The following is a 1153433-nucleotide window of genomic DNA, read 5'->3' on the forward strand; positions in this document are numbered from 1 at the left end:
CTGTACAGGTAATCCATGGTTTAAAAATGAAATAGGGACTGTAGGTTCTTTCTTAAAGTGAACCAGAGACGAAGCACCCTCATTTATTTTACCATATAGATCAGTGGGAACATTAGAGAAAACACCTACCTTGCTTTCGGTTTCATTCTGCACTGCACAGCTTGCTTCTAATCAGCCCTGATAAAATCCCCGACTGAGCATTTAGTCTGGCTTTGCTATAATGACTCAGTTATAATTATTCCTGAGCAGAGCCACAAGGGGCAGGCTTGGGCTTGAAAAGACAGAACAGAAGACAGACTCAGCTATCAAGATTTCTGAACAAAGCCAGACTGAATGCTCAGTCGGGGATTTTATCAGGGATGATTAGAAGCAGGCTGAACAGTAAATAATGAAACAGAGAGCAGGGTAGGTGTTTTCGCTAATGTTCCCACTGATATATATGGTAAAATACATGAGGGTGCTTTGTCTCTGGTTCCCTTTAACCAGAATCTATCCATATGTGGAAACACTGTGCAATTTCTGTCCCCTGTACCTGCTCTATGCTGCCCCGTGCCTCTAGTGTCCCCCTGTGCCTACAGTTTCCACCTTTGGCATACAACAGCCCCTGGAAATTTGAGCACAGGTTGAACCTAAAAAACTGGTTCATCCTGTCCATGCCAAAGTCCCGGCGGTGTTCATTACCTTTCCCCCCTCCTAGCCGCCATGGACTCAGGGGAAAGATGCAATGCAGCTGCCAGCTATTGCTAATAGGATGATTGTCTGCTCAGACTCACCCTACCTAGATAAGAGATTTTCCAGAACTCTGCACAGCAATCAAATCACAGCAGTCTCTGAGACAATGTTATCGGGCAATGTTTACTAAAGGCCATACCCACCTTTTTTCCAACGATTCTCCTGACTGGTGATTTTTTGAGCCACGAGCGGTCTTCTTTGTGGACGCGCGACGTGAGTACAGGCGCACGATCACCAGAATGTCATTTAGCATTGCACAGCGATAACGACCGCCACAGCGGATCGGATCTTTAAGCAAAGTAACAGGATTGCTTAAAGCAGTAAAAACTCTGACATAATATTCAATAAAAAAACGTTTTTCCTACTTTTTATATCCCATAGTTATATTTGCTTTTTTGCATAAGTATTAATATTCATTTAGAAATTACAAGTTCCCAAAGTACAATTTTATTGCTCTGAGAGCTGCCATTGCATTTTATTCATAACTGGTGCATTCATATTCTAATGCACTCAGAAATGCTTTCTGAGTATCTGTCTGTGTTCTGGAGTGTCTGAATTGCCAGAGAATGTTTACATTCCTCACTTGACACAATTAAGTAAACACAAGATAATGTTATCTCTAGTTCGGATTCCTTCAACTGTGTTTAACTAGTTGAATGCTGTGCTAGTAAAAAAAAAATAATAATATGCTGTAAATAATATTTTAGAGCAAAAAAGAAATGCTGGGTTTCATACCACTTTAGGATCTCTCGTACGCATATCTACGCCCCTTTAAACTTCACGTCCAGATCACGGGGGTAGATATGCGTACTGCTACCTTGTCGCATTCACAATCCCCCCGCTGTTTTCGGTCGATTCACCGTCGCAGCCCCCTTCATCTGTGATAGGGATGTGAGAATCTTTTATTCTCAATCCCGATCACCGTTCCCGTGTCTTCCCGAGAGCTTGTTAACATCACACAAGCTCTCAGACCAGACACTTCCGTGTTCTATTAATAGAAACAAGGTCTCAGTAGCACCCTCTATAGATAGCACAGGCATGGTGTCACCTTGTATTGCCAGCAGCCATTACTCACCTCCTAGGCTCCAGCAATGAGCAGCTCTAGCCCCCTCCGCTCTGGCCGGCATCCCCACTCGCTCTGCCGTTAAGTTCCAGGTCGCGGCTTGATGATGTCAACAAGCCGGGACCCGACACCTAAGACCGAGCGAGCGGGGATTCCGGTCAGAGCGGAGGGGAGCGATGATCGCCGGGGGAACGTCAGGAAGGTGAGTGGATCCTCTTCTTCCCCTCCTTCTGCCACTACAATTGGCCAGCGATCGTAGGGATCACCTGATCAGGAGCCAATTGCAATGGCTCCTGATCACTGAGGGGAGATGTCAGCTGTCATTTGACAGCTTATATCTCCCCTCTCGGGTGTGCATAATCACTTTGGGAGTGGAAGCAGCAGGCGGCGTAAATCCTACTCCGCATCAGAGTTGGACAGCCACAAGTACAACCGGTCCCCAAAAGTTTAAATTATAATTTTTAAATGTAACAAGATTTGTGTTGTAAAACAGACTCAGAAAATGACTATTGATGCCACAAGTCCGAGAGCCCAAAGGTAACACTAGCTGTGCAAGCGGCTTATAGCTGACCTCATTGCCACTAGAGAATGTACAGTGGTTTGCAAAAGTATTCAGCCCCCTTGACGGTTTCCACATTTTGTCATATTACTGCCACAAACATGAATCAATTTTATTGGCATTCCACGTGAAAGATCAATACAAAGTGGTGTACACGTGAGAAGTGGAATGAAAATCATACATGATTCCAAACATTTTTTACAAATAAATAACTGCAAAGTGGGATGTGCGTAATTATTCATCCCTCTTTGGTCTGAGTGCAGTCAGTTGCCCATAGACATTGCCTGATGAGTGCTAATGACTAAATAGAGTGCACCTGTGTGGAATCTAATGTCAGTACAAATACAGCTGCTCTGTGACGGCCTCAGAGGTCGTCTAAGAGAATATTGGGAGCAACACCACCATGAAGTTCAAAGAACACAGCAGACAGGTCAGGGATCAAGTTATTGAGAAATTTAAAGCAGACTTGGGCTATAAAAAAATTTCCAAAGCCTTGAACATCCCACAGAGCACTGTTCAAGCGATCATTCAGACTTAAAAGGAGTATGGCACAACTGTAAACCTACCAAGACAAGGCCATCCACCTAAACTCACAGGCCGAACAAGGAGAGCGCTGATCAGAAATACAGTCAAGAGGCCCATGGTGACTTGAAGAGCTGCAGAGATCTACAGCTCAGGTGGAGGAATATGTCCATAGGACAACTATTAGTCAGGCACTGTACAAAGTTGGCCTTTATGGAAGAGTGGCAAGAAGAAATCCATTGTTAAAAGCATAAGAAGTCCCGTTTGCCACAAGCCATGTGGGGGACACAGCAAATATGTGGAAGAAGGTGCTCTGGTCAGATGAGACCAAAATGGAACTTTTTGGCCAAATGCAAAACGCTATGTGTGGCAGAAAACTAACACTGCACATCAATCTGAACACACCATCCCCACTGTCAAATATGGTGGTGGAAGCATCATGCTCTGGGGGTGCTTCTCTTCAGCAGAGACAGGAAAGCTGGTCAGAGTTAATGGGAAGATGGATGGAGCCAAATACAGGGCAATCTTGGAAGAAAACCACTTGGAGTCTGCAAAAGACTTGACTGGGGCGGAGGTTCACCTTCCAGCAGGACAACAACCCTAACCATAAAGCCAAGGCAACAATAGAATGGTTTCAAACAAAACATATCCATGTGTTAGAATGGCCCAGTCAAAGTCCAGATCTAAATCCAATTGAGAATCTGTGGCAAGATCTGAAAACTGCTGTTCACAAACGCTGTCCATCTAATCTGACTGAGCTGGAGCTGTTTTGCAAAGAAGAAAGGGCAAGGATTTCAGTCTCTAGATGTGCAAAGCTGGTAGAGACATACCCTAAAAGACTGGCAGCTGTAATTGCAGCAAAAGATGGTTCTACAAAGTATTGACTCAGGGGGCTGAATAATTACATACACCCCACTTTGCAGTTTTTTGTTTAATGTTTGGAATCATGTATGATTTTCGTTCCATTTCTAACGTGTACACCACTTTGTATTGATCTTTCACATGGCATTCCAATAAAATGGATTCATGTTTGTGATAGCAAAATGTGAAAAACTTCAAGGGGGCTGAATACTTTTGCAAACCACTGTATCTCTAATTGATATACTTGGACATTTTGCTGGAAGAATCTTGCACCACAGTCTGCAGACACATTTGGTCTGTACCTGCATTACCCAGCATCACTGTATGAATGTGCTATTCATTCAGTATGAACATTTGTTTTTTATTATGTATTTTGTAATCCAATAACAAACTTCAGATGGAGAATTTTAGCTTTTTATGTACATGAGCTCAACTAAAATAACCGTAATATAATGCATACTAGATTTTCCTGTAATATTTTCCCTTAGGTAGAATAATTTATAGTTCTCTAGCTTGTAAAGTCATTGCTCAAATAGTGTGATATGTTATGTATGCAAACAGCTTTAGGCCCAGTTCACACTTGCATGAATGAAAAACTGATCTGTGTAAAAACTGATCCATGACACGGATCCATTTTTAAAATGAATCAGTTTTCCATCCGTGACCCTCTGTTCCATTAGCGTGTGGTCCAAGCAGACCCTAACTTGTGGTCCATTCGGTGGAACGGGCCGAATGGATCCCCTCTAACGGAGCAATGTAAACCGATCCTATTGATTAACATTGGATCCATTCCATTTAGCTCTGCTAAATGGACTTTTTTTTAGGGCCAATGTGAACTGTTCCTAACATTTTATATAAGCAACTTGCACCTCGTCTACAAACCGTGAGTTATGCTATTTGCCCAATGCCAGTTTCCATAAACTGTGTGGATAGGTACATTTTACCAATGTTTTATGGTTTGGCCTTCTTTGCAGGTCCATTGATGCTCAAAATTTTTTAGCTGAAATCTATCAAAAATTTAGTTGGCTGTGAATGGTAGGAATCGATCCATATCCGATCAATTTCCAGTCATACGGTGGATGCATTGCCGAATAGTGCCTGTTGGCCTTATGCCCCAAATCCCTTCTTCTACAGGTTGTGCTTGAATTGCTGTCATGAGAAAGTGGCACTTTCTTATCCCGAGAGACTACCAAACTCCTGTAGCGCTCTCATTATCTCTCGCCTTGACCATTTCATTATCCTCCTATCTGGCATTCAACTATCTAAACTCTCACCTCCCCGGTCCATAATGAATGCTGTAAGCCAGACTTATCTATCCTTCTGCAACTCCCTTCACGGGCTTCCCTTTCACCTAAGAATCACATTTAAACTACTGTACTGTGCATTAAAATCACTTCACTGCTCCTGTCCCATTTATGACCTCATCTATAAATACTCCCTGAATCATACTCACTGTTTCTTCATTGACCTAATGACATTACTCTTCCCTTATACAGCTCGAAGACTTCTTAGGAACTCCCTAATTTCTTAGGTGTGTTACTACTTTTAACAAATTTAAACAACCTCCACCCCCCCCCCCCCCCCCCAATCCACTGCTTCCAATGTGTCTACCCACCTTATACCCACTACACATATTCCACAGTATAATATCTCCAATATATTGCATAGCATGTTTCTCCAACTTCAATCATGATTATAGGCTCCATCGGGCAAAGTCCTCTTCTCCTTGAGTTAGCACTTGTTGTTATGTATGCAGGTTTGTCATCTGTGCCTCATACCATATAAAAGTGCCCATTGACTCTACAATATTTTCATCAGATGTCATTCAATAAGATTTGCAGGATCGAAAGTAATCAGAAGGTAATTATCAATTGTTTGGATAAATCAGACAATTATGACACTTTCTCCTTAAGATTCCATCACAAACTCCAACATTTTGATTGACAACATTTTCTGTTCCAATTGTCCATAGAATCATTTTACATTGATTTTCTCTGCATGCTGCATGGTTTAAGTGTACAATTTGATTGTAAAAATATGATCGAAAGGTCGCATTTGAGGAAAATATTGTACCGTTATTAGACACCTTAACACTACTTAACATATTGATGTTTTATAAATACAACATAATAAATAACAGTAAAGCTGGGATTAATTAATAACTATTAGATGTTTGGCTAGGATATACCACATTAAAGAAAAGTCAGTGAGTTAACAGCTTGTGCCTGCATACATATATACACACACACCACATACACACAAGGTTGGATAAACTCAGGCTGGATGGACAGATTGCTAGAGAAGCTGTCTAGATACAGTAATTCTGAACTAGAAACGGGCTCCTAGTGGAGCAAGATTATCCACAGCTTAGAGGTAAAAAGAAAAAAAAACCCTCTTCCAGTTATCTGGCTCCACCATGTGGTCAAACATAGAACTTATTGTTGAACAAATAATGTAAATGTTCCCTTATGGGTTAGTTTACATCTATTTATTTATTTATTGTATTTATAAAGCGCCAACATATTACGCAGCGCTGAACATTAATTTAGGTGCTTTATAACAAAAAATTTTCCCCATGTACTGCTGCATTTTTTTTGTCCATTGTAGACCCAAAATACATATAAAAGCAGAGGAAAATGCACAGCAACTGAAAGAGAAAGAGCAGAACAACTGGTAAACTAAAATGTACCAGGATTGCAGACATTTGTTACTCAGGCCCCATTTACATTAATGTCTCAGAGCCACATGCACTGAAGCAAGTATGCATCTGAATTTGGATACAGTATGTGTAGAAATGCAACATTTTATCTGCAGGCGATTTTGGAGGCAGCTTATTGATTTCAATAGGCTATCATTGCCCATCTGAATTTGCGTATAGCAAAATGCTGCAATTCAAGAAAAACAAGCCCTAAGACCCAGATCAAACTTTCTATGTATTTTCATGCATTTAAAACAGTTTTAACTACACAAATTAAGAAGTGTAAAAAAAAAAAAAAGACAGACTCCTCCTGAAGAAGGCTAACGTTATTTAGCTGAAACGCGTAGAGGTGAAGATATTGACTCTGTCTTCTATGTGTCAAGATATCTAAGAGCTGTGAGCCGTAGAAGCGCTTAGCGGCTGCACTTCGAAAAAGAGCTCCTATATCTTTAAGGTGACGTCACCCAGTGGCGGACATACGGCCGTGCAGCCGCACGAGGGCCCCTGAAGTTCCGTTTTCTTCAGGGGCCCATTAAGTATTTTTTTTTTTTTTTTTATTATTTTATTCCCCGGGGGGCCCCCCGATTCCTATCCTCCCTCCCTCACCTCGGGGGGCCCCCCTCCCGATATGCGCGGCGGGAGAGCGAGCGAGCGGCAAATGCAGGAAGTCTTCAGGGCTCTCCAGGCATCCGCTAGAGGCCCAGCCGCTTAGTCTCCAATATGTCTCCAGTTGGAGACATATTGGAGACTCAGCGGCTGGGCCTCTAGCGGATGCCTGGAGAGCCCTGAAGACTTCCTGCATTTGCCGCTCGCTCTCCCGCCGCGCATATCGGGAGGGGGCCCCCCGAGGTGAGGAAGGAAGGGAGGGAGGGAGGATAGGAGTCGGGCCCCCCACCCGGATAGCTACCCACCCGGCTACCTAACCACCTACCCACCCGGCTACCTACCTACCCACCCACCAGGCTTCCTACCTACCCACCCGACTACCTAACCACCCACCAGGCTTCCTACCTACCTACCCACCCGGCTACCTACCCACCCACCAGGCTTCCTATCTAACCACTCACCCAACTACCTAACCACCCACCCGGCTACCTACCCACCCGGCTACCTACCCACCCACCAGGCTTCCTACCTAACCACCCACCCAACTACCTAACCACCCACCCGGCTACCTACCCACCCGGCTACCTACCTACCTACCCACCCGGCTACCTACCTACCTAACCACCCACCCGGCTACCTACCTAACCACCCACCCGGCTACCTACCGGGCTAGTTACCAACCCACCCACCAGGCTACCTACCTAACCACCCACCCGGCTACCTACCTAACCACCCACCCGGCTACCTACCGGGCTAGTTACCAACCCACCCACCAGGCTACCTACCTACCCACCCACCAGGCTACCGGGCTAGTTACCAACCCACCCACCAGGCTACCTACCTACCCACCCACCGGGCTACCTACCTACCTACCGGGCTAGTTACCCACCCACCCACCAGGCTACCTACCCACCCACCCACTAGGCTACCTATCCACCCAACCACCCATGGGAGCTGCGCGCCGGATGGAGGCTGGGACAGGAGGTCTGCTGCTGCAGGTGAGTAAATGTTTTTGTTTTATTTATATTAGCAGGTGTATGTTCTGGGCAGGTCTGCCACATGATTGCATGTATTTTCTGGGCATATTTGCCGACATGATTGCACGTATTTTCTGGGCATATCTGCCGACTTGTTTGCACGTATTTTCTGGGCATATCTGCCGACTTGATTGCATGTATTTTCTGGGCATATCTGCCGACTTGTTTGCACGTATTTTCTGGGCATATCTGCCGACTTGATTGCATGTATTTTCTGGGCATATCTGCCGATTTGATTGCACGTATTTTCTGGGCATATCTGCCGACATGATTGCACGTATTTTCTGGGCATATCTGCCGACATGATTGCACGTATTTTCTGGGCATATATGTGTATTTTCTTGAGAAAACCTGCACAATTATGTGAATTTTCTGGGGAAAGGGTCACCAAAACTTGGGCCCACTGTCTTTGCGTTGCACTTTTCAAGGGAACCTGAGGTGAGAATAATATTGAGGCTGACATATTTCTCTCCTTTTAAGCAATACCAGTTGCCTGGCTGCCGTGCTGGTCCTCTGCCTCTTATTCTTTCAACCATAGACCCTGAACAAGCATGCAGCAGGTCAGGGGTTTCTGACAATATTGTCAGAACTGAGAAGATTAGCTGCATGCTTGTTGCTGGTGTAATTCAGTTTATTACTGCAGCCAAATAGATCAGCAGGGCCGCCAGGCAACTAGTATTGTTTAAAAGGAAATAAACCCTCACCCCGGGTTTGCTTTAAGTTACAGTTAGCTCCGCCCTCATCCGGTCATTGCCACGCCCATTTTTTTGCCGCGGCGCTAAGCGCCGCAGGCTCTATCCACTATTTTTTGCCGCGGCGCTTCGCGCGCCGCAGGTTGTAGCCACGCCCATATTTTGACGCGGCGCGCTATGCGCGCCGCAGGTCATAGGGGGCCCACAATTACAATTTTGCACAGGGGCTCACTGCTGGCTGTGTCCGCCACTGACGTCACCGACTACAAAGACACTACAAGCGAAGATCCCGGAAGAGCGAGCGTCACCACTGGGATTGCCAGAAGGAAGTGACGTAGGCCGCCGGGTATCCCCGCAATCTAGACGGAGAGTTGTGGAGTTCTTAGCTACGCAGGACCTGATCATCTAACTTAAGGTACCTTGAGTGGATCAATGATATGAGCAATTTTATATATACCTAAGAAGCGCATTATAGACCACATTACAACCTTGGGAGGATTAATCCTGGAGTTTTTCTATAACGATGGAGAGTATATGAAATTTTTCTACCTGCCATTGTGGACACACTGGGTCTTTTTTTGAAGGACTCGCAAGTTTTATTCATTGTAACGCTGCAACCTGAGCTTCCTTTTTTTGCAAAAGTGAACTGCATCCTGGAAACTAAACAAATTTTTCTTGGTGCTGGAAGGCTTTATGCGGCAGGTCACGCATAGTGTATGATTGTGTGAATGTGATGGTGGGATGATTGTGGATTGCTTTTATAAGTATAGGATCCTTTTTAAATTATATTGATTTGTTGACTCATACAATTATCTGATAAAAAAAAGACTAGTAAAAGAAAACCACCTGTTGTGGTTCATAGATACTGTTTCCTCTTCAGACACCTCCTCTTGCCTGATAAATGTAACATAACTATTGCATTACAGACTATCTCCCTGTCCCGTCATAGCAGTCACTATGGATGTCCTTCAAAAGTAGAGGCCTGCATAGGGTCGGTTACCTGTTGCTATCCGTGGGTTACCCAAAATTTGGGTCAGGTACCCATTTTAATTTTGGGTCGGGTGTGGGTTGAGTTGTCAGTAGAGCAAGCAACAAGGGCCCTTTTTCCACTAGCAATCGCAATCACAAACAATAGCAATTTTTCATTAATTCTGTTATGTGATTGCGATTTTTATTTGCATTGCATTATTGTAAAAATCGCTCCAGAAAGTGATTGTGATTTGCGATTTCCAAATCGAACCACTGTAGTGGAAAATACTTCGTGATTTCTATGATAAAGGAACAATCCTCGCGATTTAAAAATCACTAGCGATTTGCGATTCAGCAATCGCTCTAGTGGAAAAGGGCCCTTAATAATTACCGGTCTTGTGCAGCTGGATTGGCTTCTTGTCGTCTCCACCGTGGCAGCACTGTACTCCAGACATCCTCTTCTGGCTTACGATCACGATATGACAGGTGTTCGTAACACAGAGGATGGTGTCGGGAGTGCAGTGCTGCCACGGGTGGAGGAGAAGCCAATCCAGCCACCCAGACAGGTAACTATAACAGCTCCCTGCCCGATCTGAATGGCTGCATTAGGCAGCCGAAAAGCGGGTTGCAGGTCCGTAATACGCGCAAGTTGGGTGCGAGTATCGGAATGCCCTGAAAGTGGGTCGCAGGTCGGGTGCGGGTCTTAAATGTGGCTGGATAGTGTAATGGTTAAGGGCTCTGCCTCTGATACAGGAGACCAGGGTTCGAATCTCGGCTATGCCTGTTCAGTAAGCCAGCACCTATTCGGCAGGAGACCTTGGGCAAGTCTCCCTAACACTGCTACTGACTATAGAGTGTGTCCTAGTGGCTGCAGTTCTGGCGCTTTGAGTCCATCAGGAGAAAAGTGCGACATAAATGTTCTTTGTCTGTGTGTCTTAAAAACTAGACCTGTGCAGGCCTCTACAAAGAATGGAAAGCATCCAAACTATTTAAATGCAAGTAGAGAATTTGCCATAAATATCACTGGATGAGGGAATTTGAGCAGTAACAAGGGTGAGATGAGCACAATAGAAATGAAATGCTTGACTCTAATCAGCAACATACACACTGCTTTCACAGTACATGTCAAATTTATTGTAATAATTCTTAAGGCTAGTTTAACACCAGGACGTTGCGTTTTAGAGGACGTTATGGTCGCATAGCGTGCCCCTAACGCAACGCCTGGTGCTCTCTAAGGTGGACGCCTGGTGCTCTCTAAGGTGGACGTCAGAGTGAGCCGCGTTGTGCAGCTCACTCTGGCGTCCGTGATACGTACTCTTGTGCGCATGCAGCATCACGTGGTCCCGCCGGCCAATCGCTGCACAGAGCGGCCGCTCCAGGAAGTAAACACTGCACGTCCCTGAGTGCAGTGAATATTAATTAGCCATGTGCCTGGCCGCTCTCCGCTCCTCCCCAACGTTACTGAGCATGTGCAAGCAGTCTAACGCGGCTCTGCCGCTTAGAAAGTACTGCATGCAGTACGTTGTCTGGTGGCGCAGCGTTACTATGTAACGCAACGTGGGCACTGTGAACAGCCCATTGATTTTTCATTGCTGTGCGGTGGGGTGCGTTACAGGCTGCTCTAACGTGCGCCTGTAACGTCCCACTGTGAAACCAGCCTTAATGTCTAACATTAATGATCTTTAATCACATCTAATATAATAATTAAAGTCTTAAGATACAATATTAAAAAGCTTTGGGGGTGTCCATTTTATTTTTAAAATACAAATTACAAATCTATATTAACGCTATATCAAGCCGGCCAGTGTGTGTCTGTACTTCTGGCCTCCTGCTCCACCCTGCTGCAATTCACTGTGCCAACCAAGTTTTGCACACTTCTTCGGCCCATAGGGTAGGTTGCTTGTACTTTGTTAAGCGATCCCACCCACTGTGTCCCTGGAACAGTCTACTTTTTTTTACATACACTTTCAATGGAAAATTTCAAACTGTCACCACTGGTACAGGTCTGAAGTTAATTTATCAAACTTGGGTCACGTAGGGTTGGGCTTAACCTGATAAATGGCGTCACTTTTTGGGGATTCAAAAAAAGTGGATTCAAATGCAGCCAATCATATTTCACCCATTAACGTCAATAGGAAAATGTAAAATGCTGTAAGTCTCCCAGTATTAAAGAGAACCCGAGGTGGGTTCTAACAATGCTATCAGTACACAGAGGCTGAGTCTGCTTATACTGCCCAGCCTCTGTTGCTAGCTCGATCCCCCCTAAGTTCCCCCTGCACTCTACTATGCCCCCATAAATCATCAGCCGAGCTGTCAACACAGCGAAGTCGCAGGTGGCTGTTTAGATCTGCAGCTGTTAGTCTCGGCGCTCCCCCGCCTCCTAAATAGCTCTGGTACCTGCCCGCGTCCCTTCCCTCCCCGCTGATTGAAGGGAAGGGACACAGTCGGGGAGCAGAGAAATAGAGGAGGCGGGGGAGCGCCGAGACTGACAGCTGCAGATCTAAAAATCCAGCTGCGACACGCTGTGTCGTCAGCTCGGCTGATAATTTATGGGGGCATAGCAGAGCGCAGGGGGAACTTGGGGGGGGGGGGGGGGGGTCGAGATAGCAACAGAGGCTGGGCAGTATAAGCAGACACAGCCTTTGTGTGCTGATAGCATTGTTAGAACCCACCTCGGGTTCTCTTTAAAACCAAAGTCTCCAAACATGACACAGTCGATAACTGAGCGACTGGGGTTAAAATTCAAAAACAAATGGGTGGACCTACAAACAGCTAATTGGATTTTAGTAATGGACTTCAATGTGAGGCCTGAAACCCACTAGCAGCACTTTTCTAAGCTCTTGTGATTTAAAAAGCGCTCGCTAATGTAATGCTATGGTAGTGCTCCCACTTGAGGGATGTGATTTATTTTTTTAAAAAGCGCCCATAGCATTGCATTTGCAAGAGCTTTTCAAATCACTGGCGCTTAAGAGCTGCTAGTGGGTCCCAGGCCTCACAGTATTAAAGCCAGAGTTCAAAAACCTGACATAGTCGGTAACTGGGTGACTACGGTTAAAATTCTGAAAAAGCCAATCAAACAATAACAAATTCTATACAGATCTTAACTTTGCAGAAATAAAAAAAAAATCACTTGAAGCAGGATTGTGTTAACGGCATGATATATAAAGTTCATGTACTCACAGGCTGTTAGAAATTGATTTGGGGCAAAGTGAACACATGGAATATCTATCACCCTGAAGACACATGCAGATCAGTGGTTTCTGACTGAAGTCTGACTAGATTAGCTGCATACTTGTTTCAGGTGTGTGATTCAAACACTACTGCAGCCAAAGAAATTAGCAAGACTGCCAGGCAACTGGTATTTTTTTTTTTTTTTTTTTTTTAAAGAAATACGACAGGCACCATATATGTCTACATGTTCCTTCATAAGGCAATGGAAACAAACATCAAGGAAAAAATAAATTACAACAATTTTGAATAACTTATTTACATTTTAATATTTACATGCATACAACAAATGGTGTAAAGCAGTGTTCCCCAACCCTGTCCTCAAGGCCCACCAACAGTGCACATTTGTGGGTTTCTGCAAAACATTTTACTGTTGGTGGGCCTTGAACTCTGGTGTAAAACATCAGCATGTATTAAAACTTTGTTTCAATTTTTTATTTATTTTTTACAGTTTACCCTTGTTAGGCAACATAGTCTCATTGATTATATTTTTGCAAGACAGCGTACAGCCATGTTTCAATACCGCAAGGTAGCCTCTTAAATGTGGCTTTCATGTGAAATAATTCTGCATACTTAAAGTGGACCTAAACCCAGGACCGTCCTCCTCTGCTCTAAAAGATAAGTAACAGCAAAATAACCTTTACAGAAAAAATTGATTTGTTACAGCTCACAGAACTCCTACTAATATACTGCAGAGTGGTTACTTCCTGGTTTCATGTGAGCACAGAAATGGTTAACTCCCTGTGTTTACATATAGCCTGCCTGAATAACACAAACCTGTCACAGATGAGACAGAGCTGACAGCTCAAATTACAGTGGCTTGTTACTTCCAGATAAGGGAGAATTAGACAGGCTGTCCTGTGGAAGTTTAGGTCCTCTATAACTACCATAAACACTCAAAAATAAACTTGGAGTATAAACCAAGGTACTTATTTCCTACAGACACCAGAAATATAGTTTGACTAACATTTAAGCCTAGGGTAAAAAAAAGACTGCTACTTGTAACATTCCCATATGTTCCTGGTTCACAGAATCAGGAAGTAGAGAGCCAGCTGGAAACAGTAGAGGTAGAATCCACTAGAAGGCAAGGAGAGTAGCGTTGCAATGTCATATGGCCCCTTAATTAGGCGAGTTTTTTTCCCCCACCTCCTCCATTGCCATTACTCAACAATAAGGGGGGTGGGGGGCAGAGAATGTGGCCACTAGACCATCAGGAATGGGGGAGTAAGAAACTATCACCCGAATATAAACAGAGATTTTGCACTGGGGGTGGGGGGCGCATTCTAGGAGCACATAAAATATCAGTCTATACTCCAGTATATATATATAAAGCGAACATTTAACTGCATTTTTTTTTTCATTTGCTTGTAGCATTACTTGTTATAGTTACATTGGATATATGAAATATTCATAGGTAATACTTATTTACCTGATAAAATATACACAGTAGTGTGCAGGAGCAGAACTATAAATCATGGGGCCCACCAGCAAAAAAAAAAAAAAAAAACAACACTGATGTTGATGCCCCCCCTCAAGTGTTGACACCTTTCCCTTGCCAACCCCCTGCAGCCTTGTTGCCACTCTTCTAGGGTCATAAAGCAAATGTGGACTTTGTAACCTTCACACCTACAAGTGTAGCCACAAAAATACCTGATCTGAAGGATGGACCCCTTCAGTGGCGTAGCTAGACATTATGGGGCCCCATAGCAACATTTTCGTGGGGCCATCTTATCTAGGCACTCTTGAGCAATGCTATCTGCCCCTACGTTACATTCTAATGCAATGCACACTGCATATACTCCATGGGCACAGACAAAAAGTCAGAGGGTGGAGCAACACAGCAAAGTTAACAGTGAACACATCAAGTACCATTTGGGGCCCCCTCTTCTCCAGGGCCCCATATCAGCTGCTATGGCTATTGCTACGCCCCTGGACCCCTTTATCAGAGTGAAGTAGTAGTTGCCCCCCCCATCTCTGGTTACAGGGGCTGCTCCCCTGTAGTTACGCCCCTGGTAGTGCGCAAAGGTTTTAGGCAGGTGTGAAAAAAATGCTGTAAATCAATAATACTTTCAAAAACGTTTGCGGTTTGCTTAAAACCTCAAACCGCCGGTGTGCACCAGCCCATAGAGATACATTAGCTACGCGGATGCTGAGGCGGATGCGGCCGGCGGATCGCATCAAGATCCGCCCGGTGTGCACTGGGACTAAACTCTGTCATCCGCACCCAAAACCGCTAGCGTTTTGTGGATCTGCTAGCGGATTTGGTGTGCACTGGGCCTCAGTGTGGCCACGCTTTGCCTTCAAAACAGCATAAATTCTTCTAGGTACACTTGCACACAGTTTTTGAAGGAACTCAGCAGGTAGGTTATTCCAAACATCTTGGAGAATTAACCATATATGTACTGTGGATGTAGGCTTTCTCACATCCTTCTGTCTCTTCATGTAATCCCAGACACACTATGATGAGATCAGGGCTCTGTGGGGGCAATACTATCACTTCTAGGTTTTCTTCTTTATGCTGAAGATAGTTCTTAAAGAGTAACTGTCAGGCTGCAGAAGCTAATTTAAACCTCTATTCTCCTGTGTTAAACAGTTTAGACAGAAGCCAAAAAGACATTACTAAAGATAAAAATCTCTCTTACATTTAATGTGTGCTTATCAGCAAAGCTAAGCTCCTAAGGAGGACGCAAGCCGCATTCCATACTGCAAAGCATTCTGGGGCCCTCCCCTCGGCTGCTAAGGAGAAGACGGGATCAAGTTTCAGCAGCTTCTAACTCAGTCCAGCCACAGCACAGATAAATCTCCGGGCAGAGTACTCTGCAGGAGTCCGCTATTGTTCCTAGCCACATGGCTCATTAATATTCACTGCACACTGTGTTATTCTGTACGAGCTCCTCTGTGAATAGGGAAGCAGGCAGGACATGACGACACATTTGGCTTCACAAACATGGAACCTGCCATGGGCTGTCAGGAGCATCATTCTCTGCATATACTATATAAAAATTCTGTGAAATCCAAACGTGGACAGTGAAATGCATATGTAATGTAAGTACAGCCAATCTTTAGCTACTGATATATGTGTTTATTTTCTCTGAGACCTTATACCTAACAGTTCCTCTTTAATGACTTTGGCTGTATGTTTGGGGTCGTTGTCCTGCTGCAGAATAAATTTCAGGCCAATTATATGCCTCCTTGATGGTATTGGATGATGATGGATAAGTAGCTGCCTGTATTTATCAGGGTGGATTGTTGGTTTGAAGGTAGTGGCACTAAAAACTAAAAACTGATTTAGATTTTACTTTTGTGTGCTTGCTTTGCTAACAATCATTACAAAGTATTCTTTCTTTACAGCATTTTTTCACACCTGCCCAAAACTTTTGCACAGAACTCTATATATTTGTATACTGAATCTATACTTCTTAAATAGAAAATAACGAGAACAATATTACAAACTTGCTTTGACCACCTCCCTGCCCTCCATTAACTTCTTAAAAGATACATATGAGACAAAAATAATAAATTCTGATCTATTTACCTGGAACTTCCTTCAGCCCCTTGAAGTCTTTGTGTCCCTCGGTGCAGCTTCGCTGGCACTCTTCTGGGATCCACTCCGTAGCAGCCCCCGACTCAGCCAGCTTGTCGGTTTCTGCGCATGTGTGAGTGTACGGGCCGTGCTCACATGACCACTCTGCGCAGTACTACTGTGATTTAGACACTTCTGCAGCCAAATAGATTAAACAATACCAGCTGCCTGGGAGCCCTGCTAAAGGGAAATAAATATGGCAGCCTCCATATACTTCTCACTTCAGGTTCCCTTTAAAATGATCCCGAGCAAAAGCTCGGGATCAAAATCAGATACTTGCCTTAAGAGAGGGAAGCCTAAGAATCCTAATAAGGCTTCCCTCGCTGCTCTGTTGTCCCACAATGCTGAACGCAGTCTCCGCCAGATATGATTAGCGACGATGCCTTGTCTTCTGGGGGGCCGCACACAGCGGGGGACAACAGAGCAGGGAGGGAAGCCTCAATAGGATCCTTAGGCTTCCCTCTCAAAGTATCTGATTTTGTACTCAAGTTTCATCATGGGTACTCTTTAAAGATAAAGGATTGGGGGGGGGGGGGGGGGGTGTCAGGGTTAAATACTTACCTGTTCTGGCATCATCTATTCAAGCAGGTGATCGCTCTGTCCCCCTTAGAGAATGGGCCCCACCAATTTTTTTCAAAATTGACATCAAGGCTCTGGCCAAGCCCATCTGTGTTGCTGCGGTCTGCACCCAGGTCGGCAGCCGATGCCCAATTGGTGGCTGCCAAGCTGGAGGCAGGACGCTGCAATGCAGGCGGAGGTTTCCGAAGAGCTTTGACAGTTTCTGGAAATATGGCTTGGGCTGCACTGCTGAGAAGGGGGGTGGAATGTCACCTGTGACCCGAGGACGTTGGATCAGGTAAGTATTTAACCCCACCTCCCTTCCCCACAAAATCTTCCACATTAAGACATGTCATGACAGGCGCTATCATTTTTAGCTTAGGTACTCTGAGTTCATTCCATGATCCAAATATAAAGCTGACTTTCTAACACATGGAAGTTTACTGGTAGTAATGCCGATTCTTTCAAAACTATTTCCAATCTTCCTTTATAAGCAGTATAGTTTAACAAGTCTTCTCTTCGTCTCACATTTTATCTCTGGGTAACGCTGGTTTGCCTGGCCCAGGATTTCCCATCTTCACAATAACTGCAAACTGGGTTAGAAGCAACATCATGCTTTGGTAGGCTCATCTTCTCCATCTATGCCAAAATGGTAAATAAAGTTAGAGAAGTGAACATTTAATTATCCAAGACATGCTTATACACAATGAAAAACTGTATTAAAGACACTGGGAAATATACACTTACTGTTCACTTTATTAGGTAATCCTGTTCAATAACTTGTTAACACAAATAGCTAATCAGCCATTCAAATGGTAGTAAGTCAATGCATTTAGGCATGTAAACACAGTGAAGATAAGTTGCTGACATTCAAAGAGCATGAGAATGGGGGAAAAATGCCAGTTTTCTGTAGTCATGTGACCACAGCCCAGGGGGAAATTAAGGTAAAGTCCTTTCTATTACAGGGACAAAGTTGTTCAGTGTACTGGTTAAGGGCTCTGCCTCTGACACAGGAGACCTGGGTTCAAACTTCAAATCTCGTGCTCTTCCTGTTCAGGAAGCCAACACCTATTCAGTAAGGAGACCTTGGGAAAGACTCCCCAACACTGCTACTGTCTATAGAGTGCGCCCTATTGGCGCTTTGAGTCCACCAGGAGAAAGGTGCAATATAAATGATCTGTGTCTCATCTATACAGGGACTGTAATTAAACCCTAAACGGAAGAAAAAAAATCAATACTGGCTTTCACAAGATTTTACCTTACAATACAATCACCGATTAGTGATATCGGCCACCAATTTATTGCTACAATATAGCCCACTGATCAACCAATTCCCTGCACTTTTATTGATGGAAAGTCTTAGACATGTCGGAGTGGTGGTGGTGGGGGGGGGGGGGGGGGGGGGGGGGGAATCAATGGCCCATAGCTTCCAGCATTTTTGCAGTTACATTGACGCTCAAAAGAATGGCAAATAAATTGATCCACAATCGTATAGAATATAACCATTAATGGAAATCATAGTTGCTCTTAACTATAACTAGGTATGTCTACTAGTTCTAGTACTATGTCTAGTTTCTCAAATTTGTTCCACTTACTAACCGTTGTGCATGGCTGAACCAACCTGATGTGGTGCTATTGGCTGATCAGAAACCACACTTTCCATCATCTCTGGAGATGAGGATTTCAGTTGTATGTAAATCGAATGAAATTCAGATTGGACATAACGGAAAAATCGATCTGGCAGGTAAATCTGCCAGAAAATTGTATGGTGTATACCTAGCATAACTCTTATGGAACTGGTCAGAAAGATGTAAAACACATAAAAACCTTTCCAGATCTAAAATCCATTATAAATATTCAAAACTGAAACTTCACTTATTTCTTCTTTCTAGCCTAGGAACTACCATACTTACATTCTTAAACATTTGTCCTTCCCTCCACTGGCCACTCTCTGCCCATCGGGGCTCCAGTCTACTGCATAGATCTACAGGAATAAAGATAGTTTTACACGTAATGGGCTCTATTCACAAAACATTTCATAAATGACTTATCACCTAAAATGACAAAAAAAAAACACTTTTCAGCACATTTACAAGCAAAATAATCAAAGTAAGCTGTTCCTGGTTGCCTTCCTAACAATAATACTTTTCTTACCTTAATGATATTATATTTTTGCTCGTTGGGAGCTTAAAGACACACTGAAGTGTGTTTTTTTACCTTCGTTTTGTATCCAGCCATCTTCAGCATTAAATTCTAAGCGGATTTGCCGCATCCCCGCGGCAGAACGAGCGATTTATGCCCCAGAAATAGCCTAGGAAGGTTTCACTTTCCAGGATTTTGCTTCCTGGCAGAGGCAGAGCTGTGCGCAGTAGCTCTGCCTCTTCTCCAGTCAATCTCTATTGATCTCCGCCTCTCTCATTCTTCTTTCACTGAGAGGGGCGGGGGAGGAGGAGTGACTGGATAAGAGGCAGAGCTACAGCGCACAGCTCTGCCTCTCTCTGGCAGCAAAATCTGCGACTTGAGAAGTCGAACTATGCGGGGCTATTTCAGGGGCATAAATTAGGGCAGATTAGGGCCCATTAGGGCAGCCCCCTCCTTCAACATCTTCAATAAGGCCCTCAAAACTCACCTTTTCACTCTGGCCTACTACCCTTCACAAGTGCTCTAAACCCACAGCTGAACTCTGGTCCCCTACGTTTCAGGTCTCTACCTCTCCCTCTAGATTGTAAGCCTTTGGGCAGGGTCCTCCTCCTTTTGTGTCCTACCTGATCATGCACCTCAATTACTGTGAACCCATGCTATGCATTTGAGTGAACCCAACTTGCCTAATCTCCATGCTCCCATCCAAAGACTGGCTTAGCATTACCTTGTACTCATACTGTGCTGCGTGATCTGGTTTTTCTTATATTCCTGTATTGTCATATTGCTGTATGTCACACCTAAATATTGTCTGTAACCTAAATTAATGTCCAGTGCTGCATAATATATTGGCGCTTTATAAATACAATAAATAACTCGTTCTGGCGTGGGAACTTAATGCTAAAGACAGCTGGATATGAAACGAAGGTAAGAAAAAAAGGAAAAAAAAAAACTTCAGTGTCTCTTTAAAAATGTAACAGGTAAAGTAAAACCAGAGGAAAACATCGTTGTGAATAATGTCTATTGTCTGAAATACAGGATAACCTTCACAGGATGTGTCTTGGCAAATGCAACCAATACATTCAAGCTCATGTCAGGTAGTTTCTATTGATACTTTGAGCAGGCTTGTTAAAGCTATGCACACACCGCAAGATAGCTTTACGTGAAACAACCGATGAATCATCGTTCCATGATCAAATCCAAAAGGTCTTAAGTGATATTAATTTGATATGAATGACAGCAAACAAAATGCCAAACAATCATTAACCAATAGGATCTTTAAAAGGTGCAGGATGTAGGTGAAGTGCTATAGACTTTGCGAATGTCAATTAAAAATTATTCATAGTGCTGCATACACTGCTGCTAAACGATTATCTACTGAAGCGATCTATCATGCCGTATGTTTAACATGCTGGGGCACCATCCTGGATTGTTTGTAGTTCTGTTAAACCATCATTTGGGGTTTGGGCTTTTAAACAAGATTTGAATGATGAGTTGTTTATCAATTATTCCTAAGAATTTTCTCTCCCTAGGTGTATGAGGCATCATGTGAATTCATATTTTTAAAGTGAACCTGTATTTTTCGGACTATAAGACGTGCCTGACCATAAGACGCACCTAGGTTTAGAGGACAAAACCCGGGGGGGGGGGGGGGGGATTGTGGATTATTCCCCCTTGTACCTCATGCCCCCTTGTACCTCTGTGTCCTCCTCTAGGCCCCTCTGTGTCCTACTCTAGGCCCCTCTGTGTCCTACTCTAGGCACCTTTAAGTCATCCTCTAGGCCCCTTTGTGCCCCACTTAGTCCTCCTCTGCATGGGCACAGAATAAGGTGTCCCCGACATTGCAGCGGGTTGGAGGTTTGTATTGGCAGCCATTCACAAGTCAGGAACTCCCTGCATTTGGACTATAAGACGCAGTGACTTTTCCCCCCACTTTTGGGGAAGAAAAAGTGAGTCTTTCAGTCCAAAAAACACAGTATTTACTTTTAAGCAATACCAGTTGCCTGGCTATCCTGCTGATCCTCTGCCTATAATACTTTAGCCATAGACCCTGAACAAGCATGCAGCAGATCTGACAAGATTAGCTGCATGGTTGTTTCTGGTGTTATTCAGACAACACTGCAGCCAAATAGACCAGCAGGGCTGCCAGGCAACTGCTGTTTACAAGAAAAAAATATGGCTACCTCCAAATCACTCAAGTTCATTTTAAGATATTTAGCACAATTACTGCAACTTGTTTTACGGACTGCAAGTAGAAGTATCTTATTCCTCCTTCTGTAGAACTGATTTATGAAAATCATTTTAAATATTAAGGAATTTTCTCTTGTACACTAAAAAAAAAAAAAAAACAGTATCCTAACAGAAGAAGAGGGATCTTCACAACATGGCCAGAAGTGTCATAAACTCCTTTTAACAGGTCAAATATATAGCTGATTTCTTAGAGAAATGTCAGTTCAGTACAGTCCGAGGGGTTAGACATACCTCATCTGCATGACCTGGGAGGTCCACTGTAAGCTTCTTGGTTTTAACATCCCAGACTTTAAGTGTACTGTCACTGCTCCCACTGACTAAAAGTCTGCTATCAGCAGACCAGGCAATCTGATAGACAGAAGCTACATGACCACGCAAAGAAGTTATGTACCTGAAAGTCAGGAAAAAAAAACAAAAAACGAATGTTAGCACGTTTTTCAGTGTAAATTAGACTAATGAATTTCAATAACATAACTTCATCAAGTAGGCTACAAAAGATCAACACAAAATTAAATTATGATAAATGTAATACACAATAATTTAGTATCTAGTGCATAGTTATCAAACTTTGGCCTTAAGTGCCTTCAAATTTGGCCCGCAAGTTATTTCCCCACTTTGCATTATGTTTGGCCCCGCCCTAGATCAGCAAGAAAGTCGTATGGAGGAAGGAGGGGGAAAGCACTAAAGACTAAAAGGAAACTGTTTAGGGGTGTGAGGAGGGAACCACTAGGGAACTGTCTAGTGGACACTAGAGACAAGACAATGTACTCTGTACAGCGCTGCATAATATGTCAGTGCTATATAAAAATACTGTATAAGAAAGGAAGGTGGGATAGTAGACGCCAGGGAACTGTATAGGGGAGGGAGGGGCCACTAGACAACAGGGAAATGTATAAAAAGAAATGGGGGCCATTAGACACCAGGGAATTTTAAAAGGGAGGGAAGTGGCCACTAGACATTGAGGTTAAGCCTGCGTTTCGCTCCCAGTGTTCAATTTCGGCCCACTTTGTATTAGAGTTTGACAGCCCTGATCAAGTGTAAACGCAGAAAAAATTGACAACAAAGGAGTCTTGCCTGTCTGCCCATTCAGCCAAGCACTCTAATACAAGATCTGTACAAGTGAGTTGTCCCGTTTCCTGCTATTAGAGTGCATGTGTGTTTTTGCCTTGTTTTGTTTAACTTCTTTTAGTGATCTGAGGAGCAGCAGTTTGAATCTTAATCTTAAACACCTACAGATTCTAAATGCTGATTCGAACTTCATATTTCTAACATCACCTCCGGGGGCCAAGCTTGACAAATGCCCTTCCTCACAGTAATACATCCTGCAGAACAGACAGTGATGCGACTTACTTTCCAGTTTTACCATCCCATAACTTGACTGATTTGTCAAAAGATGCGCTAGCAATAATTCTGGTGTCTGGAGAGAAGAGGACTTCATTGATCAGAGCCTGGTGTCCGGTCATCCTCTGCAAAGGCTTCTTGTCTTCAGCTGGGGCCCACAGAAAGAGTGTGAAATCATCTGAGCCAGACACAAGTCTCTCCGGACCTTGTCCCTGCGTAACACCAAAAGTATTGCTTACAATGAAACTCGGCATTAGCAGGGGTGAACAAAATAAGGTATTACATAGTTATTTGGGTTGAAAAAAGACATACGTCCATCGAGTTCAACCAGAGAACAAAGTACAACAGCAGCCTGCTTCCTCACATATCCCTGTTGATCCAAAGGAAGGTGAAAAACCCTTACAAGGCATGGTCCAATTTGCCCCAAAAGGGAAAGAATTCCTTCCCGACTCCAGATGGCAATCAGATAAAATCCCTGGATCAACATCATTAGGCATCACCTAGTAATTGTAGCCATGGATGCCTTTCAACGCAAGGAAAGCATCTAAGCCCCCTTTAAATGCAGGTATAGAATTTGCCATAACTACTTCCTGTGGCAATACATTCCACATCTTAATCACTCTTACTGTAAAGAACCCTTTCCTAAATAAATGGCTAAAACATTTTTCCTCCGTGCGCAGATCATGTCCTCTAGTCCTTTGAGAAGGCCTAGGGACAAAAAAGCTCATCCGCCAAGCTGTTATATTGCCCTCTGATGTATTTATACATGTTAATTAGATCCCCTCTAAGGCGTCTTTTCTCTAGACTAAATAAACCCAGTTTATCTAACCTTTCTTGGTGAGACCTTCCAGCCCACGTATCAATTTTGTTGCTCGTCTCTGCACCTGCTCTAAAACTGCAATATCTTTCCTGTAATGTGATGCCCAGAACTGAATTCCATATTCCAGATGTGGCCTTACTAGAGAGTTAAACAGGGGCAATATTATGCTAGCATCTCGAGTTTTTATTTCCCTTTTAATGCATCCCAAAATTTTGTTAGCTTTAGCTGCAGCAGCTTGGCATTGAGTACGATTATTTAACCTGTTGTCGATGAGTACTCCTAAGTCAGTAAGTAAGTTTGATGTCCCCAACTGTATCCCATTTATTTTGTATGGTGCTAGACCATTGATACGACCAAAATGCATGACTTTACATTTTTCAATATTGAATTTCATCTGCCATGTATGTGCCCATATAGCCATCCTATCCAGATCATGTTGCAATATGTCCCTTTCTTCCTGAGAGTTGATGATTCTGCACAATTTAGTATCAATCTGCAAAAATAGCAACATTGCTTACTACTGCATCTACTAGGTAATTAATAAATAAATTGAAGAGCACTGGACCCAGTACAAAGCCCTGTGGGAACCCACTGCTAACAGTCACCCATTTTGAGTATGATCCATTGACCACAACTTTGTTTTCTGTCCATTAGCCAGTTCCCTATCCATGCACACGGACTCTTCCCCAGTCCTTGCATCCTCAACTTTTGCACCAGACTTTTGTGTGGAACAGTGTCGAAATCCTTTGCAAAGTCCAAGTATATCACATCTACAGCATTCCCAATATCCACATTAGCGTTCACTACCTCATAAAAGCTGAGCATGTTAGTCAAACAGGACTTGTCTTTAGTAAACCCATGTTGATGCTGAGAAATAAGAGGATTTTCTACTATGAAGTCATGTATAGTATCTCTTAGTAACCCCTCAAATATTTTGCATACAACTGATAAGCTTACAGGTCTATAATTTCCTGGATCTGATTTTTTGCCCTTCTTAAATAATGGGAAAACGTGGGCTGAACGCCAATCCACTGGGACTCTGCCAGTTGAAAGATAGTCACAAAAGATAAGATAAAGGGGTTTATCTATAACTGAACTTAATTCCCTTAGGACCCGAGGATGCATGCCATCCAGGCCAGGTGCCTTGTCCATTTTTAATTTATTTAGTTGTGCCTTCACTTCGTCCTGCGTAAAGTATTTAATATTACAGTTTTAAGAATGAGACTCTTCTGCATCTGTAATTTGCAACAGTGATGTTTCCCTTGTGAAGACAGAAGCAAAGAAAGCATTTAATAACTCTGCCTTACCTTGGTCATCCACCATTGAGTTCCCACCCTCATCCTGTAGGAGTCCAATATAGTCAACCTTTCTTTTTTTTATAGTTTATGTACTTGTAAAATTTCTTTGGGTTAGATTTGATATCCCTAGAGATTGGATTTTTAGCTTCAATCTTTGCCAGACTAATTTCTTTTTTTCAACTTTTATTGCACGCCTTATAATTGCTTAATGCGGCCTCGGTCTCCTCCTGTTTTTGGATCTTATATGCATTCTTTTTCCCCTTCATTTTATCTCTAACCTTTCTATTCATCCATAGAGGCCTTTTTTTTATTCCTAGACATTTTGTTTCCATATGGGATATACATACCACAATATTGATTGAGACTAAGTTTAAAAGCTTGCCATTTCCCTTCAGTGTCCTCCCCTTGTAGTACATTATCCCAGTTCACCAGACTTAGTGCCTGCCTGAGTTGATTGGACTTTGCTTTTCTACAATCCATAGTTTTAGTGGTCCCGCTGCCTGTCAGTCACCACTTATTACTTATTGAAATACAATAACATAACATCAGTGAAATAAGAAAGCCTCTTGTATACATACCCGAACTTGAGTGTATCTCTGCAGGGCTTTTTGCTTCAAGTCCTCCACTGGAAAACAAGAAATATATTTTGTATTTTAAGGATAGTTGTCTGGCACACTTTATTATGCACAAAAAATAAATAAATAAATAAAAAAAACAGAGAATCAAACATAGCCCAAATGTCTTTGTACCTAAATTATTTAAAGGGAACAGTGGTCAATTTGATTTTAAGTTATGAGCAGGTACTAGCAGTTTTGCATAAATGCATAGTTTCCATGTGAAAAAGGATTTACTGTAAGTTTTAGAATTTTTTTTTTTCTTGTCTTCACACTGCTTATTAGAAAAACTTCACAATCTAGTTCTGCTATTTAGATTCAAACTTTACACAAAGGGTATGATCCAATTTACTTTTTCTCTCTAGTTTTCTCCTAGGAGATAATTTTATCAATCATATTTTTTTATTGAGGAGATATGTTAATATCTGTTTAAAATAACTTTACAGCCATCTGCAATAAAAAAAAAAAAAAAAAAGTGAAAAAGTGCTGTCAAAATTATTCTGAGTATTTTCTTGCTTGTTGGTGGGTTAAAGGGCATTTTTGATTAGATTTGAAAAGATCACCTAGGAATAAACTTAGGAAAAAAAGTGAATTGGATTGGGCACAATGTGGCAATTTCAGGTGTCACAGGGATGTACTCACTCCATCCCAGAAGAGGTAACAGGCTACTTTGTAGACTACTGTAATACACAAAGAAATACATAACAGTAGCTTCAGCTGCTCACCTTTTGCTGCTCTGGCAGCGGTTTCATTGCTCCATTAGAGTAACTTGTTGAGTTAAAGGGAACCTTAACTGAACGAGGGGTAAAGAGTTTCACTTACCTGGGGCTATTACCAGCCCCCTGCAGCAGTCCTGCGTACAAAAATACGCGTTGCCGCATTCTGCACGCGTAGATATGTGGCAACGCGTATCTTTGTACGCGTTGCGGTCCGCAACAGCGCGAATTGCTGTATGGAATGCGTCCAATAATATACATGGCGGCCGGTCGACTAGTGAGTCGTCAAAAACGAAACTAAGTGACAGCGGGGGATCGGAGGATTCCAGGGCAGCTCCGAGGGCACAGGACTGCTGCAGGGGGCTAGTAATAGCCCCAGGTAAGTGAAACTCTTTACCCCCCCCCCATTCAGTTAAGGTTCCCTTTAATAAGAGGGAGAAGTTTCCTAGGCATTTTTAAAAAAGTCCAGGTAACTGACTTACTTTGGCCAACAGCCTAGTTAATTGACACTATTTTGTAGATGTTAATTGACAAGCACCTTGCTGAAGGCGTTTACTGTCTCCAAATTGTTTGGGCAAGCAAAATAAAGCAGCAACATATGTGGTTAACAAATGGTGTTAAAGGTCTTCACCCAGTTTACAAATGGCTGTTGCAGTTTGAAACGCATGCCCACTTTTACCCCTCTGATGAACCAGTTTTCTTGGCTCATAAAGTAGCCAGAGGATCAGTGCTACAAACAGCAAAATAGTTTTTTTTTTTTTTACTTAAAAGTAGTTTGCAATGGTAGCCTTCAAGTTTTTTAAGGGTCAATTTTTGTTATCAAACCCTTAAAATCTGTCATCGATGTTGTGGTTTTCCATGCTGAGCTTTCTCTTTTGTCCACAACTTCACTACATATGCAGTCACTGTCTATGTAGGAGTGACTAGCAAAAAGTTTCTCCTAACATACAAGTTTTCAATAACCAAGAAAAACAATACATTGAACCAAACAGTACCAGTAGATAAACTGGCAAGTTAGCCAGCACAATTCACAAATCTGATTTCTATATAATACACATGACTGATCCTTTCAGAAGTATATTAAAATATAACTTTTATTAGTTTATATAAAATCACGTATCATAATTTTGTTGTTTTATTTTCAATTTATACACATAACAGAGTCGGGTTAACAATGTTTGAAGGAGCACCTATACCTATAAAGGGATTTCCTATAGTGTTGCTCCAACCCTATACTCTGACTGATTTGCTATTAACTTGCTACATATAAGATAATACCCCCCACCAATCCAACATGTTTCGACTCCCTAATTGGAGTCGTCGTCAGGGAAAAAGTGCATAGTGTAAAGGTTGCTAGTGCATCAGGAGAAAGCTAAAGCATTATATATACATCTAGTAAGAAAAACAACAAATGAGAGCGATGTGCTCTCTTGCTCTGACAGTCTGGCTGTCAGAGCAAGAGAGCACATCGCTCTCATTTGTTGTTTTTCTTACTAGATGTATATATAATGCTTTAGCTTTCTCCTGATGCACTAGCAACCTTTACACTATGCACTTTTTCCCTGACGACGACTCCAATTAGGGAGTCGAAACATGTTGGATTGGTGGGGGGTATTATCTTATATGTAGCAAGTTAATAGCAAATCAGTCAGAGTATAGGGTTGGAGCAACACTATAGGAAATCCCTTTATAGGTATAGGTGCTCCTTCAAACATTGTTAACCCGACTCTGTTATGTGTATAAATTGAAAATAAAACAACAAAATTATGATACGTGATTTTATATAAGTTAGCCAGCAGTTAGGTGTTTTTATTGGCAAATTAAACTAATTTTCTGGATCAGAAGAGATCTGTATGGTAGGATCATTTCTTGCTCATCGATTGTATGATGCTAGTGAACTCAATAACCTGCCTTCATTGTTCTGGGTCACTGGTATACAGCGTTATGAAGCAAGGAGAGGATCATGGAAGCCAAAGAATATTTTCAAACATGACAGCTTTAATTTAGACCCCATGGGCACTTTCCTAACGATCATCATGGGCCTGCATATAAAATGTCACATTTTGCTATTAGCACTTACAAGAACCTTGCATGTCCTGTGGGTTGATAGAAGCATCAGCTGGATTGAATGCTCCTGTTCGGAGAACATAGTCTGTACTTAGCGCCAAGGTGTTTACCCAATGGGCATGGCCTTGCAAAGTGCGGCACAGAACTCCCTATAACAGAAGACAAGGGAAGACACAGCTTCAACAACACACACTGTTTATAGATAACCTTCTTTCAAGATTACATAAAGCAGCTTTTTCACAAAAGATTTGAAGGCACTTCTGGAAATAAAGTCAAATGCTTATCACAGAGATAAATGAAATACAGATCAAGTTAGACAGCAACCTTTTTTTGCCAACTGGTCTAGTTGGATGGACTTTAGGGCCTCTGGAACATGTAAAATCTTTTTGCAGCAGTGGACCTGATCACATGCACATGACGAGAATCTGGCACTCAGTTTAGGGGAAAAAAGCAGAACCTGGATCCCACAGAAGCTTCCCGATCCTCTCTGCACCTCCTCGTTCCAGCCCAGGCCCCTTCTGAAATAATCCTAATACTGTGGAATGTTGGAACACGTTTTTGGCATTCCTTGGAAGACCTTGTAAATATTTAGGGAGGCAAGTACTTCTGAAGCTTACCGAAGAGTCCTGAAACTTTTACAAACTACCTAGCTGGATTACTTCAATAGCGGGCCTGGCAGTGGAACAAGGGGTAGCAGAAAGGACCTGGAACGCTCGGTGGGATCCAGAGCCTTCCCATTTTTTAGTCAAGTATGTAAACACTGCGCTATGCTTTTCATTGAAATCACTTCCCTACTCATGTCCCAGTTACATTTTTGACCACCGATACAAATACACTCCTAACCAGGGCCCTCCTACAGATATAAATATGTAATTCCCCCACAAGTTACAGGTGCTTTAAATATGCTTTTTCTGTACCTTAAAAAGCTAGTGTGAATAACCTTAAATACTGCGTTGCTATAGGTTTTGCTGTTTTGCAACAGACAAGTTCTTCCTTGCAGTATCTATAGTTTCTTGGGGTGACACTTGAAAATTGTCTGGTTAATTTAGTTATCTCTCAGATTAATCAGCAGGCATAGTCAAATTTTTGAAGACTATTCTGGAGATTTGCTGCGAATAAAACTTTTAAAAGAGATATATATATATATATATATATATATATATATATATATATATATATATATATATATATATATATATATATATATATATATATATATTATAAAATGTTACTCCTATTTCCAAGTCCAATGGCAGATTGTGGATTACTCCTGCAAACAAAATTGCTTCAACTTATACTACAGGCAGGTTTTTAGAACGTACATCATTTGCTCTCCAGACTTTTATGGTCCTGTCCTGTGAGGAGGAATAAAGCAATCCATCTCCTCCCCACTTCACAGCTGTCACCGATTGTGTGTGGCTGGTAAGGATCTTCTGGCACTGACCCGAGATGGTATCCCAGATACGAATACTGCAGTCCTTGGAGGTACTGGCAAGGTATCTACATTCTGAATTCCTAAAATGCAACCAAATATACAGTGAAAACTCCTATGACAACAAACAGGTTGCACACACAAAAAGGAATGCATACTTTGAGAAGGCAAAGATTGTAACAACAACATGGAAATGTACAGTTTATTGGAAAATGAATTGATCTTAGCTTCCTAAATATATTAATGTTATTTCTGCTCAGTGGAAAATTTCAGTAATAAAAATACCTTTTGTTTTTTTTCCATATACCCTATGGTTGCAAAGAGCGAAAACTGCGCAAGTGCACAACACATTACATTTTACAGCAATGCTAAAACAATGTAAGTGATTTCACATTACAGCATAGTGTTAAAGGGATAGTACAGGTATGAATTATCACATATACTTTTACAAATATGCCTTTCTCTGGAAATCATGAAATAGACCATATGCAAGTTCTGAAGCAGCACTCTATATAAAACAATAAGTCCCAATATGTTTTTAATAGGAAAGAGCACTTTCTATCCTGTCAGCTGTGGCAGCATGCATGGAATCACTTGCAGCCTGTTGTTCTGCTTTGTCTAACATATTGGGCAGACTTATAAGGAGGGCTCTCCCTACTATTTCCCACCTAATGCTTACACATTTTCTACCTTAAATAGCCTATGAAATCCGTTCAAATGCATAGAAAAGAAAGCAGAATTGCTTCTCTGTTCCCAAAATCTCTTCTTAGGTGTTCTCTGGCAGTGCCTTCAAGAAAATTAGCAAGATAAAACAGGGAGAGCCTTTGCTGCTCCCTTGTTCGGATTGCTTAACTCCTTCCCTTCTCTCAGGCTGATCATAGACTGGAAATCTTTATGACAGCTAACAATTATGAAATAAGGTGTTTACACACAGTACCAGGTGCAGAGAAACCCATCCTGTTATCGGCCTTGCCTTGTAAACACTCTCAACAGAACTCTGCCAAAGTGGCTGTTTTGGCCTAACTTGAGATTCTCATGTGTACACCTGCCCAACGTAAATTTTAAGACCCGATACACCAGGTCTTTAAGTAACAGCAATGAACTGTATGTTGTTCGCCTCCTTGCCCTAACTACCAGGAGCTGCTCCATGCCTTTGCCATCATTACAACCCCATAGCAACAGAAAACATTGCTAAGCTTTAGCCAAGAGCCGCATTTTTATAAGTTTGTGGCCAGAACTGTCGCCTTAAGGAGCAACAGTTATTGTGCATGTACACACTTGAAGGCTGTATACACACATATGGAACTTGTAGGTTAATTTTAGAAATACAAAGAGCTCAGATAAACTCTTTTGCATAGATAATTGAAGTTTCTTAACTCTTCCTGTACTGGAAACAATATCTGTGCTGCTAGTGTTTTATTTCTTAGCTGTACTACACATACAATTCATTATATCATAAGTTTATTTTCATTTCAGATTCCCTTTAACCACTTCAGGATTCTGCGTATGCTTAGGTACGCCCCTGAATCCTGAAGTGGATTCCATGGAGGCCGTTCCATGTCAGTTCACGGAGGGTGTCTCCGTGAACACCCTGCGAGCCGCCGATCGCGGCTCGAAGGGTAAATGTAAACACACGGAGAAGATCTTCCCCAGTGTTTACATATATACGGCGCTGCTGATTGATCCAACTGTGATAGGTAAATGGTCAGATAGGAAAACAAAACAAACAAAGCTGTAATGTGGCTGTTTGGTCTGATCTTTTGCTATCAGCAAATTGCATCAGGTTTTGCAGTATTAATCAGTTGTTTGAAAAACCCTCCATATGAGCAGGACCACCAATGCATACCACTAAGGGCCCGTTTCCACTACATGGATACTGGATGCAGAAAAATTGACTCCAATGAATGCCTATGGGAAATCTGCATCAGAACAAATGCGTTTAGTGGAAACAGGCCCATAGGCATACATTGGAGTCAGTTTTGCTGCATCCAGAATCCGCGTGTAGTGGAAACAGGCCCTAAGTTCAAACATTTAGCAATCTAGGAAGAGACCTGATCAGTTATAAGAATTTTAACCCAATAAATGGTTAATCAGACTGATCTTAGGCCTAGAACCCACTAGAGCACTTTTTTGAGCGTTTAGGGAAAGCTTTAAATCACTAGCGATTTCCCTAAATGCTCCGTAAAATGTAAATAAATGTAACAAATTCCACAGTAGCGATTGCGATTAGCAAAATCGCAATCGCAGGACATGCAGCATTTTGAGAGCATTTGTGCTTCAAAGTATTGAAGCGCTGGCAAATCGTTCATGAATCGCTACACATCTATTTGTGTGCGATTTTATATTACTGCAAACTGTAAAAAAAAAATAAACTTAAAGGACCAATCAGAATTACAATCGCTAATCGCTATCACAATCGCTGGCAAAAAGCTTACACTTTTTAAAATCACTACCAAATGGCCGGTAAATGCTCATGAAATCGCTTACAAAACACTAATTAAAAGCCGCTAGTGATATCGCTAGCGATTTGTAGTGGGTTCCAGGCCTTAATCAGGTTGATCTTAATAAGAACATTTGTCCATCAGGAAAAAAATATTGCCTTGCGTATAGCAATTTTTGGTCGCTGGTTTCATAAGACCAGCACATGTACATGTTTAATTTACATCCATAAGTACTGTCTGCTGTAGTAATCTATTTTTGCCTCGGCATACATATGTGCCTGTGTACCTGGGGTAATTGAATCTGTTTTAAAAAGTAAAAGCTGCACACACTAGATACAGATTGTGTAGTTTTCTTTTATGACGAATTTGATATTAAAAAAAAAAAAAAAAAAAATTGAAAGCAACCTTAGTTAGCACTTTTTCACAAATGTCTAAAATATTTAGAAAGCAATATTTATAATGATTTAAAAAAAAAAGGACGAAATGTAAATAGCCTGGCTTACAAGTGGAGGGGTTCCCAGCACAGCCACGTTATCCATTTGGTGTGTCCTATCAGTGTCTTGCCAATCTGTTTTCCTGTATTCGGGTCCCATACACAGATCTAAAAGGATAGGCAGCAGGTTACTACATGTACAAGACAAGTACAATCAGAAAAAAAAGGACAAGACAAAGCCAGGAGATCCTTTTAGTTACTTATCACTGCTGAGACATTTCATATCCCCCCCCCCCATGACAGCCTCTACAAATATCACAGCACTATCAAGGACTGCGTGACAATTATGCGTAGAAGGGTTTGCAGATTCATTAGGCAATCATTAAGCCCCATCTAGACCATACCATTTTTTGTCCAATTTGATTCAATACGACATGTCTGACCGCGGCTCAATTAAATTCGCCATTGTTTTGCAATGGTAAATTGAATCGAATCCCGATCGGACATGATTGAAACGAATCAATGAATCGAATTGGACAAAAAAAATTGTATGGTGTAGATGGGGCTTTATGGTAACTTACCTGGCTATTCTTGCAGCCTGATGCAAGCTTCTTTCCATCTGGTGACCAAGCAATGCTGAGCACCCAGTGTGTATGCCCTGCAATTTATAAATACACACCGTAAATACATACAAATATAAGAAATAAATAGTTTAGAGAATTAATAAGGCTAGGTTTACACAACTTTACAAATTGGTCTATTTTCCACAACAGAAGACAGACATGTAGATGGAATTATTATATTTTCTTATGTGCAAAAATCCAATCAGACATGTAGATTTTCAGCGTATCCATTGTCTTCCTTGTGGTAGTAAAATTCAAAGTCCCATCCCGCACAACCTTTCCAGACACCGTACGGAAAACATATCAACAATGGCAAATTGTGTCCCTTAGGGCTCTTTCATACTAGCAAACACGAGCATGAACCCGATTTCGAGCACACATTATGAACCACGACATGTCGTCGGGAAGTTGCAGCTCCATGGTAATCAGAGATGCTAGTTCTAATTTACCCTTAAAGTGGAATATAACCCTGCATTTCAACTTTGCTCTAAAACATTATTTACAGCATATTATATGCAAAAAGCATTTTTTTTTACTAGACCAGCATTGGAAGGGTTAAACACAGAGGTTTTAAGTTCAGTGCAGACGTTCAGATAGTTACATTCTATTTAGTTAGATGTATCTATTGATAAACAGTTACACACTCTTTGGCTGTCCTCCAAGCTCCTTCTCAGTGAGAGAGATGAGTCACAATAAACACTTAAAAGATACATATTTGTAAACAAAAAGTATCTAACTGAAGTTCGGATGCGTCTGCAGAAATCTCTAGGGACTTTAAAGCCCTGTGTAACCCTTCCAATGCTGGTCTAGTAAAAAAAAAAAAATGCTGGTTGCATATAATATACTGTAAATAATGTTTTAGAGCAAAGTTGAAATGCAGGGTTATATTCCGCTTTAATACATAATTTACCCTTAATACAATGGTAAAAAAAAAAGTAGCACTCCTTCGGCTGGAACAAGGGTGCCCAAGTCTCAATGGATCCTCTTACCCTTGGATCCCAACTGGATACAAAAAGGGAGATGGAGGCTGGCACATCCGAAAGTTAAAAAAGCTCTTTTATTGAAGTATCATGTTAAAATCAGTGGCCATACAGCTATATGGCCACTGAATTTAACATGATACTTCAATAAAAGAGCTTTGTTTAACTTTCGGATGTGCCAGCCTCCATCTCCCTTTTTGTATCTAGTTCTAATTTACCTGACAGGAAAACGCTTGTGCCGGACGATTAAAAGCTCCCAGATGCCTTACAACGTAACTCTGGAACGCTTTGTCTAATGTGAAAGGTAACATGAAAGTCAATAGTTTTTCATTTACCTATCTAACCGCATCCTTGATGCATTCAGTCAAAAGGGAAGGGACAGCTCTTACTGTGAAAGAGCCCTTCCAATTCCACGGAATTCCAATTTCAGAGTTTTCGACCAGCTTTCCACAGCAAAAATTAGAATACCATGGAATACTGCATTAGGTTTCTTTTCCACCTGCTGCAATCCACTCAAAAAAAGCAGATCGATATAGTTCTGCCGATTGCAGCAGCACCGCAATTAATATGCAAATCGCGTACTCCTTTCCATCAGCGTGATTCGTTTTTGCACAATGTTTTCAGAAACACAATTGTATGCATGCATGGTAGAATTGTATGCCTGCAGTGCATTCGTATTTTGCTCCTAACAGTTCATGAAAAAGCAGCCATACTGAGACTCGGAAATTGTATTGGACCAATCAGAGAGTCGGAAGTATAAGGCCAATCTGAGAATTCAGAAGTGTACCGCGGTTGACAATCGGAGAGAAAAAACATAATCATTACACGGAAAACAGAAATGCAAATTTCGGCGGAAATCGTAAAGAAAATTCTCAGAATGCAGAATCCCATGATAATAATTAAAAAAAAAAAAATAAAAAAAAAAAAATCGGCACCTCCAATTATCCCTACTGTCCATTACAACAGACATCAATGGATAAAAAAGGTGGTGGACACACATATTGGATTGTACATCGGATCGCTGTGACCATCAACGCTGCCAGTGTGGAGTACTGTGGTCCTAGCCTAAGTGCAATCTCTATAATAGATGTTCTATGCACGATTCCCCTTGATCACTCGCACTACTGGGTTCAAACAAGTAAGGAAGAAAATAGTTACACTTGGTGTGGAAAATTGATCTGTTCTACCAACCTTTAGATGTAAAATGTGGTGTCTCCGTGTTGAGATCCCAGAAACGGACTGTGGTATCTCCTGAACCACTGGCCAAGTATCTGTTACAAACAAAGTATAATAAACTATAGCTTTTCTAAGAGTGGAAGTACATCATACAATATTTGCATTCACTTATTTATCTGATCGCTATTAGAATTTTCATTCAGTTTTCAGCACCTTCACGAGTTGCGTACCCAATTAAACCTTAGGAACAGTAAATCTTTGTGACTATAGTGGCTATCTCTATGGACTGGAGGGTCAGCCTCATTTCTGCTATATCTGGCTGTCCTGTGCTCAATCTACTACAATTATGGTGAGTGCAGAGAAGTGACTGGTCCTGGTCTCCACAGAAAGATGCACGAGAAGGGCATTTGACAATCATAATCTTTAAAGCTTATCTACACCTTGCCAAAGAATTAAAAGCTTATCAAACTGTATCTTTCAGGTATGTCAACAAGCCTCCTTAGGTCTCTAATATACACCTACGAGGAATGTTGCCAAGCAGGGATCAGGATTTGATCCCTTGGCACATATTGCAGGGTCGAGGCTGTAGAGATGCGCAGTTAACCTGCAGGCTAGCAATGCTTTCTGTTGCTGTGAAGGGGGTAAAAAGCCAAGAGCGGCACGCCATTGATGTTATGTAGCGGGGTGAGTGAGATTAATGCCCTTGGCCAGCGCTCCGCCAGGCTGATCGCTGGTCGAGGCCTCAGTTGGCATTGGGGGCTGCTATGAACATGCTAGATTCTGAGACAAGGCGGTAGTTATTGGCCTCCTTGGCCAAGTTTTATTTAGTGTGTGTAGGAAGCTTTATTCAGGACCAGAATCTGCCGGATTCCTACTCCCAGAAGAGCGAATGTCACTGCAGTAAAAACATGCATTGCAATAAAGCTTGGAAGGGCAAAAAAGGATTGGTTTATATGTCCTGCTTTGTGCACTTTTGAACCCATGAAATAGAGGGGAGAATTGTGGGTAGCTTTCACACCAAGCAATATAATCTTACCTTGGTATCCAACAAATTTAAAAAAAAAAGAAGTTAAACCCACTCTAGACTTAGGATGGAAGATAATATTGAATGCAATTCAATATGAAATGGCAAGTGTAGGTTATATTATATATAAATATATTAGCAGTATGTTTTCTAAGTTCTGAGTGTATGGTTTTCAAAAGTCTACTTAGGTTTTACAAAGGTGTACCAATTTACAAATCATACTTACTTTCCAGTTGGACTGAATGCAATGGAGATAACGGCCTCTGTATGCCCCTCCAAAGAACTGGTGCAACGGGTTACTGCGCGAACCTTGAACACAGCTTGCGGCTGATAGATTACATCCAAAACCTTCTCTGTTTCCACTGACTGCTTCTCCAAAGTTTTCTCTAGAGATGTTACAATCTCTACATCATGGACAAAAAATGCAAGTGGTGCTGGGTCCTCCTTAAACACACACATAAAAGATTTATAAAATAATACAATTCATGAAACGCATTTATTAAAAGATTCACAGTTTCAGTCGTCCCCATAATATATGCAATGATAGGCTAGTTATAATGGTCGCAGCAAAAAAGTCCTTCACTCCTAGAAGTTTTCTCATTGGAAACTGGTCAGTATCATTCTCTGAATTTTGAAAAATTGAACAGTGCCCATTTCATACACGGCCATCAGAAAACTGCAGAATGTGTATTTATTGTAAAACTTATTAAAATTTATTATGGAATACCATTTGTTCAGTTAGAGAGCTGCTTTTCTATAATAGCACTTTCTACTACTGTAAACATGAGAGTTTAGAGGGACCCTATAGTGAGAGGAACATGAGCACTGCCTTATTTGTATGCAGCAAGGCCAGGTGAGCAGATTACATCTCATACCTTGAAGGTTTTTAAGTACTTGCTGGAGTACAAGATACACAGTTATGAAAGCAGAGGCAAGCAAACTCCACGAAGATAGCATGGGAAGCTGGTACTATTGCTCTACAAAAACAGACAGGCATACAGTTCATTAGAGAAACTCTACAAAAGGATGGGAGTGTCTTTAATCTTTGGTGATCTCAAAAGGGAGAAAAAAAACAAAAAAGTCAGCTACTAAATACAGTAACGTATAAACAGGGGCTAATGACAATTGTTATACAATCAAAACTATATCACTCATCAAGGAAACTCAAGATGACAATGACCGTAAAAAGCAGGGCTGTGGAGTCGGAGTCGTGCAATTTTGGGTGCCTGGAGTCGGAGAAAAAAAATGCACCGACTCCGACTCCTAATGAATTTGTAACTGTAATTAAAATAGAAAATATGATAAAATGTTCTATTTCTCAGATAATAGTCATTAAAAATAATGTATATATACAGTATACAGTAATAGCTGTGCTTAGTCCACAAAAATGAAATAAACCAATGATAAATTAGTTAGTTATGCTGCTTCAATAAAGCAGTCCCCGTATTTTTAAGGTCAGATATACATATCTGATTGTGACTGTATATATGATGTGTACACAGGAATCTCTTATATATACTAAATAACATCTATGCTGTAAGAATAAAGCCTGATGTGTAGCTGTGTCACTAATAGAGATGGTCAATGAGATGGAAATAATTCTGCACTGATGCTGATTTATGCAAATGTATGCACTCCCATTGCTGATGAAATCAAATCATTTGATATGTTATTAAAATTTGGTTTGGTGACTACAAATTAAAGGGTAACTGAGACGGATGAAAAGTAAAGTTTTATACATACCTGGGGCTTCCTCCAGCCCCCTTCAGGCTAATCAGTCCCTCGCTGTCCTCCATCACCCGGATCTTCTGCTAGGAGTCCTGGTAATTCAGCCAGTCAGCGCTGTCCAGCCGCATGCCGCTCCCACAGCCAGGAACATTCTGCACCTGCGCAATAGTGCTGCACAGGTGTAGTATGCTCCTGGCGGCGGAGTGTGTGCATGCGCACTACGCCCGACTGGCTCAAGTACCTGGACTCATAGCAGAAGATCCAGGTGGTGGAGGAGGACAACGAGGGACTGATTAGTCTGAAGGGGGATGGAGGAAGCCCCAGGTATGTATAAAACTTTAATTTCATCTGTCTCAGGTTTACTTTGTTACACAGTAGTACTATACTCTACATATGCACTCCCCACAGAGCTGGCGGGAATCCACTGAGAATGCTGTGCACATTGAACACAGAGGTGTTGTCTGTTTACAATCTCCTCATTCCCCTGCAGAGTACCTGCACATCATTCTTACATGTACCCACACTTACAGGTAGAAATGGAAGGTCCGCAACGATATCTCTTGAAAATGCTCAAAATCTTTATTTGGGACGTGTCCTCATATCAGTAAAAGCACAGCTGACATGTTTCGGGCCAGATATTGCCCTTAATCATTAATTAAGGGCAATATCTGGCCCGAAACATGTCAGCTGTGCTTTTACTGATATGAGGACACGTCCCAAATAAAGATTTTGAGCATTTTCAAGAGATATCGTTGCGGACCTTCCATTTCTACCTGCTACTTTGTTTGGATCGAGCAATCCAGGATCCAGCACCGTCTCTACCAGCCTGCAGTGTAGCGGTGTACCTTCTCTATTGTATCATCTTCTACCCACACTTACATTGCCTAGGGCCTGATAGATGTTCTTTGTTCCGGTTTGTACCTTTTACAAGTACTCTTACCAAGGACTAGTTTTAGTCTAAAGGGAATAAATATAGTAGTCTACATATCCTTCTCACTTCAGTTGTCTTGTAAAATTCCTAAGCGTTGGCAGTTAAGAGACGAATTTCATGTTACATACTTTTAATCAATAAAATTGTAATATGCAAATTAGAGGAGTCGGAGTCGAGGAGTCGGAGTCGGTGGAATCCTAAACTGAGGAGTCGGTGGATTTTTGGACCGACTCCACAGCCCTGGTAAAAAGATTTCCTTGTTGTTGGCTGTTCTGGAAGAAAACAAGCCCTTAGGGCTTGTTCACACTATAAGCAGTTGCGTAAAAGCGCCCGTGCAATGATTCCCTATGAGAGTGTTCACATATGAGTGGTTCAATTCCGATACGCTTCCAACAGCCCTGCCTGTATAATTTCCTGACGTTTTGGCTCAATGGATGGTAAAGGGAAATTGCTAAGCACTTGAAAAAGTGCACTGAATATCGATTTCCCGAGCACTTTTAAGAATAAATACATTGTATTTATTCTTTTACGAGTCAAAGTTCACTTCCTGACTAACGTCAGGAAGTGAAAATCTCAAACGCTCATCAAAAGCACTCACACAAAATAGCCCAACGCTCAGAAAACCCCAGAATCGCTTGAAACAAAATTGTGCAAAACAAAAAAAAAAAAAAAGGAGGTCAGCGCTTGCAATTTATAAGGTGAATAAGGCCTTACTGCACTATGCCACTAGTCCAAAAAAAATCACTTTAGCTGGACTGGTCTATTATAGAACTGATGATAGATATTTGAATGCACCCAATGAATTATAACAGTCTACTTTGTCAAAAAACAAACAAAAAATAAACCCTCCTAAAAATGTATATTGCACCTCTTACAATGCGTTTCAAAGAGACACTCAACTCACATTCTGAACAGACAGCACAAAACCAATGTTAACTTGTTAAATGTGTGAAACCTGAAAAAGGAGTTGTAAATGGTGCAATATTAAAGTGTATTTTTTGCCAAACTAGGCTGTTAAATCTCTTCCGGATTTCAGTGTCTACTTACTTGCACTCAATGTCACTTAAATACAGTAAAATCCCCTTATCGTAAACTTCAAGGGACCTGGCCAAGTAGTAGTAGTAGTACTATATCAGAAGTTTGCTATATCATAATTGGAGATATTGCATATTCATACCAGTGCATTTTCAGGACCAGTGGAATGAGGATATTATATCCATAGGTTTACAATATCTGAGTTTCCTATAACTAGATTCTACTGTATTTTATATTTTGGGTGCCTCCAACTATCTGACTTATAAAAGAATAGCCCACAACCCAAGATTTGCAAGAGGTCATTGTGCAACTCTTGAGCGATTCCACAAATTACGTATTGACGTTCTCACACATATTAAGCAGAACTGCAAGCTACACCAGAGCACTATGTATACAAAAAGGATACTTTAAAGGGAACCTAAACTGAGAAGGATATGGATTTTTCCTTTTAAAATAATACCAGTTGCTTGACTCTCCTGCTGATCCTGTGTCTCTAATACTTTTAGCCAAAGCCCCTGAACAAGCATGCAGAACAGGTGCTCTGTCTGAAGTCAGACTGGATTAGCTGCATGCTTGTTTCAGGTGTTTGATTCAGCCACTACTACAGCCAAAGAGATCTGCAGGACTGGCAAGTAACGGGTATTGTTTAAAAGGAAATATCCATATCCCTCTCACTTAAGGTTCCCTTTAAAGAGACTCTGTAACAAAATTGTCAGCCTTATTTCTTCTATCCTATAAGTTCCTATACCTGTTCTAATGTGGTCTGGATTACTGCAGCCTTTTCTAGTTGCACAGTCTCTGTAATATATCTAATTTTCTTTTCTTTGTCAAGCTTTGGCGACCCAGAGAGGAATGCACTGCCTCTGCTGTGTTCGGGCTGGTGCACACCATAGCAGTTCTGGAGCGTTTTTAAAAACGCTAGCTGTTTGAAAACTGCTTGGGTAATGTATTTCAATGGGCTGATGCACACCTGAGCAGTTCGTTTTTTCCACAAACGCAAACTCGGGGACTGCAGCATTTTTTAGATTTCTGAGGCATTTCTGCCTCAATGTTAAAGTATAGGAAAGTGGAAAAACGCTCTGAAAAAACGCTAGATCAGAGCGGTTTTCCAGGCGTTTTTTGTTACAGAAGCTGTTCAGTAACAGCTTTACTGTAACAATATATGAAATCTGCTAAACAAAAACGCTCCAAAAATTCTAGGCATGTTTAAAACACCTCTCTAAACATGCCTAGAACTGCTCTGAAAATCTTCAAAAAACCTCTAGCGTTTTGGGGATCTACTAGAGGTTTTTGGTGTGCACTGGCCCATAGGGAGAAGTTATGCATGCCCCTCCAGGCTCTGTGTGTGTGCTTTGTTAATCCCTCACAGACAGGCCTCTACTCTCAATTTCAGCTTGTCTGAGGGGGGAGGGAGCTGCCCAAGTTGAGAAACATGAGAATCCCTGACTGGAGTGCAGAAAATTCACTATGTAATAAAAACTTGTAGTATACTGTAACATGATATACTGTATACATACACATACATCACTTCCTGGTTAGCGGCCATGTTTTTTGTTTGTAAACACTGCCTAAAGCTGGAAATTAAAAGCCAGGATCACGGCGGGGAGCGCCGGAAACGGCAAAGAGGGATCCAGGAGATTACAGTGACTCGAGTGGTATGTTTTTTATTGTACAAATCAGACGTTACAGATTCTCTTTAATAGAGGTTGTCTAATCTGGTAACTGTAACCTAACAACCCATACTGCACATCCACAAAGCAAACTTTTATATTCATGGGTTTTTAAACTGAGTAAAAGTTTCTGTAGGTATTTTTCAAATTTGAACTTTGCTGTCCTTGAACTATTCTCATGACCATTCTACTCTATTTTTCATGTTATAGCAAAATGAATCATGCTAATTCTACTTAACTTCTGCAATCCACAAAGGGGCAATTACTGTAGAGTATAATCTTGTTATAGTAAACTACAAAGAACCAGGAAAAGTGGTTTACTATATAAGTTGACTATACAGTATTATAAATTGTCCTAGAAATAGCCCAGCATGCCCTGGTACAGTCTCTTCTAGAAAGGACCAACTCTGTCCTCCCATTGGAGGACCAGTACAAACACTTGCACATTTGATGGACTAGAAGTTTAAGTATACACCTTAGGGCTGCTATAACCATGCTGGACAAATTGCTGGTACAATATCCAGGGCACCTTAAAAATGGCAGCGTCACTGAATAGAGGTAGCCAAATGCTTCCTGTGAAAGGCGGCGATACCTCCGCGGGTGGGACTTGCATCATGTGTCTTGCAAAAATGCATGCTCACCCTTCAGCCAATCATGAAGCCTCTTAAAAATGCATCAAATCATGATAAGCCACTCGCATCTGTAATGCGAGTTACTCCGACACCTACGCACGCTGAATGTAGCACTCTCCGCTCTCCTTAGCTTTGCAGCAAGACGGCCTGCTCTGATCTGCACTACAAGTAAAAGTAGCCTCTACTGCGCTCTACACACTGTCTGGAGCATCATCACTAACAAGGTAAGAGATACCTGGGAGCGCATACAATCCCGTGGGAGGACTGTGATGATACTTTTATCTGTGATTGTAAAGTGGAAGTGGTAACACTGCATCCTCTTGTTCACATTATTCCTCATTTTCCCTAGGCTGCTTATTATATATTATATCCTGCGCTGGGGCCAATCTTTTTGTCTTACAAATGTTATCAGGCATCAGTCACTTGCAACCAGCTTAAGCGGTTTAATTATTTCCGCCAGGAGGCAGCGCAGCAGTTTTTTTTGTTTTTTTTTAAATCATGTAGCGAGCCTAGGCTGACGTCATTGGGAGTCCCGGTCCACCCCTCGGCGCTGCCTGGCACTGATTGGCCAGGCAGCGCACGGGGTCTGGGGGGAGGGGGCACGCGGCACGACGGATAGCGGCGATCGAGCGCGGGGCGGCGGCGATCGGTGTGCTGACGCAGCTAGCAAAGTGCTAGCTGCGTCCAGCAAAAAAAAAAATTAAGTAAATCGGCCCAGCAATGCCTGAGAAAACCTCCTGCGCGGCTTACCCCGAACTACGTTTGGGGTTACCGCCAGGATGGTTAAAGAGAGCAGCCGACCATGGGTTTCACACTGACATATGACGCATGCACCGACCCACTGTTTACTATATCCAGAGTAAGCATCATGTCGGGGCCAAAAAAACATGTTTACTATAACAGAAGTTTACTATACTAGGCGTTGCTCCCATTGACTTATAATGGAGATTGCCCAGGACCTGGAGAGGTAGTTTACTATACCCAAATCCTTACTATACCAGAGTTTATTATAACAAGATTATACTGTGTATGATATGTGACAAGACATAAGTCACCAATAATGAAATTAGCCAGACAAGTAGCAACTAAAGTTTATGTAATGTTTCTCCCACATGGTAACTATACCTCCTGTAATAGAGCATTGCAGACTAGCTGCAGCTTGTCAGGTGTGATATCCACTGGCACATCAAAGGAGGATCCCAGTAACTCTCCATTTTCATTTTTAAACTGAATTAGGAGCCTTCCCACGTCTTCCTTCATTGCTGCAAGACAAATGAAATAGCATGTTAACTGCAGTCAATGCCTTCATATTTGTAGATGACCAACTATTCTGTCGTGCATTTTATGGAAATGACTATCTAATCAGCCACTGCTTTCTGAGGTAAAAAGATTACACCCATTCCAGTGACTGATCAGACATGTGAACTGAAATTCAACAGGCACTTTCTCTTGCTCCAGTGTTCTCCCCAGGCTCTTTTATCCAGGTTTATCCACTCGGCTAGTTTTGGTGAGCACCCGGCTGTCATTGGCTCACCGCCTCCTCTGCTGTAAGCAGAGATGTGCAGAAAAATACCTGTCCTGCATTTTCTCATCTCACCCGGCTACTTTTTCATGCCACTCGGCTGGAAAAAAATCTGGGGAGAACACTGTGCTCTATTAGCCTTTAGATTGTAAGCCCCTGGCAGGGCCCTCCTCCCTAGTGTTTCCAGCTTGATTATGCAATCTTACTGTCTGTCACCTCTTGTGGACTAGAACAGTCTATTTTGACCAAAGAAATGGAACTACTGTTATCAAAGACATTTGCAGGATGTGTTTTGTTGTGAGCTCCTTGTATGTCAACCCATTTATCTATTGTGCAGCGCTGCGTAAGATGTTAGCACTTTCTAAATACAGTAAATCAAGCATGAACTCCTTGAGGCCAAACAGGAATTGCACAGGACTAGTTAAAATCAGAAGGTTAATTATTGACATCTGTCAGTCTCATTTACCAATCAGCTGTTAGGTAATTAATCTTTAGGGTGCCCATACATTACGCCGAAGCAGGTTATTTCGGCGCACAGTGTTGAGCACAGTAATAGCAGCAATGCTATGCTGCGTGCCCCAGGTAACGGTAATTCAGGGCTCTGGCAGTTGCCAGACTCCGAATTACATTTCCCTTTGAGTTGCAAAAACTTGAAGGGGGGATAGTATTTACCGCCACTTCAGAGTTTAGCGGCTGCAGGGAGAGCCACCATTAGGCTTGCCCTGCGCCAAGATGACATGCACTCATGTTACTCGATATTTGCGGAAAGATTGACCTTCCTATTCTATAATTGTATTGAGTCGTCAGAAAGTCGATGCTACAACATGACCAATCAAGCTTTCAATCAATTTCTGGTGGTAATGGCAGAAATTCTCAGCTGCCAGGCCTTGATTGGGTGTACAGCGGTAACTGAGTTCGTTATCACTATGACCAATAGACCGCCGGCTGGTGTAACCCCAAGTGTATGTGTCCCTTCCTCTGCCCAGTGTTTAAGGCTCACCTGTTCAACTGCAAGACTCCTGGCTTCTTCTGGAGTCCAGTGTCACACACTGGCACTACATGCACCGAGTAACGTGGTAGAGGTGCTCGCGGCGACGCTGGACATTAGAGGAGGATAGGAGTCATGCCGGTGGACAACTGAGCCTTTTGGCATATGGGGAGGTGACACTAGGACAATTCCCAATAAATCTAATGCTTGCTGAAATCTATTGGAAATCTGCAATAGAGCCCTCTCTAATCAGATTCGATCAGAGTGAGATCTATCTAATGGTTGATCTGGTGGCACATTGAGTGAGGATTAGTGAACTTTAGTTTCCAAATCTGAATAGCAGTGTTTAAGGATTCCGATTCTACCCACATTAAACCTGGGTCCTATGGAACACACACACACACACACACACACACACACACACACACACACACACACACACACACACACACACAGAAACACACATGGCTAAATTAAATAATTTATCCTATGTCTATTGTTCAGCGAGTCATGTATCGCTCCTTGGAGCTACAGCGCTTATCAAGCTGCCCATCCTATTGTATCTTCAACGCCCTATACCAGGGCTGTGCTTGCTTTATATGCAAATATATTCAGCACCACAGAAAACATTAGCACTGTATCAATCTGTATGAACAATAATGTACTGGTTAAGGGCTCTGCCTCTGACACAGGAGATCAGGGTTTAAATCTCGGCTCTGCCTGTTTAGTAAGCCAGCACCTATTCAGTAGGAGACCTTAGGCAAGTCTCCCTAACACTGCTACTGCCTATAAAGCGTGTCCTAGTGGCTGCAGCTCTGGCACTTTGAGTCCGCCAGGAGAAAAGCACGATATAAATGTTATTTGTCTTGTCCTAATATCACAATCTAGTCCTTTTCCACTGCAAATTGAAATCATGATCCTGATTTACAAGGTATTAAAAATATCATTCTCTGTTTGTTGTGGTTCAATTTTTTGTGTGTGACAGTCATTTATACAGTGTGATTGCATGAAAATAAAGGTTGGGACTTCATGTGGCATGGTGAAATCGTGAGGAAACTGCATAGTACAATGCGATTTTCATGCACTTCCATAGACAAACTCAAATGCAGGAAAACTGCAACATGCATCTCTAACATTATAAAAGTGGTGATCGTTTTTTCAAAAGTGAACAACAGGGAAGTGGCAATCCTATTTATTTATTCAAGTATTTATATAGCACCGACATATGCAGCGCTGTACAGTTTATTGTCTTGTCACTAACTGTCCCTCAGAGGGGCTCACAATCTAATCCCTACCATAGTCATATATCTATGCATGTATCATGTACTGTATGTATCATAGTCTAGGGCCAATTTAGGGGAAACCAATTAACTTATCTGTATGTTTTTGGGGTGTGGAAGGAAACCAGAGTGCCCAGAGAAAACCCACGCAGACAAGGGGAGAACATACACACTCCTTGCTAACCACTACGCCACCGTGCTGCCCTATTTATAAACATTCACCTATGTTATCATAGGATCAAATGGAAATCTTTTAGTTATACCCTTCATCAGCTTGAAAGTCGATCGGTGTAAAATAAATCAATATTTGTTACCTTGTGACAAGTTAGCAACAATTTATAGTAGAAAGAAGAGGAGCAACCTCCCCAGTCACTGAGCTAAACCTATCATTACAGTAACAGGACACAACCAACGTACATTCACAGTTTTACAACACAGCGCTGTAACATGTTATCCCCGCATACAGCCGCCCGCCAGCTCAGCTGCCTTCGTACACGCCACGGCCACATACCTAAATCCAGATTGCTCTGCAATGTGCTGCGGCCACACGAGTTTACAGGAGACATGTGGGAGATGACGTCAGCAAGCAGCGCAAGAAAAACACCATAGAGCGGCGACTGCAGCAAGAGCGCCGGGGAAGGAACAACAGCGCCACTACTAGACTCTCGCCACGTACGCCGCTGCCTGCTCTGCTCTCTGCTCACAGCTTGCATGTAGCGGGCAATGGCGAGCTCGTCGCCTCTCAGTGTGTTTCATCTCGTCCTAATGTCACATTTGTTCATTGTCTGCTTCATTTAGAGGAATTCTGAGTGATGTGCAATGCAGCAATGAAAAGTTTTCCCTGGAATATCGTGCTGCTTTATTATTATTTTGTTATTGTTATAAAGTACTCAGCAACTTCACCTCTAGGATTTCCTCTTGTGGTGCACCAAATTTATATTGAATCTTTTTATAGTAAACCCTGATAAATTTTGGTCCTGGCCAAGCACCATTATAAGTAAATGAGCAGTGGCGTAGCTAAGGAGCTGTGGGCCCCGATGCAAGTTTTACAGTGGGGCCCTCCAAGCACTCTATACATAACAATTGATACAGCCCACCAAAACCTGCCAACTACAACCAGTGTCAGAGGTGCAAGAAGGGGATGGGGTACAGTTTGTTAGTGATCACTACTATTCAATGTATCTATAGAAGTGATTATTACCAGCACAGGACCAATAAACAGCTAATACTGTAGTTGAGGGAGGGCCTTTGGGGCCCAAGGGCCCCGATGCGGTGGCTACCTCTGCACCCCCTATTGCTACGCCCCTGTAAATGAGAGTAACTTTTAGTACAGTAAACTAATAAAAGAACTTCTGACATAGTAAACCTGTTTTTTTGCCCCATGGTATTCTGTATCTAGTTAAAGTGGAAATTGGGTGGGTGGGTGCATGCATCATACATCAGTCGATACCCATGATCCCATGGTTGGTGCAGCCACTTATAGCCTGCTTGCTATCTGCACACCACTTTGGGCCTGCGTAGATTACATCAAAAGCACCAGCAGGTGAGACCTATACTTCCTGATTACCATGGCCGGTGTAATGAAGAATATTGCAACTTGAATGGACTTAATGAATGCATGTGCGCCTTCTTTCACATTCCCCCGGGCGGGTGGGGGGGAATTAGTTGCCCACCAGGGGGGTTCTTTATTCCCTCCAGGGGGATTATTAGTTGCCCAGTAGAGGAGGGTTCTGTGTGAGAATAGGGTTAGGTTGGGTTGCATTTCCTGATACAAATACATTGGAATCAATAGTTAGGTTGCACTCTCTAATAGCTATATGTATAAATTATTGCAACCAGTTAAATATAAAATATTATAAAGTTGCAAACATTTTCACCACACCAGTTCTGTCATGAAGCAAGGTGAAACACTTGCATCAGGTGCAGAGATTAGGGGGGCAGCATTTTTTACTGTGAGCGAGATGAAGAGGTCATCATTGGGGAAAAGCAGCTTGTTGTGCTGTGTAAGGAGTCTGACAGTGAGTGAGGTGGGGGAGGCAGGAGAGCAGCAGTGTTCCATTTAAGTTAAATGAATCAGAGTAAATTGTCGAATGCTGTGCGATCATTCCAAATCGGGCAGGCAGGAGCGGACGAGCGAGTGGGAGGGGGGGAGGGGTGGTGCATCCTCACAAGTTTGCCTCAGGCAGCAAAAAGTCTAGGACCAGCCCTGCTGAATACTGAGGGAATTGCTTGTCTCCTATGACTTGTTTGTCATCCAGGCTGCACAGAAATGTGGACAGACAAGCACACTATAAGAACGTAACCTGCATTAATTGGTGAGACCTATGCTTCCTGTGCAAGCTGTTGTGCGATTATTGCTTGCAAGTCCCTGCATATTGAGCACTACGCATTTTGAACTAGCTTAGATGGTATCTGTGTTTACTTGCTGAAGGATTGAATGTGCTTGAGTATGACAATTTCTGATATAATAAACCTCTAATATGGTAAACTACTTTGCCTGGTCCCTTGGAGTTTACTATAAAGGGACTCTACTGCATTATAGAACACAGTGGAGGGGGGATTGTAAATGACAAACTTTCTGTAGGGGGTCAGGGGAAAATGAGTTGAACTTACCCGGGGCTTCTAATGGTCCCCCGCAGACATCCTGTGCCTGCGCAGCCACTCACCGATGCTCCGGCCCCGACTCCGGTTCACTTCTGGAATTTCAGACTTTAAAGTCTGAAAAGCACTGCGCCTGCGTTGCCGTGTCTTCGCTCCCGCTGATATCACCAGGAGCATACTGCGCAGGCCCAGACCATACTGGGCTTGTGCTATATACTCCTGGTGACATCAGCAGGAGCGAGGACACGGCAACGCAGGTGCAGTGGTTTTCAGACTTTAAAGTTTGAAATTCCAGAAGGGAACCGGAGGCGGGGCCGGAGCATCGGTGAGTGGCTGCGCAGGCACAGGATGTCTGTGGGGGACCATTAGAAGCCCCGGGTAAGTTCAACTCCTTTTTCCCCCGACCCCCGTACAGTATTCCTTTAAGAAATACAAACTAGTATGGCATAGGAGGAGAGGGCTATGAGCAATTGTGCATACAGTGAGATTTTCAACATTGTAAATCTGACTTTACAATACTTTTCAAATATTACTGTGTGTAGTATTGAGGTACATACACATGCACCATCAGCGTTGCCCTTTGTTATTGAGCTCAGCTCAATACTGTGGGCAGCACAGTATGAAACTAGGGCTGCACAGATACATTCCTCAAATATACTAGTACTGTTGCTATGGGGAGTGCAGGAGGGACGACAGGGTGGTTTATGGCAGGTGTGGGAAGGAGGGTAACAATACCACTATGGATTGGAAGGGGGGGGGGGGGGGGTCGAAGGCATCTATCTGATACCACTACATGATGTTATACTACATACTGCTCATGTATCTATACTCCCCATTGTTGTATATTTTGGATGTTGTACATGTGAAATATGTTGCTGCACTATAAAGAAAAACCATAATAATACAGCCCCATGTTTTGTCATGCAAGGCGGCACCTTCGTTGACACACTACTTCAACCTAAATTGTAATTTCACACTTTAGTATGTCCTGTGCAGTTCATTCCTGGTTCCTTAAACAAGAAACTTGTGGGGCTTATATTTTTGATGTCTCATGGTACTTGAATGCACAAGCTGGCCCCCTCTAGGTGGCACAGTAGTGACTGTCCCATCGCAGTGAAAGTTGAAGGATTTTTTAGACCGTACTTTTTGTAATATCTGTACAAAAATCAAGATATTGCTCGGCACTCTGCTGGGTGCAATGGTCGGATACACTTCCACCACACAGCAAAGAAATCTATTCTCTCATCTGTCTTTACCCTTCCTGGACAAGCAGCAGCTCCAAGTGGGATGTGCTCACAGCATAAGACAGAAGAAACAGGAATGCTGTATAACAACAATCTCCTCCACTGCTGTCACGGACGGTTGCGGGGCCGCAGGCGCGTCCTGTAACCGCCCGTGAAGAAAAAGCGATCGCACTCGATTCCCTGCATCGATTGCGCTTCAAATCGATACAATCTGGGTTGAGTGTGTAGGGGGAGCTGAAGTCCTTTTCTTAGCAGAGAGAGCACCATCCTAAAGGCTGGATGGCTCTTTTGATATGCTAATGAGCCTGGGCCCAGAGAGTCCCTGGCTTCAAGCTGTGCGGATGGCCCATCCATCAGGTATAAGGTGACACCTCGCTGATCTCATGTAGATGTTAATTAACCAAGGGGTGATCAGGATGCCTAGGTGCAGCCAGGCAGGCTACAAATCTCCGGGAGGTCTTGACACCTTGCTCACTGGTAAAGATCAAAGGGAAGTCAGCTGTTAGCAGCTAGAACACATCCTGAATAAACCTGAGTCTCATAGCACAATCCATAACTTCCCAGATCTGTCATATTTCTGGGGTTCCTGAGATGGCAGCTTCGCCAAACGTGGGGGAAGTGTAGCATGAGCCCCGGTGCTGGTTCTGAGGAAGTTTCAGAACATTCTGAGGTAAGGACTGCCAGTTAGGCAGTTTGAAAATGCCCTGATGATACCACAGGGGTCCCACCCCTCATGTCTGGTATCAGGGCGCTGGGTAAATCGAGACAGACCTGAAAATGTTAATAAATCTGCCCTGACCTGTACGGTTCTGTGAGATAGAGCCCATATATGGGTAGATATGATTTCTAGCCCCCAGGACAAGGGGAGGGCTCATCTCATCTTCTAAGGGGGTGTATGGCTCCCCGCCCTCACTCCCTCCTACTGAAGCAGGGGCATAAGAATGGCAGAGGACCCAAACTCAGTGTCCTCCACACTGAAACATCTTGAACTCATCAGATGCCAGCTTGAGGATATGCTGGCATCCACCTGGTCTGAACTCTGAACTCAAATTGAAACCCAGAACTCTGTTTTCCCACAAAAAGGACATCTTTCCAGGAACTAAGTATTTTTCTCCCTTCTTTTATTTTTTATACTGGCTATTACTGTCTTAATAATTGTGTTTTTAATAATTGTCTGTATATATTAATTATTTATATTGCGTGAATAAACGACTTTCTCCAAGTCATTCACTGTCCGCTACCCTGCTTATCAGCACACACACAGAACTGATCCCGGGTCTCTGAAGATACGCTACTGTTTGTTTGTTGTTGGCTAGACAGAATACCGTGTGTTTAACCGTTTTATTCGCAGGACTAGTCAGTCAGTTAGTGGGCTCCACGGTCCCATGGTAACCGCGGTGGTGGCAGTTTACTCTGAACCAGTAGGTGACGTTGTAATTACCCGTGTCTCACAGGCTCCCTTCTGAGTTGTCTGCGGCTAATTCTTAACGGTTCCTGCGCATTGACTGCGACCAGAGTTCGCACGATCTGTGCGCTGGCACCGTTTAGAAGGCTAAGTGCGGTCAGCCACTAGGGCTCCTGTGACAACTGCTTTTATTGCTCAGATGCAGTATACATCGTAAGCGTGTGATACATGATGCTTATGCAAAGTGTACATCCAGCGCTATACATGTGGAAAGAGGTGGGTATCTGGGAAAACAGGCGGGCACAACAGCCGTTTCACACCTGAAAGGTGCTTGGTCATGTGCTTATCTGGGCGGGGGGGGGGGGATGTTGACAGAAGCATCCAAGATAAACTAATTAGCTCTGCCCATCATGCCGCCCACTAGCCCTTTCATTTGGAAGGGAGTGACTTTAGAGCAGGGGTCTCAAACTCAATTTACCTGGGGCCCGCAGGAGGCAAAGTCAGGATGAGGCTGGGCCGCATAAGGAATTTCACAATCGCAGCGCATCGCCGCCTCTGCCCGCCCCTCTCACTCTTCCTTCACAGAGAGGGGCGGGCAGAGGCGGCGATGCGCCGCGATTGACGTCAGGAGGGGCAGAGCTGAAACTAAAAGCTCTGCCCCTTCCAGGAAATGCCTGCGGATTGCCCCCCCCCCGGGCGATTTGGATCGTTTAGCGGCGGGGATGCGGCGGATTACTTGGGAGCACTGAAGCGAACTATAAGGAAGCTTTTGCCGGCGAGGGCCACAAAATATTGTATCGAGGGCCGCAAATGGCCCGCGAGTTTGAGACCCCTGCTTTAGAGCATACGCATTAGTCAATATGTTACCGATACAGTAGTGAGCCATAAACATAGGTCATCCGTGCAATGTGGAAAAGAAACAAAACTATGACAAATGTTTGTGCATATACTGTACAAAACTGTGATAAAATACAACTATCTTGTATACCTATCTTATATGCGGTTGTGCCCGTCTGTTTTCCCTGATACCCACCTCTTTCCACCTGCATAGCGCTGGATGTACACTTTGTACAAGTGTCATGTATTACGCTGTTATGATGTATACTGCATCTGAGCAATAAAAGCAGCAGAGATGATAGTGCCCGGCCTGCACCTCTTGTTAGACTTTTTGTAATATACTTGGGAAATGTCTTTTTGGCGTAGTAGGTGGTTTCGGCATTCAGCACTGAAGCTGGGAGCCACTGTAGCAGTAATGCTATATAATGCATGGGGTGCATAAGGGTAATATGTGGTTTCCTGCGAACACTGGACCCCGAATTACTTCTCCCTCCGAGTTTCTATGACTTGGAGAGGGAATAGTAGCTAACGCCGCCGGAATTTTGAGCGGCAACAGGGTGAGCTGTCATTCATTCGTCTCATCCTGTGCCCCACTCACCGTCAGCGTACCTATACGTACACTCTTTTTGGCAATCTGTGTGTGTATTTGTGTTATAGTATTATGCCAAGAATTGGAGGCCAATATGCAATAAACTTTTTCTTCTGAGTTTTCTACTAGGTGATATTTTCGCAGCTTGTCAATAAAATGCCCTTTAAACCACCAGCAAGCAAGCACATACTCAGAATAATTTTTAAGGTACTTTTTTACCTAGTGTTTGGTACTTCTTCAGTTGCAAAGTGCTGAAAAGTTATTTTAAAAAGAAGTTGAAAAATTATGTCCTGACCTAGGAGAAAACTCAGAAGAAAAAGTTAATTTCACATGGACTGGTGTATTACACTGGGCTCTGCATCTTTGTTGTTAATCTTTTTTATGGGAAATTAATAAATGCATGATTTTTTATAATTGTATTGCTTTTTTGAATCTGTCTAACCCCTTTAAAGTCCCAAAACAAAATACCTTTTTAGTGACCTTTTTATGTATTTGTAATTTAACAGGGGTGTTGGGAAATTAATTACAACTTAAAGAGAATCTGTACTCTAAAATTCTTACAATAAAAAGCATACCATTCTATTCATTATGGTCTCCTGTGCCCCTCTGTGTGGTTTCTGTCACTCTCTGCTGCAAACCTGGCTTGTAATTGCCAGTTTTAGGCAGTGTTTACAAGCAAAAGACATGGCTGCTAACCAGAGTGTGATAGGCTGAGAGGAGAGCTTGGAGAGGGTGTGTAAAGCTTCTGCCTATCACGAGCAGTGCTGCACATTCCACACATTCCAGCCTGAGCCCGACAGAGCCGACAGAGGAAAGAAAATAAGATTTATTACAGAGACAGTGCAACTAGAAAAGGCTGCAGTATGCCAGAGCACATTAGAACAGGTATAGGAACTTATAGGATAGAAGAAATAAGGCTCAAAATTTTGTTACAGATTCTCTTTAACCTTCTGCAGCCCCAGGACCGCCTAACGCCAATTGGCGTGAAGTCCTGGGGCTCTATTTTGCATGAGATCGCACGCATGGTGCGCGCGCATCTCATGCACGGAGGGCGGAGCTCCGCCCCGCCTTCAGTCTCCGAGCGGCTATTGCCGCTCGGGAGACTGTTAGACGGCGATCACGCCGTCTATTTACTTGGTGCAGCGCTGCGATGAGCAGCAGCGCTGCACTGGGGACAGCCGTGTGACACGGCTGTCCCCATGGGGACAAGAGAGCGATCGGCTCTCATAGGCAGAAGCCTATGACAGCCGATCGCCATAATTGGCTGGCTGTGGGGAGGGAGGGAGGGAGGGAATACATTTAAAGAAACAGGGGTTTTTAGAAAAAAAAAAACAATAATATTTATTTAAAGAAAAATAAACATGGGGGGAGCGATCAGATCCCACCAACAGAGAGCTCTGTTGGTGGGGAGAAAAGGGGGGGGGGGAAATCACTTGTGTGCTGAGTTGTGCGGCCCTGCAGCTTGGCCTTAAAGCTGCAGTGGCCAATTTTGCTAAAAATGGCCTGGTCACTAGGGGGGTTTAGCCCTGCAGTCCTCAAGTGGTTAAAGGAAGTCTTAAAGGAAACCTGAGATGAAGCAGGAGAAAAACAATATACATACCTTGGGCTTCCTCCAGCCCCCTCCAGGCTTATCAATCCCTTGCCATCCTCTGCCGCCTTCTGCATCTTCCGCAATCGGCCCCGTTAAGTAGTCCAGTCTTGGGCATACTGCTCATTCACAGCCTGGCCGTGTGAGCACCTCCATTGCGCTTCAGTAGCCGGGAGTGTTCTGTGCCTGCGCAATTCTACTGCACAGTAATGATTATAGTGGCAAAGGGAACGTTCAGTTTGTCTAATCTATGTAACCATATTGTTTTACTTCTCCCCTTAACTTCCAAACTAGTAACATTTTGTCTATTCAGATGTTTTGTTATTTTATTTCAGTCTTGTCTCTGCCATGACCATTCCATTGAGGCAGCCCACCACATTGTCAGTATTGACCTCATAGAATAATTTGAAGACCATAATGCCATACACATACTCGTTGGCCAGAGACATGGACATGGCTTTCTACCTACCTGTATGGGGCACTCTGAAGTCTCTTACTCAGGATATCTCCTCCAAACACCTGCTGTTTGCTGGTTTCTAAGATTAATACAGAATAATAATTCTTTTCTTTTCTCTCTTCTGTTTGTCCTCATGGGGTTGGACAGTAAATAAGCTAATTTGGATTCAGTATAACGTCTGTGCAGATTACCTCCAATCTATCTCTGCAGCCTATGATAAGTTACTCCTTCCTGTTTTACATCCCTGACGTTAAAGTGTAGAGAAACCGAGAGCCCAATGTAGTGTAGTATGTTAAGCATAAATGAAGTAAAGGTTATCGTGAGAAAATATTACTCACAAACGTGGGTTACCACAAAGGCAACCACTGTATAGGCAGGTGAGGAGATTAGACCTGTCCTCACTCAGGGCTAAGAAGTCGCTCTCTGTAGATGCGAAAGGGGGTAGATCACCCCTCCACCAGCGGTGGACACGGTATAGCAGTAGGAGAACAGAGGCGCCAGCAGGATAAAAGCGGTTAAAAACGTTAAAATTTGCTGGGAGGAAGTGGTGGACTTACCTCCATAAAGCAGACACGAAAGACTGTCTGAATAGCAGCAATCACATTTATTAAATAGTACCCCAAAAAAGTGCAACGTGTTTTGCAGGCCCAGCCCGCTTCATCAGGCAATAAACATGGGGACAAAACTGTAGACAAGAGACAGTACATTATGCTATAGTAAATTCTGCAGTTACAAATTTGTATATCAGTATATTGCACATCATAAAGCATACCATATGAAAAATTGCTTCGTGGAGATGGCATAAAAGAGTTGGGTGTACAAGTAAACTATAGGGGGTAGAGGCTATGGTGCTCGTGATAGTAATGGGCTATGGGGTGTTTTTTACACAGATTTGCAATGAGTGGTATTGGTAATGGAAAAGGGTATATGTCAGCAAGAGTAATGGGTAATAGAGCAGAGAACAGGGAGCCAGAAATACAGGGTAAAGTTTGCAAATAAAATAACATAAAGAACTCACCAGAATTTCGGAAATAGCAGGTGTAGCGCCTCCGTGAAGTGGTGAGGACGCTCAACTCCTTATATATACAGGTTCTTGCTAAAAGGGTCAATTAGATGTGTAGGAGGTGTTAGGTGGGCGGGGTTAGGGCGAGTGTGCGAGCAGCCAATGGGCTCTTGCCACCTGTGTTCATTGAGTTGGGTTTTTGGCAACGGTGGGCGGGGTTAGGGCGGGCTTGTGAGTAGGCAATGGGCTCTTGCCACCTGTGTTCAGTGTACACTGAACACAGGTGGCGAAACGCGTTGCACTTTTTTGGGGTACTATTTAATAAATGTGATTGCTGCTATTCAGACAGTCTTTCGTGTCTGCTTTATGGAGGTAAGTCCACCACTTCCTCCCAGAAAATTTTAAAGTTTTTATCCGCTTTTATCCTGCTGGCGCCTCTGTTCTCCTACTGCTATCCCTGACGTTGTTTTTGTGGATTTTTCATGCATATCCTCCTGCTTCCACAAACTGAAAATGAGTAAAAGAGAACTTGTTGTCTTTCCACCATCTTTTCATGCCCTCCCATTTATATTTACTGTCAATACAGATAGTACTCCGGTAACCTCAGCTCCCCAGTCTAGTTATCAAGGGGAATTTGACCCTGAGCCCAAGGACTTCTTACTGAATAGGTACTGACTCTAGCCAAGATTCAAACCTTGGTCTCCCACATCAGAGGCAGAGCCCTTAACTAGTACACTATCCAGCCACATACTTACTATGTTAGAGCCTGCTGTAAATATGATAACAATAAATCCTTCTATAAGAGGGGTCAAAATGTGAAAACTGGAATATAGGGTGTTAGCATTTGTGGATGACCTTCTGTTTTTCCTTTAACAACATCACCCAATTTGATTAAAACATGCAGTAGTTTGGTTTACTTTCAAATTCTAAAATCAATTTATCTAAAGTCAATGCCTTAACCTCTTGCGTACCAACGGTCTCTGGCCCCTTAAGAACCACAGACTGCTGGTACCAGAAAACGTCGCTTACTGACAAATTATCGCAAATATTCGCAGGCCACGATACTCTCCAATCGCCGCAGGCCCCTTTCTCTGCTGTTGCTATCACAGCAGAGCTCTGTCAGCCAGTCATGAGCCACTTTCATTGGCTCCTGACGCTGTCCATCAATGTAGGCTAATGTGATTGGCTCACAGTAATCACGCGGTCAGGAGCTAGCGAAAGCAGCTCCTGATCTGTTCACAGAGCTTTGTCGTCTTATAAACGGCAGGGCGAGTGAACCGTGGTGGGTGCAGAGTGGTGAGATTGGCGGTAGTGGTGGTGGGAGTGCGCAGGGTGGGATGAGAAATCTATGTCCTGTCAGAGCTATCTGGTCGAAAAGTGCTTTCAGCCTCTTCAGTCCAATATTAATATACTGTATTTATCTGGAGGGAAGAGGCCTGCCCATATTAAATGCACAATGTTAGCCTGTCCAAATCTATGGGGAGGCATGATCTTTCCTGTGTTTTACCTTTACTATCAAACCTCGATTGATGTTCATCTGGGTCCTGTAAAAGATGGATACAAGTGGAACAGGCCTTCTCAGCTACTCCCTTCAGTGGTCTTCAATGGATCACCAATGAACGTTTTTGAAGTCCTTTGTCCACCCTGTTGTTGCCGTCTCAGTGAGGACTTTTAATTGGTAACTGCAAACCATATATCCTCTGTTCTGTGCACTCTCACCCCAGTGCTTCTCAATCCTAAGTTCCCACCAGGTATGTCTGAATCATTTATACCTACTTTAAAGACCTTGCACTCAAAGTGAGAGACATATCCTGGAGCCAGTTATGCTCACTCGCAGAGGACACCTAGGCCCTATGCAATTCCCAAACTCACCACCGTTAAGCAATGGCGAGTTCTAAAATTAGACGATGGGGCTGTCACCTAATTCAGTTCTGATTATGACCCTGGTCGCCCAGCAAGTTATTTTTCCCTCTTGCAATTGCCGGTATCACAATCTGGGAATCAATGCAAACATATGAGCCAACTCAGAGCAGGTCAAAAGTCCTATCGCCTATATCTCACCAGCTTTTCTGGGCATCTAGGAGCCTGCTTTACCCCAGACCCCAGATGCCCATGTTTTAATTAGGTAAAGGAATACATTTCTGACTCCATACCTATTTTGTGTTAAAAGAAAAAACCTTTCTTACTGCCATCCGGTGAGACGACCTGACGCTCTGTTTACTGGCTGCCAGGACCACCCGTCTTGCTCTGCTGTCTGTCACCAACACACACCGCACCCCTCCTTCTCTATGTCAGCTCCCAGTCTTCACTGTTCCTACTCAGGGACAGTGATGGCACAAAATGGTCATAAGCGAACAGTTCATGGCGAACGTTCACAAAGTTCTCATTCTTCAGCATGTTAAAGTATGGGGCAAACACGAGCTTCACCATTGCGAAAACTATTTAAATAAATGAAACTGAAATGATTATATTTACTTGTGTATTAATGATACAGCAAAATATTTACACGTTGCAAAAGTAGGTCAATTGTGCTCATTCTATTTAGATTGAATCCCTTGTGCGGTAATAATGCAGCTAAAGCTTTGCAGTAACTGTTGATTAGTCCAGCACAGAGTAGCTCAGTCCTCCATACAGAACAGCTTCAGCTCTTGGATGTTGGTGGGTTCCCTCACGTGAAACACTTGCTTTAGGTTTTTCCACAGCATTTCAATTGGATTAATGTCAGGACTCCAGAACAGTCACTTAGTTTATCTTTAACCTTTCTTTGGTAAAATGCAACATAAAGAAGCATGCATTTTTTTTTTATTTTTTTTTACAAATTTGGAGTAATCAGTTTGTTCTAAAACAATCATCTGCCATTTTGCTGTTGGTAATCATGTGACGTGGCTTTAGTCAGTCAAGATAAGAATCAGATGTAATGTTTGCAGAAATCATCATTATTATTATTATGCAATAATCTGAATTGAGCGTTTTTTCTGTTTTTATTTTTTTGTTTCTGATTTTAAATTGCTTATATTTTGTTTTTAAAAGTGAGATTTCCCTTTAATTTCCAGGTGTACAAATTGCTTGTCTTATTAAGATCTCTATAAGCCACAACAGTGCACAGCATGTTATATATTAACATGAATTGCACTACTTAGTTAATATTTAAAACTGTGGTATACCACAAGCAGCAGCTACATAGCGTAATTTTAGGTTTCCCTGTAGTTAAAAGATGTGTTCAGAAACTGAGCTGAGAAGAGGGAAGAGAAGACTTTTGTTTGCCTGATTCCACATGAGAACTCCAGGGTAACTGAATAGTCTTTGCTTGGTTTGACAGACAATACTGTGAGCCAGCAGACTCATTCTCACATACCAGAGGTAGGGGCTTTCGGGGAGGGGGGCATTCAAACCCCTGTAATGGAAGGCACCAGCACTTCTACAGGCATTTCACAGGCTTACTCTCTTACTTTCGGACTAATGGATAGCGAGGATTCCTAAGTTCAAAGCAGCAGGAAAGAATGCTTTAAACAATGTAAGTATGAGGATTGTTGTGAACCTGCTATACTTGGAGCAGACGGAGGATGCACTGTTTCCTGCTTCTGTTTTATTAATATTGTTAGATGGTCGGTGCCACTGATCATGTTACAGTTCAGTGAAAGTATTTGACAGCTTCGCTAACCTGTTTGACTTTCATACGTCTTTACTGCTTATATTCTTGTTGTGTCTCCTCTCTTGTAGTTAGCAAGTTGTAATGGTTTTATCTGCTGCTAGTGAAATGGTAGGAAGCACAATGATCCAGTGTTTCCGCTTTAAAGTTTGGATCAGCTTGTGAATTTCAAGTAAGCCAAAGAAAAAAAAAGTCTCAGGTTCTTTCAGCTGGTTTATTGAAAAGAATTCAAGTCGTGGTCCCAAATTTCCCACAGTACAGAACAATTCTATGGGGCAAAGCTGCCCAAATGGCTTTTAATGGAGAAAAAGTGTTATGAACTTGTTTACGTTCTGTATATTAGATTATTATTATTGATTTATAAAGCGCCAGCATATTCCGTGACGCTGTACAAAGTAACAAAAATGTCTTCTTTATGTATGATTGTGTACATACATTTATTAGAACATTGCTTTAAATTATGCATAATACGTTTTGTAAAAAACTATTTGCTGTACAAGAGATTGTCCTGGGCCAATGCTTGCCAGAAATGATCAATTCAATGCAAATAATTCTAGCTTGTATAAAGATGTCATGCAAATTGTATGCAACTTAGAGTTAGGCCGATTAAATGCACCGTCAGTTGGTTTTGATTGGGTGAAGCGATTTGCATGAGTATGTATGTAAGCTGGAATTCTTATTGACCCTTTCTACACCTCACACCTAGCCAGGCTGAAACACTCCCCTCTTGTCACATGGGGAGGCAGGATGCAGGGCCGGCCCCTAAAGGTCAGGTTTTGGCGCCTAAACTGCCATTCATTTTGCCGCCTTTTTAAGAATTCAACAAACTGCGCCTGGGGCAAGATACCCGCTTGCCCCCCCCCCTAGATCCGTCCCTGGCAGGATTAGCTGTGATTGCTCTGGTAACTGATGCCACGCCTCTCTGCTGACTGACAGCCTATTAGGGCACCAGTCTGACTGGAAGCAGAAAGTGCATGATCAGGAAGCTGGAGACTGCTGAGGGTGAGATGGGACGCTTTAAATTCATGCTGGACCAACTTCCCTTTTATAATTGTCAAAAATTAAAATAAATGATGCACACAACATACAACATGTTTTATACATAATTCAAATAAAACAATTTGTTAAATGTATAAAAATGGACTTGGAATTTAAATGATGATGTGCTTCAATTCAGTACTATTAAAAAGTTGAATCTATCTATCTATCCTACCTAATTGTAAGGATTCCTCCTGTGGCGTGTTCTGTCCATTGCGGTGGAGCTGTGAACGGACAGTTCTGGCTTGTCAGCCTGCATTCGGTTGTGCATTCGCAATGAGTCACGTTGTCATTTGCAATTGCTCTGCAGTTCTGGGCAGCTCAGAATGCTGTCATCATTCCACCAATGGCTTACTACAGCTGAACTGCAGCCAGATAGCCCTGGATTTCCTGCATGCATGTTGTTGCATGGGACTGCATGCATTGGTACAGATAGTCTTTCAGCTAGCAAATGGTAACCAAGCCAGCTCAGGATTGAGTGATTACCATTCAGCTGTGTGGAGATTTGCATGCTTGCATTCATTGGCTGATGCCAGCATAAAAGTCTGCCTCCCCTTTTAGACCTCGCCCGTCATAGTTTCAGCTCTGTCTAAGCTGTTACTGGTGTTATAAACTGTTCTAATCACCTTGCTTCGACACCATCGTCTCACAGACTGTGAGATCACTTGACTCTCCACACCGCAAACAGGATATAGACTTTCTCAGGCTTCTTCAATGTTTACGTTATTTATTCAGGAAACAGGAATACAGATAGATACATTCATCTCCTGGCAAAGCAGACTTCCATGTTGCGTTACAGCTGCTTGAGTATCTTCCTACTGAAGATACCCAGGTCTTCTTGTGTCTACTCTATGTTACAGCTAGACTACCTATGTACAGCATACATTATATCAGATTACAGAAAGGAATAACATGCTTAGAGGTCCAAGTCGGCCTTGCGAGCTAGTGCAGAAGGAAGAAGCAGAATGCCCTCTCCATTGCTCGCACCCGGTTTAATACCGACTAGGAAAGAGTTAAATATGACATCATCTTCGCCATCCCCTATATCCGTCTATTGGTGGACCCACTTGTGGTGTCATCATACACACCTACTCGATTAATAATTAATAAGGCATTTGACCTACATGCAGGACCGTGGATGTTTAGTAAACATGGCCAATGTTTTCTGTTCCTGTGGTTGAGGTCAGAGTAGTCCGATGGCCTTCTCTTAGGAACATGTTCTCAGTATCTGCGTGTATCCTCTGCTACACGCAGACCCTGAGATGCCTCTGCCTGCATCACAAAACCTCTATTTATTTTAAAGGCATACACTGCGGACAAGCCTTTTACATAAAACTCAGGCCAAGTAACTGAGGCCTACTTAAATTATAACAATCCCCCCTAAAACGGCTTGACCCGCAGATCCCAGCGTCTGAACCTCCCAGTACCTGGTTTCTTTTCTTTTATGTTTCACTTCTCGATGTTCGTGCTCACCCAACTTCTCTGCTCTCGGCGATTACCCCTGGAAGAGAGAGAGCAAGACCTCTTGGTCTTCCTGTAACCAGGCTCTCTGGGGAGGCCCTACTTCTAAATCCCTCTATACCACATGCTCAGCATTTGCGTCACTTCCGTATCACTCACAAACTTGCATGACCACAGAAAAGTGAAACTCGTTTGGTTGTTACTCAAGGGAGCAGTGCCAGGTGCCTTCTAAAAGAACGCCTTTATACAATCAGCTCCATCACAGGTACTACTAAACCTATACCCGTAACCCTGTATATCCCTTAATTTGAAAATATCGGTTCAGGAGATTGTTTATGAGGCACCAATCTCTGGACCCGGTTAATTTGTTTTACGTAATTTTAACACGCAACCTCACCTGGATAATGATGCCTAACGTTGTCATCCCCATCCAGACGACCAGTGGGTGTAGAAAGAACTTTGGAACTGCAGAGGCCCAGTCCGAGTGTCCCTGGAACATCACCGGAACCTTTGTCCACCAGGTCAGACTGGAACTCACCTGCTCATTTTTGTGTTCTACCTCGTTAAGATCACCTGTATCATGGTGAAATCTTACCTCTAACTTAGTGTACTGTTTGTTTAACCTTTGTAACAAAATGTGGTCGTCTTGGATCAAAACCTGTTCCCCTTTGTCCCATGTCGTGTTCTCTTTCAGGACGGGAACTACCCGTGAAACTTTGAACTTTAGATTTTTCTTACCAACTTGAAACACAACGTCATCCAACCTGGATGACAGGATCCCTATGGGATCTCCACTCACCCAATATGTTCCCCTTGGAAACTCCCCCTTATCGGAACAATTATGAGAATATACCTTGAATGTATCATTAGAACTTATGTTAAAAAACCAAACCTTTCCTTCAGCCACCGGAACTATCGGTTGGGCTTCAGGGTGGATCTTTTGAATGGTAGCCTCGCATTCTGCGTTATTGAGCCTGCAGGCTTCTTCACTAAATTTGACTTGCCCCGGCCAACGCAGGTACTTCTGCAAGAATTGCCCGCATGAGGACAACTCTACTTGCTTCACCTCCCCGTCTAGCACCAAAAAAGGTTGACCTCTCAGGTCCTGGTGTAAGACCCGGGTTGAGGTGGGAACTAAGAAAGTGGCGGTGCCTAAAGGAATGTTGCACCGTTTCCATTTGTTCACCCAAACATCTCGAAGCTGCCATACAAAAGATCCTTCTACAGAAAAATTAATATACCTCCCCTTGTCCAATCTCTCGCTGACAAAATATGTCCCCAGCTGTCCTGATTGGACCTCTTCCCCTCTTATGTCCTGAGGCACACTATGTACCTGAGGTCGGGAAGATTGTACTCTCTGCAATCGTTCGATTAAGAGTACCTCTTCACTTACCCAACTATCATGAGGATAAGCTGTTGCATATGGACTGTGTAATATCGTCCCCTGTTGTGACCCGTGTGGTGTGAATGGGGTTCCCTGTGTGGGCTTTCCCTCCCCCGGGACCGCTCTCCCCACCCTCTTTGTCACCTGGAAATGTGGCTTGATCTCGATTTTTACTTCTTGTTTCGAGAACCACCCACCCTCGGCTTTCCAGCCTTTACGTGTGTAAAGTTGTTTCAGAGGCACTCTCTGTTGGTAGCTCCAGAGTGTGATGTTGTCCCCCGCGTCTCTCCGGCAGGAGAATTGACGCCTCCTACTCGTTCCTCTCCAATCTGGAACCATCTCACTCTGCATAACCAAGACAAGGTACCCCTGAATCACACACTCCACCTTTTGCACGTACCCATTGTACTGCAATGTACCTTTTAACAAACCTTTGGATCGGTGCGTCGATTCTGGGAGTGTGGTACTCAATAGCAGATTTATACTGCCATTCAATTCCCACTGCCCGCACACCTGACCCTTCAGACCTTTCACCCACATTGTGCCATGAAATTTGATTTCTCCTGGCCCAAGTGCTCTTTTCCTCCGTCCCTGCATGGTCCATCTGTACCAAGCGGAGGGAGGTGTGAAAGGATCAGTACCTTTGTCACCCAACATCAACATGTTTGGGCCTTGCATTCTCATTAACCCCTTATTATACATGAGAATGTCCTCTCTTCGTTCTCCTCGGACGAAATGGCAACCTAGGATCACCATCAGCACGGTACTCTTCATTATAAAAGCACCACCTTGGGAAAGAAAAACATTAGCAATTTGCACTATGCTTTGCTCAGTCAGTTTTTTTTAGACGTTTTCCGATCTCAGGAACCTCGGTTTTTAGTCTCTTTCCGATCTCAGGAATCTCGTGTTTTAGTCTCTTTCCAATTTCAGGAATCTCGTGTTTCTCCAAACTTAGATTGGCATCTGGAACCTTTCGCTTATCCGACTGACATCTCCATCTTTGCTGCCAGCACTGCAGCTGTCTCAATTCCATATTGCCAAACACCTGAAATCGAAATACAAACAAATCAATTCTTATTAATGATTTGGGATTCGCCCTGCGGCTTGTGCTCTTTACACTTTAAATTGATCAATATATACCGTAATTGATCTCGTTGCTTTATGGTTCTCATGAACTCTGTTTACTCTTATTGGTAGATTGGAGTTAAACTTCACCCCCCTACCTCAGTACTATCCTCAGTACTTACCTGTTTAAAATATGCTCCCGCGGACTTCACCTTTGGAAGCTCGCTTCACCTTTGGAAGCTCTCACCCCATTGCAGCTCACTCCACATCCCCCCTCATCTGTCCATGCGCGGCCGTCGCATGCACAGATTACGGATGCCACACCTGATGCTGCTTTGCAGGTGAGCCTGCAATGCTCTTACTCATTATCGCATTTACTTATCTAGAACTTCCTCGCGATACCAGCTCTGCTAGAAGTTCTGTGTGTTGTACCCTCTGATCAATGTTTGCCGTGCCACTACCTAGACTACCAAAAAAAACGGCTGCCTCCCTGTAGGAAGGAGCACTTTGCACTTAAACTACACAGGGTGCAGGGCTAAGCATACCAGCGTCGCATGCCTGTATGCAGATCCCTGAATACCCACATGGTAGGTAGTCACATGGCAAACAGCGTACTGATACACTGTCACTCTGTACATGGCAATTCTATCATCTGTATAATTGCCCCAAGAACTGCGGTCAGTTTTTGTTCTTTGTGTTACAATTGATAGGAGCTGGAAAAAACATATTTGACCAATCAGTGGACGAAAAAAAACGCACAAAAAAAACCAGCCCCAGCCCAGCATAGACCACTCAGTCAAGCTCTGGCCCTGTCCACGACAAAAACCGGAAAAAAACGTTACCGCTCTGCAGAAGCGGCGACGGAAACCCGAATTGGTCAACTCCCTTTTTTCCAACTCCGGCACCCCCCTGATGCCCTGTCCCCCCCTATACTCTATTGGGAACTCATGCTGCACCACCCATTAAGGTGCCCCACTTACAGGAATAATCCCGTAAGCAACTCAGTACAGACACTTCCCTGACCTGCACTGCTACGTGTGTCCCTGCACCTAGCTGGGACACTTTTCCTATCCGTGCTCCTGCTAATCATACAGTAATAGCTTGTTGCACGTATCCTGGCATTCCTTTCCACGGACTCAGGGAAAACCTCTGGGGAAATACTTTGAGACCCGAGACACACAGTAGCATGTCTCTGTATTTCTACCCCCCCCCTTTCAGCTGCTCTGCCCGGAGCCGCGAGCACAGCCTGACGTGACGTGGATCCCCCAGCCCCTCCTCCCCCCCTGCCATGACGTGTGGGGGCCATGACTCTCGGGGGCGGGCTCTCTCCACTGCCGCCATTTTGAGTCCTGGACTGCCAGCTAAGATGGCTGCTCCCATAGCAGCCTCTCGTTCCTATATCTTAGGAGATAAAACAAAATACAAACAGAACAAACATTTTATGCATAATTACAAAGCATCTATCCACAATGCAGAGTAAAAAAAAAATCATACATTCCTGGATGTCCGTAAAAACCTAAGGAGAAATCCTTGGGACGTTGAAAACTCCCTCTCTCCACAAATCACCTGCAGCTTATCTAAGCCATAACTCAGAACTACTACAGCACGCCGCATAACTCTAAACCACATTAACGGCTAGTACTGCTGAGACGAACAACAGACGAGCTGGCTGAACAACATAACAGATGCGGATATGTACAAGCATGTTAGCAACTCTGACTGGAAACGCACGGAGGAAAGACAAACAAAAACCTCACCCATTATCTCAGCTGTCACTATACGAACTTACACAGCTACCCAGAGACAAGGACTGTCCACCCAGCTCCCCGAAAAAAAAGAAAAAAGAAAAAAAACAGCTCACCGAGAAAAAACTTACTTCTAAGTTTTACAACTGTTCTCTCCTTCCCTCTCCTGTCTACTCGGCTACCTCTCTCCCCTGTCCACCACTAACACTGTTGGTTTCCCTCTGCCGCGGGGGACCCCCCCCCCCCCCCCCCCTTTATCTATCATCCTGCCCAGTCTCTGGACAGGGAGAGAAAAACAAAACAAAACCCAGAGAGAGAGAAAACAAAACATCTGCCACACAGGAACATCGAATCCTAAGAAACAATCAAAGCGCATAAACTCTGAAAACACATTCTGTATTTACAAGATGCGAAACCCGCAGCCTCCACGCTGCCATTAACACAAAACACAGAACACATTATCCTCCTCTCATACAATAAAGATAATACAACATAACAACGTAAAACATACTTGCCTGAGCAGAGGACTTCGTAAGCCTGCGAATTCGACCAGCTTATGGCAACTTTTTCACGACACTGAGTGGATCTCTGGAACTCCTGAGCGTCATCTCTGTGTACCCACACTGGCTCAGCGGATCGATATCCAGCGGCAGCTGCCAGCCGGCCTCGGAGCGTTCCAGTCACCTGCGATCCGGTTTAGGCTATGACTGATGTGCACTTACAGTCAAAGTTTAACATCCACGAGTGTCGCCGCTGGTTCCCTCGAATTGCAGCCCGTGTGTGCTCGGCTCCCACACACTCACACCAGCTTATCAGTCTCAACTTGATAAGCTTCACAGTCCGCGTCTATTCCGCTTGTTTTGCTGTGGAATATCTTGAAAACTTCTTCGGCCCCGGCCCCGTCTGCCTGTATTGCTAGGCAGGGAAGGATTTCAGCACCACTGTTATAAACTGTTCTAATCACCTTGCTTCGACACCATCGTCTCACAGACTGTGAGATCACTTGACTCTCCACACCGCAAACAGGATATAGACTTTCTCAGGCTTCTTCAATGTTTACGTTATTTATTCAGGAAACAGGAATACAGATAGATACATTCATCTCCTGGCAAAGCAGACTTCCATGTTGCGTTACAGCTGCTTGAGTATCTTCCTACTGAAGATACCCAGGTCTTCTTGTGTCTACTCTATGTTACAGCTAGACTACCTATGTACAGCATACATTATATCAGATTACAGAAAGGAATAACATGCTTAGAGGTCCAAGTCGGCCTTGCGAGCTAGTGCAGAAGGAAGAAGCAGAATGCCCTCTCCATTGCTCGCACCCGGTTTAATACCGACTAGGAAAGAGTTAAATATGACATCATCTTCGCCATCCCCTATATCCGTCTATTGGTGGACCCACTTGTGGTGTCATCATACACACCTACTCGATTAATAATCAATGAGGCATTTGACCTACATGCAGGACCGTGGATGTTTAGTAAACATGGCCAATGTTTTCTGTTCCTGTGGTTGAGGTCAGAGTAGTCCGATGGCCTTCTCTTAGGAACATGTTCTCAGTATCTGCGTGTATCCTCTGCTACACGGAGACCCTGAGATGCCTCTGCCTGCATCACAAAACCTCTATTTATTTTAAAGGCATACACTGCGGACAAGCCTTTTACATAAAACTCAGGCCAAGTAACTGAGGCCTACTTAAATTATAACAACTGGGTCCTTTGATACTGTGAATAATATTACTTGTCTTGTTACTTTTTAGTTCAGTTATCTTGTGGAGCTACGATTATATATTTCCCACGGGGACATATATACGTACTCCTTCTAGTGCAGAGAATTTGTATTGTTTGTATTGCCTAGTTAGTTCGCTGTATTGCTCCAGTCCAGATCTAGCTTGTCTCCCTTGCTTATGTTATATATTGGTTCATCGCCAATATATGCATATTCTAGTCAGCGTTTGTTATTTTCCTTGTATTTGTGTTACAATGATATATCAGTGCCGCTGATATATACAGGATCTTCTCAAAAAATTAGCATATTGTGATAAAGTTCATTATTTTCTGTAATGTACTGATAAACATTATACTTTCATATACTTTAGATTCAAATACACACAACTGAAGTAGTTCAAGCCTTTTATTGTTTTGATATTGATGATTTTGGCATACAGCTCATGAAAACCCCAAATTCCTATCTCAAAAAATTAGCATATTTCATCCGACCAATAAAAGAAAAGTGTTTTTAAAACAAAAAAAGTCAACCTTCAAATAATTATGTTCAGTTATGCACTCAATACTTGGTCGGGAATCCTTTTGCAGAAATGACTGCTTCAATGCGGCGTGGCATGGAGGCAATCAGCCCGTGGCACTGCTCAGGTGTTATGGAGGCCCAGGATGCTTTGATAGTGGCCTTAAGCTCATCCAGAGTTTTGGGTCTAGCGTCTCTCAACTTTCTCTTCACAATATCCCACAGATTCTCTATGGGGTTCAGGTCAGGAGAGTTGGCAGGCCAATTGAGCACAGTAATACCATGGTCAGTAAACCATTTACCGATGGTTTTGGCACTGTGAGCAGGTGCCAGGTCGTGCTGAAAAATGAAATCTTCATCTCCATAAAGCTTTTCAGCAGATGGAAGCATGAAGTGCTCCAAAATCTCCTGATATCTAGCTGCATTGACCCTGCCCTCAATAAAACACAGTGGACCAACACCAGCAGCTGTCATGGCACCCCAGACCATCACTCACTGTGGGTACTTGACACTGGACTTCAGGCATTTTGGCATTTCCCTCTCCCCAGTCTTCCTCCAGACTCTGGCACCTTGATTTCCGAATGACATGTAAAAGTTGCTTTCATCCTAAAAAAGTACTTTGGACCACTGAGCAACAGTTCAGTGCTGCTTCTCTGTAGCCCAGGTCAGGCTCTTCTGCCGCTGTTTCTGGTTCAAAAGTGGGTTCATGCATCCATCTGCTGAAAAGCTCTATGGAGATGAAGATTTCATTTTTCACCACGACCTGGCACCTGCTCACAGTGCCAAAACCACTGGTAAATGGTTTACTGACCATGGTATTACTGTGCTCAATTGGCCTGCCAACTCTCCTGACCTGAACCCCATAGAGAATCTGTGGGATATTGTGAAGAGAAAGTTGAGAGACGCAAGACCCAACACTCTGGATGAGCTTAAGGCCGCTATCGAAGCATCCTGGACCTCCATAAGACCTGAGCAGTGCCACGGGCTGATTGCCTCCATGCCACGCCGCATTGAAGCAGTCATTTCTGCAAAAGGATTCCCGACCAAGTATTGAGTGCATAACTGAACATAATTATTTGAAGGCTGACTTTTTTTGTTTTAAAAACAATTTTCTTTTATTGGTTGGATAAAATATGCTAATTTTTTGAGATAGGAATTTGGGGTTTTCATGAGCTGTATGCCAAAATCATCAATATTAAAACAATAAAAGGCTTGAACTACTTCAGTTGTATGTATTTGAATTTAAAATATATGAAAGTCTAATGTTTATCAGTACATTACAGAAAATAATGAACTTTATCACAATATGCTAATTTTTTGAGAAGATCCTGTACATACTCGAACTGTTGATATCCTGTGTTCAGCTAGTCAGTTTTTAGCACGTTTTGGTAGGTTGCACTTAGCGTGATCACCCGTGCTTGGCTAGCCTAGTCCTGTTCGTGCAAGGTAGCCATTGCTGCAGTTGCTATCGGTTACCTCACTCTAGTCTTTGTGAATGCTTGCTGTCACTGAGGCAGTGACTAGATTAGCAAGCGTTCATTCTGTCAGCCTCTGTCCTCCTAGTCCTGTTCTTGCGGGGTGGCCATTGCTGCGGTCGCTTTTGGCTACCTCACTCCAGTCGGTCTTGTATCTGTCTGAATGCTTGCTATCGCAAGAGCAGTGCAACATCGCACTGCGCTGCAATTGCATCTTATTTGTAGCGATATCAGAAGCACAGAGCTGCAGTTGCTCTGGGCAGCCTGTGTAGCCTCTTCCATTATCCAGCTCTTAGCCTTGTTGTGCTGGGTGGTCAGAAAGTATGACCCCCCAGCATTACACTAATAAAACGCCTGTGTTGCTGTGTCCTCCACCAGCTGTCCCTATGTCCGTGGTTTTGCGTACCCTGCATGGGCGGCACGCAAGTGGACTTTAGAGCAGGAGGAGGACGGGGCCAGGGGGGCAGGCGTGTGTGGACAGGTGCTCGTGCGCACATGCGCAGTGACAGGTGGCAGGAGGAAAGGGGGGTTGTAAAGGTGGCCTAGAGCCCCGTTATTGTAACGGGCTTAGGTCCACTAGTGTATATATATATATATATATATATATATATATATATATATATATATATATATATATATATATACACACATGATAGTAATTTTTTTTTGTTGTTGATTGGGCAGGAGGTGACGTGGCAGGGGAATTTATGGCCATCTAGGTTTGTATAGCACATGCTGGTACAGAGTTAGTGGGTGAAGCTATTTGATCAAGTCTTGATTAGACTTCTGATGAAATCTGGTAGAGATGCTGTAGTCTAGCATATTAAACTACTCCCAAAACCATCTCCTCTCGGAGGGTAATTGATCATTTGTCAGATGAGCTGCTATTGCACAATGGATGCCTCCCCATACTCTATGCAGACTATCATCTTCCAAAGTGTTTCACCAGACAATTGCATGAAGGGGTAGAATCCATTCAGCGAAAGCTGGTGGATCCACAGGATTCTCAATGGATTATATGTTCGGGCAATTGCAGTTGTTCTTTGGGTGTAGTAGAGGACAGATATGGGGCTTATGCTTAGATAAACTGGCAAATATAGAGAAAAATATCTAATCAATGCCCACCCCTCAGGACCATTTAGCCTCGAATATAGGAAGTTGACCTTGTGTATAAGCTGACACCAATATTTACACTCTTAAAGGACAACTATAATGAGAGAGATATGGAGGCTGTCATATTGATTTCCTTGTAAGCAATACCAGTTGCCAGGCTGATCCTCTAAAGCCCCATCTACACGATACGATTCCGATTGGAATTCGATTCGATTCAATTCGATTTGCCATTGTTTTGCAATGGAAAATAGAATTAAATCAAATTGAATCCCTATCGGACAGGTTGGATTTAATCGGATCGTAAATAGAATCGTAATCGAATCGTACAAAGAATTGTATCGTGTAGATTGGGCTTTATACTTCTAGCCAAAGACCCTGAACAAGCATGCACCATATCAGGTGTTTCTGACATTATTGTTAGATCTGACAAGATTAGCTGCATGCTTGTTTCAGGTGTGTGATTCAGGCTCTACTGCAGCCAAATAGATCAGCAGGACAGCTAGGCAACTGGTATTATTTCAAAGGAAATAAATATGGCAGCCTCCATATCCCTCTCACTACAGTTGTCCTTTAACCTGGAATTTTTTATTGACTGAAGTACAAGTTTACCCAGCAAAGCACTGGCAACACTAAGGAATACACATCCCTAGTCACTGTTTCAAGGTGGAATACCTTTGTGTTGCTACCCATTGCACCTAAAACTGGCTTCCAGTTCAGTAGTAATAACATTATTATTATTATTTTAGTATTGATATAGCGCTGACATTTTCCACAGCACTGTACAGATTATGTTGTCTTGTCACCTAACTGTCTCTCATAGGGGCTCACAATCTAATCCCTACCATAACAATGTGTGTATGTATCGTGTTGTGTATGTATCGTAGTCTAAGGCCAATTAATGTATCTGTATGTTTTTGGGATTAGTGATGGGCGAACATCCAGATGTTCGGGTTCGGGGGGGTTCGGCCGAACATGCCCCCGATATTCGGCATGTTCGGGCCGAACCCAACACGAACATGTCCCTTTGGGGCCCCTATAGGGTCCCAGCATAAAGGGAGAGCATGCCCCGAGCGCGGGGGGGGGGGGGGGTGTCAGAAATGCCCCCCACCCCTCCCCGCTAAGCTCTCCCTTCTGCTGGACCCTATAAAATTAAATAGAAGTCCCCCAAAGTACCTGTAGCAGGCTGGCAGGAAGAGGACAGCAAGCGGGCAGCCGGAGAGCATAGGCGCTAGTACCATCTGGTACTTCCGCCCTCTCTCTGATGCACTTCCTGTGTACATTTCTAAGTCGCGTCAAGAGAGAGCAGAAGTACCGCGATGACGCGTACGAGGGTACGCGTCATCTACATGATGACACGTACCCTCGTACGCGTCATCGCGGTACTTCTGTTCTCTCTTGACGCGACTTACAAATGTAAACAGGAAGTGCGTCAGAGAGAGGGCGGAAGTACCAGATGATACTAGCGCCTGTGATCGCTGGCTGCCCGCTTCCTGTCCTCTTCCTGCCAGCCTGCTACAGGTACTTTGGGGGACTTCTATTTAATTTTATAGGGCCCAGCAGAAGGGAGAGCTTAGCGGGGAGGGGTGGGGGGCATTTCCGACCCCCCCCCCCGCGCTCGGGGCATGCTCTCCCTTTATGCTGGGACTCTATAGGGGGCTTTGTTCGGCCGGACACGGCTGTGTTCGGCCGAACACAGAAGGCCTGATCGGGTTCGAGCAGCGTGCCCGAGCACCCTCCCGAACACCATGAGGTGTTCGGGGGGTGCCGAACCCGAACAGGCCAAAATCCGGGCGAACCCGAACAGTGGCGAACACTGTTCGCCCATCACTATTTGGGATGTGGGAGGAAACCAGAGGGCCTGGAGGAAACCCACACAGACATGGGGAGACCTTACAAACTCTGTGAAGATAGTGTCCTGGCTGGGATTCGAACCATGGACCCAGCACTGCAAGGCGAGACTGCTAACCACTACGCCCCCTTAGCGGTAGAAGCAGTAGTTGTAGTAGTTGGCTTCAAGCAGAGAAGCCCACCCACAGGTTCAGATTGGAACAGTAGGAATACCATGAAGCATGTTTATTTATTTATACTGTGGTAAGAGAAAGAGATGACTGAAATTATCCTTGTATACTTACAGTATACATAGCATACTTACATCAACCTATAGAATCTGGTGAAGTTTTGCTTTATTGATAAGGCTTCTCATTGGGGATGCAATTTATAAATTTGGCATTACACTGGCCTTGGGACATATATAGATCTCTGTGGGTTCAATAAGAACCCCTGTGGTCCAAAGCACAGGAACTGAGGGACAACAATAATGGGCGGTGCGTGGGGCAACTTTTTGTCCCTCTACAAAAAAAAGAGAGTTTTATTTGTTGCTATCAATTCAAACTCCACAAAAGCCTGCTGAGCATGGAACTCTGAGGAGACCACCTCTTTAGTAATTACATATTACTGCTTGTAGTCACTCCCCTTGCTTATTACAGGAAATTAAATTTTATCATAAGGTAATTTTATCCAAAGCTAAAAAAGGAAAAGGTTTTGGCTAGCGTTTGACTGTATATATGTGGGGTTCCCTTTAAACATTCCCCACCCATGAGTCTTAATGCTGAGATGTTGTACATGAAGTATTTCATAGCTTGTCCTGGACAGCTACGTCTGCTTACTAATCCCCAGACATTGTCATTCAGCATCATTGTCTCTCTCTCTTTCATCCAAGCTATCATGTAATCTTAGATGATGTTGAAGTTTTTGATCAGCATCACATTCTGAATAAAAATGCTACATTCGACATTTTATTGTTTCATAAAGAACAAAATATAAAGAAAACTGTTAAAAGTTAACTATTGGACCAAAACAATACCTGTATCCATTGAAATGCTGCTCTTACACTGCAAAAGCTATATTGGTTGTTAAAGTGATATTTCTTCTTTGCTCTAAAAGATTTTTTTACAGCATATACAATATAATCCTCCTTGTTGCTGGGGACATTTCACCTAACCCTGGACCCCACTCCCCCCTGCTAATCACACTGTTTGCAATAAATCAAATTTCCCTCCCTCTTACTGTAACCTTATTAATATTCCACTCCTTCCCCTTACACCCCCTCCGATCTCGGCTGCCCTCTGGAATGCCCGCTCAGTCTGCAACAAACTGCCCTTTATCCATGATCTTTTCATTTCCAATGCTTTCACATTCTTTGGGATCACTGAAACCTGGCTGACCCCTTCTGACACAGTCTCACCTGCCGCCCTCTCCTATGGAGGTTTCCGCTTTAGCCACACTCCTAGAGGTGGGAATAAGCATGGTGGTGGTGTGGGCATTCTCCTCTCAGATAAATGCTCCTTCAAGCCTCTTACTCCTATTCCCTCTCTCTCCCTGCCATCCTTTGAAGTCCATGCAGTCCGACTTTACTCTCCCATGAACCTCCAAATTGCAGTTATTTACCGCCCTCCAGGCCCTGCTTCTGTTTTCTTGGATCATTTCTCTGCCTGGCTTCTCCAGTTCCTATCCTCTGACATCCCTACCATCATCATGGGTGATTTTAACATTCCTATTGACACCAATAACACTGTCTCCAAAAAACTTCTATCACTCACTTCCTCCTATGGCTTGTCTCAGTGGTCCTCTACCTCAACCCACACTGATGGCCATACGCTTGACCTTGTATTCACTCGTCTCTGCTCTGTTACTGACTTTACTAATGATCCACTACCACTCTCTGACCATAACCTACTTAGCTTCTCTCTCTCCTCCTCTTTTCCTACCACCCTGGCACAAGCACGCTCACATACTCGAAGAAACTATCGCAATCTAGACATTCAAACTGTCTCTGATGCCCTGGCACCTCTCCTCACACAATCCTTCACTGACCCAGACTCAGCTTGCTATACACTACAACAGCTCCATTACAAAAGTCATGGATGACTTCACCCCCCTCGTCAATGCCCGCCCTCACCGTGTCTGTCGCCAACCGTGGACGACCAAAACCACTAAACAGTTAAAAAGATGCTCTAGAGCAGCTGAACGGCGCTGGAGGAAAAGTAACACAAGTGAGGACTTCATCTTATATAAAATTGCCTTGAACAACTTCAGAAACGCACTCTCTGTGGCAAAAAAAGTCCTATTTTTCTTCCCTAATATCCGCCCATTTACACAATCCAAAACGCTTGTTCAGCACCTTCAACTCCGTTCTCCATCCCCCTCCTTCTCCTTCATCTTGCTTATCAGCTGAAGAATTTGCAACATACTTCGCTGATAAAATTGACAAAATCAGAAGTGAATTCTCCATGCAGCCCTCAAATCCCACCTCCACACCTCTCATTGACTGTTCTCTAACTGCCTTCTCTCCACTCTCTGAACACTCTCTTTCCTCTATAATTGCCAAAGCTAATCTAACCACCTGTTCTTTGGATCCTATTCCCTCCCATTTCATTCCGCAGCTATCCTCATCTCTCTTGCCTGCACTAACAACTCTATTTAACCTGTCCCTCTCTACTGGCATCTTTCCGTCCCCACTCAAAAAAGCTGTTGTGACACCACTACTTAAAAAACCTTCTCTAGATCCTACCACACTTGCCAACTACCGCCCAGTGTCACTTCTCCCATTTGCATCCAAACTACTTGAACGCCATATACATGCAGAATTAAGCCATTATTTACCTGCTAACTCCCTACTTGATCAGTTCCAGTCTGGCTTTCGCTCTAACCACTCCACGGAAACAGCCCTTACCAAAGTGGCCAATGACCTTCTTACAGCCAAATCCAAAGGTCAATTTTCCATACTCATTCTTCTTGACCTGTTATCAGCATTTGATACTGTCGACCACACCTTACTCCTACAAATACTTTCAAATGTCGGAATAAAGGGCCTTGCTCTCACATGGTTATCTTCCTACCTCTCTGGAAGGTCCTTCACAGTCTCCTACTCAGATCAGATCTCTTTTCCTCATGCTTTGTCTGTCGGGGTTCCCCAAGGCTCTGTCCTTGGTCCCCTCCTCTTTTCCATCTACATGCATGGTCTTGGTGATTTAATCAACTCATTCGGGTTTCAATACCACCTCTATGCAGACGATACACAACTGTACCTCTCTGCCCCAGACCTTAACTCCCTCCTTAAACGTGTTCCTGACTGCTTGTCTGCTATATCCTCCTTCATGTCCTCTCGCTTCCTAAAACTTAATATGAGTAAAACAGAACTAATAATTTTTCCACCGTCTGTTTACCTCCCTGCCTGAAGTTACAATAAATGGTAATAACACTCCCATAACTTCAGTTCCCAAAGCTCGGTGCTTGGGGGTGATATTCGACTCATCTCTCTCTTTTATTCCACATGTTCACTCCATAACCAGCTCCTGCCATCTCCAACTCAAAAACATATCTCGCATCCGTCCCTTTCTCACTCAAGACACAACTAAAATGTTAATACATGCTCTCATAATTTCTCGTCTGGACTACTGCAACGTACAACTTTGTGGACTACCGTCTAACAAACTGGCCCCGCTCCAGTCGGTACTGAACTCAGCTGCTCGTCTCATTCATCTTTCTTCTCGATCTTCCTCTGCCGACCCTCTTTGTCAAGCTCTTCACTGGCTGCAAATTAACCAGAGGATTCAGTTCAAACTCCTAACCCTAACCTACAAAGCTCTCCACAATCTCTCTCCCCGGTACATATCCTCACTAATCTCCAGATACAAACCCAATCGCAATCTTAGATCGGCACATGATCTTCTGTTGTCCTCCTCTAGAATCAACTCCTCACATTCACGTTTACAAGACTTTGCACGCGCTTCACCCCTCCTCTGGAATGCCCTCCCACAACACATCCGTCACTCGCCAACCTTTGTTACCTTTAAACGCTCTCTAAAAACACACTTGTTCCGAAAAGCATATGCTCTACCTTAGGCCACTTCCCTTTGTACTAAGACCAAATTGCACTCCTACTAGGTATCCTAAAGCACAAAGCCTCTATATATTTGCTGCATACTACCCCTCCTCCTGTTCCCCCCCCCCCCCCCCCCCCATTCCCTTTAGATTGTAAGCTCGCAAGGGCAGGGCTCTCTCCCCCTTTTGTGTCTTGGTAACCATTATACATTTTATTCATCGTGTTAATTTTATCACTGTCATTACCAATTCGATAATTTGTATTTTGTATCATTCTTTGTATTTTGTCACTAATTATGTATCTTGTATATTGGTGTACACCATTGTCTGTATTATTATGTACCCCATGTTTGTTTCTTACTTTGTACAGTGCCACGAAATATGTTGGCGCTTTATAAATCAATAATAATAATAATAATAATAATACTACCACATCTTTTTTTTTTTTTTTTTTTTTTTTTTTTAGCAGAACCGCATTCAAGCAGGTAAACACAGTAATTACTTTTTCAATAGAAAGCTCCCTGCAGTAAGATCTGCATCTGATGAGGTAACGTGTGCAGATCAGAGACAGTTCAGAAATAATCCCTGGGTACAATACAATATATAAATACTGTAGCTTTGAAAGCAAATAAACTATACTTGTAATTTCTAAATGAATAATAATACTTGTGCACGAAAAACAAATATGCTAACTATATGGGTTTTAAAAAGTAGGAAAACACATTTTATTGAATTGAATATTATGTCAGAGTTTAATACCGCTTTAAGGAAACCATAAGCCCTCCAGTGGATTCATGACTTTATCTTTTGCCATGTGTTGAAAAACACAAAGAATGGAAATATGGTAATTTTTAATGCATATGATTATTAATCTAAATCAAATGGTTTGTCTCAGGTTGTAGCCTGGGTTAGGCTTAAAGTAAACCTGAGATGGGCTATTTAAAAGATTTTATACTTAGCTAGGGCTTCCTCCAGCCCCATGTCCCTCGCCGTCCTCCCGAGTGCCTCCGTTCACCTGGTATCGGACCCGGTAATCTGGCTCAGTTGCGCCATTCGGCTGATCTGTGCATGCACGGCCCCTCCGCAACTGAGCCAGTTTAGTGGGACCGATGCCAGGTGATTCACATTACGGCCTATGGTGGCGTCCAAATCAGTGGCTCAACTCTGCGCCAAAATTAGCTGTCTTGACCAGGATAGGAAACCATGATTCTGTAAGTAGTTCTTTGAATCATTATTGATTCCTGCCTTGCTTTTGTATCAGCCTCTTATCCTTATAAGTGATTCTTCTACAGAAGGAAACTAGATATATGTAGTGTTGTTTTTACTGCAGCTTGCAGTTCCATTTACACCTCAAACCAGGATCTAGTGATATTGGTATGTGCACCTTGGGATCACCTGTGTGCCGCCCCGCACCCATAAATCACATTGATTACTATATCCTAACCACCCCTTATTCAGAATAGTGGTGCAGTAATTGCGTTTTAACCACAGAACTTTTTGTTTTGCTCAAAAGCAATCTTTGGGCTTGATTCAGTCATTACCTGCAGTGTTAAAGGACAACTGAAGTGAGAGGGGTAGGAAGGATATGAAGGCTGCAATATTTATTTCCTTTTATGCAATACCAGTTGCCTGGCTATCCTGCTGATCCTCTGCCTCTAATGCTTTTAGCCACAGACCCTGAAAAAGCATAGAAAGATCAGGTGTTTCTGACATTATCGTCAGATCTGACAATATTAGCTGCATGCTTATTTGAGGTGTGATTCAGACATTACTGCAGCCAAATAACCAAAATTCTTTAACCACTTTACCCCCGCCCGTACGAATTTCTCCGTCCCTTTTTCCATCCTTTAACCCCCATAGACGGAGAAATCCGTACTTTGCGCACTCCCGCCGCTGCCCGCGCTCCCGCTCGTAAACACGCCGCCCGCCGCTAGTAAACACGCCGCCGCCCGCTCGCCCGGAGTGAACGGGAAAATCCATTCCCGTTCGTTGATCTAAGCCCCGCAATGATCCGCTGCTCTCCGATGGGCAGCGCGATCATTGTGATCTTACCCAGCCTCCAAGTACTTCCTCCAAGCTTCCGGAAGGACGCTTGGAGGTCGCATTAAAACAAAAAGTTACTGTGGCCATCTTGTGGCCAAATAGTAAAACTACACCCTACACATTTTTCACATACAAATAAATTACTTTTACACAAAAAATTAACTCATTACCTCCCACACTCCCAATTTTTTTTTTTTTGTAATAAAAAAAAAATTAAAAATGTACAATAAAAAAAAAATACATAAATAGTTAACTTAGGGACTGAACTTTTTAAATATTTATGTCAGGAGGGTACAACACTGTTACTTTATAAACTATGGGCTTGTAATTAGGGATGGACGCAAAACTGAAAAAAATGCACCTTTATTTCCAAATAAAATATTGGCGCCAAACATTGTGATAGGGACATAATTTAAATGGTTTTATAACCGGGACAAAAGGGCAAATACATTTCATGGGTTTTAATTACAGTAGCATTCATTATTTAAAAACTTTAATGGCCGAAAACTGAAAAATAATAATTAATTTTTTTCCCACATTTTTCCTATTTTCCCATTAAAACACATTTAGAATAAAATAATTCTTGGCATAATGTCCCACCTAAAGAAAGCCTAATTGGTGGTGGAAAAAACAAGATATAGATCGTTTAATTGTGATAAGTAATGATAAAGTTATAGACGAATGAATGGAAGGAGCGCTGAAAGGTGAAAAATGCTCTGGTGGTCAGGGGGTAAACCCCCTCAGTGGTGAAGTGGTTAAACAATTGTATTGTCTTTCTGAAGTTATGGCAATTTGTTTCACGAAATATAAAATGCTTCTGCTTGTTCTATTCCTACCTCAAGCCAAGCTTTCTCTCAGTTTAGACATTAGGTTCAGATTCACACTGCTTACAATCACATGACATTCTCATAAAGCTGATTTAATCTGCATTCTTCAGATTCCCTGGCCACGCAGCAGTAGTTTAATAGTTGCACATTCGTTTTCATGCAGGAATATTAATGCAATGTGGCAAAGCGTCGACAAAGAATTGTTAAAGCACCAAGTTCCAGCGTAATTTTTTTATATGCATTTCATAAAACACGGTTGTTGAAGCTGTTGTAAAATCAGAGAGAAATGACCTGCTGCACATTCTTATTTACAATATACAGAAGGCTTCTGCCTCCTTCCCTTCTCCCAGTCACTCTAAAGCTTTGCTCCCTCATAGGCTATGATTCAGCTATGGCTTCAGCTCACAGCAATCAGTCGCCACCTCCCCCCAGCATACCCATGTGTTCAAACTGGGTGTGGTTAAAGTGTATGAGGTAAACCTTGGGGTCAACAGTCATATACTTACCTAAGAAGAGGGACGCCTTTTGATCCCTTAGAGGCCTCCCACACCATTCTCCAGTCCACCATCACCAAGCGCTGATTGCTGACGAGGGAATGTGAGGAACAGGATTGGGTTCACGCTTCTCTTCAGGAATGAACATGGCCACACTACACTTGCGCAGCAGTCAGAGCTGCTTACGCACGAGTGGCTCTGTGTTAATGCGCAGACCTTGCTCGTGCAGGTGCAGTGTGGCCACGCTCGTGTAAGAAGAGGCGCACAATCGCCTCATCCAAGAGTTTCCTGGGCGGGGTTGCCAACATAATTTCTAATTTTTCATGGGCAAAATTTCCCAAAAATCTGGATACCCATAAATTTAGATGAACGAGGGGTGGAGTAAGCAGATGGGGCTAAACTGGCAGTGGCCACATTTTTTTAAGCTACAGTAACGGTTGCAGCAGGTTTTTTTGTACCTATCACACTGGGTGCTGGGATACGGTAGGTTGGGGCACAGTGGGTGCTACAGGGGAGTGAGGATGGAGGGCACACTGATTTATACTGGGAAGCTTGAGTCACATGGGGTGGTACTGGGTACAGGGGATCACAATGGGTGCTGCTGGTAGAAATGGTGACATTGGGTGCTACTTGGAGCAGGGAGTGGGTCACACTGGGGGACTGGCAAATCTACAACAGTTACAAAAAATGCTCAGCAACTGTATACAAAAAAAAAGTTGTCTTTGTGTAAAAAGTATATAGTGCTGTTTTTGTTATTACATATTGTTGTTACATATCAATGTATCTAGTAGTTTAGAACAGTGGTTTATTTTAAAACAGATTAGCATATTGAAAACAACAAAACATTGTTTATTCTATATGTGTATATCCTATATCCTACGTGTAAGAGAGGAGGACGCCAAGGTACACCGCCGCCGCCTTAATGCATCACGCGGGCTCATCCCGCTTCAAAGAGAGGCTCTCTTACACGTAGGTTCATTCTTTCTCCCCTATTTTCTGCATATTGTAGTTCCCTCTCTTGCGGATTCAAGTATCTGGTTTACACTGCTCATCTGGGTCTGTATACTCATATCCCAGTCTTATTTACCTATTTAGTTTTTTTGCACAGTGCACTTTACATTGGGTCCAGTGCCTTTACACATATATACTGAGGGTTCTCTGTTTATCTAATTTATACTCACCAACTGGATTATTCGAGTGTGAGGACAATGATATTGTTTATATTGAATTTAACTACTACTTAATTATTGACCATCTTTGCACACCGCTGCTATCACCTTTGGTGATTTTTAATATTGTTTTAATTGTGTTTGTATTTCATCAAATAAAGAATTTTGTATTTTGAATATAATTGGAGTGGTTTGGTGCTGTATATTGGGTACCCTTTTCTCTTTGTTGTTTATGAATACTGCTATACCCAATTAGCACATTCCTTCCTCTATTAATACAAATGTTATTCATAGGATGGTGCTTATCCTCTTGTTTGTTTTCACTGCTAAACAATGAGCAGAGGTTGCACAAGAAGCTTTTTTCAACTATTTGGCTGTCATGGACAGGTCATTTTTGTCAGTGGCTGCCTTTAACATCAAATGCAGATCCAACATCCATAGCAGTTTAGGCATTGTCCAAGGGGTCATTAAAAATGTATTCTTTGCAATATTAATTTATAAATTATTTAGTATTTGCACAATGTAAAATCTTTCTTCACACTTTCCTCTCCCTGATTTACATTCTGCAATGTATTATAGGCGGTGACATCTTTACTGCTGGCAGGTGCAGTGCTGTGTAATTTATTTATTTGTACTCCTTGTTCCAAAGTCACTAGACATAATACCTGGTCTTCCTGAATGCTTTGGAGGAGGGTGGGGAGAATTTTGTATTGCTAAGCACCGCTGGGAGGGTGTGGTTACATAACAATACATAGCAATCTATAGATATAGGGAGTGTTTCTGATGCTGAAACCAATCTAATAAATGTAAACTGCATACAGTGTTTTCCTCTGTACTGACGTAATGACCTTGTATGTAGCCCATAGATTTACTTAGTGCATGATTTATCACTTCTGAATATGTTACCATCACACAAGACCATTTTCTACAAGAAATATTCCAGTAATTTAAGCTGATTACTGATTAACTCTGCCGAAGCTGTTAATGTATTTTGGACTGTGCACAAAACCCTCTCTAAAATTAAACATTAATCTTCCTGTGATTTAATATATAAAACTAAACATTCTGTACCGTTGCTAGTTGGTGTGCAGGAATGCGTTATGTATAAAATGGCTTAGAGTAGAGTACTTCCAGCATAATTTACAAAAACTGAACTGACTTCAAAGCAGCAACTTGCCTTATAAATAGTCTGCAGAAGCCAGTCAGCAAATTAAAGGCACAGTATGGACATTCAAACTGCAGGACCAAATTATGCAAGGGCTTAGCTGACCCCACTATCAGCTCAAAATTAAAGGGTGACTCTCAACTACACATATTATGTGGAACTCCAGTAATGATAATTACAATTTGCATGAAATGTAGTTGCCTTATTTGAATAAATTTGCATTCAGTGGCATTAATGGAGTATGTTCGCTTCCAAAATGGTTTGCATGCAAAGGCATTCAGTACTAGACCTTTTCACCACAATGAGGTCCCTACAGAGTTAAAGGGGCCCTACCACTAAGGGCCCCAAATGTTTTCCATACCTCTGTGTTTGTATAATTGTATTTTTGAAATTCCACAGGTAAGTTGGCTTCCAAGTCACATATTAGTGATATTAGAAGTAGGACCGGTCACTGTGGAGGAATCGCGGTAGCCTGTGTGACAAAGACGAGACCGGGAGCCAAAGAGTGAAGCAACTAAATTTCATGCAAGTTGTTTTTATGATCACATGTGTGTTAAGTCAAACAAGTTATTCAAAACTTCCGATCAAAAATGGGATTAGATTGGTCGAATCGTATAAAAAAAAAAAAAAAAAAAAAAAAAAAAGCAACAATCAGTATATATGGTATATGGAGACTGCAATGTTTGTTTCCTTTTAAACAATACCAGTTGCCTGTTGGAATTGCACACCTGAAACAAGCATGCAGCTAATCTTGTCAGATGTTTGTCAAAACACCTGATCTGCGCATCACCAGGCCGCCTCCGAATGGCCTCCAATCAGAGGTGCGCTGAACTCCCCTAGAAAATGTGTATGCTCGGTGTGTATTTTAACCCACAAGTGGCGCTTGCACTCTCTTGCAGGTAGGCACTTATCTGTTTTTAAGTAGCGCTGCTCATTTCCTTGCCATGTACTAACTTAATTCATTTTTGGTCAGCTGCTCCCACTTAACAGCCTTGCTTTTGGTGTATATGCAGAGCTTCTGTTTGGGTTCAAGGTGCGTTTGCAGTTTCTGGGGGGGCGCAGTGCACCTCTGATTGGAGGCCATTCGGAGGCGGCCTGGTGATGCGCTGGTCTACTTTTTGCGCAATTTTTAATTTTACTTGGTGGCGCACCCAGGCTATGCATATGCACAGGTTAGGATTTAGTTAGTGTTAGGTCCCCTCCCATGGAGGATGACTTCTTCGCAGTGGGAGGTGTCACGGAAGAGCCGTGAGACCAGAAAACGCAATCGCAATCGGTTTCCTGAACCGATTGCCGTTGCATTGCCAGATCAAGATTTCATGTCTAGGGGGGGTCTTCTTCTGGAAATCTAGCTTTCATAGCTGCTAGAGGAAGTATTTTCATGAAGCCTTTTGGCTGTGACTGGCCCAAGGTTTTGTTTAATTAGCAAGGAACAAAGGATTTCCTCTCACAGGCAGATCACAGCTAAGTGTGAACAATGCAGAGAGCCCAGAAGACAGTTCACAGGTACCTGTCACAACTCTGACCAGGTAATTAACTTCATCACAGTTACCTGTGAACGGCAGCACACAGCAGGGGTCTAGACACGCCGGAGACTCTCCTTCAGTATTAAACATACATAAGAGTTTATGATTTTTTGCCTGTTTAAGGAACACCGTTCATATGAGAGGTATGAAAGTTATCTCATTCTGCTGCTCCGGATCTGGTGAATATTTTAATATTAAATTGAGGCCACTGACATACCCAGAACCCGAGGTATTCCGCTACTTCGTAACCGGGCATGCAAAAGCTCCCAAGTTTGATGTCATATGAACTGGCATATTCTGAGGAATATGAATCTGTGACTGTTATGTGTGTGCAGGAAGCGTAAGCCGAGATATGAAAACTGTCATATTTGGTGGGCACCAGAAACCCACCCAGGATGTTAACCGCACCCTCTCCAGCCCCTGGGCTGAACCTGATACTCCACCCAAAATTGTGGTTTATTCAAAAGTGTTTGCCAGGGCCTCCTCCTGCAGTTCCTCCGATTCCATCTTCATGTGAGCCTGCTGCTGCCTTGAGGATGGCCATCTTGTCTGAACTTTGGCTCCTGAACTGAAACAAAGAACTGCACGTGTTTTCCCAGAAAGGACATATTTCCACATGAACTTATGTATTTTCTGCCCTTTTCATTTTTATACTGCGCTACTAAAGTCTCCATAATTGTTGATTTTAATGATTTTCTGTATATATTATTTATTTATATTGCACTTATAATAAAGACTTTATAAAAAGTCATTTTATTTGTTTAGCTACACCTGCTATTCAGCCGCACAAACTGAACTCTAGCTTCTGAGGAGTTGCTACTATTGTTGATAGCTAGATAAAATAGAGTGTGTTTAACCGTTTTTATTTGCAGGTATTAGTCACGGTATATTTAGGACTCCTACCCATCTGTAGGAAGGTGGCAGTTATACCCTGAAATAGTGTGTAAATTGTATTACTGTAACTCACAGGCTCCCTTCTGGTCGGTCTGCTGCCAAATTCCCAGCGGTTTCTGCACACCGATTGCGACCACATATTGCATGGTCTGTGTGCTGAAACCGATTGGGAGGCATTGTGTGGTCTGGCCCACTAAGGGGCTTGTGACAGCGTTTGGGATCTGTGTTGTGCTGAAAGTATCTCAGATAGCGCTATCTAATTAGCCCTGTCGAGAAATGAACTAATTCGTTGGTGTTGTAGCTGAATGCAATATATTTTTTATATATACAGAGAGACCGTGTAGCAAGTACCCCTCCCCAAAAGTTTTATTTTATTTGGCGTGAAAATGTCCGGGAACTACAAGAACATGTGGCAAGCAGATCTGGAAAATCTTTGTGAAATGAGGAAAATTGACATCCTCCACAAGACAAAACAGGACTTGATAGTAGACGTGTACAGATGGGATAGCCAGCAACTGCGGGTGCTGGATGTGTCCACTGAGGAGGACACCGGCCCTTCTATTCCAAGTCAAGGGGAACCAGAAGCTGAAGATCCTATGTGTACAGAGTATGAGCATCCTGAGGGCCCTGCTGCAACTACGACTACACAGGAGACTGTCAGTATGGACCCCGGTCTCGAAGCTTCTCCAAGTACTTTCTGGCCAGTACTGGACTGTCCATTCGTGCTGATCCTCTAATGCAGCAGGCATTACAAAAACTAATGGAGACTGACCAAGAGAAGTACCTGCGACACTTGGAAGTGCGAGAGGTGCTCCAAAGCTGCAGAGGTGCGTGAGGAGCGCCAAGCCACTGCTGCAAAACGCCAGGCGGAAAGAGATGCCACTGAGCAGGAGAGCCAACGACAGCATGAACTGAACATGGCCAAGGTTCAACAGGCCAGCCGGAGTTCATCGCCCAGCCTCCCTGCTGAAGGAACAACTTCCACGTAAGTGCAAACTTTAAATTTGCTACTATTGAAAAAGACATTGACTTGTTTTTGCGATCTTTTGAAAAAGCATGCCGTCAGTATCGTCTGTCCCAAGACCAGTTGGCCAGACATCTGACACCTTTGCTGCGCTACAAAGCGCTTGATGCTTTCGCAGAATTACCTGTGGAAAAAGATAATGATTATGCCGCTATAAAAGATGCTATCATTACTAAATATCAGCTGACGGCAGAAGCCTATCACAAAAAGTTCAGGTCCTGGCAGAAAAAATCTACCGACTCGAGATGTTGTCAGTGGTCTACTCACCACACTCCGACAGTGGACTCTGGGCCATACCAAAGGGTCTTATGATGTCCTGGAGAACTTGATAGTCCTAGAACAGTTTCTGAACATTTGGCCTGCTGATGTACGACAGTTTGTGCTGGAACTGAAGCCTGAGTCAGTGACTGTTGCTGCAGACCTCGCTGAAACCTTTGTGACTACCCAGATGCCACACGCAGAACTGCACCATCTAGCTGGAGAGGAGGTCAGCCCAATACCCTGGCAGACCCTCCTGCCCCTGTGAGCCATCTGTCACAGAGGCCACCCAGCGCAGCTGCTGCACCCAGGCCTACAGCACCTGAGGGTGTCACCTGTCACTACTGCTGCAAGCCCAGACACATGAAATTCGACTGTCCTGAGCGGAGACAGATACCACCAGCAGCTGGACCACCAGTACCTCGCCCACAGCAGATGCAACCAGACTGCGAACCACAGCCTGGATCTCCAGAATTTGTTTTGTTTGCCCGCGGAAAGGAAAACCGCGACCGAACCGACCAGCAGCAGCCTGTTAGAGTGAACGACAAGATTGTCACCGGATTCCGAGACACCCCGGAGCAGATATCACGTTAGTTCACTCACACCTTGGGCCATATGCAATTCTCTTTTTCACCTGAGTTTTCTCCCAGGAGATAATTTTTCATCTTTGATTTTAAATAACTTTCCAGTACTTTTCAACTAAAAAAGTACCAAAAAGTTGGTGAAAAAGTACTATTAAAATTATTTTGAGCATATTCTTGCCTTCTGGGGGCTTAAAATGCATTTTATTGACAAGTTTAAAATTATCACCTAGGAGAAAACTCAGGTGAAAAAGTGAATTGCATATGGCTCCTTGTGCCAAAGGAGAGCATCTGCTCCAACAAATCCCTTGCCCTTACTGGAGTAGAGGGCACCCTTTTACACATAGCCCAAGCGAGAGTGAAGCTCGACTGGGGGGTGGGGGTTCAAGAAAGGGTTGTTGGGGTTGTGGATGATCTCCCAGTCCCTGTGTTATTGGGGACTGATTTGGGCAAGCTCGTGCCCTATTACGAACCTGCCGCAACCGCCTCGACGCTCACGGAAGGAGACGAACTCTCTGCCCACCACCAGGTACTTTACACACTGGGAGGAGCACCAGGGGGAGGTCGGTTGAATGTGCCCAGTTCAAGGGTACCGGGTTCCATAGTACCGGAGTCAAAGGTACCTGTGTTTAATGTACAAACTGTCTGTGATGAAAATGGTACTGTATCTGTTACTGTCATTAATGCATGTGTCAATGATGTGAAGAATGCCAATTATTGTAATAGCTGGGTCTGTGCTAGCAGTCACCCAGAGTGCTGCAAGGGTCGTGGGCTCAGTGCCGAACGCCGCATTCAGTACTGACCCCAGTGGTGAGAACTTTCAGCCGCTGACTTCATGTGACATGAGCCAGTTAGCTGAAACTGACAGTGCTGCATTCGCAGCAGCGCTACAAAGTGACGCAAGCCTGGAGGTGCTCAGGCAGCAAGCCTCTGAGTCCCTCGCAGACGGAGCCGCTTTCCAGGTGTACTGGGAAGATGCTAGACTGTACAGTGAGTCTGTACAGCCCCTTCAGGTAACCCACATGCGAATACCAGGTGGCTTGTGGTACCGAGTGCATTCAGGGGGCATGTGCTGCACTCCGCACACATGACAGCCCTCTGGCCAGGCACTTAGGAGTCCGCAAGACACTTGCCTGTATTCGAAAACAGTTTTATTGGCCCAGGATGAACATGGATGTAGCAAGATACTGCAAGGCATGTGCCGTCTGTCAGGAGCTAGGAAGGTCCAGGGATTCCCGCGGGGTTCCCTTAGGTCCACAGCCACTTAGCAAGGAACCCTTGCGTTGGGCGGACTGTTGACCTGGCCGACCTACTGCCCATTGTCAGCAGTCCTGGCAGACGCCACATCCGAACGCAGTGGCGCAAACGCCCTTTCCAGAAAGGTCCATGTCGGGTCAAACCAGAGGGTAGCGGACAGCGACCTGTCCAAGTGAACCGAGCCGTAGGCTCCAATGAGTTATCCCTCTGTACCGGCAGCTCGAGACCCGTCAGCCAGATTAGCAGCAACGCCACACATCTTGTGGATGCCTGGCTTAAGCCTCTATCCTTGGGGGGAGGTGTCACGGAAGAGCCGTGAGACCAGAAAACACAATCGCAATCGGTTTCCTGAACCAATTGTCATTGCGTTGTCAGATCAAGATTTTATATCTAGGGGGGTCTTCTTCTGGAAATCTAGCTTTCATAGCTGCTAGAGAAAGTATTTTCATGAAGACTTTTGGCTGTGACTGGCCCAAGGTTTTGTTTAATTAGCAAGGAACAAAGGATTTCCTCTCACAGGCAGATCACAGCTAAGTGTGAACATGCCCTTTGAAAAGGATACCATTTGGCCTAACCTACTTTAGAATGCAGAGAGCCCAGAAGACAGTTCACAAGTACCTGTCACAACTCTGACCAGGTAATTAACCTCATCACAGTTACCTGTGAACGGCAGCACACAGCAGGGGTCTAGACACGCCGGAGACTTTCCTTCAGTACTAAACATATGATTTTTTGCCTGTTTAACCACTTCCCCACTGAGGGGTTTTACCCCCTGAGCACCAGAGCAATTTTCACCTTTCAGCGCTCCTTCCATTCATTCGTCTATAACTTTATTATTACTTATCGCAATGAAATGAACTATATCTTGTTTTTTTCGCCACCAATTAGGCTTTCTTTAGGTGGGACATTATGCCAAGAATTATTTTTTTCTAAATGTGTTTTAATGGGAAAATAGGAAAAATGTGGGGAAAAAAATAATTATTTTTCAGTTTTCGGCCATTATAGTTTTTAAATAATGCATGCTACTGTAATTAAAACCCATGAAACGTATTTGCCCTTTTGTCCCGGTTATAAAACCATTTTAATTATGTCCCTATCACAATGTTTGGCGCCAATATTTTATTTGGAAATAAAGGTGCATTTTTTTCAGTTTTTTCCGTCCATCCCTAATTACAAGCCCATAGTTTATAAAGTAACAGTGTTATACCCTCTTGACATAAATATTTAAAAAGTTCAGTCCCTAAGGTAACTATTTATGTATTTTTTTTAATTGTAAATTTTTTAATTTTTTTTTAATTACAAAAAAAAAAAAAAATGGAGAGTGTGGGAGGTAATGAGTTAATTTTATGTGTAAAAGTCATTTATTTGTATGTGAAAAATGTGTAGGGTGTAGTTTACTATTTGGCCACAAGATGGCCACAGTAACTTTTTGTTTTAATGCGACCTCCAAGCTTCCTTCCGGAAGCTTGGAGGAAGAATAAGGAGGCTGGACACGTGAGTTTTTTCTCACAATGATCGCGCTGCCCATAGGAGAGCAGCTGATCATTGCGGGGCTTAGATCAACGAACGGGAATGGATTTTCCCGTTCATTGATCTCTGGGCGAGCGGGCGGCGGCGGTTTTACTAGCGGCGGGCGGCGTGTTTACGAGCGGGAGCGCGGGCAGCGTCGGGAACGCGGAAAGTACGTGTTTCTCCGTCCCTGGTTTTTAAAGGATGGAAAAAGGGGCGGAGAAATACGGACGCGCGGGGGTAAAGTGGTTAAGGAACACCATTCATATGAGAGGTATGAAAGTTATCTCATTCTGCTGGTCGAGATCTGGTGAATATTTTAATATTAAATTGAGGCCACTGACATACCCAGAACCTGAGGTATTCCGCTACTTCGTAACCGGGCATGCAAAAGCTCCCAAGTTTCATGTCATATGAACTGGCATATTCTGAGGAATATGAATCTGTGACTGTTATGTGTGTGCAGGAAGCGTAAGCTGAGATATGAAAACTGTCATATTTGGTGGACACCAGAAACCCACCCAGGAGGTTAACTGCACCCTGTCCAGCCCCTAGGCTGAACCTGAGACTCCACCCAAAATTGTGGTTTATTCAAAAGTGTTTGCCAGGGCCTCCTCCTGCAGTTCCTTCCTCTGATTCAATCTTCATGTGAGCCTGCTGCTGCCTTGAGGACGGGCAGTGGCCATCTTGTTTGAACTTTGGCTCTTGAACTGAAACCAAGAACTGCACGTGTTTTACCAGAAAGGACATATTTCCACATGAACTTACCGTATATACTCGCAAGCAAGCCGAATTTTTGACCCCCCAAAAGTGGGCCAAAAGTTGGGGGGTCGGCTTGCTTGCGAGTCATGGGTGGGTGGGTGGGTAGGTGCTGTCCCTCCCCGCTCCCCCCGCGGCCGCCGCTGCTATTACCTTAGGCGGCGCCGCTTCCTCTATCCCCGTCCTCCTCCGGTAACTACTAATTCACAGCAGCGCGCCCCTCGCTGCTGTGATGACGGAGGAAACCATAGAGAGCGGCCGTTACTATGGGAACCGCTCTCTATGGTTTCCTGCGTCATCACAGCAGCGAGGGGCGCGCTGCTGTGAATTAGTAGTTACCGGAGGAGGACGGGGATAGAGGAAGCGGCGCCGCCTAAGGTAATAGCAGCAGCGGCCGCGGGGGGAGCGGGGAGGGACAGCACCTACCCACCCACCTACCCATACTGGGGCACTATGCTAGCTATATTGGGCACTATACAAGCTATACTGGGACACTATACAAGCTATACTGGGGCACTATACTGACTATACTGGGGCACTATACAAGCTATACTGGGGCACTATACTAGCTATAATGGGGCACTATACTAGCTATAATGGGGCACTATACTGAGCACTATACTAGCTATACTGAGCACTATACTAGCTATACTGAGCACTATACTAGCTAAACTGGGGCACTTCACTAGCTATACTGAGCACTATACTGGCTATACTGAGCACTATACTGGCTATACTGAGCACTATACTGGCTATACTGAGCACTATACTAGCTATACTGAGCACTATACTGGCTATACTGAGCACTATACTGGCTATACTGAGCACTATACTGGCTATACTGAGCACTATACTGGCTATACTGAGCACTATACTGGCTATACTGAGCACTATACTAGCTATACTGAGCACTATACTGGCTATACTGAGCACTATACTAGCTATACTGAGCACTATACTGGCTATACTGAGCACTATACTGGCTATACTGAGCACTATACTGGCTATACTGAGCACTATACTAGCTATACTGAGCACTATACTGGCTATACTGAGCACTATACTAGCTATACTGAGCACTATACTGGCTATACTGAGCACTATACTAGCTATACTGAGCACTATACTAGCTATACTGAGCACTATACTGGCTATACTGAGCACTATACTGGCTATACTGAGCACTTCACTAGCTATACTGAGCACTATACTGGCTATACTGAGCACTATACTGGCTATACTGAGCACTATACTGGCTATACTGAGCACTATACTAGCTATACTGAGCACTATATTGGCTATACTGAGCACTATACTGGCTATACTGAGCACTGGCTATACTGAGCACTATACTGGCTATACTGAGCACTATACTGGCTATACTGAGCACTATACTGGCTATACTGAGCACTATATTGGCTATACTGAGCACTATACTGGCTATACTGAGCACTATACTGGCTATACTGAGCACTATACTGGCTATACTGAGCACTATACTAGCTAAACTGGGGCACTTCACTAGCTATACTGAGCACTATACTAGCTATACTGAGCACTATACTAGCTATACTGAGCACTATACTGAGCACTATACTAGCTATACTGAGCACTATACTAGCTATACTGAGCACTATACTAGCTATACTGAGCACTATACTGAGCACTATACTAGCTATACTGAGCACTATACTAGCTATAGTGGGACATTTTACTAGCTATACTGAGCACTACCTACCTATACTGGGCACTATACTAGCTATACTGGGCACTATACTAGCTATACTGAGGCACTACCTCCCCATACTGGGCACTATACTAGCTATACTGTGACATACTGGGGGGATCACACGTCCAGCGTTTCCTACCCCCGGATTATATGAGGGTCAATCATTTTTTCCTGTTTTTTGGGGTAAAAGTGGGGGGGTCGGCTTACATGCGGGTCGGCTTGCTTGCGAGTATATACGGTATGTATTTTCTTCCCTTTTCATTTTTATACTGTGCTACTAAACTCTCCATAATTGTTGATTTTAATGATTTTCTGTATATATTAATTATGTTGCACTTATAATAAAGACTTTATAAAAAGCCATTTTATTTGTTTAGCTACACTTGCTATTCAGCCGCACAAACTGAACTCTAGCTTCTGAAGAGTCGCTACTATTGTTGATAGCTAGATAAAATAGAGTGTGTTTTTATTTGCAGGTATTAATCTCGGTATAGTTAGGACTCCTACCCTTCTGTAGGATTTTGGCAGTTATACCCTGAAATAGTGTGTAAATTGTATTAGCGTAACTCACAGGCTCCCTTCTGGTCGGTCTGCTGCCAAATTCCCAGCGGTTTCTGCGCACTGATTGCGACCACATATTGCATGGTCTGTGTGCTGAAACCGGTTGGAAGGCATTGTGCGGTCTGGCCTACTAGGGGGCTTGTGAAAGGAGGGACGAGTACTTAACAAGTTGCATGCAAGCTGTTACAGAAAACCAACATCCTCCAGTGGTAGACAGGTCATGTGTATGCTAGGTGTGTATTTTACCCCACAAGTGGGGCATACACTCTCTTGCAGGTAGGCACTTATCTGTTTTTAAGTAGCGCTTCTCATTTCCTTGCCATATACGAACTTAATTCATTTTTGGTCAGCTGCTTCCACTTAACAGCCTTGCTTTTGGTGTTTATGCAGAGCTTCTGTTTGGGTTCAAGGTGCGCTTGCAGTTTCTGGGGGGGCTCAGCGCACCTCTGATTGTAGGCCATTTGGAGGCGGCCTGGTGATGCACTGATCCACCTTTTGCGCAATTTTACTTGGTGGCGCACCCAGGCTATGCATATGCATAGGTTAGGATTTAGTTAGTGTTAGGTCCCCTCCCATCGAGGATGACTTCTTCGCAGTGGGAGGGACGGGTACTTAACAAGTTGCATGCACGTTGTTACAGGAAACCAACATCCTCCAGTGGTAGACAGGTCATGTGTATTCTAGGTGTGTATTTTACCCCACAAGTGGGGCTTGCACTATCTTGCAGGTAGGCACTTATCTGTTATTAACCCATTCAGGTTCCGTGGTTTTCACGTGAGAAATGTTCACCTCCCATTCATTAGCCTATAACTTTATCACTACTTATTACAATGAACTGATCTATATCTTGTTTTTTCCGCCACCAATTAGGCCTTCTTTGGGGGGTACATTTTGCTAAGAGCCACTTTACTGTAAACGCATTTTAACAGGAAGAATAAGAACAAAATGGAAAAATTCATTATTTCTCAGTTTTCAGCCATTATAGTTTTAAAATAATACATGCCTCCATAATTAAAACTCACGTATTGTATTTGCCCATATGTCCCGGTTATTACACCGTTAAAATTATGTCCCTATCACAATGTATGGCAAAAATATTTTATTTGGAAATAAAGGTGCATTTTTTCCATTTTGCATCTATCACTATTAACAAGTTTAAAATAAAAAAAAAATATAGAAATATTTCATCTTTACATTGATATTTAAAAAGTTTAGACCCTTAGGTAAATATTTACATGTTTTTTTTTTTATTGTAATGTTGTTTTTTTTTATAGTAAACATTTTATTTGGGTAGTTTTGGGAGGGTGGGAGGTAAACAATAGTTTTATAATGTAAATGTGTGTCCATTTTAATTTATTTTGACTTTCAGTTGTAGTATTACTTTTTGGCTACAAGATGGCGGCCATGAGTTTGTTTACATGACGTCACTCTAAGCGTAACACACAGTTAGAGTGACGCATCGGGGAGGGAACGGCCAGAAAAGGCGCAGCTTCCGAGAGAAGCTGTCGCTTTTTCAGAGGGGGAGAGGAATCAGTGGTCGGGCACCATAGCCCGATACATTGATTCCCTGGCTACCGAATCCGTGGCCGGGAGTACGCTTGCACGCGCCCGATCGGCCGCGGGAGCGCGCGGTAGCGCACATGGTTCCTGGACGTAGTTTCTACGTCTAGGAACCAAAATAGGTTAAGTAGCGCTGCTCATTTCCTTGCCATGTGAAAACACCTGATCTTGCCATGTGAAAACACCTGTATGCTTGTTCAGGGTCTATTGCTAAAAGTATTGGAGGAAGATGATTAGCAGGACAGCCAGGCAACTAGTATTTTTTAAAAGCAAATAAATATGGCAACCTCCATGTACCTCTCATTTCAGGTTCCCTTTAATCCAGTTGTTAAAGGGAACCTGTGATGGCTATAAAATAACCTGAAATGGCCATAAAATAACAAAATCTACATACCTGGTGCTTCCTCCAGCCCCCTCCGGCTTGATCGCTGTCACGCTGCGTTCACGTCGGCTGGAGCGTTCTGCACCTATACAGTACTACCGTGCAGGCGCAGAACACTCCCAGCAATGAGAGCGAGATGGGGGGAGCGTGCTTGCCTGCACCGGCTGGCCCTGACAGTAAACTTTACCAGGGCTAGTTGCAGACAAACGAGGAGGCAACTGAGGATGACAAGGGAGCGATCAGGCCTAGAGGGGGCTTGGGGAAGCCCCAGGTATGTATACATTTTTTTATTGCTCCCCATCTCAGGAACACTTTAAGCATGCTATAGAATGTGCAGTCATGTATATGTCACATAAAAGTATACATACTGTATACATACTGATTATACTTCAGTTCATTAACCTCATTTTATGTTTGTTTGTTTTTTTCTAGAGAAACATGAATTTAAAATGAAATATAGGCAATCATTGAAATGATGCAGTGAACTGCTGGATGGATTCAAATGCCAGTCTGTGGAATGAATAACAGTCATGCACCATTTGTTTCAGCTGGTACTGGAGCAGAAAGATCTTTCCAGAGCAGGGGACCTGTTCTCTTTAGATGATTTTGAAATTGAAAGCAGCCTTTCTCAAGCTCTGCAACAAATCAAGATTATATCATCCTCTTCAGTAAGCACTTTTTATTATCTTTTATGTCTATTATCAAAAAAGCACCAACTAAAAAACCTGGCTGCAGTGTGGCCTGCCTGTGACTTCTGGACCCCCTTAATAAAAGCAGCAGCACAGTGTGCACATACTTACATTGCTGTGGCTACACTGTGGGGTCTTATGGAGAAACAATGCCACGCTGCAGAGTGAAGAATAGAGAGTGGAGCAGTGGAAACGTATGTGCACGTTGCTCTGTTGCTCTGGATTATCGGTTTTGTTATGCCCATGGTAAAAAACCAGTAGAATAATTAATGGGGGGGGGGGGGGGGGGTGGCTGGGGGTAGAATTAGTCAGGACAACACTGACTGGATGAAAAGCAGCTCTGTGTGCTTCGGCGCTTTTGCTACCCAACTGGAAGGGGAAGTCGGGTGACCCCTAAGTTGAAGATTAGAGATGTTCAATGAGATGCTAATTCTTCTGACTTTCATGTAAATTGAATGCAAAAAGTAATGACCACCTCAATTGGAGACCCTCAAAGATGAATAAAGGGTAACATTTGGGTTGGGGGCGGGGCACACAGTAAGTTTACGTAAGAGGCGTGTGAGGCTGGAATTTAAAGACTGACAGAGCAGCACGCGAGTAGCGTCACATAGTGTGATCAGTGGGGAGATCAATGTTCTGGGCTGATTGCTGGCAGAGGCATTGGGGGTAGTGTTGGGCGAACAGTGTTCGCCACTGTTTGGGTGCTGTTCGAGTTCGGCCGAACACCTGATGGTGTTCGGCCTTTTAGTTCGGGTTTCGCCCGAACTACTCAATGCCCCCCGAACAGGGCCCCTGTTCGGCCAAACGGGGCCCTGTTCGCCCGAATACGGCCCCCCTATGGGGTCACAGGCATAAGGGGGGAGCATGCCCCGATCGTGGGGGGGGTCGGAAATTCTCCCCACCCCCTCCGCTAGCGCTCCCCCCTCTGCCCGCTTCCCCATAAAAAAAGTTTGCAGAAAGTTAATAGTACCTGGTGGCTGGCTGGCTGGCAGTGACTAGGAGATGCGTTGAGGCCGGGCAGCGGGCGGTTCAGCGGTAGTACCCTTGTGGTACTTCCGCCCTTTCTCTGACCTCACGTCCTCTATGTGATGACGCATACGAGGGTACGCGTCACGCGTACCCTCGTATGCGTCATCACGTAGAGGACGTGAGGTCAGAGAAAGGGCGGAAGTACCACAAGGGTACTACCGCTGAACCGCCCGCTGCCCGGCCTCAACGCGTCTCCTAGTCGGACTCCTCCTCACTCATCTCACCACTGCCAGCCAGCCACCAGGTACTATTAACTTTCCGCAAACTTTTTTTATGGGGAAGCGGGCAGAGGGGGGAGCGCTAGCGGAGGAGGGGGTGGGGGGAATTTCCGATTTCCCCCCCCCCCCGCGATCGGGGCATGCTCCCCCCTTATGCCTGCGACCCCATAGGGCCCCCAAAAGCGGCATGTTCGGGGGTCCCATTGACTTCCATTGAGTTCGGGGTTCGGGCCAAACATGCCGAACATCTGGCCCATGTTCGGCAGAACGGACCCGAACCTGAACATCCAGGTGTTCGCCCAACACTAATTGGGGGCCACTGTACACAGGCTAGATCTGATAATGGCCACTTCTGCTGAGTTTTATCTTGGGTGTGTACACAGCTGTAAGGCGCGTACACACGTCGGTCTTTTTCAAACTACGAGTCGTCAGAGTGGATCAGTCAAAACCAGTCTGACGACAGCTTGTACTCACGTGCAACTGTTGTCAGAACAAGCGCCCCGCAGGCGGGTCTTGCAACCCGTAGTTTGAAAAAGTCTGGCGAGTGTATGCGCCTTTAGTTACAACATCCTTCCTTAGGGTTCGTTCAGACTATGCGCGCTGCCATGCGCATTTTGGCAGAGCGCATAGTGTGCGACACGCATGAATGGTAGAAGGGCATAGACAGCCCTTCTACCGTTCCCATCATATGTGCTGCGCAGCAGAGTGATGCGCTGTCGCGCTGCTGCTGCATTTTCGGGAATTGCAGCGCAGATCTCATTCACTGTAATGAATGGGATCTTTAGCGCAGCGCATAGTAGCACAGATGGTGTGCGATCAAACGCGTTGCGTTCGGACCCTGCACAGCCATCTGCGCTAAATGATGTGAACGAGGCCTAAAACTTTTGCACAATATTGTATATGTTCATTGTATATGTTACGGCCAGAACCCGAAGTGTGGCCACTTCGCGTTCTGGCCAGCCACTTCGGGTTCTGGCCGGCCAATGTGCGAAGTGGCAGCAGAGCAGCGGCCAATGTTAGAAATGTAATGTTTCAATGTATTAAAACCTGCTCAATTTCATGAAATGCAGCCGGCGGCAATGTAATAGATGAAGCCGCCGGCTTTCGCACTGTCTCCTCTCCTCCTCCTTCCCCCCCCCCCCCCCCCGCCTCTCTCTCCTCTCCCTGCCTCCTATACAACATACGGAGCAGCCGGGGACACGCGTGTCCCTGAGAGTCGTTCGTCGTGGCAGGGGAATCCTGCCGTTCCTGCAGAGCGGGTGCTGGCAGAAGCAATGTCTGCAGCCTCCCCGCTCTGCTTCCCCTGCCGCGACGAACGACTCTCCGGGTCACGCATTGTCCCCGGCTGCTCCGTATGTTGTATAGGAGGCAGAGAGAGGAGAGAGGCGGAGGGGAAGGAGGAGGAGAGGAGACAGTGCGAAAGCCGGCGGCTTCATCTATTGCATTGCCGCCGGCTATATTTCATGAAATTGAGCAGGTTTTAAACATTGAAACATTACATTTCTAACATTGGCCGCTGCGCTGCGGTCACTTCGCACATTGGCCGGCCAGAACCCGAAGTGGCTGGCCAGAACGCGAAGTGACCACACTTCGGGTTCTGGCCGTAACATATATATTGTACTCCTATAACTGGTATGTGTCTCCATCAATGCCACTACCTCTGTTAGAGGTTGAAGAGTTTGAGGGTATGCACAGTATCCACTGCCACACTCTCTGGACAGAGAGCTGTGATGTTCCTGGGATCTGATGGATACTCGATATCCGCTTAGTAGCCACAGCCCCAAGTGCTCCTATCACCACAGAGTTACTTGGTGTTCACTTTCTGCATCACCTTTAGTTCCTCTACAGCAGTGGTCCTCAAACTAAGGCCCGCAGGACCAGATGCAGCCCCCTGAGGCTTTTTCAGTGGCCCCCCACTCTCAAAATGTATTACTTTTAGATGCGGTCCACTACATCTTTAAACATTGTCAGCCTGCATATAGAATAGCAGTGCTGGCACCACCCATCCATGCAGCAAGAGCAGATAGTATGCCCTGCAACACAGCATGTGCAGGTAGTGTGCCCCCCAACACAGCATGTGCAGATAGTATTCCCCCCAACACAGCATGTGCAGGTAGTATGCCCCCCAACACAGCATGTGCAGGTAGTATGCCCCCCAACACAGCATGTGCAGATAGTATGCCCTCCAACACAGCATGTGCATGTAGTGTGCCCCCCCCCAACACAGCATGTGCAGATAGTATGCCCCCCAACACAGCATGTGCAGATAGTATGCCCCCCAACACAGCAAGTGCAAATAGTATGCCCCACAACACAGCATGTGCAGATAGTATGCCCCCCAACACAGCAAGTGCAGATAGTATGCCCCCCAACACAGCATGTGCAGATAGTATGCCCCCCAACACAGCATGTGCAGATAGTATGCCCCCCAACACAGCATGTGCAGATAGTATGCCCCCCAACACAGCATGTGCAGATAGTATGCCCCCCAACACAGCAAGTGCAAATAGTATGCCCCCCAACACAGCATGTGCAGATAGTATGCCCTCAACACAGCAAGTGCAGATAGTATGCCCCCCAACACAGCATGTGCAGATAGTATGCCCCCCAACACAGCATGTGCAGATAGTATGCCCCCCAACACAGCATGAGCAGATAGTATGCCCCCCAACACAGCATGTGCAGATAGTATGCCCCCCAACACAGCATGTGCAGATAGTATGCCCCCCAACACAGCAAGTGCAGATAGTATGCCCCCCAACACAGCAAGTGCAGATAGTATGCCCCCCAACACAGCAAGTGCAGATAGTATGCCCCCCAATACAGCATGTGCAGATAGTATGCCCTCAACACAGCAAGTGCAGATAGTATGCCCCCCAACACAGCAAGTGCAGATAGTATGCCCCCCAACACAGCATGTGCAGATAGTATGCCCTCAACACAGCAAGTGCAGATAGTATGCCCCCCAACACAGCATGTGCAGCTAGTATGCCCTCCAACACAGCAAGTGCAGATAGTATTCTTTCCGTGAAAATAATGTTAACATTTGATTTTTTTTTTTTTTGTGCACATTCCAGCAAAAATGTGTATTGTTATTTTTGACGCTTTTCGTAAATTTCCCAGCAAAAATATCTAATTTTTGCAGTAAAAAAAAAAAATTCTGCGTTGAAGTAGAAATATCTGCTTTTGCAGTAAAAATATTGATTTTCCGCATTTTTCGTGAAAATATCTTGAAATTACAAATAGCAAGTTCGAAGCGGAAATGACTGACTAAAATTCGCAAGCAACATTGTTAACGGGTGATAGTTTATACTTCCTAGGTTCAATGTAATATTTTCTACATTTCATGTATATTCTGGCCCCCCAGCAGTCTGAAGTATATTGACCCGGCCCGTGACCGAAAAAGTTTGGGGACCCCTGCTCTACAGCCTAGGTTCTCAACACATGGTACACACACTCCAGAGGGTACTTGGGATTCAGAGGGCACTCGAGCTTGTCATAGTCAATCTATTACAGTTTATTTAGGGATAGTTATATTGAAAAACGCTGCATTACAGCACAAAATTAAGTTTCAACTTATTTTCATGCTTGCATTGCCTGGTCTGCAGAATACTTTCCGTCAATGTCAGTAGTTCAGACACAGACACAAGGAGGAGTTGTGCGGAAAAGGGTATCAAATCTTGAGTGATGGATGAAGTTAAAGCACTTTATTGGTACTGCTCCTATTTCATTCTACCATAATTATAGTAGGACTTTTGAAATCTATTGATATCAATATCATTATACAGCATATCCACTGGAGGGCGACAATGCATCATAGTTTGAGTACCCTGCTGCTTTTCCACATGCAAATGTATCATAAGTGCAATCATGCTGTATTTGCGATTGTGAAACCTGCCTTTTCCACTGACCCTGATTGCACTGTGAACCAGCAGGAATGAAACAATACACCGAAAATCTTACAGCATAACAATTGCGATTCGGGAAAAATCGAGACACAGTACAAATAAAGCAGAGTTACAGACTACCCAGCAAGCTCATGGTGAACCAGAACTCATTGGAGTGTGTGAGGGGCTACAAAGGAGCAAAAAGCCCTCTGACAAAAATAAGCAAAACAAAAGTTTGCTTTCTCAAAACAGAAGGTATTTGCGATAATTCAGATTGGCGTGAGTATATGATGTCTCCCACGATGCATCACTGCTGAATATGCAAATTATCCTTTGTTGTTCCCGTAAGCTAGCCACACCTCCAGAACCGCTGGAATGCTATTAACATAGTATTACCTACTATTAACAATGCTATTAACATACTATTGCTATTAACATACTGTTAACAAGCTGACACATCATTGCATTCCAGTAGTTCTGGAAGTGCAGCTAGCTTTCAGGGACAACAAAGGGACAATTTGCATATTCAGCAGTGATGCATCATGGGAGACATCATATACTCACTCCAACCTGAATTATAGTGAACACCTTCTGTTTTAAGAAGGCAAACTTTTGTTTTACGTATAAATCACAGTGCTTTTTTGAGCGTATTGTGCCTGGTGGAAAAGAAGCCTTAGGGCTGGTTCACACTTGTTTTAAAAAACATATCCGTGACTCAGTTTTTTTGGCCCAGACCAAAACCAGACCCTTGTTAAAAATAGCAGCCGTCTTCACTCACTTCAAAAAACGGATCCGGGGGATGAATGAAGAAAAACTGAAAGGAAAGTCGGGACTTGTCAGGACTTTAAGGACCCCGGATACACGGAGGGGCAGGGAAAGGCAATATAAAAAGGACCTCCCTCTACACAGGCTATTTTACACACAGAGATGGAGGGAGTTCTGGGTTGCCTACTGCCTGCTCCTCACCTCAATGTCACCCCCATAGGTGTCCCGGGTAGTCTGAGCGGGTAGCAGCCAGGAAGGGGGGCAGTGGGCACAGCGGTAAGGAGGGGGTTCTGCCCCCCTCTCCCCACTACTGCACCCGCTGCCCCCTTTCCTGGCTGCTACCCTTCTTGGCATCCGTTTTTGTGAACACAAACGGATCGGAAATGTATGATGCAGAAGGGCAGCATGGATCCGTTTGTGTTCCGGTTTTTGAAAACCGGAGGCCGGTCCGCGGATTGGGTTATGCAACCGCACCTGGTGTGGTCCGAGCCTCTGTCTTATATTTATGCTAATGTAATCAGCAAGCATGTATTATAAGTACAGGGAGTGCAGAATTATTAGGCAAGTGGTATTTTTGAGGAATAATTTTATTATTGAACAACAACCATGTTCTCAATGAACCCAAAAAACTCATTAATATCAAAGCTGAATATTTTTGAAAGTAGTTTTTAGTTTGTTTTTAGTTTTAGCTATTTTAGGGGGATATCTGTGTGTGCAGGTGACTATTACTGTGCATAATTATTAGGCAACTTAACAAAAAACAAATATACACCCATTTCAATTATTTATTGTTACCAGTGAAACCAATATAACATCTCAACATTCACAAATATACATTTCTGACATTCAAAAACAAATCAGTGACCAATGCTGCCACTTTTCTTTGCAATGACACTCAAAAGCCTGCCATCCATGCATTCTGTCAGTGTTTTGATCTGTTCACCATCAACATTGCGTGCAGTAGCAACCACAGCCTCCCAGACACTGTTCAGAGAGGTGTACTGTTTTCCCTTCTTGTAAATCTCACATTTTATGATGGACCACAGGTTCTCAATGGTGTTCAGATCAGGTGAACAAGGAGGCCATGTCATTAGTTTTTCTTCTTTTATACCCTTTCTTGCCAGCCACGCTGTGGAGTACTTGGACGCGTGTGATGGAGCATTGTCCTTCATGAAAATCATGTTTTTCTTGAAGGATGCAGACTTCTTCCTGTACCACTGATTAAAGAAGGTGTCTTCCAGAAACTGGCAGTAGGACTGGGAGTTGAGCTTGACTCCATCCTCAACCCGAAAAGGCCCCACAAGCTCATCTTTGATGATACCAGCCCAAACCAGTACTCCACCTCCATCTTGCTGGCGTCTGAGTCGGACTGGAGCTCTCTGCCCTTTACCAATCCAGCCACGGGCCCATCCATCTGGCCCATCAAGACTCACTCTCATTTCGTCAGTCCATAAAACCTTAGAAAAATCAGTCTTGAGATATTTCTTGGCCCAGTCTTGACGTTTCAGCTTGTGTGTCTTGTTCAGTGGTGGTCGTCTTTCAGCCTTTCTTACCTTGGCCATGTCTTTGAGTATTGCACACCTTGTGCTTTTGGACACTCCAGTGATGTTGCAGCTCTGAAATATGGCCAAACTGGTGGCAAGTGGCATCTTGGCAGCTGCACGCTTGACTTTTCTCAGTTCATGGGCAGTTATTTTGCGCCTTGGTTTTTCCACACGCTTCTTGCGACCATGTTGACTATTTTTAATGAAACACTTGATTGTTCAATGATCACGCTTCAGAAGCTTTGCAATTTTAAGAGTGCTGCATCCCTTTGCAAGATATCTCACTATTTTTGACTTTTCTGAGTCTGTCAAGTCCTTCTTTTGACCCATTTTGCCAAAGGAAAGGAAGTTTCCTAATAATTATGCACACCTGATATAGGGTGTTGATGTCATTAGACCACACCCCTTCTCATTACAGAGATGCATATCACCTAATATGCTTAATTGGTAGTAGGCTTTCGAGCCTATACAGCTTGGAGTAAGACAACATGCATAAAGAGGATGATGTGGTCAAAATACTAATTTGCCTAATAATTCTGCACTCCCTGTGTATGTTAATAGATATGGGTAATAGATAGTATAATATATGTGTATTTAAAGTAAATAATAGACAATAATTACAATCTTATTTATAAAGCAAATGGAATATGTACTCCAGATTTGGATGAACGCTATGGGCTTGATTCACAAAAGAGTGCTAACTGTTAGCACGGCCGTTTCCGCGCGAATTTTCGCATTGCGCGCGATCGCGAATTTTCACGCGAAACGACAATGTTTTCGTGCGCAAACGCGCATCTTTGCGCAAAATCGATAACGTTTTCGCACGAAAATTCACATTTGCGTGCAAAAACATTATCGTTTCGCGTGAAAATTTGCGCGAAAACGGCCGTGCTAACAGTTAGCACTCTTTTGTGAATCTAGCCCTATGTGTTTTTATACACCGTATAAAATGGAACTTATGTCAAATGTGTTTTTTTCAGTTAGATGTTGCCTATGCTCAGGTTAAGGAGATTTCCATCCACACAATCTTTTTATTGACCTTTACTACTAAGCCAGGGAACGAGATGCATTAAAGACACTAATACATGTTTGTCAGGACCTCTAGCACTTTCCTACATTAATAAAAACATTTTTCGTTTTGTGATTGATCATGTGACCGTAACTAGATAATCCGAGTTGGAATGCTGGCTATTAAAGAGACTCCGAGCAGTGCAGAAACTATGAAAAGATGCATATAATTTTAAAGCTCTCTTTCTCCTCTTTCCAATGATATATAAACCGCCACCCTACGCCTTTTAGTTGTCGCTATTTTCGCTATTTACACAGGGCGACTTTTTCTGCTGAATGGAGGTGCTGACTTTGAGAAAAAGTCGCCCTGTGTAATACAATGTAACTATGGAAAGATGGATATCATTTTAAAGTGCTCTTTCTCCTCTTTCTGGTGACACCTAAACCGCGGCCCTACGCCTTTTAGTTTTCTCTATTTTCACGATCGAAATCGCGGCCGCGGCAATTTCAATAGCGAAAACTAAAAGGCGTAGGGCGGTTTTTTATGTATCATTGGAAAGAGGAGAAAGAGAGCTTTAAAATGATATGCATTTTTCCATAGTTTCTGCACTGCTCGGTGTCCCTTTAAACCCCTTCTTAGGCAGCATCTCATTAGATGTAACATGGCAATCCTGTGATCTGGGAATTTGGAATGTGTGTTGTGTTTTATCAAAGTTTTATTTTTGTTGCATGGATTTTGTTTATGCTTTTAAAGCCTATGTGAATAAATAAGGTGTTATAAGATGACATAGTATAATGTATAAATTGAGTGCATGGCGCCACAGGATTGGCACAAGCTTTGGCTTCAAATTTTTACTATTGGCCATGCAATTTTTTTTGGGTGTTATTTGTTCCCTCATAATTCTGCTTAGATTATACATATTCTCCCCCAGTGAAATCCCCTTCCTGATAGCTAACCCTAACTTCCCACACCCTTGACAATAATATTTCTTATGCTTACCCAACTTTTGGATTCTTTTTCACAATAATGGGTCATTGCCACTTGCAGGGCTTTCATAAATCTGGCCCAGGCTGTCCTTTAGTAAGGTATTAGTATAAAGAGACTCCTATACAATTAAAATCAAGGCAAACCTCCCAGCTAGTAATCAATAATTTAATAACAATATTGCTGGAAAATTACTGCGCTCCACAGATAAACAAGATAGAACTAGATTAGGGGATCGCAGCTAGTTCAGAGTCACCCTCTCCAATAAACAACAAACTATAAAAATCACTTGCTGCGCATACTCATTCCACTCTTCAGCGAAGATATGATACCCTATAAAAAATCAGAAGAGAGCGCACATAGTGCTCATCACTGTCTGTATACTGTGTAGTTAACACCTCGTGCTGCACTCCTGAGGGATGTGCCTTCACCACTGGGATAACCCAGCACTTTCCCCCTTTGTGAATACACTCACCGGACAGCTTCTTGGTTCTAAGCATGTAATAAATACTGCACACAGAATGACCTCCGGTAGGATAATCCACGGATTCCACTTTATTAAAACGACAAGGCAATCCACTTAGGAACAGACTTCAACTCCCTGGCCGCAGACACAGGGAGTGTACCCTTTGCTGGAACAGTAGGCAGTAAGACCATTTGGGAAGCCACTACCAAAGTTAATATCTAGCTTTTTATTTAAATGGCTTCAGGTGTACTTTAACAATAACATTAGAGATAATAACACTGAAACAAGACATGATAGCTGTAGTCTGACTGCTATAGCTGCTGTTTCCAGTTTTGTGACTTATATTATAATATACTATATAATATAATATAATTCAAACATAAAATTAATTTAGATTTTTTTTAAACAGGATTACCAAACAAATGACAATGATCAAGCAGTTGTGGAAATTTGCATCACTCGTATCACAACAGCAATTAGGGAAACCGAGACCATTGAGAAGCATGGCAAGGCTCTTGTGTCACTTTGGGAGTCATGTTTGGAGCACAACCTGAGGTCTGCAACAAAAGATGAAGACACTCCACATGCCAAGATTGCATCTGATATCATGAGCTGCATTTTGCAAGTAAGCAAATACAGTTTAATACCAGAGATTATTATATCAACTTTCACCATCGGAGGGAGCTCTCAGTCTGCAAGATCATTCTGTTTTGTTTTGTTTTTTTCTTACAAGATTGTAATGTTTCTACAGAAGCTGTTGTTCAATAGAGATAATTTTGAAATTTAGAAGAATTTTTGCACTACATGAAATTAAATTATTTTGGGCCTGAACAGGAAATATGAACAGGACTATGTTATTTTTAGATTCCTTCGCTCTGTCTTCAGTGACAGGAATATGCGGTGTTACACCTACAAAGCTTAATTACAATACTGTATGTGTTTAGATGCAATACCACAAAAACAGATATATACAGATATATACAGAAAATTCAGAGCGGGCAAACGATACCTCTGGAGGGTATCTTTAATTGTGATTAGAATAAATTACAATATACATTAAGGGTCCTTTTTATACCAGCCTCGTTCTGGTTGTGTTTTTGGATCACTGCAATTTACCAATCACAAGGGTGCAGCAATAACATGGTAATTGCAGTACCCTTTTTCCACCTGTGCGCATCGTTTTTTGCCTGATTGCTTGTTAATATTAGCCAGTTAAAAAGCTTATACCTAGACTTACCTTTTCTGTTTCTAATCTGTCTGCTGCTAGACCTATCTGATCTTTTTACATCTCCTAATTCTCACTTGCTTTACCTTTCCGTCAGACCCTTATGCCGGGAATACACGGTACAAACCCGCGGCGCGGTATCGATCCGGCGGGTGATCGGACATGTCGGAAATTATCAATCGAGCCATCTATTGGCTCGATCGAGCGGTACAAACCGTGTATTCCCAGCATTACTGGAATAAAAGACTACCTGAGAAGACTGTTGTACTTTGCCTTCTAATTACCGCATGGCTCATGCCTTGGCCCATAGACATACACACCCCAAATCATTCCAATTCTTCACATGACCTACTAATGTCCTCCCTGCTCACAACTCCCCGCATTTACCGCTGCAATACTTTACATAAAAGACACCTGAAGTGAAAGGGGTGTGAAGGCTGCCATATTTATTTCCTTATAACTGCTTCAGACGCACGGACATCATAGTCATGTCCATGGCTGCGATTGCGGTAGCCACACGGATGTGATAGTCACATCAGTGCATTCCGCTGGGTGATGCATGTGCACATGCACAATCCTGATGGCCTGCGAGTCAGGAGGGATTGGTGGAAGGGGACATATGTCTCCTGAGCCAACCTGTGCCTGCATAGTGAGAATGATTGCTGTTACAGCCAGTTACAGCGATCATTCTCAAAAAATGCATACACAAAGTACATGGCTTCCTGTATTGAGCACTAAGGCACGTGACCACCCTTCCCCTACCAACCCCCCCACTGCAACAGTGATTGGTCATAGGGATCATGTGTGCAGTGCAACCAAACAGTGATGTATAATTTACAGTGAAAGTGTGCATCACTTCCAGGTTAAATGCATGCAACGCACTGCAACTCGTGCATCATCCCGACGGAACCTGCTGCACTATTCCTCAAACAATGCGATAGCCCTGTAGGACTTTCACCGCTTCTGCAACAGATGCAGTGATTTTGTATGATGCAATGCGAGGCAACATGTTAGGTTTAAAAAGAACTCCACTGAAAATAATGTAATAAAAAAGTGCTTAATTTTTTACAATTATTATGTAGTGTTTGCCCATTGTAAGATCTTCCCTCTCCCTGATTTCCATTCAGACATTTATCACATGGTGACGTTTTTACTGCTAGCATGTGATGTCACTGGAAGGAGATGCTGCTTGCTTTTTTGGCAGTTGGAAACAGCTGTTATTTCCCACAATGCAGCAAGGCTTCCACAGTGTGATGTCAGTACCTCAGTGCTGTGAGGCGCTGACATCACACTGTGGGAGGGGTTTCACCACAAAATCAGCCATAGAGAACCCCCTGATGATTCGTTTGAGAAAAGGGATAGCTTTTTCATGGAAAGGGGGTAAAAAAGCTCTTAAAGCTTATTGGTTAGGGGTTATATTTAATTATACATCATCTAACTTAAGTTAGAGCTTGTGTTAGGCCTACTCTACTTGCAAGGTTCCTTCTGCAAGATTCTTAAATGACCACAGCAGCATTAATGTCCAGACTTGGGTGTGTAAATGCTCCACTAAGTAAAGCTGGCCAGTAACGGTCCAATTTCTAGCGAAAAATCGTTCGAGCGATCAGAAATTCTGATCGGACGAAAAATCGTTCACTACACCATCAACTAACCAATCATTGCTTCCTATCTATCACGACCACCAAGAAAATCCAAATTTTTCGTTCGGCGAAAATTCATTCGGGCGACATTTTTTTTCACTCGTTCATAATCGATTGTGTCCACCAATGGAGATTATTTACAACCAATCTGATCAGAATTTCTGATCGCTCGAATGATTTTTCGCTAGGAATTGGACCGTTAGTCGCCAGCTTAAACCAGCATATCCAGTCTATTTGTTTCTTTTCAATATGGCTATCTCAATTCCATAAAAGCTACTTTAACATATTTTCATTTCAATCGACAGAATTACAACAAGCCTATGATCATGTCTCTGGCTGTGCCAGTTGCAGTCAGATTTCTCCAGCACGGGAACAAGGAGTTGTGTAGAAACATGTCAAGTTACATTTCTTTGGTAGCCATTGCCAAGGCAGATCTGTTGGTGGATCACACTGAAGCAATTGTGAACAGTATTCTTCAAGGTACATTATCATTACAATTAATCGTGTGCCTGCTTGTGGTGAACGTCTATGTGAAGATGTATACTCCGAAGTGACAGAGGGGTATATTTACTAATCCCCGGTAAACTTTAAATGTGCAGCGTTTACTGGGTTTTATGCAAATTACGTAACGTTTTACATTATTTACATAACTCGTATTACAGATGCAACAACTACATTGAGTGTTACACAAGCAACATACAGTAGGTGATGCATGTATAATGTGACGTATGCAAATTACGCAAAGTGTTATGTAGTTTGTGTAAAGCCCGGTAAACCTTACATGCGCTGCCTGGGCACGTTAAAGAGACACTGAAGCGAAAAAAAAAATATGAAATAATGAATTGGTTGTGTACTATGAATAATTACTAGAAGATTAGGAGCAAAGAAAATATTCTCATATTTTTATTTTCAGGTATATAGTGTTTTTTTCTAACATTGCATTATCCTATAATATGTGCAGATTACACAACACTCAGCATTCAAAATGAGTCTTTCAGAGCAGTCTGTGAAGTAATGAACTCTCCTCTAGCAGAGGAAAAGTAAACAGTTCAATTACAGTTGAGATAATAAAAGTCAGATAACAGCCCTCTCCAAGACTAAGTTAGTCGGAGAGCTTAATAGCTTTTTTGCATAGAGATAACAACTGGAGTTTCTCAACTCTTCCTGTACTGGAAACAATTAGACTGATGTATCTGATCTTAATGTTTTTTTTCTTAGCTGTACTACACATACAAATCATAATATCATCATTTTTTTTCGCTTCAGTGTCTCTTTAAGTTTACCAAGGTTAAGCCAATGTACGCCATAGTGCCTTGGACTTTGTGAATCCATATATCCCCTATATATGTATTGCAGATTATGTAAACAACATGCAAAAGTACGTCTACTTATTTATGGTTAAAAGGGTGTTAAAATGGGGATTTGATAAATACCGTAATTGCATTATTGATTTTAGACCCGTCTTTAAGATGCAAGTTTGTCACTCACTGCAGTAAGATTGAGCTCTTTTCAAGGAGTCCAACTAAGTGAATAACAAGGGTGGTTTTATTCACAAAACTTTGCTTATTGGAATCAAATAAGGTGCTTAACTACAAATTATGGAGCCCACAACTAAACTTTGATGGGGCAACCTTAATGTTCATAACTCTTCCTTGGTGACCCTCACAACATGGGAGTCCATCATACAAGGCTCATAAAACAAGTGTGGTCATCAGGATCTTCACACCCATAACATGGGCAGTCACAAAAACACCTGATCTGGAGTATTCGAGAAAGGGAGGGTTAGTAATTGGGGACCTCCCACACTGATGGGCCCCACTGCAGTTGCAGGGGCTGCTCCTGCCTAGTTACACCCATGAATCTAATCTTATCTGTTTTTTATTTTACATATATAATATCATACATTTTAAACCAACAAGCAAACTATTATAAACAACAAAAATGAAAAAGCAATGCTTAAAGGAGTACTGTAGGGTTTTCCCTGGGGCTTCTAATGGTCCCCTGCAGATGTCCTGTGCCCGCACAGCCACTCACCGATGCTCCAGTTCACTTCCAGAATTTGCGACTTTAAAGGTCGGAAAACCACTACACCTACACGGCTGCGTCTTCGCTCCCACTGATGTCACTGGGAGTGTACTGCGCAGACCCGGTATGGTCTGTGCCTGTGCAGTACGCTCCTAGTGCCGTCAGCGGGAGTGAGAACGCAGCCGCGCAGGCGTAGTGTTTTTCCGACTTTAAAGTCGCAAATTTCAGAAGTGAACTGAAGGCAGGGACCAGGTCATCGGCCGGCTGCATGGGCACAACTGTATATTAACATAGAACAGGGAACGTGGATGGCCAAATATTGTGTCCCAAAGTCTAAGTGCCTGTACTCAGTCCTGCAGCATCTTTCTCATATCATGGTCCATGCAGGCTGATATTATTATTATTATTATTTATTGTATTTATAAAGCGCCAACATATTATGCAGCGCTGATGTTGTTAAGTAAATACAAAAGAAAAGTGATGCTAAAACACAAGTCTAAAATTAATTACTGTATATAATTTGTCACCGAGTAGGTGATAAGTTTCTCATTCATCTTTCCTAAATTTTGCCAGCAAGCATTCCTTACCCACATCTGAAGGCTGTTGCCTGAAGTATAGGGTAGCCCGTATAGTAGCCACCAGTATGGGTTGGATGGGTAGGTGCTTCCAGTATAGGTTAGATAGGTAGGTACCTGCAGTATAGGTTAGCTACGTAGGTGCCTCCAGTATAGGGTAGCCCATAAAGATGCCACCAGTAGGGGTTAGGTGCGTAAATGTCCCCAGTATAGGTTAGATAGGTAGGAACCTGCAGTATAGGTTAGATGGGTAGGTGCCTGTGGTATAGGTTAGATAGGTGGGTGCCTGCAGTATAGGTAAGATAGGTGGGTAAGTGCAGTGTAGGTTAGGTAGGTGCCTGCAGTATAGGTTAGATAGGTAGGTGTCCGCAATATAGGTTAGATAGGTAGGTGCTTGCAATATAGGTTACATAGGTAGGTGTCTGCAGTATTGGTTACATAGGAATGTGTCTGCAGTATGGGTTAGATAGGTAGGTCCCTGCAGTATAGGTTAGATAGGTAGGTTCCCGCAGTATAGGTTAGATAGGTATGTACCTGCAGTATAGGATAGATAGGTATGTGCCGCAGTATACGTTAGATACTGTAGGTATGTGCCTGCAGTATAAGTTAGATAGGTAGGTGCCTTCAGTATAGGTTAGATAGGTAGGTTCCCGCACTATAGGTTAGATAAGTAGGTTCCCGCAGTATAGGTTAGATAGGTAGGTTCCCGCAGTATAAGTTAGATTTATATGTGCAGGGGAGAGCGGACATAGCAGTTATAACTCACCTTCCGCCACCGATCCCGCGCAGCTTCAATGTCTTTCCTTACCCAGCATCTGTCTCATTAGAAACAGCGCTCCCTGTGATGACATGCGGTACGTCATCACAGGGGGGCGCTGTTAGCATGCGACGGATGCTGGGAGAGTAAGGACATTGAAGCTGCAGGGGATCGGCTAAAGAAGGTGAGTTATAAATATTATGTCTGCTCCCCCCGCTGCTGCGCCCCCTTCTGCCGCACAATCCGGCGCCCCTGGTTCATTAATGTCTGCTCATTAATGTATCTGTCTTGCTTCCACCACCATGCTTCTTAAACCTACAGCTCATTATTTTCAGTACATTAGACACACTTTTGCAAATTTGTATATAAAGTTGACTAGAAAAAACAGAGTGTGTTCCATTTTAAATCACGCACTATATCTGTATGCTAAATGACAGACTGAGAAATCCCTCACATTGTTGGATAAACTTAAATACGAGAAGAAGGAGCACACTAATGATCACAGAGATGAGGGAGGCCCAGAAACATCCTGCCCATTTTAACCAAAACTCAGGGTCTGATTATTCAGTGAGTGGTGATTGAAGGGCTTTAGTCAAGGATGAGATGTGACAGCTAGCGGGTGATGAGTAGTGACAGATAGCATTGCAGATGATGAGAAGTGACCACTAGCAGATTAAAGGCAGTGACATAGCAGTTTATGTGGAGCAACAGCTAGCGGTTGAGTAGTGACAGATAGTGGATGATGAGAAGCGACAGGTAGTGGGTGATGAGTAGTGACAGATAGCAGATGAGACAGCTTGCTAATGATTAGTAAACACAGAAAGCATGCAGGAAATATTTTACCTAATTCTTGGTGGTAGTTAGTAGATCATCAGGAGCTGCATCCTGATGAGTGAGATGGTTGTTAGATCACAAACGTATGGTGTGTGACTTCCTTCTCTTTTCTCTTGCCAGTGCCATTTTTCTTCATGAGGGGCCGGTGCCTCTGCTGCCAGGCAGAGCATGCCCCTGGCTCTCTACCTTCCACCAGATGGCACCGCTGTTCTTGTCTCTTTATGAGGAGGTGGGTCCTCTACAGCCAGGCACTACATGTCCCCCTGGGTTTCCTTTCTCAAGTCTGCACCAGTAGTGGGGTTGGGGAGACCACTGGCCACCATTGCCGATTGTTAGATCTTGCCACACTAGGCTGCATTGTAAAACTGCACAGGGGAGGTTTATGGGGGGCAAGCGCAGAAAGAGAAATTGAATACCTCATCTCCCTGCTTTAAAGGGGTCATGCTGTAGGGGGTTTCATTGATACAGAGGACATCCCTTTGTATTGGAAGCACTCCAGGCACTGGCCTGGAATGGCTATCCCTTAAAACAGCCCTGAGTGGATTGGTTCATTGGGTGGCATATCAAGACCACTGCAAAACTCAGCTCATGGAGAGCACTGTTATTAAACCAAGCTGTCACAAGCTTGAACTGGCCATATTAAAAAAAATCATAGTAATAGGCTACTTTCAGTGAAATCTGTGTACATAATCTGTAGATCTAGAGACACAGGATGCATGCAGAAATATGGTGAAAGTAAAGTGAGTTGAATTCTAGAGCTTACCTGTATTCCAGTTAACCTACTTATCAGTAGGGGGGAGATCTGGGAAGTTTTACATATTGCTTTGGCAATCTCTGCAAAGTACTTATTGTTTTGATATGAAGTTTACACTGCAGGTAACATTGATTATGTATTTTTTAAACATATGTTCAGTTTTGAGATTGCAATTGTGTATTTTAAAATCAGTATTTTTCCAAATCAAAGAAACACATAGCCAAAGTAGAACATTTTAATTTATTTTATAGAAAAAGCTTTGAGACTCCACAATGCTTAAAATAAGCAGAATACGACAGTAAGTTGATCAAAAGATGATGTTGAGTGAAAATAATAAAATACTTTAAACTTTTCCTTTTAAAATATCACCAGTCCTGCAACACAGTGTTTAATATCCCAAGGTATAAACTTTCAGTACTTTTTAACATGAAGCTGTGCAATTAAAACCAATACTTCATTATTGTAAACCAAAGTTAATATTGAAACCAAGTAAACTGTTATGTTTATATTTTCATATCACTGAATAATGTTTCTGTTTTCACTCTATGATACAATTTTACAAAAAATACAGTAGCATTTATTTCATGTAATTCTTACAAGTTCAATTTACAATATAGTACAGTGTAATAAAATAACACATATAATGATTGATTAAAACAAGTGGTTACAGTTACATTTATGAAGTCATTGTTGCAAATTTGCAATTCACATTCCAAGAGAATATTAGGACAAGTCTGTCCAGACAGATTAGTTAGCTTAGTGCAGCCCCCATGGCTGACTACTGCTGCACCAGTACAGTAGAAAAATAGGGAGAATATGCTGCTAATCGGCATGCTGTTCTGGGTTTCCCATAAATTAGCTGGCATATTCTATACAGAAGTAAACAAACTTAAATAGAAAGAGTTTTGCATTGCTCTTTAGATAGGTGATTTAACAGCTGGATCTATATGGCTAGATTAGTGCTTAGGTCTTTAGAAAAATATTTTTTCTAAGCAAGTTTGTTTTAGATTGACATACGTCGTTCATTTTCCATATTCATATGTTAAAGAAGAACCCCAACTAAAAGTGTTTTGTGCAAGGGAGAGGAGTGAATAGTAAAGTAGCTATGTCGTAGGCACATCTCAATCTTACTACTTACAATTTAATTTAGATATGAAACTTGCCTAACATCTGTACCTGTGGTGGGTTTGGTAGCAAGCTAACTTTGTTTTTTCATAAGTCTCCTGACAAGTCATAGCTTCATGAAATCTGTTGCACGGTAGTGCAATAAAAAATTGCCCTTGAAGCAAGTCCTAACTGGTGTTAACTGACTTTCATGAGATCCAGTGTTTCAAATTTTCAGTGTTAGGGACATCCTATGTAGTTCTTCTAAAATGGATGGCAGTCTTGCCAGAGGACTGGCCCTTAAATAAACAATTTTATCACAGCTCTGTATTTAGGAAATTGGCAAGGGATGCACTACAAAATACTAATTAAAACAAAAATACCAATCAATAAAAGTTTGTTTTAAATTGACTGCCCTGCGCATTTGCTGATGTGCATACACCCATCTCTCAATATACTGCCATAAACTTCAGCCAGAGACAAAGTGGTTGATGTGGTCTGTCACATTGCACATTACTGATTACTGAATAAACCATCTAAAGTAAAACAATGTTTCTCCATTTTTTGGCTCGAAATAGTTTGCTTAGTGTTTGTATAAGCACTGGATATAAACAATCCTGCTTACTCATAGACATTGGCCAATTCACATCTATTTTTTTCCATGAAAAAGCATTAGTTGTAGTTGCCTGACAGTTCCCCATTTGTCCTATTTCATTAATGGGATCTTGTTATAAAACTATTTTGTCGGTCAAACTGCTAGTAGAAAAGTGGATCAAGCAGTCCACATCGAAAGCTGCGCATACATCCCTGTGGTGCCATACACATGCATCCTCCATCCCAGTTGTGTGACATCTGAACATATATTTCTGATTTCTAAAGTTCATGGCACTTCAGTGCAGAATTTCTGAAACAACACTTCTGTGCCCTTTGTAAGGAGCTGCCTGTCTGTAAAATGCGCCATTTTGCTGAGGGACTTTTGGAAACAAAGTGACAGGGGCAGGTACTATATATTGGAATTGCTCTCAGAGAGTGCACCCTCCACACACATACACACCACCACACCAAATGAGAAGAATTGAACTGTTGTTAATTTGAGCACTACCGTAGACTTAATACGTATTTGCAAGTACAGTATATGTTATTTTCCAGCACCAGGTGTATCGTTACTGCAGTACATCAATTGGACAGTGGTGTTTGAATTTTTCATAGCTGAACACAAGCAGCCAATGAATGCACTATAGCTGATAGTTGATACACCTGCAACTGAAGACAGTAGACGGTGAGCATTCGCATAGGCTTCATTCACATCTAGAACGCGTGCAGGAGCCTTTCTCCTGCACGTGTTATGGCCTGCGGTGTATCGTCGGGATGTTGCGGTGTGATCAGCAGCGCTAGTTATTCATATTACCCTATGTGAAAACGTGGCAACAGATTATTAAAAGCTCACGGGTGCGTTAGACTGCAATGCACCAAAATGCAGCATTGGATGTGAAAGGTAAAATGAAAGTCTACGGACTGTGCTGCGGGCTGCAGAGCCCACACAGCACAGATCTCTAAAACACAGCCCGGTCCTTAAGTGGTTAGAGGCATATTTTTAGAGGATAAAGTAGAGGGAGTGTATAACTTATAGGTACGATTAGTATTCAGGAAATTAGGTGGGAGGGAGCAAAGAGTTAGGCATCAAAAAGGTCCTAACATTGGGGAGGAGGTTAGTATTAGTGGCATTAATGATTAATGATAAGAGGAGTTTAGGGTTGGGCATTAGGAAAGACTTCATGGTAAGAGGAGGTTAGGGTTAGGCATTAGGAAAAACTTAATGGTAAGAGGAGGTTAGGGTTAGGCATTAGGAAAGACTTAATGGTAAGAGGAGGTTAGGGTTAGGCATTAGGAAAGACTTAATGGTAAGAGGAGGTTAGGGTTAGGCATTAGGAAAGACTTAATGGTAAGAGGAGGTTAGGGTTAGGCATTAGGAAAGACTTAATGGTAAGAGGAGGTTAGGGTTAGGCATTAGGAAAAACTTAATGGTAAGAGGAGGTTAGGGTTAGGCATTAGGAAATATTTAATGGTAATAGGAGGTTAGGGTTAGGCATTAGGAAAGACTTAATGGTAAGAGGAGGTTAGGGTTGGGCATTAGGAAAGACTTCATGGTAAGAGGAGGTTAGGGTTAGGCATTAGGAAAGACTTAATGGTAAGCGGAGGTTAGGGTTAGGCATTTGGAAAGACTTCATGGTAAGAGGAGGTTAGGGTTAGGCATTAGGAAAGACTTCATGGTAAAAGGAGGTTAGGGTTAGGCATTAGGAAAAACTTAATGGTAAGAGGAGGTTAGGGTTAGGCATTAGGAAAAAGTTAATGGTAAGAGGAGGTTAGGGTTAGGCATTAGGAAAAAGTTAATGGTAAGAGTAGGTTAGGGTTAGGCATTAGGAAGGGGATTACATTAGGGTACATTATTACATTAGAGAGCCGCTGAAAATCCAGATGAAAGCACCATAGAGTTGCCAATAGTAGAATATTGGAAACTATTGGCCTCAGGTGGCACCAAGTTTAATCCGCTTTTTAAATAAATGTGTGCCACCCCCTACCCTGCCCCCAATCCTTGCATAAACAGTTTCAATGTAATTCTTCTTTATTTTGTATCTTTGCCATTTTTTTTATATTAGCACTGCTAGTGAATGTATTGAGCTCCTCCATGTGCTTGAATTTCTGTTGTACCCCACCCTATAACATTCCCCCGAACACTGCTGCAAGTATCTAAACCAGTCTCTATAATTTTCTCGTCACTGAGGACTGAATTCCACAGATTAAAGCCTGTAATCTTTCCAGAGAACGCTAGTGATTCATCAAAGCCTCCTCCTACACAGCAGCCATTTTTCTCTTGTCCAAGCTGGAATATGCCTTTATCAGGGATGACATGTCCTTGGGCCACTCCATCACTGTCAGCTTTTTTCTGTCCATTGATCCACAGTGTTGATTTGCCATCTTCATTGTTCCATGTACCACACGAGTGTGACCAGTCTCCGTGCTCTACTACATCAGCAGATATCTTGTTATTATCCCCGCCCACAACAAAGACAACGGACTGCTGGTTGAAGTATAGCTGGATTTCATAAGGGTTACGTTTGGTGCCATAAGAGAATACTATGGTTTTATCCAGGGCTTCTGTGACTTTAGTCCATACGCAGAAAGTCAATGCCTGAAGGGAGATTTCTGCAGGGTGCACACTTGCATAGATTTTTGGCGATCTCATTGGAAATAGGATTGCTACATCACAACCTGCAAAAACAAGAGATGACACATACTGTAATATTGGTCCACATACTGCGTTCTTACAATCAAGTATAGCAAATATTGGGAAAGTGGCCATTGGACTGTAATCTGCTCAGCCTGCCAATAGCAAGTTGCATCTGCCAATTGTTGTATCAAGTCAAAGAAATTGTTGCTAAAATACAACTATTTTCTGTGTAGGATCTTACAGGGCTCACTTTTTAGTCCAAACTGATCACAGAGTGGAGCAATAATTATTTGTAAAGACAACTTCTCTCTTAAAGAGAAACCATAATGACATACAGTGTGTAATAAATTATTCAGGAAACTCATTTTTTTGAGCAGGCTTTTCTCATACAAACACGTTGTTCAGCTGTCTGCCAAGCACATGTTCTACACATTGGAGAAGGCATGTGGAGGATGAGCAGGAGCCAATTGTCAATGTTTGAAACTATGTGCAACAATAACAATCAGGTCTAGTTTTCCAGCATGCCTGATTAACAATGAGCAGTCTGCAGGTGTCAGGGGTTATCTGTTCACACTTGGAAAAGGTACCCAAAATCATCACACATTATAGTTTCAGATGACATTTCGGTTTGTATCACACAGATAATTATTTTGTTGGTAACTCATTTTAACAGAGAAATTAGCATCATGCAGCTGAACTCAAGCTATGTGCACACTTTGCAAATATTTATGAGTGGTAGTTTAGAAAGGAGCCATGAACAGTCAGGAGCCAAGCAGTGTGTAGTGCTGTATGAAGAGGGGAGGGGGCATGCACAGGAAAGGCAGCCTGATGCAGGAACTTCAAATCATGGTTCTACAGTAGCTATTTGGGAAGCCAGAGGCAGAGGGAGACACCTGTGCACACTTTGCAGTCTGGTACACAGTGTGACCACATGACTGATGTTACTGCTGTATTTTTCTCTCCCGCAGCTGGCAGGCTTCCCCTCTTGGGAGCTTGCTGCCAGAACTATGTCTCCTCCCTTCTGGCCATGCCATCTCCCTTGGTTAATCCCGATGGGAGGTAGTTTGTAGCCTTGAGCCTCTAGTATTCTGAGAGGGGCAGCTCAGCCACACATTATGCCCTCCCAAAAAGCAATGCTGCTGTGATGAAGAGAGGGAAAACAAAACAGTAGGGTGGGTCTAGTGACCAAAACTGCTGCAAAATTAGGGTATTTACTACCAGGTTTCGAACTCATTTTATTTAAGTGCAGGGAAATTGAGGCACTGTTTGTGGGGGTGCAAATACAATACAAAATGGATGTATAGCATAGGGGATAGAGTGTAGGCGCCTCTAATACCTAGTAGTAACACCTAGTATTAGAGGCGCCTACACTCTATCCCCTACGCTATCAAGGCATTTTGTATTGGCCTGAGGAAGCGGGCCATGACCCATGAAACACATTGTCAGATTGCTTTTTGATTAAAAACTTTTTTTCCAGTTGAACTGGTGTCTATATCTTCTGGAGAGGTAAGCAATTTCCTCTCTTTTTTATTATATAATTTTTTTATTTGTATTTAAAAATACTAAAATAGAACACACATTGGGCGCCTCCATCCTACCCATTACCATGTGCCAAGAATGTAGCAAGTCTACAGCCACTGGAGTGCTGGATCATGTGGGGTGAACAAATTGTTCCTCTCCATACCCCACTTGCCGAAAGCAGCTTTGTCATACGCCACACCATCATCCCTCCTCACCTTAGCAACATAACATGTCACGTGACTGTAGCCTGTCACTGTGTCTGTACAGGTCTCAGCCATGAGTCCCAATCGCTATGGGCAACAGTCATTGTGCATGTGCATGCACCTTCAAACTCTATTCCAGGGGTAAATAAGAAACACAGAGAGCCCAATATAGTGTAGTATGTATTGGAAACCGTGGATAAATGTAAGTGTGAGATGAATATACTCACAAACAAGGGTTACCTCTTAGGCAACCACTGTAGATGCAGGTGAGGAGATTAGACCTGTCCTCACTCAGGATTAAGATGTCGCTCTCTGTAGATCAGGAAAGTAGGGGTAGGTCACCTCTCCACCAGGGGTGGACACAGTATTATCGTAAGAGAACAGAGGCGCCAGCAGGATAAAAGGTAATACAAATTTTAAAATTTGCTGGGAGGCAGTGGTGGACTTACCTCCGGAAAGCAGACTCAAAATACTGTCTGAATTAAACAAATAAATGTATTATTGTTACCCCAAAATATGCAACGCGTTTCGCAGGCACAGCACGCTTCATCAGGCAATAAGATAGGGGACAAACAGTAGCTCGTCAGTAGCATGAGTAGCGCCTCTGGGATTCTATTCTATTCCAGGTGTGTAACTTTCCCCCACCCTCACCATGCCTGTGTGGGATAATTAAAAAAAGAAAACATGGTTCCCTTGTGTCTGCTGACTCTCAACCCCTTCCTCCCATGTGAGCAGCTCCTGAACTTTCTTCACTCTTCCCCAGGTTGCAGAGCAGCCTCAGCAGAGCTTCATACTTTGCCTCATTTCAGCCATGCGCTAGATCTTCCTTAATGCTCTATGTAGCTACCACGTTGCGGCTCCAGACACTTGTGAGGCATTGGGAACCACAAGGTGATGGGCTACACGGTGGCTACACAAAGGAATGAGGAGGACCTGTCCCACCTCCAAGACGAGGTAAAATATAAAGTTCCTGCCACTACTCTATGGGCCGCATTAACTCCCGCCCCCCCCCTGTGACACCCATGCTCTATTTTCACTGCCAGATAATGTAACAGTTTAAGAATTTAGATTGTTACGATGTAAAAGCCAGAGTGCAGGGGAACATTATTTTGTCTTTTGAATATCACTAGTGATGTAGACTGCAGGGGGTTATTCTAGGAAATATAACTGACTCATTTCCTTTAGACTGAGCCAGTGAGGCTTTGAATTATCCATGCCCATAGCAGCAAGAAATGAGGAATTCTCACTTAACCACTTTCTGAAAAGACACGACTTGTTCCATTTATTTGCTTGGATAAAACTTTGTGAATATTTTTGTTTTCTTGTTACATTTTTGGTCACTTTGTTCAGAAAAGCCAGGAACACTGTCTGAGATAGGCTATTTCATTTACAGGCTTTTGAGTTGATTATCAAGGGCACGCTAAAATTAAAAACAGTTCTGCAAAAGGCCAACAACTGTGTGATTAGAAACTCCCGTAAGAGGCTCTCTGGCTCTCCGCCAAGCTTTGTGGGAAATCAAAACCAGTTGCAGAAGTTTTTTTTCAAAGCCCTTTCTAGTGGCTCTGTAACATATAGACGTCTACATTGTCCTTGTATGTCATGCAGTCATGCAGTACAAAGTTGTATGTGTGCAGTGGCGTAACTATAATTCATGGGGCCCCCAGTGAAACTTTGATGCCCCCCCCCCCCCAATGTTCACACCCCTCCTCTTTCCTCCTCTTGTTGCCCTTAATGGCCTTTGGGCTCTTTTCTCAAGGGACGTAAAGCAAGTGTGGCTATCATGATCTTCACACCCATAACAAGTGCGGCCACTGAACACCTGACCTGAAGCATAGTCCTCTGTGTCAGAGTAAGAGAAGGTTAGTCGTTGGGGTCCCCCCACAGCTCCTGGCCCCCCTGTGTCCGCAGGAGCTGCTTTCCTCTAGTTACACCCCTGTATGTGTGTCTGTGTAGCAGTGTTCACTCTTGCAGCCATGGTCATACTTTTAATTAGGAGTTTGTACCTGTGATAAACTAGCCGCTCTGATTGATCTGCTGTCATTAAAGAGAACCCCGAGGTGGGGTTCTGACATTGCAATCCACATACAGAGGCTGGGTCTGCCTATACAGCCCAGCCTCTGTTGCTATCCAAATCCCCCCTAAGTTCCCCCTGCGTTCTGCAATCCCCCATAAATCACAGCCACACTGTGCGGGCTGTGTTTACCTCTTTACTGTCAGTCTCGGCGCTCCCCCCGTCTCCTGCATAGCTCCGGCCCCTGCCCGCGTCCCTTCCGTCCAATCAGCGGGGAGGAAAGGGACACGGGCGGGGACCGGAGCTATGCAGGAGGCGGGGGGATCGGCTGACTGACAGTAGAGAGATAAACACAGCCCGCTGTGACATGCTGTGTGTCGGCAGCGCGGCTGTGATTTATGGGTGATCGCAGAGCGCAGGGGGGGCTTAGGGGGGATAGAAATAGCAACAGAGGCTGGGCAGTATAAGCAGACCCAGCCTCTGTATGTGGATTGCAATGTCAGAACCCCACCTCGGGTTCTCTTTAAAGTGGACCTATATAGAGATCCAAATAGACAGTGTGCTAAAAATAAAAGAACTCAAGGTACACTTGCAGGACACTATCCCTAAGGGCAGTTTTATGCTACACACGATTTTGGTAGGGTGTGGAGGAATGCTTTAAAGGACCACCATAGCAAAACATTGAAAATTAAAAATGCAGCATGTGTATCCATAAGTATGAGATGTACCTTTATTCCTGAATACAATGCATTTTTTTTCTTATGTTGCTATCACAGTAGTCAGTAAAAATCTGACAGGTTTTGGACTCGTCCATTTCCTAACAGGGGATTCTCAAAGTTTCCTTTCTTTTTTTTAAAAGCACTTAGGTCTTGTTCACACTATGAGCGCGTTGAGATTTTTTTTAAGCGCTAACATTTTTTAAAAGCGCTTTAAAAGCTCTTTTGTAATAAATTTCAATGTGAGCGTTCTCACATGAGCATTGAGCTTTTTTACCAATTGCAAACGGCGGTCCTGCACCATTTTCTGAGCGTTTTTATATAGTTTCTTCCCGTAAAGCTCTTTTCTAAAAAAAAATAAAAAAAATAAATAAATAAAAGGAAATGCTGAGAAACCCCCATGAGGAGATGGACTAGTCCAAGACCAGTCAGATTTGTCATTACTGCGTACTGTAAGCAACATCAACTTTTTATTAATGTATGATGTATTTTACTTTGAGAGAAATATTCTGTTATAAATATGTATTTAAAATGTTACAATTCTTCATGATAGTGGTCCATTAAGTGTTTGTTTCTGCTTTGTGCAGACTTGTAAACCATTGAGGCATACTGTTATCATAATTTCCAGCAGTTTGTGAAAAAGGTTGTTGAGGCTGCAGACTGACTAAAGTTATAGGCAAGATTTTGTGGCATTAACTTACACAATGGCTTGTGTAGTAACTGCACAATGCCATACAGATGTGAAAAATAGGAAGCCTGTTGGGTTGAATCTCTTTAGAACCAAAATGATTACAATTTTGTCAAACTCAACTCTGAAAGTGAATGTTGCACCTCTTAGATCAGGGATTCCTAACATTTGTGCCACAGCATGTTTACATCTCAAAGCAGCTTCAGAAAGGAGTCTCTCTCCATGCTCCCAAAATCGCATAATAATTACTATAGGACTTTAAAAAAAACTGCCGGAGTCTGTATTAGTGGACCTATTTTTCATAATGTATGCTTTGGCAGCCATTTTTTCTAGCCCTGTAGTCACTATGGAAAATGGCCACAGGAGTCCCAGTCAAGGCGAGTAAGGAGGAGGAGGAGTGGAAAAACACAAGCTTAGCAGCCACCACTGTGCCAACTGTAGTTTAAAGTGGTCTGAAAGCCAGCATTTCTACTTTGCTCTAAAAGATTCCTCACAGCTTTAAAGCTACTATCCCAGTAAAAAAAAAATTGTAGCAAAACAACACTGAAATGGCTAAACAAAACACTTTGTCCTATTATTCAGCTTCAAATCCGCATTCAAACTGGAGATAACGGTATCTTTGTTTACATTCCAATGTTGATACATTGTGTGTAGCAAGTAAAAACACTTTCTGAGAAGTTGTCTCTGCTTCAGGCACACACACAGGTCATAACAACTCATTAGAAGAGTTTAATATATAATAAAAAGCAGTTAAAATAAAATGCAATGGCAGCTTTATGGGCAAGAAAAACTACACTTTGGAAACTTGTAATTTGTAAATATTACTTGTGCACAAAAGCAAATATACTGTATGAATAATAACAAGTAGAAAAACACATTTTTATCTAATGTTATGCCAGAGTTTCAGACCACTTTAAACACCTGTTTGTCAGCAGCAACTGTAGCAGTAGCAGTAACAGCCAATGATTAGCAGCCACCACTGTGCCAGCAGTACTAGCAGCCACTATTGAGCAGACACCACTATGCCAGCAGCAGTAACAGCCACTGATTGCCAGCCACCACTATGCCAGCAGCAGTAAAAGCCACTGAGTATCAGCCTCCACTGTCCCAGCAGCAGTAACAGCCACTAATTAGCAGCCACCACTATGCCAGCAGCAGTAACAGCCACTGATTAGCAGCCACCACCATGCCAGCAGCAGTAACAGCCACTGATTAGCAGCCACCACTGTGCTAGCAGCAGTAACAGCCACTGATTAGCAGCCACCATTGGCTGTGTCCCATCAGGAACTTTTTCCTGATGGTACACAGGCAATCCTGAAAACCTAAAAGAGGCTTTGTTTTGTGGGTTGAATTTACAGTTTTTTGGAAAACTTTTCTTACTCCCCTGTGTCCCCACACAGGAAGGCATTTTCTAACTTTGTTTCCCTGGAATGTTCATGGAACTTTAACGTGAACGCTGGTGGTCCTGGACACTGTAGATGAAGACAGCCATAAAAACTTGGTAAAGGTCCTAACTCTTATCACTTTACTGTCTTATCTGCTGTCTTGTGCCATGTCAGGACTGGAATTAAAGATGATAAGTTATCAATTAAGTTATCTACCATATTACCATGTATTTCATTTGTGCCTTGGATTGGACTGCATTTGTGCTTTGTGGATGCTTATACGCCATGAATAGTAGTATTGCAGAGACCATGTTCATTAATAATGAGGATTTTGGTGTTAGTAAGTATCTCTTGTGTTAATATTTTGGGTTTTTGCTTTCACAAAAGGATATAGTATACTTATTGAACTAAACATGCTGGTGTGTTTAAAATAACTTAAAATTAGGGCCTATTTAGTAGTTAGTAATACAATGCACATGCCTAATTCATTTTACACCATTTTTCAAATATGGGCTGGTTCAGACGGACGTTTGGAGGCGTTGCGTTTGCTGGCGTCGCGTTCAGCAGCGTTCGTGTGCGTTTGGATGCGGTCGCGTTTTTTCTTCCCCTAGGGGGACATTAGCCGTCGCGGTTAACCTCCCCTGGAAGCTACATGTAGCTTCCAGGGGCTCCTTGAACGTAAGGGAAAATCGGGACCCAAACGCCGCGTTTGTGTAAACGCGCTTGAAAGCTTGGTACAAATGCTCCCATTCACTTGAATGGGAGCGTTTAACACCAAGCCCTGAACGCTGGCTGTAAACGCTCTGCAAACGTCCGTCTGAACCAGCCCTATAGGCAAGTCAGCTCCAGTATCTGCAGTAGAAGAGGTCTGATTCAAAGACATGAGATAAAAAACTTGCAGCATGCAAATCTTTGATTTACTTGGATTCACACATATTTTCATGCATAATCCAACTGTAATATTATCACTCCGTGTGTGCGTGCGTGTGTCTATGTAACTATGACTTATGGTAGTTATGTGTACATTGCTAGAGTAATGTGAGTTATAATTTATATAATTATATAGCAATTTAATGAATATGCCCCAGTGAGCAGTACTGAATGATTTCTAAGTTAAATGCTGATCTTGGAGCTGTCTTCAGCACCACATACCACTTCTCACCTCAGTGTTTTAATATACCGATATATATATATTTTATTATGTTTAATACAATATGGGAGACAAGGGGGATAAAAACGTTTGGGAGGGAGGTTGAAGTAGGTTTTTCTCCTTTTTTTTTTAAATTACCGTAAAATAGTTTTGAAAAAAGATACAAAGGGTGCAGAAAGGGCGCACCATTGTGGGATGAGCTAAGGTATATGCCGTCTCACCTAGGTAGAGTCGGTAATAAGTGTCTTGGTCATCTGTTCTCATGTTTGCAGTGAAACATCACCTCCCAACTTCCTCAGAGTAAATCAGAGGAAAAAAACCTGGGACAAGAATAACGTGTGCAAAATGTTATGCATGATGAGTAGAGTGCAATGCAACACAGTTTGTTACATGCAATGCATTATGCTCTACTTTATTCATTATCTCTACACTTTACATGTTATTTTGATATCCGTAGTTTAGGGAATATACCCTGTTGTCAGGTGTGTGAGATATTTGCCTGGGAGTGCAGGGTCAACTGAATTATGTGATTGGCAAATCACATGATTTATAAGCCCCATGATTTATAAGCCCATACACATTCTAGATCTGTTGAGAATCCAGCGTGTGTACAGCAGCCTCTAAATAGTGTTGGGCGAACAGTGTTCGCCACTGTTCGGGTTCTGCAGAACATCACCCTGTTCGGGTGATGTTCGAGTTCGGCCGAACATCTGATGGTGTTCGGCCAAACTGTTCGGCCATATGGCCGAACTAAGAGCGCATGGCCGAACGTTCCCCTGTCATTGGCCGAACGGGTCACGTGTAGTGTTGGGCGAACATCTAGATGTTCGGGCCGAACATGGTCGCGATGTTCGGGTGTTCGAGCCGAACTCCGAACATAATGGAAGTCAATGGGGACCCGAACTTTCGTGCTTTGTAAAGCCTCCTTACATGCTACATACCCCAAATTTACAGGGTATGTGCACCTTGGGAGTGGGTACAAGAGGGGAAAAAAATTTAGCAAAAAGAGCTTATAGTTTTTGAGAAAATCGATTTTAAAGTTTCAAAGGGAAAACTGTCTTTTAAATGCGGGAAATGTCTGTTTTCTTTGCACAGGTAACATGCTTTTTGTCGGCATGCAGTCATAAATGTAATACAGATAAGAGGTTCCAGGAAAAGGGACCGGTAACGCTAACCCAGCAGCAGCACACGTGATGGAACAGGAGGAGGGCGGCGCAGGAGGAGAAGGCCACGCTTTGAGACACAACAACCCAGGCCTTGCATGAGGACAAGAAGCGTGCGGATAGCAATTTGCATTTTGTCGCCATGCAGTCATAAATGTAATACAGATGAGAGGTTCAATAAACAATAAACAGTAATTGGTGTTGTCCAGAATGCGCACAATGCGTGGGTCGCGTTCAATGCAGTCCTAGGCCGAAGAGGTCATAGCCTAGGGTCACAAAAACCTGTTTATTTGGGCAATTTCAATGGTGGCGAGTCTGACGTACATAAATCGCAGCAATGGCCGTTAGCAACGTCTGAATCTCAAGAAATGTCTCATGCAGGTAGAAGACATATTGTTAGACTTGGGCTCCAAAGATGGGTTCCCTACATCTCTGCAAACCAGAGTTACAGGGCTCCAAATTTGGTAAAATCCCCCATAGGCTTTCATTGGGCCTCCTATTTACAGTTCCAAAATCTCACATCTTTTCAAAGGGCAATTGCTCAGCAGTGGCAAATTTTCTAGCATTGTAGGGACCCTTAGGGGGAACATGACTGGTGAGTTTCGGGCCCCTAGGCCAAAGAGGTCATAGCCTAGGGTCACAAAAACCTGTTTATTTGGGCAATTTCAATGGTAGTTATGCTGACGTACATAAATCTCAGCTATGGCCGTTAGCAACGTCTGAATTTCACGAAATGTCTCATGCAGGTAGAAGACATATTGTTAGACTTGGATTCCAAAGATGGGGTCCCTACATCTCTGCAAACCAGAGTTACAGGGGTCCAAAATTGGTAAAATACCCCATAGACTTTCATTGCCTCCCTATTTCACTTTCCAAAATCTCACATCTTTTCAAAGGGCAATGGCTCAGCAGTACCAAATTTTCTAGCATTGTAGGGACCCTTAGGGGGAACATGACTGGGGAGTTTCGGGCCCCTAGGCCAAAGAGGTCATAGCCTAGGGTCACAAAAACCTGTTTATTTGGGCAATTTCAATGGTAGTTATGCTGACGTACATAAATCTCAGCTATGGCCGTTAGCAACGTCTGAAATTCACGAAATGTCTCATGCAGGTAGAAGACATATTGTTAGACTTGGATTCCAAAGATGGGGTCCCTACATCTCTGCAAACCAGAGTTACAGGGCTCCAAAATTTTTAAAATCCCCCATAGGCTTCCATTGCCTCCCTATTTCACTTTCCAAAATCTCACATCTTTTCAAAGGGCAATTGCTCAGCAGTGGCAAATTTTCTAGCATTGTAGGGACCCTTAGGGGGAACATGACTGGTGAGTTTCGGGCCCCTAGGCCAAAGAGGTCATAGCCTAGGGTCACAAAAACCTGTTTATTTGGGCTATTTCAATGGTAGTGATGGTGACGTACATAAATCTCAGCTATGGCCGATAGCAACGTCTGAATTTCACGAAATGTCTCATGCAGGTAGAAGACATATTGTTAGACTTGGATTCCAAAGATGGGGTCCCTACATCTCTGCAAACCAGAGTTACAGGGGTCCAAAATTGGTAAAATCCCCCATAGACTTTCATTGCCTCCCTATTTCACTTTCCAAAATCTCACATCTTTTCAAAGGGCAATGGCTCAGCAGTACCAAATTTTCTAGCATTGTAGGGACCCTTAGGGGGATCATGACTGGTGAGTTTTGCCACTGCTGAGCCATTGCCCTTTGAAATGGTGTGAGATTTTGGAACGGTAAATAGTAGGCCCAATGAAAGCCTATGGGGGATTTTACCAATTTTGGAGCCCTGTAACTCTGGTTTGCAGAGATGTAGGGACCCCATCTTTGGAATCCAAGTCTAACAATATGTCTTCTACCTGCATGAGACATTTCGTGAAATTCAGACGTTGCTAACGGCCATGGCTGAGATTTATGTACGTCACCATCACTACCATTGAAATAGCCCAAATAAACAGGTTTTTGTGACCCTAGGCTATGACCTCTTTGGCCTAGGGGCCCGAAACTCCCCAGTCATGTTCCCCCTAAGGGTCCCTACAATGCTAGAAAATTTGGTACTGCTGAGCCATTGCCCTTTGAAAAGATGTGAGATTTTGGAAAGTGAAATAGGGAGGCAATGAAAGTCTATGGGGTATTTTACCAATTTTGGACCCCTGTAACTCTGGTTTGCAGCGATGTAGGGACCCCATCTTTGGAATCCAAGTCTAACAATATGTCTTCTACCTGCATGAGACATTTCGTGAAATTCAGACGTTGCTAACGGCCATGGCTGAGATTTATGTACGTCACCATCACTACCATTGAAATAGCCCAAATAAACAGGTTTTTGTGACCCTAGGCTATGACCTCTTTGGCCTAGGGGCCCGAAACTCACCAGTCATGTTCCCCCTAAGGGTCCCTACAATGCTAGAAAATTTGGTACTGCTGAGCCATTGCCCTTTGAAAAGATGTGAGATTTTGGAAAGTGAAATAGGGAGGCAATGGAAGCCTATGGGGGATTTTACCAAATTTGGAGCCCTGTAACTCTGGTTTGCAGAGATGTAGGGAACCCATCTTTGGAGCCCAAGTCTAACAATATGTCTTCTACCTGCATGAGACATTTCTTGAGATTCAGACGTTGCTAACGGCCATTGCTGCGATTTATGTACGTCAGACTCGCCACCATTGAAATTGCCCAAATAAACAGGTTTTTGTGACCCTAGGCTATGACCTCTTCGGCCTAGGACTGCATTGAACGCGACCCACGCATTGTGCGCATTCTGGACAACACCAATTACTGTTTATTGTTTATTGAACCTCTCATCTGTATTACATTTATGACTGCATGGCGACAAAATGCAAATTGCTATCCGCACGCTTCTTGTCCTCATGCAAGGCCTGGGTTGTTGTGTCTCAAAGCGTGGCCTTCTCCTCCTGCGCCGCCCTCCTCCTGTTCCGTCACGTGTGCTGCTGCTGGGTTAGCGTTACCGGTCCCTTTTCCTGGAACTTCTTATCTGTATTACATTTATGACTGCATGCCGACAAAAAGCATGTTACCTGTGCAAAGAAAACAGACATTTCCCGCATTTAAAAGACAGTTTTCCCTTTGAAACTTTAAAATCGATTTTCTCAAAAACTATAAGCTCTTTTTGCTAAATTTTTTCCCCTCTTGTACCCACTCCCAAGGTGCACATACCCTGTAAATTTGGGGTATGTAGCATGTAAGGAGGCTTTACAAAGCACGAAAGTTCGGGTCCCCATTGACTTCCATTATGTTCGGAGTTCGGCTCGAACACCCGAACATCGCGGCCATGTTCGGCCTGTTCGGCCCGAACCCGAACATCTAGATGTTCGCCCAACACTACCTCTAAACCCTCTTGGCTAGCAATGGATCACTCAGCCAACTGACGACCAAGAGCATTGTTCTCTCCACTCACCCCCCCCCCCCCCATGTGATGTCACGCCTGCACCGCTCTGCTGCTCACATAGGAACAGAACGCGTTGTTAGCCAGCCTGTCTGCCTCGACTCAGCCTCGTTGCCCGAGGGATTGCAATCTCTCACATGCCTTATATGTGTGTAAGAGGCTTAACAGTGGCCAGCACTTATCATTGGCCAGGTTTCATAATTGAATCCGTCCCCTGCTGTTACATTATCCGTACACTACAGTTAACAAGTTGCCTGTTCTGATTTCTGTTTCAATAAGGTACTTTGACCCTATCCCATATACTGGGTTTAATAGGCTCACAAAACTCATTAGCATAACTCTGCTTAGTGCCAATAACATCTCTAAACACTGAATGGTTATAGACTGCTCCTCGCTCAATTTTGTAATATAAATATGAACATAGTCAAAGACAAGCTTTTTTTGCTAACATGATCAGGGCACTATGTGAAGCAGTTACATTGCATTAATAAACAGAGTCTTCAGGTTGTTTTAAAGGATGCCTGAAGTGAAAATTGTACACAAACTTAGATACAGATCCTCAGTAGTAGGAAGCCTCTGGATAGTCCTCCTGGTTGTTGCTATTCCAGCGCTGGGTCTCTTTAAGCAAATCCAACAAGAGTTAGCTGAATATGTTTCTTGTGATTGCATTCCCACCATGTATAAGCTTATCTATACCGGACATGCATGAGTAAGGTCCGCACATGCCCAGTAGAATGAAGCCAATTTTCCACAGCTTTTTTTCTTCTGTGTACAAGCACTTCATTCTACTGGGCACACGGGGACCTTACTTGCGTATGCCTAGTATAGTCATATATAAGCTTGTACATTCATGGTAGCATGATCACAAGAAGATGAGGGTCCTAAGCAGCAAAGGAGGCCCAGAAGATGATCTGGAAAGCCTCTGGACCATTATGAGGCTTCCCACTACTTCCTACTACTGATCATGGGCGTAGCAATCACCCCTGTGGCCCCTGCCATTGCAAGAGGGCCCAGAGGATTAGGGGGCCTCTCCTCCTCCCTCTCCCCAAGTGCAAGTGCAGCTAATTGGCAAAGAAACCTCTCCATTTGCTCATAAAAATCATGTACAGGAGCGTGTATATTTTTTTCCTGCTTCCAGATGCTGCCAATCGCCTTCTCCCGGTCATGTGACTTGAATGGGGTTCAGGACCAAGGGTGCCTATGCTATCATTTTTGCAGGAGGGCCCTAGTAAGTCTAGTTACGCCCCTGCTACTGATGTATGTATCCTGATTTTAACTCCTTCCTTGTCACATCTTTGCTTTGAGGACACTTAAATGTAACTTAAATACACTTAAAACTTCTAACCTCAATAGTGTCTGTTAAGAGCCAGTTCAATCAAACGTTCAAGCTTCAGATAGAGTGGGCAAGAATTCTAGGGCTTGTGCTGCTATTTGTGTTGTCTTTGGGAAGAATTGTCCCATTTCCAGCACCAGTAATGTGTAGATCAACACAGGAAGAGCACAAAAGATATCAACTATGATCCAATTAACTTTTCTCCTCCGTTTTTTCACAGGAGATGTTTTCTAATCTTATTTACAGAAGACTTTTTTCATCACTTAGCTGGTGAAAAGCGCTAAAAGGTAGTTAAAGTGGAACTTTTTTTTTACATCCTATTCAGTGTGGTATAGATAAAGCGCCTCATGCAGTATGGGAGGAATCATGTTTACTACTGGCATGCAGAGCTAGAGGGTTTTTTTTATTCCCTTAGTTGAAGACACACCCCTTTATTCTTATGTAGATACCAAAGTTTTTCCAGATTGCTCAGGGCCCTGTTTCTCACAGAAAATTGCTGTAAAATCACTGCTATTTTGCCGCAATTCTGTTCGCATTTCTCGTTCAGGGAGCGATCCTCGTTCCTCAAATGAGAATTGCAATTGTGGCAACATTTTGCCATGATTTTCATTATGAAACAGACTGAGATATCAGGGCTTTCATTTCAATACTATTCAATACACTATTTCAATACTGAAATATCAGTATTATACAAATCAGGAAGTACTACATGTGATGTCATCAGGGCCGGATTTGTAGTTTTTACCGCCCAAGGCCAATTATACCGTCTGTATGGTTGTTATCTCTGTGTGCCCCAATGAGAATTCTACTTACATAATTGGATGTCACAGACAATAACTATTTCAGTAATACGCGTATAAATTATAAGTTATATTTTCCTTAAGAACTTTTACATTATGTTTGCCATCTCATTAATGATGGACCCATTGTGCCACCATGTGAGTTAGGCTGAAGTGTACCTGCAGGATAGAGCTTACAGGTCTTGCAGGGACGACACAAGTACAGGACTGAGATTTCAAAGGTTAAAGCTGTCCTTGTAGATAGGGATGGCTGCATTGAACAGCTTTACTGTCCCTCACTGAGCCGCCCCTAAATTTCTGGTGCCCTAGGCCATGGCCTATGTGGCCTTGCCAGAAATCCGGCCCTGGATGTCATTACCCTCAATGCTCTGCACCCAGGGCTGAATTTTAATTAGGCCTAGGATTAAAGTCACTTAGTGGGAAGGATTTCACCTTTTCAACTGTATTACAATTGGCTGCAGGACTTTTTCCCTTCTGAGAACTTGGTTTTCTCTGACAAAACCTGCTATTAGCTTCACACTGGTGGTGAGTTCATTTCCACCTTACAGTTCCTCTTTAAGAAAAGTAATTGTAAACTTAAAGAGGAACTCCAGTGAAAATAATGTAATACAAAAAGTGCTTCAATTTTACAATACTTATGTACAAATTATTTAGTCAGTGTTTGACCATTGTAAAATCTTTTAAATCCATGATTTGCATTCTGACATTTATCACATGGTGACATTTTACTGCTGGCAGGTGATGTAGCTGTTACTTGCTTTTTTGGCAGTTGGAGACTCCTGTAAACAGCTATTTCCCACAATGCAACAAGGTTCCCAGACAGGAAACTGCCAGGAGTACCATGGTCCTCAGAGTTTCTTGTGGGAGGGGTTTCACCACAATATCTGCCATACAGAGCCCCCTGATGATCCATTTGTGAAAAGGAATAGATTTCTCATGTAAAAGGGGGTATCAGCTACTGATTAGGATCAAGTTCAATTGTTCACGGTTTCTCTTTAAGACAATTTGGGGCAATCTGCTTTGGTACCCAAAACATACATGAATATATATTTTCCTCCATAATAGAGAAGATAACTTCCACATTTATTAAAACAAGGTGCCATAAACATAACTGCACAGGGCAAGTACTTATTTTCAACACCTAAACTAATTAATTAACTGGCAGCAAACTTTGACATTCCTGTCTACATGTATTGTTTAGAAAAGCAGTATGGAATGACTATTTTTTATCCTTGCTCACACAGTCTGCTGGTAACTCCTTCACTCACCCTCTACTTATTAAGTTATTGGCTGACTTAATTCTAACTGTGCCAGATTAATAGTAATTTATTTTACTTTTTAAGCAATTCGTTTTACTTTCTACAGTAGAATCTCATAATAATAAACTCTGATATAGTCAACCTCTGGCTATAGTAAACACAGTCCCCAGGTCCTGACCATGAGACTTTATAAATATACAATGTATAACCAACCCTGATATAGTAAACTTCTGATATAGTAAACTACTTGGCCAGGTCCATTGGAGTTTACTATAAAGGGATTCTACTGTATTAGGTTTTTGATTCTGCCTTTTGGAGAGTTTTTCTTCACCACTTTCTGGTACTTGTGACATGAAGTGAAAATAACTTGTAACCAGGGCTGTTTTTAGGCATAGGCAAACCAGGCATTTGCCTGGGATGACACTATAGGAGGGTGCACCACAGAGCTGGTCTTAGCACGCTGTACTTTGTGGATTTCTTATAGCCAACTGCTAGTTTCATTAAAAGAGAAATGGGTGATAATTTGAACATCTAAATGGGCACTGCTGTGTCAATTGTTGCTACTCTGATTGCATTTCCAGGACAATATTCTAATCTGTAAAGGCCCAGGCTGTACATAAACAGTATAATGTTTTCAAAGTGGATAAACACCCCTCAAAAAGGATTTGTTAAATGGGTTCAATGCGTTTGGGCCAATGAGATGTATATGGCCTGGTTATAATTTTTCTATTTTATGCAAACATATTTTAAGAAACAACATTATTAATATGTAAACTATCAATTTATCTTATAAGTGCCAGCAAAACTGCTGATGTAGGTTATGATGATCCTATTCACTAGACTGGGATAGAGAGATAAAGCATGCCTGCTTTCAACCCTTCATCATATTGCTAAATACACTTAACTACTTCTTCATGTGGCCCAGTTAACAGTGGTTTCCTCATTTTCTCTCACCAGTAAATGTGATCCTAAATAATAATCCTCAAGTGCCGCCTTGTCCCTGTGTCCGTGCGTTTGTGCATGTGCAGCACAGACAGCCGTTGGGGCAGGAGGAGGATGGGGCCAGGGGTCCGGTTGGGCGTGTGCTTTCTCAGCCTTTGAGAAAGTTTCTTGTATTATCTTATGTGCCAGAGAACAGTAAGTGAAAAGAGATTTCTCCAAAATGGACACAGAAAGCAAGAAGTTCTAAACTTTCCCATCTCTACCTGAAACTAAAAAATAGTTTTTCCTTGAGACCCACTATCCTTTTTTTTCAGCTTCATCATAAAGAGCATTTTGGATAATGTCCTTTTTTAATTTTATGCAATAGTTCACATTTTTACCACTGAACATTTTGGTTGTGGTTTATAGCAGATACTAAAACTACAGTATAAACCAGTTGGTGTGGTGTACACATTAAAGGGAACCAGAGGTGAAATGAATATGCAAGCTAACATGCTTATTTCCTTTCCTAAATAATGCACATTGCCTGGCAGTCCTGCTGATCCTCTTCCTCTAATACTTTAAGCTATAGACCCTGAACAAGCATGTAGATCAGATGTCTTTGACAAATCTGACAAGATTAGCTACATGCATTTTGAGTGTGTGACTTAGACTCTGCTGACCAGAAAGATCAGTAGGACTGCCAGGCAACTAGTATTGTTTAAAAGGGAATAAATATGGCAGCTTCCATTGGCCTCACACCTCGGGTTCCTTTTAATATAGTCTTAACACTTTTCCCAAAACACTTTACAGGAAGCATTTACTGTACCACAAAGGACTCATAATCTCCTTTCAATATTCTATTCTACAGCCAAACAATGTATAATCCAAACAACTAACAATAGAGTCAGCAAAAAGAAAAAAAAAGTGTAGAACACATTTGGAGATGTTTGGATTATGGACTTTTTCCAGTTTACCCTGAGAGTATTTACCTATTCATAATAGAATTTGATCTACCACATCCTACAATTTTTTTTCTGTAAGCATTATGCATCATCCAGACCACATGTTTGTAAAATCTCCCGAAAGGCGTATTTTTGTTTATACGTAGGGCACTTAGGACTCAGATTTCTCCTTGACAGAAAGAAGATCAGGGTTAAATAAGACTTTTTATATTCTCTAGACTTTAAAGAGTCGAAGACAAAGCATGCTTAATCAAAGTGACATGTATGTATGGGTTTACCACAATGAATGACAAGTAGAATAATTGCCAAACTCATGGCTTTATCTCCAACGTAATGGAGTAAATGCTACAGAATGTCTTGTACTTCCTGAAAGTAAACCTAATTAACATGCATTTCATACAGCTGCACCAATCCAAAGTTTCAGTGCCAAGGATTTAAAAAAATCAACTTAATAGCCAAAGTAAGCAAGACTTTCAAATATAACTTAAGCGGAAGGTTGTTTGGGGTTAACATGAAGCTTTTTTCAAGTAGAAACAAACAAAAAATAAAAAACAACAGAAATTGTTTTGTTTTGGATGGAATTATCAGTGTTTGGTCCAGCAAGTTATATATTGTAATCCATGATGGCTCTGATGAGAAAATACTTTGTCTGTGTATATAATTAGTGTGGAGACTTCATTACTGGATTGGTGATGTGTTTATGACACTGATAATCCGCAAGGAGACTGAAAACAGTGTTTTCAGTTTCCTGAGAGCCAGGACCATCACTGGATACCAGAGAAAACAGGACAGACATGCACCGCTGATGGTAATCCAGGGACAAGGTGTGATCTGAGCATAATATATACTGGTTTCTTAATTGCTAATTAGGTATCACCATAGAATAGAATAGACCATGGCTATTGAATTTAGAGAACTGCTTGATGCAACAGAGATGCAACAAACCAGATATTCAATAAGTTACACCAAGTTTTCAGGGGGACTAACACTTCTACATCAAGAAGGTTAAACCCTCCTGTAAGTTCATTGGTGGAATCTCTGTCGCACCAAATAGTGGTAAACTGCATAGCTTTATTTGTGGTCCAGAGCATAGTGTCATCTAACCATTTACTAAGGTTAGCATGTGCTTTTTTCACTTTCCTTGTCATTGGGTTACTCAGGACTACACCCTTATTCTACGTTTCTTTATCCTGTATTTCCAACAACAGTCTACTGGCATAGGAAATGTGAACATGCTGCTTTGTCTGTGTGGAATACCTGTTAAGCCTGGTACACACTTTCAATTTTGATTGGCAAATGACTGACCAGTTTTACCACTGCATTGTAGTATGAGAGCCAACAGATTATGAATACTATGAACAGATTGCATAGGTAAGCTCTCAAACTACATAGAACTGGTAAACTTGTCAAATCATTGGCCAATCAAAATTGGATGTACTGTGGCTGTAGAGTGACCAATCTTCTACTCAATCAGATCCCCTAAGAGTGCTAGCTTGATTGGTAAACGTTGCATGATTGTTAATTTAATTGAATGATGAGCTTGGGATCAGTTTAGCTTTCTGGACTTTCTGGATCTGGACAACAGTAGTTCTATAATAATGCTCTGTAAAAAAAATTCTAACCACACCTCATCCATAGTGGCTACACCAGAAATGAAGATGTCAGTGAGATGTTATATCTTGCAGAGGTTTAGATGGCTATCTTGGAATAGTGCTCCAGCTCTGTCAAGCCTCTTCCTGCAAAAGACTATTTACTGAAGTGGACTGAGGCTTAACCATAACATTCAGCAACAACTGCATTTTCATATTTAGGGGGAAATAGCCTAAAATCTGTAATTTGGTGGACTTCTCCATTCTGTTTGAGCAAATAAGGTACATTTTTTCAAGCACTAGAATTGGAGATGGAGGAGTTTCTGTAGGTTTTATGGAGGAGCTATCATGATAAGGACCTCCCCAAAGCAGGCTGCAAGGAGAGGTGCCACTGGCTGCTGAACACTTTGAAAAACGGTTCTAGCATTGGTTCTGTAATGCCACATGGGTGTGTAACTGACAAAGTAGACAGACAACATATGCATGCACACACTAAGGGCCCTTTTACACTTAATCAGTTGCTCTCAGTTTTAACGGAAAGAAAACTGATTTTCAAAGTAATGCCCATGTTTTCCTATGGCACTTTCACACTTAATGTGTTTTAACTGAAATCTTCTTCACAATGCACTGCTATGGAAAAAACGCATACCAACGCGCACTAACGCATACTAACGCACACCAACTGATTAAGTGTAAATGGGGCCTAAGTGTATTTAGTGGATTGACAGAAGTTCAGTTTTGAATTGTCAGAATGCATGACACAGCAGAACATTTTGCAGACGTCATATCAGCCAAATAACTTATCCTAGCTTGTCACTACTCCAGCCATTTAAGGGGAGAAACATTGTTAACATAATTTTCCTTTCACAAAATCAGTTACTATCATTAAGATTTCATTAAGGGACATTAGATGGCATGTTGCCCTGGATGTTGCCTTCTGTAGATTGGAAAGCAGAGTCTAAGGCCATCTGCACTAGACTTGATTAGTCTCCAGCTGGACCTCAGCTCTATGGCTGATGATGAGATGATGTCACTGAGGTTACTGTGCTCTTCCAGCAACAAAGGAGCACAACACATTAACAAGGAGACTACTCATTCCTTTCCATATGCCTTTACACTGTAGTAGGATTTTACTCCATCTCTCACTCAGAACTGGAAGATCCCTGGCAGAATGCTAGCTTGCATTATAAAGGATGTGAAACACGTTTATGTGTTGTGTACACTTCAACTTGAAGTCTGAAAGTTGTATAGCATTATGATATTACAGTTTCTGGTAAACTGAGTACCTCTGCTTGTTAAATCTGATAAACACCAATCTTAATGAAGCACAACGTTGTTACAGCAGTTATTACAGCTGGATTTCTGAGTTAAAGGACCTCCACGTTAGGATTTTTTTTGTCCTTTTTTGAAGAGGCACCATAGTGACATATAGGAGAATGCAGTGCATTATTTAGGATACCCACTTTCATAGTAATGTTTAGATTTTCAGCATCAGAAAAACTTTTTTTTATGAGGGGCAAAGAGTGACTACATTTATACAGTATATGGATATTATAAAATAAGCGATTATTTTGTTATTTTCACTACAGTTCTTCTTTAACCACTTGATGACCCACCCTTTACCCCCCCTTCAAGGACCAGCATGGTTATTAGTGATCTGTGCTGGGTGGGCTCTACAGCCCCCAGCACAGATCAGGGTGCAGGCAGAGAGATCAGATTGCCCCCCCTTTTTCCCCCCTATGGGGATGATGTGCAGGAGGGGTCTGATCTCTGCTGCCTGCGTGTGGCTGGCGGGGGGGGCACCTCAAAGCCCCCCTCCGCGGCGAAATTCCCCCCTCCCTCTCCTACCTGTCCCCTACCCGGTGATCCGGGCTGCACAGGACGCTATCCGTCCTGTGCAGCCAGTGACAGGTCGTCCCCTGTCACATGGCGGCGATCCCCGGCCGCTGATTGGCCGGGGATCGCCGATCTGCCTTACGGCACTGCTGCGCAGCAGCGCCGTACAAATGTAAACAAAGCGGATTATTTCCGCTTGTGTTTACATTTAGCCTGCGAGCCGCCATCGGCGGCCCGCAGGCTATTCACGGAGCCCCCCGCCGTGATTTGACAGGAAGCAGCCGCTCGCGCGAGCGGCTGCTTCCTGATTAATCAGCCTGCAGCTGGCGACGCAGTACTGCGTCGCTGGTCCTGCAGCTGCCACTTTGCCGACGCACGGTATAAGCGTGCGGTCTGCAAGTGGTTAAATAAAATAAAATATATCCATGCACATTTTGCTTACTTCAGGTTATCCCTCTGACTCTCATTATAGATAATACACATGCTAATTGGTCACATTGCTTTATATGCACAATAGCAATAATAGCATTCCTGAGTGGTGTTTATCAGATTTTGTATGCCTACAATGTAATGAAATGCAGGTACATTGCATGTCATGAAATCTTTTATATCCATGTGGATGGTTTATGTTTTGTGAGTATTCTATTTAACTCCAAGGCTGTTAACAATAAGTATCTGGAATACGCTCCCCTTCTGAAATATTACTCAGCATTTTTAACTGTCCACAGAGAAGGCTCTGCTAGATCTGAGCGTTTGCCCCTCCCCCTTCTTTGGTGCTCATTTTAATAATAGGACAATGCATATCAGTTAACACAGACTGGATACAGTCTAATTCTAGCTGCCATACATCTGAGTTCAAGGCACACATGTTAAAGTCTCAGGATACTGGACAGCTCAGCACATCTGGAGAGGATCACATATCATTTCCCATTTGTATGGACAATGTTTCTAGCTGAAATTATTTATGGCAAAGGTCGCCTTGACCTCCTCTTGTTACTTATCACAGGTAAAGGGCCGTGTGCAATAAGACGTACATAGGCTTGCATCACTTTTTCAGCATGACATTTAGAAACCGTTACTTTTCTAGCAATGAATACTGCCTAATACTATTCTATTTACCTGAAGGCAGCTGTCGTTTTCTGATCCAGTCTTCTGCTCTCTGGAAAAACTCAATTAAGAGGTCTAATTTTTGTGTTTTATCAGCATCATCGCTCCCTTTGTCTAAACAGTCTGATTTATTTTCCTCTGCTTCTTCTCTTTTCTCCAAGAGATTTTCAATGCGTTGAAGTCTGTTAGCTATATCCAAGCTCAAAGCAACCGATTTCTGCTGATTTTTGGAGTTATCAGCCTGACACTTTGAATCCAGCAGGCTAGTAAGATTTGTGGCAACACTGTTGAGGCAGTCACTGCACGATTCTGTTTCCTTATCTTCCAGCAGCTGAACCTGTGTCCTCACAATCTCTAGTTCCATCTTCATGTCTTCAGCATACTGAATCAGCATATTCTGCCTCATGTGAGAGTTCTCCAGCGTAGTCATCACTTTGTCCCACCTTGAAAAGTCTTTTATTTTGCAGTCTGGTAAAGTGACTGTAGTAAAAAAAAAGTACAAGTTAATTGTGTTCAGTTGGCTGATTTTCTTTTTCATCATCGATACTAAAACTTTACTACAGAGCTTAAAATTTCAATCATTACAGCAAATATATATTTTTATTTCACATACAAGACCTTTAGTATGACAGTAATACATGTAGTTTTGAAAAAAAAATGTAAAAGTTGTTTATAATGTTTTAAATAATCACACACACAAAAACTTGCCTTCTCCTGTCACCAATATCTGATTGTCCAGATGTTCCTCTTGTATGGCAATGGTCAGGGCAGAAGATAAGCAGAAAATGGCACAAACAATGATTGGTAGTGGCATCATGATGCTGCTGGAGTTAGCAGTGAAAAGATCTGTAACACTGAAGTTGCTGCCTTTTGTTCTGGTGATGCTCTCTATGATATAGCAGAGAGGGACTGTGTTAAGACTGAGGAGGAAGCCCCTTAAATGCTATAGGAGATCCAGGTGTGTTAAAACGAAACTGCAGTATTGCTCAGTCACTAGCAGTCTTGTGAGAAATATGATGTAATGTAATAAGAGTCATGCAAAGGGGTGTTATCAGTGGAGGTAGGGCAGTTACACAAGCTCTCCTTAATGGCCCATGTGGTGGGTGGATTCAGCCATGCAGTGAAAGAATGGGGAAAACTTGCATGGGGTACTATAAATCATTGGGGAATTGTGAATAGAAAACATCAGGGATTTTTTTTTCCACTCCATATGTGCTTTACAATTTCCTCTTGCTGCAAACGCTTCTGCTTAATGCATGTTGCTCAATGCTGGCGTATTTGTTGTCTTTTTGTAGTCGTTAAGGAAACACTAGAATCTCGTGCATTAAAGTTTGTGTAAATGTTTCAGTAACATATAATTTAATTTACATGTGTACCATAACTTCTGTTTAAAGATAATTAATACCAGGGATGTTGGAATACAGAACTTATGGATGGATGAATTGGTTGGGGTCCTTTTCTTCTCCTGTGTGATAGATTGTACTTATATATGTAAGTCTGTAACATGCTCTTCCTGTTTATTGTAGAGAACAGCACAATACATTGGTGCTTTTATATGGATAATAATAAGACTACAGAAATATGTTTTGCACAGTACATGTGACACGGCCACTAGCACATACAGTTTTTAGTTATCCTTTAGATTGTTGTAGTATGAAAATACAGTACTACAGAGAATCAGTCAAACGTTTCTGAGAATAGATCTGCCTGGGATATTGATAGCAGCTATTCTAACTTTTTAGTTTTTTGCTCTATGGGCTTGATTCACAAAGCCGTGCTAGTTGTGCTATGCGTTTAGCATGCAATGTGATGCACGTGAAGGTTTACGCGCGTGAAGATTTACGTGTGCATGGTAACGTGGCAAAGTGCACATATTAACGCACGAACACCTTAGTTTGCACGCATATGTAAATCCTTACACGCACAACCTTCACGCGGGGGTCACACTGCGTGCTAAAAGCATAGCACGGTCATGTTATACGTTAGCACGGCTTTGTGAATCAAGCCCCATGTCTTTGTCTCTGATATGTACAAACTGCCCCTGATGTTCTAAAGCCTCGTACACACGCCTGACTTAAGTCAGCTGAAGTGGCTAATAACGGCCGCTTCAGCTGACAGTCAGGTGAGTGTACAGCAGGTGGCAACCCCCCCGATGCCCAACCCAGGAGCAATCTGCCATATGGATTTATTCAACTCCAGCAACGCTGAACCCACTGCCCATCTCATTGTTTGTGCCGCTCCCCTGCACGCCACGTGATGTCACGCATGCGCCACTCGATGTCCGTCTGACGCCCCCTGCATAGCAACACAATGCGTCGTCCGCTACACAGCTGACATGTGTGTGTGCAGCCCATCAATGTCGCCCAAGGAGATCAGCTCCTGATCCCTGAAGGGCGACATCAGTTGGGCATGAGTATGAGCCCTAAGGCTGGAAAGCAGTAGAGAACCTGTGTTATCTAGCAAACCCTAATAGGATTATTTTAAAAAACATCTCCTATCAGTTGTCAAAAGATTGTGACCATCACCTGTGTCATTTCAGATCATAGTGGTTAGTGAAAAACGTTGAAGCATGCAAAATCTGCAGTGATTTTTTTATAAGATAATTTTTTTTCTAATATAACTTGAACAAAAAGTTATCACTTTCAGGAGCTTCTATTGCAAAACCACTATTTTACGCACTCACTGTGATCTGATATAATATTGCTTGATTCAATTAACACTGGACTGCCTGGTGAATATTATCTTCTGTAGCAGTGCAAGAAAGTGAAGTAGGGAGTTTTGGGGCATGAGTGCCTCTCTTAGATTGGCTCCTTCATAGACTGTAATGCTAATTTGCAGCTATGGGAGCACTGGGTGTTTATATTTGGCACTGGCGTTACAGCAATACCAAGAGATAGCCGTGACGGGGAATGAGTTTGGCTACATGATAGCCAAACTCATAAAGCAGCTATAAGAGTGGCGGGTGCTTACATCTGGTGAGGGCGCTATGGCAATACCATGGGTGCTAGGCAATGAAAAGTGTCGAGGGCAGGAACATTGTAGACAGTGTAGTCAAACCGACATTGTGAGGGGGGGGGGGGGGTTGCTCAGTGTTAGAAATGTAGAATGGTAGCTTAGTTTTAGGAGTGCGGAGGTGGGATGTTTGAAGTTGAAAACAGGAAGGTTGGTGTGAAAACAGGTGACAGAAGTTTGTGCAGATATTAACAATATAGTGATTATCAGTAATATCCTGCACCAAACCTCTGAGAGTCATTGTGGAATGTAAAAAATGAGGGTGGATGAGTCTGAAACTTATCAGAAACCTTACTGAAATATCCAGGTAGTAAGAGACATTGCTAATCTCAGAATAATGCTTTTTGCCCAATTTTTTTTATCTGTTAGAATTTTTTGTACAACTAAAAAATTTGAGAAAATAAACCTAATGTAGAAACCCCCCTTTCCCCAACCCTTTCCTAATCCTTTCCTAAAACCACAGCTTTATAGACCCTTCCCGTAACAATGCACCTTTGCCAACATAGCTGACACCCACTGGCACCATTGCTGACGCAGCTGCATTGCTACAATAAGCTACAATGCAGAATAGGGAGCCCCAGCAAAACATCATTAAATCACCGACAAGAGCTCCCCATTGGTCCCTTGATTGCACCAATGACCATAATCCCTGGGGAGTATTCCCATTCGTAAGACCAATGGCAGTATTTTCAAAGATGCTTTATGCTGGAGCTCCCTATATATTTCTATTGAGGCCATAGGAGGAACCTTGAGAACGCATCTCTGAATTTGCCAAAGGCTTTTCCTACTGGTCTGTATACTGACAGGGTTCAGTATTGCTACCTGCAAGGTGTCCTAATCTTTACATAGAAGATTGTGTTTTTATGTTTGTCAGGATCTTGTAGAAGAGATTTTTCATGACTTATTGTCCTTAGTGACACCCATGAGTGCAATAGAAAGTGAGTAAAAACCCTCATTCACTGTGGACCGTGACTGAAATAGAAACCTAATGTATTTATTTGTCATCATCTCTTGATATCTAAAATCTTACAGAAAGTTTTTAATTTACAAAATACAAAATACAAAAGGTGGCTTTGGCGCTCCTCAAGTGTACCTCTACTTAAAACAGAATTGGAGAATATTGAGTGTTGTGGAGGGTCACTGCACCATGGGGGGTATTACCACCCTAGTAGATATAAATGTAATAAGGTGAAGCGCTCTACACCACATACACATACACTGCTTAATTGCTCACACAGATCTAGCATGCGTCCGGTGAAGGTACCGGAATCAGATAAATATCAACCCCTATAATATTATTATTAGTGTACAACAATTAAAATGTGCTGCAATCAATATAAAGTCCACCTGTGGGAACAAAACATATATACAACTGAACTTGATAATTCCCTTAAGAGAACCTTGAGACAATATGTCATTCAGAGGGGCAGGGTTGCCATTAATAGTTCACCTGTAAATGAAAAGTACATATATACATATGCTTTAAATAGTCCTCCAGAGAACCTAGGCAGAATAGTAGCAACCGTAGAAACCCAGACAATCCGCTGCTAAATCAAAAAGGGGGTCTTCTCAATAACTTGACAAAAATACCCTTACCAGCAGGAATGGCTGATTAATTCACAGATCAGCAAACAGGCACAGTCAGAAATAACCTCTTCATAGTCCAATCTGCTTCTTCCTAGGTAACGCTCAGAAACACAAGAATAACATAGCGTGATCCAGTTTAACCTGATCACCCCTGCACCACTAGTGCTCCACACGTGTATTCCATATGTGTCCACACCTCCGTGATAAAATGATATAAGTAGATTGCTCGCTCACCAGATATGCTGGCTGATCCTATGCTGACCAGCTATGATCGCTTTCTCATGTCTTAAGATGCTCAGAGTGTTGTAGAACCTTAAACTCAAGAGACATGGCTAACATAGCATAACTCTGTTTTAATTGGTTAAAAGCAATACAGTAGTGCACTCACATTTACATCAAAATCAATGCGCATATAAAAACATGGACGTCCTCACCGCCGCCTTGCTGCTTAGCGTCTCCACACACTGTGCCTGAGGCCCCGCCCTACCGGTTTCGTCATACGACTCATCAGGGGCATGCCATTGGCCTGGAGTGGTGACGCTATAGCTCCTTTCTTATGCAAATTATTTCCTGACTGACGGCGGTAATCTCGCGGCTACACCTCACATCTCACCAGCGGGCTCCAGCATCATGGCGTCTCCCGCAGACGTTTTAAAATTATTACATATTCCGGCCATGCCGAATGGGTAACCCTTAACCCATATTACCACTGGCCCATGTAAATAGAGCTTGTGGCCCAAGAACCACACTCTCGACTACCATAAATCATCTGCCGGGCCCGGGGATGTGCTTCCAAAATCATCTTTAAAATATACAGTATAAATTAAATTAAGATATACAGCATAGCTTGAAAATTGCTACACTAAACCACCTAAACCTTAAAAATTGCATAATTGGAAATCCATCCCTAAGAATGTCACACCAATTCATATCTCAAAATTTGGCATGAAACAACATTTGTAAAACGCATAATAAACGCCTAAGTTTTTAATTTGATTAGGCTTTAAGTTCCAAAATGTCTCGTCAGTCAAGATATGTTTGCTACCAAATTCCTAAAATTGCTTTCAAGGAGTTATTGCTGGATATGATCTTTCTGGTTGACACAATTTAGCAAAGGCGTGCATCTCATTCCTTGGATGGAACTCAAAACCACTAGAAAGCTAAATATGTAAATGCACTCCATATGTAACTAATCAATCAGAATTGTTACAAATGCTAAATGTACTCTATCTTACAAAAGTGAGTACACCTCGCACAATTATGTAAATATTGTATATCTTTTCATGGGACAACACTGAAGGTGCAACACTTTGATACAATGTAAAGTAGTCAGTGTGCATCTTGTTTAGCACACAATCATTAAAGTCTAGACCACTGGCAACAAAAGCGAGTACAACCATACGTGAAGAAGGTCAAAATTCTTCCCAATTGTGTTACAAGGCCTCAGGTGTGAGGAGCAGGAGTTATCGCTCACACACTCTCTTATGCTGTTCACTGAAAGCTCACCATGGCACCTCATGGCAGAGAACTCTAGATTATAAGAAGTTTGTCAAAACTGAGCTGCAGCACAGTGGCCAAGACCATACAGCTGTTTAACAGGACAGGTTTCACTCAAAACAGGCCTTGACTAAAGAAGTTAAGTGCACATTGTTCAGCATCATATACAAAGGTTTTCATTTGCAAATAGATGTATGAGTGCTCCCAGCATTGCTGCAAAGGTTGAAGCAGTGAGGGAAGTGGGTCAGTGCTCAGACCATATGCCGCATGTTGCATCAAATTGGTCTGCATGGCTGTCATCCCAGAAGGAAGTCTCTTATAAAGATGCTGCACAAGAGAGTCTGAAAACAGTTTGTTGAAGACAAATAGACTAGGGCGTGAATTTTCATCAAACTTCCAATCAGTCCATGAAAATCTCGAAAATCACTTTTGCAAAACTGCCATTAAAAAGACTCCAGAGATTTTGCATTGCTTCCATAGTTTGAGCCATGTTCTGCAAAGTTCACCATTCAAGAAGTGTTAAAAATTAAATAAAAATGTGAATTTTTGCTATGCAATATAGTACACAGAACTCTGTTAGGTTTAAGGTTAGAGTTACCGGAAGGTTTTGGTGGCATGTTGATGTGCATACTCCCATTGGGTCATCGCTTCAGAACTACCTCCACCAGAACCTCCAGACACAGGAACTCCTTCTTCCCCCAAGCTGTCCTGGTCCTCAACACAGGCCCTGCACCCACCCATTTCAGCAACCCCCTCTTGTATTATGTGCATTGTATGTGTATTGTAGGTATACTGTATTTAGCAATTTATACTTTGTACTGTAGTAAAAATGTTTCTGTACCGTGTTAGCCAAATAAATTATGAACCCATATGATGCCTAGGCATTACTTTTACAAGACTTTGTTTTTTTTCTACCTACACTTTGTAAAAGGTATTACTATCACAAGACTTTGTTTTTTTCTACCTACACTTTGTATTGTAAACTGCAATATCATCTTGGATAATATGGGCCTCCCCATCCCTTTTGCATATGTGTACCCATGTGTGTGTTTGCCCATAAAAGGCCTGCTGTGCTATCTGTGCCAACAACAATTCCTTGTGTGATACTCTGTACTGGGTGAATAAAATCTGATTCTTAAAACTAGAAATTACATGTACAGTATATGTTTATAAAGCAACACATTACATGACATAAATGGTGAACTTCACATGGTGAACTTGGCTGCCAATATCAGGAGAATCTCGCTAAAGGTGGCCACATAAAATACAGTAAAAATGTTCAGGACCAATTTCCTGTGAGACCGTACTTGTACATTTCACTCACTCATCCCTACAGGAGTGATAACCTTGAGCAAGCCTGAACTGCATACCTTTATTTTAAGTGCCAGTGCTACTTTGCTTCTCCAAGAATTAAAGTTGCATGAAAGTAGCAATACATTCTATCCACAGCTGGACTTCTAGCCAGACTGTGGTCTACAACATACGAGCCTACTGGTACAAAAATCCTTAACACTCACCCATTACTACATGCCTTATCCTAAGGCCTCTTTTTCACAGGCAGCTGAAGGCCGTGAATTTAATGCCTGTCAGTTGCTCCTGTTCACTGGCCAGCTGCTTGCTAGCCCTGGCATGGGCGGTCGACAGGCGCCCCCCCCCCCACCATGGAGTTGCCGACCTCAGGTGCACCATAAGGTGTTGTTTACCATCAGGTAACACATCCCACATGTGAAACATGACACGCTTTGTTACCAAATGCTGCATGCAGCCAAATGGTGATTGTGGCTGGCAACCAGGAGGCTGAACTTTCCGACAAATAACCAGTTCAGCCACCAATGGAAAAGAAGCTATTACTGGTAAAACCAGAAAGATGTATTGAAGTCCAGTCAAAGCTTGCCTGTGTGAAATGGCCCTTTGTGCTATTGTGCTAATAATATCCCTGCAGAGGAAGAAAGTGTACAAGGTTGACAGAAAAAATCAAAATGAAACACATTTTGTTTGGATTAAACTTAAATGAAAACAGATTTTAAGGCAGAATTGATTTTGTGAAAATTACCATCTTATCACTTTGCTAATCAATGGTGTTTGAAAACTGCCTGTTAAAGGATCGGATTTAAACCAAGCCTATGGCACATCTGTCCAGAAGTAATTTAACATGATGAAATTCTCAGTGAGAGATTATCTTCAGTGAGACTGAGACAAAATGATGAGCGCGTCAGATGTGCAGGCTGTGCTAACGTAAAGTAAAAGGGAAGTAATCTGGGTTCATGAACTTGCTTATTAGACATTGAATCTGTTAGTGACGTTAGAGCACTAATTGGGTGACATGAAAGGTGAAGGGGTCAGGGGCAAACTTGATCTGTAAGAAAAAAATGTAATGTTTATATTGTAGCAGTTGCCTATACCTACTTAGCCATTGATGGTTTTCACATGCAAGTTTCACTGAAGTCTATATTTTATTTTGTATTTATCATTATATGCTCAGTTTCTGTTATGCCATACTGTATTGGCTTATTTTTTATTGTATGGTTGTTGTTTTGTCTAGCTTTAACAGAACCTTGCAAATAACTGTATGCATGGCTGAATGCAAGTAGTGAAGATCTGATCTCAGTGAGGATTTTACTGAATATAAGTTGACACTGCTTGTCTTTAAAGGACTTTCGATAACTTCTGATGTGAACTTACAAATCTATTTTTTACTCACCTGGGGCTTCTTCCAGCCTGTCGCAGCCATCCCAGTCCCTCGCTGCAGCCCTGGTCCTCCGCATTGTCCCGCTGGCCACCTGTAATGATCGCGATCCCGCCAGCAGGTTGGGTCTTCTGCACCTGCATGGGCATTCGTGGCCGTGCATCCAAGTCATCTGGCGTGTACTGCGCCTGCGCAAAACTACTCCGCAGGCGCAGTATGCCTCAGATGACGTGGATTCGCCATCCTGTATTTTTCCATCAAATGGCTGTCATCAGTGGGCAGACTGCGATCTGCAAATTGCCAAAAACAATCCATAGGTTTTTATAAAGCAAAGCTATGTTTTAAGCCTTGGAGCAGAGATTGGAAACATATTATACCCATCCTGGGTGAGATGAGATGACACAATGACACTTCAGACTGAAATTGCATGAATGTTCCCTATTCTGTACATTGTGGTGATATAACCAGCAAAATGGCAGCTCCCCTACATGGTAAAAAAACAAAAACAAAGGAAAAAAACATGAAACAATGGGCAGCAGAAACCCATTACGAGAAAGAAATAGCAGTGAAAACACACTGTGGTAAGCATGTCCATTACTTCCAAGATTCAGATAATGTATGCCTTACATAAACATTTGCTTAAAGATAAATGAATGGATGGACTATGCCTGAGAGAAGCAATTTATCATTGTGTAAAAAGACGGGCCAGGACATCTTTTGTTGTGCGCGTGTGTGTGTGTGTGTGTGTATGTGTGTGTACTTCTTCTTTTTTTTTTTTTTTTGTAAATGCCAACCCTAGCTTCCAGTTCAAGTGATAATAAAATGTAAACTTAACCCATACAGTGCTGTGTAATATGTTGCCCATATATAAATATGAATAATAATAAATAAAAGTGGGTATGGCAAAATGGCAACACTCTAAGTTCAAGTTTGTTGTTTTGCGGAGTATATGAAATGGGAAACTGTGTTGCACAAATAAAAGAAAATTAATTATAAATCCACTAAGTGCTCTGTGAACTTCAAATTACTACATAGCAAAACCCCATCATAACTAAATAAAAATGCAGGTTTTTGTAGAGAAGTCTACGTTGTACTAAAACACCTCAAAAGCTAAGGACCGTTCGGTAAATCAAAACTGTTTGGTAAAATATCGAAGTATTTCTGTTCTTATTTTTAAATTCACTAAAGATTTTACAAATGCGGGTGACATTCGGTAAAATAGGTCTAAAATTGTTCGGTAACCATTCAGTAAGGTAGTCCAAACTTGTTCCCCAACCCTGTCCTCAAGGCCCACCAACAGTGCATGTTTTGTGGAAATCCACAGAGGTAGTTAATCAGCTCTGCTGAGACACTAATTACCCCACCTGTGATTGTGTGTGGTTTTCTGCAAAACCTGTACTGTTGGTGGGCCTTGAGGACTCTGGTCTAAAGTACTCGGTAAATACCAATTCACATGGAATTCGCCCGAATGCACTCGTACAGTAATTCTCTGGATGTCACTTCAACCTAAACTAAATTTTATTTTATTTTTTCTTATGTGGGTTTTTGAAAAAAATGTTTTATGGTTGTAAAGTTTACTATTTGTGTTGCACTTCATGTAGTATGAAATAAATTCTATTTCATAATGGCTTATTTTCCCTGACAGATATAACTTCCTGACAGGGACCAGCTGGTCTGCTCTTTGGCCTCAATTCATAAGAGGCTTTTTGGTAAAAAGAAATGTGGAAGGGAAAATACCGCTTTTGGTATTTTAGACCTTTGTGTGCTAATTCATAAAGATTTTCACAGCTGCCTTTGAAGTTTGGTAAATTACCACAGCCCATTGAGCGGAAGTGTGGCAATATCTCTCTTTTGTTACAAGCTGTAATTGGTTTCCTGCACAGACTCACAGAGACTTTGGTTCCCTGCACAGACTCACAGAGACTTTGGTTCCCTGCACAGACTCACAGAGACTTTGGTTCCCTGCACAGACTCACAGAGACTTTGGTTCCCTGCACAGACTCACAGAGACTTTGGTTCCCTGCACAGACTCACATAGACTTCGGTTCCCTGCACAGACTCACAGAGAGTTTGGTTCCCTGCACAGACTCACATAGACTTCGGTTCCCTGCACAGACTCACAGAGAGTTTGGTTCCCTGCACAGACTCACAGAGACTACACTGTTAAGACCTCACCAGAGGTGTTGGTAATTATCGTCTGACTTACCGCTTGTTGAAGGCTTTATGAATTGACATTTGCTGACAACTTACTGACATGTGTTGGATGTAATTACAGCCAAGTCGGTGATTTACCTCACTGCTCAGTAATTTCAGTTTTTCATGCGGTAACAGCCTTTATGAATTGGCACTTTGCTAAGTGCTCGGGAAAGTCTGCTGTTTTCAGCATTACCGCATGCGGTAATGCTTTATGAATTGAGGCCTTTGTTGGGAAATACCCACTGAACATTTTTATAATATTCACTCTTTTGATAAATAAAATTTGTATACTTCTTCAGTAAAATAGGCTTTTGTGTATTATTGATGTGCACCATCCACCTTTCAAAAATGTTCCTTCCTTACTGGTTGTATTACCCACTGAACATGCTTACTTTCACTTTTGTGAATTCAAAGTTCATGTCAGAATTACCAAACATTTTTAGACCAAGTCTAAAACATTTGGTAAAACATTCGGTAATTCTACGTGAATTGAACTTTCACACCACGGAATGCAGTATATTACCAAACATTCGGTAGATTAGTCTAAACTGCTTTGTGAATTGAGGCCAATGTCCTAAAAGATCATGTTAAAGTAGAATTTTGGTTCCTTTGTGTGGCATAGATAGTCAAATTTGAGAATGGAAAAAAAGGTATACTCCACGGTGTGCTAAATGCTTCCTCTGTTCTGCTTTGTATAAGATTAACTGTCAATCTTTATGTTAAAAATCAGCTTTCAGGGGTATCAGGTTTGGAACACAAATAAACGATGTCTCTGTAACAGGGAAGTTAATGAATTTGCCACTTGATTAACTTCATCATTTCTAAAGCTTCTCGTAAAAAACATCCCTTATTTTACCCAAATGGGAGGTACAGAGTGATTTGGTTTGCAATTACTATATGTTTTATTTGTGGTTTCAAAAGCAGTATAGTGGAGCAGACCTTTATTTCTGAAAGAAGAACCTTTTGTAACCATCAGGATTCTGCTTATTCTTGCAGCAAACATATTTATATAACCAAGTTCTAGGAAGCCAGATGTAATAACTAGCACGATCTCTGTAGTTTGAAAAATATATACGTACATACGCACGTGAAATATTACCGGTACTCGTAGTGTTACCTTTAGACCACAAGGACCAAGACAAGAATTTCTCTTTTCAATCAAACTCCATGGACTTTTGTGTTTAATGACAAGCATATGCAAGGTCAAATTATTCTGAAATATTTGTCATTACAATGCTACAGTTCTTACTGTTGGAATGTTATGTTTATCTTTGTCCAGATGTATTAACTTAATAAAGTCTGCCCATGTAAATGACCATTTAAGCAACTGTAGAGTTGTAGCTGTTACCTCAAGTATTTCATGGCATCAGTAGAACTTTTCAAGGACATGGTCCAAATAACAAGTTTTGCAATATCATGTTGCAGAGATTTCAGGGACCCATGTCCTACTGGGTTAACCCCCATTGAAAGACCACTATTGCTAAAAATCTAAAACATTTCAGAGACTCTGTATTGAAGAAATATTATATGAATAAACATATCAGCCTGTTCGGGACATCTCCTAGCCCCTCTGTGACATTTTCGTCGCTCTCCACCACAATATTGGTGATAAAATAACAGTTTTGTAAACTGTTTTGTAAACATTAAAGATGGCCGTCAAAACAGGAAGTATACTGAAAAGAAACAGGATGTATACTGCCTTATGTTTGCATGACAAGTTTTTATTATTACACAGTAAATACAGCCTTCAGATGTTATGTGCAAGTTTAGAAAAAGTTTTACTTTCTGCCTCTGCGGTTCTGTGCCACTGAAGCATGACAAGAATCCTCAGACTCCTTTATAAACACAGCTGTTTCTTCTGAGCCAGGTGTCTGGGCTCTGCACTTGTGTCTGGGTAACAAATTAGCAGCATGTAACAGGCAGCTACCTGCTCCTACAGCCTCACAGACACAGCTGAGACTGAGAGCAGGGACCTTTCTGTGAGTGAGAAATAAACAAAGCACACAGGAGTGAGCCTAGAGGGGATGTGCATAATTTGTCCAGCACAAATCACAGCAGAGGCAGCGCCTTCCTCTCTGGGTCAACAAAGCTTGACAAAGAAAAGAAGATAAGATATATTAGAGAGACAGTGCAACTAGAAAAGGCTGCAGTAATCCAGGCCACATTAGAACAGGTATAGGAACTTGTAGGATAGGAGAGATAAGACTGAAAATTGCTACAGAATTGCTAATTGTTACAGAGTCTCTTTACGGTGCAATGAGTATATATATTATGTACTTTTGTCCTAAAGTTAAATTCGCTATTAATTACTTTTTGCCTAAGTTGCTGTTACTTGCAATACTTTATTATGTGGAAAACAAATAAGGAAACATACATATTTCTGTTTATTGAAGTAGGATGGGTATGAGAAGAATCAATTGTCTACCCTTTACCATATTATTTTAACAGCAAAAAGTGTTATTTTTAGTTATTGGCTTAAGTTTGGGCCCCCATCCATCAATTCCCCTGAAGAATAGTTGGGAACTCTGTTTAAACTGGAACTACTTTATACCTTACAATCGAAAGAGGAAAGGTCCGATACATCTGTCAACATGTGGAATATTCTCTGGAGATTCACCAAGGAAGAGATTAGGTTAATCGTGGGGAACTTTGTACTCACCAGTTTGTATGCTATGGAGCAGCAGGTGAGCACATTGGGTCCTTTACAGGGGTAATGATGACAAGTGGTGGATTTGGGTTGATGGTTGCTAAGTTAATAGGTTACTGTAGATTCTAAACACTATTGGAGTCTTCCCAGCACAGAAGGATTGGAGGGAAAATTGAGGGGGAGTGAGGGAAGAGGGGATTGTACTTTAAGTTTATACAGTAAAATGTAACGTTGATATTGTTAAGGTGAATATAATCAAACTTTTTGTTCTGAGGGGAAAAAAATTCAATAAAAAGATACTGAAAAAAACAATACATGATAAGAAGCTGACAGGTTTTGAACTAATCCATCTCCTAATGGGAAATTATTTATTTTCATAAACACGATTTAAAGGGACCCTGAGCAGTGCAACAAAAAGGAAATCTGGACTCACCTGGGGCTGCCTCTCCCCTGTAGCCCGCAAGGTCCCCCGGCATCCTCTTCATCCCTTCCATGGTTCAGATGTTGGCTCTGGTAATCCGGAGCACCTGGCACGTCATCATGCTGGTCGCCGTAAGCATCCTGCACATGTGCAGTTCTCTAAAGACTGAAACGCGTGCTCAGGACATTTACAGTGACCAACTTCAGCCAAAGTCGCCAGATTACAGGAGCCAACAGTGGGACCACGGAATGGACAAATAGGATGACTGGGGACCTCGCAGGCTACAGGAAGCTGGAGGAAGCTCCGATAATAAATGGCAATGGCACAATGAAACTGTCAGAACAGTTGTGCATGCAGATAGACAGGCTTGCTGGCTATCTTTGTATAGGACATTTACATGGAGTGCTTTTGTAAAGAATAAAAGAAATACTAAGAATTCCTTATGTGGTGATGGACTTGTCCAAAACCTGTATGTCTTGTCAGATTTTTACTACCTACTGTAAATGACAGTGGGCGAGGTAAAATGTAATCTATAGTGTATTTTACTGAAGAACAAATGTACATTTTATATGTATGTACATATAATTATTATATAATTTTTGTGATAGTAGCCCTTTAGTGTTAGTGCCCCTCCCATTTTTCTAAATAAACAAAGTCATACAACCCCTGTAGTTACCAAACAATATAGTAGCATTCAGGCTAGTGACATTCTTTGGGGTATTAGTGATCAGAGAAAATAAAAGTAATGATAGGTCAGCCTTACCGAGGTACCTGACTTGTGCTCCAAAATCCTTCCCATTGAGCCCCATCAGTCTGTGTGTAGTAATAGGGCAGGTATGCCATACCCTGAAGTTGCATTTTAGCCTCTGAATCAGTGAAGAGGCAGGAATATAAAGGGGGGGGGGGAGGCACTGGCAAAACTTGTCTACATGCAGAGACCCGCCAGGGCTGCTTTCCTGAGAACTTTTACTGTTATTTTTATATGTTGTATTCAATGATGTTAACTACTTCCATACCAGCAGTCTCTGTCCCTTTAAGGACCAGTTACTGCTGGTACAGTAAAACGGCGCTTACCGACGATTCGCCGCAATAATCCGCCGCTCCAGCTGGTCAAGCCACTCTGTCCCCGCCGAAGGTCCCTCTCTGTGACGGCAAAGCTGTGTAAGCAGGTCAGGAGCCGTTTTCATTTGCTCCTGACGCTGTCCAGCAATGTAAGCCAATGGGATTGACAGGGTCAGGAGCCAATGAAATCGTCTCCTGACCGGCTCACACAGCTCTGCTGTCATATAAACGGCAGGGTGGGTGAGTGACCTGCGGCGGGGAGACAGCGGCGTGATTAGCGTGAGTGGCTGGAATGCACGGCGACCATTGTTGAAATCTACATTCTGTCAGATCCGCAGAGCCACAAGCAGGACGTAGATTTCAACTTCATCGGTCCGGAACCAGTTAAATAGGCAAGACTCTTTTATATGGCCTGTTCTATATCACTCACTTCATTGTACTAAGCATTCAGCAATTGTAGCAAAAACACAGATGTCAACCATGTGCTGCTGAATTCGTGACTGCTGGAGCGAACTGTTATTTTTCATCACTGAGCCGCACATTTGAAAACCACCACATTATATTTGTTTTGTTTACATAAATAAACACATATTGGGGAGGATAATTTGTCTTCTTTCGGAGTGTTTTTCTTTATTCTGTCACAGACAGAGAGCCCCAGCTGGAGATCTTACTTGTAATGCTGACTGCTGGTAGGATGTGGTATTGCAGGACAACTGAAACCTATGATGCCTGCTGCATTTCCCTGTTGCACACAGTTCACAAGTCATGTAAGCATTTGGGCAGAAATGATATCGCAAAAGTGTTTCAGTGCCAAATGTTTACATAGTTTGAGATTCACAGATTACTTAGAGCTTTAGGTTTTATGTAATTAGGAATTATAGCAATGCATTGTTTACTTATATCGCATATCTTAAGACTCCAGTCATACAATACAAGACATGAATGCATGCCATGAGCATTCAGCTGTGCTGAGCCCCAGTGAGGTCATGGGGATTTCCAGTATATTTTATTACAGATTAAAGGGTCTGGCTTGTAAAGTGAAATACTGAATTGATTTTCACTACTTGATACGACACTATAACATGGCACTTAAATAATAAGTACTTAACCCTAAAATGCAGACAAAATTCTAACTTGTTTTTCTTGTATCACTTACTACATAACACTTGTTTTAAAATGAAATTACAATGATTGCTGGTCCTTACATAGCATACAGTGATGTAAATAATCACAATCTAACCAGCTACTTGTTAACCCTTTAACAGCCAATTTATTTAGAAACGTGCAAGTGCTCCAGGGCAATTTATTTTAGCACATTATTTGTTACATTTTCTTGCTAATTAGTACTGCAGTAGTGTGTATTTATGACCATTTGTCATTAGGGGCAGCGTGAGACTTCTGCTCTCAGTTTCTATCTTTTCTGCAAGAGAGAGAGATCAAAGCATTCCAAGAATTTACAGCACAACGAGTTCTGCCATCTGATGTCAAAAGCAGTGCACTTATCTCAAACAAGATAAATCTATTGAAACTGCTAATTGGTTAAATAACATTATATTCATCTAAGTAACAGTATTGCATTAAACATTAGCGTAACTATCTAAGTTTGACGTAACCTCCATTTACTTGGGCTGAAGGGTCTTCAACAAATTTTTACGCCTATCTCCTTCAGTCTAGAGGCACATCCATGTTAATTTCATAAGGCTGACATTAATCCCTAACAAGAATGATAGCGCTAGCAATTTTCTTGCTTTTCAATAAACTACCTTCATTAGATTAGATATCTAAAATTGGGGGTGTGTCCGGACATGGGAGAGTGAAGACGTGTTTTAAATTGCTCCCGTCCCAGAGCCAAGCAATTAAGCAGCAGCATAGTTGCCGAGAATAACCCATGGGTTTTAACATAAAGAGGAGATGACGCCTAAGAAGGGGAACAAAGATTCCGAAGAAAAATCATCAAATACGCCAAGAATAAGTACCTATTTCAGAGGGAACAGAAAGGAGACCGGAGCTTCTTCATCCAAGACGGCGCCGGATAGGAACTCGCAGCGCTCTGAGCGGAAACAAGGTGGGGAGACACGACAGTCTAAAAATACACAAGCAAGGACCCGCAACCAGCACACAGAACCGCCGGAATACCATACCGATTCGGAGGAGGACTATGAGGGACCCAGCTCTGAGGTGGGTGACTTCTCGAGACGAGATGACGAACAGCCATATTCCGGTAGGAGAAACAGCAAGGGGACAGATTTGTTCTCAGACGTTAAAGAGATAAGAGAATATATACAGGCTATTTAGCCACGCTAAATGACCTAGAAAACTTTGCCATCCAGATTGAGAAATCGTTCAGAAGGGAGCTTGATGGTCTACATAAAGACATTTCATATATAGGGCAAAAAGTCTTAAACTTGGAAGAAAATGAGGACAACACCCATTCCTATATGGAGGCTGTATGAGACAAAGTGACGCAGCAAGATAAAGAATTAGACGTGCTACGCACCCAAATGGATGATCAGGAGAATAGAGCTAGGAGGCAAAACATAAGAATTAGAGGCCTTCCGGAGGCAACAGGTACCGAAGAACTTAAGCCTACCATAACCAATGTATTTAATATGGTCTTAGAATGCACAGACTCCTATAGACATAGAAAGGGTTCACAGAGCCCTCATGCTGCGAAATGTTGATCCTGCGAAACCTAGAGAAGTAATATGTAGGATGTTGAGATTTACAGATGTGGAACAAATATTCCAGAAAATGAGAGATAAGAAATACTTGGACTTTGATGGGGCCAAACTTTATTTCTACCCGGACATTTCAAAGCGCACGTTGCACTAGAGAAAGGCGGTTAAACCACTGTTGGAGGAGATCCATAAGGCCGGAGGCATTTACAAATTGGGACATCCATTTGCGCTAACTGCAACGGTGGCTGGTAAGACAGCCACACTGCGCACCAAGGATGATCTAACAGACTTCTTAGATAAACTTGAGCTATCCAACGTGGACTTTACGGATTGGAGAGAATCTTCAGAAGTGCCACCACTGCCGCAGAGAGAGAGATGGCAGAAACAGGGGCCTCGCAAGAGGAAAGGTAGATCTGATAATTCTTCGCAGCAGGGATCACAATGAATACCATATCTTAAAGCCGGTGACCGTGGACTAGCGATAGGTCACAGAAGGAATTGCATTTATCTGAATGCTTAAGACCAGACTTGGCGAGGACATACTTGTCCTGTGTAGCCTCTGCTAGAGATTTCTAACGCAAAAACTGTTCACCTCAGTTAAGTAGGTCCAGGTATTTATAGGGCCATGTATGGGTGTCCTGTCTAAAATAAGGTCCAGGCACCCATGCTGACCTGATGCCTAACCGCAGTTATAATGGTTTTTCCTAATCATTACGTATATTGATAGATGTAATCTGCCACGCAACTTCACAGGTATGGAACACATGTGACGCTTAAGTTCTGAATGAATATCACTCAACCTGAATAGACTCTGACATATACTGGCCAAACATGGGTATCCTGACTTATAAATAAGGGCACCTGTGCTGGTTTGGTAGATGCTTCTAATTATAAAGACTTCCTGGGTTCTTTATGTAGCTGCATAAGAAGTTTAATGTTGTGCTTAGAAGACTTCTAATGTTGTAATATCCATAGGTTTATAACCTAGATGTAAAGTTAAGGCTTGTAAGAGGTTCTGGGATGGGAGAGATAGTCTCCTTTACCATGAGGTCATATACCTCCAGTAGGTCTTCCCAAAAGACTGGGATGCTGAGAGCGTTATGCTCATGTACAGTTACTGACACGAGATTTTGTTGGGGGTTACTTTATTGGGATTGCGGGTTAAACAGATTAATATGGGTCCTGAAATCATTAGATGGAAACTAAATGTGATATGTTGAAGGTTCTTACATATAATGTAAGGGGTCTAAGTTCCCCAAATAAGAGATCAAAACTCTGGGTGGAAATGAGGAGGTTAAAGCCACAAGTCTTACTCCTACAGGAAACGCATTTTAAAATAGGCTTTCCTCCTTATTTACCATCAAGACAATTCGATAGGTGGTTCCTTGGCTCTTCACCAATACGTAGAGCAAAAGGAGTGGCCATTGCTCTTAGTAAAGACTGCCTAATTCAAATAACAGACAGTCTAATAGATGATTTAGGGAGATATGTGATGATAAAAGGAGAAGTAGCAGGACAGAAATATACCATTGTTAATGTATATTCACCTAATCAGAAACAGGTCTCCTTTTTTAAAAATGTTCTCGCCAAACTTTAGGGATTTCGAGAGGGATGCAGGATATGGGGAGGAGACCATAATATGATAAGCTAGACTCATCATAATATGAGACTCTAGACTCATCCACAGGGGTCACATCAACGCCATTGTCTGCCATAAGGAGATTAAATCAATTACTGAGAACTCAGCACATGGTAGATTGTTGGAGATATTTATACCCACTAAGTAGAGACCACTCTTAAGCTCAATCTACACGATACGATTCTTTGAACAATTCGATTACGACTGGCTATCCGCTATCTACACCAGGTTTGGAGAGGGGGTTCTTTGGGACTTGGGGCGGAGGGGAAAAAGTGTGCCTAGGGCATATATGGTTCCAACGTCGATTGAAAAAATTGTCAAAACTTCGAGAAGATTATGGGCAATTTCCTTTCGATTTCTGGAGATTGAGGCAGGTTGGAGCATGGTGTGCGGATCATTTATTAGACCTTAATGATGGAGAGAAAGTGACCGAGTGGGTGGGACTATTTATCAGGCGAGAGAAAATAGACCATACAATCTCAAAATTGTACCAGATACTTCTGGAACAGATTAGCAGTTCCCCATTATTATTTCTGAGAGCATGGGAAAGAGAAATTGGAATTCCCCTTGATACCACACAGATACCTACCCTTTTAGATAATATACATACTTCCTGAATAAGTACTCGGACACAAGAGAGCAACTATAAACTCCTGTGTAGATGGTACATGACACCAGATAGATTGGCGGTTATAGACAGAACAAGAAATGACAACTGCTGGAGAGGATGTGGTAATAGGGGCATTTTACTAGATCTCCTATGGAACTGCCCCAAGCTGGTGAATTATTGGGACCATGTACTCCAAATAATAGAAAAGATAACATGTCGAAAGATTGAAGATAATCCATGGGTGGTTCTTCTGCATTTATCTAAAAATAAATCGTATAAGAGATCAGTGGTTCCCCATATGCTGGATGCTGCAAAAGGACTGATACCCCTGCATTGGAGATCTCACTATATTCCCAATATAAAGGATTGGTTTCAGAGACTTAACTATGTGCAGGTGATTGAAGAGACAGTACTGACAAGTAAGGACAAATATAATAAATATTATCAAACTTGGGCCTTATGGATAGACTATAAAGAGTCAATAGACTATAGGAAGTATATGCGTTGAAGTATAACCGAATTTGACAACATAAACATACATGTAAGGACCTTCTAAGTATATTTTAATATTAATAAATACCGAGTATAATCTAATAACCCGTGATCCAAGAGGGGAGGGGAAAGGAGGGGGCTATAGAGGTAAGTAGACTTTGGTTCTAGAGGAATTTTTTTAACATGTAACACTAAACAGATACGAATATTCTTTGTTCTCAATCTTTGTTATAAGCTGTACTAAAAGTCATTAGTCTCACTATTCATGCTATTATTTTCTGTTAAAGATTAAACATTTGAACATTTGCACTAAGTATGTAATATGTAAAGAGAAAGATCAAAATGCTGCATGGATATATGTTGTAATTTTTTCAAAAGCATTGAAAATAAAAATTATGTTAAAAAAGATATCTAAAATTTCCAGTCATTTATAACATAGCTCTTTTTATTATTTCTTATTTAATTTGCACATTTTTTTATTTTCCATGTTTTAATCAAATAAAGCACTGTTAGATTGTTAAGGAATGATTTCATATGAAATTACAGATACATTGTTGCAATGTTTTATGAAATGTTTATGTTAGATGCATGCTGATTCGCATAAGATGCAAGAGGGTTGAGCCCACGTGTTTATTTTCTAAATAAAGATACTGGTGGGACCAGGAAAAGCTGGCAAGCGCATATTTACAAAACATACATTTGCTGTGCACTAAACACGAGCATATCCCACGATGGCTGTATGGGAATTCACATAGTGCTTCTCTGCCTGTATCATTCATTGGTGAAAGTGCAAAGTGAGGTGGCTGCAAATATGCATTAACTTAATGAAGGTAGAGACAAGCAAAGTTTTTGCTGACACGTTTGAAAGACTTTCAACGAACTTCTGATCGGTAAATGAGAATCTCTTAAATCACTTTTGTGAAGCTGGCACATTTGATTATAGAAAACAATCGTAAATCAAAGTTAGACGTTCAAAAGTTAAAGTAAAACAATGAAAAATCAAAGTGCACTGGTAAATCCAATCTTTTGATTGATATTGGGGGCTAAAATTGATTGTGCAGCACTTCTAAGATATAATTTAGGATTGTTTACATGGATAATTCTCAAAAGTCATATTTTTTGCAGTGAATTTGGCTGCCACTATCACAAAAATATCGCTAAACCAAACTGGGGCAATTTTGACATGAGACCAAACTTAAACATTTTGCTTGTTCACCCCTATGTGTAGGGATGCATTATAAAAATTGTCCCTGATATTTTCTCATGGAAAATGTTGAAAAAAAAATGACCCCACACTGTTCTTGTGTTTGTTTATAAGAATAATAAAAATATGTATTTTCTTTTTCTACTCCCGAAGTAAAATAAATAATAATACATGAATTTGCCCCCATCCTATTAACCTCCTGTCATTCATGCAGGCTGGTGTTCCTTATCAGTTCAGAGCTCCAGAGTCTGGGGCTCTTTCCCCTGCACAGTACCAGCCCACATGGTCCTTAACATAGGGGGGGGGGGTCGTTTTTAAAATGGAAGGGCTCTTCCTCACTTTGCAGAGCAAACTTGACAAGTGTTATGGACAGGGGGCTCCTCCCTACATATATTGGCCTGGGGAAGGTGAGAGTAAAAGTATGTGGAGAACATTTGTACACCTGTAATGAACAGCGGAGATGCCGCCGCGCGGTCTAGTGACAGGGCGGCTATCTCTGCGTTCAGACCGGCGGTTTCCGCGCAACAACACGTGTCTGGCTTGTCTGGACCTTCTAGTGCACACAGATGGAGAGCTACGCGTGCGCGTGCTAGGCGACAGGACATTTATACCAGCAGAAGGGTAATCAGCTGATCAGGCCGATCAGCTGATCCCAGCTGGACTCTGCATTGGCTGAGTGGTTCGGGCGGAGCTGCACAGCACTGCAAGTATATATAGATCTTGCTTGTCAGTTGCTGGTTGTCTGCCATTGCGAATACTCCGTGTGAGCACTCAGACCTCAGTCAGATCTTACAGTGTGTTAGAACCAGCAGGACCTGGGAATTCACACTTAGCCAGATTACCTTTGTTTATGCTCTGTTATACTCTAGACCAGTTCCAGGGTGTTGAGACCAAGGACCTCACACCCAAGCTTAGGATTGCTGTGTCATTACTCTGTTATACTTTAGACCAGTTCCAGGGTGTCGAGACCAAGGACCTCACACTCAAGCTTAGGATTGCTGTGTCATTACTCTGTTATACTCTAGACCAGTTCCAGGGTGTTTAGACCAAGGACCTCACACCCAAGCTTAGTATTGCTGTGTCATTACTCTGTTATACTTTAGACCAGTTCCAGGGTGTCGAGACCAAGGACCTCACACCCAAGCTTAGGATTGCTGTGTCATTACTCTGTTATACTCTAGACCAGTTCCAGGGTGTTGAGACCAAGGACCTCACACCCAAGCTTAGGATTGCTGTGTCATTACTCTGTTATACTCTAGACCAGTTCCAGGGTGTTGAGACCAAGGACCTCACACCCAAGCTTAGGATTGCTGTGTCATTACTCTGTTATACTTTAGACCAGTTCCAGGGTGTTGAGACCAAGGACCTCACACCCAAGCTTAGGATTGCTGTGTCATTATTCTCTTATACTTTAGACCAGTTCCTGGGTGTCGAGACCAAGAACCTCACACCTCAGATTAGTATTGTGCTTATGTATATCTGTTATGACCTTCTGCTTTGCTGACCTCTTTTTTGCTTTCTGATTCGGTACCTCTGCCCATCTGTCTACCAGTGACTGACCCTGCTTGTATCCGGTTACCGAATCAGTCTTCTGTCTTTGTACCTTATATGCTTGTGTGTTGCCGACCTGGCCTGTCTGACCTTCCTGGCTGTCACTCGTTCCCCGAGTGATTAGTCTGTCTGTACTTCCTTGGCACTAATCCACCAGGTGTCAGTTAGCTGCAAGGACCTCCTGTACCTCAGAGAGGCCTTCCTGCAGTGCAATCAGTGGTCTCTTCCCATTAGGAGTCCATTGGCTGCAGTACAGTCTGATTCCATTCCATCAGGGAATCACTGGCTGCTGCTCTATCTCATCTCTAGAGATAGCTCCTGCTCGGCCATAGGTCACCTGCTCCTCAGGTGTCCACTGGCTGCAGTAGTGTCTTTATCTCCCGCTCCACGGGCAGGGCCGGGCGGAGGCATAGGCTGGAGAGGCTCCAGCCTCAGGGTGCAGTGTAGGAGGGGGCACACAATTCATTTAGCTGTCATTCCTAATTGTGTTTGAAGCAGAAAGAAATGAGAAAAAGGGATACATGGCAGTGACTGCAAGCCAGATAACTAGATATTAAGGTGTTGGGGAGGTTGTGGGCCCTGTGGCGCTTCTTAGTCTAATAGCAATCAATGTGTGATGGCTGTGGTGGCAGGGATGGAGGGGCGCACTTTGGGGTCTCAGCCTTGGGTGCTGGAGGACCTTGTCCCAGCTCTGTCCACGGGAGATAGCCTTCTACTGTTGCACCCAAACACTTACACATTATTAGGTGTCCAGAGGTTAGTCATACTTGTATTCTTGGTGATACTGCAGATCACCAATAATCAGATTCTCTCTGTGTGCTGACACCAATCGTTACAACACCGCTTTAATAATAAGGGGATTCAGAAATTTGCCTCATCCTAGGAAAATAGACCCCTTATCTAGGAAGCAGGAAATTTGGGCGCATGAAGCAAGTGGACAAAAAGGGCACCGCCATTCACACCCATAATAAATATCTTTTGACGGGCGCCGAACAGGAAAAAAGGGCACCCGGAGATTATTAACGTTTTCAAACGGCGCCCGGAGATTAGGAACGTTTTCAAACTGCACTTGTGATGATTTAAGTTTACAAAATGCGCCCATGATGAATTACGTTTACAAATATACTAAACAAATGTATTGTATTTAACTAAAACATTATTTATAATGTCATCACCTATGGTTTGTAAAACAATATTATCCACATAGTAAAGTGATCAGTAAGTAAATTGTAATATATTTTTTACAGTCACTATTTTTAAAACACTATTAACCACACAATAAAGTGATCACTAAGGGGGGGTCTTAGGGTTAGGCACCACCAGGGGAGATTTAGGACTAGCCTCCACCAGGGGGGGTCTTAGGGTTAGGCACCACCAAGGGGGACTTAGGGTTAGGCACCACCAGGGGAATTTAGGGTTAGGCACCACCGGGGGGTCTTAGGGTTAGGCACCACCCGGGGGGATTTAGGGTTAGGCACCACCAGGGGAGTCTAAGGGTTAGGGATAGGAAGAGGGAGGGTTCTGTATGAGAATAGGGTTAGGTTTAGTTGTAGTAAAATGTTAGTAATTGTTATTAATGTTTTAATACAGTTATTCCGAACATACTTATATATTTTTTACATTGTAATAAACAATATTTTCAGATTTTATTACATGAAGAAAGGATAAATGAAGGTTATACACAATATTATACAATTATAGTGATTATACATATATTATCGTTTTTTAACAAACGTAATTATAAGTTTCACTTTCAAAACAGGGAAGACTATCGTTTTCACAATTGCGTTTTCATAGACATTATTAAATGATTTTTAATTTGTAAAACATTATTGTAAACAAAATACAACACAATTTTTCTTATAAATGCTATTACCGCTTTTCGTATTTACCACGTGCCCTTTTTTTTCCCCGATGCCCTTTTTGGATGGACGCCCTTACCTATTCATCATATTTTGTTTGTTAGGAGAACATATATATATATATATATATATATATATATATATATATATATATATATATATATATATATATATAGATAGATAGATATTTTATTAAAACTAACAAAAAAAATCTGTTTTAGTTATATTTTTTCATCTGTACTGTACTATTATTTTTAATCTTTCCACATGTTTTTCTTCTGAATACTTTTATCTGTATAGTTCCATCTTCTCCTTGAATACTTCTGTAATTATTTTTTCTTTTTCATTTTTGCTAGGAAACCATAACAACCTGCCTATCAGCAATACTGGTCAGGATCCTAGATGATAACTGGTTTACATTTCTTCCTGGGCCTTCCTACTGGTTAATTTCTGTGAACTAATAAGAATTTTGGGAGAACAATGGTTTGCCCCAACAACATTAGCACCTGGGGGGGCTGGGGAGGAGTACGGTGGTTAGTTCCATGTGGATCGATTTGATCCGGATCACTTAACCATTCTCCAATCTAGCTTATATACCTTTTAAAATCAATACATATGACTTAGTGCTATAGAGTATAGACAGTCTCGCTCTAAGCAGCACGAGGAACCAGTAACACTGCATTTTAGCAGACTCACGTTTTTGGCTCTTTAGAAAAATAAGAATACCGGTGACATAAAAACGTAGTTTTTTTGTACACTAAGGGAAATTTGGAAATTAGTTTAGTAATGGAAACAGATTGTATTTTACAGTAAGATCGGTGTTGTATCCTAGCACTAGGACAAAATAAAGAAAATATGATGGGAGATGTCAGCAGCAGCTTTATTATTCTTTTCTCCATTCTTTTCAAATTCCATTTTCTGGAATGCCTAAGATATACAGTCCATGTGCTGCGAATGTCTGATTGTATACAGTTATATTTTGTTTACTAGAAATCTAGCTACCATCAGATGTGATAATCATTCTTTCAGGATTTGTTGTCTGAAATTTGCTTGTTGCATCATTTGTATTTTTGGTTTTGTGTCTTGTACATCTTCACTCTTTCATTTTTATAATTTGTTTCAACTTCTTATTAATAACTTCATAATAATGGCTTGACCATGTACAGCTCCCTTGGGCATCAACTTCCCTTTTTCATGTATTGTTCTCCATTTAAGCTTTCTCTTTAATTCTTTAATATGTAGCAACCCCTATTTCAGGCCAAGGTGCCCCCTTGGGCTGCAGCCGCCTAAGGCCCGGGCCTATGTGGCCTTTCCAGAAATCTGTCCCAGATCATAGTAAAGATTTCTGTAAGTTTCAGAAAATAGCCATTGTGTGATTATATGTGAGTGTACACATCTGCACCAAATTCACAATATAACAAATCTACGTCAGTCTGCCTTGATTATAAGTATTTGTTCCTGAGCATACATTCAGGTGACTTCACACACACAACTGCGCTTTCAAGCCTTGGAAAACTTTAATACATAGGGCCTTAGCATTGATGAATTGTGATAGCTTACATATGGATTTCAGAAACATTGGTAAATGTTTGTGGTATCATTGGTGTCTGATTGAGCCTACAGAATCACAGATAAGTTACTGTAGGTTACGTTCACCTTTGTACGGTTCTGATTCAGTTCTGCATAATGCCTGAAGAAGAAACGTATTGTTTTTGAAAGCTTGCAATAAACCATGTACAGTTAGTCATTTAAAGAGACACTGAAGCGGTAAAAAAAATATGATGATTTGTATGTGTAGTACAGCTAAGAAATAAAGCATTAGGAGCAGAGACATAAGTCTAACATTTGTTTCCAGTACAGGAAGAGTTAAGAAACTCCAGTTGTTATCTGTGCAAATAGCCATTGAGTTCTAAGACTTTAAAGTCGCAGAGAGCTCTGACTTCGGATTAGGTTATCTCAGCTGTATTGTGTTTTTCTTTTGCAGAGAATAGTTCAGGACAGGTCAAAAGTTCACTGCCTGTTCTATAAAAACATTTAGAATGCTAATGTGTAATGTGTAATTTGCACATATTAGAGAATGATGCAATGTTATAAAAAAAAAAAAGCTGTATAACTGAAAATAAAAATATGAGAATATTTTTTTTTGCTACCAATGTTCTAGTAATTACCCATACTACACAACAAATTCATGATATCATAATTGTGTCTCTTTAAGATATTATCAACATTTGTTGGCTTGATGTCAACATAAAAAGTGTTTATGACTTTTGTGTTTAGTAGGTACTGTAGAGTGATTTCTACTTTTAGGAAGACTACAGGTAAATTGAGATCACAAACTTTCTTTTTTGAGAAAAAACAGAGACTTGTTTCTACTAAACTTTATTCTGACAACGTAGGACCTGTAATTTGTCAAACTACATTGCTATGCCAAATCTTTTAAACAAAAATGTTTCTGTAATGCAATGTGTATTTAATGCTGCTTGCTATACTGTCCAAGAATGTGGTGGTAAATAGGAAATTACATGAAAAGTTGAAAATATTTAAATTGTTCAGAACTCTATGTGTCAAAGCACAGGAATGTGTGTTCAGTCCAGATCCGTTTTTATATCTCGCAGGTAATAGTATGCTGCTCCGGGTTCTTCCATCAGTCTATGAGATGAGACCACAGCCGATACATAATTGCCTCAGGGAGCTGCTATCGCAGATGTCTCACCTAGATGAAGCAGAACAGAATCACATGCTGAGACTGCTGCACGTTATTGCAAAAAACAAACAGCCCAAGGTAATATTATCAATGATCTTCTGCCAACTTCTGTCCACATCAATCTGCAAGAGCTCCCTAATATAGTTCCTGGTTCTGCTATCTTCAACCAAGAGGTCTTATTTCGTATTTATTTAAAAAGAGCACCTAGAGATTTTTGGGGGATTGGATATATCCAATTTTTTGGGCTATAAATGGGTGCCGGATATAGCGTAGATTTTTATTTTTTGGTTATAAAATGGCGCTGGATACAGCCAGCCCCCCTTGTGATGCCTAACCTTAATCCCCTATGGTGGTGCCCAGTCTTCACCGCATTTCATGTCAATCATATGTTATTTTGAACTGACACTGATTCCATTTACATGTCTCTAAAACTCTACAGGCAGCCCAAATCTCTGAAATTCATCCTCCTTATTTTATAAAACTTGCTGTGGCGGACAGATTCACCGACAGAAAGCTTCATTTGCGCAAACACATGAAAATGCGCTTGAAGGTGTGATGTAGAGTGCCTCCTTAGGCTCCCAGCCTCACTTATCCCACACTTAATTGCGGATTGGTGGCAGCGACATGGTCTCTATATGAGATCACAGTTTGTATCGATTAAACATACAATCGACACTGGACTGTGTGTGGACTCACCAATCAATCCAAAAGGTTACTTTGCCTGCAGTGCTTACTGCCTTCAGGATTCCCTCAGGGTCTGAGGCTGAATGGTAAACTGTGGCAAAGGGAACAGGAATTGGAGGGTGACTGTGCATACGTCACACTTGCCCCTAACTTTAACGCTCAGGCAACCCTGGGGCCAGATCGCAAATTCAGGGCCTGAACACACTGGCATGTATCTGCCTGATTTTCAGCAATACTTCAATGTTACAGACTGATACCTGTTGTTTAAAAGTAGAAAAAAGCACGTCAGCGTGTTCAGGACCATGTTAAGAAAGCGTATATGGAAATAGTTAAAAAATGGTAGAGCTCTTCAAGGCTGGCATTTCTTCATTCTACTCTATGCACTTTGCACAAGTTATATGATTTCTGCTCAGTGTTACAAAAACTGATGTCATATGCCTTTGGTAAAATAACAAGAATTAGAAATGTGTGTTCTTTGGCTGCCATTTATGTGGTACTCAGTGCTGGTCCACAGTTTAGGCACACTTGGTCTTTGGCTCTCCCACTGTTTTGCTTGGGTGGTCAAACGTTAACCTGTATTTATTTTGTAAAGTATATACCTAGTTACCGTTTTTAGCAGATGTTTATAATTATCACAGGTTTCAAGATGGCAACCAATGTGTGGGTTCAATGGCTACTAAAGTCTTCAGCATGAATTGATTTTGGCAGGCTTTGTTATTGGAAAGTGATTAAAGAAAAAATCATTCCCACTAAACATAGAACTGTCTGTGCCCGGGAAACCCCTCTTATGGTAGTCGACCAGCCTCCACATCTTTAATAAAGGAATTAAAAGCATATAAATAATAGAAAGTGGGTCATTGGTTAAAAATCCAAGAAAATCTATCATTTTCCAGAACAAAAATGTTTTAACTTCACTCCATAAGTAAAGGCTAAACGGAAATCTGCTATTCTACACACTTTCAAGTGAAAAAATCGTTTTTCTTTTTTGCCAGCTGGCATATGTCAGCAATGATGCAGTAATATCCTGTAGCTGGAGAACTGATGGTAACCAAAGCTTCACCAAGTCACCCAGACTGCAATATACACTACTTGTTCTTGTGCCAAAAATGTCACCAGTATCTAATAGGGAAGGTGAAATTAGGGTAATTGTAAATCATGTTTAGGGATGCAAATGGCTGGAAATTGCTTCTGACAGTTTAAGGGGTCCTAAAGTAAGAGGGATATTGAGGCTGACGTATGTATTTATTTCCTTTTAAACAATGTAAATTGCCTGTCTGTCATCTCGATCCTGTGCTCTAATGCATTTAGCCATAGATGCTGAACTAACATGCACATCAGGTGCTCTGACTGAAGTCTGACTGGATTAGCCACATGCTTGTTTCAGGTGTGTGTGATTGAGACACTACGCATACATGAAAGTTCAGCAGGATGCCAGGCAACTGGTATTTTAAAGGAAATAAATATGTCGACCACTATATACCTCTTACTTCAGGTTCCCTTAAGTGACACATGAAAGGCCTCCTTAAAGAGACTCCGTAACAAAAATTTCATCCGGTTTTCTTCCATCCTACAAGTTCCAAAATCTGTTTTAATGTGCTCTGGCTTACTGCAGTACGTTCTACTATCACCATCTCTGTAATAAATCAACTTATCTCTCTCCTGTCAGACTTGTCGGCCTGTGTCCGGAAGGCTGCCAAGTTCTTCAGTGTTGTGGTTCTGTGATGCATCTCCCCCCTCCAGGCCCCTCTCTGCACACTGCCTGTGTGTTATTTAGATAAGTGCAGCTTCTCTCTGCTCTATTATCTTTTACAAGCTGGATAAATCCTCCTCTGAGATGGCTGGGCTTTCACATACTGAGGAATTACATACAGGCAGAGCTGTCTGCACTCTGCAGGAAGAAACAGCCTGACACTTCAGTGGAAGATAGCTGCAGGGGGAAAGAAACACACAGATGATCTCTTGAGATTAAAAAGGAAGGCTGTATACAGCCTGCTTGTGTATGGATGTATTTTCTATGTGTGGACATACTGTACATCAACCTACTTCCTGTTTTGGTGGCCATTTTGTTTGTTTATAAACAAACTTTTTAAAACTGTTTTTAACCACTTTTAATGCAGCTGGGAGCGGCGAAATTGTGACAGAGGGTAATAGGAGATGTCCCCTAACACACTGGTATGTTTACTTTTGCGTGATTTTAACAATACAGATTCTCTTTAAAGAGGAACTGAAGTTCATGTATTAACTTAATTTCCTATGAGAGCACATTAATGACTTAAATTGGTAATGTTTCCATGTAGAAATGTATTTTTACCTTTAAAAAAAATCAAACAGACTGCTTTGGCTCCACCCCCTTTATTTTCTTAGTGGCCAAGAAAATCTATTACATTCGTTTACTATGACCTTAGATGTGAGGAAAATATTGAATCAGTACATCTTGTGAGCAACCACCGCCACCTTGTGGTGAACTGAATAATAATATATGCTAACACAGTTCTAAGTGAAGAATGATTTTATTATAATAATAACTGTGGGTTTAAAACCACTTTAAGGAAGATCTTTGCAGTGATAGTGACTCTCTTGTTGTGCCAAACAAACGGTCATCACTGTAAAACAATGGTACAGTAGGGAAGGCAAAATTAAGGTTATTTAAAGGGAACCTGAAGCGAGAGGATTACTGAGGCTACTATCTTCATTCCCTTATAAACAACTACTTCTGTGACTGATGCGCTGCTCTTAATTTTTTAGGTCACTGGCCCAGAATTTGCATGCAGATGCTTTGGCTCTGGTCTGACTCCACTGTGTAACTCAAAAACAAGTAAAGCCTAAAGCTCACAGTGACAGCCAGGGAATTGCATTGTTTATAAGGGAATAAAGATGACAGCCTCCATATTCCTCTTACTTCAGGTCCTTTTTATGTGGTTTTAGAGATACAGTGAGCTTGACATTAAATATGACAGATTGGGAGGTTCTCTGCAAATAAATGGGGACCCATTTGTACCCAAAACAGGCTCTGATTTAATAATACTTTCCCCTGGGCTTACTGGTTTCTCAGCTTGTATACTGCTGAGGTCAACAAAAACTGGAAGGTAGACTGGGTTACCGAGTCTATTACTACACACGCCTACTATGGTATTATGGACCTGGAAGCACTTCTCCCAAAGAGCTCCGGTGCAGTCCTTCATCCTGCCTCTGGGGCAACACTTCATGCGCTGTTTTCACTTAGCGACTATAAGTGTGCAGTCTTGTGTTGCACCCAGGGCTGTCGCTGCCATATATAGGCAAAGGGGGCAATTGTCCCCGGTCCCCAGCATCTATAGGTGCCCCAGGTTTCTGCCCTCACCCCCCCCCCCCTTCTCCCGATCATTGTGAAAAGCAGTAGTGACAGGCACATACTCACCTCCGAGTTCCAGGCGTTGCAGGCCTGTCTGTCTTCTCTTTAGTGTTGGTGCTCTGCACTTCCTGCTTCTCTATTTGGGCTCAAGTGCCCAATGTGAGAAGCAGCAACAATACAGAGAAGACAGACCGGACTTCCAGTACCTGAAACTAGGAGGAGGTTAGGGACACATCTGACTACTATACTAGGGGGGCGAGAATCAGGAGAGCCCCCGGCTTACTTTGGCCCTGGGGCCCCATTGTAGGTAGACCAGCCCTGGTTGTACCTTACCTCCATCCTATAACAGTACTTTGCTTTTACCTCTCATGATTTAGTTTTAAAGATATCAGAAAAAGGGGATAATATTCATGAGTGCCTCAGAGGTATTTTCAAACTTGTCAATAAAATGCTTTTTAAATCACCAGCAAGCAAGAAAATACTTAATTTGAAAATACTTTTCCACCTACTTTTTGTTACTTTTTCAATTGCAAAATGCTGTTAGTTATTTTAAAGTAGACATGAAGTCTCGCACAGGACAGGAGAGAAGTGCACCCTGTATGTATTTAGAGAGTTTAGCCTGTCTAATCCCCTCATCTGTGTCTAATCACAAGTTTTAAATTGATCCTCCCTGTGTAACAGGACTGCCTATGGCAAAGATGGCAGATAAGCTCATTTGAAAGCGCAGGATGTTCACAATATGTCTGTTTCCATGAATCAGGAAGTAGAAACACTGTAGATTTATTTTAGGACTTGTGTCAGATGTAACAAAGAAATGATTTCCTTTAAAGGTTATTATGCTGTTGTGTATCTTTTAGACCAGAGAGCAAGTTCTGAGTTCAGGTCTGCTTTAAATAGAAGAAGAAAAAATATCTCCTAGGTGAAAACTCAGGAGAAAAAGTTAATTGCAAATAGGCCTAGGAGTTTCTCACCTGGCACATTACATTATCTTATGTTTCACATCAACCTCAAAATTCCCTGGATTCAAACCAACAATCCACATGTTTACTTGTCCACTGGATCAGTTGTCTTACAACCCTTGGAGAGGAACTATATATTTTTTTTAAGATTCTTTATTTATAGAAGAATTTTAACAATACAACAGGTGCACAAAATGCAAACATGGCATGGAACATAAGTTACGCAGAACATACAATCGGCCATTATAGTTTTAAAATAATACATGCCTCCATAATTAAAACCCACGTATTGTAATTGCCCATTTGTCACGGTTATTTCACCGTTTAAATTATGTCCCTATCACAATGTATGGCGACAATATTTTATTTGGAAATAAAAGAGCATTTTTCCCGTTTTGCATCCATCACTATTTACAAGCTTATAAAAAAAATATATAGAAATATTTCATCTTTACATAGATATTTAAATAGTTTAAACCCTTAGGTAAATATTTATGTGTTTGTTTGTTTTTTAAATTGTAATTTTTGTTTTTATTAAACATTTTATGTGGGTATTTTTGGGAGGGGGGGGAAGTAAATAGTGTTTTATTTAGGGAAAAGTGTGTGTAATGTAATTTCTTTTTACTTTTAGATGTAGTCTCTTTGGCCACAAGATGGCAACCTCGAGTTTGTTTACATGACGTCGCTCTAAGCGTACAATGTACGCTTAGAGGGACATAGTCTCAGAAAAAGCGTAGCTTTCGAGAGAAGCTGTCGCTTTTTCAGCGGGGGAGAGGAATCAGTGATCGGGCACCATAGCCCGATACATTGATTCCTGGGCTACCGAATCCGTGGCCGGGAGTGCGCGTGCACGCGCGCGATCGGCCGCGGGAGCACACGGGAGCGTGCCTGTCCTCCTTGACGTTATTATACGTCAAGGAGGACAAAGTGGTTAATATAGGGCCTTTTGGTTTGTATACCTTCCAGGTAATTCTGGGTCACCATGCACTGGTATTTCTTAGTCCTGGTGTGTATGTTTCTGATCTTGATCAGGAAGACATAAATATCATATAGGGGTCTTAGAACTGAAATCTGGCATTTGGTCTTGTTGTAGAGAAGGATATCACTGCTTTGCATGCAGCTGATAATTGGCAGAATACTGGACATAAAGCATCTGCTGTGTGTTATAAATCCATACAAACTAGGCTATTATCATGCTTTAACATTTTATCAGAATTTCCAGCACTATATTTTATCATTGAGAATCACATTGATTTAAATGATGGCAGGAATTTAAACACACATGCTTTGTATTTAAACAAGACATGTAAAGATGCCATACTGTGCATTAATAATGAGATTGTATAAACTGTGACGAGGAAATGTTCAGCAGCCTCATGACCATGCAGGCTTCACAGGCGTTCTTACATGAAACACATTTTTTTTTGTTAAACTATGTGTAATCACGAGAAAGTATACAAGTGCAAGCAATTTGCCTTGGCACAGTCTCCTTTTGTCACTTAATACGGTAAGGTGATTATGTGAGCAGGAGGCATGCTTCCTTCATGTGGCTGCAGAATAATTAAACATATTGTATGCTGTGTCTGATCTTTGCCTAAATAGTGGGGCATTGCCAGATGTTCTCATTGTTGTAGAAACAAGGGTTTCCTTATTGTAAGTTTATGTAGGACAAAGACGTCCTATGAAAGAGGTGCTAATCTACCTGTCAAATGATGGTTAAAACAGTAATAGAAGTAAACACAAATATTGCAGTTTGGATTTGGGTTTAAGTCATCCTCAACCCAATTAGATCAGCAAATTCGTTCAATTTGGGATGAGACAAATGTAGCCAATATTCAAGTTTCTGAGTGGTATATGTGTCCATAATTCTTCCCATAATGCCATGGTCCACCAATCAGGGCAAGGGAGAGCTGAGAAATCTGTCTTGATGGTGACGTGTTGTTTTTGTTGCCTGTTGATCATCTAAGACCAGGGTTTGAATCTCGGCTCTTTCTAAGCCATTCAGTAAGGAGTCATTGGGTAAGACTCTCTAACACTGCTGCTGTCTACCTAGCCTAGTGACTGCCTCTCAAGCTATTTAAATCTGACGGGATTGAAAAGCAAATTTTTTAAAAAAATGCAAGTCTCCCTACTCAGCAGACATGTTTTAGTGTGATTTAATTCAGGGTAGCTAGTTTGTGGTGATGCTTGCTGGCTACTGTGAAGTAGCAGTTTAGATGAAGTTAAGTAGAGAGTGGAGGCTGCTGTTACTAGCTTTGTTATTGCAGGACTACTTCTCTGTCACTACTGTGCAGAGTGGAATTGTCTGGTGGTCCATCAAAGATTGTGTAACTTTCAAGTGAGTGTTACACTCCTTAGAGGCTGTTTATCACAAAAAAATATATCTTTTGCAAAGTTTGCGTAATACAATTACAGCTAGCTGCAGATTTTCACATTCAAGTGATTATTGCAGAAACAGTTTATGTTAGTCACCATTTATCACTTTTAAATATATGTTCCAAAGTCTGCATAATGTAGTCACATTGATTAGTCTATGCTGACCGTTTGCTGAATATTTGAGGAAGCAATATAGAAAAAATCCAAAAGGTCCACACACTCAATGAACCAAGTTCAACATTTCATTCCAGTAAAGTGTCACAGTTCCTTTCCATACACCAATGATTCGTTTCGGGGCCCCATGGGGTCCCCTTTGTCAAAGTAACAAAAACAGAATGGTGTTTTTGTTACCTTGACAAAGGGGACCCCGAAATGAATCGTTGGTGTATGGAATGGAACTGTGTCACTTTACTGGAATAAAACCTTGAACTTGGTTCATTGAGTGTGCAGACCTTTTGGATTTTTTCTGTATTGGATATTGGCTCCAGCACCTCCATGGTGGTGTGCGATTCTTCATTGACTTATTTGAGGAAGCAGACCAATGCATGGCTAATACCATTTGCTAAGCTGACACAAATTACAACTCATTCTTAAGAGAAAAACCTTTCAGTAGGAACCAAAAATACCATCAAAAAGTTAAAAAAATCAATTACCTTTATTACCATTAATTCAAAACCAGGCTCAAGGCCAGAAAGGTGCAAAAACAAGAACAAGAGAACATTTATTTATTATATATTTATTATATAAAAACACAGTTATTTACCCTAAGGTCAAGGTCCCTTCCGTGGTCCTGGTCCCTTCCGTGGTCCTGGGGCGCGTGCACGGGCGATTTCAGCCAAAGACACCAGATTACTGGCGCCTGGAGTACGGAAGGGACCAGGAGGATGCTGTGGGAACTTGCGAGCTACCGGGGGGGGGGGGGGGGGGCTGGAGAAAGCCTCAGGTAAGTCCAAATTTCATTTTTATTCAGAGCTCAGGGTCCCTTTAAGTGTAAATTCTTACATATCAAAGGTTTATAAGGTCAAATAAAGAAAGTAGTTTCTGCAATCAATGTCTGGTTATCTAGCTTATATTTTACCATCAGGGCCAGATCATTCACAAAGCAAACTTAGGCCTAGGGCCTGGAGAGAGTTTAGGGGCATGGTGGAAGCTAGGACCCCCCCCCAAAAAAATGTTTTACTAAACAAGCCAGGTAACCATCAGGGGTGGACAAAAACTGCTGTCTTGTCTAGGGCCCCAATTCATCTTACTCCGCTTTTGTTCATGGTATTTGAGTCCCAGGGATATAACTGTTGCTAGTTCGATGTGTTTCATGAACATAGTTCACTTCTTCAGGAGTTAATTTATAAAACAAGAGAATGCCATCAATGTCCCTTGTATAGTAATTCAAAATACCATATATTTTGACATAGATAAACAGAATGAGGCAATATAAAAACAATCTCATAGTCGTCAAAAGTCAATGTGAATAACCAGAGGAGAGAATAATACTTCATAGTGCCACAATGAATAGGCCATATGCAACAATAGAAAGTAGGCAATGCCCATCATCAGTGTCTTTGGCATCCTGTTCTGTAATATGGATCTTTTGTGGGGAGTTCAGGTCCTATTCATTTTTTTACGTGCATCAAGAAAGCAGTATCTCCCTCTGTGCACATATACTGTATATAGAAACAAAAACAACCTTTTAGCCTATTACATTGTTAGTGGGTGTGTTTTTAGATAATGGCAGTTGGTGCTGTCTAATTTTTTTCTTGTCTGGCAATAGTAAAGATAAAGACCTGCAGGTTCATTGTGGATCAAACGACATGAGTGAATTACATGGCGAATATCAATCATTTCTTACTTTATCTTCCATTTTTTAACTTCTCACTTTGCAATGCGTTGATTTATTTTTTCCTACTACTACTATTTTTCGGGTACATTTTCTCTTCAAACAATTGCTGGTGCTGTGAAGAATTTATGATTTCTTTTTAAAGTGGACTGAAACTCAGACATCCTCTCTTCTCTAAAAGATACACAGCAGCATAATAACCTTTAAACAAACATTTCTTTGTTACAGCTGATAAAAATCCTAAAATAAATCTGTACAGTTTCTATTTCCTGATTCATGGAAGCAGACATATTGTTTACAGCCAGTACTTTCAAATGTGCTTATCTGCTCATCTGCCATAGGCATTCATGTGACACAGGGGAGGGATCAAATTACAACTAGTGATTAGACACAAATGAGGTGGAATTACGCAGGCTAAACTCTTTAAATACATACAGGGTGCATTTCTGTTATGTTTTCCTTGTGTCCTATCAAACTGAACAGGTAGTCTGGCGGGCCTCAGGTATATACCACATGTATTATGGAGTCACGGATGGGGGTAAGAGGTACACCACACCTCCAAAAATAATCTCATGGAAGTCAAAATAATCCACTCCGGGCTCACCCCTTGATTTGGGACTTTATATCTCCAGGTGGTGTTTATTTATCATGAATGCGTTCATACAGCATAGTTGAAATAGCACAACGTTTCAGGCACCCAGTCCTTTATCAAGTGCTCAACATTCTGGCAGACCCTATACACATATATAGATACACCTTAATCAAACACGCCCCCTTAACATCATGGAGCGGGCACATACTTCCAATGCATTAAAAAAAGGTGGGGGGAAAGGCTGCACGTCCCTAAACACATGTTGCAATTAAATGGTTAATCGCACAGGCATACACCGCCTCTGTCAGACTGAAAAATGCATGCCCTGCATCCTAGACAAGTGCTAACATTTATTAAACTAGGAGGAACTTTAGCTTCCAATATGGTTTGCATGCAAAGTATATTATACTAGACACTTGCGCCACGGTGAGGCAAACCTCCGGGCAAGTGACCTAACCTAAATTTAAAACCTTGGGAGCAGCTAAGCAAAAAAATGTGTAACTTACATTTTGTTGAACAGTGAGGAGAACGCCAGCGCATACCACTAAGGCTGCATCTGAAATGACCACCAGCTCAGTTTGAAGCACCTAAGTAGATTTTCTGCACACTTTGCATTCAATTCAGATGCAAATCATGTGCAAATCTGCTACTACTTATTATGCAAACAGGAAACTCAGGAGGAGGGGCTTGGAGCAGCTAACCTGACAGCTACATAGTTACAAAGTTAAAAAAAGGTGGGGGGTTAGCTGCTCCCAGCCCCTCCTCCTGAGTTTCCTGTTTGCATAATAAGTAGTAGCAGATTTGCACATGATTTGCATCTGAATTAAATGCAAAGTGTGCAGAAAATCTATTTAGGTGCTTCACACTGAGCTGGTGGTCATTTCAGATGCAGCCTTAGTGGTATGCGCTGGCGTTCTCCTCGCTGTTCCAATGCATTAACCCTATCTACAGAGAACAACACAACTAAAGGTAACTCCTGAGGCTAAAGTCCTCATTAAGGCCGTTTGGTTTTTCGCGTCCCCAACCTGCCAATCCACCAGGTCTCCTGTCAGAGTAAAATATTCTCAAAATTCCTGCCCTCTTGATGTTGAATGACCTCCAATACCTGCCACCTCAATTGGCTGGAATTGTGGCCACACTCAATAAAATGCCTGGCTAGGGGATACTCTTTTCTTCTTTTTTTCTTCCATCTCTCTCTTTTTAAATTGCTCTGGATTACGGATATTGCTCTTGAGCTTGTTTAATCTTGTTTTCACTTCCCTAGAAGTCTGGCCTACATAGGACAGGCCGCAAAGCCATTTAATCAAATAAATGACACCTTTCGAGTCACAAGTGGCAAAATCCCTAATCTGTATGGGGCGCACAGATCTAACACAACTGACATTGGGACCCTTTATAATGTTGTTGCAATGTTGACATCCCAAGCAGGGGAACGTCGCCCTCTTAGGGGGGGCCCAAAAATAATTGTCTCTTGGATTTAGATCTCCCAATGTCCGCTCTCACAAGCTGATCTCTAATGGATTTCCCCCTTCGATAAACAAACCTCGGGGGGGATCTGCAGATCTGGGCAAGCTGGGGATCAGCTTCCACCAACGTCCAAAATTGATGGACTATATCACGTAAAGCGGAAGATTCCCTACAAAGCGTGGTAATAAAATTGACATCCGTGTTCTTATCTTGCTCACACACATCATACCTCCTCAGTGTTACCCTCTCCATCTCTCCCACCTCTCTTGCTAAATCCTTAAATTGTAATCTCGTTTCACAAAATATTGAGTGAGCAACTGCGCCTGTTGCAAATATAATGTGTCGTTAGATGTTCTACGCCGCAGGCGAATATATTGACTTTTAGGAAGTCCATTGATCAGTGGCCATGGATGGCAACTGCTTGTGAACAGAAACCCGTTCTTGTCGGGTTTTTTTCCGATACAGATTGGTTTCAAATGCACAATCTTTGTTCCTGATTTCTACATCCAAAAAATGCAGTACCTCAGAACTGTATTCCATTTTAAATTTTAACGTAGGATGTTTACCGTTTAGTTCCTCATAAAATAGGTGCAGTTGCTCCTCTGAACCTGTCCATCCAAAGAACAGGTCGTCGATAAATCTGCAGTACCTTCGGATGCTATCTGAAGAACCATGCCCAAAAATATGTATATTTTCAAACTCGGACATAACAATGTTAGCAACAGTGGGTGCATAAGTTGGTTGTTAAAGAAACTGAGAAATTGATTAAAAAGAATGAAGGAAAGCGACAGTACAATCTGTCCCGAGCTGAACATAAGGCACTCATGGGTTTGAAAAGGGATCCATCCATAGTGATCAAGAAAGTGGATGGGGGGAGGGGGCAATTGTGGTACAAAATCGTTTGGACTACATTAATGAAATTAAGGGGCAACTTGGGGACACAAACATGTACAAAATCTTGCACAGAGACCCTACTATAGAGTTTGAACGTGATGTGGATTTAATGTTGGATGATGCTGTTGACACAGGGGTTATCAGTAGGGATTTGGCTATGAGTTTGAAGAAAGATAGCCCTAGGGTCCCAGTGTTATTGGGGGAATTGGAGCTCGGCCCCGATGACATCCTTGTGGGGATCGATGTGGAGAGTCTGTACACGTCGATCCCCCACGAGGTTGGCATCGGGGCTGTCCAATTCTTCCTGGAGGATGCACACCCAGATGCCCAATCCCACAACTCTTTTGTCTTGGATGCTTTGCGCTTTGTTCTGGAGCACAACTGTTTTGCTTTTGGTGACTCCCACTATAGGCAGGTGCAGGGCACGTCGATGGGCACGGCCTGCGCACCTGCCTATGCATGTCTTTATCTAGGCCAGTGGGAGCGCCAGGAGGTGTACCCTCTACCGGAGTATGAGCAGCATGTCCGGCTATGGATCCTTTTCATGGATGATGTGCTGGTGGTGTAGAGAGGGAGTGAGGAAGAACTTGACTCATTTATGAGTCGGTTGAACGGCAATGATCGCAATATCTTGCTTACTTTTATGGCGAGTAGATCTAACATTGTGTTTTTGGATCTGCATATTTGGAGGGAGGATGGTGTGGTGAGAACCACTACCTTCCATAAACCGACTGCAGGTAACACTCTCCTCCACGCCACCAGCCATCATCCGAAACACTTGAAAAATGGAATTCCATATGGGCAGTTTTTGCGATTGCGCAGAAACTGCTCACGAGCAGCAGATTTCAATGGCGAGGCATTAGCAATGTATTATCGCTTTAGGGAGAGGGGATAACAACATGAGGTGTTGTGCTCTGGCTATGAGAGGGCAAGGGGGCATCAGAGGACGGAGAGGGCATGTAAAAATGCAGGAGAAGGAAAATAACTCCCCACTATTCATAACCCCATATAACTCAAATTGGGAAAAGATCCATGAAATACTGGCCAAACATTGGCCGGTGCTGCAGACACATCAGAAGTTGAGTAGGATAGTGGGAAATAGACCCATGCTGGTCGCAAAAAGAGCACCAAGCCTCAGAGATGCATTGGTCCACTCTCAGTACATCCCAATTGAAAGGACAACATGGCTGAATAAAAGTAAAGTTGTGGGCATGTTCAAATGTGGTAACTGTGTAGCCTGCGAGAGAAAGGCCCCTACAAAAATATTTAGTGATGCTCAAAGGAAAAAAAAGTGGAGAATTAAAAACTTCATTAACTGCAATACAGAATGGGTCATATATAGGCTGTAATGCCACTGGCCTCAATTCACGGAGCATTATCAAACGTTTATCAAACACTTTATCAAACGTTTGATAATTTACCTCATGGGTAAAATCTCATTTTGAATTCACTAAGGTGTTATATATTTGGTGAACGTTTTATCGGTAAAACATTCGATAAATATATAACACCTTAGTGAATTTAAAATGAGATTTTACCCATGAGGTAAATTATCAAACGTTTGATAAAGTGTTTGATAAACGTTTGATAATGCTCCGTGAATTGAGGCCTTTGCCACAAAGTTTATGTGGGTATGACTACGCGGAAATTGAAAACGAGAGTAATGGAACATGTGCCCAACATAAACTGTGGACTGCAGAAAAATGGGGAATATAAAAGTGCAGTGGCAGAGCATTTCTGCATGGAATGGTGGAGCAGAATGACTGAAAGTCATAGGAATATCTCAAATTATGGCTAATCGGAGAGGGGGAGATAGACTCAAGATGATAAAACAACAGGAAAGCAGGTGGATATACCTACTGGGAGCATTAAATTCTTAAGGAATGAATAGTAAGTTGGACTATGCCCCCTTTCTTCCGTAATCAGTAAATTATCTTGAATCCCTGGTACAACCAACCATGGAAAAGGGATAAATAATAAGGAACTGAACTTTGTATATGGATAAAAAGATAGAGGCGAAGTAACAGAAGAGATATATGGACATGCAAATCATGCTTTATGTGAGGGATTAAAAAGTCGATCATGGACGTCAGTGTTTGAAATAGAAGGCCACAGGACTGGACTTTGTTTTATTATACCTGGAATGGACTAGCCTACCAACCTGCATTAGGTATGAACTGGGCTGAAAGTGTGAAATAAAGTAGCAAGTAAATGCATCCGTTCTGTGCAAAAAAAGCTTAAGTGTTTACAATGGTTACCAGGGAAATGGCTGGGGGGAAGAGGGAAGGAGTAACGTAGTGAATCCCCACCCTACTGTTGGAATGAGAATAAAAATGGCAGCCCAGCCAATCACGAGCCGCGCACATCCTGACGAAGTTCGCAAGTGGGTGGGGGTGCAATGCGTCGATGGGCGGGTGCAAATCCCGTGTCCAATGAGCGCTCCTAACCAGCGGCAGCTGTAGCAGCGTGCATGGTGGATCGGCGTCTGCTCCCTGACCAGGCTATTGCGGAACGGGTAGAGCGGACTAGCTGGCCACTGAAGACCACTGGTAACAAGCAAGAATCCAATCCATTGTGGCAACCCTGCAGGTGATAAAGTCTGGAGATGCTGGATGGAGACTAGCAGGATAAAGTGGTGAGATCTATATATACCGGTATACACTGCTGTTCTATGCTTGCATGCGGAAGACTTTCATTTATATCTACCTACACACAAGCTCTCTGCCCCTCTCTGAAGACTAGGAGAAACGGTACCGGTACCAGAAGGGGTGTATGAGTGCAGGGGAGTGTATGGTGTGGTATACTTGAATGAGCGCTCTATCATGGCCAGTTTTTAAATGATTTTAATTGGTTGGTCTGTGATTAATATGTACAATTTCCACAATAAAGCTGTTTTTGTATTTTTCTATACCTATGAGAGACCATGATTATTCTTTAAATGTTTGGATAGTATCACAATTTTTATGGTCACTCCCTCAGAATTGAGGTGGGGGTATAGTATAATAAGGTGGTGGTTGAGTCAGGCAGTTCATGATTACAATATCAGAGGAGCAACTGCGCCTATTTTTTGAGGAACTAAACGGTAAACATTGTACGTTAAAATTTAAAATGGAATACAGTTCTGAGGTACTGCATTTTTGGATGTAGAAATCAAAAACAAAGATTGTGCATTTGAAACCAATCTGTATCAGAAAAAAAACCGACAAGAACGGGTTCCTGTTGACAAGCAGTTGCCATCCGTAGCCATTGATCAATGGACTTCCTAAAAGTCAATATATTCGCCTGCTGCAACATCCCCTATGATGGCGGCTGCGGGTACGCAGGATACCTCTGCAGCCGCCTTTGTTCTCGGTACTGAGGCCTCATCCGTTCCGCTGGCGTCTAGCATGCCAGAGACGGGACTGTCAGTTGCTCATACCACGCGGGCGCGCGCGAAGACAGGACCTTTATGCTGGAAGAAGGTGCGTCAGCTGACCTGCCGGTCGGCTGACGTCAGGAGAGACTCACGGCGCCCAGATTGGCTGATTGGCAGGGGCGTGGCTGTGGGCTCTCCTCGCTGCTTCATAAGCGTTCTCCGCTTACTTGCAAACTGTCTGCTGTTGCGAATACGTCAGTGTTAGCGCTCAGACCTTAGACTAGTTCTGGTGTGTTTTGATCTGGGAGGAAACCAGGGATTTCACACAAGGATTATTGCCTTATTGTATTATTAATATTCTGTGTACGACTCTTTATCTCTGACTCTGATTCTGCTCTACGTTTCTGTACTTCTGCCCATCTGATCTGAAGTTGCCGAACCTCTGCCTGAATCATTACTATTATCTTGCCTTCTGATTTTGTACTGCACCTGCCTGTCTGTTGCTGAACCTTGCCTGTCTGACCCTTCCACTCTCCAGTGAGCCCTTGTCACTGGAGAGGTGCTCTGATAGTACCCACCAGCCCCTCTGGTGAGGTCTAGCTAAACTATCTAGTTACTATTGTTGATAGTACCCACCAGCTCCTCTGGTGAGGTCTAGCTAAACTATCTAGTTACTATTGTTGGTAGTACCCACCAGCTCCTCTGGTGGGGTCTAGCTACTATTTAGTTACTGTTGCTCATAGCGCTCACCAGCCCCTCTGGTGTAGGCTCCTAGCTACCCAGCTTCTATCTTGGCTAGTACCCTCCAGCTCCTCTGGTGGGGCCTAGCACAGATTGGTTGCAGATAGTACCCACCAGCTCCACTGGTGAGGTTTAGTCAAACTATCTGCCATTTCCTCTGGTAGTTCTCTCCAGCCCCTCTGGTGAGATCTACCCTCTACTGTTGCACCAAACACTATTGTCACTACATCTCTGCTTTCTATACTTGCATTATTGGTGATACTGCAGATCACCACATAATCAGGTATAGAGTCTGCATTATTGGTGATTCTGCAGATCACACAATAATCAGACGTCTGTGTTGCTACACCAATACGTTATACAATTGTTACACCTGTGGCGTAGAACATCTAACGACACATTATATTCGCAACAGGCGCAGTTGCTCACTCAAGATTTTGTGAAACGAGGTTACAATTTAAGGAAATGTGAGGATTTAGCAAGAGACGTGGGAGAGATGTAGAAGGTAACACTGAGGAGGTATAATGTGCATGAGCAAAATGAGAACATGGATGTCAATTGTATTACCACGTTTTGTAGGTGAATCTTCCGCTTTACGTGATATAGTCCATCAATTTTGGACGTTGGTGGAAGCTGATCCCCAGCTTGCCCAGATCTGCAGGTCCCCCTCTAGGTTTGTTTATCGAAGGGGGAAATCCATTAGGGATCAACTTGTGAGAGCAGAAATTTGGAGAACTAAATCGAAGAGACAATTATTTTTGGGCACCCCTAAGAAGGGGGCTTTCCCCTGCTTGGGATGTCAACATTGCAACAACATTTTAAAGGGTCCCAATGTCAGTTGTGTTAGATGTGTGCGCCCCATACCGATTAGGGATTTTGCCACTTGTGACTCGAAAGGTGTCATTTATTTGATTAAATACCCTTGCGGCCTGTCCTATGTAGGCCAGACCTCTAGGGAAGTGAAAACAGGATTAAACAAGCACAAGAGCAATATTCATAATCCAGAGCAATTTAAAAAGAGAGAGATGGAAGAAAAAAGAAGAAAAGAGAGTATCCCCTAGCCAGGCATTTTATTGAGTGTGGCCACATTGCCAGCCAATTGAGGTGGCAGGTATGGAGGTCATTCAACATGAAGAGGGCAGGAACTTTGAGAATATTTTGCTCAGACAGGAGACCTGGTAGATTGACAGGTTGGGGACGTGAAAACCAAACGGCCTTAATGAGGACTTTAGCCTCACGTGTTACCTTTAGTTGTGTTTGTCAGGAATCGGCCCCGCGGCCTGCCTGCGTATATGGTTCCAGACTTTAGGTTTGACAAGATCGAGAGGGGAGCAGCCTTAGTCAAGCTAAAACAAGGCTGTGACCCCTCAGAACACTTCTCGCTGCCACCACTAGCTGCCGCTAGACACTTCCAATCTGCTGTCAAGTTACTCACACTGGCGTTTTCGTACATTGGGTCAGCTGCGCGCTTTAGGCCAACGTATGACAAAAGGCCCACACACACGCACAATTGCAATCTTACACTGTAGTGAAGCAAAACCACTAACAGTCGTTCCGAACGATACAGTTAGCCAATCTGAGACTTCCCACTCTGCTGTCAAGTGCAGAAGTGTCCGATGCACACACTATGCAATTACAATCTTATACGGTAGTGTTGCTCAATCATACAATCAGGCATGGACTTATACACAGTTAAACTTCAGTCTCTTCTAGGCTATGAGTGTTAGCTTAGTACAGCAGAAGTCAAACTTATTAACTAACGATTTAATATTCCAGGAAAAAAGTGGAACAATGCAAAAAATAATATATACAAAAGATTTACAAAAACAAAGTAAAAAGTTACAAAATAAAAATTACAAATATACACAACAAGACAAGTTGCAAAAATAAAAGGGAAATAAAAAAACATTACCAGCATAGGTTAGAACTTAGTTGGGGGGAGAACGCCGTTTCCGATTCGATCGGGATCATCCCTAGCTATTCGCTACAATGCAACTGTCCTAGCTGCTGTTTTATAGCAAAATTTGTGCCCCGGGGCCACCCCAATGTCCAGGTCCAGGAATAACCCAATTTCCTGTTTAACGCGTGCAACTTCAAAGCGTTCCTGTTTTAGCTTGTACAGTTTGGGGTAAAACTATAGTCTAGTACATACATCAAAAGATTGTGGAGTGAGGCTTCCTCCTGTCATATGTAAATCCCAAGGCTTTTCCTGTCCACTTTGAACTTGGCAGACTCAATTAGTCAGATTGTATTTTGGCCAACAGGAAGCTGTTTACTTGTATACAGAGTTCAAAGCAATGTTGGTATGTAATTACCTGTACCCAGACACAGACAATCACAACTGAGACAGCAGATCAAAGGTGAAGACCTGACTGCTATTGTTCACCCTCAGATGCAAATGTACTACAGGAGATCCAATTAGCAGCTTCCAACTTCCAGAGGACTGAATACAGATTCAAGGTAGCAGCTTCCTTCAACCATACACATGTGACACATACTAAAAAAATGAAAAATATGTTCCTGTATTATCCTTAACATCCTAACTAGCTGCGATATCATGACAGTGTTGTTCTCTGTAGATAGGGTTAATGCAAGTATGTGTCCGCCCCATGATGTCAAGGGGGCGTGTTTTATTAAGGTGTATCTATATATGTGTACAGGTATAGGGTCTGCCAGAATGTTGAGCACTTGATAAAGGGCTGGGTGCCTGAAACGTTGTGCTATTTCAACTATGCTGTATGACCGCATTCATGATTAAAAAAAACACCGCCTGGAGATATAAAGTCCAAAATCAAGGGGTGAGCCCGGAGTGGATTCTTTTGACTTCCTTGTGTCCTGTGCAAGAGTTCAAGTCCACCTTAACAATGGTACATTTTAAGATCCTGAAAAAGGGAATTTCCTATCCATCACAATGTTTTTACAGTTGTTGCAGATAAGAGACCTGTAATGCTCAAAAAGTTCTATCTTTTACTAGGTACACACCACACAATTTTATGGCAAATTTACCTGCCAGATCAATTATTTCCAACATGTCCTATCTGAATTTCAATATATTTTTGATTTTCCAATCATTTTTAAATCGTTTTTATAGTCTTTTGTTCAGGTCTATGAAAATCTATTTTAAAAAAAATTGAAAAAACGATTTAAAAAAACCATTGAAGAATTGATCGAAATTCAGATTGGACATGTTGGAAATAATCGATCTGACAGGTAAATGTGCCAGAAAATTGTATGGTGTGTACCTGTACTTCTATCTTAAAAGACTTGAGGATCTTCCAGGAGTCATTTTTGTTGTTACTTGTAGCTAGTAGTGCATTGCAATTTCCCCACCATTCAAGTTTTTACACAACTACTTCTTATGGTTGAGTTATGAAAAGCAATCTCAGCTGAAAGCAAAAAGGCATAGATAGATGTTTTGGCTGTTCGAGATCGTGTGTGGCTTAGGGCCCATTCACACTAGAAATCGCTAAACGCTAACGCAAAACGCTGAGCGTTTTTCTGGCGTTTTTTCCTAGCGTTTTTTCACTGTATAGAGAGCGTTTTTCCAGCGATTAGCGTTTTGCGATTTCTAGTTCAATTCAAATACTTTTATTGAAACGCTAATCGCTCCAGAATCGCTCAGAAAACGCTGCATGCAACGCGTTTGCGTTTCAGCAAATCGCTAAACGCTTAGATGAGAACACTTCCATACACTTTCATTGTGCACACGTTTTTCAAATCGCTAGCGGTTTTCAGCAAAGCTGAAATCGCTCTGAAAACGCACAAGTGTGAATGGGCCCTTACTGAATACCCTGGAGTAGGTTTAGTAGGCCAATCTCTCTTGAGGGTTTTCACCAATGTTCCCAATCTTTTTATTTTTGGAATAATGAAGTCACTGTAGTTTAGATGAGTCACAAAGCTTTTAACATGTTTCTTTGTAACCTTTACCATGTTGATACATTTTACCTGTAAATGTCTGTCTTTTTAAACTCTGCTTTGATTGTGTCATTGTAAAAACTTAGTGGTTTCTACTTGGCTCTCATGCTAGCAAGACTTAAATGCAGCATAAACTGGCTGCAGTCAACCCTGGCCGTGTTCAGTTAGATGAATTAAATTCTCAGCTAGAACCAGTCTGTCTTTTTTTTTTTTAATCAACGTAGCAAGTGGCTCTGGATAGTTTTCCTGCTTCACAGTGTAAATCAGGATTATTGTGGATGTTCAGTTCCATAAGACCAAACTATACGCCTTAAGCAGGCCATACACTGGCTCGATTCCCGGCCGTTTCGACAGCAGATTCGATCCTGGGATCGAATCTGCTGCCAATCGTTCGCGGTAAACGCAGCCGCCGATCCGATTTCCTCCCGAAATCGGATCGGTCCGTCGATCGCGCCGTGCGGGAAATTACCCTCGATCGCCCGCGGGTAAAGTGCGCGTCGCTAGCGGCGGCCGATCCGATCAAGTATACATTACCTGAGGCTGGCTCCCGGGCGTCTTCTCCACGCTGCACGGCTCTGTTCCGGCTCCATCCATCCCGGCGCTTCCTGTGTCACTGCAGTGACCAGGAAGTTCAAATAGAGGGTGCTCTATTTGAACTTCCTGGTCACGGAGTAACACAGGAAGCGCCGTAATGGAGCCGGAACAGAGCCGTGCAATGCGGAGAAGATGCCCAGGAGCCAGCATCAGGTAATGTTTACGGGGGGGGACAGGCGGCAGGAGCAGCTCAGCAGATGGTGAATCGGTTTCAGGCTGAAATCGATTCACAATCTGTTTGCAGTGAAGGCAGCCATACGATCCCTCTCTGATCAGATTCGATCAGATAGGGATCTGTCAGCTGGTCGATCTAATGGCACATCGACCAGTGTATGGCCACCTTTAAGGTGGCCATACACTTAAGATTTGCAGCAGATTCGACCATCAGATAGATTTCTAGAAGATGCCTGTCAAGTCCAATCTGACAGGAATCTATCTGATGTGTGCCACACACTAGGAATAAATTTCCAATAGATTTCAGAATTAAATCTATTGGAAATCGATCTAAATGCATTATTGGACCATTAGATCCAATTCAACTCTATGGGCCATTGATCTGCTGCCAGCAGCAGATCGACCTAGATTTTCCATCCTGTCAGATAGATCAAATCAATCGAAATCGATCGAAATCGGCCACAAATCGATCGAATGGTGAATTTGATAGAATCGATTTCTGATCGATTGATCAATGGCTGAAATTGACCAGTGTATGGACCCCTTTACATTGTCAAGCTTCAAGAGTTCCTCTCTGGGTGTAATGCTGGGTACACACGATACGTTTTTCTGTTCGATTTTCCACCCGATAGTTTTTTCCACTCGATTCTGCGCTCAATTCTCTTATCGTTTTCTATCCACTTCTATCAGAAATCGAGCCAAAAAAAAAACGATCGGAAAGAATATCGGACATGTCAGAAATTATCTTTCAAACCCATCTATTGGAGGTAAAAACATATGGTGTATTCCCAGCATAAGCAAGTTTCTGCTGCATACAGCACTGAAGACTCAGTGGTAATGTGGCAATGGTCACAATCCACTAAACTTATCTCCTGTCTCTGATAAGGATTCGGAGCTGCATATCCTGTTATCACCTTGGTGATAAATCATTTAATTTTCACAAAGCAATTTACCTAAAGCAATCATTAAAGGATACTTTCGGGGGGGAAAAAGTTTCACTCACCTGGGGCTTCTTAGACCTGGTTTCCACTTGTGCGTTTTGTGTCCGATTTTTCTTTCAGAAAATTCGCATTGATTTTGCAACTAATGGTAGTGAATGGGGCTGTTTCCATTCAATGCGAATTTTTGTTAGCGTTCCTAGGTCCTGTATCATTTTTTCGGACATCGCGTACAATTCGTATACAACGCTTTGTATAGGCAATGCAGATTTTGGCGTTACTTGCCCAAAAATCCGCATTAGATCCATGGTTACAGGACAAGTTGTCAGCAGTCATGACTAAGCTGTTACTACACTAAACAGAAATGTTCCCTGACAGGGGAATAAAACTTAACATTTAATAAATCGTTAAAATCCTAGAATACTCTCTATACTCCTAAAATCCTAGAATACTCTCTAAAAGGACCTCTTTGAAGGATCATGGTGGTGTATTGAGCCCACTTCTGATTGGACAAGTTTTGACTGACAGGTGTCTATACCAATGATGTATTGGGAATGAGAGGGAGGAAGCTAATGCAAGCTCCACACCCACCTCATGTGACCTCTGAGCAGTATAAAAGGTGGTAGGTCATAGGGCTATACGCTATGCTACAATTGATTATGTTTTAATTACTTTGTAATCTATCTTATCACTATATGCACATTATGCACTGCACTTTGTCCCTTGATAAAGCTTCCATTAGGAAGTGAAACATGTTGGGTTGTTTTATACTGTAGATGGTGGGGGGTCTTTGTAATTTGTAATTAGTACTATATAGTTGAAGTAGGAGGAGGCATCCACTGTAGCTATCATAATGACAGTATTCTAGGATTTTAACGATTTATTAAATGTTAAGTTTTATTCCCCTGTCAGGGAACATTTCTGTTTAGTGTTGTTTATCTTAGGATCTGTGTTGTTATATTAAGCTGTTACTAGGCAGATTATGTTATATTTAACTAATGCGAATTTTCGCATACGAAAATTCGCATAAAAACGCATAAAAATCAGAAAAATCTTATATGATTTTTTGCAGATGAAAATGTCACGCTGTAGTGAAAACGTAGCCTAACAGCCCTAAGAAGTTTGTTAGGTCCCACGCCGTAGTCCCCTGCTGATCCAGGCATTTGCTCTCTTCCCTCCAGAAGATCTCGATCCGTGGCTGGATCGTGATCCTCTGTGCTGATCCAGGCCTCTGTTCTCTCCTCTGGAAGATCATGGCCATGTCGGGATCCTCTGTGCAGACGTGCTACGTGCTTGTCTCTTGATTGCGTTCCTGTCGCCGGGATTGAACTGCGCAAGCGAGCGCAATTACAAGAGGTGCATGCCCCGAGCACGCACAAAAGTACCCAGCCGCGGGTTGCGATCTTACAGAGTGAAGAGAGGAGGCCTGTATCAGCGTGGGACTACAGCATGGGACCTAACAGACATATAGGTACTGGAAAAAGCCCCAGGTGAATGAATCTTTTTTTTTTCTCCAGGATGTATCCTTTAAGTTAAAATGGAAATGTCCCCCCATGCATTAAAATATCTCACCTGCATTGCCACAGTCTGCTGTGCTTCCACATTCTTGTCCCGCGTGAATTCAGCGGATAGCACTGGCGTGTGTGTACCCTTACACCCACACACCCAATCCACCACATCGGCCCAAGATTTTCCAGCTTTTCTAACAGGTATGCTTTTTGCAGCACTGATTTTTATCTGGATCGATAATAATTATCGAATTGAATGGTCGATCTGCTGCAAAATCGCCAGATGTATGGCCACCTGAAATGTGTGAGGAATCATCACCTGGCCTCAGCTGTCATTAAACACAGTGTTCTAAGAGACTTCTATGCAAGATGGAGGATTATGAGCTCAATCTGCTGAATTTTCTAGCATTTTATGCTGTTGGGTGTATATATATATATATATATATATATATATATATATATATATATATATATACATATATATATACATACACACACACACCAGGCACACACCACAGTTTACTGTCTCTTGCTCTAGTCTTCAGTTTCTGGCTGGTATATGTAACACATCCTCCCCCGCCGGTTCCTAAATGTCCCCCATTTTTGAGATGGGTTAAAATAAAAAAGGGAAAATGGCAGAAGTGGTGTCACATTCGGCACCACAGAAAAACAGTAAAGATGGAAACCAGCAGAAATAGTCTTTTTTTCTCATATCACATTTCTCCTAAATCTGATAAACACAACACTAAACACAATGGGATAGGTAAGCTAAATAAGTAATTTCTTATTGGATGTTTTGGGTTGTTGTTTTTTAGTTGTTTTTTTTTTAATTAACCACTTCACCACTGAGGGGTTTTACCCCCTGAGCACCAGAGCAATTTTCACCTTTCAGCGCTCCTTCCATTCATTCGTCTATAACTTTATTATTACTTATCGCAATGAAATGAACTATATCTTGTTTTTTTCGCCACCAATTAGGCTTTCTTTAGGTGGGACATTATGCCAAGAATTATTTTTTTCTAAATGTGTTTTAATGGGAAAATAGGAAAAATGTGGGGAAAAAAATAATTATTTTTCAGTTTTCGGCCATTATAGTTTTTAAATAATGCATGCTACTGTAATTAAAACCCATGAAACGTATTTGCCCTTTTGTCCCGGTTATAAAACCATTTAAATTATGTCCCTATCACAATGTTTGGCGCCAATATTTTATTTGGAAATAAAGGTGCATTTTTTTCAGTTTTGCGTCCATCCCTAATTACAAGCCCATAGTTTATAAAGTAACAGTGTTATACCCTCTTGACATAAATATTTAAAAAGTTCAGTCCCTAAGGTAACTATTTATGTATTTTTTTTAATTGTAAATTTTTTATTTTTTTTTTAATTACAAAAAAAAAAAAAATGGGGAGTGTGGGAGGTAATGAGTTAATTTTATGTGTAAAAGTCATTTATTTGTATGTGAAAAATGTGTAGGGTGTAGTTTACTATTTGGCCACAAGATGGCCACAGTAACTTTTTGTTTTAATGCGACCTCCAAGCTTCCTTCCGGAAGCTTGGAGGAAGTATAATGAGCATGGACACGTGAGTTTTTTCTCACAATGATCGAGCTGCCCATAGGAGAGCAGCTGATCATTGCGGGGCTTAGATCAACGAACGGGAATGGATTTTCCCGTTCATTGATCTCTGGGCGAGCGGGCGGCGGCGGTTTTACTAGCGGCGGGCGGCGTGTTTACGAGCGGGAGCGCGGGCAGCGTCGGGAACGCGGAAAGTACGTGTTTCTCCGTCCCTGGTTTTTAAAGGATGGAAAAAGGGGCGGAGAAATACGTACGCGCGGGGGTAAAGTGGTTAATATGGAGTTTCATCCCTCTTTAAGAACTGGAGGGAAAACGTATCACAAAACTTTAATGAGGACAGGTTCTTTAGTGAATTGACATTTATAATGTGGAGTGATGTTTTGTGATAAATTTTCAATTGCCTTATTATTATTAGCATGATGTTAGTGAATTGTGGCCATTGTCTCAGGTGATAAGGTAACCAGCTAATCTTCTCTATTGTGAAGCTTGGCACATCTATCCTTCCACAAAGGAAAGCACCTTCTTTTTCACTATTTAATTTAGAATAGCATAGGCTTTAACAGATGTCCAGCTGTTTCTTGAATATTATTTCATTATATTCCAGTGCTAAAGGCTCCATACTCTCCCAATACATTTGTTTAAGATTAATTGCACACATGTGCAGTGTGTTCTGAAAAGGCTTTTGGGTTTTATGACTGGCCTGGTGGTGAGGTAGGATGGCACTCTTGTCTTGCGGTCATAGGGTCCATAGGGTTTCCCCATGTTTGTGTGGATTTCCTCCCGTGGATTTCATCCCAAAAGCAGACAGCTAAGATATGAGTAGGTAGGGTGATCTAGGAACACCCTGGAGGAAAAACAAAAAACACAGAGAGACCGGGAGCCCCAATGGTGCATTATGTCACAACAGTTGATTGAGAAGGGTAGGGTAAATAATGGTACCCACAAAGGGAGGTTGCAGACGGGCAACCAACCACTGTAGGAGGTTGGAAATACACAAACCCGACTCCACTCGGGAGTCCAGAAGGGCTGGATGTGGTTGCAAAAATGTTCTAGATGTTCTGGGTAAGTGTGGTGAAAGCCCTGACCAAATAGACTACCTCTCCCGAAGTGTGTAGACAGCTAAGATACTTAGTTCCACACAAAAAAATGGCTTAGGCTCCAAAAGAAACATTAGACATTGACTGACAATGGTAGGGATTAGATTGTGAACTCCACTGAGAAACAGTTATTGACATGACTATAGACACTATGTAAAAGCATTATAATGTCAGTGCTATATAAACACATAATAAAATACAAATAAAAGAAAATATTAATGCATGGTTGGCCTTCCGGCCTCATGGACTTCTATTAGTGCTCTCTGTAGCTAGCACAAAGTTCATAGCTCATAGTGATCATGTATAGCAATAAGTATAAAAAAGGAAAACTGTATAATATACCAAGAAACAATATGTTTTTAAATAATTTATTTTTTGTGCTTTCTTCAAAGGTATTAACAGAAACGGTTCCCTTCCTAATGGAATACTTAAATGAACCCAGCTATACTGATATCATCCTGAACATTCTGCTAGACATTTCATCATACGAACCTCTCATACTGACGGGCTCTCTTTCCTCACTAAAGGAAGTGGGTGAGCATTTCCCAGGCCTGATTGGACAGATAGCGAAGATATATGGAGCTGTGGGGCATGTGAACGAGGTTTGTGAAGATGACTACTTCCCATTTTGTAGGATTAAGAAACAACATCACAGAGTAGTGTCTAGCTGTATAATGTAACTCTCCCACGTAACTAGCATTTGTCATGTCCTTATCATAGGCGTTGCGGCAATATTACTGCCATTTACTTTGTATTGCTTCATGAGGTCAAATGTTAGAATATAAATGAAAAGTAAAGTTCAAGCTGAGTAAGACTAAACTGAAAGAGAACAGGAAATGAAATGTATGAAATTAAGCAATAATAATAATCCAATGTCTTTTTTTTATAATTACTGCAAAACTACCATACTAGTTTGAGACTAGTAACTGCTCAGTTAGTATTTGTGCAAGCTTTATTGTTTGTGCATAAGTAGTCACAAAGCATCTGTATCAAACATTTGCCATTGTAGATTACTAAGCTTAACAAGGACCAGTGTAGTCTGGTTTTTATACCCAAAATAGGGAGTTATACCACTCTCATCCACTGGGGGTGAGCAAATAGCATAGATAGCAGGAACAAGAAAAGGGTTGCTCATATACTGTATATTTAGCACTACTCCAAAAGTATCAAAATGTATTAATCCATAAACAACATATTACAAACATAGCATAAAATCTATTAAAACCAAACACACTCTCCTAATGGTTCAGGAATCATGTAGAGTATATTCATAACATTAATGGGTAGGCTTCCTAATACTGCCGGCAAATTAACACATCGCTGTGTTCAATGTGATACAGTGTGTGTTTTGAACCCGGGTTCAGATCACAGTAAAGTGCAACTAGTGAACTGTGGCCCACAGATATTGTGCAATAACTACATGGATATAACAAAAACATACATACATACATGCAAGCAGCAATGAATCTAATGGGCATATATCTGTATGACTGATGATGCTGCCAATAGCAGTTTGCAGATCAGGAATAACAAAGGAGAGTGTGGCATCTCAAGTGCAGAGTCTCAGGCTTGATAAAGTGGGGCGACCCCTGACAGCTTGAGACATCACACTGATTGTAGGGGAGTGGCCTGGGTGGTGATCATGTCTGATTGGCATTCTTCCCCCACCTGACTTCAAGGTGAAGGGTCAAAAAATGGCATTATACTTGGTTGGCTGGAATTGAACTGAACTGAACCCTATAAAGAGTTGACGGAAAAATAAACACATTCGTACATCATATTTACTGCTACTGGAGGTGGAATGAGGGACGAGGGACCGTACCTGGTTGGGGCATGAGATGGCCACGGATTGTGGCCATGAGAGGAGATATGTGGTCTCCAAGTGCCCGAGCCATGTTTACATATGTTAGATCGTTATGCTATATTTCTGTTTTGGTTTACAGTAAACTCAGGTCTGGCTTACCTAGACCAGGGTTCTGGTTAGATATAAACATTAAAAAGTAATAGATACCTATGTACGTCACCAGACACTATTTCTATTTGAGCTATATGTTATACATTATTGCTAATCCTCAATTTTATGTTTTGATATGTATACTTACTTGATACCTGTGGATTTCAATTATATTGCTTTAAATAAAGAATATAAAAAAATATGGCATTATGAGAAAGTATAGGCGGGCACAAACGGCCTGCATCGTTTGCATTACTTTTCATTTGCCAGTGAACATGTTCAGCCATCACTAGTAATGAATGAAGAGGTGCTTTTAATAGTAAAATATTAAACATTTTAGAAAGGGATTGCTGACCTCCAATGGTGGTCAATAGGCAGAGTTTGGCAATAAGAAAAACACAGCCTTTATTTCAACATACCAGTGAAAATTGTACACTTGAGATAGTCACCAGAATACACCAAGATAAAAGTATTGAAAATGATATTCCTGTAAATAAAGCAAACCAAGGATGAATTTAGTTACCGTACTTACCAGCTGTGGTTATTTGCATAAAATAGGGAGCCTGTTTTGCAATAGAAATCCTTTAACCACTTTACCCCCACAGGTGCGGATATCTCCGTCCCTTTTTCCACCCTGTCAAAACCCGGGATGGAGATATCCGCACCTCCCGCTCGCTCGTGCATGCCGCCACCCGCTCGCCTGGCGATCAATGAATGGGAAAAACCGTTCCCGTTCGTTGATCTAAGCCCCCGCAATGATCGGCTGCTTCTATGAGAAGCAGCACGATCATTGTGAAAAAAAAAACGTTTCCCAGCCTCATAAAACTTCCTGCAAGCGTCCTTCCGACGCTTGCAGGTCGCATAAACAAAAAGTTACTGTGGCCATCTTGTGGCCAAATAGTAAAACTACACCCTAAAGCATTTTTCATATACAAATACATTAGTTTTACACAAAAATTTAACTCATTACCTCCCACACTCCCCAATTATTATTTTTTGTGTAATTAAAAAGAAAATTACAATAAAAAAAATACATAAATAGTTACCTTAGGGACTGAACTTTTTAAATATTTATGTCAGGAGGGTACAACACTGTTACTTTATAAACTACGGGCTTGTAATTAGGGATGGACGCAAAACTGAAAAAATGCACCTTTATTTCTAAATAAAATATTGACGCTAAACATTGTGATAGGGACATAATTTAAACGGTTTTATAACAGGGACAAATGGGCAAATACATTTCATGGGTTTTAATTACAGTAGCATGCATTATTTAAAAACTATAATGGCCGAAAACTGCCCCACATTTTTTCCTATTTTCCCATTAAAACACATTTAGAATAAAATAATTCTTGGCATAATGTCCCACCTAAAGAAAGCCTAATTGGTGGCGAAAAAAACAAGATATAGTTCATTTAATTGTGATAAGTAATGATAAAGTTATAGACAAATGAATGGAAGGAGCGCTGAAAGGTGAAAATTGCCCTGGTGCTCCAGGGGTAAAACCCCTCAGTGGTGAAGTGGTTAAGGTTCAGCAATTTCTGTATTATTCTGGTGTTGCTTAGCTGTACCGAACACCAGTCTATGGGGTGTATTCACTAAGTTCCCTTAAGCATAATAACGTGTGAAAGTCTTAGTGGTTGAGCAGAAAACAATATACTACATGCAATGCATTACAATCTTCTCATGGTGCATAAAACGTTATGCACAGAATTCTGCTTAATTCAGTATAGTGTGTTCCATCTAAATTTCTCCCCATCTCATCATCACCCACACGATGTAGTTGGGCAGAAACTGGGAGGGTGCAGTAGCTAGTCACTTGCTTTCTTATTATATCTGGGTGAGGGGGATGAGAGGTCCACACAACTTTTATAACAAGGATTAAATAAACAAAGTTGGGCTTTGCAGAATTTAGCTGCAGTACTGTTCACAAAGAGTTAATCTCTCTCAACAGGAGAGTGAAGAGATGGGTGTGGTCAAATGATCTTCTGTGCTGAGGTAGCAGCTCTCATTCTGCTGGTAGCTCCATAATTTTCCATAGGGCATTTCTCTAGAATGACAGCATCAAATATGGAAATTGTTTGATTAATGGCACAGTCCCCTATTCACATTTGCTATCAATGAAAAATGTGTGAGGGTGAACTAGGGATTTAAAAATTATTTGGCATTAATTAACATCTGTCAGAAAACTGTTACACTGCAATGCCATAACACATCTGTAACGCTCCAACAACACTATAAAATGTGTTGTTTATTAGCAATATGAAGCAGCATGAAATCAATTAGTGCATCAGTTTTAATAAGAACTGCTATTTTATTTTTTCCATTGGACTGCATTGTCCATATCACACTCTAAACTACTAAGTTTTTCCTTCACAATTATAAATATCTACATAGTTAATCTACAGGCTGTGCAAAATTTTCTCTACTTTTACACTGGATCTTAAAGAGACACTGAGCAGACTGTGTGGGAATGCATTTAAAGTGAATCAGAGACGAAGCACCCTCATGTATTATTACCATATATATCAGTGGGAACATTAGAGAAAACACCTACCCTGCTCTCTGTTTCATCTTTCACTGCTCAGCCTGCTTGTTATCAGCCCTGATAAAATCCCAGACTGAGCATTTAGTCTGGCTTTGCTCAGGAATCACTATAGCTGAGTCTGTCCTCTCTGATGTCTTTTCAAGCTAAAGCCTGCCCCCTTCTGCTTCTGCTATAATGACTCAACTATAATGATTCCTGAGCAAAGCCAGACTGAATGCTCAGTCAGGGATTTTATCGGCTCTGATTAGAAGCAGGGTGAGCCGTGAAGAATGAAACAGAGAGCAGGGTAGGTGTTTTCTCTAATGTTCCCACTGATACATATGTTAAAATACAGGGTGCTTCGTCTCTGGTTTACTTTAAGCATACCCACAAATACTTGGTGATACCCCTTCACTTAACGCCAGTGATGTAAAGCTTTGCATTGGGGCTGGCAACTCTCAGCAAAGTCGCGTTGTGACAGAAGTTGGATCATATGGCCTGTGCATGCTCTGGCTTCTGTCATCCTCCTCTTGGCCTATCTGTGCACAAGCAGCACGTCATTGTCCATTGTCCTCCATGTACAGAGGAGCTTCCTGGGTCACAGCGCAAATTTGCTGAGAGTCGCCGGCCCAAATGTAATTTACAGCGGCCGCCCCGGGGGGGAGGGGTTGAATGCTTATATCACAGCCAAACATTTCCTACAAATCAGATCTTCTCTTCAGTAGACTTTGAACATTCATTGTCTGTCCTTGGTGGTCACTGTACATTTTTAGTTGCAGATTTTTACGGGTCTCAAAGGATACCTTAGCGCTAATTTACATTTAAAAATGGCAACCTGTGTGTGTGGGGAGATGCGCGTAGGCTTTTCACACCTCCCGTGGCCCGGCGCCCCCCTTGGTTTGCACCTTATTCCTGCCATTCTGTATATCCTGGTTGGCGCGGTTGGTGCCCTTTGACCTGGATATACTGCGCTGTGCATGCGCAATATGTCCTATTGGGCTGCCTGTGACCGTGCTCGCCAGTGGAGCACACGCGCGTACAGTATACTGGTCCCCTGGGAGCGCAGTCACAGGCAGCCCAATAGGACATACTGCGCATGTGCAGCTCAGTATATTCAGATCAAAGGGCACCAACTGCGCTGACCAGGATATACAGAGCAGCAGGAATAGCAGGCAATCCGAGAAGGACGCGGGGCCACAGGAGGTGAGGTAAGCCTATGCGCAGCACACACACACACACACACACACACACACACACACACACACACACACACACACACACACACACACACACACACACACACACACACACACACACACACACACACACAGTCATTTATAAATCCTTTAAGATTACTAGAAAGATCACTGGGCAGCCTTGCAGTGCTGGGTCGCCGGTTCGAATCTCAGCCAGGTCAACATCTGCAAGGAGTTTGAATGTTCTCCCCGTGTCTGCGTGGGATTCCTCCTGGCACCCAGTTTCCTTCCACACCCCAAAAACATACGGAAAAGTTAACTGGCTTCCCCCTAAAATTTAACCTACACTACAATACATACACTACACAATATAGGCAAATGACTATGGTAGGGACTAGATTGTGAGCGCCTTCGAGGGACATTTAGTGACAAGACTATATCTATATATACTCTGTACCAGTGCTGGGCGTAATGGAAAAAACTACGCTTACGGATCACTACGCGTAATTTTACGCTATTACGCATTACGGAATTATGCTTACGGCGTAGACATTTATTTATGGTTCATGTCTGTAATTACGCATAGCCCTTACGCAATTACGCGTAAGAATACCGTAATGCAGGTTGTTACGTTATTGCATTACGCGTAATTTCCTACTAGCAATTAATGCGTAAGGCCATGCTCCCAAGCGGAAAAGTTGACGCATGGATCAATGTTAGGTAGCCGCCGACTTTAAGGGTTAATAGCAAAGCCCCCTTAATTGCTTAGAGCATCAAATTTGGAGAACATATTAAGGAGATCAGAAGGAATAGGAGGAAATTTTTTTTTTTCAAAAAGACCTTATAGTTTTTGAGAAAATCGACATTTAAAAACCCCCCGACTTTAACGGTTAATCGCAAAGCCTGCTTAAAATTTAGGAACACCAAATTCCCAGGGTTTATTAAGGGGATCAGTGGGAATAAGAGGAAAATTTTTTTTTCAAAAAGACCTTATAGTTTTTGAGAAAATCGATTTTTAAGTTTCAAGGGCAAAAATGTCTTTTAAATGCGGAAAATGTCAGTTTTTTTTGCACAGGTAACAATAGTGTTTTATTTTCATAGATTCCCCCAAGTGGGAAGAGTTTTACTTACTTCGTTCTGAGTGTGGGAAATATAAAAGAAAAACGACGTGGGGTCCCCCCTCCCAGACCTCTTTAACCCCTTGTCCCCCATGCAGGCTGGGATAGCCAGAATGCGGAGCACCGGCCGCGTGGGGCTCCGCACCCTGACTATACCAGCCCGCATGGTCCATGGATTGGGGGGTCTCGGAAGGGGAGGGGCAGCCAAGCTTTCCCCTCCCCCTCCGAGCCCTTGTCCAATCCAAGGACAAGGGGCTCTTCTCCACCTCCGATGGGCGGTGGAGGTAGAGGCCGCGATTTCCTGGGGGGGGGGGGGGGGGGGGTTCATGGTGGCATCTGGGAGTCCCCTTTAAAAAGGGGTCCCCCAGATGCCCACCCCCCCTCCCAGGAGAAATGAGTATAGGGGTACTTGTACCCCTTACCCATTTCCTTTAAGAGTTAAAAGTAAGTAAACACACAAACACTTAGAAAAAGTATTTTAATTGAACAAAAAACATAACCACGAAAAAAGTCCTTTAATATTCTTAATTAACCATTAATACTTACCTGTCCCTTTAAAAGCCAGTTCCCACGCAATATCCTCGGAAATTGGCTAATCAGTTACAATGTAACAAAGTTGTCACAATGTAACAACTTTGTTACTTTGTAACTCCGCCGCACCCGACGTCTCTCGCCACTCACCCGCCGGCCGCCGCATACACTACGCTAAGTCCCCGCCGGCTCCCGCCGTCCACTCCGCTCTGATTTGAAGGAACCCCATTGGTCTGCTAAGGACCAATGGGGCTCCTTGGAGCCCAAATACAAAGATGCTTAGAAGAGCTCTGAGCTATATAGCTCAGAGCTCTGTGGTCCGTGCAGGACGCTAAGTCCCGCCGGCTCTCGCTGCCCTCCCCGCCTCTTCCACATGTCACCTATATACATGCTGGCACCCATGGGTGCCAGCATGTATATGGGTGACAGGTGTGGGCGGAGTGGAAGGCGGGAGCCGGCGGGGACTTAGCGTAGTGTATGCGGCGGCCGGCGGGTGAGCGGCGAGAGACGTCGGGTGCGGCGGAGTTACAAAGTAACAAAGTTGTTACATTGTAACAACTTTGTTACTGTCAGGAGCCTGAATGGAGAAACAGGGTTTGACCACAGTTTGCAGCATACAGACACTGGAACCAGGAATTAAGGTGCAAAAATAATGATTTATTAAGAACCAAATCATGCAAATAACATACAACCATATGCAAACAATATATACAGTGAATCTCCCGCAAACCAAACAAAACAGTGTGCACACATAAACCAAAACCCTGACTATCTATCTAACTACAAACGGCATGCAGGAGATATATATGTACAAGCAAATATATATACAATAACGCGGTATCAAAGGGAGCAGGCAAAGACAGGTCAAAACGGAATAACAGAGTCAGCAACGGGTAATCAGATACAAGCAAGGTACAAAGGAATAGACAGAAGCAGAGTCAGGACTAGCAGAGGTTCAGCAGCAGGTAATCATATCACAGAGCAGGTACAGGAAACCAGGTATCAAACAACAGAGGTGACCAGAGACTCAGACCTGTAGAAAGGAAGTTCTGGCAATGACTTGCAGGAAGAGGCAGACTTATATAGTCCATGTAATAGGAAGCATCTGGTGGTAATTGCTCAGAGACACATTAGAGGCCTCTGCAGGCCATACAAAGAACTGCAAGTCCTTAAATGTGATGATAAACCACCTGCTGGTGGATAGTGGAAGTCCAGGGCAGTCCAACTCAATACCACCACCAGCAGGCAGGAGATGATACAATATGAATCGTAACAGTACCCCCCCCTGAAGAAGCGGCCTCAGGACGCTCCACAGTGTCTTTAGAAAATGTCCACCAGGGTCCCACAAGAGGGCAGACAACCCAAACATTGGCCAGGTGGGTCGCAGAGGCCAAGCTTGGGAGGGCAGGGAGGGAAAACACTTTGAAAACTTGGTCTTTGGATGTTGTAACATAAGCTGTAAACGTCCAAGCAGGATGGCAAGTTGGATAAAAGACTGTACAACATCAGGCAGGACCCAGAAAGCAGCAACAAATACAGGAGGCAGTAAAGGGCAAACCTGGGTGGGCAGGGAGGGAAATAATGCCAACCAAATCCAGACCAGCATCTTTTGGACAGAGAGCAATTTAGAAAACAGGATCTCAGGAAACTGGAGGATATCAGACAAGGTATCAGGCTGGACCGGAGACTGGCAGGCATAAGGCTTGGCAGGAGACTGGACAGGACCATTAGGCTGAGCAGGAGCCTGACAGGTATCATCAGGCTTGACAGGAAACTGGACAGGATCTTCAGACTGAGCAGGCGACTGGACAGGATCATCAGGCTGAGCAGAAGGCTGGACAGGATCATCAGGCTGAGCAGAAGGCTGGACAGGATCGTCAGGCTGAGCAGAAGGCTGGACAGGATCGTCAGGCTGAGCAGAAGGCTGGACAGGATCAGGCTGAACGGGAAACTGGCAGGCACCAACAGGCTTGGCAGGAGATTGGCAGGCATCATCAGGCTGAGCAGGAAACTGGACAGGAACAGGCTTAACAGCAGACTGGACAGGATCATCAGTCTTGGCAGGAAAATGAGCAAGATCAGGCTGAACAGGAGACTGGCAGGCACCAACAGGCTTGGCAGGAAACTGGCATGCATCATTAGGCTGAGGAGGAGACTGGACAGGATCAGAGTGGACAACAGGTTGGCAGGTCTCAGACAGAGCAGGAAACTGGCAGACATCAGGCGCTGCAGCAGGCTTGGTACCAACAGGGCAGACAGAAGTCTTGGAAGCATCAGGAGCGTTGATAACAGGAGTCTCTAGTGGCTGGGCAGCAGCAGACATCTGTGGAGGCTGGGCAGCAGCAGACATCTGTGGAGGCTGGGCAGCAGCAGACATCTTTGGAGGCTGGGCAGCAGCAGAAATCTGTGGAGGCTGGGCAGCAGCAGAAATCTGTGGAGGCTGGGCAGCAGCAGAAATCTGTGGAGGCTGGGCAGCAGCAGAAATCTGTGGAGGCTGGGCAGCAGCAGAAATCTGTGGAGGCTGGGCAGCAGCAGAAATCTGTGGAGGCTGGGCAGCAGCAGAAATCTGTGGAGGCTGGGCAGCAGCAGAAATCTGTGGAGGCTGGGCAGCAGCAGAAATCTGTGGAGGCTGGGCAGCAGCAGAAATCTGTGGAGGCTGGGCAGCAGCAGAAATCTGTGGAGGCTGGGCAGCAGCAGAAATCTGTGGAGGCTGGGCAGCAGCAGAAATCTGTGGAGGCTGGGCAGCAGCAGAAATCTGTGGAAGCTGGGCAGCAGCAGACATCTGTGGAGGCTGGGCAGCAGCAGAAATCTGTGGAAGCTGGGCAGCAGCAGACATCTGTGGAGGCTGGGCAGCAGCAGACATCTGTGAAAGCTGGGCAGCAGCAGACATCTGTGGAGGCTGGGCAGCAGCAGACATCTGTGGAGGCTGGGCAGCAGCAGAAATCTGTGGAGGCTGGGCAGCAGCAGAAATCTGTGGAGGCTGGGCAGCAGCAGAAATCTGTGGAGGCTGGGCAGCAGCAGACATCTGTGGAGGCTGGGCAGCAGCAGACATCTGTGGAGGCTGGGCAGCAGCAGACATCTGTGGAGGCTGGGCAGCAGCAGACATCTGTGGAGGCTGGGCAGCAGCAGACATCTGTGGAGACTGGGCAGCAGCAAAAGTCTGTGGAGGCTGGGCAGTAGCAGAAGTCTGTGGAGGCTGGGCAGTAGCAGAAGTCTGTGGAGGCTGGGCAGTAGCAGAAGTCTGTGGAGACTGGGCAGTAGCAGAAGTCTGTGGAGACTGGGCAGCAGCAAAAGTCTGTGGAGACTGGGCAGCAGCAAAAGTCTGTGGAGACTGGGCAGCAGCAAAAGTCTGTGGAGACTGGGCAGCAGCAAAAGTCTGTGGAGACTGGGCAGCAGCAAAAGTCTGTGGAGACAGGGCAGCAGATTGCATAACATCAGGTGAAACAGAAGGCAGGAAAACTTCAGGCAGGTTAACAGGTTGGGAAACTTCAGACAGGGCAACAGGCTCAGTAGTTTCAGGCAGGGCACCATCCTGCATAACTTCATGGATCTGGACCTTTGGCTTAGTACTTGGCTGGGCCGTTGGCTGAGCGCATGGCTGAACCGTTGGCTGAGCGCTTGACTGGACCTTTGGCTGAGACCCTGATACAGTTTGTGCGAGTTGGCACTGAGCCTGTGCGGACTGGGCCTGTGCGAGCTGGAACTGAAACTGAGTGGGCAGGATACTAGATTGAAATTCTGTAGGCTGTATGCCGTTTTCTGTAGACTGGATGCAAACTTTTGCAAATTGGATCAAAGTCTCTGCAGGCTGGAAGTGAGGTTCTGCAGACTGAGGCAAAGTCCCTGCAAGCTGGAGGCAATATTCTGCAGACTGGGAACAAGGTTCTGCAGACTGGATGCAAAGCTCTGCAGACTGCGAGCAGGATTCTGCAGGTTGATTTGAAGTCTCTGCAGACTGGAGGCAAGGCTCTGCAGATGAAGACAGAGTCCCTGCAGGCTGGAAGCAATATTCTGCAGACTGGGAACAGGGATCTGCAGACTGGATGCAAAGTTCTGCAGACTGTGAACAGGATTCTGCAAGCTGTTTTGAAGTCTCTGTAGGTTGGAAATGAGGTTTTGCAGACTGAGCACAAGGCTCTGGAGACGGAGGCAAAGTCTGCAAGAGTTGTGAGAGGAAGGCAAGAGTCTGTATAACAAGTGTCACAGGAACATTAACTGGAGGCTGCACCAAACAGGAGTTGGATGGAGGCTGCACAGGAGGCGAGATGACTGGAGGCTGCACAGGAGGCGAGATGACTGGAGGCTGCACAGGAGGCGAGATGACTGGAGGCTGCACAGGAGGCGAGATGACTGGAGGCTGCACAGGAGGCGAGATGGCTGGAGGCTGCACAGGAGGCGAGATGACTGGAGGCTGCACAGGAGGCGAGATGACTGGAGGCTGCACAGGAGGCGAGATGACTGGAGGCTGCACGGAAGACAAGATGACTGGAGGCTGCACGGGAGGTGAGATGACTGGAGTAATGGAAGCTGTAGGAAAGTATTTGCGTCTGGTTTTGGTGGCCACTCTGGAAACTGGAACAGCAGGTTCTCTTGGTATAACTGGACACTGCCAGGACCAAGGTGTGGATCTCATAGCGGTTTGTAATGTTGCTGATTTTACAGGTTTTTTAACTATTGCAGGTTCTGAGTTCTGGACACTAAAAGAGACACATGGAGAATGAGCAGAAGGAGGAGAGTGGAAACAGGAAGAAAGGATTTCACGCCAGGCAGTAATCAACATAGAAGCAAATTCACGCTTACAGAGCTTATGCATCATCAATGACTCAGTTGCACGAACACAGGCAGACACATACAATTCCCCCTTCTCAAAGTAAGATTCATAAAACCCTTGTTTGTCTCTCTTTAAATAACCATATAAGTGATCAATCTGATCAGAGTTGAAAATGAAATCAAATTGTTTTTTAATGGGTGATTGGCATTTAAGCTGTTTAGTGGCTGTGGGCTGAGGATTCTGAATGTGACAGACATTCGGAGGGTTAACTGAAGAATGTATTACTTGCAGGACTTCTAAATAGGCAGCAATTAAGGCAGAAGCGGATTCATACTTGCAAAGCCTATGCGCAATCAATGTCTCAGTTGCACGTATACAGGCAGACACAAAACCTTCACTTTTGTCACAGTAATACTTAATAAATCCTTCTCTATCCTTTCTCAGAAAATCAAACAAATCATCAATCAGTTCAGAGTCAAAAATAAAATTAAGTTCTTCTTTGCTGGGAGACTGACTTTGCAGCTGTTTAACTGCAGTGGACTGGGAGTGAGTGGCATTCAGAGGGTTAACAGGAGGTGTGCATAATGACAAGATTTCTGAATATGCATTGATCAAAGCATGGGCTGACTCAGGCTTACATTTTCTGTCAGACAACAGATTCTCGACTGCACATTTACACCCCCTTACAAACTCAAAGCTTTGTCTTTTATAGAATTCAAAAAAGGCATTTTTGTCGCTCTTTAAATAATTGGAATACATGTTCACTTGTTCTGAGGTAAAATCAACCTGAACTGGATTCACAACAGATGAGGTAAGGGTTGTGGAACCTGCAGAAATAATCTTCTGCCAAGCATTTAACAGAAGGGAGGCTTTCCCATACTTGCATATTCCCTGAGTGATCAGGGACTGGAGGGAATCTATGCAAGCCTGCACGCTCTGTTTACCTTTGTTTGAGTAATGATCAAGAAAATATTCCCTGTCATCCTCAAACAAGTTAATCAGAGCTTCTATGGCATAATTGTCAAACGGTGGATCATAATCACTGACTACACCTTGGTCAGAATCAGGTTGCATGCAAATATTTGTCATTTTGGGGTATGCAAGATCATTCCAGATCCTGGCTAAATTTTCAATATCTTCTGTACGAATTATTCCTAATTTGACATAACTATATGTCTGGCTAATCATCTGCTGCAATTCAGCTTTAGAGAAATCAGCAAAATCTGCACGACACTCAGCTTCATCCTCATCAGCAAGCAATGCATAATAATCAATTTGTTGTAGATCCATTTTTGGACAGAACAGCCAGGTATCAGTGTGCAGTATAGCTGCAGTGGTCAGTGTATATATGGCCAGAACTTACTGTCAGGAGCCTGAATGGAGAAACAGGGTTTGACCACAGTTTGCAGCATACAGACACTGGAACCAGGAATTAAGGTGCAAAAATAATGATTTATTAAGAACCAAATCATGCAAATAACATACAACCATATGCAAACAATATATACAGTGAATCTCCCGCAAACCAAACAAAACAGTGTGCACACATAAACCAAAACCCTGACTATCTATCTAACTACAAACGGCATGCAGGAGATATATATGTACAAGCAAATATATATACAATAACGCGGTATCAAAGGGAGCAGGCAAAGACAGGTCAAAACGGAATAACAGAGTCAGCAACGGGTAATCAGATACAAGCAAGGTACAAAGGAATAGACAGAAGCAGAGTCAGGACTAGCAGAGGTTCAGCAGCAGGTAATCATATCACAGAGCAGGTACAGGAAACCAGGTATCAAACAACAGAGGTGACCAGAGACTCAGACCTGTAGAAAGGAAGTTCTGGCAATGACTTGCAGGAAGAGGCAGACTTATATAGTCCATGTAATAGGAAGCATCTGGTGGTAATTGCTCAGAGACACATTAGAGGCCTCTGCAGGCCATACAAAGAACTGCAAGTCCTTAAATGTGATGATAAACCACCTGCTGGTGGATAGTGGAAGTCCAGGGCAGTCCAACTCAATACCACCACCAGCAGGCAGGAGATGATACAATATGAATCGTAACAGTTACATTGTAACTGATTAGCCAATTTCCGAGGATATTGCGTGGGAACTGGCTTTTAAAGGGACAGGTAAGTATTAATGGTTAATTAAGAATATTAAAGGACTTTTTTCGTGGTTATGTTTTTTGTTCAATTAAAATACTTTTTCTAAGTGTTTGTGTGTTTATTTACTTTTAACTCTTAAAGGAAATGGGTATTTCTCCTGGGAGGGGGGGTGGGCATCTGGGGGACCCTTTTTAAACAGGACTCCCAGATGCCACCATGAACCCCCCCCCCCTGGAAATCGCGGCCTCCACCTCCACCGCCCATCGGAGGTGGAGAAGAGCCCCTTGTCCTTGGATTGGACAAGGGCTCGGAGGGGGAGGGGAAAGCTTGGCTGCCCCTCCCCTTCCGAGACCCCCCAATCCATGGACCATGCGGGCTGGTATAGTCAGGGTGCGGAGCCCCACGCGGCCGGTGCTCCGCATTCTGGCTATCCCAGCCTGCATGGGGGACAAGGGGTTAAAGAGGTCTGGGAGGGGGGACCCCACGTCGTTTTTTTTTTATATTTCCCACACTCAGAACGAAGTAAGTAAAACTCTTCCCACTTGGGGAAATCTATGAAAATAAAACACTATTGTTACCTGTGCAAAAAAAACCTGACATTTTCCGCATTTAAAAGACATTTTTGCCCTTGAAACTTAAAAATCGATTTTCTCAAAAACTATAAGGTCTTTTTGAAAAAAAATTTTTCCTCTTATTCCCACTGATCCCCTTAATATACCCTGGGAATTTGGTGTTCCTAAATTTTAAGCAGGCTTTGCTATTAACCGTTAAAGTCGGCGGGTTTTTAAATGTATATATTTTTCCTTTGAAACTTTAACATCGATTTTCTCAAAAACTATAAGGTCTTTTTGAAAAAAAAAATTTCCTCTTATTCCTTCTGATCTCCTTAATATATTCTCCAAATTTGAGGCTCTTAGCACTTAAGGGGGCTTTGCTATTAACCCTGAGGCCTGGAACCCACTGAAATCAGCAAACGCAAAACGCAACCGCTAGCGTTTTGTCTGAGCGGTTTGCAAGCGGATTCATGCGCGTTTTTGGTTGTGTTTTGCAACATTGTATTTTTTTGCCCAGCGGGTGCGTAGCGTTTTGCGTTTTGCGTTTTTATCCTGATTGGTCCTGTGAATTATTTTTCATTTTGTTACAGTGTGCTGAACCGCAAAACGCTAGCAAAACCGCTCAGTTTAGGTTTTGCTGAGCGTTTCTGCTAGCGTTTCAATACTTTACATTGAAGCGCTAACGCTCCCAAAATGCTGCAGGTCCTGCGTTTGCGTTTCTGGGAAACTCAAACGCTCCTGTGGAAGTTGCCCCATCCATTAACATTAGCCCAGCGTTTTGGCAAACTGCTAGCGTATCGCAGTGCTGCCAAAACGCTGCCAAAAGCGCTCCTGTGGGTTCCAGCCCTTAAAGTCGGCGGCTTTTTTATATTATACGGGAGCGTAATATTACGCGATTACGGCAGACTGTGTAATTTCAATTGGAGTTTACTGTCTTACGCGTAATTTGTTACGCGTAATAACGTAACCTACGGTCTACGCGTAATTAAATACGTGTAATACCGTAACCTTACACGTAATGCTTACGGTGCATTTGTAGTGAATTACGATGCGTAATTACGCTAATGCGTAATTTCGGCCCAGCACTGCTCTGTACAGCACTGCGGAAGATGTTGGCGCTATATAAATACTAAATAATAATAATAATAATAATAGAAATGTTTTGCTATCTCATATTATTTATATGAACTATAATGGAACATTGGTCAACAAGGAGCACTACCAGGTCAACCATACATGAAAATATGGAGGTATGTGTGAGAAAGAAGCATACATAGCAGAGAGCTGTGACTCTGCCATAACCACAATATTCTTGAACTGGCTACAGATCCTGATGCTTGTCAGACAACTACAGTCTATTTGTAAAGATGCACTCATCTCATCCACTTATGTCTGTTGTCAATAGAAATAACAAAAAGCCAAAACATTTACAGGACCATTTGCCGAAGGGAATAAATGAAGGGACTATTTCTCTTTTGGCTATTTATAAGAAGGCAAACAAAGCCTAGAATGCGAGCAGAAAGCAGTAGTCTGTATAATTTACTAGTAAACATGGGTGTCACTTAGTGATGTTTGAATTAGGATAGCTGTGCAAGTCAGTTTAGAAGGTCTCGGTTCCTTGGATCCCAGATCCGGAAGTTGTTCAATAACAAGTCATCACTTGAGAAGCACAGCCTGACGCAGACCACATTTAGCATAGGTCAGTACTTCCTTTTCTCATCATGCCAAGCACCATGTTTACACTTTTCCTAACTAGGGCGAAACAGCTGAGTAAACAGCAGATACTATGTGTGACAATGGTGTTTTATATGTATTTAAGTGTTGATGGAAACATCATCGCAGCATATCAGTGACCCTGTTCACTCGTTCATTGGCAATGATGACAAGTGAAGTATCAATTTGCACATCTTGATATTTGAGTTTGCTGAAAAGGCTGAAGCAGTGAAGAGGATATTGTTACTCTTTGGACTGTATACAGCATAATTACAGTGATAGATGACATTTGCCTGATATTTCCAAGTCAGTTCAGATTTCAGCGATACCTGCTAAAGAGCTTTCAGTACTTATGAAAGTGTTTATTTTTAAAGAAGGAACAAGGTAAATGATCGCTTAAAGCAAGCAAAGTACAGTGTGCAGTGCTCATCTTATAGCTGGATTAACCCCTCCTGTAATACAGTGCAGGCAAATATGAGAATAAACACTTAAACAAAATAAAAAAAGTATATATACACTGTGGTAAAGTTGATGTACGCAGGGAGCACACAGCAATTTTGCCGGTACTAACACCGGGAGCGCCGTTTGTTATCCCTTTAGTGACACAGGCATTACTGGGTTAATGCGCGTATATCTATGGTAATGCACATGGAAATGTGCATTACCATAGCAATGCGTATGTTACCACGGTAATGTCCACAGCACTAAAGGGTTATCGTGAGGTGCTCCCTTGATGTTAACCTCCTTGCCGGTTATCCCGAGCTCAGCTCGGGGTAACCTGCGCAGGAGGATTTCTCAGGCCCCGCTGGGCCGATTTGCATAATTTTTTTTCCTACACGCAGCTAGCACTTTGCTAGCTGCGTGTAGTACACGATCGCCGCCAATTCGCCGCTACACCCCGTGCCGAGCCGCCCCCCCCCCGCCCCAGACCCCTGCGTAGCCTGGCCAATCAGTGCCAGTTAGCGCTGAGGGGCGGTTCGGGATTCCCTGTGACATCCTGACGTCCATGACGTCGGTGACGTCATCCCGCCCCGTCGCCATGGCGACCGGGGAAGCCCTGCAGGAAATCCCGTCCTCAGCCCTGGGCTCGCTACATAATTTAAAAAAAATGTAAAAAAAGTGCGGCGCTGCCTCCTTGCCGGATTTTTTAGACCGGCAAGGAGGTTAATAACATTAAAATTCCTGTGCATGCCAACTTTACCACAGTGTAGTGCTTCAGGCTCCTTGTTTGAGTTTTCATGTCACACCTTTGCGATTGGGTTTTTTGTTAAATGAAGTAAGAGTAGTATGGATGCTGGCATTGCTGCCTTCCTAAAAATATTGTATGTGCCTGATTGTTATGCGGATACTCTGCCACCAACACTTTGTAAGCTGTGACTGTCACTCAGGGGCGCCTCTAGCCATTTTGTCACTCCAGGCGAGAAAACCTGTGCCCCCCCCCCCCCCCCCGCCCGGTGCCCTGTCCCATGTAATGTGGCAGCGTTTCACCAGAAAATAATCATAATGCAGCAATGTTTCACCATAAAATAATCGTAATACGGCAGCGTTTCACCATAAAATAATCGTAATGCGGCAGCGTTTTACCAGAAAATAATCGTAATACGGCAGCATTTCACCCAAAAATAATCGTAATGCGCCAATGTCTCACCAGAAAGTAATCGTAATGCGGCAATGTCTCACCAGAAAGTAATCGTAATGCGGCAATGCCTCACCAGAAAATAATCGTAATGTGGGAATGTCTCACCAGAAAGTAATCGTAATGTGGGAATGTCTCACCACAAAGTAATCGTAAAGCAGCAGTGTCTCACCAGAAAGTAATCGTAATGCGGCAATGTCTCGCCAGAAAATTATCGTATAGTGTGTCAATTTCTCACCAGAAAAGTAATCGTAATGCGGCAATGTCTCACCAGAAAATAATCATAGGAGGGAGGGAGATAGAGGATGGAGCATATGGGAAACATATGTCCTGCAGGATAATCACAGGGCAGTCAGACAAAGTAATTTTGCAGTGATATACACACATATATACAGTACAAACACCACACACACACACACACATATACACTACACACACACACACAAACTACATACACACACACACACTACACACACACACACACTACACACTACACACACACACTACACACAAACACACACACACACACACACACATATACAGTACACACCACACACACACACTACACACACACACACTACACACACACACTACACACAGACACTACACACAAACACACACACACACACACACTTCCCCCTCCTCTGTAGTGAAAGGAGCAGAGACAGGATCGGAAGCACTGCAGATACCTTATACAGTGCTTCCGATCCTGTCTCTGCTCCTTTCACTACAGAGGGGGGGTGGAAAGGAGAGGGGGTTGGGAGGGGGGTCACTAGCGCTGTGTGTGTCTGAAGATGTGAACAAGGCCTGCCTCACACACATGTTACTGCCAGTCCTTTGTATTCACAGGCTCTCCATGCAGCTCCACTCCAGGTCAGATAACGCTGGCTTCTCTGCTGTGCCTGTGTTCAGAACACTCCCTCCATCCGGTCCCACTGACTTTCTCTCTCCTGCGAGGCTGCGCTGAGGCTGGCTGTCTGGCAGTGCCTGAGTCACAGACACACTCTACTGAGGCTTTCCTGGTGGTCCTTCTACCGACTGGAAGAGTGTCTGTGCGTGGGGAGGGGGACGCAGCCACATGTCTGGGGTAAGCTGCCAGTGTGCCACGCAGGGCCAAGGGGAAAGACGGGGCACAGACTGGGAAGCAGGAGCCAAAATGCTCTGGTGACTGCTGGTTGACTGGCAGGGGGCTGAGTTAGAGGCGGCACCACACTTGGTAAACATTGTACCATGCGGCTGCTGCTATGGAGAAGGGGCCGGACTAAAGGAGGAGGAGTGGGAAGAGCAGTGTTGAACACTGCTTCTATTGGCCAGGAGCAGAAGGAGGGGGCGTGTGTAGAGGCGGCAATGGGGGCTTGCTGATGGCTCAGGCACCGGAGATGGTGCCAGACGGAGAATAAATAAATATGAGTTGTTCTGCACAGTAGTAGCGGCGGGTGGCCTCGGTCCCGCCGCAGCGCCTTCCCCAGCATGCCGCCTCAGGCCAATGCTTTTACTGCCTATGCCTTAAGGCGCCCCTGCTGTCACTCCATCGAAAGCATGCTTGTTGCAGATAATTACGGTAATTTAACAGTACTGAAGCATGAGATGCCTGTAGGTAGTTGTAGGTCTTTGTTTTTAGAGGAATTTGGGATTTTTGTTTTCTTTATCTGGCAAGGATTATCTAGCAACAAAATGTCTTGATCAACATACTGCACTGTTGGCAAAGCAATAAATGGAGTACATTAACCACTTTACCCCCGCGCGTACGTATTTCTCCGCCCCTTTTTCTATCCTTTAACAACCAGGGACGGAGAAATACGTACTTTCCGCGTTCCCGACGCTGTCCGCGCTCCCGCTCGTAAACACGCCGCCCGCCGCTAGTAAACACGCCGCCGCCCGCTCGCCCAGAGATCAATGAATGGGAAAATCCATTCCCGTTCGTTGATCTAAGCCCCGCAATGATCCGCTGCTCTCCTATGGGCAGCGCGATCATTGTGAGAAAAAACTCACGTGTCCAGCCTCCTTATACTTCCTCCAAGCTTCCTTCCGGAAGCTTGGAGGTCGCATTAAAACAAAAAGTTACTGTGGCCATCTTGTGGCCAAATAGTAAACTACACCCTACACATTTTTCACATACAAATAAATGACTTTTACACATAAAATTAACTCATTACCTCCCACACTCCCCATTTTTTTTTTTTTTTTGTAATTAAAAAAAAATTAAAAAATTTACAATTAAAAAAAATACATAAATAGTTACCTTAGGGACTGAACTTTTTAAATATTTATGTCAAGAGGGTATAACACTGTTACTTTATAAACTATGGGCTTGTAATTAGGGATGGACGCAAAAATGAAAAAAATGCACCTTTATTTCCAAATAAAATATTGGCGCCAAACATTGTGATAGGGACATAATTTAAATGGTTTTATAACCGGGACAAAAGGGCAAATACATTTCATGGGTTTTAATTACAGTAGCATGCATTATTTAAAAACTATAATGGCCGAAAACTGAAAAATAATTATTTTTTTTCCCACATTTTTCCTATTTTCCCATCAAAACACATTTAGAAAAAAATTATTCTTGGCATAATATCCCACCTAAAGAAAGCCTAATTGGTGGCGGAAAAAATAAGATATAGTTCATTTCATTGCGATAAGTAATGATAAAGTTATAGACGAATGAATGGAAGGAGCGCTGAAAGGTGAAAATTGCTCTGGTGCTCAGGGGGTAAAACCCCTCAGTGGTGAAGTGGTTAAACAACTGACATTAACCCTTAGGCTACCTGCTATTTTTTTTACAAAAGCAACACACCAGTGTCAGCTAAGGTTTTAGAGTGTGTAATAGATGTCTTGCCCAAATCTACATGTTCAAAAGTCCAAATTAGTCAGTACGATATGTTATTTATATGCAAATACATTTGAGATGATTGAGAATTATGCTAATTATTATGATACAGAATTATACTAATAATTATAAAAAATCTATTGTAAAATGGACTAATCAAATCTTACAGTAAAAGCATTTCACTGGTCCATATTCAAGCTACATAAATTTGCAGTAGCATTTGCATATTTGTGCATCAGCTTAGAATTATTTGCATATTTCAAGTAAAGTAGAAAGTTGGCACTGAGCCAAAACTTTGTAGAAAATGCCTTTTAGACGTTCCAGGCACAGGCCACAAAATGCCTACAGACGTCCGTGGCAGGTGGAAGTCGTTTTGTATTCAATAGCTTTTAGACATCCTTGGATTAGAGTATAGATGTGATAACACAGATCACCTATAGATGAAGGCGGCAGTCTAAGGGTTAATTGCTGCCTATCATAGTAGTAGTCTATAATTTAATAGTTCTGTTTTCGGGTAAGCCTAATGGTGGCCATACATGGTAGAATTTTTTCATACAATCTTACCATTTCTATGTAGTATAAGGGTAAATTAAGTGAATATACTGATAGGATAATTTAGGCAGTTACCTTATACTACATAGAATTGGTAAGATTGGATGAAAAAATTGTACCATGTATGGCCACCTTAGGACCAGCTAATTTGATTTTGGGATCTTACACATGCAGAATGAAACGATTTTATTTTACATTACAGCAGCCGCCAGCCCAACCTCTAAACCAATAACAATCGGAAATTCACATGTACATAAATCATGAGGTTTTCAGGACAATATAAAGTAGGGTTGTAAAATATAACTTTTATTGTGCACTGTTAAAAACTCCTAGATTTATCAGTCAGGAACAATAAAACATCAAGTTTTATTTCATTCACGCATTTTATCAGTTTTATTCACGGCTCTATGGCCATTTCCTCAGAGGCCAAATAATATAATTCACCACACATCAATATTCAAACATAATTCTACAAAATCTACTTTATGTTGTCCTGAAAGCCCCATGTGTTATGTACTTGTAAATTTCTGAATGTTTTTTGGATGCTGGAGGAAAGCCACTGCAGACATGTCAGGAAAGTGCAGGGCCGGCCTTAGGTTTCCCAGCTCCCTGAGCGAAACCTAATTTTTGTGCCACCCCTTCATCCTCTTCCCGCATGCGCACCCACACACACACGCACGCACACAGAGGCCCATATGCAAGTCACCTTTTCTCCTGAGATACCTCTTAGGACAGTGGTTCCCAACCTTTTAGACGTTGTGACACATCACGCCAAATGCTCAGATCTGCGTAACATGTCACATATGTATAATAGAAAAAATTAACCGACCCGCGGCGTAGCATATGCCACATAATTACAAAGACAGGGCAAGGGGGTATTGGGCACAACTGGGTCCCCCATCAGCGCTCCCCCGTCCCCAGGTCCTAGACTTTTCGCCTCCCCCCCCCCCAGCCGTGGGTGAGGGTCCACCGAGCTGGAGGGGGTAGCGGACAGGAAGGGGGTATTGGGCACAGTGGCGGGAAGGGGAGTCGGACCCCTCCCTCCCTCACCTGGGTCCCCCATCTGCGCTTCCCCTCTAGCTTAACTTCATCAGCAGCCGCCGCTATTAATAAGAGGCAGCGGGCGGGGATGACTCACCTCTTCCGCGTTCCAGCGTACGTTCCAGTATTGTCACTTCCTGCAATGCCGCCCACTGTATTGTAAGTGGACGGCATTGCAGGAAGTGACGACAGTGGAACGCACGCTGGAACGTGGAAAAGGTGAGTCATCCCCGCCCACTGGGGGCGGGGCACTACGTCTTCTTCTTGCCTGGACCGGCCCCTTCTTCTTGCTTGGACCAACCCTGGGGGCAGGGCGCTACTTCTTCTTGCTTGAAGGTTGAGGCACTTACTCTATTATATATATAGATACTATTAATAACCACGAATGGATGGAAAGAGTGCATTATCCTGAATACACTTAAAAATGAAGGCTAGAACCTTTCAGGAATATTAATAAAAACAATCAGTGGGACACTTAGTCACCCCCCCCCCCCCCATTTGGAATGTTAGCACAACACCGACAATTTGCACCACACGTTATAGCTGCAGTGCGCCCCCCCAAAAAAAAAACATCCTCAGACTCAGTATAGGTAGGTAGCCAGGTATAGGTGCCCCCAGTATAGGATCTCATGTGCAGGTGCCCTCATTATAGGCTGCCAAGCATAGGAGCCCCCAGTATAGGAAGTCAGTCGAAGGTCTCCATTGCCCCCATAGGTAGCCAGGTGTAGGTGCCCTCAGTAAAGGTAGCCAGCTATAGGTGCCCCCAGTATAGGAAATCAGGTGTAGGTGCCCTGAGTATAGGCAACCAGCTATAGGCGCCCCCTGGAAGCCGGCGCCCTGAGCCACCGCTACGGTCGCTCAGGTCAAAGGCCGGCTATAGGAAAGTGCCCACACTTTTTTGGGTCACGAGCTACTTTTCAACCTGCAGAGTCCACGAGATCTACCTCCCCCAACCTCCAACCCCCTCCCCAGCATACATAGGGTTCCTTATAAAGCCCCCCCCCCCAAAGCCCAGCGAATAGCAGCAGCAGGAGTGAAAGTATATACATGAAATACTGCAAATGTACTGTATTATGCTGGCCATAGTTATGCTACAAAGCATATATAAGCATACACTGCATATGCACACTTCTCCACATGGTCCAAATATTGCATTCGTTTGGTGAGTCCATTCCAACTCTAAACTACCCAGCGCTAGACAGGAGAAGCTGGCATCCCCATAGGGTCCCCTCCTCACCCCTTGTGTCCTGTGAAGACGTTTCCCCATGGCAGCATGCGCACAGAGAGCTAGGAGGAGGATGGTACTACAGGGCAGCCTCTGTGCACACCCTGAGGCAAGCCTGACATTCCTTATTGTTACCTCACAGGAAGCTGCTGACATTGCTTGCATGGAAGGAAAGAGTCTGGCGGGGGTGTTGGCATGCTTATTCTGGTGGCCCACAGGGACCATCACACCAATTTGGGGAAAAGACGCTGCACACACAGGCAGCCTGAAGAGGAGGAGACGCTGTGTGTGTCACACAGCCTGGAGGGGAGGCGACCTGTCTCCTCATTTGCTCCTCTCCCCTTCAGCCATGCCTCCTCTTTAGCCACGCCTCTCCCCTCTTCTTACTGATGCTGCGAAGGCAGCAAAATATGACAGCCGTGGCTGCGCGGCTTCAGATTATGACAAGACGCGACCAGGCGGTCGCAATGAATCTACTAGTAAATCGCGTTCGACCTATTGGGCACCCATGCTCTATACACATATCGTCCTTGATATCATTCAAATGTAGGGCCCTGAAAAATGCAAGACAAGCTAGCCAGCTAGCTAGCCAGACACGTAGCTGCATGCTTGCCACTTTAGTAGTTTGCTACAGCCTCTGTGTAACTCATTTTGATTACTATAGGCTCAGTATAAATAAGATCTGCATGCTTTGCACTTAGGTATTTTTCCACAGAAAGGCTGAAATGCTTGTTTGTCGAGCTGTTCAGCTGCTCGGGTGCAGGCAATGAGGGGCATATGGCTGTAATTTCATGTAGCCGAATAGGAGCATATGATAACAGTCGTGACACGTGACAGCATTACCCAGCAGCAAAAAAAATCTCATGTTTAAGTACGGCAACAGCCATGGTCAGATGCAACTCCATGGGTGGGGAGGGCGCTTGTCAACCACCTGTGGCGAGCGCTAGTAAGCACCTGTCCGGTGGACAAGCGCAGTGGACGGGTGGTGAATTTTTAGCTGCTCATTGAAATAGAGGCCTCAAGAGAGTCTATTGATTTTACATTTCTTTTAATTAAAACATTAGCATTGCTAAGACAAAGAAGATGGGTGTAATGCTGGCTGTGATGCAGGCTATGAAGTGTACACTGAATATACGATAATCGAGGTCAGATCGTCAACTGAGGTCATACACGAAGTCAGAGATATGCGGTACACAGGGACTGAGGCAGAGCAAGGTCAATACCTGACTAGGATCATACACTGGTAATCAGATGGCTAACGTACAGTAGGCTAAGACAGGTGCGAAAACATTATACAGGCCGAAGTCATACACATAGGTCAGATGTCAGTCGTATTGGAAGGATCAAACAGGAGAGAAGTCAGGGACAGGCCGAGTCATACACAGATATCAGATGGCAGTAATACAGAGGGGCTAGGCGGATTCGAGGTCAAGAGGCAGGCAAAGGTTGATACACAGAACAATATACAATATTACAATAATACAATACTGACTAACTAGAGTACATATATATTGCGCTGATGCGCAATATATGAAATGTAGCTCTCCGCAACTTTAACTAGACTAAATAGTAAAGCAAGGTCCAGCGCTCAGAGAACTGAAAGCTATAGTGGACAGTGAGTAACTGAATGCCCAGGGTTTATATAGCAGGAATAGAACACAGACCAAGTCCCCAGGAAAATCAGACCAACCAGCAACATTCCTGCAGCAATTGTCAGCTGACCGCAGGAATCAGCTGACACACTTCAGACATGCCTCCTTAACCTATAAAGGCAGCTCTGAGCTGTGCGCGTCCTCCTAGAGAGACTGCCAGAAACAACACGTTGACCCACATCTACAGGGGAGGCGGGGATGCAAACATGCTGACTCACGTCTACAGGGGAGCCGGGGATGCGACCAACCATGGCAGCGTGGGGAAGGGCGGACGTTTCCCCCCCCCCTCCCTCACCTTGGGGCTCCTCTCCCTGGCTCTCTCCTCCATAAAGATGCGGCGGCGGCGGTGACTGGCAGCGGCATCGGTGGGCGGGACTTACCTCCTCCAGTGTTCCGGGTGGACGCTGTGCGTGCCGCTGCTCTGGTCTTCACTAGACCAGAGTAGCTGCACACACAGAGGCCACCCGGAACACTGGAGGAGGTAAGTCCCGCTCACCGATGCCGCTGCCAGTCACCGCCGCCGCCGCATCTTTATGGAGGAGAGAGCCAGGGAGAGGAGCCCCAAGGTGAGGGAGGGGGGGAAACGTCCGCCCTTCCCCACGCTGCGCACAATGCACCTCTCTGCTGCGCTGCTCCCCTCCGGGGGGGGGGGGGACAACTGGCTACATATACTGGGGGCCACTATATACCTGGCTACATATACTGGGGGCCATTATATACCTGGCTACATATACTGGGGGCCACTATATACCTGGCTACATATACTGGGGGCCACTATACACCTGGCTACATATACTGGGGGCCACTATACACCTGGCTACATATACTGGGGGCCACTAAACACCTGGCTACATATACTGGGGGCCACTATACACCTGGCTACATATACTGGGGGCCACTAAACACCTGGCTACATATACTGGGGGCCACTAAACACCTGGCTACATATACTGGGGGCCACTAAACACCTGGCTACATATACTGGGGGCCACTATACACCTGGCTACATATACTGGGGGCCACTATACACCTGGCTACATATACTGGGGGCCACTAAACACCTGGCTACATATACTGGGGGCCACTATACACCTGGCTACATATACTGGGGGCCACTATACACCTGGCTACATATACTGGGGGCCACTATACACCTGGCTACATATACTGGGGGCCACTATACGCCTGGCTACATATACTGGTGGCCACTAAACACCTGGCTACATATACTGGGGGCCACTATACACCTGGCTACATATAGTGGGCACATATACCCCTGGCTACATATACTGGGCACATATACACCTGGCTACATATACTGGGGACACCTATACACCTGGCTACATACACTGCGGACACCTACACACCTGGCTATACTGGGGACACCTATACACCTGGCTATACTGGGGGCACCTATACACCTGGCTATACTGGGGACACCTGAACACCTGGTTAGATATACTGGGGACACCTGGCTATACTGGGGACACCTATAGACCTGGCTACCTATTCTGGGGACATCTATACACTTGGCCACCTATTCTGGGAATATCTTTACACCTGACCACCTATTCTAAGGACATCTATACACCTGGCTACCTATTCTGGTGACATCTCTACATCTGGCCACCTATTCTGGGGACAACTATACACATGGCTACTTATACTGGGGACACATATAGACCTGGCTAGCTATACTGGGGGTACCTATTTTGGGAGAACTGCTGTCAGATCTGTATTTTTGGGGAACCGCTGATGCCAGATTACGTGTATTTTGGGGAACCGCTGCCAGATTGTGTATGTTGGGGACCACTACTGCCAGATTACATGTATTTTGGGTGTTACATGTATTTTGGGTGATCCACTACCAGGTTTCACGTATTTGGGGGAACTGCTTCCAGATTATGTGTATGTTGGGGGAACTGCTGCTGCCATATTGTCTATTTTGGGGGAACCACTGCCATATTATCTGTATTTTGGAGGAACCTCTGCCAGATTGTGTATTTTTGGTGAAATGCTGTCAGATTACATCTACTTTTTGGGGATACTCTACGACAGAGCTCAAACTTCCCCTGGCAGACCTTTTATACCACTGCTAAGGCCATGTATATTTGGTCCCACCCATGACCACGCTATGCTTAACCACGCCCATTTTTGGGCGCGCCGCGCGTGGCGCAGAGGTTTTTAGGGTGAGTCCACTCACTTCTTTTTCCAGGACTAGATCCCTGGGGTTCAGGTCAGGAGAGTTGACAGGCCAATTGAGCACAGTAATACCATGGTCAGTAAACCATTTACCAGAGGTTTTGGCACTGTGAGCAGGTGCCAGGTCGTGCTAAAAAATGAAATCTTCATCTCCATAAAGCTTTTCAGCAGATGGAAGCATGAACCCACTTTTGAAACAGAAACAGCTTCAGAAGCGCCTGACCTGGGCTACAGAGAAGCATCACTAAACTGTTGCTCAGTGGTCCAAAGTACTTTTTTTTCGGATGAAAGCAATTTTTGCATGTCATTCGGAAATCAAGGTGCCAGAGTCTGGAGGAAGACTGGGGAGAGGGAAATGCCAAAATGCCTGAAGTCCAGTGTCAAGTACCCACAGTCATTGATGGTCTGGGATGCCATGTCAGCTGCTGGTGTTGGTCCACTGTGTTTTATCAAGGGCAGGGTCAATGCAGCTAGCTATCAGGAGATTTTGGAGCACTTCATGCTTCCATCTGCTGAAAAGCTTTATGGAGATGAAGATTTCATTTTTCAGCACGACCTGCCACCTGCTCAAAGTGTCAAAACCACTGGTAAATGGTTTACTGACCATGGTATTACTGTACTCAATTGGCCTGCCAACTCTCCTGACCTGAACCCCATAGAGAATCTGTGTGATATTGTGAAGAGAAAGTTGAGAGACGCAAGACCCAACACTCTGGATGAGCTTAAGGCCGCTATCGAAGCATCCTGGGCCTCCATAACACCTGAGCAGTGCCACAGGCTGATTGCCTCCATGCCACGCCGCATTGAAGCAGTCATTTCTGCAAAAGGATTCCCGACCAAGTATTGAGTGCATAACTGAACATAATTATTTGAAGGTTGACTTTTTTTTGTTTTAAAAACACTTTTCTTTTATTGGTCGGATGAGATATGCTAATTTTTTGAGATAGGAAATTTGGGTTTTCATGAGCTGTATGCCAAAATCATCAATATTAAAACAATAAAAGGCTAGAACTACTTCAGTTGTGTGTATTTGAATCTAAAATATATGAAAGTCTAATGTTTATCAGTACATTACAGAAAATAATGAACTTTATCACAATATGCTAATTTTTTGAGAAGATCCTGTAGATGGTACTGATCTGTATATTCTCCTCCATTACCTTATAGGTTGTTTAGCCTGTCATTGCAATTGCTGTTGTGGACTTGTAAACAAAGCTAATAAACTGCAAGTTTTAATGGTGGCTGTGCGCTACTTCTCTGCTTTTTTTGAGTATTCCTATTGCTGTTATGCTCTGGTAGCGGCACTCCTGAAGATTGTTGGCTGACTTGTGTGCCCCTACTTGGTCTATTGCTGTTGCTAATGACCGTGACTACCCTGAGCTGGGAATTATACTGATCGAGATTATTATGAGTAAAGATAATAGTATCACCACATCTTTAACACTAATATAATCAATTTCGTCATTGCAAAATAAGCAAAGAACCTTTGCCTAGAGGCATCAGTTGTTATAATTTTCGTGTTTGTTCTGCAAAGTCTGTCTTTTGTTCTATTTTCTTTGTGTCTGTGATTATAAATCAGCTTGTGACTGCGCTTCTCATCTGATGATATTATGTTCCTCTGTGTACTAACAATTGTCCATCAGCTACTCCTGGGAGCATATTATTTTATCTCAAGTATCCTTTAAAGCTCTTCCATTTACTTCTAGTGCTCAGTAAACATTTATACTTCTTTTCCATGCAACCCCTTATGTTTTTTGGCAATTAACTCCAATTTATTTTATATTTGTTATTTTAACATGCTACTTTCCTTATGAAAACAGAAATAATTAACATATCTTCATGCATTGAAAAAGATCAGAAAGATTAAGTGTTTGTTCTTCATTTAAAAATATACAAGTTGTTTGTATACTTAACTGTTGTTCTTAATTTAAGCCTAGTACAGACTTTCCACCTTAATTGGGCATACCAAGCAGGACTTGATTACAAAATCTTTTACAGAAAGAACCCTGAATAGACATGTTCATTGCTCTGGAGAAAGGAGCGGCAGAGGATTCTGAAGTTGAGAAAAACAAAATGAAATACTTCCATCAGTAGAGGGTCTACTTTTCTTCTTCACGGCCACATTCCCCTCAGTGTGCGCGCTTCTGTGCTACTGTACTTTGTGCCTGTTTAGTGCAGCCAAGAACTATTATTATTATTTATTTTGTTTATAAAGCGCTAGTGTTAGGTGCACATGATACAATTTTCTAGCAGATTTACCTGCTAGGTCGATTTTTTCCAACATATCCGATCTGAATTTCGATCGATTTTCCGATAGATTTCCATAGAAGTGGAAATCAATCGGAAAATCGATCAAAATTCAGATCAGACACGTTGGAAAAAAATCACAAAATTGTATCGTGTGTACCTAGCATACCATGTAACATAACAGCGCAGGACAATTAATAGATACAATGATATAATCCTTTGGATATCAATGATATCAATGAATCATCCTTTGGATGACAGACGTATCAAGATTATACAAGATACTACAAAGCTATACAAGGCAAAGAGGATACAAAATACATCATCATGCAATTTGGGCTGATTAGGTGTTAAGCTTGGAGGTGTATTCTCCACAGTCAGCATGCAACACATAAGCTGACGTGAAGGAGGTACACACACTAGCACAAGGAATCAGGATATCCCCAGTTTAGTGGAGGAGAGGACTGACTCCAATAGGAGATTGTGGTGCACAGAGCCGGTGCAGATCCGAACAGCCACAAATAATACTTTCGTGATAATGTCTCAGCGCAAAGTAGCGCTGAGCGCATAAACCAGGACTGAGGAGATCAGGACAGGTAGACAGAATGAACGCTTGCTTAACTAGCCACTACTTAGTGACAGCAAGCGTCCACAACAAGACAGACTGGAATGAGGCAGCCAATGCGTTGCAGCGATGGCGTGCCTCACAAAGACAGGACAGGATAGTCAGGAAATAGAATGATCAAGATAGATGAACGTAACACAGACAAATATACAATAAGTATGTTTTCCTAGCGTATTACAATTACAGCTATCAATGAAACTATTTGTAACGTCTGACTAACATATGTATATATCGGCAATGAACCGATATATGACATAAGCAGGAACACTGACTAGTACTGGAGCAATACAGGGAACAGGACTCAGAAGGATTCGCTATCTCTTCGCAGAGATGAACGCAATCCACAAACAGAACCAGGAGCAGGATACTAACTCAGCACGGGTGATCACGATACGCGCAAACTACCAAAACGTGCTGGAAGGCTGACTAACTGAACACAGGAAATAAACAGTTCGTGTACGTATATATCAGCGACACTGATGTATCAACGTAACACGAATACAAGGAAAATAACAAAATGCGCAAGTATGCGTATATATTGGCGATGAACCAATATATGACACAAGACAAGCAGAGTAACAACTTCTAGAACAAGAGCAGAACTAGGAGAACTCGCTGACCCCTTCGCAGGAGTCAGCGCAGTCCACACGGACTAGGAACGAGGTGGGGCACGAGCAGAGTAACAGACAGAATCTGAGACTATGGTAGCCCATGAAGCATTGCAGGAAGCAGTTCTTTATACTGAGGTCATCCAATGGGAGCAGACCTGCAGATTCCCACACAAGTGAATGGTAATTAATCACAGGCTGACAGCAGGAAAAGGCAGACAATGATATGCAGCCTGCAGGAAAGGGATTGCCACTCCATTGCAGCAGACAATGTTTGTTTACACAAAAGCATATTAAACTGTCATTAACTTCAGAGCGACTGCAGATGGAATCAGCAACTAGTTTAAGTGCAAACCAAACTATGCAAGCAAATGCATGTAATGACATCAGAACTGCTTGGGTTGCAATACCACTGCAGCCAGCAGTAAACGCTGCAGAAGCGATCATAACATTAGGTAGGTCCAGTAATACAAGTTGAAGGCGGTCATAGGAAAGGACCACGTAATCATATAAAATACACTACGGAAGGAAGGGCCCTGCCAAAGGCTTACAATCTAAGGGGAAGGGAGATGGACACACTAGGTAAGGCTGTAGACTAAGTATTCATTAGAGAGTTACTGTGTGATAGGCACTTCATATACAAGAGCTTACATTAGCACCTTGTATGATAAACTTAAAGAGAACCCGAGGTGGGTTTGAAGAATATTATCTGCATACAGAGGCTGGATCTGCCTATACAGCCCAGCCTCTGTTGCTATCCCAAAACCCCCTAAGGTCCCCCTGCACTCTGCAATCCCTCATAAATCACAGCCACACTGCTGACAAACAGCTTGTCAGAGCTGGCTGTGTTTATCTCTATAGTGTCAGTCTGCTGCTCTCCCCGCCTCCTGCAGAACTCCAGTCCCCGCCTGCATCCCTTCCCTCCCTGCTGATTGGAGGGAAGGGACGGGGGGCAGGGACCGGAGCTATGCAGGAGGCGGGGGAGCAGCTGAAACTGACACTACAGATGTAAACACAGCCTCACAGCATGGCTGTGATTTATGAGGGATTGAAGAGTGCAGGGGGACCTTAGTGGGGTTTGGGATAGCAACAGAGGCTGGGCTGTATAGGCAGATCCAGCCTCTGTATGCAGATAACATTCTTTAAACACACCTCGGGTTCTCTTTAAAGTGGTAAATATAAAATGTAAATGCAGATTTTAATGCTGGTTAATATAGCGATGATCATTTTAAATTGATGCAAATAATATGTCAGTTTTATGCAAATCCATTGTATGCTGCTCAGTATAAGGCTCAACACACACCATACAATCTTGGTTGTTCAATCTTACCACTTTCATTTAGTATAAGAGCTTATTCAATCAATCATTCAAGGTGTTTTCAATCTGTTGGCCCTTCTACTACATAGATTTGATAAATCTGTACAACCAAGATTGTATGGTGTGTGTTGAGCTTTAGACTAAAGGTGGCCACTCACCATACAATTTTTTAAATATCTGTTCAATTCAAGAATAGCAATCATTTTTTCTGACTGATTGTAACATTTCAAAAATCTGACCAATGTACCACACACACATATGTTCAATTTTTCCCCAATCATGATGTAAATGATTGGAAACTATGAGAAAATTGCTTGGGAGTGTATATTAATAAATTGACAATCTACCACACACCATTCAATTTTCATAATAATTGATCAGAAAAATCCACCATTCCCGATCAACTTTTATCAAATAAAAACGAGAAATCTGATCGGATTTCTTGCTCGAATAAAAAAAAAAAGCTTTCGATTTTTCAGGTACTCAAATCTTTTTTTATCGAATTGCTGTGAAATCGGATCATTTTATTGTATCGTGTGTGGCCACCTTAAGATAATTAGTTGCTGATTATTTTGATTGCTCAAATTAACAAACTATGGCCCTTATTCAATTCACCTTTTCTCCTCGGTGATATTTTTACACCTTATCAATAAAATGCCTCTTTTAGCCACCAGCAAGCAAAAACATACTCAGAATAATTTTGGCAGTACTTTTTCACCTACTTTTTGGTACTTTTTCAATTGCAGAATGCTGAAAAGTTATTTTAAACAGAAGTTGGAAAATTATCTCCCAGGAGAAAACTTAAGAGAAAAAGTGAATTGAATAAGGGCCAATGAGTAATGGACAATGATAAGTCATATGTAAACTAAATATGTAACATGATTAAATATTCTAATTTATTAAACGTATTCGGGTTTTAGGTCGCATTCACAGTGGGACGTTGTGGTTCAATGCGACATTAAATTCGCAGCGTGTCTGCGTTGAGAGGTAACATACTGCAAGCAGTGCGTTACCAGAACACAACATATTTTTTAACGCGAGTTTAATGTCGCACTGTGAACGGCCCACGGGATTAGCATTGCAGTGCGGTAAACTGCGTTGTAAAACTTTATAACGCAGCTCCGCAACGTGGCACTGTGAATGCGACCTTAGACTGCTTTGAAATAATTTATAATCAGTTCAGGTATACAACTGATAACATAAATATATATGTGTCAAGGGGTACTTGATGTAATCTGATCTATGCCAGGGGTTATTTGGTTAAAGTGAACCTGAGAGCAAGGGAAAAAAAAGATTTATACATACCTGGGGCTTCATTCAGATCCGTTCAAGCTGATTAGTCCCTTGCCATCCTCCTCCGCTGCCTGCAGCCTCCGCAATCCAGCCCGGTAACTGCCTGAGTTGTGGGCTTCATGCGCATGCGCAGCCCTGACACGCGCACCCTGTTATAAATCACCTTTTTGCTTCGACACCAGCAACTTCTTAGAGTTGCACCTCACAGACTGTGAGATAACTTGACTCTCCACACAGCAAGCATTATAGGAGATAGACCATTCTCAAACGTCTTCAAAGTACAAGGAGTTTATTCAATACACAGATATACAGATACAGTTCGTCATATCTTAGCCAAGCAGATTCTTGTGTTGCGTTATAGCTTTGTGATTACCTTCTAGCTGAAGGTAATCAGGTCCTCTTATGTCTACCCTATGTTACATCATCTAGACTATCTATGTACAGCATACATCATATCAGAACAGAAATGGATTATATAAAGGTTTAAGCCAGCAGGGACAGGTAGCAAGACAGAAAGTGCTACCCCATACTCCGGCTGTGAGTTTTATATGAACTAGAAAGAGTTAAATGACCTCATCTGAGCCATCTATGATTGGTTCAGATCCCTTGTAATGTCAGGACACACACCTACTCGATTAATATTCTATAAGCTATTTTGCCCTAAATACCAAGGATTTCCATGTTGAATAAACATGGCTTTGTTTACTGTTCTTGTGGTCTCCATGTTGAGATCAGTGAGACCTGTGGCCTTGCCCACAGAACAGCTTCTTGGTATGTCCTAGTTCTGCTGACAGAACTGTAGATTTTCTCTCTAAGAGAAAATCCCCTTAAAGGGCAGGTCTGCACCCCAAGCCTTTTTGACTAACTCAGTCCAAATAACTGAGGCCTACTTAAATTATAACACACCCCATCACGCTGCCATTACTGCGTCTGTGCTGTAATACTGTGCAGGCACAAAATGCTCCTGGCCATGAGAACGTGACGGGGGATTGCGCACAACCGGAGTGCACCTGCGCCAACTGGCCGACTTACTAGGCTGGATTGCGAAGGCTGCAGACGGTGGTGGATGATGACAAAGGAGTGATCAGGCCAAAGAGGGCTGAGGAAGCCCAAGGTATGTATAAAACTTTTTTCCTATGTTTCAGGTACACTTTAAAGGGGAACTGAAGTAAGAGGTATACGGAAACTGCCATATTTATTTCCTTTTAATCAATACCAGTTGCCTGGAAGCCCTGCTGGTCTATTTCTTTGCAGTAGTATCTGAATAACACCAGAAACAAGCATGCAGCTAGTCTTGTCAGATCTGACTTTAAAGTATGAAACACCTGATCTGCTGCATGCTTGTTCAGGGGCTATGGCTAATAGTATTAGAGGCAGAGGATCAGCAGGGCTGCCAGGCAACTGGTATTGCTTAAAAGGAAATAAATATGGCAGCCTCCGTATACCTCTTACTTCAGTTCCCCTTTAAGCATGCACTTTCAAAAGTGGGTGTATAAGAAAATAATGCAGTTCAAGTGATCCATATTAGACATGTTTCAGGTGTCATCTTTACATCATGTGGTTAAGACAAACTCCAGCCCTGCCGTTATAAAAGGTAGGTACAAATTAAAGAGTGCAAGGCAGCCAACTTATGCCTGATAGTACATGCTTTAGCTCTTAGCATAAGAAAGGGCAGATTTTCTTGCAGTAGTTCACACAACGCTATGGACAATAGACAGAAAATTCAGAATTAGAATATACAAATGGCATTGCAGTTCAAAGAGGAAGCCATTTAAACAAACAAACTCTTTCAGAACAATAAACCAAACTGCTAGTGATGATGCGAAGTTTATGTATTTAGGATGCTAGTGTATATGTTATGTGGCTGGACATATTTAGCTATCTGCTTTATGAGGTGTGAGCTGTGGATGTCTACCAAGCCAAACTTTTGAAAACTTCTCTTGTATGCCATCATTTATATTGCTGTACTTTGGGGAAGCTTCTTGAGCAGTGTTTTAGTAGCAGTAGCAGGAGGCTATGTTGGGATTAAATTCAAGGTATGAATGCAGAAGGCATAAAACTATAAAATCAACAATAATGTGACAAAAGCAACCTAGAAAAAAAGGCATTAGCAGTTCACTCCCACTTATTTTCTGATGACCATCTGTAGCATGAAAGAACAGTGGTGGTCGGGTCGAGCATGGTTTTCCTGTGTGCTGGATTGCTAATAGCATGACTGGATGTCAAGTGACATCCGTCTATTTTGCAGAGACACTCAAGATGACCACTTTGAGCAATGTATGTTGCAATTGTAAGAGAGATCGGTTTCCAAAGAATATCACTTAGATCATAATATGCCCTTTAATAACTTCCATATTTCAAGAACAGTTATTATTGAGACATATAGAAGAATTCCAGTGAAGAGGTGAGGGTTCTGCCATCTACTGTATGAAAGCTTTTGAGAGGTTATGATTGAGATGATATATTGACATTAGAGAAGGATTCTATAGACCACATTCAAATAACTTTTGTCATAGGAGATGTTTCCAGGTGTCATCAACAAAACACCTTTCAGCCGCACAAACAAAGTGTTTAAAATTAGAAGCTTGATATTACTTTTTTACATACTTTTTAGTACTTTTTTAGTTGCTAGATGCAGAAAATGTGTAAATTAGAAAATGTCCAAAGGGAAAACTATTATATTATTAATAATAAGTTGATTATTAGTAAGTTTATTATTAGTATTTGATTATTAGCAAGTTATGGCTGTAAAAATAAAAATGTGTTATGATCACAGCTATAACCAGAGAGAATTTTTCTACAGATTTTAATTGGAATTTTTTAGCGTGTGCGTGTGCACGTGTGCATGTGTGTGTGTGCATGTGCGTGTGTGTATGCACATGTATGTATGTGCATGTGTGTGCACGTGTGCATGTGTGTGTGTGCATGTGCGTGTGTGTGTGTGTGTGTGTGCACGTGTGTGTGTGTGTGTGTGTGTGTGTGTGTGTGCATGTATATATGTGTGTGTGTGTTCGTGTGTGTGTGTGTGTGCACGTGCATGTGCGCATGTGTGTGAGAGAAGATAAGAAGACAACATATTGATATGTTGACTAGATATAATTCACAGAAAATCATAGTCATGTCACTGAACCAAGCATGTTCCGTGATATAGCTACGGCAGTACTAAGGGGCATATTTATTATTTACTATATGTATATACCAAGAAATAAAATTTATTTTACACAGTGCTGGTTACTTGTCTGTCCAGTGTCGGACTGGGAGGTGGAAAAGCTGAGGAAATCCACTTGCTGGCCGAGTCTGACAGCCACAGTCATGACTCATAAAGGCAAATGCATTGTGGGACTTGTAGTTCCGTAACAGCTGGAGGGCCGAGTTTGCCCATGCCTGGACTAGTATGTACATCTTAACCACACTAATCAGATGTACATGATTCAGACACTACTGAAGCCATAAAGGTTTGCGGGACAACCAGTAGGACAGCCAGACAACTAGTTTTGTTGAAAAGGAAATACATATGGCAGCCTCTACCTACTGTATATCCTTCTCACAAAATGGTCACTTTACAGCAACAAAATTTGAAACATAGACCTGTATTGCAGAAATTAAAGTCTTTAAGTGATATGTGGTTTAAAGCCTATCTGAAATTCATTTGGGGATTTTAAACGCTAAACATCATGCAATGGCTCCTAAAGAGTTTTGGTTTCACAAACATGGCAATAAAGCATTCGAATAATCAAAGCAAGCTTACCTCAATAATTTGATGTGCTGTCAAAGATGAATGTAGGGCAGCCCAAACAGATCTTATCTTTAATAACTCTTCCAATCCAAATGGGTAACAAATCACGCACCTGTATCCACGATCGCTTTTCACTCAAAAAAATACCGTTCGATTAAAAAATTGCCGCAAACATTGCGTAGTGGGTATGGGTCTTTACATTTCAACAAAAGATGCAAAAGCTTATGATGATATTCTAGCTGGAAAACATTCCCTTCCCTCGGGCAATACAGCCTACATCAACCTAATGTAGAAACCAGGGAGACTAATGGAGTAAGAAGGTTCCCTGTATTTTATAACTGTCAGTGCCTAGTTATCTCCTTCCCTAATCAGAACTGAAGCAGTTATTCTGTAAGCCGGATGACACATCTTATAGTACATAAAAAGATATCCAATTGATGCTATCTTATTTTTCTTTGGTTAAGGATGGCTACTACTGTGTGGCAAATTTTGTAAACTTTCACATAGATTTTAATAGAACATGATGAGGATTGCAATCATGCCTTTGCAGTCAGATCCAGCACTTGCAGGTTGACAATCTGATGTAAAACCTGCTTCATTTAAAACAAACAAAATGAATGACCCTTTGAACTTTTCAGCACTAAAATCTTATCAGCAGTAGTTTCTCAGCTAGATAAAAGCGCTTTGTCTTCTATTTCAATTTCGGGACATCGGGCTGTATTTGACTTGCTGTTGGACTGGCTGATTTGCATAGATATCTTGCATAGATAACAGCTCTAGTTTTTTAACACTTACAATGTAGGAAAATAAAAAGGGACTTCAGGCAGTTTCTAAGTAGCACTAGTACTAACTGTCATGTCAGGTTTCACTTCAGGCAAACTTTAACCAACTTATGAATAAGTAAACTATCTGAAAAAGATACCTTTTCTTATTTGGGTGAAAGCAATTCCTTATTTAGGGTGTAGCCAGGAAGCATCATAACCCCTTATTCTGTAACACCATACTCATTTTTTGGGTTCCCTGCTGTGGGGTAGAGCCACTTGTACTTCAATAAGTGTGCTTTTTTTTGGGGGGGGGGGGATTTTATGCCCCCTCTTGAGGGAACCTCTAGTCTTTTCAACCAATGGGGTTTGGCTGGCTAAATAAGGCAGAACATCTCCTAGTGGTCCAGATGATCTCCAGTCTTCTGTCAGTGTGTGGTCCTATGGAGGATAAGCACTGATAAAGGGACTACATTTACAGTGGTTTAAGCTGTGGTGATTCACTGTTGAGCACCAACACCTTTTTTTATACAAAGTGATATTTTAAGGTGTGGCAAACCAGGCTTTTTGGAATTTGCAGTGTTTTTAATAGGAGAGGAGTGCATAATACCATTCATTCCCCTTTTTTGTCACTGTGTGGACCTGTGTGCATGTGCTGCAAGTTGCTCTCTTGTGGTGAAGAAGTGGGGTGCATTCATGCATTTGTGTTGTAAGTACAAACACATGGTTTTGGAATGTGTGAAATCATGCCCATGGGCATATAAGACACCTCCCTGCAACATCCCACTATTGCATTCTATTCAGTCTAAATTGTGCCCATATCTTCTCTTGTTGTGGACCCTTCTATTTTAGCTACTTGATCTGTTCTCCCATTACTGCCATTGGGCTGTTTTGACTTAGCCCTCCTGATTGCTGCCTGCCCCAACTTCAGCTACGGATACCGCTCAAGCCTACTTACCACCTGCTCCCATCTGCTACCTAAAGAGCCTGTCTGCCACCTGCCCTTGCTTGAGCTATTGATGCCAACTATGCCTGCTTCTGTACTGACCTTAGCTACAATTACTGACCTAGCCTGCCTACCTGCCTTTACTTGAACTATGAATATTACTTTGCCAACACAACTACCTTATTCTCCACTAAAGCCTGATCACCTGAAGGTTACGCTTAGGTAAACCTGGGAGCTGCAACCTGTGAGTCCTTATCAGCAAAGTAGTCAGGATGCTCTCTAGGTGTACCAGCTCATCATCCCTTGCAGGGCGTTTTGATGAAGACCAGAGTGTTCCTGAAACTTTGTGCCATGGGTGAGCACGCATCATCCCTAGTCTCCTTTCAAAGCAAAGAGCCATTTGCACACTGTCACCTCTTCCTGTTGCCTCCACACTACATGGTTGAATAAGGGGTTGGTTACAGTCTGTAAGTAGTGTTGGGCGAACATCTAGATGTTCGGGTTCGGGCCGAACAGGCCGAACATGGCCGCGATGTTCGGGTGTTCGACCCGAACTTCGAACATAATGGAAGTCAATGGGGACCCGAACTTTCGTGCTTTGTAAAGCTTCCTTACATGCTACATACCCCAAATTAGCAGGGTATGTGCACCTTGGGAGTGGGTACAAGAGGAAAAAAATATTTGAAAAAGAGCTTATAGTTTTTGAGAAAATTGATTGTAAAGTTTCAAAGGAAAAACTGTCTTTTAAATGTGGAAAATGTCATGTTTCTTTGGACAGGTAACATGCTTTTTGTCGCCATGCAGTCATAAATGTAATACAGAGAAGAGATTCCAGGAAAAGGGACCGGTAACGGTAACCCAGCAGCAGCAGCACACGTGATGGAACAGGAGCAGGCGCAGGAGGAGAAGGCCATGCTTTTTGAGACACAACAACCCAGGCCTTGCATGAGGACAAGAAGCGTGCGGATAGCATGCTTTTTACCGCCATGCAGTCATAAATGTAATAAAGATAAAAGGTTCAATAAACAGGGACCGGGCGTCAACGCTAACCCAGCAGCAGCAGATGTGATGGAACAGGAGGAGGCGCAGGAGGAGAAGGCCACGCTTTCAGGTGCAACTCAGGCCTTGCATGAGGACAAAAAAATGTGTGCGCAAAGCAATGCAATGAGTAGTTTTCAGGACACAATGGGCTATTCGGAGGAGCTATTCCCACCCCCACAATCTTCTACCTGTGAAAGGTCAATGGAACAGCCACAAATGTTGTGCCCGGATTCACAACCTTTTTCTGTGGAAAATGCACCTCGCACTGAAATGCAAGGCGAGGCCGAGGATGAACATGACGTCAACAACTCAACATGACGCAAAGTGGGGTGGGAACAGAAAGCTGCTTTCAATGTTTTGAAGGCCTTAATTGCCTCCGGTGGCCAGTTAGATGCATCATTCATCACACCCAAATCCCAGAGCAATGTGTGCAGGAATTTGAATCTCAGGAGGTGTACCGAGATCATCTGGACAAGTGACCAAGTGACAAAGTGACCAGTGACAAAGTGACAAAGTGACAAAATGACAAAGTGACAAAATGACAAAGTGACAAAATGACAAAGTGACAAGTGACAAAGTGAGAAGTGACAAGTGACAAAGTGAAAAGTGACAAAATGACAAAGTGACAAGTGACAAAGTGAGAAGTGACAAGTGACAAAGTGACAAGTGACAAAATGACAAAGTGACAAGTGACAAAGTGAGAAGTGACAAGTGACAAAGTGACAAGTGACAAAATGACAAAGTGACAAGTGACAAAGTGACCAGTGACAAAGTGACAACTGACAAAGTGACAAAATGACAAAGTGACAAAGTGACCAGTGACAAAGTGACAACTGAGAGGTTGTTCTGGGGAGCTCCACTGCACTCAGTCGCATATGAGGAGAGGTCTCGTCGGGACTGCTGATCCTCCTCAGCTTGCTCAAAGCCTTGAGGGTTCCTGAAGATCCTCTGCTTGGAGTTCGCCGGGGTTCAGCTTGGTGTCGGGGTCGGCGGCGTCCTCCTCACTCCAACGTGGCAGATCTTCTGTTGAAGGAAAAAAAAAAAAACATTGTTAAAAGTCCAGTACCGCTTCTGAAGGACTCACCAAGAGATGCAGGAGCGCTTCAATCTAGCGCACCATCGCTCGCTGGGTGATGTCCCTGCCTACGCGCTGGAATTCTACACTGCACATGCTAGCACGCTTTTGCGCAGTGCCGAGGCGCATTCCAGCAGCTAGTAGCTACCAAGCTTCTGTGGATCTGATTGGGCCACCATGTTGGATCTCTGCCAAGTCCTCCAAAATTTGGAGCAATCCACGTTGCGTGACTGAGCAGTGACAACTCTACAGTCAGCATTACAATACCACTGCTGTGTTTACTGAAGAAATCAATGTTGAAGATGGAAACCGCTGGCATGATGCAAGTGGGGGATTCTGAAGATGAAAACGATCAGCGTGATGATACCAACATCAGGCAACCTGCCTCAGGAAACGCTGGTCCCAGCTATGACAAAGAACAGGACGAGGAACAGCTGGAGTTGGAGCAGGAATTGGATGCCCCCACTGCCGAGGGACAGAGCGGTGCACGTTGGACTTCCACAATTTAGCGGGAAAGGACAGCAGAAGAGGAAGAAAGTGATGCTGGTGACGAATATGGTGCATCACAACAATCACAACGCTTACAAGAACATGAAGATAGAGGAGTCTGGCAGGACTCTCTGGCACACATGGCTCAATTCATGCTAGACTGCATTGAACGCGGCCCGCGCATTATTCACTATTCATTATTATTCATTATTCTGGAATCTGGACAACACCAATTACTGGGTTTATACCCAGTTTATACAAACACAATGTTAAAAAACTGATTGAAGAAAGTGTCAGACAGGTCAAAAATGGAACAATTCCAGCAGGCCCTTGAGGATGGAGACTTTAGAGAGGAGATTGACATCCTCCTCCTTCTCTAGCCAGTTGTACGCCGACAGACTGACTTCAGCAAACCCAGGAGGACCAGGAGGGCAGCAAAGAACACAAGCTGCTGCTAGTGCCCAAAAGGGAATGGTATTGGCAGTGTCCTTGGAGTGGGAACATTTTCTGACACCCATGCAGCAGCCCACAGAACAGCAATCGGGCAGTTCCACGTCCTCCAACACCAATCGCCTAGAGAAGATGGTCAAGGTCCAGGACTACATGTCAGATGGCGTAGCTGTGTTGAACAATCCATCTGCAGACAGACGGTGAGTGTGACAGGCAGCACAGAAGGACCATGGCAACTCACTCATAGTACCACAGTTTGATAGTGCTGCCCAAAAAATTATATGGATCCGTGGACCCGGGCACTGCAGGCAGTACTGGGAAGTGGGAACGCAGATTTTAGTACCTAAACACACGATACAACATGTTTTCCGGGGTCGGACTCTGAGGCACATACAGATGGTCCCGATCATCATCCTCATCATACAACTCTTCTCCTGAGTCTGACCCACCCACCACCTCTGCCACCCCAACATCCCCAGACACAGACCCCTCATCGTCCTCAACATTAACTTGGGATGCTGGCCTGAGCCCGACCTCCTCCTCCACATCAGGCCCCATCATCTCCTCAATGGCAGCCCTCATTAATCGTTCTGGCGACGGACCGATGGACACAACATTCTCCTCCGGAGAGGGCTGCTGCTGACCACTGGCTGCTGTAGTGGATGTTATAGCTTGCGTGGGGCGTTGGCTGTTGCTGTTGTTGGGAGTGCTGCTCACAGCGGAGGTCTCTGAGGAACTCATGGTGAGCTCATATAGTGGTTGGCGGTGAGTGGAGTATTACTGATCCCAGCAATATACACACTGACTGGCAGAGTACGCAATGCTATATAGTCTGGCTGAGCGGTGTACACAGAGTGGCAGTACACACAATGCTATATAGTCTGGCTGAGCCGTGTACACAGAGTGGCAGTACACACAATGCTATATAGTCTGGCTGAGCGGTGTACACAGAGTGGCAGTACACACAATGCTATATAGTCTGGCTGAGCCGTGTACACAGAGTGGCAGTAAACACAATGCTATATATATAGCGTGGCTGAGCGAGGTGCACAGTGGCAGTACACACAATGCTATATATAGCGTGGCTGAGCGAGGTGCACAGTGGCAGTACACACAATGCTATATAGTCAGGCTAAGCCGTGTACACAGAGTGTCAGAAAACACAATGCTATATATAGCGTGGCTGAGCGAGGTGCACAGTGGCAGTACACACAATGCTATATAGCCAGGCTAAGCCGTGTACACAGAGTGTCAGAAAACACAATGCTATATATAGCGTGGCTGAGCGAGGTGCACAGTGGCAGTACACACAATGCTATATATAGCGTGGCTGAGCGAGGTGCACAGTGGCAGTACACACAATGCTATATATAGCGTGGCTGAGCGAGGTGCACAGTGGCAGTACACACAATGCTATATTAGTCAGGCTAAGCCGTGTACACAGAGTGTCAGAAAACACAATGCTATATATATAGCGTGGCTGAGCGAGGTGCACAGTGGCAGTACACACAATGCTATATATAGCGTGGCTGAGCGAGGTGCACAGTGGCAGTACACACAATGCTATATATAGCGTGGCTGAGCGAGGTGCACAGTGGCAGTACACACAATGCTATATTAGTCAGGCTAAGCCGTGTACACAGAGTGTCAGAAAACACAATGCTATATATATAGCGTGGCTGAGCGAGGTACACAGTGGCAGTAAACAATGCTATATATAGTGTGGCTGAGCGAGCGGTGTACTACTGTTCCCAGCAGCGACACACAATGACTGGGGGGGACCCTGGCTAGCGTGGCTGGAGAGTGAACTACCCTGCCTGCCTACCCAAAGCTAAACCCACAGACAAATGGCGGAGATATGACGTGGTTCGGGTATTTATTTACCCGAACCACGTGACCGTTCGGCCAATCAGAGCGCGTTCGGGCCCGAACCACGTGACCCGTTCGGCCAATCACAGCGCTAGCCGAACGTTCGGGGAACGTTCGGCCATGCGCTCTTAGTTCGGCCATGTGGCCGAACGGTTTGGCCGAGCACCGTCAGGTGTTCGGCCGAACTCGAACATCACCCGAACAGGGTGATGTTCTGCAGAACCCGAACAGTGGCGAACACTGTTCGCCCAACACTATCTGTAAGGAGGGAAATGCTATTATTTTTTATTTCAAAAAAGTCAAATTTTAATGAGGTATTATTATTATATTTGTTAGCTGTTGCAGTCACCTTTTTGATTTTTTTCTCTAACAAAATACGTTTATAAAGCTACATCTCCTGTTCATTATCATTTCGGCCATCTTCTGGGGCATATAACTGGTGGCTGTTGAAAATGCAAATATGTGTTGTGACACCATAAGTCCCAGCGCACAGTCCTTCCTGTGTTCATAGATTATACATTTGAGAATTCACGTATCTGCATTGCAGACAGTACATCATTGCATACCACAGCCTTAAATCATTCCCATCATGTAGTTAAAATCTTGAAACATGAAAGATGCTGGGCTTTCATGTCAACATGTATTATATTGTCCATACAGTAGACAATTTAGATATGTTCACATGTGCAGGAAGTAAGCCTCTCATTTAAGCTAACCCCTAACAGACCAGCATCAGTATTTCCCTAACTCTTAAAGAGAACCAGAAGTGGGGATCTTAGAAAGAAATCTATACACAGAGGCTGGGTCTGGCTTTAGTGCCCAGCCTCTGTTGCTAGTTGAATCCCCCTGAAGTCCCCCCTGCGCTCCGCTCTCCCCCATAAATTACGGCCGCGCTCTCAGGCATTGTTTACCTTACTAATGTCACTCACGCCGCTCCCCCTGCCTCCTGCAGAGCGCCGGTCCCCGCCCGCGTCCCTTCCCTCCAAACAGCGGCGAGGGAAGGGACGCGGGCGGGGACCGGCGCTCTGCAGGAGGCGTGGGAGCGCCGTGAGTGACACTAGTGAAGTAAATACAGCCCGCTGCGACATGCTGCATGTCGCCAGCGCGGCTGTAATTTATGGGGGAGAGCGGAGCGCAGGGGGGACTTAGCGGGGATTCACCTAGCAACAGAGCCTGGGCACTATAGCCAGACCCAGCCTCTGTGTATAGATTTCTTTGTACGATCCCCACCTCGGGTTCTCTTTAAAGGGGAACTGAAGAGAGAGGTATATGGAGGCTGTCATGTTTATTTCCTTTTAATCAATACCAGTTGCCTGGCAGCCCTGCTGGTCTATTTCTCTGCAGTAGTATCTGATTAAAACCAGAAACAAGCATGCAGCTAGTCTTATCAGATCAGACTTATAAGTCTGAACCACTGAAACACCTGATCTGCTGCATGCTTGTTCAGGGGCTATGGCTAATAGTATTAGAGGCAGAGGATCAGCAGGGCTGCCAGGCAACTGGTATTGTCTATGTTCTTGTCTATGTATTACAAGGATTTGACCCAAATTATTTCATATTATTTAGATTGATTTATGAACAGAGATAAAAAGAACTCACTCTCCTAAGGATCTTCTGCCATTGCAGTTGGTAGTGGGTGTATTAGTTTGTTAATTACTGCTGCTGAGCACTTTTCTAAAGTTGCAATGCTTCCTGCTCTGTGCAGCTTGCAAGAGTTAATAAACCAGTGCTTTTATCTATGCAAATGAGGTACTCAAAAAGCAGTTAAATGCAGCCCTAGCTCTTCTGAAAAGTAAATAGAAGGCAAAACACTTTCCTCTGTCTGAACAAAAACTGTTAGTAAGAACATAAGTCCATACTCACTCGCCAAATGCTGGTAAAATTACAATACACAAGCATCCCACAGCAATTTTACCTGAATTTACTCAACTACCGTAATGTAGCCTGTGTTGAGGATATAGTGCAATTCATATTACCTAGCTAACACGTTGCTAGTATGACACATGTCACATGTCACATGTTTTGTAAAGCATGTTATATTGACAACACATTCAATATCTAGATCATTTGAGTTTCACATCACTTGTGTGTAGGTCTTGAAGGACACCTGAACTGAGAGGGATATGGAGGCTGCAATTTATATTTGCTCTTAAATAATACACATTGCTTGGCTGTTTTGCTGATCATCTGCTTCTAATGCCTTTAGCCATCGACCCTGAGCAAGCATGCAGATCAGATGTTTCTGACTGGTGTCTAACTGGATTAGATGGACAGACCTGATGGGAAACTGTGGAGCCTGGGTGAAATCGGAAACCTGCCCCCACTTCCCCTTTTAAGTTACAAATGCAGTTTATGTTGAATGACCAGCCAATGTAACTTCATGGGGTTATGGATGGATATAGAGATATAAAGTATGGCACATAAAGAAAATATAGTAAAGTTCAGTTTATTATAAAGTTTTATTATTTTTTAGAATTTATAAAACACCAACATCTTGCGCAGCTCTGTACAGAATATATTGTCTTGTCGCTTTACTGTCCCTCTGAGGGGCTCACAATCTAATCCCAACCATAGTCATATGTCTATGTATGTATCATGTAGTGTATGTATTGTAGTCTAGAGCCAATTTTAGGGGGAAGCCAATTAACTTATCTGTATGTTTTTTGAGATGTGGGAGAAAACTAGAGTGACCAGAGGAAACCTACACAGCCACTGGGAGTACATACAAACTCCTTGCAGATAGTGCTCTGACTGGGATTTGAACCAGGGACCCAGCGCTGCAAAGCGAGAGTGCTAACCCCTTCGGCACCATACTGTCCATAACCTTCTTAAAAAATTCATAAATTAACAAAATTTGTTTCCACATGTGGAAGAAGCACATTGCGGTCGATGCACAAAACACGGTAATACTGATGTGCACACATAGTGCATGGCAATATTAACTTTACTTCTGTGTGCAATACCGTGAGTTACGCTATAAGCGCGACTTGTGATAGTAAAGTAGCGCGACCCTTGCTACGGTAACACGGGTTACTAATGGTAACGCTAGTTAGTAACGCGCTACTGTAGCAACAGTTGGGCTACTCAAGTATCGCAAATTGCGCTAATAGCGTAACTCATGGTACTGCAGATGGAAGTAAAGGTTTACTTACAAGTTAATAATAAAAATAATAATCCAAACATTTGTATAGCGCTCTTCTCCTGTCGGACTCAAAGCGATCAAGAGCTGCAGCCTCTGGGACGCGCTCAAGAGGCCACCCTGCAGTGTTCCCTAACACTGCAGGGTGGCCTCTTGAGCGCCTTACTGAACTCCTTACTGAATATGTACTGACTCTAGCCAGGATTCAAACCCTGCTCTCCCATGTCAAAGGCAGAGCCCTTAACCAGTACTTCTTCAATTACTTAGTATTGAAAAAAAATGTTTGACTTTTAGATAAGATGATACATTATTTCCTTGGAGAAAAGTCTGGAGGAAAGTTATCATAATGGGATATGACTCAAAATGCAGTGCAATTAATTCAGAACACTGGGCAGAATTTGCCAATCATTTCTTTATATTCTATCCAAAGAGCACATCCAAAACCGAAGGCTTCTAACATATATATATATATATATATATACACACACTCACCTAAAGGATTATTAGGAACACCATACTATTACGGTGTTTGACCCCCTTTCGCCTTCAGAACTGCCTTAATTCTATGTGGCATTGATTCAACAAGATGCTGAAAGCGTTCTTTAGAAATGTTGGTAGGACAGCATCTTGGATGTACATCCAGGGCACCAAGCTCCTGTTCCATCACATCCCAAAGATGCTCTATTGGGTTGAGATCTGGTGACTGTGGGGGCCATTTTAGTACAGTGAACTTATTGTCATGTTCAAGAAACAATTTGAAATGATTTGAGCTGTGTGATATGGTGCATTATCCTGCTGGAAGTAGCCATCAGAGGATGGGTACATGGTGGTCATGAAGGGATGGACATGGTCAGAAGCAATGCTCAGGTAGCCCATGACATTTAAACGATGCCCAATTGGCACTAAGGGGCCTAAAGTGTGCCAAGAAAACATCTCCCACACCATTACACCACCACCAGCAGCCTGCACAGTGGTAACAAGGCATGAAGGATCCATGTTCTCCTTCTGTTTACGCCAAATTCTGACTCTATCGAGACTCATCAGACCAGGCAACATTTTTCCAGTCTTCAACTTTCCAATTTTGATGAGCCCGTGTAAATTGTAGCCTCTTTTTCCTATTTGTAGTGGAGATGAGTGGTACCTGGTGGGGTCTTCTGCTGTTGTAGCCCATCCGCCTCAAGGTTGTGCATGTTGTGGCTTCACAAATGCTTTGCTGCATACCTCGGTTGTAACAAGTGTTTTTTTTCAGTCAACGTTGCTCTTCTATCAGCTTGAATCAGTCGGCCCATTCTCCTATGACCTCTAGCATCAACAAGGCATTTTCGCCCACAGGACTGCCACATACTGGATGTTTTTCCCTTTTCACACCATTCTTTGTAAACCCTACAAATGGTTGTGCGTGAAAATCCCAGTAACTGAGCAGATTGTGAAATACTCATACTCATACCGGCCCATCTTGCACCAACAACCATGCCGCAATCAAAATTGCTTAAATCACCTTTCTTTCCCATTCTGACATTCAGTTAGGAGTTCAGGAGATTGTTTTGTCGAGGACCACACCCCTAAATGCATTGACGCAACTGCCATGTGATTGGTTGATTAGATAATTGCATTAATGAGAAATTGAACAGGTGTTCCTAATAATCCTTTAGGTGAGTGTTTATATATATATACGGTGGCGTAGTGGTTAGCTCTCTCGTCTTGCAGCGCTGGTACCCTGGTTCGAGTCCCAGCCAGGGCACTATCTGCAAAGAGTTTGTATGTTCTCTCTGTGTCTGCGTGGGTTTCCTCCGGGCACTCCGGTTTCCTCCCACATTCCAAAAACATACAGATAAGTTAATTGGCTCCCCCTAAAAATTGGCCCTAGACTACAGTACTTACACTACATAATATAGACATATGGCAATGGTAGGGATTAGATTGTGAGCTCCTTTGAGGGACAGTTAGTGACAAGACAATATATATATACACTGTACAGCGCTGCGTAATATGTCGGCGCTATATAAATACTAAGTAATAATAATAATAATAATATATATATATATATATATATATCAGTTAATGTCAGTTAAATATATCTTATAGGAGACACACACATTGATATTTGAGAAGTGAAATTAAGTTTATTGGATTTACAGAAAGTGCGCAATAATTGTTTAAATAAAATTAGGCAGGTGCATAAATTTGGGCACTGTTGTCATTTTATTTATTGCAAAACCTTTAGAACTAATTATTGGAACTCAAATTGGCTTGGTAAGCTCAGTGACATCTGACCTACATACACAGGTGAATCCAATTATGAGAAAACGTATTTAAGGGGGTCAATTGTAAGTTTCCCTCCTCTTTTTTACTTTTCTCTGAAGAGTAGCAATATGGGAGTCTCAAAACAACTCTCAAATGACCTAAAGACAAAGATTGTTTACCATCATGGTTAGGGGAAGGATACAGAAAGCTGTCTCATAGATTTCAGCTGTCTGTTTCCACAGTTAGGAACATATTGAGGAAATGGAAGACCACAGGCTCAGTTTAAGTTAAGGCTTGAAGTTGCAGATCAAGAAAAATCTCGAATAAACAGAAGCGATGAATGGTGAGAACAGTCAGAGTCAACCCACAGACCAGCACCAAAGACCTATATCATCATCTTGCTGCAGATGGAGTCACTGTGCATTTTTCAACCATTTAGCGCACTTTACACAAGGAGATGCTGTATATGTGAGTGATGCAGAGGAAGCCTTTTTTCCGCCCACAGCATAAACAGCTGCTTGAGGTATGCTAAAGCACATTTGGACAAGCCAGCTTCATTTTGGAATAAGGTGCTGTGGACTGATGAAACTAAAATTGAGTTATTTGGGAATAACAAGGGGCGTTATGCATGGAGGTAAAACAACACAGCATTCCAAGAAAAACAACTGCTACCTATAGTAAAATATGGTGGTGGTTCCATCATGCAGTGCAGGGACTGGGAATCTGGTCAAAGTTGAGGGACGCATGTATTCCTCTCAATATCAGCAGATTCTGGAGACCAATGTCCAGGAATCAGTGACAAAGCTGAAGCTGCGTTGGGGTTGGATCTTTCAACAAGACAACGACCCTAAACACTGCTCAGAATCCACTGAGGCATTCATGCAGAGGAACAAGTACAGTGTTCTGGAATGGCCATCTCAGTCCCCAGACCTGAATATAATTGAAAATCTGTGGTGTTAGTTGACGAAAGCTGTCCATGCTCGGAAGCCATCAAACCTGAATGAACTAGAACTTTGTAAAGAGGAATGGTCCAAAATACATTGAACCAGAATCCAGACTCTCATTGGAACCTACAGGAAGCATTTAGAGGCTGTAATTTCTGCAAAAGGAGGATCTACTAAATATTGATTTCATTTCATGTTTTGTGGTGCCCAAATTTATGCACCTGCCTAATTGTGTTTAAACAATTATTGCACACTTTCTGTAAATCCAATTAACTTAATTTCACCTCTCAAATATCACTGTGTATATCTCCTATATGATATATTTAACTGACATTTTTTATCATAACAACCAACGATTTATACTATACATAAAATGTCATGGCAATTAACAATGTTGCCCAAACTTTTACATCCCACTGTATGTATGTGTATATGTATATATATAATATATATATATATATATATATATATATATATATATATATATATATATATATATATATATATATATATATATATATACACACACACATATATATATATATATATATATATATATATATATATATATATATATATATATATATATACACATATACATATATACATATTCATAGAATGCAATGTCAATATGATATTCAAAATTCAGGACATTTCCTCTGATTGCAGCTATTTTTGGTATGCTTATGACATGTAGACATGAGCACTTTGATTTATGAACCCATTAATATGAATGCTGGTTAGTGTCCAAGTTCAGAGGTAATCTGTGAGACTGCAGAAGCAAGATGTACTGAGTATCTGGAGAGGAAACAGACTTCTGTGATAAGCAATAAATGCTTCATTGAATCCTGTGACTTGCTTGGTGCTGATAAAGCCTGTAAATCAGTGGGACCTTTCTTTTTGAAGTCATCTAGCTATTGCATAACTGGTTTCACTTGCTGATACTATCTTTTGGGTGTTCTGCTACAAGTTAAAGCAGTAGTCATTTGTATTTATTTATTTTTACCACAATAATGATTTCAGTTGCAGTTTGAATGTATTATATTTTCTTAGAATAAGTATACACTGCTACAATCTGTGCCTATGGTACTGTGCACTACAGTGCATGCAGATTTGTGATCTGTTTGTAATATTCAGTTTGTACTGTAACTGTGGACCTGCTTCACACCAAAAAGTGCTATTGATTTTGAAGTGATCTTGGAATGATTTTATATTGATTTGTGGTGATTCAAATCACCTATAAGATTTCATTGTCCAATCGCATTTCAAAACTCTGAAGAGCGCATCTGCTCAGAAAAGCTCTTTAAAAGCGCTCCTGGGGTGAAACAGCCCTAAGGTGGCCATACATGGTAAAACATTTTCATACAATCTTACCATTTTTATGTAATATAAGAGAGCTGCATAAATTATCCTTTCAGTATATTAATTTACTTTACCCTTATACTACATAGAAATGGTAAGATTGTATGAAAAAATTGTACCATGTATCGCCACCATTAGAGTGCGTACAATAATTGTCAAACATAGGGGTTAGAACCCCATCTCTAGGGCAACAATTATGGGCACAAGTGTTATATAGACACATTGATGGTTACAGCCAAGTGACATGTACTGTCCTATGGAAAAGGAAGGAGGGATGATGATGATGAAGTTTCTTCCGATGGATGTGGGTGAGGTAAGGACGGGACCAATACACTTGTTCATCTCTGGCATGCTGCACTATGCTGTAAATCCCCTTAGCAGCTTCTTAATGTGCCTCTGGTAGAATGATCTGAAATACAATGGAAATTAGGTCTCATTTACATGGTATTAAGGGCAGAAAACCACAGTGTTTTTACCCATGTCTAAAATCACCAGTCCAGGCAGGCAGCCAGCAATGCAGTCTAAAAGGCATACAGGTTTGTGCAGGGTCACTGAGGCACTAGATACTGAAGCCTAAAAACACCCTTTCCACTCTAAAAGGATGCCACACTGGCCCACAACCTGATGCTAAACCACTTGCTAAAAATGGGTATAAATATTATAATTTTCTGCTGAAGCAGTGTGGTCATGTGATTCTGCTACTACTTGTCTCCTGTTCTCCTCTGGCTTTGCTATACTCCCTTCTGAGAGGGGGAGGTATGGCTGAGCTGCCTCTTACTGCCCTTCCCAAACAGGTAGCAGGAGGGAGGATGTAGCTGAGCTGCTACTTCAGACATGTGCCATTGAGGTAGACTTAAGGAGGATGGTTCCTACCGAGGCAGTTTCTAGGTCGAATAGCTCACAGCAGAGATATTGGGGAAGACCAAGTAATGGGCATAACAAAAAAATGTGAATCAGAATTACATACTGTAGCTACTGTATTAAAGTGACTAACTTCTCTTATACGTAAAAAACATGCTTCATCTATTATTTGATCACATGTCACGAACAAGCTTTACTACTCCTCATTTCACAGTGTCTCACGCCTCTAAAGAAAAGGATGCACAAAAAATGAAAACAGGATAAAAATACTGAAAATACATAGTAAATTACTAAGCATGTGTTGTTTGATAAAAAAAAAAATACAATGTTGGGCCCAATCCAGTTTATTTTTACATCTTATAAAAAAAGCCTTTTAAGACACCAGCTAGCAAGAAAATACTTAGAAAAATCTTGGCAGTGCTTTTTCACCTACTTTTTGGTACTTTTTCAGTTGCAGAGTGCTGAAAAGTTATTTTAAACAGAGGATGAAACATTATTTCCCAGAGAAACTTCAGGAGAAAAAGTAAGATGGATTGGTCCTAATATATTGTAATTATTTCTAGCTACAAAGCCCTTCTGTTTAATAACGGGTGCTAGGGAACAGGCACGCGCCATTCATTGCCGCAGTCAGCGTGATCTCACGTGCACATATTGTCGTGACCTCCCATGTGCGCATGGCCACGACCCCGGTGTATGCCCATCCACGTGTGCCCCATCCACAACCGCTGCTTGAAGCCCTCCTAAGGCCACATTCGGCACATGGACACAGGAGGACACTGAGACAGGCACCAACATCTTCCTTAGTGCTGTACATTGTAAAAGAGATACAACAATGGGGAGCATAGATACATGAGCAGTTCAACACACTGTACAATCAGGACAACCAGTAACATAAGTACAAATGCATATAATGTGTTGTTTGAAAAACATCACCAATACTGATAGATGTTCATATGATAAATTGCACAGAAACAGAAAAACACGATGGGGAGGTCCCTTCCCTTATGAGCTTACAGTCCAGAGGGTAGAGGGGCAGAGACACTGGGGGCCTCATAGTATAGTGCCCTCTCTTACAGTGCTCTTATTATAGGCTCCCTTTATAGTATCAGCAGTTATAGTGTGCTCAGTTTCAGTGCCCTAACTTATATTATCCTCCAATATAGTGCCCCCCTTCATAGTTTCTCTGTAGTGCCCCTTCCAAACCAGCAAAAAAGTGACATCTCTGCGTTGTGTTGTGTTGTAGTGCACTGAAGGAAAGTCCTGCATGCTTCATTTTGGTAGTTTGGTGTACCTCTTATTATTCAATACTTTCAAAACTCTGCACACAACACACTGCTGTGGAGCACTTGAATAACGTTTGGTGTAACTCTACTGGCTGCATGATGGCTTTAGGTACAGTAAATGACTTACACTACTAAAGGCAAAAGATCAGCATGAAAGCCAGATACTGTAACTGGTATTTTTTAAAAGGAATAAAGATTTTTTGTGCACTTGTGTATGGGCGTCCGCACATACGGGCAAAAAGGTGGCGGACGCCCCCCTGGCCGTCAACCGCCCCCCTCTCCCATGGCCATCCCCTCTGCCTAAGTGCCAGCAGCCAGCCCAGCGTCAGACCTCCAATCAGCCAGTGAGTGCGGTCGCTAGGACCTCGCGGACCACGCACTGATATGTGTAAGTGACATCACTTCCGCATATGCAGAGCGGTGTCCATGGGGGTAATGTGTGCCCGCTCTCACTGGTTGCCAACTAATTCTGAAGTCTGACGCTGGGGTGGGTGCTGGGATGATGGTGAGTGGGGGTCCTAGTCACACTAAACAAAGACAAACACTTATATGGCGCTTTTCTCCTGGCAGACTCAAAGCGCCAGAGCTGTAGCCACTAGGACGCGCTCTATAGGCAGTAGCAGTGTTAGGCAAACTTGCCTAAGGTCTCCTACTGCATAGGTGCTAGCTTACTGAACAGGCAGAGCCGAGATTCGAACCCTGGTCCCCCGTGTCAGAGGCAGAGCCCTTAACAATTACACTATCCAGCCACTGGAGGTACCTGTCACTACCTACACAGGAAGGCACCTGTCACTACCTAAACTGGAGAACACCTGTCACTACCTAAACTGGAGAAAACCTGTCACTACCTAAACTGGGGGGCACCTGTCACTATTTAAACTGGGGGAACCTGTCGCTACCTAAGCTAGGGGGCACCTGTCACTACCTAAACTGTGGGGCACCTGATACCACCCAAACTGGAGGGGTTCCTGTCACTATACATGGGGGACCCTGTCACTACCTAAACTGGGGGGTATCTGTGTTGGAGCTGTTTTAACAATCTAATTCATACTACAGTCCTAGTCTATTGTCCCACCATTGCTAAGTACATGCAAATTTGGCTCCACCCATGACCACACCCACATCCTGGTTCATAGCCTCGCCCACTTTTCACTTCCGTTGTTTGGTGCAGCGTGCTACACGTGCCACACAACTTACCCCCCTATATTTCGGCGCAGCACACGTCCCCCAACTTTTCTTGTTCTGCGGACACCAATGCACTTGTGTTGTGCATTTACATCCTTCTTATTTTCATATGTGTTCTGTGTTTTTAATTAAAATCCATACCATTGTATCTTGCATCAGTTTGTTGTAGCACTGTCTAAATTTCACCATATTTTGTTGTTTGAATTACAGATGATGGCCAAGGTGTGTCTGACATATCTAGTGAATCAGCTGAATAACATTGAGCATTCATTTCATCACATACTTCTCATGGAGATCAGGAACATCACAAACACATATAATGCATTTCTAGGCATCCCCGGCCTAGACATGTGCAGGATGAGCACCAGCTTGAGTGCAATAACCAAGCTTCTAAACGAACATCTAAATGATGAAACAGCATGCAGGTAAGCGTCTATACTTTAGTCAATTTTTTTATTGTCTTAGGTAAGGTTTTGTTTGTTAGCAAGAAATAATGTATGTTTTGATACACAATACTCGTTTTTCCCCAATGCGGTCTATTATATTACCACAGATTGCGAACAATTTTATTATTATTATTATTGATTTATAAAGCCCCAACATATTCCGTGGCACTGTACAAAGTAAGAAAGAAACATGGTGTACATAATAATACAGACAATGGTGCACACCAATATACAAGATACATCATTAGCGACAAAACACAAAAATGATACAAAATACAGAATTAGTAATGACAGTGATAAAAGTAACATGATAAATAAAATGTATAATAATTTTCAAGACACAAAAGATGATGAAAGTATTATGAAATTCAGCATTTCCCTTTGTTCTAAGGGCCCTTTTCCACTAGCGGCGATTGCGATGCTGAATCGCAAAATCGCAAATCGCTAGTGATTTTTAAATTGCAACAGTTTGCCTAATAACATAGGAATCGCTGTAGGTAATTTCCACTACCGCGATTCGTTTTTTACTTAAGCGTGATCGCACCGCGGATCGATTTTTGACGCGATTTTGCTATGCAGTGCATTATTACATTATTATGTTTAAAAGGACCAACCCGCCTTTCCCTCTGGTGCCCCAGAGGTGGGGTGATCTTATGAGTGCAGACTTGCTAAAATATATTCATATGTAAAAACAAAGCAGTATGTTTAATTATAATAAACAAATCAATTTTTTTTTCATTAACATAAATAAAGCTTCACTTCTGCTTTACTTATTTTTGTATCTGTACTCGTCTATATCTTTTGTCATCTGTGTATTTCTTCTGTAAGCATTTGTCTTCTTCTATAATTTTCTGTATACATCTACATGCTGTCCACTGTCCATTCTTGCTGCATTCCACCATAAAATTCATCATGACCATCAATAAATAAGTGGCTAAATACCAGGCAGGGAATCACATGATAACCAATTTGTTACGTGGGTGAAAGGACTAATGCCAAAAGAAAACAAAACTACTGAAAAATTGTGAATGATCACAACCACGGAATGGAGTGTTCCGTCTGGGTTTTCATATATTTGTTCATAGCTATAATAACCAAATAACTAGGAACCTGATGAGTTCAAATACTGTATACTACTAAAGCGCTACTGTAGCTATATTGTGTTTTTTGTGATTTTCAATTGGACAGATAGTGATTGCAGACTAGCAGAAATATTAATAGCAGACCTACAAAATATGCCTTAGTTTTTCAGCATTACAAGGCCACAGCACATGAAAAAGATTCACACGTGTAAAAAAAAACCCAAGGTGTTCTTTACTGTACAGCAGACCACTTTGGTGCTGGGGTATTGGGGCGTGTTTAGAGTATTTGGTTGAATATTTTAGCCTGATTTCTCCTAGGGGTACATCTTTCCTGTTTTAGGAAGTACTTACTATAGAAGGCCACAACAATTACATAGCAGTCTATTCAAACTGGTATGTTACTGTCCTCTCACCAAAATGCAGTCCATGTTACAAGTACAAAGTTTACACACAAGCACAGTTTACAAGCGCAAGCTAAGTGCGCTGGTAGGGTAATATGCATATCGCCATTACCCCCTCATTGACGTATGCTCTCTGTTGGACAGGAAGTGTGTCTCTGGATTACCGTTGCACTGTGCATGCATGCCGCGCAGCTACCACAATCTCTAATGCACACTTACCATGTCGCCATAGACTTGCAATGCTCCATGATCCATGCAGTAGGCACGGATCGTGCGGCAATGCATTACAGAGTTTGTGGTGAGCTTGCGTCAATTTCCCTATTTCTACCTCACCACATTGCGTTGCCATAGTGGGTAAGTTTCCATAGATTTACATTGCCCTCGCGACGAGCTGCAGCCGAGGAGAGTACCGTGACGCTATGAAACATGGAAAGTGTGAAAGTAGCCTAAAGGTAGCAATAAGGGGATTTTATTTTTGGCAAATTCAGTTACTTTAACTGAATCTTTCAGTGATGTGTTGTCCTCAAATGATATATTTTCAATCCATTTTGACAGTCCTTTTGAAAGAATGTTTGGAGTCGTAGTTAGTTTTAGTTAAGCAGATGACTGGAGGAGCAGTGACATACATATGTATTGTACTGAGTGGGTACAAAGCTAGCAGGACTGTGGCTCCATCAATATATTTGATCAGATATGTACTGTAGGTGGCACAGTGCCAGTGATACTCATCAGGGAGTTACTGACCATTTGCCAGCTAGCTTTAGGGCCTGTTCAGATCACAAATGCGGATGGCCATGCGTGCGGAACGCGTGCGGACCACAACGCGTACGAACGCACGCCATCCGCGTTTGTGTGCGTTGCGTGGCTGATCCCATCACTGAAAAGTGAATGGAACAGCCGCGCGTTTTTGTAAAATCTGCGTGCAGCATGCGTTCCCGGACCGCACAGGTCCGGAACGCATGCAGTGTGAACATCAGACAGTGCACTCTATGCACTGTCTGATGTCGTGCGTGTTGGCCTTCTGCACGCGTTTCCAAAACGCGGCTGGAAACGTGTGCAGTCTGAACGGGCCCTTAGACTCACAAAACAAATTTAATTTGACTGATTTGTCATGTTGCGGTGATTGCTTGTTGCAAGGTTCTCAGCTTCTGTTGTTTTCATCACTCAGTTGCTAGGTTGTTTTGAGATTTTCATCTTTTTTCTGATGGCCTTGAGTTTTGTGATTTGCATGCGATTGTAAAATGCAGTAAAATCACATGTAGTATAAAACAGCCCTAAGGTCTGCCATTTAATTTTGAATTTAGCAGGTCAAAGGAGATGCCGGCCTGTGATTTTGGGCCATTTGGCTTAAAGAGAAACCGTAACCAAGAATTGAACTTCATCCCAATCAGTAGCTGGTACCCCCTTTCCCATGAGAAATCTAGTCCTTTTCTCAAACGGATCATCTGGGGCTGATTTTGTGGTGAAACCCCTCCCACAGTGTGATGTCAGCACCTTACAGCACTGAGGTACTGGCATCGCACTGTGGGAGCCTTGTTGCATTGTGGGAAATAACAGCTGTTTCCAACTGCCAAAAATGCAAGCAGCATTTCCTTACATTGACATCACCTGCCTGCAGTAAATATGTTGCCATGTGATAAATGTCAGAATGTAAATCAGGTAAATCAGGAAGAGGAAAGATTTTACAATGAGCAAACACTGGCTAAATCATTTATGCATAATTATTGTAAAAATTAAGCACTTTTTTATTATATTATTTTCACTGGAGTTCCTATTTAACTGCAGATCAATAATGACCAATTGTGTAACCCAGGGACGTAACTAAGCCCCACCGGGCCCCCCTACAGAATTTCAGAGCGGGCCGCCCCCCCCCCTCCCCTGGGGCCCGCTCGTGGCCGTTTTGTGGGGGCTGGAGGGGTGGCAGCATGAGGGGAAAGCCTTGCCCACAGTCGGCAGGGAGAGGGGAAGTTCCCCCCCTCTCCCTCACCTCGGGGCTCTCCCCTCTGCACTCCCCTCCAGCTAGTGCGCTAGCTCCAGTGTGTGGGCAGCGGGCAGATACATACCTTCTTCCATGCGTTCCATCGCAGACTTCTCGCTCTAGAGCCTGACGTCCCTTCCGGAAGTGACGTCACTTCCAGAAGTGACGTCAACCGCTAGAGCGAGAAGTCTGCGATGGAACGCACGAAAGAAAGTATGTATCTGCCCGGCGCTGCCCGCTGCCCACACACTGGAGCTAGCACACTAGCTGGAGGGGAGCGCAGAGGGGAGAGCCCCGAGGTGAGGGAGAGGGGGGGGAACCTCCCCTCTCCCCGCCGACTGTGGGCAAGGCTTTCCCCTAATGCTGCCACCCCTCCAGCCCCCACAAAACGGCCACAAGCGGGCCCCAGGGGCTGCAGGGCCTACTGTTACGCCCCTGGTGTAACCTCTGCTGCTTCTCACACCCTGAGATTTTTCTTCATGCTGGAATGTTTTTAGTTATTTGGTACTGGTTTCCTTGTTGTTATTGCTGTTTTTTTATTGTTTATAAATATTCTGTGGTGCTGTACAGAGTTCAAAATTGCCAATAGAAGATATCATTCATACATGGTTCACCTCCAGAGAAAAGGAACTCACTCAGCACACAAGAGCTGCAGATTTACAATGGCAGTTTTACCCAAGTTACAGGTTGCAGCAGTATAGGAAGACCTCTTTCATTTTACATTGTCCTCTTCAGCTGTACACTTATTTATGTCCTTCCAAGTATATCATGTTCATCTCTTTCTAGTCAGAAGTTTATACTTTTTGAATCTATTTCCTCAGTGGAAAATACACTAAACTATAGCAGATGTATCTTGCCTTAAAACTGGGACCTACATCTCTACATGTTTATTTTGGAAAGCTATTGTTCCCATTCATTCAGCACAATTAAGCTTATTTTCATCCCTTCCAATAGTTGGTGATTTCTGTGCCTTGGAGGATGTTATTTAGCAGCAATATACCGTTGCTGTATTTACATAGGTAATTCTTGCCGTCAGCTCTCATGTTGCAATATAACGGAAAGTCATTTGTTTAAAAGAGGCACAATCACTTACCCAGAATCCATTTCCAACACATTTTGGAGTTGTGTCATGAAACTTATCTAATGCATGATCTTTCGTTATCTATTTCTCACCCCAATGGGCAACGGTTAACTTTGCTGCATGTGACCACCAGGTCATGCCCCCTGAGATTGTCCCACCTGTGACAAGGAAAACAGGTAATTCCACACTGATAAAAGGAAAGCTGGAGCAATATATTTGGATTTGAGCACTGTCAGGAATATGGCAGCTAGTTATGATGTTGGGATAATACAGTAGTATATTTTCATTTTCCTGTCGGCTGTGTACTTCAGATATGTATGTCTGCTAAAAGCCAGTCTGGCTTTTGAAGGTGTCACCTGGCTCCAGGAAACTACTAAGGTAATTGTCCATATGTCAATGAACCTACATTTGCATTTAGTTCCTCTGGTAGCAGGGAACTGCTAATGGGAGTTCCTGATGTAAATGTAAATTGATTGCATTCATTGTCCAGCAGGGAAAACTACCATTGTCTGCTTCTAATTAGGAAACATTTAATCAGACAGTTGCTTTGAAGCCTATATAGGTGGTCGGACCCTTTTGTCTGAATACGGTCTCAGATGTGTCACCTAGACTGGCTGCAGACCACCCCAGCCTGAGCCAGGAGTTTACTTATGACAGCCTTACCCAAAAAGTCTTTGATGTGTGTGCGAAAATGCACTCTTACATGTGGAAGTTAGATCTCTGGGAATTTATGTCTGAAGAGTTAATTAAAACTAGTTCCTCCCCTTCCCAAGGAAGTTGCAGCCTCCAGGCATATCTCCCAGTATAAGAAGCAGGGCCAGATGCTTAAAAATTATCTTCTCCCGAGAGTAGTTCTTCGCTAGAGATGATCCCGAGGAAAATCGGTAAATCCGTGTCTCTTCACGGTTGGACATTTGCGATGGTAAAAGTTCACTTTACGTTTATTCCATTTTTATTTTTGCAACTTGTCTTGTGTGTATCTTGTAACTTTTACTTTGTAACTTTTTTACTTTGTTTTTTGTACATCTTTTGTATATATTATTTTCTGCATTGTTCCATTTTTTCTGGAATATTAAATTGTTATTTAATAAGATTGACTTCTGCTGTACTAAACCAACACTTATAGCCCAGAAGAGACTGAAGTGTAAAGTCCATGCCTGATTTTACGTTTGAGCAACCCTACCGTATGAGATTGTAATTGCATTGTGTGTGGGGCGTTTGTCATACGTTGGCCTAAAGCGCGCAGCTGACCCAACGTTCAAAAACGCCAGTGCGAGTAGCTCGACAGCAGAGTGGCTGACAGTATCGTTCGGAACGACTGTTAGGGGTTTTGCTTCACTACAGTATAAGATTGCAATTGTGCATGTACGTGCGTGGCGTTCCCGTATTCGGCCTAAAGCGCAAAGCTGACCCGAATATGAAAACGCAGATTGCGTGTTGAGCACTCGACAGCTGAGTGGACGTGTCTAGCAACGGCTAGTGGTGGCAGTGGGAAGTGTTTGAGGGGTCCCAGCCTTGTTTGTAGCTTGAATAAGGCTCCTTCCCGCTTGATCTGGTCAAACCCGCAGTCGGGAACCGTATACACAGGCGTGCCGCGGGCCGGTTCCTGACATAATTGGCTGGCAGTGGTGGGAACGTTTAGTACATTAGTACGCAGTTTAGCTCGCTATTCTGAGTACTAAAGCCTGGAAGCTTGCTAGAAGCGACTAGCCTACAGAAGTCTGCTCAGTGCAGAATTTATATACTTTTTTTTTTTCACAAAGGTACACACTTGGCATTTTTGCTTTCCCTCCCCCCTTTTTTCTTTTTCGTTTGCAACACGATGGCTCAGAAAGCAACCAGCTATGCAAGGCACAGCAAATAAATACTACTCAACCTGTGTGAGCACAAAGGCATCGAGACGGCGAGCGGCCAGACTAAGGAGCAGATAGTGCATGCCCTCGAGGAGTATGAGGCAGAGCAAGCCCGTGCTCCAACGCCAGCGGATGCAGCTCACGACACGCCAGAGGAGGAAATCACTCCCGCCACAGAATGCGAGTGGAGACGATGTCCTGGACGATCCACCGAACACGGAGATGACATCTCTGGAAGCCGACCTACTGCTACTAGGTTCGGCTGAGCCCGAACTGCGCCTAAAGCTGATCCTGGAACATCGGCAAGCAGAGAGGGAAATACGACAAGCCCAGAGGGAACAAGCTGCACAGCGACTCCAGGCCGAGAGGGACAGACTCCGGGCAGAGGAGGGAAGAGCTGAACAGCAACACCAGCTGTAGCTGGCTAAACTTTGGCAGCAGAACCGGACTGCTGGACCCGCAGAACACAAAGGTGAGCGAGTCCACAGAATCCCCCTGGATAAGTTCCCCGCTATGGACAAAGTCTCTGACATAGACACTTTCCTACAGGGGTTTAAAAGGACTTGTCATCAGTATGGGGTGCCCCGTGAGCAGTGGGCAAGATACCTCACACCAGGGCTGAGAAGCAAGGCCCTGGAGGCGTTTGTGAGTCTCCCCCAGGAGAAAGAAACAGACTTTTAGGCAATTAAGAAAGCCATCATTACACAATACCACCTCACGCCAGAGGTGTATCGCAAACGTTTCAGGACAGTGCAGCGAGGTCCTAATGACAGTTACCTGGATCATGCTTGCAACCTGCGCACTGCCTTCCAGCAGCGGCTAAAAGGACTGTCAGTTAAAACCTTGGATGCCCTGCAGGAACTGATGATAAAGGACCAGTTCCTACACACTTGTCCTGTTGAGGTCCGGCTGTTTGTGCTGGATCGCGAACCAAAGACAGTGGATGAGGCTGCGGAAATGGCAGATTCCTACACAGCCCATAGAGCACCCGAGTCCCGGGGAACTACTACTCCCAGCTGGAAGGGAGAACAGATTGCTAAACCTGTTTCACCCGTCACCCAGAGGAGGCAAGCACCGCTGTCTCCTGGATTCAAGCAACCAACCACTGACACTCGGAAATGCTTTGTATGTGACAGGGTGGGTCATATCAGCACGACTTGCCCAGAGAGGAAGAGGGAAGCCCCAAAATCCAGTGAGGCCTCAAACCTCAGTGAAGTCCCAACTGCTTTGTGTGCTACCAGAAATGCCACTGGCTATGCAGAGAATCTGCAGCTGGTCACGGTTGGGGGTACAGTTGCCACTGGGCTGAGAGACACTGGAGCAGAAGTCACTCTCATACATCCCCAGCTTGTGAACCCGGAGCAGTACATACCTGGGAAAATGATTGCTGTCAGGGGGGTCGGGGGTGTCCCCCCAGCCATACCCACCACCTTGGTCCACCTGGATTGGGGGGCCGGCAGCGGAATGAAGGAAGTTGGGGTAACTGACAACATCCCCACCAACGTTTTGCTGGGTACTGACCTGGGACGGTTAGTACCCCAGAATGAGCCTAATCCAACCCCTGTGGAGCCCGCCTCCGCAGCAGAAGTTCAGGACTCTTGCAAGGTACTATTTGATGACGCTGTGCAAGTGGGGGTGCTGGTGGGCCTCCCGGGGCTACGGACTATATACTAGGAGCCAGCCAGAGTGATTCTCCAGTGCCTAGGCCTGGAGCGAGACATGTTGATACAGCGAATGCAGAAAATGATGATGTCATTTATGACGCACGGACTATCAAGGCGATCGATGCAGGAACTGTTGATGCTACTTGTGAAGTGCTGAGTAGCACTGTGTATAATGCTGCAGATAATGTTGATGTGGGATGTGATGTTCTTAATGTCAATATGTGTAAGGCGGATAATGTTGATATCATATGTGTTGTGCTACATAATGATGCTTGTCCTGTGGACACTCCGTTGGCTACAGGAGTAATCAGCAGTGGTCGCTGGGCTGCAGCAGGTGGACTGCCCACTGAAGGGGCAGATGGCACCAGGCCAGATCTTCCCCCGTCAGATGTTTTTAAGACCAAATGTGATGTGGTTTATAATACGTGTAATGTGGGCGCTCCCTCAGCTGCAGTGGTAACCCGGAGCGCTAGCGGGTCTACAGCAGAGGGACTGTCCACCGAAGTGGCAAATGTTGCTGGGTCAGCCACATCCAATTCGGAACCTGGCCCTGAGGGCCCAGGAGCCTCTCCGTCTGCAGCCTTCCTGGCGTGTTTGACAGGCAGCACTGAGCCCTTTGAGGCTGTTCGATTTCACAGCCGCCTGGAAGAGCTCAGGGGTCTGGTCAGCGGGTCACCAGCTGGCAGGGGCGGGCTGAGAGGGTTCTGGGAAGTTATTCCCTCGGAGCTGTCTGAGGTGGAGGAGGCAGACCGGCAGATAATCGTTCCCCAAAGGGACCGAGAGATAGCCCCTGCCACTATAGAGAAAGTGGGTGTAGAACGTTGGAACCCTTCCACAGATGCAGCACTGTCTCTATGGTCGCGAACTCCCGGTCGTCCCTGACCCTCATTCCCCTGGTTGGTTACGTCAGGTTGCCAGGGGCAATGACACATTGCAGCAACCTGACCTAGCTTTCCAGTCGTGTAGCTAAGAACTAACTGACAGGTGGGGAATCCTCCTGAGGATGCTAAGGAGTTACCCCACCAGGCCAGGCCGACAGTGTAGGTGCTGGCAAGGGGATTTGTGGGAGTCACCTGCCAGCATCATCTTAAAGAGCGGAAGTGTCAGGAATATGGCAGCTAGTTATGATGTTGGGATAATTAAGAAGTATATTTTCATTTTCCTGTCGGCTGTGTACTTTAGATATGTATGTCTGCTAAAAGCCAGTCTGGCTTTTGAAGGTGTCACCTGGCTCCAGGAAACTAGTAAGGTAATTGTCCATATGTTAATGAACCTACGTTTGCATTTAGTTCCTCTGGTAGCAGGGAACTGCTAATGGGAGTTCCTGATGTAAATGTAAATTGATTGCATTCATTGTCCAGCAGGGAAAACTACCATTGTCTGCTTCTAATTAGGAAACATTTAATCAGACAGTTGCTTTGAAGCCTATACAGGTGGTCGGACCCTTTCCTCTGAATACGGTCACAGATGTGTCACCTAGACTGGCTGCAGACCACCCCAGCCTGAGCCAGGAGTTTACTTATGACAGCCTTACCCAAAAAGTCTTTGATGTGTGTGCGAAAATGCACTCTTACATGTGGAAGTTAGATCTCTGGGAATTAAATTATGTCTGAAGAGTTAAATAAAACTATTTCCTCCCCTTCCCAAGGAAGTTGCAGCCTCCAGGCGTATCTCCCAGTATAAGAAGCAGGGCCACATGCCTAAAAATTATCTTCTCCCGAGAGTAGCTCATCGCTAGAGATGATCCCGAGGAAATCGGTAAATCCGTGCTGTCAGGAATATATTGGGGTGCTGATGATGTTAGGAATACATAAACATATTCTATCATTTTTATGTCTGCTGTGTATCTTTCAGAGGTGGATGTCAGCCAGTATGGCTTGAAGTTATTGGCAACTAGCTTCCTGAAATTCCGTATAAAATGTAAATTACCTATCATTGTCTGCTTCTAATTAGGAAACCCTTAATTAGACAGTTGCTGTGAAGCCTATACAGGTGGTCAGACCATGTTGTCTGAATAATGTCTCAGAGGTGTATTGTGTTTGGGAGCAATTGTCACCTGGACCGGCTGCAGTAGGCTTTGAAGCCGATCACACCAGCCTGAGCCCGGACTTCACACAGGACATCCTGCTGCAATGTGAAAGCCTTAAAGAGAGTCTGAAGCGAGAATAGATCTCGCTTCAGACCTCATAGCTAGCAGGGGCATGCGTGCCCCTGCTAAAATGCCGCTATAGCGCGGCTTAACGGGGGTCCCTGTCCCCCCAAACCCCCTCCGTGCAGCGGGGGAGCGCTTCCTGGTTGGGGCAGGGCTGACCGCCGCAGCCCTGCCCCATGCGCGTCTGTCAGACGCGTATCTCCGCCTCTCCCCCGCCCCTCTCAGTCTTCCTTCACTGAGAGGGGCAGGGGAGAGGCGGCGATGCGCGTCTGATAGACGCGCTGGGAGGCAGGGCTGCAGCCGTTAGCCCTGCCTCCAGGAAGAAGATTACCAGCGACCATTTTACGACCAACTTTTGCGGGGGGTGGGTTGGGGGTGAAGGGACCCCCGTTAAGCCGCGGGATAGCGGCGTTTTAGCAGGGGCACACGTGCCCCTGCTATATATAAGACCTGAAGCGAGATTTAGTCTCGCTTCAGTGTCTCTTTAATCAATTGTCACCTGTAACCTGGGGAGATTGGAGGTTAACAAAGTCTTTTGTTGTGTGTGTGCTATAGGACAATGTTCACATGTGGATGTCAGATCTCTGGGAAATCAAATTATGTCTGAGGATGTTATTAAATCTATTCCCCCCCCCCCCCCCCCCGTCCAAACAGGCTGGCAGCCTCAAGGCAAATATTGCATTATAAAAAGCAGGGGACAGATAGCTGAAGTCAGTTCTCTTCTGACGGTAGCTGCGGCTGGTCTCCTGCCCCAAGCTAGTGGACTCCTGGTCTAACCAGATTGTGTCTGTCCACAAAAGTCCAAGATTCTTCTATCTGGATTCCTGTATTTTGGTAAGCAAAATCGCTTTTGTGTTGTATCTTTGTAACTCTTAATTTTGTACCTTTTTTACTTTGTTTTTTGTAATCTCTTGTATATATTCTGTTCTGCATTGTTCCACGTTTTTCTGGAATATTAAATTATTATTTAATAAGCTTCACTCCTGCTGTGCTAAACTAACACTCATAGCCTAGAAGAGATTGAAGTGCAACTGTGTATAGTCCATGCCTATTTGTACGCTTGAGCAACACTACCATATGAAATTGTAATTGCATTGTGTGTGGGGGCGTTTGTCATACGTTGGCCTAAAGTGCGCAGCTGACCCAACGTACGAAAAACGCCAGTGCGAGTAGCGACAGCAGAGTGGCTAACAGTATCGTTCGGAACGACTGTTAGTGGTTTTGCTTCATTACAGTGTAGGATTGTAACTGTGTGTGGGTGCGTGGCGTTCTCGTATTCGGCCTAAGCGCAAAGCTGACCCAAATACGAAAACGCAGATTGCGTGTTTAGCCCTCGACAGCTGAGGGGACGTGTCTAGCGAACCGCTAGTGGTGGCAGTGAGAAGTGTTCTGGGGGGTCACAGCCTTGTTTGTAGCTTAAAAAAGGCTGCTCCCCGCTTGATCTGGTCAAACCCGCAGTCGGGAACCGCATACGCAGGCGTGCCGCAGGTCGGTTCCTGACACGTGCCTCTCCACGGTTGGACATTTGCGATGGTAAAAGTTCACTTTACGTTTATTCCATTTTATTTTTGCAACTTGTCTTGTGTGTATCTTGTAACTTTTTCTGAAATATTGAATTGTTATTTAATAAGATTGACTTCTGCTGTACTAAACCAACACTCATAGCCTAGAAGAGACTGAAGTGTGAAGTCCATGCCTTATTTTATGTTTGAGCAACCCTACCGTATGAGATTGTAATTGCATTGTGTGTGGGGCGTTTGTTATACTTTGGCCTAAAGCGCGCAGCTGTCCCAATGTACGAAAACGCCAGTGCGGGTAGCTCGACAGCAGAGTGGCTGACAGTATCGTTCGGAATGACTGTTAGGGGTTTTGCTTCACTACAGTATAAGATTGCAATTGTGCGTGTACGTGCGTGGCGTTCCCGTATTCGGCCTAAAGCGCAAAGCTGACCCAAATACGAAGACGCAGATTGTGTGTTGAGCACTCAACAGCTGAGTGGACGTGTCTAGCAACGGCTAGTGGTGGCAGTGGGAAGTGTTTGAGGGGTCCCAGCCTTGTTTGTAGCTTGAATAAGGCTGCTCCCCGCTTGATCTGGTCAAACCCGCAGTCGGGAACAGTATACTCAGGCGTGCCGCAGGCCGGTTCCTGACAAGCACAAGTACATTTTTGGTACCTGGTCACTTCTGTAGACAGTGTAAAACAACCATTTGACTTTACTTGTGAGACCTGCATGAACATGTGTCCATATATGGCATTAAAAGAAGTAAGGTAACCCTAGAACATTGTTTTGAGATCTGGCTAGCCTGCAGGTAATTGACATAAAACTGGCTAGCCAATGTATTTGCTTGAATTACCAGGATAGAAAAAAATATATAGTCATATCTAGCCTAATCTAGTTGACAAAACTATAAAGAGGGTTTTTGTTCAGCAACCTAATGGCACACAGATTAAATATAATGATAATATGCAAAGCAGAAGAAAACATATTAAAGACATGCTTTAATAACTGTAGCAATAGTAGGTAAATTCCAGACTATGGTCTAAGGAATCTCGATGTAAGACACATGACATGTCCAAGCCTACATAGAACTAAGCTTTATTCCTTTTTATTTTTCCCACTGCAGGGGTTAAGAATTCAGGTATGTAAATTACACTTTTTCTTCAACCAGATTTGAACTGTCACTGATAACTGATTATGAGCCATAAATGGCACAGAAACACTTCTGAGTGCAGGGAATAGATTTTTAAAAAAGGCGCAAAATGGGAGCTGAAAAGCATTTAAAGCCTTATTAAAACTCTAATTCAGCAAAACAATAAACGCGTTAAACTTATTCATTTATGTGGCGGCCTCCATATCCCTCTCACTTTAGGCATCCTTTAAGTGAGGGATCAGGAACCTTTTTGGCTGAGAGAGCCATAAACGCCACATATTTTAAAATGTATTTCTCTGAGGGGCATACAATATGTTTCAAACTGGGACAGTGCGCATGTGCAGCAGAAGGCTCATGTCCCTGTTGTCATGGTGATGTGTTTACAGTGGATCCACCAGGAAGCGGAAGTGTCAGACACGGCTTCAGCTTCTCTTGAGTTTCAGCAACATCAGCAATTTCCTCAAGAGCCAGACAGGAGAAATACCGACTAACAGCTTGTACAATCAGCTAGCTGACTTGGGGGTTGATTCACTTTGTAGGATGAGATCCCCACACTTTGGCCCAATAGGCTGCCTTTCAAGTGACAGGCAGCCTATTGGGCCAATCAAAGTGCGGGTATCTTGTCCAACAAAGTCACTGGACCTTACAGGGTCCAGAGTGGGACAACTGGAACAGCTGTTCGTTTTGGGGGGAATGCGAATAAGTTAGTGGTGAATGCTACAGCAGTAGCGTGCCTACTTTGAAAATGTTACTAGAGCTGCCACACTAAGCTGCGCTGCTTAAGCAGTGTAGCTTAGTGAATCAACCCCTACTGATTTGTCTGCAAGCAAGTTGTAGTCATCAAAAGAGGCACATCTGGCTCCCCAGCCATAGGTTCCCTACTCCTGCTTTAAGTGGTTTTCATGGAGGCAAACAGATTCTAGCCCCAGAAAAGAATTTGGTTGAGTCCCTTGATTCTAATAGCACTCTATCCTTTAGTGATTATAACGGGCATAAAAAGTATACAGTCGGTTGAGAAAGTTCCATCAACGGACCATTTCATCCCATAGGATCACACTCTATAATTGATTTATCAAGACAGGTGTAAAAAAAACAAAAAAAAAACAGTTGTCTAAGTTCTAGCTGTAGAAAGGCATGCAGATTCTCATTGGTGGCTTAAACCAATTGATCAATTTTTGCACCAGCTTCATTTGCATTTGACTGCATGAATCAATCCCTAAATTATATCATAATCAATGAGCATAAAGAGGCTATGAATTAAAGGACTCCATTGATGCATCTTGGAGAATAACAATGGGCATCTAATGAATTTGACTAATAATCTGCTAATTATGATTATGAAACTTTTGCACAATGTTTCTTAGCTATGGCCTAATGTTATTATGATTGGACATTCAATTGATTTTACGCAATCCATTAAAAAAAATTACTTGACATTTTGCGTAATTTCTGTGCCAACTTTAGTGGTTAGCAGCAAAGCTCCCTTACATGCTATCGTCACCAAGTGGGAACAAGGCAAAACAATTTCTAAAATACCTTGTAGTTTTTAGAAAATCTGTTTTGAAAATGCAAAGAAAAATGTTTTTTAAACTCAGAAAAATGACAGTTTAAAAACAATTTTTCCTTTGCATTTTCAATTTTTTATCAAAAACTACAAAGTCTTTTTTTGAAAAACGATTTTTTAGCCTGGTTCACACTGTTCCCCTTAAGTGATATAGCATTTTTTGGTGAAGATAGCAAGTATGGGGGCTTTGCAATTAACTGCTAAAGTCAGTACAAAATCATGCAAATTGGGAATTAAGATGATAAATAATAAATAATGATTATGTGAAATTCATGCTCATCACTACTAATAAGGATGGTTACCTTTCTAAATATCCTGCCAGAAGATGAAGTACAGTAACCTCTACCTTCATAATACATTGTGAACTTAATTTCCTATACAGAATAAATAATTGCGTGTTTAAAAATACTTAATTTTTCAGTACTTTGAAGCTAATGCTTTTACTATTCAGTAGTTCAATTCCCATAGGTGGAAAAATCTTGCACAGTAAGGATGTCACCAATTCGGTTCAATTTCCCCTGCTCATTTGCAGCATTTGATAAATTGCCCTTTAGCCCATTCAGAAAAATATTGACCCAGCTGGCGGTTCTCCTGATCATTGTAATCATCCCGGGGAACAAGAGTGTAAGCATGAATGCCAAACTGTACCATTTGGATCATTTTTATTAACGCCTGAATGGAATTATCTAACTTTTCCTGCACTCAAGAGGTCTTGTTTGACATATGGTACAAGTTACAACTCATGTGTTTTTCATTGACTTTGCAAGTGGTCTCTTTTTTTATTTAGTGGAATGGGCAGTTTAGCTATGTTAAGAATTTGCATAGGAAGACAAAGGGGAATTGCTCAAGAGTATAAAATATAAACCGGCTTTGAGTTGGGGGGAAATAGTTTTTCCCTCTTATGTTTAATATGTTGCATAAATCTAAAAATGTAGATGGCATTCTTGTGTGCTTCCATGTGGTGCTTCATGGTGTGTGTACTCCACAGTGACAATGTGGGTTACTGTGAAATCCATCTATGTAATGAGTTGCAGCTGTTTATGTTATTTTACATGATCACATTGCAATGTACTTATAGACTCTCAATTACCAAGGTGAGAGATTGCGCATTACAGTCCCCTACTGTCACAAAGCAAGCAGGTATCGCGAGGAATGACCACAATTTGCAGAAATACTGACACCAAAAAAAGGAACAGTAATGTGCAAAAACCACTTGAGGACCGCAGTGTTAAACCCCCCTAAACACCAGGCCATCTTTCATTAAATTGCCCACTGCAGCTTTAAGGCCAAGCTGCAGGGCCGCACAACTCAGCACACAAGTGATTTCCCCGCCCCCTTTTCTCCCCACCAACAGAGCTCTCTGTTGGTGGGGTGTGATCGCCCCTCCATGTTTGTTTGTTTGTTTATTTATTTGTATGTTTGTTTGTTTTTTTAATTTTTATAATTAATAAAAATAAGTGGTGTTTTTTTTTAATTACTGTAAACCCCCGCCAGCCAATCCCCGTGATCAGCTGTTATAGGCTTCAGCCTATGACAGCCAATCACCTCTGTGCCTCAGGAGGGGATAACCGTGTCACACGGCTGTCCCCAGTACAGCGCTGCTGCAGATCGCAGCGCTGTACGTGTAATTAGACAGCGGTTTCGCCGTCTAACAGTCTCTGAAGGCGGAGCTCTGCTCCACCCACCAAGCAGGAGATGCGCGTGCAGTCTGCACGTGATCTCCTGCAAAACAGAGCCCCAAGACTTTATGCCGATCGACGTTAGGCGGTCCCGGGGCTGCCGCCATGGCCACGCCCATCGGCGTGACGCGGTCGGCTAGTGGTTAAAGTGAACCAGAGACAAAGCACCCTCTTGTATTTTGCCATATATATCAGTGGGAACATTAGATAAAACACCTACCCTGCTCTCTGTTTCATTTTTCACTGTTCAGCTTTCTTCTCTATCTTCTTCTATCAGCCCTGATAAATTCCCCAACTGAGCATTCAGTCTGGCTTTGCTATAATGACTCAGCTATAATGATTCCTGAGCAGAGCCACAAGGGGGCAGGCTTGGGCTTGAAAAGACACCAGAGAGACTCAGCTTTGATTCCTGAGCAAAGCCAGACTGAATGCTTAGTCGGGGATTTTATCAGGGCTTATAAGAAGCAAGCTGTACAGTGAAGAATGAAACAGAGAACAGGGTAGGTGTTTTCTCTAATGTCCCCACTGATATATATGGTAAAATACATGAGGGTGCTTCGTCTCTGGTTCTCTTTAATGAAAACCATACGGTGCATAAATACAACCACATGCACAGCAAGCTATGTACAAACAACCAGGAATTGCAGTGATATATACATATATACAATGATCCAAATAAGATGCAAACATATGCGAACCACATACACAGCAAATATATACAGGTGATCACTAACCAATCGAGAATGTGCAATATACACACATGCAATCCAACCTATCTATCTAAATAATGCAAATAACAATGAATATATACAAATAGCGTGGCATCACAGGGAACAGGCAATGACAAGTCAGAACAGAGGGACAGCAACGGGTAATCAGGTACAGGCGAGGCACAGAGGAATAAACAGAAGCAGAGACAGGACAAGCAAAGGTTCAAGCAACAGGTTATCAGATCATGCAATAGACTTTTGGCGCTGTGGCTGGCTACTACAGTGTCCGGTTGTTACTGTTTGTGAAAAGAGGCACTGTAATGAAATATAGTAGAACACAGTAAATTATTTAGGATACAAACTTTTACAGTAATTTTCCTGGTTTCAGCATCAGAAACACTTCCTATAGCCATATATTGCTGCATATTGGTATGTAGCCCTACCCTCCAAATTATGCTTAGCCTAGGCTGTATAGCTGTGCAGAATTGTCCTCCCAGAGCATTGTGGGAGACGAGACATTATTTTCATTGGCTTCAGAATTTTCAGGGACAATCCTGCACCTGACAGGACTGAATGTGTCACTACTGATGAAAGATTTTCATGAATATTGTAAAAAAAATAAGCAATTTTATTCATGATTGTTATTTTCACTACAGTTACTCTATAAATAGGCAAAGGCAGGAGTTAAGGGGGAGTGGCTAAATCAAGCAAATATCAATATTAACCTCTTTCACTCAAAAACTATATGCAGTCATGTAGTAAATGTGTGTGTTTTTTGTTGTTCAGTGTTCACACCTTTACATTAGAATAGTGAATTGTCTTCTACATTTGATCATTTGGTGATACATAAAGAGAAGGATAATGGGCAGGGCTCATAATTTATGCAGGAAGACTGGATATTTGGTTGGGCACCATCAAAATGATGAGGTTGCTATTTAACCAGCTGAGCGGTCTGGACGAGCTCAGCTCGTCCAACACCGCCAGCGGCTGCCGCTCAGGCCCTGCTGGGCCGATTTTAATGAAATAAAAAGCAGCACACGCAGCCGGCACTTTGCCAGCCGCGTGTGCTGCCTGATCGCCGCCGCTCTGTGGCGATTCGCCGCGAGCAGCGGCGAAAGAGGGTCCCCCCAGCCGCCTGAGCCCAGCGTAGCCGGAACAAAAAGTTCCGGCCAGCGCTAAGGGCTGGATCGGAGGCGGCTGACGTCAGGACGTCGGCTGACGTCGATGACGTCACTCCGCTCGTCGCTATGGCGACGATATAAGCAAAACAAGGAAGGCCGCTCATTGCGGCCTTCCTTGTTTATTCTGGGCGCCGGAGGCGATCGGAAGATCGCCTCCGGAGCGCCCTCTAGTGGGCTTTCATGCAGCCAACTTTCAGTTGGCTGCATGAAATAGTTTTTTTTTTATTTAAAAAAACCCTCCCGCAGCCACCCTGGCGATTTAATCAGAACGCCAGGGTGGTTAAGAAAATAAACTCAGCTGGTAAATATGTATAGGAGGAGCTGGAAACTATTATACAAGCTGACTATACCTATGTTTGTCTTAAATTAGCATGAGCATATTATGGCACATGTACTCTAGTACAACTTTTGTTGCCTGAAATGAACATTCTGGAATGCTTCTAACACTAGTATTTAAATGAACATGGTACCGACATGCTGCTCGATGTTTTGCCATGTAGTGTATTCGGATGGGGGAGGGCCATTTGAATACAGTATATAGTATTTTGGAAAGTTTGTTTGAAGTTCCCACAGTTTGCTGTAGGCATTGGAGTTATCTGTTATGATATATTGCTACAGGGAGGCCAGTGACACTGGGGCACACCCAGGGGCGTTACAAAGGGGCCCTGGGGAAAAAGTAACTTTTGGGCCCCTACTGATGCCCTTCTTCCCCTTTTTCCCACTAAATCTTCCCACTGTCATGGGTCACCATAGCAGGAGGGGAAGACCTTGGGAGGCCCCACAGGTTCTGCCCCCTTTGCCTCTATGGAAGCACCAGCCCTGGGCACACCTCTAGACATACTATATTTTCAGCCAAGAAAGTAGAGGAACATCTGAAGAGTGTACGTAGCTTGACACACCAAGCAGCCAATATAAATCTATTGCGTATACAGTACATGGCTTAACTTGAAGCAGATGTAGGTATGTAAAGGTTTACAAAGCAGTCTCCATAATAATTTGATCATCATAGTGGCTAAAACTCACTATGCAAATGTTACTTTTTTTTTTAAAAAAAGGGCATTTTCTTATCCATGCTAAGATGTGTTGAATGTGCCTACCTCTGTTTTGTGAGAGTTTTCTCCCCAGTGAGGTATGGCTCAGTGTGAGAAATGTTGATTTAGGTAATACGTTTAATGACTATTGAGTTTTCTGTACAGTTTCTTCTCCCCAGTGTGTGAGAAATTTTGAACTCTGATCTGTAATTAGTACTATTATGTCAGGCTCAGGGCCTTTTGTTGCTATTCTGGGGCCCATGGCAGGAAAACCACCTGTCACCCCGCAGGTTTCCAAGGTGTTCCCCATAAGAATTCCACCTCTCTCCCCAGAGATTGCAGCAGCTCTGTTTTCCGGAGTCAGGTGACTTGGGGGATGAGATCAAGATCAGTTCAGAAGTGGGAGGTGGGTAGTGTACAAGTGTATGCAGAGAGGGAGTTTGCACCCCTCTCCATTACTGCTTGGTAGGCACATGCAGTCAGCCACACCTTTACCATTAAAGGGTGCAGTGCATACCCTGGCAACTAGATGGCACTCACAACATTTGTCTAGGTGGCTTATGTTTAGAACAGCCCTTGTTCTGGTTATGCAGGAGCTACCCCCAAGCTATCCTCCTCCTGAACTCAAGTCCCCTCCCCTATGATACCTTCCAGTATCCTCAAGTTCCTCTGTTGTCCTTTCAAATGTACGCATGTCTGTATGTTTGACTTTCCCCTGTCACACTATACCATATGTTGTCATGTCATATTGTTATTTCATGTTGTTTTTTTGCACTATGTGGCTGTTATTTGCACTATGTTAATTGCCCTGTGTACCACAAATAATTCTGGGTGCAGGGCCTGTTGCACTCGACGAATCAAGCTGATTCTGATTCTGGTTAAGCTGTGAAATTCTTGTTCTTGTTTTACTGTTCTTGCTTTACTTTTGTTTAGTTGTTGGGTCAGATGTATCAGTTTTTTTCTTGGTGTCTTGCTAGGTCTAATGAATACATACAACACTCTTACATAGTTACATAGTAATTTGGGTTGAAAAAAGACATACGTCCATCGAGTTTAACCAGAGAACAAAGTACAACAGCAGCCTGCTCCCTCACATATCCCTGTTGATCCAGAGGAAGGCGAAAAACCCTTACAAGGTATGGTCCAATTAGCCCCAAAAGGGAAAAAATTCCTTCCCGACTCCAGATGGCAATCAGATAAAATCCCTGGATCAACATCATTGGGCATTACCTAGTAATTGTAGCTATGGATGTCTTTCAATGCAAGGAAAGCATCTAAGCCCCCTTTAAATGCAAGTATAGAATTTGCCATAACTACTTCCTGTGGCAATGCATTCTACATCTTAATCACTCTTACTGTAAAGAACCCTTTCCTAAATAAATGGCTAAAAAGTTTTTCCTCCATGCGCAGATCATGTCCTCTAGTCCTTTGAGAAGGCCTAAGGACAAAAAGCTAATCCGCCAAGCTTTTATATTGCCCTCTGATGTATTTATACATGTTAATTAGATCCCCTCTAAGGCATCTTTTCTCTAGACTAAATAAACCCAGTTTATCTAACCTTTCTTGGTAAGTGAGACCTTCCATCCCACGTATCAATTTTGTTGCTCGTCTCTGCACCTGCTCTAAAACTGCAATATGTTTCCTGTAATGTGGTGCCCAGAACTGAATTCCATATTCCAGATGTGGCCTTACTAGAGAGTTAAACAGGGACAATATTTTGCTAGCATCTCAAGTTTTTATTTCCCTTTTAATGCATCCCAAAATTGTGTTAGCTTTAGCTGCAGCGACTTGGCATTGAGTACGATTATTTAACTTGTTGTCAATGAGTACTCCTAAGTCCTTCTCCAAGTTTGATGTCCCCAACTGTATCCCATTTGTTTTGTATGGTGCTAGACCATTGGTACGACCAAAATGCATGACTTTACATTTTTCAACATTGAATTTCATCTGCCATTTATGTGCCCATATAGCCATCCTATCCAGATCCTGTTGCAATATATCCCTATATTCCTGAGAGTTGATGATGCTGCACAATTTTGTATCATCTGCAAAAATAGCAACATTGCTCACTACTGCATCTACTAGGTCATTAATAAATAAATTGAAGAGCACTGGACCCAGTACAGACCCCTGTGGGACCCCACTGCTAACAGTCTCCCATTTTGAGTACGATCCATTGACCACAACTCTTTGTTTTCTGTCCATTAGCCAGTTCCCTATCCATGCACACAGACTCTTCCCCAGTCCTTGCATCCTCAACTTTTGCACCAGACTTTCGTGTGGAACAGTGTAGAAGGCCTTTGCAAAGTCCAAGTATATCACATCTACAGCATTCCCAATATCCACATTAGAGTTCACTACCTCATAAAGGTGAGCATGTTAGTCAAACAGGACCTGTCTTTAGTAAACCCATGTTGATGCTGAGAAATATGATTATTTTCTACTATGAAGTCATGTATAGTATCTCTTAGTGACCCCCTCAAATAGTTTGCATACAACTGATGTTAAGCTTACAGGTCTATAATTTCCTGGATCTGATTTTTTGCCCTTCTTAAATAATGGGAAAACATGCGCTGTACGCCAATCCACTACGACTCTGCCAGTTGAAAGAGAGTCACAAAAGATAAGATAAAGGGGTTTATCTATAACTGAACTTAATTCCCTTAGGACCCGAGGATGCATGCCACCCGGGCCAGGTGCCTTGTCTATTTTTAATTTATTTAGCCTTGCCTTCACTTCTTCCTGCGTTAAGTATTTAATTTTACAGTTGGAAGATTGAGACTCTTCTGCATCTGTAATTTGCAACAGTGATGTTTCCCTTGTGAAGACAGAAGCAAAGAAAGCATTTAATAACTCTGACTTACCTTGGTCATCCACCATTGATTTCCCACCCTCATCCTTTAGGAGTCCAATACAGTCAACCTTTCTTTTTTTTAGAGTTGATGTACTTGTAAAACTTCTTTGGGTTAGATTTGATATCCCTAGAGATTTGATTTTCAGCTTCAATCTTTGCCAGCCTTATTTCTTTTTTACAACTTTTATTGCACTCCTTATAATTGCTTAATGCAGCTTCGGTCCCCTCCTGTTTTAGGAACTTATAGGCATTCTTTTTCCCCTTCATTTTATCTCTAACCTTTCTATTCATCCATAGAGGCCTTTTTTTTATTTCTAGACATTTTGTTTCCGTATGGGATATACATACTACAATATTGATTGAGAATAAGTTTAAAAGCTTGCCATTTCCCTTCAGTGTCCTCCCCTTGTAGTACATTAGCCCAGTTCACCAAACTTAGTGCCTGCCTAAGTTGATTGAACTTTGCTTTTCTAAAATTCAGTTTTAGTGGTCCCGCTGCCACGTGGCCTATCAGTCACCAGATCAAACGTTATCATGTTGTGATCACTATTTCCCAAATGTTCTTGAACCTGCACATTTGATACATTATCTGGTCTATTAGAAATGATCAAATCCAGTAACGCGTTCCCCCTAGTTGGTTCCATTACCATTTGAGTCAAGTAATTGTCCTGTAGTGCTGCCAGAAATCTGCTGCTTTTACCAGAATGGGTAGCCTCAATACTCCAGTCAATGTCTGGAAAGTTGAAGTTACCCATAACTATGACCTCGTTTTTTACTTGCAGCTTTTTCAATCTGCTGTAGTAGTTGCAGTTATGCAGCTTCATGAATATGTGGTGGCCTGTAGCATACCCCAATAAGCAATTGGCAACCTTTATTTCCACCATGAATATTTACCCAAACGGACTCCACATCTTCACAATCTTTCTCCATCTCATCGTTCAGGACAGCTGTAAAAGAATTCTTAACAAAGAGACAAACCCCTCCACCTTTTTTCCCTGTTCTATCCTTCCTAAACACATTATATCCCTCTAAATTCGCTATCCAGTCATGGCTTTCATCCATCCATGTCTCGGTTATTCCCACAATGTCATAGCCTTTGTCATTCAGAATGAACTCTAGTTCGTCTATTTTATTTGCAAGGCTCCGAGCATTGGTTACCATGCACTTTATGTTTTTACCACCACATTTTCCAATTTTGGTTACATGAAATGGGCTACTTGAAGTTTTACCAACCTCCTTACTCTTTACAATGTCCCCACCCCCCTCTCCACCCCCCATAATGTTAGGTTCCCACTGTCTTTTCACCTTATCTTGTCTACATAGATAAATATAGGCGTTCTGTAATACTCTGTGTATTCTGCTTTGTCTATCTAATCATTTATCTGATGTTTTTCATGATATTTTACTTTTAATAAAGGCCAATATGGGTAGCCACAGCCATTTAATGTTTCCCCCCCCCCCCAGGGTGATTGTATTTTTTGTCCTATAAATGTTAGTAGTTAGTACCTATGGGCTTCCACTCCCCCTCCTCCTGCCTGCACCCTATCTCAGTTCTCTTAGTTCAATTAATAAAACTGTAATAATCCGCTCAGCTGTCTGCACAGGCAGACAGCTGTTTGACATTCCTTAAGTCTGTGGGCTGCAGGTCTCTGGATAAGAGACCTGTCTTTGCTTTGCAAGTTCCAGAGTTGCTCTGCTGAGGAATTTGCATACACTTGTCATGCAAATTGCCTACCTGCCTCCTTTGAAGGCTTACAGTATAAATACCTTGCTCTCCCAGGGTCCTTTGCTGGTCATGATGGTTTGTTACTGCTAAAACACTCCTGGAGTGTCAGCCTTGCTATTGTTTGCTAAAGATTATCTTAGAGTATTGCTGGGGACTGCACTAGGCATTTCTTATAGTGCAGTCAGGTTGTATTATTTTGTATTGTCTTGTTCTCCCTCTCTGTCTCGATTGCCTTGTCGCCAGCGGCGGTCGACAGGGAATCGTTCTGTCTGTCTGGGAGTGTAGGCCAGAGCTGCGGTTGCTACTGGCTGCGCCATCTGTCTGGATTGCATTCGCCCTAGTGGTAGTGGCAGTGCTTCCTTCTGTGTTCTGCCTTAGGGGTGCTAGCCAGAGCAGCGGTTGCTACTGGTTACTCTGTTAGTATGGCCGAACGCGGAGAAACCGCCGCATGCCCTGATAGCGGTGCGGCTGGTTCCACGTCCAGCGCGGCGGGTGGTACACAACATATGTCTGGTGTGGCTGGGACTGATAGTCCACACAGGTTCAGAAGAACGCGCGCGCGCTGAGAGGCAGAACTTTTATGACAGCCAGAAGGGAATCAGCTGACCAGGCCGGTCAGCTGACGCTTGTACCAGTTCCCATTGGTCCAGCACTTAGGGGAGGCGCTGGAGAGCGCTATGCTATATATACAGGGTGCTGGTCATTAACTGGTTGTCTGCCGTTGCGATCACTACGTGGAAGCACTCAGACCTTTTGTCAGAATCTGTATTTACCATTCTGTTAAATGTCAGACTAGTTCCAGGGTGTTGACGATCATGGAGCTCACACCCAAGACTAGGGATTTGTGTTACCATCCTGTTATATGTCAGACTAGTTCCAGGGTGTTGACGATCACGTATTACCATTTACCATTTACCATTTCGTAAAGAAAAAAGACGGAGGCCTTCGGCCGTGCATTGATTATCGGGGCCTGAATAAAATCACAGTAAAAAATCGCTATCCATTACCTTTGATAGACGATTTGTTTACTCAGGTCACCAATGCTAAGGTTTTCTCAAAATTGGATTTGCGGGGTACATACAACCTGGTGTGGATCAGAGAGGGCGATGAATGGAAGACACCCGATGGGCATTACGAGTACCTGGTGATGCCCTTCGGGTTGTGTAACGCCCCGGCCATCTTTCAGGAGCTCATTAACAATGTTCAGAGAGGTTTTGGGCCAAGTTGTCCTGGTATATTTGGATAATATACTAATTTTCTCAGCCAACCTCTCAGAGCATAGGGATCATGTCAGGTTTGTGTTGCGCAAGCTAAGACAAAACATGTTATATGCCAAGTTGGAGAAATGCATTTTTGAGGTAACATCTGTCGCCTTTCTGGGGTACATAATTTCAACCTCGGGCCTTTCTATGGACCCTGCTAAAGTCTCAGCTGTTCTGGAGTGGCCTCAGAGAGTGGGACTGAAGACTCCAGAGATTCTTAGGGTTCGCTAACTACTATAGAAGGTTCATAAAGGGGTACTCCACAGTCATCGCACCCCTCACCAGCCTCACTAAGAAAGGGGAAGATACTAACCACTGGTCCCCCGAAGCTTATGCTGCTTTCTCCACCCTGAAGGAATTGTTTTGTACTGCACTCATTTTGAGACACGTTGACATCACCTATCCCTTTATTGTGGAGGTAGATGCCTCAGAGGTTGGGGTAGGGGCTGTGCTGTCTCAGCGTTCTGGGTTGCAGGGAAGGTTACACCCGTGTGCCTATTTCTCCCGTAGATTTTCACCCGCAGAGAAAAACTACGATATAGGCAACAGGGAGCTCCTAGCCATTAAATTGGCCTTTGAAGAATGGCGTCATTGGCTAGAAGGAGCAGAACATATGATTACAGTTTACACTGATCACAAAAATCTGGAATACATCGAAGGGGCAAAGAGATTGAGTCCCCAACAGGCTCGGTGGTCACTGTTTTTCTCGAGATTCAGATTTATAATTACGTATACCCCGGGTAGTAAAAACAATAAAGCAGATGCTTTATCCAGATGTTTTGAGCCAGAGACAGCACAGCCCTCAGACCCAGAGACTATTCTCCCACAGAAAGTGGTGTTGGCAGCCACAGAGACCTGGAGGAACTGGACTGAAACCTTGAGTCCCTTCCAGCAGGAGGTCCCTGAGGGGAAGCCTGAGGGGGTCATGTTTGTACCGTTGCCATTTCGCCTCCAGATATTGAAGATGTTCCACTCCCACAAAAATGCTGGACATCTTGGTGCCACCAGAACACAGGACCTTGTTGCTAGGTGTGCATGGTGGCCTTCATTGGCAACTGACTGCAAGGAGTATGTGAGAGAACATTGCAGCCTTTACCCACCCCGAGTGAACCATGGACCCATTTGCCCATGGATTTTGTGGGTGAACTCCCGAGGTCTGAGGGCATGTCGGTCATTTGGGTGGTAGTCGACAGATTCAGTAAAATGGCCCATTGCGTGCCCCTGAAAGGACTCCCCTCGGCCCAGGAGTTAGCCGATCTCTTCATCCTGCATATTTTCCGGCTACATGGCATTCCGGAAAATATAGTGTCAGATCGGGGAGTCCAATTTGTTTCTAAATTTTGGAGGGCATTCTGTCATCAGTTGGGCATGGAACTTTCATTTTCATCGGGCTACCACCCACAGACCAATGGCCAGACCGAGAGAATTAATCAATCTCTGGAACAGTTTCTAAGGTGTTATGTTGCGGATGCACAGACTGATTGGGTCAAGTTCTTGCCGTTTGCAGAATTTGCACACAATAAATTGAAAAGCTCTTCTTCTGGATTCTCTCCATTCCAGGTGGTAACAGGAAGGTTGCCCAGGTTCTCCCCATTGCCAGTAGCTTCTACTCAGTTTCCAGCTCTGGAGGCTTGGCAAAAGTCATTTAAAAACATTTGGGGAATTGTGAAAAAGAATCTAGAGAAGGCTTTTCAGAGTCAGAAAGGACAAGCTGACAAGAAACGTTCCATAGAGTGGAAGTTCCGGCCAGGAGACTTGGTCTGGGTGTCCACTCGTCATTTGGCTCTAAAACAACCTTCACCCAAGCTAGGACCCAGATTTGTGGGCCCTTTCCCAGTAACCAGGAAAATCAACAATGTTACTTATGCCATTGATCTTCCTGCCAGCATGCGTGGTGTGAGATCATTCCATGTATCCCTGCTTAAGCCAGCAGTGCATGTGGATTCCACTCCTCCTCCCCCTGTGATGGTGGATGACCAACCTGAGTATGAAGTGGAAAAGATATTAGACTCACGTATTGTACAGAACTCGGTACAGTATTTGGTTCACTGGAAGGGTTATGGCATTGAGGAATGAACATGGGTACCTGATTGCCGCATGCATGCGAATGAATTATAGAGGGAGTTCTACGCCCTACATCCTGAGAAGCCGGGTAGGAGCTGTCCGGAGTCCACTCCTCGGGGGGGGCGGGGGGTGGGTACTGTGAGAAAACACGGAAAAGCCGCCGCATGTGCTCAGAACAAGGCAGCTGATTCCGCGTCCAACGCGGCGGTTTGCACGCGTAGGCCTACATCTGTTAGTATGGCCGAACGCGGATAAACCGCCGCATGCCCTGATAGCGGTGCGGCTGGTTCCGCGTCCAGCGCGGCGGGTGGTACACAACATATGTCTGGTGTGGCTGGGACTGATAGTCCACACAGGTTCAGAAGGACGCGCGCGCGCTGAAAGGCAGAACTTTTATGACAGCCAGAAGGGAATCAGCTGACCAGGCCGGTCAGCTGACGCTTGTACCAGTTCCCATTGGTCCAGCACTTAGGGGAGGCGCTGGAGAGCGCTATGCTATATATACTGGGTGCTGGTCATTAACTGGTTGTCTGCCGTTGCGATCACTACGTGGAAGCACTCAGACCTTTTGTCAGAGTCTGTATTTACCATTCTGTTATATGTCAGACTAGTTCCAGGGTGTTGACGATCACGGAGCTCACACCCAAGACTAGGGATTTGTGTTACCATCCTGTTATATGTCAGACTAGTTCCAGGGTGTTGACGATCACGGAGCTCACGCCCAAGACTAGGGATTTGTGTTACCATCCTGTTATATGTCAGACTAGTTCCAGTGTGTTGATGATCACGGAGCTCACACCCAAGACTAGGCATTGTATATTATCTGTTATGACCTTCTGCTTTCCTGACCAATCTTCTGATCACTGATTCGGTATTTCGCTAATCTGATACTCTGTTGCCAAACCCTGCGTGCGTAAGGATTACCGAATCAGCCTCCTGTCTTTGTACTTTATCTGACTGTGTGTTGCCGACCTGACTTGCCCGACCTCGAGAGCTATCTCCCCAGTTTAGAGATAGTTCCCATTGGTGTCACTCACTCTCTGGTCCTTCCTTCCCCCAGCCTGACTCCTCCCCCCGGGAGATTCTCAGGCTACTGGAACGTCCTGGTTCTCTAGTGCAGTATTCCGTACTGCCTTTGTACCTGCTCTCCAGGTGCTTTCCTCAAAGTATTACTGTTGCACCAAACACTCATATCACTCAGGTGTCCAGAGGTTAGTGATATATCTGTATTATCGGTGATTCTGCAGATCATCAATAATCAGGTCTATATCTGTATTTTTGGTGATACTGCAGATTACCAATAATCCGATTCTCTCTGTGTTGCACCGATCGTTACACTCTGGTGGAAAAGAGCAGTGGGTCCTGCTAGCTCTGTTTCTCTACTTGGTTCACACTTGCTCTGGTGGAAAAGAGCAGTGGATCCTGCTAGCTCTGTTTCTGCACTTGGATCACACTTGCTCTGGTGGAAAAGAGCAGTGGATCCTGCTAGCTCTGTTTCTCTACTTGGTTCACACTTGCTCCTGTGGAAAAGAGCAGTGGATCCTGCTAGCTCTGTTTCTGTACTTGGTTCACACTCGCTCTGGCGGAAAGAGCAGTGGATCCTTCCTGTCCTGTCCCTGAACCCGGATCGCACTCGCTCTGGCGGAAGAGCGGTGGATCTTATCTGACCTATTCCTGTTTTCCATTTGTCTGTCTGTCTGGAGCAAACGCTTGCGGTTGCCTGAGGTAAGGCAGCCGTTTAGCAAGCGTTCCTGTTATTTGTTCATTTGTGTTCATTCGTTAGTCAGGGTGGCGTGCTTGTCTCTGTTGCGCTTATCGTGCGGAGACCGCGCCGTAAACGCGCTTGTCGCTGTTGCGCCTAACGCGCGGTGACCGCGTTTAGGTATTGCGTTTGTTATTTTCGTTGACATTCTCATTGTATGATATGCTGTGCCTTTCGCTCTGCTCCTGCGTTTAACCTTTACTCTGTCTTGTTTTACTGTCGGCAATCGCCACTCTTTGCGATTGCGTTCACATTTTGGTTTTCGCTGTTGTATGTCGACCGTCGCCGGGCGGCGACTAGATTGGTAGACATACATACATACATTCTGTCTCTGTGCTCTCTCCCTCGAGAGAAACTATCCTCCTCCGTATTGCCCCGTTACATACAATCCTTTTCCTGGCATCTGTGGCTGTGCAGAGGATCTGTTTCTCTGCACTCCACAGCTCCATCTTCCTGTTGGAATTCCTCTCTACGGGTGCACCTTAGCTGGGTTCTCTTATTCAAACGTTTGTGGAGGATTTCCGTGGTGTCGGCGCGCAGGGTGTGCGCTGACCACGGAGATAATTCCACAATCGTTACAAAAACAATATTTTATTATTCACTATTTGGTCATGTACAGTTTTTACTGAAATTATCCAATAACATATTTGCATTTGGCAAGAGTAAAGATCCTTTTACACTTAGGCTAGGTTTCCATTGCTGTGATTCCGGGCCGATTCCCCACCTACGAATTCGGATGGATTTTAGCAGCCTATAGAAGTCTATGTAAGGCATCTGAATTCATGGCCGAGGAAAAATCTGAGGCCCTGCAGCATAATTCTGTGCGTGACTGTCCGAATCCCATAGTCACATAGCGCAGCTAGAGGGATTCGTCTGCGAGAGATGAGCAGCTGTGCCGGCATCGCTTCTCACAAGACGCATATCACGCACAAATGAAAACGAGTCCTTAATCAGTTGCTCTCAGTTATGACTGGAAGGACAACTGATTTTCAAAGTAATGCCCTTGTTTTCCTGTGGCTCAGTTCCCACTATATGTGTTTTAATTGAAAGCTTTTTCACAACACACTGCTATGGAGAAAAGAAAACGCAATGCATAGCAACACATACTAACGCATACCAACGCATTAAGTGTAAAAGGGCCCTAAGTGAATCATGGTCTTGGTATTTGGTGTGACCTCTTTGTGAAGGAATAATGGGAACTCATTCCACCATACAGGACAGCTTCAGTTCTTGGATGTTGCTCACTTTAGGTCTTTAGCATTTTAGTTCAATTCAGTTAAGACTTTTACTTGCCCATTCAAGGACAATCAATGTATTATTCTGTAACCATACTTAGAAGGTAGAAGGCTTGTTTGTTCATGATCATTGTTTTGCTGCATGACTCAATGTTTCCTGAGATTCGAATCACAGACAGACATTTTGGCATTTCCCTTTATGATTGTCTACTATAGTTTTTTTGTAGCATCTATTATTACAAGCTGGCAGAGAACCCGAGGTGGGTTTGAAGAATGTTATCTGCATACAGAGGCTGGATCTGCCTATACAGCCCAGCCTCTATTGCTATCCCAAACCCCCCTAAGGTCCCCCTGCACTCTGCAATCCCTCATAAATCACAGCCATGCTGCTGACAAACAGCTTGTCAGAGCTGGCTGTGTTTATCTCTATAGTGTCAGTCTGCTGCTCTCCCCGCCTCCTGCAGAACTCCGGTCCCCGCCTGCATCCCTTCCCTCCTTGCTGATTGGAGGGAAGGGATGGGGGCAGGGACCGGAGCTCTGCAGGAGTCGGGGGAGCAGCCGAGACTGACACTACAGATGTAAACACAGCCTCACAGCACGGCTGTGATTTATGGGGGACTGCAGAGTGCAGGGGGACCTTAGGGGGGTTTGGGATAGCAACAGAGGCTGGGCTGTATAGGCAGATCCAGCCTCTGTATGCAGATAACATTCTTTAAACACACCTCGGGTTCTCTTTAAAGTGGAATGAAACCCAGCATTTCTTCTTTGCTCTAATAAATTATTTACAGTATATTATATACAACCAGCATTTTTTTTACTAGAACAGCATTCAAAGGGTTACACACAGGACTTAGAAGTTCCCTGCCAGCAAAGCTGGACGCAGCAAAGTGCAGATAATGTTATCTTGTGTTTAATTGTATCAAGTGAGGAATGTAAATAAACACTTCTCTGACACTGCAGGCTCTGCTGAACAACGTCAGATAATTAGAAAGCATTTCTGCTTACGTTAGAACATGAATAAAGCAGTTATAAATAAAATGCAAAGTCAGCTCTCAGAGGAAAAAAGTGTACTTTGGGAACGTATAATTTCTAAATAAATAATAATACTTATGCACAAAAGCAAATATGATAACCGTATGGCATTTAAAAAGTAGAAAAACATGTTTTTATTAAATATTATTGAATATTATGTCAGGGTTTTATACCGCTTTAACCTAGAGGTAGCAAAACAGACTCAAACCAGAACATCTCTCACCAGCATGTTTCTCAGATGAGATAAGAGTCTTATGCTGAAATACAGTATTTTTCTTTCTCCAAATTTTACGCCAAGCTAAAAATTATATTTTGGCTTCATCTGTTCTCAAAACATTCTTCCAGTTTCCCTGTGGTTTATCCACATGATTTTCATCAAACTGTAGACAGCCAGTAATATTTTTGGGTGTAAGCAGGGGCTTTCTCCTTGCTCCCCTGCCATGCACACCATTGCTGTTACGTTTCCTCCTGATGGTGGACTTATGATGAAAATCTACATTTAGCAGTGTGAGACAGTCCTTCAGTTGCAGGGTGGGTCGGTGGCTGCTGAACAGAAAGTAGATTTCTGTTAGAGACTTAGTGGTCATTTTGGCTGAGGTTTACCTAGTTTGTGTACGAACGTTTAGCGATGTGAAGTCTGTGGGTCACACATGTCTTGAGTGCAGGAGTTTCACCTAACAAATCAATCACACAGATCCTCCTAGATAATTGTATTGTACTCCAGCGTTCAGCACCCCATGCCACTACCCTTCAAGCATTTGCTTCTAGTGAAATAGCATCTAGTTTGAGCCCCCATATATATCCTGGGTGTAACTGGTTGACATTACCATATGACTCAAATTCAGACATTAACTCACATAACCTCAGTCAGTATTCTGCAGGTGTAAATTATCAATGTGCTTCCATGGCGGTTTTTGGAACTGACTAACCTTGCCATAAAATTGTAATAAGGTTTTGACTGAAAAAACATTGCAGAGTTTGCATACAAAGTTGTTTACTGGAGAAATTAATGAAAAGCATGTGGTGCACTATGAATGCAAAATTAAAGCGTGAGAAATAATAAACTTAGAAATATAAAAACAAAATTAGATTGATAGTTCTTGACAAGCTAGTCAAGTACTGTGTTCTGATCTGTCTGTAAAGGTTCTAATTTATGGTAACGCCAAAAGAAAAAAAGGCAAATTCAATTGAAAATGTATTTCTGTATTCTGTATATTCTTATGAGTGGATGGGTGTAAAGTAGGGCATTAAAAAGGAAACTTTAATTCATATTCTTAAGTTTTCTATGTTCAGGTGTACTGTATGTCCACACATAGCTGTCCTCCAGTGGGGTTGTGACAGGTGTTCTTATGTTGTTCTTTGCATAAACCTGCTGTCATCATTCTTGTTTTAGCCTCCTATGCTGCTTGTGATTATCTTGGGCAAGAGCACAGAAAGACAGTTTCTGGTATCTATCTCTCTATCCTATCTTTCAATGGGTATCCTCTCTGACAGTAGGAAGTCCAGTGGTGTTGTGATCTATGTTCTTGTAATGCTATCTAGTTCTTGTGCCCATCATAGCAAGTTGGATAGCTGAGCTCGATCTGCAAACTTCTGGACTGAATGTGAGTGCATGCATGTAGAGCAAACACTAAATGGAAGCATCACTTTTGCTGTCATCGTTTCTTGCCAGTTTGCAAATTATCCTGTTTTGTAGCTGGCAACTGGAGATGGAGAAAACTGGTGATGAAAAAGACCTACCTTGCATAGGTCTTCTTAAAGAGGAGCTGTTAGGTATAAGGTCTCAGAGAAAATAAACACATATATCAGTAGCTAAATATTGGCTGTACTTACATTACATATGCATTTCACTGTCCACGTTTGGATTTCACAGAATTTTTATATAGTATATGCAGAGATTGATGCTCCTGACAGCTCATGGCAGGTTCCATGTTTGTCTGTCTCCTATGAAGCCAAATGTGTCATCTTGTCCTGCCTGCTTCCTGATGATTCCACTCACAGAAAAGCTCGTACTGAATAACACTACTGTGCAGTGAATATTAATTAGCCATGTGGCTAGGAACAATAGCGGACTCCTGCAGTGTACTCTGCCCAGAGATTTATTAGTGCTGAGCGCTGGACTGAGTTACATGCTGTTGTAACTTGACCCTGTAACTTCTCACTAGCAGCCGAGAGGAGGGCCCCAGAATGCTTTGCTGTATGTTATGTGGCCTCTCGTCCTTTTAAGAGCTTGGGAATACAGAGCCTTGCTGTCAGTACACATCAAAAGTAAGAGAGATTTTTAACTTCAGTATTGCCTTTTTGGGTTGCTTCTAAACTGTTTAACACAGGAGAATGGAGGTTTAAATTAGCTTTTGCAGCCTGACAGTTACTCTTTAATGACTACAGCCTTCCTTTCCTGCATGTTAATATTAGTTTGTTCTCTCTAGTAAACTTGTAGTAATGATGTGTTGAATGCTCCTTCAAGACAACTGTGTGCAAACCCATTTTCACATTTGTTTTTGAAAATTGGCATTCAGATTTTTTCTTATTTTACTGACAGCTATTGATAGCACTCAGAAGCAGATTCATTTCCATCTATGGGATCTTAAATTAAATAAAAACAGCATAGCAGCACATGCTTGGTGCTCTTGATATAAATGCAATTGTTCTACCATAAAGATAAATGAAAAGTCTGCCAAGATGTATTACTGACTGCTATGTTGAAGCCTATACAATGCCAGAACTTCATCCAGCTTGCTGTCCAATGCTTGTGGTTGGGTGTTTAAACATATTTGAGGTTTTCTATGTTTTGTGATGAAAAGTCTGAAAAAAGATAAGGAAAGTAATCATCTGAGAAATAGAAGGTGAACATTATTCTTTTTTAAATTAAGGAGAACGTAAATGCAACCCTAGAAGACCCCATATTGTGAAAGGCATTTTTTCTAGATAATGTTAAATCATTTACAATGTCAGGAATCAGCCTATATCTGTTCCTTATATGTTTAATTAAGTAAGATAAGAGAAATCCATATGGAGAATTTCATGGGTTTTGTAAAGAGACATTTTTGAAGACTTAGCCAGAGTTTAAAGAAGGATGTTCCCTCACTCTTATTCTTCTAAGGTAGCCAATAAATGGTATCGTCCTTATTCAAAATGTATTTCTTGTGATGTATAGTGTAGAGAAGAAGAGAATCTGCACTGCTAAACTTTTATTCCAGAGTGAGGCATACATAAAGTCAATTGCAAATAGTAAAAGGCTGTGACATACCAGTGTAGCTGGAGTGGTGCAGTATGGTCGCAACCTGTTCCCAGCACCAACCCATACTGCACCACTCCAGCTTCACTGGTATGTCACAATCTTTTACTATTTGTAATTGACTTTATGTATGCCTCACACTGGAATAAAAGCTAAGTTTAGCAGTGCCGATTCTCCTCTTCTCTATACTATACAGCATTGACAGCTACCATCAGACCACGCTACTGCACCAGAGTGATTGGAGTGTGTATCCTGCCTGCTGTTTCCAACCCCCCTCTGTTGATAAGCTGCTGATATCTGTTGTGCCGACTTGCTTTTTCCTCCTTTTCCAAACAATGTATTTCTTATGATTCAATTCATGGCTCATAAGAATAATCTGAATTGATATTTGTTGGTATGCAAAGTCTACAATGTGTGGGGAAAATAGACAGCTGCATGGAATCTAGGGGATATTAGCTGTGTAGAATGTTTGCTTTTTTGCTCATTATTATTTAGTATTTATATAGTGCCGACATCTTCCACAGCACTGTACAGAGTATATTAACTTAACTGTCCCTCAGAGGGGCTTACAATCTAATCCCTACCATAGTCATATGTGTATGTATGTATAATAGTCTTAGGGCTGGTTCAAACGGACGCTTGCAGAGCGTTTACTGCCAGCGTTCAGGGCTTGGCGTTAAACGCTCCCATTCAAGTGAATGGGAGCGTTTGTACCAAGCTTTTACGCGCGTTTGCACGAACGCGGCGTTCGGGTCCTGATTTTCACTGGCGTTCAAGGAGCCCCTGGAAGCTACATGTTGCTTCCAGGGGCGGTTAACCGCGACGGGTAATGTCCCCCTAGGGGAAGAAAAAACGCGACCGCATCCGAACGCAATGCGAACGCTGCTGAAAGCCTGAACGCATTGCCGCCGCGACGCCAACGAACGCGACGCCTCCAAGCGTCCGTCTGAACCAGCCCTTAGGCCAAATTAGGGGAAGCCAATTAACTTATCTGGATGTTTGTGGGATGTGAGAGGAAACCAGAGTGCCCGGAGGATACCCACGTAGACACAGGGAGAGCATACAATTTTGGTGCAGATTGTGCTCTGGCTGGGATTGAAACCGGGGACCCAGTGCTGCAAGGCAAGAGTTCTTGGCTAGTTTTAGAAGTCTTTTATTCCTCTTTTGACCTTTTATTGGATGACAAATTTTGCATCAGTTTGTTTTCATTACAGGAATAAAGGAGTTAAAATATATCAATTGTAGGCCTTTCATCATTTATAAAATTAAAAAGGAAAGTGGTCAGTCACTCTTGCTTATTCTAAAGGTTTTAGAAATGTGCTATAAAGATGTGATTAATTATAAAAGTGTTTTTGGAATATTTGTCTACAATACTGGTGATGCCTAGTGTTTCAATGAATGGGCCTGCTGGTCAAACAATAATGGCCTCCTTCTTGCTAAAGCCATTCCCCACCAAGAGGTAAAAGGGTAATGGACAGAGCTCCAGGAAGCATTCATAGTTAACGGACCACAAAATGTATGCAAACATATACAGGTAAGACGTACATTTCTTCCAGAGTAGAATGAACCATAAATTACTTTTCTCCTATGTTGCTGTCACTTAGAATAAGTAACAACAATAACAATAACAATAATATTTATATAGCGCTTTTCTCCCTGGGGACTCAAAGCGCTGTGACCCTGCATTATGCAGTCTCAAAGGCTAGGGAAAAGAGGTGAGTTTTTAGCCTTTTTTTAAAGCTGTCCAGAGAAGGAGCCTCTCGTACTGATTGTGGAAGTGAGTTCCATAGAGTAGGGGCTGCATAGGAAAAGGCCCGAGCACCAAATGTTAAGTGTATCCTGGGAATAACCAGCTTCATCTTGTTGGCAGAGCGGAGGGTGCGTGGAGGGGCATAAAGTTCCAATAGATCTGCTATGTATTTGGGTCCCATGTGGTGTAGAGCATTGAATGTCAGCAGGCAGATCTTAAAATTGATTCTCCATTTTACTGGCAACCAGTGAAGAGTTTGCAGTACTGGGGTGATGTGTGAGCTGCGGGGGGCATTGGCTAGGAGTCTGGCTGCAGCATTCTGTACTATCTGTAAGGGGCGCAAAACCTTATCTGTAGATCCGATTAACGGGGCGTTGGAGTAGTCTAGGCGGGAGGATACAAATGCGTGAACCAGGGCAGGTAGGTCTTCAGCTGGGATAAAGTGTTTGATTTTCGCTATATTTATTAGATGGAAGAAGGAAGACTTGACAACAGCTGATACCTGCTGTCTGAGTTTTAGATTTCCATCCAGGATCACCCCAAGGTTTCGCACAGAGTCTTTATACTGTACAGTATCTCCCCCAATTGCTAGTTTGAGGTGGTGAGCGTTTTGAACTTTATCCATCATGTGTGGACCACCTACCACCAACACCTCTGTTTTGTCAGAGTTCAGCCTCAGCCAGCTGGTGTTCATCCAATTTTGTAAATCCACTAGACACGCATTTATGGATGCTGATGGGTCTTGGGTTCCAGGCTTAAAGGACAGATACAGTTGTGTGTCATCTGCATAACAATGGTATCCTAAACCATAGTTCTGGATTATTTTGCCCAGTGGGAGCATGTAGACTGCAAAGAGTAATGGTGATAGTACAGAACCCTGTGGAACTCCATAGGCAAGTGGCACTGGATTAGAGTAGTGTGTGCCCAGACATACTTGCTGTGTCCTGCCAGATAGGAAGGTCTGAAACCAGCTAAGAACAGTACCCCTTAGGCCACAGTAATTCTTCAGTCGCTGGATTAGTATTTCATGATCCACAGTATCAAATGCTGCTGACAAGTCAAGAAGAATCAGAATTGAGCAATCACCCTTGTCCCTTGCAGTAAGTAGATCATTCGGACTAATGCTGTTTCAGTGCTGTGCCTTTTCCTGAATCCTGACTGAAAAGTATCAAAGATGTTGTTATCTGTAAGCCTGGCTTCTAGCTGGTTGGCGACTGCTTTCTCGATAACTTTTGATAGGAATGGTAAGTTCGCCACAGGTCTGTAGTTGGTTACAGAATCAGGATCTAGTGATGGTTTCTTCAGGAGGGGTTTTATGATTGCTTTCTTTAGTTCTTCTGGGAAAAGTCCACTTTGCAAGGAGCACTGAGTGATTTTGTGAAGTGCTGGCCTGAACAGCGCTGGGCACTGCATTAAGGATCCAGTTGGGCCAGGATCCAGGTCGCAGGTAGTGGGGCGGAGACTTTGAATGAGAATTCCAAAATCTTCTACACTCAGAGTGTCAAAGACTTGCCATGGTGGTACGGTAGTAGGCATATGCAACGTCCAGTAGGCATATGCAAGTAGTAGAACCGACAGGTTTTGGACCAGCCCCTGTCCTCAGGGTGGATTTTCAGGTGTTTCTTTATTTTCAAAATAACCTTAATAGGGAATAAATATTAATGAGGGACTAGAGTCAACGACCCAAAATACATATGTCAACAAAAACAGAGAAAAGTCCCTCTATATGATATTCCAATGATCAAATATCCACAACTACAGCAGTATCTCAAAAAAAGATTTTTTATTAACAACACATGATTAAAAACAATCAAAAACACTATGATCCCCCAGGCCCCTAGTAATCCACATGATAAATATATAATGCTGATAATAACAATAACACTAGCTAGGCATATGTCTCCCAGCAGCTGTAGCTAAATAATGACGTTCTAATAGTGGGACACTGGATCAAAAATGCTGCTGATCATGAACCTGTACAATTCATGTTAACAATAGAAAGACAATAGGTGGACAATAGATATGTGCTAGTCCAAGCAAACTGTGCAAATATGCAAAAAAAGTGCTAGTACATAAATTCATCAATCTGAAACCCTGTAAACAATGTTAAAATGAAAGATAAAGTGCTGTGCAAAGAGTGCTGTCTAAAAAGGGATTAAAGTGTAAGTGCATGAGAATAAGAGAGCCCCCCCCTGGGGGACAGCGGCACACCAATATTTAGAAATGAGCTATAGTGCAAAAAGCAGAAAGAACCACAACCTTGAGAAGCATATTGAACAAGTATTGCCACCCATACAGTGTATAGACCAGAGTATTAAAGGCGCAAGGTATAAGATAAAAAATTAGTCCATCAAAAGAATATCGTCAAGTGCAGAGCTTACCAGCAAAATGTGAGTGTATAGGGCCGTGGGGTTCAGTGATCCTACCGGTTCCGCCTAAGCTGCCTCAGGGATCAGAGGCATCGCTGCAGGAAGCCACTTCCGTTGGAGCAGAACCCGGCTTCCTGCTGTTGCCTAGCAACACAATGCCACAGCCGTGCCTGTCATCTCTCTGATGACAGCGCGGCTGTTTGAGTCACAGCACAGGGCAGACAGGAGCTCTGATTTGGAGGATGCTGGCAACACTAGGGGACTCCAGCGATTGTAGGCAAAATAGCGCTGATGAATGCAGCAGGCGGGCGGCCAGGGGGATCACACAGGACTGAGGTAAGTGGGGATAGTGCAGAGGAATGCGCCCTCACGGAGCTGCGCTCAGAGGCCCCAGCCTTCCCAGCCTCTGCCTTGGCCCGGCTCTGACCTTACTGACTAGGAAAGATCATTTTGTGTCCAGGTTACTCTGGCTTCATGGGGACCAAAACCTTGTAAACTCCCTCCCTCAAATATTTGTAAGAAGTTTTGAATCCGGATGATACCATTTATCTGTATTTGATATGAAGGGGCCAAACTGTTAAATTAGATTCCATGATAATTACATAAAAATTCAGGTGTGCCTTCGGGCCACTTCCTATACCTCTAGCCGGGAAAGAGCCTTATATACAGTTGGAATCTTTACCTACACTTAAGAGATATTCTTTAAAACTCACATTATAACTCCTCCACAGATTTTATGTTAACAAACAATAAATATAGCATCTCATTTAAAACCTCTAAATTGTGCGGAACCTAGGTACATTTTTTCCAACATTGTTCACAGACTGTTTATTTGACTTTTGTTGGCTAGACCACAATCCCAGTGGCTGACAAGTTTGCATAAAGTCTGTTATTTAGTAGCATTGCCAGTACACTGTTTAACTTGAGCTAAACATTTTAGTTAGGTTTGCACAAGTTGCTTACAATTGGTTGCTAGAATTCTGGACAATTCCTCCACACAAAACAGGTTAGGACAGGTTCATAGGCCTCCTTGCTTGCCCATGGCTTTTCAATTTTGTCCTGAAATTTTCAATTGCATTAGGGTCAGGGCTATGAAATGGACACTCCAAAATGTTAACTTTGTTGTTCTTAAATCATTTTGTCAATAGATTGGATGTATGTGTGGGGTCATTGTCCATTTGATAGAGCCATTTGTGACAGAGCCTTAACTTCCTTAGTAAGCTCTTGAGATGATGCTGTGGTGTATCTGCATAATTCTCTTTCCCCATGATGTCATCTATTTTGTGAAGTCTATTGTAAAATCTGCTTTGCTGAGCTGCCAAACAAACAGAAGTTATGATCTTTTGAACTCTTGGGGTAATAGTAAAACTTTATCAGCAGGGTTTTCTCAATCAGATAAAACTGTGTTCTATTTACTTTTCAGGAAAACTGAAAAGCTAATTTGCATATTTAAAGGGAAGGTTCAAGCAAAATAAAAAAATGAGTTTCACTTACATGGGGCTTCTACCAGCCCCAGGCAGCCATCCTGTGCCCTCGTAGTCACTCACTGCTGCTCCAGTCCCTCGCTGGCAGCTTGCCAACCTCGGAGGTCGGCAGGCCACATTGCGTACATTTTTACGCATTCCTGCTAGTGCAGGAACATTAACACATACATTTTTACGCGTTACTGGTTCAATGCATACATTTTTACGCATTGAACCAGTAATGCGTAAAAATGTATGTGTTAATGTTCCTGCACTAGCGGCAATGCGTAAAAATGTACGCAATGCGGCCCGCCGACCTCCGAGGTCGGCAAGCTGCCAGCGGGGGACTGGAGCAGCAGTGAGTGACTACGAGCGCATGGGATGGCTGCATGGGGCTGGTAGAAGCCCCAGGTAAGTGAAACTCATTTTTTTATTTTGCTTGGACATTCCCTTTAACAACTGTAGATTTTGTAATATTTGCTGATGCTTTCTTAGTAGGACTAGTACTATATGTGCCTGCGTTTATCTCATCTCGACATGTCACTTTAAGTATGCTATAATGACATTGATCTATATTAGCCAAAAAAATCTTTGTCCAGATGTATATAATTAGTGCTTTTAAACTTAAATCCAGTATGTAGGGTGGGAGTCTGAATATATTACTGTATTAGACTACTCCCTAAATATTTTAAAGTCAGCCAATAAATAGTATACATAATTCAATACTTTCTGCTTTAAAGGGAACTAGAGATGAACGTTTCACACAAAATAAACATATCAGTCGATAGCTTGTAAAGAATACATGCTCTACCTGATAATTTCGCCACTCTGGTGTGCCTTTTTTTATTGTTTTTTTATCAATTATTGCTCCAGGAGAAATCCAATATGGCCTCCAGCTCATATCCCTTCTGCTTCCGGGTTATGAGTTGTTCTGGATGTGCTGTCTAGGCTATATGAGAAAGGCTGCTGCAGCCTTTCATCTATGTGCTTTCATTTTGGTATGATGTGCAGCTGCCTGTAGGAAGTGTCTCTCATAAGAATGAAACTGCAGTCATCATTATCTATGCAGAGTGCACACAGATCATATTGCAGCCACACTTGTCTGTTTCAGAGCTTCTCTCTCAGCAGAAGCAGCCCCTCCCATGTCATCAGAGCTCTCAGTATGCAAAGCAGCAAAGCTGAGCCAGGAGGGGGCAGGCTTTGGCTTGAAAAGACTCCACAGAAGAGTGACTCAGCTATAATGTTTCCAGGTCAAACCTAGACTGAAGGCTCAGTCGGGGATTCTTATCACAGCTGATAACAGAATAATTAAGCAGATAAGAATGAAACTAAAAGCAGGGTAGGTGTTTACTGTCATGTTCCCAATGATAAATGTAGCAATACATGAGGGTGCTTCGTCGCTGGTTCTCTTTCAGGCTCATGTTTAGAGTTTTTTCAATCCATATTTTGTGACATATATCATAATGTGTAACGCATAATATTTATATTGCCTGCCTGGCTTCCAGTGCTGACTTTCTTTGCTAATGTCAGAAACTGCCTGTCAATGAGTCAATGAGCTATCCAAACTCCCTCTCCATAATCCATCATCACGCACAAGAGTTAGTCAGGAAGTAGCTGAAGGAGTTACCAGCCAGTCCTTTTTCCTTTAAATTGATACGAGCAACATGTCTATAAAAATATTTGAAATGATAGTGGCGTTGTGTGTGTGTGTGTGTATGCATGTGCGTGTGTGGGGGGGGGGGCTTGTTAATTAACTTGCCTACTCCATAGCTCTGTAGCCCCTGTTTCCACTAAGGCCATCTTGCAGCTGCCACAGCCCCACTTCAAAGTTGCCGCTGGCAAGCACATTCCCAGTCTCTGGTGTATGCCTGGAGATGTGTTGTTCCTGGCATCCTGGGAAATGAGCATGTGTGGTGCACTAGTGCATGCCAGGAGATATAGAGACACTAAAGACCCTCCCAGCATGCACTAAGGGGCCGGGCATGCTCATCTCCCAGCATGCAGCAGGAACAGGGACACCACATCTCCCATCATACACAAGGGACTGAAAACGCAGTCTGCTAATAGAAACTTTGAAGTCCGGCCAGTGCGGCCATGACAGCCAGCAGGGTCATCTCCATGGCGCTGTGCATGCAGTTACCATTCTGCAGGCAGATCTATATTTTGTACACTGTGGGTTATGTAAGTGACTTTTCCTTTTCTCTGGAAAAGCTGCATCAAATATCAAATTGTGCAAGTAATGGCATAGTCCCCTTCTCACCTTGAAAGTGAACCCGAGGTGAAAATAAACTGATGAGATAAGCAATTATATTTATCCACCTACTCCTAAAAATTACTTTTTTAAGTGTCCCATGGTTTTCTATTATATTTAAACATTCACAAAGTAGATTGAATGTTTTACTGTCTCTAATCAGTAGCAGTCTATTAAGTGTCCCAGAGTGAAAAAAAACATGAACTATTGACCTTTTCCTCCCTCTCCCCGTCCTCAGAAGTTGTATTCTTCCAAGAAAACTTTTATGGCTGTGATTAGCTTACCAGTGATGTTTTACTCCGACAAGGTACCAACAAGACAGAAGCTGTCACTTCCATGTCTAGAAATGAACTCTTTCAGGCAGCAAAATAAAGCAAGTAAAACTGCCTGGTTAGTAATATGAAAAAGACACCGAGAGCCCAATATGGTGTAGTATGCTCAGGACAATAGTGGATAATGTAATGTGAGAAGGTTATACTCACAAACAAGGGTTACCGCTGAGGCAACCACTGTGAATGCAGGTGAGGAGATTAGACCTGTCCTCACTCAGGGTTAAGAAGTCGCTCTCTGTAGATAGAAGAAAGGTAGGGGTGGGTCCCCCTTCCACCAAGGGTGGACACTATAATGACTTTGATGAACAGAGGCGCCAGCAGAATAAAAACAACAATTAAAAGTTTTAAAATATGCTGGGGAGGCAGTGGTGGACTTACCTCCGAAAGCAGACTAGACTACTTGTCTGACATAAATAAACACTTTATTAGTACCCCAATAGATGCAATGCGTTTCACAGGACCAAGCCCGCTTCATCAGGCAATAAAACAGGGGACAAAACAGTAGCTCTCAGGTAGCACATATAGCGCCTCTGTCAAGTAGTAATATGTTTTGTACTGTACAAATACATGTTTATCTCATCATGTCACATTTTGCCTCGGGTACACTTAACCTCTTAAGGACCACAGTGTTAAACCTCCCTAGTGACCAGGCTATTTTTTACAATTAAGGCCACTGCAGCTTTAAGGCCTCCCTGCAAGGCCGCACAACTCAGCACACAAGTGATCCTCCCCCCTTTACTACCCACCAACAGAGCTTTCTGTTGGTGGGCTATGATCGCTCCCAGGATGTTTATTTTTTTTTTATAAATATTCATTGTATTATTTTTTAAATAAATGGCACTATTTTTTTCTAATTTTTGTTATAGGCCTGTCCTCCCTCCCCCCGCCAGCCAATCACCATGATCGGCTGTCGTAGGCATCAGTCTATGACAGCCGATCACTCCTGTGTCTCCCAGGGGGACAGCCGTGTCACACGGTTATCCCCAGTACAGCGCTGTTGAAGATTGCAGTGCTGTACTATGTAAATAGATGGAAGTTTTGCCGTCTAACATTCTCCTAACGGCGATTGCCACTGGGAGACCGATGATGGAGCGGAGCTCCGTCATTCAAGCGGGGATGTGCGCACATTGGCTCACGTGATCCCCTGCAATCTCCGCCCCTAGCACTTCACGTCAATTGGCATGGAGTGGTCCTGGCGCTGCTGCTGCTGCTGCGTTCACACCAATAGGAGTGAATCGGTAAGCAAGCAGTTAAATAACAAAAAAAATGCGGGAGGGTGAACTAGACCTTTACTGATGTCTAACACATAACAATACTCTACAGGAAATATTTGATGTGATATAGTATGATTCAATCTTCTACTTTATTTTTTTTTCTCCTTTACCATGATTTTTTACTTTTTCAAAATCTAAAGCTTGTAAACAATTTTTGTAATAATTAGGACCATACACCACATGTACCATGAAATGCAGAGCTGTCAAATATAATAACCGTAGCAGTAATGCCATATTCAAAGGATCCCCCTAGGAGACAGTGTGATCAACTAAAACTAACTTTACCGCTTGCTGCTCCAAGATGCCTCATCAAGGCCGCAGGGGTGGAATGCAGTGTAAAATCATCTTCACATGATATGATGACAAGAAGCAGTATCACAATATAATGTATGCTATAACATTTACTTTTATGTGGAAAACACAAGAATATTTAAATAATATTGCGAGAATATAAAATTCACCCTGTATATACTGAAAGGGAAAAACATATTCTTTTCATCTGTCCAAGAATGTAATAATCCAAAATCTGAGTAAAACACCTAGGCCATGGCGGGGAGTTGGGTTGGGGGGGGTGGTTTAACTTACCCTTGACGATGACTATAGCCAATGCGCTTCACCTAGTGTTCCATTGCGTTTGTCTCTCTTAAGCTTCCTCCTTCAAACTGGGAAGGAGGCAATATTGGAGTAATGTGAATCACATCGGCTATAGGTGGCAACAAGGGTAAGTTAAACCCCTAGTGCTCCCCAGCCCCACAGTGGCCCGCATGTTTTCTTGGCATTTGGAATCCAAAAGGCAAGGCTCTGTGGAACTCATGCCTACCAGAAAATCAAACAAATAGATTCTTCAATAATCAGTCAGAAAGGTACTATACAAAGACTCTTCGATTTCAATACAGTTTAAGGCGGCCACACACCTCTTAGATGTTTTTGCAAAGTATTATCCTGTTTTATTTGAAATTAAATAAATACAGCAAACAATACCTGAATGCAGTGATATAGCAATAGGGGGTGGTGAAGTTGCAACCGGACTGGGGCCCCTGGACCAAAGAGGCCCTCTAGGTGGCCTACTTCATCTATCTTATTAGCTTTTAATTGTTATGCTGGCAATGAACACATGTACTGTATATATGCTTTGAATAGTGGTAATCCTTAACAAATGGTTTTCTTACTCTGATTACACCTCTCAAACACTGTAGCTGTCCTTTGTAGGTTTTTGGGCTCCACATCAATAGAGTGCTTGGGCCCCCATGTAAAACTCGCACTGAGGCCCCAAGCTCCTTAGCTATGCTACTGCCTAAATTCACATACAAGGGCTGTTTGACAAGTTATGAGCTTCAACCATAAATACCAAATCTAAGAACTGTATTTTCTATACATTTTGTGAATATAATCTCAATGAAGCAGAATACACCCTTTAGATTTTTCTTTTAAGACCTTCATACCTTTTTATATGACTCAACATCTTGGTCCTCAAGGAATTCCTCAACTTTGATGATCAGAGTCAAATTAATTCTCTTTTAGGTATTTCTTTGAAATTCCAAATAAGTAATTGTCTGATGGGGCCATATCTGGCAAAAAAGGTGGGTGTTCTAACAATTCAAAGCATTCTTGAATTGTTGCCATTGCAACAGCTGACTTGTGTACTCGTGCATTGTCCTGATGAAACAAAATGCCTTTTGTTAGCTTTCCCCATCTTTTTACCTTTAATTTCCCCTTTAACTTTCTCATTCATGTGGAATAATAAGTCCTTGTGATTGTTTGACAATTTTCAAGACAGTCAATCATCACTACAACATGAATATCGCAGAAGACAGAGACCATGACCTTTATTGAGGACTTTGTGATCCTTGACTTCTTTGGGGTAGGTGAACCCTTGTGGTTTTATTGTAAAAACTACTCTTTTGTCTCTGGATCCAAGTCTCATCCATTGTTATAAATTTTTCTAATTTTTGTTGAAATGCTTGAGAAAGACTTTGAAACATCTCACCCATTTTTCCTTTTGGTCAGGATTCAGAATTATCGGAATCCATTTTGAAGAAAGTCTCCTCATTCTAAGTTCTTCAGTAAGAGTGGGGTAAACTCTTTTATTTGAAATCCCCCACTCTTAACATTACTTCTGGCGGCCAGTCTTCTGTCTTGGAGGACAATATGATGAATTCTGTCAATCATTTCCTGGGTTGTGACAACTGTGGTTGCTCCAGATCTTTCTTCACCACAAAGGCTTTTTTCTACCATGTGTGACATTGACAACATCTTTTGACAGTGGAAGGAGATAGAGAATCATCCTTTACCAGTACCACTTATTGCATTGCATCTTTTGACATAGACGCAGTGTTTAGGTCCTTTAAGTGAAGGAATTTGATGACCGTTCTGTGCTCAATTTTTTCCCTCAGAAAATAATCACCAACATACCATTTTTAAATTTAGTTAAAAAAATATATATAATAGATATACCTGTATATACACCTATATTTTGGGGACAAATTTAAGGCTTTAGATTTGATACATTTACAGAGTTTTTACTAATATTTACATTACGTATTTGTTTGGCTCTCTACTTGTCAAACAGCCCTTGTATTCCAAAAGTGAAGAGGGAAGTTTAAAATAAATGATAATGAGAAGTGGCAGTAGGCTGCAGAGGGAAGTTCTGCTTTGGTCAAATATCATGTGGTTTGCATGATATGGGTTTGGGTGCAATTCATTGAAATGGTCCAGATCAGTTCAGTACTCAACTACTGTATTCTGATTTGAAACAACCCGCATACTTAAGCTCCAATATTCACTATTTTTTACATAGGAAGAACGTGCCAAAGGGAGCACACTTCAGAAGATTGTTCCAGGTGCTTCTGCATGTGACCCTTGCACTACTAAATGACCAAGAACTTGAACGATGCGAAGTTGGTTCTACATACAGTATGTCTCAACTAATCAAACTATGGGGCGTGCAAGGAGAAGAAACTGTGCACCCAGCACATCTTTTCTCTTGGTCATGTGATAAAGTATTTATCAGTGTTCCCCTGTCACCTCTGCAATCCTCTAACAGCATACATCTGCATACCTAGTTGTAGGTTTTTTTTATTGCTACATTCGATAAATCTATAACACCTTAGGCCCCGTTCACACTTGCGGTTGTCTGCCAAACGGACCGGATGACCTGACCGGATCCGGACCGGATCCGGATCGGAACCGTACGGTTCTGATCCGGATCCGATCCGGATCCGGTCAGGTTGCATCAGGTGTTCATCAGGATGCGATCCGGATCCGTTTGGCAAAAGTTACGTAAAAAACAAAAAAAATGTTGGGGTCTGGGAGGTCAGCAGAAGGGGGACCTGTGGAATCAGGCCCTCCGCTGTTTAGCACTCACCTCCACCTCCAACATGCTGCAAACATCTCCAGCTCGTGCTGCTCCACTCCAAAATGCTTGCCCATGTGTCCCCGATCCAATATCGCCGCAACAATCCTCATAGGAAGTGGGGTAGAACATCCGGATTTTTAGCCAGTGTGTTGTGCGCTATCCGGTTCTCATTGATTTGTATTGGCCGGATAGTGCAGTCCGGCTCCGCCCCGGATACGGCTGCCGGAGGAGCCGGACCAAAAAATAGCGCATGTTGGAACGGACGCCGGAGTCCGGATCCGGTCCGGCTCCGGTCCGGACGAAACGGACGCATGTGAACGGTGGCATAGACTTACATTGCTATGCCGTGCGTCCGTTTCGTCCGTTCCGCATGCGGTGCGGCTCCGGCACGGCGATTCCGGATAGCCACCGCTAATGTGAACCGGGCCTTAGTGAATTCAAAATTAGATTTTGCTCATGAGGTAAATTATCAAACGTTTGATAAAATGTTTGATAAAGCTTAGTGAATTGTGGCCACTGTCCCACCCAATAAAATTCAAACATGCTTCTCTGGCCAGATAAAGCTTTAAAAGTTGGACCTGATGGGAGGCTAGCAAAAGCAGAGTCACTGCCACTACACTAATTACACATCACGAAACCGAGGTGACACCCAGAAATATATAAATGAAACACAGATGTTATATTTCCCTTTTGAGTGTATTGTTACAGGCAGGTTTTTACGGATGAATTCATATTGTCTACAATACAAAATTAAACATGCAATTCATGTTGGTCATATTGGTATTGGTGAGGAGTTTCTCTACAATGTATAAGCCTAATAACTGACTGGTGCAGTGCTCTACCTTTTAGGCAATACACAGCTTAATAATGATTTAAGCAGTTTATTATTTTATGCAGTGTTCTGACTGTAGTTCTTTTTTATTGCACTTTTCCCAGGAAAATAAACAGTATTCAAGCAAAGCCCATATTTTATGCCCAAAGCACACAACAAAATACCATTCATAGCAGGGTTGAAGAGCAGAAGATGGAAACTGATGATAATGACATTGGACAAAGTGACATTGCTTCTGACTATGTTTGCCTACAAAATGAATCCCGAGCACCTAATGAAGACTGCAACGGCATGTCATTTAACACGTATGTACGCACTCTGACTTATTTACACGTTCCACTGAATACAGGTCTTGTCAATTCTGGAATGGTTTTTCCTTTATATCGTCATGCTATAAGTTGACATCATTATTCAATTAGTGCTGGCTTAACTGATCCGTTACCATAAGACCCTCGCAACCCTTGAGTCCTTTGCCACAGCTGTAAAGAAAAGCTGTTGATACTGAAAAGCAAAATCTCTTTCTCAGTCACCCCTAAAGTTATTATTATTATTATAAGTTTATTCCATGAGCTTGCACAGTGATATGCTGTGTCTTTACAATGATTCTTATTTGTGGCAGGGTTTTCCAAATCTGTCCTCAAATCCCACTAGTTGCGACAGAAGAATTTGCAATTCCTGATTAGACACCCAATATTAAACGCCTATATGTATTTCTAAAGACATCTCTATTAATAGAATTCCTGTAGAAGATCTAGTGCATAAATACTATAAAAACATTGATTTACTGTAGATTTTTTCATTACTACTACTGCCTACACTGCCTACTATTGGAATGCACTCCCTCTTAAAGAGGAACTGGATAAAGCTTAACTAAAAACTCAATATAATGTAATTAATAAAAGTTACTATTTTTTCACTATTAATTTATAAATAAGTAAGTCAGTGTTTAGTCAGCTAAAATCTTTCTACTCCCTAACATACTGTAACGATCGGTGTAACACAGAGAGGGTCTGATTACCGGTGAACTGCAGTATCACCGAGAATACAGAATATACCCGAGTATTGGTGATCTGCAGTATCACCGATAATCAGATATATCTACTAACCTCTGGACACCTGAGATAACAAGTGAGTGTTAGATGCAACAGTATACTTTGAGTACTACTCCAGAAGTATGTTCCTTCCTCTGGCCTAGACTCTCCAGGGGGGATGAACTAGGCTGAGGGGAGGAAGGACAGAGCGAGAGTGACAGCCGAGAGGCATGGTGTCACTAACAGGTCTGGGAACTGCCTCTAACAGTAAGGCCAGTTCTCGAGGTCGGCAAGCCAGGTCGTCAACACACAGACAGATAAGGTACAGATTCAGGAGGCGGATACGGAATCCAATAAACAGACAGGGTTTGGCAACGGAGTATCAGAATAGCACAGTACAGAATCAGGAGGCAAATACAGAGTCCAGGAACGAGCAGAGATTGGCAACAGGGTAACAGAAATAGCAAGGTACAGAATCAGAGTTCAGAGGGATGGTCAGACAGGCAGAAGGTCATAACAAATAATACAGTTTAATATTCCTAATGCTAAGGTGTGAGTTCCTTGATCGTCAACACCTTTGGAAACTATGCTAGAACACAGATACAGACAAGGTCTGAGTGCTACCACGTAGTGATCGCAATGGCAGACAACCAGAGAATGACCAGCACCCAGTATATATAGCAAAGCGCTCTCCAGCGCCTCCCCTAAGTGCTGGACCAATGGCCGGTGGTGAAAATGTCAGCTGACCAGCCTGGTCAGCTGACCCTTTTCTGGCTGTCATATAAGCTCTGCCTCTCAGCGCGCGCGCGTCCTTCTGAACCTGTGTGGACTAGCAGTCCCAGCCACACCAGACATGTCTTGTAATGTGACCACTGATTCAGGCGCAGGAACCGCCGCCTCGCTCTCTAAGCGAGCGGCGGTTTCCCCGCGTCCAGTCGCAATGTCAGCTGCTTTGCTATGCGTGCTATCCGCCGCATCCAACGCGGACTCCACCGCTCTGCCCATGCGGCATGCGGTGGTTTCTTCGCGTTGTGCCGCCATGTTAGACGCGGAAACAGCCGCCTCACTCTGAGCCCTTGCGGCGGCTTTTCCGCGTTTCCTCACAGTACCCCCCCCCCTGAGGAGTGGACTCCGGACAGCTCCTACCAGGCTTCTCAGGATGCAACGCGTGGAACTCCCTTCTTAATTTGTCAGCATGCATGCGACATTCAGGTACCCATGATCTCTCCTCAACACCATACCCTTTCCAATGAACCAGATATTGTACTGAGTTCTGAACTATGCGAGAGTCTAAAATCTTCTCTACTTCGTACTCAGGTTGGTCATCTATCATCACAGAAGGAGGAGGAGTGGGACCCACATGAACTGCTGGCTTAAGCAGGGATACGTGAAAGGATCTTACGCCGCGCATACTGGCAGGGAGATCAATGGCATAAGTGACATCGTTGATCTTTCTGGTTACTGGGAATGGACCCACATACCTGGGCCCCAACTTAGCCGAGGGCTGTTTCAAGGTGAAGTGACGTGTGGACACCCAGACTAAATTTCCTGGCAAAAACCTCCACTCTAAGGAACGTCTCTTGTCAGCTTGACCTTTTTGACTTTGAAACGCCTTCTCCAAATTATTTTTCACAATCCACCATATATCTTTAAATGACCTTTGCCAGGCCTCCAGAGCTGGAAACGGAGTGGAGGCAACTGGCAATGGGGAGAATTTAGGCAACTTTCCGGTCACTACCTGGAATGGACAAAATCCTGAAGAGGAACTTTTCAAATTATTGTGCGCAAATTCTGCGAAGGGCAAAAACTTGACCCAATCATTTTGCGCTTCTGCAACGTAACACCTCAAAAACTGTTCCAATGATTGGTTGACTCTTTCCGTCTGACCATTGGTCTGTGGATGGTAGCCCAATGAAAATGACAGTTCCATGCCCATTTGGTGACAGAATGCCCTCCAAAATCTGGAAACAAATTGGACTCCCCTATCTGACACGATGTTTTCCGGAATGCCATGCAAACGGAAAACGTGGATGATGAAAAAATCGGCTACCACCCAAATGACCGACATGCCCTCAGACCTGGGGAGCTCACCCACAAAATCCATGGATAAGTGGGTCCATGGCTCACTCGGGGTGGGCAAGGGCTGCAATCTTCCCACAGGTGCCAGTCGGGAGGGCTTACACCTCGCACACACCGCACACTCTCTAACAAACTCTTTGCAATCGGCTGCCAGAGACGGCCACCAAGCGCATCTGGCTACAAGGTCCTGTGTTCTGGAGGCCCCAGGGTGTCCCGCATTCCTGTGTGAATGGAACATCTGCAAAATCTGAAGGCGAAATGGCAGTGGAATAAACATAACCCCTTTGGGCTTCCCCTCCGGGATGTCCTGCTGAAAAGGACCTAAAGTCTCTGTCCAATCTTCCCAAGTCTCAGTTGTAGCTAATACCAGTCTCTGTGGGACAATGGTCTCTGGGAGGGAGGGCTGTGCTGTCTCTGGCTCAAAGCATCTAGACAGGGCATCTGCCTTAATGTTTTCGCTCCCTGGGGTGTACGTGTAACGCTTGGTGGTGTATTCTCCACAGTCAGCATGCAACGCATGAGCTGGCGTGGAGGAGGTACACACACTAGCACCAGGAAACAGGCTATCCCTAGTATAGTGGAGGGGAGGACTGACTGCAATAGGAGATTGTGGCGCACAGAGCCGGTGCAGATCTGACAGCCACAAACAATGCTTTCGTTATAACGTCTCAGCGCAAAGTAGCGCTGAGCGCACAAACCAGAACTGAGGAGATCAGGACAGGTAGACAGAATGAACGCTTGCTAGCTAGCGGCTACTTAGCGACAGCAAGCGTCCAAAACCAGACAGACTGGAATGAGGCAGCCAATGCGATGCGGCGATGGCGTGCCTCACAAAGACAGGACAGGACAGTCAGAAAACAGCAGGATTAAGATAGATGAACGTAACACAGATAAATATACAATAAGTATGTTTTCCTAGCGTATTACAATTACAGCTATCAATGAAACTATTTGTAACGTCTGACTAACATATGTATATATCGGCAATGAACCGATATATGACATAAGCAGGAACGCTGACTAGGAATGGAGTAACACAGGGAACAGGACTCAGAAGGATTCGCTATCTCTTCGCAGAGATGAACGCAATCCACAAACGGTAACAGAACAGGATTCAGAAGGATTCGTTATCTCTTCGCAGAGATGAACGCAATCCACAAACAGTAACAGAACAGGATTCAGAAGGATTCGTTATCTCTTCGCAGAGATGAACGCAATCCACAAACGGTAACAGAACAGGATTCAGAAGGATTCGTTATCTCTTCGCAGAGATGAACGCAATCCACAAACAGAACCAGGAGCAGGGTAACTACCTCAGCACGGGTGGTCACGGTACGCGCAACCTACCAAAACGTGCTGGAAAGCTGACTAACTGCACACAGGATATAAACAGTTCGTGTACGTATACATCAGCGACACTGATGTATCACGTAACACAAATACAAGGAAAATAATAAACGTGCTGGTATGCATATACATTGGCAATGAACCAATATATGATGCAAAGACCAGCAAAGTAACTTTATAACAAGAAACACGATCGGGGGCTAAAGCGACAGCAAGACAGGCTTAGGCTGAAGCTATGAAAACCCAAGGAAACCCTGCAGGAAGCAGATCTTTATACTGAGGTCATCCAATGGGAGCAGACATGCAGATTCCCACACAGGTGAATGATAATCAGTCACAAGCTGACAGCAGGGAAAGACAGACAAAGCTATGCAACTTGCATGGAAATAGATCAGAACTGCCTGAGCTGCAGCACTACTACTTCCAGTAATAGCTGCTGCAGCAGCGATCATTACAGTACCCCCGCCTTTAAAAGCGGATTCCAGACGCTTTTCAAAACTGAAATTCCCAACAAAACAGTCTGACTGATAATTCATGATGACCGGGACAGCCCGGCAAGACCGAATTCCAGAATCAGTCCCCACAAGACTGGACCCATCAGAACCAGAACCTACAGAACCATGCCCATCAGTACTACAAGCCCCAGTGTGACACCCATCAGAACCATGATTTCCAGAAGAAAGCCCTCCGAAACTCCCTGAGCGATACCCACCGCCTTCCAGGAACCGTTCAGAAACGCCAAAGCCTTTGCAATGCCCACCGGTACTGTCTTTACCAACACAAAACCCACTGTTGAACCAGTCCAAGGCACCAGGACAAGTTTTCTCAGAGACCTCCCAGAACACCTTGAAGCTCCAAAGAGATCCCCATAGGTCAGAATGCCCCTTAGGCTCACATGGAGAACCATCAAGAACCCCTATGGAACCTAGGGCAATTCCCGAGTCAGGGCCACAAGGACAAACATCAATATCAGGGCTTTCAGGGACCAGAACCATCTCTGGGCATGCAGGCAGACTGGCAATATCAGAACGTGTTCCCACTAAGGAAGCATCAGAGCACGCTAACACCTTAGACACACTTGGGCATTCTGGCACACAAAGAACATCTGGGCACACCGGCACAAGAGAAACCTCTGGGCATGTCAAGGAACTGTGAGCCTCAGGGTCAGCCAAGACAGGACCAAAACCAGGACTGGCCAAAAAAAAATCATCATGACTAAACTTCGCAACTACTGGACTTTTACACGAGAATGCTGGATCAGACTTAGATGTCGCTGATTCCAGCAAAGTCAGTAACAAATCAGATTCAGGGGCACTAACAAGACAGGACAAATCTTCTGATGTATGCACTGAACCAGATAGGGACTCCACAACTACCTCTGGACTGGACAGAGACTCATTTAATACACTGGATTGGAGCTCATGAGGCGCTGCAGAACAAGTCAGTATTGCAGCAGCCCCCACTGGACTAGGCAAAACTGAGGAATTCCCTGGACAGGAAGGGGACTCTGGAACCTCTGCCACAGCGGCCAGAGAACCAGAATCTTTCAGGATACAGGGCTGGGTTTCAGGAACACTCATCAGACCGGACTGAAATTCTGAGATTTCTATTATTTTGACCAGAGAATCAGAATTATCCATGTTACAGGGCAAGACTTCTGAAACATTCAGAGGACAGGGCTGGAGTTCCTCGGCTGTTACAACACTGGAGAGGGACTCAACAACATTGGTTAAATCAGACTGTGTACAGGACAAGGTATCTGACACACTTGCTGACGAGGACAATATTTCAATGGCTTCTGCTTTGCTGGGCAGAAATTCATCAAGTTTTATTAGAGCAGACTGTAATTCCAAAACAGCTGCTAGACAAGTGAATATTACTGCAACACCAACTGAGGTAAGCAGTGCTTCAGCCTCCTCTGCTAGAGGGTTTAAAGTATCCAAAGTACTGGGTGAAGCATAAGACTCTGCGACCACAGCTTCACTGGACAGGATCACTGAACAGTCCATATTGCAGGGCAAAACCATGGAAGCACCTGCTGGACAGCATAATGATTCTGTGACCTGAGTTTCATTGGAGAGATCTACTGCACAATTCATGGTACAGGGCAAATTTATTGGAAAATTTTCTGAACAAGGTAATAATTCTGCGATTTCAGGTTCACATAGCAGATGCTCTGAGCTATTCACGAAACTAGAGCGAGGTGTAGAAACAGGAAGATCAAGACACAATGTTTGCGCATCTGAATCACCATTCATTTGTAAAATTGGAAAATTCAGATGCTGGGGTTCTGAGTTTACTAGACAGGATTGCTGGGACTCGGAAACTGATGTAGTGCATCTATTGGCATCTGCTGGATCAGACAGGAGTTGAACTTTATTAACACAGGTAATTTCTGCAGAAGTGTTTGCAGAGACAGGCAAGATTTTTCTGGTGTCTGTTTCACTAAACAAAGAGTCATGAGTACTGGCTAGGCTGGACTCGGAAGTCAGCAGGACCTCTGGATTCTCTGCTGAGAAATTTGCGCAGGGCAAGGTTAAGAATGTATCAGTGGCTTCTGTTTTACTGGGAAGTAACACTGAGTTATCCATGGTACAGGGTGGAATTGCAGGAACTTCAATTTCACACAAAAAGAGCTCCGAATCACCTGCTGAATCAGCCAAAGGTGCTGAAGCAGGCGGGTCAGAACGCCAAATTTGCGAATTCGGAGTCACATAAAAATCATCCAAAATCAGTTCCCACACATCAATCAAGGGAGCCACACAGTCATACCTACACACACCAGCCTCTATTAGGTTATAGGCTGACTTAATGCATGCGTTCAATACCATTTCACTTTTTGCACTGTAAAATTGACAAAATGAACTTGAATCATTCTTCCATTCACAGACCAGGGCTTCCATCTCTCCCCTCTCGAATGGAGGATCCCATGCATACTTAACAGCGAAACATTTAGGCTGATCACAGTCTGCAGATATGATTGTGGCAGGCACATGTATAGGGTTAATTAGCAGGTGATTGGCAGATTCCTTATTCTTAAGAATCTCCAATACCTGTAGCAAGTGTTGAACTGTAGTGTATGCAAACTTCCCTTGGTTCACAAATAAGTTGATTTGTTCAATACTCTGTAATATCTCATCATAATCATACTCAGATAATTCTTTTAAACAAAAATCTTTATTTTCCCTAGCCAGGGAGGAAAGTTCATTAGTAGTTTCATAAGTCCATTTAACTCCCCTGAAAGACAATTGCATTTCATTATCTGTTAATGGCAGAATCTCATTATAGGTCTCAGTCGCTAAGGATAACGATTCTGCAGATTGGACACGTTTCTTAGAACGTTTGCGTTTTGCCTTTGACCTTGCGGTTTTTGGTGATTTATTCAAAGCTGCAGGAAAATTATCAGTAACACTTTCTGCTTGCTGCTCATTCTTGCAAGCAATTGAAGGAGCAGCTGATTGGCCTGCTGCCAGGAGTTCATTAAGAGGAAAAGGCAATGGATCTATGCGCAACCAGTTATGGATCACAAACGCTAGAAATTCCAGCGGTCTATCTTTCAAATCGGAATGATTGAGAACATCAAATGCCCACTGGAATAATTCCCCTTTAAACAAAATATAACTTAGTTGGAGTGCCCAGGTTGAAACAGGAGTCGCTTGGAGATCAGGATTGGCCAGGAACCTGGCACATTCAGAGAAAAACTCATTTTCTGTTTCAGAGCTAAGTTCTTCAAATTTCTTAAAGGAACAGGAACCATAATTAACAGTGTCATACTTTCTGGGAATCCCCCCCACAATGGGGATTGGTAATGGGGTTTTCATAATGTAACGCTTGGTGGTGTATTCTCCACAGTCAGCATGCAACGCATGAGCTGGCGTGGAGGAGGTACACACACTAGCACCAGGAAACAGGCTATCCCTAGTATAGTGGAGGGGAGGACTGACTGCAATAGGAGATTGTGGCGCACAGAGCCGGTGCAGATCTGACAGCCACAAACAATGCTTTCGTTATAACGTCTCAGCGCAAAGTAGCGCTGAGCGCACAAACCAGAACTGAGGAGATCAGGACAGGTAGACAGAATGAACGCTTGCTAGCTAGCGGCTACTTAGCGACAGCAAGCGTCCAAAACCAGACAGACTGGAATGAGGCAGCCAATGCGATGCGGCGATGGCGTGCCTCACAAAGACAGGACAGGACAGTCAGAAAACAGCAGGATTAAGATAGATGAACGTAACACAGATAAATATACAATAAGTATGTTTTCCTAGCGTATTACAATTACAGCTATCAATGAAACTATTTGTAACGTCTGACTAACATATGTATATATCGGCAATGAACCGATATATGACATAAGCAGGAACGCTGACTAGGAATGGAGTAACACAGGGAACAGGACTCAGAAGGATTCGCTATCTCTTCGCAGAGATGAACGCAATCCACAAACGGTAACAGAACAGGATTCAGAAGGATTCGTTATCTCTTCGCAGAGATGAACGCAATCCACAAACAGTAACAGAACAGGATTCAGAAGGATTCGTTATCTCTTCGCAGAGATGAACGCAATCCACAAACGGTAACAGAACAGGATTCAGAAGGATTCGTTATCTCTTCGCAGAGATGAACGCAATCCACAAACAGAACCAGGAGCAGGGTAACTACCTCAGCACGGGTGGTCACGGTACGCGCAACCTACCAAAACGTGCTGGAAAGCTGACTAACTGCACACAGGATATAAACAGTTCGTGTACGTATACATCAGCGACACTGATGTATCACGTAACACAAATACAAGGAAAATAATAAACGTGCTGGTATGCATATACATTGGCAATGAACCAATATATGATGCAAAGACCAGCAAAGTAACTTTATAACAAGAAACACGATCGGGGGCTAAAGCGACAGCAAGACAGGCTTAGGCTGAAGCTATGAAAACCCAAGGAAACCCTGCAGGAAGCAGATCTTTATACTGAGGTCATCCAATGGGAGCAGACATGCAGATTCCCACACAGGTGAATGATAATCAGTCACAAGCTGACAGCAGGGAAAGACAGACAAAGCTATGCAACTTGCATGGAAATAGATCAGAACTGCCTGAGCTGCAGCACTACTACTTCCAGTAATAGCTGCTGCAGCAGCGATCATTACAGTACGTAGTTACAAATCTGAATCTCGAGAAAAACAATGACCATCGAGCCTGACGGGGGCTTAATCTCTTGGCTCCCTCGATGTATTCTAAATTTTTGTGGTCAGTGTAAACTGTAATCGTATGTTCTGCTCCTTCCAACCAATGACGCCATTCTTCAAAGGCCAATTTGATGGCCAGGAGCTCCCTGTTGCCTATATCGTAATTTCTCTTTGCCGGAGAGAACCTACGAGAAAAGTAGGCACATGGGTGCAATCTACCCTGCAACCCTGACCGCTGGGACAGCACAGCCCCTACCCCGACCTCTGAGGCGTCCACCTCAACAATAAAGGGATAGGAAGTGTCAACGTGTCTCAGGATGGGTGCAGAGCAAAACAAATCTTTCAAAGTGGAGAATGCATGCAGAGCCTCTGGAGACCAGTGGGTAGTATCTGCCCCTTTCTTAGTGAGACAGGTGAGGGGTGCAATAACCGTGGAGTACCCCTTTATGAACCTTCTATAGTAATTGGCAAAGCCTAGAAATCTCTGAAGAGATTTTAACCCCACTGGTTGAGGCCATTCCAACACAGCAGAAACCTTGGCAGGATCCATAGACAGGCCCGAGGTGGAAATAATGTACCCTAAAAAGGTGATAGATGTTACCTCGAAGATGCATTTCTCCAATTTAGCGTAAAGCATGTTTTGCCTTAGTTTATCCAATACAAACTTGACATGTGTTCTGTGCTCAGAGAGGTTGTTAGAAAAGATAAGTATATCATCTAGGTATACCAACACGAACCTGCCCAATACCTCCCTGAATACCTCATTAATCAGTTCCTGAAAGACGGCCGGGGCGTTACACAGCCCGAAGGGCATGACCAGGTACTCGTAATGCCCGTCGGGCGTGTTAAAGGCCGTCTTCCATTCATCGCCCTTTCTGATCCGCACCAGGTTGTATGCACCCCGTAAATCCAATTTTGAAAAGATCTTAGCGTCGGTTATCTGTGTAAACAAGTCATCTATCAAGGGCAAAGGGTAGCGATTCTTTACTGTGATTTTATTCAGGCCCCGGTAATCAATGCAAGGCCGCAGGCCTCCGTCTTTTTTCTTAACAAAAAATAAACCTGCGCCAGCAGGCGACCGGGAAGGGCGAATGAACCCCTTGGCTAAATTTTCACGAATGTATTCCTGCATGGCCATTTTCTCTGGACCAGACAAATTGTAAAGATGGCCCCTAGGGGGCATACAACGAGATCGGAGATCGATGGGGCAATCAAAGGGGCGATGTGGAGGTAACTTATCTGCAGCCTTGGGACAGAACACATCAGAATACTCGGAATATTGTACAGGTACCCCCTCCAACTGGATCCTGGTCTGGCCCAGTGTCACTCTCCCTAAACACTGCTGAAAACAGTGAGTTGACCAGCTAGTTAGCTGACCGGTCGCCCAATTAATCTGTGGAGAGTGTAAGTGCAGCCATGGCATGCCAAGGATGACTGTGGAAGTGGTCATGTGTAACACAAAAAACTGTAGTCTCTCTTTATGTAACACCCCTATATTGACTTCCACCTCTGGTGTCTGAGACAGCGGATGATTACTTTGCAGGGGGGAATCATCTACTGCTGTAACCTGAATGGGTGGTTTTACTGGGGTGAACGGAATACCCAATTTCTTTGCAAATTCAAAATCCATAAAATTAGCTGCAGAGCCTGAATCAATAAAAGCCTCAGTAACCTCAGTTTTATCTTCCCATGTGACTGTACAGGGAAGGAGTAACCGTTTATCTTCTAGGGGTAAAAGCCGCGTGCCTAGGGTGCTACCCCCTACAACTTCTAGGCGATAGCGTTTCCCGGCTTGTTAGGACAATTACGTACTCTATGACCCCCTTCTGCGCAGTAAAGACACAGCCGCTCAGACATCCTGCGTCTTCGCTCCACTTGGGATAGTTTCGACCGACCAATTTGCATTGGTTCGGGTGGAGGCGAGACAGGAGGAGGTGGAGTTACTGGAGGTGCAGCGTAGGACACCATTCTTACATGACTACTACCCCGGGTCTGTTTCTGATAGCGCAGTCTGCGATCGACTCGAATGGCCGATGAAATGGCCTCATCGACTGTCTTAGGTTCAGGCAGACTTAACATGAGATCTGAAACCTCATCCGACAACCCTGATAAGAAACAATCTAATAGGGCATAGGTGTCCCACCTGGCTGAAACTGACCACCTCCTAAATTCGGCTGCGTAATCTTCGACCGGACCCCTGCCTTGACGCAAGAGCTTGAGCTTCCGCTCAGAGGTCGCGGCAAGGTCTGGGTCGTCGTAAATTACTGCCATGGCTTTAAAAAATTCATCCACTGAAGAGAGGGCCAAATCCCCGGTGGGCAAACTGTACGCCCACGTCTGAGAATCGCCTGATAACAAAGTTTTAATAAATGTGACCCTTTGGGTCATATTTCCAGAAGATCGGGGTCTCAACTCAAAGTAAGATAACACTCTACTTTTAAAATTTCGGAAGTCAGATCTGTCACCAGAAAATTTCTCGGGTACAGGCAAACGTATGTCAGAGCTAGGAGGGGATCGCACTTCATCCACTGCTGTCTGGAGGGTTTGTAAAGAGCCAGACAAGGCTTCAATCATAGTCTTGTGACTACCCAGCACTTGGTTGATGTTTTTCACCGAAGTGTCAAGTGCGCCCAGACGGTCAGTGTGTGCGTCTATTTGCATTTTTGGTCTGCCGTTCTGTAACGATCGGTGTAACACAGAGAGGGTCTGATTACCGGTGAACTGCAGTATCACCGAGAATACAGAATATACCCGATTATTGGTGATCTGCAGTATCACCGATAATCAGATATATCTACTAACCTCTGGACACCTGAGATAACAAGTGAGTGTTAGATGCAACAGTATACTTTGAGTACTACTCCAGAAGTATGTTCCTTCCTCTGGCCTAGACTCTCCAGGAGGGTGGAGCTAGGCTGAGGGGAGGAAGGACAGAGCGTGAGTGACATCCGAGAGGGATGGTGTCACTAACAGGTCTGGGAACTGCCTCTAATAGTAAGGCCAGTTCTCGAGGTCGGCAAGCCAGGTCGTCAACACACAGACAGATAAGGTACAGATTCAGGAGGCGGATACGGAATCCAATAAACAGACAGGGTTTGGCAACGGAGTATCAGAATAGCACAGTACAGAATCAGGAGGCAAATACAGAGTCCAGGAACGAGCAGAGATTGGCAACAGGGTAACAGAAATAGCAAGGTACAGAATCAGAGTTCAGAAGGATGGTCAGACAGGCAGAAGGTCATAACAAATAATACAGTTCAATATTCCTAATGCTAAGGTGTGAGCTCCTTGATCGTCAACACCTTTGGAAACTATGCTAGAACACAGATACAGACAAGGTCTGAGTGCTACCACGTAGTGATCGCAACGGCAGACAACCAGAGAATGACCAGCACCCAGTATATATAGCAAAGCGCTCTCCAGCGCCTCCCCTAAGTGCTGGACCAATGGCCGGTGGTGAAAATGTCAGCTGACCCGCCTGGTCAGCTGACCCTTTTCTGGCTGTCATATAAGCTCTGCCTCTCAGCGCGCGTGCGTGTCCTTCTGAACCTGTGTGGACTAGCAGTCCCAGCCACACCAGACATGTCTTGTAATGTGACCACTGATTCAGGCGCAGGATTCGCCGCCCTGCTCTCTAAGCGAGCGGCGGTTTCCCCGCGTCCAGTCGCAATGTCAGCTGCTTTGCCATGCGTGCTATCCGCCGCATCCAACGCGGACTCCACCGCTCTGCCCATGCGGCATGCGGCGGTTTCTTCGCGTTGTGCCGCCATGTTAGACGCGGAAACAGCCGCCTCACTCTGAGCTCTTGCGGCGGCTTTTCCGCGTTTCCTCACACATACATTCTCAAATTTATAACAGGTGGTAACATCTTTACCACTGGCAAGGTACTGTACATCACTGAATGTTTGTTTGTTGTATGTTCTGAAGTGAGCAGAAACAACACCTGGACCCATATACAATTAGCCTTTTCACCTCAGTTTTCTCCTAGGAGATAATTTTTCAACTTTAAAATAACTTTTCAGCATTTTATAATCAAAAAAGTACTAGAAAGTAGGTGAAAAAGTACTATGAAAATCATTTTGAGTATTGTCTTGCTTCATGGTGACTTAAAAGGCAAGATGTGAAAATATCACCTAGGAGAAAACTCAGGAGAAAAAGTGAATTGCATATGGGCCTTGGTCTCCCAGAATGCTCTGGGGCAGAAGACTGAGTGACATCATAGCCTAGGCTAAACATCATAGAAAGGGCAGGTTTACATATAAATATACATCAATATATAGATATAGGAAGTGTTTCTGATGCTGAAACCAGGATATTTAATGTAAAATTGTGTATGTAGAATAAGTTATTACATCCTATTTATATGTCATTATAGGTCCTCTTTATGCTTACCCTATATATCAAGGAGTTAAACAGCATGTTTAACATATTGCTCACCCAATAACACCATCTTTAACCACCCTGGCGTTCTATTGAGATCGCCAGGGCGGCTGCGGGAGGGTTTTTTTTTATAAAAAAAAAACTATTTCATGCAGCCAACTGAAAGTTGGCTGCATGAAAGCCCACTAGAGGGCGCTCCGGAGGCGTGTTTCCGATCGCCTCCGGCAAGCATAAGTAACAAGGAAGGCTGCAATGAGCAGCCTTCCTTGTTTGACTTTCCTCGTCGCCATGGCGACGAGCGGAGTGACGTCATGGACGTCAGCCGCCTCCGATCCAGCCCTTAGCGCTGGCCGGAACTATTTGTTCCGGCTGCGCAGGGCTCAGGCGGCTGGGGGGACCCTCTTTCGCCGCTGCTCGCGGCGGATCGCCGCAGAGCGGCGGCGATCAGGCAGCACACGCAGCTGGCAAAGTGCCGGCTGCGTGTGCTGCTTTTTATTTCATCCGAATCGGCCCAGCAGGGCCTGAGCGACACCCTCTGGCGGTAATGGACGAGCTGAGCTCGTCCATACCGCTAAGGTGGTTAAACAGCTCCAAGTAAATTTTCCCACAGGAATGATTCAGTAGATGTCAACAAAACATGTATCACAGACCCAGCACATAAAATTAGTGTTATTGAAAATTAATCACATCTTTGCACTTACAGGGCCGGATTTGTACTTTTTACCGCCCAAGGCCAATAATCATCAGCCGCCCCATGAATGACAACATCCTAAACCCCACCCCCTATCTCTGCCCCTGTACCTGGTGTATCTATCCTTAGGTACAAGAGTAGCAGCACAGTGGTATAGTGAATTGCATGGTCGCCTTGCAGTGCTGGGTCCGTGGTTCCAATCCCCGCCAGGGCACTATTTGCATGGAGTTTGTATGCTTTTCCTATGTCGGCGTGGGTTTCCCCTGGGCACTCTGGTTTCCTCCCATACAAATACGTGAATTGGCTTCCCCCTAAATTGGCTTAGACTCCAATGGACATATGACCATGGTAGGAATTAGATTGTGAGCTCCTCTATAACTATCTACTCTGTAAAGTGCTGCTGAAATTCCCCTGATATACCCACAATCTCCCAGATGAAATCAGGTGCAACTTGTGAATAGGAGTTAGATCCTCATGAATGGTCACATTGGCTTTTGCAAACTTTTAAAAGACATAGTACAAACTTTCAAGAAAATCATATCAAATCCTAAATAACTATGGCAAGTAAAAAAAAAGACACCTAATAACCACAAACAGAAGTCATATATACGGCCTGATAGGCACTCAGCCATGAGTGACCCCTTTTCCCATGACACAGGCCAGACCAGAGAAACTCTGCCCGAGTCCCCGACAACTGCTCCCCCTTCCCTCACATCCCACACAGCATTCCAGCACAGGCAGACTGCGAAAACAATGTATAGATCCAAATCACTCTCACAACAGAAGCAGCCAGGAGGAAGTACCGTTCCCATTGTGACTCTCGTAGCCTTGCCCTGCACATCTCCTTCTGTCTCTACGTAAAGCTTCAGGGGGCGGGGAGGTGAAGGAAGCCGAAGTATCCACCAAGCCAGCCAGCCAGCCAGCCAGCCAGCCTGGCTGGATCAAGACAGGAGGCAGCAGCAGCAGCTCGCGTGCATACAGCTCTGCATCTGTACCGCTGCATGCACTTGCTTGCTGACTGCCCGCCGCGTCCATGACCAGGCACAGCAAGTAGATAGAAGCTTCTTGGTTGCCAGAACTGCCCGCCTGCTGCCGCTGCTGTGTAATCTGTGTACATAGCACACTGCACAGCTCATCAGGCCAGGCAGGAGAAAGACAGTACCACGAACTGGCGCCCGACAGCGTGATCAGAAGCAGAGCCTGCAGCCAGTCCCAAATGGAAAACAGCACCTGTGCCCATTGCCTGCAATGCGCCCTTGGTCATGAGGCGCCCTAGGCCATGGCCTCGGGGGTCTTGGCTGAAATCCGGCCATGTACACTTACATGCTCCACATTACACTGCCAGTAGTTTGTCTGTCTTGATTAATTAGACTTCTTCCACCATGCAGCAAAGAATGGAAACTATCTCAATGTGGCCATGTAGTAGCAGCGATATAGAGGCTGACATATTTATCTTTTTAGAAAAATTCCAACAATGGCTGCTCTCTTCCTGATTTTTGGGGCTACTTTTAAGTATTATTCACATACCTGAACATGCATGTAGGCCAAAGGAGAACTGCGGTTATTAAAAGGGTGCGTCATGCAAGTCTTGCCTTGCATGGTAACTCCACCCTTGGAAAATTGTGACCAAGAGGTTTGTCACACAAAGGTTTGGATGCTTTCCTTGCATTGAAGGACATCCGCGGCTATAATTACTGGTTAATCCCAAGCAGAATTCATCCAGTGATTTTATCTGACTGCCACCTGGAGTCGGGAAGGAAAATTTTCCCCTTAAAGGGGAACTGAAGTGAGAGTGATATGGTGGCTGCCATATTTATCTCCTTTTAAACAATACCAGTTGCCCAGCTGTCCTGCTTATCTATTTGGCTACAATATTGTCTGAATCACACTAGAGACAATCATGCAGCTAATCTTGTCAGATCTGACAATAATGTCAGAAACACCTGATCTGCTGCATGCTTGTTCAGCGTCTGTGGCTAAAAGTATTAAAGGCAGAGGATCAGCAGGATAGCCAGGCAACTGGTATCGTCAGGGCTTGCTGGTATTAGACTCTGATACACACTGTATGCGGATGTGGATGACTAGCTAACACTTCCAAAGAGTGACTTAATCACACACACCAACTCTTTGTAAGCAGATACCGCATACAATGTGAAGCGTAGAGATTATACCAGCAATCCCTCTGCAAAACAGATGGCAGGGCACAAGAAGTAATGAGTAAGAAGTAGTAATAGTCACCTGAGTTCCAAAAGCAGCAGAAATCCAGATGAATGAACAGAGGTACTATAAGCACGGAAGTCCAGAGAGGATTGATTTTGAATATGCAGGTTCCAGGGCCAGATAATAAGACAGAGTCCAGAAGGTAGTTAGTCCTATGATGATGAGCTTATGGGTATGCAGATTCCAGGGTAGGATGAGATAACAAGTCCAGGAGGTATATAACTTAATGGCGGTGTGCTTATGGGTATGCAGATTCCAGGGCAAGGGAATAAACTAAGTCCAGAGGACAAGCCGGGTCAAACACAAGAGACAAAGTTCCAATCGTGATACAGACAAGGATAAACCAGAGACTTAGTAGATTAACAAGCCAGGGTCATACACATAAATTAAGCAGAGTTCAAACGTAGTACAGATAAGGATGAGACAGAGCCGTAGAAACATGACAAGCCAAAATCAGCCGGTGGGGTCTAGCAGATTTCCGAGGCAAGGTACAGGAGAGGGCAAGGCAAAAGCGTAGTTAGTAGACCAGCAGATATGGCAACAATTATCAATCAGAAACTTAGTCAAACAAACAAGTGATAAGAGCTACCCAGTAACTAGTTAGCAGTTACTATCATGGGCACTGACAGAAAGGACTTCCTGATATTTAAACAGGTGACTGCCAATCAGTGAGCAGCACAGACCCACGCTGCGGAGAACGGCTGTCACTGTTTTTTACTGCGCAGGGCATACTGAGAGTGCGTCCTCCGTCCAGCCTATCCACTCTCAGTCGCCTCCTACGCTCCAATGACGTCACCGGCCTGCCGAGATGTGAAGTAGAAGCTTCAGCCCGCATCTCTGCATCCCCCGAGCCCACAGACCTCACAGGTATTGCTTTAAAGTAAATAAATATGGCAGCCTCCACATCTCTCTCACTTCAGTTGTCCTTTAAAGGTTTATTGGCCCAAGCCTTGTAAGAATTTTTTTTTACCTTCCCCTGGATCAACTGGGATATGTGAGGGTGCAAGAGATAAAAGGGTGCAAGAGATTAAAGGTACCTAATGTCTACTTATTAACTTATTTATTTCGTTAGTATTTTCTGGTTGGACTTAATGCAAATGTCTTTTTTTCAACCAAACTAATGGTATGTGGTTTGTGATATCAAAAAGCTGTTTAGTGTTATAGAGAGTAAAGGGAGGTGGAGCAAGGAGAGGCAGGGCAGAATGATGTGTTTTTGTAAAATCTAATTCACCTTTCAAGAAATACCAAATGCGATCTTTCAATGCCATTTTTCTGATCGAATTGAATAGAAAATGTGCTTATTATGAAGGCAATCGCTAAGGAACGATTCTTTAGTTGTTTGCTAAATAGGATAAAATCGATACGAAAGTTGGATTTTACAGTATAATCACATTTGAAGAAAGAATCATTAAGTAAATGTGAACAATTGATAATTGCCTTCTGATTAGTTCCAATCGTTGAAATCGCACCGAAAGATCACATTTAGTGAAAAATTGTACCGTTAATGGGTACCTTTAGAGTAGTTACTGAAATTTTAGTTTTTGTTATATGGCAGAGTATCCCACTCCAAAAGGTTCCCTGAGGGCACACAAAGGGAGAAGCACTACTTCCCATAACACCACTCCAAATATATACTGTATGTTGACATACCACAACCAGAGTGCCTCTCATCAAGTTACATCCAGTTTGGTGAATAAGCACATTTTTGTTAGAAAGAGCAAACTTTACCTTAAATATCTCTCCTCTCATCCTTATTTTGTCACAGGTCAAAAAATTTGGCACTGAATTCAACAAGCAGAAAATGTTTGAATTTGGATAGCTATCAGGACTCTGAAGATTCAGAGGTTGTTGGGCTGATGTCTTTTCCCCATATGTTTCTACATCAAGATGATGAAAGATTACCATCTGGTTCCAACATAGATGACTCCCTAATGGGAATTACCTCAGAATCGGCTCCATTCAAGAAATGTATTGAGGCAAACGGTGAACCGGAGCAGCCACAATACGTAGAAAACAAAAAAGGTGTACTTAAGGAACTTCACAATGAACATGATAAACTTTCTCAGCATTTGAAGGACAACATAATTGAAATAAAAAACTATGTCACTGAAATGGGGAAGAAAATTCCTGTACCCGATCAGTGTGTTATTGAAGGTAAGAGGTCCAAAGAACTTTAAAGAAAAATATGCGGTAGCAGTACAGTATTGTACCATGTTAGGCATCAATAAAAACAAAAAGTTTTGAATCAGGATGATACCATTTATTGGCTAATGTAAAAGATCAAGACTAAGCTGTTTGCTAATAAGCCTTCTTCAGACTCTATTGCTGTGTGCAATTAGGAATAGAGTCTGAAGAAGGCTTATTAGTCAAAAGCTTACTCTTTTTCTTTTATGTCAGCCAACAAATGGTATCCTGATTCAAAACGTCTTATAAAAATATATGCAATTCAACAAGAAAAGTGTGACTTGATTATTCAATTGGTATATATTCTGTTGAACAAGTGGCTGATTGTAACAAGAATTATCACCCAAAAAAACTCATACCGTTCAGTGAATGCACTGATTGCAATAGTACAGCATCTTCAGAATTTCTACAAGGCACACTTCCTATTAAATAGGTGCATTATAATCCCCATAAACTTAATAGTCTTGCAGTCAGGTCTGTACATACAGAGTAGAGTACACAAAAGAATAACAACTTTATGACACATTCTTGCAGTGTATTCACTATTTTTGTAAGCAGACATACTATGCAGCAGAGGAAATTGAGTTACCTGAGCTGGAAGACTATTGTTTCTTTCCTTTACAACATGTTCATTTCAGTTTTCTACCTTTTCCTGTTAGTTCTGTTGCTAGGTTTAATACCAAGTGTCCAATGGTGGATTGACATCTGCGGGAAAAAGGGGTCAGGAACCTTTTTGGCTGAGAGAGCCATAAACCTCACATATTTTAAAATGTAATTCTGTGAGAGCCATACAATTGTTTCAAACTGGGTCAGTGCACATGCGCAGCAGAGGGCTCACGTCCCTGTTGCCGTGGTGAAGTGTATACAGTTGATCCTCCGGGCAGTGGAAGTGTCAGACACGTCTTCAGCTTCTCTTGGGTTTCAGCAACATCCGCAATTTCTCCGAGAGCCAGACAGGAGAAATACAGCTTGTACAATTAGCTAGCTGACTTGGGGGTTGATTCACTTTGTAGGACGAGATCCCGCACTTTGGCTCAATAGGCTGCTCGTCAAGTGACAGGTAGCCTATTGGGCCAATCAAAGTGCGGAGATCTCGTACTACAAAGTCACTGGACCTGACAGGGTCCAGAGTGGGACAATTGGAACAGCCGTTTGTTTTGGGGGTAGCGTGAGTAAGTGAGTAATTCATGCTACAGCAGTAGCGTGCCTACTTTGAAAATGTTATTTTTGCTGCCACATTAAGCTGCGCTGCTAGAGCAGTGTAGCTTAGTGATCAACCCCTACTGATTTGTATGTGAGCCAGATGCAGCCATCAAAAGAGCCACATATGGCTCCCAAGCCATAGGTTCCCTACCTCTGGTCTAGTGCCTAGGTTCTCAAGGTGTGGTTTATGCAGCTCTGTGAGTACTTGGGTTGTGCTTAGAGAGTACTTGAACTTGTCATAATCAACCAATAACAGTGAATTTTAATACAAAAATATGACAAATTATAAATAAATTAGCCCGAATAAGTATCTTTTTGTTAATAAGAACAAGCTAATTTATTTAATAAGTAAAAAACACAATGGAATATTTAAAAAGCATTTATGCATGCAAGTTGACTGAGTACTCCTAACACACATATGTACAGTATACAGTATGTATATACAGTATATACAGTCAAGGGGTACTTGAGATGATATTCACAATAGGGGGAAATCGGTAAACAGCATCATTTATAAAGAGTGGATGCTGTAATAATGCTGAGAAGTGAGAAACACGAGTCTAGTGCATGTGGTGCACGGGGCAGGTCAGTTAGATAATGTGAACACAGCTTACACTACACAACAAACATATAAGTATGAGTAATCTTGAATTTGATAGCAAGTGATCTTTTTATATATAACATGTTCATATATTTCGTTTTTTTGTTTTTTTAAAGAAAAATTAGGGTTGTTAAATAATTTGAAATGATTACAGGCTTTAAAGAGACTCTGAAGCGAGTCTAAATTCTTGTTTTACCCTTCTATTTATGTTAAGCACTATAGCTAGGAGGGGTGGGGAGAGGCGGCAATCAGCGGGGATTGATACGCGAAGTGGCAGAGCTACAGCCCTAAGCTCTGCCTCAAGCAGGAAGTGCTCCCCGGACTTAGACAAGGGGATTTGGGGGGTATAAACTTCACGTTTTGCCACGGGGATGCGGCGGTTTAGCACTAGCTATAGTGCTTTACATAAATAGAAGTTGAAAACGCAGATTTAGACTCGCTTCAGGGTCTCTTTAAGAAAACTGAAACTGAAAATAAACGTATGAGATAATTACAGTAATTTTTTTGATACTGCTAATGGTACAGTACTAATAGAACATTCCTGATGTCTCATATGTTTATTTTCATTTTAAGGCCTTAGTTTCTAAGACTGAATTCTTAACAGCAGCTATGGCAGTGTGGCAGTGTGGTGTAAAATAATAGCTCTTTGAACTTTTTAGCCCAGTCTTGTCATCAGCAGAATTTACAAAATAAGGGTTTGGGCATCTATTTACTTTTCAGTAGAGCCCTAGCTAAATTCAACTTGCTGTTTGTCTGCCTTATTAGCATACTGTAGATAAATTCACTGGTTAAGTGTGCAGTGTTCTGTCAGTTCAGGCATGCTTTCAGTGATTTGAGATCTTTACAATATTAAATATAATATTATATAATTTTATAGTATCATTAGAGCAGTGAAAGATGGCAAAGGGCCATAACACAATTTTTGTGATTGTTACATAACCATTTATCTTTCCAATTCATTCAACTATTTTTCCAGTTACAATTTATGGGAACACTATTCTCAAGGTTGTCAAGCGTAATTTAAAAAAAACAACCCAAACCATGCTGAAAACCTGGCATAGATAGCCAAAACCGTTGAAAAATACCTCACAATTTCTCAAAGCGATAGGAAATATTGAAAAATGACAAACATATCTATATTTCTGGACCCTAAATTGGTATCTATGACATGGATGTCCTGGGACCACCAGATGAGGTTCATGAAAACTCAAAATTATCTACTGTGGTGCAGAGAGGGGTTGGAGCAACTCATATCCTGTCTCTTGTCATTGTAGGAGAACTGTTGTACCATGTGGTTATGCTGATGCCTACAGGCTTTCATACATTACTGGACTAATTTTGTAACAGTTTTTTTGCACATCACTTTCTACTACTGGGCATCATATACTAAATACTGTGCCTCATACAACAGATCCAATAACTGGAATAAGAATTTTAAAAGAATTTTAAAAAATGCAAACATGTTTAGTGATGTGTAACGATCTAAAAAAAATCCCCAAAAACTAACGGATGGGTAATCTACTGTATTTTATGGTTTTTGCTTTTGCCTGATTGGTCAAAGGGAGCTGTGCCAGTTTCATTTTTGTATGTAGATCGTTATACTTTTTGTTTGGTAAACAAGTGCGTTATACCAAATTTTTAATTCTTCTTTCTATATTAGATCTTGGTTGTGCTTGTGTGATTAGCAGTAAATCTGTGCACCAGAACAAGGCTAACTGTTTGGGTGTATTTTTGGACAATAGACGGGACTTTACGTAGACCCAATAACTGAGCTGTTGAATGTGAAATGTTAAGATAAAATAATGTAAAATGGTGTTCATTGTAAATATGCAGTGATGTTTAAAATCAAATTGCTTGAAAGTGTATCCTAAACGTCAGCTAATGCACTGTATATAGAGGTGGTGGAAAATCTGTACCCATTTATTAACAGTAGTAATAACACATCATGGGGAAAGAGAGCCTTGCCCATTTGACCTGTACAACATATAGTAGAATTCAGTAAATTATGCAGGATGCCCACTTTTATGATAATTATTCTTGTTTTAGCATCGAAAATGCTTCCTATATCTATGTATTGCTGTTAATTGGTACGTAACCCCACCCTCCCAGTGATATTGATGCAGCCATCTCCTCCCAGTGCACTGTGGTGTTGTTGTTGTTTTTTTTTTTTTTAAACATATTTTATTGAATTTTTTTAACTTTTTTTGTGGTGTTGTTTTAATCACTTTGGTACACACAACAAACAATTATGTTACAGTGATGCTCCTTGCCAGCAGCATAGATATCGCCAACTGCTATTAATTTAAGAATGTCAATCGGAGAGAAAAATTTTACTATGGGCAAACATTGACTAAATAATTTATAAACGAATATGCTAAAATATGAGCAATTTTAATAATTAAGTTACATTCAGTAAAGTCCCGTCTTTAAGGGATAGAACAATTTGTATGGGGAAGCTGCGTACAGGTAATTTTGTTTTATATACTTACCCAAAGAAGTGACTTCTCAGATTTTGCTTAACCCCCTTGGCGGTATGAAAAATACCGCCAGGGGGAAGCGCAGCAGTTTTTTAAAAAACATTTTTTTTTAATCATGTAGCGAGCCGAGGGCTCGCTACATGATAGCCGCTGCTCAGCGGCATCCCCCCGCCCGCTTCGATCGCCTTCGGCGATCACCGATCAGGAAATCCCGTTCAAAGAACGGGATTTCCTGGAGGGCTTCCCCCGTCGCCATGGCGACGGGGCGGGATGACGTCACCGATGTCAGCGACGTCGGGACGTCATTGGGAGACCCGATCCACCCCTCGGCGCTGCCTGGCACTGATTGGCCAGGCAGTGCTCGGGGTCTGGGGGGGGGGCCGCGCGCCGCACTGGATAGCGGCGATCGGACGCGCGGCGGCGGCGATCGGGGTGCTGGCGCAGCTAGCAAAGTGCTAGCTGCGTCCAGCAAAAAAAAAATTAAGTAAATCGGCCCAGCAGGGCCTGAGCGGCACCCTCCGGCGGCTTACCCCGTGTCACACACGGGGTTACCGCCAAGGAGGTTAAAGATGTTAACTGTGGGTGAGTGGCGAACAGATTGTTGAAGTGAGTTCCAGAGAAGGGAGGATATTCAAGAGAAGTCTTTGATGCAAGAATGAGAAGAGGTGACTAGAGAGGACAACAGAAGAATACTGTTTGCAGAGTGGAGGTTTCATGCACGGCAGAATCTGGAGACAAATGTAGTTAAGTAAGAAGGACTATGCAGTGCTTTGTAGGTGATGGGTAGGATCTTGAATTGCATACATACTTTGTGTGATAGGCAGACAAGGGAGGAACTGGCAGAGCGGGTCAACATTAGAGGAGTGAGAGGTGGATGAGTCATGCTGCAGAGTCCATGATGGAATGGATCAGGGACAGACAGCAGGTAGGCCACAGAGAATCAAGTTGCAGTAATCAAGATGTGACACAATCATGGCCTGCACAAGTAGTTTGCTCATGTCTTGGGTAAGAAAGGCACAAATGTGGGAAAGGTTATTTACTATAGTTGGAGGTGGCAGAAGGTAGAGAGTGTACTGTTTGAATGAGAAAGTCGAGCCAAGTATGTACCTAGGCAGCGGGCCTGGTGGTTAGTGATTATTGGAGTGTTGTCAACATCGATTTGTTTTGCCAGTGAATTCACTACACTACAAAGGAAACTTTTATTGATCAACATGATAGTGATTATAAATAGCTAAACATGTTGATTTTTCATTGTTTGCCTTTAAGAGTTGCTATGTTTCTACTGATCTACGATGACTTTAAAAACCAGCCCTTAAGTTATTTTGCTATTCAGCCTTTCTATGAATGATGTACTTCTTTGATACTCTGCTATTCTTTCTGGTAATATGTTTGCACTGTTTTATGGCATTTTATGATGTTTTCCAGGTTTCAATAAAGCCTTCTATGCATTTCCGTGCATGTATATGTAATCCTATATAATCCTAAACATGTATGGCATATGTTTATTAGGAATGTGTAGTTCTTTTACATTTTATTGCTTTGTGCTTTACTTCAAAATCTCCCCCTCCCCCTCAGATAAATGATGATGATGTTCTTATCCTTTTTTTTTTTTTGCTTTTTTTAATTTAATTTTTTATACAAAATGATTTTGCATTGACTAAGAGAATTATATTTCTGCAGAGAAAAAGATGATAGACTTGTTCTAGTAATGATGTTTTTTAATTTGCCACGTGTCACGTGCTTTTTATCTATGAGTGAGCGAAGTGTCACACAAGAAGGAAAAATTATATTTAACATTGCTTTTTAAGTGCTTTTTGGTCTCTTTTAGCCCATCCTACTCTCCTAGTGGCTCTGGTCACCACGAGCTATCTGGGTACTCCGTAATACTGGTCCAAGCCCTATCCCATAGAGCACAGGTGTCAAACACAAGGCCCCTGGGCTGAATGGAGCCCTCCTTGCCATTTTAAGCAGCCCTCGAGAGCTTCAAATGTGCATCATTGTAATCAGTAAAAGAGCAACGGTACACTGCTGTCCCATCCAGAGGATGACTGTGTCTCTGATTGAAACATTGTCAACTTGAGCCAGGGTACAGCAACAACCGACTGGACACCCCCTCTGAAATTAGCATAATCCACACACACACGCCTACACACCTTTCTTCCTGCCACCATCTCCCCACATAGTAGTGCAGTAGTGTAATATTTACCTGCTCCGGTGCTGTGTCTTGTCTTTTCCATTCTTCCCAGCAGCTGCACGCTCTAAACTTCCTCACCACCAGATCCTTGATTTGGAGCCAGAGGTATGCAGCATGTGTCTGTCAGGAAGATCAGAGGAGAACCCAAAGCAGCAGTGGAGCAGGCAAATATAAAACTGCTCCACTGTGCTACTCTGCTGAATGGGGAGGAACGGGCCTCCATGGTCACTATAGTTATGCCACTATTTGAGACTATTCAATAATTGTTAAAGCTTAGCACTTTTCTCCGTGATTTAGTCTGTTTTAGATTTTGGCCCCTTACGTGACTGAGATTGACATCCCTTCCCTGCCATAGAGCCATTTCAATCTATGCCATGCAATGGATTTCAGTCACTCATAGCCATGCAGTCCCACCACTCTTGTCGCTCGCGTTGCTTTGTTGCTGCTGCGCCACGCCCATTCAGCTGTCTGATGATGCATCATGGGAGGCCAGAGAGGCTCATTTAAATCCAAATGATCGCAAATACCTTCTGTTTTAAGAAGGCAAAATTACATGAGTAATTCTGTCATCGTTCTGAAAACTTCCAAGACTAACTGTCTTAGGTATTGGTTTTTAAGGAAGTATTGTAATCTTTTTTCTTTGTGAGTTAGGGCCTCATGCTAGTTGCATTACAGTCTGCCAAACTTTTCAACATGCGCTTGTTATTTATTTATTTGTATTTGATTTTATTCTGTCTGGCAGAGTTTCAAAGCTTTTACACTACTGCCATTTCCAGGAAATTCCACCAGTAAATGTATTGTGGTGTAGTTTGACTGATGTGCATGACTCATTGCAAATGCTTTCAACAGCCAGGAGGTACAGAGATTACATGGGGAAAGCTGGGCTCCTTGTTTTTAACTGACACTGGATGAATAATTGTTTTTCACTGCTTTCCATTAATCCATGGCTAGGTAAAATAATAATCCAAGCTGCATTGCCTATACAGAGCATGCCATTTCCTTTTGCCCAAGTACACAGATTCATTGTTACTTTTATTTATATTTTGGCTACTGTTTTAAGATGAATCTAAAGACAGAAATCTTAGGGACCTTTACCACTAAGTAACCCAATGTTTTTATTTCCACTGCCACAGTGTGACGGGTGTACGACCAGATAACGTTTGTGTATAAGGACAGGAGAAATAAAAGTGGGCAATAAAATAATTTAAATTGCTGGTTTGCGAAAAAATTGCATAGTGGTGTGACTGTTATGCGATTTGTATGTGGTACTGTACTATACTGTATAGGACCTTAAGTGCACAAAAAATGCATCAGGACGATGATTGAAATTGGGAAAAGTTGCATCCTAAATGCATTGCACTAATGAAAACATTTACAGAGGATTCAATTAGCTTTTATGTACATAATGTTTTGGGATTTGCAAGTGATCGAAATCGGATCCCAAAAGCAAAAGGTTACTACTGGAAAAGGACCTTTACTGTTACTTTTAGAAATTATTTTTTATTGACTGCCACAGTGAAAATTACTCACATAGACTGGAAAACTCCTGTTGCTGTCACAAGAATAACTAAATCAGACAGATCTTTACTTTCCTATTTCTATATATTTACAAAGAATAGAAAATAAAATAGTTATAAAAAAAACACCATAAATTTAAAGGGACACTTAAGTCAAACAAAAAAAATGAGTTTTACTCACCTAGGGCTTCCAATAGCCCCCTGCAGCTGTCCGGTACCCTCGCCATCTCCCTCTGATCCTCCTGGCCCCGCCGGCAGCCACTTCCTGTTTCGGTGACAGGGGCTGACAGGCTGGGGACGCGAGTGATTCTTTGCGTTCCCAGACACATTAGCACACTCTATGCTGCTATATGGTATATGATATATGCTATAGCAGCATAAATGGCGCTATTGTGGCCAGGAACGCGAAGAATCACTTGCGTCCCCAGCCTGTCAGCTCCTGTCACCGAAACAGGAAGTGGCTGCCGGCGGGGCCAGGAGGATCGGAGGGAGACGTCGAGGGCACCGGACAGCTGCAGGGGGCTATTGGAAGCCCCATGTGAGTAAAACTCATTTTTTTTTGCTTGACTTAAGTGTCCCTTTAAATAGAATACATACTGCAGTATCTACAGCTTCCCATTGAGGTAGGTCAGATTCCTTTTTTTCTTTCTTGCTTGGATGGATGGCTGGAGGAAGCCCCGGGTATGTATAAGACTTTTATATTATCTCGTCTCTGGTACACTTTAACGCTTTGGGACTGCCGCTAGTTACAACTACACCGTGACTGCCTAAGCCTGATGTGGCATTTAAACGCCAGTGGCTCCCGTGCATGGGTCGTAATTATGTATCCCCGCTGGCACAAAACTCAGCTATCTAAAGACAAACGGGTTCTGTACCTCGTCAGGAGCCAATCACTATGATCGGGAAGTAAACAAATGGAAAAAAAGACTCTGGAACCAGAGCATGTTGCTCTGAAATAAGTTAAAGCAAAGTAATATTAAACCCAAACTGAAACCAAAAAAATCATTAGCCTAATGTGTAATGTTGCCTATAAGATGATGTACTCTATGTGATGGAGCCATCATGCATGTGACTGTTTATGTCGTGCACTAGGACCCGTGAAAATGTAATTACATCTCTTCTGTGCATTGCTGTTAGAGGTTGTGCATAATTAGAAACACTTCATTGTCAGTTCTAGCATTAGTCTTTCTATTAAGTCACAATTCAGCTCCTAAAAAACCTTTACAGTTTGTGTTCTACACCACAGAGAAGAGTTTAGGGGGCTGCATGGGCTATTGTTGTGTCAGACTAGATGGGTCTGATGCATGATGTATGTTCCTGTGTGTTTTCTGTGATAGACGTTCTGACCCTTGCGAGGTGTGAATAATTATATGACAGCAGGAATTATGTGACATTCTCTGGACAATGTAATATTAGTCACTGCAGGCATAACAGCAAGTGGTGAAGGCTATGCTGATTAGGAACGGTTTACTTGTCAGCACTGTCATGCTACTAACATGCTTCATGGCCACATATCGTGTCCACTTCAGTTATATTAATTTGCACTGTCTTGGTCACAAAAAGTTGAAACATTGGAATGATGCTTGTTTTAAAGAGCTGACGGTACTTATTTATTCAGCATAAAGCACATATGCTCTGCATTAGATTACAACTGTAGTCAGCTCATTTTTAAGTTACTTATTCAATGACCGTGCAATTACTATTATTATAAGTACAGTACTCATCTTTAAGTTCAGTCAAGTTCAGTGTCCCTAGACTAAACGGTTACACTCCAAAAATATACAGCTATACATTTAAATGCATTCTTGAATGGGTATACAGGATAGATTCAGTCTTCCAGTAAATTTATGATAGTCAATGTATCAGCAAAGATGGAGGCCTACATATGGTGATACACCAAAAGAAAAAAAAATAGCCCTAGGTACAAGGGGCCGTGCTGTGCTAAAATGAAACACATATCCGGTCATGTACTGGGACCAGTTCCGTCTTAAAGGACAACTGACCTTTCTCTTAAAGGACAACTGACCTGAGAGGGATTTGGAGGCTGCCATATTTACCATATTTTTCAGACCACAAGATGCAGCTGACCATAAAACACAGCTAGGTATAAAGGACAAAAATCAATAAAAAAAATACTAAACCTGGTGCATCTATAGTGCAGAGGAATCTTGTGGACCTTTCCCCCCCAAGCTGCCTCCATCTAAACTACATTGCCCCGCTACATTGTCCCCTGCTGCCCCACTAGCTACACTAATTACCCTATACTACAGCTGCTGCCCCACTGACTACACTTACTACCCTACACTAACCCCTGCTTCCTCACTAGCTACACTAACTACGCTACACTAACCCTTGCCGCCCCCACCAGCTACACTAATCACAGCTACATTAATCCTGGTTACACTAATCCCTGATACACTAAACCCTGCTACAATTAACCCTGCGTACACTAAACTACAAGTGCAGTGGAAGCAGATATTGCCTTTTCAGCCGAGTCCTCCATCTGCTCCTGCTCCAACACAGCACCGAGGTGCTCTGAGTCTCGTCTTCTGTCTAATGTCCTATCTTCCTGGTACTGGTGCAGCCGCTGTCATGCAATGAGAGGACACCAGTACAAAGAAGCAACAGAAGACAGGAGTGAGAGTTTGCCAGTGCTGTGTTTGATCATGTTACACTGCCCTGGTTGAAGACTGAGGATTCGCACCTGCTGCACCAGTATCAGGAAGACAGAGCAGAAGACAGGAAGACAGAAGAAGGGACTTGGAGTAAACTGGTGCTGTGTTGGAGGAGCAGATGGAGGACTTGTAACAGATGGATGGGTTCTAACTGCTTCCACTGGGTTCTGCACTCGAGGATACCATGCATTCCCATTTGGACCATAAGATGCACTGACATTTCCTCCCCACTTTTGGGGGAGAAAAGTGTGAAATAAGGTACTTCCTTTTAAACAACATCAGTTGTATTGCATCCTTCTGATCTTTCATGCATCAGTAGTGTCCCAAACCTGACACAAACATGCAGCAAATGCAGTCGCACTTAAGTCAAATATATGATCTGCCGGCTTGTTCACGGTGTAGGGCTAACAATATTAGAGGCAGAGGATCAGCAGGACAGCCAGGCAATGTGCACTGTTTGAAAGGAAATAAATATGACAGCCTCCATTGCCTTCTCGGGTAACCTGATCTTTAACCTCCCTGGCGGTCAATTAAAACCACCAGGGAGGCAGCGTAGCAGTTTTTTAAACATTTTTTAAATCATGTAGCTAGCCTAGCGCTAGCTACATGATAGCCGCCGAGCAGCGGCATCCCCCCTCCCCTTCCGATCGCCTCTGGCGATCAAGCCCGTCTGAAAATCCCGTTCTGAACGGGATTTACATTAGAGCTTCCCCCGTCACCATGGTCATGGCCGCGATGATGTCAGAGGGAGTCCCAATCCACCCCTCAGCGCTGCCTGGCACTGATTGGCCAGGCTGCGCAGGGGTCTTGGGGGGGGGGAGGCGGACACCCTCTAACACGGCGAGCGGCAGTGAATCGGCGGTCAGCGATGAGTTCACGCAGCTAGCAAAGTGCTAGCTGCGTGCAGTAAAAAAATTATGTAAATCGGCCCAGCGGGGCCTGAGCAATCATCCTGCGCGGCATAGCCCGAGCTCAGCTCGGGATTACCGCCAAGAGGTTAAAGCAATTCTCTGAAGAAAACTAAAATCCTTTAGTGAACAGAATGATGTATAAATCGTACAAAGTAAAGAAATTATAGTATAATCTAATCAATGTATGTGCTCTGTTGGGCTGACATTTGCAAGACATCTTGATTTGTAATAATATCTGTAAATCTTACATTTACCAAATTCTACAGAGACATCATTTAATAATGTTTGAGCTAATATTCTTGGCAACTTTCCATGTTTCACGAGCATAAAAGAGAACAGGCTTTACAATAGTAATGAAGATTCGGATCTTTGTGTTTTGGAGATGTTTTTTTCATTTCTATAACAGGTAAAGCTAAACAAAAGCCCCATTTGCTTTCTAGCTTGAACATCTTCTTTGGCTCGTCCTGTCTTGGTTACCATACTATGTGAAGGAGTCCGCACTTTTTTAGCCCCCTTTCACTTTGAATCTGATATCTATGATAAGACATTTTTCACATCTCCTTTCACTTTCTGTCATTAATCTTAAATCCTATGAAGTATGTTTTTACTTCTAATTTTAGCAATTTACTGTATTTTTCGCCACAGAAGACGCACATAGGTTTAGAGGGCAAAAACCAGGGAATAAAAAAATATACTAAACCTGGTGCGTCCATGGTCCAGGAGCATCGTGCAGATGTTCTCCTCCAATTATTGTGTCCTCATTGTACCTCATGTGTCCTCCTGTGTCCCTATGTGTCCTCCTGTGCCTCCCATGTGTCTTCCTGTGTCTCCTTCTGTCCCCATGTGTGTCCATTTTTTCCCTTTTGTCCCCAATGAGTCCCCTTCTGTTCCTTCATGAGTTCCCTTCTGTTCCCCATGTGTCCCCTTCTGTCCCCCACAAGTCTCTTTCTGTTCCTTCATGAGTTCCCTTCTGTTCCCCATGTGTCCCCTTCTGTCCCCCATGTGTCCCCTTCTGTCTCCTTCGCTCCCCACTTGTATCCTCCAAACCCTCTGAATAAATGAAAGCAGCAGCAGCAAGGCCCAACTAATCTATTGGAGCCCGCAGTGATCGGAGGCCTCTCCTCTCCCTCACTACTCCCCAAGTGCCTGCTTCTGCTGATGACACGATCAGCGCACTAACAATGAAATCTCTATCAGCCAAGGAAGGAAGCAGAGTTAGGTGATTAGCTCTGTGATGGCGGAAGCAAACTTTAATGATAGTGTGTGTGGGGTGGGGGTGGGAGGAAAGGATTCTATGTATTTGAAATGTTGATAGATCTCTTGGACTCTTTTCCAAGTACCTCAGTGTGGGCCCCCCTGATTCAGTGAGTGACTGCTGCCTACTAAAATTTTGCTGGTAATCGCCATCAGCAAAGCACAGCCTCCATTTTCAATGGCTTCACATTAATCAAGACAAACTTGCTGTATAACCTAACTGGGTCTACAATGGTTGAAAATAAACTCATGTACTTAGGCTAGACAGCCAGCACTGCCAATAATTCTGTATCATTTGAGAATTGTGTGATTCTGTCCATGCTCACTGTTATATAGATATGACATCATGTTCTTGCTGGTTCAAATTATTCAATTCTATTCTAAAAATCCCATTGAAACCTACTTGTCAAAGCCTGGCTGAGGAAATGCGATGCACCCAGTGGTTACCTACGCCATAGACCAAAGTGTAATGGGTAATATGCATGGCTGGATTGTTTAATGTGAGATTACCCTTTGATTTGGTCATTTGTTAGACTGGAGCACAGAGATATTTAGAGCAGCTGTACAAAAGCATGACATCATGTCGTCTTTACACTGGACTTTATTATTAGCTGAAGAATTCAATTGGACAGGCGTGACAAAATCATCTGTTGGCATTCCTCAGCTCTAGACGTTCCTCTAACAAGTAGAGATTAATGAGCTGGGTATCTTAAAGGAAATCTAAAGTGCTGCACTACATTGCTTCAGAATAACCAATTAATGATCTAAAATAAGCAACTGGCTGTTCTACTTTTATGAAAGCCAAAGCTACAGCAAAACAGAAAGCTGTGTAGCACCGTTCTGATTAATTTCATTGAATGTAAACAATACAAACTATTCCCTCACTCAAAACTCGTTTAGTGACCTTTATGACAAAGACAGATCATTTTTCCTACTTTTCTTTGCTGTAGTAATTTTAGCAATACGTGACCATGCAGCCAGCTTCTAGGAAAATGGTATCGAGGGGCCCAGTTTTGCTCTTTCGGAATTCTTTAATTCCCATTGAAATGAGGGATGCTGGCTGCGATATTTGAAGGGCTGTAAAATTTACAGGAATTATTGTGCAGTAAAATCCGGAGATTGCGGGCTAAGTAATAAAATCTGTGCTAGTTCTCCAAACTTATGTGTACATGGTTCAGAGTTGTCTCATCATTGGGATGTGTAATATCCATGGACAGGGTCACCGAGAACAGGAAGTGAGGTAAAACCTCTACAGTGGAGAGGCATGCTGCAATTTTTCTATTTTAGTGCTGTGGAAATGGTTCATAACATCAGTACGGTTTTTCTCCTTGCTGTCTATGTCCTCTGTGCCCTATAATAAATATTTGCTCTCACTTTCTGCTTAGTTGACGGATTACCCAGGTCAGGAAAGCAGCTAAACTCCCAAATGCTCTAAAACTGCAGCTGCGCATTTTTTTCTTTTAAATTCTAAATAAGGTGACAAACAATGAATATATATGAATAAGAGACATTTAAAAGCATTTTTTTTAAAATGCCATATGAGTTTCCATTATCAAAATCAGGGGTCTAGTCCTGGGAAAAGAGGTGAGTGGACTCACCTGGAAAACACCTGCGTGCGTAAAAAAATGGGCGTGGTCAAGCATAATGTGGGCGTGGAAATAGGTGGGGCCAAATATACATGACCATAGCAGTGATGTAAAAGGTCTGCCGGGGAAGTTTGAGCTCTGCCGTAGTGTATCCCCCCAAAATAGATGTAATCTGACAGCATTTCACCAAAAAGTATAAAAAATAATCTGGTAGAAGTTCCTACAAAATACAGATAATATGGCAGTGGCTCCCCCAAAATAGATAATGTGGCAGCAACAGTTTCCCAACATACACATAATTTCCCCAAAATACACGAAATCTAGCAGCGGATCACCCAAAATACACGTAACACCCAAAATACATATAATCTGGCAGCAGTGGTCCCCCAAACATACACAATCTGGCAGCAGTTCCCCAAAATATGCATAATCTGGCAGCAGCTGTTCCCCTAACATACACATAATCTGGCAGCTGTTCCCCAACATACACGTAATCTGGCAGCAGCCGTTCCCCTAACATACACATAATCTGGCAGCTGTTCCCCAAAATACACATAATCTGGCAGCAGCCGTTCCCCTAACATACACATAATCTGGCAGCTGTTCCCCAAAATACATAACAGCGGTTCCACAAAAATGCAGATAATCTGACAGCAGTTCCCCCAAAATAGGTACCCCCAGCATAGGTAGCCAGGTCTATAGGTGTCCCCAGTATAAGTAGCCATGAGTATAGTAGTCCCCAGTATATGTAGCCAGAGGTATATGCGCCTAGTATATGTAGCCAGGGGTATATGTGCCAGGATATGTAGCCAGGGGTATATGTGCCCAATATATGTAGCCAGGGGTATATGTGCCAGTATATGTAGCCAGGGGTATATGTGCCCAATATATGTAGCCAGGGGTATATGTGCCCAGTATATGTAGCCAGGGGTACATGTGCCCAGTATATATAGCCAGGGGTATATGTGCCAGTATATGTAGCCAGGGGTATATGTACCCAATATATGTAGCCAGGGGTATATGTGCCCAGTATATGTAGCCAGGGGTATATGTGCACAGTATATGTAGCCAGGGTTATATGTGCCCAGTATATGTAGCCAGGGCTATATGTGCCAGTATATGTAGCCAGGGGTATATGTGCTCAATATATGTAGCCAGGGGTATATGTGCCCAGTATATGTAGCCAGGGGTATATGTGCCAGTATATGTAGCCAGGGGTATATGTGCCCAGTATATGTAGTCAGGGGTATATGTGCCAAGTATATGTAGCCAGGGGTATATGTCCCAGTATATGTAGCCAGGGATATATGTCCCAGTATATGTAGCCAGGGGTATATGTCCCAGTATATGTAGCCAGGGGTATATGTCCCAGTATATGTAGTCAGGGGTATATATGTGCCAGTATATGTAGTCAGGGGTATATGTCCCAGTATATGTAGTCAGGGGTATACAGTATGTCCCAGTATATGTAGCCAGAGATATATGTGCCCAGTATATGTAGTCAGGGGTATATATGTGCCAGTATATGTAGTCAGGGGTATATGTCCCAGTATATGTAGTTAGGGGTATATGTATCTTGGTGGAGGGCTGTTTCACTTCACTTCACTGCTGGGAATTGTGAGCTCTGATTATATTATAAGCAATATATTGCTGCTGTTTGTAAATTGTGTTTTGCTACTAGAGTTGGGCCGAACGGTTCGCCGGCGAACCTGGTTCGCGCGAACCTAGGTGGTTCGCGTGCGGGTACCGCACGCGAACTTTATTGCGGAAAAGTTCGCCCCATTGCGGTTCGCCCCATAATGCACTGAGGGTCAACTTTGACCCTCTACATCACAGTCAGCAGGCCCAGTGTAGCCAATTAGGCTACACTAGCCCCTGGAGCCCCACCCCCCCTTATATAGGCAGGCAGCGGCGGCCGTGGCCACTCGTGTGCCTGCATTAGTTAGAGTAGGGCGAGCTACTGCAGTCTCTCATAGGGAAAGATTAGTTAGCCTTAGCTTGTCCCTGGCTGCATACCTGTTCATTGATCCTGCCACTGCATACCTGTTCATTGATCCTGCCACTGCATACCTGTTCATTGATCCTGCCACTGCATACCTGTTCATTGATCCTGCCACTGCATACCTGTTCAGTGATCCTGCCACTGCATACCTGTTCATTGATCCTGCCACTGCATACCTGTTCATTGATCCTGCCACTGCATACCTGTTCATTGATCCTGCCACTGCATACCTGTTCATTGATCCTGCCACTGCATACCTGTTCATTGATCCTGCCACTGCATACCTGTTCAGTGATCCTGCCACTGCATACCTGTTCAGTGATCCTGCCACTGCATACCTGTTCATTGATCCTGCCACTGCATACCTGTTCTGTGAACCCACCACTGCATACCTGTTCTGTTCAGTGGACCCGCCACTGTATACCTGTTTAGTGAACCCGCCACTGCATACCTGTTCTGTTCAGTGGACCCGCCACTGTATACCTGTTCAGTGGACCCGCCACTGCATACCTGTTCTGTTCAGTGAACCCGCCACTGCATACCTGTTCTGTTCAGTGGAGTTTGGTGTGTCAGTGTGAAGCAGTACCTTAATTACACTCCCTGATTGATGTATACACATGCAAGATGTTTTAAAGCACTTTAGGCCTGTCATTTAGCATTCAATGTGATTTCTGCCCTTAAAACGCTGCTTTGCGTCAAATCCAGATTTTTCCCGGTGACTTTTGGCGTGTATCCCACTCCGCCATGCCCCCCTCCAGGTGTTAGACCCCTTGAAACATCTTTTCCATCACTTTTGTGGCCAGCATAATTTTTTTTTTTTTTCAAAGTTCGCATCCCCATTGAAGTCTATTGCGGTTCGCGAACTTTAACGCGAACCGAACCTTCCGCGAAAGTTCGCGAACCCGGTTCGCGAACCTAAAATCGGAGGTTCGGCCCAACTCTATTTGCTACTTTGATATCTGGTGGCTTGTGCATTGCGGTTCATTAGATATCTAGCAGCAAGTGTTAATTTTTAAAAGTACATTTTTTTTCTCTAGTGTGCTAGGTAATTAGCTAGGGGGGGGGGGGGGATTAGCTGTAACAGGAGGTATTTGGTCAGCTTCAGGACTCAGTACTGAGCTTGCTCAGTCTGTGGCCTGCTCACTAAGTGGCTTCGACACAAGTGGCATAGGCGTTAAAAACAGGCGTTACAACACAGGCACAAAGAGAGAGGTGAGAGGAAGCAGGTAAGGACTAAAAAAAAAAAAACCTTCAACCAATATTGCGTTTTTTTGCATTGGTTAGAATGTTCTAACACGTTGTGGTGTAGTCTTTAAGTTTTGAGGACTCCACCCCAGCTTCACTCACTCCCCCTCATCCCCTCCTCCCCTCCCCTCCTCCCCTCCCCCTCCTCCACCCCAACTTTACTCACTCCCCCTCCTCCACCCCAACTTCACTCACTCCCCCTCCTCCCCTCCTCCACCCCTCCCCCTCTTCCACCCCAGCTGCACTCACTCCCGAACTTCACTCACTCTCCCGTTTCATCTTTTACCGCCACAGTTTACTTTAAATAATTTCCCCCACACAATAGTCATCATGTTGGATAATGCAGTACAGTGTACATCCTGCAACATGTATGCATGCCTTGATCAGCGGAATGAGGGTGTTTACTGTTGCCCTGGGTGTGTGCGTGTTGCTCAGTTAGAGGCGGAAGTCGCAGAGCTAAATAAGCATCTCGCAACACTGAGACGCATACACGACATGGAGATGAGCTTGGATCTCACGATCTAGACACTGGATGGAACCGGTGAAGATGAGGTGGGTGGAGAACAGTCGGAGCAAGAAGCAGAGGTAGCCGATAGTTGAGTCACAGTTAGAAGGGGTAGGGGGGAAAAGTGGCAGGGAGGCTAGTCCCAAGTTGTCCCTCACTAATAAGTATGCATGTTTGCATAATATTGGGGAGAATGATTCTGGAGTAGCAATGCTGCAGCAGGATGTGCTCCTTAGCAACAAAGGGGCAGACTGCTGTAACGAGAAAGGGAATAGGAGTGCAGCTAAGGCTAGACAGGTACTGGTGGTAGGGGATTCAATTATTAGGCGCACAGATAGGGTAATCTGTCAAAGAAACCGTAAATGCCGTACAGTCTGTTGCCTCCCGGGTGCTTGGGTTCGGCATGTAGCGGAAAGAATTGACAGATTATTGGGTGGGGCTGGGGAAGACCCAGCTGTCATGGTACACTTTGGCACCAATAACAAAGTTAGAAAAAAAAATACATATATCCAGGCACATCGCCTCCAGTTAGGACATCAAACAAATGATTAAGGAAAGGGGGGGGGGGGTGCCGAAGGGGGCGTGGCTAGAAAACAGCAAAAATCCATTAACCCTTCGCACTCTCACATGCAAATGTTCAAACAAATGCATTCACAGATTCACTCATCCAGGCACAACTGTTATCCCTACAGCTAAGTTAAAAGCCGGGGTTTTAGTTCACAGAAGAATGCACTCTTATGCTTAGTCACCTATACTGCGCGGATACCCAGGTAAACATAGGTGTCCTAACTCTGGCCCTGTAACATGCATAGTGCAGACATGCAAACACATTCATTGCATCAAACCTATCAATGGATTAGGAGCACACATCCTGACGTCCTCTCCTGGGACAGACAGTGCATCTTACCAATCGCACAAGGGAGCGAACGTTATGTGTCCATGTGCACCATGCACATACACCAGCATGAGCTGTGTGCATGCTGAAAAACACATACAGGGGAAGGAGGGAGTGCACTGAATTAGACCCTAGCCACAGGGGTCAGTAACTAGAAAAAAAAAATACATATATCCAGGCACATCGCCTCCAGTTAGGACATCAAACAAATTATTAAGGAAAGGGGGGGTTCCGAAGGGGGCGTGGCTAGAAATCAGCAAAAATCCATTAACCCTTCGCACTCTCACATGCAAATGTTCAAACAAATGCATTCACAGATTCACTCTTCCAGGCACAACTGTTATCCCTACAGCTAAGTTAAAGGCCGGGGTTTTAGTTCACAGAAGAATGCATTCTTATGCATTCTGTACCCTGTATGTATTTGTCCGCATGCACACAGCTCATGCTGGTGTATGTGCATGGTGCACATGGACACATAACGTTAGCTCCCTTGTGCGATTGGTAAGATGCACTGTCTGTCCCAGGAGAGGACGTCAGGATGTGTGCTCCTAATTCATTAATAGGATTGATGCAATGAATGTGTTTGCATGTCTGCACTATGCATGTTACAGGGCCAGAGTTAGGACACCTATGTTTACCTGGGTACTTCTGCGCAGTATAGGTAACTAAGCATAAGAATGCATTCTTCTGTGAACTAAAACCCCGGCTTTTAACTTAGCTGTAGGGATAACAGTTGTGCCTGGATGAGTGAATCTGTGAATGCATTTGTTTGAACATTTGCATGTGAGAGTGCGATGGGTTAATGGATTTTTTCAATGACAAAGTTAGTGGGAGATGGAAGGTCCTCAAAAATGATTTTCAGGTACTTGGAGATGAACTTAAAGCTAGGACCTCCAAGGTGGTGTTCTCTGAAATACTGCCAGTGCCACGTGCTACATCTGAGAGACAGAGGGAGCTTAGGGAGTTAAATAAGTGGCTGAGAAATTGGTGTAGGAAGGAAGGGTTTGGGTTCCTGGAGAACTGGGCAGACTTTGCAGTCGGCTACAGGTTCAACAGCAGGGATGGGCTGCACCTTAATGGGGAGGGTGCAGCTGCATTGGGGGAGAAGATGGCTAAACGGTTGGAGGAGATTTTAAACTAGGATCTGGGGGGAGGCGGGAGGATAAAGTCTCAATATGTAGACAAGATGAGGTAAAAAGACAGTGGGAACCTAACATTATGGGGGGTGGAGAGGGGGGTGGGGACAGTGTAAAGATTAAGGAGGTTGGTAAAACTTCAAGTAGCCCATTTCATGTAAACAAAATTGGTAAATGTGGTGGTAAAAATATAAAGTGCATGGTAACCAATGCTCGAAACCTTGCAAATAAAATAGACGGACTAGAGTTCATTCTGAATGACAAAGGCTATGACATTGTGGGAATAGCCGAGACATGGATGGATGAAAGCCATGACTGGATAGCTAATTTAAAAGGATACAATGTGTTTAGGAGGGATAGAACAGGGAAAAAACGTGGAGGGGTTTGTCTCTTTGTTAAGAATTCTTTTACAGCTGTCCTCAACGATGAGATGGAGGAAGATTGCGAAGATGTGGAGTCCGTTTGGGTAAATATTCATGGTGGAAATAAAAGTTGCCAATTGCTTATTGGGGTATGCTACAGACCACCTCATATTAATGAAGCTGCAGAACTGTGATTACTACAGTAGATTGAAAAAGCTGCAAGTAAAAATGAGGTCATAGTTATGGGCAACTTCAACTTTCCAGACATTGACTGGGGTATTGAGGCTACCCATTCTGGTAAAAGCAGCAGATTTCTGGCAGCACTACAGGACAATTACTTGACTCAAATGGTAACGGAACCAACTAGGGGGAATGCGTTGCTGGATCTGATCATTTCTAATAGACCAGATAATGTATCAAATGTGCAGGTTCAAGAACATTTGGGAAATAGTGATCACAACATGTTAACGTTTGATCTGGTGACGGATAGGCCACGGGGCAGCAGGACCACTAAAACTATGAATTTTAGAAAAGCAAAGTTCAATCAAATTAGGCAGGCACTAAGTTTGGTGAACTGGGATAATGTACTACAAGGGGAGGACACTGAAGGGAAATGGCAAGCTTTTAAACTTATTCTCAATCAATATTGCCTAGGAATAAAAAAAAGGTCTCTATGGATGAATAGAAAGGTTAGGGATAAAATGAAGAGGAAAAAAATGCCTATAAGGTCCTAAAACAGGAGGGGACCAAGGCTGCACTAAGCAATTATGAGGAGTGCAATAAAAATTGTAAAAAAGAAATTAGGCTGGCAAAGATCGAAGCTGAAAATCAAATCGCTAGGGATATCAAATCTAACCCAAAAAAGTTTTACAAGTACATCAACTCTAAAAAAAGAAAGGTTGACTGTATAGGACTCCTAAAGGATGAGGGTGGGAACTTAATGGTGGATGACCAAGGTAAGGCAGAGTTATTAAATGCTTTCTTTGCTTCTGTCTTCACAAAGGAAACAGCACTGTTGCAAATTATAGAGGCAGAAGAGTCTCAATCTTCTAACTGTAATATTAAATACTTAACGCAGGAAGAAGTGAAGGCAAGACTAAATAAATTAAAAATAGACAAGGCACCTGGCCCGGATGGCATGCATCCTCGGGTCCTAAGGGAATTAAGTTCAGTTATAGATAAACCCCTTTATCTTATCTTTTGTGACTCTCTTTTAACTGGCAGAGTCCCAGTGGATTGGCGTACAGCCCACGTTTTCCCATTATTTAAGAAGGGCAAAAAATCAGATCCAGGAAATTATAGACCTGTAAGCTTAACATCAGTTGTATGCAAACTATTTGAGGGGTTACTAAGAGATACTATACATGACTTCATAGTAGAAAATGATCTTATTTCTCAGCATCAACATGGGTTTACTAAAGACAGGTCCTGTTTGACTAACATGCTCGGCTTTTATGAGGTAGTGAATGCTAATATGGATATTGGGAATGCTGTAGATGTGATATACTTGGACGTTGCAAAGGCCTTCGACACTGTTCCCCACAAAAGTCTGGGGCAAAAGGTGAGGATGCAAGGACTGGGGAAGAGTCTGTGTGCATGGATAGGGAACTGGCTAATGGACAGAAAACTAAGAGTTGTGGTCAATGGATCGTACTCAAAATGGGAGACTGTTAGCAGTGGGGTCCCACAGGGGTCTGTACTGGGTCCAGTGCTCTTCAATTTATTTATTAATAGCAATGTTGCTATTTTTGCAGAAGATACAAAATTGTGCAGAATCATCAACTCTCAGGAAGATAGTGTCATATTGCAACAGGATCTGGATAGGATGGCTATATGGGCACATAAATGGCAGATGAAATTCAATGTTGAAAAATGTAAAGTCATGCATTTTGGTCGTACCAATGGTCTAGCACCATACAAAATAAATGGGATACAGTTAGGGACATCACATTTGGAGAAGGACTTAGGAGTACTCATCGACAACAAGTTAAATAATCATACTCAATGCCAAGCCGCTGCAGCTAAAGCTAACAAAATTTTGGGATGCATTAAAAGGGAAATAAAAACTCGAGATGCTAGCATAATATTGCCCCTGTTTAACTCTCTAGTAAGGCCACATCTGGGATATGGAATTCAGTTCTGGGCACCACATTACAAAAAAGATATTGCAGTTTTAGAGCAGGTGCAGAGACGAGCAACAAAATTGATACGTGGGATGGAAGGTCTCGCTTACCAAGAAAGGTTAGATAAACTGGGTTTATTTAGTCTAGAGAAAAGACGCCTTAGAGGAGATCTAATTAACATGTATAAATACATCAGAGGGCAATATAATAGCTTGGCAGATGAGCTTTTTGTCCCTAGGCCTTCTCAAAGGACTAGAGGACATGATCTGCGCATGGAGGAAAAATGTTTTAGCCATTTATTTAGGAAAGGGTTCTTTACAGTAAGAGTGATTAAGATGTGGAATGCATTGCCACAGGAAGTCGTTATGGCAAACTCTATACCTGCATTTAAAGGGGGCTTAGATGCTTTCCTTGCATTGAAAGACATCCATGGCTACAATTACTAGGTAATGCCTAATGATGTTGATCCAGAGATTTTATTTGATTGCCATCTGGAGTCGGGAAGGAATTTTTCCCTTTTGGGGCTAATTGGACCATGTCTTGTGGGGTTTTTTTTGCCTTCCTCTGGATCAACAGGGATATGTGAGGGAGCAGGCTGGAGTTGTACTTTGTACTGGTTGAACTCGATGGACGTATGTCTTTTTTCAACCATAATAGCTATGTAACTATGTGCCCAGTATATGTAGCCAAAGGTATATGTGCCCAGTATATGTAGTCAGGGGTATATGTCCCCAGAATAGGTAGGCAGGTGTCCCCCCAGCATGAGGGGAGCAGCGCAGTGGAAGGAGAGCTGTGAGCAGTGGTGGAGAAGGGGGGCCATCTCCCCCCCTTCCCTCACCTTAAGGCTCTCCATCCCTCGCTCTCCCCTCCAGAAGTAATGTGCGGGCAGCCGGCAGCGGGCGTGACTTACCTCTCCTCGTTCCGGCGTGAGTATTTCACTGCCGCTAGTCTAGTCTGGTCCAGACCAGAGCAGCGGCACGCAGATCCGGCGCCGGAACGAGGAGAGGTAAGTCCTGCGCGCTGCCAGCCGCCCGCACATTACTTCTGGAGGGGAGAGCGAGGGATGGAGAGCTCCAAGGTGAGGGAAGACTTATCTTTATCTAGCTATAATCCTGATCTATAAAAGCAGTGTATTGTATCAGTGAAAGTTATTTATACTGATATCCAAAATTAGTCACAGGGTTTGCTGATAATAAACAGACCTCATTCCCAGACATGCATAATAGAAACTTTTATTGTAATCATAAATAATGTTAATGGACAAAATATACCAATAGCGAGCCAAAATGCCTAGCCAAACAATGTTATATTAATAACCACAAAATGTATAATATGCAATGCCCCTCAGCGGGTTAGGATAGTCCCACTTGGGGTGAACCCAGGTTTCTCAGTGGTATTTGCAGTATGTTTATAACCCTTTGATATCAGTTCAAAGACCATAATGGAACATCCAAAAAAATAATCAGAAAACAGCAAATAGTAATATCAAACATTTGATTTATTAAGGCATCTCCAGGACGGAGATAAGCGGAACTACTGTAAGTGATGCTGCATTGTAACAAGGTTAGTGTGACAGTGGCTGTGCAGTTCCATGCACAAATGTGCAAGATCTTTAAAAAAAATTAATACTGAGCAGCTTCAACTTATTGTTAAAAAAACTATCTTGGTGGGTTCATGCACCTAGCTGCAGTCACATGATTACCATTTCCCTTTCCGAAATGTAAACTCCTCCCAGAAATATTGGAATATTGGGACTCCCCTCTGGAGACGCATTTATTATAGCATTGGTAAAACTGAGCACCACTTTAGGACCACGGAAATGTATTGGTAACATGCAGCACCTTAGCATAAGCTGTAAACCTTTGAGCACTGGCATTCAGTTATTGTATAGAAGAGTGCCAGAAATTGGTTATAGTGTATAGCTGATATCTGGCACTTGGCTAAACAACTGTTCACCAGGGCTCAAACATTCCAGCTGCTAATGAAGGTCACAGAAGCTAAGAATTGGTCAGAGTTATTGGTTAGTTATTGGTTACAAAAATGTGAGAGATGTAGTCACTTTTGTGAGATACTGTACATTTATTTGAGACAAAAATCTGAAGTCTACATTTATATCAGAGAATGTCATCAACCGGTATTTATTTATAAAATGTGAGAAATAAAATTGTATACTGTACATTTTTTAAATGTGCTCATCTAATTGTTGAAAAGCTATTATTCTAGCACGGCATGTTCAACCACTTACACTGGAATGTAATTATTCCACACATTGACTGTAATTATGATGTATTCTATTTTTCTTCATAGTTAGAGTAATATGTAGATAGACACCAGGAATAGTTTTGTAATTTAGTGTACACATGAACAGGCGAAATAATCTTGCCAAGTGCAAATGAATTCTGTTCTGTAACTCATATCAGTCTTTATTCAATTAACTAGTTGACCTAAACCCTTTAAAAACAGGCTGTAGGTCCGTCACCGCCGCCACATGTCAGCGTGCATGCGTGCCCACCGTGCGTGCGCACACGCCCACCCGGCTGCCCCCCCTGGCCTGTCCTGCTCCTTTATTGGGTTGGAATAAGGCAAGTAAAAGTCAACTTTTTCCCCCTGCCTTATTGTAGGTACACTTTAAACTTATTGAAGACTGTAGTATTAAAGTGAATCTAAACTTTGGGAAAGTGTAATATAACATGTGCCAGTGCTGTATACGCCATTTTAGAATTAAATATTATTACATTTTAGCTTTCTACATCAGCATAGCTAGTCATGGTATTCCAGAAATGGCAGTTGCTTCAAAGCATGCTTCTATGCAACCAGTACACCATTCAGTCAGACTACCTGCGCCAGTTCATGCATTTGTATCCTTCTGCCTGGACTACGGCAATGCCCTGTGCGTCAGATCCCTGGATAAGGTTACAACTAGTACAGAATGCAGCAACCAGACTCCTAGCCAATGCCCCCCTCAGCTCACACATCTCACCAGTACTACAAACTCTTTATTGGTTGCCAGTAAAATGAAGAATTCATTTTAGGATCTCCTGCTGACATTCAAGGCTCTAAACCACGCAGGACCCAAATACATAGCGAATCTATTGGAACTATATGCCCCACCACGCACCCTCTGCTCTGCCAATAGGACGAATTTGGTTATTCCCAGGATCCACTTAAAAACATTTGGTGCTCTGGCTTTTTCCTACGCAGCCCCTACTCTATGGAACTCACTTCAATAGTCAGTGTGAGAGGCTCCTTCTCTAGATAACTTTAAGAAAAGGCTAAAAACCCACCTCTTTTCCTTAGCCTTTGAGACTGAAGAACGCAGGGTCACGGTGCTTTGAGTTCCCTGGGAGAAAAGCGCTATAAAAAAATATTATTTTCAAGATTACATTTTATGCCTGGTGTGATCTGATGGGATAATGCCTTGCTTTTTTTGCAGTGAGTATTATTTTAATGGTTAATGAACATCTATGAGGATGTTTGTATTTGAAATTTTTGTTTGTTTGGGTTGTTTTTTTTGTAGGCACTTTTTTTTTTTTTTTTTTTTTTTTTTACTGATTACAGTCACATATGAGAAAATCACATGAACACCAGGCAACAAATCTACAGACAGATCAACGTTGGCTGCAGTGATGTTTGATATAAAATCCTTGCAATATATATAGTGATTTTGAAAGACATTTTTCCCTCCACACAAGCGTAGGTACTCTTTGAGCTTTGTATAGAAGTCCGTTTTTTTCCTAGCAGATCATTTTTTAACTTTTCAGCACTTTGCAATTGTAAAAGTACCAAAAAGTAGGTGAAAAAGTACTGTCTGAATTATTATTTTCAGTAATTTCTTGCTTGCCCTTGGTTTAAAAGACATTTTATTGACAAGGTATTAAAATATCACCTAGGAGAAAACTAAGGATACAAAGTTAATTACATATGGGCCAATGGCCCTAATCCAAATAACTTTTTCTTCTGAGTTTTCACCCAGAAGATAATTTTTCATCTTATCTAAAAAATAACTTTTCACCCCGGGCCTGTTCACACTACAAGAGCTTTTTAAATGCTAGAGATTTTAAAAGCTCTTGCTAATGCAATGCTATGGGGGATTTTTACAAAATCACATCGCTCCAGTGTGAACACTCACATAGAATAACATTAGCAAGAGCTATTAAAATCACAAAGTGCTCAGAAAAGCTCTCATAGTGTGAACGAGTCCTCCACGAAAAAAAGTGAAAAAGTGCTAAAAAAGTAGGTGAAAAAAAGTAATATCAAACTTATTTGAGTATTTTCTTGCCTGGGGGAGCTTAAAGAGACTCTGTAACATTAAAAAGATCCCCTGGGGGGTACTCACCTCGGGTGGGGGAAGCCTCCGGATCCTAATGAGGCTTCCCACGCCGTCCTCTGTCCCACGGGGGTCTCGCCGCAGCCCTCCGAACAGCCGGCGACTGTGCCGACTGTCAGTTCAATATTTACCTTTGCTGGCTCCAGCGGGGGCGCTGTGGCGGCTTTCCGTTCCGAACTACACGGAAATACCCGATCTCATTCGGGTCCGCTCTACTGCGCAGGCGCAGGACACTTGCGCCTGCGCAGTAGAGCGGACCCGACGGCGATCGGATATTTCCGTGTAGTTCGGAGCCGACAGCCGTCAGAGCGCCTGCGCAGGAGCCAGGAAGGTAAATATTGACGTCACCGCTGCACGGACTCCACGGAGGGCTGCAGCGAGACCCCTGACGGATGGAGGACGGCGTGGGAAGCCTCATTAGGATCCGGAGGCTTCCCCCACCCGAGGTGAGTACCCCCCAGGGGATCTTTTCATGTTACAGTTCCTCTTTAACATGTGTTTTATTGGTAATGGTTGAAAATATCTCTTTTGGAGAAAACTCTGGAGAAAGTTTATTAGGAAATGGGACAATGTTAGGCAACTTTTATGTCCAATCTCTTTTTTGCACCAGTTTTTTGCAGTCAATGTTAGGCCTGGAACCCAGTAGCCTTGCTTTTCTAAGCTTTTTCTGAGCGCTTGTGATTTGAAAAGCTTCTGCTAATGCAATGCTATGTGTGTGATCCAACTTGAGGAATGTGATTTTTAAAAAATTCCCCATAGCATTGCATTAGCAAGAGCTTTACAAATCACTGGCACTTAGAAAGCCCTGCTAGTGGGTTCCACGCCTTACTGCACTGCCTGGTCTGTCCTGTCTGTGTGCGGCGTTTGTCTACCCTGGAAGTGGTGACTCCTAGCTTGGTTGTTGTCCAGATGCTGTTCCATTTATTGCTTTCTATACAGTGCAGATGGTGATTCCTAGTCTAGTTGTGGTCCAGATGTTGCTCCATCTTGTGCTATTTATGTAGTATGTACACAACTGTTTGTGCAGTCCTGAAGAAGGTTCTACCTGAAAAAAGTCGACGTTGTCATCGTTCTAAACAATTGATCTTGCTATGTTATTTACTGCACCTTGCTCATGGGATGTTGTTCCTAAAGATGTACTTCTCTGAAGATTTGTGATCTAATTTTTTGCACGTTTTGATACATTAAATATTTAAGCTCATCTTCGAAAATACTTTTTGGTCTGTTCAAATGGTTTTTATGCATTTATCCTTGTATTCATACTGGTAATTTACTGCTATAGTGGAGCACCTCTAAGGATATGTTTTTTGGTCTCCTAATTTACATAAATACACTTGCTGCACTGAGATTCTGTGAGCAAAAAGTTACAATTTACATGTTAGACCTCTAAAGCAGCCCTATTCAAGCAGCTATATATGGAAGATGTTTTCACAAACTGTTATTCAAACATGCAGGCAGGGCTGATAATTTCCCATATTTTAGAGTGTTGTGATCTTGACTGGCTGATTATAGTTAGTATTCTTCCTGTGTAACAAAAACAGTGTAACAATGTAAAAATTGGTTGAAAGAGAAGGTATCGGTGGACTTACCTCTCTAATCACAACCAAAATAGACAGTTTCAGTAAAACGTTTAATTGTTAGTTTAAAATTGTTAGTTTAAAACTCCAAAATGCAACATGTTTCACTGGACACTCCTGCCTCCACAGACAAAAAAAAGGGTGCTGGGTTAAAATTGACTATTTGGGTCATCATTGGAGAGGTAAGTCTACCACTACCTCCACTTTCAACCAGTTTTTGATATATTTTACATTCGAAGGGCCCCTGTGTTCTCTTTGTGTTTTTATCCTTGGAGGGTTTTTTGAAACCCCACCAGATGCCTATCATTGTACTGTAGATTACACCCACACATTCATTTGCCCCTGTTTTTGGTTTTCTCATTGTACTCTACCTGTAATTACAAGCCCTTATTAGCAAAAATAACAATAATACATCCGCATGGCATACATATTTATTTACAAAAGCTAAGTTCCTAATGTAACAATTTATTCTTTTCTTTTTCAATTCTGTTACTTTTGGGTTTTTTGCTTTTTACAAGCGTTTTATTTTGGTACAGAGTATATGAAAACTACAATTGCTTGTGATTCAGTTTGTTACCAAAAATAATTCGCTAGACATAGGCCTCAACCCTAAAGCACCTCAAATTTTATTATCTTGCTTGTCACGGTTAAAAGGATACCCTATATATATAATCAGATAGCTTTTTGGGCACACAGCAGACTGTTAACCATGAGTAGCACCAATGGCTTTTTCAAGGGCATTTTTTTCGCTAAAAGTAATAGTCTTTCTTTCTTAGCAAAGCCACTGGAACATCAGAACATTCAATAAAAGCCATAAATGTCACAATTCTGAAAACTAGAGACCCAGGCCTACTCAGATATTGGTATTTTGTAATATTTGGACTTGTGAGTTTTTTCTGAAATACGACCATAACTTTGAAAATTGTATTTTTTACAGTTATTTTCAGTTTGTCATTAAAATAAATTCCTGGGACATAGGCCTCAGCCCAAAACACCTTACATTCTATTATCTTGCTTGTCATGATAAAATTATACCCCATATACATTGGTGCTACTTGTGGTTAACAGTCGTCTATATTTCCCTGAAAACAACACAGGGTCTTATATTATTTTTTACCTCCAAAATATGCAATATTTCTTTTTTTTTGGGGGGGGGGGGTTGTTATTATTTCATGAATAACAATATAAATTTATTCTTGGACAAAACAAGGACAACATTTGTTCAAATATAGTCATGTCATCACATTATGGAACATTATTATAACTCTCCAAACCCCGAGTTCCACCAGAAAAAAAATCTACGTTTGCTAAGAGCCAAACATTTGCCAACCCTTATTGTTTTGGATCTTGTGAGGTCTTTTGAATGCAATACTGATGGGGGGTATCTGCTTTCCTTGGTGAAGGGTCTGTCTGTCCTGCTGCAGTATTTGGCAAATTGATTTTACTTTTTTTATATGTATACCCTAGCTGCCTGGACACTATTTACCTAACTTTTTAATGAACTGTAATAGTCTTATCTTTGGAGTAGAGCTTATATTTTGAGACAGACACAGACGGAAACAGAACATTTATATTGCGATTTTTTTCTTGGCAGACTCAAAGGGCCAGTTCTGCAGCCACTAGGACGTGCTCTAGGGAGTCTTGCTAGGGAGTCTTGCCCAAGGTATCCTTCTGAATAGGTGCTGGCTTACTGAACAAGTAGAGCCAAGATTCAATCGCTGGTCTCCTGTGTCAGAGGCAGAGCTCTTAACCAGTACACTATCCAGCCAAATCCACAAAAAACATCCTAGGGCTTATTTTCAGGGTAGGTCTTATTTTGGGGGAAATAAGGCAGCATTAATTTCTCTTACAGCACTTTACACTACTTGTCATATGTGTCCCTCTAAGGGGGTGACCTATTACAATGAAGCCTTGTAACCTAGCAATATAATTTTGGGATGTGGGAGGAAAAACAAGCATCTGAAGGAACCTGTATATGTAAGGAGAGAACCGAGAGCCAATTATAGTGTAGTAGGTGCTGACAATTGGGTAATTTGAAAAAAGAGTACAGTGTTATACTCACAAACCAGGGTTGCCTCCAGGCAACCACTGTAATAGGCAGGTGAGGAGATTAGCCTGTCCTCACTCAGGAATAAGAAGTCGCTCTCTGTAGACAGGAAAAAAGGGATATCCCCCTCCACCAAGGGTGGATATTATATATAGCGTAATGGAGAACAGTGGCGCCAAAAGAATAAAATCAATATATTAAAAGGTTTAAAAATGCTTAGGAGGCAGTGGTGGACCCACCCCCTGCAAGCAGACACAACAAGCTGTGTATTCAAAAATAAAGTCGATTTATTGGTACACTCCAGGGGGTATTTGCAACGCGTTTCGCAGGTTTTAACCCGCCTCCTCAGGCAAGTCAGTAGGAGTACACAACAGCAGTCTATCCGGGTAATACCTGGTGCCTCATCTCATCTGAAGGAACCTGGCTAAAACAGGGTGCATATAAAATAACATGGAAAGTAACTTTAAAGCAAACATCACACTATTTTCTGTGTGCCCTTTTGAAATGAAACAGTTGTTTTTCTTGTATACAAAACAGCACTTAATGAAAACTGCATTTCCTCCAAAATAATTTCTTTTTTGCAGCTCTGACAAGTATAACTGTTATTTTTGTGTTGTATTATTAAACTAACGTGCATAAAGCAGTTTATACATCTTAAATGACCCAAACCCCTGGTGTAGGTCTCCCTGAGCAGTAAACTATACAGTTATGTAGCATGAGCAATATATTCCAGCTGGTAAAGCTCTCAGGTCATCATCACCACCCACAGATCTTGCTTGCAATGTTATAGGATTACAGGATATATAGGGTTTAGTATACTGTATGTGTTAATAGCCCACTTAAAACCATTTAGAAAACTACTGCCAAGTCACCATTGAGAAATTACACAGCAGAGAGATCTAACTATACCTTTATTCCAGACTTCCAGTAAAAACCCATGCTTTCTACTGCAGTACTTCTACACACGTGAATGCACTTTCTACTTTCATATTAAAAGCATATGAGGTTGATATAGCAAACTTGCCCTAAACCTGTACAATGTCATTGGATCATGGGATGAAAATGTATGATTTTAGGTTCAATTCAGTGAAGGGTGTAAAATAATCAGTCAGCAAATTCCAGAGATTTAAACTGTTGAGATGAAAGTGAAAAAAGGAAGTAAGGTTAGTTATCTCCTGAGCTTTCCTGCTGGTCAGTGAAGCCATCCCTGTAAGGTGAGTTATCTCCTGATTTTTCCTGCTGGTCAGTGAAGCCATCCCTGTAAGGTGAGTTATCTCCTGAGTTTCCCTGCTGGTCAGTGAAGCCATCCATAGCATTTATGGATTAATGACAAACTCAGAAGGTTGAAGAAGTGAATATTATGAATATTTCCATATTACTTCAGCAACCCATATCTCTGTAAATAGTCTTTCTGTTGACATGAAGCTTTGCTTAACTACTTAAGGACCAAGCTGATTGAAATCTATGCCGTGTTTTGGTGGTCACCTGTCTTTCAATGTAAGCCAATAAGAATGCCGCATCCACCGTTTCTGTCGCTCCCGCCGATCTCGATGCTTAATCCCCGCTGTCTGTCGCCGCAGCTCACGGGCTCTGCCTCTCTATTATGGCAGAGCCCTGTGAGCGGGTCAGAAGCCAATTTCATTGGCTCTTAGCCCTGTCTTTCAATGTAAGCAACTCTTATTGGCTTACATTGAAAGACAGGGTCAGGAGCTCACAGGAACTCTGCCATCATAGGGACGGCGGAGTGGGTGGCCCAGGTTCCCGACGAGCGGTGGTGATGGCAGTTGCGACTGGTATGTGCAGCGATTTGTTGGGATTCCGCCCGTTTCTGTACCAGCGGCCTATGGTCCTTAAGGGGGTAGAGACCGTTGGTACTTAAGTGGTTAAAGACTTTGATTATGTATTTACTTTTAATTGTATGTTCAGGTTTTGTTGTCCACATTTCTTTCTACTTACGGTACCTGAACCAGTGATAACTTTTTATGACTTCCTAAACTGATTTTCTGCACCAGTTTCCCAGTCCACACTGCTTATCTTAATTATAATTCAGGGTAAGCTCTTCTGTGTGAATAACCTTCATGGACATCCATGCCTTTAATATGATCCCTGATGGTCCCGGTGGCAGAAAATAAAGGTGCTGCAGTATTTATGTAGTCCCCCAATCCCTGTCCTGCATATGCTGTGACATCATACATCATAATTGTCTATCCTGTTGCCCTAGCTCCAACTACAGTAATGTGTTTGTAGCAGTCTTATAAATACTTTGGATTGCCTTTCCACCTGCTGCCCTCGGTTTGTCCGCCACACTGCCGGACCTGACCTCAACCTGTTTCTTGTATTACAACAATGCTGGTTGGCTTTTCTTTAACTCTTCCACCATACTGTCTGAACATTGCCTGACCTGAGCTCTGTTTTCCATATTGCTACTTATCATAATAACACAATTATAATAATCTGCTCAGTGTCTGAGTGCCTGCTCAGTGTCTGCCAGTGGAGCGGTTCTGGGAATTATAGTCTAGGAGTCCTTGGCAGAAAAGAGTCTGGTGCCCACTTGAGGAACTGACTCATCATCCCCTACATGCTTCTCTGTGAAGACCAGAATGCTCTACCCTGTGTCTGTAAACTCACCACAATCTTTCTTGGACAAGACATTTTGGGGTCTACAATACCCCTACCCTCCTTCTACACTTCTTTTTTGATGGCCCAGTATTGCTCAAAGCTTAAAAAAAAAGTTTAATCCTACCCCAAGGACACTAATAAATATAAAATCTGGGACTCGTTGAGACTGCATCCCATTCACTCTCACCACTGGGGTATGATCTTGCTTGACTTTATTATTAAACTGCTAAGGTCAGAAGGGTTCAGCCCTATTCTAGATGTCATGAACCAACTCATCATGATTAGCAATTTCCTGCCCGTGACACTCATGCCTCTGTAACCTTCATCATGGAGAGAGTGAGACTCCATGATTGCTTAATGATACATTCTCTTTAATTGTTTAATGATGTAGTTTCATTTACTTTCAAGTTTTGGAAAGGAATTTGCAAGAAACGTAATATTCAGTTGACAAACCTTAAAATACAATCAAATGCTGGAACAATATTTGAGATGCTTTGCATCTGCTATTCAAGAAAATTAAGTCTCTTCTCTTTTCTACAGAGCTTGCTTATAAGAAAAATTACATCTTTTTTTTTTTTTTTTTTTTAGAAAGTATGGTTTTCATCCTGCTGTTTTGCTGAACTGTCTTTTTGCCTCTTGTGCCTCAGCAATTTAAGCTTTATTATTGTTGTTCTCTAACCTTTTAGCTTCTTCAGGATCTGCTGGGTCAAGCACAATTAAGAGTCAAGTGTTTTGCTGACAGGAAAAGATCTTAATATTCCAAAATCAAAACAGGAGATAGATTATTTTTTCATCTACTTAAAATCTAAAGGCCCATATTCACTACACAAGTTTTACATCAATGTTTCCAGTTAACCAGCGATTGTTTTTTGAGACACTAGCGATCGTTTCTGCGATCTTGCAACATGGGTACAGGCGCGTTTACGCGAACGTTTGGTGACGTGCGACAATAACGACCATCACGGCGGATCTTTAAGATTCCCGATGACTCCCGCGCAAAGTACTGCTTGTTTTTCCTCTCAGTCATGCCCTTTATGGGCCACAGGCAGGAGGATGGATCAGGGAACCTAGTTTGTCAGGATGCGTCACTGTGAGGGTTCTCGATCCAATCGTTGGGTGACTATTTAGCATAAGGCTTCAATGCTTATCAAAAAATTTAGGGCTGACATTTATGAAAATTAAAATTAATCCCATTACCTCTTACTGGTCTCGGCCAAAACATTGAAAGGTTCATCCTGTGTTCCATCTTTTGTGCTTAAAGAGAACCAGAGATGAAGCAACCTCATGTATTTTATTACATTTATCAGTAGGAACATGACAATAAACACCTACACTGCTTTTAGTTTCATTCTTCTATGCTTAATCTGTCTGTTATCAGCTGTGATAAGAATCCCCGACTGAGCATTCAGTCTCATAGTTGACCTGGAATCATTATAGCTGTGCCAGTCTTCTGTGGAGTCTTTTCAAGCCCAAGTCTGCCCCCCCCTGGCTCAGCTTTCCTGCTTTGCATACTCAGAGCTGATGACATGGGAGGGGCTGCTCCTGCAGAAAGAAGCTCTGAAACAGACAAGTGTGGCTGTGTGATCTGTGTGCATTGTGCAGCCAGTCAGCATTATTATCTACTGTATGCAGTTTCATTTCTATGAGAGACACTTCCTACAGGCAGCCACACAGCATGCCAGAATAATACAGTTGAAAGCACACAGATGAAAGCCTGCAGCAGCAGCCCTGCTTGACTATAGTTTCATAGAGCCTAAACAGCACATCCAGAACCGCTCATAACCCAGAAGCAGAAGGGATATGAGCCGGCGGTCATATTGGATTTTTCCTGGAGCAACAATGGTTTAAAAACACTCAAAAAGGCACACCAGAGTGGCGGAATTATCAGTTAGAGCATTTATTCTTTACAAGCTATCGACTGATATGTATATTTTGTTGGAATCGTTCATCTCTGGTTCCCTTTAAAGACTTATTCTGGAGATTTATCTCTAAGTTGGAATTACACCTTGTTCACCTGTAGTGGATGACTCTGAGTTTTGAGATGCAGATTATTTTTGATTCCAGAAGAAACATTTTTTTCTCTGTTTCCCAATTTTGCTCACTTGGTATTATCCTGATTTTTTTCCTCTGGCTTTCTTAGATGTCTCCAATTTCTTCTCAGCCTTTTCCACAGTTTCTGGTATGTGTTCATTGGCTGAACATATGCTGTATCATTTGTTTTGAGCTCAGGAAGATTCTTACTTAAGCTGAAAGGCTAAATTAATCCCATTAGATAACAAAATGTTATCACAATAGGCAGGGCATATGACAAATATCCTGTGTATAATGAAGAATTATGCATCCTATAAGGTGCAGTAACTTGTAGTAACTTAAAGTGTACCTGAAGGGAAAAAGTGCCCCTAGGGAGTACTTACCTTGAGAGGGGGACGCCACTGGAACCTAAAGAGTCTTTCTTGTTCTCCCCACCAGAGGAGATCCAACACTCGCTCCCTTGAAAATCCCCTTGTTGTCGAGAGCCTTGCAGAGGCAAAGTATCAGCTTCCCCTTGGGCTTCGGGTGAAATAGCCTGCACCGCAGAGCGGACCCGATCGGGCTTGGCTTTTTTTGGCCAGAGTCTGAGCGGAAAGCCGCTAGTGCACCTGCGCAGGCAAGCAAAGGTAAATAATATTGCTACTGCTTTTAGAGGGGGCTACAAGCGCTTGATTGGGCTGGTGGAGGGAATGCCTTATTAGGATCCAGAGGACCATTAGGACCTCCGGAAGTAAGTATCTAATTTTTTCTTACAGATTTATGTTAAGCGCAGAATACCTCAGCCTCACTTGTAATTATTATTGTGATTTACAGTGGGTTGCAAAAGTATTCGGCCCCCTTGACGTTTTACACATTTTGTCATATTACTGCCACAAACATGAATCAATTTTATTGGAATTCCACATGAAAGACCAACACAAAGTGGTGTACACATGAGAAGTGGAACGAAAACCATACATGATTCCAAACATTTTTTACAAATAAATAACTGCAAAGTGGCGTGTGCATAATTATTCAGCCCCCTTTGATCTGAGTGCAGTCAGTTGCCTGTAGACATTGCCTGATGAGTGCTAATGACTAAATTGAGTGCACCTGTGTGTAATCTAATGTCAGTACAAATACAGCTGCACTGTGAGGGCCTCAGAGGTTGTCTAAGAGAATATTGGGAGCAACAACACCGTGAAGTCCAAAGAACACACCAGACAGGTCAGGGATCAAGTTATTGAGAAATGTAAAGCAGGCTTAGGCTACAAAAAGATTTCCAAAGCCTTGAACATCCCAAGGAGCACTGTTCAAGCGATCATTCAGAAATGGAAGGAGTATGGCACAACTGTAAACCTACCAAGACAAGGCCGTCCACCTAAACTCACAGGCTGAACAAGTATAGTGCTGATCAGAAATGCAGTCAAAAGGCCCATGGTGACTCTGGACGAGTTGCAGAGATCTACAGCTCAGGTGGGAGACTCTGTCCATAGGACAACTACGGTATTAGTCATGCACTGTACAAAGTTGGCCTTTATGGAAGAGTGGCAAGAAGAAAGCCATTGTTAACAGAAAGCATAAGAAGTCCCGTTTGCAGTTTGCCACAAGCCATGTGGGGGACACAGCAACCATGTGGAAGAAGGTGCTCTGGTCAGATGAGACCAAAATGGAACTTTTTGGCCAAAATGCAAAACGCTATGTGTGGCAGAAAACTAACACTGCACATCACTCTGAACACACCATCCCCACTGTCAAATATGGTGGTGGCAGCATCATGCTCGGGGGGTGCATCTCTTCAGCAGGGACAGGGAAGCTGGTCAGAGTTGATGGGAAGACGGATGGAGCCAAATACAGGGCAAACTTGGAAGAAAACCTCTTGGAGACTGCAGAAGACTTGAGACTGGGGCGGAGGTTCACCTTCCAGCAGGACAATGACCCTAATTATAAAGCCAGGGCAACAATGGAATGGTTTAAAACAAAACATACCCATGTGTTAGAATGGCCCAGTCAAAGTCCAGATCTAAATCCAATCGAGAATCTGTGGCAAGATCTGAAAACTGCTGTTCACAAACGCTGTCCATCTAATCTGACTGAGCTGGAGCTGTTTTGCAAGGAAGAATGGGCAAGGATTTCGGTCTCTAGATGTGCAAAGCTGGTAGAGATATACCCTAAAAGACTGGCAGCTGTAATTGCAGCAAAAGGTGGTTCTACAAAGTATTTACTCAGGGGGGCGAATAATTACGCACACCCCACTTTGTAGTTATTTATTTGTAAAAAATGTTTGGAATGATGTATGATTTTCGATCTACTTCTCACATGTACACCACTTTGTATTGGTCTTTCACGTGGAATTCCAATAAAATTGATGCATGTTTGTGGCAGTAATGTGATAAAATGTGGAAAACTTCAAGGGGGCCGAATACTTTTGCAAACCACTGTATTTATAAAGCACCAACATATTCCATTTCACTGTACAAAGTAAGAAACAATCATGGGGTACATAATAATATAGACAACAGCGTACACCAAATATAGACATTGGTATAACATACTGAATTGGTAGTAACAGTGACAAATGTAACATGATAAAAAAAATGTATAACAAATTGCAAGAGGCAAAATGAATAAATAATTCCAATAGACAGAGTGAGAAAGAGTGAGAAAACCCTGCCCTTGCAAGCTAGATTTATCAGATTTACTTGAGCCGTACTAAGCTGTGTAAATAATGAAGAAAAGTTTCTGCTCTGTCTGGGAAGGGGAGGCGCAGCAGAGAACTTTCTCTCCTTTATTTGCTCAAAGTGCTTAGTTATAAGCCAATCTGACAGTCTGTCCTGCATTTATATCACTTAACGTAGCTTCTGTGAAGTGTAAATATGTTTTCAAATGACTTTAGACCGAACTTATACGTTTTCATATTTATATATTTTTTGTGTGTGTTTCATCCCACTTTAGCAGGGATCACACCTACAAAAGGTCATATCCAATTTGCTATTTTGTACCTACCTTTAAAATCAAAATTGAAGCCTCAATATGAAAGTGCTGTATAAGACATCCAGCATATTGGGCTAAATGTAACAAACAGGTGTAAGGTGGACACATCCAAATAGTCTGAGCTACCACAGTATTCTGCAAATAAGGATCTATGGTCAGCCCTTTCAACACATCTACTGAAATGGAAAGGGAAACTGTATGCATGTGCATGTTTCTCCTTTTTATTGGCATGCATTTCACTGTATGATTGATGGGCAGTCAACTGCATCATGTTTCAATACCAGACCACAGGCCAAAGTCTCCCTATTCTTGTCTTAAGATTACAGACAGGGGTCCATGTCCCACCTTCAGTGCCCAGGATGAGAGGGAGAAGGGTAATACAGTAGTGCTACAGGTCACCCTTTTAATAGGGGGTGATCAAATTGTCACCCTCATGTAATAGGTGTCATTTATGTCCCCTTAACTATTTACCATAAATGGTGGAAAAATAATCACATTGACACAGTGAAAAAATGTAAATGGAACAAATACACCTGGTTTAAATATTTTTAATAACAATTCAGCACCACAATTCTAGTCTATTTTTCTCCAAAATGTTTTCATTTGCTTCTTGAGAGTTGTTTTCTCACTGGTTGGGACAGATATCATCATATATGCATTTCATACCAAGGGTTCTTATTGGTATTTCCATCTGGACCATTCAGGGTTCTTGGTGGCAAATTTACTTTTAGTAAATTTTCCGATTTTTTTCCCGATCGTAGGTTTACCAAACTTTCATAAATTTGGCGTATTGTGTCTGATGTCCATTAATTGCACCAGCAGCTTACTAAGAAATCTAGAAAGCCTTTCCTAAAGCTCTTTAAAGTGAATCTGTTATACTTCCCCACACATAATAAACCGATCACAGATGTTTTCTATAGCTGCAGTTCTCCTGTCAAAGCATTAAGCTCTAGGCTAAATACAGGGGCTCACTGGTGAATGATTAAGCTCTCCATCGCTATATTCTATGTAATAAATGTTTTAATCAGTCTTAAAGTGAAGCTGTCAGTCATACTATCTCAGAAAAAAACACATATATAAGTAGATAAATACTTGCTCTACTTACAGTATGTATTGCACTATCCACGTTTTGATTTTAGTGATTTTTCTATAGTAAAAATAAAGAGAAAATAATTGTTAGGATTTTCCATTTTGTCTGTGTCTATCTTGAAGCCTGACATAATTTCCTCCCTTACTCTCCTCTGCCTGATTGTGTATACATTGCCCGCCCTCCCCCCAGTCAGAGGTGTGGGAGGGGGAAACAGGAGGGAAAGAGGCTTCAGCCAATGAGGCTGCATTAGTTCTGTCTGAAGGGAAAGTAAAGAAGGGAAAGAAAACCCAGCATGCCCTGCAACTTCCTTTGTGCGGCAGATGTACCAAATAAGAGCCAGGGCAACTGGGGAATGATGTTTTATGGAGAAGAAAAATAACAGTGAATTTTAACTTTTAGATTGCCTGGTTAGCATCCTTGTTACTTGTTTACGAGATAAAAATAAAGAATTGCTTTACAATGGAGTGGACTGGGAGGAAACCTAGGGACCAGTAGGGCTACAGGGGGCTGGGAGAAATCACAGGTCAGTAAACTAGAACTTTTTTCTTCTTTGGTACACTTGGAGCTGGGATACACATCTCTGGCATAAATTTGAGGATTACTGCACACATTTTTCTATGTATAAAAGTGATAATCTGCAAATCACCAGAAAAGTCCTGAAGTCTCTGCAGAAATATCATCACTTTGCTGGAGTTCTCAGATTGACATATTTATAAAAGTGGCTTAAATGATTTATCAATTCCCTGTGATTGTCACTACTGTCAGTAACTTTCAAGAATAAGAAAGTATCAGAATATTTATAAAGTGGCACCATCACTGTGATCCCAATTTTATAGATTGCAGGTTACATTTATCCCTTTCACTATGGCAAATACCAGTGGGGCACAGTGGAGAGGAGCAGAGTTTGAAGTTATTAGAGGTCTCTTTTACTGGCAAACAAATGTTTGTAAACTGTAATTAGAGGCTCCGTTTAAAGGATCACTGTCGCAAAAACCTTAACATTTAAAATGTATGTAAATACATATAAACTAGCCAACCCGCGTCGTAGCATATGCGGCATCTATGTATCTAATAGAGTACGTGCCTCAACCTTGAAGCAAGAAGAAGTAGGCTTTCCATGAGAAAATGTATGCGTGCTCAAACACCAAGTTTAACCCTAGCAAATCTGGCTTTGCAAATCCGGCCTAATTGGCTATTCATGAGGCAATGCTCATGCAAATATGCATTTGCTTTCGCATGCCAAACTATGCAGGGTCAAAAACCCAATACTGTAAAGTGCTCTCTCGCTGCCTGGGAACCACAGCGGCACCCCGGAGTGGGAGGCTTGGTGGTGCAGCCGCCCCCCCCCCCCACAAGCGTGGCCAGCGCTGGGGAGAGCCGTCCGCACCCACCTCCTAATATTAAAAACAGCCACTTACCTTAACGTCCATTGGGTTCTGCTACATGCGCATTAATTTTCTCATGGAAAGCATTTTGTGCAGTTTGCATCCTTTGGAGGCAGGTGGCGGATGGCTTGCTCCGGTGGTGTGAACCCTGGAGTGAGTGCGCCTGTCCTCCCCCCCCCCCCCCTCTGGAGAGCTGTATGTGAGCCAGCCCTGAGCTCTAAGGGCTGTAACCCACAAGAGCGTTTTTTTAGCATTTTGGCAGCGCTGCGATACGCTAGCGTTTTGCCAAAACGCTTAGCTGATGTTAATGGATGGGGCAACTTCCACAGGAGCGTTTGCGTTTCCCAGAAACGCAAACACAGGACCTGCAGCATTTTGGGAGCGTTAGAGCTTCAATGTAAAGTATTGAAACGCTAGCAGAAACGCTCAGCAAAACCTAAACTGAGCGGTTTTGCTAGCGTTTTGCGGTTCAGCACACTGTAACAAAATTAAAAATAATTCACAGGACCAATCAGGATAAAAACGCGAAACGCAAAACGCTACACAACCGCTGAGCAAAAAAATACACTGTTGCAAAACGCGACCGAAAACGCGCATGAATCCGCTTGCAAACTGCTCAGACAAAACGCTAGCGGTTGCGTTTTGCGTTTGCGGATTTCAGTGGGTTCCAGGCCTAAAGCTCAGGGTGACCCATGCTTCTCTCCTTTCTCATGTGGTGCCCCAAATTAATGCGCATGTAGCAGAACGCAATGGACGTTAAGGTAAGTGCCTGTTTTTAATATTGGGAGGTGGGTGCAGACGGCTCTCCCCGGCGCTGGCCACACTTGGGGGGGGGTCGTCCACGCCACCCAGCCTCCCCCTCCGGGGTGCCGCTGTGGTTTCCAGGCAGTGGGAGAGCCTGGGACCCTGCGGTCCCCCCAGTTGTATAAAAAGGGGGCATTGGGAATCCTCCCCGTGGCGCTCCTGGAGGCCTGGAGCACACCAAAAACTGCTAGCAGATCCGCAAAATGCTAGCAGATTTTGAAACGCTTTTTCTTATTTTTCTGTAGCATTTCACCTAGCATTTTGCGGTTTTGTAAAGTGTTTTTGGTGTAGTAGATTTCATATATTGTTACAGTAAAGCTGTTACTGAACAGCTTCTGTAACAAAAACGCCTGCAAAACCGCTCTGAACTGCCGTTTTTCAGAGCGGTTTGCGTTTTTCCTATACTTTACATTGGAGGCAGAAACGCCTCCGCAATCCAAAAAATGCCTCACCTCGGGAGTATGTGTTTCAGGAAAGCGCCTCCCGCTCTGGTGTGCACCAGTCTATTGAAATACATTACCCAAGCGTATCCGCAGCCGCAAGTGGATCGCAAAACGCTGCCGAACCGCTCTGGTGTGCACTAAGCCGGATAGTGCTAATGTAGCATGTAGCAGGGTGACTGCTTTGTGGTATTGGTTTGTGCATGCATTTGCATGAGCATTGCCTCATGAATAGCCAATTAGGCCAGATTTGCAATGTCAGACTTGCTAGGGTAAGGCCTCTTTTCCATGGACTGTGAATAGGCAGTGAAATGGCTCTCAAACTCTCACAACTGCTCACTGCTGCCTGGTAACTGCTCACTGCTGCCTGGTAACTGCTTGCTGCTGCCTGGTAACTGCTTGCTGCTGCCTGGTAACTGCTTGCTGCTGCCTGGTAACTGCTTGCTGGCTGCTGCCTGGTATCTGCTCACTGCTGCCTGGTAACTGCTCGCTGCTGCCTGGTAACTGCTTGCTGCTGCCTGGTAACTGCTCACTGCTGCCTGGTAACTGCTTGCTGCTGCCTGGTAACTGCTTGTTGCTGCCTGGTATCTGCTCACTGCTGCCTGGTAACTGCTTGCTGCTGCCTCGTATCTGCTCACTGCTGACTGATAACTGCTTGCTGCTGCCTGGTAACTGCTTGTTGCTGCCTGGTATCTGCTCACTGCTGCCTGGTAACTGCTTGCTGAGCACACAGCTCAACAGTCCGTGGAAAAGAGGCCTTAAACTTGGTGTTTGAGCACGCATAAATTTTCTCATGCAAAGTACTTCTTCTTCTTGTTTGAAGGTTGAGGCACTTAGTCTATTATATATATAGATAAGAAGTATGTTTTTTCCAGAGTAAAATGAGCCATAAATTACTTTTCTCCCATGTTGCTGTCACTTACAGTAGGTAGTAGAAATCTGACAGAAGTGACAGGTTTTGGGCTAGTCCATCTCTCTTTAGGGGATTCTCAGCATGGTCTTTATTCTTTATAAAGACATTCCCTGAAAAAGATCTAAAGATGCTGGCCAGCCTCCCTGCTCACTGTACACTTTTTTGGCAGTTGTACAGAGCAACTGCCACTCACTAAGTGCTTTTGAAAATAAAGAAAACCCTGAGAAAACCCCCCCCACCTTTCATTCGGAGATGTGCTAGTCCAAAACCTGTCAGTGCTGTCAGATTTCTACTACCTACTGTAAGTGACAGCAACATAGAAGAAAAGTAATTTATGTCTCATTTTACTGTGGAATAAACATACTTCTTATCTGTATATGTTTACATATATTTTAACCACTTAAGTACCAGCAGTCTCTGCCTCCTTATGGTCCAGAGACCGCTGGTACCAGAAAGCGCCAACCAACAAATCACCACACAAACCCGACTCTACAGCCGTCCACACCGCGCACCAGGAGCCTTAGGCCACCCACTCTGCTGTCTCTATGATGGCAGAGCTCTGTGAGACGGTCAGGAGCCGCTTTCATTGGCTCCTGACCGTGTGATCAATGTAAGCCAATGGGAGTTGCTTAATGCTTACATTGATGACAGGATCGGGGCTCACAGGGCTCTGCCGTCATGGAGACGGCAGAGCAAGTAAGCTGCATCGGGGAGACTGCAACGAGATTGGTGGGAGCAACGAAAGCAGCGAGAATGCGTGGTGGGGGTGATGTAAAATCTAAGCTCTGGGAGGTATTAGAGCATCAAAACAGGGCAGAGATTTCAATCACTGCTGTCCGGCAGCGGTTAAATTTTAAGATTTTTGCGACAGTGGTCCTGAAAGTGAATATAGCTTCAGTTTGCCAACACTGTAGAACCCCCCCCCCCCCCCTTTATAAATAGTGTGATCTTAAAGACAGTCTTATTTATCAAATAGGCAAAGAAAGAAGTGGTAATTTAAACATAGATTGGCATTTTAGGTTCTGTGTAAGTACCGGAATATATGTGTATTTCTGTGCAAATATATACTGTATAAATGTGTGTGTATGTATATATATATATATATATATATATATATATATATATATATATATATATATATATATATATATATAATATTGCAATCAGATACAGCGCTCACCACCCTATACAATTGCCCGGCTTGCAGCTCACTGTCAAGAAGTGAAAACACAAAGTCCCCTTCACAGTAGTAGTCCAATCACAGCAGCGCGTCCAGGAATCACAACTTACTGCCTGCTTCTTCAACCAAAAAGACACTTTAAACCAGGCACATCAAATGAGCAGCAGCAGTAGATTCTAAAAAACATGAACAGAACCGCCTCACATGGCATAAAATCTTCTTTAATAATGGTCTAAAACCGCTAAAATACATGCGTACCAGAGATAAAGGTAAAAAAGGCGTATCTCACAAAGACGTAGGCCGCCCTCCAGGCTTCCCCGCCGCAACGCCAACTGTGTCCGTCCGTGATGTAGTTGAAGGGAGCGTGCGTATCCAGATGCTCCGCGTCCGGAGCATCTGGATACGCACGCTCCCTTCAACTACATCACGGACGGACACAGTTGGCGTTGCGGCGGGGAAGCCTGGAGGGCGGCCTACGTCTTTGTGAGATACGCCTTTTTTACCTTTATCTCTGGTACGCATGTATTTTAGCGGTTTTAGACCATTATTAAAGAAGATTTTATGCCATGTGAGGCGGTTCTGTTCATGTTTTTTAGAATCTACTGCTGCTGCTCATTTGATGTGCCTGGTTTAAAGTGTCTTTTTGGTTGAAGAAGCAGGCAGTAATTTGTGATTCCTGGACGCGCTGCTGTGATTGGACTACTATATATATATATATATATATATATATATATATATTTATACATACTGTACATATGTTTATATTAATATATATATGAGATGGCATTTTCACCCTGGAGTGCTGCGTCTCCGGCCTGAATCCCAGCCAGGGCACTATCTGAATGGAGTTTGTGTGTTTTCCAGGTATCTGTGTGGGTATTCTCTGGTACTTCAGTTTCCTCCCACACCCCAAAAACATACAGATAAGTTAAATTGGCTTCCCTCTAAAAATGGACCCTAGACTATGATGGACATATGACTATGATAGGGATTATATTATCAGCTCCTCTGAGGGACAGTAAGTAACATGGTTATATACAGTATACTCTGTAAAGCGCTGTGGAAGATGTCAGCTTCAGCGCTATATGAATACTAAATAAATATATATATATATATATATATATATATATATATATATATATATATATATATATATATATATATATATATATATATATATAACTATATATATATATATGTATATACAGTGGCTTGCAAAAGTATTCGGCCCCCTTGAAGTTTTCCACATTTTGTCATATTACTGCCACAAGCATGAATCTATTTGATTGGAATTCCACGTGAAAGACCAATACAAAGTGGTGTACACGTGAGAAGTGGAACGAAAATCATACATCATTCCAAACATTTTTTACAAATCAATAACTGCAAAGTGGGGTGTGCGTAATTATTCAGCCCCCTGAGTCAATACTTTGTAGAATCACCTTTTGCTGCAATTACAGCTGCCAGTCTTTTAGGGTATGTCTCTGCCAGCTTTGCACATCTAGAGACTGAAATCCTTGCCCATTCTTCTTTGCAAAACAGCTCCAGCTCAGTCAGATTAGATGGACAGCGTTTGTGAACAGCAGTTTTCAGATCTTGCCACAGATTCTCGATTGGATTTAGATCTGGACTTTGACTGGGCCATTCTAACACATAGATATGTTTTGTTTTAAACCATTTCATTGTTGCCCTGGCTTTATAATTAGGGTCATTGTCCTGCTGGAAGGTGAACCTCCGCCCCAGTCTCAAGTCTTCTGCAGTCTCCAAGAGGTTTTCTTCCAAGTTTGCCCTGTATTTGGCTCCATCCGTCTTCCCATCAACTCTGACCAGCTTCCCTGTCGCTGCTGAAGAGATGCACCCCCCGAGCATGATGCTGCCACCTCCATATTTGACAGTGGGGATGGTGTGTTCAGAGTGATGTGCAGTGTTAGTTTTCTGCCACACATAGCGTTTTGCATTTTGGCCAAAAAGTTCCATTTTGGTCTCATCTGACCAGAGCACCTTCTTCCACATGGTTGCTGTGTCCCCCACATGGCTTGTGGCAAACTGCAAACGGGACTTCTTATGCTTTTCTGTTAACAATGGCTTTCTTCTTGTCACTCTTCCATGAGAGCCAACTTTGTGCAGTGCACGACTTATTAGTTGTCCTATGGACAGATTCCCCCACCTAAGCTGTAGATCTCTGCAGCTCGTCCAGAGTCACCATGGGCCTCTTGACTGCATTTCTGATCAGCACTCTCCTTGTTCGGCCTGTGAGTTTAGGTGGACGGCCTTGTCTTGGTAGGTTTACAGTTGTGCCATACTCCTTCCATTTCTGAATGATCGCTTAAACAGTGCTCTGTGGGATGTTCAAGACTTTGGAAATCTTTTTCTAGCCTAAGCCTGCTTTAAATGTCTCAATAACATTATCCCTGACCTGTCTGGTTTGTTCTTTGGACTTCACGGTTTTGTTGCTCCCAATATTCTCTTAGGCCTGGTGCACACCAGAGGAGTTTTTCTGAGCGTTTTGAGTTTTTAAATCTGCTGCTAATGTTATCCTATGTGTCTGTGCACACTGGAGCAATGAGGTTTTGTAAAAAACCCCATAGCATTACATTGGGAAGAGCTTTTAGAGGTTTCAAAAACTCTTCCCAATGTAATGCTATGGGGTTTTTTACAAAACCTCATTGCTCCAGTGTGCACAGACACATAGGATAACATTAGCAGCAGATTTAAAAACTCAAAACGCTCAGAAAAACTCCTCTGGTGTGCACCAGGCCTTAGACAACCTCCGAGGCCCTCACAGAGCAGCTGTATTTGTACTGACATTAGATTACACACAGGTGCACTCTATTTAGTCATTAGCACTCATCAGGCAATGTCTATGGGCAACTGACTGCACTCAGACCAAAGGGGGCCGAATAATTACGCACACTCCACTTTGCAGTTATTGATTTGTAAAAAATGTTTGGAATCATGTATGATTGTCGTTCCACTTCTCACGTGTACACCACTTTGTATTGGTCTTTCATGTGAAATTCCAATAAAATTGATTCATGTTTGTGGCAGCAATGTGACAAAATGTGTAAAACTTCAAGGGGGCCAAATACTTTTGCAAGCCACTGTATATATCTATATATACTGTATATCTGCAATTAAGTTCTTCTGTTCTATATTAGATTGGTTCTCACTGAATAGGTACATATGTGTCTGCAGTGTTTCCTGTTAGTTTCCCCTTAGAATGATCCTAGACATAATTTTATCTGGTGTATCTGGAAGTGGTAAAAGAGCTGTGTACAAGTACATGTAATTGCACTGATAGTCATTTACATATTTTAATGCTTTCTATTGCAAGCATATGTTTTTTATCGGTACCAACAGCTTCTATATGTCTGTCTCTACCTGTTGTATCATTTTCACGCAGGTTTTCCATAGTTCTTAGACCTACCTCATTCCCCTTTCTTCTAATTATTGTGTTACCATTAAATGCAATTCATTTGATAATTACTTTTCTAACCTCAGTTGTGTGGCTTTATTGTTTATTCTAGTAATCATTTCTATCGAGACATTCAGCTACTTTAAATGAAAACAGTCTGTTAATTATGGCAGGTAATATACAGCTAGAAAATGCCCCTAACCTGCCTGGAAGTTCTGGTTGTTATTATGATTTATAGATGGTCTTGAGTCGTGAGTCAGGCCCGTAATTGATTGCACATGTGGAAATAGATGTAAGGAAAAGGAGATCCCCTGCAGAGTATTCATGCGTACCTCTGTAAGCATACCAAGAGCCAGGAGTTTATTTGGAACACATGTGGTTTAGCTAATTCTGCAGGATCACAACTATGCCGTTTCCAAGAATTGTGCAACAATAAAAGCAGCCTATATGGAATCTGGAAATGTGATTGGCTGCTCAGGTGATAAAATGAAGAAATATAAAATTGTGTGGGGTGATGGGTTGGCCAATTTCCATAGTCAGGATGTTAGTATGGAGCTAAACAATCTGATGAGTCATTTTAACCAGCTTTATCTTTCTTCCATCAACTTCAGACTTGTATAGAGGCTGGTGGGATGACAACTCGAAGTAGCACCATCAATGGCTACTTAAAGGGAACTGTCTGCATAGCTTGATTATTAATGACAGAGTACAGAAGAATGAATGTATCTTTTCTTGGAAACGTTGTGCAATACATCTCTCCATGTAGTAGTAAAACTTATAGGATTTGATCAATTAATTCTTATTGCTAGCATTAAAGACTCGCAATAGTCTAGCATATATAAATATGTGCTCACATGATACAATTAAGAAAATGTGCTGTGTCTGGCCATACAAGAAAAAGCTTGCTTGTGAGAAAGGAAGCGTTTTTATAGTCCTGATGTACTTTTCTTTTGGTACAATTAGCAATCTTAAACTAAACCTTTCACCTGCCCTACCCAATTGAGCAGACATATAATTTAGATTAATTTAGACAGGAATGTTTTGTTTTGTTTTTGGTTGTTTACTAAAAAAATCTCTTGCTCCTTATGTTTCGGTCAGTGCGGGAGTCCATTGAAATGCATGGTGCTCAGAATCCCCCCCCCCCCTCACCCCCCCACACACACACTTTTTGCCATGAAAAGAAACTTCGTTCATGTGAAGTAGAGGAGCTCATCCCCACCTTGGTGCCAAGGAGAGGTGGGTGTAGCTACTCCACACATGAGGCAGGTTGCTTCCAGAGATAATACACCCCCAGGCATGTGAATAGAACTACATTAGTACCCCTTACCCATTCCCACAAAGGATCATTTAACTAGTCCTACTTCATGTTTTTGGGTGTTTTCTCTGATTTTGTTAATGGAGCCTTTGAGGAAGTAGCCACAAAACCTGTCAGGACATTTTCTGTCAGTCAAGTTATTACTTTTATTACATATCCTCCACTTGTCATCCCAGGACAGTGAAGAAGCTTCAACATTCTCAAACATGAGTTTGCTGTACAACCACTTACTGAGTTCACTGCTGTGTTTGTGGGTGCACATTGATTTGTATAGTACAAGTTTGCATTTTTATTGACTAATAATAATAAAAATATCACTTTTAAGATAGTTTTTTTTCCCATAGCTGTTATCTTATGCTACTGTGTTTACTACTGACTGTTACATTAAGTAATACATGCGAATAATAGTTCTTACATAGTTACATAGTTATTTGGGTTGAAAAAAGACATATGTCCATCGAGTTCAACCAGAACTTCTTCAATCAATTTGTTTTGGTGTCAATAGATAGCAAGAGAACACAGTTTAAGTCCAACTATTTTCATAAGGTGGTATGCTTATCTGTGCTTCTGGAAAATGCATACAACAAATTGGAACTTAATTTGTGTGCTAAACTCTTAATTTTATGACCTCATCTTTTGGTGGGGTGGTGTCTTGTGCTTTTGGTGTTCCAGAGCTACTACTTATGTATGTAGAACTACAAGCTTTAGCATATTCTGCTTCAGTTTTCTTCTATCGCTGAGAAAACTCTGACAGACAATATATGCAGTTGAATTACTAGGTCTGCCCACATACTGAAGCCAGTGCAGGTTAGTCCTGTAAAGCAACTAGAAGCAACTAGAAGTCTCTAAATACTCCTAAGTGTATGAGAACACCAAAAACTTTAAGACAGGAGAAAGAGAGATTCAGGAACAGTTTAAACGGTCTCTAAGGCCTGGGACCCACTATGAGTGCTTTTCTAAGCGCTTTTGATTTGTGAAGTTCTTGCTAATGTTATGCTTTGGGGGAAAATTCACATACCTCAAGTGGGATCACACACATAACATTACATTAGCAAGAGCTTTTTAAATCACAGACACTTCTAGTGGGTTCCAGGCCTTAGACTAAATAATCTAGGGATGACTCACTCGAGATCCCACCATCAGCTGAATTATCAATTGTCAATGGATGTTACACATTAACCATTTAAGCCTCCTGGATATAGAAGATATGTCCAGAGGCCATGTGCGCTCCCGCGCACTCCCCCGGCCGGTCGCACGTGCACTCACGGCCGCGGATCGTTAGCCCAGGAATCAATCAATTGGGCTATGGTGCCCAATGATTGATTCCTCTCCCCTGCAGAAAAAGCGACGGCTTCTCTCGGAAGCCTAGCTTTTTCTGCCTCTTGCATCCCCCTCTAAGCGTACATGTTACACTTAGAGTGACGTCATGTAAACAAACTCATGGCTGCCATCTTGTGGCCAAAAAGTAAAACTACACCTAAATGTAAAACAAATAAAAATGGACATATATTTACAGTAAAAAAAAATACTATTTACATCCCACCCTCCCAAAAATACCCACATAAAATGTTTACTCAAAAAAAACCAAAAAAAACCATTACAATAAAAAAAAACCACGTAAATATTCACCTAAGGGTCTAAACTTTTTAAATATCAATGTAAAGATGAAATATTTCTATTTTGTTTTTTTTTTATTATTAGCTTGTAAATAGTGATGGATGCAACATGGAAAAAATGCACTTTCATTTCCCAAAAAAATATTGTCGCCATACATTGTGATAGGGACATAATTTAAACGGTGTAATAACCGGGACAAATGGGCAAATACATTACGTGGGTTTTAATTATAGGGGCATGTATTATTTTAAAACTATAATGGCCGAAAGACTGAGAAATAATGATTTTTTCAGTTTTTTTCTTATTCTTCCTGTTAAAATGAATTTACAGTAAAGTGGCTCTTAACAAAATGTACCACCCAAAGAAAGCCTAATTGGTGGTGGAAAAATCAAGATATAGATCAGTTCATTGTGATAAGTAGTGATAAAGTTATAGGCTAATGAATGGGAGGTGAACATTGCTCAGATGCATAAAGTGAAAACGACTGAGGGCTGAGATGGTTAAAGAGAGACATTGTCCAACCTTATTGTTGATCAAGGAGTATGGTGGGTAAAAACAGATCTGCTCTTTTGAAAGGGTGATTTTATTTGCCCATATTGTTTTCCTTTGAATAGAAGGCTGGCTTGCATGAAATGTTCAATTATTTTGGTAGAATGCCATTCTTCTAAAATGAATGAAATACACCACAATATGAGCTGAGAAATACTTGCACATAATTCATATCCACTGTATCAGCTTCACTTATGGCGCCTTGCCACCACAAACACTGAGCAATGTTACTATTCCCACAAGCGCAATAATAATTTCCAGAAATGATTGTATTACCCAATGCTGTATCCCAGAGTTGGTGACAAATCACTTCCACTATGTCAGAGGGTAAGGCCCTGTTCATATTATGTGCGTGTGGAAAACGTGCAGAACGCATGTAGTAAACGCACTGGAAAAACGCATGCGTTTGTACGCGTTTGTACGCGTTTTTGTAATGCGTTTGTATGCGTTTTTTCCTTATGCGTTTTTGATCATACCTGGAAGAGTCAGCTACACTTCCGACGAGAAACGCACCTCCGAATACGCATACAAAAACGCATGCCATGCGTTTTTAGTGCGCGCCCATTGACTTTCATTATAATGCGTTTCTGTGCGCGACGCACAGAAATGCATCCAACTATGCGTTTCTGCCACGCATACGTTTGCCACGCGTATATGTGAACGAGGGCCATACCTTTGCATTGATTTTTCTGGCCCTCGCAAAACGCACACAAAACGCGTACCTTAAAAACGGACACAAACGCGTGCAGTGTGAACGGGGCCTAAGCAGAATAATGGCTCCATATATAGGAAGCAGTTAAGTTGTGGTTACCCATGAAATGAAAATTGTTTACATCCATGGACAATTAGTGTAATTACTTTGCATCATCTAATTTCAGAGCTGAACACAAGTATTCACACTGGATAGCCTCCATTTGATAGCACTTAATAGCAGTTGCCCTTCTTATTGAGCAATGCAATACAGTATAATATGCGTCATATTGCGGATGCGTGATTCTTCAGAGGGCTTTGGAATAACAAGATGTTTACATCTGTTTTTACCCTGATAAAGAAGCGAAAGACAAATCAGGATAACATAAAATCATCTGGTTAGAATTGTAGTCACACAATCTATCTAAGAGATAGAGGGAGTCTATCATTTTGTTTTTTTTCTGAATTCTTAGATCAAATTAAAATCACCCTTATTAAAAAGCTCCCCTCCCTTCCACGCCCCCTATGCAATGCCGCAATTTTGTTATCCGCAAGCCAGGTCTGTTTTCAGCAAGTCTGTCCGCTGAATTTGTCGTTTATCGGGCACCACCAGGTGCCAAAATGTATCTACATAGCTGCATATCACAGCAAAGAAGGTAAAATTCAAAAGCCGCTACCGTGCGCCCACATTTCCTTTTCCTGTCGCAAAATGCGGCTTTTATTATAGGTGCCTATGGTGGTGCTGTTTTTTCCAAAAGGGCTCCTGCGCATTTTTTCCTGCTTTGCTTTTTTCCTCCTCTGTGAGTTAGTAGCTGCACAAAGCAGGAACACTTGTTGCTTTTTTTCCCCACCTGCATGAACTGAGTGACTGACAGGAAGTCCTGATCTTCCCAGTCTTATCAATGTCATTTCTGATCATTGTGAAGCAGCCAAGTATTTGAATTCATTTATACAAGGTATGCAGTTTGTAATAATATGTGGCATTGCTTATATAAAGAGTTGAGCTGAACTTAAGGAATTGCTCAACGAAAGTGGAATTTACTTTCAAAGGGACAGGCTGGTCAGCGTGCTGTAGATAACCTTGCACAGCCAATGAAGGAGTTAAACCAAAGGTAGCACACCAACACACGTTTACCATACAGTTCATATCTTAGACCATATTGGTGCTCAAACACCCAAGTGTATAATGCTAGTGAAATGTATGATCATGACTACAAAAGGGAATGGCTCATTTATTTTATTATTTCTTTTATTTTTTCCTATAGATACATTTAAAAGTTGTGTGGCAAGGTTGTTCTTCAGTTGCCCTATGAAGGGTCAATACTGCCTGTATAGTAAATCCAGTTTCATCCTTATTAGCCGTCATCCACAAATATGGATCCACATCATGTTTCTCTTCCAACAGGTGAGTGAGTAGATATCATAAAGGTGGGAGGGGAATACAATTGCATGCGATTTGCTAGTATTTTCTGAAATAGAATGTAGTTCAGTGGCATCGTATTCTTTTTTTGCGTTCGTATGTAAATTTGCGTTCGTGATTTTTCTGTTTTACATTTTAGATGGCAAGTCTGCTTTTTTGTGTGTGTGATTTACATTTCAAAGCAATTAGTGAGCTCACAGAATGTTTGCATACAAAGTTGTGATTTGCACGAAAATTTACAAGTTAATTTGATTGATTTTCGAGTAATTTAAAGAGAACCAGAGGCGCCTCCTTAGCCCACCATTGCCACACTTGGACTCGCTAAACATATCCAATAAGAGCTTGTGGATATGTTCTCATGGTCACCCTCCTGCCATCTACTAGTGCGGCCACACTGCGCTTGCACAGTAAGAGGAAACGCCTCGACCTTAAGCAGCTCTGTGCTACTGCGCAGGTGTGGCCTCACTTGCGCAGGCGCGAAGAGGAGTGTGGCTGCGATCTCTTAGAGCAGTGATGGCTAACCTTGGCACTCCAGCTGTGACAAAACTACAAATCCTATCATGCCTCTGCCTCTCCGAGTTATGCTTAGAGCTGTCAGAGTATTACAATGGCTCATGGGACTTGTTGTTCCACCATAGCTGTAGTGCCAAGGTTAGCCATCACTGTCTTAGAGGATCCATCTCGTAATAATGTCACAATGCACAATTCAGAAGTGCCATTCTGGTTCCTGACACCCAGGGGAGCCTCTAGGCATAGGCAGTACAGGCCATTGCCTGGAGTGCCATTGGTCCTGGGGGGTGCCATGTTGCTGGATTAAGCCCCACCCCCAAATTAAGCCCCACCCAGACTAAGCCCCGCTCCATGGGTGTTCTATTACTTGCTTTTCCTGCATCTACTTAGCGTAAGTTGCAGGCAGCTGCCACCTCTGTACCTTGTGCATCCTCCTTTCCCCCTTTGTGCCTCCTTCTGTCTTCTTGTGCCTCCTTCAGTCCCCCGGTGCCACATCTGCCTCATTCTGTGCCCCTTTGTGCCTCCTTCTGTCTCTCTGTGGCTCTTTCTGCCCCCCACCCCCTCTTGCCTCCTTCCATCCCCTCTGCCATCTTCTGTCCCCCTTTGTGCAGGGGTGCCTCTAGCCTTTTTGTCACTCCAGGCAAGAAAACCTGTGGCGCCCCCCAAGGCCCCACCCCATGAAAATAACCGTGGCAGGCAGCGTTTGACTAGAAAATAATCAAATGCAGCAGCATTTCACAAGAATATAGTGCGGCAATATTTCATCAGAAAATAATCGTAATGCGGCAGTGTTTCACCAGAAATTACACATATTGCGGCAGCGTTTCACCAGAAAATACATTCAAATGCAGCAGCATTTCACCAGAAAATATGCAATGTGGGCAGCGTTTCACCAGAAAATACACATAGCCAGGGCTCCTCTCCCCCCCCCCCCCTTCCCATTAGTTCCCCTAATAGCCCTGATACCTGACTGCACCTATAAGGAAAAAAACATTTACTCAACTGCAGAAGACTCCTCTCCCAACCTCCTTCCGGCACGCAGCACGAAGATCATCGGGGGAGCTGCTGCGTGCCGGAAGGAGGTCGGGAGAGGAGTCTTCTGCAGTTGAGTAAATGTTTTTTTCCTTATAGGTGCAGTCAGGTATCAGGGATATTAGGGGAACTAATGGGAAGGGGGGGGGGGGGAGAGGAGCCCTGCCTATGTGTATTTTCTGGTGAAACGCTGCCCACATTGCATATTTTCTGGTGAAATGCTGCTGCATTTGCATGTATTTTCTGGTGAAACGCTGCCGCAATACGTGTAATTTCTGGTGAAACGCTGCCGCAATACGTGTAATTTCTGGTGAAACACTGCCGCATTACGATTATTTTCTGGTGAAATATTGCAGCATTATATTCTTGTGAAACGCTGCTGCATTAGATTATTTTCTAGTCAAACGCTGCCTGCCACGATTATTTTCATGGGGTGGGGCTTTGGGGGGCGCCACGGGTTTTCTCGCCTGGAGTGACAAAAAGGCTAGAGGCACCCCTTCTGACACCAAATATGTCGGCTCATGCTGTGCTACCCTAGACAGGCCCACCTTGAGTAAGGAAGATAACACTTTACTAAAATGTTAGGTGTATTACGCATCATTCAAGACTTAGGTAACAAGAAGCTCATCATATTAGTTAAAGTTTCTCTGATTGTAGTGTTTCAGGATTGTACAGTGTACATTGAGTCTTTTTTTAATAATTTTATTTGGCTATTGGCTAAAACCATGTGTAGCTGTAGACTAGTATTTTACATTGTATGATCTCATACAAGTTGTACACAATTTGTACTCAGTGTAAAGAAATTGCATTCTAAAAAAGAACATATTGCTGCAAAAGACAAAAAGTTGTGCTTGCAATTCTTTATCATTGATGCTCCTGTATAATCCCAGCTAGGGCACTATCTGCATGGAGTTTGTATCTTCTACCCACATCCCAAAACAGATAAGTTAATTGGCTTCCCCTAAATTGGCCATAGACTACAATGGACATATGACTATGGTACGGATTAGCATGTGAGCCCTTCTTAGTGACAAAGCTATATACACTGTACAGAAGATGTTCACGCCACTGTATATAAATACTAACTCATTACATCACTTATAATGCATTGTGGGATTCTTCTGTATAGCAAAGTTCTTAGAAAAACTAAACTTGCCCCATCACTCACCCACCTCCTGAATGCCCCACCAATGATGGTACTTATTTAAGAAATCAGCAAATAAATAACTTATAATCTTTTATCATCCCCCAGCAGTCATGTGACTGCCAGGCTCTTTCTGTGTTGCCCCCTTACTTCTAAAGACAGGGCAATGAATACTTTCACATGTACCTTAGAAAACATTGTAGCATACCTTTTAAAAGGAACAATGGCTCAGGCTGTCATTTGCCCTCCCCTTTAAAAGAGGAGAGTGAGATCAGGCAATGTCTGGACAGGGCGTGAGAGAGGAGCCTGACAGCTTAGGTGGAAGGGGAGAATCTAGTGGCCGTCATGTGACTGTCATTTAAAGTTAAAAAAGGAGGTATTTCTATGTTTTTTTTTAAGCACTGTTTGCATTGGACTTTTGAGAAACACACATGTAAAAAAGAAATTTTCAATTTAAAGGACCACTATTGCGAGATATTTTAAATTTTAAAATACATATTTATTAGATGTACATTTCTCCCAGAGTGAACTGCATCATAAATTACTCTTTTCCTATGTTGCTGTCTCTTACAGCGAGTAGGCAGTAAAAATCTGACAGATCTCACAAGTTTCGGACTAGCTCATCTTCCCATAGGGAATGTAGTATTTTCTTTACTCATTATAAAAGCAATCAATGGAAAGGATCCATGTAAGGATGCTAGCCTCCCTCTTTGCTTGCTTGCACGCTATATTGGCAGTTAGGCTGAGCAGCTGCCATTCAGTAAGAGTTTTTGAAAGTAAAAAAAAAACCTTGAGAATCCCCCATGAGGAGATAGACACCCTATCAGATCTGAGTTATGTACAGTGCATTTTGCTCTGGGACAAAAATACATGGAACAAATATACACATGGATTTTAAGCTTTACAATTTAAAGAAAACCTGTAACGAGAAAAGTTCCCCTGGGGGTACTCACCAGCCTCCAGATCCTATCGAGGCTTCCCCGTCCTCCAGTGTCCCATGGCGGTCTCGCTCTGGCCCCTCCAAACAGAGGGGATGTAAATATGTACCTTCCCGGCTCCAGCGCAGGCGCAGTATCGGCTCTCCGCTTGGAGATAGGCGGAAATAGGCGATCGCTGTCGGGCCGCTCTACTGCACAGGCGCAAGTCTCCTGCACCTGCGTAGTAGAGCGGACCCAACGTAGATCGGCTATTTCCACCTATCTCAGTGCTGAGAGCTGCCACAGCGCCCCCGCTGGAGCCAGGGAAGGTAAATAAATCAGTGCTTGTCAGGCTTGTCTAGCCTGGAATGCCGGAGACTTCGGGGGAGCCAGAGCTGGATTGCCTGCAGCCACAGGGGAGGGGGAAGCCTCATTGGGACCCTAAGGCTCCCCCCTCCCGAGGCAAGTACCCCCCAGGAGACGTGTTTTTCAGTGCAGGGTCTCTTTAAGCTCAAAATGACAATAATCTGTAAAGAACTGTATTGGCTTTTTTTTAGTACTTTTCCCAAATGTATACAGTAAATGAAAACAAAACAAAACAGAATATATTTTATTCATAAGTGTTATTTGTGTGGTAAAAACAAAATGTTAGCATGAAAGTGTTCTGATCTTCTTACTGTAAGTATCTTTTTCACTGCTCATTTCCTGCTTTCACCCGACACTCCTTGTAAAGTACAGTAGTGTGTCAGAGCATCAGCAACAGTACATTATTAAACCGTTATCGAGGAAAGTGCCCGGGACGAGTTGAGTAGAGGCCTGTCTTGGGATGCTTGCCATCTTGCACTTCAATGTGTTCACTCACATTACATTAGCTTGGAACTCATTCTTTCTGCATTTCAACATAAATAAAAGTGAAGTTCTTGATTTGTAAGAGAAGTTGTGGAATGTGGTAACAATTGGTATTATGGAAAACCTTTCCATAAAGTATTTAAATCGTCGGTTTCTCAAGCTCTGCTCAGAAGGTGTTAATCCAGAGGCAAGCCTTCCTCGTGAGTAGCAATCGATGTGGTCATACACTGTGTAGCTTTTCCTGTTTCATACTTAGAAGCCCAATACAGCAGTACATTATTTCACAGACAATATCTGACTGGATTTTCTTCTTAGAGAAGACTGTTCAGGACTGTTTCATACCCAGAGCGACTTTTTTCTATTTTCCAATTGCTAGCGATTTGAAAAGAACTTAGTTAGTATAATCAAATGGGCTTTTTCACACTGTAGTGATTTAGTTTTGTTTGTTTTTTTAAATCACTGCATGTAGCATTGTTGTAAAGATTGTAATCATATTGAAAGTATAGAACAGCAAAATTGCTCGGAGAGTATCTTCAAATTTGCTTGCCAAAAATTGCTATAAAATCGCTAAAGGCAAAGCACTTTTTCAGTATGAAACAGTCCTAAAGGTAAGTTCCCATTGAATGAGGCTCATCCGAAGCCGTTTAGAATGAACAGCTCCTAGTAATGCACGGTGCCTTTCATTTGTAATGTGAGCGTAACATGTGCATTGTCTAGTAGCGCACAGCTTAGCTCAGTTTATCAGATCCGGGACAAGGACCTTCAGCACCCAAGGCTGAGACACCAAAGTGCGCCCCTCTATCCCTCCCACCCCAGCTGTCACACACTGATTGCTATTAGACTAGGAGGCACCCCAGGGCCCACACCTTAATCTCTAGTTATCTGGTTTATAGTCACTGCCATGTATCCCCTTTTCTTATTTCCCTCTGCTTCAAACACAATAGAGGAATGATTCCTGAGCGATTTGTGCGCCTCCTCCTACACTGCGCCCTGAGGCTGGAGCCTCTCTCGCCTCTGCCTCAGCCCTGTCCTGCAGTTTATTATGATGTAACCCAATGCACTGCACAGCCAACATTTCAGTATGAATGGGCCCATTGTGGGACCATCACAGCATGCCGTTGTGCAATTTTAACCACTTCAAGCCCACAGGCTTTACACCCCCCCCCCCCCCCCCCCTAAAGACCAGGCCATTTTTTGTCAAATAGGTCACTGCAGCTTTAAGGCCAACCTGCAGGGCCGCACAACACAGCACACAAGTGATTCCTCTCCCCCCCTGCTTTTCTCCCCACTAACTGAGCTCTCTGTCGGTGGGGTCTGTCGGTTAGATCGCAGCGCTGTACGGGTAATTAGTAGGCAGTTTCGCCGTTTAAAAGTCTCCAAGCAGCGATCGCCGCTGGGAGACTGAAAGTGGAGCCGAGCTCTGCCTACCAAGCAGGAGATGCGCGCGCAGCATGTGCGCGATTTCCTGAAAAAGCCAGCCCCAGGACGTTACGCCGATCGGCATTAGGCAGTCCTGGGCTCCCACCGCGGTCATGCCCATTGGCGTGACGCGGTCCTTGGGAGGTTAAGAGGTTATACATTATATCACATTATAATGCACCGCAATGCGCATAGTATAAACGCATCTAATCTTGACATCATTTTCCCCATATTGAGTTGGTTGTGGTTTGCACTAAGGTATAGCTGTAAATCATAAAATCAAGTATCCCATCAGATAATGTACTTCAGTATAAATGCTCACCACTGGACATAAATCTCAATATCAGTCAACATTTTTTTTAACCACAAGTTAACTCCTTCCCAACCTCCTAACGCCGACAGGCGTCGGGAAGGTGTCAGCTCCAGGATCGCCTAACGCCGAAAGGCGTGAAGAGCGATGGGCGGAGAATTTGTGTGCTAAGTTGTATGGCCCTGCAGCACACAGTTAAAGCTGCACTGGCCTGAATTGTAATAAAATAGCCTGGTCACTAGGGGGTGTAAGGCTACGGTCCTCAAGTGGTTAAAGAAAGGTTACAGTTCACACTAAAGCAGTTCTCCTCATTATTGTTGGTTAGTATTACTGTGGGATTACATACAATACGTCCCATTCCATGACCCTTTAATGTACCCTTTTTCTGTGCATTTTCTAACGTGCTGCATGGTTATTTTCTGTATGTCTTCCTTTAGAGTTTGCTTGCTGAGCCATTGTCTACACAGACCACTTCTATGCAAGTCCTGAAAACTCTGTGGGAAAAAACACAGCTGAAGGGATCACACAGCTTTGAAGCTTCCATCATGCAATCTCTGTTTCCACATAAAAAGGTGATTTTTTTTTTTTCAAATCTATTCAATAAATGATATGATGTGACAGAAATAGCACAGCAGCGTCAGTGTGTGAATGTAGGAGCTGATAGAGTAATAGATGATGTTTAGGGAAAATATGTCATCACCATAGATTGTGTCATATCCAGTCATAGCTCCCTATTGTCCTCCTTTTGGAGGGTCAGTTTCTCTTTGAGAACCAAATCCCTCGTCCCTCTGTTCTCCTTAGCTGCCCCTCTGTTTGGACTAATGTACAAACATGCATAACTAAATATATTTATTTTACATAAAAAAAAGATATTCTTCAGTTTTAGCACTGAGAGATGTCCCTCTCTCATCCCTGAAAGTTAGGAAGTACTGTATGTATTTATATAATTAGAAGTATTGTTAGAGGCATTAGGGCACTTTATCTAGCCTCAGTGTGTATCAATTTGGAGAGCTAGCACAAGGGATGCCTTCTGTCTTCTATTGGATGGGCATACAAGCAGTGGCCACGAATCCTGTAGTCGGAATGCATGTGCAATAAAGAAGAGTGTCTTTCACCAGTACAGAAGGGGGGGAACATCGAAATTGTGTGTTTGCAAAGCAAGCCCTCCAACTGTCCCGGATCCTGCGGGACTGTCCTGGGTTGGGTGGGGGGCTCTCCCGCTATCCCGGTATCACCCCCCTGGATCCCGGCCGGCTGGGCAGAGAGAGGAAAAAATTATCGAGGCGCCAGCCGCGCAATGTTGGATGTGGGGGCCAGCGCACAGGCATCATACCTCCCTCCCTCCCTCTGAATGGTCCCCCTACTGTGTGTCTGTTGCGCGGCTGGCGCCTTGATCAATTTTTTTGCCGCCTCTATGCCCAGGCATCTTCCTCCCCACCCAAAGTAGCACTCTCCTCCCCACCCACTGGCACCTTGGTCCCCACCCAGTGGCACTCTCCACCCCATCCATGGGCACCCTCCTCCCCACCCACGGGCACCTTCCTCCCCACCCACTGGCACCTCGGTCCCCATCCATGGGCACACTCCTCCCCACCTACGGGCACCTTCCTCCCCACCCACGGGCACCTTCCTCCCCACCCACTGGCACCTTGATCCCCACCCAGTGGCACCCTCCTTCCCATCCATGGGCACTCTCCTCACCCACCAGCACCTTCCTTCCCACCCAACAGCACTCACCTCCCAACCCACTGGCAACCCCCTTCTACCCACTGGCACCTACCTCCCCACCCAGCGGCACCCTCCTTCTACCCATGGGCTCCTTTCTCCCCACCCAGTGGCCCCCTCCTTTCCACCCAGTGTCACCCTCTCCCACCAACTGGCACCCTCCTCCGCACCCATTGTCACTCTCCTGCAAAAGCAGGGGTGTGGCTTAAGTGCCCCTCTTTGGCATCTTCAAAAGTTGGGAGGTATGGCAAAGGCCATTGTGAATTTTACTGTGAAAATCTGTGAACTAACCATTTGCGGTGAGCCAAAACAGGTGTAAAAAGTGTACTAAAACCCGCACAGCGGCATGACGGAGGAGGATCAAGTGCAAAATAGTTGCCAAAAATTACATATTTTGCACAAACACTTTTTTTTTTTAAGAAATGTCAGTGGCTGCTGAATTTAGCAGTTAATAGCAAAGCCCCTGTACGTGCTAGAAACACCAAATTTGCAGGATATGTTAAGGAAAAAAGTGGTCAAAAAGACCTTGTATTTTTTGAGAAAATCCATTTTAAAGTTCTGAGAGGAAAAAAAAGCCTTTTTAAATGCAGTTACATGACAGGTAATGTATCAACCTATCGGTAGTGTGCATTTACATATATCAAAACAAAGCAGTGAGTATCATGACAGGGTTTCCAGGAATGACCCCCTTAAAAGCATGTGGAAATGCAACAAAGCTTTGGTCAGGGATTGCTATACAGCTGCAGTATGGCTGTATAAAGATCCCTGGCAACTATACCTATTTTTTGGACCATTTAAGGGCAGGGCTGCCATCAGAAATTTTGGGGCCCCTCACACATCATCAGACTTGGGCCCCCCTCCCTGGGCCCACCCGCTAGCCACCCCACCACTGTGTCCAGTGTGCGAAGTGTGTTATGCGGCAAAAAGTGGACATGACCATGGTATGTTGTAGAGCAGTGGTCCTCAAACTAAGGCCCGTGGGCCGAATGCGGCCCACAGAGGCTTTTTCACTGGCCCCCCCAAACACAAAATGTATAACTTATGGATGCAACCCACTGTACCTTTAAATATCGGCTGCCCACATATAGAATGGCAGTGCTGGCACCACCCATCCACCAGGGGTGCCTCTAGTCATTTTGTCACTCCAGGCGAGAAAACCTGTGGCGCCCCCCCAAAGCCCCTCCCCCCAGGAAAATAATCATAATGCAGCATCGTTTCACCAGAAAATAATCATTATGCGGCAGTGTTTCATCAGAAAATAATAGTAATTATCGTAATTCAGAATCGTAATTCACCAGAAAATAATCGTAATGTGGCAGTGTTTCACCAGAAAATACACTTATTGCAGCAGCAGTTCACTGGAAAATATTCGTAAGGTGGCAGCGTTTCACCAGAAAATACACTTATTGCAGCAGCATTTCACCAGAAATTAATCATAGGGCAGAAGCGTTTTACCAGAAAATAATCGTAATGGGGCAGCGTTGTCAGAAAATAAATCGTAATGTGGAAGCGTTTCACCAGAAAATACACGTAATCCGAGCAGAGGGAAAGAGTAGAGAGGGAGAGGCAGCATAAGATGTAAGAGGGGGGTAGAGGAACAGAGAGGGGGAGGGATAGACAGCATAAGATGGAAGAGGGTGCAGAGAAACAGAGGGGAGAGGGAGAGACAGCATAAGATGGAAGAGAGTGCAGAGGAACAGAGAGGGGTCGAGACAGCATAAGATGGAAGAGGGGGCAGAGGAACAGAGAGGGGAGAGGGAGAGACAGCACAGCACTAAAGCACAGGTTTACAGCTTTACCAGCCTACAGCCTAACCAGCTTTCAAAGAAAACTCTAGTATCAAAAGAGCAGGGCACATTCTAGCAGTTATAACAGTACTGGGAGTCTGCACACAGGACAGGAAGTGTTCTTAGCAGCCTGCCTGCATACCTTCTCTTCTGCCTGTGCATGCAGCTTATCATCTCTGGAGTAGTGATGGGTCGTTCGCGAACGAGCCGGCTCTAAGAGCTGGCTCTTTGCTGCGAACGACAAGAGCCGGTTCTCAGTTTTGAAAGAGCCGATGCCTCAGCCGCCCCACAGAGCTCTGCTTTGCTCTGCAATAAAGGGCGCTGAGGCATGTTGGGAGATGTAGTCCTCCTCTTGCAGCTTGTAGGAGTGTATGGGGCGGAGCAGAGCAGTAGCAGGAGGGATTGCCCCAGTCAGAGAAGCAGTCTGGAATTGTCATGGAGACGGGGGCGGGGCTTTTACTCCGATTCTGAGTGGTGTTTAGTGATATTTAATGAAGAGCCGATTCAGAGCCGTAAGAGACGGCTCTTTAACCCTCCTGGCGGTATATTAAAAACCGCCAGGGGGCAGCGCAGCCGTTTTTTTTGATTTTTTTTTTTTTTATATCATGTAGCGAGCCGAGGGCTCGCTACATGTTAGCCGCTGCTAGGCGGCATCCCCCCAGCCCAGCCGATCGCCTCCGGCGATAGGCGATCAGGAAATCCCGTTCAAAGAACGGGATTTCCTGGAGGGCTTCCCCCGTCGCCATGGCGATGGGGCGGGATGACGTCACCGACGTCATGGACGTCGTGACGTCTAAGGGAGTCCCGATCCACCCCTTGCCGCTGCCTGGCGCTGATAGGCCAGGCAGCGCACGGGTCTAGGGGGGGGCTGTCTTGCGACGCGGATAGCGGCGATCGAGCGCGGGGCGGCGGCGATCGAAGTGCTGACGCAGCTAGCAAAGTGCTACTACGTTCGGGGTTACCGCCAGGAAGGTTAATGGGAGCCGAGTCAGAAAAGCCGATTCTCTGAAAAGAGCCGGAATTCCCATCACTACTCTGGAGCAGAAACTTCCCTTCTCCCAGGCTGTGTTGCTATCTTGTGCGGGGGCGGGGCTCCAACACGGACACATCACATTCTTCTCTCTGTGACTGCATCTGTCCCCTGGCTGTCTCGCTCCAGTGTCTGTGTGCAGCCAGTGACACAGGTGGGGGTCAGACTGTCGGGGGCATAAGCTGGCTGGCCGCTGGCTCCTGGTTTGACTGGCGTGGGGCAGAGTTAAAGGCTGGGCCACACGAGGTACACACTTTACCTGTGTGGCTACTGAGAAGAAGGGGCACGGCTTTAAAGAAGGAGCCTGGCAGAGAAGAGCAGTATTGATTGCTCTATTGGCTGGGGAGAAGTGGAGGTGGAGGCACTGCTGAGCACATGGTAGCGTGCCGAGCACCGGGGACTGAGTCGGGAGGTAATATAATATAAAAAAAAAACAAAAAAACATGGTCACAGTAGCAGCGGCGGGGGAATGCGCCTCCCCACCTCATGGCGCCTCACCACCTCATGGCGCCCCAGGCAACCGCCTATACTTGCCTGGTGGGTGAGACGCCCCTGCCATCCACATACTGTAGAAGTCATTCGCTGGCTTCCAATCCAATTCTGCATCATGTGACACTGCTGTCCAACTGGAGAGCAGGTTGTCACTTGGGTATGCTTCATTGTCTTGTACACAAAGACATTCTTTGAGCGCCGCACGACTGAATGGCTGCTGCTGGGAGTTCTCCTCTGGGCATGATTGGGGGGAATCAATACCTAGATTCAATGTAATGTTTTTGAACATAATTTTATGTATGTTCCGGCCCCCCAGCCGTCTGAAGTATGGTGACCCGGCCCTTGACCAAAAACGTTTGGGGACCCCTGTTGTAGAGGAACCAAATACTAGCAAAGTACAGGTAGTCCCCAGTTAACAAATGAGATAGGGACTTGTAGGTCCATTCTTATACTTTATCCATTCTCTTTTGTCCACCTCTTTTCTTCCTGTGCCGCTTTTGTCCACCTCTGTTCCCCCTGTGCCTCTTTTATCACCCTGTGTTACCTCTTGTCCCCTTCTGTCTCAGCTCGTCCCCCTGCCTTGCCAGGCATAGGGTCCCCCAGTATAGGTAGCCAGGTATATACGTTCCATAAGTATAAGTAGCCAGGTATAGGTGGTGGCCCAGTATAGGTATCCTGTAGCCAGATATAAGTGGTGCCCCAGGATAGAAAGTCCGCTGTTGCGTGCTCACTAATCTGCTCCCCACGTTCAAGTGCTGATGTCACTCTTCTCTCAGAGCTGGAACGCGGTGTGCTGGTTAGTGAGCCGCAGCCAGCACATGCAGCCCTTCTATCGCTTTGGGGGGCCTGGGGCCCCCAGAAGCCCTGGGCCCCTCACTGCAGTGTCAGTTGTCCCCCTCTGATGGCTGCCCTGTTAAGAGTATCTGAAGTGAAAATAAACTTATGAATTGTATGTGTAGTACAGCTAAGGAATAGTACATTATTAGCGAAGATATGAGTCTCATATAGTTTCCAATACAGGAAGAGTTAAGAAGCTTCTGTTCTTTTCTATGCAAAAGAGCTTCTCTGAGTTCCCTGACCCAACCTAGGTCAAAGATAGCGGTCTTCTGAAGCACTTATACATCAAAGAAACAGCGAGAGACAACTTTAGATAAGGTTTTACTGCATGGGAGTTCAAAGGGTCATTATCTCTGCTATGTTTCATAGAAATTCTTACGTTTTTAAAATACAGAGTGTAGTTTGTAAACTGCAAATATTAGAGAATGATGCAATGTTATAAAATAAAGCTATATAACTGAAAATAAAAATATGAGACTTTCTTCTTTGCTACTAAAGTTCTATTAATTATCTGTACTACACATACAATCCATTGTATCATAAGGGTTTTTTTTGCTCCAGTGTCACTTTAAATGTTTTTCATTCAAAGTTTGGGAAATAAAAAAAAAATGATGTGGGGTCCCCCCTTCCAAACCTCTTTAACCCCTTGTGTCCCATGCAGGCTGGGATAGTCCCCTTTAAGAAGGAGACCCCCAGATGCCTGCCCCCTCCCTAGGTGAAATGCATATAGGGGTACTGAGTACCCCTTTCCCATTTCCACAAAGAGTTAAAAAGAAATAAAAACACAACAACAAGAACAGTCCTTTCATATTCTTAATTAACCACCAATACTTTGATTAATGTTCCCACGCAATATCCTCAGAAATGTCCCTCCCCAATAGCCTCTGATAACTTGATTGAAGATCTTCACCAGCCGCGCATTTACCGCCCCCGCACAGCTTGCAGTTATACTAAGTATAGCTGAGAGCAAAAGCATCTTTAAAATCCCCTCCAGGCCTCCCCATTGAATCTGGAGGATTCCCATTGATCTGTTAGTAGACCAAGGGGGAGCCCTGGAGTGACATTTAAAGATGCTTAGGCTCAGCTTTACTTAGCATAGCTAGAGCTTCGTCCCTGCATGGCTCCCGCTGTGCTCCCCGCCCGACACTCACACTTATTGCATCCACGCCGGCACCTAGACCTCCCACAGCACCCTGATACTGACCACCTGGAAACCCTGTCATGAAATGTACCTCTCTTTCTTTTGATATATGTAAATTTTCACAAAAACTACAAGGTGTAAAGTTTAACATATCCTGCATATTTGGTGTTTCTAGATAGCCATTGACTTTAATGTTAAATGCAAACTTTTGACAGGAAACTTTGCATTAAATGCAGATGGGCGAACATTGGAAGTTTGTCGGGAGATATTCTCCCGGAGAACCATTCTGCCATCACTATTCAACTGCCAGTGCTCAGATAGGCTGGTGAGTTTAGTGCCATTGAGCTGAATTCTTAAGCTCAATTTCACTTTAGATCCTATTTCTGATCAAGACAAAAAAAATATCCAACCTGCTGTCTGCCAGCAACAGATTGTAGGCTTAAAACTTATCCTAAACAAATATAAAACAATTATAAACTAACTTTAAATTTGATTAGTCAGATAATTTGGTCAGCGCATGGCATGCCAAGTGATTCTGACTATATGAATAATACACAGACAAGAGCAGTCAGGTATCAATAGCCAGAATGCCGTTTAATAGGAAGGTAGCGGTATATATGAAGTTCCTCAAACCACAAATCTGGAACATGCGCAGAAAGCTACAGTATACATCTTATAGGGAAACTTATAAAAAAATCTCTAAACCTTTTGTTACAGGAGATAAATTGTTTGGCTGTGCTCCCAGAACATGTGGTGGGAAATGTATAGGTGTGACAACGGATGTGAGCTTGTGGTTTAGGCTTCAAAAGACTGTATCTGCTCAATGACATTTAATATCATGGCTAATTCTACTATCCCTCTCATCCACTCATATGAAGATACAGAGGCGTAGCTAGGGCTTTCAGCGCCCGGGGACAAAGACTATTAATGCGCCCTATAAAGAGAAACCTATGCCAAAAAAGGGGGCTTAGGTACTCTGTAAAGTGCTGCAGAAGAGGTCGGTGCTATATAAATACATAGGAGGACATTACACTAAGAATATGGTAGGATTAGAGTGTAAGCTCCTCTGAGGACAGTCAGTGACATGACTATGTACTCTGTAATGTGCTGCAGAAGATGTCAGTGCTATATAAATACATAATATTATGGTAGGACATTAGACTATGACTATGGTAGAGAGTAGAGTGTGATCTCCTCTGAGGACAGTCAGTGACATGACTATGTACTCTGTAATGTGCTGAAGAGAATTTCAGTGCTATATAAATACATAATAATAATATGGTAGGACATTAGACTGTGACTATGGTGGGATTAGATTGTGAGCTCCTCTGAGGACAGTCAGTGACATGACTATGTACTCTGTAATGTGCTGCAGAAGATGTCAGTGCTATATAAATACATAATAATAATATGGTAGGACATTAGGCCATGACTATGGTAGGATTAGATTGTGAGCTCCTCTGAAGACAGTCAGTGACATGACTATGTACTCTGTGAAGTGCTGCAGAAGATGTCAGTGCTATATAAATACATAATAATAATAATAATATGGTAGGACATTAGTCTAGGACTATGGTATCGATTAGATTTTGAGCTCCTCTGAGGACAGTCACTGAGACACTGACATGACTTTGTACTCTGTAAAGTGCTGCAGAAGCTGGGGCGAATTGACCCCACTGAGTTGGTAAAATTTGATGGACCCTAAATGCAGCAACACACTTGTTGATCTTACTGTCAGATTTGATCACTCAGATCAAATCTGCTAACAATCTCTGCCACAACATGCTGATAAGACTTCAATTTCAATTGATTTTTGTCCAAAATCAACTGGACAGGAAATTTTGATAGGGATAGGAGATCGATGCAGTGCGGTGCAACACTGTGGTTTGATTAATTTTCAATAGATTTCCTGCTGAAATCTATTTAAAATTTGTGTTCCATGTGTGGAAGAAATTAATCCCTCTCTGATCAGATTTCAATCAAAGAGGATCTGTCGGTTTGCCACATCAGGCGGACTTGTATGAATGTGTGGCAAACTTTAAAGAGACTCTGTAACAAATTGTTTATCTTTATTTCTTCTATGCTATAAGTTCCTATGCCTTTTCTAATGTGGTCTGGCTTACTGCAGCTTTTCCTAATTGCACAGTAGCTGTGTTATCTCTGTTATATGATCTAATCTTCTCTCTATAGTCGGCACAGTCAGGCTGAGGCAGTCAGACTGGAATGTGCAGGGCTGCTTGTGATTAGCTAGAAGCTGTACACACCCCCTGCAGGCTCTGTGTGACTAACACACTCTGCTTAGCTGAGCCTATTAGAAGCTGGTTAGTTTGTTTGTAAACACTGCCTAAAACTGGCAATTACAAGCCAGGTTTGCAGCAGAGAATGGCAGAAACAGCACAGAGGGGACCAGGAGCACATAATGAATAGAATGGTATGCTTTTTATTGTAAGAATTTCAGAGTACAGATTCTCTTTAAGGACAACTGTAGCAAGAGGTATGTGGAAGCTGCCATATTTATTTCCTTTTAAGCAAAGCTTGCCTGGCAGTCCTGCTGATCCTCTGCTAATACTTTTATCCATAACCCCTTAACAAGCATGCAGCAGATGACGCAACGGGCACTGAGTTGCATCTGAATCCGTCCACCCCCCACGCTGTAGCTCTGTTCCCTGCAGGAAAACCTACACTACTGACCACAGTAAAAAAAGAGGACAGGGCAGTAAGCACAATCTAAGTGAAACAGAGACCTAAACCATTGAGTGTGATATGCTTATAATCATCTGCTATTTTGTAAGTGAAATTTTTATCTTTGGGAAGTTTTATTAAAAAGACTAATGCACCAGAGAGCGCTCTACTTTCACGTCATTTTAGTAATCCATTGAGGAGTAATTAAGATATGAGAGACCAGAGAAGGAGAGGGACATGGGGGAGAGAGAGAGAGGGACATGGGAGAGAGAGGGACATGGGGACCAAGAGAGAGGGACATGGGGAGCAATGTGGGGGAGGGGGAAGGCCATGGGGAGGAAGAGGGACATGGGAGAGCGATGTGGGGGAGGGAGAGGGGCACACCTCCTGCCCAGCAAAGCACTGAATGAATGCTTACAATGTGCTAATCCCAAATCGGAAAATATAGGTATTGCAGCAGACAGAGGATACTGTGATTGGAGGACAGCCCAGCAGAAAGGGAGAATCTGTGTGGGGCATCCTGAATGTTATATACAGTAATGTCACAGCAGGACAGTCACAGCTTTACTGATAGCCAGGCCAGCCCAATCTTACCTCTTATCTGCAAGGCAGACTCACATTACAAACTTCTCTCAGCGTTTACACCAGTGCTGAGAGCCAGGGACACAGAAGTGATAGCAGTGACTGTGACTGAAGCAGCTGCCGGGGAGGAGGGGGCAGAGCGCTTTAGCTGACTCCTTCCAAGTTCCATCCTGTGCGTGGCTATGGAGTGCAGAGCTGCTAAAGCATGGCACAGCTCTGCAACTCATTACAGGCCAGTCTTTTGGTGGTGGCTGCGGCCCTGGTGGGACTCTCCCCTCGTCCCCCCCAGGTCACCACAATTAACAGAGCTTGCAGCCAGTTGGATCAGCTGTCAGCTGATTAGCTTCAGAGCTCCCAGCGAACGGTGGCAGAGGGATTAGCTGAGAGAAAGCCTGCTCCGCGAATGGCTCCCTCTCTGACTGTCTGCTGGCTCTGCCTGCGTTCCAATGCACGCTGCGCATCGGAGGGGCGGCGGCTGATGACATCATACAGGAAGATTGCCTAGCTTAGCCAGAGCCAGTCCCAAGTAAGGCAGCGGCAAAGAGAGGGCATTTAAAAAAAAAACAACAATGCACGGCTGGGCGCCCATAGGGAGTCAGCGCCCGGGGGCACATGTCCTACCCCGCCCACCCCAAGCTCCGCCCCTGTGAAGATACAAAGTATATATAATTAATTTAGACTGGACAATAAAGTGTCCTTAGGCCTATGAAGCACCTTCTGCTAGGCCTCAATGCCGATTACGTTAACTAACAGTTTCAGCTAATAAAGCAGATATCATACTTTTTTATATATGTGTTTTAATATGTGTTTTAATATAGAGAGATACAGAATGGAGTTTTCTCGGAACAGTTGACTGTTGACAGGATGCATGGGCTGGTAGGGGCTTTTTCTTAGGGTGTGTTACTATCAGATAGAGGCAAGAAGAGACATTGTGGTTTGTGTTACAGGAAAGAGTTTTTGCAAAATTACCTTTAATATTAAGACTTAAAGTGACCGTATAGTATATGTATAAAATCTATGTTTATATGAAACTAATATAACTAATATGGACGCCTCTGAACAACATGGCGTCTGAACAGTTGCCAAGCACTGCAAAGCCTTATGATATGCCTTGCGGGTTACAGAACTAAGCAATTCCTAACACTATGTTTATATGAGTATATGTTCCTGTCTATCCTATTATATGGCTATAGTATGAGCAAGCAAAGGAATATGTGTTAGATATATATTAGGTATAGCAAATGAGTAATAAGGGTCCCCAAAGGTCACTCCCACATTCCCCTCTTTCCAGTTAAGCCAATAACTGGACATCCAACCAGACCTCTATAGGTGAACTTCTCGTTAGAACCCTGTAGGTCCTCCCTCTTTGCTAACAGTGAGATGCTCTTGAGCCCTAAGGGCTAAATACTGCACATAAATGTGGGTAGGAGTAGGTGTGGGTGATGTACACCTTTGAATACAGCACATGAGCAGTCTATATCCCAGGTAAATGAATAAAATCAAAGCTATGATACATAGAATAAATATCGACAGTTTTAACCCACCCGATCAACTGGTAGAAACTAAAGAAGTTTAACCAGGAAGAGGTCTACACCGGGGTTCAGCTTTAGTTTTGCCCCTCTTGTACCAATCCCTCTGAGGATTTACTATGCCGCGAAAGGAATAAAACTCCGGACCCTCATCAGGTCATTTCTACGTGTTTCTGTCATGTGAAAAAAACATCAGGTATAGAAATATACAAATGTTAAGTGTTGGTACTGTAGGAGAGAAGGGGGTGTCTGTAACACAAAACCTCAACTAACTCTAAGGGTCCTAAATCATAATGACAACTTGCTATTATCAATCATAGTTATTAATAAGAATAGCAGACAGGGGCCCAGGAATATCCTCCTCCTGGTTTCTTCAGGCTCTAGGTAGCCGGTCTTCAAGGACTTTATAACTGATTCACCTCCTTTGTTCGTGGCCTGGCTACCACCTTTGCCGTTGATCTCCTCAACCTCTGATTGTTCGTGGCCTGGCTACCACCTTTGCCGTTGATCTCCTCAACCTCTGATTGGAACCTTCACTCTGCTCACATGGACCCAAGTGGGGGTCCCCTCCATCAGGACAGCTGTCCTCGTCACAGCCACAACCTTGGTGAGTGGCCCATAGGGGAAATGGTCAGACTTTCTCCCTCTGGTCAGGCTCTGTACCGCTACGACTACTACCACATCTCCAGGACGGAACCCTTTGGTTGGATCCTGTGAACAAAAAGGAAAAGTGCGAGCAAACGTTTCTTTCAATTTGGCCAAAATTCACAATCATCTTTTTATGGTCCTATTCATCCTCTACACCACCTGAGCCTAACCAAGACACGGCGAATCTGATTCTCGACGATACTACGCGACATTCCGTTCATGTGACGTCGCTGCCGGCGAGTACACGGCTTTAGGGATTGTATAGAGGACGACATTTCCACCAGGTTCATTTTGAGATTATGTTCTAATACCCATGGTTCACGAGTAATATAATCTTCATTCTTACACATTCACATCTACATCAGGTTTACATTGCTAACACACATCATCATACTCAGCATCATACACTCATACACAAACACAAAACTAATCCTGTGGAGTGATTCTAACATCTCTCCAGCATTCCCTCCCCTCTTTGCTCAAGTATTAAATTTTTCCATGTTGATGCCTATATTAGACCAGATAAGTAATAATTTTAGGTGATATTGGGGCCTATAGTTTTTCAGAACCCCCCAAAAATAACATAAGTGAAAAATAATGAAATCAAGTACCCCAAAAGAGTATGTATATATGTATGGAGATTTTGAAACTGCAGACAATCTACACCGCGATTGTCAACACAAAAAAAAAAAAACAGCAAAAAACGAAATAAGCTCAATTAAGCGTCACTAATTCTGCAGCCTGTATCAATATTATATGTGGTAAATACATAAGGAAATGTGGTATGAGAAACACTAGCAATCTTTTAAAGGAAACTATGCTTCGGGGATGGGAATGGTTTATCATTATATATCACTACCTGACAGGGATGATTTTACTTCTAAACTGAAAAGATTTTTAATTAAACGCATAGAGCCTTATAGTAGACTCAAAATTCAGAAAAATTGGAATAAGTCCTAACTTGTAAGCAATACATGATATGTGATATTAACAGATAACAATGTGACCCAAAGGTACATGCGTTGCCCTAACGGTCTGCTGTCAGTGCATGCAGCAGGCTGCATACCCTGTACAGATATTCTGTGTAGCCTCAATGTTTCTCCATAATTTTTCAGATGAATATGGCTTTCATGGTTTTACAACAATCTCTAAAATACAAGTACAAACAATACACAATGTAATATTTCCTCAGCAGTGGTATTTAGATATATTGATGTTACAATAGCTGTGCTTTATCAGTGTGGCTTAGAGGAGCAGTTCTTTTAATAACCTCTGGGTGGGGCAGAGGGGTGTGGCAGCATTAAAGAGAGCCGTGGCAGCAGGGTGAGGCATTACACTGGTGGAGCAGGCCAGTAATTTTTTTATATTTGTGGAGCATCAAAGTCAGACATGGTACAATTGCAAGACACATAGCATATCAACAATAAGGTAACAATGACTCTGCATGCCTATCTGCTGGGATCTGTGACAGGATTTAACAAAAATACAGCCTAATAACCATGTTACAATATTCAAAAAGAAACAATTCATGGAGCACCATTGAGTAATAGTGTATGAATCATATACAGGGCAGCCATCAGGGGGGGACAACTGACACCGCAGTGAGGGGCCCATGGCTTGTGGGGGCCTTGGGCCCCCCAAAGCGCTGGAAGGGCCGCATGTGCTGGCTGCGGGCCTGTGGCTCACTAACCAGCACACCGTGTTCCAGCACTAAGAGAAGAGTGACATCAGCGCTTGAACGTGGGGAGCAGATGAGTGAGCCCACGAACCTTCTATACTGGGCCACCACCTATACCTGGATACCTTTACTGGGGCTGGAACCACCTATACCTAGCTACCTATACTGGGGCACCACCTATACCTGGCTACCTATACTGGGGCACCACCTGTACCTGGCTACCTATACTGGGGCACCACCTATACTTGACTACTTATACTGGGGTGCCTATAGCTTGCTACCTATACTGGGGCACCTGTACCTGGCTAACCTATACTGTGTCCGCAGCACACTTCGCGCACGGACATGGGGGTGGGGTAGCTAGCGGGCGGGCACAGCAACCAGTGGGTGGGCCCGAGGGGGCCCAGACCTGATGATGTGTGAGGGGCCCCAAAATTTCTGATGGCGGCCCTGATCATATACCTCCAAAGCATAAACTGCATCAGGTATATACATTCTGTTCAAAAATGAACACTTCTATTAAACTTAATTTACCTATCAACAAACACTGTGGCAAAACTGTACTTTAATCACACGCATTATAGGTCTGGGTGACAAATGCTACCTATTAATAATAACTGACGAAGGGTTTCATTAACAGCTCTCAGATGCTAATCTATATGTGAAATATTTTGACAGTTAAATTGATTGATCCTCTATCATTTATTTATTTTTAATATACCAGTTGAGTATAAAAACATGTTACTCCAAGAAAGAATCTCTATAGAAAAATACAAATAATCGTATGAGATAAAAGGAAAATATCGGGAAAAAAAAATATGCAAACCGACCACCGCCTCAGAATGATATCTATACTATTATTCCTGGATTCTATCAAAAAGTTTATCTCTAATACCTAGATTTAGCACAGAAACCTGCACATATTGTGGAAGGAATATTTAAAGAAACAGCAACAATATATGGGTAACAGTAACAATATTTACCCTAAAACTTTAATGAGATATTTTACTCATTTTTAAAAGCATCTCTTTCTAGGCATACCTTTCATGGGTTCTACTACTTTTAAATAGGATTTTAAGCTACAGTTGAATTTGTGGTTTTACAAAGGTTGCTGATCATTTAAACCTTGGCTAAATGTCAGAATAAATCTTATTACACTTTTAGGCCAGGCTCACAGTGTTCACTTGCATAAAGCACAAGTTAAAATGAGTGTGAACTTGCAATGGAGATTGGACATAGAATCTAATACAAAACTGCATGCAGCAAGTTAGAATAACACGATCCATTACTGTGAACAAGTCCATAGAATAGTATGGGCAGTAAGTTGACACGCAGAATTTTCTCAACCGAGCACTGTGAACCCGGTCCCAAACTCCATGACTAAATCTTCCTAATCTGTAAAATTTACATACCTCTGAACTTTCTACACCTATTTAATCAATCTTAAATAATCTGATACATTTTCTAACTCATTAGATAAGTAAAAACATTTGCAATACAGCTCAACTAATAGACAGTTTCACTTTTGATTTAAAAAAAAACTAAGAGTCATCAGCGCTTAAAAAGGAGACACTCTGAATAAAAACCCTCACCTCAAACATAAGTCATAAAATATATTTGTACTCTGCCAGTAGAATAGCAATTAAATGTCACTCACTATTCTGGAAAGGAAAGAAAACTATCGCTAACTAGGCTGAAGCTCAAACCACTACGTAAAAAGCTAAGTTTCACTTTCAGGTGAACACACGTCTCCCAGCCTGAGAAAGAATCTTCTTATCTATTACAGAGACTGCTGCCCAATAATAGTTAGAATTTAACCCCACCTAATATAATACTGAAGACACAAACAACAGAGCTCTCTCATAGCCGGCCACAATCTCTCATAAACAATACGTGATGCCCATAAAGGACCAGACATACCATATTTTCATATGCCCACTCAGCCTAATCCTAATCCACATTCTCAGTAAACAATACAACAAACAAACATGCAACATGTTTTTTTTCTAATGACATTTTCACTGACCTCAATCTTTTAACCAACAACAATCATTCAACCCACACACGCTATGTACAAATCCAACATACAACTAATATTCATAGCCCATCCACATACATTCCTCATCCAATACCAACAATTACACACATATTCACAGGTGACTAGTTGCTTTACATCGCTTCACAAACTTCAAAACTATCAACAAATATTTATATAACAAATCAATATATACATCTAAGTTACTTTTCCTTGACATCATTACCATGGTACATTCTATTTACCTTCCCACTTACATTAATGAAGATTTATAATTATTTTTACTCCATTTCCGGGATGGATACGAGACATTATATGATACAACACAAGAAACCCGACCAGACAAAATGGCAGTCCCAGTACAGGAGTCCAGTATGACAGGATATCCATTTATGTAGCTACATTTTTCACACTGGTCACTGTCCCGCTCTAGACTGCACCGTCTGTCCAAGCCCCAAGGGTACCAACACATTAATTCTACTAACAGTATCTCTCTCGAAAATGCAGTAAACCCAACACTTATCGCTGCGCAGGAAATACTATGTTACATCTTTAAATAACAATCTCTTCTGTACAGATAACACTTTATAACAAATTTATAAATAAGGACCCTGAGTGCAATATTAATAAAGGGCTCTTCTATATTATTATCCCTTGGTGTTTGCCGCAATTTTTATTATGTTATGTTTTTTTTTTGTCTTTTCCCCTCTTGGTTACTTTGGGAATGGGTTTATTTATTGGAGTTCCCGTGTCAGATGTGGATGGCAACCCAGGAGATTCTTTATTTAACTTGGGATCTTTTCCCGGAGTCAGGTGTGGTGTGTGTCTGCATACCTCAGCACTAGGCGGAGGGGAAAATATTTCTACAACTTTCTGTCCATCTGGTCTACTTATCAGTCTATAATATACTTTTTCTGGGCTATTTTTTTTATGTATCTGTGGGTGGAAATGTATATGACTTATTATGGTAATTTCCAAGAAAGAACTGAGCAGTATGTAATAAAGTGTCCTGTATATTTGTCCTCTAAAAGGACCCCCTCTTTTGGAATTTAAACTTATCTTATGTATTTAGTGGCCATACACTATCCAGGTCAGTGAATGAGGTCTAGATTATACAGATCAGGAAACTTGTTATTTCTATAGTCTATAGTCTTTCTATAGTCGCAACCTGGGGACACTTATAAACTGACTCCGTTGGAAGTTAATATGAACTTCTTATAGTTTGGGCAGGAATTTTAAACCAGTCAAGACACCAATATACTGAGATTAGTAACTCAATTTATTTCCCGTATGTCAGACTTTGTAATATCGGCACTCTGGTATTATTGAGGAAAGAATTCTAACTAGTGACACTAAAATCAAGCCTAACCGTGGCCTTGATTTCAAATTCCCTCCGATGGACTTAACAGCTGAAATAGCATTAAGCCTGCTTCTTTGGGGTCCTTCTGACTGAACAAAAAAGAAAAGAGAAGAGCCTCTTTGGTCAAATACCAGAGTGTCGACTTGTCTAGTGCAAAAACAATATACAGCCGACCTGTCGTATCCTACCTAATACGACAGAGTTGAACGGCACGAAAACAGATTATCTTATTGACTTCTATGCGATAGATAAGATTCAAGCAAAGTAGAAAGAAGATTGTGACCAAATTATGTGACCAATCTCTATATTAAAACAAATGACAAACAAAGACTACTAAACTATTACATATACCCGTCCTATCTTTCAAGAACGGCCCACTCCTCACACCCGGGAGTGTCTCTTGTGGGGTGATCAAGCCCACTCTTTATTATAAACCCCGTCCACTTTAGTAGGAGGCCACTTTTCCAGTCAAATATGACTGACACTATATACAAAGTATTATAAACCCCGTCCACTTTAGTAGGAGGCCACTATTCCAGTCAAATACGACTGACACTATATACAAAGTATTATACAAAATTTAGACAGACAGTACTGGGAAAGCGGCAGAAATGAGTTCCCTAAGGGCGGGAAAAATTCTGTACTTACCCAGAACTGGGCTGTCGGGTCGGCCTTTCAGCTCTCCTCCGCAGGATCCGAGTCACGGCACCAGCTGTAGGCTTAAAACTTATCTTAAACAAATATAAAACAATTATAAACTAACTTTAAATTTGATTAGTCAGATAATTTGGTCAGCGCATGGCATGCCAAGTGATTCTGACTATATGAATAATACACAGACAAGAGCAGTCAGGTATCAATAGCCAGAATGCCGTTTAATAGGAAGGTAGCGGTATATATGAAGTTCCTCAAACCACAAATCTGGAACATGCGCAGAAAGCTACAGTATACATCTTATAGGGAAACTTATAAAAAAATCACAGCTCAAAATCCTTTTTTTTATCATTTGGGAGCAGATCAGACATGCTGAAAAATATCAAAATACTAGCTTTAGTTCCACGTGTATGTCCTTTCAATTAGCTTTTGATTAATATCCATTCCGAAATTTGATGGGCAATTTGATCTGGAATTTGAAAAAATTGCATACCTGAATATACAAACTTTCTACTACATCTGCTTATCCACTGCACACCGTATGTAAAAGGTATTTATGGAATTAGCAGAGAAAAGAAGCATAGAACAGCTAATGCATTTCAGAAACCAAATGTGCCCCTAGTCAAAGTCACGACTAAGGATTAGACAGCAAATGAGCACATAGTCATAGCTATGACTCAGGTTTAGACAGCAAATGAGTGCAGAGTCATAGCTATAATGTAAAAAAAAAGATAAAAAATTAACTGCTCCTGGTGTTTAAAAGTATAAACTAAATCCTTGCCTTTTATGCAGAGAGTTGCTCACTAATACGCTTGTATGATGAACTGTCAGTATTGGCATTTTCCGCATCTAATAATGTAAGCAACTGCATAAGAGGCGAGGATCTAGATAATACTTTTAAACACAAAGAGCACTTCCTTCTTATCTTTTTTATAGTTTCCCAGCCGTATTGTGGAAATCTACAGATCAACAGCTGCATATTTGTTTTTTTATCCTTAGATCTATTTACAGTGTACCCCAAGTATGCTCCCTCATGGATTAAGGGTTTGATATACAATTTTACTTTGATACCTATAATGTGGCACTATCCATATTGTACCTTTATTGTTCTTTCGTAAAGGTTACAATTTTGTCCATGCATCAGCAGGTTGTCAAGCAGGTAGGTGCTAACGGGGATGATTGGCGGCTAAAAGCTGTTTAGCCTCCTCCTGGACACTTGTTCACAGCCCTTCCAGGAAGTGACTTCACTTTCAAACTAACTGTCCTGCAAGAGTGATCTATAACACCATATTGCTAGAAGGTAGGAAAATCATTCCTGGAGACTATCACAGATGATAGCTTGATCTGGGTAACATCTAATGTACAAGGGCCAACTGAATGTCTACCTCATTAAGGAAACATAGGAATGCTGTTCTAGTGTTTGTGGACAGCATACATCAATGTGTCTGAGCCTGAAGTTGGATCACCATATTATTCATCATTCTATTAGAGCACGTTGAAGCACTTTGTATGTATTGTCATGATGAATGATGTCATTAATGTGAGAGTGCAGAAGCGCTTTTGGAGGGGGATAGGGCAGTCCTCTAGGGCATTTGAACATTGTTCTTGCATCCACCATGATGACACATACAAGGGTTTTCCATTCACTGTGACAGGCAGCATGCTGAAGAATATGGAGGTCCAACTGCAGGTCCAGACGTAATGATAAATTATGCTCGTAAACACCATTGTGGCATTCCTATGTCTACCTCGCTAAAAAGAAACAGTGACAGTTTCTTTAATTTTCAATCAACCTTCATATGTATTCTGTGTTAGAACCAAGGTCTGTGTCCTTAAATGAGCTTGCATTCTAATAAACCTGCCACAATTTTAAACATAGAGCAAGCCCATTTTAATTATAATACCATCTAAGCTACCAGTATGTTTTAGACTTAAGAAGCCATGCAAATACTGGGAAATATGAGGGGCTTTTATTTGAATGGTCTAGAAAAGTTGCAACTATGCTGTACCAAGTGCATCAATCCTGGTGGGTATGTTGAATGTGTTATTTTATGTATCTGACTCTCTTCCTTGTGGGCAAAGCCAAGAACTATCAGCACCCCTTCATAATCACCATTCAGATAGCGCCATGGAGGGTGTGCCTCACTTCCCATGTAGTGTGTCCTCAGGTTTGATGTACCGCCTACTAGTGCCTTCGTCATTTGCAGCCCTCAGCCTGTACTGTTACTGCAATGTGGCTATTGATAGAAAGGGCAACTGTATGACCACTGACATACGCCGTGACAACTCCTTTACCACTGACAGATTGTGACTGTATTCTAATCACAGACACTTTGGCTGCACAAACCAAGACTGAGGCCATACTCCCACCCAGAGTTGCCAACCACCTGTCTTTATATGGACAATCTGTGAGAAAAAAAAGTAAAATTGAACCGTCCATATTATGGGTGACAGGTCTGGAAATCTTTTAACCTATCCGTGGCACTGTGTTGTGGGTGCTGGTGACTGGTGGGGAAGGGACAAAGTTCAGTAAACAGTTGCTGCTGTTACTGATGGAACTGGCACTATATCTGGCAGTCTGTGACTGTGCACAACAGGGTAGGTTGGGACTCCATAAATGTGTAATGGACCAGACATGTATTTGTGGGGGAGGAACAGGAAGAATCAGCCAGCATAAGAAAGGGAATACTGCATGTACAGGCAATGTAAAAAAATAAAGAAGCTGTAAAAACTGTGACCCCACCTACAATTTAGACCTACCCACAATTACTCAAAGATTGTGGTGCAGACTCCACCCCCTACCCGTAAAAAGATTTAGATGCCCAGATGTTTTGGACCTCTCTTGGAAAAACTGAAAATTAGGTTGGTAGCCCTGCTGTGAACACTAACAGGCTGAGAGCATAATGGTGCCATTGACAGACTCAGACTGCATGTTGACAAATAATAGAAACTGACCACATTTTGACAATAGACTTAGCTGGTCCCTGTCATTCCAACCTCATGTTAGTGTTTTTTTATTTTGTTCGTTTTTTGGGGCGAAATCTGTCAATTACATGGATCGAACATGCTGGAAAATCTCGGTTGAAAGTGCTCAATCAGGTGAACGGCGGTAACAGCATTTTATATGGTGACCACAGAAGTACACGCCAGACCCCCAGCTGCTGTCCCTCCAAGTGTAATATGCCCTCCACCCCCAAATTGCATTCGCACCTGTCTCACTGGCACACACAACATCATTCCCTGTCACCCCATTAGCGGGTGCTTGTACCACATGGCACCAAGCATGAGTGTATGATGTCACGCGCCATGTGGTCCAGCAGTAACAGGGGTGACAGTGAAGGATGCTGGGAGTAACGCCAGTGGGACAGGTGAGAATTTTCAGAGCATGGCACTAGGGACCACTTTACACTTGGGGAGTGGCCAGGCAGATGGAAGATGTGGCGTCACAGGGCCGATCCCTAAGAGAATTTGTGCTGAAATCTATCAGGCTTTGTCATTGCTGTGTATTTCTCAGCAACATCGCCAGCATGAAAGTATTATTGATGCAAGTCTTTCTGTTTAGTCAAATTCCAATTAAATGAAAGGGTAATTTGTGGCTGGCTTTGAGGCTATATGATACAGCATCCAGTGCCTCGTTGCTAATAATTAACATTTAAATTTATTAGCGAGCAACAATGCAAAAATTGCAGATGGAAGTCTAAAATTCTTAATAAGCTCCATTTATCCCCTCCTCAGTCGGTAGAAAGAGCTATGTCATTGTGTCCACATATGAACCATATGTGTGTGATCAACACTGTTACAAGACATACTTTATAAGGTGAAAAACTACCACAGCAATTTGCAGTGATTCATTTCCCTGCACTGGGGACCAGAGGGATAACTCACGCCAAAACACCATACATTCCGGTTACTATATATTACTGCCAGGAAAAGACACATTACCCTTTGGGAAGCCTGATGAATTTACTTGATTAAATTACTTTAAAACTCAACTATGTATGAAAAGTAAGGAAAGGGGGAGGGACACCCCCTGCATAGTTTGTTATAAATGATGGTTCCAAGCACGGAATACATTTTCTTCACTTTTCTGCTTTTGTTTTATTCTGCCTTTGTTCTGTAACTGAAGTTTTACTGGGGTAGCCTTACAAGTATCAGCTTTTCATGGTTCCTACAATGCCATCTACTTCAACTCAATGGGCTTGATTCCCTAAGAGAAATAACATGCCTTATTAGAGATCACACGTCTTATCAAAGTTAACACGCCTTATCAGAGTAGCATAGCGAACTTATGCCTGCTAATTGGCAATGAGGAGAGCTCCACTCGTCCTGCCCTGAGCCCCTGCGGGTTCTTAGCGCTCGCTATGCTACTCTGATAAGGCGTGGTAACTTTGATAAGGCATACTATTTGTCTTAGTGAATCAAGCCCAATATGTGGTGAAGCAGAAATATAGGCAAAAGAAAAAACTTAACTTCATAATTTACAATAGTACTAGTAAGAAGTGGTTGAATTGCAAGAAAAAGCGAAAAAAAAACCAAAACTTTTTTTCCTCTACCGTGCAGTTACCTTTTCCTGTTCAATATTCTTTTACATGAAGTAGAAGCCACACAAGCATGTGTGCCCATAAAAAACATTTGCCAGTAATGGCAGTAAAAACTATGTTCTCCATCATTCTTTGCAGTCTTGTATAGTTGAATAACAACTGGGGTCACTGTCAATCAAATAGAAGAGCGGATTGACTCTATGGATCTGGACCAAAGACAGATTACGGTGAAATGGGACACTAGGCAAGTAACAATTTTAGACCCACCCTTCATGGTCATCTGGCTTTTTTTTGTAAGATTTGGTGAAAGCTAACATCAACCAGGCCCCTAGTCTCTCTCCAGGCCCTAGGCAACTGCTTAACCTCTTGCCGACCGCGTCACACCGATGGGCGTGGCCGCGGCGGCAGCCCCAGGACGGCCTAATTGGCATAAAGTCCTGGGGCCAGCTTATGCAGGAGATCGCGCGCAGGCTGCACGCGCATCTCCTGCTTGGGGGTTGGAGCTCCGCCCCGCCTTCAGTCTCCAAGCGGCTATTGCCGCTCGGGAGACTGTTAGACGGCGTGATCGCCGTCTATTTGCATGTACAGCGCTGCGGTCGGCAGCAGCGCTGTACTGGGGACAGTGGTGTGACACGGCTGTCCCCCTGGGACACTGGAGAGCGATCGGCTCTCATAGGCAGAAGCCTATGACAGCCGATCGCCATAATTGGCTGGCTGTCGAGAGGGAGGGAGGGAGGGAGGGAATAGATTTAAAGAAACATACTGTTTTTAATAAAAAACAGTAACAAAAATATTTGTAAAAAAAAAATAAACAATCTGGGGGCGATCAGACCCCACCAACAGGAAGCTCTGTTGGTCGGGAGAAAAGGTGTGGGGGGGGGGGGGGTCACTTGTGTGCTGTGTTGTGCGGCCCTGCAGCTTAGCCTTAAAGCTGCAGTGGCCTATTTTAATAAAATTGGCCTGGTCACTAGGGGGGTTTAGCACTGCAGTCCTCAAGAGGTTAAGTGGTCTTGTGCATGGTCCGGCTCTGATCCGGATATTTCATTTTTAAAGCATATATAAGATGTATCCATGATAATATTAGCTCTGTCTTAGATAATTAGTCACCATCTTAAGCTATTCAATATACCCTCTACTATTTTAGTTTCAGATAGGTTTTTACAATGATATTCATCTGGGATCTTTAGATTACAGTACTAGAAGGGAATATGTCAAAATTGTCTGGTTGCCATGTAAAACAGAAAATAACGCTGATTACCGGCTGGTTATCATTGGTTCTGTGTGAAGTTGCAATATTACTTGCCCTCTTATTAATTCAGTGAGTAACTTATGGAGATTACGCTTAAAAAACAAGGGCCCTGATTCACAGGGAAAATAAAATCTCATTATTTAATGAACACCTGAACCAAGAAGGATCTGGAGGCTGCCATATTTATTTAATTTTAAATAATATTAGTTGCTTGGCTGTGCCTGCTGAGCCTCTCCCTCTAAACTTTTAGCCATAGCGCTTGAACAGGCATACAGATAAGAGGTTTCTGACTGAAGTCTGACTTAAAAGGGGCACTATGGCGAAAAATTGTAAAATTTAAAATATGTGCAAACATAGACAAATAAGAAGTACATTTTTTTCCAAAGTAAAATTAGCCATAAATTACTTTTCTCCTATGTTGTTGTCACTTACAGTAGGTAGTAGAAATCAGACAGAAGTGACAGATTTTGGACTAGTGCATCTCTTCATAGGGGATTCTCTGCAAGGTTTTTATTCTTTATAAAGATATTCCCTAAAAAGGATTTAAACAATGATGCTGGCCAGCTTCCCTGCTCCCTACACAGTTTTTTTGGCAGTTGGACAGAGCAACTGCCATTCACTAAGTGCTTTTGAAAATAAATAAATCCCTGAGAGTCCCCCCATGAAGAGATGGACTAGTCCAAACCCTGTTGCTTCTGTCAGATTTCTACTACCTACTGTAAGTGACAGCAACATAGGAGAAAAGTAATTTATGGCTCATTTTACTTTGGAAAAAAATGTACTTCTTATTTGTCTATGTTTGCATATAGTTTAAATTTGACAATTTTTCGCCATAGTGCTCCTTTAATCTGGTGGGACTTCAGTTGCAAGCTGAATGCTTGCTTCAGTTGTGTGGTCCAGATGCTACTGTAGCCTAAGAGATCAGCAGGATAAGCAGGCAACTGTTATGGTTTCAAAAGAAATAAATATGGCAGCCTCCATATCCCTTCTTAGTTCATGTGTTCTTCAAAGGGGAACTGAAGTAAGAGGTATACGGAGGCTGCCATATTTATTTCTTTTTAATCAATACCAGTTGCCTGGCAGCCCTGCTGGTCTATTTCTCTACAGTAGTATCTGAATAACACTATAAACAAGCATGCAGCTAGTCTTGCCAGATCTGACTTTAAAGTCTGAAACACCTGATCTGCTGCATGCTTGTTCAGGGGCTATGGCTAACAGTATTAGAGGCAGAGGATCAGCAGGGCTGCCAGGCAACTGGTATTGCTTAAAAGGAAACAAACATGGCAGCCTCAATATACCTCTCTCTTCAGCTCCCCTTTAATCCAGAGTACCCAGCAATACAAAATACATTTTTAGTAACTAACCAGTAAAGTAATAAAAACTTGGTAAGTAAAGTAATATGAATCTAGAATGATGTAGTTTGAATACGTTTTGGCTTGCTTTGGGCTGAAAATATGTTTACAATACAGTTAAAAACATGTTGAACTGTAATTTCAGACAGGCAAAACATAAGTACTGATTCAAAGTGAAGTTTTATATTAATATAGATTCTTGTTTGTGCCACATTTATTTGTGCCATGAAGTTTCTGTGTCAGGTAGAAGTGAGTAGCAGGCTCCCCACAGACTCATTGCCATGGTATAATCTCACATCCACTCCAAGTAACAGAAAGAATACACCCCACTCACGACAGCCACTGCACAGTGCCATTCCCTCTCTTATTGTTGGAGCATCCACTGAATTATTAAAACATGAATGGGTTGAGACCAGTTTACTAGGAGGTCAGCCAGTCCCTATTCATTACTAGTTTCTATAACATTTTCCCTGCCCTGTATGTCTCTACTTTGGCTCCTGTTTGGTCAGTAGATATACATTTAACATTATTGTACATTGAACTATGCATGTATTACTAGGTCAATGTTATTGGACTGTTCTGTTTACATTTAAAAAGCCAGAAGAGAATTTACAGATGTAATCAGGAAACCTATAGAACAACAACATATGTTTTCAGGGAGCCCACAAAATATTCAATGTTCACCAAGCACTTGAGGAAAACATTACACTTGTTCATGTTCACAACCAAGTGAATATTCTTCACTATAAATAACATGATTGTGTATTAGCGGAAAATAAAGGTTTTAGGGATTCTGCCTTAAATGCTTATTAGTGGGACCGTGTGACGTGGGGGGTTGGGGGCAGGAGAGGGAGCGGAGGCGCGACAGCTGTACATGGGAAGACACAATGGCTGTCATTCATAAACTTGCTGGCGGTAAGGAGAACCCGTGCGGGAGAATACCGCCGTCGGTAGTTTCGCCTTCTGGGTGGTTATTCATAAACATTGTACCTGGTGCGGTAGCAGTGCAGAGGTTTTCTGGAGAATGGTGTCGGTAGGCGGGCGGTAGACATGCGGAAACAGAAAAGCTGGCTGAGTCCCTCCATGCGGTGTTCTCTCTGCTGCTGTGTGGGAGGTCCGTCCCATTCACTTACAAGGACTCCGCAAGCTTCCCGCTACATCCAGGGGATCGGTAATCCCCGTCCGCATACCGCTATGCGGAAATGTTTATGAATGAACATTTTGATACTTTTTCTGGATACTTGCGTATCAACACGTATCAACACCGCACAAGGAGGTACGTTGTCACTCTGCACGGGAATGTCAGCTCCGCATACGGAAAGAGGCTTTATGAATACACAACTTGCTCAGTGCTCGGTAAAGTCAGCGGTATTACGCATTTCCGCATGCGGAAATGCTTTATGAATGATAGCCATTGTGTTGACAGGAGGACACATGGGGAGACACGAGGACACATGGGGGATACAGGAGGACATGGGAGGACACATGAGGGACACAGGAGGACATGGGAGGACACATGAGGGACACAGGAGGACATGGGAGGCCACATGGGGGGGACAGAAGGACACATGGAGGATACATGGGGACACAGGAGGGCACATGAGGCAGACGTAGGGGAGACAGGAGGGCACATGGGGCAGACATGGGGGACACAGGAGGCCACATGGTGCAAACATGGGGAGACAGGAGGACACATGGGGAGACAGGAGGACACATGGGGGACACAGGAGGACACATGGGGACACAGGAAGACACATGGGGACACAGGAGGACACATGGGGATACAGGAGGACACATGGGGACACAGGACACATGGTGATACAGGAGGACACAGGAGGACACATGGGGACACATGGTGATACAGGAGGACACATGGGGATACAGGAGGACACATAGGGGAGACATGGGGACACAGCAGGAAACCATTTTAGAGGAGAACATGTACAAGATGCTCCTGGAATATTTTGCCCCCTAAACCTGGGTGTGTCTTATATTCCAGAGCGTCTTATACAGCGTTAAATATGGTACTTTACTTAAATGCTGCTTATTTGACATCTGAGATTTAGATTTTGGGGTTTTCATAAGATGTAAGCCATAATCATCAAAATGATAATAAATAAAGCCTTAAAATATCTTCCTTTGCATGTAATTAATCTATTTTAAACATTAGTTTCACCATTTAAGTTGGATTACTGAAATAAATGGACTTATTATTCTATATTTTATATTCACAATATTCACATTTTTTGAGTATCATCTGTACATACAGTAAATTGCAAATCCATTGTAAATGGTTTGGTTATTTAGGCAGAGCACATTTTCTGTATGCTTATCATCACAAAATAAAGCCAAATTAGAAATATCTCTGGCCGATCTACAAGTCACTTGCAACACATTTCATTCTCCAAAACAAAAGTCTGGAAGAGGCGTGTAGCTCAGATATAATTCTGATTGGTTCCACTGCTTTTGTGTTTTGCAATCTAGCAGTAAATGAGTAAACAAGTGCAATCATCTAGTAACTGAGCTCCACTTGTGGTTAATTACTATGAGATGAAAAGAAACGGCTAAGTGAGTAATGCAGAAAGATATACAACATAGCTAGAATAACTCTCAGTAGAAAAACAGTGGTTAAGCCCTTAAAGAGAAACTCCGACCAAGAATTTAACTTTATCCCAATCAGTAGCTGATACCCCCTTTTACATGAGAAATCTATTCCTTTTCACAAACAGACCATCAGGGGGTGCTGTATGGCTGATATTGTGGTGATACCCCTCCCACAAGAAACAAGAAAAGTACATACTCTTGACAGTTTCCTGTCTGTGAACCTTGCTGCATTGTGGGAAATAGCTGTTTACAGCTGTTTCCAACTGCCAAAAAAGCATGCAGCAGCTACATCACCTGCCAACAGTAAAAATGTCACCATGTAATAGATGTCAGAATGTAAATCAGGGATTTAAAAGATTTTACAATGGGCAAACACTGACTAAATCATTTTTACTTAATTAATGTAAAAATGAAGCACTTTTTTATTACATTATTTTCACTGGAGTTCCTCTTTAAGCTTCCTGACAGCGTTGGCATTTCAGTTGAGAAGCTATTGATACAGTAAGTCCCACAATTGTAAAACCCATAAAATGATACCACATACTGTATGCCTTATCTCATTATTAGCTGGGCATGTGGGGAGTCATTATCTCCAGCCTGTGCATCTGTGGGGATCAGATGCATTTGCTAGGGTGACACTTCAGAGACCCAAGTGCTGTATAGACGCATCGGTAGGCAATGGCAGAGCAATGCATCTGTAGAGCATTGGAGCCCAGAACGCTTCCCCCAGTGTTCGCATTTGATTGATACAGGCAGCTGTTGCTGTAATTAATGGTGTATAAACAGGTATAGATAGGTGTTATAGGGGTTAACAAGGGGTTAATAGGCCGTCGATTTACTGCCACTTCAGCACCACCACCTGATCCATCTGATACAATCGACAACTTCCATCAGTTTTCAGTCGCAAAATGATGATCAGTTGTACATGTTGGTACATATATTTCTGGCAGATTTGATCAGAGTGATTGAATCGGCTGGTAATCCAACAGGAAAATCGACAAGTGTGTGGCTACGTTTACATCTGAAGGTTCCCAACAATCTTGATGGTATAATCTTACTGTAACGATTGGTGTCAGCAAAGGCAGAATCTGATTATTAGGTGATCTGCAATATCACCTATAATGTAGATATATACCTGATTATACGGTGATCTGCAGAATCACCTATAATGCTGGTATATCAGAAGCTGCCGTGACAACAAATACAGAAGGTGTAACAGGTGTAGCCACACACAAGAGATGTATAATGAATAATGCTTGGTGTAACAGTAGTACTGATAGCTAGCAATTGCCTCACCAGAGGAGCTGGTGAGTGTATCAGTATAGAAGTCCTCACCAGAGGAGCTGGTGGGAACTATCTGTATAATGGCTTTCTCCAGAGGAGCTGGAGGATGTGATAGTACAGTAGCCCTCACCAGAGGAGCTGGTGAGCACTAATAATATAGAAGCCTATCACCAGAGGAGCTGGTGGATAGTAACAATACAGTAGTCCTCACCAGAGGAGCTGGTGGGTACTATCAATAAAGAACCTCACCAGTGACAAGGGCTTACTGGTGAGTAGAGTAGTCAGACAGATCAGTTTGGCAACAGACAGGAAGATACAGAACAAAGTCGGCAGGCAAGAGGATGAAGGTAATTCAGGCAGGGTTAGTGACAGGATCAGATGGGCTAAAGTACAGAGACGTTAAGCGGAAGGGAAGTCAGAAGAGAGCCAGAGTCATACACAAATAATCAAGCAATATAACAATAACAATAATAATCCTAGTCTGTGTGAAATCCCCGGTTTCCTCCCGGATCAAAGCACACCGGATCTATCTAAGGGTCTGAGTGCTAACACGTAGCATTTGCAACAGCAGACAAAGAAGGACTGAATCCTCCAGGCTTAACCACTTGAGGACCCACCCTTTACCCCCCCTTAAGGACCAGCGCTGTTTTAGCTGATCTGTGCTGGGTGGGCTGTGCAGCCCCCAGCACAGATCAGGGTGCAGGCAGAGCGACCAGATCGCCCCCCTTTTTTCCCCATTAGGGGGATGATGTGCTGGGTGGGGGTCTGATCGCTCCTGCCTGCTGGGTGTTGCGGGGGGGGGCACCTCAAAGCCCCCCTCCGCGGCGAGATTCCTCCCCTCCCTCTCCTACCTGTCCACCCCCGGTGATCCGCGCTGCACAGGACGCTATCCGTCCTGTGCAGCCAGTGACAGGCTGTCCCCTGGCACATGGCGGCGATCCCCGGCCGCTGATTGGCCGGGGATCGCCGTTCTGCCTTACGGCGCTGCTGCGCAGCAGCGCCGTACAATGTAAACAAAGCGGATTATTTCCGCTTGTGTTTACATTTAGCCTGCGAGCCGCGATCGGCGGCCCGCAGGCTATTCACGGAGCCCCCCGCCGTGAATTGACAGGAAGCAGCTGCTCGCGCGAGCAGCTGCTTCCTGATTAATCAGCCTGCAGCTGGCGACGCAGTCCTGCGTCGCTGGTCCTGCAGCTGCCACTTTGCCGACGCACGGTATAAGCGTGCGGTCGGCAAGTGGTTAAGAGCCCGAGGAGACCTCGCAGCATGCCCCCCTGTGTCCGGCCAATCAGCGGCGGCGGGCGCATGACGTAACGTCAGCCGATCCGTAGGTCAGCTGAGCCGCCTCCTTGCCGCATAAAGTCCGTGACGGTGCGCGCGCGCACGCGTAACAACAACCCTATGGGCACCTGACAAACCCGTCCTCAGCGTGCTAGACGCCGGAGGCACGGGTGAGATACTGGCGAAAGGAGCGGAGGAAGCTGCGGAGGACGCCAGGCTACCCGCAGCTGCCTCCTCCATGTCCCCCTCAGGCACGCTGGGCAGCAGAATGGAGGCAGCTGCGGAGGACGCCAGACTACCCGCAGCTGCCTCCTCCACATTCCTTACACTTACCACTTCTAGGTAATATGAGGGACTACTAAAGTATCCATTCAAAGTATATTCACTCAATTTACTTTTCTACTAGATAGCTTTGGTATGATTGTTCAAACAAGATGTATAACTGATGGGTACCTTTAGCATTAGGCTTACTTGCAGCGTACACAGCTTTCAAATAGCACTATATAAAAACACAGCTTCAATAATTGTCATTAAATTGTGCATAGAACAGGATTACCACTTGTAACATATACCTTTCATCATTTTTAGCCCTTTAGAATTATCAGCCTCAAACGTTTTAACATTCACCAAATTCCTTTTAAGAATCTGGTTGCCTGGTTAGTCTGGTAAACAGTTCCAGAAGCAATAATAATGTTACCTACATAAAACAAAAAAAGGTGTAAATTTATTCGAAAGTTCATTAGAGCTTAAGTTAACCACTTGCCGACCGCACGCTTATACCGTGCGTCGGCAAAGTGGCAGCTGCAGGACCAGCGACGCAGTTCTGCGTCGCCGGCTGCAGGCTAATTAATCAGGAAGCAGCCGCTCGCGTGAGCGGCTGCTTCCTGTCAATTCACGGCGGGGGGCTCCGTGAATAGCCTGCGGGCCGCCGATGGCGGCTCGCAGGCTAAATGTAAACACAAGCGGAAATAATCCGCTTTGTTTACATTGTACGACGCTGCTGCGCAGCAGCGCCGTAAGGCAGATCGGCGATCCCCGGCCAATCAGCGGCCGGGGATCGCCGCCATGTGACAGGGGACGTCCTGTCACTGGCTGCACAGGACGGATAGCTTCCTGTGCAGCCCGGATCACTGGGCATGACAGGTAGGAGAGAGAGGGGGGGAATTTCGCCCGCGGAGGGGGGCTTTGAGGTGCCCCCCCCGCAACATGCCTGCAGGTAGGAGCGATCAGACCCCCCCTGCACATCATCCCCATAGGGGGGAAAAAAGGGGGGCGATCTGATCGCTCTGCGTGCCCGCTGATCCATGCTGGGGGCTGCAGAGCCCACCCAGCACAGATCCCAACAAACAGCGCTGGTCCTTAAGGGGGGGTAAAGGGTGGGTCCTCAAGTGGTTAAGACACAAATTTCAAGATCCAAGACAAGCAGTGTTGGACTTCAAAAGAGGACTTTATCCATTTCATATCACAGGCTATTTTACACTTACCGGCAAGAGCCGTTATCACCTGTCAGTGCTCCTCCTATTCATTTGGCCATAACTTTATCACTGCTTCTCACACCTGAATGATCTATATCTTGTTTTTTTTTCGCCACAAGTTAGGCTTTTTGTGGGCAATACTTGTACTACAATATATTATTTGAAAATAAAAGTGTATTTTTTTTATGGTTTTGGTTTCTTTGTATCCGACCAAAAATGACAAGCCCTTATTACTAAAATAACAGTAATATACCCATGACTTGATGCATATTAAAAAAAAGCTCAGTCTCTAAGGCAACTATGTATGTAGTTTTTTTAAAACTTTTTTTTTTTTTTACACGTGTCTGGTAACTAGGGGTGGGGGGCTTTGGAAGGGATTCATTTATTTAATTAATTAATTATTAAAAAATGCATTGTAACTGTAATTTTTTTCTACCACTATAGATGTCCAGTTAGGTTGAAATGGTTAATACAGCAAGTTAAAGAGCATACATTGCACTAGGGGTGACCGATCGGTCTGACAGCCGTTTCACACGTCTCCCCACTTCTTCAGAGGCCAATTAGGGTTACAAACCGCTAACCCTAATTGGCCTTTGAAGAAGCAGGGAGACCGGTGAAACGGCTGTCAGGCCAATCCCTCACCCCCGGTGCAATGTATGTTTCATAACGAACTGCTACTAAAGTCTTCTTTTGAAACTGGATCCCAGCACTGCTTGTTTTGGATCTTGAAATGTAGTCTACTGCCGAGGAGCATGTCTTTTGGACTGATGGGCTCTGTGAGTGTGATTTTCCAGTGGTATTAACCTTCCTGGTGGTATGATTATTTCCAGATTTTAGGGTCTAAAAGTGGTGGAATTTTTTTTAGCACTCTTTCAGACCTGAAAATGCAGAAACCATCATACCACAGAGCAGGGGTGCCTCTAGCTATTTTGTCATTCCAGGCAAGAAAACCTGTGGCGCCCCCATGAAAATAATCGTAATGTGGCAGCATTTCACCAAAAAATAATCATAATACAACAGCATTTCACCAGAAAATAATCGTACTGCAGCAGCTTTTTACCTGAAAATAATCATAATGCAACAGCGTTTCACCAGAAAATAATCGTAATGCAGCAATGTTTCACCAGAAAATAATCATAATGCGGCAGCATTTCACCAGAAGGTACACTTATTTTGGCAGCGTTTCACCAGAAAAATACACGTAAATGCGAGCAGCGTTTCACCAGAAAATACACAATGCGAGCAGCGTTTCACCAGAAAATACACGTAATGTGGGCAGCGTTTCATCAGAAAATACACATAGGCAGGGCTCCACTTTCATGAGACACAAAGGGGGACAGAAGAAGTTACAAAGGAGGACACAAGGAGGCAGAAGGGGGACAGAAGGAGGCACACAGGGGGACAGAAGGAGTCACAATGGGGGACAAAAGAAGGCACAATGGGGGACAATATGAGACACAAATGAGGATAGAATGGGGTACAGGGGGAAAGAAGAAGGCATGAGGGCCAGAAGGAGTTCACAAAAAAGGGCAGAAGGAGGCACAGGAGTAAAGAACAATGCACAGGGATACTGAAGGAGGCACAATCGGGGACAGAAGGATGCACAATGGGGTACAGAAGACAGCACAAAAGGGGGACAGAAAAAGGCAGAGGGTGTGTAAGGAGGCACAGGGAGACAGAAGGAGGCAGAGGGGGACAGACAAAGCCACAGGGAGACAGAAGAAGGCACAAAGGGGCACAGAATGAGGCACAGGGGGACAGAGGAAGGCGCAGGGGACAGAGGAGGCACATGGAGACAGAATGAGGCAAAAAGGGAAACAAGGAGGCAGAGTGGGACTGGAGGAGAAATGGGGGTGGGGGGCAGAGGTAGCACAAGGGGACAAAGAAAGGCACAAGGAGACACAGGGGGACAGAATGAGGCACAAAGGGGGACAGAAGGAGGCAGATGTGGTACAGGGGGAATAGAAAAAGGCACATGGAGACAGAAGGAGGCACAAAGGGAGACAGGAGGCATAAAGGGAGACAGAAGGACAAACAGGGGGTCAGACATGGCACAAGGGACTGAAGGAGGCATAAAGAAACAGAAGGAGGCAAAAAGGGTGCACAAGGGGCACAGTGGCAGCTGCCTGCAACTTACGCTAAGCAGATGCAGCAGAAGCAAGTAATAGAACACCCACAGGGTGGGGCTTCATTCTAGGGGCGGGGCTTAATCCAGCAACATGGTGCCTCCAGGACCAATGGCACTCCAGGCAATGGCCTGTACTGCCTATGCCTAGAAGCGCCCCTGCCACAGAGGGATCTACAGCAGACCCTGCACTTACTCACCACCCTGGGATCCTGTAATGGAGAGTGGAAATATTTTGTTTTCTTGTTAAATTCTTCAAATTCCTAGACTGGAGGACAGGAAGGGATAGCATCCTCTACCCTGGGCAATTTGGACAAAAAGTTACAACTTTCTTCTTGTTATTACATAGTTTTTGTCTCTTAACACCTGTCACTCTAGAGGGAAGCTCACCACCTGTGAAACACACATCAGTAAAACAGCAATAAAATCCAGACAAATGTTCTATCCCTTCTCCACTCTATCTATCTCAAACAAAACAAAGAGTTTGGGGTAGAATTCCACTGTAATGAACAAAACTTATTTTATCATCCTTTTAAATGTTTATTTTTCTCTCTTTTAACACAGTACCACAAATGGTTTGAAAACACTTCACCTAAAACATTTCTATTCACAATTTGTTCCCACTTTAGTGAAAGAGCATAAAATGAATAATAAACATCATGGGTGAGCTAAATTCCCACCTCATGTGTGAAATATGAGGCTCATGTCTCCAGAAAGGGCAGGGTACATAAATATAAATACATTAAATGTGTTCCAAAGTCCACACTGACAAACATCTGGACCTTCCGATTTCTGCTCAGAGTGGGTGGCTCTATGAGGAATGGTCCCCTGGCAACTCTGTCACTCAAGAATTCCAGCCTAGAAACATGAAATAGGACACAACGCACCAATGCCACAGGAGAATGACAGGATTGGAAATAAACACTCCGCTGGAAACCTTCTAGATTCAAAAACACTGGAAGAATTTAGTTCATTAGTTATCAACATACTGAAAAGGCAAAAACATTCATGGTTGATGAGTGAAATAGAACGCCAAAACTTTTTTTCTAGCTTTGCAGAGTGGGGAAAGTTTGGAAGCTCTGATAGGCTGGTCCTACAGGCAGCAGAACCACACCTTTACCATACCGTTGTTCTACCACTGGCCGTATTCAATAAACAGCTGGAATGCAGTCTGACTAGACAGCTTGCCAAATATGTAGTTGAATTTTTCCCCTTTGCATGATGCCAGAAAGTATGCTTTTTTTTTTTTTTTGCTGTGCAGATATCAACTTATGTATTGCCTCAGTAAAGCACACTAGGTTTTAGCCAGTTCAGTATTATCAAGGTTGATGCTACTGGTTTTCCTCTGAATCTTCTCTATTCAGCTTCTAGCTCAACATCTTGCATATTTATTTTCTCACTAGTATTTTTGCCTTTCTGAGGTGCCTAACCTTAGCCTTTAAAATAGTTTTAATTATTCCAATGGCTAAATCATACCACCAGACCTGGAAGAAACCAGTGGGACCCCTTTACAACCATCTACAGTGCTCTTCATGGAAGACTTGCAGTTAAAATGCGATACCTTCAGCATGGGCGTCCGCAGGAAATTTTCCAGGGGGGGGGGGGGGGGGCAAAGAAAAAACTAGGCGAAGCCGCGCCGAAAAATGGGCGTGGCCATAGACTAGGATGTGGGCGTGGTCTTGGGAGGAGCCAAATTTACATGAACTTCGCAATGGTGGGACAGTAGGCTAGGAGTATGTAGGGATTAGCCTGCGCAGTAAGCCGCGTACAACGTGGGCTTGATTGACAGTGGCGGTTAGGGCAGGCGCAGCGCGGACGACCTCTGGGTCGGCTTCCGCACCGAGTACGGAGACCGGGACGGCGGCGGGGAGCAGAGCGGTCGGAATGGGACTGTCTGCTGCAAGGGGCTGGAGAAAGCCCCAGGTGAGTAAAGCTCATTTTTCATTTTTTAGCTGATAGCTCCTTTAAGGATATGCCACAGCCACATGGAAACAGCATAATAACCTGTAACCAAAACCATTTGTTGCAGCGGATACAAATCCTATAATCTCCAGTGTTTCTAATTCCTGATTCATGGAAGCAGACATTAACAATCTGTGCTTACAAATTAACTTTTCTGCCATCCATGCCATGGCATTCAGGTGACACAGGGGAGAGATCAAATTAAAACTTGTGATTAGATCCAAATTAGGTGGAATTAAACAGGGTTAAACTCTAAATACATACAGGGTGCATTTCTCTGTTTTCCTTCGGTCTTGTGCAAGAGTTCAGGTCCACTTAAGGAGGCACTCCACAGGCTGGAACTTGCATTCACTTTTTAATAGCAATACATTGTTATTGAAAAAGTGAACGCAAGTTCCAGCCTGTGGAGTGTGGAGCAGGTGTGGTGAACATACTTGGAGGTAGCATTTTGTCACTTCAGGAAAGGAAACCTGTGTCAACCCCCCTCCCCTCGTGCCTCCTATGAAAATAATCGTACTGCGGCAGCGGGTCACCATTACGCAATCGTACTGCGGCAGCGGGTCACCATTAAACAATCGTACTGCGGCAGCGGGTCACCATTACGCAATCGTACTGAGGCAGCGGGTCACCATTACGCACTCGTACTGAGGCAGCGGGTCACCATTACGCACTCGTACTGAGGCAGCGGGTCACCATTACGCACTCGTACTGAGGCAGCGGGTCACCATTACGCACTCGTACTGAGGCAGCCGGTCACCATTAAGCAATCGTACTGAGGCAGCGGGTCACCATTAAGCAATCGTACTGAGGCAGCGGGTCACCATTAAGCAATCGTACTGAGGCAGCGGGTCACCATTACGCAATCGTACTGAGGCAGCGGGTCACCATTACGCACTCGTACTGAGGCAGCGGGTCACCATTACGCAATCGTACTGCGGCAGCGTGTCACCATTAAGCAATCGTACTGAGGCAGCGGGTCACCATTACGCAATCGTACTGAGGCAGCGTGTCACCATTAAGCAATCGTACTGAGGCAGCGGGTCACCATTACGCAATCGTACTGAGGCAGCGGGTCACCATTACGCAATTGTACTGAGGCAGCGGGTCACCATTAAGCAATCGTACTGAGGCAGCGGGTCACCATTACGCAATTGTACTGAGGCAGCGGGTCACCATTACGCAATCGTACTGCGGCAGCGGGTCACCATTACGCAATTGTACTGAGGCAGCGGGTCACCATTAAGCAATCGTACTGAGGCAGCGGGTCACCATTACGCAATTGTACTGAGGCAGTGGGTCACCATTAACCAATCGAACTGAGGCAGCGGGTCACCATTACGCAATTGTACTGAGGCAGCGGGTCACCATTAAGCAAGCAATTGTACTGCGGCAGCGTGTCACCATTACGCAATCGTACTGCGGCAGTCTCTCTCACACTTCCAGAAACTGTCTGCAACAGACACAACTTGCCAGATAGGAGAGGGCAATGGTGTGGCCTGGACTCAGGCCTAGTGGGGTCTGGCACTACCAAATGGTGGGGACAGTAACACTGACTGACACCCCAGCGGGGTGTCACACTATGAGGGTCACTCACACAAATAACAGGCAAAGAAACCAACTTACATAATCACCCTCAGGAACAGCCTGTCGCTCAGCTCACTCTCCAATGCCACCATGTGTGTGCTGTGCAGCTTGACCAGACCAGCTAAAACTGGATAAGGCTGGTCTGGAAATTTCTAGAACATGGGGGGGAGTCTGGGCAGAACTTACCACAGCAGTAGGTACACGCAGACAGTTCCACTCTACTCCGCCCCCCCCCCCCCAACAGTTGCAGGTGGACCGACTCATTTTTCAGTCTGCAGAGCAGAAAGTCCCTCCTCCTCCCTCAGCTCCCCCTGACCATGCCCGCCTCCTTGCTGACATATGTCTGTGGGCTGGGCTCTGGCCGCATGATGATCCCCCTCCCCGAGAGAGTGGTGTTTGTGTGTGACTGACTGACGTCACGTCAGATTCAGTCACTCGGTCGGGACTCACTGGAGCAGGCAGGAGGAGGAGGAGGAGGAGCAGAGCGGCCAGCCTAGCATCAGATCGTGCTGCGGATGCAGGCGGCTGCTGCCCTGCTCCTGACATCATGATGACCACCTCCTCCAGGCTCCACCACGTGACTCTCCACCATGCCGTTGCCATGCCTCCCACCCATCTCCCGCAATCGGCTATCTATCGCCGATCATTAGCCAGCCGCCCGCCCGCCCCCGTGCCCAGCTGCAGCCCAGCCTGCTGCCTGAGTCAGAGTGGGAGAGAGAGACTCAAGGCAGCGCAGCAGCAGCAGCCGGATTGTCAGCTTGGTGGCCGGCGGCCTCATACTTCCGGGTTCGGCAATCTAGGGGGGGCCGCAGCTGGCTAGGGGAGGGCGAATGCCCTATTTTGCCAGACGTGCGGACGCCCATGACCTTCAGTGTGGGACAACTTTAAGTAACCTGTCTATTAAAGCACAAAAACGAGTGTGCATTACAAATAACTGATCGGTCCAGATTTGATATATTTGACATAACAGAAGTTAGTTTGTTCACCAAAGGCCTTGAGAGTGCTGCAAAGGTGAGTTCCTACAGTGAAGTATGGTGGAGCGACCCCTATAAGTTTTGACCTGCATTTCTACTCATGCAATAGAGGATTTGGTAAGATTTAGTTAATGCTCTTCTCAATGCTAAGTTAAGGCAGATATTTATCTATTATGCAATTCCATCAGGGAGGCCTTAATTCTGCTTCAGGACATTTTGAAACCAAACACAAAGTTAAAAGTCATAGAGAACTGCCTTTAGTGAAAAGAAGAACAAGGAGTCCTGGAAGAGATGGTATTGCCCCCACGAAGCCCAGATATCAATGGCTTTGAGTCTTTTTAGGGTTATGAACAGGTGGAAACAACTGAGACAGCCTATATCAAAAGAAGAACGTTCCTTGAAAACTGTACAAAAGTAGCTCTGAGAATTCATCCTATTTTAAAGGGCATTACACCAAATATTGATTTGATTTAGGCTTTATTTCTGACTATGCCCTTTGTATGTTCTCAATTGATAAATAAGAACCATTTAATGCATTAGATTTTAACAATTCTTGCTTAACAGCATTTTTTTTTTACAAGCGTCTAAAACTCTAGCCCTCTAGCGCCGGACATCATGCATGACCCTAGCACACTTGCGTCATCAGTTCCCACATAATGTGCGCAACTAGAGGGCACCAGTGAAACCAGAAGGATGGAGGCTACAGAGGACGAGCGTGTAGAGTGGCAAAATCTCCTGTATACAGTGGCTAGAGATGGTTGAAGGAGACATACGGAGAGTGTGCTGCTGGATAGGTGAGGTCATTCATTGTAGATGGCAGTGTTGTTAGTGTATCTGACTGGGAGTATAGTTAGTGTTGCTGGGAGTGTAGTTAGTGTACTTTGTAGTGTAATGAGTGTAGCTGGCAGTATAGTGAGTGTAGCTGGCAGTGTAGTTAGCTGGGAGTGTAGTGAGTGTAGCTGGCAATGTAGTTGCATGGGAGTGTAGTGAGTGTAGCTGGCAGTGTAGTTAGCTGGGAGTGTAGTGTGCGATGGAACCATAACAACTTTAGTACTTTTGCACAGTATATATATATATTGTGTGTGTGTGTGTTATAGAGAGAGAGAGAGAGAGAGAGAGAGAGAGAGAGAGGCGCCAGAAGGATAAAAGTACATAACATTTTTAAAAAATTGCTGGGAGGAAGTGGTGGACTTGCCTCCGTTAAAACAGACACCAAGGACTGTAAATATATAGATATACACATTTATTGAAAACACCCCAAAACAGCATTTTTGGGGTGTTTTCAATAAATGTGTATATCTACAGTCCTTGGTGTCTGCTTTAACGGAGGCAAGTCCACCACTTCCTCCCAGCAATTTTTTAAAAATGTTATGTACATTTATCCTTCTGGCGCCTCTGTTCACCTACCAATATATTTGAGTTCACCCCAGGTGGAGGGGTGATCTACCCCCTTTCTTCTTATCTACAGAGAGTGACTTCTTAATCCTGAGTGAGGACAGGTCTAATCTCCTCACCTGCCTAATGAGTGGTTACCTAGGTGGTAACCCGTGATTTATCTAATCAATTTTGACATACTACACCATATTGGGCTCTCGATTTCTCTTCAACTTTATATATATATATATATATATATATATATATATATATATATATATACTCCAGCGCCTCTGCCTCTGGTAGGAACCAAGCTCAAGGAAGAAAAAAAACACATACCACCGATGTCAGATGAGTAAAATTATTTTTTAGCTATCAAAAGTGGACAGCTGGTATGGGAGCAAGGTCCTGAGTGTTCGACGTTTGTTGAAGCACATGATAGTCAAAGGCTACAAAGGCAAAGGCTCAGAGCGATACTGACTGCTGTCTACTGATAAAGGGGCCTACTGTGGACATCTGGTCATCAGAACTGATCAAATATCTGTGGGATGTGCTGGAAAACAAGTGTGATCCATGGACACCTTACAACATATATGATATAAAGCATCTACTTATGTTTTGGAGACAAACACCATAGGACACCTTCGGAGGTCTGAAGTCTATGCCTCAAATAATCAGATCTGTAAAAAACAGATCTATACAGCCAAGCGTGTGTGTGTGTGTGTGTGTGTGTGTGTGTGTGTGTGTGTGTGTGTGTGTGTGTGTGTGTGTGTGTGTGTGTGTTTTAAAACTGTAGTGATTTTGTTTTGCCAAGTAGTCTGACCTTTACACTAACGATTCATCACAGTAAATGTACCTTTGCAATCATTTGTGTGTCTCAGCACGGTTTATTGCTGGCATGAGCTTCCCAGAAAGAATTCTGTATAATGATTATTAAAATGTCTTTTTATACTAAAGTAAATAAATTAATAAAAGACCTTCCCCCCATTTAAATATGCCTTGTAATTGGAGAGGATTGGATGAATTGCTTGTGAGGTTACGTTTGAAATTTTCAGACTTGCCAAAAGATATTTAAGAAATCATTAGAATTAGTTTCAGAAATGTATTTGTACAAACTTGTAAAGTCTTGTGAAGGACTTAAGATTTTTAGTCAATGCTGATTATCTTATGATGCAAGATATGGCCTGTGAAACACATTGTTTTAATTGCCAATAATCCATTCCTTCTTGCCCTTCCACCGTTATGTTTCAGGAGGCACGTACTTCCTTACAATTTATTTATTATTATTATTTTTTTACGTTTTCAATGTTTTACCCTTCGGATCACCTTCTACCATTCCATTATAGTTAGTAGAGCTCTTGATGTCCTGTGTTAGAAAGTATACTTCCATGGCTTAGAGTACACAGCTGATACAACAAGGTTCAGTCAAAGAAAAAAATGCTTGAAAACTTTGAGCAGCAGAATACTATCGTAGAAAATGTTCTCACTTTTTTCTTGTCCTGTTTGTAGCTAATAGTTATTTACAACTGTTTTCATGCTCACAGTATAGAGTATATGTGTAACGATCGGTGGGCGCAGAGAGTATCTGATTACCGGTGATCTGCAGTATCACCGGAAATACAGATATATACCAGATTATAAGTGATCTGCAGTCTCACCGATAATCCGATATACAAACTAACCTCTGTTCGCCTGAGTAGAGAGTAGTGTTTGGTGCAACAGTAACACTTAGAGGACAAGGCCTCAATGCAGCAAGGAGTACTGCACAGATTCCTTCCGCAGACCTGAGCTCTCCAAGACGGGAGGAGTCAGACTGACAGTAGGAAGGTATATCTGAAAGTGACCCTCAGGAGGAAGGATCGCTAACAGAGCGAGGAACCGCCTCTAACGGTAAGGTCGGTTCTCGAGGTCGGACAAGCCAGGTCGTACACACACGGACAGATAAAGTACAAGATCAGGAGGCAAAGGCGGAGTCAAAGTACAGGCAGGGTTCAGCAACAGGGTATCAGATATATCGGGGTACAAAATCAGGAGGCAGAAGCAGAGTCAAGGAACGAGCCGGGGTTCGGCAACAGAGTATCAGAAATATCGAGGTACAAGATCAGAGTTCAGGAGGATAGTCAAGGCAGGCAAAAGTCATAACAGATAATCACAATCAAACTAGTACTTTAGCTATCAACAGAATCTAGCTAAGTGTAGGATTACAGCTCCAGCTGGTCCCGGCACACTTGCGGATCTGACTACGGATCTGGGTGCTCCCACATATGTGATCGCACGCCAGACAAAGAGCAAGTGAACAACCAGCAGTATTTATACTCTAGGACCTTTCCAGGACCTCCCTAATTGCTGGTCCAATGGGAGCAGTGGAATTTGTCAGCTGACCCAGCTGATCAGCCGACTCCCTTCTAACTGCTATTTAAACTCTGCCTCTGTGCTCGCGCGCGTGTAAGTCTGAATCTTGGTGGACTATCAGTCCCAGCCACACCAGTACTGTCTTGCAATGTATCTAGTGAACCAAGTGCGGGAGCCGCCTCCAATGCGGATTCCGCCGTTCCCAATGCGGATTCCGCCGCTGTCCCTGAGCGGCATGCAGCGTTTTTTCCGCGTTGTGGCGTCCTGCTGGACGCGGAAACAGCCGCCTCACCTTGAGAGGTCGCGGCTTTTCCGCGTTTCATTACAGTACCCCCCCCCCGAGGAGTGGACTCCGGACAACTCCTACCAGGCTTCTCGGGGTGTAAGGTATGAAATTCTTCCCTCAACTCATCTGCATGCATGCGAGTCCCTGGGACCCATTGTCTCTCCTCAATGCCATACCCCTTCCAGTGTACCAGGTACTGTACCGAGTTCTGGACAATGCGTGAGTCCAAAATTTTCTCTATTTCGAACTCGGGTTGGCTGTCCACCAGAACCGGAGGAGGCGGAGTAGGGCCCACATGGACTGCGGGTTTGAGCAGAGACACGTGAAACGACCTTACGCCCCGCATGCTGGCAGGAAGATCAATAACGTAAGTGACGTTGTTAATTCTCCTAGTCACGGAAAATGGACCCACAAACCTGGGGCCCAGTTTGGCAGAAGGCTGCTTCAAGGTCAAGTGACGTGTGGACACCCAGACTAAATCCCCTGGCTGAAATTTCCATTCCACGGACCGTCTCTTGTCCGCTTGACCCTTGTGATTCTGGAATGCCTTCTGCAAGTTCCCCTTAACGATTCCCCAATTGTCCCTCAGTGACCTCTGCCAATCCTCCAGTGCTGGAAAAGGAGAAGAGACAATTGGAAAAGGGGAGAATTTGGGTGACCTCCCTGTCACAATCTGGAATGGAGAGAAACCAGACGAAGAATTCTTTAAATTATTTTGTGCGAATTCCGCAAAGGGTAAAAATTTTACCCAGTCACTCTGAGCTTCCGCAACGTAACATCTCAGGAATTGCTCCAAAGACTGATTAATTCGTTCAGTCTGCCCGTTTGTCTGTGGGTGGTAGCCTGACGAAAAAGACAATTTCATGCCCATCTGGTTGCAAAATGCCCTCCAGAATCCAGACACGAATTGGACTCCCCTATCTGACACAATGTCTTCCGGAATGCCATGCAGCCGGAAGACGTGAATGATGAACAATTCGGCCAGTTCTTGGGCCGAGGGGAGTCCTTTCAGAGGCACAAAATGGGCCATTTTGCTAAAACGGTCGACTACCACCCAGATGACCGACATGCCTTCGGACCTGGGCAATTCCCCCACAAAATCCATGGACAGGTGGGTCCATGGCTCACTCGGGGTGGGCAAAGGCTGCAACCTTCCTACAGATGCAAGCCGGGAGGGTTTACTCTTGGCACATACCGCACACTCCCTGACATACTCCTTGCAATCTGTTGCCAAAGAAGGCCACCAAGCGCACCTGGCAATCAGATCCTGCGTTCTGGCAGCTCCAGGATGACCAGCATTCTTATGGTCATGAAAGAGTTGCAGGATTTGTAAGCGAAATGGTAGAGGGATAAACATGACCCCTTCAGGTTTTCCCTCAGGAACATCCTGCTGAAAGGGACCCAACACCTCTGTCCAATCCTCCCAGGTTTCCGTGGCAGCTAATACTAGTTTCTGTGGGATGATGGACTCAGGAGCGGGGGACTGTGCTGTCTCTGGTTCAAAACACCTGGAGAGGGCATCCGCCTTGGTATTCTTACTACCTGGAGTATACGTAATCAGGAATGTGAACCTCGAGAAAAACAGAGACCATCGGGCCTGCCGAGGGCTTAATCTCTTAGCCCCCTCGATGTATTCCAGATTCTTGTGGTCGGTATAAACCGTGATCGTGTGCTCCGCTCCTTCTAGCCAATGACGCCATTCCTCGAAGGCTAACTTAATGGCTAGAAGCTCCCTGTTGCCTATATCGTAGTTTCTCTCCGCAGGAGAAAACCTCCGAGAAAAATAGGCACACGGGTGTAATCTACCCTGTAAGCCTGAACGTTGAGACAGCACAGCTCCCACTCCAACCTCTGAGGCGTCTACCTCAACAACGAAAGGAAAAGAAGTGTCCACGTGTCTCAGTATGGGTGCTGAGCAGAACAGTTCCTTTAACGTAGAGAATGCCTGTAAAGCCTCAGGAGGCCAGTGAGTGGTGTCTGCCCCTTTCTTTGTAAGACTGGTGAGGGGTGCGACTACTGTGGAGTACCCCTTTATGAACCTCCTATAATAGTTTGCAAACCCCAAGAACCGTTGCAAAGACTTCAACCCCACCGGCTGCGGCCACTCCAGTACCGCGGAGACTTTGGCAGGGTCCATAGACAGGCCCGAGGTGGAGATTATATATCCCAGAAAGGCGACAGACGTAACCTCGAAAATACACTTCTCAAGTTTTGCGTACAACAAATTCTGCCTCAGCTTGTCCAGTACAAATCTGACATGGGTTCTGTGATCAGGGAGATTGTTAGAAAAGATAAGAATGTCATCCAGGTAGATTAACACAAACTTTCCCAACACCTCCCTAAATACCTCATTAATGAGTTCCTGGAAAACGGCCGGGGCATTACATAACCCGAAGGGCATCACTAGGTACTCGTAGTGCCCGTTAGGTGTATTGAAGGCCGTTTTCCATTCATCGCCCTTTCTTATGCGCACCAGATTGTATGCCCCCCGTAAATCCAGTTTCGAAAAAATCCTCGCATCAGTGACCTGTGTGAACAAATCGTCTATTAACGGCAACGGGTAGCGATTCTTCACTGTGATTTTATTTAGGCCCCGGTAATCGATACATGGTCGTAAACCCCCGTCTTTTTTCTTAACAAAAAAGAAGCCTGCCCCGGCCGGCGACCGGGACGGGCGAATGAAGCCCTTGGCCAAGTTTTCACTGATATACTCCTGCATGGCTAGTTTTTCAGGTCCAGACAGATTATACAAATGGCCTCGAGGGGGCATACAACCAGAACGCAGGTCAATGGGGCAGTCGAAAGGGCGATGCGGGGGCAATTTATCCGCAGCCTTGGGACAGAACACGTTAGCATAATCCGAGTACTGTTCAGGTACACCTTCCACTTGTACCCTGGTTTGACCTATCGTCAGCCTCCCTAAACACTGCTGGAGACAACGAGGTGACCATGCTGTTAACTGCCCCGTGGCCCAATCTATCTGTGGTGAATGGATTTGTAACCACGGCATGCCTAGGATGATTGTGGAGGTGGACATATGTAATACAATGAACTGTAGTTTCTCTTTGTGCAGCACCCCTATAGTGACTCCCACTTCTGATGTCTGTGATAACGGATGATTCCTCTGCAGAGGGGAATCATCCACTGCAGTAACCTGGACGGGTGGTTTTACTGGGGTGAGTGGAATACCCAACCTTTTAGCAAACTCAAAGTCCATAAAATTAGCTGCAGCGCCAGAATCAACAAAGGCTTCCGTGAGCTCGGTCTTACCTTCCCATGTAATCGTACACGGGAGGAGCAACCGTTTATCCTCTAGTGACCGCTCCGACCGACCAATCTGTATTGACTCGAGAGAAGGTGGGGTCACTGGGGTTGTGGCGCAAGACACCATTCTGACATGGTGACTACCCCTGGTTTGTCTTTGATAGCGCAACCTGCGGTCGATTCGAATGGCCGCTGAGATGGCCTCATCGACTGTTCTGGGCTCGGGTTGACTTAACATTAGGTCGGAGACCTCATCCGACAACCCAGATAGGAAGTAATCTAAGAGGGCATAGGTGTCAAACCTGGCCGTAACTGACCACCTACGAAATTCGGCCGCGTAATCTTCGACTGCACCCCTGCCTTGCCGTAAAAGCTTAAGCTTCCGCTCAGAGGTCGCAGCAAGGTCAGGGTCGTCGTAAATTACCGCCATGGCCTTAAAGAATTCCCCTACCGAGGTCAGAGCTGTATCTGTGGGGGGCAGGTTGTACGCCCAGGACTGGGAGTCGCCAGTTAACAAAGTTTTAATAAAGATGACCCGTTGGGTCTCAGTCCCCGAGGATCGGGGTCTCAACTCGAAATAAGATAACACTCTACTCTTAAAATTCCGGAAGTCAGACTTGTGGCCGGAAAATTTGTCTGGTACGGGCATACGTATGTCATCACTAGGAGGGGATCGCACTGAATCAACTGACGTCTGGAGGGTTCGCACAGAGCCTGAAAGGACATCAATCATAGTCTTGTGGCTACCCAGCACTTGGTTGATGTTTTCCACCGAAGTGGCAAGTGCGCCCAGACGGTCAGTGTGTGCGTCCATCTGCATTTTTTGGTCTGGCGTTCTGTAACGATCGGTGGGCGCAGAGAGTATCTGATTACCGGTGATCTGCAGTATCACCGGAAATACAGATATATACCAGATTATAAGTGATCTGCAGTCTCACCGATAATCCGATATACAAACTAACCTCTGTTCGCCTGAGTAGAGAGTAGTGTTTGGTGCAACAGTAACACTTAGAGGACAAGGCCTCAATGCAGCAAGGAGTACTGCACAGATTCCTTCCGCAGACCTGAGCTCTCCAAGACGGGAGGAGTCAGACTGACAGTAGGAAGGTATATCTGAAAGTGACCCTCAGGAGGAAGGATCGCTAACAGAGCGAGGAACCGCCTCTAACGGTAAGGTCGGTTCTCGAGGTCGGACAAGCCAGGTCGTACACACACGGACAGATAAAGTACAAGATCAGGAGGCAAAGGCGGAGTCAAAGTACAGGCAGGGTTCAGCAACAGGGTATCAGATATATCGGGGTACAAAATCAGGAGGCAGAAGCAGAGTCAAGGAACGAGCCGGGGTTCGGCAACAGAGTATCAGAAATATCGAGGTACAAGATCAGAGTTCAGGAGGATAGTCAAGGCAGGCAAAAGTCATAACAGATAATCACAATCAAACTAGTACTTTAGCTATCAACAGAATCTAGCTAAGTGTAGGATTACAGCTCCAGCTGGTCCCGGCACACTTGCGGATCTGACTACGGATCTGGGTGCTCCCACATATGTGATCGCACGCCAGACAAAGAGCAAGTGAACAACCAGCAGTATTTATACTCTAGGACCTTTCCAGGACCTCCCTAATTGCTGGTCCAATGGGAGCAGTGGAATTTGTCAGCTGACCCAGCTGATCAGCCGACTCCCTTCTAACTGCTATTTAAACTCTGCCTCTGTGCTCGCGCGCGTGTAAGTCTGAATCTTGGTGGACTATCAGTCCCAGCCACACCAGTACTGTCTTGCAATGTATCTAGTGAACCAAGTGCGGGAGCCGCCTCCAATGCGGATTCCGCCGTTCCCAATGCGGATTCCGCCGCTGTCCCTGAGCGGCATGCAGCGTTTTTTCCGCGTTGTGGCGTCCTGCTGGACGCGGAAACAGCCGCCTCACCTTGAGAGGTCGCGGCTTTTCCGCGTTTCATTACAATATGAAGGCAGGAATTGTGTAATCAGTGCAATGAATTAGTGATAATTACTGCATGCATGATGTGGTAGCTCTTTTTTGTTTTTTGTTTTTTTGCTTTTTACTCATGTGTGGCTGAGGTAGACAAATAGCATGGGAAACTTCACACAGCAATAGTTAAAAGACCCATATGCAATTATGCAATGTTTTTCTTCGTTTTCTCCAAGGTCCTGTTTTCACATTGCCAATAAAATAAAAATACCCCAAATACTTAAAATATTTTAATAGTACTTTCTTATCTACTTTTTTAGCACTTTTTCAATTGCAAGGTACTGAAAAGATGAAAAATGATCTGCTAGGAGAAAACTCAGAAGAAAAAGTTAATTGAATAAGGGCCTAGTTCTGTTATCTATGCAAATTAAGTACTAGTCAAACAGAAAGTCAAATTTAGCCTGATGTCGTGAAAAGGAAATAGAAGTCTTAACAAACAAGGCTGATGCAGTTTTAGTTAAAATGGGTCAATACTTTTTACATCAAACTTTTACATCAGATTTTGCATCAGACTGTCATCATGACTGATTTTTAGACTTCATTCTTAGAAAATCAGATTCTAAATTGAAAATATAACTTTGAGACTTGATTCTCTGCTCTGTAACTAATGTTCTATTTACCATTAGTACAAGAGAGAACCACACACCTTAGTGTGTGGGTGCTGGTGCAGGATTCCTAGGCCGCAAAAGTTCAAGATCCAAAGCAGGTGTTCACACACAAACTTGCTGGAACATCAATGTGACGTTTATTGTCCCATCACACACACATGCAATACATCTAGCCAATCGGGATGATGATCATTTTGGGGCCTGCAAGGTCCCCTTTGTCAAGGCATAGGGCAGAAAAACATGTACTATTTAATATTAGTACTACACATACATAATTATCTCACAAGATTTTTCAGTTTAAGATTGTTTTGATCAGATATTTAGCCTGGGTGGCCAGGAAAGAGAGAGCAGGGAGGGTACCGTGCAAAAGGAGATTCAATTTTTTAATACCAGTCTCCACCCAGGCCCCATCCCCTCTTGCAAAGTAGCTCTCCATTGTAGCCTGATATGACACACAAAGGAGAACTGCACACTCAGTCTCCTCCCTGTTCTTGCCACAATGGTTGTATATCTGGTTAAAGCGGATCCGACATGATCTTGTGATACAATGACAGCAGCCATGTTCTGCTTGTAATCATTACACAGGCAAGCTGCTCTGCATCTCCTCCCCTCTGCCTCTGAAATCTCTGACTAGTAACCTCCTCCTTTTTCTGCCCAGACTGAGCTCCTATAAGCCCGTACTACATGGGTCTCAGAGTGCCAAGGAGCTGGAGGAGCTGTGGGCAAGTCTTGTTTAGTTTATAGGGAATTAGGATATTAAAGCCATAAAAAAGTATTTGGCTTGAGGAATGCCCTATAAACTATGTGTAAGGAACACGATTATGCAATGAGTAAAAGTTTATCTCGGATCCACTTTAACCACTTGCCGACCAGTGGATTTCGGTCTGATCTGTGCTGCGTAGGCTCTCCAGCCCGCAGCACAGATCAGGTTTTAGCCAGGGCGATCAGACTTACCCCCTTTTTTTCCCCACTAGGGGGATGTCCTGCTGGGGGGGTCTGATCGCCGCCGGCTCTCTGCGCTTTGCGGGGGGGCTCTTCAAAGCCCCCCTCCGCAGCGTTTTCGGCGCTCCGTCCCCCTCCCTCCCTCTCCCTCCCTCTCTGAGCTGCGCAGGACGGATATCCGTCCTGCGCATTGTAGGATAGGCTTCAGCCTATCAAATGACGGCGATCCCCGGCCAATCAGAGGCCGGGGATCGCCGATCTGCCTTACGGCGCTGCTGCGCAGCAGCACCATATGATGTAAACAGCGGGGATTTCTTCCCCGCGTGTTTACATTTTGCCGGCGAGCCGCGATCGGCGGCTCTCCGGCTGTTCAAGGAGACAGCCTCCGTTAACGGACATGGAAAATTTCCATTGAAACCCGCAGACGACCAGTTTACGCCAATCGGTGTTAGCTGGTCGTCAAGAGGTTAAGAGGTGGAGTAATCATGTGAACCTCAAAACGTAACGTCATTTTAAATTTAATAAAAGTAAAGCATTCTCACTTAGACAAAGCATTGTGGTGTGGGGAGCATAGCAAGATGCCAGAGAAGGGTGGGGATAGATCAAACAGTTCATACAGTCCATTAGTAGAGGAAGAGAACATCAAGTCCTAAGCTATTTAAAGCGGAAACTCTCCAGCTTCTTGTGGTTATATTAAAATGTAGATTTACCTTTAAAAAAAATCAGTTGACACATTGGGAAATCAAACATGCAAGAAGAAGCAGGGTGTTTCATGTGTTCATGTATGGTGGAAGGATTAGAGAGTCAACTGAAAATAAAATCACACAGAGCTGGCACACTGATAAATAGGAAAAGTAAAAGTAAAACATCCAGAAAATGAAAAAAAAATCCATTGTAAATACGGTATATCCCTAAGCTCCATCTGCTCATAATATGAAATACTACAGAGCCAATACTTCACGGGATGAAGATTTCCATCACTATTTAGCTCTTTGCAAATATTGAAATAGATTTCTGATATTTGCAATACTTTTTGCCGAAATTGTAGGACGCTGTACCTGTTTTTTTTCTGTCTTTAATTGGAGTTTGCTGCATTGGACAGTTACATTCGCCTTTAGCTAGTAACTAACACTGACAAAACATTGCATAACAGTCTTGTTTTGCCCAGTTTTGTCTACCTAGTTATCTTTATAAAATGCATTTGAGGGTACACAGTGTGTCTTTTCTTATTAAATGCCATTGATATTGATGTTTATGATTTTTGCCATATACTTAGTCTTGCTATGGTTAGAGCTATCACCTGGTCTGACAGTTTACAGTATATCGCACTCTAGCACGCCAGTTAATAATTTCTATGCCCAACCGGTTTGGAAATGTAAGATTATTCTACCATGGAAAAGGCATTTGGATGAAAAATCTGTAAGTGTAAATTTGCCAAGGACAGAAAGCAGTTCCAGATGTGTATAGATTTCTAGTAAATGACATAACTATTTATTATCAGAGTTTGGGGAATACTGCTTTATAGCACAAAAAGGTCTTGTATTTTTCAGCTGTCTGCTGTTCATACTCGCGTGTTTATTATACTGCTACTGCAGTATAACTGTAAAGTCGTGTCACAAGTTGAACGGTATACATCCTGTTGTCAACTGTATTTCAGGATGTGAGTAGAATGACATTAACATTCAGCTTGATATTTAACAGGCTTGATAATAAATGTTGATCAGTTCTTTCTCTGATGAATCAAACCAGAATGATCATATACTGTATAGTAGATCTTTTTTACACAGTTGCTCTTCCATGTCACAGCCCCATTCCTAACTGTTTCCACTGGGAGAATGCCTTGATGTACTTGCTTATACAAGCACAACTACTCTTACCTTCAGCTAACAGGGCTAGATAGCTAGAATGACTGTTCTGGACAGGAGCACATACAGTAATAGTGTACTGTTGCTATGGAGGCATGAGGGGAGATGATGACACACTGTATTTTGGAGCAGCTTCCTGTAGGAGGGATAGAGCACTGCGGAAGATGTTGGTGCTATATTATTAATAATAAATAATAAGGTGGTTAATAATGTACATGCTTATCCTTCTGTGGTACACCTGTAAACACATTCTTGTCTGAGACGTCCCGAACAGCCACCTTAGCCAAGTTCCATTTACCTTGTGTAGAAGGCTTAAAAGACCAATATCACAAAAATGTGTTATCATTTTCAAATTGTATCAATTTGCGCCTGTACGCTGTGAAGTACAGAGCAAATGTCTGCTTGTGTCTGGTTTGAATTTGGATGAAAAGGTCCTGGATATTGAATGTTGTTGCGCGTTAGAAACAACACTATCGTGCAGATTCGTTTAGGATCCAGGACTGACGTGTATTGGGAGAAGGGTTCGGCCTTGCACACCACTCCTCCAAGTCCAGGCTTGAGTCCGGCGGAGAGGGAGTTAAATGTCTCACCTACATGTATTACATAAGTAGCTGCAGCAGTTAGTATGCAGTGGGCTGTGTGTGGCGCAAGAAGGCTCCTGAAAGGCTGTGCAGAGGGCTGCCAGGCCTGTTGCAGCAGGGAAGCTGCTGATGCTGAATGCTGGAGGGAGTTGGACTCCAGTACTTGTAATCTAGGAGAAGCCTGGAAAAGGTGAGTGGCTGAGGACTGCCATTAGGCCCGTGGCAGGGTGTCACTGAAGAGCCGGTGTGGTTGTAGAGAGTACACAGGGGTGGTATGCAGTAACCCCAAAGATAACCTGAGGTCATGGTTGGCACAGAAGCAGAGTGCTGTGCCTACAGTGTGATTGTTGAATACCCAGTATGGTGTAATTTTGTTACTGTTTGGACATTATTTGACTGATAAATAAAACAATATTATTTTATTTTAACCCTAAAAAGACTCACTGGCTGGCATATTGTGACCCTTGATGCTATGATCTCCTCTACCAATATGAGCTAAACACCAGAACGTCCCCCAGGATATCATAACGCATTCTCCCGCGGTGCACATGCGCTTTAGCCGAATACTGTAGTTGGACTTTTATAAACGCTCTATTTGCAGTAAAGGAGCACAAGTAGTATAAATGTTCATTTTGCTGGGGGAGTGGTTAATAACCCATTTCAATATCCCCTGGAGTTGGAGACTCTTCATTCACAAAAAAATGCTTTTGGTCACACCTAGTCCTTGCTTGATTGCTGGTGTTGAGGAGAACGTCGGGCCATCTTAATGATGTTATTTCTTAAATATGGAATTGCTGTTGCTAATAAACTCAATGCAATGTCAGTTTATCAGCACTGTGAGCGGCAAGTGCAGACGTGCATTGAAGGCCTTTAATCAAGTTCACCATATGATATTGGTTATGGATCGTTGTTAATAATAGATAAGCATTTATAGCTGAAAACAATGTAATTGTTTTTTTCAAGATGAAAGAATGGGAAACACTAACTATCTGTAGACTCATTCCAACCCCCTACGGGAAGTTTTTGGAAGTACTAGAAAATAAAAGAATCTGCAGACTGACATTAAAATATATTTGTTAGTATTGAAGTGCAAAATGACTTTTGTAATGACAAACATTTGTTCTATGTTGTAATAGTGGAATTGTCCTTTAAAATCAATGGAAACCCTGTGAAAAAAAAATTCAGATACTCACTTAAGGAGAGGGAAGGCTCTGGGTCCTAATCAGCCTTCCCTCTCCTCTCCCGGTCCCTGTTACAATGCTCGCTCCCCTGTAGCAACATTCAACCAATTTGGCCAAATGCTGCTGTCCCCACTGCCGAAGGGAGGCTTTGGAAGTCTTCGGGAGCCCGAGTGCTCCCGAAGACGGGCCGCTCCAGACTGTGCACGTGCGAGCGCCCTATCTTGGGCACTCGCGCATGCGCAGTATGGAGCCGCCAGTCTTTGGGATGAAGTGGCTCCCGAAGACATCCAAAGTCCCCCGCAGTGGGGGATTTAAACGGAGGAGCTGCCACCGCAACGAGGGGAACGAGAGAGGAGCGGGAAGGCTCATTAGCACCCAGAGCCTTGACTCTCCTTAGGTGAGTATCTTAATTTTTTTCTTTTGTAATCAGGTTCCCATTGACTTTTAAGCGGAATGAAACCCAGCATTTCTTCTTTGCTCTAAAAAAATTATTTACAGCATATTATATACTATCACCATTTTTATTTACTAGAACAGCATTCAATTAGTTAGACACAGGGCTTTAAAGTTCTGTGCAGAGGAATCTGGATGCATCCGAAGTGGAGATAATGTTATCTTGTGTTTACTTAATTGTATCAAGTGAGGAATGTGACACATTCTGTGACTGTGCAGAAGCTCCTGGACACAGACAGACATTCAAAGCATTTCTGCCTTCAATACAAGATGAATAAAACCAGTTATGAATAAAATGCAAAGGCAGCTCTCAAAGTAAAAAAAAATGTACTTTTGGGAACTTGTAATTTGTAAATGAATAATAATACTTATGCACAAATGCAAATATGATAACCATATGGCATATAAAAAGTAGGAAAACATGTTTTTATTGAATATTATGTCAGGGTTTTATACCGCTTAAAGTACTGGAGGGGATCTACTTTTCAGAGAGGGAGTAAAATTAGAGCACTTTAGGGACCATTGAGATAGTTTGCAGCTAATAACTTTTGAAGGACAAAAGCATTTTATCTGCACTAAGTTTCTATGTTCTCCCTGTGTCTGTGTGAGTTTACTCCAGGCACTCCAGTTTCCTACCGCATCCCAAAGAAACATAAAAGTAGGTAAACTGGCTTCCCCCAAAATTGGCCCTACATTATGATGGACATATGACTATGGTAGGGATTAGATTGTGAGCCCCTCTGAGGGACAGTTAGTGACATGACTATGTACTTTGTAAAGCGCTGTGGAAAATATCAGCTCTATAGAAATACACAATAATATTTTTCAAAAAGATATACATTTATATATTTGTGAAAAAGGAAAAAGTGTTGGCATGTACAAAAAATTATTTTAAGGACCACTATTGCGGGAAATTGTACATTTTACAATACACGTCAATAAGAATTACATTAAAGATGCACTATAAATTACCTTTCTCTTCTGTTACTGTCACTTACATTAAGCATTTAAAATCTGACAGATCTGACAGATTTTGGACTAGTCTTTCGCCTCATGGGAGAGTCTCAGTATTTACTTTATTCTTTACAAAAACACTCCCTGAAAAAGATCTATACAAAGATGCCAGTCAGCCTCCCTTCTCAATTGCACACTATTGAGAGGACTGGGCAACTGCTATTCAGAAAGTGCTTTTAAAAATAAAGAAAACCCTAAGAATCCCCTATGAGAAGATGAACCAGTCCAAAACCTGTCAGTCCTGTCAAATTTTAACAATCAGAATCAGAATAATTTATTTTGCCATGTACAAAGGGTGGTTGTACCCAGAATTGGTTTTGGCTCATTCAGGTTCTAGAATGATGGGGGGATAATGTCAGAAAGTCAAGAGCCAAGGCTGGTAGGAGGCGCCCGTAGATATATATCAGTAGTAGGTAATATGGTAATAATAAAGAATGGTTTTCTTATTCCTACTTTATAGTAGTGAAACTCACACATAAGGTAGTAGTAAATACTTCTTAACTTTTATTGAGGCACAAATGACAACGCGTTTCTCGGCTACAGCCGCTTCCTCAGGTCTATGGATGTGCCTTTAAATACAGATGGCAATATTCAAGATAGACATATAGCACTCAGCACCGATAGCCTTAAATGTACAAATAGATATAAATAAGCAAGATAATCAATAAAACAATACAACAGTAGTATATAATCCATTGATATAAACAACCTAATCAATAAAACAATAGGGTATAATCCATAGGCCCCGGTGATAATGTATAGACACCGGTAGCTATCCATACGGACAATAACTATAATCAAAATGCTTCTCAAAATTAGGACTAATAGCCATAGATAGATATACAAATATGCAATTAGAAAATAGATAGAATTCTCATATAATACATAAAAAAATCAGAATTTTTCAATAAAATTATATATATATCTATACACATATACAATACAAATAAGGATTGCATACATATAAGGATTGCATACACAATGTACTTAGGCAGGAGAGGCAATGTCCAATATCTGTATCGAACATCTATACCTCAGAGGGTGTGTCTAATTAAGAAAAACATGTACAGTATAATATAACCCAAGGGGGGCCAAGGGGGGGGGGGGGGGGCGATAAATAAAACATGGGTATACTGGGATAGAGTTTAACGGGAGGAATTGGACATAATTTGGAAGAACTCCATTATGGGGTAGTATATATATGGGATCCGAAGATGCCCATAGGAATGAATTAGATTGGGTATCAGGAAAATGTCAGAGCTAGTGTCTGATATGATTAATGAGGGTGGGGGCAACCCAAAACAATATGGTTGAAATGTATCCCTGAGTGTACCAGAGCAGGGCAAATGTGCCCTTATATAATGAGTGTGGGGGCCAGGAATAAAGGTAGTGGAGAAGGCGAGAGCTCCATAGTAAATCCCCCGGAAGGGGGACTAAGCATAGTGTAGAGACAGGGAGCAGACTCTTACCTAATGCAAAGTGTCACTATCCTGGGAGCCAAGAACGCTGCTAGGTTGGCAGCGCCTATTTAAAACATATGTATGCGCTGGCGTGGGGCGGGCCCAGGGCCGGCCCGCTCATGAGGCGGGGTGAAACTTTTGCCTCAGGTGGCAAATTTCTAGGGGCGGCATCCGCCCGTCGGAGGGTGCGGGGAGCCGGCCGCCCAGCTGAAGGGGTAGCGGGCAGGACGGGGGTATTGGGCCTAGCGGCGGGGAGGGGGGTCGGACCCCCCCCTCCCTCGCCTGGGTCCCCGTCCTCCGCTCCCCTCCAGCCTTAAATACATCCGAACTAGCGCAACTCGTAAGAGGCAGTGGGCGGGGAGGACTCACCTCTTTCTCGCTCGATCCAGCGTGCGCTCCACTGACGTCACTTCCTGCACGCCGCCCACTGTATTGTAAATGGACGGCGGCAGCAATAATTTTTTTTTAAATTTGCCTCAGGCGGCAAAAAGTCTAGGGCCGGCCCAGGGCGGGCCGACGTCATCAGGAGGCGTGGTCCGCAGCCGGCGTGCGTCCATGGGTAATGACGCCATCTAGTATCAGGCCGGGGAAAGGGAAAGAGATAGCATAACAAAAATCATTGTATCAATAAAAAATATATAAAATATATATATCTATAATAGGCTCACTTTTATCACTAATTTAGACGCCCCCTGATGACGTCGGCTCACCTCACATCGGCGCATACTTATCCCTACACATCCTTTTCACCCTACCCAAAATGGCCGCTCCGATGGGTCCTCACCAAAATGGCCGCCGGGAGACACCTGGTGCTCTATCTGAGAACTTCCCTGCTGCTGTTACCTAGCAACCAGGGAAGCCGCTTTTGTAACTCGCCCCCGGCCTGATACTAGAGGACGACATTACCCATGGACGCACGCCGGCTGCGGGCCACGCCTCCTGATGACGTCGGCCCGCCCCACGCCGTCGCATACATATGTTTTAAATAGGCGCTGCCAACCTAGCAGCTGTGATGATCCGCTCAGCTGGCTGCACAGGCAGACAGCTGTTTGTCCATTCCTCTAGTCTGTGGGCTGCAGGTCTCTGGAACAGAGACCTGTCTTTCCATTGCAAGTTTCTGGTCTGTTCTCTTGCTGGGGAATTTGCATACATTCGTTATGCAAATCCCCTACCTGCCTTCTTTGATGCACTATAAGAGCTTTATGTTTCCCAGAAGGCTTTGCTGGTCATTTCCTTTCCATGGTCTGTTCCTGATGGACACTGCTGGAGTGTCAGCCATTGCTATCTAGTATAGTTAATTCCTGGGGGTTGCTTTAGGCTCCCCTTCTAGCCCAATCAGGTTGTATTATCTGTATTGCCTGTTCTGTCTTGTCTTGCCTGTTGCCATTGTCCTGTCCCAGCGGTGGTGGACAGGAAATGGTTCTGATCTCTGTTCTTGGAGTATAGCTGGTGCAGCGGTTGCTACCAGCTATCTCTTCTGTTCTGTCTCCTGGGATCGCGCTAGGCACTTTTTGCTAGCGCTGGGGATCCTTCTGTTCTGTCTTCTGGGATCGCGCTAGCCACTTTTCGCTAGTGCTGTGGATCCTATCTCTCGTTTGTCCCTGTTTTCGTGTGTCTGTCTTGTCCGCTACGCTTGCTGGAGGCTCGGTGGGGTAGCCGTTGAGCAAGCGCTCGCGTCCTCTGTTTCATGTTTGTCTGTTAATGGTTAGTTAGGCGTGCTTGTCTCTATTGTGCTTATCACGTGGAGATCGCACATAACCGCGTGCACTGTTGCGAATGAGTGCGGTGTTCGCGGTTAGCTAGCGTTTGTTATTTTCCGTATCCCCTTATTGTATTATTTACTGTGCCTTTGCTACCCTCGTATTTTATTCTGATCTGCCTTGTGTCACGTCTGGCGATCGCACCTCTCGCAATCGCGTTCCTATTTCGTATCTGCTGTTGTGTGTGCGCGGTCGCGGGGTGGCGACTGGATTGGCGCACCTACATACAACCTGTCCCTTTGCTCAATCTCATTCGCAATCGCCTCTCTTGCGATTGCGTTCTGCGCTTCGTACAATTCCTGTCTGGCACTTGTGGAGGTACAGAGGATTGGTTCCTCTGCACTCCCCAGCGCCATCTGCCGACAGGAATTTCCCTCTACAGGTGCGTAGCACCTTTTGCTGGGTGCCTGCAATATACGCTTGTGGAGGATTTCCGCCGTGTCAGCGCACGCGTTGTGCGCTGATCACAGAGAAAGTTCCACAATCGTTACAGAATGACCAGCCCAACCCAAAACCCCAGTGTAGACGGAATTTCCGATTTGTACGATTTTGTCGAATATGGCTCTTGTACCTTTAAGAGATTTCAAAAACTTGAACCTGAATCAGCAGACGAATTTTTGTCTGAGTGTACGAAACTGTTAGCGAACCCTGAATTCCAATGCACCCCAGTGTCTACCTGGGCCCCCCAAATGGTCTACATTCTGTTGGGGGGCGAAATGTCAATGTGGGCTTATGATGTGTTAGATCATACCACCCTGAGTCAAAGACCCCTGGAATTCTTGGCCTTTTTAATTTACAATTGGCTGAGATTACTTCAATTACCATACCCCCTTAATGAGTTGTTGTCAGCAGCTCAATCAGCTGTTCCATCTACTCTTTCTTCCATAAAGCAGCCATCCAAAGCCTCTAAGTCTAAACGTAAAAGATCTAGGAAGGCTTCCCAGCGGAAAGATCCGTTGCCCATGGCAACCACAGATAGAGAGGTTATTTCTGTAAAGTCTGAAATGGGCAAAACCATGCAGTATGATAATGATGTTTATAATGCATCTGCTGATCAGTTTCCAGGTTTTTTGCCCCAATCCAAAGCTTATGTGGATCCTGCTATAGGTAGGATCGCACACTACATTAAAGCAGTTAAAAAATCTGTTCTTGTTCCTGAACTCCACCCCTATGGAGATTATCTGGATACTGGCCTGTTTGAACCCCCATTTGCTTCCTGGGATGTTGGGGCCTTGCTGGAGGAATTCGATTTTGATTGGAAAGCCTTTTGCGATTTTTACATCGCAAAAAGCGAAGATGTCTTGAATGCTTGTCTTGATTCTATGTACCTTCTGATTGATTCCGATGAATGTGACAAGGATGATGTGGATCTGGTGATCTATGTATGGCAAACGATTTTGGATGAGTTGCACACACACCAACCAATTGATTTCAATAAAGAGACATCGTTGTCGGATGATTGTTCCTGCCTTTCTGGGGTAAAGCATGAGAGTCTTGACTGTGTGCAATCTGAAATGAATGAGTGTGCCGCTGTGGTTGATTCCTGTGCGAATCCTGAAGGATTCTCTCCTGACAGTGTGCAGTTTGAATCTGTGCGATCTGATGCCTGTTTCTCGGATGTTCCTGCAGATTGTGATCGGCATGAGTCTGCCGGTTTCCTCAAGGATGTGTGGGATCCTTTGTCATTTAGTAACAGATCTTTGAGATCTTCCGTCTGTGACCCTGCTATGGGGAAAAGTTCTCGACTATGCAGCGTCAAAAGTAAAATTAATATGCCTAATAAAGTTTGTCCTGTTGATGTCACTATTTCTTCTGCAGATGAGTCTCTGTCTCACCCTGTTCACACCTGTAAGGGCCCGTTGCCTGGGGACAGTTGCTCCAGTGTTTCGTCCTAGATGCCTTGCAGTCTGCTCCGCAGATCGCGGAGGTTTGCGCTATAGAAGCGTCAGTTTCACAACCTAAAGTGAATTTTGATTCGCAGGTTTTGCGTTCTGATTCCTCGGATTCGACATTGTTAGCCGAATCTAAGAGTGAGACAGCGCTTCGGTTTTGCGAATCTGATGCTGAACCCTCTTTGCCTTATTCAGAGACGCTTTCTCTGAGCCTGCCCTGTACCATGAATAAAAACATGTTTTCCTTTCACACTGACGTTTGTGAGCCCCTTTCTTGCTCTGAGGGAAGTTCTGACTCTCCACCCTGTACTCTGGATGAGTCAATATTGCCTTGTACAATATCTCCTGCCCTGCCCCTAGAGGCTCGTCTAGGTATTGCTGCTATTTTTACCTGTTTTTCTGCAGTTTTGGAGTTGCAAGCTAGTTTGACTGCTATGCAGAATTCCGGGTGCAGTGAGATTGAAGTTAGGGAGTCAGTGTGTGTTCCAATAAATATACCTGTACATTCCCCTCATGATGATGAGATCCAGTCTCAGTATGTGGTGGAATCTTCCCTGGGACATCTGCCCTGTTCACAAAATAAAGTTCCAGTTTTGCCCTGTAACATGGATAGTATAGAATCCTTCTTAGAAAACTTGAAAAATGATGTTCTGGAGGTCTCTGAGTTCCTCCCAAAGGGTGCAGAACTTGTAGGAGATGTCTCCTGCCCCCCAAGTCCTTCTGAGGTGTTGCCCTCTTCCGTAGGCATTGCTGCCTTGCTGGCTACCTTTTCAGCTCTGGTGGAGCTTCAGTCAGGTGTAATCAATGATGATATGGCAGTTACAGAGAATTCTGAATTTGAGTTTGAGTCTTCTTTTGAAAGACCAGTACCTGTGACCTTTACTCGTGATGATTTTCTGCCCGGTACTGGTTTTGGTCTTGTCGTGTTGGACTCTGAGGTTGGCAGTTCCCCGACATGTCCTGAGGTTTCTCCTGTACTAGTGTACCCCGATGTGCTCTGTGACCCAGAAAGCCCAAGTGTGCCTTGGTTACCAGCGTACTCAGATGCTTCCTCAGTGGAGACATGTTCCGATATAGCCTGCCTGCTTGCATGCCCAGAAGTGGTCCCTGAAAGTCCTGATCTTGATGGGTGTCCTGCTAATTTTGAGTCTGGAATGATCATAGGTTCCATAGGGGTTCTTGGTGGTTCTCCATGTGAGCCTGGTGAGCATTCTGGCTTCTTGGGATCTCTGCGGAGCTTCAAGGCGTTCTGGGAGATTCCGGGAAAGGTTTTGCTTGGTGCCCTGAATACGATCAGCAATGGCTTTGGTGTTGTAAGGGACACTTCGAACAGGTATTACGGCAGGTTTGGTATTCTTGGACGCTCCTTGGAAGGTGGTGGGTATTGTCTGGAGGGTGTCGATGGCTTCTTCTCTGGTGTCCACAGTCCTGATGGGTGTTACGCTGAGACTTGTAGTGCTGATGGTCATGTTTCGGTGGCTTCTGCTTCCGATGAGGTCGGTTTCGGATGGACTGACTCTGGAATTGGGCCTTGTCGGGCTGCCCCGACCTTCATGAGTCTTCAGTTAGAGTTTTGTGATGATACCAGTTTTGAGGGATGTCTGGAATCCATCCCTAGAGGGGGGGGGGGGGGGGGGGAACTGTGATGATCCGCTCAGCTGGCTGCACAGGCAGACAGCTGTTTGTCCATTCCTCTAGTCTGTGGGCTGCAGGTCTCTGGAACAGAGACCTGTCTTTCCATTGCAAGTTTCTGGTCTGTTCTCTTGCTGGGGAATTTGCATACATTCGTTATGCAAATCCCCTACCTGCCTTCTTTGATGACTGGCACTATAAGAGCTTTATGTTTCCCAGAAGGCTTTGCTGGTCATTTCCTTTCCATGGTCTGTTCCTGATGGACACTGCTGGAGTGTCAGCCATTGCTATCTAGTATAGTTAATTCCTGGGGGTTGCTTTAGGCTCCCCTTCTAGCCCAGTCAGGTTGTATTATCTGTATTGCCTGTTCTGTCTTGTCTTGCCTGTTGCCATTGTCCTGTCCCAGCGATGGTGGACAGGAAATGGTTCTGATTTCTGTTCTTGGAGTATAGCTGGTGCAGCGGTTGCTACCAGCTATCTCTTCTGTTCTGTCTCCTGGGATCGCGCTAGCCACTTTTCGCTAGCGATGGGGATCCTTCTGTTCTGTCTTCTGGGATCGCGCTAGCCACTTTTCGCTAGTGCTGTGGATCCTATCTCTCGTTTGTCCCTGTTTTCGTGTGTCTGTCTTGTCTGCTACGCTTGCTGGAGGCTCGGTGGGGTAGCCGTTGAGCAAGCACTCGCGTCCTCTGTTTCATGTTTGTCTGTTAATGGTTAGTTAGGCGTGCTTGTCTCTATTGTGCTTATCACGTGGAGATCGCGGTTAGCTAGCGTTTGTTATTTTCCGTATCTCCTTATTGTATTATTTGCTGTGCCTTTGCTACCCTCGTATTCTATTCTGATCTGCCTTGTGTCACGTCTGGCGATCGCACCTCTCGCGATCGCGTTCCTATTTCGTATCTGCTGTTGTGTGTGCGCGGTCGCGGGGTGGCGACTGGATTGGCGCACACACATACAACCTGTCCCTTTGCTCAATCTCATTCGCAATCGCCTCTCTTGCGATTGCGTTCTGCGCTTCGTACAATTCCTGTCTGGCACTTGTGGAGGTACAGAGGATTAGTTCCTCTGCACTCCCCAGCGCCATCTGCCGACAGGAATTTCCCTCTACAGGTGCGTAGCACCTTTTGCTGGGTGCCTGCAATATGCGCTTGTGGAGGATTTCCGCCGTGTCAGCGCACGCGTTGTGCGCTGATCACGGAGAAAGTTCCACAATCGTTACAGCAGCGTTCTTGGCGCCCAGGATAGTGACACTTTGCATTAGGTAAGAGTCTGCTCCCTGTTTCTACACTATGCTTAGTCCCCCTTCCGGGGGATTTACTATGGAGCTCTCGCCTTCTCCACTACCTTTATTCCCGGCCCTCACACTCATTATATAAGTGCACATTTGCCCTGCCCTGGTACACTCAGGGATACATTTCAACAATATTGTTTTGGGTTGCCCCCACCCTCATTAATCATATCAGACACTAGCTCTGACATTGTCCTGATACTTAATCTAATTAATTCCTATGGGCATCTTCGGATCCCATATATATACTACCCCATAATGGAGTTCTTCCAAATTATGTCCAATTCCTCCCGTTAAACTCTATCCCATTATACCCATGTTTTATTTATCGCCCCCCCCCCTCTTATTGGCCCCCCCTTTGGTTATATTATACTGTACATGTTTTTCTTTACTAGACACACCCTCTGAGGTATAGATATTCAATACAGATATTGGACATTGCCTCTCCTGCCTAAGTACATTGGGCTTGATTCACAAAGCGGTGCAAAGTGTTTGCACGCCTGTGAAAAGCCCTTTATCACGCCTAAACTCAGTTTAGGAGTGATAAGAAGAAACTCGCGCGATCTCCCGCGCGCAAAGTTTTGCACGCGTAGCGCACCGCGCTGCGCGCGCAGTGTGCCGTGCTTCGCGCGCAGCGTCCATTGAGCCCTATGGGACTTTGCGCGCGCAGCGCGGTGCGCTACGCGCGCAAAACTTTGCGCGCGGGAGCTTCGCGCGAAGAGCAGCACAAATCGGTGATAACTCAGCTTTGCACCGCTTATCACGCCTAAAGTCTTTTAGGCGTGATAACTGAGTTATCACCGCTTTGTGAATCAAGCCCATTGTGTATGCAATCCTTATATGTATGCAATCCTTATTTGTATTGTATATGTGTATACATATATATATATATATATATATATATATATATATATATATATATAATTTTATTGAAAATTCTGATTTTTTTTTATGTATTATATGAGAATTCTATCTATTTTCTAATTGCATATTTGTATATATATCTATGGCTATTAGTCCTAATTTTGAGAAGCATTTTGATTATAGTTATTGTCCGTATGGATAGCTACCGGTGTCTATACATTATCACCGAGGCCTATGGATTATACCCTATTGTTTTATTGATTAGGTTGTTTATATCAATGGATTATATACTACTGTTTTATTGTTTTATTGATTATCTTGTTTATTTATATCTATTTGTACATTTAAGGCTATCGGTGCTGAGTGTTATATGTCTATCTTGAATATTGCCATCTGTATTTAAAGGCACATCCATAGACCTGAGGAAGCGGCTGTAGCCGAGAAACGCGTTGTCATTTGTGCCTCAATAAAAGTTAAGAAGTATTTACTACTACCTTACGTGTGAGTTTTACTACTATAAGGTAGGAATAAGAAAACCATTTTTTATTATTACCATATTACCTAATACTGATATATATCTACGGGCGCCTCCTACCTTCCTTGAATCTCTGCCACCCCAGTATAGGGGTGTGCACACTTGGAAGTTTATCCAAGTGGCCAACTTTTTACCTGGAGCTGCGACCTAAGCTATTATCAGAAGCAAGGCCGAGTGAGGACGGTACTTCCTCACATGTGAGAAAGGTGGTTGCTTTCTACAGCAACCCAATTTTATTATTATATATCTCTGTTTTACGCACATATTCTGGTGTCCCGTTGATAATACACTAGATCGGGCTCCCGGTCTCCCTGTGTCTTTTTTGTTTTTTTTACAAGAATCAAGAGCCAAGCCTGCCATACTACAGCTCCACTTGCACTTGGCAATCATCTGTCATCCCTAAGGAGACATGGGGAGGGGGACAGAGGGAGGTGGAGGTTCATCAGTGGTGACCCAGTTCTTCATAGAAACCTGCGGTGATGGCTGACGCTGCTGAGGATCCCGATTGCTAACATCTGGCATCTGGCAATGCAGGCCAAGGTGTTCCAGTTCAAAAGGTGCAGTAGTGTTAATTTAAAGTGGTGGGTCCTGACTCCTGGGCAGCATTAAGCAGGGCTGGGCAAGATAATATGGCTGTCACAGAAGCATCAGGCTGTGGTCCTCTAAATGATTAAGAACAAACCTTAAAGTGACCCTGAGCACTGCATAAAATAACAATTTGGACTTCCTGGGGCTTCCTCCAGCCCCCCGTAGTCCACAAGGTCCCCGGCGTCCTCCTGGCTCCTCTCCCGGTCCTGCTGGCGGGTCCGTTAATTGGAAACTTTGGCCTGAAGTCACCCGTTCACACCCTCGCTGTGCACACTTTACGTCATCATGCCGGCCGGCGTGAGAGTCCTGTACATGCACGCGGGCTTCTCTAAAACTGAACCGTGCATGTGCAGGACTCTCATGTCCACCAGGTTGATGACGTGTAGCGTGCACGGTGACTTCAGGCTGAAGTTGTCAATTAACGGAGCCATTAGCGAGACCAGGAGAGAAGCCAAGAGGACATCGGGACTTCATGGGCGACGGGGGGCTGGAGGAAGCCTCAGGTAAGTCCAAATTGTGATTTTATGCAGAGCTAAGGGTCTTTTTAACAATGCCTGTTTATACCTGCATGCTGCATGCAGTATTATGTAAAAGTAATCTCAAATACTTGAACGTACTGTGTTCCACTACTATTCTTGCACATTATCATGTTAAAGCTGCCATGCTTTGTCAGCTACAATTAAACATGATGCATTTTTACACCAAAAAGTAGCCAATCATAGGAAAATAGCACCTCTTGTTTGCTGCTGCCAACCTAAACAATCTGAATGCCCAGAGCTACTCAGTAATTAGAGCTTGGCCCCTGGAACCTTTAATTACAGCAACAGTCGCCAATCTGAGGTTTTTATTTCTTGTGATTGGCCACAAAATGCATATATATTATTGGAATAGTTCCTTTTATCAGTGCTGCGTACAAGCAATCTGTACATCACTGTTTGCGTTGGCCGCTCTGATATCGGATGTTCTTGTGCCCTCTCCCTGTCTAGCTAATCTCTTTTTGGGCCACACTAAAACAAAATAAGGGTTTTATGTAAGATTTTGTTTATCTACATGAAATGTTCTTTGTCACTCTTCCTAAGTGTTCTCATTTGTTTTTACTGTATTCCAAGCCTTTGATGTCACTCGAGTGGATGAATGGATGATGTTACATAGCACTGTAAAATGATTAGAGTTCACACTGAAATGATTTATCTTATTGTTGTTGCAGTCACAGGAATCCCTGACATTTTGAAAGACTTTTTACTCAGCAGTCACTTCCGACATTGATGAATTGCTGTAAATATTACTGTGGTCTACAGTGGGGTTAGTTGGTTGCTACATTCCTAAATACATAAACAGAATTTTATGCACTGTAGCTAGCTTAGTTTACTTTTCACAATAATTTATTGCTACCACTGTGGTGAAGACATGTACCCCATAGCTCTCCTTACTTCAAGAGTGAATGAGGAGACAATAACCTTCTCTCCACATATGAGCAGTTGTTGTCCTCTGGGCAGGAAAGGCTGGGAAGAGGAAGGTGGATTGTCCCATACCAACCTCTACCTCACAGGTTGAGAGCTTGAAGCTACTGTATATTCACATTGTTTTTGATACCTGATTTGATAGAATGACGTGAATATTAGCTGGCAGCAAAGGAGCACAGCACTCCCTCCTTCCCGGTACCGTAACAGTACAAAAGTGGATGGGTAAATGTGACTCATCCTCCTGACTCCTGTGGTGATCGTCTCTCTCCTCATCTCACTCGTACTGTAGGCATTGTGATGTCATCAGACGGGAACCGATACATGCTGACACTAGAGGGTGGCTGCACCAGTGAAAGGAGGTGAGAGCCAATTGCTGCAGGAGCCAGGAAAGCAAGTTATGCTTACAGCCAAGCTTCCTCTGCTGCCGATTTCTGCAAGTGTGTGCCAGGGGCGACCACTAGACTACCATGGATAAGGAGGGATATCACTAGACACCAGAAATTCCTGAAGGTTAAGGGGGCTACTACTAGACTACAGAAAATCCTTAAAGGGGAACAGGAATACCACTAGACACCAGAGAATTACAGCAGAACTTCATAGGTTTTCGACATTCAAGGTGTTTGACGATTTACAAGCTAAGTTGTTAAGTTGAGAATGTGGTCAGGCTGTCATGCAAACTACAAGATCTAAATATATGAGAGATTGCTGTGATTATAGAGATAAGGTGGTATATGAGAGCGGTAGGTGGACAGGTCTCCTGAAGTCCCCCAAACCGATACTTAAAAAACTGACACCTCCCCTTAGGAAACAGGTGGACTCCAGCTTACCAGAGGCATTCAAATCTCAATAGGAGATGTCAAATGCACCCATATATTTATAGCAGCCAAACAAACCATTGCTAGGGCATGGAAGAAACAACTTGTCCCCTTTGAAGAAGTGAAAACCAGAGTCTCTAATTTCATGATCCAAGAAAAGCTGGCGGGAATCCTGCTGGACAGAAGGGACAAGGTTGACAAAATTTGGGACCCTTGGAAAGCTTACCTTACTATTACCGGTCATAGCTAACCCCTTTTATAGGGAACCTACCATAATAAGGCAACTGCCTTTAGTACTGCGGCGGGCTACCCCTATCCCCCCTCCCCCCTCTCCCTCCCTTTGCTAGCCCTCTCTCTCCCCGTTTCTTCTTTTCTTTCTCTCCATGTTTGTCTTATTCGTGTTTAAGTCCTCCTTAAGAGGATCTGAGGTTGGATTTATAGTAGACAAAGGATCATGGCCCCCTAGAGGGTACGCCGGCCACTCTGGGTCGGCGAGTCCGACTGGTTGTAATGGGAGAATGATCCCTCCCCAGTATTTTTTAGCAGGTAGCCATCTTGATTCCAGTGTCCTGTGCTATGTGTGATGTGTACATAATATATTGTTGTACAAGAATCTCTATGCGCTGCTAATTGGGACATGTTACTCCCTTGTATTGCCATAAGCTGTTTTTTTTTTTCTTTGAAAACCTCAATAAAATTATTTGAAAGAAGCTGTTCGACCATCTCAGGGTTGGAAGACTCGGAGTAATGATCCTAATGTGATTCCTTTAGGGACATCGACCTCAGCACAACCATCCTATTACAGGCAGGGTAAGTAACAATGATACAAGAAGCGGGGTCCCAAATCCCAATGACCCCAGGAAGGGAGGGCACAGGAAAGTAAGAAAAGCAGGATTGAAACAGTTGCTCTACCAGCGTCTTCGCTAGATCCCCACCTACCATTTTGAGGTTATTTAGACTTTATAGGCCATTAATACATTTGTTAGGAATATTCTTTCTAAGAAGTATTTTTCTGCGGGTGATGATGTGGCTGGACCTCAGGATGTTTCCGCTGTTGGTAGCACTCTGGACATCCCTGATATCCCTATTTTAAGGGAGGCTTGCACATTAGCCACTTTGCAACAATTGTCCTGAGATGGTTGGTGAAGTTGGAGTGGACAAGGTTTTGCCTGTTAGGATCACAAACCCCAGACTATTACCCAATACACTCTAGGTCCACACACCTGTTGACATTTTTCAATAAATTGTTGAACAGGAACTGATTAGGTGGCATATAGAGTAGTATGGGTGTCTCAGCACCCTAGAGGAAAAAGACACGAGACAAAAAAAGGGAGCCCAATAGCGCAATATGTTTTCCTATACGGGATATCAACAGGTAAGGTAATTGTACTACTCACAAAGGCGGGTTGCAGAGGGGCAACCGACCACAAGAAGCAGGTGGAGACAACAAACCCGACTTCACTTGGGGTGGTCCAGCCGGACCTGGTTGTGGTCGCTCTCCTTGGTAAAAGTGACAGATTATCGCTATGTGTGCTGGGGATACATAAAGCACAATTTGGGTAAAAAGGCACCCCAGTGTGAATAAAATTGGATTAAAGACAAGATAAAATCGAAAAAAACAAGGTGCTGATCGGCTATTTGCAATTGGCACTGTTATTGGCCTGAGGAAGCGGGCTTAAACCTGTGAAATGCGTTGCCTGTGCTAAATAAATATTTTTTTGTTTATACAAAGGTCTCGTCATTGAGGTAAGCCACCTCATTTTTTTCGATTTTATCTTGTTTTTAATCCAATTTTATTCACACTGGGGCACCTCTTTACCCAAATTGTGATTAGGTGGCATGACAACATAAGTTCAATATCAAATTTGTCATCAGGTGAAAAACAGACTATCTGTACTTTGAGGGATAAGAACACTATCATTATATGGAATGCGGACAAGAATGGCGTGGTAGTAGTCTTAGATTCAGTGGACTACAGAGTCCCTCACACAACTAGAGGATACTAGTACATATTGGAAGGTGATAGGCAGTCATGTCTCAGAATTTACATTAGAGTTTGATGGACTTCTTTTAATTGTAGGGTCTATCTGAGTTTTCTCTGTAAGTCTGCCTGATCATCTTAGGGTGAGATACCCTTATTTTTCATCATCTCCTAGCGATCGATAAACCAGGAGATCTTTCTGAAAGTCATCCTTTTGTGGTAGGAATTGGATCGTTGGGGAGAAATTGGGTGACTGGATAGACTCACACCTACAGCCTGTGGTTCGACAGCTTCCCGGTTACATACGAGATACAAAGCACATGCTATCAAGTTTGGAGAATTTCTCATGGTTGGGCTGGCACATGTGGGTGACCTTGGATGTTACAGTACTATACTCTTCAATACCACATGCACTCGCCCTTACTGCAATGGAGGATAATCTTTGTAGGTACTCCCGATTTCCTTCTACAACCCAGGTTTACTTTTGGACATGTGTGGAGTTCCTGCTATCACATAATTATTTTCTGTTCAATGGGGGTTTTTATCACCAGAGGTGCGGAGCTTCAATGGGGACAAATTTTTCTCTCTCACTCGCATATTTGGAGATGGGAACCCTTTCACTAAATATATGACTTGATACAGCAGGTATATTGAATTGATGACATGCTTGTGATCTGGTCAGGACCACCTGAACTATTGCGGGACTTCTAAAGGTTTACTTTTGGACATGTGTGGAGTTCCTGCTATCACATAATTATTTTCTGTTCAATGGGGGTTTTTATCACCAGAGGTACGGAGCTTCAATGGGGACAAATTTTTCTCTCTCACTCGCATATTTGGAGATGGGAACCCTTTCACTAAATATATGACTTGATACAGCAGGTATATTGAATTGATGACATGCTTGTGATCTGGTCAGGACCACCTGAACTATTGCGGGACTTCTAAAGGTTTACTTTTGGACATGTGTGGAGTTCCTGCTATCACATAATTATTTTCTGTTCAATGGGGGTTTTTATCACCAGAGGTACGGAGCTTCAATGGGGACAAATTTTTCTCTCTCACTCGCATATTTGGAGATGGGAACCCTTTCACTAAATATATGACCTGATACAGCAGGTATATTGAATTGATGACATGCTTGTGATCTGGGCAGGACCACCTGAACTATTGCGGGACTTCTTAACATAACTGAATGTTAACACCATGAATGTATCTTTCACCATGTGTAATAATGAAAAGGAGATCAATTTCATAGATCTTACCATTATAGTGGATGTGGAACACTCACAAGTGCTCACAAAGACGTATCAGAAACTTTGTTCAGGTAACTCTGTGCTGGAAGCCAGTAGTTGCCACCCACATCACGCTGTGAAGGCCGTCATGGTGGGTGAATTCATTCATATGTGTAGGAATTGTAACATGGAGGACACTTTGAGACAGGAGTTTGCTCTTTCTCGCTGAGAAGGGTTACCCCGCCTGGACTCTTAGATGCGCCACTTGTATAGCTAGCTATGCCTGGAGATAGGAGTACAGTGTTGAAGAATACAAATATTCCTAATCAACCTAGGCCTGTGCAGACCTTTATATATAGATATTGTTAAATATGCCTAAGTTATTATAATTAAACACTATAGCATTAACCTATCTTAGCATGTACCTTAAACTGTATTTGACATGTTGGTTACATTATGTTTATTCTATGTATTTATTTTCTCTTAATAAACCACTGACATCTTTTGCAGTGCTTTATGGAGTCACTAACTATTCCACAGAGGAGCTCATAATCTAAACTCTGCTCTCGTTATAAATTAATTATAGCCTAAGGCCAATTTTGAGAGAAGCCAATTAATGTATAGGTCTCTTTTTGGGATGTGTGAGAGAACCAGAATGCTTGGAGTAAACATGGTGAGAACATACAAACTTTATACTTATTGTTCTATCCCAGATTCAAAGAACCCAGTACTGCAAGGCAAGAGTGCCACCAGACTATTCATATTTATCATCATATTTATCTTGGTAAAAGGAATATTTAGTACATATGAGGTGGACTCTTCTTCCCCTGTTGGAGTTTCACAGGAATTTTGAAGTAACTTGAAATGCTTAACGATATTACCAAAATTTGGGATATCACAGATTATTACCGTAACTTAAAAAAAAAGGATGTGTATGTACGCTGACATTTCCATCGCCCAAAAACCATGATTGGTTTTGGTTTATGAAGTCTACGGCTGTATTGTATGGAGAGCCTTTTAGCTGATAAAGTTGTAAATTGTATCGATTTTACATTTAATTTAATAATTAATTTGAATTAATTGGAATGATATTCAGATAACGAGGAGGAAGCCATTTATATTTATTCACATAATACAGGAAATGGGTCTGTAACCTAATGGAGTAAGTGCTGTTTGGGCCTCTTGGGGAGATGTGTGTCTGGCATATGTACAAAGTGCTCTTCCCACCTGACTTGGACTCTCCTCGGCAGGGTGTACAATGCTATTATAAGGATCTGTCTCTGTTGTCTGGATTGCTTTGCATTTTGTGAAGTAGATTTGCTTTCTGGACAGCTTATCCTTTGTTTTGGTAATCTGTAGCATATGCAGTATTTTAGGAACAAGTGCCTAACTATATATGAACTATTTATGTTGACAGAAAGTTATTAAAGTAATATATGATCATGTTCTTAGCAATAATACCTCATTGAAAATGTGTGGTTGACCACAGTTGGGAGCTAGCATTGGGATTGACCTGGACCATGAGTCACACAGGCCTCTCCATGAGCAGAAACTAAGCCCAAAAGCTGATGAGCATGTCTTAATACTCTTATGGAAATTATGATGATGATGTCATACAAAAGCCTTTAAAGTGTTTGGTGGAAGTGGAGTAAAACCGGACACTCACACTGCTATTTAACTTAAGTATACCTACTTGGAGATAATTCTCTGAACACAGAAATACATATGGTGCTCTGCATATCACACTTACAGGAAAATGCACGAGTTGATAACAGAAAATGTATAATCAGAAACACTTTATATGTCTCCAACCCACTACCCTCTACATTGTAAGCTGGCAAGGGCAGGGACCTCCTCTTAGTGTTTCTTATTCTGATGTAATTTATCATAAGAACATGCACTAGTATTGGTGATGTCTCAAACACTCAACATTGTCTGCGTTTTGAAACTCATGTATCTACTGTATGTTTCCCATTAATTGTTTTGTACTATGTACAGAGCTACGGAAGATGTTGGCGCTATATTTGTATAAATAAAAATTATTATTAACAATTCTATATAATCTGAACATTTCTATAGCGCTTTTCTCCTGTTGGACTCAAAGCGCTCAAGAGCTGCAGCTACAAAAGATGCACTCAAATGGCCGCCCTGCAGTGTTAGGGAGTCTTGCATTGAACTCCTTACTGAATAGGTACTGACCCTAGCCAGGATTTGAACCCTGGTTTCCCATGTTAAAGGCAGTGGCCTCAAAGGATACCCGAGGTGACATGTGACCCGATGAGATAGACATCTGTATGTACAGTGCCTAGCACACAAATAACTATGCAGTGTTTTTTGTTTCTTTCTCTGCCTGAAAGAGTTGTATATCAGGTATGTAAGTGGCTGACTCAGTCCTGATTCAGACAGGAAGTGATAACAGTGTGACCCTCACTGATAAGGAATTCCAACTATAAAACACTTTCCTAGCAGAAAATAGCTTCTGAGAGCAAGAAAGAGATAAAAAGGGGATTTTTTTTATCAGTGAGGGTCACACTTCCTGTCTGAGTCAGGACTAAGTCAGCCACATACATACCTGATATTTAACTCTTTCAGGCAGAGAAAGAAAAAAAGGAACACAGCCTAGTTATTTGTGTGCTAGGCACTGTACATACCCATGTTTATCTCATCATGTGACATATCACATCGGGTATCCTTTAACCAGTATACTATCCAGCCATGCTATAAAAATCCCCTGTGTCCCTGCATCCTCCCATGTTCCTGTCTCCGTGCGTGTGTGCCAGTGCACATGTGCAGGGGAGCGGGCTGTGTGCCAGTCCGCATGTACAAGGGGGCGGGCATGTGTGCGCAGCTGAATGGGAGGGTGGCCATTGCAGGGCAGGGGGGGGGAGTAGGGGGTGAGGAGGGTTGCGACTGAGCCCTAGTGCCTGTTTTTAAACGGGCGGGCTTATGACTAGTGTTAATATAAAGACCTGTACGCTTAGTTAAATTAAGATTCTAGGAAGAAATAAAGGTTTATATAAAGCAAGGAAACTTCTACTTCCATTTGAGTTCCATACATGATTTCTCAGCCCAGCCAGTTGCTGATTCTGTAAATGAGCTTTGAGTCAGAACCCAAAACTCATCTGTTTAGCACCCTTTGATTGCTGGTGCTTTGATAACTTATAGAGGCGGCATCTTCACATTTCAGTTGAAAGAAAGTTGAGGACTGCCATATAAATTCATATAAACCAGGGTGTGCGAATGCTGGGAATCTGACTTACCACCATTTCTTAAAGATAAAGATTATTCTTTTAGGAACATCCCGGGTATTCACTGGCCGCACCTGCTAGTTAACATCTAGCCCATCTTCTGTATAAATGATGACAGTCACAGTGTGAGATGTCTTCATCTGTAACTTGTAAGCCTTGAGCTAGAAGATAAATATTATGAATTTCTAGAATGTATTTGATGTTTGTGTCCCAAAGTAATGACTATTATTTTGTATGTGTTGTTCTAGGATCTTGATCTTGTGCTCATGCATCTGGAAGAAGTGAGGTTTTTTGATCTATTTGGATTTAGTGAGAAAACCGGGTCATGGTTATGTTTTATGTGCAACAATCCTGAGAAAGCCACAGGTAATAAATAACTCTTCCTGCTGCTAAAGCAAAAAGAAGGAAAGGTTATGCTGAAGGCATAAAAGAGTGACACTTACAATTCTAGCTGAGTAGTTGTTGACCAGGCAGTGCTATAAAACATCTTAGTTGTGCAATATACATATAGAAATGGGTGTGGATTTACTGAATTTGAATGCAAAATAAATAATTAAATATAAAATGAAAAACAAAATGAAGTAAGAAGCCTAAAACAATATGTTGTCTTGCAATGCTAGGTGAAGTATGGACCATGTAAAATTAGATGGTAGTATGTTACGTTACTTTGTCCTCTTTAACCACTTGAGGACAAACCCCCCTAAAGACCAGGCCATTTTTTACTTAATTGGCCACTGCAGCTTTAAGGCCTTGCTGTAGGGCCGCACAACTCAATCACACAAATGATCCCCCCTCCCTTTTCTCCCCACCAACAGAGCTTCCTGTTGGTGGGGTCTGATCCCCCCCCCCTCCTGTGTTTATTTTTTATAAATATTATGTTTATTATTTTTGTAATAAGCTTCAGCCTATGACAGCCGACCACTGCAGAGTGCCCCAGGGGGACAGCCGTGTCACACGGCTGTCCCCAGTACAGCGCTGCTGTAGATCCCAGCGCTGTACCATGTTAAAAGACAGCGGTTTTGCCATCTAACAGTTTCCGAGCGGCGATTGCTGCTAGGAAACTGAAGGCGAAGCATAGCTAGTTAAATGCATTATAGGTTTTCAGGAAAGGATGAGGGGGGGGGGGGGGGGGGGGACTCTTCCTGCCAGTCAGTTCCTGTGCATCAGAGGAGCCCTGGTTCTCTTGGTATACTGTATACAAAACAGCCGTAGAACCCGTACAAATGAAAGTTGCTGAGGCGGCTAATAATGGCCGCCTCTGCCGAAAATCCAGCATGGATACGGCATTTATTAATAAATATTGTAAAAAATAAGCAGTTTTATCAATTAAGTTATGTACATTAAAGTTCCTCTTTAAGTGTGTTCACCTCAGTTGATGTTAACACTCAACAAAAGGGCATAAGGATGATATATGGGAACAGTTAAAAAGGGTGAAAGTTGCATCCTGTTGAAAAGGGCACCCGCTATACAAACTAAGCCTACAAATAATGGGCACTGATATGTTGTGTTTCCTGTGACACTCTGTGTAATAATGGACATTCCATTTACTAGGCTGCATTGTCTTTTCTTATCCTCAAAGTACCTCAAACTGTAATAGGCCTGCCTCACTCATACTTACACAGTAAAGCACATTTGGTCCAATGCCGATAAACCTAACAAACCAGCCAAACTTGTGCCAACATTTGGAGGATGTTAAAGGGACTCCGAGCTCCTCTCATGGGTATGCCTAGAGACTCCGACCAGTACTGCAAAGTACTTAAAGAAGCATACCTTTCTGTAGCTTGAGCTCTGCTTTTTCATTTGATGCCTAAATTGCTATTCTACACCAAATAGTTTTAGTTCGATTTCAATTTAAAAATCAGAGCTGCCATCTTGGCTATGTTATAACTTTCGGGTCACCCTGTCTTCTCTGTTAGAGAAGTGCATCACTGAATGAAGCAGGGAGAGGAAGTGACACACATGGCCATTGCAAGAGGCTCCTCCAGAGGGGTCATAACATGACTTTGTTGGAAGTCGTCTGGCTGAAAGCCATAACCATGAGAGGTGCTTGTAGTCCCTTTAAGTTAGCATTAGACATTCAACCCCAGGGCTCTGGAGCTACAAGGTAAAAGTACTAAATACTTAATCATGGGCCCTTACACATGGGCAGCTGACAATCGGTGAATTCACCACCTGTCAGCTGCTCTCCTGCACCAGCAGGGTGCCCCCCATGGAGTGAGATCTGAGTTGCACCACAGCCGTACTCAGACTCAATATGTCGCATGCCTCTGCCGCCCAGCTTGACACGCGTGGTGTTACAACCACTGTGATTTGGCTACATTTAAATTGCACCCGAATTGCACTGACGGGCAGCAGACGGGAGGCTGACCTGCTCAGCAAATGTGCAGTATAGCCGTCCGTCTGAAAAGGGCCTAAGAGATATCGGCCTAAGAGATATCGTTCCTGGAGGGTCCATATGACAAGGGCACAGGGCGGAGAAATAAAGAGGCACATGGAGACCAGATAGAAACACTTTTAACATGAAAGTGATGTACTGCCCTGCTCTGGCTGGTGCTAGAGTATTTTAATAAACAAAGTTCTTACATCTCTGTTGTCTTCCTTGTTGTATCCCATGATGTCGGTGAACTGTGTGTGGCCCTCAGTAGCAATCTGTAACAGTTCTGAGAATTGTTTGTTTTGTTCCTTTCAATTGAATTGTGGTATGAAAACCACACAGTTTTCCAAGCCTGAGTGGCTTCATCATGGGAATCTTCTGTGTACTCCTTTCAACAAGTCCGGCTTGGCTTCCCCTAATGAAAGTGTTATCCTATAAATAAGCAGATTTGCCTCACTCTCAGAACCACTAAATATGCAGAACTACTTCGATCTCTTCCAGCCACTAATTATTTCCATTCAAACGAGATATTCATTCAGGGATCTGAGATAACTTGTGTGGCTATAAATCACCACATATTCTTGGTTATGTTAAGTTTGCTTTAATAAACGTGTCAAGAAGCTGTCATTAATCTTTTCAGCGGAAGCTTAATCTTTTTCTTTATTATTTATACAGTGGAATGAAAATAGGTCTCTTGTGTAAATTATATTTTTCCATGGAACACAAGACATCAGTTCTTGTGTCACATTTGGAATGGGATTTAAATTTCCCCAGTGTTTAGTAATAAATGGCCAAAAGTTTATTCAGCACTGAGTATTTATTTTTGTGATGAAGATGAGATTTGTTACAAAAACTAAAGAAGAGACATCCACAACTAGATCTGCTCATCTGCCCAAGATTGCAAACTATGATGTTGGTAGATAAATTGCTTAGGCTGACCCACTAATATACAGTTAAGAGTGTGACTACAGCCATAGTAGCATAGCAGTCCTTGGGACTCATCATTATCTCTCTATTCAATAATCATAGAGTCTGCAAATAAAGGTGCGTGCATACACACGATTACTGTGGCCTGCAGGGATAAACTTTGTCTCTCAGGTGACAGTTCAGAGCTGAGTGCTGTATAGACAAGTCACTAGACTACAGACTAGCAACATGTTGTGTTGCTATGGAGGGTGGAGGAGGAGATGGAGTGACGCACTACGAAGTGGCACAGAGCACACTGGGTGAGTGGGGAAAACAATGCCCCCTGCCGAGATGATCGATAACCTAGAGGGTTGATCACATGCCAGATTCTAATCAGAAAAGTGGATCCAGCCATCTGCCTTGGTATCTTTAGAAACTCAGCTTCATAGATGCTCTGCAAAGTAGGGAGAGAGAGAGAGATACATCTGGAAGCAGCTGTCACATAGCATGATGACCACCTGAGGAAAGAGCTAGGTAAAAAGGCTGTAGACAACTGGCACATGTGATGTTCTACCTGAATATAATTACAAGAACCAGTGGCTGTCGTATTCCACTCTCCTTCAAAACATGCCTGCCGAAACTGTTGTCTTTTTTTTTTTTTAATTATATCCACATTACTGGTTCTGTTACGTAAGTAAGATATTATAGTTGCTACTAAAGCCAGTCTGATGCTGTAAAGAGGTTGCGGGTCATGGCTGTAATGCTGGGAATACACCATGAGTTTTTTTTGGCAGAGAGATGGCTTAATAATTTTCGACAGGTCCAATCTGATATTGATCGTTTTTCTGACCGATTTTCTCGTAAAATTGAAATCAATCAGAAAAATTATCAGAAAATCGATCAGAAAAAGCGAGTGGAAAATTGATCGGAACATAAATCTGCCAAAAAACCTCATTGTGTATTCCCAGCATAAGAGAAGCAGTGCAGAAACTAGTGTTATTATATACCGTACATACTGTATAAAGTGCTGTAACCTGGAACATCCGGACTTGTTGCAGGTCTGTCATCGAGAAGCTACTTGTCTACAAGTGAAGCAAGAAGTTTAATCTGAGAGCCAGGAAACATCTCTAACAAGGCAACAGAGATGGCAGCATTTATACACCTCTTAAATGTAGTTTCTTTTAAACCTCTTCTCCACATTGTCTTTGGATTTCTTTGGAGTCTTTTGTATCTACTTGAGGAGACTGGCCAGCAATGGGGCAATATATGAGTGATGGTGTAAACATCTCGATTATTATCTGAAGGAATTACACCTATTTAAAGCGGAATATAACCCTGCATTTCAACTTTGCTCTAAAACATTATTTACAGTGTATTATATGCAACTAGCATTTTTTTTTTTACTAGACCAGCATTGGAAGGGTTACACAGGGCTTTAAAGTTCCTGGACAGAACTGCAGACGCATCCGAAGCTGACATAGATACATTTTGTTTACATAAATGTATCTAAGTGTTGAATGTGACTCACTGTCTCTGACTGAGAAGGAGCTGGAGGACAGCCAAAGAGTGTGTAACATTTATCACTTGATACATTCTATGTAGTTAAATGTATCTATCTGAACTTCTGCATATCTCTCCAAGGAACTTTAAACCTCTGTGTTTAACCCTTCCAATGCTGCTCTAGTAAAAAAAAATGCTGGTTGCATATAATATGCTATAAATAATGTTTTAGAGCAAAGTTGAAATGTAGGGTTATATTCCGCTTTAAGCTGGAATTTTGTGCTATTAGATCGCGGCCTAATAGCACAATTGAAAATGCTAACGTTTTTAGATACTTACCTCGGGAAGGGGAAGCCTCTGGATCCTAAAGAGGCTCCCCCTGTCCTCCTACGTAGTTTTAGCTCTGGGATCCTGGAGGTGTGGCTTCCCTGTGCATGCGCACTAGCACGTTCTGCTCAGGCTCTGGCCGAAATAGCTGAGCCCAATTCGGTCCTTGCTACTGTGCAAGCGCAGATGGCTCATGCCTGTGCCGTAGCATAAAACCAATGTGACCCAGCTTTTTCTGAAGAAAGGCAAGTGGGTCTGTGGTACTGTGCTCTTGACAAGTGTCAACGAGCTATATTTCGGTGGTCCTACACTGTAACAGGAGGACAAGGAAAACCTCTTTAGGACCCAGAGGCTTTCCCCTCCAAAGGTAAGTACCCCATAGGGCACTTCTTTAACTTCAGGTACACTTTAAGCTACAGCTTTTCACAGATTCGATCAGATGGCTGCAGCACATGGTAAACAGTACTTAGGCCCGGTTCACATTAGCGTTTTTTTGCGGATTGGAACCGGATGTATACTGTACCAGATGTGAACGGAACCAATGCTAATCTATGGGGCCGTACACATCCATCTGTTGGTATGGATATGTCGCGTAGGTTCAGTCCCCAGATCGAAAAAATGCTACAGTCCCTAATTTTCCGGACCGTTGCTCCCTGCGGACCTGAAACGGAAGGTTTTGCAGGGCTATAGGAACCAATGAAGAACGGAACTGAACAACACACTGCCTATAAAAGTGGACCTTTCTATCTTCTTTCCTGTGTACTCTCTATGATACAGCTCTATGGTAAAGCAGCCATCTTGGCTTGTTTGTTTGGCACATGGGTCTGGGAGTGCTGCAGGAGTGGGATCCATCCCAGTTTGTGGATTTCTGGAAAGAGATGGAAGACATAAGGCCATACAGCATTGAGTACCTGATTGTCCAAGTACAGGGGCAACCTGCCCTCTGTGACAAGGGACACCCAGAACATAATAACATCCGGAAGTGCAGAAGGTTGTGGGAGGGCATCTGCAAAACTTATGTGCAGGGATTCGATCAACTGAATCGGAAGGGGAAAAGTGCTCAAGGTATGTTTACAATGGATGTTGGGAGGGTGTGATGTGTTTCAGCTGTGTGATTTCTTGGTGTGGGTGGTGGTTTCAAAGAAAATATGTAGCACGCAGGCCTTGTCCCAACCATGTGTGTCTGGGCTGCAGGCACACGACTGCTTGCCTGTGGCTCAGACACGCATGCTCTGTGTACCTGTGTCCCACCCACTACCCGTGTCCCAACCACATGTGTCTGGGCCGCAGGTGCACGACTGCTTGCCTGCGCCTCAGACACGCATGCTCTGTGTACCCGTGTCCCACCCACTACCCGTGCCCCACCCACTACCTGTGTCCCAACCACATGTGTCTGGGCCGCAGGCGCATGACTGCTTGCCTGCGGCTCAGACACGCATGCTCTGTGTACCCACAAAATAAATATAACAAAATAAAACAATGATCAAAATAAACTATTGAACCACATAACTAATGAACACAATAAACAATGAACAAAATAAACAATGAACAAAATAAACAATGAGCAAAGTAAACAAAATTTTATGCTTGTCCTTCAGGTGTCATAAAATAGTCAGCCACACTGTCCCTGTTTTGAAGGGCGACTACTCTTGGCCTTTGCGCGTACCTCCGCATCGGCCGAAGTGGGAGTACCTCTGGAACGTTGGAATTGTCCACTTCTTCCTGATGCAAAGAATTGTGGAGGATGCATGCTGCTTTCACAACGTGGACAGCATTGTCCGGCTTCAGTAGCAGCGGTGTGTGGAACATCCTCCACTTGTTCGCCAGGATTCCAAAGGTACACTCCACCATTCGGGAAGCGCGGCTGAGCCGTGCGTTAAAAATTGTCTATTTTCGGTCATGGCCCCTGTCAGGGTATGGCCGATTAATGTGGGTAGACAGGGCAAAAGCCTCATCTCCCACAAAGACAAAGGGGTAGGCGGGTGTCGTTCTCCCAGGCCAAGGTTTCTCAGCGGGTAGGTGCAGTTGGTTTTGCTCCAGCCGGTGGTGCAGTGTGGTATTTTGAAATATGCCAGAGTCATTGGCACTCCCGTATGACCCCACGTCTACGCATATATAAATTTGTAGTCCACATCAGCCACTGCCATTAGGACAATACTAAAGTACTTTTTATAGTTGAAATAATGGCTGCCACTCAATGGTTTCTGGATCCTGATGTGCTTTCCGTCGATCGCACCTACACAATTCGAGAACCGACACTGTCCAGAAGCGGTCTGAGATCTCCTCCCATTTTCTGGCGTGTGGAACAGGCATATATGTGGCCCTCAGCCTTCTCTGGATAATTTTGGAGGTCCTCACTATGATGCCTGCCACTGTACTCTTCCCAATTCTGAAGGTTATGTGTAGAGATGCGTAGGATTGCACAGTTGCCATGAACCTAGGAGAGAAATTAAAAAGTTATTATCTTTTGTTTTTTGCCGAAAAATATAAGACCCGATGGTCCAGTGTACGCAACGCCTATGTCAAGAAACTGAGAATTCAGCACAAAGAACAAAGGAGTGGAAGTGGATACTCCAAAAGAACACCCTATTGTTACGCACGTCCGCTGGCGTTCTTGAGAACTTCTGTGGAGGCAAGAGAGTAAGTTTAACTACTTTTACCATTGGTAAAAACACTGTATATGATGATAACAACAACAACAACAACACGTGGTATATTATGGTAACATTTTCCTTTGTATTATCTACAGGACTGAAGATAATTTTCAGGAGGATGAGGACCTCGACACGGATCGGGAGGTCGTTGGTATTGGGGACAGTGACGAAGATAATTTTGATGACATTGATTATGACTCTGTGCTGGACACGGACTATTTGCCGCCACCACCTGCCAGTAGGCAGGTTTCCGTGGACTCCAGGCGGTCCGAAACTGAGGACTTGACCCTCCCTCCTTAGGACCCTGGCCCTGATCCTACCTCAACCGAAACTGTCCAGGACACTCCACAGGCACCGACACCGTCCACTAGTGCTGCCCAGCCCCATAGAGTCCAAACCTCAGAGGCAGAAATCCCTCCAGCTCCAAGGAGACGAAGAGCTGCTCCTGTACCCACAAGAAGGGAGACTGAGGCAGAGATGTCGGGTGCAGTGTCAGGCCTACTTGGCATCCTCAGAAGCCAAGAATCCATCATTACCAGACATATGCAGGATGGAGACAGAAGCAACCTGATAGAGGGCTATCGGCTCCATATCGAGTCGCTTAAAAAAGAGCTAGACGTGCTGAACAGGCACTACCAGGATGAAGTAAAACTGCTGAATGATGAATATCGTGCACAGCATGATGAATATCGTGCACAGTTTGAGCATATCCAACAGCAGCACCGCAACCAAGTATCACAAATGCAGCAGCCGATACATCAAATGCAAAGCCATAGTGCAGAACTCATGCGACATCAAGTGCACCCTGTCAGGAACCGGCCCGCGGCACGCCTGCGTACACGTTTCCCGACTGCGGGTTTGACCAGATCAAGCGGGGAACAGCCTTATTCAAGCTACAGACAAGGCTGGGACCCCTCAAACGCTCTTTACTGCCACCACTAGCTGTTGCTAGAAACATCTCTGTGGTTGAGTGCTCATGCAATCCATGTTTTCGTATTCGCGTCAGCTTTGCGCTTAGGCCGAATACGGGAACGCCACGCACGCACACGCACAATTGCAATCTTACACTAGTGAAGCAAAACCACTAACAGTTGTTCCGAACGATACTGTTAGCCACTCTGCTGTCGAGCTACTCGCACCGGCGTTTTCGTACGTTGGGTCAGCTGCGTGCTTTAGGCCAACGTATGACAAATGCCCCACACAATGCAATCACAATCTTATACAGTAGGGTTGCTCAAACATACAATTAGGCATGGACTTATACACAGTTGCACTTCAGTCTCTTCTAGGCTATGAGTGTTAGTTTAGTACAGCAGAAGTCAAGCTTATTAAATAACAATTTAATATTCCAGGAAAAAAGTGGAACAATGCAGAAAATAATATATACAAAAGATTACAAAAAACAAAATAAACATTACAGAGTTAAAAACCAAAGTTACACACAAGGACAGTTGCGTAAAATAAACGGGGGGAAAAAGAACGTTACCAGCGTAGGTTAGAACGTTCTTTGACGAGAGGACGCCTTTTTTCGACCAGGAGTCGAGATCATCCCTAGCTATGCGCTACCTCCAGAAGAAGATCCCTGTGACTATCCTGGACCAATTTAAATAGTCCAAAGAGTCCCCTGGGGCATTTAATGTCCAGCCCCCAGGAACTAATGCAATCTCCTAGATTGTGACATCACAGAACGATTGTCATATGCAAATTTCAAGGCTTTTCCTGTCACACCTAGCAGACTTTAAAGCAATCCTGTGTTCGGTCAAAATCCAATTCCCACGTCTACAGTTTGACAGGTCTAGTCCATACATCAAAAGATTGCATTTTGGTTACAGGTAGCAGTTTGCCTGTAATTGCCTGTAAACAGACACAGACAATCACCTCCGAGATTGTCTGCTATTGTCCTCCCTCAAATGCAAATGTACTACAGGAGATTCAATTAGCAGCATCCAACTTCCAGAGGAACTGACTACAAAAGCTCAAAGACCTTCATTGTCATAGTCATATTGTCATACAGCAAACACAGTTTCCCCCAAAGCCAGAATGGCTGTAGCCGACATCACAGTCAGAAAAATGAAATAAATATGTTCCTGTATTATCCTTAACATCATCAGCACCCCAATATATCCTCACACCAGCCTAACACACCCTCATGTCCCATGTATGCTGTCGTGCCACTACAGCCTTCTAGAGGCTGTCAAATCACACATGGAACCACCGTTTCAGGCCCAACCACCAAAGTTTAGACCACCTACAACCTGGCAATCCCCTTCCCAAACCTACCAAGGGTATAGAGGTAGTGCATTTGAGGACCGAAGATACACCCAGTTAGGAACAGGTTCTAGCAGTTCAACCGTTAGTACCCCGGCCCTCCTGACCAACCATCTACACCAAACCTTTTTCTTGGATCAGAGTCAGACCCAAAATTGTAATGTACAATTGAAAAATAAAGTTGTGCTTCTCAAGCCCTCCCCTTGGACGTGGCCTTCAGCACCTGTCCCCTAGGAACCGCAACATGTCATGGCTCGGCCCAACCCGGCTACCAGCCTGGTTCCTTTGGCCTTGGCATGGCATGTTGCCTTTCCTGTGGGTCAGGTTTAAAAGGCGACGCCCAAGAACTCTGTGCCCACATTCTACCCTCACCCATGGACTATAGTGTCCTTTTTGCACTTGTTTTTTTGCACTAGTTGGGCTCTGTGCCCCATTGTACCTGCACCAATTATGTTTCTGTTGAACTTCAAATTCTAGCACTACTTGGGCCTCCCCTTGGACGTGGCCTTCAGAACCTGTCCCCTAGGAACTGCAACATGTCATAGCTCGGCCCAACCTGGCTACCGATTTGGTTCCTATGGCCTTGGCATGGAATGTTGCTGTCAGGTTTAAAAGGCGATGGCCAAGGGACTCTGTGCCTACAGTTTATGTTCTGTTTTTTAAAAATTGACATTTTTTTTCTATCTTCTATGTTGGAAAACTGTTGAGTTCACTTCCATGTTGGAAGCTTTGTTATGTTATTTATTTTTCAATTCTTGATAGGTTTTGTAATAAAACTTTTCATTTTGGTTTAAAAAAAATGTTGGAGTTGTTGTTACTAACCTTAGAGTGATCATTAACTGTTCCACTGGTGTGACAGCCTTCCGAAAACGGGTATCCTTCTTCCTGAGGTCATTGCTCACCATCTCCAGGAGGGTATCAAAACTGTGACAAGAGGTATAAAGGATTAGAACTGGAAAGAGTTTTCTGTGGGGCAAGGTGTTGTGGGAAGATTGGGGTTGGGGTAGGTAGGTATGGATACTTACAGGGATATGGACATCCGGCAGTAGCTGTAAAATTTTTCTGGATGTCGTCTCAGGTCCTGGTACAGTGTCTTGAACTGTCCCTTGCTCTGCCTTTGAAGGAGTAGAGGGTGCACCTACCATCTCCTGCGAATAGCAGTCCTACGCCCCACATAGTAGTAGGTAAATATCAAAAAAGAAGCTATTCCAAGCCAGAAGTTGTAAAAATACACAGGATCCATTGTCCAAACAGCAAGCTCTCTCCTCAACAATGACCACAATGTATTTACCGGTACTGATCATTCAGAGCTCTGGTGTATATATAGCTATCTTTAATGCTAATTTTAGAACTTCCCCTTTAAAAACGGAAACTGACACAAAACGTATGCAAAACGGATACAAACAGAACGGACCGGAAACGTATTTATATCGGTCCGCAATGGATCCGTTCGAATGCACAACGGATCCGTTGGAACTGACAGTTTCGGCATGAAACGCTAATGTGAGCCGGGTCTTACTCATAATGCAGCAGCTTGCACTGCTGTTTTTTTTTTACGAGACTGCTGCATTCATTGCACATGGGCCAACCCTAATTTCACTCCTAGAAAGAGGTGGAATGTTGTAGTTTTTATCTGTTTCTCAGTGGCTGGTATCGCCATTATGTTCAAATCCAAAGCACTCACTGAATTATTAGCATGTCATTGACCATCTCTAGTTACTATGCATACAGAGCTAAGTACATTACCATACCCATTTGTGTAGCAGCAGTAAAGGATGCTGATTTGGAGGAAACAATCACATTTTGTTCATTGCTTTGAGGGATGGAAAATAGTTTTCAGGTATTATGGCCGAGTCTCACAAAGTAATAGGCAGCTATGGCAATAGCTCTAAAGGTTTCCTCTCCAGCAAAGATAATTACAGTCATCTGGAATCGATAGAGATAGAATAGAATGTACACTCCTAAATGTGGCTTGTCTGTATCAAATTTAATTTAAATGTATTTTCCTGTATGCTGAGTCAGAGCTGAAACTGTTTTGTCATTGTGGCTGAAAGGAATTCCATACAGCTTTCCCCTGCAGTGTGTGGGGCTCGTATCTAGCGATGCCAAAACCGCTGATAGTCTATGTTATTTTACATACATCGGATCTCCAGGCAAACAGCTAAATACACAGCTGAACTACAATGTATATAACATATTTTACCTATCCAAACATTTGTCATTCTGTGCAGCCAGTTCTTTGACATAGATAACTTTATGCTACATTTGCACAGGCGTTTGCATGCTAACTTTTTGGTGCTGAGAAAGCAGCATTTAGGCAACAGTTAAATGCCCAGAATAGAAGTGAATTAAATATTTATTTTCTTGGTGTTCCTTTTTTGAGTTATTCTGGTTTAATGTGTTGTGATCACCAAGAACAGTGCCTGATCAAAATCAGAATAATGTATGCATGCAATATAAACACTATACAAAACAGTTAATAATATGTGGAAACAATTAGAGAGGCAGTGATTCAATAGTGCAGTTACAGCCTTGCAGATTGTCCATAAAAAAACAGCAATCTGATCACAAATCTACAGGAAGAGGACACTGATGGGGGGAGTGTGTGAAAGGGGTTCAAGAGGTTGATGGCCGAGGGAAAAAGGGGGTTCCTGTGCCTTGTGGTCCTGGTGGAGATGGCCCAGAACTGCCGGCCTGATGGGAACCGATTGAGGAAGCTGTGGCCTGAATGTGAGGGATCAATGGCAATCCTTTTTTTTTAAAGAGAATATTTATTTATTTTCCAACATACTGCTCTTAATAGAGCAGAACAAACATAACAAAAAACAATCCCCAACAATAGATGCAGTACAAGTTACAGTACAATGAATGGCATGAGCAAGAATCATAGGTGTATAGCATGAAGCCAGAGCATTTGTGAGTCTCAATTTGGTAGAATGAGCAGTTAAAAATCACTTTTACATAGTGGTTAGCAACAGTTAAGACTTGAAATATATATATGAGTTAACTTATAATCAGATCCTGTACAGAGGCGTTAATGTCCAGGTGGGGGATTATAGTGTCCATAGACCATATTTGGACCATATCTTAGAAAATTTGTTTGGTTGATTGCGAGCTTGGTACGTTAATTTGTATAATGGAAGTGCTGAGTTTATCAATCTCTTCCATTCAGTCAGAGTGGGAGGTCTACTGTTTTTCCACTTCAGAATAATAGATTTTCTGGCGTAGAACAGCAGAACTCTGTTGAGTAGTTTTTTACCAGAGCTGCAAGACAGATCCTGTATCATTCCCAGCATACAGACTTTGAAGATTGGACTATGGGAAGACCCAAGGTATCTCTTAGGAAATGAGTGACTGACTTCCAATAATCATTAACCTGGGGACAAAACCATACACAGTGCAGGAAATTGGCTTGTTCCTGCCCACATTTAAAGCAGCGCCCATCATGAAGCGGGCCTGTGACGGACGAGCCGTCAGTGCGCAGAAAACGCAGCCGCAATCGACTTCCTTCCTCGGTTGTCGTTGCGCTGCCCAATCAGAATCTCATGTCTGTGGACACCAGGCAGTCCAGCCTGGGGGGTCTCTGCTGTCTTCAGGGGAGTTAGTTAGCAGAGTTCTTTTCATGAAGCCTGTGCCCTGTGACTTGCTAATTAAGCCAGAGGTGTAACACTCAGATGTTAATTAACAAACCAGGAGTCTTTTCAGAGCCAAGGAAGCTAATCCCAGCAGGAGGCAGACTTAGTGGAACCATTCAGCCAGGATAGGGAAACATAGAGTTATGATCTTTATGCATGTTTTAGAAGTACCATACATCGGAGAGCTGTGGAAGTTATATCATTCTGCTGGTCCGGATCTTGTGAGTATTTTGATAGTAAATTGGGGCCACTGGCATAACCAGAACTCGGGGGATTCCACTGTTTTTTAACCGGGCATGCAAACATGCCCAAGTCTGGTATCATATGAACTGGCCTAGTCTGAGAAATATGAATATATGATGGTCATGTGTGTGAGGAAAGCGTAAGCCGAGCTATGACAAATGTCATATTTGGTGGGCAGAGAGCACCCAGCCAGGGGGCTCACCGCCCCTGTCCAACCCCTGGGCTGTACTTGAGGCTCCACCCAAAGGTGGGCATTGTTCAAAAGTCTTTGGAAGGACCCCCTCAGGCATTCCTCCATTTTCCATCTTCATGAACACACCGCCACCGTGAGGAACAAGTGGTGGCCATATTGCTGGAGCTGAAACAAAGGGCACATGGCTAGCGGCCATCTTGTCTGAATTGAAACAAAGGACATCCTCCATTTTGTTTGGATTTTAAATCTTACTGAACTTTGAATTTATCTCTGGAACAAAGAACTTTGAGAACTTGAAACCGTTTTGCTTGGACTTGATGATTTTCCCACAAAAGGACTTATTTTCACAAACCCTAAGTATTTTCTCCCTTTTATTTTTCATACTGGCTATTACTGTTTTAATAATTATTGATTTTAATAATTGTCTGTATATATTATTTATATTGCTGTGAATAAAAGACTTCCTCCAAGTCATTCACTGTTCCGCTACCCTGCTTATCAGCCGCACAACTGAACCAGACTCCTGGAGAGACGCTACTACTATTGTTTGTTGTTGGCTAGACAGAATAGAGTGTGTTTAACCGTTTTTATTCGCAGGACTAGTCAGTCAGCGGGCTCCTCGGGCCCATGGTAACCGAGGTGGTGGCAGTTATACCCTGAATCGTGTGTGAGTTGTAATTACCCGTATCTCACAGGCTCCCTTCTGGTTTGTCTGCGGCTAATTCCCAACGGTTCCTGCGCATTGACTGCGACCAGAGTTCGCACGATGCGTGCGCTGGCACCGTTTGGAAGGCCATTTGCAGTCAGCCACCAGGGCTCCTGTGACAGGGCCCATTCGCGATAATCGCATGGGCGAAAGATAAGCTTGGTGTAGCCATTTTAAACCTATCAACCTATCATAGGCAGCAATGGTAGTTTTGCGATAGGTGTCTATTAAGTCCCGCCAGTCCCCGTCCTGTATATCATCCCCCACATCAGACCACTTCCTTTTGATAGCTTCAAATTTGGGTGCAGTTAACGAGGCCAAAAGAAAATTATAGTATTTGGAGATCTGTTTGGTCCTGTCTTTGTTTAATAAAAGTGTCTCTGAGCTCAAAGGGGTCAATTCGACTCCTGTCAGGCCAACCTGGGCTTGTACAGCGTGTCTAAGCTGTAAGTATCTAAAAAAGGCATGTCTGGGTAAGCCAAACTCCCCTCGGAGCTCAGAAAAATCTCTAAAGTTACTACCCAAAAATACCTGATGCAAATATTTTACATTATAGTGGGCCCAAAATTGTGGGTCTGGAACTGAAAGGAGTTCAGCGAGGTTATTATTACACCACAGAGGGGAGTTAAAGGATACAGGGGCAGCAGGTTCACCCAAGAATTTGCGTGTAACTTTGTATACCTTGATGGTGTTTTGTATGAGTGAGGTTCCTCCTCCCTGGTTGGGGACTGCATATCTGTAAATGGCTCCGCACAAGGACTCATACGAAGTCGCAATGTCGGCCTCCACTGCGAAAGTAGAGTCTTGTCTAATATTACTCAGCCAGAGGGCGATGGGTACCATCAATGGCAATCCTTAATGCTTTAGAGCACAGTCTGGCATTGTAGAGGAGGTAGAGGTAGAGGTCAGGTGGGGGAGGGTGTCTCCCAATCATCCTCTCTGCTGATCTGATGACCCTCTGTAGTTTGCGTTCTCTCAAGTCTGATGGGCTTAAAGCGTACCTAAGACATTGCAAATAAAAGGATTTATACTTAACTGGGGCTTCCTCCAGCTGTTTGTAGTCCATCGGCTGCCTAGACGTCCTTCCAGTCTCAACCCTTGAGCCAATCAATTAATACTGTGCATGTGCGGTCCTGTGTGCACGCATTTCTTGATCGCATTCCCGTTGCTACGCTTCCATAGAAAGCTCCCGGCCATGGGAGTGTGATTGAGGGTGCACACGGCCGGGACTGCACATGTACAGTGGCCAACAACCCGGCTTGATCACGGAATCCACTGAGGCAGAACGAAGGGGACTGGGCCGAGAAACTAACGCGCTACAGGGGGCTGGAGGCATTTTTACTGCTGGTAGGTGATTTCAGTGGAAGGAGATGATAATGCATTTTTTGCAGTTGGAAAAAGCAGTTATTTCTCCCAATGCAACTAGGGTTCCAAAGTGTGATGTCAGCACCCTGATGTTGACATCACACTGTGGGAGGGAGCACCCTGGTGCTGACATCACAATGTGGGAGGGGTTTCGCCACAATATCAACCATACAGAGCCCCCTGATGATCCGTTTGAGAAAAGGAAAATATTTCTCTTTGGAAAGGAGATATCAGCTACTGATTGGAATGAAGTTAAATCCTTAGTTACGCTTTCTCTTTAAGTCTAGAAATTCCTGTAAAAAAATACTTTTGACAGCTCTCAGAAGGTGCCAAAGTAAAAAAACTGTTTCCCGGAAGCCTCTGGTAAAGAGACAGTACGTGGCATAACAGGCAGCTCTATTGTGTATAAACTCCAAGAATGCAAGTAAAGAACATGCAACTCCAGCGCACAACTATGCAAAGAACAGCAATTTGCTTCTCCTAGTAGAGCACTTTTTGCCCCTTTCTGTAGAGTCTTCTTCTTGCCCCTTTTTGTACAGTTCTTCTCTCACCATCTTTCCTTAAAGACGTGCAGCATCGATGCAATGAAACTGTCCTTTTTTACTACCATTCAAACTTTTGACATCCAAACAGGTTGGAAATCCATGTGAATTGAGCCCAAGGCAACTAACTTCTTGATATAATTTTCTACACTGCACTGGAAGCAATGGAAGGTAGTAGCTACAGGTTAAGGTAACGCCTAGTCTACACTTTGACAGTGAAGAACAGCAGTACATTGATGAGATAATTATTGTGCTTTACAGTTGAATAGGTAAGCATGTAGTAGTATATAACCCGGCAGCATTGTGTACTGCAGTGCATTCTCTTTCTCTTCCACTGTTGCTATGCAGTGGAATACCAAAGGCTAGTGGGAGGAAATATTTAGGGAATTATGCCTACTACCTTCTGCTCACTGTGAATCACTGGAAGGTCAGTTTGTGACCTCGAGTTTGAATTTGTGGTACTGGGATCAATGGAATCGCTGTTAACAAATAAAGAGTAAAGACTCTGCTTTATATGTTTCACTATGAGCAAAAATAAATCTCCATAGACGGTAATCAGATGCAGTCAGCAAGTGAGAGAGATCATCATGTTAGACCTGACGATAAGCAGTGTTGCATATGGTAATTGCAGCTAATAGAGCAGCACTATTCATTTAGCTGGTCCACATACTGTATCTCTTGTTGGTAGTCTGGAGGCACACAGTTATGATTATCCAGTAAGCTAGGTTGCTTAGAACACCAACATTTATCACCAAGTTGATGAGTCCTAATGTGGAACACTAAAGCTTGCTGCAAACAAGTCTGTAAGCAGAGTATTTTGTAACAAACAATCGTTTGTCAGCTCCATCACTAGATAATTTAAATTTAATCACTGTATTTCAACATATTGGCCGAACCACATTTTATTTAGTATGGACAATACATTCCTAAGACATTCAATACGTTGTACACAATGATATCTGGAAAGCAACCAGGATGATTACTGTTTATTTCTGAGTCCAGAGAGAAATGAACATTTCACTTATGGCATTTCTCAATAAAGGCATTGTTCTTTGTAGGTTTTATAGAAGAACATTACTGAGGAGCTACTAGTCTGATGTTCTTGTTTCCCAAAACTGTAAACATAATGGGCTGGGCAATTGCTTTGTGAATCAGTGTCCTACTATTTCACCACAGATATATCTGAAGCAATGTACTTCAACTTGTATAGAAAAAATTCCAGGGACTACTAACTACAAATCATAGTGGCCCCCAGCAGCTGCCTAGGCAGCATTTGCTGGAGTTGAGAAGAATATGGATGCCCCCTTTCCCTGTTTGAGATTTCTCCTGCTGTTCTTACACCACATATGTGTAAACAGAGTTTAATGTTGTCTTGGGATTAGGGGGTGTAGAGTGAAAGGATCCAAAGGAGGCTGAGCAGCAATTTTAGTGCAGCAAAATTTCAGTGCCCCCAAATATAGAGACCAATGAGAAAAACTGTATTGAATTTCCCGCTGCATGGTTAATTTAAAGCTAGAGCAATTTTTAACAACTAAACACAACTTAACTTAACTTAACAAAACTCACACATATCTCAGTTGATCCAGAGGGAGGAGAAAAACCCTTACAAGGCTTGGACCTATTAGCTATAAAAGGGGAAAAAAGTCCTTCCCGAACCAAATAGAATCACTGGATCAACTCTGCTGGGAATTACCTAGTAATTATAGCCATTAATGTCCTTCAATACAAGGAAAGCATCCAGACCCCCTTTAAATGCAGATATAGAATTTGCCATAACTACTTCCTGTGGCAATATATTTCAAATTTTAATCACTCTTACTATACTGAACCCTTTTCCTAAATGAATAGCAAAAACTCTGGCAGCACGGTGGCGTAGTGGTTAGCTCTCTCGCCTTGCAGCGCTGGGTCCCTGGTTCGAATCCCAGCCAGGGAACTATCTGCAAAGAGTTTGTATGTTCTCTCCGTGTCTGCGTGGGTTTCCTCTGGGCACTCCGGTTTCCTCCCACATTCCAAAAACATACGGATAAGTTAATTGGCTCCCACTAATATTGGCCCTAGACTACAGTACTTACACTACATAATATAAATATATGGCAATGGTAGGGATTAGATTGTGAGCTCCTTTGAGGGACAGTTAGTGACAAGACAATATATATATATACACTGTACAGCGCTGCGTAATATGTCGGCGCTATATAAATACTAAATAATAATAATAATAAAAAATAATAACTCTTTTCCTCCATGTGCAGTTCATGTCTCCTAGTCCTTTGCACAACCTTAAGAACAAAAAGCTCATCGGCCAAGCTTTTATATTGCCCTCTGATGTATTTACACATGTTAATTAGATCTCCTCTAAGGTGTATTTTCTCCAGATGAAATAAGTCCAGTTTATCTAACCTTTCTTGGTAATTAAGACCTTCCATCCCTCGTATCAATTTTGTTGCTCACCTGCACCTGCTCTAAAACTGCAATTTTTGTCAATGAGTACTCCTAAGTCCTTCTCCAAGTTTGGTGTCCCAATCTGTGTCCTGTTATCTTGTATGGGGTTAGACCATTGGTACAACCAAGATGCATAGCTTTACATTTTTCAACAAAATTATATTACAGTTATTGTACTGCACAGTCGCTTCACAATGGCTAACAATCTAGCAAGTGCGATGGCTATTGATGTATAGAAAAGTGTTCACATGCATGTTTCCCTTTTCCATTTCAACGGAGCTTTGAGCATCTGTCGTAGCAGAACTCTTGTGTCAATTCTCAAATGTGAGTCACTTTAGGTGGGAATAAAAACAATCCACTCTGGAACAGCTATACACTTTATATAACTAATATGGCTTACCTCTTTTTTTTTCTCCATCCCAGTAACTAAGATCAGTCAACTGTGTTATCACCTGGGAGGAAGTAATAATTAGGTTTATCTGCACATGGGCTGTGAACAAGCATTAGGGTTCCTGATTTTCCATCTTTGAGCTAGAAACCACATTCAGACCCACAAAAATTAAACTTCTGCCTCAGAAAACCTAAACATTTTCGGTTGACAATGCGATATCTGGATCCACACTGAAATAGGCTGCATTCACAGTGGTGCGTTCGGTGCATCCTAACAATCGCTTTGTAACGCAGTTTTCTGCACTGCAATGCATAATGGTGTGCACTATTCCAATGCACTACAACAAGTGTGTTACTGCAAAATGCACTCGTTAACAGTGACAATGGAGAATACTTTTCATTGACTGTATGCAACGCAATAGTCGTATGATGTGCGGTGCAGCTTTTACATTCCACTGTGTACAGAATGTATGTTACTGTCAACCTAGCCTTACTAAAAAAGCAAAAAAACAAAAGGCCCATTACTAAGGGCCAGTGCACACCAAAAAGCACTAGTGTAATCCCAAATGCTCAGCGCTTTTTGAAGTGATTTTCCTAGATGATCCTAGGCATGTGCCAAGCGATCTTCCAATCATGCCTAATGATTTTTGAAGCATTTTGGTGTAGCGTTTTTTATTTTTTGTTACAATAGAGCTGTAACTGAACAGCTTCTGTAACAAAAACGCTTGGACAATAAATCGCTCTGATCTAGCGCTTTTCAGAGCGATTTTCCACTTTCCTATACTTAACATTGAGGCTAATTCGCCTCACAAATCAGCAGAAATGCTGCAGGACCAGCATTTGTTTGGGAGAAAATCACATCGCTCAGGTGTGATCCATCCCATTCTAATACATTAGCCAAGCGCTTTTCAAAGTGCTGGCATTTTTAAAAGCGCTCAGAAGCGCTCTTGGTGTGCACCAGCCGTAACAGATGGTTGTAAATTTTATATAAAGGCAAAGTAACACAGTAAGGATTAACAGTTCACATGTAAAATAAATCTACATTAATAACAATAACTTTTATGTGCAGAAAACACTATTTGGTGTATTCTAGTGGATTGGATCAGCTGGAGGAGTGAATTTTATTATGCTCATCTCACATTACTGCTCAGCTATTTTAATGAAATACCAAGACTTGCACAACCATAGTAATATAAGCAGCTAAACAGTTTTATATCAGGACTGCTTATTTTTCTTAATCTGGAAAAAATTCAAGGCATACAAAGTTATTGGTCCATATGAACTTTAGTTCTTTTTAGTCCTTGTGCTTTGACCCACAGTGTGAATGAAATTGGCCTTGCCTTCTTAAACACAAGATCACATGGCATGCATTTGTAGAAGTTTTATGTTTCTCTAAGGAGTCAAAAACATTGTAGAAAAAAGTGAGAAATGAACACTGAGGAGACCCTTTCCCCAGTCTCTCCTCAAAGCTGTTTCAGGTTCAGTTGTAACTTATGCCTTCAGTGAGTGCAAAAGTTCATTGATTCTTCTCCTTTATGTTTTAGTTAGGGGATTATGCTGTGTGTATTTTATACATTTTAACAGATTTGCTTTAGTAAATATTGCCTTCTTTTGAATTTTCCCCATAATTAAAGAAATCTGCTGCTGTGCTTCTGCAGTTTTGATTACAATATAAGCATGCTCACAATCTCACACAAAGCAGCTGTAAAATTTATAGCAATCACTGTCCTATATTTCTAGCTTTAAGGCCTCATGCACACTACATGCAATTCCAATTTTTGTAAGATCCGATTTTTGATTCCAATTAAAAAACACACTTGTGGCTTGTTTGCTTGCAATTACATTAGTTTGTGTATGAAATGTCAGTGAGATTCTGGGCTCTAGACAGTCGCCAACAAAAGAACTGTCAAAGGACTTAAAGAGAAACTCCGACCAAGAATTGAACTTTATCCCAATCAGTAGCCGATATCCCCTTTTACATGAGAATGCTATTCCTTTTCACAAACAGACCATCAGGGGGCGCTGTATGACTGATATTGTGGTGAAACCCCTCCCACAAGAAACTCTTAAATACGTACTCCTGGCAGTTTCCTGTCTGGGAACCTTCCTGCATTTTTGGAAATAGCTGTTTACAGCTGTTTTCAACTGCCAAAAAAGCATGCAGCAGCTACATCACCTGCCAACAGTAAAACTGTCACCATGTAATAAATGTCAGAATGTAAATCAGGGATTTAAAAGATTTTACAATGGACAAACACTGACTAAATCATTTATACATAATTATTGTAAAAATGAAGCACTTTTTAATTACATTATTTTCACTGGAGTTCCTCTTTAAAAGAGAAGGATCGTGCAACCTTACAAAACAGTAAAACTATATAAAAATATATCCAAAGAGTTGAGAATGCCACTCAGCAGTGTTCTGTTGACACCAGGTAGACCAACCACATTTTTTGACATCCAGACTACTCTGCAGAAAAGTGGTGTAGATGTATCAAGATGCACAATAAGAAGGCACTTGAAGAAAAATGGGCTGCATGGTCATCACATGAAAGTGATCACTGCACCAAAAATTAAAAATAGTAAAACAAACAAACAAACAAAAAAAACACCTAGACAAGCATCATAGAAGAAAAAAAAAGTTATTTGAAGTGAGAAGACAAAAATTGAGCTTTATTGTCACAACCATAAAGTCTATGTTTGGAGAGGAATCAAAAGGACCTATGATGAACGGTATAGCATTCCGTCCTTGACCCTGCAGTGTTCATGCCTCCCCACATGATACACAAACTATCAAACCACCACCAACCTCTTTAGCTGAGCCATTCCAAAGCTGATGGCCAACTCACTCATTCCAACCACAACCTTTTCTTATTTAACCAACCTTCTACATAAACCATTGACAAAATTAATTTGGTTGTAATAGTACTTTGTTATCGGCCACAGGTGTTAACATACAAAGATTCTATAATATTGAATTCAGCAAAATGATAATAACAAAATAACAGTTAAACATAACCATACATAACATTAACAATAACGTAACAATAAGGTCATCCCATTGCTGGTGATGACCGAGGAAACTGAAGAATGAGCATGAAATCCCTGACTTCCAGCCAGCCTCAGTGGCTCGAGAGCCCCTTGGCTTACACATTGGGCTCTATTCACAAAATTTCTCATAAATGACTTATCACCTAATTGATAAAAATAACCTTTCAGCGCATTTACAAGCAAAATAATCACTCAAAAGAAGTTGTTCCAATCCTGATTAACTTCATTTCAATATTACTTTTGTTACCTTAATTATATTATATTTTTGCTCTTTGTGAGCTTAAAAATGTAACATAGATAAGGTAAAAACAGATGAAAACAGGTGAAAAAGCTTTATGAATCATGCCCATTGTGAGTTGAATAAACCAGATTTTGCACCAAACTGAAATGACTGCCATGCAAACTCCAGAGATTACATTTAACTCCTTAAATGGAAAATAAGAATATTAGACTGAACAGAGGTTGTAAATACTATTGCACATACAGTTAGTTGTCTAACTAATAAGTGCTTTAATTTTATCTATGGTCCACACTACATTGTCAGTGTACCAAAACTGCTCTGTTTTATTATCATCAAAGAAAATCTTATGTTGGAGTTGTTAATGTAGCTGAACAGAATAAACCAACATGAAAACCTGTGGCCAAACATGCTGGCCAGTATAAATAGTATACTTTAGATATGGATTTTTCGATGTTACTTTTCCAGAGTCACACCAAGTTCTTACAGTGAGAGAGCCTTGCACTGAAGTCTGAAACAGCTGATACAAGTTGGATTGGTATGGCTCTGTATAGTGTACTTCAGCAGCTCAAATGTACACTTAGCTTTTTGGGTATATAAAAACTTATTTGCATTTAACCTACTGAGCAGAAGTGATGCTTCAAGGGAGTTCCTTTTTACTCACATGAAGCTGAACACTTTTAAATTATTATTATTATTTTAATTTCAGAAGACAAAGTTATGTTTAATCACTGTATATATTTTATGAACTGGTCTACTAAGAAATATCCTACAATAAATATAGACTACCGTACTTGCATCAGTAACTTAAAGAGGAACTTCAGCCTAAACAAACATACTGTTATTAAGTTGCATTATTTATGTTAAGTAAAATAGATAGGTAATATCATCTCTTACCCATCTTGTTTTAAAAGAACAGGCAAATGTTTGATTTCATGAGGGCAGCCATCTTTTTGGTTGAAAAGATGTGACAGGGAGCATGAGACACAGTTCCAACTGTCCTGTGTGCTGATCACCCCTCCCAGTTGCTAGGCAACATGAATAACAACATAGGAAATCCCATCATGCTTTGCACAGCATCAGGACAAAAAAAGCCCTGGCAGTTTTCTTTGATGGGGCGGAGCTTAAGCTTTTGTGCAGCTAAAAATAAGGCTTGTGTAAGAAAAACAAAGTTCTGATGCTGTGAAACTGTTAAAGAAACACTAAGCCTTTTCAGTGCCGCTGAGTAGATTTTTAGTCTGGAGGTTCACTTTAAAGAGAAAACGTTACCAAGAATTGAACTTCATCCAAATCAGTAGCTGATACCCCCTTTCCAATGAGAAATCTTTTCCGTTTCACAAACTGATCATCAGGGGGCTCTGTATGGCTGATATTGTGGTGTAACCCCTTCCACAGTGTGATGTCAGGACCATGGTTCTGACAGTTTCCTGTCTGTGAACCTCATTGCATTGTAGGAAATAGCTGTTTAAAAAATCAATATGATCTCTAAGAAGGTGGACTTCCGTTCAATGGTCCACAAAATATCAAAATCTTTATTAGTCGCATCATGTAAACATTTTTCATGTTGATGTAGAAACCCAGACCCTCTCTCTCTGCTCATTATTACCCATGGTTTCATGCAATGTATCATTACATTGATATGTGATTACTTTTCTGTTGCGTATATGTGCTGCGTGTAGATCTTAGGTAATTTCTTCCTTAATTGTTATATATTGCCTTTGAGTTTGTTTTTACATGCACTGTGGAAACTCCCTTCAGCCTAGTGGACTGCCCTTGGGCGTACCCTACAATTGGCTGGGGGAGGGAAGGGTGTGGTCTCTTGTATATAATCTCATTGTTTTATTTGGATTCACGCTATGACTAAGGACCAGTGTGGTCTGAAACATGTCAGTGAACTTTTTATGCCGTGTGATTTATACCTAATAAAGATTTTGATATTTTGTGGACCATTGAGTGGAATTCCACCTTCTTAGAGATCATATCGTTTGGGGAATGAGTTACCTGGTTCCAGCTCTGTTCCCAATATCAAGGTTGAGAAGACATAATTGAACCTTCTTGCCAAAAAATCAAGCAGCATCTCCTTCCACTGGCATCACCTGCCAGCAGTAAAAATGTCACTTTCTCTTTAATTAAAACAATGCTGACTTGTGAAGACAAAAGAACACGGGCACTGGACATCTGGTATATTATCGTAGGGTCTCAAGGGTAAAGTAAATGCAAGAAGGTAACTATACTCAAAAAGCTGGGTTGCTAAGGGAGGCAAACACTCATCTGAGCATATGGGGAAGTACCGTCTGTAAGAATTTAAGTATTATATGATTGAATTCGTAAGCCTCAGTTACTTTAACTGAATTTAGTTAAAAGACTTGATTTGCAGAGTCCCTCTTTAAGCAGCTTTTCTAGAAATACTGGAACATGGTTTTGTGTCTTACAACAAAACCAGCCAAGGCTGTATCAGAGCTATCCAGTATAGAGGCCAGACTAGCTGGTGACAAACAACATAAATATGAGCCATTGTTATGAAAATATTCTTACAAGAACATTAAACAAATGGTCTTAGAACTAGGTGATAGTTCGGGCATGCGCAGTAAAGACCATGCCTGTCATTATAACAATTATAACATTATCACAAGGTTTTATCAGCCAATAGCAGGGGATGAGTTCCTGCTCAGATGATGTCACATTTAACTCTTTAGTGGTTGGTACTAAAGCAGCTGGCTCCAGAGAGCCACTTCTGAATACTGCTGCTTCTTCTGAGGTCTGGCTGATGACTTCCACCCTTTACTTTTATTTGTAATGTATTGTCATACTAACTGTATGCTGTATATAGGCCTACGGGCTACGTAGTATAGATGGAACATAAGAGAAAACCTTGTTGCCATGCAATGGAACCAAGAGCTGTAACGCAAGAGGACTTACTACAGAACAATTGCTTCGCTGTGTAGGGATGAGCATCTGTACATCTGTTTACTGAATAAACTCCTTGAAACTGTGATAACGCCTAAGAAGTTCTATCTCCTCTGCTGCTTGCTGTGATGAGAATCAAGTTATCACACTTCCTGTGATATGGTGCCGAACGTTGCCAATAGCAACCAAAGTATAGATTCTTACACCGTCCCCACTCGGCCTTGCAGAAGAGGTGTGGCAGCTCCAAAAAAAATATCACTGTAGGCGCCCAAAGCAGAAGTATATGCATATATATAAGATAAAAAAATGTATAGAAATTGGAAATAAAGGAAACCTACCTTCAATAAGACGTTCTCATGTATAAGTTTAAAAAAAACTTTTCTTTATTGTGCACTTATATACAAGGGGTTTTGTGGCAGAAGCCGCTTCCTCAGGTCATGCCTTAGAAACAAACAGTATGCTCAGGACTAGTTATAAACATGTACTGTTTATAACTGAGAGGACTGGCAATAAATGACAACAATCTGTATGTCATGAGCAGTATTTGCATACAAGACACACACTATGGGATTGGCAGTGAAGCATCATAAATAAAGTAGCAGTCAAAAAGTAAACAACATATAAACATATCATATGTAACAGTCAAAGAAAAAAACACATATAAATAAATAAATTATATGTATGTAGAAAGCATAGAGATATATCCTGATAATATGTAAAACAAGTTGCCCGACTAGACAACATTAAGGGTTGTAAACTATGGTACCTGAGAAACAAAAGGTGTCGGGCCAGCTGCCATGCCTAGTAGTAGTATGGGTCATGTGATCCTGACAGAGCGCATAGCTGGATGCAGTATGAGGACCCAGAAACCGGGGGGTTATTTATATAATTAGGTGGTAGCAGGGGCAAGGTTTCCCTGGGTGTTGAGTGTGTTGCTTACATTTAACAAAGGAGAGTTTGTCCTGGACACCTCAAAGGGATTCCTGGCAAGGCAGTTTAAATGACCTCTGAGACCATGGCACATGTGGGAACCGGAAGTGACATCATCGTGTCATCTGGTGTGTGCATGTTACGTCATTGTGGGAGCAGGTGTGACAGAGTTGCTTTAATATGATAATTTGCGTTCGTTTTTCTGACAACACTCAAAACGTTACCAAGCATGCCAGTCATTTTTGGATACTCTGCAACCTGAGATTCATAGTATCTTGTACAGAATGGTTGAAAAGTGTGCAATGCATTTTTATGGAATGATTTATAAACGATTAGGAATCTGAACACAGTGCAATGCTTATTTGTTTTAGGATATTTTGGGAAAGTGATACAAAACCATTTCCAACATTACAGGATGACATTTTCTCTGGTTTGGCCACGAGTGATATGTTTATTCAAAAAACACAGGGAATTACTGGAAGAGAAGTTGTTTTACTAAATGAGAAGAAAAGCTTGTTTGTGGCCAGTACACCGAGGAGATCTCGCTAATGAGCAGATTTTTTTTCATTTTATTTCAGGACCAGACTTTACATAAACATACGCTAAGAACAGTAAGCGCACAAAGGTCACAATGCCTGCAAAAGCACATTTTGTAAACACATTTTACATTAATTATTGTTTACTTCATTCAGAGTCATTGAATGGACTTCACAAATGTCAGCATTTTTGTTTTAAACCTTATCAGATGTTGATTTTCCCAATCTGTAAGTAATTGTGGTTGCTTGTGGGTAAGTTAAATTGAGATGTTGCCTGCAGATACAAATTCAGTCCAGATTAAAAAAAAAACAAAAAAACAACACCCAAAGCAATCTTTATCAAAATATGAGATTGTAATATTTATATTAAATATTTGTATCTGTTTAGTTTCATAATGCTAGCAGAGGACATTGAAGGCCTATAATGACTTTAGTCTGGTTCAGAGGACTGCAGGATGTGCAGGTACAAATCGACACCCCTCCAGGGGCTGCAGAAAGAAGCTACCATTTTTTGGCCTCACGGGATGCAAAAGGGTGTGAATCCACCACCTGTCAGCTGCTCCTGTGCAGTGGTCAAGCTCTTGATAGTGCTTAGAATGGGCAGTGAAGAGGAGGCCACGGCAGTGTGTCACATGTAAGGAGGCCACATTCAGAGGCTGACATGATGCATAGTGTCATACTGCAGATGGTACAAAGTTACGTTGACCACACATCAGGGGATTTGGCACAAAATCGACCATCCGATTCGATTATTATAATCGAATTGGATTAAAATCAGTTTCATGCTCTGTATCTTGGTCGAATCTGCCCATCATTTCCTGATGTATATCTACCTGTAGCTGTGGTATTTCCAGCACATGAATTTCTAGTCATCTACAGCTGGATTTAGTCATACATGTAACTTGAGAAATAACAACCAGGGGCACCTTCTAACAAAAGCATTTCATGAAATAAACATATTTGCTACACAACTAGTCCTATTACCTTTATTTCTAGTAAAACAGACCATTGTTACTTCTTATGTAAACGACTTGTCTTCATTCATTTACAGACGTCTGTAATGATCAAATATGGGAAAAGTAAAACAAACAGCTCACTTCCTCCCAGAGGTGGTTATTGTAAACTTCCTGGGCATAGTTCTACCGCAGTTCTGAATTAAGTCAGAAAACAAAAACGTCATCGTTACACCGAGTAGTGCAATCGCTCACACAGATCTTAACGTCAAACAGGGACAGCTGGTGCGGAAATGGTTATTATAGAATGATTTTGATCTAAAAGAAAGACAGTTGAAGACTAGTCTTAGTTTAGGGGGTGTCATTAAAGCTTCCTGCTTATTAGGTGGGGTAGATTGTATTCATCAGTTTGGAGGCTATTATCTTTGTTGTATGTAATGCTACTGACGTTTTCAGACCTTACTTAACAGTTACGGGAAAATGTATGTTAGTATTGAATAGAGAACTACAGATAACTGTTAAGAGATGCATGTAAGTGGACCTAAACTATAGCACAGAACACAAGGAAAACACAGAAAAATCTACCATGTGTGTATTTAGAGAGAAGAGCTTGTCTAACACCCCCTCATCTTCAAGTAATCACAAGTGTAATTTGAGCTCTCACCTACTGTATGTCAGCACAGAATTCGGCATCCTCTGCAGACACATCTAATATGTAAACACTGGAGGTTAATCCTTTTTCGGCTTCTATGAATGCAGGAAGCAGACACACTGCAGATTTATTGCAGGAATTCTGCAAGCTGTAACAAAGAAATGTTATTATTTAAAGGTTATTATGCTGTTGCTTATGTTTTAGAGCAGCAAGGAAGTTCTGAATCCAGGTCCATTTAAAAGAAAATGTTAAAAAAATACACTTAAATAACTTGCACAGTTATAACCAGAGAGTGCAGGTCATGAATACCATATGCAAAATTATTTGAGGTTCTTATTTTCCCATATAAAATGTGTTAGAACGGTGCAGTTTTGAAGACTTAAAAAATACTACTTGGCTCAGTGCCTCTTTTGCTCTCTGAATCATTGACGCAAAGCAAATATTCCGATCAGTTGTCCTAACTCCATTCTGTCTGAGTCATAGTTATGTTGCTGAAGTCAAACAATTAGCACAACGGCAAAATAATTTTCCAGTTTAGAAATGTGAAACAGGACAGATACTATGACCCCTATTCAATTAACTTTTTCTCCTAAGTTTTCTACAAAGGTGATATTCAAACATCTTATCATTAAAATACATTGTAAGTCACCAGCAAGCAAGAAAATAATTTTGACTGTACTTTTACACATATTTATTGGTATTTTTTAAATTGCAGAGTGCTGAAAGTTATTTACAAGTGTACCCAGGGCGACATGTGAGATGTAAGATAAATGTGTATGTACAGTGCAAAACATATTAATAACCAGGGTTAATTTTCAGGTATGCAAGTGACTTCTTCTCTTTTGTCAGTACCTTGTCTGGATTATAGTAAGCCTCACTGATAAGCAAATTACAGCCATAAAAGTTTTCCTGACATAGTACAACTTCTGAGGGCAGAGGAGAGATAGAAAAAGTCAATAGTTCATGTATTTTAATTCTGAATAGTTCATGTATTTTAACTCTGGTACTCTTAAAAGACTGGAATTGAGCAAAGACAATAAAACATTCAATCTACTTTGTAAATGTTTAACCACTTCCCGACCGCCGTATGTACAATTGGCGGCCGGGAAGTGCACCCCGCAAGGACCGCCGTATTGACAATTGGCGGCGGTCCTTGTAGGGGCATGGGCGGAGCGATCGCGTCATCAGTGACGCGATCCTCCGCCTCCGCCTGGCGCCGCTCACCCGCCGCAACATCCCGCCGGCCATACGGAAGCGCCGGCGGGATGTTAACCCCGCGATCGCCGCATACAAAGTGTATAATACACTTTGTAATGTTTACAAAGTGTATTATACAGGCTGCCTCCTGCCCTGGTGGTCCCAGTGTCCGAGGGACCACCAGGGCAGGCTGCAGCCACCCTAGTCTGCACCAAGCACACTGATTTTTCCCCCCCCCTGCCCCAGATCGCCCACAGCACCCATCAGACCCCCCCCTGCCCACCCCCCAGACCCCTGTTTGCACCCAATCACCCCCCTAATCACCCATCAATCACTCCCTGTCACTATCTGTCAACGCTATTTTTTTTTTTATCCCCCACCCTGCTCCCTGCCCCCTCCTGATCACCCCCCACCCCTCAGATTCTCCCCAGACCCCCCCCCCCAGACCCCCCCCCCTGTTTACTGTATGCATCTATCCCCCTGATCACCTGTCAATCACCTGTCAATCACCTGTCAATCACCTGTCAATCACCCATCAATCACCCGTCAATCACCCCCTGTCACTGCCACCCATCAGCCAGCCCCTAACCTGCCCCTTGCGGGCAATCTGATCACCCCCCCACACCAATAGATCGCCCGCAGATCCGACATCAGATCACCTCCCAAATCCATTGTTTACATCTATTCTCTCCTCTAAACACACACTAATTACCCATCAATCACCCATCAATCACCCCCTATCACCACCTGTCACTTTTACCTATCAGATCAGACCCTAATCTGCCCCTTGCGGGCACCCAATCACCCGCCCACACGCTCAGATTGCCCTCAGACCCCCCCCCCTTATCAATTCGCCAGTGCATTAATTACATCTGTCCTTCCCTGTAATAACCCACTGACCACCTGTCAATCACCTGCCAATCACCTATCACCCATCAATCACCCCGTCACTGCCACCCAACAATCAGCCCCTAACCTGCCCCTTGCGGGCAATCTGATCACCCACCCACACCAATAGATCGCCCGCAGATCCGACATCAGATCACCACCAAAGCGCAGCGTTTACATCTATTCTCTCCTCTAAACACCCACTAATTACCCATCAATCACCCCCTATCACCACCTGTCACTGTTACCCATCAGATCAGACCCTAATCTGCCCCTTGCGGGCACCCAATCGCCCGCCTACACGCTCAGATTGCCCTCAGACCCCCCCTTATCAATTCGCCAGTGCAATATTTACATCTGTTCTCCCCTGTAATAACCCACTGATTACCTGTCAATCACCTATCAATCACCCATCAATCACCCCCTGTCACTGCCACCCATCAATCACCCCCTGTCACTTCCACCCATCAATCACCCGCTGTCACTGCCACCCATCAATCAGCCCCTAACCTGCCCCTTGCGGGCAAACTGATCACCCACCCACACCAATAGATCGCCCGCAGATCCGACATCAGATCACCACCCAAGCGCAGTGTTTCCATCTATTCTCTACCCTAAACACCCACTAATTACCCATCAATCACCCCCTGTCACTGCTACCTATCAGATTAGACCCCTATCTGCCCCTAGGGCACTCAATCACCCGCCCACACCCTCAGAATGCCCTCAGACCCCAGCCCTGATCACCTCGCCAGTGCATTGCTTGCATCTATTCCCCCCCTCTAATCACACCTTGAGACACCCATCAATCACCTCCTGTCACCCCCTAGCACACCTACCCATCAGATCAGGCCCCAATTTGCCCCGTGTGGGCTCCTGATCACTCGGCCAATCCCTCAGATCCCCCTCAGACCCCCTTCCGATCACCTCCCCAGTGCATTGATTGCATCTATTTTCCCCTCTAACCACCCCCTGAGACACCCATCAATCACCTCCTGTCACCCCCCTAGCACTCCTATCCATCAGATCAGGCCCAATACAACCTGTCATCTAAAAGGCCACCCTGCTTATGACCGGTTCCACAAAATTCGCCCCCTCATAGACCACCTGTCATCAAAATTTGCAGATGCTTATACCCCTGAACAGTCATTTTGAGACATTTGGTTTCCAGACTACTCACGGTTTTGGGCCTGTAAAATGCCAGAGCGGTATAGGAACCCCACAAGTGACCCCATTTTAGAAAAAAAGACACCCCAAGGTATTCTGTTAGGTGTATGACGAGTTCATAGAAGATTTTATTTTTTGTCAAAAGTTAGCGGAAATTAATTTTTATTGGTTTTTTTCACAAAGTGTCATTTTTCACTAACTTGTGACAAAAAATAAAATCTTCTATGAACTCGCCATACACCTAACGGAATACCTTGGGGTGTCTTCTTTCTAAAATGGGGTCACTTGTGGGGTTCCTATACTGCCCTGGCATTTTAGGGGCCCTAAACCGCGAGGAGTAGTCTAGAAAACAAATGCTTCAAAATGACCTGTGAATAGGACGTTGGGCCCCTTAGCGCACCTAGGCTGCAAAAAATTGTCACACATGTGGTACCGCTGTACTCAGGAAAAGTAGTATAATGTGTTTTGGGGTGTATTTTTACACATACCCATGCTGGATGGGAGAAATTTCTATGTAAATGGACAATTGTGTGTAAAAAAATCAAACAATTGTCATTTACAGAGATATTTCTCCCACTTAGCATGGGTATGTGTAAAAATACACCCCAAAACGCATTATACTACTTCTCCTGAGTACGGCGGTACCACATGTGTGACACTTTTTTACACCCTAAGTACGCTAAGGGGCCCAAAGTCCAATGAGTACCTTTAGGATTTCACAGGTCATTTTGCGACATTTGGTTTCAAGACTACTCCTCACGGTTTAGGGCCCCTAAAATGCCACGGCAGTATAGGAACCCCACAAATGACCCCATTCTAGAAAGAAGACACCCAAAGGTATTCCGTACGGAGTATGGTGAGTTCATAGAAGATTTTATTTTTTGTCACAAGTTAGCGGAAAATGACACTTTGTGAAAAAAAACTATTAAAATCAATTTCCGCTAACTTTTGACAAAAAAATAAAATCTTCTATGAACTCACTATACTCCTAACGGAATACCTTGGGGTGTCTTCTTTCTAAAATGGGGTCATTTGTGGGGTTCCTATACTGCCCTGGCATTTTAGGGGCCCTAAACCGTGAGGAGTAGTCTTGAAACGAAAATGACCTGTGAAATCCTAAAGGTACTCATTGCACTTTGGGCCCCTTAGTGCAGTTAGGGTGCAAAAAAGTGCCACACATGTGGTATCGCCGTACTCGGGAGAAGTAGTATAATGTGTTTTGGGGTGTATTTTTACACATACCCATGCTGGGTGGGAGAAATACCTCTGTAAATGACAATCTTTTGATTTTTTTACACACAATTGTCCATTTACAGAGGTATTTCTCCCACCCAGCATGGGTATGTGTAAAAATACACCCCAAAACACATTGTACTACTTCTCCCGAGTACGGCGATACCACATGTGTGGCACTTTTTTGCACCCTAACTGCGCTAAAGGGCCTAAAGTCCAATGAGTACCTTTAGAATTTCACAGGTCATTTTGAGAAATTTCGTTTCAAGACTACTCCTCACGGTTTAGGGCCCCTAAAATGCCAGGGCAGTATAGGAACCCCACAAATGACCCCATTTTAGAAAGAAGACACCCCAAGGTATTCCGTTAGGAGTATGGTGAGTTCATAGAAGATTTTATTTTTTGTCAAAAGTTAGCGGAAAATGACACTTTGTGAAAAAACACAATTAAAATCAATTTCCGCTAACTTTTGACAAAAAAATAAAATCTTCTATGAACTCACTATACTCCTAACGGAATACCTTGGGGTGTCTTCTTTCTAAAATGGGGTCATTTGTGGGGTTCCTATACTGCCCTGGCATTTTAGGGGCCCTAAACCGTGAGGAGTAGTCTTGAAACGAAATTTCTCAAAATGACCTGTGAAATTCTAAAGGTACTCATTGGACTTTGGGCCCTTTAGCGCAGTTAGGGTGCAAAAAAGTGCCACACATGTGGTATCGCCGTACTCAGGAGAAGTAGTATAATGTGTTTTGTGGTGTATTTTTACACATACCCATGCTGAGTGGGAGAAAGATCTCTGTAAATGGACAATTGTGTGTAAAAAAAATTAACAAATTGTCATTTACAGAGATATTTCTCCCACCCAGCATGGGTATGTGTAAAAATACACCCCAAAACACATTATACTACTTCTCCTGAGTACGGCAATACCACATGTGTGGCACTTTTTTGCACCCTAACTGCGCTAAGGGGTCCAAAGTCCAATGAGCACCTTCAGGCTTTACAGGGGTGCTTACAATTTAGCACCCCCCAAAATGTCAGGACAGTAAACACACCCCACAAATGACCTCATTTTGGAAAGTAGACACTTCAAGGTATTCAGAGAGGAGCATGGTGAGTCCGTGGCAGATTTCATTTTTTTTTGTCGCAAGTTAGAAGAAATGGAAACTTTTTTTTTTTTTTTTTTTTTTCACAAAGTGTCATTTTCCGCTTACTTGTGACAAAAAATAATATCTTCTATGAACTCACTATGCCTCTCAGTGAATACTTTGGGATGTCTTCTTTCCAAAATGGGGTCATTTGGGGGGTATTTATACTATCCTGGAATTCTAGCCCCTCATGAAACATGACAGAGGGTCAGAAAAGTCAGAGATGCTTGAAAATGGGAAAATTCACTTTTTGCACCATAGTTTGTAAACGCTATAACTTTTACCCAAACCAATAAATATACACTGAATGGGTTTTTTTTTATCAAAAACATGTTTGTCCACATTTTTCGCGCTGCATGTATACAGAAATTTTACTTTATTTGAAAACTGTCAGCACAGAAAGTTAAAAAAATCATTTTTTTGCCAAAATTCATGTCTTTTTTGCTGAATATAATAAAAAGTAAAAATCGCAGGAGCAATCAAATAGCACTAAAAGAAAGCTTTATTAGTGACAAGAAAAGGAGCCAAAATTCATTTAGGTGGTAGGTTGTATGAGCGAGCAATAAACCGTGAAAGCTGCAGTGGTCTGAATGGAAAAAAAGTGGCCGGTCCTTAAGGGGTAGAAAGCCCTAGGTCCTCAAGTGGTTAAATATAAAATAAAACCATGGGGTATCTAAAATAATCATTTTTATGATTTGGAGGATAAATACAATTTATGAACTTATCAGTTTATTTTCACTTCGGGTTCACTTTAAAGAGAAGGTGAAATATGATGTTACATAGTTAATATGGTTGAAAAAAAAGACATCCGTCTAAAGTTGGCCACACACGATACAATAAAATGATCCGATTTTACGACAATTCGATAAAAGCGATTAGATCTCCCGGAAAAAAATCGAAAGCTTTTTTTTCATTTGACTGAAAAATCCGCTCGGATTTCCCGTTTTCTTCGATTTTTATCGATCCGGAATGCCATATATTTTTCTTCAATCATTCTAAAGATTGTATGGTGTGTGTTAGATTGTCAATTTATTAATATACACACCTTAGCAATTTTGTCAGAGTTTCCAATCATTTTTATCATAATTGGGGAAAAATTGAACATACGTGTGTGGTACATTGGTCATATTTTTGAAATGTTACAATCAGTCAGAAAAATTGATTGCAATTCTTAAATTGAACCTTAAAGGTGGCCACACACCATACAATTTTTTTAAATATCTGTTCAATTCAAGAATTGCAATCAATTTTTCTGACTGACTGTAACATTTACAAAATCTGACTAAAGTACCACACACATATGTTCAATGTTTCCTCAATTATGATAAAAATGATTGGAAAACGCTGAGAAAATTGCTAGGGTGTGTATATTAATAAATTGATAATCTAACACACACCATACAATCTTTAGAAAATTTGAAGAAAAATTTCCAGCATTCCGGATCAATAAAAAAAAAATGGAAAATCCGATCGGATTTTTCAATCGAATGAAAAAAAGTTTTTTATTTTTTCAGGAGATCCAATCATATTTATCGATTTGCTGTAAAATCGGATCATTATTGTACCGAGTGTGGCCACCTTAACTTTCAACCATTAAAAAAAAAAACACTGTCCTGAGCCCCCACATATCCCAGTTGAAACGGGGAAGGTGAAAAACATTTACGAGTTTGAGCCAATTAGCCTTATAAGGGAAAAAATCCTTTCCAATTCCAGATGGCAGGCAAATAAACATCTCCTAGGAGAAAACTTAGGAGAAAAACTGCATTGAATAAGGACCACTGTCTGTAGTCAGAATTCAGATAAATCCTTGTGAATTAGGAGAAACAGATACCTTAACTGACAGATCTAAATATGATAGAGTAACTCTGAAAAACAAGACTCTGCCTTCTGGTAGTTCATTTAAACTAAGGCCAGGATACTGTAGCTTTTCTGGGGCATAAAAAGCATATTTTATGGATCTTTTTAAACTGGATTATAAGTGAGGAAAAAGGTGATAAAATGTGCTGAGGACAAAAAGCAAATCACAGCCACTATGAAAGTCTTACCTCATTATAAAGCCACCTATTATGGAAGACAATGTCTTTGAAAATTTGGGATAAATAGTGTAAACAATCCAGCCTATACAAATAAATTGCATGAGTATTAACCAATGTTAATAGTAATAATGGTGTTGGGATGGGGCTAGTATTTATGTGAACCAAATCTAGTTCTATGGGTAAGCACAATACTAGTGATTTAGTGAATATTTCTGTCAACCTTCAACAGAAGTTATCTGCTATACATGAGTTTTATCTTGTGCAGTCAGAGCCTGTTGGCAGCCTGTAGAGCTAAAAGTATAGACACTAAGGCCCCATTCACACTAGAGCATTTTGCCGGCGATTTCAGCAAAACGCTCAAGCGCTAGCGCTTTTTAAAGTGCTAGTGCTATAAAACCCTATGGGCCCGTTCTTACTTGGGCGATTTGCGTTAATCGCCGGCGATTAACGCAAAACGCCAAACGCAAACGTGTTACCTGCATCATTTTCAGGTGATTTCCTGGCGATCACACTTCAGTGCTATAGAAGCACTAAACGCGATGGCGGAAAAATCGGTAATCACCGGTGTTTTGCGCTTTTAAGTGTGAATGGGGCCACATTCCATTTCTGCTACCCTCCGGCTTTGAGATTTGTTGTCTTGGAAAACAGTTTGAAGGCCAGTGCAGTACAGACGTGTCCCCTTTATGCTAATAATGTGTTCTGTTGTTTTGAAGTGGAAAGGAGGGCCAACAGTGCAGCACACGATTGAGTGCTTAGGCTGATCACCAAGGCATTAAGGAGGACCTGAGGCCATGGTACACATGCTAGATTCTCAGCAGAGGTGGCCTCAATTGGCCACTTCACCCAAGAACCATATAGCATGTGTACAAGGCTTAAGTTTAGAGGCACACTGGTAAGACTCTAAGGAGAAAAGGAAGGTAAACCCATTAGCCCTTTCAGGCACTTTTTTTAGAGTATGTCCTTAGAACATATAACATTATGGCTAATTTATTTGAGCAAAAGTAAAATTTTGACTGTTGGTTGCCGTCAGTTGCAGTTTTCAATTAAAGACCCCTTAGTGACTTATTTGTGCACCGCATTATAGGATTTTAGCAATTACAGCAAATCCTCCTAGACCCTGCACCATTAATCTTCATGCACATGTATGAGGACTGTCACCCAGCAGGGATTAGGACTCGATTCCTCAAAGAAGAGCGCAGGGCAGAGGCTGTAAAGACAAATCGCTATGTGGGGGAGGAGGGATAATGAAGCCATGTACAAGGAGTGTCACAGAGTGAGCTGGGTAAGTGGGGAGAACAATGCACTCAGCCAACACCTGGCTCAGTTGACTGGCTGTGTGGATCGCTTGCTAATGCGTGTATGAGGGGTTGGGGACCACTGTAGACATGCTAGGTAGTCAGCGAGGAGAACGCCAGCGCATGCTAGGTAGTCAACTGTGACTGCTTGCAGGTTTTTGGAATCCATCTATGACTGCGGGCCAATATTGGGTGTCACCTATCACTGTTGACTGATATCGGGGGACAACTATAACTGCTAGCAGATATTGGACACCACCTATGACTGCTAACAGAGACTGAGAGGTGACCTGTGACTGCTGACCAATTTGGGTGAAACCTTGTAAGTGCTTTAAAAATTAGGGGCTCTGATAAGGACTGGCAGTCTGCACATTTACTCACCTGTTAATCCCTCTTGCATGGCACTCTCTCTAAGATGCAATTCCAGAGAATACAACCTTCACAGCTCCACCTCCCACAAAGTGTTGTCCAATCCAATCACAAAAGGGAGGTGAAGTTGGGGAGCTTTCTACTCAGGAGTTGCTTCTTAGCAGAGAGGAAGCCACATGGGAGCATCAGCAGAATTAGTAACAGTGTGGCCCTATTAGAATATACTGATGGTCCCCAAACACACAATTGCTATGTAATAGTGATTGAATCATTTTACTTACATGCCACATACATCAGACATCTCTTGCATTCTGATTATTTTGTTTTTGATGGATTTCTTCAGCAGCCATAGATGTCCGTAGCCCTTGTCTAAGCTTTGATCTTTAGGGCTGTTAACAATAGTTGTATTCTTCTTTTACTTGCAGTCGTAAATCAAGATGGACAGCCTCTCATTGAAGGAAAACTTAAAGAGAAGCAAGTTCGGTGGAAGTTTATTAAACGATGGAAAACACGTTATTTCACTCTGGCAGGAAATCAGCTTCTTTTTCGTAAAGGAAAATGTGTGAGTGCTCATGTACAGTACATTTCCCTTTCATTGATGTTTACATAAGCTCCCCTGAAGGTTTTAATTATTCCTTGCCCTTGATAGTACAGTTTGTAGCTCCCAGCCAAAGTTTCTGGTCATGTTTGTTTTTTGATCAGTGGGGTCTGTGTCTTTTCTTTAAAGAAACTGCACACATGGCCCTTCACGTAACTGGGTCTTCAGGGTGCTGAGTTACCCTGAACATTTCTGTACATGATGTTCATTCAAGGGGAATCAGAGATTATAGCTGACGAAATGCTGGCTTAAAAACATATGAACTCAAGGCAGCATGTCTACTACAAGGCAGTGATTCCTATATAAAAATGACCCGTGTCTGCAATACTTAGCATATATATTTATAAAAATCATTTTTTTCTCATTTTATATACAGTGTGGGCAAATGTATTCTCTATAATACTGATACACAGTATACTTCCTACATTATAACAGTTACTATTTTGACTTGACAACACAGTCGCATCTCAGCAACCCAAAGACCACAATATGATTTTGGGGCTACAGAGTGCTAGGGACCTGAGATTAGGCACATGATATTGGTGAATGGCTAAGAGGTAGCTGAGTGTTTCGCTTTTAGCTATAATGCAGCTGATCAATGGCAGCAGTGGTATGAGTTGCAGGGATATTAGTGGTAGGCTCGGATATCTTGTAGCCAATGCAGCCTTATTGAAATTTGGCACCAGCGCTCAGCTGTTATGTAGTCAAGCGCTTGCAGCAGCAGTACGAGCAGCAGGAATAGCAGCAGTAGGCTCAGCTATCATTAGGGATGCTTGCCGATCGGAAAGTGCATTTCCACATCGAAATTCGGAAATCGGTAATGTAAGTGCGGTAGGCGGATTTCCGTGAAAATTTTGGCGGAAAATGCAGAAATTTCCGCTGACTTTAACATCAATTTTCTCAAAAACTACAAGGTCTTTTTGAAAGATTTATTTCCTCTTGTTCCTTCTTTTCTGCTTAACATTCCCTTAGAATTTGGTGTTTCTAGCACCTATGGGGGAGTTGCTATTAACCTCTAAAGTCGGCATCATACCGCATAGCGATTCCAATGCGGATTTTCGTGGCAATTTCTGCCGAATCTAAAATCGATTCTCTCAAAAACTACAAGGTCTTTTTGAAATATTTTCTCTTGTTTCCACTTTTCTGCTTAACATACCCTGGAAATTTGGTGTTTCTAGAACCTACGGGGGCTTTGCTATTAACTGCCAAAGTTGGCCACTGTTGACTGTAATGTAAAATGCAGAAAGTTTGCATTACCGATATGCGGTATGATGCCAACTTTACAGGTTAATAGCAAATCCCCCATAGGTGCTAGAAACACCAAATTCTCAGGGAATATTAAGCAGACAAGCGGGAACAAGAGGGAAATAAATCTTTCAAAAAGACCTTTTAGTTTTTAAGAAAAACAATGTTAAAGTCGTTGGAAATTACCGTGAAAATCTGCATCGGAATGCCAAAATCATTAGTGGAAAGTAGTAGAATCGGTAGTGGTGGCGGTAATTGGCAATGACATAAAGCGGATTGGCATTTCCGACCATCCCTAGCTATCATGTAGCTCAATACAGCTGAATCGAAATTTGGCACCAGCCAAGTATAGCGGAACAGCTGCAGCAGTGGTACAAGCAGCAGGGATAGTGGCAGTAAGAGAGGAGAGGTGGAAGGTTAGAGTTAGGATAGGAGGGTGAAGGTTAGTGTTAGGCATTGAAAGGGAGGGGGAAGGTTAGTGTTACTATTTGGTGCATAGAGAGAATAAAATGGGATATTGTCAAAAAAGTAATTACGGCAATATTCCATGGCAAAAAAAAAAAAAGACAAGAGAAACACCTTTTAGCCCTTCAGAAAGTCTAAATGCATTTTTTCTTTAACCTTCTGCCGCCCGCGTCACGCCAGTAGGCGTGGCCGCGGCGGCAGCCCCAGGACCGCCTAACGCCAATTGGCGTAAAGTCCTGGGGCTCTGTTTTGCATGAGATCGCGTGCATGGTGCGCGCGCATCTCATGCTCGGAGGGCGGAGCTCCGCCCCGCCCCGCCTTCAGTCTCCGAGCGGCTATTGCTGCTCGGGAGACTGTTAGACGGCGATCACGGCGTCTATTTACTAGGTGCAGCGCTGCGATGAGCAGCAGCGCTGCACTGGGGACAGCCGTGTGACACGGCTGTCCCCATGGGGGACAAGAGAGCGATCGGCTCTCATAGGCAGAAGCCTATGACAGCCGATCGCCATAATTGGCTGGCTCTGGGGAGGGAGGGAGGGAGGGAGGGAGGGAAGAAATTTATAGAAACAGGGGTTTTTAAAGAAAAACAACAAACAATAATATTTATTTAAAAAAAAAATAAACATGGGGGGAGCGATCAGACCCCACCAACAGAGAGCTCTGTTGGTGGGGAGAAAAGGGGGGGGGGGGATCACTTCTGTGCTGAGTTGTGCGGCCCTGCAGCTTGGCCTCAAAGCTGCAGTGGCCAATTTTGCTAAAAATGGCCTGGTCACTAGGGGGGTTTAGCCCTGCAGTCCTCAAGTGGTTTAAAATGTACTTGAATTCTGGTAAAAACTCCAATGAGCATTTTTGTGAGTTATTGTTGTTTATTTACTGAGGTACATATAATGATTAAGGCTCTGATTGGCCTCTTCACAATGTGTATGAGCACAGCAGCACCTGCCTCTAGGCAGTATTTTGTGTAGTAGCCTTTCCCATGATCACCTTTGTGCAGACTGCAACTGACCAATCAGTATTGAGCATATAAATAGATGCTGGATAGTTAGTTGGCATGGCCTGCAATTAGTCTGGCTACCCTACCAGCAACAAATATATCATTATGGGATTTCAAGGACCCCTTTAGTGACACACCCAAACTATTTTTTGTATTTCATATTTTTAGAAATAACCGTCAGCTAACCCTTGAAAGCTGCAGGATTTTTTTTATTTTTATTTAGCATTTTTATTTGGAGTATGTGTTGCACATACTGCATTGTATTGCAGTATGGGTTTTAGCTCAAAGCAGGTGACCCCTCATACCCTCCCAATACCACGAAAGGACCTCTCTTTCTTGCTAATACACATACGGTAAGCAGTTAAGAGACATATCCACAACACACCAGTGGCTCCAATAAAATTCCACTCTTTAAGTCTTTATTAGATATCAAGGCAGGGCATACAAAAATGACAACCATTTTGTGTCTACTGCCTACGTGGTATGTGTTTTAGTTGCTGAGACTTTCCCTCACATCCTGTATTTAGGATCCCTATGGAGCTTTGTGGCTTTAGAGCAAATTATAACTAATGTTTTCTCCATGTGAACTGATCTGTACCTAAATAACATTGGTTTGTTAGCGGACAGTGTCCCTTCATCTTGCTGGGTAGATTTGCAGTCTGCTGTTTAACCCTTAGACTGCTGCAGACAACTCTAGGGCCCATATGCAATTAACTTTTTCACCTGACTTTTCTCCCAGGAGATAATTTTTGATCCTTGATTTAAAATAACTTTTCAGTACTTTCAACAAAAAAGGTACCAAAAAGTAGGTGAAATAGGACTATCAAAATTATTTTGAGTATTTTCTTGCTTTCTGGTGGCTTAAAAAGCATTTTATTGACAATTTTAAAAATATCACTTAGGAGAAAACTCAGGTGAAAAAGTGAATTGCATATGGGCCTAGGTGTTCTGTGTTCATACTGTATCCATATGCCTCCTAAACACATTTAAGTACAAAACGACTTCCGCCTCCAGCAGACATCTGTAGGTATTTTTGTTTTCCCATATTCTTGTGCCATTAACGTCTAAAAGGCATTTGGTACGAAGTTTTGTCTCATTGCCAACTTTCTATTTTACTTAAATTATGCAAAGAATTCTAAGGTGATGCAGAATTATGCAAAAGTCTACACATTTATGCAGCTTGAAAATGGACCAATCAAATGCCTTCACTGCAAGATTTAAGTAGTTCTTTTTACAATAGATTTTCATAATAAGTAGCCTAATCTTGATTAATGAGAACAAGCATAGTTATTAATCATCTCAAATTTATTTGCACCACAATTACATCCTTATTGACTAATGTGGACATACATGCCGATTTGGGCAAGACATTTAATAAACACTATGCAAACATAGCTGGCACTGACATGCTAAGACATTAGTTGGAAGTCTAAGGGTTGTCATGGGGCTGCCAACTTGTATTTCCTTAGTGCAACCCCTTTCCACACTATTCAAATCTAAAATAATGTTTTTACTTCAGTATTACTTTTCCCATCTTTTAGTACTTCTTTGCTTGCTGGGTGTTTAAAAGAAGAAGTAAAGCAAGATAATTCATAAGGAAAGTTTTGTGAATCAACCAAAAAAATTACATAGAAAAGAATGCAACTCGCATTATGCATTATTTACATAACGCACACATTGTTTGTATAACACGCATTGCACAAACAGCGCCACACAATATATGCAAGCAATATGCAGGTAGTGTACATAACATGTTGCACTATTTGCACAATGCCTATTATGTACTTTAACCACTTGCCGACCGCGCACTCATAACGCACGTCGGCAAAGTGGCAGTTGCAGGACCGCCGGCTGCAGGCTAATTAATCAGGAAGCAGAGCGGCTGCTTCCTGTCAATTCACGGCGGGGGGCTCCATGAATAGCCTGCGGGCAGCCGATCGCGGCTCGCAGCCTAAGTGTAAACACAAGCGGAAATAATCCGCTTTGTTTACATTTGTACAACGCTGCTAACAGTAGCAGCGTTGTACCAGATCAGTGATCCCCGGCCAATCAGCGGCCGGGGATAGCTGTCACATGACAGGCAGGAGCCTGTTAGAGGCTGCACAGGACAGATCCGTTCCTGTGCAGCCTCGGATCTCCGGGGGAGGGAGGGAGGAGAGGGAGGGGGGGAATTTCGCCGCGAAGGGGGGCTTTGAGGTGCTTCCCCCCCCCCCGCAACACCCAGGCAGGCAGGAGCGATCAGCCCCCCCAGCACATCATCCCCCTAGTGGGGAAAAAAGGGGGCGATCTGGTTGCTCTGCCTGGTGTTTGATCTGTGCTGGGGGCTGCACAGCCCACCCAGCACAGATCAGCTAAAACAGCGCTGGTCCTTAAGGGGGGGTAAAGGCTGGGTCATCAAGTGGTTAAGTAAAAAATTACATGCACTGTCTGCACAAATAACATTGAACAAAGTTTAGTGAATCTGCCCCAAAATTGCTTGTGAGAAATGAATGGCAGATCATTGGTCATATAAGGAAAATGATGGAAGCCCTGGCTGGCAGTACAAAGATGCTTTTACCATCTCACTGTAACTCTGGATTGAAAGGGAACTCCAGTATTTTTGAATTTTATTGAAGCTTCCCATTGGCCTATTGATCTGGGCAATGAAATTCTTTCCTTGCCAAGGATTCTTCCCGGTTAATTCAATAGATCAATGGGAAGCTGTCGAGGAAGTTCAGAGATTCTTTTGCACTGCAAAACTGAGCTGAAAGGGATTCCCAACACAATCACCTTTACATTTCCCACCCGAGCATCCCATTGGTCTGTTGATCTGACTAATGAGAACCTTTCCTTGTCAAGAACTCTCTTTAATGGGAAGTTCAAAGAATCTATTGCCAGTGCTCGCAGGGCCTGATCCAAGTCACTTTTTCTCCTAAGTTTTCTCCTAAGTGTTATTTTCACATTGTACATAAAATGACATTTAAGCCACCAGCAAGCAAGAAAATACTCTGAATAATTTTGACAGTTTTTCTAACCTACTTTTTGGTACGTTTTCAATTGCAGAGTAGAGATGTAGCGAACGGTTCGCCGGCGAACGGTTCCAGGCGAACTTAGGGGGTTTGCGTTCGCCTGCACCAAGCGAACTTTTGCGGAAGTTCGATTCGCCCCATAATGCACTATGAGGGTCAACTTTGACCCTCTGCATCACAGTCAGCAGGCACATTGTAGCCATTCAGGCTACACTAAGCCCTGGAGCCCCACCCCCCCTTATATAAGGCAGGGTCCGGCGGCCATTACACTCACTCGTGTGCCTGCTAGAGAGAGGAAAGGAACAGCTGCTGCAGACTTTTTCTCCTAGGGACAGATTAGTTAGGTTCTAGGCTGCCTTGCTTGCTCCTGACTGATTATTATTGCTTTTAAAGCAACCATAAACAGCAACAGCTCTTTTCAGAGCTCATCCTGTACATATTTTTTTTTCTGTGTGTCAAACTGACACTTTTGTTGCATGCACAGTCTTGCTAATTGATAGTGTGTGTGCCACTGCCAGCAGCCCAGCACATTCAGTGACTACCTGTGTGTGTGACAGGGAGCTGCACATTGTACTACCCAGTACTGCATATACCCCAGTACCTGTTGTGTTTACTTAACCCCCCTTATCACTGCATATACCTAGCTTTGTGTTGAGTGAACCCAGCTCACTGCATCTAACTACCTGTTGTGTTGAGTGAACCCACCTGGCCACCTCACTGCATCTAACTACCTGTTGTGTTGAGTGAGAACCCACCTCACTGCATCTTAAGTACCTTTACTGTTCAGTGAACCCAGCTCACTGCATCTTACTACCTGTTGTGTTGAGTGAGAACCCACCTCACTGCATCTTAAGTACCTTTACTGTTCAGTGAACCCAGCTCACTGCATCTTACTACCTGTTGTGTTGAGTGAGAACCCACCTCACTGCATCTTAAGTACCTTTACTGTTCAGTGAACCCAGCTCACTGCATCTAACTACCTGTTGTGTTGAGTGAACCCACCTCACTGCATATACCTAGCATCCCCCCGAGAAGGACAAAATGGACAAACCAGGTAGAGGAAGAGGTAGAGGCAGACCCAGAGGAAGGCCACCAGGCACCGGCAGGTCTGTGGCTGTGCGAGGTGGTGTTGCTGTGATTTCTTGCGGACCTGGCCCAAAGTACAGTGCTCAGAAGAAGGCACGTGCCATCACTTCCCAAAATCGGGAGGAGGTGCTTGAGTATTTAACACAGAACACCTCATCTCCCGCAGCCACCAGCGCTACAACAAGCACCACATCCACTGCATTTGACACTTCGCAGGAGTTATTTGGTGGTGGTGAAATCACTGATTCCCAGCCACTACTGCAACAACAACAAGAAGGCACAGGTACACCACCTCATACGTCTGAGTTAGGTGGCGATAGTATGGACGTAACGTGTGTGGATGGGGATGATGGAAAACCTGAAGTTGGTGCAGTTGAGGAGGTGTCTGAGGAAAGCGCAGCTGGCCAGGAGGATTATGATGACGATTATACGGATACTATTAAACAACAAGAAAGTGGTCCATGGTCTAAATACAACAACTGCACACAAATATAAAATATATAATGATTTTATTTAAGGACTTATCCAAAAATTAAAAACAATTGAGCTGCCTAATTGGCCAAAAGGGGGTGTAAAGATATGCAAATCCACCAATATATAAGTTCATATAAAGTGCCAAGCATTGATAAGTATGAACAAATAATGACAATTCACTGATGTGATAATCCTAGGATGCTGTCTGCTGCTCCAAAATATATCTGCAAACAGCAATTGAGTATATAGAGCAATACCTGTCGGAAAATACACATAGTATTTTCCATAGTACATGCATAGTACAGTACATTTGATGTAAAATATATATATATATATATAGTGCTATCACCTAACATTGACCAATCAGCTCTACTGAGTCGCATTGTAGCGACCAATCCCCTTCCGTACGTAGCGGGTAGCTAATGGGGAACTGCTCATTAATATGCATAGATAAAATATAGAGAAACCGAGAGCCCAATATAGTGTAGTATGTTAAAACATAAACGAAGTAAGACAAATCAGTGAGAAGAATATACTCACAAACGTGGGTTACCACACAGGCAACCACTGTATAAGCAGGTGAGGAGATGAGACCTGTCCTCACTCAGGATTAAGAAGTCGCTCTCTGTAGATGAGAAAAAGGGGTAGATCACCCCTCCACCAGGGGTGGACACGATTTTGCAGTAGGAGAACAAAGGCGCCAGCAGAATAAAAGTGGATAAAAGCTTTAAAATTTGCTTGGAGGAAGTGGTGGACTTACCTCCATAAAGCAGACACGAAAGACTGTCTGAAAAGTAGCAATCACATTTATTATATGGAACCCCAAAAGTGCAGGTGTACGCACTGAGGCGCTACACCTGCTACTGCTGGAATTCTGTTTTGTCCCCACTTTATTGCCTGATGAAGCGGGCTCGGCCTGTGAAACGCGTTGCACTTTGGGGGTACCATATAATAAATGTGATTGCTACTTTTCAGACAGTCTTTCGTGTCTGCTTTATAAGTCCACCACTTCCTCCAAGCAATTTTTAAAGCTTTTATCCACTTTTATTCTGCTGGCGCCTCTGTTCTCCTACTGCAAAATTAATATGCATAGAGCTGGTGCTCCAATCGGCAAGCAGTAGGAGCGGCTAGCTACGTCCTGGGAGGAGGCGGACGCGCTCAGTCACCTACATGGATGCCGACCAAAAGGGACAAAGCCTCCTGCTGACATCACGTCAGGTCAAGCCCCTCCATGGAGTGGACCTGACGGGAGACTGTGTCCCACAAGGCGGACAAAGTTCCGCCTTTAGGTGGCGTCATATGACGGAAAGAAAGGGCAGACCACGTCATGGTTCGCCCCACCCACCATCACTAGGCAACAGGCAGGACGCATACACAGGCGCGCATAGTGCTACTATCTCAAACACAGGATATCTGCAATAAAAATACAAATACAAATAAATTAATAAGTACACTACAATTCACCTGAGGCATCATATGCAGCAATAGAAATGTATAAAAAAAATGTAAAAAAATATGTAAAAAAATAATAAACAGACCACAAAATCAAATAAGCATATCATAGTCCCTGTTCATTCCCCTTGGTTCTAACGTATCTAGCCTACGTATCCATACTGCCTCTCTATATAGCAATCTCTTAACCCTATCCGCCCCACGCCTAAGTGGTGGTACTTGCTCTAAAATTTGGAAACGCAATTGGCTCACTGTGCGATTTGCTTTTGAGAAATGATGACAAGGGACTGCCAACTCACTGAAGTTTGTCACTAGAAAGATAATGTCTTCCTGAATCAATACGGTAAATATACTGCTAGATGAAAAAAGTATCTTTAAAAGGCACCTCATCTAGGATGCCGCTTTCATTACCCAACGATGGAGAAGGCCTTTAGTGCTAAATAAGGAATTTGCATTTTGCATTAACACATTCAGCAAGTGCAGAAAGTAAGTCGTTTTTAAAGAGAACCTGAAGTGAGAGGGATGTGGAGGCTGACATATTTGTTTAATTTTAAACAATGCACCTTGCCTGGCTGTCCTGCTGATCCTCTGCTTCTAATACTTTAAGACACAGACCCTGAACAAGCATACAGATCAGGTGCTCTGACTGAAGTGTGACTGGATTAGCTACATGCTTGTTTTAGGTGTGTCATTCAGACTCTACTGCAGCCAAAGAGATCAGCAGGATGCCAGGCAACTGGTATTGTTTAAAAGGAAATAGATATGGCAGCCACCATATACCTCATTCCCTCTTGCTTCAGGTTCCCTTTAAGCATACCATTCTACCATTGATCAATTTCTATTTATTTGGGGGATTTGTTTTCTTAGCCACTCTGTCTGTGGCTTGCCTAACTCTAACAGTTATTCTTCTTCTCATCATTATTATAATTATTATACATTTTTGAAAGTTTCTCCCCTGCAGACTGTTAATGACCAGATGTTTTAACCGCCTAAACAATATCAGCCCACATGATTTTTACAAAGAAAAAACATATCGTCAGATAATCCTTTAATGAAAACATGAGAATAACAGAAACAAATAATATATATGCACTGCAATAATTCCGGACGGTATGGCTGTCCTAATTGTTGCAATGCTCTGGGGTATTCTTTATGTCTAAATTGAAGACCCCCCCCCCCCCTCCCTTTGATAACCTAATCTCTCGCTCCCTTATTGCAACACTGATGCTGGGAATACACGGTTCGTTTCTGCCGTGCGTTTCTGCTCTCAATCGTTGTTTTTTTTTTTGAGGAGTCTCCAGCACTGATATGTTTGAATGAAATGCTGGGTCTTCCTCCTAACAGTGCACTGATCTGGACCAATGGGAACCCTCACCAAGCATTCCACTGCCGCGGATTCTTATAGGTTCAAATGAATGAATCGGTTGGAAGCACCTAGCTGGCATATCACATGCCAATCACAGGTCTCTTGGTTAGTATTGTGCCAAGGAAGCAATAGTGCAGATGGCAAGATTTAACTCTTTATGGGAATGACTAAGAGCCATGAGGTTTGGTTTTGCACCAGGGGTGGAGCCTTAGGCTAGGTTTCCACTTGTGCAAAAATGGGCCGATTCCCCGGCCACAAATTCGGATGGAATTTGACAGCCTATTGAAGTGAATGCAGAGCATTCGTATTTGTTGCCGGGGAAAAATCTGATGGCCTGCAGCATAATATCGTACAACTTGTCCAAATCCTATAGCCGTGCATAGCGCGGCTGGAGGGATTCGGCTGCGAGACGTGACACAGCTGTGCCGGCATCGCGTCTCGCAAGATGCATGCCGAGCACAGTGGAAACGTTGCTTTACGCTTCTCCTTCCTGACCAATAATACCAGGCTCAACAATATTTTTAAAGCGCTATTGTGGTGATACTAGTCAAAATGTAAACATAAAATAATTAAAACAGTTTGTTAGAAACAATTTTCACTGTTCATTCCACTAAGTATGTTTTTAGAACAATGTCCTTTATCACAGGTGCGCTTCCATGTCAGCCGCGGCAGACTGTTAACAAATTTTCCAGTATACAAGATAGCGCTCAGCTGTGTCCTGATTCCACCACCATGTACCCCGTGTGGGATTGAACTCACCCAGCAAGTTTGACCACTATCAGACTGGTCAGTGAGCGCCCAGCAATGTGCGACTCCAGCACTTTAGGGTTGCCAACTCCTCTTAAAACACGGTATCCTGAATGATGTATGTTGGTTGATGCGTACCTCATATGAAGAAAAAAGTTGCCGTGTCTGTGCTGCCCCACGATCCCCTTAGGGACAATAATACCAGGCTGCATGGGAAATAAGGGGTTGATGGGTTTATTTTTTTGTTTGTTTTTGCAGTTTGTTTAGTTTTTTAATTTTTTTTTTTTTTTTTTTTAAATAATAAGGTTGAAATAATTTTGATAATGCAAAGTCCATCATAGCATGAGATGTGTGTATACCTAGAATAGAAGATGCATTTTTTCTCCTTTTTCGGCAATATACTTTGCATTCCACATCTGAAAGTAATAATTTCATCAACAGAAAAAAAAAGACCATTACCTTTTTTTTTTTTTGCTTCAGCATCTGAAAGTACTTTGCATTGAATCATGCAAAATATATCTGCATACATTAAGCTTTAAGGATATATGAGGCGGCTAAAAAAAAGTTTGACTCACCTGGGGCTTCATCCAGCCCCTCATAGTCTCTGTGTCCCTCAACGCAGCTGTGCAGTCAGCCAGTAGTCAGCTGTTCACTCCATAAGGCTTTTTCTGTGCATACACAGGTGTGCGTAACGCTACTCGCAGTCACACTTCCATCACCGGGAGCGTTCTGCACAGGCGCAGTAGCACTATAGTAGCACTCATGCATTTTTTAATGCAAGCAATGATTGAAATTAAATCAGGTCATAGGCCCACTGTGAATGCTGCTTAGTGCTCTGAGATTGAATAATGGTACCTGTTGCTGTCTTTTCTATTCTATTCTATTCTATTCTATTCTGAATATCATTTGAATTGTCTTTGGTTCCAATAACTTGCTTTTGTACCACCCCTTTAAACTTCCTGACTGCTTTGTTAATATGCCTGCCCTTTGCCCGCGTAAGTCTTTAGTCTGAACTTCCTGCAATGTGATTGGTTATGTCACCTGCTTTCCTGCTTGTGTGTAAATTACCACCACTTGAGTAAACCGGATGGAATAAATTGTCAGACTGAAAACAGGAGAAAAACAGATACTAGATTTTTGTTCCTTAGAATGATTATTTATGATTATTTCAGGTAAAAATCTTTTGTGAGTACCTTTGTCCCCCAGTGTCATCAACTTTTCCTTCACTGATCTGCCGAAATTATGGGCCCGTTTCCACTAGGAGCGGTGCGATGCAGCTAGGTAGCCGCATTTGCATCACTTTGTAATGGAAACCGGCCATTAAACTACTCAGCTGACTTTTATTGTAACTGCAATTGTGAACTGCAACAGAAAACACCTTATTTGTTCTCCCCCACTCCATAGAACAGAATGAGTGCTTTGCAGAGCCGAACAACATTTTTGTACACTAATCAGGAATTAAGCAATCAAGACCATTTTGGATGACATTTAGCCCCTGAAGCTTTGGACTCCTTCTAGTGTTGTAACACAAAAATTACATTCTAATCCATGGTGCTCTTTGGGCTTGTTTTTTGTTTTTAATTTAAAGTTATGGGGGGAAAAAAATGTTTCATAACGTTTCGGGTATGTGGGAGGAAGTACAACTCGTAGTAAGATTAAATCGGAATGAAACCAGCATTTCTACTTTGCTCTAATAGATTATTTACAGCATATTATTTACAACCAGCATTTTTTTTTTACTAGAACAGCATTCACAGGGTTAACTCGGGCCTAATGCTGGGTACACACGGTGCGTTCCCGCACTCGATTCCCAGCTCGATTCCCGGCCGCTCGATTATTTCCGACATGTACGATTAGCGTTTCGATGGATCGTTAGGTCGATTTGGCATACTTTACATGAGAATCAACCTAACAATCATCGAAACGCGCTCGGAAATGCTCGGAAATAATCGAGCGGCCGGGAATCGAGCGGGGCATCGAGTGCAAGAACGCACCGTGTGTACCCAGCATTAGAAGCTTCCCTGCCAGCAGAGCTGGACGCATCCGAAGTTGTAGATAATGTTATCTTGAGTTTAATTGTATCAAGTGAGGAATGTAAACAAAGCCTTCTCTGACACTGCCGGGTCTCCTAAAGACAGTGAGACAATCAGAAAGCATCAGAAAGAATGTATGCTTAAGTTAGACGATAAATAAAGCTGTTGTGAATAAAATGCAAAGTCAGCTCTCAGAGTAAAAAAGTGTACTTTGGGTACGTCTAATTTCTAAATGAATAATAATACTTATGTGTCATGATATGACATGAGGACTGTCCATAAATAGTGAGCAGACATGGAATCTAATGATGAACACTTTATTCAGAAGCATTAGTCAGCAAAGTTACATCCATCGAGTAGCATGCAGCTTTCACCTAGCTGACTCACACCAAACTGACTGTCTCTCCCTCTCCACCAGACAGTATATCAGCTTCTCCACAAACAGACCTCAAATCTTATTAAGTGATAAGGACAAGGCCAGTCTTCTAAAGGTGTGTACACACGCACTACACCAGCCAACGATGGGTCCGTCGGCAGTTCCCGCTGGGCGGGTTTTCAGCAGACTGTAGTGCATGTGTACGCACTGTCGGCGGACTGATAAGGCTGTTCCTGAATGATCCACCGGGTGGATCGTTCAGGAACAGCCTTATCAGTCCGCCGACAGTGCGTACACACGCACTACAGTCTGCTGAAAACCCGCCCAGCGGGAGGGTCAGACGGACCCGTCGTTTGCTTCTGTATTGCGTGTGTACGCACCTTAACACACAACAGAACAATAGTATATTCCCCACCCGATTCCAGTAACACAATCAATGCAGGGTCCAATCACAGCAAACAAACAAAGCAGGAACAAAATACATTAAGCAAAACATACAGTTATTACATATCATACTTCACATTTTACATATTATACATCACATTATGCACAAAAGCAAATATGCTAACCCTATGGCATATAAAAAGTAGGAAAACATGTTTTTATTGAATATTATGTTGGGGTTTTATACCATTTTAAAGTATAAATTGGAAGAGCTTGATCAGAACACTGTTTAAAGTCATAGATAGGAAATTGAGATAGAAGTTGAATGAAGTATATCACTAGAACTTGCATTAATCTTACCTCTATGCTTCATCCTAGATATGCAAACAATGCAGAAAAGGAAACCAGATACACAGAAACCACTGAAACATTTTAGTTCCATTACAATGGCAAAACAAGAATGGTTGGAAATGCAAACCATATGCATGTGTTAGGGTCGTAGAGCAGTTGCTTAGCTTGTCATGTTGTTGATCTCTTTAGTATTTACTGTTGAACAGGAATCAAATTATAGTTCAGATGTAATTTTACAATGAAACACTTTATGCCTATATATAATTTCTTTTAAGAATAAATAAAGGTTGTCCTACATGGCAGCCTTGGAATAAATAGGCAGGGTTAACTTTAGATCCCAAATGTGTTCATTTCACAGAACAGACCTCAATGGAGGAACAGACCTGTTGACGGATACTATATTAAACATAGGATCCGTTCAGACATGAACCATTCCATTCTGTCTATTCCACCGTGTCCATTGAACAAAGGCCCAGCATGCACGATACTAGATGGAAATCAAACATGTCATAATAGCAAAGCAAATTGGACCAAGGGAATTGTGCTATGAATGGTGACAGCAAATGCATGATTCCCTCAAAGTGCAGACCCAGCCTTAGTGACTTCAATTACACACAAAAGGTGGTGTCATATATGCTTAAATATAAATAAACATACTCAATTCAAAAAAATACAAAATCTCCCCCCTGTAGGTGCTCTCTAACTACATATCAGTGCCTGGTTCCACTACACTCTTTCCCATGAGTGCTCAGAAGGTCAAAAATAAAGTCAAGGACGCTCCTACCGCTCCCTCTCCACGCAATTAAAACCACTCTCGACAGCTTCTCTGGCCTGGACACTAAATGTATACACTCCACTAGGGAAAGTACAGTCACTGTCCTTATTTATTGTGGAGGTAGTCCTGGCACGGCTGCTCTGATGCAGCTGCTGCGCTTTGGCCATGGAAGTATTCCTGGCATGGCTGTCCTGGCCATGGAAGCTGCCAGGGGCGCTTTTAGTTGTCTGGTGTCAAAGCGCCAGGACTTTCTTTGACTATTTCTATACTCACATATGAATAACGTTTTTTTTTCTCCTCCTGAAGGACGTTAAAAATAAAATCTTTGTTTATATTTGTCCCGTGGTCCATGCCTCTGCCACCCCTCCAAATGACATAGTGCCCCCCCCCCCCTCCTACCCGCATACCAAGACCACATATTGAGCTCTCCAACCATCAGGACTCTTCTTCATTTAGGATGAACAGTGTAGGGTACCTAATGTCCAGCTCTGCGTAATATGTTGGCCCTTTATAAATACAATAAATAAATAAATATAGCATTGTGTGTGGTGGCTGAGCAAAGAGGGGTCTTGACAGCTGGAGCAGCAGGGGGGAGCTCTGCAATTACTCCTGACATGTTCCAAATGCATGCTCTACTGGGAGTATTATTCATTACTATTGTGTATTTATATGGTGTTGATATCTACCGCAGTGATTTGTTTTCAGCCTAGGGCCTTTTACAGGAGGGTGGGAATGTGAGGAAGAAAATTAGAATGATATATCTATCTCTCTTCTTAGCATGTTTCTCACTGATTTTGCTGATATTAAAGTAAACCTGAGGTTAAAAAAAACAAATGGGATAAACAATTGTATCTATCCTCCTACTCCTAAAAATAATCCTTTTTTAGATATACCCCAGTTTTAGTCTATGTATAAAAACTTAAAACGTAGATTTAAATTAATTTTTATTGTCTCTGCTCAATGACAGAGTCTTTCCTTGTACCAGAGCTAACACATATGAACTACTGTATTGACCCTTTTTATCGATCCCCTGCACTTAGAAATAATTCTATGCTTATGATTCCTTAGTTGTGAGGGTTACACTTAGTTTGACTGGGTCTGGACTGGAGAGAAATTGTCACTTGCATACCTTAAAGTTTAACTCTTTCAGGCAGAAAAAGTAGAAATTGAACACAGTAGAGTAATTTGTATGCTTGGCACTGTACATACACCTGTCTATCTCATCATGACCTACATCACCCCAGGTACACTTTAAAGGGGCACTACATCAAAATATAAGCTTTTGGTATGTCCCTAAAAGCAAGTTTCTATTAGAAAGAGCACAACAAATTGGTGCTTTGGTTTACAAAGGCCATCTGGATAATTTATAGCTCAGATACAGATCCTCCCATGCCAAGGCAAGGGAAGCTAGGCTGTGTGATTACGGCTAATATCTTTCTCCTCTCCTTCAGCTCACACAACTCTCGTGTACTCCTAGTGCAAGTTCATTCAGGAGAAAGTACTGCGCTTTGGAATGTCTTAGGTAAATAAACAGGTTGCCTGTTTATTTACCTAACACCTTTCACAGCATTACGATAATGGGCTTGCATTGCTTTGAGCTGAGAAGAGGAGAGAGATAGCTATAATCTCACACTGTGTAACTGAACACAGAGTCCCTCATTTCCTTTGCCTTGCGATGGGATGCAGGATCTGTATGTGAGATACAAATCTTAGACAGATAACCTTTGTAAACAAAAGCACTGTCTAATATGTGGTGCTTTTTCTAATAGAAACTTACTATTGGAAATCCCAAGAGCCTATATTTCACTGTAGTGCCCCTTTAATGTCTCTTTTCAGAAAGGGAGTGTGTCCCATCTTGCTCTGAGACAGCTTGTTCCATCCTCAACTACTAAAGTATAAATCAGCAGGCATGAGGCAGTTACCCTGACTATAGTGTTTTGACCACAAGGATATGGCACATTTGATATTCTGGATGTTTGTGCTCACAAGCTCTACAAACCTTAGATCTCTGACTCCAGTTGGTTACTGGAAGATGCCAGTGTTGCCAAGAGACAACAACTATTTGTTTCACTGATGCCAAAGCTCAGACTTTTTTGGTATACAGTATATAACAAAAAGAAATTCCATCCAGCTGAGTTGAGCTCTATTTCAGAGGATTTTTTTTACTTAAATGTACCCTTTATTATATAGAGTATTTATTGTTTTGATACAAACATGTAATCTAATGGAACTTTCATGCTGTTTTGTTTGTCTATTAATTATTAAGTCATGTGTAGCATGACTAATCTTAAACATATAATTACTATGTCTGGAGGTCATTATTCACGTCAGACCCCTTGCTACACATTAGCACTCACAGAGTTGCCAAAACAAGGACTAAACAGCAGTCGTTCCAAGGAAATATGTGATATAATGCACAGCATGAGGCATATGTACCTTTGCCTTGTCATAAGTTTATTTATATCAAAATTCTTTCTATTACAGCTGGTTACAGATGTCATCCCTTAAAAGAAACCATGCCACTTAAACTAACCGAAGTACATATTTACATTTGCATTCTTTATTTACTGGACTTATAATTGGTCTGTAGATGATATAGGAAAGTTGGGAGGTCTCATAGAAGACGTTATAAAACTGTTTGTGATCCAGACTTGAACGGTAGTTTGAAAAGGGGTTAGTCTGGAAGTGGATAGTAATGCTTAGGTAATGCTCTTCTTTACATATATAATTATCCTACCTTAGGGCTTGTTTCCATATAGCGCACTGCAGGCACGCTTATGGAAATGAGATCGCAGGGACAGTGTTTCCATTCATGTGCTGCGATTTACTTTTGAATTGCAACGCATGGTTGCCTGCATTTCGGGGCAGTTGCACCCGTGATCCCATTCAGTATAATGAATGGGATTGCAAGCTCCGCCCCTGGTAGTGATGCGCTACACAGAGCCGCGCGGCTCTGCGTTACATGGAAACGAGCCCTTACTTTGTCCCAAAGTAATACCATGGTCATCATAAAGGAAGCTGCAGTTTCCAATTCAGTCAAAAAGCTTTGCAGTCAGAAAAATACAATTACAAACAGTGTAACTTGTGCACAGAGTCTCTCTTTCATAAACTCTTGAATCTTCTGCAGGCAAAGATAAAACAGTAATCTCCTGCCCAGATAGCTCAGTGCAACTCCCTGTGGCATACCGAAAAGTCTTCCAGTGCAAAATGTAGAACTGAATCCAACATAAGAGAGAGATGCAATACATCAAAGTGATAGAGGTACTCACATACAGTAGATTACTAGAAGCAATTGCCTTATTACAAAAAGGCTTTGGCTTGAAGTGGAGTTGAAGCTCCACCAGCTAATTTAACATTGAAAAGATGACTGACCTGAGAGGGAAATGGATGCTGCAAAAAAAAATAAAAAAAATTATATATATATATATATATATATATATATATATATATATATATATATATATATATATATATATATATATATATATATATATATATATATATATATATTTCCTATTAAACAATACCAGTTGCCTGGCAACCTGATGATCTTTCATGCACCAGTATGTCTGGTACTGAAGCATGCAGAAAATGCAGTCAACCTAATTCAATCCTCTGATCTGCATGCTTGTTCAGGAACTATTTGCATTTGCAATTTGCATTGTTGAATGGCCATAAATATGGCAGCCTCCATATCTCTCTCAGGTTAGTTGTCCTTTAAATCAGAGGTTTTATAATAACAAAGTCACCTTTTTGGAGGCCGCTAAAGACCCTTCTATAAGTAATGGTTATCTATCTGCTACTATTTCAATGCTTTGAGAAAGGGGTCTTCGGTGACATCAAAATCTAGGCTTTGTTATTATAGTGTCTTTAGAATAAATGCTCTTTTGCAGTTGCATCTGGTAGAGCTGGGTTCCATCATTCTAAATGTGGATTGCTTATTCCTGCTTTTCAGTTTCTTCTTGGAAAGCATTAGATTACAATGGCCTCAATTCACTAAGCTTAACTCCTGTCTTTAATAACTCTTCTGCGCTGTTTTACAGTTATCACAATTATATCAACGATGGTGATAACTGTAAAACAGCTCAGAAGAGTTATTAAAGACAGGAGTTAAGCTTAGTGAATTGAGGCCATTGCATTTTTACTTTACCCAGATTAAAACTAAACTGTTAGGAATGGAATTATGAGATATGGAGATCAGGGAGGACGTCTGAGAGCTATATGAGGAGGCAGCCCTTTCTTTTGAAGACTTTGGACTCATCCTGCCGTATCTCTTCATGTACGAGATTATTTATTCCACTTACAAAGTAAATAAGACTGAAATGTCGGGGCGTGGCCAGCCATGGAGCCGTGAGGACGCAGACTTCTCCAGCTCTCCTGACACCGCCGAAATTTGCAGCAATCCTGCTATCTAAGTGCGCACCTCCTGAACTCCCGTGGTCCCTGCGACTGAGGGGAACACCGGGGCCTCACAAGATGGGGAAATCGGACACCCAGAGACCCGAGGGACCGGCGGAGCGGCTGGCGAGATTCGCACATGGGACTGCCCAAGATGGCGCCGGCGACCATGCGGCTGAGAGGTGCAGCGGAGGAGCAGCCAGAGGCTCACAATCCTGCAGGCAGCGGCAGCATACAGCTACCGAGGGTACACCCTCTCCCGGTAAGGCGCACAATTCACCTGTCAGAGACCCAGCATCCCCAGGAGCACTGAGCGGTGACTCCAGCCCGGCGCATACGCCTACTATAGGCCCTGGCTCTCACCATCAGCCACAGGCCGCGGCTAGCTCCCCGGACAAAGCTACTGCCACGCTCACTCCTCTCCCCCCACGGGTGAAACCCCAGAAAGGGAAGCACAGTCCTGAGGTTGGGCCTGCCGGAGCCCATATACATCAAGCTGGCTCAGTGGACCCCCTTCTAAGAGGGGAGTCGCAGCATGGCACATCTTCCTCCCCTGTGACGGAGAAGGGACAGAATGGAAGCATCTCTGTTTCTCCGGATTCCGTGTCTCCTTACAAAACCCCTGACACAGCAGAGGAGCCATCGAGGGCAGAGATTATGGCGGCGATAGTGGCCTTACAGCTGACGGTGACCAGCAGACTAGACTCTATACAAGCTGATCTATCTTTTGTCAAACATGACCTTTCCAAGGTCAAAGACCGCACAACTGAAGTTGAACGCAGAGTCTCCGTCCTAGAAGATACAGTAGCCCCTTTGCAACAACGCATACAAGGGGTATCTTCCACCTCGCAAGATAACTCTGCTAAACTAGACGACTTTGAAAACAGGGCACGCCGATGTAACCTGCGGCTGGTCGGGGTCCCCGAAAAAGCAGAAGGCACCAGCCCAGAGTCCTTTTTTGAAACATGGTTCAAAGAATCGCTTCCTGACCTTCGGCCATCCCAAGTATTCATCATTAAGCGGGCTCACAGGGTTCCTGGCGGCCCCCCTAAGCCTGGGGCCCCACCACGCCCGATAGTCATGAAGTTCCTCAACTACAGGGACAAATTTGAAATCATGAGAGCGGCTAGAAATCAGCCAGATCTGCTTCTTGATGGGGTCAGAGTCTCCATTTACCAGGATTTCTCCCTGGAAGTACAAAAAAAGAGAGCCACATTCACCCATGTTAAGAAGCGGCTGCGTGATCAGCAGCTACAATACAGCATGCTATTTCCAGCTAAATTGAAAGTCCTGCACAACGGCAAAGCTCATTTTTTCTTTGCCCCAACAGAAGTATCACAATGGCTGGATGCAAAAGGATTTGCTAACTGATCAGATAAGCTTATATCTTGATTTAATCTTGCTAAATGTTACGGAGTCATGCTTGTTAATTTTGTATGTTTGCCACTCCGGAACTTAACCTCTACGGCTGTGTCTTATCTCTCTAGTGCCATGGAGCGTTACGCTCCTCTATATAATTTTCAATGCCGTTGCAGGTGAAACATCCACTATATACTTGCACACGCCTGCCAGACGCTTTGCAGCCTCTAGGTGATTCCCGGATTGTACTTATGTCTATGATCTCCTATGGTGGCTCTTTGCCTTTGTCAGTATTACAGTAATGACTGGTTAAATGTCATAGTGATAACTGTTCTTCCAATCTGAATCATACCTTTCATACAGGGTATGATGTGTGTTGCATGGTCTCCGTGTTGTTCCCAGGTAGCACACCACACCTAATAGTAATACAGTTAAGTTTGCCTGTTTTTAAGCACTTTCTACATCCTACTGCACGCGGGTCAGGAGGGCTGGCCACAATTCTTCCCGTGTTCAGTAAGTTCGGGGAATGATACTTCCTGGTGTTTGGGTCAGGGAGTGGGGTGGGTTAGGGTTAAATCCAAATGTTTGTTGGGGTATAAAGGTCAGGGGTTTGGGGTCCACACTTTGTAATATACTTAGATATAATGACATGGTTCCTTATGTAGCCACAGGTGCTTCCAAGATGTGTTTTCACCCAGACTATGGCTAATCTACGCATAATCTCCTGGAATGTCAGGGGCCTCAACAATAACATAAAACGCAGACTCGTTTTTGACCACTTGAAAAAACTAAGTCCTCATGTTATCTGTCTACAGGAGACCCACCTTACAGGTGGGAAGGTACTAACCCTTAAAAAGCCATGGATATCCGGCTACCATGTGTCTCATTTCTCCACCTTCTCCAGAGGTACAGCAATATTAATATCTAAATCTTTCCCAGGTACGGTTCAGGGCGTCCAGGTGGACAGGAACGGCTGTTTTACAATAATTACCATAAACCTAGAAGGTAAATTATATACCCTGGTGTCGTTATATTTTTCCCCGCCTTTTAATGTCTCTGTGCTTGATCACCTCGCCACTAAGCTTCGCAGCTGCATGGATAACCCTGTCCTTATCACTGGGGACTTTAATGCGGTCCTTGACCCGGTCAAGGACAAGCTAAGCAAAAGTCTACGGTCATTTCCGCATTTTACAGACTGGGTGTCCAGATATGCCCTTACGGACATCTGGCGCTGGAGATATCCAGATAGCAGAGACTACTCCTGCTACTCAGATCAATACAAATCCATGTCGCGCATAGACATGTGTCTAGGGACACATGATATACTTCCTCTGGTCGAAGAAATTAGATACTTACCTCACGGTATATCTGACCATTCCCCTATGGTATGTGAGCTTCGCTGCCTTAACACCCAACGTAATGGTTGCTGGAGAATGGGCGCGTGGTGGCTGGAGGACCAAACTGTTCTAAATCCCTGTGTAGAGGCTATGGGTAACTTCTGGACTGAAAATTTAAATACAGCAGAATTCGGGATATGTTGGGACGCAGGCAAAGCGGTACTACGGGGAGCCTTTAGAGCATCCCTTTCAATTATTAGACAGAATAACCTGGCTACTAACCATCTGACAGAATCCAAGTTATTGGAAGCCAAACAGCGACTACTGGTGGCACATAATGAACAAACATATGGGGAATGGGCCTCGGCCCGTAGGCTCCACGAGCTGGCACTTCTGAGGCGCACAAAGCGAAGGGATATCATCTCGAAACAGCAAGCCTTCGAATTCGGCAACAAATGCAGTAAAACTCTGGCATATATGTTGAGGACGTGCGAGGGATCCGCTGCTATACCCAGAATCCTCTCTGGTACCGGAGCGGTATGTACGTCTTCGGCAGATATAGCAGAAGCATTTTACGCTTTTTACAGTGACCTTTACACCAGCACGTTTGATGGCAATTTAACCTCCATCGAGGAATTTCTGGGAGTAGTTGAGCTTCCGAGGCTAACTCAAGAAGCAGCGTTGGCTTTGGATGCGCCCATTTCAGAGGAAGAGATATTCACAGCCATAACAGGTCTTAAAAAGGGTAAAACACCCGGTCCTGACGGTATTCCGTCCGAATGGTACTTAAAAAGTAGAGCGGTGTCGGTCCCTAAACTGGCAGTGCTTTACGCACAATCCTTAGAAAGGGGCGCATTCCCGCCAACTCTGTATGAAACTTTAATTATACTTCTCCCTAAGCCAAACAAAAACCTAGAACTTTGCGAATCCTATAGGCCTATTTCATTAATTAACTCGGACGCTAAGATCCTAGCTAAAGTCCTGGCAAACAGATTGATCCAATTTATCCCCTCACTGGTACATGAAGACCAAACAGGCTTCATCCCGGGCAGATCCACTAAATCAAACATTAGGAGGCTGTTCTCCAACATCCAATACCCTCACAGGAACGCAGGCTCCAGAGTAATCCTATCCCTAGATACTCACAAAGCCTTCGACTCAGTGGAGTGGCCCTACATGCAAGCGGTTTTAGTAAAACTGGGGTTCGGGGAAAATTTCAGAAAGTGGTTTAATGTCCTCTACGCAGACCCCAGAGCAAAAATTAGAGTCAACTCTTTTATCTCTGAACCCTTTAAAATCAGAAGGGGCACGCGGCAGGGGTGTCCTCTTTCGCCTCTGCTGTTTGCCCTCGCCATGGAGCCCTTGGCGGAACATATCCGCTCATCCAGTGCTTTGTCTGGCCTTAGGGTGAACAGCATGGAAGAACGCATCTCTCTATACGCAGACGATGTCCTGCTGTACCTAACGGATCCGGGCCCCTCCCTGGTAGAGGTTTTCCACATTTATAGTGCCTTTGGCAAAATTTCCGGCCTTCGTGTAAATTGGACCAAGTCTGCTTTATTTCCTCTGGATTTAAATGCTAGGCAGCGAATTGACCCTTCCTCAAAACTAGAGGTAGTCGACTCCTTTAAATACCTAGGGGTTACGGTGACCAGGGAGATAAACAGCTATAGCTCTGTTAATATCCTACCCCTAATGGATAATATAGATTCAAAATTCAAATCATGGGGCAAGCTCCCTCTAAATGTAGCCGGTAGAGTAACAATTATCAAAATGATAGTCGCCCCTAAACTATTATATGTCATACAGATGGCCCCTTTAACGATTCCTAAAAAATTCTTCAAAAAACTGGACATCAAGATTAGCAGTTTTATATGGGGAAACTCAGCACCTAGATTAGCTCTAGCCACATTAAGACTCCCAACTGCATTAGGTGGCCTAGCCCTACCAGACTTCTATCTATATTACTTAGCGTCACAGCTTACATACGTACAGCGGTGGATGAGCCCTGACAGACTCGATGCCTCACTGAATTTGGAAGCAGACGTGGCCACTTCGTACGAAGCCTTAAGTAATGTAATATATAGGGGGGTGGCCCCTCATTCAGTTGGTACCCTACTTATTAATTCCTCTGCTAAAATCTATAAAGCTGCTACCAAACTATTTCCCAAAACAGAAAATGCAGTCTCTCCAAGCACTCCTCTTTGGATCAATCCTAGTTTGCCGGAACTATACAATTTTAGCAATGTCCAATTTTGGTTTAAACATGGTATCAAATATATTAATCACATCTATAACGACGGGATCCTTAAATCCTTTGTGCGCCTCAGAAACGAATGTGGTCTTCCGCGCGGCTCACTCTTCCAATATTTCCAACTCAGAGACGCAGTCAGGGCTCAGTGGGGCACCTCTGGGGTACGGATTGAACCCTCAGAGCTGGAGCTCCTCATGTTAAACAAAGACACTACTAAGCAGATCTCTAGACTGTACTCTATTTTGTCCTCTAAAGGGGGCTTCCAAAGGTACGAGGCAGCCAAACTTAAATGGCAGTCGGATACCTACACTTTTACGGAAAATGATTGGGGGGAATTTGAAATGTACTACATGTCATCGGTTATCAGCACGCAGGACAAACTAATACAGCTTAAGTGGTTCCATCACGCATACTACACTCCGCTTAGGCTAGCCAAAATGGGTGCTGTTGACTCAGCATGCTTTAAATGCGGTCAACAGGACGCCAACTTCATACACTGCGTATGGGAGTGCCCTCGAATACGTGTGTTCTGGAACTCAATTGTCTCCCTTCTAACAAAGGTTCTAGGCCGGCCGGTGGAGTTGTCTTATAAAGCCATGATGCTCAGTATTATTGACAATGTCATTTGTAATAAGCACAAAAAAAAGTTCTTGCGTATAGTGTTTTTCTATGCCAGAAAGTGCATCATGTTCAAATGGAAACAGCCCAGCACTCCCCAGTTGGCTGACCTTACCAAATTGGTTAATCTTAACCTCCCACTGTATAATCTAACATACCAGATCAGAGGCCAATCTGGGAAATTCGACAAAGTTTGGGGGGCATGGGTGGAGGCCAACGACACGGTAATACCGGACTTAGACATAAACGTCAGCATATCAGATGTATACTTGTAGAGCTCAGTATATATAAAGCTCTTGTGCTAGTTTCCTTGCGATTCTAATCATTGTTATGTGACAGGGCCTAAATGACACCAGAACAGCGTTTGCTTTATTGCCTGTTATCCTTATGTAAGACCATGTCATATACTTATATTTGTATGTTCCTCAAGTGTGGATTACTGGGGGGAGGGGGAAGGGTGGGTAAGGTGTTATTTCATGTTTGCAATGTTTATACAAAATCTTCAATAAAAATTCTCTTTTTTTTTTTTTTTTTTAAAAGACTGAAATGATGGGACGTCCTGAAAACATATGTGGCCTTTTTTTCTTTTTGTCCTACAGTTTAAATATGCTATGATAAAAATTATACAGCTTTGTAATTGTTGAATGCTGCCAAATGTCTTGTACAATTTCTCTTTTGCTGCATCGATAAAAATTTTATAAAAAACAAAAAACAAAACTAAACTGTTAGAAGGCTGCATTTATTGAGTGTAAACACCCCTGTCATTAAAACTGCAAAGGGGCTGTCAGGCAGAAGTTTTTCAAGTCCTTTTTATGTAGTAATTCAACTATTAAAAAGTTATTTGTTATAAATAATATATTACTATTATTTCTCAAATCACAAAGTAATATAAACCAAGACTGGAACTTGTAGTGCAACATCTAGTGATCCTTTCAGCCGTACTGAATAAAAGAATGGGCTTGATGTACAAAATCGCACTAATACTGCCGTGCACAGACAGCAGTTATGCTATTAATGGGCCTGCGGTACTCGAGTAGCGTGACCATTGCTATGCAGTGGCGTGCCTAGGGGATTTGACACCCGGTGCAGGGTATTAAAAGACACCCCTCCCAAAAAAGTAAAGGAACAGGTGTGGCATGCTTAGCACGCCATGGCGGGTAGTGCCAGATATAGGTGCCCCCAGGTTAGGTAATATAGTTGCCCCAGTATAGGTAGCTTAGTTGCCCCCCGTAAAGTTGACCTAGTATAGGTAGTAAAGTTGCTCCCAGTATAGGTAGTATTGTTGCCCCCAGTGTAGATAGTATAGTTGCCCCCAGTGTAGGTAGTATAGTTGCCCCCAGTATAGCTTGTATAGTTGCACCCAGTGTAGGTAGTATAGTTGCTTTAGTGTAGGTAGTATAGTTGTCCCCAGTGTACGTAGTATAGTTGCCCCCAGTGAAGGTAGCATAGTTGCCCCCAGTATAGCTAGTATAGTTGCCTCAGTGTAGGCAGTATAGTTGCCTCCAGTGTAGGTAGTATTGTTGCCCCCAGTGTAGGTAGTATAGTTGCCCCCAGTGAAGGTAGTATAGTTGTCCCAGCATAGCTAGTATAGTTGCCTAAGTGTAGGTAGTATAGTTTCCCCCAGTGAAGGTAGTATAGTTGCCCCCAGTATAGCTAGTACAGTTGCCCCCAGTGTAGGTAGTATAGTTGCCCCAAGTGTAGGTAGTATAGTTGCCCCCAGTGTAAGTAGAATAGTTGCCCGATTATAGCTAGTATAATTGCCCCAGTATAGCTAGTATAGTTGCCCTCAGGAGAGGGAAGTTTGGAAGGAGGGGCAGCAGGGACAGTGGCAGGGAGGGGGACCAGAGCCCCCCTCCCTTGCCTGGTCCCCTCCTTCTGGTGCTTCCCCCTCCACATATACGGTGGCAGACAGGAGAGCGGGCGAGAAATGACTCACCTGCTTACTGCATTCGAGGGGATGGTGCACAGCGTCATCATCACATGACACTGATCTCCGCCTTCTCCACCGCTCACTGTGCTTCATGATTAGCGGAAGCACAGTGAGCGGTGGAGAAAGAGGAAATCAGTGTCATGTGACGATGACGCTGCGCGCCATCGCCTGGAAAGCAGTAAGCAGGTGAGTAATTCCTCGCCCGCTCTCCTGTCTGCCACCGTAAATGTGGAGGGGGAAGTGCCAGAAGGAGGTGACCAGGCAAGGGAGGGGGGCTCTGGCCCCCCTCCCCGCCATTGTCCCTGCTGTCCCTTCTTCAGTGCTGCTTCCCCTTCCTGCTCATGGCCTCTGGGGGAGGCCTTGGTAACACCCCCTCCTGTCTGTCACCGGGTGCACCACGCCCCTGGTGCACAATGGCAGGAATGCCCCTGTTGCTATGGTAACATGAATTACTAATGAGCCGTTAGTAGCATGCATTACTCGAATACCGCGGATCACACTAATAGTGTAACTCGCGGTACAAGCTGCCAGAAGTAGTGGTAATATGGCTGAGTGCTATCTGTGCATGACAGTATTACCGTGCTTATATGCATTAGGCCCAATGTCACTTCTATCTCCATATCATATGTGACCCCCTCTTTGAGTAAATGCATTACTGTAAGAAAATATTTCTGTTCTATGTTCACAAATATTGAAAACTTTAAGTGACTTGGTCACGTTTTCCTGGCTGGACTTTGTGGCTTGTTGTGTTTTGGCAGGCGGTAGTAGTTTATACACAGCCAGAAGTGGGTTCATCTTTTATTCTACTGTTGCTTAAGACATGAGCTTCCAAAACACCATGTTAAATAGTTAAACAGGAACTTGGCATAAAGAAAACTGTAAAGGAGAAAATGTTTTGTGTTCTGCACTCCAACTCCTAAGTGCTTAACAACTTGTCACTCCGATTCTACTCGTAAACTAATTGTTCACGAAAAACAAAGACAGCTACATAATGAAAAACATGTTTTGTAATTGTAAACTGAAGGGTTTCTGTAATCCAGGAATCTTGATCTTATTTTTTTCTTTTTTGAGTTGTTTTACTGTGATAATTGTTGCATTCCATTGACGTGCATCCCTACAGTCCAGAATTCTGATTGTGTTTACATTTAACTTGTCAATTTAGATGTAGAATCTAAAAGCTGTCATTTCTGAAGTTGATAGCTCACTGGATGTCATACTTATTAATGGACCTACTACATAATGAGCTTGATTTACAAAGCAAACAGTTGTAAATTGTAATCCGTTGGGTTAGTACAGGCCGGAGAATGTTAACACTTGGTGGGGCCATTGTGTTGTGGTGGGGCCACAGTGAGCAGAGACCTTGGGATTTTCTGCACATCAGGGTCCATGTTGAAATAAGTCAGTAAGCATATGGTCCTTCTTGCAGAGCCATATGCAACATAGTCTTCAGCATTAAAAGGGTACCTTATGAAGGGAGGAAGAAAACCCTCCCCAAACACACAAAGTAAACTTGTCTTAGTGTTCATGGACAAGAGGACATCATACAGCTCCATACAACCAGAAGAATTATCAAAAAGGGTCATTATTGACACCTTACTCATTCATCGCAGAAGGTAAACAATTTAAAAATCCATACCATGACATCTTGTGATGAAATAAAATATACATGTCTGCTTTTAAATACATTTTATGAAAATCCAATGTCATTTTTTAATTCTTCTGCTTCTTTTTTTTTTATGTGTTTTTATTCATTGTTATCCCCACCACAAATAGTCTGGAAACCCTGCAGTGGGCCTAATCTTCCCACAGCTTCCCATTTATTCAGACTAATGAATTTGTGGAAATCCTCAAGGCCATTTTAGAATAGCAGTTTACAAGTTCTTCAAATAAGCAGGAAAACATACAAAGGAAGAATACTGTATAAGAACACAGATAAGACAGATATAAGAACTTGTATAAGAGGTTGATGGACCACAAAAATGTGTAAAATATAATATACATGTGTATTCATAGGTATAAAATGTACTTTTGTTCCAGAATAAAATGCACTATAAATGTATTTTTCCATTTCCATTCACTGTCACTTATACCGTGTTTCCCCGAAAATAAGACACTGTCTTATAATAATTTTTCCTCCAAAAGATGTGCTAGGGCTTATTTTTGGGGATGTCTTATATTTTAAGGGGAATGTTTTGTATGTTAGTGTATGAGGTGTGTGGGGACTCTACTCTATGGGCATACACTATGATACCATCTACAACAAACAGAGAAAACAAGACCCTTGGATTGCTCTTTCTGCAGTCACTACTGTACTGGAAGATATGGAGTGACAGAGAGGTGCAGGTATATGTTACTCCTGTGGGGAAGCAGGTCGAGTGATCTGGATTGGTAACCAGGGATGCAGGTTAGGTCAAAGCAATGCCACTATTCAGTGGCATATTGAATCTGCATAGGCTGGGATAGGGGAACAGGGAGAGAGAAAAAGATAGCGTACTCAGTGTGTGTTTGTAATGCCAGGGAATTATCTCACCTCTGACAGTTGCTGACTAGCCAAAAGAGGTCTGTCACCATAGGCAGGGGACTCCAAGCTCATCTTGATCAGTCCTGGTCAGAAGATTGCAGTGAGAGGCACCCCACTGAGCCACTGCTGATTGGATGAAAGGCGCAGACTGGGTAATTACTGAGGGCCCTTTTCCACTAGCAGTCGCTAGCGTTCACGCTGAACGCTAGCGATTGCTGAATCGCAATTACCGGCGATTCCCCGACGTTTGCGGCCGCAATTTTGCTATGCTATGCACTGCATAGCAAAATCGCGGCAAATATCGCTCCGCCGCGCGTTCGCGTTCCCCTTAAAAAACAAATCGCGGTAGTGGAAATGACCTACCTCGATTCCTATGTTAAAAAGCAAACCGTAGCGATTGTAAAATCGCTAGCGGTTTGCGTCTTTGCGATTCAGCCAGCGCTGGTGGAAAAGGGCCCTGAAAGCATCTGAGCAATGCCTGTGTTTGTATATACCTTTGTATATACCGAGTCTGTTAGCTCACAGCAGGGGGGCTGAGGAGGAGGAGGCAATCCATGCATGAATGAAACACTGAAGAGTCCGTGTTAATTGGTGGGCATGTGTAAACAGGAAGAAGCAGGCTACAGCAGTACGGACAGATACATGGAACTGTCACTCGCGTTACAGCTAGGTCTTATTATTGGAGGATGTTTTATATTTCAAGCATGCTTGAAATATAAGAAAGGTCTTATTTTTGGAGGATGTTTTATTGTAGGGGAAATACGGTAGTAGGTTGTAAAAATCTGACAAAATTGACAGATTTTGGACTATTTCATCTCCGCATGGAATAATCTCAGGATTTTCTTTCTCTTCAAAAGCACTGAATAGTAGTTGCTCAGTCCAGCTTCCAAAATAGTGTGCAAACAAGTAGGGAGACTGGCCAGAATCTCTGTACAGATCCATTCCAGGGGGAGTGTTTTTGTAAAGAATAAAGACGATACTGAGCATCCCTAGTGTTGGGCGAACAGTGTTCGCCACTGTTCGGGTTCTGCAGAACATCACCCTGTTCGGGTGATGTTCGAGTTCGGCCGAACACCTGACGGTGCTCGGCCAAACCGTTCGGCCATATGGCCGAACTAAGAGCGCATGGCCGAACGTTCCCCGAACGTTCGGCTAGCGCTGTGATTGGCCGAACGGGTCACGTGGTTCGGACCCGAACGCGCTCTGATTGGCCGAACTGTCACGTGGTTCGGGTAAATAAATACCAGAACCACGTCATATCTCCGCCATTTGTCTGTGGGTTTAGCTTTGGGTAGGCAGGCAGGGTAGTTCGCGCTCCAGCCACGCTAGCCAGGGTCCCCCCTGTCATTGTGTCACTGCTGGGAACAGTAGTACACCGCTTGCTCAGCCACACTATATAGCATTCTGTTTACTGCCACTCTGTGTACCTCGCTCAGCCACACTATATAGCATTCTGTTTACTGCCACTCTGTGTCTGCTGGGAATAGTAGTACACCGCTTGCTCAGCCACACTATATAGCATTCTGTTTACTGCCACTCTGTGTACCTCGCTCAGCCACACTATATAGCATTCTGTTTACTGCCACTCTGTGTCTGCTGGGAATAGTGGTACACCGCTCGCTTAGCCACACTATATAGCATTCTGTTCACTGTTCTGTGTCTGCTTGGAATAGTGGTACACCGCTCGCTCAGCCACACTATATAGCATTCTGTTTACTGTTCTGTGTCTGCTGGGAATAGTGGTACACCGCTCGCTCAGCCACACTATATAGCATTCTGTTTACTGTTCTGTGTCTGCTGGGAATAGTGGTACACCGCTCGCTCAGCCACACTATATAGCATTCTGTTCACTGTTCTGTGTCTGCTGGGAATAGTGGTACACCGCTCGCTCAGCCACACTATATAGCATTCTGTTCACTGTTCTGTGTCTGCTGGGAATAGTGGTACACCGCTCGCTCAGCCACACTATATAGCATTCTGTTTACTGTTCTGTGTCTGCTGGGAATAGTGGTACACCGCTCGCTCATCCACACTATATAGCATTCTGTTCACTGTTCTGTGTCTGCTGGGAATAGTGGTACACCGCTCGCTCAGCCACACTATATAGCATTCTGTTCACTGTTCTGTGTCTGCTGGGAATAGTGGTACACCGCTCGCTCAGCCACACTATATAGCATTCTGTTCACTGTTCTGTGTCTGCTGGGAATAGTGGTACACCGCTCGCTCAGCCACACTATATAGCATTCTGTTTACTGTTCTGTGTCTGCTGGGAATAGTGGTACACCGCTCGCTCAGCCACACTATATAGCATTCTGTTTACTGTTCTGTGTCTGCTGGGAATAGTGGTACACCGCTCGCTCAGCCACACTATATAGCATTCTGTTTACTGTTCTGTGTCTGCTGGGAACAGTAGTACACCGCTCGCTCAGCCAGAGTATATAGCATTGTGTTTACTGCCACTCTGTGTACACCGCTCAGCCAGACTATATACCATTGTTTACTGACACTCTGTGTACACCGCTCAGCCAGACTATATACCATTGTTTACTGACACTCTGTGTACACCGCTCAGCCAGACTATATACCATTGTTTACTGCCACTCTGATTCTGCTGGGAACAGTAGTACACCGCTCGCTCAGCCAGACTATATACCATTGTTTACTGACACTCTGTGTACACCGCTCAGCCAGACTATATACCATTGTTTACTGCCACTCTGATTCTGCTGGGAACAGTAGTACACCGCTCGCTCAGCCAGACTATATACCATTGTTTACTGACACTATATAGCAGACTATATAGCATTGTGTGTACACCGCTCAGCCAGACTATATACCATTGTTTACTGACACTCTGTGTACACCGCTCAGCCAGACTATATACCATTGTTTACTGCCACTCTGATTCTGCTGGGAACAGTAGTACACCGCTCGCTCAGCCAGACTATATACCATTGTTTACTGACACTCTGTGTACACCGCTCAGCCAGACTATATACCATTGTTTACTGCCACTCTGATTCTGCTGGGAACAGTAGTACACCGCTCGCTCAGCCAGACTATATAGCATTGTGTTTACTGCCACTCTGTGTACACCGCTCAGCCACACTATATAGCATTGCGTACTCTGCCAGTCAGTGTGTATATTGCTGGGATCAGTAATACTCCACTCACCGTCAACCACTATATGAGCTCAACATGAGTTCCCCAGAGACCTCCGCTGTGAGCAGCACTCCCAACAACAGCAACAGCCAACGCCCCACGCAAGCTATAACATCCACCCCAGCAGCCAGTGGTCAGCAGCAGCCCTCCCCGGAGGAGAACGTTGTGTCCATCAGTCCGTCGCCAGAGCGATTAATGAGGGCTGCCATTGAGGAGATGATGGGGCCTGATGTGGAGGAGGAGGTCTGGCTCAGGCCAGCATCCCAAGTTAATGTTGAGGACGATGAGGGGTCTGTGTCTGGGGATGTTGGGGTGGCAGAGGTGGTGGGTGGGTCAGACTCAGGAGAAGAGTTGTATGATGAGGATGATGATCGGGACCATCTGTATGTGCCTCAGAGTCCGACCCCGGAAAACATGTTGTATCGTGTGTTTAGGTACTAAAATCTGCGTTCCCTCCCAGTAGTGTTGGGCGAACAGTGTTTGCCACTGTTCGGGTTCTGCAGAACATCACCCTGTTCGGGGTGACTATATAGCAGACTATATAGCATTGTGTTTAATGCCACTCTGTGTACACGGCTCAGCCACACTATATAGCATTGTGTTTACTTCCACTCTGTGTCTGCTGGGAACAGTAGTACACCGCTCACCCGCCACTGTATAGCATTGTGCTCTGTGTCACTGCTGACAATAGTGGTACACCGCTCACCCACCACTGTATAGCATTTCTGTACTGCCACTGTACTGCTGCCAGTCAGCGTGTACTTTAAGGATAAGTGAAATGAGGAAGAAATCCGGTGAAAGAGGGAGGGGCAAGGGAAGAGGTGTTTCCCCTGACGGTTCACGTACAGGCCACAGGGGAGCACCCAAGAAAACTCACTCAATACTGCCCATGTTGTCCAGGACAACAACCCTCACAGATCCAAAAGAACAGGACCAGATAATTACTTGGATGACCTCTCAAGCGTCCAGCAGTGGGTTAAGCAGCACCAGCACATCACGCACGAGGTCCGAGTCCTCAGCCAGTTAAAGTCTGGGCTTTCTTTGAAGACTGCACTGAGGATGTTACCATGGCGATTTGCAAGGTGTGCAAGACCCGCCTGAGCAGGGGGAAAAGTATTAACAACCTCTCCACCACCAGCATGAGCCGCCACATTCTATCCAAACATCCCACTCTGTGGGCAAACGCGGCAGGACAGGGTACCACCAGCAACACTGCCTCCCTTGGGTTCACCAGACTCACCACCAGACCCGCCTCAGCAGCAGCAGTAGCCCAGCCATTGCGTGGTTCACAACATTCACAAACATCAGACGATGCTGACACTGTCACTTTCCGGACTAGTGCTCTTGAGGTCTCCCAGTGTTCATCAAACACAACAACCAACAGCCCTTCGGTGTGCAGCGCTACGGTTGAGTTGTCTGTCTCTGAGATGTTTGAGCACAAGAGGAAATTGCCAGCAAATGACCCCCGGGCCGTGGCAGTAACAGCCAGCCAGCATAGCCAAGCTTCTGGCCTGCGAAATGCTGCCATATCGAGTGGTGGAGACAAACAGCTTCAAGGGCATGATGTCAGTGGCCATCCCACGTTACGTGGTTCCCAGCCGCTACCACTTTGCGCGCTCTGCAGTGCCTGAGTTGCATGAGCACGTGGTCAGCTAAATAACCCGAAGCTTGAAGAATGCCGTTGCCTGCAAGGTTCACCTCACCACTGACACCTGGACGAGTGCGTTCGGCCAGGGTCGATACATCTCCCTTACCGCGCACTGGGTGAACCTTGTGGAGCCTGGCAGCGATTCCTCACCTGCTACGGCGCGGGTGTTGCCCACGCCGCAAACAGCTGGATAACAACAGCAGCACCTACCTCTCTGACTCCTTCTCCTCCAACGCATCTCAAAGCTGTACCTCATCCGGAAATGCTAACCCAGCACCAGCAGCAGTAGGATCGTGGAAGCAGTGCAGCACAGCTGTTGGCATGCGTCAGCAAGCGTTGCTGAAGCTGATCTGCCTTGGGGATAAGCAGCACACAGGGGAGGAAATTTGGAGGGGAATAAAGGAACAGACGGATTTGTGGCTGGCACCGCTGGACCTGAAACCGGGCATGAAGCTAGACACCTGGCACGAACTGGCAATGTACGCAATAGAGGTGCTGGCTTGCCCGGCAGCCAGCGTTATGTCGGAACGCTGTTTCAGTGCTGCCGGAGGCATCATCACAGATCGGCGTATCCGCCTCTCCACAGAAAATGCAGACCGTCTGACTCAAATTAAAATGAATCAATCCTGGATTGGAAACGACTACGCAACACTCCTGGACCCCAACCAAGTAACATGACCGATGAACATCTGGGATGGTTTAGCGTTTCCGGTCCCTGTTTATTGAACCTCTCATCTGTATTACATTTATGACTGCATGGCGGCAAAAAGCATTGCTGCTATATCCGCACGCTTTTTGTCCTCATGCAAGGCCTGGGTTGTTGTGTCTCACAAAGCGTGGCCTTCTCCTCCTGCGCCTCCTCCTGTTCCATCACGTGTGCTGCTGCTGCTGCTGGGTTACCGTTGCCGGTCCCTGTTTATGGAACCTCTTATCTTTATTACATTTATGACTACATGGCGGTACAAAGCATGCTATCCGCACGCTTTTTGTCCTCATGCAAGGCCTGGGTTGTTGTGTCTCACAAAGCGTGGCCTTCTCCTCCTGCGCCTCCTCCTGTTCCATCACGTGTGCTGCTGCTGGGTTAGCGTTGCCGCGTGGTCCCTGTTTATTGAACCACTTATCTTTATTACATTTATGACTGCATGGTGGTACAAAGCATGCTATCCGCACGCTTCTTGTCCTCATGCAAGGCCTGGGTTGTTGTGTCTCAAAGCGTGGCCTTCTCCTCCTGCGCCACCCTCCTCCTGTTCCATCACGTGTGCTGCTGCTGGGTTAGCATTACCGGTCCCTTTTCCTGGAACCTCTTATATGTATTACATTTATGACTGCATGCCGACAAAAAGCATGTTACCTGTGCAAAGAAAACAGACATTTCCCGCATTTAAAAGACAGTTTTCCCTTTGAAACTTTAAAATCGATTTTCTCAAAAACTATAAGCTCTTTTTGCTAAATTTTTTTTTCCTCTTGTACCCACTCCCAAGGTGCACATACCCTGTAAATTTGGGGTATGTAGCATGTAAGGAGGCTTTACAAACCACAAAAGTTCGGGTCCCCATTGACTTCCATTATGTTCGGAGTTCGGGTCGAACACCCGAACATCGCGGCCATGTTCGGCCTGTTCGGCCCGAACCCGAACATCTAGATGTTCGCCCAACACTAAGCATCCCCCAGGAGGAGAGGGACTACAACGTAGTGACAGCAACGTAGGAGAATAGTCATTTATGGGCATTTTAATCTGAGAGAAATATACCTCTTATTAGTAAGTGTACGTATGTATATTACATTTTACTTTTTTTTTGTGATGGTGGTTCTTTAATGGTTTATGTATTAAAGCGGAATGAAACCCAGCATTTCTTCTTTGCTCTAAAAGATTATTTACAGCATATTATATACAACCAGCATTTTTTTTTTACTAGAACAGCATTCAAAGGGTTAAACACAGGCCTTAGACGCTCCCCTGCAGGGAAAGCTGGACAAATCCAAACTAGAGATAATGTTATCTTGTGTTTAATTGTATCAAGTGAGAGATGTAAACAAACACGTCTCTGACACTGAAAACTCTCCTGAAGACAGTGAGACAATCAGAAAGCATCAGAAAGCATTTCTGCTTACATTAGAAGATGAATGAAGCAGTTATGAATAAAATGCAAAGTCAGCTTTAAGAGCAAAAAAGTATACTTTGGGAACTTTCTAAATGAATAATAATACTTATGCACGAAAGCAAATATGATATCCATATGGGATATAAAAAGTAGGAAAACATGTTTTTATTGAATACTAGCTGATTGCCCGGCGTTGCCCGGGTATGTATTTGGCTGGTGTTGGCTCCGCCTACTTTTTCTAACCCTAACACACAATTACTCACTGACCAAGTTTGTGAGCTTTGCGGTCTTTCGTATCAATAATCTGCATTGAAATGAAGCACATCTGATTGGCTGTGTGTGGCTCCACCCCCTTTTCTGAATTTGAACCTCAGTCACCCAATAACCAACTATACCAGGTTTGAGGCCTGTGCCATTAACAGTTCAAGAATGGTAGCAATTAAATATTCCCCCTGAAAAGCAACAGGTGAAGTTTGATTCACTTTTGCAGGCTCCACCTACTTTTCTGAATATTAATCCCAGTCACCCAGTGACCAACTGTGCAAAGTTTAAAAACCCTGCCATTAACAGTGTAAGAATGGCTGCAGTTTACATTTTCCCAGTGAAATTTGTGTTTGTCTCCACCCACTGATGACCCGGCCTTGCCCGGGTATGTATTTGAGTGGTGTTGGCTCCGCCCACTTTCTAACCCTAATGCACAAACACTCAATGACCAAGTTTATGAGCTTTGGGGTCCTTGGCATCAATAATTTGTATATTCCCATAGAAATTAAACAAATCAGATAGGCTGTTTGTGGCTCCGCCCCTCTCCAGCATTTGAACCCCAGTCACCCAATGACCAACTGTAGCAGGTTTGAGGAATCTGGTATTAACAGTGTAAAAATGGCAGCAATTTAAATATTCCACTTGAAAATCAACAGGTGAATTTTGATTGGCTATTATAGGCTCCACCCACTTCCCTGAATATTAATCTCAGTCACTCAGTGACCATCAGGGCAAAGTTTGGGAACCCTGAAATAAACAGTGTAAGAAGGGCTGCAGTTTACACTTTCCCAGTGAAATTTGTTTTTGGCTCAGCCCACTTGTTGTAACCTGGACACAAAGTCACTACTCAATGCCCAAGTTTGTGAGTTTTGGGGTCCTTGGCATCAATCATTTGTATTTTCCCATGAAATGAAACAAATCTGATTCACTGTTTGTGGCTCTGTCCCATTTTCTGAATTTGAACCTCAGTGACCCAATGACCGAATGTACCAGGTTTGAGGCTTGTGCCATTAACAGTGCAAGAATGGCAGCAATTTTAATATTCTCCTTGAAAAGTGACATGTGATTTTTGATTGGCATTTTTAGGCTCCACCCACTTTTCTGAATATTAATGCTAAGTTTGAGAACCCTGCCATTAACAGTGAAGAAGGGCTGCAGTTTACAATTTCCCAGAAAAATCTGTTTTTAACTCCACCCACTTTTTGTAACCTTGACACACAGTCAGGGCCGGCCTTAGGTTTCACAGCGCCTTGAGCGAAACCTGATTTTTGTTCCTAGAACAGTGGTTCCCAACCTTTTTGACGTTGTGACACATCATGCCAAATGTTCAGATCTCTGTGACACATCACGTATGTATAATACTATTAACCACGAATGGATGGAAAGAATGCATTATCCTGAATACACTTAAAAATGAAGGCTAGAACCTTTCAGGAATATTAATAAAAACAATCAGTGGGACAGTTAGCCGCCTCCCTCCATTTAGAATGATAGCACAGCACCGACAATTTGCACCACGCAATTATAACCACATTGCGCCCCCCCCCAAAACGCCCCCAGACTCAGTATAGGTAGGTAGCCAGGTATAGGTGCCCCCAGTATAGGATCTCGTGTAGGTGCCCTCAATATAGGTTGCCAAGCATAGGTGCCCTCCATCCCCCCATAGGTAGCCAGGCGTAGGTGCCTCCAGTATAGGTAGCCAGGTGTTGGAGCCCTCAGTAAAGGTAGCCAGACATAGGTACCCTCAGTATAGGAAATCAGGTCTAGGTGCCCTCAGTATAGGCAACCAGCTATAGGCGCCCCCTTGGAAGCTGGCGCCCTGAGCGACCGCTCCGGTCGCTCATATCAAAGGCCGGCTATGCACACAGTCACTACTCAATGACCAAGTTTGTGAGCTTTTGGGTTCCTGGCATCAAAATTGTGCTAATGGAAGCAGTTTAACCAGCAAAGAAATCTGGCTGTTTTTGGCTCCGCCCCTTTACTGAATTTGAACCCCAAACACTTAACGACCGACTGTAGCAGGTTTGAGGCATCTGCTATTAACAGTGTGAGAATGGCTGCAGTTTCAATATTCCCCTTAAAAATCAATAGGTGAATTTTGATTGGCTCTTGTAGGCTCCACCTACTTTTCAGAATATTAATCCTAGTCACCCAGTGACCAACTGTGTGAAGTTTGAGAACCCTGCCATTAACAGTGTAAGAAAAGCTGAAGTTTACATTTCCCCATGTAAAAAGTTAGTTGTTTTGGGCTCTGCACACTATTTCTAATCTTGACATACAGTCACTTAATGACCAAGTTTATGAGCTTTGGGGTCTTTGGCATCAATAAGTTGCATTTTACCATTGAAATTAAACAAATCTGAATGGTTGTTTTTGGCCCGCTCCCTTCAGAATTTAAACCCAGTCTCCCAGTGACTGACTGTAGCAGTTGTTAGGCCTCTGCCATTAAGAGTGCATGAATGGCAGCGATGTAAATATTCCCCTTGAAAATCAAAAGGTGAATTTTGATTGGCTGCTGTAGGCTCCACCCACTTTTCTGAATATTAGTCCCAGTCACCCAGTGGCCAACTGTGTCACGTTTGAGAACCCTGCCAATAACAGAATGGCTGAAATCAATCTAACAAATCTGATTGGCTGTTTGTGGCTCCACCCCTTTAGTGAATTTGGACCCCGGTCACCCAATGACTGACTGTATCAGGTTTGAGGCCTCTGCCACTAACAGTGTAAGAATGGTAGCAATGTGAATATTCCCCTTGAAAATCAATAGGTACATTTTGATTGGCTGTTGAAGGCTCCACCCACATTTCTGAATATTCATCCCAGTCACCCAGTGGCTAATTGTGTCAAGTTTGGGAACCCTGCCATGTAAAAAATGAAGGTGTTGGCACCGCCCACTTTTTCTAACCTTGACATACAGTCACTCAATAATCAAGTTTATCAGCTTTGGGGTCCTTGGTATCAATACTTTGTATATTCCCATTGAAAAATAAACAAATTTGGCTGGTGTGGCTCCGCCCCCTTCCTGAATTTGGACCCTAGTCACCCAGTGACCAACTGTACCAGGTTTGAGGCATCTGCTTTTAACAGTATAAGAGAATGGTAGCAGATGAAATATTCCCTTTGAGAATCAAAAGATGAATTTTTATTGGCTGTTGTAGGCTCCACCCACCTTCCAAAATCTTAATCTGTCACCCAATGACCAATGACCAACTGTGCAAAGTTTGAGAACCCTGCCATTAACGGTGTAAGAATGGCTGTAGTTTATATTTTCCCAGTAAAAGTTGTTTTGGCTCCGCCCACTTTTTGTAACCTTGACACACAGTTACTCAATGACCAAGTTTGTGAGCTGTCAGGTTCCTGGCATCAAAAATGTGTGAATGGAAGCAGTTTATCCACCAAGGAAATCTGATTGGCTGTATGTGGCCCCTCCCCTTTAGTGAATTTGGACCCCAGTCACCCAATGACCGACTGTAGCAAGTTTGAAGCCTCTGCCATTAAAAGAGTAAGAATAGCAGCAGTTTAAATATTCCCCTTGAAAATCAATAGGTGAATTTTAAATTGGCTGTTGTAGGCTCCACCCATTTTCTTGAATCTTAATCACATTCACCCAGTGACCAAGTGTGGCAAGTTTGAGAACCCTGCGATTAACAGTCTAAGAATGGCTGCAGTTTACATTTTCCCATTTAAAAATGAACGGCTGAAATTTGATTGGCTGTTTTATGCTTCGCCCACTTTTCCAGGATTTGTAACCTCAGTCACCAAGTGACCAACTGTGCCATATGTGGGGACTCTGGCTTGATTACTGTGAGAATGGCAGCCTTTTACATTTTTTCCATTGACTTGAATGGGTGGAATCTGATTTGCTGTTTGTAGCTCCGCCCAGGTGTGCAGGGGGGCCGCGAGACCCCCAGAACATATCATCCCAGGTAGTAAGGGATCTGTGTACCAAGTTTCGTTCAAATCGGTCAAGCCGTTTTCTCGTGATCGCGGCACATACACATACACACACACACACACACACACACACACACACACATACATCCGATTTTATATATATAGATTATGTCAGGGTTTTATACCGCTTTAAAGGGAGAAGTGGCTACAATTTGAGGTTGCATCCTTTCAGGGATGTGTTATACACATTTCCCTTACCGTAGCTAACAAGTAGCATCACTTGCTATTTGCAGAATGTATTTGCTGGTGATTACTGCCGCCTGGAACATAAAACCACATTGTAATGGCAGATAAATAGTTAACATCATCATGCATCATGTGACATTGCAGTTCTTGGCTGCACCCGGTTGTGAGCATGCTTGCAGTCTTTATTTTTTATTTTAATAACTGTCATGATTGGGATTTTATCGGCGTCACAAACACACAGTGTTTCTGTCCATGGCAATAGTAAGCTAGGCCCGATGAGTCACGACCTAAGCTAACATGCAGAAGAGATGTCAGAAGTCTCATCCTGCATTCTGTTCTACTGACTAATGCAAGTTGTAGGACCAATGAAACATCCAGTACTTACAATTTAGAAAAATTGTATCTCAGATTTTCAAAATGGTAGGTTTATTCAGAGAAATATGTTAATTCTGGGGGTCTTTAGCCTAGGCAAGTTCTTTATACAATTGTTATGAAAAATATGTGACTGCATAAATTATAAATGGTTTATTGCTCTCCCTGTTCTCTAAAGGTATATGGCAAACTCACTTAAAGGAACACTATCAATTAAAACAACTTTTTTAATGGTGTATGTTAGGGCCCACATTGCCACAAGTACTAGGAGCAATTTATTTCCTCACACAACTCTGCCTCTCTGCTGTAAAATCATCCCATCAGTTTTATGCCTGGTACACACGATGAGATTTTCTGGCAGATTTACTACCAGATTGATTATCTCCAACATGTACCGATCTGATTTCTGATCGATTTTCTGTTCACTTCTGTGGAAAATCGATCAGAAAATCGATCATAAATCAGATCGGACATGTTGGAAATAATCGATCTGGCAGTAAATATGCCAGAAAATCTCATTGTGTGTACCAGGCATTAGATACAAAAAATGTTGGGCTCTGCCGACTAGACCATGTTCCTGCAAAGGGGGGTTGCTATTGTTTTCACTTCTCTGACAGATAAAGATCCTGATAAAGCCTTTGTAAACAGTTTCTCTCCCTACCAGTGCAGACAGCACATAGCAGCCTAGGAAGTAGATGCAGCCAGGAGTGTAACGTCACAAGCAGCCAGTCAGGAGAAGTGTATATACATCTCCATCACTGCTAGTTATAGTACAGCTATATTAAAGCACATATAGCTACCTGTTACCTCTTCAGATCAGTCTCCTCTTTAGACTCTCCTTCATGCTGTGACACAGTGAAGTATACTTGTCAGCTGTGTGAGGAATGAAGGATGATTTTAAAGCAGGGAGACAGGGAGAGAGAACTGGGTGAATAAATAAAGTTTCCCTAGCACTAGTGGTAATGTGTACCCTAATATAGTAATGAAAAAAAGTTGTATTAATTGATAGTGTTCCTTTAAGCAGCAAGAGTCTCTCTTATTATTATTATTATTATTATTATTTATTGGATTTATATATGGCATGAAAATGGACAGAGATGGCCCTGGTTTATGATCGGACCCTGAGCTTGAATAGCAGTTTTCCAATATATGAACATCCATTTCTCTTAGTATTTTAATATAGCAATTTATGTGCTTTTTTTTCTAGAAAGATGATCCTGATGATTGTCCTATTGAGCTGAGTAAAGTTCAGAGTGTAAAAGCTGTTCCTAAAAAGCGCAGAGACCGAAGCCTTCCTCGAGCCTTTGAAATCTTCGCTGACAATAAAACCTACGTGTTCAAAGCAAAAGATGAGAAGAATGCAGAGGAGTGGCTACAGTGTATTAATATTGCTGTTGCACAAGCTAAAGAAAGAGAAAACAGAGAAGACACTACTTACTTATAATGTTATAGACTGTACTGCCACACACCTCTCAACCTTCTGAGCTGCACAGGCACAAAACTTAGCATAGAATTAAAACAAACCAAAAATGATGGAGCGGCCATCTTTGTTTTTACACTGTGTCACTGTAAGCTTTTCCTTGGTTAGAATATTTTTCTATTATTTTTTTGGTGATACATGTCTTAAACTCATAAAGGGAATTTGAAATGAGAGAAATATGGAAGGTGCCTTTTCTAATTTCCTTTTTAAAAATCTTTCTTATCCAGGCTGTTGTATAAACCCCCTGTCCCTAATACAATGGTTATACAGAAAGTAACAGTTGTTTGCTTTTATGTGCCACATGAAGTAGTCTTTCTGTGTAATTTCATCAGGTTAAAGTGCAGAACAATGGTAACTGTTTGTTCTGCAGCATTAACATGAAGCCCCACCATCCCCAATCAATCCAACTCATAGGGGAGGAGTGTATTACTACTTCCATAAAGCGACTGTAAACCTTGTAAAAATATATGATATATGATTAAATTAAGGAGGGGATTACCGTATTTTTCGGACTATAAGACGCTCCGGACTATAAGACGCACCTAAATTTAGAGGACAAACACCAAGGAAAAAAAATGTACTAAAGCTGGTGCGTCCATGGTGCAGGAGCATCTTATGGACCTTCTCACCCCATTATGTCCCCCTTGTGCCTTCCTTGTACCTCTTGTGTACACCTCTGTCCAGTGTCCCCCTGTGTCCAGGTGACTCCCTGTGTTCAGTGTCCCCCTGTGCCCAGTGACCCCTGTGTCCAGTGTTCCCTGTGTTCAGTGCCCCTGGGTCCAGTGTCCTCCTGTGTCCAGTGAGCCCTGTCTCCAGTGACCCGTGTCCAGTGACCCCCTGTGTCCAGTGCCCCTGTGTTCAGTGTCCCCTGTGTTCAGTGTCCCCATGTTCAGTGCCCCCTGTGTCCAGTCTTCTCCCCCCCCCCCCCATCCTCTTTCCCTGTGTCCTTCAATGTCCTGTTCCTATGGCTGGTCTCTGTCTCATGCACATACTTACACTTTCCAGCAGATCTTTATGAGGCAGAACGGCTCGGACACCCCGCCTGGACCCACTGCAAAGCCTCTTTCCACATGCTCGCCTGCACGAATCACACAGTTACACTGCCGATGTATTCGCAGTATAATTACCAATCAGGTGGGGGGCGCTGCCCCAGACCACCTATCACAGTGCTCACTGCTCACTACCAATCAGGCGCAGATGCCGTGCAGTGATTGGCCCGAATGGTCCCACTCGCGAGACCATCGATGCCTATTATAAAACAAGCAGGGAGCAGTGAGCGCTGTGATAGGCGGTCTGGGGCAGTGCCTCCCGCCTGATTGGTAGTTGTACTCCGAATACATCGGCATTGTGACGGTGTGATTCGTACTGGCATCTCATCATTTCTGGGTAGGCAGGACAGTGGGGAGAACGGGGAATTTTGGCCTGGAATGGGCAAGCATGTGGAAAGCGGTTTTGTGGTGGAGGTGTCAGAGCTGTTCTGCCTCACAAAGATCTGCCAGCTCAATGCGCTCAGAGGGTCCTGAAGCATCTCTGGCTGCAGTGTGGACTGTCTGCGCAGATTCGCCGCATTGGGCTTCCTGTATGGTACGCTGTGGGGAGCCTGCGAGCACACACAGACTTGGTACATTCGGACTATAAGACGCAGGTACTTTTTCTCGCTACTTTTAGGGGAGAAAAAGTGCGTCTTATAGTCCGAAAAATATGGTATGTGGTGAAACAATCAGAAGATACAGTGGCCCTAATGCAATTAACTTTTTCTCCAGAGTTTTCTCCTAGGTGACATTTTCACAGCTTGTTGTCATGTCTTTTTAAACCCACAAGTAAGAAAATACTCAAAATAATTTTTACAGTACTGTTTCACCTACTTTTTGAAACTTTTTCAATCGCAAAGTGCTGAAAAGTTATTTTAAAGAAAAATAAAAAACTATCAAGAGAAAACTCAGGAGGAAAAAGTTAACTGAATGGCCCATATGCAATTCACCTTTTCTCCTGAGTTTTTTCACACCGGCCATATGCAATTCACTTTTTCACCTGGGTTTTCTCTTAGGACAGTGGTGGCTAACCTTGGCACTACAGCTGTGGTGGAACTACAAGTCTCATGATGCATTGCAATACTCTGACAGCTCTAAGCATAACTAGGGGAGGCAGAGGCATGATGGGATTTGTAGTTTTGTCACAGCTGGAGTGCCAAGGTTACCCATCACTGTCCTAGGAGATAATTTTTCATCTTCAATTTAAAATAACTTTCCAGAACTTTCAACTAAAAAAGTACCAAAAAGTAGGTGAAATTATTTTGAGTATTTTCTTGTTTTCTGGTGACTTGAAATTGAGATACTTTATTGACAAGTTTAAAAATATCACCTAGGAGAAAACTTAGGAGAACACGTTAATTGCATATGGGCCAACATCTCAATAAAATGCTTTTTAAACCACTATTAAGCAAGAAGACACTCAAAATAATTTTGACAGTACTTTTCACCAACTTTTGGGGACTTTTTCAATTGTAAAATGCTGAAAAGTTATTTTAAAGAGAAGATGAAAAATGATCTCCTTGGCGCCATCTCAGGAGAAAAGTGAATTGCTTATGTGCCAGCGTGTCTAAAATAACATAAATGTAAAATTGACTTAATTGATTGAATAAAAAAGGCTGTTACTTTCCAGATGATGCGTGTACATTATGGGTGTTTTACTACACCTAAGGAATGCAAGACAAGACAAATAACATTTATATCGGGCTTTTCTCCTGGCGGACTCAAAGCGCCAGAGCAGCAGCCACTAGGGCGCGCTCTATAGGCAGTAGCAGTGTTAGGAAGACTTGCCTAAGGTCCCCTACTGAATAGGTGCTGGCTTACTGAACAGGCAGAGCCGAGATTCGAACCCAGGTCTCCTGTGTCAGAGGCAGCGCCCTTAACCATTACACCATCCAGCCACTCCTACACCATCCAGCCACCCCTGTGATCCCCAGAATCGCCAAGATGAAGGGTTCGCCAAGATGAATAGTATAGTGCAAGTTGACAGACAGTGGCGGAATAAGTGCAAGACAGAGGAGTACTATACATGGGTACATAGACACTTAAAGTGAATCCAAGATAAGCTTTTACTGTGTTCCTTTCATATAGTTTACAGGGCATTCCTCAAGCCAAATACTTTTTTTGTTTTGTTTTAATACTCTAATTCCCTATAAACTAAACAAGCCAAGCCCACAGCTTTTTAGAGTGCCTACACACTGTAGCAAGGGCTTATGGGAGCCCAGTCTGGCCAGGAGGAGGAGATTACTAGCCAGAGATTTCAGAGGCAGAGGGGAGGAGGGAGGCGGAGAGGGCACTGAATTTGTCACATTACACACAGGCAAGCTGATAGCATCTTCAGCCCTCAGCCCTCAGCCTGTGACAAACAGAACATGGCTGCCCTCATTGTATCACATGAATAAATAATCATAAACTATTGAAGCTGTTTGCAGCTAAATTTACTGTGTAAACTATCTAAACCAAGGGTCCCCAAATGTTTTGGGTCAAGGGCCGGGTCAACATACTTCAGACTGCTGGAAGGCCGGAGTATACATAGAAGTGTTAGCGGGCCATGCAGTGATGCATACTAAGGTGGCAACCTTAAGTCAAATTGGATTTGATTGGAAACCAGCAAATTACCGCTTTCTGGCTTCATTCTATATGCGGAACACCAATATTTAAAAATATAGTTGAATGCATCTATAATACATTTTGTGTGTGGGGGGCCGGTAAAAAAGCCTCAGGGGGCCACATTCGGCCCGCGGGCCTTAGTTTGAGGACCACTGATCTAAACTCTAGATAAGATATATAAACAAGTTACTTGTTATAGTTAGTTTTTCACCTTGGATCCGCTTTAAACACACATACACAGATAAGAAGGGTATTGTGGTTGGGTGGTGGGGGCGTGAGCCTGAGTTGAGAAGATGGTTGGCTCGGGGGAAGAAATAGTTCCTGTGTCTGGAGGTCCTGGTAACTGTAACTGGGCCTGTAACTGTCCTCATCATTTCAATCCACAATCAAAAAGATTTTAATTCGTATCACCTTGCAGCTTCTTTGTCACCTTGTACAGAAGTTGTTTCTGATTACAGATGTCAAAAATATGCTTACAGGGAATTTGCTGGAAAACTTTGTCTGGTAAGACAACTAGGCTGTGCTATTAGAACTCCTGGATCGGTCAGTGATCAGACACCACCTGCTGCCCCACATGCTGTTGAACTTTGTAGTTTATTGTGAAAATAAAATGCTGGAAGTGTGTATTTTTTCTTGCTATTTTTCTGTATTTTTAATTATCAAAATTCAGCTATCAAGAAGAATTCTGAACAACAGTAAAGTGGTGCTGGCACTGTTACATGGGGGGCTGAGGAGCCCCTTCTATTATCAAATGAACCAGACAATAATAATGTTCAGTAGAAACGTTTTTGGTAAAGTATATAGACTTTTCCTTTTTTTAGATATGCATGTGAAAGTGATCAGCTTAATATCATTGTCACAATATATGTCAATATTTTAATATATCCACAACAGGTGACTCATTTTTCTGTAGGCCTCAGCACACAAATATGACTACCGTATTTTCCACCGTGTAAGAATGGGGAGACTGGCAAAGGAGGACACATGGGGAGAAGGGGGAGACAGGACACATGGGGAGACTGACACAGGGGGACACATGGGGAGAAGGGGGAGACAGGACACATGGGGAGACTGACACAGGAGGACACATGGGGAGAAGGGGGAGACAGGACACATGGGGAGACTGACACAGGAGGACACATGGGGAGAAGGGGGAGACAGGACACATGGGGAGATGGGCACAGGAGGACACATGGGGAGAAGGGGGAGACAGGGCACATGGGGAGACTGGCACAGGAGGACACATGGGGAGACAGGACACATGGGGAGACGGACACAGGAGGACACATGGGGAGAAGGGGGAGACAGGACACATGGGGAGACTGACACAGGAGGACACATGGGGAGAAGGGGGAGACAGGACACATGGGGAGACTGACACAGGAGGACACATGGGGAGAAGGGGCAGTCAGGACACATGTGGGAGACAGGACTCATGGGGAGACAGGCAGACAGGTGCACATGGGGGTGACAGGCAGACAGGTACACATGGGGATAAGAGGCACATAGGACACATGTGGGAGACAGGACACAGGAGGACACATGGGGAGAAGGGGCAGTCAGGACACATGGGGGAAACAGGACACATGGGGAGACAGGCAGACAGGGCCACATGGGGGAGGCAGGCAGACAGGTACACATGGGGAGAGGGGGCACACGGGACACAGGAGGGAGACATGGGGCACACAGAAAAACACATGGGGCATACAGCAGTCCAGATGGGGCACACAGGAGGAGACATGAGGTACACAGGAGCATACAACATGTCCAAGATGCTCCTGGAATATGGACACAACAAGTTTAGTATTCTTTTCCCCCTGGTTTTTGCCCTCTAAATTTAGGTGCATCTTATATTCCGGAGCGTCTTATACGAAGGAAAATACGGTACTTAACAGAAAAGGCTTTGGTGCCCATATCTTAACAAACCAGTACATTAACCCTCTGCACACTACAGTAAAATGGGGATTATTATGATTATTATTAGTAGACAGTACAGATTCATAAACACACAGCTCACACAGCTCACAATCTAATGTGAAATTTAAAGGTACCTCAGTTCAATATCCCAGGAAGCCAGCAGACGGGTGTCTACCCTTAACCATTCCCCACCATGCCGCAATTCCACTGCAAGAATATCATTTATATTGGATTTTGTATGGGTGCCTATGGGGCTTGAATGCTTTCTCCTTCTCTGTTTCCCAACACTGCTTCCATGATCTAACCCACCAGGTTAGTCTGCTCCCACAGCTTCTCCCAGCTCAGGTGCCACTGCCCTCTCCACACTGCTCAGGATCTGCTTCCACGATCTAACCCACCAGGGTGGTCTGCTCCCTCAGCTTCTCCCAGATCAGGTGCCACTGCCCTCTCCACACTGCTCAGGCTCTGCATCCATGATCTAACCCACCAGGTTAGTCTGCTCCCTCAGCTTCTCCCAGATCAGGTGCCACTGCCCTCTCCACACTGCTCAGGCTCTGCATCCATGATCTAACCCACCAGGTTAGTCTGCTCCCTCAGCTTCTCCCAGATCAGGTGCCACTGCCCTCTCCACACTGCTCAGGCTCTGCATCCATGATCTAACCCACCAGGTTAGTCTGCTCTCACAGCTTCTCCCAGCTCAGGTGCCACTGCCCTCTCCACACTGCTCAGGCTCTGCATCCATGATCTAACCCACCAGGTTAGTCTGCTGCCTCAGCTTCTCCCAGATCAGGTGCCACTGCCCTCTCCACACTGCTCAGGCTCTGCATCCATGATCTAACCCACCAGGTTAGTCTGCTCTCACAGCTTCTCCCAGATCAGGTGCCACTGCCCTCTCCACACTGCTCAGGCTCTGCATCCATGATCTAACCCACCAGATTAATCTGCTCTCACAGCTTTTCCCAGCTCAGGTGCCACTGCCCTCTCCACACTGCTCACGATCTGCTTCCATGATCTAACCCTCCAGGTTAGTCTGCTCCCACAGCTTCTCCCAGATCAGGTGCCACTGCCCTCTCCACACTGCTCAGGATCTGCTTCCACGATCTAACCCACCAGGGTGGTCTGCTCTCACAGCTTCTCCCAGCTCAGGTGCCACTGCCCTCTCCACACTGCTCAGGCTCTGCATCCATGATCTAACCCACCAGGGTAGTCTGCTCCCTCAGCTTCTCCCAGCTCAGGTGCCACTGCCCTCTCCACACTGCTCAGGCTCTGCATCCATGATCTAACCCACCAGGTTAGTCTGCTCCCTCAGCTTCTCCCAGATCAGGTGCCACTGCCCTCTCCACACTGCTCAGGCTCTGCATCCATGATCTAACCCACCAGGTTAGTCTGCTCTCACAGCTTCTCCCAGCTCAGGTGCCACTGCCCTCTCCACACTGCTCAGGCTCTGCATCCATGATCTAACCCACCAGGTTAGTCTGCTCCCTCAGCTTCTCCCAGATCAGGTGCCACTGCCCTCTCCACACTGCTCAGGCTCTGCATCCATAATCTAACCCACCAGGTTAGTCTGCTCTCACAGCTTCTCCCAGATCAGGTGCCACTGCCCTCTCCACACTGCTCAGGATCTGCATCCATGATCTAACCCACCAGGTTAGTCTGCTCTCACAGCTTTTCCCAGCTCAGGTGCCACTGCCCTCTCCACACTGCTCACGATCTGCTTCCATGATCTAACCCTCCAGGTTAGTCTGCTCCCTCAGCTTCTCCCAGATCAGGTGCCACTGCCCTCTCCACACTGCTCAGGATCTGCTTCCACGATCTAACCCACCAGGGTGGTCTGCTCCCTCAGCTTCTCCCAGATCAGGTGCCACTGCCCTCTCCACACTGCTCAGGCTCTGCATCCATGATCTAACCCACCAGGTTAGTCTGCTCCCTCAGCTTCTCCCAGATCAGGTGCCACTGCCCTCTCCACACTGCTCAGGCTCTGCATCCATGATCTAACCCACCAGGTTAGTCTGCTCTCACAGCTTCTCCCAGATCAGGTGTCACTGCCCTCTCCACACTGCTCAGGCTCTGCATCCATGATCTAACCCACCAGGTTAGTCTGCTCCCTCAGCTTCTCCCAGATCAGGTGCCACTGCCCTCTCCACACTGCTCAGGCTCTGCATCCATGATCTAACCCACCAGGTTAGTCTGCTCCCTCAGCTTCTCCCAGATCAGGTGCCACTGCCCTCTCCACACTGCTCAGGCTCTGCATCCATGATCTAACCCACCAGGTTAGTCTGCTCTCACAGCTTCTCCCAGCTCAGGTGCCACTGCCCTCTCCATACTGCTCAGGCTCTGCATCCATGATCTAACCCACCAGGTTAGTCTGCTCCCTCAGCTTCTCCCAGATCAGGTGCCACTGCCCTCTCCACACTGCTCAGGCTCTGCATCCATGATCTAACCCACCAGGTTAGTCTGCTCTCACAGCTTCTCCCAGATCAGGTGCCACTGCCCTCTCCACACTGCTCAGGCTCTGCATCCATGATCTAACCCACCAGGTTAGTCTGCTCTCACAGCTTTTCCCAGCTCAGGTGCCACTGCCCTCTCCACACTGCTCAGGCTCTGCATCCATGATCTAACCCACCAGGTTAGTCTGCTCCCTCAGCTTCTCCCAGATCAGGTGCCACTGCCCTCTCCACACTGCTCAGGCTCTGCGTCCATAATCTAACCCACCAGGTTAGTCTGCTCTCACAGCTTCTCCCAGATCAGGTGCCACTGCCCTCTCCACACTGCTCAGGCTCTGCATCCATGATCTAACCCACCAGGTTAGTCTGCTCCCTCAGCTTCTCCCAGATCAGGTGCCACTGCCCTCTCCACACTGCTCAGGCTCTGCATCCATGATCTAACCCACCAGGTTAGTCTGCTCCCTCAGCTTCTCCCAGATCAGGTGCCACTGCCCTCTTCACACTGCTCAGGCTCTGCTTCCATGATCTAACCCACTAGGGTGGTCTGCTACCTCAGCTTTTTCCAGATCAGGTGTCACTTCCCTCTCCACACTGCTCAGGCTCTGCATCCATGATCTAACCCACCAGGTTAGTCTGCTCTCACAGCTTCTCCCAGATCAGGTGCCACTGCCCTCTCCACACTGCTCAGGCTCTGCATCCATGATCTAACCCACCAGGTTAGTCTGCTCTCACAGCTTTTCCTAGCTCAGATGCCACTGCCCTCTCCACACTGCTCACGATCTGCTTCCATGATCTAACCCTCCAGGTTAGTCTGCTCTCACAGCTTCTCCCAGATCAGGTGTCACTGCCCTCTCCACACTGCTCAGGCTCTGCATCCATGATCCAACCCACCAGGTTAGTCTGCTCTCACAGCTTCTCCCAGATCAGGTGCCACTGCCCTCTCCACACTGCTCACGATCTGCATCCATGATCTAACCCACCAGGTTAGTCTGCTCCCTCAGCTTTTCCCAGATCAGGTGCCACTGCCCTCTCCACACTGCTCAGGCTCTGCATCCATGATCTAACCCACCAGGTTAGTCTGCTCCCTCAGCTTCTCCCAGATCAGGTGCCACTGCCCTCTCCACACTGCTCAGGCTCTGCATCCATGATCTAACCCACCAGGTTAGTCTGCTCTCACAGCTTTTCCTAGCTCAGATGCCACTGCCCTCTCCACACTGCTCACGATCTGCTTCCATGATCTAACCCACCAGGTTAGTCTGCTCTCACAGCTTCTCCCAGATCAGGTGCCACAGCCCTCTCCACACTGCTCAGGCTCTGCATCCATGATCTAACCCACCAGGTTAGTCTGCTCTCACAGCTTCTCCCAGCTCAGGTGCCACTGCCCTCTCCACACTGCTCAGGCTCTGCATCCATGATCTAACCCACCAGGTTAGTCTGCTCTCACAGCTTCTCCCAGATCAGGTGCCACTGCCCTCTCCACACTGCTCAGGCTCTGCATCCATGATCTAACCCACCAGGTTAGTCTGCTCCCTCAGCTTCTCCCAGATCAGGTGCCACTGCCCTCTCCACACTGCTCAGGCTCTGCATCCATGATCTAACCCACCAGGTTAGTCTGCTCCCTCAGCTTCTCCCAGATCAGGTGCCACTGCCCTCTCCACACTGCTCAGGCTCTGCATCCATGATCTAACCCACCAGGTTAGTCTGCTCTCACAGCTTCTCCCAGATCAGGTGCCACTGCCCTCTCCACACTGCTCAGGCTCTGCATCCATGATCTAACCCACCAGGTTAGTCTGCTCCCTCAGCTTCTCCCAGATCAGGTGCCACTGCCCTCTCCACACTGCTCAGGCTCTGCATCCATGATCTAACCCACCAGGTTAGTCTGCTCTCACAGCTTCTCCCAGATCAGGTGCCACTGCCCTCTCCACACTGCTCAGGCTCTGCATCCATGATCTAACCCACCAGGTTAGTCTGCTCCCTCAGCTTCTCCCAGATCAGGTGCCACTGCCCTCTCCACACTGCTCAGGCTCTGCATCCATGATCTAACCCACCAGGTTAGTCTGCTCCCTCAGCTTCTCCCAGATCAGGTGCCACTGCCCTCTTCACACTGCTCAGGCTCTGCTTCCATGATCTAACCCTCCAGGTTAGTCTGCTCTCACAGCTTCTCCCAGATCAGGTGCCACTGCCCTCTCCACACTGCTCAGGCTCTGCATCCATGATCTAACCCACCAGGTTAGTCTGCTCCCTCAGCTTCTCCCAGATCAGGTGCCACTGCCCTCTTCATACTGCTCAGGCTCTGCTTCCATGATCTAACCCACCAGGTTAGTCTGCTCTCACAGCTTCTCCCAGATCAGGTGCCACTGCCCTCTCCACACTGCTCAGGCTCTGCATCCATGATCTAACCCACCAGGTTAGTCTGCTCCCTCAGCTTCTCCCAGATCAGGTGCCACTGCCCTCTCCACACTGCTCAGGCTCTGCATCCATGATCTAACCCACCAGGTTAGTCTGCTCTCACAGCTTCTCCCAGATCAGGTGCCACTGCCCTCTCCACACTGCTCAGGCTCTGCATCCATGATCTAACCCACCAGGTTAGTCTGCTCCCTCAGCTTCTCCCAGATCAGGTGCCACTGCCCTCTCCACACTGCTCAGGCTCTGCATCCATGATCTAACCCACCAGGTTAGTCTGCTCCCTCAGCTTCTCCCAGATCAGGTGCCACTGCCCTCTTCACACTGCTCAGGCTCTGCTTCCATGATCTAACCCTCCAGGTTAGTCTGCTCTCACAGCTTCTCCCAGATCAGGTGCCACTGCCCTCTCCACACTGCTCAGGCTCTGCATCCATGATCTAACCCACCAGGTTAGTCTGCTCCCTCAGCTTCTCCCAGATCAGGTGCCACTGCCCTCTCCACACTGCTCAGGCTCTGCATCCATGATCTAACCCACCAGGTTAGTCTGCTCTCACAGCTTCTCCCAGATCAGGTGCCACTGCCCTCTCCACACTGCTCAGGCTCTGCATCCATGATCTAACCCACCAGGTTAGTCTGCTCCCTCAGCTTCTCCCAGATCAGGTGCCACTGCCCTCTCCACACTGCTCAGGCTCTGCATCCATGATCTAACCCACCAGGTTAGTCTGCTCTCACAGCTTCTCCCAGATCAGGTGCCACTGCCCTCTCCACACTGCTCAGGCTCTGCATCCATGATCTAACCCACCAGGTTAGTCTGCTCCCTCAGCTTCTCCCAGATCAGGTGCCACTGCCCTCTCCACACTGCTCAGGCTCTGCATCCATGATCTAACCCACCAGGTTAGTCTGCTCCCTCAGCTTCTCCCAGATCAGGTGCCACTGCCCTCTTCACACTGCTCAGGCTCTGCTTCCATGATCTAACCCTCCAGGTTAGTCTGCTCTCACAGCTTCTCCCAGATCAGGTGCCACTGCCCTCTCCACACTGCTCAGGCTCTGCATCCATGATCTAACCCACCAGGTTAGTCTGCTCCCTCAGCTTCTCCCAGATCAGGTGCCACTGCCCTCTTCATACTGCTCAGGCTCTGCTTCCATGATCTAACCCTCCAGGTTAGTCTGCTCTCACAGCTTCTCCCAGATCAGGTGCCACTGCCCTCTTCACACTGCTCAGGCTCTGCATCCATGATCTAACCCACCAGGTTAGTCTGCTCCCTCAGCTTCTCCCAGATCAGGTGCCACTGCCCTCTCCACACTGCTCAGGCTCTGCATCCATGATCTAACCCACCAGGTTAGTCTGCTCTCACAGCTTCTCCCAGCTCAGGTGCCACTGCCCTCTCCACACTGCTCAGGCTCTGCATCCATGATCTAACCCACTAGGGTGGTCTGCTACCTCAGCTTTTTCCAGATCAGGTGTCACTTCCCTCTCCACACTGCTCAGGCTCTGCATCCATGATCTAACCCACCAGGTTAGTCTGCTCTCACAGCTTCTCCCAGCTCAGGTGCCACTGCCCTCTTCACACTGCTCAGGCTCTGCTTCCACGATCTAACCCACTAGGGTGGTCTGCTACCTCAGCTTTTTCCAGATCAGGTGTCACTTCCCTCTCCACACTGCTTAGGCTCCGCCAAAACAGATTTTCACTTCTTTGGGAGTTCCACCTTAATCTCCTCCAGCACCACAATTAATAGGGTTATCATGGTGGCTCTACGTCTGGAATTGATCATCAACACATTTACATCTTTTCAGCAAGAATAGAGTCCTTTACAGATATTTTCTAATAATTAACTTGTCTACTGTTGTGAATTAACTTTTCAAATGTGAAATTATGAAGACTTGTTCCTTAACCAAACAGTTAAAGACCATGTTTCTTTTATGTTACTGACTCCCAGAGGGTTCAAAGCAAGAACATACACAATGGAATTTCAATAAAAATGATCAATGCAAATAACAATAACTTTCTAAGTGCTTGTGAATGTGATGCACTGAAGAAATCCCTCATTTGGGGCCCTTAAACTTCACAGTTGGAACGTCTCATCAATTTCATGCATTAACTGGTAAGTTGGACATGTTTAGCAGAAAAAAAATATATTCAGACGTCATTCCATTCACAGAAGTGTTTTGAAATAACTGACAAATGTCTGTGATTTCATTTCAACACATTTCATGGAATTACTGTTATTGAGAAAGTTTTAAAGAAACTGTATGGTTCTGTCCATTTGAAATAGTACCTTGAATGTGGTGTGCAGCATACTGAATGCTGATGCTTTTCAAATATGACAGTGAATACTTATCCATAAGCCAGAGCAGCTCTCCTGCAGCCAGCTGTTACAAGTCTGAATAAAGAAACTGGGATAGATCACAGTTTGCAGCAACACAGACACTGCGGCAGGGAAATACTTTGCAAAAATGTTTATTAACAATCATGCATACAATATTATGCAAATTCAATGCAACTGCATGCATAACAAATGTGTACAAACAATCAGGAAATGCAGTGACAAATATATACAACGCTGCAACCAGCACATGCATACACACTATACAAGCAAAGTGCAAACCCCCAAAACCCTATCTATCTATCTGACTAAATATATACAGGATATATACACAGAATAAATATATACACCAATCGCAGTACAAGGAGGCAGGCATAAATCATGGTAAGAACAAAGCATAAATTCGGCAACAAATCAATCGCGGTACAGAAGGAGCAGGCAGGAATCAAGGTCAGAAAGAATATAGTTTCGGTAACAAGAAAGCAGATACAGGAGTACAGGGTTACAAGATAACAGGATACCAATGAACCGAGATTGTCCAGATACCCAGCCCTATGATTGAGCACAAAGTTCTGGCACAGGTTAGCTCTTGCAGGGATCTTATATAATGAGCACACACCTGCTGCATGACTGAAATGCAAAGTCAGTATAGAGTAACTCTTGCAGTGGCAGAGCTGTTTCCACCTAATGGTGGAACAGAGAAAGTCCAGGACCTGCAAAGTCCCCAGAGCCACCTGCTGGTGGAACAATGGAAGTTCAAGAAAGTTCACATCAATGCTGCTACCAGCAGGCAGAGAGTGGCATGACCTGATTCCTAACACCAGCATTACGTATTATGGGGCTTTCATGAGTGGAGCACTTGTTACATGTCCCAGTGCATGCTAGCCCATCAAGAGAGGAGCTGTAGACTGCCTGCCACAAAAAGGGACCATTTGTTCCCACTACTAGGATGTGTAGTAGCTTCTGGATGTTAAGGCTTCTACACGCATACGAGGAATGTCACCTGGTGGCAATTGGTACCGAAACACTTGGACAATATTGTAGGGACAACATTGTACATATGTGTCTGTAGCCTGTAGACTAGTGATGTATTCTATGCAGGGGGAGGAGTGCTATTGGAGCTCACTAGTATAATGCTAACTAACTTCTTAAAAGAATGATTAAATGTTGTTGATGCAACAAAAGGAACGAGAGAGCCCTCCTAAGGTGGAACACCTTTTTATTGTGTTGGAAAAGTTGCTAAAAATGTGCTTACAAGATTATTACAATTTTGTAACTGTGTTTTTAGAAAATTTGCCAACACAATAAATAGGTGTTACAAGCGTGCAAGGATTGCGGATGGTAGAATATCGGTAAAATTATTGATATTCTTCTTCTGAATTTGATTAGTAAAATATCAATAATCTTTAAGTATACTTTACTATATCCTTACCTAACCCTACTCTTAAACAGAACCCTCCTTTTACCGATGCCTAACCATAAGACCTCCCTATGCCGATGCCTAACCTTCAGAACTCCCTCTACCGGTACCTAACCCTAAGACCTTCGTCTACCACTGCCTAACCCTAAGACCTCCCTCTATGCCTAACCCTAAGACCTCCCTCTACCTATGCCTAAGACTTAACCTCCCTCCTACCCTTAACCTTTTGGGGACCTCTGATGGTAAATCCTATACCGCACTTGTGGCTGTCTAAGCCTGATGCGGCGTAGGATTTATGCCACCTGCCATTTTCACTCCTGATGCGATCGTGCACACCCAAGAGGGGAGATTAAGCTGTCATATGATACCTGACATTTACCCTCAGTGATCAGGAGCCAACGCTATTGGCTCCTGATGACGTGATCACTACGATCGCCGGCAGATCGTAGTGATCACTAGAGATGTCGCGAACCGCTGATTTTCGGTTCCTGAACCGGGTTCGCGGAAAAGTTTGTGAACCAAAATAGAATTCAATGGGGAGGCGAACTCTGAAGAATAGAAAAAATTATTCTGGCCACAAAAGTGATGGAAAAGATGTTTCAAGGGGTCTAACACCTGGAGGGGGGCATGGCGGAGTGGGATACATGCTAAAAGTCCCGGGGAAAAATCTGGATGTGACGCAAAGCAGCGTTTTAAGGGCAGAAATCACATTGAACGCTAAATTGCAGGCCTAACGTGCTTTAAAACATCTTGCATGTGTATACATCAATCAGGGAGTGTAATTAGAGTACTGCTTCACACTGACACACCAAACTCACTGTGTAACGCACCGCAAACAGCTGTTTGTGTAGTGACGGCCATGCTGGACTACTGCGCAACATGGCGAGATTGCTCTTCCTCACTCAGTGATGTCATGTAATGTGTGACTTCCTTCTCAGCTTTCCATGGCATTGTTAAAAAGCTTACGTTTTGTTTTTAAATTACATTTTCTACTTGCTGTGTACTTGTTCAGTACCGCTACATTGAGAATCCTGTGGAGGCGAGCAAGTCTGCCATTGTGACCCCGGGTAATGGCCGGGGAATGAGGGGTTTGAATCCGGTGTGGAGCCTGAGCAACGGCTACCACTACACATCCAAGGAGGGCAGCAGGCAGGCATGCACGCCCGCCCGCCCCGAGGTAGTGACCAAAAATAACAATACAGGAGGAGGACTTTTGAGGCCCTGCTGTGTATTTGAAATTAATGTACTTTAAATCCTTTAACGAGAACCAGTTATGGCGGGCAAAGATGACACCACATTCCTTTCACGAGAATCATATGGAGGCGGGCAAGTCTGCCATTTGTGACCCCGGGTAATGGCCGGGGAATGAGGGGTTTGAATCCAGTGTGGAGCCTGAGCAACGGCTACCACTGCACATCCAGGCAAGGAGGGCAGCAAGCAGGCAGGCATGCACGCCCGCCCTGAGGTAGTGACCAAAAATAACAATACAGGACTCAGGAGGACCTTTTGTGGCCCTAATTGTCATGAATCAACTTTAAATCCTTTAACGGGAATCCGTTATGGCGGGCAAAGATGACACCACATTCCTTTCACGAGAATCATATGGAGGCGGGCAAGTCTGCCATTTGTGAGTGACCCCGGGTAATGGCCGGGGAATGAGGGATGGAATCCGGTGTGGAGCCTGAGCAACGGCTACCACTGCACATCCAAGGAGGGAAGCAGGCAGGCATGCAATACAGGACTTTGAGGCCCTAATTGTAATGAATCAACTTTAGATCCTTTTAACGGGAATCCGTTATGGAGGGCAAGTCTGCCATTGTCACCGCGGGGAATGAAGGTTAGATTCCGGCCCAAAGTGGGAGCCTGCTGAGACCCATGCTGTAGCTGCCCTGACCATGCTTTGCAGACCAGGCAGTAGGTAGTAGGATGCAGTGAGCTGGGTTCACTGAACAGTAAAGGTACTTGGATGCAGTGAGGTGGGTTCACTCAACACAACAGGTAGTAGGATGCAGTGAGCTGGGTTCACTGAACAGTAAAGGTACTAGGATGCAGTGAGGTGGGTTCACTCAACACAACAGGTAGTAGGATGCAGTGAGCTGGATTCACTGAACAGTAAATGTACTAGGATGCAGTGAGCTGGGTTCACTGAACAGTAAAGGTACTAGGATGCAGTGAGGTGGGTTCACTCAACACAACAGGTAGTAGGATGCAGTGAGCTGGGTTCACTGAACAGTAAAGGTACTTGGATGCAGTGAGGTGGGTTCACTCAACACAACAGGTAGTAGGATGCAGTGAGCTGGGTTCACTGAACAGTAAAGGTACTAGGATGCAGTGAGTTGTGTTCACTCAACACAACAGGTAGTAGGATGCAGTGAGCTGGGTTCACTCAACACAACAGGTAGTAGGATGCAGTGAGCTGGGTTCACTAAACACAAAGCTAGGTATATGCAGTGATGACGAGGAGGGTTAAGTCAACACAACAGGTAGTAGGTATATGCAGTGAGCTGGGTTCACTCAACACAACAGATAGTAGGTATATGCAGTGAGCTGGGTTTACTCAACACAACAGCCATTGTGCAGAGATGAGGTGGGTTAAGTAAACACAACAGGTAGTAGGTATATGCAGTGAGCTGGGTTTACTCAACACAACAGGTAGTTATGTGCAGTGATGAGGTGGGTTAAGTAAACACAACAGGTAGTAGGTATATGCAGTGAGCTGGGTTTACTCAACACAACAGGTAGTTATGTGCAGTGATGAGGTGGGTTAAGTAAAAACAACAGGTAGTAGGTATATGCAGTGAGTTGGGTTCACTTAACACAACAGGTAGTTATGTGCAGTGATGAGGTGGGTTAAGTAAACACAACAGGTAGTAGGTATATGCAGTGAGCTGGGTTCACTCAACACAACAGGTAGTAGGTATATGCAGTGAGCTGGGTTCACTCAACACAACATGTGGTAGGTATATGCAGTGAGCTGGGTTTACTCAACACTACAGGTAGTTATTTGCAGTGATGAGGTGGGTTAAGTAAACACAACAGGTAGTAGGTATATGCAGTGAGCTGGGTTCACTCAACACAACAGGTAGTAGGTATATGCAGTGAGCTGGGTTCACTCAACACTACAGGTAGTTATGTGCAGTGAGGAGGTGTGTTAAGTAAACACAACAGGTAGTAGGTATATGCAGTGAGCTGGGTTCACTCAACACTACAGGTAGTTATGTGCAGTGATGAGTTGGGTTAAGTAAACACAACAGGTAGTAGTAGGATGCAGTGAGCTGGGTTCACTCAACACAAAGCTAGGTATATGTGTAATAAATCACCTTTAGCTCCGGCACCAGCAACTCATCAGAGCTGCAACTCACAGCGACAGCATACAGGAGATAGAGCGGAGACAGCCTTCTTCACCTTTCAAAGGGGTTTATTAAGCATCTTGTGTTACAGTTTGATTTCTTCAAAGTATAAATAGTCTTTCCTATGTCCTATGTACATCACATATATTTACATCATACATACAGGAAGCTAGTATTCTAACTAGGAAGCATAGAGAGCTGGATAGCTGGAAAGTAGAGTGCAGACCCTTTTCCCTCCGTGCTCCCTCTTTATATGAACCAGAAAGAGTTAAATGTGACCTCATCTGAGCCATCTATGATTGGTTCAGATCCCTTGTGATGTCAGGACACACACCTACTCGATTAATATTCAATAAGATATTATGCCCTAGTTGCAAGAATGTTATGTTTTATAAATATGGACCATGTTGATTGTTCCCGTAGTCCATTTGTCTGGGGCAGTGTAGGCCTAAGACCTTGGACTAGGAACATCTTCTCAGTATCTGCTTGTATCATTTGCTTCAAGCAGACACTGAGATGCTTCTGCCTGCATCACGAGAAACTCTATTTAAAGGTATATTCTGCGAACAAGCCTTTTACCTAAAACTCAGTCCCAATAACTAAGGCCTACTTAAATTATAACAATCCCCCCTAAAATGGCTTGATTCGCAGATCCCAGCTTCGGAACCCAGCAGTACCTGGTTTCTTTCCTTTATGTTTCACTTTTCGATGTTCGTGCTCACACAACTTCTCTGCTCTAGACGGTTACCCCTTGAAGAGAGAGAGAGCACGACCTCTTGGTCTTCCTGTAACCAGGCTCTCTGGGGAGGCCCTACTTCTAAATCCCTCTATACCACATGCTCAGCATTTGCGTCACTTGCGTATCACTCACAAACTTGCATGACCACAGAAAAGTGAAACTTGTGTGTTTGTTACTCAATTGAGCAGTGCCAGGTGCCTTCTAAAAGAGCGCCTTTATACAATCAGCTCCATCACCAGTACTACCAGTACTACTAAATCTATACCTGTAACCCTGTATATCCCTTAATTTAAAAATATTGGTTCATGAGATTGTTTATGAGGCACCAATCTCTGAACCAGGTTAATTTGTTTTACGTAATTTTAACACGCAACCTCACCTGGATAAGGATGCTTAAAGTTGTCATCCCCATCCCGACGACCAGTGGGTGTAGAAAGAATCTTTGAACTGCAGAGGCCCAGTCCGAGTGTCCCTGGAACATCACCGGAAACCTTTTCCACCAGGTCAGACTGGAACTCGCCTGCTTATATTTGTGTTCTACCTTGTTAAGATCACCTGGATCATGGTGAAATCTTACCTCTAACTTAGTGTTCTGTTTGTTTAACCGTTGTAACAAAGTGTGGTCGTCTTGGGTCAAAACCTGTTCCCATTTGTCCCATGTCGTGTTATCTTTCAGGAGGGGAACTTCCCGTGAAACTTTGAACTTTAGAGTTCTCTTAACAACTTGAGAAATAAAGTCATCCAACCTGGATAACTGGATCCATATGGGATCTCCACTCACCCAATATGTTCCCCTTGACAGATCCCCCTTATTGGAACAATTATGAACATGTACCTTGAATGCTACAAAAAACAAACCTTTCCTTCAGCCACCGGAACTATCGGTTGGGCTTCAGGGTGGATCTTTTGAATGGTAGCCTCGCATTTTGCGTTATTGAGCCCGCAGGCTTCTTCACTAAATTTGACTTGCCCCGGCCAACGCAGGTACTTCTGCAAGAATTGCCCGCATGAGGACAACTCTACTTGTTTCACCTCCCCGTCTAGCACCAAAAAAGGTTGACCTCTCAGGTCCTGGTGGAAGACACGGGTTGAGGTGGGAACTAAGGAAGTGGCGGTGCCTAAAGGAATGTTGCACCGTTTCCATTTGTTCACCCAAACATCTCGAAGCTGCCATGCAAAAGATCCTTTTCCAGAAAAATCGATATACCTCCAATCTCAGTTGCACAGGATCTTTAAGCATCTCCCTGACAAAATATGCCCCCAACTGTCCTGATTGGACCTCTTCCCCCTTATGTCCTGAGGCACAATATGTACCTGAGGTCGGGAAGACTGTACTCTCTGCAATCTTTCAATTAAGAGTACCTCTTCACTTACCCAACTAGCATGAGGATAAGTGGCTGAATATGGACTGTGTAATATCGTCCCCTGTGGTGACCCGTGTGGTGTGAATGGGGTTCCCTGTGTTGGCTTTCCCTCTCCCGGGACCGCTCTCCCCACCCTCTTTGTCACCTGGAAATGTGGCTTGATCTCGATTTTTACTTCTTGTTTCGAGAACCACCAACCCTCGGCTGTCCAGCCTTTACGTGTGTATAGTTGTTTCAGAGGCACTCTCTGTTGGTAGCTCCAGAGTGTGATGTTGTCCCATGCGTCTCTCTGGTAGGAGAATTGACGCCTCCTGCTCGTTCCTCTCCAGTCTGGAACCATCTCACTCTGCATAACCAAGACAAGGTACCCCTGAATCACACACTCCACCTTTTGCATGTACCAATTGTACTGCAATGTACCTTTTAACAAAACTTTGGATCGGTGTCTCGATTCTGGGAGTGTGGCATTCAATAGCAGATTTACACTGCCATTCAATTCCCACTGCCCGCACACCTGACCCTTCAGACCTTTCACCCACATTGTGCCCTGAAATTTGTTTTCTCCTGGCACAAGTGCTCTTTTCCTCCGTCCCTGCATGGTCCATCTGTGCCAAGCGAAAGGAGGTGTGAAAGGATTAGTACCTTTGTCACCCAACATTAACATGTTTGGGCCTTGCATTCTCATTAACCCCTTATTATACATGAGAATGTCCTCTCTTCGTTCTCCTAGGACGAAATGGCAACCTATGATCACCATCAGCACGGTACTCTTCATTATAAAAGCACCACCTTGGGAAAGAAAAACATTAGCAATTTGCACTATGCTTTGCTCAGTCAGTTTTTTTAGTCGTTTTCCCATCTCCGGAATCTCGTTTTTTTAGTCTCTTTCCAATTTCAGGAATCTCGTGTTTTAGTCTCTTTCCAATTTCAGGAATCTCGTGTTTTCCAAACTCAGATTGGCATCTGGAACTTTTCGCTTATCCGACTGACATCTCCATCTTTGCTGTCAGCACTGCCGCTGTCTCGATTCCATATTGCCAAACTCCTGAAATCGAAATACAAACAAATCAATTCTTATTAATGATTTGGGTTTATGCCCTGCAGCTTGTACTCTGTACACTTTAAATGGATCAATATCTACCGTAATTGATCTTGTTTCTTTATAGTTTACTTGAACTTTATTAACTTTTTGATTATGGGAAGGCTCTAAAGCTCTCTCCCTTACTTTATGTACCATAGCATAAGTACTTATCTTGTTACAATGTGCTTCCCTCGGATCTCACCTTTTGAAGCACTGACCTCTACATCCCCCCTGTACATACTTCGGCCGCAACGCTGACCGCAGTATGTACTGAGTAGGGACCACCTGCCCACTACTGCAACGCGCAGTTGAGCTTGAAATGTTCTTACCCCTTTTAGGGTACTTACCTAGGACTTCATATATCGCAACCAGTTCTTCCGGAAGTCCTATTTGTGAACCAATTGGCAATGCTACTACCTCTGCACTTGCCCCAAAAACAAACACAGCTACTTCCTGTAGGAAGGTGTGCTTTCTCTGTTAACTAAGCAGAACCCCATCCAGGGATTCACATGACAGTTTACTACAACTGCATGGGAGTCTCTGACTCCTGACTGTGTAGGGGATCCTAGACTGAACATAGGACTACCACCCCCCAAATACACTGTCACACTATACACGGCAATCTCGCCCCTTGGACTGCTGTCAGTCCTGTGCATTGTGTGAACGCTTGGTACGAGCTGGAAGAAGAAAAAAAAATACCTTTTGACCAATCTGCAGATGCAAAAACCGCACAAACTGCCCAGCCTTGACCTCTGTCAAACTCTGGCTTTGTCCCGGACAAAAACCGAAAAACGCTTACCGCTCTGTAACGTTCCGACAGACGGCTCGATTGGTCAACCCTTTTTCTCTATTATTTTCTTTTTTTTTCCTTTGCTCTGTACCCTTTTATTCCCCTGACCTCTATCGGGGAACTCATGTTACAGTGAATAAAATCACTACCGGCACCCCCCTGATATGCTCTAAGTTATATGAATGCATACCCAGGGAGCCGCTTCCTATGTCACCAGTAGCCATCTGACAGCTACTGTGCTTCCCTTGTCTGATGTTCTCCCACTCAAATTGTGGCCACACTCCGTGGAGTTATATCCCAGCTTCACTTGCTCGTCAGGGTGCTTCTGTATTAGCCCAGCACTCAGCATAGGAAACAGCAAACACCTATGGGTGGTACCATTCCCACAGGCCCTACTGAATTTCCTACGCTCTCCTCCTCCACTCCTACCTCCCTCACTGGGGGCGGGGGTGAGGGTTCGTCCCTGGGCTCAGAAGACTCTCCCAGTAGAACGTCATGACTGCCTGGGATCCTCCCCCCTGAAGCCTGGGACACCATTTTGAGTCATGGAACATCAGACAAGATGGCCGCTATGCAATCTCCCATAGCAAACTCTATGCATGTATGGAAAGAATAAAACAGTTAGAAAAAACGTTGCATGCACACTTTAGCATATCACATTGCAACAATACAACTGAATGTAACACACAGCTGAGGAAAAACCTCTGAACCAGCGCACGCAGCAAGTACGCTCTGGAATGTTACACACCTCGAACATTAATCACCCCTCCCACACGAGAGGGCATAACTCATAACCGTACGAACGGAACTACTAGCGAAAGCGCAGCTTCATATCCCTCTCTCAGGAATGCGAAACGAAAAACCTCACTAAACAGATAACTCATGGACAAGAAAACATTTTCGCTGTTATGCACGCCTTACTAAGCTCGAAAAAAACACGTAAAAAATGACATGCAGTATTGCAGCTTCACAGAAAGGCAAAGGGTAAAAAAACAACAGCATCTCTCTGTCTCTCTCTCTCCCAAATTCCGAGGAATATAACCTATAGAACATGAGAGAGAGAGACACACACACAGACACACAGCCCCCCCGCCTCTGCTGCAGGGGGGGGCGCCGCACTGACAAGTAAAAGAAAACATGTATAACACCATACTCTCCTTATCAAAACCTCTTGCGGTGTGTGGCCTCTGTACCAGAAACGAGCTCTGAGTCTCCCAGCAATCTTGGCCCAAGTTTTCCTCACAGGCGTCGGATGCGCTGAAGGTCCTAATGGGATCTGGCCAAACCCATTCTCTTGGACTGCCTTCTCCTATGTGTGGCGTATGTCCACTCCAATTAGGGTGCCCACATCGACCCTGCCGCTGGGATTTTCCCGACTCACTCCGCACAGAGCTTATCTCTGCTTGATAAGCTTTGCACTTCTCGTCTCTGGCCTCCGTAGTCCGCTCTTAACTCTTCCAGCTCAGCTCGCTCTGAGCTTCTCCTGTTCTCTTGTGCTTGCCTCACAGAGATCTAAGTCGCTGCTTCGAGAAGTCTCAATTAGACTGACTCTTGTGCCCACCTGGATCACCAATCAACGACCTGGGATTGGCCTAGGGTTTTCACGGCACCAACTGTAATAAATCACCTTTAGCTCCGGCACCAGCAACTCATCAGAGCTGCAACTCACAGCGACAGCATACAGGAGATAGAGCGGAGACAGCCTTCTTCACCTTTCAAAGGGGTTTATTAAGCATCTTGTGTTACAGTTTGATTTCTTCAAAGTATAAATAGTCTTTCCTATGTCCTATGTACATCACATATATTTACATCATACATACAGGAAGCTAGTATTCTAACTAGGAAGCATAGAGAGCCGGATAGCTGGAAAGTAGAGTGCAGACCCTTTTCCCTCCGTGCTCCCTCTTTATATGAACCAGAAAGAGTTAAATGTGACCTCATCTGAGCCATCTATGATTGGTTCAGATCCCTTGTGATGTCAGGACACACACCTACTCGATTAATATTCAATAAGATATTATGCCCTAGTTGCAAGAATGTTATGTTTTATAAATATGGCCCATGTTGATTGTTCCCGTAGTCCATTTGTCTGGGGCAGTGTAGGCCTAAGACCTTGGACTAGGAACATCTTCTCAGTATCTGCTTGTATCATTTGCTTCAAGCAGACACTGAGATGCTTCTGCCTGCATCACGAGAAACTCTATTTAAAGGTATATTCTGCGAACAAGCCTTTTACCTAAAACTCAGTCCCAATAACTGAGGCCTACTTAAATTATAACAATATGCAGTGATGAGGTGGGTTAAGTAAACACAACAGGTACTGGGTATATGCAGTACTGGGTAGTACAATGTGCAGCTCCCTGTCACACACACAGGTAGTCACTGAATGTGCTGGGCTGCTGGCAGTGGCACACACACACTATCAATTAGCAAGGCTGTGCATGCAACAAAAGTGTCAGTTTGACACACAGTAAAAAAAATAAAGTACAGGATGAGCTATGAAAAGAGCTAGGTTGCTATAACAGCAATAACAATCAGCCAGGAGCAAACTAAGCAGCCAAGAACCTAACTAATCTGTCCCTAGAAGAACAAGTCTGCAGCAGCTCACCCTAGTCTGTCTAATAGCAGGCACACGAGTGAGTGTAATGGCCGCCGGACCCTGCCTTATATAAGGGGGGGTGGGGCTTACTGTAGCCTGAATGGCTACAATGTGCCTGCTGACTGTGATGCAGAGGGTCAAAGTTGACCCTCATAGTACATTATGGGGCGAATCGAACTTCCGCAAAGGTTCGCCTGGCGCAGGCGAACGCGAACCCCCAATGTTCGCCTGGAACCGTTCGCCGGCGAACCATTCGCTACATCTCTAGAGATCACTATTAGAGCAGCGGCGGTAGGAGGAGAAGAAGAGGATCCATTCACCTTCCTGACATTCCTCCAGCAATCATCACTCCCCTCCACTCTGGCCGGCATCTCCGCTCGCTCTGATGTAAGTGTCGGCTCCCGGTTTGATGACGTCATCAAGCCGTGACCCAGAACTTAATGGCAGTGCAAGCGAGGATGCCAGCCAGAGCGGAGGGGAGAGCTGCTCATCGCTGGAGCCTGGGAGGTGAGTAAAGGCTTCTGGCATTTTGGGGGACACCGGGCTACACTAGGGACGCTCCCCCCCGGCATGTAAAATGGCCTGGTTCTTACAGGGGGTTAGGCACCCGATCCCCAAAGGGTTAACCTACCCCCAATGCAAAGCAAATTTGGGGCAAAGAAGAAACATTTCAGCACCTGGAGGTGCCTGATAGCATGCCCTTTTTTCAGAAAGGGCTCATGTGCCCTTTTTTCCTGATTTGGTTACACCTTAGGAGCGCTCTCTGTTCTGTTTTGTTGCAGTTTCAATGGCAAATCCCACACTTGAACAAGCTGCACTGGTTGACACCACATAACACCCCTTTGCCCACTGGTCACCATGCCACGGGAGGATTAATGATATTCCACAAGGAAAAACTGTATATAATTTAAAAAATCTAGCTGATGCTCAGGGTCGGATTTGTACTTTTTACTATCAGCAGCTGCCCCAGGATTGACAGCATCCTATACTAACCCTCCTCAACATGGCAGGGAGTCGATTGTAGGCTCCTCTGAGGACAGTTAGTAATTAGTAATGGCAGGGATTAGATTGTAAGCTCCTTGGGGAGCGGTACATTCGATGAGTGACAGGCAGCTCAGAGATCACTGTAAGTGCCCATTGGCTGCCCCTTCATCCCCCGAGTCCCAGATCCGGCTGTTTGTAGACGCACAATGCTATGTGCAAACTCTGTGTAGCAAGATGAATGTTCGGCAGGCTAACTGCTACTTCCACTCTGCTGCCCACAGCCCGCCCCTTGCTTTCCTGGTGCTCTAGACCATGGCCTATGTGGCCTTGCCTGAATCCGGCCATGTTGATACATGTAAAACGTAATTGATAAAGGGAAACCCCAGTATGTTATGTTATGTAATGCTTTGTGCCAGAATGTGTGACTTCATAATGTTCAGAATTTATAAGCATCCCCTTGGATGATGATAATTTATTGCCTGGCAATTCTCCAGCCCTCTTGATTTTGGATGAGGGAATTGAAATGACAAAAACAGAGAGATGGTTTTGATAAATACGGGTGTGGCTGAATGGATTGGGAAGGAGCTCTAGTAAGATGGAGCAGAGTTTAACGATGTTCTCATTTTATTTTTAAACTTGTTTGACAGTATTATAAATTAGTATCCAGAACCACACAGAGAATGCTATAATGATTCATAAATAGGCAGGAGCTTGTTCCAGGAGGTCACTTGTACGCAGTAACAAACCTCAGATCAGGAGATTCTCCTACAATGTTGTGGTCAATCCAGATGACACAATAACCAGTTGTCTGGAGACACTCATCAGTACAATGGATTACCTGGCTAATAGTAAACAACTTTGGTAATAGTGACCCCAGATGTTGGGATTGGAAAATGATTTACGAGACATGAAGCAGAGGGAGGTGCAGCTGTATTTAGTTGGGACATCCAGTCATGTGCAGAGAAATAACTGTACTGTAAATTCTGTCTGCATACAAATGTATATTTGATGTTCATGTCAATGCGTTTTATTTCACCTGTGCTAAATTAGCCCCAGTGTACAGAATGTTAATGATATTAAGTGAAAAAATGCAACATTTGCTCCTGATGATTTGGATAACTCGAAATCATTTTATCTAGCTTTTACCAATGCAAATTTCAAATGAATAAATTAAAAAGCAAAAACCCCAGGATAAGATTTTGCCTTTTTTCTTCGTGTACAGACTGACTCTTAAAGTGACACTGAAGTGAAAAAAAACTTTTCAGATACATAGCTTTTTTTATATAACATTGCATCATTCTGTCATATTTGCAATTTACAAACCACACTCTGTATTTTAAACTATAAAACCTTATCTGAAGCTGTCCCTCACTGTTTCTTTGATGTATAAGTGCTTCAGATAACAGGACGATATCCGATCCAAGTTGAGTCGAAGATCTGAGAAGCTTTTTTGCATAAATAACAACTGAAGTTTCTTAACTCTTCATTTACTGCAAACAATAAACAATATAGACTCTTTTCTTTACTACTAATGTTCTATTTCTTAGTTGTACTACACATATAATTCAGATTCCCTCTAACCCCTTCCTGACCGCCTAATGCCAATAGGCGTTGGGAAGTTGGCAACCCCAGCGATCAGAGCCCACCAACAGAAATACTCTGTTGGTGGGGAGAAGAGGGGTGGGGCGATTTATTTGTGTGCTAAGTTATATGGCTCTGCAGCAAGCTATTAAAGCTGCAGAACACTAAATTGTGAAAAAAAAGCCTGGTCACTAGGTGGGTGTAAGTCTATGGTGCTGAACTGGTTAAGGTCTGTATATATACAGAAAATGGTTAAGCACCAATGGAAATGCAGCGATGTGCTGGAACCACCCCTGGAGCACACTGGGAAGTCTTCAGTAAATTTGTTCAGGGTTCCGGACCATCTTCATTAAATATTAATGGTATTTGAATCTTCATTAAAACCAGGTTAAGACATGAAGGAGTATTGTGTCAGGTCTCCATTAATTGCAACGCACGGCATTTCGGACTGACTGTCCGACAATTAAACATAGTTAAAACATAGGGCTGCTAGCCCATAAATGGTCTATACCAATAATGTTGCCTATTTCTTGCTGTTCTTTGGAAAAAATGTGTAGATCATTTATGGGCTAGCAGCCCCAGGTTTTAACTATGTTTAATTGTCAGTTAGTGTTAGGTCTTTTCCGAGAGGGCACTTCATCGTCGTGGAAGAGTCTAGTACTGAACAATCTGTGCACAGGCTGTTTTTGAAGCCAACGTTTTGAATGCAAGTTGTGTAAGTTGCCCATGTTTGGGCTCTGCACATCTATGCAGTTGGTCAATTCGGGTGCAGCCTATATCTGAAAGTGCTGCCATTTTCTCCTGTTTTACAATCTGTTCATAGTATTCAAAATTTGTTTCCCTCATACTACAGTTCATGAAAGTGATAAAACTGTCCAATCATCGACCAGTCAAAGTTGGTTGTGCGTTCATTAGCACAGGGTTCCGCATCATCTTCATAAAATATAGACGTTATTTAAATCTTCATTAAAAATGAGTTAAGACATGAAGGAGTATTGTGTCTCCATAAATTGCAACGCACGGCGTTTCGGACTGACTGTCAGAGTGCATGGATTATATTTTGTCACCCACCAAAGATCAGTATATTCACTACATTCTGCCCTACTGGATAAAAACATCTCTGCATTATCAGATAAAAATAACTAGTACATTTTTTTTAACAAAACCCAATTATTTAAACACAATGAACATATCAATTTTAACCTAATATTTTCACCCAGAAATGCTGGAAATTATTAGGATGATCTTGTTGGATCATTAAGTCATGCCATCTATTTAACCACTTGACGACCGCAGTGTTAAACCCCCCTAAAGACCAAGCTCATTTTTGCAGCACTGGGCTGTGCAGGCTTTGCAGCCTCCTGCACAGCCCAGCTAAGAAGCATGGCGATCGGACTCACCTCCTATTTTTGTCTCTAAGGGGACATGCTGCCGGAAGTGTCTGACCGCTGCTGTCACTTTTTCTTCTTCTTCTGCCTCATAGAGGCTCTCTCTCGCTCCGTCCCCCTCCCTCTCCTCCCCTCCCCTCCGCCTACAGAATTGAACAGGACGGCGATCCGTCCTGTCCCACCTCTCATAGGCATCAGCCTATGAGAGGACAGCGCTCCCCGGCTGCGCCGATCTCGTACAGCGCTGCTGGAGACCGCAGAGCAGTACTGATGTAAACAAAGGGGAATTCCCCTTTCGTTTACATGCAGCCTGCTAGCCGCGATCGGCGGCTAGCAGGCTAATCACGGAGCTCCGCACCGTGAACGGGCAGGGAACAATTGCGCATGTGCGCGGCTGTTCCCTGCGAAACTGCAGCTCCAATCGGCGTTAGGTGGTCCAGGGGCTTCCGCCGCGTTCACACCCATTGGCGTGATGCGGTCGTTAGGTAGTTAAAAAAAACCACAATAATCTGAAAGCATTCAAAATTATGTATTTATTTTTGATATACCACCTTATTTCATAACCTTTTTCTCCCACGTTATCTCCTAGGAGAACATTTTTCACCTTCTCATGGGCAAACCCAGGATTTTCAAGGGGGGTATTCCTGAAACATCTCCATCTGCCACACATAATACAGTATAATAATATGGTAGGACATCATGCTGGGTACACATAATGCAATTTCCCGTCCGACTGACAGGATCTGACAATTATTTCCTAAATGTCCGACTTGCTCCCCATACCGAACGGGATCGATCGGGAGCAGTTTGGATACAGATAATAATGAGGACAGCCAACATTGGTAATGAAGGGGAAAGTGAAGCATTCACACAGCAGGGGCACAGGGAAGTGCTCATACCTGACTCTGTTAAGTTCCCCAGAGCTGCTCCATGCTCTGTACACACGCTGCTGCTCCATCAAAAGTCAACTGTAGCAGGGAAAGAAAGGGGGCGGGGCTGTGAGCTGCAGGATACCTGCAGATATTCTGGTGTCTCAGCTTGTACCTGTCTCCAGACACTGCATCGGCCCTGGTCTGAGGGGGGATTCTGGGCACCTGTAATCCCCCCCCCCCCCCCCTGCGTTTGCCTATGCTTCTCTTTAAATTAACTTTTCAGCACTTTGCAATTGAATAAGTACCAAAAAGTAGGTAAAAAAGTAATATCAAAATGATTGTGAGTATTTTCTTGTTTGCTGGTGACTTATATGGCATTTAATTGACAAGGTGTGAAAATATCACCTAGTAGAACAAGTTAATTGAATAGGGGCCATAGACTGAATCATTGTGTTCCGTTTATATCACATCGTGTCTGTTTAGATAAATGTGTGTAAGTGTAGGGCCAGATTTACAATAAGGCACTGCAGACCCCTGATGATGGAAAGGCATCTCACTCCCCTCCCCAAGTGCCTCCCTTCCGCCTTACCTATGCATAGTCACAAACAGAATGAGAGGTTATTCACCCGGGTCTCTGCATTCCACTGACCAGATCTCCCTTCAGTCGTGGGCACCTTTAGCTACTTAATACTGAGGATAGCTCTAGCTACCGAATACTTGGGGGGCACCTATGATGAGTAAGAAAAGTAAGGGAGAAGCCTGCATACTTGGGTGGAGGGTGAAGTCTAGGGTGCCAGGACATCGGTGCCTATAGGTCCCTGCAATCTAAAACCGGGCCTGTGTAAGTGTAAAATTGGAAAGTCATTCACATCAATATTTTTTTACACACTTGCCTAGGAATGTGCAAAATACTTCAGTGCACATTATGAGGGATATCTTTATTTTGGTATTGCAGCATTCTTAGACTTGATTAGGGTCACTTTAAAAGAGCAAAGGCACCAATTCCTCTCAGAAAACGGATACTCCCACATCTCCCCAGCAGACAGCACAGCAGCTGAGGGGCCCAGCAGCAACCTCACTGCTTGCTGAGAACATTGAGTTCATGGAGTCACATGTTCTCCGATTTCCTCCTAAATCCAGAAATATAACTGTGAGGTGAGATGTTAGATTGCAAACTCCGTCAATAGCAGTGCAAATCTGAGTGGTTCATAGGTGTTTATTACATTTAAAGAAATAAAGGCAGAGACATTCATTTAAAGGAATGATATTCAAATGCTCCTGTATAACATGAGGAAGTTACAGGCAATACAATACCACTATATGCCGAAGAATAAAACCACATAGTCACTCATGGGTTACTGTCTCTCATACTGATAATTTATGAATGGATTAGGTAACAGTCTAATGCAGTGTTGCTCAAACCCGTTTGGAAATCCCACCAACAATATAGGCTTTGCAGGTGACCTCACAGATGCTCAACTGAGGTAATAAGCATTTTACGCATGTGGATTAATTACCTGTGTGGACGTCCTCAAAACGTGCACTGTTAAGCTAAGTACACACTTTAAAGGACCACTATTGCAAAAACGTAGGCAGTTAAAATCTGACAGAACCGACAGGTTTTGGGCCAGTCCATCTACTCATGGGGGATTCTCAGGGTTTTCTTTGTTTTCAACAGCATTTCCTACACAGCAGTTTAACTGCCAAAATAGTAAGATACCAGCCGGCCTCCCTACTCACTTGCATACTACTTTGTCAGTTAGACTTTGCAACTGCTGTTCAGGGAATGCTGTTGAAAACAAAGAAAACCCTGAGAATCCCCCATGAGGAGATGGACTGGCCCAAAACCTGTCGGTTCTGTCAGATTTTAACTGCCTATTTTTTACGCGATAGTGGTCCTTTAATAATCTCTTGCCTGAATTGATCTTTAGAGGTTGTTTCAGGTGGCAGTAAAGGCTTGTACATTGGAATAATATTGAATAGTGAAAGAGACTTCTTAGACACTAATAAACATGAGCAACATGGCAATCCACCAAACTATTCCTAATTTACTTACTGTATATATTCACTTAGATAATTATTTATATATTTATTTACTTACTTACTGGATGATACAAACTGCATTCTAGCACTTTGGGCAGTTTTATAATCAAATAATACTCGTTCTTAATCTAGCCACCACCACGCATTGTGTACACCAAGGGTCCCCAAACGTTTTGGGTCGAACGCCGGGTCAACCTACTTCAGACTGCTGGGAGGCCGGAGTATACATAGAAGTCTTTGCGGGCCAGACCGTGATGCATACTAAGGTGACAACCTTCAGTCCAATTGGACAACAGTGTCACCTGATGTGGAATTTAATTGGAAACCAGCGAATTACTGCATTCTGGCTTCATTCTATATGCGGACCACCAATATTTAAAAATGTAGCTGACCGCAACTTTAATACATTTTGTGTGTGGGGGGCCGGTAAAAAAGCCTCAGGGGGCCACATTCGGCCCGCGGGCCTTAGTTTGAGGACCACTGGTGTACTCTATTCCTCCTGTCCCCTTATTTTTTTTTCTTTAACCAGCTCCTGCAAACTGGATGTATATGCGCATCCAGTTCAAAGTCTCTTGCCGCAAACAGGAAATACAGGCATGTCCTGTCAATCAGCGGTGCGTGTTCTGTCAATGTGCTCCCACGGCTCATTCACAATTACTGCCTGTAAGTATTATGTATCATTGTCAGGCTTGTCTGGTCAATGACTATAGGTCAGGCTGTATGCCCATATGACTGACCTATAACCCAGCCCGTAACACCTGTGAAAACTCTAACCTAAGACAATACTACAATACACCCTGCAGGTAGATGTAGCATACAGTCTGATGTAATAAAATCCCAGGAGGAGGCGGAGATCTGTGGGGATTGATGGGAGTAGAGGCACAGCTACTGCACAAAGCTCTGCCTCTTCCAGGAAGGAACCCCCAAATTTGCCCCAGGGATTTCAGGGTGATTACGGCCTCGTTTTGCCATGGGAATGCAGCGTTTCAGCGAAGCCATTAATGCTGAAGAAGAGGTCTGCCTATTAAAAACAGGTAATTTTTTTAGGCTTCAGACTCTCTTTAACTTTAAACAGATGCCATATGTGCTGGTTTCAAGTATTTTTCCCCCAACCGGCTAAACTGAAGCTGAATTGGAATTTTGACTTTTAACTATCCTTGGAATGCACTAGTTGATTACTATATTGTAAATTGTTCAAATGAAGAAGAATAGACTCTATTGCCATTGCCTGCAATACTTTATATGCCTGTTTTAATATTAGCAGGTTTGGTATGTGATTTTCTGGCACAAACACATTTTCGGCATTAATATTGTTGCTTAATAAGGCAGGGAACACACTTGTCTTTCAATTTTCTGCGTGCATTTTTTCTACATACATTTTCTGCACATTAGGCACGGAACACACTTGTCTTTCAGTTTTTAGCGCGCGTTTTTCTGCATACTTTTTCTGCACACCAAGTGTGTTTCTATGCAGGAAAACGCACACGTTTTTTCACAGCAGATGATGTAATTGATACAGAAAACTGACAAAATGTGCAGAGTCATCATGCAGAATGCCAGTTTTTTTTCTGCACGTGAACAACATATTAAGTGTGTACTAGCCCATTGATTAACATGAGTTCACAGTTTTTCTGTGCAGAAAACACGCACGAAAACTGTCAAGTGTGTTCCCTGCCTAAATTCTGGCACCAAATGAAAGTGAAAGATGCTTAATACCTACCTTCAAAGCTAAGCCTGCTACTAACCTTAAAGTGATACTGAGGTGATTTAAAAAAAATCAGATACCTATGGAGAGGGAAGGCTCTTGTTTTTATAGAGGCTTCCATGTCCTTGCTCGGTCTCCTCCTTCCACCACTGTCACCCCTGTTCCATAAATTTAAATACACCTTCAGGGACCCTCGGAAGGCTTTAGTAGCACTCGTTCCTTCAAGTGCTCCCAAGGACGGTGGCTCTGCACTGTGCATCCCCATTCAAATGGTGAAAATTGGGGGAACCATGACACTAAGGCCACATACAGACATCAGACCATAGTCTTTGGAAAATGAAAGATCACAGACCAATCTTACCACCCTTCCTGTAGTATAAGAGCCATACTCTACACAGTCTTTTCTATGGAGCTGAACTCCACATCAGGAAAAAATCTTTGCAAGATGCTGCACACACAGATGCTGTACAGACACAAAAGATCAGTATCTGCAAAAGATCTGTTCCTGCCAAAAATCCATTCCTGCAAATTGCAATGATAGTCTATGAGATCTGCAGATCATCATACACACATGATTTAACTGACATTCATCTGCAGATCTGCAGATCTGAAAATCCATCCTGGTGGATCTGATCTGCAGATGAATGTCAGTTAAATCATGTGTGTATGATGATCTGCAGATCTCATAGACTATCATTGCAATTTGCAGGAATGGATTTTTGGCAGGAACAGATCTTTTGCAGATACTGATCTTTTGTGTCTGTACAGCATCTGTGTGTGCAGCATCTTGCCAAGATTTTTTCCTGATGTGGAGTTCAGCTCCATAGAAAAGACTGTGTAGAGTATGGCTCTTATACTACATGAAGTGTGGTAAGATTGGTCTGTGATCTTTCATTTTCCAAAGACTATGGTCTGATGTCTGTATGTGGCCTAAGACAGGACCAGGAAGGGTTTATAGGATCCAGAACCTTCCCTCATCTTTGGTGAGTATGTGGATTTTTTTTATAATCCACTACAGCTTTGCTTTAACCTTACCACTGATATTACACCTTGCATTCAGTCTTTTTTTTTTTTTTTTTTTTTTTTTTTTACAAAAAAACATCAGGTTTATTGAAGACAATAATGCGGTACAAGACAGATGAGCCTGAAGTTTCAGTTACAACAAAGGTTTATATCACTATAGCAATATCATGTGATACACAGTCATAGATATTGAGCGGAACAGGAGGATTTCCTGATGAGCCGGACAAAGTAATGTTCAAAAACAACATGTAGAACAAGTAACAACCATGTACACCTCACGTAAACACAGTATGCAAGCACATATATTAGTATATTACAGAAACTCTGGCACTCATGGGCCCTGCTACGTCAGACCTTAATGCTGACTACATTTATTTTGCTTGAACCTGATTGTTCAAAACTGGGGTACAGTCCGGTTGGCATCATAGGCTCTCTGAACTCTCTGAGTTTGAAATCCCCCATACCACAGTTTCCTCTCTTGCTAATAAAAAGTAGTTTAACCTTTATTTATACTGGACTAAATGAAACATAATTCAGACCCCTGTATAAAGAAATAAGCTATCTGGATTTTCCATCCTATTTCTTCCTTTTTTCACTTTTCTCAGGGTTTCTTCTTTTCTACCATCTGCTCCTTGGGTCTATTTTCTCCTTTTCCACTAATGCTGCCATATTTATTTCCTTTTAAACTATACTAAATGCCTGGCTGTTCTGCTGATCTTTATGGCTTCAGAAGTGTCTGAATCACACATCTGAAACAAGAATGTGGCAAATCCAGCCAGACTACAGTCAGAAAAATCTGCATACTTGTTCAGTGTCTATGACTAAAATTATTAGAGACAGAGGATCAGCAGGACAGCCAAGCAATCGCTATTGGTTAAAGCGGGATTGTCACCATAAAAATCAATTTTCAACAGCAACTGGTCTGAATGTATTAAGTGATAAAGATGCTAATCCTGCATTCAAAACTTGTAAAACTTTTTCTGCTGTTATGGTTTGGAGTTATAACATACTTTAGGAGCAATGGCCCTTTAGTAGTCAGTGCCAAACAGTTGAATGCTGGGAGTTCATTTTATCTATAATATATTCCTCCTCTTCCATTTATTTCCCTGCCTAGCTGCTTATCAGAAACACCCTCTGATCACTTGTGTTTACAAGCAAGGCTGAGGTGACTCAGCGATTGGAGAAGTAAATAAAAAAAAGACAGTGCACTTCCTAGTATACACCTTAGTGGGAGTGTCTGAAGACTATGAGAGGAGGGCAGCTAATGAATACACAATGCGCAAAAGAAGGGAGAGGGGAAAACAAGAGTCAGGGAGGATATGATGTCAGCATTAGCTTGGCAAAATAGCCACTGCCTAGAATAGGATTTTCTGCTTTTCCTTTATAAAATTCACAGGAATCATTACGTGGATAGCACAATACATCTGTTATGTAAGTAGAAGTAGTATTTATCTACTTATATATGTGTTTTTTTTATTTCTAGGTTAGCATGGGTGTCGTTTGCTCTTTAAAAGGAAACAAATATTTCAGTCTCCATATCCTTTTTACTTCAGGTGTGCTTTAATGTGTTGGGAAATGTTTGCTGGATTTCTTAAGGGGTAATGTTTGCTGCATTTCTGCATTTATTATGTGGGGAAATTAATGCTGCATTTCATATTTCACAGTTAGCGTTACTGAATTTGTCATTTGGGTGCTCATAATTACTGGTTCTAATGAACCAAAAAAAACATGATAGGGAGAATGATATATTTCTTGGGCTACTTTATTGTGTACATTTTGCTAGTACCGACCAAGTTGGATCCCAGTTTGCTTTCAGAACTATCTTATTTCTTTGTCGGACTCCTCAGAGATTTTGGGCATACTGACAGGATAGCACCATGCAGTTGCTGCAAATTTGTTAGCTGCACATCCATGATGCAAATCTCGCATTCCACCACACCCCAATGGTGCTCTATTGGATTGAAATCTGGTGACTGAGGAGGCCATAGGAGTACACTAAAAAATATTAGCATGTTCAAGAAACCATTTTAAGATGATGTGAGTGTTGTGACATTGCACATTATCCTGCTTTAAGTAGCCATCAGAAGATGGGGTCATAAAGGAATGGAAATGGTAAGCAACAAAACTCAGCTAGGCTGGGAAGGAAGGTCTCACTTACCAAGAAAGGTTAGATAAACTGGGTTTATTAAGTCTAGACAAAAGACGCCTTAGAGGGGATCTAATTAACATGTATAAATACATCAGAGGGCAATATAAAAGCTTGGTGGATGAGCTCTTTGTCCCTAGGCCTTCTCAATTGGACTAGAGGACATTATCTGCGCAAGGAGGAAAAAACGTTTTAGCCATTTATTTAGGAAAGGGTTCTTTACAGTAAGAGTGATTAAGATGTGGAATGCATTGCCACGGGAAGTAGTTATGGCAAATTCTAAATCTGCATTTAAAGAGGGATTAGATGCTTTCCTTGCGTTGAAAGACAACCATGGCTACAATTACTAGGTAATGCCCAGTGATGTTGATCCAGGGATTTTATCTGAATGCCATCTGGAGTCGGGAAGGAATTTTTTCCCTTTTGGGGCAAATTGGACCATGCCTTGTAAGGGTTTTTCGCCTTCCTCTGTATCAACAGGGATATGTGAGGGAGCAGGCTGGTGTTGTACTTTGTTCTCCGGTTGAACTCAATGGACGTATGTCTTTTTTCAACCCAAGTAACTATGTAACTATGTGGTATTTAAAAGACACTCAATTGGTGCTAAGGGGCTCAAGGTGAGGCAAGAATGTGTCCCCCACACCATTACATCAATACCAGTAGCCAGGGTGCATCCATGCTTTCTTTATGTATGTATCTGCATATATTGCTTTTTTCTCTATATATATATGTACAAACAAAAGATATGGATTTGGGTTGTGGCTGCCATAAAATGGCCTCTAGGTTGTGTTTTCCTCCTAAGCCAAAAAGGTCCCAGACCTCCCCTGGTCTTGACCCAGCAGAGAGAGGAGAGGATAGTGATATGACTCATGTTCATGATGAACCCATAAGACAGGAAACAATATACCAGATTATTAGTTAAATACAGGTAAGGGAAGATTGCTGCCAGGATGACCAGATCTCAAATGTCTCAAGTCTCAAATGTAACCAACATTTCTCTATGCTTATAAATAAGTCTGCAATATGGCAGGACTAGGTTAACACATTTGATCCAATCTCTACAGGTGGGGCAGTGGAAGAGATCCAAAACAGAGTCAGAGTTTTCCTGGCCAGATAGAGTGACTGTAGTAAGAAGGCTGCGGAGTATTTGTTTGGAAAATTTGTTTCTAATATGTCCCATTAGGATATTCAAGAGACAGCTTGGGACTAAGGGGTGCTAAGGATTCCATTCGGTTATGAAGAAATTTTGTTTGATGCAACCAATAACCATTGACTGAGGGGTAGGCCCACATCATGTGGTAAAACAAACCTGCAGCCAGAGAGCATTTTGGACATAATGGGGAAGTTTTGGGCTTGTGTTTAGCTAAAATCACTGTGTTTAGCTTAAATCACTGAAGTAAGGAAGGATCTATGCATAACAGAGATAAGGTAACCTGCCCTGCAAGTGCGGTGACGCACATAAGGCACTAAACAACACTGTGTCCACTCCTGATCTGATAAAGGACCCATATCACGTACCCATGAAGATTACTTAATGTATGCCTGCATATGTGTGCATAAGGGGAAACCAAAGCACCATACAGTGCAGATATAAGTTTCTCTGAGGAGGAACCAGATATGATGTTCAGGATGTCCTAATCAGACATAGTGGAGGAGGCACAGGGAATTGGGTATGTAATGCGTGCTTGACTTGAAGGGGGGGGGGGGGGAGGGAGCTAGCAGGAAGCCCAAAAACCTAATCCTAACTTTTAATATAACTCATTAACCCTAGGACAGAGGTCCCTAACTACCGGGTATGGCCCACTGCTAGAGCCTGAGCAGAACAGAACTTAGAGCAGGGGTCTCAATCTCAATTTACCTGGGGGCCGCAGGAGGCAAAGTCAGGATGAGGCTGGGCCGCATAAGGAATTTCACAATCGCGGTGCATCGCCGCCTCTGCCCGCCCCTCTCACTCTTCCTTCACAGAGAGAGGTGGGGAGAGACGGCGATCCGTGCGGTGATTGACGTCAGGAGGGGCAGAGCTGGAGCTGAAAGCTCTGCCCCTTCCAGGAAATGCCGGTGGATTGCCCCCCTGGCGATTTGGGGGCTCTGCAGCCCTTGTTTAGCGGCGGGGATGCAGAGGATTACTTGGGAGCACTGAAGCGAACTATAAGGAAGCTTTTGCAGGCGAGGGCCACAAAATATTGTATCGAGGGCCGCAAATGGCCCGCTGGCCGCGAGTTTGAGACCCCTGACTTAGAGGGTCAGAATATCTTACCCAGTAGCTATGTCTTGCATAATGCACACCAGTCATGCCCTCTCAATGACATTGGACCTAGATGATATTAAAATTATATAAATTGAACTTTATTGTGTTTTGTTGTGGTCCTGAACCCCTCATCCCCCCAGGTCTGTGGGACCACTGGCCTAGAACACATCTGCAAGTGCTGTTGTCATACATGATTCAGCCTGATTACCTACGATGGCAAATCACAGTTGAAAGACACTGCACATTCTTCCCTATGGAATCGGGAAAGGATCAGGCTCGTTTCACACTGTAAACCAGCATTAACGATGCAGTGCGTTGCTTCCGCCGCACCCCATCGCTCCTCCAGAAACTGACCTTCAGGAAACACCAGCTTAGTACGCAGTGTTCCCTGTCTGGCCACCAGCCAAGCAGGAAGTGAGGCACGCTTGCAGTCACTTCTTGCTTCAGGGTATGCGTAAGTGCACGGAGGCGTATTGTAAAAATACACTTCCACGCATGCGCGCCACGACATCGCGTCAGTAATTGTTTTAAAATCGATGCAAGACTAACATGACTTCTGGGCCGATGCAGATCGCTGCAAGTCGACACAGAAGCCACGCAGCAATGTGGTTTTGGACCTGCGTTGGGGATGCAGCAAAAATTTCACTTCCATCGTGTTGTGCTGTAACGTCAAATTATGAAAGTCTCCATAGGCTTTCATTGAACAGCAGTGGGGTGCGGTAAAAATACCGCACAGCCCCGGTGTGAAAGGGCCCAGAAAGTAGCAATACTGGACTGGCTTCCACCATCTCAAATCAATAACAACCAGTCTGTGGCCATCGGGAGACAAGCACACTGGAAAAGGCCCTGAACCTATCACAAATGATCGCTTTGCATGGCCAAAGTTGCTCTAATTATCTTTAGCTGATATTAACCTAACTTGCAGTCCAACATAACTGTTTTATGAGGCTGATACAATTGTTTACTCAAATCAGATAGCATAAAAAAGACACAAAAGCCAATGGTCTGGCAAGTGTGAACACATGCTTGTAAAATATGGTCAGAATACTTCCTCTCCACATGACTAAGTAGAAAGTAATTTGTGACGTGATGCTGCGCTGTGACCATGGCGGATCTTGGATAAGCATATTTACTGTATTTCATTGCTGCCTTGTTTACTGAACAGCCCTTTCACAAAATGCTTTCATCCATCACAATAATTTTTTCTACATCTCCGGAATGGCCAAAGAAATGAGAATTTAATAAACATTTAGCAAGACGGGCTCCAGAAACAATTAGGTACAATAAGAAGCTTCTTTTCAGCTCTGCATTTCATTAAGCCTTGGAGAAATATAAAAGGCACATAAATATACATTTAGATTTACTTGGAATGCTAGAAACATGCTCACAAATAATTTGGGTGAGAATGAGTAATTGGCGAAACCCAAAAGGACAAAGTATGCTGTGGTCTACAATATTCCTCCAGAGGGATGATAGAAGTATTTCCACAAATTCACACTTTAAGCCAAACACCAAAGCTGACTCATAAGGAGGACTTCTAATTCTCCGGGAAAACACAGGAAGCAGAAGTAGTAACTATAGTATAATTTATTGTCAGACTGGCCCTCAGTCTAGCTAATAATATCATATTTAAAACTTTCATTGTCTGATGGCCTACACTGAGGTCCATCATGTTCTTGGACTCTTGTTCTTGGAACATCCGTGGCTGGACTCCATGCCAGATTCCAATTTCTTGTTGTTATAGTGTTTTTCTTGGCAGACAGCATCCTTGGAACCTTGGATATGCCCAATCCTACTAATATAATAAATGGGAAAGTTCGGATGTTTGGATGTTTGGATGTTTGTCACTCGATCACGCAAAAACGGCTGAACGAATTTGAATGAAATTTGGCACACACATAGTAGATTACCTGGAATAAAGTATAGGATACTTTTTATTCTCATAACCAAAAAGAGACAAATACAAATTTCACTGGAAAATGTAAACTGCAGCCATTCTTACACTGTTACACTGGAGGTGTGTTTAGCTTCTAAGGGTAGAATGGTTAATTTGCATATATTCATCAGTGATGCACTGGGAGACATCTCAAGCTCACTCCAACCTGAATTATCGCAAATTCTTTCTGTTTTAAGAAAGCAAACTTTTGTTTTTCTTAACATCTTAGTAAGGGGGCTTTTAGGACCATTGTAGTCCCTTACACACTCCAATGAGTTCTGGGTCACCATGAGCTTGCTGGTTAGTCTGTACCTCTCGGTGTTACAAGCCCTACTGCATAGAGCCAAATTAATCCATGCCATGCACTGATGAGGATCAAACAATCCAAAACAGTCTGTATGCATGTTGGATTATTATGGCTCTGTACAAATTAACAAGATGACACATCATTGCATTCCAGCAGTTCTGGAGGTGTGTTTAGCTTTTAACCTCCTTGGCGGTTAATTTTTTTTTTCCTAATTAAAAAAATCCTTTTTTTTTTTTAATTTTTTTTTTTGTTTCATGTAAAGCTACCAGAGTGGTAGCTACATGAAACACCACTAGAGGGCGCATGTGGCCCTCTAGTCCGATCGTCGCCGGCATCTATAGCAAACAGGGGAACGCGTCGTCTCCTGTCGCCATGGCGACGTTCGGGATGACGTCATGGACGTCAGCCGACGTCCTGACGTCAGGCACACCCGATCCAGCCCATAGCGCTGCCCGGAACTCATTGATCCGGGCAGCGCAGGGCTCTGGCGGGGGGGGGGCCCTCTTCAGCCGCTGCGTGCGGCCGATCGCCGCAGAGCGGCGGCGATCAAGCTGTGCGCGCGGCTAGCAAAGTGCTGGCTGCGCGCACAGCAATTTACAGGACACAAATCGCCCCACCAGGGGCTGAGATCTCCCCCTGCGCGGCATAGCCCGAGCTCAGCTCGGGCTTACCGCCAGGGAGGTTAAGGGTAACAATGGTTAATTTGCATATATTCAACAGTGATGCACTGGGAGACATTTTAAGCTCACTCCAACCTGAACTATTGCAAATTCTTTCTGTTTTAAGAAAGCAAACTTTTGTTTTTCCTACTCTGTCAATGGCAGGTTTCTTAAACTTTGCACAATTAGTCACTGGGTGACTGGGATTAATATTCAGAAAAGTGGGTGGTGCCTACAAAAGCTAATCAAAATTCACCTATTGATTTTCAAAGGAGTGGAGCAACAGCCAACTAGATTTATTTCATTTCAATGCCAATTATTGATGCCAAAGACCGCAAAGTTCACAAACTAGGTCATCCTTGAGTAATTGTGTGTTAGGATTAGAAAAAATGGGCAGAGGTAACAGTAGCCAATTACATACCCGGGCAACGCCGGGCGACCAGCTAGTAGGTAATAAATATATTGAGCTGTATGCTGGTTGCAAAGCAGAAAACAGCATTGATATGACCTGAAGAGTCATGCGCATGCACAGATCACTCTGGGTTGCGGTTGTGCGCAGTCAGCTAGCGCACGCGCAGTGATGCCCGGCTCCGGCGACCCAGTAGAGGGTGCCGGAGCGCATTTAGAAGCAGTGGAGGGGCAGAAAGGAGCATGGGGAAGTGGTGGGCATATGGACGGCTCCTCATACATGACAGCTCCCCAAGGGCCTTACTAGCACCAAAGATCTGTGGCTAGTGACCTGGATCTTTTCTGGGGTCCCCCGGATGTTTTCATTACTGCAATATTATGAGGGCCCTCATCTTTTTATTCCTACATCCCTGGTTCCTCTTTTTATCTTCTACCTCATCTCACTTATGCACCTTCTCTTTATTGTGCTCATTTTGATCGCTGTGTGTGTGCACAAACTCATATTGTATATTTTTGGCTTACCTATTGTAGGTCCTTACTATTGATTAATATTTTTTTTACTATATTTATCATTCACTATTGTTAGCAGGTTTTTGAGGCGGGTATTTGTAATAATCATTATCAGCATTTACAGGATGGGTTTCCCCAGCTGGCCAGATGTAATGTTTTTTTCTCAGTATTATCTCATTACAGCATGTATTTTGATAGACACCGCATGTCACCCTTGTTTTTGTGGACTTTTTAACAGTTTTTATGATTGTTTGTGGTTTTGAATAGAGCTGCTCAAATCCGGATCCGGGAGATACCCGGATAGTTGCTATCCGGATATCTCCCAGTAAACCTGTGCGGGGTGGGCGGGGGGGGGGGGGGTAAATCTTACCTGTCTGACGTCTTCTTTGTCTGTCCCTCGGCACCTCGGTGAAGGAGGAAATGTTTGTAATCACGTGACGCGCGTGGAGTGCATCACTCCACGCGCGTCACGTGATTACAAACACTTCCTCCTTCAACCTGGAAGGAGGAAGTGTTTGTAATCACGTGACCGCCGCTTGGACCACATCGTGGGAGGTGCCAACGGACAGAACGAAGAAGACGTCAGACAGGTAAGATTGACTGCCCCGCCCAACCCGCACAGGTTTACTGGGATTTACCCGGATAGAACTATCCAGATGTCTCCCGGATCCGGATTTGAGCAGCTCTGGTTTTGAACAATAAAAGAATTGTATATTTTGATATTACATGGTTAGTTTGGTGCTTTAAAAAAGGGTACTTTTTCTTTGTGTATTACACCCTCCTACATTAGTATAATAGCCAGAAGTGTCCCCTACCCAGTATGGTAGCTAGATGTGCCCCACTCCTTTATCCCACCCCACCCCCAGTATGGTAGCCAGGTATTGGTGCCTCCAGTATAACTAGCCAGGTATAGCTTCCCCCAGTATAGCTAGCTAGTTATAGGTGTCCCCAGTATAGCTAGCCAGGTATAGGTGTCCCCAGTATAGCTAGACAGGTATAGGTGCCCCCAGTATAGCTAGCCAGGTGTAGGTGCCCCAGTATAGGAAGCTAGGTATAGGTGCCCCCAGTATAGCTAGCCAGGTATAGGTGCCCCAGTATAGGAAGCTAGGTATAAGTGCCCCCAGTATAACTAGCCAGGTATTGGTGCCTCCAGTATAGCTAGCCAGACATAGGTACCCCCAGTATAGTTAGCTTGGCATAGGTGCTCCCAGTATAGGTAGCCAGGTATAGGTGCCCCCAGTATAGCTAGCCAGGTATAGGTGCCCCCAGTATTGGTAGCAAGGCAAGGATGGGGGCGCAGCGGCAGGCACATGCAGAGCAGGTCATTACGATACTCACATTGCCAGGATCCAGTGCCACATGTACTTACTTCCTGGTCCCCTGCATTCCATCACACAGTAACAGGAAGTAAGTACATGCAGCGCTGGATCCTGGCAACATGAGTATCTTGATTACCCACTCAGCCGCTCTTCATGTGACCTCCACTGCTCAAGTGGACCCCCCAAATTGGATTTATCATTTTAGCACCAAAGACTGGGGGTGGGGCGATGAAAGAAATGGACAATACAAATAGGTATGTGAATCAAGAGAGGGACAAAACTCTGTGCTTACCTTTAGAACGTTACCTTCTAAACTTTCTAAATATAATGTACATTAAGGCTTTATAGCTCAGAATCTAACAAAAACAATTTTTATGAAACAATAACTGATAACATAAGAAACTGACAAAGCAGAGAAAAACAAGCTAAAATAACATACAGCTAAATGATCCTGGTTAGAGATGGATGGATACAGAAAGACAGTACTTTGGCAATAATAACCTAAATGCCAAGCAACCATTCCCCATTATAAAGCAGTGGAATCTTACATGTTTTTCACAAGTAACTTCAAAGATTACAACTGAGAACAAAAAGCTGCACTTGGTCCATCTAGCTTACAAAAAAAGAGAAATTATTTTTCACTAGAATTAAAACATTTTAGCCAAAAAGAAAGTTGCAAAAAAAAAATAAAAAAATCAAGGATGTAAAACATACAATTTACTGTGTATTTGTGTAGTTATTTATGTCATTTGTTTTCATTTTTCTTCTTTCATACCCCCATCATTAAATTATTTTATTTATCCATAAATCAAATGTAAATCCTATGAATGTGCCTAAAGGGAGGCATCTCGGCTTATATGGACCAGATGTTATGCTAGTGCTCTATGTGCTGTAGAAAAATGTAAGTTCTATAGCACATTTTGTAACCAGTGGTGTTTGCTTGCTTATGTTGTCTTCTAAAGCTAGGTGTAAGGATCAGAATATGGTCTGGATGCACAAGCAAGATCTGTAATTGTCCTATGAGCTAGCAGCATTATCCTTGCATATCTATGAAACGGCTGCCGGGAGATTTGGACGCAGGGTAAATCTAATAAACGGCTCACCCTGCCCCTGCACAAGTCCCGGCAACATTAATTACTATTCCCCCTCCAGGCTGTCATGGATAGTACATTTCTTTATAACAGCTTTCTTCAACTGCAGTGAAGAAAAGTGAGGTAGTGGACCTGGCTATGCTGCCCAGTATTTTTGGACCACAGGCTGAGCTAAACAAAATTATAAATCTTATTTAGCGCCTGTATTTAGGCACTGGCCTGGAGTTTGCGCTCCAGAAAGTCTACTGGTGCCAGTGCCTGAACAGTCTGTATAGAGCTGTAATTGGTACTGCTGACTGCTGGAGTCAGAGCTTGTTCCACTTTCTCAAGGTTCTGATTCCCCAAGTACAAACCGCTGGTCATCAATTATGGTTCATTTCTTGGGAGTCTGTACATATGGTGGTTAGACCCAGCATGCCTTCAGAAACTTCTCAAAACAAAATCACCATGGTGCAAATTCTTCCATTAGTTTGGAAGTTTTCCAGAAATTCTTCAGCTTCTAAACTCTCATCTCCCACATGCAGAAAAAATAATACAAAAAATATATATTATTTATTCCTCAGGTATAATAAGTGTCCTTATTCAGCAACAGTTCCTGCTTACAATATAGAAAATGTAATCCTCAAAGAAAACTGGACCAGATGAAAGTAATTTTAACATCTTGTTCCTGTAGGGATTTTATTCATCTATTATGATCACAATTTAGTGAATAAGGGGTCATCATGTTCACTTACATTAATACAAAGCAACAGGGGATCACTAAGCAAGCCATAGAAACATGAGGAAGAAGGCAGCTGATTTTCTTTTTTGAGTATTCACTGGCACGAGACGTGATATAGACAGACTTCAGATCCAGATAAGATGCTCAAGTCAGTTAGGCTGTAAAGGGCCTCCTGGTTCTATAGTATGTGACTGTTGTGACAGGCATTCTGTGCAATGTATTAATTGCAAAACGGCTTCTGTATAGTATGCAGTAGCCACAATTAAGTTAGTGCATTTATTATCCATACATGGTGCATAGCGATGCAAGTATTAATCAACAATCTCAGGCCATACAGGATCCCGGCTGAGGTTCTCGTGACCCTGAAGGACAAAGATCCCTATAGCGTGCCATGTTAAAAAGTGAGTTTGCCTGAAGTAATTGCTTTGCATTCCCTGCGACAGCTTGGGACAGATCGGGAAAGTGATGCTGCACGTTACCCGCGCGTTGCATGCCATACAGTGAAGCATACAGTCAGTGAAAAGTATGTTTCACTGTAAACGTTAACATGCATGTTTTGTGGTTAAGCACTGCATGCAGGGTGTATGTCTGAAAGTGTGTACAACTCTTACAAGCTATTAATAATAAATAGTCTTACCTCAGATGAGGAATGATTATAAAAAGTAATTTATTGGACACAAATGACAATGCGTTTCATGGGGCATACCTGCTTCTTCAGGTAAATAAAAAAAGTGTCTGTCAACAGAAACCCCTTGGACTTGGAATGCCTTTTTAAATTAGTAATAATACGTTTGTCAGAGCTATACAGACCCTGGGACGCCTCCCCCCATTCACTGGCCAATGTTTAAACATTGCATTATTCCAAGTAGTAGTAAACCATATCATGACTTCAATTCCCTAAGAGCTTAGCGGTAAAAAATACTGCATTCATTATTTCAGACTTTTTTTCTTAATTTCACTAAGATTTCCACACACGTGCTAATTTACCGAAACATGCTCATAATGTCTCACCAACTGTTATGTAGGTCAGGCAGCAAGCTGTGATTCCTCTCTCGGCATGTGCCATTCCTGTGTCAGTTTTGTGAAGTACAAGGCTTCCTGCATCACTTTAGATGAGCATGCATGCCACTAGAGGTCTCTCTTCTGTGTATCACTATATAAATTAGCACCAAAGAACATGTTAGCACTTTATAAATCAATAATAATCAATCCACACACCTAAAAGGATACAGAAAAGCCTTGTTGAATGTCTGTTTCCTCTTTGTGGTTCTCATACCCCAACCCAACCACCAGTGTATTGAATCTAATGGAGCGAGTAGCAGAAGGGAGAGGCTCTTCCTATTGGCTGTCTCCTTTGTGTGTCTTGTCTGTCTTCAGCCCTGTACTACTTCCACTAACCTAACTACTTCCACTAACTACTTAGCTGGTGGCTGGATAGTGTAATGGTTAAGGGCTCTGCCTCTGACACGGGAGACCAGGGTTCGAATCTCGGCTCAGCCTGTTCAGTAAGCCAGTACCTATTCAGTAGAAGACCTTAGGCAAATCTCCCTAACACTGCTACTGCCTATAGAGCGCGTCCTAGTGGCTGCTGCTCTGGCGCTTTAAGTCCGCCAGGAGAAAAGCGTGATATAAGTGTTTGTCTTTGTCTTTTAATTAAGAAGTAGTGGGGTGCTGGAGACAGAGCATCCCGGCGGCATGTGATTTTCGTATGGAGCCCGGAAGGTGAGAAAAAGACTGCTACCACTGCCTGTAAATTCTGAAATGGAGGGGGGAGCATGGAGGGGGGCCGAAGAGAGGGAGGAGTGTTTGTGTGCCCACTGCTCCCCCCTCCCTCACTGCACCCCGGGAGGACACCCGCTTTGCCCGACCCTAGAAACTGGGCTTGTTGCTTAGATACTGCTAAGGCCTCAGAAGAAGCTAGGTTTCACAGCCTGTAAAAATGGTTATCAGGGCGCCCACTGCTGCCTCCTCCATCTCCAGCCACTAATCATTCACTAAGTATACCTGCACACTCATACGCACATATGTGTTTATTGTTGATGCGCTGGATATGCACTTTATTTGTTTGTACGCAACTGGAAATCAGAAGCTATAGTGCTAGAGATTTCTCCCATTTCTGAATTCAAAAGTATTCTTTATCAATTGGCCTCGTAGAAGCTCAATCACTGTCACAAAACTAAAACTTTCACAGGATCTTCATAATGCGTGTAAGCTTTCAGAAACTAATAATAACTAATGTCTTATTCAGGACTTTTTTATGTTTCTGGAGCACAAAATTGATGGTGCATTGTAATATTCAGAGAACCATCATACACTTGTATATCAGTTATGGAAGTATATGTTCTAGTTTTGATGGCTGGGAAAAAGTTAATGTAAGAAAAGGAAAACAGATGTTTACTTGGTAATACCCCAGCCAGAAGAGAAACCATAAAAGCCACAGTATAATAACGTCTTTTATTCTCAGCCTGTATTTACCATATTTAACCACTTTAGGATCCCTGGTAAGCATATCTAATCCCCTGTAAACTTCACGTGCGGATCAGGGGGTAGATATGCGTACTGTTACCTTACCGCCGCATTCACAATCCCCACGCCGTTTTCGTTCGCTTCATCGTCGCAGCCTTCTCCATCTGTAATTGGGGTGTGAGAATCATTTATCCACAACCCCGATCACCGTGCCTGTGTCTTCAGAGAGCTTGATAACGCGATGCAAGCTCTCAGACCCCACGCTTCCGTGTTCTATTAATAGAAACACGGTCTCGGTAGCACCATCTTGTGGTCACAAAGTAAAAATACACCTAATTATACCAGTATACTGTTTTACATAGAAGATGTATTATTATTATTATTATATTTAACCCCTTCCAACTCTGCCCCACAGTTACAGAAATAAAACACTCGTTCAGAAAAAATGAAAAAAAATGACATCATTTTTTTTTTTTTTTACATAAATAGTTACCTTAGGGACTTTTCTAATATGTATGTCATGAGAGTATATTACTGTTAATTTTGCAAAAAAAAAAAGTCTTGTAATAAGTGAAATAGTTTTTAAAATCCATAAACGGAAAAATGTTCCTATATTTCCAGATAAGATCTTATCATCATACATTGTACTAGGGACACAATTTAAACATTGTAATAACGTGGACAAATGGGCAAATAAAACGTGTGGGTTTTATGTATCGAAGCACGTTTTATTTTAAAACTGAGAAATAATGTTTTTTTTTATATTTTTTTTATTATTATTCCCTTTACAATGCATATAAAATAAAATAATTCATAGCAAAAACTACCACTCAAATAAAGCCTATTTTGTGGCAAAAAAACAATATATAGATCATTTCAGTGTGATAAGTAACAATAAAGTTATCACTAAATGAATGGGAGGAGCTCTGAAATGTGAAAATTGTTTTGGTTTTTAAGGGAAAAAAACTGTGATCCTGAAGTGGTAAATCTAGCGATGAAAATTGCAGTTTCCTTTAATCTGAAGCACTTTTTGAGCTGTTCTGTCCTTTAATTGGTCCTGTACAGCTTATTTGGTCAGCATTTATAGGTGTCAGCATCAGGGTTCAGCTTACATACCCTGAAATCTTCTAAAACAATACTGTACAATATATATTCAAGCACAGACTTTCCAGGAGAAAGTCACTCTAAGCTCCTTCTTACTAGTGTTGGGCGAACATCTAGATGTTCGGGTTCGGGCCGAACAGGCCGAACATGGCCGCGATGTTCGGGTGTTCGACCCGAACTCCGAACATAATGGAAGTCAATGGGGACCCGAACTTTTGTGCTTTGTAAAGCCTCCTTACATGCTACATACCCCAAATTTACAGGGTATGTGCACCTTGGGAGTGGGTACAAGAGGAAAATTTTTTTAGCAAAAAGAGGTTATAGTTTTTGAGAAAATCGATTTTAAAGTGTCAAAGGGAAAACTGTCTTTTAAATGCGGGAAATGTCTGTTTTCTTTGCACAGGTAACATGCTTTTTGTCGGCATGCAGTCATAAATGTAATACATATAAGAGGTTCCAGGAAAAGGGACCGGTAACGCTAACCCAGCAGCAGCACACGTGATGGAACAGGAGGAGGGTGGCGCAGGAGGAGAAGGCCACGCTTTGTGAGACACAACAACCCAGGCCTTGCATGAGGACAAGAAGCGTGCGGATAGCATGCTTTGTACTGCCATGCAGTCATAAATGTAATAAAGATAAGTGGTTCAATAAACAGGGACCACGCGGCAACGCTAACCCAGCAGCAGCAGACGTGATGGAACAGGAGGAGGCGCAGGAGGAGAAGGCCACGCTTTGTGAGACACAACAACCCAGGCCTTGCATGAGGACAAGAAGCGTGCGGATAGCATGCTTTGTACCGCCATGCAGTCATAAATGTAATAAAGATAAGAGGTTCCATAAACAGGGACCGGCAACGCTAACCCAGCAGCAGCAGCAGCACACGTGATGGAACAGGAGCAGGCGCAGGAGGAGAAGGCCACGCTTTGTGAGACACAACAACCCAGGCCTTGCATGAGGTACCGCCATGCAGTCATAAATGTAATAAAGATAAGTGGTTCAATAAACAGGGACCACGCGGCAACGCTAACCCAGCAGCAGCAGACGTGATGGAACAGGAGGAGGCGCAGGAGGAGAAGGCCACGCTTTGTGAGACACAACAACCCAGGCCTTGCATGAGGACAAGAAGCGTGCGGATAGCATGCTTTGTACCGCCATGCAGTCATAAATGTAATAAAGATAAGTGGTTCAATAAACAGGGACCACGCGGCAACGCTAACCCAGCAGCAGCAGACGTGATGGAACAGGAGGAGGTGCAGGAGGAGAAGGCCACGCTTTGTGAGACACAACAACCCAGGCCTTGCATGAGGACAAGAAGCGTGCGGATAGCATGCTTTGTACCGCCATGCAGTCATAAATGTAATAAAGATAAGAGGTTCCATAAACAGGGACCGGCAACGCTAACCCAGCAGCAGCAGCAGCACACGTGATGGAACAGGAGCAGGCGCAGGAGGAGAAGGCCATGCTTTTTGAGACACAACAACCCAGGCCTTGCATGAGGACAAAAAGCGTGCGGATATAGCAGCAATGCTTTTTGCCGCCATGCAGTCATAAATGTAATACAGATGAGAGGTTCAATAAACAGGGACCGGAAACGCTACACCATCCCAGATGTTCATTGGTCATGTTACTTGGTTGGGGTCCTGGAGTGTTGCGTAGTCGTTTCCAATCCAGGATTGATTCATTTTAATTTGAGTCAGACGGTCTGCATTTTCTGTGGAGAGGCGGATACGCCGATCTGTGACGATGCCTCCGGCAGCACTGAAACAGCGTTCCGACATAACGCTGGCTGCCGGGCAAGCCAGCACCTCTATTGCGTACATTGCCAGTTCGTGCCAGGTGTCTAGCTTCGATACCCAATAGTTGAAGGGTGCAGATGGATTGTTCGACACAGCTACGTCATCTGACATGTAGTCCTTGACCATCTTCTCCAGGCGATCGGTGTTGGAGGTGGATCTGCACGCTTCCTGTTCAGTGGGCTGCTGCTGCATGGGTGTCAGAAAATTTTCCCACTCCAAGGACACTGCCGATACCATTCCCTTTTGGGCACTAGCTGCGGCTTGCGTTGTTTGCTGCCCTCCTGGTCGTCCTGGGTTTGCGGAAGTCAGTCTGTCGGCGTACAACTGGCTAGAGGAGGGGGAGGATGTCAATCTCCTCTCTAAAGTCTCCACAAGGGCCTGCTGGTATTCTTCCATTTTGACCTGTCTGACTCTTTCTTCAAGCAGTTTTGGAACATTGTGTTTGTACCGTGGATCCAGAAGGGTATAAACCCAGTAATTGGTGTTGTCCAGAATGCGCACAATGCGTGAGTCGCGTTCAATGCAGTCTAGCATGAATTGAGCCATGTGTGCAAGAGTCCTACCAGAATCCTCATCATCCTCTTGTGAGCGTTGTGATAGTTGTTGTGATGCATCATAGTCGTCACCTTCCTCCTGGTCTGCTTCTGCTGACCATTCGCGCTGAATTGTGGAAGTCCAACGTGCACCGCTCTGGCCCTCGTCAGTGGTGGCATGAAATTCCTGCTCCAACTCCAGCTGTTCCTCCTCCTCTTCTTCGTCATAGCTGCTGGGGCCAGCGTTCCCTGAGGCGGATGGCCTGATGTTGGTACCATCACGCTGATCGTTTTCTCCTTCAGATTCCCCCAGTTGCATCATGACAGCTGTTTCCTTGATTTTCAACATTGACCTCTTCAGTAAACACAGCAGTGGTATGGTAATGCTGACTGAAGAGTTGTCACTGCTCACAAGCAACGTGGATTGCTCAAAATTTTGGAGGACTTGGCAGAGGTCCAACATGTTGGCCCAATCGGATCCACAGAAGCTTGGCAGCTGTCCGGATGCGCCTCGGTACTGCGCCGTCATGTACTGGACCACTGCACTCTTCTGCTCACAAAAGCGTGCTAGCATGTGCAGCGTAGAATTCCAGCGCGTAGGGACATCACACAGCAAGCGATGGTGGGGGAGATGGAAGCGCTCCTGCATCTTGGCGAGTGCCCCCGAAGCAGTACTGGAATTTCTACAATGTTTGGCCACTCGACGCACCTTCAACAGAAGATCGGCCACGCCTGGGTATGTCCTCAGGAACCGCTGAACTACTAGGTTCATCACGTGCGCCAGGCAAGGGATGTGTGTCAGCTTAGCCAACCTTAAAGCGCGAATGAGATTACTCCCATTATCACACACAACCATGCCCGGTTTCAAGTCCAGCGGTGCCAGCCACAAATCCGTCTGTTCCTATATTCCCTTCCAAATTTCCTCCCCTGTGTGCTGCTTATCCCCAAGGCAGATCAGCTTCAGCAACGCTTGCTAACGCATGCCAACAGCTGTGCTGCACTGCTTCCACGATCCTACTGCTGCTGGGTTAGCGTTTCCGGATGAGGTACAGCTTTGAGATGCGTTGGAGGAGAAGGAGTCAGAGAGGTAGGTGCTGCTGTTGTTATCCAGTGGGAGGGACGGCGGTGCAGCTGTTTGCGGCGTGGGCAACACCCGCGCCGTAGCAGGTGAGGAATCGCTGCCAGGCTCCACAAGGTTCACCCAGTGCGCGGTAAGGGAGATGTATCGACCCTGTCCGAACGCACTCGTCCAAGTGTCAGTGGTGAGGTGAACCTTGCAGGCAACGGCATTCTTCAAGCTTCGGGTTATTTTGCTGACCACGTGCTCATGCAACTCAGGCACTGCAGAGCGCGCAAAGTGGTAGCGGCTGGGAACCACGTAACGTGGGATGGCCACTGACATCATGCCCTTGAAGCTGTTTGTCTCCACCACTCGATATGGCAGCATTTCGCAGGCCAGAAGCTTGGCTATGCTGGCTGTTACTGCCACGGCCCGGGGGTCATTTGCTGGCAATTTCCTCTTGCGCTCAAACATCTCCGACACAGACAACTGAACCGTAGCGCTGCACACGGAAGGGCTGTTGGTTGTTGTGTTTGATGAACACTGGGAGACCTCAAGAGCACTACTCCGGAAAGTGACAGTGTCAGCGTCGTCTGATGTTTGTGAATGTTGTGAACCACGCAATGGCTGGGCTACTGCTGCTGCTGAGGCGGGTCTGGTGGTGAGCCTGATGAACCCAAGGGAGGCAGTGTTGCTGGTACCCTGTCCTGCCGCGTTTGCCCACAGAGTGGGATGTTTGGATAGCATGTGGCGGCTCATGCTGGTGGTGGAGAGGTTGTTAATACTTTTTCCCCTGCTCAGGCGGGTCTTGCACACCTTGCAAATCGCCATGGTAACATCCTCAGTGCAGTCTTCAAAGAAAGCCCAGACTTTGGAGCACCTGCCTCCTTGCTGGCGATTTCTGTTTGCTCCTCTTTTGCCTCTCACTTGAACTTCCACGCTTGTGGTGCCTGAAATTGCGCGCCGCCTACCTTGTGGCACAAGGCGAACTCGTGCAGCAGTGGGTTCTTCAACAGACTCATCTGTGCTTCTGCTACGACGGCGATGTTCTCGTTCACAAACAAAATCTGGGTCTCTGTCCACATTGTCCATACCCTCCTCTTCCATCTCCTCAAACTCGTCATATGTCATTGTGGGGGGCCGCCGCCGTGGAGTAGAGCTCCCCAGAACAACCTCTGCGCAGCTCACTCCAACGTCGTCTTCCAGATCTTGTCAGCCGACCTCCTGCAATTGCAACCCCTCCTGCCCAACTTGCTCTGGGATTTGGGTTTCCGAGTCCTCCTCGGACTCGCCTTGTATTTCAGTGCGCGGTGCATTTCCCACAGTTAATGGTTGTGAATCCGGGCACAACATTTCTGGCTGTTCCTCCATTGACCTTTGAAAGGTGGAAGTTTGTTGGGCTGGGAATAGCTCCTGCGAATACCCCATTGTGTCCTGAGGTAATTCATCGGACTGGTTATCTGGCAGTTGTGTGCGTGGTGTCGCTGCCGGTTGTGTCAGCTTTGTGCCCACTGGCTCCTTGTAACTGGCTGAGGACTCGGACCTCGTGCGTGATGTGCTGGTGCTGCTTAACCCACTGCTGGACGCTTGAGAGGTCATCCAAGTAATTATCTGGTCCTGTTCTTTTGGATCTGTGAGGGTTGTTGTCCTGGACAACATGGGCGGTATTGAGTGGGTTTTCTTGGGTGCTCCCCTGTGGCATGTACGTGAACCGTCAGGGGAAACACCTCTTCCCTTGCCCCTTCCTCTTTCACCGGATTTCTTCCTCATTTCACTTATTCCTACAGTACACGCTGACTGGCAGCAGTACAGTGGCAGTACAGAAATGCTATACAGTACCACTATTCCCAGCAGCGACACAGAGCACAATGCTATACAGTGGCGGGTGAGCGGTGTACCACTATTCCCAGCAGCGACACAGAGCACAATGCTATACAGTGGCAGGTGAGCGGTGTACTACTGTTCCCAGGCCCAGCAGACACAGAGTGGAAGTAAACACAATGCTATATAGTCTGGCTGAGCGGTGTACACAGAGTGGCAGTACACACAATGCTATAAAGTCTGGCTGAGCGGTGTACACAGAGTGGCAGTACACACAATGCTATATAGTCTGGCTGAGCCGTGTACACAGAGTGTCAGTAAACAATGCTATATATAGCATGGCTGAGCGAGGTACACAGTGGCAGTACACACAATGCTATATAGTCTGGCTGAGCGGTGTACACACAGTGTCAGTAAACAATGGTATATAGTCTGGCTGAGCGGTGTACACAGAGTGTCAGTAAACAATGGTATATAGTGTACACTGGCTGAGCGGTGTACACAGAGTGGCAGTAAACACAATGCTATATATAGCGTGGCTGAGCGAGGTGCACAGTGGCAGTACACACAATGCTATATAGTCAGGCTAAGCCGTGTACACAGAGTGTCAGAAAACACAATGCTATATATAGCGTGGCTGAGCGAGGTGCACAGTGGCAGTACACACAATGCTATATAGTCAGGCTGAGCAGTGTACACAGAGTGTCAGTAAACAATGGTATATAGTCTGGCTGAGCGGTGTACACAGAGTGTCAGTAAACAATGGTATATAGTCTGGCTGAGCGGTGTACACAGAGTGGCAGTAAACACAATGCTATATATAGCGTGGCTGAGCGAGGTGCACAGTGGCAGTACACACAATGCTATATAGTCAGGCTAAGCCGTGTACACAGAGTGTCAGAAAACACAATGCTATATATAGCGTGGCTGAGCGAGGTGCACAGTGGCAGTACACACAATGCTATATAGTCAGGCTGAGCCGTGTACACAGAGTGTCAGTAAACAATGGTATATAGTCTGGCTGAGCGGTGAACACAGAGTGGCAGTAAACACAATGCTATATATAGCGTGGCTGAGCGAGGTGCACAGTGGCAGTACACACAATGCTATATAGTCAGGCTAAGCCGTGTACACAGAGTGTCAGAAAACACAATGCTATATATAGCGTGGCTGAGCGAGGTGCACAGTGGCAGTACACACAATGCTATGTAGTCTGGCTGAGCTGTGTACACAGAGTGGCAGTAAACACAATGCTATATATAGCGTGGCTGAGCGAGGTACACAGTGGCAGTACACACAATGCTATATAGTCAGGCTAAGCCGTGTCCACAGAGTGTCAGAAAACACAATGCTATATATAGCGTGGCTGAGCGAGGTGCACAGTGGCAGTACACACAATGCTATATAGTCTGGCTAAGCCGTGTACACAGAGTGTCAGAAAACACAATGCTATATATAGCGTGGCTGAGCGAGGTGCACAGTGGCAGTACACACAATGCTATATAGCCAGGCTAAGCCGTGTACACAGAGTGTCAGAAAACACAATGCTATATATAGCGTGGCTGAGCGAGGTACACAGTGGCAGTAAACAATGCTATATATATAGTGTGGCTGAGCGAGCGGTGTACTACTGTTCCCAGCAGCGACACACAATGACTGGGGGGGACCCTGGCTAGCGTGGCTGGAGAGCGAACTACCCTGCCTGCCTACCCAAAGCTAAACCCACAGACAAATGGCGGAGATATGACGTGGTTCGGGTATTTATTTACCCGAACCACGTGACCGTTCGGCCAATCAGAGCGCGTTCGGGCCCGAACCACGTGACCCGTTCGGCCAATCACAGCGCTAGCCGAACGTTCGGGGAACGTTCGGCCATGCGCTCTTAGTTCGGCCATGTGGCCGAACGGTTTGGCCGAGCACCGTCAGGTGTTCGGCCGAACTCGAACATCACCCGAACAGGGTGATGTTCTGCAGAACCCGAACAGTGGCGAACACTGTTCGCCCAACACTACTTCTTACCCTGATTATTATTATTGGCAAGTGAGGCTGCCCATCAGATGGATGGGAAAAGACGGTGAACACACCGATTCTATCAGTGTTCTCCCTGTATATCTTTACTATTTAAAGAGAAATCATAACCAAGAATTGAACTTCATCCCAATTCGTAGCTGATACCCCCTTTCCCATGAGAAATCTACTCCTTTTCACAAACGTATTATTGTGGTGAAACCCCTCCAAAAGGAACTGTAAGGACCTTGGTCCTGGCAGTTTCCTGTCTGTGAACATTGTTGCATTGTCGGAAAAGGCTATTTAAAGCTGTTTCCAACTGCCAAAAAAGCAAGCAGCAGTTACTTCCACTGACATCACCTGCCAGCAGTAAAAATGTCACCATGTGATAAATGTCAGAATGTAAATCAGGGAGAGGAAAGCTTTTACAATGGGCAAACACTGACTAAATCATTTATACATAATTATTGTAAAAACTAAGCTCTTTTTTATTACATTATTTTCACTGGAGTTCCTCTTTAACTGGTTTTGAGTGAAGTATCAACTAAGACCATAATTGGAAGGTACTGGTGGGTGAAGAGGCAGAACAGAGGTTTTGTAACGCATTTTGTAAAGAGGAACAGGTATATATGAAAGAGCTCACTGCATCTGCTCTGCATAGGCTGTATTAGGCAGCCTGAGTTTTTCTGACTGAGAAAGCCCTTCCCAAAGTTATCAGATGAGAGATAATTTGGGTGGGGTTGTTAAAAGGTTAAAGGATACCCGGGTTGAAACTAAAGACTGTTCTTTTACTTACCTTGGGTGTCTTCCAGCCCCCGTAGTTTTTTAGGTACCTCACTATCCTTCCGGTCCTTTTCCTCGATGTGTGGTTTCCTAATGTGCAATGCGCAGAACGCTCCCGCCCATAGGAGTTCAATTAAGGAGGGGCGCCACCAGAATGAGCAGTAGTGCGCGACATAGCCAAGTTACGCAATTTTCCGCCCTGCACAGTGGATTGAGGAAGAGGATTGGGGGAACAGCAAGAGACCTACAAGACTACTGGGTCTGTGTGAGAGAACGTGGAAAAGCCGCCGCATGTGCTGACAGCAAGGCGGCTGATTCCGCGTCCAATGCGGCGGTTTGCACGCGGAAGCGTGCGTCTGGTAACATGGCAGAACGCGGAAAAGCCGCCGCATGTATTGACAGCAAGGCGGCTGGTTCCGCGTCCAGCGCGGCGGTTTGCACGCAGTAGCGTGTGTCTGGTGTGGCTGAGTCTGTTAGTTCACACAGGCTTGAGAGGCAGAACTTTTATGGTGGGCAAGGGGGGATCAGCTGACCAAGCCGGCGAGCTGACCCCAGAGCTGGTAACTATTGGTTGATCACTTAGGGGTGGCGCCAGAGGTCACTACTCCATATATAGTTACTGCTGGCCAGTCACAAGTTGTCTGCCGTTGCGAACACTACGTGGAAGCACTCAGACCTTAGTCAGATCCAACAGTGTGTTTGAACCAGGAGGACCTGGGAGATCACACTGAGCCAGATTACTTGTATTATCATTCTGTTATTCATCAGACTAGTTCCAGGGTGTAGAGACCACGGACCTCACACCCAAGACTAGGGAACTTGTGTTTTCATTCTGTTATTCATCAGACTAGTTCCAGGGTGTAGAGACCACGGACCTCACACCCAAGACTAGGGAACTTGTGTTATCATTCTGTTATTCATCAGACTAGTTCCAGGGTGTAGAGACCACGGACCTCACACCCAAGACTAGGGAACTTGTGTTATCATTCTGTTATACATCAGACTAGTTCCAGGGTGTAGAGATCACGGACCTCACTCCCAGACTAGGGAACTTGTTATACATCAGACTAGTTCCAGGGTTTAGAGACCACGGACCTCACACCCAGACTAGGCATTGTTCGATATCTGTTATGACTTATTGCTTTCCTGACTACTCCTCTGTCTTCTGATTCGGTACCTTGCACATCTGATATTTCGTTGCCAAACCCTGCTTGCCTTGGATACCGAATCAGCATTCTGTCTTTGTACTTTGTCTGTCCGTGTGTTGCCGACCTGGCTTGCCCGATCTCGAGAGCTATCTCTCCCCTTAAGAGATAGTCTCCGGATCAGATAGAGACATACACCTTCTGGTGTCACTCACTCTCTGGTCCTTCCTACCTCCAGCCTGACTCCACCCCTTGGAGAGTCTCAGGCTGCTGGAAGGTTCCTGTACCCTCTAAAAGCAGTATTGCCTATACTGCCAAGATCACCTGCTCATCAGGTGTGTTTCTCAAAGTATTACTGTTACACCAAACACTCTTATATACATAGGTGTCCAGAGGTTAGTAATACATCTGTATTATCGGTGATTCTGCAGATCATCAATAATCGGGTATATATCTGTATTCTTGGTGATACTGCAGATCACCAATGATCAGATTCTCTCTGCGTGCTGACACCAATCGTTACAGTCTGGTAAGTAAAAGAACAGTCTTTAGTTTCAACTCGGTTGTCCTTCAAGAGTTCTTCTATCTGATAGTGTAAAAGCTACACATTATGGGTTAATAATTTTGGAGAAAATGGCAAACAGGTATACTTTCAGCACAGCCATCTACACAGGCATGAATGAATGACAAATTTGCTGTGCAGTTTGCATACTACGGTAATTTTGGCAAAGTTTTACACAGAATGGTTATGACATCATGCAACTGTCTTTAGACTTTAGTGGCTGCTTGAGAAATGCTCAGGGATTATATGAAATATTAACAGTCTCTTAGCTCACTGGTGAGGGGAATAAACAAGTTTCACATAAGCAGTCTGACCCTTTGTATGTCACGTCGCATAACACAGACTCTCTGGCTCTTTTCTAATGTTCTGACTAATTTGTATCTCTTAAATATTAATCTTTTTCACTGCAACCTCCAGATGGCAGAACATTTTGTCATGTGGTAATTCATTTCAAAGTTATATGAAGGTACTTTGTCAATCAGAAGCAGATCTCCCAGAAGTTTTTCTTTATAGTACATGAATAGTTGCCTTTGAATTTTTTCTTCTTTGATACTTTTTCAGTTGATTTGCATTTCCCAAGCATATGCCTATCCTCAGCTGAACTGCCCCATGCCCTCTGTCTTCTTTCCTCCATAAGGTACACAGAGCACTCGGTACCATGAAAGCCTTCCTTCAAACTGCTCTGCAGTTATCAACTGCTAATTATTTTTTTTATTTCTAGTTAGTGTTTATTAATATCAACATATTGTATGATGAAGTACTTTGAATGGTAACCCAATAGAATTGATTCACTACAGTCCAGTAAGGCTTCGGTAAACAAGGCCAGATTTATACTTTTTCTGCCCCAGGCCAATTTTCTTTCAGCTTCCCTTCCATGTGCAGCACCCTCTCCTATTCCTTGTTCAGTCCCTTCTGCTGTCTAAAATTCATTTTCAGCCGCCTCCTTCAATTCTATACTAGTCCCTTAGGCAGCAGCTCCCTATTTCCACATTTTGCTCCTTATCTGAATCTCCGTATTCCATTTGCAGCCTCTTTGCAGTAATCCCTCTTCCATGTCCAGATACCCCTTGGCCAGCAGCCCCCCAAGGCCACGGCCACGGTGGCATTTCCAGATTTTCGGCCCTGGCTGTAACCAGTGTTGGTACAACATGAGATTTATTACTCAAGCAAGACAAGTGCCATAATACTCAGCACTGCTTAATAGAGTTGCTTCTTCTCGCCCGTCATTTTCACGTGGAGAATGCTAATTTTGTTTTTGAAAATATTTTGCGAAAATACATTGTATTTTCACAATAAGGTCTATGAAAAACGAATATGGTGAAAACCACAATTTTTTTGGTTTGAAAAAATCACATTTTTCTATAACTGCAACTTTTCATTCACAAATATATCAACTGGGATATGTATGGGTGTCCACAACGTCTGTGAATGTGACAGTGAATTAAAATGGAAAACAGTAGAACCATGGAAAACTGATTTTTGATGGCATTTTACTCTAAGGTGGAATATTTCATTATTTTTTGAAAATTAACATTAAAAGTATATGGGCATTTTTGCTGTGATGTGGCCTCTCAGCTTAGTTATCGCAGCCAGAAGTTTTTCAGGTGTTATACATGTGGAGCTCCAAGGAGAGAAAAAAGATGGCATGGAGGACTAGCCTCATCTTCTGCCTCCTCACAGCCATGGAAGGACCCAGCAGAAAGAGAGAAATGCTGGTCTCTCTCAGCTCCAGTTTTCTGAAACGCAATGCCCATTTTGCAAAGCACTATACCCAATGCTTGTGGTTGCAATGACTCTTCAGACACCCTTAAGGCCTTGTAGGATACCAAGTAATAAGGGCTTTCAGTTTACGGCTATCCAGTCCCCACAATAACAGAGGAATCAGATAAGCACCCACTCCCTGGCTAGAGACACTGAATGTTGCGCAGCCACACTGTACCACCATATCACTTCTAGGCTTCACCAGCACATCCATATAGCAGTAGACAGCAGCATGAACATCTTCAGCTTTCTCAGTTCTCACATAAGTGGAAGTGGCAATTGCTTGCAACCAATTTGTGTGGTTACATGTGATAAGGTGCCACCTGTTTTTCTCCTCCTCCTTTTCCAGCAGCCTGACTGCCATTTCTGACTGCAACACAGTCACCTACTTGGAGGGCTGCTTCACCAACTGGCTTATCTCTGGATTATATGCGATAGTTTAACTATAGGTCCGTACACACGCCGGACTGCAGGCAACGACGGGTCCGCCGTCACCTCTCGCTGGGCGGGCATTCCAGCGACAGTCCGGCAAGTGTACAGTCTGTCTGCAGATTGATACGGCTGTTTCTGAGCGATCCGCCTGGTGGATCGCTCAGAAACAGCCTTCTCAATCCGCTGACAGACTGTACACACGCCGGACTGTCTACTGAAAACCCGCCTAGTGGGAGGTGACGACAGACCCGTTGTTGCCTGCAGTCCGGCGTGTGTACGGACCTTTAGGCTGGGACCACACTTGTCCATGTGAAAAACACACTTTTCCGCATGTGATTTTACGCACACTCTTCACTTTTCTTTGCGTTTAAACATACACTTTATTGCATAGCAGCTGATGATTTTCAACAGAAAAACACACATGATGTCCGATATTTTGAAACAAAAACTAAGTTTATTTCCTGTGTGCAAAAACTGCATTTAATTGAGCCATCCTACTGACTAACAGTGCATTTAAGTTGTAATGTGATTGTGCATGCAAAAAAAACGGAAGTGATTTTAATTTTTTTTTTTGTCTTTTAATTGATCTACACTGAATAAAGTTGTTTTCCTGCGTTGGTACCCATGAGCGTGGTTACTATTCCTTGGTGATATATGCAAAAAAAAGTGTGCCATTTTGCTACGTGTGGTTCCTGCCTTATTTTGGCCACCAACTTTGCATACACCTTATGCATTTGTACCATATGAAAGATCTGTATGTGAACATACTCCCTTGAATGTTCTTTCCTACAGAGGAAGTAGGGCAAAAGAGGCAGGAGACCTACTGCATAATGACTACCCAGGAAAAACCACCAAGTGAGCCTCTTCTTCCCCCAATGCAGGGTTGGCCCAAGAAATCAAAAGAGAGGCTCACACAGGTATATACGGTAAGTCCAGGGACATAGCAAAAGGGGTTGCAGAGGTAGCGACCGCATCGGGGCCCTTGGGCCAAAGGGGCCCCAAAGGGACCTCCCTCAACTACAGCATTAGCTCTCTATTGGTCCTGTGCTCATAATAATCACTAGATACTTTGAATAGTGGTAATTATTAACAAACTGTTCCCCATCCCCTTCCTGCACCTCTGACACTGTAGTTGCCACTGGCAGGTTTTGGTGAGCTGTATCAATTGTTATGTAAAGCAGAGTGCTTGGGGGGCCCCATTGTAAAACTTGCATCGGGGCCAACAGCTCCTTAGCTACGCCACTGGGTAAGTGTCTACCACTCTAACTGAAAATGCTCAGAGTAAATGATTATTATTCATTTATACATACTGTAGAGTGTAATTTGCCTTCTTAAAACTAGTCCTCATCAGTGCACAGAATGAATTAATATGGCTCTTCAGGAAAGGGTTTGGACCAGTACTACAGAATACCTAGATAGCTCATGGTGACCCAGAACCACGAGGACAGTATAGGGGGTAAAAGAGACTGAAAAACCCTCCTACTAACAAGTAACGCTAAGTGTAATTTGCATTATTAAAACAGAAGGTATTTGCGATAATTCATATGCAAATTATCTCTTTATGCCACTGAAGCTAGACTTACATCCAGAACTGCTGGCATATAGCAAGCCTATAGCTTACAAGTTTTACAGAGTCACCAACCAAACATACAGACAGCATGTTTCTGACTTTCTGGTCCTCATCAATGCATGCTATGGATTGATATGGCACTATGGGATAGGGCTTGGACCAGAAATAAAGAATACCCAGATAGCTCATGGTGACCCTGAACCATTAGCAAAGTAAAGGGGAATAAAGAGACAAAAACATAACAATTGAACACTTCGTAACATACACCATATAGCAGCTGACAAGAGGGAATAGGATGTTTGAATGTGGCTTCAGTTTGCTGTATTTCACTTCATTTCTCCTTCAGCAAATTACAGTCAAAAATGATACTGAGGGGACAGTGTACGTTTGCAAGCTGCGAGTGAGACCATAAAAGAGCTTAGTATTAAACACATTCCTATGAAGCAGTAAATGACGTCTACAGACAGCTATATCCGCACAATATAACTGAACTGCAGCACATCTGAGTAATACTGGCACAAGCTGATTTTTGTTTTTTCTATTTAGAAAAAGATGACATTTTTATAAAGTTGCTTTAAGTGAAATATAGTGCAAAGAAAAGTAAATTATAAAATAAGAAATTTAAAGAGAATTTGTATTGTTAAAATCGCACAAAAGTAAACATACCAGTGCGTTAGGGGACATCTCCTATTACCCTCTGTCACAATTTCGCCGCTCCTCGCCACATTAAAAGTGGTTAAAACAGTTTTTAAAAGTTTGTTTATAAACAAACAAAATGGCCACCAAAACAGGAAGTAGGTTGATGTACAGTATGTCCACACATAGAAAATACATTCATACACAAGCAGGCTGTATACACCCTTCCTTTTGAATCTCAAGAGATCATTTGTGTGTTTCTTTCCCCCTGCAGCTATCTTCCACTGAAGTGTCAGGCTGTTTCTTCTTGCAGAGTGCAGACAGCTTTGCCTTTGTCTGTAATTCCTCAGTATGTGAAAGCCCAGCCAGCTCAGAGGACGATTTATCCAGCTTGTAAAAGATAAGAGAGAAGAGAGAAGCTGCCCTAATCTAAATAATACACAGGCAGTGTGCAGAGAGGGGCCTGGAAGGGGGAGTTCATAGCAGAACCACAACACTGAAGAACTTGGCAGCCTTCCAGACACAGGCCGACAAGTCTGACAGGGGAAAGATACATTGATTTGTTACAGAGACTGTGATAGTACAAAGTGCTGCAGTAAGCCAGAACAGATTAGAATAGCTTTTGGAACTTGTAGGATGATAAAAAACAGGATGCAATTTTTGTTACGGAGTCTCTTTAACCACTTGCCGACCGCCCACAGCCCATGGGTGGCGGCAAAGTGGACGCCTAAAGGACCGCAATACGCCTTCAGGCGGCGCGTCCTTTAGGCATGCCGGGGGAGCGATCGCGTCATTCATGACGCGCGCTTCCCCCGGCAACTGGCTCCGCCCACCCGCCGTAACATCCCGCCGGCCATACGGAAGCGCCGGCGGGATGTTAACCCCGCGATCGCCGCTACAAAGTGTACAATACACTTTGTAATGTATACAAAGTGTATTATACAGGCTGCCTCCTGCCCTGGTGGTCCCAGTGTCCGAGGGACCACCAGGGCAGGCTGCAGCCACCCTAGTCTGCACTCAAACACACTGATCTGCCCCCCCCCCCCCGCCCACTGATTGCCCACAGCACCCCCCCTGCCCACCCCCCAGACCCCTGTTTGCACCCAATCACCCCCCTAATAACCCATCAATCACTCCCTGTCACTATCTGTCAACGCTATTTTTTTTTTATCCCCCCCCCTGCCCCCTGCCCCCTCCTGATCACCCCCCCACCCCTCAGATTCTCCCCAGACCCCCCCCCCCCAGACCCCCCCCCCCCGTGTACTGTATGCATCTATATTCCCTGATAACCTGTCAATCACCCGTCAATCACCCATCAATCACCCATCAATCACCCATCAATCACCCCCTGTCACTGCCACCCAACAATCAGCCCCTAACCTGCCCCTTGCGGGCAATCTGATCACCCACCCACACCAATAGATCGCCCGCAGATCCGACATCAGATCACCTCCCAAATCCATTGTTTACATCTATTCTCTCCTCTAAACACCCACTAATTACCCATCAATCACCCATCAATCACCCCCTATCACCACCTGTCACTTTTACCTATCAGATCAGACCCTAATCTGCCCCTTGCGGGCACCCAATCACCCGCCCACACGCTCAGATTGCCCTCTGACCCCCCCTTATCAATTCACCAGTGCATTAATTACATCTGTTCTTCCCTGTAATAACCCACTGATCACCTGTCAATCACCTGCCAATCACCTATCACCCATCAATCACCCCCTGTCACCCCCTGTCACTGCCACCCATCAATCAGCCCCTAACCTGCCCCTTGCGGGCAATCTGATCACCCACCCACACCATTAGATCGCCCGCAAACTCGCCGTCAGATTACCTCCCAAATGTATTGTTTACATCTGTTATCTTCTCTAAACACCCACTAATTACCCATCAATCACCCATCAATCACCCCCTATCACCACCTGTCACTGTTACCTATCAGATCAGACCCTAAGCTGCCCCTTGCGGGCACCCAATCACCCGCCCACACGCTCAGATTGCCCTCAGACCCCCCCCCCCTTATCAATTCACCAGTGCATTAATTACATCTGTCCTTCCCTGTAATAACCCACTGATCACCTGTCAATCACCTGCCAATCACCTATCACCCATCAATCACCCCCTGTCACTGCCACCTAACAATCAGCCCCTAACCTGCCCCTTGCGGGCAAACTGATCACCCACCCACACCAATAGATCGCCCGCAGATCCGACATCAGATCACCACCCAAGCGCAGTGTTTCCATCTATTCTCTCCTCTAAACACTCACTAATTACCCATCAATCACCCATCAATCACCCCCTATCACCACCTGTCACTGTTACCCATCAGATCAGACCCTAATCTGCCCCTTGCGGGCACCCAATCACCCGCCTACACGCTCAGATTGCCCTCAGACCCCCCCTTATCAATTCGCCAGGGCATTATTTACATCTGTCCTTCCCTGTAATAACCCACTGATCACCTGTCAATCACTCATCAATCACCCCCTGTCACTGACACCCATCAATCACCCCCTGTCACTGCCACCCATCAATCAGCCCCTAACCTGCCCCTTGCGGGCAAACTGATCACCCACCCACACCAATAGATTGCCCGCAGATCCGACATCAGATCACCACCCAAGCGCAGTGTTTCCATCTATTCTCTCCTCTAAACACCCACTAATTACCCATCAATCACTTCCTATCACCACCTGTCACTGTTACCCATCAGATCAGACCCTAATCTGCCCCTTGCGGGCACCCAATCACCCGCCTACACGCTCAGATTGCCCTCAGACCCCCCCTTATCAATTCGCCAGTGCAATATTTAAATCTGTTCTCCCCTGTAATAACCCACTGATTACCTGTCAATCACCTGTCAATCACCTATCAATCACCCATCAATCACCCCCTGTCACTGCCACCCATCAATCACCCCCTGTCACTGCCACCCATCAATCAGCCCCTAACCTGCCCCTTGCGGGCAATCTGATCACCCACCCACACCAATAGATCGCCCGCAGATCCGACGTCCGATCACCTCCCAAGTGCAGTGTTCACATCTGTTCTCTACCCTAAACACCCACTAATTACCCATCAATCACCCCCTGTCACTGCTACCTATCAGATTAGACCCCTATCTGCCCCTAGGGCACTCAATCACCCGCCCACACCCTCAGAATGCCCTCAGACCCCAGCCCTGATCACCTCGCCAGTGCATTGCTTGCATCTATTCCCCCCTCTAATAACACCTTGAGACACCCATCAATCACCTCCTGTCACCCCCTAGCACACCTACCCATCAGATCAGGCCCTAATTTGCCCCGTGTGGGCTCCTGATCACTAGGCCAAACCCTCAGATCCCCCTCAGACCCCCTTCCGATCACCTCCCCAGTGCATTGATTGCATCTATTTTCCCCTCTAACCACCCCCTGAGACACCCATCAATCACCTCCTGTCACCCCCCTAGCACTCCTATCCATCAGATCAGGCCCAATACAACCTGTCATCTAAAAGGCCACCCTGCTTATGACCGGTTCCACAAAATTCGCCCCCTCATAGACCACCTGTCATCAAAATTTGCAGATGCTTATACCCCTGAACAGTCATTTTGAGACATTTGGTTTCCAGACTACTCACGGTTTTGGGCCCGTAAAATGCCAGGGCGGTATAGGAACCCCACAAGTGACCCCATTTTAGAAAAAAAGACACCCCAAGGTATTCTGTTAGGTGTATGACGAGTTCATAGAAGATTTTATTTTTTGTCAAAAGTTAGCGGAAATTGATTTTTATTGGGTTTTTTTCACAAAGTGTCATTTTTCACTAACTTGTGACAAAAAATAAAATCTTCTATGAACTCGCCATACACCTAACGGAATACCTTGGGGTGTCTTCTTTCTAAAATGGGGTCACTTGTGGGGTTCCTATACTGCCCTGGCATTTTAGGGGCCCTAAACCGCGAGGAGTAGTCTAGAAAACAAATGCCTCAAAATGACCCGTGAATAGGACGTTGGGCCCCTTAGCGCACCTAGGCTGCAAAAAAGTGTCACACATGTGGTACCGCCGTACTCAGGAAAAGTAGTATAATGTGTTTTGGGGTGTATTTTTACACATACCCATGCTGGGTGGGAGAAATTTCTATGTAAATGGTCAATTGTGTGTAAAACAAATCAAACAATTGTCATTTACAGAGATATTTCTCCCACTTAGCATGGGTATGTGTAAAAATACACCCCAAAACACATTATACTACTTCTCCTGAGTACGGCGGTACCACATGTGTGGCACTTTTTTACACCCTAAGTACGCTAAGGGGCCCAAAGTCCAATGAGTACCTTTAGGATTTCACAGGTCATTTTGCGACATTTGGTTTCAAGACTACTCCTCACGGTTTAGGGCCCCTAAAATGCCAGGGCAGTATAGTAACCCCACAAATGACCCCATTCTAGAAAGAAGACACCCAAAGGTATTCCGTTAGGAGTATGGTGAGTTCATAGAAGATTTTATTTTTTGTCAAAAGTTAGCGGAAAATTGATTTTTATTGTTTTTTTCACAAAGTGTCATTTTCCACTAACTTGTGACAAAAAATAAAATCTTCTATGAACTCACCATACTCCTAACGGAATACCTTGGGGTGTCTTCTTTCTAAAATGGGGTCATTTGTGGGGTTCCTATACTGCCCTGGCATTTTAGGGGCCCTAAACCGTGAGGAGTAGTCTGGAAATCAAATTCCGCAAAATGACCTGTGAAATCCTAAAGGTACTCATTGGACTTTGGGCCCTTTAGCGCAGTTAGGGTGCAAAAAAGTGCCACACATGTGGTATTGCCATACTCGGGAGAAGTAGTACAATGTGTTTTGGGGTGTATTTTTACACATACCCATGCTGGGTGGGAGAAATACCTCTGTAAATGGACAATTGTGTGTAAAAAAAATGAAAAAATTGTCATTTACAGAGATATTTCTCCCACCCAGCATGGGTATGTGTAAAAATACACCCCAAAACACATTCTACAACTTCTCTTGAGTACGGCAATACCACATGTGTGGCACTTTTTTGCAGCCTAACTGCGCTAAGGGGCCCAAAGTCCAATGAGCACCTTTAGGCTTTACAGGGGTGCTTACAAATTAGCACCCCCCAAAATGCGAGGACAGTAAACACACCCCACAAATGACCCCATTTTGGAAAGTAGACACTTCAAGGTATTCAGAGAGGGGCATGGTGAGTCCGTGGCAGATTTCATTTTTTTTTGTCGCAAGTTAGAAGAAATGGATTCTTTTTTTTTGTCACAAAGTGTCATTTTCCGCTTACTTGTGACAAAAAATAATATCTTCTATGAACTCACTATGCCTCTCAGTGAATACTTTGGGATGTCTTCTTTCCAAAATGGGGTCATTTGGGGGGTATTTATACTATCCTGGAATTCTAGCCCCTCATGAAACATGACAGGGGGTCAGAAAAGTCATAGATGCTTGAAAATGGGAAAATTCACTTTTTGCACCATAGTTTGTAAACGCTATAACTTTTACCCAAACCAATAAATATACACTGAATGGGTTTTTTTTAATCAAAAACATGTTTGTCCACATTTTTCGCGCTGCATGTATACAGAAATTTTTCTTTATTTGAAAATTGTCAGCACAGAAAATTAAAAAAATCATTTTTTGCCAAAATTCATGTCTTTTTTGATGAATATAATAAAAAGTAAAAATCGCAGGAGCAATCAAATAGCACGAAAAGAAAGCTTTATTAGTGACAAGAAAAGGAGCCAAAATTCATTTAGGTGGTAGGTTGTATGAGCGAGCAATAAACCGTGAAAGCTGCAGTGGTCTGAGTGGAAAAAAAGTGCCTGGTCCTTAAGGGGTAGAAAGACTGTAGTCCTCAAGTGGAAAATTTTTCAGAAGAATAAAGGAAATTTAAATCTTTATAGAGACTCTGGACCCAATCCAATTTCCAAAAGTTAAGTGCTGGTGGGCCCGCCAATCCAACTGGCGTTAAGAAAAACATCTCACTTGGGCGATTTTATTGTGAGTTCTGTACATCCTATCCAATTCCCCTTTTCATGCTGCCAGAAAGTGATGCTTCCCATCAGACATAAGTATTAGCTTAGTCCTGCTGGAAGCATGTCTTAAGTCCCGAACGTATGTCTTCTGCCAAAGTAACCAAGCAACTGAGAGCATCCTTTACTAAGGAGACCCCCAAAGCTCCCTGCCAGACTACCACCTTTGCTCATTGCTACCCATCGATCCTTAGTCAGTACCACTAGCCCCATCTGCCCCGCCTCTACAGAGCCAAACTCCCCAGTAGCTCAGCTATGTACCCCTGGACTCCGCCACTGCCTGCCTCCCAGAGCTGGCACTGTCACAAACATCCACCTCGCGGGCTTCACCATTGGTCAAATTAAACTTACCAATGACAATCCTTCTCAGGGAGGCTTTTCATTAGTCCAGACCATTGACCAGGATGCTTTGCCACAGCTCACAGTATTAGAGAGCGACTTTGTGTAGGCAAGGAACGGTGAAAGGTAGTAGATGTTCACCAGTGCTGTGGGCAAGTAGTTATGGACTGGAGATGCCCAGCTGCTCTGCCAAGAGAAGCACTGCTGCAGGATCAGGGACCACCGCTGTGACCGGTAGTGACGATTAGCTGTGGTGGTCCAGCAGGGAGCATCAGCCAGATGGAGAATCTTCTATCAAGATTTAAAGGAGAAGAGAGAATAAAGAAGCGAGAAGTACAAGAAAGAACAAGAGAACAACAAAGAAGTGACAGGTTAAAAAAAAATACAGTATAAGTTTGTGTACTTTTTTCACTAAGTAGGTATAAGGTCAAAAGTGACCCTATATACCAATTCCAAACACCTGGAATTGGCCCGGCATCCCCTTTTTAAAGGGGATCTCATATTCCAACTTAACCCCCTACAAACTATCTACCACCACTTGCTCCAGGGGGAAGAGCTCCTTGTCTATGGTATGTAGGCGAGGGGGAGGCTTTGTCGCCCCTTTCTTACACAGCCCGTAATATCATGAACCATGCGGGATGGTTAGTATGGTGGAGCCCCATGTTGCTTCAGCCATCCTGACTATACTAGCCTGTATAGCTGAGAGGGGGTTAATTAAACTTGAGGAGAGGGGGGCTACTTTCTTTCTTTTTACAAAAAAATGCATCCCCCCTTTAAAATGTAACCCCTTTGCATTACAGCTGCAGGTAAGTGAAAGGTCTAGTCTCTCTCACTTTCCCAATAACAAGGAAAACTGGAATTTACCCATCTCGTATTTATGTTGATGCTAAATCTGGCTCTCTCTCCTATCAGCACTGTAAGTATAATCCAGTACTTGTGTGACAGAGGTGTAAGCAGAGGAAAATAAATGATTTGTTAATAAACAACACCATTCAAAGCACATATAGATGTGATCGTTATAACCAGAATACCAATAAAGAGCTAATGCAGCAACTGCAAGAAGGCCCCATGTGACTTTTTCAGGTCCAGGAGCTCTAGTTCAGTCTCAACCTCTACATCCCTTATTGCTATGACCCTGGCTGTAGCTTTATCCAGAATTAAAAAGTGGCTTAGTTTTCTTTAAGAGGTTAATTATGAAACTGTACCAGTGGTGTCTGCCACATGTAACACACAATTATATATACTATACTAACTGAACGGGTATGTATAAAACACTGAGGGAGGCGCCCAGTTGGTAATATTGATATCAGTATGCCGAGGTAAGAGTGGAAAGTCTTACCTGGTAATGAAGACTCATAGACAGGATAAATGATAAATGATTTATTTCGCAGTGCGAAACACACACTGTAATGCTGGGGGGGGGCATACTTTCTGACCACCCAGCACAACAAGGCTAAGAGCAGGATAATGGAAGAGGCTACACAGGCTGCCCAGAGCAACTTCAGCTCTGGGCTTCCGATAATACGCAATGGCAGCGCAGTGCGATGTTGCGCTACTTTTGCGATAGCAAACATTCAGACAGATACAAGACAGACTGGAGAGAGGTAGCCAATAGCAACCGCAGCAATGGCTACCTTGCAAGGACAGGACTGGAATGGAGCAGCCAATCGCGACCGCAGCAATGGCTTACGTCTCAAAAACAGGACTGGGAGGATTCGCCGCTCCTACGCAGGAGATTGGCGCAACCCACAAGGCAGAGTACAAGAGCACAGATAAATCACACAAGAGTATCACAAAGAATTTATAATTACAGCTATCAATGTGATACAATAATCCGCAAACGCAATATGGAAAATAACAAACGCGCTAGTATGCGTATATATTGGCAATGAACCAACATATGACGCAAGACTAGCAAAATAACAAACGCTGACTAGAATATGTATATATTGCCGATGAACCAATATATAACATAAATCAGGAAGACTAGCTAAATCTGGAGCAATACAGCAAACTGAGCTAGGCAATACAATACTACAATACTCTACACTAGGAGTACGTATATATGTCCCTGTGGGAAATATATAACGTAACTCCACAAGAAACTGAACTACAAAGTCGCAATACAAGGAACTATATTTCTCAATGTTCAGAGACCCAGTAACAGCCTAGTGTGAGCTGAAACTATGATGGGCGGAGCACGCTTGCAGGAAGCAAACCTTTATACTGAAGTCATCCAATGAGAGCAGAGATGCAAATCTCCACACAGGTGAATGGTAATCAGTCACAAGCAGGCTGGCTTGATTACCATTACCTAGCTGACAGACTATCACAAGCAATGCATGCAGAACTACAGTGTATTCTAGCAACTGCGTGTAAAGGAATCAGAACTGCTTGGCTGCAGTACATGCTGCAGAACCGATCATGACACACACACACACTCTCACACACACACACTCGCACGTCTGATTTTATATATGAACTAGTAGTCCTAAGCCCGTTAATATAATGGGCTCTAGGTCTGTCTCACCCTCCCCTCCACTCCCGCCCCTGTGACCACCAGCACCGCCGCCTCGCACACGCCCGCCCGGACCCCTGGCCCCTTAGTCCTCCTGTCCCAACGGCAGTCCGTGCTGCAGTAGCGCAAATGCACGGACACAGGGACATGGGACGCAGAGACACAGGGCTATTATTATATAGGATATAGATTGTTCTATTACATGAAAGCAGGGTTTTCTTTTTAGCTACAGTAGTTAGTCTGAGGCTAAGGACTGCTAATGTGACATCAATCAAACTTTTCCTAATTTAATACAAAGAAATAAAATGCAGCTTTGGCTACATGAATCCATTTCTGGCAGTGAGCAGATGTGTGGGCGCATATGCTTCTGCATGATAAAGTATGTCAGGTTTATCCTTGTACTATGATTGAACTGAAATGAGGATATCCACGCAGAACATGATTCAGCAAAAAAGGCAGTGGTCACTGAACAAATAGCACATTGTACAAATAGTGTCAGATTAAGTAGGGATATCACAATGCTCACAGGACAGGAATGCTGGAGATTCATTGAGCAATTTCCTGTAGGAATCCTTGGCCATTTGTCATTTAAATTGCAAGCCACTTCTTCTTCATTAATAATATGCTCAGACTTTTCATACGGGCCTGAAATCTACTTTCTGTAGTTAAAACTCCCCTCATGGATGTAAAATCCACTCTGCAGGAGATTCAGGCAAGAGGGCTGCAGAACCTGCTGTACCTTTCCAGATGTCTGTATGGTTGGGAGATGCAAGAGCCAGAGGAGGTGGATATTAAAGGACCACTCCAGCAAAAAAAAACTAAGCAGTTTAAATCTGACAGAACCGACTAGTTTTGGACTAGTCCATCTCCTCATGGAGGATCCTCATGGTTTTCTTAGTTTTCAAAAGCATTTCATGAAGGGCAGTTTAACTGCCAAAATAGTAAAATATCCACCAGCTGCCATACTCACTTGCATACTATTTTGTCAGTTAGACTGAGCAACTGCCTTTCAGCTGAATATGTTTTCTTGCTGGATGGTTGAGAAGTCAACCAGCGTTAAAATGAAAGGCAGAGTGGGTGCGCAACTGAAATCATCTACAAATCTCCCGGGACTAGCCTGCTTTAATCCTGTAGCTCTCAGCGTCTACAATGTCCTCTATGCACAGCTCTGGTGCATCATGTGATCCAATGCACGTCACATGACACTACAGGGAGCTGTATTTGGATGCCGCAAAGACGCTGGGAGCTACAGGAGTAAAGAAGACAGATGCCCAGAGGATATGTAAGTCACTTTTGCTGTGCACCATTCTGCAAACATAGGGAGGATCTTCCCATTCTTTCCCGCCAGGCATGCCGGTTATTTGAGACTGGTGGATGCCTGAGTTCCGGTTAGAAAGGAACTCCAGTGAAAATAACATAATGAACAAAAGTGCTTAATTTTTACAATAATTATTAATAAATTACTTAGTTAGTGTTTGCCCATTGTAAAATCTCTCCTCTCCCTGATTTACATTCTGACATTTATCACATGGCCACATTTTTACTGCTGGCAGGTGATATCAGTGGAAGTAGCTGCTGCCTGCTTTTTAGGCAGTTGGAAACAGACATTATTTCCCACAATGCAACAATGCTCCCACAGTGTGATGTCAACACCATGGTCCTGTCATCACACTGTGGGAGGGGTTTCACCACAATATCAGCCATACAGAGCCCCCTGATGATCCGTTTGCGAAAAGGAAAAGATTTCTCACAAGAAAGGGGGTATCAGCTAGTGATTGGGATGATGTTCAATCCTTGGTTACGGTTTCTCTTTAACTGGGACTTTACTGTACTGCCTCTGCATAAATCACTTGTTAGGCCCCATATAGAATAGGGAATACATGCTTTCCTTAATTTGAAGTTTAAAAATAATATATTGTAGTTCGCGCACAGTTGTGAGACAAAAAAATAATACAGTATATATCCTTTTAATGATCCACACCTTTGGTTCAACAAATATGAGTAGTGTATATAAATATAGGTATAAGCAGGAAACCAGGAGATTTTCTGTTAGGCTCTTTTAGCACATTTATTCTTCAACACATATAAAAATTGTTTCACAAGTGTGCCAAGGACATTCAGAGTAATTAGTATCATTTTGAGAAAAATAGCAATCACAGGCTATAATCAGCTTGGCTCAATAAAACTCACAGGCAATGACACCAGTTTGGATTGAGCTGTTTGTGGGTCTTCTTCATGCCTTAAAGGATACCTGAGGTGACATGTGACATGATGAGCTAGATATGTGTATGTGCAGTGCCTAGCACACAAATAACTATGCTGTGTTCCTTTTTTTCTTTCTCAGCCTGAAAGAGTTAAACATCAGATATGTAAGTGGCAGTTCCTGTCAGGGCTGGGTCAGACTACAGTGTGACCCTCACTGATAAGAAATTACTATAAAACACTTTCCCACCAGAAAATGGCTTCTGAGAGCAGGAAAGAGATAAAAAGGGTCAATAGTTCATAGATTTTAGCTCTGGCATACTTCAATGAATGCGTCATTGAGCAAAAACAATAAAAACAATAAACATGTATTTAAAAAGTAGATTTAAATATAAAATACAATTGTGGAATATCTTTAAAAAAAATCATTTTTAGAAGAAGAAGGATAGATACAATTGTTTATTTCATTCCTTTATTTACACCTCAGGCGTCCTTTAAGGGTTCAATGAGGAATCATCATCCAGGGCTGACAGACCGGCATTTTGGAAGAGAAAGGTGCAAATATAATTTGAAGAGCATCCACAGCTATAGTTACTAGATGGAGAATGATAATATACTGGGATAATCTTTACCCTTGTGGCTCTTTCATCCTCTGGATAAAGGTATAATAAGGCTCAAAAAGTTGAACTCCATGGACACGTTTCATTTTTTTCAACCTGGATAATTAGCTAACTATGGTAGATAGTGAGCTATGTACTAGCTACATACTATGAATCTGTGAGAGTCAGGAGATCAGAATGATAGGGAAACAGGTGGGCTCTCACATCTGCAACACTCATCACTGGAAGCTCTTTTGTAAGCATATGGAAACAACATATATAGTAAAGTTACAAAACCCCACATCTGGACAGCACTTCAGACCTGCTTTTCTAATGGTAAACATACCTACATTACTTCCTTTGTGATTTGGAACATAGTCATTATAGGGTAATAAGGCAACACAGGGGGAAATTAATATATACTGTAAATACATAGATCCAGAGGAAAAATAAAACAAAAATCCAGGCAATTGATAAATCACCTGAACTGGGATTACCATAGTTTGGGTTTCTACAAAGCAACCAACACACAGTCTAACACACTGCAGATACAAAACGAATAAATAGCTTTATGTCTTATACATACACATCACACCAGTTAATAACTATTGAAACAAGACAACCAGGCCAGAATTTACTACAAAACAGTTTGTGATTTTCCTGAAAGTGAACACATCTCCTCAGTGGAGTAATTACAGCATGACACTCCTCCCCCATAAAAAAGGGAAAAGAATGAGTGCGGCATGCTAAGCGCGCCACAGCAGGTAATTCCAGGAATAGTTGCCCCCAGTATAGGTAGCCTGGAATAGTTGCCCCCAGTATAGGTAGCGTAGTATAGCGACAATACACAGAGTTTCCCTATAAAATACACATGATGCAGCAGTGTTTCACCAAAATATATATAAGGCAGCGATTAGGTAGCCAGATGACCCCCCCCCCCCCATTTAGGATAGGTGACTAACATGATTCCCAATTACAGTATATATAGCCAGATCTCCCTTTAGTATGTAGCCAGTGTATATAGCCAGATCCCCCCTTAGTAAATAGCCAGTGTATATAGCCAGATCCTCCCTGTATATAGCCAGATCCCCCCTGTATATAGCCAGTGTTTATAGCCAGATCCCCCCCCCCCCGTATATAGCCATATAGCCAGACCCCCCTTGTATATAGTCAGTGTACATAGCCTGACCCCCCTTGTATATAGCCTATGTATATAGCCTGATCCCCCCCCCCTTGTATATAGCCAATGTATATAGCCAGGCGCCAGTTGTGCCCCCGGTCCATGCCATAGCAGGCTACAGGAATCCAGACTCCTCCAGAGTCAGTGTCACAGGCACAGTGTCCCCCTCTCGTTGCTTGCCCCGCCCCGGGCCCCCTCTCTGGTTGCGTTGTTATTGCTGGTCTGGAGGGAAATGGTAGAATAGCGGCAGACAGCGTGGCACTTGGCGGCGGCGAGCAGGGTCACGCAGGCAGATCCCATTGCGTGCTTTCAAACATGGCTGGCTATGAGTAGAGGAGAGAGTGAATACCGCCGCCAAGTACCACCACGGTGCTGACACTATTCCAGCATCCCACCAGGCCAGACGACAGGCGTCCACTCCACACTGTTTCTCTGCTTCCGGCTCAACGTACACAGTGGCTCCCAGAATTCACCACAGCTGGAATTTATCCATTCAATCAAGTACAAAGATAGTAACAGTAACTGATAGTAACAGTTCAGCCCCTTCCTGCTCCAAAAGTAGTAAACCTTCTGGTGCTACATTTAAGCTGTCAAATGGAAAGTCAACAACTAAACAAGCCTGGGCTCCTCAAGCCTCAAACAACTTGTGCTAGATGAAACTTGGCCAAAATGGCCGATAATGACAGCCTTTGCGGAGAATCAAGCAAATGTAGAGCAGCCCCCAATACTCCCCAACATCTTGGCCACCAATCTGCCTGGCAGATCGATTCAGCTGAGCTCCATCCAAGAGCATTGTTCACCCTACTCACTCTGCCTGCCCGGACATCAATCCCGAGTGGCTCCATCGACCCCCCCCCCCACGCATAGCAACAGACCTCGCCTGTACCGCCACAGCCCTCCACTGCTGCCCAAGGGATTGGGGTCCTGATCCCCGCCAGGCGACATGCTTCATATGTGTGTACAAGGCTTCAGTGTCCAACTCTCATAGCAAGAGATATAAGATATTATTCATTGAAACCCACTGAAATTCACTGTCTGCTACCCACAAATAAAATATTATTTGTGGGTGAATTAACCTATTATTGACATATCTGCTATGGAATCTGAGTTTATTAGAATTACATGATTTTCTCATATGCTCACTTTGAGTTAAAGCTGGTATATTAGTAGTATGGTAACCATAACAGACTGATACATGCATTTTAGCTATTTGCACCAGCCAGGGGGCTTCCTATAGAATTTGCCATAGAAGTATGCTGTCTTATGGAGGACATATGCTTCTAGTTTTATTTCCACTGGAAACTATGCTGATTTGATTACATGAAAGGTAACAGAGGAAGATGAAGAGGTGATGGACACATTATTACTTTCTTGGGGGTGCTCTCCCATCACAGGGCCATCTCTTTCATGCTGTTGTGTGCAGGAAGTCTTGTCGTGTGTATTACTGGAATAGCTGAAATATTCTGTGTATGAAAGTGACTTCAGGAATAAATAATACTATGATTTCCAAATGTGTTATTTGTCATCACATTTATGTGTTACATCTGCTTTCTCAGAACATATGAATTCCCACAAGAATTTCTACAAAGCTGCCTTTTAGGCAGTTTATTCAGAAGGACATTTTTGGAATCTGGATATTCCACCTTTAAACTATGGAAATATATATATATATATATATATATATATATATATATATATATATATATATATATATATATATATACACACACACACAGACACACACACACACACACACACACAGACACACACACTATTTTGCATGCATGCAAAAACAGCTCCAAGACATTTGGGCAGAGGGTAAAGCAGAAAAACGTCTCACCCTGCTCCTGCAAAAGTCCTAGCGGGGTTAATTACTATTCCCCCTCCTGGCCACCATGGATTCTGGGGAAAGACATAATTATGCTGTTTTTACAGTAATTTGGGCGCCGTCTTTTGACGGTGCCCAAATTACTGTCTGAGCACTGTAATAGCCGTCATTCCCTTTACGACCTATGGCAGCGCATTGTGCGCCCAAATTTCCCTGTTCTGTTTTGCGTTGTCTCGACTATACATATCTACTGCATAAAACTGGAATATACAGATTACACATTTTGTGCTTCTGGATAAAATGCCTGAGATTCCATCCACACCTATTTCAATTTGCTTGCATTTTGTTTGTTTGTTTGTTTTGCAAAGTAGCATTCGTAGCACTTTAAAGCAGGCCAGTCTGCTTATTTTTGCATGCGATGTGCGATACAAGTCAGTGGCAAAGCAATAAAAATGTGTTTTGTGAAAAAAATTGCATTCATTTTTCAAGTTTTTATGTAGTTTCACTGATGTGCACAGAAATTTGCATACAAATGCGCACAAAAACAGTAAAAATTTGCACAAACGGTAATTCCAAATATTCCTGAAAAATGCAGATTTATGCATGCGGAATTCACATTGATAAGTGTGAATGACCCCTAAAAGACGGCTTTGAAGAAATGCTTATGAGGAGTCAAATGTAAGAGTGGAAGCGAAGAGCAGAGACCGAAAGTCCTAAAGGAGTGGTAGCAAGTGTCACAGACCGCGAGCCGGTCTGCGGGTGGGGTAAATCGATCAGCGTCAGAAATCCTCTTACACGGTCATTTGTTCATCACGAAGGGTAACCCGCATTCGCAATTTGATGAACTGACTCGCGAAGGGAGCGTTCTGATACCAACCGAATCACTCCACACACATATACAATTCAAAGATCTGCCACCAAGCGAGTTACACAGCCCGCTACTGTAATTTTACTAGGACTTCGAGAACACTTTAGTAACCCCTAGCAGTATACAAGAATCTGGGCCAGATCGTTATGTCTGGGCCGGGTTCTCGCATACGGGTTATAAATGTATACTTCTATTAAACACAGGGTAGCGAGTTCAGGAGAATAGGTACGATTGTGTATGTTCAGCAACAGGTCATAACCGCTAAACGATTTTTAAACGTTTAATAACACAAATGCATTACATACAGTTATATACACCTATTAACATATAAAACACAGAGCTTAAAAATAAAAGGAATAAAACAGAAAGTTCTTAGTTAGCTGAGCAGTCCATTTGAAGCATGAAGAAAATAGTCCAGTTTAAACGTAGGCATTCAGCTTAAAAGTCCTTTGTACACAACATGCGCCCGGTTCTTCCGTGAGCACATGTCTGGACTTCCCTAGTCGATGTAAATTGAAGAACTGGGTGGAGTTCCTTGCAAACGCTTTTTACTGACCAGAGTTTTGGGGCGGTCACTACCTGGAAAGTAGGTGTGTTTGAGGCAGGGTTACCTCCTGGCAAGTCAGGTTACCACCCACAGACTTGGAGCAAGGAATGTACCAATTATTAATAATTTGTGTAATTCCGCCCCAGATGGGTGCATCGCAGATCCGAGACCATATTCATAAGCAGCATGCGACTCTGTATTAAATGAGACTATACACGCCTAGTCTAACGAATTTGCTCTACGCATGCCGGATAAAGCGGTTTCTCAATTGATTCCTGATAGCTAGAGAATGATAATTCATGTGAATTATAGAACTGATTTCTGGGTATCAGGAAATGTGTTTGTTGTCTTTCTGTGCCAAACCCATCTTGAATTATTAATAAAGTAAAGGTTCTCATTGTGTGAAGCTATGAGCTTGGAGGGAAATTTGAAGTTCAACCAGTTTGAGCTGGTTTGGTGGAACATGAGCTATGTGACCAAATGCTGCTCCCCCAGGTGGTCTGGCCACTTGTGAATTCTTTCCTGACCTCAACAGGATGTGGGGGAGGTTACTGTACTCAGTAAGAGAGAGGGAAATTGACATCTATTGTGTATTTACCCAAGACTGACAGGAACTGTGCACGACCATGCGAAAGTCGATGGCGCTTACGCGCACGACTTTCGTAATATTCGTCACAGCAAGTGGTTAGAGTTCACAGTCAGATGAGATCAGAACGATCATCTAGAGCGGGGAGGACAGGTGAACGGCCAAAAGAAGGGAACAAAGGACATGGAGCAGAGGAGGTGCAGAGCAGAAATCAGAAGGGAAAAGAGGTGAGAGAACACAGAGGTTGGATGAGGAGGACAGAGGTTCTTGAATCCCAACACTGTCCCTCTGTATTGTGTCCTCTGCACCTGCTCGTCACTGCTGAACTTTGCTCGCCACCACTTCAGGAAAACTTTCTCCAGATCTTGCCCGTGTCCTATCATTGTGTTATGGCTGGCCAAAGTCCAAAAATGTTCATAAATTGAACCGCTTTGCACACTGGGTGGTGAGATCCCAAAGTGGCTAACTGTGTTCTGACAGAACACATACATACAGTATATATATATATATATATATATATATATATATATATATATATATATATATATATATATACAGAGCCGGGACAAGGTCCTCCACCCAAGGCTGAGACAACAAAGTGTGCCCCTCCATCCATCCCATCCCAGCCGTCACACACTGATTGCTATTAGAATAAGAGTCTCCCCAGGGGCTTCAACCACTCCAACACCTTAATCTCTAGTTATCTGGCTTGCAGTCACTGCTGTGTACCCCCTTTTCTTGTTTCTCTCTGCTTCAAACACAATAGGGGAAAGCTAGCTGAGTGAGTTGTGTGCCTCCTCCTACACTGTGCCCTGAGGCTGGAGCCTCTCTTGCCTTTGTCTCGGCCCAACCTTGTGTATATATATATATATATATATATATATATATATATATATATATGTGACAGATATATCAAGACAGAGATAACCTAATTTACCATAAACATGGCACTAGTCTCTTGTCATATACATGATAACAATCCTCTATAATAAAACCCCTGTGTCCGTGCTGAACCATTGTGCGCATGTGCGCACTGCGCAGCACCGCCAACGCTACACAGGGATAGCGTGGGACCAGGGAGCCGAGCGGGTGGCATGTCAGCGGGCGGCCAGGCGTGCGGCGCGTCAGTGGGCGGCCGGTTTTGCGGCGGTTAAGCCGGCGGCCGGGTATGCGGCAGGTCAGCGGCCGTAGTGCGCGCGTGGAGTGCGCGCATGCGCAGTGACACTGCGGCGGAGAGTGGGAGGGGTGTGGAGGAGAGGGAAGTGGAGGAGAGGGGAGGTGGGAGGGGAGGGGAGGGGAGGAGAGGGGAGGGGAGGTGGAAGGGGAGTGGAGGAGAGGGGATGGGGATTCGATACAGACCTAGAGCCCGTTTTTAAATGGGCTTAGGTCACCTAGTGTTATATATAATAACATTATTTAGTACAAAAAAGAAAAGTATTCTTAAAAATATCTAAAACATGCAGAACCTCAATCATCAGCAAGGATATAAACCAGTGGCTGGATAGTGTAATGGTTAAGGGCTCTGCCTCCGACACAGGAGACCTGGGTTCAAACCTCGGCTCTGCCTGTTCAGTATGCTGCACCTATTCAGTAAGGAGTTTCTTGGGTAAGTCTCCTTAACACTGCTACTGCCTACTGAGTGCGCTCTAGTGGCTGCCTCACAAGCGCTTTGAGTCCGACAGGAGAAAAGCGCTATACAAATACTGCCATTATTATGATTTCAGTATATGATCAAATATTGTCACAAACCCCGATTGCACTTGATATCATATATACAGTAGTGCAATAAAGAAAGAGCGATCCCTTTAATTACTGTCCTCAGGTTCATTCAGTAATAGTGCACAAGAGATGTGATCCCAGGTTTTAAGTATGTGCAGGTGTGTGTAGAAATTTAAAGTGCTAATGCCAAAACTTCATATATAGACAAAGTGCAGAATCAACCAATTATTTTAGTGTTAGACAACAACTCAATGGTAAACAAATAAATAATTAGGTTAGAAAGTGCCAAAAAATGAATCTGTATGATACTGGGATGACTGCTAGTGCTCATTTGTGAATGCACCTGAGGACATTAATAAAGTGATCTCCCTTATTTAATGAACTACAGGATCTTCTCAAAAAATTAGCATATTGTGATAAAGTTCATTATTTTCTGTAATGTACTGATAAACATTAGACTTTCATATATTTTAGATTCATTACACACAACTGAAGTAGTTCAAGCCTTTTATTGTTTTAATATTGATGATTTTGGCATACAGCTCATGAAAACCCAAATTTCCTATCTCAAAAAATTAGCATATTTCATCCGACCAATAAAAGAAAAGTGTTTTAAAAACAAAAAAAGTCAACCTTCAATCTGCTGAAAAACTTTATGGAGATGAAGATTTCATTTTTCAGCATGACCTGGCACCTGCTCACAGTGCCCAAACCACTGGTAAATGGTTTACTGACCATGGTATTACTGTGCTCAATTGGCCTGCCAACTCTCCTGACCTGAACCCCATAGAGAATCTGTGGGATATTGTGAAGAGAAAGTTGAGAGACGCAAGACCCAACACTCTGGATGAGCTTAAGGCCGCTATCGAAGCATCCTGGGCCTCCATAACACCCGAGCAGTGCCACAGGCTGATTGCCTCCATGCCACGCCGCATTGGGGGAAGCCAATTAACGTAACTGTATGTTTTTGGGATGTGGGAGGAAACCGGAGTGTCTGGAGGAAACCCACACAGACACGGGGAGAGCATATTGTACAAACTCCTTGCAGATGTTGACCTGGCTGGGATTCGATCCGTGAACCCAGTGTTGCAAGGTGAGTGCGCTAACCACTACGCCACCATGCTGCCCTTTTCACTCTGCCTTACGTAATTGTATGTACCCGTCTGGATTAAAGTAAGATTGGAGCATTACAGTGGAGCCTGACCCTGTTTGCAGGGCCGCCATTAGAATTTTCTAGGCCCCATACTTGGCAAACCTACAGGGCCCCCCTCACGCCAAATAACAATCTGATAGGTAGATTGTGTGGGGGCAGAGCCATGGTATGTGGGGTAGAGTCAAAGCAACTTGCCTGTCGCCCATAACAACCTCCCCCCTACACTAATGCGTGTTCACCAATCACGCAGCAGGGAAGAGGGAGATGACCACACAACTCCTGTTATGCCATGGTAGAATTGCCATCAGAGGCTCGAGTGGCACTGCCACTGTTTGGGCTCCAGACCCTTCCTGGGCCCCATACTACTGTCCCTCTTGTACCCCCGTGAATGGCTGCCCTGCCTGTTTGCTTCTGGTATCTGCCTGATTGAAATAACAATATTGGCTTATATCCTTGCCATTGATTGAGTAGCTCTGCTATCGATTGGCGAAGCACTGGTTGTTGATCTGATTTGTTGTAGAATCAGGAAATGTGTTGTCCACCATCCAATACGAATAAATGTATTGAATCTCAAATGAGAGTAAGACCAACAGCTGGCTTCTTTTTAAAATGTTTTTTAAGTTATTTACAGCATTATTTTTGGGTGCCTTATTCCTTAGTTGTCACATGGAGAGCATACAAACTCCATGGAGATAGTATTCTAGCTGTATTTTTCCGCTCAGGACACAAACACTGTAAGATGAGGGTCAGCCTTATCCACAATGCCTAACCCATAACCCTATTTCTCCCAGTGTAGGTAGGCAGAGAGCAGAGTCCACCTTCAGTATAGGCAGGCAGAGTTGCCCCCCGCCCCCAGTATAGGTAGGCAGAGTACCGCTCCCAGGTATAGGTAGGCAGAGTGCCCCCCACCCAGTATAGGTAGACAATGCACCCCAGTATAGATAGGCAGAGTCCCCCGATACTCACCTCTCCAGGCTCCTGGCAACTTCTCCTTAGTGCCACCTAGTGGGCGGAGTCCATTACTGCGGCTGGCCTCTCTCATCTTGCAACTCGCATGTATTGATGAGTCACATATTGAGAGACCGTCTCGGAGCGGTGCTAGCTAGAAGAGGCTGAGTCTGTGCGGGAACCTGGCGAGGTGAGTTTTCTTCTCGCCAACTCTTCAATTGCCATGGCTGGGAGAGGGGTGACACTCAAGTCTGTCTGTCCCTCCGTCCTGGCAGCTACATGAGGAGGAGATCACTTGGCGGGGTCCGACAGCGCGGGTCCCTGGGGCAATTTCACCCATTGCCTTTATAGCATCGCCTAAAGAAATCTGGAACTCCAGAGACACCCATGGGAAAACTCTAACATTTAAGAAAATAAAGTAGTGACAGATCAGCAGGTCAGGAGTATTGATGTTGTTCGAATTTGGCTGTGTGTGTTTCAGAACCCATACACACGCATTCAACAGGAACAGCAGGACAGGTGCATTTGATTTAGTTCAGATACTTCCTCCTTGCAGCCTGTAAGGAGGAATTATGAAATGCACCCCATTCTGCTGTTTGGTGTTGAAATTGTGCTGAATGCGTGTGCTCGGATTCCAAACCACATATAGCCAAATTCGAACAACAACACTAATCAGGAGTACAAACTAACATAATGTTCACAATGGGCTTGATTCATAAAGCGGTGCTAACTGTTAGCATGCCTGTGAAAACCCCCTTAGCACATCTAAACGAGCTTTTCGCGCGTAAGACCTTTACAGAGCGCAGGGCGCACCGCGCGAAGTGCCCATTAAAGCCTATGGGACTTAGCGCGTGCATAGGACTTTGCGCGCATAAAACTTTGCGCGCGGTACTTAGCGCGCAATCTGATTGAGAAAACCGGTGCTAACCTACTTAGCACCCGGGTTAGCGCGCCTAAAGACTTTAGTAGGTTAGCACCGCTTTGTGAATCAAGCCCAATGTGTTTAAACTCCACCATTCACTTAGTATTGAATTATTTTACATCTGTTCAACCAATATGTTACATTAGTACATCTGAAAATTAGATTCAGCCTCTCCTTACATATTCTAACAGTACTGCTCTATGAAAAGGCAAAACAAAACTTTGGCAAGGATAAATATCTTTATAGTAGGAACAATCCATTACTTTTCCAATGAGCAGTATTTGTTCCAAGTTTTGTTTTTCGTTTGTTTTTATAACATCACTTTATTTGTCTTTATTGTCCAAATGCTGGATTCACATTGGTGCTGTTATTTTATGAACCGTCTTGAATTTTCAGTATTTCTGCAAAATATGAGTTAAAGTGTGATCATGCAAATCTTAAAACTAAGTATTTAGAACACAATTAAATAAATCCAACACATGACGATTCTTCCCTTATTTAATGTGTAATATGATCCAAAGGTATACAATCGCCTGGGTCTAATGTATGAGAACCTTAACCATTACCAGTTCATTGGAGAATGAAATGAGAGCCAGGTGTGTCAATCAATAGGATTACAATCAGGTGTGAGCGTGGGAGACTCTGCCTTATTTAACCACCCTGGCGTTCTGATTAAATCGCCAGGGTGGCTGCGGGAGGGTTTTTTTTAAATTAAAAAAAAACTATTTCATGCAGCCAACTGAAAGTTGGCTGCATGAAAGCCCACTAGAGGGCGCTCCGGAGGCGATCTTCCGATCGCCTCCGGCGCCCAGAATAAACAAGGAAGGCCGCAATGAGCGGCCTTCCTTGTTTCGCTTATATCGTCGCCATAGCGACGAGCGGAGTGACGTCATCGACGTCAGCCGACGTCCTGACGTCAGCCGCCTCCGATCCAGCCCTTAGCGCTGGCCGGAACTTTTTGTTCCGGCTACGCTGGGCTCAGGCGGCTAGGGGGGCCCTCTTTCGCCGCTGCTCGCGGCGAATCGCCGCAGAGCGGCGGCGATCAGGCAGCACACGCGGCTGGCAAAGTGCCGGCTGCGTGTGCTGCTTTTTATTTCGTTAAAATCGGCCCAGCAGGGCCTGAGCGGCAGCCGCTGGCGGTGTTGGACGAGCTGAGCTCGTCCAGACCGCTCAGCTGGTTAAAGAACAGAAATCTGGGCTCACTCCAAACCTGAATGTCAGAACACAGGTTTGTGGAAGGGTTTCATGACTCAAAAGTAGATTTCAGTCCCATACTTTTAAGACCACACTCCCCACACTAAAATATAAAGTTAACTACTTAAGGACCGCCGTAGTTGAAATCTACTCCCTGTTTTGATGGCTATCTGGCTGCCAGGGCATAGATTTCAACTCACCGCCGCTGCACGCATCCACCGTTTTCATCACTCCCACCAATCTTGCCATTGAATCCCCACCGTCTACCACCGCAGCTCACTCGCTCTGTCTGTCTCTGTGACGGCAGAGATCTGTGAGTGGATCAGGAGCCAATTTTAACTCCTATTGGCTTACATTGAAAGACGGTCAGGGGCCAATGAAAGCGGCTACTGACCAGCTCAAAGGAATTCTGCCGTCATAGAGACAGCAGAGTGGGTGGCCCAGGTTCCCGACGAGCGGCGGTGACAGCAGTTGCGGCGGGTACCAGCGGTCTCTGGTCCTTAAGGAGGCAGAGGCCGCTGGTACTTAAGTGGTTAATATAAAAATTTCAGATCAGAATTGACTTTATTCACCAAGAATAACAAATGTCGTACCAGGAATTGGTTGTGGTACACATGGCATCGGCATTGTTACATAGACAGACTGTACTTGACAAATATAAGATGTGCATTTGGATATGCATAGCAGCATTCATTTGGGGGCTTGGGGATTATTCATTGACAGCGCTAACAACTAGGGTGTGGGACTGTACTGACCAGGAGTGACGAGATTTAAGATTTCAGAATTCAGATCCTGCCTAGGGGCTAGAGTACTGTGATTTTGCAGTGATCCTATACTTTAAATTGAAGTGTAAATGCTCTAAAAATGCTGCAGGATCCACAATTGCAATTTGGGAAAATTGCAATCGCTCATGTGGAATCACCTTGATTGACTTTCATTAGACTAGAATTTTGGGATTAACCAGCAATCACCGGCAATTTCAAAGAAACAGCTCCTGTGGGCAGCGCAGGGACAAGGTCCTCCAGCACCCAAGTATGAGACACCAAAGTGCGCCCCTCCACCCCTCCCACCCCAGCATCACTCACTGATTGCTATGAGACTAAGAGGCTCACCAGGGCCCCGACCACCTTAATCTCTTAATCTGATAAAATACTGTTCTTAAGATATCAATAATTACTATCTCTTTAAATCGTGGAGCGCAATAGCAAAAAGTCACTTAACTTATATATACTACACACATAGGGTTATAGCGCTACAAGTTTACAGTTCCAAATGGATGCAACACAGTTGACACTAGAAGAGATCGATATGTTCAATTCAAAGACCACCAGGAGCAAACACTCTTTTTAAGTGTTGCTTCTGATGGTCTTTGGATTGAACATATCGATCTCTTCAAGTGAACTGTGTTGCACATTAATCTCTAGTTATCTGGCTTACAGTCACTGCCAAGTATCCACTTTTCTTATTTCTCTTTGTTTCAAACACAATAGGGGAATGCTAGCTGAGTGAGTTGATCGCCCCCTCCTACACTGCGCCCTGAGTCTGGAGCCTCTCTCGCCTCTGCCTCGGCCCAGCCCCGCCTATGGGATCCAGCATTTACAAGTTTTTATTGCTGCATTTGGGATCACCAGGATTCATATTAAAGATATTAAAGGGATACTGTAGGGGGGTCGGGGGAAAATGAGTTGAACTTACCCGGGGCTTCTAATGGTCCCCCGCAGACATCCTGTGTTGGCGCAGCCACTCACCGATGCTCCGGCCCCGCCTCCAGTTCACTTCTGGAATTTCTGACTTTAAAGTCAGAAAACCACTGAGCCTGCGTTGCCGTGTCCTCGATCCCACTGATGTCACCAAGAGCGCACAGTGCAGGCCCAGTATGGTCTGTGTCTGCGCAGTACACTCCTGGTGACATCAGCGGGAGTGAGGACATGGCAATGCAGGCGCAGTGGTTTTCTGACTTTAAAGTCAGAAATTCCAGAAGTGAACTGGAGGCGGGGCCAGAGCATCGGTGAGTGGCTGCGCCAACACAGGATGTCTGCGGGGGACCATTAGAAGCCCGGGGTAAGTTCAACTCATTTTCCCCCAACCACCCTACAGTATCCCTTTAAAGCCACTGAGGTCCATAATGGTCCCAGGGAAAGGAGTGGGGCAACGAACAGCACTAAAAACCTCAAAGGGTTTCTAATATCTTTCCACACCACCTAGAACGAAATAAGCCAATAAACCAGGAGTTTACTAAGGGCTTGTTCACACTACAAGAGCTTTTTAGGCACTAGGGATTTTGAAAATCTCTTGCTAATGCAATGCTATGGGAGATTTTTTAAAAATCACATCACTCCAGTGAGAACATACACATAAGATAACATTAGCAAGAGCTTTTAAAATCACAAAGCGCTTAGAAAAACTCTTGTAGTTTGAACAAGTCCTAACTTTATTCATTAATAATTTGTAGGATCTGTATGTAGCAGCTTGCGCAAAATGGTTTAGTCAGCAGCTAAATTGGACCAGGCAATCCTCAATACCTCAAATATAAAATGTCACAAATGTCCACAGCGCTTAAAAGATATGAATCTTTAATAGTCCAAAATAAATTAATTAAAACAATGATAATTGATCCTAGGCCACAAATATGATTATAGCACCTTCCTCATTAAGCACACGCATTCAACACATTCACCACTTGTGAATGTGTTGGAAACATGGTTTTTTGATTCTTTACTGGGATCCCTATTTTTATCACTTTTTTACACATGCTCACTGCAGTGAGGCTGAGTGAGTGGTGAATGTGTTGAATGCATGTGCTTAATGGGGAAGGTGCTATAATCATATTTGTGGCCTAGGATCAATTATCATTGTTTTAATTAATTTATTTTGGACTATTAAAGATTCATATCTTTTAAGCGCTGTGGACATTTGTGACATTTTAAATTTGTAGGATCTGCCTTTAAAGAGAACCTGTACTGAGTAAAATTATTTAAAATAAACACTCGAGGTAACTTCAAATGAACATTACATAGTTACCTTGCCATCAGTTCCTCTCACAAGCTCACCATTTTCTTCTGACAATAATCCCTTCCAGTTCTGACAACATTTTGTCAGAACTGAAATATATCAGTTGCTGTCAGTTATATATCCTTTGCTGTCAGTTACAGCTGAGAGGAGAACTGATGTGTCCATGTTTCCCTATGGCTCAACTGGGCGATGTTACAGTTTAACTGTGTGCTGACCAGAAAGCTGTTATGGGGTAATGGCCATTTTCAAAATGGAGGACGGAGAATTCCATTGATCACAGTGGACAAACGGGGCGCAGGAGAGGAAAAAGAGATTGAGGAGTAGACTGCACAGGAGGTAAGTATGACTTGTGTATGCTTATTTTGACTTTTCATTTTCAGTTCAGGTTTTCTTTAAGTTTACTGTTGCAGAAGAGGAATCTACCATTCTACTTACTAAGAACACCATAAAATCCACTTACTATGAAAAATTAAAAGCTAGGGTGTTTCAAAAAACAATGCAATGCAGTTGGATATGTTGTCACTTTTCTAAGGTCTCCACTTTGTACAGCAAGCAGTGAAATTGTGCATATGCAGAGACAGAGCCATATATAGTCAGATGCTGCCACTTAGTGTTGAATCAAAGAACTCATAAGAGAAAATACTGTAAATGGAAAATTTTCTACTACCATTTTCCATTAATTCTTTAAATATTATTGGGATTGTTTCATGACAGGCCAGTAAAACTGACATGCGCATATCATGCAAACCAATTTTATCAGTGTTTATGCAAGCATTGTAATGTGTGTTGTGCTCATAGCACAAGTCGTTATGCAAACACATATGCGTGGAACGCATGTTTGCCTAAACACTGTATTTCCATTGATCAACCCCACTGACTCTAAAACTCAATCTATTATTTTAAAGAGGAACTGTAGTGAAAATAAGGCCTGAGACGTGGACAGCTGCTACCCCAGGGGCAGATGGGCATAAAAGAGTAGGAGCATGTGAAAGAAGAGGACTGACATGGAAAAAGGAAGGCTGCAAGTAGGGAGCAACACATGAAAGAGGAGAGCTTCTGCCCATGGCATCTACATGAAAGACAGGAGGGCTACTGTACCTGGATGTTACACCTACTGTAGAAGAGGAGGCTGCACATGGAATGGGAGCCACAATATAGAGTTTCCTCACCCACTGCTCCAAAGCAACAACTGCCACAGCAATAGTTATGTTCCGGATTTTCGGGTTTTGAGCAATACTTTACTTTCTGAACTTGCACCTAGAAATCATTCATCCTGATCAAAACCTTGAGAGATGCTTTGCTTGATTCGGTCATTTCAAATAGATCAGATATAATATAAAGTGTGGAAGTTCAAGAACACTTAGGGCCCATTTCCACTGTACTGGCGTGCAGTGACGCAAGAACGCATAAGAATCCCTCCGTCCATGCAACGCACAGCTAGAGGGATTCGGATGTGCAATGCATATTTTTGCTGCAAGTAACCAATTTTTTCCCCTGTAAGCGAATCAGACAGCAGTCTATTGATTTCAATAGGCGTTGTTTCCCCATCCATTTTGCATGTGCGGAAAAGCAGCAAATCGTGCATGGTGGAAACGGTCCCTTAGGAAACAGCTATAATATAATAACACAGTAACAGTTGACCTGGTATTTAACGTTGTGAGCAAGGGGACAAGTAGGACTATGACAATCAGAAAGGCCAACTTTAAGAAGCTCAGGGACTCACTCAAGTCTTGTAGTGAGGAAGAGCTCTGCCCAAACATGTAGTGTGTTGCTCCAAATACAAGCATATTGCTTAAAGTGAACCCAAGGTGAGACTTATATAGAGGCTGCCATATTTATTTCCTTTTAAGCAATACAAGTTGCCTGGCTATCCTGTTGATTCTCTGCCTCTAATACGTTTAGCCATAGATCCTGAACATGCATATGCAGATCTTGCACAGTGGAAATATGCAGATCAGGTGTTTCTGACAATATTGTCAGAATTAACAAAATTAGCTACGTTGTTGTTTCTGGTGTTTCTGGTTGTTTATTTAGACACTACTGCAGCCAAATAGATCAGCAGGGATGCCAAGCAACTGATATTGCTTAAAAGGAAACAAATATGGCAGCCTCCATATCGCTCTCACCTCGGGTTCAATTTAAGCCTGTGGTGTGCTGTCACCTTTCTAAATGTTGAAAAGGAAATTGTAGGGCAAGGACACAAAGTAAATAGCAAATTTTTAAACAGATTCTAGTAGAATGCACTTACCTGATGGGAATAAACATTCTAGACATAAAAAGGTCAAAATGGATACATAACACTATTCTAGACAAGTTTGAGTGTAAGAGAAATGCTTTTAAGGTGCTAAAGCATGAGGGGACTGCATTTGCATAAAAAAAACAAATATAATGAATATTACAACAACTGTAAAAAGGACTGCAAAATTGAAAGCTGCCTGAGAGATATGTAGAGGGCGCACTTCTTTTGCGCATACTGGCCGCGACTGGCAGAAGTTACGAGACCAGGTACCGGCAACAGAGAAGGCTGAGGATGGCGGCGTGGGAGCGTGGGGCTGGAGTAAGCCCCAGGTATGTATAAAACTTTTAGTTTATTTAGTCTCTAGTACACTTTAAACATAACTAAAGTAAGAAAGCTCCAAAAATATAAATTAATAATAAAAAATCGCCATGATAAGGCAAAAAGTTTATAGAGCAAGCTAGACAAGGCACCTGCCCCAGATGCATCCACCCTGAGTATTAACCCTTTGGCGGCCACTTATGGAAAACCACAATTTTATTCAAGACGAACAAATATCAACAGGCCAACCCATTAAAATAATGTAAAATTGCCTGCTGTGGAGCGCTTTCAGACAAACATCCTCAGCATACACGCATGCTCATTCACCCAGGGGAGAGACATGCAGTTAGTGTAGAAAAGCGGCCATAGTTGTTAGTATGCAGCTTGCAAGCATATGGAAAAGTCAAGTTAGATTCAGGGTTCCTGTATTGTGGCTCTCACCCATCAAGTCACCAAAGTTCCTGCTGTACCAAGTTTCCCCCTTAGTGCAAACCTCAAGGATCAAGCCAGCCACTCTATCCAGGCAGTTAACTGCACTGAAGTCGCCACCTGCACCAGTCACACAAAGTTTCCAGAGGTGCAGCCAATGGAGACACTCACACGCCTACGGAACTTGACCCACCCACATACATGTAATGCAAGTCCCCTTGGAGCTTTTTTCGAGGTGTGCATGGCTTGGGATTGGCTGGGCTGCTCTTTTTGTTCTCTTGCCAGCATGTGGGTGGTACTTCTGTTTCTCTTACCCGATTCCATCAATTAAATTACCTGGAGATAACCATAGTAACAGAGTTTCCCTCCTACTCACACAGCCTATACCTGTTGTCATGGTCACTTACATGTGCGGTCACGGTGGCTGGCACATACGGATGTCCACGGGCGTCCTGGGGCATGCTGCTCTCTCTTAGGCATGGGGTCCTGGTGGTGTGTGACCATGCGCGTCATGAGCGATGGCGTAGGCCTTGGCGCCCAAAGGCTTACGGGTTTGCATATTGCACGTGCACGATGCGGAGGGACATACGGGTGTACATGGTGTTGCATAAGCAAATGAGCATGCGCGCACGCATGTACGTCATTACGCGTTGACACCATTTTCACGCCCAGAGTGGCGCAGGAGACACTTCATAATTACCTGATTTGGACTCTACTATTAGCTCAGTATAGCCAGCCGCAGCAGCCCTGCCCCAAGTTATCATATATGATAACAGGTTAAACCAATGGGCCTCATTGTGCCAAGAAGGTAGATCCTTCTACTCTGCTGTTTCAACAGTTTTATTCTGTCTCCCCCTCTCCCTGTTTTTTGTAATTTTCAGAGTCCTGCTGGGTCTACATTGTGTTCCAGTCCAAAGTGCTCTGCGACAGTATTTCTTATCTCCCCATTCTCCTTTTTCCAACTCTTTATGTTTGATACATGCTCCATTAATATGGATTTTCAATTTTTGGGTTGTCATCCCTACATATAGCTTTGGGCAGGGACATGCCAACCTGCAGATTACTGATTCAGAATCACAATTGATGACATTTCTTATTTTACATACTTTTTTATTGTGGGAATCACACAAGATTTTCGAAGGTACAACCATTCCACATACAACACATCAACCACATTTTAACATCTCTACTGGAATGTTTTTTCCCAGCCATGTGGTATTTTCATCCAGGACACACTGGGAATGAGCCAGCACATCTCTGAGGCTGGGGGCATGTCGTGCCACCATCAGGGTTCTATTAACCACAATTGAGCCCAGTGTTGGGTTTGTCTGCAATATGGGTCAGGATCTCAGATTTTCCTCCAGCTGGAGTCATTGGGGTCATAAAGTGAGGGTATTCCCCCTCATTTGTTATTTTCGGCTTCCCCTTCAGCAAGTCATGATGTTGCCTCCTCTTTGCCTTTTCAAAGTTGGAGCACAGAACCTTGTGACACAGAGGGGGGCACTGAAGACACAGAGGAGGTCCATGGACAGAGATGGCACAGTGTTCTTCCCACTTAAGAATGGATTATGGTGTGTACACACTTGAAAGATAAATGAAAGATATCAGACCAATTTCACCACCTTCCATGTAGTATGAGAGCCATACTTACACAGTCTATTCTATGGATGGAGCTGTACTCCCCATCAGGTAAAAATCTTTCCAAGATGCTGCTTACAAAGACGCTGTACACATTCAAAAAATCAGTATCTGCAAAAGATCTGTTCTTGCAAAAGATCCATCCCTGCAAAATGCATTCATAGTCTATGATATCTGCAGATCCTCATACACACCTTGTTTAACAGACTTCATCTGCATATCTGACAATCATCTGCAGATCTGAAAATCCATCCTTGTGGATCTGATCTGCAGATGAATGTCTGTTAAACAAGGTGTGTATGAGGATCTGCAGATATCATAGACTATGAATGCATTTTGCAGGAACGGATCTTTTGCAGTAACAGATCTTTTGCAGATACTGATCTGTTGAATGTGTACAGCATCTTTGTGTGCAGCATCTTGCAAAGATTTTTACCTGATGGGGAGTTTAGCTCCATAGAATAGACTGTGTAGAGTATGGCTCTCATACTACATGAAAGGTGGTAAAATTGGTCTGTGATCTTTCATTTATCTTTCAAGTGTGTACACACCATAGTTAAGAACTAACCTATAGACCCTTTCTTATTTGTTAACCGGTGACTATCTGTAGTTCTAAGGTTTCCCAGCAAAGGTCATACAAGGCTGGCATCCCAGGGTGCCAAGAAGGCTGCCTATACTGTAAACAATAGTAATGGTAGCCAGTTTAGATGAACAAACCCACTGAACTTGCCAGACTTTAGAGAATGTTTTATTTTTTCCTTTCAGTGCAGGTGAAATATAACACCAACACCCACAAGTTAACCTAAAATTATCTTATTAAGCAATTTTCCAGATTTAGAACAGAGATGACTGCAATACTGATAACACACAGACATGTAACAATAAGCGCATATGTTTCACCTCCGGCATCTTATATCACCCCTGAGATACATATATTTGATTCAGAGGTCAGAGACAGGTTTATAAAGTCCGAATAGTGTCTATAGAAAGATAATTACTTATAAAGCATGTCTTATGCCCCTGATCTTTTTGCCAAACAGCTGTAGATCATTTAGTCTGGAAATATGTATTAGTCATAAAAAGAAAGTAATAAAACTCAACTTTGTACAGCAGTGAAAAAAATGTAATAACATATGGGGAATATTAGTGTAGTATGATTTGACACTGTGATACCATGCTGTGCAATTATATCAGGAACAGGAAAGTTAACAATACACCCTTAAAGGGAAGGTTCAAGCAAAATAAAAAAATGAGTTTCACTTACCTGGGGCTTCTACCAGCCCCATGCAGCCATCCTGTGCCCTCGTAGTCACTCACTGCTGCTCCAGTTCCCCGCTGGCAGCTTGCCGACCTCGGAGGTCGGCGGGACACATTGCATACATTTTTATGCATTCCCACTAGTGCAGGAACATTAACACATACATTTTTACGCATTACTGGTTTAATGTGTAAAAATGTACGCATTGAACCAGTAATGCGTAAAAATGTATGTGTTAATGTACGCAATGCGTCCCGCCGACCTCCGAGGTTGGCAAGCTGCCAGTGGGGGACTGGAGCAGCAGTGAGTGACTACGAGGGCACAGGATGGCTGCATGGGGCTGGTAGAAGCCCCAGGTAAGTGAAACTCATTTTTTTATTTTGCTTGGACATTCCCTTTAAGCCTGATGGAGCTCTGCAGTCTTTACGTGGTGCAGATATTACCACCTAAGGACTAAAGTATGATGTCTACAACTACCCTAAATCATGCAGCAGCATTCCACATTTATTGTACGGAAAAAATTCTATTCAGAGTAAAGACCTAAAAGGAGCAGCACGGTGGAAAAGTGGTTAGCTCTCTTGTCTTGCAGGGCTGGGTCCCTGGTTTAAATTTCAGCCAGGGCACTATCTGCATGGATTTTGTATGTTCTCCCCATGTCTGTGTGGGTTTCCTCCGGGGACTTCGGTTTCCTCCCACATCCCAAAAACATACAGATAAGTTAATTGGCTTCCCCTTAAATTGGCCCTAGATTACGACACATACACTATATGACACATACATAGACATATAACTATGGTATGGATTCGATTTTGAGCCCCTCTGAGGGACAGTTAGTGACAAGACAATATACTCTGTACAATGCCGCAGAAGATGTTGGTGCTATATAAATACTAAATAATAATAATAAGAGGAGTAATGGAACGAGAACAAGGGCATGTGCTCAATCTATGTAGATGAACAATATTTCTATCATCCAAAACATTTGATTATAATAGTTTTGGGCAAAAATCTAGTGTGGGATATATATATATATATATATATATAAATATAATATATATATATATATATATATATATATATATATATATATATATATATATATATATATATATATATAAAAGCAATAATAATAGTAATAAATAATAACCTATGCTCTGGCGATGCGCATGATTTAGGGTGGATAGATTTTGGCTGCACTATAAACCATGATTTAACCACTTTACCCCCGCGCGTACGGATTTCTCCGCCCCTTTTTCCATCCTTTCACCCCCAGGGACGGAGAAATCCGTACTCTGCGCACTCCCGCCGCTGTCCGCGCTCCCGCTCGTAAACACGCCGCCCGCCGCTAGAAAACACGCCGCCGCCCGCTCGCTCGGAGATCAATGAACGGGAAAATCCATTCCCGTTCGTTGATCTCAGCCCCGCAATGATCTGCTGCCGCTCGGCTGAGCAGCCCGATCATTGTGAAAAAATAACAAAGTCCCAGCCTCTTTCTACTTCCTGCAAGAGTCCAGAAGGACGCTTGCAGGTCGTATGAAACAAATTGGTAATGGTGCCATCTTGTGGCCAAATAGTAAAACTACATCCTAACCATTTTTTACACACAAATAAACTTGTTTTACACAAAAAATTAACTCCTTACCTCCCACACTCCCCAATTTATTTTTTTTGTAATTAAAAAAAATAAAAAAATTTACAATTTAAAAAAAATACATAAATAGTTACCTTAGGGACTGAACTTTTTAAATATTTATGTCAAGAGGGTATAACACTGTTACTTTATAAACTATGGGCTTGTAATTAGGGATGGACGCAAAACTGAAAAAAATGCACCTTTATTTCCAACTAAAATATTGGCGGCAAACATTGTGATAGGGACATAATTTAAACGGTTTTATAACCGGGATAAATAGGCATATACATTTAATGGGTTTTAATTACAGTAGCATGCATTATTTAAAAACTATAAAGGCCGAAAACTGAAAAATAATAATTTTTTTCCCACATTTTTTCCTATTTTCCCATTAAAACAAATTTAGAATAAAATTATTCTTGGCATAATGTCCCACCTAAAGAAAGCCTAATTGGTGGCGAAAAAAACAAGATATAGTTCATTTCATTGCGATAAGTAATGATAAAATTATAGACGAATGAATGGAAGGAGCGCTGAAAGGTGAAAATTGCTCTGGTGGTCAGGGGGTAAAACCCCTCAGTTGGGAAGTGGTTAATATCTATGGGGACACTTAGACTGTATAAAGAATAGTGTTGGATTATTTTTTATGTTGCACTATGTAATACATTGACTGATATATTTTCTTTTAATTCTTAAACAGCTTGTTTGTGAGTTCAGTCATTTGTGCTTGGTGTTCTATTATGGTCAAAGGCATAGCTAATAACAGGCACTTCCTTGATTAAAACGGACAATTGCTCTTCAATGTGAACTGAAACAACCAAAACCTATAATTACAGCTCGCACGCATGAAAAGTGCTGTAGCAGAACTACATATTCCATTGGCGCAAACACAGATACTAACGGCTGTTGCTAAGTGATTGGAAAGCAGTTGATTATAATCTACAGTAAGAAAAAAAGCTCCCAGATTCCTGTATATATATCTGAGCAGATACAGGACAAGCAGTACAGTGTTGTACCGTGTTAGCCATCAGTAAAAACAAGAGGTTTTGAATCAGGATGATACTTAGAAGAAAAGGAGTAAGCTTTCAGCTATGAAGCCTTCATCAGGCTGATTCCTGTATACTGTACAGGAATCACTTCGATTCAAAACCTCTTGCAGATATAGGACAGAAAGGAAAGTTTCTAAACTAAATTGCACCCAGGGCATTGGTCATGCAAGCATTTGAAAAACTGATAATGGCTTATCTGAAATCTATCACAGATCCCTGCTGGACTCTCTGCAATTTGCCTATAGGTCTAATAGGTCCACAGATGATGCTGTTAACATGTGTCTGCATTATTTAACAGCAATGAAATCTCACAATATCATCGCTGTTATAGTCCACAAAAGATATAGAATCCAGGAGCAACTCACTTGTATAGTAAAACTTACAACACTTTAATCAAAAATCTTCATAAAACATCTTCATAAAACAGTAACAGCAGTAAGAAAGTTATACTTATCAATTTCCAAGGTAAACTATTGCAGCAAAGTATGTTGAAGTCAGCAAGAGGTGCGGAGATTGGTCGGTCGACGATCGTTTCGCCCCTCCACCTTATGCCCCCTTTCTCCACTATCCTGCTTATATGTCTCATGCTCCTCCCTCATAAACACCTGGCCAATCACCACATAGCCGCAGTGGCCAGGTGTTTATGAGGAGGGAGGAGCATGAGACAGCGGAGAAAGGGGGCATAAGGTCTTGATAAAGCCCTAATGGAGGGGCAAAACGATGATCGACAGACCAGTCTCCGCACCTCTTGCTGACTTCAACATACTTTGCTGCAACAGTTGCCTTGGAAATTGATAAGTATAACTTTCTTACTGCTGTTACTGTTTTATGAAGATGTTTTATGAAGATTTTTTATTAAAGTGTTGGAAGTTTTACTATACAAGTGAGTTGCTCCTGGATTCTGTATATTTTGTGGATTCCTATGGAATGTACTTTGCTTAACCGGATGTTGCACTACTTGGGGAAGTTTGTATACGTTATCAGGCAGATTAAACTGGTGTGTACTCACTTTTGCTCTATATAAGAAACACAAATTATAGCTGTTACACAACAAGCTCTTCCAACTAAGCACACTTGATTCCATCTGCAAATGGATAACAAACATTTTAACTGACAAGTTCCAGCAAGTTAGGCTGGGGAAACATATCACATGTTCTTTGACAGTCAGCACTGGAGCACCCCAGGGCTGTTTGCTTTCCCTACTGCTCTATTCACTGTTCACCAATGACTGCATCTCCACAGATCTATCTGTAAAGGTTGGGACAGCTTTCTTCCTGGTGCAGTAGCAACAACTTGGAACTTAACAGATAACAGATAATAGACTTTAGGAGACCCCCCCTCCCCCCCCCCCCAGCACCTCCCCCAAATCATAAATGGATCTACAGTGACCCGAGTAGAGTCATTCAAATCTCCAACAGCTTAAATTGGGATAAAATTGCTGTTATCAAGAAAGTGCAACAGAGGATGTACCACCTACAGGAGAGGAAAACGTTTGGCCTTCCACTAAAACTGGTGGTTGGTGCAGTTCTATACTGTGATCATCAAATCCATCATGACATCATCTATGACTATCTGGTTTGGCTCATGCTTTGTATGAGAAAAGTTGAGACTGCAGCGTATCATCCGATCAGCAGGAGAATAATTGGCTATAGCCTACCCTCCCTGCAGGATCTTTATGCTAGCAGGTGCAGAAAGAGAGTGACCAAGATTGCCTCTGACCCCTTACACCCTGCTAACTCCATCTTCCAATTTATGCCTTCAAAAGTGAGATAACATTCAGCAACAAAAACTTCCAGGCATAGGAAAAGCTCTTCCCTCAGGCGGAAGCCATGCTTAAAGCGAAACCAAGCTAGAGCTGCTAGGACTGGAAAGCATAGTAGCACAGAACTGAAATTAACCTTTCTCACCCTGTTTATTACCACTTTAACTTATAAACTGTCCTCGAATTGTGATATCTACACTGTGTGTCCTTGTATTGTTTACTATGTGCACATTATGCAACTGCTAAGTCAAATTCTTTGTAAGTGTAAACTTATTTGACCAAATAACATTGATTCTGATCCTATGGAAATGTGCATTAGGCAAGCAGCCAAGCATTACTGTAGCAATCTCACATTGCACATATACTGCAGGTTGCGTTAAATGTGCAATGGGCGGTACTCTGCTGGCAAATTACGATGCTGCATGATTCGACCCCATGGATCCTACACTGCATGAACTGCATTTAAATACATCCAAGCTGATCCAGATGTAAACTAAATAAAATGCAAATAGAAATCCTTTTAAAAATCAATAACAGAAAGAATGGGATTTGCACAGTGGTATTTCTCTGAATGTGACATTAAAGAGGAACTTCAGCCTAAACAAGCATACTGTCATTAAGTTACAATAGTTATGTTAATTAAATAGATAGATCACATAATCTCTTACCTACCCGTTTTAAAAGATCAGTCAAATGTTTGTGATTTCATGAGGGCAGCCATCTTTTTTTTTTTTTGGTTGAAAGAAGGTAACAGGGAGCATGAGACACAGTTCAAACTGTCCTGTGCCCTGATCACCAATCCAGTCCCAGCTGCACGCACTAGGCAACGAGAACAACAACATCAGAAATCACATCATGCTTTGCACAGCATCAGGGTAAAAATGCCCAGGCAGTTTTCTTTGATGGAGCGGAGATTAGCTTCTGTGCAGCTGAAAATGAGGCTTGGGTAAGAAAAACAAAGTTCTCATGCTGTGAAACTGTTGAAGAAACACCAAGCATTTTCAGTGCTGCTGAGTAGATATTTAGTCTGGAGGTTCACTTTAATAAGCTCTTGGTCTGCTTAGAATTTAGTAACAGTAACATATAACACAAAGTAACAATATAAATAGTTTAAACTGAATAGACATCTCTCTTGAAGTGTTCATTTAATAAGCTACAGTATATAATTTCAGACAAATAGATCTTTGGCTAATAAGTGTGTCAAGCATTGTCCATTGTCTTAATCCAACACTATAACATTTTCATCCATCATGTAACAAAGGAAGGAATGTTGGATTAACTGAGAACTTGAGTCTAATGACCTTGGGCAGAGCCTTAGAACATTGAGAGTCAAATTATGCTGCCCATGACAACATCAAAACAGGAATAGGTTGAGCACTAATCTGACAGGAAGAATGTGAGGCTGTAGTCTCGGGCTTGAATGCAGCCACTGAATGTTACTGAAAGATTATTCCAAGTTACAAACGGAAATCATTATATTTATGGCTGAGCAAATGGAAATTGCATGGAACCTGCTTGACCTACATGACTCCATCTCACTTTCCAAGTCAGAGAGGCAAGTTCGGAGAACAGGGGGGCTGAAGCAATGGCAGCTGGAGAGATGTCCACACTTAAACTCCTCTGTGACTCACTCCTTGGAAAGCAAGAAGACCTTGCTGTATGAGGCAGCTTGGAGAGGGGACCTGGACCAAGTCAACACTTTACTCAACTTTGGAATATCTGTAAACTGCCAGTAAGTCTGTTTACTATGTCTTGCATAGCATTCATGCTAAAAAAAAAAGTACACAACAATCAAGTGTATGTGGAATATAATATTATATACAGACACATTCAATTAATGTCAGTAGATAAATAATTTTAAGCAATCAAGATCCCCATGGGGAAAGAAGTACAGTAAGTGGAATTAGGAAGGCTATTAAACTGGAATATAACACTGCATTTCACCTTTGCGCTAAAACATTATTTACAGCATATTATATGTAACCAGCATTTTTTTTTTTACTAGACCAGCATTCGAAGGGTTACACACAGAGCTTGAAAGTTGAGTGCAGTGAATTGCAGACGCATCTGAACTTTAGACAATGTTATTTTGTGTTTACTTAAATGTATCAAGTGTGTGCAGGAGCTGCTGGAGCCAGAGAGACACTGAAAGCATGTCTGCCTGCAAAACTGCAACAAATAAAACCAGTTATTAATAAAATGCAAAGTCAGCTCACAAAGCAAAAAACTGTACTTTTGGGAACCTATAACTTCTAAATGAATAATAATACTTATGCACAAATGCAAATATGATAATAGTATGGCTTATAAAAAGTAGGTAAACATGTTTTTATTGAATATTATGTCAGGGTTTTAAACCGCTTTAACCCTCTGGGGGATAATCCCGAGCTGAGCTCGGGGTAAGCCACCACAGAGGATTTCTCAGGCCCCGGTGGGCCGATTTGCATAATTTTTTTTTGTTGCACACAGCTAGCACTTTGCTAGCTGCGTGTATATACGGATCGCCGCCGCTCCACGCTGATTCGCCTCTACCCGCCGTGCCGCGCCGATCCCCCCCCCCAAGACCCCGTGCGCAGCCTGGCCAATCAGTGCCAGGCAGCGCTGAGGGGTGGATCGGGACTCCCTCTGACCTCACAACGTCGTTGATGCCGATGACATCATCCCGATCGTCGGCATGGCGACGGGGGAAGCCAAACAGGAAATCCCGTTCTGAACGGGATTTCCTGTTTGCTTTGATTGCCGGAGGCGATCGGAGGGGGTGGGGGGATGCCGCTGCACAGCGGCTATCATGTAGCGAGCCCTGGGCTCGCTACATGATTTAAAAAATAAAACATTTTAAAAAATAGTGCTGCGCCACCTCCTGGGCGATATAATTGTATCCCCCAGGAGGTTAAGAGCCAGAAACTACTGCCAGTTAAATGATCACATGTGACATTGGGGGAGGATCAGTCAATGTAGCAGTACCCTAGGGGCAATAACAAGCCCCTGTGTCCACTAGAAGTGCCTCTAAGCAAACAAATGGCCAGTCCTTCCCCATTCTCATGAAAATGAAAAGACAAGTGCTACAACTCTAGTCTCTAAGCTGAGTTCCAAGGTAACACGTAGGAGCACTACAGGTAACCCTACATGAGTTGTTTTTCTAGCATTTGTTTGATTGAATATCTATAGTCTCTTAGATAGCTTTCTTTGGTGGGCTGATATTTTCCATTTACCATTAGTAAGGCACCTACCCATCTATTGCCCTCCTCTTAGAGCAAATTATGTAACTTTTTTAAAATGTGTTAAAGACAATGGGTGTGACTAAAATAGCCCATTATATCAAAGGAAATTTCAATAAAAACAGAATAGCAATGTGTTAAAATTGTAGTTGTTTTTCTTAAAGAGACTCTGTAACAAAATGTTCAGTCTTATTTCTTCTATTCTATAAGTACCTATGCCTGTTCTAATGTGGTCTGTGTTACTGCAGCCTTTTCTAGTTGCACAGTGGCTGTGTTATCTCTGTTATATGATCTAATCTTCTCTCTTCTGTTGGCTCTGTCGGCTGAGGCTGGAATGTGCTGCACTGCTTGTCATTGGCAGAAGCTATACACACCCTCTCCAAGCTCTGTATGAATAAGAGACTGAGCTACTCTCAAGCCTATCACACTCTAGTTAGAAGCCATGTCTTTTGTTTGTCAACACTGGATAAAAATGGCAATTACAAGCCAGGATTGCAGCAGGGAGTGGCAGAAACAGCACAGAGGGGCCCAGGAGAGCATAATGAATAGAATGGTGTGTTTTTTATTGTAAGAATTTTAGAGTACAGATTCTCTTTAAATTGGGATTGTCACCATAAAAATCAAATTTCAACAGCAACTGGTCTGAGTGTATTAAGTGATAAAGATGCTAATCCTGCATTCAAAACTTTCAAAACTGCTGTTATGATTTGAAGTTATCACATCACATACTTAGGGAGCACTGGCCCTTTAGTAGTCAGTGCCAAACAGCTGCATGCTGGGGGTTCTTTTTATCTATAACATATTCTTCCTCTTCCATTTATTTCCCTGCCTAGCTGCTTATCTTAAACACGATCCCCTGCTCACTTGTGTTTACAAGCAAGGCTGAGGTGACTCAGCGATTGGAGGAGAAAAGAAAAAAAGTAAAGGGCAGAAATGACATCAGGATTTAGCCTAAACTGTGGGCAAAAGACATGGTTCCCACCAGGAACAGAATTCTCTTCATTTACTATATAACATTCACTGAAATTAAAACGTGGACAGTACAATACATGTGTTATGTAAGTAGATCAAGTATTTATCTACCTATATATATATGTTTTTTTCCCTGGCATAGTATGGCTGATCCTACTGCTTTAATGCATAATTAATTCCATTCTGGGTGAACCAACAATTCCTTTTTTTATGTTAATCTAATTACATTAGATCTGATAGCTAACACCTGACCTTGCTCTGATCGGGCTGTGCTACAGCCAAGAATGTAAAGCCCCATCTACACCATACAATTTTTTGTCTGATTCGATTTGATTCAATCCGACATGTCCGATCAGGATTCGATTCAATTCGATTTGCCATTGCAAAACAATGGCAAATCGAATCAAATCGAATCCCGATCGGACATGTCAGATTTAATTGAATCGAATCAATGAATTGAATTGAATTGGACTGGAATTGAATTGGACAAAAAATTGTATGGTGTAGATGGGGCTTAACCCAGTTTCTGTTCTTTCTTTCTGTTGTGAAAGAAGGGAGACCATCTTATTCTCGTTACACACCATACAATTTTCTGGCAGATTTATCTGCTAGATTAATTATTTCCAACATGTCCGATCTGAAACTCAATTGATTTTTTGATCGTTTTTTTAATTGCCTCTCCACCGTGTGCTGTATGGATCCGCTTATATTCAGAAGTACTCGCATTCCCACCGTCAACAGGAAAAGGGGGTGGAAAAGAGAAGGAGCAAGGACTGAGTAGGTTCTATGGGATCCAGACATTTCCATCTACTTAGGTGTCTCATATTTTTTCTGCCCAGCTTCAGCCTCACAAGGTTAAAGAGACCCTGAAATGAACAAAAAATGCTATTTTTACCTGGTAGTTCACTTCAGTAGTCTCAGTAGAAGTAAACCGCCGCACAAGAAGGGGTTTAGACCCTCCAAATCCCGGGGCAAACATCCACGACCATCTTGGTTGTGGATTGTGCTGCCCTGAGAGGCAGAGATTTTAGCTGCAGCTCTGCCTCTAACTATGTAAATCGGCATGCCTCTCAGTGAAGGAAGAGTGAGAGGGGCGGGGAGAGGCGGGGATCCGTGGCGATTGACATCAGTAGAGGCAGAGCTGCAGCTGAAAGCTCTGCCTCTTTCTGGGAGTGGCCATGCTCTGTTTGTCATCATTACACAGGTAATCTGCAACTGCATCTCCACCCCTCATCCTGTGAACAATTCACTCCCCCCTCCCCTCTGCCTCTGAAATATCTGGCTAGTAACCTCCTCCTCCTGCCCAGACTGATCTCCCATAAGCCCTTGCTACATGAGTCTGAGTGCCTTGGCGTTTTGGAGAAGCTGTGGGCAAGGCTTGTTTAGTTTATAGGGAATTAGAGTATTAAAACAAAACAAAAAAAGTATTTGGCTTGAGGAATGCCCTATAAACTATATGTAAGGAACACAATTATGCAATGAGTAAAAGTTCATCTCGGATCCACTTTAACTGGGCCTATTTTTAACATTCAATCTCAAGCAACCAGAAAGCACACTTACCAGGCATCAGCTAATCCCCATGGGTGCTGGATACCATGGACTTTGCTGTATATATAAATGTTTGGCCCCTTATACGAAACTTTCTGTAGTTATTATTTTGCATTTATAAAGTAGTTCTTAACATTCTACATTTCTCTACAACCAGTGATGGCAAGAACAATGAAAACGTCAGAAAGTATTTTGATTTCATATGCTAGTATTAGTGCGTCCAATGAAGTTATGGCTATGTACAATCAACAATAGGTGGATCATATTGCTAAACACTGAGTGAAATGGCTGTCACAGGCCAGTGCTGTCTTTTGGTGTTGCTGTAACCTCCACATAGCAGCAAACAGGTTTAGGCATTGAGGTGGATTTCCCAGAAATAATAATTGTATTCAGAGGATCTTGTGATCTCAACACTATAAACAAACACTAAGCGAACTGTTTTCATACATGGAAACATTATTGTATCTTTGGCTTTGCTCACAACACAGTAAATAAGAATTTGTTTGGTTTAATAGAATACATTGTAACCAGTACTTCAGAAATGACAAAGCTGGTAATCTGTATAGAAAATGCACACACACTGGAACACCATGGGAAGCTTACCAAGCAAACATTTTAATGGCACCATGATTTCATTGAACATTTATCTTGGTCATGAAAATATGTTTATTCAGGACAGCACACTGAAATCTCGCCTACGTGACCTGACAAAATTAGAAAGGAATTCTTAATTTACTTCCAAACTGCAGCACAATAATGCCTAATTTACAACAGAGAATATTGGGAAACAGAGGTAAATCCTTGTGCTAAATGTATTAAAAACTGTCCGCTATTGGGGAGGGGAAGCTCACAACTCTGGCTACAATGCCTCGTATATCAGACTATAGTGTAGTTTTCTGAAGGGTCAGTGAATAAGTATGTTTGTAAATTCAGGGGATGGCACGTATTCAGTGTGAAACCGGTTTAGTAAATCAAGAACAGCAAGCACTGTAGGCACTGTAGGCACGTGCCTACAGGCACCTGATGATGGAAAGGCGGCTCACTCCCCTCCCTGATTGTCTTCCTCCCTCCTTCCCTATGTAGAGTCCTGAAGAGAGTGTAAATGAGAGGTTACCCTGCTCTCGGCATTCAACTGACGAGATATCCCTTCAGTCAGGAGCACCTCTAGCTACTTGATACTGAGGTTCCTCTAGCTACCTAATACTAGGGGGGCCCTCTAGCTACTTAACATTGAGGGTACTTCTGGCTACCTAATTCTAAGGGGCACCCTTTTCGCTACCTATGATGGGCAAGGGAAGTAAAGGAGAAGTGACAGCTGTGACATCCAGCACAGTTGCGGTGCAGTCTGGCGGGGGTTTGTAGGTTCATGGAGAGTGAAGTCTAAGGCACCAGAACATCCGGGTATATAGGCTCCTGTGAGGTAAATCCAGGCCTGCAAGCAGTGTCTCATTCATTATCTGTTTGGCTTCTTGCTATGGTCCAACTTTTGCCCCCTAGTTACAGAACATCTTTGATACCTTCATGGCAGGATTTCCTAATTCTTTATGTTCTACATTTCCTCCAGAAGGGATGGAGCTTAGAAATCTGATATGTGCCTTATGTGAGAGCCAGTTTTGGGTAATCACAGGTTTAGTAGAGGTCAGTGAAACACAGTTCAGCATTAACTAAATAAAAACATGCAGCTCCCTGTGCATGCACATGGCCCATGATGGCAATCTGGCTAACTAGGTGATTCCAAGAAGTTTTAAATCAGGATGATATCATTTATTGGCTAACTTAAAAATATATAAGAATAAGCTTTCAGCTTTTGAGCCGTCGTCAGACTGAATCATGTATATTTACTAGACAGCTATATACATGCAACATCAAAGGGGATACCTGTGGCTCCCTATCCATTTCAGGATACATTTTAAGATTCTATGCCTGGCATATAAATCTATGCACAAATCCTGCCCTACCTACATCTCGGAACTTGTTCACAGGTGTACACCAGGTTGTCCCCTCCGATCCTCTAATGACCTTCGCCTCACCACCCCACGCATTTCCCACTCCCATGCGTGCCTGCAGGATTTCTCAAGAGCCACCCTCACCCTCTGGAGCGCCCTTCCAACACCCATCAGACTTTCTCCCTCCTTCAACACATTCAAGCAAGCCCTCAAAACCCACATCTTTAAGATGGCTTACCCACCCCCTACCACACAGTAACTCTACTGAATATTTACTCCACAGACCTACCTAGTATTTCCACCCTACCCCCACCCCTTAAATTGTAAGCCTCTGGCAGAGGCCTCCCTTCCCTAGTGTAATCTACAGGATTGTGTGCTCCTTTCCTGTGACAGCCTGTACTTGTATTACTGGGCCTACCTGACCAGCCCATAATCGCATGATCATGTATCTTGTACCGTTTGCCTTGTATAACTTTGTTCTATGTTGTATAACCTTGTTATGTCTGTCATTTCTTGTATCAGTGTATATATTTATTGTCCAGCGCTGTGTAATATGTTGGTGCTTTATAAATACAATAAATAATAATAATGTATATACCGTATTTTTCAGAATATAAGACACACTTTTTCTTCCCAAAAACTGTGGGGGGTGGGGGGGGAGGAGTGGGTGTGTCTTATATTCTAAAGGTATGGTATTTTGGACCCAAAACATACTTACCAGATCCTGCCGCCGCGATCCTCTCCTCCTCCGACCTGACTGCCGTTATCCGAGGGTCCCGGCAGCCATCATCCAAGTGTCCCAGCAGCTGTCATCCGAGGGTCCCAGCCATCCTATCCAGGATCCCCGCTCTTGAGTGTCCGTGCCGCTGGATCTTCTTCACTACAGTTTCATACGCAGACTGCAGCCATGTGGTAAACACCCGCTGCCGCCCCGCCGACATCCTCCATAGTTACGGCGTCCTCTTCATAGTTACAAGGCCCCCGTCTGTTTGACGAGCGGGGTCACGCATGACATCAGGCGCACGTGCGCTGGTCATCACACAGAGGGGGCACTGTAACTACGAAGAGGATGCCGTAACTATGGAGGATGTCGGCAGGGCGGCAGCGTGTGTTTACCGCATGGCTGCAGTCTGTGTATGAGACTGCAGTGAAGAAGATCCAGTGGCTGGGACACTCAAGAGCGGGGATCCTGGATGGGATGGCTGGGTCCCTAGGATGATGGCTGCTGGGACCCTCAGATGACCCTCCGATGATGGCAGTCAGCGGGAGGAGGAGAGGATCGCGACGATAGAATCAGGTTTGATGCAGCAGGGGTAAATTGTAGTGTAGTTTGGGTTGGCTGCAGGATTTAGTTAGTGAAGTGTAGTGTAGTGTAGTGTAGTGTAGTGTAGTTGGTGGTAGTAGCAGGGGTTAGTGAAGTAAAGTGTAGTTGGTGGGGGCAGCAGGGGTAAGTGAAGTGTAGTGTAGCAGGATTTAGTGTAGATGGGCAGTGTAGCTTAGATAGAGACAGTTTTAGGGGAGGTTAAAGGTCCATAAGATGCCCCTGCACTTAGGTTTCGTTTATTTTTTCCCCCCTGATTTTTGCCCTCTAAATCTAGATGCGTCTTATATGCCGGAGCAGAGCCGGGACAAGGTCCACCAGCACCCAAGACTGAGAAACCAAACTGCGCCCCTCCATCCCTCCCACCCCAGCCGTCACACACTGATTGCTATTAGACTAAGAGGCGCCCCAGGGCCCTCAACCCCCCCAACACTTTAATCTCTAGTTATCTGGCTTGCTGTCACTGCCATGTATCCACTTCTCTTATTTCTCTCTGCTTCAAACACAATATAGAAATGATAGCTGAGCTGAGTGCGCCCCTTCCTACACAGCGCCCTGAGGCTGGAGCCTCTCTCGCCTCTGCCTCGGCCCGGCCCTGTGCCGGAGCATCTGATATTACAAAAATACGGTAACTGTCTTGTAAGCATACAGGATTCAGTCTGAAGGAAGCGCTAAAGCCAAAAGCTTACTCTTATATACTTTAAATTAGCCAATAAATGGTATGATCCTGATTCAAACTTCTTGCTTTTACTGATGGCTAACACTGTACAATATATAGAAGGTGAGGCTGAGGTGGGGTCATATTATTAGAGCGCTAGAGTGCAGTTGAACGGATCAATACATACCACAAGGCTGTGTTCAGTTTGAGGTAAGTCAATAAATTACACTTAATCTAATCAATGTCCATAGGTTAAACAAAGAGGACAACGCTGAGACTATTGATTAGAAGATAAGTCAAGGGATCCAAAGATATCAAGCAGACTGTGGAAGCAACCTGAAAGCACTTCCATAGTTTAGGGTCTATCAGCACCAGAATGTTCTAAGTTAGTAACCCTCTTTATAAGGGACATTCAATAATAAGCAAGTGCGTCAGTTGAGTTATGTGGCACAGACTGTATTAATCTGCCACCACATCATGAAAGCCTTTTACACATGTATGAGGCATGTAGCCGAGCAAAGATCGGGTCTCGGTCCGTCCCTCAGGAGGGCAACATTGCAGGATCAAGGCTGTACAGACACATTGATTGCCTGCAGGCTAGCGACAGCTTCTGTTGCTATGTGGGAGAGAGAAGGGCAGACTGAGTGGTGCACAAGGAGAGTGTCACAGCAGAAGGGATGAGTGGGAAAAACAATGCTCTCGGCCAGCTTAGTTTAAGAGGATCTATTTAACGGAGGGGGTTCAGGCTGTCACAGAGAATACACTGAAAACACAGTGAGCAATAGTGTTTCAGTGATGCCCAGTAGGCAGCAAACAAAATACTTATAGTAACAAACACAGAAAAGGCAAAGGGTATGAAAAATGAGACACAAACAAAGTCTGTGAAAGAGGGTAGCATTGGCAGCGACTGCACATACCATCTCTTGCACTCCATCTAGGCATACCTTCTTTGACTGACCTAAATTAGGTTTCATTTTTCAAACCTTCTTCCTTCCCCACAGGACACCAATATTACTTATTTAGAAACATATTTTCTTTTCTTTTTGTGCTCAGTTCTTGGACAGAATTGACCACAAAACATTATGAACTTATATTTGCTGGAGTTCTTTGGCCTCTTCAGTTACTTTCGTACATTTCCATGTGCTAAAATCACATGGCTCTAGGTCTTGTGAAATGACGGCTGCAGTGTTTGCTGACTATAACTTTGTATCTTGCACAACTTTGCTATTACACTGCCAAAAAAATGGACAAAGATCTTGTTGATGTGTACAAAGTATTTTGGTGGTCTTAGTGGGTGTTCTGTTAAAGTACCAGTATTTTTTTTGGTCTCCACATTCACCATTTTAAGTCACCGTTAGTCACCAATAATGTACTATATTTAAAGCAGACCTGAACTCAGAACGTCCTCTCTGCTCTAAAAGATAAGCAACGGCATAATAACTTTAAATGGAAAAACATTTCTTTGTTACAGCTTGTAGAACTCTTATGGAGATTCTGCAGAGTGGTTACTTCCTGGTTTTCTGGGGGCACAGAAAGGGTTAACATACTAGCTCAGAACTCGGTAGACAGCTGACAGCTCAAATTACACTAGCTCATTACTTGCTGAGAAGAGAGAATTATACAGGCTGTTCTCTATGAAAACACACAGGGTGGACACAGTGTTGATTTCTCCATGTCCTTCTTGTCTCCTCTGCAAGACTTCAGGTCTGCTTTAAAAAGCTTTTCAATATTAACTGTTTCACAAATTCTCTGTAATCTATATGAACTCAGAGTGAAATGGTAAGTAGCTCTAAAGCTTGGATTAGAGGTGGAGGATGAAGCTGTTTAGGACTGTCAGCGCAGAGAATCTAGAATGTGTACAGGTTTCCCCTGATGTTGCCTAAACATCTGGTGTGAAAAAGTGACAATGATACCTGAGCGACTTCCAAGCGCATTGCACCCATTCCTCACTCCACCCACTAGAAGCCACACCATCGCCCACGGTGCCATCATCCCTCTTTCCCACTAGATAGAAATAGCCATGAAACTTGTCTGTACAACGCTCATGCAATGCAGTGTCGACCTGAAGGATCAAGTTTGATTCGGACGGACAACTCCGATTGAGCATGTGAACTAGCTTTAACCACTTGATGACCGTGGGCTTACACCCCCTAGTGATCAGGCTATTTTTCAGTAATCAGGCCACTGCAGCTTTAAGGTCTTGCTGCGGGGCCGTACAACTTTTTTTATGAATATTTATTGTATTTTTTTTTTCAATAAATAAACCTATTTTATTATTATTTTACTAACCCTGCCTCCCGCCGCCAGCCTATGACAACAATCGGCTGTCATAGGAATCAGCCTATGAGAGCCGATCACTCTGGTCTCCCCCAGGGGGACAGCCATGTCACATGGCTGTCCCCAGTACAGCGCTGCCTTAGATCGCAGTGCTGTACACTGTAAATAGACGGCAGTTTCTCCGTCTAGCAGTCTCCTAGCAGCGATTGCCGCTGGGAGACTGATGATGGAGCGGAGCTGTGGAGTTGCGTGCGTATCGGCATCCGTGATCTCCTGCAAAACCCCACCCCAGGACTTGACGCCAATTGCCGTTGGGCGGTCCTGGGGCTGCCGCCGCGTTCCCGCCCAACGGTGTAACGTGGTTGTTGGGAGGTTAAAAGAAACAAAAACTCTATCTATTAATTGTGTATGTAGGATATAATGTTACCAATCAGCTGAGGATTGCTGGGGGAAGAATAAAAATAAACTATTATTATTATTGATTTAAAAAGCGCCAACATATTCCGTGGCGCTGTACAAAGTAAGAAACAAACATGGGGTACATAATAATACAGACAATGGTGTACACCAATATACAAGATACATAATTAGTGACAAAATACAAACATGATACGTAATACAAAATACAGAATTGGTAATGACAGTGATAAAAGTAACATGATAAATAAAATGTATAATGATTTCCAAGACACAAAAGGGGGGAGAGAGCCCTGCCCTTGTGAGTTTACAATCTAAAGGGAAACAAGAGGAGGGGTAGTATACAACAAATACAGTATATAGAGGCAGTGTGTTTTAGGATACCTAGTAGGAGTGCAATTTGGTCTTAGGACAAAGGGAAGTGGCCTAAGGTAGCGCATATGCTTGTCAGAACAAATGAGTTTTTAGAGAGCGTTTAAAGGTAACAAAAGTTGGCGAGTGACAGATGTGTTGTGGGAGGGCATTCCAGAGGAGGGGTGAAGTGCATGCAAAATCTTGTAAACGTGAATGTGAGGAGGTAATTCTAGAGGAGGGCGATAGAAGATCATGTGCAGATCTGAGATTGCAATTGGGTTTGTATCTGGAAGCTAGTGAGGATATGTACCGGGGAGAGAGATTGTGGAGAGCTTTGTAGGTTAGGGTTAGGAGTTTGAACTGGATCCTCTGGTTAATTGGCAGCCAGTAAAGAGCTTGACAGAGAGGGCCAGCAGAGGAAGATCGAGAAGAAAGATGACTGAGACGAGCAGCTGAGTTCAGTACCTGGAGCGGGGCCAGTCTGTTAGAAGGTAGTCCACAAAGTAGTATGTTGCAGTAGTCCAGACAAGATATTATAACATTTTAGTTACTCCTTTTTATGTCTTTTCTATATTAAAGGAAACTTGAAGTATCAAAAAAACAGTTTCACTTACCTGGGGCTTCCGCCAGCCCTCTGCAGCCACCCTGTGCCCACACAGTTACAATACGATCGTTTGATCCCTCGCCGCGGCTCCCTTTCCCTTTCTGCAGTGGCCGTCCACTGCGTCTGCACGAATCTGGCTGCACGCATCCTCGTTCATGCTCCCGTTGCCAGGAGCATCCTGCACAGGCACAGTAGAGATTTTCTCGTACTGCGGCTGTGCAGGATTCTCCCGGCGACGTGAGCAGGAGCAAGGATGCATGCGGACAAGGCCGCGCAGGCGTAGTGGTAGTCGACTTGTAAGTCAGCGGTAAAGAAACGGAACTGGAGGATTGTTTGCTAATGTTGCCGACACAGGGAGGCTGCAAGGGGCTGGCAGAAGCCCCAGGTAAGGTTTTTTTGTTTTTAATCTTCAGGTCCCCTTTAAATACAAAATAATAAACAGCTATGAATGATAGCATTACTTTTCTGAACAAAATGGTAAAAAAACAATAATATTGATTTTCTTCATCTCTTTCCCATGCTTCTGAAGCCAGCAGAATAGGGTGAGAGATTGTGGACTCACATAAAACAATGAAAGGAGATAGGATATTTATGAATGCCATGCTGGTGATAACTAGAAACATGTTCAAGTAATAAATACATTTTGTGGGGATTGTATAAAAATCACAAACAAACCAAAGTGAATATAATGAACCAGATGTTTTCCAGACACCCAAGCATATAGATATGAATCTAGGAATGTGACACATATTGATATCTTATGTTGTGTTTAATGTCATAAAAACGTTTAGGTTTTGTCGGGATAACAGTTAATTCAGTTTTCCGAAGCCGCACATGAAAAGGGCAGTTTATGACTGATTAGTCTATTTAGACCTAATCTATCATTAGTCACCCTGTACAAGCAGGCAGAAACACATTCCATTGGAGGTTAATACCTAATAAAGATGACTAATGAAACCTTAAAGTGAACCTTAAAGGGAACCTTAACTGAACGGGGGGTAAAGAGTTTCACTTACCTGGGGCTATTACCAGCCCCCTGCAGCAGTCCTGTGCCCTCGGAATCGCTCTGGAATCCTCCGGTCCCCCGCTGTCACTTAGTTTCATTTTTGACGACTCACCAGTTGGCCGGCCGCCATGCGTATTATTGGACGCATTCCCTACTGCAATTAGCGCTGTTGCGGACCGCAATGTGTACAAAAATATGCGTTGCCGCATATCTACGCGTGCTGAATGCGGCAACGCGTATTTTTGTACGCTTTGCAGTCCGCAACAGCACTAATTGCAGTATGGAATGCGTCCAATAATACGCATGGCGGCCAGCCGACTGGTGAGTCGTCAAAAACGAAACTAAGTGAAACTCTTTACCCCCCATTCAGTTAAGGTTCCCTTTAAGTCAGAAAAAAAATGAGTTTTACTCACCTGGGGCTTCTACCAGCCCCCTGCAGCAGTCCTGTGCACTCGCAGCCACTCACTAATCCTCTGGTCCCCCACTGCCAGCTAGTTTCGTTTTTGCCGACAGGCCCGTCAGGACTGGCCACGCGTAGCTTTTTCCGCATTCCCGACTGTAAAAACAAAAATATGCGTTGCCGCATTACGAATGCATAGATATGCGGCAACACGTATTTTTGTAGCGCTAATTACAGTCGGGAATGCGGAAAAAGCTACGCGTGGCCAGTCCTGACGGGCCTGTCGGCAAAAACGAAACTAGCTGGCAGCAGGGGACCAGAGGATTAGTGAGTGGCTGCGAGGGCACAGGAATGCTGCAGGGGGCTGGTAGAAGCCCCAGGTGAGTAAAACTCATTTTTTTTTCTGGCTTAAGTGTCCCTTTAAAGTGAAATTCCATTTTCTTAAAAATACTATAAACAGACATTTGTTCCACACAAATGTTTGCAGGTTATATTATACTGTATACAGTATATTATATTCATATTATATTAGAGACCAGAGCAAAGGTTATGTTAGATCATGCATGTCAAACACTGGCCCACGGGTTGGATCTGGCCCACAGTGCCATTTAATTTAACCTACAAGTGATTTTCCTCACTTGCACTATATTTTTGGCACCAGCCAATAGCAAGTGTTAAGACTACGCACCGAAACTATGAAAAGAGAGGGAGGAGCTGCAAGGAGGGGAAGAGATATGAGGAGCTGCAAGGAGGGGAAGAGATATGAGGGGCTGCATGAAAGGGGAAAGATATAAGCGGCTGCATGGAGGGGGAGAGACTGGGGAACTATATAGGGGAGGGGGGCACTAGACATTGATGAACTGTATAGAAGAGGCAGAGGGAGGCACTAATTATCTGGGAACTGTATAGGAAAGGGAGGGAATACTGTATAGGTGAGGAAGGGGGCCAATAGATATTGGGGTTGGCCCCAGATTTCAATTTCAGCCCACTGTGTACTTGAGTTTGACATCTGTGTGGTTAGTCAAATGGTGTTTGTAGTATTGTAGTCACATAAATGCACCCATTGCTGCTAATCTTTACTATTGGTGCTTATGTTATGGGGGTGCCATTTTTACCACTGTTCTTCCCACACAATTTTTACCTGTCCCGGAGATCAACAAATAAATGCAAAGTGCAGTGTGTCATAAGTGCGAAGTGCAACGTGTAATAGCGTGCAGGGCTGCTAGGATAAGTTAAGTGTTAGGGTATTACAAATACCACTATGAAGAGGGGCACTTTTTCAGGCGTGGCTTCTGGTCCTAGTGTTTTAATGTTCTAGTATCATACTGTCATATATTAGTGTATGTGTTTTGTGGTCCTGTATTATTGTACGTGAATGCAGTGGCACAGCTTATAATTTACTATGGTTTCTGCAGTCCTCACTGTTTGGTACTACAGAGCAGGGGCATAACAATAGGGATGCAGGCACAGGGGGGCCCAGAAGCTGCAGGGGGCCCCGTGGGGGGAGAAGTTTATTTTTTCTGTCCTGAGAAACTGACAACTAAGGGCAAGAGAGAGAAAACTTTCTGCTCTCTGCACAACTGCTCTATTGACTGCATCTGCTCATAAGGAATCATAAAAAGTTTTGCAGACAAAGATTTGTAGACTATCCCTATCCAGTGTGCAGCAGGGACCTGTCTACAATGCCCAGCCCCCAGTCAGGCTCTCCTCCACCTTCCTAAGTGCTCTGTACTGTAGTGCTGCTGGAGGAGTCTGTAGGACAGAGTTAGTGTAATAAGAAGCTGAGGCTGGGAGCACATTATTCTGTCAGTTTTTCTGTATGCATTTTCTGCACACCATATGCGTCTGTATGTGGGAAAACATGCACGTTTTATCACAGAAGCTAATGTAATTGATAGAGAAAATGCATGCAGTGCTTCACTGCTGTCTGTTTTTATCTGCATGGGGAAATCACATTTACGTGCGCACTAGCCAATTGGATAACATTGGTTCCTAGTTTACCTGTGCAGAAAGCGAGGGGGGGAGCATCCAAAGTTTCCCAGGGGGGGGCCCAGTGATTTCCAGTTACACCCCTGCTACAGAGATACAAACTTTGCCATCAAGCAATGGGGGATTACTGGCATAGATGTTTTCCTAGATCTGTGAAGGCAGTCAGTTTCAGTGAAATTTCTATCACCTGTGCTGTGCGTTAAAAGGGCACTGAGCACCCAGGAAATTTTACGCAGTGTGCCATTGGGAAACCGGGGGTTGGGGGGAGGGGAGCACCATTTCTTACCTATAGGGGTAGCCTGCTCCTCTAGCCCATCGTCCCTGTGGAGTGTGCTATGTTACCCAAGGAACATTAGCAGCGACCGGCAATTCAAAGCTTCCACCTGTATAGCATGCCCCCGGCTGCTGCAATGCACGCTGGGAGATGTAGTCTGTGGATAGGAGCACATCTCCTTCCCTGCGTCCAGAGATGGGCTTCAATGAATCCAGGCCAGATATACAGAATCACTTATAATCATCAATGTTCTTTGTTGCTCAGGACAACCTTATTAAGTCTAATGTTATTAACCTTCATTTTTAATTACTTATTTATCTTTCTCCTTTTTAATATGCTTTACCACCACCTACGTCTAGTAATAAGTTTGAAACTTACCTCACCTGTACATCTCAAACAACTGTGAACCCTCAGGCACAAAGTAAATTACAATGAGGAACAGGACAGACACATCCATATAATTACCAGTACTTTAGAGAACAGTGTGCAATGTAATAAGACCAAGAAGAACAGGAAGAATGCAAGCTAAGCAGCATCACAGAGCCTTTCTTCAGCTGAATATGAATAGATCTTTTAATTCACATCTCCCTTAGAGACAAACATCTCCCTTAGAGACAAATGTGTTTCACCTGCACGGAACAATTGACTATGCACACAACGTATTCAACTTCATTTTATGAGATGTGTCACACATTTTCTACATATTCATATAGTGCTGACGCATTTTTCTCAGTGCTTTACAAAGAACACTGAATAATTCCCATCGCTCTAAAGCAGTTCACAGTTCAATGCCCTTTGGACTCGTTTTGAGAGAACGCAACCACCGGTAACCTACCACTATAACTATGGGATGTGGCAGGACACAGGAGCACCAGGGGGAAACACTTGCAAACACGAAGGGAACACAAACTTCAGGCAGATAACATGCTGGAAGAGAGCAAAACCTGGGACCTTAGTGATGAAACACAAGATTCCTCAGACTCATACAAACAGTAGACAGAACCGAGGCCGAGGCAGCTCTAAGTGTCTTGGCCGAGAACCTGGCATGTTTACAGTGTGCCTTAAGGATACTTAAAAAAAATCGTCACACCGGACAGTCCATTGTTACACCTTCAACGTAGCTGCTGGAAGCTGCTCCATCAATCGCCCCACCTTCTTCCCTCCTCTCTTCTCCCATCTCCATAGGGACAATTCACACTGATCAGGTATATACCCAAGCGACATGTCTGTACAACACTCATTCTCCACACTGTTGACTACAGGAGTCTGGTCCTGACAGGCAACACTTACTAAAACTGAATTCATACCCTTAAAGGACTTCCGAGGCCAAAATCCGGCCCCCAAATGTAAAAAAAGTTATCTACCTGTATGACTTTCTAAGGCACGGAGGATGCCGTCCGCGCCCTCCGTGCCGTTCCGCCGGGTCCCCGCCTCTCAATACGACCCCGAATGGCTCCCGACCCCACGGCCAGGGTCGGGCTCTGCTGCCTGTATAAAGATGGCCGCCGACCCTGGCCGCGGCTGCGCACTCCGCATGGCCGCTACTGCGGCTGCGCAGCACTAGGGCCAACCCCCCGATCCACGCAACAGGCTGTTTCCTGTAGCGTGGATCGGGGGGTTGGCCCTAGTGCTGCGCAGCCGCAGTAGCGGCCATGCGGAGTGCGCAGCCGCGGCCAGGGTCGGCGGCCATCTTTATACAGGCAGCAGAGCCCGACCCTGGCCGTGGGGTCGGGAGCCATTCGGGGTCGTATTGAGAGGCGGGGACCCGGCGGAACGGCACGGAGGGCGCGGACGGCGTCCTCCGTGCCTTAGAAAGTCATACAGGTAGATAACTTTTTTTACATTTGGGGGCCGGATTTTGGCCTCGCAAGTCCTTTAAGGGGCCCATACACCTAACGATTTTCTTGCCGATATACAGCAGATTCGATCACTGTGATCAAATCTGCTGTGAAATTGTTGCGCAAACGCTGACAGAACGATCGATTTCCATCCAAAATCAATCATTCCCGTCGATTCCCATCGATCCGTCCGTGCGGAAGATTATGCTCGATCGCTGGCGGGTCGGGAGTGCATCGATAGCGGCGTTCAAATGCCCGACAACCGACACTAGCTGCAATACATTACCTGTTCCGGGGGGACATGTCCCCACTCTCTCCGCTGTCTTCTTCTCTGCGCTGGGCTCCGAGTCCGGCTGGCTTCACTGAACTTCCTGTCCCGGCAGGAAGTTTAAACAGTAGAGCGCCCCCTTCTGTTCCCCGGACAGGAAGTTCAGTGAAGCCAGCTGGACTCGGAGCCCAGTGCGAAGAAGAAGACAGCGGAGAAAGGGGGACTTGCGCTGGCGGAGCAGGTGGTAATGTATAGCTGGTGGGAGGGGGGGGGCGCGTCAGCGTCAGCGTCACAAATGGTGAATCGATGTTATGCTGAAATCGATTCACAATCTGTTTGCAGTAAAGGCAGCCATACGATCCCTCTCTGATCAGATTCGATCAGAGAGGGATCTATCTGTTGGTCGATCTGATGGCAAATCGACCAGTGTATAGCTACCTTAAGGGTACATACAACATACAATTTCTATTGGCCAATGATTGGCCAATTTTACCACTTCCATGTGGTATGAGGGTGAACAGATTTTGATTACTATAAACAGATTATGTAGGTAAACTGTCATACAACATGGGGGTGGCAAAATTGGACAGTGATTGGCTAACCAAAATTGGATGTGTGTACCAGACTTTAGGCACCATTTCCACAGCCTCCAATTTCCTGACACTGCACATGTACAAAATCTGCATTTAAGTGGACCTGAACTATTGCACAGCACACAATAAAAAGTCTTTATTCCACATAGTGTTGCTGAAGAAATTCACTGCTCTGTGGTCTGTGTTTGTTTGGCCAAATCAAAGTGTCTAATTACTTCTAATCAGTAGCTATGAATAGACTGCAGGAGTTCTGCCAGGAGCTCTGCCCAAGCTATCGCCTCATAAAGTAAACACTGTGGCTTAACTCTTTCAGTGCTCACTGTAAAGGGAATCCAACTTTAAACTTAAGTTTTTTTTTAGGATTTCCATAAATTGTAATGAAGAAGGTCACGCTGTGGCTAATCTTTTAGAGCAGAGAAGTTCTGGGTTTAGTTCCGCTTGCCGACCGCCCACTACCAATTGGCGGCAGCAAAGTGGCACCCTCAGGACCGCGTAATGCCGATCGGCAGCGGTACCTGGGGGACTGATCGGCCGGGGATCGCTCACATAGATGCGCGCACATCCACCGGCATTAGGCTCCGCCCACCCGCGACGTCAACCCACCGCCAATTAGCAATGTTAACCCCTGATCTGCTGCATACGAAGTGTATTATACACTTCGTATGCGGCAGACCCCCCGCCCCCCCCCCCCCCCGATCACCCTCTCAGACCACTGTTTGCACCCAATCACCCTCCTAATCATCCATCAATCACCCCCTGTCACTATCTGTAAACACTATATTTTAGATTAGGTCCTAAACTGCCCCCTGGGTCCTGCTCACCCCCCAAGATCCTCCCCAGATCCTCAGATCCTCCCCAGATCCCCCCTGTGTACTGTATACATATACTCTCCCCTGTAATCACCCACTGATCACCTGTCAATCACCTTTCTATCACCCATCAATCACCCCCTGTCACCATCTGTCACTGCCACCCATCAGATCAGACCCTAACCTGCCCCTTGCGGGCACCTGATCACCCGCCCACACCCTCAGATTGCCCGCAGACCCGCCCTCAGATCACCTCTCAAGTGCATTGTTTACATCTGTTCTCCCCTCTAATCACCCACTGAGTCACACATCTATCACCCCCCCCCCCCCCCCGGCTCTGCTATCCATCACATCAGACCCTAATCTGCCCCTTGCGGGCACCCAATTACCCGCCCACACCCTCAGATCGCCCTCAGACCCCCCTGATTACCTCGCCAGTAGAGATGGCCTGAACCTCCGATTTTAGGTTCGCGAACCTACCGCGAAAGTTCGGTTCGCGCGAACTTTCACAAACCGCAATAGACTTCATTGGGGAGGCGAACTCTGAAAACTAGAAAAATTTATGCTGGCCACAAAAGTGATGGAAAAGATGTTTCAAGGGGTCTAACACCTGGAGGGGGGCATGGATGAGCGGGATACACCCCAAAAGTCCCTGGGAAAAATCCGGATTGGAACCAAAGCAGCATTTTAAGGGCAGAAATCACATTGAATGCTAAATTGCAGGCCTAAAGTGCTTTAAAACATCTTGAATGTGTATACATCAATCAGGGAGTGTAATTAGAGTACTGCTTCACACTGACACACCAAACTCCCTGTGTAACGCACCACAAACAGCTGTTTGCGTAGTGACGGCCGTGCTGGACTGATGCGCACCATGGCCAGAGTGCAGGCTGTGGTAGCTCAATGATAGAACAACAGTGATTGTCCAGCTGATCAAATTTGGTCTGTCCACAATAAAGCAACGACCTTATTATCTTTGGTGTGCCACCCCCCGAGACACTCATATAGCCGGTGGTCATTGCTTCATTGTGATATGCAAGCCCCTTCACCGCGGCAAGATAATGATCACAAAGGGGAATGGGCACATGTACATGCCTTTTGTTTTGTTGTTGCAGCTGCAGTGCAGCCAGAAAAATTAGGCAGGCATGTACACGCACCAGAAAAATTATTATTGCGGCCTTAAAAATTCAGGAATCCACCTGGAGTCCTGGACCCTGTTGGTGGTGGCAAAGAAGGCAGTCAAGTGGCCTGCGGGCAGAGATGATGTGTGGGGAGCGACTTAGTCTTGGGGCAGGCAGCCAGTCACAAGGCGTGCAGGCAGAGATGCTGTGTGTGGGGACTGACTTAGTCTTCAGGCGGGCAGTAGCCCTCCGGTATCCATGCCTCATTCATTTTGACAAAGGTGAGGTACTGAACACTTTTGTGACTTAGGTGACTTCTCTTCTCAGTGACAATGCCTCCAGCCGCGCTGAAGGTCCTTTCTGACAGGACGCTTGAGGCAGGGCAAGACAGAAGTTGGATGGCAAATTGGGACAGCTCTGGCCACAGCTCAAGCCTGCGCACCCAGCAGTCCAAGGGTTCATCGCTGCTCACAGTGTCTACATCCACACTTAAGGCCAGGTAGTCAGCTACCTGCTGGTCCAGGCATTGGTGGAGCGTGGATCCGGAAGGGCTAAGGCGAGGCGTTGGACTAAAGAATGTCTGCATGGCCGACATCACCATGAGATCGCTGGAGCGTCCTGTCCTTGCCTGCGTGGACATGGGATAAGGATTACTGGCAGTGGTACCTTTCTTGCGTTGTGCTGTGGCATCACCCTTAAATGCATTGTAAAGCATAGTTGCCAGCTTGCTCTGCAAGTGCTGCATCCTTTCTGCCTTCAGGTGAGTTGGTAACATGTCCGCCACTTTGTGCCTATACCGAGGATCTAGTAGCGTGGCCACCCAGTACAGCTCATTCCCCTTGAGTTTTTTTATACGGGGGTCCCTCAACAGACTGGACAGCATGAAAGACGCCATCTGCACAAGGTTGGATGCAGACGTACTATCCATCTCCTCTTGCTCTTCCTCAGTGACGTCAGGTAAGTCCTCCTCCTCCCCCCAGCCACGAACAATACCACAGGAACGTTGAGCAGCACAAGCCCCCTGCGATGCCTGCTGCAGTTGTTCTTCTGCCGCCGCCTCCTCCTCCTCCAAAGAAACACCTTCCTCATCATCACTCCTCCTCCCCACAATACTTTTCCTCCTCCTCCTCCCCCCTCTGTGCTGCCACAGGTGTTGAGGAAACATCTGATTCTGATGTAAATTGCTCCCACAACTGTTCCTGCCATAACTGTTCCTCTTCACGCTCCTCCACAGCTTGATCCACCACTCTACACATGGCACGCTCCAGGAAGTAAGCGTACGGGATCAAGTCGCTGATGGTGCCTTCACTGCGACTCACCAGGTTGGTCACCTCCTCAAACGGCCGCATGAGCCTGCATGCATTTCGCATCAGTGTCCAGTTGTTGGGCCAGAACATCCCCATCTCCCCAGATTGTGTCCTTTTACTGTAATTGTACAGGTACTGGGTGACGGCTTTCTCCTGTTCTAGCAGGCGAGAGAACATGACCAGGATCGAATTCCAGCGAGTCGGGCTATCACATATCAAGCGTCTCACCGGCAAGTTGTTTCTCGGCTGAATGTCTGCAAAGCGTGCCATGACCGTGTAAGACCAACTGAAATGCCCACACAACTTCCTGGCCTGCTTCAGGACATCCTCTAAGCCTGGGTACTTTGACACAAATCGTTGAATAACTAGATTCAGCACATGTGCCATGCAGGGTACATGTGTCAGCTTTCCCAAATTCAACGCAGAAATGAGATTGCTGCCGTTGTCACAAACCACGTTGCCAATCTCCAGCTGGTGTGGGGTCAGCCACTGATCCACCTGTTTGTTAAGAGCAACCAGGAGAGTTGGTCCAGTGTGACTCTCCGCTTTGAGGCAAGACATGTCTAATATGGCGTGACACTGTCATACCTGGCATGTAGCATAGGCCCTGGGGAGATGGGGCTATGTAGCTGGAGAGGAGATCGCAGCAAGACATGTCTAATATGGCGTGACACCGTCGTACCTGGCATGCAGCATAGGCCCTGGGGAGATGGGGCTGTGTAGCTGGAGAGGAGATCGCAGCACCAGTAGAGTTGAACTGCCACTCAGGAGGAGGAGGACAGCGAAGAGGATGTAGAGGGTCAAAGTTGACCCTAATGGTGTATTATGGGGGCGAACCGAACTTCCGGAAAAGTTTGCGGTTCTCCGCGATCGCGAACCCCCGGAAGTTCGCCGGCGAACCGTTCGGGCCATCTCTACTCTCCAGTGCATTGCTTGCATCTATTCTCCCCTCTAATCACACCCTGATCACCTATCAATCACCCCGTCACCCCCTGTCACCACCTGTCACTGCTACCCATCAGATCAGAACTAATTTGCCCCTTGTGGGCACCCAAACACCCGCCCACACCCTCAGATCACCCTCAGACCCCGCCCCCTGATCACCTCCCCAGTGCATTATTTACATCTGATCTCCCTTCTAATCACCCATCAATCACCTCCTATCACCACCTGTCACTGCTACCCATCATACCCATCAGATCAGACCCTCATCTGCCCCTTGCGGGCACCCAAACCCCCGCCCACACCCTTAGATTGCCCTCAGACCCCCTCTGATCACCTCCCCAGTGCATAATTTACATCTGTTCTCCCCTCTAATCACCCACTGATCACCCATCAATCACCCCCTGTCACCACCTGTCATTGCTACCCATCAGATCAGACCCCAATCTGCCCCTTGCGGGCACCCAATTACCTGCCCACTCCCTCAGATCGCCCTCAGACCTCCCCCCTGATCACCTCGCCAGTGCATTGCTTGCATCTATTCTCCCCTCTAATCACACCCTGATCACCCATCAATCACCCCGTCACCCCCTGTCACTGCTACCCATCAGATCAGACCCTAATCTGCCCCTTGCGGGCATCCAAACACCCACCCACACCCTCAGATCACCCTCAGACCCCCCCCTGATCACCTCCCCAGTGCATTACTTACATCTGCTCTCCCCTCTAATCAACCACTGATCACCCATCAATCACCCATCAGTCACCCCCTGTCACTGCTACCCATCAGATCAGACCCTAATCTGCCCCTTGTGGGCACCCAATTACCCGCCCACACCCTCAGATCGCTGATCACCTCCCCAGTGCATTGCTTGCATCTATTCCCCCCTCTAATCACACCCTGAGACACCCATCAATCACCTCCTGTCACCACCTGTCACCCCCTAGCACACCTACCCATCAGATTAGGCCCTAATTTGCCCCGTGTGGGCTCCTGATCACTCGGCCAAACCCTCAGATCCCCCTCAGACCCCCTTCCAATCACCTCCCCAGTGCGTTGATTGCATCTATTCTCCCCTCTAATCACCCCCTGAGACAACCATCAATCACCTCCTGTCACCCCCTAGCACTCCTATCCATCAGATCAGGCCCTAATCTGCCCCCTGCGCGCTTCTGATCACCCGGCCAAACCCTCACCCGCCCCACCACAGTGACAGAATTTTTTTTCTGATCACTGCTGGTTTCTACGACTTAATTGTGGCTGAGACTAACCGTTATGCCACACAATACGCAACTGCCAATCCAAGAAGCTACCATGCCCAGCCTTTTCAGTGGAAACGACTCCAAGTTTTCGAACGTAACATTTTTTGGGGCCTTCTCCCTAACATGGGTCTAGTCAAAAAGAATGTATTGCGGTCTTATTGGTCTACGCACCCAATACATCACATGCCCATGTTCTCTGCTGCCGTGTCCAGGTCACGATTTGAGAACATCCTGCGCTTCCTGCACTTCAGTGCCAATACAACCTGTCATCTACGAGGCCACCCTGCTTATAACCGGTTCCACAAAATTCGGTTCCTCATAGACCACCTGTCATCAAAATGTGCAGATGGTTATACCACTGAACATTCATTTTGAGGCATTTAGTTTCCAGACTACTCCTCACGGTTTTGGGCGCCTAAAATGCCAGGGCAGTATAGGAACCCCACAAGTGACCCCATTTTAGAAAGAAGACACCCTAAGGTTTTCCGTTAGGTGTATGATGAGTTCATAGAAGATTTTATTTTTTGTCACAAGTTAGTGGAAAATGATACTTTGTGAAAAAAAAACAATAAAAATCAATTTCCACTAACTTGTGACAAAAATAAAATCTTTTATGAACTCACCATACTCCTAACGGAATACCTTGGGGTGTTGTCTTTCTAAAATGGGGTCACTTGTGGGGTTCCTAAACTGCCCTGGCATTTTAGGGGCCCTAAACCATGAGGAGTAGTCTGGAAATCAAATGCCTTAAAATGACCTGTGAAATCCTAAAGGTACTCATAGGACTTTGGGCCCCTTAACGCACCTAGGCTGCAAAAAAGTGTCACACATGTGGTATCGCCGTACTCAGGAGAAGTAGTATAATGTGTTGTGGGGTGTATTTTTACACATACCCATGCTGGGTGGGAGAAATATCTCTGTAAATGGGCAATTGTGTGTAAAAAAATTAAAAAAATCTCATTTACAGAGATATTTCTCCCACCCAGCATGGGCATGTGTAAAAATACACCCCAAAACACATTATACTATTTCTCCTGAGTACGGCAATACCACATATGTGGCACTTTTTTGCAGCCTAGGTGCGCTAAGGAACCCAAAGTCCTATGAGCACCTTTAGGCTTTACAGAGGTGCTTACAATTTAGCACCCCCCCAAAATGCCAGGACAGTAAACACACCCCACAAATGACCCCATTTTGGAAAGTAGACACCCCAAAGTATTCAGAGAGGGGCATGGTGTAAGGTGTAAGCATCTTTAGGCTTTACAGGGGTGCTTACAATTTAGCACCTCCAAAATGCCAGGACAGTAAACACACCCCACAAATGACCCCATTTTGGAAAGTAGACACCCCAAAATGCAGATGGCAGATTTCATTTTTTTTTTGTCACAAGTTAGCAGAAATGGAAACTTTTTTTATTTTTTTATTTATTTTTTGTCACAAAGTGTCATTTTTCGCTAACTTGTGACAAAAAATAAAATCTTCTATGAACTCACCATGCCTCTTAGTGAATACTTTGCGATGTCTTCTTTCCAAAATGGGGTCATTTGGGGGTATTTATACTATCCTGGAATTCTAGCACCTCATGAAACATGACAGGTCAGAAATGCTTTCAAACTGGGGAAATTCACTTTTTGCACCATAGTTCGTAAACGCTATAAAACTTTTACCCAAACAAAAAAAAATCCAATAAGTGTCTATTTATTGATCAAAGACATATAGCACAATTCATATAGACAAAAAATGATATAGAAATTTTACTTTATCTGAAAAATGTCAGCACAGAAAGTCAAATATATCATTTTTTTTGACAAAATTTATGTCTTTTTTGATGAATATAATAAAAACTAACAATCACACCAGCAATCAAATAGCATCAAAAGAAAGCTGTATTAGTGACAAGTAAAGGAGGTAAAATTCATTTAGGTTGTATGACCGAGCAATAAACCATTAAAGCTGCAGTGGTCTGAATGGAAAAAAAGTGTCTGGTCCTTAAAGGACTTACGAGCCCAAAAACTTTAAAAAAGTGAAGTACCTTAATCACGTTTAAATGCACGGAGGGCGCGGATGGCAGTTCCGCCGGGTCGCCGCAGTGTAATAGCCCCCCGTGCCGCTCCCGACCCCACAGACGGGGTCGGGCTCTCCTTCCTCTCCTAATATGGCCGCCGGAGCTGGCCGCGGCTGCGCAGTCCGCATACATGTGAGTGCGGCTGCGCAGCTCTAGGGCCTCCCCCCCCGATCCATGCACAGTAGCGTGGATCGTGGGGAGAGGCCCTACAACTGCGCAGCAACACTCACGTGTAGGCAGACTGCACAGCCGCGCACAGCTCTGGCGGCCATATTAGGAGAGGAAGGTACTTCACGTGATTAAGGTACTTCACTTTTTTAAAGTTTTTGGGCTCGTAAGTCCTTTAACCACTTTGCCCTCCTTGACGTATAAAAACGTCAAGGAGGACAGGCGCGCTTCCGCGGCCGATCGCGCGCGTGCACGCGCACTCCCGGCCGCGGATTCGGTAGCCACGGAATCAATGTATCGGGCTATGGAGCCCGATCACTGATTCCTCTCCCCCGCTGAAAAAGCGACAGCTTCTCTCAGAAGCTTCACTTTTTCTGAAGCTATATCCCTCTAAGCGTACATTGTACGCTTAGAGTGACGTCATGTAAACAAACTCAAGATTGCCATCTTGTGGCCAAAAAGTAAAACTACAAGTAAAAGTTAAAAAACATTACAATACACAAATATTTCCCCAAATAAAACACTTTTATATCCCACCCTCCCAAAAATGACCACATAAAATGTTTACTAAAAAAACAAACATTACTATAAAAAAAAAAAACACATAAATATTTACCTAAGGGTCTAAACTTTTTAAATATCTATATAAAGATGAAATATTTCTCTCTATTTTTTTTTTTTTTTATAAGCTTGTAAATAGTGATGAATGCAAAACGGAAAAAAATGCTCTTTTATTTCCAAATAAATTATTGTCGCGATACATTGTGATAGGGACATAATTTAGATGGTGAAATAACCGTGACAAATGGGCAATTACAATACGTGGGTTTTAATTATGGAGGCATGTATTATTTTAAAACTATAATGGCCGAAAACTGACAAATAATGAATTTTTTCATTTTTTTTCTTATTCTTACTGTTAAAATGCATTTACAGTAAGGTAGCTCTTAGCAAAATGTACCCCCCAAAGAAAGCCTAATTGGTGGCGGAAAAAACAAGATATAGATCAGTTCATTGTGATAAGTAGTGATAAAGTTATAGGCTAATGAATGGGAGGTGAACATTGCTCGGATGCATAAAGTGAAAACGACTGAGAGCTTAAGTGGTTAAGGGGTTTTAAGACTGTAGTCCTTAGGTCAGGGCCGGATATACCATAAGGCGCCTTGTGAGCCAGGGGCGGGTCCCCTAATGCAGAGTTCCCCAACCCTGTCCTCAAGGCCCACCAACAGTGCATGTTTTGCAGAAAACCACAAACATTCACAGGTGGGGTAATTAATGTCTCAGTAGAGCTGATTCACTACCTCTGTGGATTTCCACAAAACATGCACTGTTGGTGGGCCTTGAGGACAGGGTTGGGGAACACTGCCCTAATGTCCACCGATATGTGTAGCAAATACTCTCTCCCCTGCCTGCCCGCTCACAGCGCAATTGGGGGTCCCCATCATTAAGGCGCACAGCGATTGTTCTCCGCAGCCGCCATATTCACTTATACACGCATGCAGCACAGCACATCAGCTGCGTGCTGCGTGCATAGACGTAGGGGGAATCACGTATGTGTGCGTGATGATCGCGCTGCCCGCCTCCTCAGTCCTCACTCCACATTGCAAACCGGCGGCCGCTGACCCGCCCCCGACCCTCTACAGCTCCTGCTCTGCATCTAAGGAGGGAGTGGAGGAGAGCTCCACACGCTCCACACATACAATACAGCAGATGGCACGTACATTGAAGAGCCGGCATGGACAGCGCTGCTGCTGCTGTGAACAGTTTGGTAAAGTATCTTTCTCACTTTTTTCCCCTTTGCTTCTTGTTTGAATGTTTGCCGGGGGGGGGGGGGGGGGGCATTTGCCGGGTGGTTGGTTTGGGTGGGGAGAAGAATAGTATGTTCCTGTGTGTTTCGGGGGGGGGGGGGGGTGTTTAAGGTTCTTGTCTATGTGTAATAGTGGTGTGGGTTTCTGGTGGGAGTGGGGGGGGGCGGAGGGTTTGTGCCTATTTGTGTTAGTGGTGTGGGTTTATGGGGGGGGGGGGTTAAGGGTCCCTGTCTATGTGTTGTTTGTAGTGCAGGTTTCTGGGTGGAGTGGGGGGGAGGGTATGTGCCTGTGTGTGTGTGTTGTGGGATTATGAGGGGGAAGGGGGTCTGTGTCTTTGTTTTGGTGGGGTGGGTTAACCACTTAAGGACCAGAGACCGCTGGTACCAGAAATGGCGGAATTCCGATGGATAACATCGAATCGCCTCACATGCCCGCCACAATCGCCGTCACCGCCGCACGTCTGGAACCTGGGTCACCCACTCTGCCGTCTCTATGACGGCAGAGTTCCTGTGAGCCAGTCAGGAGCCGCTTTCATTGTCTTCTGACCCTGTCTATTAATGTAAGCCAATGGGAGCGGCTTACATTGATAAACACGGTCAGGAGCCTATGAAATCGGCTCCTGAGCCGCTCACAGGGCTCTGCCCATATATAGATGGCAGAACGGGTGAGGTGCGGTGGGGAAACAGCGACGAGATCGTTGGGAGCGGCAAGAACATGTGGCATCGGTTAATTGAAATCTACGCCCCGGCAGCCAGGTAGCCACCAAAACAGGGCGTAGATTTCAATCATTGCGGCCCGAAAGTAGTTAACTTTCTAACAAGAAGCGTTTATACTCACCTGGGGCTTCCTCACCATCCGTTCCTCCGTTCCTCTTGCCCGGTTAAAGCTGTGATTGGGTTTAGTCACGCACCACTGCACATGAACGGGCTGGAGGTGTGCGGTCACAGCTGGGCATGTGTAGTAGTCCCAAATTACTGGACTGAATAGTGAAGGAACGGATGGGACTGGAAGGACACAATGGAGCCCATGGCCTACCAAGGGCTTGAGGAAGCCCCAGGTAAGTATAAATTATTATACTGGCATAGGCAAACACGGGGGGGGGGGGGGGGTTTACAGCTGCCCAGAATCCCCCCTCAGACCAGGGACGGTGCAGTGTCTGGGGACAGGCACAAGCTGAGACATCAGAATATCTGCAGGCATCCTGCAGCTCACAGCACTGTCTCCTTTCTTTCCCTGCTACAGTTGACTTTGAATGGAGTAGCAGGGTGTATACAGAGCATGGAGCAGCTTTGGGGAATTTAACAGTCAAGTATGAGCACAATCCTGTGCCCTGCTGTGTGAATGCTTCACTTTCCCTTCATTAAGAATGTCGACTGCGACTGTCCTCATTATTATCTGTATCCAAACTGCTCCTGATCGATCCCGTTGTTGGTTGATCGGGAAATTGGATTATGTGTACCCAGCATGATGACCTACCGTATTATTATACTGTATTGTGCATGGCTGAGGGAGATCTTTCAGGAATCCCCCCCTTGAAAATCCTGGGTTTGCCCCTGGGGGAAGCAACCTCCTAATAATTGTATACCCTCTTTTCATCAATGCCTATCATCGGTCACCTGCTGCCTTCCTGTCATTGCCTGCTTAACACTAAAATCCTCCTTTCACTGTCTGCCTTTCACTAGAATCAATTGATTCCTGCCTGTCAGTAGAATCAACCAATCACTGCCTGCCACTGGAATCAACAGATCACTTCCAGCCTGCCACTGGAATTGACTGATTGCCATTAGAATAGCTGATTAATCAAGGTAATCAATTGTCTACGATAATACCTGCATTATTTATTAAGAAATGAGGCATGGTTTGAGGGCGTGGCCTGTGTGAAGGGGCGGAGTTTAGGGCGGCAGGACTTCTGTGCCTATAGGCTCTTGAGCTGTAAATCCGGCCCAGCCTTAAGTGGTTAAATGTGGTGGCCCATTAAAAATCTTTGGGTTGTTTCCACGTAATACAGGAAATCACGTGTGTTCATGTACGGAGAAACATTTGCTAACTGTAGAATACAGCATTGGCCCTGGATCGCTGGCCGTGGTCAAAATAAGCCCTTAGCCTCCACACTGCTTGTTAACCCATAAAGGGACAAGGCAAATAACATATATATCACACTTTTCTTCTGGCAGACTCAAAGCACCAGAGCTGCAGCCACTAGGGTGCTAGAGTCTTGCCCAAAGACTCCTCACTGAATAGGTGGATGCTTACTGAACAGGAAGAACCGAGGTTCGAACGCAGTTCACCTGTATCACAGGCTGAGCCAGTACACTATCCAGCCAGGTGAGGATCATTGATCAGGCACGATGCTATTTAAATTTACAATGTAGTTAGGTAAGGCTCTAGGATCAGAAACCATGCTATAGAGTCCCTGGAAGACAAGTCTCAGGAGTAAAAATAAATGGTGACTACCAGTTCCAGTTATACAAGAGGACCGACCATACCTTATCTTGCATAGCTCTGTATAGAAAAAGTAAGGTATAATTTAGCTACATGCTTCTGGTTTGCATGCTGGAATTTATTACAGTTTTCCGGTCTTAAATGTGGAAACTTGAGCAGCAACACGGAGATATAGAGCACATTTCTGGTTATAATATATGTCGCATTAAACATTAAAAAGCTTTTGCAGCACTTTACTGACACCGCTACCCTATAAGTTCCCCACAATGTGCTGACCGAATCATATCCCTGACTTATGTGAAATGTATAAGGTCTGCTCCTTGGCTCATCTGGTATTGATTGCAGAGCAGTTATTATACCGTTCCTTTTCATATTGCGTTTCCTGTTGGATCATGGAAAGTCTAATTAAGATCATGATGACCTACAAAAAAAATGTAAGCTGTCATAACAAGTCATATGAGGTAATCCACTCTAAAGAGATGTGGAACACAAACTACACAGAAGGGCTGATTCACCAAACAAAAGTGAAGGCAGTGAAGTAAGCCTGTCAACACATCCAGTAATGTAGGGGAACTGAAAACAATAGCTTCTTTGTGCATGATTGACGGTTTCAAATGGACAAAGATTCACTTCACTTTGCATTACTGTACATGACAGTTAAGGTGTCCTTACATCAGTAGACTTGGTGGCCGATTGGCCAACCGATTCAACAATAATTGAATCTGATGAAAATCGGTGCTGCCAAGAGCATGTCCAATCGACAATGCGACCAATATCGGGCCGAAATTGATCGTATGTATCCATTAAACATCTCAGACGGACATGCTCCATTGCATGCACAACAGAAACAGTATGCAATAATCACGTACAGCGAACGCGACGGAAAACCCCGACTGGCTCCCCCCCAAAATAAATAAATAAACATGTATCCCCCTGGTGCTGTGCTTTAATACTTTTCCTGTCGACCACTGTCTCCGCCCTCTTGTTCTTCATTCGCACACCATGTGGTCACTGACACCGAGGGGGTACATAGCCAGTGGCCGGCTGTTTATGGTGGTCAACAGATCTCTCTCTGGTCAGGTTCGATCAAAGAAAGTTCTGTCCCTTGGTTGACCGGCCGCAAAAAATCACTTGATGTATGCCCTCCTTTACGCCCCATTCAAACTGGGATGCTTTTTGCCAGTGATCAGCAAAGCGCTGCTGTGTGAGTATTCCTATGGGATTACGCTCACTGCAGTGATTTCAGCACATTTGGGATTATTGCTGATCGCAAAAGCACTGCATGCAGCATTTTGGGACGAATGAGAATTGCAAAGCATAAGCACCCAAAAAAAAATTGCTAAAAAAAGGAAACGCAAAATCGCAATCGCTGGGCGATTCACGTTTACAAGTGTGATACTTAGAGTATCCCCCAATTCACCTAATAAGCCTTTATTTACACCAGCTTACATTTTAAAGGGAATCTGAAGTGAAAATAAACGTATGATATGATTTGTATGTGTAGTACTGCTAAGAAATAAAACATTATTAGCACAGATATGAGTCTCATAGTATTTCCAGTACAGGAACTTCAGTTGTTATCTATGCAAAAGAGCTTCTGTGAACTCTGCAACTTTATAAAGTCAAACACTTATCTCAACTGTCTCTCATTGTTTCTTCTTTGTTTATGGTATTTCTGCAGAGAAAAGTTCAAAGCTTCAGTAGCCTGCTCTATGAAATCATTTAAAATGCTGAGTGTGTGTGTAGTGTGGAAACTGCAATTATTAGAGAATGATGCGATGTTATAAAAAAAAAGCTTTAAACCTGAAAATAAAACTACACAACCAATTCATTATATCATGAGGTTTTTTTCGTTTCAGTGTCATTTTAGTTGCCATGTAAAAATATCTAGCATTACATAAGCTTTCAATGGGTGTTTTAGTGTACTTTTTTTGCAGTTTATCATATACTGTATTAAAGGTACACCAGTCATAGCAGTGTATTGTTTTTAACCTTCAATGCTCAAAATACACCTAAACTGAGAGGGATACAGAAGCTGGCATATTTATTTCCTTTTAAACAATGCAGATTGCATGGCAGTCCTGCTGAGCCCTTTCCTCCTAATACCTTTAGTCATAGACACTGAACAAGCATGCAGATCAGGTGTTTTGACTGAAGTCTGACTGGATTAGCTGCATGCTTGTTTCAGGTATGTGATACAGACACCACTGCAGCCAACGAGATCAGCTGGACTGCTAAGTGGCAACCGGTATTGTTTAAAAGGAAATAAATAGGAAATAAATGAAATAAATAAATAAATAGGAAATAAATAGCCTCCATACCCCTCTCAGTCCAGGTGTACTTTAAAGGGACACTATTGTGAAAAAAACTATCTGTAAGAATAAAAGCAGTACATCATCTATGTAATAGAAGGCTGAAATAAATATAAATATTGCACTAAACTGTGAACATCTGGCTCAATCCACTTACTGATGTATTTAATTCCCAGTAGCTTTCACAGTTTATGACAGAGCTGCACAAAATGCTGCAGGCATTCTGACCCAAATACACTCGCCCGGTGAGGCTGCGGTAGCAACATTAGTACTTTCCATCCTCCCATAGCCATCTTGCAGGTACCGCGAGCTGCAGACTATCTACCTAGCTGCTCTGTTCTTATAACACCTGTGAGTCCCTCCAGCAGGCCTAGCTGCTGGCACCGCTATGCGTCCGTTCCATCATCACTGCACTGCGCATGTCCGTAACGCTGACACTTCTTTGGCTCATAGCGGGATTAGTTGCTCATGCTTTCTTTAAGTGATCTCATCCTGGCTAGCCCTGCAATTGTCCACTGAAGATCTTGATTTTCCAATAGACTGTCATTTGGAGAAAGTACAAACTTTTGCCACTCAAACAGCTCTGAAGCTAAACTCACAAAACTTGCATTGCATAATCATGGGATGAGCCTAAAAAAACAGGTGACATTTGGGGAACACAAAGACATTTATTTAAAAGCCAGGCTTCCCAGACTTTACACAGCTGATCACTGGGTCAGTGCAAATCAAGGATGAAAAAACTGGACAGAGCCACCAGCAGCCAGTCAGATTTTATCCATAGACATTCAATGAGGACATGTAAATTGCTGTCAGTCTTATGATGCCCATATATGGTACCATTTTTTCATTCAATCTTACCATTTCTATGTAGTATAAGGGTAAATTAAGTGAATACACTGAAAGGATAATTTAGGCAATTTCCTTATATTACATAGAAATGGTAAGATTGTATGAAAAAAATTGTACCACGTATGGCCACCATTACACAGTTAATGGCAGGATCCTCAAAAATTTTACACAGTTGCTCTTAAAGTGGATCTGAGGTGAACTTTTACACATTGCATAATTGTGTTCCTTTCCTATTGTTTATAGGGCATTCCTCAAGCCAAATACTTTTTTTGTTTTTGTTTTAATACTCTAATTCCTTATAAACTAAAAAAAAGCCACACCCACAGGTTTTCAGAGAGTCTTGGCAGTAGCAAGGGCTCATGGGAGCTCAATCTGTGCAGGAGGGGGATGTTACTAGCCATTGATTTTAGAGGCAGAGGGGAGGAGGGAGGAGGAGAGGGGATTAGGCTGATGGCTCAAGATACAGAGAAGCCTGCCTCTATGTAATGTTTACAAACAACATGGCTGCTGTCCTATCACAGGAATAAATAATCATATTCTATTAAAACTGTTTGCAGCTAGATTTGCTGTGTAAACCATCTAAACTTTAGATAAGATGTATAGACCAGTTACTTGTTATAGTTAGTTTTTCATCTCGGATCCACTTTAAGGATACTGTAGTTCCAAGTTTGAAAAGATGGGTGGAGCCATCAACAGTCAAATTTAACTTCCTGATGTTTGAAGGCAAAATATGAACTGCTGTCATTATTAAACATTGAGTCACTGCAATTCAAGGTGGAAAAAAGTGGATGCAACTGGCAATCAAATTTTACAGACTGACTTTCATTGAGAAAATTTCAACTGCTGCTATTATTACACTTTCAGTGACAGGCAGGGGCGCAGCAATTAGGGGTGCAGAGGTAGTGACTGCATCGTGGCCCCTAGGCCAGAGGGGCCCCGAAGGACCCTCCCTCAACTACAGTATTAGCTCTCTATTGGTCCTGTGCTCCTAATAATTCTTGCACCTCTGACACTGTAGTTGCGAATGGCAGGGTTTGGTGCACCGTATCAATTGTTATGTTTAGAGTGCTTGGGGGGCTCCATTGCAAAACTTGTATCGGGCCCACAGTTCCTTAGCTACGCCACTGGTGACAGGGTCCCTAACTTTACACAGTTGATCATTGGATCAGTGCAGTTCAATATTGAAAAAGTGGGTAAAGTCTGCCATAGCCAATCATAATTCATGTGTTGACTTTGAATGGGGAAATTTAAACTGTTCACACTTTTATTGTCAGGGTCCTCAAAATGTACAGAGTTAATCACAAGGTCACTGCAGTTCAATGATTTTTTTACAGGGAGATTAAAACTGTTGCCATTTTTAGGCCAATCAGGGTTTCCAAACTAAGCACAGTTGGTCACTAAGTGACTGGAGTTCAAGTTTAGAAAAGGTGGGTAGAGCCACTAACAGCCAATCACATTTCACCCACTGCATTTAAATGGAGAAATTGACTGCTGCCTTTCTGACATAACAAGCACATATTGCGAAAGAGGAGGGTGAGAGGGTTCAGTCTGGGATACAATCTGGGAGGTGGGGTGGGGGGGCATAGTATACAGTAAGAAGGGGAAATAGAGCTATGGGTAGTCATGGCAAGGCTGGATTTATACTTTTTTCTGCCCCTGTTGGGGCTCCCTCACATGTGCAGCAGTGTGCCTCCCATTCCACATGTAGCCCTCCTTTTCCATGTGTAATATCTGTGTATTGCAACCCCTTTCTTTCATGGACAGCTCCCTTGGGCATTAGCTTTAGTTTTTCATGTGATGCTTCCCATGTGCAGCCTTCTCTTTCACATATAGCAACCACTATTTCATGTCCAGGTGTCCCCTGGGGCTGAAGCTGCCGGACCTTTGTGGCCTTCCCAAGTATGTCCCTTAGCAGATTGGTTGGAGAAACAGAAAGCTGTTCGAAGGTGTGGGTTTAGAGGGCTTTTTAATATATATTAAACAAAACAGCAAGACTTATGGAACAAGGGAGGTCATTACAAAGAGTGAAAGCTGCACTAGAGAAGTCTATCTGTATCTTCACTGAATGAAATTCAGATAATTTTCTTTGACCTTGTCTCTCAAAAGCATGGTGGGAGAAAATAACCTAATCAGAATCAAGATAGCAATCAAAACCTAACAGAGGTTTTAGTCTTTCCCTACAATATCCAAATGTTATGAAAAAAAATGATTGCCTATCATATGCCTATATAAGTACAAATGTTACATAGTTACTTGGGTTGAAAAAAACGTTTTTTAATGGTTTATAATTGTACATGTGTGTCCCATAGGAACCACAAGGGATGGTCCCTACTGCATGTGGCTTCCTGCTGTGGAAATCTATCTCTGATGAAATATCTTCTACAAAAAGGAGCCGCTATAAACATAAGGGATTTGTGGAATTACACCCCCCTACATCGTGCTGCATGGAATGGTCACACAGAGGTAACTGAACTTCTCTTACAGTGTGGGTCATCTCCCGATGTCCAGACCTCTTCTGGGGAGACACCAATCCATCTGGCTGCAGCAAACGGGCACCTGGAGTGCGTTAAAACCTTACTACAATATAAAGCATCTCCCGCTATCAAAGATAACAACAAATGGACTGCACTGCACTTTTGCTCTGTGAATGATCACCTAGATGTCCTCGACCACTTGCTGTCATCTGGAGTGTCTCTAGAAGATGAAAATAACATGGGTGTCAGCATGCTCCACTTGTCTGTAGTAGCTGGAAACATACAAATCACCAACTATGTACTAAAGAGAAATGTCGATGTCAACATGAAAGATTCAAGGGGGACTACAGCCCTACATCTAGCCTCAGAAAATGGAGACAGTGAGGTAAGAAGATATGAAACAGTAATGCTTTAGGGAACTATAACTAGCAAAAACCTCTACATAAAAAAATCGAATATGTTGTACAAACTTCCATAGTAAAACATTGCAATCCTGTAGAAACTCTGTGTGTTTTACTGCTCCACTTTAGGAGGCAGCAAAATGTTTAATGATGCTAATTTTGCCTATTTTAATTTAACCTGGGAATCTGTTTGAATGGCTCTAGGGCTTTTTACCAACAAGGTAGGCATTAAAAAAAATAACATAACCACAAAGATGGACACTTAGTAGCTGTAGTCCCCTAGAAAAAATATCAACCAGAAAGGTGGACACTTATTAGCTGTAGTTCCCTAGAAAAAAATAACATATCAACCAGTGGACACTTCATAGTATTTCCCTACTTAAGTCTAATGAATATTTAGGTTTTTAAAGACTGCAGTTACATAATAATGGTGCAGAATAGAGATCCAGGCCATCATCTTTTCCCTCAGTTCTATACCTTTTAGAGTAGTGATCATATAATTCCAATTCAGTTCATCAAATGCTTTCTGAGAATCAATTGAGAAGAAGAATCCTTTCTCAGAACACTGAGCCACCCTAACTAACAGATCGGTTGCATTGCGGGTGTTATCTCTTACTTGCTTTGCAAATCCCACTTGGCCCTGATTGATGATTTCAGAAATAAAGAGTAAAAATCAGTTAGCCGAAAGTTTTGCAAATAACTTTACATCATTATTCAAAAGGAATATGGGTCTATAATTTGCAGGCCACACATCTGTGTATTATTGCTTTTTTGCTTCAAGCAGTTCCATGGATGAAAATTGAACATTTTTACTGAGGCTTCAAAGAAAAAGGCAGATAGAATCTGGGTGTACAATCCGGGCCCAGACTTATACCTGGTTTTACCTCTTTCCTAATTGCTCTAATTCCTCCTCAGTTATTAAGTAACCAAGGAGCTTGTGGCCTCAGTGTGAGTTTTACATGGGGCCCCATAAACTCTATTGATATGAAGCCTAAAACCCTACCAAGGACAGTTTCACTGTCAGAGAGGTGTTGTCAAATATCTGATCGATATCTGCTTAAAATGATTACCAACTCAGTAAAGGACCAGCCTTTAAAGCGTCATAACCAAAATTAGACAGAAGTGGGTGCGTGCTCACTATAAACAGAATATTTATAGGTTAACAGTTTTACCTCTGAAAGAAATACGCAACACTCAGCTGTTGAATTTTATAAAATTATCTTGTTAAGAAAAATAGATAAAGCATTTATATACAGGAATATACATCTCTCCAGTTGTTGTCAATTCATCCAAAAAATACATTTTCATCCAAAAATATATTTTCAAAGTTCCTTTAGTTAAACCAGTCCATTTCAATATAGCAAATATTCTGCTGTAGCTTTTATCCTTCATTGATTGTGTTGTCTCGAGATTGAACAGTGTATGGTACACACAATATAGCTTTATCCTTAAAAGATGATTTATGAAGTTCTATTCTTATATAAAGAACTTAAAGTAGATATATCTTAATCCTTCAAAGCTTGTTAATTGCTTCTAAGCTTGCAATTGCGTTTAAATAATAAAACTTATAGCACAGAAAAAAGTTATCTAAAACTCAAAAAACTGCTGAAGTTTAAAAAGACAAGTCTTTAACGTTTGCATAGACTAATTGTCAAAGAATTCACCAAGAATTATTGCATATTACCTCTCTTGGGTTTCAGAATCACAATGGAAGGCAGTCTCTTGCTAGGCCTCAATCATCTCAGTAGAGTTTCAGGCTTGATCTCCCAATGTGCTAGCCTGCCAGGCCTTTTTATTGTAATTTTTCCAATATGGCGTCGGGGTAGGGGATTTTACATGAAGTCATGTTCTTTTTATAACATTTACCTCACCCTTTATTTTTAGATAGAGATATCTAGATGCCCCTTATGGTTGTAAGTGGTAGTAGCAGGCACAAGAGATTCCTCCTGTGGTTATAAGTGGTAATGGCCGACACAAGGCTTATGGCCTAGCTGTTTTTATACAATCTGAAATAAAGTGTATATTAGTGATCAGCATATTAGATATGTGTGAAAACTATGTGATTAACATCTTGCGTATAAAATAGGCTTAGCTTAAGCAGTGTATATCTTGACCTTAGACGGTTAAATTTACTAACACAACAATACTACATAACGTAAACATTTCTTCAATACTATCTCACTTTTAACCTTGTAGGAATAAACAGCTCACTTCCAATAATAACATTGAAAAGTACACAATCTAATTTTGATTTTGCCCGTACTCACTAATCTTGAAATTCACTCAATTTATCTGCAAACCATTTAACATTTGTATACGATTTGGGCAAGAGGGATGATCAGTTCTCTGCATTAATATGAGATTCTGACAGTGTAATCAGAGTAAGGAAACAAATTACTACTATTCACTCCACATATAGAGGTGTTCATTACCAGAATAACACCAATGAAAAGCTAATAAGATGGATGAAGGAGGGCCCCTCTGGTCCAGGTGCCCCAGTGTGGTCCCAACCTCTGCATCCCCTATTGCAACACCACTAGTTATTGGCTACTAAAGCATTTCCAACACTTCAGAGGGTTTTTGGGAGGATGTTTTCAGATGGACACTCTCTAATGGTCAAAGATTTATCTTTTGATACATTGGCCTCAATTCACTAAGGTCATGCTGGAGATAATAAGGCAAGAGAAACCGTACCACCACACAGTAAGAGAGTTATCTTATCTCTTCAGTCCTTACGTTACCTCCTCTGTAGTTATTTTCACACGCAGTTAATAAACAGCCCGTCTTTAACTCTGGAGTTATTTTAAGGATTGAAGAGTTAACTTAAAGACAGAAGAGTTAACTTTAGGTTTGCCTGAGGTAAAATGTTTCCTGAATACTACATGCCTCATCACCATGGCAACCACTCTAGAAACGTTATTAAAGACAGGAGATAAGCTTAGTGAATTGAGGCCATTGTCTAAATTTTTATTTATCATAATTGCATTAATACATCAATCAATAAATTGATTGATAAACATCTGTGCTGAGGAGCTCACAATCGAATCCATGTCATATGTATGGTAACCAGGACATTATTTTATATTAACCACTTCACCCCCACCCATAGGCGGCAGAAAATGGCCACGCGAGTGCACATGAACATGCATGCTCCCGCCCCATCCTGTCCCGCGTGCACCACCCTGCCCTGCAGAACAGGTCATTTTAAAACATCTGTTTTGCAGGAACTGGTTAAGTTAGAGGGGATTTCGACCAAAGTTTTGCTGGGCAGACTTACTGTCTCTGAATTATACCGCTGCTAAATGTACATTTGGCCTTGCCCATGACACATCATGACCGTACCCACTTTCAAGTGCGTGGTCACACTCATTTTTTAGGTGGCCAACTACCCCACTAGGGGATCTAGTGCATGCTTAACACCCTTTGTATACACTCTTTACAATGAACAATGTATCTTCACCATGAACTCATGTATCTATGGCCCCCACTATTATCTGTTTTGTACTCTGTACAGCACTACAGAAGATGCTGACACTATATAAATATAAAATAATAATAATAATCAAAGCAGTTAAACTCAAAATTCCTTCCTAAAACTGGAACACATAACTAAATTAAAGTGGTCTGAAACTCTGACATAACATTCAATAAAAATGTGTTTTCCTACTTTTTATTACTCATACAGTTATCACATTTGCTTTTGTGCATAAGTAATATTGTCTGTCTACAAATTTCAAGTTTCCAAAATGTAGTTTATCTTGCCCTGAATGCTTTTGCCATTGCATTTTATTCCAGCTTATTTTTATTACATATAATAAAATAGCTGTTCTGAACTGTGTGTATGTCTGAAACAGAGAGAGATTCTCAGAGAGTGTTTTGAGTTGTTTACACACAAATGTAACAATATTGGAATGTAAACAAAGATACTGTTATCTCCAGTCTGGATGTGGATTTCAAGCTAAATAGCCTTTCCATGGCAGGACAAGGTGCTGTGTTTAACTGTTTTGGTAAAGTTCTGCTAAAAAAAAAAATTCTGGGAGAGTAGCTTTAAAGCTGTAAGGAATCTTATAGAGCAAAGTAGAAATGCTGACTTTAAGACCACTTTAAAGAGGAACTGTAACGACAAAACGGCCCCTGGGGGGTACTCACCTCGGGTGGGGGAAGCCTCAGGATCCTAATGAGGCTTCCCACGCCGTCCTGCGTCCCTCGGGGGTCTCGCTGTAGCCCTCCGTACAGCCGTGACGCAATATTTACCTTCCTGGCTCCTGCGCAGGCGCTCTGATGCCTCTCGGCGCCGAAGTAGGCGGAAATACCCGATCACCGTCGGGTCTGCTCTACTGCGCAGGCGCAAGTTTCCGGCGCCTGCGCAGTAGAGCGGACCCGACGGAGATCGGGTATTTCCGTCTATTTCCGTGCAGAAAGTCGCCACAGCGCCCCCGCTGGAGCCAGCAAAGGTAAATATTGAACTGACAGTCGGCACAGTCGCCGGCTGTTCGGAGGGCTGCGGCGAGACCCCCGTGGGACAGAGGACGGCGTGGGAAGCCTCATTAGGATCCGGAGGCTTCCCCCACCCGAGGTGAGTACCCCCCAGGGGATCTTTTTAATGTTACAGAGTCTCTTTAATTTGGAATTTTTAAGGAAAAAAAAAAAGAGTTGGAGGTTCACTTTATGTTTAGCGTCATGGGCAATGTATACGGTACATTACAAACAAACAGCCTCTTTCTTTAATCCTTTTCAATTTTAACATTAGAAAATTACAATGCATGTAGGTGTCATTGTGTCAATTAACAAGTTCTTTAGCAGTAAGAACACTTTGCAAAGCAAGAGCACATTATGTTAGCACTAGGAGTACACTATGTGTCCCTTCAGTGAGTAATGTTATCCTGTACATGCCGTGCCAACACAAATGATAAATGAATCACCCAGAAAAGCAAGGAACAAATGAAGACCAGCAGATGGCAGCATTCCATAACGAATGTAAATATATACTGTACATTACATATACAAGTATATGCAAGTGATGCTCTCAGTTTGAGCTATAACATTGTTTTACTACTGAACAAGCTTTGCGATCCCCAAACCATGATTATTATTATTATTATTTATTGGACTTATATAGCACCAATGTATTATGCAGCGCTGTACAATGCATACGATTACAGACACTGATAACAGGGGTGACCGACAAAACAATACAGGTAATAGGCAATAAGATACAACAACACAATACAGATAATAAAAGCAATAAGGTACACAACACAATACAGGCTGTAATACAATGCCAGATCATACACTGCGAGTGGTATTCCCAATAATACAAGTTCACATTATTCTGGGTAGAGTGCACAATCAAGGATGATACACAATGAGATGATTATTTATGAAGTTGTAATCCCTTGATTCCATTGATGCAATTTGATTTTACAATAATGCAAATGTAGTGCCTGCTGCATTGTTTAAGTCAATGGGAGTGCAAGAAAATTGCATACCAAATGCGGTGCTATGTCATTTTCTTGTGAGTTTCCTGTATTCATTTTTTTTCCTGTTAACAAGTTGTCCAACAAAATCGCACTGTAAACACAAACACACGAACTAAGATTATCCCCTGTGAGATTGCTAAGACTAATCTTGGCCAGAAGAGAACCTGCATGGAGCCTGTATGTTCTCTCCATGTTTGCTCTATTCCAAGGACAAGCGGTTGCGCACATCAGGTAAAACATAGCCTTTTTTCCCACGACGATTGCTCCATCGTCAGCTCGAAACGGCTGTTGACCTTTCTCTCTCTGCCTGTACCTCTCTCCATGATGGTGATGTATATGGAATTTTAATCGTCTTGGAATAAAGGCTATGTTTTACCTGATGTGCGCAACCGCTTGTCCTTGGAATAGAGCTACTGTGATGATTACTGGGGAGTAGCACTCAGGTTGTACCCTTCAGCCCTGTGCATATATCCATTTCTCTTCTGTATATGTTCTCTCCATGTTTGTTTGGATTTCCTCAGGGCTCTCCACTTGCTTCCGAGTTCCCACATTCAAAACATACTGGTACGTCAACTGGCATTGAGCAGATATTTACCTCCAGAATAAGGCGTCCACTACTGTACAATTCTCTGCCTCTTTACTTTGCAGGTGTCCCTTTCTCTTTGTCATTGTGAGCTGTGAAAAATGTTCCCATGCTCCAATGTCATGTGACCCATCACCTCCAGTAACATGACCCTGTCAATTAGAGCTGCATTTCTTGTCTTCTCATAGTACCTGTTATTGGAAGAGGCAGGTTCTGGTGACCAAAGTTTACACTACAAAGATCTAAGGGAGCCAGAACCTATTCCTAATATTGGTCAATTTATTGCATATATCCAGTATCAAAAAACACACAACAGTGAACAAGACACACATAAAAACCCCCCATAAAATCAAATACGTTCCATCGACTATGAATGGCCAGGCTGTGCAAAAAATAGTGTGAATCTATGGAGTGCACTCCTATCAAAAAGGACTCACAAATATTATTGATTGCAATCCTATATATCTTCAGGACCAGGCTTCAGTAACGTTGATGGTTTGCGGCATCCAAAACGGTGGCCACCGTGGGTCAACCCCGTGTGCTTGTTGCACGCCTCTATGTATTAGTAAACATGTACATGCTCATTACTGACACTGGCATCCTCGTGTCAAACCTCTCAAGCCAAACACAGCAGAGCACTTTAGATATCAATATGCATGCATCAACGCTAACGTGGACAGGTTTGCAATTGCAATGTGCTATTCAAGCATTGGATCATAACTCACGACCGGATCCCTCCAAGCCGGTAGATGCTTCTTTCCATCAGGTTTCGGTTACGCGTGATGACTCTGGCGTCCGGTAGCTCTCCAGTATGTTGCAGGAGACAGCGGTATGTGTGGCGAGAGGAAGAGCATGGAGGCACGGGGGACCGACTCCGCCCACGTACGAACGTCACAAGCACGTGACGCGTTTCGTCCAATGGACTTCCTCAGACGTGACGTACTCTCAGCATGTCCACCCCTTCTTATCCTCCAACGGGGGTGGAGTCATGCAAAGCATATGCAAGGTTAAAAACAGCGTGATGTCACTGTCTGTTAGTGTATGCGCTGATAATACAGATGCAGAGCTGACAACACAAACGAATCAGAGGAATGCCTTTATATTAAGATCCTTATTAAGACCCAGAGGGTGCAGGCTCCCACATTGATAAATCCAATAGGATTCCTTTCTGAGGAGCTGATTGTCGTAATCACCTCTCCTCTCACTGATATTCAGTTTATGAATGTCCATTATTTTCATTCCCCTAGGGTCAGCATTATGTGCTGTCTTAAAGTGCAAGGCCATCGGATTCAATTTTTTCCTGTCAATTGTAGTACTTCTAATGTTAGATACATGTTCACCAATTCTTGTATTTAGGGAACGATAAGTCTTACCGATATAAATCATGTCACACGGACACCGGATCTGGTAGATGACTTTTTCAGTTGCACAATTGATGAAATCGTTCACGAAGAAAGACTTAGATCTATCATGATTGTAAAACATAGTGTCTTGATGGACAAATCTACATACTTCACAGCCACCACAGGTATACATTCCTTTTCTCCTATTGGTTTTGATAGTCCTTTCCCTATTGAATTCACTGTGTATAAGCAAATCTCCAACATTAGCACTACGTTTAGCTGCCATGTGTGGATAATCACCCACAATTTTATGAATAATTGGATCTCTTAATAATAAATGCCAATGTCTAGATAGAACGGATCTCACATCACCAAATTGTGCTCCATAGGTAGTGACAATTCTTGATATTGGTAGCTCAACATTATCGGCAACTGGAGACAGGTTCTCTTTCCTGGTCAATAGGTCTTTCCTGTTTTGAGCCAAAGCTCTATGATATGCTGTAATGATGACTCTATTTGGATACCCCCTTGCCAGCAACCTAGCCCTCAACTCACCCGCCTCTTTCTTAAAGTCATCAATTTTATTGCAGTTTCTGCGTAATCGCAGGAACTGACCAGTAGGGACTGCCCATTTTTGGGCAGGTAAGTGAGAGCTAGATGCGGACAAGAGGGTATTCCCAGCTGTGGGCTTCCTGAAAGTGCATGTGGTTAGAGTTTCTCCATCTTTACCAATCTTTAAATCCAAAAAGGAAATTGACTCCTGACTGCATGTATAGGTAACAAAAATATTACGATCATTTTGATTAAGGGCAGCCACAAATTGGATTAATTCATCCTTGGTGCCCCTCCAGAGCATCAAAATGTCGTCCACATATCTTAGCCAGAGGGCGACGTGCTCCCCATACCCACGAATGCATCTCACCACCTCCTGCTCCCAATATCCCAGGTGAAGGCATGCGTAGGCAGGAGAGCACGCCGCCCCCATCGCCACTCCCCTCTTTTGTCTGTACGTGGTACCTGAGAATTCAAAAAAATTGTTCTCTAAGATTAATCTCATGCAATCCAAGATAAAATCCGGCTGACCCACATGATCACAAAAATGAATATTCAAAAAATGTTCCAAGGCCTCTAGGCCTTTATCATTGGGTATAGATGTGAATAGTGCCTCCACATCCAATCCTACCAACCACCAGTCCCTTTCCACATGTACTCCCTCAATGCCAGCCAATGCATCCCTGGTATCCATAACGAAAGACGGCAGACCCTTTACAATGCTTTTTATTTTTAGGTCTACAAATCCCGCCAATCTCTCAAGAGGGCCCCCATTACCTGAAATAATGGGGCGTCCCGGAGGGGACACCAAATCTTTATGAGTCTTTGGTAAATAATAAAAAGTTGGAATAGTATACTCCTTAATTTGTAAATGTTTTAATTCCCTTTCCAAGATGTGCCCCTCCAGGAAGCCCCACTGTAATTTACGGTTGATTTTATCAATCAACACCGGAAAAGGGTTAGTCCTGACCCTTTCGTATGTAGCATTGTCACCCAACAAACGCAGTGCTTCTTTTTCATAGTTTTCTCGGGACAATATAACAACATTGCCCCCTTTGTCACTGCGTTTGATGACAATGTCAGGGATGGATTGAAGTTCTTTTAGGGCCTTCCTTTCATCTCTGGTTAGATTATCCCTTCCCTTCTTTTTCCAATTTAAACTTCTCAAATCCTCACCAACTAGTTCCATGAACATAGAAACATATTTATTTGTGCTTAAGGGAGGCATAAAAGTGGATTTTGGGCGCAATTCAGTGTGGGCCGGGGTTAACATTCCAGAAACTTCAGCATACAATTCTTCTAAATCTATATCGTCAACATCAATGGCCACTCGAGATGGATCATCCAGGGATCCATCGGGGGCCTTAAGGGAGTACATGCGTCTCAGAAGGACCCTTCTCAAAAAAAGTTGCACATCTTTATAGGCTTCAAATTCATTACCCACATTTTTTGGGCAAAAATTCATCCCGTATTTCAGGACATTCAATTGTGGCTCAGTCAGATCAATTCCAGCAAGATTAATCACTTCTAATTGGTCAACATCATCTTTAATTCCTATCTGTTGGAGCTCCCCGTCCCACTCCTCGCTCTCGTCAGCATGCCTATGTTTCCTTCCTCAGAGCTGCATTTCTTGTCTTCTCATAGTACCTGTTATTGGAAGAGGCAGGTTCTGGTGACCATCTTGGAAGACACGGCTGGAGCACATTCATCATTGTCATGGTGAGGGAGAAAACACCTGAACTCAAGCCTCCACCAACAGAACTACCCCCTAGAATCTCCCTCCAGCATCCCCGGAGTCCTGATGTAATGGACTGATGTCCTACTCCTGTATATGTGTCCCTTTATATGCCTCCCACCTGTTGTACTATGTTATATGCTGCTCTGCTCATGATTTTGTATAGATAGATACAGTGGGATGCGAGTTTGGGCAACCTTGTTAATCGTCATGATTTTCTTGTATAAATTGTTGGTTGTTACGATAAAAAATGTCAGTTAAATACAGTGGGATGCAAAAGTTTGGGCAACCTTGTTAATTGCCATGATTTTCCTGTATAAATCGTTATATAGGAGACACACACAGTGATATTTGAGAAGTGAAATGAAGTTTATTGGATTTACAGAAAGTGTGCAATAATTGTTTAAATAAAATTAGGCAGGTGCATAAATTTGGACACTGTTGTCATTTTATTGATTTCAAAACCTTTAGAACTAATTATTGGAACTCAAATTGGCTTGGTAAGCTTAGTGACCCCTGACCTATATACACAGATGAATCCAATTATGAGAAAGCGTATTTAAGGGGGTCAATTGTAAGTTTCCTTCCTCTTTTAATTTTCTCTGAAGAGTAGCAACATGGGGGTCTCAAAACAACTTTCAAATGATTTAGGGGAAGGATGCAGAAAGCTGTCTCAGAGATTTCAGCTGTCTGTTTCCACAGTTAGGAAAATATTGAGGAAATGGATGATCACAGGCTCAGTTCAAGTTAAGGCTTGAAGTGGCAGACTAGGAGGGTATAAACCTCTGGGGCTCAAGTGGTTAACATAGGAAGATGTTTATGTGATTTGAATGTCAACATTGCAGAGTGAAATCTTTCACAAGTCTACCTATCTCTGTGAAATCTTATTATCTATTAGCCTCTGGGAAGTAGAGAAGCAGACAGCCACCTCAGCTGCACGGAGATGTATACCTGTGCATAGCAACTACTAACCATCAGGTGCTATTATTTCAGCTCAGCAGCCGGTGAAGACTTGCTTCAACCATATTATCTGGTTATCTACGATCCTGTATTATTCATATTGCTGTCTGCGTTGAACTGGGGGTTTCTCCTGATGAAGTAGCATTGTCTCTTGAAATGCATCAGATTGTTGAGCTCACCAATAAGTTGAGCTATACATGGGCCAGTGTGATGGAGCAATTCGTTCTGTTTTCAAAATAATATTAACATTCCTTTAATGTTATGAGTTTTATGTCCTAATAAAGCTTGCTATTTGTTTATTGTTAGTCATGGAGAGAGTCTGATGACATAACAACAAAAGTTGTTTAGGTGATACCTTTAATGACTAACTGTACAAGAGCTTTTTGCAAGCTTTTGAAACTTTCAGGCTGAAGAAGAGGATCAGAACCACATTGTTCTGATACAGTTCTGTATCATACCTGAAGAAGAAACTTAAAGTTTCAAAACGTTCAAAGAACTCTTGTACAGTTAGCTATTAAAGGTATCACCTAAACAACTTTTGTTGTTTTGTCTTTGGATTCATTTTTCTATGATTCTAATTATAGTATAGGTACAGCCAACTATGAGTGTTAGGAATAAGAGGCTTTTAGCAAGATTACTGCCTTTTCTAGTACTTTCATATTTTAGGGATGTAGAGATACATTTATTATTATTATTATTATTATTATTAATAATGTGGATACTGATTATAGGCCTATATTGAAAGTAGGATGATATTCTGTTGTCTTATGAATAAAGCATACTAATGGTGAAGCAAATTAATTTCTTGCATTAAAACAGGGCATTGGCATTTGGCTACAGCTAGGTCTTTGACTAGGAGAGGACACATTTATTGCTGGTTGGTAAAGATGACACAGGTAATGAAAGGTGACTATTGGTTAGTGTTTTTTGTTAAGGATTAGGTATAGATTACAAAAGTTAGTGCTAAAGTAATGGGTAGGAGGGAGGTTATCCTTAGCTGTTCAGTCTCAGGAAGGGGTCAAAGTGTACCAGAGATACCATGTGACATGGTGAGATAGACATGTGCACATACAGTGGCAAGCATACAGACACTTATGCTGTGCTCCTTTTTTTCCCTGCCTGAAAGAGTTTATAATTAGCTATGGAACTGACAGTTTTTCTCCAGTCAGGACTCAGTCGGCTCACTGATAACAAATTACAGCTATAAAACACTTTCCTAAGCAGATCCCTGAGCTTTTTTACCGTGAGAGAAAAAGATAAAAAGTATCTTCACATGTATTTTCACTCTGGGACTCTTGAGACCCTGCAATTGAGCAGAAACTATGTAACATTAAATCTGCTTTGTAAATGTTTATACATAAAATAAAACCTTGAGATATCTAAAAGAGTAATTTTTAGGAGTAGGACAGATCCAATTGTTTATCTCATTAGTTTATTTTCATCTCTGGTTCACTTTAACATTAAGGACTTAGGCATTAGGAAGGTGTAAACAGGGGAAGGTTAAGGTTAACCATCAAGAACGGGGGTTTATACAGAAAGGAGAGGATAAGATTAGGCATCAGAAGTGAATTGATGGGAGAAAAGGCCTGAAAACACCAATGAAAAGCGCATCAGGCTTCTTTTACACTTCAAATCGCAATTCCAATTTCTGATTCCGATTTCCAATTTCCGATTTTCACAGGATGCTAGCAACACAAGAAGAAAAATGCAGAAAAATAGCAGCATGCAGGACTTTTTTTAATCACACATCAGAAATCGAAATGGGACTTGCATAAAATCACTTCAAAATTGAAAATTGGAATCGCATGTAGTGTAAAAGAGCCCTCATATAACAGAAATACCAGATAACTGGCAATTGCGCTGACAATATACAGTGCCATGTTCCACACCAAATACGAGTTTGTGCTGCTGCTTCTACTAATACTACAGCTTATAATAATGCGATCTTCATCTGTATGGACTGTTAATATGATTCTCACTGTGCTTTCAGATGACTAAGTACCTCCTGGACAAAGGTGCCACTCCACATGTCCTGGATAAAGACCATCGCACTCCACTACACCGAGCTGCAGGGAGAGGCCACACCGAGACAGCGTCAATACTTCTAAAGGAAGGAGCAGAAGTAAACTGCACCGACTTACTTAACTTAACACCTTTACACCATGCAGCCTACAAGGGCTACAGTGGGGTGTGCGTGTCTCTTCTTCAACATGGAGCAGATGTCCATGCCAAAGACTGGCTTGGCAAGACTGCACTGCACCTGGCAGTGGGGAGAGGGCATGCAGGGGTAGTTAAAACACTAAAGGAATGGGGAGCTGACCCATGTGTAAAAACAAAATGGAATGAGTCAGCTACAGATATGGCTGTACAAGGCAGTTATAAAGATATTCTGAATATTTTAAACATGGGGGGCATGCATTTGTGCTAGTGAAAAATATTCATTTTTGTCCTTATGATTTTTGAATTTTTAAAGTAATCTCGAGCTGAAGCTCTGGACAAAAGGAAATACTTACCTATGAAAAGCAATGCAGTTTGATTCTATAGAGGTTACCTGGGTCCTCTTCCCTTCTGATGTCGCATGCTGGGACCCTCTGGAAGGTCCGGGGTACAAGCATGGCCGGCAGGCTCCGGCAGAAGATCCAGGCACAAGCACAGTGCATGTCTGGCTAACTGCTGATTGAAGACCAGTGTGAACGGCAGACCCCCTGAAGATGGATGCTGTGGGAAGCCTCTACAGAAGGGCTTCCCAACTCTGTCTCCAAGTACCACCAACAGTGCATGATTTGTGGAAATCCACAGAGGCAGTTAATCAGCTCTGCTGAGACACTAATTACCTCACCTGTGAATGTTTGTGGTTTTCTACAAAACATGTACTGTTGGTGGGCCTTAAGGGCGGGGTTAGGAAGCCTTGCTCTACAGGATCCAGAGGCTTCCCTCTTCTTAGGTATTTCCTTTTGACTTGAGCTTCAGCTCAGGTACACTAACTTTTTCTTACTCTAAGTGTACAGTACTGTGTTTCATTACCTGTCAAGCAAAATCAAGCTCCCCCACCCACCTGCATTAATACATTACCTCTCCACCACCCACAAGACTCTTCTTCTGGGTATTGCACCCCAAGTGGTTGCCAACCACACGGGGCAAGAACCTGGAAGAGGACTCCAGCAGGCGGCAGAGATCTAATATATTAATGCAGGAGCACGGGGGGTACATTTATACTAGGTGGGACAACAGCCAGATGTTTCCGTCACGTTCGTCGTATGCAATTATTGCATGCCGTCACCGCTGTGTACCCGATCAAGCATATCAGCCCAACATCTTGCAGCATGTCTGATCTATACATTCAACCAATTTTGGCCCGATCGGTCTTGCTTTTGGCACTGATCCGATTATCCGATTCAATAATAATTATGGAATTGAATGGCCCATTGGCAGCCAAATCGGTAGATAAATGGGCAACTACAGAGGCTGCGAACATTTGCACGCTTCTCACTCGGGAGGTTTATTAATCCCCTCACGGTTGCCACTGTATGCCCTCCTCTCACTGGGGAAAATGTAATAATATCCTCACAGACAGTCAGATGCATTTTATTTCTCCAACTCTGAGCAGAAAGGAGAAATACATCATGTACCTTTTTACTTGTGTGCCCTGTTTACACAAGGAATATGTCATAGATCATCAAGAACTCATTGCAGTGGTAAAGTCCATATGTTGTAAATTCAAAAAAAAAAATCAATTACAAATCACTTGCTATGTAAATAAAAAATAGGTAAATGTCAATCACCCTTGTATCAGTGCCAATGCACTAACTGTCCCCGCCATATTCAGCCATGTTACTATGCTACGTCTGTAAACCTAGCAACAGGTTTACTATGTTGCTGGTATGTTTTTCCTCACTTGATATTGAAAATGTATTATTAAGAAGTGAAAACTCATCATAATAGTTTAGAGGACCAGCGCCATTATATCATTTCCGTGTCCACAAGTTGACATGTGACATGACAAGAGAGACTCGATAGACTTGATAGATAGATATGTACAGCGCCCAGCATACAAATAACTAACCTGTGTTACTTTCTTTTTTGCCTGAAAAAGTTAAAATTCAAATATGCAAGTGACAATTTCTCTACAGTAGGGACCCAGTCAGACTATAGGGTAACCCTCACTGATAAGGAATTACAGCCATAAAACTCTTTCCTCTTCTGAGAGCAGGGAGTAGATAGAAAAAAAGATCAATAGTTCGTATATTTTACCTCTGGGACACTTAAAAGACTGTCATTGAGAAGAGACATTAAAACTTTAAATATACTATTTAAGTATTTTAACTATAAATATACTATTTACGTTTTTAAACATAAAACAAATCCGTTGGATATCTAAAAAAGTCATTTTTTTGGGGAGTAGGAGGATAGATACAGTTGTTTGTATCATCAGTTTGTTTTCACCTTGGGTTCACCTTAAGTTAAGTATAAAGACAATTTTTTTATTTGGCAAAATAACTGTTCATATTAAATTCCTTAGGCAACCACGCTGTTTTTGCTGTTTTCAAGATTATTTCACAACTTTGATAATATGTTTTGTGTTTGAACAATTTATATTAAATTTAAACTTACGGTATGCCTTTTTTTGTTCTAAACAAAATGGGTAAGAGTTAGATTATTTGTAAGTTTGTTAACATGGTCTGTGTCCCCTGATTTCCTTTCCCATGACACTGAGAGCATTGCAGTGCCACGTATTGCAATCTCAATATACAGTTGTTGTTTTTTTAAGTGCTGGTGACAACGTCATTGTCTTCCTGGTATTGTAGAAAAAATATTCTCCTTTGTATATATGCTAGACCAGTGTTTGTCAAACCTGTCCTTGTGACTCCCCAGCGGTGCATGTTTTGCAGACAACCTCAGCTATGCACAGGTGGGGTAATTAGTGCCTCATCTACAAGGAATCCACCTAGCTGAGACACTAATTACCCCACCTGTGCATGGATGAGGTTGCCTGCAAATCATGCACCATTGTGGATTCACGAGGACAGGTTTGAGAAACACTGTGCTAGACTGAACTCAACTAAGGCAGCCGTTCAGGGCTCCATCCTCCCCTCCTCAAAGCAGTTGAGTGACGTGTCTGTATAATACACTCGCCTAGAACTGTCATCATACCTATCATGTCACAATATCCTTTCGAGACTGCCCAGAACTGCCTCCTCTGTAGGGATGGCCCTGTCTTGGAGAACTTACGGAGAAGCATTTGATCAGTTTGACCAGCTGATAGAGTTGTAAGGGTCTGATTTGCTGGTCATGATCATGTGTTAAACCAGGAATCACAGCAAATCAGAACCTTACACATCTATCAGCTGATCAAACTGATCACACGCTTCTCCGTGAGTTCCCCCCCATGCAGGGCCATCTCTACTCCTCTGCCAGGTTTAGTCTAGTGTGTGTATAAGGCCTTTCATTAAAAAAATCAGAGTTTAGCAGAATTTCTCCATACTTATGAATAGTGATAAGTGCAAGGATTAATGCAAATCAGGAATGTAGACAGTTCCCTGTTGGTGCGATCTGGCAATCCTCCTTAGGCAGCTCTCAGTATCCACTAGAGAAAGTAAAAACATGCAAAAGAGAGAGCGCTCTGAGTGACAAATAAATAAGAGCATCCACCCTGCCAAGGACAGGTCTCACCTGTTCAGAAATGGCTGCTCGTAGGACACAGCCTCTGATAGCGTTTGTCCCTTTAGGGGCCAGGGACCAGGCTCACGATCCAGCTCCAGGCGGGGAATCCCGGAGGGCCACCAGGGAGTCACGGTCTCAGTTTGGACACTTCCAGGGAGGCTGTAGGCAGGCCAAACGTTAGATCCTGGCGCACGCTCCCCTTGCGAGACCAAACGGGAGTGAGCGGTGTCTATGCGATGTCAGTAGCGTACTGAGTAATATTGTGCGGCTAGCAGATATAACCGCTGACTTGCCGCAAATAAAATAGAGAGTGGTGAGGTAGTAAGGTATAAAAGGGGGGCTTAGTTATTAGTAAAAACAGTGTCCAAACTGAGACCGTGACTCCCTGGTGGCCCTCCGGATTCCCCGCCTGGAGCTGGATCGTGAGCCTGGTCCCTGGCCCCTAAAGGGACAAACGCTATCAGAGGCTGTGTCCTACGAGCAGCCATTTCTGAACAGGTGAGACCTGTCCTTGGCAGGGTGGATGCTCTTATTTATTTGTCACTCAGAGTGCGCTCTCTTTTGCATGTTTTTACAAGTGCAAGGATTGAGATTCCTCCAGTATGAAATGGAAAACACTTACACAACCAGGGCCGCGCCTGGGCGGGTGCTGCGGGTGCATTGCACCCAGGCGCCGGCCTGTGACAGGCGCCGGTGGGTCGTCCGCGGCCGCCTATCTCATTCTCATCTCCCCGGGTGCTGGACAGGACAGTGACACACTGTGCGGGCGGCTGTGCATGACGTCACATGTAGACGTCGGCGCAGCCCAATGGGGAAGCAGGCAGGCAGCCCACCCACCTGACCTCATGTCACGCTTGACGGGGGGAGGAGCCCGAGCCTCAGCCTCAACGTGTGAGACTACCGCGGCTTCCCGCCCGACCCGACCCGTGGTGCGTGCAGCCTGCGTGGAAAGAGAGCGAGCCGGAGAGCTACTAGCAGCGGCGCCAGACCGCCAGCACAGACGCAGTGACTGCCCGGCCTGCAGGCCGGCCTTCGCCTCCTAGTGCCGCCCGCCACCGTCCGGAAAGAGAGCGAGCCAGAGAGAGCTACTATCAGCGGCACCAGGCCAGCCGCCAGCACAGACGCAGTGACTGCCCGCCTGCAGCCCGGCCTGCGCCTCCTAGTGCCACCGGCCGTGGTCACAGTCAGCTGCAGCCGCCCGCAGAGCCACTGCCTGCCTATATGCTCCTCCACCCAGACCCAGCCAGAGGTGAGTGAATTGCTGCCAATAAGATTGCATTTGTCATGTGGAGGGGGAAATGAAATCTGTTGCCATTAAGATTGCATTTGTGGGGAAATATGCTGCGATTAAGATTGCAGTTGTGTGGGTAAATCTGGCTGCCGTTAAGATTGCATTTGTGGGGAAATCTGGCTGCCGTTAAGATTGCATTTGTGGGGAAATCTAGCTGCCGTTAAGATTGCATTTGCGTGGGGAAATCTGGCTGCCGTTAAGATTGCATTTGTGTGGGGAAATCTGGCTGCGTTAAGATTGCATTTGTGTAGGGAAATCTGGCTGCGTTAAGATTGCATTTGTGTGGGGAAATCTGGCAGCCGTTAAGATTGCATTCGTGGGGAAATCTGGCTGCCGTTAAGATTGCATTTGTGGGGAAATTTAGCTGACGTTAAGATTCCATTTGTGTGGGGAAATCTGGCTGCCGTTAAGATTCCATTTGTGTGTGGAAATCTGGCTGCCGTTAAGATTGCATTTGTGGGGAAATCTGGCTGCCGTTAAGATTGCATTTGTGGGGAAATCTGGCTGCCGTAAAGATTGAATTTGTGGGGAAATCTGGCTGCCGTAAAGATTGCATCTGTGAGGAAATCTGGCTGCCGTAAAGATTGCATCTGTGGGGAAATCTCTGTGGAGAAATCTGCTGCCGTAAAGATTGCATCTGTGGGGAAATCTGGCTGCCGTAAAGATTGCATCTGTGGGGAAATCTGGCTGCCGAAAAGATTGCATCTGTGGGGAAATCTGGCTGCCGTAAAGATTGCATCTGTGGGTAAATCTGGCTGCCGTAAAGATTGCATCTGTGGGGAAATCTGGCTGCCATAAAGATTGCATCTGTGAGGAAATCTGGCTGCTGTAAAGATTGAATCTGTGAGGAAATCTGGCTGCCGTAAAGATTGCATCTGTGGGGAAATCTGGCTGCCGTAAAGATTGCATCTGTGGGGAAATCTGGCTGCCGTAAAGATTGCATCTGTGGGGAAATCTGGCTGCCATAAAGATTGCATCTGTGGGGAAATCTGGCTGCCGTAAACATTGCATCTGTGGGGAAATCTGGCTGCCGTAAAGATTGCATCTGTGGGGAAATCTGGCTGCCGTAAAGATTGCATCTGTGGGGAAATCTGGCTGCCGTAAAGATTGCATCTGTGGGGAAACCTGGCTGCCGTAAAGATTGCATCTGTGGGTAAATCTGGCTGCCTAAAGATTGCATTTGTGGGAAAATCTGGCTGCCGTTAAGATTGCATCTGTGGGGAAATCTGGCTGCCGTAAAGATTGCATCTGTGGGGAAATCTGGCTGCCGTAAAGATTGTATCTGTGGGGAAATCTGGCTGCCGTAAAGATTGCATTTGTGGGAAAATCTGGCTGCCGTAAAGATTGCATCTGTGGGGAAATCTGGCTGCCGTTAAGATTGCATCTGTGGAGAAATCTGCTGCCGTAAAGATTGCATCTGTGGGGAAATCTGGCTGCCATAAAGATTGCATCTGTGGGGAAATCTGGCTGCCGTTAAGATTGCATCTGTGGAGAAATCTGCTGCCGTAAAGATTGCATCTGTGGGGAAATCTGGCTGCCGTAAAGATTGCATCTGTGGGGAAATCTGGCTGCCGTAAAGATTGCATCTGTGGGGAAATCTGGCTGCCGTAAAGATTGCATCTGTGGGGAAATCTGGCTGCCATAAAGATTGCATCTGTGAGGAAATCTGGCTGCCATAAAGATTGCATCTGTGGGGAAATCTGGCTGCCGTAAACATTGTATCTGTGGGGAAATCTGGCTGCCGTAAAGATTGCATTTGTGGGAAAATCTGGCTGCCGTTAAAATTGCATTTGTGGGGAAATCTGGCTGCCATAAAGATTGAATCTGTGGGGAAATCTGGCTGCCGTAAAGATTGCATCTGTGGGGAAATCTGGCTGCCGTAAAGATTGCATCTGTGGGTAAATCTGGCTGCCTAAAGATTGCATTTGTGGGAAAATCTGGCTGCCGTTAAGATTGCATCTGTGGGGAAATCTGGCTGCCGTAAAGATTGCATCTGTGGGGAAATCTGGCTGCCGTAAAGATTGTATCTGTGGGGAAATCTGGCTGCCGTAAAGATTGCATTTGTGGGAAAATCTGGCTGCCGTTAAGATTGCATTTGTGGGGAAATCTGGCTGCCATAAAGATTGAATCTGTGGGGAAATCTGGCTGCCGTAAAGATTGCATCTGTGGGGAAATCTGGCTGCCGTAAAGATTGCATCTGTGGGGAAATCTGGCTGCCGTAAAGATTGCATTTGTGGGGAAATCTAGCTGCCGTTAAGATTGCATTTGTGGGGAAATCTGGCTGCCATAAAGATTGAATCTGTGGGGAAATCTGGCTGCCGTAAAGATTGCATCTGTGGGGAAATCTGGCTGCCGTAAAGATTGCATCTGTGGGTAAATCTGGCTGCCTAAAGATTGCATTTGTGGGGAAATCTGGCTGCCGTAAAGATTGCATCTGTGGAGAAATCTGCTGCCAATAATATTGCATTTGTGGGAAAATCTGCTGCCAATAAGATTGCATTTTGTGGTCGGCCGGCCCTCCACCATGTGGACTATTGTGCGCATGTGGGGAAATCGACTGCTGCCAATAAGATTGCATTTGTGGGGAAATCTGCTGCCATTAAGATTGCATTTGTGGGTAAATCTGCTGCCAATTCTCATTGCATTCGTGGAGAAATCTGCTGCCAATAAGATTGCATTTGTGGGGAAATCGACTGCTGCCAATAAGATTGCATTTGTGGGGAAATCGACTGCTGCCAATAAGATTGCATTTGTGGGGAAATCTGATGCCAATTCTCATTGCATTTGTGGAGAAATCTGCTGCCAATAATATTGCATTTGTGGGGAAATCTGCTGCCAATAAGATTGCATTTTGTGGTCGGCCGGCCCTCCACCATGTGGACTATTGTGCGCCACTGCCCTCGATACGATATCCCCGGTGCACCGGTATGTATCTTTAGATTGGAAAATGGATTGAGTCATTGCTATGCATGAAAGAGGGGTAGGAATGGGGTATCACATGCATGCGTAAAGAGGTGGAAGGTGTGGGTGTGATTAGGCAGGACATGGGTGTGGTTATGTGGTTGGGCGCGGTTAATTTAACCACTCCCATAGGTACCAGAGAAAATCTTGCACCCAGGTGCCAGGCACCCCAGGCTCACCCCTGTACACAACATGACAGAGAACATGAGAAAAAGTCCGCTATTACCATTCAATGACTTCACCAACAGCCGACATAATAATTGCCTGATCTGGAGCTAATAACTTTTGCATTAGATAAGCCACCACTCTGCAAGATTTGTACTGCTAGATGCAGCATACAACTCTACAGAATGAGCGACCTGCTATGTAATCGAGGTACATTTCCTGCAGCTGCTGGTAACACTAATGCTTGCTACACATGATGCAATTGCCCGGCAGATTTACGGCCAAATAGATAATTTCTGACTGGTTAGATCTGATTCCTTATCGTTTTTCTGATCGATTTTGAGTAAAAGTGATTAAAAAAATTGTTCCGAAAAACGGTCAGAAATCAGATCTGTCAGAAATAGTCTAATGGATTGTCAATCTGACAGAAAATTGCATAGTATGTACTAGGCATAAGGCTACATTCATAATGTGGCTGTGTGGTGCCTCAGATTATATTATCGCATTGCTAACACAATACAATTATATTGTATTGGTACATTCACATTGACAAGTTAGCAGTTGTGTGCACCAGAAACCTTTGCCATAACACAATGTATGCAGGACGGTACCGTATAATGTGCAAGTTAAAGGGGACCTGAAGATAGTTCCCAAAAAAGACTGGGCTGGAAGAAGCCCCAGGTTAGTGAAAGTCCTTTTTTTTTAGAACTATCCTCAGGTCCACTTTAACATTTGCATCGAGGTATGCTTTTGTGGTTCAGACATTTTATTGAAATTTTTTTTTATAAAACATAGAAAGTAACAAGGTATGAAATATAGACATAAATTGTCACTGAGAGAACAATAAGGTAACGTTGCACGTAATCACAACTTTGGCAAGTAGGGAACTATGAATTCAGACAAACAATATAAATGTTGAATTGCTGAACAATGTACCATAGTCTAACAATGAGTGCGCAATTAAAAAAACTCATGTATAGGTTACCCTGCGCAGCAGTAGGAACCGGTAACAAAACAGGACAAAAGAAGGAGAATTAAACTTAATAAAACAATTGAACCCAAATAATGAATGGGGGAGAGAGAAGGAGAGGGTGGTTAAATACGTGGAACTTCAATGTACTCCAGAGGTTCACAACCAGCTATCTGGGGTATGCCCTGTGAGAAACGGGAGGGGGGGTGGTACCGGCTTAGGGAAGGAAATGCCGGCGAGGGGAGAAAGCCATGGAGGTCTGCACTATAAAGTGGGCAGGACCTCTGCTAAGAAATAGGTTAAAGTGGTTGAGGAGGGGAGAGGAGGTGAAAGAAAGAGAGAGAGTAGAAGGAAGAGGAGTGAAAGTAGAGAGTAGAGAGGGGACCGATCTCATAGCCTAGTAATCAAAGCATCCTCCATTGCAGGGAGTTCAAGTCGAATCCAGGGATCTCAAGTTTTTTCAAATTTCTTATGAGTGTCTCATAGTATACTAGTTAGCTTTTCGTTAATCATGTAGGAGTCCAGTCTGACTTTAACATCACCGAAACTTACAGAGGGTTTCTTCCAATTTTTTGTGATAGTCATGGTGGCTGTAGAAAATACTAAGGAGGCCAATTTGTTTTGAATAGTAGTTAGCGTGTCTATTTTTGCATGTAACAATGCTTGCCAAGGATTCCGAGGTATAGGTTTATGGAAGAGAGCAGACAGAAGCTTATAGCCGAGACCCTATTACTCTGCATCCCCTAAAACAGAAGTGATTAGCTGTGGGGAAGATTTTGGTTATCCTGGCCGGTAGATACCATCTGGTCATAACTTTGTAGGCTGCTTTGACCGTATGCAAGTTATTAGAACAAGTAGAGACCCTCTCCCAGATATCTATCCAGTCCTCCCTATCTCTGGGATCTGAAAAGTCAGTCTCCCACGTGTGTCAAGCATGTTGAAGTGGTCGTTCAGGACGTGTAAGAAAATAGTAGATCGAGGAAATTAATCCACTAGCATTGGGGCGGTGGAGGCAGATGCTTTCATATGGATTAAGATTTAAAGGGGGATCCTTGTTTCTCATTAGTGTAGTGATCCAATGCCTAATTTGGAGGAGAGGAATGCAGTAAGTTATGCTTTTGATGTACTGTATGCTTCACACCACCACACGCACAATACATAGTGTGACTTCCCCTCCATTGCATTTTGCAGGACGTTCAATGCAACACCCCACTGTGAAAAGATAAATGTATTGCTTGAAAGACACTGTCAGCTCCTTACTGACCCGAGTTATATGTGGGCTCTGAACACTGTAAGCTGATATAATAAGTATGGGAGGTAAGTAGTTCCTTACTGACCCAAGTTATGCTAGCTCTAAAGTAACATATTATATACAGTATGTGAGTTAATGAATAATTCAGTGGCTTGGAAATACAAGCTATTAAAATACGCTTGGTTTATTCATCAAATATGATAAAGAAAAATACCTAGAAAAAAATCTTGTTGTTTTTGTTTTTTAAAGTAACATATTTGGCAGTGGATGGAAACTGCAGTTGCTCTGTGTTACTTGATAGCTAGTATAATGCGTAGCTGCTGTAAGCTGCTAAGAAAAAAAGGGTTAAAAAAGCCGTTCGGAACCTCCACCAATGAGGAAAAGCAGGGCGGGATTAATATTACATCACAAAAAATAGTCCCAGTGACATGGAGAGAATATAGTTCCGGCGAAGGAAACTACTGCGTGTGGATGTTATGATGAAATTCAGCCTCTTTGATGTCTATGAACCAAACAGAAGAGCTGCACAGAAAATACATTCGTTTTTACACATTTTAAAATTCTGTAGTCTTGATGAAAACTGTGTAGTTGATGTTTTAGTTAAAATGTTAATATTATATATTTCCTATAAAGATGATTTGAAAGAACATTTAGCTGTAGATTGTTTATAGATGAGGCTTCTACTTGAATGTTTTTCCAGCATTAAAGTATATCTTAAGTTAGAGGAATATGGAGGCTGCCATATTTATTTCCTTTCAAACAATGACCTGGCTGTCTCGCTGAGCCTCTGCCTCTAAAGTTCCATATCCACAGCAACACTTCATCTGTCAAAATGTTCCAACCGACATGGTGTAACCATCTTTTAACGAAAAAGCGCTGAACAGCATTTACAGATGGCCGATGTACATTTTTAAACACCATCTTGATAGATCAAATCAGATCACTTAGCTCAGCATCCCTGTGTGTACAGATCTTTAAACAATCTTTATGCTAAAGTCTATGGAACTTCCCCCTGCATCCTTCTTCCTTTAATGGTCCTATCATCAGTAATCTTCTTGCAGTCTATTGCTGTTGTCTACATCCGAGCTCTAAAGATCTTTAGTGTAAAGATTGGGAAAAGTTTGGTAATTGGCAGTTTCCAGCTATTCAGTCTTGCAGTGGGTACTTGGCTTTATACTGTTATCCATAGACCCTGAACAAACATGTAGATCAGATATTTGACTGAATTTGCTGCATGTTTGTTTCAGGTGTGTGATTCAGACACTACCAAAGATCAGCCAGGCAACTGGTGGTATTGATTAAAAGAAAATAAATATGGCAGCCTTCATAATCCCAGTCACTTCAGGTGTCCTTTAACAATCCTTTCACACTACATATGTGATGTTGGGCATCCTGCAAATTAGAACTGCAATGCAGTGGTGATGTAAAGTTGAGTCGCAGCCTACTGCTGTGATGTCACCCATACAGTGCAGTCCATAGATGTTATACTTGCACCACACATGTTGCCCGGTAACACAATGCTTGTGCGATATAACGGTGTGAAAGCACCCTTTGAATTATAATTGCATTACATTGTGATGCAATTATATTGTCCATTGAGTCAAGGCATGGTGTGAAAGGAGCCTAAAACGCACCACAAGTATGTTGTGGTCCCCCTTTCTTGTGCAGAAGTGCCCCTTCTATTCCATGTGCAGCCCCCTCTTCCATGTGTGATCTCCGTGTACAGCAGCCCCTCTCATGAACAGCTTCCTTGAGCATCTATTTCCCTTTTTCATGTGTTGCTCCTCACTTCTCACTTTCAGCCAGGGGCGTATCTGGGTAATATAGAGCCTATGGCAAACACTGCGCCAACCCCCCCCCCCCCCCAGTCAGAGCCCCCTTCCCCTCTAAAAACAGCCTCCTTTCCTGCATACGTGTGTTATGGTTGCTGCGTTTTGGCTCGGGATATTGCTGAAGTTATTTTTTTCTTCTTATTCCCTCTCTATCCTCTTTTCTAACACTAAGCCAAGTGAGCTCTACATACATAAATTAAGTAGCCATGTTCCCCATATAACAGAATTAATCTGATCTGAGTGATAGGCAGACACAGGGGCAGGCATGTCGGGGCAGCACAGGAGAAGACTGTTGCTGTGGCGTCCATGGCATGAGCCATGCCTGCACCCCTCTAGATACGCCTCTGCTTTCAGCCTGCTCTTTCATATGTAGCAACCCCTCTCATGTACAGGTGACCCCTTGGGCTGCAGCCGCCCAAATGCCCGGGCATTTGTGCCAGAAATCCAGCCCTGTACACACCACAATCACTTACGTGTTAAATCTCCATTAAAGCCAGTGTGCTAGTATGGCTGTAAATCCCCATCTCAGGGAATTATTATTATTATTTAGTATTTATATAGCACGACATCTTCCACTGCACTGTACAAAGTATATTGTCATGTCACTTAACTGTCCCTCAGAGGAGTTCACAATCTAATCCCTACCATAATTATATGTACTATGCATGTATCCTAGTCTAGGGCCAATTTAGGGGGAAGCCAATTTCCTTATCTGTATGTTTTTGGGATGTGGGAGGAAACCGGAGTGTCCGGAGGAAACCCAAATATACTTGCACTTTTCCAGGTGCTTTAAAAAAAGATCCATGTTAATATGAGTCCTTTTCCACTATGAAACGCAAATCTGCAACCTTCGATTGCCGCTCGCTGTAATTGCAACATAAAACTGAGAATGATCGCACAAAAATAGTGCTGGCCGGTAATTGGAAAAATCGAATTGCGCTAATGGAAAAGGAGATTTACATATAATTGATAGTGCTGTTGAGATTGGAAAAACTTCTGTGGTCTGATTTTTGGAGTGGATCGCAGCAAGTGGAAAAGGACTAGGGCTCAGACACACTATAAGCGCTTTTCGGCCTCCATAGCTTTCTGAGAGCTTTTTAAAAAATGCTCTCATTGACGTACATTAAAATTGCGATTTTACCACAATTTTAAATGTAAGTCAATTGGAGTGTTTTTTAAAAAGCTCTCATAAAGCTCTGGAGGCCAAACAGCGCTCAGAAAAGCACTTAGGCCTGGAACCCACTACAGATCGCAAATCTCTAGCGCAAGCGATTTCATGAGCGTTTTCCGGTGATTTCGGTAGCAATTTTTAAAAGTTTAAGCTTTTTGCCAGCGTTTTTGATAACGATTTGCGATTAGAATTCTGATTGGTCCTTTCAAATTATTATAATTTTTTTACAGTTTGCAGTAATTTATAATCGCACTCAAATCGCTATGTGTAGCGATTCATGAGCAATTTGCCAGCACTTCAATACTTTACATTGAAGCACAAATGCTTCCAAAATGCTGCATGTCCTGCGATTACGATTTTGCTAATCGCAATCGCTACTGTAGAATTTGTTACATTTATTTACATTAGCAGAGCGTTCCCTAAACGCTCAAAAAAGAGTCTAGTGGGTTCCAGCCCTTATAGTGTGTCTGAGCCTTAAAGAGACTCCGTAACAAAAATTGCATCCTGTTTTTTATCATCCTACAAGTTCCAAAAGCTATTCTAATGTGTTCTTGCTTACTGCAGCACTTTCTACTATAACAGTCTCTGTAATAAATCAACTTATCTCTCTCTTGTCAGACTTGTCAGCCTGTGTCTGGAAGGCTGCCAAGTTCTTCAATGTTGTGGTTCTGTGATGCATCTCCCCCCTCCAAGCCCCTCTCTGCACACTGCCTGTGTATTATTTAGATTAGGACAGCTTCTCTCTTCTCTTTTACAAGCTGGATAAATCGTCCTCTGAGCTGGCTGGGCTTTCACATACTGAGGAATTACATACAGGCAGAGCTGTCTGCACTCTGCAGAAAGAAACAGCCTGACACTTCAGTGGAAGATAGCTGCAGGGGGAAAGAAAAACACAAATGATCTCTTGAGATTCAAAAGGAAGGCTGTATACAGCCTGCTTGTGTATGGATGTATTTTCTATGTGTGGACATGCTGTACATCAACCTACTTCCTGTTTTGGTGGCCATTTTGTTTGTTTATAAACAAATTTTTAAAAACTGTTTTTAACCACTTTTAATGCGGCGAGGAGCGGAGAAATTGTGACAGAGGGTAATAGGAGATGTCCCCTAACACACTGGTATGTTTACTTTTGTGCGATTTTAACAATACAGATTCTCTTTAAGGCCCACTAGCAGTGCTTTTCTAAGCACTTGTGATTTGTAAAGCTCTTGGTAATGTAATGCTATGGGGGATATTTAAAAAATCACATCCTTCAAGTGGGATCACACCCATAGCATTAACATTAGCAAGAGCTTTTTAACCACTTAAAGAGAAGGTGGGGATCTTAGAAAGAAATCTATACACAGAGGCTGGGTCTGGCTATAGTGCCTAGCCTCTGTTGCTAGTTTAATCCCCCCTAAGTGCCCCCTGCGCTCCGCACTCCCTCATAAATTACGGCCGCGCTCTCGGGCATTGTTTACCTCCCTAATGTCACTCAAGCCGCTCCCCCCACCTCCTGCAGAGCGCCGGTCTCCGCCCGCGTCCCTTCCCTCCAATCAGCGGCGAGGGAAGGGACGCGGGCAGGGACCGGCGCTCTGCAGGAGGCGGGGGAGCGGCATGAGTGACACTAGTGAGGTAAATACAGCCCGCTGCGACACGCTGCGTGTCGCCAGCGCGGCTGTAATTTATGGGGGAGAGCGGAGCGCAGGGGGGACTTAGCGGGGATTCAACTAGCAACAGAGGCTGGGCACTATAGCCAGACCCAGCCTCTGTGTATAGATTTCTTTCTAAGATCCCCACCTCGGGTTCTCTGCCCACAGGGTTGAATTTTTTTGCATCTGAGCATCTATCACCACCACTTTATCACTACTCATCACAATGAATTGATCTATATCTTGTTTTTTCCGCAACCAATTAGGCTTTCTTTGGGTGATACATTTTGCTAAGAATTAATTTATTCTAAATCCTTTTTAACAGGAATATTAAGAAAGAACGTGAGGGGGGCGTGGCTTGACGCGCAATAGAGATGGCTGCTTAAACCCGGAGCTCCCGCTAATCCTCCGCTATAGCTAGCCTTATAGCTCTTTCCAGCTGACACACGATGAGCGTTCGCACTACAAGAAAGCAGCAAAGCTCCGCTCCAGACCTGGGCTCTACTCCCGCTCACCAGGGCAAAACAGTTCCGGAGATCTTCCGAACTCAGAAAAAAAATCAACAGGCCTCCAAAATGGCGCCGACAGGAGACGGGCCAGCATCGCAGCCTTCCTCCCCAGAATCCACCGCAAGCGTGAGTAGCAAGAAAGCTGAACAGCTACACAAATCTCCCACACTTGCCGACATGCACGCGATGGCAGATGACATTAAGCGCACATTCCAAAGCGCCATTGCAGAAGTACGCACTGACATGGCGGCATACAGCACGAGGTTAAAGGTGGTGGAGGTGGAAGGGAAAAAGAGAGACGCCAAAATAGACAAACTACACCGGACTTCTGAGCAACATGATACTAGATTGTCCGAGCACGCTAGACAGCTAGAAGACCTGGACAACAGGGGGAGACGCTGCAATATAAGAATCAAGGGCGTCCCTGAAACAGTCGGACCAGACCAGATCCCACAGGCCTTGGAAGCCATTTTTAACAATCTCCTACAACGCCAAACAGATCTACAGATTGCATTCGTGAGGGCACACAGAGCTCTTAAGCCGAGGGGTAGTGACTCTGAAACGCCGCGCGATATTATATGTTGTCTGGAATCATTCCAACTGAAAGAAAACATCATGCGAGCCGCTCGGTCACAAGATGAAATCTTGTTCAATGCTAGCCCGGTGCAGTTGTTCCAGGACCTGTCGATCATTACACTTAATAAGCGCAGAATCCTAAAACCCCTCCTGAAGGTGCTAAAGGATAAAGGACTGTCATACAGGTGGCGATTCCCGTTCGCCCTGACTGTAATGCATAATGGCAAACTGTTTGCCCTACGCACCCCAACAGGACTAACGGATTTCTGTGAAGATCTAGGCCTAGGCAAAATCGAGATCCCCAACTGGGAAACTACGCCACTATACCCAAGGCCCGAAGCTGCTACTTCTAGAGGCCCTCGTCAGATTTCGGGAAGCCCTAACCGCACAAGACGGAGATCCACAAGCAGCAATGAAGAGGAGATTAACAAACGACCCTCACGTACTCAGCACGAGAATGACTCCTCAGAGGAAGATTGATGGTGATGTATACAAGAATTTATTCTTCCACAGACTTTTTTTTACTGGTGTCCTTACCGTTCTGATGGTCCCCCATAGAAATATAACATACTAGACATGCAGAGCCCCAGCTATTGATAAACCAAAGCACATCTATTAGCATTCCCCCTGATATCAATGCATATATCCCATAATTGAATCAATGTACATCATCTTCTTGTGCCCTGCTACCTGACGTTGCCGATTAAAAATACAATACAGGGGTCTAACTGAGAACGGTTTATCTGGGAAACCACTAGGAGATATCGAGCAGAAACTAAATTAACCACATGCCTGCATGTCTATTAGGAACAATGAACTGTTGCCTACTACCCACACAGCAACAAACTTTACCTTCTTCTTCCCCACAGGGCTTAGGCGTACAAGCCCTCAGGATACGAGGCACACCGTTTGTCTTAATCAGCTCGGAAATATATGATTATATTATGTTCTACATTTGTTAAGGGTTATTGCTGGTTTATGTTATGTTATTCCTTTACTCCAAAAATTTATACAATGTTGTACTAGGATAAACTGGGCCACACCTAAAGATACCATATGTTCAAAACCTATTACAAATCGTGGCTGTAGAGGGTGTCCCCCGGGAAAGGGAAGTGACGGTAGATGCTTAGAAACCTATGTGAGGCGCTGTATGTGCCCCGATGTGCCCACCAATAATACTAAATACCACCACAAGTGTTAGGGTCCAGTCCCTTGACACTACTTCGACTGAGCGCTGCGATGCACATGCACCCTTTTTTACAGACACCCTATACAACACCGGGGCAACATGCAGTGCATATCTCACACACCCTTATATCACCATATGATCTATACACTACCACATTCAGACCATTGCGGCTAGAGAAGACTTCTGTATATGAAACATACATCCACTTAAATACAGGCCTCAATGAAGCGACCAAACAGAGGCTGACTAACTACTCAAATTGACATCTGGGAGACACCTCATAACTGGCCCACCTTATCTACCATTCAAACCCTCAGTTCTATATGAAAGCACCTGGGGGTCACCTTCCCTAGTCAAATTACTATTAATATTGGATCTCTTGAACCCATGGTATATTAGCATAGGATATAGTAATTGTGGCTCTCTTTACTGCTGCTAAATGCATCGTGTTCGCTAGACAAAGTTAAATACAGAGCGGAGGATGCGGCATTCCGTATCCCCAACTTATTCTAATCCACTATACTTAATTGGCTGTGACTTTTTAAGTTGCACTCAACTACAAACAATATTGGGTGCCTTCTACACCCCCCCACAGTGTATGTGTATCTTATATATACACTGAACAATTTTCCCACGGATAAAGTAAGTGTTGATTAGTGATATCACACTTACGTAGGGATTATATCTCAGCAAATACTTAATCTGCCCGCCGGCTGGTTGCGGCATAAATATATTTAACTAATAAATTCATGCAAATCTGGTGGATACCTCTCTGGATACCCCACCTCTTCCTCTCCTTTCTCTTTCTTCCTTCACCCCAAACACTACCCTCCCTCCCATCCCAGACACAGCACAAAGGTCTATACCTAAAGTTCTCATACACAATCAAACGTTCCATCAATCTTACCAAAATGACGGAGGCAACTTCCACATACCAATCGCAATTGTCATGGAAATTCGTATCACTTAACGTGAATGGCTTAAATATACCACCCAAAAGAACAATGGTCTTTGATTTTCTGAAAAAAGAGAAAGCTCATTTCGTTTTCCTCCAGGAAACACACCTGAGAACCAACCACATACCCTCCAGATTTGATTACAGATTCCCAATAGCTTTCCACTCTACATCACCCTCCTCCAAATCCAAGGGAGTCTCGATCTTTGTTAACAAGAGCGTTCCCTTTCAAATGGAGGAAGTGGAGAGTGATGCTGAGGGACGGTTCCTGTTTGTCAGGGGAAAATTAAAAAACCGAACTTTCACTTTAGCTACAATCTATGCCCCCAACAGACAGCAGCCCTCCTTCCTTGCATCAACGCTTGCCAGACTATCCACTTTTTCCTCAGGTATTTTAATCCTGGGAGGAGACTTTAATGTTCCCATCCACCTTCTGACTGATTGCTCAAATGGCACATCTACACTGTCTTACAGAGCGTTGAAACATATCAAAACTAGCCTGCAGAAGCTGACATTAATGGACCCCTGGCGAATCTCTCACCCCGCCGAGAAAGATTATACTTTCTTCTCTGCAATTCACCAAAAACACTCTCGCATTGACTATTTTTTTATACCTCAAAGAGACTTGATATATGTACGCAGCTCTGCAATTGGAACCAAAACTATATCAGATCACTCTCCCATCTCTCTGACAATGAGCTTCCCCGAAAAAGTAAGCAAGTCTTGGTGCTGGAGACTCAACCCACAACTTTTAGCTGATAAAAGCAGAGTAACCAAAATAACAAACACTATAGACTCATACTTTTCCGACCACGCCAATACAGATACCTCCACTTTAACAATATGGGAGGCACATAAAGCAGTGGTCAGGGGACAACTCATCCAAATGGGAGCTAGACTCAAACGAGAAAAAGAGGAAGATATAGCAAAACTCTCAGAGGAAGTAAGCAAATTAGAGAAACTCCACAAATCCTCCCTGGCTAGATCAACCTTAGAAACTCTCACTGACCGCAGACTCAGATTAAACAAATTGCTATCTATTGACGCCAAACAGAAAATTTTAGCCGGGAAAAAGATCTTTTACGAGCTAGGAAATAAAAGTGGCAAATATTTAGCTAAAGCCTTACGCCAAAAAATGCAACAAACCCACATTCCCACTATCATAGACTCCAAACAAACTAAATTGGCTAAGTCAGAAGACATAGTGGAGGAATTTTGTAGATTCTATAAGACACTGTATAACCTGCAAGATACACACCCAGACAAAAAACCACATCAAGCAAGGACTAACAAGATAAACGAATACTTATCTAAATATTCCTCTCCTCTTAAAATCTCCCAAGAGGAAATACAAGACCTTGAGGCCCCTATCTCCACAGACGAATTCATAGCAGCAGTTAAAAGCATGAAAACAGGCAAGGCCCCAGGACCAGATGGCTTTAGCTCTCATTACTACAAGGCCTTCGCTAAATCACTGGCCCCAGCATTTACTTCCGCATTCAATGCTGTCACCTCAACAACTGTCCCCTCATCACAATTTTTAGAAGCCCACATAACAGTGATCCCGAAACCTGGGAGGGATGCCAAATCCTGTTCCAATTACAGACCCATATCTCTCCTCAACTTAGATGCTAAGATTTTCGTGAAAATCCTGGCAAACCGTATACTCCCATACATTCCCGATTATATTGGGTTAGATCAATCTGACTTTGTCCCTGGCAGAGAGGCCAGGGACAATGTCATGAGGACAGTGGGGGTCATTGCGTTAGCCCAGCAACTCAAAAATAAGGCCTTCCTCCTATCCACCGACGCTGAAAAGGCGTTTGACAGGGTGGCCTGGGATTTTTCCGGGGCCGTCCTGTCAAGCCTAGGATTGGGTCCCAATATGCTAAACTGGATAAACCTACTATACACGAACCCCTCAGCACGGGTAAAAGCCAACGGCTTACTCTCAGAGAAGTTTACTATCACAAACGGTACGCGACAGGGGTGTCCCCTTTCACCCTTGTTGTACATTTTAACACTAGAACCATTCCTCAATGCAGTAAGATCAGACCCATCAATCAAAGGAATACAAACAAACGAAGCGAAACATGTGGTCTCAGCCTTTGCTGATGACCTCTTGTTTTTCCTACAAGACCCAATAACAACCATCCCTAACTTAATGAAACACTTTGGAGAATTCGGATCCCTCTCTAACCTTAAAATAAATTATCACAAATCTAGAGCCCTCAACATATCCCTAGATGTTAAATCATTGGAACACAGCCAAACTCTATTCCCCTTCTCTTGGACAAAAGACTCCTTACACTATTTAGGAATAGACATTCCCCGCAACCTAAACAACATATACGAGATTAACTATGTCCAGGTAGGCAAAAACCTTAAAAGCGACCTTGCAACCTGGGGCTCACAAAAAAAATTATCTTGGTTTGGCAGGATAGCTTCTGTCAAGATGACACTGCTCCCTAGATTTCTCTATGTGAGCCAATGTCTTCCGATCTCACTACCACTGCCCTTCATCAAAGATCTCCAAACCGCCATAAACAAGTTCATATGGGGGGGTAAGCCCCCTAGAATCAAACAATCAACTTTAATACTCCCCAAGGAATTGGGCGGAATGGGACTCCCAGATCTACAAACATACCACCAGGCCTCACAACTGAGTAGGGTAGTAGAATGGTCTAACTCCTCTGCCCCAAAACAATGGGCACAGGTCGAGGGAGAAAACTCAGCCATCTCAACACTGGGTTTGGGCTGGACAGATGTTCCCTATGAGTGCAGGAAAAATTGGGGTAACCCACTTATTGAGGCGACAATTAAATGCATGCACAAAATCCTACCTCCAAAGGGTTTGGCATCCTTCCCAGGCAGGCTCACCCCTCTCTGCAATAACCAGCTATTTCTCCCAGCAAAAGACATTCCCTTCCTACACAACTGGCCCGGAGATGACTGTCCCAGAATCATAGACTTTATTAAAAATGGCAAAATACAATCCCTGGCTGACCTTAATATGATAAGAGGAGATCGTCAATTAACGCAATGGCAATACTTTCAAATTCGCCACTTCATCCACTCAATCATCCACAAAATCAATAAATCTGCATCACTATCCCCATTTGAAAGACTGATTCGTAGTGAAGGCCCACATAGACACCTTATATCACAGTTGTACAAACTTCTATTGTCCAGTCCCCAGCCAGACAAACTTGGTTTCCAGAGAGACTGGGAACGTGATCTTGAAACACAATTTGATCATGAACAATGGCAAAAAATAGTAACTTTAAACCACAAGGGCTCCATGAATGTCAATACGCAAGAGCTAGGCTACAAGATTATATCCAGATGGTACAGAACACCAAAACTACTACATAGAATATTCCAGACAGTGACCAACCTATGCTGGAGATGCAATCAGTCAGAGGGCTCACTCCTCCACATTTTCTGGTCTTGCCCAAACATACAGAGGTATTGGATCCAAATACATAATCTAATCGAAAGCATAACTATAGAGAAATGCCCGTTTGTGCCGGCGTCACTCCTGCTCCATGACACCCCAGACTCAATAAAATCATATAAGAAATCCCTTACTATTCATATGATCAACGCAGCGAGAGCTCTCATACCAGTCTTTTGGAAAAAAACAGAAACGCCAACTATAAAAGACTGGATCAGAAAAATAGAGTCTGTGGAGTCAATGGAGAGGTTGATTGCCTGTGCAGGAGACAAACTAGAAACCTATAACATCATTTGGGCCCGATGGAATGAATTTCAATGCTCCGAGCAATACAAAAATCTCATGGCCTAATGGACACATAAGCACCAACATACATACAGATGAGGATCTAACTAGCTAAACACACGACCCTGACTGATTGACTATGTGGAACACGCTACACACAAAGACCAGACACCTCCATCCGCACTATTTATAGATACTCTGGTCTGACCTTCCCTCCCTCCCTTCCTCCCCCCCCCCTTTAACCCATGCTTGCCCCCCCCCCTCCCCACTCTTCTTTGGGTATCCAGGGAGGCCAGACAATCTTAAACATCTGACCAAAACATTACAGATGCAAGTGCCAAAACAATAGCTTACTCTGCCCATACTATGGGTCTTAGCTGAATACACAATATACTTCCTCTAAAATATTACTGCTTATCAATAAATGTCTGCTTATGGAGTATTTACTGGTTAATTATCACAGATCTAGACTCATAATATTATCTAAACTGTTGCATTCCTGTAAGCAATCATTATTCTCATGTCTTTGGACTCCGCCTGCTAACGCTCGCAGAGAATTGTTAATTCGCCTGACTTTGATATGTTTAATAAACGTTAATAGTAAAAAAAAAAAAAAGAAAGAACGTGAAAAAAAAATCATTATTTCTCAGTTTTTGCCCATCAAAGTTTGAAATGAATACATGTTACCGTAATTAAAACCCATATATTTTATTTTCCTATTTGTCTCACTTATAACACCATTTAAATTATGTCCCTAATTATGTCCCTATCACAATGTATGGTGCCGATATTTTATTTGGAAATAAAGGTGCATTTTTTCAATTTGCGTCCATCGCTATTTACAACATAATTTTAAAAAGTATATTAATATACTCCTTTGACATGCATATTTAAAAAGTACAGAACCTTAGGTAACTATTTATGTTTTGTTTTTATTGCAATTTTTTTTTTTTTTTTTTTTTTTTATAAAAAAAAAATTTCGGTAATTTTTGGTGTGGGGAAATAAACAGCTAATTTTTAAATGTAATTTATTGTATTTATTTATTAAAAAATATATGTGGGTGTAGTTTACTATTTGGCCACAAGATGGCCACAGTCAAAAAAGTCCTGGAAGAATACGATGACGCTTCCAGGAACTAGAAGGAAGACGGGGAACTTTTTTTTTGCAGAAATACCACGGTCTCTGATGAGAGACCGTTGGTTTTTCTGCAGGGGAGTTAGATCGGTGAATGGGAGGTATATTCCCATTCACTGATCAGGGGGCTAACGGCAGGCGGCGGGATCGCGCACGGGAGCGCGCACAATCGCGCACACTGGAAGGTGCACGGCCTATCTGGACTAACATATTCGTCCAGATAGTTTTAAGTGGTTAAATCACAAGCACATACAAAAGGCTTAGAAAAGCACTGCTAATGGATTCCAGGCCTTAGGGCCCTTTTCCACCAGCGCAAACTGGCTGAATCGCAAAAACGCAAACCGCTAGCGATTTTACAATCGCTACGGTTTGCTTTTTAACATAGGAATCGCGGTAGGTCATTTCCACTACCGCGGTTCGCTTTTTACGGGAACGCGAACGCGCGGCGGAGTGATATTTGCCACGATTTTGCTATGCTGTGCATAGCATAGCAAAATCGCGGCCGTGAACGTCGGGGAATCGCCGGTAATTGCGATTCAGCAATCGCTAGCGTTCAGCGTGAACGCTAGCTACTGCAAGTGGAAAAGGGCCCTTAGTCCTAATTGAAGGATAACTGTAGTGAGACAGATATGGAGGATGCCATATTTATTTACTTTTAGGCTAGGTGCACACTTATCAGAAATGCTAACGCTGCGGAAAACGCTGCGTCTTTGCCGCTAATGGAAGTCTATGGGCCGCAGGAAAAAAAAGCATATAAAAAACGCATAAGCGTTTTCTATGTGTTCTCAAACATGCGTTTTTAAAAACGCAGGTTTTGTTGCATAATATTCAAAAACGCATCAAAAACGCACATAATGAAAGTCAATGGGAACGCAATGGTATGTGTTTTTCATGCATTTTTCATGCGTTTTTATAGGCATTTTTCTTTCTTCAAATTGTTTTGTGATGTATTTCCACTTCCTGTTGTCTTCCTAGTGATTACCATAAAACGCAATTGAAAAACGCATGAAACGCATATGCATTTTGTATATGCAAAACGCAAACGCTTGAAAAACGCATCTGTGCGGAAAAAAACGCTAACGCAGTAACAACGGGAACAAAAGAAAAATCCGCACATGACAGAAAACGTGACCTTTCATGCTATGTTATGTGTGCACCCAGCCAAAGGCAATACCAGTTGCATAGCTGTCCTGATCCTCTGTCTCAGATCTGACAAGATTAGCTGCATGCTTGTTTCTGCTGTTATTTAAGCACTACTACAGAAAAATAGACCATCAAGGTTGCCAGGCAACTGGTATTGCTTAACTACTTTTGGACCGCGCTAGTTGAAATCTACACGCTGTTTTGATTGCTATCTGGCTGCAAGGGTGTAGATTTCAATCACCGCCTCTGCGCGTGTTCGCCGTTTTCGTCACTCCTGCCGATCTCGCCGCTGAATCCCCGCTGTGTCCTATCGCAGCTCACTGGCTCTTCCTGTCGCTATGACGGCAGAGCCCTGTGAGTGGGTCAGGGGCCGATTTCATTGGCTCCTGGCCCTGTCTTTCAATGTAAGCAACTCTCATTGGCTTACATTGATAGGCAGGGTCAGGAGCCAATGAAAACGGCTCCTGACCAGCTCACAGGAACTCTGGGTGGCCCAGGTTCCTGACGTGCAGCGGTGATGGCGGTTGTGGTGGGTATGTGTGGTGATCGTTGGGATTCCGATGTTTCTGTACCAGCGGTCTCTGGTCCAGAGGGCAGGGGCAGAGACAGCTGGTACTTAAGTGGTTAAAAGGAAATAAATATGGTAGCCTCCATATTCTTCTCATTACAGTTGTCCTTTAAATGTTATAAATGTTATACTATTCTTGAGAGGGTCTTGTTTGCAAATGCAGTCTGTCCTGCCAAAGCTGTCACAGCCATTTGCTGTATTCATCTAGCATTACATCAGTGTTATCAGATCATTTACAAAAACCAATGTTTGCAGAATATTAAATGCATATAGTCTACATCTATCCATTCTTCGCACCCGCCATGTCTCTACATCTAGTATGTTCTTTACAATTATTTCAAGAAAATGTGTGGTGTCAGGATAAGCATTTGAGTCTTGATCTATATTTAAAGGGAACCAGAGATGAACGTTTCACACAAAATAAACATATCAGTCGATAGCTTGTAAAGAATAAATGCTCTACCTGATAATTTCGCCGCTCTGGTGTGCCTTTTTTAGTGTTTTTTATCCGTTATTGCTCCAGGAAAAATCAAATATGGCCGCCGGCTCAAATCCCTTCTGCTTCCGGGTTATGAGTTGTTCTGGATGTGCTGTCTAGGCTATATGAGACTAGGCTGCTATCTGGGCTATATGAGAAAGGCTGCAGCCTTTCATCTGTGTGCTTTCATTTTGGTATGATGTGCAGCTGCCTGTAGGAAGTCTCTCTCATAGGAATGAAACTGCAGTCATCATCAGTATCTATGCAGAGTGCACACAGAGCACACAGATCATATTGCCACACATGTCTGTTTCAGAGATTCTCTCTCAGCAGCAGCAGCAGCCCCTCCCATGTCATCACAGCTCTCAGTATGCAAAGCAGGAAATCTGAGCCAGGAGGTGGCAGGCTTGGGCTTGAAAAGACTCCACAGAAGAGTGACTCAGCTCTAATGATTCCAGGTCAAACCTAGACTGAGCCAGTCGGGGATTCTTATCACAGCTGCTAATAGACTAATTAAGCAGATAAGAATGAAACTAAAAGCAGGGTAGGTGTTTACTGTCATGTTCCCACTGGTAAATGTAATAAAACACATGAGGGTGCTTCGTCTCTGGTTCTCTTTAATGGCTTAAGAAACAAGAAGTTAATTCAGGTAATACCTTTATTTTATGACTAGTAATGATGAGCAAGTAATTTATACAACATTTTCTATTGACCCAGGAAGAGAGCCATTCAAAGCAAGCATTCTGTGATCAGTTCATTTGTAGCCGGTTAATTAACCAGCACGTAATGGCTTTCATTTTATATATGTAATGTAATAAACTTTATTTCCTCCCTGCACCAGTGAAGATTTACATGTTTGCAGAATGTTTTGCACAGCACCAATAAATGGCTGCAGATCCAGAGCTTTTGCTACACACAATGATAATGGTCTGCCTTATAAGATGCCACTTTATTGAAAATATTTTACAATAATAGCTATAGTGGCCAAATTAGCACCTTCCTTCTGCAATTTAATACAGCCAATTGGCTATCCACATGCAGTGAAACTAACCACTGGCAAAAAAAAAAAACAAAAAAAAAAACACGTCTGAGCACAGCCATGCTTAGATATTAGGACATTTGTTTACTTATGTAGCACCAATATTTTCCGTAGCGCTGTACATACAGTAGTACAAACACATACAATAATGAGCATAGATACATGAGCAGTTTAACACAGGACATCCAGCGATACAACTACATCAGAATCAGATTTATTTTCGCCAAATACAGCAAGCGCTGTATTCGGAATTAATTGTGGTACACATGGCATAACACAGTATAGTACAAGACACATGACACTCAACACAGACAATTTAGAAAACTGCAGTAATGCTGTACATGACAGAAACTAGGTAATGGTAAACATTAGGGATGGGACGAATTCACAATTTTTTCGAATCCGAATCTGAAAAGGTTCTCGAATATCTCGAACCTTTCGAATCCCGAATCTAACGAATCCTGCACATAAGAATTGTGCGATCCGTGGTATAGTTGCCCGCAGTATAGGTAGCGAGGTAAAGGTGCCTTCAGTATAGCTAGCTAGGTATGGGTGCCTTCAATATTGGTAGCTTTCAGTATAGGTAGCAAGGTATAGGGGCCTGCAGTATAGGTAGAAAGGTATATGGGCCTTCAGTATAGGTAGCAGGGTATATGGGCCTTCAGTATAGGTAGCAGGGTATATGGGCCTTCAGTATAGGTAACAGGGTATATAGAGGCCTTAATTATAGGTAGGTATGTAGGTAGGTATAGGGGCCTTTAGGTAGGTAAAGGGACCTTCAGTATAGGTAGCAGGGTATAGGGCCTTAAGTATAGGTAGGTATAGGGGCCTTTAGGTAGGTAGGTATAGGGGCCTTTAGGTAGGTAGGTAGGTAGGTACGTATAGGGGGCCTTTAGGTAGGTATAGTGGCCTGTAGGTAGGTAGGTATAGTGTCCTGTAGGTAGGTAGGTAGTTAAAGGGACCTTCAGTATAGGTAGCAGGGTATAGGGCCTTAAGTATAGGTAGGTATGTAGGTAGGTAGGTATAGGGGCCTTTAGGTAGGTAGGTATAGGGGCCTTTAGGTAGGTAGGCACGTATAGGGGGCCTTTAAGTAGGTAGGTAGGTATAGAGGCCTGTAGGTAGGTATAGGGGCCTTTAGGTAGGTAGGTAGGTAGGTACGTATAGGGGCCTATAGGTAGGTAGGTAGGTATAGGGGCCTTTAGGTAGGTAGGTAGGTAGGTACATATAGGGGGCCTTTAGGTAGGTATAGTGGCCTGTAGGTAGGTAGGTATAGTGGCCGGTAGGTAGGTATAGTGTCCTGTAGGTAGGTAGGTAGTTAAAGGGACCTTCAGTATAGGTAGCAGGGTATAGGGCCTTAAGTATAGGTAGGTATGTAGGTAGGTAGGTATAGGGGCCTTTAGGTAGGTAGGTAGGTATAGGGGCCTTTAGGTAGGTAGGTAGGTAGGTATAGGGGCCTTTAGGTAGGTTGGCACGTATAGGGGGCCTTTAGGTAGGTATAGGGGCCTTTAGGTAGGTAGGTAGGTAGGTATAGGGGCCTTTAGGTAGGTATAGGGGCCTTTAGGTAGGTAGGTAGGTACATATAGGGGGCCTTTAGGTAGGTATAGGGGCCTGTAGGTAGGTAGGTATAGTGGTAGGTAGGTAGGTACGTATCCTTTAGGTAGGTATAGGGGCCTGTAGGTAGGTAGGTATAGTGGCCGGTAGGTACGTATAGGGGGCCTTTAGGTAGGTATAGGGGTAGGTAGGTAGGTAGGTGTCGCTCCCCCCCCGTGCCTCCCCCCTCCCCCCGTGCCTCCTCCGCTCACCCCCACGGCCTCCTCCGTCCCCCGTGCCTCCTCGCTCACCCCTGCATAAGTATCAACTCACCTGTCCAGTGGAGCGCAGAGCGGCAGACCTCGTCATTACTTCTCGGTTCCCTCTAGTGGCCGGACCGGCTTTTACTGATGACGTCATTGTAAAAGCCGTCACTAGAGGGAACCAGGAAGTGAGCGAGAGGTCTGCCGCTCTGCGCTCCACTGGACAGGTGAGTTGATACAATGTATGCGGGCGGGCAGAGGAGGCGCGGGGGGGGGTCGGAGGAGGACGAGTGCGAGCGGCGGATGCGCAGCGATGCAGCGTCGGGATTCGGCGGATTCGCAAAGTGGAAAATGGCGTCGGGATTCGAATCCACGAATCTCGAATATTTCCCAATATTCGAGGGATTTGTGGATTCGCCGGATTCGTCGTCCCATCCCTAGTAAACATACAGAAACTGGGTAATGGTATACATACAGAAACTGGGTAATGGTATACATACAGAAACTGGGTCGTCAGTTAGTAGTTCTTGCCGTGCAGGAGCAGACTACTAGTACTAATAGTCATAATAATGGTGGTGATGGTGGCCCCAGTACAGACCCCGTGCAGTGAGAGCGAGGGCGGGCAGCAGCGAGAACTGTCCGAGAGACCCCGCTAGGGCCTGCCAGTAGGCGGCCCCGCCGGGGGAAGGTTGGAGTTAGGCAGCAGAACTGCTTTGGGAAAGAAGGTATTTTTCCGTCTGGTGGTTTTGCATGGTATAGTCCTGTAGCGGCGGCCCAGGGGGAGGAGTTTGAAGTAGCGGCTGCCTGGGTGGGAGGGGTCACAGGAAATCACAGTGGCCCTCTTCAGCATCCTCGCGGAGTGGAGGAGATCAAGAGGTGGAAGAGGAGATCCGATGATTCTCTCTGCGTCAGCTATGACTCTCTGGAGTTTGTGTTTGTCGCTGGCCGTTGCGCCCGCGTGCCAGACGATGATTGAGGGGCAGAGGATGGATTCTATAGTGGCAGTATAGAAACTGGTCAGCAGTTCCCTGGGCATGCCGAATCTCTTCAGTTGTCGCAGGAAGAACAATCTCTGCTGAGATTTCTTCTGTATATTGGAAGTGTTCTGCCCCCATTTCAGATTGTTAGTGAGGGTTGTGCCGAGGAACCGCACGGATGTAACCCTAGTGACTTCGGTACCCCCAATGAGGACAGGTGGGAGGGGGGGGGGAGGGTTCCTCCTGAAGTCTACGACTAGTTCAACAGTCTTTGCGGCATTGAGGACTAGGTTATTGTCTTTGCACCAGTTGCAGATTCTCTCAACTTCGCTGCGGTACTCTCTCCGTTGCTGCCAATTAGGCCGATGATAGTGGTGTCGTCTGCAAATTTGATGACTTTTACAGAGTCGGCGGCAAATTTGATGACTTTCACAGAGTCGGCGGATGATATACAGTTGATGGTGTAGAGGGAGAACAATAGCGGGGACAGTACACAGCCTTGTGGAGCCCCTGTGTTGGTGGTTCTGACACTGGAGTAGCAGTTTCCAAGCTTCACCTGTTGCGTCCTGTTAGTCAGGAAGTCCTTGATCCATATTCGAAGGGTGGGATCTACTCCGAGCTGCGTCAGATTGGTGAGCAGGATGTCCGGGCAGATCGTATTGAACGCCGAGCTAAAGTCCAGAAATAGGATCCTAGCATAGGAGGCAGGGTTGTCTAGGTGTTCTGTGATGTATGCCAGGCTGGCATTGATGGCGTCCTCCACGGATCTGTTAGCTCTATAAGCAAATTGGAGCTGGTCGAGGTGAGCGTCCGTGTACTTCTTCAGGTGGATAAGGACCAGCCACTCAAGGAGCTTCATAATGTTGGAAGTTGGGGCCACTGGTCGGAAGTTGTTGTGCTCAGTGCTGCCGGATTTTTTGGGGACTGGTACGATTGCGAACCGCTTGAAACAGGAGGGTACTGCATCGTCCGATAATGACCGCTCGAATATGGAGGTGAGCACAGGGGCTAACTGGTTGGCACAGGTTCTCAGGCAGATCGACAACACTCCATCTGGGCCAGAAGACTTCCTGGGATTCAGTTTACGGAGGTGCCTGAGAACCTCTGATTCATGGACAGTGAAGCAAGAGGCCGCAATAATATCCTAGGGGGTGCTATTGTGGCTGGGAACGCGAACAATCACTCGCGTTCCCATGCCTGTCGGCCGGTGACGGCGAAACCGGAAGTCGTCCCCGGCGGGTCCAGGAGCATCGGAGCGGAGCTGCGAGGGCACCGATCAGCTGCAGGGGGCTGAGGGAAGCCCCAGGTGAGTTAAACTCATTTTTTTGGGGCAGACTTAAGTATCCCTTTAAAGAGCATCGGAGAAGCCTCTGGAGGATCCAAAGGGATCCCTCAACAGAAGTAAGTATCTAACTTTTTTTAAAATCACAGGTTTGCTTTATATGACACCTGCAGTGAGAAGACTATGGAGGCTGTTATATTTATTTCCTATTAAAAGTAGCAGTTGCCTGGTGTCCTGCAGATGCATCAGGAGTATCTGAATCTATGGTGATCAGTAGTCCTGCTTTAACTGGGATATGTCCCAGATTCAGGGTTGCCTGTCCCGTGCTGAAATTTGTAATGGAAAACTTCCCAGGTTAGCTACCAAACGTGGTGGGCAGAGCTACGCAGCCTGATTTGTCCAGCCACGCTTCCGCGCTCTGGTGAGCTGGGCGTCTCGTGTCCGGCCGGTCTCCCCCGACATGAGCCTCTCTGGATGAACACGGTTCACCGGTCTATGCCCAGAGGAAGGTGATTCAACAGTCAGGGTGGGCAGATAGATAAGACGGCCCTACACTCTCCCAAATCATCCTATAAAGCACTTTGGAGAAGTTAATGAGACGCCAGCATCCTCGTTTGGTGAGACCCACCCTTTATTTATTACATGGACAATTGAACTGTGATTTCTCCAGGGACCTGGTCTGTCAGCCCCAGCTACATGGATAATTAGTGGGGTCATGAGTCGAGTTCCACGAATTGTGGCCAACACCCGGAGTTCATTTGGACTGTAGATATATTTCAAAAGAAAAAAAAGGGGGGCCCCCATCAAAAAATCGTGTCGACACATAAGGCACCAGTATGTAAGCGCGGGATGAGTGAAGTGTGCATGGGTGAAATTATACATGTGCAATATCAATTGGATATATATTATCTATTGCTGATATGATAGCTACAAAGCCTTTGCTTATGCAATTTTAATCATTGAATCATAGGTGCTCCATCCACATGTGCATTTTTGGAGATTTTAATGTTTTCCCTTTTTGACTAATAAATTTTGACACTTGGCATATTAAGGTGGCTGGCAACCTATATTTATTGTACCTTTGAATTGTGTTGTTTCAGGGTTGGCCCCGCCCATGATTGCTTATATGGGTAAGGTAGACAAGTGCCTGGGAAATACTTAATTGCCCCCTTTCTCTCTTTATATAGCTACCAAACGTCCAGGCCGTGGGACTCTGTGTGGCCACCCCACCTCTGATCCCCCTCAGCCAATCAGTATTGTGCTGCCACACACAAAGTGTGCAGCACCACCCCCAGCAACTCGGTGGCATAAGACACTATTCTTCCTCCAAGTGGTCTCAACTCGGAGGGAGAAGTAGGAACCTCAATTTACCCATGCGTGGGCTGCGCACTAGTGCTATAGTGGCACCCAAGTCAGGCAGTGTGCGGCCGGCGCCGGAAGCACCTACTTCGTCCCAGCTCTGCTTCCAACCCTGTGCACCTCCCAGTTCATGCTGCAGAGTTTGTGAACGATAGGTAAATGAGAGCTAATCACTTGGGAATGACGCCATGCCCTGGAACTAGTACAAAGGTCAGAGCCATGTTAAAAAGAAAAATGCAGAACGCATTGCTCACCCCACTCACTCAATGATGCTCCTTGTAAGGCTCTCTGTTGTCATTTCTCTCCCTCAAATAGCAATATAATGCATCGCTAGCCTGGAGGCTAGTAGCACATCTATACAGCCTCAGCCCAAAGGATCGTGTCTTTATTCCTACCAGGTGACAGTCCTCATACATGTGTATGAAGCTTTACTGCTTGGCTAGACTGAACAGCAGTTTATGACCTGTCCAAACTCCCCATGATGCCATGATCATCCATGGGAGGTAATTAGGGAGGAGCAGGGAGGGGTACTAACCAGTCTTTTTCTACGAACACAGAGAAGGCAGCAGAGGGAGGAGGGGTCAGGTGACCAGGCCGCGAAGAGTAAGAGTACATTTTTACTAGAAGCATGTAATTCACATATTATTTTTGGAATGCAAATTTGCATGCACATTCGCACAACTTATTTCCGTTTTTCTACAAGGTGATCCAGGAAGGAAGTCTTATTGACCTTAGTGATCATGAAAATGTATGCAACAACCACAAATGTAAAAACACATGCAAAAACAGCATGCAGCAAAGAGACTCCTGCTCTACTAGCAGCTCTATATTTTAGGCACAGATCACTGGGGCATGAGCCTAAATTTTCCAAAAGGAATTTCCCTCCTGCGTCAAATATGGAAATTGAGTAATGGCACACATCCCAAGTTACCTTTAACAACCATGAATAATCTGGGAGGATGAACTGAACATCAGTGCCTGAATCCAGTAAACCTGTGGAAAGTTCTAGTTCCATCCCTGATTTTTGTCAAAGTAGAATTTGCATGATCATTTTAGGATTATTATGCCATGACAGCATACAGTCCAATCAGGGCAACTGAATTTTTGGGGCTAAGTCCACTTCAATAAAGGCTCGTTCACATTGCATTCCGTTCGCGTTGGGCTTTTTTTTACGCCATTTCTTTTTCATTTCCCGGTGGTTGGGCGAGTGTTGCGTTTTAACGAAAAGCGCTTTTATAAGCGCTTTTCCTGAGCGTTTATTTATTTTACTCCCTGACGCAAGTCAAGAAGTGAACTCTTTGACCCGGAAAAGAATAAGTACAATGTATTTATTCTTAAAAACGCAAACGCAATTAATGCACAAAGCGATTTTGCGGAATCGCCTCAAAAATGGTCCAGGCACTGCTTTGCCGACCACACAGTGGGCGCAATGCGCTGATATGTACCTTCTCATAGAGATTCATTGCACAAGCATTTTGGGTGCGATTTTAAAAATCGCCTGCTCTTGAACAAAAAGGCTGAAAATGCCTCTAGTGTGAATGAGTTTTTCTTTGGTAAGTGTTGAAAATATAGATAAGGTGCAGGGCCGATTTTTTGGAAAGTCCACAAAGTCTTGGGCCTTGGATGGCTGCAGCCCAGGAGGCTCCTGTATAAGAAAGAGTGCTTGCTATGTAACATGTTTATCTGAAAATAAAACGGGGTCTTGTGTTCATTTTCTCTCAGAAATATACCGTACATTAGGGTTTATTTTCAGGGAATGTGTTATTCTTCCATAAACAAAAATCTACATTCATTTATATATATTATTATTGATTTATAAAGATATATATATATATTTAAAAATAGTCATATCATCACATTCTGATATATCACCATAACTTTCCAAGCCCTGATCGTAGAGGACCAGTTCAGTGTCTGCTGTGCTTCCACGTTACGTTCGCGTACACTCCACCATAGGTGGCTATGGGCAACCAGTTCAACGTCTGCTTTGCATCCATGTTGCGTTTGCATACATTCCACCGTAGGAGGCTATGGGCAACGCATCCTCTCTTACAGAAACGTAGCCAGACAGGACTCTGTGTTGTTTGTTTTTTTATCAAGTGAAAGTGAATACTATTTTAACATCAGGATCGGCTTCTTGCATTTCTCTGAGCTGCAAAAAAACATACCAATGGGTACATTGTTCCAGCAAGTTGCAACCAAGCCTGAGAGACTTGCCAGCCTTTATTGATTCGGGTCTTTTAAGTGCAATTCTTTTGGGGGGGGGGGTGCTTTCTTGGGAAGCAGGAAATTTGGGCGCATGAGGCAGGTGGACAAAAAGGGCGCCGCCATTCACTCCCATAATAAATATCGTTTAATCGGTGCCCAACAGGAAAAAAGGGCGCCGGAGAAAAATAACGTTTTAAAAGCGGCGCCCGGAGACTTTTAATGTTTTATAACTGTTTCTCATGATTACACATTATGTAATGATTTATAATTTTTAAACATTTTTTTTAAACGACAAACAGTACAATATTTTTTTAAAACATTACTTTTAAACGAAAAACCGCACCATATTTTTTTAAAACGTTATTAATGCTTATCACAGGGGGGTCTTAGGTTTAGGCACCACCAGGGGGGTCTTAGGTTTAGGCACCAACAGGGGGGTCTTAGGTTTAGGCACCAACAGGGGGGTCTTAGGTTTAGGCACCAACAGGGGGGTCTTAGGGTTAGGCACCACCAGGGGGGTCTTAGGTTTAGGCACCAACAGGGGGGTCTTAGGGCTAGGCACCACCAGGGGGGTCTTAGGTTTAGGCAACAACAGGGGGGTCTTAGGGTTAGGCACCAACAGGGGGGTCTTAGGTTTAGGCACCACCAGGGGGGTCTTAGGGCTAGGCACCACCAGGGGGGTCTTAGGTTTAGGCAACAACAGGGGGGTCTTAGGGTTAGGCACCAACAGGGGGGTCTTAGGTTTAGGCACCAACAGGGGGGTCTTAGGGTTAGGCACCACCAGGGGGGTCATAGGTTTAGGCACCAACAGGGGGGTCTTAGGGTTAGGCACCACCAGGGGGGTCTTAGGTTTAGGCACCAACAGGGGGGTCTTAGGGTTAGGCACCACCAGGGGGGTCTTAGGGTTAGGCACCAACAGGGGGGTCTAGGGGTTAGGGATAGGTACAGGGAGGGTTCTGTGTGAGAGTAGGGTTAGGTATAGCTTTAGGAAAATTCGTATTAATGTTTTATAAAACGTTATTATAAATTTCAATTTTTAAACAGGGAAGATTAACGTTTTTAAAATTGCCGATTTTATACACATTAATGATTTATAACTTTATAAAACATTATTTTTAAACGAAATATAACACAAATTTTTTTTAAACGTTATTCATGATTATCTTTTAAAACCCTGCGCCCTTTTTTTAACGTACGCGCTTTATTGGGTGAAAGTGTTATTCTTTGGGGGGGGGGGGTGCTTTCTTAGGTGAAAGAACTATCTGTCCTGCTGCATTCTATTACCAATTGATTTTACTTTTTTTACATGTATGCCCAGGCCTGGATTTACATCACAGGAGCATATAGACACAGATTAACTTTTTATGAACTGTAACTAGGACTTATTTTTTGGAGTAGAGTCTCAAAATACGGAAAGATGACACTAGGGCTTATTTCTGTGGTATTTACTCACAGGGAAACGGTATGAAAGTGGAAGCTAAAAATGTGGAGCAACACATGAAAAAAAGTAAGCTGATGTCATGAAGGAGAGCGGATGATACACATCAGGGGCGTAGCAATAGGGGTTGCAGAGGTAGCGACCGCATCGGGGCCCTTGGGCCAGAGGGGCCCTGAAGGGCCCTCCCCCAACTACAGTATTAGCTCTCTATTGGTCCTGTGCCCATAATAATGACTTCTATAAATACTTTGAATACTGGTAATCCTTAAGAAACTGTTTCCCATGCTTTTCTTGCACCTCTGCCACTGTAGTTGCCATTGGCAGGTTTTGGTGCGCCGTATCAATTGTTATGTATAGAGTGCTTTGGGGGGCCCCATTGTCAAACTTGCACCGGGGCCCACAGCTCCTTAGCTACGCCACTGATACACATGGCAGAAGGCTGCACATGAATGGGAGCCACAACGTACTTGGCCTAGGGACAGAAGAAATATAAATACAGCCTTGAGGGTCGCTGGATAGACAATGTAGGTGTACTGTGTCACTGTCACAGGATCTCTGTCTTCAAGACGGCTTTCCAAGCACCGAAATACAGCGAGCACAGTAGTTTGAATCCTGTACGTTTACAGGGCAGGGCATGCATTGCCTGCGACTGCCGCTTGGGGCGCTATGTGACGTGTGACGCTGGCGGAAGGATACTGCGGAGCGGCGGTCACAGCCGGTCAGTCCTGCGTTGCAGTTACGTTTCTCACTGAGCGCCATGGCGGCCGTACCTCACCTTCCATCCACCGCCGTACCGCAGCGGCCTACCGAGGGCATCCTCATAGGCGACCGCCTCTATTCCGAAGTCTACCTCACCATCGACAACTCCATCGTGCCGGACGAGCGCCTGTCCCCCACCCCTTCCATGCTGGACGGCCTGGATCTGAGCGCGGAGACCGACCTGCGTGTGCTGGGCTGTGAGCTCATCCAGGCCGCCGGCATCCTGCTCCGCCTGCCGCAGGTAAGAAGCGTGTGCCGAGCCTGCTCCCGGCCTGCCTGGCTGCACCGTGACTGGGCCGGGGACTGACAAGATGGCGGCTGTCTCACGTCTCCCTCCCTCTCTTGTCTCTTCTTCTCCAGGTGGCCATGGCTACTGGGCAGGTGCTGTTTCACCGCTTCTTCTACTCCAAGTCCTATGTCAAACACAGCTTTGAGGTGAGAAGTGCCTCATGGTATTTCTTATATATTATACGACTTCACTTATAGTAGTTGGAGTCCATGTATGTTCCTTGTGCTGTAGATTATTGCTGGTGGTACTGGGAACCCACAGACAAAATGTCCATTTGTTTCAAGAGATGTAATCTGTTAAAAATTGGAAGGCTAATGTTTGATTCCTGTCAGCTTGAGTAATACATGTGTCGGGTTATATAATCAGTTATACCTAAGTGAACCCAAAAGGCGGTGGAAAAATAAGAATGTACTTAGCTAGGTAAGCCTCTGGATAGTCATGAGGTCTACTGTGTCTTTATCGCCCCCACTGTTGCCACGCACGGACAGTGTTCTCCCCAGAATTTTTTTCCCAGTTGGGTGGTATGAAAAAGTAGCCGGGTGAGATGAGAGAATGCAGGGCCGGTGCATCTGTGAGCAACTCTGCATACAGCATAGGAGGAGGTGAGCCAATGACAGCCGGGTGCTCACCAAAACTAGCCGGGTGGAGCACCCGGCTAAAAGAGCCTTGGCAGAACACTGACGGATCCTCTGAACATACCCGACAAGAGCTTTTCAGATATGTTTTCATGGCCGCACACCTGTTTGAGTACGGGTCGTATTCCGCCCGCTTGGGTATGCCTGCACAGTAAGTCTAAGCCACTCTGGTCAAGCAGCTTACTGCACAGTTGTACTCACGCATGCACGCCACGGCTGTGCACAAATAGGGATCTGGCTGTGAACTTCCAGAGGGTCCCGGGCACCGGTGGTGGTCTCGGAGGACAAGGGAAACCTCTGGAGAATACAGCTGACAAAATCGATCAAAACCGTCTCTGGACAAGTTAATTGGCGACAGATCTACCCATGCATGGATTGAATAGTGAAACTGTGGTTTGATAGATTTTTAATAGAATGTATGCTGAAATCAATTAGAAGTCTGTTCCTACTAGTGTGTGACACAGATCCGATAGGTCCCTGACATATTTGATTGATTGGGAATCTATCTGGTGGCCATGTGTAAGCGTATGGCCGTGTTAAGTTCTGTCTTGCTACTTGAAGTGATTCCAGATTTTTATTTTGCTTTTTCTTCATTGTTGGCAATTTGTGGAGCTATTCTCCACTTACTGCTTTAGTCAAGGTAATGGTGGCCACTAATTATTCAACCTTTTTCATCCAATCTTACCAAATCTATGTAGTATAAGGGTAAATTGAGTGAATATACTGAATGGATACTTCAGGCACTTACCTTATATTACATAGAAATGGTAAGATTGGATGAAAAAGATTGGATCGTTAGTGGCCACCTTAATGCAGATGATATAAAGGGAGGTAGAGTTGATCTTATGCTGGGAATATACCATGATTTTTTTTTCGGCAGATAGATGGCTAGATAATTTCCGACAAGTCCGATCTGATTTAGATCTTTTTCCTGAACAATTTTTTCATAGAAGAGAATGTAAATCATTCAGAAAAATAAGCAGAAAATTAGAAGGGAAAAATTATCTGCTTGTAAATCTGCTGAAAAAACTCATTATGCATTCCCAGCATAAGATGACGTAAAGTTGACTGAAAAATTAGCCCTGTACAGTATATGAATTTCCATCAAGCAGAGGCTTATCAGAATTGAGAACTATCCATCAATTAACTGGCAGTGGGTACATTTTATAAGCTGCTATTTTTAATTCTGCCATGCTCCTAAATATTGTGCTCATTTTTAACAGTATCTTGTAAACCTCATAGCCACGCTTTGCTGCATTTTGCGATTAGTTTCCATTTGCATGCAAACCACTTATAAAAATAAAACCCTTTTATACTATTGTGATCCGATTTGATCACAATTCTCCTGAATGCTGCATTTCTTCGTGTCATAGCATCCAGTACAAAACAAAATCACAGAAAAATTACACTCTTTTGCTGTATGATAAGCCCTTACTTTAGGGGAACTCAGTCAAATGTCCTTACCATAGTCAGTCTAAAGCTGGTGGGGGCGGTGGAGCCATGAAAATAGTGCCCTGTCTGAGACTCTAACCCTGGACTGTAGCACTGAATGTCACCTCCTGTATATTCTGCTTATTCCAGCAGTGGCAGTCCAGTGAATGGTATCATGCTGTGAGGTGTCTGTAGCCACTCATTTTCTCACCTGTTCCCTTACCTCCTTTTTGAAGCGTGGCCTCTCCCTAGCCCACAGTATACAGGGGACAAACCAGAAACCCAATTAGCAGTTATGACACTTTAATGCCTAGTACGCACCATGCAATTTTGCATCAGATCAACAAGTTTAATAGATCATTTCCGACTGGTCAGATCAGATTTCCGATCGATTTGATCAAAAGCAATCTCAAAATTTGGACAGAAACTTGATGGGACCTTTTGGAAATTTGACATGTCAATCTGATAGGAAATTGCATAATGTGTACCAGACATAAGAGAGATGTAATGTTGGAGGAGTGTGACTAAATTGCACATGATGCTGAAGTCCAGCGGCGATTCTATAGCAGATGTCTCTCACACAGACTTGTATTGTTTGTTCTACATCAGAATATCTTTTAAAGGAGCTGTCAGCCTTACTATCTCCGTAAAAAACCCCACATATATAAGTAGATAAATACTTGCTCTACTAACATAGGCATTACACTGTCCATGTTTGGTTTTAGTGATTTTTCTGCAGTAAAAAAAGGAGAAAACCCTTCTTGGCATTCTCCATTTTAAGTGTAGCTATTTTGAATCCAATTCTGATGTAATTTCCTGCCCTACTCTCCTCTGCCATATTTGCCCACCCTTCACTATAGAAAGTGCATTGTCTCAGCATGAGAAATATTGGCCAATCAGAGAGCAACAGAGGTGTGGGAGGGGAAAACAGGAGGGACAGAGGCTTCAGTCAGGCTGTATTAGTTAAAGAGAACCCGAGGTGGCATTGTATTACGTTAGTGGGGCACAGAGGCTGGTTGGTCACACTAACACCAGCCTCTGTTGCCCCATCGTGTGTCTCAAAGACCCCCCTGCTCGCCGCTATACCCCCGCAGTGCTGGCGACACGCAGCATGTCGCCAGCACAATGTTTACTCTAGCGCTGTCTGTCAGCGCCGCCTCCTCCGCATCGCAGCTACCCGCCCTCGTCCCTTCCCTCCCGCTGATTGGAGGGAAGGGACGAGGGCGGGTAGCGGCGATGTGGAGGAGGCGGAGGAGCTGACAGACAGCGCTAGAGTAAACATTGTGCTGGCGACACGCTGCGTGTCGCCAGCACTGCGGGGAGTATAGCGGCGAGCAGGGGGGTCTTTGAGACACACGATGGGGCAACAGAGGCTGGTGTTAGTGTGCCCAACCAGCCTCTGTGCCCCACTAACGTAATACAATGCCACCTCGGGTTCTCTTTAAGTCTGAGGGGAAAGAATAGAAGCAAAAAAGGACTACCCAGCATGCCCTGCAACTTCATTTTTGTGTACCAAATTTTGTGTGTACCAAATAAGTCGGGTAAACTGGGGAATGATCATTTATCAACAAGAAAAGTAATAGTGATTTTAACTTTTGCATTGCCTGGTTAGCATCCTTATTACTTGTTTACCAGATAAAAATAAAGAATTGATTTTATGCCTGACAGTTATACTTTAACTTGGTTTGCAATATTCTGCTCTTTCTCACCAGGGAGTGTGATGAAATGCCATAGCATTGGGTTTATCCATCTATAGTATTTCTCAGGGCTGTGGAGTCGGAGTCGTGATTTCATAAACTGAGGAGTCGGGGGATTTTTGTACAAAATCCACAGCCCTGTTAAATATTAGACTAAGGAGTCAGTCGGGGCCATTTTGGTTACCCGCAGTTGGAGTCGTGGTTTCATAAACTGAGGAGTCGGAGTTGGATTCGGAAGATTTTTTTGTACCGACTCCACAGCCCTGGTATTTCTCACTGGTAGTCTTTCTAAAGATAATGTGTCATTCTAAACTAATAGTATACAGCAATACAGAATCTGAATTCTTTCATGGAATAGGTTTTCTTTGCCAGTAGGTAAATCCCTGCTCCCCTCAAGGCAAGTGGGACTGTCTCTAGACCTGATTGCTGTTAATCTATTTTAAAGAGAGTCTGAAGCGAAAATAAATCCTGCTTTTTACCTGCTATTTAGTGTAAGCAGTATAAGGAGAGGTGAAATACTGCATTCCCGTGGCAAAACAAGGGCTTTATACCCCCCAAATCCCTGGGGCAAAATGTGGGGAGAGCTTCCTGTAAGAGGCAGAGCTTTGCGCTGTAGCTCTGCCTTTATTGGAGTCAATCTCCCCATCTTAAGGTAGCCATACACTGGTCGATTTGCCATCAGATCGACCAACAGATAGATCCCTCTCTGTTCGAATCTGATCACAGAGGGATCGTATGGCTGCCTTTACTGCAAACAGATTGTGAATCGATTTCAGCAATTGATTCACCATCTGTGAAGCTGCCCCCCCCCTACAAAAAAAACAGAACATGACTTAGTTATGTGTACTGGTTTATAGCATTGATATACAACAGGTTGGTAAGATCTTGCCTGATATCTTAGATCTGTCTCATGCTTTGAAATGTAAATGTCTATCATATAGCTATGCAGCTTCACTAATTTAGCAGTACTGTTTAACCATTCCACGTTACTCTTTCTCTTTACCAAATGTTGAAATATGGTACTCTCATCAAACTGACTTCTTTTCAGATTGTTGCCATGGCTTGTATCAATCTTGCTTCCAAAATTGAAGAAGCACCCAGACGAATTAGAGATGTCATAAATGTTTTTCATCACTTACGTCAATTAAGATCAAAACGGTATGTTTTCTTCATTTTACTTTCTGCTTGAATATCATTGCTGGCTTTCATTTGAGTGCAGAAAAGCAGCCTTGTAGTTCTCTACCTAGTAGTGATGCTTAAGAAATAGAAGTTGATGAATTTTACATGACATTTGGGGCTGCTACACACTAAAGGCTTAGGGCTTATTCACTTAGTGCGCATTGCGTAGTAACAACACATTAGTGCTGGTGAATGCGCAGATCATACAGCTGTATGGGCAAGTTCACATCTCTGCATTGTAATGGATTGTGTTATCATAACGTGCTGTCTATAGTGCGTTTCTGAAAGCTGCACGCGTTCCATAACAATTGAGCAAGCTTTGAAATAACACAAGCCATGTGGATTGCATGGTGCACACATTGCATTATTTTGTTTTTTCTTGGATAACAAGAACAGTTAAAGATTCCGTGTGATCTTTTTATTTTTAAAATAAGTTGGCAGTTTTTGCTAATAGTGGCATTATGCTTTCTTGAGGCAATTACTTTAAAATTCTACACAACAACGTTGTGTTGTGATTTTTTTTTTTTGTCTGTTTGCCCCGTTTTTGTGCGTCACGATTGTGCAAAAGATACTCCTTCTTTATATGTATATTTGACTTGGTTTTTCTTAGATTTTGTGTTGGAATCTGTTTTCAGCACTTAACTATGTATGGATGAACAAGCCTTTTTAACAGACTCCCTATGTTACAAGTCAGAGACAAGACACAGGTTTGAATTTGAAATAGATTTTATAGGTTAAAAAAAAAGCTAGATGGCTTTTGTGTTAGAATTGAGTTTTTTTTGTTTTTTTTTAAACATGGCTTCTGCATTCCAGAAACTTGATAGTATTGCATGATTAAATATAGCTTTTAGCAATCCAGTTTTGTGACATTCCCTAAATCTTTCAGCCTTAATAGGCAAGCACTTTTTGTTACCAGTGCTTTAATTTCAAGTTTAAACAGTTGTGCATGTAAAAATTATATTTCTCATAGAACAGATGGTTGCCTTATTTCAGGCTAGTTATACACCAGGACGTTGCGTTTAGGGGACGTTATAGGGCACATAACGTGCCCCTAATGCAACGCCTGGTGCTCTCTGGTGTGGACGTCGGAATGAGCCGCGTTGTGCAGCTCACTCTGGCGTCCGTGATGCGTACTCTTGGACGCATGCGGCATCATGTGGTCCCGCCCGGCCAATCGCCGCACAGAGCGGCCGCTCCAGGAAGTAAACACTGCACGTCACAAAGTGCAGTGAATATTAATTAGCCATGTGCCCGACCCCTCTCCCCTCCTCCCCAACATGACTGAGCATGTGCAAACAGTCTAACGCGGCTTAGCTGCGTAGAACGCACAGCATGCAGCACTTTGCTGCGTTACAATGTAACGCAACGTGGGCAGTGTGAACAGCCCATTTGTGTTATATTACTGTGCGTTGGGGGAGCGTTACAGGCTGCACTAACGTGCGCCTGTAACGTCCCTGTGTGCAAGAAGCCTAAAGGGGCAAAAATGGTATGTAGAGCAGATAGGAAACATGTAAAATCTATTAGCTTTTGAGAATTCTAGTTGTCTAGAATGACTGTTGTTCCAATACTCTACAGTGATCTTATTTTAAATCCATTCATGTTTACCGTTATTCTGCAAGGGAGATCTTTAAAGGACAATGTGTGTGTGGGGAGGGGGGGGGGGGAGGGAGGCCGCCGCCGCCTTGAATCTTACTTACCTGGAGCTTTTTACAGCCTCTGTAGTATCTGAGGTCCATCGAAGTCCTCTGGATCCCTTGTGTTGTGCCGCTTTCACCCAAACTTAAGTCTGTGACTGGCTGGGTCGCGGGCTACAGTTCATGCAATCTCAACTCAGCCAGTTGCAAATTTTAGTTGGGTCGATAACAGCAGAACGGAGGAGACCTAGAGCACTCAAAAGGACCTCAGACACTATGGGGGTGGAAGAAGCCCCAGGTACCAAATTTCTTGGACTATAAGGGACCATTCACCCTAGAGCGTTTTGCCAGCAAAACGCTCAAGCGCTAGTGCAATAAAACCCTATGGGCCCGTTCTTACTTGGGTGATTTGCATTAATGGCCGGCGATTAACGTAAATCACCAAAACGTGTAGCCTGCACCATTTTTAGGCGATTTCCCGGCAATCGCGTTTCAGTGCTATAGAAGCGCTAAACACAATCACAGAAAACTCAGTCCAGTGATATTTTTTTTTTCTGCGTGTAATCGCGGAAAAATCACTCCCGCAAAATGCCGGAGGTATTCGCCGGTATTTTGCGCTTTTAAGTGTGAATGGGGCCTAAGACACACTTAGTTTTAGAGGGCAAAAAATCGGGTTAAAAAAACAACTGAAATTGGTGCGTTTATGGTGCAGGGGTGTCTTATGGACCCTTTTCCCCCAAAACTTTCTAAGCTACTCAGACCAGCTACACTACACTAATACCTTCTGCCCCCAACGTTACACTACACTCATGGTTGGATTTGTACTTTTTACTGCCCTAGGACCACTATCACCAGCCACCCCTGACTGACAGAATTCCTCTCTTACAGTATAAGTAGCCTTTGGGTGGTCTTGCACAAAGCTCGGCCCCCTCTCGCTGCGCAGCAGCATACTTCAGATCTTAGATCAGCGGTGACCCGCAGTGAAGAGATATTGAGTGTTGCACAGTTAGTGGCTGCTGTATATAGGAAGTGACATCACTGCTTACTTTCTGTATACAGCAGATGCTGTAACTGGGCAATTCTTGCTGTCTCTTCACTGCGTGTCACAGCTGATCTGAGGTATGGCGTTGGGCAGCACAGCGAGAGGGAGCCAGACTTTGTGCAGGGTGGCAGCCTGATGTAGAGAGCAGGTAAACGAGTGCCGGGTAGTGCTACCTATAAGGGGGGGGGGGGGGAGAGGAAAAGGCTACTTATGGGGGGGAGACTACCTACATGGTAGCACATCCCCAACCCTGTCCTCGAGGCCCACCAACAGTGCATGTTTTCAGAAAACCACGAATATGCACAGGTGAGGTAATTAGTGTTGCAGCAGAGCTGATTAATTCTGTGGATTTCCACAAAACATGCACTGTTGGTGGGCCTTGAGGACAGGGTTGGGGAACACTGCGGTAGCACCGCGCACACACCTTTGTAATTTATCATGATTTGACCAAAAAGTGTCAGCAAACTCTGGCCCGTAGGTAGTATTTCTTCTGCGCACGTGCAGTATAGCCAACCTGGCTGCTTAGTGTGACGTAAGCAGGCATGGGAATCTGGGGAGAGTTGGGTGCTATACTGTGCATGTGCAGGATAAATTCCTTCCGAGTCAGTTTGCCAACACTTCCTGGTCGTTGGCTTAGAATGGAATAAGTTACAAACAGCAGAGGGGTTAGGGAGGAGTTCTGACACTGCAGTAAGTCTTTACTCAAGTTATATATTTGATAAAATGTTTCAAGTAAAATGTTTTTTTTTTCCCCCAAGCCTTTAAAAAAGCTTAATAGTTATTTTGTTTGCAGATACATGTAAATTTGTGTCTAATAGCTACCAATGGGCAGAAAAGTAAATGCATGTTTGGTTGGATGGTGAATGGAATGGATGTAAAGTCTAGTCGGATCTCAGTTTGACTGTTTAAATCATACAATTGTTATAGTTCCCGCTCCTTTTTAAATTTGGCGTTTGTCCATTTAAACCTCCTTTTCTGTTTTGCCATTTTAGGGCCCATTCTCATTTGTCACGTGTGTTGTATTCACACGATGCAAAGGCAGCATTTCCCCTGAGGTTTCAGAAATGGATGCAGCACCTGTGTTCATGCAAGTTTGCATCTGAATCACTATAACTGTGCCATTGGATGCATTCTGCGAAAAACTGCAGCATGCATCATTTTTTCTCCCTGCAAGCAAAGCTGATTTCAGTAAGCTGTGGTTCTGCATCCGAAATCTTGTATGGAAATGGCCGCAATTTGCATGTAATGGAAATGGGCCCCAAGGGAGTAAAAAGGGTCCCATTAAAAATGAGGTCCATCCTTGCACTATTTGCTGTCCACACTATAAGTTGCACCACCTTTAATTGCAACATAGTGAACAGAGTGAGAATGAACCCTAATTGTGTGGCTATATCGTGCATGCCCCACTGTTCTTGGGAAGCCTTCAGGCTGGTTTTATACTTTTTTTGCGGTGTGATACTTCTGCCGTATCGCACCGCAACTAACCTCACTCATATGTGTCTGCAGCAGAGCGTAACTCGCTGCAGCCCTTGTGTCAGAACTGATACTTCTGGCGCACCACAACGGACTGCAATAGGTATGAAAGTCTCTAGACTTTAATTGCTATTGCAGCCCTTTGCGGTAAAATAGGGCAACACGCCACAGATTTCATCTGCAGGTGTAAAAGGTAACCCGAGCTAAAATCTTGTAAGGCCATATACTTTCCTAGGTAGATGGAAGCCTCTGGATCCTCCTGAAGCTTCCCTTATTTTTCTCCCACCTATCAATGCCCGCTGGGACCCTCTGCAAGATCCAGGCCATGCTTTTTCTTCATTCATGATCATGCCTGCGCAGTAGCTCCAGCTTACTGTGCAGGCGCAGCTGTAGTCAGCAGGCGCAGTATGGCGGCTCGTGCAGGAAGAGGATCAGAAATCTGACAAGCTTTTGTACACACACTAGATCCTCATATTTGCAGTCTTTACCACCGCCTTGGCTAAGTTTAATTAAATGTGTGTTTGTGGCTTAAAGGACAACTGACCTCAGAGGTATAGAGAGGCTGCCATATCTGTCTTTTAAACAATGCACATTGCCTGGCTGTCATGCTGATCCTCTCTCTCTAGTACTTTTAGCCATAGACCATGAACAAGCATGTAGACCAGATGTTTGACTAAAGGTTCGTATACACGTCCGATAAAGATCGTTCGTTACGAACGATTCGTGACGTTTACACGATATTCAAATTAGACCGAAAAGATCGTTCGTAATGAACGATTGTGTACACACGTGAACGATATAAGTATAAAGTACTGAACGACGAACGATTAAAAAATGCGTGCGCAAACGGAAGTGACGTTATGACAGGCAATAAGAACATGCGTTATCGGACGATCTTTGTACACACTGCAACGATTGAACGATTATCTTTCGAAAAAATCCGCCGGGTTGGATCGGTCCGATTGAACGATAACGATCGTTATCGTTCACAAAAACGATCGTTCACACTTTTTGAACGCACGATTATCGTTCCGATTGTCGTTATCGTTCGTTTTTGAACGATCGTTATCGTACGTGTGTACTCAGCTTTAGGTTTGACTGCATTTGTTGCATGCTTGTTTCAGGTGTGTAATTCAAACACTACTGCAGCCAAATAGATCAGCAGGGCTACCAAGTAACTAGTATTGTTTAAAAAGAAATAAGTATGACAGCCTCCATATTCCTCTCAGGTCAGTTGACCATTAACATCAATCCACTTCTTCTGGTGACCTCTATACACCTTCCACCACCACCACTCACCCTCTTCCTTTGCTCTAGTGCCATGTAATACAAGCAAAGGAAATAAAAAAAAACCTTTTCAAAGAAACGCAGGCATAAATGAAAATCTTCCTCAAGCTGTCTAATACTGAAACGAACAGCGTTGCCTGCGGTTACAGTCAGTTTGGAGGTTCACAGCTATCTGATAACATTGATGCTGGGAGCACACTTGTCTTTTTGTGTGTGCATTTTCTGCTCAGGAAAACTAAGAAACTGTTAATTAATGGGCTTTTTGCTTGAAAAAAAATGCATTCAAGTGTACATTATCCCATTGATTAAAGTAAATCTGAATCTGTTTTAAAAATAAAAAAACAGACACTTAAGGAGAGGGAAGGCTCTGGGTCCTATAGAGCCTTCCTGTTCTTACGTTCCCCAGCAGGCTTCTCCGTTAAAATCTGTGGGAGACTTCTGAAGTCTTCGGGAGCCAGAGTCCTCCAAAAGACAGGCAGCTCCATACTGTTAGCTCTTAGACCCCCATAGAATACATCCACTTGTGCAGGGTCAGGTATGCCAAACCAGAAGTAACAGCAGATGGAGGATCCGCAAACTCAGTGGAATGGTAAAAGCTGGAACTCTTTATTGAAAAACCACATACAAAAGACATGTAAAAGCCACAGGAACAACTGACGCGTATCGGGCTCAGGATTCGCCCTTAATCATGGTTGTGCTATACCCGATACGCGTCAGTTGTTCCTGTGGCTTTTACATGTCTTTTGTATGTGGTTTTTCAATAAAGAGTTCCAGCTTTTACCATTCCACTGAGTTTGCGGATCCTCCATCTGCAGCTCCATAGTGTTCATGCGCGAGAGAGGGCACTCGTGTGTGCAGAGCAGCACATCTTTGGGAGCCTGAGGCCTTCCGAATATCAGCCAAAGCTGAAGAGAGCAGTCTACCACTGATTGGTCATAGACTGCTAACAGGGAAGCCTGCTGGGGAACGCTGGGACTGTGAGGAGAACCGGAAGTCTCTATAAGCAGTGTTCCCCAACTCTGTCCTCAAGGCCCACCAACAGTGCATGCTTTGTGGAAATCCACAGAGGGAGTTAATCGTCTCTGCTAAGACTAATTACCTCACCTGTGCATGTCTGTGGTTTTCTGCAAAACATGCACTGTTGGTGGGCATTGAGAACAGGGTTGGGGAACTGTGCTCTATAGGACACAGAGCTTTCACTCTCCCTAGGAAAGTATCTGTTTTCTGTTTTTTAATTTTGCTTCAGACTCCCTTTAACATGTTCTCAGTTTCCTGTACAGAAAAAGCACTCAAAAACAGACACGTGTGCTCCCAGCCTTAATTATAAAAATACCTGCTGCACTGATATGTTTTTAGTACATGTAACAGAACTGGAGTTTCGCATCTAAGTAAGCTGTCCACATTACTCTGTGGCCCAAGTTATCATAGCTTTGACATTAATAAGAGAACCAAGACTTAAAATACTAAATGCTTGGCATGTCAGTGCTACATGACCTGTGCTTAGTAAGCAATGGGGAATCTCTCCAGTGGTGTACAGACAAAAGCTATTTCCATTCTACTGAACAGACATTATCTATCTGTGTACACAAGGGAAAGCTATCCTCTGCTTTTTCTGATTCTGGGGCAGGAAGTGAGGACCCTCTGACAGTGAGGAAGTTATCCGTAATAGCCCAACACATCCTCTTTGTTCAATATTTTCACTTCAATGGACCACTTGTGAAGCATCTGACTGAAAAACAGTTTTTGTACCTCTGCTAGCAATCTGTCCTTTTCTCCTTTCTCTATTGCAAGGACAGATGAGAACATGAAAGGGATGCACTAGTTGCTATGCAGAAGTACAAAATGTAGTGCAGTCACACTTCCTACATGTCTCAGAACATTCTCAGAACATTAGCATCTTTTGTGTTTAAAAAGAACTTGAGGTGAGAGACATATGGAGGTTGACTTTTATTTCCTCTTACTCAATACCAGTTGCCTGGCAGATCTGCTGATCTCTTTAGCATCATCATTGTCTGAATCACACACCTGAAACAAGCATACAGCTAATCCAGTCACACATCAAGTCAGAAACATCTGATCTGCACGCATTTTCAGAGTCTATGGGTACAATTATTAAAGGCATCGGATAAGCTTGTTTAAAAGGAAATATGTCAGCCTCCATATGTCTGTCACCTCAGGTTCCCTTTAAGGTTTGAAATGGTGGTTCTGAATTTATGATAAAACACTAACGCTTTAGTCTGTGATCTGTTGTAATAAAATGTTTCTATGAACTTGGTTTGCTTTACAGTCATTTCCAGTAAGTTCAGTGTGCTAAGACAATAAAGTATTGTCCCAGTACATGTCATTCATATGTATATATTCAGGCAAGACTTTTCATTTGGTCATAGCCGTGGCCATGCTGTATACACCTGCTGGATCTAGTTAGTCTTTCCAGTGTAGTTCCTTCATGAAGAATCTGACTATACCTCATTGGCAGTGGTTATAATGTGTAAAGCAAGCAGAAGAAAAATCATGTTACCTTTCAATGTTTTAGACACATGTATTGACTTTGCATTTTTCTCCCTTGCAACCGACTATACAGCAACCAGCTACATTTACCAATGCCTGGGTGATGTGGAGTGGTACATAGAGATGAAGCTATCGTCTTGGCAACAGTGAGTGAAGTGTCGAAAATCCCCATGGAGAAGCCAGTGCTCTGAGAATAGGTCACTGGAATCGGGGACTCACAGGTTGGCCACTCGTGATCCATTCAGACAAACTCCTGTATCATGTTAAACTTTTGTATTTGCTGTCCAAGTTTAATTTAACAGATGCTTTTAAATCTTTTTCCATCACAAATGTTCATGTGCTTCATCAGGTCTTTATATGTAGATATTACACGCACACTGACACGATATTACTCTTGATATACATCTCCCCTAACCAATATGAAATTCACATTAAAGAAGTTTAGAATAATTCTTTAACAATATTAAATACCGTACTTTACTATTAGAAAATCACTTTAGAGCCAATTTTCTTGCACGTTTTTCATCAATATGTACCCTGGGATTGTAGTTGTAATTCGGACTATACGTTGCTATGATCTTACTGGAAGAGGAAAAAGGAATATCAGTACTCTCCGATGGGTGGCATCCAAATGATCTTATTGAGCAACCAGAAGACAGAAGTAAAAGGCTAACATGTTTTGGACAACTCAGTCTTACTCGTTGTCCAAAACATGTCAGCCTTTTACTTCTGTCTTGTGGTTGCTCAATAAAATTGTTTGTATTCCACCCATCAGAGAGTGCAGTTCCTTTTTCCTGTGGCATTGCTGTCTGAATCCTGCACCTCGCCGCAAGGAGAGTGAGTGCAGTGGTGTTTCTTTTACTTTGATCTTACTGGCAGGGTTTAAAGTGGATCTGAGGTGAACTTTTACACATTGCATAATTGTGTTCCTTTCCTATTGTTTATAGGGCATTCCTCAAGCCAAAAACTTTTTTTTGTTTTAATACTCTAATTCCCTATATACTAAAAAAGCCACACCCACAGATTTTCAGAGAGCCTTGGCAGTAGCAAGGGCTCAGGTGAGCTCAGTCTGGGCAGGAGGAGGGGGAGGTATTACTAGCCATTGATTTCAGAGGCAGGGGGGAGGAGGGGGGGGATTAGGCTGATGGCTCAAGATACAGATAAGCCTGCCTCTGTGTAATGTTTACCAACAACATGGCTGCTGTCATTGTATCACAGGAATAAATAATCATACTCTATTAAAACTGTTTGCAGCTATGTTTGCTGTGTAAACCATCTAGACTTTAGATAAGATATATAGACAAGTTACTTGTTATAGGTAGTTTTTCATCTCGGATCCGCTTTAAACATTTGATAGGACCTTGTTACTGAGAGACAAATTTTTAGGGGGCGTATCAAGCATAAGTTGTGAAAATGCTGAGTTTTCTGACCTGAAAATTCAGTATGAATATATATCCTACAACATTTCATTAATCACACACCTCTACAAATGTCCAGGGCACATCCTATTACCAAGTCACTGGTTTTCCTCTGCACTTTACATATGGAGCAAAGTATATGGATAGATTGCGCATGATAAATGCTTGTAATTCTGGGCCACTATAAAAATTCTTGCGGTTAAAAATGCTTTTTCACGCTTTTTTTTTTTTTTTAATGTTAAAATTGACACACCTTTGTGTACATTGGTGTACCATCATGGTATGTCCACAAAAATGTATAGTTTTAACTGAACTGCCTCATGTAAAAAAAAAAAATGCCCATTTGAAATTGTCAAATTTTTGTAGTGTGTTTTTTTTTTTTTTTTTTTTTTACAATCAACAAATGTGGCTCTATACAGACTGAAGCCCCCGTGCACAGGCTAGATGAAACTCGACCAGGGTGCTTGACAGTGACTGCCTCTGACGAGAATCTAGCATGTGTACAGTGGCCCCCAATGCTCAAGGCTAGCAACCAGCCTGGCAGATCAGTTCAGCCCAGGGCATTGTCCTCCCCACTCACCCCGGCCGCCATGTGATAACACTCCCCACACTATACCTCGTGCCTCCCCCTCACAGCCTCGACCCTGCAGTGTCGTGTGATCTCTGCCGGCATCCTATTTATAAAGATGCAGTTAGGTACATTGCAAGTGCCACATTGCACTTCTCTGCCAGATTAGCTATTCTACCTGAAAATGAAAAACGCTGTTCAAATCTGTGGGGCCACAGAGGAGTTTGTGGTCACCAGAAATAATGGACCCTCCCCCCCCCCCTTGCAGTCAGGTTCACCTTCTTGTGAACCCACAGCCACGCTAAATTCAGTACCAACAATGTTGGTGTTCTTCCACTCTCATTGGTCAGCGAGTTCATGATTTTTCAGTACTATGTTATCCGTTCAAGCCAGTGGACAGTTAAGAGAAAAACATTGCAATGGAGTCAAACAATGCATAGCATCTGGTTTTTTTTAATGAACAGGCTGATGTTTTGTTATGCAATGAGGGACCAGCCATAAAGTAGTGATCAGTCTGCATTTTATAAAGAGCCCCTTAAGTTGTACAGAAAACGCATATGTCCGGTTTACTTCAGTACAGAGCTGCATATAAATATAAACGCAGCCATCCAGATTCATCCTCAAAATTGTTTTCAGTGACCGATGTGTGAAGTATGTAGGTGGCGTTACAGGGAATGTCCTTCAAGCTCCCAAGTGTTCACACTTGAGCAGAACAGGCAATTTTTTGCTGTCAGTTTTACCGTATTGCAAAACTTCACAGTGAATGCATCCTATTTTATAATTAGGATCCATTCACACTTGTCAGTCTGCTATGGATCCGTTACGGTAAGTGGACTGTACTTCTGTCCCTTCCGCCATTTTCCCAGACAGGCAGATGCGTTTCTCCTACAGCCTATGGTTGAAACGCATCTCCTCTGGGCTCCAGCTAGGCGTACGTTAAAAAGGGGCGCTGGGAAAAAAGGGCGCCGGGTTTTTAACGATAAGCATGGATAACGTTTAAAAATGTATTGTACTGTATTTCGTTTAAAATTAATGTTTTTTAAAGTTATAAATCATTAAATAATGTGCATTAAATCGGCAATTGTAAAAACGTTAATCTTTCGTTTAAATACTGAAACGTATAATAACGTTAAAAAAAAAAAATTACTAAGTAACCCTCCCTGTACCTACCCCTAACCCCTAGACCCCCCTGTTGATGCCTAAACCTAAGACCCCCCCTGTTGGTGCCTAAACCTAAGGCCCCCCTGTTGGTGCCTAAACCTAAGACCCCCCCTGTTGGTGCCTAAACCTAAGACCCCCCCTGTTGGTGCCTAAACCTAAGACCCCCCCTGTTGGTGCCTAAACCTAAGACCCCCCCTGTTGGTGCCTAAACCTAAGACCCCCCCTGTTGGTGCCTAAACCTAAGACCCCCCCCCCCCCCTGTTGGTGCCTAAACCTAAGACCCCCCCCCCCCCCTGTTGGTGCCTAAACCTAAGACCCCCCTGTTGGTGCCTAAACCTAAGACCCCCCTGTTGGTGCCTAAACCTAAGACCCCCCTGTTGGTGCCTAAACCTAAGACCCCCCCCCCCCCCTGTTGGTGCCTAAACCTAAGACCCCCCTGTTGGTGCCTAAACCTAAGACCCCCCTGTTGGTTTTTTCGTTTAAAAATAATGTAAAAAAAAAATGTACTGTTTTTCGTTTAAAAATAATGTTTGAAAAAAAATATTGTACTGTTTTTCGTTTAAAAATAATATTTAAAAATGTATAAATCATTAAATAATGTGTAATCATGAGAAGCAGTAATAAAACATTAAGTCTCCGGGCGCCGCTTTTAAAACGTTATTTTTCACCGGCGCCCTTTTTTCCTATCGGGCGCCCATTAAACGATATTTATTATAGGAGTGAATGGCGGCGCCCGATTTGTCCACTAGCCTCAGGCGCCCGAATTTACTGTTTCCTCCAGCTAGACCCCAACGGACCATCGGAGCAGACACTAAACTGGGCGCTCCTGCTGGAGTACGTGGTCCAGCTGCAAGTGGGAACCCAGCCTTACTCTTTATAAGAGCCCACAGTACTCTGCAAAGTGGGCTGCACTGTATTCCACCCTGAATAAATAACAATGTAGGGATCTAGCCTGTAAACATGTCAGATAACAAGTAGAACTGATAAAAACAAATAGATTCCCTTTTTTAAGTTAATACCAGATTCCCTTTTTTAAGTTTATACCAACATCTACTTAACATTGGCAGGGACAACCAGATTATTATGCAAGTAGAATACAAAGAGCAGTCCAACCAATGTACACCTTAAGTTATCTAAGGCCCCGTTCACATTGCACGTGTTGCTGTCCGTATTTTGGCAACGCGTGCAGGAGGCAGGCACCCGCGACATCAGAAGTGCGTAGACTGCACTGTCTGATGTTCACACTGCATGCGTTCCAGACCAGTGCGGTCCGCGAACGCATGCTGCACGCATTTTTTCCCGAAACACGCTGCTGATCAATTCACTTCAGTGAATGGGTATCAGCCACGCAATGCATGCAAACGCAGATGGTGTGCGTTCCGATCACATGGCCATCTGCATTTGGCAATCTAAACAGGGCCTAAACCGTTCTATATTTTTTTTTAATTCGGTACGCAGAGCAGGTTTGTAGGCAGAGTATGTGAGGTATAAGCCAAAATTGCCATCTTGGAGCACCTTAGCTGCAGGTTTGCAAGATGTAGTTGTTTGTAAATGTATTATTTCTTCACTACATTACTTATGTCTTCACAAGCATTTATACACTATACTGTATACATGCTTTACAATGCTAAAATGTTTATGAAAACATTCCTTTTCATGTTGTCAAATGTACATTATGACTAAAAACAATTAGATGGGGTTCCTTGGTGTGAACTGTACTACAGATATCACTTTCCATAAACAGCTTTAGGGTACTTGCTTGATATTTCCATTTAAAGGTTTTTGCATTTATAAATCATTAGCTGCCATATTAAGTTCATACTGCAAATAATTCAGATACACTTTTTAGAATTGTAGCACAACCCATAATGCCACTAAAATAACCTGTATCTTACACAATAGTTAAGTTCCTTCATCCCAGAAATTCCTGTTTATCTTCCTTTTGGCTTACAAAAACAAAATGACTGAAGTAGTGTTAGGTAGAGCCTTATGCTGGGAATACACTGTACATGTTTTGCTAAAAATCGTTCCGATTAATGCCTTCGACGATAAAATTCCGACATGTCCGATGTTCCGCTCGATCCTTTTCCACTCGATTTCTCATAGAAGTGAATGGAAAAAAGATAAGAAAAACGAGTGGAAGATAAGAGAATCGAGCAGAAAATCGAATGGCTAATAGATCGCGCGCCGAATCGAACGTGCAAAACGTAACGTGTATTCCCAGCATTAAAGTTTATACACACTTAATCTCTGTTTATCTCAATGTAAATGTTCATTAATGGTTGGGGTAACAGTTTTGGGTACAAACTCTACAGGGGCCATGCTCAGCTAGAGCCAAGCAAGCGTGTGCTGATGTTTGGGGAGGTGAAGAGTGACTGTGTGGTGACTGAATCCCATGCACAGAAAACAGGGAATGCAACTTTATGTCCTCTTGTCATTTTGCTATATGCTTTGGCATTATCCTATTGCTATGCCCAATACACTGGGGGCTGCAGGACATTTGCTAGAGACACTTTTGCTATAATGCTAAGTTACTAGTAGGCATCTGAAATTACCTTTTAGTTTAGCACATACAGTATATGTTTGTCCATTCATAATTTATAGTTGTAGTTCAGGAGTATTGCAGGGCACCCACACATCTGTTTTCATTGCACTGTATGAAAAAAATGAACTTTGATAACCTCTGTTAATTGGATTTAGAAGTCAGACCTTCAAAAATTACAATACCATATAGCTAATATTTAAATTGTGTGCAGTGTTATAAACTGAGCACCTTCACACTTCTGAAGCACAGGTGCTGTACACAGTTTTTTAAGAGCAGTATTTGCTTTCATATATGATAGTACAGCTTTTTTTTATTCTTCTAGTCTTTTGAAAGGAGTTATTAAGACTGTAATATAATTGTTGGCTTAATTTCTAATGTGTTTAATGATTCAGGCTCCAGAGCTGGCCGTCACCCTTCTGATACCACCTTCACAATTGAGTGACTTATCAAACCAACCATCATGAAATTTCCAGGACAAATGATCTGCATGTTTTTTCTTTGTCAGGGACTTCGTAAGTAATGGGGCAACAATGGAGGTGGTTTGAACTTAAAGGGGAGCTGTCAGCCATACTATCTCAGAAAAAACCCACATACATAAGTAGATTAATACTTGCTCTACTTGCATATGTATTGCACTGTCCACATTTTGATTTTAGTGATTTTTTTTTTTACAGTAAAAAAAAAAAAATCATTCTTAGCATTTCCCATTTTAAGTGTGGCTATTTAGAAGCCAATTCTGATGTCATTTCCTGCTCTACTCTTCTCTGCCTGATATGCCCGCCCGTCACTACAGAAAGTGCATTGTCTCAGCAAGAGAAATATTGGCCAATCAGAGAGGAACAGAGGTGTGGGAGGGAAAAACAGGAGGGAAAGAGGCTTCAGCCAATCAGGCTGCATTAGTTATGTCTGAGGGGATATAGAGAAGCAAAAAAAGACAACCCAGCATGCCCTGCAACTTGCTTTTTGTGTACATAATTGTGTGTGTACCAAATGAGTCAGGTAAACTGGGGAATGATCATTTACCAACAAGAAAAGTAATAGTGATTTTAACTTTTGGATTGCCTGGTTAGCATCCTTATTACTTGTTTACCAGATAAAAATAATTGATTTTATGCCTGACAGTTACACATTAAAAAAATAAACAGCAGCAACCTTCATCTTTCTATCCCAACAGTGCAACAGTTATTGAGGAGTACATGATTACCACCAGCTATCCTCTTTTGGACTTTAGTGTACTCAGATTTGATAGACATTTTCATTATTTACTAATTTCACTACTGGATTGTAATAACTCTTTTAGAGGCCGAGTATTGAATGTCAGCAGTACTGATTTTTATGTCGCTATATTTTAAATGACCTTCATGGTAAAATTACACTTTATATAAATTGGTAGAGTAGATGTCAGTATTGCCACATCTCATTATTATTTCCTTGATATTATCCTTATTTAGATTAAATGCCTGTGAAAGATAAAAGGATCGTGTTTGATCTTTAAGACAACACTGCGGGAAACAAGCGCTATACAGAGACGTTTCTCTGGAATAGCCGTGTGCTGTTTCTATAGAGTGGAAGGCGGGACAACAGCTGGGGTATTTGTGAGAATGTTTGCTGGTGTTGTTTAGAGATCCAGAATGTCGGGTTTCCAAAGCTACGTACACACGTCCAACAAAGTGCCCGACTAACACCACGAAATGACTGGCATAACGACAAACTGTTTACACGACTTAATAATTTCCACGCACCAACCAACTTAATGACCAACTCATTTACATGCTGTGCACACAAGCAAAGTGATGAATTGCACGACATGGCTGGTTTCAAAACAAGTATATTGTTCAAAGTACATTGTACACATCTGACTAACTTCACAGTATCAGCCAAACAGCCGTGTGAGTTGATCCTCCGGATATATCGGGTAAACCTCCTGTTATCAGTCACTCGTCTAGTCATTTGCCACACGTACACACACCTTATTGTCATCCAACAGACCAAAATCAGACGTGGTTTGATTGAACATGTGTACGGGCCTTAAGTGACATCGCGGGACATTTATACACACTAGATTCTTGGCAGAGATGGCGCCGAACAGCCATTTCGGCCATGTTCCCTCTAGTATGCGTACGACGCTTGCAATGTACAACATCTCTTACAATCAGTAAACAGACAATGAAGCTTTTTCCAGCTGACGTGATCATTACATGTGCTTTCGTGTGAGGAGAGAGGGCTCCATAAGTAACAGTAAAATTGCTGTTCTCTACCTGGTCCCGGTAAAAAACATCTTGTTAGGAGTGAAAGACTCTTGAATTATTGCTCTAAGTAGAATTCTATATAACTGCCTCCTGCTAATCAGGACATAAGAGACAACTAATACAACACAGAATCGCAGAGGGTAGTTAAATTATATCTAGTTGTGCCCTTACTGCAACTAGTTACCTTTTTCTTGTAACTAACTCGTTAGCAAGTATTGTACAGGACATTTTGGCGCACTAAAGGTACATACGCACGCATAGTGCTTGTTGTACAAAGGAACTGGATCCCTTAGGCAAAAGTTTAGGATCCGAGCACTGTTCAGACACCTTCCTCTATTATAGCAGAGTGCCATGTCTGTTGCTGTGGGGAGGGAGAGTGGGGCAGTGAAGCAAAAAGAGAAACAATGGACCTGGTCTGCCATTGGTCTCTAGAGATTTGGTATACAAGATGGAAATCTGTACATGCACTTGATTTTCATCTGAGATGGCTTCGCCCAACAACTATCTGGCATGTGTATGAGGCTGTTGTCAGACAAGGTCCATTTTTCAACCATGCTGGACAAGTCATTGTGACACTAGAAGAGCTTAATACAGTTTTGAAAGTAGATGAACAATTAAAGTGGACCTGAACTCTTCCACAGAACTGAAGAAATACATAGAGAATTGCACCCTGTATGTATTTAGTGAGTTTAGCCTTTTTAATACCCCCTCATTTGTGTCTAATCACAAGTTGTAATCTGATCTCTCCCGTGTCACATGACTGCCTATTGGTGGCCATACACTGGTCGATTTGCCATCAGATTCGACCAAAAGATACATCCCTCTCTGATCGAATCTGATCAGAGAGGGATCGTATGGCCACCTTACTGCAAACAGACTGTGAATCGATTTCAGCCTGAAACCGATCATAATCTGTGGACCTCCCCTGCTGATTCTGTGTCTCTAATACTTTTAGCTACAGCCCCTCAACAAGCATGCAGATCAGGTGCTCTGACTGAAGTCCGACTGGATTAGCTACATGCTTGTTTCAGGTGTGTGATTCAGCCACTATTTCAGCCAAAGAGATCAGCAGAACTATCAGGCAACTGGTATTGTTTAAAAGGAAACATCCATATCCCTCTCAGTTTATATTCCACCATGTCAAACTGATGTATTAGTTTCCCTTGGTCAATTTGAATTTTATGTTGAATGAGGACTCATTTTGTTCTGTGGGTGGACAGAGATGTACGTTCATTAAATACATTTCCAGGTTAGTAGTTTAGAATCTGTTTCATATTACCATGTTAATATAATGCCATTTTTATACTGAATATAGATCAACTTATATTTAGAGTATAAAAATGAATTGCAATACTTTTAACAGTCAAGTGCTTTTACATTTTGGCTTATCCGTTTTAATTTGGATATGTCGTGACTGCTTTAAAGGGAGTGTCTACCAGATAAAAATATTCTCAAAAGCCTGTCAGAATCAGCCTTTCATGGCAGCAATTTAGAACGCTGTTCCAGGCACAAATAAAACTTGCTGACATGTGCAACAATCTTCAGTGTCTCTTGGCTTTTAAAGTTTCTGCATTTTATCCATGTTACCGCATTCTCACCTGTTATCCGGTCTAGACCTCCAAAATGCTGCTGAGCAACTAAAAAACAGGGGGCTGTACCTTATGAGGTAGGAAAGACTATGAGCAGATCTACAATGAAAATAGTATGAGCTTCAAATCCCAGACTGATTCCATGCCTGAAGTTGGTACAAGGCCTGTAGATTGTTTGCACACAGTGCTATCGCCTACATGGTTTCATATGATTGTGGCCAGGTCTGTAAATATTTATAGGTATGTGGCTGCTTTAGTGCAACTGATAGATTAGGCTCTAGGTTCTGAACACATCTCCTTTGGGCTTATAGGGTACTTTAATTTGTCATAGTCAATCTTTTGTATTAAGTTTTTTAAATAATAATCTTTATAAATTAACCTGAATAAGTATTTATCCTATACTATAATCTCCCTGTGTCGCTGCGTCCAGCTGTCCCTGTTACTTGCCTACTGTGCATGTGCGCAGTACGGACAGCTGGACGGGACCAGGGAGTGAGGCAGGTGGGCGCATGCATGCGCACTGGCGGCAGGAAAAAGACCTAGTGCCCATTTTTAAACAGGCTTGGGTCTACTAGTAATTTAATAAAAAGCATCAAGGAATGTTTGAAAAGCATTTATACACAAATATTCTGTGAAGTACTCTTGGTAATAAGTATGCGTCAAGGGGTACTTGAGATGTTACTCACAACAGGGGATACTTTACCAACACAGTCATTAGAGTACATTTTGTAATAATGTTGACACCCTGGATTAGAGGACCTTTTTAAGGTACATAAGGATCGGCTGGCATCTAAACAGACTCTCAAACAGCCAACAGGACCCTGCTTGGGGTCCAGAGCAGATGTTTCCATCATGGGTTTCTAAGGGAGATGCATCTCTTTGTCTGCATCAACCATGCAGGTCATGAGAGCTGACAAGTGTCAACGGATCTGAACAATTAACAAAGGATCCATCAACTGTCAGTTTTTGCAATGCGGCAAAACTGACAGAAATATGTCTGCTTTGCGATGTGAACCGAACCTTAAAGAGGAACTTCAGCCTAAACAAACATACTGTCATTAAGTTACATTAGTTATGTTAATTAAAATAAATGGGTAATGTAATCTCTTACCCACCCTGTTTTAAAAGAACAGGCAAATGTTTGCTTTCATGATGGCAGCCATCTTTTTGGTTGAAAGGAGGTGACTGGGAACATGATACACAGTTCCAACTGTCCTGTGTCCTGATCACCTCTCCCAGTTGCTAGGCAACGTGAATAACAACATAGGAAATCCCATCATGCTCTGCACAGCATCAGGGGAAAAAAGCACGGGCAGTTTTCTTTGATGGGGCGGAGCTTAGCTAAAAATGCAGCTAAAAATGATGCTTTGGTAAGGAAAACAAAGTACTGATGCTGTGAAACTGGTAAAGAAACACCAAGCCTTTTCAGTTCTGCTGAGTAGATTTTTAGTCCGGAGGGTCACTTTAAGATGATGTTCTTGCCTGGATGTAGGTTTTAACTTCATTGAACATTGATTTGCATAACACTACCATTGTACAATACCTGATGTTGTTATGCTGCTTAAAATCATAAGCTACTTCAGATTTTTACTCCATTGAGTTGGAAATCTAAAGTGTGTACAGGTGTCTGCCATGTAGCAATCGTGTCAGAATGCCTTTTGTCCTTAAAGAGAGTCTGAAGCGAGAATAAATCTCGCTTCAGACCTCATAAATAGCAGGGGCACGTGTGCCCCTGCTAAAACGCCGCTATAGCGCGGCTTAACGGGGGTCCATTCACCCCCAAATCCCCCTCGATACACCCGGGGAGCGCTTCCTGGTTGGGGCAGGGCTAGCCGCCGCAGCCCTGCCCCACGCGCGTCTGTCAGCGCGTATCTCCGCCTCTCCCCCGCCCCTCTCAGTCTTCCTTCACTGAGAGGGGCGGGGGAGAGGCAGCGATGGGCCGCTGACAGACGCGACTGGAGGCAGGGCTGCAGCCGTTAGCCCTGCCTCCAGGAAGCAATAAATCACGACCAAATCTGCGACCAAGTGTCGCAGTGGTCGTTTTGGGGGTGAAGGGACCCCCGTTAAGCCGCGCTATAGCGGCGGTTTAGCAGGAGCACACGTGTCCCTGCTATTTATGAGCTCTGAAGCGAGATTTATTCTCGCTTCAGAGTCTCTTTAAGAAGATGTTCCTGTTATGTGAAGGTGCTTGTGGTGTCCTCCACAAATAATGGTACATGCTGCTCTTCTGGGAACCATACAGTGTCTGTGCAGCATTCCTTCCAAAACGAGAGCCCTAAACAATTCCTACCAGTTGTTTTGGGTGACATTTCCAAATGTGTATGTAGTTTTAGAATAGCAGCTTTTGCAGAGGCTTCTGAGAGCCATTTTTGTTTTCTGGATCCTTTTGAAAATCCTGACCTTGTAAGCATAGTTCTCGAACAGTTTATGCAGTTTGAATAAATCTTACATAAAACACAAGTTAAACGTAATTATATTAATGGTTATAGACGAGCAATACAATTGGGGCATGTTTGATTAGTAACCAGGAATCTAGGTTTAGTACATAGACGTTTACTGATTACAATAGACGTTTACTGATTACAATAGACGTTTACTGATGGCCACTGCTTTTGTCATTAAAGCGCTGCCCGCACCTTTACTGTTTTTGCCCGAATGCTGCTTTCCGATCCCGATTTTATTTCCCCCAAAGACCCCCAAGCCCCCCCCCCTCCCCGATGTTGTTTCAGCGAAACCCGGAAGCAACATGCTGCTCCTCGGGTTGCTTAACACCATGTCTCTTTGTCCCCATGCGGGAGTGAAAACTTCCTGAAGCTATCAAATGCTTTTCTGCATGCTTGTAGAAAAGCATTTGACTTGCACGCTGGCCCTAAAGCTGTGTAAGCTTTAAATTGTTGAGGGATCATTTTGGGTGACCATTTAAGGAAAGAGTCTTTTCTGTTCAGTAATGGGGATGATAATGCTGCACCCGGCTTCAGGATCTGCAGTGAAACTTCCGAGTACAACCGTACCTGTTGATTGATTGATTGATTGATCCATCCAGCTAGCTTAGTGAGGAGGAGACCAAGCAACTCGTATCAGTTTTCGTTGGAGAAATATGTTAGGCCATACACTAGCAGACTGATCTGGCACCTAATGTATTTGATAAGCACCGTTTACCAGCAGTGCTAGTGGTCACTGAAGTAAATGTGCTGTAATGGGCAGGGAAGATTCAAGCCATAACTATATGCAGCAGTCATCCATTTTTCTCTCCATTTGATGCTAGATTCGCCACTACTAGACCTCATTGAACATTTCCTTCAGTAAACCACTGATCAGAATCTGCAAGGTTAATCTGCCAGTGTGTGACCAGCATAAAATATACATAAAAAAAATGAAATGGCAGCCACAGTTATAAACCTCTTTTGAAAACTAGTCAAATTAAATACATGTAATGTCCTCCTGTTGTGTAGACATTTATTTGATACTATTCTGGCAGGAAAGGATTAGCTTCTCAGCAGATTTCAGCAACACACTTATGCGCTGGGCAGAAATGCATTCTAGTTAAGCTCTGATGCATGCATCTTTTATGCAACACTGAACTGTCCTGCTAAGTATAGTTGAATGAAGTCAGATCTGCAATGGAGGTTCCTTGTGTTTTTGTAACACGCAGGACCACATTTTCATAGTAGCAGAGCAGTGTCCTCAGGCCCTTACTACATACTACGCTGTTGAGGCATATACAGGAGGTCTTTCTGAAATTAACTTTCACAATTACTCCTGATTATTCTGATGATTCATTCCCTCTCCCTAAAACATAGCCCATCTGTACAATGCAGAGTGTTATGCTGCATCTGTGGCTTTACCAAACTAATCAGTAGAGGGTAGGAGGGGTACATCGACAACTTTGGTGAACTAAAGCTGAGTAAGCTAGAACCAGACGTGGGCGGGGTTTAGTCGTCTAGGGCACAGTTCCCCAACCCTGTCCTCAAGGCCCACCAACAGTACATGTTTTGCAGAAAACCACAAACATTCACAGGTGAAGTAATTAGTGTCTCAGCAGAGCCGATTATCTACCTCTGTGGATTTCCACTAAACGTACTGTTTGTGGGCCCTGAGGACAGGGTTGGGGAACACTGAAATTCTACGGTTTCCAAAAATTCAAATCTGGTGGCACAGTATGGCACTTTAATTCAGACACTGTCTAGGAGTACTTCTTTTGAAAACAAACTTTAGGTGAGAAAAATTTTCATCTTACGTTTTGTCACATTTCAGTACTTAAAGCCATTGTTACCCATCCTAAAAAACAAAAGTCAAATACTCGCCTAAGGAGAGGGAAGGCTCTGAGTCCTAATGAGCCTTACCTCTCCTCAACCGGTGCCCTCCGTGCAGCTCAGGATCCTCCGTTCAAATCCCCCGCCGCAGGGGACTTCGGAAGTCTTCGTGAGCCGAGTCCTCCCGAAGACAGACGGCTCCATACTGTGCACACATGATTACGCAATAGAGGGTGCTCGCACATGTGCAGTATGGCGCGGCCTGTCTTCGGGAGCCCGAGTGCTCCTAAAGACTTCCGAAACCTCCCTTCGGCGGCGGAAGTAGCAGTATTTGACCGAATTGGTCGAATGCTGCTACGGGGGATCCTGAGTGGGACGGAGCATCGGGAGAGGAGAGGGAAGTCTCATTAGGACTCAGAGCCTTCCCTCTCCTTAGGTGAATATCTGACACTTGTTTTTTTAGGGCAGGTAACATTGACTTTAATCGAGATTAAAACTTATTAAACATTTTTTGTAAAACTGTAGTTTTCTGAAGTTTCTAACCCAATATATTGATGTATTCTGTGACAGTATTAAGATCAGTCTTCAGTCTTTCCTCCCTCCTATTGGGAGTCTTTTACTCTTGCCTCCAGTTCATATTTGTTCCCTGCTACAGCATATTTCAAAATCTACATAATTTAGTCTGCTGAAGTATCAATGCGCATTCTATGTTCTACTTGTTCATTTCTGTAGTTGTATTAGAGAGCTGGCAAATTTTTCTAATCTATCAGGGCCTTATCCATTGGCTGCGATTCACTTCCTGTTTCTCCGCATGCAAATTTGGAAACGGAATTAAAGCCGTGTGTGTGTGTACACATTGCATTGAAATCACCATTGCCGTGGCAGGAGGGACTCCAGTTTTTAGTGAGAATGGGGCCTTAAGTTATAGTTCATGACAACCTATAGGCCTTTTAGGCCCGTTCACACTCGGCAATGCAAAACACGGCAACTGCATTCGTGTTTTTGCATTACGGTGTTCTACAATTTTTCAGTGATTGCGATTCTTATTCCAGTGAATGAGAATTGAGAATCGCAATGCAATAGCCGGGAAAATGCTACATGCAGCATGTTTGCGATTGTTGCAAATGCGCCACAATCGCTACAATCCCGTAGGATTACTTGTGCATACAGCAGCGATTACCTTATTGCCAGCAATCAGCAAAGTGGCGAATTGCGGGGAAAAAGCGTCCTAAGTGCGAATGAGGCCTAAAACAATGTTTTGTGTCAGCATACCAACTATATACATTTCATACAACTATAGAGGAACAGAAATTACCTTTTTTTTTCTGAATTTTTATACAAAAAAAAGACAATTATCCGAAGTAATTTATTCAGTAATCTAAACAGGAGGAGAAACAGGCACATGTACTTTGGGAGGGAGCTTGGACTGAATTGTTTTATGTAATGTTGATTAGTAGAAGGCTGGAATAACTAACACCTGCTGCTATACACAGAGGTGAGGGAATTTAGTGGGCTCCCTTTATGTTCTCACAAAAGAATAGCTATTGTCCCAGGAATGTAGAGGGGAAGGGGGATTGGAAATGTTTCCTGAGAACTTGGAGAATATGCTGGTCATAAGAGCCACAGTTATGCTGAATATACTTGATCATTTTTTGAACCTAGAGCAATCCTTTTAGGTGTGAATGTAATGTGTATGAATGTTCCCTCAAGACAGTATTGTACCAAGTCAGATAAAATTCAGCTGTTCACTATACAAGTTCCCACAGAGCTGCAACAGAACTACTAGTTGTCCTCTTCCCAACCCTTGCCATAGAGCTGCTCTTCTGAAAGAAGAGCATAACAACTATACACTGGTTGTAGGTAAACTTTCTACCAAAGCAATCATGAAAGATTGATTCAGTCACCATTTGTCTTGTATGTCTACCTAGCTAATCTGTGATCTTAAACTGGAGTACTGAAGTATTCATGACGGTGCACGACAGCTAGACTCTAAAGGCGCGTACACACTCCGTACTACAAACTACGGGTCCGGGAGTCCCTCCCGGCAGTCGTTCTGCCGACAGCAGTATGTGAGTACAGGCTGTCAGCAGACTGTATTTGACTTATCCGCTCAGTGGATCCGTCAAAAACGGTCTTATCGGTTTGACAACAGCCTGTACTCACGTACTACTGTCGGCAGAATGACTGCTCCGCGGGAGGGTCTGACGGACCCGTTGTTAGTAACAATACGGCGTGTGTAGCAAATCGTTTGACTCCTCTTGGGAGAACGTTGTATGCAATAATTTGTACTACATTTTCTGGGGTGGTAAATTAAGCCACAAATTAATTACCTTTACCCACGGAATATGTGAAAAGCCTGCTGTCGCAAAATCAGAATGCAAAATATTATAGGAGGCACTCAGAGACAGTCTGCCCTGAGTCATTTGCAAGGAAAAAGATGACATTTGTTTTTTCATTACTTTACACTAAACTATATTCTCAATAGATGCCCAAACATTTTAAAACATTTTCTCATGTAAACATTTACCCAAAATGTCTCTTGTTCTAGTTAATTCAGCAGTTTGTCACTTACATGGTTTCTTAGAAGCAAGTCCACATATCACTTAAATTAAACTTGGACAGCTAATGGCGAAGGTTTGGACGTGGCTGCAGGAATCTATCTTTTAGTTTCTGTTGCCATCTAGTCGGTTGAAAGGAAAGAGAAACTGCTACAGATTTATTTTTTTTCAAAGCCATGTTGATTTTATTTCCCACAAATTAGGACGCCAAGTCCATTGATACTTGATCAAAGCTACATAAATACCAAAAACCAAGTAATCAAGGCAGAAAGAAGAATATTGAAGGAGTTGGGATTTTGTGTCCATGTGAAACATCCACACAAGGTGAGCTACTGTAATACTAATGGTAAAACTTCATTATTGCAACATAGAAAGCGCTATTTAATTGTAAGAGCCCTTTTACACTAGCTTCGATCCGTTTAAAGTGGATCACCGGCGTTTAGCCGATCACTAGTGCACCGTGATTTTCATGTAAATCGCAATGCACTTTTCCATTATTGTGTTTCGATGTCCTGCAAATCGCACTCGTCGGGCTGCATGATTATATAGGTGTTTCACTCACGATGGTTTTATTTTCTTTTTGTTTTTTTGTTTTTACCAATGGTACAACCTGTTCACTGCAGTGAGTAAGACTTTAAACAACTGTAGTGCTGCAGTACTGGCCACTAAGAGCTCTAAACGTTTAGAAGAGGGATGAGGGAAGAGCTCTAAACGTTTAGAAGAGGAAATTAAGCTAAAGGAGCCAGTCAGGTATTTACAGTGACACTGAACTGAAAATAAACATATGATATAATGCTCTCCGACCCAACTTGGGTCCCTGTTTTCTGGAGCACTGGTACATCAAAGAAACACAGATTGAAGTAGATAAGATTTTTACTGCTTGGAAGATGAGTCATTAGATCTGTTTGTTTCATAGTTTAAATTCAGTGTGTGGCTTGTAATTGCAAATGTGAGAGAATTAAGCAATGTTATAAAAAAAAAAAGCTATACATGTGAAAATAAAAATGAGATTACTTTCTAAGCTACTCATGCTCGATTAATTATCAGTACTACACATACAATTCATTATATCATAAGTTTTTAGTTTTTGCTTCAGTGTCCATTAAATACCGTACATTTAGTATAAACTTTGCCTATTGCTAATATACATTTACCATCATGTGCATTAAAAAATAGGAAGCTAGGACTTTTAATAACTGAATAATGCATTAAAGATCTCTCTTATCCCGTTTCCCTTTTTATTATATCAATTATTGCTATTAATTATTACGGAAAATATGTCCTCCTCCTGGATGAAATTTTGTTTTATCCCACTGCTATATTCACCATTAGTTAGAACCTGCCTGCTTGGTGTGTCAAGTCCGAGGGCATTAGTCTCTTTCTTGTCTGCTACCAGAGTGGTACACGCTATGCAATTTCCCATCAGATTACGGTCGAATCAGTTATTTCCGGCAGGTCTTACTTCCGTTTTTTCTGATCGATTTTCCAATCATTTCTATACAAAATAAGAACGATGATCAGAAATCAGATCAGGCCTGTTAAATTATCAGAACGACAGTCAATCTGACGGGAAATTGCATGGTGTGTACCAGGCATACAAAATTTTTACTTGAAGGTTAACTAAGTATAATTTAGGAATATTCATTTCACACTTGAAGCTTTGTCAGGTACACGGCATAGCACTGCTGCTTGAGAGACATCTCTATTGACATATAAAAGTATACACAGGCTATAAACTGAGTTATTGGCTCTTACCTGATCTAGAGACATGCATAAACTCCTTTTTTGTGTAAAATAATCACACTCAATGTTATGTAACATTTGTGTTTCAGATGATTGTGATGTATCTTCAAGTCTTGGAATGTGAAAAAAATCAGACTTTGGCTCAGACTGCTTGGTAAGTTTCATTTTAGTTTCTTAACAAACCTTTCACAGCCTGGGCAATAAAAACTGAGTGTATACGCATGAAATAAAAAACTGGTAATGGTTCTTAGTTACAATTATTTCTAGCTCCATAGATCTTGGCTTTTATAATCAAAGGGAAAAGGTACATTTAAATCTTCCCTGTTGGCCAGTGATGCCATGTTGTAAATTAACATAAAATAACTGAACCCTTTTTCTTTACCTGTACCGTTCATGGATGAATCTTTCTCTAGGACTGTGCTGCAGCTAGTAGCATTGATCAGAGACAGTCTGTCAGTGTGGTCTTTCCAATCTGATCATGTGACCCTTTTAAAGTGGTAAAAGGAAAGGGTTTTTTTTGTTTTGTTTTGTTTTTTTGTATTTGAATTAAGCTTTGCAATGTTTTTTAAAATTGTGACAGCACATGGCTGTAATAGTATAACTCTTCAATAGGGAGTTTCTAGGTACAGTATTATCCTTTCCTTTCTGGAAAGTTTTTAAACAGAAAGGAAAAAAAAAACTACCTGAATCAGGTCTTCTCACTGAAATCCTTGACATCCCACGTAACTCCATTTGTCCGTTGAGTCGCAAGGAAGTTTATTTTCTTATTTTCCAAGATGACTTCGACACCAGATGTCACGATGCTGCTGCATCTCCGCTCTCAAAGAGAGCTGTGCTGTGACACAGAGGCAGGGATGGGGCATTCTTAATACGAGTGGGCATTCTGCAGAAGTGCCTTTCCTGCAAAGGACTCCCCTTCACCTGTTGGGGCCCTTTTACACTTAATCAGTTGCTCTGTTATAATTGAAAGAAAACTGATTTTTCAAAGTAATGCTCATGTTTTCCTATGGCACAGTTCACACTTAACGCATTTTAATTGAAATCTCTTTCCCGATGCACTGCTATGGAAAAAAAGTGTACTAACGCATACCAACTGATAAAGTGTAAATGGACCCTTAGGATATCGACAAGCTGCTTGATGGCAATTTTGTGGGGGGACGTTGGGGGGGGCACAGCAGAGGAAAGGGGGAACAGAAATCGGTGCAGAGAAGACACCGAGGCATTGTCACTGAACAAGGAACAGGCCTCCGTGTCAATGTGTAATATAACAGCCACCGCTGGTACACTTTTTAAAATAAGCCACATTATTTCAACAGTCTATTTCTCTTGAAGAACTGATCACTTGGACACACAATATCAATGAAAGCCAGCACTGATTTGGCATTTTTTTTTCTTTGTATGCTCAGTTTCTATTGTCCTTGTTTGTGACTGGTGTGTTTTAATGAGCCAGGGAAATAGTAGCAGAATCTATATTTACTCTAATGTCCTAGAGTGAAAATCTTTTAGAAGTATAACATACAAGTTTCTGCTTACTGTTTTCATGGCTTGAGCCAGACATCACTTGGAGATCTCTGTTTAACTTTGTTCTTTTTTCTACTCTTTGGTTAAAGGGTAGTCCATGATGGTAAGTCATAGAACTGTGCCCTCAGCACCACACCAACCTCTGGATGGCCTGATTGGCTGCCCTTCTCTTCAGCCAATGCAGTGCAAGCTCTCATCCGAGATTCACTGAAGTGGTCCATTTCCATCTGGCCGCATCTTCTATTTCTGTCCTGGGGTCCAAAGGATTTGTATATTCGTTTTCAGAACATTTGTTTTGTGCACTTAAGAAAGGGGAACCGTATATTGTTATATATCCCTAGTCAGTTTATATAATATAGTACATATGTAAACAAATATATCAAACTGAGCTTTCGCTGAATTACCAGCCGTAAGAGTCGTTGAAGCACTGTTATATTTGATTATGAGGTGAAACACCATTTGACACTGTCACTCTTACACTGAAAAACAGGTGAGACGAAACTGGCCTTTTGTTGTTATATCATGTTTAATTTAACAAGCCTGTTGGGTAAAAAATGAATCTTTGGCAGTATTAGCAGTTCCTCAGCACAAGCAGTGTCATTCAGAATGTGCAATAATTTGAATGCCTACTCTGAACCTGCTATATGTAGTCATATCTGCCTGGCATGTCTGTTTTATTGGTATTTAAAGTAGAATTCCATGATTCAGCAGATAGTATTTGCACTTAAATTATCATTACTCTCCCTTTAAAAATCAATTTTCACAGATCACTTAAAATAGCCTTTTCTGTCCCTGAAAGATTGGTGTGGCTTGATTTTAAAGACTATTTCATAAAGGGTTTCTAGATCTCCTGTTGTGTTAAATATAAACTATTTCTTCCAGGAAGAAACCATCCTTTCTGTGGCTTCTCCGAGTTACTCTGTTATCAGTAACCTAGTCTGTTTAGTAGTTCTCTCTGGCCTATTTTCATGAATAAGTCAGAATGAAGACTCGAGACACAGGTTGAAGAATATTCAGAAACTTGAGCCTGCTGATAATTTTCCAAGGACAAAACAAATGATAAATTACCGATCTTCAATGCTTATCCAGTGAAACTTCATGGAATTGTATTTTAGCTGTACGGACTTTGCAGTCTTCTGCTCTTTCCTGCTAATGAGGCTGTCTACTACTGTTCTGATTTCAGTGTTTTAGTCTGCTATGCTCTACTTTGTTTTGTAATAATGTCAGTTTAAAAATTCTTAAGGTTTATTTAAAGTATTTCTGACAACAGCTGTGGCAGTTTTCCTATTGATGAGCCACAGGCAGTAGATAAGGTACTATTTCCAAAGCTTATAATTTAGAGTAATGAAAAAAGGTAAAAGTACAAACAGCCATTCATACACACTGGGTCTACACTAATGTTCGACCGAATCATTGAAAGGAGGGCCTTTGGAATTGGGGTAATCCTGCACCAACAAACATTTTTATCCATGCTTTTAAATCAAGAGACCATTTGATCCCCGTGTTCAACCGCATTGCATATACAATGCTTTTTAATATTCTTCCTGTTTATGAACCAGCTGACCTTTTCAGAATTTGAGATTCTACGCAGAAGCTTTTCAGTTTAGTGATGATAGAGATCAAGTGTGAATTGAATTACAGATTGCAGAAAATTATCTAAAACCTACATGTATATGCTAGTTTTACACATTACTCATGGAAGTGTCCCACCATCACCTTAAAGTATATGGACATTTTCTAGATTTTTTTTTTTCCTGTATCTGCTTTACTTCCTGTACAAAATGCAAAGAGTGCATATATTAGAAAAAGCAAGACATTTGAAATCAGAATTATACCATTTATTGGCAAAATTAAAAGAATGAGAGTAAGCTATCGGCTACTCTTCCTTGGTCAAACTCTAATCATGTATGCGGACAAGATGTTACAGCAGACAGCTATATATATGCTACATCAAAAGGGATACATAGATTTTTTTTTTTTTATTTTGCAAACACAAATACATGTCATTAAGGGTGCCTTAATTGAAGCAGAACATCCAAATATGGTCTTGAGGATGTTAGACATGTATGACAAATAGATGAGACTTTTTGTTTACTCAATCCTCCAATAACTGAGACACAGACTACCACATTGTAAGTTAGCTTCAAGCAGAAAAGTTGGCTTCAAGCACAATGGATACAATTTTTGCCTAGGCTGAAGAATTATGGCATTAAATACCATCAACATCATGCCAGTATAAAAAAATGGATATCTTTGTTCAATTCTGTATCTACAGATTTTAACCAATGTATACATTTTGTTTATGCTATTTAATCTTTATTTCTGTGATTTGAAGCCACCCTTCAGGGCAGTAACCCGAAGCTTATGCCTTTGGTAACGAAAGTGTTTAGGCACTGGGAGATCAGATTTGGGATTGTTAATAGAGTACTTGTGTGCGTTCATACGTTTATGTAGAGTTTGCCCAGTTTCTCCCACGTAGATTACTTTGGGGCATTTTGCAAACCTGGTCAGATATCTAAATATAATTTTTCTGTGGCTCAGTCACCATTGCAAGACTGAAAGCTAATTAGTCCTCTCTCGTGCCCTTCAATCCTATCTTCTTTCTCGCGGTTTGTTGTTTTAATGCACGCAAAGCACTAGTCACAATTTGTCTTGAAGTATTTTCATAATCACAGTTGAGGATTAGTAATTAAACACTGATCTGGTAAAATTACATTCAGAGGTGAACCTGGAGATACATTGCTCTGACTCACTCTGCTGAAAGCGCTAAACTGGGGTCTAGCAGGAAGAGAAAGGACATAATGCAATTTGTTCGTCAAAATTTCAGTCAAAAATGCAATAGAGAAACTCTAAAAGCTGTTGGATTTCAGCCTGCCACATGGAAAGCTATGCTGTCCTTTTTCTTTGACTGGGTGTAAGAAATCTGATATTGCTGAAAATATTGTATCAACAATGGGATATTAATAAAGACAAGATCTATTTCTCGTATGTTCTAGGTGGTCGTTTAGCAAAGGAATACACATCAAAAAGAGTATAAATAAAGTTTATATTGCATGTGATATTTGCACTGCAGGTACAGACATTGATGAACTACAAAAAGCAACAAGTACATAGCAATTCCACAATGTAAAGTTTTTTTAACCATAGAAAACAATCCCCATGATGTACACATTAAAGAGAATCTGTACTCTAAAATTCTTACAATAAAAAACATACCATTCTATTCATTATGTTCTCCTGGACCCCTCTGTGCTGTTTCTGCCACTCCCTGCTGCAATCCTGGCTTGTAATTGCCATTTTATGCAATGTTTACAAACAAAAGACATAGCAATTGAGAGTAGCTCAGTGTGTGAGTCATACAGAATGTGCAGGGGGCCTGGAGAGGGCGTGTATAGCTTCTATCCAATCACAAGCAGCACAGCACATTCGAGCCTGACTGCCTGAGCCCGACAGAGGAGTGAAGATTAGATCATATAACAGAAACAATACAGCCACTGTGCAACTATGAAAGGCTGCAGTAAGCCAGAGCACATTAGAACAGGCATAGGAACTTATAGGATAGAAGAAATAAGGCTCCAAATTTTGTTAGTCTTTTTAATGTCTAGGCTGAATTCAGGTTTCCAATATCTCCTAAATACAGCCCACATTACACAGACCCATACCATCTTACCCAGCTAGGAGGACAGCCACAGCAGCAGACCAAAGAAGCCCCTCTTTCCAGCTCTTTCCCTGTTTATTTCTGTAGACCCCTCCTCTTTATCCACCTCCTGAAGGCCTGAATCAGAAACTTCTGGAACTGAAGTCTTTGTTCTCTAGGGATTTGTTTACCAAGTGCTTGGGGAAGAAGATTCTAGCACCAAGGCTATTGTTCACCTGTGTGCTTGGGAATGACTGCCCAACAAACAAAACGTGAATCCTGTATAGCCCATTTCTTACAGGGGCATATACTTTACACAGGGCCCCATGCATGGTCAGGATTTTTTTTTCTAAATATTAGTGCCTATGCTTTGACATTACTGTATAGTTTGATTTTTAGGTCACCTGTTCTATTTTGAATAAATCTTACCATTGCCTCTTTCTGTTAAACCCTTAGTATACATTATTATTGATTTATATAGCACCAACCTATTCCATAACACTGTACAAATAAACATTTAACAGACATGTTACTTGGGCCGTATGATAATAGCACAGTTGCACAGTGCAGCTTGTGCTATGTACATAAAACTGTGTCACTCAGGGAATCTAGCAAGATAAGATAGGAGCTGCTGTCATTATTTGATAGAGAGAGAAGAAAAAGCAAAGTACACTGAGTCTCCAATGGATTTGTATTTGGGATTCCTCCTGCATTTAACCATTTACTCCATATTGTGTTTTTCAGGAATTACATGAATGATTGCCTTCGGACAAATGTATTTGTCAGGTTCGATGCTGAAACTATTGCGTGTGCGTGCATTTACCTAGCTGCAAGAGTATTGCAGGTGAGAAGAGGGTGTTTAGTAGGAATGGTTTGTAACAATGTAATGGAAGCATGAACAGATTTATTCTTTCTAAATTAATATGTGGGGTTCCATATACCAAACAGACATGTCTGCTGGCTAAGTTGTAAGTGTTTTGGGCCTTTGAAATCATAGTATCAGTATGGTACTTGGTTGCATTGAGAATAGGTAATGTTTCTAGTGTGCCTAGCTGCTTCTTACAAAGCTGGTCCTGGTAGAAGTTAGCCTGCCACAGTAGTGATGGATACATAAGAGTAGTGACAGCGATCTTCACACAGTTTTTGTTCTCTAAATTCTAGAATGTGTTCTTTTTTTCCCCTCAGATTCCTTTACCCAATAAACCTCACTGGTTTTTACTTTTTGGAGCTACTGAGGAAAATATAAAGGAGATCTGTGTCACAGCTTTGAGACTTTACACACGGAAAAAGGTAGTGCAATATTGTGTCAATTTTTGATTTTCTGAAGTCTTCCATGCTGTTGATTGATGAAAATTTCTTAAAGGAAGCCTGTAGTTAGAGGAAAACCAAGTCGTACTCTGTAGCCTTGTCAAAAATGGTTTTTGCTTGACTGTTCAGATCCTTTGCATTTGTTTTCTCAGTCACTGACCTAAAGCCACTACAAATCAGATGTTTTGACTCAGATCTGACTTAAATTCCCTGGCGGTATAATTATTTCTGGATTTTAGGGTATTTTTCAGCACATTTCAGACCCTAAAATCAAGAAAATCATGCTGACAATGCCTGTAGCAGCCCCAGCACTCACTCACCTCCCTGGGCTCCAACTCTGCAATTTTTCCCTCCGTCCTCCGGGTCGCGCTGTAAGTCTGTAGTGAGATCACTGATGGCGATCTCACCAGAGTGATTCAGAGCCTCAGAGGACAGGAAGGAGAACGGCTACCGACGTCTGGATCCCCCGGGAGGTGAGTAAAAACGGCTGCTGCGCGCTATACTTTGCATTGAGCTCCCGGCGGCTAGACTGAGCGTAGCACGGGCTTACCGCCAGAGAGGTTTTAGGATACCAGATGTAAAAAAAAAAAAATCTAATATGCAGTAGGTAGGGGAGTAAGAGCTAATACCGCACCTTCCGTTCCGCTCAGTCAGCCGCTGGTTTCCTGTAATCCTTCCCGGTCTTCTCCGAGTCTGATGGCTCTCCTGGCTTGTATTCCGTACATGCTGTGCCACACACATATAGTATGTCCTTTCTGCTCCCCCTTGGCCGCGCATAATGATGTAAGAGGCTGCTAGTTTTCAAATCCTGGATAGGGTCAGTCCCTATTCAGTAAGGAGTTCAGGGCAAGACTCCCTAACACTGCAGGGTGGCCTCTTGAGCACGTACCAGTGACTGCTGCTCTTGAGGGCTTTGAGTCCAACAGGAGGAAAGTGCTATAAAAGTGTTCGGATTATTCGGTTCAGACTGACTGCCCCCGATCAATAACTGGATTGATTTTATGGAGTAATGATCAGAAGATTGATCTTGTTATTGAGCAGGAGCAGATCGGACATGTAAGAAAGGATCAGTTTGACCTGTGGATCTGCTTGGAAGTTGCATCGTTTGTATTGGGCATCACTCTCCAGTGCCTGCAGTCCGTTTCTACCTCCCACAAGAAGATTTTCAATTGGTAAACAGGAGCATATTCACCCCTTTGGCGTTATGATCCTTTCTGGATTTTAGGGTCTAAAAGCGGTGCAATGTTTTTTTTGCACCCTTTCAGACCCTAAAACCTGGAAAAAATCATGCTGCCAGGGAGAACTGCAGCAGTTTTTCATTTACTTTCCTCCCTGGCTCCAGCTCAGCAATTATGCCTCCATCCTCCGGGGGGTGCTGCAACTCTAAAGTGAAATTACTGGCTGTTGTCATGACGAGAGTCGGCATCTCACCAGCAGGAAGCATAGCCCCTGAGGAGAGAAGAATGGAAGCAGACGTCGGGATCCCCCGGGACGTATGTAGAAACGCCCACTACACACTATATTCTGCAAATAGCCTCCGGCGGCTACCCTGAGCATAGGTCGGGATTACCGCTCTTAGCTGTGGTTTTCCGCCGCTACTCTAGCTTGGGATTACCGCCAAGAAAGGTAACAAAGCAAGCAGAGGGGCAACAGCTGTACTGATTTTTCTCACATGAACTGCTATCTCTAATGGTGTAACAACGTTAAAAGGGGGCCGAGCACTTATATATAAAATTAACTTTCCCATACGTAAGGTTCGTAATAAAGTGGGCAGGTGGTAGGGAGACTGGCATTACTTACCTGCAGAAAGAGGAAAACGCACCCCCACCCCCATCCGTTGTGGATCCATCATCTTCCCTAGGTAAGACCTCAGGTTCAAGCTCCTGGCGGTGTCGTGTGCTTCAGACCACCACAATGCATGCTGGTAGATGTAGTTTTTCGATGTGAGTACTTCTCCAGTCAGTGCTGAGTTGCCTTTAATGGCTGCCTCCAACACTGCTATGATGAAAATTGGGCTTTGTAGAGAGAACATCGGTTTTTGTTTTTTGACAGTCCTATAGTACGTAAGTATGAGGGTAATAAAGAGTCTGAAAACAGATTTTTAATATGTTATGCCAGACTGTACTTCCATGTTTTATTGGAGATATTGGTAAAGAATACTAGTCTTCTTAATATAAAATGTTGGGAATTTTTTTTTTTTTTTTTTTTTACAGCCAAACTTTGAACTTTTGGATAAAGAAGTAGAAAAGCGGAAAGTGGCCTTACAGGAAGCCAAACTAAAGGCCAAAGGATTAAATCCCGATGGAACGCCGGCCCTTTCTACAATGGGTGGATTCTCTCCAGCATCTAAACCATGTATGCATTTACTGATTCTTCAGTGTTTGGCCGTTATGTTTATATAATGATCCTGTGCTATGCCTACTGGTTGTTGGGTGGTGTTCATTAGCTTTTCCTCCACAAATTTGTCTTAGTAGGAATGTATTTTACATAATAGTAGTAACATATGCAATAGTACTGTATATACATTTTGATGATAAAAAGATCCTTACATAACACTGATTCTCTGGCTATAATATTTTCTAGGCCACACTCCAGGATGTATACAGATCAAGTGGTCTGTTACTCCAAGCTTTTATGCTTCTGGTATCCTGACACAGAATGCATTATAGCCCCACAGTTGGGGTTTCTTTTGTGTGTGGGGGGGGGAGAGGGTTACAGAGGCAGCTTACACATTTTATAATGGCCTGGGTACTTTCAGGCAAGTTATTTGTTGGTATTTCTAATAATTTTTGAATTACTCGCTAAAAAGGAAAGCAAAGGCTAAAATGTAAAAAAAAAAAAAAAAAAACTGCTAGCGGGTTTGTACTTGATTGTATAGTATAATGTGAGTGAGATATCCTTTTCCAGCACTTTTCCTAATGGCTTCATACAAACTTTGTCATGGGATTTGCTCTGTCAATATAGTGTTGCGTGTAGAGGAGTAGCATGACCGGAAGACAAATTCTCCATTTTTTTTTTTTTATAAAAATATAGAGCTTTGGTGGATTTCAGAATAACCTTTACATTATAAGATATTATAGTAGATTTATTTACACTTACACGGTTTCATTATATTTCTTCAGCAAGTCCAAGGGAAGTTAAAACAGAAGATAAATCTCCAGTATCTGCCAAAGTGAAACGTGAACCTGAGGAGAAGCAGTCTTTGAAGAGCCCTTATAATGGGTGAGTAGATTACGGTTCAGTGTCTGAAATGATTCAAAAGCCATCTGGCTTGCTGAAGATAATATACATGTACAGAATATACTGATTGCTCTGTTGTCTGTTGCCAGACTGTGGATGGCCAGGGTTTAGTTGACAGTTGTAGGTGTTCATTTAGATATCACTGGATTATCTTTAACTGCCTCCAGACTGCGGAAGTGAGATGTTGCCCGTGCGGCTTTCTAACTTTGATGCAGCGTAGATTCTATGCTGCAGCTTTCTTTGCTCGGGAGCTGGTTCCTGCTCGCCGTGACCACAGACATTGCTGTCATGTGAGAGCCGGGCTTCCTCCAATGGGTAAGGAGCCAGCATCGTTGGCTCCTTACCAGGTAATCACTCTGGTCCTTAAGGGGCCAGAGCCCAGCTTTCTTAAATGGGGTAAGGGCTCAAACCCCCTAGCAGTGGCTTTTGCAAGCGTTTTATGAAGTTCTCTTCAATTCACTTGAATGAGAATCAAGGCAAAGTTGGCGCAAATTATTTTACAGCTATTCTGCTCAGCCTGCGCCGTTGGCCTGTGATGAGCTCCAAAAATGTGTCCAGTCCTGTTCCACTGCACGGCATGGCCACACGCGTGGTCCATTTGCGGTTCTGTGACCAGAACACGCCTGTGCAGTAGGATCCAAATTACCAGAGCTCACCATGGGAAGTGGCCTGCGAGGACAGTGAGGGAGCCCTAAGCAGTCTTGGAATACATTTGAAATGGCTGCGGCCAGTTCAGCACAGGGTGAAGACAATGGCGGTGCTTAAATTAGCTGATTCTGCAAGTATAAATGCTGCTGCTCAGGTTTCCTTTATAAAGATTTAGGCATGTTGGGAACCTGTATAAAAGTCTTCATAGCCTAAATTTTGTTTCAGTAGACCTCATTTTTGTGGACTGGTGGAAGATCTAATCTGATTTATCTCATTGGGTAGACTTGTTTTGTTTGTTTGGAATGTTTTCTCTTTGCAGTGCATTACAGCTGCTGTTTCTAATAAACATTGCTGTGTTTTATAGACTTAGAAAGGAAATCAAAAGAAGCCGAAGCGGCAGTCGCTCCAGATCAAGGACAAGATCAAGATCTCGCTCTCCGCGTAGACAGTAAGTTCAACTACTTTTTTTACAATTTTACTTTTGTGTTTATTTTTGTAGCCTTTTCCTTTTGTCAATTTTTTTTTTAATTCAGGGAAACTTGTATATTTTTGAAAGTTCAGATTTTTTTTTTTTAATTGAACTTCTTTACTTAAGTATGTATTGTAAACATCAAAATTCCATTGCAGAATAAAGCAGATTGTTAAAGTGGATCTCCAGCCTAAAATGTAAAATACAGCAGCCTTCCTGTAGAACAGGGGTGTCAAACTCAAATACAAAGTGGGCCGAAATTGTACACAGGGCCCTAGTCGCAGGCCAACCTCAATGTCTAATGGCCACTTTCCTCACTTACAAAATTCTCTGGTGTCTAGTAGTCCTCCCTCCCCTATACAGTTCCCTAGTGTTTAGTGCTTTCACCCTACCTCCCCATATGACTTCCCTGGTGTTCTAGGGCTTCACCTCCAATATAGCTTCCCTGGTGGTCTAGAGTGGACCAAAGATAATGCAAGGTGGGGAAACCACTTGAGGGCCAAATTTAATGGCTCTGAGGGCCAAATATGGCCCACGGGCCGGAGTTTGACATGTATGCTGTAGGAGAAAGTTACCTGCGCTGCATTCTTCCTCAAAGCTGTCCTGAAGACTCCAAATCACCCGACTTCTAGCGCGTGCCCCCGCCTCCCCTCCTTACCTGGAGCAAAATGCCAAGATGTTTACTCCAGTAAACATTAGTAATCATTTTCTAGAGGAAGGCTGCTAGTTTTTAATTTTAGGCCGGAGATCCGTTTTAAGCAGGGCATTAGATTGTAAAATATTGGATCCTTTTTTAAAAATGTACATCTCACTTCGGGCAAAATTAGACATTATTGTACTAAATTTGTTCCCGCATCACTTATCCCCAACTTATAAAATGAAAATATTCTGTCGGAGGATCAGGTTACAGAGGGGTATGAGATATGGTGAGGAGCAGGAGTGCGGAAAGGCTGTGTTTATATTGGGATGAGGGGGGGGGGGGGGGGGTGTATTTGAGATATGGTGAGGAAAGGCTGTGTTGGTATCAGGATGAGGAGGGGTATGTGGGACGTGAGGAACAGGAGTGGGGAAAGGCTCGGATGGTATCGGGATGCAGAGGGGTATGTGGGACATGGTGAGGAAAGGCGCGGATGGTATCAGGATGCAGAGGGGTATGTGGGACATGATGGGGAAAGGCTCGGATGGTATCAGGATGCAGAGGGGTATGTGGGACATGGTGAGGACCAGGAGTGAGGAAAGGCTGTGTTGGTATCAGGATGAGGAGGGGTATGTGGGACGTGAGGAACAGGAGTGGGAAAGGCTCGGATGGTATCGGGATGCAGAGGGGTATGTGGGACATGGTGAGGAAAGGCGCGGATGGTATCAGGATGCAGAGGGGTATGTGGGACATGATGGGGAAAGGCTCGGATGGTATCAGGATGCAGAGGGGTATGTGGGACATGGTGAGGACCAGGAGTGAGGAAAGGCTGTGTTGGTATCAGGATGGGGAGGGTTATGTGGGACATGGTGAGGAACAGGAGTGGGGAAAGGCTTGGATGGTATCAGGATGCCAAGGGGTATGTGGGACATGGTGAGGAAAGGCTCGGATGGTATCAGGATGCAAAGGGTGTATGTGGGACATGGTGAGGAACAGGAGTGGGGAAAGGCTTGGATGGTATCAGGATGCAGACTGGTATGTGGGACATGGCGAGGGACAGCAGGGGGGGGAAAGGCTTGGATGGTATCAGGATGCAGAGGGGTATGTGGGACATGGCGAGGGACAGCAGGGGGGGGGAAGGCTCGGATGGTATCAGGATGCAAAGGGGTATGTGGGACATGGTGAGGAAAGGCTCGGATGGTATCAGGATGCAGAGGGGTATGTGGGACATGGTGAGAGACAGCAGTGGGGAAAGGCTCAGTTAGTATTAGAAACTGAGAAGGGATATGGAGGCTGACATTTCCTTTTATAAAATGCAAATTTCCTGGCTGTCCTGCTGATCCTCTCCCTCTAATACTTTAAACCATAGACCCTGGACAAGCATGCAGATCAGATGTTTGAAGTCTGACTGAATTAGCTGCATAATTGTTCCAGATCGGTGATTGAAGCTACTGATGCAGGATGCTGGGCAACTGATATAGTTTCAAAGGAAATAAATATGGCTGCCTCCATATCCCTCTCTGTTCAGGTGTCCTTTATTTCCTATGCTGATATTCGCTTTAGATTACAAACATGTTTGTATATTGGTGGACATCATTGTCTGTATTATGTACCCTGTGTTCGTTTCTTAGTACAGCACCACGGAATATGTTGGTGCTTTATAAATCAATAATAATGGAAAAGCACAAAATTCTGCATGTTTCAGACACCAGGTGTGTTCTTTTTTTAAGAAACATTCGCCTTTCCACATCAGCTACTGTTAACAGCCCATAGATTAACATTGGATATGTGATTGTTCCCATCTCATAATGTAAAGAAACACATAGGAAGTGTGAGCCCTGCCTAAACAAATGTGAGCACCTGACTGTGTTGTTTGCTTTAGTTTAATGGAGCTCAGAGATCAACTCCTCCCAGAAAGCAGTTGGATCTTGCTGGAGTGTCTGACCATTCTGTTGTATATGTATGTGATGAAATAATGCAGAGCTAAATGATGATCAGTGCTAATGAGCTGCTTCTTTACTTAAGCTATAACAACAGACGGAGTAGATCAGGAACATTCAGTTCGAGGTCTAGAAGCCGATCTCGCAGCCACAGTGACAGCCCACGTAGACATCACAATCATGGGACACCACACCTCAAATCCAAACATCGTGGAGATGACCTAAGAGGGGCAAACAGACATGGACACAAGCGGAAAAAGTCACATTCACCTTCCCCAGGCAAATCCAGAGAACACGGAGATTTTTCCAAAAAGCATCGACATGAGCGCAGTCATCACAGAGAGAGAAGGGAACGCTCTCGCTCTTTTGAAAGGTCACACAAGAGTAAACATCACAGCAGTAGTCATTCTGGACACAGCAGGCACAGGCACTGAACTTTATACCAGCTTCCATTGAACAGGTCGGAATATTTCGCTGGATATGGATTATTATCATCATTTTCTAACAATAAATACAAATAAACCAGACGGTTGCATTTTTATTTCAGTCTATATTTTTTGCACATTCTACCTTGACAGTATAACCTTTATTATGAAACAATGGACAGATGACATTGATCTAGACTTGTATTAAAACATCTGTGAATGAGTTGCTGTAAAATGTCTTATTTTTATATGAGCTGGTTGCAGACACTGTTATATTTAAGAATTATTTAAAGAATTGTGCTATCTTTCATATTGGTTTTAGTCTGCATGTGTACAGAATTAATTTTATTAGGAAATAAATTAGAAAATTCAAATGTGTGCTGCTTTCTTTAAATGGCAGGTTTGAATTTTAATGTAAGCTGCAGCAATTATTCAGCCCAGTTCCCTGCAAATACTAAACATGGCTTTTTTTGATGTGCAAAAGTGCCCTGCCACATGTGGTGCTTTTTCACGCAGATAATTCAAGAGCAGCAACCACTACCAATAGACTTGAATGTTATAACACAGCATCAGTTTGGCACACCACTGCTCACATTTTGAGTTAGAATTAAAGTGATTGGAGATATTATATCATGCACATAGCACTTTATATAAAGTATGACTGGTCATTTACTTGACATCTGAAAAGGGGCGTATGCCTTATAGAGGAACTTAACCCAGGATTGAACTTCATCCCAATCAGTAGCTGATACCTCCTTTACCTATGAGAAATCTTTATATTTTCTCAAATATATTATCAGGGACATATATATGGCTGCTGTTGTGGTGAAACCCCCCCCCCTCCCCCCCCCCCCCCCCCCCCCCCCGACCGTGTGTTTTCAGGGCAATGGTTCTGACATTTTGCTCTCTGTAAACCTCATTGCATTATGAGAAATAATGTCTGTTTCCAGCTGCCAAGCAAGCAATATCTCCCTCTGTATACACACAAGCACACTCTAAGGCCCCGTTTACGCTTATTTTGGTACGCTTTTTTTTTCCCTCCTCCATAGCAGCACATTGTGAAAAAGATTTCAACTAAAACGCGTTAAGTGGGAAATGTGCCATAGGAAAACATGGGCATTTTTTTGAAAATCAGTTGTCCTTTCAGTTATAACTGAGAGCAACTGATTAAAGTGGATCCGAGATGAACTTTTACTCATTGCATAATTGTGTTCCTTTCCTATTGTTTATAGGGCATTCCTCAAGCCAAATACTTTTTTGTTTATGTTTTAATACTCTAATTCCCTATAAACTAAACAAGCCACACCCACAGCGTTTCAGAGAGCCAAGGCACTTGCAGACAGTAGCAAGGGCTCATGGGAGCTCAGTCTGGGCAGGAGGAGGGGGAGGTATTACTAGCCAGAGATTTCAGAGGAGGAGGGGGGGGATTAGGTTTTTTTGCTCAAGATGCAGATAAGCCTGCCTCTGTGTAATGTTTACAGACAACATGGCTGCTGTCATTGTATCACAGGAAGAAATGATCATTTTCCATTAAATCCGTTTGCAGCTAGATTTGCTATGTAAACTATCTAAACTTTAGATAAGATATATAGACAAGTTATTTGTTCTATTTAGTTTTTCATCTCGGATCCGCTTTAAGTGTAAAAGCGGCCTTAGCCTATCACATTGTTAGTGGGCATGTTTATAGATCATGGCAGTTTGTGCTGTTTTTATTTACATGTCTGCCCGTAATAAGGATGACTTGCGTGCCTAAGTTGAATTGAACATCATGAGAGGATTACATGGATAATATCAATAACTTCTTGATCTTTCTCATATTTTCTCACATTTTCTCACTTTGCAATGTATTCCTCCACGGAATTAGCAATAGCCCTAACCTTGACTTTCACAAGTCCTATGTAACACTTCAAATGCTTTTTTAAATCTAACTAGATCCATTATCTATGACCACAATTTTAGCTTGTTAAATGCTTATACAAGTTTTTTGAGTGACATCTATTCTTTCTTGGTCAAGCAAGGCTGTCCAACTCCAGTCTTCAAAGGCCAAGTCCTCACACATTTTTGGCACAGCTCAAATTCATTGATGAGACTGAATCAGTAAATGTGTGGTTCATCAACACATTTTTCAGTCTGAACCCTGGTATTGATATGCCCCTGTAGGACTGGAGTTTGACAGCCCTGGTCCTATGTTCTGCTACTTCTTTTTTTTAAAGTGTACTGAAACGCTAATGACTCTTTATCGTTTCAGTAAATAAACTGAAAAGTCCTGTATTCTATACATTTGGATCCTTTTCCCAAAGCAATAATTAGAACAGCTAAAATCTTGATTGATTGCCACACTGCTATTGAATGAAATAAATGGATGAATTTTTGATTGAATTGTCACATTGATGGATGGTTTTAGAAATGGCAAATTGTTTACTTTCAGTTGGCATTTATTAAAAAATGATCACAATTGCCATGTGTGTGCATTGTAGGAGACCTTTTATATCTGCCATTTATTACTTAATGATGCATTAATGACCCATAAGCTGAAGCTGCACACCAGTGCATACAAATTCAGTCACAGTGGTATGATTGTCTTTATGGAATAGACTTGTAACCTTCACACTTCCTGCTACTATGCAAAAATGTAATGTTCCTGCAGCAAGTACTGTACCATACACATTCCTGAAGAGCAGAGACCAATCACTGAACTTTCTAATTAATTTGACCTGCAAATACCACAGCTAGCCAGATGCTGTAGTGAATTTCCCCTGTTCTTTTAGACCTCTACCTTATATGACAAGATTGTAAGAGATGCAAAATTAAATCTCAAAAACAGTACTGTCTTACAGAAGACCGATTTCTCTTGTGCTTTGTCTACTGTTGTGTGCTTTGCCTCACCTGTGACTTCTTAGGGATCTACATTGGTAAAATGGGAACTGTGTACTCAATTCATCCACCACCCGGTTTAAATTATAATCACAAGAACATCCCATTGGAATAAGTGTCTGAACTAGGCCCATTTAAAAACTTCACGATAAAGAAACCTTTACAAATATTTTTTTTTTTATGTACACCAGATGTAAAACATAATTCAGGGTGCTCAGCAGAGATATGATAGTATCTAGGTGTACAGGGCTATCCTCTGCATCAGATAGCTGTACTATGACCCTAAACCTGCTGCAACCAGCATGCAAGCCCCATAGGGTTTTAATTGCATTGTGATTTTTTTTTTTATCTAGTATTTATATAACGCTGACCTTTTCCACATGCTGTACAGAGTATATATAGTCTAGTCACTAACTCCCCCAGAGGAGCTCACAGTCCATTGTAGTCTAGGGCTAGTTTGGGGGAAGCCAATATGTTTTTGAGATGTGGAAGGAAACCGGAGTGCCTGGAGGAAACACACAAGGTGAACATACAAACTCCATGCAGATGGTGCCCTGGTTGGGATTTGATCCATAGACCCAGCGCTGCAAGGCGAAAGTGCTATCCTCTATGCCTCGGTGCTACCTGTAAAGCTGTGATGCGTGTTGTGACAGATTGCATATAGTGTGCAAGGAGGCAAAGTTATCTATAAGATCTATATGCAAACTTGTAGACAAAATGAGTAATATTTAAATGTCTCACACTTTTATAGGTAACACTCATTCTGTACATCGCATAACTGTGTGCAACTTCCGGATATCATCCAATTTTCCTAGAATTTGTCAAATTTTTTTTTATATCAATAGGACCCAGAACATAAGCAAAGTGTACATACGTTTTATTTTGGCAGCAGAGAAGGGTAGAGTGTTGGCACTGCGGCTCGAGGAGAGCTGGGCAGAAGGGTTGCTGCAATAATCCTGCACCTCAGCTGCAACATGTGCTCTGGCTGGCAGCAAAGTCCAGCACACACACCAAAGGAAGAAGAAAGGACGGCACTGATAGCTAATTTATTTCCGCAGTTTGTGACCGTTATTGCAAAGTGACATTACACAAACCAGTGCAGGTGTAATAAGGCAGTCTCTAACTGTGGGTGCAGGACACAAATAGTCTAATGGCCATTTTGTGCGTGTGCTTCTAAGGTGCATGTTAGCAAATTTGCATCTTCCTGTAGAAAATGTAGAATATTTTTCACTGCAAATTACCAAAAAGATGATCAGGGAGAGAATTCCAACTTCCATGCAGCTAGAAATTGAGCCAATCGGAAGAAATAGTTGATTTGATCGGTTCATTTTCAAGCTGCTCATAGTTTGCATGCAAACCAGCTGTTTTTGCATCTCATTAACCTCTGGCTCTCAACTAAAAGAACTTGAACTGTCCCAAGTTTAGTTAGATATTATATTAACTACGTTTCCACTTGCTAGGAGCAGAAAGTGTGTTTTGTAGATTAGATGAGAAAACCTCTTCTGTAAGGAAAGGTGTTTTGAATCAGGTCTCTGGTTTTTGTTATTAATGTCCAGCACATTCCAATCTTAGAAACAATGGAAATAAATTGTACCTGATTTTCTTTCATTAGTTTTTTTTTTTTACTTTTTAGGTTTTAAAAAGGTTTAGATAAGATGTAAAACAAAGAACTTGTGGGGGCTGGTCAAAGAGATGCAAATAAATCCAAGTTAATGCAAACTTTACTCCAAATGTTTTCAGTTTGGAAATGGACCTGGCAAATGCAGCAACCTCGATTGATTGGTCTAATACCAAGCTGCATAAAATTTGCATTAACTTGAATAGCATCTAATTGGCCATTCCCTTTATTACATTTTTTTTTTTTGCACCCAGGGACATAACTAGCGGGAGCAGCCCTGTGACTGCATGGGGGCTCGGAGGTGTATGTGTGGGCAGGGGAACAACTACTAACCTTCCCTTTATCTGATACTTTAGATCAGGTGCTTATGTGGCTACACATGTTATGGGTGTGAAGATAATGATGGCCACACTTGTTTTATGAGCCTTGTAAGATGGCCCCCCAGGCTGTGAGAGTCACCAAAAAGAGGCAAAGGAAGGGTTGTGAACATCAAAGGAGTTATCAGGCAATAAAAGGTAAAATAAGAGCTACTTAACCCAGTGCTTCGTCCAGCCCCAAGCTCCCAGCATGTCCTTCGCCGCAGCCATTCGCTGTCTGCTTCCTGGTCCGTGGTGATGATGTCAAGCTGACCTGGAGGTTGGTCTGTACTGCGCTTGCGCGAGCGGCGCTGTCAATCACCGCCACGTGGACCGGAGCGTATTGCGCAGGCTCTGAACTATTGACAGCGCTGCTTGCGCAGGTGGCTGACGTCATCACCGCGGACCGGGAAGCAGAGACGGCGAACGGCTGCGGGCAGAGCTGCGGCGAGGGACATGCTGGGAGCTTGAGGCTGGACGAAGCCCTGGGTAAGTAGCTCTTATTTTACCTTTTATTGCCTGATAATTCCTGTAAGGGGGCCCCATCAAAGTTTTGCTGGAGGCCCCATGATTTGTAGTTACGCCCATCTCCAATGTTACGGTGCCCCTTAATTATACAATCTTGTATAATCTTACCACTTTGTAATATGAGGGATTCATTCAAAGTATATTTACTCCGTTTACCCTTCTAATATATAGATTTGGCCCTTCCCATGTGACCTCTCACTTTTCTGCTTTTTTTCCTGCCTACTGACAGTAGAAGTAAAAGTATGCCAGCTGCACACCTATCCTTAGAAGCTTGACTGCTACCACGATCATTATAGTAGTGACCCACTACTCCTATTAGTAGTAGTCTACCAACGGATTCTGAAGTTCAGTTGAAAGCCTCTAGTGGGCCCCCAGCCAGAAACCAGAGATGAATGCTTTGGCACAAAATAAACATATCCTCCGATAGATTTTACAAAATAAATACTATACCCGGTATTTTCACCACTCTGGTGTGCTTTTTTTTTGTGTGTGTTTTTTTTTTTTTACTAAAACAATGCAAAACACAGTTCATCAGAAAAGCACATTACTTAGTGGGCTGTGTGCAAAATGAAATCACCATTTCTAAAAACCTCTTATGACTAACAAATATACATTAACCACCCTGGCGTTCAATTTCCCCAGGATTTCCGTGCAAAAAGTGTTTCAATTAATTTCCAATAATTTTCACCTTTTTTTTTTTTTTTTTTTTGCAATCAATTTTTTTTTTATATTGAATTCAATAAAAAAATTAAAAAAAATTGTTTGCTGCAAGATGTTGATGACACTGATGTGACGTCACCAAGCCTTGTAATGTAACTACACAGACCAGGACTTCGGCGATGGAGGAGGAAGTGCTGCTGCCGCCGCAGGAGAGCCCTCGGGTGAGTAGACTTCAAAGGGTTTCTGATGGGGGCGGTTGAAGAAGAGGGGCTCGGGAAGAAGATGGGAGGAGGGAGAGAGGCCACCCACAGCCCGCCAGCATAGAAGGGGACTCCTACCATAGAGGGGGGAGCCCCCGCCCGGCCACCAGCCCGCATAGAAGGGGGACAACCCCGGCACAGAAGGGGGAGTGCCCATCCGACCACCAGCCCACACAGAAGGGGTACACCTGCACAGAAAGGAAAGCCCCAACAGCCCACCTACATAGAAGGGGGAGCCACCGCCAGCCCTGCCCCTTTGATCCGCTGCCCAGGGATTCCATAGGATGGCTGGATGCTTGTTCTGCACGCTGTGGACAGCACAGATCGCTACCCACAGCGTGCTGACAGGCATCCAGCTATCCTGGGGAATCCCTCTGATGAGGGAAAAGTGAAGACGCCGGGGCAGACAAACAGGAAGTCTCCCTGGCGGTATTGACGAGCCTGGCTCGTCTATACCACTTTCAGCATGTTTCTACTGGATGAGCCAGGCTCGTCAATAACGCTAGGAAGGTTAAAAAAAATTGATTTTCAATATACCCTTACATTAGCAGCTCCTCCCATCTCATCACAACTCTCTGTGATGCTGCATGTATACAGAAAGGGGAAAGCAGAGCCAGAAGGGGGCAGACTTGGGCTTGAAAAAACATCAGAGAAGACAGACTCCGCTATAATGATTTCTGAGCAAAGCCAGACTGAATGCTCAGTCTGGGATTTTATCAGGGCTGATAACAAGCAGGCTGAGCAGTAAAGGATGAAACGGAGAGCATGATAGGTGTTTTCTCGAATGCTCCCGCTGATATATATGGTAAAATACATGAGGGTGCTTAGTCTCTGATTCACTTTAAAGGACAAACGAGGTGACACGTGACATAATGAGATAGACGTGTATGTATGCCAAGCATACATTCTGGCGTATATGACTACTTTTTAATCCTTGAAAATCTTCTGAAAAGTTAGGGGTCGTCTTATACACCGGGTGTCATTGATGCCGGGTGATACGCCCTATCCTGTTACCACCTCTTAAACCCCATCTACACAATACGATTCTTTGTGCGATTAGATTACGATTCTATTTACGATCCGATTAAATCCAACATGTCCGATCGGGATTCGATTTGATTCAATTCGATTTGCCATTGTTTTGCAATGGCAATTCGAATTGAATCGAATCCCGATCGGACATGTTGGATTTAATCGGATCGTAAATAGAATCGTAATCTAATCGCACAAAGAATCATATCGTGTAGATTGGGCTTTAGATCTTGCTGCTGAGGACTGTAGTAAAGTGGCGCAGGTGCACATGTGTGAGATCTTAGAGGCAGGGAAGGCTAAATAGGATACAAGGGTGGGACAGAAGGGTGAAAGAGGCCTGTTTTATGGGCACAACGCAGACCATTCTTCCATACCGCTCTACACAGGTATAGCTGACCAATCCACTTAGGGAAAGTTGACCAATCCAACCAGTCAATCCCCTATTTACTGTTATATACTGGGTACCACACACAGTACAGCACCAGTATCTGTTCATACATAGCACCGGTGTATGTTTTTTTTTTACATTGTTATGTGCATTGGAAGAGGGGTAGTCTTATACGGTGAGTATATCCCTAGCTCTATATTTTAACTGGAAAAGTTGAGGGGTCGTCTTATACGCCGGAATATACGGCAAGTCGGCTGTGTTCTTTTTTTTTTTTCTTTGCCTGAAAGTTTTAAACATCAGGTATGCAAGTGACAGTTTCTGTCTGGGTCAGACTATAGCATAACCCTCACTGATAAGTAATTACAGCCATAAAATACTTTCCTATCAGTAAATGGCTTTTGAGAGCAGGAAAGGGATAAACAAGGTCAATAATTCATAGATTTGAGCTCTGGCATACTTCAGTGAAGGGGTCATTGAGCAGAGATAATGAAACAGTAAAAACTTAAAAACTAGATTTAAATTTAATTTTATTTTCACCTCGGATGTCCTTTAATGTGGTAACACCATAACACTGTAGTGAAGAATTTGAGACATATGGGATCTTTTTGGACTTCTAACATTTTACTGCACAGATTCTACTCATGAATGTCACTTTTCAAATTCCTAATTAATAGGAACCACATTGTAGCTTCATGTTCTGTGATCACGGTTGTAAAAATGAAACTATACACATAATAGATTTTATTTTCTGATTTTAGGATGAGCCACAAGGTGGCACTATTTAACCAGAAAATGTAGTGTTGACTTTACCTAAATTTTTCTTTTTGTCCTAAAGGTGCAGTGTTGTTTTCTTACAGAAGGTAATTGCAGGTCATCACTTCAAGCACATATCCAAAATGTAAGACCTTTCAGTACTGTTAGTGTCACAGGGACAATACACTCTGAAATACAACTGAAAATAGTACAAAGACAACAAATAGTTGTATTATTTTATCTAACATGTACTCTCGTTTTGAATTTCATGCCAACAACAAGGTTCACAACAAAAGACAGGAAAAGTAGTTTATATATAAAAATAGTGCACCAAAGACTAGAAAAATTGTTTAAATCTAAAAAGAGTACAGCAATTTAGGAATAACTTTCCTCAAGGTAAAGTTGCAAAGGATTTTTTAGGGTTTGCAATATCTGCAGTACACAATGTTGTTAAAGAGGTATAATATTCAATAAAAACATGTTTTCCTACTTTTATATGCCATACGGTTATCATATTTGCTTTTGTGCAAAAGTATTATTATTCATTCAGAAATTACAAGTTCCCAAAGTACAATTTTTTTGCTCTGAGAGCTACCTTTGCATTTTATTCACAACTAGTTTATTCATCTTGTAATGTCCCCAGAAATGCTTTCTGGGTATCTGTCTGTGTTCAGGAGTGTCTGCACAGTCAGAGAAGTGTTCACATTCCTCACTTGATACAATTAAGTAAACACAAAGATAATGTTATCTCCAGTTCGGATGCGTCCAGTTTTCCCTGCTGGGAGCTTGTAAGTCCTGTGTTTAACTAGATGAATGCAGTTCTAGTAAAAAAAAAAAAATGGTGGTGGTATACAATATGCTGTAAATAATCTTTTAGAGCAAAGAAGATATGCTGGGTATCATCCCGCTTTTAAATCGTTATCTAGACCACTGCCCTCCTCGGGCTAGAACTAAGTTAAAGGACCACTTTTGCAAAAGAAATGTAAATACATGTGCACTGTAAAATGCCCTGCAAATTACTTTTTTAATATGTTGCTGTCAAAGGTTTTTGAATTTAATTTTTTTGAAATTGAATTTGGGGGATTCTCTGGGTTTTCTTTATTGTCAAAAGAACTTACCGAATAGTAGTTGCTCAATCCAACTGACATAAGGGCTCAAACCCACTAGCAGCCTTTTCTAAGCACTAGTGATTTGAAAAAGCTCTTGTTAATCAGAGGTGGTCTTAGAGTATGCAGGGCCTGGGTCGAGTGTCATATGCGGGGCCTAGAGACGGGAAGGAGGGACGCACTGGATGCTGCTGGGTGGGGAAGGAGGGACGCACTGGATGCTGCTGGGTGGGGAAGGAGGGACGCACTGGATGCTGCTGGGTGGGGAAGGGGGGACGCACTGGATGCTGCTGGGTGGGGAAGGGGGGCGCACTGGATGCTGCTAGGTGGGTAAGGGGGGCGGGACTCACTGGATGCTGCTGGGTGGGGAAGGGGGGACGCGCTGGATGCTGCTGGGTGGGGAAGGAGGGATGCACTGGATGCTGCTGGGTCGGGAAGGAGGGATGCGCTGGATGCTGCTAGGTGGGGAAGGGGGAAAGCGCTGGATGCTGCTGGGTGGGGAAGGAGGGACGCGCTGGATGCTGCCGGGTGGGGAAGGAGGGACGCACTGGATGCTGCTGGGTGGGGAAGGAGGGATGCGCTGGATGCTGCTGGGTGGGGAAGGAGGAAAGTGCTGGATGCTGATGGGTGGGGAAGGAGAACGCGCTGGATGCTGCTGGGTGGGGAAGGAGGAAAGCACTGGATGCTGCTGGGTGGGGAAGGAGGAAAGCACTGGATGCTGCTGGGTGGGGAAGGAGGGAGTCGCTGGTTGCTACTGGGTGGGGAAGGGGGGAGGCTCTGGATGCTGCTGGGTGGGCAAGGAGGGACGCACTGGATGCTGCTGGGTGGGGAAGGAGGGATGCGCTGGATGCTGCTGGGTGGGGAAGGAGGAAAGTGCTGGATGCTGCTGGGTGGGGAAGGGGGGACGCGCTGGATGCTGCTGGGTGGGGAAGTAGGAAAGCACTGGATGCTGCTGGGTGGGGAAGGAGGGACTCTCTGGATGCTGATGGGTGGGGAAGGGGGGGGGGAAGCTCTGGATGCTGCTGGGTGGGGAAGGGGGGGAAGCTCTGGATGCTGCTGGGTGGGGAAGGGGGGAAACTCTGGATGCTGCTGGGTGGGGAAGGAGGGACGTGCTGGATGCTGCTGGGTGGGGAAGGAGGGACGCGCTGGATGCTGCCGGGTGGGGAGGAGAGACACGCTGGATGCTGCTGGGTGGGGAAGGAGGGACGCGCTGGATGCTGCTGGGTGGGGAAGGAGGGACGCACTGGATGCTGCTGGGTGGGGAAGGGGGGACGCACTGGATGCTGCTGGGTGGGGAAGGGGGGCGCACTGGATGCTGCTAGGTGGGTAAGGGGGGCGGGACTCACTGGATGCTGCTGGGTGGGGAAGGGGGGACGCGCTGGATGCTGCTGGGTGGGGAAGGAGGGATGCACTGGATGCTGCTGGGTCGGGAAGGAGGGATGCGCTGGATGCTGCTAGGTGGGGAAGGGGGAAAGCGCTGGATGCTGCTGGGTGGGGAAGGAGGGACGCGCTGGATGCTGCCGGGTGGGGGAGGAGGGACGCACTGGATGCTGCTGGGTGGGGAAGGAGGGATGCGCTGGATGCTGCTGGGTGGGGAAGGAGGAAAGTGCTGGATGCTGATGGGTGGGGAAGGAGAACGCGCTGGATGCTGCTGGGTGGGGAAGGAGGAAAGCACTGGATGCTGCTGGGTGGGGAAGGAGGGAGTCGCTGGTTGCTACTGGGTGGGGAAGGGGGGAGGCTCTGGATGCTGCTGGGTGGGCAAGGAGGGACGCACTGGATGCTGCTGGGTGGGGAAGGAGGGATGCGCTGGATGCTGCTGGGTGGGGAAGGAGGAAAGTGCTGGATGCTGCTGGGTGGGGAAGGGGGGACGCGCTGGATGCTGCTGGGTGGGGAAGTAGGAAAGCACTGGATGCTGCTGGGTGGGGAAGGAGGGACTCTCTGGCTGCTGATGGGTGGGGAAGGGGGGGGGAAGCTCTGGATGCTGCTGGGTGGGGAAGGGGGGAAACTCTGGATGCTGCTGGGTGGGGAAGGAGGGACGTGCTGGATGCTGCTGGGTGGGGAAGGAGGGACGCGCTGGATGCTGCCGGGTGGGGAGGAGAGACACGCTGGATGCTGCTGGGTGGGGAAGGAGGGACGCGCTGGATACTGCCAGGTGGGGAAGGAGGGACGCGCTGGATGCTGCCGGGTGGGGAAGGAGAGACACGCTGGATGCTGCTGGGTGGGGAAGAGGGGACGCGCTGGATGCTGCTGGGTGGGGAAGGAGGAAAGCACTGGATGCTGCTGGGTGGGGAAAAGGGGACGCGCTGGATGCTGCCGGGTGGGGAAGGAGGGACGTGCTGGATGCTGCTGGGTGGGGAAGGAGGGGATGCGCTGGATGCTGCTGGGTGGGGAAGGAGGGGACGTGCTGGATGCTGCTGGGTGGGGAAGGGGGGACTCACTGGATGCTGCTGGGTGGGGAAGGAGGGACGCGCTTGATGCTGCTGGGTGGGGAAGGAGGGAAGCGCTGGATGCAGCTTGGTGGGGAAGGGGGGGGGGACACGCTGGATGCTGCGGGGTGGGGAAGGAGGGAGACGCGCTGGATGCTGCGGGGTGGGGAAGGAGGGACATGCTGGATGCTGCCGGGTGGGGAAGAAGGGATGCGCTGGATGCTGCTGGGTGGGGAAGGAGGGACCTGGTGGGTGGGGAAGGAGAGACATGCTACATGCTGTGTAGTGTGCTGCTGGGTGGAAAACGAGGGAAATGCTGGGTGTAATGCTGGGGAGGCATACTCTGAATCAGCGTGTGTGCTCCAGACTGTGTAGCTGGGTAATGGAAGAGGCTCCACAGATAGACACAGGAGTAATGAACAAGGGAGCAAGATTGCCCAGAGCAACTGCAGCTCTGGGCCGACTATCAGGCTAGATGCTATGTGATACAATACACAACAGACGTAGTCGGTAACAGGCTTGGGTCATACACGTTAATTCAGATGTCAGTCCTATTGGAAGGATTAGGCAGATTCGTAGTCGAGAGGCAGGCAAAGGTGGGTAGACAATACAATATACAATATTACCATAATACAATACTGACTGACTAGAATACATATATATCGTGCTGATGCGCAATATATGAGAAGTAGCTCTCAAATAACTCACTAGCTAAAGCACAAGTAATGACTATTAACAAAACAGACAGACAGACGGAATGCTCAGCCAATCTAGTCTCTGTTTCAGCGACGGCAAGATTCACACTGAGATAGACAAGACTAACAGGTAGGAGCGAAACTAATGGCAACCGCTGCTATAGTTCGTCCTCAATAACAAGGCTAAAAGGAATACTACCAGTCACCAACGTGGTGCTGGCAGAATCCAACTGTCAGGATTAGAAGGACTTCACGGACCCCCACAGGTCAGAAAACGTCCAGCATACATGAAAATACAGAGCAAGGCATTATACACTTACAATAACTTGCACAGCATAGACCCAACGACAACTCAGAGAGCTGAATGCTATGTCGGGCGGGGTCTGAAATGGGAGGCAGACTTTTATGCCGGCATCAGCCAATGGATGCAAATCCCCACACAGCTGAATGGTAATCATTTATTCCTGAGCTGGCTTGATTACCATTTGCTAGCTGAAAGACTATCATAGCAAATACATGCATTACTATGCATCAACATGCATGTAGGAAATCCAGGGCTATCTGGATACCTGACAGCATCTTGAACTGCTCTAAACTGCAGTGCGATTGCAAATGACAATAAGACTCACTGCAAATGCACAACCGAATGCAAGCAGACAAGTCAGAACTGCCCAGTTGCAGCTCCACTGCAAGCGACAGAACATGCTACAGGAGAGATCCTGACACTGGATACTGCTGGGTGTGGAGAGAGGGTCATGCTGTATGGGGAAAGATGAATGTGCTGAGTGGGGGGGTTGCTAGCACAACACTGGATGCTGCTGCTTACCAGGTCTCTCAGGCTGGTCTGCATGGCTCGCCCTCCTTCTCTTCTGCTCAGTCCCTTCTGGTGCACGTCGGTAGTGGGAGAGATCTCGCTCTGTGCCTGCCACATGCGCCCTGGGGTTTCTAACTTCCCATTACCCCTGGCAGCACAGCGAGATCTCTCGAATCTGATGTATGACGTCAGCTACGTCTCTCCGTTGGAAATCCCACATCCACTGACATGCGGGAACTGGGGCAGAGGACGGGCATAATTATAACTTAGTTTGCATATGTGTATCAGCGCCAAGGAAACAAAGTAGCCGCTGCTGAGAGAAGAACAATGTCCAGAGTTCACAAACTGGTAAATTATATATGATCAGCGCAGAGTCCAAAAACAAAAGACGAGTCTTCAACAAAGAATAAGAGCAGGCAAATATCCACCACAATAAATATTGGGTTCACAGCACAGCTCTGCAATCATGGATACCTAAAAAAAGGAAAGAGGCTTTCCAGCTGGTGACAACCCACATTATAAGGTTGTATCAACGATTTGGTAGGACATCAGGAAGCAACAGTCTCCAGGATCCACCAATGGGTATCCATGATTGCAGAGCTGTGCTGTGAACCCAATATTTATTGTGGTGGAGATTTGCCTGCTCTTATTCTTTATGGAAGGCTTGTCTTTTGTTTTGCCTCTGCGCTGATCATATATAATAATATAATTGTAACTTATGTGTCAGCTGTGGTGATGCGGCTGCTCCCCGATTTACTCAAGCCACGGAGTAATCTAAGGCCCATGCAGAGGGTGTGGGGCCCCCTTCAGGTGCGGAGCCTGGGCCGATTTCCCCACTTGCCCTCCCCAAAGGCCGCCTCTGTGTTAATGCAATGCCATCATAGAGATGGCAGAGAGTGGGTTGAGCTACGATGGGAGAGCGGCGGGTATGTGCAGCGATTCGATGTACGGAAGTAGTTAAGAAACCTTCAAAGGAAGGTACTGGACTTCATATGGTATGGTACTCTCCCCAAGCTGATGAAAATATACGTCTACTGACAGACTGCTTCTCTTTGTAAGGCTCTCTATTGCCTGCCAATTAACCAGAAGATCCACTTCAAATTCTTAACCTGCAAAGCTCTCCACAGTCTTTCTCCCCCTACATCTCGCGATACCACTCCAACCAGGCACGTTGTTAGTATTATATATCCGTGGCCTGTGCCACAGATATGATTTTGGGGTGCCCCTATGTCCTCTCTGGTGTGACCAGCTGAAGTGCCCCAAATGTATTTCTAGAGTGGCTGCTGGGCACTTGACAGGTTGGCTGCCATCTTGTGAGCGGTGTTCGCCACTCGTATTGATCGCTAACTCAGCCTACAGCTATGGGCTGGGGCTGAGGCTGAGCTTTCAACAATCAGCAATATTGCCCCCTGCCCAATCACGTGCACCTGGCAGGGGGCAATATTGTGGATTTGAAGTCAAAAGGCAGAGGGTTGGAGATACAGATGCAGACGCCATTTGCCCACCCACCGCACGGCGTTCTCAGGCTCCTGCTCTCTCAGTCTCCTCTTCCTTGCTATTTCTGCCACAAGTTTCAGGCCTAGTAGCCTGGAGAGGACCCACACACATTGTGCCTTTGCCACCACCTATGTCTGCCAACCCAGTGCCTCATCCTTCTCCAGGGCAGAAGCAGCCAGCCGTAGGCATGAAGCCACAGCCAAACAGTAACTGCAAGGGGAGAGACAAAAACAGCAGTGCAGCAGACAGACAGTGCACACAGCACCACCATCACACAGGGGGCACCTGGGCAGGTGCAGAGCTGCACTGTTATGTGTGTGTCACTCTCCTCTGCCAGCTTTGCCCTTCTCTCTCCTCTGCCAGGCTGGAACATTGAATCCATGCTCACCTGTTCTGTTACGGTTTGCTAAACCTTCTGTTTTTTTAGGCCAATGTGAAACGCGCCTAATATACTATACAAGTCATTCACTCAATTTACTGCAATCTTACACGATCCAAAGCCACACTGAAAAATATAAACATATATACAATTCACAGAATATAGTTATTATTGTTCTCTGTTTCTTGGTAAAAGGATATTGCAGTTCTACAAAACAACTCCTCACATGTGGTTTTACTGCTTATGCTACGACCTCTCGAGGGTGAGGTCAGATAAGAACTTTGGTTAGTGTGTTTCTTATCTTTGCATACACCAAAACGGTTTGTACCTCTAAAGATTCATAGCATAACTGCTTTTTATTACTATATACACAATAAGACATATCACATGATGCTGTTGTAGCACACACTCCTTTCAGTCCTCTCTCCCACTGTGTTCCAGTACTGCTGTGTAACATACTAAGCTGACAAAACACAGTCCAGATGGACCTAGCGAATTAAATATAACGCACTGATTAATTTTGCAATCAAAACGGGCCCTAAAGGTCCTAAAAAATATATAAATGTGTGGAGGAACAACATACTATTTACAAAGCAGTGCAGCTCGGTGTGCCTATAACCGATTACCACTTTGATTGATTGATTAAGCAATATAGTCTACTTCATGTAAATTCTGCCCAATTTTGAATTGAAAATGCATGCTAAGCATTGCAGAGAAAAACTACTGCAGAGGACTGACTAGTTGCACATTACTTCAAAGGTTGGCATGAGTATATAAGGCCCACCAGCTCCTCTACAAATGTACAATATTTCACAAGAAGGTTATGGAAGTGCCTGTGCTCACTTACCTTTGCCATCCTTTTTGCAAACGTATGCTCCCTTCCAAATAAGTTGGGCAAGCTGCTTCTACTACTCAGCGGCAAATACTTGATTGGTGGAAACACCTCAGTTCTCTGCCATTGTTGGACTTTTATTCTTTTAAACCAGTGTTCCTCAAACTAAAGCCCGTCGGCCAAAAGCGGCCCGCCGAGGCTTTCTTCACTGGCTTCCAAACACAAAATGTATAACTTATAGATGCAGCCCACTGTACCTGTAAATATCGGCTGCTCGCATATAGAATAACAGTGCTGGCACCACCCATCCACATACTCTAGAAGCCAGCGAACAGTAACTCGCTGGCTTCCAATCCAATTCTGCATCAGGTGATACTGTTGTCCAAATGGATGGCAGGTTGTCACTTGGGTATGCTTCACTGTCTGGTGCACAAAGACGTTCTTTGGGCGCCACATGACTGAATGGCTGCTGCTGGGAGTTCTCCTCCTGGCATGATTGGTGGGAATAAATAAATACCTAGATTCAATGTAATGTTTTTCAACATCATTTTATGTATGTTCCGGCCCCCCAGCAGTCTGTATGTTGACCCCGGCCCTTGACCGAAAAAGTTTGGGGACCTCTGTTTTAGACTGAAAACCAGGACCACCAAGATATTCGCAAGACTCCTTCCACCCTGGCAGTCACTACTTCAACGTCACACCATCGGGCCGCTGCTACAGAACCATCCTCTCCAAAACCACCAGATGCAGGAGCACCTTTTCCCCTCAAGCAGTCCTCTTGCTGAACTCTCCAGAAAAACTACCCTAGCCAAATCACCCTGTGCACTACTGTCCATAAATGAATGATCTCTATGCTTAATGTCTGCTTCTATGTCTGTCTTTAGTGATTATCAATTTATGTCTGTCACCTGTACTACTACCAATGTCACGTGTATTTTTAATAATTCTGGGTACGATGACAATAAATAAAGCTGATTCTGAAGCTTTGAATAAGCAATAAAGTCTACTTCATGCAAATTCTGCACAACTTTGAATTGAAAGTGCAAAATGCATGCAAACAATTGCAGGGAAGAAAAACTGCAGAGGATTGACTGTATGTACATTACTATAAAGGGCAGTAGTGGTATATGAGGCCCACCAACTCCTCTACTGGTGTAGAATATTACACAAGCTACCACAAAGACAGCGATAACGTCAGGCAACTGTGGGTGCAAGGCACAATGGATTACCTATATTTATCTGATCCAAACAATAGTGTACCAAAACAGAGCTGCAACTACGAGCTATGTGCTGACTGTGCAAATAGACCCTGAACTACCAACATCTTTCACCCCTAAGGGGCTTCATCAGGTAATCATCTATCTATGTGCTAGGGCATAAGTGCTAGAGAAAACAGTGCAAGAAAATACTCAACACAGCATATCAGCTCAAGGTGGAACATAACATACTGTATGCCTATTTTTTGGATTCTATTTATTGTTCATGAAGATGTTGGTGCTATGTAAATCGATAATTAAAACAAATGAAAAGAGATGCAGTGTGAATTTAGGGACAGATAATTGCATTAAAGTCTACTATGTACAGCGCTACAGAGGATGTACAGTAGGCACTAAAAAGATAAAAATTAAATATAATAATTAAAGAGTACCTGAGGCAAGAAATTGTAATAAAAACAGATACTTACCTAGGCATAGGGAAGTACTGGATAGTCCAGAGGCTTCCTGTGCCCTCTTTGCCCCAACTATTGCCCCACACAGACCCAGTCTGAACACATCCGACAAAAGTCTGCCTAATAATGATCCAATCTTTTTCATCCAATCTTAACAAATATATGTAGTATATGGGTAAATTGAGTAAATACATTGAAAGGATAATTTAGGCAGTTCCCTTATATTACATAGAAATGGTAAGATTGGATGAAAAAGGTTGGATCATTAGTGGCCACCTTTATATGCTCCATGTCTGTGCTTCCCACCGTATAGGAGCGGCTTTGGCTTAATGTGAGGCACAGCCATACTCCTGCAGGCACAGTACGGGCACACTCGTGCATGACGGGGGAGTGCAGCCGTGATCCAAAAAAGGGGTCCTAGCAAGCAGCAATGGAGGCGAGGTAAGTATCTGTTTTTTTCTCTTAGGCCTCTTTTCCACGGACTGTTGAACTGTGTGCTCAGCAAGCAGTTGCCAGGCAGCAGTGAACAGTTATCAGGCTGGAGTGAGCAATTACCAGACAGCAGCAAGTAGTTGTGAGAGTTTGAGAGGCATTTCACTGCCTATCAACAGTCCATGGAAAATAAGCCATAGTGTGTCTTGTTCTTAGTATAAATGACCTGCCAGGTAATGTTGATATAGCTATTTCTGTGCTAAAATGATAAGCAAGTTCTCCCTGGGGGAGTCTGCTGTTTCCCAAGGTGACTCTCTTATCTTTGGATTTGTCAGTAAGATATCAGCTTCCCTATTTCTTTCTGTGACTAAAGGTACTCATACACTATTATATAGTTGTAAGGCTGCATTTCCACTTGTGCGGTGCGAATCGCTGCGGGTGTATGCGAATTTTCATGCGAAGTCGCATGCGAATTCGCATGGATGACGATGTATGCGAATTTAACCATGGCAGTGCTGGTGTGCTTTTTCCATTGTTTCTATGCGAATTCACATGAAAATTCGCATACCTAAACCGCATGCGAATTTACTATTAAATGCATTGTATGCGATTCGCATAGCGGTATGCGGTATGCGAATTCTGATGGCTCTGCCATCCGAATTTTTTCTGCACAGAAAAACGCACAGGAATCCTCACAAGTGGAAACAGTCCCATTCACTTGTATTGCTATGCGAATTTGCATGCGAAAAACGCATGCGAATTCGCGATAGTGGAAATGGGCCCTAATTGGTTTGTTATTAGATTGAATAAAAACTTCAGATCTGCAGAAAATCCACTGGGGCCTCTTTTCCACGGACTACTGATAAGCAGGGAAATGCCTCTCAAACTCACAACTGCTCATTGCTGCCTGGTAACTGCTCACTGCTGCCTGGTAACTGCTTGCTGAGCACACAGTTCAACAGTCTGTGGAAAAGAGGCTGGAAAAGAGGCCTAAGAATTAGACCTCTTTTCCATGGACTGTTGAGCTGTGCGCTCAGCAAGCAGTTACCGGGCAGCAGTGAGAGTTTGAGAAGCATTTCACTGCCTATCAACAGTCTATGGAAAGGAGGCCTAAAGACACTCTTGATTGATGTGTGATCATTTTATCGATCAAGCATTGATTGGGAAAGGCTGTTTGGTATCAGTCCAAAGCATAGCGAGATTTTATCTAATATTACAGGACACACGTTGTTTTAGGGCCCGTTTCCACTATACCTAGGCAAATGTGCATAGAAAAAAACATGCTTGCATGAGTTTTTTTTTTTTCATGCGAATTTGAATGCGTACGCAATTTTAAAAAAATGTATTTTCCTGTCGCCATCCAGTACTCTTGACTTCCGCACGCGAAAACGCGTGGAAAATTATTACAGAGGTGGCTGTTTTTTTCCGCCTGTGGGGGAAGTGAATTTTCCTGTAATGGAAACAGGCCCATTGAATTACATTGCTATGCAAATTTGCATGCAGATAATGCATGTGAATTCGCCATAGTGGAAACGGGCCCTTACAGATAAACACAATCAAAATAAGAGAGGTAATGGTCATTTATCTGATCTAATCCTGTATGGCCACATTGGGCTCTATTCTCAATGAGTTAAGCTGGCCATACACTGGCCCGATTTGCCGCCGTTTCGACAGCAGATCCGATAACTGAGATCGAATCTGCTGCCAATCGTTCGCGCTACACGCCGAATTTCGATCCATTTTGTCCGATCCCGTCGATCGCTCTGTGCGGAAAATTACCGTCGATCGCCCGCGGGTAGGGAGTGCGTCGCTAGCGGCGTTCTATTGCCCAACGACCGACGCAATAGAGCGGCAATACATTACCTGCTCCGCCGGCGCGACTACCCCCGGTCACCGCTGCTCCGTGTCCACGCTGGTCTCCGGCATGCTTCAGTTCCTCCTGCCCGGCAGGAAGTTTAAACAGTAGAGGGCGCTCTACTGTTTAAACTTCCTGCCTGGCAGGAAGAAGCAAAGCATGCCACACCTGGAGACCAGAGCGCAGACAGTGCAGCGGTGACCGGGGGCAGTCACGCCGGCGGAGCAGGTAATGTATGCGGCGGGGGGGGGGGGGGGGGAGCGGCGGCAGCAGCACCACCACCACAACAGATTGTGAACGGTTTCAGGCTGAAATCTGTTCATAATCTGTTTGCAGTAAAGGTAGCCATACGATCCCTCTCTGATCAGATTCGATCAGAGAGGGATTTATCTGTTGGTCGAATCTGATGGCAAATCGACCAGTGTATGGCTACCTTTACTGCATGAGTTAAATTAGGTAGTGATAAACACCGACCAAAATATCTCCATTTTCAAATTCACAAAAAAATTTTTACCTCATGCGGTAAAAGTGAGGTAACAGTGTGGTAATTACCTCAAATTTATCTCCAATTTGAGATTCTCAATTGAAAAGTTGGTGTTAATTAAAGAGAACCCGAGGTGTGTTTAAAGTTTGTTATCTGCATACAGAGGCTGGATCTGCCTATACAGCCCAGCCTCTGTTGCTATCTCAAACCCCACTAAGGCCCCCCTGCACTCTGCAATCCCTCATAAATAACAGCCATGCTGTGAGGCTGTGTTTACATCTGTAGTGTCAGTCTCAGCTGCTCCCCCGCCTCCTGCATAGCTCCGGTCCCTACCCCCGTCCCTTCCCTCCAATCAGCAGGGAGGGAAGGGATGCAGGCGGGGACTGGAGTTCTGCAGGAGGCGGGAAGAGCAGCAGACTGACATTATAGAGATAAACTCAGTCAGCTCTGACAAGCTGTTTGTCAGCAGCATGGCTGCAATTTATGAGGGATTGTAGAGTGCAGGGGGACCTTAGGGGGGTTTGGGATAGCAACAGAGGCTGGGCTGTATAGGCAGATCCAGCCTCTGTATGCAGATAATATTCTTCAAACCCACCTCGGGTTCTCTTTAAGGATGTTTTTATCACCTACAAATGGTAGGTGATAATTATCACTTCTCTGCTTTTGGCCTTCAGGATGGAGCCTTTTGAGCTTTTTTTTGCTCGAGTTTATGTCAGTTTTACATAGAACGCAGAAAAGACGAGTGTGTCTAATCTCAAGGCGCACTTTCAGACCTAGTACAGTCTTTTAGATGATTTAATAGATGCCGAGGAGGAAATTCGTCTCTGTTCTAAAAGATAAGCAACAGCATAATTACCTTTAACAAAAACATTTCTTTGTTACAGCTGATACAAATCCAGCAAACAATTTCCAGTGTATGTACTTCCTGCTTTCATGGAAGCAGACATAGGGTTAACATCCTGCGTTTACACATTAGCTGCTCTGCTGAGGCAGCCAGCTGGCACAGCTGAGAGCTCAAATTACAGCTGTGATTATTCACAGATGAGGGGGAATCAGACAAGCTAAATTATATACATACGGGGTGCATTTCTATAGGTTTTCCTTCTGTCCTGTGCAAGAATTGAGGTCCCACTTTAAACGTGACAGGCTTTCCTGGGTCGTCTCTGTGTAATGGGTGGCAAGTATATGGGCTGCCCTACAGTGGTCAAAAAAGCTTTATTTCCGTACATATTACTGACAGTTTTATCACCTGTTTTATCACCTGTTTTACCGCACTTTTATCAAACATTTATCACACTTGGTACATTTTTAGTGAATACTCACTTTTTTTTACTATTTTTAGTGAATTATCACTGGAGGTTATTTTTCACCCAAAAAAGAGTTACCGCACATGGTTTTGTGAATAGAGCCCATTGTTTCACATGCATTAGTACAGCACTCTATAATTAAAAGGCTACTGGCACACTGCACAGCAGCAGTTATTTTGTGCCTTGCATTCAGGGCCATAAAGAGAGGATTTGCATATTCAGCACTAATGCATCATGGGAGATCTTTTTTGCTCACATAAAGCTGAATGATTACAATTACCTTCTGTTTTAAGAAAGCAACTTTATACTGTATACTCATTGTGCATAGCATTTTTTAGGACCCTTCGGTCCCTTTGAGACCCTTATATTTTGCTAGTGGTTCTGGGTCACTTTGAGCTCTCTGTATTAATAGCTACTAAAGACAGAGCCTAAACACACTTCAGGAGTTTTTCTATTGGTAACTTATAAAGGACAAATTGACATGAGTAAGTATAAATTACAGATGCTATTCTTGTTAACTTCCCAGTCAAATGACAGTTTGTGGATATGAGCTTTAAAGGACAACTGAAGTGAGAGGGATTTAGGGCTGGTGCACACCGAGCTGGGTTTTTGGCGGATACGCTTGGTCAATGTATCTCAATGGGCTGGTGCACACCAGAGCGGGATGCGTTTTGCAGAAATGCATACTCCCGGGTGAGGCTTTTTTTGGATTGCGGAGGCGTTTCTGCCTCAATGTTAAGTATAGGAAAAACGCAAACCGCTCTGAAAAACGGCAGTTCAGAGCGGTTTTGCAGGCGTTTTTGTTACAGTAGCTGTTCAGTACCAGCTTTACTGTAAATATATATGAAATCTACTACACCAAAAATGCTTCACAAAACCGCAAAATGCTAGCTGAAACGCTACAGAAAAATAAGAAAAAGCGTTTCACAATCTGCTAGCATTTTGCGGATCTGCTAGCGGGTTTTGTTGTGCACCAGGCCATAGAGGCTGCCATATAAACTTCCTTTTAAGCAATACCAGTTGCCTGGCAGCCCAGCTGATCTTTTAGACTGCAGTAGTGTCTGAATAACACCAGAAACAAGCACTATTGTGTTAGATCTGCTAATGGTTAAAAGGAAATAAAAATGTCAGCCTCCATATCCCTCTCACTTCAGTTGTCCTTTAAGATGAGATTTATGAATTTACCTGCATTATGGAGAAAATTAGTTATGTTGGCATTATATTCTAAATTAACCACTTGCCGACCGCACACTCATAACGTGCGTCGGCAAAGTGGCAGCTGCAGGACCAGCGACGCAGTACTGTGTTGCCAGCTGCAGCCTAATTAATCAGGAAGCAGCCGCTCGTACGAGCGGCTGCTTCCTGTCAAATCACGGCGGGGGGCTCCGTGAATAGCCTGCGGGCCGCCGATGGCGGCTCGCAGGCTAGATGTAAACACAAGCGGAAATAATCCGCTTTGTTTACATTTGTACGGCGCTGCTGCGCAGCAGCGCCGTAAGGCAGATCGGCGATCCCCGGCCAATCAGCGGCCGGGGATCGCCGCCATGTGACAGACCACATCCTGGATAGCGTCCTGTGCAGCCCGGAACACCAGGGGGAGGCAGCAGGTAGGAGAGGGAGGGGGAATTTCGCCGCGGAGGGGGGCTTTGAGGTGCCCCCCCCCGCCACCCACAGCAGGCAGGAGAGATCAGACCCCCCCAGCACATCATCCCCACATCATCCCCATAGGGGGGAAAAAAGGGGGGCAATCTGATCTCCCTGCCTGCACCCTGATCTGTGCTGGGGGCTGCAGAGCCCACCCAGCACAGATCAATCAAACCAGCGCTGGTCCTTAAGGGGGGGTAAAGGGTGGGTCATCAAGTGGTTAAGATGATTTTTAAAAAATATTTTTTATAAAATAATGACGCAATTAGAAGTCTGGCCATATGTGTGGCTCATGGCCATGCACCAATGCAGTAGCTGTGACTAGTGGCGGCCGTGAACCCAGGGAAAGGAAAAAGGTACTGTCTGAGGCTATAGGATATCAGTCCTACTGAGCCTCTCCATCAGCACAGGACAGGGCATCCTGAACTCTCTATTAACCCTTGCTTGCTGCTCCTAGCTGAACATGTGCTTTGCGGGGGAATAACATAGCGCATTGTGCTTCATTGCATCCCGGAACATTTCAGACGATCAGTCTGTACTTACCAGAATACTGTGTACTAGAATGGCAGACGCTCATTGTGCTACCCAAGTACACATCATGCTTAACTTGATACACTGAACCTTCCCAAAATACAATAGCGTTCTAAGCAGCATTGCCCAACACGTTTCCTCATTTATTTTAGCTTGATGGCTTTGAAAGTCACTTAAACTTCTCACACATCAGATAACTGCGTCTGATGGGCTACTGTTACTCTTCCAGCCAGTTTCAAATAATGGAATGTCCTTTTGCTGTCATGTGTTAGCAGACTATTCCCTTGTCCAACCTTGTGTTTTATTTCACTAATGCTTGCTTCCACCTCACTCTAGTCACTCAAGTTATGTCTAATTTAAGAAGAAAAAAAAATTCAGAATGGGCACATGATATAACCGATAGCAGAATATTGGTAGTTATACTGATGTTCTACTATCCCCCACTGTAACCCTATTCTTACACTAAACCTACCCTGTGTATGCCTAACACTAACCCCCTCCCCCATCTATGCCTAACACTAAACCCCCTTACTTACATAAACCCGCTCCCCCCTGCTCTGCCAGTAACCCAAGGCCTAACTTGAGACCCAGCTATAATATAGCCGATCATCTATTACCAATCCTCTGATAACCAGGGGCTCCTCCGATAACAGGATAACCTTCAATATTTTATGAGTTCTCCTTGACATGACCATCGCGAGACAGTATATGGTTTGTTGTACTAAACAAAACTGTTTGTACCTCTGTGGTGGTGCTGTCAAATAGGCAGGCTCATTTTTAGGGAGTTATCATGCATATAAATATCAAATGATGCTTCTATTTCACTCTCCCAGCCAAATATAAATATATGCTAAATGGTACAGTAGTAGGGAATATTTAGAAATCCCCATGTTGCTGTGTAAGTAATGAGCTGCACAGAGCTGTTACTGATTTTTAACATCTGAACTTTGACAATCCTGTCTTATAATTTAGAAACACAGTAGGCCCGCTAATATAATGTTTATCATGATCCTTTACGGGTATATAGCTGAGCCAAAGTGGAACTTTTCTTTGAAGATACTTCAATTCAAAGGAATATGGGTGGTTTTTTTTTTCAAGCACCATCCACAACACCACTAAATATGGTTCAATCATAGAGGGTGCAGAAAGGAACCAAATAACACTAAGAACACTACAAGAACAAGAAGTTCCCTAAAGAATCGCACCACTCAACCAATAAGTCCAAAAATATGAAACATCTTTATTAAGTACAAAACATGGTAAAAACACTTAAAACCAAAAACAAAGGAGCACTCTATAATATAAGTCAAATATCACTTGAGAATGGCATATATCCATGATACCTTGCATAATGACATCCATATCCATGAATCAATATAAATGATACAAAGGTACAAGAAAATCTATACATAAAGTATGAAATGGGAAATGAATAGACGCCCAGGTATATAAACCAGCGCTCTGTGCAAAGGTAAAACAGTTCATGCAAGAACCATCAGAGGATGGGAAATAAACAAAGGAATCCATCCATAGTGTTAAAGTGAAGTTACAAAGAAAAAAACATGAATAAAGTGCATGTACGTGCTAATCAAAAAATGGGTGAAGCGTACAAAACAGTGAAGAGAGATCTGGAGCTTACCGAGAGGTGCAAGGACCAGGACAAGAGGAGTGCCCCCGTGATAGCTATCTGCGGTTCTTTAGGGAACTTCTTGTTCTTGTAGTGTTCTTTTCTTTGAAGATGACTGCACAGCTTAAGATCTGTTTCAGATTTGATTCATTCGTAACTGATTTTCACCTTCTGTGCTTCAAATGACAACTGAAGTGAGAGGGATATGGAAGCTGTCATATTTATTTCCTTTTAAGCTATACCAGTTGCCTGGCTATCCTGCTTATTCCCTGCCTCTAATGCTTTTAGCCATAAGCCCTGGAAAAGCATAGGCAGATCAGGTGTTTCTGACATTATTGTCAGATCTGACAAGATCAGCTGTATGCTTGTTTTTGGTGTTATTCAAACACTACTGCAGCCAAATAGATCAGCAGGGCTGCCAGGCAACAATATTGCCCCCTATGCTGCTATTGCAGCAAGGAAGGTCGCAATAGCAGCATAGGGGGCGATATTGTGGCTGTGAACGCGAAGAATCACTCGCGTTCCCAGCCTGTCGGGTCCTGACGGCGAAACCGGAAGTAGCCGCCGGCGGGGACAGGAGGATCGGAGGGACACATTGAGGGCACCGATCAGCTGCAGGGGGCTGAGAAAAGCCCCAGGTGAGTAAAACTCTTTTTTTTTTTTTTACACTTAAGGTTCACTTTAAAAGGAAACAAATATGGCCTCCATATACCTCTCACTTCAGTTGTCCTTTAAATAGACACTTAAGTCAGAAAAAAAAAATTAGTTTTACTCACCTGGGGCGTCTACCAGCCCCCTGCAGCAGTCCTGTGCCCCTCACTAATCCTCTGGTCCCCCGCTGCCAGCTAGTTTCGTTTTTGCCTTCAGGACTGGCCACGCGTAGCTTTTTCCGCATTCCCGACTGTAATTAGCGCTATTGCGCTATATACAAAAATACGCGTTGCCGCATTACGAACGCATAGATATGCGGCACGCGTTGCGGCCCGCAATAGCGCTAATTAGTCGGGAATGTGGAAAAAGCTACGCGTGGCCAGTCCTGACAGGCCTGTCGGCAAAAACGAAACTAGCTGGCAGCTGGGGACCAGAGGATTAGTGAGGGGCACAGGACTGCTGCAGGGGGCTGGTAGAAGCCCCAGGTGAGTAAAAGTCTTTTTTTTTCTGACTTAAGGGTCACTTTAAGGACTGTTCCAAAGGGACTGTACATCCAGGCAGACGAATCGCCACTCTACACCACTTGCATTACTCCACAACAGGTTCAAAGTAAGTAAACTTTCTCTTTATCACGCTGTAAGGGTGTACTGCATATAGCAGCTTCTCAAACCCAACAGTGTAGCACACAACTAGAACTTGTTCATTTAAATGAACTATTCACCCCAAATGTTTAACGGCACAAAACAATAAAACTAAAAAGGTAATGGTGTTTAGGAGCGTGAAAGGAAGTCCGGAACACACTGTACGTCCATAAATGAAAGTCTTCTTTATGGTCATGTAATAAAAACTGCCTGCACAGTTTGACGTGTCTTGGACAGTAAACTTTGTCCTTAAACATAACCTGTAGGTTCAGGTTATGATTGAGGACAACTTTTACTGTCTGAAACATTTTAACCTGCACTAGGGGTTCTTACGATATGCCAATAAGGAAAGGGCCTCATTTACGGGTATATGGCGTGCTGCAGACTTCCTCTTACACTCCTGTGATGCCAGTGGCATGGGTGACTGTCAGGCTCCACCAACAATATGCTGAGACTCTACATTCTGGGGTTGTGCAGAGTTAACCAGCCTGCTTTACAAATAAAGTTATGCATGTAGCATTGGTAAAATAGAATTGGGTCACCTTGCATCACTGCCTCTCTACTAGTGTTGGGCGAACACCTAGATGTTCGGGTTCGAGAACGTTCGCCGAACATCGCCGCGATGTTCGGGTGTTCGCGCCGAACTCCGAACATAATGGAAGTCAATGGGGACCCGAACTTTTGTGCTTTGTAAAGCTTCCTTACATGCTACATACCCCAAATTAGCAGGGTATGTGCACCTTGGGAGTGGGTACAAGAGGGAAAAAAATATTTGAAAAAGAGCTTATAGTTTTTGAGAAAATTGATTGTAAAGTTTGAAAGGAAAAACTGTCTTTTAAATGCTGAAAATGTCATGTTTCTTTGCACAGGTAACATGCTTTTTACCGCCATGCAGTCATAAATGTAATAAAGAGAAGAGGTTCCATAAACAGGGACCGGTAATGCTAACCTAGCAGCAGCAGCACACGTGATGGAACAGGAGCAGGCGCAGGAGGAGAAGGCCATGCTTTTTGAGACACAACAACCCAGGTCTTGCATGAGGACAAGAAGCGTGCGGATAGCATGCTTTGTACCGCCATGCAGTCATAAATGTAATAAAGATAAGAGGTTCCATAAACAGGGACCGGTAACGCTAACCCAGCAGCAGCAGCAGCACACGTGATGGAACAGGAGGAGGCGCAGGAGGAGAAGGCCACGCTTTGAGACACAACAACCCAGGCCTTGCACGAGGACAAGAAGTGTGCGGATAGCATGCTTTTTACCGCCATGCAGTCATAAATGTAATAAAGAGAAGAGGTTCCATAAACAGGGACCGGTAACGCTAACCCAGCAGCAGCAGCAGCACACGTGATGGAACAGGAGGAGGCGCAGGAGGAGAAGGCCACGCTTTTTGAGACACAACAACCCAGGCCTTGCATGAGGACAAGAAGCGTGCGGATAGCATGCTTTGTACTGCCATGCAGTCATAAATGTAATAAAGATAAGAGGTTCAATAAACAGGGACCGGTAACGCTAACCCAGCAGCAGCAGCAGCACACGTGATGGAACAGGAGGAGGCGCAGGAGGAGAAGGCCACACTTTTTGAGACACAACAACCCAGGCCTTGCATGAGGACAAGAAGCGTGCGGATAGCATGCATTGTACCGCCATGCAGTCATAAATGTAATAAAGATAAGAGGTTCAATAAACAGGGACCGGTAACGCTAACCCAGCAGCAGCAGCAGCACACGTGATGGAACAGGAGGAGGCGCAGGAGGAGAAGGCCACGCTTTTTGAGACACAACAACCCAGGCCTTGCATGAGGACAAGAAGCGTGCGGATAGCATGCTTTGTACCGCCATGCAGTCATAAATGTAATAAAGAGAAGAGGTTCAATAAACAGGGACCGGTAACGCTAACCCAGCAGCAGCAGCAGCACACGTGATGGAACAGGAGGAGGCGCAGGAGGAGAAGGCCACGCTTTTTGAGACACAACAACCCAGGCCTTGCATGAGGACAAGAAGCGTGTGGATAGCATGCTTTGTACCGCCATGCAGTCATAAATGGAATAGGAGGAGGGCGGCGCAGGAGGAGAAGGCCACGCTTTGAGACACAACAACCCAGGCCTTGCATGAGGACAAGAAGCGTGCGGATAGCAATTTGCATTTTGTCGCCATGCAGTCATAAATGTAATAAAGAGAAGAGGTTCAATAAACAGGGACCACGCGGCAACGCTAACCCAGCAGCAGCAGACGTGATGGAACAGGAGCAGGCGCAGGAGGAGAAGGCCATGCTTTTTGAGACACAACAACCCAGGCCTTGCATGAGGACAAAAAGCGTGCGGATATAGCAGCAATGCTTTTTGCCGCCATGCAGTCACAAATGTAATACAGATGAGAGGTTCAATAAACAGGGACCGGAAACGCTAAACCATCCCAGATGTTCATTGGTCATGTTACTTGGTTGGGGTCCTGGAGTGTTGCGTAGTCGTTTCCAATCCAGGATTGATTCATTTTAATTTGAGTCAGACGGTCTGCATTTTCTGTGGAGAGGCGGATACGCCGATCTGTGACAATGCCTCCGGCAGCACTGAAACAGCGTTCCGACATAACGCTGGCTGCCGGGCAAGCCAGCACCTCTATTGCGTACATTGCCAGTTCGTGCCAGGTGTCTAGCTTCGATATCCAATAGTTGAAGGGTGCAGATGGATTGTTAGACACAGCTATGCCATCTGACATGTAGTCCTTGACCATCTTCTCCAGGCGATCGGTGTTGGAGGTGGATCTGCACGCTTGCTGTTCTGTGGGCTGCTGCTGCATGGGTGTCAGAAAATTTTCCCACTCCAAGGACACTGCCGATACCATTCCCTTTTGGGCACTAGCTGCGGCTTGTGTTGTTTGCTGCCCTCCTGGTCGTCCTGGGTTTGTGGAAGTCAGTCTGTCGGCGTACAACTGGCTAGAGGAGGGGGAGGATGTCAATCTCCTCTCTAAAGTCTCCACAAGGGCCTGCTGGTATTCTTCCATTTTGACCTGTCTGACTCTTTCTTCAAGCAGTTTTGGAACATTGTGTTTGTACCGTGGATCCAGAAGGGTATAAACCCAGTAATTGGTGTTGTCCAGAATGCGCACAATGCGTGGGTCGCGTTCAATGCAGTCTAGCATGAATTGAGCCATGTGTGCCAGAGTCCTACCAGAATCCTCATCATCCTCTTGTGAGCGTTGTGATAGTTGTTGTGATGCATCATAGTCGTCACCTTCTTCCTGGTCTGCTTCTGCTGACCATTCGCGCTGAATTGTGGAAGTCCAACGTGCACCGCTCTGGCCCTCGTCAGTGGTGGCAGGAAATTCCTGCTCCAACTCCAGCTGTTCCTCCTCCTCTTCTTCGTCATAGCTGCTGGGGCCAGCGTTTCCTGAGGCGGATGGCCTGATGTTGGTACCATCACGCTGATCGTTTTCTCCTTCAGATTCCCCCAGTTGCATCATGACAGCTGTTTCCTTGATTTTCAACATTGACCTCTTCAGTAAACACAGCAGTGGTATGGTAATGCTGACTGAAGAGTTGTCACTGCTCACAAGCAACGTGGATTGCTCAAAATTTTGGAGGACTTGTTGGCCCAATCGGATCCACAGAAGCTTGGCAGCTGGCCGGATGCGCCTCGGTACTGCGCCGTCATGTACTGGACCACTGCACTCTTCTGCTCGCAAAAGCGGGCTAGCATGTGCAGCGTAGAATTCCAGCGCCTAGGGACATCACACAGCAAGCGATGGTGGGGGAGATTGAAGCGCTCCTGCATCTTGGCAAGTGCCCCCGAAGCAGTACTTGAATTTCTACAATGTTTGGCCACTCGTCGCACCTTCAACAGAAGATCAGCCACGCCTGGGTATGTCTTCAGGAACCGCTGAACTACTAGGTTCATCACGTGCGCCAGGCAAGGGATGTGTGTCAGCTTAGCCAACCTTAAAGCGCGAATGAGATTACTCCCATTATCACACACAACCATGCCCGGTTTCAGGTCCAGCGGTGCCAGCCACAAATCCGTCTGTTCCTTTATTCCCCTCCAAATTTCCTCCCCTGTGTGCTGCTTATCCCCAAGGCAGATCAGCTTCAGCAACGCTTGCTGACGCATGCCAACAGCTGTGCTGCACTGCTTCCACGATCCTACTGCTGCTGGTGCTGGGTTCGCGTTTCCGGATGAGGTACAGCTTTGAGATGCGTTGGAGGAGAAGGAGTCAGAGAGGTAGGTGCTGCTGTTGTTATCCAGTGGGAGGGACGGCGGTGCAGCTGTTTGCGGCGTGGGCAACACCCGCGCCGTAGCAGGTGAGGAATCGCTGCCAGGCTCCACAAGGTTCACCCAGTGCGCGGTAAGGGAGATGTATCGACCCTGGCCGAACGCACTCGTCCAGGTGTCAGTGGTGAGGTGAACCTTGCAGGCAACGGCATTCTTCAAACTTCGGGTTATTTTGCTGACCACGTGCTCATGCAACTCAGGCACTGCAGAGCGCGCAAAGTGGTAGCGGCTGGGAACCACGTAACGTGGGATGGCCACTGACATCATGCCCTTGAAGCTGTTTGTCTCCACCACTCGATATGGCAGCATTTCGCAGGCCAGAAGCTTGGCTATGCTGGCTGTTACTGCCACGGCCCGGGGGTCATTTGCTGGCAATTTCCTCTTGCACTCAAACATCTCCGAGACAGACAACTGAACCGTAGGGCTGCACACTGAAGGGCTGTTGGTTGTTGTGTTTGATGAACACTGGGAGACCTCAAGAGCACTACTCCGGAAAGTGACAGTGTCAGCGTCGTCTGATGTTTGTGAATGTTGTGAACCACGCAATGGCTGGGCTACTGCTGCTGCTGAGGCGGGTCTGGTGGTGAGTCTGGTGACCCCAAGGAAGGCAGTGTTGCTGGTACCCTGTCCTGCCGCGTTTGCCCACAGAGTGGGATGTTTGGATAGCATGTGGCGGCTCATGCTGGTGGTGGAGAGGTTGTTAATACTTTTCCCCCTGCTCAGGCGGGTCTTGCACACCTTGCAAATCGCCATGGTAACATCCTCAGTGCAGTCTTCAAAGAAAGCCCAGACTTTGGAGCACCTGCCTTGCTGGCGATTTCTGTTTGCGCCTCTTTTGCCTCTCACTTCCACGCTTGTGGTGCCTGAAATTGCGCGCCGCCTACCTTGTGGCACAAGGCGAACTCGTGCAGCAGTGGGTTCTTCAACAGACTCATCTGTGCTGCTGCTACGACGGCGATGTTCTCGTTCACAAACAAAATCTGGGTCTATGTCCACATTGTCCATACCCTCCTCTTCCATCTCCTCAAACTCGTCATATGTCATTGTGGGGGGCCGCCGCCGTGGAGTAGAGCTCCCCAGAACAACCTCTGCGCAGCTCACTCCAACGTCGTCTTCCAGATCTTCTCGGCCGACCTCCTGCAATTGCAACCCCTCCTGCCCAACTTGCTCTGGGATTTGGGTTTCAAAGTCCTCGGACTCGCCTTGTTGTATTTCAGTGCCCGGTGCATTTCCCACAGTTAATGGTTGTGAATCCGGGCACAACATTTCTGGCTGTTCCTCCATTGACCTTTCAAAGGTGGAAGTTTGTTGGCCTGGGAATAGCTCCTGCGAATACCCCATTGTGTCCTGAGGTAATTCATCGGACTGGTTATCTGGCAGTTGTGTGCGTGGTGTCGCTGCCGGTTGTGTCAGCTTTGTGCCCACTGGCTCCTTGTAACTGGCTGAGGACTCAGACCTCGTGCGTGATGTGCTGGTGCTGCTTAACCCACTGCTGGACGCTTGAGAGGTCATCCAAGTAATTATCTGGTCCTGTTCTTTTGGATCTGTGAGGGTTGTTGTCCTGGACAACATGGGCGGTATTGAGTGGGTTTTCTTGGGTGCTCCCCTGTGGCCTGTACGTGAACCGTCAGGGGAAACACCTCTTCCCTTGCCCCTCCCTCTTTCACCGGATTTCTTCCTCATTTCACTTATCCTTAAAGTACACGCTGACTGGCAGCAGTACAGTGGCAGTACAGAAATGCTATATAGTGGTGGGTGAGCGGTGTACCACTATTGCCAGCAGCGACACAGAGCACAATGCTATACAGTGGCAGGTGAGCAGTGTACTACTGTTCCCAGCAGACACAGAGTGGCAGTAAACACAATGCTATATAGTGTGGCTGAGCCGTGTACACACAGTGGCAGTAAACAATGCTATATAGTCTGGCTGAGCCGTGTACACAGAGTGGCAGTACACACAATGCTATATAGTCTGGCTGAGCGGTGTACACAATGCTATATAGTCTGGCTGAGCGGTGTACACACAGTGGCAGTAAACAATGCTATATAGTCTGGCTGAGCGGTGTACACACAGTGGCAGTACACACAATGCTATATAGTCTGGCTGAGCGGTGTACACAGAGTGGCAGTACACACAATGCTATATAGTCTGGCTGAGCGGTGTACACAGAGTGGCAGTACACACAATGCTATATAGTCTGGCTGAGCGGTGTACACAGAGTGGCAGTACACACAATGCTATATAGTCTGGCTGAGCGGTGTACACAGAGTGGCAGTACACACAATGCTATATAGTCTGGCTGAGCAGTGTACACAGAGTGGCAGTACACACAATGCTATATAGTCTGGCTGAGCGGTGTACACACAGTGGCAGTACACACAATGCTATATAGTCTGGCTGAGCGGTGTACACAGAGTGGCAGTACACACAATGCTATATAGTCTGGCTGAGCGGTGTACACAGAGTGGCAGTACACACAATGCTATATAGTCTGGCTGAGCGGTGTACACAGAGTGGCAGTAAACAATGCTATATAGTCTGGCTGAGTGGTGTACACAATGCTATATAGTCTGGCTGAGTGGTGTATACAGAGTGGCAGTAAACAATGCTATATAGTCTGGCTGAGCGGTGTACACAGAGTGGCAGTACACACAATGCTATATAGTCTGGCTGAGCGGTGTACACAGAGTGGCAGTACACACAATGCTATATAGTCTGGCTGAGCTGTGTACACAGAGTGGCAGTACACACAATGCTATATAGTCTGGCTGAGCGGTGTACACAGAGTGGCAGTAAACAATGCTATATAGTCTGGCTGAGCGGTGTACACAGAGTGGCAGTACACACAATGCTATATAGTCTGGCTGAGCCGTGTACACACAGTGGCAGTAAACAATGCTATATAGTCTGGCTGAGCGGTGTATACACAGTGGCAGTACACACAATGCTATATAGTCTGGCTGAGCGGTGTACACAGAGTGGCAGTACACACAATGCTATATAGTCTGGCTGAGCGGTGTACACAGAGTGGCAGTAAACAATGCTATATAGTCTGGCTGAGCGGTGTACACAGAGTGGCAGTACACACAATGCTATATAGTCTGGCTGAGCCGTGTACACACAGTGGCAGTACACACAATGCTATATAGTCTGGCTGAGCGGTGTACACACAGTGGCAGTACACACAATGCTATATAGTCTGGCTGAGCGGTGTACACAGAGTGGCAGTACACACAATGCTATATAGTCTGGCTGAGCGGTGTACACAGAGTGGCAGTACACACAATGCTATATAGTCTGGCTGAGCCGTGTACACACAGTGGCAGTAAACAATGCTATATATAGCGTGGCTGAGCGAGGTACACAGTGGCAGTACACACAATGCTATATAGTGTGGCTGAGCGAGCGGTGTACTACTGTTCCCAGCAGCGACACACAATGACTGGGGGGACCCTGGCTAGCGTGGCTGGAGCGCAAACTACCCTGCCTGCCTACCCAAAGCGAAACCCACAGACAAATGGCGGAGATATGACGTCTTTCGGGTATTTATTTACCCGAACCACGTGACCGTTCGGCCAATCAGAGCGCGTTCGGGCCGAACCACGTGACCCGTTCGGCCAATCAGAGCGCTAGCCGAACGTTCGGGGAACGTTCGGCCATGCGCTCTTAGTTCGGCCATGTGGCCGAACGGTTTGGCCGAGCACCATCAGGTGTTCGGCCGAACTCGAACATCACCCGAACAGGGTGATGTTCTGCAGAACCCGAACAGTGGCGAACACTGTTCGCCCAACACTACTCTCTACCTCCTGGCTATCACGCTTGAGCCACCTGCCTACTGCCGACGTACTAATCCCATTGAAAAAGGGTTTCATCCGAAATGCAGGCGTCTGGGTAATATTAGAGGGTGCCAGCACCTCCACTCGCTTTGCTTTATCTATCCTGCAGCACTACAATACTTGCTTTTAAGGGGTCAGTTGTATCTCCATGAACTTTCTACTTGGATCACACTAAGCATATACAACTTATATGGACTACAGTGTTGCCAACTCATCCCTTTAATTACTGACACATATGAATTATACAGGTTTTGTGGCTAGGTAGATGCAGTAAAGGCACTGATTATGTGTAAGTAGCTCCAGAACCTGTATAACTTTGATGTGTCAGTAATTAAAGGGATGCGTTGGCAACACTGATGGACTATGATTGGCCAGGTGCCTGAATTGCTCCTGACAGTGTGTTTCCAAGTGTCAGGCCCGGTGCACACCAAAAACCGCTAGCAGATCCGCAAAATGCTAGCAGATTTTGAAACGCTTTTTGTTATTTTTCTATGGCGTTTTGCTAGCGTTTTGCGGATTGCAGCTGCGGTTTTCAGTATAGTAGATTTCATATATTGTTACAGTAAAGCTGTTACTGAACAGCTTCTGTAACAAAAACGCCTGCAAAACCGCTCTGAACTGCCATTTTTCAGAGCGGTTTGCGTTTTTCCTATACTTAACATTGAGGCAGAAACGCATCCACAATCCAAAAAATGCCTCACCCCGGCATTTTTCGTTTCTGCAAAACGCCTCCTGCTCTGGTGTGCACCACCCCATTGAGATACATTGACCAAGCGGATCCGCAGCCGCAAGCGGCTGCAGAAACGCTGAAAAAGCCGCTCCGTGTGCACCAGCCCTCAGGGATAAGGAAGCGCCGGCGGGGACGAGCGGGGACGCGGCTGGGGTCGATCCGGCGGCTAATCGGCCGCCGGATCGACCCGTGTGTTCCCAGCATTAGCCTTGGAGAACTCATGGAGAAGCACATGATCAGTTTGATCAGCTGATAGATTTGTAAGCCTCTGATTTGCTGGTCATGATCATGTGTTAAACCAGGAAGTCATCTCAGCAAATCAGAGGCTTACAAATCTATCAGCTGAACAAACTGATCATGTTCTCCAAGGCTGGGCCATCTCTACTGGCAGGTAAATGTAACAGGAAATTGTATGGTGTAAACCCAGCATAATGCTGGGAATACACGGTACGTTTTTGTACCGTGTAATCGAGCCGCTGATGGCTCTATTGATAATTTTCGACGTGTCCGATCACCCGCTGGATCGATTCCGCGCTCGATACCGCGGGAAGGACAATGGTAAAAAACAAAAAGATGATAAGAAGCGCCCGTGGGGATGAGCGGGAATCGATCCGGGTGCCCGCGGGGACGCGCCGGAATCGAGCCAGCGGCTCGATTACACGGGCAAAAACGTACCGTGTATGCCCAGCATTAGAAACATTATAAAACCTTAGGTAATGATCAATGGACTACCATGTACCATTATAGATTAGTAATATAACCTAAACACACATAGAATAATAAAAAAATAATAATTTAATAGGAGAGGTTTCCCGTTAGACTCTTCTTGTGTGGTTCTGTATGCAGCTTGCCTAGACTGTTTAGGTATGTTTTAGTTTTGTTTTGTTTTCTTATCAGTGCCTATTTTGTGTTTATGGCTATGTGCACAGAGATATATATGTGTATGATTATTTTGGTTTTACTATTAACTGTGCTTCTGAACAATTGCAATGTTTGCCTATACTCCATTGTGACCTTTTTTATGCGGCATGTTCTTTTTCTAATATGCTCCAGAGCTTCATATATGCAAGCGTACACTTCTGTAATATACATTAATGTTCCATATGTGTTCAGGATCACAAAATATGCTCAGCATCCTAAAAATAAACAGAACTCATGCAAATAAAGCTGAATAATTTACTATATTCAACCTCTGATGATCTATTTATTGGATCTGAATACATTTGCAAGAATTAGTCAAGGCAGACAGACATGACATAACCAAGGTTGATTGATTATGTAAAATGATGCTCCTGTAAAGATTTTGCTGCTGTTAATCAGTTCCTGGGTTGATCATGCTTTGTTATGGCTGTTTCACACCGGAGGCTGATTGGGCTGTGATTGCCAGCAATTGGCAAATCACGAGTGCAGTGTCTGCCTATTGGAACATTCACACTACAGCATTGCGATCGCAAAAGTGCAGCATTTTGGAAGCAATTGTGCTGTGATTCTCGTTCCCCACAAACTGTGAAAAAATCGCTAGCGACTGCGGTTTTTCTGCACTGTTTTGATGTGAAACAGCCCATAACACTATTTTCCCATAACACTATTTAACTATTTCAGCCCGCGGGGATTTTTCACCTTATGCATCAGAGCAATTTTCACCTCCCATTCATTCGCCAATAACTTTATCACTACTTATCACAATTTATTGATCTATATCTTGTTTTTTCCACCACTAATTAGGCTTTCTTTGGGTGGTACATTTTGCTAAGAATGTTTTTTTATAAATGCATTTTAACAGGATTAATAAGAAAAAAAATTGAAAAAATTCATTATTTCTCAGTTTTCGGCCATTATAGCTTTAAAATAATCCACGCTACCATAATTAAAACCTATGTATTTTATTTGCCCGTTTGTCTCGGTTATTATACCATTTAAATTTTGTCCCTATCACAATGTATGGCGCCAATATTTTATTTGAAAATAAAGGTGCATGGTTTCCTTTTTGCGTCCATCACTATTTACAAGCTTATAATTTAAAAAATGTTCGTAGTATACCCCCTTCAAATGCATATTTAAAAAGTTCAGACCCTTAGGTAGCTATTTATGTCTTTTTTTTTTTTTATTGTAGTTTTTTTTCCATTAAAAATGTTATTTGGGTAATATTTTGGTGTGGGAAATAAACAGTTAATTTTTAATCTTGTTATATGTGTAAATTGTAATGTAAAAAATATGTAGATGTAGTTTTACTATTTGGCCACAAGATGGCCACCTTCAGTTTTTTTCCCTCCTTGTGCTTCTCGCTAAGCGGAAGCACAAGGGGGATGCGGAAATGTTGACGCGCAGAAAGACTGAAGCCTCTTTTAAGAGCCCTTTGGTTTTTCTGCGGGGGACACGGATCGGTGATCGAAAACCATGTTCCCGTTCACTGATCCCAGGGCTACCGGGAGACACCACGGGGCATGCCCGCGATCGCGCACGGTAGCGCGCCGAAGTGCGGCACCACAGCAGAGCAGCCGCCCGGACATGAGCTTCATGTCCGAGTGGCAGAAATAGTTAAAGGAGCACTATGGCGAAAAATGGTAAAATTTAAAATATGTGCAAACACATACAAATAAGAAGTACATTTTTTCCAGAGTAAAATGAGCCATAAATTACTTTTCTCCTATATTGCTGTCACTTACAGTAGGTAGTAGAAATCTGACAGAAGCGACAGGTTTGGGACTAGTCCATCTCTTCATGGGGGATATTCAGGGATTTATTTATTTTCAAAAGCATTTAGTGAATGGCAGTTGCTCTGTCCAACTGCCAAAAAACTGTGTAGTGAGCAGGGAAGCTGGCCAGCATCATTGTTTGAATCCTTTTTAGAGAATAATAGCCTTGCTGAGAATCCCCATGAAGAGATAGACTAGTCCAAAACCTGTTGCTTCTGTCAGATTTTTACTACCTACTGTTAGTGACAGCAACATAGGAGAAAAGTAATTTATGGCTCATTTTACTCTGGAAAAAACATACTTCTTATTTGTATATGTTTGCACATATTTTAAATTTTACAATTTTTCACCATAGTGCCCCTTTAATAATCTTAATAGAGCAGACATTAGATTGTCATTAGATTTGATAATTGTATCCAATCTATTAAAAGCATGGCATTTTTAATCAAAATTATAATCAATATATTGATTTGATGTGTAGTTTGAGTGAGAGTCCGGAAAGGGGGGATGCAGGTGGGCACAGTACGCGAGAGATGTTCGCATAGCTTTGTGCTGCATCAGACAATACAAAGCTAGCAGCTGTGGGGATGAAATAGATACGGGACAAGATTTCTGCTATAAAGTTGTCTTCCATCCAATGGTACAGAGCGGTAGAACAGGCAAATGATTGCATAATGTGTGTGGGCATCTTTATGCTCTACGTTTTTCTCCTGGAAAAAACATACAAAGAGGATGTGAGAAAGGTTTGTCTATAAAGGGACCGTAACACTTCTACATTTACTATAATGCAAAGAAACGTGATCCCCCTGTCTAGGAACTAAATGTACTTGTTAGTTCATTTCCTGTCAGTATAGGTGTTATCGTGTTATGTACATTGCTTTGCTGTGTGTTTGCTGAGTAATTCGCAGGAATTAAGTAACCTGAGCTCTTATCCAACCACTCAGCATAAAGATTGACCTGTTCCTTATCCTGTAATGGGGATAATCATCAATCATCTGCAACAATTTTGTAGATTTCGGTGTGGAAGTGAAAGGAACATTGCCGTTCTGAGATAAGAAAATAGCTGTTATTAAGTAGAGAATATAGTGCGGTTCTGTAATGATGGATCTTGCATATACACACTGCAGCCTTCACTTCCAGGATTTACAGGGAACAGATGACTATATTTGGTACAAGCAATTGCTCATAACAAACATTTCCACAGAAACACATCGACGTGCTCTGTCATTAGATTCTCCTGGCAGTAGCAAATTGGCCCTGTGAATACTGGAAGCCATGGCTGCATGGCCAGCCGTATAGGAAACACATTCATAGAATTTATTATCCCTCTTATTATTAACTAGTTTCTTAAGCTAAGAAAAGCTCCATCATAGGCTTATTCTAGTCTGTTATTATTAAAATGGAAAATGTGTTCCTTTAGAAGCAGCAATCAGATTAAAATCTAGTTTGAAAAATGCATTCTGGAAAATGAAAATGTGAATCTGGCTGTACACAGTGGGGAAATACCGTATATACTCACATATAAGCTGACCCGCGTATAAGCCGAGGTACCCACTTTTCCCTCAGAAACGAGGGAAAAGTGATTGACTCACGTATAAGCCTTGTCCCCCAGTATAGCCCCCTCCACATTAGCCAGATGTGCTCCTAGTACAAGTCAGCCCCCATTCCCATAGCCAGATGTGCCTCAAGAATGATACAGCTGTGTCTCAAGATGCCACTGGATGGCGTTATAGATGTTAGACACAGCGATTTCCACACAGGAAGAATCCCTGCACTGCTGCAGCATTGCTTGCATGCTCCACTTCACCACGGAACACAGGTAGTCTTTGCACCCTATGTTGCAGGGGATGGGGGGAGGGGGCACAGACACAGCAGGGAGCCAGCTCACAAGAGCAGGATCACTAGTGCACGATCCTTATGCTCATCCGTCAGTAACAAAATCTGATCCACCATCCGTTCTGCTCCACTGACTTGCATATAAGCCAAGGTGGTAACAGTTCAGTACATTTTTTGTGCTGAAAAATTAAGCTTATATCCTAGTGAATTTACCTGTGTCCAAATCCTGCAACGTAAGGCAAATCTGTGAGACTATTATACATTTTTCCAATGTATGATTGCTCCCCTCACAAATAATACTCCCCTCTCCCAATACAGACAAGGGAGTGGAGGCTGCTGCATCATACTACTCACTCACATTACGTTACATTTCTCTCAGCATGGTTTGTGCTACTCGATATGCAATACAGAAAATCTACTGCCAATTAATTTTATTATTATTGATCTTCTGTGGTGCTGTACAACAGAATACAGGGTATAACTATACAAAATAAACAATACATCAGTTAATAAATACCAGACAATGGTGGATTACAGCGGATGCAAAGAACAAAATGAACTACAGATTTTTACATAGGGGATGAAGAAGCAATGAGACAGAAGGGGAAGAAACCAAGGCCAATCGGCCTTATAGTCTAAATGTTTAAGGGTTAGGACAATAGGTGAAGGAAAGCTGTGTATGAGATGGTAAAATGGTGGTCAGTGGCCAAAGTGTCCTAGGTAAGAGAGTATGCTGGCCTGAAGTGGCAAGTTTTCAGGTTGTGCCTAAAATGGGTAAGTGTGGGCGAGTGGCAGATGTGTTGAGGTGAGGAGATCTAGAGGAGTAGAGAGGATCAAGAGAAGTCTTGTAAGCGGGAGTGAGAAGAGGTGGCCAGAAAGAAAGACAGGAGAATAGTGTTAGTAGAGCGGAGATTGCATGTAGGATGGTATCTGGAAATAAGGTTATTTAGATAAAAGGAGCTAGGTTGTAAAGAGCGTTGTAAGCTAGAGTCATCATTTTGAACTGTATCCTTTGTGTAACTGGCAGCCAGTGAAGGGACTGACAGAGGGGGATAGGGCTGGAGAAGCGGGAGGGGAGGTGAATGAGTCATGCAGCAGAGTTCATGATGGACTGTAGCAGGGCTAAACGGTTAGCAGTTAGGCCACAACAGTAGTCTAGTCATGAAATATTCACCACCAATGTAATGCTGCTGATCCCGATCATAGACCTAATCAGTTTTGCCTTTAGACTCAATTAACAATGAGCATTTGTTAAGGTGCATACACTCATCCAATTTTACGCCTGAATGACTTGAAGTGCAAACAACTAGTTGTTCAAACTTCCTGTACACACTGACCAACAAATCGGCCGATATCCTAATTTACATGTCATTTAGCCAACTTGATAATGGACAATGAACTAGATAGAACAATGGTCTAGATTAAACGACTGTATGTTTAAATGTCCATTAGTTGGACAAACAACTAGAAGTCGTTTGTATACATGTACGGACCTGACAGTCATTTGAACGTCAGTTGGTCCAACTGATCCGCCAAGCGGATCAGCCAAACCGTGTACACACATCCAACTTGTTGTTCAAATGACAAGTCGGATGACAAGTTGGGCAGAAAATCAGGACGTGTGTATGTACCTTCACTAGTGAAAGCCAACATGTTTAGTTTAAGGTCTCTTTTCCACGGACAGTTGATAAGCAGTGAAATGCCTCTCAAACTCTCACAACTGCTTGCTGCTTCCTGGTGATAGCTTGCTGCTGCCTGGTAACCGTTCACTGCTGCCTGGTAACTGCTTGCTGAGCACATAGTTCAACTGTCCATAGAAAAGGGGCCTAAAAGAGTGAATCTACCTGGAATTGATGTGAACCAGACCGCAATGGAGAGTCCATCATCCTGCACACTTATGTTGTATAGCTATACTGTGTGTATATATATATATATATATTTGAATGAGAGGAAGGCATCATCAAGACACTAAATCCAGGGAATGTAGTGATTTGCACGCCTTGCTATGAATGGTTTAACTATGTATCTAGAGTAATGCAGCATTTCAGTAGCATGAAAGTCTGTATTCTGCAATGGCCACAACCGTACATCTGTAACCTTTCATGTGGTCCTTTCTGACTGATCTGTTCACCTACTGCCTTAAAGCGGTATTGTCACCATAAAAATCAAATTTCAACAGCAACTGGTCTGAGTGTATTAAGTGATAAAGATGCTAATCCTGCATTCAAAACTTGCTAAACTTTTTCTGTTGTTATGGTTTGTAGTTATCACATACTTTAGGAGCACTGGCCCTAGTGCCAAACAGTGCCAAATAGTTGAATGCTGGGAGTTCTTTTTATCCATAATATATTTCTCCTCTTCCATTTATTTCCCTGCCTAGCTGATTACTTGTGTTTACAAGCAAGGCTGAGGTGACTCAGTGATTGGATGTGTAAATAAAAAAAAGACTGCAGTTCCTAGTATACACCTCAGTGGGAGTGTCTGAAGACTCTGGGAGGAGGGCAGCTAATGAATACACAATGAGCAAGAGAAGGGAGGGGGGAAAACAAGAGTCAGGGAGGATATGATGTCAGCATTAGCTTGGCAAGATGGCCACTGCCTAGAATAGGATTTTCTGATTTTCCTTTATAAAATTCACAGGAATCATTACGTGGATAGCACAATACATCTGTTATGTAAGTAGGAGTAATATTTATCTACTTACATATGTGTTTTTTATTTCTAGGTTAGCATGGGTGTTGCTTGTTCTTTAAAGAAGGGAATCTCCATGTTTTTCATATTTAAAACTTATATAATAATAATATAATCCGAACATTTGTATAGCGCTTTACTCCTGTCAGACTCAAAGAGCTCAAGAGCTTCAGCCACTAAGGGAACCCTCAAGGGGCCACCCTGCAGTGTTAGGGAGTCTTGCCTTGAACTCCTTAGGCCCCGTTCACATTAAAGAGACACTGAAGCGAGAATAATTCTTGCTTCAGAGCTCATAGTTAGCAGGGGCACGTGTGCCCCTGCTAAAACGCTGCTATCCCGCGGCTAAACGGGGTCCCTTCACCCCCAACCCCCCCCCCCCCGCAAAATCAACGACCAAATTGGTCGTAGATTTTGATGCTGCTGAAGGCAGGGCTAACGGCTGCAGCCCTGCCTCTCAGCGCGTCTATCAGACGCGCATTGCCACCTCTCCCCCGCCCCTCTCAGTGAAGGAAGACTGAGAGGGGCGGGGGAGAGGCGGAGATACGTGCTGAAAGATGCGTGTGGGGCAGGGCTGCGGCGGTTAGCCCTGCCCCAATGCGGAACCGCTCCCCCGCTGCACCGAGGGGGATTTGGGGGTGAAGGGACCCCCGTTAAGCCGCGGGATAGCGGCGTTTTAGCAGGAGCACACATGCCCCTGCTATCTATGAGGTCTGAAGCGAGATTTATTCTCACTTCAGACTCTCTTTAAGAACCGCAGATCAGCATGCGTTGCGTGGCTGGTTCCCATTCACTGTAGTGAATGAAACAGCCATGCATTTGGGCAAAAAATGCGTGCAGCATGCGTTCGCGGACCGCACTGGTCCGCAACGCATGCAGTGTGAACATTAGACAGTGCAGTCTATGCACTTCTGATGTCGTGCGTGTCTGCCTCCTGCACGCGTTCCCGAAATCCGGACGGCATTGCTTGTAGTGTGAATCTGGCCTTACTGAATAGGTACTGACCTTAGCAAGGATTCGAACCCTGGTCTCCCATGTCAAAGGCAGTGCCCTAAATTTGTCAGTAAGAGGTCAGAACCATCAGATTAAAAAACACTCCCTGTAAGTGAAAGCTACCTAGAATGAAAGTCATTTACAGTGCATTTTACCTTGGAACAAATGTTCATTTTCTACACGTGTACACATGTATTTTACATTTTATCGGTTTTCATCCTAGTGCCCCTTTCACATTCTATCAGTTGGGATCAGACACTCATGTACAGCTGGCTGCAGTCAAGCTCACCTTCATTATACACACAGCTAATAAAACAATCTACCTTATGCACAATGCTGATTTAGGTATTTTTCAGATTTATGTGCTGGGTTTCAAGTCTTATATTTGTTTTGCACATAACCAGGACAAGGCTGCACTTACCTCACGTCTCTCCATGCTGCAATATAAAAACAAAAGTTTGCTTTCTTAAAACAGAAAGAATTTGCGATAATTCAGGTTGGAGTGAGCTTGAGATGTCTCCCAGGCACCACTGCTGAATATATGCAAATTAACCATTGTACCTTTAGAAGCTAAACACACCTCCAAAACCGCTGGAATGCAATGATGTGTCAGCTTGTTAATTTGTACAGAGCCATAATAATCCAACATGCATACAGACTGTTTCGGATTGTTTGATCCTCATCAGTGCATGGCATGGATTAATTTGGCTCTATGCAGTAGGGCTTGTAAATCCGAGAGGTACAGACTAACCAGCAAGCTCATGGTGACCCACAACTCATTAGAGTGTGTAAGGGACTACAATGATCATGCTGCAATATGGAAGACCTCCGTTGAACACAAACTGTGGATTAAACACAACCCTGGCGGCTATACGTACAAGTGGTTGCAGCTATAATAGAGGTGACAAGCAGAGGATCATATAAAACTGGTCATCTCATTCTATGAGTCAGTACGCCTGCCTGCATAATGCTTGTCACAGGGCCTTCCTCTGGGAAGCTCTGAAGCATCATGTTTATGGAAGTGAATCCAGTAAATTAACAGTACTAATGGGAATTAGACTATGCAAACACTCACCTATTGTTGCAGATTTCATCTTATTTACATGTCCATCTGCTGCTGCTGTGCACTGATTGCGCCTATTGCAAGTCACACCACGCATCATGTGGTCTTTACCGTAAGAACTAGGAAGTAGGACAAAACACCCCCCCCCCCCCCCATCCCTCAAACAACAACCTCTGCTGGGCTTATAGGGCTCAATTCACAAAGAATGTGTCATACAGTGGGCATTATTTCATTGGTGACTTTTTACCAACAGCCAAATAACACATTTTATGGCAATTTTCAAAGGTAAGACCAGTTCATTATTCATGCAGTATTGCTTTTATATTGCAGTGCATGGAAAGCTGTTTCACTAAACACTTGCTATCACAGTATACTAACATTTAAAGTGTATTGTTTCAATTAAAAAAAAGTATATAAAATGTGTAATGCTAAGAAATTCACCTTAAAAACTTGAATGTAAAAACCTTTGTTGCTTATTGTCAACCCTTTGCACTGCCAATCAGCATCAACATTAATGAAGTTAGGAAGCAAGTTATGTGCTTAATTATTTTACTTGAAAGTCATACTGCTTAATTATGTTATTTGGGGGTTATGCTGCCTGTCATTTGAAAATCCTGCTTGTCATGACATGACATTTGGATAGGCCATAAACAGTGAGCAGGCATGGAATTTGATATGGAATGCTTTATTCTGATCTATATAGAAGCGTTCAACCATCTACTGTATAAAGTAGTATACAGCTGTCACCTAACTGTCTCTCACTAAATACAATTCCTCTCACTCTACCAGACAGTTTGAGGCTAGTGAAATAACAAACATCAATGTTTGATTATTGAACTTATTGTTATCCACTCTTAGTGAAGGGGTGACTCCCCTATTTCTACACTACAGAGAGTGACTTTTTAAGGTGGCCATACACTGGTTGATTTGCCATTAGATCGACCAACAGATAGATCCCGCTCTGATCGAATCTGATCAGAGAGGGATCGTATGGCTGCCTTTACTGCAGATTGTGAATGGATTTCAGCATGAAACTGATCACAATCTGTAAAGCTGCCGCCCGCCAGCTATTCATTACCTGATCTGGCCTGCGCGACTCCCCCGGTCTCCGCTGTCTTCTTCTCCGCGCTGGTCTCTGGTCCCGCTGGCTTGCTTCACTGAACTTCCTGTCCAGGGGAAGTTTAAACAGTAGAGGGCGCTCTACTGTTTAAACTTCCTGCCGGGACAGGAAGGTCGAGGAGGCTGCAGCCCTGTAGCCCGGAGCGGAGAAGAAGACAGCGGAGACCGGGGGAGTCGCGCCGGCCGGTATTGCGTCGGTCGTCGGGCATTCGAACGCTGTTATCGACGCACTCCCGACCCACCGGCGATCGAGAAAAATCAATTAAGATTGGGACCCAGATTGAGATTAGGACCCAGATTCCACTGAAGCCAGAGTGATCAGCAGGACTACTAGGCAACTGGCAATGTTTAAACAGTGCTGTCCAACTTCATGGTCAGGGACGTGATAAGTACCAGGGTTTTTCCTCTGGGGCTGGAGCATCAACTACCCAGCTTTGTTTTAAGAGAATCTGTACTGTGAAAATCTCACATAAATAAACCTACCAGCCTGTTTGTTGTCTTCTCCTAGCCCCCCTCTGTGACATTTTCGCCACTCCCCGCTGCTTTCCTGGTGATTAAATCACTGTTTTATTCATTGTTTTTTTGTTAACAATGAAAATGGCCGCCAAACAGGAAATACATCATAAGAGCAGGTGCCTGTTTGCAGTTGCTCCTCTCAAACGTGACTTGACTGCTGGAATGTTTCTCCCACTTGTTGCCTTAGCTGCTTGTCTGGGCTTTGAACTGATCTTTATGCACTCACAGCTGTTCACAAGGTCACAGACAGGCTGACTGTGAGCACAGACCTTGCATGTGACTCATACACAAATCACACACACAGAGCCTGCAGGGGGAGTGGAGGGGGTGTGCATAACTTCTCCCTATCAGAGCAGAGGCAGTGCATTTCTCCCTGGCTCCACAAGGCTTGACAAAGAAAAGAAGATTAGATATATTACAAAGACAGTGCAACTAGAAAAGGCTGCAGTAATCCAGAGCTCATTAGAAAAGGTATAGGAACTTATAGGATACAAGAAATAAGGCTGAAAATGTTGTTACAGAGTCTCTTTAAGGCAAGCACAAACAAGAGGTGGGCCTTCCAGGAGGAGGGGCTGACGAAAAAAAAAAACCAGGCAGAGCAAGCAAAAGAAGTCCGCAGGCCGGACAGCACGGGTTTAAAAGGAGATATATATGACAGCCTATATATGCCTCTTACTAAGGGTCACTTTAAAACAGGGGTCCCCAAACGTTTTGGGTCGAGGGCCGGGTCAACATACTTCATACTGCTTGGGGGGGCCGGAGTATGCATAACATGATGTAGAAGTCTTTGCGGGCCAGACAGTGAAGCATGCCCAGGTGACAATCTGCAGTCCAGTTGGACAGCAGTGTCACCTGATGTTGAATTTGATTGGCAACCAGAAAATTTCTTCTTTCTGGCTTCCATGTGGATGGGTGGTGCCAGCACTGCTATTCTATATGCGGTCCGCCAATATTTAAATATGTAGTTGACCGCATCTATAATACATTTTGTGTGTGGGGGGCCAGTAAAAAAGCCTCAGGGGGCCACATTCGGGCTGCGGGCCTTAGTTTGAGGACCTCTGCTTTAAAAGGTAATAAAGCTAGCAGCCTCCATCTCTTTTTCACATTAGTTTTCCTGGAAAGCTGAGCAGGAAGAGCTAATAATGCAATTTAGTAATGAAGGTTTTTTTTGATGAGTATAGTCATAATGAGAAATAGAAGATTCAGATGTGATTGTTACAAGCAAGATGAAAAGCTAAAACACTTTGTTTGTATAAAAAAAAGCATGGTTTTTAAAAAAAATGATAATGGCGTGGTTGTCATCAAGTCAGTTTAGTTAGTATTATGAGACTCAATGAACACATAAAATGATCTATCGCTACACATTTTCCTACAGATGTAATTCCAGTGGAGAATAGGAAACTGCTATTCTCGCCTGTGTTTTTCAGAATGTGCTAATAAAACATTTTACAATAATATGAATGAGCAGGCCTGTCAGTCGGAGTCTGTCACAACTGGCACAGCGCTGCAGTGAGAGGGGCTGTGTTGCTTTAAGCCACCTTTTGTACAGCTTCTGTTGACTCACAGCTGACATATGTTGTAATTGCAGGGGATTCATCTGTAGGGCACAACGTGCTGCTAACATATTACCCCCGGCAAGGCAACGTGACTCATTGTTTCACTTCTAAATTGTAATGAGATTGCTGGATTCCCTCTCTAGACAAACAGTCCCAGAGCCCATACTGGGATTTGGAAAGTGCTGCTGGAATATTCCCTTCCAGGCTAGGTTAGTGAGTACTTCTGGCTTTGTACAAAGTAGATATTTCACAGGTAGTTTAATGAATCACTAGTGTCATTACTCGGCATGGGAGCAGGACCTGGAATGCTGTCTGGCAAACAATGCATGGGGGTCACATTGTACAACAAGTGAAGGACAAAATGTTAAAGGGACACTTCTGAAGCATAATATGTTTTTCCGTTAGCAGAAAACATAGCTGTGAGAGTTGTGCTGAAATATGAGGCAGCTTTATGGATGAAATAAGTTAATCGGTAGAATAGCAATAAGGGATGTAGAGGATGTGGGCCCCTGGAAATCAGCCAGTGCTTTAGTTCTTCATTGGTGCTATAATTGTACTCATGGCGGGATTTCAGGCAAGGCCACAAAGGCCATGGCCTACTTAAAGGAATACTATCGATTCACATATTTTTTTCAACTGACACAGGAATTGTTTGGGAAGTGCTGCTAAGTACTGGTGTATACATCTTAGTAGCAACTTCTTTGTTTACTGTTATCAAAATACATTCAAAGTTTACTGACGCCAAAACTGACAGCTGACTGAGCCATGAGGAGAGGGGAAATTCCCCTCACACTTGATCAGTTAACTCTATGTGTAGCTCTGTGTGTGACAGAGAAGAGAGCTCCCAACAGCTGCATCTCCTGTGTCCTGTGCTTCTGACTGACGTGTCTGAAGAGAGTAGAGGAAATGTAACTAATTACATTTCATACTGTTTTTGCTTTCAGAGTTTGATATGTGTGATATTTGCTTTCTGTAGTCTGATATGCAACTCTGGCTGTGCATTGAAGTAGACACCCCTTCTGCAATTGATTTGTCCCAATATAGCTAAATCCTACCTTCAATAAATTACAGCTTTTGCCTCTGATATTTAACATGAAAAGTAGGAAAATGTTTACACAGCTACTTAGACATTATTTGCACACTGTCATTTTAGAACACTTGGGTATCGATAGTATTCCTTTAACATTTGTCCTGCGATACAGAGTTTGCACAAAGTGGTGGGCGGCTACCAACAGCCGGATCTGGCGTTTGGATGAAGGGGTAGCGAACGGGCACGTACAGTGATCTCTGAGCTGCCTGTCACTCATCAAATGTGCCACTCGCCAAGGAGCTTACAATCATTCCCTGTCATCATGTCACTAACTGTCCTCAGAGCATCATATAATGTAATCCCTGCCATCACTTCAGTAACTGTCCTCAGAGGAGCCTACAATCTAATCCGGGGGTCTCAAACTCAATTTACCTGGGGGCCGCAGGAGGCAAAGTCAGGATGACGCTGGACCGCATAAGGGATTTCACAAAAAAAGTCCTCAAATGTCATTATTAACAGTTTTAATTATTTCTTCTGAACATGAAGTGTCCTACCTTATAGTTCGCTTCAGTGCTCCCATTACAAGTAATCCGCCGTGTCCCCGCCGCAAAACAAGGGCTGCAGAGCCCCCAAATCGCCCGGGGGGCCATCCGCCGGCTTTTCCTGGAAGGGGCAGAGCTTTCAGCTTCAGCTCTGCCCCTCCTGACGTCAATCGCGGCGGATCGCCGCCTCTGCCCGATTCTTTCACTCTTCCTTCACAGAGAAGGGCGGGGAGAGTCGGCGATAGACGTCAGGAGGGGCAGAGCTACAGCTGGAAGTTCTGCCCCTCAGCGTAGTCGTGGATGTTTGCCCGGAGGATTTGGGGGCTCTGCAGCGCTCGTTTTGCGGCAGGGATACGGCGGATTACTTGGGAGCACTGAAGCGAACTATAAGGTAAAATAGTTAGCTTCCGTGTCTCTTTTGCTTTTGCCGGCGGGGGCCACAAAATATTGTACCGAGGGCCGCAAATGGCCCGCGGGCCGCGAGTTTAAGACCCCTGATCTAATCCCTGCCGTGTTGGGGGGAAGTTTACGATGCTGTCGGTCCGGGAGCAGCTGGTGATAGGCCTTGGGCAGTAAAAAGCGAAGCAGGTTATTTCGGCTCATGGCGCTGAGCACTGAAGCTGGGCGCCATCATAGCAGCAATGCTATGCTGCACACCCTAGGTAATGGTAATTCGGAGCTCCAGTGGATGCCGCCGGGGGAGTTTAGCGGCAGCAAGAAGAGCCGTCATTCGGCTTGCCCTGCGCCAAACTGCCTGGCGCCCAAATAAGATGTACTCATAAAAAGTACAAATCCCGCCCTGGTTGTACTTATTTTATGCATGACATCGGGGTAGATGGAGCGCAGGCTCCGGGGGCTGGCAGTGCAAAATGTCCAGCTTTTATATTGCATCAGATTACTACTGTACTGAAATTGGCTAGTGGTGCCGGTAATAATCCTTCATGTAACTCTTAGGAAGGCTGCAACACACAAAGATGCAGCTTAAGCTAAAAGTTATGTCTAGCTATATTATTGTGGGTGAGGCCTGTTGTCATGAGGGACCTTATTTAAGTGATAGTCTGCTCACATCACAATATATAAGGTATTACCTACATGAAATTATATTTCTGCAAAAGTTGATGTACTGCAACATTCAGTGATCAAGCATCTTTTCAAGTAATATTGGATCGGTCTGTATAGTAGATACTGTGGCGCCCCACTTTACCGTGAAGAATAGAGTAGCAGCTGTGTTAGGATCAATCCTTATATCCAGTAAGTCAATATTATAGCAGTAAGTCACAGCGCAGTTATATTCTTCCTTTGGTGTATGTCTTTCCACTCCACCACCTGTATGCACTCAAAGTGCAAGAAAAGCAGACAGGGATGCTTTCAGTGGAAAAAATATCAGTTCATTTATTTCTGGATAAAAGGGCAATACAGGTGATATGAGGTGAAAACTTACTTCCAGAGGGTCCCAATCCACTTGGGACCCTTAGGACCGACTAGTTTCGGCTGCTGCCGTCATCAGGGGATAAAACCCTTTTATCCCCTGATGACGGCAGCAGTCGAAACTAGTCGTGACAAGAGCGGGCAGCACTGAGCAAGGGTCGATTATTGAGGTTCCTAGTACCACATTTGGTGGGAAGCGCTACATGCCAAGGGAGGGTCCTTAGTGGATTGGGACCCTCTGGAAGTAAGTGTTCACCTCATATCACCTGTACTGCCATTTTATCCAGAAATAAATGAACTGATATTTCTTCCACTGAAAGCATCCCTGTCTGCTTTACTTGCACTTTGAGTGCATACAGGTGGTGGAGTGGAAAGACATACACCAAAGGAAGAATATAACCGCGCTGTGTACTGCTATAATATTGGATCAGTGTCACTTCATATGCGCTGTGCTCTGTTTAGTGAGTGAAGCATTATTTTGGAAATTAGTGTTTCACTATCACTGTATATTTGTCATGAAAGGCAAAAGAGATGTGTGGCACTTCCTTAATATATACAATCTCCAGCAAGAAAGTGTAAAACAAAGGCTCAGTATTCCCACCACCGCGGCAGCGATTCAGGATTCTGATGCTGGACGTGTGCTCCATGTGTATAGTCACTGAAGGAAGATATGTCGTCTATACCATAGGAGAGAAAAAAGCATGCGCAACATATCGTCCTTTGGCAAATGTGATTTATTGCAGCATCTTCATCATCATCATCATCATCAATTCCATTGAATCCATACACTGGAATTGCTCCCAGTTGATGTCCTGCGTCTAGACAGCTAAGGCAGCCGTGGGAGTGGAGGTGGGGTGGCGGCACCGAGGTGGGACAAGCAGCCACGCCCATTTCGTGTCCTTCTGGAGGCTTGTTCAGGCTGTGTTCCAGTATGATACTGTATATTGCCTGGTTCACAGTGTTTACAGATCTTACTTAACTAGGTTATGATCTCTTTATTCACACGACTATGAAGGTTGTCATTCATGGTAAAAAAAATTAAGGTAGTGTCAGCAGGACCCCTTTTCGAGCTGTAACAGATGTTTTGTCATTATAACGAGCAAATTCTCCATATACATTTAATAAAATTATCAATTCTCCATAAAATAAAATCAGACATGTACAGATCATTCATTTATTTCACTTATTTTAAAGAATAAATACATCGTTTTTATTCTTTTACGGGTCAAAAAGTTCACTCCCTGACTTGCGTCAGGGAGTGAATTAAAAAAGCGCTTAGAAAAGAGCTTTTCACAAAAATGGAACCCACCCAAGCTCCGGGAATCAGAAAAAAAATTGCTAAAACAAAAACCCCAACGTGAACGCTAATGCGAGCGGAACGCAATGTGAACAAGGCCTCACAGTATCTCGTCTGGACTATTGTAATATATTGCTTTGTGGACTACCAACTAACAGCGTGGCACCCCCCAATCTGTACTGAACTCAGTTGCTTGGCACCCTTGAGGGTGTATCGAGATATGTATCCAATCTCCTTCAGATCTCCAGCTGTAGCTGATCTCAACTTGCCTCGGAGATAAAAAATAGACATAAGATAAATAATGTAATATTGTTTATGACAAGCGTTACCCTACACGAGACACAGGACCGTTCTTGCTATAACGTATAACGGAATCTACTCAAAATGCATGAGACATGCCAAAAAAGTGGGAATAAAATATGTAACATTAACAAGGTCTAATTAATTTGATTGAATGTATACATTTGAGCAGGATAACAAGTCTTGCTTGTCTAAGAGGATTTTACTGTATTCTCACCTTGGGACCAATTATATCGTTCAAAATAATCCTGCGGAGGTCACAGGGACAGGAAGTGTGGGAGAATCTCTCCTGTGGGGACAAAGACAAGACAAATAACATTTATATTACACTTTTTTTTCCTGGTGGGTTCAAAACACTTGAGCTGAAGCCACTAGAGCGTACTCAGTAGGCAGAAGCAGTATTAGGAGTCTAGCCCAAGGACTCCTTACTAGATAGGTGCTGGCTTACTGAACAGAAAGAGCAGAGATCCGAACCTTGGTCACCTGTGTCAGAGGCAGAGCCCCTAACCAGTACACTAACCAGCACTGCGCAAAGTCAATAGTTACACCACTTACCCAGTCTAACCAAATCTTAAATAGAAAAAAATAATAAAGAATTAGCTGGAGTTTAAGTGTACCTGAGATGGGGCCACAGCCCCCTCTGGCCTGTTCCCTCCCATGCCGTCCTCTTCACCTGCAAATGGCTCCGGAAAAGCCTACAGTCGGGGCCAGTCGGTGCAGGCACAGTCCAGCCAAGCGCGCTGCCCTGTCTCGCTCCTATCACCGGGAGGGTTCTGGGCAGTAGTACCGCACAGGTGCAGAACGCTCCCGGCAACATGAATGCAGTGCAAACACGGCAAGTGCACGTGCTCAGCCGGGCAACGCATGTGCAGTTGGCCCCGGACTGGAGAACTTTCTGGGACCAATTGCAGATGAACAGGGAGTCAGAAGAGGACAGCATGGGAGCAATTAAGCCGGAGAGGGCTGGAGGAAGCCCCAGTATGTATATTTTATTTCTGTGGCTCCATCTTAGGTTCCCTTTAAGCTTTAAAGGAACCCGAGGTGAGAGACCTATGGAGGCTACCATATTTATTTATTTTTAAACAATACTAGATGCCTGGCAACTGTGCTGATCTCTTTGGCTGGAGTAATGTCTGAAGCACACCAGAAAAAAAGCATGCAGCTAATCTTGTCAGATTTTTGTCAGAAACATCAGATCTCCACTTGTTCAGGGACTATGGCTACAAGTATTAGTGCCGCAGGATCAGCACGACAGCCACACAATGGGCTCGATTCACAAAGTTAGAGACTTTAGGCGTGATAACCATTGCACCACGCTGGTGAAAAGCCAGTTTAGGTGTGATAAGTTTAGGCATGCTAAGTTTAGATAAGTGTAGATAGCGTGCAAAGTCCCGCACGCAAAGCAGCGCCATTAAACTCTATGCAAAGTGCACCAGACTTTGCTAGCGCAAAACTTTTGATCAGCTGTGCACTGCGGTGCTAACGCAGTTAGGGCCATATACAATTCACTTTTTCATTTGAGTTTTCACCTAGGAGATAATTTTTCATCTTTGATTTAAAATAACTTTCCAGCACTTTTCAACTAAAAAAAAGTACCACAAAGTAGATGAGAAGGCACTATCAAAATTATTTTGAGTATTTTCTTGTTTTCTGGTGGCTTAAAATGCATTTTATTGACAAATTTAAAAATATCACTAAGGAGAAAACTCAGGTGAAAAATTGAATTGCATATGGCCCTTGGTGCTTAAAATTATCATGCCTAAACTTATCACACCTAAACTTATCATGCCTAAACTTATCACACCTAAACTTATCACACCTAAACTTATCATGCCTAAACTGAGTTTAGGCGTGATAAAGGGCTTTTCACCAGCGTGCTACCTGTTAGCACCGCTTTGTGAATCAGGCCCAATGTATCTTGTTTAACCACTTGAGGACCCACCCTTTACCCTCCCTTAAGGACCAGCGCTGTTTGTTGGGATCTGTGCTGGGTGGGCTCTGCAGCCCCCAGCACAGATCAGGGTGCACTCAGAGCGATCAGATCGCCCCCCTTTTTTCCCCCCTATGGGGATGATGTGCAGGGGTGGTCTGATCGCTCCTGCCTGCAGGCATGATGCGGGGGGGGGGCACCTCAAAGCCCCCCTCCGCGGCGAAATTCCCCCCTCCCTCTCCTACCTTTCCCCCGTGGTGATCCGGGCTGCACAGGACGCTATCCGTCCTGTGCAGCCAGTGACAGGACGTCCCCTGTCACATGGCGGCGATCCCCGGCCGCTGATTGGCCGGGGATCGCCGATCTGCCTTACGGCGCTGCTGCGCAGCAGCGCCGTACAATGTAAACAAAGCGGATTATTTCCGCTTGTGTTTACATTTAGCCTGCGAACTGCCATCGGCGGCCCGCAGGCTATTCACGGAGCCCCCCGCCGTTAATTGACAGGAAGCAGCTGCTCGCGCGAGCGGCTGCTTCCTGATTAATCAGCCTGCAGCTGGCGACGCAGAACTGCGTCGCTGGTCCTGCAGCTGCCACTTTGCCGACGCACGGTATAAGCGTGCGGTCGGCAAGTGGTTAAAAGGGGATAAATATGACAGCCTCCATATGTCTCTCACCTCGGGTTCCTTATAGACAAATTATTTTTTTACAGCAATATTTCCATTGACATATAAATAAAGTGTACCAATTTGTTTTTCGCTGGCATATTGTGACAGAGGGGGACATGAACTCCTGAGGCACAGTTTGATATGACACAGCTAATCTAAAGCCTAAAATATTTACAAAACCTCAACTAAGTGAAAACAAATGACACACAGAGCGTTTTCCCGGGAGCAGTGTGGAACTTTCTCCGTCTAAATGACGTCAGTGTGAGAAAAAACAAAATGTAGAGAGCAAGTATAATACAGAGAGTAACAACAGTCATAGCGCAGTGTGTCAACAAGTTCTGTGACAAACGGTCCTGTATTTGTGTAAGCAGCAGATGAAATGTCTCTCTATCCTCTGCCTAGGAGCAACACAGGATTACAGCTGTCTCTACTACAAAGCATTAAAAATACATAGACAGGCTCACATAAGCTGGCGGTGACATATGCTATATAATAATGTGCAAGCAGGAATGGGACCCAGAACATGAATACTGCATGCAGCCATCTGCTAGCCAGTAGCTCTCTTTCTCCATATAGTGGGAGCCGTGCAGTGCTCTGTGTCTTGTGGCATGCTGGAATGTAACACTTGTATGTCTCGCCACCTCCAGGCCTACAAATCCTGCAGCATTTCATTTAGACCTGGCTGCGGATAATTGTGCGTCACATCCAAAACCCACAAGCATATGGCAATATTTACAACAAGACATGAGTTAAACTAACTACAAATGCTTGGCTGGCTTACAGTCTGTGGCAGCATAGACTAGATTGTTTGTTTGAGTTGCAAAAAGAAATAGGGAACTAATATCTTAGTGGAATATCTTAGTGGGGAGTTGATGTGGATACAGACATAGGTGTGTACTAGTTGCTGAAAAACACACACGCATACATACACACTCATGCACGCACACACACTCGCACACACACATGCAGGCGACACACACACACACACACACACACACACACACACACACACACACACACACACACACACACACACACACACACACACACACACACACACACACACACACACACACACACACACACACACACACACACACACACACACACACACACACACACACACACACACACACACACACACACACACACACACACACACACACACACACACACACACACACACACACACACACACACACACACACACACACACACCTCCATATACCTCTCACTTCAGGTGTCCTTGAAAGAGCAAGGCTCTTCTCAACTTTTTCTGACTATAGACATGGTTGCATCTTTGAACAGCACTTTATGAGTGTGTAGTGATGTCTTATAAGGCCTTGTTCACATTATAAATCGCCAGCGCTATTGCAAGCACTGGAGATTTATGGGATAAACAGAGGAACACCAAGAGCCCCAATAGTGTAGTATGTATTGACAAAGGGGGTAATGACAAAGATTAATAGTTGTTATACTCACAAACATGGGTCACCAATAGGCAACCACTGTAAAGGCAGGTGGGGAGATTATCCTGACCCCACTCAGGAATAAGAAGTCGCTCTCTGTAGATAGTAGAAAGGGTCGCAACCCTCCACCAAGGGTGGATACAATATTATATAAGAGAGAACAGAGGCGCCAAAAGGATAAAAGGGGTTTTAAAGGAGCTTAAAAGCCAAAACTTGGTAATTAGAGGAGGCAGTGGTGGACTTACCTCCTCCAAGCAGACACAACATGACTGTACATTCAGTCTATTTATTAACGAACTCCAGATAAAACAAAGCAACACGTTTCACGGGTCAGCGCCCGCTTCCTCAGGCAATAGAAAAAGGAGTTACAGCATCTAGCAAAACAAACGACACTCAGCGCCTCTGCAGAGAGCGTTTGTTTTGATAGATGCTGTAACTCCTTTTTCTATTGCCTGAGGAAGCGGGCGCTGACCCGTGAAACGTGTTGCTTTGTTTTATCTGGAGTTCGTTAATAAATAGACTAAATGTACAGTCATGTTGTGTCTGCTTGGAGGGGGTAAGTCCACCACTGCCTCCTCTAATTACCAAGTTTTGGCTTTTAAGCTCCTTTAAAACCCCTTTTATCCTTTTGGCGCCTCTGTTCTCTCTTATATAATGGAGATTTATGGGGTGATTTTGAGCAGTTTCGGCTTAGAAAAGCGCTTTTCCAATCGCTTTTGCGGAGCGATTGATTTTTCACTGCCTGACGTTATTCAGGAAGTAAACTCCTTAACCCGGAAAAGAATAAATACAATGTATTTATTCATCAAAGCACTCGGGAAATCGCAATACAAAGCGCTTTTTCAAGCGCTTTATGATTTCCCTATACCTGCCATTGAGCCAAAATGCTCAGAAAACGCTGATGGTGTGAACAAGCCCTTAGGCCTGGTGCACACCAAAAACCGCTAGCAGATCCGCAAAATGCTAGCAGATTTTGAAACGCTTTTTCTTCTTTATCTGTAGTGTTTCACCTAGCATTTTGCGGTTTTGTGAAGCATTTTTGGGGTAGTAGATTTCATGTATTGTTACAGTAAAGCTGTTACTGAACAGCTACTGTAACAAAAAACGCCTGGCAAACCGCTCTGAAGTGCCGTTTTTCAGAGCGGTTTGCGGTTTTTCCTATACTTAACATTGAGGCAGAAACGCCTCCGCAATCCAAAATCTGCAGCAGCCCGGGAGTATGCGTTTCTGCAAAACGCCTCCCGCTCTGGTGTGTACCAGCCCATTGAAATACATTACCAAAGCGTATCTGCAGCCGCAAGCGGATCGCAAAACGCAGCCGAACCGCTCTGGTGTGCACTAGGCCTTACTGTAGAAAAACCTAGCATCTCATGTGTGTCCCCTGTGCCCTGCAGTGTTATGGCCCATGCTCACGGGCAACAATTGTCGCCGCAACACGCGGCACGCGAGTGTTGCGGCGACAGGTCGCCCGTGAGTATGAGGCACAACACGGGCGCGCACCCCTGAATCGTCGCTGCTGCCGCTGCAGGCGATTGGTGCAGTCAATCGCCCGGCGACAGTTGCCGCTGCAACTTCGCCGCAACTGTCGCTAGTCCGCGTGAGTATGTGGACTAGCGACAGCAACATAATATAAAATCCACGGCGCTTCAGGCGAGGGGAAGGAACGTCGGCGACAGCTTCCGTCGCTTCAGTAATCCCTCTTCCGCGTGTGTACGCGGAGGGACTTGGCGACGAGCTGTCGCTGAACCTGTCACGCACACGCTCCCGTGTGCTGGCGACAGGACTAAAAGTAGCCCGTGAGTATGGGCCATTAAGCCTCGTACACACGAGGCACAGATGTAGCCAGGGAAATAAAAAAAAAAAGCAGCGACAGCTCGTTGCCAGGTCCCTCTGTGCAACAGCCGTACACACGGCGCACAGAGTGACAGAGATGCGGCGGAAGCTGTCGCCGAAGGTTCCTCCCCCGCCGGAAGCTCCATACATTGTGTATGGAGTTGCTGTCGCTAGTCCGCATACACACGGCGGACTAGCGACAGTTGCGTCGAAGTTGTGGCGACAGCTGTTGCCGGCGATTGACCAAGTCAATCGCCTGGCGACAGCTCTGACAAGCGACGGTTCGGGGTTTGCGCATCATACACACGGGCGACCTGTCGCCGCAACACGCGCGTGCCACGTGGTTGCGGCGACAGTTGTAGCCTGTGTGTATGTAGCTTAAGCACACAGATGTACCCACAGCAATGTGTCCCTGGAAATATCGTGAGACAATCAGTGTAGCAGCCTTCTCTCTATTTCACTGTGATCTCTGTATACCAGAAATAGATTGGGAAGTGACACTACAATGAATCATACATACAGATATTAACATACGACAGTATGCTGTGACATTTACTTTGAATGGAAATAGGAATGTCTTGGATATGTTGCAGATTAGTCTTAAAAAAGTACACCCAGATTTCTGTATCCTTACCTCACATCCAATCAATACAGCACCCGAGGGCGAATGGAGGTAATCAATGGACATATTGCACAGTGGTGACAGGAAAGGGCGCGCAGAACAAAAGTGAAGGTTCAGTACGGGATAAAGGGGATTTATGTTGACTGATGTTTTGAAGCAATGGTTACAAAAGACAGATAAAAGAGTAACTAATTCACAAATCCAATGATATTTATTTTCAGTCAACAAGATGTGACGGCCGTAAAAGAAGTTTGCCAGTTTGCACTGTGATAGGTGAGCTTTCGGAGTTAAATGAGGCAGCTGACAGAGTTCCAGAGGGGCTAATTAGTCCTGTGGGAATTTCAAATCCATCAGTCAGAAAAATGCGAAATGATTGCATGCCTCCGTATCAGCCTTACAAGATAACAGCAGCACATAGCAACAATGCATAAACATAAAAAAGCCCTTGCTAGTCAAATGGTCATTGCCAGTGGGCAGGTGGACAATTAACAGGTTAAATAAATACACAAAAATACAACCTCAAAATGACCACAGAACTGCATAAGTAAAGGTGGCCATACATCTAGCCATGATGGGCAGATCCAACCAACGGACAAATCTCTCTCTAATCAAATCTGATTAGAGAGAAATCTGTTGTTTGCTTATACATTAAAGGCCAATTCCCAATCGATCTCAGCATGAAATCTCTCGCCGCTGTCCCCCTCATGTATAAATGTGCATATGTGTGTGCGTTTCTACATTACTTGCCTTGTGCCGCAGTGCCCATCTGTCTTCCCAATCCACCGCTCTGCCATTAGCCCTATACACGCTGCTTTGCAGGAGCTTCAAAGGAATTGCACACAGCCTGGTGCCATGTACACCCCCCCCCCCCCCCCACTACCCTTTGTAGAGCAGAATGTGCTGCTTGGAAACAAACAGTGTGTCAGTACAGCTGTCACTTCTTGTGCTTGATTCACTAAGGCCCCGTTCACATCAGCAAACGCAGCCGGCCGTGCGTTCGGAATGCAACGCATACGAACGCACGCCATCCGCGTTTGTATGCGTTGTGTGGCTGATCCCATTCACTGAAGTGGATAGGTCAGCAGCGCGTTTCTGCAAAAACGTGCAGCGTGCGTTCCCGGAATTGGTCCGGAACGCATGCAGTGTGAACATCAGACAGTAGTCTATGCACTGTCCGATGTCGTTCATGTCTGCCTCCTGAAACGCGGATGGGAACGCGTGCAGTGTGAACAGGGTCTAAGACAAATAGCATGCCTTATCAGAGACAACACGCCTTATCAGAGACAACATGCCTTATCAGAGTAGCATAGCGAGTGCTACAAACTTTTGGCAATGACGAGAGCTCCACTCGTCCTGCCCTGAGCCCCTGCGGGTTCATAGCGCTCGCTATGCTACTCTGATAAGGCTTGTTAACTTTGATAAGGAATGTTAACATTGATAAGGTATGCTATTTGTCTTTGAATCAAGCCCCTAAACTGTTCAGTAGGCTTTACTCCCCTGACTGTACCTGTTGCATAGCTGCATTTCATTACCTCCATTACAGAAAGCTTGGAATAATAATGACCATGGAGTGATCATGCGGCGCTGCATGCAGGACTATGGGAGCCATCCTGGAGTGATCGCATTCACTGGTTGCAAAGCCATATCACAAACGCTACAGGAATTGTGCGTTAAGTCACAGGCAGAGCCGGGACAAGGTCCTCCAGCACCCAAGGCTGAGACACCAAAGTGCGCCCCTTCATCCCTCCAGCCCCTCCCCCTGCCCCCCAACACCTTAATCTCTAGTTATCTGGCTTGTAGTCACTGCCATGTATCCCCTTTTTTTATTTCTCTCTGCTTCAAATAGGGGAATGATAGCTGAGTGAGTTGTGCGCCCCCTCCTACACTGTGCCCTGAGGCTGGAGCCTCTCTCGCCTCTGCCTCGGCCCGGCTCTGGTCACAGGACTTCCACCATTCAGAAATCGCAAGCGTTTAATGATTTCCGCTGCCAGAGGGCCCCAGGCCTTAAACAGTACAAAAGACAAAGGACTGAGCTGGTCCAAACTAAAACTTCGTTTCAGTTTTAAAAATGACTGATTTTAGCCAGTGTTAAGCCAGTAATAAGAGGTAACATGTAGAAGTTGTTCTATAAGATATGATCAATTAGCAGGAGCATTAGTTCCGTGTAGCAGCTTGGCACGAGACAATGGCACATTTCCCAGGACAGCATTAAGGAAATGATGACTTCCATGCAAGCAGCTGAGATGCGTGACACCTAATATTACACTGCTCTTGTTTTATCTCTTTCACTTCAATCCTGCTGTTTGCTGTAACCCCTTCACTGCTTGCTTGCTGTCCACATTGTCACATACAGCTGGACTTTCTTTTACAACCATTGGATTATATTATTAACAACATAATCGGAAAACAGTAAATATAGCCAGACTATGGTGCCAAGACACATGTATATAATTAATAAGAATTTTACTCCAATCCCCAAATCCAATTAAATGAAATGTCTCCAGTCATTGAAACTGTATTGCTTGCCCTGTAGTCAGGCCAGATCTAGTACTCCAGTATTTGTATTACAAAGACGTTTGCTTATCAAACAAAAGCAATAAAAAAGCACCACTAGTTCGAAAATAGGAACTTCTGATTATTAATGTATTACAAAAAGCAAAGAAAACTGTAACACCATTTTAAAGCACATACAGATCACATCTGCTTGTGAAAGTCATGCTATTATTGCCATATTGGGATGCCTGACTTTACACACACATGAACTTTAATGGCATCCCATTCTTAATCCATGGGCTTTCATATGCAGTTGGCCCACCCCTTCCCTTGCAGCTAAATAGCGTCAGATTTTCTCTGAGGGAGAAAAAGCTGGAGGAGTATTTTTATGGGAACTTTTTACCATTCTTCCAGAAAAGCATTTGTCATTAGTTTCAAAAGTGGTAGATCATTTTCTGAATATAATAGAAAAACAGTGGAAGTCAATTTAATACCCAGATAATTGATGGAGTACCCTGGTGTATGGGAATCTACTTTGTAGTTCTAGTTTTATTGGATTGGGAATATCAATGCCCATGATTTGAGATTTTGAATAATTTACCTTATTGTAGCAATACTTTATGTGTTTTTTTCCAGTGACTTTTGGTACATTTGTCCATGCTATAATGATGGTTATCTGCATAAAGGCCAGTGACATGGGATGTACTTAAATGAGGGATGCCAGTAATCTTAATTTTTGACCAAAACGCTTCTGCAAGGGGCTCCATCACTAAATCAAATACAAGTGGTGAGAGGGGACACCCCTGCCTTGTGCTGTTTGTAATATGAAAGAATTCAGAGGTCATGCCCGTCGAGCACACTGTAGCTAGATGTTGGAGGAATTTTTCTGCTAAAGGAAGCATGTTCCACATATGGTGGAGTTGCCTATACAGGTATATCAAAAGAACTTGGCAAAAAATGTTTAGACTTTATCTACTCCTTAACCGGGGTCAGACTCAGACCATCTCTTGGCCTAGCACAGTTCAATCTTGATATCAACTCTATAATATTACCCTTGAGATCTTTGATTGCTAATATATTCTTGGCTACTAAAATAGCTATAGCAAGACATTGGAGGGATCAAAAAACCCTTGAGCTTGCAGAGATCTTGCAAATTGTCGACACTAACTTCAAATATGAACGCATGATGGCCAACCTAAATAGCTCTATGGATAGATTTCTGAGAAACTGGGAGCTGTGGGGTAATAACTATGTTCAATGATCAATTATGGTAAGGTTAATAGATAGCTCAAATTAAGTGACAACTGGGATTATGAGTTATTCTGAACTGGATCCGTCTCCTGGTAATGGAATTAGGGTGGGGCCATATCATGTCATAATAATATAGTGTCACAGCAAAACATTGATAGACTACTGTGATATGTATTGCCTAAATATTATCGACTTTTTCCTTTTCTTCTTTGAAGCTGATTCCTAATACAGTTATTGTTACAGTTATTGTTCTGTTACAGTTATTGTTACAGTTAGGGCCTGTTTCCACTACATGCAGATTGGTTGCAGAAAAACTGACTCCAATGAATGCCTATGGGCCTGTTTCCACTAAACGCGATTTTTCTGATGCACATTGGAGTCAGATTGGAGTCAGTTTTTCTGCATCTATTCTGCGTGTAGTGGAAATAGGCCCTTATTGTTCTGTGTAGTTTTAATTTCAGTTGTTTGGAATTTTGTACTGGCTTTTTTCTTTTATGCATTATTAAGACCCTGTACAGGGTCACTTGTTAACTAAACACTGAGAGTAGTTAAAAATATAGACTTTTTTTCCAAAATGCGGTTGTATACTCAACGCTATTAATTTGGTTTGTTTAATATGTCTTCCGCTAATAAAAATGTTTTGAAAACAGAAAAACATTTGTAAGATCAGACATTAAAGTGAGTGTAAAGCCAAAAAAAAAAAATACCAATAAACTTAAAAACAATAATTTTATCACTGTGGTGGCCATGTGAGTTACCACCAGGAAGGGTAACCATGATGACTATGGTAGAGGATCAGGTAATGTATTAGCCTTGTCCCCCTCCCCTGCCTGCTGCTGCCACCACCTCACTTCCACCACCACTGCAGACTCTCGGATCTTGGGGCAATTGCACACATTGTCTTTATTCTAATGCCAGATCTGGCAACTGGTTCAGATATGATTGCAAATTTAATTTGATAATGCTGTGGATTGATTAAATAAGATATCTTCTTTCAATCTGAATGATCTTATTGAAAATAAACTCATTCACTAAAAATTGTTCCTTTTAATGGGCCCCTTTAAAAAGATGGTTGATTAGCATGGTGGATTTTATATAACGATTGCATGCTCTTCATTGATTAACCACTTGACCACTGAGGGGTTTTTACCCCTTTAGGACCAGAGCAATTTTCACCTGTGAGCGTTCCTCGGATTCTTTCGCCAATAACTTAATCACTACTAATCACAACAAAATGATCTATATCTTGTTTTCTAGTTTTTTTTTTTGCCACAAATTAGGCTTTCTTTGGGAGGTACATTATGCTAAGAATTATTTTAATCTAAATGCATTTAGAATAATGGAATAATAAGAAAAAAATGGAAAAAAATTATTATTTCTCAGTTCTCAGCCATTATAGTGTTAAAATAAAACGTTCTACTGTGGATAAAACCAACATATTTTATTTACCCATTTGTCCCAGTTATTGCAACATTTAAAATATTTCCCTAGTACAATGTATGGCGCCAATATTTTATTTGGAAATAAAGGTGCATTTTTTCAGTTTTGCGTCCATTACTAATTATCAGCTCGCAAATTAAAAAATAACAGTAAAAGCCCCATCTTTACATACTTATTAAAAAAGTTCAGTCCCTACGGCAACTATTTATGTTTTTTTTGTGTAAAAAATTGTTTGGGTAACATGGGTGAGTGTGGAAGGGAAATAGTTAATTTTAGATGCAAGTGTTGGTATTTTTATTAAATAAAATGTGTTTAGATGTAGTTTTACTATTTGGCCACGATATGTCCTCACTCATTATTTCCAATTCATGTACGTGTAACTTCAGGAAGATACAATGATGCAGGCATCTAATCGATGCCAGTGTTCCTTGCCACGGGGGCTTAGATTAATGAATGGGAACTACATTCCCATTCATTCATCTCCCTGCTAACTGGTGGCGCCCGCCGCTGAGGACGTGTATTCACGGCCCTGGGACTTCAAGTAAAGTTTCCCGGGCCGTTATTATACTGCACCATGTGCAGTAAGTAGTTAAATACCATCTTTTCTTTTGATTTGAATGATTTTGGCAAAAATACGATCATTCACTAAAAACTGCATCCTTGGGGCCCTTTTACACCTAATGCGTTGGTATGCGTTAGTGCAGTGTTAGGTTTTTTTGGGGGTTTTCTTTAGGTTTTTTTTGTTCATAGCAGTGCATTGTGAAAAAGCTTTCAGTTAAAACGCATATAGTGGGAACTGTGCTATAGGGGAACATGGACATTACTTTGAAAATCAGTTGTAAAAAGGACCCTTAATAGGCATCTTTAACATTTATAATTCTAATAACAGCACTGGATATAAACAGCCACTGTGGGGTTTTTCCAGCCCAACGCTGAGCTGAAGCGGAGAAACACAATGCCAGAAGCTTCAGGGCAATCAGTTGTCCCGGCAGATAAAGCTGGCCATGTGCTTCCATCTAACTGCACAATATTTGTTCAATCATATCACTAGCTTTGTAGTATTATGCAGTCCTTACATGCTTCAGCTGCCATCATTTAGCGACACTTGAGACCTAATAAAAAAATCAAAGTAATAAGTTAAGAACGATTTAATCATTGTATTAGTTTTCAGTCAAATGTGATCATTTTATGAAGCAGGAGAGAGGATGAATTTTGAAAACCCTGAATTGAATTAATTATTTTAATTCATTCAAATAATACATTTAGATTATGTTTCAATCATTTTAAGACTGATAATTTAAGAAGATTGTATTAAAATCTATATATGTGTGGCCACCCTAAGGATCAACTGATTAAACACAATCTGTACAGACTGTTTAGGCAGGCCCTCATGCTACACGGATGTGATAAGACAGAACAAAGATGTTACAATCTGAGGGGAAAAAATGTGTAACCAGCATGAAACCTTAACACAATGCCAGAGAGTATTCAGAGATAATTTCATAATATACACGTATTTGTGCCTTGTTCTGTGTAATAGCACAGTGCAGAGTACAAGCAATGACTCTACTGGACTAAAGGACAGTTTAAAAAGCCTTTTCATAAACACAATATGACCCAGATAAAAGCTACTGAAAAGACTCTGCAGGCAGATGTCAGTGACATCATCAGCATGAGACACGTAACCAGAGTGTTTCTCGTGTTCATGTCAGATGCTTCATGAGGGTGACATTTACAGTGTAAATGTCACGGTTTTAAATAATTCACATTGCTTGCCAATATGAAAATATAATCACTTATAACATGAATAAAGCATTTTCCAAGGGGGCAGTCAGCAATAACCATATGTAAGCTCTAAACCTTCCTCATTATGCTACAAAATGTGTCTGCCTTTGCCGCTGTCCGGATCCGGGTGAAAGACAGGAATAAAAGGTTTGGTCACACACATCTGAGGTATAATCTGGTGAAAAGGGAAACTTTTATTTGTAATCTCACCATTGATAAACGGGACTATAATTCAGATCAGGTGTTTTTGTGGTTACACTTGTTATAGGAGTGAAAATTATAATGGCCACACTTGTTTTATAACTGTTGTGAGATGGGCCCCAAGGCCGTGAATGGCACCAGGGGAGTCAAGGGAAGAGGTGTGAATATTTTGGGGGCCTCATCAAAGTTTTTGCTGGTGGGCCCCATGAATTGTAGTTATTCCACTGACTAGGGCTAATGTGAATACTAGCTAGGGGCTTCTCTGACAGGAAACATAAATAAACTGATGCAGGGGAAGGACATCATGATACAGTGTGATGCCAGGCTCCTATTGGGTGGGACACACGAGTGACTCTTGTCTCTCAGAGACGAGAGACAAAAAAAAAAAAAAAAGGCAGCGACAGTTCGTCGCCAGGTTCCTCTGTGCAACAGCCGTCCACACGGCGCACAGAGGGACAGAGATGCAGCGGAAGCTGTCGCCGAAGGTTCCTCGACCCCCCCCCCCCCCCCGCCCGAAGCTCCATACATTGTGTATGGGGCTGCTGTCGCTAGTCCGCATACACACGCGGTAGGTGTGGCGGACTAGCGACAGTTGCTTTGGAGTCGCGGCGACAGCTGTTGCCGGCGATTGGCAGTGCCAATCGCCTGGCGACAGCTCAGAGTAGCGACGGTTCAGGGCGCGCGTCATACACACGGGCGACCTTGTCGCCACAACACGCGCGTGCCACGTGGTTGCGGCGACAGTTGTAGCCCGTGTGTAAGAGGCTTAACAGGATAGAAGAAGAATAGCAGAAGAAAGGACTGACACAGATGAAGACAGAAAAAATACAGATGAAGAATGAAAAATACAAATGTAGACAGAAGTATGCAGATTAGAAGACATTGGAAGCATACACATGAACATAGAAGATTACAAATGAAGAACAGAAGATGTTTTAGAAAGTAAATTTCATAAAGTACTTTATACCTTTTGTGTGGATTTACAGGAAATCTAGGCTTCACTGATGCTCATCAACCCCTCTGCTGCTTTCCAGGACCTTCCTCTTCATCGCGGCTGCGCGCCCTTCTGTCTATGCATGCAGCTGCACTGCTCAGGGTTTGCCTCTGTGCAGTAGTAAGAAGCCGTTCATGTTTCTGCACAGGTGTGGCCATACTCTGGGCCTGTGTAGTGCTGCCGCACATGCACATGGGGCACCATATTCAAAAATATTGTCCAATATTTTCAAAGCGTTAAAGCACAGTAGATCGGGGAAGCCTCTGGACCAAAGGCATCCTTCTGCTGAGGTATTTAGGTTTTTGTTGTGATTTTCAGTTCAGGTCCACTTTAATTATAATTTTTTTTTCACAAAGTTTGTGTTTTTTTCTTTTGTTTTTATCTTCTATATGGTGCACAGGTAGGGTGTCATAAATAATTCCCCTTACTTATGCACCTGGGAGGGGCAGATAACTGGGTGCTTCCAAAGTCCCCTATCTAACGCCCATACACATGAGATGGGAATGAGCACCTGACCCTTAATAGGGAGGCTGGGTCACCTCTTTTTTTTTTTTTTTGCAAGGTACGTTACAAATGTTAAGAGCCACGTGGGCCTGTATTGCTGAGGAGGTCGAGCCACACCTTCCTCTGTAATCCTAGCCTGCAATGGAGAGAAGGGGCAATAAAGCTTGGGAAAGGCACACTGTTTTTTGTTTAGTTTTTTGTCTCCATTGGTTTTATTTTTGTACTTAAAAAAATAAAAAAATCCTGCAGTGGTGTTTTACTACATCAGGAGAAATACTTACATATCTGTATTAAAATGCCACCACAACACCCACCGTTTATTTAGCTGGCAAGCCCACAGCAATCACAGGCAGAATAATGATGGGCAGAAATCATGTGTAAATTACCAGTCCGATATCATGTGCGTCCTGCACCCATTTTATGGGTCTTTTATTTGGCCCTTTTCCTTTTTAGCAAATCCTCTTTTATTTTTTTACAGCAATTGTGGATATATGTGTCTTTTATAAATAAGGCCATCAGTGTGCAAAAGAGTACACAATGCATAGTGACATTAAAGGTGCACTATGGCGAAAAATTGTACAGTACAGTGGCTCTTTCATTTGTATACTGTAGTTCTCAGATGGCCTCCATAACTAATCACATTACCTAACACTAATAATTACAATACAATAATAATAACATTACAATACATGGGAATTGTAACTGGACAATAAGCACCTCCACCTTTGTGGTCTGCCTCCTCTGACACTAGCAGGTTGTGTTCTAGACAGAGTACAATGATTTGTGTTGCTTGTGGGACCACAAAAACAGACCTGCACAGGATTCTGCTATAAATTCAACAACACGGTCTACTTGGAATATTTAATGTGGAAAAACTTTTCCAGCAGATTCCTTATGTTTAGGCAATGACACGACACATATTGTGGAGACACAGTGCCTGGCATTGTGTTGTGGAAAGGGCAACACATGCAAGAGAGGATCAGAAGATCACACAGTTTCCATGGAATCAATGACAGTATTGATGCATTATCTAACAGCCAGTCACAGGAGACAACAATGAAGCCTTCTACGTCTGGAAACTGATTTAACCTCACCTGGTACCCGCGCTGCTACATGATCTGCCCCTATGTGTGAGCATTGTTTGCACAGTGTACGTGCCAGGATGTAGCATTCCATGTGAAATGACAAATGACACTGAATATTGCTTTGATCCACTGCTTTCTATTTTCATTTACTCACAAGCAACATTAACAAATGCAGTTTAGTTTTCACAAGACACTTACAGGTTTAAGTTTGTATATTTGTACTCGTCATATACAGGCTATAATTTATGTGAAGGCTTCAGGGGCCCAAGCTGAGATATGTGTGTGGAAGGAGAGTGTAGCAGCACGATTCTGCACAGCCTTGTCACGTCTCAGGAAAAGCACTCCTCCACTCTCATCATAGGCCAAAGCAGGGGGGAGAACAAGCTGAAGTCATGTGTATACTACATTTACAATTTAAACATGAAATGTAAGTCTATCTATCTATCTATATATATTTATATATATATATATATATATATATATATATATATATATATAATATAATATATATATATATATATATATATATATATATATATATATATATATATATATATATATATATATATATGAATCTTCTCAAAAAATTTGCATATTGTGATAAAGTTCATTATTTTCTGTAATGTACTGATAACCATTAGACTTTCATATATTTTAGATTCATTACACTACAACTGAAGTAGTTCAAGCCTTTTATTGTTTTAATATTGATGATTTTGGCATACAGCTCATGAAAACCCCAAATTCCTATCTCAAAAAATTAGCATATTTCATCTGACCAATAAAAGAAAAGTGTTTTTAAAACAAAAAAAGTCAACCTTCAAATATTTATGCTCAGTTATGCACTCAATACTTGGTCGGGAATCCTTTTGCAGAAATGACTGCTTCAATGAGGCGTGGCATGGAGGCAATCAGCCTGTGGCACTGCTCAGGTGTTATTAAGGCCCAGGATGCTTCGATAGCGGCCTTAAGCTCATCCAGAGTGTTGGGTCTTGCGTCTCTCAACTTTCTCTTCACAATGTCCCACAGATTCTCTATGGGGTTCAGGTCAGGAGAATTGGCAGGCCAATTGAGCACAGTAATACCATGGTCAGTAAACAATTTACTAGTGGTTTTGGCACTGTGAGTAGGTGCCAGGCCGTGCTGAAAAATGAAATCATCATCACCATAAAGCTTTTCAGCAGATGGAAGTATGAACCCACTTTTGAACCAGAAAGAGCGGCAGAAGTGCCTGACCTGGGCTACAGAGAAGCAGCACTGGACTGTTGCTCAGTGGTCCAAAGTACTTTTTTCAGATGAAAGTAACTTTTACATGTCATTCGGAAATCAAGGTGCCAGATTCTGGAGGAAGACTGGGGAGAGGGAAATGCCAAAATGCCTGAAGTCCAGTGTCAAGTACCCACAGTCAGTGATGGTCTGAGGTGCCATGTCAGCTGCTGGTGTTGGTCCACTGTGTTCTATCAAGGGCAGGGTCAATGCAGCTAGCTATCAGGAGATTTTGGAGCACTTCATGCTTCCATCTGCTGAAAAGCTTTATGGAGATGAAGATTTCATTTTTCAGCACGACCTGGCACCTGCTCACAGTGCCTAAGCCATTGGTAAATGGTTTACTGACCATGGTATTACTGTGCTCAATTGGCCTGCCAACTCTCCTGACCTGAACCCCATAGAGAATCTGTGGGATATTTGTGAAGAGAAAGTTGAGAGATGCAAGACCCAACACTCTGGATGCGCTTAAGGCCGCTATCGAAGCATCCTGGGTCTCCATAACACCTGAGCAGTGCCTCCATAACACCTGAGCAGTGCCTCCATGCCACGCCACGCAGTGCCAGGATGCCTCCATGCCACGCCGCATTGAAGCAGTCATTTCTGCAAAAGGATTCCCGACCAAGTATTGAGTGCATAACTGAACATAATTATTTGAAGGTTGACTTTTTTTGTTTTAAAAACACATTTCTTTTATTGGTCGGATGAAATATGCTAATTTTTTGAGATCGGAATTTTGAGTTTTCATGAGCTGTATGCCAAAATCATCAATATTAAAACAATAAAAGGCTTGAACTACTTCAGTTGTAGTGTAATGAATCTAAAATATATGAAAGTCTAATGTTTATCAGTACATTACAGAAAATAATGAACATTATCACAATATGCTAATTTTTTGAGAAGATAATTAAAATGAAACGGGGCCAAGGCAACAACGTAGCTGAGTGCCCGTTATGCAATGCCACAGTTTGCATATCTGCATGCCTTTGCCCCTGCCATCCTATTGTAGTGGAATTTACCTTTTTTGCCGCAAATCGCTGCTTTGTGGCGGGGGTAAGTTAAGTGTTAGGGGCATGTTTGGTGGGGGGTTAAGTGTTAGGCATAGGTAGAGGGAGGTGTTAGGATTAGGCAGCGATAGAGGGAGGGCTTATGGTTAGGCATCAGTAGGGAGAGGTGTTGGGGTTTGGCATTAGTAGAGGGAGGTGTTAAGGTTAGGCATCAATAGAGGGAGGTGTTAGGGTTATGCATCAGTAGAGGGAGGTCTTAGGGTTAGGCATCAGTAGTAGGGTTAGGCATCAGTAGAGGGAGGTGTAAATGTAAGGCATCGGTAGAGGGAGATCTTAGGGTTAGGCATCGGTAGAGGGAGATCTTAGGGTTAGGCATCGGTAGAGGGAGATCTTAGGGTTAGGCATCGGTAGAGGGAGATGTTAGGGTTAGGCATCAGTAGAGGGAGGTGTTAGGGTTAGGCATCAGTAGAGGGAGGTGTTAATGTAAGGCATCGGTAGAGGAAGTTCTTAGGACTAGACATCAGTAGAGGGAGGTGTTAGGGTTATGCATCAGTAGAGGGAGGTCTTAGGGTTAGGCATCAGTAGAGGGAGGTGTTAGGGTTAGGCATCAGTGTAGAGGGAGCAGGGCAGGTTTAAGCAACAATGGGGCCCCAGGGCAAAATAAACCTTAAGGGGGGGGGCAACAGATACCCCGGAACAAAAATCGGCATTAAGGGACCTTTTTTGCAGCTGGTATAGTCAGGGTGTGATGCCCCAATCGGTCGGAGCTCCACATTCTGGCTATCCCAGCCTGCATGGGGGACAAGGGGTTAAAAAGTTTCAGGAGGGGGACCCAACATAATAATAATAAAAAAAAAAAATTCCCACACTCTGGGAAAATTGGGAAAATAGGAAAAAATGCCAGGGATCTTCATACAGCCATATTGCGGCTGTATAGCGATCCCTGGCCAAAGCGATGTGGCTGCATATGGACCCCCTGGAAACCCCGTCAGGAAATTCATTGCTCTTTCTTTTGATACATGTAAAATTACACTACCGTTAGGTTTGCTACTAAAAGTGACATTTACCGCATTTAAAAGTATACTTTTTTCCTTCGAAACTTTAAAATCGATTTTCTCAAAAACTATAAGGTCTTTTTGAAAAATTTGTTTTCCTCTTGTAGCCACTGGGGGCCCCTACAGGCTCTGGGGCCCTGTGGCAATTGCCTCCTTTGCCTCTATGGTAGCGCCGGCCCTGAGAGGGAGGTGTTAATGTAAGGCATCAGTCGAGGGAGGTCTTAGGGTTAGGCATCAGTGTAGAGGGAGGTGTTAATGTAAGGCATCAGTAGAGGGAAGTGTTAGGGTTAGGCATCAGTCGAGGAAGGGTTCTGTGTTGGAGTAGGGTTAGTTTAAGACCTAGTAAAATATTGGTAAAGATTACAGATATTTTACTATTGTAATTAAGTAGTAGAATATAATTAATTTCACCGATAGTCTACTAGCGGCAATCCCCCGTGCCCTTTTTTACATGTATGTCCCAGGAGACTACAGGAAGCTAGTGTGTTACAATGACTGGACTTGTAAGACTCCCAGAATGCACTGGTGCTTTGTAGACTGAAGAAATCAATGTTTTGGTATAATTGTATTTTTGAAATTTTATAATAGTCATAATTGTCAAGGATCAAGGATAGTTGACAGTTATGCGTCCCACTTGTTGTCAAAATTCCCTTTCACACAGACTGATCTTCTCAATGTATTGATTTTGCAGTTTCTTCCTGCACTACACTTATATGACAGCCAATCACATTTCAGTGCAACTTCACTGAGGTAAAATGGCTTCTTCAGCAATGAAGGAATAAAACTAGATGGAAAAACAACCCAGTGCTGCCTGCAGCCTGGCCTGAGGTAAGATGTCATAACACAACGATTCAAGTTTCAACTGAGCTGCAAGTCAGACAAGCTAAAAGAATCATGAACCAGTCCAACACCCATAAGCATGTCTAAGTTGATCATATCTGATGACAAATGGTTAAAAAAACAGGACTGAGAGTAAAACAAAATATTACCACGTTGTTTTCTGCACAAAACATAAGTATCAGCAAGCCAAAAGGCCACATTCCAACTGCCAACACCCACTTTATTTACGTCAACAGTCATTAAAAAATGTCTGTGGTTGCCAAGGAGATAAGTGCAATTGTAAAGGAACTGCAGGTGTGGGAGTGCAGGCTCTATCTTGCTTTCAATGGAACCTTTTAAGGACGACTTCCAGAATGATTGTCAGAGAAAGTTTTTAAGGTGGATTTCATCTTAACTTGCAGTTCAAATTACTTCTTCTCAGCTTGTGAGAAGATACGAATGTCTGGGTTTAACAAGGGCTGGTGTGTGTAAGCTCGAGGAATACAGGAGTGTAGCCTAATCTGCAATGGTCTTATCTTCTACATGGCACCCTGTGCTCAACTGTAAAAAAAATATGTGCAAAGGCCTGTTGTCTCTTTAGAGTTTTATATCTGGTTCCTTAGTGCATTTTCTCACACTCCTAATGTCCACCGGAAATACACAAAGAATGCAGTGCTAATTTCATTCATCAAAAGTGCATCGGATCATGTGCCTGTAAACAGTATTGTAGCAATAGGGGGTGCAGAGGTTAGGCCGCATTGAGGCCCTTGGGCCAGAGGGGTCCACTAGGAGCCCTACCTCAATTGCAGTATTAGCTCTTTTTTGGCCCTGTGCTGGTAATAATCACTTCTATAGATGCTTTGATTAGTAGTAATCATTAACAAACTGTTCCCCATCCCCTTCTTGCACCTCTGATACTATGGTTGTCCTTGGCAGGTTTTGGTGTGCTGTATCATTTGTTATGCATAGTGTTTGCAGGGCCCCAATGTAAAGCTTGCACTGGGGCCCAGAGCTCCTTAGCTATGCCACTGCCTGGAAAAAAACACTGAGCTGTATGCAAACCAAATATAAACATGAACGCAAAAATGTAACTACATTATTACATTATTATTGATCATTATCTTTTATTTATAGGTGCATGTCTATTTCCAATTGAATATCGAGATTAGATACTTATTATTGTCCAAGTGTGCTGCATGTCTTTCAGAAAACAAATTATTATGCTAACAAATAATGCAGCAGGTGTCACACTTCATAAATTCGCATACATTTTTATGTAATGCGAAATTGCTCTTCACGTCACAAATAATGTATTTCTATGGGCTTGCTGCGATTTTGGCAAGCGATTTCAGCGTTGCTATTTCTATAGGTTTTAAAAATTGACAACATGCACTGCTTATCACATACCGCATCTGAATCGCAGAGTGGGCAAACTGTATGTTTGTATGTACATTTTGCCTGACGATGTGTTTCCTGTTCCTGTATCCTGTCTCATGAAGATGAATATAAAAAATGTATAAGTGAAAATTTTAAACAGGCAAAACACACAGAAAACCCCCACAAACTCAGGGGAAAAAAGTAAAAAAGCATACTGTAGTGAAAATAGATATCTGCAAAATACCAGTAATTACTAACAATAAGGAAAAAAAATAGAGACAAAAAGTCAGTACCATTAGCAGAAATCACAGGCTTGAGCATGTGCTAATAGGTTTTTATAAGCTTTACACATCTAGAAAATTTTATTTTTTCCCATTACTCTGCAAAACAGTTCAGGCTCTGCCAGGTTGCATGGGGATTTTCACTAAATAATCCTACAGTTTAAACATCCATTTTCTATTTGACTGAGATCTGGGGACCAACCTGGCTACTCCTGGAGTTAAAGAGGAACTCCAGTGAAAATAATGTAATAAAAAAGTGCTTCATTTTTTACAATAATTATGTATAAATGATTTAGTCAGTGTTTGCTCATTGTAAAATCTTTCCTCTCCCTGATTTACATACAGACATTTACTACATGGTGACATTTTTATTGCCGGCAGGTGATGTCACTGGAAGTAGAGGCTACTTGCTTTTTTGGCAGTTGGACCCATCTGTAAACAGCTGTTATTTCCCACAATGCAGTGAGGTTCACAGAAAGGAAACTGTCAGTGCCATGGTCCTGACATCAAACTGTGGAAGGGGTTTCACCACAATATAAGCCATATAGAGCCCCCTGATGATCTGTTTGTGAAAAGATTTCTCATGAGAAAGGGGGTATCAGCTACTAATTGGGATAAAGTTTAATTCTTGGTCACTTGGTTATACTCTTTAACATTGTTGGTTTAAAGGGAATGTGAAGTGAGAGGCATATGGAGGCAGCCATATTTTACACAATACCAGTTGCCTGGCAGTCCTGATTATCATTCTGGCATCATTAGTATCAGAATCCCACAACTGAAACAAGCATGCGAAAACATCACATCTGTATGCTTGTTTAGTGTCTATGGCTGAAAGTATTAGAGGGAAAGGGTAAGCATGACGGCAAGGTAATGTGCATGGTTTATAATTAAATAAATGTGTCAGTCTCCATAACCCTTACCCTATACCAGGGGTCTCAAACTCGCGGCCCGCGGGCCATTTGCGGCCCTCGATACAATATTTTGTGGCCCTCGCCGGCAAAAGCTTCCTTATAGTTCGCTTCAGTGCTCCCAAGTAATCCGCCGCATCCCCGCCGCTAAACGAGGGCTGCAGAGCCCCCAAATTGCCCAGGGGGCAATCTGTCCGGCATTTCTTGGAAGGGGCGGAGCTTTCAGCTTCAGCTCTGCCCCTCCTGATGTCAATTGCCGCACGGATTGCCGCCTCTCCCCGCCCCTCTCTGTGAAGAAAGAGTGAGAGGGGCGGGCAGAGGCGGCGATGCGCCGCGATTGTGAAATTCCTTATCCGGCCCAGCCTCATCCTGACTTTGCCTCCTGCGGCCCCCAGGTAAATTGAGTTTGAGACCCCTGCCCTATACAAAGACCAATGATCTCCCTATACTAGCCCTCCATATATTAACCCCCCTGGCGCAGCCGCGGGAGGGTTTTATTCGCCATTTTTTTTTTTAGCATGTAGCTAGCCTAGCGCTAGCTACATGCTTCCCCCCTCCCCGCGGCGTCCGCCCGTCCCCTCTGATCGCTGCCAGCGCCGCTTGCCCATAAGAAAATCCCGTTATGAACGGGATTTCCTTGAGGGCTTCCCCCATCGCCATGGTTAACCTCCTTAGCGGTAACCCCAAGCTGAGCTCGGGGTAAGCTGCCGCGGAGGGTATCTCAGCCCCTGGTGGGGCAATTCCTGTTCTGTAAATTGCTGTACTCGCAGCCAGCACTTTGCTAGCTGCGCGTCCAGCTCGATCGACGATCGTCCGCACGCAGAGGCGGAAGAGGGCCCCCCCCCCCCTCGCCAGAGCCCTGCGCAGCCCGGACCAATCAGTCCCGGGCAGCGCAAAGGGCTGGATCGGATGGGTCTGACGTCAGGACGTCGGCTGACGTCCATGACGTCATTCCGATCGTAGCCATGGCGACAGGAGAAGCCAAACAGGAGATCGCGTTCTATGCGCAATCTCCTGTTTACTTTTGTTGCCGGCGGCGATCGGACTAGAGCGACACATGCGCCCTCTATTGGTGTTTTATGTAGCTACCACTCAGGTAGCTACATGAAACAAACAAAAATTCAAATAAAGTGCAATGCAGCCTCCTTGGCGGAACAATTTAACCGCCAAGGAGGTTAACCTCCATAGCCCTATCACTTCAGATTCCCTTTAATGTGGCTTTTACTTTATGCTTTAGGTAATTGTCTGAATTGAAGACAGATCATCTCCCATGGCCCTTGTTTTTTTTCTTTTTTCTTTGCAGACTGCATTAAGTTTTCCTCCACAATTTCACAGTATTTTTCTGTATTAACTTTAATTTCTGTCCTAGCAAGTCTTTTAGCAAATCTCCATAGCATGATACTGGCACCACCATTGTGGATGAAGTATTTATCATGATGTGCAGTATTTGGTTTACATCAAACTTGCTATTGAGTCTGAAGGTGAAAAATTCATTTTGTCCAATCAGGTCATACTATCGAACTGCTAACTGGATTCAGTGCAGGGCCAGTTTAGGCATAGGCAAACCAGGCAGATGCCTGTAGTGACAACTGTAGGAAGGAACACCACAGAGCACTGTACTGAACACTGTACTTTGAGGAATTCTTATAACAAACTGCTAGTTCCATTAAGAAAGGGATGGATGAGAATTTAACACCTAATTAGGCATTGCTGTGTCTCTTATTGCAACTCCAATTGGATAATTTGTGTATCCTTTACAAACTTATTTTGAAAAACTATGTTATTTCTAAGAATCCTATTAATTTCTCATTGGTGCCTACAAAACTAATTGATGTAAGTGTAAGGTATGATCTATCTGTTCTCTAGACTGGGATAGGGAGACAAAAGGTGCCTTGCCTGGGGCGCCAAAATGGCCAGAAACATCCTTGGTTCAGTGTTATCCCATGTGCTTCTAGCAAACTGGAGGTGAGATATCATGTGAAGTGTAAATAACAACGGCTTTCTTTTTCCTCTTTTTCCTAAAACTGTGACTAGTGAAACACCCAAGCAGCGGGAGTTAAATAGATAGTCAGATCCCAGATACTGAGGCTTCAAACATGTTAGAGTCTTCATAGGCTTTTTGGTGGCCTTTTTCTTTAGGACTCCTTTTGTACAGCCAGTGGTTTTTAGCCAATGGGCTGTTCTTGCTGGATTTACTAATGTGCTATACACTTTCTATTACTTAATGATTGATTTAATTCTACTCTGAAGAACATTCCGTGACATGGGACTTTCCTTGTAGCTGTTCTCTGACTTCAGGATTTTAATCACCTTTTGTGGAGATAACTTAGACCTTACTGAAGAATCAGCAGGCAGGCTACTGATGTTTTTTAAAACTGGGATACAGAGCAGCCTCCATATTAATCTCACTACTGGTTCACTAGATACCTGCAATTGACATATGTTATGGGTGTTTTTTTTCCAAGTGGTAGCATCAGACATAAACTAACTGTATAGAACTCCAAACTTTCCCTTTTTTGGAGGGAACACCCTGTCTGTCTTTGTTATATTGAGGTTATGAGGTAATGGTGGTTGCAGTTGTTATGGGGTAATGATGCCTTCACATTTTATATGGAGGCAATGATGACTGAACTCAACTGAACTTATTGAGGTGCTAATTGTTGCTGCAGTTGAATGGGGAAATTATACCTGCAAATGTTGTATGGGAGCAGTGATGACTGCACTTTTTATGAGGGGATTCTGATGCCAGCTCTTTTTTATGGGGGTAATGATGGAGTAATGATACCTGCTCTTTGTTATGGTAATAATTCCTGGTCTTGTTATGAGGAAATATTGATGCCTCATAATGTTATATGGGATAATAATGCCTATTCTTGTTATATGGGGGTAATGATGCCTGCATTTGTTATATTGTGGTAAAGATGGTTGTACTTTTTATATTGAGGTGATAATGGTTGTACTTGATATGTTGGGTAATGATACCTGCTTGTCATATTGGGGTAATGATGGTTGTACTTGTTATATGGTAGTAATGATGCCTGGTCATGTTACATTGGGGTATAATAATGGGTGTACCTATTATGAGGGGGTAATGATGCCTGCTCTTGTTATATTGGGGTATTGCTGGTTGTACTTGGGTGGGGGTAATGATGCCTGGTCATGTTAGAGGGGGATAATAATGGCTGCACTTATTATAAGAGGGTAATGATGTAATGTCTTATTATGGTAATGTTTTATTATTTTGGCGTAATAATGGCTGCACTTATTATGAGGGGGTGATGATGTCTGCTCTAGTTATATTGGCGTTATTATGGTTGTGCTTGTTATATGGTGGTAATGATGCCTGATTATCATATTGGGGTAGTGGTGGTTGTATTTGGCATGTGGGAGTAATGATGGCTGCGTTTATTGTAAGGGAGCAATGATAATGATCACATCTGTACTTGTTATTAGGGGTAATAATGCCTGCTCTAATTACAAGAGGATAATGAAAGATTGTTTGTCATGAGGCACATCGATCGCTGAATTGGCTACATTGGTTACTAATTAATAATGTGGCAATACGCTATAGAAGAGGTAAAGCATATAGACGTGTGCAGCAGTGTACTGTCGCGTGCACATTTTTACATATTAGCAATAATCCTGTATGCGAAGGTGTGGTGGTTGGCAGGTGACATTCAGATAAAGGTTTTTCTCGATGATTCAGTTCTTATTATGGAGGTCAATAAAAGTGCGACACCTGGCCCCACTGTCAATCTGGTGATGTTTTATTGCAGGTAACGTGTTCAGCACAAAAGCTCGTCTGTACTTTTGACCTCGATTGTTCCCAGGTATGTGTTAGCGGCTTTTTGTGTGTCAGCCCCTGGAATGAGAAGCTAGCTGGATGTTTGTGTTCTATCTCTAGCACATTCTACCTCTCAGGATAAGAGCTTCAGGTGTGTCTGTATTTCTTTACCTCTGACATAGCTGTCACATTGCTGACATGGACTTTATAAAAGCACAGGGAGTATTTTATAATGTACAAAGAAACTACAAAGACAAATCAATATTATCCAGAAAACCCAGGCTGCTTGTGGTGGAGCATTAGCATCAGGTAAGGGCAGGCAGCTGTGGCGGGAAATAACAGGGTCTAATTATATACATGTGCTGTGTCACTGGCCATTAATCACTGAGATATCAAAGGTAATGCAGAATACACGAAGTTCATAGCAGTGAAAAGAGCTTATGCCTACACTAGAAAATTATTACTGATGCAGATTATGGTGTAATACTAAGTTAAAGATTGCCCTGCAAGCTTATGGTGATGAATCAGAATTCCTAGGAGTGTGTAAGGGGCAAAAAAATGACCAAAAAGCCCTCTTCCTAAAATGTTATGCAAAACAGAAATTTGCCTTCTTAAAACAGAAATATTTGCAATTATTTAGTTTAGCGTGAGCGTATGATGATGTCTCCCATAATGTTTCACTGAATATCCAAAACAGCCCGTCGTTGTCCTTGAAAGCTAAACACACCTCCAGAACTGTTGGAATACAAAAATGTGTCAGCTTGTTAAAATCATAGCGCCACAATAATCCAACATGCATACAGACTGGTTGGTTCTCTCAAATTCAATTACCTCTGTTTCTCACTGAAGTGTGTTTAGCTCACTTCCATGACTTTCTCACCCTCTCTCTCAGGTATATTCTCGTTCCCCCTTACCCACTGCCTCTCCTCCACACTGTAGGGATGGCCCAGCCTAGGAGAACTCATGGAGAAGCATGTGATCAGTCTGATCAGCTGATAGATTTGTAAGCCTCTGATTTGCTGTGATGACTTCCTGGTTTAACACATGATCATGAACAGCAAATCAGAGCCTTACAAATCAGCTGATCAAACTGATCACATGCTTCTCCATGAGTTCTCCTAGGCTGGGCCTTCCCTACGTACAATGTGTCTGTGTATTATCTCAGTATGGCCCTGAAAAATAGAAAATTGCAATCCTGGTCAGGTATCTCTCACCTGTTTCTGTGTTGCCTCCCATTTCCTCTGTCCTGCGTCTGTCTCTGTCTTCCCCACTTTCCTCTCTTTATCTTTCCCCCACTCTCTTCTATGTCTTTCTTCGGTCTCTGTCTCACAACCTCTCTCTCCCACCCTCCTCCCTTTTACAAAATTCAACATTGTCTCAGTCTACTATTATATATTTATACAAGCCCTACTGCATAGAGCCAAATTAATCCATGCCATGCACTGATGAGGATCAAACAATCCGAAACAGTCTGTATGCATGTTGGATTATCATGGCTCTGTACAAATTAACAAGCTGACACATCATTGCATTCCAGTGGTTCTGGAGGTGTGTTTAGCTTCTAAGGGTAACAATGGTTAATTTGCATATATTCAGCAGTGATGCTCTGGGAGACATCTGAAGCTCACTCCAACCTGAATTATCGCAAATTCTTTCTGTTTTAAGAAAGCAAACTTTTGTATTTATACAGCACTGACATCCTCTGCAGCACATTACAGAGCACATAGTCATGTCACTGGCTGTCCTCAGAGGAGCTCACAATCGAATCCCTACCATAGTCATAGTCTAATGTCCTACCGCATTATTATATTGTGCGTGGCTGAGAGTGACCCTTCAGAAATACCCCCCTTGAAAATTCTGGGTTTGCCGCTGCATGGCATGGATTAATGTGGCTCTGTGCTGTAATACTGCTATAACATTGCATCTTAACCTCACAGAAACATGACAAATCTGAAAGGTGAATAAAAGTATTGCTGACAGATGTGTGCCTCTCCAGGCAGCTGCTTCTTTTCCTCTCATTTGTTTGACATGAGTTTGTCCATGTATTGGGGCCAGTGACACCACTATAGTATGATATCACATGCACAGAGTGATGTCATACACACAGTGATGTCACTGACCTCTGAGCTCAGGTGTCGATCTCTAGTCCTTGATGGCCATATTCATGCCAGTGCTTAGGATGGACTGAGAAATGGAGAAATGTGCTCTACTTGGTGAACCACACCTTTACTGATTCAGTCCCACCAATTCACTTGAGATGTGCCAAAAATGTCTGAGGACCTCGGCCCTTGGGTATCTGAGTTCAACATCACTGACATAGAGGATCACATGACCAAGCTGAAGGGGCCTTTGCTTCATTTTTTCATAAGAGAAAAGATTGTTTCACACCACTGACTAATGTTGCCTGAACTCTTTGTTTGTAATTGTCAAAAGAGCTAGTTAGATACTAGATGACGCTTAGCTGAGGCAGCCACATAGAACTGTCTCAGCTGAGAGCTGAGCATGTCTACAGGTGTCCCCCAAGGCCTCATAGAGGTCTGGCACTGTGACATTCTTCAGCTATAGAAACCCCCTAGCCCAGGGGTGTCCAAACATTTTGGATCAAGGACCTCACAGTTTTTGAGATAGCTAGGGGGCCGAATTAGCAACATTAAACACATTTTTCTGATTTCCCTGAAGTACAATATGTGTATTATAGTTCGTCAAATAAAACATTTCCACAGGAAATAAACCATATACCCTGTGTGCTGTTAGCATGTCCCCTTCAGTTTTCAGTGGCAGCTTCTAATGAGTGATTACTGCTGCCAACATAGTGGCTGCTGCATACTGTATGAGTAGCTGCTGCTACAAGCATAGTGGTGGCTGCTAAATAGTGGCTGCTGCTGGCATAAGTGGCTACCCATCATTCATCAAGTCCAGATTCATGTCTCTCTTCTTCATCCCCCTCTGCTGTTCCTCCTCCTTCATCGGGCCATTTTCAAGGGTGCCATAATAATCACTATAGGACTACAAAATTGGCTGACATATTTTCCGGAGTATACACTCCGGCAGCCATTTCTTTGTAGTCCTATAGTTATCCCGTTGGGACTACAGGGGAGTGGAGGGAAAGCGTGGTGTCACATGCAATTAAAATGTCACAAGAGCTTTGAGGGCCACTGGAAAAGCCTTGATGGGTGTCCATAAAAACAGGCGAATTCCTCAGCTGTAGCTCTGAGATGCATCTGTACACCGTTCATACAACACAGTGTCGCCCGAAAGATTGAAGTCGATCCTAACTGGTGGCACTCAGTGTGTATGTAGACTGAGGGCTTGCTCACACTAAGAGCGATTTTGCTCTTTTTGTAAGTGCTGGTGATTTTAAAAATTGCCTTAAAAGCGCTAGTGCAATGGTCGCTTATGTGAGTGTTTTCACATAAGTGATCCCCTTGTATTAAATAGCAAACGCGGCTCCTGCAACATTTTCAGAGCGTTTGTGTTCAATAGAAAGTAGAGGGAAAGCGCAAAGTGCTTGAAAAAGTGCTTTGAATTGCGATTTCCGGAGCGCTTTAATGAATAAATACATTGGGCTTGATTCACTAACCAGAGCTAACTCAGTTAGCATGTGTTAAGGATTTGCACTTGCAAACTAGGGTGCTAAGTAGTTTGCACGGACAAAGCTGTTGCTGTTTGCGTGCCATTTTAGCACGCGTACGGCGTTATGCGCTACACTCCGTTCGTGTGATAAGTCGTGACTTCGAATGCAATCACGCAAACATTCTCTTATGCCTTTAACTAAACTCAATTGATTTACTTGCAGGGCTGGATTTAGGCCAAGGCCCCGTAGGGCATGGTCTAGGGCACCACAAGAGCAAGGGCACCAAAGCAGCAGGCTAAACTTATGCATCATTTGCAAGCTTGCAAATGCTGCCATGCAGGGAGATCAGGCGAGTGCCAGACCGCGGTACTCTGCTGCTAGCCGCCTGTGCAGCAGCCACTTTGCTCTCTGTGCATGTTTGCATTGTGGCCAGAGGCTATGGACTTGGGCAGCATTGGAGACCAACAGGAAGAGGAAGCTTCTGCATTGGAGACGAGTGGAGAAATGAGTGACACTGATGGCTGCTCCGGTGTGAAGGTGAGCTGGCTTCCTATACTGAAGGAGGGGGAGTGGAAAAAGGAGGGCTTATGGGAGTCATCTGGCTACCTATACTGGAGGGAAGGGGGAGGAGTCATCTGGCTACCTATACTGGGGGAGGTCATCAGGCTACCTATACTAGTGGGAAGGGGGGGGGGTGTCATCTCGTTACCTATACTGAAGGGGGGTGGCTGGTGACAGTGGCCTTGGGCGGTAAAGAGTACAAATCTGTTCCTGTTTACTTGCATGCCATTTATCATTTAATAATAAGTACGAGCACCCCTGACCCCACTCAGAGGGCCTCCCAGGGTATGCAAACAACTTGCAGACAGTCTGTGCTTTATTGCAGCCTGATTCTTCCTTTCTTTACTTTAGTTGTCACACTTGCTAGGCTGAGACACACTAAGCACGAAAAGTATTTATCAACCTTATTGTCATAGAGTGAAATGTAACAGAATGATAAAGTACCTTCTGCATGGCTTGCATTACAGGAAGCATACAATGGTGTTCTAACAGACACTGAGGTAAGTGTGACTCTTGTGTGCACTGACATCATGCCCTTTACAATCTGTGCAAAACTAGTGTTCAAGGCACTGCCAGCAACTGTAAGTTTTAGTAAGGAATGGGAAGATAAGGAAACATCTGCATTTCAACACCATTTACTATTTAATAGAATTCTCAAGAATGCAGAGAACTCCTGTTACCAATAAAAGTGTGTTGAATAACTTTAGCTTCAGCATATTAGTTCATACACACTTCAACAGAAAATGCAGAAATTTCTGAGGTAGGACATCTGAAATAGAATTTCCTGATCAGACTTACTAGAATTTGCCACCGAGGATTCCGCACTGGTCCAGATAAACACACTGAGGGGTAATGTTCTCCAATACTATGAAGCCAATTGTATTCATTTTATTAAAATATTTTTTAAAGTGAGTCTGGGTCCTATAGAGCCTTCCCATTCTCCTCATGGTGTCTTCGTTCCCCCGCAGGCTCTTCCGTTTGAATCTCCTGCTGTGGGAGACTTCTGAAGTTTTCAGAAGCACTCAGGCTCCCAAAGCCAGGCGGCTCTGTACTGCGCATGCGCAAGTGTGTGAGAGGGCACTCATGTGTACGCAGTATGGAGCAGCCAATCTGCGGAAGCCTGAGTGCTTCCAAAGACTCCCAAATCCAGCCCAATGTGGAAGATAGCAGTCTACGACCCATGGGTTGTAGACTGCTAATGGGGGAGCCTGCTGGGGAACGCAGACATGTGAGGAGAAGTGGAAGGCTTTATAGGATCCAGAGCCTGCCCTCTCCTTAGGTAAGTATCTGCGGGTTTTTTGTTTTTGGCTTCAGACTCCCTGTAAGGTGGCTGTCTTTTATTCTTCTACTTTTAACCATTTATGGTAAACAGGTAAGAGGTCTCAGATGACCCTTTGCATATTCACCTTCTAGGTGTGGGGTATAGGCAGAGTGGCAGTGGAGTGATCGGCTGCATGCTGACTCAGTCAATAATGCCAGCGTTGGATGATGCGGAAAGATATGTGCTGCGGTCACATCACCTAGTCCAACCTGATAGCTGGCACAGGGGAGATTTCCTGGCAACTCTGCTGAAGACTGTCAAAAAGTGGCAGGCAGCAGGTAACCTGTTTTTGTTAACAGGTGCCCATGAACAACAACAGGGATTTTCTCTGGGCACACTGCCTGATTATATTGGACAATTTAGACTTAGAGCACACTTGTTCTCACGATTGTGGGGGCAATTTTTGCATCACTCTATGATGACATTTTTCTTTCCACATGCGATTTTTGGGTTTGTTTTCAATTTTTCATTTTTTAGCAAAATATATTGCAATCGAAAATGCACGCAATGCGTGGAAATAAAGCAGAAGGTTGTCTGATCTTTTACATTAGAAAAAACATGCAAACAGAATGGGCATAAAGGGAAAAAATCAGATTCCCAAGGCTTTACTAGCCAGTATAGCGGTGTGCTTTATGAAGTACATGTAAAATTAAAAAAAAACATGATTCCAACAAGTGTGCTTTCTACCTTAGGGGTCACTCTGCCTTGTTATGCTAGGAGATTCATGGAACGAGTCTGCCTGATTAGGTCTGTGTATTTAAAGGGACTGTGCCTATTTATGATTGGGCATTTAAGGGAGCACTCTACCTAATTATGTTTGGGGATTTTAAGGCCAACCCACTTTTAGATCTTATACATTCTTCTGGGATAAACAACACAATTTCTCAATGCACATAAAGATACATCGGAATCTCTGCTTCATGCTATGCACTAATGCACAGCACTCTGTTTATAAAGGAATTACCCTTATTTCATGTTCTGTGCTTTGCGTCATTCACACTATGCTGTTTTTATTTACAGTGTAAAAACCTGTCATTTGGCTGTTCTGTGCACTTTTACCTGACTCCCAGCAACATGTGAAAATACATTTTTCATTCAACTCTAGCCGACCTTCTCCGGCTTGTCATTCTTACAATAACAAGAATGAATTCTATCTGTGCATACGTATTTTAGAAGAGTTTTGTCTAATCATGCTGAAGAGGTTCAGTCAGATCTGCACTGTAGTATGTGAAGTATGTTAATTTGGGGTATTCTGTTGGTCGGGTCACATTATTGAGAAGCAGCTTTACTAGATAATCAGGAAGTGACATTTAGTTGCTAACTTATTTACACCACAAGTCTGACATTAGTTAGATACAGAATGTAGAATATTTCTCAGACATATAGAATCCCACTTCTGTGAGCAATGTTTATTATACAGCGATCAGTCAGAGCATTAAACCTGCCTGCCTAATATTGCAGATCCCCTTTTGTTGTCAAAATAGCTCTGTCCCACTGAGACATGGACCCCAAAAGATTCTCTAAAGGTGTCCTGGTGTCTGGTAACAAGACATTACCAGCAAGTGAACTTGTTTTCCCAACATATGCCACAGATACATCTTATGGCCCATACTCACGGGCTACAATTGTCGCTAGTCGCTAGCACACGGGAGCGTGTGTGCGACAGACCGGCGACAGCTCGTCGCCGGGTCCCTCCGCATACACACTGCGGAAGAGGGATTAGTGGTGCGACGGAAGCTGTCGCGTACGTTCCTCCCCCACCCCGCCGGAAGCTCCGTGTGATGCCTATAGGTTGCTGTCGCTAGTCCGCATACACACGCGGACTAGCGACAGTTGCGGCGAAGTTGCGGCGGCAACTGTCGGGCAGGCGATTGACCTCACCAGTTGCCTGGTGACAGCAGCGACGAGCGACGGTTCGGGGTGCGCGTGCCATACTCACGGGCGATCTGTCGCTGCAACACACGCGTGCCACGTGGTTGCGGCGACAATTGTAGCCCGTGAGTATGGGCCATTAAGACTGCAGTCTGAGGAATTTGGATGCCAAAGAAAATGTGATTCGTTATACGATACCAGGCCATCTTCTTTCACTGCTCCATGGTCAAGGTTTATAGGAGCTATCAGTCGAAACAGAACAAATAGTTGCCAGGAAATTTGGGCGCACCATAGGCCATTATGTAGATTACGGCTATAGCGGTGCTCAGAAGGTAATTTGGGCGGCAGAGAAAGATGGAGCTCAAATTACTTTCAAAGCAGCATAATACGGCCGCCAGCAATAGCTGGCAGCCTAGTTATGTTTTTCCCCAGTGTTCACGACAGCCTGGAGGGGGAATAGTAATTAACACCACCGGGACTTTTGCAAGAGCAGGGTGAGCCATTTTTCAGCTTCAACCTGCACCCAAATTTCCAAGTGTTGTTTTTACATGTTTGCCTATCAGTGGTGGACAGGATCCAATACTCTGATTGGTCTGCAGTTATAAATACAAAGTTTCGTTTGTGAGCTACTTTGAAAATTAGGAATTGAAAATGATCTACCAAGTAGAAACTACCTACAGATGCAAGCCGCTACTGCAGCACATGCACCCCAGCAGTCCATCAGTGATTGCCTCAAGCTGCCAGTCAGTTAGATGCATATCATAGAGTCCCTCCCCAGTAAGTGAAATATAACCGTGCTTGACCAAGTAGAGTCACAATATCATGCTAACAATATCAGGCTCAGTGTCTGGCAAAATTGTAGTCAGCAGTAGTACATAATGCTTGTAAATGTATGGCAACTCACCTTACAACATCATAATCCTTTACACTGCTGTGCAAAATGTCAGATCAGCGCATATTGCACTAAGCTCATCCAAGTCAAAGAGACAAAGTAGGATACATACATCAATCAGGCGGGTAGTGTTTGATTAAAAGCCTATATTAATGTGTAATTCATAAACTATGGTTACCATTAATGTAGAAAATTATCCAATAACCTCAACCCCTAATGCTCGCTGTCTGGGGGTAACTCTGAGCTTTAATTTAAACCACACATTACTGCATTAACAGCCTCCTGCTACATCCATCTCAAAAACATCTCCAGAATTTGTCCTCTCCTTACACAAGAGGCTACTAAAATGCTTGCACATGCTCTAATACTTTCCCTTCTTGATTACTGCAACACCCTACTCTGTGGCCTACCAAGAAACAGACTGGCACCTCTCTAGTCACTACTGAACTCTGCTGCTCGTCTTATCTACCTCTCCTCCAGCTCCTCTAATGCCTTCTCTCTTTTCCAATCCCTCCATTGGCTGCCAAACACCCAAAGGATCCAGTTCAAAGTGCTAACACTATCATACAAAGTACATAGGCTATCCCTCCAAACATTTCCTTATTAATCTCCAGATATCATCCCTCCCAGAACCTTCGCTCCTCCTAACAGACCCTCTTGTTATCCAGATTGATCAGCTGCTCTCACTCTCGCATCTAGGACTTCTTACGAGTGTCACCTCTTCTTTGAATCTCTGTCCCACAGCCCGTCCATCTTGCTACAAGCCTGGAAATTTTCAAACGTACTCTCAAGACACACTTGTTCAAACAAGCTTATAATTTGCTATAGCTAGAATTTAAAGCTCACTGCCTTATCCGCTAACCCCTTCATTTTCTGGCTCAGCATCTCCACTGCACTTCCCTCTAGATGGTAAGCTTGCAAGTGCAGGGACCCCGTGTCTCCTGTTGCTGTGCATTTTATCCCGGGCAGAGTCGGAGGTGTGCGCTGACGTCACACAAGGAAGCGGGGAAGACGGCTTGGTAACGTGCTGCTCTATGTATACGCGGCTGGAGCATGTATGTTTGCCTGTTATCCTGCGCACAGTGTTCTATTACATTTGGAATCTGCTTTTACATACGGAGGTGGTTCCTTGGCTGACTGAGCATATTGTAATATGCAAATATACAAGACGCGCTTCTGGTGAGTGTACCCACAAAGGGGGAGTGAAGCCTGTTTTCCTCATCTGGTGGTGGCACTACCCTTTGGAGTGCGGCACGGGGTGCTGACTGTAAATTGCTTCAGGCAATACTGGGCACTATGTGCTTGTTTTAAATATTTTACAGGGCTAAGGAAGCGCAGTGATTCTGTGGTGAATTGTATGTATCGGTACTAGAATCACTATTTGTCCTGATTGTATAGTATGTTGAACTGCTCATGTATCTATGCTTCCCGTGATTGTATGTTTTTGTACACTGTATATTGCTATGAGAGATGTTGGCACTATAAAGGTAAAATAAAATGTGTGATCTACCCAGAAGTTCAGTGCGATCTACCGGTAGGTCATAATCCATACAATGGGCATCCCTGCACTATGTGTTATGGCACTTTTCTCTTACAAATTTTTTTTTTAATAATCTGTGCTACAGTAGCTCTTATGGGGGATTAGACCACACAGACAGGCTAGCCTTTGCTCTGTGCACCTATCAATGAGCCGATGGTGCCTATGACCCTGTTGCCAGATCACCAGTTGCCCTTCCTAAGGTTCTAAAACTGCATATTGGTGACACCCTACAAGACCTGCCATTTTGGATATGTTTTGATCCAGTCATTTAGTCATCACCCTTGTCAATATTGCTGGGATCCTTACACTTGTCCATGTTTCATGCTTCTCCAAATCACTTTCATAAAACTGTTTTCTTGCAGCTTATATATCCTGTCCCTTGACAGGTGCCATTGTAGTGAGATAATCAGCGTTATTCTCTACACCTGTCAGTGGTTTTATTGCTGTGGTTCATTGGTGTTCTGCAAATGTCAGTTACTAGATCAGCCACATAGATACTCACACAGACTATAAATCAATAAAATGCTACAAGGAAAATGGTAAGGAGGAAATGCAGCAAACAACAGCAACCAATCAGCATTGTCTTTATGACATTCAGGGAAATACGTGGTGCATTTTGATTGGCTGTAAGCGCACTAAGAGCGATGCTTGTATTTACTGAATAAGCCTGTTAGAATAGTGTTATCACACACAGAGGGGACCTACATGATGGATGTCCTACCTTTTTCTGTGTTTTGTAACCAGAACTGCATGATCTTATGCTATGAACTGACCCTATCACTATACATCTGGATCTACATAATATTATTATAATTGAATACAAAAAAACGTTTTAGTAATATATCCAATGTAAAACTACAATTTATTTGGAAAGACTATTAAATCAGGTTTTTCACAGGGTAGAGCATAACATACATGGCCATAAGGTGACCTGTGAGACGTGTGCATTGTGCTTAGCTGGCGATAACTTCATTCATGTGTGTGTTGCAATAAAAACGTGGAAATGTATAACAAGCCCAGCTGCCTCCTTAGCAATGCCGAGGGTAAGCTAGAACCACAATGTAAACTAGGGCTCAGTGTCAGCTAGTAGCTTCACATCAAGTCAGCATAGTGTCAGTTTCCTTTTAGATGTCAGGTTAAATACAGAACAGCATTCAGGATGCAGAACCCAAGGGGAAGAGAGCAGCTGTGTGCATTGATTGGTGTGTGTATGGCAACCTCCACACACATCACTAACCTGCATGACGGCATAGCTCCCTAATGTCACTCTGTCAGAGGCACTGTTCCTGTTTGGGAACCAAAGTCTCTTCTCTCTTTTCTCATTAACTGGTTTGTGTATAAGACACGACACAGAACATTCATATTGCGCTTTTCTCCTGGTGGACTCAAGCACTTTAGGGCTGCAACCACAGGTGACCAGGATCATTAGGAGCCTTGCCCAAACACTCCCTATGCAGAGTCCTGATGAGTGTACGGTAAATGAGAGGTTACTCACCTGGGTCTTGGCATTTCACTGATGAGATCTCCCTTCAGTTGGGGGCACCACTAGCTACTTAAAGGGGCACTATGTCGAAAAATTGTCTATGTTTGCACATATTTTAAATTTTACATATAGGAAGTACGTTTTTTCCAGAGTAAAATGAGCCATAAATTACTTTTCTCCTATGTTGCTGTCACTTACAGTAGGTAGTAGAAATCTAACAGAAACGACAGGTTATGGACTAGTCCATCTCTTTATAGGGGATTCTCAGCAAGGCTTTTATTCTTTATAAAGATATTCCCTAAAAAGGATTTAAACAATGATGTTGGCCAGCTTCCCTGCTCACTACACCGCTTTTTGGCAGTTGGACAGAGCAACTGTCATTCACTAAATGCTTTTGAAAATAAATAAATCCCTGAGACTCCCCCCATGAAGAGATCGACTAGTCCAAAACCTGTTGCTTCTATCAGATTTCTACTACCTACTGTAAGTGACAGCAACATAGGAGAAAAGTAATTTATTGCTCATTTTACTCTGGAAAAAACATACTTCTTATTTGTTTATGTTTGCACATATTTTACATTATACAATTTTTCACCATAGTGCCCCTTTAATAATGAGGGCACTTCTGGCTACCTAATACTAAGGGGCACCTCTATCTGCCTATGACGTACAGGGGAAATAAGGGAGAAGTGACAGCTAAACCGGCCAGAACACTTGTGGTGCAGTGTAGTGGCGGTTTGCAGGTTCATGGAGGGCGAAGTCTAGGGTGCCAGCCCAGGACATCTCTGCCCATAAGCTTCTGTGATGTATCCGGGCCTGGTCTACGGACTAGCTCACGGTGCTCAGTTGAGTTGCAGCATGATTCTGCATGTCAACTCACTGCACATACAATTCCGTGGACTTGTTCACAGTACTATGTTGTAACTGATCGCATTATTCTAACTCGCTGCATGCAGGCTTTGTATTAAAGTCTATGTCCAGTCTCCATCGCAGTTCACATTTCAAACATTTGCATTTTGCAACTGACCACTGTGAATGCAACCTTACTTTCCCATTCAACAGATCCCAGCCAAGCCGCTGCCCATCAGCTGTTGCATGTGATGGTTTCAGTCACGAGGTAAATGCCAGGTTGGAGAAACTGAATAGTTGCTGATCTCAACTGCCTTTGTGTAAGCTCTCACTAGGTGAGGTGATAGGAGGAGGCGGCAGACTGGTGGTTAATCAGCCAAAGAACTGCTTGTTATGCACATGGTTCAATCATTCGAGTTGGTCCCAGGGCCGGTTCTAGTCTTTTTGCTGCCTGAAGCAAAACACCTTCATGTGTGTGTGCAAAGCCGGACCAGAGAGGAGAGACGCTATGGGCTGTGCATTGCAGGCATTGGCACGATGCTTACCTCCCTCTGCTTCCTCCAAGACAGCATCTCCTTCCTGCTGACCGGCAGCATCCTAGCTCTGATCTTTAGGATGCCGGGTATGTGCTGCACCGGCGCCTCATCACTCACCCGCAGATTATCGATGGGATCACCAGCCACACGTGAAGTCCTGCTTCCTCTCTGCCTACAGCGGTGCATCATGTGACCCGGCAGCACTTAACAGGTCACATGGGACACATCAGCCTAATGAACAACTTTTTTTTCCAGTTCTTGTGGGGTAACAAGATGAATATGGTACGGATGAATATTGCTTACCTTCCATGTAAAGAAGGAGGTTTGCCCATAATTTGTCCAGAATTGTTCCTCAATCTTTTTTGGATAAAAATGTATATATTTTAATGAGTTCTAAGATAAAACCCTGGGCTCCTTTTTTTGGAGTCAGATTAAGACTTTCATATCACTGTGTTCTGTTGGAGACTCCATTGAGTGCATCATAGGTCGGTATAAACAAGATGTAACTTGTTATGGGATACACGCTATAGCTAAAATTATTAAGTGGGGCATTTTGTATGACAAATTTAAGTCTTTAACCCCGAAAAGATTTGTATAAAAATATCCTAAAACATAAGTTTACTGTCCAACTGCAGCTAAGAAATGACCCCATGTTGGATGTGAGGAAAGCAGTGAAGGTGGTAAATGATTTCAGGATTCCCCAACATATGAGAGACTTGAGGTGCGTACACACATGCGACTATAGTCGTTTGAAACGATCGTTCCCCGATCATTTCAAACGACGATCGTTTGAAAAAAAGCAGCCAATGACCATGAAGTCTAACGACGGACGAGCTAGATCGTTCAAAACGAACGATCTAGCTTGGCGGATTTTTCCCAACGACGATCGTTTGCAAAAGTAGTACATCGTTGTAAACGATCGTTCGTACTAGGCTTGACATGCGCATTTCACTATTTCTCCATGGAACTTTTCATTTTTATGCGCAGGCGCAATAGGTGCTATTACGTGGTGTAACGTTCATTCTAACGATGTGATCGTTACACACCTTTTACAACTAACTTTACTTAGGTCGTTCTTTCGTCAATTAAAAGTTCGTTCGTCGTTGGCAACGAACGATCGTTGTCGCATGTGTGTACGTAGCATTGGCCTGGATGGCATTTCATGGTAAACTGTATGTCAAGGAAAATATTAGAGTAAGGGCTATGTCAGATACATTTGTGACAGAGAAGAATGTGGCCAGGTCACAGAGTCCATGGAACATCTAGTCCTAGAATGTCAATATACTAAACAGATATGAGAGACTGTGTCACGTGATCTACAACTACCATACTTAGTTCATCAAACTTATGAACAGATAGTGTGTGGAGAATTTCCACCATCAATACAAAAATTCAAGAGAAATTAATTTGGTTTATTTGCACCACCTGTGGTGTGCAAGATCCTGTCTGTCTATTGATAAGGAGGTGATAACGGTCCAGAGTATAAGGATAGATATTCACAGCAATTTAAACAGAGTATATCAGAAGGATAAAGACATTAGTTATAGAAGCGTGCTATGGAGAAATATCAATGTATTGAGTTTTGTCTGAATATCTTTCTTTGTGTTGGTTGTAAATATTTTGCATACATTGTAAATATTATGGTTGCAAGTTTTTAATAAAAAGATTTGGAGCACAGCTGTAGCCATGGATACAGGACGCAGACGTTTGGATGGAAATCCCATGGCTGGAACGCTGAGACCAGGTGAGTGAAGCAGCGCCGCGCATCTAGGGCGGGGGAGATGCGGATTGCAAGAAGGGGGACATTTGCCTCCCTTTAACTGTTGCCACCCTGAAGCACATGATTCACGAGGCTTCATGGATGGCCCTGATTGGTCCTTATACTCACTAGCGACTCCATCACAGTGATTTGGGTGAAGGTGTCACTCTGTCATAGCCGGGCTGTGTTCACCAGGCATCACTGAGATCCTATGGGGAAGTGTGACTCTCTCATCTGGTATTGGATGGTTACAACTGTTGTAAGTGAACAGGAATTTTGTTGGTAGTATTTCACTGCTGGAATCCCATAATGACAGCGTGTGACTCAGTGTGCTTCCAACCACACATGGATTAAATACTATCCATTTTCAGCGGAGAAATCATTACAATCATCCCCACCTATACTTACTGCATGGAAAATCAAAATTCAATAAGTTTTAAACCCCCACCCGCAGTCTGTAAGTGCAGCTGATTTGCCAAATCTATAATTCATCAGAGAAAAAAAAGCAATAATGGGATTTTAATTGCAGTGTAGATTAAACCTATAACACTAATAAATCATATTAACATTATCTGCTACATGTAATATAAAAACAATAAATTAGAGCAAGCAAATAACATTCCCCTATAAATCTGCACTATACAAATATTCAGTACACAGGCCTATTCTCCCAGCACTTGCTAAACTGGTCAAAGGTAATCACCGCTATTGTGTCTGTTGAAGTTGTATGTACAGCTTACTGCCAGAAGATGGCAGCTCCTTCCACCATCCACTGACTGTCTGCAGAACTGGCTCACTCTGATCTACTGCAAGCCTATCATACTGCAGCACTATAGAACAACTGTGTGTGTCTGTACAACACATGACATCTGAGAGTTATAAATGTGTACTGGAAACATGCGGGCAGCATTCAGAGGGAGGGAGCGTATATAAAAAGCTGTTAAAATATAGTCTGAACAGCAGTGACATAGCTACAAGAGACGCAGCACCTGCAGAGCTGGGACAAGGTCTTCCAGCACCCAAGGCTGAGACAAGTGCGCCCCTCCATCCCTCCCACCCCAGTCATCACACACTGATTGTTAGTAGACTAAGAGGTTCCCCAGGGCCCCCACCACCTTAATCTCTAGTTTTCAGGCTTGTAGTCACTGCCATGTATCTCTTTTTCTTATTTCTCTCTGCTTCAAACACAATAGAGGAATGATAGCTGAGTGAGTTGTGCTCCCCTCCTACACTGCGCCCTGAGGCTGGAGCCTCTCTCGCCTCTGCCTCAGCCTGGCCCTGAGCACCTGCAGCTGAAGGGTCTGTTTTTCTCTCCAGTACAGGTCCTCCAATCAGCACTCCCCGGCAGTTATTGTTCCTTTCCCCATTACAAAATAGGGCAGTAATGGGGTAATGCATTGTCTCCTCCAGCAATGGGTTTACATTACAGAATCATTGTCTCCAGTGGAGCAGCTGTTCACACCCACCGCTGCTCCTGACTCTCCTTTCACGTCAGGTGACTTCATACAGCAGAGAAGACCAGGATGGAGATGAGAGAAGCAGCTAAAGGGAAGAGGATTCACATGCAATGCCCACTGCTGCACTACTCTGCAATCTCTGTGTGTTGGGGGGGGGGGAGGATTATGATGGCTCCACTGTTATGGGGGAGGAAGGCTGCCATGGACACAGCACAGGTATGGGGAAGAATGGTGACATTAAGGCAGCACAGTTATTGGAGAGCAGAGAGACATGTAGGCCACCTGGTTATTATGAAGCAAACTGCACACAGTTATTGGGGAATAAGGTGACATGTGTGCCGCAAAGTTACTGTGGGACGCATAGTGACTTGCAGGGTGACATGGATGATACACCGTTATAGGGAGGGGAGCGACATGGAGGATACTTATAGGAGTGGGGCGTGGTGTTACGGAGGCTGCACTTGCACAGGTGGTATGGGGAACACAAGGGCCCCCTTTGATTTTTTGCTGGGAGCTTTTTGATCTGTAGATACACCTCCGTCTATGAAATTCACAGAGGATCAGAACGTACAACTAACATGGTGCTGTAAATAAAACTGTAGATGAAAACGGATAAATGTTTAAACGGCTCTGTGTCATTGTTTGGGAGATTTACAGATGTGGTTGGCATAGAAAGAGATGGAATCTCTCAGCAACACAGCGGAGAGAAGGGAAGAAAGAAGACTTAGGCCCCTTTTACATTGGAGTAAAAATGGTCAGTTTAGCAGACAGTGATGGAACAGACCCAAACAGAGGTGAACAGATCCTATGTTAATCAATAGGATTTGTTCATATTGCTCCGTTCGGACGCATCCGTTCCACTGAGCAGACCACGAGTTTGGGTCTGCAGCGATTTGTCCATCGCATTGACTGCGCACTAACGGAATGGAGGGTAACAGATGGAAAACTGATGCCTTTTAAAAACTCATCCATTCCACGGATCAGTTTTACATCTGTGCAAGTGTGAAGTGGGCCTTATGCACACTATGAACGTCCTATGCCTGCATTCTGCTGCTGTATTCTAAGTATTGGTCACATAATTGCCACTTAGCTTGAAGCAGAATAATGGATTGTTTACTAATTGCAGGTGATGTATAATAGGTAAATGTATTATGCATGTATTACACTTGCTGACAATGACTGACTCCCATCATTGCCAGTTAGCTGGAGAAGGGAAAGGCAGCTGTATGTTCTCTGCGCAGTTTCCAGTTTCTGTTCTTAGTAAAAGGTGTAGGCACTGGCTTACTGATCTCTCAGAGCACATAACTGGCATTTACATAAAGCAGGAGTCTGAATCTAGTTCAAGTTTCTGCTTTAGAAGAGCATGATTCAATGGCCTGTAAATTAATTTAGCACAATGACAAAGTGAGATATAAGTCCTAGCTATTTATAACAAGAGATCAGATTTGACTTACAGGGGCAGTGACATGGAACTGTAGGCAACACTGCCCCCCCCCCTACTTTTACTAGCAATAACTTAACAGATAATAATAAATAACATACAAAACTCCAGGCTAGCGTTTTAAGGCTGATACAACATTGTATTTTGCCCATCAACACCTGGCAAAAATCTGTACTTGGCCAAGCCGACCAATCAGATAACCAATACCTAGCTGAACTTGTACCCAGGGCTTCAGCCAATCACCAAAGCTCCTACCACAGAGAGGGAAATATGATTCTACCTCAGGCAGGATTTCCACAGACCCATGTAGGATCTGCTTTAATATTACGGCCCTTTGTTATTCTCTCTGTGTCTGTGTGGTGCTCGGTGGGAAATGGACATATATGAAAATGCCCATTGTACAACATCAGCAATGTATGCTGAGCAGTGGATATAGTCATTAGCACAATCAATCTTCACAAATTGTGGCAAACCGAAGTGTAGTTTTGGCACATTCCCATAATGAAAACACACATCTCCAGTACTTTCTGTTTCAGGCCCGGATTTACATCACAAGAGCCTATAGGCACAGAACCTACAAACCCTCCACCAAACTGCACCGCGAGTGTGCTGGCTGTCCCAGATGTGACTTCTCCCTTACTTCCCCTGTCTGTCAAAGGTAGCTACAGGTGTACAGTACATAAGCATTAGGTAGTCTGGGGCACCCTAAGTATTAAGTTGCCCCCCGACTAAAGGGAGAGCTTGTTAGTGGAATGCTGACACCTGGGTGAGTAACCTCTCATTTACGCTCTGCTTAGGACTTTGCGAAGGGAAGGAGGGACAAAGGCACTCTGGGAGGGGAGTGAGCCACCTTTTCATTATCAGGCGCCTGTAGGCACATGCCTACAGTGCCTTATGGCACATCCGGCCCTCTTCTGTTCTGAGGGTTAATACTTTCATTGGTCATTACATTTCTTACAGTTGGCTAGGATTTCTTCTAAGGACCGCAGTGATTTTTTGCCGTGATTGTGTTAGAGAAGGTGGTCTCTCTTTTGGTGGCTGTGGTGACTGGAGTATAGGTAATGTACTCCCAGTACTTTCCCGGGACCTGTTCACAGATGAGATGAAGGATCCAGACAAACTAACGAGTGTGGTTCCATTATTTGCCAATAAGCTGCCCGGATGCTTCTGAGGAGAGCCGCTCATGTGAGGCGCAACTGATTTTGCTGTAGTAAATGACCTTGGTGATCCGGGGAAGTTTCCATGAACTCTTTTCAGTTCATGCAGTTGTTCCCTGGCCTGGGTCAAGGCCTCGGTGAGCTCATAGCGTTCCTCACACTCCATGCGCACTGTTTCCTTAAGGAATGCATTCTGAAAAAAGAAAAGTATGCATTTACTCTCGGCATACACATACTGTAGGCTATGTATAAGGTACTTTATAATATGCTGCAGGGAATGGCAATGGTCATAGCTGTAACCATTGCCAGAATAACTTCTAATATCTCTACTCACTCAGCAATCAATTATTATTAGAATTAGTTAACACTGTATATTTTAATCAGTTGTGAGGGACTAGCTTCAACTGGCAGGCTTGGCAGAAGGTGAAATAGGCTCAGATATAGTATCAAGCTGAAACACTGTGCTTTTATTCCACAGCAAAGTGGCACAAACTGTGCAAGTAAGTGTAGAGCCAAGGTAAACCTTACTTGATGTGCAGCATAGTAAGAATTAGCACTTTCCATCAAAAGTTCAAAATAAATGTAGTAGCTTTCCTCGGCACAATCCTTTCCCAAGACAACAGTTTCCTTTGGACAAAGTTTCTGACACACACCAACCAGGAAGTGTTCACATCTTTTACCTGTCAGCAGTGGAGATGAGAGGTGAATGTAATACCTGGAGTGCAATTTTACCCAGGAAGGACAACCAGAAGCTCCCACCCACTCTGTTAATGGTCAGCTTCAGACTTAAAATAAGACTTAGCTAAAACCTGACATAACCAAGCCACATGACCTTTGGAGCTGCTACCGCTCATAAAAATCGGATCCTGAGTGCAACATACCTCCAGTCTACTGTGCTACAATCCTAGACAAAGTGAATTAACTTTTTTGAACTCACTGTGTCACACAATATTGCCAGGAAGATTTTGAACCACTTCTGGATCACTGCAGTGAAAGCTATGCCCTGTTTATGCCCTCTTAAGCCTGCCAGGGCATGTTTCCCTCACTTTCTGATCCAGCAATGCTGATGCAGTCACTGCCTGTGGATCTGGGGGAGGTGGAACCCAGAAGAGACATTGCACAGCACTGGAAAGCATTGAAGGAGCGTGCAGGGGAGAGAGGACACCGTCCGCTGCACTGCTGCAATCCCTGTGACACCACTGTAATATATGTGCATTTCACATGTGTTAGGGCCCGTTTCCACTTGTGCGTTACGATTCCAGTGCAGAAAACGCATGTGCGATTTCGCATGCGGATGCGTTTTTCTATGCGATTTCGCATGCGTTTTGTGGCCAAGCTTCTTTAAATATGTCAATGCTGGTGTGCTTTTTACATACAATAATACAATACAATAACATTTCTATAGCGCTTTTCTCCCATAGGACTCAAAGCGCTTAGGCTCTCTCAGATTCAGTAATTAGTAGGATGAAGTATTCACACAACAAAAGTTATATTTCTGCAAATGCCAAACTGAACAGGTGGGTTTTCAGTCTGGATTTAAACACGTCCAGGGATGGAGCTGTCCTGATCTGTTGAGGTAAGGAGTTCCAAAACGTAGGGGCAGCATGACAGAAGGCTCTGGGACCAAAAGTTTCCAAGTGGACTCTGGGTATGACTAGATTATTAGAACCTGTTGATCTGAGAATGCGGGGATTGCTACGCAGCTGCAACATATCTTTCATGTATCCAGGGCCTAAATTATTCAGGGATTTAAATGTCAGTAGGCCGATCTTGAATAGGACCCTCCATTCTATAGGTAGCCAGTGAAGGGAGTGCAGGACTGGCGTTATGTGGCAGTGACGGGGTTGGTTGGTTAGCAGTCTGGCAGCAGTATTCTGTATCAGCTGTAGTCGGTACAAGACCTTTTTTGGAAGGCCAGTGTAGAGAGCATTGCAGTAGTCCAGTCGGGATGTGATGAAGGCGTGGACTAAGGTTGGCAGATCTTCTGGGGGTATGAGGTGCTTGATTTTTGCAATGTTCTTCAGGTGAAAATAGGATGATTTCACCACAGCAGAGATTTGAGTTCTGAACTTTAAATCCCAATCAATTAGAACTCCCAGGCTACGCACATGATCAGAGCTGCGCAGATCCGTGCCTCCTATTCCCAGTGGTGAAGACTGCAAGTTAAGTTGTTTTGTTATCATGCTCTGCCCTCCTATCAGAAGGACTTCAGTTTTGTCTGCATTTAGTTTCAGCCAGTTGTCATTCATCCATTGCTGTAGTTCACGTAAGCAGGCGTTTATAGTTAGAGTTGGGTCTGTCACACCAGGCTTGAAGGAAAGATATAGTTGAGTGTCGTCTGCATAGCAGTGGTATGTCAGGCCATGTTTTTGGATTAGTTTTCCCAGCGGTAACATGTAAATCGTGAAAAGCAGGGGAGAGAGGATTGAGCCCTGGGGCACCCCATACCTAAGTGATACAGGGGTAGACAGGAAGGGCCCCATAGACACTTTGTGGGTTCTGCCACTCAAGAAGGATTGGAACCACTGAAGAACTATGCCATCAATGCCGCAGTATTCCTGTAGCCTGTTTATCAAGATGTCATGGTCAACTGTATCAAAGGCTGCAGAAAGGTCTAGCAGTATGAGGATGGAGCACTCTCCTCTGTCTCTTGCCATGAGCAGGTGCTTGCATATTTGGATGAGGGCCGTTTCAGTGCTGTGGTGTTTCCTGAAGCCAGACTGGAATGGGTCATAACTGTTGTTTTGTAGGATTTTGGCTTCTAGCTGGAGGTAAACAGCTTTTTCAATTAGCTTGCCCAGAAAGGGAAGGTTAGAGACAGGTCTGTAGCTGGTCATTGCATCTGGGTCCAGGGAGGGTTTTTTGAGGAGAGGCCTGATGATTGCTTCCTTCAGTAAAGCAGGAAATATCCCTGATTTTAAGGAACAGTTAACAATTTTTAGGAATACCGGTACGAACAGGTCGGGGCAGTTCAACATGAACTGTGTTGGGCCAGGATCTAGGTCACAGGTAGTTAGGCGGACATGAAGGAGGATGCTTGATGTGACTTCTTCATCAATTTCTTTGAAGTTTGACCAAGGTGTTACATTGTCTCTGCTAATGGTCTTCGGCGCTATATTAGGCTCAGATGCTGTAAGTTGGATGTCGGACCTTATAGCGGAGACTTTGTCTGTGAAGAAATGGGCAAATTGGTCACAGAGGTCCTTTGAAGACTCGATGTTAAGTTTTTGACATGCCGGGTTGCAGAGTTTTTCCACTGTGCGGAACAGTTGGGCTGGTTTGTTAACTGCATTTGCAATCTCTTGTGATAGAAAGGATGATTTTTTTCCCGTGATTACCTTTTGGTAGCTCTTCAAGTGGAGGATTAAGGCATGTTTGTCTTCTGGGGACTGAGATTTGCGCCACAGTCTCTCAAGTTTTCGGCCTTGTCTTTTCAGCTCTTTTATAGCGTTATCAAACCACTGTGCATGATGGTGTGGAGTAAGATATTTGGTGCGCAGAGGAGCAATGGTCTCAAAGGTGGAGGACACACATTTGTTGTATTTAAACACCAGAGTATCAGGGTCCAAGCTGGAGTCAGTCAATTCATCAAAGCTAAGGTTATCTCGGATATGTTGAGGTGTTAGCCCTTTTACATTGTTTTTACACAAAAATGCATGCGAAAACGCATGGAAAAACGCATGTCAAAAATGCACGCGTTTTTCCTATTAATTACATTGTATGCGATTCGCACACCGCGAATTACGATGGCTCTGCCGTGCAGATTTTTTCTGCACAGAAAACGCTAAGAAATCCTGACAAGTGGAAACGGGCCCTTAGGGTAACTTTTACTGCATTTCATGTGTCGGAGATAATGTTTGCTACATTTCATGTGTTGGAATATTATTTAAAGATTTTGGTCCATATTGGCACAATAGCATCACGCTATCAACGATGTCCAAGGATTACTGAAGACCTAAATAACTTTAACTAGTTATGTTGCAGGAATAAAAGGACAGAGCGAGGCCCGGGAAGGCTGTATAGTATCCAGAGCCTCCCCTCTACTTAGGCATGGATCTAACCTGAAGTGAGTTTCCTTACCTCAGGCTTGCTTTATTATTAAAATGAGAGATCAAAAGAAGTCAAAGGTCCATACACAATTCTCCTTGTGGTCTACGAATCCTGCGGCTGAACGATCACACCGCACCATCCCCTGTACATATTACCCTGCAGCAGAGTACACTGACAGGGCAATAAGTGTAGCACTGCCCCCCCCCTCCCCCCTCAGTGACGCACCCCCTGCTGGACAGGAGGTAAGTCACTGGATTACCATCGCTCTAAGTATGCACGCCGCAACCACAATCATTTGTGCACACTTGCTGCGTCTCCATAGACTTGCATTGCTGCATAATCTGTAGGGTAAGCACAGATCATGCGGCAACACACTGCAGAGTTTGCAGCGGCCTTGCGTTGATTTTGCTACTTTGGTCGTACTGCATCTCCATAGACTTACATTGCCCTCGCGACGAGCTGCAGCAGGGAGAGTACCACGATGCTAAGAAACGTGGTAAACGTGAAAGTAGCCCAAGACTTTCATTGCAGGATTGTTCCTCCAATAAAACTGTACAGATAAATTATACTCCCTAATGAATCCAGCATCTTGCAGCATCTTACTTCTTGTGTCACTTGCTCCAGCTGCTGTCTTGACTCTGCAAGGTTTTGGCTCATTTCTGACAGGTGAGCAGCCTTTGTGTGAATGTCTTTCATCAATTCCTCCGTAGAAGAAGTATTGAGCTCATGTTCTCTTTTCAGTCGGAGCTCCAGCTCAGAAATAATTCTTTTTAATTGTGTCATTTCAGAGTCTTTGGCTTGATTTTTCTCTGTAAGTCTCGATTGAGTTTCTTGTAACCTTTTTTCTAACATATCCATTTCAGCCTGTAGTTCTGCACATTCTTTAGATATCATTGTTGGGATCTGCAAAATATGGATGGAAACTGTATACATTATTTTAAGATCCAATACTTAGTAATAAGCAAAATATTAGAAAGTAGCCAAAGGACCATTAATAATATAGAAGGAATAGTAAGCAAAAGCAACACAACAGTAATTACGTAAATGACTGAGGAACTGTGTTTGGTTAATTTGGACTGCAACTTTTTCTGAATAGCCCCAAACACTCCCAAAAATCAGAGTTAGGACTTGTTTACAGAAGCCTTCATACAGTGCAGGGATTGATACTTTCTTATTTCCCATTCTTATTTCCACTGTATAAGAGAAACAGAAGTATGTGCTCGAACCAAGCAATGCCTGTCTTATAATGGCTGCCCAAATGTCAACTGATCAAATTTAAAGGCACAGCATGTGCAAATTGCATCTGCTTGCCAGAATATGCAGGACTTAAATAAACTACTCCTGCTATAGCCCCACACAGTTGCGGCGCTTCCAGGCAGCGAAAGATTGCTAGTGCTGCTCCCCTTTCTTGGGGGCATAGGAGGCCTACACAGGTGCTCCTGTTGAGATGCAATCTATTTTGAGGTGTGTGCTTGGACCAAGCAAGCACCTGTCTTATAATTTGTGTAGTAGTCATACGACTTCTACCTTCATGGTGGTGGTGTTTGTGTGGGGGTTGTGTGGATGGTTCCCCTTGGTGGAGGAGCTCCCAGGAGGGGGACTGCCTGCACTCCCCCTCGCCCCAGTGCTGGCGCTCCCAAGTCATGCAGTTTTCATACTTTTGCAGTTTGATGCAATTCACAATAAGGTGGGGAGTATTTCCTGGAAGGGGGGGGGGGGGGGGAGAACTGTGGGCATCCACCTGGTTGGTAGCCAAATTCGGAGGAAGCTGTCTGTGTATCTCTGCTCCACCCAATTTTAAGACAGTTGCTTGCTTGGTCTGAACACATACCTCTGTCTCCTTTATGTAGTAGCTATACTAATTTCCCTAAGCCTATCTTGCACTACTGAGACATGAGTTAAAAGGGACCCTGTGCTGCAAGAGATACTGAGGCTGCCATATTTATTTCCATTTAAACATTGCCAGTTGCCTGAGTCCGGCTTTACACTGCAGATTGGTGGTGCAACGGCCGCACCACACCGCCAAAACTAGGCCTTTGGGGATTACCATGTTAGTACTGTATGTGGTAATCCCCGGTCTAGCTTCCAGCCAAGCAGAAAGTGACGCTCACTTCCTGGTTGTCAATTGATGTCGTGAGACGGAAGCGTAGTTCTAAAATATGCTTCTGCGCATGTGCAATGCTGAAAATTGCGGGTTTTTAAAGACAGGCATGTTGTGATAGACTTACATGACTTCTGGCCTGACACAGATCACCACAGGAGCGTCTCTGAGCCCCTGCAGGTCCAATCACTTTAAAGGACATTATCCCCGCACTTTGATTGGCCCAATAGGCTGCCTGTCACTTGACAGGAAACTTGACAGGCAGCCTATTGGGCCAATCAATGTGCGGGGATAATGTCCTTTAAAGTGATTGGACCCGCAGGGTCTCAGAGCAGGACGAGTGGAGCGCTCCTCATAGTGTTAACTCTGATAAGGCATGCTATTTGTCTTAGTGAATCAAGCCCTATGTGTTCTGCCAGGAGATTTAAAAAAAACAAAACAAATTTGCCCAAGCAAATACCCTTGCCACCCACTCTGTTGTCTCCTAAGTTGTTAATCAAGAAACCTATCTCGTTCAGTTTCTCCTTTAGGCATTATGGTTCTGATCCAGTTCTGTATAATTCCTGAAGAAGAAACGTAACGGTTGGAAAGCTTGCAATAAACCATGTACAGTTAGTCATTAAAGAGTCTGAAGTGAGTTAAAAAATCGCTTTTTACCTTATATTGAACATGGGCATGCTTGCCCCTGCTAAAACGCCGATATCCCGCGGCAGAACGAGGGGTCTTTACCCCCCAAATCCCCTCCGTGGTGTCAGAGGATCGCTTCCTGTTGAGGCAGGGCTCATGGCCGCAGCCCTGCCTCTCAGCGCGTCTATCAGCGCGCATCTTCGCCTCTCCCCGCCCCTCTCCCTCTTCCTTCACTGAGAGGGTCGGGGAGAGGCGGAGATCCGCCGCTGATAGATGCGCATGGAGGCAGAGCTACAGCTCATAGCCATGCCTCCATGAGCAGCAAAATCTACGACCAAGTTGGTAGTGGATTTTGCAGGGGTGGGGATTTGGGGGGTAAAGACCCCTCGTTCTGCCGCGAGATAGCGGCATTTTAGCTGGGGCAAACATGCCCATGTGGAACATAAGCTAAAAAGCGATTTTTTAACTCACTTCAGAGTCTCTTTAAAGGTATCACCGGAATCAACGTTTGTTGGTTTGATGTCTGCATTCCCCTTTGCAGTCTGAGTGTGAGAACTGACTAGAGAATCGGAGATAAAAAAATACTTAAAACTTTTGAAACAAGTTGCTAACGTTTGATGTACAACACAATTTAAAAGATAATATTTACAAGCATAATGCTAATTAGTCTTAAATCCAATGACTTTATTTCATGGTGCTCTCCATTTTGGCACTCTGAGTCATGATGGATTGCACTGAACAACTTGAATATGTAGGCTAATTATTCACATCAACCTACTGCCAGAAGGAAGCTTACTGCATGCAGCAGTGCAAAAAGTATTTGCCTACTCCTAATTTCCTTAACTACAGATATTGTTTATGCTGAATAGGGCTGCTCAAATCCGGATCCGGGAGATACCCGGATAGTTGCTTGGACCGCATCATGGGAGGTGCCGAGGGACGGACCGAAGAAGACGTCAGACAGGTAAGATTGACCCCCCCACCCACCCCGCACAGGTAACTGGGAGATATCTGGATAGAACTATCCGGATGTCTCCTGGATCCGGATTTGAGCAGCCCTGATGCTGAATGGTTTTTATTTTACGCAAAAAAATGCAAGGGACCAAATAGCAAATTTTTAAAATACCACTAAGGATATGCTCACATTATAAATCGCTATCGCAAGCGCTGAGCGATTTATTGAGAGGTTTTTTTTCAGCACTTTGCACTTAGAAAATCGCTTTTGCAAAGCGATTCGTTTTTTCTCTTCCTGACGTCAGTCAGGAAGTGAACTCTTTCACCCAGAAATTAATTAATACAATGTATTTATTCATGAAAACGCTCTGGAAATCGCTATACAAAGTGCTTTTTCAAGCGCTTGGCGATTTCCCTATACCTTTCATTGAGCCAAAATACTCATAAAATGGTACAGGCAGCGCTTTTGGAAGCGGATCGCAATCGAACCGCTCATATGTGAACACTCTCATAGGGAATCATTGAAAAAGCGCTTTTAGGGAGATTTTCAAAATCGCCGGCGCTTAAAGAGACTCCGTAACAAAAATTGCATCCTGTTTTTTATCATCCTACAAGTTCCAAAAGCTATTCTAATGTGTTCTGGCTTACTGCAGCTCGTTCTACTATCACCATCTCTGTAATAAATCAACTTATCTCTCTCTTGTCAGACTTGTCAGCCTGTGTCTGGAGGCTGCCAAGTTCTTCAGTGTTGTGGTTCTGTGATGCATCTCCCCCCTCCAGGCCCCTCTCTGCACACTGCCTGTGTATTATTTAGATTAGGGCAGCTTCTCTCTTATCTTTTACAAGCTGGATAAATCCTCCTCTGAGCTGGCTGGGCTTTCACATACTGAGGAATTACATACAGGCAGAGCTGTCTGCACTCTGCAGGAAGAAACAGCCTGACACTTCAGTGGAAGATAGCTGCAGGGGGAAATAAACACACAAATGATCTCTTGAGATTCAAAAGGAAGGGTGTATACAGCCTGCTTGTGTATGAATGTATTTTCTATGTGTGGACATACTGTACATCAACCTACTTCCTGTTTTGGTGGCCATTTTGTTTGTTTATAAACAAACTTTTTAAAACTGTTTTTAACCACTTTTAATGCGGCGAGGTGCGGCTAAATTGTGACAGAGGGGAATAGGAGATGTCCACTAACGCACTGGTATGTTTACTTTTGTGCGATATTAACAATACAGATTCTCTTTAAAAAATCCCGAAAACGCTCTAGGTGTGAACAAGCCCTTACCAGTAATCTAAAAAGCAAAGCTGCCCAACCTCAGTTTCAGCCAAGTGAAAAGTGCTCCTTTAATGACTCTATCAGCCCAAATAAAATTGCTAATTAAGTTCTGGTAACTCTTAAAGCCGAGGTGACTGCAGTCAGCCATGCTGAATCCAAACCTCAATGATTTGTTCACTGTAGTCACCACAAAGGGCCATATGCAAATCCCTTTTTCTCCTAAGTTTTCTCTTAGGTGAAATTGTCACACCTTATCAGTAAAATGCCCTTTAAGTCACCAGCATGCAAGAAAATACTCAGATTAATTTTGACAGTACTTTCTCACATACTTTTTAGTACTTTTTCAGTTGCAGAGTGCTAAAAAGTTATTTTATATAGAAGACGAAAAATTATCTCCTAGGAGAAAACATAGGAGAAAAAGTGAATTGCATATGGCCCAAAGTCTCCAAAAATGCTATGCCTTGATGAAAGGAAACTAAAAAGTGATGATAAAGTTATTGATATATACAGTATATCAGTAAGTCACATCTATAGATTGTGGACCAAACTACAGTGACAGCCTTTATCGCTAAACATTGAAGAAAGAGCAAATTATCCCAGGAAAATGTTGGTTAGCCAAGCTTTCCTCTAAGCAGGTGAAATGGAGAGCATCTTGCAAGGGAGTAGTGTAAAAGCTACCTTTCCCCAAGTTCCAAGTTAGCAGCTTCCTCACTTCAGCCACTACCTGTGACACGTCTAGCATGCGCTGCTGTCTTTATTTTGCAGTCAGTGTCGTCCAGCCTCGCTCTCTGTTTCCAATCCCTGGAGTGCACTGGCTACAGAGTGAAGACCCAGCGGCTGACAGAGAACATGCGGGAGGTGGCGACTGAAGAGAAAATGCCAACAAACTACAGTTGTGTTCAAAATTATTCAACCCCCACTGAAATTGAGTGTTTTGGCCAGTTTGACATTACATAACATAACATTTATAATGAAATAACCACAAATGTCTTTTCTGTGCTCACATCCTTATCAGTTTTATTCAACCCCCAAGTGACATTCATTCTTAGTACTTAGTACAACATCCTTTTTTAGTTATAACAGCTTTTAAACGTGAAGCATAGCTTGACACAAGTGTCTTGCAGCGATCTACGGGTATCTTAGCCCATTCTTCATGGGCAAAAGCCTCCAGTTCAGTCACATTCTTTGGCTTGCACGCTGCAACTGCTTTCTTGTCCCACCAGAGGTTCTCAATCGGATTTAAGTCTGGTGACTGCGATGGCCACTCCAAAATGTTCCAGCCTTTAATCTGCAACCATGCTCTAGTAGACTTGGAGGTATGCTTGAGATCATTGTCCTGATGAAAGGTGCAACGTCTCCCAAGCCTCAGGTTTGTGACGAGCTGCATCACATTTTCATCCAATATCTCCTGGTACAGAAGAGAATACATGGTACCTTGCACACGCTGAAGCTTCCCTGTACCTGCAGAAGCAAAACAGCCCCAAAGCATGATTGCCCCCCGCCATGCTTCACAGTAGGCAAGGTATTCTTTTCTTCATAGGCCTTGTTCTTCCTCCTCCAAACATAGCGTTGATCCACAGGCCCAAACAGTTCTAATTTTGTTTCATCAGTCAACAGAACACTATCCCAAAACTTTTGTGGTTTGTCCACATGACTTTTGGCATACTGCAGTCGACTCTTCTTATTCTTTGGAGACAGCAAGGGGTTGCGCCTGGGAGTTCTGGCATGGAGGCCTTCATTACACAGTGTGCGCCTCATTGTCTGAGCTGAAACTTCAGTACCTGCATCTGACAAATCTTTTTTCAGTTCCTCAGCAGTCACACAGGGACTTTTCTCCACTTTGCGCTTCAGGTAGCGCACAGCAGTTGCAGTCAGCATCTTCTTTCTGCCACGACCATGTAGCGTTTCAACAGTGCCCTTTGCCTTGAATTTGTGAATGATGCTTCCTATGGTGTCTCTTGGTATGTTTAGCATCTTTGCAATCTTCTTATAGCCATTGCCCTTCCTGTGAAGAGAAATCACCTCTTCTCTTGTCTTCCTGGACCATTCTCTTGAGTTCACCATGTTTGTAAACACACCAGTAAATGTCTAGAAGGAGCTGAGTATCACAGTCATTTTAAATCTGCCTAATTGGTGCTTATTATGCTTGATTGCTGCTCGTTAACATCCACAGGTGTTTTCAGTACCTGATTGAAAACACTTGAATGAACCTCTGTTCTAAAGAGTGGTAGTCTTTAAAGAGGTTGAATAATTGTGTCAATGAAGAAATCACACAAAAAAAATAATTTATTACTGTATTACAAAAACAATTGATGTCATTTTAGTTGCATTTGGTTCTTTAAAAAGTCCTTGTAAGATTTCATTCTGAACACAATAACAATTGCACACTAAATTCCCTAAAACACTTTACAGCATTGGGGGTTGAATAATTTTGAACACAACTGTAAAGCGCAGGAAACTATACATTACCTGTCCAAGTGTCTCTGCATTAGGAGAAACATCATAGGGAGATCACTAGCACCAACAGGGGAAGAATGTGTAGGAGTTGAAGCATTCTGCTGCATTCTACACAAGTATGGACACCAGTGGCAGTAGATGGAGAGAGGGCCTGAGGAGGAACTCTATGCTGCATTCTGCATTGTAACCAGAGGCAGATTGCTCTAGGCCAAACTTTGCTTTAATATAGCCTTGAGCACGTTTGTAGCAGGCAGTAGGTATGCTCTATGTACTCCAGACTTTTCTATGTTTGATGAAGAAAATCGACGGTTTACTTTAACAAGCATGTCAATAAAATCACCCAGTCACATCCCACACTCAGGAGAAAGACACGTTCGCACCTTCAGTCACTGTGTCACCACCTGTAGTCAGTTATAACTGTGTTCAGAGCTTTGACAAGATTTAATATGGACACTGAGAAAGCTCTTCAAACAGCTGTAAATGAAGATAAGAAGCTGTGAAGTCATATGGACAGGAAACTAGAGCAGTGTGGGGGAAAGGAACACCATAAACGGCTGCTAAGTACACTATTTATACTACAAAGCTTTGATGATTTATGAATGACACATTTCATAAATGTGCAGAAAATAAAATATGAAGGAAAACCGTAAAATACAACAAGCAATGGAGTTGTAAATTAACCATAGTTCAATAAATAATATATAGATATATATCAAAATATCACTTTGATATGTCAGTAAACAGCAAAAATCCAAATCCTAGAACTAAAGATATACAGTTGAGAATTAGTCTAAGCACATGTTGTTTTTACTGTTGTAGAACATCAAAATGTATTGTAACATATTTAGGAACACTAGAGGAACACAAAGGTTAACTGCTGATAGAGAAGAACCACCAAGTATAGGGGTGGGTGGCCAAGGGCCAATTAGGGCCCCTTCAATTGCAATCCCGTTAGTTATATGTACAAGAAGAGGGTCTGCAAGATGAGTACTAAAACCTGTAACTTCCTTTCTTCAAACAGACACAGAATAGCAAAAGAAAGCAACTGACACGTACCAGGCTTACAATCGGCACTTAGTCTTAGATATAACTAAGAACAGATTGTAAGCCCAAAAACTTGCTACCTGGTGTCCATATGAAGAAATAAAGTTACCGGTTTTAGTACTCATCTGAGCCTTGCAGACCCTCTAATACATGTTCCTGTGGGTTTGGCTAACTTGGTCCTGCACTGGTGAGTCCTTCAGGGGGTTAGCTTAGAGCAGGGCTTTTCAACCCTGTCCTCAAGTACCACCAACAGTGCATGTTTTGTAGAAATCCACAGAGGTAGTTAATCAGATCTGCTGAGACACTAAATACCTCACCTGTGCATGTTTGTGTTTTTCTGCAAAACATGCACTGTTGGTACTTGAGGACAGGGTTGGGAAGCCCTGGCTTAGAGCATTTGGACTCTCCTCTTTTTCTGTTAGCTACACATGTTCCTTACCCAGTCGGGCAGAGTAGCGCAGCAGTGAGTTGTGGAAGAATGCTTCAATGCAGCCTCTTCCATACAGGTATTGTCACATGCACAAGAGAAGTATAATATGGAGTGAGGGCTGCAGTGAAAGGAAGGGGAAAGCACTCTTCCACAACTACTGTGCTACTATGGGGGGGGGGGGGGGTGTTGGGAAAAGGGTGACTACACTGTTATAGATATGAAAAATGGGTGATAGTAGGGTGGCATGGTGGCCGCTCTAGTTATGGGGGGAAGGGCATGTGACATGTGGCCACACAGTTATGGATGGGAAGAAGTAACAGTGATGAAGCTGCTGCATTGTTATAGAGGCAGCGTGATATAGTGGCCACACTGTTATGGTGGGGGAGGGTGACATGGCGGACCTAGTGTTATAGTATGAACAGCAATAAGAATGTGCCTCCAACATTGCTCTAGTTTATAATAGTTTATATCTCTTTATAAGACTCAGGTGATGAGAAATCCTAAACATTAGCCTATTCATTAGTCTGCAGAATAAGGACAAAGGTTCTTTTTACACATCAAAACTCCTAGGCACTGAATTCTGGCCAATCAGGGATGGGATTACCAATCTGATCACTGCAATAAATAGTACTGCTGCAGTCAGAAAAGTCTCCCTTCTCAGCTGTTCCACTCCCTGCGGACATCTTGCATCCTCATTTTCTGCCAGAATTGCCGTATTAGCACCCCATTGACTATCTATAGTGTTCACCATATCCCGCCCCTTCCAGTAATTAGCTGTGTTGTAAGGTAAGGTTGTTGGTTTTGCTCGACAGTTCTGCTACCCAGTTACCTTTCTGGGGACCAGAAGAACTGGGATTGGCAGACCTGAAGATGCAGTGGACACTTACTGAAGCTCCACAGAGGAAGAGGTTTAGCACAAATAAAAGGAGGACCATGGACCTTGTTGGGGAGGTCAGTATTACCAGAAAGAAGGCTAAAAAAACATAAACAATGTTTCTACAGTATTTAACACATTCTCATATGCCTTGTATTAGCTTTCCGAGAGCCTGGCCAAGTAAAGGAAGAGCTCATCATTATATTTATGATTGCTCATCTATAGCCGTCTGGCTTCCTCCTGTCCAGAACTGTATACATGGTGACGCTGGTTTACAATCTGTTTATATCAGATGGCAATGAAAAATGGGTGATGTAGATTCTTGCATCCTGTTCCCATTGGCGCTTATCCATCTTTACTTGTGCTTATTGTTCTTTTATGATCTGGCTCTGCAGTGCCATTTATTACATGTGACACACTTTAAATCATACTACTGTTTACTCTTAGCTCGCTTATATATCTTAGAATGACCAGCAATCTTTCTCAAGGCCGTCCTGCCAAGAAATAATATACTGACCTTAGATAGCACTATTCTACGGTTCCTACTGTGTCCTGGTTATTCCCAATGTTCTCACACTGGAACGCTTAACAAAGTGTCTGAAATAATAATATTCTGTCTTTTTTGCAATCTGAAACTAACTGTGGAAAATAACAATTGGAGAAAGCTTCAAATTGTTTGCTGTGTGGTGTCAGCTCTAACCTTCGTATTTCTTAAATGAAGCCCGCAGTGTGTGAAGAGAGAAATAAAACATGAGACAAAGTGTTTCCTTCTCTGCCACTGTACAAAGATTATAGAAAATTGGGAATGGAATTGACAAGTAAACAAGTTAAGGTGCCCATACGTTACTCAATTTGTGGCATTGCTATCTGTCAAATTTGATCATAACGACTGCATCTTCTAGAGACTGATGCTGCAATGTGGCTGCTCGATCTATTACAAATCTGTGTGCACTACACTGGCAGCAAAAGATCCCTCTGTGATCAGATTTGGTCAGAGAGGAATCTATCTTATGGTTGAATCTGACTATCTGCCAAAGATGGATGCAGGCTAGTGATGTGTCTATTCTGCATTGGTCCTGAACAGGTGCCCAAAGGATCAAGTCCCGAACCCTGCCAGGCAACAGTTCTTGTATGTGTGTGAATGAGGCTTTAGGTATCTTCATTTAATCATAAGTAAATTAACACAGCAGCACTCAAAGATGTGGAACTAGAGTTGGGACACTCCCAAGCAGGCCTGGATTTACCTCACAGGAGCCAATAGGCACAGATATCCTAGCACCTTAGACTTCACCCTCCATGAACCTGCAAACCTCCACCAAACTGGTGCACAAGTGTGCTGGCTGTCCCCAGAGGTCAATTCTCCCTCACTTCCCTTGCCCGTTATAGGTAGCTACAGGTGCCCATTAGTATTAGGTAGCCAGAAGTATCCTTAATATAAGTAGCTATAGGTGCCTCTTAGTATTAGGTAGTTAGAGGAACCTCCGTATTAAGTAGCTAGAAGTGCCCCTGAGTGAAGGGAGATATCGTCAGTGGAATGCTGAGAGCAGGGTGAGTAAACCTCTCAATTACACTTTCATCAGGACTCTGCATAAGGTGGGAGTTAGAGAGGCTCTCGGGGAGAGGAGTGAGCTGCCTTTTCATCTTCAGGCACCTGTAGGCTTGTTCCTACCGTACCTTATGGTAAACCAGCCCTGCTTCCAAGTCACAATTCAAACTCTTGCTTAGAACTCAGGTCACTAAGGGATCCAGAGCCTTCCCTCCTCTTAGGCAAGTATGTAGTTTCCCTCCTCTTAGGTGAGTATGTAGTTTTATTTTTAGGATGTTACAGTAGTCCTTTAAGGTGGTGATTTTTTTCTTGCCTAGTTATCTGTAAGAGGCTGAGGCTGTGACAAGGTAAATTATTCAAGGTCACCTTGACTGCCATCTTTGGTGAACCTCCAGTGGTAAAAGATGTGATGTGGTTTACCACAAAAGGGAACCCATAAAACCTTTCTGTGTTTGGCACAGCTGATAACCAACCTTTGCTTCCAGTTCCTTGTACTTGTTCTGGAGCACACTTATAAGTTCACTATGTTTCTGTCTCTCGATCTCGACTTCCATGTTTCCTTCTTCACGTAACCTCCGCTCTGTTACTTCAAGCTTCTGTAGGAACTTCTGCCTTTGATTCTCCAGCTCATTCTGCATCTGTCAAATGACAAGTACAACACTGTGAAGTAAATACCGGGAAGAATCCACAAGTTATTTCAGTTATTGGTATTCTATTTTCAACTCTGCTTTTTCTTTGTTAAAAATCCACTTTGAAAGATCACAAAGCTGCGTTTTCTTTCTCTGAAAAGTTTGTGTTGTTTTGTGAGTGTATAGGTACTTTCAGTAGCTGTTTTTGCAGTTCCTACTGTGATAACAAAGATAAGTAAGGTAAAGTCCAGCCATTGCATTGTTCTACAAGGTAGCTGCATTATATTTGGGCAGTCAAGCTATCTATCTAGTTATGTCTTTGACTATAGCCTCATACACATGCTAGAAGCTTCTTGGCCGAGGAGCCCAGTTGGGGCTATCTCTCTGCCAAGAATCTGTGTTTGCAAGGTGGCCTCATTGTCAGCCAGAGATCTGTAGTGCCAGATTTCTCAGCAGAGTGCGAGCCAAGCCCATTGTTCCCCTACTCACCACGCCCGCTCCAAGCTGCTCTGCCACCTCCTCCTCTATAGCATCACAACACATCACAGGCCTGCTAGTGACACAACAAGCACTGAGCCCCGAGCTATCGCCCACGGGATCAAGCTCTGACCCTGCAGGTTAAAGTGTGTGTGTGTGTGTGTGTGTGTGTGTGTGTGTGTGTGTGTGTGTGTGTGTGTGTGTGTAACCCCCATACTGACACTAAAGAATCTTCAGCTGTGATGGCCATTCAGAATCATCTTGGACAAGTCTCTAGCGCAAGTATAGCTGGCCCCTGATGTTGTTTAGTGGTTCATCTCACCAGGTAAAACTTAAACTATATTTCTTTTTTATGAGTAAACATACTCAATCATGCAGATTACTTTCTGCAAGGCTTGTAGGTACAGATATGCAAGTTGATAATATGTTGTGCAGTATTCTCAAAATCCGGCAATCCTTGCCATTGAGCACCTGGTGTTTGATTGATATAACCCCATCGCTAAACCACTACCAAAGAACAAGCCCATTCTGCTTATATTTACCCTGTCCATAAACAACATCTCCCATAATACACTTCAATTTTGACATCCAATCTCAAAATGTCCAAAAAGGGATGATGGAGTTGATGAAAAAGGAAAAGAGATGGGAAAGTGAAAATGTGTTCATGCTTCAAGAAGACAAACCAGCATGTATTTTGTGCGCTAGCATTTGACACCAAACATGGAGCTAAGCATGCTAAACATAAACATCAAATGGTCTAAGAATCAAAAGTCAGAAGCTATAAAGGCACGACGTTGCTGGGCTACACGGAGGTGGTCAGCTGTGCAGCTGATGACACGCTGTGTTGCTATGCCAGGCGGTGGGTCTCTAGCCTCTGTTCCCATGCCTGATTATTGGCTGAGGTGGTTGTTATTGACCCCCTCAGTCAACTTTAGTCAAACGTGTGTACGAGCGTACCTGAACTCAGAACTCCCTCTCTGCTTTAAAAGATATGCAACAGCATAATAACATTTAAAAAACAAATTTCTTTGTTACAGCTGATACAAATCCTGCAATAAATGTGTCTACTTCCTGCTTTCATGGAAGCAGACATAGGGTTAACATCCTGTGCTCATCCTCTGCCTCTAATACTTTTAGTCATAGACCCTGAACAAGTATGCAGATCAGATGTTTGATACTAAATAAATGTTTGAAACTATATAAAGGGCAGCATTTATACTGACCTGGGGCTTTCTCCAGCCCCCTGTGGACTGAGAGTTGCCTCACTGTCCTCCCAGGCAACTCTGATCCTCTGCTCCGCTGCCCAGTCTCTTTCTTCCATCACCCCCAGTTGCACTGTACTGCACATGTGCAGAATGCTCTCGATGATGGGAGCGCAATGGGGCCACGCACAGCCGGGAAGATGGCGGGGGAGCCCATGGTCCATACGGGGCTGGAGAAGGCCCAGGTATGTATAAATACAGCCCTTTATAATGTCTCAGGTACACTTTAACCACTTGCTGACCACACACTCATACGGATAGCGTCCTGTGCAGCCCGTATCACCAGGGGGGAAAGGTAGGGGGGAATTTCGCTGCGGAGGGGGGCTTTGAGGTGCCCCCCCACCCTGCAAACCTCAGGCAGGCAGGAGCGATCAGACCCCCCACGCACATCATCCCCATGGGGGGGGGGGGAAAGGGGGGCGATCTGGTCGCTCTGCCTGCACCCTGATCTGTGCTGGGGGCTGCAGAGCCCACCCAGCACAGATCACTAAAAACAGTGCTGGTCCTTAAGGGGGGGGGTAAAGGGTGGGTCATCAAGTGGTTAAGTTCAACTGCATTTGCCGCATGCTTGTTTCAGGTGTGTGATTCAGACACTATTGATGCATCATGAAAGATTAGAAGGATGCCAGGCAGATGGAATTATTTAACCTCCTTAGCGGTATGGCCGACACTTTGTTGGGCATACCGCTCTCTGGCCCCAGGAGTCCCCCATAATTAGCTGTGCGGGGAGGCTGCGCTGATTGCTGGATCCAGGTTGGGTAATGTATAAACTGGCTGGATTGGGGGATCGGGAGGTGCTGGACACCTTTACTAGCTAGCCTAGTGCTAGCTACAGGGTTTGCAGCCATGTGAGAAAATGATTTTATTATGGGGGCAAAAAGTAACAAAACCTCCTGAGCGGCGTAATGCTCAGGAGGTTAGTAATGTATAAATATGGCGGCCTCCAGATTCCTCTCACTTTAGTTGTCCTTTAATAAATCAAGTCCTTTGCGTCTTCCTAGGTGGCAAACAAGAAACACAAATTAGGTACAACAGGAGGGCAAGGCACTTTAGTCAGGTAATCAGGGCCAGTTCTAGACTTTTTGCTGCCCGAGGCAAACTTGTGAGGATGCAACCTCCCCCCCCCCCCTCCCTGAATTGTAATGATCGCACAGCACCCGACAATTTGCACCGCACGTTATAGCTGCGGTGAGCCCCCCAAAAAACAACCTCAGTAATAGGTAGCTAGCCAGGCATAGCTGCCCCCAGTATTGGTAGCTAGATACAGTTGCCCCAGTATAGGTTAGCCAGGTACAGTTGCCCCCAGTATAGGTTAGCCAAGTACAGTTGCCCCCAGTATAGGTTGGCCAGGCACTCTCTTCACTTCCTGTTTCCGCCTGGTGCTGCCCCCAGACTTCTGCCACTTGAGGAAGTTGCCTCACTTGGCATCATGGGCGGACCAGGCGTGCAGGTTACTTACACAGAATCTCATAGGTACAGTACAGCAGACTGATTCACTCATGGATCAAAGCAGAAAGCTCTCTGTCTAAAGAACCTGAAGAGATCTAAAGAGCTCACTGCAGTATAACATAGCACAGATCAGACACACAATAAGCAACCTGTAGACGCCCATGCTTTCCTATGACTAGAACTTCTCACTCACATTTCACTCATGTCTGCTGAGCTTGTGTCCTCTATATTACAATACAGCAATGTGCGTCTTTCCAGACAATGGAATGTGATGCCATTCATCAACTGAATGTTACACATCCGCACCAGACCTGCCATGGACCCACAACAAAGACACATATGTGTTACATTAAAAGCAAGAAGTTTTAAACCAGGATGATACCATTTACATTCAGTGCACGCGTTAGCACAATGCACGTGGTGTGAAAGGGGCCAAAATCCCACCTATTCCAAGTGTGGTTTTAATTATTGGGGTTTATTGGTGGACTCACGTTCTGTTGTAGAGAATTTGGTGAGAAGGAATGAGATGCTGTGGTGGGTGAGGAATAAATACGGTAAATCTGACAGAAGAGTTTGGCAGAAATCTCTGAAATATGTAAGAAGCCAGAGTTTGCTTCAGTGCAAAGTATAACATTTTTGGATAAACTACCTTTTAAGGACACAACAACTAGCAGACTTACTACAAAGGTTGCTTCAGGTAAAACATACGCCAAGTACGTTCACAAATAAAACATTCCAAACCTGCAGGGGAAGTCAGAGGCTTGACATTTATTACATACAATCAATAAGATGACATTTTAGGTTAAAGAAGATGTAGAACAGCATAGAAATGAAAGAAAGCAGCCCACCTCAGAGCAAAGTCAGTGCAGTAGCAATTGTAAAAGCGAACCTGCACTCAGAACTTCCTCTCTGCTCTAAAAGATAAGCAACAGCATAATAATCTTTTATGAAAAAACATTTCCTTGTTACCGTTGATACAAATCCTGCAATAAATCTGCAGTGTGTCTACTTTCTGCTTTCATGGAAGTAGACATAGCGTTAATTAACATCATGTGTTTACATATTAGCTGCTCTGTCAAATCAGCCAGCTGACACAGCTGGGGGATCAAATTACACTTGTGATTAGTCACAGATGAGGGGGAATTGGACAGGCTAAACTCTCTAAATACATACAGGGTGCTCTATGTTTTCCTTGTTTCCTGTGCAAGAGTTCAGGTCCCCTTAAAAGCGACCCTGCAGTGAGTCACTACCTCCTGACCTGGAAGTAATATTACTATAAAGATTGGCAAACATTTGTTCATATTTAAAATGGGTGAATACCATCTATTCTTTAGCAACCTACCTCAGTGTGTAAACCGCAGAGAGCTGGCTCAGAAACTGTTCATGAGGTGGTGTTACACCACTAGGGAATCATCTGTGTAGGATGTTGAAGGAATTTCTCTCAAAAAGTTACACAGCTACACATCTGGTGGTGCTGTCCATTCGTTAAAATAGTACGGCAACTGTGCTTTCGTTTTGTCCAAAATATTACAGGTAAGAGAGAGTCAAAATGGAAGTGGACACTTCACTAGCGCTGCCGCTACTACGTTAATTAACATAGTATCGGCCGCGGTAGTGAAGTATTGCGGTCGCAATACTTTACAGCACTTGGCATTTAAAGGCGCACGGGTTACTATGTAAACAGGGCGCGTAACTAAGGCACACTACGCAGCTCGACCGCACAAAGCATGCATACCGCTCGCAAGTTGTTCTTTAACTCAGTGTAGCGAATCGAGCTGATTATCGCTAATATTATTTTAGCAACAGAAACAGCAATCTTAAGGCATTTGAATGTTGCCAAGGTTGTACAATAAAATAAATCCTTCAGATTATAAATATGACTTACTACTGTCTTTCCCAGTAGGTAAGTATTCCTTTATTTTCAGGTGGGAGGGGATTACTCTAAGGAGAGGGGTAGACACTATGTGTATGAGGAGGTGTGTGGTCTCTTACTGCACCTCCCTTGTGGCTGCGTCCCACTCCGTTCCTTGTAACTTCTCCGGTGTATGCGGCAGCATAGTATTAAAGCTGTGAGGTCGCACTTTGACCCTCACGTTGATACTGTACGCAGTACGCTAGGTCGGCTTTGCACTGGCGCTCCCCTCTTGTCATAATCAGTGTGCACCTGGGACGCATCAGCTGGGCGCCCTCACAGCTTTAATACTATGCCGCCACTACACCGGAGAAGTTACAAGGAATGGAGAGTGACGCAGCCACAAGGGAGGTGCAGTAAGAGAACACACACCTTCCCATACACACAGCATCCCATTTACACTAGGTATTATTTTCGGGGGATTGCTTATATTTCGAGAATGCTCAAAATATAAGCTAGGTCTTATTTTCCGGGGATGACATTGTGACGAATATTACGGAAAGTCGTGCGCAAAATCGCCATCGATTTTCGCATGGTCGTGCACAGTTCCTGTCAGTCCTGGGTAAATGCACAATAGATGTCAATTTCCCTCTCTCTTACTGAGAGCAGCAGCCCTCCCCCACATCCTGTGTCAGGAAAGAATTTCACAAGTGGCTAGCTTCCCTGGGCAGAGGCCATTTGGTCACTCAGCTCATCTCCACCAAACCAACTCAAACTGGTTGAGATTCAAATTTCCCTCCAAGCTCATAGCTTCAAACAAAGGGAACATTTACTTTATTAATAATTCAAAATAGGTTTGGCACAGCAAGACAAAAATTACATTTCCTGATATCTAGAAATCAGTTCTATCAGTCACCTAAATTACAATTTTCTAGCTATCAGGAATCTGCAGAGAAACCACTTTATCCGGCATGCGTAGAGCGAATTCGTTAGACTAGGCATGTATAGCCTCGTTTAATACAGAGTCGCATGCTGCTTATGAATATGGTCTCGGATTTGCGATGCACCAATCTTGGGCCGAGTCACACAAATTATTAATAATTGGTACATTCCTTGCTCTGAGTCTGTGGGTGGCAACCTGACTGCCAGGAGGTAACCCTGCCTTAAACACACCTACTTTCCAGGTAGTGACCGCCCCAAAACTCAGGTCAGTAAAAAGTGTTTGCGAGGAACTCCTCCTCAGTTCTTCAATTTCCATCGACCAGGGAAGTCCAGACATGTGCTCAAGGAGAACCGGGCGCATGTTGTGTACAAAGGACTTTTAACCTGAATGCCTACCTTTAAACTGGACTATTTTTCTTCATGCTTCAAATGGACTGCTCAGCTAGCTAAGTAAGAATTTTCTGATTTTATTCCTTTTTATTTTTAAGCTCTGTGTTTATATGTTAATAGGTGTATATAACTGTATGTAATGCATTTTTGTTATTAAACGTTTTAAAAATCGTTTAGCGGTTATGACTTGTTGCTGAACATACACAATCGTACCTATTCTCCTGAAATCGCTACCCTGTGTTTAATAGAAGTATACACTTATAACCCGTATGCGAGAACCCGGCCCAGATATAACGATCTGACCCAGGTTCCTGCATACTGCTAGGGGTTAATAGAGCATTCTCGAAGTCCTAGTATAATTACAGTAGCGGGCTGTGTAACTTGCTTGGTGGCAGATCTTTGAATTGTATGTGTGTGGTGAATCGGTTGGTATCAGAACGCTGCCTTCGCGAGTCAGTTCATCGAATTGCGAACGCGGGTTACTCTTCGTGATGAACAAATGACCGTGTGAGAGGATTTCTGACGCTGATCGATTTACCCCATCCGCAGACCGGCCTAGCGGTCTGTGACAGACATATTCAGGGAAACACGGTATATATTTTGAGTGCAGTATGACCTGGTGTTAGTGGTGGAGCAGCAAAAAACCTCCAAAAAGAGCTCTACAACCCAGGCCTCACCGTGTCACATATCAAAAACCTTTATTGAAAAACTTACAGCAATCAGAACTTGTATCAAGGAAATTCGGATAAAACTCTAAAAACACTTAAAGCATAAGGATAAACCTGACAGCCCCTGCACCCCACGCACGCTTCACATACATCCATTCATGTCATGCAACACATGGGAAGGCCTGCGCATATTGAAAAAATGACCACAGAGCTCTGGGTAGAAAAAAAGGACCAGTTTTCCCCAAGTGTTCAAGAGAAATGCACCAAGCTTTAAACAGAACCTGTCCGTTATAAGTATTGATCCAGGACTTCCTCAGATCAAGCAGTCAGAGCTACGGCAGTCCTTTAAGTACACATAGCAAGGCAGTTTCCGCCACATGAGGTTAAATGTGCAGTTCAGCAAGCTGTTATATTAGTAGCGTTAGCATGACATTATTGCAATAGCGCTTTGAGACAACACACTGACAGCGCTGTCTTGCTCACAAAAGCACACATAGCCTTGTGTCTTACGTCTCCCAGAGAGTCTGTGTTGGTCATCTCAGCAGAGGGTGTGCACGCAGGCTATCCCATCGGCAGGCAGGATGATGTACCAGAGTTCCGCTGGGTTAGCACGTCCAGACAGCGGCAACAATGGCGGCGACAGAACGCTCCCAGAGCGGCATGGGTTGAAAGCAGTGGGCGAGGCCGGCCTCCTATAGCTCCTCCCACCTACATGTTTCGCCCAATGGGCTTCATCAGGGTGTGGCTTGTAAGGGGAAGGGGATGGTCAGTCTTTTTATATTCAGACAGCAATCACCTGACGTATCCACAGGCGCCATCTTTGTTATTGGCAAAATTGCCCATATCTTAAAACGTATATTTTTCTCTCAAGGTACCACAGATTTTCCCAGATTTTAAAGCAACAAGTACATCAGGAAGGAGGGGATAGACATTCTCACACATGCAGGAACTTCAAGTAATACTTTTTATTCTTACATATTTCGCTGCGGGTACAGATGCTAATACTACAATAACTTCATATATATCACAGGCTGCACTATCCATGCACGGTACCGCCCATGTCCTATTCCCCACACAGTTTTTCTTATCATTTGTATTTGCTCTGGCCTCTTTTTTGTATATATGTATATATGTATCAGAATAATTCCTTTTTTCACTTCAATTTGAGCACATATCATATATCAGATGGCGCATTAATATGTACAAGAACATCATCCTAAGCTCCATAGGCTATACACTATACTACTCATGGCCACTAATGAGATAAATACAATAATCACAGAGGAATTACAGACATATATGGGGCCGTGAATGGGTAGCACAAAATTTTATGGGGCTCATTCGCGTAGTCTAATATGGATCCAAATAAACTGAAAAGTTAATCTCAGAGTTAAGACCATCAGGGGACAATGTACCTAGTTTATATATCCACATTGTTTCCTTGCGGAGAAGTTCTCTCTCCACACTTATCTTTCTTGTCCCTTTGGTTATAGAAGTTAGAACCTTTACTAAGCTACCTTTAAAGCTCCCCCCATGATATTGTTGGTAGTGTTCCCTCAGAGGTCCATTGTTTTCCTCATTTTTGTTTTTCACGTTTGACATATGTTCCAATATTCTAACTTTGAACATTCTAGTGGTCATCCCAATGTAGTGTAGACCACAGGGGCAGGTCACCATGTACACCACCCCCGTGGTCTCACAGTTCATAAAAGACTCAATTTTAAATTTCCTCTCACATTTTGTGTCCCAGAAAGAGTCTGTCTTATGTACATAGGGGCACACCTTGCATCTCCCGCACCGATGCATACCTTTTGGGGGGGGGCACAGATCCTAGCCAAGTTTTCCTTTCTTCGAATTGTTTCTTGCTTTTGAATTCAGAGACCACCAAATGGTCCTTTAGATTTTTTGCCCGTCTGGCTGTTATCATGGGGACATGGCCCACAATTTGTGCTATGTCTGATGAAGCCATCAAAATAGGCCAGGCTTTCATCAGTACCGCTCTCAGAGACTCCCAATGTGAGCCATATTGGGTTATGATTCTCTCTTTATTCAAGGCATTTGATCCATCTCTTCTCCCAGGTACAAGGAGGCTTTCACGATCACGGTCCCTAGCCTTTCTCAGGCATCTACGAAGTGTCCTATGTGGGTATCCGCGTTCCCTTAGACGTGAATATAATTCACGCGATTCTTTAGTGAATTCCTCCTCTGATGAACAGTTCCTTCTCAAACGAAGGAACTGTCCATAGGGTATGTTCCTTACCTGGTGGCTGGGATGATGGCTGGTGGCGTGGAGTATTGTGTTGCCAGCTGTTGGTTTCCTATACGTAGAGCTACTGAGAGCTCCACCCCTGACCGCAATCTTTAGGTCCAGGAATGGGATCTCATGCTCATCAACCGTATACGTCAACCTAATATTTCTGTTATTATTATTCAATTTTTGTATAAACCCTTCAAGTTCTTTTTCATCTCCATTCCACACCACCAAGATATCATCAATGAATCTAATCCACAGAGCGACGTGGCGCCGGAACGCATCCAATATATATACATCTCTCCTCTCCCAAAATCCCAGATGGAGACATGCATATGCCGGCGCACACGCCGCTCCCATTGACGTCCCAGCCACCTGGCAATAGAACACTCCCCCAAAGAGGAAGTAGTTTTCTGTCAGTACCAGGTGTAGCATGTCCATCACGAACAGATTATGGTCAGTCTGAGTCGGGTAGGCCTCGTCAAGAAAAAAGGACACAGCCTCGAGGCCCACCTGGTGGGGAATCGACGTGTACAAGGACTCCACGTCAATCCCCACCAGGAGGGCCCCCGGGGGTATCCGCAAGTCAGAAATGACTTTTAGCACATCTCTTGTGTCCTGGACATATGACGGAAGGCTACGCACTAGCGTTTTTAATTTTTGATCTACAAACTGTCCAATTCTCTCTGTTGGTCCTCCATTCCCTGATAATATCGGCCGTCCAGGCGGCTTCTCTCTATTTTTATGGAGTTTAGGGATTAGGTATAGAGTGGGTCTGACATATTCATCAATTTTCAAAAATTCAAGTTCTGCCTTGGACAGAAGACCTTCTCTGAAGGCCCCCTCCATTTTGTCATTAATTTTATCAACTAGAGGGGGAAATGGGTCCCGGTCAAGTTGTTGATATATCAAACGATCATCAAGATGGCGATGCATCTCCTTCAGATAATCATCTTCCCCCCAGAGGACCACATTTCCCCCCTTGTCACTCGGCTTTATTACAAACCCCTTTGCATTTTTCAACTCCTGTAGAGCTAGTTTTTCATCTTTGGTTAAATTTTGCTTGACTTTAGGATTCAATTCCATAATTTTTAGGTCATTAGCTAGGGTTTCCAAAAAGACCGAGAGGTATTTATTTGAATTGAGAGAGGGCATGAACTTGGATTTTTTCTTTAATTTTGTCCGTGGTGTATCAGTCATTGTCATAGTTGTGTCGTCCATTTCCTCATCTACATGGCCTTCATCCCATAAACTCTGTAATGCTACTAAAGCTTCTCGTTCATCTAAATTTAGACACTCATATTGTTGTCCATCTATGTTGTCTTTTTCCTGCTCTTTATCCTTAAACATTAATTTTAGTTGTACTCTCCTTAAAAAGAGGAGAATATCCTTATAAACAGTGAATTCATCTCCCTTCTGAACGGGAGCAAAGGTGAGTCCCTTGGAGAGCAGCGATACATGTCGATCTTCTAATGGAAAATTGGACAAATTAACCACATTAACACCTAGTTGTTTTTGTTCTATTTGTTCTGACTCCTTCCTCTCCTCGGTATTTCTCTCCCTGCAGCTCCCTTTACCCGTTAGTGGTGGAGCAGATCTGCTGACATCAAACCAACAAATGTTTCAGATGTTGTGATCGCTAGGTACAATATGAGGCAATGGAAACCATGCGGGGAGGTTTCTGAATATTTTTTGTGCTATTGGTCTCCTATACAAAGTATAGGCAATTTAAAATATTTTCCTGCCCAATTTTTTTTCTCACCGCACAATCACGCTTGTACATTTCTTAGATCACAGTGCAATTGCTCTAGCGAAAAATGTGAGAAACTCTACTGCATTGTAGCCTGATTGCTATCGCGTTTTTTCAGTGGAAAACAGCCCTAACTACATAGTTTTTGAAAGCTTTTGACACGTTAAAGAACAACCAAGGTGACACAACGATATTATGCTTTAATTACCTGGGGCTTCTTTCACCCCTAGAAGTCTGTGTGTCCCTTGCTGAAGTTCCTCTGTGTTGCAGTATTCCACTGTCCCCTCCCTAATAGATGGCTTCTGCGCATGACTAGCATGATTGTGCTCCCATGGCCGGGAGTGATCTACGTGCTCCAAGCCACAGGAGCCCGCACATGCGCTGAAGCGGCCAACTACTACAGAGAGGGAATAAAATCATTGTGTCACCTTGGATGTCCTTCAAGTTACGACTAAGTAACACCAAGTAGAATTTTACTGATATTTAGTATATCCACCATATTGCCTGATGGAAACTGTCAACCAATGAAGCCTCTGAAGAAGAAACCTTAAAGCATACCTGACCCAAGGTAAAGCTTCCCAAGGAAAAACACAAAGATATGTTCATGCGGTATCCATATTCTTCTGTGCATTGTCCGCTCCTTTCCCCAATCCCCCTAGTTTCTGTAATCACTCCTTGAAAAATCAAGAAGTTTTAAATCAGGATGATACCATTTATTGGCTTACTACAAATGAATAAGAATAAACAAGCTTTTGCCCTTGCAGCCTTCGTCAGGTTTACATCCTGTTAGTTTGCAAGCTGGTGGTACAGACAGCTTATATACATGCAACATCAAAAGGGAAAACAGATATTTTTTTCAAGCATAAATACGTCATTAAGATGCCTTAATTCAAACAGACCATCTAAATGGGGTAAAATAAGGATCCTTGTTTACTCCATTGCTCACAGACCTGGTATTAGGATTGACCCAGAGGTATCGTAAATTCTTAGTTCACAAGTTCAGCTAGAGTGGCTGAGACAGTGAAATGTCTCTTTTGGCTAAAGTCACATTTTCAGGCAGAAAGAGGCAGGTTTACAGTGATGTTCCCACCAATAACCCACACATTCCCTCCTCCTGCCCAACCCATTCACTCCCTTTAAAGTGTACATGAGACAAGAAGCTTACCTGAGGCTTCCTTAAGCCCCTTTAAAGAGAATCTGTATTGTTAAAATCGCACAAAAGTAAACATACCAGTGCGTTAGGGGACATCTCCTATTACCCTCTGTCACAATTTCGCTGCTCCCCGCCACATTAAAAGTGGTTAAAAACAGTTTTAAAAAGTTTGTTTATAAAGAAACAAAATGGCCACCAAAACAGGAAGTAGGTTGATGTACAGTATGTCCACACATAGAAAATACATCCATACACAAGCAGGCTGTATACAGCCTTCCTTTTTAATCTCAAGAGATCATTTGTGTGTTTCTTTCCCCCTGCAGCTATCTTCCACTGAAGTGTCAGGCTGTTTCTTCCTGCAGAGTGCAGACAGCTCTGCCTGTATGTAATTCCTCAGTATATGAAAGCCCAGCCAGCTCAGAGGAGGATTTATCCAGCTTGTAAAAGATAATAGAGCAGAGAGAAGCTGCACTAATCTAAATAACACACAGGCAGTGTGCAGAGATGGGCCTGGAGGGGGGAGATACATCACAGAACCACAACACTGAAGAACTTGGCAGCCTTCCAGACACAGGCCGACAAGTCTGACAGGAGAGAGATAAGTTGATTTATTACAGAGATGGTGATAGCAGAAAGTGCTGCAGTAAGCCAGAACACATTAGAATAGCTTTTGGAACTTGTAGGATGGAAGAAAACCGGATGAAATTTTTGTTACGGAGTCTCTTTAAGGCAGTTTGTCCCTCACTGTCTCCCTGGGTGGCTCTGGCCCTCTGTAATTCAGCCCGAAAGCCTAGCCGAGTTGCACATGTGCAGCCCAGCCAGGCGTGCTCCCCCATCTCGCTCCTGCGGAACATTCTGTGCTTGTGCAGTAGTACTGCAATGGATGGAAGCCTCACAGGGGAGCGTGCCTGGCCGTGCACGCACAATGAACCGTGACTTGGCCAGGCTTTTGGGCTGAATTACGGGGGACCAGAGCCACCCGGGGAGACGGCGAGGGATGAGCCCCAGGTAAGTATGGAACCTGAGACGCTTCTCATCTCAGGTTTCCTTTAAGAGGAAAGCAATGGGAGGGTAATAGGAGGGAACATTGCCACAAGCCTGCTTTTTCCTGTCTCAAAATTTGACTTTAGCCAAAAGTCACATTTATCTAGGCATGATTACTGCGACCAACAGGCACAAGGCAAGAAATAGACAATGCACAGAGGTATGTGGATCCAGCATAAACATTATTAATTTATTATTTATTATTATTATTTAGTATTTATATAGCGCCAACATATTACGCAGCGCTGTACAGTGTATATATATATCTTGTTACTAACTGTCCCTCAAAGGAGCTCACAATCTAATCCCTACCATTGCCATATGTCTATATTATGTAGTGTAAGTGCTGTAGTCTAGGGCCAAATTTTAGAGGGAGCCAATTAACTTATCTGTATGTTTTTGGGATGTGGGAGGAAACCGGAGTGCCCGGAGGAAACCCACACAGACACGGAGAGAACATACAAACTCTTTGCAGATAGTGCCCTGGCTGGGATTCGAACCAGGGACCCAGCGCTGCAAGGCGAGAGCGCTAACCACTACACCACTGTGCTGCCTAAAGGATTATTAGAAACACCATACTAATACAATGTTTGACCCCCCTTTCACCTTCAGAACTGCCTTAATTCTATGTGGCATTGATTCAACAAGGTGCTTAACCTCCCTGGCGGTTTGTTAAAATCCGCCAGGGGGCAGCAAATACCTTTTTTTTTTTTTCATGTAGCGAGACAATGTCTCGCTACATGATCGCCGCTGCTGAGCGGCATCCCCCTAGCCCCTCCGATCGCCGCCGGCGAATGGAGATCAAGAGATCCCGTTCAAAGAACGGGATCTCTTGTAGGGCTTCCCCCGTCGCCATGGCGGCTGCGGCGACGGGTATAGCGGCGGATCGGCGGGCAGCGGCGGCGATCGCAAAGTGCTAGCTGCGTGTAACAAAAAAAAAATTATGAAATCGGCCCAGCGGGGCCTGAGCGGTGCCTCCCGGCGGCATAGCCCGAGCTCAGCTCGGGCTTACCGCCAGGGAGGTTAAAGCATTCATTAGAAATGTTGGCCCATATTGATAGGATAGCATCTTGCAGTTGATCCAGGGCACGAAGCTCCCGTTCCATCACACCCCAAAGATGCTCTATTGGGTTGAGATCTGGTGACTCTGGGGGCCATTTTAGTACAGTGAACTCATTGTCATGTTCAAGAAACCAATTTGAAATAATTTGTGCTTTGTGACATGGTGCATTATCCTGCTGGACGTAGCCATCAGAGGATGGGTACAAGGTGGTCATGAAGGTCTGGACATGGTCAGAAACAATGCTCAGGTAGTCCGTGGCATTTAAACGATGCCCAATTTGGCACTAATGGGCCTAAACTGTGCCAAGAAAACATTCCCTACACCATTACAACACCACCACCAGCCTTCACAGTGGTAACAAGGCATGATGGATCCATGTTCTCATTCTGTTTACACCACATTCTGACTATCAAGACTCATCAGACCAGGCAACATTTTTCCAGTCTTTAACTGTCCAATTTTGGTGAGCTTGTGCAAATTGTAGCCTCTTTTTCCTATTTGTAGTGGAGATGAGTGGTACCCGATGGGGTCTTCTGCTGTTGTATCCCATCCGCCTCAAGGTTGTGCGTGTTGTGGCTTCACAAATGCTTTGCTGCATACCTCGGTTGTAATGAGTAGTTATTTCAGTCAACGTTGCTCTTCTATCAGCTTCTTGAATCAGTCGGCCCATTCTCCTCTGACCTCTAGCATCAACAAGGCATTTTCCCCCACAGGACTGCCGCATACTGGATGTTTTTCCCTTTTCACACCATCCTTTGTAAACCCTAGAAATGGTTGTGCGTGAAAATGCCATGTAACTGAGCAGATTGTGAAGTATTCAGACCGATCCCTCTGGCACCAACAACCATGCCACGCTCAAAATTGCTTAAATCACCTTTCTTTCCCATTCTGACATTCAGTTTGGAGTTCAGGAGATTGTCTTGACCAGGACCACACCCCTAAATGCATTGAAGCAACTGCCATGTGATTGGCTGATTAGATAACTGCATTAATGAGACATTGAACAGGTGTTCCTAATAATCCCTTAGGTGAGTATACCTGTGTGCTTACCTTCCATAGCTTTGCCTCGGGACAGATCTTTAAATCTCAGATGTTAAACTCCAGTCCCCGAGGGCCATATCCATGCCAGTGTTTAGAATGGGCTGAGAGAGAAATGGAGAAATGTGTCCTACTTGATAAACCACACCTTTACTAATTTAGTCCCATCAATTAATTTGAGCTGTGCCAAAATGTGTGAAGACCTCAGCCCTTGAAAACTGGAGTTTGACACCCATTCTTTCAATCACGAAAGGCATATCAGTCAACAATTTTCATTGTTTGATGTCAAGGATATTTATTGGATGCATTTTTTACTGTACAATGTGTGAAACCATAGCAAATTGTTATTGCATCATTAATCAAAACTGTGCTGTAATTTTCATTAAACAAAATTCATCAAGTAGATTTCAAGTAAATTGCACGTCTTAACTAACGGTCTCAGGTAATCTTTAGCAGAGTACTATATATATATATATATATATATATATATATATATATATATATATATATATATATATATATATAAATATATATATATATATATATATATATATATATATATATATATATATATATATATATATTATCTTTCTATCACCTTTACACACCTCTATGCAATTCTCAGTGTAAAGCTGTATATGGTTTTGAGACCCACAGAAATTAACAATATTACTCAATGGAAACGGAAACAGCAGGTTTTTTTAATGATAAGGCTAGACAGACATAATGCATTCCGGACATTCATAATGCAGATATGTGGCTGTATTATTAATAAGATAGCAGGAACGGTTTTCATACTGTGTGAATAATGTGGGCTTTTTGCATGTAACACAGGAAATCAAGTACTGAACTTACAGCATGTAAGATTATCAAAAGCCCCTAAACTCAAGGTGTCTTCCTGCAAACCAGACGAAAGTGTAATTTCAATGGTTTCTTCTATGCATAAAAGTTATACGTATAAGTAACCACTTCTGTTTCAAGACAATATATCTATATCTTCACCTTAGCCTCAGAGACAAAATAATACATCTGCAATGAGCACAGAGTGCATGCTATTACACATATATGCTTGTTTAGATCTCATGATCCAAACGACTAATCAGGAAAGCCTTTCTGATGTTAGATTTTTCACTTAACCCCTGCCATAGCAAGAAAGATTGGCAAGAGGAGCCATACGTAAGTATTTTATTTACCCCTCCCCATTTTTGTGGCAGATTTCAGTGCTTCTTTCCTGATATATATTTTTTTTTTCCTACTCTGCCATCACTTGGTGACATCATGATATCATCAGAATGAGACTCTGTAGCACCACAACAAGAGCCTGGTATAGAATACTTATTATGAAAGTGCAGCAATAAAAATAAGAGAGCACAGGGAGAGGAAAGTATTAAGCATTCAACACACTTCTGCATGCCAGACACTATAATGCGGCATTATTTGGGGGACACTATTGGGGTGCACTATAAATGGAGGCAGCATAATACAGGAAGGCACTATAAGGGACTACTATAAATGTATACACTGTAATGGGTGGGCACTTTATAGGGACCATGTTTGTACACCAGCCGGAGGAGTGAGAGAGAGAGAGAGAGCGTGCTTGCGCAGGTGCAGTACGGATCCGCCCGTCTTCGGGGAGTACTTGGGCCCCGAAGACTTTCAAAGCCTTGTTCAACGGCAGAAAGCATTAGACCAGATTGGTTGAATACTGCTGCCGGGGGAGCCAGCGCTGGAATGTGGGGACCGTGAGAGGAGTGGGAAGGCTGTATAGGACCCAGAGCCTTCCCACTCCTTAGGTAAGTATCTGGCTGATTTTTTGGGGGGGTCGATTCCCATTGACTTTAAATAAGGATTTGACTCATGAATTGTAATTGGAATCACTGTAAGAAGAAAATGGTGGGCTTCTGAGAGGAACTGACGGCGAGGTAAGTATGTCATATTAATTTGCAGGTTTATCATGTGTTTATTTTACTCAGTTCAGGTTCACTTTAACTGTTCAGTGATTTGATAACCCCTACTTTCTCCTTCCTGGTGAAGCCAATGTTGGCCATAACATAATACATGCACAGTAGGTGAGGCGAATTATTGCTATCGCCCTGATAATAATTGTTTCCCTGGTCTACCATCTTGCAACAATTGATAGTTGATCAGATTCCCCCAGAGAACTGAGCTAATACTGATTGCCCCATAGCCACCATTAGCTTTGTACTGCTTGATACAGCACAAAGCTATGCAACTGCAGCCGTGCACACTCCCCTAATACTGTGTTCAATTCTGATAAGAATGGCTTTTCCTGATCTATGTTCAAAGAATACAATGTTCACTAATCGGTAGGGGCTTATTTCTTTTGGCCAATTTCACACTAGAAACCAGCGTTATAGGGGCAGTGCAATTGGATGATCGCATTACACTATAACATTAAAAATAAGCTTTAGAGATTTCCATACCAATGCGCTGTAATCTCTAATCTGGCTGCATGCCAAGCCATAAGTAAGGCTATGTAGCGGAAATAGGAAGTGCACGGAAGTGTATCGACAAAATACGCTTCCACTATCTGCGGCGACAGACTTACATGACTTCTGGTTGCCGCGAGTAGTCGCCAAAAACCCGTGTCAAATTCAATACTTCCAGCACATTGCACCGCAGTAGGTATGTAATGCCTCATGGGTTTTCATTGCTTTAGTGTTACCATGTGGTAAAACAGGGCAACGCAGCGCAATGAAAACGTCCTAGTGTGAAAGGGGCCTCCGAGATTTTTTTTCCATCTCTGCCTTTTTATTGAATATTAAAAACAACAAATAGTGCATAAATAGTGCATAACCAACTAAACACGAGAAGCTCCAAAGCTGAAAAGGGAAAAAAGTGGCTTCTCCAGCCTGGCTGTGCAATGTGGCACCGCTGGGTGAATCACAAGACCGGCTAATCACAATAACAAATCTTTTAGCCTTTACATCGGTTCTCATCTATGAAAGGCATATGTGTACTTTCCCTGGAGTCCAACCTATGTAATCATGACAGTGTTTTCCATAAGGAGGCAGTCATCTGTAGTCATTATTATAGGAAAACGGCTTTCTCTGAGTAAGCGAACAGGCTTTTGTATTCTAGAAATAGGAAGTTTACAATGGCCTCTTGAGTATCAAAGGCTTTAGATTTGCTCTGTTCCACTCTCTCACCATACTAGCGGCAACGTGTATTTGTCTATGACAGGGGATAATACAGAGGACATTATACAAGGGCTTTATCTAGCACATTATGTCAGCAGTGAGGCACAGCAAGCTCAGGCATGTGATCTATTAAGGCTGCTGTGAAAGTGCTATGCATCAATAGGAATACACACCCATAGGTTCTCTGCTCTTACCTTTGTCTCCCATCTGTCGTCATTCAGCATCCTCTGTTTGATGGTTTCCTGTAGCTGCTCAATACTGTTCTGATAAGCAATGATCTGTAGTTCCCTGAAAGAAAAGATAAAACAAAAAAAAAAACAAGTGATTTAACTGTAATCCATCCAAATCAGTAAGCCCTGCAATAAATTCAGAGTATGAGTATGAAGTCACACATTGCCAGCTGATGCAGGAAAATAGCTGGTGCAATGCTGGAAGGAACTTGGCAACAGCAAGAATGCAGTCTGTTTTCCCCAAGTGGCTTTATTTCCCATATATTAGCTGAGCAGTGTCTCTTCTGCAGGACCTCGGGTCAGTTTACGGTTAGACCAGCTGCATGACAGGTTTACACTATAGAAAATGAAATTGTGCTTTCAATAAAATTCTATTGTGTCAGTTGAACACACATCCATTTTGTAAATTACATTGACTAAAATGACCCTGCCCTTTGAGTTTGCGGTTATTAATGTTTCACAGAAGTGTCAGTAGGAAGAGGAACTATAACCGAGGATTGAACTTCATCCCAATCAGTAGCTGATACCTCCTTTCCCATTGGAAATCATTACCTTTTCTCGAATAGATCATCTGGAGGGTTTGTTTGGCTGATCTTGTGGTGAAACCCCTCCTACAGTGTGATGTCAGGACCTAGGTCATGACAGTTTCCTGTCTATGAACTACTGCTACTCAGCGAGTGCAGGGATTGGCGCAATAACTGAGCCATGGTCTTGTCTGCAAGACCATTGACTTCAGTAGAGACACAAGTTGCCGTACTTCTTCACCATAGGCTGAAGCTTGGGGACACAGCGGCATGGAGCAGGGGGTATGAAGAGGATGCAGGGGGACATCGGAGGACATGGAAGAAAGCGCAGCATGGAGCTGGGGGTAAGATGAGGATGCAGGGGGACATGGCAGACACCAGGAGGACATGGAGACAGCAGAAGACACAATGGGGGACATAGAAGGACAGAGGATAGTGGGGGACATAGGAGGACATAGGATAGTGGGAGACAGAGGGGGGCACCAGGAGGACACTAAAGGTACAAGGGGGGCACAGGACCACACAAGAGGTGGATCCAGCAGAGGAAGAGGCGTTGCAGTAGGGAAGGCAGGAGGACACAAAGCAAAGGAACTTGTGTGTTCATAGAAATATAAGACTTCCCCTGAAAATAAGCCCTAGCACATATTTTGGAGTAAAATTAATATAAGATACTGCCTTATTTTCGGTATGCATATCTATAAAATGGTATATACGGTATGTATATCTATAAAAAAAAAAACCTTTAGTCTATTGCAGTGATGGCTAACCTTGGCACTCCAGCTGTGACAAAACTTCAAATCCCATCATGCCTCTGCCTCTCCGAGTAATGCTTAGAGTTGTAAACGTATTGCAGTGCCTCATGAGACTTGTAGTTCCACCACAGCTGGAGTGCCAACGTTAGCCATCACTGGTCTATCACAAGGTTAGTGGGTGTGGTTATAAATAATGGCAATTTGTGCTGACTGGGTTTTTTTTCCATGTTGATTACATGCAGGCTGATTGTGAATCAAACAAACATTAACCAATTACATGGTGAATATCAATCATTTCTTGATCTCTCGTCTATTTTATAACTTCACACTTTGCAATGTATTGATTTATTTTCTTTGTACTTTTCACCAAAGTTCCTCTTTAAGCTTTGCCTTTTTGCAACAACACACTGAACACAATACTATTTGGAAAACAAAATACTCCCTTCACTCAATTTCCATCTCTCTGCATGAGTCAAGCAAAGTTTGAAGAGCTAGGGCTTGATGCACAAAATTGCAGTAACAATGCTGTTGGCAGACCGGGATCGGCAATATTACCCTTACTACCGGCAGCCTGTACCTCGTAAGGGTAATATTGCTGTGCACTATCAGTGCATGGCAATATTACTGCACGTTTGTGCATCAAGTCCCTTCTCTCCTGGCATTTAAACACCCCAGGACCAAATAACTGCTCTGTCGTGAAATCTCCATTTTTGCCAGTGTAGCAGAACATACAAGAGAGGTTATTTAGCATGACCTTTAGAGGCAGCTAAATAAATGCAAAAGGCTGCATTAGCAGACCCTCTAACGGGAAAAACTCACACTCCCAATTTTAATGTCCTCCTGTTATGAACCCCAAGTGATGGCAAGAGCTATGTCTTACACAACAAAAGTACAGTAATCTTCAATCATTTGTGCTAAATCCCTTGAAATTACCTTAAAAGGAAGGTGCAAGAAGTTAAAAAAAACAGATCTACTTACCTGGGGCTTCCTCCAGCCTCTGGCAGCCTATGTGTCCCTCACCGCAGCGATGGCCCAGGGTGGCCCAGAGTTCCCTTCGTTGCTGATGCTGACCTTGCTAGGTCGGCATATTCTGCGCTTGCGTCAGTATGACAATGATCCAAATCAAACAGCAAAAGTGGTAAAGAAATGGTTAGCACACGACAACATTCACGTTTTGGAGTGGCCCAGATAGAGTCCTAACTTGAATCCAATTGAGAATCTGTGTAGGGAGCTAAAGATCAGGGTAATGGCAAGAAGACCCTCCAACCTGAAAGATTTGTAGCTCATTACTAATGATGAATGGACAAAAATACATGTGGAGACATACAAAAAGCTGGTCTGCAATTATAGGAAGCGTTTGATTGCTGCAATAGCCAATTAAGGCTTTTCTATTGATTATTGAGAAGGGTATGAATAATTTTGGACTGGACACTTTTTGCTCAAATGTAAATAAAAGCTGAGAAATGTTTTCTTCCCCCACAATAATGCTTCTTGTAAGTCATTACTTGCTGGTTGAATAAAAGTAACTTTAAATCAAAATTTGCCAAAGGTATGAATAATTATGGGCAGCACTGTATTTTTTTTTCTTTAATATAAAGAAATCACCCCTTACCCCGCTCCCACTCCCATAGTTGCCCAACTATATATATATATATATATATATATATATATATATATATATATATATATATATATATATATATATATATATATATATATATATATATATATATTATAAATAATCACCTTAGGGACTGAACTTTTTTAATTTATATGTAGTGGGGGTATGTTACTGTTATTTTTACAATTATGGGCTTTTAATTAGTGATGGGCGCAAAACAGAAAAAATACACCCTTATTTCCAAATAAAATATTGTCGCCATACATTGTACTAGGGACATAATTTAAACGTTGCAATAACCGGGACAAACCTCTAATGGCTGAAGACTAAGAAATATTTTTTTCCCTATCTTTTTCTTATTATTCCCATTAAAATGCATTTAGAATAAACTAATTCTTAGCAAAATGTACCAACCAAAGTAAGCCTAATTGGTGGTGAAAAAAACAAGTTATAGATCATTTTGTTGTGATAAATAGTAATAAAGTTATTAATGAATAAATGGAAGGAGCGCTGAAAGGTGAACATTTCTCTGGTCCAAAAGAGGAAAAAAACCCTTAGTAGGGAGTGGTTATGTATATTAGTCAATGGATAAACAAGTTACAAAGAGATGTTAGACCTCTTTTTGAAGGTTGTGCTGAATACAAAGAAAGTTTGTGTTGCCCAATGTCCTTATTACATTCATGTCTGAAACCATCAAAGTTTGTTGTGCTTAACAGCTCTCCTCTTACCTCCAAAACCAGAGAAATGGCAGTACTTGCATATTACAGCACTGTTGGTTTCAGTGGTCTCTGAATGAATGCTAAGAATCCATTCCAGCACATCTAAGTGCATTCACAACAATGTGTCATCTTACGCCCAGCAAAACTACCACCACTGCACATTAAAGGACAGATATCCTAGTATACAAGGTCAAATGTAAACCAATATAGAGGGAAAATAAAAATGTATCAAATAAAGCAAATCTTAAAAAAGAATTCATTAAAATGCCAAACAAATGTATTTTACCCCTAGGCTATTATATCTACAAATAACAAGTGAATTCCGCTCAACTGTAGTCTCTGAGGCAGTGCTAGAACGTGGGCGACTCAAACCCTCTAGAGATACAGGAGGCTCCGCACAATGCCGTATCCCCAAAAAATAAATCTGTCTTTATTGAGTCAAGTAAAAAATATTCAGTGAATTTCCATTTAAAAAAAATATTGTTTGTACTTTGGAGAAAGGTGTCCTTAGGTTATTTAGAAAACAGCCATCTATAGTGTGTGTTCAACCACCTCAAGAATTTCAAGACGTATAGTGGGTGTGGCTATCTCGGCCCAGTTGGAGCAAGTTAACCTACCAGTTGAATAGACAAACTAAAGGTGCCCATTAGTGTAATCTTGAGAGTACAATCTTACTTCTTCTATGTAATATGAGGGACTAAAAGACATCATATGCTCACTCCAACCCGAATAATCACAAATACCTTCTGTTTTAAGAAGGCAAACTTCTGCTTTGCATAGCATTTTAGGAAGAGGGCTTTTTGGTCCTTTTTAGCCCCTTACACACTCCTAGGAGCTCTGGTTCACCACAAGCTTGCTGGGCAATCTGTACCTTGGAGTGTTTCAAGTCCTTCTACATAAAGCCACATTAATCCATGCCATACACTAATGAGGACCAACCAGTCTGAAACAGTTTGTATGCATGTTGGATTATTGTGGCTCTGTAATATTAACAAGCTGACACATCATTGCATTCCAGCAGTTCTGTTCTGGAGGTGTGTTTAGGTTACGGGGACAACGAAGAGATGATTTGCATATTCAGCCGTGATGCATTGTGGGAGACATCATATTCTCACTCCAACCTGAATAACCACAAATAATTAATACTGTTGTAAGAAGGCTAACTTCTGTTATTGTATGGAGCAATGCATTTCAGACATTTTTCTAAAAATATGTATTAAATTCCCTTTAAAAATGTTTTTAAATAATAATAAAAAAAAAAACATTTAATATACATGTTGAAAAAATGAGCCTGCCCATCCCATCCAGGACCCATTAACCCCTTGAACCCTATACAGGCTGGTATTCCCCAGAGAATATGGAATCCACAAACTGATACACATGGATCACAAAACTTTTGGAGGGGCATTTTGCAAAAGCAGAGTGCAGGACATCCTTGTCCAATGTTATGGAAAAGGGGCTCATCATCATACATGACCTCATGCTTAGGAAGGTTGGATTAACTGGCACTGTATAGAGAACTGTGCATGCACGTGTAGTTTTACCCTATTCACTTCAATGGAGCTCTGTGAAGCACCAGAAGCAGTTTTTGAACTTCTGTTACAGTTCTCGTAGTGTTTAAGCAATCGTAGCAGCACTAAAATGGGATATTGCAATAAGCAACCCCTCAGCTTAGAAAATGTGGGCTCCTGTCAGGCATGTCCGCTACTTTATGGGTTAAATAGCTAGCACATACTTGTAAGCACAGGTCACACAGATGTGGAGCCTGTGGCGATTGCTGACACTTCTTGGAGAAATCCTTATTAAAGCAGCAACACCAATAAAACAGTGTTGTGTGAAAGGTGCATGGAGTAATGATTATTGGAGATACAGACACAGCACACAGCTAGAATGCTATGGCCTTGAGCTACACATGAAACAGCTCTGCACATAAATGAGCACCTTTCCTGCTGCAAGTGAACGACTTCTTCTTGTGTTTGTTTTAAAACTTCCTTCACTGTTCCCAGTTCACTCTCAAGATGCTGAATTCTCCTTCTGTAATTTTTCTCCCCACTTCCCATTTCAGTGATCTCTTCCTGTAACTTCTGGCACTTCTGTTGCAGAGCTGTCACACAATCTTCTTTCTCCTTCAGTTCCTTAGCAAGCCTGTGAAACAAAACACCACAGCTATGAAATGAAGAAGAAAAACAGATTTCTTCATGCAGGCTTACTCAGTGTTTAATGAAGGACACCTGACAAGATGTGTATGTTCCATAAAAAGAAAAAACAACTTTCTTTTGCTGCAAAAGTGAACTAAGCTGATCACATAAAGGTGATTTAAAGCGGACTTCTAAATGCCGTGTTTACCCTGCATGAACTGATCCACAGCAATGCCACTGATGTAGGCTGGCAAAATGTATATTTAAAATACATGCTTACCGGTAAATCAATTTTTCTTCTAGGCTTTGCTTGTTCTGCGGTGCCGATGGCAGGAAGTGCTCAGTCTTGGGGTCCTGCTGGACCCGGCCCTCAATCACGTGCCCACCCTTTGCACTAATGCGGAATGTAGTGCAACTGCAAATCTTGTCCCTCTATAAGTCATGTGCCAAGTACATGCCAGGAATCAGAAATCATGGTTAAGTGAACCCATCCTGAGGCCAGTAAGCTGTGGCCAACAGGAGAATGGTAGTTCTACAGTTCCTAATTTGGACATTAACCACATCCCCTTCGCCCGGGACGAGTAACTACGTCCCTGCATTTCCCCATAACTGCTTGCAGGGAAGTAGCTACTACGTCCCTCCCCACCGCGCACTCCTGCTCAACCCCCTACGTGTTCCCACGTTACTGCCGCCCATCGTAAGCCGGGAGATCAATGAATGGGAAAACAGTTCCTACTCATTGATCTAAGTCCCCATGTGAATGAACGCCACCGTCTATGAGACGACACCTTCATTCACTAAAGCTGATACTTACATGTCCACACATTACTTCCTCTTTGCATAGTAGTACTTACATATAGGGGTAAGTTATGCGCGAAGCCATCTTGTGGCCAAATAGTAAAATTGCATCCAAAAACATTTTTTTAAAATAAAAAGACCTATTTTTACTTTTTAAATTACGATCTTACCTTCCAGCCTCCCAAATAGTTGGCCAAAACATTTTTTGTAAAAAAAAAAAAAAAAAGATAAAATATTTACAATAAAAAAATACACCCTAGGAACTAAACTTTTTTTTAATATGTATGTCAAGAGGGTATATTACTGTTACTTTATAAATTATGGGCTTGTAATTAGGGATGGACGCAAAACTGAAAAAATGCACCTTTATTTACAAATAAAATATTGGCGCCATACATTGTACTACGGAAACATTTTAAATGTTGCAATAACTGGGACAAATAAAACGTGTGGGTTTTAATTACGGTAGCATGTATTATTTTAAAACTATAATGGCCAAAACCTGAGAAATAATGATTTTTTTTCCATTTTTTTCTCTTATTTTTCCTGTTAAAACTTATTTAGAATAAAATAATTTTTAGCAAAAAGTACCCCCAAAGATAGCCTAATTGGTGGCGAAAAAAACAAGATATAGTTTGTTTTGTTGTGATAAGTAGTAATAAAGTTATAGGACGCAGCGATGAAAGGTGAAATTTGCTCTGGTTTTTTAAGAGGAAAAACCCTCGGAGGTGAAGTGGTTAATATTAGCGTGTTAGATATATACTTATAGTAATGTTGCTAGAGATTACTGTTTATGAGTAATTCAGTCAATGTTGTCTCTTGGCCATGATCTAGGACATACATGTCAAACTCCAACCCGTGGGCCAAATCTGGCTTTAAGAGCCATTAGATTTGGCCCTCAAGTGGTTTCCCCACGTTGCATTATGTTTGGCCCACTCTAAACCACCAGGGAAGCTATATTGGAGGTGAAGCCCCAGATAACCAGAGAATCCAGGAGTGAGGGGGAATGCACTAGACACTTAGGCAACTGTATAGAGGAGGGAGGGGGCCACTAGACACCAGGGAACTGTATAGGGGAGGAAAAGGGCTATTAGACGCCAGAGAACCTTATAAGGGAGGGAGGAGGCCAGTAGACACTGAGATTGGCCCACGACTAGGTCCCAGTGTTCAATTTTGCCCCACTTTGTATTTGAGTTTGACACCCCTGATCTAGGCTGATCTGTGTTACATGATGTAATTTTTTCTATTACCTTATGATTTGTTCCTGTGGGTCCAGATCTCTCAGGATTGGGGGGGGGGGGGGGTGGCGGCTGTGTAGCAGGTGGTAGAGATGGTGGATGGGTTTGTTTATGTTTATTTACTGTAATGTTGAAAACGTTTAATAAAAATTATCTTTAAAAAAAAAAAAAAAAAAAGCTGTGGATCAGTCAACCCCCTAAAGTGTTATACTTTATATAGAAAAGGCTGCCCTAAATTACTTCTGTATTTGCACACATTCGTCTAAGCCTCTTTTAGGATTACAGCTCCTCCCCCCCATAGCATTTGTGTTGGTGTGCACTAAAACACGTGCATCCCCAGAAAAAAAGTAAAAAAAATGTGTGCATTGTCTGGGGTGAAGCAGCCAGTTTCTCTAACGTATATGCAGAACGAGCACATTGGTTAATGAGACCGGGCATTTCTAATGCATTTTGGTGTGCATGCTAAATATGACAGCAATGTACATAGTGTAAACGTGGGCTTAGTGGTCTCTTGGTCCATACTGAGTGGGGAAAGCATTTCATATGGTATTTCTATAGAATGTGGGCAGACGTCTCCACCTCACTGAACTGTCATTGTGTCTCACCACCAATGCCACAGTCAACATTATCCCACCGCTCCATCAAAATTGCCATACCAAGTTGTCAAACTTCTAGTAGCCAATCCATAGCTCTCCATATTCCAGTAACAGGACTGAATTGCCAATGCTGCACTGGTAGCACGGGTATATAGAGCTATAAATAGTCCTTGTGCCAGATAGGACAACCCATAATAAAGCTATGTTCACATAGTACAGCCAAAAACACACACAGGCCATCCACATTGCCTACACAAGTCACACTTATTTTTGTACAAAGCTAGATGTGCAAACAATTCATCACATTCAACTCTAGTTTTCCATGCACTTTGGTGTGTGTAGTCAGTTATATCATAATGACCTTAGAGGCTTGGGGAATCGCAGAACACCGAGTGTCTTTATGGTTCATGCAGTTACCGTGTTGGCCTCTGAAGCATATTTATCCATACAACCAGTGTCTGCAGGTTTTAACATCAATATGTGTGAATGTCTTTCGGCACATTTATTTATTACAGCAAACACGCGCACAACTTTACCTCAATGAGCTGCTTTCATAATCATATTCCATTCTTTGCAATTTGCTTTGGAGATCGCTAACCTCTCCGGACTTCATTCTGAAAAAGAAAAACAAACACCGTAAAAACTAAATCAAAAAGGATAACGGTGAAAGGGAAATACTGTAGTGTTTATAATAAATGCTATAAAACATGACAGCATGACAAAAATGAAGTATTGCTACACTGATATTGTACAGTTTATTGTTTTATGTGATATATTATGCTATAATATACAGTGAACTCTTTTACTAGGTCAAAGGCAGGCATACACTATGCAATATTTTTTATAGGTTAGACACTGAAACAAAATATTTGATAAACTGGAGCACTTGTGCTCGATTCTTCATTGATATAGCTGTCGAACACTGGTGATCATGAATATGCGTTTTTGTATGCTTTAACTGTGGGTGAAAGAAATGAGCAATGGACATTTGCAAAGCTGTGTACTGCATCACATGCTACAAAGCTAGCAATGAAGGCAACGTAAAGGATGTTTTTCAAATGTCTACTGAAATCTGGTTAAAATCAAATGGTGCAAGATGGTTAACGTATTGATATTTCACGATAAACCAGGAAAATATTACACTTCTACCCCATCTGGTAAATGTTGCATTGTGTATGACACGGAGGGACTTCCTCCTGACTCTAAAAGGTAACCATACATCTAGCGATTCTGATTCAACCGACAAAGCAATGAACTTTACTGGGCGATCGACTTCAGTATGGTCGATACAAACGATATTCAATGCGATTCAACTTCACTAATCGATCTGAACGATGTTGTGGCTCCATGTTCTAAATGCAAAAATTGATTCAGAGTCGATCAAATGAAATGTGAAGAGTAGCCAATGCCTGTGCGATCAACCGATATCTTGCATCCTGCTCAATCGACTAATCTGGTCGATTCGACATAATGTCGGCCACTTTTCATCGATTGGGCATACTGCAACACAAACGATTCTCTCTCAATTCAATGAAATGATCAAATTAAATTCTTCGAAATTGCTAGATGTATGGCCACCTTAAGGACCTCCACATGCTGATGTCCTTAGGACTGAGTAGTTGGTTTTCATAGCTACAGTTAGAACAGTCACTCATTGGGAATGGCAAATTAAAGTGTTTATTGGGAGAAAACCAGCACAGCAAACAACTGAAGTAACACCTTAATCAGTAAACAAACACAAAAGTAAATGTCAGTTGAACGAGAAACTGTTAAACTATTAAACAAATAACATTCCAGTATGTTATCAGTATAATTTGTTGAGTGCAGATCTTATTCCACTCAAGAAGGAAACTTATGACCCCAAAGTTACATGCTGTATCCAATATGCCACACTTCCATTCCCTCTATCATATGTCTTATACACGGTAGTGCCTGGAAGTTTATGAATTCTTAAAAAAAATATATATTTTATATTAATTTATATTTTTATATGAATGCCAAATGAATGTGACATAGAACATGACTGATTTTCAAACCTGTCCTAAAAATAGATGAAAAAATAAAAAAGCAAGTTAAAAATGTAACAAAAATTATTATATTTGGTCATGTATTCATTAAAAAAAAAAGAACCAATAATCATAAAAATATACAACTTACAACCCCTTGAAAAATAATAATAATATGGAATCACTACATTGGAGGATGTTCAGTCAGTTGTTTATTTTATAGTGAAAAAAAAAAAAACATCACTGATTAAAAATTCCAGACTCTGATTTCACCTTAAATTTAACAATAATCCTAACAAAATAAGTATAAGCTCCAGAGAGTAATAGGCCCAGCAGAAAAGATCATAGGACCGCCCCTGCCACTACTTGACCTTCTCCAAACTGCCAGAACGATGACAAGGGCCACTAGGATTTCGCACGACCCCTCCCACCCAGGTAGCCATTTCTTTCTTTGAGCTCCTCCCATCAGAACACCAATACAGATCCATCCCTTCCAGAACAATCAGGTGCAGGAGCACCTTCTTCCCCCAGGCAGTCCTGTTGAATTCCAGCGGGTCCTGAAGGTGTGCCCATCTTGAGCTCTCCAGACCATGGACAGCATAAGTCCCCCAGAAGCCCACTGTGAACTTCCAAGCCCTTCTGGGAAGTACCTGCTTCTCTGTTCTGAGTTCCTGTGTGCCTCCTTCACTACATTTTAATGCACCCCTGACCTGTATCAATTCACATTTCCCTATGCTATGTAAATATGTATCATGTTGTACTCTGCCTTGTGTCTCGTGTACTACTGCTATAGCCATGAGTACAGCAATCAATTCAGAGTACATCAACCGGTGTACTTGGTGAATAAAGATGATTCTGATTCTTAAAGAGGAACTCCAGTGAAAATAATGTAAGAAAAAAGTGCTTCATTTTTACAATAATTATGTATAAATGATTTAGTCAGTGTTTGTCTATTGTAAAATATTTTAAATCCCTGATTTATATTCTGACATTTATCACATGCTGACATTTTTACTGTTGGCAGCTTTTTTGGCAGTTGGAAACAGGTGTAAATGTAGCAAGGTTCACAGACAGGAAACTGCCAAGAGTATGTACTCAGAATCTCTTTGTGGGAGGGGTTTCACCACAATATCAGACATAGCGCGCCCCCTGAGGGTCTGTTTGTGAAAAGGAATAGATTTGTCATGTAAAAGGGGGTATCAGCTACTGATTGCTTTCTTTAAGTCCCACCAGAGGTTTTCAATCGGATTCAAGTCTGGTGACTGCGAGGGACACTCCAAAATGTTCCAGCCTTTAATCTGCAACCATGTTCTAGTGGACTTGGAGGTATGCTTGGGATCATTGTCCTGTTGAAAGGTCCAACGTCTTCCTAGCCTCAGGTTTGTGATGGACTGCATCACATTTTCATCCAATATCTCCTGGTACTGAAGAGAATTCATGGTACCTTGCACAAGCTGAAGCTTCCCTGTACCTGCAGAAGCAAAACAGCCCCAAAGTATGATTGACCCCCTGCCATGCTTTACAGTAGACAAGGTGTTCTTTTCTTCATAGGCCTTGTTCTTCCTCCTCCAAACATAGTGTTGATCCATGGGCCCAAATAGTTTTAATTTTGTTTCATCAGTCCACAGAACACTATCCCAAAACTTTTGTGGTTTGTTCACATGACTTTTGGCATACTGCAGTCGACTCTTCTTATTCTTTGGAGACAGCAAGGGGTTGCGCCTGGGAGTTCTGGCATGGAGGCCTTCATTACGCAGTGTGCGCCTTATTGTCTGAGCTGAAACTTCAGTACCCGCATCTGACAAATCTTTTTTTCAGTTCCTCAGCAGTCACGCGGGGTCTTTTCTCCACTTTGCGCTTCAGGTATCGCACAGCAGCCGAAGTCAGCATCTTCTTTCTGCCACGACCAGGTAGCGTTTCAACAGTGTCCTTTGCCTTGAATTTGCGAATTATGCTTCCTATGGTGTCTCTTGGTATGTTTAACATCTTTGCAATCCTCTTATAGCTATTGCCCTTCCTGTGAAGAGAAATCACCTCTTCTCTTATCTTCCTGGACCATTCTCTTGACTTCACCATGTTTGTAAACACACCAGTAAATGTCTAGAAGGAGCTGAGTATCACAGTCATTTTAAATCTGCCTAATTGGTGCTTATTATGCTTGATTGCTGCTCGTTAACATCCACAGGTGTTTTCAATACCTGATCGAAAACACTTGAATGAACCACTGTTCTTAAAGAAAACCTGAACTGAAAATTAAAAGTCAAAATAAACTTCTTTTTCTTCTGTTGCGTCCTGTTTGTCCACTGTGATCAATGGAATTCTCCGTCCTCCATTTTGAAAATGGCCATTACACCATAACAGCTTTCTGGTCAGCACACAGTTAAACTGTAACATCGCCCACTTGAGCCATAGGGAAACATGGACACATCAGTTCTCCTCTCACCTGTAACTGACAGCAACTGATATATAACTGACAGCAACTGATATATTTCAATTCTGACAAAATGTTGTCAGAACTGGAAGGGATCATTGTCAGAAGAAAATAGTGAGTTTCTGAGAGGAACTGATGGCAAGGTAACTATGTAATGTTCATCTGAAGTTACCTCATGTGTTTATTTTAAATAATTTTACTCAGTACAGGTTCCCTTTAAGAGTGGTAGTCTTTAAGGGGTTGAATATTGTGTCAATGAAGAAATCACACAAAAAAAAATGTAATACTGTATTACAAAAACAATTGATGTCATTTTAGTTGCATTTGGTTCTTTAAAAAGTCCTTGTAAGATTTCATTCTGAACACAATTACAAATGTACACTAAATTCCCTAAAACGTTTTGGGTCGAGGGCCAGGTCAACAGACTACAGACTGCTGGGGGGCCAGAGTATACATAAAATGATGTAGAAGTCTTTGCAGGACAGACAGTAAAGCATACCCAGGTGACAACCTGCAGTCCAATTGGACAGCAGTGTCACCTGATGTGGAATTTGATTGGAAACCAGCAAATTACTGCTTTCTGGCTTCCATGTGGATGGGTGGTGTCAGCACTGCTATTCTATATGCAGACCACCAATATTTAAAGATGTAGCTGACCACATCTATAAGTAATACATTTTGTGGGTGGGGGGCCAGAAAAAAAGCCTCAGGGGGCCACATTCGGCCCACGGGCCTTAGTTTGAGGACCACTGCTTTACAGCATTGGGGGTTGAATAATTTTGAACAGAACTGTATATCTATCCTTTAGACTAGTGTTTGTTTTTTCCTTATATATTCTGTGTATGACTTTTTGCTACTCCTCAACCTCAACTTTGTTTCAGCCTATTGTACCTCAGCCATCTGACCACCCGTGTATGACTTTAGCCTGTTAAAATGACCTAGCCTAATGCTGGGGATACACTGTATGTTTCTGTACCGTGTATCGAGCAACTGATCCGGCCAGCTGATAATATTCAGCTGGTCCGATCACGCTGCTCGACCCTCGCCCGCTCGATCCCCACCGGCGGACAATGGCAGGGAATCGAGCAGCTGATAAGGAGCGCCGGCGGGGACAAGCGGTAATCGATCCGCGCGGACGAGCGAGAGTCGATCCGGTGGCTAATGGGCCGCCGGATCGACTCGTGTATTCCCAGCATTAGTCTGGCTAAGGGCTACTTTGTACTGCAGCCATTTGATCTTACGTGTATGACCCTAGCCTGTAAAACGACCTTTTGTCTCAGCCTATTGTACCACAGTCATCTGATCTCACGTGTATGACCCTAGCTTCCGTTTTGACTACGACTAATCTGAGCCTCAGTATATACACCTTATACCAAGCATGATATCACGGGCCAGAATTATACTATGGAGGAGTTACAACGTCAGGTTATGCTCCTCACAGGGGCTGTGAATCAACTGAATCAAACAGTGACTGCTCAGCAGGAACAGCTGAATCAGTTGGTTAATGCACCACCCCGTTGTGTCTTCTCCAGCTTTTAACGAGCAACCTACGTCTCCTCCTGCTCCCATATTCCATGCTCATACGGAGCCCAAGATGCCTCTTCCCGAGAAATTCTCAGGTTCTCGGGCAAGTTTTAGTAACTTTATGAACAGTTGCTTGACATATTTTGAAGTTCCGCCTAGGTCTTCAGGGTCTAAGTCACAGAAAGTATCTTTGATCAAGTCCTTGTTACAGGGAGATCCACAGACTTGGGCTTATGGTCTACCTCCTGAACATGAAGTCCTATCTTCGGTGAAAAAACTTTTTTGAAGCCATGTCTATTATATATTCAGATCCTGATATTACTGCTACGGTAGTGCGTAAATTAAGAGAATTACGACAGGGTCGTCGTTCAGCAGAAGAATACGCTGCTGAATTTCGACGGTGGTCAGTTTCTACTAACTGGGGTCAGGCAGCTCTTTTGGACCAATTCTTATTTGGTCTGTCGGACACAATCAATGATATCTTGGTCAGTCATCCTAAAAAGACTTTGGAGGGCACCATAACTCTGGCTATTCGAGTGGACAGGCGGGTCAGACACCGACGCCAGGGTAAAACTCACTTACTCCCAGTGGCGTCTACTCCCTCTTCCAGTAATAGTTCGTATACAGGAGAAGAACCTATTCCAAATTCTCACCTTCAGAGAAACTCAGACGGCGCAATGAAGGTCAATCAAGGATGACTTCTCCGCAGTGGGAAGGACGAGTACCGTATTTTTCCGCCGTATAAGACGCACTTTTTCTCCCAAAAAAATGGGGAGAAAAAGTCCCTGCGTCTTATACGGCAAAGGCAGGGAATCCCTGACTTCCGAACACCCGCCGATACGAACCGCCGCCATGTCGGGGATTCCCTGCCTGTGTGCCTCCTCCTTCTGTCTTTTGTAACCCTCCACCATGTCACCTGCCGTGTCTTAAGTCCCGCTATGGTCCTTCTGCCTCCCGCATGTGTCCGCGCCCCCCCCTGCATGTGTCCGCGCCCCCCCCGCATGTGTTCGCCGCCCCCCCCCCCCGCATGTGTCCGCTACCTCCCCATGTTGTCTGTCCCCCCGTGTGTTTCCGCCCCCTCCCCTTGTGTGGTCTGGCCCCCCCGGGTGTTTAGCGGCAGCTGCTTACCTCTTCCATCATGCCCGCGTGGACTGCAGACCTCCGGCTTCTGTGTGCGGCTTCCTCTAGTGCCGGCTTCTAATGACGCGTCACAATGACGCGTCATTAGAAGCCGGCCCGGCACTAGAGGAAGCCGCACACAGAAGCCGGAGGTCTGCAGTCCACGCGGGCATGATGGAAGAGGTAAGCAGCTGCCGCTAAACACCCGGGGGGGGGGGGGGGGCAGACCACACAAGGGGAGGGGGCCGAAACACCCGGGGGGACAGACAACACGGGGAGGTAGCGGACACATGCGGGGGGGGGGGCGGCGGACACATGCGGGAGGCAGAAGGACCATAGCGGGACTTAAGACACGGCAGGTGACATGGTGGGGGGTTACAAAAGGACCATGGGGGAGACAGGATACATGGAGGTGACAGGAGGACCGTGGGGGAGACAGAAGGGACAGGAGGAGACATGATGGGGGTGAGAGGAGGACCATGGGGGAGATGGAAGAGACAGGAGGAGACATGGTGGGGTGATGGGAATATGCATGGGGGTGACAGGAGGACCTTGGGGGGCACATAAGAGACAGGAGGAGACATGGTGGGGGAGACAGGAGGACACATGGGGCAGACATGCGGACACATGGGGGAGACATGGGGACACAGGACACATGGGACAGACATGGAGGATACATGGGGGACACAGGAGGCTACCATTTGAGGGATAACATGTACAAGGCGCTCCGGGAATATGGACGCACCAGGTTTAGTATTATTTTTTTTTCCCCTGGTTTTTGCCCTCTAAACCTAGGTGCGTCTTATATTCCGGAGCGTCTTATACGGCGCGAAATACGGTACTTAACAAGTTGCATGCAAGCTGTTACAGGAAACCAACATCCTCCAGTGGGAGACAGGTTATGTGTATGCTAGGTGTGTATTTTATCCCACAAGTGGCGCTTGCACTCTCTTGCAGGTAGGCAATTATCTGTTTTTAAGTAGCGCTGTTCATTTCCTTGCCATGTACTAATGAAGGTTTATGTCTGTATTGTGGGGTTAAAGGGCATTTTGCAAAAGACTGTCCTGCAAAGAAAGGGCCGGAAAACTCCAGCGCCTAGGTGAGGCTGGGGAACCTCACTTGGGCGATCTGATCCTTCCCCTAAAAGTAAAAAAAATATTGTTACTGGTAACGTTATATTGGAATAACAAAATATTTCATTGTCAGGCTTTCATTGATTCAGGGGCAGCGGGTAATTTCCTTGACTCCTCTTTAGCCGCTGAGCTCGGTATTCCCGCCTTTTCTACGCAGGATAAAATTTATGTGACAGCTATTGATGACCTCTTCAGGCCAACCGACCTGAGTTTTCTTTGCAGGTAGGAGCATTGCATCTTGAAAAGATGCAGCAGGTACCTGCTCAGAATGCCATCTAGTCCTTTGGTTCTGGGTCTTCCCTGGCTACAGTTAAACAATCTGCACATCGATTGGTGTACCGGTCAATTGACTAACTGGTCACTCTTTTGTGAAAAACATTGTCCTAAATTCCTGCCTTTGCCAACCACTGAAATAAAGATGGAAAAAATCCCTTTTTGTTATGCAGAATTTTCAGATGTTTTCTCCCTGCAGGCTCCCTTCTCACAGGTCTTATGATTGCCCTATAGACCTGCTGTCTGGTACGATGCCTCCACGAGGGCATTTGTATAACCTTTCAGGCCCAGAAACTCTGGCTATGAATGAGTACATTAAGGAAAATCTGCACAAGGGCTTCATCCATCCTTCTTCTCCTGCTGGAGCTGGGTTCTTTTTTGTACAGAAGAAGGATGGAGGATTACGTCCCTGTATAGATGATAGGAGTCTAAACAAGATAACAGTAAAAAAATAAATATCCATTGCCACTCATAGATGATTTGTTTGTTCAAGTAACGGGCTCAATTGTTCTCTAAATTAGACTTAAGGGGGGCTTACAATTTGATTAGAATACGTCAGGGTGACGAATGGAAGACAGCTTTTAATACAAAGGATGGGCGTTACAAATATTTAGTCATGCCCTTCGGACTTTGCAACGCTCCGGCTGTCTTCCAGGACTTTGTGAATTATGTTTTTAGAGATTTCTTAGGACGATTTGTGGTCATTTACTTAGATGACATTCTAAATTACTCTGCCTCACTTACTGAACATCGGGGACATGTCAAAGCTGTACTGCAGAAACTGAGGGAGAACTCTCTCTACGCCAAGTTGGAAAAATGTGTTTTTGAAACTAATCAAGTTTCATTTATGGGTTGCATCATTTTTGATTCTGGTCTTGCCATGGGCCCTGTTAAGTTATCTGCTATGCTAAACTGGCCCCAACCCATGGGGCTTAAAGCCCTCCAGCGATTCCTCTGTTTCGCTAACTTTTATTGGAAATTTATGAAGAATTTCTCCACTCTGGTCGTTCCTTTGACTAATTTGACTAGGAAAGATGCAGAACCAGTTCACTGGCCTTCCCAGGCTTGCCATGCTTTTGAAGCTTTAAAGAATGCTTTTTGTTCTGCTCCCGTCCTAGCTCATCCTGATGTTCTTCGACCCTTTGTTGTTGAAGTAGATGCTTCTGAAATTGGCGTAGGAACAGTTCTCTTGTAGTACTCAGGTTGCCCCGAACGTCTTTATCCCTGTGCTTTTTTTTCTCGTAAGTTTATCTTCTGCCGAACGAAACTATGACATTGGCAGTAGAGAACTTTTGGCAGTTAAAATGGCCTTCAAAGAATGGAGACACTGGTTGGAAGGGTCTTTGCATCCTGTTACGGTTTTTACTGATCACAAAAACTTAAGTACATTGAGAGTGCTAAAAGACTTAGCCCCAGACAAGCTTGTTGGGCCTTATTCTTTACCCGGTTTAATTTCACAATCATCTATAAAGCAGGTACCAAAAACCATTAAGGCAGATTCCTTGTCCCGGTGCTTCGAACCTGAATCCACTCAACCAGCGTCTCCAGAATCCATTGTACCTAAACACTGTGTTGTTTCCACTCTGACTGATATCCAATTATTACCTGACCTTTCAGCACAACTGGCACCCTGCCAGGATGATTCCCCCCATGGAAACCACCAGGTTTACTCTTTGTTCCTCTTAATCTTTGTCTGCAGGTTTCGCAACAGGTTCATGACTAAAAAGTGTCGGGTCATCCTGGTGAAAGTAAAACTTTGAATTTGTTGTCCCGTCATGTCTGGTGGCCGTCTCTGAGGACGGATTGTAAGGCCTTTGTCAAATCTTGTCCAGTCTGTGCCCGAAACAAAACTTCTCATGTTCCTCCCAGAGGTACTCTTCAGCCACTGCCTATTCCTGAAAAACCATGGACTCATATCTCCATGAATTTTATTGTTAATTTGCCATGCTCTGAGGGAAATACCGTCATTTGGGTAGTGGTTAATAAATTTAGCAGAATGGCTCATTTTGTTTCTTTGAGTAAATTACCTTCTGCCAAATGTCTAGCCGATTTATTTATTAAACACATTTTTCGATTGCATGGTATTCCTGAGAACATTGTCTCTGACAGAGGAGTCCAGTTTATTTCACAATTTTGGCGAGCTTATTGTTCACGCCTCGGAATATCGTTGTCATTCTCCTCTGGGTTTCATCCAGAAACTAATGACAAAGAGAACTAATCAATCCCTGGAGCAATATCTCCAATGTTTTGTGTCCGATTGTCAGGAACAATGGTCCGAGTTTTCACCTTTTGCAGAGTTTGTGTTCAATAATCTTGTCAGTTCACCAACCAAGATGTCCCCTTTTCAAATTGTCACAGGTCAGAACGCCAAGTTCTCGTCTCTCTCCAGTCCAGTATCTAGGTTTCCACTTTTGGAGGACTGGATGTCGCACATGGTGTCTTTGTGGGATCAGGTACAAAGAAATCTAATAAATGCAGTTAGACAACAGAAAGTATTTGCTGATAGACATCGGTCTCCTGAGTTTGAATTTTCTCCTAGTGACTTAGTTTGGGTATCTACACGCAACATTTATTTGTGACAGCCTTCGTCCAAGTTGGGCCCAGATACATTGGGCCTTATCCAGTGGCAGAAAAGCTCAATGATGTAACTTATAGAGTAACCCTACCTCATTCTATTTGTGGTGTTAATTCTTTCTATGTATCTTTGTTGAAGCCTGCTGTTAACACATGTCAGGTTGGTTTTTTACCACCTCCAGTCATCATTGATGGGAAACTAGAGTATGAGATTGAAAGAATTCTTGACTCCCGTAAAGTACGTAATTCTTTACAGTATCTCATTGATTGGAAGGGGTATGGTCCTGAGGAGAGATGTTGTGTTCCGGCATGACAGGGGCATGCGGATGAATTGCTCCAGGAATTTCATAATAAATATCCTGACAAACCTTTGTTGGAGTGTATGGAGGCCAATCCTCGGGCGGAGGGTAATGTAAGGAACTCACCTATCAGCGTTTCCAGCAACGGCGGCTCGGATGATGGAGCGCAGTCGCGACCTTCCTCTTCTGGCGGCATCCCCGGCACCCCTGCGGCGGTGAACGGGAGTGCGCGCTTCCCCTGTGTTCCTGAGTGGGCGCGCGCGGCTCAGAGCCGCTCTTATACCCTCTGACGTCGGAGGATTTAGTGTCAGCTCTGATTAGTGGCTCTGGGTTGGGCCAGCCCTGGGCGGCGTTTACAGGATTTAAACCCCTGTCTCACCTTCATTCACTGCCCGTGATAGCAATCAGTACACTGGTGCTGGGCACTCTGACTCTCTGTGAAATTATTGTAATATTGCATATTAATAGTCTAGTTGCTCTGATAGATATATATGCAGTGTTTGCGATATATATCTATCCTTTAGACTAGTGTTTGTTATTTTCCTCTATGTATGACTTTTTGCTACTCCTCCTCGACCCCGACTCTGTTTCAGCCTATTGTACCTCAGCCATCTGACCACCCGTGTATGATTTTAGCCTGTTAAAAGGACCTAGCCATAGTCTTAGCCCTTTGTACTGCAGCCATCTGATCTTACGTGTATGACCCTAGCCTGTAAAACGACCTAGCCTTTTGTCTCAGCCTATTGTACCGCAGTCATCTGATCTCACGTGTATGACCCTAGCTTATGTTTTGACTATGACTAATCTGAGCCTCAGTATATACACCTTATACCAAGCGTGATACCAAGTCAAATTTTTTAAGGAGTGTTTACAGAGATCAGGGGGAGCGAGGAGAGCAACGGACAACGCAGATGTACATGGATCCAGCATGAACATACCTCTGTGCTTACCTTGGGTAGCTTTGCGTCAGGACAGTTATCCTTTAAGTAATGACAGCTCTAATTGTTCAAACTTAGGTAAGGCACACTTTAAAGTGGACCTGAACTCTTGCACAGGACAGAAGGAAAACATAGAAATACACCCTGTATGTATTTAGACAGTTTAGCCTGTCTAATTCCCCCTCATCTGTGTCTAATCACAAGTTGTAATTTGATTCCTCAGTTGTCTGCCATGGCAGAGAGCTAATTGGTAAACACAGGATGTATACAATATGTCTGCTTCCATGAAAGTGGGAAGCAGAAACACAGCAGATTTATTGCAGGATTTTTATCAGTAGTGGCTGGAAGGTGTAATGGTTAAGGGCTCTGCCTCTGATACAGGAGACCAGGGTTCGAATCTCAGCTATGCCTGTTCAGTAAGCCAACACCTACTGCCTATAGAGTGCTCCCTAGTGGCTGCTGCTCTGGCGCTTTGAGTCCGCCAGGAGAAAAGCGCGATATAAATGTTATTTGTCTTGTCTAGTTCTGCGCCTGCGCAGTACAGACCTGATGTCGTCGGCCAGACCACGTGACCCATGCGGTGTATCTCACAAGAAGCTGACACGGCAAGGTCGGCTTCTGCAGCGGAGGACACCGGGAGCCATCGGAGCTGCAGCGAGGGCACAGTACGGCTGCCAGGGGCTGGAGGAAGCCCCAGGTAAGTGGATTTTGATTTTTTATCTAGCCTGGATGTATCCTTTAAAGGTTATTATGATGTTGCGTATCTTATAGAGCAGAGAGGAAGTTCTGAGTTCAGGTCTGCTTTAAAAAGTGCAAAAAGCAGCTGTGCAGGAACCAATGGCGGGCCTGGAGACTGGCTGCACATTGTTATGTGAAACTGAAGGTCTCATTGTAGCTATGACAAGAGAGTGTAATTTGGTTCAGCCCATTCTAGGTATGGTACGGCAGGTCTGGACATATTTAAGTCTGGACCAGTTCAGTAGCAGTTGCTGCTTGGTAAGCATTGCCTTTCATTGTGTTTTTTCAGTACTCAATGGCTACTGGTCAGAAATTATTTTTTTGTTTCTTAACCAGTTCGCATTCAGTCGTTTTTCGCTTCATGCATCCGAACAATGTTCACCTCCCATTCATTAGCCTATAACTTTATTACTACTTATCACAATGAACTGATCTATATCTTGTTTTTTCCGCCACCAATTAGGCTTTCTTTGGGGGTACATTTTACTAAGAGCCACTTTACTGTAAATGCATTTTAAAAGGAAGAATAAGAAAAAAACGGAAACAAATCATTATTTCTCACTTTTCGGCAATTATAGTTTTAAAATAATACATGCCTCCATAATTAAAACCCACGTATTGTATATGCCCATTTGTCCCGGTTATTACACCATTTAAATTATGTCCCTATCACAATGTATGGCGACAATATTTTATTTGGAAATAAAAGTGCATTTTTTCCGTTTTGCATTCATCACTATTTACAAGCTTATAATAATAAAAAAAAAAGAAATATTTCATCTTTACATAGATATTTAAAAAGTTTAGACCCTTAGGTAAATATTTGTGTTTTTTTTTTTATTGTAATGTTTTTTTGTTTTTTTTAATTAAACATTTTATGTGGGTATTTTTGGGAGGGTGGGATTGAAATTGTATTTTTTTTTGTAAATATGTGTATTTTTATTTAACATTTAGATGTAGTTTACTTTTTGGCCACAAGATGGCAGCCATGAGTTGTTTACAGTGACGTCACTCTAAGCGTACCACGTACGCTTAGAGCGACATAGGAAGCAGAAAAAGCATAGCTTCCGAGAGAAGCTGTCGCTTTTTCTGCGGGGGAGAGGAATCAGTGATCGGGCACCGTTGCCCGATTCACTGATTCACTGGCTAACAAACCGCCGGCCGGGAGCGCGCGTGCACGCGCGCGATCGGCCGCGTGGACGCGCAGGAGCGCACATGGCTTCCTGGACGTGAGTTTCACGTCCAGGAATGTCAAATAGTTAAAGAGACACTGAAGCGAAAAAAAAATGATGATATTATGATTTGTATGTGTACTACAGCTAAGAAAAAAAACATTAAGATCAGATACATCAGTCTAATTGTTTCCAGTGCAGGAAGAGTTGAGAAACTCCAGTTGTTATCTCTATGCAAAAAAGCTATTAAGCTCTCAGACCAACTTGGTCGTGGAGAGGGCTGTTATCTGACTTTTATTATCTCAACTGTAATTAAACTGTTTACTTTTCCTCTAGCAGAGGAGAGTTTATTACTTCACAGACTGCTCTGAAAGACTCATTTTGAATGCTCAGGGCCCATTCACACTTACAATCGCAGAACGCCGGCGATTACCGCCGGCGTTCTGCGGGAGTGATTTTCCCGCGATTAGCGCGGAAAAATCACTGGACACTGCAGCGGTTTTGGAGCGATCACGATTAGCGTGCTATGCACGCTAATCACGATCGCAAATCGCGGAACGCTCGTCGCCGGCAAACCGCTGCATGCAACGCGGTTGCGGTTATCGCTAACCGCAACCGCGGCAGTGAGAACACGGCCACTGGCTACAATGTGTAGCGGTTCTTGCAGAACCGCTAGCGGTTTGCCGCGAGCGGGAATCGTGCGATTCCCGCTCAGGTGTGAATGGGCCCTCAGTGTTGTGTAATCTGGACATATTATAGAGTGATGCAATGTTAGAAAAAACACTATATACCTGAAAAGAAAAATATGAGAATATTTTCTTTGCTGCTAATCTTCTAGTAATTATTCATAGTACACAACCAATTCATTATATCATATATTTTTTTTTCGCTTCAGTGTCTCTTTAAGGTATACAGATATCTGTACCATGGTTACAGTATGACAGTGCACCTTGAAACTAAATCAGCTTGTGTTATCCCAATAGAATGTCTAAGCAGTCAACTATAGCACTAGAGGTTCTTGGTGTAATATTATAAAAAAATTAAGGACCAGAAAGACAGAAATATTTATAGTTTCCAAGGTCAAGAAGGTTATACTAGATAAGAGTTTATGGAAAGGAACAAGGAAAAGCTGGTTTACTGGATATATCTTCATACTTTACACACAGCCCAACAAGAACATTACTGTTCATCAGGTCAGTTTTCCTGAATTGAGATTTGCATTAGTACATTTATAGTTTTTTTTATTTTGTTAAATGCTGTAATTAAGAAAATGTAAACAAAAATCTATTGGTTATTGTCTTTCCAACACATTGACTATGAGGTCTCTTAGAGACTGGGGAAAGCCTGATGAAACAATCTATAGTATATGTGAATTTTGCTACATTTGTAATGCCGTGCCTCAGACTTTCACATTCACAATCATAACAGACTGGTGTGTCAGAGACAGAAATACGGATGGAGTTAATGAATGGAAAGTTCAGGTTACTCTTTACAGGCAGAGCAGTGAGGTAACAAAACAGCCCAGGGTGGCCTCATGACGGAAACTGCCTGAAGGGGGAATATATGACTTACATCAACAGCGTTGATTCTCGCTTTCCTTCCCCCATGAGGCACCAGACACGTAAAAAGGGACAGATGAACGTAGGGGGAGTGAGGAAACTGAACTAGTCTTGACACCTAAATCATCTGCATGCATGGATGGCTCTGTCAGTGATTTCCACACAAGAGGGTTACAGTAAATAGAACAGATCATTGAAATAATCAGAAGTCGTGAGAAAGCACAGTCATCTCTTAAATGATAATTGAGGTTACTCAGGTACGATATGTCACAGCAGTAACAGTACAGGGCCCATATAATGTAACAAATACAGTACAATAACATTTGTAGAGCTCTTTTCTCCCATAGGACTCATAACGCATGCAATTCCCTTTTTCTCCTGCGTTTTCTCCTATTTTCACAACTTGTCAATAAAATGCCTTTTCAACCACCATACTGGTGGTTGAAAAGGCATTTTATTGACAAGTTTTGAAACATTTTAGCACTTTGCAATGGAAAAAGTACCATAAAGTTGTTGAAAAAGTACTATCAAAATTTTTTTGAGTATGTGTTTGCAGTATGCAAATACATACTCAAAATAATTTTGATAGTACTTTTTCAACAACTTTATGGTACTTTTTCCATTGCAAAGTGCTAAAATGTTTGTTTGTTTTTAAATCGAAGATGAACATTTATGTCCTAGGAGAAAACTCAGGAGAAAAAGTGAATTGCATATGGGCCCAAGTCTAGCAGATATTCATTCCGTCAACACATACTCCAAAAGATTGTTACACTCACAATACTTGGACAATATTATTTTAATAAATAAGTAAATAAGCAATGTTATCGTGTGATAAAATGTACATGTATGGACTGATAACAATCATCTGTCATATTAGGGCATGAAAGAAGACCAGCCCTGTCAGTCATCAGGCAGGTGGAAAAGTTTGGTGTAACTGATGAATGGCCATGCAGTGAATACCATAACAGCTGTTCCAAAGGCAGTGGGGGCTGTTTCATACCAAAAAGCACTAGCGATTTGTCGCAATCGATTTTAAAGCGATTGTCACAGTGCATTTTCTATACCGGTTACAGAATTGCAATCACTACAAAAATGCTCCATGCAGCGCTTTGGCCATTCTGTCTGGTGTGAAATAGCCCGTAGGATTTTATTGTCCAAGCCCTTTTCAAAACACTGGAAAGTGCTGGCGATCAGAAAAGCCCTTTAAAAGTGCTCTTGTTGGAATCAGGTTCTCCCACTACGCAAGGCTCTATATTAACACAGAGGTGCTGAGGCCAAATTTAATAAAATATGGGCAACCTGGCTTTCTTCCATTAGAACCAGATTATAACCTTTACACTCCTAGACTGATCACTCACCATAACTAAGTGTTCTCTACCTTCTTATACCTGGCGGAGGATCTCAACCTTTTATGCCTACTTTCATTGTAAGATGTACTATATTTTTCTACTAAATATATACGCATTTTACCAAACTACTTGCTAAATTAACAACGGTGCTGATATGATGTTACTGTTCTTTTTTGTTGTTTTTTAAACATTTACCAAAGCTTTATTGCTTTTATGAATGATGTTGTAACATTAACTTTCTAATTTACCTGCCTTAATAAAGTTTGGTTGAAAAAAAAGTGCTCTTGTTGGGAAACAGCCCTAATGGAGTACTAACTACTACACTTCAAATAGCCATAGACAAGATACTATGGCCAGTTAAAGGACTACAATCGCAAAAAAAGTAGGCAGTTAAAATCTGACAGAACCGACAGGTTTTGGGTCAGTCCATCTCCTCGTGGGGGATTCTAAGGGTTTTCTTTGTTTTCAACAGCATTTCCTGAACAGCAGTTTAACTGCCAAACTAGTAAGATACTAGCCAGCCTCCCTACTCACTTGCACAATATTTTGTCAGTTAGACTTTGCAACTGCTGTTCAGGAAATGCTGTTGAAAATAAAGAAAACCCTGAGAATCCCTCATGAGGAAATGGACGGGGCCAAAAGCTGTCAGTTCTGTCAGATTTTAACTGGCTACTTTTTTTGCGATAGTGGTGCTTTAATAGGGCTGATATTTGACTGTTCTTTCTCTCTGATTTGAACTGCTGTTAACTGTTCCCAGACAAGCAACAACGGTGCATCGGCATACCACCAGGCAGCACACAACAGTTTTACCATTACTACCAATATCAAAGTAGCTTGCAGTATGTAAAGCGAGTGTTGCTGGGGTAAAGCACAGTACAATATGTCACATGCTTCTGAGGTATCACCGGTAGTATCATTAGATGTCATCAGTAGTAACTGTAAAATGGCTGTGTGCTGCTGTTGCATGTCAATCTTACCTGTTGCTTCATGAATCCTGTGAGGCCGAAAGGTGGCCACACACCATACAATTTTTTTTATTTTGATTCGATTTGAGCATTCTGATCCAATTTTACGATTGGATCGGAAGTTTCGATCAGAATCTTCGAGGTGCCACACACGAATTTTCAAGATTGTCGCAATTTCAGTATAAAAGATCATAAACGCTGAAAAATTTGATTGGTTAGAAAAATGAAGAGAAAAATGTACTAAATAGTTACAAACAATTTTTTTTCTGGTAGAATACAATTTCACAATTCATCACACAATATGCAATTTTTGAAAAAAATGGTCTGAATTTTCCAACATGTCCTATCTCAAAAAAAGGGACATTCGATCAGATTTCTCGATCGAAAACAAAAAAGCTTTCGATTTTTCTCGACAACTGATTTTATCACAATGGTGTAAAACTGGATCTTTTAATTGCATGGCCTGTGGTCACCTTTAGAGTGGACATTCAGGTTATTATGGTATATATCTATTCCTGACTGGTTCTCTTTACTTGTATTATTTTTTAAAGGAATAAGTAGATAAAATGACTTTCTTTATAGCGCACAACACACTTTTCATTCTGGGTGCACCTTCCCCAACAATTACTTTTGGAGTGACTGATGGCAAAGACCAGATAATGAGTGAGGGAAACCACTGGCAGGAGAATGGTGGTAATTAGCACTCCATGTTCAATTATTTATCCTTCCCTGTGGAACAAATTACAGCTCACCTTTCTGTACATTGTGTTCAGTTCCACCAGGAACTACACCAGAGAGAGCTGTAATGAGTTAAAAGACGTGATCTACCTGGAATACAGATCTGATGCTGCTTTTAATCATACGCTGATCAGGAAAGGAATGACAGCACACATGGGAAGAGGCATGCAAATAACTAGAGGGCAGAGGCCTGTACGCTAGTCTTATGTGCCTGTTGTAAACTAACACACGCTGTCTATCTCATGTCAGTTACCATGGAGATCACTATATATTTACAATAACAACCTCTCCTGATTCTGTACGGTGCCATCTGGGACCACAGAACAATATAGCCAGAACACAAGATTTATTACTCTAGGCAATTCTCATAATGTTATATTATGGCTGACTAGTAACATTTACCTCAACAATGCTCCAGTACTTAGCTCACATGTGAGATCCATTATGCTATAGAGTTCTCTTTGGCATATCTTGAAATATTTATGATGAGAGAGATCTAACTGCTAGAAATTATAGAGCTTTGCAAATGGGTTCTTATCTCAGTAATTCAGGTCTTCTTAGCGCTGATCTTCCAAGGCCAGGATTCTCATTTGCAAGAACGCACATACAAAGGAAAGCTATTTGTAAAAATGCAAAACTAAGTACTCACCACTCCCCAACATTTCCCTGGTTTGCACCCAGCACCCTCTGCTCATTTTATTTTGCAGCTGCCTCTTCTTAAAAAGATAGCTGTACTTACATATATTACTTCATAGGAAGCTTTAAACAAAGCAAAGCTACAAGATATCTATATACTTGCGCGCTGCTTCGCCCTGTGTTACTCTACCGCGCCGCTTCCCCACTGCAAGGGCTATGAAAGTCTATGGAGACTTGCACAGTTCACACATGGCACAGGGTGTGCCTTTGAGGCCCCTCACACACTTGCGCACTGCCTCGCCCCGTGTTACTCTACCGCGCTGCTTCCCTGCCACAAGGGCTAGGAAAATCTATGGAGACTTGCACAGTTCACATGAGGCACACGATGTGCCTTTGAGGCCCCTTGCACACTTGCGCGCTGCTTCGCCCCATGTTACTCTACCGCGCCGCTTCCCCGCTGCAAGGGCTATGAAAGTCTATGGAGACTTGCACAGTTCACATGAGGCGTGCGGTGTGCCTCTGAGGCCCCTAGCACATTTGCGTGCTGCCTCGCTCTGTGTTACTCTACCGCGCCGCTTCCCTGCTGCAAGGGCTATGAAAGTCTATGGAGACTTGTACTGTTCACATGATCCAATGCGGTGTGCCGGGAGTATCCAAATTGCCGCAATACTGGCACAAAATCTGCAGCGCGTTACTGCATAATCCGTGCCTACAGAACAGATTATGCAGCACTGCAAGTCAATGGGCAATGCAGGAAGTGTGCATTACGGGAGAGCGGGGCGATGCGGTTGTACACCAACGGGAATCCCAGTGACTTACTCTTTGCCCAACAGGCCATAGCCTGGGGGGGGGGTGGGGGGGGGGATGTCTTCATTTAATATACATTATTTACCATGTACTTGAACACACTCACTGCATGGTCGGTCAACACAATACAATTTTACTGTATATAGTAGCGGTAAGGCTATGTCCACACTTGTCCGTAGCAGATTGGATCCGTTTCAAACGGATGCAATTTGGTAAAAAACATTTTTTCCTCCATTTTCCCTGTTTTTAATGTAATTGCAGCATACGTTTCCAGTCCGTGGAAACGTATGCCCAGCCTGTGGGTGAGGATGGGGCCGCCATGCTGGAGGGGAAAGCAGCCAGGATGGGGGCCAGCAGTCGGCGGGAAGGAGGATCCTCGCCCTCCCTCACCTTAGTTCCCCGTCCCCCTCCAGCTACTTGTGCAAAAGTTGTTAAATGTAATGTAGGCAGCGAGCGGGAAAGCCTTCCTTCTTTGCGTTCAACTGCTCGCCGCTTGACTTCCTGCAATGCCTCCCTCTATACTTTGGAGGGCGGCATTGCAGGAAGTGATGTGGCAAGCAGAGGAAGTAAAAAAAAAGGTAAGCTTCCCCGCTCGCTGCCTACAGGGACAGGGGACCCAGGTGAGGGTGTGGGGGCAACCCCCCTCCCTACTGCTGAGCCCCCCCCCCCCCCGTCCTGGATGCTACCCCTCCAGCATGGCGGCTCCCTCCGCACCCACAGCCTGGGACACAGAAAACGGATCCGTTTCTGTGTCCAAAGATGCCTGTGTAAAGGGGGATCCGTTTTTGCATAGATTTTCACTACCCCTCCGTGTATTAGGGATCGATCCGGATCCGTAACAATCCTGCAAATCCGAACTGTCCGTTAAGTTTTTTAAAACGGATCCCCCTGAACGCAGACGGATCCGGGTTTTTTTTGACTGAAGAAGGCTGCTATTTTTTACATTGATATCCGTAGCTCCGTTTTTGAACAGGGCCAAAAAACTGAGCTACGGATACGTTTTTAAAACAAGTGTGACCTACTCTAATAGCTAATTGTAACCACAGTTGTAAAGATAAGTGTTTAAATAGGATATGTTATTTTTTTCCTCTCTTTTTAGTGCATTGGAATATGTAGAATATCACCCAAAATAAGAACACCACTGTCAGTTTGAGAGGATAAACCAATATCAGGCCTGGAACCCACTACAAATCACAAAGTGATATTGCAAGTGCTAGCATTTTGTAAGCAATTTCGTGAGCGGTTTTTTGGCAATTTTGATAGTGATTTTAAAAAAATTATAAGCTTTAAAAAGTCTAAGCTTTTTGACAGTGATTTGAATTCTGATTGGTCCTTTCAAATTATTATATTTTTTTTTTACAGTTTGCAGTAATTTAAAATCACAAACAAATTGGTATGTGTAGCGATTCATGAGTGATTTGCCAGCGCTTATATATTTTACATTGAAGCACAAACACTCCCAAAATGCTGCATGTCCCGCAATTGCGATTTTGCTAATCGCAATCACTACTGTGGAATTTGCTACATTTATTTACATTGGCAGGGCGTTTAGGGAAATCGCTAGCGATTTAAAGCGCTTCCTAAACGCTTAAAAAAGCGCTCTAGTGGGTTCCAGCCCTCATGCAGCTTTCTTAGTAGAATGTGAGTGAAATGCTGTGTAGAAGTAAGAGAAAGGTAATCCAAAACAACGTTTTCTGATGTAAATGAGAATTAGATGGTGATGGCTGAGTTCAAAATAGTTACATTGACATTAGATATGTTTTTTTTTTTCCTCAATAAAAAATGTCAAGGAAAGTGACCTCGTATGAAAATCGTTATTACTTCCTCTAGAAATACCACATGCTTTTACTTCCTGTAAGTTTACAGGTCTCTTTCACAATCACAACTTTCCCTTTTATAGTTTACTCCTCAGTGACCCAGAGGAATCCTTTATTATGACAGTAAATGGACAATTCCCCAAATTATTTCTACATCTGCTCACCCTCGGCAGAATAATGAAAAAAAATAGTTAATGATTGCTAGTAGTGACGATGCTCTCCTTCTTGTCACAGCTAAAAGGGGGTGATGTAACCCTTCGTTACAAAGCCAGTGTACACTGCTGATAGAGAAGAGTCCCGCTGTGCTAGAACACAAGGAAGCAGTGCTCCACTCCTTCAGTTCAGCACCGTCTCTCCTCTAGTCCTGAGTGTGCACAACTATAAAAATGGCACCCGCTAAAAACAGTGCCTAAGATAGCCACTAGTAGGGGAAAACTATAAAAATGGCACCTGTTAAAATTACCAATATTCTACTATTTAATTCTGATAGTAAAATATTGGTAATCTTTACCGATATTTTATCATGAGATAACCTGACCCTACTCTCACACAGAACCCTCCCTCTATTTATGCCTAACCCTAAACCCCTCCCTCATGCTGTATAACCTTAACCCTCCTCCCCCCCAGTGCCTAACCTTAACCACTCCCCCAGTGCCTGACCTTATCCCCCACCACCTTGGTGCAGGGTGGGACGAATGACGGCTCACCCTGCTGCCGCTTAAATTCCTATTTGTGTTGAATACTATTCACCCTCTGAGTCATACCGATTGCCGGAACTCCGAATTACCCTTGCGTGGGGTGCCCACTATAGCATTAGTGGTGCCAAGCTCAGGCATTTGGTGCCAAAATAACCTGCCACGTGGCGCTTAACCTTATCCCCTAAGGAACCCTTCTTTACTTCTAATACTAAAACCACCCCTCATCCCGATGTAAGAGCCACAATTAGCAGCAATAAAGCTTATTTATGGCACCCAATGAATAGCGGGCAACATAATTTACTGCCCTAGGGCTTGATTGTCTAAACAGCGGTAACTGTGAGCACGGGCGTGCTAAGCAGTTACCAGGGGAAGTGCCGCTCATTGGGCACTGATCGCGTGCAAAAGTCCGCATTATCACAAGCAAATGTCCACGATCGCAGGACTTTGCGCGCACAAAAGTCCATGAGCGGCACTTCGCGTGGTAACTGCTTAGCACGCCCGTGCTAACAGTTACCGCTGTATAGAGAATCAAGCCCCTAATTGCCCATTTTTTACTGGCGCTCATCCTGCGCCATTTTTACCTGCTTGATCTGTGACACAAAGTAGAAATGAGGAAGGCACTCAAATGGTGAAATGTATCGGGGTAATCCCCTTCCTCAGGTGTTCACCTGTGACGCTACTGTGACAATTCCCTGGTGTGGAGAAAGTCAGGAAAGGCATAGCCGGCTCTCAGCCCTCTTCACAAACAGATGTAAGAACAATCAAATGGGTTCAGATAGAGGGACAAGTATCTCCACTTCAGGTATCTGACAGGTATCAGAAACCATATACCACAGCAGTTGTATGCAGCAGTTTTAGGAAAATTCTAGGTTCTAAGGAAATAAAAGACACTGCATCATATCCGTGATTGGAGTTAAGCCTCATACAGACGTTAGAGAAAACTTGCCTGACACAATCATCAAACAGTAAACCCATCAAACAGTACATGCTGTTCAAGTATAGCTGAATAGGGTACTTATATAGCACTCATTCGCTAAAATGCCATCATAACAATCAATCCACCACCATTAAGGTTGACATTTATAGAGCGCTTTACCCATGGCTCGTTTGATGAACATGTCTAGAGAAGCACCCTCAAGGCCAGAAGCTTCAGGTTAAGAAGACAAGAGTCGCACTCATCCATATCACAAAGCCAAAAAACCCCACAATTCCAAAATACAATCAGAGCTCTAGACGAAACAATGTCACCAGCTCTTGGAGTCGGAACAGGCAAAAATGGCGCACAATGCCAACGGTATAAAAAGGGCGCAGGAGTAATATAAAACGATATTTATCGTTTTATATCTTTAAAAACTTTAGGCAGCAGGGTCGGGGGGAGAGGCAGCGGGACAGGCAGCAGGGTGCAGGGAGTAGGATTAGGCAGAGGATGTGTGCCGAGGGATACATTACCTATGTCTGGCCGGCGATCGCTCCTTCACTTCTTCTGTTAGTTTTCAGGAGTCCTGCATCCAGCCAACCACTATGCGGCTTCACTTTCCGCATGCTGATTGGCTGGATGAGGACTCCTGCAAGCTAACTATGAAGTGAAGGAGCGATCGCCGGTGGGGACAAGGTAATGTATACCAATGCTACCTATTCCTCCCTCCACTTAATCCTCCGCCCCGCTGCCTAGTGTCCCGCTGCCTCCCCCCCGACCACCGCTGCCTCACTAGCCCACCTGCAATGGCGCACCATTCTGCTCATAAATCTTTTATAAAACGTTATTTACCGGTTTAATGTATTTACATTAAAACGATAAATAGCGTTTTATGATCGGCAAAACGGTGCGCCATTATTCACTCTGCGCCATTTTTAACTGTACCCCTTGGAGTGCAGGAAGTACAAAGCTATTTGAGCTCCCTGCAAAGACTACTTCCTGCACTTCTAGCTATTATTCTCAAAAGCCCAGCAACCAAAATGCTTGTAACGCTGTTGAAAGCTTTCAAAAGCTTTAGTGAAAAAAACTGGCATTTGTATACACAAAAACTACAGTGTTCATACAAGATGCCGAGAAGAAGCCTTTTGTGAACCAGTCATTACTCTTAAAAACTTTCTATTCTGAAGAAAGGTCATTTTTTTTTGTTCAAGTTGGTTCATTGGATCCTTCCATCCAGATGTCCCTGACAATCTATTGGAGAAGAGGTAAAGATTTCTCATGGGGAAGGGGGGATCAGCTACTGACTGTGATGAAGTTCAGTCCTGGGTTAAAGTTCCTCTTTATCGTGCAAAAGTAAGTGCTTCTCTGAATTGCAACTTCTGTCATGTCTGCTCCTGTTTCCTTTACTTCCGTTTCCTTTACGCCACTGATAAACTATTTCCTATGCTATCCAAAATCAAACAGACAAGACATTTGGCTGAAGTATCACATTAATATTGTTTTCATCAAATTATTCCTATGTCATTACTCTTATTTGTTCTTTTTTCTAGAAACAGGGAACACAGACGAACATCATTTGTTTTAGGAAATGCTAGTTTGCATTTTAATTGTCTCTTGTTGCTATTTTTCACCCGTATTTGCAAACAGTGTTGGATCTGTGGAAGCTGTTGGCATGGAGCCGCACCCGGTCCTCGAGGCAGACAGAGCTGTATCTGCCAACACTATTGCCTGCCAGCGAGAGCAATATGGGGCTTTCATACATCATTCTTAGAATGTAATAGGGGCAGAGCTCTCTTACCCTCCTGGGGTTTATGGTGGTTTATCTTGCTTTTTAAATTCTACGTTCCTTCCTATTTTATTGTACACTATATTATGCTGGCAGGGATGATAATAATAATAATTATGGAAAACAAACAGGTCAGCAAAGTGCTCTATTAAGTTGTAAGTGCAACTCTGCAAGTGAACAGAGAAGGGAAGAAGAAAGGGAAGAGTGCAGCAAACACTGCTGAATAACTGGGGAGAACACTAGCAATAACAGCATATTTTCTGGCATATCGGAATCCTTACTTTCTGTGAGAACACGGATACCACTCAGAATGAGAGTAGCCCTGATAATATAATCAGCTGTCGCACCTCTTCTGACACACAGCCCTTCACCCAGCCTACTCCTAACCTCATCACCTGCCTATGCCTAACTCTAACCTCCCCAGTCTTTTTTTCTCTACACACACACGCACACACACACTAACCTGCGTCTGAAATTAGGTTAATAAGCTGTCTGCATTGCCCCAAATCTATCTTTTTATTTGTGGTGTGTATATTTTTCATATCATGTTTTCAGTCAGCCATGGGGAACAGGAAGTCTGTGGCTCTGTGTCCTCCATTTGCATTCCTCACCATATGTGACAATGGCATTTGGTTCCCTGCAGGGCCGGCGCTTTCATAGAGTCAAAAGGAGCAATTGCCCCAGAGCCTGTAGGGGCCCCAAGGTGCCTCCTCCCCCTCCACTCCAGCTATGGGGTTCTCATGCATGCTTACAGGGAACAAGGAAGAGAGGCACCAATGGGGAGAAGAAATCCAGAGCACGGTGCTGCCTCGTGTCTTGCCTGGATTAGGTAAGACACTCTGAATTTGTAAGAGAAAGTAATGGGGACCCAAACACTTAGACATATGATGGACACCATATGATTTTGTGTGGCTGGGAGTGTGGTGGGATGGGTCCTGGGAGCCGGTTCGGGAGCCGGGGGTGTTGCTAGGTGGGCCCCAAAATTACTTTTGCCCTGGAGCCCCATTGAAGCTAGAACCAGTCCTGGTTCCCTGGCATGTTTGTCCTGCTTCAACCTGTCATTTTACAGAGCTGATTTGTAAATGAAACAAGGAATTTGACAGGCCACTGTGGGCAAGAAGTAAATATGAGGGGAAGATCATGGGGTCCAGAGTGGTAAATAGGTAGCTATGTTTCTCCACCGCTTCCTGGTGCTGCTTTGCATGTGGTAGTGAGATTGCGTTTAAGTGACGGTGGGCACAGCAGGGACACAGTCTCCCTGTCACATGGCTTATGAGTACACGACAACCAACCTGTTGCCAACTTCTGTACTAATCTATCACATAAATATCAACAATGCATCTGTAACGTACACCTTTCTGTGCCAAGTCATTAGCATCACATGGCCATGCTATGCTGCATGAACTTCAGAAAACTTCAGCAACTCCCAGTGTTTAAAAGTACACAATTCTATTTCTATTGTCAAATCAAGGAACTTACAAAAACCTGCCTTTGATTACACTGGCAGGGTAACTAAACTCCATGATGGTCCTTTCCCCTCCGGATTTACCATAAGGCACTGTGGGCACATGCCTACAGGCGTCTGGTGATAGAAAGGTGGCTCACTCCCCTTCCTGAGTGCCTTCCTCCCTCCATCCCTATGCTCTCAGCATTCCACTGATGAGATCTCTCTTTCGTCAGGTCAGGGGCACCTAACTACTTAAGGCCCGGTTCACACTAGCGGTCGCCGTCCGGAATCGCCGTGCCGGAGCCGGACCGCATGCAGAACGGACGGAACGGACGCACGGCATAGCAATGAAAGCCTATGCGTCCGTTCACATGCGTCCGTTTCGTCCGGACCGGATCCGGACCGGATCCGGACTCCGGCATAAGACCCAACATGCGCTATTTTTTGGTCCGGCTCCTCCGGCAGCCGTATCCGGACTGCACCATCCGGCCAATACAAACCAATGAGAACCGGAGAGCGCACAACACACTGGCTAAAAATCCGGATAGTCTACCCCACTTCCTGTGCGTATTGTAGCGGCGATTTTGGATGGGGACACAAGGGCAAGCATTTTGGAGTGGAGCAGCAGTGACTTTAAACGTGCTGGAGATGTTGGCAGTATGTCGGAGGTGGAGGTGAGTGCTAAACAGCGGAGGGCCTGATTCCACAGGTCCACCTTCTGCTGACCTCCCAGACCCCAACATTTTTATTCGGTTTCTACTATCTTTTGCCAAACGGACTTGGATCGCATCCTGATGAACACCTGATGCAACCTGACCGTACGGTTCCGATCCGGATCCGGTCCGGATCCGGTCAGGTCATCCGGTCCGTTTGGCAGGGAACCGCAAGTGTGAACCGGCCCTTAGTCACTTAATATTGAAAGTACTTCTGGCTACCTAATACTAAGGGGCATATGTGGCTACCTATGATGGGAAAGAAAACTAAGGGAGAAGTGACAGCTGGGCCAGCCAGCACACTTGCAGTGCAGTTTGGTGGGGGTTTGTAGGTTCATGAAGGGGGAAGTCTAAGGTGCCAGGACATCTGTGCCTATAGGATCCTGTGATGTAAATCTGCGCCTGGTCCTGTATGCTTTATGTTAAAGCACCTGCAAACATTGGGTAACAGTCTGCTAATCTATGATGCCTCTGCCATACCACAAGATACAGACTGTGCTTCCAGGTGTAATCAAATTAAAATATTGCATTATCCACTGGCAATACAAGTTTATAGGTATTTAACAACTATAGAAAATTATAAAAAAAATAAGAAACAACATTTGGATATAGTCTGCAGGATCTAGGAAGCCAGCGAACACAAGTTTTTTATTAGGAACAATATATTGTCATGATTCAGCATGTATAAATGTTTCAGGAACCAATGTCATTTTATCAGCATTAGAAGCATAATGTTGCTATGCTTTCTAAATATTTACAGGCTGTCAGGCACTGGCTCCTCTGCCCAGGAACTTGACAGACAAGCCCATTGAGAAAGCAAAGGTAAACCTCTTTTCAATCATTAGGAGAAAACACAGACGGTTGTGAAAGAAAACAGCCACACAGGCTTGTGAAAAGGATTTCAAAATGTTAGTTTCCTACTTCTATTACAAAACATTTTGTCACTGTAGCTATAGTTCTGCTCCATTATGTAACTAAGAATGCATGACTAACTGAACAGAAACAGAATCTTATGGTGACTGATCGGGCCGTTTCACACTGGCTGCATTCCGTTTTGTTTTCGAAAAGACTTGCGATTTTCCAAATGTGAGTACAGTAAAGATACAACTGGAATCATGGGAATGCATTTGCATTTACAATTTCCTAACAAGGCAGTTGCCGTTTTGCTGCATTTTTCCTGCGTTTCGATTGAGCCCAACACAGTGCAAATCGCAAAACGCAACAGCCCTACAGTTTATATATGTACAGATCAGTTTGCCTGCTAAATACAAAGTTTGCCTACTTATTTAACTCATGGTAAGCTGCTTTTGAAACCCTGTATTACAGTAGAACTCAATCCAACACATTTCATTATTTTTTAATGTAAACATATTATGATCATTTGTAAAATTTGAATTACAGGTGTATTAGTTTTACATTCCTCCCGGCATAAAATTAACTATACATTATTTTTTTTTTTACCTCTCACTTAAAGTAGCTAGTAAAAATCGTTTTGGACTAGTCCATCTCTTCATGGGGGAATCAGAATTTTCTTTATTTTTTTCAAGTGCACTCCCTGGAAAGGACAATGGTGCTAGAAAGCCAGTGTGCTCTTGTGCACACTATTCTGGCAGCTGCCATCTAGGGAGTGCTTTTGAAAATAAAATAATTCCTGAGATTCCCCCAAGAGATGGATTAGACCAAAATCTGTCAGTCTACCACATTATTTCTGCTCCCTAGTGATATCTACATAGGGAGAAATAATGTATAGTGCATTTTACTCTGGGAGAAATTTACAACTAATACATGTGCATTTTAAATGTTACAATAGTTTTCCAGAGTGGTTGTTTAATAGGTAAGGGAAGCAGACTTTCCAACATTTGAAATGTTTTCTGCCACCATTGGAAAGATTTCACATAGCAATTAAAAATAACTCTTCCTGACACTTATTTCCTCACTAATAGATCCTGGTAACATCACAGGAAGTAGACTGAAATTTCCTCTGTAGTTATACTGATCTGGGTGACATCACAGGAAGTGGACTGAAATTTCCTCTGTAGTGATACTGATCCTGGTGACATCACAGGGAGTGGACTGAAATTTCCTCTGTAGTAATACTGATCCTGGTGACATCACAGGAAGTGGATTGAAATCTGCCCTGTAGTGATACTGATGATTTTTATCCTTCTTCATGCTCCACAACAGTAAAGCTGTGTTGGGGTAGTCTGACTTAAATATTTAATTGTACAAATAATAGCAGACGTATACCTGGAAAGTGGATATGTCTCACTCAGCTCACTACAATGTGTATCCATCTGTCTGGGGTAATTATAAGCTAATGATCAAAAGCAACTTCAGCAACAAAAGGCATCAGGAGGATGACCTTACAGACAAAATAAATAAATAAAAAATACCAATAATCATCATACATCCCTGGTCTAATGTGGAAATACATGTACTTTTTGCCATTAATTGTTAAACATATTAACCTACTGTATGCTATACATTTGCAACTCTCTATAAAAAGTAGGGTTTTTCGCATAAGTATCCATTGGACAAACAAGTTTATAATATAACTAGGCCTAAGGTCCGTTTAAAAAGGCTAGGCTGTGGCCGCCCGCGCACACACCCACCGCGCGCACACCCACTTACGCATGCCGTGCACTCACAGGCCCGCCCCCCTTCGGGACCCGTCCTCCTCTGCCGTCCGTCATTCCCCCCAGCTCTCTTGAGTGTCTTTGCATCCCTCCCTGCACATGTGCAGAGCAAAAAAGCACTGACACAGGGACAAAGCAGGACACAGAGACACAGGCAAATAATATAAAGAGACTAGTGACCTTAGCTAGTTTAAAAATGGGCTCTAGGTCTGTCATCGCCGCCACATGCCATAGCGCAAGTGTGTACCGGACTGCCGCGCGCACGCACACCTGCCGCACGCACACACACACCCGGCCGGCCCCCTTACCTGTCCCATGCTGTCCCTGCGGCACATGTGCAGTAGCGCAAATGCAGGGACACACACACATAGGGACAGAACGCACAGAAACAGGGGTTTTATTATATACGGTGTTAGGAAATTAGAGAGGGTGTAGATAAAGCCATAACAGCAATAGAAGAGAAGCCCCGCAGCCCCGTTAGGTTTAGCGACAATGCATTCGTGAGGGCCGCCCTCAGTGACGGCGACAGCAGACCACCAAGGGGAACCTCAATAGGATACTGAGGCTTCCCTCTCTTTAGATAAGTACCATATCTAATGTTGATTAACCGAGCTTCGGCTCAGGTGCACTTTAAGACTGTAACTGTGTTTGTGTGGGAGGCTCCTGTCTATGGGAGAACAATGTATGGAGCGTGGCCTGGAACAGCGCATGCGCAGTGTCCCACAACCCATCAGGATCCCAGACTTCACAGTGGCACAAAGGAGGGGAGCGCAAGGACAGGGAGGGAGCCGATAGACTACAGGGGGCTGAAGGAGGCTCCAGGAAAGTAAAAATCCTTTTCTCCCATTCATCTCAGATTTACTTTATGCCCTCTTTCACAGGGGAGGCTGAATGCAGTGTACTCACCACCTGCTCCTGTACACCTGTGTCCCTGCTAGCACTTGGTAGGGGTAATGCTGGAGCGGCCAATGCATGCAGTCACATTTGAGTGTACCTGCACTCACACACAACATGATGGCGTTTTGCTGCCAAGTAACGGCACTCTGTGTCACGCTCTGACATGCCTGTGGCTACAAACGCTGCCATTTGGCTACACTAAATTGCAGTTAAAAGAGGCTTGGTCAGATGGGAGGCTGACCTGCCTGACAAGCGAATAATTAAGCCGCCCCTGTGAAAGAGGCCTCAGTGGTCTGACTGAAGCAAAACTGAAGCTACTTAAAAGGCAAACACATGATAGACATTCCCTGAGTGACGGTTGGAGAGCTGAGAGCATCATCTGGTATTCCTTTCACAAGTAACGGATGTCTGTGAGTCAGCTTGCTGGCTGCCTGTTGTCAGGAATAGAGAGCAGTGCTGCTAATGCGATGTGTTTGTTTATGAAGAGAAAAGAAAAGCAGCTTACATGGAAATGTCCTTGTGGTGTTGCATTTCTTTAGTTACATTCTGGAAATTCAGCTCCAATGTTTCCAACTGTTGCTGTAAGTCTGTGTGAAAGAAAACCGTTATAATTAGTGGTTTGGTTTCTCTAAATACACCATCAGATTACAAATTGCTTTTCCCTGAAGAAAGGGCGGCTTTACTCATACGCCTGAACAGTAGGAAGTGTTAATATGGACTGCTGAGAACTGATGCCAACGGAAGTCCCACCTGTTGGATGCCACGATTTCTGCTTGGCTTAAGTAATACGTATGGGAATTAAAGACGTCAGGTCATATTGCATTCTGTTATAACACACTTATGGTACATTCATTCAGCTAAAACTGTGTAGTTAAAGGTTATGACATACAGCATTTCCTCTTTGCTCTAAGGGCCTTTACACACCAAAAACCAATAGCAGATCCACAAAACGCTAGAGGTTTTTGAAGCAGATTTTCAGAGCGATTGTAGGCATGTTACGAGAGGTTTTCTAAACATTCCTAGTGTTTTTTGGAGTGTTTTTGTGTAGCAGATGTCATTTTTTGTTACAGTACAATCTGTTACTGAACAGCTTCTGTAACAAAAATGCTTGGAAAACCGCTATGATCTAGCGTTTTTCAGAGCGATTTTCCACTTTCCTATACCTTAACATCGAGGCAGAAACGCCTCAGAAATCTAAAAAATGCTGCAGCCCCCAAGTTTGCGTTTGTGGAAAAAACAAACCGCTCTGGTGTGCACAAGCCCATTGAAATACAAATTTGCCAAGCGTTTTTCTATCCCCAATTGTATTTAAAAACGCTACAGAACCGCTCTGGTGTGCACCAGCCCTAAAATATTATTTACAGCATAAACTCTACTACCACAAAACAGTTGTAGCAGAACAGTATTCAAACAGTTTAATACAGCACGTTGTTCTTCAGTGGAAAGCTCCTTGCTACAGTGGTCAGTTTCTGGTTGCATCTGAAGAGGTGATAACAATATCTTTTAATTACATCCCTTTGTCAGATACATTTAGTAAACATTAGCAAATTGCAGAAATTGATCTCTTACTGCTTCTAGTATGTGTGTAACTGAGAAGTGATCACTAGATGCATTTTAATATATAAATACAGCAGCTATGCAATAAAATGCAATGTCAGCTTTCAGAGCAGATAAACTATACATTAGGAATTTGTAGACAGACAATATTACTTGTGCACAAAAGTAAATATGATAACTGTATGAGTAATAAAATAGGAAAACACATTTTTATTGAATATTACGTCAGAGTTTTTTCCCACTTTAAAAATTAAAACAATTATGTCACAGATCTTATAGAAAATGAGAACTTGCCACCTATGATGGTAAGTGGATTCCCACAAAAAAGTATTGTATTTATATCTAAAATGGCCACATCATAGAATTTTACAGTTGCTTAAAAAACATCCCCTCCAACATTGTTATGGAGTTCCAATGTTTCTTTGAGTATATGTTGTGGAACCACCACGGAATATGTTAGAACTTCATATATCAACTAGTAGAACTAAGCCTGTTTAAAAACGGGCTCTAGGTCTGTGTTTCTCGGCGCACGCACAAGCCACCCGCGAGCCCGCCTCCCGCACACCCGGCCGCCCGCTGACCCGCCGCACACCCGGCTGCCTGCTGACCCTCCGGACACCCGGGCCGCCCGCTCACTACACTACAGTAACATCTCCCAAAACAACTGTCCTGTCAGGGATGCCTCTCCCTCTGTCACTTCCTCTTGAGCGACTGGCTGTGCTATTGTATTTCGTGGCAAAGTCTATCTTGCTTCTTTCCCTCACCTCTCCTCTCCAGAAGAGACTGTAAGCTGCTCTGGAGAACCCCAAGGATGCATATCTGTTCAATGGCAAGCTGTCACTTTAATCAACCACGAAAGCACATTTCATGCAACAGAGATATATAGTCTGCCTATGGATTTGGACATTTTACAGTATCACATAGGCCAAATGCAGGCACATTGTTAAACAGCCATTGTGCATTAAAAAGCATTTGTAAGAATTCACAGCCCCTCATTGCTTCCTTAGAATTCTCAAGCTGCCTACACACTAGATTCTCCCTTCCAATCAGTCTGAAGCAATGGTGGTCTGTCAGTCGGCTACAGCTGACAGGTCAATCACTCCCCCCCCATGCTCATGTGACTATAGGGGGACTGTTACAGCATCTATCATCAGTACATGCTTTTCCTTTTATCTTTGCAAAAAAAATGTATACAATGATATTCTACTAAATCCTGTATTATAATCCCCGTGTCCCTGCGTACACTCCTGTCCCTGTGTCCGTACGTTTGCGCTACTGCGCATGAGCCGCACAGACAGCCGTTGGGACAGGAGCAGAACGGGCCAGGGGGCCGGCCAGGCGTGTGTGCGAACAAGCATGCTGACATGTGGCAGTGGTGACAGACCTAGAGTCCGTTTTTAAACAGGCTTAGGTCAACTAGTGCATAATAAAAATGTAACTTAACTGAGGCTTCAACACACTTTGATGCAGTAACATTGCACAGGTTCTGTTAAAGTGACACTGAAGCAAAAATAAACTTATGAGATTGAATTGTGTGTGTAGTACGGATAATTAATAAAGCACTAGTAGCAAACAAAAGAGTCTCATATTTTTATTTTTTAGTTATATAGTTTTAGTTATAGCATTGCATCATTATGTCATATTTGCAGTTTAGAAACCACACTCTGTATTTTATGCTGTCAAACAGAGCATAGCTAATGATCCTTTGATCTTTCCTGCAGTAAAACTTTATCTCAAGCCATCTCTCAATGATTCTTGGCTGTTTAATGCCTGGTACACATGATGCAATTTTCCGTTAGATTGACGGTCAAATAGATTATTTCAGACAGGTCCGATCTGATCTCCAACCATTTTTCTAATTGATTTTCAGATCACTTTTATACAAAATCAGAAATAGGAAATCGGAGATCAGATCGGACCTGTCATAAATCGATTTCAAAATGGAATCAAGGGCCAGTGCACACCAAAAACCACTAGCGTAACAAAAATGATTGGAAAATCGCTCTGATGTAGCGCTTTTCCATACTTTACATTGGGACAGAAACGCCTCAGAAATCCACAAAAATGCTGCAGGACCCGCGTTTGGGGAAGAAACGAACCGCTCTGGTGTGTACCATCCCATTGCAATACATTAGCCAAGCGGTTTTCAACCCGCAAGTGTTTTAAAAAACGCTCAGAACCAGCTTGGTGTGCACCAGCCCTGAGTTTGACCAAGTTGGTCGATTAGCTCAGAGAAGCTCTTTTGCATAGATAACAACTCAAGTGTTTTAACCCTTCCTGTACTAGAAAACAACATGAGACTTTTTTCCTTGCTACCAATGTTCTATTTGTTATCTGTACTGCACATACAATTAATTATCTCATACGTTTACTTTCACTTCAGGTTTGCTTTCAGCATGAAAAACCCATGCTATCCATGTATGTGACAACTAAGTTCCATTAAATTTTAAAAAGAAAACCTGTCTGGTTTACCAGCTAGGTTACAGGGCAAGTCACATATACACAGGTGGGGTTTAAGGCTACAGTTTTTTTTCTGCCTGTAGGTGCAACCCCTCCCCTGTTGAAGATACCTTGGCAGGGCTGGATTTACCATAATGCACTGTAGGCATGTGCCTACAGGCGCCTGATGATGGCAATGCAGCTCACTCCCCTCCTCGAGCTCCTCCCTCCCTCCTTCCCTATGCAGAGTCCTGATGAGCGTGTAGATGAGAGCTTACTCACCCTATTGTCGGTATTCCAGTAGCGAGATCTCCCTTCAGTCAGGGACACCTCTAGCTACTGAATTTCCTCTAGCTACCTAATACTTGGTGGCTCCTCTAGCTACTTAATATTGAGGCAACTTCCGGCTACCTAATACTAAGGGGCACCTATGACAGGCAAGTGAAGTAAGAAAGAATTGACAGCTGCGAGTTTGGTGAGTTTGTAAGTCATGGAAGGAGACATTTATCTGTGCCTATAGGATCCTGTGAAGTAAATCCGGGCCTGCTGGAAGAAGTGAGTAACTATTGAAGAGTACGTGTTTGTATTCCATGTGTGTCAGTTGCCTGTTGGAACTAGATTATGCAGACACGTCTTACTTTTATAGCCACGCTTACCATCAACAGCAGAGAAATATTGCATGCATTCTTATAGAAACATATAAGCCGGCAGACCACAATGGAATCCATTCAGTAAAAGAGAGGCAATGTAGTCTGCCAAGTATAAGTGATATGCAGCTAGAGGCCATTGTTTTTAATAAATGATTATAGCTATGTGAATTTAGTATTGTGTTATGTGACAGGGCTATATATTCCTCAGTCTATTGTGAAGTCAAGATGGAATGTGGGTGGAAAATGAATTAAGTCACAAGCATTCTTTAGTGGGAAACCAATAAAAAAGGTATTGTTCTTTAAACGCTAATCAACGTTAAACTCACATCACTCACTGACTCTGGAAAAAGACACAAACATTTCATTGGAAAAATAATCTAAAAAAAAGTCCTGTTTGCAACTACTGTACAGATGTGATAAAGAACACGTGCAAGTATTCCGAGAGATAATGAGATTCTCATTCACTGGACGTTTCTCATAAGGGAGATTATGGACAAATGATTACAGTCTGGAAAGCCTAAATGAAATGCTGGGCTTTCTTTACATGAAAGGAGCTGATGAAAACGCATCATTTCACCCTCATCTGTTTCTCAGTACATTGTGTAAGACTATCAGGAATTCAAAAGCTTTGGTGAAAATGTGCAACAGAGAGCTTGTCATGATTTGTCATACTATGGACAGAATGGGCCATAATAGGAACTGAGACGTACTATGGACAGAGTGTGTCAGCAGTGCCTGACCGGACTCTAATATGGAGCAAAGTCTCTGCATTGCTCTGCAGCCTCCTACATTGAAATGTGTCACTGGAGCATTCTGCGGAAGGACACATTTACTTAACAGGTATTCATTTGGCAGTAACATCTAAGAGGATTGTTCACCAAAGTATATGCTGCTTGTGAAAAACTTAGGCCAATACATACTGCAATAATGCAGGCATTTATCACCCCGAAATGATCTTTCAGGGTGCTCTGGGCAGACGCGTATCTGGAAGAGTGCAGGCATGGCACTTGCCCCAGGCGACCTCCCTCTTCAAACAACAGGGGTGGGGGGGGGGGGGCGCAGTTCTGCTGACAGCATTCCTGAGTCTAAGGGAGTAACAATCATCCAGCAACCTCCAGCAGCCTGGCCGTCTCAGTCTTTGTCATATATCTACATTAGAAGCTATTGAGAGGTGAGCTCCAAACTTTTCCTACTCTCCCTAATGGTGCCCATTCACGATACAATAAAAACGTTCGATTTTCCTGTTTTTTCGATCTAAATGATTGAATCGAATGAAAGTAGAAAATATTTTTTTTTTCGATCAAGAAATTCGAACGATTATCCCGTTTTTTGGAAAAAAAAATCTGATCGGACATGATGGAAAAATCTTTATATTCGATGTAACAGAATAATTGAACTAAATTATCTAATCGAAAAAAAATGAAAAATTGTACCATGTATGGCCACCATAACACAGCTCATGTCTCAGTGCCCTGAGATAGCAGCAGATGCTTTTGGTCTGGAGGTTACAGGATCTCCTATTCATTCTCCTCTGTGTCATTCACACATTCCTCAGCCTTATCTCAGTGTTCTGTTTACTTACTTTTATTTATGACACTCTCTGCACTTTAACCATTACCCTGCTGGAATATCTGTGGCCAGTTTTAACTCCTCTCTTGTACAGTGTACCTCAATAGTTAAAATGCATTATATTCTAGCTCAGTATATATCTACTGATATTTAATAGGTTGTCAGGCTTTTATTATGTTATAATCGTTGCTGCAAATGTTTCATTGCTTTCATTCATATGAGAATGGTGACTGCCATATTTATTTCCTTTTAAACAATACCAGTTGCATGGAAATCGTGCTGATCTTTCCGGTCACTAGGGTCTAAATCACACACCTGAAACAAGCATGAAGCTAATCTTGTCAGATGTGTCATAGACATTTGATCTGCATGCTTGTTCTGGGTCTATGGCTTAGGCAGGAATCACACTTGTCTTTCAGTTTTCAGCTCGCCTTTTTCTTCGTACATTTTCTGCACACCAAGGGCTTGATTCACTATGCGGTGCTAACCTACTTAGCACGTCTAAAGTCTTTAGGCGCGCTAACCAGGGTGCTAAGTAGATTAGCACCGGTTTTCTCAATAAGATCGCTCGCTAAGTACCACGCGCAAAGCTTTACGCACGCAAAGTCCTATGCGCGCGCTAAGTGCCATAGGCTTTAATGGGCACTTCGCGCGGAGCGCCCTGAGCTCTGTGCAGTGCGCTCGTAAAGTTTTACACGCATAAAGTTTTGCACATGTAAAGTTTTACGCGCATAAAGTTTTGCACGTGTAAAGTTTTGCGCGCAAAAAGCTCGTTTAAACGCGGTTTTCACAGGCGTGCTAACAGTTAGCACCGCTTTGTGAATCAAGCCCATAGTGTGTTTCTATGCAGAAAAACATGTGCGTTTTTTTCACAACAGCTAATGTAATTGATACAGAAAACAGACACAAAATGTGCAGAATTATCATGCAGAATGTCAGGTTTTTTTCTGTGCAAGAAAAACACACGAAAGGTGGCCATACACTTATAGATTTGCAGCAGATTCCACCATCAGATAGATTTCTGGCAGATGCCTGTCAAGTCCAATCTAACAGGAATCTATCTGATGTGTGCCACACACTAGGAACAGATTTCCAATAGCTTTCAGAATGAAATCTATTGGAAATCGATCTAAATGCGATTTTGGACCATTAGATCCAATGCAACTCTATGGGCCATCTTTCTGCTGCCAGCAACAGATCAACCTAGATTTTCCATCCTGTCAGATAGATCAAATCGATTGAAATCGATAAAAATTGTCCGCAAATTGATCGAATGGGGAATTTGATTGATTTCTAATCTATCGATCTATTCTATAGAGTCGATCGATCGATGGCTGAAATCAACCAGTGTATGGGCCCCTTAAGTGTGAACTAGCCCTTTGATTAACATGAGTTCTTCTGTGTAGAAAACGCATATGAAAACAGTCAAGTATGTTCCCTGCCTTAAAGTATTAGAGGCAGAGGATCAGAAGGATAGCCTCATTTATTTCATAGTGACTGTTACATTCTGGTATTTGTGTGTGCCTGTGTGTTCTGAATGCATGAAGGGGTTACCCTGTCTAAAAAGGTTAGGCAGGATGCAATTGATTGTGTGTTGTGTGCGGGGTGGAGTGGGGGGGGGGGGGGGGGGTAGGGGTGCAATTTTAGTATTTGCCATGGGCGCTGTCTTACCTAGCTACGCCACTGGCTCTGGGACTCGCCAAAACAGCTGGTGCATCCATGAGTATTTGTGGTCTACTATTTTAGCAGACAATTATCAATATTATGACAATTGCCCATAAGACCAAATAATTATGAGTGGTTAATGTATGAAACATTCTTCCACTGGATTTAAAGGCCAACATATGTCCTTTATACGCCAAGGAGATTTTGCTCCAGTGTATGTTCAGGCAGTAGAAGTTGACTGCAGCTTTCTTTGTTATTCTCCACAATATTGGGCTTACAATGAATAGAGACCAGCAAGACAACGACCTGGAACATTTCCTGTCGACCACAAACTCTGGAGAACACCTCAGGTCAATAAACGAACTCTCACTGGTTTGAGGACACCAGGATGAGAGGTCTCAGTGACATATTTTTTAAAAGCTCTAGTTAACATAGGGCCAAACTTGTAGATACTTCCTGGGCCAAATGAAAGGGTTTAGCGCACAGATATTGAAATCCAGTCCTTGAAGGGACAAGGTCTTCACACATTTTTAGCACAGCTCAAATGAATTGATGGGAATGAATCAGGAAAGTTGAGGTTCAACAAGTAGAACACATTTCTCCATTTCTCAGTCCATCCTGGCATGGATACGGCCCTTGAGGACTCGAGTTTGAAAAAAGTGCCTTAGGCCTCGTTGAGACTATGTGCGCTGCTGTGCGCATTTTGGCAGCGCGCTTAGTGTGCGACACACAAGAACGGTAGAAGGGCACAGACAGCCCTTCTACCGTTCCCATCATATGCGCTGCGCAGCAGCACGATGTGCTATCACGCTACTGCATGCATTTTTGGGAATCGCAGCGCAGATCCCATTCACTGTAGTGAATGGGATCTGTAGCGCAATGCACAGTAGCGCAGATGGCGTGCGATCGTACGCGTTGCGTATTAAAGACAAAGGCAAACATCTAGTACCTTCCAGACTCTACAGTGTACCTGAACTCAGGTACTCTGTAGCAAACACAAAGCACAATTGTGCTCTCCTCACAAACATTCCTGTACCATAGAGAAAGTTCAATCCATACCATGCACTGATCAGGACCACTGATGAGGGCCAGAAAGTCAAAAACAGTCGGTGTGCCTGTTGGATTGGTGTGGCTCACTAAAACCTCGAAGCTATTGGCTCACTATACATCAGCGGTTCTGGATTTCCGGGGAATAAAGAGATATTTGCATATTTAGGAGTGATGCATTATGGGAAACCACAATTCTTCACTTAAATTTATATTTAGCAATACTTTTTTAGTAACAGAACTTTCAGTCTTTTTTTTAGCCCCCCTTTACTCTCATAGTGGCTTTAGATCAGTGATCCCCAACCCTGTCCTCAAGGGCCACCAACAGTGCATGTTTTGTGGAAATCCACAGAGGTAGTTAATCAGCTCTGCTGAGACACTGATTACCTCACCTGTGCATGTCTGTGGTTTTCTGCAAAAAATGCACTGTTGGTGGGCCTTGAGGACAGGGTTGGGGAACTCTGCGTCTAGGGTCACCATGAATTATCTGGTTATCTGTAAATGTACCACACATTTTTTTTTATTTACGGTACTTACACAGTAACATTCGGTAGAAATGCATTTCCTTCACCGCTCAAAATTCTCTATAGTTAAAGGAAACCAGAGACGAGGAAAAAAAAAAGTTTTATACATACATGGGGCTTCCTCCAGCCCCATCCGCACGGATCATTCGCACGCCGCTGTCCTCCACTGCCTGCAGCTCCAGTACCGGGTCCCGTAACTTCCTCCAGCTGTGGCCAGTTTGCGCAAGAGAGGCAGCTGGCAGGGAGATTCGTAGAGAGCGCTGTTCCTCTTGCGCAGACTGGCAGCGGCTGGAGGAAGTTACGGGACCCGGAACCGGAGCTGCAGGCAGCGGAGGACAGCAGCATGGGAGCAATCCTTGTGCATGGGGCTGGAAGAAGCCCCAGGTATGTATAAAAAGTCTTTTTTTTTGTCTCTTGTACACTTTAAGGACTTCCCAGTCAATGGACCTGATCCAATTCACTTTTTCTTCTAGGTGATATTTCACACCTTATCAATAAAATGCCTTTAACGCCACCAGCCAGCAAGGAAATGCTCAGAATAATTTTTGCAGTAATTTTTTCCACCTACTGTTTGTTACTTTTTCAATTGCAGATTGCTGAAAAGTTACTTTAAACAGAAGATGAAAATTATCTCCTAGGGGAAAACATAGGAGAAAAAGTGAATTGGATCGGGCCCAATGAGTCAATGTAAACAACCTTCTGTCAGGGGAGAAGCACAAGCAAATATACACTATAGTGTCTGCTTTAGGGCTCGTTTCCACTATAGCGAATCCGCATGCGGGCACTGCATGCGGATTCGCATACTCAATGTTAGTGGATGGGGCTGTTTTCACGTGTGCGGCGGCGTTTTTCAGTGCGGGAAAAATCTGCACGACAGGGTCGTCAGATTTCGCGTGCGGCAGGAATGCGGGCGAATCGCCGCTAATGCATTCAATAGGGAAATCGCATGTGGCTTTGTCATGAGGATTTCCCCGCGATTTCGCATGCGATTTCGCATGAAAGGCAATGGAACTTTACACAGGCAGTGACATGGTTAAATTCGCCTGGCTCCTTGCCATGCGAAATCGCGGGGAAATCCGCATGGGGAAACGCAGCCGCATGCGATTTCTTCAGCGGTGGAATCCAGGCGATTCCGCACCGCTACAGTGGAAACGAGCCCTTAGCTGTTCACATCAGATGTGCAGGAACGGTTATTTCCAGGCTGGATGTGAGAATAAAGATGATGGCACAAGTACAACACTGGTACAAAATTTGCCTACCAAAGAAGCACAAAACATTTTACTGAGCAGAAAATGTAATAAGTGCAGGTACAGAGAGCTGCCAGAGACTGACATAATGAACCATTTAAAACCCTCACTAAACAGATACAGCAGATTCTGCTGCTCTGGCATTGTGCATTTTCACTTCCGCTTGTAGTACTAGGGCCTATTCCCACTGCTGCAGAATCCACAGCATTTCCCCGCAAGCAATTTGAGGGATGAAATGCTGCCTATTCCATCACTAGGCTTCCTGTCCAACTCGCATGCCTGCAGCACACACCCGAATCCCAATAGCCATGCCATGATTGGGATGCGTACTCACATCACTGCAAGACACACATTGGCATAGTGGAGACTGGACGCTGCTCATTTTAACATGCAGTTTCCACTGTAGGCAGCGTATTATGATGAATTATTTAATCCTATGCTCAATGTTTGTTTGTCCAGAGTGAGACGTTTGTGCTAAAACAAAGTCCTGCTTTTGTAGAAAGAATAAATAGAATCTCTTCCAGGCCAAGCATAAGCATTGCAAAGATTTCAGAAACCATTTCTAAACATGGCTTATTTTTTCCTTTGCACTGGCTGACCAGACTGAAATAGCTATGTGTACATGAGCCGAGCTTTAATTTAGCATAATAAGTTTCCTGCAGCTGTGAACACACAGACCTGCATGAATAATGCACTGAATGAACAAGGAAATAAAGAAGCAAAAATTAAAAATTGGAGAGTATAAATCCACAAACAGTGGTCTGTCACTATGGCTGCAAGAAAATAGTATAATTCAGCCTGTCTGCAAAACTCAAAGCATACAGTACATGTAGTTGAGGCCGTAGATATAGTTTATCAGGTGTGTGGTATTCCATCAGTTGGTTGTCTCTAGTTCCCTCCTCCTTCCTTATGAGTAACCCTATCCACCCCACTTCATGGAAAACCCCTTGCTGAAGCCTAACCCTAAATAGGAACTTTAGCCAAGGATTTAAAGGGAATCTGAAGTGAAAATAAACTTATATAATGATTTGTGTGTGTAGTACAGTTAAGAAATAAATCATTAATAGCACAGATAGGAGTCTCATATGGTTTCCAGTACAGGAAGAGTTAAGAAACTTCACTTGTGGGAAAGAGCTTCTCTGAGCTCTCTGACTAATTTAGTCAGAGAGCAGTGTTATTTTCTGAAGCACTTCTACTTCAATGAAACAGTGCAAGATAACTTCAGATAAGATTTTACTGCAGGGAAGTTCAAAGGGTCATTAGCTCTGCTCTGTTTCATAGTTAAAAATGCAGTGTTGTTTGTAAACTGCAAATATTACAAAATGATGCAATGTTATAAAAAAAAGCTACAGTATATAACAGAAAATGGAAATATTAGACACTTTTCTTTACTTCTAATGTTCTATCAAATATCCGTACTACACGTATAATTCATGATATCACATTTTTTTTGTTCAGTGTCACTTTAACTTCATTCCTAGTAGCTGAAACCTCCTTTCCCATGAGAACGCTTTACCTTTTCAAGTATCATCAGGGGGCTCTGTATGGCTGCTATTATGGTGAACCCCCTCCCACAGTGTGATGTCATGATCATGGTCCTGTCAGTTTTCTGTTTGTGAATCTCATTGCATTGCTAGAAATAACAGCTTTTTCCAACTGCCAAGCAAGCAGTATCTCCCTCTGTGCATAAACCTTTCTTAAGCGAACATTCCACAGAGATCACCTGGCAGAACTAAAGATGTCCCCACCAGTAATACATTTCAGAATGTAAATCAGAGAGGAAAGAAATACAGACTAAATGATCTATAAATGAATATTGTTAAAAAAAAAAAAAAAAAAAAAAAGCAATTTTATTAATTATGTTATTTTTGCTACAGTTCCTCTTTAAAGCACTGCCGAGGCAAAGCAAAAAATCTATTTTTTACTCACCTGGGGCTTCTTCCAGCCCCGAGCAGCCCTCTTAGTAGCTCCGGTGGTCCTTGGTGTACCCGCTGGCCGCCCGCAATGATTGAGACCCACTGGAGGGTTTGGCTCCTCTGCGCCTGCGCGAGAACTTGTGCATGCTCGTCCACGTCATCTGCCGCATTCTGCGCCTGCACAGTAGTTGTGCGCAGGCACAGATGACGTGGCTGCGCAGATGCAGAAGAGCCAAAGCACCGGTGGGTCGCCATCATTGCGGACAGCCAGCGGGGACACAGAGGACCACCCGGAGCTACAGCGAGGGACTGAGACTGCTGCTTGGGGCTAGAAGAATCCCCAGTACTTCACCTTGGAAGTCCTTTAAGGGTCCCTTTTCAATGAAAATTACAATCACAAACACACTGCAATTTTAATATTTTTACACTGTGTATATGCGCTTCGCCACAATTTCATGTGATTGGTTTGTTCTCACGGTGCAATAGCGGTCTTGTTTCTTTTTGACAATTGCCAGCAAAAAAAAAAAAAAAACAGAAACAGAAAAGATTGTAAGAAAATATTACAGCACCATGCTTACTGGTACCTCTCTCCTTGAGTATTTTGAAGCAGTAACATTCTGTAAGGAATTATGATCTCTTACAGTCAGTGCCCATTTTAAATTGTTGGCAGGGCCCTTCATAGTCAATGCCCTGATAAAGTAAAAAATAAATTGCCAGGAAGACACCCCCGTTTTTTTGTCATTCTGATGTGAGATCCTTCAGCTGCCCATATGTATTTTTTGTAAGGACAACTCCATCACTTTGATCAAATCTGTTTGAAATCTATTTAAAGTTGACCAGACATGTTGGAAAATCTCTGTTCAAGCAGGCATGGGAGAGAGAGGAGGGGGGGGGGGGGGAATTAATGTGTACGTAGCACTGCGCTGCATCAAGCTAAAAAGTGGAGGTAATGGCCCATACTCGCGACAGGTCGCCCATGAGTATGGGCCGCGCGCACCCCGAACTGTCGCCCGTCGCTGATGTCGCCAGGCGATTGAAATGTTCAATCGCCTGGCGACAGTCGCCGCCGCAACTCCGCCGCAGCTGTCGCTAGTCCGCGTGAGTACGCGGACTAGCAACAGCAACCTCCATTGAGCTACGCATAGCTTCCGGCGTGGGAAGGAGGAACGTCGGCGACAGCTTCCGTCGCGCCGCTGGTCCCTCTTCCGCGTGTGTACGCGGAGGGACCTGGCGAGGAGCTGTCGCCGGCCTGTCGCCCACACGCTCACGTGTGCTGGCGACAGGCCACTTTTGCCGCCTGTGAGTATGGACCATAAGACATCAGCAGCAAAAATAATTTTTTGGGCTCTTTAGTAGCTGGACCTCATATAGTTAGGGTTCAGTTTAGGTACAGAATTAGTAGTAACATACCCTTCATTATTTTTCGACATTTTTAATATGATACCTTATAGGTAGAGCCCTTTCTTGGCACAAAACTGCCAGTAAGACACCATAAACAACTTTGGGCTATTATATAAGAGATACTCTTATAGTTGGGATCCTGCTAAGATACCAGTAGTTGCGCTAGACTTTTAGACAGTTTGTAGCAGGACAATATTTGATCCAGGCCCTAACAGATATTTGGCAGTAACATAGCAGCAGCATTTTTAATTATTTGGTAGGTTAACCCCTTGGAGTCACGGCCCTAATAAAGCAAAACATTTACTGTATTTGATTACAGTAGCAACAGACCCAGGACGAGGCACCCTTAATTTGTAAAAATAGCTAGGCATAGCCCACAAAACTCCAGCTGTACCAAGTATAACAGCATAAGTGGCAGCAGTAGAGACATAAATAGAGACAGCGGGAGTGGTCCCAGGACATTGCCCCTCAAGACCTAGGCAACCGAATACAGTAAATAACATCAGACACCCATGGCAACAGCAGGTTCTGATGTTTTGGTCTGATGTTTTGGCATCAAGTGTGCTACAAATAAAGTCTAGACACCTGTGGTGGCGGGTTCTGATGATGTGGCAACAGCAATAATCCCAGCATATGGTCTCCAGAAGACTCAAGCAAAACACCAGAATTGTGGCAGTAGGGCTGAACTCAGAACTTACATACTCCTTTAAGGGGGTTAAAGCCCACGGTCCTCAAGTGGTTAAGACCAGGGCAACAGAATAAATAAAATTAGGTTCTGACATTTTGGTAGAAGGAGCATAACAAGGCCCAGGCATCCGCAAGTGTAAATTATTGCCTCCTATGTCACTATCACTTACAGTTGGTATTATTATCTGACAGCTCTGAATCACTTACTGACTGGTTTTGGACTTGTACATATCTTAATAGAAGACTCTAAAATGTTCCTTTGTTCTTTTCAAAGGAGCTAGCTTGTATGGACCTATACAAAACTGCCTGCCAGTCTACTTATTGGCGGCTGTCTAGACTGGCACGTGGACTATGCTACTGCTGTCCAGGAAGTGATTTTGAATTTATAGGAAATTATGAGTGTAGTGCACCTGTAGGTGTAGCTGTGTTACATGGGTCCTGCTCTTGTCCAACTCTGGTGACACCCACAACCTCCAGTGATACACATCCACCAGCAGTATTATGCTAAGCAATTTTATTGGATCTGGAGACCCAGTAAAAAAGATAAAATGAACAATGTACCTTCCAGCAATATGTTCTAACAGATCATAGCATCTGAACACACAGTTGCATTTGCTTACTGAAAATTTGATGTTCGCTACATCACTGTTTGTAATCCACAAGGCTGTATTGGGAGCTTCACTCAGGAGTGCAGCAGGAGGAAGATGACACAAGCTGACTATATCCCATATACAGTGGTGTGAATAACTATTTGCCCCCTTCCTGATTTCTTATTCTTTTGCATGTTTGTCACACTTAAATGTTTCTGCTCATCAAAAACCGTTAACTGTTAGTCAAAGATAACATAATTGAACACAAAATGCAGTTTTAAATGACGGTTTTTATTATTTAGTGAGTAAAAAAAATCCAAATCTACATGGCCCTGTGTGAAAAAGTGATTGCCCCCCTTGTTCAAAAATAACTTAACTGTGGTTTATCACACCTGAGTTCAATTTCTGTAGTCACCCCCAGGCCTGATTACTGCCACACCTGTTTCAATCAAGAAATCACTTAAATAGGAGGTATCTGACACAGAGAAGTAGACCAAAAGCACCTCAAAAGCTAGACATCATGCCAAGATCCAAAGAAATTCAGGAACAAATGAGAACAAAGTACTGTAATTGAGATCTATCAGTCTGGTAAAGGTTATAAAGCCATTTCTAAAGCTTTGAGACTCCAGTGAACCACAGTGAGAGCCATTATCCACAAATGGAAAAAACATGGAACAGTGAAGAACCTTCCCAGGAGTGGCCGGCCAACCAAAATTAAAAAAAAAATCATCAGAGAGGCCACAAAAGACCCCAGGACAACATCTAAAGAACTGCAGGCCTCACTTGCCTCAATTAAGGTCAGTGTTCACGACTCCACCATAAGAAAGAGACTGGGCAAAAACGGCCTGCACGGCAGATATCCAAGGCGCAAACCACTTTTAAGCAAAAAGAACATTAAGACTCGTCTCAATTTTGCTAAAAAAACATCTCAATGATTGCCAAGACTTTTGGGAAAATACCTTGTGGACCGACAAGACAAAAGTTGAACTTTTTGGAAGGTGCGTGTCCCGTTACATCTGGCGTAGAAGTACCACAGCATTTCAGCAAAAGAACATCATACCAACAGTAAAATATGGTGGTGGTAGTGTGATGGTCTGGGGTTGTTTTGCTGCTTCAGGACCTGGAAGGCTTGCTGTGATAGATGGAACCATGAATTCTACCGTCTATCAAAAAATCCTGAAGGAGAATGTCCAGCCATCTGTTCATCAACTCAAGCTGAAGCGATCTTGGGTGCTGCAGCAGGACAATGACCCAAAACACACCAGCAAATCCACCTCTGAATGGCAGAAGTAATACAAAATGAAGACTTTGGAGTGGCCTAGTCAAAGTCCTGACCTGAATCCTATTGAGATGTTGTGGCATGACCTTAAAAAGGTGGTTCATGCTAGAAAACCCTCAAATAAAGCTGAATTACGACAATTCTGCAAAGATGAGTGGGCCAAAATTCCTCCAGAGAGCTGTAAAAGACTCGTTGCAAGTTATGGCAAACGCTTGATTGCAGTTATTGCTGCTAAGGGTGGCCCAACCAGTTATTAGGTTCAGGGGGCAATTTCTTTTTCACACAAGGCCATGTAGGTTTTGAGTTTTTTTTCTCACTAAATAATAAAAACCATCATTTAAAACTGCATTTTGTGTTCAATTATGTTAACTTTGACTAATAGTTAACGGTTTTTAATGAGCAGAAACATTTAAGTGTGACAAACATGCAAAAGAATAAGAAATCAGGAAGGGGGCAAATAGTTATTCACACCACTGTATAAATGATCCTCTTCAGAATGGCGTTGACACCTCAACAGTTCTCTCCTAGCTAAACCTGCATTTTATAAGACCCTGGAAGTCCAGATTATGTGAAAGCCAGAATCCACAGGAATCACTCACTGAAAGCTGGCCCTGAGGATCTGCAGGGCAGCAATGCAGGCAGATGATAAAACAAAGCAATAAACTGGATCCACTATCAGCCGATCACTGCTATCTCAGCTTCTTCACACTGTAGTAATTAGTAGTTAATTTTTCCCATCTGCTATCAGACTTCTGAACGCTCTCCATGCCCCCCTCCATCAAGCAACCCCCTAGAGGCTATTTTTAGTCTTTTTTTGTTTTCAGTCTTCTGGTCTGCTGCTGCCTTCCTGGTACTCTTATTATGGTCACCAACAAAGAACTTTTTGCTTTGTTTGTGTACTGACTCACCGCCTACTTTAAGTTCTGTATGTTTTGTATGTTTGCTGTCTGTGCTATAACCAATTCCAGGTACAACCTAGTCGTATTTGGCAAATAAAAAAAAAAGATTCTGATCTGGTCTATAATTGGGGAAATCAGAGTCTACCCCAGCAAATAATGAAAATAAAAACATAAAAATGAAAATAAAAGCATGAAAAAATCATATGTGCACTTTCAGACCAAGCCAACTTTTGTTGAACAATCATTTTCCACACGTCAGATTTTTCACCCAGCTGCCAGAGGGAGGTAGCATAAGAACACAAGTCCCAAAGAAGAACATCACAATGAGATTCTAGTTTTTCCGCTAGATGTTACCTCAAAGAATGTACAGATCCAAGTGTGTTCTCTGGAGAAAAATAGAAACTGAACTAAAAGAAGAAACTCAAACTTTAAAATTAATAACAATGTTCCATCCATCTAGCTAGCAGCAGGAAGCACGAATGGAAGGAACTTGAATAAATTCCACATAGCCCTTTTATATACTTCTTATACGTTCACATAAATACTTTCTAACACTATTTGCTTTCTACTGGATCTAACTACAGACACTTGACAGGCGTTTTTTTTCCCCACCGCATACCAGATTAACATCTAAGCAATTGCATGCTAGGCTATTACAGTTTAATAAAACACAGGTTTGTGGGAAATTAGATTCAGAAGTTACCTGTAGACATCAAATGTGCCCCATCTGATAAATGTGAAGCACACAGGTTTAAATGGCAGCCTGGTCACTCCGTCGCCAATGAAAGCTGTGGAAAATAACCCCTGCGGAAAAATCTGGCAGGTGTGTTGGAAAGTTTCAGCTAGTAAAACCATCTTCACTCAGAGTCCAGAGGCAGCCAGGGAGAAGGCAGACATTTACAACAGTTGACAGCAGGCACTTGCTGGTTTCATGCGAATGTGCATATGCATGCAAGTTTTAGAAGTAAAATAACATGTTTTTGGATGATGTGATGTCTCCGTAAGTTTAGCGGTCATTTGCAAAATTAGCAGCAGAACGGAGGTTTCCAGAATCACTTTAATCTTTCCACTCAACACATTCCAACTAACTTGAGAGCGATGCAATCATCTCCATCACAGATCATGCATAAGCAGCTCTTATTTCATAGATTGAAGTGGAAAAATGGTCTCCACTGACTATCAGTCCCCCTAAGATGACATCACCTAACCCGGTTACCATTCTAACGCATTACACTATGTTCTTCAATTGATTTTGTTTGTTCATTAGACTGCCTTCTTAAAACTGAAGATATTTGCGCTAATTCAGCTGTAAGTGAACACCTGAGGTTACCCAAATGCACCGGTACTGAATATGGAAATTATCTCTTTATTCCCCTGAAGACAGGCTTACATCCAGAGCCGCTGGTGTATAGAAAGCCTATAGCTTTCAATTTTACAGAGCCACATCAACCCCACATGCAGACAGCCTGTTTTGAACTTTTGGTCCTCCTCAGTACATGGCAGGGATTGATATGGCTCTATGGGATAGGGCTTGGACCAGTACAACAGAGTAACCAAGCAGCTCGGGGTGACCCAAAATCACAGGGAAAGTACAAGGGACTAAAAGAGACCAAAAAGCCCTGCTACTAATAGGCAATGCTTGGTGTGAGTTGCCTTCTTAGAACAGAAGGTATTTGCGATAATTCAGCTGTAAGTGATCATCTGCAGTTACCCACAATGCACCACTACTGTATATGCAAATTGTCTCGTTATGCGCCTGAAGCCAGGCTTACATTCAGAACCGCTGGTCATTAGACTGAGAAATGATGTGAGATTACATTTAGTCTACCCAATGCTCTTTGTCATACCAACAAAAGTCGATTCTTGCAAGCATTAAAAGGTATTATTATTATTATTTTTTTTTTACAGAGCTTTGGTTTTTTTTACTTGCAAGCATTAGAAACTTTTAAGTTTCTTTTTCAGACATGATACAGAACCGGATCAAAATGGTACAATATTTGATGGTCCAGTTTTATAAAAGGACTAAAAATCAGGGCCAGTTTTAGGTGAAATGGGGCCCTGGGTAAAATTGAACATGTCTTCCCTACAAATTATGGTATTAGGTGGACTTTGTCCCTCTACCGCCCCAGATAACATAGATAACGGCACAGGATGTTGAACTGCATCAGCAGTATTAGAAATAAAAAGGGCTGAAACCGACTACACTATCTCTGTAATCCTATAAAGAGACATTGGCTCACATAGTAATGCAATTACTTTTGGCGGGGCGCTGCGTGCCTGCTGTCTCATGCCTACTCCTGACCTCTTTTGAGTGTTACCCAAATTGTGGGAACACGTTTACTATGTGACTTGGGAGCTACCGTACCTGGTACCGCAGATGCAATTGCACATCCTGTACTGTTAAATTTGCCAAGAGGCGTTCCCTGAAGCCATTTATAAAAGCCAGGTGGTGCTTGGTCTAAGCATCTACTATTTAATTTACTCTCTAGTCATGAGGACATACTAATGCTTGTGAAAACAGTGACTCTACTTTCATCCTCCCTGGATCATTGCCCTATTATTCAGCTCAAAGTATCTGCACAGATACCGGTTAGCCCCACAGACCATGTATCATTTTCTCATGTTGCTCCAAACCTTAGAACATGTGTCGTTATGAAAGCCTTATCACCTAATATGGTTTAAGTGCGAGAAGGTGAAGAACAAAATACTTTAAAGGTTATATTTATTTATCTCTTCATGTATACTCTGAAACACGTTAGTGTCAAAATTTAGGAGATACTGATATTTGTGTAGCAAGGGACCTTGTGCTTCTTGTGTGAAGAGGCCCTTTTGTCCTAGCATAAGAGGAGGGAATACCTCATGCACACTAGGGGATTTGATGCGAGTAACTGCCTTAACGTGACAGTGGTGTTCACTATTTAAACATCACGTGTGTTTCTCTAACGGAACACATTACCTTCCAATTTTGATCTGACGTAGGAAACCACAGCTGCTCAACCACAAACTGAAAGAACTCATGACATCAGCCCTGTTTACACTTCCAGAAGACATACAAGCCACTCTGAAACACTAAACCACACTGCACATATGGGGGAGATGAGCAGCGCACACAAATGACTGAACTGCAAAGAAATCATTTGAATAGCTGTGTAATCCCTGTAGCTTTTATGTGAAACAGACAGACGGTTGGCTTTACCTTTTATGGAATGTTGAGCAATTATAGAAGACCTATGTGCTTCCAGATTTACAATGTATGTGGCATGTACTCAGTAATGCACAGGTCAAAGGTTCTCTTCTGTGTATTCTTTCATCTAACTGACTTCTTGGCCTAATGTTTATCAAGCATCCTGCTGTAATACTCACCAGTCTACAAGTTGACTCATCTGAAAAGGATTTTTCCATTCCAGCTTAAAATCAGACTCCATCTTCACACCCTACTGTCTAGTAGCAAGAAGAGTCTCCCATCTTGTATTTATTACATACTGAGGCAAGTCTTACAGCCCTACTAGTGATAAAGCACACAGAGCTGGGTTAATGCTAACTAACTGAAAGAACAACAGGGGCAATAGGAGTTGCAGGACAGTGCAGGACATCCCCTGTTTTTTTAAAGCCTCCTTCAATCTACCACATACCTCCCAACTTTTTGAGCTAAGAAAGAGGGACACTTTAAGACACACCAAGGCCACACCTCTAACCACACCCTCACCGCACCCCTCGCCATGCATATCACAAATAATTCAAAGTCAGAAGATGTAGTTTTATCATTCAGATGCCTGGAATAGTCCCTGCCTCTTGCTCATGTACCCCCCTACCTGCAGTGTGCTGCATTTTGAAGGCGAACTCATGCACATGTGACCACTGCAATGCATGCCAGGAGATGTAGTTCGTGGATGCAAGTACAGTTACTCACAGTCACAAACTACATCTCATGGCACGCATTGCGGCGGGTGCAGGCGTGCCTTCGCTGGGAACTTTGAAATGCGCCAGACTTCAGGCTCTCCTGGGCAAGATGGTGGATCCCATACATAAGTGGTGGTCAACAGAGCAGCACACCGTAGGTAAGTAATGATGATCACCCAATCCCCTGCCTCTCCCATCACCGCTCATTCTAGTACAAAGCTCCCTTGCGGGTAAGTTCATTATATAGGTTTTCATTTGTAGCTGCTCAGTTCCCTTTACATAAAACTGTATTATAAGAATAGGAACACTTAGGGCTCGTTCACACTTGAGCAGGAATTGCGCGATTCCCGCTCACCGCAAACCGCTAGTGGTTTTGTAAACCGCGTAGCAAACGTTTCCCTATGACAGTGTTCTCACTGCCGCGATTGTGGGCGTTTAGTGATTAGCGTTAGTCGCAAACGCGTTACATGCAGCGTTTTGGCGGTGATTCTGGAGCGATTGCGATTAGCATGTATAGAACTGCTAATCGCGATCGCTCCAAAAAACGCCACTCTGTCCAGTGATTTTTTCTGCAAAATCACTCCTGCAAAATGCTAGTGGTAATCGCTAGCGTTTTGCGATTTTAGGTGTGAACGGGGCCTAACACATCAAATCAAGAACATTAATGTAAGAATGAAACCATTTTAGTGTTATCTCTGTGTAATTATTTTTCACACAGTCCATGTCCTGTCCATTCCCTGCCCATTTCCCTTATATGTTTCATTGAGAAAATAATGGGAACCAACTAAGGATGATTTCTGCCACAACTTGTCTAATAAGAAATGATTTCATTAGTCATAGATTCTACACTCTGCTTTTGTGGAGGCATGACTGTGTAGGGAGCAATTAAGATTACGAAAGTTTTGTTATACCTTGAAGTGACTGTTATGATAAAAATAAGGGTGCCATCATTGCACACTTTGGTTGTGACATTTTCTAGCATCCAGCATAGGTACTAAAGGCACATGATTTATGGCCCAAGTCCTCACAAGCCCAGACTGAAGACTCTACTAAACTTTGAGCATACACTTCATGGCAGCACAGACCAGCACAATGGAGAGCAATATTTTGTTATTTTTTAGCCTCACATTTTTGATTCAGTTGTTTATTACACTATTCCTTTCATGTTTTATGTCATTAGAGCTCTTTTTCTGATGACCTCTTCTTCCCCATAATTTCATAGTTAGCGACCCAGATACAGAATTGTTTTGAATACGTGCTCTTATAAAAAAAACAAACCCTGGTTGGATCTCTGATGAAATGGCAAATAATAAATAATATTGGCAAAAAATGCGCAATGTCACAAGTCTCGCATTAAAGAGACACTGAAGCGAAAAAAAAAAATATGATATAGTGAATTGGTTGTGTACTATGAATAATTACTAGAAGATTAGCAACAAAGAAAATATTCTCATACTTTTATTTTCAGGTATATAGTGTTTTTTCTAACATTGCATCATTCTATAATATGTGCAGATTACACAACACTCTGCATTCAAAATGATTCTTTCAGAGCAGTCTGTGAAGTAATGACCTCTCCTCTAGCAGAGAAAAAATAAACAGTTCACTTACAGTTGAGATAATAAAAGTCAGATAACAGCCCTCTCCATGACAAAGACTTAAGGCCCATACACACGTCGGATTTGCGCGAACGACGGGTCGTTTGAACGTTCCGTCGTTCGCACGTTTCCGCATGAAATCCGGCGTGTGTACAGACTATCGTTCGGGAGATAAGACTGGTTACCAGCGATCCGCCCGGCGGATCGTTGGTAACCAGTCTTATCTCCCGAACGATAGTCTGTACACACGCCGGATTTCATGCGAAAACGTGCGAACGACGGAACGTTCAAACGACCCGTCGTTCGCGCAAATCCGACGTGTGTATGGGCCTTTAGTCGGAGAGCTTAATGGCTTATTTGCATAGAGATAACAACTGGAGTTTCCGGCGGATCGCTCAGAAACAGCCGTATCAGTCTGACGACAGAGCGTACACACGCCGGACTGTCGCTGGCACGCCCACCCAGCGGGAGGCAACGACGGACCCGTCGTTGCCTAAAGTCCGGCGTGTGTACGGACCTTACCTCTTCCTGTACTGGAAACAATTAGACTGATGTATCTGATCTTAATGTTTTATTTCTTAGCTGTACTACACATACAAATCATAATATCATAATTTTTTTTTTCGCTTCAGTGTCTCTTTAAAGCACAACTAAAGTGAGAAGAATATGGAGGCTGCCATATTTATTTCCTTTTAAACAATACCAATTGCCTGACAGCCCTGTTGTATTGTATTTATAATGTATCAATATCGGTGCTCCATTCTATATGTGAGGTTTGTTTTGTACATTCTGCAATTTACTGTGTAAAGGTTTATCTACACTCGCTGTAGGTGTTCATGCTACCATTCCCATCAGCAATAGTGGCACAATCTTTTTATGCACATTGTAAATGCTTTACATACATGTCTTACCCAATATTTTCTTTTGCTGTTGTTGACATTCGCTTCTCAGCTCATTTCCTGCATCACGTGTGTCTTTTAGCTTTTGTGAAATTAGAACAAAACTTTCTGATGCGGCCTCAAGATTTTCCACTCGAGCTTTTAGGGAAGCATTTACCGACTGGGAATCTGACAGGAGAACTTTAAGTTCTGTTGCCTCTGGCAGTAGGAAATAAAAAAAAGTCCAAACTTAACATTTGCAATAAATTGAGATATTTAAAATACACCACCAGTCACAAAATAGGACAGTATTGCCTTCAAAGAAGTCTGGCTGAAATCGTATAACCAATCATAATTTAATCTCCATTATATCCTAAAATGATGATCATCAGATTGCTGTACTAACATCCTTTATTGTTAAAGGACCACTATCGCGAAAAAAAGTAGGCATTTAAAATCTGACAGAACCGACAGGTTTTGGGACAATCCATCTCCTCATAGGGTATTTCAAGGGTTTGCTTTGTTTTCAACAGCATTTCCTGAACAGCAGTTTAACTGCCAAAATAGCAAGATACCAGCCGGCCTCCCTAATCACTTGCACACTATTATGTCAGCTAGATTTTGCAACTGTTGTTCAGGAAATGCTGTTGAAAACAAAGAAAGCCCTAAAAATCCCACTTAAAAAGATGGACTGGCCCAAAACCTGTCATCTGTCACATTTTAACTGCCTACTTTTTTCGTGATAGTGGTCCTTTAAAGAGGAACTCCAGTGAAAATAATGTAGTAAAAAAAGTGCTTCATTTTTTACCATAATTATGTATAAATGATTTAGTCAGTGTTTGCTCATTGTAAAATCTTTCCTCTCCCCGATTTACATTCTGACATTTATTACATGGTGACATTTTTACTGTGGGCAGTTTATGTAGCTGCTCCTAGCTGTTTTGGCTGTTAGAGACAGCTGTAAACAGCTAATTCCTGTCTGTGAACCTTGTTACATTGTGCCAGTTTGCCCAGAGTACCGCGGTACTCAGAGCTTCTTGTAGGAGGGGTTTCAGCACAAAATCAGTCATACAACGCCCCCTGATGGTCTGTTTGTGGAAATCATTATATTTCTCATGTAAAGGGGGGTATCAGCTACTGATTGGGATAAAGTTCAATTCTAGGTTGGAGTTTCTCTTTAAGCCTTCCTAATACCCTGCTTGCATAATCTCTTAACAGAATCAGTCAGAGAAATGCTCTTCTCTTTACTTCTCAGGAACATTGTCTTCTGACTTCTCAGGAAAATTTACTTCTCAGGAACATTGTCTCCTGATAAAGTATTTTGGGATTTTCCTTGTCTCATTTGACTTTGTTTACATAATCATCATGTATAGAAACAAGAAAAATAGTAGCAATCATAGCAGACAAGGAGAAAGGATAATGAGACACTAGAAAAGAATAGGCACCCACCAAGTTATGTTTAAGTTGCTCAATGATTATGGGCTGCTGAAAACAGTATTTATCAGAGGAGGACCTGTTCATACACTTTAAAAAGCAATTCCATTTTTTTTAATATATGTTTTTACAAAACCACTGGGTATTATGACAGAAAATAGCATTAATCACCCGTTAATCACACATGAATTTAGTATTGTCTCAAATGAATGTTCAAATCGTGATGTATAAACATTTGTTTACTGAATGGTTGTGAACAAGTTGGCGTTGCTTGGTAATGTGTTAAAGCGTGCTTATCCTGGTTAACACTTATACCCTTACACTTATACCCTGATTCAGTACAATTTGCAATAATTTTGCGTAAAATTTCATGCATAAATGAATGCCTATGCATAAATTGTGTAAATGAAAACATATGCACAAAAATGATCTCATACGGCATTATCAAATGATTTAAGGTAGGCTCTCTGTTGTCAGTAGAATGATTTTCATTTTTGGGAATTAAGAATAAACTTACCGTATATTTCAGACTATTAGACGCTCCTGACTATAAGACGCACCTAGGTTTAGAGGACAAAAATCAGGGCAAAAAAATAAAGTAAACATTGTGCGCCAAGGCCGCCTTGTTGATGTTCTCCCCCAATTATTGCGTCCCCCTTGTACCTCGTGTCCTCCTGTGAATCTTGCAAGAAACATGTTAACCCCTTGACGACCAGTGGATTTCTGTCTGATCTGTGCTGCGTGGGCTCTCCAGCCCGCAGCACAGATCAGGATTATGCCAGGGCGATCAGACTTACCCCCTTTTTTCCCCACTAGGGGGATGTCCTGCTGGGGGGGTCTGATCGCCGCCGGCTTGCTGCGCTTTGGGGGGGGGGCTCTTCAAAGCCCCCCTCCGCAGCGTTCTCTGCGCTCTGTCCCTCTCCCTCCCCCTGTGAGCTGCGCAGGACAGATATCAGCCTATCATATGCCGGCGATCCCCGGCCAATTAGAGGCCGGGGATCGCCGATCTGCCTTACGGCGCTGCTGCGCAGCAGCGCCATATGATGTAAACAGCGGGGATTTCTTCCCCGCGTGTTTACATTTTGCCGGCAAGCCGCGATCGGCGGCTCTCCGGCTGTTCACGGAGACACCCTCCGTGAACGGACATGGAAAGCGCCCGTTTCCATGGAAACCCGCAGACGACCAGTTTACGCCAATCGGTGTTAGCTGGTCGTCAAGAGGTTAACTAATACGACACAGCCTAGCAGTGCTTTTATCATGTAATGCTGGGAATACACAATAAGTTTTTTCGGCAGATTTACTGTCCGATCGATTTTCCGATCGATTTCCATTCACTTCTATGAGAAAAACGATTGAAATCAGATCAGACCTGTCAGAAATTATCTATCGAGCCATCTATCTGCCGAAAAAACTCATGGTGTATTCCCAGCATAATATATATACAGTACTGCTAAGATTTGTTTTTCTTGTTTACTTTGAAAAAATAAAAACCTAGTGTGCTGTTTATTAGCATATCAATACTAGATCTGTTACCAGACATATGGGGTGATGACACAACAAGGCAGTGAGCTTTTAAAAGATTCCCCCCTCCCCACCCCCCTCCGTTCACTAGGCCTGTATATCCTTCAACATTTAGCAGTTCTTCGCATGGGAAAATAGAAAACTCTCTCTCCACTGCGCAAAGCAAAGTCTCAAAGCCAAGAGCTGTTTGAGCATCCTCAGCCAATCAGTACAGGAGTCTTAAAGAGTAACTGTCAGGCTGCAGAAGCTAATTTAAACCTCTATTCTCCTGTGTTAAACAGTTTAGAAGGAAGCCCAAAAGCCATTAGTGAAGATAAAAATCTCAGTTACCTTTGATGTGTGCTTATCAGCAAGTCTGTTATAGACCCATAAGGACGCAAGCCGCATACTAAACTGCAAAGCATTCTGGGGCCCTCCCCTCGGCTGCTAATGAGACGTTACAGAAGCTTGTAATCAGTCCAGCGTGTAGCACTGATAAATCTCGGGGCAGAGTACTCTGCAGGAGTCAGCTATTGTTCCTAGCCACATGGCTCATTAATATTCACTGCACACTGTGTTGTTCAAGTAGGAGCTTATCTGTGATCAGGAAGTAGGCAGGACATGACGACACATTTGACAGAAAAACATGGAGCCTGCCATGAGCTGTCAGGAGCATCTATCTCTGCATATACTATATACAAATTCTGTGAAATCCAAACGTGGACAGTGAAATGCATATGTAATGTAAGTACAGCCAATCTTTAGCTACTGATATATGTGTTTATTTTCTCTGAGACCTTATACCTAACAGCTCCTCTTTAAGGTGCCCATTAACCGTACAATATTTTCATCATATGCGATCAATCAATTGAATTTGCAGGATGGAAAGTAATCAGAAAGCAATTATTGATTATTCCCATAAACCGGATGATTAAGGCACTTTCTCTTTTCAGATATGATCGCAAAATGCAACATTTCGATCAACAAAATTTCTATTCCTATCGACCATAAAAGCATTTCAGGTCGATGTTCTCCCCCTTCCTCATGGTTTTCTGTACAATTCAATTGTAAAAATCTGATTGTAAGATTGCTTCGGAGGAAAATGTTGTATTGTTAATGGGCACCTTAAGAGTTGCAATCCACTGGCCATAAGTATTAAAATAACAATGCCAAGCTGCATGGTTAATCATTTCAATTAAATAAAACACAGACCTTCGTTTTAAAATAAAGGTTATCCAGTCTTCCAATCTAAAAAAAAATATGCTATTATTATTATTTATTGTATTTATAAAGTGCCAACATATTATGCAGCGCTAAACAATAAATAGGGATACATACAATGTAAACAGGGGTGACAGACAGAGAGGTAGCACAAAGTTATACAACATAGCACAAGGTTATACATGCAAACAGGGTATAAGATGCATGATCATGTGATTTTACAGAGACTAAGCAATTTAAGTCCGAGTTAGTCCATGGGAAGGGTGTCATAGCTGGGGGTTGCAAAATCAAGGAGAACACAATAAGGGGGGGGGGGGGGGGGGTTGTATATTGCATACATACCCACCTAGGATAATCAATTACACTGACATCTTAATGTGCCCATACGTCAGACGATGTATATGGGCAGATCGACCAAGAGACAGATCTCCCTGATCGAATAGAGATCTGTTGCCTGCCCATACACTGAAGACTGATTCCTGATTGATTTCAGCATGAAAATCTCTTGGGAATCGGCTATGTGACGGCCCATTCGCTGCCTCACCGCCTCTGGTGCTGTCCCCCCCTAATGTTCTGTAGTGTGCAGTATACTTTACGTGTCCGTGTCTGCTCCTGCTTCCGTCTTCACACTCCCGTTTCACGTGGCTGCCAGTGTAACACGGGCACATGTGTGACCTCACACAAGCGCCCATGTATACGCCAGCAACCACGTGGTGGGACGACATTTTATATTAGGGGGACAGCACCCGGAGTTTCGTCGCGTTTGTTGCTCTTCCTAGTATTGCACGGCGTTACTGCCACGCACCTGATCGAACAAGTCGAGCCCTACCAAAATCGATTGGGCATGCTCTTGGCGGCACCGATTTTCATCCGATCCAATAATAATTGGATCGGATGGTCAATCGGCTGCCAAGTCACCTAACGTATGTCCACTTTTAGAAATAATCATTGTGCAAACACACTGCTTGACTATTTGCCAAAGAGTACTGTGGAGAGAAGAGTTGGTTGGATTAGCAGGAAGTACCCCTCCAAACACAACGTTATCACTGCAAACACAATAATAGCGAGGGGCAAAGATTGTATGGCTTGGCCAATCACAGGAGAGGAGGCCACTGATGTCAGGGGACACCTACACACATGCTCGCTTTCTACACAAATCCATCACAAATGATTGTTTCTGTCCATGGAAATCTAAGGTATTTACTTAGTTCTAGAGCTGTGCCAGGCAGGATCTGGAATTTAAAAACAAATGCTACAGGCCGCAATGTTTTATGTACTGATATATAAAGTAGTTTTCTGATAACATGCTGCTTTCAAAGGCTGCATTCTGCAAGTATGTATTTTTGGCATTGCTGAGAAACAGCAACAAAGCCCAGCAATATTCTCATAATCTGCACCAAAATAGTAAGTGAACATGTCAGCTCTATAAATACTACAGTGAGATTGCTGTATTATTCCACTAACAAGGAGCTTAGAGGGAACATAAAATGTCATTTTCTGTAAAATGTCCTTGGCAAACAGGGAGTGTTCTGATTATTCAGGACCTCACAGTATTGCTGCAGGGTGCGGCGTATCCCGTTTAATAAGGACGGCTGGATAAGAACACTGCATGGCAACAGTGTGCTGGATTATCTAAAGGTTATGCCACTGTCTCTTACTGGGCCATCAACAAAAAATAAATATTCAGTGCTGCCCTTTGGTCCCCTGGTGCTTCAGCGAGGCACTCGGTTGCAAAAGGAATGCATGAAAACTGCTCAGTGATATAAAAAGAACTTTATTAAAACTAGAGCCTTTTTCCAGACCAAACACTAAGATTTTTTTCTTTGAAAGAAGGAATCTGCTGAAGGCAACAACTCCATTTTTCATCCAGATTTCACAAATTATTCCCTATGTACAGTATTTGACAACCTAACTCGCACGAGTTCCCTGCTAGTCTCAAAATGAACTAGTGGAAACCAGTAGGGCTTTGAGGCTAAACTACAAGCAAGCATAAAATCACAGTTTAATACAGTAAAGTCCTCAATAAAGAAAGTTCCTGATCCGAGTGCAGATAGCAGTTGACAGTCCTTGCACAGCTGCCATCACAGGCTGGAAGAGGGTTGCACTAAAGGTGCGTACACACATCCTGATTTTCCGACCAACTTGTCGTCCAACTTGTCGTTTGAACAAATTGGATGTGTGTACGTGTAGTCGAGCGACTGATACGCGTGGCGGATCAGCTAGACCAACTGTCACTCAAACGACTGTTAGGTCTGTACGTGTGTACAAATGACCAGTGGTCGTTTGACCAACCAAATTAGTTCAAGATACCAGGATCAGCCGGCTGATTGTTTCATGTGTACAGAGAGAGTAGGACGACATATGCCATGTTCCAGTTTGTCAAACGACATGTAAATTAGTTCATTGGCCGCTTTGTTGGGCGTGTGTACGTGACGTTTGAACGACATGTTGTTTGCCATAAAAGTTGTTTGAACTACCAAACCAAACGACAATCAGGACGTGTGTACTAGGGTTGCAACGGTATGAAAATTCACGGTATGATAACCGTCAAAAAAAATACCACGGTATGACGGTATTACGGTATACGGTATTGCGCAATTATTCTCATTACAATTATCCTTATAAAAATGAGAAAATGTCAAAGTTGAACAAACTCTTCTTTATTAAACTCTTAATGGTTAGGGTCCTCCTGTCATGCTTGAAATATTTACTCTTCTACATGTCAAAAAAACAATACCAAAAGTAAATCTCAATCTCTCGTGTCACATGACTGCCTATGGCAGAGAGGGCAGATAATAAGGCCATTGGAAAGCACAGTAGGTTAATATGGCTGCTTCCATGAAACAGGAAGTAGAAACTGTGCAGATTTATTTTAGGATTTGTATCAGCTGTAGCAAAGAAAGAAATTGCTGTTGCATATCTTTGAGCAGAGAGGACGTTTTGAATTCAGGTCCACTTCAAAAATGTTGGTGAAGCATAGTGAAAGTTTTATACATAACTGCGGCTTCCTCCAACCCATCATGCGCACAGATCCCTCCCACGCCGCCATACTCAGCCTTTTCTATCGCTGGTATTGAGTCCGGTAACTTGAGCCAGTCGCGGCAAGTCTGAGCATGCGTAGTGCGTTCTCTACAGCAGAAAATAATACTACGCAGGCATAGTAATATTTTCTGCCAGAGACAGAGGGAGCGCACTGCGCATGCGTAAAACTGGCCGCGACTGGCCAAAGTTACGGGACTCAGTAACAGCGATAAAAGAGGCTGAGGATGGCAGCGAGGGAGGGATCTGTGCGCATAATGGGTTGGAGGAAGCCGCAGTTATGTATAAAACTTTCACTATGCTGCGTCTCTGGTTTCCTTTAAAGGATACCAGAGCTGAAAAATAAAATGCAAATGGGTGGAGCGGACATGAATTAGGTGAAGTCCTGTGCTAAGCCACTGCGGGCGATTTTATTAAAAAGTAGGGGGACAGTAGAACAGGGGGGAGCGTTGGGCATGAGGACACATAAAACACACACACACACACACACACACACACACACACACACACACACACACACACACACACATGCCATAGTACGTATACACACTGGCTGCATTCATACAAACACAGCACCTCTCACACAGTAGCACTGCTTATCTGGTGTCGCAAGCTTCAGCTCCCCACGTGCAGTGTGTCTCTCGCTCCTTCTCCCAGGCGGGCGGCATACTCATCATTTTCATGGGGGAGGAGCGCTGGACATTCCTTTGAACACTGATCTGTATCAGTGTTTATGTCAGCTCTGCAGTCGGGGGAGGCAGGGGGCTGCATGCATCTAGCAGAAGGGAGAACGGGCTGTAGCCTTTTCTCATTTGCCTATTTATTTTGCAGGAATGACCTGGTGACTCCCCCTCTGCCTTTGTGGTACAGTCCACAATACAAAAAAAAAAAAAAAAACACAAGCAGATACATTGCCGGGAAAATCATTCGCCGTGTGCGCTCCAGCCGTGGCCGCGTCATTACAGGACGCGCATCACCGCCCAGCTCCTGCACTCATATCGGCAAGCCTCCCGCAATCAAGAACAAGCTTTGGGAGCTTGTCTTTGTTAGGAAGGGAGACACAGAGCAGGTCAATGCCGGAGCAGTGGCGGGGATGCGGAAATACAGCAAAAACCGGTATTTCCTAAAAGTGCTTACCGTGATTACCGTGCATTGTAAAACCGTGATATACCGCAATACCGGTAAATCGCGGCAACCCTAGTGTGTACGCACCTTAAGAGGCACAAAGGTTCTCTGCTGAATAGTACTGTCACTGCTGATAACAGTGCTCTGTGTTGGTTAAACTTACAATCACTTATGTTTTGTGAAGCTAGAGAACCTCTACAGAGATTTGCATTGTACAACTAATTTTAATTGAATTGAGCCTCAACAAAGGCACTCTAGCTTCTCTTAGCAGCAGTAACTGAGTATTCCCAGCGCAGTACACTCATCAAACACTCATCTTTAAATTAAATGGACATATAGGCACAGCCCTTATGAAAGAGTTCAATTATTGGCTTGATTGATGGAAAGAAACAACTACAGATACTGTCATATTAGTAAAACGGCTACTTATGTTTCATTTATATGCTTCAACGAAGGAAATAAACACCTCATCTGTGGTAAAAGTGCTACTTAAGCAAATCTTCAACAAGGGGTAGCGCAGGAATGACGGGACGGACAGAGCCTTCCCTCTGTTTATCACTATTTCTTCAATTGAGTGTGCAGACCTTATGGATTTTTGCATTGACTTGTATGCTGGTTTAGCACCTCGGAAAAAAATGAATGTGTGCCATTTCCCTCTTGTATCCGGAACTTCCCTCTTCTTAGGTATGTATCAAACCTGAAGTCAGGGCTGGATTTAACTCCTATAATCCCTCCTTTTTCCACTCACCCCTTTCATTATAGGTAGCCAGCTCGCCTTCACACTGCAGCAGCCATCAGTGTCACTCATTTCTCCACTCATCTCCGGTGCAGAAGCTTCCTCTTCCTTTCTGTCTCCAATGCTGCCCCGGTCCATAGACGCCGGCCACAATGCAAACATGCACAGAGAGCAAAGTGGCTGCTGGAGCAGTTTAGCCTGCTGCTTTGGTGCCCTTACTCCTGTGGTGCCCTAGGCCATGGCCTATGTGGCCTTGGCCTAAATCCGGCCCGGCCTGAAGTGACTTTCCTCATTTTAGGATCCCTTTAAAGAGAACCCGAGGTGGGATTTAAATATGTTACTGGTTGTGCACACTAAGACCAGCCTCCCTTGCCCCATGGTGTCCCTCCATGTCCCCCCTGCTCGCCGCTATTCCTCCGCAGTGCTGGCGACACGCAGCGTGTCGCCAGCACAATGTTTACCTATGCGCTGCCAGTTAGCGCCGCTTCCCCGTCTCCTCCGCATCGGCGCTACCCGCCCGTGTCCCTTCCCTCCCGCTGATAGGAGGGAAGTGAAAAGCCTAGGTAAACATTGTGCTGGCTCTGCGTGTCGCCAGCACTGCGGGGGGTATAGCGGCGCGCAGGGGGGACATGGAGGCACACCATGGGGCAACGGAGGCTGGTCTTAGTGTGCACAACCAGCCTCTGTGCCCCAGTAACATAATTAAATCCCACCTCGGGTTCTCTTTAATCTGTATATCTAAAAGGCAGTTGTAATATGCACGGCATGGAAGCAGTGGACTTTTTTGGACATACCCTTAAAATTTGGTTTGTGCAGGAGGTATGAGTGCAGAGATATTGGGCATTAAATATCATCAGCATAATCTATTCTGAAACCAAAGGGGTACTTCTTGTGTTGTCATTACCCACAAGGCTGTGTGTCCTAGGCAACTGGTTAAGAACTCTGCATGGCAACAATGTGCTGGATTATCTAAAGGTTATGCCGGTGTCTTTTACTGGGCCATCAACAAAAATAATGCTCCCGGCGACGGTAGGGTGGTGGGGCAGCCCGCATGTGCAGGATCTAGGAGACTTTAGACCGCGGCGAGGGAGCTTTTGTTTCCCCTCATCTCAGGTTCACTTTAAGCCTCTCTGAGGCATGTCACCTATGCAAGGATCAGGGAGCTAGAGACGAGTTCTGTTGCTGTGTGTGTGTGGGGGGGAGGACCGTCTCAGCACAGGGTGAGTGAACAAAACAATGCCCCTGCCAGTGCTCAGCCGATTGGAATGCTCGCTGATGTGCCGTAGAGGTTGGCGGCTACTGTACATACACTACATTCTAAGCAGAGACTTTCATTATTGGCCGCCTCAACCAAATTTGATCTATATCTTTTATGTGGCTTAAGCAGCTGTGTAATAACAATATTTACACATACTGCTGACTGGATGGTACATCAACATCACAGGAAGTCAGGCTATCTAAGGAACTGCACATCACAGAAGAAACCCAGACTAGAGAAAGGTACATAACCCTGGCTCAGAGGAAGAAATGGAAATAGCTACCGTATTTAAAGTGGATCTGAGATGAAAAACTAACTATGACAAGTAACTTGTCTATATATCTTATCTAAAGTTTAGATAGTTTACACAGCAAACCTAGCTGCAAACAGCTTCAACAGTGTATGATTCCTGTGATACAATGAGAGCAGTCATGTTCTGTTTGTAATCATTACATACAGGGCAAGCTGATCTGTATCTCCAGCCCTCAGCCTGTGAATACTTCACTCCCCTCTCCTCTTCCCCTCTACCTCTGAAATCTCTGGCTAGTAACACCTCCTCCTGCCCAGACTGAGCTCCCATAAGCCCTTGCTACATGGGTCTCAAAGTGCCAAGGCACTGGAGAAGCTGTTGGCAAGGCTTGTTTAGTTTATAGGGAATTAGAGTATTAAAACAAAAACAAAAAAAGTATTTGGCTTGAGGAATGCCCTATAAACAATAGGAAAGGAACACAATTATGCAATGAGAAAAAGTTTATTTCGGATCCACTTTAAATCTGCATTTTCTTCTACTCTTTACAAATGTAATTCCATTACAGACAAAATGATAGAATATGTATGAAGGCTGGGTCTGGAGAGTTCAGGGATGGGGTAGTATTACAATCTCATAGTTGTGTACCGCTAATCAGCATAACAGACAGTTTTAAGACCCTGACTGTTTACGGCGGGGCCTCATCAGAAGTCCTTGGATAAACCTGTGCTAATTAAGGTTTATGAAACCTTTGCATTCTTTCCTTGACTCTTTCTATTTGTCATACTTCCATGGTTGCTTAAACACAGACAGGAGTTTCTAGTTTGATTAACTAGTAACTTGCTGCTGATTTTCAGGAGAACAAGGTTTAGTGTGTTGTCTGTCAGACCTTACTGGACTTTTTCTATGGAAATCAATGAGAACACTGTCTAAACATCGTAAGAAGAATACAGGTGAAAAGCTGAAAATACTGGGAAACTGCAAACAGACAGGAAAGTACCAAATAACTGAACAGAGAAAAAAGCAGAAAATCTCAACATTAATGTGACAGTCACTTTTATTTCATTAACTAACATGACTGGAAAGGTCAACATTGCTGTTATATGACAATATTCCAAAGAAGACAGTATTTATGTAGTGGAATGCAGAAAAAGTAAAACAAATTGCTTTGCTGCCACGCTGCAGCATGAAAAATGTGTTTTCTTTTATCACTGGTGACCATCTGTAACTGATTGGATGAGGATTATATAAATAAACACAGGAGCATCACAGCAGACCTATACAGGTTATATTCCAATAGTCATCACATGTCCAACTGACATATGACGCATGTGCCTGCCTGCTTTCCACTATAGCCGGATACATAATACTGCAGGGGCCAAACAAACAGGTTTACTATAACAGAAGTTCTATTACAGGTTTGTTCGTTCTTCACCTGAATCTGTTCTTAAGTCGGAACATTGTGCCACCTCTGTCCCTTGTACCTCCTCTGTGCCCCCCTGTGCCTCCAGTGTCCCCCTCTGTGCCACCTCTGTCCTCTGTACCTCCTCTGTGCCCCCCTGTGACTCCAGTGTCCCCCTCTGTGTCACCTCTGTCCTCTGTACCTCCTCTGTGCCCCCGTGCCTCCAGTGTCCCCCTCTGTGTCACCTCTGTCCTCTGTACCTCCTCTGTGCCCCCTGTGCCTCCAGTGTCCCCCTCTGTGTCACCTCTGTCCTCTGTACCTCCTCTGTGCCCCCTGTGCCTCCAGTGTCCCCCTCTGTGTCAATTCTGTCCTCTGTACCTCCTCTGTGCCCCCTGTACCTCCAGTGTCCCCCTCTGTGTCACCTCTGTCCCCTGTACCTCCTCTGTGCCCCCTGTGCCTCCAGTGTCCCCCTCTGCGTCAATTCTCTCCTCTGTGCCCCCTGTGCCTCCAGTGTCCCCCTCTGTGTCACCTCTGTCCTCTGTACCTCCTCTGTGCCCCATGTGCCTCCAGTGTCCCCCTCTGTGTCACCTCTGTCCTCTGTACCTCCTCTGTGCCCCATGTGCCTCCAGTGTCCCCCTCTGTGTCACCTCTGTCCTCTGTACCTCCTCTGTGCCCCCTGTGCCTCCAGTGTCCCCCTCTGTGTCAATTCTGTCCTCTGTACCTCCTCTGTGCCCCCTGTGCCTCCAGTGTCCCCCTCTGTGTCAATTCTGTCCTCTGTACCTCCTCTGTGCCCCCTGTGCCTCCAGTGTCCCCCTCTGTGTCACCTCTGTATCTGCTTATACAAGTTTAAAAGCCACTTTTTCTTTGAATTTTTTTAAATTGATTTTCTCAAAAACTACAAGTGCAATTTGAAAAATGTTTTTTTGACTTGTTCCCATGACAACACAGAATCCATGCCGTTCGTATCGGCGGGTCGTTCGTAAGTTGGGCCTTCGTAAGTCGGGGGCTACCTGTATATCAGAGTTTACTATACCAGGCGTTACTCCCATATACTTATAATGGTGCTTGGCCAGGACACATTTAGTTGATTACCGGTATACCCGACAGTTTACTATAGCAGAATTCACTATAATGAGATTATACTTTAACATATAAAATGACAAACTTAATTTTTTTTGTACGTGGGCAAACACACCCATTTAAGGGATCAAATAATTATTCCTCACACTGTATAATCCATTATTGGCTTTGTTCTCTTAAACAGAACACAATGGAAGGCTGTTAACTTGCTCAGCAACATCTCCATCTTTATTTTTTCTGTCTGAAAATCTTGGTATTCTGGCAATAGATCCCCAAATTTATCTTTGACAAAAACAGTTTGTTAAACAATTTTTAGAACATAAACTGAAACACCTCTGGGAGCAGTACGGTATGCAGACAATATAACTGTTCATGGCTGGAAACAGAAAAGAGCAGTTAGATTAAATTGTAACACAAGAAATGGCCCGTAATGCTCTTTGGCTGAGTTGGAAATATTTCTACTTTGTTAATAAAACGAACACTCTACTTGTGCAAAGGTTACTGGATTAAAAAAAAAAACAGCTTCACAATTCCTTCCTCGGAAATTCCCACGTAGAGGACTAACTCATAATCCCAGTCAAATCTCCAAATTGTTTAGAGTATATTGCGGTTCTCTATACCAAAATAACAATTCATCCACTGAGGATAATATAAATAGATTCCTTAACCTTTCTGGCTTAACTTGGCTGCTTAATTCGGCAATGTAGAGCAGGCAGCAGAGAACTGTTATAGTTACCTGTCTGGATGGCTGGATTGGCTCTCCGCCTTCTCTTCTCCTCACCTCCACCCACCACAGCGATGCACTCCTGACATCCTCTTCTGGCTTCTGATCACATGATATGACTTAAAATCGGGCCCAGAAGATGGTGTCAGCATTACAGCACCTCTTGGTGGTAGGAGAGGGGTGATGGAAGAAAGTTTTCCATTAACCTTCCTCCACACTGGATGACAACTCAATGCTGACACCATCCTCTGGTTTCCAATCACGTCATGTCTTGTGATCGGATGCGAGAAGAGGATGTCAGGCGTACCGCACCATCCGCTGTGAAGGAAAGGAGAAGAGGAAGAGGAGAGCCAATCCAGATTTTAAACAATTAAAAATTGTTCATGATGGATTTCTGCCAACATTTCAAAATGGGCTGATTTGTTTATAAATGGGGAGTTGAAATAATTTACGTATCTTAAAAATACCATGAATATTTCAAATTGTGAATGCCCCAGATACACACAAATCCACAAATCCATTAGATCTCCTGAATTATATCTGCTTCATTCTAAACTTAGCATTCTTGAAAATGTATATTCCTCTCAGTCACCATTCACCACTAAGGCCATTTTCACAATATATCATTTAAAGATTTCTTCTGACCTTTTGATTCAAACCAAAATGTAAACTCATTGGAAGAGTGATCTCAGATCTCCAATGACCAATGGAAAGAATCATGGTTGAACACGGTCAAGTGTTTGAGGGATGTAAATTTTATTGAGACCTCAGTCAAGAAACCTCATTGCACATATCTGACCTCAGTTATACAATCAGGGGTTGATCCAAATTGCTTTGGAGGATGTCAGGCATTAGACACTTTTTGGCATAGACGGTGGCATTGTCCATCATTAGGGGTGTTTGGTGAAGAGTTTATAGAATGGCTGGAATATTATTTAAAATGTACATGCAACCAGACCTAAGATGCTTTGTTAAATATGAATATTCACGGTATAAATCATATAGAGAATACATTATTTCAGAAATGTTTAGCAGCAACTAGAATTTTTAATTCTATTATAGTCTCTTTTGAGTGTCCCTTGGACTGCAAGAAGATCCAATATGTCAACCCTAAAAGAAATGAACCCTGACTTTTTACAGGAGGGAGCAATGCTGAAGATGAAGCTGAAAAACGTTGAACACTTAATGAGAAGGCAGGGAACACTGGAGAAGACCCTAATGCTGGGAAAGATCGAGGACAAAAGGAGGAGGGGATGGCAGAGAATGAGATGGCTATATAGTATCATGGAGGCAACAAATATGAGCTTGGACAAGCTTCAAGAGGCAGTAGAGGATAAAGAGGTCTGGGGTGCTGTGGTCCCTGTGGTCGCAAAGAGATGGACACTGAACAGCTACTGAACAACAAATAATTTCTATTGCTATCACAAGATAATCTAACAATTTGGATTGGAACATTATATCCATTTTAATAAATACGTGAATCGAATCAATTACCTTCAAGATAATACTCATTATTTTAGCAAGATCAGGTTTGTATGGTTAAACTCCCTATTAGGTTCGCCCTTATTGTCCCAATTTCCTTTTAAAGCCAGATACAATGCATCCAACTCCACTGAAATCTGAAGACAGGTTGATCACCTCCTGCTGACCCATTTTCTTTCTCTGTACCCAAAGGTCTAGTTCCAGGTTCTTCCTTGTTACCTCTGTTCAGTTGTCTAATTCCTTTATCTTCGTATAACAACCCAATGTATTAATGATTGTTAAAATGTGATACTTTCACCTAAACAACTTTATTGTCTTAACATTCATACACATGCTAAATTAAAGTCGATTGAGGTGTGGCTGATAACGACTGCCTCTGACAATAATCCACTGTGTACATTAGCCCCCGACGGCCGTCTGTCCAGCGATTTGGCAGGCAGATCAATTCAGCCGAGTGACGGCCGACAGCTTTGTTCTTCCCAGTCGACACCATCCGGTAAGTGATGTCACATCTGCAACCGCTCAGTTGGCCCTCCACAATCCCCCCACCATTAAAGCAAAACACATTGTTAGCCTGCAGACTAACGATGCATCTGTACAACCTTGGCCCAGCGATGTGGCCCAAGGGATCAGGTCCATGCATCCATCTAAGCCTTTACCTGTTAGAGGAACATTGTTTAATGTTTAGTAGGAGACATCATCAGCTATAATACAGCATTTGGTGCTCTATCATCTTTAATAAACCTTTGAATAAACCTTTGAGAGCAGTAAATGAAATTCATGGATTGCCCTTGAGTGCTCCTGAAGAGTTTTCTACACACTGCTACAACTGCTGGCCAATACTGCATACTCCACTTATCCTGCAGACAGTAGGGAATATACAGATCATGTTTGGTGCACGAATGTGAACGTCCTCATAGATGTGTGCACTGAACATTAAGTCTGCAGGCACTGATGTGGCAGGTGATATTTGTCTGTTACACCAATGAACATCCAACCAGTGAAGCCCTTGCTGTGCAGTCTTTGTATTACTGGACGCTGCAATATCGCAGTTACTTTTATCAGAAAAGTTACTGTTATCGTTTGTTTGGTAAAGGCATCTTTCGAGATAACCTGGCTAAAGATAAAATAAATATAAGCGAATCAGAACTTGCATTGTAAAGTACATATTTGCTCAGCACTGTGGGGCTTACAGCACAGCTAAACACCATATTCTGCATTTGATTTCCTAATCTCTACCTTTCAAGTTAATGAATTTGACCTTTCAGTAAAGGGATGAATTTGTGAGCTGTAATGAGAGCAGGGCACTCTGAACACAAAACACAATGAGCCTTTCATTTCATCACAGGATTCAAAATAATCACAGCTCCATTACCAGTCTGCTTTTTCTGCATTTAAGTGCCCATACCCAATGTTTTATTGCCAGTATCACACCACCTAGCTGATCTTCTATACAGTGCTGAAAATCATTGGAGATCAATATTTGTTCGGGGTTGAAGGAGGAAGTGTAGTAGTCACGTGATGCGGCTTGGAACGAAGCGTGGGGCGCGCCGTGGGACGGGTTAAAGTAGAAGACTGCTGGGTAAGTTTAAAATGCAGCAAAGTGTAATCTGCACATTAATACCTTTTTCCACAATGTCCAAAGAATTCAGGAGTAAAATACAAAGTTTTAATATTCAGACCTCACTGGTCCTCTCTATCATCATTTCTTCTTCTTCATGTTAACATTCAAAAATAAGAACTACCGTATTTTTCGGACTATAAGACGCACCAAGGTTTAGAGGTCAAAAACCAGGAAAAATAAAAATATGCTAAACCTGGTGCATCTATAGTACAGGGGCGTTTTGTAGACATTTTTTCCCCAAGCTCCCTCTGTCCAAGCTACAATAACCCCTGCTGTCCCCACTAGCTAGACTAAATACCCTACACTAACCCCTGATGCCCCCACCAGTTACTAAACTACACTATGCCAGTATCACTACACTACATTAAACTAACCCCTGCTCCCCTCCCCCAGTAACACAACACTTGACTAACTCCTGCTTCCCCCACAAGTAACACTACAATACATTAAACTAACTCTTGCTTCTCCCACCAGTAAAAACGAACTAAACATTAAATCATAAGGGTGGATGATCTCACCTATCCAGATGTCCATGTGGGAATCGGTGCTGTCTGTGTCCTCCTCCAGCTGCTGAGGCGATCCTGATGGGTTGTGCATCTGGGTGCAGGCCACTCCACAGCAGGGCAGAAGTGTGATCATGGGCCTGGCATCCTCTACTTTAATTCCCAGTACTTGCTGCAGGGGAAGCCTCAGTGCGATCCTGGCATCTTCTTCATTAACCCCCGGTACAGTACTTGCGGCGGTGGGGGCAGCCTCAGCCTGATCTCTGCATCTTTTCCCCTAACCCCTGGCACTTGTATCAGACAGCTCAAGTGCGATCTCGACACGTGGCCCCTTAACCGCCGTTACTTGCGGCGGTGGGGGCATCCTCAGCGCAATGTAGCAACTTGCCTCTTAACCCCAGGCACTTGCAGCACTTGTATCACGTAGGCTGCTCCAGAGCGATCTCCACACGTGGCCCCTTAACCGCCGTTACTTGCGGTGGTGGGGGCATCCTCAGCGCGATGTAGCAACTTGCTTTCTTAACCCCCGGCACTTGCAGCAGGCATCCTCAGCTTGATCGGGCATCTCCCCTCTTAATGGTAGTGCGGTGGGCATAAGAGCGGCAATCCCAGTGCTAGCCGCAGCCACTTTCAGTCCCGATGCCGGTGTACTTCCTTTGTTTACCGGCGCCCCCCTTATGACGTAAGACGCTAGTACCGGAAGTACACCGGCATCGAGACTGAAAGTGGCTGCGGCTAGCGCTGGGATTGCCGCTCTTATGCCCACCGCACTACCATTAAGAGGGGAGATGCCCGATCAAGTTGAGGATGCCTGCTGCAAGTAACGGCGGTTAAGGGGCCACGTGTGGAGATCGCTCTGGAGCAGCCTGCGTGATACAAGTGCTGCAAGTGCCAGGGGTTAAGAAAGCAAGTTGCTACATTGCGCTGAGGATGCCCCCACCGCTGCACGTGTCGAGATCGCACTTGAGCTGTCTGATACAAGTGCTGGGGGTTAGGGGAAAAGATGCAGAGATCAGGCTGAGGCTGCCCCCACCGCCGCAAGTACTGTACCGGGGGTTAATGAAGAAGATGCCAGGATCGCACTGAGGCTGTCTTCCCCTTCGCAGGTAGCAGGGATTAAGAGGGGAGATGCCGGGAGGATCAACTGGAGGAGGAGGAAACAGCGCACGGAATGGTAAGACCTTGCGCTGCGCTATGTCTATCAGCTTCAAAGGGGCACATTCGGACTATAAGACGCAGTGACTTCCCCCCCCCCCCTCTTTTGGGGGAGAAAAAGTGCGTCTTATAGTCCGAAAAATACGGTATATAAATTTAAATTAAAGAAATAACATCTAGTGTAAATTAAACACATTTTTCAGTAGAAAAATACATACATTTACATAGATCTGAAAGATGGACAAATTAACCACTTGAGGACCTAGGGCTTTCTACCCCTTAAGGACCGGCCACTTTTTTTCCATTCAGACCACTGCAGCTTTCATGGTTTATTGCTCGCTCATACAACCTACCACCTAAATGAATTTTGGCTCCTTTTCTTGTCACTAATAAAGCTTTCTTTTGGTGCTATTTGAATGCTCCTGCAATTTTTACTTTTTATTATATTCATCAAAAAAGACATGAATTTTGGCAAAAAAATGATTTTTTAACTTTCTGTGCTGACATTTTTCAAATAAAGTAAAAATTTCTGTATACATGCAGCGCGAAAAATGTGGACAAACATGTTTTGGATAAAAAAAAAAACCATTCAGTGTATATTTATTGGTTTGGGTAAAAGTTATAGCGTTTACACACTATGGTGCAAAAAGTGAATTTTCCCATTTTCAAGCATCTATGACTTTTCTGACCCCCTGTCATGTTTCAAGAGGGGCTAGAATTCCAGGATAGTATAAATACCCCCCAAATGACCCCATTTTGGAAAGAAGACATCCCCAAGTATTCACTGAGAGGCATAGTGAGTTCATAGAAGATATTAATTTTTGTCACAAGTAAGCGGAAAATGACACTTTGTGACAAAAAAAAAAAAAAAAAGTTTCCATTTCTTCCAACTTGCGACAAAAAAAAAATGAAATCTGCCACGGACTCACCATGCCCCTCTCTGAATACCTTGAAGTGTCTACTTTCCAAAATGGGGTCATTTGTGGGGTGTGTTTACTGTCCTCGCATTTTGGGGGGTGCTAATTTGTAAGCACCCCTGTAAAGCCTAAAGGTGCTCATTGGACTTTGGGCCCCTTAGCGCACCTAGGCTGCAAAAAAGTGCCACACATGTGGTATTGCCGTACACAGGAGAAGTAGTATAATGTGTTTTGGGGTGTATTTTTACACATACCGATGCTGGGTGGGAGAAATATCTCTGTAAATGACAATTTTTTAATTTTTTTTACACACAATTGTCCATTTACAGAGATCTTTCTCCCACTCAGCATGGGTATGTGTACAAATACACCCCAAAACACATTATACTACTTCTCCTGAGTACGGCGATACCACATGTTTGGCACTTTTTTGCACCCTAACTGCGCTAAGGGGCCCAAAGTCCAATGAGTACCTTTAGGATTTCACAGGTCATTTTGAGAAATTTCGTTTCAAGACTACTCCTCACGGTTTAGGGCCCCTAAAATGCCAGGGCAGTATAGGAACCCCACAAATGACCCCATTTTAGAAAGAAGACACCCCAAGGTATTCAGTTAGTAGTACGGTGAGTTCATAGAAGATTTTATTTTTTGTCACAAGTTAGCGGAAAATGACACTTTGTGAAAAAAAACAATAAAAATCAATTTCCGCTAACTTGTGACAAAAAATAAAATCTTCTATGAACTCACCGTACTACTAACAGAATACCTTGGGGTGTCTTCTTTCTAAAATGGAGTCATTTGTGGGGTTCCTATACTGTCCTGGCATTTTAGGTGCCCTAAACCGTGAGGAGTAGTCTTGAAACAAAATTTCTCAAAATGACCTGTGAAATCCTAAAGGTACTCATTGGACTTTGGGCCCCTTAGCGCAGTTAGGGTGCAAAGAAAGAGACAATGCGTCCGCAACACCCACAGTGCAAGCAATAAGCTCACAAAAGACCAGTGTGCTAGGGCTCAGTATATAAATGTGTACATGGTAGGGAAAGAAAGCCCATATGACAAGCACTACTGGAAAAATGTACAAAATGTTTATTCAATACAATACATGAAAAATATAGTATGCAGTTAGGGTGCAAAAATGTGCCACACATGTGGTATCGCCGTACTCGGGAGAAGTAGTACAATGTGTTTTGGGGTGTATTTTTACACATACCCATGCTGGGTGGGAGAAATAACTCTGTAAATGGACAATTGTGTGTAAAAAAATCAACAGATTGTCATTTACAGAGGTATTTCTCCCACCCAGCATGGGTATGTGTAAAAATACACCTCAAAACACATTGTACTACTTCTCCCGAGTACGGCGATACCACATGTGTGGCACTTTTTTGCACCCTAACTGCACTAAGGGGCCCAAAGTCCAATGAGTACCTTTAGGATTTCACAGGTCATTTTTGTTTCAAGACTACTCCTCATGGTTTAGGGCCCCTAAAATGCCAGGGCAGTATAGGAACCCCACTAATGACCCCATTTTAGAAAGAAGACACCCCAAGGTATTCTGTTAGGAGTATGGTGAGTTCATAGAAGTTTTTATTTTTTTTGTCACAAGTTAGCGGAAATTGATTTTAATTGTTTTTTTTCACAAAGTGTCATTTTCCGCTAACTTGTGACAAAAAATAAAATCTTCTATGAACTCACCATACTCCGTACGGAATACCTTTGGGTGTCTTCTTTCTAGAATGGGGTCATTTGTGGGGTTCCTATACTGCCCTGGCATTTTAGGGGCCCTAAACCTTGAGGAGTAGTCTTGAAACCAAATGTCGCAAAATGACCTGTAAAATCCTAAAGGTACTCATTGGACTTTGGGCCCCTTAGCGTACTTAGGGTGTTAAAAAGTGCCACACATGTGGTACCGCCGTACTCAGGAGAAGTAGTACAATGTGTTTTGGGGTGTATTTTTACACATACCCATGCTGGGTGGGAGAAATAACTCTGTAAATGGACAATTGTGTGTAAAAAAATCAACAGATTGTCATTTACAGAGGTATTTCTCCCACCCAGCATGGGTATGTGTAAAAATACACCTCAAAACACATTGTACTACTTCTCCCGAGTACGGCGATACCACATGTGTGGCACTTTTTTGCACCCTAACTGCACTAAGGGGCCCAAAGTCCAATGAGTACCTTTAGGATTTCACAGGTCATTTTTGTTTCAAGACTACTCCTCATGGTTTAGGGCCCCTAAAATGCCAGGGCAGTATAGGAACCCCACTAATGACCCCATTTTAGAAAGAAGACACCCCAAGGTATTCTGTTAGGAGTATGGTGAGTTCATAGAAGTTTTTATTTTTTTGTAACAAGTTAGCAGAAATTGATTTTAATTGTTTTTTTTAACAAAGTGTCATTTTCCACTAACTTGTGACAAAAAATAAAATCTTCTATGAACTCACCATACTCCGTACGGAATACCTTTGGGTGTCTTCTTTCTAGAATGGGGTCATTTGTGGGGTTCCTATACTGCCCTGGCATTTTAGGGGCCCTAAACCTTGAGGAGTAGTCTTGAAACCAAATGTCGCAAAATGACCTGTAAAATCCTAAAGGTACTCATTGGACTTTGGGCCCCTTAGCATACTTAGGGTGTAAAAAAGTGCCACACATGTGGTACCGCCGTACTCAGGAGAAGTAGTATAATGCGTTTTGGGGTGTATTTTTACACATACCCATGCTAAGTGGGAGAAATATCTCTGTAAATGACAATTGTTTGATTTTTTTTACACACAATTGTCCATTTACATAGAAATTTCTCCCACCCAGCATGGGTATGTGTAAAAATACACCCCAAAAACACATTATACTACTTTTCCTGAGTACGGTGGTACCACATGTGTGACACTTTTTTGCAGCCTAGGTGCGCTAAGGGGCCCAACGTCCTATTCACAGGGCATTTTGAGGCATTTGTTTTCTAGACTACTCCTCGCGGTTTTAGGGCCCCTAAAATGCCAGGGCAGTATAGGAACCCCACAAGTGACCCCATTTTAGAAAGAAGACACCCCAAGGTATTCCGTTAGGTGTATGGCGAGCTCATAGAAGATTTTATTTTTTTGTCACAAGTTAGTGAAAAATGACACTTTGTGAAAAAAACCCAATAAAAATCAATTTCCGCTACCTTTTGACAAAAAATAAAATCTTCTATGAACTCGTCATACACCTAACGGAATACCTTGGCGTGTCTTTTTTTCTAAAATGGGGTCACTTGTGGGGTTCCTATACCGCCCTGGCATTTTACGGGCCCAAAACCACGAGTAGTCTGGAAACCAAATGTCTCAAAATGACTGTTCAGGGGTATAAGCATCTGCAAATTTTGATGACAGGTGGTCTATGAGGGGGCGAATTTTGTGGAACCGGTCATAAGCAGGGTGGCCTTTTAGATGACAGGTTGTATTGGGCCTGATCTGATGGATAGGAGTGCTAGGGGGGTGACAGGAGGTGATTGATGGGTGTCTCAGGGGGTGGTTAGAGGGGAAAATAGATGCAATCAATGCACTGGGGAGGTGATCGGAAGGGGTCTGAGGGGGATCTGAGGGTTTGGCCGAGTGATCAGGAGCCCACACGGGACAAATTAGGGCCTGATCTGATGGATAGGTGTGCTAGGGGGTGATTGATGGGTGTCTCAAGGTGTGATTAGAGGGGGGAATAGATGAAAGCAATGCACTGGCGAGGTGATCAGGGCTGGGGTCTGAGGGCATTCTGAGGGTGTGGGCGGGTGATTGAGTGCCCTAGGGGCAGATAGGGGTCTAATCTGATAGGTAGCAGTGACAGGGAGTGATTGATGGGTAATTAGTGGGTGTTTAGGGTAGAGAACAGATGTAAACACTGCACTTGGGAGGTGATTGGACGTCGGATCTGCGGGCGATCTATTGGTGTGGGTGGGTGATCAGATTGCCCGCAAGGGGCAGGAGCCCACACGGGACAAATTAGGGCCTGATCTGATGGATAGGTGTGCTAGGGGGTGACAGGAGGTGATTGATGGGTGTCTCAAGGTGTGATTAGAGGGGGGAATAGATGCAAGCAATGCACTGGCGAGGTGATCAGGGCTGGGGTCTGAGGGCATTCTGAGGGTGTGGGCGGGTGATTGAGTGCCCTAGGGGCAAATAGGGGTCTAATCTGATAGGTAGCAGTGACAGGGAGTGATTGATGGGTAATTAGTGGGTGTTTAGGGTAGAGAACAGATGTAAACACTGCACTTGGGAGGTGATCGGACGTCAGATCTGCGGGCGATATATTGGTGTGGGTGGGTGATCAGATTGCCCGCAAGGGGCAGGTTAGGGGCTGATTGATGGGTGGCAGTGACAGCGGGTGATTGATGGGTGGCAGTGACAGGGGGTGATTGATGGGTGGCAGTGACAGGGGGTGAATGATGGGTGATTGATAGGTGATTGACAGGTAATCAGTGGTTATTACAGGGGAGAACAGATGTAAATATTGCACTGGCGAATTGATAAGGGGGGGTCTGAGGGCAATCTGAGTGTGTAGGCGGGTGATTGGGTGCCCGCAAGGGGCAGATTAGGGTCTGATCTGATGGGTAACAGTGACAGGTGGTGATAGGGGGTGATTGATGGGTAATTAGTGGGTGTTTAGGGTAGAGAATAGATGTAAACACTGTGCTTGGGAGGTGATCTGATGTCGGATCTGCGGGCGATCTATTGGTGTGGGTGGGTGATCAGTTTGCCCGCAAGGGGCAGGTTAGGGGCTGATTGATGGGTGGCAGTGACAGGGGGTGATTGATGGGTGGCAGTGACAGGGGGTGATTGATGGGTGATTGACAGGTGATCAGTGGGTTATTACAGGGAAGGACAGATGTAAATAATGCCCTGGCGAATTGATAAGGGGGGGTCTGAGGGCTATCTGAGCGTGTAGGCGGGTGATTGGGTGCCCGCAAGGGGCAGATTAGGGTCTGATCTGATGGGTAACAGTGACAGGTGGTGATAGGGGGTGATTGATGGGTGATTTATGGGTAATTAGTGGGTGTTTAGAGGAGAGAATAGATGTAAACACTGCGCTTTGGTGGTGATCTGATGTCGGATCTGCGGGCGATCTATTGGTGTGGGTGGGTGATCAGTTTGCCCGCAAGGGGCAGGTTAGGGGCTGATTGATGGGTGGCAGTGACAGGGGGTGATTGATGGGTGGCAGTGACAGGGGGTGATTGATGGGTGATTTACAGGTGATTGACAGGTGATCAGTGGGTTATTAACCAGCCAGGCGGTATGGACGAGCTGAGCTCGTCCATTACCGCCGGAGGCTGCCGCTCAGGCCCTGCTGGGCCGACTTTAGTGAAATAAAAAGCAGCACACGCAGCAGGCACTTTGCCAGCCGCGTGTGCTGCCTGATCGCCGCCGCTCTGCGGCGATCCGCCGCGAGCAGCGGCGAAAGAGGGTCCCCCCAGCCGCCTGCGCCCAGCGTAGCCGGAACAAAAAGTTCCGGCCAGCACTAAGGGCTGGATCGGAGGCGGCTGACGTCAGGACGTCGGCTGACGTCCATGACGTCACTCCGCTCGTCGCTATGGCGACGATGTAAGCAAAACAAGGAAGGCCGCTCATTGCGGCCTTCCTTGTTTATTCTGGGCGCCGGAGGCGATCGGAAGAACGCCTCCGGAGCGCCCTCTAGTGGGCTTTCATGCAGCCAACTTTCAGTTGGCTGCATGAAATAGTTTTTTTTTTATTTAAAAAAAACCCCTCCCGCAGCTGCCCTGGCGATCTTAATAGAACGCCAGGGTGGTTAAAGGGAAGGACAGATGTAAATAATGCCCTGGCGAATTGATAAGGGGGGGTCTGAGGGCAATCTGAGCGTGTAGGCGGGTGATTGGGTGCCCGCAAGGGGCAGATTAGGGTCTGATCTGATGGGTAACAGTGACAGGTGGTGATAGGGGGTGATTGATGGGTGATTGATGGGTAATTAGTGGGTGTTTAGAGGAGAGAATAGATGTAAACACTGCACTTGGGTGGAGATCTGATGTCGGATCTGCGGGCGATCTATTGGTGTGGGTGGGTGATCAGATTGGGGGGGGGGGGTCTGGGGGAGAATCTGAGGGGTGGGGGGGTGATCAGGAGGGAGCAGGGGGCAGGGGGGGGGGATAAAAAAAAATAGCGTTGACAGATAGTGACAGGGAGTGATTGATGGGTGATTAGGGGGGTGATTGGGTGCAAACAGGGGTCTGGGGGGTGGGCAGGGGGGGTCTAATGGGTGCTGTGGGCGATCTGGGGCGGGGGGTGGGAAATCAGTGTGCTTGGTGCAGACTAGGGTGGCTGCAGCCTGCCCTGGTGGTCCCTCGGACACTGGGACCACCAGGGCAGGAGGCAGCCTGTATAATACACTTTGTAAACATTACAAAGTGTATTATAAACTTTGTATGCGGCGATCGTCGGGTTAACATCCCGCCGGCGCTTCCGTATGGCCGGCGGGATGTTGCGGCGGGTGAGCGGTGCCAGGCGGAGGCGGAGGATCGCGTCACTGATGACGCGATCGCTCCGCCCATGCCCCTACAAGGACCGCCGCCATTTGTCTATACGGCGGTCCTTGCGGGGTGCACTTCCCGGCCGCCATTTGTCAATACGGCGGTCGGGAAGTGGTTAAGAAGAAAGAGGAACAGAGGGATTTAGTTCCCAAAGAGAGACTGTTCCTCTGAAGAAGGGACAGTTAGGAGCTATGCCTATGTGTGTGCTTGTATGGCTGTGGTACAGACATTACACTATAAGCTACTCTCCAGGGTTGTGTGCACAGTGACTGAAAGTGGAGGTTATCAAGCACAGATGCTCCAGAATCAACATTTTCAACAGCAAATCAAGTTGTTACTTTTCCATCAAATACTGCTATTTTGCAAAGATTTTTTCTGTGTCTTTGCAATACAAAGTATTAGGCTTACCCTGCCATATACAATAAACTTTAGAATGTTATCCTCATTACAGGACAACACTGCACCTCTACTAAAGGCCTCCAATCTACACAAATATTTATTTATTTATTGTATTTATAAAGCGCCAACATATTACGCAGCGCTGGACATTAGTTTAGGTTACAGACAATATTTAGGGGTGACATACAGCAATATGACAATACAGGAATAATAGAAAACCAGATCACACAGCACAGTATGAGTACAAGGTAATGCTTAGTCAGTCACTGGATTGAGCATGGAGATTAGGCAAGTTAGGTTCACTCAGATGCATAGCATGGGTTCACAGTAATGGAGGTGCATGATCAGGTAGGACACAAAAGGAGGAGGACCCTTCCCAAAGGCTTACAATCTAGAGGGAGAGGTAAGGACACGAAAGGTAGGAGACCAGAGTTCAGCTGTGGGTTTAGAGCACTTGTGAGGGGGGGTAGGCCAGAGTGAAAAGGTGAGTTTTGAGGGCTTTCTTGAAGATGTTGAAGGAGGGGGCTGCCTTAATGGGTGGAGGTAGGGAGTTCCATAGTGTTGGAGCAGCTCTTGAGAAGTCCTGGAGGCGTGCATGGGACTGGGTGATGCGAGGGGCGGTTAGGCGAAGTTCATTGGAAGAGCGAAGTGAGCGGCTAGGTGTGTAGCTCTGAGTAAGGCTAGGTCCACACTAGGCACGGTTGCCGGACAGACAGTGCAGGCCGGGATCAGGGGAAGATCAGGGGAAGTACCACCAGACCGCAAACTGATCAAAGTGCATCAGTTTTGCATCAGTTTCCGTTCAGTTTTTTACCCCAAAAAACGGACAGAAAACGTCTCTATCATTAGGAAGGTAGTGGGAGGATTTTTTGGGCCAATAATAGAGTTCAGGCTATCCGTTTTTCATCAGTTGTTGTTGCTATTTTGCCTGGAGTTGCGTTTTCTCATTGCTTTTCACTACCCATCCGTGTATTCGTGGTCCGTAAAAATGCAGCAATTCCGAACCTTCCATTCAGATTTTGAAAACGGGTCCTTGCAAACGCAGACGGATCTGTTTTTTTTCTGGGTGAGGACGTGTAATAGATAGCGGAGATGCCGCCGCAGCGGTGAGCGGCATGGCGGCTGTCTCCGCGTCTCAGCCGGCGGCCTCCGCCGCGCAATTACATGGTGGAGTTTTGCCTGGTCCTTCAGTTGCACATAGACTGAGGGCTGCGCGCGCCAGGTGACAGGACCTTTATGCGAATAGAAGGGGAGTCAGCTGATCGGCCGGTCAGTTGACTCCAGCAGTGCTCCTGATTGGCTGAGTGACTGGGGCGGCGCTGTGGGGCGCTCTCAGTATATATAGGACCTGCCTGTCAGTAGCTCCTCGTCTGCTGTTGCGAATGCTACGTGTTAGCACTCAGACCTTAGTCAGATCCCAAAGTGTGCTAGAACCAGCAGGAGCTGGGGATCCACACTTAGTCAGATTCTGTTGATAGCTAAAGTACTAATTGAATTGTATTATTTGTTATGACCTTCTGCTAGCCTTGACTACTCTTCTGCCTACTGATTCTGTGCTTATGCCTATCTGATCCTGTTGCCGACTCAGCCTGAACACTACTCTGATTTAGCCTTCTGTCTTTGTACCGTATCTGTCCGTTTGTTGCCGAATCTGCTTGTCCGACTCTCCTGCCCTCACCGGTGAGCCTAGTCCCTGGTGAGGGATTCTCTGTACAGCTTAATCACCTGCTCCTCAGGTGACCAGTAGCTGCAGTACAGTCTGAATCACCTGCTCCTCAGGTGACCAGCTGCTGCAGTACAGTCTTAATCACCTGCTCCTCAGGTGATTAGGAGCTGCAGTACAGTCTTGATCTCCTGCCCCTCAAGTGACCACTGGCTGCAGTGCAGTCTGAATCACCCGCTCCACAGGTGATCAGTATACGTGTGCACCACCCGCTCCTCGGGTGAACTGATTACTAGTTCATCTGCATCTCCGGCTTGCTGGAATGCTGATCCCTGTGTTCTATAGAGATATCTCCCTCTACTAGCTCCTCTCGGGAGTTGGTATCTCTATCTGTATTACTGTTGCACCAAACACCTACCATTACATCTGGTTGTCCTGTGTCTCGCTATACTCGCATTATTGGTGATTCTGCAGATCACTACATAATCAGGTATAGCATCTGTATTATTGGGGATACTGCAGATCACCAATAATCAGAAAATCTGTTCTTGCTGACACCAATCGTTACAGAACAGCAGACCAAACATTATGGACGCACTGCCTAGTCAGGTTGAAGTCCTGACCACCGTGATAAACAATCTTACCGGGGTGATCAATACCTAACAGACTCAATGAGAAAAATCAGAGGCGCCAATAGAGTAAAAATGTACCAATTAAAACCAAATTAAAATTGTGGGTGGCAGTGGTGGACCTGCCCACCTCCAACAAAAAGAACCACTACAATGGTTGACAATATAAATTTGGCAATATAAATTTAATAAATTTAGTACTCCAACAATAACAATTAGTTTGCAACGCGTTTCACGGGACCCAAGCCCGCTTCCTCAGGCAAAATACATACAATCAGGAGCAGCTGAAACAACAACAAGAAGGGATGGGGGGGGGGGGGGAAAGGGGGGGGGGGAAGGGAACATAAAAAAAGGGGGGGGGGAACTCGTAAACCTTTAGAAGAAGAAAAATAATAAAATACAACAAAAAAATTGAAAAATTCAATACAGCAAAAAATTACTCATTTTTGGACCAAAAGTAGAGGTCCATACATCAAAAATGCATCTAAATATATACATATATACATATGCAACGTATAAAGCTTGGCTCTGGAATTGGTCTATCTTGAAGACCTCTGGATGATAGAACTCAAGAAGTCTATATCCTATGGTGAAAAAATATATATATCGGGCCGTATATGGGGTCTCTTAGGTGAGATAATTGGTTAAGTGAAGGATCAGGGGATTGGGATGAGGGCGGGGCAAGGGTGCGGACTATGGTGGCATAAAGGTGAGGATGGGGTGAGAATGCGGGCTCCAGGGGTGTCTGTATAAAAATTCCCCGTGGGGGGGGGCAGGTGTTAAGGGGGTTATTGGTATTTGAGGGGGGAGGTACAACGGGGGAGGGGCAATGAGGAGACCCTCATAAGGATCAACCTTATCCAGCATAATTATGTTATAACCTACACCTGAAGCCACACGTATGTACCTCTTAATGTCAGTATCTTTAAAATACGTTCGTTATTGGCAGAGCTCCAGGTTAGGTTAACATTTGCACATATAAACATATAGAAATACGTTCACTATTCACAGAGCTCTAGGTTAGGTTACCTCCCTTTAAGGGAGGTAACTATACATTTTTCAAGTTGTAGTTCTTGTTCGTTAACTGTGATGATTGGTATATCCTCATCCTGGGTGATAATGGATGTCCTGTTTTTTTCACTCTTTTTCAGTGCAAAATGCCTCTTTAAAGTAAGTTTGCGGACAAATGCATTAAGGTCTGTGTATAATTCGCTAAGCTGGGCTGTGTTTGTAGGGCAGAAAGATAAGCCCTTGCCTAACAATTTGATTTCATTTTCCTTAAGTATGTAATTGGACAAGTTAAAAATGGATTTGGTGCCCTTCTCGATGCTTGGGGCTAGACTCTGTTCCTTTTTTCCTCTGCCCCTCCCCCTTGATCCTCTTTTTCGGTGCTTTGAAATGGGCGTTTTCGGATGCTTTTGGGCTGTAAGATCATATGGGATGCTTTCGGGCTGGGGAGTTGTGTGTGTAGCGCATCTGGTGGGTGAGTTGTGAGGGTAGGGGGAAGCTCTAAAAAAGATTCCGATTGTTCACTCAGACTCTCTGACAGAGGGTGGTTGCAATTGGATGACAGTGGTGGATCTTGTTCCGAGCTGTTCAGATCAATTTGGGATGGCGGGGGCGTGTTATCCTGAGTGTTATAAATACTGAATTGGGTGAGGTTCTCCCCTATTTCTTCTTGGTGATCATTGGTGAGGGAATTATGGGTTGTTGTGTTTAGGTGTGACTCTATTTTAGTATCTACTTTGGTTATGAGTGAGTCCAAACTGGTGTAGCTTCCGTTTTTGGCAATATCGATATTCGTAGAGTGATTTGGTACAAGTTCAATGGGTTGGGTTGACTCAGTGCTGGAAATGTTTGTGGACACATATGGTGGATTAATTGTGTGTCTGAAAAGAGTGGGAGGTGGTGGTCCTTTTGTAAATTTATATTTTGGTGAGGTGCCGCTCGTATTAGAGAGAGTATATAGCAGCTGGCGTGGCGCCCATCCGCAGCAGAGGCGCCACGCTAGTACAGACTACTACTCGGGTAAGAATCATTTAAGTTTAATTTCATTCTGTTACCTATATATGTTGAGCCTATGCCTATTACCTATACATGTTGAACAAAGTTGAGGGGCACCTATGTCTAACCACCAGGGATATAGGGGGGCAGATTAAAATAGTGTGATATGCAAATGTTAACCTAGCCTGGATGTGCAAATGTTAACCTTACCTGATGTGCAAATGTTAACCTAACCTAGAGCTCTGTGAATAGTGAACGTATTTCTATATGTTTATATGTGCAAATGTTAACCTAACCTGGAGCTCTGCCAATAACGAACGTATTTTAAAGATACTGACATTAAGAGGTACATACGTGTGGCTTCAGGTGTAGGTTATAACATAATTATGCTGGATAAGGTTGATCCTTATGAGGGTCTCCTCATTGCCCCTCCCCCGTTGTACCTCCCCCCTCAAATACCAATAACCCCCTTAACACCTGCCCCCCCCCCCCCCCCAGACACCCCTGGAGCCCGCATTCTCACCCCATCCTCACCTTTATGCCACCATAGTCAGCACCCTTGCCCCGCCCTCATCCCAATCCCCTGATCCTTCACTTAACCAATTATCTCACCTAAGAGACCCCATATACGGCCCGATATATATATTTTTTCACCATAGGATATAGACTTCTTGAGTTCTATCATCCAGAGGTCTTCAAGATAGACCAATTCCAGAGCCAAGCTTTATACGTTGCATATGTATATATGTATATATTTAGATGCATTTTTGATGTATGGACCTCTACTTTTGGTCCAAAAATGAGTAACTTTTTGCTGTATTGAATTTTTCAATTTTTTTGTTGTATTTTATTATTTTTCTTCTTCTAAAGGTTTACGAGTTCCCCCCCCCCTTTTTTTATGTTCCCTTTTTCCCCCCCCCCCCCCCCCCCCCCCCCCCCCATCCCTTCTTGTTGTTGTTTCAGCTGCTCCTGATTGTATGTATTTTGCCTGAGGAAGCGGGCTTGGGTCCCGTGAAACGCGTTGCAAACTAATTGTTATTGTTGGAGTACTAAATTTATTAAATTTATATTGCCAAATTTATATTGTCAACCATTGTAGTGGTTCTTTTTGTTGGAGGTGGGCAGGTCCACCACTGCCACCCACAATTTTAATTTGGTTTTAATTGGTACATTTTTACTCTATTGGCGCCTCTGATTTTTCTCATTACGTGATATCCACTTGGTGGATGGGTGTGGACACCCCCCTCTTTTTTCTTCTACGCAGAGAGCGACTCTTTTTAACCTGAGCGGGGACAGGTTCAATCTCCCCGTCTGTGATACTAGTGGTTGCCTGGTCCGGCAACCTACACTTGTGAGTATAACTTACTATTTTTACCCATACGATTATCAAACTTACAATAATACACTATTGGGGGCTCTCGATTTTCCCTTTCTTCTTCTTCTACCCAACAGACTCAGACCACTCAACTGTCTGGGACAGTACAGGTACTTCAAACGACTATTGATACAGTGCGATCCCCTTCAGTCACGGACCTTCGTATGTCCGTACCCGAAAAGTTTTCTGGGCATAGATCTGACTTTCAGAATTTCAGAAACCGTGTGCTATCCTATTTTGAGCTGTGGCCAAATCTGTCAGGATCTGAGAACCAGAGGGTAACCTTTATAAAGACCCTTTTGTCAGGAGATTCACAAACATGGGCATATAGTCTTCACACAGGGCATGAGGCATTATCCTCATTTCAGGAGTTTTTTAAGGCTATGGCCGTTATATACAATGATCCAGATATTGCTATCACGGCTGAGAGGAAACTAAAGACTCTCAGGCAGGGTTGTAATCCAGTGGAGGTTTATGTCGCAGAATTTAGGAGGTGGGCTGTATCAGCTAGATGGGGAACGTATGCTTTATTAGACTGTTTCCTGTCAGGACTATCCGATGCAGTTTCTGATTTGATGTTAGGTCATCCTGAGCCTAAATCTCTAGACGAAGCAATTTCTTTGGCGGTGCGGGTTGATCGCCGCCTTCGCTATCAAAGACAAACCCATGGGAGAAAAGCTGTAAGATCTGTTTTCTACGCCTCTTCTCCACCCTCGTCACCTCAGGACGAACCGATGCAAATCGGTCAGTCTAGGTTAACACAAGTGGAGAAGAATCGCAGAAGGTCAGAAAGACTCTGTCTATACTGTGCTGAGGAGGATCTAATTGTCCAGAATTGCCCTAAAAAGTAGGGAAACGCTGCCGCCTAGGTGTAGTCAGAGGTAATACCCTAGGCGAGCCGTGTTTACCTCTAGATAATAACCGTTTACTCCTCCCTTGCTCCATTACCTGGGAGGGTCGGGCCACGGCCACAGAAGCATTCGTGTACACTGCAGCTAATTTTATAGATTATGACTTTGTCAAAAAATTGGGGATTCCCTTACTTCCTTTAGACCGTCAGATTTTAATCACAGCGGTAGATGACTCTCTGTTACAGTGTAGACAGCCTCTCTCCCAGACCCCCTTATTGTTGTGTAATATAGGGGTTCTACATAAGGAGAAACTACAGTTCTTTGTCCTGCAAATGGCAACCACTACCATAATCCTTGGTATGCCTTGGTTGCAACTACACTCCCCTCAGATTCAGGGCTTCAGGTCAGCTACAGAGCTGGTCAGCCCATTGTCATCATCATTGTTTGGAGAAAGTTGCTGTTTGTGCCACAAAGGTTCAGGTGAAAGGGGTGCCAGTGCAGTACGCAGAATTTTCTGACGTGTTTTGTCCAAAATCAGCAGAGAAACTCCCGCCACACCGGAGCTTCGACTGTCCCATAGAGTTAAGATCAGGTTGTATGCCCCCTAGAGGCCATCTCTATAATCTGTCGGGGCCAGAGAAGCTGGCTATGCAGGAATACATTAAAGAAAATTTGGCCAAGGGCTTTATCCATCCTTCCCGGTCACCAGCAGGGGCTGGGTTCTTTTTTGTACAGAAAAAGGACGGTGGGCTTCGACCTTGTATTGACTATTGGGGTTTAAATAAGATCACAGTGAAAAATCGCTATCCACTGCCTTTGATTGACGATTTGTTTGCTCAGGTGACTAATGCCAGTATCTTCTCTAAGCTAGACCTACGAGGAGCATACAACCTGGTACGCATTAGGGACGGTGGTGAATGGAAGACGGCATTCAACACGCCCGATAGGCACTACGAGTATCTGGTCATGCCCTTCGGGTTGTGTAATGCTCCTACGGTCTTCCAGGAGTTGATCAATGAAGTCTTTAGGGAAGTTTTGGGAAAATTCGTGCTAGTGTATCTGGATGATATACTTATTTTCTCACCCAATCTAACAGAACATCAGAAACATGTAAAGTTCGTTTTAAGAAAATTGAGGCAGAACTCGTTGTATGCGAAGTTAGAGAAATGCCTCTTTGAAGTCACTAAGGTCCCTTTTTTGGGATATATAATTTCCACTTCAGGTCTCTCCATGGATCCTGAAAAAGTCTCTGCTGTACTGGAGTGGCCTCAACCTGTAGGATTGAAGGCACTCCAAAGATTTCTTGGCTTCGCCAATTACTACAGGAAGTTTATCAAAGGGTTTTCTTCTGTAGTGTCACCCCTCACCAACCTTACCAAGAAGGGGGCTGACACCTACCATTGGACAGTAGAGGCACAGTCTGCCTTCGCTACGTTGAAAAAGTTATTTTGTTCTGCTCCCATTTGGAGACACGTGGATGTCACCTTCCCCTTCATTGTTGAGGTGGATGCATCGTAGATTGGGGTTGGGGCTGTGCTGTCTCAACGCTCTGGCCTTCAAGGCAAGCTACATCCCTGTGCCTTCTTTTCTCGTAGGTTCTCTCCAGCCGAGAGGAACTACGATATTGGCAATAGGGAGCTCTTGGTCATTATGTCAGCCTTTGAAGAATGGCGCCATTGGCTGGAAGGGGCAGAACATACGATCACGGTCTATACTGATCATAACAATTTGGAGTACATCGAAGGGGCCAAAAGACTTAGCCCCCGACAGGCTCGCTGTTCCTTGTTCTTTTCAAGGTTCAGATTTGTCATTACGTATACCCCGGGACGTAAGAATGTCAAAGCAGATGCATTATCTAGGTGTTTTGAGCCCGAGACAGTTCAGCCATCAACCCCTGAGACCATCTTACCTCAAGGACTGGTGGTGGCAGCCACGGAAACCTGGGAAGACTGGGCGCTTACCCTAGGGCCTTACCAGCAAGATATTCCAGAAGGGAAGCCCGAGGGGGTTCTGTTTGTGCCACTTACTTTTTGCCTATAACTCTTGCAATTGTTCCACGCCCATAAGAATGCAGGGCATCCTGGGTCTGCTCGAACTCAGGACCTACTGGCCAGATGTGTATGGTGGCCTTCGTTGGCTCTTGATTGCAAAGAGTTTGTGAGAGAGTGCTCTGTGTGTGCCAGAAATAAGCCCTCTCATCAAGCACCAGTAGGTACGCTACAACCTTTACCGGTGCCAAATGAACCATGGACTCACTTGTCTATGGACTTTATAGGAGAACTCCCCAGGTCTGAGGGCAAGTCGGTCATCTGGGTGGTAATTGATAGGTTCAGTAAAATGGCTAATTTTGTCCCTCTGAAGGGACTCCCCTTGGCCCAGGAATTGGCTGATCTCTTCATCCAGCACATTTTCCGGCTGCATGGCATTCCAGAGAATGTGGTGTCAGATAGGGGAGTCCAGTTTATGTCTAAATTCTGGAGAGCCTTTTGCCACCAGCTCGGTATGGACCTGTCATTTTCATCAGGCTACCACCCACAGACCAATGGACAGACCGAAAGAGTTAACCAGTCCTTGGAGCAATTTCTCAGGTGTTATGTGGCCGATGCGCAGTCAGATTGGGTAAAGTTCCTGCCATTTGCGGAATTTGCGCATAATAATCTGAAGAGTTCCTCTTCAGGTTTTTCTCCTTTCCAGGTGGTTTCGGGGAGATCTCCCAAATTCTCTCCTATACCAGTGGCATCTTCCCCTTTTCCGGCTCTAAAGGATTGGCAAAGGGCATTGAAGGAAATTTGGGTGCTTGGAAAAAGGAATCTGGGAAAAGCCTTCCAGATGCAGAAAAATCAGGCAGATAAAAGGCGTTCTGTTGAGTGGAAGTTTTCCCCAGGAGACATGGTGTGGGTGTCTACTCGGCATCTGGCGTTAAAGCAACCATCACCTAAATTAGGACCCAGATTTGTAGGCCCATACCCTGTGACCAGAAAGATTAATGACGTGACATATGTGATTGATCTCCCAGCCAGCATGAGAGGTGTGAGATCATTTCATGTTTCTTTGTTGAAGCCAGCTGTGCATGTGGACTCCTCCCCCCCCCCCCCCCCCGTGATGATTGACGTCCTACCTGAGTATGAGATCGAGAAGATTTTAGATTCTCGATTAGTGCAGAATTCTGTACAGTACATTGTCCATTGGAAGGGGTATGGCCTGGAGGAGAGAACTTGGGTTCCGGATTGCCGCATGCATGCCGAGGATCTAAAGAAAGAGTTTCATGAGTTACACCCTGAAAAGCCGTGTAAGAAGTGTCCGGGGTCCACTCCTCAGGGGGGGGGGGGGGTACTGTAATAGATAGCGGAGATGCCGCCGCAGCGGTGAGCGGCATGGTGGCTGTCTCCGCGTCTCAGCCGGTGGCCTCCGCCGCGCAATTACATGGTGGAGTTTTGCCTGGTCCTTCAGTTGCACATAGACTGAGGGCTGCGCGCGCCAGGTGACAGGACCTTTATACGAATAGAAGGGGAGTCAGCTGATTGGCCGGTCAGCTGACTCCAGCGGTGCTCCTGATTGGCTGAGTGACTGGGGCGGCGCTGTGGGGCGCTCTCAGTATATATAGGACCTGCCTGTCAGTAGCTCCTTGTCTGCTGTTGCAAATGCTACGTGTTAGCATTCAGACCTTAGTCAGATCCCAAAGTGTGCTAGAACCAGCAGGAGCTGGGGATGCACACTTAGTCAGATTCTGTTGATAGCTAAAGTACTAATTGAATTGTATTATTTGTTATGACCTTCTGCTAGCCTTGACTACTCTTCTGCCTACTGATTCTGTGATTCTGCCTATCTGATCCTGTTGCCGACTCAGCCTGAACACTACTTTGATTTAGCCTTCTGTCTTTGTACCGTATCTGTCTGTTTGTTGCCGAATCTGCTTGTCTGACTCTCCTGCCCTCACCAGTGAGCCTAGTCCCTGGTGAGGGATTCTCTGTACAGCTTAAAGGGGAACTTCAGCCTAAACAAACATACTGTCATTAAGTTACATTAGTTATGTTAATTAGAATAGATAGGTAATATAATCTCTTACCCACCCTGTTTTAAAAGAACAGGCAAATGTTTGTGATTCATGGGGGCTGCCATCTTTGTCATGGGGGCAGCCATCTTTTTGGTTGAAAGGAGGTGACAAGGAGCAGGAGACACAGTTCCAACTGTCCTGTGTCCTGATTACCCCTCCCATCTGCACACGCTAGGCTTCAAATGTCAAATTCAAAATGTAAAAAAATCCCATCATGCTTTGCACAGCATCAGGGGAAAAAAGCCCGGGCAGTTTTCTTCTGTGCAGCTAAAAATGAAGCTTGTATAAGAGAAACAAAGTTCTGATGCTGTGAAACTGTTAAAGAAACACCAAGCCTTTTCAGTGCTGCGGAGTCGATTTTTAGTCCGGAGGTTCACTTTAATCACCTGCTCCTCAGGTGACCAGTAGCTGCAGTACAGTCTGAATCACCTGCTCCTCAGGTGACCAGTAGCTGCAGTACAGTCTTAATCACCTGCTCCTCAGGTGATTAGGAGCTGCAGTACAGTCTTGATCTCCTGCCCCTCAAGTGACCACTGGCTGCAGTGCAGTCTGAATCACCCGCTCCACGGGTGATCAGTATACGTTGTCTTACTGTGCACCACCCGCTCCTCGGGTGAACTGATTACTAGTTCATCTGCATCTCCGGCTTTCTGGAATGCTGATCCCTGTGTTCTATAGAGATATCTCCCTCTACTAGCTCCTCTGGGGAGTTGGTATCTCTATCTGTATTACTGTTGCACCAAACACCTATCATTACATCTGGTTGTCCTGTGTCTCGCTATATTCGCATTATTGGTGATTCTGCAGATCACTACATAATCAGGTATAGCATCTGTATTACTGGTGATACTGCAGATCACCAATAATCAGAAAATCTGTTCTTGCTGACACCAATCGTTACAGGACGGCTGCTATTTTTAACATTAGTATCCGGTACTCAGTTTTTCATCAGGGCTGAAAAACGCAGCCACGGATACGTTTCCGGACCTAGTGTGGACTAGCTCTAAGATAGGAAATGTAGGTTGGACAGGTTTTGTGGACAGATTTATAGGTCAGACACAGTATCTTGAATCTGATTCTGGACTGGATAGGAAGCCAGTGGCGGTATTCAAGGAGGGGATCCGCCGAGGTGGAGCGATGGGAGCAGTGGATAATTCTGGCTGCCGCATGCATGATGGACTGCAGTGGGGCTGTTCGGGTCATAGGAAGACCAGACAGCAGGGCATTGCAGTAGTCAAGGTGGGAAATTATGAGGGCAAGGATGAGGAGTTTGGTGGTGGCAGAGGTCAGAAAAGGGCGAATCTTACCAATGTTACGAAGGTGGAAGTTTCAGGACTTTGTGAGGTTTTGGATGTGGGGAGTGAAGGAGAGTGCGGAGTCCAGGGTGACACCCAGGCAGCGGGCTTGAGAGATAGCATTACATATGGAGCTACAAGGTGATGGCTGCTGACACGGATGCAATGAGCCCATGGCCACCCTTTACTATCACACAGCATGAGCTATGCTGCTACCAGGGGGTTCAAGTCATCTACTTAGATATGTAATCAAGATGCACTATATAATTTTAATTAGTCATAAGCCTTTGTTTGTGATAATAGGCAATGTCAATTACAATAGTGAAGAAAACCAAAGGTAAAGAGCCCTGATCATCCAACAGCACTGTCCTGATATATATGAATTTGCTATATACAGTATGTGCTTTGCTAAGATGAATGTATAGTTGTGGCACCTTCATACGACTGTTATACACTGTCCTGTGCTGCACATGTGTATCTGATGGGACTATATTTCAGATGGGGGCCACAGTCAGGTGGTCCTAAAATGATTATGCAATGGGGCCATGTTAAGCATAGTTTTTGTTTACCTAATCATTGCTAAAGGGGTGGGTCAAAAAAGGGTGCATTCCTAAGGGGAGGGGTGCTTTAATATAGTGAGGGTCATTTAAAAACACTAGATTAGTTATTTATCAATAAAAATACATGATAACATTTTATGCGTGCGAACAATTGGAAATGAAACGCTTGAACCGCTTTTATACATGTGTAATGCATTTCCTCATGACTGTGTTCATAAGCATGATGGTTACTAAGAATGAATCATCTACATGGTGGATGGAAGCATCTGTATCAGTCTGTACCTTTACAAACAAAGCCAACAAAGCTGTGTATTCTGTGTATGGTCTGTAAACATATCAATGGATACAAATGCACTCTGTCAACCTACAGACTTTAGAATCGTGATGCTCTCCATTCACTGTGCACAACATACAGCTGTAGAAAGCTGTATTCACTGTACTCTACACAGTCGTACATTGTAGCATTGAACTGCAGGTACAAAATCTATAGATTATGAGAACTGAATTCAGCACGACTTCCATATACTCTACATTATGTAATATAAGCTTTAGTATGGTACAAAGCAAAAGGAAGCAGCAGAATAGCAAAACTCCGTGTTTCAGTACACAAAGGGACCCATCTACAGAAAAGAAGCAATCTGATAAAAGCATTTCCTCTTTTTTTGTTCACCCCTTTTGAAAAACTGATTGCAGCTTTTATAACATCAGATTATAGTAGTGAGGAAAAAAATATTTTTCTCTGGCCATCTGGGCTTCAAAAGATGAAGACCTGCAACACTGTATGTACCCTGAGGTTGGTTTTAATGCATGCTCAATGGCATATTCCCTCCTGGGCAGTTAGTATCTCACTGGTATTTCTGTTGATTTGCGCTGCAACGCACTGTGCTCCGTCATTTGCACTACGTGTGGTGCCCATGCACTTCCATTACCTCAAGCACCTTGCGTTAAGAGTGGTTCTTGCTGTGACACACTGTTGCCCTTGAGTCGGGTCCGTAGGTTTACCTTGCTAGTGTAAAATGGGCCTAAAGTGGAGAAACCCTGTCAATTTAATTGAAAGGTGGATAGCAGTAAAAGTGGAGAATGGCAAAATTGCTGAACAGGTATACAAAACAAACTATTCCACTATCCCATTGCCTGTGGTGCTCCTCGCTAGTAAAATGGCAATATCCATGGGTCTTTAAAGCAAACATAAAGTGAAAAATACACAGTTATACACTTACTCTTTCCAAGAACCTCCTACAGTTCAGGATCAATCCCTATAGACTTCATTGACCGCAGTTGTAGACGAGCGTATCCAAACTGGGCATGCACGGACCTTACTTGCACATGCCTAGTCTGGATATGTTTGTCTACAGCTGCACTCATGGCCAGAAGAAACCTATGCGACTAACTGGGTCAAATACGCATTGAGGGACACTGCGCTGGATTGGTGGGCTGTCGGAGTATCTGAGAAAGTACTGAGGTAAATAGCTAACTTTAAAAAAAAAAGTATTCTCTTCAGGATTGCTTTAAAGAGAACCCGAGGTGTGTTTAAAGAATGTTATCTGCATACAGAGGCTGGATCTGCCTATACAGCCCAGCCTCTGTTGCTATCCCAAACCCCACTAAGGTCCCCCTGCACTCTGCAATCCCTCATAAATCACAGCCGTGCTGTGAGGCTGTGTTTACATCTGTAGTGTCAGTCTCAGCTGCTCCCCCGCCTCCTGCATAGCTCCGGTCCCTGCCCCCGTCCCTTCCCTCCAATCAGCAGGGAGGGAAGGGATGCAGGGGGGGACTGGAGTTCTGCAGGAGGCGGGGAGAGCAGCAGACTGACACTATAGAGATAAACACAGCCAGCTCTGACAAGCTGTTTGTCAGCAGCGTGGCTGTGATTTATGAGGGATTGCAGAGTGCAGGGGGACCTTAGGGGGGGGGGGGGTTGGGATAGCAACAGAGGCTGGGCTGTATAGGCAGATCCAGCCTCTGTATGCAGATAATATTCTTCAAACCCACCTCGGGTTCTCTTTAACTGCAGTCAGCACTGAACATCACTTTACATATGAAGCAATCGGCACAAAAGTGACAATAAATAATGGTCATTTTAAAAGTGGCAAAACTAGCAAACTGTCTGTTCAAGCATTTATAATTGGGGCACTTTAAAGATGTTAAGGCTGATATCTAATTATTATTAGATAATGGGCCCAATGCTATCTCTATCATTACATTACACCTGTGACCTGTGGATCCTAATGAGGCTTCCACCATCCTGCTCAGCCAGCCTGATCCAGTGCTGTCACCCCGAAGTACAAATAACAATAACAACACTGGCCCGCCTGTACAGACGCACTAGCGGATTTCTGCTTGGGCTCTGGCGGAAATAGCCGAGCCCAATCGGGTACGCACGGGTGCAGACGGCTTGTGCCTGCGCAAAAGAACGGATCCGATCGGACTCGGCTATTTCTCCCAGAGGCCGGGAAGTGGGATTTTCTCTTTTGGGACTGAATTATGCCCAGTATGCTTTACTAGCGTATTACAGTTATTTGGTAAGTGCAGGGAACAAATGATATTTCCTCATAGCTTCCAATCAAAATTCATCATCTGCTGTTCTTACTGTAATGATCGGATAAACAGTTACGATGCTTTAATGAATTTTACAGATTACAATTTTTCTTGGCACTGTTGTATTCATTATTCCAGCCATAGAAACAGAGATTTGTTTCATGCTGATATTGAATCATTTTTCATTTCAGAGCAGTTATCGCTTAAAATGATTTAGCTGCAAATATTACCAAACAGTAATTCAACAACTCTTGAAGCATTGGTTTCTATTTCCATTTCCTAGAAGAAATGTAAATGCATGTTATTGCTCATGCAGCTTTTACAACAAATGGACTCGAGACCAGTCAGGAAAGATAAGAACACAAACAATCTACAATCAACTAAACAGTTCAATCACAACTCTATAAGCACTTCTGAATTTGCTATGTACACTGTGTAGCTTTGATATTGGTATTAATGGAAAACAGGAACTAAGAGAAGATTGGGTTACATTCCCATGTTTGGGGTGTCCCTCATTTAACAATACAAAAGGTATATCTCTTTTCATCCACATGAGGGAAAGAAAATACAATTAAAGGAAGATATATTTGCAATTCTAATCAATTGCAATACTGTATGCAGTTTATTTTTCCTATGTGTGGAAAACAATACAAAAACTTAAAGTGTACACTGATCAAACATCGGGTACCAAAAGAAATACTTTCCTAATTCCACATCATCCTCCGATCCTCTGTCGCCAAATGCTGATCACAGAAGATTACCAGCTAGGATGGTCGGTAATCACATCTCTTCAGGCACAAGCACGGCCATACTGAGACCGGGTAAGTATAGCCACACCTGCTCAGTAAGCCAGATCCTCTGTGTATGGGCTGCTCCATGCTATTGTGCAGGCTTTGTCAGAGCCTCTGTGCATGGGTGGCTCCATGCTATTGTGCAGGCTTTGTCAGAGCCTCTGTGCATGGGCAGCTGCATGCTATTGTGCAGGCTTTCTCAGCGCCTCTGTGCATGGGCGGCTCCATGCAATTGTGCAGGCTTTGTCAGAGCCTCTGTGCATGGGCAGCTGCATGCTATTGTGCAGGCTTTGTAAGAGCCTCTGTGCATGTGTGGCTCCATGCTATTGTGCAGGCTTTGTCAGAGCCTCTGTGCATGGGCAGTTGCATGCTATTGTGCAGGCTTTGTAAGAGCCTCTGTGCATGTGTGGCTCCATGCTATTGTGCAGGCTTTGTCAGAGCCTCTGTGCATGGGCAGCTGCATGCTATTGTGCAGGCTTTGTAAGAGCCTCTGTGCATGTGTGGCTCCATGCTATTGTGCAGGCTTTGTCAGAGCCTCTGTGCATGGGCAGTTGCATGCTATTGTGCAGGCTTTGTCAGAGCCTCTGTGCATGGGTGGCTCCATGCTAGTGTGCAGGCTTTGTAAGAGCCTCTGTGCATGGGTGGCTCCATGCTATTGTGCAGGCTTTGTCAGAGCCTCTGTGCATGGGTGGCTCCATGCTAGTGTGCAGGCTTTGTCAGAGCCTCTGTGCATGGGTGGCTCCATGCTATTGTGCAGGCTTTGTCAGAGCCTCTGTGCATGGGTGGCTCCATGCTAGTGTGCAGGCTTTGTCAGAGCCTCTGTGCAGGGCAGATCCATGCTAATGTGCAGGCTTTGTCAGAGCCTCTGTGCATGGGCGGATCCATGCTAATGTGCAGGCTTTGTCAGAGCCTCGGTGCATGGGTGGCTCCATGCTAGTGTGCAGGCTTTGTCAGAGCCTCTGTGCATGGGCAGCTGCATGCTATTGTGCAGGCTTTCTCAGCACCTCTGTGCATGGGCGGCTCCATGCAATTGTGCAGGCTTTGTCAGAGCCTCTGTGCATGGGCAGCTGCATGCTATTGTGCAAGCTTTGTAAGAGCCTCTGTGCATGGGTGGCTCCATGCTATTGTGCAGGCTTTGTCAGCGCCTCTGTGCATGGGCGGCTCCATGCAATTGTGCAGGCTTTGTCAGAGCCTCTGTGCATGGGTGGCTCCATGCTAGTCTGCAGACTTTATCAGAGCCTCTGTGCATGGGCGGATCCATGCTAGTGTGCAGGCTTTGTCAGAGCCTCTGTGCATGGGTGGATCCATGCTAATGTGCACTGCTTTGTCAGAGCCTCTGCGCATGGGCAGCTCCATGCTATTGTGCAGGCTTTGTCAGCGCCTCTGTGCATGGGCAGCTCCATGCTATTGTGCAGGCTTTGTCAGAGCCTCTGTGCATGGGTGGCTCCATGCTAGTGTGCAGGCTTTGTCAGAGCCTCTGTGCATGGGTGGCTCCATGCTATTGTGCAGGCTTTGTCAGAGCCTCTGTGCATGGGTGGCTCCATGCTAGTGTGCAGGCTTTGTCAGAGCCTCTGTGCATGGGTGGCTCCATGCTAGTGTGCAGGCTTTGTCAGAGCCTCTGTGCATGGGTGGCTCCATGCTAGTGTGCAGGCTTTGTCAGAGCCTCTGTGCATGGGCGGATCCATGCTAGTGTGCAGGCTTTGTCAGAGCCTTTGTGCATGGGTGGCTCCATGCTAGTGTGCAGGCTTTGTCAGCGCCTCTGTGCATGGGCAGCTCCATGCTATTGTGCAGGCACATAAACTTTTGGGTTTACTGTACAGCTTTATCACACTCTTACTAGCAGTACATGCAAATTGTATGCAGGATTTCTACCCATTGTGCTTTTATTGAATATATATATATATATATATATATATTGTATACATATATATAGTATACATATATATATATATATATACTGTATATATGTGTTATAGCTAGTGCAATATGATATATGTTCCTGGCCACTCTCTGCCTTATAACTAGTGCAATTTGTTGACGAGTTTGGTTGAAGGGTTGCAAGCTGCTCTGTAATTCTGACTTACCTGCTCTAGCTCCTTCCATTGTGTATAGTCAGACCCCCTGTACCCTAGCACTCATTCTGTCACCAGCAAGCAAGTGCAGAGACAAGCTGGTCTGGCTCTCTCCCCTTCTTTCTGCAGCCACTCTGCAATCCTCCAGTTACGTCTGTGGTGGTGCCGATGGCTCTGACCAGGACTTCAGAGAAGCAGACAAGGTCGAGACGGAGGATAGCAGAGTGGCTGCAGATAAAAGAGAACCACATCAGTGTCCCTGCACTTGCTTGTTGTCATTGGGGCAGAATGGGTGTTGGAACATTGGATCTGTACACACTGGAATCTGGCTGCTATGTCTGAGAAAGGAGGGAGAGCAGGAGCACTGTGAGTAGTCTGGCCACATGTTCTGAAGGGGGAACGAAGGTTGTGTTCATCACCTCTCCTCCAGCTTCCTCTGGGGTCAGGGGTTGTCGCCTGCCATACGCATGCCGACTTAAAGTGTACCTGAACTCTTGCACGGGACTGAATAAATACATAGAGAATTGCACCCTGTATGTATCTAGAGAGTTTAGCCTGTTTAATCCCCCATCATTTGTGTCTAATCACAAGTTGTAATCTGATCTCCCCCTTGTGTCACATGACTGCCTATGGCAGAGAAGGCAGATAAGGCCATTTGAAAGCACAAGAGGTTAACATTATGTCTGCTTCAATGAATCAGGAAGTAAAATAGTGCAGATTTATTTTAGGATTTGTATCAGGTGTAACAAAGAAATGTTCTTTTGTTTAAAGGTTATTATGCTGTTGCGTATCTTTTAGAGCAGAGAGAACATTCTGAGTTCAGGTCCGCTTTAAAGGGAGCCTGAGAAGGCACAATATAAAAAATGTAGACATACCTGGGGCTTCCTTCAGCCCCCTTCAGCCTGATTCATCTCTCGCCGCTGTCCTCCACCTTCTGGATCCTCTGTAAGGACTCCTGTAAGTTCAGCCAGTAGGGGCTTACTGCGCATTCGTGGGTTGGCTGCGCGTGGCCCCTGTTGCGCTCCCGTGGCTGAAAGCGTTCAGCACCTGTGCAGTACTACTGAACAGACACTGGCCCCGACTGGCCGAACTTACGGGAGTCCTTAAGAATGATCAAGAAGGTGGTGGACGGCGGCGAGGGACAGATCAGGCTGAAGGGGGCTGGAGGAAGCCCCAGGTATATATACATTTTTTCTATTGCAGCATCTCAGGTACACTTTAAGTCAGTCATGTGTACGATGTTTTTCTCTCTGAATCTTATAAAATGAGTAACTATATAGTATCCTGATTCCAGACCTTCTGACCATCTTATAATAAAAGAGACTTTATGCTCATTATGCCGGTGACAAGGGACTTTATGCTCATTATCTCGATGACAAACCTGCAGAATGGCTTTTCAAGGATTCTTCTGTTCTATCACTAATATCTCTTCTGAATGTAATCCACTCTGAAATAAAGGCACCAACTTCTTCTTTAATAGCTTTCTGTTCCGCCTGAAAACGCCTCAGCACATCCAAAGTCTTCTTCAAGCTCTCTTCCTGTTTAGAGGTCTTCTCCCTGCAAGGAAATTCCAATCATTTGTATTTCATAGCCAACTCTGTGCTGCATCCTTTCACTTTTTCGTTGATATATTTCTTACCACCTTTATCTGTGGTCTGAACTGCAACATGAATCCAAATTTTGGTGAAAAAAACATACTTAGAATGACATTATGTGCAGAAATAAATCACAAATTATATTATTTAACTCTTCTACATTGGCATTGTCCTGCTCTAACTTATATCTACTGACAAGTTAATAGCAGCTTTAAAGCCCTGTCTCGGCCTCACATTATTTTAATGCATATGATAGTAAAATGATCTGGCTGGCTCTGGCAGTACAATTCCCTACTGAAATGATGATGCAGTATCACTGGATGGAAGCTGTATACACCCCCCCCCCCCAATCCTATCATTACCCGCATGATGGGAGGGGCATCAGCAGTCTCTCCCTGCAAGCACAGATCGCCTGATGTTTACCACCTACTCCCCTGCTGGTAAGGATCAACTCACTGATGCCAGGACTGCAACAGAAGAGTCTCATAATGATAAGCCCTGGCCATAAAGGAGATAATCTGTCAGCAGCATAGGGAGGAACACCCACTTTGCTGCTAGCTCCATGCTTGATGAAGGGAGCTCTGGGTCACATGACTAACTTTTCCAAAGGGAATTTATCTGGAACAGCTGCCTCAAATGCAAAAATTGCATGAGTTATGAGATAGTCCCTTACCTTTACTCATGCACTTAAAATTCAATCAAACAATCACAACAGTGCAGTGCGGTGCTGTACAGATGCATCACTAGTCTCCAGACTAGTGACAAATCTGTTACTATGGGGGGGGGGCAACAACAGAGCTGCTTCCTAACGGGGTGGGGGGGAGTGAGAAGAACAATGCGTTTGGAGGTCGCTTGGATGTTGGAGATCACAAAAGATCTAGCATGAGGGATTGTTAGCAGACGTTAGTCAGGCAGCCGCTGTATACATGCTGGATTCACTGTAGATTCTCTATCAAGGCAATCTTTATCGTCCACCATGGCTGAGTACAATCTAGAGTGTGTAGCTTAAGTTAACCTTTTAACTGCCTTGGCTATACTTGGGCTGCCTCCCTAAGGCTAATGCAGAGCAGGGCAGGGAGCACTTGATATTTACAAGATACAGCTGCAGCACCGGCTATCTGCTTCCACCACAGAGCGGCGCTGTAATGTAATGGGGACCTGAAGAAGTATGTCCTCTTCCACGACTAAGCAGTGAGGCATCGCCGACAACCTCCTCCGGGTCCCAATCACGTCATACCATGTGATCTGGACCCAGAGGATGATGTCAGCATTACAGCACCGCTCAGTAGTGGAAGAGGACAGACAATCCTTTAAGAGCCAACCCTGCATCCAGACCAGGCAAATATCAAACCCTCCCTGCGCTGCTATGCCTTGGGCTGGGGAAGGCGAATAATTAAGTGGCGCTGCAGCGCACATTAATAAAAACGGTATATATTAACTATTTGTATAAAAGGTTAAGAAGAATCAATCAACTGCAATTGTTTTAGCTCAAACGTAATTGTTGCATCAAATAATTTACACCCAATCAAACCTAAAAGATAATTTTACATTCAAATGATCACTTTACATTCATTTGCAAATGTTTCAACATATATTATTAATAAGTTTGCATTAAAATCCATACATGTGGCCAGCATTAGTCTTTCATTTTCAGCCCATCCTTTGTCCCAATGTCAGGGACAGGATAAAGCATGCGGGACAATGCAAGGAAGGGAGGATGAAAACTTATCCCCACTTATAAATGTTCACGTTTTTTAATAAGCTGGAATTTTATTTTTAAACAAACTCTTTATAGAACACTGAAACAGGGATCAGTGAAAGAGAGCGGCAGAAAAATGCATTCATTTGGCAGGCGTCCAGATGTAGGATCTATCATATGGCATCCAGATGAAGTCATGTTTCATGTGATCCGTTCTGGCCTGCTTCTGACACAGGTCCTTATCTCTATTTCATGTAAAGCACTTGAGGAGTCATAGCCATCTGCCACTCCCTTATTTATGGAAGTACGCTGTGCGTACTGATAGGATGGTCACCATCAAAAACATATGTGAGCTTTTACTCCTTGAGTCCCGCTTACTTGTGTCATCTTAGCAGGGGAGAAGAAAAAAGTGCAAGGTTTTTAATAACACAAATGTTGATGGATCAAAGTAGCTGCAGACAACGTAAGAATGAGATCTGCCAAGATAGCAGAAGAAAAATGAACTACTGTCCTGCTTTTCATGTGTGTGATTGCAGCAGTGCATAGAGCTACCACAGGATATGGATCACTGTACCGCAGCTGTCACTTCACTTCTGACAGCCTACAACGCAGAAAAATGCAATCAACTGTGCCCAGGCATTCAGATTCACACATACAGAGAAAAGGTCAAGCCAATTCTTTTCAAAAGAATTACAGGAATTTTATGAAAAATCATTTTTAAAGGAGTACTGTACTCTTAAAAACAAAAAGAGTTCAACTTAACTGGGGCTTCTATCACAGCCCCCCCCCCCCCCCCCCCGACGTCCTGTGCCCACACTGGGACAAAATGATCTTCCGGTCCCCGCCGCAGCTTACTTTCAGTTTTTGTGACTTGCCAGGAGCCCTCTGTGTCAACGGGAGTGAGGACTGCTGGAGTTGTTTGCGACATTAAAGCGGCAAAATAACAAAATAACAGAAGTGAGATACGGCGGGGATCGGAGCACCAGGTAAGTTGAACTCATTTTTTTAAGGTTAAAGTACGAAAGTCAAACATTTAATCTGCATATACTTGTTCACGGTCTATGGCTAAAAGTGTTATGGTTCATACACACTTGAGATAAAAGTCTTTGGAAAAGGCAAGATCGCAGACCAATTTTACCCCCTTCCATGTAGTATGAGAGCCATACTCTACAGTCTATTCTATGGAGCTGCACTCCCCATCAGATAAAATCTTTGCAAGATGCTGCACACAAAGATGCCCGTACACAATCAAAAGATCATTATCTGCAAAAGATCTGTTCCTGCAAAAGATCCATTCCTGCAAAATGCATTCATAGTCTGAGATCTGCAGATCCTCATATACACCTTGTTTAACAGACATTCATCTGCAGATCAGATCCACCAGGATGGATTTTCAGATCTGCAGTTGATTCCTAGATATGCAGATGAAGTCTGTTAAACAAGGTGTGTATGATGATCTGCAGATATCATAGACTATGAATGCATTTTGCAGGAATGGATCTTTTGCAGGAACAGATCTTTTGCAGATAATGATCTTTTGAGTGTGTACATGGGATTGTTGACCGCGAAACGCGTTGCGATTTTATGGAGCTGTGAATAAATTGTTTATTTTTTACTCTGCATTTGAGTATATGTCCACTACCAGAGGGAGGTAAGTCCACCTCGACTTCCCTCTTTTTATCATTTTTAGAACATTGTTTTACTCTGCTTGGCGCCTCTGTTCCTACATATTACAGCACGATTAAGTCCACCCCTGGTGGAGGGGTTCTTTCCCCATTTTCCTATCTACAGAGAGCGACTTTTATACCTGAGTGGGGTCAGGTACTAATACTCCCCATCTGCCTGTCAAGTGGTTACCTGATGGTAACCCACCTTTGTGAGTATAAGAACCTTTGACTTTACATTATATATTGAGCTTACCAGACAATATTGCACTATTGGGCTCTTGGTGTCCTCTGTTTTGTTTTTACAAATAGAATAGACTGTGTAGAGTATGGCTCTCATACTACATGGAATGGGGTAAAATTGGTCTGTGATCTTTCATTTTCCAAAGACTTTTATCTCAAGTGTGTATGAAGCATTAGAGGGAGAGAATCAGCAGGATAGCCAGGCAATTTGCATGGTTTAAAGGAAATAAATATGTCAGCCTCCATTTCCCTCTCACTTCAGGTGTCTTTTAACCTCTTGACGACCAGCTAACGCCGATTGGCGTAAACTGGTCGTCTGTGGGTTACCATGGAAACGCATGTCAGTTCACGGAGGGTGTCTCCGTGAACAGCCGGAGAGCCGCCGATAGCGGCTCGCCGGCAAAATGTAAACAGGCGGGGAAGAAATCCCCGCTGTTTACATCATACGGCGCTGCTGCGCAGCAGCACCGTAAGTCAGATCGGCGATCCCCGGCCTCTGATTGGCCGGGGATCGCCGCCATATGATAGGCTGAAGCCTATCCCACAATGCGCAGGACGGTTATCCGTCCTGCGCAGCCCAGCAAGGGAGAGGGAGGTAAGGGGAGGGAGGGAGCGCACAAAACGCTGGAGGGGGGCTTTGAGGAGCCCCCCCCCCCGCTACCCACTAATGGCCGGCGGCGATCAGACCCCCCCCAGCAGGACATCCCCCTAGTGGGGAAAAAAGGGGGGGTAGTCTGATCGCCCTGCTGCACTGCTGATCGGTGCTGCGGGCTGTAGAGCCCACGCAGCACCGATTAGTGAAAATTCCCCTGGTCGGCAAGTGGTTAAATGAAAACTGGAGAAACGAAAAAACGATTGCACTTAACAAACAGTTGACACAGATCTTCTTACGTCAGTGATCTGCGACATCGGCACAAATTCACTAAATGTTAGTAAGATTGCTGTGCGCAAAAAAGGGCACAGTAATTCTACCTGTATTTATGCCATCAACATAACATGCAATTTGCACATACCGCAACTTGCACTATGTACACAATGCACACATTGCTTCTATAATGTGCATTACGTTATTTGAGTAACACGCAACACAGAAATAACACGCGTGTTGTATACATAACACGAGCTGCACTGTGTGCAAATACCTACAGTGGAGGAAATAATTATTTGACCCCTCACTGATTTTGTAAGTTTGTCCAATGACAAAGAAATGAAAAGTCTCAGAACAGTATCATTTCAATTGTAGGTTTATTTTAACAGTGGCAGATAGCACATCAAAAGGAAAATTGAAAAAATAACCTTAAATAAAAGATAGCAACTGATTTGCATTTCATTGAGTGAAATAAGTTTTTGAACCTTCTAATAATAAAAGACTTAATACTTAGTGGAAAAACCCTTGTTTGCAAGCACAGAGGTCAAACGTTTCTTGTAATTGATGTCCAAGTTTGCACACATTTTAGGAGGAATGTTGGTCCACTCCTCTTTGCAGATCATCTCTAAATCCCTAAGGTTTCGAGGCTGTCTCTGTGCAACTCTGAGCTTGAGCTCCCTCCATAGGTTTTCTATTGGATTAAGGTCCGGAGACTGACTAGGCCACTCCATGACCTTAATGTGCTTCTTCTTGAGCCACTCCTTTGTTGCCTTTGCTGTATGTTTTGGGTCATTGTCGTCCTGGAACACCCATCCACGACCCATTTTCAGTTTCCTGGCAGAGGGAAGGAGGTTGTCGTTCAGGATTTCACGATACATGGCTCCGTCCATTTTCCCATTAATGCGATTAAGTTGTCCTGTGCCCTTAGCAGAAAAACACCCCCAAAGCAAAATGTTTCCACCCCCATGCTTGACGGTGGGGACGGTGTTTTGGGGGTCATAGGCAGCATTTTTCTTCCTCCAAACACAGCGAGTTGAGTTAATGCCAAAGAGCTCTATTTTGGTCTCATCAGACCACAGCACCTTCTCCCAGTCACTCACAGAATCATTCAGGTGTTCATTGGCAAACTTCAGACGGGCCTGCACATGTGCCTTCTTGAGCAGGGGGACCTTGCGAGCCCTGCAGGATTTTAATCCATTGCGGTGTAATGTGTTTCCAATGGTTTTCTTGGTGACTGTGGTCCCTGCTAATTTGAGGTCATTCACTAACTCCTCCCGTGTAGTTCTAGGATGCTTTTTCACCTTTCTCAGAACCATTGACACCCCACGAGGTGAGATCTTGCGTGCAGCCCCAGAGCGAGGTCGATTGATGGTCATTTTGTGCTCCTTTTATTTTCGAACAATCGCACCAACAGTTGTCACCTTCTCTCCCAGCTTCTTGCTAATGGTTTTGTAGCCCATTCCAGCCTTGTGCAGGTCTACAATTTTGTCTCTGACATCCTTGGACAGCTCTTTGGTCTTTCCCATGTTGGAGAGTTTGGAGTCTGCTTGATTGATTGATTCTGTGGACAGGTGTCTTTTATACAAGTGACTAGTTAAGACAGGTGTCCTTAACGAGGGTGACTAATTGAGTAGAAGTGTCTAACCACTCTGTGGGAGCCAGAACTCTTAATGGTTGGTAGGGGTTCAAAAACTTATTTCACTCAATGAAATGCAAATCAGTTGCTATCTTTTATTTAAGGTTATTTTTTCGATTTTCCTTTAGATTTGCTATCTGCCACTGTTAAAATAAACCTACCATTGAAATGATACTGTTTTGAGACTTTTCATTTCTTTGTCATTGGACAAACTTACAAAATCAGTGAGGGGTCAAATAATTATTTCCTCCACTGTATGTCATTCTGAGAGGGCTTCTTTGTGATGCTTCCTATGTGAAGGCCAATACACCAATACACTGGTTCAACAGCACTTTGATATTGCAATTCATTTGGTTCCCCTGACTAAACTGCTGTTAAACCGAATTTGCATAGCTAACGTAAAATAAGAGACAAATTGACCGTAGATTCAACATCAGACAAAGCAAAACAAAACCTTTTCTGTGATTTGCCTTTAAGCATGTATTATCAATTGATTTTACATGAAAAATACACGACTGAAGTGTCCTTCAATTATATTGATAAAATTGTCTAACTCCAAAAAAAAATTATATTGATAAAATTGTCTAACTCCCAAAAAAAAAAAAAATAATAACTAGTGTGTGGCCACTTTTTCAGAAATCAACTAAAACGAAAGCATTTACAAATTATATTAGGATATAAATATCAATAAAAAATTGATTGGCCATGCTTTTTCTTGCCCGATGAATGCTGGTGAAAGTGGTATATGATCGTGGTTCCCATAGCTTTGTACTTCATTGGGCAGTATACAAAGTTTGCAGTTAAGGTGTTACAATGGATATTAGACCATAATATACTTCTCAGACAGCACACCTCTCTTGCATCCGTTGGTCGTGTCCGGTCTAGTTTGTGTGGCTAGCACTGACTTGTAGAATCCAAAGCATAGACGTGACCAGCACTGGCCGACTCAAGAAGCCAGTTTATTCACTTGTAAGATGTGAACAACAGTCTGGACATCCGACAGCAATCAGGATGCAGCTATACCTCATAAAGTATAAATAGCTCTTGCTGCATGCATTAGGCCAAAGACACCATTCATAATCAGGTCATGCCTCCATTGCAGCCTGGTCTGCCCACACAACGGACTGTCGCCATTTTGAATGGGTAAACCATTCTTTGTCAAGTGATAGCATCCATTTATCCATCCATGCTATCACTTGACAAAGAACAGTTTACCTGGTCGAACGGCGACAGTCCATTGTGTGAGCAGACCAGGCTGCAATGGAGGCATCAGCTATTTATACTTTATGAGGTATAGTTACATCCTGATTGCTGTCGGATGTCCAGGCTGTTGTTCACATCTTACAAGTGAATAAATCTGCTTCTTGAATCGGCCAGTGCTGGTCACGTCTATGCTTTGAAATGATATTAGACAATATTTATGCTAATATCTACTGGTTCAGTGTGTCAGACCAGGTAAACAGTAAGGTATTGACTGTTCACCTGATCTATCCCAAAGTGTATAGTGCCTGGGTGCCCAATAGGTCGATCGCAACTGCCTGTTGGGTATATCGCGGCCTCCTGGCCGCGTCCCAGCAAAAGTTGCCCCCAGCAGCTGTATTATCGCGCTGTGTGGCCGCGTCTCATCACATTCTGCTGCTGCTGCTCTCGGCCCTCCCTTCCCCTTCAGCGACGCATGAACCCTCCCCATCCCTTTCCTGATTGGCCGAGAGCAGTGCAGGCAGCAGAAAGTGATGGGACGCTTGCTATCCATATCGCCCGCCGGACTGAACTCCCGCTTTCTTGGCTGCCGATCTGGAGCTCGGTAAGTGATTACTTTGCATCTACATTTAGCTACCTAAGCTGGGCACCTACATTTAGCTACCTATGCTGGGCACCTACATTTAGCTACCTATGCTGTGCATCTACTTTTAGCTACCTATGCTGGGCACCTACATTTAGCTACCTATGCTGTGCATCTACTTTTAGCTACCTATGCTGGGCACCTACATTTAGCTACCTATGCTGGGCACCTACATTTAGCTACCTAAGCTGGGCACCTACATTTAGCTACCTATGCTGGGCACCTACATTTAGCTACCTATGCCGGGCACCTACTTTTAGCTACCTATGCTGGGCACCTACTTTTATCTACCTATGCTGCGCACCTACTTTTAGCTACCTATGCTGGGCACCTACATTTAGCTACCTATGCTGTTAGCTACCTATGCTGAGCATCTATTTTTAGCTACCTATGCTGGGCACCTACATTTAGCTACCTATGCTGGGCACCTACATTTAGCAACCTATGCTGGGCACCTACTTTTAGCTACCCATGCTGGGCACCTACATTTAGCTACCTATGCTGGGCACCTACATTTAGCTACCTATGCTGGGCACCTACATTTAGCTATCTATGCTGGGCACCTACATTTAACCACCTATGCTGGGCACCTACACTTAACTACCTATGCTGGGCACCTACATTTAGCTACCTATGCGGGGCTCCTGCATTTAGCTACCTATGCAGGGCATCTACACCTAACTACCTATGCTGGGCACCTATACTTAGCTACCTGTACTGGTAGATCTCTTGGTCGCGACAAATTTCCAAGTAGCTCGCAAGCCAAAAAAGTGTGGGCACCCCTGGTATAGTGTATGGCTAGCTTAATTTGCATGCTGGGAGGGTGGCTTCAACAGACTCCAGGAACAACATCAAAGTTCTTAGTTCAGAGGTGTGTGGTGCTTGGAACAGCTTAAATACTGCACAGAACCTTCAAGATACCATCCCTCTGGTAGAGATACTGAACTTGCAGAATACAAACACTACATATACGAGTGATAGAGGTGTGTGTGTGTGCGTGCGTGTGTATGTGTTTATCTAAAGTAAATTATGTATTTTACATGGATATAATTTAACCCCATGAGGACCACAGGCTTACACCCCCCCTAGAGACCAGGCTATTTTTTACAATTCAGCACACTGCAGCTTTAATAGTTTATAGCACAGCCATACAACTTAACAACCAAATGAATCGTGCCTCCTTTTCTGCCCATCAACAGAGCTTTCTGTTGGTGGTATCTGATTGCTGCTACATTTGTTTGTTTGTTTTTATTAATTTGAGTGATTTAAAAAAAATTATTTTTTAAATTATACCTCCCTCCTTCACTCCCTCCGAGATACAGTACTGTGATCACCTCTATGAGAGGGATTGCGTTGTGAGCCACTCCAGGAGCCAGCCAAGTGACAGGGCTGTCCCCAGTACAGCGCTGAGCTAGATCGCAGCGATGTACAAAAGAAAATAGACCTTTTTTGTCCCATAACAGCCTGCCAGCTCTGATCGCAGCAGCGGGGTTGTGCATGCATAAGCACACGCGATTCCTGCTATTCTCTGCCTACAGGATCTGATGCCAATCGGCGTTAGGCGGTCCTGTAGCTGACACCCTCCCACCACCAGTGGGCGTTAGGTGGTCGAGAGAGGGTTAAAGTGAAACTTAAGTGATGAGATCAACAATTGTATCTATCCTCCTACAAAGTATTTTATGGCTGTAATTCCTTATCAGTAGTCCCACTGGCTCCCGACTGGAGAAAAACATACCTAAATATAACTGAATATTAAGAAGAAAAGCATCACAGCATAAATGCTTGTGTGCTTAGCACTGTACATACACACGTCTATCTCATTGTGTCACATGTCACTTAAGGGTCCCTTTAATTTCAAGGCCAACATGAAAAAAAAGGACAATCTGGAAGTGCTGGAAATGCAAGGCTCATGTCATAAAGAAAGAGAACCGAGAGCCCAATATGGTGCAGTAAGTCAAGGCAAATGGTATGTTGTGAAAGAGTAAAATTATATACTCACAAACCAGGGTTACCTCCAGGCAACCACTGTATAGGCAGGTGAGGAGATTGGCCTGTCCCCACTCAGGGCTAAGAAGTCGCTCTCTGTAGACGTTAAGAAAAAAGGGGTATCCCCCTCCACCAAGGGTGGATATATACTTTGTTATGAATTGAACAGAGGTGCCAAAAGGACAAAAACAATATTTAAAATGTTTAAAAATTGCTTAGGAGGCAGTGGTGGACTTACCTCCCTCAAGCAGACACAAGAATGCTGTGCTTATTCAGCAAGGTAAATTTAATGTTACACTCCAGGGGTTTAGTACACCGCGTTTCGCAGGTCTACACCCGCTGCATCAGGCAGTGAAAGTAGGAGTACACAGCAGCGTAATGTCTACACCTGAGTGAGTTACACCTGGCGCCACCACTGCCTCCTAAGCAATTTTTAAACATTTTAAATATTGTTTTTATCCTTTTGGCGCCTCTGTTCAATTCATAACACAAGGCTCATGTCATGCACATTTATGTAAGTCAGAGTTTCTCAACAGTATTATAGTATGCACTCCATTATGTAAACTAATGTTTGCCAAGTATCCAGAGTATGGGTAATATTATTTCAATTACTTGCCATGTACATATTTTCTAGACATGCTTCCTAATTGTGTATAAACCTCCCTTAGGCCTCTTGCGCACTACATGCAATTCCGATTTAGAGTTTTAATCGATTTTCACATGCGATTCCTTTTTTCGATTTTTAATCGGTACTGCATGCTGCGTTTTTTCTGCATTTTTCTTTTGTTAGCATCCAGGCAAAATCGGAAGCGCAAATCGGATTTGCAGTGTGCAGGGGGCCTTTAATTCACTACACAATACTTCATTCAGGTAGTTTATAGATCATTTTTTTCATCCAAAGCATGTATAAATGAATTTGCTGACCCCAGTACAAGTACCCACTGGAGGACATCTACCACAGGTTAAAAAACTAGAATGTCTGCATCATAAACGACATAAAATGTTTACTTACTTATCCACATAAAAAACCCTTTTGATGGAGGTATAAAATTTGAGAAAAAACACAAAGGGACACCGAGAGCCCAATATAGTGTAGTATGTATGGATTCAAGGGAGGGGTAATGAAAGGTAAGTAAGGTATACTCACAAACCAGGGTTACCACATAGGCAACCACTGTATAGGCAGGTGGGGAGATTAAACCTGTCCCCACTCAGGATTAAGAAGTCGCTCTCTGCAGATAGGAAGAAACGTAAGACGTTTTCCGCCCTTTCACCAGGGTGGATAGATAATTGATGCAAGTGAACAGAGGCACCAATAGGATAAAACAATAAGATACAAGTTTTAAAACAATGACGTGGCAGAGGTGGATATCTAGCCACTCCAAAGGACACTCCAATACAAAAGTGTTAAAGGGTATAACACAAACAAAAATGTATTCATACACTCCACAGTTTCACAACGCGTTGCGCATGTGTAACCCCACTTCTTCAGGCAATTCAGATAGGAGTATATAGCTGTAGGACAGAGAGAGCTATACATCAGACATAGCCTATGTTGCATATAAGCCAAAAGTGTGTTACACAGTGTAATCAGTATTTAAATGCATTTTAGTCAACATCTGGTTATAACATAATAGACATCCACAAGCACACGATGTCAGAGTAAACGTATACCAATGCAGCACCTGGCAGTTAGCTAGTACACAATTGAAGCCGAGAAAAACCTATCTATGTTGTCCACCGTATAAAGTAAAGAGCATCACAGTATTCTTAACATGACATAACAGTGATACTAGCAATAAAGTCATGGATATGGTTGTGTTATATACCTAAAGAGTGATCACTGAAAGGCGGTATTAGGTGTGTCTAATTAAAGTAATAGATGTAGGGCAAAGGTCAGTAGGTACGGTAAAAGCAGGGAAAAGTTGGGAACAATTCGTGGGTGAGGCTGAGTGCAGAGGGTGTTGGCCAGATATAAGATAGTGGAGAAAAAGTTAGGGGCGCATGGTGGGCTAGTAAAATGTATTATTATTATTTAGTATTTACAGTGGAGGAAATAATTATTTGACCCCTCACTGATTTTGTAAGTTTGTCCAATGACAAAGAAATGAAAAGTCTCAGAACAGTATCATTTCAATGGTAGGTTTATTTTAACAGTGGCAGATAGCACATCAAAAGGAAAATCGAAAAAATAACCTTAACCTCCTTGGCGGTAATCCCGAGCTGAGCTCGGGGTATGCCGCCGGAGGTCGCCGCTCAGGCCCTGCTGGGCCGATTTGCATTCTGCAAAAAGCAGCACACGCAGCCAGCACTTTGCCAGCCGCGTGTGCTGCCCGATCGCCGCCGCTCCGCGGCGATCCGCCGCGTGCAGCGGCGAAAGAGGGTCCCCCCAGCCGCCCGAGCCCAGCGCAGCCGGAACAAACAGTTCCGGCCGGCGCTAGGGGCTGGATCGGGCGGCTCTGACGTCAGGACGTCGACTGACGTCCATGACGTCACTCCGCTCGTCGCCATGGCGACGAGGAAAGCGAAACAAGATAGGCCGCTCATTGCGGCCTATCTTGTTACTTTCGATTGCCGGAGGCGATCGAAAGTACGCTTCCGGAGCGCCCTCTAGTGGGCTTTCATGCAGCCAACTTTCAGTTGGCTGCATGAAATATTTTTTTTTTTATTTAAAAAAAACCCCATTTCAGCCTCCCTGGCAAAATAAATAAACCGCCAGGGAGGTTAAATAAAAGATAGCAACTAATTTGCATTTCATTGAGTGAAATAAGTTTTTGAACCCCTACCAACCATTAAGAGTTCTGGCTCCCACAGAGTGGTTAGACACTTCTACTCAATTAGTCACCCTCATTAAGACACCTGTCTTAACTAGTCACCTGTATAAAAGACACCTGTCCACAGAATCAATCAAGCAGACTCCAAACTCTCCAACATGGGAAAGATCAAAGAGCTGTCCAAGGATGTCAGAGACAAAATTGTAGACCTGCACAAGGCTGGAATGGGCTACAAAACCATTAGCAAGAAGCTGGGAGAGAAGGTGACAACTGTTGGTGCGATTGTTCAAAAATGGAAGGAGCACAAAATGACCATCAATCGACCTCGCTCTGGGGCTTCACGCAAGATCTCACCTCGTGGGGTGTCAATGGTTCTGAGAAAGGTGAAAAAGCACCCTAGAACTACACGGGAGGAGTTAGTGAATGACCTCAAATTAGCAGGGACCACAGTCACCAAGAAAACCATTGGAAACACATTACACCGCAATGGATTAAAATCCTGCAGGGCTCGCAAGGTCCCCCTGCTCAAGTAGGCACATGTGCAGGCCCGTCTGAAGTTTGCCAATGAACACCTGAATGATTCTGTGAGTGACTGAGAGAAGGTGCTGTGGTCTGATGAGACCAAAATAGAGCTCTTTGGCATTAACTCAACTCGCTGTGTTTGGAGGAAGAAAAATGCTGCCTATGACCCCCAAAATACCGTCCCCACCGTGACCCCCAAAATTGATCGAAATCAATCGCAAATCGATCGATTTGCTGATTTAAAAGAATCGATTTCTGATCGAAGGCTGAAATCGGCCAGTGTATGGGCCCCTATACTCACTTTTGTGAGATCCTGTAACAGATTACACGGACCACAGCACACAACTATCAACTCAGATTTCAGGAGTGCATGTGATAGTTTTCTAAGCAAACACATGAAAGGTTCTGATTAGTTCTGCACACAATGTAATAAAGCTGTACCACTACCAAGATCACATAATATTTCACAGTAATGGAAACGGTGGTGATTGCTGATTATCAAATGTTAGACGTGTCGGGAAGCTCAAACTGCAAACATCTGCCAGACTGTGACCTGCGTACAATTAGGATGGGATGAAACCGTGCATTAGAAAAATAATGAAAATGTAACTCCAAAATAGCAGAGGATTTACACAGCTGAAATAGGATTTAACCCTTTCCCTGCCAGCCGATTTGTCCTAACCGCGAACATCTACTGCCAAGCAGTTTTTAGACATTTTGCACTCATTAGGTTTACTTAGAATTTCTGTCAAGAAAACCTACATGAAATAGGACATACTATATATGTTTTTTTCCGTAATGAATGGACTTGAACACTGAAACAAAGTTTTGTACTTTTTTTTGGAGATATAACAACATTTTTGAATGAAATATGTAAAAAAAAATGGAAAATTAAAAATAAAATATTTTTCTGTTGTGTTTTGTTTTCAAAGAAGAGTTACATTTACTGACAAAAATGTTACTGTTTGTAATATATATACAGTGCGTGTGTGCGTATGTATTATATGTATGTATGTATGTGTCTATTATATGTGCATACGAGAGGATTCGCCGCCAGGAGACTTGGGCGCAGGATACAGCCGGTATGGCTTATCCTGCTGCTGCACAAGTCCCGGCGGAGTTAATTACTATTTCCCGTCTAGGTCCACGTGGATGGCGGGGAATGATGTCATTCTGCTTCCAGCTATTGCTGGAGGCCGAATTACAGTGTTTTAAAGAGACACTGAAGCGAAAAAAAAAACTATGATATTATGATTTGTATGTGTAGTACAGCTAAGAAATAAAACATTAAAGAGACTCCGTAACAAAAATTGCATCCTGTTTTTTATCATCCTACAAGTTCCAAAAGCTATTCTAATGTGTTCTGGCTTACTGCAGCACTTTGTACTATCACAGTCTCTGTAATAAATCAACTTATCTCTCTCCTGTCAGACTTGTCAGCCTGTGTCTGGAAGGCTGCCAAGTTCTTCAGTGTTGTGGTTCTGCTATGAACTCCCTGTTCCAGGCCCCTCTATGCACACTGCCTGTGTGTTATTTAGATTAGAGCAGCTTCTCTCTTCTCTCTTATCTTTTACAAGCTGGATAAATCGTCCTCTGAGCTGGCTGGGCTTTCACATACTGAAGAATTACAGACAAGGGCAAAGCTGTTTGCAGGAAGAAAAGAGCAGCCTGACACTTCAGTGCATGAGAGATGCAGGGGGAAAGAAACACACAAATGATCTCTTGAGATTCAAAAGGAAGGCTGTATACAGCCTGCTTGTGTATGGATGTATTTTCTATGTGTGGACATACTGTACATCAACCTACTTCCTGTTTTGGTGGCCATTTTGTTTGTTTATAAACAAACTTTTTAAAACTGTTTTTAACCACTTTTAATGCGGCGGGGAGCGGCGAAATTGTGACAGAGGGTAATAGGAGATGTCCCCTAACGCACTGGTATGTTTACTTTTGTGTGATTTTAACAATACAGATTCTCTTTAAGATCAGATACATCAGTCTAATTGTTTCCAGTACAGGAAGAGTTAAGAAACTCCAGTTGTTATCTCTATACAAAAAAGCCATTATCTCTACCACTTTCAAAGTCCTGGAGAGGGCTGTTTTCTGACTTTTATTATCTCAACTGTTAGTTAACTATTTACTTTTCCTCTGGCAGAGGAGAGGTCATTAGTTCTTGAGTGTTGTGTAATCTGCACATATTAGAGAATGATGCAATGTTAGAAAAAACACCATATACCTGAAAATAACAATATGAGAATATTTTCTTTGCTGCTAATCTTCTAGTAATTATTCATAGTACACAACCAATTCATTATATCATATATTTTTTTTCGCTTCAGTGTCTCTTTAAAAGCAACTTCAGCTCCGTCTTCTGATGGCGCCAAAGTTACTCACTGTGTGCCGCTATAGCCGTAATTCCTATTATGGTCTATGGTGGTGCCGGCTGCACAGAATTATTAGGCAAATGAGTATTTTGACCACATCATCCTCTTTATGCATGTTGTCTTACTCCAAGCTGTATAGGCTCGAAAGCCTAGCCTACTACCAATTAAGCATATTAGGTGATGTGCATCTCTGTAATGAGAAGGGGTGTGGTCTAATGACATTAACACCCTATATCAGGTGTGCATAATTATTAGGCAACTTCCTTTCCTTTGGCAAAATGGGTCAAAAGAAGGACTTGACAGGCTCAGAAAAGTCAAAAATAGTGCGATATCTTGCAGAGGGATGCAGCACTCTTAAAATTGCAAAGCTTCTGAAGCGTGATCATCGAACAATCAAGCGTTTCATTCAAAATAGTCAACAGGGTCGCAAGAAGCGTGTGGAAAAACCAAGGTGCAAAATAACTGCCCATGAACTGAGAAAAGTCAAGCGTGCAGCTGCCAAGATGCCACTTGCCACCAGTTTGGCCATATTTCAGAGCTGCAACATCACTGGAGTGCCCAAAAGCACAAGGTGTGCAATACTCAGAGACATGGCCAAGGTAAGACAGGCTGAAAGACGACCACCACTGAACAAGACACACAGGCTGAAACATCAAGACTGGGCCAAGAAATATCTCAAGACTGATTTTTCTAAGGTTTTATGGACTGATGAAATGAGAGTGAGTCTTGATGGGCCAGATGGATGGGCCCGTGGCTGCATTGGTAAAGGGCAGAGAGCTCCAGTCCGACTCAGACGCCAGCAAGGTGGAGGTGGAGTACTGGTTTGGGCTGGTATCATCAAAGATGAGCTTGTGGGGCCTTTTCGGGTTGAGGATGGAGTCAAGCTCAACTCCCAGTCCTACTGCCAGTTTCTGGAAGACACCTTCTTCAAGCAGTGGTACAGGAAGAAGTCTGCATCCTTCAAGAAAAACATGATTTTCATGCAGGACAATGCTCCATCACACGCGTCCAAGTACTCCACAGCGTGGCTGGCAAGAAAGGGTATAAAAGAAGAAAAACTAATAACATGGGCTCCTTGTTCCCCAGATCTGAACCCCATTGAGAACCTGTGGTCCATCATAAAATGTGAGATTTACAAGGAGGGAAAACAGTACACCTCTCTGAACAGGGAGGCTGTGGTTGCTGCTGCACGCAATGTTGATGGTGAACAGATCAAAACACTGACAGAATCCATGGATGGCAGGCTTTTGAGTGTCCGTGCAAAGAAAGGTGGCTATATTGGTCACTGATTTGTTTTTGTTTTGTTTTTGAATGTCAGAAATGTATATTTGTGAATGTTGAGATGTTATATTGGTTTCACTGGTAAAAAATAAATAATTGAAATGGGTATATATTTGTTTTTTGTTAAGTTTCCTAATAATTATGCACAGTAATAGTCACCTGCACACACAGATATCCCCCTAAAATAGCTAAAACTAAAAACAAACTAAAAACTACTTTCAAAAATATTCAGCTTTGATATTAATTAGTTTTTTGGGTTCATTGAGAACATGGTTGTTGTTCAAAAGAAAATGATTCCTCAAAAATACAACTTGCCTAATAATTCTGCACTCCCTGTATACATACATACAGTGGTTTGCAAAAGTATTCGGCCCCCTTGAAGTTTTCCACATGTCTCTACCAGCTTTGCACATCTAGAGACTGAAATCCTTGCCCATTCTTCCTTGCAAAACAGCTCCAGCTCAGTCATATTAGATGGACAGCGTTTGTGAACAGCAGCTTTCAGATCTTGCCACAGATTCTCGATTGGATTTAGATCTGGACTTTGACTGGGCCATTCTACCACATAGATATGTTTTGTTTTAAACCATTCCATTGTTGCCCTGGCTTTATGTTTAGGGTCGTTGTCCTGCTGGAAGGTGAACCTCCGCCCCAGTCTCAAGTCTTTTGCAGACTCCATGATGTTTTCTTCCATGATTTCCCTGTATTTGGCTCCATCCATCTTCCCATCAACTCTGACCAGCTTCCCTGCCTCTGCTGAAGAGAAGCACCCCCAGAGCATGATGCTGACACCACCATATTTGACAGTGGGGATGGTGTGTTCAGATTGATGTTCAGTGTTAGCTTTCCGCCCCACATAGCGTTTTGCATTTTGGCCAAAAAGTTCCATTTTGGTCTCATCTGACCAGAGCCCCTTCTTCCACATGTTTGCTGTGCCCCCCACATGGCTTGAGGAAAACTGCAAACAGGACTTCTTATGCTTTTCTGTTAACAATGGCTTTCTTCTTGACACTCTTCCATAAAGGCCAACTTTGTGCAATGCATGACTAATACTTGTCCTATGGACAGATTCCCCCACCTGAGCTGTAGATCTCTGCAGCTCGTCCAGAGTCACCATGGGCCTCTTGATTGCATTTCTGATTAGCACTCTCCTTGTTCGGCCTGTGAGTTTAGGTGGACGGCCTTGTCTTGGTAGGTTTACAGTTGTGCTATACTCCTTCCATTTCTGAATGATCGCTTGAATAGTGCTCCGTGGGCTGTTCAAGGCTTTGGTAATCTTTTTGTAACCTAAGCCTGCTTTAAATTTCTCAATAACCTTATCCCTGACCTGTCTGGTGTGTTCTTTGGACTTCATGGTGTTGTTGCTCCCAATATTCTCTTAGACAACCTCTGAAGCCGTCACAGAGCCGCTGTATTTGTACTGACATTAGATTACACACAGGTGCACTCTATTTAGTCATTAGCACTCATCAGGCAATGTCTATGGGCAACTGACTGCACTCAGACCAAAAGGGGCTAAATAATTACGCACACCCCACTTTGCAGTTATTTATTTGTAAAAAATGTTTGGAATCAAATATGATTTTCATTCCACTTCTCACGTGTACCGCACTTTGTATTGGTCTTTCATGTGAAATTGCAATAAAATTGATTCATGTTTGTGGCAGTAATGTGACAAAATGTGGAAAACTTCAAGGGGCCGAATACTTTTGCAAGCCACTGTATAATACACACACACTGTATATATAATGCACACCCATATACCCATATATATATTATTTCGGGAGCTCTGCTGCAAGAGGAATAACATTCTGTGCGATAGTAAATGTCACTTGTGTATAATTGAGAACAGAAACAGATCGGCAGTGAAATCTGAGGTATACACCCTGCAGCACGGCTTATAAAGCTCTGCTATAAACTTACAGGCTGCATGGAAAGCATTATGTGCTTTATATTGTGAATAATCTTTTTTTATTACAGTGGAATTACAATGTATTCTCAATTACTCGCACACGACATGCACATCTCATTATGACTTTCTATTCTTCATAAAGCGCCGGGGAATACTCAGCAGTTTGCCTTTAGGTTATATTTTTCCATGTTATGTTGAGCACATCAAATTTACGTTGTGGGATCTTTGAGCTCTGATCAATCACATTCCCATTAAGGCGGGTCAAGAGTTTTTCAACTTGAGTTGAACCCTGGAAGAGACTGGCGTTTCTGCAGATTAATGGTATACTATCACCCTGATTTCCAGAGGGTTTGCTATGGAAACGGTGATATGTGTGCATGGCATGACATACTCAGGAAAATCCATTCAGCCTACCACGCTATTCGTAAGTTTTATGGACTGAGTTTGCAGTGTGGACTCGCATGTTATACAGTCAAATACTAGAAAGAGCGTATAATTCATGTCACGCTACAAGACATGGTCAGGAGGTTTGCTTACCCCAGCAACCGCCTTTGTTCTTCTGCAGATCTTCTGGCTTGTTGACATGCCGCAAGCTCCTCAGCCAAGACATGAACTTCTTCTTCTTTTGCTTTCAGTTGCATCATGGCCATCTGCAGTCTGCAAAAACAACAAAACGTGGTTCATTAAAACTGGGACTCTGAACCAAGCCAACCTTTACCCTAGTTTGCAGTAGTAGAGCTATTTCAGTCACCTTATGAAACTGTTTAATTCTTCCTCATTTTCTGAACCTGGGAGAAGTGTTGGCCTGCAAATTAGCTAAACATCAGTCCAAGACATTCATACTAATTTGTTGTTTGGGTCCTTCTCACTTTAAAGTGACCCTGAAATAGCTTTAGGGAATATAACTGAACACATGATGATAGAATACATAACTAGAGGTTATGTTCGTGAAAACTGCATGCCTATATTTTCTGCAGTTCTAGAGATTGGAGCAGTTGTTGTGGAAGTCAAGTTAGTGGAGCTATTAAAGAGAAACCGTAGCCAAGAATTGAATTTCATCCCAATCAGTAGCTGATACCCCCTTTCCTATGAGAAATGTTTACCTTTTCACAAACGGACCATCAGCGGGCTCTGCATGGCTGATATTGTGGTGAAACCCCTCCCCACAGTGTGATGTCAGGACTATGGTTCTGACATCACACTGTGGGAGCCTTGTTGCATTATGGGAAAAACTAGCTGTTTCCAACTGCCAAAAAAGCAGCATCTTCTTCCACAGATGGCATCACCTGCCAGCAGTAAAAATGTCCCCATGTCAGAATGTAAATCAGGGAGAGGATAGATTTTACAATGGGCAAACACTGACTAAATCATTTACACTCACCTAAAGGATTATTAGGAACACCTGTTCAATTTCTCATTAATGCAGTTATCTAATCAACCAATCACATGGCAGTTGCTTCAATGCATTTAGGTGTGTGGTCCTGGTCAAGCCAATCTCCTGAACTCCATACTGATTGTCAGAATGGGAAAGAATGGTGATTTAAGCAATTTTGAGCGTGGCATAGTTGTTGGTGCCAGAGGGGCCAGTCTGAGTATTTCACAATCTGCTCAGTTACTGGGATTTTCACGCACAACCATTTCTAGGGTTTACAAAGAATGGTGTGAAAAGGGAAAAACATCCAGTATGCGGCAGTCCTATGGGCGAAAATGCTTTGTTGATGCTAGAGGTCAGAGGAGAATGGGCCGACTGATTCAAGCTGATAGAAGAGCAACATTGACTACAACCGAGGTATGCAGCAAAGCATTTGTGAAGCCACAACAGGCACAAGCTTGAGGCGGATGGGCTACAACAGCAGAAGACCCTACCGGGTACCACTCATCTCCACTACAAATAGGAAAAAGATGCTACAATTTGCACAAGCTCACCAAAATAGGACAGTTGAAGACTGGAAAAATATTGCCTGGTCTGCAATGCACCATGTCACAAAGCTCGAATCATTTCAAATTGGTTTCTTCAACATGACAATGAGTTCACTGTACTAAAATGGCCCCCACAGTCACCAGATCTCAACCCAATAGAGCATATTTGGGATGTGATGGAACAGGAGCTTTGTGCCCTGGATGTGCATCCCACAAATCTCCATCAACTGCAAGTTGCTATCCTATCAATATGGGCCAGCATTTCTAAAGAATGCTTTCAGCACCTTGTTTAATCAATGCCACACAGAATTAAGGCAGCTCTAAAGGGGAAAGGAGGTCAAACACTGTATTAGTATGGTGTTCCTTATAATCTTTTAGGTGAGTGTATACATCATTATTTTAAAAATGAAGCATTTTTTATTACATTATTTTCAACGAAGTTCCTCTTTAAGCTTCCCTGCTGGTCGGATCAGCCATCAGTCACGCTAAAGGACCAGTAGGAAGACTAGAAAGGTCAACGGGAAGGGCACTCCTGACATCCAGGGGAAGTCTGGAATGAGGTCTTGCATCCACAGACTACATCTCCTTGCATGCATTGTGGCAGGGGTGCACACAAGACACTGCTGGGAAAATCAAAATGCAGCACTGTGTATGCTCTCCATGGAGAAGATCGTGACTTCCATACAGACAGAAGGCTACAGGAGCAGCCCCTCTGTAGGTAAGTATTGTCATAATACCTGCCCTCCTATGGCACATTATATTAAGAGCCTCCATAATGGGCAGGTTTATTTATTTATTTATTTTGTTAAGGTGGCCATACACTGGTCGATGTGCCATTAGATCGACCAGCTGACAGATCCCTATCTGATCGAATCTGATCAGAGAGGGATCGTATGGCTGCCTTTACTGCAAACAGATTGTGAATCGATTTCAGCCTGAAACCGATTCACCATCTGCTGAGCTGCTCCTGCCGCCTGTCCCCCCCCCCCCTATACATTACGTGATGCTGGCTCCGGGTCCTCTTCTCCGCATTGCACGGCTCTGTTCCGGCTCCATCCCGGCGCTTCCTGTGTTACTCCGTGACCAGGAAGTTCAAATAGAGCGCCCTCTATTTGAACTTCCTGGTCACTGCAGTGACACAGGAAGCGCCGGGATGGATGGAGCCGGAACAGAGCGGTGCAGCGCGGAGAAGACGCCCGGGAGCCAGCCTCAGGTAATGTATACTTGATCGGATCGGCCGCTGCTAGCGACGCGCACTTTACCCGTGGGCGATCGAGGGTAATTTCCCGCACGGCGCGATCGACGGACCGATCCGATTTCGGGAGGAAATCGGATCGGCGGCTGCGTTTACCGCGAACGATTGGCAGCAGATTAGATCCCAGGATCGAATCTGCTGTCGAAACGGCCGCAAATCGAGCCAGTGTATGGCCTGCTTTATTCCCTGGTGCTCAACTGCCTTTAAAAACTGCAGGACAGAAAGCATTTGCTTCTCTGTGTAGCTTAAGCTATGGTAAGGAGACCAGAATTCTTAGAAGGTTCAAGGACATTAAAAAATGCTACACATATTCATGGACCAGACTTGGTATTTGAGGTGAACACAGCAAACTTAACACTTTAGTTGCTCTTGTAGTGAGAAGGAAGTGGAATATGGAAACTACTTTGGAATGGTGAAAAAATATACAACAATTTAAGTAAAGCGTTCATTTTGAATGCAATCATTGGCTCTATCCAAGAGATTGAGTAGGAAGTCCCAAGGAAACTTGTTACTTATATATATAAAAAATGTTAATTAACCACATAGAGGCAAGCCTCTGGATGGTCCAGATGCTTCCTGATCCATCTTGGAGGCCACAGCTGCTGTGCAGGGTCCCCCTAAACATATTTAATGAGAGTTTGTCAGATATGTTCCTAAGACCACTCTCCTGTCTGTTTACTTGCACAGCTGCTAAGAGGGGTCCCGGCCAGCAGCAGTGGGATCGAGAAGGACACTGAAAGCTGCTGGACCATCCAGAGGCTTCCTTCTATGTGGGAATCTATCTTTTTTTGTTTTTAAACTTACAGGTTCATAGGATTATATTTTTAGAATAGGTTAATTTGCATATTCAGTAGTGATGCATTGTGGGAAACCACAGCCTCTCACTTTAAGCTGAATTATTGCAAATACCTTCTGTTTTAAGAAGGCAAACTACATCGAGTGTTGCTTTTTAGGAGGGATCTTCTGTCTCTTTTAGTCCCCTGTACTTTCCTAGTGGTTTTGGGTCACCCCGAGCTGTTTGAGTATTGTGTAATAGGCTTCAAAGTGGGGCAAAAAAGTCACTGCGTCTTAGTCCAAATGCAGGGAGTTCCTGACGTGTGAATGCCTGCCATGCAGAGGAGGACAAGGGGGACAAATGGAGGACACAGGGGGACACAAAGGAGCATAGAGGAGGACACAAGGAGGCCAGAGGAGGACACAGGGAGACACAAGAGATACAAGGGGGTATGAGGTACAAAGGGGGCATAAACCACAAGATGACCCTTCATCATGGATGCACCAGATTTTGTTTACATCTTTTTCCCGTTTTTTCCCTCTAAAACTAGGCACGTCTTATAGTCCGAAAAATACGGTACATTTTTTCCAGAGTAAAATGAGCCATACATAACTTCTCTCCAATGTTGCTGTCACTTACAGCAGGTAGTAGAAATCTGACACTACCAACAGATTTTGGACTAGCCCATCTTCTCATAGGTAGGTTCTCAGGGTTTTTTTGTGAATGGCAGTTGCTCCGTCCAACTGCCAAAATAGTGTGCAGCGAGCAGGGAAGCTCGCCAACATCTTTGTATTAATCTTTTTAAGGGAATGTCTTTATAAGGCATAAAAACCATGCTGAGACTACCCCATGAAAAGATGGACTAGCCTAGCCCAAAACCTGTCGGTAATGTCAGATTTCTACTACCTACTGTAAGTGACAGCAACATAGGCGAAAAGTAATTTATGGCTCATTTTACTCTGGGAAAAAATGTACTTCCTATTTGTATGTGTTTTAAATTTTAAGATTTTCGTGACAGTTCCTCTTTAACAACAACAGTTTCCTCGTAAGCCAGATCACTGGAGCTTCATTTAGCAAAGGAGGCACATTTTTCGGGTTCTGTTCCCACTTCAGCGGAGAAACGGACACGTTTTGTCCATTCTCTGCTCCACAGTGAGTGAATGGCTCCGCTCACACTTGTAACGCTGCATCGGGTCCGCTCGTGGGCCCCATAGCAGCTGTTGCTGCACCGCTGGTTAATAATTTAGCAGAAATTATGCAATAAATGTTATGTGCATGCATGCAACTGAGACGTTTCAACATAATGTGTTCGGGCTGTCAGTGATTTCTTAAAATGAAATAATTGCTGTGAGTGCACACTAATTCACATTCATCAATATTCACTATGGGGTATATTCACTAAACTTACAGGCACAAACAATGCATGTAAATTTTACCGGACATTACAGACAGTACGTAGTTTGCATAGCTCAGATAACACAGCGAACACATGCGTTGCACCCATTACATTATTTGCGTAACCTCTGGCTTCTTATCTTTGCAAGGAAAGCTTTCTATTAGATGCTGCACATTTTTGCAAAACTCATAAACCCAACACGTTACACCCCTACAATGGGGATTTGCATAAATACTGTGAATAAGGTACAATAGTGCAAATACATCCATCCATCATATCTATATCATACTATCAAGCACATTGTCCGTGTGTCCAACTCCTGACAGCTCTAAAGTAAAAGTCTGCACTACACGGGGTGTACTTGCTACAAATTATAAATGAGTTTTCTGTTTGCTTTTCATTTCTGAAGATGACTAAGCATGTAACTTCTGTGTTCTAAAATAAAGTTCCTGGCCCTCCTCTAGCTGATTGGGTGTGTTACCTGAGGAGGCGGTGCAGGAGTCAACAATATTATTTATTTCGGAGTCTGCTGTTGGTTTACAGTGTTGCTGAAAGGACAAACTGGGAATATCTAGGTACATTTATTCACACTTTTCCTTGTACCTGTGAAAAAGATAGGGAGTAAGGCTTGGAAGGCTGGATTTACCATAAGGCACTGTAGGCGCATGCCTACAGGAGCCTTATATGGCAGAGGTGGCTCCACTCCCTCAGCAGAGCAGGGTGATGTCACCAACCAACCAGCTCCATTCCAGCAGCCACAGGCACGCATTTAGGGGTGGACATCCGAGGCTTAATCAGTGCTCTTTAGCACTTTTTAAGCTCTTTATGTGATTAGAAAATAAGGGCGAATTTGGGTGTGGCCTGGGGTAAGGGGCAGAGTTTAGGGGGCTAGAATCTCTGTGCCTACAAACTCCTGAAGTGTAAATCCAGCCCTGAGGCCTGGGAACCACTAGCAGTGATTTTCTAAGCGCCCGTGATTTGTAAAACACTTGCTAATGCAATGCTATGGGGGATGTTTTAAAAATCATATCCCTCAAGTTGGATCACACACATAGCATTACATTAGTAAGAGCTTTTAAAATCACAAGCACTTAGAAATGGCTTCAAAAAGAGCGGCTAGTGGGTTCCAGGCCTGAATGTCGCTACAATATATTGTCTTAGTTGGGAGATGCAAAAAATCCCAAGTATCACTGTCTATGAAGTTGTACTATTAACCCTAACAGCTGTAGTATTAGGACTGGGCAACCTACTGAGAAACAAAGTCTTGTGTGTCCAACACAAACTTGTCCCTCTTTCTTTTTAAAGTGGACCTAAACCATGCACATGACAGAAGGAAAACAGAGAGAAATGTACTGTGTGTGTTTTTAGAGAGAAGAGTGTCTAATTCCTCCTCATATTCAAGTTACCACAAGGGTAATTTGATCTCTCCGCTGTGTCAGCACAGAAATTCAGCAGTCCCTGAGCCCCTCATAATTACTAATTGCATGGAGCTGCTCGTGTGTGAGTGGCTCCGGCTTACTGCGCTGACATGGCCGTGCTTGTGCAGGTGCAACACAGATGCGCTCGTACTTGCAGAAGTGCGTGGTCACGGGTTTGAAATCTGGGCTCAGCAACGGTGGACCGGAGGACGTCCTGGGAAGCCTGTGCAGGATCCAGAGGCTTCCTTCATCTTAGGTAGCTGATTGTTGACCTGAGGCGTAGCTAGGGTTTCCAGCGCCCGGGGACAAAGACTATTAATGCGCCCTGTAAGGTCAAAAAAGGGGCGTCGGCATGGTAATGGGTGGGGCCAAATATACATGACCTTAGCAGTGGTGTAAAAGTCTGGCAGGGAAGTTTGAGCTCTGCCATAGTGTTTCCCCCCAAAATACATGTAATCTGACAGCATTTCACCAAAAATACGTGTAATTTGGCAGAGGTTGCTCCCAAATACAGATATTTGACAATGGTTGCCCCAAAATAGACACAATCTGGCAGCAGTGGTTCCCCCAACATACATATAATCTGGCAGCTGTTCCCCAAAATACACTTAATCTGGCAGCAGCGGTTCCCCAAAAATACAGTTAATCTGGCAGCAGTTTCCCCAAAATAGGTGCCCCCGGTATAGGTAACCAGGTCTATAGGTGTCCCCAGTGGTAGTAACCAGGTAAATAAATAAAAAAAAAACACAGGTCACAGCTGGGCGCCCCTAGGGACCCAGCGCCCGGGGGCACTTGTCCTACCCCGCCCACCCCTAGCTACGCCCCTGCCTGAGGTCCGCCTCGTGTTCACTTTAACCAAACTAAAGTTTCTCTTTAATGCCATAGTAATGTATAGCACTGCGGTGTTACGTAAACATGCGTTACTAATTATTTTACTTATGATTATGTAATTTACGTAACAAGTCATATGTACTATGCCTTTCATCTGTGCTTTAAAGTGTTCGGCTGATTCTACCATTTAAAAGAGATTATCAAAGGCTCATAACCTCTGAGTCCTGTATTAAGAAAGTTAATAACGTGTGCTAATAAATGTGTCCGAAGTGTTACTGATTTCTGTGTCTACACAACAATTTCTGTTCCCCATGAATAATGGAGCATTTCCTTCTGCATCCAATAACACATCAAGGCATATTTCTGTGAAGCATCTGATTAATCAAGATTATGGTATATCCAAAGAAAATAAACAAAGGTAGCTTCACATTGGAACGGCCATTATTACTAGACAGAGAGGGGGAGAGAGACACCATTTATCATCATCTTACAGTACTGTTTTATCAATTTAGCAATCTCTGGTCCCTTAAAGAGAACCCGAGGCGGTTCCTTGGGGGGGCAGATGGGACACAGAAGCATGTTCTCTGCCTCATAACATGCCTCTGTGTGCCCACACCGCCCCTCTCTGCCCCCCCCCCCCCCCCCCCGCGCTATAGCCCCCCGAAATTCTCAGAGGGTAAATAGAGGAGAGGGATTCCCTGTTGAAAATGCCTGCTAGGGGCGTTCCTGCAGAGTTTCCAGAGCTGCCATTAGGCAGCTCTCTCTCCCTGGCCATGCCCCCTAACACTCCCCTGCCTCCCTGCATGCTGGTAGAAAGACATCTCTCTCCTTCCAGCGTTGTGACCCGGAGGTCACAAAAGTGAAAGTGGGCCCTAGCAGGCCAACGGAACGGCGGAGAGAAATGGTTTTGGCGGCTACCTGATCCGCTCAGCCCCCCGGATCAGTTAGCATAATTTTTTATTTTATTTTTTACAAGCCCATCTCGGGTTCTCTTTAAAGGGAACCAGAGATGAACGATTCACACAAAATAAACATATCAGTTGATAGCTTGTAAAGAATAAATGCTCTACCCGATAATTTTGCCACTCTGGTGTGCCTTTTTGAGTGCTTTTTATCCATTATTCCTCCAGGAAATATCCAATATGGCCGCCGGCTCATATTCCTTCTGTTCCAGGTTATGAGGTGTTCTGGATGTGCTGTCTAGGCTATATGAGACTATAGACAAGAAGGGCTGCTGTAGGCTTTCATCTATGTGCTTTCAACTTTATTATTCTGGTATGCTTTGTGGCTGCCTGTAGGAAGTGTCTCTCATAGTAATGAAACTGCATACAGTAGATAATAATGACAGGCTGCACACACAGAGCACACAGATCACACAGATCACACAGCCACACTTCTCTGATTTTTCCTGCAGCATCAGCCCCTCCCATATCATCACAGCTCTCAGTATGTAAAGCATGAAATTTGAGCCAGGAGGGGGAAGGCTTGGGCTTGAAAAGACTTCACAGAAGAGTGACTCAGCTATAATGATTCCAGGTCAAACCTCGACTGAATAGTCGGTGGATTCTTATCACAGTTGATAACAGATAGATTAGACTGAGAAGAATAAAACTAAAAGCAGGGTAGGTGTTTACTGTCATGTTCCCACTGATAAATGTAAAAAAATACATGAGGGTGCTTCGTCTCTGGTTCTCTTTAAGGACCAGACACTGCTGGTACATAAAACAGGGCTGACCCTCAAGGCTCACACTGCACAGACGCTACGCTGAAGCGCACTCGCCCTGCCATTACTATGACAGCAGTGCTCAGTGAGCTAGTCAGGAGCCAATTTCATGTAATCACTTTAAACCAATATGATTGGTTTACAGTGATCACAGGATCAGGAAACACTGAAATCTGCTCCTGACCGTCTTACGGAGCTCCGCTTTCATAGCTACGTCAGAGCAAGTGGGTTGCAGCGATGGGAGAGCGGTGTGATCGGCACTGGTGGCAGGTCCATGCAGCAGGGAAATTGAAATTTACGCCCTGGCAAGGATAACAGGTCCCAAACAGGGTGTAGATTTCAATTAGCCTGGTCCGGAAGCAGTTAAGGACAATGTACGCCTTTAGGCAGGGCCGGGCCGAGGCATAGGCTGGAGAGGCTCCAGCCTCAGGGCGCAGTGTAGGAGGGGGCGCAGAATTCATTCAGCTGTCATTCCTAATTGTGTATGAAGCAGAAAGAAATAAGAAAAGGGGATACATAGCAGTGACTGCAAGCCAGATAACTAGATATTAAGGTGTTGGGGAGGTTGTGGGCCCTGTGGCGCCTCTTAGTCTAATAGCAATCAGTGTGTGACGGCTGGGGTGGCAGGGATGGAGGGGCGCACTTTGGTGTCTCAGCCTTGGGTGCTGAAGGACCTTGTCCCGCCTCTGCCTTTAGGTAGGCATGAAAAAACACCTGTCCCTTCAAGTTCATCTCTATACATTGCAGGGTCCAATCATAAACTTTATTTGGACGTGCTTTCATGTGAGCATGTAAAACACAATTATTCAACAGAGTTCCAAACACAGAAGCCCATATGCAATTAACTTTGTATGCTGAGTTTTCTTCTAGGAGATAATTTTTCATCTTCTCTGTAAAATACCCTTTCAATACTTTGCTGGAAAAGTATCAAAAGTAGATGAAAAATTACTGTCCAAATTATTGTGACTATTTTTTACTTGCTGCTGGTTTAAAATACATTGTATTGAAAAGATGTGAAAATATAACCTAGGAAAAGTGAATTGGATTGGAATCACAGTGTAACATGTGAGTGTCCAAGTCTGCTGTCAGTCACTGGATTAAAGAGAACCTGAGGTGAGAGGGATATTAAACCTGCCACATTTATTTCCTTTTAACCAATGCTAGTTGCCTGGCACTCCTGCTGCAATAGAGTCTGAATCACACATTGAAACATGCGGCTAATTTAGTCAAACTGCAGAAACATCAGATCTCCATGCTTGTTTAGGGTTTGTGGCTAAAAGTATAAGAGGCAGAGGAACAGCAGGACAGCCAGGCAATTTGCATTGTTTAAAAGTAAATATATACAATAGGTCAGCCTTCATATCTTTCTCACTACAGGATCATTTTAATCCATGTGTTTAAAGTAAGTAACAAGCTCCTACTCTATGCAGCTTATTTCCTATTCAGAAAGACAGGAGGTTTATGTGCAGTCCCCATTACACAAAGAGTGCAGATATGCATGAAATACAGTATCAGCTTCAGGCAGTTGTGGAAATTAATAGCTGGCTGCAAATGGCTGTTAATAGCAATATACACAGGGTCTTAAAGGACCTGTCTGCACCTAACAACAGATGTGTAAGTTAAAATTTAACTTTTATTCAATAGTGTAAAGCCATATATACATCAAGGAAGCCTCACCCTGAAATATTAATGACGGATTTGCGGTGTGTCAGAGGCAATGCACTGAGGGGTTCTTTGCTGGTCCCCCCTGAACCCTGTAGTTTGGGAAACAACACAGGAAGAGGTGTCGCTTGCCCTCAGTGCAAATGTCGTCATAGAGAGCGCCACTACCACGCGACTCGGCCCATGTTGTGAGGTCACAGTGCCATGTGGCAGAGGTGGACAGGGCCGTGCAGAGGGTCCTTAACTGAGGGGTGCTCAAATTTTAAAAAGGGGCCTGGCAATGCCTTCCCCCGCATGCCCCCCCCCCCTCCTCGTTTCTGGCTAGGGGGGGTATTGATTGTCATGCTGCTGAATGCAGATGCTGGGTGCCATGTGGGTTTTGGGTGTGAGTACAGAGTGTCATGTGGATTCTGGCTATGGTTGGGAATCGAGTGTCATGCGGGTGTTGATTGCAAATACTTAGTGCCATGTAAGATCTGGGTGCATGTACTCGATGTCATGTGGGTGCTGGGTACAGGTACTGGATGTGAAATGGGTGTGAATACTTGGCGCCATGCCTGTACTTGGTGCTGGCTATGGGTGGGCTTTGGGCATCACCTGGGTTTTGAATGCAGATACTTTGGGTGTGGGTACTGGTTACGTGGGTGCTTGGTGCAGATAGTGGGGGCCATGTGGAGGCTGTGTGCAGGTGTGAGTACTGGGTGCAATTTTAGGCCTGGGTGCAGATACTTGGTGTCATGTGAGTACTGGGTGCCAGCTATGAGGGGAAGGGGTGGCTGCTGGGAAAAGTAGAGGTCAGTGTGGGTGCTGCAGGAAGGGGCAGGGCTGTGCAGAGGATCCTCAAGGGGGTGGTGGTCACATTTGAAATCGATAAATCGTGCTAAATTGTGTATGTAATACCCCCTCTCCAGAAAGCATAAGGCAGTCTTAATCCCCCCCCCCCCCCACACACACACACACGCACACACCTTTATAGCAGTATCAGGCAGACTTTGTGTCTTCTTCCAACCAACTTTTTTGGTGCTATTACCCTCAAATCAGCAGTGATAGGTGCCCACTGTTAGTGGGTTAGAGTGGGCACAGTGGAGCCCACAGTGGGGGCACAGACTCACCTTTCATTACTGGGACCTCTGTCCCTCTTGATCAGCACCCAAGCTTCTTTTCCGGCAAAGAAGAAGTGGTTACCAATACGCAGTGGTTGCTAAGCATTAGTAGATGCAAAACTGAGAGGTCACTGTGGGTGCTAGGTGGAGGGAGAGGTCACTATGGGTGCTAGATGGAGGGAGAGGTCACTATGGGTGCTAGATGGAGGGAAAGGTCACTGTGGGTGCTGGGTAAGGGAAAGGTCACTGTGGGTGCTAGGTGGAGGGAGAGGTCACTGTGGGTGCTAGGTGGAGGGAGAGGTCACTGTGGGTGCTAGGTGGAGGGAGAGGTCACTGTGGGTGCTAAATGGAGGGAAAGGTCACTGTGGGTGCTGGGTAAGGAAAAGGTCACTGTGGGTGCTAGGTGGAGGGAGAGGTCACTGTGGGTGCTAGGTGGAGGGAGAGGTCACTGTGGGTGCTAGGTGGAGGGAGAGGTCACTGTGGGAGGGAGAGGTCACTGTGGGTGCTAGGAGGAGGGAGAGGTCACTGTGGGTGCTAGATGGAGGGAAAGGTCACTGTGGGTCCTAGGTGGAGGGAGAGGTCAGTATGCCACACTAGGATTCCTGTCTGGGCCTCTTCACTTGAAAGATTCCCGGGTGGGGGCGGAGCTTTCCGTGGGTGGGCGGAGCTTATCACGGTTGGGGTGGAGCTTATTTTGCGCAGCGAGAGGGGCCTTTTTTTGAAGATTTTAAAAAGTCGGGTGCCTGGGCACCCAGAGCACCCCCCTGTGCACGTGCCTGGAGGTGGACACCGGCAGCAGACACCGGAAGAGGCCAGGCGTCACATCGGTGGAGGGACTTGAAAACACTGAGCACAAGTGGGAGGAGTCACTCACCATTTGATCACACTGGTAAATTATTTAAATTTCCTTCCCTGAACATCAACTTGGGAAAATGGACAATTTTACCACAATGCCCTATTCAATATCAAACAATTATGGCAGAAATGCATTTAAATATTAATCATAACATGCCACCACTAGCTCTGTACTGTTCAGTGCAGTGCAAAGATATGGGACAGTGGGGTTGTTGCAGAAAAGGCCGATTACATTGCACAATGCGCTGCAATGTTACCGGCCTGTTCGGAACCTAGTAATGCACATCGCAATGATAATGTGAGAGCGTTACCATAGCACCACGTTCAAACAGTGTACACTTGGTACAACAGTAGTGTAGAGCAAGCGACTGTACCCCAGTACTGCGCATAACACGTTTGCACTATCGGTCTGCGCAATGAGCATTACTAGTTTCAGTGCAGGCCCCAACATTGCTGTGCATTGTGCAATGTTACCGGCCTTTTCTGCATCAACCTCTTTGAATGCATGACACTCACCTTAGCACCCCCACCTTGTACTATGACAGAATGGCCTTTCCTGGTCAATTCAAAGTTTGATCAAAATTTCAGTCAAAATCAACTGGAAAACATCCTGGTGTTCAATAGATATTTGTTGGGTTTAAGGTATGTTAAGAAGAAAAGGTGGGAAAAGTAACAGAATAAGAGAAAAAGATGGAGAGTGAGGGCCATAAAAAGTGTGTTAGATAAAACAGCAAGAGTGAAATAGAATACAGTGCATTTTATGTTGCCGGATTTATATTTCATAGTTCCAATTTACTGCTTCATAAAATCTAAATACAAGCACTTGTCCCTAGACTGACAGTCTGTTGTGTTTTTATGGTTGGTTTACAGTTCTTTTTAGACTATAGTTGTGCTCTTTGCCAAATCACTGAGCATATAGGCAAAGAGGCTTTGGCCTCCGTTATACACCATACAAAAGCAGTGAAGGCAGCTAGACACATAAGATGATTACAGGCCAGTTTGGCAGGTCAGTTACTTATAGACCAAGCAATCTTCAAGGGCAAATCCACTAAAACAGATCTGATGCATGCTAACAATGTGGTTGGCAGCTCTTCCCGTAGTTGTCTAAGGTCCAGTTCACACTTTATGATGCACAGATTTTTGTGAACACACATTTTCCAACACAGACCATGTACAGAAGAATGCAGCAAAAAAATCTATGTTGGCGGTTGCAATACAATGTGCAAAAATGTTCCCAGACTGTCAGGAACAGCACTGTTCTGTAAATGGTAACATAAAAGTCTACAGACTTTTATATTACTATGCGGATCGCACTTTATGTACAGTTTGTCAGAACTGACAGCACTGCATATTAGAGTATCGGGCATATTGGGGGTATAGTCAGAAAACACGATAAAACAACACGTGCAGACAGTGCACCCCAAGTTTACAACAAGTTACACAAAGAACGTAGTGAGTTGTGCAAATTGTTTAACCCGCTTTACACATGCATTACATACGACACTAATGCAACAGATCACAAAATAGACACATGTATAAAGCAAGTGACGCAACTTGCGCACCTTGCTGCGTACATTTTGTAAATTGCGATAAATGTAACGTGTGCAGTCTGCACACTTTACATTTACTGTCTTTTTGTGAATATACCTTAGTGTGAAGAAGCCTTTAAAGAAAATCTGAAACCTAATAAAACCCTCCCATTCTCCTCCCGGAACTCTCTTTCCCCTGCAGACTTCTTGGCTTAAATCTCCCACTGCAGGAGAACTCGGCAGTCTTTGGAAGCACTCGGGATTCTGAAGACCGGCGGCTCTGTACTGCGGAGGTGCGAGCGCAAAAGAGAGGGCAATATGAAGCCCGAGTGCTTCCAAAGACTGCAGTAGCCCCACCGAATCGAAGGAGAGCAGTCTTCCACCGATGGGTCGTAGACTGCTAACGGGGGAGCCTGCAGGAAAATGCAGGGACCGGGAGGAGGGAAGGACCCAGAGCCTTCCCTCTCCTTAGGAAAGTAGCTGGGCTTTTTTTTAAATTAGGATTCAGACTCCCAATACTGTTCACTGTGGATTATTATTCATTCCCAGAATTAAATATTTTTAGAGTCTGATTGCAAACCCATGACAAAATGTATTACAAAGGAGGATCAGGGAAAGAAAAACTAATCAAAACAAAAGAAGAAAGTTCCATGGTCCTCCACACTTTGCATTATTCTGTAACTTTTCGGAGCCTTTGTGTTATAGCTGAAAGGAGCGCTGCGTGTTGCAATGCTTTGTAAGGCCCTCTGGCTCTGGCATCGTCAATATGCTTTCCATTGGACATGCCACAAATATTTCAAAGGCTTCTTGTTACTCAAAAGCACATGACTGAGTGGTAGGAATTACCTTCATAAAATCAAAGTCTTAACCTTATGCCTTAAGGTGTGGAAAAGAATATAAAACATGCCATACATATTTTCCTGTAAAGAAAGCCTGATTTCATGCAGCAATATGATCGCCCTTTGAGCCGGGACAATTGAATTATTTCTTTGTGAACTGTAAGCAGACTGAGGAAGTAGGGCTGAAATGTGAGCAGAAGATCTTATCAAGGATAGGCTACACTTTATGAGATAAGAGAACTTATTTCCACATGGCAGCTAGGAGAGCTCAACCACCCCAAATGTACCAGAAGTATGTTTGTATAAAAGGAGAAGGAGATGGTTCTAAAGCTGAAAATGCATGTGACTTTTATTGAAGAAAAAAAAAAAAAAAAAGGCTTGAACGTTCACCTACATGTGTGGACTGGCCCTATCTGTAGAAAAAAAATGACTGTAGCTAACAACGAAAGTCTATGGAAGTTATGGCTTATAGTAGTATGATAGGCTTGTGCATAAATAGATGTCATACAACACAACATTCTGTAGAACACCAACCTACCACACCATAAATGATCCAAAAACTCATGGGACTTCACAAGCACAATGGAGTCCTACAAACATAAATACAAATCCTCAAAATACAACTGAAGCTCAACTATCATCAAGGGATTATTTCATCTACTGCAGGGGTGTCAAACTCAAATACAAAGTGGGCCAAAATTGTACACTGGGACCAAGTCGTGGGCCAACCTCAATGTCTACTGTCCACCTTCCTCCCTCCTAAAGTTCCCTGGTGTCTAATGGCCCCCTGTCCAACCCCTATATAGTTCCCTGGTGTCAAGTGGTTGTCCCTCCCCTACACGGTTCCCTGGTGTCTAGAGGCCCCCACACTCCCCTATACAGTTCCCTAGTGTTTAGTGCTTTCCCCCTACCTGCCCATATGGCTTCCCTGGTGTTCGAGAGCTTCACCTCCAACATAGCTTCCCTGGTGGTCTAGAGTATGCCAAACATAATGCACAGTGGGAAAACCACTTGAGGGCCAAATTTAATGGCTCTGAGGGCCAGATTTGGCCTGCAGGCCAGAGTGTGACATCTATGATCTACTGCATGAAGTATGCTATATGCCTGTATTTATGATAGAGCACAATATTTTAGTTCAACTATTTCTTAACTGCTTCTGGACAGCAGCGAATGAAATCTTAGCCCTGTTTGTGTCCTGTTATTCCTGCCAGGGCATAGACTGCAATGACTCTCACCACACTGTCCGCTCACTCTCGCCGTTCCTGCTGCTGTCCGCATCGCTGCATTTGCTCGCTCTGCTATCACGCTGATAGCAGAGCCATCGTATCTTGGGCAGGAGCGAATTTCATTGGCTCCTGACCCTGTTATTTCTGTAAACCAATCATAGCAATCACATAACAAAAGAGAAAGGACGGCTTTGGTCTTAAAGGGGCCAGAGCCGCCTGGTTAAGTAGCAAACAAACACGTAAGAAAGTGCTGAGTGCCCAAAATGTTGCAATAGTTATATATTTAGTTTGGTTAAAAAAATACATACATACATCAGGGGGGAAAAATCACTGTTCTGAACCCGCACATATACTAGTTGATCCAGGGGAAGGTGAAAAAGATTTTGGAATTGTATACAATTACTTAACTTGTCATCAACCAGTATTCCCAAGTCCTTCTCCAAGTCTGATGTTCCCAGCTATACGCCATTTATTTTATATGGTTCTCTACCACTGGTACATTCAAGGTGCTTGACTTTACATTTATTAACATTACATTTCATCTGCCATTTGCTTGTCCATATGACCAGGTTATAATACTGTGGATCCTGTTGTAATTTATCACTATACCTCTTAGTGTTGATAATTCTGGATAATTTTGTATCATCCATGAAGATTATTACATTACTCTGTATTCTGTCTACTAAATAATTTAATACAAAATTGAAAGGAATTGGATCTAGCTCTGATCCTTGCAGGACCCCACTGCTTAACAGTTTTCCATTTTGTGTTTGCGCTCCTATCATTAACACTGAGATAAAGCACATTTGTACAATAAATGGTTTAGTCCCAGGATGACAGTTGAGCTCTAGGTATATTTTGTGCATTTATTGATCTCAGGCCAGTTTATCTAGTTCCTGTTTTCAGGGGGAATGTTAACTGGACACTTTAGTCTTTTAGAAGGTAAAAATACTCGAACTTAAACTGTAAAATGGAGGCCAACCAAAATATTTTTTACTTGCAAAGCAAGTATACGATGTAGTACTGTACAATAAATTGTAGGGGATAGAAATTATAATCTTACATAGATAAGAGGGGTTAACCATGACCCAGGAGCAGAGGTATTAGAGACCCTACCCAAACAAACTTACAACCTGATAGGTCAGATGTCATGATTACAGATGTGAGTTAAAGACAAACCAATGCATTTACAAATACAAATTATTTTTTTAAATTACTGACTTAGAAGAAGTTGTCAAGAACAGCTTCTACAGTTGCTGAGACTAGGGAGACCAATGCTGTTCTGCATTTCCAGGGTCAAAAGTTCCAGCAGAATTGGAAGCAGCGCATTCTGGTGAAATTTTTTCCTATCATAAATTCCACTTTCACAGCTTATTGGAAATTGACGGTAATGTTTCACACAGTATTCTGGACACACCATACTGTTCCCTGGCATGGCTATGTCAACTAATGAACTAAACCAAAACAGTACATTCTTTTTTAGTGCCATATTGTTCAGAACTTGCAGCTGGTAAAAACGGCAGGAAGCAGCAGAGACCAAGAGCGGCCACAAAGATCTCTGTTATCTGAGGTGCCTTCCGAGCCAGACGCTTAAGAAGGTGGAACAAGTACAATACAGTCAGTACTGGGAAATGAAATAACAGAATGTGCACCACAACCCACTAGAACAGGCAAATGTCATGTTATTAAAAACAATGACTGGTCAGTTAAGAGAACTCTGAAGACTTCTCAAAGATTGTACTTTTATTTTCTTTTTCGTTTCATTTACAGGCAAAATAAAAGGTTAGTAAGATAACCGTGCAAAGACAAAGACCGTTCTTCCCTTTTTTTTGTTCCTGTTTACGGACATGTAGCCTGGCAATAACAGAGATCAACTTAGATCTTCACTGCAAAACCAACCATGATTTAAAGAGCAACAGCCAGTCCATTTATCTATATAACAAACTAGAGAAATGGTAAACTACCCTAAGGGCCTGTTTCTACTACACGCAGAATGGATGCAGAAAAACTGACTCCGATGAATGCCTATGGGAAAATCTACATCAGAAAAATTGCGTTTAGTGGAAACAGGCCCATAGACATTCATTGGAGTTTTTCTGCATCCATTCTGCATCCAATCTGCGTGTAGTGGAAACAGGCCCTATACCAAATGGTTTATGGCTAATGAAGAGCTGCAGGGCAAAGCTGGTTGGCCATTTAAAGAACTGCCTACTACTTCAGGACACTGGGGGGATTACAGTGAGTCTAGATGTATTCCTTTATTCCTGGCTTAAGAGTTATTCATATACACGGCAAGGAATACATTGGCAATTCCTCTGAGGGACCATTCATGACATGGCTATAAAGTGCTGCAGAAGAGATCAGCATTATATAAATCACGGCTGTGGAGTCAGTGTTGAGGAGTCAGAGTAATTTTTGGGTACCTGGAGGCAGAGTTGGTGGTTTCATAAACTGAGAAGTTGGAGTTGGATGATTTTTGTACCCCCAGTAGAACTGGGAGCAATTTTGGGTACCTGGAGTTGGAGTCGGAGGTTTCATAAACTGAGGAGTCAGAGCTGGAGTCAGATGATTTTTGTACCGACTCCACAGCCCTGATATAAATACACAATAATAATAACGTGGTACCAGGATTTCCCATGCCATGGTACTAATAAATATTTCACAACCATGTTATATGGACACAAAAGGGCAATAAAGATCAAAACACAGTTGTATCGTACATCTTGTGCCAAGCACACATAAAGGGGCCAGTCAGCAAATAGCAGCTATACTTATCTCACAAAAGTGAGTATGCCTCTCACGGTTTTGTAAATATTTTAATATATTTTTTCATGGGACAACACTAAAAATATGACACTTTGAAACAATGTAAAGTAGCCAGTGTACAGCTTGTATAACTGTAAATTTACTGTCCCATCAAAATAACAACACACAGCCATTAATGTCTAAACTGCTGGCAACAAAAGTGATTACACTCCTCAATGAAGATTGTCAAAACTGTGCCCACCATTATTTTCCAGCACTGCCTTGACTCTCTTGGGCTTAGAGTTTGCTAGAGTTTCACGAGATGCCACAGGAATCCTTTTCCACTAACCAATCAATCAGGTGTCGGCTGTTGGATAGTCTCTGCTACAGTCTGCTGCTGAGATTCTAACCTTCAGCCAAATTGCTAAAACTACTACTTCTTATATGAAGTGAGGGAAAATCTTGCCAACAAGGGAACAGAAAACAGTACAAACACAGGTTTAATGCTTTCTTGTGTTACCAAAACCTAGAGTACATGTATGTTTTATTATTCTCTTTTTGTAAAAAAAAAAAAAATGTCCCAGGGGAAAATGATCCTGCCCTTATGCTATGTGAAAGCTTCTGTAAGCAGTCATGTATGACTTTATATGGCTGTTTGGCTATTTGTGCTTGCCCCGGGTGTAATATTTCACTGTGCAAGAGGAAAATTCTGTAGAAAAGGCAAAAAAAAAAAGCTTAGAACAAACCTAGAGTGTCAGTTACAGTGTTTCAGGGCAATCAGTCAGGAGAACACAAACAGATGTAACTTAGTAAGAACCAGGAAATGATGGTGTGTGGTTTCACCTTGTGACTGCGTGAACTCTCATGATCTAGGTGTCACCTTATGAAACCCAACGTCAGGTGCTTCGCTGTCAACATAAAAACAATGAGAACTGCATTTGCAATTACTGGGAAGTAAGCATCTCACTGGCTGTTTGAGTTATGACAATTGGCCCTTTGGTTGTTTAGAAGCTACAAGTTAAAACATGCAGTCAGTCGCCTGGGACTTGTTTTTTTTTTGGCAGATGCAGATTGGTCACCTATTAACTACAGGTATTTACACTATACATGTCCTCTAAGGAGTACCTCTGATGACAGTCAATTACTGTACATGTTTTGAGGTATATAAAAGAACAAATCATATAGAAATAACTGATCATCTAATTTGCTTTTACAGTGTACCCCTAATGGTATTTGCCTCAAACGGTACTCACAATAATGTGGCCCACACTAGAGTGTACTTGGTAAACTTTAGCATGTATGGTGAAGGGTTTTTGCTAGTCAATTGGGGGTACAGCGGTATCTATGCTGGAGGTCCCAGTGCTGATGACAGCCCCTCCTCCCCCGATAATGCTGCTCTCCCCAGGTCCCTATTATTAATTTTATTTATATAATGCCAACATCTTCTGTAGCAATGTACAATGAAAAACAATAAACAATAATGGTGAGCATAGATACATGAGCAGTCCAACATGCTATACACTCAGGACAACCGGTGATACAAGTACAGATACATAAAACTGATGTGTAGTTTGAAAAACATCACCAATACTGATAGATGTTCATTTGATAAAATGCACAGAAACAGGAAACACAAGGGAGAGGTCTCTGCCCTAGTGAGCTTACAATCTAGAAGGTGGTGGGGTGAAGACAATGGGAAGTAGACAAAGGGGTTATCAGGCGAGACAGCTTTAAATTGTAGCTATAACAAATTATAAGCTTGTTTGAACAGGTGTGTCTTGAGGGTCTGAAAATTTCAAGACTTGGAGCTTGACGGACAGGCTGTGGAAGAAAGTTCCAAAGCAGAGGTGACACTTGTGAGAAGTCCTGGAAGCGAGAATGAGAGGAGCATGCATGCACTCACATACACCACTGGATCACGGGGTCACTATAGGCACTGGGACTTGATGACAGCACAGAGGAAAGAGCGTGCCATCTAGAGAGGTGAGTGAGAGCACTTTGCTACACTAATACTCTGCATAGGGCCTCTGGGGGAGCAGCATTAGCAGGGGGACACCTGAGGGAACAGTGGTAATTGATTTTCAATAGATTTATGCTGAAATCTATTAAAAATCAATGTGCAGTGTGTGGCAGTGATACATCCCTCTCTGATCAGATGTCGATCAGAGAGAGATCTATCTTTTGGGCACGTCGGGAGAAAGTCTGTCAGTGTATGACTGGTTTAAGATGGCAGATACCGAATCAGATCCCTGTCAGTATGAGAATACATAGATCTCATCAACATCCACCTCGTGATTCATGACAGAAGACAAACATGGGAAGAAAGTGAATAATGTAGTGGTTTACTAAATGTAATTTACCATGATCACTTCACACACTCAATCAAGCACAGAATGTTGTAACAGGGATACAGAGGCACCAGAAGAATAAAAATGTCTAAAAAGTTTAAAATTTGTGGAGGCAGTTGGAGGCAGTGGTGGACTTAACTCCTCCAAACAGACACAAGATATGCCAACAAAGTTTAGCAGAACAAATTTATTTACATACTCCAGGGGAAAATACAACGCGTTTCACAGGTATGACCCTACTTCATCAGGCAATAGGTAGGAGTAGGTACAGTGCAGGTCTGTAGGTGGGCCAAGCACCTCTGCTAAACTTTGTTGGCATATCTTGTGTCTGTTTGGAGGAGGGGAGGGGTGTCATCCCCTTTTTTCCTAATCTACAGAGAGCGACTTCTTAATCCTGAGTGGGGTCAGGTCTAATGTCCCCACCTGCCGTTACAGTGGTGGCCTTTGAGGTAACCCTGCTTTGTGAGTAAATTGAATATATTTGTATTTACTCTATCAACTTCATCCCATATTACCAGGACTACACTATATTTGGCTCTTGGTGTCCCCTTCTTTATTAAGCACAGAATGTTGATGTTTTCTAAAGTCAACCTGATATTTAATGCCCCTTTGTAGGCATAAATGTTTTCCCGAATCTGTGAGGGCATTCAATAGAGATTGTTTTTTATCTTTACATATTGTCCAGGTGAAGGGTGGTCCTCATATCACGGAGAAGCTACAAAGGCCTTCTCATTTAAAACAAAACATTGATGATAATTCCTTGCCTGTGTGTGGTGGATGGGGTGATGCTGAGCAATCCCTCAGACAGCACACATCGGCTGCTGTCAAATCCTCTCTCTTCCATCTGAAGAAAATAAGATAGTCAATCATCTTACTCACTTTAACGCCTACTTAAAGTGGACCTTAAGGGAAAATAAACTGATGAGATAAACAACTGTATCTATCCTACTCCTAAAAATGACTTTTAGATATCCCACAGTTTTATGTTATGTTTAGAAACTTTAAAACAAAGTAGATTTAATGTTTTTTTCTTAACTCAATGACAGTCTGTCCCTGTCTCAGACGGCTCAAATATATGAACTATTAACTTTTTTGTCTATCCACTGCGCTCAGAATCCCAGTTCTCTGCCATTAAAGTGTTTTATGAATGTAATTCCTTATCAGTAAGGCACTCTATAGTCCCACTGGGTCCTGACTGGAGAAAAACTGTCAGTTGCATAGCTGGATATTAACTCTTTCAGGCAGGTAAAGAAAAAAAGGAGCAAAGCATAGGTATTTGTATGCTTGCCACTGTGAATTGCATAGGGGCCCATGCATCCTGTCACTTAAAACTCCCTTTAAGCCGATTCATGTATTTCTATCCTTCTACTGGAGCCTACAATTTATAGCACCTCAAGACCCAACTCTAAGGAAATAACGGCCTCAGTCAGTCCAAAAAGCTCCATTCCTAAACATCTTCGAAAAGAAAAAAAAATCCCAAACCTCCCTTTTTACTCCAAGTCTATGAAGTTAAATCATTCCAGTATATAGCACCCCAGGGGAGAAAACCTCCAAAACAATATTATTATTATTACTATAACTACTAATACCATGCAATCTGGAGCAGTTATTATTATTATCCAATTAAACACCATTTTGCAGCAATTTCCAGAGAACATTGTGCCTTTTCAAGTGAAAGCCATCCTCATTAGAATGCGCTTATCACACTATCGTAGCTAATTAGCTTTGACCATACATGCTCATATCATTACCAGATAGAACAAGGAGACCTGTTTAAAAGATTAGACTAGAGGGTGGTTGTAACACAGTTGATAAGATTTTCCTAGCACTCCAATGACGTTGTAATAATGACTGGAAATCACTAGAATAATGCAGTTGCACAGCCGCCTGAAGAAAATGTTGCTCCACAGAAACCGTAAAATAGGTCTACACAATCTTTAGCAGATCTACCTTTCTACGAAAAATTGGCAAAACTGAGGTGCATCATCCACAAACTCTACCAACAAACAGAGGGCACAAGTCAAAGACACTCTTATGCTGGGAATACGCGGCTCGATTCTGAGTCATTTAGATGGCTCGATAGATCATTTCGACACGTCCGATCTCCCGCCCGATCGTTTCGCCGCTTGATTCTGCATTGAGTACAATGGAAAAAGATAAGAAAAACAAGCGGAAGATAAGAGAATCGCCTGCAGAATCAAGCGGCAAAACGATCAAGTGGAAGAAGCTAGCGGCAAAATCGAGCGATGTATGCCCAGCATTACACAGAGTGCACATACCCTATCAGTAATATACATTTATCTGAAACCAAGATCCACAATGGCCTCAATTCTGGTAGAGTTAGCGCCCACTTTACCACATACATGGTAATTTACTGCATTCGGTAAATGCAGTTTGCAATACTGATAGATTTGATTCATAAATTAACGAATGCGGTAAATCAGGTCATAAAATGTGCGGTATTTTGCGTTCTTTTACAGAAAATCTGAATTCTCATGGAAAATATGGGGTATTTTAGCAAATAATTTACCGACCCATTTAAGTCCTGTCTGTACCTGTAAAGTCAATTTGTGTGCAATTTGCAGTTTTTAGTGGAGTTCCTATTCAGTCTCTATTCCTATTTTAGTTCCTACTTAGGCTGTGTAACATAACAGAATAGTAGAAATAAAACTCCAAATATTTACTGGATTTTTTTTATAGGTGATGCCTAGAAGTAAATTTTACATGGGTTACTGCATAATCTATACGCAGTGGTACAGAGGCGCCAGTAGTATAAAAGTTTGTTAAAAGGTTTAAAAATGAGGGAGGTTAGCGGTGGACTTACCTCCCTGATGCCAACACAAGATAAAGTTGATTTTTTTTCAACAAAAATAATTTATTCACATACTCCAAATTAATGCAACGCGTTTTGTGGGCACATCCCACTTCATCAGGCTATAAAACAGGATTATCACAACTTGTGCACTGGGTAGTGTAGTTTAGCGCCTCTGTGAGCCCCTTTTTTCTTCTGAACTACAGAGAGCGACTTCTTAATCCTGAGTGGGGACAGGTCTAATTCTCCCCACCTGCTTATATAGTGGTTACCTGGACGGTAAGCCAGACTTGTGAGTATAATCTTACAACTACATTTCACATTCCACATAACTCAGTACACACTACACCATATCGGGCTCTCAGTGTCCCCTCCCTTGTTACTGCATAATCTAATACACCTTCCCCGCCCCAAAAAAGAAACACCTTCCAAAGACTATCTTAAAGGGGTACTATGGGGAAAAATTGTAAAATTTAACCACTTCACCACTGAGGGGTTTTAGCCCCTGAGCACCAGAGCAATTTTCACCTTTCAGCGCTCCTTCCATTCATTTGTCTATAACTTTATCATTACTTATCGCAATGAAATGAACTATATCTTGTTTTTTCCGCCACTAATTAGGCTTTCTTTAGGTGGGACATTATGCCAAGAATTATTTTATTCTAAATGTGTTTTAATGGGAAAATAGGAAAAATGTGGGAAAGAAATTAATTATTTTTCAGTTTTCGGCCATTATAGTTTTTAAATAATGCATGCTACTGTAATTAAAACCCATGAAATGTATTTGCCTTTTTGTCCCTGTTATAAAACCGTTTAAATTTTGTCCCTATCAAAATGTTTGGCGCCAATATTTTATTTGGAAATAAAGGTGCATTTTTTTCAGTTTTGCGTCCACCCCCAATTGCAAGCCCATAGTTTATAAAGTAACAGTGTTATACCCTCTTGACATAAATATTTAAAAAGTTCAGTCCCTAAGGTAACTATTTATGTATTTTTTTTTTATTGTACATTTTTTAATTTTTTTTAATTACAAAAAAAAAAATGGGGAGTGTGGGAGGTAATGAGTAAATTTTTTGTGTAACACTAATTTGTTTCTATGTAAAAAATGCTTAGGGTGTAGTTTTACTATTTGGCCACAAGATGGCAACAGTAAATTTTTGTTTATTGCGACCTGCGAGCGTCCTTCCGGACGCTCGCAGGAAGTACTAGGAGGCTGTGAGTGTTTGTTTTTTTTTCACAATGATCGCGCTGCCCATCGGAGAGCAGCGGATCATTTCGGGGCTTAGATCAACGAACGGGAATGGATTTTCCCGTTCATTGATCTCCGGGCGAGCGGGCGACGGCGTGTTTACGAGCGGGAGCGCGGGCAGGGGCGGGAGCGCGGAAAGTACGGATTTCTCCGTCCCTGGGGTTTAAAGGATGGAAAAAGGGACGGAGAAATTCGTACGGGCGGGGGTAAAGTGGTTAAAATATGTGAAAACAAACAAATAAGAAGTACATTTTTTCCAGAGTACAATGAACCATAAATTACTTTTCTCCTATGTTGCTGTCACTTGCAGTAGGTAGTAGAAATCTGACAGAAGCGACAGGTTTTGGACTAGTCCATCTCTTCATAGGGGATTCTCAGCAAGGCTTTTATTCTTTATAAAGATATTCCCTAAAAAAGCAGGACCACCCGCAGTTAATTTTATGAGCATTGCTAAGGAAGCAATGTGCATAAAATTAACTGCGGGTGGTCATGCTTCTGTGGAGTATCGCTATTGGGATACTTCACTCGCGGCCGCTACTGTATTAATTTGCATTGTTATGGTAATTAATACAGGAGCGGCCACGATACTTTACAGAAGCAGGACCACCCGCAGTTAATGTTACACGCATTGCTAAGGAAGCAATGTGCGTAACTAAGGCACCCTCCTTACATGGCAGGGAGCACTGCCATGTAAGGCGTGCATAGCGCGCACTACTGCTCATTAAGCTGCGCTGAATCAAGCCCAATCATTATTATTTACCGCATGCTAACTGCTGAAATACCGCACTTTTACTGCATTTTCCACGCTTCTTAACACATTTTCGTAAAATTACTGAAAAATGGCCGTATGCGAAAAATGTAATTGCTAAAAAAAAACAAAAAAACAGAAAATACCAATTGCTGTATTTTCCCGTACACAGCTACCAGAATTGAAGCCAATTAGATCTTGTCATTACCTTTATTGTGGGTACACACGCATGATCTCTTCAAACAACGGGTCGTTGGACCCGCTCGCGGGGCGGCCGTTCTGACGACAATTTGCCTGTGTGTACAGTCTGTCGGCAGGCTGATAAGGCTGGTTTTGACTGATCCGCTCAGCGGGTGGGTCTGGCGATCCGTCATTTGAAGAGATCAGGCGTGTGTACGCACCTTTAGGAGATTACAATCTAATGACCCTGCCATAGTCATAATTAGGGTTGCCAGGTCGGCTGATGGAGAAAACCGGACAGGGGGTGGAGTTAGGGGTGGAGTTAGGGGCAGAGTCAGAAGCGCACTTTTATGTAGAGTGGGGCTAAGCAATGGGCTTTTTAAAAAAAAAATTATAGTATTTATATCGCACTGACATCTTCTGCAGCACATTACAGAGTACATAGCCATGTCACTAACTGTCCTCACCAGTAGTACTGGTCCAGTGCACATAAGAGACAGTTTTTCACCAGTAACTGCACATAAGAGACAGCTTTTCACCAGTAAATGCACATTATAAGAGACACCTTTTCGCCAGTAAATGCACATAATAAGAGACAGCTTTTCCCCAGTAAATGCACGAGAGACAGCTTTTCACCAGTAAATGCACATAATAAGACACAGCTTTTCACCAGTAAATGCACATAATAAGAGACAGCTTTTCACCAGTAAATGCACAAAAGAGACAGCTTTTCGCCACTAAATGCACATAATGACAAACAGCCAGTGTTCCCAGTATATGTAGCCAGGGATATATGTGCCCAGTATATGTAGCCAGGGGGTATATATGTCCCAGTATATGTAGGCAGGGGTGTAAATGTCCCAGTATACGTAGGCAGGGGTATATATGTCCCAGTATATGTAGCCAGGGGGTATATGTGCCCAGAATAGGTAGCCAGGTGGTATATGTGCCCAGAATAGGTAGCCAGGAGCTATATGTGCCCAGAATAGGTAGCCAGGGGCTATATGTGCCCAGAATAGGTAGCCAGGGGCTATATGTGCCCAGAATAGGTAGCCAGGGGCTATATGTGCCCGGAATAGGTAGCCAGGGGCTATATGTGCCCAGAATAGGTAGCCAGGTGCCCCGCGCCCCCCCCCCCCCCCCCCCGCAGGAGGAGAACAGTGCAGCAGAGAGAGAGCTGGGAGCAGCGGTGGAAAAGGGGGGCAATCTCCCCCCCCCCTTCCCTCACCTTAGGGTGCTCTCTCTCCCCCGCTGTCTCCTCCAATATGATGTGCAGGCTGGCGGGTGGCTGCGGGCGGAACTTACCTCTGTGTCGCAGGCGCCGGAAGTTCGGGTCCCGCAGCCGCTGAGATTCGACTCAAAAAAGATCCGGATCAAAGATCCGAATCATTCATGAGCCGGACAACACTATTCAGACTGATTAGTGTTGTCCGGCTCATGAATGATTCGGATCTTTGATCCGGATCTTTTTTGAGTCGAATCTCAGCGGCTGCGGGACCCGAACTACCGGCGCTGGAGCGACACAGAGGTAAGTTCCGCCTGCAGCCACTCGCCAGCCTGCACATCATCCTGGAGGAGACAGCGGGGGAGAGAGAGCACCCTAAGGTGAGGGAAGGGGGGGACGGGAGATTGCCCCCCTTCTCCACCGCTGCTCCCAGCTCTCTCTCTGCTGCGCTGTTCTCCTCCTGCGCTGCGGGGGGGGGGGGGGGGGCTCTAAACCGGACAACTTAATTGTCCGGTTTAGCATGCCTTTTTGCACCGGACACAGCGCACAAAAACCGGACTGTCCGGTGTGAAACCGGACACCTGGCAACCCTAGTCATAATGTACCTAATGTAGGGTCTGATGCACTAAGCAGCAGTAAAATTGCATTACGTTGCTATACCCTATTAACGCATTGCACGTTACTGGGGTTACGCACAGGGGCGTAGCAATAGCCATATGGCAGCTGCTATGGTGCCCTGCAGCATAGGGGTCCCAGGTGGTACTTAATGTATTCACCATTAACTTTCTTGTGTCCCTCCCTCCACCCTCAAACTTTGTCTCAGGGCCTATAAACTATGTGCAGTGTTGATTGCATGGCAATGTAAATTGCCCCATTATCTCATATACTATACATAGGGTAGGGGCAGGAGGCAATGCTTAAGAATGCCTCCATCTGAGGGCCCCATGAAAGTTTTGCTATGGGGCCCCATTATCTCTAGATATGCCATTGGTTACGCACACACTGAAATGGTAAATAGCAATGTGCACGTTACCTCGGTAATGCCCGTTGTGCTTATAGAGTAAAGACAGCTGCCTCTTGCCTTTGTGTACCAGTCAGTTTTACCATTGTTTTGTCCATCAGGCCTATAGTTACATACAGTGGAATCTCTATATAGTAAACTCTAATATTGTAAACCTCTGGGTATAGTAATCTCAGTCTCCAGGTCCAGACCATGTGCCTGTATGAATATACAATGTATGAACAATTCTCATATAGGAACTTCTGATACAGTAAACTACTTTGCCAGGTCCCTGAAGTTTAATAAAAGGGGATTTTTCTGTAGTTACTGTAGTTTTGTTAAATGGAAATCCATTCATCAAGTTCAATCAGAAAAAAAAATTGTACGACACTGTTCTGCGCCATAATATATCCTAGTTGATCTAAAGGGAGGCAAAAAATCCTTACAAGACTTAAAGTCAATGGAGATCTAATAAAAAAAGCCAGATACTTACCTAAGGAGAAAGAAAGCTCTGGGTCCAATAGGGTCTTTCCGCTCCTCTTTCTGTGCCCTTGTTGCAGCGGCAGCTCCTCCGTATGAATCCCCCTGCCACGGGGGACTGCGGAAGTCTTCGGGAGCCAAGTCCCCCTGAAGACAGGCAGTTCCATACTGAGCACTCGCAAGTGCGCGAGAGAGGGTGCTTGCTCGTGCGTAGTATGGAGTGGCCCATCTTCGGGACTTCTGAAGCCTTCCTTCAGTGGCGGAGAGAGCAGTATTAACCAAATTGGTTGAATACTGCTACGAAGGAGCCAGCGCTTGAACGGAAACTGAGAGAGGAGAGGGATGGCTCTACAGGTCCCAGAGCCTTCCTTCTCCTTAGTAACTGGTTTATTTTTTTCACATTGGTTCTCATTCACTATAAGCAAAGAGAAATGCATACCTCCACAGGCTTCCCATGTCCTCCCTGAGACTACCACCGCTCCCCACGACTGCGCTCCTCCTTGTGCATTAGTGCGGCCATAGTAGCACAGAGCCATTTGTAGAAAAGTGGATCCGGCTTACTGCGCAGATGTGGCCATATTTGTGCAGGTACAGTACAACAATGCTCATACATGGCAGGGTGCATGACCACGAAAATATATCCGACAAGCTTTTGTCGGATATATTCCAGGGATCTGTGCGCGACAACGGTGGGGGCAAGATGGACATGGGCTTCCCTCTTCATAGGAAAGTATCTATCTTTTTTGTTAGCACCCATCTTGGGTACGCTTTAAAGTCCCTCTCATCACATACAGCATTTGCTTGATGAGGTATTTCAAAATCGATTTGGAGGTATGGGCAAATCTTTTGGTTCATTCTAATGGTTATTTGGTTTGGCAAGCAGATTTTATTTTGCGATAGTGCTTTGCGGTTATTTTCTGATGCAGCAGTCAACTGTAGTTTTGCATATTTTGGTTAAGTAGGTGGTGCACTGGAAGGATTATTTTACTAGAGCTTTTTCCTGATGCAGTAATTTTTTGCTGTAGATTGTTTTCAAAGTCTGATTTAGTATTAAAAGTTTTAAGAATGCTGTATCTTATTTATTTATTTATTGTGTTTATAAAGCCCCAACATATTACGCAGCGCTGGACATTAGTTTAGGTTACAGACAATATTTAGGGCTGACATAAAGCAATAAGACTATACAGGAATACATGCAAACCAGATCAGTAGCACAGTATGAGTACAAGGTAATGCTTAATCAGTCACTGGATGGGAACATGGAGATTAGGCCAGTCGAGTTCACTCAAGAGTTCACTCAGATCCACAGGATGGGTGTACAGCAATGGAGGTGCATAAACAGGTAGGAGACATCAGGAGGGGGACCCTGCCCAAAGCTTACAATCTAGAGGGAGAGGTAGGGACATGAAAGGTAGGGAACCAGAGTTCAGCTGTGGGTTTAGAGCACTAGTGAGGGGGGGTTGGCCAGAGGAAAAAGGTGAGTTTTGAGGGCCTTCTTGAAGATGTTGAAGGAGGGGGTGCCCTAATGGGGTTGTATCAAGGTTTTTAACCAAGCCTAACTAAGCCCCATGAGATTCTAAAATGCACTGCCCTGTTTTTCTCATAGATGCTTCAGAGGCTAAGGCATGAGGGGTTCTTTCCTGGGTACATGCAAAATGGGCTCCACAGAGATTTAGGCACTGGAAATAGCCGCTAGTAGAATATCCGTAAAATTACCAATATTCTACTATTGAGCAGTGGTAATTCCAATAGTAAAATATCTGTAAATATTCCTTATATTTTACTATCACTAATTCTAACCCCATTTTTACATGAGCCCTCCCTCTACATTCAAGATCACATACAGTTTTAACGAGCTCTATACTGGGAGTAGCCCCCCGACCAGCTTAGATCATGCTGCCATCTCTCTGCCCTGGCCCTCTCATGACCACGCTGCTAGGCTCTGTGTTTTTGTCAGCTTTTTAAATGTTTGTGTATGTAAATGTTTTTATTATTAAACCTGGTATACAAATTAATGCTATGGTGGCTCCAAATATGTTTTATCTGAGGTGAATTGGTTCACGAAGGCTGATAAGCAGGAGGTGGACATGGAGGATTCCTGATAAGGCTGGGGCGGCCAAATGACCCCATAAGTGCTGCAGACCCATGTAGCTGAGGGCCATTTCACAAGGATGAGTGCCCACTTCTTGGGATTAGGTGGTGGGTTGTCTCACAAAAGTGGTTATGAGCGTTCACCTGCTAGGAGACCTGTGGTGAAAATCTACTCCTTGTTTATGGGAATGCGACTGTGGCATTTGTGGACTTTGTAAAACCATAGTGCGAAGCTTTATGTGCTTTTGATTTTAATATCTGTGTAAGAAGCACATCATTACAGTTTCTACCCTTGGTTATATTCCGACACATTATTTTTTAGTTTTTATTGTTTATTGTTTATATGCAGATGACACACAACTGTATCTGTCCTTCAAGCCTGGCACCCAAGACCCATCAGCATCCATAAATGCGTGTCTAGTGGATTTACAAAATTGGATGAACACCAGCTGGCTGAGGCTGAACTCTGACAAAACAGAGGTGTTGGTGGTAGGTGGTCCACACATGATGGATAAAGTTCAAAACGCTCACCACCTCAAACTAGCAATTGGGGGAGATACTGTACAGTATAAAGACTCTGTGCGAAACCTTGGGGTGATCCTGGATGGAAATCTAAAACTCAGACAGCAGGTATCAGCTGTCGTCAAGTCTTCCTTCTTCCATCTAAGAAATATAGCGAAAATCAAACACCTTATCCCAGCTGAAGACCTACCTGCCCTGGTTCACGCATTTGTATCCTCCCGCCTAGACTACTGCAACGCCCTGTTCATCGGATCTACAGATAAGGCTCTGCGCCCCTTACAGCTAGTACAGAATGCTGCAGCCAGACTCCTAGCCAATGCCCCCCGCAGCTCACACATCACCCCAGTACTGCAAACTCTTCACTGGTTGCCAGTAAAATGGAGAATCAATTTTAAGATCTGCCTGCTGACATTCAAGGCTCTACACCACATGGGACCCAAATACATAGCGGATCTATTGGAACTTTATGCCCCTTCACGCACCCTCCGCTCTGCCAACAAGATGAAGCTGGTTATTCCCAGGATACACTTAACATTTGGTGCTCGGGCCTTTTCCTACGCAGCCCCTACTCTATGGAACTCACTTCCACAATCAGTACGAGAGGCTCCTTCTCTGGACAGCTTTAAAAAAAGGCTAAAAACTCACCTCTTTTCCCGAGCCTTTGAGACTGCATAATGCAGGGTCACAGCGCTTTGAGTCCCCAGGGAGAAAAGCGCTATATAAATATTATTGTTATTGTTATTGTTTAGTGTATGGCCAGCTTTAGAATCCAAGGTGAAAGCCTGTGCAGAGCCCTGTGGCTACATAAATAAACACACAGCTCAGTGCTGAAACAGGATGTGCTTATCTCCGAATCAAGAAAGGCAAGGCCTTCTTTATAAAGGGCACCCAGGGTCCTACAGATTCTCCAAGGTGCTCTAAAATCAGTCTCACATTTATGCCAAGTACTTAGAGAGAATGTAAGGTCCCTGCATATTGCCATTATGCTTAGTTTGTTCGTACTGAGGGAACTAACAGCTTCTCGATAAGCTAGGTATACGCTGTACGGTTTAAGACTGCAGATCCTCTTATGAACAAACAAAAGTTCCACAATGAATGCTTACACGCTTGAAATCTCTGGACATCTCCTTTAATCTGATAATGATATTATTAAGAAAGCACTGAACATCGCAGTCATGGAAGGTCGTAGCAGTAGCTATTTATAAACTAATCCTTATAGCAAAGTAGCAAAAAGTCCATATATTTATCACTGTTGAATTATAAAGATGGTATAAAATTGATGAAGTATTTTAAGACATAACTGAATATCAAATATTAAAACTATTTTTTTCCAGGACACACATTAACTGTAAAGGCTTCTTTTTCACTTGCAATGCAATCATAAATGCGTTTGCGCTTGCAAAAGCTGCTTTTTCCACTTGACGCGATTGCGACATTCACTGTTGGGAGCAAAAAGCAATTGTGGCAATAATCGTGCAGCACTATGATTGCGCTCATGGAAAAATCGAAATGGAAAAGTACATTGTGATTTACATGTAAATCACGGTGTACTAGTGATCGGCAAAACACCGGCGGTCCGCTTGTTCAAATGGATCGCGGCTAGTGAAAAAGGGCCCATAGGCGGAACGCAGTATATTTAAATTGTCTTACATACCAAATTCTTATTTCTGGTCAGCCAGTCCTGTGAGTAAAGCATGCAACATGGTCAGTGCCAACAGTTCCATGCTCTCCCTATTTCCCTCTCTGCTGCTGTGCAACACAGCCTGGACGAAGTCTATCTCCTGGTCTAGTAGCATGTAGGGTCACATGACATGGCGGAAAGACATAGGAGTGGTACAGAAGTGAGTGACAGCGAGCAATTTTATGAAGAGGAGGCCTGGTGGTCTTGGCTCCAGAGCAGAAATATGCCTATACACTATACCACTCTGCATGGGGAGGGAATCTCATAGTTGCTACACATGTCATGGAGGGGGGAATTGTGCGCCCACTTGTTATTTAAGGAGGGGTAGGGGAAGAAAGGTGGCAACAAGTTATTAGGAGGTGACTGGTGACCACACTTATGTGGGAGAAGGGAATGGTGATAGCACTTGTTACAGTGGTAGTGAGGAATAATAGTGGCCACACTTGTTATGGTGTCTGTTAGATGATGGTCACACTTATTATGGGAGGGCTGCACTTGTCATGGGGAGAAGGAAGGTTTATAGTGGCCACACTTGTTATAGTGGGAAGGTGGGGCTGGTGGCAGCACTTGTGATGGGGAGGAAAGGGAGGTTATGGTGGCTTCAATAGCTATATGAACCTGCAGGGTAACCCCAGATGTGGGACTCCATCAAGATTTTCAAGAAAACATGCAGAAATCTTGGTTTGGCTATAAAAGTGCCAAGAGGAAAGTAAATGTTCAGAGATGATCAGACTGTCCTTCATCAACTGGCTGTCCTACAAGCAGATCAGTTGAGTATTTCTGTTTTGTGAAGCAAGAAGGGAAGGGTCCAGGTAGACATTTCTAGCAAAGACTTATCAGGTGGACACTCCAGTTCCTTCAACAACTGAAGCGAGAGGGATATGGAGGCTGCCATATTTATTTCCATTTAAGCAATACCGGTTGCCTTGGCAGTTCCTGCTGATCCCCTACCTCTATTACTTTTAGCCATAGACCCTGAGCAAGCATGTAGCAGATCATTATTGTCAGAGCTAACAAAATTAGCTACATGCTTGTTTCAGGTGTGAGATTCAGACACTACTACAACCAAATAGATCAGCAGGGCTGCCAGGCATCTTGTATCTTTTAATATTCTTCTCACTTCAGTTGTCCTTTACTAAGACTTGCCTAGAGGTGCCAACAGGAAAACTACATCACTTAAAAATCTACTCAGCAGCACTGAAAAGGCTTGGTGTTTCTTTAACAGTTTCACAGAATCAGAACTTTGTTTTTCTTACCCAAGCCTCATTTTTTAGCTGCACAGAAGAAAACTGCCCGGGCATTGTTCCCCGATGCTGCGCAAAGCATGATGGGATTTCTGATGTTGTTGTTCTCCTGCTGTTTTGGTGCAATTTTTTTTTCATTTTGAATTTGAGATTTGAAGCCTATTGCGCACAGCTGGGAGGGGTGAACAGGACAGTTGGAACTGTGTCTCCTGCTCCCTGTCACATCCTTTCAACCAAAAAGATGACTGCCCCATGAAAAAGATGGCTGCCCCATGAAATCACAAACATTTGCCTGTTCCTTTAAAACAGGGTGGGTAAGAGATTATATTACCTATCTATTTTAATTAATATAACTAATTTAACTTAATGATAGTATGTTTGTTTAGGCTGAAGTTCCCCTTTAATATAGCAGAAAACTGCCAAACTACAGCACTATGGTAGACTGTAAAGATAACTTTAAATATTTGTACTTACAAGTTTATTTTAAAAACCAGGACAACGTATAAGAGCAGATGCAATATGGGTTTTCCTGAAACACTCTCAGTGCAAACCTATAATATCCATTTTCTGAGCGTAAAAACCCACAGCACCTGCTCTAAATGTTACAATGTGTGCCAGTTTATCTACAGACATAAAATACAGATTATCACTTAAAGCAGCAATATTTAAACTGCCATGAATTACTGGAACAGTAGGGACAAAAGTGACCAAACAGAGGAACTCACTGTCTACACAAAGCACCTGATGCCACGCTACATTAATCCTATTGGTGCACTTGTAAGACGTCTGATGATGTACAGCCATAAATGACTTCAGAATTCACCACTGGGAAACCATCATTGCAATAAAAAAGACACGGTTGTTTAAAAATGATTCTCCAAGGTTCCCTAGACAGACGCATAAAGAACCATGGTGCAATAATTTACCTATAAAGAAGTCACTGGGTACCCACAGAGCAGATATGTGAGCATAGAAAATACAAAAAGAAATATCAGCCTTCCTAGTGGCTCAGCCTGCCTTCCATTATATACCAACAAGGGCATGAAACGCCTGAGGACAGCTATCAATATCTATCATCCAGCAGGCACTACTGTTTACATGCAAGGAAGACTCCTCTGGGGATATTTCCATCTCATACAAAATAGGAAGCTTTTCTCATAGCCTGAGTGGTGTCATGCCAAGCATAGCGTGTCACTGCCATTTCACAGGAACTATCGATGCTGTGACAACTCAAGCATGGCAATTACTCTGCACAGCATTTCAGCTCTCAGCAATATAGGGGCCTTCGTTAACTCACCTCTGTCTTTGCGGCTGTGCTTGCAGCGGAGCAATCAAATTTCATTGAGAATATATATATATATATATATATATATATATATATATATATATATATATATATATATAGGTTAAAATTTACTACTTTATACAGTTATTCATAAAGGTCACATTGTTCTGGTGCAGTGATAGGATGTCTGCTTTACCCAACAAAACATAGTGGACTATTCATCTGTTCCAGAGTAAATTACTCAATGTGACTTAGAGCATGAAGAGGAAAATGTGTACATAGAGTACAAATCCTAATTACAGTTTGTCCTTTATTGTAAAATTACAGTCTAGCATACCGTACAATAACAACTCCTTTCCCTAATCTTTATTGTACACATCATTATCCTACTTGTATTTGGCCCAAAGTTATGTCATCTGTGTAAAAATCACAAGTTCCCACAGCTAGAGAGATGGGAATTGCCAGTGTACGGATAGGTTATATCCACAGTTCATTCAAAAAGCTCTTCAGTAAAGAAAATTACCTCTCTTCTGCTAACAGTCACAAAATCATCATTCCTAACAGAAATGAACATTTCTGTACCAACAACATTTAACCTTTATTGGTTATACATGAAAATAGGGTAATATTATCAGTACATAAAGGCCCTTTCCTTCTCGGTACTTGTATGATATTGTATCTCTGTATCTCCTTACATTTGGAGTGCTAAATAGTCACTTACGGCTGATTCACACTGCAAGAACTTTTTAGACGCAAGAGATTTTAAAAGCTCTAGCTAATGCAATGCTATAGGGGATTTTTACAAAATCACATCGCTCCAGTGTGAACACACACATAGCGTAACATTAGCAAGAGCTTTTAAAATTACAAAGTGCTTAGAAAAGCTCTTGTAGGTCTTGTTCACACTAGAGGTGCCTTGTGATTTTAAGCACTGGCGATTTTTCAAAATAACCCTGAAAGCGCTTGTGCAATGGTTCTCTATGAGAGAGTTCACATCTGAGCAGTTCGTTTCTGATCCACTCAGATAAGCGTTGCATGTACCATTTTTGAGGCAATTTTGCCTCAATGGAAAGTATAGGAAAAATGCAAAACGCTCACAAAATCGTTTTGTGTAGCGATTGCATTCAGGTTTTTAAGAATAAATACATTGTATTTATCCTTTTCCAGGGCGAACAGTTCACTTCCTGACTTGCGTCAGGGAATGAATTAAAAAAAAAAACGCGCTGTTCACAAAAACGCAACCCCCACGAAATCGCCAGGAATGGAAAAAAATGGCGTCAAAAAAAGCCCAACTCCAATTTCTAGCTGCATATATTTGCATAAATAATTACATAAATTTGCATAAACTCAGAAGTGTTTGCATATCATTGATCATCCCTACTCCAAATAAGTTGTTATGGTGTGGCTTACCGGTATCTGTTGGGGCAGAGGAGAATTTTTGACTCCAATTACATTTAAACAATCCAGCTGGAGATGCTACCTGAGGACTAATTAGATGTTTCAGAAGCCTTGTGTGCATGCTAGACAATCATTTGGCAAGACAGTTGTTTTTGACAGTCTCAGCTGAGAATCTACAGCGTGCACAGCTGCAGCACTAAATCATTTAGTGATTTGGTGCAGCAGAATGCTAAGTGACAAGTGTTAAACAAGTGCATTGTCTTCCTTTGTAGCACAAACACACTGACACTCTGCTCACTTGTCAGCCTTTGTTCCTCCCCCCATTCCATGGAATAGCACGCATTATAGCTGCACAGTGCTTATTCCCAAAATGATAATCAATGAACGTTGAACATGTGTGCAAGGCTATAAACCTTGTGCGCAAACACTACTGACAGTGAGGAACAGATCCACTTGGACATCAGTACTCTATATATGAGCTGCACAAACTAACATAGAAAGCAGTGAGACAATAACATTTGAATATAAACCATGATAACATTTACATTGTTGTACTCTCCATTTTGGCTGATGTGGTATTTGCATGGAGTTTGTATATTCTCGAGTTTTTGCATGGGGTTCCTCAATGTGCTCTGGGTTACTTCCACAGAGAGCCCAGCAGAAGAACAGGGACATATGTAAATGGTACGCAAATGCTATACAATGTGTCTGTACAATAGAAATAGCAGAAAATAAATTAACAAACCAAATGGCAAACATCTGTAATATAGCAAAAGCACAAAATGTAGATAATAGAAAGCTCACAAAGGCTGCTTAGAGAATAAGGTGTCCTTAAAAAAATATGTTAACAGCCTAGTAGGAAGGAGACGGAAGACACTAATAAACTTTAATTCCCTTATCATTTGAATACAGCCCTATCTTCTGTTTTGAAAAAAAAGGCAAATATTCAAAACCATAGCAACTGAAAATGCAACAAGTACAACGTGTGTCAAATGATTTATAATTACTAGATAGAATTACACACATGCAAAAATGGTCATACATGTGTAGAATTAGCACCGATCGACCATCAGATTTGATCATTATTGAATCTGTTGAAAATTGGTGCTGCCAAGTGCATGCCCGATCAACAATTTGACCAATTTCGGATCAAAATTGCATTGGAAAACTTGGGCTGACATGATTGATCGGGTGCTCGGCGGTTATTGCGTGTGATATATTGTGATGGAAACCCCTGGCCGTTGTCCCTCTGGTGCCTGTGCAGTTATACTCTACCTGTCCGCGCTAAGTGTCCGTGTCCCATTTAATTTGGGCACCAAGTGACCAGCGGCTTTTATAGCACATGGGGCAATGAGGCACGTGTGTGATGTCCCCAGCAACAACGTAGGGGCGCAAATGCTAAAGTACCATGAGGGCACTCAGCGCAGATGGCAAGAAAGGTAAAGTATAACTGCACGGGCACCATGGGGGGGAAACATTAAACATTAGGGAGACAGCAGCCGAGGTGCTGAAATCGATTGGGAATCGGTCTTCGGTTTATAGCGGCCAAAAAGATCTCTCTCCAATCTGAGACATATCTGTCTCATGGTCGATCGGCCACCAAAATCACTAGATGTATGGTCACATTAAAGCTCAAAGTGCTCTATAGCTTTGCATTGGTAAAAGTGCCATTGTGTTAAAAGCACTTTGTGGTTGTGGAACTGCACTCTATTGGCCAAACCCTTTCCAAGGGCAAAACGTGCAGGACCTTCCACCTGAGTACCGCCAGGATCCAGACAAAATCAGAGTTGATTGAAGTCCGCAAAGTTTTCTTAAAAGTTATCAAAACTTACTACGGTATGTAACTTTATTGTACAAAAGAAATAAAACATCCTGCTGCCTTTCAGCAGGATGCTTTATTTCTTTTGTACAGTAAAGTTTTGATACCTTTTAAGTAGACTGTGCGGACTTCAATCATCTCTGATTGCGTTAAAAGCAAAAATTGCAGCCTGGCATAGCATACAATTAAAAACCCGTCATCCAACTCAATATCATTATTAGTTATCCCATTAAAGTAATGTCAACTGTGTGAAAATCATTACACATACACACACACAAAAGCACGCACGCGCGAACGCACACACACACACTGTAATGTAATATGCAGTTTAATCTGTAGAACACTATGGTTTTCCATCACTGCTGCTTGCATAGAGAAGCCCCTGCTATAAGTCAAGCCAGCTCAGTCACTTGTATGGCTCCAATTGGGAAATTAAGTAAACCGGTTATCCCTTTCAGTCATTTTTTTGTTTTTAAATTATTCTGTTCTTAGAAGTTATAATGGTGTGGTTAATCTTTTGGAGCAGAGGAGGAATCTTGACTGTAATTTCACTTTAACTAACTCAGTAAATATTTTAAGTGTACAAAATGCCCCCCTTTAACTTCTGCCAATGTCTCATGTAAGCTCATGTGATGACTTAGTAAGTATGAAGACCGCTTCAAGTCATACTCATCAATTCCTCGTAGACAAGGTTTTCCAGTTCTGTTTCAAAATGATCTAATTTTTCCACTCTGGTAAGTATGTCACACCAATGTTCTCTCAACACTAGACTGGAAAATGTATTACATTAAAAGTTACCATTTGGGATGAGCAAATCAATCCTCACACAGGGTGTCTAGACATTTTGTTTTTGGTGCAATGAAAATTCTAATTCACTTTGTACAGTAGCATACACGTTTGATTTGTGGAGAATCATATAATTTACAAGGTACTTGAAATTTATAAAAAAGCGCACATTTTTCTACAAAATGGATCTATGCCGGGAGATCTTTGCTAGCAGAGTCTGTTGTGGGGGAATCTTCTTGCCTGCTGCTGTTCAGACAGGAATCCCAACAGAATTTGAAATTCCATAGACAATTTGCAACAAAAAAGTTTTTTTATGCCAACCGTAAATGCATGAAATATTCTGCACGCAGTGTATCTGCGTTCGGCAAAAAATGTAATTGCACCACTGGAGAGGGAGGACGGGGTCTTGCGCGCACTCACATGCTGCGGTGGCGGAGGTGCGAGAGACCTAGAGCCCGTTTACATACACACACACACACACACACACATACACACACACACACACACACACAAACACTATGCATGATGTTCAGCAGACTTTTTCTTCATTTTGATAGAGGAAGGGTTAGAATTATTTTTCAATATTGTCACAATGTCAGCCTGTTCTTATAGCCCACAAAACTGTTGTGGCCTGAGTTTCCCCTGGGGACAATATCAAGTTCTTCCAGTCTAAGGAACACTTGTTTTCATACACAGAGGTTCTCAGATCGAAAGTAAAGGACCCAATCTTTCCTGATTCTTACTAGAGAGGGAAGGAGGTCTTACTGCAAACTTAAACTGAAAATAAACATATAGGATAATGAATTACCGTATGTGTGTAGTACTAATGGTAAATACATTGAAAATAAAAAATATGAGATTCCAGGAAAGTTTTAAAGGCTGAATGTCTAGGTCTGAATTTTGAACTAAATGTTTAACCATGACAGCCTGATGCCAAATCAGCTTCATTCAGCTGCAAAACAAACAGAAATAATATCTCTTAGAACTTTTTAGCACATGGTCGTTTCCGCAGCCAAACAGAAGTGTTTTGGTTTATGTTTACTTTTTAGGACAGCGGACGGAATTCATCTGCTGTTTGACTGCCTAATTTTCATAGACAAAAGACCTTTATTTAACCCTTGCATTGAAAAAATAAAAAAAGGAACCCTAGACAAGATAAAAGTAGTTCTATATGTACCTGTTTATCTTATCATGTCATAGGTCAGTTCGAGTACGCTTTAACAACATGTGTTTAAGCAGACTTCATTGGCTGAGTGGTATAATTAATGGTGCATTTGCTGCAAAATGAAAATTAGCAGGCATTCTGGGAAAATTAAAAATCTGGAGCTGAAATGTTTACCAATATACAAATCTAAACACAATTCATAAAAACCGATACTAAAAATAAAGCAATAATTCACAGCAATCAACACACTTTGCAAATCTTTTTTAGATTATGAGAGAATTGCTTAGGTAATAAAGACTCAGATATGAAAGGCATTAAATTTGCATTACAAGTGCAGAACATGTGTTCACGTGAATTCAGGAATGCATCAACATGCCACTCTGAATCATTTCAAACCGATTTCCAATGAAGTATCTTTGGGGAAAAAGGATTACGAGTTGAATGGTAGGATTGCACATGGTGACTGAATTCAGCGTGTCCATTAATGTATTACTCACACAACACTAAATATTAGTCAATAAAGCAATACTGAGCTTGTGTTTAGTTCTCTCTGCCATGTGTATGGCGCCAAGCCACGGAAGATCCAGTGACCTTTTCCTGCAGACACACAGCATGATAGCTCATTCCACATTTACACTGTACGACAACTATATATTAGCCTGGAAGCTATGGTTGGTAAAAGGTTTAATTAAAAAACGTACATTTGTTCAGCTATAAGCCTCAATTGACAAAGTCTGCTCTTGGCAGGCTGAGGAGCTGAGTTTTTTAAAACATCTGAACTACAATAATGAGAGTGTTAAAATTAAGTGAATAAAAGTGAAGAGCGTGTTCTGACCTTTCAGCTTTGGACGCGCTGTCAGCCTTGCTTTGTTCATGCTCTTGGCTGAGACAGTGGAGTTCTTCTTGAAGACGTTTCTCACGCTCCAAGCTTCCCTGATATAGCTGGAGCTTGTTTTCCAACGCCTTCACTTTGTCTTCCAAAGCCTTGAACTCGTGCAGTATGAGATAGCTTACACCACAGTATTTGCAAACGGTCTCATCCCGGGGCATCTATGGGACGAAAAAGTCCAATAAATATATGCTTGCAGATGCAGAAAATGGGGTTGGGGGCAAAATGAAACATTTGGCCCCTTAGTAGTCCACAGACCTAGACCTCTACCTTCTTAGACTTAGAAGCTAAGGGTCATGAGCTGTTGTTTAGTTCACCTCTATGGAAGCACCAGCCCTGATCACAGGTAGTGATGGTCATGTCTAGGAGAACTCATGGATGTGATTTGTTTGATCAACTGACAGATTTGCAAAGCTCCAATTTGCTGTGATTACATCCTGCTTTAGCACATGATCATGACTAGTAAATCAGAGACTTACATTTCTATCACCTGACCAAACTGATCACATGCTTCTCCATGAGTTCTCCTTGACATGACCATCACTAATCACAGGATAGGCTTTAGCTAAATGATGACATCATTTTGCAGCCCAAAGCACACAATTTAGATGTTAAAAGAGCGAACTATAAACAAAGACACAAAGTGCTAACATGGGCACCACAGAGACGTAGTGACTAGCACTCTCACCTCCCAACACTGGAGACCTGGATTCAATTCACAGCATGCAATATCTGCATAGAGTTTGCATTTTCTCCCCGCATTTGTGTGTGTTTCCTGTGGGAATTCCAGATTCCTCCCACACCGAGAGACATAAACTGATGTGGGATACACATCACCAGGATAAAAACTTCAGTAGAAAAAAAAAAACAATATGGCTACCTCAACTGTAGAGCAGATGCAAAAGTAAGCAGCTCATTCTGTCATTTAAACATCTCCTCCGCTGAGATTTTTTGTTTCTTAGCAATTGTGCCAAATACAGGATTCTGTTCTATCCTACTCACCAGAATAGTACATAGCTATTTTAGTGAAGGTGGGAAATAGTGCTGGTGTGAAAGGAAAGGCATGGGACATCTCAGGCTGGTTTCACACTGCATATTGGCAGTAGTGGTGCGATTCGGGGACCACACAGCCAAAAACAGTCCTTTGGGATGCGGTAATCCCCGTCTGGCATACAGGAAGTGAGTCTCTCTAGTGCTCACTTCCCGTGGCCGAAGCGATGACGTGCGCGGAAGTGGATTGAAAAATACGTTTCCACGTATGCGTGACGCTGAAAACTTGCAGCGGTCATTTCAAAACACGCGTCGCCATAGACTTGTCAACAAGACTTCCGGTGCGCTGCATGTCGCCGCAGGTAACGGCACTCGAGTTAGGGTATTTACAGTGCAGCGCTGCAACCGATGTGGACTACCCCACTAACTTTAACTGCCCTAGTGGTAGGCTGCGGTAGACCGCACCAGTGTGAAAGGGCCCTCTGTCACACATCCCTAACTGCAGCATCCTGGAGAACTGTTAGCCTGGAACAGAGGACACCACACATAAAGGAGTCTGAAAAATTAACAAGGGATTGTGATTTATCAAAACAGGTGCAACAAAAACTGGAGCAAATGTAATACAGATGCCCAGAGCAACCAATCAGCATCTTCGTTTCTTTCAACAGCTGAATCCTGATTGTTTGCTGTGGGCAACTGCTCCAATTCTAAATGTTACAATGTGAACATCCTTTGAAACATTAAAAAAAAACCTTGCTATTATACTTTTAAAGTATCTGAAAAAAAAAAATAACTCTCAGAGGAAGAAACTTTTGATTGGCTATCAATCATTCTCCGAACACTACAAACAGAAATATCTTGAAAGAATAAGCTTTGCTGTGTTCAGAGTAGTGCTTCTCAAATCTGTTTTTATCAAGTTCCATCAACGGTGGATGTTTTGTTGATTACGTCTCAGCTGCACAAGTGGAGTCGCTGAAGCCTTTGGTGAATGCATTCCTGAAATATGGGACTTGAGAACAGGCTTGAGAATCAATGGCTCAGAACATTTGGTGGACAACCTGTTGCCTTGGAAGGTCCAGAGATGCAGCCTCAACTCCCCTAAGAGGCCAATTTCTTTATAAAAAGCCTAAAGATGTACATCCCGTCCTATCTACAATAAAATATTCACACAATACTTAAAAAAAGTAGTGAACATTAATCAGCTAGGTTCACTATGTACAAAGCAATATTAAGTCCTGCATTATTTGATTAAAACCAAAGACAAACCTTTCAATTAGAGAGCTCCACAAGTGCATGCTATCGCTAGAGATCTTTTCTGAGAAGCGTTTTATTCTATCTATACTCACACAGATATTTCAAAATGACTCTGGTCCCTGGGATGACCCTGAATTTATAGCACAAGTATTTGTGATATTTATTTGACTTTTGTTAATGGAAAACACAAAATGTACTCAGAAACCATGGATATATAATATGCTATTCCTGAAAAAAACAAAAACTGAATGCCGCAGGTTCCAACATGAAAACCATTGTTGACTTTATTGAAAATAAGGGACAACACGATCAGTTATGAGAGGTTATCATTAGAGGAACACTGTGTTCGTGCGCTGCCACTTTTTCAAATAAGTATCAAATAAGTACACTTCTGCTGAACTGTCCGTTCCAGAATATATAATCCGATGTACTGATCCAAAAGCTAAAATTAAAAAGTTAACACTATGCACTCTATCCGCACAAAATGTAAGTCGTTTTGCTGTTCCATGCCAGGGTTTGCCAAACAAAGGGGTGTATGCAATAAACTGCGTTAAGCGCAATTACATACATAAAGTCTTACAGCACGATGAGTAGAACAGAATGCATTGCATGTAATATATTGCGTTGTGCTCTACTTATCCTGGGGCAACACGGTGGCATATCGGTTGCACCCTTGCGCTGGGTCACCAGTTCGTATTTCAGCCAAGGCCCCACCTGCACAGTTTGTATAAAAACAAGGAACACTAAGAGCCCCAATAGTGTAATATGTACTGGTAAATGGTTACTAGATAGAGTAAATATTAATACTCACAAACCAGGGTTACCATTAGGCAACCACTGTAAAGGCAGGTGGGGAGATTTTCCTGACCCCACTCAGGAATAAGAAGTCGCTCTCTGTAGATGAGAAAAAGGGGGTTCAACCCTCCACCCAGGGTGGACTCAATATTATGCAGGAGAACAGAGGCGCCAAAAGGAGAAAAGGAAGCTAAAGAGCTTAAAAACCAAATTCTTGGCAAATAGAGGAGGCAGTGGTGGACTTACCTCCTCCAAGTAGACACACAACTACTGTAGTAAAGACAGTCAATATATTTTATTTATGAACTCCAAATATGCAACGCGTTTCGCAGGTGCCTGGCTCTTCTACTGACCACATGTGCTATTGCTCCGTTGTTATTGCCTGATGAAGCGGGATCCAACCTGCGAAACGCGTTGCATATTTGGAGTTCATATATAAAATATATTGACTGTGTTTACTACAGTCGTTGTGTGTCTACTTAGAGGAGGTAAGTCCACCACTACCTCCTCTATTTACCAAGAATTTGGTTTTTAAGCTCATTTAGCTTCCTTTTATCCTTTTGGCGCCTCTGTTCTCCAGCACAGTTTGTATGTTCTCCCCATGTCTGTGTGTGTTTCCTCCAGGCACTCCAGTTTCCTCCCAAATCCCCAAAACATACAGATAAGTTAACTGGCTTCACCCCAAATTGGCCCTATAATACAATACATACACTACACAATACATACGTAGACATAGGACTATGGTAGGGATTAGATTGTGAGCCCCTCTAAGGGCCCGTTTCCACTATCGCGAATCCGCATGCGTTGCCCGCATGCAGATTCGCACAGCCAATACAAGTGGATGGGCCTGTTTCCACTTGTCAGTTTTGCTGTGCGTTTTTTCTGTGCAGGATTTTTCTGCATGGCACAGCCCTCAGAATTCGCCTGCGTGTGGAATGCAGGCGAATCGCACGCAATGTATTTAATAGGGAAATCGCATGCGTTTTCCCCATGCGTTTTTTGCCGCAAATTCGCATGCGATTTCTCATAGGTACCCATGTTAATTCACACAGGCAGTGACATGGTTAAAATCGCATCACCCTAACCTATGCGAAATCGCGGCAAAAACGCATGCAGAATCGCACCCGCATGCTATTTGCCTGCGGTGATTCGCCGGCGATTCCGCAACGCTATAGTGGAAACGGGCCCTTAGGGACAGTTAGTGACAAGACAATATACTGTACTCTGTATAGCTCTGCGGAAGATGTTGGCACTATATAAATAATAAAAATCATGCGGTAAGACTTTACATATGTAATTCTGCTTAACACGATTTATTGCATACACCCCATAAACCGTTACATATAAAGCATAGTTCTGGCTTTCCCAGTTTCAGTTCCCCCACTTGGGGAAGAGGACTTGTGCTGCAAGACTTTTCCCAGAGAACTAAAACTAAAATTTGGTTGCCTGTAGTGCTGATTGCAAATGCATGGTTTTCACAGCTGAAAGCTGACCTGTAGAATTGAGCAAAAAAAATAAAAAAGGGACCTGCAACTTGTGAGTGCCTAGTCCAGAGAATTCTCCATAGCCAAATGAATCACAAAAAGAATACTTCAGTGAAGCCTCATACATACACTAGAGAGGTTCTAGGGGGGGCAAGAGGGGCGAGCACCCCAGGCCCCGCACCTGGAATAAACCACTCTGTTTGATATGGTTGGGTGTGCAGACCATTTTCTAATGGTATACTGCATCAGGCATTGTTACTACAGTAATTGCCCAGGTCTACACAACTCTGCAGCAAGAGCAGTAACTAAGACTTAAGCTGTGCTATCTTCTTCTCTTCTGCTTGGACATCTGCACAGCATTTGACCATCCACCATCCTTTTCGTTATTTGCTCAAAAGCAAAGAGTGAGTGCCTCATTATAGATCCCTATGCATAGCTTCCATGCATCATACTTGTGGACCACCACAGGCAGCAGAGCAACACTCAACAGGAAGACACAGAAGTGCCAGCAGCACACTCGGGTGTTTCTTTATTCAACAAAGGATCACACAAACAGTAGATTAACTTTCACAGTTTACTTTTACTTCTCATGTTTGTGTAATCCAGCAATAAATAAAAAAGTACCTGAGGTGACTCCATGACCTGCTGTTAATTCTTCCCATGTTTATAATGCCTGAAAAGGATTATCTTGCATGATGATCACTAAAGGCGCGTACACGCACCGTATTTTTACAAACGAAGTGTGCGTCAGACCCTTCCACGGGGCGGTCATTCTGCCAACAGTAGTACAGGCTGTCGGCAGACTGATAACACTGTTTTTGACTGATCCGCTCGACAGATCAGTCAAAAACAGTCTTATTAGTCTGCCGACAGCCTGTACTCACGTACTACTGTCGGCAGAACCCGCAGGAGGGTCTGACGGACCCGTCATTTGTAACAATTCGGCGTGTGTATGCGCCTTAAGAGCTGTTTTCAGGACTAGCAACAGACATTTTGCAAGATTGATTATTAGAGATGGTGAATGAGCTGATAGCTTGTATATAAATGTAATGCAAATTGTATACAGCGTGGGATTAGGCCAATCAAATGAATTTACTGCCAATTTGAATTGGCCCTAAACCAAGCTGCATACAAACAGTATTAAAGTGCGTACACACTTTCGACAGATGTCCTATGTTGGTGATTACTGCCTGATCCACTTCGGTGACTCTGCTCGCCAGGATGCACATGCGGGGTGATGGGTGTGGGGACGACCAGCAGCACGTGCATTGCTCTACTCATTATCAATCACATTTTTTTTCCCTTTTAAACATGACCAGTTGCCTGGCATCCTGCTGATCTTTATGGTCAGTAGCGTCTGACTCAATGATCTGGAACTAGCATGCAGTGAATCCCTTCAGGCTTCAGTCAGAAACATCTGATCTGCTGCATGCTTGTTCAGGATTCATGGCTAAAAGTATCAGAGGCAGGTGATCAGCAGGACTGCCAGGCAACTGGTATTGTTTAAAAGGAAACACATGCTCCAGCCTCCATATACCTCTGACTTCATGGCCCTTTTCACACAATTTTACCGGACCCCACCTCAGGGCAATAAAAATCTATGGGCACTTTCATACTGCCACAGTACGGCGCAATGCAATGGAAATGAAGTTTCCGACGCATCCCCGATGCTCGGATAGATCTACGTTACCGTACAGACATGCGCTGACATGCGGCGGACCGGAAGCTATTTAAGTCTGTGGCGATGCAGGTTTTTAAATAATGGTGGCGGTGCGGCGCGCATGTGCGGATGCGTGTTTGTTACAATATGTTTCCGTGCATGTCCGTATTTCCAAAACAGGAAGAGAGCGCTAGTGAGTGTCACTTCCTGTCTGGCTGTTGGCCAGAAGGGGATTACCGCGTATTAACGCGGTGGCCACACCGCTGCCACCAATCCCTAGTGTGAAACCGGCAACAGGTTCCCTTTAATTGAGCTTTATGCCTCCCTCCAAAATTATTATGAAACCAGTAGTAAAAGAAATGTGGAGGCTTCCATCTTGCTGATGTTTTGCCATCAGGTTTATCTGAGTGACACACTGGCAACAAGCATGCAACCAATAAAATCAGACTTACAGTAAGTCAGATCACCTGATTTGTATGCGGATTCTGGACAAGAGGTAGATGACCAGCACACCAGCCAGGGAAACTGGTAAATGGCATACATTTTATAATTTGTGGTAAATCAAGTGAACAATCTTTCGTCTCTGGGTAGCGATCATTTATATCATCTAGCACATCATTAGGTTTATGACAAGATGTCAGCAGATGTCAGCAGCTGTACCTCCCTGCGTCTGCGTAGGTTTCCTCCTGGAACTCCAATTTCCTCTACGTCTCAAAAAACATACATAAAAATGAATTGGCTTGCCCTAAAATTGGCCCTAGACAATGATAAATATACAGTGGCTAGCAAAAGTATTCGGCCCCCTTGAAGTATTCCACATTTTGTCACATTACTGCCACAAACATTCATCAATTTTATTGGAATTCCACATGAAAGACCAATACAAAATGGTGTACACGTGAGAAGTGGAACGAAAATCATACACGATTCCAATTTTTTTTTTACAAATCAATAACTGCAAAGTGGGGTGTGCGTAATTGGTCTGAGTGCAGTCAGATGCCCATAGGCAGTGCCTGATGAGTGCTAATGACTAAATAGAGTGCACCAGTGTGTAATCTAATGTCAGTACAAATACAGCTGCTCTGTGACGGCCTCAGAGGTTGTCTAAGAGTATATTGGGAGCAACAACACCATGAATTCCAAAGAACACACCAGACAGGTCAGGGATAAAGTTATTGAGAAATTTAAAGCAGGCTTAGGCTACAAAAAGATTTCCAAAGCCTTGAACATCCCACGGAACACTGTTCAAGTGATCATTCAGAAATGGAAGGAGTATGGCACAACTGTAAACCTACCAAGACAAGGCCGTCCACCTAAACTCATAGGCCGAACAAGGAGAGCGCTGATCATAAATACAGATAAGAGGCCCCTGGTGATTCTGGACGAGCTGCAGAGATCTACAGCTCAGGTGGGGGAATCTGTCCATTAGACAACTATTAGTCGTGCACTGCACACAGTTTGCCTTTATGGAAGAGTGGCAAGAAGAAAGCCATTGTTAACAGAAAAGCATAAGAAGTCTCATTTGCAGTTTGCCACAAGCCATGTGGGGGACACAGCAAACATGTGGAAGAAGGTGCTTTGGTCAGATGAGACCAAAATGGAACTTTTTGGCCAAAATGCAAAACGCTATGTGTGGCGGAAAACTAACACTGCACATCACTCTGAACACACCATCCCCACTGTCAAATATGGTGGTGGCAGCATCATGCTCTGGGAGTGCTTCTCTTCAGCAGGGACAGGGAAGCTGGTCAGAGTTGATGGGAAGATGGATGGAGCTAAATACAGGGAAATCTTGGAAGAAAACCTCTTGGAGTCTGCAAAAGACTTGAGGCTTGGGTGGAGGTTCACCTTCCAGCAGGAGAACAACTCTAAACATAAAGCCAGGGCAAGAATGGAATGGTTTAAAACAAAACATATCCAAGTGTTATAATTGCCCAGTCAAAGTTCAGATCTAAATCCAATCGAGAATCTGTGGCAAGATCTGAAAACTGCTGTTCACAAACGCTGTCCATCTAATCTGACTGAACTGGAGCTGTTTTGCAAAGAAGAATGGGCAAGGATTTCAGTCTCTAGATGTGCAAAGCTGGTAGAGACATACCCTAAAAGACTGGCAGCTGTAATTGCAGCAAAAGGTGGTTCTACAAAGTATTGACTCAGGGGGCTGAATAATTACGCACACCCCACTTTGCAGTTATTTATTTGTAAAAAATGTTTGGAATCATGTATGATTTTTGTTCCACTTCTCACATGTACACCACTTTGTATTGGTCTTTCACGTGGAGTTCCAAAAAAAATGTATTTATGTTTGTGGCAGTAATATGACAAAATGGGGAAAACTTCAAGGGGGCCGAATACTTTTGCAAGCCACTGTATATACTGGACATATGACTATTGTAGGAACTAGATTGTTAGTTCCTCTGAGGGACAGTTAGTGATATGACAATGTATACTCTGTAAAGTGCTGCGGAAGATATCGGCACTATATAAATCCTCTATAATAAAACCTGTGTCCCTGCGCAGCACTGTCTCTTTGTAGCTGGGTCTGTGCGTTTTGCTACTGTGCATATGCGCAGCATAGACCCGGACAGCAGTTGGGACTGGAGAACAATGCCAGTGAGCCGGGCGGGCGTGTGCGCGGGCGGACGGGTGCGCACGGATTGTGCACAAGCACGAGCAGCGGGTTTGTGCGGGTATGTTGGATGCATGTGCATGCGAAGACCTAGAGCCCGTTTTTAAATGGGCTTGGGTCTACAAGTACTAAATAATAAGTCTATTTGGGGTAACGCCTGGTATAGTAAACCCTGGATATAATAGAACTTATATTTTAGTAAACCTGTTTTGCCCCCTGTGGCATTCTGTATCTGGCTATAGTGGAAAGTGAAACTAGGGCTAGCATGGTTGTCATTAATGCTTGCAACGTATAGAATTAAACTGAAGGCAGGCTCGGACTGAACCACCGATGGTCCCATCGGTGGGCCCCGACTGCCCCTCCTCCTGGGGGCCCCAGAGCTAAGAGGGAGGGGGGCACAGCTTGAAAGGGGGGGAATTGGGCACAGAGTGGCGGGGAGGGGGGGAAGCGTCCCCCCCCTCCCTCACCTAGGGGCCCCCCCTTCCGCGCACCCCCCTCCTCCAGAAGTGCAGCCAGCAGCGAGCGGAGAATAGCTACAGAGATGATGCTATCTCCGCTCCGAGTCCGCATGTCGCTGCCCAGCTGGTCTCTGTCTGCTGTAGTGACGCTGTCCAATCACGCTCTCGCAGTACTTCCGTGACGTGATTGGACAGCGTCACTACAGGAGACAGAGACCAGCAGGGCAGCAGCGGCATGCGGAGCGGAGATAGCATCATCTGAAGCTCGGACGGTAAGCTATTCTCCGCTCGCTGCTGGCTGCACTTCTGGAGGAGGGGGGTGCGGGGAAGGGGGGCCCCTATGTGAGGGAGGGGGGAGGCTTCCCCGCTGATCTGTGCCCTCTGCCCCCCCCTTCCAAGCTGGAGGGGGGACTTGCATTGTGTGGGGGTATCTCTGCCACCAACCTGATTGCATTGTGTGGGGGTATCTCTGCCACCAACCTGATTGCATTGTGTGGGGGTATCTGCAGCCAACCTAATTGCATTGTGTGGGGGTATCTGCAGCCAACCTGATTGCATTGTGTGGGGGTATCTGCAGCCAACCTGATTGCATTGTGTGGGGTATCTGCAGCCTACCTGATTGCATTGTGTGGGGGTATCTGCAGCCAACCTGTTTGCATATTGTGGGGGTATCTGCAGCCAATCTGTTTGCATTTTGTGGGTGTATCTGCAGCCAACCTGATTGCATTTTGTGGGGGTATCTGCCACCAACCTGATTGCATTGTGTGGGGGTATCTGCCGTCAACCTGATTGCATTTTGTGGGGGTATCTGCCACCAACCTGATTGCATTGTGTGGGGGTATCTGTCGTCAACCTGATTGCATTTTGTGGGGGTATCTGCCACCAACCTGATTGCCTTGTGTGGGGGTATCTGCCATCAACCTGATTGCATTTTGTGGGGGTATCTGCCATCAACCTGATTGCATTTTGTGGGGGTATCTGCCATCAACCTGATTGCATTTTGTGGGGGTATCTGCCATCAACCTGATTGCATTTTGTGGGGGTATCTGCTGCCAACCTGATTGCATTTTGTGGGGGTATCTGCTACCATTTGACTACTTGATGAATTATCATGAGGCATGTAACTACTTGAATATTTTATCTAAAATGTATCTGGTCAGACCTAATCTCTGTGAATAACACCGCTACTTATTTTGTGTTTTGTATTTTTTTTTTTTTTTTTTAAGTGTGCCCATGACTCATCATAACCACGCCGATGTTCCAGTGCGTGGTGACCCCCATTTAGCTTCACTGCGGCGCGCTGACATATCCCTATTGGAGACTGTCCTCAGAATTGCTCACAATCTATTCCCTACCATAAAGTCATGCAAAATTTCTAGAGTACATGTGTATGTGAGCCCAAAATGGGGGGGGGGGAGAGGAGGAGGGGGGGGTGGGCCCCAGGCTGAAACTTCCTTGGTGGGCCCTTGGTGTCCCAGTCCGACCCTGACTGAAGGGGTTGCAATTTTCTCAACAAAGAGTTTTATGTATTATTTGAACACTCATTGAGCACACATAAGAAAGAAATATATTTATTGTAAGGCTTAAAGATCTGCCACCACTTAAGTACTGGTAAACAACCCTTAAAGGATAGCTGTACTTTTAAATATTTGTACATAGAAAGCTTTAAAAGCAGATCTGGGTAAATAATCCAAAAACAATACAATACTGATCTTGCAGGCTGATCTAAAGATGCACAGCAGCATGGATGGCCACCTGTAGGTACAGGAAACTTTGCAGAGTGTGTACATTTGTCCATGTATCTGATATTCACCTGTAGACTTAGGCCCACAGGTTCACTCAGCAATGCAAAACGCGATCACAATAGCCCAGCGATCACAATTTTGTGAGTTCTGCATTTTTTCCGGCTATTACATTTTGCGATTCCCATTGCTACATGTAGCAACTATCTAACCACACTGTTTTATGCAGTGCCACACTATGAGCTGTCGATCTACCACCACTCCTGACCTGCTGTCGATGGAATCTTCCATCCGGTACGATCAACCAATTCAATTGGGTCGATTGTGCTGGCATGTTGGGGCATTGGTTTCTAGCAGATTCGATCAAATGATCAAATGGACCAGATGTCTATGGGAAAAAATCGACCAGTGCATGGTATGCTTAAATTTATCAATGTTTAAAGCTTGTTTATAATTGCACTGAAAAACCTAAGTGACCTGTCAAACCTAGCTTGGATTTATTAAAATAATTGTTTGCTATTATGTATTAGGTGGAAGGGAAGCTTGCAACATCTGCCTGTCACAAACACTGGTCCGCACGACAGCCGGGGGCCCCAGGTCTCTCTCACTAGCTGGGGCCCCCAAACCACCATGCAATACCTAGAGGAAAGTGTGGGCAACCCTGGACCTCTCACCCCCACCACCTCTAAACTGAATGCAATTGTGTTTGTTGCAGTTAACATGTGCCTGTGTCAGAGCAGAACATGATAGGGTTAGTGAAATAGGGTCCAGTACAATTCATTTATTCTCCTAAGTTTCCTCCTACAGGGGTGTAACAATAGACCCTGCAAGGGATGCAGCTGCAGGGGGGCCCAGAAGCCACAGGGGGCCCGTCCTGAGAGACTGACAATAAGGGCAAGGAGTGAAAAACGTTCTATTCTCTGCACAATTGTTCTAATGGACTGCATCAGCTCAGCCACTGATAAGTAATCATACAAAGATTTTAAGACAAACATGTGTACATTAGCCTATTGAATAACATTGGTTTTGGGAACGGCGGAAGGGGGAGGTGTTCGGCGGAAGGGGGCCCAATCCAAAGTTTTGCAGGGGTGCCCAGTGATTTCTAGATACGCCCCTGTCCTCCTAGGTGATATTTTCACATAGAGAGCAAGAAAATGATTATGACAGTACTTTTTCACCAGCTTTGAGGTAGTTATTCAATTGCGGAGTGCTGAAAAGTTATTTTACATAGAAGATGAAAAATAATCTCCTAGGAGAAAAATTGAATTGAATCCAGGCTAGTGTGTTTATGCCAGTGTAGTCCTGTGCACACTTACTTCTGCGGTGAAAAAAATTGCCCAGGGTTTATTATTAAATTCTCTCATGGCATGTAGCTATGCACTGACAATCTTGCACATGCTAAAACCTTTTGGCAATTCTCATTATGTTCTGTTATGACCCAGAAGAGGACTGAAAACTTTTGCCACCTAACTGAAAATGATTTCTATAAATCCAAGCACGGTCCAAGATATCCCTTAGGTTCTCCACTGTTCTGGTCCCCGGAGAACCCTGTTGTATGAGGCTCCAAGTTGTTTGAGTCTCACAGCCCAAACCACATACGTTTGGGTACCTCTGCTGTGGCAATGGGCCAGCTGAGCTAGCCTTTGCCCTCCCACATGCATCAGTGCCTCTGACCCTATCACTGGCTTACCAGTTGACATTTCTTAAAGAGAACCTGAACTGAGAATTAAAAGTCAAAATAAGCATACACAAGTCATACTTACCTTCCATGTAGTCTACTCCTCAATCTCTTTCTCCTCTCCTGCATCCCATTTGTCCACTGAGATCAATGGAATTCTCCGTCCTCCATTTTAAAAATGGCTGTTACCCCCTAACAGCTTCCTGGTCAGCACACTATTAAACTGTAATATTGCTGTAATGATCCGCTCAGCTGTCTGCACAGGCAGACAGCTGTTTGACCATTCCTTAGGTCTGAGTGCTGCAGGTCTCTGGAAAAGAGACCTGTCTTCACTTTGCAAGTTTCAGAGTTACTCTGCTGGTGAGGAATTTGCATACACTTGTCATGCAAATGGCTTAGCTGTTTCATTTGATGGCTTGCAGTATAAATACCTTTTGCTCCCAGAATTCCCTGCTGGTCATAGAGTTTTGTTCCTGCTAAACTCACCTGGAGTGTCAGCCATTGCTATCTTAGTGTAGTTAATTCTTGGGGAGTGCTCCTTGCATTCCTATTTAGTGCAGTCAGTTTGTGTATAATTTGTACTGCCTATTCTGTCTTGTCTTGTCTGTGCGATTGCACAGCGGTCGCCAGCGGTTGGCGATAGTGAATCGTTCTGTCTTGAACTTAGATCGCATTTGCCCTAGCGTTAGAGGCGGTGGATAATTCTAGTCTGTATCTTGGAGTATAACCTCGGCTGCGGTTGCTACTGGTTACTCCTTCTGTCTTGCGATTGTCTTGTCGCCAGCGGTGGTCGACAGGAAATCATTCTGTCTGTCTGGATCGCATCCGCTCTAGCGGTAGTGGCGGTGGTTCCTTCTGTACTCTGTCTGGGAGTGTAGGCCAGAGCTGGCTACTCCTTCTGTCTGTCTTGTCAGATACGAACGCTTGCTGTAGGCTCAGTGAGGTAACCGTTTAGCAAGCGTTCGCATTCTTTATTTCGTGTTTGTGTTACATTGGTTAGTTAGGGTGGCACGCTTATCACTGGGCGCCTAACGCGCGGTGATCGTGTCTTAAACGCATTCGCTGTTGCGAATGAGTGCGGTGTTCGTGTTTAGCTAGCGTTTGTTATTTTCCTTGATGTTCTGATCATTGTTATTTGCTATGTATTTCTTGCTACACTTGTGCTTTGTCTAATTCAGTCTTGTGTCACTATTTGGCAATCGCCACTCTTGCGATTGCGTTCCCACTTTGTTTCCGCTGTTGTGTGTTCACCGTTGCTGGGTGGCGACTAGATTGGTGGACACACATACATTCTGTCTCTGCGCTCTCTCTCTCTTTAAGGGCCAACTTGCCCTGCATTGCTTCAACTCATACAATTCCCATCTCGCGTCTGTGGCAGTGCAGAGGCTGTGTTCGTCTGCACTCCACAGCTCCTTCTGCTGGTGGGAATTTCCCTCTACAGGTGCATAGCACCATAGCTGGGTTCTGTCAAATGATACGCTTGTGGAGGATTTCCGCAGTGTCAGCGCGCATCCTGTGCGCTGACCATGGAGATAATTCCACAAGCGTTACAATTGCCCACATAGGGAAACATGGACATTACCTTGCACATTCAGTTGTAACTGACAGAAGCTGATATAAAACTGACAGCAACTGGTATATTTCATATTTTCTGTAAGATGAAAATGTTGAGCTTCTGAGAGGAACTGACGGTGAGGTAGGTATGTAATAATCATTTGCAGCTATGTCATGTGTTTATTTTAAATAATGTTACTCTCTTCAGGTTCCCTTTAAACTATTTTGGCAGGTACTGAACACTGCAGAGAACATCAAGAAAACCTTGAAAGACCTACCATCTTGGTGACGACTATGAAACAGTCCTCTGGTCATCTAAGTTTGGTCTTTGTCATAGTCTGTTAGACCCTTGCACAGTGGCGTAGCTAAGGAGCTATGGGCCCCGGTGCAAGTTTTACATGCAAAAAGCACTCTATACATAACAATTGATCCGGTGCACCAAAACCTGCCAAGGACATCCACAGTGCCACAGTTGCAAGAATGGGATGGGGAACAGTGCGTTAAGGATTACTACTATTCAAAGCATCTATAGAAGTGATTATTACCAGCTCAGAACCAATAGAGAGCGAATACAGTGATAGAGGGTGGACCCTTCAGGGCACCTCTGGCCCAAGGGCCCCGATGCGGTCGCTACCTCTGCAACCCCTATTGTTACGCCACTGCCCTTGCATTTACCCATTTTTCTTGCTTTCAACACATCACCTTCAAGAACTCATGGTTCATTTGTTGTCTAATATATCACAGCCCTTGACAGATGCCAATGTAATGAGATCAAGGTTATTCACTTTCTGGTATTTATATGCATTCATTATTCATCAAACAGCAACATCAACAATGGATAACTCCATGGTTTGAACTGACAATTCCTTCTATACATTACCAGCTGAATTTCTTCTGGCAATGGATGCATAGGCACATGTTTTTCCGTGTTCTCCATGTCAACCTGTTCTGCCATCGATCCTGTGGTCTGGATATAAAGAGAAATGATACCAAGGTAAGATCTCTCCAATCACAGATTACATTCTCTTCAGATTTGAACAGAACTGGGACGACACTACTGTAACTAGGAACACACAACTGTAAGGCCTCATTAACGGGTCCAGTGAAAAATGGCGCGTGATGGCGCCGCTAAAGTGTTAAAATGATATATATCGTTTTGACATAAAAATAGATATTTTTTTTTTATGTCAAAACAATATTTATTGTTTTATGTCAATTAAGGTGTCACTAAGTGCCTTAAAACTATATATATCGTTTTGTTTTGTGGGGGGTTTCATGGTGGTATCTGGGACATCCCTTTAAGAAGGGGACCCCCAGGTGCCCGCCCACCTCCAGGAGAAATGAGTATAGGGGTGCATAGTACCCCTTACAAATTTCCATAAACGGTTAAAAGAAATAAAAACACAACGAGTAAAGTCCTTTAATAACCTTAATTAACCATAAATACTTACCTATACCTTTGAGAAATGTTCCCACGCTAATATCCTCGGCCCCCCCTCCCCACTTCTTCCTGGGTGAGGAAATGCCCCACAGTACTAAGTACGTTGTTGGCAGTAGGAGCCCTTGCCTGCCAGAACATACTAGGTACGTGCTTGGCAGGCAAAGGGTTAAGGGTTTACTTGGGCCCGTTGTATAAATAATGTATGTGTTGTATATGTGTTGTCTTCATTGTACAATACCACCAAATCTATGTAGTAGAGGAGTAAACTGAGTGAATATACAGTACTTTAATTGGATACTTTAGGTAGTCCTACATATTACATAGAAGTGGTAAGATTGTACAATGTTCAATTAAACACGATAACCAGCACCGAAGATTTTCAAGGTGTTTGTTTATTCACATCAGATGTAAATATTCAGCCATCATCCCATACATAAAGCAGGATAGAACTATAGCTCTCTGTAAATATAGCTCTTAAATGCACAACAGAACAGCGGAAAGCACCTGAGAATCAGTGTGTCAATTGCAATGCTGACTGGAATAAAGCACAACGGACAGTCGACGTTCTTTTAGCGGCCCCCCGCTAGTTGTCGAGTGCAGCAATACACAATGTTTTCACTTTCTGGGGGTATATGCCATTTCAGTCTAGTGATTTTATGACATACACCCAAGAATGTACAGTATATGTTACACAGATCTTAAATAGTTGATGCATGGTGTGAAGGATAGGTGACAGTCACCACAACATTGCATCTATTCAGATCTGCATTAGTCCCTATAGGGAGGCAGTATGTCTGATTGCAGACTCCATTTCTTATCAATGAGGTTTCTTACATTATCTGTCTGCTTTTCTTATTTTATCATAAGAACTCAATAAAAGTTATGTTTTAAGTTCAGTATAAGTTAAGAATTACATGGTAATCCAGTACACTACATGTTATGGACCTGCAGGGCCTTCTTCAGGAGTCCCCTAATGAAAGACCAGCAGGCCCGTAACATGTAGTGCATCTCCTTGTTGTCCTATGAAGCCATTCTCTGCAACCAGTGGCGTTTTGCCTCTTCATCCTCATTGCCCACTGTTAGTCCATTACTAACCTCCCATGCTTGCAGTCTTTTGGACAGCACTCTGACTGCACCTCTCTTATGAGCACTCTCTTGCAGTCCATTATGTGAACACTGTTTTTGTCACACAGCATTTTCTTGGTATCCTTTGTCTATCAATAGCACTACTGTATTTCTGATAATGTTGGCTTTCTCACACTGCCCACTGGCTGTGTGCCTCTGCTGACATGCAGTTACTGCTACCTCTTTCTATCATGTGGTCTCTCTCTCCAGCATATCTCTCTCACTCTTTCTTCTTCTCTCAGCTACTTCTCTAGGCCACTTCGAATGTCTTTGTCAGGCTCCCACTCTATATCACTCTATTCCTCCTTATGCCTATAGAGTATTGTACATGTTAGCCATCATTTTAAAAGCAAGCAGTTTTAAATCGGTATGATCCTTAAAGGGGAACTTCAGCCTAAACAAACATACTGTCATCAAGTTACATTAGTTATGTTAATTAGAATAGATAGGTAATATAATCTCTTACCCACCCTGTTTTAAAAGAACAGGCAAATGTTTGTGATTCATGGGGGCTGCCATCTTTGTCATGGGGGCAGCCATCTTTTTGGTTGAAAGGAGGTGACAAGGAGCAGGAGAAACAGCTCCAACTGTCCTGTGTCCTGATTACCCCTCCCAGCTGCACACGCTAGGCTTCAAATGTCAAATTCAAAATGTAACAACAAAAAAAATTGCACCAAAACAGCAGAACGAGAACAACAAAATCAGAAATCCCATCATGCTTTGCACAGCATCAGGGGAAAAATTCCCGGGCAGTTTCCTTCTGTGCAACTAAAAATGAGGCTTGTATAAGAGAAACAAAGTTCTGATACTGTGAAACTGTTAAAGAAACACCAAGCCTTTTCAGTGCTGCCGAGTCGATTTTTAGTCCGGAGGTTCACCTTAAGTCTATCTACAGCTCATTCTTTACACATGCAACCTTTGCTGAAATGGCACCCTTCTGCTGGTTCAAACTGTCCCGGCAATGTATTGCTATCAAAGTAGCTAATATCTTTGCAAAGTTAAATGTCACATCTATGTGTACAACAGAGTAACCAAGCAGCTCAGGGTGACCAAAACTACTAGGAATGTATTGTCAATGGTGCCCATAAACAGATCAATTAGGGCACTTTCTCTCTTCAGATACGATCGTGAAATCCAACATTCCGATCAACAAAATTCTGTATTCTAATCAACCATACAATCATGTAATGTCTATTTTCTCTACATACTATGTAGTTTTCTGTACAATTTAATCGTAAAATATGATGGAATTACCACATCTGGGTACCTCTAGGACTACAATATTTCATGTAGGTGGTAAGCTGTAATATTCAGCACTGCATAATATGTTGGTGCTTTATAAATACAATAACTAAAATAAATAAATACATTTAGTCACGCCCACTCAGGGAAGGACATGATTACCATTTACAGAGGTGGGACCAACAGAGCTCAACTGACAAGCCAGCATGATTAAAAATAAATGAATTAACTTCTGCATTTGCATCAAATATATTAATATTATACTGGTGCAGGGAATGGAGCTTAGTAGCTGTCCCAACACCATCCCCAGCCAAACTGTAGCCTCACCCCATGCCGTATACTTAATAGAAACCTTGTCTACTCTCCTGCGCCTAACCCTAACCACTTCCTCACCTTTAACCTGCTCATCTAAATTCCTGACTGTAACCTAACCTTCACCTAAACCTTCTCTACTCCGTTCAGATGATGCCTGACCCGAATCTCCTGTTATCCCTAACTGAACCTGACAACTTTACCAAATTCTAACTCATTGCTTCAGCCTAACTCTAAACTCATGTAGTGCCTATCACTTATGCAATACCTTTAACAGATTAGACATTAGATACAATATAAACATTGAATCTAATGAAAATCTAATAAAACTATTGCATTTACAAATAATATTATGATAGAGATTATAGTGACTGAATATTGATAAGACTTGCTAGTTCTTTGCTTGGTTGATGCTGGTGGGAGCAGCATATACTTAATAGTACCATATACTTAATAGTAACATCGTCTACTCTCCTGTGCCTAACCTTAACCCCTTCCTCACCTTTAACCTGCTCATCTAAATATATGACTGTAACCTAACCTTCACCTAAACCTTCTCTAATCCGTTCAGATGATGCCTAACCCGAACCTATCTCCTGTTAACCCTAACTCAACCACATAACTTTACCAAATTCTAACTCATTGCTTCAGCCTAACTCTAAACTCATGTAGTGCCTATCACTTATGCAATACCTTTAACAGATTAGACATTAGATTCAATATAAACATTGAATCTAATGAAAATGTAATAAGCAGCAGGTTGAACCTGTACTATGAACAACGTTTGCATAACTTTGTACTACATTGTCCAATATAAAGCTAGGAGCTGCAGCAGTGTGATCAATATTACTCAAAACATATTGCAGAAATCTTGACAAATATCTAATGATGCAAAATGGTACATGGGGTAAATAATCTAAATCTGGAAGATACTGCTTGTTTACCTGATCTACCACTAATTGTATAGAGTATGCCTAGCTTAACCTCCCAATCTCTAACCTTCTATGACTACACCTGATAGATCATCATACCTATGCATTGGGTTGGAGCAGCTCAATTAGTACTGTGACTCTGGCAAAGATCTGTGCCTGGATAAATAGTGGCTTAGAATTATCATTACTTTAAAATTATATAGCACCAGCATCTTCTATGATTTTGAACAACAGGGAATAATGCTGCCTGTTTCTTCCCCAGATTTGCAGTACCTAAAGGAAATCCGCTCAGTCTGCAGAGCTTACTCAATGTAAAGGCAATGCAGGATTCAGGGTCATAAGACCTGAAGATAACCATCCAAACAAAGCTGTGGGTTTTTTTATGTAACTAAAAAGCTCAGATTTTATTTGGGCATGCTGCCGATATTTCTTCTTTGTTTTGCAGTACATCTATAAAGCAGATGTCTTAACAAGTGCACGTTCCTCCTATCCTCCTACCCCCGCATTAAAAAGGTGAGAACTTTGGGAGGCTTTTCAAGCCGTCAAGGACAAAAGTAGGAGAGAAGCATCAGACATCTGGCCCTGCTATGAAAACTGAATATAATTAGTTTACAAATCATTTTTTGAAAGACACTCTTATCTTTTAATTGTAGTTCACACTGCAAGTCATTTCTAGCATTATAGCTCTTATATACAGTAATGCTAAGACAACGTAAGCTCCACTGATCTTAGTAAGGCCAATCCACATTACAGGCATGGCGCTGGATGGCTACTCTTAAAGAGACTCTGTAACAAAATTTTCAGCCTTATTTCTTCTATCCTATAAGTTCCTATACCTGTTCTAATGTGGTCTGGATTACTGCAGCCTTTTCTAGTTGCACTGTCTTTGCAATATATCTAATCTTCTTTTCTTTGTCAAGCCTTGTCGAGCCAGGGAGGAATGCACTGCCTCTGCTGTGATAGGGAGAAGTTATGCACACCCCCTGCAGGCTCTGTGTGTGTGCTGTGTGTATGAGTCAGATGCAGGGCCGGATTTACAGCTCAGGAGACTATGGGCATATGAGCTCTGCTGCCCTAGGCCCCTCCCCTTAGCATAGGCCACACACCCTTTATAAAATTAAACCATTCAAGATAATGCGAATATAATTAAAGACGAGTAAAAAAAGATAGAGAAAGTATGCGTGAGAAGAAGAGTGTGAGATACGGAGAGAAAGTGAGAGTGAGAGACAGAGGTAAAGCGTGAATAATATACAGAGGAAAAGTGCGAGTTTAAGTGAGAGCCAGAGTGAAAGAGTGAATGTGAGGCGGGGGGTGAGTGAGAGATGGAGGTAAGGTATGAGTGTGAGGGAAAGACAGAGAGAAGGTGCGAGTGAGAGACAGAGGGTGAGTGAGAGATGGAGGTAAGGTGCGAGTGAGGGACGGAGGGGGGTTGAGTGTGAGTGAGAGACGGAGGGTAAGTGAGAGACGGAGGGGAGGTGCGAGTGTGAGATGGAGGGAAGGTGCGAGTGAGAGACGAAGGGAAGGTGCGAGTGAGAGACGAAGGGAAGGTGCGAGTGAGAGACGAAGGGAAGGTGTGAGTGAGAGACGGAGGAAAGGTGCGAGTGAGAGACAGAGGGAAGGTGCGAGTGAAAGACGGTGGGAAGGTGTGAGTGAGAGACAGAGGGAAGGTGCGAGTGAAAGACGGTGGGAAGGTGTGAGTTAGAGACGGAGGGAAGGTGTGAGTTAGAGACGGAGGGAAGGTGCGAGTTAGAGACGGAGGGAAGGTGCGAGTTAGAGACGGAGGGAAGATGCGAGTGAGAGACGGAGGGAAGGTGCGAGTGAGAGACGGAGGGAAGGTGCGAGTGAGAGACGGAGGGAAGGTGCGAGTGAGAGACGGAGGGAAGGTGCGAGTGAGAGACGGAAGGAAGGTGCGAGTGAGAGATGGAGGGAAGGTGCGAGTTAGAGACGGAGGGAAGGTGCGAGTGAGAGACTGAGGGAAGGTGCGAGTGAGAGACGGAGGGAAGGTGCGAGTGAGAGATGGAGGGAAGGTGTGAGTGAGAGATGGAGGGAAGGTGCGAGTGAGAGACGGAGGGAAGGTGCGAGTGAGAGACGGAGGGAAGGTGCGAGTGAGAGACGGAGGGAAGGTGCGAGTGAGAGACAGAGGGAAGGTGTGAGTGAGAGACGGAGGGAAGGTGCGAGTGAGAGATGGGCTGTAAATGCATAAAAAAGAAAATGTAAGTGAAACAGAGAGAGGAAAGGGGAGAGTGTATGAGAGAGGCAGAAAAAGTTTGTGTGTATGAATGCTAAACAGAGAGCTGAGTGTGTGAGAGACACAGCAAATGAGTATAAGAAAGAAAGGAATAAGAAAGAAAGGAATGCAAGTTGGTGGAACAATGCTGACCATTAAGCTGGGTCTACACGTGCCGATGTATCTTATCCGACAGGTCCGATCTCGCTGCGGCCGATTCCCCGCTCGTTCCCCGCGAGCGGACAATAGCGGAGAATCGAGCGGAATATAATCGGCGCCGGCGGGGACGAGCGGGTATCGAATCGGGATGCGGAAGAGTCGATCCGGCGGCTAATCGAGCAGCCGGATCGCTCCGTGTAGATTAGGCTTTAGACATTGCAAATGTAAGAAATACAGCCAGTCCTAACAGCTCATTTAACCTGCACAGTGCACTGCAGGTCTGCAGCTCAGGAAAACAGATGTCCAGGGACAGCTACCAAACTTTTCTCTGGCAGAGCTATGGGGAAGGACAGAATTAGTGGCTGTAAAGTAGCCCACTATCTGTCTCCTCTCCTCTGCTTTCTTCCCAGCAGAAGTAAAAGTCAAACAATAGACACAAGAAGTGAGGCTCCTAAAGTACAAGGACAGCATTCAGCAGCACAGTGACAGGCAGCAGCTATCATCACCTTACCAGGGATGACATCAGCACTGCAATCCCATGGATTCTCTACCCGATCACTGCATGAACGCTGCTGCTGCTCCGGGTGAAGAGGGGGCAGAGCTTCTCCAGACGCCTGTGTCCGGGGACAGAGCTACCTTTGCTATGCTGTTGCCGCCTGGCCTGAAGATATACATTGGCATCACGATAGAGCCAGGTGCAGGGCGGTTTGAGTAACTCTGCGGAGAGGGGGATGTTCAGGGAGGGGACCCGCCTCTATGCAAATTAGGCGCCTGTAGGCACACGCCTACCGTGCCTTATGGTAAATCCGCCCCTGGTCACATGCAAGGTCTCTGCTCACAGCCAGCTTGTCTGTGACCTTGTGAACAGCTGTGAGTGCAGAAAGATCAGTTCAAAGCCCAGACAAGCAGCTAAGGCAACAAGTAGGAGAAACATTCCAGCAGTCAAGTCACATTTGAGACGAGCCTCTGCAAACAGGCACCTGCTCTGATGATGTATTTCCTGTTTGGCTGCCATCTTCATTGTTTACAAAAACAATGAATAAAACAGCGATTATATCACCAAGAAAGCAGCAGGAGCAGTGAAAATGTCACAGAGGGGGCTAGGAGAAGACAACAAACAGGCTGGTACTTTTATTTATATAAGATTTGCACAGTACAGATTCTCTTTAACTCCTGCTTCAGTGGTGTGGAGTGGTGCTTTGACACCTATAAAAGTCAATGCTTGTCAACGCTAGTAAAACCAATACCAAACAAGCGCTGTTAAAACAGTTCAGGAGATTTAGGCGCAGACAGCACCACCATAGTCCGTAGTAGGAATTATGGCTATATCGGTGCTCAGTAAGTAATTTCGGTGCTGGCAAAAGACAAAGCTCAAATTACTTTTTAAACACTGTAATTTGGCCGCCAGCAATAGCTGGAAGCCAGAGAGGACCATCCACCAGGAAACCTAAGCAGGTGCTTGGGGCCTAGTAGGTGTCAAGGGGCCCACCTGCCACCTTCTCTGACATCTCAACACTTCAGCTTACCAAAAGGACCACAATGGGGCTCGAAAACTTGCCTAGGTTACATCTTAATCCATCTCTGCTGGAAGCCGAATTACATCATTCTCCACCATCCACGGTGACCTGGAGGGGGAATAGTAAGTAGCGCCGCCAGGACATGTGCAGGATCGGGGTAAGCCGTATATCTCTCAGGGCTGGTCAATGCCTACTAAATGCACCAGTCAGCACCATGTAACACCTGTAAAACTGCCAGTAATCACTAGCTTTTTCAGTGCTTTAACTATTAACTACATTAAGGTAATCAGCTGTAGTGTACAGTACTTACCTAATTCCTGCAGTCCTGTTTAAAATCAGAAAATAGTGTAACTTTAAAATGTCAAAAGTGCATTTCAACAAAGCACAATTGAACACATGGAGGGTAGGCTAACAATGTTGAGGGACAGCTATACACACTATGGATTTTAAGAAAATGTTGAGTACATAGCTTTATTTACATGAACAGGTTAATGTTCATTTTGCCAGTGTTTCTCATCAGGCAGGGGTCACACTTGCTGCAATTGAAAAACGCATATAATAACGCATATGATTACTATGGTGCCACTGCGTTTTCAGGAGGCATCTGCGATTCTGCATAGTTCGCAAAAAATGTACAACCTGCACTACTTCTTCACACAAGCTCTGCGTTTTCTCATTGAAATCACTGGCTGCTATAAAAAAACAAAAAACACTTATAAACGCACACAAAATGCAACAATTGTGCAGTAAGACGCTTGCGGGGATTTGTCTACTTTTCCGCAGACACAAGTGTGATCTCTTCTGCAAGAATCCATTACTTGCTGCTGGGAGAATTTGTTCTCAGGCTGGGAGCACACATTGCAGAAACACTAGTGTAGCGGGAAACACTGCATGTTATGCAGCAATGTTAGTCTATGCGAGTTTTTGTATGCGTTTTTAATTAAAAATTGAAGATTTCTGATGTGTTTCCGCTTTCTGTTGTCTTCCTAGTGATTTGCATAAATTAAAAAAAAAGCATAGAAAACGCATATGCGTTTTACATTAGCGAACTGCAAACCCATTAAAAGGCACGCAAAACACATGGAAAACACATCTGCGTAAAAAAATGCACAAACAAAACGCACCAAAAACGCAATTGAAAATCGCAAACGCACCATCCTAAAATGCTACTTTTTCACGCTATGTCATATGTGAACCCAGCCTCATAGCGTAAATGAGAACGTTGGGGACAGTACTCAAAAGAGGTTGATATCTGTGTTTTGTCAGTGTTGTGTTATGTAATCTACAGGAAAGAACTGCACATCAGGATAGTTAACACCAACAAGCACGCAACCTTTTTGTCATTAATGAGTGGTCCACCATAGGGGCTGCAACCAGATTGTGAATGCTGAATAAATGCTGCCTGCCTGGTCCCTAATATGCTGCAACACAACATAGGAGCAGAAAAACGACTGCAGGGCATCCCAAAGCTAAACACAAAATACTCAATAAGGTATAAATAGTATAGATTTATTGTAACTAAAACATGAATGTGCAGTTTGCAGTGGTGGTTATGACGTGGCTCGGGGTGCACTTTCCTTTAGGAGATAACTGTCTGCACGTGATCGCATGTTCTAAATCGCTTCCGGTCTACTCTCCACCACTAGCTAATACCCGCAGACATACCCTATGATAGCCAGTCTCGGCTCCCCGCGCTCTATAGCACACCGATTATTTCCTCCACGGGCACGGCATGTCCTTCCTCATTGAAGCCAGGCGTTCCTCGTTGTTATGGTTACCATTCCTTGCTCCACCTCTTCCCTCCGAATCTCGTCTCCTCTCGTTGCACAGCAATGCAGCATCTTGTGCTGGCGGAAGTTGGGGAGAAGTAAAGTTGCTCTGTATGCATATGCTGGAGTGTGCATCACATTCCTCCATAGAAAGTCACGTTACAGCTGAGCACTGGACAGCAATCAATAAACACTTGTAACTCTATGCATCAGGTTTGATTGGTCTGTTTGAAGAAAAATAATTTTCTTTATAACCTTTGATCATGCAGCTGGAAGTAAAGTGTGCTTCAAAGGAGGGCTTCATCTAGAAGGGAATGTATGCCTGGAGTGGATTTCTTAAAGGTAACCTGAAGTAAGTAAAATTATTTAAAATAAGCACATGAGGAAGCTGCCAATGAATACTACATACTTACCTCGTCTTCAGCTCCTCTCAGAATTCACCATTATTTTGTTATAGTGATCCCTTCTAGCAGCTGTCAGTTACAACTGAATGTAGAAGGTAATGTCCATATTTCCCTATGGCTCAAGTTGGTGATATTACAGTTTAACAGTGTGCTGACCAGGAAGCTGTTGTGGGGTAAAGGCCATTTTTAAAATGGAGGACTAAGAATTCCATTGATCTCAGTGGACAAATGGGACACAGGAGAGGAGAAAGATATTGATGAGCAGACTGCATGGGAGGTAGGCATGACCTGTATATGGTTATTTTGACTTTTTATTTTCAGTTCAGGTTCTGAAGTATGTTAAAAAAAAAAGTTTCACTTACCTGGGGCTTCTGCCAGCCCCCTGCAGCTGCCCTGTGCTGTGAACAATCCTCTGGTCCCCGCAACGGCCGTTTCACTTTCTTCAGTCGCCGTCCACTGCATCCGCGTTCATTGTGCAGGCGCAGTTGAGTTTTTCTCGACTTGTAAGTCGTCGGCCAGAACGAAGCACAGCGGGGGACTGGAGGATAGTTTAATAACTGTGTGGGCACAGGGTGGCTGCAGGGGGCTGGCAGAAGTCCCAGGTAAGTGAAACTTTATTTTTTATTTTTTTTGACATACTTCAGGTCTGCCATAAGTTAGGGGGCAAACGTTTGCAAACTTCACCTTGGTCATGTCTGCACACATGAGCTGGAAAAAAATATATATTTTTACTTACCTGGGGCTTCTTCCAGGATCCAATGGCATATAGGGGATGCAAAGGTTGTGACCACACTGGACCAGAGGGGTCCACCTGGGGCCCTCCTTCATCCATCTTGTTAGCTTTTCATTGGTGCTATGCTGGTAATAAACACCTCTGTGCATTGCATAGTAGTAATCCTTATCCAATTGTTTCCTTACTCTAATTACACCTCTCTGACACTGCAGCTGTCCATGGTAGGTTTTGGGGCTCCATATCAATAAAGTGCTTAGGGTACCATGTAAAACTCATAAGCTACTTACTTACGCCACTGCCAGGGTCCCCTGCGTTGTGTCGATGTCACCCTAATTAAAGTGTGCAACCTAGCTGGATTACACACTAAGACGCATACGCTGTCCCTGCTGCGCAGCTCCTTGGTCACACCTCTGTGGTAGGAAGTGTTCTGCACATGTGTGGTCCATAAGGACTAGTAACTGTGCACTGCCCTGCCTGGTTGCACACCTTAAAAGCAACCTGAGGTGAGAGACCTATGGAAGCTGCCATATTTATTTCCTTAAAAAGGGGACCTGTAGTGAGAGGGGTATGGAGGCTGCCATATTTATTTATTTTTAAGCAATACCCATTGCCTAGCTGTCCTGCTGATCCTCTGCCTCTAATACTTTCAGCCATACACCCTGAACAAGCATGCAGCAGATCAGGTGTTTCTGACAATCTTATCAAAACTGACAAGATTAGCTGCATGCTTATGGTGTGATTGTGGTGTGATTCACACACTACTGCAGTCAAATAGATCAGAAGGCCTATCCTGCAACCGGTATTGTTTAAAAGGAAATAAATATGGCAGAACTACTGCACCTGCGCAGTCCGCTCCGGCCCACGTGGCGGTGATTGACAGCGCCGATCGCGCAGGCGCAGTACAGAGCGACCCACGGGTCGCTCTGACATCATCGCCGGGGACCGGGTCGGAGCTCCGGCGAACGGCTGCGGGCAAAACTGCGGCGAGGGAGGTCCTGGGAGCTTGGGGCTGGAGAAAGCCCCAGTAAGTACCACTCATTTTAGTAGATTTGCCCTGATGACTCCTTTAAAAGGAAAAAAAACATGTCAGCTTCCATATCCCTCTCACCTCGGGTTCCCTTTAATTGGGGTGGCAGCAGCACAACAGAGGGAACCCGGAGGACACCGAAGGACCTCAAAGAATGAAGAAGATACTCCAGGTAAGTAAAAATCATTTTTTTCACAGCTTAGGTGTGCCTCATATACATGTGTGAAGACATGTTTTCCAGCAGGGAACAAGACTCGATCCCTCGGTTGACACTTCGGGGAAGAAGTTGTGCAGATGCATTTGTAGGCTAACAGGTTTGTTACTATGGAGGGGGGAGGAGCAAAGCATGGAGCACAATAGAGTAACTTCTGTCAGGGCTGGAACCCACTAGAGCGATTTTTTTTTTCGAGTGTTTAGGGAGCATGAGAAATCGCTAGCGATTTCCCTAAACGCTCTGCCAATGTAAATGGATGGTGCAAATTCCACAGAAGCGATTGCGATTAGCAAAATCGCAAACACAGGACATGCAGCATTTTGTTAGCGTTTGGGCTTCAATGTAAAGTATATAATCACTGGCGTAATCGCTCATCAAAACTTGCACGGAGCGATTTTGCTAGCGTTTTGAAGTTAATGTACACTGTAACAAAATGAAAATTGATAGAAAGGACCAATCAGACTTTAAAACGCTAATTTTTTTTTTTTTTTTTTTGCTTGTCTTGGCTCCTGTTGCAAGCAACAGGAGTCCCGGTTAGCAAGGCTATTAGCCCCGTGCACGGAAAAAGCGTGAGTGCCCTAAAGCACCCCCACAAAACGTGCACGAGTAGCCACGGGCCCCACAATACAGCAGGGCCCTTCCGGTTGTTCCCCGAAGGGAACCTTCCCCCTTTGCCATCGGCGCAGGGGGTGGCATCCTCCAACACCCGAGGGGTTGGAGGATCCTGGGGTCCTCCGAGGAGGACCCCGACTGTGCCCAGTGGTTACCCAAAGGGCCTGGCCATGTGGCATCCCACATGGTCCGGGTGGCTCCCCCGAGGGGGAGCCGGGTGGGAACCGAAGTCCCCTGGGAACCGAAGTCCCCGGTGCCAGCAAGCTGGCCCCGACCTTGCGGCCGGAGTGATAAAAATTCCGCACTCTCCCTAGCCAAAAGGCCGGGGAGCTGCGTTAGTCAGCTCTGCATATGGGCAGTACAGACCAAAGCACCCTACTTCCGCCTGAGATCTGCCACATCTCAGGTTTTTTCAGGTGCACCTGGAGCGCCACTTCCAGGGGCAGTACGCCTAAGCAAAGCCCTCAGCTATTCAGCCTCGACCATTGTATAGATCCATTCAATCAATTCCTGAGAATTATGAACCAGGACGGACACCTTTACTAGAGGACCAGAGGTTTCCATCCCCCCTGCTCAACTCGTTCAAGGTTCCTTCCCCCGGGTGACCAGGCCGGGGTTCCTAGTAACATGTCTCCCAAAAATTTCAAGAACAGATACTACACTTGATCTTAGCCAAAAGGCCGAGAAGCTAATCGCTACACAACCGCTGGCAAATTAATACACTTTTTAAAATTGCTCCCTAAAATGCTCAATGAATCGCTTACAACAGAGTAACCAAGCAGCTCAGGGTGACCCAAACTACTAGGAATGTATAGGGGGGGGTAAAAGGGACCAAAAAGCCCTCCTACTAAAAAAGCAAAGCTTGGTGTAATTGCCTTCTTAAAACAGAAGGAAATTTGCAATAATTTAGTTATAAATGAACATTTGTGGTTACCCACAATGCACTACCACTAAATATGCAAATTATCCCTTTTCGCCCTTGTGAATCGCTTACAAACTGACAAAAATGTTAACGTTTGTAAAAGCCCTGATTCTGCTGAATGCAACAATACCAGATATGTACTGGTATCTCACTTTTCCAGTTCTGGTATTGGTGCGCCAGTACAGGTAGCCAGATATAGGTGCAGCCAGTATAGGTAACCTGGAATAGGTGCACCAGTACAAGTAGCCAGATGTAGGTGCAAGTATAGGCAGCCTGGAAGAGATGCCCCCAGTACAGGTAGCAAGGTATAGGTGCAGCCAGTACAGGTAACCAGATATAGGTGCAGCCAGTATGGATAGCCAGGAATAAGTGCCCCAGTATAGGTAGCAGGTATAGGTACCCCAATATAGGTAGTAGGTATAGGTACCTCCAGTATAGGTAGCAGGCATAGTTGCCCCAGCATAGGTAGTAGGTATAGGAGCCCCCAGTATAGGTAACAGGTATGGGACCACTGCGAGAGGGGTCCAACATCATCCTCCCTCCACATGGGCCCCCCTCCTGTGGCCTCCCTACCTGGCTGGAGCAAGCGGGTGGTTGTGTAATTACTCCCCGATCACTGGCTCCACGCAGTGTCTCCTCTCTGCTCTCCCGATCCGTGACGTGTATGTAATACGCGTCATACAAGAAGTAAAGGGGACTTCAGGTTTGCTTTAAACTGGAACCCGAAGGGAAGGGTGCCATATTTATTTCCTTTTGAACAATACCAGTTGCTTGGCTACTCTGCTAATCTGTTTGACTGCAGTAGTGTCTGAATCACACTCCTGAAACAAGCATGCAGCTAATCTTGTCAGAAACACCCAGTCTCCACGCTTGTTCAGGATTAGGATGGATTAGTATTAGAGAATCAGCAATCAGCAATATACCAATGTGAATAGTTTAAAAGGAAATAAATGTCAGCCTCCATATTCCTCTCACTTTAGGTTCCCTTTAAGGTGCGTGCACTATTAGTATTATTTGTCAATATCAAGCTCGATCCTGTGGGCAAAACTGTGGGGCAACAGCATTATACAGACATATCACTCGTGTGTACCTGAGTGGCAAGTACTAGGAGGGGAGGAGGCACAATGATGCAGCGCATAATGAACTACCTTTCAGAAGGCTGGGTTTGAGGAGAACAATGCATTGTTCTTTACTGTTAAAGTGCCCATACATCAGGCAATGTATGGGCATATCGACCATGAGACAGATCTCTCTCTGATTGAATCTGATCGGAGAAGGATCTGTTGCCTGTCCATAAACTGCAGACCAATTTCCAATAGAGTTCAGCATCAGATCTATCAGAAATCGGCATAGCGACACCACCTGCGGCCTGTCTGGCCGCCCCCACCCCCCCAGGTCTAAAAAAAGATTGGCCAAGGTGATTACTAGCTGAGGCGTTGGGGTTTCTGTACACAGGCTAGGTCAGTGATGGCTAACCTTGGCACTTCAGCTGTGACAAAACTACAAATCCCATCATGCCTCTGCCTCCCTGAGTTATGCTTAGAGCAGTCAGAGTATTGCAATTCCTCATGGGACTTGTAGTTCCACCACAGCTGGAGTGGCAAGGTTAGCCATCACTGGTCTAGGTTCTTGGAAGAGTGGGTCGTTTCATCTAATGTGTGTTTGAGGCTTTATTGCAGGTACATTATTATTATTGATTTATAAAGCGCCAAAATACAGTATTCTGTGGCTACATTCTTGACTGCAATTACTTAGTTGCTCACTTGCTAACCTTACAGAAACTTATGTTGTTATATGAATCAGGTGAGGTTTGCAAGTAATATTAGATGTTTTTTCTGTTTTTTTGTTTTTGTTTTTTGTGTACAAGTATTTATTTTTCTTAGTTTTTTTTGTGAGCAGAAACAAAAATGTTGTTTTGCTTCACTTTTGTGGTAAAGAAGGCTCTCAAAGTGGACCTGTGCTGTGTTTGGCAAAAAGGGGCAAACTATCCATAAAATAATCGCTGTTAAGGTCTGCAAATGTCAAAAGCAGATGCTGCTTACTTTCTGGCATGACTATAACGGAGGGCAGCTATAAAGATTTTCTTTGACAGCTATGCACACACTCTAGACATTTGTCACCTAAAGCTATCTTTTGAGATTTATTCAGCTGACAGTTTGCTAACGCCCACTGTACACACATTTGCTCAGCTTCCCGTCGAATAGTATGTTTGGGTCTAAACAATGGAAGATGGGAGAACAAGGAAGCATGAGGATACATAATAGGGTATCCTACCTAAATAAAATTAGTACTAAATCTAATAAAACAAAAATGAAAAAAACACCATAAATTTCCTATGAAAAATACTGATATTTAATAGAAATGGTGGATAAGCAGCTAATACTCTCATCTAGGGATGGTTAATGAGAGGCAAAAAATTCAGGCCTCCTATCTGGCCCATTCACACTTGCAAAACGCAAAACACTAGCGCTTTTGCTAGCATTTTGCAATGGCGATTAACGCGAAAAAAATCGCCATTCATACTTGCCGATTTTTCACGCTCACGATTAGTGCTTCTATAGCACTAAACGCGATCGCCGGGAAATCGCCTGAAAATGATGCAGGATACAAATTTGCGTTAATCGCCGGCGATTAACACAAATCGCCCAAGTGAGAACGGGCCCATAGGGTATTATGGCACTATCGCTTTAAAATGCGATAGCGCTTGAGCGTTTTGGCGAAATTGCCGGCAAAACGCTCAGATGTAAACAGAGCCTTCCACGGACCGCTGAGCTGTGTGCTCAGCAAGCAGTTTCCAGGCAGCAGTGAGCAGTTGTGAGAGTTTGGGAGGCATTTCACTGCCTATCAACAGTTCGTGGAAAAGAGGCCTCAGTGTGATGCAGATATTATGGTAATGTGATGCAACTATATGCAGCTATAAATGGTCCAATCAGATACAGCAGCTGTTGAATTTGATTAGCCTACTTTTAAGCTACAGAATTATTTGCATCTCATTGACTACCGTCACCTTGCAGCACCAGTGCCAGATTCAAATTATAGCCAGAGCTGGGTTCGCATGAGTTTCCATTCAGATATTGGCAGGTTAATTGGATTTTCCCCAAAAAATGTGTGCCTCGTTTAAGCGAAGGACATTAGGCTGTAAGGCCCGGTTCACATTAGCGTTCCCTGTCCGGATTTTCCGGATCTGATCCGGACCGTATACTGTACAAACGGAACGTACGTTCCCCATAGCAATGCAAAGTCTATGCGGACGTTCACACGTGTCCGTTCCGTACAGTACGGAGCCGGACCGGATCCGGACTCCGGACACTTTTCCAACATGCGCTATTTTTTGGGTCCGGATGTCCGGCCCACGCACCCGGACCGGAGCCGGACCTGAGCCTGACAGCACCATCCGGAACACAGAAACCAATGGGAAACGGAAGGCACAGAACACACTGCCTACAAAAACCTGACGTTCTACCCCACTTCCTATGCGTATCCAAGCGGCCATTTCGGATGGGGACACATGGGCCAAGCATGTCTGGAGTGGAGCAGCAGTGACAGACGTGCTGGAACTGTTTGGCAGAATATCGGAGGTGGAGGTGAGGCCTACAGCTGAGGAACCTGATTCTACAGGTGCACCTTCTGCTGACCCCAACATTTTTTAAATTTCACTATTTTTTGCCCACGGATCCGGATGGCAGCCTGATGCATGCCTGATACAAACGGACCGGATCCAGATCGGAACCATACGGTTCTGATCAGGATCAGGTCCTGATCCGATCAGGATCCGATCCGGTCTGTTTACTTGCCAAAACGCAAGTGTGAACGGGGCCTAATAGTAACCGTGTTCAGCGTTTTCTGTAACGTCCTGTGGAAAATGTCAGCGCCATATAAATTCCTAATGCTAATAATAAAAATGGTAACCATAATGTGTGGAAGTTTCTATCAGACCTGGAACCCACTACAAATCGCTAGCGCAATTGCTAGCGTTTTTAATTAGTGTTTTGTAAGTGATTTCATGAGTGTTTTACGGCGATTTTGGTAGCGATTTTAAAAAGTGTAAGCTTTTTGCCTGCAATTGTGTAGCGATTTGCGATGAGCGATTTTCATTCTGATTGATCCTTTCAATTTGTTATAATTTTTTTTAGTTTGCAGTAATTTAAAATTGCACACAAATCGCTATGTGTAACGATTCATGAGCGATTTGCCATAATTTACATTGAAGCGCAAATGCTCCCAAAATGCTGCATGTCCTGCGATTGCGAGTGTTTGTTGATCAAATGTCAATCAAGAAGGCTTTCGTTTTTAGTAGATCTTTAGACTCATTTTTTTCTATGTGCTCTAAGGGCCCGTTTCCACTGTTGCGACGCGATTTCGCCGGCATTCCGACGCTTGTAAAAACGCATGCGGATGCGTTTCCGCATGCGTTTTTACCCGCGATTTCGCGTGCGATTTCGCATGGCAGGGTGCCATGCGAAATTAACCATGACACTGCCAGGGCAAAATAACATTGAGAAAGGTGCGAAATCGCGGGTAAAAACGCATGTAATAAACGCATGCGTTTTTACTATTAAATACATTAGCGGCGATTCGCACGGATTCCCGATGCAGGCGAATTCTGTGGGTCCCGTCGTGCAGATTTGGCCCGCCGCCAAATCGCTCCCGCACGCCGCACATGTGGAAACAGCCCCGGCCACTTCAGTGTAACAAGCGAATCCGCATCTCGTCGCCGCATGCGGATTCGCTATGGTGGAAACGAGCCCTAATACTAAGCTTTTAAAAACATTGACCTGTGTATAGCTGTGTTTACAGACATTGCAATGTAAGACTCTCTAGGCTTGTTCGCATTAAGGAAATAGCATGGCTTTGTATTGAGCTCAGAAATGGCATCACACAGAAATGTGTGCAGTGGTGCAGGGGCGACTAGAGAGGAGCAGCCACTGCGATCACAGGGGGGCCAGAAGCTGTGGCGGGACCCCAACCACTAACCTTTCCACCTCTGATACAGGGGACTATACTTCAGATCAGGTGGTTTTGTGGCTACAATTGTTATGGTATGAAGATCATGATGGCCACACTTGCTTTCTGACCCTTGTAAGATGGGCCTCCAGGCTGTGAGGGTCACCAAGGGGAGGCAAGGGAAGAGGTGTGAACATTTGGGACCCCATAAACGTTTTGCTGGGGGCCCCATGAATTGTAGATACGCCACTGCAGTGGTGCATTCTTTCATTGCACTGCAGCGTACCTCATTAGTAGGAACGTCAGACTTTCTATGCAAGGAGTAATGCATCTGTAATCAGACACTTTGGACCACATTTACTAAATCAGTGGAGAACCTATGGCATCCAGGATGGGATACTCACCACTCAAAAGCTCATTAAATCAAAGTAAGGTTTGCTAAAAGTTTACTGAAATTTGAATCTGATATCCAGGTAGTCCTGGATTTATTACAAAAATTTCCAATTGCCAGTGCATGCGTGCTGATGCTACAAGTGCTATTTCACTTCTACCTACATAAACCAGGGCTTAGGTGTGGTGTAGTGTATTCCATAAAACACTAGGTACACACACTAAAGCCTGATACACACATACAATTTTTATTGGCTAATTATTGGCCAATTTTACCACCTCCATGTAGTATGACAGCTTACCTACACAACCTGCTCATAATATTCAAAGCCTGTTGGCCTTTATATTACATGAAGGTGGTAAAATTGGTCAATTATTGGCCAATGAAAATTGGTGGAGAGTATGCACCTTTACTGATAAGCTTACTGGTAGCAAAAAAAAAAAATTGTCCCTAAAGATTTTATAGCGGTTATTTTATACCTAGTTTTGGCATTTTGTAAGTAATTTTGTGTTCCTATACTTAGAGAACAGAACTGCAATCGCTCCAAAAACACTGCTGCATTTTCAATTCTAAAAAAATATCTAAATGCTCTAGTGGGATCACGCCCATAGGATTAAGCCATAAGCACTTTGCTGAGCACTGGCTTATTGCCCAATAAGCCTCCATAGTGGAACCATGGCCTACGTGACATTACTATGTACGCTGGAAAGTGCTGCAGTCAGAAGATGTCCGGACTATACAAATACATAATAATAATAATTTGCATTGTTTAAGTGGCTCAAGCAAAAAATGTTTCTGAATCAAGAACAAGCAGTTCTAGCTGGATAGACTGTGCTTAAGCTCCTTTGGGTACTATACGATCTAAGAACTCTTGCTTCTCACAAAATATTTTGTGTTCTGTAGTATTTAATCATTTCTAATATGGATTCAAAATTGTAGGATTATAACTGTCTCTGTTGAGTTCTTTCCAAAGCACACAGCATAAGCCGACATATCCCTGCTCATTCCCTGACAGCCTCACCCTCTCTGAGATCCAGAAGGAGAGATGCTCCCACAGAGATGGGTCACTGAGGGCATTTTCTTGTACTCTTCCTTTGCCTAATGATGTACATGGAACATATGTTTAAAAATATGTTGTTGCTGATCGGCCTACTCAACTGTTTTTCTTTAGAAATGCACCATCGGCCTTACAGAATTTTAACAACTATGAAAGATGTGAACGTTATGTTACAGCAAACAACGAGGAACACTAAATAAGCACAGAGATTGAATTCAAACAACTTACATTGTGCTGTACGAAATAACCTTGCTGAAAAATCAGAATAGAGGTAAAAGTATTTAAGATCAGTTTAAAAAGGGAGGTAGTGGCAGACCCTTGTAGACTCACAAGTATATTTTTGGTCTACAAGAATAGAATGTGAGAAAAGGCTGTTGGCTGAAAGCTTACTCTAGTTAGTTAGTAAGTTAGTTACCGTAGGTAGTTAGTTAGTTAGTTAAAGCTGTGCTGTTCAATCAAACAAGTGGTCTCATCTTTGGGTCATAAATTAGCTGGCATGCCTGTGAAACCTTCTTGATTGTAATTAAGACATCCAATGACCTTTATTGTAGAACAATGTATCTCCTGTTTAATGTCCAGTGTATATAAGCTGTATTGTAAGTTTTTGTCAGTATACAGGAATCAGTCTGAGGCCTGGAACCCACTAGGAGTGCTTTTCTGAGTGCTTTGTGATTTGAAAAGCTCTTGCTAATGTAATGCTATGGGTGTGATCCCACTTGAGCAATGTGATTTTCGAAACATCACCCATAGCATTGCATCAGCAAGAGCTTATTCAAATCACTAGCGCTTAGAAAAGGGTTCTAGTGGGTTTGAGCCCTGACGAAGACTTCATAGTCGAAAGCTTACTGCTTTTCTTCTAAGTTAGCCAATAAATGGTATTATCCTGATACAGAACTTCCTGCTTTATCTCATGGCTAACACACTACAATCCTGTGTAACCCGATCTATCCGTTAGCACTCGGCCCCGGCTGAGTGGAATCCACCAGACACTGGCTCAGATGCGATTATCAAAGATTTATTTGTGACCGAACAGTAGCTTCAATCAACCAGAAATACTTCAACAACACAATACACCTCCCTTGCACATCACAGGTCAAAATACACAATCTTCTCCTCTTCACAGGCAGTGCACCGGTAAAAACTGTGGAATAAAAAGGTTAAGTTACATAGACATTATATATGAAAGTTGTGCTACAAAGGTCTTCTTGTACAATTATCAACTACTTTACAGCATGTTTGCATCACAGTACCATTGCTGGGGCATAGGGGCTTGGGAAGGGAAAGGTCTAGTGAGCAATTCAGTTCCTAAACTGTTTTCAGTCCCTTGTAGCCAAGTCCAAGCTATATTGCTCAGCAAAACCTACGGGGAACTCGTGACTCTCTTCAATATGGTACTGAACAGTTTCCACAGTTCGTTGGTTGGCAATATGGCTTCCAAAAGAATGTTCACTTTACTCAGAAGTCCTCTCAGACTCTTTACCCTTTGTACTATATCACTCCACTCACTCTACTCGTAAGTACCACCCGTTTGGATAGGGCCTCCCAAAATACCAAACAAAACAAAATATAAATCAAATAATCAAAAAGGGTTAGAAAAATAAAAATAAGGAAAATAAAGCACAAAAGTGACCAATGCACCCAGCTATACCAGCAATATCACCCTCCCACAATATAACTCTATTTATATGCAATTTGAACTTAGGCTAAATAAGCTCTAATTTTGTGATGTTGCAAAACTTGTAATCCAACTTAGTTGACTCTGTATCTTTGTCAGGCATCACTTCACCTTTCACTGCAGTTTACTTTAGCAACAATAGATGCAATGAAACTCCTCCTTCACTTATCTTCTTTAATGCTGACAAGTCGCAGACTTAATTATCTCTCACTAACAGGTTCTCTTTATTCTCACGGCCTTTGTTATCTTTTCTCTTCTCTGAGACCGTGCACTTTGTAACACACAAATCACACTTTGGTTTACTTCTGATATCGGACTCATAGTAACACTTCCGAAGAGAGCAGCTGAAGAGCACTGGATGGTGTACTGGTTAAGGGCTCTGCCTCTGACGCAGGAGACCAGGGTTCGAATCTCGGCTCTGCCTCTTCAGTAAGCCAGCACCTATTCAGTAGGAGACCTTAGGCAAGTCTCCCTAACATTGCTACTGCCTATAGAGCGGGTCCTAGTGGCTGCAGCTCTGGTGCTTTGAGTCCGCCAGGAGAAAAGCGCAATATAAATGTTATTTGTGTGGTGGCTGGATGGTGTAATGGTTAAGGGCTCTGCCTCTGACACAGGCGACCAGGGTTCGAATCTCGGCTCTGCCTGTTCAGTAAGCCAGCACCTATTCAGTAGGAGACCTTAGGCAAGTCTCCCTAACACTGCTACTGTCTATAGAGCGCGCCCTAGTGGGTGAGTCCGCCAGGGGAAAAGCGCAATATAAATGTTATTTGTCTTGTCTTGTCTTGTCTAAACTCTTGACTTAAAACGGACTGACAGGAACAATGTCTTTAAATCAGGATTACTGCGAGTGGTTGGCTGTGTCAGCTCTGCAGGGGACCTAATGGAGGCTGATAATGTCTTTGATGACAGCAAGGCCTGCACACTCAATATACTTAATATAGTCAGCAGCAGAATGCCTCTGCTTGTTTAAAACTTTCTCACACAGGCAGTCCCTAATAACACTACTTTGATCAGCATATTGCCTTTTCAGTACTCTGGGTTGCTATCTCTCTATCTCAGCAAACCTCCACTGAACGCTGGCCTCTATCTGAACACACACTGTGGCTTGTGGCTGGCTCTAAGGCCTATACTCATCTGGGTTGCCGGAGTCTCTCTCTTTCCGGGATAGCTCGGATTTGGTCTGTACACGCTGCCTCTGGCCTCCGGTCACTGTGTGGCCTGGCTGCTGCTGTCCTCCTCACTCTGCTGTAGCATCTGTAGTGCCGCTGGGTCCTCTCTACCTCACGGGGTGACTGCTGCGGCCGTTCTCCCCTTTGCCTCCTCTCCGGCTCTCTCCGCCGCCTCCTGACTCCTCTCAGCGCTCCTCTCTGACTCACACTCTGGCGCGCTCTGAACTGGCTACAACCAGTTCCCTCCAGCTAGGTCTTGCGTGCTCTGCCCCTCCGTGCCTGCGCTGCAGTCCCTGACAGACCGCGCGGGGGCTTCTGGAAAGTTCCACTGCTCTGTGTACCTGGTCGCCTAGCAACCAGTCTGATGCAGCCATCTCAGCGCTTCAGCTCATCTCTCATGCACCGTTTTAGTTCCACAAGCTAACATCTAAGGCAAAATTTAGCCTTAGATGTTTAAATCACCACACACATAGAAATGCATTAGCAAAATCTTGTGACCATCTTTTAGAGAGTTACAACTGTACTGCCATTATTATAAATCGGATTGCCCCCATTAATATGCCAATATTTATGAAGGGATGGTCTGCAATTGCAGTGGTGTGCTGATCAGAGTTTGACCTCTTACCTGAATTACCTTTAAAGGCACCGAGCAGCTAGAAATTAAAATATATAAAATGAACTTCTCCAAAACGGAGGTTAATATCGCAATGTGCTATTGGGGGATGGGGGGAGTGAGGGTTGGGGTGATTGGCATTTTTTACCTACAGTGGACTGCTCCTTTGATCCCCTGTCCATATGAGTAATGGCCACTTATTGCCAATAATTATCTGGAGACTAGGGAAGCCTTTTACAAATGGAGACAGTGGCATAGCTAGAGATTATGGGGCCGCATAGCAAAACTTTCATGGGGCCCTCAGATGTAGGCACCCCTGGGCAATGCCATCTGCCCCTACCCTATGGATGAGTTAATTGGGCAATTTACATTCTCATGCAATCTTCACTGCATATAGTCCATGGACACTGAGACAGTGAAGAGGAACAAAAGAAAGTTAATAGTGAACAGATCAGGTACAAACTAGGCCCACTCTGCTCCAGGGCCCCATAGCAGCTGCTATGACTATTGCTATGCCCCTGAATGGAGATCACTTCTATTGCTCAACACATTTATAAATATGGTGGTCAGCGATTTTCCAGAAAAGTGCTATTATTTCTGTCTATCGCCACCTTTATAATTGGTCTCCATGGGCTTCCAGTTGTAGCTTGCATTTGCATTACTTTCAGTAGTTATGTGGTTTGCTTACATCATTGTGACAGCAACTGATCAGCGGTCCTGTTTACTTGGTGTTGAGTCAAACACACTTTCAATCATTAAAGTGAAATTCCAGCTTCAAGAGAAAATTGTTTTGACATGTATCGGTGCTACAAAAGTCTCTTTGTGATTTAATGTTATTAAAAATGATCTTATTTCAGTTTGCTGTGTGTATGTTACATGGCCTGGATGCTCAAATAGCATTTTTTTTCAAACATTAAATCAATGCAATGTCTAATGTTTCCATCTCAGGCATGAGGCATTAATCTGGACACTGGCATTTGGCTAATATACAGATATTGGCCTCCAGTGCTGTATTAAGTATTGGTTAAAGAAAGGAAAAATGTTATTGGCGAGGATACGGTTTGGCAGAAGGCTACTGTAAAGCAAAAGGTTCATTGTAATATGTTGGGCTGCGTAGCCTGTAAAAACAGGAGCCCAGGAGTCTGAAAATGTGGCTTTAGGCAAAAGTCAAACTTTTCAAGAAGTGATTATGGAGACCAGGGGGAATGAGGAGAATGGACAACACACAGACGTATGTGAATCGAGCATAAACATACCTCTGTGCTTACCTTGGGTAGCTTTGGCTCAGGTCTGGTGTCCTTTAAAGTCTACCTAGTCAACTTACAGTAGGCATAGTAGTGGCCACTGTATAATGTTTATATGGGGCTTGCAAAAATCACAGGAAAGCTACTGTTCATTGCTGCCGAGTGAGCTCCAGACATGCTTTAATGTGAATAAGGTATGTCATCCTATATAATAATCCCCGTGTCCCTGTGTCCTCCTTTGTCCGTGTCTGTGCTTTTTTGCTACTGCACATGTGCAGCATGGACAGCCGTTGGGAAAGGAGGTGGATGGGGCTGGGTGGCTGTGTGCGCTGGCGGACATGTGTGGGGGTGCGTGGCTGGCAGTGTTTGTGTGCGGAGTGGGGCCATGCGCATGCGCGCTGACATGCGGCCAGCGGTTGTGGGAGGGGGGTTGTGAGAGTGGCATAGAGCCCGTTTTTAAACAGGCTTAGGTGTATTAGTTCCTCCACTAAAGCCTGATAGTCCATCAGAATAAGAATATATTAACAAGGAGTGCTGGTTCCTATCAATTATGGTCTTATATCAATTGATACTCTATTCAATGCAAAAAATGAGTCATAATATGCAATATGCAATAAAATGGACATAAACCTCCATATATACCTCCTTAATCATACCATTCACACAACAGGAGCTTCCTGGTGTCCCTAAAAAGAACTATCGATTAAAAAATAGTCTAATAAAAAAAAGGTTGCAATTGCATGACCTAAAAAATGTTATTAGCACAACCAGCATTTGGAGGACTAAAAGATTACTGACGTATAACGAGTTGATATATCCATATGTAGACATAGGTAAACATACTGCAGTGTGACTTTGCCTATCCTAAGTGACAATTTGAAGGGGGATCTCCCATATTGGCATCTACTTTTGTCTCTTGTGCTAATAGCATTTTTTAGGTCTTGTAATTGCAACCTCTTTTATCAGACTATTTTTTAATCGATAGTTCTTTTTAGGTACACCAGAAAGCTCCTATTGTGTGAGAGGTATGCTTGAGGTGTATATGGAGGATCATGTCCATTTTATTGCATATTGCGACTCCTCTTTTGCATTGAATAAATTATCAATTGATATAAAACCATAATTGATGGAAACCAGCCCTCCTTGTTAATATATTCTTTCGACCACTGATTTTTAGTGGGTAGGGGGGCTTTACCCACTATCTTACAAGGTAGCAGCAGGGGAAGTGCATTAGCACTTATAGTTCCTGTTTTTATCTAGTCCATCAGAATAAGACCCAACACTTAGAAAAATAAATTCCTGAAGTAAAATTTAATCAAGATACCTCTTGTACACATGAGCTTTCCTTTCTCGGCTCTTCCAGCTGTGTGAGCGTCATACAGTCATTCTGCTAGGGAGGTGAGTGAAAGGAATTAGAATGGAGAAGATATCCGATGCTTGGGTGAGGACGGATGCTTTCAGAAGGAATGCTGTTTCTTTTGCTACTGGAGAGTTCCTTGAAATTCCTGGAGTGTCTTTAATGAATACAGTCATAAATACTGCACACCTGCTCAAACATACATACAAAAGGGAATGTTAGCTGCTAAACATTGTACAGCGGCGGAGAGGCTCTCTAACGAAGATGGAATTGAACGAATGTATGAACAGGGCTCCTTGGAATGTAGGGAGAAATTAGCGACGTGCCTACTCCACAGCTGATCACATATAGACCATCTTTCCATTATAGCTAAATGAGAGTGCTTCTACTGGACTCCATAAACTACCACAAATTATAGCACAGCACAGAGAATAATCACGTACATATACACGGAATGGGGCCTTTTCTTTCCAGCTGCTTTTGTTTTTCGTCCAAGCATAGATGAGTACGATGATTGAGCTTCGCTAGAGGACTTATTTCATCAACTGACATTTTAAAGAGGAGCTGTCAGCCATACTATCTCAGGAAAAAACACATATATAAGTAGATAAATACTTGCTCTACTTACATAACATATGTAGCGCACTGTGCACATTTTGATTTTAGTGATTTTTCTACAGTAAAAAAAGAAAAAATCCTTCTTAGCATTTCCCATTTTAAATGTAGCTATTTTGAAGCCAATCCTGATGTCATTTCCTCCCTTACACTCCTCTGCCTGATTTGCCTGCCCTTCACTATAAAAGTGCATTGTCTCAGCATGGGAAATATTGGACAATCAGAGAGGAACAGCGGTGTGGGAGGAGAAAACAGTAGGGAAAAGAGGCTTCAGCCAATCAGACTGCATTAGTTAAATCTGAGGGGAAGTAGAGAAGCAAAAAAGGACAACCCAGCATGCCCTGCAACTTCCTTTTTGTGTACCAAATTTTGTGTGTACCAAATAAGAGTCAGGTAAACTGGGGAATGATCATTTATCAACAAGAAAAGTAATAAGGATTTTAACTTTTGGATTGCCTGGTTAGCATCCTTATTACTTGTTTACCAGATAAAGATAAATAATTGATTTTATGCCCGACAGTTACACTTTAAGTGACTGTATTTAATGATAAGATTGCTCTCTTGTGACCAATAATGATTAGCTATAGGGAACCTAAAGCAAGGCTTACATATGTCCAGTGGGATGCGAAAGTTTGGGCAACCTTGTTAATCGCCATGATTTTCCTGTATAAATCGTTGTTTGTTACAATAAAAAATGTCAGTTAAATATATCATATAGGAGACACACACAATGATATTTAAGAAGTGAAATGAAGTTTATTGGATTTACAGAAAGTGCGCAATAATTGTTGAAACAAAATTAGGCAGGTGCATAAATGTGGGCACTGTTGTCATTTTATTGATTCCAAAACCTTTAGATCTAATTATTGGAACTCAAATTGGCTTGGTAAGCTCAGGGATCACTGACCTACATACACAGATGAATCCAATGATGAGAAAGAGTATTTATGGGGGTCAATTGTAATGTTCCCTCCTCTTTTAATTTTCTCTAAAGAGTAGCAACATGGGGGTCTCAAAACATTTCTCAGATGACCTGAAGACAAAGATTGTTAACCATAATGGTTTAGGGGAAGGATACAGTCTGTTTCCACAGTTAGGAACATATTGAGGAAATGGAAGGAAACAGGCTCAGTTCAAGTTAAGGTTCGAAGTGGCATACCAAGAAAAATCTCGCATAGATACAAGCGACAAATGGTGAGAGCAGTCAGAATCAGCCCACAGACCAGCACCAAAGACCTACAACATCATCTTGCTGCAGATGGAGTCACTGTGCATTGTTCAACCATTCGGCGCACTTTACATAAGGAGATGCTGTATGCGAGAGTGATGCAAAGGAAGCTTTTTCTCCGCCCACAGCAGAAACAAAGCTGCTTGAGGTATGCTAAAGCAAATTTGAACAAGCCAACTTCATTTTGGAATAAGGTGCTGTGGACTAATGAAACTAAAATGGAGTTATTTGAGCATAACAAGGGGCATTATGCATGGAGGAAAAAGAACACAGTATTCCAAGAAAAACACCGGCTACCTACAGTAAAATATGGTGGTGGTTCCATCATGCTGTGGGGCTGTGTGGCCAGTGCAGGGACTGGGAATCTTGTCAAAGTTGAGGGACACATGGATTCCACTCAGTATCTGGAGACCAACGTCCAGGAATCAGTGACAAAGCTGAAGCAGCGCTGGGGCTGGATCTTTCAATAAGACAACGACCCTAAACACTGCTCAACATCCACTAAGGCATTCATGCAGTGGAACAAGTACAACATTCTGGAATGGCCATCACAGTCCCCAGACCTGAATATAATTGGAAATCTGTGGTGTGAGTTAATGCTCGGAAGCCATGCTCGGAAGCCATCAAACCTGAATGAACTAGAGATGTTTTGTAAAGAGGAATAGTCCAAAATAGTTACCTTCAACCAGAATCTAGATTCTTATTGGAACCTACAGGAAGCATTTAGAGGCTGTAATTTCTGCAAATCTACTAAATATTGATTTCATTTATTTTTTTGCCCTAATTTATGCACCTGCCTAATTTTGTTTAAACAATTATTGCACACTTTCTGTAAATCCAATAAACTTCATTTCACTTCTCAAATATCACTGTGTGTGTCTCCTAAATCAGTGTTTCTCAACATTTTATTGTTATGTACCCCTTTTAAAACACTGTACTCACCAAGTACCCCCTAGCATAGTAAATATTATCACAAGTACCCCTTGACAAATATATATTTAATTGTAGTACATGATAATTGGCTCTAAACAAAGTCCAAGCATTGACTATTGCTTTTAATTAGCTAAAAAACTAATTTGGTGTTGTTTAAATAAGATTTATCATTTTCTAAACTCTAAATTTGTTATTCTTGGTAAAATATATCAAGCCCGAGTACCCCCTGGAACCATCAGGAGTACCCCCTGGGGTACGCGTACCACACGTTGAGAACCTAGGTCCTAAATTATATATTTGACTGACATTTTTTATCATAACAACCAACGATTTATACAGGAAAATCATGACGATTAACAAGGTTGCCCAAACTTTCACATCCCACTGTATTTCCATTTAAGCAAAACCAGTTGCCTGGCTATCCTGCTGATCTCTTTGGCTGCAATAGAGTTTGAATCACACACATGCAGCTAATCCAGTAACACTTCAGTCAGAGCACCTGATCATGATGCTTATTCAGGGTTTATGCCTAATGCTAGGTGTGTACCTAGCTATGAGATTTTCTGGTAGATTTACTGTCAGGTTGATTATTTCCAACATGTCTGATCTGATTTTTGATCATTTTCCGTCTGTTTTCCCCTCACTTCCATTGGAAAACGATCAGAAATAGACCGGAAATCAGATCGGACATGTTGGAAATAATCGATCTTACAGTAAAAGAAGAAAAGAAAATCTCATAGTGTGTACCTAGTATAAAAGTATGAGGCACAGGTTCAGCAGGCCAGCCAGGCAATATGCATTGCTTAAAAAGGAAATCAATATGGCAACCTCTATATCCCTCTTGCTTTATGTTCCCTTTAACCACTTGCCGACCGCCCACTACCTATGGGTGGCGGCAAAGTGGCACCCCCAGGACCGCGTAATGCCGATAGGCATCGGTACCTGTGGGACTGAATTGCCAGGGATCACGCGCAGTGATGCACGCGCATACGGCGGCATTAGGCTCCACCCACCTGCGACGGCAACCCGACGGCCAATTAGCAGCGCCGGCGGGTTGTTAACCCCCGATCTGCCGTAAAGCAAGCGTATAATACGCTTTGTAATGTATACAAAGCGTATTATACAGGCTGCCTCCTGCCCTGGTGGTCCCAGTGATCGACGGACCATCAGGGCAGGAGGCAGCCCCCGTAGTAAGCACACAAAAATGCTGATCCTCCCCCCTTCCCCCTGGTCGCCCACAGCACCCCTCAGACCCCCCCTGATCACCCCCTCAGACCCCTGTTTGCACCCAATCACCCCCCTAATCACCCATAAATCACTCCCTGTCGCTATCTGTCAATGCTATTTTTTTAGATTAGGTCCTAAACTGCCCCCTGGGGGCTCCTGATCACCCCCCTGTGCAATGTATACATCTATCCTCCCCTGTAATCACCCACTGATCACCTGTCAATCACCCAACAATCACCTCCTGTCACCACCTGTCACTGCCACCTTGCGGACACCTACCCGCCCACACCCTCAGATCGCTCACAGACCCGCCCTCAGATCACCTCCCAAGTGCATTGTTTACTGTTCTCCCCTCTAATCACCCACTGATCACCCATCAATAACCCCCTGTCACCACCTGTCTCTGCTACCCATCAGATCAGACCCTAATCTGCCCCTTGCGGGCACCCAATTACCCGCCCACACACTCAGATTGCCCTCAGACCCCCCCTGATCACCTCGCCAGTGCATTGCTTGCATCTATTCTCCCCTCTATCACACCCTGATCATCTATCAATCACCCCGTCACCCCCTGTCACTGGTACCCATCAGATCAGACCCTAATCTGCCCCCTGCGGGCACCCAAACACCCGCCCACACCCTCAGATCACCTTCAGATCCCGCCTGAACTTCTCCCCTCTAATCACCCACTGATCACCCATCAATCACCCCCTGTCACTGCTACCCATCATATCCATCAGATCAGCACTTCATCTGCCCCTTGCGGGCACCCAATCATCCGTCCACACCCTCAGATTGCCTTAGACCCCCCCGATCACCTCGCCAGTGCATTGCTTGCATCTATTCTCCCCTCTAATCACACCCTGATCACCTATCAATCACCCCGTAACCCCTTTGCACACCTACCCATCAGATCAGGCCCTAATTTGTCCCGTGTGGGCTCCTGATAACTCGGCCAAACCCTCAGACCCCCCCCCCCCACCCGATCACCTCCCCAGTGCATTGATTGCATCTATTCTCCCCTCTAATCACCTCCTGAGACACCCATCAATCACCTCCTGTCACTCCCTAGCACTCCTATCCATCAGATCAGGCCCTAATCTGCCCCATGCGGGCTTCTGATCACCCATCCCACCGCAGTGACAGAATTTTTTTTTCTGATCACTGCTAGTCTCTACGACTTAATTGTGGCCAACCGTAATGCCACACAATACGCAACCGCCAATCCAAGAAGCTACCATGCCCAGGCTTTTCGGTGGAAACCACTCCAAGTTTCCGAACGTAACATTTTTTAAGGCCTTCTCCTTAACATGAGTCTAGTCAAAAAGAATGTATTGCGGTCTTATTGGTCTACGCACCCAATACATCACATGCCCATGTTCTCTGCTGCCATGTCCAGGTCACGATTTGAGAACATCCTGCGCTTCCTGCACTTCAGTGCCAATACAACCTGTCATCTAAGAGGCCACCCTGCTTATGACCGGTTCCACAAAATTTGGCCCCTCATAGACCACCTGTCATCAAAATTTGCAGATGCTTATACCCCTGAACAGTCATTTTGAGGCATTTAGTTTCCAGACTACTCTTCACGGTTTTGGGCCCCTAAAATGCCAGGGCAGTATAGGAACCCCACAAGTGACCCCATTTTAGAAAGAAGACACCCCAAGGTATTCCATTAGGTGTATGATGAGTTCATAGAAGATTTTATTTTTTGTCACAAGTTAGTGGAAAATGACACTTTGTGAAAAAAAAACAATAAAAATCAATTTCTGCTAACTTGTGACAAAAAATAAAATCTTCTATGAACTCACCATAATCCTAACGGAATACCTTGGGGTGTCTTCTTTCTAAAATGGGGTCACTTGTGGGGTTCCTAAACTGCCCTGGCATTTTAGGGGCCCTAAACCCTGAGGAGTAGTCGGGAAACCAAATGCCTCAAAATGACCTGTGAAATCCTAAAGGTACTCATAGGATTTTGGGCCCCTTAGCACACCTAGGCTGCAAAAAAGTGTCACACATGTGGTATCGCCGTACTCAGGAGAAGTAGTATAATGTGTTTTGGGGTGTATTTTACACATACCCATGCTGGGTGGGAGAAATATCTCTGTAAATGAACAATTGTGCGTTAAAAAAAATTGTCATTTACAGAGATATTTCTCCGACCCAGCATGGGTATGTGTAAAAATACACCACAAAACACATTATACTACTTCTCCTGAGTATGATGATACCACATGTGTGACACTTTTTTGCAGCCTAGGTGCGCTAAGGGGTCCAACGTCCTATGAGTACCTTTAGGATTTCACAGGTCATTTTGAGGCATTTGGTTTCTAGACTACTCCTCACAGTTTAGGGCCCCTAAAATGCCAGGGCAGTATAGGAACCCCACAAGTGACCTCATTTTAGAAAGAAGACACCCCTAGGTATTCTGTTAGGTATATGGTGAGTTCATAGAAGATTTTATTTTTTGTCACAAGTTAGTGGAAAATGACACTTTGTGGAAAAAAAAACAATAATCAATTTCCGCAAACTTGTGACAAAGTGTCATTTTCCACTAACTTGTGACAAAAAATAAAATCTTCTATGAACTCACCATACAACTAACGGAATACCTTGGGGTGTCTTCTTTCTAAAACGGGGTCACTTGTGGGGTTCCTAAACTGCCCTGGAATTTTAGGGGCCCTAAACCCTGAGGAGTAGTCTGGAAACCAAATGCCTCAAAATGACCTGTGAAATCCTAAAGGTACTCATAGGACTTTGGGCCCCTTAGCGCACCTAGGCTGCAAAAAAGTGTCACACATGTGGTATTGCCGTACTCTGGAGAAGTAGTATAATGTGTTTTGAGGTGTTTTGAGGTGTATTTTTACACATACCCATGCTGGGTGGGAGAAATATCTCTGTAAATGGACAAATTTTTTTATTTTTTTGTGACAATTTTGTGAAGGTCACAGTGTGACCTTCACTGATAAGAAATTCCAACTATAAAACACTTTCCTAGAAGAAAATGGCTTCTGAGAGCAAGAAAGAGATAAAAAAGGGGGAAATTCTTATCAGTGAGGGTCACACTGTAGTCACTTCCTGTCTGAGTCAGGACTGAGTCAGCCACTTACATACCTGATATTTACCTCTTTCAGGCAGAGAAAGAAAAAAAGGAACACAGCATAGTTATTTGTGTGCTAGGCACTGTACATACCCATGTCTATCTCATTATGCCACATGTCAGTTGTGGTATCCTTTAATGGAGGGTGGACAAGCAGTGATGACTCATCAGTGTACTGCTGTTTTGCAAAGTCCAATCAACATATCCTGGTAGCCACTGTTAAAGTGCAGTCAGATGTCTGACTATGCTGTCTACAATAATGGCTACCCTGTATGTCCTGGATTGTACTTGTGTCTGTAGCTGTTTGCTGCCAATTCTAAGTGTATTGACAATTTCTAAAGTTCCCTCTGTAAAATGTGCATAACTAAAGCCCCATCTAGACGGAGCTCGATTAGCCGTCGGATCGAATCTTCCGCATCCCCGCACGTCCACGCCGTGCCCCCGCTCGTCCGCGTGTGCGTCGGATTCGATACCCGTTCGTCCCCGCCGGCGCCGCTTATCTTCCGCTCGATTCCCCCGCTATTGTCCGCTCGCGGGGAATCGGCCGCGGCGAGATTGGACCTGTCGGATCTTATCAATCGAGCCGCATCAGCGGCTCAATTGATAAGTAAGATCGGCACGTGTACCAAAAAACAGATAAAACAGATTTAAACATTGTTGTTTTATGGCATAGACTTTACATTGCATGTCTGCAAATACATTTCAGATCCAAATAGTTGCTACAGAACTATCAATGAGAAGCTAATCGTGTTATGTTTATTTTATGCAAATGTATATACAGTGGTTTGCAAAAGTATTCGGCCCTCTTGAAATTTTCCATATTTTGTCATATTACTGCCACAAACATGAATATATTTTATTGGAAATGCACGTAAAAGACCAACACAAAGTGGTGTACACGTGAGAAGTGGAATGAAAATCATACATGATTCCAAACATTTTTTACAAATAAATAACTGCAAAGTGGGGTGTGCGTAATTATTCAGCCCCCTTTGGTCTCAGTGCAGTCAGTTGCCCATAGACATTGCCTGATGAGTGCTAATGACTAAATAGAGTGCACCTGTGAGTAATCTAATGTCAGTACAAATACAGCTGCTCTGTGACAGCCTCAGAGGTTGTCTAAGAGAATATTGGGAGCAACAACACTATGAAGTCCAAAGAACACACCAGACAGGTCAGAGATAAAGTTATTGAGAAATTTAAAGCAGGCTTAGGCTACAAAAGGATTTCCAAAGCCTTGAACATCCCACGGAGCACTGTTCAAGCGATCATTCAGAAATGGAAGGAGTATGGCACAACTGTAAACCTACCAAGACAAGGCTGTCCACCTAAACTCACAGGCCGAACAAGGAGAGCGCTGATCAGAAATGCAGTCAAGAGGCCCATGGTGGCTCTGAACGAGCTGCAGAGATCTACAGCTCAGGTGGGGGGATTCTGTCCATAGGACAACTATTAGTCGTGCACTGCACAAAGTTGGCCTTTATGGAAGAATGGCAAGAAGAAAAGCATAAGAAGTCCCGTTTGCAGTTTGCCACAAGCCATGTGGGGGACACAGCAAACGTGTGGAAGAAGGTGCTCTGGTCAGATGAGACCAAAATGGAACTTTTTGTCCAAAATGCAAAACGCTATGTGTGGCGGAAAACTAACACTGCACATCACTCTGAACACACTGTCAAATATGGTGGTGGCAGCATCATGCTCTGGGGGTGCTTCTCTTCAGCAGGTACAGGGAAGCTGGTCAGAGTTGATGGGAAGATGGATGGAGCCAAATACAGGGCAATCTTGGAAGAAAACCTCTTGGAGCCTGCAAAAGACTTGAGACTGGGGCAGAGGTTCACCTTCCAGCAGGACAACGACCCTAAACATAAAGCCAGGGCAACAATGGAATGGTTTAAAACAAAACATATCCATGTGTTAGAATGGCCCAGTCAAAGTCCAGATCTAAATCCAATCGAGAATCTGTGGCAAGATCTGAAAACTGCTGTTCACGAACGCTGTCCATCTAATCTGACTGAGCTGGAGCTGTTTTGCAACGAAGAATTAGCAAAGCAAGCATGGATTTCAGTCTCTAGATGTGCAAAGCTGGTAGAGACATACCCTAAAAGACTGGCAGCTGTAATTGCAGCAAAAAGTGGTTCTACAAAGTATTTACTCAGCGGGCCGAATAATTACGTACACCCCACTTTGCAGTTATTTTTTTTTTCTAAATGTTTGGAATCATGTATGATTTTTGTTCCACTTCTCACGTGTACACCACTTTGTATTGGTCTTTCACACGGAATTCCAATAAAATTGATTCATGTTGTGGCAGTAATATGACAAAACATGGAAAACTTCAAGGGGGCCAAATACTTTTGCAAACCACTGTAGCTTGGAACTTTACCAATGAAAATCATACTTTACTGCATTTGATTGGTCCAAATAACTGCTTCAGGAATGTGAATAGAAATAACATAAGATGTCCTCTTTTCTTTATTATATTTACCTTCTTGAGGTATTACAGGGACAATAAAAGAGAGGAAATATCACAACAGGGAAACAGATAGTGATAAAACCTTAAAGAGAAACCGTATTGACTTATAATTGATGATGATGATGATGATATCCATTCAGTCGTATTCGACTCTTGGCGATTCTATGGGTTCGCTCTATCCATGCTGTCCGATCTTGTACCATTTCTGCCAGTTGCTTAACCACTTAAGGACCGCAGTCTTTTCACCCTTAAGGACCAGAGCCTTTTTTCCATTCAGACCACTGCAGCTTAAATGGTTTATTGCTCAGTCATACAAGCTACCATCTAAATGAATTTTACCTCCTTTTCTTGTCACTAATACAGCTTTCTTTTGGTGCTATTTGATTGGTGCTGCGATTTTTACTTTTTATTCTATTCATCAAAAAAGACATGAATTTTGGCAAAAAAATGATTTTTTTAACTTTCTGTGCTGACATTTTTCAAATAAAGTAAAATTTCTGTATACATGCAGCGCGAAAAATGTGGACAAACATGTTTTTGATTAAAAAAAACCCATTCAGTGTATATTTATTGGTTTGGGTAAAAGTTATAGCGTTTACAAACTATGGTGCAAAAATTGAATTTTCCCATTTTGAAGCATCTCTCTCATTTCTGAGCACCTGTCAGGTTTCATGAGGTGCTAGAATTCCAGGATAGTATAAATACCCCCCAAATGACCCCATTTTGGAAAGAAGACACCCCAAAGTATTCACTAAGAGGCATGGTGAGTTCATAGAAGATTTTATCTTTTGTCACAAGTTAGCGGAAAATGACACTTTGTGACAAAAAAAATAAATAAAAAAAAGTTTCCATTTCTGCTATCTGGTGACAAAAAAAAATGAAATCTGCCACGGACTCACCATGCCCCTCTCTGAATACCTTGAAGTGTCTAGTTTCCAAAATGGGGTCATTTGTGGGGTGTGTTTATTGTCCTGGCATTTTGGGGGGTGCTAAATTGTAAGCACCCCTGTAAAGCCTAAAGGTGCTCATAGGACTTTGGGCCCCTTAGCGCACCTAGGCTGCAAAAGAAATGTCACACATGTGGTATCGCCTTACTCAGGAGAAATAGTATAATGTGTTTTGGGGTGTATTTTTACACATACCCATGATGGGTGGGAGAAATATCTCTGTAAATGAGATTTCTTTTGATTTTTTTACACACAATTGTCCATTTACAGAGATATTTCTCCCACCCAGCATGGGTATGTGTAAAAATACACCCCAAAACACATTATACTACTTCTCCTGAGTACGGCGATACCACATGTGTGACACTTTTTTGCACCCTAACTGCGCTAAGGGGCCCAAAGTCCTATGAGTACCTTTAGGATTTCACAGGTCATTTTGAGGCATTTATTTTCTAGACTACTCCTCACGGTTTAGGGCCCCTAAAATGCCAGGACAGTATAGGAACCCTACAAGTGACCCCATTTTAGAAAGAAGACACCCCAAGGTATTCCGTTAGTAGTATGGGGAGTTCATAGAAGATTTCATTTTTTTTTCACAAGTTAGCGGAAATTGATTTTTATTGTTTTTTTCACAAAGTGTCATTTTCCACTAACTTGTGACAAAAAATAAAATCTTCTATGAATTCCCCATACACCTAATTGAATACCTTGGGGTGTCTTTTTTCTAAAATGGGGTCACTTGTGGGGTTCCTATAATGCCCTGGCATTTTAGGGGCCCTAAACCGTGAGGAGTAGTCTAGAAACCAAATGCCTCAAAATGACCTGTGAAATTCTAAAGGTACTCATAGGACGTTGGGCCTCTTAGCGCACCTAGGTTGCAAAAAAGTGTCACATGTGGTATCGCCGTACTCAGGAGAAGTAGTATAATGTGTTTTGGGGTGTATTTTTACACATACCCATGCTGGGTGGGAGAAATATCTCTGTAAATTAAAATGTTTTGATTTTTTTTACACACAATTGTCCCTTTACAGAGAGATTTCTCCCACCCAGCATGGGTATGTGTAAAAATACACCCCAAAACACATTATACTACTTCTCCTGAGTACGGCGATATCACATGTGTGACACTTTTTTGCAGCCTAGGTGCGCTATGGGGCCCAACGTCCTATTCACAGGTAATTTTGAGGCATTTGGTTTCTAGACTACTCCTCACGGTTTAGGGCCCCTAAAATGCCAGGGCAGTATAGAAACCCCACAAGTGACCCCATTTTAGAAAGAAGACACCCCAAGGTATTCCGTTAGGTGTATGGTGAGTTCATAGAAGATTTTATTTTTTGTCACAAGTTAGTGGAAAATGACACTTTGTGAAAAAAAACAATACAAATCAATTTCCGCTAACTTTTGACAAAAAATAAAATCTTCTATGAACTCGTCATACACCTAACGGAATACCTTGGGGTGTCTTCTTTCTAAAATGGGGTCACTTGTGGGGTTCCTATACTGCCCTGGCATTTTAGGGGCCCAAAACCACGAGGAGTAGTCTGGAAACCAAATGCCTCAAAATGACTGTTCAGGGGTATAAGAATCTGCAAATTTTGATGACAGGTGGTCTATGAGGGGCCGAATTTTGTGGAACCGGTCATAAGCAGGGTGGCTTCTTAGATGACAGGTTGTATTGGCACTGAAGTGCAGGAATGTTCTCAAATCATGACCTGGACATGGCAATTAAGTCGTACCAGCAGTGATCAGAAAAAAAATTTCTGTCACTGCGGTGGGGCGGGTGAGGGTTTGGCCGGGTGATCAGAAGCCCGCAGGGGGCATATTAGGGCCTGATCTGATGGGTAGCAGTGACAGGTGGTGACAGGGGGTGACGGGGTGGTTGATAGGTGATCAGTAGGTGATTACAGAGGAGAATATATGCAAGCAATGCACTGGCGAGTTGATCAGAGGGGGTCTGGGGGGCTAATTTAGGGTGTGGGCAGGTGATTGGGTGCCCGCAAGGGGCAGATTAGTGTCTGATCTGATGGGTAGCAGTGACAGGTGGTGACGGGGTGATTGATGGGTGATCAGTGGATGATTAGAGGGGAGAACAGATGTAAACAATGCACTTTCAGAGGTGATCTGAGGGTGGGTCTGCACGCAATCTGAGGGTGTGGGTGGGTGATCAGGTGCCCACAAAAGGCAGGTTAGGGTCTGATCTGATGGGTGGCAGTGACAGGTGGTGACAGGGGGTGATTGATGGGTGATTGACAGGTGATCAGTGGGTGATTATAGGGAAGAATAGATGTATACAGTACACAGGGGGGAGGGTCTAGGGAGGATCTAAGGGTGTGGGGGTGTGTGTTCAGGAGCCCCCAGGGGGCAGTTTAGGACCTAATCTAAAAAATAGCGTTGAGATAGTGACAGGGAGTGATTAATGGGTGATTAGGGGGGTGATTGGGTGCAAACAGGTGTCCCAGGGGTGGGCAGGGGGGGTCTGATGGGTGCAGTGGGCGATCAGGGGGCAGGATCAGTGTGCTTGGGTACTTACTAGGAGGGCTGCAACCTGCCCTGGTGGTCCCTCAATCACTGGGACCACCAGGGCAGGAGGCAGCCTGTATAATACGCTTTGTATACATTACAAAGCGTATTATCCGCTTTACATGCGGAAGATCGGGGGTTAACAACCCGCCGCCGCTGCTAATTGGCTGGCGGGTTGACGTCGCGGGTGGGCACATCCAGCGTGCGATCCCCGGCAGCTAGTCCGCAACGAGCCGCCGCCGATCGGCGTATTGCGCGGTCGTTGCGGGCTCCACTTTGCCGCCGCCCCTAGGTAGGGGCGGCCGGCAAGTGTTTAAAATCACAATCCAGTAATATATATATATATATATATATATATATATATATATATATATATATATATATATATATATATATATATATATATATATATATATATATATAGATCTATATATATATAGATCTATATATATATATATATATAGATCTATATATAGGTGGTTGGGAGGGGATCAAGGGATACATGGGGGGGGGAGAGCTGGAAAAAAGTTTATTTTTACACTAAAATCGCACAGCCTGTCACGGCTGCAGGCTGTGCGTCTCTCCCTGTCACACAAGATCCACAGTGACAGGGAGAGGGAGGCGGAGAGGGAGGCGGAACGGCAACTATGTTGCCTTTCGGAGGGTGATCGCTGTGATTGGCTCACAGCGATCACACGGCAGGGAGCCAATCAGTGACGGCTCCTGCCGATACCCGGAAGCCTTAGCTGTCATAAGACAGCTAAGTGCAGCCGGTTCGGTGCGCGCGATCGCGGCGGGGAGCGGCGGCGCCGGTGATAGAGATCTACGCCTTGCCAGCCAGGAGCCCATCAAAACAGGGCGTAGATCTCTATCACTGCGGTCCGGAAATGGTTAAGCTCAATCCTGTGTCAGCTTTGATATTGTCAAGCCAACGCATTCTCTGGCGGCCTTGTCGCCTTTTACCACTGATCAGTCCAAGCATTAGCATCTTTCTCTAAGGAATTTGATCGCACCACGTGGCCGAAATATGTGAGTCTGAGTCTGGTGATCTTGCCTTCTAGTGACATGTCTGGTCTTATACGTTCTAATACTTCTTTGTTCGTTATCCTTGCTGTCCATGGAATGCGAAGCAACCATCGCCAGCATCACAACACGAAGAAGTCAATCTTTCTTGTATCTGCTTTTCTTAGGGTCCAACTTTTGCAGCCATACATGGTTATGGGGAAAACAATGGCATGAACCAGTCTACATTTGGTCGTAATGCTAATGTCTTTGCTTTTCCATACTTGGTTCATGCTTACCATCGCATTTTTGCCAAGGGATATCAAACATTTTATTTCATGACTACAATCACCATTTCGATCGATCTGAGAACCGAGGAAGGCGAATTCCTGCACACACTTAATCTTTTCATTGTCAACTGCTATCTTGATATTACTGTCATCTACTGTTGTCATGATCATGGTCTTTTTGATATTCATCCGTTGGTACGTGTACGTTCCGGCCCCCGGATCCAAAAAATTATATTCATCCGTTGGTACGTGTACGTTCCGGCCCCCGGATCCAAAAAATGCTGCTGGCCCTAATTTTCCAGACCGTTCTGCCTAGCGGAACGGATCCAGAAAAAAATACTGCAGCATTGGGGGCAATGGGAAATAGAATGTTTCTTCACACTAGTTCCATGGGGGATGGGCCGACGCGATCCTGAGCGACGGGAGGGTGAGGGGAGGGTGCAGCAGCCGGGCAGGTGGGCTAGGGAGGCTAAATACATACCTAATCTTGTGCAGCAGCCGGCGGTAGAGGATTCCGTCTTTGTAATCACAGTGGAAGAAGAGGAAGCCTCTACTGCTGCTGCACAAGATTAGGTATGTATTTGCTGAGTGAAAACTGATCCGATCAATCATTGATCAGATCCGTTTTCACTATGTGAACGGGCCACGGACTGAGCCATCTGGTGAAGCGGACACCGGATCCGCTCACCGGATCAGTTTTGGCCCAAAACGCAGATGTCAACCGGGCCTTAGTAGAATTTGGTAAATTATTCAAGGATACCATTTTACATAAAAATCCTGGTTTCAGCCAGGGTGCGAAGTGAGAGGCTGCCTGCACGCGGTGGACCCTGCTAGTGACATAATCCTTGATTATGTCCGCCCGAACCCTCTCACCTGAATGTTGCTGAACTTATGCAATTCCTGCTGGATTTGGTACTGCAGGCACCGGTGTATACCATTGCACTAGGTTGGCTGATGGGCTGTTTGTAGGCCATATAAAATGGCAGATTGCTGGTTGGGAGTGAGCATTTGCTTCTTGTGTGTTTTGCAAATACATTTCAGCTCCAAATAATAAATGAGAAGCTAATCGTGTTATGTTTATTTTACGCAAAGAAATATAGCTTGGAGCTTTACCAATGGAAATCATCATTTACTGCATTTGATTGGTCCAAATAGCAGCATCGGGAATGTGCATAGAAATAACATCCTGGTTTCAGCATCTGCCTTCCATAGCTATCTATTGCTGTATATTGGTATTTAGCCCCGCCCTCTCACTGAGGCATAGCCTAGGCTGTTTATTCTGTGGAAATTAAATCCCCTAACACCCCACCCCTCGAGCATTCTGGGAGATCAGAGATCTTTTCGACTGGCATTACAATTCTCAGTAAAAGCTTGTTCACACTATGAGCGTTTTTGATTTTTTTTTTTTTTAAGCGCTGGCGATTTAAAATATCGCCTTAAAAGCGCTAGTGCAATGTTGCTCTATGTGAGTGTTCTCAACTGGGCAAGGAGCTTTCTTTCCAATCGCAAACGCGCTACCTGTACCATTTTCTGAGCATTTGCTCTTCAATACAAAGTATAGGAAAATGGCAAAGTGCTTGAAAAAGCAATTTGAATGGCGATTTATAAATGTATTTATTCATTTCTGGGTACAAGAGTTCACTTCCTGACGTCAAAAATGAATCGCTCAGCAGAAGCAATTAGAAAAAGCGCTTTTCTAAGCGCAAAGTGCAGGGAAAAGTGCTTTAAAAAACGCTCAATAAATCGTTCAGCGCTTGAGATAGCACTGGCGATTTATAATGTGAACAAGGCCTAAACAAACATTCTACAGAGTTCATCTGCCAGTACCAAAGATGTTGCCGTCTGTGAAAGTAAATCAGGGAGAGGAGAGATTTTACAATGGACAAACACTGACTAACTAATTTATAATTGTCTAGCAATTTTATTCATTATGTTATTTTGACTAACGAAAGATCCTCTTAAACACTTTCCCATTCTATGCTTTTACAGGCAACATACAGTAATGAAGCCACGATGTCATAGGAGGCATCACCTGTAAAAGCAGACATTAAGGGCAAGTACCAATTTGTTCTACAGTCTCCTGATTAGTCAGACTTGTGAATTATAAGAACAGTAATCGCTGGTGAAAGGAAACTGGAATCCAAGCTGCACCTTCCAGGCTATGCTGCTCAGTCATGTAAGCGGTTGTGTTATTGAAGAATGCTCTCAGTGTCCTCATCTGCTCACTTTTTACAGATGTGCTGCTCTGACACGTGTCTTCATGCTTTCAAGCTGTTGCCTTGTGCAATTAATGAGGTTACGGCAGGGGCCTGTGCCAGGATTATGGGCTATTGTTTTGACGTCAAATCGTATTGCTGTTAAGACTTTGTGACATCTCTGCTTATTTTTAATGAGATTGCAAAACATGTGTAATCGTCTGAGGTTTGAAGTATGTTCCTCACCGAACTTCAACTAAATTAGACCAGATTGTTTCTGTGATGTTGCTTAGCCTGCACAGGCAGGATGCACGCTTTCAAGTTTGCCCAACTGACTTGATAGAAAGAGTGTTCTAATACTGCTCGGAATGTTGATCATACATCAGGAGGAATAATCCATATACTGCTTGGTTTCACCGGAACAAATGATGAGCTAAGGCTATAATCACTAGAAGTTCCATGCAGCAGACTAGATAGAGAATACAGGAAGAATGGAAAAACTTTTCTTGCTCGCAACGTCACACAATGTTACACGACTGCGTATGACGGGCGCAAATGGGAAGTCAAACGAACGCAGTACTTTGCGCAGAGTCATTGGGGATCTTAAAGATTCGATCGCTGTGATGGACTGTTATCAGTGCGCTTAGCTAAACATCATTTGTGTGATCGTGCGCCTGTACACATGACACAAGATCGCAGAAACGACAGCTTGTTGCTCCAAAAATTGCTGGTCATCTTAAAAATCGTCAAGATACTCGGTGGGTGCTGGGAATACACGGGTCGTATTTTCCGCTCAATCGATTTTGCCGCTCGATTCTCCACTCAATTCTCTTATCTTCCGCTTGTTTTTCTTATCTTTTTCCATTCACCTCTATCAGGAATTGAGTGGCAGAATGATCGAACGGGAGATCGGACATGTCGGAAATTATCTATTTAACCATCTATCTGCCGCAAAAACGACCCTTGTATTCCCAGCATTAAAGGGGCCCTAAGCACTGAGCCGGCGTGAGAGTCCTGCGCATGTGTGGTTCGATATTAGAGAACCGAGTATGTGCAGGTGCAGGACTCTCACACTGGCCGGCGTGATGACGCGTAGCCGGCCGGCGTGAGGACACTAATTAAGGAAGAGGGAAGCAGACCTGACAACTTCAGGCCTAAGTTGTCCAATCGCGGAGCCACCAGCCGGGATCGGGAGAGGAGCCAGAAGGATGCCGGGGGACCTTGCGGCCTACGCTGGGCTGGAGGAAGCCCCAGGTAAGTCAATATTTCATTTTTTACCCGGAGCTCAGGTTCCCTTTAAGATCAGTGCTGTGCATGGGCGTCCCTACGTAGGGCAAAATGGGGCATGCGCATTCCCCTGGCCAGCTGCTGCCTCCCCTCCTTAGCCACCCGAACCCGGAAGTGGCCAGCCCACCCACCCTGGGGTGGCAACGGAGAGAAAAGGGAGCGTGTGGACAGCGGTGCGGAAGGGAGGGAAGTCTCCCCCCTTCCCTCACCTTTTGGGGCTCCTCCTCTCTCTCGCTCCCCCTTTAGAATCAGCGGTGCGGACGGCAGCGGCGGGTCACTGGTCTAGACTAGACCAGAGCAGCGGCGCACAGATACAGAGTTACTCGTGCCTGGTAATAGCGTAAGTGTCCCGCCGCTGCCGCCCACACCGCTGATTTCTGAGAGGGGGAGCCCCAAAGGTGAGGGAAAGGGGGGGACTTCCCCCCCCCCCCCTTCCCCACCGCTGTCCACCCGCTCCCTTTTCTCTCTCCGCTGCCACTGGAGACACCTATAGATCTGGCTATCTATACTGGGGGGCACCTGTCACTACCTGAACTGGGGGCTCCTATCACTACCTGAACTGGGGGGCCCTGTCACTACCTAAACTGGGGGCTCCTGTCACTACTTGAACTGGGGCACCTGTCACTACTTGAACTGGGGGGCACCTGTCACTACTTGAACTGGGGGGGCTCCTGTCACTACCTAAACTGGGGGCTCCTGTCACTACCTGAACTGGGGGGCACCTGTCACTACTTGAACTGGGGGGCACCTGTCACTACTTGAACTGGGGGGGCTCCTGTCACTACCTAAACTGGGGGGGCTCCTGTCACTACCTAAACTGGGGGCTCCTGTCACTACCTAAACTGGGGGGCTCCTGTCACTACCTAAACTGGGGGCTCCTGTTACTACCTGAACTGGGGGCCCTGTCACTACCTAAACTGGGGACTCATGTCACTACCTGAATTGGGGGGCACTGTCACTACCTAAACTAGGGGCTCCTGTCACTACCTGAACTGGGGCACCTGTCACTACCTGAACTGGGGGGCCCTGTCACTACCTAAACTAGGGGGCCCTGTCACTACCCAAACTGGGGGGCCTGTCACTACCTAAACTGGGAGGCTCCTGGCGCTTCCTAAACTATCCAGGCCAGCCAGCCCAGCATCACCACCAGTCAACCAGCCCAAAATCACTGTCAAAAAGGCCACAGCATCACCGCCAGCCAGCCCAGCCCAGCCACAGCATCACCGCAAGCCCAGCCACAGTATCACTGCCAGCCCGGCCACAGCATCTCCGCCAGCCAGGCCACAGCATCACTGCCAGGCCTTTCAGCCCACACATCATCCCCAATCCAGCAAAAAACAGTATTGCCAGGCCAGCCAGGCATTTGTCTTGTTGGGGGCCTCATGATTGCTGAATTTGTCTTGTTGGGGGCCTCATGATTTGTTGGGGGCCTCAAGATTGCTGAATTTGTCTTGTTGGAGGCCTCATGATTGCTGAATTTGTCTTGTTGAGGCCACGATTGCTGAATTTGTCTAGTTGGGGGCCCCCATGATTGCTGAATTTGTCTTGTTGGGGGCCTCATGATTGCTGAATTTGTCTTGTTGGGGGCCTCATGATGGCTGAATTTGTCATGTTGGGGGCCTCATAATTGCTGAATTTGTCTTGTTGGGGGCCTCATGATTGCTGAATTTGTCTTGACGGGGGCCTCAAGATTGATGAATTTGTCTTATTCAGGGTCACATGATTGCTAACTGCGAGACTATGGAAAAAACTAAATCATCATCATATAAGACAATAGCATTAAACTTACTTTTTCAGCTTTTTAAAACAGAAAATTAAACTTGGAGGTTCTAAAAAAATGAATACATTTTTCAGGAGTAGGATGGATGAAATTGTTCATCTTCACAGTTTATTTTCAACTTGGATTTTCCAAAATGTTCATGTATGAGTTAAAACATTTGTATTTAGTTTAAATTGCTGTTTCCACTTTGCGATAGATAAGTGAATTTTGGGTTGCAGTTTGGGCACTCGACCTCCAAAAGGTTCGCCACCACTGTCATAATCTAATGTCCCACCATTGCTAGGTTCATGTAAATTTGTCTCCACCCGTGACCACACCCATATTCTGGTCCATGACCACACCCATTTTCGGCACGGCACGCTATGTGCGCCACTTCCTCCTCCCCCCCCCCCCCCCCCCCCCCCTGGAAAATTTTCTGCGGACGTCCATGGTGCTGTACTGAAAGATCAGTGATGGAATTGCACTTTAACTCCCCTGTCCAATTTTTCAGTACTTTGCTCTCCCCTAGGCCTTTTCACTCTTCTATGTGCAGCATACTCCCTTTCTCATATACAGCCCCCATGTGCAACAGCTCCCTTCTTCCATATAGAGCAGCCCTGCTTCCATGTGCAACTGGCTGCCTATACCAAGAATGCCCCATTCCTTGTCCAACTCGTTATGTACGTAATATGCAACTATCGTTTCTGCTAAGTGTGCACCTAGCCTTACCTGAGATGAGCCATAAAAAAAAATTCATACACACCTGGAGCTCCAGCCCCCTTCGGCCTGATCACTCCCGGTAACTTCAGCCAGTTGGGGCCAGCAGTAGTACCGTGCAGGTGCAGAACACTCCCGGCGACGGGAGCATAACAGAAGGTCCAGGAGGCGGAGGACGGGTCAGGCCGAAGGGGGTTGGAGGAAGCAGCAAGTATGTATGTTTCTTTCTTTTCTTTTTTTTTATGGTTCATCTCAGGTTCTCTTTAACCACTTGAGGACCGTGGGCTTTACCCCCCTTAAGGACCGGCCACTTTTTTTCCATTCAGACCACTGCAGCTTTCACGGTTTATTGCTCGCTCATACAACCTACCACCTAAATGAATTTTGGCACCTTTTCTTGTCACTAATAAAGCTTTCTTTTGGTGCTATTTGATTGCTCCTGCGATTTTTACTTTTTATTATATTCATCAAAAAAGACATGAATTTTGGCAAAAAAATGATTTTTTTTACTTTCTGTGCTGACATTTTTCAAATAAAGTAAAATTTCTGTATACATGCAGCGCGAAAAATGTGGACAAACATGTTTTTGATTAAAAAAAACCCATTCAGTGTATATTTATTGGTTTGGGTAAAAGTTATAGCGTTTACAAACTTTGGTGCAAAAAGTGAATTTTCCCATTTTCAAGCATCTATGACTTTTCTGACCACCTGTCATGTTTCATGAGGGGCTAGAATTCCAGGATAGTATAAATACCCCCCAAATGACCCCATTTTGGAAAGAAGACATCCCAAAGTATTCACTGAGAGGCATAGTGAGTTCATAGAAGATATTATTTTTTGTCACAAGTATGCGGAAAATGACACTTTGTGACAAAAAAAAAAAGTTTCCATTTCTTCTAACTTGCGGAAAAAAAAATGAAATCTGCCACGGACTCATCATGCCCCTCTCTGAATACCTTGAAGGGTCTACTTTCCAAAATGGGGTCATTTGTGGGGTGTGTTTACTGTCCTCGCATTTTGGGGGGTGCTAATTTGTAAGCACCCCTGTAAAGCCTAAAGGTGCTCATTGGACTTTGGGCCCCTTAGCGCAGTTAGGCTGCAAAAAAGTGCCACACATGTGGTATTGCCGTACTCGGGAGAAGTAGTATAATGTGTTTTGGGGTGTATTTTTACACATACCCATGCTGGGTGGGAGAAATATCTCTGTAAATGACAATTTTTTTATTTTTTTACACACAATTGTCCATTTACAGAGATCTTTCTCCCACTCAGCATAGGTATGTGTAAAAATACACCCCAAAACACATTATACTACTTCTCCCGAGTACGGCAATACCACATGTGTGGCACTTTTTTGCACCCTAACTGCGCTAAGGGGCCCAAAGTCCAATGAGTACCTTTACGATTTCACAGGTCATTTTGCGACATTTGGTTTCAAGACTACTCCTCACGGTTTAGGGCCCCTAAAATGCCAGGGCAGTATAGGAACCCCACAAATAACCCAATTTTAGAAAGAAGACACCCCAAGGTATTCCGTTAGGAGTACGGTGTGTTCATAGAAGATTTTATTTTTTGTCACAAGTTAGCGGAAAATGACACTTTGTGAAAAAAACCTATAAAAATCAATTTCCGCTAACTTGTGACAAAAAATAAAGTCTTCTATGAACTCACCGTACTACTAACGGAATACCTTAGGGTGTCTTCTTTCTAAAATGGGGTCATTTGTGGAATTCCTATACTTCCCTGGCATTTTAGGGGCCCTAAACCATGAGGAGTAGTCTTGAAACAAAATTTCTCAAAATGACCTGTGAAATCCTAAAGGTACTCATTGGACTTTGGGCCCCTTAGCACAGTTAGGGTGCAAAAAAGTGCCACACATGTGGTATCGCCGTACTCGGGAGAAGTAGTACAATGTGTTTTGGGGTGTATTTTTACACATACCCATGCTGGGTGGGAGAAATATCTCTGTAAATGGACAATTGTGTGTAAAAAAAATCAAAAGATTGTCATTTACAGAGGTATTTCTCCCACCCAGCATGGGTATGTGTAAAAATACACCCCAAAACACATTGTACTACTTCCCCCGAGTACGGCAATACCACATGTGTGGCACTTTTTTGCACCCTAACTGCGCTAAGGGGCCCAAAGTCCAATGAGTACCTTTAGGATTTCACAGGTCATTTTGAGAAATTTCGTTTCAAGACTACTCACGGTTTAGGGCTCCTAAAATGCCAGGGCAGTATAGGAACCCCACAAATGACCCCATTTTAGAAAGAAGACACCACAAGGTATTCCGTTAGTAGTACGGTGAGTTCATAGAAGATTTTATTTTTTGTCACAAGTTAGCGGAAATTGATTTTTATAGGTTTTTTTCACAGTGTCATTTTCCCCTAACTTGTGACAAAAAATAAAATCTTCTATGAACTCACCGTACTTCTAACGGAATACCTTGGGGTGTCTTCTTTCTAAAATGGGGTCATTTGTGGGGTTCCTATACTGCCCTGGCATTTTAGGGGCCCTAAACCGTGAGGAGTAGTCTTGAAACCAAATGTCGCAAAATGACCTGTGAAATCCTAAAGGTACTCATTAGACTTTGGGCCCCTTGGCGCAGTTAGGGTGCAAAAAAGTGCCACACATGTGGTATCGCCGTACTCGGGAGAAGTAGTACAATGTGTTTTGGGGTGTATTTTTACACATACCCATGCTGGGTGGGAGAAATATCTCTGTAAATGGACAATTGTGTGTAAAAAAATCAAAAAATTGTCATTTACAGAGGTATTTCTCCCACCCAGCATGGGTATGTGTAAAAATACACCCCCAAACACATTGTACTACTTCTCCCGAGTACGGCGATACCACGTGTGGCACTTTTTTGCACCCTAACTGCGCTAAGGGGCCCAGAGTCCAATGAGCACCTTTAGGCTTTACAGGGGTGCTCAAAATTTAGCACCCCACCCACTTGCCAGGACAGTTAACAAACCCCACAAATGACCCCATTTTGGAAAGAATACACAACAAGGTATTCCATGAGGGGAATGGTGAGGTCATTGAAATTTTTATTTTTTGTCACAAGTTATCGGAAAATGACACTTTGTAAAAAAAAATAAAAAAATTCTGCTAACTTGTGACAAAAACTAAAATCTTCTATGAACTCACCGTGCACCTCACATAATACTTTAGGGTGTCCTCTTTCCAAAATGGGGTCATTTGTGGAGTCTGTCCTGGCATTTTAGGGCCTCTGCAATCATTACATGTATGGCCAGTATTAGGAGTTTCTGCTATACTCCTTATATTGGGTATACGGGTAATGCACTCTGGGCTGAAAGGAAAAATGAACGGCAAACATACCTTGCTCCACATCAATGGCAGATCTTCCTCCACATCAATGGCAGTGATAACCTCAGGAGAGAGACACCCCGTGCCACCCTGCACTCAGGGTGAGCCACCAACTTATGTGACTGGGCCTCAGAACTTTAGTATACAGCATTATGCCTGCCAATAAAGATGACTCTGTGTGGCATTAACCACTTCTATACCATGACATTTTGTGCTGATCTGTGCTGCGTGGGCTCTCCAGCCCACAGCACAGATCAGATAGCAGCCAGGCTGATCAGACTTCCCCCCTTTTTTCCCCACTAGGGGGATGTCCTGCTGGGGGGGTCTGATCGCCGCCGGCTGCTTGCGCTTGCGGGGGGGGGCTCTTCAAAGCCCCCCTCCGCAGTGCTTCCTGGCCTCCTTCCCCTTCCCTCCCTCTCCCTCCCCCTGTGAGTGGCGCAGGACGGATTTCCGTCCTGCGCCTGATGGGATAGGCTTTAGCCTATCAGATGCCGGTGATCCCCGGCCAATCAGAGGCCGGGGATCACCGATCTCCTCTACGGCGCTGCTGCGCAGCAGCGCCGTTTACATGTAAACACCGGGGAAGGTCTTCCCCGTGTGTTTACATTTACCCTGCGAGCCGCCGATCGGCTCGCAGGGTGTTCACGGAGACACCCTCCGTGAACTGACATGGAATGTTTCCATGGAATAAACTTCAGGATTCAGGGGCGTATATATACGCACCGAGAATCCGGAAATGGTTAAAGCATCATCATAGGCTCAAAGTAAATCACATATAAACCGGGGGTGTCCACATTCAAGGGAAATTCAAACATGCCGTCTTATATCGCCAACCCAGGACAGATCAGCAATATCAAGCATGGAAACCGATCCTTCTTCCGACTTTTATGCTTACCCGTTTGGTTTTCAAGCTTACCTCTCCTCTCCCTGCGACAATGTGCGAAAGACCACTGAGTGTGTGCCTACTCCTGTGTCTGGAGTTCCCTAGGTTCTAATAGTGTACCTGCTCGTGGTACCTCTCAAAACACTCCCCTATGCATAGGCCAGGCTGGTCAGGACATTTGGGACAAAAATAAACGGTGTCAGTCCTTCTTCCAGCCCTGCTGCAGACACGACAACGTTTTCTTCGGATGCGTTGACCTGGGGCACACGGAAGCTGATAGGCGTAATGCTTTCCATGCAGTCGGCTAGTTGCATCTGGGGGGGGGGGGGGGGGGGGCTGGCACCTCCTGGATACAGGATGTCCAGAACGATCTGTTCCTGAAATTGAAGGAAAGATCCAGTTCTCACAGCCTTACTGTCGAGAACAAAGCTGTTGTAAACTGCCAATTGAATCAGATAAAAAGACACTTTCTTATACCAGCGTCTTGTTTTCCGGGTAACTAAATAGGGCGCTAACCTCTGGTCATTGAAGTCCACCCCTCCCATGTTGACATTATATTCGTGGACGACAAGGGGCTTTTCAATGACCGCAGTTGCCCGTTGAATTTGGACTGTCGTGTCTGTGTGAATGGTGGACAGAAAGTAAACGTCCCTCTTGTCCCTCCATTTCACCGCGAGCAGGTCTTCAGTACACAAGGCGGCCCTCTGCCCCCGTTCAAGTCTGGTGGTAACGAGCCGTTGGGGGAAGCCCTGGCGACTAGGCCGCGCAGTGCCACAGCATCTGATTCCTTCTAACTTTAAGTGCTGAAAGAGGGCCACTCTTGTGTAATAATTGTCCACAAAAAGATGGTACCCCTTCTGGTACAAGGGTGACACCAAGTCCCACACAACCTTTCCACTGCTCCCCAGGTAGTCAGGGCATTCGACCGGCTCCAATTTTGAGTCTTTTCCCTCATAGACCCTAAAACGACATGTATAGCCTGTGGCCCTTTTACAGAGCTTATACAGTTTCACCCCATACTGGGCGCGCTTGCTTGGGATGTACTGTTTGATGCCAAGGCGCCCGGTAAAGCGTAAGAGGGACTCGTCTACGCAGATGTTCTGTTCAGGGATATAAGCATCTGCAAATGTTGATGACAGGTGGTCTATGAGGGGCCGAATTTTGTGGAGCCGGTCATAAGCAGGGTGGCCCTTTTCATGACAGGTTTCGTCGTCGTTGAAGTGCAGGAAGCGCAGGATGGACTCAAATCGTGTCCTGGACATGGCAGCAGGGTACAAGGGAACATGATTTACTGGGTTCGTAGACCAATATGAACGCAATACATTCTGTTTCATTAGTCCCAAGTGAAGGATAAGGGCCAAAAAGATTTTAATGTTGGAAACTTGGACTGGTTTCCACCGGAAAGGCTGGGCATAGCTGCTCTCCGGGTGCTCGGTGATGAATTGTGTGGCTTTACGATTGGTCTCAACCACAATTAAGTCCAAGAGAACCTGGGTGATGAACAGCTGCAAAAAGTCTAGGACCGTTCCTAGATGAGCTGTCGCCACCTGGACTCCAGACTGGGCGGTGAAAGGGGGCACTACGGGTGCGGCGGAATCAGGGGATTGCCAATCTGGTTGTGCCAGCACCTCTGGGAGTCTATGGGTACTACGGGCCCGTCTTCTTCTTGGTGGCTGCGACGGGGGTACTACTGCACTTGCCACCGTACCAGTTTCAACTTCCATGCTGGCGCTCACCACTTCACCAGGGTCTACAGAAGTACTGGTACCAAGTCCAGGAGATGCTGCTGGTGCCTGCCTCACCAAGAAAACTATCATCAGCGCTAGCACCACCCTGCTGCCCTTGAGGCGGATCCTGCGCCACCTGCGGTCTAACGACATGGGGTCTGGTACGCCTGGCTCTAGCCGGGACCATAGCCTCGTCATCACTTTCGGTCAGGGAACCACTGCTTTCCACAGGTTCAAATTCGGACCCGGATGATTAGACGGATGATTCTTCCCAAAAGAACTCATCCGACTGGTCCATATACCTGTATACCTCCTCATCGGAAAGCCCCCTTCTTGCCATTGTGAACTGCTAAATTTATGGGGTTTTCCTCCGAGACTACCCAGAAAAAAAGAGCACCTACCTAGCAAAAGGGAGTATTTGAGAGGTATTGGGGTTGGTGGGAAGTGGGGTCTCAGAGGCAATCAAACAATCACAGGACAATCAAATACAATTACAGCACAATCGACTCCAATCACAGCACAAGCAAATCTGATGCACTCGGAAGGTGGTGGTTGGAGGTGGTGGGGGGGAGGGTGGGGTTGGGTGTGGTGGGGGGGAGGGTGGGGTTGGGTGTGGCGGGAAGTGGGGTCTCAGAGGCAATCAAACAATCACGGGACAATCGAAGCCGATCACGGGACAATCAAATACAATTACAGCACAATCGAATACAATCGCAGCACAAGCAAATCTGATGCACTCAGAAGGTGGTGGTTGGAGGTGGTTGGGGGGAGGGTGGGGTTGGGTGTGGTGGGAAGTGGGGTCTCAGAGGCAATCAAACAATCACGGGACAATCGAAGCCGATCACGGGACAATCAAATACAATTACAGCACAATCGAATACAAACGCACCACAAGCAAATCTGATGCACTCAGAAGGTGGTGGTTGGAGGTGGTTGGGGGGAGGGTGTGGTGGGAAGTGGGGTCTCAGAGGCAATCAAACAATCACGGGACAATCGAAGCCGATCACGGGACAATCAAATACAATTACAGCACAATCGAATACAATCGCAGCACAGGCAAATCTGATGCACTCAGAAGGTGGTGGTTGGAGGTGGTTGGGGGGAGGGTGGGGTTGGGTGTGGTGGGAAGTGGGGTCTCAGAGGCAATCAAACAATCACGGGACAATCGAAGCAGATCACAGGACAATCCAATACAATCGCAGCACAATCGAATACAATCGCAGCACAATCGAATACAATCGCAGCACAGTCAAATACAATGCACTCGGACGGTGATTAGGGGGGGGGGGGGGTCTGAGGGCGATTTGAGGGGGTGGGGGGTTGATCAGGAGCCCGCACGGGGCAGACTGAGTCCTGATCTGATGAGAGGCAGACACGGGGTTACTGATCGCAGATCAGTTAGTGATTGCTGGAGAGGACAGATGTAAACAAAGAGCAAGGGATTCAGGAGGGGGGTCTGAGGGCAATCGAGGGTCTGGGCAGGTGATCGGTTACCCCCGCGGGGCAGTTAGGGTCTGCTCTGATGGGTGGGGGTGCTGAGGGGTGATGGACAGGTGATAGACAGGTGATCAGAGAGGGATCAGAGGGGGATCAGGGGGTAAGGTAGCTGTATACAGATGTATACAGTATACAGGGGGGTAGTCTGGGATGGGGTCTGGGGGTGATCTAAAGGTAGGGGGGGATCAGAGTGACTAGGAGGCAGTTAGGGACCTAAACTAAGGGACAGCGTCGCTAGTTAGTGGCAGGTGGGGGGGGTGGTTTTATAGGCGTGCAAGGGTGCTGGGCAGGGGTCTGCTGGGGTGATCAGGGGGGGTATGAAGCCTGGGGTGGCAGATCAGGGGGGCTGTTGGCAAAATACAGCTGTGGGCAATGTAACTTACAAGTGCTTCCTCCTCGCTGGTGGTCTCTGGAACAATGAGACCACGAGGCGAGGAGGAAGCACGTATAAGGCACTTTGTTTACCTAACAAAGTGCCTTATACTCCCTGATTGGCTCCTTCTGCGGATTCCTCCGCTCGCCGGCGCTGCTAAGTGGCCGGCGAGCGGAGACAAAATGCCGGGCTATCGATCCCGGGCGGAGGATCGCGTCACGGATGACGCGATCGCTCCGCCCATGCCCTTACAAGGACCGCCGCCTCTGTGGGTGAGCTGGTCCTTGCGGGCTCCACTTCCCGGCCGCCGCTGTGCGTTAGGCGGTCGGGAAGTGGTTAAGAATTTAAAATGGGGTGAGGAAAGAATTTACAATGGTCAAGGCTGACTAAATAATTTATAATAGGAGTATTATAAAATAATGTAATTATAATCATTTAGCTACAGCAGCCTTGCTCTTTCACAAAGTACTGCAGCACTTCTTTGATGTGTGCCTGTGTCAGTGTGCTATAGTCTGCATTAACAGAAGGAACTTCCGGGGTGTTTAATACTTATATTTTAACAAGTTAAAACTAAGCTATTTTAGAATAGTGTGTATGTTTCATAATTTTGTCACCACTTCTTCATAAGTATGTCCCTATTTATTTTGTAACATTTTAGCAGACATTCTAGCTCTAGCAGAAGCCTGAGACGTTTCCCTGTAATATATTCCCTTGAAGTAACAATGAATGAGTATAGGAAATATTCCCTTGTGGTAACAATAAATGAGTATAGGAGGCAGCCATGCACCTGTCACAGGAGCCTTCCCCCGGCAGCATATGTATAGTATACATATCCCGTATAGCATATCGTGCGAGCGCTGAGCCCACACAACACACACGCATCGCGTGACTACTGGCCCATAAATGCACATTACACGCCACAGCTCCGCCCTGCAATCACCTGCTGCGCTCCTCCCCTCCCCCAAGCACAGGAAAAGGGGCTCAAAGGGCAGCGGGGAAGCCACACGCCATGTGCACGCTGTGTGCAGCCCGGGTGCCGCTCTGTCACGCAACTGAGAGGAGCTGCGTGCAAAGAGCACCAGCCTGGCCTCACATCACACGAGTAGCGTGTGGACTGCTCAGATATCCGAGCTCATCAGCTGCAATCCGATTACTCAACTTCTCTCTCACACACACAATCTCCTTCCTCTGCACTATTATCTCTTGTCCGTCCGGCCGCTGACTGCCTGGCACGCAACGCCCCATACAGAGAGCCACATGCGAGCCGCCGTGTGCTGGGGACGCATTACCTATCGCTACAGATGTCCACGTATATCGCATGCTCTGCACGTCAGTAATCTGCCAGCAGTTCTTTATAGGGAGCCGCTGACGTAGAGCGCGTGCTGGCCGACTGCTTCACTTCTGCAGCTAGTAGTGTGCTGCAACTTTGTAACAAGACTGCAGATGAGCATTATCCTCTACAATAAAACCCGTGTTTTTGCGTCCAGCGTGCGTGTCTCTGCGTTTGCGCTACTGCGCAGGTGCCGCAGAGACACCCTTTGTACAGGGAGCAGGACAGCCAGGGGTTGGATATGTGTGGATGGCGGGGACGCGTATGCGGGGTGTGCACGCGCGGCAGGCACTGGCAGGTAGCAGCAGTGATGGACCTAGCCTGTTTTTAAACGGGCTAAGGTCACTAGGGGCTTGATTCAGTAAACGGTGCTAACCTACTTAGCACGCCTAAAGACTTTAGGCGTGTTAACCAGGGTGCTAAGCAGGTTAGCACTGTTTCTACAATCAGATCGCGCGCAAAGACCCATGCGCAAAACTTTGCGTGCGTGCGGAACGTCGCGTAAATGTGAATGGGCACTTCGCGCGCACTGCGTTGTGTGCGCGCAAAACTTTGCGTGCGGATCTTTGCGTGCGATCTGATTTTAACACGCCCAAACTGAGATAAGGCATGATAATGGCCTTTTCAGAAGCGTGCTAACAGTTAGCACTGCTTACTGAATCGAGCCCTAGTTGTTTAATATTTGCATAGTGCCAACATCTTCCGCCGTGCACATAGTATATTGTCTTTCAACCCGAGGTGGGTTTCTGACATGAATATTAGGACACAGATGCTGGTTCTGCATAATATCTCCAGCCTCTGTGTCTGTATAGTGCGCTCCCAGGCCCCCCCTGCGCTCTGCTGTCCCCCAATATAAACAACGCCACGCTAGCGACATGCAGCTTGTTGCTAGCTGGCTGTCTACCTTTGTGCTGTCATTTACCTACACTCCCCCGCCTCCTACATATCGCTGCTCCCCGCCTCCGTAAGCTTTTTCCAATCGGCTTATGGAGGCGGGGAGGGAAGGGACACAGGCAGGGAGCGGCGATAGGCGGGGGAGCGGCAGGTGAATGGTAGCACAAAGGTAAATGGCCAACTAGCAACAAGCTGCATGTCATTAGTGTGGCGTTTTTTATATTGGGCGACAGCAGAGCGCAGGGGAGGCCTGGGGGCACACTATACGGACAAAGAGGCTGGTAATAGTATGAAGAACCAGCCTCTGTGTCCTAAAATTCATGTCAGAAACCCACCTCGGGTTCTCTTTAACTCCCTCAGAGGGGCTCACTATCTAAACCGTACCATAGTTACATGTCTATGTACTGTATGTATCTTGTAGTGTATGCATCTTAGTCTAGGGCCAATTTAGGGGCAAGCCAATTAACTTATCTGTATGTTTTGGGAGGAAACCAGAGTGCCCGGTGGAAACCCACACAGATACAGGATAACATACAAACTCAATGCAGATAGTGCCCCGGCACAGTTTTGAAGTGGAATTAGTACAGGTTTAACTGAAGAAGCCAGGAATTTTTCTTTGGGGGGGGGGGGGGTATTCTTGAAAGGTCTCTCTGAGCATCCAGCACACCCCCCATTGATACACCGCAGCTCCCAGCATCCCCACCATTGATGCACCGCAGCTCCCAGCATCCCCACCATTGAGGCGCCAGAGCTCCTAGCATGCCCACTTACAGGCTCCCCAGCTCTATGGGTGTATGCTGGGAGCTGTAGTGCCTCCATGGCAACATCCTGGGAGCTGTGGTGTCTTAATGGAGGCATTCTGGGAACTGTGGTGCATCAATAGGGGGCATGCTGTGTGCTTTGGTTCACGTATGGGGGTGAGCTGGGTGCTGTGGTGTCTCTATAGGGCATGCTGGCTGCTGTGGTGCCTTTATGGGGCATGCTGAGTGCTATGGTGCCTTTTTGGGCATTTTGGGTGCTGTAGTACCTCTATGGGACATGCTAGGTACTGTGTGGTGCCATTCTGGGTGCTGTGGTGCCTGTATAGGGTATGCTGGGTGCAGCTGTGCCAAGCTGGATGCTGTGGTGCCTCTATGGGGCATGCTGGGTGCTGAGTGGTGCCATGCTGGATGCCAGGGGCATAGCAATAGCCATGGCAGCTGCTGTGGGGCCCTGGAGCATAGGGGGCCCAGTGGGTACTTAATGTATTCACCATTAACCTTCTTGTGTTTCTTTTCCGTCTGACGTTGTCTCAGTGCCCATGAACTATGTACAGTGTTGATTGCATGAGAATGTGAATTGCCCAATTAACTCATATCCGTAGGGTAGGGGCAGGTGGCAATGCTTAAGACTGCCTACATCTGAGGGCCCCATGAAAGTTTTGCTATGGGGCCCCATTATCTCTAGCTATGCCACTGCTGGATGATGTGGTGCCTCTCTCTATGGGGCATTCTGGATGCTGTGGTGCCTGCAGCCTCCACAGGGAGCATGCATCGTTTTGCCCCCAACCCTCTGCAGAGTAGCACAGGGCGCAGAACTACTCATCTCCATCTGCTCTCAAAGTCTGGAGACATCCTTTGTAGCTGGCGATTCTCCCCTTAGCATCAGAGAATCAGACACTAGGAGCTGTAGCACCTGATTCATTCTCAGGCACTAGAGGAGAAGTCCAGAAGAAAAGATGTCTGCAGAATTGGGAGACCAAGCGGTTGGAGGTAAGTATTGCCACCTGCTGCTTGGCTCTGCCTGGGAAAACATCCGTAGCACCCCAGAATAGATCCGTAGCATGTGCCACAGATCTTTGGGACTAGCAACGCCTCTGCTCTCAGCTGTGTCAGTTGAAAGCAGAAAGTAGACACACTGTGGATTTATTGCAGGATTGTATCAGCTGAAACCAAGAAATGGTTTTTTTTAAAAAATTATTATACTGTTGTTTATTTTTTTTTTAAAACAGAGAGGAAGTTCTGAGTTCAGGTCCACTTTAAGAGGGCTTTCACATGGGCAGCGTGAGGCCAGGAAGTGAAGAGGCGGCACACAAAAGGCTTGCTATTTAAAGCATATATTGATGGAGCAACACTACATGTTACGAACCATCACGGTTCTTCATCAGGTGTAAAATGAAACCAAATGCAGTCCACACATTTATACGAATTCAAAACCACACCCCTTAGCTCCGGGGCGTGGTGATCTTAGACACTGGCCACACCTAGCTGTCACAATTACATTCTATCTACATTTACAACTTCTCTGATAGAGAAATCGATCAAAGATTAACATTGTTACAAATTAGCATACTCCCTATACTTCTAAACACAATACCACATTAGGGGTACTCCAAAATATGGCTACCCCATCTAATAAACAATTTAACTGACCGTAATCCCAGGGCACTCCACTAGGGCTACCCGTAAACTCCGACCTAAAAAAGAAAGGCAAAGGTTGTAACTGTAGTCACTACCACTAGATTCCATAATACATTGCACTGCTAACGTTACCTGGCCTAATTGAAAAATGGCAATAAAAAGCACCTTAAACGGCACAGCAAAAATCACAGTTACTATAAATGCTCTGCAAAATGCTAACTAACTGCTATAGAAATGCTACCATAATGCCATAGAGCAGCCGAAAAAATGCTGAAAAAAAGCTGAAAAAAATGCTGCCATACTGCTATAAACCGCTGTGCAATAATGCTATATGCATGCTCTGCGAAATGCTAAATAACCGCTGTGAAAATGCTGCCATAATGCCATAAAGCAGCTAAAAAATGCTGGAAAGATGCTAAAAAAATGCTGAAAAAATGCTACCATACTGCTAAACAGCTGTCCAAAAATGCTGTATAAATGCTCTGCAAAATGCTAAATAACTGCTGTAAAAATACTGCCATAATATCATAAAGCAGCTGAAAAAATGCTGGCAAAATGCTGAAAAGATGCTAACATACTGCTATGAAACAGCCGTGCAAAAATGCTATATAAATGCTCAGCAAAATACTAAATAACTGCAGTAAAAATGCTGCCATAATGCCATAAAGCAGCTGAAAAAATGCTAAAAAAATATACTGAAAAAATGCTACCATACTGCTATGAATAGCTGTGCAAAAATGCTATATAATTGCTCTGCAAAATGCTAAATAACTGCTGAAAAAATGCTGCCATGCTGCCATAAAGCAGCTAAAAATACTGAAAAAATACTGAAAAAACTGCTACCATACTGCTATAAACAGCTGTGCAAAAATGCTATACAACATGCTAAAAAACTGCTGCCATAATGCCATAACGCAGCTGAAAAAATACTGGAAAAATGCTGAAAAAATGCTACCATACTGCTATAAACAGCTGTGCAAAGATGCTATATAAATGCTCTGCAAAAATGCTAAGTAACTGCTGTGAAAGTGCTGCCATAATGCCATAAAACAGCTGAAAAAATGCTACCATAATGCTATAAAACAGCTATGCACAAATGTTATATAAAACAATAATACAAAGATATTATATGAAACATTTCCACTGCATATGCTCATTCATCCCTCTTGGGAACATCACATCAAGATAACTGATCCATCGTGCCTCTTTCTGGAGAAGGAGCTTTTCTCTGTCCCCCCCACACTGTTGTAAATCTAGGGAATCGAGCACCATCCATCTTAATTGTGAGGCCCTATGTCGCGCTTCCCGGAAATGTCTCGACACAGAGGTCTCATAAATTCCTTTGCCCTCCAAGAACCCACTGATAAATCGCTTATGCTCTTGGATTCGCACGCGCACTTTCTTGTATTGTAGCCCTCTTGCGGTGGCAGTGCCTCGGTGGGGTCAGTGCTAGTACCGGTGATAGCCCGATTCGTCTGGCTTCCTAGGGTAGCTCTTTCATATTCAGCCCCCGAGTCATCTGTCATGGAATCAGAGGAGGCCGTCTGTCTATATACTGTGCCCCTGCCCGTTACTATATCTTCTTCCTAAGATCCACAAGGGGCTACAGGATCCTCCTGGTCGCCCCATTGTGGCGAGCCGGGGGAGTGTCCTGTACCCACTAGCGGGGTATTTAGATGGTTACCTGCAAGAGATAGTAAGAACTTTTAATCATTGCCTTAAGGATACTACAGATCTATTATGTAGATTGGAGTCTTTGAATAAGGTCCCAGAAGAATTGATTTTTTGTAGTTTAGATATACAAAGCCTGTTTACTGCTATTCCACAGGATGAGGCTATTAGCTGTGTGGAGAGCAATTTGTTGGATATGAATTTGACTAATGCTGAAGTGTACTTTCTTGTGGATGTGTTAGAGCTAATCCTCAAATGTAATTATTTTAAATTTCACGGCAGGTTCTATTTCCAGAAACAAGGGGCTAGCATGGGTTCACCAGCTGCCCCTTCGGTGGCTAATATATTTGTTGAGTCCCTTGAGAAGAAATTCTTTTTTGACAATCCAAGATATAGAGAGCATGTCTATCAATATTTCAGATTTGTTGATGATGTGCTCATCTTTTGGAGCGGATCTAGGGAATTACTTGAGGAGATGGTAAATGAGGCCAATAGAGGCCACAGTACCATCAGGTTTACCATGGAGACGTCATGTGAGATGGTTAATTTCCTAGACGTCACCATCTCTAAACATGGGAACAGCTTGAGCACTAAACTTTTAAAAAAACCCACTGATCGCAACAATTTACTAAGGAAAGACAGTTATCATCATCCCCACACTACTAAAGCTATACCCAGGGGCCAATTTTTAAGGGCCAAGAGGATTTGCTCTACACCAGAGGATTATGCTCTGGTGGGCAGGACTTGGTAGATAAATTTGTCACGAAGGGGTACCCAAGAGAGCAAGTAGTTAGAATTCAAGAAGAAGTTGGGGCATTAAAGAGAGAGGATTTGCTGAGAGGTAACAATAGAAAAACAGGAAGTGGAGGCAAGCGCATACCATTTGTCATGCAGTTTGGAAAAAATACTCCCTTAGTCAAAAAGGTAGTCAGGAAGTTCTGGCCGGTCCTTAGCAGCGATCAGGGGATAGGAGACCTTTTTCGAGAGCAACCTTTGTTTGCCCTCAAGAGAGGGAAAACGATCCAGAATACAGTGAGCAGGGGCGTAGCAATAGGGGTTGCAGAGGTAGCGACCGCATCGGGGCCCTTGGGCCAGAGGGGCCCCAAAGGGCCCTCTGTCAACTACAGTATTGGCTCTCTATTGGTCCTGTGCTCATAATAATCACTTCTATAGATACTTTGAATAGTGGTAATCCTTAACAAACTGTTCCCCATCCCCTCCTTGCACCTCTGACACTGTAGTTACCATTGGCAGGTTTTGGTGCGCCGTATCAATTGTTACGTATAGAGTGCTTGGGGGGCCCCATGTAAAACTTGCATCGGGGCCCACTGCTCCTTAGCTACGCCACTGACAGTGAGGAAGGTAGATACTGCCACCATCACCAAAAGGCTGAATAACCAGAGGAATGGTACCTTTGCCTGCTGCAGTTGCAACGTGTGCTCAGCAATTGTAGGTGGCAACTCCATTTCCCACCCCTACACGGGTAAGCGAGTGCAGATCCGAGGCAGATATACCTGTGCCAGCACCCATGTGGTATATGGTTTAAAATGCCCGTGTGGCATGATGTATGTAGGCATGACCACACGGGCAGTGCGCGTGCGAATCCAAGAGCATAAGCGATTTATCAGTGGGTTCTTGGAGGGCAAAGGAATTTATGAGACCTCTGTGTCGAGACATTTCCGGGAAGCGCGACATAGGGCCTCACAATTAAGATGGATGGTGCTCGATTCCCTAGATTTACAACAGTGTGGGGGGGACAGAGAAAAGCTCCTTCTCCAGAAAGAGGCACGATGGATCAGTTATCTTGATGTGATGTTCCCAAGAGGGATGAATGAGCATATGCAGTGGAAATGTTTCATATAATATCTTTGTATTATTGTTTTATATAACATTTGTGCATAGCTGTTTTATAGCATTATGGTAGCATTTTTTCAGCTGTTTTATGGCATTATGGCAGCACTTTCACAGCAGTTACTTAGCATTTTTGCAGAGCATTTATATAGCATCTTTGCACAGCTGTTTATAGCAGTATGGTAGCATTTTTTCAGCATTTTTCCAGTATTTTTTCAGCTGCGTTATGGCATTATGGCAGCAGTTTTTTAGCATGTTGTATAGCATTTTTGCACAGCTGTTTATAGCAGTATGGTAGCAGTTTTTTCAGTATTTTTTCAGTATTTTTAGCTGCTTTATGGCAGCATGGCAGCATTTTTTCAGCAGTTATTTAGCATTTTGCAGAGCAATTATATAGCATTTTTGCACAGCTATTCATAGCAGTATGGTAGCATTTTTTCAGTATATCTTTTTAACATTTTTTTCAGCTGCTTTATGGCATTATGGCAGCATTTTTACTGCAGTTATTTAGTATTTTGCTGAGCATTTATATAGCATTTTTGCACGGCTGTTTCATAGCAGTATGTTAGCATCTTTTCAGCATTTTGCCAGCATTTTTTCAGCTGCTTTATGATATTATGGCAGTATTTTTACAGCAGTTATTTAGCATTTTGCAGAGCATTTATACAGCATTTTTGGACAGCTGTTTAGCAGTATGGTAGCATTTTTTCAGCATTTTTTTAGCATCTTTCCAGCATTTTTTAGCTGCTTTATGGCATTATGGCAGCATTTTCACAGCGGTTATTTAGCATTTCGCAGAGCATGCATATAGCATTATTGCACAGCGGTTTATAGCAGTATGGCAGCATTTTTTTCAGCTTTTTTTCAGTATTTTTTCGGCTGCTCTATGGCATTATGGTAGCATTTCTATAGCAGTTAGTTAGCATTTTGCAGAGCATTTATAGTAACTGTGATTTTTGCTGTGCCGTTTAAGGTGCTTTTTATTGCCATTTTTCAATTAGGCCAGGTAACGTTAGCAGTGCAATGTATTATGGAATCTAGTGGTAGTGACTACAGTTACAACCTTTGCCTTTCTTTTTTAGGTCGGAGTTTACGGGTAGCCCTAGTGGAGTGCCCTGGGATTACGGTCAGTTAAATTGTTTATTAGATGGGGTAGCCATATTTTGGCGTTCCCCTAATGTGGTATTGTGTTTAGAAGTATAGGGAGTATGCTAATTTGTAACAATGTTAATCTTTGATCGATTTCTCTATCAGAGAAGTTGTAAATGTAGATAGAATGTAATTGTGACAGCTAGGTGTGGCCAGTGTCTAGTTAAGATCACCACGCCCCGGAGCTAAGGGGTGTGGTTTTGAATTCGTATAAATGTGTGGACTGCATTTGGTTTCATTTTACACCTGATGAAGAACCGTGATGGTTCGTAACATGTAGTGTTGCTCCATCAATATATGCTTTAAATAGCAAGCCTTTTGTGTGCCGCCTCTTCACTGTTTGCATGATTCTACCCTCAGGTGGGTGACCTGAGTGAGGCGTAGCACCGGCAGTTCAAGGATTAATTTTCCTGAAGGGGTTCCAGGACCGTGGCCAAGTTCACAGTGTGAGGCCAGGAAGTGTTCAGCTGCCTTTTCCCTCTTTGCTTCTCCTATCACTACAGAAGTGGGCTGATTGCAAGCATTGTTATCTGTATCCAAAGGCCTCTGCAGCATATTCACTGAATACAGATGATAATGAAGACACCCATAATTTGTAATGAAGGGGAAGTGAAGCCTTCTGCAAAGTCCTGACTTCCTTTCTTCTAGCACACATCAGGGACACAAGACTGTGCTCATACCTGGCTCTGTGAAGTTCCTGAGAACTGCTCCATGATCTGTCCACATGCTGCTGCCACATCCAAAGTCAGATGTAGCAGGGAAAGAAAGGGGTTGAGGCGGCACATAGTGCAGGCAGAAGCACAGTGCTGTGAGCTCCAGGATGCCTGTAGACATTCTTCAATAACAAAGAGATTGTGTGTGGAAAAAGGTAGCAAGCTAGGCAAAATGTGTTCGATATGAGCCCAGTTGCAGCTGTACCAGGACAGATCCATGGATCTTAACTACCTAACGACCACGTCACGCCAATTAGCGTGACCGCGGTGGCAGCCCCAGGTCAAGTCCTGGGGCCGGCTACTGCAGGAGATCGCGCGCAGGCTGCGCACGCATCTCCCGCTTGAGGGGCGGAGCTCCGCCCCGCCTTCAGTCTCCGAGCCGCTCAGAAGACTGTTAGACGGCGTAACCCCCGTCTATTTACATAGTACAGCGCTACGATCTGCAGCAGCGCTGTACTGGGAACAGCCGTGTGACACAACTGTCCCCCATGGGACACAGGAGCGATCGGCAGTGATAGGCTGAAGCCTATCACAGCCGATCACTATGATTGGCTGACTGAGGGAGGGAGGAAGGGGGAAATAAAAAATTAACTAAAAAATAGTTACAAATATAAAAAAAATAAACAAATATTTATTGGAAAAAAAAAAACATCTAGGGGGCGATCAGACCCCACCAACAGAGAGCTCTGTTGGTGGGGGGGATCACTCGTGCTTTGTTGTGCGGCCCTGCAGCAAGGCCTTAAAGCTGCAGTGGCCATTTTAGTAAAAATTGGCCTAGTCTTTAGGGGGGTTTACCACTGTGGTCCTCAAGTAGATAAAGTGTACCAGAGACAAGTTTACCTAAAATTTTTAAACATACCTGGGGCTTCCTCCAGCCCCATGTACACGGACCGCTCCCACGCCACCGTCCTTTCAGCCAGTAGCGGCCAGTCTGCGCAAGAGAAGTGCACCCTCTACATATTTCTACATTTCTCGACATATCTCTTCGGCACCAGGCTAATTATTCGGAAACAGTAAATTCGGGCGCCTGAGGCTAGTGGACAAATCGGGCGCCGCCATTCACTTCTATAATAAATATCGTTTAATGGGCGCCCGGTAGGAAAAAAGGGCGCCGGAGAAAACTAACGTTTTAAAAGCGGCGCCCGGAGACTTAATGTTTTATTACTGTTTCTCATGATTACACATTATTTAATGATTTATACATGTTTAAATATTATTTTTAAACGAAAACCAGTACAATATTTTTTCCAAACATTATTTTTAAACGAAAAACATTACTTTTTTTTTCTTTTCTTTTTTTTTTTTTTTTTTTTTTTTACATTATTTTTAAACGAAAAAAATAACAGGGGGGTCTTAGGTTTAGGCACCAACAGGGGGGTCTTAGGTTTAGGCACCAACAGGGGGTCTTAGGTTTAGGCACCAACAGGGGGGTCTTAGGTTTAGGCACCAACAGGGGGGTCTTAGGTTTAGGCACCAACAGGGGGGTCTTAGGTTTAGGCACCAACAGGGGGTCTTAGGTTTAGGCACCAACAGGGGGGTCTTAGGTTTAGGCACTAACAGGGGGGTCTTAGGTTTAGGCACCAACAGGGGGGTCTTAGGTTTAGGCACTAACAGGGGGGTCTAGGGGTTAGGGGTAGGTACAGGGAGGGTTACTTAGGCACCAACAGGGGGGGTCTTAGGTTTAGGCATCAACAGGGGGGTCTAGGGGTTAGGGGTAGGTACAGGGAGGGTTACTTAGTAATATTTTTTTTTAAACGTTATTATACGTTTCATTATTTAAACGAAAGATTAACGTTTTTACAATTGCCGATTTAATGCACATTATTTAATGATTTATAACGTTTAAAAACATTACTTTTAAACGAAATACATTTTTAAACGTAATCCATGTTTATCGTTAAAAACCCGGCGCCCTTTTTTCCCATCGCCCCTTTTTAACGTACGCAATTATTCATCTAACTAGACAAATCGAGCTGCGGCTGCGCATGCTTGCTCCCGTGCGCGTCAGCGGGGTCTTACTGCGCAGGCGCAGAACAAGAAAACTTTGTACTGCGCAGTAAGCTCCAGCTGACGCGCGCGGGAGCGAGCACGTGCACGGCCGCACAGCCGCAGTTTTATTCGTCTAGTTAGACAAATAATTAGCCCGGTGTCGGCGGCGGGGAACGGTGCATCGGAGGAGGATGGCATTACAGCTGGAGGGGGCCGATAGAAGCCCCAGGTAAGTGTCAGTTTTAGCTTCTTTTTATGTACCGGAGAACCCTTTAACCTTTCTGGCGGTAACCCAGGAGGATTTCTCAGGCCCTGCTGTGCCGATTTGCATAATTTTTTGTTTGCTACACGCAGCTAGCACTTTGCCCTAATGGAAATCCCGTTCAGAACGGGATTTCCGGACTGGCTTGATCGGCGGAAGCGATCGAAGAGGGTGGGGGGATGCCGCTGCCCAGCGGCTATCATGTAGCGAGCCTAGGGGATGTAGCAAGCCCTAGGCTCGCTACATGATTTAAATAAAATAAAAACTGCTGCGCTGCCCCCTGGCGGTTTTTAATAGACCGCCAGGAGAGTTAAAGGCCCACATGGGGCCTTCCTCTAGTCACTGCATTAGCATCTTGGTCAGGGCCTGAGACCACTGACGCAGTTATTTCCGCTTGTTAGTTACACATCAATGTTAGAGATGCTGAAAAGCGGACAGAAGCGCATACAACTGCAGTGGCCTCAGTCCCTAAGGCATCAATTCACGGAGCATTATCAAACGTTTAACAAACACTTTATCAAACGTTTGATAATTTACCTCATGGGTAAAATCTAATTTTAAATTCACTAAGGTGTTATAGATTTATCGAATGTTTTACCGATAAAACGTTCAACAAATATATAACACCTTAGTGAATTCAAAATGAGATTTTACCCATGAGGTAAATTATCAAACGTTTGATAAAGTGTTTGATAATGCTCCGTGAATTGAGGCCTAAGTGGTAGTGGTAATGCCCAATGATCACTTCCTATGTGTGCTTTGATCCATTCATTTTATTCTGCTTACAACTTTCTCACAAAGTGGCTGCCTTTGGAAACATACGTACACCCATTACACAGCATTACAAAGTCCTTACAGTCTAAACATTTAGGGCTCTTTCACACTAAGACGTTGCGTTTCATGTGACGTTAAGGTCACATAATGTGCCCCTAACGCAACGCATGTTAGTATTGAAGTTGGAAGTTATATAGAGCCGCATTATGCGTCTCTTGATGCGTCCATTATGCATACTTTTTGACGCATACTATCGAACGAAAACGGCGCATGCGGCAAAAAAAAAAACCAGTACTGAGCATGTGCAAACATCCAAACGCAGCCACATACGAGTATAACGCACAGCATGCTGCAATTTGATTAAATGTGCAGCGTTATATTCCAATGCAACGTGGGCACTGTGAACAGCCCATTGATTTTTTTCATTGCTGTGAGTTGGGCTGCGTTACAGGCTGCTCTAACTTGCGCCTGTAATGTCCCACTGTGAAAGCAGCCTTAAGGTATGCTTGCCTGAGTTTTCAGATTGCTAAACTACTACTAAAAATAGTAATAGTGTGGATGAGTGGCAGATGTGTTGAGGGAGAGTGCTCCAGAGGAGGGGAGAGGATCGAGAGAAGTCTTGTAAGCTGGAGTGGAAAGAAGACAGAAAGATATTGTTAGCAGAGTGGAGATTGCATGTAGGATGGTATCTGGAAATAAGTTGATTAAAGGGGCCCATACACTCAGCCGATTTTCTGACCGATCGATCCCGATCGATCGATCGATTGATCGTTTGCAAATCGGTTGGCCAATCGACTGATCGATGGCCGATTTCGATCGATTTCGATGGATTTCCATCGAACTGGCTGGATGGAAAATTTAGGTCGATCTGATGAGATTGCTTATCAGTTTGCATTGGCCTTAATGGAAATCTGATGGCAAAAAAATGCCATCAGATCGAATTTCAATGGATTTCAAACTGAAATCTATTGGAATTCTATCCTGATAAAAAATGTTCTAAAAACGCTTCAGATAGATCATCAGATGCATTTCTTATCTATCTGCTGCCAATCTGACGAGTGTATGGGCACCTTACGATAGGAGGGAGCTATGTTGTGGAGAGCTTTGTAAGCTAGAGGATTTTAAATTGTATCCTTTGTGTAACTGGGAGCCAGTGAAGGGACTGACAGAGGGGGATAGGGCTGGAGAAGCGGGAGGAGAGGCGGATGAGTCGTACAGCAGAGTTCATGATAGACTGTAGCAGAGCTAAACGGCGGGGAGACGGCAAAGCAGAGAGTTGCAGTAGTCTAGTTGGGAAATAATCAGGGCATGCACCAGGAGTTTGGTAGTGTCCTGTGTTAGAAAAGGGTGGATGCTGGAGATGTTTTTTAGGTGGAGGTGACAGGAGGAGAATAATTTTTCAATGTGTGGTTTAAAGGAATACCATTGCAAAGCTTTGTTATGATACTCGTAAAATGTCCAAAAAATGAAGCAGGACCTCAGATTATTTTTCACGTGTACGAAAATTCACATGGAATGGAAACGGCCACATTAACTACCATTTGTTGCCAAATTGATGCAAATTTTCTATGCGAAAAATCTTTAAAACACACAAGTGGAAACCTACCTACACTTTGTTGCAGAAATAGCTAGCAGTAGATTTTCCAGAGAAGGATTAGTGTTATACAAACAACTGCATGTTAGCATTTGTACACATCAAGTGGAATACAAATAAGCTACAAATGTTCTGTACAGTGTGTGCATTATTCCTGGTAACTGATAATCATATGAAAAAAATAAATCTGCCCTGAATTTCCGCAGGCCACAAAGGTTATGCCAACTTCTGAGGAACATACATAAATCTAATTTATCATGCAAATCCTGTTTTTACGTGAGCATAAGAAGTTACAAGTACAAGGCAAATGCATTTCACATGAAGAGCAAAAAAAAAAACCTCCAAACTCACACCATGATACAGGGGAAACAAATGTTGGGCCTGTTCACACTGGTAAATGACTTGAGCTTGAAGAATACACACACCACCCACAGGAGTGAAAAGGGGAAATATAAAGGATGCGGGCTCTTTCACATCACATAAAGCGTACACCAATCGGATTTTGTGCATCCGTTATGCGCTACGTCATGATGTTGGAAGTTGCGGTTCGACGCTGATCAGCGGCGCTAGTTCTAATTCCCCCGATGGGTAAATGCCTCGGCTGGACGATTAAAAGCTCCCAGACGCGTTACAACGTAACGCTCTGGAATGCTTTATTTAATGTGAAAAGTAACACGAAAGTCAATAGACTTTCACGTTACTCCACCTACCGCATCCTAGGTGTGATCCATCAACACACATGGATCGCCTCCTAATGTGAAAGAGCCCTGAGGGCCCATTCACACTAGAAGAGCTTTTCTGAGCGTTTTGTGATTGATTAGCATTTTTTAAAATCGCTCCTATTCACTTTCATTGGGCCCGTTTCCACTAGTGCGGTGCGATTCCATTTCGGAAAACAAAAACGAATTTGTGTGCGTTTGTTTGCGAATTTTAACACACAAACACATTAAAATTTGTATCTGTTTGTAAGTATGTAATTTAACCATCAGTGCCTGTGTGCTTTTACATTGATTTTAAGTGAAAACGTACGCGAATTCTGCAGGCAAAACGTACGCAGGCGAATTTTCTAATAAATATATTACAGGCGAATCGCACACTAGCCTTGCGGTGTGTGAATTTTGAGGGCTCTGATGTGCGGATTTTTTCTGCACAGGCCACCGCACAGAAGTGGAAACAGGCCCGTTGGTTATGCAAATCTGCATGCAGAAAATGCATGCGGATTCACTCTAGTGGAAATGGGCCCTAAAATCGCTAAAGAATCGCCACGATTGTGTACGCGCTCGTGGTGATTTTTCCACGATTTTTATTGCAATTTTAATGAAAGTGAATGGGAGCGATTTTAAAATACGCTAAACAATCGCAAAATGCTCAGAAAAGTGCTTATAGTGTGAATGCGCCCAAAGGGCCCTTTTCCATTAGCGAAGGGGATGCGATGCAGCTTTGCGTCACTTCCGCATCTCCCGATGTGGAATTGTATGGAGGGGACAGCGGGCGGATGCGTCCGTGCGAGAATCTGCGTGCTGCTGCAGATTCTCAGATCGCTCTGCACGCAGTGGAAACTGTTCCATTGCTGTACATTGAGCTCAGGACACCCACGTTGCGATGCGGCTATGCTAATGGAAACGGGCCCTTTAGAGTCAATTTAACAATTTCACGGTAGAAAAATACATACTGTATATTTACATATATGTGTACCTCAGTCCTGTAACGGGGCAAATGTCTGAGAAAGAGTAATGGGGTCACCAAGAGGGACTGTCCCTCCAAAAGTTGGGTGCTATGATATTTATACAAAATATATCATTACAATCCATGCCTGTGAACTACATTGTAATGAAGATTTAGCTATAACCCTCTGGAAAGCTGCACTAAATATAGCAGGGAGCTGAGCTGAGTAGTAGTAGTAGTAGGAGAATCCTCTTGCACTAGCTGCAGTGCCACCTGATGCTGACACGGGGCATGCTATATAGCCATGCTATAGCCATGTACCATGTCAGCCCGAGGTGTCGTGACAAGTGTGTGTGAGAGATGTGCGGCTAATAAGCTCTCTGGGAAGTGTGAAACAGAGCAGTCACGCAGCAGGGAAACACGTCCTCCCCACGCCCCCAGAGCCCCAGCGGCAGGCGTGACGGATGGGAGCCGGGAGAGAGCAGGCGTGGGACATGAATGCCGGATGACCTGTTCTATTAACCCCCGCTCCGCTCTCGGCAGCCCACTCGCTCGTCCTGTGCGCGGGCTGACAGCACACAGTCATCATGGGAGGTCAGCCACCTATCACGACGTATTGATTAACTGGGTGCCTGCCTAATTACCATGTGTCCTCTGTGCACCTGCAGGCAGACGCCGGAAAGGAGCGCGGCTATTTATACGTGGCATTTAGATATTCCATGTCTTTATCAGCCTGCTCGTGATGCTCTGGCATGCTGGCACTTGTTGTGCTACTGCAGCAGCCAGAGAGTGAGATGGATTAAACAAGTGCAAAAAAACACTGTTGAGGGCTTGAACCCGCTAGCGATTTCCTTAAACGCCCAGCTAATGTTAATGAATGAGCCAAAGTCCACTGGAGCGGTTACGATTACCAAAAACGCAAACACAGGACATGCAGCATTTTTGAGAGTTAGCATTTCTGCAATGTAAAGTAAATGCTGGCATAATCACTCGTAAAAAAAACCTACACAGCGATAGCATTTTTACATTACTGCACACTGTAACAAATGTAAAATTAATTGAAAGGACCGATCAGAATTAAAAATGCTAATCGCTATACAACCGCTGGCAAATTGATTAGACTTTTTAAAATCGCTACCAAATACGCTCATGAAATCGCTTACAAACCGCTCATACAAAATGCTAGCGATTAGCTATAGCATTTTGTAGTGGGTTCCAGGCCTGAGGCATGGAAGCCACTACATATCGCAAATTGCTAGCGTTTTTAAGTAGCGTTTTGTAAGTGATTTCATGAGCGTTTCCTGGCGCTTTTGGGAGCAATTTTAAAAAGTGTAAGCTTTTTGTCAGCGATCGATGTAGCAATTTGCGATTTTAATTCTGATTGGTCCTTGCAATCTATCATCATTTTTGGTTTACAGTAATTTAACCACTTCCCAACTGAGGGGTTTTACCCCCTGACCACCAGAGCAATTTTCACCTTTCAGCGCTCCTTCCATTCATTCGTCTATAATTTTATCATTACTTATCGCAATGAAATGAACTATATCTTGTTTTTTCGCCACCAATTAGGCTTTCTTTAGGTGGGACATTATGCCAAGAATAATTTTATTCTAAATGTGTTTTAATGGGAAAATAGGAAAAAATGTGGGCAAAAATTAATTTTTTTTCAGTTTTCGGCCTTTATAGTTTTTAAATAATGCATGCTACTGTAATTAAAACCCATTAAATGTATATGCCTATTTATCCCGGTTATAAAACCGTTTAAATTATGTCCCTATCACAATGTTTGCCGCCAATATTGTAGTTGGAAATAAAGGTGCATTTTTTTCAGTTTTGCGTCCATCCCTAATTACAAGCCCGTAGTTTATAAAGTAACAGTGTTGTACCCTCTTGACATAAATATTTAAAAAGTTCAGTCCCTAAGGTAACTATTTATGTATTTTTTTTAAATTGTAAATTTTTTTTTTTTTTTAATTACAAAAAAAAAAAATTGGGGAGTGTGGGAGGTAAGGAGTTAATTTTTTGTGTAATGCTGGGAATACATGTTAAGTTTTTACTTTAGATATATGGGTTCGATAGATAAATTCCAACCTGTTGGATCTGGTCGATTCTACTTTCGTTTCGATTCTCCTCATTCAAGTGAATGTAATTGATAAGAAAAGATAAGGAATCGAGAGGGGAATCGAGCAGTGAATCGAGAGTAGAATCGATCGAAAGCGAAAACGACGGCAAAAACGAACGCAAAAACGCATCGTGTATTCCCAGCATAAAACAAGTTTATTTGTGTGTAAAAAATGGTTAGGGTGTAGTTTTACTATTTGGCCACAAGATGGCAACATTACCAATTTGTTTCATGCGACCTGCAAGCGTCCTTCCGGACGCTTGCAGGAAGTAGAAAGAGGCTGGGACTTTGTTATTTTTTCACAATGATCGCGCTGCTCAGCCGAGCGGCAGCAGATCATTGCGGGGCTGAGATCAACGAACGGGAATGGATTTTCCCGTTCGTTGATCTCTGGGCGAGCGGGCGGCGGCGTGTTTACTAGCGGCGGGCGGCGTGTTTACGAGCGGGAGCGCGGACAGCGGCGGGAGTGCGCAGAGTACGGATTTCTCCGTCCCTGGGGGTGAAAGGAAGGAAAAAGGGGCGGAGAAATCTGTACGCGCGGGGGTAAAGTGGTTAAAATCGCACTCAAATCGCTATGTGTAGCGATTCATGAGCGATTTGCCAGCATTTCAAAACTATACATTGAAGCGCAAACGCTCCCAAAATGCTGCATGTCCTGTGATAGGAATTGCTACTGTGGTTACATTTAGGCCAGAAACCCACTAGAAACGATTTCTAATCGCTAGTGATTTGAAAAAGCTCTTGCTAATGCAATGCTATAAGGAATTTTTATAAAATCACATCGCTCAAGTGGGATCACACCCATAGCATTACATTAGCAAGAGTTTTCAAATCGCAAAGCGCTCAGAACATCGCTCCTAGTGGGTTTCTGGTCTTATTTACATTGGCAGAGCTTTTAGGGAAAGTGCTAGCGATTTAAAGCGCTCCCTTAACGCTCAAAAAAGCGCTCTAGTGGGTTCCAGCCCTGAAAAAGCAAACCAGTCAGAATCATTGACCCACTGCAACAGTTTTGCTGTTAGTTTTTTTTCTTTTTTTTCTGCTGTATCTTCTCTAATTGACATTATAAAGTAACCACTGCATGCTCTTCCAGCCATGCAACCACAGATCCACTGTCTCCATCTGTGCTAACAATGTGGCTGGGTGAAGTCAGCATCCATGCAGGCACTTGTGCTCATATATTGTCTAGTGTTCAAAACTGCCACATACAACCTCTGATGGGTAGTCAGGTGCATGCCTCACTTTGGGCTGGGACGCACTACTATTTGGTAAATCACAGAAGTCCCACGATTTCCAGGAGCGTTCACGATTTGGTGACTGTAGCCACTGATGCAATAGCTCCGGGATCACTCATAAATTGCTGCAAGCTGCTAGTGGGACCACCCCCATAGGGATCAACTGGCATATCGCTTTGCCAGTCGCTGGCAATCAGCAAGCACTGCCGAATCGCTCCTAGTGGGTGCCAGCCCTAAGGCTAGGATCACAGTGGTCAGCTGCATAACGTACAGATAATGACTGAGAACTGCGATGGAGACTGGACATAGACTTTAATAAAAGCCTGCATGCAGCGATTTAGAATAACGCGATCAGTTTCAACATAGTACTTTGAACAGGCCCATAGAATTGTATAGGCAGTGAGTTGCTATGCAGACAGGGGCGTAGCAATAGGGGGTGCAGAGGTAGCGGCCGCATCGGGGCCCTTGGGCCAGGGGGGCCCCGAAGGGCCCTCCCTCAATTACAGTATTAACTCTCTATTAGTCCTGTGCTCATAATAATCACTTCTAATAGATACTTTGATTAGTGGTAATCATTAACATACTGTTCCCCATCCCCTTCTTGCACCTCTGACACTGTAGCTGCCATTGGCAGGTTTTGGTGCGCCGTATCAATTGTTATGTATAGAGTGCTTGGGGGGGCCCCATTGTAAAACTTGCATCGGGGCCCACAGCTCCTTAGCTACGCCACTGTATGCAGAATGATTCTGCGATGCAGCTGAGCACTGTGAACTAACCCTAAGGATTGATGCAATGAGCGTGCTCTATCAGGCCTGGTTCACACTGTAAAAGCGCTTAACCTCTTGAGGACCGCAGTGTTAAACCCCCCTAAAGACCAGGCAATTTTTCATTAACTTGGCCACTGCAGCTTTAAGGCCAAGCTGCAGGGCGGCACAAAAGTGATTCTTCCCCCCTTTTCTCCCCACCAACAGAGCTCTCTGTTGGTGGGGTCTGATCCCCCCCCCCCCCCCCCCCCCATTTTTTTTGTTTATTTATTTGATTTTTTTAATCAAAAATGTTGTTTTTTTTTAAATTCAGTGTAAACCCCCCTCCCTCCCTCCCCCCGCTAGCCAATCCCCGTGATCAGCTGTCATAGGCTTCAGCCTATGACAGCCGATCACCTCTGTTGCTCAGGAGGGGACAGCCATGTCACAGGGCTGTCCGCTGTACAGCGCTGCTGCTGATTGCAGCGCTGTACTTGTAAATAGATGGCGATTACGCCGTCTAACAGTCTCCCGAGTGCCAACCGCCACTCAGAGACTGAAGGCACCAAGCAGGAGATGCGCGCGCACCCTGCGCGCGATCTCCTGCAAAACACAGCCCCAGGACTTTATGCCAACTGGCGTTGGGCGGTCCTGGGGCTGCCGCTGCGGCCACGCCCATTGGCGTGACGCGGGCGGCAACAGGTTAAAAACAAGTGGATGCAAATGTTAACCAATGGAACCTTCACATGCGTCCGTTTGTAGGGATCCAGTCCGTCCGTTCCACTGAATGGACCGCAAGTTTCCTCCCTGCAGCAATTTTC

At 43.7% G+C, this 1153433-nt stretch overlaps 7 protein-coding genes and 1 pseudogene across 11 annotated transcripts; 3 read left to right on the forward strand and 5 right to left on the reverse strand.

The window, feature by feature from the left end:
• Positions 1-13210: 13210 nt before the first annotated feature.
• NLE1 (notchless homolog 1) lies at positions 13211-46830 on the reverse strand. Its single transcript, XM_068280842.1, has 13 exons — positions 46760-46830; positions 43584-43720; positions 36689-36906; positions 35454-35533; positions 33241-33317; positions 32730-32827; positions 29676-29868; positions 28367-28502; positions 25535-25581; positions 22848-23050; positions 21729-21888; positions 19022-19092; positions 13211-17747 (listed from the first exon to the last, which is right to left on the reverse strand). Exons 1-13 carry the CDS (start codon positions 46812-46814, stop codon positions 17735-17737), a joined length of 1488 nt encoding a protein of 495 aa, XP_068136943.1. The 5' UTR covers positions 46815-46830; the 3' UTR covers positions 13211-17734.
• Positions 46831-59337: 12507 nt separating this feature from the next.
• Positions 59338-530832, forward strand: VEPH1 (ventricular zone expressed PH domain containing 1). Of its 2 annotated transcripts, none has more exons than XR_011031377.1 (14): positions 59338-59486; positions 95203-95438; positions 105771-105986; positions 108532-108706; positions 167323-167489; positions 193837-194046; positions 248752-248966; positions 296918-297118; positions 315517-315905; positions 368859-368998; positions 375632-375766; positions 448719-448836; positions 452809-452921; positions 487041-487128. XR_011031377.1 is itself a non-coding variant. In XM_068280844.1 (14 exons), the coding sequence occupies exons 2-14, from the start codon at positions 95301-95303 to the stop codon at positions 529516-529518; spliced, it is 2478 nt and encodes an 825-aa protein (XP_068136945.1). In that variant the 5' UTR covers positions 59338-59486; positions 95203-95300; the 3' UTR covers positions 529519-530832. The 2 variants fall into 2 exon arrangements, 1 of the variants encoding a protein (XP_068136945.1); XM_068280844.1 differs by lacking the exon at positions 452809-452921 and adding an exon at positions 529282-530832 and having other exon boundaries at positions 487041-487177.
• PTX3 (pentraxin 3) lies at positions 113393-140553 on the reverse strand. Its single transcript, XM_068280843.1, has 3 exons — positions 140272-140553; positions 139576-140043; positions 113393-117545 (listed from the first exon to the last, which is right to left on the reverse strand). Exons 1-3 carry the CDS (start codon positions 140378-140380, stop codon positions 116938-116940), a joined length of 1185 nt encoding a protein of 394 aa, XP_068136944.1. The 5' UTR covers positions 140381-140553; the 3' UTR covers positions 113393-116937.
• Positions 530833-629630: 98798 nt separating the features above from the next.
• On the forward strand, positions 629631-693895 carry LOC137570565 (ankyrin repeat domain-containing protein 65-like). Of its 2 annotated transcripts, XM_068279266.1 has the most exons (4): positions 629631-629968; positions 665315-665864; positions 678524-678655; positions 693793-693895. In XM_068279266.1, exons 1-4 carry the CDS (start codon positions 629670-629672, stop codon positions 693799-693801), a joined length of 990 nt encoding a protein of 329 aa, XP_068135367.1. In that variant the 5' UTR covers positions 629631-629669; the 3' UTR covers positions 693802-693895. The 2 variants fall into 2 exon arrangements, with proteins under 2 accessions (XP_068135367.1, XP_068135366.1); XM_068279265.1 differs by lacking the exon at positions 693793-693895 and having other exon boundaries at positions 678524-681046.
• Positions 693896-714549: 20654 nt separating this feature from the next.
• CCNL1 (cyclin L1) lies at positions 714550-759803 on the forward strand. The gene is made up of 11 exons (XM_068280845.1): positions 714550-714858; positions 714978-715052; positions 719718-719827; positions 744337-744457; positions 745966-746030; positions 751779-751878; positions 752220-752324; positions 754556-754697; positions 755465-755564; positions 756595-756678; positions 759362-759803. Exons 1-11 carry the CDS (start codon positions 714616-714618, stop codon positions 759708-759710), a joined length of 1494 nt encoding a protein of 497 aa, XP_068136946.1. The 5' UTR covers positions 714550-714615; the 3' UTR covers positions 759711-759803.
• Positions 759804-768260: 8457 nt separating this feature from the next.
• Positions 768261-1087764, reverse strand: LEKR1 (leucine, glutamate and lysine rich 1). 3 transcript variants are annotated; one of them, XM_068280847.1, is made up of 13 exons: positions 1087650-1087764; positions 1077910-1077996; positions 1062732-1062946; positions 1021124-1021243; positions 1001564-1001739; positions 956028-956213; positions 932654-932735; positions 901514-901591; positions 898149-898352; positions 892556-892649; positions 873706-873870; positions 812876-812947; positions 768261-768369 (listed from the first exon to the last, which is right to left on the reverse strand). In XM_068280847.1, the coding sequence occupies exons 2-13, from the start codon at positions 1077982-1077984 to the stop codon at positions 768292-768294; spliced, it is 1545 nt and encodes a 514-aa protein (XP_068136948.1). In that variant the 5' UTR covers positions 1077985-1077996; positions 1087650-1087764; the 3' UTR covers positions 768261-768291. The 3 variants fall into 3 exon arrangements, with proteins under 3 accessions (XP_068136948.1, XP_068136949.1, XP_068136947.1); XM_068280848.1 differs by lacking the exon at positions 768261-768369 and adding an exon at positions 811810-812131; XM_068280846.1 differs by lacking the exons at positions 768261-768369; positions 812876-812947 and adding exons at positions 851242-858062; positions 862523-862822.
• Positions 1083208-1088989, reverse strand: LOC137504720 (uncharacterized). The gene is made up of 3 exons (XM_068233304.1): positions 1088894-1088989; positions 1085019-1085128; positions 1083208-1084270 (listed from the first exon to the last, which is right to left on the reverse strand). Exons 1-3 carry the CDS (start codon positions 1088987-1088989, stop codon positions 1083208-1083210), a joined length of 1269 nt encoding a protein of 422 aa, XP_068089405.1.
• A 2274-nt stretch (positions 1088990-1091263) lies between these two features.
• LOC137505810 (U2 spliceosomal RNA) lies at positions 1091264-1091435 on the reverse strand (annotated as a pseudogene).
• Between the last annotated feature and the right edge of the window lie 61998 nt (positions 1091436-1153433).

The sequence above is a fragment of the Hyperolius riggenbachi genome, chromosome 4 (assembly GCF_040937935.1).
Source record: "Hyperolius riggenbachi isolate aHypRig1 chromosome 4, aHypRig1.pri, whole genome shotgun sequence".
Classification (NCBI taxonomy): domain Eukaryota; kingdom Metazoa; phylum Chordata; class Amphibia; order Anura; family Hyperoliidae; genus Hyperolius; species Hyperolius riggenbachi.

Bases quoted from the DNA above. Each gene is read 5' to 3' on its own strand.
- NLE1 (XM_068280842.1), bottom strand. From the start codon at position 46,814: ATGTCTCCTGTAAACTCGTGTGGCCGCAGCACATTGCAGAGCAATCTG. The intron at 35,534-36,688 runs GTAAGTATGATT...TGTTTGTAACAG, and splicing joins GCATTCAGTCCAACTGGAAA to ATACTTGGCCAGTGGTTCAG. The intron at 21,889-22,847 runs GTAAGTCGCATC...CCTGACTTTCAG, and splicing joins TGGGATGGTAAAACTGGAAA to GTACATAACTTCTTTGCGTG.
- VEPH1 (XM_068280844.1), top strand. From the start codon at position 95,301: ATGCACCATTTGTTTCAGCTGGTACTGGAGCAGAAAGATCTTTCCAGA. The intron at 194,047-248,751 runs GTTTGTGAAGAT...TTTGAATTACAG, and splicing joins CTGTGGGGCATGTGAACGAG to ATGATGGCCAAGGTGTGTCT. The intron at 448,837-487,040 runs GTAATAAATAAC...TTTTACTTGCAG, and splicing joins CAATCCTGAGAAAGCCACAG to TCGTAAATCAAGATGGACAG.
- PTX3 (XM_068280843.1), bottom strand. From the start codon at position 140,380: ATGATGCCACTACCAATCATTGTTTGTGCCATTTTCTGCTTATCTTCT. The intron at 140,044-140,271 runs GCAAGTTTTTGT...TTTTTACTACAG, and splicing joins GATATTGGTGACAGGAGAAG to TCACTTTACCAGACTGCAAA. The intron at 117,546-139,575 runs GTAAATAGAATA...TTGTTTTTGCAG, and splicing joins AAAACGACAGCTGCCTTCAG to GTTGTGATGTAGCAATCCTA.
- LOC137570565 (XM_068279265.1), top strand. From the start codon at position 629,670: ATGTTACTGAAAGATTATTCCAAGTTACAAACGGAAATCATTATATTT. The intron at 629,969-665,314 runs GTAAGTCTGTTT...TGTGTCCCATAG, and splicing joins GGAATATCTGTAAACTGCCA to GAACCACAAGGGATGGTCCC. The intron at 665,865-678,523 runs GTAAGAAGATAT...CTGTGCTTTCAG, and splicing joins CAGAAAATGGAGACAGTGAG to ATGACTAAGTACCTCCTGGA.
- CCNL1 (XM_068280845.1), top strand. From the start codon at position 714,616: ATGGCGGCCGTACCTCACCTTCCATCCACCGCCGTACCGCAGCGGCCT. The intron at 754,698-755,464 runs GTATGCATTTAC...ATATTTCTTCAG, and splicing joins CTCTCCAGCATCTAAACCAT to CAAGTCCAAGGGAAGTTAAA. The intron at 755,565-756,594 runs GTGAGTAGATTA...TGTGTTTTATAG, and splicing joins TTGAAGAGCCCTTATAATGG to ACTTAGAAAGGAAATCAAAA.
- LEKR1 (XM_068280846.1), bottom strand. From the start codon at position 1,077,984: ATGGCAGAACAGGTTGACATGGAGAACACGGAAAAACATGTGCCTATG. The intron at 1,062,947-1,077,909 runs GTAATGTATAGA...TTCGTCCCATAG, and splicing joins TGCCAGAAGAAATTCAGCTG to ATGCCCCGGGATGAGACCGT. The intron at 901,592-932,653 runs GTAAGCTGCTTT...TTTCTTTTTCAG, and splicing joins CACCACAAGGACATTTCCAT to AATGAAGTCCGGAGAGGTTA.
- LOC137504720 (XM_068233304.1), bottom strand. From the start codon at position 1,088,989: ATGGATGAAGGAGGGCCCCAGGTGGACCCCTCTGGTCCAGTGTGGTCA. The intron at 1,085,129-1,088,893 runs GTAAGTAAAAAT...GTATATCTTCAG, and splicing joins GATCCTGGAAGAAGCCCCAG to GCCAGGCGGCAACAGCATAG. The intron at 1,084,271-1,085,018 runs GTAGAGAATCCA...ATGCATTTACAG, and splicing joins AGCGTTCATGCAGTGATCGG to CCCATCTCTCACTCGCACCT.